The sequence below is a fragment of the Peromyscus maniculatus genome, chromosome 1 (genome assembly GCF_049852395.1).
Source record: "Peromyscus maniculatus bairdii isolate BWxNUB_F1_BW_parent chromosome 1, HU_Pman_BW_mat_3.1, whole genome shotgun sequence".
Taxonomy (NCBI): domain Eukaryota; kingdom Metazoa; phylum Chordata; class Mammalia; order Rodentia; family Cricetidae; genus Peromyscus; species Peromyscus maniculatus.
Window position 1 is genome coordinate 20,098,135 of NC_134852.1, and position 1,117,922 is coordinate 21,216,056.

General features: G+C 41.4%; 26 protein-coding genes, 6 long non-coding RNA genes and 13 pseudogenes across 86 annotated transcripts; 22 read left to right on the forward strand and 23 right to left on the reverse strand.

Moving 5' to 3' along the window:
* The first annotated feature begins 8,654 nt into the window (after positions 1-8,654).
* Positions 8,655-15,261, forward strand: Trim28 (tripartite motif containing 28). Its single transcript, XM_006997208.3, has 17 exons — positions 8,655-9,032; positions 9,330-9,442; positions 9,574-9,706; positions 12,039-12,174; positions 12,257-12,373; positions 12,445-12,559; positions 12,660-12,806; positions 12,908-13,022; positions 13,106-13,212; positions 13,309-13,345; positions 13,436-13,481; positions 13,566-13,818; positions 13,902-14,221; positions 14,302-14,425; positions 14,521-14,607; positions 14,698-14,835; positions 14,918-15,261. The coding sequence occupies exons 1-17, from the start codon at positions 8,687-8,689 to the stop codon at positions 15,092-15,094; spliced, it is 2,511 nt and encodes an 836-aa protein (XP_006997270.2). The 5' UTR covers positions 8,655-8,686; the 3' UTR covers positions 15,095-15,261.
* Positions 15,262-16,009: 748 nt separating this feature from the next.
* On the reverse strand, positions 16,010-18,918 carry Chmp2a (charged multivesicular body protein 2A). 5 transcript variants are annotated; one of them, XM_006997195.4, is made up of 6 exons: positions 18,763-18,918; positions 17,917-18,130; positions 16,642-16,821; positions 16,437-16,567; positions 16,292-16,353; positions 16,010-16,217 (listed from the first exon to the last, which is right to left on the reverse strand). In XM_006997195.4, the coding sequence occupies exons 2-6, from the start codon at positions 18,082-18,084 to the stop codon at positions 16,090-16,092; spliced, it is 669 nt and encodes a 222-aa protein (XP_006997257.1). In that variant the 5' UTR covers positions 18,085-18,130; positions 18,763-18,918; the 3' UTR covers positions 16,010-16,089. The 5 variants fall into 5 exon arrangements, with proteins under 5 accessions (XP_006997257.1, XP_006997258.1, XP_006997259.1 ...); XM_006997196.4 differs by having other exon boundaries at positions 17,917-18,192; positions 18,763-18,906; XM_006997197.4 differs by having other exon boundaries at positions 18,628-18,774.
* Positions 18,919-19,408: 490 nt separating this feature from the next.
* On the reverse strand, positions 19,409-22,480 carry Ube2m (ubiquitin conjugating enzyme E2 M). The gene is made up of 6 exons (XM_006997194.4): positions 21,823-22,480; positions 20,738-20,832; positions 20,597-20,635; positions 20,396-20,499; positions 20,010-20,073; positions 19,409-19,923 (listed from the first exon to the last, which is right to left on the reverse strand). Exons 1-6 carry the CDS (start codon positions 21,929-21,931, stop codon positions 19,783-19,785), a joined length of 552 nt encoding a protein of 183 aa, XP_006997256.1. The 5' UTR covers positions 21,932-22,480; the 3' UTR covers positions 19,409-19,782.
* A 5,656-nt stretch (positions 22,481-28,136) lies between these two features.
* On the reverse strand, positions 28,137-40,461 carry Mzf1 (myeloid zinc finger 1). 3 transcript variants are annotated; one of them, XM_006997192.4, is made up of 6 exons: positions 39,989-40,461; positions 38,272-38,702; positions 37,704-37,887; positions 37,219-37,289; positions 36,979-37,099; positions 28,137-30,142 (listed from the first exon to the last, which is right to left on the reverse strand). In XM_006997192.4, the coding sequence occupies exons 2-6, from the start codon at positions 38,662-38,664 to the stop codon at positions 28,710-28,712; spliced, it is 2,202 nt and encodes a 733-aa protein (XP_006997254.1). In that variant the 5' UTR covers positions 38,665-38,702; positions 39,989-40,461; the 3' UTR covers positions 28,137-28,709. The 3 variants fall into 3 exon arrangements, with proteins under 3 accessions (XP_006997254.1, XP_076427269.1, XP_076427263.1); XM_076571154.1 differs by lacking the exon at positions 39,989-40,461 and having other exon boundaries at positions 28,137-29,988; positions 38,272-39,954; XM_076571148.1 differs by lacking the exon at positions 39,989-40,461 and having other exon boundaries at positions 38,272-39,954.
* A 15,579-nt stretch (positions 40,462-56,040) lies between these two features.
* Positions 56,041-58,719, forward strand: LOC102917320 (vomeronasal type-1 receptor 1-like). The gene has a single exon (XM_006997190.3). The coding sequence runs from the start codon at positions 56,996-56,998 to the stop codon at positions 57,896-57,898; it is 903 nt and encodes a 300-aa protein (XP_006997252.1). The 5' UTR covers positions 56,041-56,995; the 3' UTR covers positions 57,899-58,719.
* A 23,461-nt stretch (positions 58,720-82,180) lies between these two features.
* LOC102917018 (vomeronasal type-1 receptor 4-like) lies at positions 82,181-83,351 on the reverse strand (annotated as a pseudogene).
* A 51,861-nt stretch (positions 83,352-135,212) lies between these two features.
* On the forward strand, positions 135,213-138,232 carry LOC143273053 (uncharacterized). The gene is made up of 2 exons (XM_076571061.1): positions 135,213-135,471; positions 136,281-138,232. The coding sequence occupies exons 1-2, from the start codon at positions 135,319-135,321 to the stop codon at positions 136,653-136,655; spliced, it is 528 nt and encodes a 175-aa protein (XP_076427176.1). The 5' UTR covers positions 135,213-135,318; the 3' UTR covers positions 136,656-138,232.
* A 5,755-nt stretch (positions 138,233-143,987) lies between these two features.
* On the forward strand, positions 143,988-148,480 carry LOC143273092 (uncharacterized). Its single transcript, XR_013050997.1, has 3 exons — positions 143,988-144,314; positions 147,414-147,450; positions 148,142-148,480. It is a non-coding gene; the product is annotated as an uncharacterized LOC143273092 (long non-coding RNA).
* On the reverse strand, positions 145,957-147,753 carry LOC102916709 (vomeronasal type-1 receptor 4-like). The gene has a single exon (XM_076571251.1). The coding sequence runs from the start codon at positions 147,246-147,248 to the stop codon at positions 146,298-146,300; it is 951 nt and encodes a 316-aa protein (XP_076427366.1). The 5' UTR covers positions 147,249-147,753; the 3' UTR covers positions 145,957-146,297.
* A 48,955-nt stretch (positions 148,481-197,435) lies between the features above and the next one.
* On the reverse strand, positions 197,436-198,383 carry LOC102918262 (vomeronasal type-1 receptor 3-like). Its single transcript, XM_006998142.3, has one exon. The coding sequence runs from the start codon at positions 198,381-198,383 to the stop codon at positions 197,436-197,438; it is 948 nt and encodes a 315-aa protein (XP_006998204.3).
* A 17,762-nt stretch (positions 198,384-216,145) lies between these two features.
* Positions 216,146-217,093, forward strand: LOC102917944 (vomeronasal type-1 receptor 4-like). The gene has a single exon (XM_006998141.3). It carries the CDS (start codon positions 216,146-216,148, stop codon positions 217,091-217,093), a length of 948 nt encoding a protein of 315 aa, XP_006998203.3.
* A 16,029-nt stretch (positions 217,094-233,122) lies between these two features.
* On the reverse strand, positions 233,123-253,101 carry Zswim9 (zinc finger SWIM-type containing 9). Of its 5 annotated transcripts, none has more exons than XM_006998139.4 (4): positions 252,971-253,101; positions 251,468-251,761; positions 243,680-243,992; positions 233,123-235,832 (listed from the first exon to the last, which is right to left on the reverse strand). In XM_006998139.4, exons 1-4 carry the CDS (start codon positions 252,976-252,978, stop codon positions 233,856-233,858), a joined length of 2,592 nt encoding a protein of 863 aa, XP_006998201.1. In that variant the 5' UTR covers positions 252,979-253,101; the 3' UTR covers positions 233,123-233,855. The 5 variants fall into 5 exon arrangements, with proteins under 5 accessions (XP_006998201.1, XP_015846536.1, XP_015846535.1 ...); XM_015991050.3 differs by lacking the exon at positions 252,971-253,101 and adding an exon at positions 252,790-252,929; XM_015991049.3 differs by lacking the exon at positions 252,971-253,101 and adding an exon at positions 252,794-252,915.
* A 27-nt stretch (positions 253,102-253,128) lies between these two features.
* On the forward strand, positions 253,129-288,261 carry Lig1 (DNA ligase 1). 4 transcript variants are annotated; one of them, XM_006998137.4, is made up of 28 exons: positions 253,129-253,284; positions 254,848-254,921; positions 256,475-256,564; positions 259,173-259,308; positions 260,467-260,599; positions 263,211-263,306; positions 265,541-265,648; positions 267,040-267,165; positions 267,308-267,383; positions 268,615-268,695; positions 268,956-269,012; positions 271,321-271,493; positions 272,197-272,363; positions 272,729-272,805; positions 274,868-274,959; positions 275,169-275,268; positions 276,402-276,487; positions 277,097-277,212; positions 278,381-278,476; positions 280,148-280,258; positions 280,817-280,888; positions 282,865-283,009; positions 283,166-283,248; positions 284,516-284,668; positions 285,716-285,769; positions 286,347-286,490; positions 287,821-287,913; positions 288,008-288,261. In XM_006998137.4, exons 2-28 carry the CDS (start codon positions 254,857-254,859, stop codon positions 288,089-288,091), a joined length of 2,814 nt encoding a protein of 937 aa, XP_006998199.1. In that variant the 5' UTR covers positions 253,129-253,284; positions 254,848-254,856; the 3' UTR covers positions 288,092-288,261. The 4 variants fall into 4 exon arrangements, with proteins under 4 accessions (XP_006998199.1, XP_042128602.1, XP_042128599.1 ...); XM_042272668.2 differs by lacking the exon at positions 253,129-253,284 and adding an exon at positions 253,394-253,599; XM_042272665.2 differs by lacking the exon at positions 253,129-253,284 and adding an exon at positions 253,598-253,809.
* Positions 288,262-293,367: 5,106 nt separating this feature from the next.
* Pla2g4c (phospholipase A2 group IVC) lies at positions 293,368-334,345 on the forward strand. 7 transcript variants are annotated; one of them, XM_076571419.1, is made up of 19 exons: positions 293,375-293,670; positions 297,435-297,496; positions 302,232-302,397; positions 306,109-306,220; positions 306,440-306,576; positions 312,868-313,057; positions 315,355-315,475; positions 317,401-317,541; positions 318,629-318,682; positions 321,781-321,819; positions 322,357-322,506; positions 322,860-323,030; positions 324,248-324,343; positions 325,382-325,536; positions 327,260-327,431; positions 328,817-328,967; positions 329,613-329,741; positions 330,990-331,118; positions 332,643-334,345. In XM_076571419.1, exons 3-19 carry the CDS (start codon positions 302,348-302,350, stop codon positions 333,064-333,066), a joined length of 2,421 nt encoding a protein of 806 aa, XP_076427534.1. In that variant the 5' UTR covers positions 293,375-293,670; positions 297,435-297,496; positions 302,232-302,347; the 3' UTR covers positions 333,067-334,345. The 7 variants fall into 7 exon arrangements, with proteins under 7 accessions (XP_076427515.1, XP_076427506.1, XP_076427534.1 ...); XM_076571408.1 differs by lacking the exon at positions 297,435-297,496 and adding an exon at positions 301,104-301,253; XM_076571415.1 differs by lacking the exon at positions 297,435-297,496 and adding an exon at positions 301,104-301,253 and having other exon boundaries at positions 293,375-293,654.
* A 4,396-nt stretch (positions 334,346-338,741) lies between these two features.
* Cabp5 (calcium binding protein 5) lies at positions 338,742-349,612 on the forward strand. The gene is made up of 6 exons (XM_006998136.4): positions 338,742-338,879; positions 341,148-341,178; positions 341,661-341,804; positions 343,857-343,966; positions 345,688-345,835; positions 348,238-349,612. Exons 1-6 carry the CDS (start codon positions 338,817-338,819, stop codon positions 348,261-348,263), a joined length of 522 nt encoding a protein of 173 aa, XP_006998198.1. The 5' UTR covers positions 338,742-338,816; the 3' UTR covers positions 348,264-349,612.
* Positions 349,613-378,413: 28,801 nt separating this feature from the next.
* On the forward strand, positions 378,414-389,700 carry Bsph1 (binder of sperm protein homolog 1). Its single transcript, XM_006998143.4, has 6 exons — positions 378,414-378,696; positions 382,418-382,438; positions 384,177-384,206; positions 386,465-386,596; positions 387,359-387,503; positions 387,671-389,700. The coding sequence occupies exons 1-5, from the start codon at positions 378,624-378,626 to the stop codon at positions 387,499-387,501; spliced, it is 399 nt and encodes a 132-aa protein (XP_006998205.3). The 5' UTR covers positions 378,414-378,623; the 3' UTR covers positions 387,502-387,503; positions 387,671-389,700.
* A 2,747-nt stretch (positions 389,701-392,447) lies between these two features.
* On the forward strand, positions 392,448-408,062 carry LOC143273234 (uncharacterized). The gene is made up of 3 exons (XR_013051125.1): positions 392,448-393,044; positions 405,970-406,022; positions 407,237-408,062. It is a non-coding gene; the product is annotated as an uncharacterized LOC143273234 (long non-coding RNA).
* Positions 408,063-412,539: 4,477 nt separating this feature from the next.
* On the forward strand, positions 412,540-428,121 carry LOC121825880 (NACHT, LRR and PYD domains-containing protein 9B-like; annotated as a pseudogene). Its single transcript, XR_013051018.1, has 6 exons — positions 412,540-414,101; positions 415,737-415,898; positions 421,160-421,324; positions 423,556-423,722; positions 426,222-426,392; positions 427,778-428,121. The product of XR_013051018.1 is annotated as an NACHT, LRR and PYD domains-containing protein 9B-like (transcript).
* LOC102913180 (glycylpeptide N-tetradecanoyltransferase 2 pseudogene) lies at positions 418,467-420,744 on the reverse strand (annotated as a pseudogene).
* A 1,065-nt stretch (positions 428,122-429,186) lies between the features above and the next one.
* On the reverse strand, positions 429,187-459,959 carry LOC121827594 (3-beta-hydroxysteroid sulfotransferase-like). Of its 3 annotated transcripts, none has more exons than XM_076571542.1 (7): positions 459,802-459,959; positions 449,435-449,675; positions 445,150-445,358; positions 435,088-435,214; positions 433,740-433,834; positions 431,061-431,244; positions 429,187-429,876 (listed from the first exon to the last, which is right to left on the reverse strand). In XM_076571542.1, the coding sequence occupies exons 2-7, from the start codon at positions 449,565-449,567 to the stop codon at positions 429,755-429,757; spliced, it is 870 nt and encodes a 289-aa protein (XP_076427657.1). In that variant the 5' UTR covers positions 449,568-449,675; positions 459,802-459,959; the 3' UTR covers positions 429,187-429,754. The 3 variants fall into 3 exon arrangements, with proteins under 3 accessions (XP_076427657.1, XP_076427661.1, XP_076427658.1); XM_076571546.1 differs by having other exon boundaries at positions 449,435-449,531; positions 459,802-459,928; XM_076571543.1 differs by lacking the exon at positions 459,802-459,959 and adding an exon at positions 449,792-449,876.
* A 6,994-nt stretch (positions 459,960-466,953) lies between these two features.
* Positions 466,954-697,723, forward strand: LOC143266763 (uncharacterized). 3 transcript variants are annotated; one of them, XR_013051120.1, is made up of 5 exons: positions 466,954-467,049; positions 468,316-468,380; positions 468,514-468,731; positions 470,216-471,291; positions 697,411-697,723. It is a non-coding gene; the product is annotated as an uncharacterized LOC143266763 (long non-coding RNA). The 3 variants fall into 3 exon arrangements; XR_013051118.1 differs by having other exon boundaries at positions 466,956-467,049; positions 470,241-471,291; positions 697,411-697,722; XR_013051119.1 differs by lacking the exon at positions 697,411-697,723 and adding an exon at positions 475,754-476,737 and having other exon boundaries at positions 466,956-467,049; positions 470,241-471,291.
* Positions 483,573-500,054, forward strand: LOC143271991 (binder of sperm protein homolog 2-like). 3 transcript variants are annotated; one of them, XM_076565128.1, is made up of 6 exons: positions 483,573-483,699; positions 491,058-491,132; positions 495,786-495,818; positions 498,100-498,240; positions 498,454-498,601; positions 499,929-500,054. In XM_076565128.1, exons 2-6 carry the CDS (start codon positions 491,075-491,077, stop codon positions 499,933-499,935), a joined length of 387 nt encoding a protein of 128 aa, XP_076421243.1. In that variant the 5' UTR covers positions 483,573-483,699; positions 491,058-491,074; the 3' UTR covers positions 499,936-500,054. The 3 variants fall into 3 exon arrangements, with proteins under 3 accessions (XP_076421243.1, XP_076421248.1, XP_076421240.1); XM_076565133.1 differs by lacking the exons at positions 483,573-483,699; positions 491,058-491,132 and adding an exon at positions 492,455-492,611 and having other exon boundaries at positions 498,454-498,618; XM_076565125.1 differs by lacking the exons at positions 483,573-483,699; positions 491,058-491,132 and adding an exon at positions 492,456-492,611.
* LOC143271992 (binder of sperm protein homolog 2-like) lies at positions 505,378-513,328 on the reverse strand. The gene is made up of 6 exons (XM_076565138.1): positions 513,232-513,328; positions 509,636-509,668; positions 507,469-507,609; positions 507,066-507,213; positions 506,505-506,547; positions 505,378-505,498 (listed from the first exon to the last, which is right to left on the reverse strand). The coding sequence occupies exons 1-5, from the start codon at positions 513,287-513,289 to the stop codon at positions 506,541-506,543; spliced, it is 387 nt and encodes a 128-aa protein (XP_076421253.1). The 5' UTR covers positions 513,290-513,328; the 3' UTR covers positions 505,378-505,498; positions 506,505-506,540.
* On the forward strand, positions 548,141-579,886 carry LOC102913495 (3-beta-hydroxysteroid sulfotransferase-like). Of its 4 annotated transcripts, none has more exons than XM_076571586.1 (8): positions 548,143-548,290; positions 564,984-565,144; positions 565,260-565,500; positions 569,597-569,805; positions 573,833-573,959; positions 575,240-575,334; positions 577,837-578,020; positions 579,219-579,886. In XM_076571586.1, the coding sequence occupies exons 6-8, from the start codon at positions 575,311-575,313 to the stop codon at positions 579,338-579,340; spliced, it is 330 nt and encodes a 109-aa protein (XP_076427701.1). In that variant the 5' UTR covers positions 548,143-548,290; positions 564,984-565,144; positions 565,260-565,500; positions 569,597-569,805; positions 573,833-573,959; positions 575,240-575,310; the 3' UTR covers positions 579,341-579,886. The 4 variants fall into 4 exon arrangements, with proteins under 4 accessions (XP_076427703.1, XP_076427701.1, XP_076427706.1 ...); XM_076571591.1 differs by having other exon boundaries at positions 569,682-569,805; XM_076571588.1 differs by lacking the exons at positions 564,984-565,144; positions 565,260-565,500 and having other exon boundaries at positions 548,141-548,290.
* Positions 584,819-599,063, reverse strand: LOC143269161 (NACHT, LRR and PYD domains-containing protein 9B-like; annotated as a pseudogene).
* LOC143269341 (RE1-silencing transcription factor pseudogene) lies at positions 624,873-629,363 on the reverse strand (annotated as a pseudogene).
* Positions 631,738-645,832, forward strand: LOC143273122 (NACHT, LRR and PYD domains-containing protein 9A-like; annotated as a pseudogene).
* On the reverse strand, positions 638,084-639,742 carry LOC143273095 (glycylpeptide N-tetradecanoyltransferase 2 pseudogene; annotated as a pseudogene).
* Positions 648,693-939,715, reverse strand: LOC143273128 (3-beta-hydroxysteroid sulfotransferase-like). 4 transcript variants are annotated; one of them, XM_076571515.1, is made up of 11 exons: positions 939,569-939,715; positions 929,439-929,539; positions 928,605-928,682; positions 923,563-923,710; positions 923,206-923,445; positions 918,239-918,447; positions 913,723-913,849; positions 902,733-902,827; positions 900,071-900,254; positions 898,778-898,883; positions 895,699-896,048 (listed from the first exon to the last, which is right to left on the reverse strand). In XM_076571515.1, the coding sequence occupies exons 2-11, from the start codon at positions 929,466-929,468 to the stop codon at positions 895,904-895,906; spliced, it is 1,362 nt and encodes a 453-aa protein (XP_076427630.1). In that variant the 5' UTR covers positions 929,469-929,539; positions 939,569-939,715; the 3' UTR covers positions 895,699-895,903. The 4 variants fall into 4 exon arrangements, with proteins under 4 accessions (XP_076427633.1, XP_076427630.1, XP_076427639.1 ...); XM_076571518.1 differs by lacking the exons at positions 895,699-896,048; positions 898,778-898,883; positions 900,071-900,254; positions 902,733-902,827; positions 939,569-939,715 and adding exons at positions 648,693-649,349; positions 652,065-652,170; positions 653,357-653,540; positions 656,052-656,146 and having other exon boundaries at positions 929,439-929,483; XM_076571524.1 differs by lacking the exon at positions 928,605-928,682 and having other exon boundaries at positions 939,569-939,713.
* On the reverse strand, positions 667,733-692,328 carry LOC143273218 (sulfotransferase 2A1-like). Its single transcript, XM_076571583.1, has 5 exons — positions 692,003-692,328; positions 675,991-676,138; positions 675,634-675,874; positions 671,399-671,607; positions 667,733-667,953 (listed from the first exon to the last, which is right to left on the reverse strand). The coding sequence occupies exons 3-5, from the start codon at positions 675,764-675,766 to the stop codon at positions 667,939-667,941; spliced, it is 357 nt and encodes a 118-aa protein (XP_076427698.1). The 5' UTR covers positions 675,767-675,874; positions 675,991-676,138; positions 692,003-692,328; the 3' UTR covers positions 667,733-667,938.
* Positions 720,665-728,517, forward strand: LOC121825719 (binder of sperm protein homolog 2-like). 2 transcript variants are annotated; one of them, XM_076565149.1, is made up of 6 exons: positions 720,665-720,777; positions 724,301-724,333; positions 726,287-726,427; positions 726,663-726,810; positions 727,347-727,389; positions 728,397-728,517. In XM_076565149.1, exons 1-5 carry the CDS (start codon positions 720,720-720,722, stop codon positions 727,351-727,353), a joined length of 387 nt encoding a protein of 128 aa, XP_076421264.1. In that variant the 5' UTR covers positions 720,665-720,719; the 3' UTR covers positions 727,354-727,389; positions 728,397-728,517. The 2 variants fall into 2 exon arrangements, 1 of the variants encoding a protein (XP_076421264.1); XR_013049349.1 differs by lacking the exon at positions 728,397-728,517 and having other exon boundaries at positions 726,287-726,444; positions 727,347-727,842.
* LOC143271993 (binder of sperm protein homolog 2-like) lies at positions 742,050-751,093 on the reverse strand. 5 transcript variants are annotated; one of them, XR_013049351.1, is made up of 5 exons: positions 750,981-751,093; positions 746,301-746,333; positions 743,858-743,998; positions 743,497-743,610; positions 742,050-742,171 (listed from the first exon to the last, which is right to left on the reverse strand). XR_013049351.1 is itself a non-coding variant. In XM_076565155.1 (5 exons), exons 1-5 carry the CDS (start codon positions 751,078-751,080, stop codon positions 742,165-742,167), a joined length of 429 nt encoding a protein of 142 aa, XP_076421270.1. In that variant the 5' UTR covers positions 751,081-751,093; the 3' UTR covers positions 742,050-742,164. The 5 variants fall into 5 exon arrangements, 3 of the variants coding, with proteins under 3 accessions (XP_076421270.1, XP_076421277.1, XP_076421283.1); XR_013049350.1 differs by having other exon boundaries at positions 743,480-743,610; XM_076565155.1 differs by having other exon boundaries at positions 743,497-743,644.
* Positions 764,775-773,741, reverse strand: LOC143273233 (uncharacterized). Of its 2 annotated transcripts, XR_013051123.1 has the most exons (3): positions 773,063-773,692; positions 770,498-770,668; positions 764,775-766,048 (listed from the first exon to the last, which is right to left on the reverse strand). It is a non-coding gene; the product is annotated as an uncharacterized LOC143273233 (long non-coding RNA). The 2 variants fall into 2 exon arrangements; XR_013051124.1 differs by lacking the exons at positions 764,775-766,048; positions 770,498-770,668 and adding an exon at positions 770,865-772,630 and having other exon boundaries at positions 773,063-773,741.
* LOC102906490 (3-beta-hydroxysteroid sulfotransferase-like) lies at positions 773,765-809,641 on the forward strand. Of its 2 annotated transcripts, none has more exons than XM_076571540.1 (8): positions 773,765-773,890; positions 788,752-788,911; positions 789,028-789,268; positions 793,401-793,609; positions 803,585-803,711; positions 804,981-805,075; positions 807,380-807,563; positions 808,754-809,641. In XM_076571540.1, exons 3-8 carry the CDS (start codon positions 789,136-789,138, stop codon positions 808,873-808,875), a joined length of 870 nt encoding a protein of 289 aa, XP_076427655.1. In that variant the 5' UTR covers positions 773,765-773,890; positions 788,752-788,911; positions 789,028-789,135; the 3' UTR covers positions 808,876-809,641. The 2 variants fall into 2 exon arrangements, with proteins under 2 accessions (XP_076427655.1, XP_076427656.1); XM_076571541.1 differs by having other exon boundaries at positions 773,766-773,890; positions 789,172-789,268.
* LOC143269532 (NACHT, LRR and PYD domains-containing protein 9B-like) lies at positions 814,760-834,712 on the reverse strand (annotated as a pseudogene).
* Positions 865,849-877,627, reverse strand: LOC143269782 (RE1-silencing transcription factor pseudogene; annotated as a pseudogene).
* On the forward strand, positions 872,449-890,910 carry LOC143273123 (NACHT, LRR and PYD domains-containing protein 9B-like; annotated as a pseudogene).
* On the reverse strand, positions 878,892-880,432 carry LOC143273114 (glycylpeptide N-tetradecanoyltransferase 2 pseudogene; annotated as a pseudogene).
* A 5,229-nt stretch (positions 939,716-944,944) lies between the features above and the next one.
* On the forward strand, positions 944,945-946,247 carry LOC143271995 (uncharacterized). The gene is made up of 2 exons (XR_013049352.1): positions 944,945-945,231; positions 946,135-946,247. It is a non-coding gene; the product is annotated as an uncharacterized LOC143271995 (long non-coding RNA).
* Positions 946,248-952,059: 5,812 nt separating this feature from the next.
* LOC121826409 (uncharacterized) lies at positions 952,060-955,673 on the forward strand. Its single transcript, XR_006068683.2, has 2 exons — positions 952,060-952,446; positions 955,391-955,673. It is a non-coding gene; the product is annotated as an uncharacterized LOC121826409 (long non-coding RNA).
* Positions 955,674-968,567: 12,894 nt separating this feature from the next.
* On the forward strand, positions 968,568-974,808 carry LOC143271996 (binder of sperm protein homolog 2-like). 2 transcript variants are annotated; one of them, XM_076565199.1, is made up of 4 exons: positions 968,568-968,645; positions 972,214-972,246; positions 974,248-974,388; positions 974,632-974,808. In XM_076565199.1, the coding sequence occupies exons 1-4, from the start codon at positions 968,588-968,590 to the stop codon at positions 974,781-974,783; spliced, it is 384 nt and encodes a 127-aa protein (XP_076421314.1). In that variant the 5' UTR covers positions 968,568-968,587; the 3' UTR covers positions 974,784-974,808. The 2 variants fall into 2 exon arrangements, with proteins under 2 accessions (XP_076421314.1, XP_076421318.1); XM_076565203.1 differs by having other exon boundaries at positions 974,248-974,405; positions 974,632-974,757.
* A 6,897-nt stretch (positions 974,809-981,705) lies between these two features.
* On the reverse strand, positions 981,706-1,015,197 carry LOC107400391 (binder of sperm protein homolog 2-like). 15 transcript variants are annotated; one of them, XM_076571562.1, is made up of 12 exons: positions 1,015,075-1,015,105; positions 1,014,144-1,014,222; positions 1,013,850-1,013,994; positions 1,013,394-1,013,611; positions 1,010,821-1,010,991; positions 1,005,760-1,006,011; positions 997,913-998,094; positions 990,618-990,692; positions 985,939-985,971; positions 983,516-983,656; positions 983,155-983,302; positions 981,706-981,827 (listed from the first exon to the last, which is right to left on the reverse strand). In XM_076571562.1, exons 7-12 carry the CDS (start codon positions 998,007-998,009, stop codon positions 981,821-981,823), a joined length of 501 nt encoding a protein of 166 aa, XP_076427677.1. In that variant the 5' UTR covers positions 998,010-998,094; positions 1,005,760-1,006,011; positions 1,010,821-1,010,991; positions 1,013,394-1,013,611; positions 1,013,850-1,013,994; positions 1,014,144-1,014,222; positions 1,015,075-1,015,105; the 3' UTR covers positions 981,706-981,820. The 15 variants fall into 15 exon arrangements, 9 of the variants coding, with proteins under 9 accessions (XP_076427677.1, XP_076427689.1, XP_076427673.1 ...); XR_013051110.1 differs by lacking the exon at positions 1,014,144-1,014,222 and having other exon boundaries at positions 983,138-983,302; positions 983,516-983,580; positions 1,015,075-1,015,173; XM_076571574.1 differs by lacking the exon at positions 1,014,144-1,014,222 and having other exon boundaries at positions 1,013,394-1,013,473; positions 1,015,075-1,015,173.
* Positions 1,014,519-1,061,828, forward strand: LOC143266826 (3-beta-hydroxysteroid sulfotransferase-like). The gene is made up of 8 exons (XM_076571552.1): positions 1,014,519-1,014,676; positions 1,021,504-1,021,605; positions 1,041,066-1,041,306; positions 1,045,460-1,045,668; positions 1,055,599-1,055,725; positions 1,057,012-1,057,106; positions 1,059,578-1,059,761; positions 1,060,948-1,061,828. The coding sequence occupies exons 3-8, from the start codon at positions 1,041,174-1,041,176 to the stop codon at positions 1,061,067-1,061,069; spliced, it is 870 nt and encodes a 289-aa protein (XP_076427667.1). The 5' UTR covers positions 1,014,519-1,014,676; positions 1,021,504-1,021,605; positions 1,041,066-1,041,173; the 3' UTR covers positions 1,061,070-1,061,828.
* Positions 1,061,829-1,063,378: 1,550 nt separating this feature from the next.
* LOC143274441 (NACHT, LRR and PYD domains-containing protein 9B-like) lies at positions 1,063,379-1,079,711 on the reverse strand (annotated as a pseudogene).
* A 30,474-nt stretch (positions 1,079,712-1,110,185) lies between these two features.
* LOC143274463 (RE1-silencing transcription factor pseudogene) lies at positions 1,110,186-1,114,426 on the reverse strand (annotated as a pseudogene).
* Positions 1,114,427-1,117,922: the final 3,496 nt, after the last annotated feature.

Sequence of the window (1,117,922 nt, forward strand, 5' to 3'; positions counted from 1 at the left end):
CAGGCTGATGAGATGGCTCAGTGGATAAAGGCACTTGTTGCCAAGCTGATCTCTCTCTCTCCCTCCCTCCCTCCCTCCCTCCCTCCCTCCCTCTCTCTCTCTCTCTCTCACACACACACACACACACACACACACACACACACACACACACACACACACACACACACACACACACAGAGTTTGACTGTCCTCTACACTATCAGGTATCCCCAGGCACTGACACTACACATCCCTAGGTGCCTCCTTGAATAAACATAAGTAGATAATCCTGTGTTGCTCCGGGATTTCATTGCGCGCTAAAAGCTGCTGTTTTTCACATTTTAGCATCTAATGATCAGGCAGTGTTCTGTAAGCAAGCTGCAGTGCCATGTGTCCCTGAGATTCTGTTCCCTCAGGGAAGGCGAGATCGGTGCCAAATTCTCTGAGTGTGTTTGACTTCAAGGTAACAAGCATCATGTGGTGACAGAAGGATACATTTTTCTGGCTCACAGTTTTTTATTCTTTATTATTTTAACACTAGGAACCCAATTCCACTCCCTTCCCCCCACCCCTTTCTTCCCCCCCCCTTGGTCTCACTCTAGCCCAGGCTGGACTGGAACTTACTCTGTAGCTCAGGCTGACTTGACCTTGGGAGTGATCCTCCTACTTCAGCCCCCACTGCCCCAAGTGCTAACATTACAGATGTCTGCTGCTCCGGTTTTTTGTTTGTTTCTAGATAGGGTCCAGGTGGGCCACCAGTTGAGGATGAATTTAAACTGCTGATCCTCCTGCCTCAACCTCTCAAATCTCTTCTTTGGAGATAATACCTCACTATGTAGCTCAGAATTGTCTGGAACTTAATGTGCAGCCCACACTAACTTCGAACTCAAGATTCTTCTGCCTCAGTCTCCTGAGTGCTGGCATTACAGATGTGTGTTCCTATAATCAGCTTCTCCAACAGTGGGCATAGAATCCTGGGCCCTCGTGCTAGTCAGGCACTCCACTCCAAATCTACCTGTCACTTTAGTTTCCTTATTTAGAGTTTGGAGAGGAATCATGGATTCATTGTGTCAATTGGTGAATTGAGTGGCTGTGCTGGTTAGTTTTCATGCCAACTTTACACAGGCTAGGGTGATTTGGGAAGAAGGAACCTCAACTGAGTAACTGTCCCCACCAGACTGACCTGTAGGGAAGCCTTGTTTTTTTGTTTTTGGTTTTTCGAGACAGGGTTTCTCTGTGTAGCTTTGCGCCTTTCCTGGAACTCACTTGGTAGTCCAGGCTGGCCTCGAACTCACAGAGATCCGCCTGCCTCTGCCTCCCCAGTGCTGGGACTAAAGGCGTGCGCCACCACCGCCCGGCCGCCTTGTTTTGTTTTTGAGATGAGGTCTCTATAATGTAGCTCTGGCTGTCCTGGAACTTGGTATGTAGAAAGTGGATTCCTATATATCTATTGTGTTTTCATTATTATCTATATTTTGCCAATCTCATGTGTATCTCTCAAACCTACTTTTTTTTTTTTTTTTTTTTTATTGAGGGAGTTGGAGCTAGACTGTTTTAAAAGTAAATCCCAGCCAGGCGGTGGTGGCGCACGCCTTTAGTCCCAGCACTGGGGAGGCAGAGCCAGGCGGATCTCTGTGAGTTCGAGGCCAGCCTGGGCTACAGAGGTAGTCCAGGACAGGCTCCAAAGCTATTGGGGGGGGGGGGGGGAGACATGAGAGTTCAGCAGTGGAGCATTTATTTACCTAGCATGTGCAAGGCTCTGGAGTCACTCTCTAGTACCACAGTAAATAGATCCTGAGTAGATCATTTCACACACATTCTTGTAAGCATCTCTAACAGGTAAAGAATATTTATGTTTTTGTGTTTGAGTCAGGTTTATATAGCCAAGGCTTTCCTGAAACTTTTGAAATTTCTCCCTCTATTTCCAAGTAATGGGATTACAGGGGAGTGTCATGACACCTGGCCCAGCATGCTTATTCATAAATGTGTTTGGGCCGGGTGGTGGTGGAGATTCACGCCTGTAATCCCAGCACTCGGGAGGCAGAGGCACGTGGATCCCTGTGAGTTTGAGGCCAGGTCTAGAGGTAGTCCAGGACAGGCTCCAAAGCTACAGAGAAACCCTGTCTCGAAAAATAAAATAAAACAAAACAAAACAAAATGTGTTTGGATGCTCCTTCATCATCTTTTTTTGTTTTGTTTTGTTTTTCAAGACAGGGTTTCTCTGTGTAGTCCTGGCTGTCCTGGAACTCACTCTGTAGACCAGGCTGACCTCGAACTCACTGAGATCCACCTACTTCTGCCTCCCAAGTGCTGGGATTAAAGGTGTGCACCACAGCTGCCCAGCATCATCTTTGTTTTAAGATTTTTTTTAAATTTCACATGTATGTTTACCTGAACATATCTGTGCGTCCCAGGTGTATCTGGTGCTTGCAGAGGCCAGAACAGAGCGTTGGATCCCCTTCTATAATAGCTTACTCCCCTCCCCTGCACCCTCAAGGTTGTTCTCAAGTCAGTCACTCGGTAAATAAGCCATCTTATTTGTACTCTGTTAACAACAACAACAAAAGTGGATTCCTTTAATCCCATCACTCAGGAGGCAGGCAGATCCCTGAGCTGGAACCCAGCCTGGTCTACAGAGAGAGTTCCAGGATAGCCAGGGCTACACAGAGAAATACTGTCTTGAGAAACAAACAAAACAAAACGAAAATAAATAAGCAAAACGACGCTGAACAAGCTATGGGGAGTGAGAACAGTACTCTTTCATGGCCTCTTCATCAGTTCCTGGCATGACTTCCCTGGCTGATGGACTACAAGCTATAAAATTAAATAAACACTTTCCTTCCGAAGTTAATTTTTCTTAAATTTTATTTATTTACTTTATGTATGGGTGCTTTGTCTGCACGTATACCTTTATGCCAGAAGAGAATGTCAGATCCCCATAGAGATGGTTGTGAGCCACCATGTGAGTGCTGGGAATTGAACTCAGGACCTCTAGAAGAGTAGTCAGTGCTCTTAACCACTGAGCCATCTCTCCAGGCCCCACTCCCCAAGTTAACTTTGATCATGGTGTTTTGTCACAGCAATAGGAATCTTAACTAAGCAAGTGGTCAAGTTTCTTTCTGTGAATGCTTTTTTAAGACACGTATTTATTAGCATGGATGCTGTATGTGTTTTGTACCACAGTGGTCGCATGGAGGTCAGAGCACAACTCTATGGAACCATCTCCCTCCTTTCACTTTTTGAGTGGCTCCAGTGATTATCATTAGGTTTGCTGAACAAAGGGCTTTTACCATCTCAGCAATCTTACCAGCCCAGCTCCTGTGGATTCATTCTCTCTCTCAATCTCTCTCTCTCTCTCTCTCTCTCTCCCTCCCTCCCTCCTTCCCTCCCTCCCTCCCCTCCCCCCCTCTGCTTTTTCAATACAGGGTTTCTCCGTGTAGCCCTGGTTGTCCCGATTTCACTCTGTAAACCAGGCTGGCCTTGAACTCACAGAGATCCCCCCTTGCCTCTGCCTCCTGAGTGCTGGGATCAAAGGCGTGCGCCACCACTGCCAGGTTCCACCCCAGTTTCTTACAGGCCTGGAACCCAAGGCTTTGTGCATGCTTGGTTAACATGCTGACAACTTTAGTTCCCCATTTCTTCATCTTTCTTTTTGCTATGCTGGGGATTGAACTTAGGGACTTGAACATGCTAAGCAAGCACGGCTATACCACTGGGCTATTTCCTCAGTCCTTTGGCTATTTTCTTTTTCTATCAATTTTTTTTTGGCTATTGACTATGCTTCCTTGAAGGACTGGCTTTCTCATATGGCAACAGAGTCAAACACTTTCTTTCTTTCTTTCTTCTTCTTCTTCTTCTTCTTCTTCTTCTTCTTCTTCTTCTTCTTCTTCTTCTTCTCCTTCTTTTTACAATTTATTTATCTTTTTATTTTATGTTCATTGGTGTATGCATGTATGTCTTTGTGAGGGTGTCAGATCTTAGAGTTACAGACAGTTGTTAGCTGCCATATGGGTGCTGGGAATTGAACCCAGGTCCTCTGGTAGAAAAGTTTTGCTCTTAACCACTGAGCCATCACTCCAGACCCCCTTTCTTTGTTATAGTATGAGATCTAGTGTCTCCTGGCCTCTCTGATGTTCCTCCTCCACCTGGAAGCCAGCAGAAGGGTGAGGGCATCCATGGAGTCCAGGCCATCTTTGGATTCGTATGTGATTTTGTTTTCCAGGGATTGCTTTTTCCCATTTGTGACATGGGTACTGCATTAAGCTAAAAGGGGTCTTATAACACACACACACACACACACACACACACACATATGTATATATACATACATACATACATACATACATACATACATCCTAAGTGATGCAAGAGTGTCTGGAGAGCCATGATGAATATGACAGCCAAGAATAGTGGTGCATGCCCTTAGTCCCACTTTAATCCCAGAACCCAGGAAGCAGAGGCAAGCTGATCTCGGTGAGTTAGTTCTAGGACAGTCTGATCTGCATAGGGAGTTTCAGGACGGCTAGGGCTGTGTAGTGAGACGCTGCCTGGGGGGTGGGTGGGGAATGTGTCACTGCTAGACATGATGCTATTCCCCTGTAATCCCAGTTACTCAGGAGGCTAAGGCAGAGGAACTCAGGTCATGGCTTGACAGGCCACACAGGGAGTTTAAGACTGGCTTGGGGATTGGGCAATAAAGTAAAGCATTGTCTCGAATTAAAACAAACAACCAAACAAACAACTGGGTATGTAAGTCAGTCAGTGGTCCAGCACTTGCCTAGAGTCCCCCAGTAAATTAGCGGAATGGCTCAGTGGTGGAATTCTGGATTCTCTGGGTTTAATTCTCAACACTATATATATATATATATATATATATATATATATATATATATATATATATATATATATATATACACACATGTATCTTATGTATCTTACTTTCTGTAACATCTGAGTGTTTATTGGTTAGGGAAAAAAAGAATCTTTGCAAATGTAATTTCAGTTTTTGTTTTGTTTTATTTTGTTTCCAAGACAAAGTTTCTCTGTGCAGCCTTGGCTGTCCTGGAATACTCTCTGTAGACCAGGCTGGCTTCCAATCACCTCTGCCTCCCTGGGATTAAAGGCATGTGCGACCATGGCTAGCTAATTTCAGTATTTTTTTTAAAATAAGATTTATTTATGCCGGGCGGTGGTGGCGCACGCCTTTAATCCCAGCACTCGGGAGGCAGAGGCAGGTGGATCTCTGTGAGTTTGAGGCCAGCCTGGGCTACCAAGTGAGTCCCAGGAAAGGCACAAAAAAAAAAAAAAAAAAAAAAAAAAAGAAGATTTATTTATTATGCTGGGCAGTGGTGGCGCACGCCTTTAATCTCAGCACTTGAGAGGCAGAGGCAGGTGGATCTCTGTGAGTTCCAAGTGTAAGGAGTCTGTCCTTAATTACATCATCAGCCTGCGACAGCGTCCCAGCCTAAAAAGCGGGTTTGCCCTCTGTGTGTCTCTCTTTCCTTTCCACTCCTTCCTTCTGTCTGTCCTCCCCCCAACCCCCAATGAAGCTCTAAAAAGGTAACCATGGCCTCTGATTCTTCCGACCAGCACTCTCCTCCGCCGCCGGCATGGCCACTCAGGTGATGGCCAGCCAAGAGCAGCGCGCTGTTTAACCAACACCAGGTCATCCTGGTCTACAAAGTGAATTCCAGGACAGCCAGGGCTATTTCACAGAGAAATCCTGTCTCGAAAAACCAAAAGTATTCAGTATTCTTAAATGAGGAGATTACTTTTATCCGAGTTTATCTGGTGGGTCCTATATACCTACATTGACATTTTTGTATTTATTTGTTTAATTTGTGTATTTGGACTTTTTCATTTTTTTTTAAATTATAAAATTTTATGTGTAGGATGCTTTGCCTTCATATATGTATGTGCACCACATTTGTGGCTGGTGCTGGAGGAAGTCAGAAGAGGACCTTACATCCCTTGGAACTGGAGTTACTGATGGTTGTGAGCTACCACGTGGGTGCTGGGAATTGAACCTCTAGTGCTCAGCAAGAGTTGCAAGTGCTCTTAATCCTTTTGTTTTGAGGCAGGCCTGTAGACTTGACTGACCAGAACTCACTATGTAGCCCACCTTAGTTCCAGATTTACTGTAATCCTGCCTCAGCCTCTAAAGAGATATGATTACAGGAGTAAATTAACAATGTGTCCTTTTGTTTGTTTGTTTTTGGTTGTTGTGGTAGAGTATGTATCCCAATTTGACTTTACTATGTAGCAGAGAGTATGTATTCCAACTTGACTTCACTATGTAGCACAGGCTGTCCTTGAACTCATCCTGTTCTTCCTCTACCTCTCCAGTGCTGGGATCATAGGTACCTGCTAATGAATTGGGCTCTAACCAGTGACTGCCCTGCCTATAGGTCTTAGCACCTGTTTCTAGCTACAGGGCTCCTCACTGTTTGGGGACAGTGTCTGATAGTTATTTCTGTACTTTCTACCAATACCCATTTAAAAAATTTAAATTTGCACCCGGTGTGGTCTTGCACGCCTTTAATCCTAGCACTCTGGAGGCAGAGGCAGGCAGATCTCTGTGAGTTCAAGGCCAGCCTGCTCTACAGAGAGAATTCCAGGACAGCCAGGGCTGTTACACTGAGAAACCCTGTCTTGAAAAAAGAAAAGTAAAAATATTTGTTGTTGTTGTTGTGTGTGTGGTGAATGCACGCATGCATGTACACACATGCATCTCAGAGTGAGCATGAAGCCAGGACAACCTGAGGGAGTTGGTTCTTTCCTTCCACTTTGTGAGTCTTAGTGATTAAACTCGTGGTCAGGCTTGGTGGCAAGTGTCGCTGTTCGCTGAGCCATCTTCTTAGCCTCCATCGCCGCCCTCCCCCATCCCTTGCCCTGGTTCTGGTGTGCTGGGGATGCAACCCAGGGCTTCGCACAGGTTAGGCAAGCAAGCGTTCTGCCACTCGTTCAAACCCCCAGTCCCCATCATCACGTATTTACTTTGACCTTGTGTCTGGTAACCTAATGTCTGGTCCATGGGTCTAGGTAGACTTGGCTTACAGGCCCCCTTCCCTGGTGATTCTGGGTACCAGCTATGGGCGGGGCTGTTAAATACTCCGCAAATATTTCTACGGGACGCCCATACTTCCCCCGGTGTTTGTTTCGCCAGCCTCCAGATTATGCCCACATTTTCAGAGGTAGGAAGAGAGTACAGCGGCTGGGTCTGGTGGGGGCGTGGCCCGCCGACGGGTGAACGCTGAGCAGCCGAGGAAGGAACAAAGGCTGGGGCGGGGACAAAGCCCTAGGCCCCCAGCCTGATTGGGAACAAAGGCCACCCCCGGGGCAGTGGCGGGACACTCCTCGCCTCTCCGCCGCCACGTGGGGAACACCTGGATCCGCGCGAAGAGGCAGCCTATTGCTGTTGCGAACCCTGGAGCTGCCAGCGTGCAATTCACGGTCGTCCAGACCCAGACTGGAGACCGAGGGTCCTCACGGCACTGCAAAGCCACAGAGGCTTTTACCCTCAGCACGGGAGTGAAATGGGAAGGGGGACAGAATGCCTTGTCTATACTGATCCTGCTTCTGAGACTCCTAGTCACGCTGAATCTTGCTATTCTCTTCCTCAGATTCTTCATTCTAGAGCCTGCTCTTCTCCTCAGATGGGTCCTGATTCCTCTCCAGGTCCTGTTCTTCCCGTCAGATAAGATTCACCACTCAGATCCAACTTTTATTCTTCTGCGTTAAACGTTCAGTTCGCCCACCTCCAAAAAACCCATCAAAATCAGGATAGCAGATGGCTGACACTAAGAAAGGGTTATGGAGGGACCGGGCAGAGTTTTACAGAACGGCTTCTCAATGGCTCTCTGTGATCTACGGTTTGACTTAGGGCAACTTTGTGCTTCCCGAGTTTAACAATTAAAAAAAAAAAAAAAAAGTTTGGGTTAAGACCGCCTCCGCGTTCCGGCGGGAACTTCCTTCCTGCTAAAGACCCCGCGCCCCCTCCACCTGGGCTCAAGTCTCTTTGCTCGGCTGCGGCCCCGCCCACCCCACATTGTCCCGCCCCTCCTCCTCGACTATAGGCCGGGTCGGGGCTGCAGACGTCGCCACGCCCGCTGAGGGGGCGGGGCCCGAGGTGCAGCTTTGCACTGCCCGCGCGCTAAAGCACGCGGGGGTCAGCCTTGGTGCACCGTCCCCGGCCCTGGGAGACTTCGCGCCCGTACTCCGCCGGTGAATCCCGCACCCGCGGAGTCGCCACGCAAGCCCGGGAAGGGCGGCCGCGAGTGCAAGGGAGGGCCCTGGCGCCTGCGTAATCGGCCTGTGCCCCGCCCCCGGGCTGCGGTGCCCAACGCGCGTGCGCGGCGTCGTCGGCGCCAGATATTTCTGTCCCGCCTCCAGGCCGCGGCTCTTTCTGCGAGCGGCGCGCGGTCGGGCGGTTGTTAGCAAGTCTTGCGGCGCCGCGTCTCAGCAGCCAGGGAGGAGGCGGCGCGGGTGGCGCCGTCGTCTGCAGAGAGGCCGGTAGCCAGCGGCTTGGCCGCATCTCGGCTGCGCCCGGGGCGCGGCGGGCGTCGGCCCAGGAGACGCGTGGCGGAGCTCGGCCTCGCGGCAGCCGCGACTACCCGGCCGTTGGCGGCGGAGCGCTCTTGCGCCTGCGCAGCGGGCTCCGCGCCCCTCCTCCCCTGGGCGGCCCCCCCACCCCCCCGGCGGCGTGTGAATGGCGGCCTCGGCGGCGGCTGCGGCGGCCTCGGCGGCGGCGGCTTCGGCGGCCTCGGCGGCTTCTGGCAGCCCAGGCTCGGGCGAGGGCCCGGCGGGCGGCGAGAAGCGCCCCGCCGCCTCTTCAGCCTCGGCGGCCTCTGCGTCCGCGTCCTCGCCCGCGGGGGGCGGTGGCGAGGCGCAGGAGCTTTTGGAGCACTGCGGCGTGTGTCGCGAGCGCCTGCGACCCGAGCGGGAGCCTCGGCTGCTGCCCTGCCTGCACTCGGCCTGCAGTGCCTGCCTAGGCCCCGCCACACCGGCCGCAGCGAATAATTCGGGGGATGGCGGCGCAGCGGCGGACGGCGCTAGTGAGTGCTGGGTGGCCGGGTGCCCCTCCCCCTCTCAGCCTGTGTTCGGGACTGCGCCTGTGCGAGAGTATGGGGGCCCGGGTAGGGTTAGGCCTGGTGGTTCAGTCGGGGGGGGGGGGGGGGACGGGCTCTTGGCCTCCGAGCGATGCCAGTGGCCTGGGCTGGACATTCAGCTGCAGAGTGTGATAGGAGATGGAGGGGAATAACGTCCAGAAAGAGTGTCCGTGGTTCAGCCCTCGAGTGGGAGGCATGGCTTAGGTGAGCGTCCGGGATTTTCACACCTTCTTGTCCCAGCAGTGGTGGATTGTCCAGTGTGCAAGCAGCAGTGCTACTCCAAAGACATCGTGGAGAATTACTTTATGCGTGATAGTGGCAGCAAGACTTCTTCTGATTCCCAGGATGCTAACCAGGTGTGTCCTGGGGGAGTGAATGGCGTGCATGTCCTTTTCCGGAGCCTAGCAGGTTCAGGATGCGTTTTCTGGGAAGTAAATGCGGGTCTGCTGGGTGGTTCTGCCTGTTCTAACCCTCCTTTCTTTCACAGTGCTGCACTAGCTGTGAAGATAATGCCCCAGCCACAAGCTATTGTGTGGAGTGCTCTGAGCCACTGTGTGAGACCTGTGTGGAAGCCCACCAACGGGTGAAGTACACCAAGGACCACACTGTGCGCTCCACGGGTATGTGAAAATTGGGAGGCTGTTGGGGCTGCCCTCATGTCTTTTATTTGCCTAAAATGCCTGCTTGCTGGATGAGTGTTTTTCCAGGGACCTGACACAGAACCCAAAAAATTCCTGGGTTCAGGAGTGCACTCTTGGGGGTCTAGGTGGGAAAGGTAATGTGTGTAGGGTTTTTGTTTTTCTTTTTTTGAGACAGCATTTCTCTGTAGAGCGTTTCTCTGTAGCCTTGGCTGTCCTGCCTCTAACACCGCCTGGCTTGTGTGTAGAGTTTGAGTATGCTGCAGTCAATACTAAGGAGTGAGCTAAGATCTTGGAAGAGAGTGGGTCCTGGTGGTGGACAGCTTAGTTAGTATAAGCAGTTAATGAAGGCAAGATGGAAGTGAGTTTGGATTTGGATGTTTGTTCTCTGGCACCTGGCTTTAAACTGGTGGGAAAGAACTCTGGAACAGGAAGGGATGATGGCTCTTGGGCCATCCATCAGTGAGTGAGGGTGAGTCCTGGAATGATTTAGCAGTGAGCATCAAGCGTCTTCCCTTCTTAAAGGCAGGCTCATGGTCAGACATCTAGGATTTTTTAGCTATATGGTGGACTGGGTATGGATGGAATAGGTCTTTTTTGGGGGGCAGGGATTTGGTCCGGACTCTCTTTATTTCTTTTTTTTCTCTGAGTCAGGGTTTCTCTGTGTAGCTTTGCATCTTTCCTGAAACTCATTCTGTAGCCCAGGCTGGCCTTGAACTCACAGATCCACCTGGCTCTGCCTCCCAAGTGCTGGGATTACAGGCATGCACCACCACCACCCGGCTGGTCCAGACTCTTAGGATCATCTTTTTGATGTGATAGTTGTAGTTCCTCCGGCCCCAGAGGGAAAGTGTGATGGTGGTAGTGGAAGGTGTGTGTGTGGTGAAGGCTGAGAAGCAGGAGGCATGGGATCTGCAGGTCATATCTAATAACACCACAGGACAGATCCAGGGATACAACAGTGACATGAAGGAAGCCAAGGCCTGACTGGCTTGTGTTCTAGTAGTACATAGTTTGGACTTGGTAAGTACAGCCTGGATTGGATTAATTAGCATTGGGGAGGAAAGGGACTGATACCACAGTCACTTTCTGTTTTGGTGAGACATTGTCTTATTGTAGCCCAGGCTGGCCTTGGATTCTTGATGTTCCTTCCATAGCTCCAAAGTACTTGAATTAAAATAGGCTATTGTCAGTATGCTTGGTCACCCCCCCCCCTTTTTTTTTTTTCAAGACTTTTTTTTTCTTTCTGTTAACAGCACTGGCTGTCCTAGAACTTTGTAGAACTGGCTAGCCTCAACTCACAGATACTTACTTTTGCCTCCTGGGTGCTAGGATTAAAGGAGTATGTTGCCATGCCCAGCTTTAACTCAATGTGTAGACCAGGCTGGTCTTCACACTAAAGGAGATCCTGCTTACCTCTGCTTCCCAAGCACTGGAATTAAAGTTGTGTTATACCGCCGGGCAGGTGGTGGCGCACGCCTCTAATCCCAGCACTCGGGAGGCAGAGGGGGGCGGATCCCTGAGTTCGACACCAGCCTGGGCTACCAAGTGAGTTCCAGGAAAGGCGCAAAGCTACACAGAGAAACCCTGTCTCAAAAAACAAAAAAAAAGTTGTGTTATGCCAGGCCTTTTTGGGGAAGATAACTCAGTATGTAAATCAGGTTGGTCTCAAACTCAGGTTTGTCTGCCTTTGCCTCCTGAGACCTGGGATTATGTCCATCCTCTTCTTTCAAGGAGATCGGTCTCACTATAGAGACAAGTCTGACTTTGAATTCACTATATGCAGCTCAAGCTTGCCTTGAACTTATCATCATCATCATCCATTTTCCTGGGCGCTGATAATGTAATTAGACAGGGTTTTTCTGTGTAGCTTTGCACCTTTCCTGGAACTCACTTGGTTGCCCAGGCTGGCCTTGAACTCACAGAGATCGCCTGGCTCTGCCTCCCCAGTGCAGGGATTAAAGGCATGTGCCACCACCGCCCGGCGTAATTAGCTTTTTTAACAGGGAGATAACTGTTGTTGTTTTGTTGTGTCTGGGTGTCATTACTCTGAGCCATCAGGACCTTGTTTATTTGGGTATGGTTTGTTGGCAGGGAGAAAGTTAACCAGGATATAGTAAAGAGATTCTCCACAAGCTTGTATATATCCATTGTGATGGATAGTGGGGTCATCTGGGAGCAAAAAGCTCCATTGTTGATTTAGGTCTTCTCAGTAGGTGGGTCAAGGTTGTGGGATGAGCTGGAAATGGGGTCACAAGGGTTTTGTCTGCCACTTGAGTTGGAGATTACTAAGGGCATGATTCCGATTTCCCAGGGCCTGCTAAGACTCCTGATGGTGAACGCACAGTCTATTGTAATGTGCACAAGCATGAACCCCTTGTACTGTTTTGTGAGAGCTGTGATACTCTGACCTGCCGGGACTGCCAGCTCAACGCTCACAAGGACCATCAGTGAGTCTCAAGTCACAGTGGGTAGGTGGATGCCACCACTTCCCAATTGAGCATGTAGGCTCACTTTTTTGTGTGGTTTTAGGTACCAGTTCTTGGAAGATGCAGTGAGGAACCAACGTAAACTCTTGGCTTCTCTGGTGAAACGTCTTGGGGACAAACATGCCACACTGCAGAAAAACACCAAGGAGGTTCGCAGCTCGTAAGTGAGGGTGCCAGGGCTATTGGGGTCCCAGGGTAAGGGTCCCTGGCTTGACTTGTCTTGTCCATTAGGATCCGCCAGGTGTCTGATGTGCAGAAGCGTGTGCAGGTTGATGTCAAGATGGCCATTCTGCAGATCATGAAGGAGTTGAATAAACGGGGCCGGGTTCTGGTCAATGATGCCCAGGTAAATCTTATATTGTAAGCATGACACCATCCAGGGCAGAGAATGATCCTAGTACTCACTGCTTTGCCGTCTTCCTGACCCTGTTCTCCTTGATCTGCAGAAAGTGACGGAGGGGCAGCAGGAGCGTCTGGAGCGCCAGCACTGGACCATGACCAAAATCCAGAAGCATCAGGAACACATTTTGCGATTTGCCTCTTGGGCTCTGGAAAGTGATAACAATACAGCCCTCTTGCTTTCTAAGAAGCTGGTGTGTAGTGGTGGGCTTTATTCAGCTAGATGGCCATTCAACATCTTTGGGACCCTGTAAGTTAGCAAGTGAGCTCATATGCTACCTTTTTGCCCCATTAGATCTATTTCCAGCTGCATCGTGCTCTCAAAATGATTGTGGATCCTGTGGAGCCTCATGGTGAGATGAAGTTTCAGTGGGATCTCAATGCCTGGACCAAGAGTGCTGAGGCTTTTGGTAGGTTGTGTATTTAGTCTTTTGCTTGACCTGGGGAGCATCCTAGGCAATACTGCACCTACTGAAGATTCTCTCTTCTTCAGGCAAGATTGTGGCTGAGCGTCCTGGTACGAACTCCACAGGTCCTGGGCCCATGGCTCCTCCAAGAGCGCCAGGGCCCCTAAACAAGCAAGGGTCTGGCAGTAGCCAGGTGAGCTGGGGAGAGGAGCCAAGAAAGGGGTGAGGGCCATAGGATGCGTGGAGTACTTGCCCCACTTAATGAGCACATTCTCTGTTCTGTCTCTAGCCCATGGAGGTACAGGAGGGCTATGGCTTTGGGTCAGGTAAGTAGTTTTTTGCCTGAGATTTTATTGGAAGGGCTTGGTGCATACCCCGTGTTTGTCTTTTCTGCCAACTCTTTGTCTTCTGAACAGATGATCCATACTCAAGTGCAGAGCCGCATGTGTCAGGCATGAAGCGGTAAGTGTGACATTGGAGTAGGTGGTGTAGTACTGGTGTGGTAGGGATGTGTAGGATCTCATAACAAGGTGTATGTACTTACAGGGCGCGCTCTGGTGAGGGAGAAGTAAGTGGCCTCATGCGGAAGGTGCCACGCGTGAGCCTTGAACGCCTGGACCTGGATCTCACTGCTGATAGCCAGCCACCAGTCTTCAAAGTCTTCCCTGGAAGCACCACTGAGGATTACAATCTGATTGTTATTGAGCGTGGTGCTGCTGCAGCAGCTGCTGGTCAGGCTGGGACTGTGCCCCCAGGAGCTCCTGGTGCCCTACCCCTGCCTGGGATGGCCATTGTTAAGGTGAGCCTGTCGTTACAATACAGGGCAGTGATTAGAGAGTGACACCTGTCACCCCAGATTTGGATAACAACACTGTCTTATAGGAAGAAGAAACAGAAGCTGCTATCGGAGCCCCGCCTGCTGTCACTGAGGGTCCTGAGACCAAGCCCGTGTTGATGGCTCTGGGTGAAGGCCCTGGTGCTGAGGGACCCCGCCTGGCTTCACCTAGTGGCAGTACTAGCTCAGGCCTGGAAGTAGTGGCTCCTGAGGGTACCTCAGCCCCAGTAGGTGGACCGGGTATCCTGGATGACAGTGCCACTATCTGCCGTGTCTGCCAGAAGCCAGGTGACCTGGTCATGTGCAACCAGTGTGAATTTTGCTTCCACCTGGATTGCCACCTCCCTGCCCTGCAGGATGTGCCAGGGTAAGTGTGAGGCTGGGCAGGGTCAGATACATCATGGAGGGTTGGTTGTTGTCGTTTACATCTCCTACTCTTGACCCTAGGGAGGAGTGGAGTTGCTCCCTTTGCCACGTGCTCCCTGACCTGAAGGAGGAAGATGGAAGCCTTAGCCTGGATGGAGCAGATAGCACTGGTGTGGTAGCTAAGCTCTCACCAGCCAATCAGCGGGTGAGGGCTGAAGGAATTGATTCATAGGTGTTGGGTGACCCAGTAGCTGAAGTCCTCCTCCATGCTATAACTCTGACATCTCTTGTACTGTCTAGAAATGTGAGCGTGTCCTTCTGGCCCTGTTCTGCCACGAACCCTGCCGCCCTTTGCATCAGCTGGCTACCGATTCTTCATTCTCCATGGTGAGTTCTAGAACAGAGGAGAGGTTAGGGATGCTGAGAGGTAGGTGGTGGGTATCCCCTCTTAAGCCTATATGTTGTCTCTACCTGCAGGAGCAGCCAGGTGGTACCCTAGACCTGACCCTGATACGTGCTCGCCTCCAAGAGAAGCTGTCGCCCCCTTATAGTTCTCCCCAGGAGTTTGCCCAAGATGTGGGTCGCATGTTCAAGCAGTTCAACAAGCTGACTGAGGTGAGCCTGCAGAATGAAGCAGGGCGGGCGCAGGGGGGAGGAAAGCCAGGACTACTCACCACTCTGCTCTTAATTGGCCCAGGACAAGGCGGATGTGCAGTCCATCATCGGCCTGCAGCGCTTCTTTGAGACGCGCATGAATGATGCCTTTGGTGACACCAAGTTTTCTGCTGTGCTGGTAGAACCGCCACCGCTGAACCTTCCCAATGCTAGCCTAAGTTCTCAGGAGCTGTCTGGTGGCCCTGGTGATGGTCCCTGAAGCTGGAGCTCTTGTGGTCAGCCCAGTCAAGCTCTGGTCTTTGTCTTTTCACCCCATACCCCCTCCTTTGGTGGCCTGACTCCTGCTCTTGGTGGCCCTGTCCTTCAGTCCCTCCTCACAAAATGGTTTTTACTTCTGTGGATTTAATAAAAATTTCACCGAGTCGATCATGCCTCAGATGTTTCAGGACTGTTTCCTGAGGACTTATTTTATTTACCATATCAAAACTATCTTTCCCAGGGGACCTTATCTTTTTGGCAGGGTGAAAGATTTGAACACTATCCCTGTGAAACTTGGGTTGAGGTCTTAGATGTAACATGTTCCTCCCACTGGCCAAATAGAAAATCTGGACCTGAAGCTACTCAGATAATCAGCTTGCACTAAAAAGTGGGTTGCATGCTGAGATTCCAGACATTTTTCTTTTTGTCCAACCCTCCTCTCCTCCCAAGACAGGGTCTGGATTTCCTGGAACTCTGTAAAACCAGGCTGGTCTTTAACTCAGATCTGCCTGCCTTTTGTGTTGGGATTAAAGGTTTGCGCTATCACACCTGGCAAAGAATTTGTCCCTTATTGCTTAGGATCCTGACACTAGTTTGTCATTGACGGATGGTTTGGCCAATTGCCAGTTGAGCCCCAGACTACACCCAATTGGGCTGACAGTCACCACCTTTTTTTATCCATTGTCATGTTTTATAGGGCAAACCCTGTTGGGTTGGTAGATTGAGGTCTGCGTTACCAGGATGCTACTAGCCCACTTGGGGTGGTTGGCCTGTAGTCTTAGTGCCAGTTGCTAAGTGTGGGGCTTGTACCTGGTTGAGAACTTGCCTACTTGCCTACTGCCCCAAACTCCAACCTAGAGTTGGGTCCCATTGCCACTAGTCACAAGTTTGGGAAGTCTCACAGCCTTGGGGGAAATTTATGTCCAAATTTCTTTATTTTGGAGGGGACAGGGTGAAAACCCTGGGCATAGAGTCCATCCTTTGGAGGAGAGTTGTTCAGTCCCTGCGAAGGTTCTTGAGCCTCTCTTCCAGGTCTGCATCAGCATCAGCCAGGGCTGAGGCTGTGGCCTCTGCTTTCTTCCCACCAGCAGCCACACTGAGGGAGCCACCAGTGGAGGGGAGGTCTGCAGAGAGAAGTGAGGGTCAAGGGCTGTGGCTGAACTTGGGGTGGGGAAGAAGATGGGTTTGGAACACTCACTTGATAGCTCATCTGTGAGGCTCAGTCCCAGCTCATCCAGGACTTGGGACACAACAGCATCACTAGGAAAGAAGGACAACTCATGAGGGCTATGAATGGGTGAGGGGCCTGGAAAACATCCCTGCCAGACTGTTACTTTCCACACCTCTCCTCTTCGTCTTCCTCATCACCCATGGCATCATCGATGGCGTCATTCATCATTTCTTCCTTCATATCCATGATCTCTGCCTGCCGTTCAAACTCCATCATGATCTTCTGAATCTGGGGTAATTTGAGCTGGAAGAAGGGGGAGGGTGAGTGAGCAGTCGGAAGGTCAATGGGGATGGGAAGGTGGATTGAGAGGGACAAACCTGTCTGTTCATGGTGCCCATGGCCTTAGTAACACCCTTCATGGCTTGTGCCATTGAGTTGTTGGATTTTAGAGTCTGTATCTTGAGGGACACAGCCTGGATGTTGGCCCGCATCAGCACAAACTTGCGTACATATCTCCGGGTACGAACCAGGTCTTTCGCCATGATTCGAACAGCATCCTGCAGTGGATAAAACAATAAACAATGAGTTACACTTTATTTCTGTTGAGATCTAGAAGACTAATGGAAACTAACCCAAGTGATTACTTCAAAAATCTCACCTTCCACTCAGGGGTATCACTCCAGCCATCTATGTAGCCCAGAGTAGCCTACTGGCAATCTGTCCCTGTTTTCCTAATGCTGAGACTACAGACACAGAGGGCCCCTGTATTCAGGCTTGTCTGTAATCTGGTCCTTATATGCAGGAAGGTAGCAGGCCTAGGCTTAGTTCTTATCCCTATTCCCTTTTATATCCAGAGTCACTTCTTAGACTTTCTCAGTTTTAACCCCTAGACTGGACCAGAATCTGCCTTGGGCCAGGGCTTGGATGCTGGTAGAGCCTTGCCTAACATGCACAAAATTCTGTAGTCTAATCCCTGGCACTGAAGAAAACAAAACACCCAACTCTTCCATATGACAGAGCCTATGTATGCCTCACTGTATCTGGAATCACATAAAAAATGCATCCAAAATCCAGCTTCCATTCCCTACTTACATGTTACTGGCACACTGACCAACTGTACACCCGCCCACCTCCCATCCTTAATGGCCTTTGTTTGTTTTCAAGACAGGGTTTCTCTGTGTAGCTTTGGCGCCTTTCCTGGAACTATGTAGCCCAGGCTGGCCTTGTACTCACAGAGATCCACCTGCCTCTGCTTTCCGAGTGCTGGGGTTAAAGGAGTGTGCCACCCACTGCCCAGCTTCTCACTGGCTTTTTTTTTTTTTTTTTTGACAAGGCCAGTTAACACAGGTTCCTTCATCCTGGCTCACACTGCAGCCTCCAATTCTGTTTGGCTCACGGCCACTCTTGTTCTCCCGGTTTGTTATGGCTAACACTTGCTGTTGTCTGCTTGATGCACTCCTTGGCTAGCTTCTCTGCAGGCTCACTCATCGTACTAATGTTAAGGAGTTCCCCAGATACCCCAAACTAGGAAATTCCTGCTTAGCTTTCACTCAGCTTTCTTCAAAGCACACGCCTTTCACTGTCCTTAAAACAGCGGCTGAGATGGCACCTTGCCTTGTTTGTGTCCCGGCCCCTGACCACTTGGCACTCACCATCTGGCCTTGCTTGGCCATCTTTTTGATGTCTGCAATGATTTTCTTTTCTTGGGTTTCTAGCTTCTGCCGCTCCCTGTCCAGCTCCCGCATGGCTCGGTTCAGGGCTCTCTGGTTTTGCCGAAGTAGTTCTTCTGGCGTCTTCCGGCGCCCAAACAACAGGTCCATAGTGGTAGGACTCCACCAGCAGATCTGAGGCAGACGTCAGACCTAGCTGTAGGGTGCAGGGCCCAGGACAGCAAAAGGCAGAAATAGGGTCCTGTCAGTGGTTAGAACCTGGGGACAGGAGGTACGCATGAGCAGTCAAAAAGGATTAGTCAGGGAAGGTCCGAAGTGAGAGCAGCCAGAACTCAAGTTACCCACTTCTCTGGCTCAGGCGCACCCCCTCCGCCCGCCACTGCCCTGCTCTCGCAAACAGTAGGGCAGACTTAAGGGCGTGGTTCTGGAGTATTCCAGGGACCCAGACGTGAGTAGGCACGCCAAGGTGTTTGAGTACTGAGGAGAGGGTGGGTGGTTGCGGGGCCCCTCGTCAAGGGAGGATAGGATGGAGCATGTTCTGAAACCTAGTTAGGTGGAAGTTGGGCCCTAAGGTGAGGTAATGGACCTGAATGATGAGGGCACCTGGCTCGCCGGGTACAAGTGGCCGGCATCTACACCCAGGACGTGACAGAACGGAGGGCAGGTCGTGGGGATGCAGAGGAGCCTGCGTACCGAGGGCAGGCAGAGGTGGGGACCTCGATGACGAGGGCAGGGTCGGGCAGACTGCGCGACATCCGACCCCCTAGCCGAGAAGCCCTCCTACGCTGCCGCCCAACCGGGACCTGCGGCCCAGCAGGGGCCACTCACCGGAGCCGAGAGAGCGATGGGCTTCCGCTTCCGGGTCACGCCCCTTTCTTTCCGAAGCCTTGGGCCCCCACCACCAACAGCCCCTCGGTTCGGTAGCCTCTGCTGCCGCCGCCGCCGTTTCCGGATTAAACGACATGACGTCACACGGCCCACCCTCTCCCGGAATGCTGGGAAGCGGCAGGACGCACGCGCACAGCCAGCAACAACGCGCATGCGCAGAAGACCCCCGCACCTCTGCGGAAGACACAAGTCCCACCCTAGTAACCCTCGCAGGCTCCCAGCAGGATTGCAGCAGAACCGGCACCGGCCTATTCGTTCCGGAAGGCCCATACTCGACCCTCCTTTGGGCGGTTCATTCATGGAATCTTAGCAAGTGCCTGGCAGGGGCCAAATCGGCGGGCCCAGTCATGGCATAGAGGGGCAAGCCTGGAGATGACTTGTAGGCTCGCTTATGTCGGTGTAAAGGCCAGGGACTGAAATTAGCCGATTCTTTGCATTGCTTGCTCCTCATCTCAGTGAGTGCTCCCACTCAACCCAAGGCCACAGTGGCTACACACACACTCACTCATCTTCATCACGGACGATGGTGGACCTCACCTGTCCCTCCCCTCCCCCCCCCCCCCACAGAAGGAAGAGGCAGAGGCCATGCAGTAACATTCCCCTTTAATAGCCTGGTGGGACCTCCAGTGGTGGTGGGGTGGGTTGCCTGGGCCCAGCGACCCAGGACCATTGCCCACTTACCCCACAGTCAAGAGTGGGGGTGTTGGACAGCACCCAGCGGGAGGGGGGGGCGCTAAACAAGCCAATTCATTTCCCATCGCTGAGCAGGTCGGGAGGAGGCAGCACCGACCATAATCACGTGGTGGTTAAAAAAAAATAACTAGGGGCAGGTGACAGGGAGGGGAGGCAAGGCCAAGGCAGGGGCCAAGGCTACCCCACACACCCTACCCGGGCCCCCAATAAATATTTGCAGGGGATGCCTGGGCTGGTAACCCCGGCAGGGATGGGTATTTGCTAACCCTATTTCAGGCAGCGCTCGAAGTAGGTGGACCCGATGTAACCACCTCTCATGGAGCGCTGCACGTTTTGTTCAAACAGCCGCCGGTTGTTCTGCAGGACTTCGGCAGCCTCCTTGTTCAGTGGGTCCTCGGGGTTGGGCTCCTGGGGCCAGTACAAGCGGAAGTTAATCAGGCAAGAGAGGCAGACGGCCAACAAACCCTCAGCCTCCAATGCCTATCCCTACTCACCAAGAAGAGATACTGCAGGCCATAAATTATGGAGTTTATCGTCAGGACTGGCTTCCAGTCCTCTCTGTGGGCAGAGAGCATCAAGGTTATCATGGGTTGGTGAGTGGGAGCTGCCACTGGCCCTGCTAGTACCAAACAGGTCAGGCCCACAGGAGACCCACAACACTGAAGAGTGAGATGTGAGAAAGGGGTAAGATATGGAACAGGGCAGGCCATGGAGAAAGCCAAGGCCAGGCTATCAAGAAGACAACCTGGAAATGAAAAGACAGAGGACCACAGACCATAAAGGGGAGGGAGGGACAGAGATGGGTGCGGCATCCACAAAAGAGCCAAGAGGACGCATGGAAGGCAGGCCTTGAGAGGGAAAGGGAAGGCAGTGCCATCACCTGAGGATGTTGAGGCAGACGTTGCCCTCGAGGTCAATGTTGGGATGATAAACCATTGTCTCACACTTCACCTTGGGGGGGTCATGTGGGTAACCTTGTCCCACCTGGCCCCAGAAAAAGAGAAATGTAGGTTTTTTGGGCTATGCATCATCAGCTGCTGCTGCTTCTCCACAGAGCCGCCTCTGTCCACTCGGGACTCACCTTAAAACTGAACACAAACTTCCCACTCTTGTAGAAGCCCTGGGGAAGGAAGGGGAGAATGAATTAGGGTTCCCTGTTCCCTATGGGGCTACCCCTGGGGTCTGTTCTTGGGAACCCCTGCCATGCTCATTTGACTCTTACCTCATCAGGACAGATAACCAGCTTGAAGTTGAGGAGGTCGTCTGGGTCTGAGAAGCTGATGTCACAAGTCTTGGGCAGGTTCAGCTCGTTAATGTCTAGATTTGGGCAGCAGACAGAGGGAGAGAAAACAGGTGAAAGGAAGGAGGTAGGTCTGGGCAGGTGTCAGCAAATCCTCAAGTACTCCTGGACCCGTGAGCTCGGTTGTGTGGTGTGCTCCACATCTCTCAGTCCGTACTATATATATATTCTTCCCCACTTTTCAGTCTCTGCACGGACTCTTCCGGATACACAGTATCCCACATACAAGCATCTTCAGTTGGAACTGGATGCCCATCTCTTGGGAAAGGGCAAACCCTTATTATCTCCCTAGACCCCCCCACCAGAAGTTCCCACCACACAGTCCCCAAGAACCCCTGCTCCCATAATCCTGGTTTTCAAGAGCCCCTGAGCACCCTAAACCCGAGGCTCTCTAGTCATGATCTCTATCCACTCTGTTTATGTCCATCCTAATTCAAGGACCATGACCCTTCTTCAAACACTAAATCATCCCTTTTCATCAACTATCTAGCTTCCACTGGCCTTCCTCTTCTCCGGGTTATTCCACGCCCCGGTTCCCATCTGACTCCCGAGACTTCAAGCATGGAGCTTACTTAAATTGATCCCTCCTCACTCCCATTTCTTAGCCCTTGTCACCTTTCTTCCTCTCTCCCCCTCACCGCAAACTCAAAACTGCTCTGCCCGACTCCTGAGTCCTGGGCTACAAGACCCCAAAAGAACACACGAAACCGTTTCCTACTTATCTCCAACTCACAACCTTCACCTTATCTTCAAGGCCCGTCACCCCAAAGCAAAGTTCCCGTCCGGCTCTCAAACTATCCCCCTCCCCTAACAGATTCCGGGCCCCTAACAATCCAGGCCTTGGTATCCCAACGCCCCACACCCGGCCCCAATCTCTGACCCTCCCCAGTGACCGCACCCCCGTCCCGCATCACAGCCCTCGGACCCCGACTTCCGATACCCCTCCTCAGCGGCTGCATTTTCACACCCCGGCCCCAGACCTCGAACGCGGGGTCCCGACCCCCTACCCTTCTGGATCCGGAGCTGCGCCGCCGACGCCTTCTTGCTGCTGCCCTTGGTGCCGCCGGCCGACTCCTCCTCCTTCTTCTGCTGCTTCAGCGAGAACAGCTTGATCATCCTGCCGCCGCCGCCGCCGCCGCCGCCGCGGGGCCCGGGACCCCGGCCACCCGGCCCCCCGCCGCCTCCTGCGCCGCTTCCGCTCCTCGGACCCGCTGCCGCGGCCTCCTCCGCTGCCGCCGCCGCCCGCCCGGCCTGCCGCGCTGCTCCGCGCCCACCACACGGCCCGCCTCGGCTCCCGTAGTCCGGCTCCTGGCCTGGCTGAGCGCCTCGGGTGCGTTCGGAGGCGCTCGGGAGGACTCGGCGCTCCTCGGCCCCGCCCCTGCTTCGGCGCCCGCGCCCTCCTCCCCCTCTTCCGCTCAGGTCTTGTGAGGCCCCGCTGCGGCTGCGGACGATGGCCTTCCCGGGTCCGCCACTCTCCGGCCTGCCTGCTCCCTCTGCGAGGAGGCTGCGGTGAGGTGGGAGGAGGAGGTGGCAGCCGCGCTGGCGGCGGCAGGGTACCGACAGAGGCTCAGCTTCCGCGGCAGGCGCGGCTTCGCTGCGGAGGTCGGCAACGGCCTCGGGCGCCCCGCCGCTTCGGCACTTTCCGCCGCCTGCCCACTTCGGTTCTTCCTGTTCCCGGCTGCGTTCTGCGCCTGCGCAACCCTTTGCAGCCCCCAGGTTGCTCCTCGTTGGAGTTTTGGGTTCGGTCTTCTTCGGTTAAGCTCGGGCATTTCCGTGTGTGGAGGTGACTATTCGGCGGTCCAGCGGGTACTTCCTGGGATGCGCACCCAGCAGAGCAGGAAGCGGTACTTGCAACCATTTTTGATCGAGGCGGGTAGTGGCTGTTTGGCTGTCGGTGGTTCCATTTAATGTGGCGCTTATGCGGAGCGTAGCGGGAATGGGCTAGAATGGATCTTGCTCTCTGTGGGCTCAGCAAAGACAGAGCCTGGGCGTTATAAGGGACATAACATTGTCTGAGCTCTCCCAATCTCATCGCAAATCCAGATTGCGATTGATGTAAACTAGCTTAAAACTCGTATTGTTCCTGGAGGCTGAGACATCAGGTTCACTTGAGCCCAGGCGTTCAGGGACATCCTAGGCAACAAACACATGAGACCCTTGTTCCTTAAAATAGATTTCTATTGTGCAGCAGAGGGTGCTTGCGCACTGTGTAGTTTTACGGTCCAAGGTGGACATGGGTATAGGGCTCATAGCTGCGGCCTAGAGACCAGCAGAAATGGCATCGTGCCTCTTGACGGTCCTAGGTTGAGTCAGCTCAGATCCAGTCACAGCTTAGGGTGCTTGGGAGGCGGGAGGAAATAGCTCAGGATGGGTCAGCGACTTCCGACTGTCATCTAGGAAACAAGCAAGCGGCCAAATTCGCTGTTAGGAGCTTCTGCAGCTTGTCTGGTCACCACTTGAAAAACATGCCTGGAACAGGTTGGGACTCCGTCCACTCCGCTCCTTTATAAAGGCCCTTTTTTGCCATCTGACAGATCTCCGGTGCTACCCATCATGAACCATGGTCCTACATTTGGGACTTGGTACACCCTTGCCCACATTTTCCTGGGTTTTTGTTTGTTTGTTTGTTTTTTTGTTTGTTTTTTTGGAGACCGGGTTTTTGTGTAGCCCTGGCTGTCCTGGAACTCACTATGTAGCTCTGCCTGCCTCTGCCTCCTGAGTGCTGGGATTAAAGGCGTGTGCCACCACCGCCCCGCTCTTCCTTACCATTCGAGGCTGGTCCCCTTTGTGCCCTCTGTCATCTCAGTTGCCCACCCCCCAGCATCTCTTCTTGGCTTTATCCTTAAAAACTGAGAGAAGTTCAGGCCAAGGACGGGACCTCAGCTTGGGTCTGGTGCCAACCTGGCTTCCACCATCTGTCCTCACACCTCAGCCTCCACTCACAGCCCATTCTGAGACCCAGGGGGAAAACAAAACAAAACAAACAAACAAAAAACCAAAACTACTCCAGAACTAATCTTCACTGTTTTCTCAGCTACCTGACTCCATGTTGATTACTGTATAGCTGCCGCTTTTGTGGCTTTATCTGTCTTCTTCCAGACAGGATCCATCTCTGTAGCTCAAACTCAGTCCAGGCTGACCGTGAACTCACATCATTCTCTTGCCTCAGTTTTCAGAGTGCTGTGATTACAGGTATATTCCTCCATGCCTGGCCCATCCAGAGGCCCATGGTTGGGGCTAGATGGGGCGCAGGCTGTTCTCTGTAGTCCTGCAGTTCTACTGGAAGATTGGGAGCACTTGCCTGCCAGCATCCTTTCAGCACTCCTGAGAGTCTAAAGTCTGCTTATCTTGGTTCAGGATCTTTGGTGGTCTGTGAGGTAGGAGAGAAGAACACTGAAAATTATGGGGACCCGAAGGAATAGCGCCTCTGACCCTGGAAACTGGAGAAGCAAGAATGCCAGTACAATTAACAGCTGCTTAAAGGTTTTTCCCCCTTCTCAGCTGTAAACCTACAGTGTTCTAGGAATCTCACCAGAAATTCCATTTACAGGGAAAGGATGTGTACTGAACCTGAACAATTCTAGTAGCTTCTGGTTTTACCTTATGAGATTACAGTTCCATCCAAGGCATCTCTGGAGCCAGTCTCCAATCTTTTATTTTATTTTTTGGTTTTTCGAGACAGGGTTTCTCTGTGTAGTTTTGGTGCCTTTCCTGGAACTCACTCTGTAGCCCAGGCTGGCCTCGAACTCACAGAGATCCACCTGCCTCTGCCTCCCAAATGCTGGGATTAAAGGCGTTCGACACCACTGCCTGGCTTCCAATCTTTTCAAAAGAGGAAAGGAAACAGTTTTCTTTCTTTCTTTCTTTTTTTTTTTTTTTTTGGTTTTTCAAGACAGGATTTCTCTGTGTAGCTTTGCTCCTTTCCTGGAACTCACTCTGTAGCTCAGGTTGGCCTTGAATTCACAGAGATCTGCCTGTCTCTGCCTTCCGAGTGCTGGGATTAAAGGCGTGTACCACCACTGCCGGGCAGGAAACAGGCTTCTTAGCAACTCTTTTGAAGTGTAACTTGAGAACCACCTAAAAGGTATTATATGTGGCTAATGCTAAGACAATTGAGACTCTTCCTTGAGTATTCCATATCCACTGCTTCCCCCATTCTTCCATGGGAAACATATACCCACACTTGGTTAAGTCTTTTTTGAGCACTTCTCTCATGCCTAAAGATTATTTTTATTATTAAAGTATCTTTAATAAAATCTCCAACTTTGCTTCATACTGGCTAGGGCTGAAATTCTTTTCTGGAACTGGAACCATGAATTGTAGTGGGTAGCCATCCTAGCTCGGGTCTCTCAGCACCTCCCTTGGCCCCACCTTGAAGGCGTGACAGTTGTCGAAGCCTCAATGGGTGTTGGAACTTCCAGATCAAAGCTGGAATGGCTACCCACTACAATGAATCTCAGTTTAATCTGAGTCCAGGTCTCTCTAAGATTAGGGGTGTTGTGGTGGCCTCACGGAGCTGTGTCTTTGTTCCTTTACAGCTGACAGTTGGAGGGGACAAGGGAGTGTCATAGGGACCGGGGACCCCCATCTTACTCTGTCACACAGGATCAGCCTCAGACTTGGTTTGACTTGTCTGCTTTCCTTGATGCCAGGTCCCAGTTTGGGGTATCAACATGAAATGTCAGGAACAGGTAAAGCTATTCCCACAGGAGCGGCTTGGACATGCAGGCCTTACAATGGTATTCCTGGGAACTCCCAGAGCCAGTCTGACACCCAGCGAAGACCTCAGCTGCGATTTAGGGCTTAAGCTGAATCATGCTAAATAGATCTCCTTTGACTACCTGCACCCCAGTAATGCATGGGAGTGGGCAACTGTGTCAAAGTTACAGTCAGTGAGATGGAAGGGAATATGGCTGTTGAAAAGGAAGCAGTGGCATGGGGCACCTGGCCCGAACTGTCCGGGATCATGTAAACTGTTGGCAGCTGTATTTCCTGTGACTTCCTGCTGAATGCAGCCCTGAAGACTCCCTAGTATGAAGGAGACCCTTGTAGAGCTATGAACAGAGCCATGGTGGAAGGGGCCTGTACTTAGAGTGAGAGGAACAAATCGCAGAGGTTAGAGCAACTGGTCCTGGGCCTGAAGCCTGTGCTCCCCATTTTGGGGTCTTCTTAGTACCTGTTAGTTGCAAACCCGTGGGGCCAGGAAATCTTGAAATGTCTGAGTTTCCGGGTTAAGCCTCCCAATCTGGCGTGTATCCTGTGGCCATTTCCATGGTCGCTCCTCAGTGCTCATCTCTCTGGTGGGAAGAAAGCTTGTCTGCTTATGACTGTTTCAGGGGTTCGGGGGTGCTGTTGGGATGAGAGTGACTGGACAGTGGGTTGGGGCACAGGGAAACTATGTCATGGACATTGCTGGTATTAGCTCAGCAAGGTGGAGAGCTTGAGAGGTGGGCAATCCCTTTGGCGGCTTGAGTGTTCTTCCATGTCCTGCCGGGCTCCAGAATGTGGTGAGAACGGCAGGGAAGACGCCATGAGATCATTCTCCTCTGGGCTCCAGACTTACCTATCACTGCAGGGCCAAGACTCCACAGAGGCCTCCTAGCCTGCTGCTCTGGGAAACAAGGTGCCACGGGGGCTGGGAAGGGTGGCTTTCCACTGGCAGAACTCCACCTGGCAGTGAAGGCCCTTCTAGTAGTAGTCTACACACTACCCAGAGCCAGGCCTTCTAGCTCCCCGGAGAGAACACCCCGAAGGGCCTTCCTCAGGATTCTCAGTCACCCCGGCACAGGATAATCAATGAATGGCTACTCCCAAGTCCTGCGTCCTTGACAGTTCATCACTTAAAAATGTAAAGCTTGCAGATCTTCACTGCTAAGCCTGCCCACCTTCCTGAGTCGTGGCTCAAAAAGCATAACTTTTCTTAGACCCTCTCTTTGGATACCTGCAATAGTCCTAAGTGTGCTTGTCTTGATACTCGGGACATTCTCATTCTCCTTGATAACCCCAGCCCTCTGCTCCCATCCAGCTGGTTGCTGACAACCATAGCTGAACCAGCCTGCTTTCTGGGACCCTGACTCAAATGGCATGGTTCTCTCTTCCTCTTACCCTCTCTTTCCTGCCCATCTCTCTGCTCTCAGCAGCAACCAAGATTTACAACTTTCCTGATTTGTTTTTCCCTCCAGCTCATAAAAGCGGTCCTCAAAGTACAAGGCATTGATCCCAGAGCCTGGTGAATGCTAGGCAAACAGCCTCTCAATAAACTGCATTCCCAGCCATGGCCCCCTTTTAATAGCTTTCCCCATTTATTTATTTACTTGTGTGTGTATATGCGCACACATAACAGAAAAGACACACAGCTTGTGTAGGTCAGAGGACAACTTTGATGAGTTGGTTGTCTCCTTCCAACATGTGGGTTCTAGGGATCAAACTCAGGGCATCACGCTTGATGATGGCTTTACCACTAAGCCATCCTCCTGCTCACCCCATAAGCCCTGTTTTTCTTTTTCTTTTTTTTAAAGATTTATTTATTTATTATGTATACAGAAGAGGGTGTCAGATCTCATTACAGATGGTTGTGAGCCACCATGTGGGTGCTGGGAATTGAACTCAGGACCTCTGGAAGAGCAGTCGGTGCTCTTAACCTCTGAGCCATCTCTCCAGCCCTCTTCTTTTTTTTTTTTTTTTCAAGACAAGGTTTCTCCATGTAGCTTTGTGCCTTTCCTGGAACTCACTTTGTAGCCTAGGCTGGTCTTGAACTCACAGAGATCCACCTGCCTCTGCCTCCCAAATGCTGGGATTAAAGGCGTGCGCCATGACTGCCCGGCTTTTTTTTTTTTTTTTTTTTTTTTTAACAAACAAAAAGAGGTTTCTTTGTAGGCCAAGCAGGCGGTGAACTAGCTAGCAGTTTGCCTGCCTCAACTTCCTCAATAGCTAGAATGATTACAAGTCTGTGCCATCACGCACCACATTTGTATTTTATCTTTTTTGGGGGTGGGGGGAGACAGGCTCTCACTATGCCATTCGGGTCATCCTCAAACTTGTTATGTGGACCTGCCTGTTGAACTATGGCTCTTGCCTCTGCCTCCCAGCTGCTGGCCTTATAGGTGTGTACCGCCACACTCAATGTGTGCTGTTGAGATAGCAGCTCACGGTGTAGCCCAGACTAAACTAAAACTACCTGCAGTCTCCTTTTTCAGCCTCCCAAGTGCTGGGGTTACAGCTGTGTACCACCACATGCAGCTAGACTACCCTTTTTAGTCACCCAGCAGTCATGTAGTTGGTAGGGCCCCCCCCACACCCCCCCCCTTTACTTTCCTTTGTTTTTTTGAGACAGGGTTTCTATGTGTAACAGCTCTGGCTGTCCTGGAACTTGTTTTGTAGACCAGACCAGCCTTGAACTCACAGATATCCAACTGCTTTTGCCTCCCAGAGTGCTGAGATTAAAGGTGGGCCACCACAGCCGTGGTTGACCTCTCTCTTGACTAGACCCTGAATAATTACCAGGGCAGATGCAGAGAACCCTGTCTTTGTGTGTGTGTGTGTGTGTGTGTGTGTGTGTGTGTGTGTGCGCGTGTGTGTGTGTGTGTGTAGCTACTTTGCCCCATCTGAGCTGGGCATACCTACTGTATAAGCCAGAGGTATGGTACAGAGTCTGTCCCACAAAAGAGCAGGTGTGGTAGGTAGTGGTAACTTTGGAAGGGGGTGGGTGCATGGCCTCTCCAGGAGGATGTGTGTGCAGAGGATATGCCCACATTGAAACAGCCGCAAGGTGGGTAGAGGAACCGTGCAGGCGGGGAGGCATCATCTACTATTTATTGAGCACCTACTGAAGACCAGGCCCCGGGCGCGCCTGTTGGGCGATGCCCAGCCTCACAACCTTGTGCGGTGTTTTGACCTACTCAGTGCTGTGCACACGCTGGTGCTGAATGAGCTTGGTGCTCTGGTGGAAGCGGCGGCCGCAGTCCTGGCAGGCGAAGGGCTTTTCGCGCCGGTGGGTGCGCAGGTGCTGCGTGAGCGTGGGCCGCTGGCGGAAGGCTTTGCCACACTCAGGGCACGCGTAGGGCCGCTCGCCGGTGTGGATGCGCCGGTGCTGGGTGAGGTTGGCATGCTGCCGGAAGCTCTGGCCGCACTCGGGGCAAGCAAAGGGCCGCTCGCCGGTGTGGATGCGCTGGTGCTCAGTGAGCCGAGACACCTGCGTGAAGCCGAGGCCGCACTCACCGCAGTGGTAGGGCTTCTCGCCCGTGTGGGTCCTCTGGTGGCGCGTGAGCTTGAGTCGCTGGCTGAAGCGCTGGCCGCACTCGGGGCAGGCGAAGGGCTTTTCGCCCGTGTGCACACGCAGGTGCTGCGTGAGCGTGGGCCGCTGGCGGAAGGCTTTGCCACACTCGGCGCAGGCGAAGGGCCGCTCGCCGGTGTGGATGCGCCGGTGCTGGGTGAGGTTGGAACGCTGCCGGAAGCTCTGGCCGCACTCAGCGCAGGCGAAGGGCCGTTCGCCGCTGTGCACGCGCCGGTGCTGCAGCAGCACCGAGCGGCGGCCGAAGCGCTCGCCGCACTCCACGCACCCAAACGACTTGTCCCCAGTGTGCACCGCTTGGTGTTCCAGCAGCACGGCGCGTCGTGGGAAGCTCTCACAGCACTCGCTGCACGGGAAGGGGCCCGGGGGTTCGGGGACTCCGGGGAGGGGCAGGGTGGGGGGCGCAGGGCCGGGCGGATCGCCGTGGATGCGCTGGTGCTGCAGCAGGTTGGAGCGCTGCCGAAAGCTCTGGCCGCACTCGGCGCATCGGAACGGCTGCTCACCCGTGTGCACCCGCCGGTGCTCCTCCAGGCGCGCGCTGCGCACGAAGCCCTGGCCACAGTCGCGGCACACGAAAGGCCGTTCCTCAGTATGCGTGAGCTGGTGGCGCAGCAGGTGAGAGCTGCGACTGAAGCTGCGGCCGCACTCGCCGCACACGAACGGTCGCTCGCCCGTGTGGATCTTCTGGTGCCGCAGCAGATTGCTTCGCTGGCTGAACACCTTGCCACACACGTCGCAGCGGCCGCCTCGGACCGCTCCGGTCCCGGTGCTAGGGCGGCCCCGGCTCCGGCCCTTTGGGGCATGCCAGCGAGTCGCCACCAGTGTTGGGCCCACACCGGGGCAGGGATCCTCGCAGGCAAAGTCCTGTTCACCTTCTGGGTCGCTGGGGAGTGCGAGGGCATGGGCGAAGCCTCCTTCTCGGGAGGGGGACTGCATCTGTCCAGAGAGGCTAGCCATGTCGAGATCCCAGGGAACATGGAGGTGGGGGCTCACCGTATCTGACTCTGCCGCGATGCTGTCCATCTGCAGCGCAAACCCTGCACAAGGGGACCCATTCCTTCATTAGACTCTGGCTTTCTGCCCTAAACCAACGAACTCTGGGAGACTGAACTACAGACCTGAAACTGACCGGTGAAGCAGACAGGAGATGTGAATGGCAGTTGTATCTGAACAGGTTTTTCTGAGGTGGGTGGAATCCTGAGTGAGAACACTGAGGTGTGTGTAAAGGCTTTCCTGATTAGACTTAAGTCGTTGGGGGAAAATAACACCTCTTTGTGAAAGGATTCTGGGGTGATAGTGGGACCCAGTTAGGGTGGGCAGTGAGGGTTGGGAAGAAGCAGAGAATGTAGATTCAATGAAGACCAGAGGTGACATCAACAGGAAGCAGTGGGGGTGGGAATGCAGTTCTTTAGTCTTGGGTTTGGATTTGGCACACTTGAGATGACCAGGCACATCAGAGTAAGGGGATTCCATGTAGGCTTGGGGGTTGCGGATGAGATGAACATGGGAACTGTCTATATAGAAACATGTCCCTGCTACAGAGTGAACCTTCCAAGGTGCAAGCCTGAGGCACAGTGAACTACAGAGTGAGCTTCCAGGGTATGAAGCTAAGCAAGGGATGAGGTGTCCACCAAGGCAACTGAGGCTGGAGACAAAGTGGGTGACAGAAAACCCATGAGGCACCAAAGGGAAGTAAGGTAAATTAGAACGCACCAAAGGAAACCAGAATCAAAAGCCACGCTAACAACTCTCCAGAGACTAAGAGCTAATTAATTAAACTGCAGCAGCTTCGGTCAATCCACAGTGACCTGACAGTCACACCGTGGCAGGATGTGAACAAGAAATAATGTAACTAATTGTTTAAGCTCCACAGAACAGGCTGTTCCCTGCTTAGAAAAATGCACAGTAGGGTTGAACTGACACATTGTTTCCTATTCTCAGCATCCCCCCCCCTCCAGTGATGGAACCTGAACCCAGGAGGTCTCATGTGCTAGGCCCATGTTCTACCATGGAGCTATACATCCCAGCCTGTTTCCACATTCCTTTCTTCTTCTTCTTTCTTTCTTTCTTTTTAACCATTTATTTTTCCATGTGTAGGTGTTTTTGGCTGTGTGTGTGTTTGTATACCACGCCAGACCACGTGGCTGCAGTTCCTGTGGAGGCCAAAGGAGGGGTTGGATTTCCTGGGGCTGGAGTTACAGATGGTTATAAGCTGGCACGTGGGGGCTGGGGATGTCAAGAGAAGCCAGTACACTGCTAAGCCATCTCTCTAGCTTTGTTTCCATAGCAAGTGTGTGTGCATTGCTGGTACAACACAGGCTGGGTTGGAAAATTTAATCAAAATAGCGAGTGGTGGTTGAGTGCTTCCAATCACAGAATTTGGGGGATGGAGGTAGGAGTTTCAAGGTTGTCATCTACTGCAATCAAGTTCAAGGCCAGCTGGGTTACATGAGATACTGTCTTGAAACAAAAACCAAAACAACTCACAAAACCCAAAGCAGCAGTGTTTCACACTGCCCCAGGAATTACGCTTTTAGGTATTTCTGTTTAGTAGCTGTGTTCCTCCTGGTGTTAATGTTTTCCAGTATTTAATGAGAATCAATCCAAAGTGCTGTGGACAAAGGAGTGACCCCAGGGAGCCAGGAGTCTACAGCGCTGTCTGAAGACCTGCAGCCACCCCTGCTGTTTGCCAAGCACATGGCGTGAAAACGGGAATAAGGCCATTTAGGCATCCATGAAGATTTCTTTGTAATTACGTGCATGTACACATGACTGCATGAGCCTATGTGCACCATGTGTATGCAGGTGCCCTACCAGGTCAGAGGTCATCAGATCCCCTAGAACTGGAGTTCCAGGACATTGTGAACATCGTGATATGGGTTTGAAAAGCAGTAAACACTCTTAACCACTGAGCTCACTCTCTAGCCTCAAGTTTTTTTTTTTTTTAAATGTATTTTAAAGCCTATTTATTGGGGCTGGAGAGATGGCTCAGAGGTTAAGAGCACCGACTGCTCTTCCAGAGGTCCTGAGTTCAATTCCCAGCAATCACATGGTGGCTCACAACCATCTGTAATGAGACCTGGTGCCCTCTTCTGGCCTGCAGGGATACACGCAGACAGAACATTGTATACATAATAAATAAATCTTGAAAAAAAACAACACCTATTTATTGGTGTGTGTGTGTGTGTGTGTGTGTGTGTGTGTGTGTGTGTGTGCTTATACTGTAGTGCACATGTGGAGGTCAGAGGACAACCTGTAGGATTTGGTCTTTTCCTTTCACCATGGGGGGCCTGGTGAACCATCTTACCAACCAAGGTTGGTTCATTTTCTATTTATTAAGTCTTTTGAGACAGAGTCTTACTATGTGTTCCTGGCTGTCTTGGAACTCACTCTGTAGACCAGGATGGCCTCGAACTCACAGAGATCCACTTGCCTCTGCCTCCCAAGTGCTGGTTTAAAGGTGTGCATCACTATACCTGGCTTGTTCACTGAAAAAATTTTAAAACATATTTTATGTGTATGGGTGTTTTGCCTGGATGTATGTGTGTGTACCATGTGCAATGCCTGGGACCAGAGGAGGCCAGAGAGGGTGTCAGGTCTCCAGAACTAGAGTTATGGATGGTTGTGAGGCACCCATTCTTTCCAGCCCCAGGGTTGTTCATTTGAAAACACTATTTTTATTTGAGACAGGGTCCGTATATCCCTAGTTGTCCTGGAACTCACAGAGATCCACCTGTCTCTGCCTCCTGAGTGCTGGGATTAAAGGCATGGGCTGTCACCAGCTGGCTATGTTCCAGTATCTTTATTTTAAATTGTGTGTGTGTGTGTGTGTGTGTGTGTGTGTGTGTGTGTGTATGTATATGTATATGTATGTGTGTGTGTGTGTGTGTGTGTATGTGCATGTGAATGCTGTGACATCAGAAGTCAGTGGAGCTGGAGTTACAGGAGATTGTAAGTTTGCCTGACCTGAGTGCTAGGAACCCCACCTAGGTCCTCTGCAAAAGGAGGACACCCTCTTAGCTGCTGAGCAATCTCTCCAGCCCCTCAAACATTTTCTTTTTAAACTTTTCTTGCAGTGAATGGTTGTGCATGCCTATAATCCCAGCACTCTTGGTGTCTGAGGCAGGAAGTCTGACATAAGTTTGATATCAGTCTTGAATACATAGTGAGATTAAGACTCCCTGGTTACACAGAGAAAACTAACCAAAACCAAGAAACCAAACCAAAAAACCCCACAAACAAACAAACAAACTCCAAACTACCACCACTACAACAAAAAGCCCTTTCATCTTTAATATTTTTATTTTATATATGTATGGGTGTTTTGCCTGCAGGTATGTCTGTGTACCATGTGTGTGCAGTGCCTGCAGAGGCCAACAGGATTCTCTGGGACAATTTTGAGCCAACATGTGGGTGCTGGGAATCAAACTCATGTCCTCTGGAAGCACAACCTGTGTTTTTATCCACTGAGCCATCTCTCTAGTCCCATAAAAATTCTTTCCACCTTTCTGCTTTTTTTTGTTTTAAAACAAAACAGGTTTCACTATGTAGCTCTGGCTGGTCTGGAACTAGACCAAGCTGGCTTTAAGTTCACAGAAATCTGCTTGCCTTTGCCTCCCTGGTGCTGGGATTAAAGGCCGGTGTTACCATGCCTGGTTTTCTTTGTGCTTTTGAAACAGTGTTTCACTCTGTATCCTAGACTGGTTCTACTTGTATTTATAAAAGACTACCAAGCACCTGGCTGTTTAGGTATGTGTTGCTTAACTAAAGGGAAAACTCTCGAGAACAGGGTCATCAAGTGGTTTTTGGCTTTTACATTAAAATATTTTTGGTGTGTGTGTCTATATGGCCATGTGTATGCCATGGTGCATATGCGGAGGTCAGAAGACAATCTGTGGGAATGAGTCTCTTTTTCCACCATGTGGGTCCCAGAAATTGAAATCAGGTTATCAGGCTTAGCAAGTACTCCTCTTGAACTATCTTTCAGCCCCAGCTTTTTGAGACAGGATCTCACATTGTAGTCCAAGCTGGCCTTGAAGACATGGCAATCCTCCAGTTTCTGCCTACCTCCTGCCTCCACCTCCCAAGTGCTAGGTGTGTAAGACCATATCTAGCTTTGGCAATATCATAAGATAATTGTTATTTGTGATCTTCGTTGACCAACAACACACTGTTATGCAGTATATGGTTATATTGTGTCTGCTTTGCATATAGGTTCTTTCTGGAAGGCAGAGAACTTGTCATGTTGCTGCTGGGCACAGATGGGGCAGGCGTTGCACTGTGTACTCTTCGTACACCTTTTCGAGTTTTCACCATGTGGATGTATAACTATGGATGTTGTTCTGAACTGGTCTAACCTTGTGAAACAAGCTTGCTTTTGCTTCATGGTAGGCTGGGTTCAGGGCAAGGAAGCTGCCACATCTGAGCAGGACTATTAACTGCTAACTATGTAGAATCCAAGCCCTAGCTGCAAAATGTAGATGCCTGTTTAGAATGGGTGGTCCTGTTGAGCCATTTCTGACTCAAGATAAGACAAATCATTACTGTCTCAAGGCTTGGCGGTTGCTAACCAGGTCACACCTCAAATGCAGTTGTTGCAGGGCTCCAGGACACTGAGATGCGCTTAACATGGAGACTCACTGCTACCCAAAGCAGCCTGTACAATGGCTCTTTGAAGACAGGCTCTTTTTACTGTCTTGTCTGCTGAGCTACCACCATGTATCAAATTACTTCTGACTTGTGTCTTTAATGAATTCATTTGTATCTGCATGTTACCAGCCTGTTAATACTGTCCCTTGCATGATGTTAATATTTAAAATAGTGGGCTGGAGAGATGGCTCAGAGGTTAAGAACATTGGCTGTTCTTCCAGAGGTCCTGAGTTCAATTCCCAGCAACTGCATGGTGGCTTACAGCCATCTATAATGAAATCTGGTGCCCTCTTCTGGCATAAAGGCATACACGTGGGTAGAACATTGTATACATAATAAATAAATATTAAAAAAAATTAAAATAGTATCATAATGAAGCACTAAAAAGATCTCTGGGAGTATAGCTCTAATAGTAGACTGCATGTTTAGCATGTGCAAAAAACCCAGGGTTCAACCCCTTGTTCACAAGTCTGTGTACAGAAATACAAACATGCACGTACATGCTCGAGCATGCACATGCACGAGCATACACACAAACACACACCACCTCCACCACCACCTCCACCACCACCACCAAATCACCAAATCACCAACAGAGCTGGGATGTCTCAGCTTGTAAAGTTCTTGTGGCATGCATGAAACCCTTGGTTTTATCCACACCACTGCCTAAACCAGGAGAGGTATCCTGCACCTATAATCCCAGCACTTGGGAAGTAGAGGCAGGAGGATCAGTTGTTCAAGGTCCATCTCAGCTATATGTCGAGTTCCAGGCCAGCCTAGGATATAGCAGATCCAGTGCAAAACAAAACAGGACCCTCTCTCAATAACCAAAACTCTGGCCTCCACAAAAGGCACAGCTGGAGGATGAGGCAAGCCGCCAAGGGGCATGACAGGAGTCATGGAGGCGAAGATAAATTGATGCTTGAAAGCAAGAAGTATGGTTGTCTACAGCAAGAGCAGGCCAAGGAGGGAGCAGCCAAGGGGCTGGAAGCAGTGTGCCTGCAATAGAGCTGAGAGACTGCAGTTGTGGATGAAGAGAGGAGCAGGGCCAAGCAAGACCAAGTGGTCCCTGTGCAACACAGGCAGGGCTGGTCAGGCCAGGGGAATGCCGAGGCACCGGGGGCTTGTGATGGATGTTCTCTTCTGCCTCAGTGTGCTGCCAAGCCTGATGATCTGAGTTTGAGCCCCAGGATCCTCATGACACAGAGAGAAAATTGACTCTTGCCAGTTGTTGTCTGAACTCTACATGTGTGCTCTGACACACATACACATGTTCAAATACACACAAAACAAAGAGGAGTGGTGGTGGTGGTGGTGGAAAACTGGAGTGGTAACATTAAAGGACCATCACATCATGCTCCAAAGAAACATTTCAAGGCAATTTCCTACTAGTGAGATACGTGAATTTCAAACAGGACTCATCAACAGCAGAAATTAAAACAAAAAACAAACAAAAAAGAAGCCTGAGAATGAGTCCAGCAGAATAGTTCTGGGGATGGGGGTACAGCTCAGTGGTAAAACTCCTATGTAGGAGGGGCTAAGGCATGGCTCAGTGGTGGAACAAATACCTAGGTTCCACCAGTGAGAGGCTGAAGGCATGACTCAGTGGTAGAGATCTTGTTCAGAATCCATCAGTGGGAAGCTGGGGGTGTAGCTCTGTGACTGTGCTTGCCTGGCATGCCCGATCCCTGAGCTCCATACCCAGTATGGAAAAATAAACCATCTCACCAGGGCTAGACAACTATCTGAGGCTATCCATAACCTCTCCAAATTTTACCTCCCATACCAGGATTCAGAGGATGATGCACTCACACAGGGAAGTAAATCCAGGAGGAGGAAGACTGGGCAGGGTCCTGCCTGGTCCATCCTCAGCAGCTGGCTGTTCTGTATCACAACTGCTCTTGCCTTGTCTACTAATAAGCTTTCCTCACCAGGTCCCAAACTTCCCTGCTCTGGTCTCCAACATGCAAGATGGAGACTGGAGTCTGGAGGCCACGTGCAGAATCCCACGACTGGGAACAGGATGTGGGTATGGGGAACACGAGGTCTGTTTTCAGGAAGGTATTATGATACAGGGCCAAGTCAGGAGGAGCCAAGGGGTCTGTGGCAGAGAATGCTAACGCAGGCACTACAGTGATAGGGCTGTCTTGAGTAGGGACAGAAGGATTTATGGGTGTAGGTGATGACGAGGAGGGCTCAGTCCCACTGTGTCTATCTCACTAACCTGGTGAGAAGATGCCCCCTACTTCCTCATGCCACAGGGCCACAGGGTCCTCACTCCATGGGGGCACATCAGGCTCAGTGTCGCTGTGAGGAGAGGTCTGGTCCAGTGCTGTCCCATGACCCTGAAACCACAGTTGGTCGCTGTTGGACTGTGCTTGGCTAGGCTCACAGGACCTATCTGACACCCACCCATTACAGGCTCTTAGGGCAAAGGGTGCCTCACGTTCTGTGTGGGGCTCACCTGGGCCTCCTTAGGTAGGAGAGCAGCTGTCGCCTCTTGGGCAGGAGGAGGAGGCCCAGACTCCAGGAGCTCTGAGGAGAAAGAGTGGGGTCAGGCAGCTCAAGAAAGTTCCCACCCTTCCTGGTGGTGCTACGTGCTGGGTTCCAGACGTGAGGGAGACAGGGATAGGAGCTCAAGGCTGGGAAGGACGAGGCGGGGTAGCTGAGGGCTCAGTTGGGAATGGGGTCAAGCAGGGTTTTCTGGAAGGCAAGCAGAGGAGACAAGTGCTGGTTTGTGCCTCTGCATCGCCGTGGGTCCCGAGGCAGCCTGTCCCACGATGCTTGGGGAAATGGGGATGGGGATGGGGAGTCAGAGATAATGTCTGTGCTGGCTAGACTGCAGGTAAGAAGAGGGCCATAGGTGCTGGAACTATTTCATCAAGCTAGGCCTGGCTCAGTGGAGTGCAGACAGCTCTGCCCAGCCATGCCCACTTTGCCTGCTCTCACCTGGATTCTCCATCACCTCTGTCTCCTCTTTCATTTGAAGGTCCACCGGCAATTCCTGCATGACCCCAGGGGGAGTTTCAGCCCCAGGCTCTGGAGTTTGGAGCTTGATGTGAGGTATAGGCTGGAAGCTGGAGGGTTCCATCTTTTCTGATAGGACCTCCTTTCCCTGGACCTGGACGGTGACCTAGGGAGATGCACCGAACAAGGAGAGAGCGGGGCTGGTCCATGGGCACCCACTCCACTGCAGGATTCCCTGGTCAGTATACACTGACTAGGTCCTCAAAAGTCCCAATCCTCCCCCTTCCCTTCCCTTGACCCTGAGCTCAAAGCAAAAGGACTGTTTGCTGGCACAGGGCTGCCTGGTACCCTTTGTGTCTCATCCAACTCGGGGGATGAAGGTAATGCAGGCATGGGCTCTTATCGTGAGCAGCCACACAAAGGATCCCCGTTGCCTGTTGGACACTTCCATATGACCAAGGAGCAAGTCTGGCTGGGCATAGGACTCCCAGAGTGAAGCAGAGCTTGACCAATGCTCTAGCCCTGACCTTCCACTCAGCTATTGACTCACCCATTTCCGAGGCCCATCCAGCTCCCATTGAAGGCTGTCAACCAAGGCAGCAGCCTCTTCAGGGCTGCCTGGCCACTGCCCTTGCACACGGGTCTGGATCTCAGGAGGCAGTGCACCTAGAAACTGTTCCAACACCAAGAGGTCCAGCATCTGCTCCTTGGAGTGTACCTCTGGGCGAAGCCACTGGTGACACAGCTCTCGGAGCTGGGCCAGGGCTTCCTGAGGACCAATTGCCTCTTCGTATCGGAAGCACCGGAAGCGTAGACGTGCAGCCTCAGGGCCCGGGTCCCACAGAGTGCCTTCTCCCTCCTCCTCAGAGTCCTCCAGCTTCACCACAACCGGCTCATTTTCTGGGGGTGCACGGCCTGGGGAGCCCAGCACAGTGGGTCTCATCAGGAGTACCAGATCAGGTCTCAGGCCAGTGTCTGTCCCTAGGGAAGGAATAGTACGAGGCATCTGGAATAAGGACAGACAGTGGCAGTGAATGCTGACTGAGTGCCTACTGTATGCTGCATTGTTTGACCCTGAGATCTTCTCCATGCAGAGGACACGCGAGGGAACAGGTTCTGTGACAGGCCAGCCACACCCCAGAGACCCGTGTAACTCTAGCTGAGCAGCTTGCTTTGCTGATCTCCACAGCTGGGCCTAAGCAATGTCTGGTAGGTTCCCCTGTTCTATGTAGAGGCTGCTGCGTGGGCTCCTCCCTAAATCCTATTCTTTTCATCTCTCTTTCCTAAATTCTATTCTTTTCTATAGCAGCAGCCTCATCCCAGCAGCTGCCGCTTTACTTATATCCGGGCATTCCTGCCACTGCTGCCTCCTCTTCGACTCCCAATACCGTCCTGTTAATGTTTTCTATCCAGTCTCGGACTTGCTCTTCTCTCAGGCCCCAGCATTCCCCTCCCAGTGTGGTCTCAAAGAGATAGCTGCCTTTCCACGATTCCTCTCCAACACCTGAAGCTAACTCATCACATTTAGCAACGATCCATTTCTTCAGCTCTCTAATTTAGCTGGGGTTCCGAGGTGACAGGGGCACTTCTGAGGGCCCTCAACGGCCCCCAAATCACTGGAGCAATAGTCTGCAAGGAAGGTTCGAGATGCTGACGCCTCTGTGCCTATGTGAACTGCAGTTTCCTCACTGGTGAAAAGGCTGACTTCCCCTCCCTACATACTTTCTGCAATTGGGACTTCGTGAAAATCTGAATTTATTATAGGGATGGCATCAATTTAGAAGCAGTTTGATTTCTGCGGGTCACACGTCTGCGCCTCAGGGTGCCGAGTCAACTCTGCAAGAAATAGCAGCTAAGCAAGTAGAGGAGGTTCCGGAAATACATTTCCCAGAAGTCTCCGCGAGCACCACCGCTCTGCCTAAGTGACCAGTCGCCGCCGTGGCGATTGACGAGCTCGCGTGACAGCACAGGGCCCGCCTGCAGGGAGTGTTCGCACCCCTGCCGGGGCTCTAGGTATATAGCTGGGCAGCTGGAATCCCAGAATCCACTACCCCTCCTCATCGCAGTCCCCACCCCTCCTCAATCCCCTCCTGAGGTTTTGCGGTGGAGGGACTCCCAGTTTCCCTTCAGTGCACCGAGAGCGGCTGCGCGCTTCTGAACATGCGCACTCCCGTTCTCTTCCTCCAGGATAGACTACATCTCCCAGACTACTCCGCGCGCAGCTCCAAGCCCTCCTGCCCTTCCCCCACCCCCGCCTCCGTTTCTACCCTTCTTCCAGTCCCCAGGGGATTGCGCTGGTCGCAGCGATCAGGTCGCACTCCTGGCCGTCTCTTCCCACACTCCCCGTCTCGAATCCAGGCGTCAGGGCCCCGTCGATGTGCGCAATCCTCTCGGGGGGCAATGGATGGCAGCACCACCTTCCAGACAGCGCATGCCCCCCACCACATTTTTGTCAATTCTCTGCAGGCCTTCCCAGGATTTGCAGGGTTCTGCACCAATCACCGCTCTCACTAGGACGCCGTCAGCCTCCTCGTCTCCATGGCAACCCTGGTTCGGGAGGGGCGTTCCCTCTGCTACCTCCTGAACTGCTGAGTGAAATGTTCAGCTAGATGCTTTCTGGGAGTCGTAGTCGGCAGGGCACTCCGTGTGTGCAAGCGCAGCACCACCCGACTTCTTTAGAATTTCTGCGCGGTGGGTGGGACTGAGCAGGGCTCCATGGTAACTGGGGGACCAAACTTGGTGATTTCCCGGGTAACGCCCGGACTACCTGGTTTAGGAAAGGCTGGCTGTCCGGTTCTGTGGGGAGGGAATGGGGAGGGGACAGGGATACCAAATACCCAGCGAGATAGTTATGAAGGTAAGAATTAGGGAGGCAGAGATATCCGCACACAGAGTCGAGAGCAAGAGGAGGAGAAGGGCCCAAAGATTGCGGGGGCGGAGACTGGATGAATATAAGTGAGCACAACACACCGGGGATACAAATCTGAATGAAAGGAGGTGGAGATTCATTCATTAGAGTCAGAGAATTAGGACCTGAGGCATGTCAGGAAATTTAGGGTGAGGAAGAGAGAAACAGGAAAGGATTGGGAGTAGGAAGTTGAGACATGGAGATTCTAGCTATCGACTCGAATACAAAGGTGAGCAGGGATAAAAGACGGAAAACAGTAAGAGGGACTGAGAGGTTTCAAAGACTGAGAAAACGATGACAACAGAAAGAGACAGAGGGTTGGGTGTGTGCGCGGGGGAGACGTTTTAAGAGAAAATTTATAGAATATTTGACAATACACCAGAAAGATGACTGGGAGCCCTCTAGTTTCCTCGCATCATTTACCAAACTAATTTTGGGACACCTGACTATTTAAACGTAGCAGTTTTTTTTTTTTTTCTTCTTCTTGTCTTTGAAGTCCACACACTGTTCTAGTAGAGACTTGAAAGAAGCTGATGGGTTGCGAATGAGTTCTGCCAATACATCACCTGGAAGGTAGCTAAATAGCTAGCGCTGTATGTCTACAGCCAACCTTTTGTTTTATTTCAGATCCATTGTTTGAATCTTCCTGGAACTACCCTTGGTACCTTTCTGGTTCCCTTGAGGCACATAAATTTTTAATATATGTCCTTGAGAGTCATGGTTTTATTTATATGTATTTATTTTAGTCAGGGTCTCACTGTGCTGTCCTGGAACTCTCAATGTAAACAGAGTAGCCTCATACTTAAAAGATCCCCCTGCCCTTGCCTCTCCAGTGATGGGATTAAAGGCTTGTGCCACGGCCACTGTGTCCAGTCTTTTGGTTTTGGTAGTGTCTCAAGAAGCCCAGGTAGGCCTCCAGCTCTCAGTATAGCTGATGACCTTGAACACCTGATGTTTTTGCTTTTACCTTGGAGTTCCTGGGTGGTGAATATTAACATCCCAAAAGGGAGGAATAGGAGACAGCAACGGAGCAGCGGACCAGAGTGAGGCTGGAACCTAACCAGAAAAACAAGAAGTCTTGTAGCATCGTGTCCAGCACACTGTGTTGGTCTGATCTGAGCTTCACGGTCCTGGGCAGCCCCTACCCATAGGGCCTTACTGTTTGCAGCCCAGGTGGCCTCTTTCTTATGCTGGCTCCACTCATTTTCTGTGTCTTTTCTCAGCAGACATACATACCATGTGCTGTGTTCTGTCTCCAACATTTTGGCGTCTTTCCCTTAGAGCATCACACATTGCCCTCTTGTGGTAGGAGGAGGAGTTGTCGTCTCCCAAGGGCTAAAATGAAGAAAACTACAAAAAAGCAGTTTCCTGGTTAGTGTTCATGCATGTACACATGGGCTGGTCAGCGCCTTCCTATGGCCAGGCACACTGACCACATCTCTCCTGTAACCCGTCTCTTTGCCCTCTTTTCTCATTCTAGCCATTACTACTTAGTAGTTTAAAACATCCGATCAAAATGCATATAGGCATATATGGAAGACAAAAATGCATAAAAGCCTCAACCCTATAGCATTTGGGGCTCTAGCCTTTGGATACAAAGCCTGATGACTGATACAACAAACTACTTCCTGATAAAAAAAGCCTTAAGTTCTGGCTTCTTTTCTTTCTTTTTAACAGTATTTAGAGTTCCTTTTTTTTTTTTTTTTTTTTCAGATGCATTCATTTTCTTTAATGTGTATTCGAGTTTGAGTGCTTGGTGCCTTAGGTCATAAAAGACTGTCAGAAGTGAGGTGTTTGATCCCCTGGAACTCGAGTTATGGATAGTTGTGAACCACCATGTGAGTGCTAGGAACTAAACCCGGGTCCTTTACAAGAGCAACAAGTACTTTTGTTTGTTTGTTTGTTTTATTTTTTGATTTTTTTGAGACAGGGTTTCTCTGTGTAGCTTTGGAGCCTGTCCTGGAACTCACTCTGTAGACCAGGCTGGCCTCGAACTCACAGAGATCCACCTGTCCCTGCCTCCCGAGTGCCTCCTGGGATTAAAGGTGTGCGCCACCACCTCCTGGCCAAGTACTTTTTTTTTTTTTAAGATTTATTTTTTTACTATTTTATGTGATTAAATGTTTCACCTGCATGTACATTTGTGTGCCATATGCATGCTCGCTGCCTGAGGAGGTGGTGAGCCTCCATGTAGGTGCTGGAAATTGAACCCATGTTCTTCACAACAATAAGTGCTCTTAACCATTGAGCCAACTCTACAGTCCCTGCAACAAGTACTATTAACCTCTGAGCCATCTCTTCAGCCCCAGGGTCTTGCATTTGAAAGGCTGCAACTCTCTTAAGGGCTGCATATAGGGACTCTGACCCTACTATACATTGCCTGGACTCCTAAGCTATCCTTTGAAATCTGGTTGTGAGCCTTCATGACTTGCAGTCTGCATGTTTGAAAAGCCAGTATTATGTGCCCGGTACCATCTGGAGAGGTGCCATGACCCTCTTGGACTGTGGTTGTAGCAACCTTTGAGCACTTTGAGCAACCTTTGAGCCAGTGATGGATGGGTGGTGTCTGGCCATTTTCTGAGACACTCTCAAGACATCGTTCCTATTGTCCCAGTGAAAATCACCCCCTCTTAAGCCTCACCACTGCTTAGACTGTATCTCACTATGTAGCCCTGGCTATGAAGGGGTTAAACTCTCCCACTTTCACAACTGAATTTAGGTTCCAGTTCTCTGAGAAGGGCAAACAGGTGTCTTTTCCAACAAAGGACCATTTATCTACAAGGCCCTTACATTCAGGGTCCAGGGAGAGACTAACACAGAGGGCCTCACAGTATCTCAAGGACTAATCCAGCAGCCCCCTTCTGAGTCTCGTCCAAGTTTGTGCAGATGTGTCCAAAGATGATAAAACTAAACCTCAGCCAATTAAAAATATACGAATGTAACTGCTGCTTGCTTAACCAATTATGTAACTGACCCCTGAAACTCCCCTTAGCTGTGGTTAAAGAGCCTGCGTGTTTATCTCAGGGTTGTTGCCATTTTGCACAGGTGACCCCACATGCATGCTGGTATAACAAACACTCTTTGTGGGGGCTGGAGAGATGGCTCAGCGGTTAAGAGCACTGGCTGCTGTTCCAGAGGTCCTGAGCTCAATTCCGAGCAACCACATGGTGGCTCATAACTGTCTGTAATGAGATCTGGTGCCCTCTTCTGGCCTGCAGGGATACACGCAAACAGAACACGGTATACATAATAAATAAATATTAAAAAAAGAAATTGTATTAAAAAAATAAACGCTCTTTGATCTTGCATACTATTTGAGCCTGGGGTCTTCCTTCAGCATTTCCTCGGACCCTACAGCTGTCTTGGAACTCACTTTGTAGAGCAGGCTGCCTTCAAATTCACAGAGACCTGCCTGCCTTTGCCTCCCAAGTGCTAGCATTAGTCATGCACTACCACACTCAGCTTGCTTGGCCTCTCTTTAATGGGGTAAATGTAAGTGTGTTTACAACCATTGATTTACCCACAATTTTCAATTCAACACTTTCCTGGTAAGGGCTTTTTTCCTCTCTCTCTGAGACAGAATTTCAATATGTAGCTCTGCCTAGCCTGGCCTGGATCTCTGTGTGGATCAGCCTAGTCTGGAACTCACACTGATCCACCCGTCTCTGCCTCCCCAGCATTCAGATTAAAGTCATTTGCCTCCATTCCTGACCAAGACTGCATTTAAAAAAATAAGGCTTATTTGTGATTGATATGTGTGTGTCCCACACACATCATATGTAGGTTTCCACACAGTCAGAAGGCTGGAATCTCTTGGAACCGAAGTTAGAGGTTGCTGTGAGCAGCCTGGCAAAGGTGCTGGGAACTTTATCCAGGCCCTCTGGAAGTACTCTTTAACCACTAAACCATATCTTCAGCCCCAAGACTAGACACGTTTTTAAAAATCATTCTGTTCTGTGTTTTTTGTTTGCTTGTTTCTAGTTTTTAGCTGGTTAAAAGCAGCCAGTAATAAACATAGCATAATTAGAATCCAGTATGCTGTAATCTTAGTTAGCATGATTATTACTGTGATAAAACACCACGATTAAAAGCAAGTTGGGAGAAAAGAGTTAATTTGGGTTACACTTCCACATCACTGTTCATCATTATAGGAAGTCTGGTCATGAACTCAATGGGAGTATGGGGGTCTGAATCTGGTGTTGTGTAACAGTTTCCTCTGAGATGGAAACATTCTATCCTTCAGGGAAACTACTGAAGCAGGAAGGTAAACAAATCAAAATAGCTTCAGGAAGTCCCTGAATCTGGCCAGACTCACTAGCAGTACTCCCCGCGCCCCAGTAAACAATAAAAGCCAGAGAGGATAAGGACAAAGGAATCTGGGCTTCAAAGAAAAGAAAACTCTTAGACAAACTGAGCTGAAAAGACTGAGACCAGACCTGCTGCCGGGAAGAGGTTTAGACCAACTGAGGCACTTGGAAAGGACACTCTTCAACCTGTTGAACTATTTTCAGGCTGTGTGGTGTGGTCCAGGTTCCCAGCTTTGTGAACTGTCACCCATGCTGGGATGGGCTTTGGTGATACAGCTGTCTTTGAGTCATTTCTGCTTCTGTAAGTGACTCCTCAGCCATATTCCTGTAAGTAACCCCGATAAAACTGATGGTTCACCAAGATGGACTTCATACTTTGATCTGTAGTGGACTTCCCATCTGTGCATGTAGTGTATGCTGTATGCATATGACAAAACTCCCCAGGAAGTTTTGTTACATGCAGGAGTGATGCAGGGGCCAAGGAAGAGTGCTGCTTTATGGCTTGGTCTACATGGCTTGCTCAGCCTGCTTTCTTATCGAACCCAGGACCAATAGCCCACAGGTAGCACCACCCACAACAGGCTGGGCTGTTCCCCATCAATCACTAAGGAAATGCCTTACAGGCTTACTACCTACAGCCCAGTTTTACAGAGACATTTATTTTCTCTATTGAGGTTCTCTCCTTTCAGATGGGCTAGCTTATGTTAACTGAAAACTAGCTAGCACAGATGTCTTGAACTTTCCACTACCAAATCAATTAGTTCATCACCTTTAAACTCAGCCTCAGATGTCCATGTGCATGCTGCGGCATATTGTTATGTGACATTATTCCTAGGAAAACATGGAACAATATTGCTCACCTCAGATAGGGAGCCAATGACTCAATCCCAAAGAAGGATACAACCAAAGTCAAACTTGGTGAACTAATGATTTTTATTTGGGTTACTTTCAGGGCTTTGGGTGAGGAGTTACTTATAGGGCCAGATGTGACTCAAAGTCAGCTGCATCACCAAAACCTACCCTGGCATTCGTGACCGTTCACAAAACTGGGAACCCAGAGCCCACTGCACAGACTGCAGGCAGCACAACAGTATCCTCTCCAGGTAGCTTAGCAGATTCCCGCTTCTTCCAAGCAGCTCAGTGGGTCTGAAAGTCTCTCAAAAGTCCTTACAGGTTATATATTCTTGGAGAGGGAGTGAGTCTACTGCATCTGGTCAGTTTCAGGGACTCCTTTGTTTACTTCCTGATTTTAAGGAGCTTCCCTATGGGATGGAATATTTCAGCCCCCTTTGGAACATTGTGTTGTTTCACATTTTTCTTTCTTTTTCTTTTACTTTATTTAATTCATTTTGTGTGCATTGGTGTGAAGGTGTCAGATCTGGAGTCACAGACAGTTATGAGCTGCCGTGTGGGTGCTGGGAATTGAACCTGGGTCCTCTGGAAGAACAGCCAGTGCTCTTAACTGCTGAGCCATCTCTCTAGTCCCCACTTTCAACTTTCAGGTCTTTTCTAACATCCTGTGTCTTTTTTTTTTTTTTTTTTTGAGACAGGGTTTCTCTATAGTTTTGGAGCCTGTCCTGGACTAGCTCTGTAGACCGGGCTGGCCTCAAACTCACAGAGATCCATCTGCCTCTGCCTCCTGAGTGCTGGGATTACAGGCGTGTACCACCACTGCCCAGCCATCCTGTGTCTTGAAGAGCTTACTTTCAAAAACAGAAGGTTTTAATGCTGGAAGAGATGGCTGTACTACACCTATGTGCACCTGCACTCACATGCACACACGCAATGCTCAAACACTCATAGGTACACGCACACATGTGCACACACACCCATGAACTACTAAGATTGACAACAATAAAAATGAACAGTATGGTGGCACATGCCTCTCATCCCAGTACTCAGGAGATGCGAGTGAGGAAGATAATGAGTTCAAGGCCAGCCTGGGCTACAGGAGACCCTTCTCAAAAACAAATACCTCCCCAAATAAAGGCCTTCCCTCAACAACACCAAACTAACTTAAAATCAGAGGTGAATCCATTACCATTACAGAACATACATACAGACACCAGTTGTGGAAACAGGCAGAGTCCAGGAACATCATATGTAGGATAAAAGGGCCAGGAAAAGGCCACCCTGACCCTGACTTGACCCCAAGCACAAGCCATAGGCCAAAGGAAAAGTACCCTGCCCCTGGCTTGACCCTGAGCTCATAGACTTGGAAATCCCTGCCCGTGACTCAGCATTAATGCCCAATGTTTCCTATCCTCAGCATTAACAGCCAAACAATGTTTCCTCTCCTCTAGATACTTTACCACTAAGTTCACTGGGAGTTCACTGGGCGTGTTGCAAAAACCCCATAAAAGCCTTCCCTCTATGCCGCCTTGTCCATCTCTCTTTCCCCTTAGAGGCAGCTGCCATTCTGTTCTTGTTCCCAATAAATAGCTTGTGTGAGGTTGGTTACGTGGTGTGACCTTGTGCTATTCCTTTGTTCCCGATGGCCAGGATGGTTTTGCACCAAGATGCCCTTGTGCTGGAAAACTCTTACACCACCCATCCACTTCAGTTGTCTTCTGTTAGTGGATCTCTGAGGACAGTGCTTACTGCCGCCAGGAGGGATGTGTGACAATAAGTAAAGGGTCTGCTAACCAGGAAAATAGGTGTTTGTTTTTCATTTTTCAAGACAGGGTTTCTCTATAACAGCCCTGGCTGTTCTGGAACTAGCTTTGTAGACCAGACTGGCTTTGAAATCACAGAATCCACCTGCCTCTGCCTCTGCCTCCACCACCACCACACCTGGTTTAACCTGGAAAAATTACCAGAGAGATGTAGTAACTGGTTTTCTTTTTCTTTTCTTTTCTTCCCCTTCCTCCCCTTCTTCCCCTTCTTCCTCTTCCTCCCCTTCCCCTTCTTCCCCTCCCCCTTCCCCTTCTTCCCCCTCCCCTTCTTCCCTTTCTTCCCCTTCCTCCCCTTCTTCCCCTCCCCCTTCTTCCCCTTCTTCCCTTTCTTCCCCTTCCTCCCCTTCCCCTTCTTCCCCCTCCCCTTCCTCCCCTTCTTCCCCTTCTTCCCTTTCTTCCCCTTCCTCCCCTTCCCCTTCTTCCCCCTCCCCTTCCTCCCCTTCTTCCCTTTCTTCCCCTTCCTCCCCTTCCCCTTCCTCCCCTTCTTCCCCTTCCTCCCCTTCCCCTTCCTCCCCTTCTTCCCCTTCCTCCCCTTCCCCTTCTTCCCCCTCCCCTTCCTCCCCTTCCTCCCCTTTTTCCCTTTCTTCCCCTTCCTCCCCTTCCCCTTCTTCCCCCTCCCCTTCCTCCCCTTCCCTTTCTTCCCCTTTCTCCCCTTCCCTTTCTTCCCCTTCTTCCCTTTCTTCCCCTTCCTCTCCTTCCCCTTCTTCCCCTTCCTCCCCTTCCCCTTCCTCCCCTTCCCCTTCCTCCCCTTCCCCTTCTTCCCCTTCCTCCCCTTCCTCCCCTTCCCCTTCTCCTTCTTTCCCTTCTTCTCCTTCCCCTTCTTCCCCTTCCCCTTCTTTCCCTTCTTCCCCTTCTTCCCCTCCTCTCCCCTCCCCTCCCCTCCCCCTTCCCTTCCCTTCCCTTCCCTTCCCTTCCCTTCCCTCCCCCCCCTCTCTGCTTTTGGATATTTGAGACAGGGTTTCTCTGTGAAACAGTACTGGCTGTCCTGGATCTCACTCTGTAGACCAGGTTGGCCTCGAACTCACAGAGATCCACCTGCCTCTGCCTCCCCAGTGCTGGGATTAAAGGCATGTGCTACGACCTCCCAGCCTGGGTTGTTTCCTTTTTTTTTTTAAAGTATTTTTTTTTGAATCAGTCATATACAAAAGGAATCCTCCCCCCTTAAAAAAAACAAACAAGACTCTAACCTGAGCTCAAAAGTTCCAGAAAATCAGCTATTGATAAAGTTTCTGAAAGTTGCAAAACACACACACACACACACACACACACACACACACACACACACACACACACAAATTCAAACAAAAAAAAAACCCAAAATCTAAACCAAAATAACTCCTAACCAACCAACTAACCAACCAAACAAACAAAAAGAGAACAGACCTATCCATTCCTCTACAGTCTCAAAAAATGACTTATCTAGAGAAACAGCTTACTTTCCTCATTCTGCCTGTGGTGGTAGTTTGGATGACAGTGGCCGTCATAGGCTCATATATTTGAATGCTTGGTCCCCAGTTGGTGGAACTGTCTGAGAAGGATTAGGAGGTGTGGCCTTGCTGGAGGAGGTGTATCACTGGGAATGGGCCTTGAGGTTTCAAAAGCCCATGCCAGGCCCAGTCTCTCTCTACTCCCTCCTCTCTTTCTGCTGCCTGTGGATCAGGATGTAAAGCTCTCAGTTACTGCTCCAGCACCATGCCTGTCTGCTTCTCACCATGATGATCATGGACTAACTCTCTGAAAGTATAAGCAAGTGTCCATTTAAATGCTTTCTTTTAAATTTTTTTTTATTTTATGTGTGTTGATGTTTTGCCATAGGTATTAAGTTCCCTGGAACCAGAGCTACAGACAGTTGTGAGCTGCCATGAGGGTGCTGGGAATTGAACCTGGGTCCTCTGGAAAAGCAGCCAATGCTCTTAACTGTTGAGCCATCTCTCCAGCTCCTAAATGCTTTCTTTTATGATTTGGTCACTGTGTCTCTTCACAGCAATAGAATAGTAAGTAAGAGACTGTCTCTAATGAAGCCCTTTGCTCTTCCTTACTTACCCCAGGCTACAAACCCACCTGTCACAGAGCAGTGGTGGCACACACCTCTAATCCCAGCACTCGGGAGGCAAAGCCAGGCGGATCTCTGTGAGTTCGAGGCCAGCCTGGTCTCCAAAGCGAGTTCCAGGAAAGGTGCAAAGCTACACAGAGAAACCCTGTCTCGAAAGAACAAAAACCAACCAACCAAACAAACAAACAAACAAAAAAACCAACCAAACAAAAAAAAAACCAAAACCACCTGTCAAACTACATACTGTGTGCTCTCCTGTGATAAGGTAACTGAGTTGCTGGGCTTTGAACCCTGGTTATGGTGTAGCCAGACCTTGAGACACAACAATTCAGGCAAAATAAAGTTTGCTCTTGCTGGAGAGTTCACTCTAAAATTTTATTCATGTCCCTTTACAAACTTAATTATTGTATATACTATGACACAATCATATGAATTGTCTCTGTTACTATGTCATATACAAGATGTTAAGTTTCTACAGTGTTATGGTCAAAGGATTTCATTGTAAGTCACATCCTTAGCATGAACTGTTTGGTGTGACATTAAGTTTTATGTAAAGATACTCAGTAAGGTATCACAAGGGTTAGATACTATCTCCTAGGAACAGATCGAGGACCAGGCCTTTGCTTGGGATGTGCAAGTGTTGGACAATTTAGGCCTGCTAAGTTAACTGTTTTGTTGTTTGTTTTTATGATTTATTTTGTTTTATGTGCATTGGTGTGAGGGTGTCAGGTCCCTTGGAACTGGAGTTAGAGACAGTTGTGAATTGCCATGTGGGTGCTGGGAATTGAACCCAGGTCCTCTGGAAGAACATCTAGTGCTCTTAACCATGGAGCCATCTCTCCAGTACCATGTTAACTGCTTTTTTTTTTTTTTTTTTTGAGACAGGGTTTCTCTGTGTTGTTTTGTTACCTGTCCTGGACCTCACTCTGTAGACCAGGCTGGCCTCAAACTCACAGAAATCTGCCTGGCTCTGCCTCCTGAGTGCTGGGATTAAAGGTGTGCATCACCGCCAGGCCAGTTAACTGCTTTTTAATATTATTTTATGTGTATGAGTGTGTTGGATCTGGGGTAGCTCAGAGATTCAGCATGACCATGAATAAAATTTAATAAGAAGAGGATTAACCAACATTGCACCAGGACTGCAACCCAGAGCGCTTCCAAGATGCAGCATCTAGTCATGTCAGTTCAAGGCTTATAAAGTCAAACCCCACAGGTTTATACATATTCTGTCTACGTAGCGACAGGGTCTCATTTTAACACCTATGTCTTGCAGTTGTCCTAGTCATTGGGCAGAGTTAGCAAGTTTGGTTACAAAAGCAGAAATAGCAGTTTGTGTTATAACCTATTATCTTGCTAAAGCAGCCAGTTTTTACAGGATCAGTCAATTTAAGAATAGTCTTCAAGCCAGGGTGTGGTGGTGCACGCCTTTAATCCCAGCACTCGGGAGGCAGAGGCAGGCGGATCTCTGTGAGTTCGAGGCCAGCCTGGGCTACCACGTGAGTTCTAGGACAGCCAGGGATACACAGAGAAACCCTGTCTCAAAAAAACCAAAAACCAAAAAAAAAAAAAAAAAAAAGAATAGTCTTCAACGTCTGGGAAAAAAGGGAAGTGGGCTGCCAGGATACAGCCTGTGCAAGCTAGGGGCTTACATGTTAGAGACATCACTTGTTTTTTGGTCTCTCAAGCATAGTAAGTCTAAATTTTAAATGTAATGTTAACCATCACAAGATGAAAGGCCTCCAAGATGTTGCTTCCATGAGGCTGTCACACATGATGGGGTAGGACTTGATATCATTGTTTTGGGGTCTTCTATGCTCTTGCAAGTAACCTTTTACCTGTACTCTGTAAGGAAGCCCAAACTGCACTTGGGTGGGATTGTACTTTTGCAAGTGTTACAGTTGGGCAGTTGTAAAGCATCCTGGCAGTTGGTAGCTAAAGAATACCACAAAATCATACCTCACACAAGAGCTTTATTGGGGCGGGGGGGGAGACACCAGAAGGGTGGCTACCTCTGCCTGGGCAAGAAATAGCAAAGAACAGAGCAGAAGGCAGGATTTTATATAGAGTTTCTCCTGTGTGTGTGTGTGTGTGTGTGTGTGTGTGTGTGTGTGTTGCTGGAGAATTTCTCTCCAGCTCCCGCCCAAGTCCCGCCAGTCCGAGAACCCACTTATAAAATAAACACACAGACTCTTACATTATTTAAACTGCTTGGCCATTAGCTCAGGCCTATCATTGTCTAGCTCTTACTTTTATATTTAGCCCATTTCTATTAATCTTTACTTTGCCACATGGCTCATGGCTTACCGGTACTGTACATCTTCCTTGTCCTTGTCGTGGCTCCATGCGGTCTCCTCTTTCCTTCCTCCTTCCTCAATTCTCCTCTCTCCTTGTCCCACCCCTACTTCCTGCCTGGTCACTGGCCAATCAGTACTTTATTTATATAAAGCAGTATCCACAGCATGTGTGTGTGTGTGTGTGTGTGTGTGTGTGTGTGTGTGTGTGTGTGTGTAATTTTTCAGGGTGAAGCTTTTCAGGGTGGGGATTGGTAGGATTTCAAGTCCAGAGTTTGGGCTTTTTACTCTGTAGGGCAGGGGCAGTTAGCCATTAGGGCAGTTAGAGTGTTCTGTGGGTGGAACCTGGCAGTTGGAGGTCCTCAGAGGAGGGGCCAGGCCACTCATGTGCCTTGAGGGACCTACAGCTTTGGTATGTCACTGGTGCGTATTTTAGGGGGGGGGGGCGTGTCAAGAGACATTTGTTTGCATCTTCCAAGGACACTTAAAACTACAGGGTTGTTGAATATAAGCTTAGGGAATGCTTGTGGAGAACTACCACACAGGGTTCCTGCCTTCTCTGAGTAGACACTTCCACATTAGATGCTTTAAATTCAGAGAGCGTATCAGTGTTAAGTACAAGTGTACAGTTGAGAAGGAGCCTGGGGGACTGTAAAGGTGGGTGGAGGTGGTCTAGGCTGCCTTTTACTCCCGATGGGAGGGCAGACAGTGCATCAAAGTCCCGCAGTGTTCTGGAAAGAAGCCCTGCAAGAAAGTGGAAAGCCAGGCTGCAGGGAGAAGACACCGCCTGTTTCTGCTGTCAGCTTGTGATAATTCTGAGACAACCTATGGGTGACCGTGAACAGAGAGACAGCTCCACTGTAGGAGACTATGAGCTTACTTTGGGGACGCTATCACAGAGTACCCCTAACTCACCTAGCCCCTCACTGCCCCTCACTCTGGCACATAGCTCCAGGGAGCCATTCATAAGCTTAATTAATCACTTAATTAATTCACTCTTAATTAATCACTGTCAGCTGCTACTGGGTCTTTGCACCTGGCACCTGAGTGCTTTCTCTTCGGTAAATGCCCTAGACTCCCCTTTACAAGTAATGTCACTGTGTCTGCCATAAACAGTGACAGCCACTTGGGGGCTTTACTCTAGAGTTCGGTTCCCATATCAATGGCCACAGACAGCTGCTGTGCACTCGGATCTGGCTCCGCTGCTTGTGGCCACAGCTGTCGAGGTGAGCCTGTGAAGATTCCTGGGGTTCAAGTCCACAGGTAAGGGCGCAGGTGAATTCACAAGCCAGAGCGGACATACTACTCAGAGGCAGGCTTTGTCTCTTTAGCCTTACACTGTAGCCAGCTCTGCCTGGGGCTTCTACCATAGACTGCTGAGAGGTGATTAGGCCAAGCGAGCACGTCATGAGGACATGTGAGGATGGGAAGAGGGTGGTGGGGTTGAAGCTTGAGGAATGGGTTATCTTGGATAATCTGCACGTCTCTGTCTGATCCTGGCAGGATGTACGTGAAGGGCTGTCATTCTGAATGCAAACCCTTCCCCAAGTCTCAGGATCTGTCATCTTAGTGAAGAAATGACAGTCTCCTGCCCCAGCTTGGTCTCAACAGGGATATTTCTGTTTTTCAGTATTCAGGATAGATAATGTAGCTCCTAACTTATAACAGGGTCTCTCTCTTTCTCTCTCCCTCTTCCCTCCTCTCTTTTTTTCTCACCTTCCTTTCTTTCCTCCCCATCTCTCTCTCTTTTCAATATCATCTTTTTATTTTTTATTTTTAAAGACAGGGTTTTCCTGTGTAGCCCTGACTCACTCTGTAGACTGGGTTGGCCTCAAATACAGAGATCCACCTGCCTCTGCCTCCCAAGTGCTAGGGTCAAATGTGTGTGCCACCGTCTCCCAACTTCAATATCATGAGTTCTTCTTCTCTTCCCAAGTGCTCTGTTCTGTGTCTTTTCTTTGATGTTTGAGGTTTTAAATTTTATTTAAAAAAATAGCAAAAATTAAATGTATACCTAGATAATAAATGTATGGTTCTATGTCTTTATGTTTGTTTTGAGACAGAGTTTCACTATGTAGCCCTGACTGGCTTAGAACTCGCTATGTAGACCAGGCTGGCCTTTGGCTCATGATCCTCCAACCTCACTCTACAGAGTGCTGGGATTACAGTATGTGACATCACATCCAGCTTCTGTTGATTATGTTTTTTAAAAAATACTGTTTACTGGCCAAATGTGGTAGCACGTGACTTTAATCCCAGCCCTTGGGAGGCAGAGGCAGGCATCTGGATCTCTGTGAGTTCGAGGCCAGGTGGATCCATGTAATAAGTTCCAGAGCAGACAAGGTTACTTAGTAAGACCCTGCCTCAAAAGACTGAAAAGAAAAATAGTTTTCACTTATTTAGTGTGTATGTTTGTGTGTGGGTGTGCACGTGAAGGTCAGAGGACAACTTGTGGTAGTTGGTTCTTTCCTTCCAGCATGTGGGTTCTGGGGATCAGATTTAGGTTGTTAGGCTTGGGAGTAGGTATTGTACCTGGCTAGCTGTTGACTTTTTTTTTTAATTATGTATACAGTGTTCTGTCTGCTTGTATCCTGCCTGCCAGAAGAGGGCACCAGATCTCATTATAGATAGTTGCCGAGAACTGAACTCAGGACTCCTGGAAGAACAGCCAGTGCTGTTGAGGTCTGAGCCATTTCTCCAGCCCCTCTGTTGACTTCTTGAACCAACACCGTGTCAGAAAGCAGAGTCTGTGGTGAGTGTCTTCCTTGATGTTTACTTTGGGTGTTTACACATTTTTCAGAACTCTGTTTCTGCTTGCGTGTGTTCAGGTTCCATTGCTGCCCCGTGGAGCTGAAGGAGCTTGAGTGGCGTGTGGGAGTTGGAAGGAAGGCGCTCAGCACTTCCTTTCACAAGGTACCACGGGAGGCCCCTGTTCTGCGTCCTCAGTATGTGTAGCAGATGCTTCCTTCATCCTGAGAATGGAGCAAGATCTGAGAAACGGGTCACACACCCCGACCTGTTGTGGCATGTAGTCCAGCGGGAAGGCCTGTAGTTTCGGGAGGATCGTGTAACACTGGGGACTTCCTTGTTCCCATCAAAGTCTTCATTATCTGCTGATGAAAGTCTATGAACTGAACGTGGATGGTGTCTCTGCATGGCCATCATATGCATTTGGAGGTAAGACTGTGTGTTGGGGGGGAGGATGTGGGGTTAGCTCTGGGGTACAGTGCCAATCATGCGTGAGGCTTTGTTTCATCTGAATGTCACAAAACAATGAAAAACACATGGGAATTGTGTTTTTGTCTGTTATTATAATAACGTATTGTTATTTTTTATAACAGACAATATAATAATAGCAACCTGAAGTTACTGTCTGATTAAAATTTTAATTAAAAACATTTTTAAAAAAGAAAGCAACTCTTTATATACCCTGGACTAATTTAGAACTCATTGTTTAGTCCAAGCTGCCCTTAGACCCATGACAATCCTCTTTTGTTGTTTTCTGCATGTTTGGATGACAGGCTGGGTACTTCTAGGCCCAGGCTGTTGCAACTTCTGTTCTACCAGGTTGAAAGCAAGGCTAAGGCATTTCAATGCTCATGTACTAATTATGATGGCAATAAAAATGTCTAATATAAAATCAGAATTTTGTTTGTGGTCCTCGGGATAAGAACGAAAGGCCTCATGAATGTCAGGCAAGCTCTTTACCACTGAGCCATATCCTCAGTCCTACAAAATTGGAGTTTAAGCGCCAGACACTTCTTAGCAGCTTTCAGTTTAATTAAAAATTAATGAAGGCTGGAGAGATGGCTCAGCATTTAAAAGCACTGGCTGCTCTTCCAGAGGATCCAGGTTCGGTTCTCAGTTCCCACATCTTGACTCACAGCCCTTCATAACCTCCAGTCCCAGGGGGACCAGTGTCTTCTGGACTCCTTGGGCACCACAGGCATGTGGTGCACAGGAAATAAAAATAAATGAACCTTTAAAAAGTTAAAAAATAGTACCTGGAGGCCATAGGCATAAGATCTCCTGGAGTGGGGAGTTAGAGACAGCTGTGAGCCTCCATGTGGGTGCTGGGGCTTGAATCTGGATTCTCTAGAAGAACAGCCAGTTGGTCTCTTAATCACCAAACCATCTCTCCAACCACTCAGTTTAACTTTTTAAAAAAGACTTTAGTTTGTTTGACTTGATTTTAATTTATTAATTGAGACAAGATGTCACGCAGTGCAGGCTGGCCTGGAATTTGCCATGTCCTGGAGGATGACTTTGACTGTGGATCCTTCTCTGTCCATCTCCTGAGTGCTGGGATTGCTGGTGAGTGCCACCACGCCCAGCTTGGTGGTGCTGACATAGAATCCAGGATGTCTGCATAAGCCAGGCACGCACTCTGCCTACTGAGATACATCTCCAGCCCGTCAGTTTAATCTTTTAAGAAAGGAAGACTTGGGAGCAGGGAGGATGGCTGAATCGGTAAAGAGCTCACATTGTAAGCATGAGGACCCAAGTGCGTGTCCTCCACGCCCACGTCAAAAGCCAGACGTGACAGCAGTACCTGTAACCTTAGTGCTGGGGAGGTGAAGACAGGAGGGTGCTTGGAGGTTACTGGCCAGCTAGTTCTGTCAGTCAGTGAGCTCCAGGTTCAGTGAGCCACCCTGCCTTTTTTTTTGGGGGGGGGGCTCTGGCTGTCCTGGAACTCACTCTGTAGATCAAGCTGTCCTCGAACTCACAGAGATCCACCTGTCTCTGCCTCCCCAGTGCTCAGATTAAAAGTGTGTGCTACCACCAGCCAGCATGAGAAACACTGTCTTAAAAAAACAAGGTAGAATACAATAGAAGAAGATACCTAATGTTGACTTCTGGCCTCCCCATACATACATGTGGGGCATCCATACATGTGTACACACACATGTGACACCTTCCACATCTGCCTACATTCCTAAAAATAAATTAATAAAGCCCCTGGATTCACTGGCAGCTGTAATCAAGCACAGTAATATCAATGTTTTTCTCTTCCAGGACACAACCTAGATCTCCATAAACATGGTACAAATGACGGTTGATGATATGGTCCTTAAGGTTGTGTTCCTGCTGCAGGTGGGCACAGGCCTTCTGGCAAACACTTACCTGCTCTTCATGCATAGCTCCGTCCTTTTCACAGAGCACAAGCCAAAGCCTACAGACCTCATTCTGTCTAATGTGGCCATGGCCAATTCCTTTGTTCTTCTCTCCAAGGGAACACAGCAAATTATGGAAGATATGGGACTTGTGCATGCCCTGGAAGGTTCTGGGTGTCAAGTCTTCTTTTACTTCCATAGGGTGTCTCGAGAACTTTCGCTCTGTACCACCAGTTTGCTGAGTGGCTTTCAGGCAGTCACAATCAGCCCTAGGCATGGGGTGTGGACAAGGCTCAGACGCTGGGTCTCTAGGCATGTTGGCTGCTCCTGCCTCTTCTGCTGGACTTTCAATCTAACTATCAGCACCATCTCTCCCATTGAGATAAAAGTTTTCTGGGATAATAGTAGTGATTCCTCAATTGGGAATGGCATCGCTTGCCAATATGTGGTTGCCATGACTGGATTGTATGCAATCCCATTATCCATTCTGGGTGCCCTGTTGATGACACTTATGGTGGTAGCCAGCATGCACATGGTGTGTCTCCTACACAGACACCACCACAGGGTCCAACATATTCGAAGTTGCAGCCTCAGCCTCACCTCCAGGATCTCTCCAGAGATGAGGGCCACTCACAGTATCCTGCTCTTGGTAGCTGGCTTTATCCCCTTTTACTTCCTCAATTCAATCTACATATTTTATGGTATGAAATCATTTAGCTCCTACTTGTGGCTGCAACACTTCCTGAAGTTTCTTGCTACGTGTTTTCCCTCCCTGAGTCCCTTGGTGCTGATTTTCCGGAACCCTAGAACTCTGAGCTCCTGCTTTTAGATTCTGGGAATGTCCAGCCTAATTGCTGATCCATGGATGAACATCCGTCACCTCTCACAAGTCTTAAAGGCATGTGCCACCACTGCCTGGCTTCTTCACAGTCTTTTGTAAGAACCCATAAGTTCATGTTTTTTTTTTTTTAAGATTTATTTATTTATTATGTATACAGCATATATAACTGCAGGCCAGAAGAGGGCACCAGATCTCATTACAGATGGTTGTGAGCCACCATGTGGTTGCTGGGAATTGAACTCAGGACCTCTGGTAAAGCAGTCAGTTTGCTGTGGAGGACCTGGAAGGCTTGTCAAGAGAGGCACCCTTAAACCAAGACACGAGGACAAACACCACTACTTTTAAACCCATGATGCTTGGAGGAACAATAGTTCAGTGTCTTTTAAAATTTTATTTTTATGTCATGGTTTAAAAATTCTTATTGCTTGACAGATGAATGTGTTTATATAGTAAATTTCAGGCCTTGTGTGGAAGCACACGCCTTTAATCCCAGCACTCAGGAACCAGAGGTAGGCAGATCTCTGTGAGTTCAAGGCCAGCCTGGTCTACAGCACAGCAAGTTCCAGGACAGCCAGGGCTACATAATAGACTGTTTCAGAATGCCAAAATAAATAACACATTTCAGTCATTTTTCACCCTCACTTCTCTTTCTCCTCCTCTTCCCTCTCCCCTGGAGCCCTTCTTAGCCAGTCTACCACCTCTTTCACTTCTTCTCGCGTGTGTGGCTCACTGAGTTTAATGAGAGTTTCTTTTTAAAAAGGTGTGTGTGTGTGTGTGTGTGTGTGTGTGTGTGTGTGTGTGTGTGCGCGCGCGTGTGTGCACATGTGCCAGTGCTAGTGGAGGCCAGAGCATGGGAGCCTTGGAGCTGGAGTTACAGACAGGTGTGAGCTGTGCTCTATGGTGGGTTCTGGGAATCCAGTTCGGGGCCTCTATAACAGCAGATGCAGCAGCACTCATGTAGTAATAAAATGTCTATTATAAAATCAGAATTTTGCCGGGCGGTGGTGGCGCACGCCTTTAATCCCAGCACTCGGGAGGCAGAGCCAGGCGGATCTCTGTGAGTTCGAGGCCAGCCTGGGCTACCAAGTGAGTTCCAGGAAAAGGCGCAAAGCTACACAGAGAAACCCTGTCTCGAAAAACCAAAAAAATAAAATAAAATCAGAATTTTGTTTGTGGTCCTGGGGATAAGAACGAAAGGCCTCATGAATGTCAGGCAAGCTCTTTACCACTGAGCCATATCCTCAGTCCTACAAAATTGGAGTTTAAGCACCAGAAAAACTCAGCAACTTTCAGTTCAATTTAAAAAAATTAACGGGGGCTGGAGATATGGCTCAGCATTCACAAGCTACTACTGAATTATGGAGTCATCCCTCCAGGTAAGTCTTTCTTGCCTGAGCAATGGTGGGAGGTTGCTTTCTGGAGCAAGAATAACTTACCAATGCTATCACACTGAAGAAAATGACACCTGTCCCCAACAACTCTTAATAGTCAGTGGTTTTTGTTTTGTTTTGTTGAGATAGGGTCTCCTTCAGCCCAGGATGTCCTTGGACTCACTTTGTAACTGAGGACAACATAAAGACCTTCCACCACGCTAAAACCTATACAGTGTTTCACTCCTTTCCAACACGTCTCATGAGGACCAAGACTTCAACTCTTGGACCATTGCGAGTACATTTAACATTTTTTTTTTTTTTTTTTGAGACAAGGTTTCTTTGTGTAGCCCTGGCTGTCCTGGAACTTGCTCTGGAGACCAGGCTGGCTTTGAACTCAGAGATCTGACTGCCTCTTGGCTTCTTAGTACTGGGACTAAAGGCGTGTGCCTTCACTACCAGGCTTTCATTTAACATTTAAATGATAGCAGACTTTAAAAAATATTCATGTTGGAACAGGAAACTGAATAAAATAAAATACAAAGGTATAGCATTTGTGTTTATCAAGTATTTGATTTTTTTGAGGGGGAGGGGCATCTGTATCATGCAATTTTTGAAGCTACATGGTTTTAGAAAGTCTAACTACCCTGCTTCAGTATTTTTTCATATCATAGGAATACAGTAATAAAAATTTATAACAGTGTATTAAAAACTGTGTGCAGGGGCCCATCAAGGTGATTCAGTGGCTACAGTGCTTGCTCCACACACCTGAAAACTGGAGTCAATGGAGTAAACAGACTGCCTACAGAATGCAGGGAAATATTTACCAGCGGCACTTCAGATGGAGGATTAGTATTTGGTATACATAAAGAACTACACAAATTATCATAAAGATTATCCATTTTTCACTGCAGTATCCACACATAGGCAGAGTTTTCCTGTCCCAACTGCCTGCTCCCAAACATCCGACACAGAAGCTTAATATTATTTATAAATACTCAGCCAATAGTTCAGGCTTATTATCAACTAGCTCTTATATTTTAAGTTAACCCATATTCCTTATTTACCCTCTGCCATGTGGTGGTACCTTTATTAGCATGGCACTTTCATTTCCTGCTCCCTTTGTGTGTGGCTGGTGACTCCCCCTACTCTCCTGACTCCCTCCCATCATTCTCTCTGCATCAGGCTGTCTGGCCCAATCTTTTCTTTCCCTGCTATTGGCCAGTCAGTTTTTTGATTAACAATGAGCATAATCCATAGCATTTCCCCCTTTTTGTCTAATTAAAGAGGAAGGTTTTAACCTTAATATAGTAAAACTATATACAACAAAACAGTTATTAAGAATTATAGTAACAATATCTAATCTATGCATTTGGCAAAATTAGAGAAAATAATAATTTATCTTATCTTGGTGAGTCTAAAGTTTTGTATATAATTTACTTCTTATTATAACTAAGGAAAACTATAATTATAACTATTTAGTCCTCAGCTCCATCAAAGACCCCAGAAGGGTGAAATGCTACCTAATGACAGGGACATCAAGCTACCTGGACAGTCACCCAAAGTTCCTCTGTAACATTGGGTCATCCAACTCTGGCCTACAGGCTTAGCATATCTGACAGACTTTCCTGTGAAGCAGGGAATTCTGAAGGACTGTCCTACCTTGTCTTGGCAAAGTTCAGTAGTCACATTTTTTGTATCCTGCTGGTCCAGTTTGGATAGTAACTGTCAGCAATGGAGGCAAGGGCAGTTTCTTTGCCCACATGGCTAACTTTTGCCATAAAGAAAATAAACTCCATATGGACTTTCTTCTATGTCCATCATCCTCTTTGAAGCAATTGGTGCTTCCAGGAGCAGACGTGCCTCACTGTCAAGAAAAGTTTGAGTTCTTGCATGGGACGTGACTAGATCCTTTGCATATGAGAGACAGGTGTATAGCTGGGTCTGCTTGAGGGGCCCCTGGCAGTGGGACCAGGATCTATCCCTGGTGCATGAGCAGGCTTTCTGGAGCCCATTACCTATGGTGGGATGTCTTGCTCACTCTTGATGCAGCAGGGAGGGCCTGGTCCTGCCTCAACTGAATGTACCAGGCTTTGCTGACTCCCCATGGGAGAACTTACCCTTTTGGAGGAGGGCATGGGACGTGAGCTGGGGATGAGGTGGTGGCAGAGCAGAAGGAGGGATGAGAGGAAGATCTGTGGTTGGTATGTAAAATGAATACAATTTTTTTTAATTAAAAAAAGAAGTCTAAGTTCTTAAAAACATTTTAAATGTCATATTCTGTAGGTCTTTGAAGTGTTTGAAGATTGCCTATCTATCTGAAATATATCTCTGTATGACTTTGAAAACCTAACTAACATGACTATAGATTTGCTATTATAGACGACTATTAATCTGTATCTCTTAATTATATTACATTTTTAAATGAGTTGCATAAACACAATACCCTAAACAAGAGTAGAAATACATGCAATATAAGAAAATTAACTTTATTTTTTTATATTTCTTTTTTTTCCTTTTATTTTATTTTACAATACCATTCAGTTCTACATAACAGCCGCAGATTCCCTTGTTCATCCCCCTTCCTGCCCCCCTTCCCTTCCCCCCAGCCCACCCTCCATTCTCACCTCCTCCAGGGCAAAGCCTCCCCCGAGGACTGAGATCAACCTGGTAGACTCAGTCCAGGCAGGTCCAGTCCCCTCCTCCCAGATTGAGCCAAGCGTCCCTGCATAAGTCCCAGGTTTCAAACAGCCAACTCATGCAATGAGCACAGGACCTGCAGGGGAGACACCATGATCAAGAAAATTAACTTTAAATTTGTATCAATAAACCCAAATCCATACCAATGTAAAATATGTAAGATTAATAGTTGTTTTTTTGGATTAAAGTAGATTCAGTAAACTACCCTTTTATCCTATCATTTCTACCTACAATTCCCAAAGTGTGGAATGGGTGTAATAATCGGGAATTGATTTCAAATAGGTTGTATGGCAGCACAATGGTACTCCATTTATTCAGCCAAAAAGATCAGTATTATGTCATTGGCAAGAGTGTGGGTGGAATTCAGCAGCATCATATTAAGGGAAGTTAAACCAGAATAGTAAGACAAGGATGATATCTTCTATCTTAGGTAGAATATAGAAAAAAAGAGATACAATTAGATGAGGGATTAAAAAAGAGATTTATTTCTATTTTATGTATATGGGTGTTTTGCCTTCATGTACTTAAGTGAACCATGTGCATGCAATGTCTGTGGAGGCCAGAAGAGGGCACAGGATCCCCTGCAGCTATACTTAAAGATGGTTGTGAGCCAACAAGTGTGTGTCCACTGAAAAAGCAATGTTGTGGAATATTATTTTAAATGTGTAAAGGTCTGTTACATTTGTTTCTGCTGCCTTTGTTAACGATGCAAAGATGTATTACAATGGTTTGATTAAATAAAATTCACCTGGAGTCGGGAGGCTGGGTCCGCCACTAGCTGACAGGAAGTGGTAGGGAGGAGCTAAATGCAGCGGGGTTCTTTAGTAGGGGCTGAGCAAAAGGACGGCCCCTTTCTCAGGAGATGCATGCAGGGAGGGAAGATTGGCTGTTTGCTATTCAGCCTCTCAGAACTAGCAGGATTTCACCTCAACCTTTGAATCTTGAGTTCTATAGGACAGAGATTTAGATGAAGTTTCCTTCAGCAACTGTGATAGAGCTGGTGCCCGAGGGAACAGAATTCCCTCCTGGCTGAGTCCTGTGCATCCGAACTGCTGCTGGTAGCTGCAGAGTTGCAACTGTCGGTTAAGACAGCAGTTGCTCTAGGTGCAGCCACTGTATTGAATGCACAACCTCAAAGCATGTGTGCACTTAACTGCTGAGCTATCTCTCCAGCCCTTAGAGAAAATAATCAATTTCTTGGTTTTTCTAGACAGGGTTTCTCTGTGTAGCCCTGGCTGGCCTAGAACTCTGTGTGTAGACCAGGCTGCCCTTGAACTCACAGAGATCTGCTGGCCTCTGCCTCCCAAATGCTGGGATTAAAGATGTGTACCACCACTGCCTGGCTCATAATTAAAAATTTTTTGGATTCATTTATTTTATGTATATGAATGTTTTGCTTTCACATGTGTCTGTGTATTATGTTTACCCTGGAACTGTAGTTATGGATGGTTGTGAACAGCTGCGTGGTTGCTGAGAATCCAACCCAGGCCCTTTGTGAGAACAAGTGCTCCTAACCACTGAGCCATCCTTCCAGCCCCTAAATAAAGTTAAGTTCAGAGACGATGGAGATGAAACGGTGGGGTAAGGAAGTGAATACAGAGTAATGGGAGTGTGGATAAAATCAACTACATAATACCCAAGTATGAAATATGACAACAAGACAAAGTGATCTACATAATGTATATACACTCACAAAAATGTGGTGGTTTTAAAAGATGCCAAGTGGGAGAGATTTATTTTACAGTTATTTATTTTATGAGTGTGTTGGGGCTTGGGGTTGGAATGGGTGCTGATGCCCACATGTGCAGGTCAGAGGAGAACTTGGAGTTGAGCTCTCTCCTACCATGTGAGGTGTTTTACCAAGCTTGGGAAGTGGCAAGTGCCTTTACCTGCTAAGCCAACTCATCAGCCTTCAAATCCCATGGTTTTATAGTTGAAATCTACATAGGCATTAAACCTAGAGAGTCTATGTGAACCATTTGAAAGGTTTGATCCAAGAGGAAAGGCAGGAACACATTGATGTTAGAGGTGCACATTTTAGGGTTTCTGAGTTATTGGCAAAATTTTGCTAAAGAACTTGGGTTGCATATACTTGCATAGACCATTTATTTTTAGGATTGCAATATACATTGAGTAGGAATATTTAACAACACCAATATTTGAGCAACCTCTACCTTCTTACTGTAGTAAACAACTTTAAAATAGAGCTTCAAGCCAACAATGTGTGTTACAGCTGCGACTGATCCCTGTTCTGTAGATCAAAGTCAAACCCACATCCTGGCGTCATGTCCTCTGCGGAGCATGAGGGACTTTAAAGCACACTGTAAGAGCAGTGGCCTCGGGTGTAACAGTGAGAGTGTTCTCTGTGGCCCTGCTCAGTGCTCTGCTTGTTCCAAGGGCTGTCATAATTCCCACAGCGGCACAAGAACTTTTAATGACTCAAGTTTTGGAAGTTTACTTTATGATGTAGTTCATCTTGGGAAAATGCACATCGTTGACAGATACTTTGCACTTTTAGCTTAATAAAGTCGTCCGAGATATGTGTTGCGTCTGGAAGAGAGATGTTTTCATCTGGGTGCATCAAAGGATGTTCAGTAAATAAGGTCCTTGACATCATAGGTGACAAGCTGGTTTATGTGCACTGGGAGGAAGAGTCCTGTTATGTTGCTGGAGGGCTTCTCTGCAGGTTCCACCAAGCCCCGCAGTCCCACAATCCACGTATAAAATAATCACTCAGATACTTATATTACTTATAAACTGTATGGCCATGGCAGGCTTCTTGCTAACTGTTTTTATATCTTAAATTAACCCATTTTTATAAATCTATACCTTGCCACGTGGCTGGTGGCTTACCGGCGTCTTTACATGCTGCTTGTCCTGGCGGTGGCTGCAGTGTCTCTCCCCTTCTTCCTGTTTCCCCAATTCTCCTCTCTCCTTGTCCTGCCTATACTTCCTGTCTGGTCACTGGCCATCAGTGTTTTATTTATATAGAGCGATATCCACAACACTGTTATCCTGGCCTTGATTTAGCCCTTGATTTGTCTTAGTGTTCAGAGCGAGAGGGAGATTTGGCCACATTCCCACCACTCCTCTTCCCCAGTCTGTCCTTTCTTTGACTTTGATTTTTTTTTTAGTATTTTCTCATACATGTATATATATATATATATACATATATATATATGTATATATATATATATGTATATATATATATATATTTTTTTTTGAGACAGGGTTTCTCTGTGTAGTTTTGGTGCCTCTCCTGGATTTCGCTCTGTCGACCAGGCTGGCCTTGAACTCACAGAGATCCACTTGGCTCTGCCTCCCGAGTGCTGGGATTAAAGGTGTGCACCACCACCGTCCAGCCTTTAATAGACACTTTTACTGTTTTCTGTCTTTATTACTACTTCAACATGTCTTTTGGCCACTATTCAATTTCATATGGGAGGATTATCTAGTGCTTCAATGAATTCTAAAACATTTCACGTAAAGTTTGGTCTTCAACTTACCGTTATCTATTAGATTTCTTCTCTGATTTCAAGGATGAGACTGGAAATGCAGTCTGCAGATAATAGACGTTTTCCTACTGTGAAATCACTGCTGACTGTAAGTGTAGAGCATAACCACTGTGTTCCATTCCTGAATAGAATGAAGCAACTCAGGAACCTATTTTTCATACATCACCACAGTCATGGAGGTGTAGAGACACTTCTACCACACTGGAGAGATGGCTAAGCAGGTATGAGCACCTACTATGTGACCAGGAGGACCTGACCTTAAATCTCCAGCACCTCCATAAAAAGCTGGATGTGGTCCTGTGCACCTGTAACCCTGGTGCTGGGAGAAGGAAATAGGGAGAAAAGGCAGGAGGAATTCTGGGGCTTGATGCTCTTCAGGCTAGCTCTAGGTTCAGTGAGAGAGCCAGTCTCAAGGTAATAAAGAGGACAGAGACTGAGCAGGATACCTGACAACCTCCTCTGGCCTCTGTACCTGCACACACATATGTGCACATATGGGGCCCCAGACATATACCATAATTATCTCACACACAGCACACAGCACACAGCACAATATACCATACACATACTGCACACACAAAGACAGATATAGAGACAGACAGACAGACAGACACACACACACACATACACACACACACACACACACACACACACACACACACACACACACACCGCTATCCTTAACACTTAAACAATGACATGAGTACAATAAAGCAAAAAGGATATCCAAAAACCTTACAAATCCAAAAAACAAAAACAAACAAACAAAAAACTCCTACCCTGAAATAAAGCAAATACAAAAAAATTTCTTTTCCAAATACAAGCCTATAAAAATGTTTTACATGGGGCTGGAGAGATAGCTCAGTGGTTAAGAGCACTGACTGTTCTTCCAAAGGACTTGGTTCGATTCCCAGCACTCACATGGCAGCTCAAGACTGTAACTACAGTTCCAGGGGATCCAATACCCTCACACAGACATACATACAGGCAAAACACCAGTGCACATAAAAATACATAAAGAAATAAAAAAATGTTTTATATGTTGCTGGGTATTGATGCATTTAATCCCAGCAACTGGGAGGCAGAAGCAGGTAGGTGGATCTCTGTGAGTTCTGGGTCAGCCTTGTTGACAGAGTGAGTTCCAGGACAGACAGGGCAACACAGAGAAACTCTATTTTGAAAAATTAAAAAAAAAAAGTTTTGTATGGCTGAAACCAGGCAATACTCTCATATCACAATTATGTAGAGTTCTTTTTTCTTTTTTCTTTTATTAAATTTTCTATTACAGCTGGGCAGTGATGGCGCATGCCTTTAATCCCAGCACTCGGGAGGCAGAGCCAAGCAGATCTCTGTGAGTTCAAGGCCAGCCTGGACTACAGAGTGAGTTCCAGGAAAGGTGCAAAGCTACACAGAGAAACCCAGTCTCGAAAAACCAAAATTTTTTTTCTATTAATTTTACATAATTACAGATTGCACTCTCCTACCTCCTCCCACCCCACCCCCCAGCCTTCCCCACCATTCCACCTCCCTTTCCTCCATCCTCCAAGGCAAGGTCTCCCATGGGGAGTCAGCAGAGCCTGGTGCTTTCAGCTGAGGCAGGTCCAGGCCTCTCCTTGTGGCACCAAGGCTGCAAAAGGTGTTCCACCAAAGGGAGCCTGCCCATGCACCAGGGATGGATCCTGATACCATTGCCTGGGGGCCCCACATATAGTTCAAGCTAAACAACTGTCTTGCCTATCCAGAGGGCCTAGTCCAGTACCATGGGGGCTCCATAGTTCATGAGTTCCCACTAGTTTGGCCTGGTCATCTCTGTATGTTTCCCCATCATGATCTAGATGTCCCTTGCTCATAGAATCCCTCCTCTCTCTCATCGATTGGATTTCTGGAGCTCAGCCTGGCACCTGGCCATGGATCTCTGCATCTGCTTTCATCATTCACTGGATGAGGGTTCATTCATGACAGTTAGGGTATTCAGCCATCTGATCACCAGAGTAGGCCAGTTCAGGCACCCTCTCGACTATTGCCAGGAGTCTAAGGTGGGGTCATCCTCGTGGATTCCTGGGAACTTCCCTAGCACTCTGTTTCTCCCTATTCCCATGATGTCTTCATTTATCATGGTCTCTCTTTCCTTGCTCTCTCACTCTGTCCCTGTTCCAGCTTGAACATCCCATTCCTCTATCTTCTCATCCCCCATCCCTTACCCTTCATTACTCCTCATCCCCAGTTTGTTCACATAGATCTCATCTATTTCTTCTTCACTGGGTGATCCCTGCATCCTTCCTAGGGTCCTCCCAGCTGGCTAGCCTCCCTGGAGCTGTGGGTTGAAGTCTGGTTATCCTTTGCTTTACATTTAGTATCCACTTATGAGTGAGTATATACCATGTTTGTCCTTTTGAGTCTGGTTTACCTCACTCAGGATGATATTTTCTAGTTCCATCCATTTGCCTGCAAATTTCATGATGTCATTGTTTTTCTCTGCTGAGTAGTACTCCATTGTGTATATGTACCACATTTTCTTAATCCATTCTTCAGTTGAGGGGCATCTAGGTTGTTTCCAGGTTCTGGCTATTATGAATAATGTTGTTATGAACATAGTTGAGCAAAAGTCCTTACGGTATGATTGAGCATTCTTTGGGTATATGCCCAAGAGTGGTATAGCTGGGACTTGAGGAAGATTGATTCCCAGTTTTTTGAGAAACCACCATACAGATTTCCAAAGTGGCTGCATAAGTTTGCATTCCCACCAACAGTGGAGGAGTGTTCGCCTTGCTCCACATCCTCTCCAACATTAGCTGTCTTCAGTGTTTGTGATCTTAGCCAATCTGACAGGTGTAAAATGGTACCTCAGAGTTGTTTTGATTTGTATTTCCCTGATGACTAAGATGTTGAACAAAATGTCTCTCAGATTCTTCTGTTGAGAATTCTCTGTTTAGCTCTGTAGCCCAATTTTTTAATTGGATTGTTAGGTATTTTGATGTCAGGTTTCTTGAGTTCTTTATATATTCTGGAGATCAGCTCTCTGTCAGATGTGGGGTTGGTGAAGATCTTTTCCCATTCTGTAGGCTGCCTTTTTGTCTTATTGACTGTGTCCTTTGCCCTACAAAAGCTTCTCAGTTTCAAGAGGTCCCATTTATTAATTGTTGCTCTCAGTGTCTGTGCTACTGGTGTTACATTTAGGAAGTGATCTCTGGTGCCAAAGCGTTCAACACTCCTTCCTACTTTCTCTTCTATCAGGTTCAGAGTAAGTGGATTTATGTTGAAGTCTTTGATCCACTTGAACTTGTGCATGGTGACAGATATGGATCTATTTGCAATCTTCTATATGTTGACATCCAGTTATGCCAGCACAATTGTTGAAGATGCTTTCTTTTTTTCATTGTACAGTTTTGGCTTCTTTGTCAAAAACTAGGTGTTCATATATGTGTAGATTAATTTCAGGGTCTTCAAATTCAATTCCATTGGTCCACATGTCAGTTTTATGCCAATACCAAGCTGTTGTTATTACTATACCTCTATAGTAGAGCTTGAAGTCAGGGATTGTGATGCCTCCAGAGGTTGCTTTATTGTACAGGATTCTTTTAGCTATCCTGGGTGTTTTGTTTTTCCATATGAAGTTGAGTATTGTTCTTATGAGGTTGTTAAGAACTGTGTAGGGATTTTGATGGGCATTGCATTGAATCTGTAGATTGCTTTTGGTAAAATTGTTATTTTTACTATGTTAATCCTACCTATCCATGAGCATGGGAGATCTTTCCATTTTCTTATTTCTTCTTCAATTTCTTTCTTCAGAGACTTAAAGTTCTTATTATACAGGTCCTTCTTTAGCTTAGTTAGAGTTACCCCAAGGTATTTTATATTATTTGTGGCTATTGTAAAGATGATGTTTCTCTGATTTCTTTCTCAGCCCGTTTTTCATTTGTATATAGGAGGGGTATTGATTTTTTTGAGTTATCTTAGATTAATCGTGTATCCTGCCACATTACTGAAGGAGTTTATCAGCTGTAGGAGTTCCCTGGTAGAATTTTTGGGGTCATTTATGTATATTATCATATCGTCTACAATCAGTGAAAGTTTGACTTCTTCATTTCCAATTTGTATCCCCTTGATCTCCTTTTGTTGTTTATTGCTCTAGCTAGAACTTCAAGTATTATATTAAATAAATATGGGGAGAGTGGATAGTCTTGTCTTGTTTCTGATTTTAGTGAAATCGCTTTGAGTTTCTCTCCATTTAATTTGATGTTGACTGTTGACTTTCTGTAAATTGCCTTTATTACATTTAGGTATGTTCCTTATATTCCTGATCTCTCTAGGACCTTTATCATGAAGGGGTGTTGGATTTTGTCAAAGACTTTTTCAGCATCTAATGAGATGAGCATGTGGTTTTTTTTCTTTCAGTTTGTTTATATGGTGCATTACATTGATAGATTTTCATATGTTGAACCATTCTTGCATCCCTGGGATGAAGCCTACTTGGTCATGGTGGGTAATCTTTTTGATGTGTTCTTGGATTTTGTTTGTCAATATTTTATTGAATATTTTTGCATCAATGTTCATGAGTGGGATTGGTCTGTAATTCTCTTTCTTTGCTGCATCTTTGTGTGGTTTGGGTATCAGGATAACTGTAGCCTCATAAAAAGAGTTTGGTAATGTTCCTTCCATTTCTATTGTGTGGAACAATTTGAAGAGTATTAGAATTAGCTCTTCTTTGAAAATCTGGTAGAATTCTGTCTTGAAACCATCTTGTCCTGGGCTTTTTTTTTTTCTTTTTTTTTTTTTTGGTTGGGAGATTTTTTTTTTCTCGAGACAGGGTTTTTCTGTGTAGCTTTGCACCTTTCCTGGATCTTGCTCTGTAGACCAGGCTGGCCTCAAACTCACAAAGATCTGCCTGCCTCTGCCTCCTGAGTGCTGGGATTAAAGGCATGTGCCACCATTGCCTGACATGGTTGGGAGACCTTTAATGACTGTTTCTATTTCCTTAGGGATTATTGGTCTATTTAAATAGTTTATCTTATATTGATTTAACTTTGGTATGTGGTACCTATCCAGAAAATTGTCTATTTCTTTCAGATTTTCCAATTTTGTGGAGTATAGGTTTTTGAAGTATGGCCTGATGATTCTCTGGATTTCCTCAGTGTCTATTGTTATGTCCCCCTTTTCATTTCTGATTTTGTTGATTTGGATTCTCTCTCTCTGTCTTTTGGTTGGTTTGGATAAGGGCTTGTCTATCTTGTTAATTTTTTCAAAGAACCAACTTTTTATTTCATTGATGCTTTGTATTGTTCTCTTTGTTTTTATTTCATTGATTTCAGCCCTCAATTTGATTATTTCTTGACATCTATTCCTTCTGGGTGAGTTTCCTTCTTTTTATTCTAGAGCTTTCAGGTGTGCTGTTAAGTCAGTAGTGTGAGATTTCTCCAACTTCTTTATGTGGGCATTTAGTGCTATGAATTTTCCTCAGCACTGCTTTCACAGTACTCCATAAGTTTGGGTATGTTGTACTATCATTTTCATTGAATTCTAGGAAATCTTTCTTATTTCTTTCTTGACCCATTGATGATTCATTTGGGCATTATTCAGTTTTTTAATGAGCTTGTAGGAGGTTATTCCAAATTTTTTTTGTATCTGTTGAGTTTTGCTTTGTGACCGAGCATGTGGTCAATTTTAGAGAAGGTTCCATAGGGTGCTGAGAAGAATGTATATTCTTTTGGTTTTGGGTGGAATGTTCTATAGATATCTATTTTTTTTTTTTTTTTTGGTTTTTCGAGACAGGGTTTCTCTGTGTAGCTTTGCGCCTTTCCTGGAACTCACTTGGTAGCCCAGGCTGGCCTCGAACTCACAGAGATCCGCCTGGCTCTGCCTCCTGAGTGCTGGGATTAAAGGCGTGCGCCACCACCGCCCGGCTTGATATCTATTAAGAACATTTGAGTCATAACTTCTGTTAGGTCCCTTATTTCTCTGTTAAGTTTCAGTCTGTGGATCTCTCCAGTGGTGAGAATGGGTTGTTAATCTCCCACTACTAGTGTATGGGATTTGATGTGTGATTTAAGTTTTAGTAATGTTTCTTTTACAGATGTGGATGCCCTTCTATTTGGGGCATAAATGTTCAGAATTGAGACTTCATCTTGATGGATTTTTCCTGTGATGAGTATGTAATGTCCTTCTTGATATCTTTCAATTGATTTTAGTTTGAAGTCTATCTTATTAGATATTAGGATAGCTACACCAGCTTTCTTCTTAAGTCCATTTGATTGGAAAGTCTTTTCTCAGCCTTTTACTTTGAGGTAGTATCTGTCTTTAAAGGTGAGGTGTGTTTTTTGTATACAGGAGAAGGATAAACCCCGCTTTCATATCCATTCTGTCAGCCTGTGTCTTTTTGCGAATTGAGACCATTGATATTAATGGATATTAATGACCAGTGATTGTTAATTCCTGTTATTTTTTGGTGGTAGTGTTGTGTGTTTCTCTTCTTTGTTATTTGTTGGTGTGGAATTATCTATTGCCTGTGTTTTCATACATGTATCTAACTTTCTTAGGTTGGATTTTTCCTTCTAGTGCTTTCTGTAGGGCTGGATTTGTGGATAGGTATTGCTTAAATCTGGTTTTTATCATAGAATAAATGGTTTAATCTGTCTATGTTGATTGAGAGTTTTGCTGGGTATAATAGTCTGTGTTGGCATCCATGGTCTCTTAGTGTCTGCATAACATCTGTACAGAACCTTCTGGCTTTCAGAGTCTCCATTGAGAAGTCAAGTGTTATTCTGATGGGTCTGCCTTTATATGTTACTTGACTTTTTTCCTTTACAGCTCTTAATATTTTTTCTTTATTCTGTATGTTTAGAGGTTTGATTATTATGTGGTGACAGAACTTTTTTTTTTTTTTTTTTTTTTTTTTTTTTTTTTTTAGATCTAGTCTATTTGGTGTTCTGTAAGCTTTTTGTACCTTCATAGGCATTTCCTTCTTTAGGTTGTGAAAGTTTTCTTCTATGATTTTGTTGAATATATTTTCTGTGGCTTTGAGTTAGTATTATTCTCTTTCTTCTATCCCTATTATTCTTAGGTTTGGTCTTTTCATGGCATCTCAAATTTCCTGGACATTTTGTGTTATCACTTTTTTGGCTTTAGTTTTTCTTTGACTGATGAATCTATTTCCTCTATTGTATCTTCAACACCAGAGATTCTCTCTTGCATTCTATTGGTTATGAGTGCATCTGTAGTTCCTGTTTGATTACTCAGATTTTCCATTTCCAGCATTCCCTCAGTTTGTGTCTTCTTGATTGCCTCTATTTCAGTTTTCACATCTTGGACTGTTTCTTTCACCTGTTTAATTGCTTTTTCTTGTCTTCCTTTAAGGGATTTATTAATTTCTTCCAATTTTTTTGTTTGTCTTTTTTTCCATTTCTGTAAGGGAAATTTTCATTTCCTCTTTAAAACCTCTATCATTTTCTTTTTTAAAAATTAATTTATTTATTAAAATTATTTTTCTAGACAGGGTTTCTCTGTATAGCTTTGCACCTTTACTGGAACTCGCTTTAAAGACCAGGCTGGCCTCGAACTCACAGAGATCCGCCTGCCTCTGCCTCCCAAGTGCTGGGATTAAAGCCGTGCACCACCACCACCCGGCTCATCTTCTTAAAGTCATTTTTAAGGTTGTTTCCTTCCACCTCTTCTGCTTTGGGATGTTCAGGTCTTGCTGATGTAGAACCACTAGGTTGTGATGGTGCCATAGTGGTCTTTATGTTGTTGACTGTATTTTTGCACTGGTGTCTTCCCATCTCTTCCTCCACTCCATGCATGTGTTGTCTGTGTCTGAGGGAGCGTCTCTTGGTCTGATTGATATTCTTGGTCTAATGGGAGCTTTTGGTCTAATCCGGACTCTGAGTCCAATGGGTGCTGATGGATTCTGTGTCTCAGTGAGCAGCTATTCCCAATCAGTGTAGGGTGGGACCTGTTTTCTTGGTGAGGGGGCAGGGGAAGAGGCAGCTGCTCAGTCCCTGGGGCTCAATGGTTTGAGGAAGGGGTACGTAATGTGCCTCCGGGGCCTAGGGGCTGGAGCCCTGGTCTGCCCAGTCTGGAGATGGGTCCTTATCTGTTCCCATTCAGTGCAGGGTGGGCTTGTGACTCTGGTTTTCACTGGTGTCTTATATAGAGTTCTTAAATACTACTTGGAGCACTGACTTCCTTATATATTGGATCATTTAAGTGATACTTGCTTATCAGTTATCTCTTGAGGTCTACTACATGGTTTTGATTATTATTTTTTTAAATGTGTGATGGGACTATGACATTCCATTTCTTCTGTGACTCTCATTGAGTTCCACATGCCATCTTCACTGTCAACTTATTTGGATTTAGAATCACCATGGAAACCTATGTCTGGTTGTCTGTGAGGCAGAAAAGCTTCAATGAGGAGGAAAAATGACCACCGGTGTGTGTGGGCGGCACTGTTTCATGGCCTGGACTCTTAGACTGCATACAAAGAAGCAAGTGAGCTCAGCGTGGTCATTCATCCATCCCTCTCCACTTCTTGACTGTAGCATAGAAGTCCTGCTACTGTGACTTCCTCACGGCCATGGACAGTGCCTTACTTAAATTGCTTTTCTTAGGCATCTTGTCACAGCTATGAAAGAAGAGTCACTAATATGTTTTCTTTCTCACTATGGTGGTTAGTATTGATAGTCCAATACACAGTACAATATGTTCCAACCACATCTGCATGCTCATTTGTACCCATTTGTACCGAATTAAACAAATTCCTTCCTTGACGTCTAAGCTTCATTTGCATGTGGTGTGTGTGTGTGTGTGTGTGTGTGTGTGTGTGTGTGTTTACATGTGTGTTCATGTAGTTGGGAAAGCCCACAGTTGACTTAGGGTGTGAATGTTCCCCATTTTATGCATTGAGGCAGGGTCTCTCACTGCGCCTGGAGCCTTCCAATTCCAGTTAGCTAGCCATCTCACCCTGGGTCTCTGGATTCTCTGTTTCTGCCTCTTGAATGCCTGGATTATAGGTGACCACCAAGCTCAGGTTTTATGTGGGTTTTGGGGATCCAAAAGCTTGTTCTCAAGTGCTTTATTTGCTCAGCCACTACCTCCCCAGCCCTGGTGTAAGTTCTTTGCCCATCCCTTTCAAGTCTTTTGCATGATCTTATTTTTCTGCTCAGAATTAAATCATGGCCTGGCTCAAGAATCCGAAGATTAACATTGGTTTAGAGTCCACAGAAGTATAGCCCAGAATCTAGGGTGTGCCTTGTGCATATTCCTTCATATCTCAAACCTCAGAGAGTGCACATGTCTGCTTCCTAAGCTCTTGGGAGTGAAGAACCTCTCATTTCTTCTGTCTAGAAACATGCGATCGCTCTGGAAATCAGTAACTGAGCCAAAGCTTCTCAAGAATTACTTTGCCTCCCCGTGTGTGCCCCATCATTGTTATCACAGGTGAAATAATTGCCATCCCAGGGGGAGATGAGGTCACAGGATCACTACCTTATATCCCAGACCTGACTGCCTCCTTCCACAAACCACGGTTGGAGCATCATCCAGGATCACTGCCCCGACAGTGGGAAGAAGTCAGGTGAGCATTTTATAGTTTGGTTTGTGAGGCTCAGTTTGCAAACAAGGAAGTGAGTCAGGGGGCAAGACTAATGATTTTTATCGGAGTAAAGTGATTCTTCTGACCTGGAAACTGAGAGACGCTGAGTCAACAGGAAAAGGGAAATAATTACTGAGTCATTTCAGGACTTTGTGGAAAGCCAAAATTTTAGACCCATCTCTAGGTGCTCTTTAAATTTCTTAAATTACTTTTTTATTATTATGGGTGTTTTGCCTACATGTATGTTTGTTTACAACATAGATAAATGGTACCTGTGCAGGCACAAAGGGGGAACTGGAGTTACAGATGACTGTGAGCAAAGGGGTTCTGGGAATCAAACCTGAGTCCCCTGGAAGAGCAGTCGATGTTCCTCACCACAGACTCATCTCTTTAGTTGCCTCCTTGCCCTGTGTTTTAAATTAGTTCTAATCAATTTTTATTGTTCTTCAGTGTAGGTACAGGGAAAACGGACTGACTAAAGAAACCCACCCTGACCCTGGAGCCCAGAACTAGGGAAAGATGGATCAGATCAGGGCAGAAAGTCAGATCAGAGCCATCTCTGCCCCTGGCCAACTGACATGAAACCAACCAATCACAGAGCATGATAGTAGAACCCTGGGCCCGGGATTGACTCCACCCCTAAGACATCGTATGTAAACCGCTCTTACTGGTCAGTTAGAAAAACGGCTGTTCTTTCCATCCTGGTAGAGGCAGCTACTCTCCTGGACTCCTCCCTCCCAAATAAATCTCTTTCCCAAAATAATTTTGGGTGTGAAGATCTTCATTCACTGGCATAGAGAAGATCCTTGCTGAGACGTCCCTCAGTGGACAAAACAAGGGAGAGTTTGGAGAAAGAGCAGAGCAAGGAGGAGCTGAACAAAAGATCTTTTCTGAGATCTCAATGGACACAGCAAGAAGCAGCTGAAAAGTAACACTTTTCTCCAGAGCCTGAGGAGATTGTAACATTTCTGCAGGGGTTTCCCCTTTTGCAGAGTGAAGGAAAAGAAGCAACATCTTAGGCCGGAGAAGCAGAGCTCTGCTAGGAAGCCCCCTTAAGTGGGGGCTGAGCAAACCTCAGCTGTAGAGGCTCTACAGGAAAGGAGCAGGATTGCTATATTCTGCGGGGAGACCATCCCTCATCACACCAGGTATACCTTGACTTTCCCAAAGAGTCAGGATAACCTTCCATGCTGAAGCAGTTCCAGGTCTGACTGTCGTGAGAAGTCAGAAAAACTTCCCTTCCAGGGCTGAGCTGTCTCTTAACATCTCCAGCCATCAGAGCTGTCCGAAGCAGCTCAAGGTGTTGCCTGACTCCCCAGGTAGTCGGGACACCTTTCCCCAGTGTTGTTACAACCAATTTACTTACATTTTTGGTGCCAAAACCTGGGACCAAACCCATAGAGTTTCAAAATTTACTTACAAAGAGTTGGTTCTTTGAGAAAATAAACAAGATAGACAAACCCTTCTCCAAACTAACAAAAAAAAAAAAAAAAAAAACACACACACACACAATATCCAAATTAACAAAATCAGAAATGAAAAGGGGCATATAATAACAGACACTGAAGAAATCCAGAAAATCCTCAGGTCATACTTTGAAAGCCTGTACTGCACAAAATTGGAAAATGCAAAAGAAATGGATATTTTTTTGGATAGGTACCACATACCAAAATTAAATCAAGATCAGATAAATAATTTAAATAGACCTATGACCCTTATGGAAATAGAAGCAGTTATCAACATCTCTGAATCAAAAAAAGGCCAGGGCCAAATGGTTTCAGTGCAGAATTCTACCAGAATTTCAAAGAAGAGCCAACACCAATACTCTTCAAATTGTTCCACACAATAGAAACGGAAGGAACATTACCAAAGTCTTTTTTTTTTTTTTTTTGAGGCTAGAGTTACCCTTATATCCAAACCACATACAGACACAACAGGCAAGAGAATTACAGACCAGTCTCCATCATGAAGATAGATGCAAAAATTCTCAATAAAATACTGGCAAACTGAATCCAAGAACCCATCAAGAAATAATCCACCATGATCAGTTAGGCTTCATACCAGGGATGCAGGTATTGTTCAACATACAAAATCTGTCAATGTAATCAGCCATATAAACAAACTGAAAAAAACAACCCACATGATCATCTCATTAGATACTGAAAAAGCCTGTGACAAAATCCAACACCCCTTCATGATAAAGGTCTTAGAGAGATCAGAAATACAAGGAACATACCTAAACACAATAAAGGCAATTTACAGCAAGCCAACAGCCAACATCAAACCAAATGGAGAGAAAATCAAAGTGATTCCACTAAAATCAGGAACAAGACAAGGCTGTCCACTCTCTCCATACCTATTCAATATAGTACTCAAAGTTCTAGCTAGAGCAATAAGACAGCAAAAGGAGATCAAGGGGATACAAATTGGAAAGGAAGAGATCAAACTTTTGAGATTTGCAGGTGATATGATAATATACATAAGTGATGCCAAAAATTCCATCAGAGAACTCCTACAGCTGATAAACTCCTTCAGTAATGTGGCAAGATACAAGATTAACTAAAAAAAATCAGTAGCCCTCCTATATACAAATGACAAATGGGCTGAGAAAGAAATTATAGAAACATCACCCTTTGCAATAGCCACAAATAACATAAAATATCTTGGGGTAACTCTAACCAAACAAGTGAAAGACCTGTATGACAAGAACTTTAAATCTTTGAAGAAAGAAATCGAAGAAGATATCAGAAAATGGAAAGGTTTCCCATGTTAGTGGATAGGTCGGATCAACATAGTAAAAGTGGCAGTCTTACCAAAAGCAATCTACAGATTCAATGCAATCCCCATCAAAATCCCAATACAATTCTTCACCGACCTGGAAAGAACAATACTCAACTTCATATGGAAAAACAGAAAACCCAGAAAAACCCAGGATAGCTAAAAAATGCTGTACAATAAAGCAACCTCTGGAGGCATCACTATCCCTGACTTCAAGCTCTATTATAAAGCTATAGTAATAAAAACAACTTGATATTGGGATAAAAACTGACATACGGACCAATGGAATCGAATTGAAGACCCTGACATTAATCCACACACCTATGAACATATGATTTTTGACAAAGAAGCCAAAATTGTACAATGGAAAAAAGAGAGCATCTTCAACAAATGGTGCTGGCATAATTGTATGTCAATATGTAGAAGATTGTAAATAGATCCATATCTATCCCCATGCACAAAACTCAAGTCCCAGTAGATCAAAGACCTCAACATAAGTCCAGTTACACTGAACCTGATAGAAGGAAAGTAGGAAGTAACCTTGAACGCATTGGCACAGGAGAACACTTTCTAATTATAACATCAGTAGCTCTCACACCAAGAGCAACAATTAATAAATTGGACCTCCTAAACTGAGAAGCTTCTCTAAGGCAAAGGATACTGTAAAGAAGACAAAAAGGCAGCCTACAGAATTGGATACGATCTTCACCAACCCCACATCTGACAGAGGGCCGATCTCCAAAATATATAAAGAACTCAAGAAACTAGACATCAAAATACTAAATAATCCAATTAAAAATAGGTTACAGATCTAAACAGAGAATTATCAACAGAAGAATCTCAAATGGCCAAAAGACATTTAAGGATTTTCAAAATCCTTAGTCATCAGGGAAATGCAAATCAAAACGATTCTGATATACCATCTTATACCTGTCAGAATGGATAAGATTAAAAACTCTCCCTGAAGCTTTGCCAGCATTTCTTGTTGGTTGTTTTCTTGATCTTAGTAAGATACAATCTGAAAGTAGTTTTAATTGGCATTTCTCTGATCACTAAGGATGATGAACACTTTTAAAGATATTTCATAGCCCTTTTTGTTTCTTCTTTTGAGAGCTCCCTGTTCAGAAACACACTTCTGTAGATGAAATTCTAAATGGTTTTACTAAACAAGAAACACAGAGCCAAATACAGAGTTAAAAGCCCAAGAGATCAGAGCAATAGCGAAGAGCCAAGACCACCTTATCTTACCACCTGGCTACTGTCGCTTCCCCAGAGAGAGAGACCTTCTTCCTGTGTGACTTGTCTTTTTAGTGCCTTTCTGTTCTGCCTTCTCATTGGCTATAAACCCAATCACATGACTCCCTTGTCACTGCCTGTCTATATAGACCTCCAGGTCCCTATGGTTGGTAATGGGATTAAAGGTTCTGGTCACCACACTTGGCTGTGTCCTTGACCACAAAGAGACTCTGCTTATGATTGGATTAAGCACGTGGGCTACCACCACCTGAATTCTGTTCCTGGCTCACTAAGGACCTCTGATCTCCAGGCAAACTTTATTTATTAACATACAAATAAAATCACATTTCAGCACAATTATTAATCACAACATTCATTTTTTAAATAGTGCTGCTCTTTTCCTAAACTACATAGTTTCTAACTGTATTCTAAACATGTATATTTACATCCACAGTGAAGCTCTCACCCCTAATCAATGAAGGTTGTTTCCCAGCAAGGCTACTGTAGAGATACACAACTTGTCAAAATGCAGAGAGTAAGTGACTTTGGGGTCACCAGTCTCAATTGATTCATATGCAACACAACCCCTACTCCTAAGTCTCAGAAAACACTGTGGAAGAGTGTCCTGAAAGATTGCAACAGCCAAAATACTAAGATGCTTACTTCTAGGTATGACAGGGAAGCTGCACCCTTGAAATTTCAACACTATGGTTGTCTATACAAGGCCTTCATAATGACAACACCAGTTGAAATGCCAACATCATTGGAGGAATTTTGACAAGGCTTAACTCCTAGATGAAGAGCTACAGGTAATGGCTGCTGAGAGAAGAAGAATCAGCCCTTTCTAGGGTTAAAGCCCCTAATAATTTATCAGCCTTAAAACATATACATACAAGCAACACTAACTGACTCAGCTGGTTACATAGAAATGTAATGTGTAATATGAGTGTGTGTAATGTATGCATATAACAATAATTATAGAAGAAGAGGTCATGACTTTGAGAAAGTGTAGGGGTGATGGGAAAAGTGGCAAGGTCAGAGGGAGAGGTGGAAATGATGTAAATACAGCACTAGGATTTTCTTGGCAGACACTCCATCCCAATTCATATTTAAATATATAATGTTCTGTTTAGTTGTCAGCTGTTGCGAATGACCTTAACTTGGGTTATATAAATCTACACATCTATTCACTCCACATAGAGGAGGCCATAACAGATCAAAGGATTCTGGCCAAGGACAGATGGTTGAAAATGTTTTATTTGAAGAAAGAAGTTTTATTTGGATTCATTACAAAAGTATGGGTGACCAGACACAGATAGGCAAATACATGTTTTCTTTTCTCTTCATTTCTTACTCCAAATCCTCAGATGAATAGGAGACCATCACAGAAAACCACAAGTGGTCACACGTAGTAATCAACAGATCGGGAGAGCCCAGCTCCAGTGGTTACATCTCCATCCCAGCCCCTGCATTGATGGTTTAGGGAACATTTCAGAAGAGGGGACAAAAAAGGTTCTAACAGCCAGGATATCAGTAAGTCTGCTGTGAAAGAGTCTATCCTAGAAATGTCTACATAATTAAGACTGGATCAATGGCAACACCAATGGGCATATTAACACAGAAGGGGGAAATTTCATGGGGTCCCACTCCTGGATAAAGAATTAGAGGTAACAAATGACTGCAGGGAGTAGAATTAGTCTCCCCCAAGGATGAACCCCCTTATTGGTTGTCCAATACAGAACGATCAACACTGAAATAGTATACAAAGAACAGAAACAGACATAGCAGATTGTATCTATATTTATTACTGCATGTACATATGTATACACACATATGTGTATGCAACAATAATAATAAGAGGGAAAATGGCTATCAACTTGAGAGTATGGTTTGGGTATATGAGAGTGAGGGGTTTGAGGGAAGGTATTTGGGAGGGGCTGGAGAGAAGAAAAGGATGTGAGAAAGTGATTTAATTCTATTTCAATTAAAAAATACTAAACAGTCAGGCTGGTGATAGTCTATGGGTGTAACTTCTGATGCTACCAGGTGACACCACCCCACAGCAGATTCCCTCATCCTCTGGCTCTTATAGTCTTTTTGTTCCTCTTTCATCAACGTTCCCTGAGCCTTAGGTGCAGAAGTTGTCCTGTAGCTACATGTACTGGGACTGGGCTTCACTACTCTGCAGTTGGATTGGTTGTAGTTTTCTGTAATAGTCTCTATTGTTGCTAAAGAAATTTCCTTGATGCAGGCTGAGGACTGCACTTAGGAGGCCTTAGTCTTACACAAAGAACTACAGGCAACTAAGGAATGTCAGGAGTGGGAGAAAGTCATCCCCAGGAAAGAGCACACCAACTGGTTATTTAATACGGAATGGTCAGTCCTGGAAACACATATGCAAGTGTCATTATACAGACTGAGCAGGTAGTACTTAAGTATTTAGTGATACACAGATACACACTCATGTATGTAACAACAATTAATAAAAAAAGAGGCCATGAATTTGATAGAGAGCAAGGAGAGGCATATTTCTAAAGGGCTTAAAGGGAGGAAAACCAAGGGGGAAATTCTATAATTATACCATAATTTCAAAAATAAAAATATTTAAAAGCATACTAAAAATGTAAAGAAAATATGGGTGACTCAAAGACAGCTATGGTAGGAGGACATTCATTGGGTAACTATCAGTTATTCCACAAAAGAGTCCCTCCCACAGCAGTATTTGAGGTAGGTAATAGTTAAGACAGGGAAATTTATTTGTTCAATGATAAAAGACGTTCCTGAGGACAGAACACTCCATAAAAAACACAATACATTCTCCGAATGTTATTTTAAATCTTTGCTTAGAAATATATATGTATTGGTTTTTCGAGGCAGGGTTTCTCTGTGTAGCTTTGGAGTCTTTCCTGGAACTCACTCTGTAGCCCAGGCTGGCCTGGAACTCACAGAGATCCACCTGCCTCTGCCTCCCAAGTGCTGGGATTAAATGTGCGCCACCACTGCCTGGCAGAAGTATTTTAATAGGGAAACAAATCAAGAAGTAGAACATTGTTCAGAATACTTAAAATATAGTCATTTTGCCCACAGTTTTAAATTTGAGTGGGTAGTAAATGTTGATTTTATTAAAATTATGCACACAGAGTTGTATTTAAGAAAAATGTTCACTACCTGAATTTTAATAGTGTACAGAATGTCTGAATTATAACTAGTGTTCTATCAGGCATTCAAGGTCCAGTTTCAAATTCTTTATCCTATAGAAATCATTAGGACAGTGTTCCAATGATGCGAAAGTGTGGGTTTCAGTTCAGCCATGGAGTGCACTTTGAAAACAGGTCTATTCTCACTACAGAAATGAAAGAAGTGAATTGCAAAATAAGTTTATTATTCTTCATTAGTAAAAAAGGGCAGATGGTTGGGTAGCATGTTGTCAAAATTACATTAATTACCTCCAATCTTGGAAGTTTTGTTTGTGCATAAAAACCACAAAGGGTGATGAAGTTGTGCAACAAATAAACGAACACAAAAACGCTCACCATCAACAAGATGCTGTGAGTGGCTTTGCGTTCAGGAGATGGCTGGCAGGAGAGGCTGGAGCTGTGGAGATGCTGGGCTCTCTTGCGGTGTCTGTAAAGGAGAGTCACCATGTAGAGGCTGGTCCACATCATGAGGGTCAGAAAGACGATGTCTCCTATTATGATAAGACTCAGGAACAACCCTGGATTGGGGTACTCAGGCGGTCTCATTTTACAGTAAGCATGAGAATATCCATAATCAAGATCAGTGTAATTGATTTTTGCTGCCACAGTCTCCACGATTTGCGCATATATGAACAGGTTGATGAGCCAAGATAACAGGAAGGCGCGAAAAGTCCAAGTTGAGAGTTTAGGCTTGAGCCACGCCCACTTAGAATTACTGGGCATGATGGTGATGGCTTGGAATGCGCTTAGAATAGAGGTGGTACAGATGGACAGACCCCGGGTGACTCTGAATATGTATAAAACTGCCTTACAACCAACATCATCTAGAAACCTGGGTACTCCAAAGGATGACATGATATGTGATATCATAGCAAATATGATCGTCAACACATTGACTATCATCAGGTGCATGAAAATGGGATCGATAGGTTTGCTAAAGTGAGATTTGACTAAGAAGCTGTACACATACATCATGAAGAGCAACGAGTTTCCTATGACACCCACACAGAGCTGGGATAAATAGAAACCCCCCAAGATGGTGTTTCTTCAAAAAATCATCTCAGTGATGCTTAGGATATTATTAGGCTTGTCAGGTCTTCAGTGAAAGCTAAGTGGATTTGAATTATAGAACTAATTACATACTGATGTTTATGGGAAAATATACCAATTGACACTTCAGAAGGAGAGAAGGTTGGAGAAATGTTAAACTCTGTTGTTTTTCAGACCTGAGAAGCTCATAGGACAGAAGGTGTTGGGGCAGGTAGGCTCAATGCAAAAGTCTTCTGAGGGCTGTTATGTTAAGTGGCAGGATCTGTTAATAACCTGAAAGGCAAATTTGCATGTTATAGAGTTTTATTCAGTAGATCAAACTGTGTATTTAAAAAAATCCCATTTGAAAGTTCTGATCTTTCCCCAGATATTGTGTAAAATACAGACAGTAAGATGAATATTTAAAAACCCTTAGAGAATCAATTGCATGCAAAACTCTTCCAAGATAGTAATCTTTAAATTTTCCACAAAGTGGCTGCAGAGTTGGCTCAGCAGTTAAGGGCACTACCTGCTTTTCCAGAGGACACAGGTGTGATTCCTAGCACTCAGTTAGGGGCCTCACATCTGTTTGTTACTCCATTTCCACATATGCTGGTACCTTCTTCTGGCCTCTGTGGGCACCAGACATGCACAAACTGCACAAACATACATGTAGGCAAAACACTTGTACATCATAAAAGAAAAGAATAAATTAAGAAAACGGTTGTCCACAAAAGTAGATTTTCACATGGGCTTTTGTGTCTAAGTTAGTCTATGGTCACTAGCAAATTTCTGCAGCATTTTAGGGACTCAGGCCAGTGTAGAGCTGCAGAACACAAAGAGACAGAGCTACTATACATGCCCCAGTGTTGAACACATTCTCAGAGAAATATATTTTCGTCACTATTTCTATTATTTGCAGGGAAATGAACAGAACTGCAGATCATCGTGTTATGTGAAATAAGGCAATCTCACATGGATAAACACCATATGTGTCCTCACATGTGGAATCTGGTAGAGAAATTTACAAACCCAACAGGGAGACTCTTAACTGTGTCGTGTATAAGAAATGGAGGTTGGAGAGTGATACAGAAGTGGACTATGGGAGAATATAAGGAATGTTACATTTGTGCATGTATATAAATGTTATATTAACACATACAAATAAGGTGTGGATTTGTCATTATGATTCAATAAATTTGTCAATATGATTCAATAAATTAACAACCATAACAACAAAAACCAAATTGTACTAAATGGATTAAGTGTATGTTTTATTTTTATCATATTTCAAATATGTCATGTATCATTATGCAAACATCACGTTCCAGCTACCTCTTAGTCTATCCATAGTTTAACAAGAACAGAAACGTGTCAGCGGTAATTGATGGGTACAGTTATATTGTGTAAATGCTGATGAGCACAGAGCTGCACTGCCCAAAGGAACATTAAACATTTACTCTTTACTACATTGTGTATGCTGCATGAGATTTAAAGCTAATGAAAGTGCAGGCAGTTTGGGTGGCAAAGGAATGACAAAGGGGCTGGGGACACGATGGCTAAGGTTAAGAGCACTGATGGGTTCAGGTCGCAGTACCCACACGGCTGCTAACAGCCATTGGTAACTCCAGCTCAAGGGGATTTGGCCTCTGAGGCTCTACACACAGTGCACAGATATACATGCAAGCAAATTATCCAGACATATAAAATAAAGGGAAGGGCCAAACAGTGGTAGCAATACCTTTAATCTCAGTACTCGGGAGACTGAGGCAGGGAGATCTCTGTGTTTGAGGATAGCCTGGTCTACAGAGTGAGTTCTAGGACTTTTAGGGCTACACAGAGAAACCCTGTTTTGAATAAACAAACAAACAAACAAACGGAATAAACTTGGGAGGCAGATGATAGGGGTGACAAGGGGAGTTGGTAGTTGGTTTTAGTGGGTGCAAATGACCCAAATATATTGTATAAATGTATGAAAATTTCAAATAAGGAATAAAAATACTAGTAAAATGTTTTTCAACTTAACCAACAAAAATATGTCACCTTAAATAAATAATGTCACACATGGAAATTGTTAAGGGAACAGAATTACTTATATAAGCAATCTGATGTCTTTTTTTACATTCAAGTTGTATCATTTATTTTCTTTTTAGTGTTAAATACATATTGTTTTATTTTTTAGAATATAAGATAATTAGGTCAATTCACCTTCTCTTTCCTCCCTCCAAATCCTGAAACATACCATCTCTTTCTCTTTTTTAAATTCATGACCTCTTTTCCTTAATTGTTGTTATGTACATTCATAGTACGTGTATGGAATTCCTAAGTACATAAATACAACCTGCTCAGTCTGTATAATGTTACTTGCACGTGTGTTTTCAGGGCTGACTTTTGGTATTGGATAATGAATTGGTGTGCTCTTCCTTGGGGAAGACTACTCCTCCCACTCAGTATTTCTTGCATTCCCATGTCTTTAACTACAGAACATTGATATCTGTGTACAGAAATATTATGACATGTAACACTATATATCAAACTTACGAAATTACAAAGAGGAAGAAGATAATGAATAAAACAGTGAGGTGTTTTGAGAAGTCTTACAGTATTCAACAAGTGTAACAGACGTAAGAGCAATAGCATTTAAGAGGTCTGAGTGAGACCATTTATATATTCTTTTTTGACTGGGTCTTTCTAAGTAGCCCTTGATGTCTTGACCACATAGACCAGACGGGCCTCAAACTGGCCTGCTTCTGCCTCCCAAGTGCTGTGGTTAAAGGCATGCTCTATCACGCCCAGCCTTGAGACCATTTATATCCTTAACCTGGCAGCACAATCAGCACAAATATACATCCTTCTCTATCAGACACACAGGAAGCAGGTGGAAAACAACACTGAAAGCCATTTTGCAGAAAAGTTTCATTTTTTGGTAGCAATTATGAATTCTAGAGAAATTACACAAGCATTTCCCAATACATTGAAAACAAAAGTCACATATTAGTAACCACATAATGAAAAAGTCCATGATGAAAATGAGTTACAGAGTGTCTGTTACAGGAATATGTGTGGTAACAGATGAGAGGTTTGAAGGTGCAATGACATTAAAAGGGAGGTAAAAATGGGCTCATAAGTAGCGAATTGATTTGAAAGATGAAAGCAGCTTATAGGAAACAACTGAGGATGAGACATGACTTTAGAGACAGTCCTATGTAGAGATAGCATCAGCATTGGAATGTTGGGGCTAAGATGGGTGTGGTGGGGCACACTTTTAATCCCACTACTGGGGAGGCAGAAGCTGTCGGATTTCTGTGAGTCTGAGGCTAGCCTGATCTACAAATTTCCAGGACAGTCAGAGCTGTTACACAGAGGAACCCTGTCTCTAAAACAAACAAATAAACAAGCAAGCAAGCAAGCAAGCAAGCAAGCAAACAAACAAACAAACATGTTGGGGATAGTAACTGCAAAACTGCAAGCATTTTTTTTTTTTTTACAAGATTATAGTATAATTACCTTTGCAATGATTTTTGGAAGTTTGAGTGACAGGGCAAATTTCTCTGAGCTTGAAGTTCTATTGCAAGAAGATAGAATTATAGAAAGGAATAAGTGCCTATGCTTCTCAGGAAATTGAAGAGATGCAAATAAATAGATTATCAAACAAAGAAACAAACAAACAAATGGAAAAAATAGTGAAAATAATATGGATAAAAGACATGTATTGTTACAAAAAACCAAAAAGATACAATTTAGTTAACTTGAAAGAAAGCCATGAGAAAAAGAAATCTGAAAACCAAAATCCTCTGTTTAAGAAAGGATAGACTGGGGAAGAGGAGCAGTGGGGTCATCATAGCTGTTTGTTGCAGTGAGAGCTGAGTACTGGGAGCCTTACTCAGGGCAGTGTGAGTCCCACAGACATGAAGTGTCTTGGAAAGGCTGCCTAGTAGGAGCCATGACTAAATCAAGGACAGGGTAACAGGACTCTTCCTCCCAGTGGACTTGAATCAGCTTGTCACCCATGGTGTAAATGACCCTGTTTACTGTGCATCATTTAGTGCACCCAAGAGGAAAATAATATTCTCCCTGATGAAATGTGAATCTCAGGTATCTTGAGGAGGCTGAGAGTGTCAAGTCTGTATCTGAAGATGTGTAATTTCCCAAGATGAACTATTCCAGAAAGTAAACTTGAGGACTGAGGAAGTTATAAGCATTGAAGCTTGGATGGAAAGGTATCCTGGCAGCTGGAAGCCAAAGAATACCACAAAGTCACGCTGCACAACAAATCTCATACAAGGGATTGATTGGGATGGAAAAAAATTAGGAGTGTGGCTGCCTCTGTTTGAATATGAAAAAGCAGCAAACTGAACAGGATAGAGGGCTTATATAGAGCTTCTTGTGAAGAGGGTGTAGCTTTCTGGAGTAGAGATGGATGGGATTTCATGTCCAGAGATTGGGCTTTTTGTTCTGCATGGCGGGGGCAGGGTCCAGCAGTTAGGGCAGTTAGAGAATTCTGTGGGCGGAACCTGGCAGTTAGAAGTCCTCAGGGGAGGGGCATGGTCACAGGAAGGGGGGCTATGTTATCATTAGACCACTTCCTGCTAAATCAGGGCATGGAGGTTCTTTGGGCAATCTTCATCTTCATCATCAGGATGTAACTGGGTGCTGCAGGTCTCTGGCTCTGTAGCTAGAGGCTGGTAATCCTGTAATAGTAACTGGTTAAAAGTCTGGTTATAAACCTCTTGGAGCTGTTGTTGAAGAAATCTAGAGAAGAAATTTCCAAGGCAGGGTACAACAAGTGGGATTAAGAAAAGAAGGAAAGAGGGTTTGAGAAGGGCATCATCTAGTTTCACATCGGACTATCAATGATCTATTGGCCAGAGGCATCAGTCTGTTTCTTAGGTTTTTGAAGGTTTGTCTGAAGTTGTTGGATCTTATCTTTTATAGGTCTTCTAAGGGCAGTCTACATCTGGTCAATGTGGATGGTGATCTCTAGTTTGATCATAGAGAAAGAAGGAATAGGGGACAGGTGTTTTAAAAGTTGCTTTAGGTGTCACAGGGATAAGTATCTCCTTTTGGTACCCGGTTGGTAAGCAGTCTCCAGACCACTGGGCAAGTGCTCTGGTCGAACCACTAAGTATAGATTTAACAATAGTATAGAGGGGAAAGAAATCTGAAACATTTCCATCACCCTAAATCACTTTCTTATACCTTCAGAACTTTCATGTCCATGCCTTAAATCACTTTCTTATACCTCCAGAACTTTCATTTACACGACACTTTAAAACACTTTCTTATTCCTTCAGAACTTTCATTTACATAACACTTTCTTACACCTTGAAACTTACTTAAGATTTCACATCCTCAGACAACACTTTCTTAGACCCTCAGAACTTAACTTATCCTCAGTCCTTCCTAAGATTTCACATTCTTACACTTTTATAACACTTTTAGGTTCCTGCATGTATACACGAAGGTGCAGTTTTAATACCTTATGAAACAAGCATTGGTTTTTAAATTCTATCACAAACCCTGTTTTTATGATTTTTATCTTCAGGAGTGGAATTATACAAGAATAGAGAAAACAAGCACAGGTGATAAGGTACACTGAAAGAGAGATGGATAAGGGATTTAGGGGACTGAATGAGCCTTTGACAGCCTGGTATAATTTCCTGACCCTATTAGGATGGGCTGTTCATTAGAGATGAAAGTTACTTGGACGATAAACATCCATATGTAAGAGCTAAGCAGATAGGTGTAGGTAAGAAATAGAGAAGAAAGCATGTTTAGATATAAGAGAAGTTTGGATACTTTGTGCAGTGGCAGAAGTCATTATTGAAACTTAAGGATGCCAATTATGACCCTTTGAATTGTACGAAGGCCAGAGAGAGGCTTTAATAAAATTGGAGTCTGTGGAGGAAGAGAGGAAGGGTCTCCAAGTGAACTCCACTGGAGGGACTTTCTACAAGCTCCAAGTGGGAGCGGAGAGACAGGGGGACAAGGTTGCAGAGGCCCAGATGGGCTTAAGGAAGCTGTGGGGACTTAGGAAGCAGCTCCTGGGGGGCGGGGAGGAGGCCAGAAAACAGGGATGGTTCCAATAGTTGCCCACATGGTGTGGCCCTGTAGGGTGCAGCAGGCTAGAGGAGCCAGTGAGAGGACATTTACCAAGTAGGTGAGGAGAGATGGATGGCTAGAGCAGGTGGAGGAAGAAGAAGCTGAAGAATTTGGAACCAAATATGATGGGTAGCAGAAGCCAGCAGAAACAAATGGTCTGTACACATCTTAAGAGTCAAATCAGCATCGTGAATCATTTTGAAATGTTGAGACATGGGCACTAGGGGCTGAAGGGAAACTGCCTCTGAGTTGATAAGTTGGAGATGCTGAACCAAGCGGTAGGTTCCTTTGGTTTTTATAACTGAGAGTATGGGGGTATTAAAGGGAAAAGTGGGGAGCAGAAGATTCTTTCTTAGAGGTCGGAGATGGGAGGCTAAAGCCTCCTGAGGCTTTGGAGAGAAAGTGGGTATTGAGCCCGGATTATCTATTTGGTGGTGTTTTGTAGTTGAATGATAAGTGGTGTGATGATTGGCTATAGAGGGGTTTGAGGCGTCCCATACCTAGGGATCTGCCTGAGAGGTTGGTAAGGGAAGAGATGTGTTAGATCGTGTGGTTTGGGGGAGAAGGAGGAGGGAGATGGCTGGCAAGCCTGGGGTCAAGTGGATGGGGGGAGCCAAGGAAAGAGAGGCTCCCACTTTAGCCAGAGGGTCCTTTCCCATCAAGAGGATGGCACAGGTTGGCACCATAAAGAGGGAATGGGTGAGGGGAATACCCCTAAAGATACAGCTAAGTGCTGGGGTTTGGTGGAGCTGGTAATGCTGTCTCTTTACTCCAACAACAGAGGAATGAGAGGGAGAAGTGCGTCCCCAAAACTCCATCAGGACCAAAGAAGTGGCCCAGTGTCCAGAAGGAAGGGGATGAACCACCATGATACTGGGATAACTACCTGAGGCTCCCTGTCAGAGATATGGTAGGTAGTCAGACCCAGTGACCCTTCTGGTCGCATTTAAAATAAGGACACCAAGGTTCTTGGACTTTAGGAGACCTGTAAAGGTCCCCCAAAACATTAGGATCTAAGGTACTATTAGGTGGCCCTTTGGACTGAATATCTAAGGGGTATTGGAGCCAAATTTGATTGCAAAAGTGGATAAATTTAGGCTCCTTAGGTCGGGTGTCAGGTGGAGGCTGGAGGTTTTCTAAGAGGCATCTGAAGGGGGAATGGGAGGTTATGGAGTGCTGAGTCCCATGGATGAGAGAGGTGAGGGAAAAGGTCACTGCAGCCTGTAGTCTTGGGCATCCCCTGAACTCAGGGAGGAGAGAAGGAGGACCAAGCCATTCAGAGGGTCGCCACCCAACTCAAGGGTGGTCAAGTGTAGCAAGTTTAGCATGGCTAGGCTGGTTGGAGAGACTTCTGTGCCTGGTCCCAGGGCTTCCGTAGAAGCAAGAAGGCAAGAGAAAACCACGCTTTAGGAGGGCGGGTCTCATCCAGAGCCAAGGGATAGATAAAGGAGGCTTTTGTGGCATCTTTTTCAGGGGAAGACATGGAGAAAACACAGGAAGGGATGCTGTAACCCAACTGGGCCTAAGAAAACTGTCTGATTGCCATTCCAAGGGTGGGGAGAGTGTGGTCAGGTGAAGAGGGCCAGCCGTAGCCTTAAAGACCGTGGCTGGGGGTACCTCTGCTTCCAAGAGAACTAGAGGGGTGCCGGACACTCAACGGTCACTTCCTCAGACTCAGGGAAACAATTACACTGACCAAAGGGAAAACTTACCCAGTTGATGCTGGTGGATGGGATGCAGAGCAATCAGTGAGGCAGAAGTTGAATCTGTTGCGGGTGGACTGGAGAGATGGGGTCCCAGTGCAGCTTCCTGCGGGAGGGGAAATGCAGGCACCACGAGAGCCTATCTGAGTCCCAGCACCAAATGTAAGCATTTCAGCTCGTATAGAAAGGTATCCTGGCAGCTGGAAGCCAAAAATACCACAAAGTCACACTGCACAAACCTCACACAAGAGATTTATTGGGAAGGAAAAAAACAGGAGTGTGGCTGCCTGTGCTGGAGCAAGAAACCGCAGCACACTAAACAGGACAGAGGGCTTATGTAGAGCTTCTTGGGAAGGGGGTGGAATTTTTCAGGGTGGAGCTTTCCGAGTGGAGATTGGTGGGATTTCATGACCAGAGATTGGGCTTTTTGCTGTGTAGGGTGGGGACAGGGTCCAGCAGTTAGGGCAGTTAGAGTATTCTGTGGGTAGAAGCTGGCAGTTAGAGGTCCTTGGGGGCGTGGCTTGGCCTCTCATGTGGCTCCAGGGGCTTACAGCAGTCATTAAAAGTTTTAAGACAGTGGTGGGAATTATTACAGCTGTTAGAACAAGCTGAGCACTGAGCAAGGCCACAGAGAACACTCACACCGTTTCATTGGAGACATTGAGCTTCTGCTCTTATGGTGTATATTAAGGTTCCTTAGAGAACATGACACCACACTTGGAGATTTACTTTGACCACGTAATATGGGGATTAGTCATGGTTGTATCACATGTGGTGCTGAAGAATAAAGTTTTATTCTAAGATTGCTTAGTTTTGCAAAACAGATTAACCCTAGTTAATCATCTTCCAAATATTTATGATTATATCCACAGACAAGTCCGGATTCTGCCAGGATCAGAGAAACTTCCTATCAGAAGTGGATGGTTAATACAGAGATTCTTAAGCATTCAAAGTGCTGAGGATAAGTGGGTACTATGTCTGGATACCTAAATATGACACCCATTACATCATCTCCAAGACCCAGAAAATACTGGGAGGAGAGGGGCAAACGTTCCAAGATCCAGAGGAGCAGTGTCATCAAGACCTGCATACAAAAAAGAGCAAAAAAGGATGGTGGCTGGGTGTAGTGAGTCCCTTTAATCCCAGAACTTGGCAGGCAGAGCCAGGCAGATCTCTGTGAGTTCGAGGCCAGCCTGGTCTACAGAACGAAATCCATGACAGGCACCAAAAATACACTGAGAAACCCTGTCTCAAAATAAATAAATAAATAAATAAATGAAAAAGAAAAAAAGCTTACAAGCTTCAGGTGCATAATTGATGGTCTTTTTGTTTTCTTTTTTGGCAGGGTCTCTCTGCAGAGTTCTGGATGTCCTGGAACTCACTATGTACACCAGGCTGACCTCAAACTCACAGAGAACTGCCTCCAAAATGCTGAGAGTAAATGTGTGTACCAGCACATCCAGCTGCATGATTAAATGATCAATTTGATATCTCTCAAGATATTTTTTGAACAAAACAAAGGCATTTATTATAGGAATATTTTCAAAGCATGTTGGAAAAGGCCTACTCTGGCAGATGTGATGGGGTGGAGATCACACAGTTCCTATTACCATTTTCCCATGTGTCATCATCTAGGCCAGTTACACCCTCTATACAGGGGTCTTCTCCAAGTAACCACACTCCATCAAGGACAGTCCTTTGCCTTTATGGCAAGGGCAGTTCTTATTCCCAGCAGGACCCCAACCCCCATCCTGATTCATGCAGATCTTTGCTGAGTTTCAGGGATCACAGAAATGCTTTGCTGCATGAGGCAGGTATTGCAGGGTACTGGGGGACTAGGGGAAGGTGTCTTGAGCCTGGTGCACCCCGGTACCATACAGTCCTCCTTCCCCTTGATCTGCTGCAACGTCAGCACTTGAAGCTGCACTCAGGTCATGTGAACCTGCTTCTCCTCCTCATCTGTCTTCCCCTCACCAGACCCACTGAGAGTGCCTTCATCAGCAACTCCACTTTGTTCACAGTGACATTAACACTTTTAGAAATTCTTCAAAACAGAGCTGTCCCTGTTCATCCATTTACCTGCTGTTTTTTTAAATTTATTGTTTTACAGCTGAGTTATAATGTGTAAAGGTACTATGTTTTCCTTATCCATTTATCAGTAGATGTAGATCCAGTTTGATTCTATTACATAGCTTTTGTGAATGTTGTTAAAATTACATTAATTCCCTCTAATCTTGGATTTTTCCCAGGTGTATAAAACAAATAAATAGCGACAAAGTAGTTCAACCAATAAAAGAACACAGCAAGAGGGTGCTGAGCGTGGCTTGTGTGCAGGAGAAGGCTGGGAGGAGAGGTCATAAAAAGACCTCTAATCAGTATATTAAGATATAATTCCGCCGGGCGTTGGTGGCGCACGCCTTTAATCCCAGCACTCGGGAGGCAGAGCCAGGCGGATCTCTGTGAGTTCGAGGCCAGCCTGGGCTACCAAGTGAGCTCCAGGAAAGGCGCAAAGCTACACAGAGAAACCCTGTCTCGAAAAACCCAAAAAAAAAAAAAAAAAAAAAAAAACGATATAATTCCAGGGCACTGGACCCATAGGTCACAGGTGCAGAGCACTTGTTGTTCTCTCTTTGAACCATGGTTCAATACCTGGTGCCCACATAGTGGCTCACAGCCATCTGTAATTAGAGCCACAGGGGATCTGGTGCCCTCTTCTGGCCTCTGCCAGCATAGCACACATGTGGTGCAGGCAAAACTCCAATACACATAAAATAAGTCTAAATAATGAGTGATACCCTGGGTTGCTGTGAAAGCTAATTTCCTGGATTCACAATAAGCACGAAACTATCCATGACCAGCATCATTAGAATAGTTTTGGGTTGTGTGGATTACTCCTTTACACTGTGTGATTTTATGTCGTTATGATTGTTTTACTAAACAAGATCCAGTAGCTGAACAAGATAAGGTTAGGTGGGAGAGCCAAACTGAAAATGCCAGGAGAAAGAAGGGTGGAGTCTAGAGTTGTGAGATGCAGAGAGAAGCAAGATGTCCATGCCATGAAGAGAAAAGGTACCAAGCCACGTGGCAAAGCATAGATAAGATTATGGGTTAATTTAATGTAAGAGTTAGCTAGTAACAAGCCTGAGCTATTGGCCAATCATTTACAATTAAGTTTCTGACTGGTTGTTTGGGATCAGCTGTAGGCACAGGAAAACTCTGCTTACAGGTCTACATGCTTATGTGCACATTTGTGCTTTGGCATGTGGGGGCCAGATATCAGTCTTGGTATATTTCCCTATAAGCCTGTTTTTAATGTTCATTGATTTTTAAAATAACATTTTTTATGATTTTGAAAATTGCATACAATGTATCTTGATCATGTCCCCTATCCATTCCAACTTTCTCCAACTTCCTATAACAACTTACAAACACATCTCTCTCCTAAGTTCATGTGCTTTTTTAAAAAATTAACTCGTTTTATCCACTCAGTGCTGTCCATGTGCTCACAGGTGTGAGACCAAGCAATGGGGCATGGGCAGTCTGCCAGTAGCTACACTCCTATAGAAAAATGACTCTCCTCTCTTAGTGGCCATCAACTGCCTCTTGCCCCAAATGTATGATTGGGGCTTTAGTAGTGTCTCTCTCATTCCCTGCTAGGTTTTTATAAATTAATGTAGTGATAAAATGACTCCTAATGAAATTTTGCTACTAACAGTACATGAACAGTACCTTGTTCAGCTATGAGCAGAGAAGCTTCCTCTTACAGCAGATGGGAACAAATATAGGGACCCAAAGACACATTATGCAGGAGACTTTGGAAGTTTTAGCCCTAAATGGGATGTCTCCATCAAATCCTTCCCTTCAAAGCTAAGGGAATTGCATGAAAGGGAAAGCAGAAAGAATGAAAAAGCCAGAGAAAGGCTCTTTAAATCAACAGGAACAAAACTCACATGAACTCAAAGAGACTGAACCAGAATGCACAGAGCCTACATGGGTCGACACCAGGTACTTTGACATATATTATGGCTTCTAGATTAGTGCTTTTATGAGATTCCTGAGTGTGCAAGTGGGTGGGTGTCTGTTTCTTGTGCCTTCTCTTTGGCCCTTTTCCTTCTGTTGGTTTGTCTTGTCAAACTCGAATGTGATAGGTTTTGTTTTTAATTATTATATTTTATTTTGTTATATTTTAAAGTAATGAATGAATAAATAAAAAAGAAATCCATCATAAAAAAGAAAAGAAAAACAAACTTTTGACTGTTGTAAGCCTCTACCTGGGGTTCTGGGAACTGAATCTCGATACTCTGCAAGGGCAGCACGTGCTCTGATGAGTCATCTATTGCCCCCCTCAAAAATATTTTCTTATGTTTTTTTATTTTATGTATTTGAATGTTTGCCTGAATGAACGTATGTGTACTACGTGCATGTCTGGTGCTGGTGGAGGTCAGAAAGAGTGCCAGATCCCCTGGAACTGGAGTTACAGACAGTTGTAAACCACCATGTAGGTGCTGGAAACTGAACCTGGGTCCTCTATAAGAGCAATAAGTGCTCTTAACCACTGAGCCATCTCTCATGCCCCTTAGCATTTTTTTCATTAATACTTTGAAAAATTCATATAATGTGTTTTGATCAAAAATCACTCCTCACTCTTCCCCCTAATTCCTCCCAGATCTTTCCCTCACCCCTTTTCATGTTCATGTTCCCTTAAAAAAGTCCAGTGGGTCCAATTTGTGCTATCCATAAACTCCTGGGTGTGGGGTCATTTATTGGAAAATGGTCAGCTTACTAGGGGCCACAACCTTAAAGACTATTGTCTCTGTCTCTACATCAGAAGCCCTCAACTATCAATAGCTTATCATTAGAGGGTGGGTATTCATGATCGATCCCCAATGCTGAAATGATGAACTGCTTTGATTTTGTGAAGGCCACCAGGGCTGCTGTGAGTTCATATTTACAACAGTCATATCAGGTCTCTTAACAGCACTTACTCACTTATTTTCAGCCTTATGTCCTTTCTGAGTTTCTTCTGTTCCATTTTGAGACAAGCTCTCCCATGAGACTTGGGTATCATCAATCAGGCTATACTGACTGGCCTGAGGGGATCAGAAATCTTGGTGTCCTCACATTCCTATTGCTGCAGGTACAAAGACATGTCCCTGTGCCTTGGTCTTTACCTGGGTGCTGCGGATTACACTCAGGTTCCTCAATCTTCTGCAGAAAGTACTTTACCATCTATGTTCATGTGGAGCTCTTTGGATCAATGCCAAAGAATGTTACAACTGTGTCACAAAAAAGGTATTTCTTTTTCTTAGTTTAATTTTTATTTATTTAAAAATATTGTTTGTTGTTTTGTGTATATGGTTTCAGCGCTCACCATTCTGCATTGGACAGCCCATAATGGGGGCTCATACCTGGGAAAAGCTAATTCTCCTTCTCCAAGCCATCATTAATTATGTGTAGTTTTCTGTCTTGGAATGGTCTCTCAGCAATATATATCCCCTATATATGAGTACTGAGGACACAGATATACATACACAAATATATAATCAAAGAAAAAGAAGCTATCAACTTGAGAGTTGGAGGTCATGGCAGGGGTGTTAGGAAGAACAGCTGGAAGGGTTTCAAAGTAAGAAAGGTTAGCGGGAAAGTGATGTCATTCTAACTGGGGCAAGACGGAATTTCACTGTGGTTTGGATTTACACTTATTTAATGTCTAGTTTATGTAAATATACATATACATGTTATAAAGTAGACAATATGCAGACTTTTTAGTTAAAATGTTTTTCATACAATATATTTTGATCATGTTTTCCTTTCCCTCAACTCCTCTCAGATCCTCCCCACCTCTCTGCCAGAATTTTTTACATGAGTGCTCTATTTATGTCCTTTTTATCTCTCCTTCTCCCCCTCCAACACCTCCTATGTCCCTCCCCAGCTCCCTCTCAGATTCATGACCTCATCTTCTTCAGTTATTATTGTTATATATACTCATTGAATTTTTTTTGTTTTTAAGATGAGGTTTCTTTGTGTAGTACTGGCTGTCCCAGAACTCACTCTGTAGAGTAGGCTGGACTTGAACTCACAAAGATCCACCTGCCTCTGTTTCCTGAGTACTGGGATTAAAGGTGTGTGCCACCACCACCCAGCTGCTCATTGATCTTTTCTGTTTTGTATTTGATATCTGTCTGTTCATTTCAGTAGCCATTCACTGGTTGGGTTGTTTATTTTCTCTAATTCTTAGAGTTCTTTTAACTTTGTATATTCTTATATATCCTCTATTAGTTGTTATAGCTAGCAATGATTTTGTACCATTCTGGGGTTTTTTCTTTACTTGATTTACTTTCCTTTGCTGTAAAGAAACCTTTTAATTATTTGAGGTCATGTTTGTCAACTTTTGACATTGATTCTTGTGGGACTGGAGTCCTATTCAGAAAGTATTTTTTGTGTCTACCTCTTGTTGTTTTCTTTTATTTTTCCTTTAATAGTTTCAGAATGTTGGGTCCTGTATCAAGATTTAAAATCTAACTTGAGATTTCTCCAAATTCTTTATGTGGGCACTTAGTGCTATGAATTTTCTTCACACTAGCTACTTAACAGTACACCTGAAGGCTCTAGAACAAAAAGAAGCAAACTCAGTCAGGAGGAGTAGATAACAGGTAATAATCAAATTGAGGGCTGAAATCATTAAAATAGAAACAAAGAGAGCAATACAAAAAAAAATCAATGAAACAAAGAGTTGGTTCCTCGAGAAAATCAACATGATAGGCAAACCCCTGTCCAAACTAACCAAAAGGCAAAGAGACAATATCCAAATTAACAAAATTAGAAATGAAATGGGGGACATAACAACAGACACTGAGGAAATCCAGAGAACCATCAGGTCATACTTCAAAAACCTGTACTCCACAGAATTGGAAAATGAAAAGAAATGGACAATTTTCTGGATAAGTACCACATACCAAAATTAAATCAAGAGCAGATAAACAATTTAAATAGACCTATAACCCCTATGGAAGTAGAAGCAGTCATTAAAAGTCTCCCCCTGCCAAAAAAAGCCCAGGGCCTATGGTTTCAGTGCAGAATTCTACCAGAATTTCAAAGAAGTGCTTATACCAATACTCCTCAAATTGTTCCAAACAATAGAAACAGAAGGAACATTGTCAAACTCTTTTTATGAGGCTACAGTTACCTTGAAAACCAAACCACACAAAGATGCTGCAAAGAAAGAGAATTACAGACCTGTCTCCCCCATGAACATTGATGCAAAAATACTCAGTAAAATACTTGAAAACTGAATCCAAGAACACATAAAAAAATCATCCACTATGATCAAGTAGGCTTCATCCCAGAGATGCAGGAGTAGGTCAACATACAACAATCTGTCAATATAACCCACCATATAAACAAACTGAAAGAAAAAAAATACATGATCATCTCATTAGATCCTGAAAAACGATGCTTCTGCAAAATCCAGCACCCCTTCATGATAAAGGTCTTGGAGAGATTAGGGATACAAGGAACATGCCTAAACATAATAAAGGCAATTTACAACCAACATCAAATGAAATGGAGAGAAACTCAAGGTGATTCCACTAAAATCATGAACAAGATAAGGTTGCCCACTCTGTTCAACAAAGTACTCAAACTTCTAGCTAGAGCAATAAGGCAACAAAAGGAGATCAAGTGGATACAAATTGGAAAGGAAGAAGTCAAACTTTTGCTATTTGCAGATGATATGTTAGTATACATAAGTTACCCCAAAAATTCTACTGGGGAACTTCTATAGCTGATAAACACCTTTAGTAATGTAGTAGGATACGATATTGACTAAAAAAAAACCCCAAAACAAACAAACAAACAAACGAACAAACAAAAAACCCAGTAACTCTCCTATATACAAAAGATAAATGGGCCAGGAAGAAGTCAGAGAAACATCACCCTTTACAATACCTATAAATAATATAAAATATCTTGAGATAACTATAGGACAAATTGCTAAACAGTCTTATAAATAAAAAACCTGGAGCCAGATATTGGGCTTAAAACCTTCAAGATCAGAGGAATAGGAAAAGCCACAGCCAACCTCACCTTACCAACGCCTCAATCTCCAAAGAGACCTACTTTCTGTACAACCATGCCTATATGCCTTTCTGTTCTGCCATCTCATTTCCTCTCTCTGCCCAGCTACATCACTCCTCTTCCTGCCCAGCTCTGTCACTTCCTGTCTGTCTGTACAGACCTCAAGACCTTTATAGTTAACTAGTGTTGTAATTTGAGGCATGTGCTACCACACCTGGCTCTGTTCCCAGTGTGGCCTTGAACTCACAGAGATCCAGATGGATCCCTGCCTCCTGAGTGACAGGATTAAAGGCGTGTGCTATCATTGCCTGACTTCTGTTTAATAAAGTGGCTGGCTTTTTTCTCTGATCTTCAGATAAACTTTATTAGGGTGTACAATATTTTGGAGGACACAATACATCACCACAGATAACTAGTCAAACAAGTGAAAGACTTGTATGACAAGAACTTTAAGTCTTTGAAGAAAGAAATGGAAAAAGATATCAGAAAATGGAAAGATCTCCCATGCTCTTGGATAGGCAAGATCAATATAATAAAAATGTCTATTTTACTAAAAGCATTCTACAGATTGAATGCAATTTCCATCAAAGTCCCAACATAATTCTTCACAGACCTCATAAGAACAATACTCAACTTCATAAGGAAAAACAAAAAACCCAGGATAGCTAAAACAATCATGAATAACAAAGAAACTTCTGGAGGTGTCACTATCTCTGATATCAAACTCTACTACAGTGCTATAGTAATTAAAACACTTGATATGGGCATAAAAACTGACATGTGGATCAATGGAATTGAATTGAAGACTCTGACTTTAACCCACACACCTATGAACACCTGATTTTTGATAAAGAAGCCAAAACTGTACAATGGAAAAAAGAAAGCATCTTCAACAAATGGTGATGGCATAACTGAATCATGTCAACATGTAGAAGATTGCAAATAGATTCATATCTATTGCCATGCACAAAACCCAAGTCCAAGTGGATCAAAGAACTCAACATAAATCCAGTTGCACTGAACTTGATAGAAGAGAAAGTAGGAAGTAGCCTTGAATGCATTGGCACAGGAGACCACTTCCTAAATATAACACCAGTAACACAGACACTGAGAGCAACAATAAATAATTGGGACCTCCTGAAACTGAGAAGCTTCTGTAAGGCAAAGGACACAGTAAATAAGACAAAATGACAGCCTACAGAATGGGAAAAGATCTTCACCAACCCCACCTGACAGAGGGCTGATCTCTAAAATATATAAAGAACTCAAGAAAGTAGACATCAAAATACCAAACAATCCAATTTAAAAATGGGGTACAGAGGATTCTATGAGCAAGGGACATTGAGATCATGATGGGAAAATGTATAGAGATGACCAGCCAAACTAGTAGAAGCCCATGAACTGTGGACCAATAGCTGAGGAGCCCCCATGGTGCTGGACTAGGCCCTCTGGATAGATGAGACAGTTGTTTAGCTTGAACTGTTTAGGGGGTCCCCAGGCAGTAGGTCAGCATCCATCCCTGGTGCATAAGTGGGCTTTTTGGAGCCTAGTGGCTATGGTGGGACACTTTGCACAACCTTGGTGCAGGCAGGAGGGGCTTGGACCTGCCTCAACTGAATGTACCAGGCTCTGCAGACTTCCCATGGGAGACCTTGCCTTGGAGGAGGTTGGGAATGGGGGTTGGGTTGGAGGAAGGCTGGAGGGCAGGAGAAAGGAGGAGAGGGTAATCTGTGGTTGATATGTAAAATGATTAGAAAATCTTTTAATAATAATAAAAAAATAAGAAAATAAAAAAATGGGGTACAGAGCTAAACAGAATTTTGAACAGAAGAATCTGAAATGGCTGAAAGATGTTTAAGGAACTGTTCAACATCCTTAGCCATCAGGGAAATGCAAATCAAAATGACTCTGAGATACCATCTTATACCTGTCAGAATGGCTAAGATTAAAAACACTGAGGACAACCTATGTTGGAGAGGATGTGGAGTAAGGGGAACTCTTCTCCACTGCTGGTGGGAGTGCAAACTTTTACAGCCACTTTGGAAATCAGTATGGTGGTTTCTCAGAAAATTGGGAATCAATCTACCTCAAAACCCAGTGATGCCACTCTTGGGCATATACACAAGGAATGCTCAATCATACCACAAGGACACATGCTCAACTATGTTCATAGCAGCATTATTTGTAATAGCCAGAACCTGGAAACAACCTAGATGCCCCTCAACTGAATAATGGGTAAAGAAAATGTGGTCCATTTACACAATAGAGTATTAGTTAGCTGTAAAAAACAATGACATCATGAAATTTGTAGGCAAATAGATTTAGAAAAAAACATTCTGAGTGAGGTAGCCCAGACCCAGAAAGATAAGCACACTATGTTCTCAGTCATATGTGGATATTAGATGTAAAACAAAGGATAACCGGACCACAATCCACAGCTCCAGAGAAACTAGGTTTCAAGGATTACCCTAAGAGGGACACACTTGGAGCTCCCCAGGAAGCAAAAATATTTAAGATCTCCTAAGTAAGCTGGGAAGGGGGTAGAAGGGAGGGGATTGGATAGGAACAGAAGGGACTGTGATGGCTGAGTGGAGGGAGGGACAGAGAATCAGAGCAATGAAATATATGTGAAGTAGGAATTCAGCTGATTATGAGAAAGCTATACCTGGAAGAGTGAAGAACTCTTCCAGAGCATGATGCCAAGGCTCAAAGTGTCTTGGTGATATTGGCTTTTGATTATTAGCTGCTTTCTGCTATTAATTTCTCATGTGCTATTGTAGCTTTTCCATCAATCATTGGGCACAATTTCCCCTCTACAATTAAAGTATTTGTATAACTTTCTCCAGCTGTGTTACAATAGACATAGTCAAAACCCCTAATTTCAGGCCTTTCTGTAATTATTGTCATTAGCAGTATCCAACCAGGAACATCTTCAGACAGAGGGAAGTATCTGAGATACCTCACAGATTCTCTAAGAACAGACTTAAGCATCCAGACTATCTGTTTGAGAAGTCCTGGTGGATGTGTTAAGTAACCTTAACTTTCTCCTTTTCCAAATCTTATCTCTAGTTTTAGATCTTTTAAAAAAATTACCAGGTACATCTAGCTGTGATGGAAGTTGCCTAGCCAAGTTGTCTAGTGACCAAGTACATTTCTCCTGCCATCTCAGAAAATGGTAGACAGCTTGAACAGATAAGGAGCCATGAAAAAAGAAGGCAGTTTTATTTTCACCCAAGACCCAGTGACTTATAGGTTCTATAGGTTCTTAACATTTCAACTAAACACTTGTAAGAATATAGTTTGAGCACATAAACCTCCTTTGCTTAAATATTTAGCCAAATTTAGCCCTTAGATGATTCATTTCCCCATTAGTCACTTTCTTTTTGGGTTGCAGATGATAGCTGACAATTAATGCTCTTTTGTGTGGATTTATTGCCCCTCCTTTTGACCCTGAGAAAATTCAAGCCTGGTGATCTTGCTTTAGTCAGAGCATTGCTATTGCATGGGTATATAACTGTAATCCTCAGAGACTTGAGGACAACATTTACTGTAAAACTAGATGGAGAACTAGAGGGATGAGATGGAAGATGAGGAAAAGCCAGATGAGAAAGAACTAGGTGGGTAAGAATAAGATGAGAAAGACCAAGATGGGGTAGAACTAAGATGAAGGAACTAAGGCAGCATTTAGAGGGTACAGCAGATAAATGCATAGAGAAATCCAGCAAGAAAGGCATGAGAGCAGAGTGGAAGCTGTGTAGAGAGAGAACTGACTCAGAAGAATAAAGTGAATGGACTAAGAATTTCACATATGTAGATTCATTTTATATCATCTAAGGTTAGATTATCAGATTGTTGTAGATTCTTCCAGAGACCCTGGGAGAAGGCTATTGAGGGGCTAAACCCCAATAGTCCCTGTTAGTAGAGGAAATCATTAGGGCATTAGGGAGAAAGGTGATGCTACGGAAATCCCTAGGAATCCACAGGATAATACTAGCTGAGACTTCTAGCAATAATGAAGAGGGTGCCTGAACTTACCTTCTCCTTTAATCAGATTAGTGACATAATTGTCATCATAGAACCTATATCCAGTAAATGATGGAAGCAGATGCAGCGATCCACAACCAAGCACTAGGCTGAACTCCTAGACTTCAGTTGAAGAGGAGAAGAGATCACAGGAGCAAGTGAGATCAAGATCATGATGGGGAAAACCACAGAGACAGCTGACCCAAGCTGGTGGGAGCTCATGGACTCTGACTTGTCAGCTGGGAAACATGTATGGGACTGAACGAGGCCCTCTGATTGTGGGTAACAATTATGAGTTATGTGGCTAGATCTGCTTGGGGAGCCCCTGGCAGTGGGACCAGGACTTTTCCTGGGTGCATGAAATGGCTTTTTGGAACACATTTCCTAGGGTGAGATACCTTGTTTAGTCTTGACACAGGGGAGAGGGGCTTGGTCCTGCCTCAACTTAGTATGCCAAACTCTGTTGACTCCCCAAGGGAGGTCTTACCCTTTCTGAGGAATGGATGGGGGTCGGATGGGGAAAGGTGGAGGGCTGGAAAAAGGGAGGGGGAACTGGGATTGGTATGTAAAATGAAAAAAATTTAAAAAATAAATAAATAAAAAGGAAAAAAAACCTGTGTGGGTTGAGCAACGGCCTTTAATATCAGAGAAACTGCAGGCCTTAGAACAGCTGGTATAGGAACAGCTAAATGCTCAGCATATTGAAGAATCAACCAGCCTTTGGAATTCTCCTGCATTAGTTATTCCTTACCTTTTTTTTTTTTTTTTTTTTTCGAAACAGGGTTTCTCTGCATAGCTTTGCACCTTTCCTGGAGCTCACTTGGTAGCCCAGGCTGGCCTCGAACTCACAGAGATCCGCCTGGCTCTGCCTCCCGAGTGCTGGGATTAAAGGCGTGCGCCACCACCGCCCGGCCTGCATTAGTTATTAAAATGAAATCTGGAAAATGGAGACTGGTAACAGATCTAAGAGCTGTTAAAAAGATGAGTCAGCCAAGCCGGGTGGTGGTGGTGCACGCCTTTAATCCCAGCACTCGGGAGGCAGAGCCAGGTGGATCTCTGTGAGTTCGAGGCCAGCCTGGGCTACCAAGTGAGTTCCAGGAAAGGCGCAAAGCTACGCAGAGAAACCCTGTCTCGAAAAACAAAACAAAACAAAAGAAAACAAAACAAAAAAAGATGAGTCAGCCAATGGGCTCTCTATAGTCTGGAATTCCTTTGCCTTCTCTGCTACCTAAAGGATGGCCTCTTATAATTATTGATTTAAAAGATTATTTCTTCACTATACCTTTACAAGGAAAAGACAGAGAAACATTTGCCTTCATGGTGTCTACATATAATAATTCTCAGCCTGTTAAGAGAGATCAATGGAAGGTTGCCCCACAGGGAATGTTACATAGCCCACCCTATGCCAATATTTTCTAAGTCATTCATTGGAAATGATATGCAGGCAATTTACTCAATCTATAATTTACCATTACATGGACAGCAACTTACTAGCTGATTCAAATGTAGATACTTTAGAAAGAATGTTTGAAGAAGTAAAGAAAAATTTGCCTTGTTAGGGATTACAAATTGCTCCTGAAAAATACAAAGAGGATATTCTATTAATTATTTAAAATATAAAATAAGTCTACAAAAAGTTAGACCCCAAAAGGTGCAAATAAGGAGAGAACAATTGCGGACTCTTAATGACTTTCAAAGATTGTTAGGAGAAAATTGCCCATCTATGGCCCAGTATTGGAGTAGAAAATCAAGAACTGATTAATTTCTTTCAAAACCTTACATGATAACAAGGACTTAAGTATTCCAAGAGAATTATCAGCTAAAGTTGAGAGAGAATTGGCTTTGGTGGAAAAGAAATTACAGGATGCATGTGTGGATTGTTTGGATCCAGAGCTTGATTGCATTATGGTTATTTTACCCTCTACACATTCTCCTACAGGAATATTAATGTAGATGGAAGATATAAGCTTAGAATGGATCTTTTTTTTTTTTACCACATAAACAGTAAAAAATTAAAAACTTATGTGGAAAGGTCTCTGAGTTGATTCTAAAAGGAAAATTAAGACTTCATCAATTAGCGCAAATATACAGAAATTGTAGTACCTTTCATTAATGATGAAATTGATAAATTGTGGGCAGAAATAAAACCTTGGTAAAGAGGGGCTGGAGAGATGGCTCAGCAGTTAAGAGCACTGGCTGCTCTTCCAGAGGTCCTGAGTTCAATTCCCAGCAACCACATGGTGGCTTACAACCATCTGTAATGAGATCTGGCATGCAGACAGAACACTGTATACATAATAAATAAATAAATCTTTAAAAAAAAACCTTGGTAAAGAGTTTGCTGTAATTTTTTGGGACAGGTTAACAACAAATATCCCAAAAGCAAGATAATTCAATTTATAAAGAGAACTAACTGGGTCCCTCCTCACATTGTATGGGGAGCACCAATTTCTGGAGCTCCTACATTTTATACTGATGCAAATAAATCAGGAAAGGCAGGTGACAAATTAGAAAATTTAAGTGGATCAAAGTTCTTATGGTTCTGTCCAAAAGTCAGAATTATATGCTATTCTGATGGTATTAATGGATTTTATGGAACCTCTTAACATAGTCTCACAGACTATTGTAGCCAGAACTTAAGACAAGTCCTGCACTTTCTTATTACACAGAGACTGGACAACAAATAATGCAGCTACCTCTCCCAGGATTGATAATTAACCCCATTTTTTTCTTTTCAGGATCCCCTAAAGATGCTGTTGCACCCAGCAGGAAGTAAATTTAAGGACACAATGTTCATAATCCCAAGAGGTGGGGTAGGCAGGTTTTGGTTGTTCAGTGGGTTATGGATATTTGTCATGTTTAGGGTGGTTGGTTACAAGTTGCATTGGTAATGGTCAGGAAAAAAGCTGAACAAAGGAGATTAGATTCAGGGTTCTTGTTTGAAAAAAAAGAAAGAAAAAGAAAAAGGGATGCAGATATGATAGGATAAAAGGGTAGATTATTGAATTTACTCTGGAAAAAAAGATATAGAAATGATAGGATAGATATACATAAACTGAGAAACTCTAGGCCTGTAGGCTGAAGATGGATGCCCCAATGTTGCAGAGGAACCTTGGGTGACTGCCCAGGGAGCCAGCCATTTCTGTCATTTCTAACAATTTTGGAAGTTGCTTGTTTATACTTCCTGCTTACTCAGTTAATATTATTTCTTTCTCAAGTCTCTGGAGTTGAAGACTAGTTTTCCTTGTTATCAAATTCAGAAAAGAATTTTACTAAAGAGGTATAAAGTGTATAAGTTTCAGAGACATCAAAAGATAATTTTCAGTTGGTAATACAAGTTAGGATAGAAAGTGAATTCAGTACACTTTGGACTCACCAAAATAGGATAAATAATGTATTTTCTCCGAATTTGTCAAGTGGTAATAGACTAGACATTATTGATGTAATTATTGCTTATATATTATATATAGCTATTGTATTTATTGTATATAATTTTTCTTATATTAGTTATAATGTCTTTTTTATTTTAGACAAAAGTGGAAATGTGGTAATATTTGTGTATGCTCTAACAAATAAAGCTTGCCTGAAGATCAGAGGGCCAAGCCTGCCACTAGTTAGCCATAGAGGCCAGGCAGTGATGGCACACACCTTTAATCCCAGTACTTGGGAGGTTGAGATAGGAGTTGATATGGCTGGGTGGAGAAAAGGAATATAAGGCAGGAGGAGACAGGAGCTCAGTCCTTTCGGCTAAGGAGTTGGTGAGGTGCAAGGTGGCTGTGGCTTGTTCTTTTGTCTCTCTGATCTTTCAGCATTTACCCTGATATCTGGCTCTGGGTTTTTATTAAGAGCAATTAGAATTCATGATATGTCTGTCTTTTAGTGTACCTGAAAAGTTTCTCTGGTCCTGCCAAGCCCCCACAGACCTGTGGCCTGCTTGTAAAATAATCACTCAGAAGCTTATATTAAGTATAACTGCTTGGCCATTAGCTCAGGCTTAATATTGACTATCTCTTATACTTAAATTAACCCATAATTCTTATTTATGTTTAGCCATGTGGCTTGGTACCTTTTCTCAGTTCTGTCTTGTCATCTTGCTTCCTCTGTGTGTGGCTGGTGACTCCTGACTCAGCTCTTCCTCTTCCCAGCATTTTCCTCATCTCTCACCCCACCTATACTTCCTGCCTGGCTACCGGCCAATCAGCATTTTATTTATCAACCAATCAGAGCAACACATATCTCACAGCACTTCCCCTTTTCTGTCTAATCAAAAAGGAAGGTTTTAACTTTAACATAGTAAAATTACATATAATAGAACAATTATCAATCAAGAATTACAGTTATAATATCTAGTCTATTTGTATTTTGCAAAATTAAAGAAAATATTCTATCATCTATCCTATATTCCTGAGTATAAAGTTACATATCTAATTTATCTTTTATCATAACCAAGGAAAATTATAACTAGCCTTCAACTACATCAAAGACCCCAGAAGAATATAATATTACCTAAGTAAACAGGAAATGCATTGTAAGCAACTTCCAAAACTCTGGAAATGAGAGACAGCTGCCTGCCTAGACTGTCATCCAAAGTTGCCCTGTAATGTTGGGGCATCCATCTTCAGCCAATAGGCCTAGAGATTTTTAGTCACTTCTCCCTGTGTTCTGTAAAATGTCTGGCAGTTTCTTCTGTGAAGCAGGAACCTGAAGGACCATCTCGCTTTGCAAAGTTCGGTGGTCACCTTCCTATGGATCCTGCTTGTATAGTTTATATAACATATTATCAGCAGTCCAGGCAAGAGCAGTTTCTTGCCCAAATGGCTATTTTTGCTGAGAAGAAGATAAACTCCATATAGAGTGTCTTTGATGCCCATCTTTCTCTTTGAAGTAAATCAGTGCTGCCAGGAACAGACGTGTCTCACTGTCCAGAAAGTAAGTTTTTAAAACATTTTAAATGCCATATTCTGTGGGTCTTTGAGGTGTTTGAAGATTACCTACCTAATTGAATTATATCTATGTATATCTAGAAAACTTAACTAACATGACTATATGTTTGACTACCATAGAAGACTAATTATTAATCTGTATTTCTTAATTGTGCATTACAATTTAAATGAGTTACATAAACATAATACCTTAAATGAGAGTAGAAATATATGTTCAGTGTAACAAAACAAACTTTAAATTTGTATCAATAAACTAAAATCCATAGCAATGTACAACATTTCAAGTAAGTTATTACTCTTTGAAAGTAGATGAAATAATCTCCCCTTTTATCCTATCATATCTATATGCTATCCTCCTTTTTTTTTGAACATTTTTGAATTTTCTTTTGACAGCACTAATGCAAAAATGGAGGAGTAGGTATTAATAATCACATGGCTATTTTTTTGGCATCCAAAAGAGGGAACATGAGTAACATCCATCAGCTAAAAGAGTAAGGGCACAGTCCTCCAGGGTTTGCGGACTGTGGGCTGTAAAGGACCTTGTGGGAGGAGTGGTCCACAGAAGGAACAGCTGTGAACTAAAGGTTTGCAAGTGACTTTTCTTAAATTTGGAAACAATCTGTAGAGGGAGGAAGCAGAATTATGAAAGTGAGCATGTAACTTGGTCTAGTGGCGAGAGCCTGAGGGCAGACACAGCTTGAACCACCAATGCATTTCCCTCTGGAATTACTCCAGGGAGGTTGTGATGGGAGAGGATATGTTGTATATAGAAAAGAGCAGACCATTGCTCCATTAACATCTGGAGCTTAGTCATAGCCATAAAAAGTGGGCCCTCTGTTGGTTTTCATATAGCATGGGGCAAGGATTTTTACCACATTAGCAGCATACTGACTATCACTAAAAATATTGAGAGGGTCCTGATAGTCCTGGATCAAGATGGCCAAGAGTTCATTGAGCTGAACTGATCCTTTATAGGACTGAGTGTACATCTGTGGTTTATTTCCTATTAAATGTGAAATAGAGCCAGACTTTGTCTTGGATGCATCCATGAACCCTGAAGGTGCATCTGGGATGGGGGTGGAACCCAGAAGCCTAATATGTAGATTTGACAATTGTGGCAAAATAGATAAAACCTTGTTTTGGGGGGTTAATGATTATCAATCTGACCATGAAGCATCAATGGAAAAATTTGTGCTGCGGGATTAGAGGAGAAATTCCAAGTTAATAAGTCCTGTGATGTGGGAAGTACAATTTGATCTGGGTCTTTTCCTAATATTAACTGGGAGGTCTTAAGAATTTTGAGAGCCAATGTAAAAATACCATTATGAACAGAGTAATTGTAGGAGTGGAGGAGTATGCTAAATGTACCCAGTAAACTGTCTGATTAGGGATTGATATTTAACCCTCAAGGGTAATCCAGATGTGAGCATGATCAATCCCCAGAGTTCTTTATTTGAATCGTCAGGTTTAAGCCTGCCTGAACTATTCCTAGGCTTTTTGAGCCTCATCTGTGATAGAAAGGAGTTCCTCAGGCCTCTTTGCACTGCACAAAGAGGCAAAAAGAGGGCTCAATTGGCCAGCAGTAACAGGAAGGCAAGGTTTCCCAAAAGGTCTGCATGGATGATAAAGTTGGGGGAGTTAGGAATTTGAATTGTAGTTTTTGTGGTTTTATTGTATTATTATTTATAGTGTGCCCCAGAAATATATAAGGCTCCTGACATTGCACCTTTTCAGCATCTACCTATGCTCCTTCTTTAAAGTAGGACTTTTGTAATCTTTGTCAGCAAGGCTTTTTTTTTTTTTTTTTTGGTTTTTCGAGACAGGGTTTCTCTGTGTAGCTTTGCGCCTTTCCTGGGACTCACTTGGTAGCCCAGGCTGGCCTCGAACTCACAGAGATCCGCCTGGCTCTGCCTCCCGAGTGCTGGGATTAAAGGCGTGCGCCACCACCGCCCGGCTCAAGCAAGGCTTTTTTAAAATGGTCTACATTAGGATTGTCCAATTAGAATGTCATTCATGTAATGGGCAATGTAAGAGTCTTTAGCTACTGGTTTTAATGTCTTCCATACATAAAGTTGACAAATTCTTGGACTATTTTTCATGCTTTGTGGGAGCATCCTCCAATGGTATCTCTGTTGTTCTTAGCTGAGATTGAGGAAGTGAATCTCTGCTTGTCATCAGGATGTAGAGGGATGGAGAAAAAGCAGTCCTTATGTTGGCAGTTATTATATAATAATTATTGGGAATGGCTGAGAGCAGGGAGGCTGGCCTGAGTAGCTCCCATGGCCTTTATGAATGCATTAATTGCCCTTAAATCAAGGAGAAAACTGAATTTGACTGATTTTTTTCTTTATAACAAAAACTGGAGAGTTCCAGAGGCTAGTAGATTGTTCAATGTGTCCCATTTCTAATTGTTCCTTAACTAGATTTTGTAATGTTTGGTATTTTTCCTCCCATGATTGGTCACTAATCTACCCAAATTGGGCTGTTGGAGTTTCTCAGAAAGTTTTAGGGGGAAAGGGAGCTTCTTAGTGTCAGTGGCCGTTAGAATTGGGGGCAACCTTTCATTTCAAGCTTATCATGTATTATGCAATCATCATAAAAGGCTTTATTGTTAGTGGTGACTACCACATCCATATTGTCCAAAAGATCTCTTCCCCATAGGCTATTGGGGGAGGTCTAGCAAAACTTGGGGGGTAATTGTCCTCGTTATCTACCCATATCACAAGTGGAGACACCTGCCCAGATGATGACTGTTCTCCAACACTATAGAGCCAGGGTGGAGTTTCCAGGAGGCAGGTATTTCCTCCTTCTTCAAACCCATTCTTTCCACACCCATGTCAATAATGCCTCCAAATATGGCACCACTAATTTTAAGTCTCATTCTTGGTTGATGGGTCCCTATGGGAATGGCCTAAAGTATTTAAGAGGTTTCCCTTACTTCTGGGTCTGGGGGCTACCCCATTGGAAGTTTAAAGGCTGTCCATCTTTAGTGGTTTTTAGGTCTACAACCTCTAGACGAATGGAATCCTTTTTTACATTTAGGGCAAACCGATGGACGCCTCTTCCCCACAGCATTCTGTGTTTTATTTGAGCATTACTTTGCAAAATATCCCTGACCTTTACATATCCAGCAGCTATTTTTTGGACCCAAAGCCTCATTTATCTTAAGGTGTGTTGCTAAAGCATCTGCATGGGCCTCTGCTTGGTTAGAAACAGTATCTAAATCCCTCATAGCATTTATCCAGTCCTTGAGCTTACCATTTTTAATCGGGCAACATTTTTTTTTTTTCCTCAGTAGTGGCTCCATCCCAAATCAGTTTCTTTGTTAGAGCTTCACCCCCCCTGCCCCCCACCAGGTGGCGGTTTACCGCCTCATCAACGGGTTAGACAAAATCTGCGAGATGCTCCTTGGACTTCTGCTTTAGTCCCGAAGCGGAACAGTAGCCCCTTCGGTGGTGTGGTTAATTGCTTTTGTAGCGCAAAGCCACACTTGGTCAAAGTAGTTAGGCAGTCCTTGCGTCCGTGCAGAGGGCGAAGCATATACTCCCTCACCTTGTAAGGCATGGGGTGTGGGGTGGCACCGGAACATTTCTAGCAACTTTTCCGTGTTCGAGAACTTCTCCCTCATCACAAAATGTGGCTTTCCATTTGGAGAAATTTCCCTCCAGAGAGGACAGCTCTCATTATAGTTTTCCAGTCCTGAGGGGTGTTTAGTGTAGTGGCCATGTATTCGAACAGCTGAGTAACAAAAGGAGAACACAGCCCATTCTCCACGACTGACTGTGTAAGGTCTCCATATTATGTCGTTTCCATCTTTGCTGTCCCACTTGTTTTTTTTTTTTTGGGGAGAATCACTGCAAATAATTGTGGAAACTCTGAAGGAGGGTTTATCATAGCATTATAAAGAGGAAGCATGGGGAGGAAGCAGAGGGTGCCAAGAGCTCAATGAGTTTCTTTGTCCAAGGATTAGGCGTCATTGTTGGGGGTTTCGGTTTTTGATTGTGCATGGGTAGAAGCCATTGTAAGTTGATTTTTAGCACTTTGAGTGGCATGGGAAAAGGGGTTGGGGTGCGTCCTCTTCCGTATCTGATCCATAATTAGACAGCTGTTCTAGGGCAGGGTAGATAGAAGATACTCTTGGTTTGTCCACGTTTTCTTTTATCGAGTTGGGCAAAGGGGTGGGTTGTGGTTTCAGTTCGCCTGCGTTTTTTGCTTAAAGAGTCGGGCAAAGAGGTGGGCAGCGATTTTATTTCACCCTCGTTTTTTACAGAGTCCCGCAAAGAAGAGGACAAAGAATTGGGTGATGTCGCCAGATCTCCTGGGCTCTCCACCTCTGCCACTAAGCTAAGAATGGAAAAAAGAAAAAACAAGCAAACAAAAAATCCCGAACAAACCAGTTCCTTTAAGGCAATTGATGGCTGCGATGATGGGGAAGAAATAAGGAGGAGGGGCTTCTCCCTCGTGTTGTTGGGTGAGCAGTGCCACCCATTCCTAATCTAAGTATTCGTGTCCCATACTTGTCCAGCAAGTATCCAGGGGCAAAGGTCTAGCACCTTATCATAGAATTTATTAAGCTGTCAGAGAAAGAAAGCTGCCCACTCTAGAATCTGTTTCAACATGTTCAATTGCGTTCGTTTTCTATGAGAGGAAATACTGCGTATTGGCTAGAGATCCACTCACCCGACTTTTCTTCTTGGGGGTTCCTCTTTAGGGCACCATTGTCACCATGGCCCCTGGTAGCAAGCAGGCCTCCCACTGTTGTACCCGTGCCGAGAAACCCCCAGAGACCAAGGAGTTGGTTTCCCATGCAAGCACACAAGGGTTTTTTTATTGTCTGGTTTGAACCTGGGCTGCTGCCTAGCAGAGAAAGGAAATATGGCAGCCCGGCTCAGGGGTTGGAGGGTTTTTTAAAGTAAAAAACCATAAGCCAGGAATTACATGCCTTGGTATTTTTGGATTGGGTAAAAGGGATATGGGGCAAAGTGATTTTTTTGAAACTATTGGTCTAGACTTTGCTTCAGTGCGAAACCACATTTGAAACTATTGGGTTAGACTTTTGGCGTGGAACCACAACCTGTTGACTGGTTTATCTGGATATCTGCAAGGGTCATAAACTGCAGACAGAATATCTGCAGGAGTATCTAGATCTTGTTAAACTTTATTGCCCTGTTTCTTAATTGACTGCTTCTAGGGTGTCTGTTTGAGTTGTCATGGCCCATTCCTGAGATTCTTGCTGAAACTGAGTACAGGCCGCCCCTCCATCACCAAGTGGTCTAAGATGGTGGCCCTTCCCTAAGATGGAGTCTGTAAAGTCTAGGCCTTCATATTGCCTTTACACCACATCAGCCTAGTATTCACTGCCTGCATCATGAACCCAGGTGGCAAGCAGGCCTCCCACATCGGCCTACTACTTACCACCTTCATTTCTTCCCTTCTGCCTCCTTCTACAGCACATGAACCATTCTGCTTCTCTTTCTCTCCCATTTTCCCACCATATATTAGCTCATAATGGGACCTGTGGATATCTTCCCACCAACCTGGGGCCTTCTGGGCCCTAGCCGGCCTTTGGGTAGATAGCATCCATCTGAGCAGAATTCCTTTTCCATCTTTTTACCCTGAGGTGTCTATCCTTGATGGTGAGGTTCATTTATTGAAAGCAGCAGAAAGATGGATTGTGTTTCCTAATCCAGTCTGTTAGTTTGTGTCTTTATATTGGGGAATTGAGACGATTAATGTTGACAGTTATCAATGAGCAGTGCTTACTGATTTCTGTTTTTTTGCTGTTATGATGTGCCCTCCCACTCCAGTTTTGATTACTGAACTGGGATTATTTATTCCTTATGTCTTCTTGGGTGAATCTCTTTAGGCGTAAGTTTTCTTTCTACTGCCTTCTATAGAGCTTGATTGGTAGGAAGAAACTGTTTGAATTTGATTTATTGGGGAATGTTTTTCTTTCTCTGTCTATTGTGATTGATAGCTTTGTTGGGTATAATAGTCTGGGCTGACATCTGTGGTCTCTTAGTGTTTGTAGATCATCCATCCAAGCCCTTCTGGTTTTTAGAATCTCCATTAAGAAGTTGGGTGTTATTCTAATAGGTTGCCTTTATATGTTATTAGTCTTCTCCCCTTGCAACTTTTAGTATTCTTTATTTGTTCTGTACATTTAGTGTTTTGATTATGTGCTGTGGGGAATATCTTTTCTGGTTCAGTATATTTGGTGTTTTGTCCTTCTTTAGATTGGAGAAATTTTCTTCTATGATTTTGTTAAATATATTTTCTGTACCTTTAACTTGGGTTTCTTCTCCTTTCCCTGTCTCTATTGTTCACAGACTTAGTCTTTTCACAGTGTTCTGGATTTCCTGGATGTTTTATGCCTGTATTTTTAAAAAGATTTAACGTTTTCTTTGACTGAACTATCCATTTCTTCTATCTTGTCTTCAACACCTGAGATTCTCTCTTTCCTCTCTTGTACTCTGTTGGTGAGGTTTACCTTTGAAATTTTTGTTAGAAATCCTAAATTTTTTCATTTCCAGTTTTATATCAGTTTGAATTTTCTTCAGTGATTCTACTTCTATTTTCATAGCAGACACAAATGCAGATGGGCTAGAAGGAAAGGCAAAGGGGGTCAGCGGGAAAGAGCTAAACTGGGTCTGCCAGGCAATCTAGTTTTAGGTTATCGTGATTGGGATTTTTCTCTTGGTTTTTCAGCATGTGCATTACTCCTACATATAAAAGTTCCTGACTTTTGTTTCTTTATATTGTATCTTACTACTTTGATGAATGTTGTTAGAAGCAAAGAGGTTTCTGGTAACATTATTAGGGCATTTTAGTTATAAATTTATGTTATCTGTAAATAGGAATAATTTCCCTTCTCTTCTCTTCATATCTTTTTTTTTTTTTTTTGGTATTTCCAAGATAAGATTTCTCTGTGTAGCTTTGCTCTTTTCTGGATCTCGCTCAGTAGACTAGGCTGGCCTCGAACTCACAGAGATCCGTCTGGCTCTGCCTCCTGCGTGCTGGGATTAAAGGTGTGCGCCACCACCGCCCCGCTATTTGTATCTTTTTAAATTTCTTCCTTATGTCTTATTACTCTGGCTTAGGTTTCAATCACTATATCCAGTAAGAGCTGAGTGGTCATCCTTGGCTCATTCCTGATATTACCATTATTGTTATCATCATCATCATGATGTTTTATTTATTATTTATTTATTTATTGAATAGGTTCTTTTTGTGTAGCTTTGGCTGTCCTGGAACTCACTATGTAGACCAAGCTGGTCTTGAACTCATGAAGACCCACTTGTCTCTGCTTCCCAAGTGCTGAGAATAACAGTGTATACTACTATGCCTAGCATCATTCCTGATTTTAGAGGGAATGCTTTTTTTTTTTTTCTGATTATTTTTTTCCCCTCTGTTTTCTTTTTTGGTTTTTTGAGACAGAATTTCTCTGCGTAGTTTTGCTACCTGTTTAGGATCTCCCTCTTTAGACCAGGCTGGCCTCGAACTCACAGAGATCCGCCTGGCTCTGCCTCCCGAGTGCTAGGATTAAAGGCCTGTGCCACTGCCGCTCGACCCTGTTTTTTTTTTCTTTATTTATATAATATCGACATAATAAAGTCTGTTTCTCTGATTCCTATTTTCTTAATGGCATTGAAAGGATGCTTAACTCTGCTTAAGGCCTTCTTTGCATCTATTAAAATCATTGAATGGTTTTTGTCTGTGAGTCCATTTTATGTGATGTATTATTTATTGACTTGTGTATGTTGAACCATTCTTGCTTTCCCCAGAATGAAACCAACTTGAATGTTACAAATGATCTTTTAAGATGTGGTTTTGATTTTGGCTCTTCCTTCCTTCCTTCCTTCCTTCCTTCCTTCCTTCCTTCCTTCCTTCCTTCCTTCCTTCCTTCCTTCCTTTCCCTCCCTCCCTCCCTCCCTCCCTCCCTCCCTCCCTCCCTCCCTCCCTCCCTCCCTCCCTCCCTCTCTTCTTTCTTTCTTTCTTTCTTTCTTTCTTTCTTTCTTTCTTTCTTTCTTTCTTTCTTTCTTTCTTTCTTTCTTTCTTTCTTTCTTTCGTAGCCCTGGCTGTCCTGGAACTCTCTTGCTAGACTAAGCTGCCTCTGCCTCCCAAGTTCTGGGATTAAAGCTGTGTGCCACCACCACCCCTCATGTTCATATTTCAATAAGAAACTTTTTCATGGGAGAAAGTGATCTCTGTGGTTCATTGCTGAGTTTCCCTTTGATTTTGGTGTTAAGGTAATAGTGGTATACAAGAAACAGACTGGTGATGCTCCTTTCCTTCTTAATGTTCTGGAATAGTGAAGACTGTTAGTGTCAGTTCATCTTTAAATGTCTGAATTTAGACATGATGATAATCTGTATTAGTCAGGCTTCACTAGAGGTATTCTAGTGAACCAATAGAATGAATACGTATTAGGAGGAGATTTATTAAATTGGTTTATTCTATATGGTTGGGCTAGCCCAATACTGGCTGTCTTACATCAGACCAGAGAAGTGAAGAACCTGGTACCTGCTCAGTACAGTAGCCTGGGTACCTCAGTAGTCCCAATTTGATGCTGAAGATCTCAGATGAAGGCTCAACTTGTCACACACTGGCAGCCTCTTTACCATATAGGAAGACTAGGCACTGCATATTTGGACTTGTCTATCTTCTGTATACATGATATATCACAAAATAAGACACACATAAAAAGGACAATGGCTAATCTTGCATTACCAAAACTTACATTAGTATTAGGCCCTTCATACGCTTTCTTTCTTCCTCCCTCCCAAACCAGCACAAGTCTGTGCTGCTCAGAACTGGTTTTATCATTCCATTTCCCAAAGACAGCATTTCACCACGAGTTTAAACAAGAATTTACAACATGTATTATTTACTACATCTACCTTTAACATACTTTGTGCACTTCTAAACACCTAGAAGGACTAGATGTTCCAGATGAGGACATAAATTTGTCCCCTATATACACAGTAGTGTGGAAAACACACACATGTAACAATGGTTAGATCTCAAAGTGTCTTCTGCTGAGAGCATTCTGGTCTCTGTCCTTTTTCTCCAGCCTCTCCCCTGTACCACATGACACAGGCACCCGTCACTTGGATACTTTCACAACTCTCTTGAGAAGACAACCTTGCTATGAACTTTAACAGAGTATACAGGATGTGTTAGTTCACTAACTCTACATTTGTCATACCTTGGCAACCTCTTCAACACCTAGAAACTAGAGATCATAAAATGAGGACTCCTTTGTCCAGTCTGTACACTACATACAGAACAGCAACATTAAATGAAGTGAATCTACCACACGGGGTGACGGGTAAAGGTGTCTATCTAGCACACTGAGGGAATCTTTTTGCAGTTTCTTCCCTCCCACCTCCTCAATCCACTGAACAAGTGCAGCGGGTGCACTGTTCTCAGAGGTGGGTTAACTATTCTAAGCATAGTATCTCCAGTTTTTCAAAAACTATTTACACAAAATAGTATTCTACTACTTCTACTTTTAAATGTGTCAAGTACTTTTAAATATGTAGAAAGACTAGGGACTTCAATAATAAAAATAAAATAATAATAATAATAATAATAATGTCTGCTATTCACACTGCACTGGCAAACAACTGTGTGCAAAGCAATGGTTATTATCTGAGGTATCTTCTAAACACAACCGTCTGGGCTTTGACCCACTCTCTTCCTCCTCTCTGCCTTCACACCAGTAGACAAATACAGGCATATGTGATGCTTAGAAATAGCTGAACAAATTCATATCCCCAAATCATTTACAGAACAATCTTTCCTATAAATTTTAACAGGGTACACAATGTGTTAATTTTACTTTGTCATAGACTGGCAACCTCTCTAACATCTAGACACTAGAAGCTGAAGATTTCAGACAGATTCGTCCATTATTTACAATATATACCTAGCAAAACAAAATGCAAATTTACAGAAATGGCGTCTGAAAGGTCCCATATAAACACACTAGCACATGACTACGCTGCCTCCCAGTACTTCCTCCAAACCACTGAGCAAGGACAGACAGTACTGCTCACAGAGGGGTTCAAATTCTACTCCCAAAAGGCAGCGGTTCATGAATTTTAGCAAAAAGATATTTCAAAAGTGATTATTTTACTACCTCTACATTTAACATACGTTGGGCACTTCTAAACATCTGGATAGACCAGATGTTTCAAGTAAGGACTGTTGTCCACTATGTACACAGCAGTCCAGTAAACGGCACACATGTAACAAGAGTAATAAAATTTTCTAACACAAAAAGAAAAAATTTTAACACAAAAAGTACAAAATGTATTGTTCTACTACCTCTACTTTGTCATACACTGGCAACCTCTTTACCATCTAGAGTGACTAGATGGTGTAAGTTAGGACTCCTATGTCCTTTACATGTACTATGTACACAGCAAAGCCAAACACAATGAGACAGTGGTTTCTTTTCCACCCATGGAGCACAATGGCTTGAGCTCTGCATGCCCTTCTTCGGGGAACCAGGGCCCAAACACAATGTGGTCAACTCAGGAGGGGTGCGGCTATTCCTCCCCAAAGAATATTTCAAATGAATCCTAACAAAAACGTATTTACATAATGTGTTGTTTCGCTACTTATAAAATATGTCAGGCACTTTAGAGCATCTAGAAAGATATTTCCAAAAAATACTTGGCATTGTACACACACACACACACACACACACACACACACACACACACACACACACACACACACACACACACACACACACGGGGGTGGGGAATGAATACAATGCATACACAATACAATAGTTAGAACATCAAAAAAAGACATCGTCTTCACACGACCAATCTGGCTCCGGACCTCTTCTTCCTCCGGCTGGGTCCTCTAACTACTGAACAAACAAGGACGAGTGTTGCTCCTGGGTCTTTCTAGAGGTGGCCTAAACAATTCCATTTCAAAGTAACTTCTAGAAGACACGTCTTCGATGTTTTCCAAGACGGCTGGGTACACACTTGATTTCCGATTTCTTACCTCTACTTTACCCTGCGTCGGCAATCTCCACAGCTAGATGTCCCGATTTAGCCAAAGGTCTCTCTAAAAGGGTCGGGGATAAGGTTGAGAGCAGCTTTTTCATATTATGTACAAGGCCTTCTACCGCGGCGGGTAAATCTTCGCCAGCGTTGCCGACCGCCGCATGCGATGTCACGTCCCGGCTTCTCTGGGTGGGAGGAGGGCCCTACGATGGATCGCTCCTCCGGCCGCTATGCGGGGGCTCCGCTCACCTTCCTCCAGGCCTCTGTGCATCCAGGTCTGGGGGGGCTCGTCAACCGGGCGTTCTCCTCCCAGCGATGGCCCAGTGTTCCTGCGCAGACCCGCCGCCTCAGGCTGCAGAGCTTGGCCTTCGGGGGGTCGCCATTCTTTTCGCCGTGCCACGCCCGCCGGCGGCTGGAGAAGTCCTCGAAGGCCTGGTTGGGGCTTCTCCATGCCCCGGTCCTGGAGAGCAGGGGCCCGGTGGAGTCGAGGAGGCCGTGCGCAGAGGTCGCCGCCATCGAGGCGCTTCGTCGGCGGGGGAAAGGGCAGAATCGCGGTCGGCCGGGGGCGGGTGGCTGCTGTGTTCCTGGGGTCCGCGGGACGGAGACCCAGGCTGTTCCCGGTCCCCGGGCTCACCCGGCACAGGCCGGAGGCCGCGGGGGCGCCCGGAGGAAGAAGGCCACACTCCCTAGCTCGCCACGCTCTCCGCCGGAACTGACTTGGCAGTTCTTCTCGCTCAGACAGGAGCGGCACCCTATTTTTTTATATTTCTTTTTTTTCCTTTTATTTTATTTTACAACACCATTCAGTTCTACATATCAGCCACGGAATCCCTTGTTCATCCCCCTTCCTGCCTCCCTCCCCTTCCCCCCAGCCCACCCCCTATTCCCACCTCCTCCAGGGCAAAGCCTCCCCTGAGGACTGAGATCAACCTGGTAGACTCAGTCCAGGCAGGTCCAGTCCCCTCCTCCCAGATTGAGCCAAGTGTCCCTGCATAAGTCCCAGGTTTCAAACAGCCAACTCATGCAATGAGCCCAGGACCTGCAGGGGAGACACCATGATCAAGAAAATTAACTTTAAATTTGTATCAATAAACCCAAATCCATACCAATGTAAAATATGTAAGATTAATAGTTGTTTTTTTGGATTAAAGTAGATTCAGTAAACTACCCTTTTATCCTATCATTTCTACCTACAATTCCCAAAGTGTGGAATGGGTGTAATAATCGGGAATTGATTTCAAATAGGTTGTATGGCAGCACAATGGTACTCCATTTATTCAGCCAAAAAGATCAGTATTATGTCATTGGCAAGAGTGTGGGTGGAATTCAGCAGCATCATATTAAGGGAAGTTAAACCAGAATAGTAAGACAAGGATGATATCTTCTATCTTAGGTAGAATATAGAAAAAAAGAGATACAATTAGATGAGGGATTAAAAAAGAGATTTATTTCTATTTTATGTATATGGGTGTTTTGACTTCATGTACTTAAGTGGACCATGTGCATGCAATGTCTGTGGAGGCCAGAAGAGGGCACAGGATCCCCTGCAGCTATACTTAAAGATGGTTGTGAGCCAACAAGTGTGTGTCCACTGAAAAAGCAATGTTGTGGAATATTATTTTAAATGTGTAAAGGTGTGTTACATTTGTTTCTGCTGCCTTTGTTAACGAGGCAAAGATGTATTACAATAGTTTGATTAAATAAAATTAATTCACTTGGGGTCGGGAGGCTGGGTCTGCCACTAGCTGACAGGAAGTGGTAGGGAGAAGCTAAATGCAGCGGGGTTCTTTAGTAGGGGCTGAGCAAAAGGACGGCCCCTTTCTCAGGAGATGCATGCAGGGAGGCAAGATTGGCTGTTTGCTATTCAGCCTCTCAGAACTAGCAGGATTTCACCTCAACCTTTAAATCTTGAGTTCTATAGGACAGAGATTTAGATGAAGTTTCCTTCAGCAACTGTGATAGAGCTGGTGCCTGAGGGAACAGAATTCCCTCCTGGCTGAGTCCTGTGCATCCGAACTGCTGCTGGTAGCTGCAGAGTTGCAACTGTCGGTTAAGACAGCAGTTGCTCTAGGTGCAGCCACTGTATTGAATGCACAACCTCAAAGCATGTGTGCACTTAACTGCTGAGCTATCTCTCCAGCCCTTAGAGAAAATAATCAATTTCTTGGTTTTTCCAGACAGGGTTTCTTTGTGTAGCCCTGGCTGGCCTAGAACTCACAGAGATCTGCTGGCCTCTGCCTCCCAAGTGCTGGGATTAAAGATGTGTGCCACCACCACTGCCTGGCTCATAATTAAAAATTTTTTGGATTCATTTATTTTATGTATATGAATGTTTTGCTTTCACATGTGTCTGTGTATTATATTTACCCTGGAACTGTAGATATGGATGGTTGTGAACAGCTGCGTGGTTGCTGAGAATCCAACCCAGGCCCTTTGTGAGAACAAGTGCTCCTAACCACTGAGCCATCCTTCCAGCCCCTAAATAAAGTTAAGTTCAGAGACGATGGAGATGAAACGGTGGGGTAAGGAAGTGAATACAGAGTAGTGGGAGTGTGGATAAAATCAACTACATAATACCAAGTATGAAATATGACAACAAGACAAAGTGATCTACATAATGTGGTTTTAAAAGATGCCAAGTGGGAGAGATTTATTTTACAATTATTTATTTTATGAGTGTGTTGGGGCTTGGGGTTGGAATGGGTGCTGATGCCCACATGTGCAGGTCAGAGGAGAACTTGGAGTTGAGCTCTCTCCTACCATGTGAGGTGTTTTACCAAGCTTGGGAAGTGGCAAGTGCCTTTACCTGCTAAGCCAACTCATCAGCCTTCAAATCCCATGGTTTTATTGTTGAAATCTACATAGGCATTAAACCTAGAGAGTCTATGTGAACCATTTGAAAGATTTGATCCAAGAGGAAAGGCAGGAACACACTGATGTTCGAGGTGCACATTTTAGGGTTTCTGAGTTATTGGCAAAATTTTGCTAAAGAACTTGGGTTGCATATACTTGCATAGACCATTTATTTTTAGGATTGCAATATACATTGAGTAGGAATATTTAACAACACCAATATTTGAGCAACCTCTACCTTCTTACTGTAGTAAACAACTTTAAAATAGAGCTTCAAGCCAACAATGTGTGTTACAGCTGCGACTGATCCCTGTTCTGTAGATCAAAGTCAAACCCACATCCTGGCGTCATGTCCTCTGCGGAGCATGAGGGACTTTAAAGCACACTGTAAGAGCAGTGGCCTCGGGTGTAACAGTGAGAGTGTTCTCTGTGGCCCTGCTCAGTGCTCCGCTTGTTCCAAGGGCTGTCATAATTCCCACAGCGGCACAAGAACTTTTTTTTTTATGTAGCATTATTCTTTTTTTTTTTTTTGTGATATATATTTTTTATTTTACAATACCATTCAGTTCTACATATCAGCCATGGGTTCCCCTATTCTCCCCCCTCCCACACCCTCCCCTTACCCCCAGCCCACCCTCCATTCCCACCTCCTCCAGGACAAGTCCTCCCCCGAGGACTGTGATCAACTTGGTAGACTCAGTCCAGGGAGGTCCAGTCCCTTCCTCCCAGACTAAGCCAAGTGTCCCTGCATAAGTTCCTGGTTTCAAACAGCCAACTCATGGAATGAGCACAGGAGCGGCACAAGAACTTTTAATGACTCAAGTTTTGGAAGTTTACTTTATGATGTAGTTCATCTTGGGAAAATGCACATCGTTGACAGATACTTTGCACTTTTAGCTTAATAAAGTCGTCCGAGATATGTGTTGCGTCTAGAAGAGAGATGTTTTCATCTGGGTGCATCAAAGGATGTTCAGTAAATAAGGTCCTTGACATCATAGGTGACAAGCTGGTTCATGTGCACTGGGAGGAAGAGTCCTGTTATGTTGCTGGAGGACTTCTCTGCAGGTTCCACCAAGCCCCGCAGTCCCACAATCCATGTATAAAATAATCACTCAGATGCTTATATCACTTATAAACTGTATGGCCATGGCAGGCTTCTTGCTAACTGTTTTTATATCTTAAATTAACCCATTTTTATAAATCTATACCTTGCCATGTGGCTGGTGGCTTACCGGCGTCTTTACATGCTGCTTGTCCTGGCGGTGGCTGCAGTGTCTCTCCCCTTCTTCCTGTTTCCCCAATTCTCCTCTCTCCTTGTCCCACCTATACTTCCTGTCTGGTCACTGGCCATCAGTGTTTTATTTATATAGAGCGATATTCACAACACTTGTTATTCTAGCCTTGATTTAGCCCTTGATTTGTCTTAGTGTTCAGAGCGAGAGGGAGATTTGGCCACATTCCCACCACTTCTCTTCCCCAGTCTGTCCTTTCTTTGACTTTGATTTTTTTTTTTTAGTATTTTCTCATACATGTATATATATATATATATATATATATATATATATATATATATATATATATATATATATATTTTGAGACAGGGTTTCTCTGTGTAGTTTTGGTGCCTCTCCTGGATCTCGCTCTGTAGACCAGGCTGGCCTTGAACTCACAGAGATCCACTTGGCTCTGCCTCAATGAATTCTAAAACATTTCACGTAAAGTTTGGTCTTCAACTTACCGTTATCTATTAGATTTCTTCTCTGATTTCAAGGATGAGACTGGAAATGCAGTCTGCAGATAATAGACGTTTTCCTACTGTGAAATCACTGCTGACTGTAAGTGTAGAGCATAACCACTGTGTTCCATTCCTGAATAGAATGAAGCAACTCAGGAACCTATTTTTCATACATCACCACAGTCATGGAGGTGTAGAGACACTTCTACCACACTGGAGAGATGGCTAAGCAGGTATGAGCACCTACTATGTGACCAGGAGGACCTGACCTTAAATCTCCAGCACCTCCATAAAAAGCTGGATGTGGTCCTGTGCACCTGTAACCCTGGTGCTGGGAGAGGGAAATAGGGAGAAAAGGCAGGAGGAATTCTGGGGCTTGATGCTCTTCAGGCTAGCTCTAGGTTCAGTGAGAGAGCCAGTCTCAAGGTAATAAAGTGGACAGAGACTGAGCAGGATACCTGACAACCTCCTCTGGCCTCTGTACCTGCACACACATATGTGCACATATGGGGCCCCAGACATATACCATAATTATCTCACACACAGCACACAGCACAATATACCATACACATACTGCACACACAAAGACAGATATAGAGACAGACAGACAGACACACACACACACATACACACACACACACACATATATATACCATACACATGTACACACATACTGCGTGCACACACACACACACACACACACACACACACATACACCACTATCCTTAACACTTAAACAATGACATGAGTACAATAAAGCAAAAAGGATATCCAAAAACCTTACAAATCCAAAAAACAAAAACAAACAAACAAAAAACTCCTACCCTGAAATAAAGCAAATACAAAAAAATTTCTTTTCCAAATATAAGCCTGTAAAAATGTTTTACATGGGGCTGGAGAGATAGCTCAGTGGTTAAGAGCACTGACTGCTCTTCCAAAGGATTTGGTTCGATTCCCAGCACTCACATGGCAGCTCAAGACTGTAACTACAGTTCCAGGGGATCCAATACCCTCACACAGACATACATACAGACAAAACACCAATGCACATAAAAATACATAAAGAAATAAAAAAATGTTTTATATGTTGCTGGGTATTGATGCCTTTAATCCCAGCAATTGGGAGGCAGAAGCAGGTAGGTGGATCTCTGTGAGTTCTGGGTCAGCCTTGTTGACAGAGTGAGTTCCAGGACAGACAGGGCAACACAGAGAAACTCTATTTTGAAAAATTAAAAAAAAAGTTTTGTATGGCTGAAACCAGGCAACACTCTCATATCACAATTATGTAGAGTTCTTTTTTCTTTTATTAAATTTTCTATTACAGCTCGGCAGTGATGGCGCATGCCTTTAATCCCAGCACTCGGGAGGCAGAGCCAAGCAGATCTCTGTGAGTTCAAGGCCAGCCTGGACTACAGAGTGAGTTCCAGGAAAGGTGCAAAGCTACACAGAGAAACCCTGTCTCGAAAAACCACAAAATTTTTTTTCTATTAATTTTACATAATTACAGATCGCACTCTCCTCCCTCCTCCCACCCACCCCCAGCCTTCCCCACCATTCCACCTCCCTTTCCTCCATCCTCCAAGGCAAGGTCTCCCATGGGGAGTCAGCAGAGCCTGGTGCTTTCAGCTGAGGCAGGTCCAGGCCCCTCCTTGCGGCACTAAGGCTGCAAAAGGTGTTCCACCAAAGGGAGCCTGCCCATGCACCAGGGATGGATCCTGATACCATTGCCTGGGGGCCTCACATATAGTTCAAGTTAAACAACTGTCTTGCCTATCCAGAGGGCCTAGTCCAGTACCATGGGGGTTCCATAGTTCATGAGTTCCCACTAGTTTGGCCTGGTCATCTCTGTATGTTTCCCCATCGTGATCTAGATGTCCCTTGCTCATAGAATCCCTCCTCTCTCTCATCGATTGGATTTCTGGAGCTCAGCCTGGCACCAGGCCATGGATCTCTGCATCTGCTTTCATCATTCACTGGATGAGGGTTCATTCATGACAGTTAGGGTATTCAGCCATCTGATCACCAGAGTAGGCCAGTTCAGTCACCCTCTCGACTATTGCCAGGAGTCTAAGGTGGGGTCATCCTCGTGGATTCCTGGGAACTTCCCTAGCACTCTATTTCTCCCTATTCCCATGATGTCTTCATTTATCATGGTCTCTCTTTCCTTGCTCTCTCACTCTGTCCCTGTTCCAGCTTGAGCATCCCATTCCCCCATCTTCTCATCCCCCATCCCTTACCCTTCATTACACTCTTCATCCCCAGTTTGTTCACATAGATCTCATCTATTTCTTCTTCACTGGGTGATCCCTGCATCCTTCCTAGGGTCCTCCCAGCTGGCTAGCCTCCCTGGAGCTGTGGGTTGAAGTCTGGTTATCCTTTGCTTTACATCTAGTATCCACTTATGAGTGAGTACATACCATGTTTGTCCTTTTGAGTCTGGTTTACCTCACTCAGGATGATATTTTCTAGTTCCATCCATTTGCCTGCAAATTTCATGATGTCATTGTTTTTCTCTGCTGAGTAGTACTCCATTGTGTATATGTACCACATTTTCTTAATCCATTCTTCATTTGAGGGGCATCTAGGTTGTTTCCAGGTTCTGGCTATTATGAATAATGTTGTTATGAACATAGTTGAGCAAAAGTCCTTACGGTATGATTGAGCATTCTTTGGGTATATGCCCAAGAGTGGTATAGCTGGGACTTGAGGAAGATTGATTCCCAATTTTTTGAGAAACCACCATACAGATTTCCAAAGTGGCTGCATAAGTTTGCATTCCCACCAACAGTGGAGGAGTGTTCGCCTTGCTCCACATCCTCTCCAACATTAGCTGTCTTCAGTGTTTGTGATCTTAGCCAATCTGACAGGTGTAAGATGGTACCTCAGAGTTGTTTTGATTTGTATTTCCCTGATGACTAAGATGTTGAACAATTTCTTAAATGTTTTAGCCATTTGAGATTCTTCTGTTGAGAATTCTCTGTTTAGCTCTGTAGCCCAATTTTTTAATTGGATTGTTAGGTATTTTGATGTCAGGTTTCTTGAGTTCTTTATATATTCTGGAGATCAGCTCTCTGTCAGATGTGGGGTTGGTGAAGATCTTTTCCCATTCTGTAGGCTGCCTTTTTGTCTTATTGACTGTGTCCTTTGCCCTACAAAAGCTTCTCAGTTTCAAGAGGTCCCATTTATTAATTGTTGCTCTCAGTGTCTGTGCTACTGGTGTTACATTTAGGAAGTGATCTCTGGTGCCAATGCGTTCAACACTCCTTCCTACTTTCTCTTCTATCAGGTTCAGAGTAAGTGGATTTATGTTGAAGTCTTTGATCCACTTGAACTTGTGCATGGTGACAGATATGGATCTATTTGCAATCTTCTATATGTTGACATCCAGTTATGCCAGCACAATTGTTGAAGATGCTTTCTTTTTTTCATTGTACAGTTTTGGCTTCTTTGTCAAAAACTAGGTGTTCATATATGTGTGGATTAATTTCAGGGTCTTCAAATTCAATTCCATTGGTCCACATGTCAGTTTTATGCCAATACCAAGCTGTTTTTATTACTATACCTCTATAGTAGAGCTTGAAGTCAGGGATTGTGATGCCTCCAGAGGTTGCTTTATTGTACAGGATTCTTTTAGCTATCCTGGGTGTTTTGTTTTTCCATATGAAGTTGAGTATTGTTCTTATGAGGTTGTTAAGAACTGTGTAGGGATTTTGATGGGCATTGCATTGAATCTGTAGATTGCTTTTGGTAAAATTGTTATTTTTACTATGTTAATCCTACCTATCCATGAGCATGGGAGATCTTTCCATTTTCTTATTTCTTCTTCAATTTCTTTCTTCAGAGACTTAAAGTTCTTATTATACAGGTCCTTCATTAGCTTAGTTAGAGTTACCCCAAGGTATTTTATATTATTTGTGGCTATTGTAAAGATGATGTTTCTCTGATTTCTTTCTCAGCCCGTTTTTCATTTGTATATAGGAGGGGTATTGATTTTTTTGAGTTATCTTAGATTAATCGTGTATCCTGCCACATTACTGAAGGAGTTTATCAGCTGTAGGAGTTCCCTGGTAGAATTTTTGGGGTCACTTATGTATATTATCATATCGTCTACAATCAGTGAAAGTTTGACTTCTTCATTTCCAATTTGTATCCCCTTAATCTCCTTTTGTTGTTTATTGCTCTAGCTAGAACTTCAAGTATTATATTAAATAAATATGGGGAGAGTGGATAGTCTTGTCTTGTTTCTGATTTTAGTGAAATCGCTTTGAGTTTCTCTCCATTTAATTTGATGTTGACTGTTGACTTTCTGTAAATTGCCTTTATTACATTTAGGTATGTTCCTTATATTCCTGATCTCTCTAGGACCTTTATCATGAAGGGGCGTTAGATTTTGTCAAAGACTTTTTCAGCATCTAATGAGATGAGCATGTGGTTTTTTTTTTCTTTCAGTTTGTTTATATGGTGCATTACATTGATAGATTTTCATATGTTGAACCATCCTTGCATCCCTGGGATGAAGCCTACTTGGTCATGGTGGGTAATCTTTTTGATGTGTTCTTGGATTTTGTTTGTCAATATTTTATTGAATATTTTTGCATCAATGTTCATGAGTGGGATTGGTCTGTAATTCTCTTTCTTTGCTGCATCTTTGTGTGGTTTGGGTATCAGGATAACTGTAGCCTCATAAAAAGAGTTTGGTAATGTTCCTTCCATTTCTATTGTGTGGAACAATTTGAAGAGTATTAGAATTAGCTCTTCTTTGAAAATCTGGTAGAATTCTGTCTTGAAACCATCTTGTCCTGGGGTTTTTTTTTTTTTTTTTTGGTTGGGAGATTTTTTTTTCTCGAGACAGGGTTTTTCTGTGTAGCTTTGCACCTTTCCTGGATCTTGCTCTGTAGACCAGGTTGCCTCAAACTCACAAAGATCTGCCTGCCTCTGCCTCCTGAGTGCTGGGATTAAAGGCATGTGCCACCATTGCCTGACATGGTTGGGAGACCTTTAATGACTGTTTCTATTTCCGTAGGGATTATTGGTCTATTTAAATAGTTTATCTCATATTGATTTAACTTTGGTATGTGGTACCTATCCAGAAAATTGTCTATTTCTTTCAGATTTTCCAATTTTGTGGAGTATAGGTTTTTGAAGTATGGCCTGATGATTCTCTGGATTTCCTCAGTGTCTATTGTTATGTCCCCCTTTTCATTTCTGATTTTGTTGATTTGGATTCTCTCTCTCTGTCTTTTGGTTGGTTTGGATAAAGGCTTGTCTATCTTGTTAATTTTTTCAAAGAACCAACTTTTTGTTTCATTGATGCTTTGTATTGTTCTCTTTGTTTTTATTTCATTGATTTCAGCCCTCAATTTGATTATTTCTTGACATCTATTCCTTCTGGGTGAGTTTCCTTCTTTTTATTCTAGAGCTTTCAGGTGTGCTGTTAAGTCAGTAGTGTGAGATTTCTCCAACTTCTTTATGTGGGCATTTAGTGCTATGAATTTTCCTCAGCACTGCTTTCACAGTACTCCATAAGTTTGGGTATGTTGTACTATCATTTTCATTGAATTCTAGGAAATCTTTCTTTATTTCTTTCTTGACCCATTGATGATTCATTTGGGCATTATTCAGTTTTTTAATGAGCTTGTAGGAGGTTATTCCAAATTTTTTTTTTGTATCTGTTGAGTTTTGCTTTGTGACCGAGCATGTGGTCAGTTTTAGAGAAGGTTCCATAGGGTGCTGAGAAGAATGTATATTCTTTTGGTTTTGGGTGGAATGTTCTATAGATATCTATTAAGAACATTTGAGTCATAACTTCTGTTAGGTCCCTTATTTCTCTGTTAAGTTTCAGTCTTGTGGATCTCTCCAGTGGTGAGAGTGGGTTGTTAATCTCCCACTACTAGTGTATGGGATTTGATGTGTGATTTAAGCTTTAGTAATGTTTCTTTTACAAATGTGGATGCCCTTCTATTTGGGGCATAAATGTTCAGAATTGAGACTTCATCTTGATGGATTTTTCCTGTGATGAGTATGTAATGTCCTTCTTGATATCTTTCAATTGATTTTAGTTTGAAGTCTATCTTATTAGATATTAGGATAGCTACACCAGCTTTCTTATTAAGTCCATTTGATTGGAAAGTCTTTTCCCAGCCTTTTACTTTGAGGTAGTATCTGTCTTTAAAGGTGAGGTGTGTGTTTTGTTTACAGGAGAAGGATAAACCCCGCTTTCATATCCATTCTGTCAGCCTGTGTCTTTTTGCGAATTGAGACCATTGATATTAATGGATATTAATGACCAGTGATTGTTAATTCCTGTTATTTTTTGGTGGTAGTGTTGTGTGTTTCTCTTCTTTGTTATTTGTTGGTGTGGAATTATCTATTGCCTGTGTTTTCATACGTGCATCTAACTTTCTTAGGTTGGATTTTTCCTTCTAGTGCTTTCTGTAGGGCTGGATTTGTGGATAGGTATTGCTTAAATCTGGTTTTTATCATAGAATAAATGGTTTAATCTGTCTATGTTGATTGAGAGTTTTGCTGGGTATAATAGTCTGTGTTGGCATCCATGGTCTCTTAGTGTCTGCATAACATCTGTACAGAACCTTCTGGCTTTCAGAGTCTCCATTGAGAAGTCAAGTGTTATTCTGATGGGTCTGCCTTTATATGTTACTTGACTTTTTTCCTTTGCAGCTCTTAATATTTTTTCTTTATTCTGTATGTTTAGAGGTTTGATTATTATGTGGTGACGGAACTTTTTTTTTTTTTTTTAGATCTAGTCTGTTTGGTGTTCTGTAAGCTTTTTGTACCTTCATAGGCATTTCCTTCTTTAGGTTGTGAAAGTTTTCTTTTATGATTTTGTTGAATATATTTTCTGTGGCTTTGAGTTAGTATTCTTCTCTTTCTTCTATCCCTATTATTCTTAGGTTTGGTCTTTTCATGGCATCCCAAATTTCCTGGACATTTTGTGTTATCACTTTTTTGGCTTTAGTTTTTTTTTGACTGATGAATCTATTTCCTCTATTGTATCTTCAACACCAGAGATTCTCTCTTGCATTCTATTGGTTATGAGTGCATCTGTAGTTCCTGTTTGATTACTCAGATTTTCCATTTCCAGCATTCCCTCAGTTTGTGTCTTCTTGATTGCCTCTATTTCAGTTTTCACATCTTGGACTGTTTCTTTCACCTGTTTAATTGCTTTTTCTTGTCTTCCTTTAAGGGATTTATTAATTTCTTCCAATTTTTTTGTTTGTCTTTTTTTCCATTTCTGTAAGGGAAATTTTCATTTCCTCTTTAAAACCTCTATCATTTTCTTTTTTAAAAATTAATTTATTTATTAAAATTATTTTTCTAGACAGGGTTTCTCTGTATAGCTTTGCACCTTTACTGGAACTCGCTTTAGAGACCAGGCTGGCCTCGAACTCACAGAGATCCGCCTGCCTCTGCCTCCCAAGTGCTGGGATTAAAGCCGTGCACCACCACCACCCGGCTCATCTTCTTAAAGTCATTTTTAAGGTTGTTTCCTTCCACCTCTTCTGCTTTGGGATGTTCAGGTCTTGCTGATGTAGAACCACTAGGTTGTGATGGTGCCATAGTGGTCTTTATGTTGTTGACTGTATTTTTGCACTGGTGTCTTCCCATCTCTTCCTCCACTCCATGCATGTGTTGTCTGTGTCTGAGGGAGCGTCTCTTGGTCTGATTGATATTCTTGGTCTAATGGGAGCTTTTGGTCTAATCTGGATTCTGGGTCCAACGGGTGCTGATGGATTCTGTGTCTCAGTGAGCAGCTATTCCCAATCAGTGTAGGGTGGGACCTGTTTTCTTGGTGAGGGGGCAGGGGAAGAGGCAGCTGCTCAGTCTCTGGGGCTCAATGGTTTGAGGAAGGGGTACGTAATGTGCCTCCGGGGCCTAGGGGCTGGAGCCCTGGTCTGCCCAGTCTGGAGATGGGTCCTTATCTGTTCCCAATCAGTGCAGGGTGGGCTTGTGACTCTGGTTTTCACTGGTGTCTTATATAGAGTTCTTAAATACTACGTGGAGCACTGACTTCCTTATATATGGAATCATTTAAGTGACACTTGCTTATCAGTTATCTCTTGAGGTCTACTACATGGTTTTGATTATTATTTTTTTAAATGTGTGATGGGACTATGACATTCCATTTCTTCTGTGACTCTCATTGAGTTCCACATGCCATCTTCACTGTCAACTTATTTGGATTTAGAATCACCATGGAAACCTATGTCTGGTTGTCTGTGAGGCAGAAAAGTTTCAATGAGGAGGAAAAATGACCACCGGTGTGTGTGGGTGGCATTGTTTCATGGCCTGGAATCTTGGACTGCATACAAAGAAGCAAGTGAGCTCAGCGTGGTCATTCATCCATCCCTCTCCACTTCTTGACTGTAGCATAGAAGTCCTGCTACTGTGACTTCCTCACGGCCATGGACAGCGCCTTACTTAAATTGCTTTTCTTAGGCATCTTGTCACAGCTATGAAAGAAGAGTCACTAATATGTTTTCTTTCTCACTATGGTGGTTAGTATTGATAGTCCAATACATAGTACAATATGTTCCAACCACATCTGCATGCTCATTTGTACCCATTTGTACCGAATTAAACAAATTCCTTCCTATTTGCATATTAATATTTAACTTTCTTGACGTCTAAGCTTCATTTGCATGTGGTGTGTGTGTGTTTACATGTGTGTTCATGTAGTTGGGAAAGCCCACAGTTGACTTAGGGTGTGAATGTTCCCCATTTTATGCATTGAGGCAGGGTCTCTCACTGCGCCTGGAGCCTTCCAATTCCGGTTAGCTAGCCATCTCACCCTGGGTCTCTGGATTCTCTGTTTCTGCCTCCTGAATGCCTGGCTTATAGGTGACCACCAAGCTCAGGTTTTATGTGGGTTTTGGGGATCCAAAAGCTTGTTCTCAAGTGCTTTATTTGCTCAGCCACTACCTCCCCAGCCCTGGTGTAAGTTCTTTGCCCATCCCTTTCAAGTCCTTTGCATGATCTTATTTTTCTGCTCAGAATTAAATCATGGCCTGGCTCAAGAATCCGAAGATTAACATTGGTTTAGAGTCCACAGAAGTATATCCCACCGAAGCCCAGAATCCAGGGTGTGCCTTGTGCATATTCCTTCATATCTCAAACCTCAGAGAGTGCACATGTCTGCTTCCTAAGCTCTTGGGAGTGAAGAACCTCTCATTTCTTCTGTCTAGAAACATGCGATCGCTCTGGAAATCAGTAACTGAGCCAAAGCTTTTCAAGAATTACTTTGCCTCCCCGTGTGTGCCCCATCATTGTTATCACAGGTGAAATAATTGCCATCCCAGGGGGAGATGAGGTCACAGGATCACTACCTCATATCCCAGACCTGACTGCCTCCTTCCACAAACCACGGTTGGAGCATCATCCAGGATCACTGCCCCGACAGTGGGAAGAAGTCAGGTGAGCATTTTATAGTTTGGTTTGTGAGGCTCAGTTTGCAAACAAGGAAGTGAGTCAGGGGGCAGGACTAGTGATTTTTATCGGAGTAAAGTGATACTTCTGACCTGGAAACTGAGAGACGCTGAGTCAACAGGAAAAGGGAAATAATTACTGAGTCATTTCAGTGAAAGACCCCCGCTCCATTATGAGGACATGGGGCTTTGGGCCAATAAAATGCGCCCCCCCCTATAACTTAGCCTAAGAAACGCCATTCTAATGGAATCAGAAAAACAGGAGTTCACAGCCGTAGCCAGCCACCCGGCCTTGACAGAGATAGCTATGGCCAGCCTTGAGAGAGATAACTGTGGTCGGCGGCCTTGAGAAAAAGACAGTTAAGTCAAATCAGGATATTTTATGGCTGGCCCCCTGGCCTTGAGGAATAAGCAGCTGGCCTGGACAAGGCCAAATCAGCCACACACATACGACCCCAAGTTCACCCTGGCCTTCTTTGAAACAACCAATAGGGACCCTGTAACTATGCTTCTCGCTTCTGTAACCGCGCCTCTGCCCCTGGGATCCCATAAAAAGTCCCCCTTGCCCTAGGAAAGCGCGCAAGTCCTCCAAGAGACTTCGCCCCAGGTACCTGGTCTAAATAAACACTCTTGCTTTTGCATCTGATCTGTGGTTTCGGTGTGTTCCTTGGGTTTGGGGTCTCTCCCGGAGGAAGATCTCAGCCAGGGGTCTTTCATTTGGTGGCCCGTACGGGGATTGAGACCCCTCCCTGGGACCACCGACCCACCATCAGGAGGTAAGCCGGCCGGCCTTGGTTTATGTCATCCCTGTCCCGTCTGAGGGTTGTCTGTTTGTCTGAATGTTAAATGTTGTTTGTTTGTCTCCGTGCCTGCGTCTGATAATCTGTCTGTGTCAGTGGATCTGAAAGAGGAGGCCGACGGGCCTGGACTTCGCCGCTGAACCCTGGGAGACGTCCCAGGGGAATCTGGAACCCTGAAAGAAGTTCCACGGAAATCTGTAGTGCCCTCTGAGGCACGATCTGTAGTGCCCTCTGTGGCACGGTCTGAAGACCCCTCCGGGGGCACGGTTTAAAGACCCCTCCGGGGGCACGGTTTAAAGACCCCTCTGGGGGCACGGTTTTTCTGGTTTTGCTTTCGGTTTGGAACCGAAGCCGCGCAGCGAGTGTTAGTCTTATTTATATTGGTCTGTCGTTTTTTTGTTTTCTGTTTAACCGTTCTCCTCCTAGAAACAGCCATAGGACAGACTGTCACCACCCCCTTGAGCCTCATGCTTAAACACTGGTCAGATGTAAAGACACGAGCCAACAACGAAGGAGTCGTAATCAAGAAAAAAAAAATAGATCACTCTTTGCGAGGCCGATTAGGTTAAAATGGATGTAGGATGGCCTCGTCAGGGAACCTTTAACCTCAGTCTTATTTCACAGGTGGAGGGAAAAGTTTTTGCTTCCAGTCCCCATGGCCACCCGGACCAGGTCCCATACATTGCCATGTGGAGACTCCTGACAACAGAACCTCCCCCATGGGTTAAGCCATTTCTCTTCCCCTCAGCCCCCCGGCAGCAGCAGCGCTCGCCGAATCCCGGAGCCGAGGAAGCCAGATCGGCGGATCCCTCCCACTCCCTGTTCCTCCCTAACCCCACACCAGCAAGTCTTTTTTTCCTCTCCCCGCGGGCCGCTGCTCCGGTGCGCAGGCGGGCGCGCGGGCAGGCTTGCAGGCGGGTGCGGGAAAAGAGGACGCGCAGGCGGGCGCGCAGGCGGGGCCGCCGGGAAGCTAGGGCGCCGGGACGCCCCCTGCCCAGTCCCCGCAAGCCGTCAGCGGCGGTGGCGGCGGTGGAGGGCGCCGGGGTTTCCCCGCGCCTCCTCCCGTCCGCGCGGCCGCGGCGCGGTCGCGGGGGTCCGAGGCGGCGCTGGGAGGGGCTCCCCTCGCTTCCCGCTCTCCCCGGCTGTCCGCGCGGGCGGAGGAGTCCGCCCCGGGCCGCGGTTTTCCGCGCGGTGCTTCGTCTCGGCCGGCGCCTAACAGCCGACTTAGAACTGGTGCTGACCAGGGGAATCTGATCGCGAAGGCCCGCGGCGGCGCAGGCGGACACGGGATGTGGCGGGGGCACGCAGGCGGGGCCGGGGATGGGGACAGCACCGGAGGGACCGGCGGCTCCTGCAGCGGCCCCCAAACAGCGGAGGATGAGTTTCCTGCTTCCTCCCCAATTGCAGGTCGCCTAGGAGGAAGGCGGGACAAACCAGCGAAGGTAGGGAACACCTATATCTCTATCGCCAGTTGCTCTTAGCTGGTCTCCAAGGGGCTCTAGACCCCCTACCGATTCGGCTCAGGTTACCAGAAAGAGACGCCGGCAGCGCGTTTTTAAAAAGACTTAAAGAGACACGGAGGGAGAGGAAAAACAAACAAAAAAAGTCCTGGCCACTGTAATGTCTCAGGGACAGGTCAGAGAGGGAGTTAGAAAGTTAGGACGGGAGATCAAAAAAGAACACTGCTTGACAAAGACAAAGTGCTTACTGTAAACAGAGAGGACATTGGGCTCATGACTGATCAAAAAAAAAGCCTCAAGGGTCTCGGAGACCTAAGCCAAGGGTCCTCAATCTGGAAGATTGGGAAGGTCACGGCCAGGAGCGCCCCCCCCCCAGCCCAGGCTAACTCTCAAGATGGGGGGGCAGCCAATGACCTTCCTAGTGGACACCGGGGCTCAACATTCAGTCCTGACCCATACCGGAGGCTCTCTCAGTGACCGCACAGCTTTGGTCCAGGGGGCCACAGGTAACAGGAGGTATCGAAGGACCACCGAGAAAAAGGTTCAGCTGGCATCTGGACAGGACCCAAAGGGACCCCCCTACAAGTCCTAGCCCTTTAAACTGTTCGTGAACGAGAACTCAGGCTTTGCAAAAGAAATGTTGGTACAGAGATTGGGGCCATAAAAGCCCGGTAGTTGCAGGATGCCCCCCTGTCTGCGCGGGGAAGCCGCCATTGCTGTTTTGCTCAAGGATGCAGGGAAACTAACTTTGAGACAGCCATTAACTGTGTTATCCTCCCATGCGGTAAAAGCTCTGGTCCAGCAGCCCCCAGATCGAGTGGTGTGCAGACCAGTTGTCTCCCTCAACCCCGCAACCCTGCTGCCTGGCTCACGGATGGGAGCAGCTTCCTCCAAGAAGGAGAACGGAGGGCCGGAGCAGCCGTCACCACCGAATCGGAGATAGTTTGGACCTCACCACTGCCACCTGGAACATCGGCCCAAAAGACAGAGCTGATCGCGCGGACCCAGGCCCTCCGGATGGCGGAAGCCCGGAGGACCAGGAACTAACAAAAGAAAATGGGGGCGGAATGGAGCCCCGAGCGACAAGCTTACATCATAGATGGACAGAGGCCTTGCCTACCAAGAAAAAGACCGCTAACGTGGTAACCAAAAAAACTCCTAGATGACATCTTTCCCAGGTATGGAATACCCCAGATATTGGGGTCAGACAATGGGCCCGCCTTCGTCTCCCAGGTAAGTCAGGAGGTGGCCAGGCTACTGGGGATCGATTGGAAACTTCATTGTGCATACAGCCCCCAGAGCTCAGGACAGGTAAAACGTACAAATAAAACCATTAAGGAGACTTTAACCAAATTAACGCTTGCAACTGGCACTAGAGATTGGGTGCTCCTACTCCCCCTAGCCCTTTACCGAGCCCGGAACACTCCTGGGCCTCATGGCCTAACCCCGTTTAAGATCATGTATGGGGCTCCCCCACCAATTGTAAATTTCCTTTACTCTGATATCTCCTCTTTTGCCACTAGCCCTCCAACTGATGCAAAAGACGGTGTAAAAACCCCTGCCTGCCGGGAGCAACTGAACCGCCCGGTGGTGCCTCACCCATTCAAGATTGGGGACTCTGTCTGGGTCCGACGCCATCAATCTAGGAACCTAGAGCCGAGGTTGACGGGACAGCGGCTTGGGTCCACACGTCGCATGTAAAGGCTGCCAAGGAACCCGACGAAGCTGAGGGCACCGAGACATCTAGTTCAACGCTCTCCAAACCCACTAAAGATAAAACTCACCCGGGGGTCCCCTTGATCCCCCTAATAGTCCTCCTGACATTGGGAGGGGCATCACCAGAGAGCCTGTTTCCCTGACGCTGGCCCTGTTACTGGAAAAAATTACCATGAGCAAAATAGCTGCTGGGGTAGATACAGGACTGCAGCCCTTATAGAGACCGGCCAATTCAGACAGCTCCAAGTAGCCATGCTCAACAGAAATGATTTAAAAGATAGTTCCAAAGGTCACCATGGTTTACGACCCTTGTCTCCACCATTATGGGCCCCCTAATCATCCTCCTGCTCATTTTATTGTTTGGGTCATACATCCTCAACAGATTGGTGCAATTCATCAAGGATAAGGTTTCTGTTGCCCAGGCTTTGATCCTAACCAAACAATATCAGAGGCTCAGACAGTCAGAGATAGAGCTAACCCCTTATTCTCCATCCTAAAATGAAAGATTTCATTTGGTACAAAAGAAAATGGGGGAATGAAAGACCCCCGCTCCATTATGAGGACATGGGGCTTTGGGCCAATAAAATGCGCCCCCCCCTATAACTTAGCCTAAGAAACGCCATTCTAATGGAATCAGAAAAACAGGAGTTCACAGCCGTAGCCAGCCACCCGGCCTTGACAGAGATAGCTATGGCCAGCCTTGAGAGAGATAACTGTGGTCGGCGGCCTTGAGAAAAAGACAGTTAAGTCAAATCAGGATATTTTATGGCTGGCCCCCTGGCCTTGAGGAATAAGCAGCTGGCCTGGACAAGGCCAAATCAGCCACACACATACGACCCCAAGTTCACCCTGGCCTTCTTTGAAACAACCAATAGGGACCCTGTAACTATGCTTCTCGCTTCTGTAACCGCGCCTCTGCCCCTGGGATCCCATAAAAAGTCCCCCTTGCCCTAGGAAAGCGCGCAAGTCCTCCAAGAGACTTCGCCCCAGGTACCTGGTCTAAATAAACACTCTTGCTTTTGCATCTGATCTGTGGTTTCGGTGTGTTCCTTGGGTTTGGGGTCTCTCCCGGAGGAAGATCTCAGCCAGGGGTCTTTCATCAGGACTTTGTGGAAAGCCAAAATTTTAGACCCATCTCTAGGTGCTCTTTAAATTTCTTAAATTACTTTTTTATTATTATGGGTGTTTTGCCTACATGTATGTTTGTTTACAACATAGATAAATGGTACCTGTGCAGGCACAAAGGGGGAACTGGAGTTACAGATGACTGTGAGCAAAGGGGTTCTGGGAATCAAACCTGAGTCCCCTGGAAGAGCAGTCGATGTTCCTCACCACAGACTCATCTCTTTAGTTGCCTCCTTGCCCTGTGTTTTAAATTAGTTCTAATCAATTTTTATTGTTCTTCAGTGTAGGTACAGGGAAAACGGACTGACTAAAGAAACCCACCCTGACCCTGGAGCCCAGAACTAGGGAAAGATGGATCAGATCAGGGCAGAAAGTCAGATCAGAGCCATCTCTGCCCCTGGCCAACTGACATGAAACCAGCCAATCACAGAGCATGATAGTAGAACCCTGGGCCTGGGATTGACTCCACCCCCAAGACATCGTATGTAAACCGCTCTTACTGGTCAGTTATAAAAACGGCTGTTCTTTCCATCCTGGTAGAGGCAGCTACTCTCCTGGACTCCTCCTTCCCAAATAAATCTCTTTCCCAAAATAATTTTGGGTGTGAAGATCTTCATTCACTGGCATAGAGAAGATCCTTGCTGAGACATGCCTCAGTGATCAAAACAAGGGAGAACTTGGAGAAAGAGCAGAGCAAAGAGGAGCTGAACAAAAGATCTTTTCTGAGATCTCAGTGGACACAGCAAGAGACAAGTAACACTTTTCTCCAGAGCCTGAGGAGATTGTAACATTTCTGCAGGGGTTTCCCCTTTTGCAGAGTGAAGCAAAAGAAGCAACATCTTAGGCCGGAGAAGCAGAGCTCTGCTAGGAAGCCCCCTTAAGTGGGGGCTGAGCAAACCTCAGCTGTAGAGGCTCTACAGGAGAGGAGCAGGATTGCTATATTCTGCGGGGAGACCATCCCTCATCACACCAGGTATACCTTGACTTTCCCAAAGAGTCAGGATAACCTTCCCCTGCTGAAGCAGTTCCAGGTCCTACTCTCCTGAGAAGTCAGAAAAACTTCCCTTCCAGGGCCGAGCTGTCTCTTAACATCTCCAGCCATCAGAGCTGTCCGAAGCAGCTCAAGGTGTTGCCTGACTCCCCAGGTAGTCGGGACACCTTTCCCCAGTGTTGTTACAACCAATTTACTTACATTTTTGGTGCCAAAACCTGGGACCAAACCCATAGAGTTGCAAAATTTACTTACAAAGAGTTGGTTCTTTGAGAAAATAAACAAGATAGACAAACCCTTCTCCAAACTAACCAAAAAAAAAAAAAAACAAAAAAAAACAAAAAACAAAAAAAACAAAAAAGAAAAAACAACACACACACACACACACACACACACACACACACACACACACACACAGAATATCCAAATTAACAAAATCAGAAATGAAAAGGGGGATATAATAAAAGACACTGAAGAAATCCAGAAAATCCTTAGGTCATACTTTGAAAGCCTGCACTGCACAAAATTGGAAAATGCAAAAGAAATGGATATTTTTCTGGATAGGTACCACATACCAAAGTTAAATCAAGATCAGATAAACAATTTAAATAGACCTATGACCCTTATGGAAATAGAAGCAGTTATCAACATCTCTGAATCAAAAAAAGCCCAGGGCCAGATGGTTTCAGTGCAGAATTCTACCAGAATTTCAAAGAAGAGCCAGCACCAATACTCTTCAAATTGTTCCACACAATAGAAACGGAAGGAACATTACCAAAGTCTTTTTTTTTTTGAGGCTAGAGTTACCCTGATATCCAAACCACATACAGACACAACAGGCAAGAGAATTACAGACCAGTCTCCATCATGAAGATGCAAAAATTCTCAATAAAATACTGGCAAACTAAATCCAAGAACCCATCAAGAAATAATCCACCATGATCAGTTAGGCTTCATACCAGGGATGCAGGTATGGTTCAACATACAAAAATCTGTCAATGTAATCAGCCATATAAACAAACTGAAAGAAAAAAAAACACATGATTATCTCATTAGATACTGAAAAAGCCTGTGACAAAATTTAACACCCCTTCATGATAAAGGTCTTAGAGAGATCAGAAATACAAGGAACATACCTAAACACAATAAAGGCAATTTATAGCAAGCCAACAGCCAACATCAAACCAAATGTAGAGAAACTCAAAGTGATTCCACTAAAATCAGGAACAAGACAAGGCTGTCCACTCTCTCCATACCTATTCAATATAGCACTCAAAGTTCTAGCTAGAGCAATAAGACAGCAAAAGGAGATCAAGGGGATACAAATTGGAAAGGAAGAAGTCAAGCTTTCGCTATTTGCAGGTATTATGATAGTCTACGTAAGTGATGCCAAAAATTCCATCAGGGAATTCCTACAGCTGATAAACACCTTCAGTAATGTGGCAGGATACAAGATTAACTAAAAAAAAATCAGTAGCCCTCCTATATACAAATGACAAATGGGCTGAGAAAGAAATTATAGAAACATCACCTTTTACAATAGCTACAGATAACATAAAATATCTTGGGGTAACTCTAACCAAACAAGTGAAAGACCTGTATGACAAGAACTTTAAATCTTTGAAGAAAGAAATCGAAGAAGATATCAGAAAATGGAAAGATTTCCCATGTTTGTGGATAGGTAGGATCAACATAGTAAAAGTGGCAGTCTTACCAAAAGCAATCTACAGATTCAATGCAATCCCCATCAAAATCCCAACACAATTCTTCACAGACCTGGAAAGAACAATACTCAACTTCATAGGGAAAAACAGAAAACCCAGGATGGTTAAAAAATGCTGTACAATAAAGCAATTTCTGGAGGCATCACCATCCCTGACATCAAGCTCTACAATAAAGCTATCGTAATAAAAACAGCTTGGTATTGGGATAATAACTGACATACGGACCAATGGAATCGAATTGAAGACCCTGACATTAATCCACACACCTATGAACATATGATTTTTGACAAAGAAGCCAAAATTGTACAATGGAAAAAAGAGAGCATCTTCAACAAATGGTGCTGGCATAACTGGATGTCAACATGTAGAAGATTGTAAATAGATCCATATCTATCCCCATGCATAAAATTCAAGTCCCAGTAGATCAAAGACCTCAACATAAATCCAGTTTCACTGAACCTGATAGAAGGAAAGTAGGAAGTAACCTTGAACGCATTGGCACAGGAGAACACTTTCTAATTATAACATCAGTAGCTCTCACACCGAGAGCAACAATTAATAAATGGGACCTCCTTGAAAGACCCTAGCCCTTCAGGCTTACACCCCCAAGCCTTAGGAAAAGAGAAACTTCAAGCACCAGGAAATGAGAAACTAAAAATCTAGTTCCAAGGGCAACCTGACTTAGCCATTGTTCAATCTCCCCTGCAACCATATAACAATGTAAAGAGATTTCTGTTAAGAGATGTGCTCAACTGTGACTGGGATAGTTGCAGGTGTTCCAGGAAGGACCACTGTGACCTTTGTGTAAACTCCACTCCCACCCTGATATCCCCCCTTGAGGTTTCAGGAAGAATGTACCTGTTGACGTAACTGTATGCCCTCTGTGATCACTCTGTACCCAGACCATGATCTTGTGAAACGAAATTGTATGGTAATTGTAATCTTATGGCTTTTGTGGGTTTTTCCTTTAAAAGCCCCCATAGGGCTGCAGCAAGTTGCGGCTCTTGCTCTTAGGAGCAGGGTTTGCCCTTCTATATAGAAGCTTAATAAATCCTCTGCTATTGCATCAACTGGACTGGAGTCCGGGTTCTTGGGGCACCCACTTGAGACCCGAAATTTTGGGGTCCAACACTCCTAAACTGAGAAACTTCTCTAAGGCAAAGGATACTGTAAAGAAGACAAAAAAGGCAGCCTACAGCATGGGAGAAGATCTTCACCAACCCCACATCTGACAGAGGGCCAATCTCCAAAATATATAAAGAACTCAAAAAACTAGACAGCAAAATACTAAATAATCCAATTAAAAATGGGTTACAGATCTAAACAGAGAATTCTCAACAGAAGAATCTCAAATGGCCAAAAGACATTTAAGGAATTTTCAACATCCTTAGTCATCAGGGAAATGCAAATCAAAACGATTCTGAGATACCATCTTACACCTGTCAGAATGGATAAGATTAAAACCTCTCCCTGAAGCTTTGCCAGCATTTCTTGTTAGTTGTTTTCTTGATCTTAGTAAGATACCATCTCAAAGTAGTTTTAATTGGCATTTCTCTGATCACTAAGGATGATGAACACTTTTAAAGATATTTCATAGCCCTTTTCGGTTCTTCTTTTGAGAGCTCCCTGTTCAGAAACACACTTCTGTAGATGAAATTCTAAACCGTCTTATTAAATAAGAAACACAGAGCCAAATACAGAGTTAAAAGCCCAAGAGATCAGAGCAATAGCGAAGAGCCAAGACCACCTTATCTTACCACCTGGCTACCGTCACTTCCCCAGAGAGAGAGAGACCTTCTTCCTGTGTGACTTGTCTTTTTAGTGCCTTTCTGTTCTTCCTTCTCATTGGCTATAAACCCAATCACATAACTTCCTTGTCACTGCCTGTCTATACAGACCTCCAGGTACCTATGGTTGGTAATGGGATTAAAGGTTCAGGTCACCACACTTGGCTGTGTCCTTGACCACACAGAGACTCTGCCTGTGATTGGATTAAGGGTGTGGGCTACCACCACCTGAATTCTGTTCCTGGCTCACTAAGGACCTCTGATCTCTAGGCAAACTTTATTTATTAAGATACAAATAAAATCACATTTCAGCACAATTATTAATCACAACATTCATTTTTTAAATAGTGCTGCTCTTTTCCTAAACTACATAGTTTCTAACTGTATTCTAAACATGTATATTTACATCCACAGTGAAGCTCTCACCCCTAATCAATGAAGGTTGTTTCCCAGCAAGGCTACTGTAGAGAAACACAACTTGTCAAAATGCAGAGAGTAAGTGACTTTGGGGTCACCAGTCTCAATTGATTCATATGCAACACAACCCCTACTCCTACACTGTGGAAGAGTGTTCTGAAAGATTGCAACAGCCAACATACTAAGATGCTCACTTCTAGGTATGACAGGGAAGCTGCACCCTTGAAATTTCAACACTATGGTTGTCCATACAAGACCTTTATAATGACAACACCAGTTGAAATGCCAACATCATTGGAGGAAATTTGACAAAGCCTCACTCCTAGATGAAGAGCTACAGATAATGGCTGCTGAGAGAAGAAGAATCAGCCCTTTCTAGGGATAAAGCCCCTGATAGTTTATCCAATCCCATGTAATCAGCCTTAAAACATATACATACAAGCAACACTAACTGGACTCAGCTGGTCACATAGAAATGTAATGGGTAATATGAGTGTGTGTAATGTATGCATATAACAATAATTATAGAAGAAGAGGTCATGACTTTGAGAAAGTGTAGGGGCGATGGGAGAAGGAAGAGGTGGAAATGATGTAAATACAGCACTAGGATTTTCTTGGCAGACATTCCACTCCAATTCATGTTTAAATATATAATGTTCTGTTTAGTTGTCAGCTGTTGCGAATGACCTTAACTTGGGTTATGTAAAGACACATCTATTCACTCCACATAGAGGAGGCCATAACAGATCAAAGGATTCTGGCCAAGGACAGATTGTTGAAAGTGTTTTATTTGAAAAAAGTTGTTTTATTTGGATTCATTACAAAAGTATTGGTAATCAGATCAAAAAAGGCAAATATATGTTTTCTTTTATCTTTGTTTCTTACTCCAAATCCTCAGATAAATAGGAGACCATCACAGAAAACCACAAGTGGTCACAATGTAGAAATCAACAGACTGGAGGAGCCCAGCTCCAATGGTTACATCTCCATCCCATCTCCTGCATTGACGGTTTAGGGAAAATTTCAGAAGAGGGAGTGGAAAAGATTCTAACAGCTAGGATATCAGTAAGTCTGCTGTGAAAGAGTCTATCCTAGAAATGTCTACATAATTAAGACTGGATTGCCGGGCGGTGGTGGCGCACGCCTTTAATCCCAGCACTCGGGAGGCAGAGCCAGGCGGATCTCTGTGAGTTCGAGGCCAGCCTGGGCTACCAAGTGAGTTCCAGGAAAGGCGCAAAGCTACACAGAGAAACCCTGTCTCGAAAAACCAAAAAAAAAAAAAAAAAAAAAAAAAAGACTGGATCAATGGCAACACCAATGGGCATATTAACACGGAAGGGGGAAATTTCATGGGGTCCCACTCCTGGATAAAGAATTAGAGGCAACAAACGGCTGCAGGGAGTAAAATTAGTCTCCCCCAGGGATGAAGCCCCTTATTGGTAGTCCAATACAGAACAGTCAACACTGAAATAGTATACAAACAACAGAAACAGACCTAGCAGATTGTATCTATATTCATTGCTGCATGTACATATGTATACACACATATGTGTATGCAACAATAATAATAAGAGGAAAAGTGGCTATCAACTTGAGAGTATGGTTTGGGTATATGAGAGTGAGGGGTTTGAGGGAAGGTATTTGGGAGGGGCTGGAGAGAAGAAAAGGATGTGAGAAAGTGATTTAATTCTATTTCAATTAAAAAATACTAAACAGTCAGGCTTGTGATAGTCTATGGGTGTAACTTCTGATGCTACCACGTGACACCACCCCACAGCAGATTCCCTCATCCTCTGGCTCTTATAGTCTTTTTGTTCCCCTTTCATCAACGTTCCCTGAGCCTTAGGTGCAGAAGCTGTCCTGTAGCTACATGTACTGGGACTGGGCTTCACTACTCTGCAGTTGGATTGGTTGTAGTTTTCTGTAATAGTCTCCATTGTTGTTAAGAGGAATTTCCTTGATGCAGGCTGAGGACTGCACTTAGGAGGCCTCAGCCCTACACAAAGAACTACAGGCAACTAAGGAATGTCAGGAGTGGGAGAAAGTCATCCCCAGGAAAGAGCACACCAATTGGTTATTCAGTACGGAATGGTCAGCCCTGGAAACACATATGCAAGTGTCATTATACAGACTGAGCAGGTAGTACTTAAGTATTTAGGGATACACAGACACACACTCATGTATGTAACAACAATTAATAAAAAAAGAGGCCATGAATTTGATAGAGAGCAAGAAGAGGCATATTTCTAGAGGGCTTAAAGGGAGGAAAAGCAAGGGGGAAATTCTATAACTATACCATAATTTCAAAAATAAAAAAATATTTAAAAACATACTGAAAATGCAAAGAAAATATGGGTGACTCAAAGACAGCTATGGTACGAGGACATTCATTGGGTAACTATCAATTATTCCACAAAAGAGTCCCTCCCACAGCAGTATTTGAGGTAGGTAATAGTTAAGACAGGGAAATTTATTTGTTCAATGGTAAAAGACGTTCCTAAGGACAGAACATTACAAGCTCCAAATAGTATTTTAAATTTTTGCTTAGAAGTTTATTTATTTATTTATTTATTTATTTATTTATTTATTTATTTATTTATTTATTTTGTTTTCGAGACAGGGTTTCTCTGTGTAGTTTTGAGGCCTATTCTGGATCTCACTCTGTAGACCAGTCTGGCCTCAAACTCACTGAAATCTGCCTGGTTCTGCCTCCCGAGTGCTGGGATTAAAAGTGTGTGCCACCACTGCCTGGAAGAAGTATTTTAATATGGTAAAAATCAAGAAGTAGAACATTTTTTAGAATACTTAAAATATAGTCATTTTGCCCAAAGATTCAAATCTGAGTGGGTAGTAAATGTTGATTTTATTAAAATTATGTACACAGAGTTGTATTTAAGAAAAATGTTCACTACCTGAATTTTAATAGTGTACAGAATGTCTGAATTATAACTAGTGTTCTATCAGGCATTCAAGGTCCAGTTTCAAATTCTTTATCCTATAGAAATCATTAGGACAGTGTTCTAATGATCAAAAAGTGTGGGTTTCAGTTCAGCCATGGAGTGCACTTTGAAAAAAGGTCATTCTCACTACAGAAAAAAATGAAGTGAATTGCAAAATAAGCTTATTATTCTTCATTAGTAAAAAAGGGCAGATGGTTGGGTAGCATGTTGTCAAAATTATATTAATTACCTCCAATCTTGGAATTTTTGTTTGTGCATAAAACCCACAAAGGGTGATAAAGTTGTTCAACAAATAAATGAACACAAAAAGGCTCACCATCAACAAGATGCTGTGAGTGGCTTTGCGTTCAGGAGATGGCTGGCAGGAGAGGCTGGAGCTGTGGAGATGCTGGGCTCTCTTGTGGTGTCTGTAAAGGAGAGTCACCATGTAGAGGCTGGTCCACATCATGAGGGTCAGAAAGACGATGTCTGCTATTATGATAAGACTCAGGAACAACCCTGGATTGGGGTACTCAGGTGGTCTCATTTTACAGTAAGCATGAGAATATCCATAATCAAGATCAGTGTAATTGATTTTTGCTGCCACAGTCTCCACGATTTGCGCATATATGAACAGGTTGATGAGCCAAGATAACAGGAAGGCGCGAAAAGTCCAAGTCGAGAGTTTAGGCTTGAGCCACGCCCACTTAGAATTACTGGGCATGATGGTGATGGCTTGGAATGCACTTAGAATAGAGGTGGTACAGATGGACAGACCCCGGGTGACTCTGAATATGTATAAAACTGCCTTACAACCAACATCATCTAGAAACCTGGGTACTCCAAAGGATGACATGATATGTGATATCATAGCAAATATGATCGTCAACACATTGACTATCATCAGGTGCATGAAAATGGGATCGATAGGTTTGCTAAAGTGAGATTTGACTAAGAAGCTGTACACATACATCATGAAGAGCAACGAGTTTCCTATGACACCCACACAGAGCTGGGATAAATAGAAACCCCCCAAGATGGTGTTTCTTCGAAAAATCATCTCAGTGATGCTTAGGATATTATTAGGCTTGTCAGGTCTTCAGTGAAAGCTAAGTGGATTTGAATTATAGAACTAATTACATACTGATGTTTATGGGAAAATATACCAATTGATACTTCAGAAGGAGAGAAGGTTGGAGAAATGTTAAACTCTGTTGTTTTTCAGACCTGAGAACCTCAGAGGACAGAAGGTGTTGAGGCAGGTAGGCTCAATGCAAAAGTCTTCTGAGGGCTATTATGTTAAGTGGCAGGATCTGTTAATAACCTGAAAGGCAAATTTGCATGTTATAGAGTTTTATTCAGTAGATCAAACTGTGTATTTAAAAAAATCCCATTTGAAAGTTCTGATCTTTCCCCAGATATTGTGTAAAATACAGACAGTAAGATGAATATTTAAAAACCCTTAGAGACTCAATTGCATGCAAAACTCTTCCAAGAGAGTAATCTTTAAATTTTCCACAAAGTGGCTGCAGAGTTGGCTCAGCAGTTAAGAGCACTAGCTGCTTTTCCAGAGGACACAGGTGTGATTCCTAGCACTCACTTGGGGGACTCACATCTGTTTGTTACTCTATTTCCACATATGCTGGTACCTTCTTCTGGCCTCTGTGGGCACCAGACATGCACAAACTGCACAAACGTACATGCAGGCAAAACACTTGTACACCATAAAAGAAAAGAATAAATTAAGAAAACGGTTGTCCACAAAAGTAGATTTTCACATGGGCTTTTGTGTCTAAGTCTAGACCATGGTCACTAGCAAATTTCTGCAGCATTTTAGGGACTCAGGCCAGTGTAGAGCTGCAGAACACAAAGAGACAGAGGTAGTATACATGCCCCAGTGTTGAACACATTCTCAGAGAAATATATTTTTGTCACTATTTCTATTATTTGCAGGGAAATGAACAGAACTGCAGATCATCGTGTTATGTGAAATAAGGCAATCTCACACGGATAAACACCATATGTGTCCTCACATGTGGAATCTGGTAAAGAAATTTACAAACCCAATGGGGAGACTCTTAACCGTGTCGTGTATAAGAAATGGAGGTTGGAGAGTGATACAGAAGTGGACTATGGGAGGATACAAGGAATGTCACATTTGTGCATGTATATAAATGTTATATTAAGACATACAAATAAGGTGTGTATTTGTCATTATGATTCAATAAATTTGTCAATATGATTCAATAAATTAACAACCATAACAACAAAAACCAAATTGTACTAAATGGATTAAGTGTATGTTTTATTTTTATCATATTTCAAATATGTCATGTATCATTATGCAAACATCACGTTCCAGCTACCTCTTAGTCTATCCATAGTTTAACAAGAACAGAAACGTGTCAGCGGTAATTGATGGGTACAGTTATATTGTGTAAATGCTGATGAGCACAGAGCTGCACTGCCCAAAGGAACATTAAACATTTACTCTTTACTACATTGTGTATGCTGCATGAGATTTAAAGCTAATGAAAGTGCAGGCAGTTTGGGTGGCAAAGGAATGACAAAGGGGCTGGGGACATGATGGCTAAGGTTAAGAGCACTGATGGGTTCAGGTCGCAGTACCCACACGGCTGCTAACAGCCATCGGTAACTCCAGCTCAAGGGGATTTGGCCTCTGAGGCACTACACACAGTGCACAGATATACATGCAAGCAAATTATCCAGGCATATAAAATAAAGGGAAGGGCCAAACAGTGGTAGCAATACCTTTAATCTCAGTACTCAGGAGGCTGAGGCAGGGAGATCTCTGTGTTTGAGGATAGCCTGGTCTACAGAGTGAGTTCTAGGACTTTTAGGGCTACACAGAGAAACCCTGTTTTGAATAAACAAACAAACAAACAAACGGAATAAACTTGGGAGGCAGATGATAGGGGTGACAAGGGGAGTTGGTAGTTGGTTTTAGTGGGTGCAAATGACCCAAATATATTGTATAAATGTATAAAAATTTCAAATAAGGAATAAAAATACTAGTAAAATGTTTTTCAACTTAACCAACAAAAATATGTCACCTTAAATAAATAATGTCACACAAGGAAATTGTTAAGGGAACAGAATTACTTATATAAGCAATCTGATGTCTTTTTTTACATTCAAGTTGTATCATTTATTTTCTTTTTAGTGTTAAATACATATTGTTTTATTTTTTAGAATATAAGATAATTAGGTCAATTCACCTTCTCTTTCCTCCCTCCAAATCCTGAAACATACCATCTCTTTCTCTTTTTTAAATTCATGACCTCTTTTCCTTAATTGTTGTTATGTACATTCATAGTACGTGTATGGAATTCCTAAGTACATAAATACAACCTGCTCAGTCTGTATAATGTTACTTGCACGTGTGTTTTCAGGGCTGACTTTTGGTATTGGATAATGAATTGGTGTGCTCTTCCTTGGGGAAGACTACTCCTCCCACTCAGTATTTCTTGCATTCCCATGTCTTTAACTACAGAACATTGATATCTGTGTACAGAAATATTATGACATGTAACACTATATATCAAACTTACGAAATTACAAAGAGGAAGACGATAATGAATAATATAGTGAGGTGTTTTGAGAAGTCTTACAGTATTCAACAAGTGTAACAGACGTAAGAGCAATAGCATTTAAGAGGTCTGAGTGAGACCATTTATATATTCTTTTTTGACTGGGTCTCTCTAAGTAGCCCTTGATGTCTTGACCACATAGACCAGACGGGCCTCAAACTGGCCTGCTTCTGCCTCCCAAGTGCTGTGGTTAAAGGCATGCTCTATCACGCCCAGCCTTGAGACCATTTATATCCTTAACCTGGCAGCACAATCAGCACAAATACACATCCTTCTCTATCAGACACACAGAAAGCAGGTGGAAAACAACAACACTGAAAGCCATAGCTCATTTTGCAGAAAAGTTTCATTTTTTGGTAGCAATTATGAATTCTAGAGAAATTACACAAGCATTTCCCAATACATTGAAAACAAAAGTCACATATTAGTAACCACATAATGAAAAAGTCCATGATGAAAATGAGTTACAGAGTGTCTGTTACAGGAATATGTGTGGTAACAGATGAGAGGTTTGAAGGTGCAATGATATTAAAAGGGAAGTAAAAATGGACTCGTAAGTAGCGAATTGATTTGAAAGATGAAAGCAGCTTATAGGAAACAACTGAGGATGAGACATGACTTTAGAGACAGTCCTATGTAGAGATAGCATCAGCATTGGAATGTTGGGGCTAAGATGGGTGTGGTGGGGCACACTTTTAATCCCACTACTGGCGAGGCAGAAGCTGTCGGATTTCTGTGAGTCTGAGGCTAGCCTGACCTACAAATTTCCAGGACAGCCAGAGCTGTTACACAGAGGAACCCTGTCTCTAAAACAAACAAAAAAACAAGCAAGCAAGCAAGCAAACAAACATGTTGGGGATAGTAACTGCAAAACTGCAAGCATTTTTTTTTTACAAGATTATAGTATAATTACCTTTGCAATGATTTTTGGAAGTTTGAGTGACAGGGCAAATTTCTTTGAGCTTGAAGTTCTATTGCAAGAAGATAGAATTATAGAAAGGAATAAGTGCCTATGCTTCTCAGGAAATTGAAGAGATGCAAATAGATAGATAAATAAACAAGCAAATAAATAAACAAATAAGTAAATGGAAAAAATAGTGAAAATAATATGGATAAAAGACATGCATTGTCACAAAAACCCAAAAAGATACAATATAATTAACTTGAAAGAAAGTCATGAGAAAAAGAAATCTGAAAACCAAAATCCTCTGTTTAAGAAAGGATAGACTGGGGAAGAGGAGCAGTGGGGTCATCATAGCTGTTTGTTGCAGTGAGAGCTGAGTACTGGGAGCCTTACTCAGGGCAGTGTGAATCCCACAGACATGAAGTGTCTTGGAAAGGCTGCCTAGCAGGAGCCATGACTGAATCAAGGACAGGGTAACAGAACTCTTCCTCCCAGTGGACTTGAATCAGCTTGTCACCCATGGTGTAAATGACCCTGTTTACTGTGCATCATTTAGTGCACCCAAGAGGAAAATAATATTCTCCCTGATGAAATGTGAATCTCAGGTATCTTGAGGAGGCTGAGAGTGTCAAGTCTGTATCTGAAGATGTGTAATTTCCCAAGATGAACTATTCCAGAAAGTAAACTTGAGGACTGAGGAAGTTATAAGGATTGAAGCTTGGATGAAAAGGTATCCTGGCAGCTGGAAGCCAAAGAATACCACAAAGTCACGCTGCACAACAAATCTCACACAAGGGATTGATTGGGATGGAAAAAAATTAGGAGTGTGGCTGCCTCTGTTTGAATATGAAAAAGCAGCAAACTGAACAGGATAGAGGGCTTATATAGAGCTTCTTGTGAAGAGGGTGTAGCTTTCTGGAGTAGAGATGGATGGGATTTCATGTCCAGAGATTGGGCTTTTTGTTCTGCATGGCAGGGGCAGGGTCCAGCAGTTAGGGCAGTTAGAGAATTCTGTGGGCGGAACCTGGCAGTTAGAAGTCCTCAGGGGAGGGGCATGGTCACAGGAAGGGGGGCTATGTTATCATTAGACCACTTCCTGCTAAATCAGGGCATGGAGGTTCTTTGGGCAATCTTCATCTTCATCATCAGGATGTAACTGGGTGCTGCAGGTCTCTGGCTCTGTAGCTAGAGGCTGGTAATCCTGTAATAGTAACTGGTTAAAAGTCTGGTTATAAACCTCTTGGAGCTGTTGTTGAAGAAATCTAGAGAAGAAATTTCCAAGGCAGGGTACAACAAGTGGGATTAAGAAAAGAAGGAAAGAGGGTTTGAGAAGGGCATCATCTAGTTTCACATCGGACTATCAATGATCTATTGGCCAGAGGCATCAGTCTGTTTCTTAGGTTTTTGAAGGTTTGTCTGAAGTTGTTGGATCTTATCTTTTATAGGACTTCTAAGGGCAGTCTACATCTGGTCAATGTGGATGGTGATCTCTAGTTTGATCATAGAGAAAGAAGGAATAGGGGACAGGTGTTTTAAAAGTTGCTTTAGGTGTCACAGGGATAAGTATCTCCTTTTGGTACCCGGTTGGTAAGCAGTCTCCAGACCACTGGGCAAGTGCTCTGGTCGAACCACTAAGTATAGATTTAACAATAGTATAGAGGGGAAAGAAATCTGAAACATTTCCATCACCCTAAATCACTTTCTTATACCTTCAGAACTTTCATGTCCATGCCTTAAATCACTTTCTTATACCTCCAGAACTTTCATTTACACGACACTTTAAAACACTTTCTTATTCCTTCAGAACTTTCATTTACATAACACTTTCTTACACCTTGAAACTTACTTAAGATTTCACATCCTCAGACAACACTTTCTTAGACCCTCAGAACTTAACTTATCCTCAGTCCTTCCTAAGATTTCACATTCTTACACTTTTATAACACTTTTAGGTTCCTGCATGTATACACGAAGGTGCAGTTTTAATACCTTATGAAACAAGCATTGGTTTTTAAATTCTATCACAAACCCTGTTTTTATGATTTTTATCTTCAGGAGTGGAATTATACAAGAATAGAGAAAACAAGCACAGGTGATAAGGTACACTGAAAGAGAGATGGATAAGGGATTTAGGGGACTGAAAGAGCCTTTGACAGCCTGGTATAATTTCCTGACCCTATTAGGATGGGCTGTTCATTAGAGATGAAAGTTACTTGGACGATAAACATCCATATGTAAGAGCTAAGCAGATAGGTATAGGTAAGAAATAGAGAAGAAAGCATGTTTAGATATAAGAGAAGTTTGGATACTTTGTGCAGTGGCAGAAGTCATTATTGAAACTTAAGGATGCCAATTATGACCCTTTGAATTGTACGAAGGCCAGAGAGAGGCTTTAATAAAATTGGAGTCTGTGGAGGAAGAGAGGAAGGGTCTCCAAGTGAACTCCGCTGGAGGGACTTTCTACAAGCTCCAAGTGGGAGCGGAGAGACAGGGGGACAAGGTTGCAGAGGCCCAGATGGGCTTAAGGAAGCTGTGGGGACTTAGGAAGCAGCTCCTGGGGGGCGGGGAGGAGGCCAGAAAACAGGGATGGTTCCAATAGTTGCCCACATGGTGTGGCCCTGTAGGGTGCAGCAGGTTAGAGGAGCCAGTGAGAGGACATTTACCAAGTAGGTGAGGAGAGATGGATGGCTAGAGCAGGTGGAGAAAGAAGAAGCTGAAGGATTTGGAACCAAATATGATGGGTAGCAGAAGCCAGCAGAAACAAATGGTCTGTACACATCTTAAGAGTCAAATCAGCATCGTGAATCATTTTGAAATGTTGAGACATGGGCACTAGGGGCTGAAGGGAAACTGCCTCTGAGTTGATAAGTTGGAGATGCTGAACCAAGCGGTAGGTTCCTTTGGTTTTTATAACTGAGAGTATGGGGGCATTAAAGGGAAAAGTGGGGAGCAGAAGATTCTTTCTTAGAGGTCGGAGATGGGAGGCTAAAGCCTCCTGAGGCTTTGGAGAGAAAGTGGGTATTGAGCCCGGATTATCTATTTGGTGGTGTTTTGTAGTTGAATGATAAGGGGTGTGATGATTGGCTATAGAGGGGTTTGAGGCGTCCCATACCTAGGGATCTGCCTGAGAGGTTGGTAAGGGAAGAGGTGTGTTAGATCGTGTGGTTTGGGGGAGAAGGAGGAGGGAGATGGCTGGCAAGCCTGGGGTCAAGTGGATGGGGGGAGCCAAGGAAAGAGAGGCTCCCACTTTAGCCAGAGGGTCCTTTCCCATCAAGAGGATGGCACAGGTTGGCACCATAAAGAGGGAATGGGTGAGGGGAATACCCCTAAAGATACAGCTAAGTGCTGGGGTTTGGTGGAGCTGGTAATGCTGTCTCTTTACTCCAACAACAGAGGAATGAGAGGGAGAAGTGCGTCCCCAAAACTCCATCAGGACCAAAGAAGTGGCCCAGTGTCCAGAAGGAAGGGGATGAACCACCATGATACTGGGATAACTACCTGAGGCTCCCTGTCAGAGATATGGTAGGTAGTCAGGCCAAGGGAGCCCAGGCCCCCTCAGTTGTTCACAGCCAGACGAGAAGAAGGGCGATCTGGGCTTGAGGTCCCCATCCTGGGAGGGACATAGGGCAAATCAACACCCCAATGCCCTTCTTAATGGCACCTTGGACATGGTCTGGGTGGTTTATGAGGGTTTGGACAGGCCTAGGCTCAGACCCAGTGACCCTTCTGGTCGCATTTAAAATAAGGACACCAAGGTTCTTGGACTTTAGGAGACCTGTAAAGGTCCCCCAAAACATTAGGATCTAAGGTACTATTAGGTGGCCCTTTGGACTGAATATCTAAGGGGTATTGGAGCCAAATTTGATTGCAAAAGTGGATAAATTTAGGCTCCTTAGGTCGGGTGTCAGGTGGAGGCTGGAGGTTTTCTAAGAGGCATCTGAAGGGGGAATGGGAGGTTATGGAGTGCTGAGTCCCATGGATGAGAGAGGTGAGGGAAAAGGTCACTGCAGCCTGTAGTCTTGGGCATCCCCTGAACTCAGGGAGGAGAGAAGGAGGACCAAGCCATTCAGAGGGTCGCCACCCAACTCAAGGGTGGTCAAGTGTAGCAAGTTTAGCATGGCTAGGCTGGTTGGAGAGACTTCTGTGCCTTGTCCCAGGGCTTCCGTAGAAGCAAGAAGGCAAGAGAAAACCACGCTTTAGGAGGGCGGGTCTCATCCAGAGCCAAGGGATAGATAAAGGAGGCTTTTGTGGCATCTTTTTCAGGGGAAGACATGGAGAAAACACAGGAAGGGATGCTGTAACCCAACTGGGCCTAAGAAAACTGTCTGATTGCCATTCCAAGGGTGGGGAGAGTGTGGTCAGGTGAAGAGGGCCAGCCGTAGCCTTAAAGACCGTGGCTGGGGGTACCTCTGCTTCCAAGAGAACTAGAGGGGTGCCGGACACTCAACGGTCACTTCCTCAGACTCAGGGAAACAATTACACTGACCAAAGGGAAAACTTACCCAGTTGATGCTGGTGGATGGGATGCAGAGCAATCAGTGAGGCAGAAGTTGAATCTGTTGCGGGTGGACTGGAGAGATGGGGTCCCAGTGCAGCTTCCTGCGGGAGGGGAAATGCAGGCACCACGAGAGCCTATCTGAGTCCCAGCACCAAATGTAAGCATTTCAGCTCGTATAGAAAGGTATCCTGGCAGCTGGAAGCCAAAAATACCACAAAGTCACACTGCACAAACCTCACACAAGAGATTTATTGGGAAGGAAAAAAACAGGAGTGTGGCTGCCTGTGCTGGAGCAAGAAACCGCAGCACACTAAACAGGACAGAGGGCTTATGTAGAGCTTCTTGGGAAGGGGGTGGAATTTTTCAGGGTGGAGCTTTCCGAGTGGAGATTGGTGGGATTTCATGACCAGAGATTGGGCTTTTTGCTGTGTAGGGTGGGGACAGGGTCCAGCAGTTAGGGCAGTTAGAGTATTCTGTGGGTAGAAGCTGGCAGTTAGAGGTCCTTGGGGGCGTGGCTTGGCCTCTCATGTGGCTCCAGGGGCTTACAGCAGTCATTAAAAGTTTTAAGACAGTGGTGGGAATTATTACAGCTGTTAGAACAAGCTGAGCACTGAGCAAGGCCACAGAGAACACTCACACCGTTTCATTGGAGACATTGAGCTTCTGCTCTTATGGTGTATATTAAGGTTCCTTAGAGAACATGACACCACACTTGGAGATTTACTTTGACCACGTAATATGGGGATTAGTCATGGTTGTATCACATGTGGTGCTGAAGAATAAAGTTTTATTCTAAGATTGCTTAGTTTTGCAAAACAGATTAACCCTAGTTAATCATCTTCCAAATATTTATGATTATATCCACAGACAAGTCCGGATTCTGCCAGGATCAGAGAAACTTCCTATCAGAAGTGGATGGTTAATACAGAGATTCTTAAGCATTCAAAGTGCTGAGGATAAGTGGGTACTATGTCTGGATACCTAAATATGACACCCATTACATCATCTCCAAGACCCAGAAAATACTGGGAGGAGAGGGGCAAACGTTCCAAGATCCAGAGGAGCAGTGTCATCAAGACCTGCATACAAAAAAGAGCAAAAAAGGATGGTGGCTGGGTGTAGTGAGTCCCTTTAATCCCAGAACTTGGCAGGCAGAGCCAGGCAGATCTCTGTGAGTTCGAGGCCAGCCTGGTCTACAGAACGAAATCCATGACAGGCACCAAAAATACACTGAGAAACCCTGTCTCAAAATAAATAAATAAATAAATAAATGAAAAAGAAAAAAAGCTTACAAGCTTCAGGTGCATAATTGATGGTCTTTTTGTTTTCTTTTTTGGCAGGGTCTCTCTGCAGAGTTCTGGATGTCCTGGAACTCACTATGTACACCAGGCTGACCTCAAACTCACAGAGAACTGCCTCCAAAATGCTGAGAGTAAATGTGTGTACCAGCACATCCAGCTGCATGATTAAATGATCAATTTGATATCTCTCAAGATATTTTTTGAACAAAACAAAGGCATTTATTATAGGAATATTTTCAAAGCATGTTGGAAAAGGCCCACTCTGGCAGATGTGATGGGGTGGAGATCACACAGTTCCCATTACCATTTTCCCATGTGTCATCATCTAGGCCAGTTACACCCTCTATACAGGGGTCTTCTCCAAGTAACCACACTCCATCAAGGACAGTCCTTTGCCTTTATGGCAAGGGCAGTTCTTATTCCCAGCAGGACCCCAACCCCCATCCTGATTCATGCAGATCTTTGCTGAGTTTCAGGGATCACAGAAATGCTTTGCTGCATGAGGCAAGTATTGCAGGGTACTGGGGGACTAGGGGAAGGTGTCTTGAGCCTGGTGCACCCCGGTACCATACAGTCCTCCTTCCCCTTGATCTGCTGCAACGTCAGCACTTGAAGCTGCACTCAGGTCATGTGAACCTGCTTCTCCTCCTCACCTGTCTTCCCCTCACCAGACCCACTGAGAGTGCCTTCATCAGCAACTCCACTTTGTTCACAGTGATGTTAACACTTTTAGAAATTCTTCAAAAGAGAGCTGTCCCTGTTCATCCATTTACCTGCTGTTTTTTTTTTAATTTATTGTTTTACAGCTGAGTTATAATGTGTAAAGGTACTATGTTTTCCTTATCCATTTATCAGTAGATGTAGATCCAGTTTGATTCTATTACATAGCTTTTGTGAATGTTGTTAAAATTACATTAATTCCCTCTAATCTTGGATTTTTCCCAGGTGTATAAAACAAATAAATAGCGACAAAGTAGTTCAACCAATAAAAGAACACAGCAAGAGGGTGCTGAGCGTGGCTTGTGTGCAGGAGAAGGCTGGGAGGAGAGGCCACAAAGAGACCTCTAATCAGTATATTAAGATATAATTCCAGGGCACTGGACCCATAGCTCACAGGTGCAGAGCACTTGTTGTTCTCTCTTTGAACCATGGTTCAATACCTGGTGCCCACATAGTGGCTCACAGCCATCTGTAATTCCAGCCACAGGGGATCTGGTGCCCTCTTCTGGCCTCTGCCAGCATAGCACACATGTGGTGCAGGCAAAACTCCAATACACATAAAATAAGTCTAAATAATGAGTGATACCCTGGGTTGCTGTGAAAGCTAACTTCCTGGATTCACAATAAGCACGAAACTATCCATGACCAGCATCATTTGAATAGTTTTGGGTTGTGTGGATTATTCCTTTACACTGTGTGATTTTATGTCGTTATGATTGTTTTAATAAACAAGATCCAGTAGCTGAACAAGATAAGGTTAGGTGGGAGAGCCAAACTGAAAATGCCAGCAGAAAGAAGGGTGGAGTCTAGAGTTGTGAGGAGATGCAGAGAGAAGCAAGATGGCCATGCCATGAAGAGAAAATGTACCAAGCCACGTGGCAAAGCATAGATAAGATTATGGGTTAATTTAATGTAAGAGTTAGCTAGTAACAAGCCTGAGCTATTGGCCAATCACTTACCATTAAGTTTCTGACTGGTTATTTGGGATCAGCTGTAGGCACAGGAAAACTCTGCTTACAGGTCTGCATGCTCATGTGCACATTTGTGCTTGGGCATGTGGGGGCCAGATATCAGTCTTGGTATATTTCCCTGTAAGCCTGTTTTTAATGTTCATTGATTTTTAAAATAACATTTTTTTTTATGATTTTGAAAATTGCATACAATGTATCTTGACCATGTCCCCTATCCATTCCAACTTTCTCCAACTTCCTATAACAACTTACAAACACATCTCTCTCCTAAGTTCATGTGCTTTTTTAAAAAATTAACTCGTTTCATCACTCAGTGCTGTTCATGTGCTCACAGGTGTGAGACCAAGCAATGGGGCATGGGCAGTCTGCCAGTAGCTACACTCCTATAGAAAAATGACTCTCCTCTCTTAGTGGCCATCAACTGCCTCTTGCCCCAAATGTATGATTGGGGCTTTAGTAGTGTCTCTCTCATTCCCTGCTAGGTTTTTATAAATTAATGTAGTGATAAAATGACTCCTAATGAAATTTTGCAACTAACAGTACATGAACAGTACCTTGTTCAGCTATGAACAGAGAAGCTTCCTCTTACAGCAGATGGGAACAAATATAGGGACCCAAAGACACATTATGCAGGAGACTTTGGCCCTAAATGGGATGTCTCCATCAAATCCTTCCCTTCAAAGCTAAGGGAATTGCATGAAAGGGAAAGCAGAAAGAATGAAAGAGCCAGAGAAAGTCTCTTTAAATCAACAGGAACAAAACTCACATGAACTCAAAGAGACTGAACCAGAATGCACAGAGCCTACATGGGTCAGCACCAGGTACTTTGACATATATTATGGCTTCTAGATTAGTGCTTTTATGAGATTCCTGAGTGTGCAAGTGGGCGGGTGTCTGTTTCTTGTGCCTTCTCTTTGGCCCTTTTCCTTCTGTTGGTTTGTCTTGTCAAACTCGAATGTGATAGGTTTTGTTTTTAATTATTATATTTTATTTTGTTATATTTTAAAGTAATGAATGAATAAATAAAAAAGAAATCCATCATAAAAAGAAAAGAAAAGAAAAACAAACTTTTGACTGTTGTAAGCCTCTACCTGGGGTTCTGGGAACCGAATCTCGATACTCTGCAAGGGCAGCACGTGCTCTGATGAGTCATCTATTGAGCCCCTCAAAAATATTTTCTTATGTTTTTTTATTTTATGCATTTGAATGTTTGCCTGAATGAACATATGTGTACTACGTGCATGTCTGGTGCTGGTGGAGGTCAGAAAGAATGCCAGATCCCCTGGAACTGGAGTTACAGACAGTTGTAAACCACCATGTAGGTGCTGGGAACTGAACCTGGGTCCTCTATAAGAGCAATAAGTGCTCTTAACCACTGAGCCATCTCTCATGCCCCTTAGAATTTTTTCATTAATACTTTGAAAAATTCATATAATGTGTTTTGATCATAAATCACTCCACACTCTTCCCCCTAATTCTTCCCAGATCTTCCCCTCACTCCTTTTCATGTTCATGTTCCCTTAAAAAATCCAGTGGGTCCAATTTGTGCTATCCATAAACTCCTGGGTGTGGGGTCATCTATTGGAAAATGGTCAGCTTACTAAGGGCCACAACCTTAAAGACTATTGTCTCTGTCTCTACATCAGAAGCCCTCAACTATCAACAGCTTATCATTAGAGGGTGGGGATTCATGATCGATCCCCAATGCTGAAATGATGAACTGCTTTGATTTTGTGAAGGCCACCAGGGCTGCTGTGAGTTCATATTTACAACAGCCATATCAGGCTTCTTAATCAGCACTCACAGTGCCCTTCCTTATTTTCAGCCTTACATCCTTTCTGAGCTTCTTCTTTTCCTTTTTGAGACAAGCTCTCCCGTGAGACTTGGGTATCATCAATCAGGCTATACTGACTGGCCTGAGGGGATCAGAAATCTTGGTGTCCTCACATTCCTATTGCTGCAGGTACAAAGACATGTCCCTGTGCCTTGGTCTTTACCTGGGTGCTGCGGATTACACTCAGGTTCCTCAATCTTCTGCAGAAAGCACTGTACCATCTATGTTCATGTGGAGTTCTTTGGATCAATGCCAAAGAATGTTACAATTGTGTCACAGAGTAGGTATTTCTTTTTCTTAGTTTAATTTTTATTTATTTAAAAATATTATTTGTTTTTTGTGTATATGATTTCAGAGCTCACCATTCTGCATTGGACAACCCATAATGGGGGCTCATACCTGGGAAAAGCTAACTCTCCTTCTCCAAGCCATCATTAATTATGTGTAGTTTTCTGTCTTGGAATGATCTCTCAGCAATATATATCCCCATATATATGAGTACTGAGGACACACATATACATACACACATACATAATCAAAGAAAAAGAAGCTATCAACTTGAGAGTTGGAGGTCATGGCAGGGGCGTTAGGAAGAACAGCTGGAAGGGTTTCAAAGTAAGAAAGCTTAGGGGGGAAGTGATGGCATTCTAACTGGGGCAAGACGGAATTTCACTGTGGTTTGGATTTACACTTATTTGATGTCTAGTTTATGTAAATATACATATACATGTTATAAAGTAGACAATATGCAGACTTTCTAGTTAAAACGTTTTTCATACAATATATTTTGGTCATGTTTTCCCTCTCTTCAACTCCTGTCAGATCCTCCACACCTCTCTGCCAGAATTTTTTACATGAGTGCTCTATTTATGTCCTTTTTACCTCTCCCTCTCCTCCTCCAACACCTCCTATGTCCCTCCCCAGCTCCCGCTCAGATTTATGACCTCATCTTCTTCATTTATTATTGTTATATATACTCATTGAGTTTTGTTTGTTTTTTTTTTAGATGAAGTTTCTTTGTGTAGTACTGGCTGTCCCAGAACTCACTCTGTAGAGTAGTCTGGACTTGAACTCACAAAGATCCACCTGCCTCTGTTTCCTGAGTACTGGGATTAAAGGTGTGTGCCACCACCACCCAGCTGTTCATTGATCTTTTCTGTTTTGTATTTGATATCTGTCTGTTCATTTCAGTAGCCATTCACTGGTTGGGTTGTTTATTTTCTCTAATTCTTAGAGTCTTTTAACTTTATATATTCTTATATATCCTCTATCAGTTGTTATAGCTAGCAATGATTTTGTACCATTCTGGGGTTTTTTCTTTACTTGATTTACTTTCCTTTGCTGTAAAGAAACCTTTTAATTATTTGAGGTCATGTTTCTCAAATTTTGACATTGATTCTTGTGGGACTGGAGTCCTATTCAGAAAGTATTTTTTGTGTTTACCTCTTGTTGCTTTCTTTTATTTTTCCTCTAATAGTTTCAGAATGTTGGGTCCTGTGTCAAGATTTAAAATCTAACTTGAGATTTCTCCAAATTCTTTATGTGGGCACTTAGTGCTATGAACTTTCTTCACACTAGCTACTTAACAGTACATCCAAAGGCTCTAGAACAAAAAGAAGCAAACTCAGTCAGGAGGAGTAGATAACAGGTAATAATCAAATTGAGGGCTGAAGTCATTAGAATAGAAACAAAGAGAGCAATACAAAAAAAATCAATGAAACAAAGAGTTGGTTCCTCGAGAAAATCAACAAGATAGACAAACCCCTGTCCAAACTAACCAAAAGGCAAAGACAATATCCAAATTAACAAAATTAGAAATGAAATGGGGGACATAACAACAGACACTGAGGAAATCCAGAGAACCATCAGGTCATACTTCAAAAACCTGTACTCCACAGAATTGAAAAATGAAAAGAAATGGACAATTTTCTGGATAAGTACCACATACCAAAATTAAATCAAGAGCAGATAAACAATTTAAATAGACTTATAACCCCTAGTTATATAAGAGGGAAGTAGAAGCAGTCATTAAAAGTCCCCCCTCCCCCCCCCCCCCCCGCCAAAAAAAAAGCCCAGGGTCTATGGTTTCAGTGCAGAATTCTACCAGAATTTCAAAGAAGTGCTTATACCAATACTCCTCAAATTGTTTCAAACAATAGAAACAGAAGGAACATTGTCAAGCTCTTTTTATGAGGCTACAGTTACCTTGAAAACCAAACCACACAAAGATGCTGCAAAGAAAGAGAATTACAGACCCGTCTCCCCCATGAACATTGATGCAAAAATACTCAATAAAATACTTGAAAACTGAATCCAAGAACACATTTAAAAAAAATCATCCACTATGATCAAGTAGGCTTCATCCCAGAGATGCAGGAGTAGGTCAACATACAACCATCTGTCAATATAACCCACCATATAAACAAACTGAAAGAAAAAAAAATCACATGATCATCTCATTAGATCCTGAAAAAAGATGCTTCTGCAAAATCCAACACCCCTTCATGATAAAGGTCTTGGAGAGATTAGGGATATAAGGAACATACCTAAACATAATAAAGGCAATTTACAACCAACATCAAGTGAAATGGAGAGAAATTCAAGGTGATTCCACTAAAATCATGAACAACATAAGGTTGCCCACTCTTTCCATATCTGTTCAACAAAGTACTCAAAGTTCTAGCTAGAGCAATAAGGCAACAAAAGGAGATCAAGTGGATACAAATTGGAAAGGAAGAAGTCAAACTTTTGCTATTTGCAGATGATATGTTAGTATACATAAGTTACCACAAGAATTCTACTGGGGAACTCCTATAGCTGATAAACACCTTTAGTAATGTAGTAGGATACAATATTGACTAAAAAAAACCCCCAAAACAAACAAACAAATAAACAAAAACCCAGTAACCCTCCTATATACAAAAGATAAATGGGCCAAGAAGAAGTCAGAGAAACATCACTCTTTACAATACCTATAAATAATATAAAATATCTTGAGATAACTATAGGACAAATTGCTAAACAGTCTTATAAATAAAAAACCTGGAGCCAGATATTGGGGTTAAAACCTTCAAGATCAGAGGAATAGGAAAAGCCACAGCCAACCTCACCTTACCAACACCTCAATCTCCAAAGAGACCTACTTTCTGTACAACCATGCCTATATGCCTTTCTGTTCTGCCATCTCATTTCCTCTCTCTGCCCAGCTACATCACTTCCTCTTCCTGTCCAGCTCTCACTTCCTGTCTGTCTGTACAGACCTCCAGACCTTTATAGTTAGCTAGTGTTGTAATTTGAGGCATGTGCTACCACACCTGGCTCTGTTCCCAGTGTGGCCTTGAACTCACAGAGATCCAGATGGATCCCTGCCTCCTGAGTGACAGAATTAAAGGCATGTGCTACCATTGCCTGACTTCTGTTTAATAAAGTAGCTGGCTTTTTTCTCTGATCTTCAGATAAACTTTATTAGGGTGTACAATATTTTGGAGGACACAATACATCACCACAGATACTAGTCAAACAAGTGAAAGACTTGTATGACAAGAACTTTAAGTTTTTGAAGAAAGAAATGGAAAAAGATATCAGAAAATGGAAAGATCTCCCATGCTCTTGGATAGGCAAGATCAATATAATAAAAATGTCTATTTTACTAAAAGCAATCTACAGATTGAATGCAATTTCCATCAAAGTCCCAACACAATTCTTCACAGACCTCATAAGAACAATACTCAACTTCATAAGGAAAAACAAAAAACCCAGGATAGCTAAAACAATCATGAATAACAAAGAAACTTCTGGAGGTGTCACTATCTCTGATATCAAACTCTACTACAGTGTTATAGTAATTAAAACACTTGATATGGGCATAAAAACTGACATGTGGATCAATGGAATTGAATTGAAGACTCTGACTTTAACCTACACACCTATGAACACCTGATTTTTGATAAAGAAGCCAAAACTGTACAATGGAAAAAAGAAAGCATCTTCAACAAATGGTGCTGGCATAACTGAATCATGTCAACATGTAGAAGATTGCAAATAGATTCATATCTATTGCCATGCACAAAACCCAAGTCCAAGTGGATCAAAGAACTCAACATAAATCCAGTTGCACTGAACTTGATAGAAGAGAAAGTAGGAAGTAGCCTTGAATGCATTGGCACAGGAGACCACTTCCTATATATAACACCAGTAACACAGACACTGAGAGCAACAATAAATAATTGGGACCTCCTGAAACTGAGAAGCTTCTGTGAGGCAAAGGACACAGTAAATAAGACAAAATGACAGCCTACAGAATGGGAAAAGATCTTCACCAACCCTACCTGACAGAGGGCTGATCTCTAAAATATATAAAGAACTCAAGAAAGTAGACATCAAAATACCAAACAATCCAATTTAAAAATGGGGTAAAGAGGATTCTATGAGCAAGGGACATTGAGATCATGATGGGAAAATGTATAGAGATGACCAGCCAAACTAGTAGAAGCCCATGAACTGTGGACCAATAGCTGAGGAGCCCCCATGGTACTGGACTAGGCCCTCTGGATAGATGAGACAGTTGTTTAGCTTGAACTGTTTAGGGGGTCCCCAGGCAGTAGGATCAGCATCCATCCCTGGTGCATAAGTGGGCTTTTTGGAGCCTAGTACCTATGGTGGGACACTTTGCACAGCCTTGGTGCAGGCAGGAGGGGCTTGGACCTGCCTCAACTGAATGTACCAGGCTCTGCTGACTCCCCATGGGAGACCTTGCCTTGGAGGAGGTTGGGAATGGGGGTTGGGTTGGAGGAAGGCTGGAGGGCAGGAGGAAGGAGGAGAGGGTAATCTGTGGTTGATATGTAAAATGAATAGAAAATCTCTTAATAATAATAAAAAATAAGAAAATAAAAAAATGGGGTATAGAGCTAAACAGAATTTTGAACAGAAGAATCTGAAATGGCTGAAAGATGTTTAAGGAACTGTTCAACATCCTTAGCCATCAGGGAAATGCAAATCAAAATGACTCTGAGATACCATCTTATACCTGTCAGAATGGCTAAGATTAAAAACACTGAGGACAACCTATGTTGGAGAGGATGTGGAATAAGGGGAACTGAACTCTTTTCCACTCCTGGTAGGAGTGCAAACTTTTACAGCCACTTTGGAAATCAGTATGGTGGTTTCTCAGAAAGGGAATCAATCTACCTCAAGACCCAGTGATGCCACTCTTGGGCATATACCCAAGGAATGCTCAATCATACCACAAGGACACATGCTCAACTATGTTCATAGCAGCATTATTTGTAATAGCCAGAACCTGGAAACAACCTAGATGCCCCTCAACTGAATAATGGGTAAAGAAAATGTGGTCCATTTACACAATGGAGTATTAGTTAGCTGCAAAAAACAATGACATCATGAAATTTGTAGGCAAATAGATTTAGAAAAAAACATTCTGAGTGAGGTAGCCCAGACCCAGAAAGACAAGCACACTATGTTCTCAGTCATAAGTGGATGTTAGATGTAAAACAAAGGATAACTGGACCACAATCCACAGCTCCAGAGAAACTAGGTTTCAAGGATTACCCTAAGAGGGACACACTTGGAGCTCCCCAGGAAGCAAAAATATTTAAGATCTCCTAAGTAAGCTGGGAAGGGGGTAGAAAGGAGGGGATGGGGGATGGGAACAGAAGGGACTGTGATGGCTGAGTGGAGGGAGGGATGGAGAATCAGAGCAATGAAATATATGTGAAGTAGGAATTCAGCTGATTATGACAAAGCTATATCTGAACTCTTCCAGAGGATGAGGCCAAGGCTCAAAGTGTCTTGGTGATAATTGGCTTTTGATTATCAGCTGCTTTCTGCTATTAATTTCTCATGTGCTATTGTAGCTTTTCCATCAATCATTGGGCACAAGTTCCCCTTTACAATTAAAGTATTTGTACAACTTTCTCCAACTGTGCTACAACAGACATAGTCAAAATCCCTAATTTCAGGCCTTTCTGTAATTATTGTCGTTAGCAGAATCCATCCAGGAACATCTTCAGACAGAGGGAAGTATCTGAGATACCTCACAGATTCTCTAAGAACAGACTTAAGCATCCAGACTATCTGTTTGAGAAGTCCTTGTGGATGTGCTAAGTAACCTTAACTTTCTCCTTTTCCAAATCTTATCTCTAGTTTTAGATCTTTTTAAAAAAATTACCAGGTACATCTAGCTGTGATGGAAGTTGCCTAGCCAAGTTGTCTAGTGACCGAGTACACTTCTCCTGCCATCTCAGAAAATGGTAGACAGCTTGAACAGATAAGGAGCCATGAAAAAAGAAAGCAGTTTTATTTTCACCCATGACCCAGTGACTTATAGGTTCTATAGGTTCTTAACATTTCAACTAAACACTTCTAAGAATATAGTTTGAGCACATAAACCTCCTTTGCTTAAATATTTAGCCAAATTTAGCCCTTAGATGATTCATTTCCCCATTAGTCACTTTCCTTTTGGGTTGTAGATGATAGCTGACAATTACTGCTCTTTTGTGTGGATTTATTGCCCCTCCTTTTGACCCTGAGGGAATTCAAGCCTGGTGATCTTGCTTTAGCCAGAGCATTGCTATTGCATGGGTATATAACTGTAATCCTCAGAGACTTGAGGACAACATTTACTGTAAAACTAGATGGAGAACTAGAGGGATGAGATGGAAGATGAGGAAAAGCCAGATGAGAAAGAACTAGGTGGGTAAGAATGAGATGAGAAAGACCAAGATGGGGTAGAACTAAGATGAAGGAACTAAGGCAGCATTTAGAGGGTACAGCAGATAAATGCATAGAGAAATCCAGCAAGAAAGGAGCTAGGCATGAGAGCAGAGTGGAAGCTGTGTAGAGAGAGAACTGACTCAGAAGAATAAAGTGAATGGACTAAGAATTTCACATATGTAGATTCATTTCATATCATCTAAGGTTAGATTATCAGATTGTTGTAGATTCTTCCACGGATCCTTGGAGAAAGCTATTGAGGGGCTAAACCCCAATAGTCCCTGTTAGTAGAGGAAACCATTAGGGCATTAGGAAGAAAGCTGATGCTAGGGAAATCCCTAGGAATCCACAGGATAATACTAGCTGAGACTTCTAGCAATAATGAAGAGGGTGCCTGAACTTACCTTCTCCTTTAATCAGATTAGTGACTACCCTAATTGTCATCATAGAACCTATATCCAGTAAATGATGGAAGCAGATGCAGCGATCCACAATCAAGCACTAGGCTGAACTCCTAGACTTCAGTTGAAGAGGAGAAAGGGACCACAGGAGCAAGTGAGATCAAGATCATGATGGGGAAAACCACAGAGACAGCTGACCCAAGTTGGTGGGAGCTCATGGACTCTGACCTGTCAGCTGGGAAACATGCATGGGACTGAACTAGGCCCTTTGATTGTGGGTAACAATTATGAGTTATGTGGCTAGATTTGTTTGGGGAGCCCCTGGCAGTGGGACCAGGACTTATCCTGGGTGCATGAAATGGCTTTTTGGAACACATTTCCTAGAGTGAGATACCTTGTTCAGTCTTGACACAGGGGAGAGGGCCTTGGTCCTGCCTCAACTTAGTATGTCAAACTCTGTTGACTCCCCAAGGGAGGTCTTACCCTCTCTGAGGAATGGATGGGGGAGGGTGGGATGGGGAAAGGGGAGGGAGGGAGAACTGGGATTGGTATGTAAAATGAAAAAAAAATTAAAAAATAAATAAAAAGAAAAAAGGAAAAAAGCCTATGTGGGTTGAGCAATGGCCTTTAATATCAGAGGAACTACAGGCCTTAGAACAGCTGGTATAGGAGCAGCTAAATGCTCAGCATATTGAAGAATCAACCAGCCTTTGGAATTCTCCTGTATTTGTTATTAAAATGAAATCTGGAAAATGGAGACTGGTAACAGATCTAAGAGCTGTTAATAAGATGAGTCAGCCAATGGGCTCTCTATAGTCTGGATTTCCTTTGCCTTCTCTGTTACCTAAAGAATGGCCTCTTATAGTTATTGATTTAAAAGATTATTTCTTCATTATACCTTTACAAGAAAAAGACAGAGAAACATTTGCCTTCATGGTGCCTACATATAATAATTCCCAGCCTGTTAAGAGAGATCAGTGGAAAGTCCCTTCACAGGGACTGTTAAATAGCCCACCCTATGCCAATATTTTCTAAGTCATTCATTGGAAATGATATGCAGGCAATTTCCTCAATCTATAATTTACCTTTACATGGACAGCAACTTACTAGCTGATTCAAATGTAGATACATTAGAAAGAATGTTTGAAGAAGTAAAGAAAAAATTACCTTGTTGGGGATTACAAATTGCTCCTGAAAAAATACAAAGAGGATATTCTATTAATTATTTAGGATATAAAATAGGTCTACAAAAAGACCCCAAAATGTGCAAATTAGGAGAGAACAATTGTGGACTCTTAATGACTTTCAAAGATTGTTAGAAAAAAATTGCTGATCTATGGCCCACTATTGGAGTAGAAAATCAAGAAATGATTAATTTTTTCCAAAACATTAAATAGTGACAAGGACTTAAGTATTCCAAGAGAATTATCAGCTGAAGTTGAGAGAGAATTGGCTTTGGCGGAAAAGAAATTACAGGATGCACATGTGGATTGTTTGGATCCAGAGCTTGATTGCATTATGGTTATTTTACCCTCTACACATTTTCCTACAGGAATATTAATGTAGATGGAAGACATTAGCTTAGAATAGATTTTTTTTTACCACATAAACAGTAAAAAATTAAAAACTTATGTGGGAAAGGTCTCTGAGTTGATTCTAAAAGGAAAATTGAGACTTCATCAATTAGCAGGAATATACAAAAATTGTAGTACCTTTCATTAATGATGAAATTGACAAATTATGGGCAGAAATAAAACCTTGGTAAAGAGCTTGCTGTAATTTTTTTGGGACAGGTTAACAACAAATATCACAAAAGTAAGATAATTCAATTTATAAAGAGAACTAATTGGATCCTTCCTCACATTGTATGGGGAGCACCAATTTCTGGAGCTCCTATATTTTATATTGATGCAAATAAATCAGGAAAGGCAGGTGGATCAGAAAATTTAAGTGGATCAAAGTCCTTATGGTTTTGTTCAAAAGTCAGAATTGTATGCTATTCTGCTGTGGGATGTTCTGTATGTCCTGTGGGAGCCCATTCTTGGGTTCCTCATGGCTTTACCCAGCAGGTCCGCATAGAGGATGATTATGGACCACGGGCCTGAGTGCAGGTGTCTGAGATGGTCTGCACTTGGCTGTGCTGGGGGATGGTCTGTATGTCAAGTTGCTCTGATTGGTCAATGAATAAAACCCGATTGGCCATGGCTAGGCAGGAACTATAGGCAGGACTAACAGAGGGGAGAAATAAAAGAACAGGAAGGCAGAGGGAGCCTTCCAGCTGCCTGCCAGGACAAGCAGCATGTTAAAATGCTGGTAAGCCACAAGCCACGTGGCAGGGTATAGATTTGTGGAAATGGATTAATTTAAGATATAAGAACAGTTAGCAAGAAGCCTGCCACGGCCATACAGTTTGAAGCAAAATAAGTCTCTGTGTTTACTTGGTTGGGTCTGAGCAGCTGTGGGACTGGTGGGTGAGAGATTTGTTCTGACTGTGGGCCAGGTGGGAAAACTCTAGCTACACTATTCTGATGTTATTAATGGATTTTATGGAACCTCTTAACATAGTTACTGACTCTCAGTATGCAGAAAGAGTTGTTTTACACATTGAAATTGCTGAATTTATTCCTTATGAGTCACAATTAACTTCGTTATTTATTCAGTTACAAGAAATAATAAGGAGTAGGAATCATCCCTTATATATAAAACACATATTCAATCCCATATAGGTCTGCCAGGCCCTATAGCACAAAGTAATGATGAAATTAGAATTTCATAAAAAGCATCATGTCAATAGCAAGGGTTTGAAAAAGAATTTTTCCATCACTTGACAAAAAGCCAAGGAAATTTAAGGAAATATTCTACTTGTACTTTATACAACTAAGCTCCACTACCTGCAGGAAGTAACACAAAGGGTACTCAAAGGAAAGAAATCTGGCAGATAGATGTGTTTCATTTTGTAGAATTTGGAAAATTAAAATATGTACATCACACCATTGATACCTATTCAGGATTCTAATAGGTGACTGCTTTGAGTTCTTAAAAGGCTGATTCTGTAATCACACATTTGCTAGAAGTTATGGCCATCAGGGGTATACCTGTACAAATTAAGAATGACAATGCTCCAGGATATGTCTCTGGTAAAATGAAACAGTTGCTTGCTTATTACAATATAAAGCACATCACAGTTATACCACACAATCCTACAGGCCAAGCAGTCATAGAAAGATCAAATCAAACACTAAAGGAAATGCTAAATGAACAGAAAGGGGTAATAAAGACACTCAGAAATAGATTGTGTAATGCTTTATTAACTTTGAATTTTCTAAATGCTAATGAGAAAGGAACAACGGCTGTGGAAAGACATTGTATAATATAAAAAAATGCTACAGAATTAAATCAGCTTATACACTTTAAAGATGCACTGAACTCATAATGGAAACCAGGATATGTGTTATGTTGGGGTAGAGATTTCGCTTTTATTTCCCAGGAGAAGAAAAGCTATAGATACCATCAAAATTGATAGAGGTTCGATTTGAACAAGAGAAACTTCATAATTAGAAGAGGTACTAGTTCATCAATGGGCATGACCATTCAATTTAAATTAACTTTAAGACTAACAAGTGCTTCTCATTTGATCAGATATAACTTGCCAAAAGGGAACCTCAGAAAAGTTAGGGTTGGGGCAGAGTTTTGTTTTTGTTTTTCAGGAGAATAAAGGCATCCAGCTAAGAATCTGAAGACCACTGGACAAATGAGACATCTGAAGAAAAAGGACAAATCATCCAGAAAAAAATGTACCAAGAAAAAGAGTAAACTGGCCTATTGGAATATCATATTTCTAACAGGATAAAATTTCATAAATCTTCCCAAATGTTTGTTTCTGTTTTTCTCTACAGACATATAATGCAAATTGTCTTTTTGTAGTCCCAGTTCAATTAAAAATTAAAACTAGCTTTGGAGTTGGAGTGTTGCTCTCTCCTTCTCTAAACCCAAGCATGCTTGTTAAAGGAAAACCCAAAATCTCTGTCTCACGTCAGAAAAGCCACCTGATATGGGACAGAAGAAAAACAAAAAATTAGGGACTATTTTATTGCAACTAATTTTATAGTCCTTTTTTAAAAAAAAATCTTAACTCTTTGGAGCTTTTCTTAAACTATAAATATTATTCCCAAACTTATAAGATTAATATATATATATATACATATATATATATATATGTATATATACATATATTTTAAACTTTTTATCATGATATTAATGGTCAGATAGAGTACTAACTAATTCTAGAAAAAGGCTTCATCTAGGTTCTTGTACATGATTTCCGATTTGAGTCTCCATCAGGTAGCTAGGAATTAAGTTTTGTACTCTGGATGTACATAACAGATATTGATACATTAACCTCTTTGAGATCTGCAGCATATGACTGTAGATGTAACCAACCGTCTTATTAAATAAGAAACACAGAAACAATGTAACAGAGAAAGCCGAGAAGTCAGAGCTCAGAGCTAAAATCTCACCCTTCCTCCTGCTGTCCCAGCTTCGCGAAAAGAGACCTACTTCCTGTCGGTTCGTTTTTTTATAGTATGTTGTTCTGCCTTCTCATTGGTTGTAAACCCAAACACATGACTGCCTCGTCACTGTCTGAATGTACAGCCCCCTAGGTCTTAAAGGCATATGTCTCCAATGCTGACTGTATCCCTGAACACACAGAGATCTATGGGATTAAAGGCGTGTGCCACCACCGCCACACTCTTGCTATGGCTCTAATAGCTCTGACTCCCAGACAACTTTATTTATTAACATACAATCAAAATAATAATTCAGTACAATTAGATTACCACCACATTTCCCCTTTTCTATTTTAATAAAAAGAAAAAAAGCAAAAGGTTATAACTAACAAAAGAAAAACTATATACAAAAGTACAATAACTATATACAATATATACAAGTAATAAATACCTAAACAGGTATTTGACAAATCAGAGAAAATAATTCCATTATCTATCCTATTTTGGTAAATCCAAGATGTATCTAATGCACTTTCTATCCTAATTAATTTTCAACTATAACTAACTAATCTTCAACCATAACTAACTAATCTTCAACTCCCTCAGAGACCCAAGAAGGGAATAATATTAGCTAACAAAAATAAAAACAGGAAGTGCATGCAAGCAACTTCCAAAAAATTTTGTGAGTTGACAGAAACAGCCAGCTGCCTGGGCAGTCACCTGAGGTTTCTCCGCAGTGTTGGGGCATCATCTTCAGCCTATAGGCTTAATGTATCTGACAGACTCATTTGTGAAGTAGGATGTACACAAGGTCAACAGTTCAACCTCACATTGGGTGAGAGCAGTCCACGTACCAGAAACACCTGAATTCCACTAGTGTCCTGTCATGATTCAGGATTTTAAATTCTGGAAATTGTTGACAGTTTTTTAATTCAGCTGTCCATTCTTCTTGGCTGTGTATATATGGCTTCATCTCAGCATCCCCTTCTTCTCCACATCCCTCTATTAAATGCCAGTCTACTTTTGAGAGGCATGAGCTTTCAGCTGCTGTTCCATTGTACAACAGAATCCATCGGCCCTCTGCCTGTTAAGCTGCCTTCAAAGAAAAGGGCACCGTACCTTTTCCGGATGCGAAGGCCACTTCAGGGATGGGGCCATATTGTCCTGGCCTCAGAAGATGCCTTTTGATAAAGCCATAACCACACTTGTTTTGGCAAGAATCAGTAGTCCCTTGTTTCGTGATCTGTCTGTCCATTTTGTCCTGTTGATTCGAGGATACTTTGTTGTCCAGTGGCTAACTTTTGCCAGAATGAAAGTTGACTCCATATGCAGTTTCTTCAATGCCCATATTTTCTCTAAAGTAGATTGGTACTGCCAGGAGCCGACATGTCTCAAAAAAGAAAAATTTTCTAAGTTATTAAAACATTTTAAATGCCATATTCTGTAGATCTCTGAAGGGTTTGAAGATGACCTGTCTAAAACATCTCTGCTCAATTTTTAAAACATATCTAATATGACTACAAGTTCTATGATAATGTCTAACTACTAGCTTTCATTTCTTTATATCCTAATAGTTGATAATAATAACATTCAAGGATCAAAAATTTGCATTACAGCCGGGCGGTGGTGGCGCATGCCTTTAATCCCAGCACTCGGGAGGCAGAGCCAGGCGGATCTCTGTGAGTTCGAGGCCAGCCTGGGCTACCAAGTGAGTTCCAGGAAAGGCGCAAAAACTACACAGAGAAACCCTGTCTCGAAAAAACCCCCCAAAAAAAAAAATTTGCATTACATTGTTAAATGAATGGTATAAATACAATTAGAAATATACATATAGCATTTTCTAACAATATCAATTTCAAATTTGTATACAATATAAACAATTCAATCCAATGTAAAGTATTTAAAACTAGTAATTGTCTTTTTCTTTTCTTTCTTTTTTCTTCTTTCTTTCTTTCTTTCTTTCTTTCTTTCTTTCTTTCTTTCTTTCTTTCTTTCTTTCTTTCTTTCTTTCTTTCTTTCTTTTTTTTTTAAACAAGAACCTTAAATCTAATCTCCTTTGCTTAGCCTTTTTCCTAACCCTTGACAATAACTTGTAACCAACCCCCCTAAATACTGAAAATTATCCCAGACCCAAAACCCATTAAAAAGACCAAAAAACCACCCGCCCCACACCACCTCTTTGGGAATGTGGGCGTCGTATTCTTAAAATTGCTTCCTGCTGGGTATGGGCGAAGTTTTCTTTATCCTGAAAGAAAAATTTTAGGTTAATTGTCAAATTCTAAGAGAGGTAACTATATCCTTCATTATCCAGTCTGTGTATAATGCCAAAGTTCAGGGTTTATCTCAAGTCCTTATTCAAGTAGTCTTTGAGACTGGATCATCTCAGCTAGTCATCTCAAAATTGCTCTGAGCATCTTATAGTTCAAAGCTGATCTATGGATGATGTTTGTCAGCTTAATGATATTATTATTGTCCACGTGGAATTGTTGTTGTTGTGGGGCCCCATCTTCTTTCTGGAGACTTCAGTTGATGTTAGGCCTGGCCATGATTTCCTGCAGAAAACTGATAAGAGACTCGAACACAAAAACATATATATGCAGCTAGCCTTTTTTCTAGAATTAGTTAGTACTCTATGTGACCATTCATATCTTAACAAAGTTTAAAATGTATATATATATTAATCTTGTAAATTTTGATATAAAATTTATACTTTGAGAAAAGTTTAAAGAATCAGAATAGAATCAAAGAGTTGAGATTAGTAATAGAATAGTCCCTTAATTAATTTTGCTTTTGTCCTGTACCATAGCAGAAGATGGCTCTTATTCTGGCATGATACAGGGAGTTTGCATTTTCCTTTTAACAACATGCTTGAGTTTAAAGAAGGAGAGAGCCATTCTCCAACTCCAAAGTCAGCTTTAAATTTTAATTGAACTGGGACTATTAGAAAACCAATAGTGTTAAATCTTTAGAGAAAAGCAGAAACAAACATTTAGGAAGACATAAAATTTTTTAGATAATATATACCCATACACCGTTTCACTCTGTTTCTTGGGATAGATGATTTGTCACTTTTCTTCAGTTGTCTCATTTGTCCAGTGTTCTTCAGATTCCTTAACCTTCATTCTCCTAAAAGACAAAAACAAAAACCTTTCCCCAAGACTAATTTTGGGGATTTTTCCTTTTGACAAGTTATTATCTGATTAAATGAAAAGGCATGTGTTATTGATACAAGTTAGTTTAAATTGGATGTTCATGCTGGTTGATGAACTATCACCTCCTCTAATTAAGAGGTCTCTCTTGTTCAAATTGAACCTTTATCAATTTTGATGGTACCCACAGCTTATCTTCTCCTGTAGAAACAAAAGCAAAACCACGTCCCCAATGTAATACATACCCTGGTTTCCATTCTGAGGTCAGCACATCCTTAAAGTATATAGGCTGATTTAATTCTGTAGTTTTTTCTATTATCCAATGTCTCTCTGCAGCTGTTGTTCCTTTCTCATTGGCATTCAGAAAATTCAAAGTTAGAAGAGCATTATGCAGTCTATTTCTGGGGGTTTTTGTTACCCATTTCTGTTTATTTAGCATATCCTTTAGAGTTCTGTTTGATCTTTCTATAACTGCTTGACCTGTAGGATTATGTGGTATGCCTGTAATATGCTTTATATTGTAATAAGCAAAAAACTGTTTCATTTTAACAGAGACATATGATGGAGCATTGTCAGTTTTGATTTGTGCAGGTATACCCATGATGGCCATAACTTCTAGCAAATGAGTGATTACAGAATCAGCTTTTTCAGAACTCAAAGCAGTTGCCCATTGAAATCCTGAATAAGTATCGATAGTGTGGTGTACATATTTCAATTTTCCAAATTCTGCAAAGTGAAACACGTCCATCTGCCAGATCTCATTTCTCTGAGTACCCTTTGGGTTACATCCTGCTGGTAATGGCGTCTGATTGTAGAAGGAACAAGTAGGACATTTCTTTACTATTTCTTTGGCTTGTTGCCAGGTTATGGAAAAATCCTTTTTTAAACCTTTACTATTGACGTGATGTTTTTTATGAAATTCTGAGGCCTCCAGCACATTTCCTATCAATAATTTATCAATCTCATCATTGCCTTGTGCTAGAGGGCCTGGCAGACCAGTATGGGATCGAATGTGAGTTATATATAAAGGATGATTCCTTTTCCTGATTGTATCTTGTAATTGAATAAATAGTGAAGTTAATTCTGAAGCATCAGGGATAAATTCTGCAGTCTCAATATGTAACACCACTCTTTCAGCATACTGAGAGTCAGTTACTATGTTGAGAGGTTCTGAAAAATCCATTAATACCAACAGAATAGCATACAATTCTGATTTTTGAACTGAATTATACGGACTTTGAACCACTTTACTTAAATTTTCTGATTTGTAACCTGCCTTTCCTTCTTTGTTGGCATCTGTATAAAATGTACGAACTCCAGATATGGGTTTTTGCCATACAATTCGAGGCAAGATCCAATCAGCTCTCTTTATAAAATCAATTCTATTACTTTTGGGATATTTGCTGTTAATTTCTCCCAAAAAATTACTGCAAGCTCTTTGCCAAGGTTCACTTTCTGTCCATAATTTTTCAATGTCCTCCTTAGTTAATGGTACGACAATTTCTGCTGGGTCTATGCCTGCTAATTGACGAAGTCTCAGTTTTCCTTTGTAAATCAAGTCAGAGATTTTTTCCACATAAGTTTTTAATTTTTTATTTGGTTTATTTGGTAAAAATATCCATTCCAATATAATATCTTCCCTCTGCATTAATATTCCAGTAGGAGAACGCCTAGAAGGTAAAATAACCAAAATGCAATCCAGCTTTGGATCAATACGATCCACGTGTCCTTCATGCACTTTCTTTTCTACCAAGGCCAATTCTTTCTCAGCTTCAGGTGATAATTCTCTTGGACTATTTAAGTCCTTGTCACCTTCTAAGGTTCTGAACAAATTAGTCAGTTCATCATTTTTTACCCCAACAATAGTTCGTAGATGAGAAATATCTCCAAATAATCTTTGAAAGTCATTAAGAGTCTGTAGTCTATCTCTCCGAATTTGCACCTTTTGGGGTCTAATTTTTTGTAGCTCTATTTTATATCCTAAATAATTAATAGAATCTCCTCTTTGTATCTTTTCAGGAGCAATTTGTAATCCCCAGCAAGGCAAAATTTTCTTTACTTCTTCAAATATTATTTCTAAAGTATCTGCATTTGAGTCAGCTAGTAAAATATCGTCCATATAATGATAAATTATAGATTTAGGAAATTTTTTACGTATCACTTCCAATGGCTGTTGTACAAAATATTGGCACAGAGTTGGGCTATTCAACATTCCCTGAGGGAGGACCCTCCATTGAAATCTTTTAGCTGGTTGAGAATTATTATAAGTAGGCACTGTAAAAGCAAATCTTTCTTTGTCTTTTTCTTGTAAGGGTATTGAAAAGAAACAGTCTTTTAAATCAATAACTATGAGAGGCCATCCTTTTGGTAACAGAGTAGGCAAAGGCATCCCAGATTGTAGAGAGCCCATTGGCTGAATTACTTTGTTAATTGCTCTAAGGTCTGTTACCATTCTCCATTTACCAGATTTCTTTTTAATAACAAATACAGGAGAATTCCAAGGGCTGGTTGATTCTTCAATATGCTGAGCATTTAACTGTTCTTCTACCAGCTCTTCTAAAGCCTGGAGTTTCTCTGTTGTTAAAGGCCATTGCTGGACCCATACAGGCTTGTCTGTTAACCATTTTAAAGGTAGAGCTGTTGGTGTCTTTGGAAGATCATCAGTTATTGTGCCCTGTTCTTGTATAATATGGATGGCTGGTGACCACTCATTAGAACAATATCTTCTAATATTTCTCTCAGTAACATGTGCTAGTTTATGATTTGTTTCTGAGATTGGAGGGATGTTAATCTGAGTATTCCATTGTTGCAACAAGTCTCGACCCCACAGGTTCATAGTTATGTTAGCCACATATGGTTTTAATTTTCCTCTCTGTCCTTCTGGACCTATACATTCGAGCCATCTTGCACTCTGTTTCACCTGAGATAATGTCCCAATTCCTAACAGTTGAACGTTTACCTCCTGAAGAGGCCAAGTTGGATGCCAAAATTCTGGTGCAATTATGGTAACGTCCACACCTGTGTCTACCAGACCAGACAACAAAACACCATTTATTTTTATTGTTAATTTTGGTCTTTGTTCATTAATAGAAGTTTGCCAAAAAATTTTCTTTATGTTTTCTCCTGAATTTTCTATTCTCTCTGTTTCATCATCCTGACCAGCATGATTTATTCCAATAGGCATTTGGTTATTTAATCACTCTCCAGAGCAGGCATTTCCTCTATGGCTGCAGGAAAGGTTTGAACTGGATTTGCACTGGGGGCCTGCCTGAGGCCCCTCTGGGAGTTTCCCGAAGACTGAGGCAAAGGATTACCCTGTCTGTCCTTTGTTGATCTACATTCGTTGGTCCAGTGTTTTCCCTTACCACACCTTCTGCATACTCCAGAAGGAAGGGGCATTCTGTTGCCATTGTTCCTTGAAGAAACATTGTTTCTTGGAATGACCTATCTACAGTCCCTTTTCAAATGTCCTTGCTTTCCACATCCAAAACATCTAACACTCCTCAAACCTTTTGAAATTACTTCTCCTACCCATGTATCATCATGCTCATCAGCTTCAACATTAATTGTTTCTCTAATCCAATCTTCCATAGGTGATCTTGCCCTTAATGGCCTGATTATTCTTTTGCATGCTGCATTCGCATTCTCAAAGGCCAAAGATTCAATTATTGCCTTACTAGCTTCTGAATCTGAGACCATTCTCTTTACTGCTGAAGCCAGTCTTTGTAAAAAATCTGTAAAAGACTCTTTTGGGCCTTGCATCACCTTTGTAAATGACTCAGATTTTTTTCCTGGTTCCTCAACTCTGTCCCATGCATTCAAGGCTGCCGTTCGACATAAAATTAGGGTTTGGACATCATATAAACATTGTGTTTGTGCTGAAGCATATTGGCCTTCGCCCATAAGCTGATCCTGGCAAACTTGTATTCCTTTATCCCTCCATTGTTTTTCTATGTTTTTAGCCTCCTCCTTAAACCAAGTCAGAAATTGAAGTCTCTGGCTGGGTTCCAGAACACCTTGTGCAAGGTCCCGCCAGTCCTGTGGTACTATCCTATTATATGTTGACCAAGTGTTTAACATTTGCTTTACATATGGGGAATGCATGCCATAAGATACTATTGCCTCCTTAAACCTTTTTAAATCCAACATTTCAATTGGAGCCCAAGTATTTTGTGTAGCCATTTGATCAGGCATCTGCTGTACGGTTACAGGATAAATTAAGGGTGACTGTGTGAAAACAGGCTTTCTTTCTGCAACCTTATGATCCCGACTTGAAACAACTTCACTGTTAATTTCTTCTGTCTGAATTTTTACAGGTTTTACAAGTTCTTCTAAAGCTGTTATCCTGGCACTTAAATTGACTATCTTTTTAAATATTAAAATGTGGATTATTATAGTGATAAGGTGCATAATTCCACCAATACTAATATTATATAGTTGTTCCATTGCCAGACTGCCTAAAATTTCGAACAAAAACCAATTTTCTTCCAGTGTACACATAAAACCCATTTTTTTTCTAATGTGGAAAAAATTCTCTTTTAGATAGTTTCCTTTAAAATATCTGATATATTATGACTTACCAAATCTGCGTAGAACAGTAGAAATCCGAGGGGATTTTCAAAGCAGTCACCTAGTGTCCCAGGTGTAAATCCAGAGAGAGAGAGAGAGAGAGAGAGAGAGAGAGAGAGAGAGAGAGGAAAGAGAGAACGCACAAGAAAGCGTAGCCGGCTAAAGCTTAAATGCAGCCACGTGTTCCCTCTTGTGCCGAGTCAAGGCTTGGGTCTGGCTTCCTTAAGCTCCGACCACGTGCGTTGGCTTTACAGGCAGGGCCCTGTTCGGCAGGGCAAGTCTGAGTTGTTTGTAGCACCGGCATTAGGCAAGCTGCTCACAGACCTAGGCCCGGGCTAGAAGTTGCTACCCGGACTAGGAAGCCGGCAGCTCAGACTAGGACGCCGGCAGCTCGGACTAAGACGCCAGCCGCTTCCTGCAGCTTCCTCCGCCGCCTGCCACCACCTGCCGCCCTTGCGGGAAAGCGGACCTGCCGTCAAGGCAGCTCGGACTAAGACGCCAGCCGCTTCCTGCAGCTTCCTCCGCCGCCTGCCACCACCTGCCGCCCTTGCGGGAAAGCGGACCTGCCGTCAAGCCAAGCGGTTTTTAATGGATTCTTGTCACGTTGGGCGCCAGATGTAGATGTAACCAACCGTCTTATTAAATAAGAAACACAGAAACAATGTAACAGAGAAAGCCGAGAAGTCAGAGCTCAGAGCTAAAATCTCACCCTTCCTCCTGCTGTCCCAGCTTCGCGAAAAGAGACCTACTTCCTGTCGGTTCGTTTTTTTATAGTATGTTGTTCTGCCTTCTCATTGGTTGTAAACCCAAACACATGACTGCCTCGTCACTGTCTGAATGTACAGCCCCCTAGGTCTTAAAGGCATATGTCTCCAATGCTGACTGTATCCCTGAACACACAGAGATCTATGGGATTAAAGGCGTGTGCCACCACCGCCACACTCTTGCTATGGCTCTAATAGCTCTGACTCCCAGACAACTTTATTTATTAACATACAATCAAAATAACAATTCAGTACAATTAGATTACCACCACATATGACATTTAAAATGTCTAACTTTTCTGCAATTAACCATGACTATGCCTAACAGCAACCTTTGAAATTTCCAAAAGGATGATGGGGTCCCATAACAATGATTCCACATGGACTATGATAATGCCACTAAGCTGACAAACACAATCCAAAGATCAACTTTGGACTATAAACTGCTCAGGATAGTTTTGCGGTGGCTAGCTGAGATGATGCAGCCTCACAGACTATTCTAGCCAGAACTTGAGACAAGTCCTGCACTTTCTTATTACACAGAGACTGGACAACAAATAATGCAGCTACCTCTCCCAGGACTTGATAATTAAGCCCAAATTTTCTTTTCAGGATCCCCTAAAGATGCTGTTGCACCCAGCAGGAAGTAAATTTAAGGACACAATGTTCATAATCCCAAGAGGTGGGGTAGGCAGGTTTTGGTTGTTCAGTGGGTTATGGATATTTGTCATGTTTAGGGTGGTCGATTACAAGTTGCATTGGTAATGGTCAGGAAAAAAGCTGAACAAAGGAGATTAGATTCAGGGTTCTTGTTTGAAAAAAAAGAAAGAAAAAGAAAAAAGGGGATGCAGATATGATAGGATAAAAGGGTAGATTATTGAATTTACTCTGGAAAAAACGATATAGAAATGGTAGGATAGATATATATAAACTGAGAAACTCTAGGCCTGTAGGCTGAAGACGGATGCCCCAATGTTGCAGAGGAACCTTGGGTGACTGTCCATGGAGCCAGCCATTTCTGTCATTTCTCACAATTTTGGAAGTTGTTTGTTTACACTTCCTGCTTACTCAGTTAATATTATTTCTTTCTCAAGTCTCTGGAGTTGAAGACTAGTTTTCCTTGTTATCAAACTCAGAAAAAAATCTCACTAAAGAGGTATAAAGTGTATAAGTTTCAGAGATATCAAAAGATAATTTTCAGTTGGTAATACAAGTTAGGATAGAAAGTGAATTCAGTACACTTTGGACTCACCAAAATAGGATAAATAATGGAGTATTTTCTCCGAATTTGTCAAGTGGTAATAGACTAGACATTATTGATGTAATTATTGCTTATATATTATATATAGTTATTGTATTTATTGTATATAATTTTCCTTATATTAATTATAATATCTTTTTTATTTTAGACAAAAGGGGAAATGTGATAATATTTGTGTATGCTCTAACAAATAAAGCTTGCCTGAAGATCAGAGGGCAAAGCCTGCCACTAGTTAGCCATAGAGGCCAGGTAGTAGTGGCACACACCTTTAATCCCAGTACTTGGGAGGTTGAGACAGGAGTTGATATGGCTGGATGGAGAAAAGGAATATAAGGCAGGAGGAGACAGGAGCTCAGTCCTTTCAGCTAAGGAGTTGTTGAAGTGCAAGGTGGCTGTGGCTTGTTCTTTTGTCTCTCTGATCTTTCAACATTTACTCTGATATCTGGCTCTGGGTTTTTATTAAGATCAATTAGAATTCATGATATATCTGTCTTTTAGTGTACTTGAAAAGTTTCTCTGGTTGGTCCTGCCAAGTCCCCACAGACCTGTGGCCTGCTTGTAAAATAATCACTCAGAAGCTTATATTAATTATAACTGTTTGGCCATTAGCTCAGGCTTAATATTGACTATCACTTACACTTAAATTAACCCATAATTCTTATTTATGTTTAGCCATGTGGCTTGGTACCTTTTCTCAGTTCTGTCTTGTCATCTTGCTTCCTCTGTGTGTAGCTAGTGACTTCTGACTCAGCTCTTCTTCTTCCCGGCATTTTCCTCATCTCTCACCCCACCTATATTTCCTGTCTGGCTACAGGCCAATCAGCATTTTATTTATCAACCAATCAGAGCAACACATATCCCACAGCACTTCCCCTTTTCTGTCTAAAAAAAGGAAGGTTTTAACTTTAACATAGTAAAATTACATATAATAGAACAATTATCCATCAAGAATTACAGTTATAATATCTAGTCTATTTGTTTTTTTTTTGTTTTTTTTTTTTGGTTTTTTCAAGACAGGGTTTCTCTGTGTAGCTTTGCGCCTTTCCTGGAACTCACTTGGTAGCCCAGGCTGGCCTCGAACTCACAGAGATCTGCCTGCCTCTGCCTCCCAAGTGCTGGGATTAAAGGTGTGTGCCACCACTTCCCGGCTGTCTATTTGTATTTTGCAAAATTAAAGAAAATATTCTATCATCTATCCTATATTCCTGAGTATGAAGTTACATATCTAATTTATCTTTTTTCATAACCAAGGAAAATTATAACTAGTCTTCAACTACATCAAAGACCCCAGAAGAATATAATATTACCCAAGTAAACAGGAAATGCATTGTAAGCAACTTCCAAAACTCTGGAAATGAGGGACAGCTGCCTGCCTAGACAGTCATCCAAAGTTGCCCTGTAATGTTGAGGCATCCATCTTCAGCCAATAGGCCTAGAGATTTTTAGTCACTTCTCCCTGTGTCCTGTAAAATGTCTGGCAGTTTCTTCTGTGAAGCAGGAACCTGAAGGACCATCTCGCTTTGCAAAGTTCGGTGGTCACCTTTCTATGGGTCCTGCTTGTCTAGTTTATATAACATATTATTAGCAGTCCAGGCAAGAGCAGTTTCTTGCCCAACTGGCTATTTTTGCTGAGAAGAAGATAAACTCCATATAGAGTGTCTTCGATGCCCATCTTTCTCTTTGAAGTAAATCAGTGCTGCCAGGAGCAGATGTGTCTCACTGTCTAGAAAGTCTAAGTTTTTTTTTTTAATCATTTCATTTATTTATTTATTTATTTTGTGATATATATTTTTTATTTTACAATATCATTCAGTTCTACATATCAGCCATGGGTTTCCCTATTCTCCCCCCTCCCACGCCCTCCCCTTGACCCCAGCCCACCCTCCATTCCCACCTCCTCCAGGACAAGTCCTCCCCCGAGGACTGTGATCAACTTGGTAGACTCAGTCCAGGGAGGTCCAGTCCCTTCCTCCCAGACTAAGCCAAGTGTCCCTGCATAAGTTCCAGGTTTCAGACAGCCAACTCATGCAATGAGCACAGGACTTGGTCCCACTGCCTAGTTGCCTCCCAAACTGATCAAGCCAATCAACTGTCTCACCTATTCAGAGGGCCTGATCCAGCTGGGAGCCCCTCAGCCTTTGGTTCATAGTTCATGTGTTTCCATTCATTTGGCTATTTTTTTTCAATAATTGAGTAAAACTGAAATTTATTATATGCCACAGTCGTCCTAGGGACCTCCATGCTATATATATAGCCTCTATGGTTCTATGGGTTGTGGTCTGATTGTTCTTTATTTTATATCTAGAATCCACCAATGAGTGAGTACATACCATAACTGTCTTTCTGGGTTTGGGTTACCTCACTCAGGATGATTTTTTCTAGTTCCATCCATTTGCCTGCAAATTTCATGCTTTCATTGTTTTTCTCTGTTGAGTAGTACTCCATTGTGTATATGTACCACATTTTTTCATCCATTCTTCCGTTGATGGGCATCTAGGTTGTTTCCAGGTTCTGGCTATTACAAATAGTGCTGCTATGAACATAGCTGAGCATGTATCTTTATGGTATAAATCAGCATTCCTTGGGTATATGCCCAAGAGTGGGATGGCTGGGTCTTGAGGTAGTTCAATTCCTAATTTTCTGAGAAACCGCCATACTGATTTCCACAGTGGTTGTACAAGTTTACATTCCCACCAACAGTGGAGGAGTGTTCCCTTTGCTCCATTTCCTCTCCAACATTGTCATTGGTGTTTTTGATCGTAGCCATTCTGACAGGTGTAAGGTGGTATCTCAGAGTCATTTTGATTTGCATTTCTCTGATGATTAAGGATGTTGAGCATTTCTTTAAATGTCTTTCAGCCATTTGTGTTTCTTGTTTTGTGAATTCTCTTTTAGCTCTTTAGCCCATTTTTTATTTGGACTGTTCAGTATTTTGATGTCTAGTTTAGAAGACTAATTATTAATCTGTATTTCTTAATTGTCCATTACAATTTAAATGAGTTACATAAACATAATACCTTAAATGAGAGTAGAAATATATGTTCAGTGTAACAAAACTAACTTTAAATTTGTATCAATCAACTAAAATCCATAGCAATGTAAAACATTTCAAATAAGTTATTATTCTTTAAAAGTAGATGAAATAATCTACCCTTTTATCCTATCATATCTATATGCTATCCTCCTTTTTTGACCATTTTGAATTTTCTTTTGACAGCACTAATGCAAAAATGGAGGAGTAAGTATCAATAATCACATGGCTATATCTTTGGCATCCAAAAGAGGGAACATGAGTAACATCCATCAGCTAAAAGAGTAAGGGCACAGTTCTCCAGGGTTTGCGACTGTGGGCTGTAAAGGACCTCATGGGAGGAGTGGTCCACAGAAGGAACAGCTGTGAACTAAATGCTTGCAAGTGACTTTTCTTAAATTTGGAAACAATCTGTAGAGGGAGGAAGCAGAGTTATGAAAGTGAGCATGTAACTTGGTCTAGTGGCGAGAGCCTGAGGGCAGACACAGCTTGAACCACCAATGCATTTCCCTCTGGAATTACTCCAGGGAGGTTGTGATGGGAGAGGATATGTTGTATATAGAAAAGAGCAGACCATTGCTCCATTAACATCTGGAGCTGAGTCATAGCCATAAAAAATGGGTCCTCTTTTGGTTTTCATATAGCATGGGGCAAGGATTTTTACCACATTAGCAGCATACTGACTATCACTAAAAATATTGAGAGGGTCCTGATAGTCCTGGATCAAGACGGCCAAGAGTTCACTGAGCTGAACTGATCCTTTATAGGACTGAGTGTACATCTGTGGTTTGTTTCCAATTAAATGTGAAATAGAGCCAGACTTTGTCTTGGATGCATCCATGAACCCTGAAGATGCATCTGGGATGGGGGTGGAACCCAGAAGCCTAATATGTAGATTTGACAATTGTGGCAAAATAGATAAAACCTTGTTTTTGGGGGTTAATGATTATCGATCTGACTATGAAACATCAGTGGAAAAATTTGTGCTGCGGGATTAGAGAAGAAATTCCAAGTTAATAAGTCCTGTGATGTGGGAAGTACAATTTGATTTGGGTCTTTTCCTAATATTAACTGGGAGGTCTTAAGAATTTTGAGAGCTGATGTAAAAATACCATCTATGAACAGAGTAATTGTAGGAGTGGAGGAGTATGCTAAATGTACCCAGTAAACTATCTGATCAGGGACTGATATTTAGCCCTCAAGGGTAATCCAGATGTGAGCATGATCAATCCCCAGAGTTCTTTATTTGAATTGTCAGGTTTAAGCCTGTCTTAACTATTCCTAGGCTTTTTGAGCCTCCTCCATGATAGAAAGGAGTTCCTCAGGCCTCTTTGCACTGCATAAAAGGGCAGAAAGAGGGTTCAATTGGCCAGCGGTAACAGGAAGGCAAGGTTTCCCAAAAGGTCTGCATGGATGATAAAGTTGGGGGAGTTAGGAATTTGAATTGTAGCTTTTGTGGTTTTATTGTATTATTATTTATAGTGTGCCCCAGAAATATATAAGGCTCCTGACATTGCACCTTTTCAGCATCTACCTGTGCTCCTTTTTTAAAGTAGGACTTTTGTAATCTTTGTCAGCAAGTTTTTTTTAAATGGTCTGCATTAGGATTGTCCAATTGGAATGTCATTCATGTAATGGGCAATGTAAGAGTCTTTAGCTACTGGTTTTAATGTCTTCCATACATAAAGTTGACAAATTCTTGGACTATTTTTCATGCTCTGTGGGAGCATCCTCCAATGGTATCTCTGTTGTTCTCAGCTGAGTTGAGGAAGTGAATCTCTGCTTGTCATCAGGATGTAGAGGGATGGAGAAAAAGCAGTCCTTATGTTGGCAGTTATTATATAATAATTATTGGGAATGGCTGAGAGCAGGGAGGCTGGGCTGAGTAGCCCCCATGACCTTTATGAATGCATTAATTGCCCTTAAATCAAGGAGACAACTGAATTTGCTTGATTTTTTTCTTTATAACAAAAACTGGAGAGTTCCAGAGGCTAGTAGATTGTTCAATGTGTCCCATTTCTAATTGTTTCTTAACTAGATTTTGTAATGTTTGGTATTTTTCCTCCCGTGATTGGTCACTAATCTACCCAAATTGGCTGTTGGAGTTCTCAGAAAGTTTTAGGGGGAAAGGGAGCTCCTTAGTGTCAGTGGCTGTTAGAATTGGGGGCAACCTTTCATTTCAAGTTTATCATGTATTATGCAATCATCATAAAAGGCTTTATTATTAGTGGTGACTACTACATCCATATTGTCCAAAAGATCTCTTCCCCATAGGCTATTGGGGGAGGTCTAGCAAAACTTGGGGGGTAATTGCCCTCATTATCTACCCATATCACCAGTGGAGACACCTGCCCAGATGATGACTGTTCTCCAACACTATAGGGCCAGGGAGGAGTTTCCAGGAGGCAGGTATTCCTCCTTCTTCAAACCCATTCTTTCCACACCCATGTCAATAATGCCTCCAAATATGGCACCACTAATTTTAAGTCTCATTCTTGCTTGGTGGGTCCCTATGGGAATGGCCTAAAGTATTTAAGAGGTTTCCTTTACTTCTGGGTCTGGGGGCTACCCTGTTGGAAGTTTAAAGGCTGTCTATCTTTAGTGATTTTTAGGTCTACAACCTCTTGCCCAGTGGAATCCTTTTTTACATTTAGGGCAAACCGATGGACGCCTCTTCCCCACAGCATTCTGAGTTTTATTTGAGCATTGCTTTGCAAAATATCCCTGACCTTTACATATCCAGCAGCTATTTTTTTGGACCCAAAGCCTCATTTATCTTAAGGTGTGTTGCTAAAGCAGCTGCATGGGCCTCTGCTTGGTTAGAAGCAGTATCTAAATCCCTCATAGCATTTATCCAGTCCTTGAGCTTACCATTTTTAATCGGGCAACATTTTTTTTTCCCCTCAGTAGTGGCTCCGTTTCAAATCAGTTTCTTTGTTAGAGCTTCACCCCCCCCCCAGCCCCCCCAGGTGGCGGTTTACCGCCTCATCAACGGGTTAGACAAAATCTGCGAGATGCTCCTTGGACTTCTGCTTTAGTCCCGAAGCGGAACAGTAGCCCCTTCGGTGGTGTGGTTAATTGCTTTTGTAGCGCAAAGCCACACTTGGTCAAAGTAGTTAGGCAGTCCTTGCATCCGTGCAGAGGGCGAAGCATATACTCCCTCACCTTGTAAGTCATGGGGTGTGGGGTGGCACCGGAACATTTCTAGCAACTTTTCCGTGTTCGAGAACTTCTTTCTCCCTCATCACAAAATGTGGCTTTCCATTTGGAGAAATTTCCCTCCAGAGAGGACAGCTCTCATTATAGTTTTCCAGTCCTGAGGGGTGTTTAGTATAGTGGCCATGTATTCGAACAGCTGAGTAACAAAAGGAGAACACAGCCCATTCTCCACGACTGACTGTGTAAGGTCTCCATATTATGTCGTTTCCATCTTTGCTGTCCCACTTGTTTTTTGGGGAGAATCACTGCAAATAATTGTGGAACTCTGAAGGAGGGTTTATCATAGCATTATAAAGAGGAAGCATGGGGAGGAAGCAGAGGGTGCCAAGAGCTCAATGAGTTTCTTTGTTCAAGGATTAGGCGTCACTGTTGGGGGTTTCGGTTTTTGATTGTGCATGGGTAGAAGCCATTGTAAGTTGATTTTTAGCACTTTGAGTGGCATGGGGGAGGGGTTGGGTGCATCCTCTTCGGTATCTGATCCATAATTAGATAGCTGTTTGAGGGCAGGGTAGATAGAAGATACTCTTGGTTTGCCCACTTTTTTTTTTTTTTTTTTTTTTTTTTTTTTATAGAGTTGGGCAAAGGGGTGGGTTGGTTGTGGTTTCAGTTCGCCTGCGGGTTTTTTGTTTGTTTGTTTTTGTTTTTGGTTTTTTTTTTTTTTTGCTTACAGAGTCGGGCAAAGAAGTGGGCAGCGATTTCACTTCGCCCACTTTTTTTTATAGAGTCTCGCAAAGAAGAGGACAAAGAATTGGATGATGTTGCCAGATCTCCTGGGCTCTCCACCTCTGCCACTAAGCTAAGAATGGAAAAAACAAAAAACAAACAAACAAAAAATCCCAAACAAACCAGTTCCTTTAAGGCAATTGATGGCTGCGATGATGGGGAAGAAATAAGGAGGGGGGGCTTCTCCTTCATGTTGTTGGGTGAGCAGTGCCACCCATTCCTAATCTAAGTATTCGTGTCCCATACTTGTCCAGCAAGTATCCAGGGGCAAAGGTCTAGCACCTTATCATAGAATTTATTAAGCTGTCAGAGAATGAAAGCTGCCCACTCTAGAATCTGTTTCAACATGTTCAATTGCGTTCGTTTTCTATGAGAGGAAATATTGCGTATTGGCTAGAGATCCACTCACCTGACCTTTCTTCTTGGGGGTTCCTCTTTAGGGCACCATGTCACCATGGCCCCTGGTTGCAAGCAGTTGTACCCTTGTGGAGGAACCCCCAGAGACCAAGTAGTTGGTTTCCCATGCAAGCATTCAAGGGTCCTTTTATTGTCTGGTTCGAACCTGCTGCTGCCTAGCAGAGAAAGGAAATATGGCAGCCCGGCTCAGGGGTTGGAGGGTTTTTAAAGTAAAAAACCATAAGCCAGGAATTACATGCCTTGGTATTTTTGGATTGGGTAAAAGGGATATGGGGCAAAGTGATTTTTTTTTAAACTAATGGTCTAGACTTTCCTTCGGTGCAAAACCACATTTGAAACTATTGGGTTAGACTTTTGGCGTGGAACCACAACCTGTTGACTGGTTTATCTGGATATCTGCAAGGGTCATAAACTGCAGACAGAATATCTGCAGGAGTATCTAGATCTTGTTAAACTTTACTTCCCTGTTTCTTAATTGACTGCTTCTAGGGTGTCTGTTTGAGTTGTCATGGCCCATTCCTGAGATTCTTGCTGAAACTGAGTACAGGCCGCCCCTCCATCACCAAGTGGTCTAAGATGGTGGCCCTTCCCTAAGATGGAGTCTGTAAAGTCTAGGCCTTCATATTGCCTTCACACCACATCAGCCTAGTATTCACTGCCTGCATCATGAACCCAGGTGGCAAGCAGGCCTCCTACATCGGCCTACTACTTACCACCTTCATTTCTTCCCTTCTGCCTCCTTCTACAGCACATGAACCATTCTGCTTCTCTTTCTCTCCCATTTTTCCACCATATATTAGCTCATCATGGGACCTGTGGATATCTTCCCACCAACCTGGGGCCTTCTGGGCCCTAGCCGGCCTTTGGGTAGATAGCATCCATCTGAGCAGAATTCCTTTTCCATCTTTTTACCCTGAGGTGTCTATCCTTGATGGTGAGGTTCATTTCTTGAAAGCAGCAGAAAGATGGATTGTGTTTCCTAATCCAGTCTGTTAGTTTGTGTCTTTATATTGGGGAATTGAGACAATTAATGTTGACAGTTATCAATGAGCAGTGCTTACTGATTTCTGGTTTTTTGCTGTTATGATGTGCCCTCCCACTCCAGTTTTGATTACTGAACTGGGATTATTTATTCCTTATGTCTTCTTGGGTGAATCTCTTTAGGCGTAAGTTTTCTTTCTACTGCCTTCTATAGAGCTTGATTGGTAGGAAGAAACTGTTTGAATTTGATTTATTGGGGAATGTTTTTCTTTCTCTGTCTATTGTGATTGATAGCTTTGTTGGGTATAATAATCTGGGCTGACATCTGTGGTCTCTTAGTGTTTGTAGATCATCCATCCAAGCCCTTCTGGTTTTTAGAATCTCCATTAAGAAGTTGGGTGTTATTCTAATAGGTTGCCTTTATATGTTATTAGTCTTCTCCCCTTGCAACTTTTAGTATTCTTTATTTGTTCTGTACATTTAGTGTTTTGATTATGTGCTGTGGGGAATATCTTTTCTGGTTCAGTATATTTGGTGTTTTGTCCTTCTTTAGATTGGAGAAATTTTCTTCTATGATTTTGTTAAATATATTTTCTGTACCTTTAACTTGGGTTTCTTCTCCTTTCCCTGTCTCTATTGTTCATAGACTTAGTCTTTTCACAGTGTTCTGGATTTCCTGGATGTTTTATGCCTGTATTTTTAAAAAGATTTAACGTTTTCTTTGACTGAACTATCCATTTCTTCTATCTTGTCTTCAACACCTGAGATTCTCTCTTTCCTCTCTTGTACTCTGTTGGTGAGGTTTACCTTTGAAATTTTTGTTAGAAATCCTAAATTTTTTCATTTCCAGTTTTATATCAGTTTGAATTTTCTTCAGTGATTCTACTTCTACTTTCATAGCAGACACAAATGCAGATGGGCTAGAAGGAAAGGCAAAGGGGGTCAGCGGGAAAGAGCTAAACTGGGTCTGCCAGGCAATCTAGTTTTAGGTTATCGTGATTGGGATTTTTCTCTTGGTTTTTCAGCATGTGCATTACTCCTACATATAAAAGTTCCTGACTTTTGTTTCTTTATATTGTATCTTACTACTTTGATGAAAGTTGTTAGAAGCAAAGAGGTTTCTGGTAACATTATTAGGGCATTTTAGTTATAAATTTATGTTATCTGTAAATAGGAATAATTTCCCTTCTCTTCTCTTCATATCTTTTTTTTTTTTTTTTTTTTTTTTTTTTTGGTATTTCCAAGATAAGATTTCTTTGTGTAGCTTTGCTCTTTCCTGGATTTCGCTCAGTAGACTAGGCTGGCCTCGAACTCACAGAGATCCGTCTGGCTCTGCCTCCTGAGTGCTGGGATTAAAGGTGTGCGCCACCACCACCCCGCTATTTGTATCTTTTTAAATTTCTTCCTTATGTCTTATTACTCTGGCTTAGGTTTCAATCACTATATCCAGTAAGAGCTGAGTGGTCATCCTTGGCTCATTCCTGATATTACCATTATTGTTATCATCATCATCATCATGATGTTTTATTTATTATTTATTTATTTATTGAATAGGTTCTTTTTGTGTAGCTTTGGCTGTCCTGGAACTCACTATGTAGACCAAGCTGGTCTTGAACTCATGAAGACCCACTTGTCTCTGCTTCCCAAGTGCTGAGAATAACAGTGTATACTACTATGCCTAGCATCATTCCTGATTTTAGAGGGAATGCTTTTTTTTTTTTCTGATTATTTTTTTCCCCTCTGTTTTCTTTTTTGGTTTTTTGAGACAGAATTTCTCTGCGTAGTTTTTGCTACCTGTTTAGGATCTCCCTCTTTAGACCAGGCTGGCCTCGAACTCACAGAGATCCGCCTGGCTCTGCCTCCCGAGTGCTAGGATTAAAGGCCTGTGCCACTGCCGCTCGACCCTGTTTTTTTTTTTTTCTTTATTTATATAATATCGACATAATAAAGTCTGTTTCTCTGATTCCTATTTTCTTAATGGCATTGAAAGGATGCTGAACTCTACTTAAGGCCTTCTTTGCATCTATTAAAATCATTGAATGGTTTTTGTCTGTGAGTCTATTTTATGTGATGTATTATTTATTGACTTGTGTATGTTGAACCATTCTTGCTTTCCCCAGAATGAAACCAACTTGAATGTTACAAATGATCTTTTAAGATGTGGTTTTGATTTTGGCTCTTCCTTCCTTCCTTCCTTCCTTCCTTCCTTCCTTCCTTCCTTCCTTCCTTCCTTCCTTCCTTCCTTCCTTCCTCTCTTTCTTTCTCTCTTTCTCTCTCTATTTCTTTCTTTCTCTCTTTCTCTCTCTCTTTCTTTCTTTCTTTCTTTCTTTCTTTCTTTCTTTCTTTCTTTCTTTCTTTCTTTCTTTCTTTCTTCTCTTCCTTCCTTCCTTCCTTCCTTTCCCTCCCTCCCTCCCTCCCTCCCTCTCTCTCTCTCTCTCTCTCTCTCTCTCTCTCTCTCTCTCTCTCTTCTCTCTTTCTTCTTTCTCTCTTTCTCTCTCTTTCTCTCTTTCTCTCTCTTTCTCTCTCTTTCTCTCTCTTTCTCTCTTTCTCTCTTTCTTTCTTTCTTTCTTTCTTTCTTTCTTTCTTTCTTTCTTTCTTTCTTTCTTTCTTTTTTTCGTAGCCCTGGCTGTCCTGGAACTCTCTTGCTAGACTAAGCTGGCCTTGAACTCAGAGATCTGCCTGCCTCTGCCTCCCAAGTTGTGGGATTAAAGCTGTGTGCCACCACCACCCCTCATGTTCATATTTCAATAAGAAACTTTTTCATGGGAGAAAGTGATCTCTGTGGTTCATTGCTGAGTTTCCCTTTGATTTTGGTGTTAAGGTAATAGTGGTATACAAGAAACAGACTGGTGATGCTCCTTTCCTTCTTAATGTTCTGGAATAGTGAAGACTGTTAGTGTCAGTTCATCTTTAAATGTCTGAATTTAGACATGATGATAATCTGTATTAGTCAGGCTTCACTAGAGGTATTCTAGTGAACCAATAGAATGAATACATATTAGGAGGAGATTTATTAAATTGGTTTATTCTATATGGTTGGGCTAGCCCAATACTGGCTGTCTTACATCAGACCAGAGAAGTGAAGAACCTAGTACCTGCTCAGTACAGTAGTCTGGGTACCTCAGTAGTCCCAATTTGATGCTGAAGATCTCAGATGAAGGCTCAACATGATCTTTTTCTTTTTGGGAGACCTTTTGGTATTGCTTCAATTTCATTGTGCCTTAGAGATATGTTTGATTTTGGTAGGCCATACATGTCTAGAAATTTATCCATTCTTCTAGATTTTCCATCATTTTAGAATGAAGGTTTTCAAAGTATTCCCTAATGATCCTCTGTATGTCATTATTATTGATTGTAATGTCCCCCCTTACATCTCCAATTATATCAGTGGTTCTTAACCTTCCAAATGTTGTGACCCTTTAATATAGTTCCTCATGTTGCTGTGGTCCCAAACCATAAAAATATTTCATTGCTACCTCATAACCATAATTTTGCTTCTGGTAGTAATTGTAATGTAAATACCTGATATTTTGTGAAAAATAACACTGTAGTCACCAGGGAATTTTGTATTTTCATAAAAATTTTAAGACTTATTTCCTGTTTCTGTGACTATTGTCACTGTTTATTGTTGGGAATTGTATGGAACCTGTAAATTGCTTTGGATGATATAGGCACTTTCACAATATTCTGCTGACCCATGAAATAGAAGATCTTTCCATCTCCGTTTTTCTTCTATTTATTTTTCTTATGTAGAAGATGTTAAGATCAATACATAGTGTACTACTATGTACTTTGTTAAGGATCTTGACCTACAGATTGAGAACCACAGAATTATGTCAAGTTGTGTCTTCTCCTTTTTTCTCCTGGTTAGTTTGGCTAAGGGCTTATAGATCTTATTTTCCAATGAACCAACTTTTTGTTTTATTGAGTTTTGTATTATTATTTTAGTCTCCACTACAAAATAAATGAAATTAGTCCTCGTAATGAATTGGTCCATAATAGGATAAATCTGGAAATAAATAGAAGAGTTACTATAGACCATGCACACCTACATAGAATTTGAACAACATACACTTTTTTATTTGAAGTTTTTAACCATACACTATATTTTGATCATATTCTTTTTTCCCTTTCCCTAACTGGGAAAATAGGACCTGGGAGAATGGAGCTTATAAATGAGGTGGACTAAAGTTTCATGCAATAGTCAACTTTATTCAGGGCATCAGACAATTTAGAAATTAGAAAGTGAAAGTAAATCGTAAATATCTGGGTAGAAATTAGTAATATGGGAATAAAAAGAACAATACATAAAATAACAAAATACATATTAGTACACTATGTATTGATCTTAACATCTTCTACATAAGAAGAATAAATAGAAGAAAATCAGAGATGGAAAGATTTTCTATTTCATGGGTCAGCAGAATATTGTGAAAGTACTTATATCATCCAAGGCAATTTACAGATTCTATACAATGCCCAACAATAAACAGTGACAATAGTCACAGAAACAGGAAATAAGTCTTAAAATTTTTATGAAAATACAAAATTCCCTGGTGACTACAGTGTTATTTTTCACAACTCATGAAGAAAACTTCATATTTTCAAAGGAAAAAAATCGCCAGTGTCTTGATAAATCACAGAAAGATGGAAGACAGTGGGAAACAGAACAACCAAACAAATTCTCATCCAAGAATGTTATAGGGAGCTGGACAGATGGCTCAGCAGTTAAGAACATGCACTGCTCTTCCAGAAGGCCTGAGTTCAGTTCCCAAAACTCATATCCAGAGGCTCACAAATGGCTGTAACCCCAGTTCCAGGGCATCCGATGTCCTTATATGGCTTCTGCTGGCCCTTCACTCACCCATGCATATACATACTCACTCATAGGCACACAACTATATACATAATTTAAAATAAAAACAAATATTAAAAAATTATGTTATGGCCAAAATGGAATCTATTTGCTACAGTTAAGGAAAATCATCTGGGCAAAGATTCAAATAATGTATCAGCTCTACCATATCCCTGAATCTTTTCATGGAATAACAGACAATGCAGGGCAGACATTTCAGGGTCAGAATGCATAACACCAATGATGCATGAATTTTTCAAACTAAATACTTAAAGCAAATGACAACAGGAAACTGAGAGTCACACAGACCTGACGAAGAGTTATGGGACACATTTAGTTGAAATTAATTCCACAGGCTGGAATTAAATGGCAAAGCATCCATACAATGTATGTGTGGCTATCATTATAAAAGCATGTGTACAGGTTTGCCTGTGTGTGGATGCACTCGGGTAAGTGTGAACACAAGCACATAGAGGTCCATGGTTGATGTTAGAAATCACTTTCTATTGCTCTTCCACCTTACCCATTGAGGAAAGGTTTTTCAGTCAAGCCCAGAGCTGACTGAAATGGCAAGTCTTGCTATTTGGCTTCCTCTGTGGATCCCCTGTCTCTACTTTCTGCATCTAAAATAATAGGCAGGCCACCATGTCCACTTGGTTTTTACATGGGCCCTGAAGATGCAAATTCCAGATATTTGCATGGTAAATGCTTTTGGCCAAAGAAACATCTCTTCAGCAAAGGTACACTTTTTCTATACTATAAGTATAATAAAGAATCTTTTTGTTCTCATTTTTCCTTTTTTGTTCAGTTATTAATTTCCTGCCATGAATATAGTGCCCAGAACTCTTATGATATGTTTATCAAATGTATAAAAATCTCCCAGGAAGCCGGGCGGTGGTGGCGCACGCCTTTAATCCCAGCACTCGGGAGGCAGAGACAGGCGGATCTCTGTGAGTTCGAGGCCAGCCTGGGCTACCAAGTGAGCTCCAGGAGAGGCGCAAAGCTACACAGAGAAACCCTGTCTCGAAAAACCTAAAAAAAAAAAAAAAAAAAAAAAAAAAAAAAAAAAAAAAAAAATCTCCCAGGGAAGCTGAGCATTGGTAGCACATGTCTTTAATCCCAGAACTCAGGAAGTATAGGCAGGCAGATCTCTGTGAGTTCGAGGCCAGTCTGGTCTTCAGAGAGAGTTCCAGGACAGCCAAGGCTGTTACACAGAGAAATCCTGTCTCAAAACAACAACAAAAATATTTCCCAGGGAAGCACAATTTTATAGAAGATTAATCATAAATGTAGAAGTAAATTTTGCACTCTCCATATTGAAAGAGTCCAAATAAGCAGATAAAGTTACTTATAATACTATTATATACCATATGTACATAAACATAAATTTTAAACATAATTATATGAAAAATTTTAATTTTTTATTAGTCTTTGTCCTTTTGATATTAAAGCTTCAAAATTTCATACTAAAAAAAAAATCTAAAGAAACCCTGCATGAGGCCCTGTGTTTTAAGAAATGCAGTATCTATTTATTTATTTTATGTCCTGACTACAGTTTCCCCTCCCGTCTCTCCTCCCAGCCCCTCCCCCAATGTCCCCCTCTGCCTCCTCCTTCATCTGCCCCCATCCACTTCTCCTCTGTTTCTATTCAGAAAAAGCAGGCAGGCCTCCCACAGATATTGGCATATCAAGTTGCAGGAAGATTAAGCAACTCCCCATGTATTCAGGCTGGACAAGGTGACCCAGTATGAGGAAAGGATCCTAAAAGCCAGTAAAAGAGCCAGAGACAGCCCCTGCTCCCACTGTTAGAAGTCCCACAAGAAGATCAAGCTAGACCATTATCAGATATATGCAGAGCACCTAGGTCAGTTCCATGCTGGCTCCCTGGTTGGAAAAAAAAATCAAGAAGAATCAGAAACAAAATAAATAAATAAACAAATAAAAGCTTTTCATTATAACATCTTTACTATGTTTATTTTCATTTATAGTTTTATTTCAAAGTGCAAGGGACATAGCTCAGTGCAGTTATATCAAAGTCACAAATCAATAGTTTAAGCAGAAAATATACTTAAAATGGATGAATTTCATTAGTGGTTTTTAAAGAACCATAAATCATTACATTAGAATACATTATTTTATTCTATAATGAAAATTATTTAACATGGTATACTTTATTAAATCTTTTAAGAAAAGATTTATTTATTTATTTATTTATTACATATACAGTGTTCTGCCTGCATGTATGCCAGCATGCCAGAAGAGGACACCAGATCTCATTACAGATGGTTGTGAGCCACTGTGTGGTTGCTGGGAATTGAACTCAGGACCTCTGGAAGAACAGCCAATGCTCTTAACCTCTGAGTTATTTCTGCAGCCCACTTTATTAAATCTTATTTTATTATTTTTCTTATTTAAAATGAAAGCAACTCTGAATAATTTTGAATTTTTTGAAAATTTGTCTTAGTTATACTTTATATATTTGTATATAATCTCCATCTACCAATAATAAGTGTTTAAAAGTTTTATAAATCCTTCTTGTTTTACTATGTACTATGGCTTAACAAAGTCTTTCTGAATTCCTATCTTAGAAAATTCTAGTATAAGACCAGCATTCCAAAGACAGAAAAAAAAGTCTTCCTTATTAATAGATTACCATGCCAAAAAATAAATCTCTTCACTGATTAAAAAAAGTGCAGTGTCTGTCAGTTCCTACTAGTTGAATATTAAGAACGCCATGGTTATTTTGCTCAGATGTGGTAAAGAATCCTCTGAGGCAGAGGGGAGTTTGGGGTATCAGATTAGCCATGACAGCCTCTTGTAGAAAAGGTACATTCCAAGTTTGAAAAGGAAGACATGAATTTGGAAATGATTTTCCTATTGTTCATCAGAACATAAGGGCACACGATTGGGTAGCCTGAAGATAAAGCTCCACTAATCAGATCCAACACTGGGCTGCCCTTAGGTCTGTGAAGTGAATAGAAGGTGACAAAGGTGTTTGAGAAATAGAAAAACACGAAGAAACCCACAAGCAGAAGGATGCTGTGTGTGGCTTTCTTTTCAGAAGAGGCCTGGGAAGAGACACTGGAACTGTGGACATGCCGTGTTCTCCTATTGTGTCTGAACAGGAGGGTCACCATGTAGAGGCTGGCCCACATCATGAGAAACACAAACAGGATGTCTCTAACTATTAATGCAGTTACAAGTGGCATGGTGGTGTGATGGCGAACCTGGTTACTTCGGCAGTATGTCTGGGAATATCTAGAGCCTACAGCAGTGAAGTTGATTTGGTCCTTTACGTTTTCAACTATGGGAATATAGAGAAATGTATTGATGATCCAGATGAAGAAGAGTGAGGGAAAAATACAGGACTCAAGCTTGGATTTAAGCCATGCCCACTTGGAGTGATTGGAACTGACAGTAATGGCTTGAAATGCACTCAGTAACAAGAGAGTACAAATGGAAAGGCCCCTGGTAACACTGTATGCATACAAAACCACCTTACAGCCAACATCATGGGAAAGGAGCTTGACTGCAAAGGATGCCATGACATCTGGTATCAGCCTGAACACAATGCTCAAAACATTGACAAGTGTCAGATGTGTGAAGATCATATCTATGGGCTTCTTCAGATGAGGTTGAATTAAGAAGGTGTACATGTATAGGACAAAGAGCAGCGAGTTTCCAATGAATCCAATGAAAACTTCTGACAGGAGGAAGAATCCAGAAATTAGGTCTCTTGGAAACATTATCTTAAGGAAGTCTTCAGTGTTCTGACTGGACAAGGCAAACCAACCAAGTATAAATGCATGATGGTGTGAGGTTAAAATTAATGGACTAGGTGGATGAATACAGTGATTGATAGATAAGCACAAGAACACCAAATAAGCTCAGAGGTGACCCCTCCAGGAACTGGCTTCAGTTATTTCTGAGAGCCTGAGAGTAGAAAAGTCAGGGTTAAAGAACTCATATGGAACCTCATGACACTTTAGTATATGAACCAAAATACATTTGATCATATGAAAGAGAGATGGACATTGTAAAGAACAAAAAAGCTGAACATTAAGAAACCAAATAACCCAATTTTTAATGAAGGAATAGGATTAAATGGAGAATTCTCAAAGATGGAAGACAAATGGCTGAGAAACACTTTTTAAAAATGTCTGGCATCGTTAGTCATCAGGGAAATGCAAATTAAAACTACTTTGAGATTTCAGCTTAGCCCAGTCAGGATGACCAAGGTGAATAAAACAAATGACACCACATGCCAGGGAGGATGCAGGGAGAGGGTAGACATGGGAACTGGTAGGGCCACCGTAGAAATCAGTGTGGCCGTTCCTTGAGGACCTGGGAATTGATGTACCATTAAATCTAGCTATATCATTCTTGGGCATATACCCAAAGGACTCTAGTTCATACCACGGAGACACTTGCTCATCCATGTCCACTGTTGCTCTATTCACAATAGCCAGAAATTGGAAACAACCTAGATGTTTATCAACTGATGAATGGGTAATAAAAATGTAACATCTATATGAATATCATTCACCTGTTCAGAAAAATGGAATCATGACATTTGGCGGTGAATCGACTGAGGTAGAAACAATCATCCTGAGTGAAGTAACCCTGTTCCAGAAAGATAAAGGTTGGCCTGGCAATGGTGGCACATGTTTAATTCCAGCACTTGGGAGGCAGAGGCAGGCCCTCCATCCTTCCCTTCTGTCTGTTCCCTCCTACTCCCATCCCAACTGCACCCAATCCAACTGCAAAATTTATTCTATTTTCTCTTCCCAAGAAGAACTATGCATTGTCCATCCTAGAGCCCTCCTTATTACTTAGCCTCCAAGGGTCTGTGGATTGTAGTATGATTATCCTTTACTTAATAGCTAATATCCACTTATAAGTGACTATATACCATGTTTTTTTTCTGGGTCTGGGTTACCTCATTCAGGGTGATTTTTTTTCTAGTTCCATCTAATTACCTGCAAATTTCATGATGTCATTTTTTTAACTATTGAGTAATAATCCATTGTGTAATTGTACCACATTTTCTTATCCATTCTTCAGTTGAGGAGCGTCTACATTGTTTCCAGGTTCTGGCTATTATGAATAAAGCAGCAACGAATATAGTTGAGCAAGTGTCCTTGTGGTAAGATGAAGCATCGTTTGGTATATGCCCAATACTAGAATAGCTGGTTCTTGAGATAGATTGATTCCCAATTTTTCTGAGGAACCACCATATTGATTCCATCATGGCTGTACAAGTTTGAACCCCCACCAGCAATGGAGGAGTGTTCCCCTAGCTCCACATCCTTACTAGCATGAGCTGTCACTTGTGATTTCAATCTTAGCCATTCTGACAGATGTAAGATGGAATCTCAAAGTAGTTTTGATTTACAAACTGATAGCTAAGGGTGTTAAACATCTCCTTAAGTATTTCTTCACCATTTGAGATTCCTTTATTTCAAATTCTCCAAAACATGAATCTTTTTTGTTGTTGTTGTTGTTTTTCATTTTATTTTTCAAGACAGGGTTTCTCTGTATCTCTGGCTGTTCTGGAACTCACTTTGTAGACCAGGATGGCCTCAATCTAATGGAGATCCACCTGCCTCTGCCTCCCAAGTGCTGGGGTTAAGGGTGTGCAGCACCACCATATGGCCCAAAACACATCTTTTAACCTAAGTTTTTTTTTTCTGGCTCAAACCAGCATTCATGCCATGGTAGAGACACCTAATCTGACCAAGAATTGAAGTGTCTTGAAGACCATGAGAAATTCACATGTTAGTGTGAATATTTTGTGTCTTTATGGAAAGATAATTTTTGCATTCTCAAGCATAGTTATAATGGTACTGATACAAGTTGGGGAGATACAGATATGAAAACTTCAGTAAAACTATAGATCTTGAAGTGTCCTGAGAGGTGAAAGTAATGATATATGGTCACTGAGTGACCAAGCATCAAACATACCTTTTTGCAAACAGGAAGCAGTGCTGTGTAGCCGAAGTTTTCCTGTGTCATGCCTGGTCCTGCAGCTGCTCATACCCAATTAAACACACAGAGACTTGTATTAATTACAAACTGGATGGCCTAATGGCTCAGGCTTCTTGCTCTTATATCTTAAATTAACCCAAAACTATTAATCTATGTATCGCCCCATGTTCTGTGGCTTTACCTGCGTCTCATACATGTTGTTCATTTGGTGGCTGGCTCGTGTCTCTCTAGACTCCACCTTTCTCTTTCCTGTCTCTCTCCTTTCCCACCTGCCTCTAAGCTGCTTTGTCATAGGCAAAACAGCTTTATTTATCAACCAATGGGAACAACATATATTCACAGCATACAAAAGACGTCCCACAGCACTTTCCCTTTTCTTTCTAATCAATGTATTTTAAAGATATCTTGACTTCAAAATTTGGATCTAAGGATATGTTGGTTTGGAAAGGAGGCTCTGTTTTGTTTCCACAGGAAGCAGGAGGCTATGGATTTGTTCCAGGTTAAGATGGATCAGTTTTACTAAGCCAGACCTCCTGAACCTTGACAGATGGTACCTATCAACAAAAGTTATAGCTGGTCTTCCCAGGACTTGACCATTATCTTGGATTTTCTCAGGATCCCCATAAGACTACCAGTGCCCCAAATCAGCAGGAAGTAGCCTAGAAAACTGTGCCCACATTGCCCAAAACTGGATTATGGATATTTGTCTTTGTTTAGAGATTGGTTACAAATTGTTATTGGTCATAGTCAATATCTTTCTAAAGAAAAAAGGAGGATAGGATATAGATATGATAGGATGAAAGGGTAGATTATTAAACCTACTTTTAAACAGCAACTTGTTTTCAATTGCTATAGATTTTAGTTTATTGATACAAATTTAAAGTTAATTTTGTTATACTGTATATATATTTCTACTCTTGTTTAAGGTATTATGTTTTTGCAGATCATTTGAAATTGTAATGGGTAATTAAGAAATACAGATTAATAAATAGTCTTCTATGATAGTCAAGCTTATAGTCATGTTAAGTTTTCTAGGTATACATAGATATAATTCAATTAGGTAGGCAATCTTCAAACACTTCAAAAACCTACAGAATATGGCATTTAAAATGTTTTAAAAACTTAGACTTTTCTGGACAATGAGATGTCTGCTCTTGGCAGCACCAATTATTTCAAGGAAGAGATGGGCACCAAAGACACTCCATATGGAGTTTATCTTCTTCATGGCAAAAATTGGCCATTTGAACAAGAAACTGTTCTTGTCTGGACTGCTTGACAAAGTGTTGTATAAACTGGACATACAGGACCCATAGGAAGATGACTACTGAACTTTGCAAGGCAAGATGGTCCCTTCAGGTTCCTGCTTCACAGAAGAAGCTGCCAGACATTTTAAAGGACACAGAGATAAGTGATTGGGGGACTCTAGGCCTATAGGCTGACGATGGATGCCACAATGTTGCAGAGGAATATTGGGTGAATGTCTAGGCAGCCAGATGTCTCTGTCATTTCCAGAGTTTTGGAAGTTGGTTACAATGCATTTCCTGTTTAATTAGGTAATATTTTATCCTTGCGAGGTCTTTGCTGTAGTTGAAGACTAAATAGTTATAATTATAATTTTCCTTGGTTAGGATAAAAGTTAAATTAGATATGAAACTTAGACTCATAAATATAGGATAGATAGAATATTTTCTTAATTTTGTCAAATACAAATGGACTAATATTGTAATTGTAATTCCTGCTTGATAACTGTTATATTATATGTAATTTTACTAGGTTAAAGTTAAAACCTTTCTTTTTGATTAGAAAGAAAAGGGGAAGTGCTGTGGGATGTTATTCTGTGTGCTATGAATATGTGTTGCTCTGATTGGCTGATAAATAAAATGCTGATTGGCCAGTAGCCAGGCAGAAAGTATAGGAGGGGTAAGCAGACAAGGAGAATTCTGGGAAGAGGAAGGGCTGAGTCAGGAGTCACTAGCCACACATGAGGAAGCAAGATGACAAAACTGATAAAATGTACCAAGCCATGTGGCTAAACATACAAAAGAATTATGGGTTAATTTAAGTGTAAGAGCTAGTCAGTAATAAGTCTGAGCTAATGGCCAAGCAGTTATAATTGATGGAAGCCTCTGTGTGTTTATTTGGGTCTGAGCAGCTGCAGGACCAGGAAGGACACAGGAAAATCTTCAGCTACAGTGCTGCAGACCTTGGACCCAGCTGTGGGCCAAAGAGCAGCCCAGTGATTCAACTCCAGTCCATCTGAGCTGGGTGCTGGAGCTAGTCAGGGCTAGTCAGCATTCCAATGGAACCTGAACCACCCAGGCTCAGTTACATGCTCATCAATGCAGGGTGAAATCTATACCCTCAAGGGGATCCTTATTCCAAGGCTGGCTTTTCAGATCAAGATCTTAGATAGGGGCCATGTGATTCACCCAGGAACCAGGGTAGACACAGATACATTTAAGCCCCTATCCACAAGACAAACAATGGAAGCTCCTTGTACAAATCCTGTATCATCCATGAGATCCAGGCCCATGGTCACTTAGCCATGATTTGGAGGGAACTAATTCATCTAGATTGCTTTCATAAGGAGATATTGGAAAACTAGAGAAGACATGGCTTCTTCTATGAACAGAGCTGAAATACACGATAAATATTCAGGTATACAGAAGGGAGACTGGCCAGGCTGCAGAGATGTGCCCAGGGTCTGAGGACATCGTGGGTGGAAGGGCCAGAGCAGCACAGGCTGTGGAGACAAAGCAGAGATGGGACCCCTGAGCCTGAGGCTGAGTCTCTGTAAACCTCCTGAGTAAACAGACTGAGAAGGAATCTTCCTTACCTACTCCCTGCCTTGGGCAGCAGATTCAAAGGAAGATGAAATCCTCACTCTTAAACTGGATGTGGTCCTGCTTGAAGGCTTGCCTAGAAAGAGACCACCCGGAAACAAGGCTCTCTACTGCCACTGTCTCTGGACCTAGCTGGGGCCACAGGTGAAGCAGAATTGCTCTTACTGCAGGTCAAGCTGGGCTAGGTGTCAATCATTGTATCTGCTGTTGTTGCTGTCCCCCACCCCCACTGCAGTGGGAAACATAAATCCAGCTGAACACAACACAGTGGACAGACTCACATAAAATCAAAGAAGCAAAAGGAGTGGGAACAAATGAGAAATAAAAACTAGAGGAGAAAAACATCCACCCTAACAATGTGCAAAACTCAACACACACACACACACACACACACACACACACACACATACACACACACACAAATATGAGAAAGCATCTACCATCATCACACTTTCAAATAGAAGAGCCCACCACTAGAATCAAGGAAAAGGAGGGCTGAAATGTCTGAAAACCATTCCAGAGTCCTACTTTACACAGGATCCATGGCCACATGCAGGGCCCAAACTGATGAGTGAAGTAAGCAGATCAATTCAGGGCAGAGATGAGAAAATTAGCAGAGTAGATGAAATGGCCAGTGCTTGGAAAGGGTGATTAAAGAACAAAGGGAAAAAATTAGCAAAGTAATTAAGACCCTGAGAGCAAACAGAAATGCTGTGAATAACAGAGCCAATCAATCAAATCAGAAGCACAGCTGAAAGCTTCAGCAGATGACACTAAGCAGATGAGAAGAGATTTCCAGGTTGGAGGATGACATCAAGAATACAGTACATTGAGGTGTATGTAAAGAAAAGAATGAACATGTCCAGATCTGTGGAGTATACTCAACCAACACAAGGTGGGGTAGAGCATGGTGAAATAAAGTCTACAGGCACTAGTAAGTTAACTAACAAAACCAGATCCAGTGTTTGCCAAACTTAAAGGAATGATCATCCAAACACGCCCCGAACAGACACACCAGAGAGGAGCCACACAAAGACACGTTAAAGCCAAGATACCAAAAATGTGAACCCCAGAACCAGCCTTAGGGGTTATAAGTGGAGATTGCCAACCCACCTACCAAGAGAGCCATGTGAAAAAAAAACATCAACTCTCAAGTCAGCAACCCCAGAAGCCAGAAAAGCACAAACTGAAAGATTCTTAGTCGTGAAAGTAACTGGCTTTCCAAACACAGCTGCTGTGCCCAGCAGAGTTCTCTTCTGTTTGGTGGAGATGTAAGTGCACTTCAAGACAAGTACAGACCAAGGCAGTCCTCAAAGCCAAGTTGGCAGTGCAGAACTTACTTGTCACATTCCTGACCTTGCTGCAAAGAATACGTGTTTTGAGATGGATGATTGGAGAAAGGAGAGCTTGCACATAGCCAGTACCTTGTAAAGAACACATCCCACCCCTACCCCACTGTGAGAGTGTGCACTGCCCCGGATGAAGGAAACAGCATCAGGATTAAATGTAGACAGCAGTTGGGAAATGCAAATACTTGTTAAAAGATGAGATCATGGGGCTGGAGAGAGAGCTCAGTGGTTAAGAGCACTTGCTGCTCTTCCACAGGACCGAGGTTTGATTCCCAACACCCACATGGCAGCTCATACCTGTCTGTAACTCCCTGTCCAGGTTATCTGACACTCTCATACAGACATACATACAGACAAAACACCAGTGCACATAAAATAAAAGTAAATTATACATATAAAAGATGAGATTATGGGATCCTGCACCAGTACCTCTGGAAGTTTCAGGGACATAGAAAAGGTTCTGGGGTGCAACTTTTCATAAAGGACACTAGAACTGTAAGGAATCATGACTGAATCCTTGGCTAGAACATGTGGTAAGACAAAAAAGGAAAGAAGATGGTAAAACCATGTATGAAGATAAAGAGATGGAGAGAAAATAAGAATGATGAAACATATATTTGATAGTAAACATGAGACAAAATACCTGATAAGTTCACAATCTACAGAGGGAGGCTGGGAAAGGGACATACCTCCCTCTCATTCTCAGGCCCGAGTGTCTTGCCATCCTCAGTGGAGGTGACTACATCCCAGACAAGTGTGTTAAAAAGGCTTCCTAAACACACTCACAATTAAATTGCACACAGAATGGCAGCATGTTTCCTCCCTATTGGCATGGCCCCCAATGGCCCCCCAAGGCATAGATAGCCTTGTTTTAGTGCATCATTTTGGGGCACCCAGAGGAACAATATATCAGTCTCCCACCTCTAAAATGAGTCTCCTGGTGACCTTATTAAGCTAACTAGGCCAGGAACCTTTGAGAACACACATTTCCCCAAGTTAAGCTACACCAGAGAGTCAACTTTGGGATCTGAAAAGTCATTAAAAGTTAGTTCTCCTGCAGTGGCAGAGATCACCACAGCCACTCCAATGGGCTGAGCACTGAGCAGGACCCCAGAGAACATGCTCTCTGTTTCCCAGGAGGCCATTGTGCCTCCTGCTCTTACAGTGTGCTTTGAACTTCTTCATGCTCCATAGAGGGCATGATGCCAGGCTGTGAGGTTTAGTTTTGCCCACTGTACAGGGATCAGTCATGGCTGTAACACTCTGTTTCCCATAGACTCTTATTTTGAAATTCCTTGCTATGATAATAAATAAATATTTCTATACTTACTGTGTTAAATATTTCTGATGAACTCATGCTGCAAATCTAAAGAATGTGAAATTATGCATATCCCACATGGCAAATAACCCTGAATACCTCAGATGTGTACTTACAGAGTCAATGTAACACTTCCTTTCCTGCTGGGACAACCACTGAAAAAATTTTATATAGCCTTTACTTTTAGGTTTAATGCCTTTGGAACATACAATTCAGAATTTAAAAATCTTTATTTTAAGTGTAAAGAATCCTATTTACAAATTCTTTCAAATGTTTCCATTATTTTTATCTTATGTCTATGGGTGTTTTGCCTGCATGTACATATGGCCGACATGTGCATGCAGTTCCTGAAGCGGCCAGGAGAGGGCACCAGATTCCCCTAACTAAAGTTACAGATGCCTGTAAGCTGCTCCCATGTATGCTGGGACGCTAACCCTCTGGAAGAGGCCCTGCCTGTAACCACTGAGCCACTTCTCCAGGTTAGCATTTTGTAAATTCTTAAGGGATGTAAGATTTATCTTGGGAAACATGATTTTGCAGTTGTGGGATCATATTTTAGAATATTGTTATTTATTTATTCATTTTTTTTTCCTGGAGCTGAGGACCGAACCCAGGGCCTTGTGCTTGCTAGGCAAGCGCTCTACCACTGAGCTAAATCCCCAACCCAAAACAAGTAACTCTTATTTGATTTTTTTTTTCTTTCTGGAATTAGAACCGAACCCAGGGCCCTGCGCTTGCTGGGCAAGCGCTCTACCACTGAGCTAAATGCCTGACCCGTTCATTTTGGTTTTTTGAACCAGGGTTTCTCTGTGTAGTTTTGTGCCTGTTCTGGATCTCACTCTGTAGACCAGGCTGGCCTCGAACTCACAGAGATCTGCCTGGCTCTGTCTCCTGAGTGCTGGGATTAAAGGCATGTGCTACCACCACCAGGCAATATTGTTTTATTTATTCTTTGAAAATTTCATACAATTTATTTTGATCATATTCATCCTCCTTCTCCACTTCCTCCCAGGTCCTCCCTACCTCCCCAACAACACAACCCAATGAACTCTCTCACTCTCACTCTCTTTCTCTCCATCTCTTTAAAATTTTATCAAAACCCAGCCAGCTAATAAAGACATTCTATTAGCTTAAACCTGTGCCTGAGTGCTCTTCTTTGGTGGATAGCCCACAAAACTGAGCACTCCAAAGTCTCTTAGTCTCTCTTCATTGACCAGTTATGGGTCTCTGCGTCAACTCTCATCTACATCGAGGAGAACCTTCTCTGGTGAGGGTTGAGTGATCTATGGATGTAGCAATAAGTAATTAGGCATACTTTTATTGTTGTGTCCTGTTGCCAGAAAGAACATAGATCCCATGATGCAAGGTAGTGTGAGATGAGCATGGTTTCTAACACTTTGAAACTGTAAGTTCCAAAGATTCTTATACATTCCCTTGGTCATGCTGTCTTATCACTGCAATAGGAAAGCAACCAAGATAACAACACACACTTGAGTCATAGAACATAAATAAATGTATCAAGTGGGTACCGACCTGGAAGCTTCATTCCTACTAGCTAGCCTTCATAGTGCCAGAAGGTGCTGTGCATGCTAGTAGTGGTGAAAAGTGATTATCAGTCTCACCCAGGTGGGACACCAGTGAAATACAATAACAACCCGCCTGACAAGAGATGCCCACTGATGCAATAGTGGCATGGTTGTTCCAAGGGTAAGCAACCATTTCCTGGGCCTGGATTTCAGGCCCAGATCATGAGATGGAACCCACACCTGGCACTATTAACCAGACTGAGAACATGTGGCTGGATAGTGTATAAGCTCTAAGAGAAAACCTATTACCATTACCCTACTAAATGGGTGTAGCCTTGGATGACTTCCAATACTTAATGCTTTACTTAGAGGTTAGTGTATCATTCAATTCTTATCAAGGAAGCTCTTTCAGTAGATGGCAATGAACACAGACACCCACAAATAATCAACATGTAGAGAATAGGAGACTTCAGAGTGCTCATCTGTAAATGAGCATATCACACCCATTCTCTCAAGTGTCAAGGATTTTTGCTGAAGTGGGAATAGAAGGAAAGTAACAGCCAGGGATGATGGATGATTTTAAGGAAACTGGTTTTTAGACACAGCAGAGCTCATGCACACATTAATTCACAGCAATGCAAGACTAGGACAAGCTACAGCCAGACAAAAATCCCAGCATGGAAGCAGAGAGTAGGCACATAGACCAACCCATAAGTGAGGAATACTGGCATTTGATAGCTGCTTGGGAAGACTAAATCAGTTTTCATTAATGTGTGGCATCTGGCCTCTGTTATATCGACCACACTATAGGACAAGAACCAAACCCAAGAATAGTTGGACTCGATGAATTGAGAGAAAGAGAGAAACATGACAGTGGGTGAGATAGTGAGGTAGGGGTGGAACTAGAGGAGCCGGGGACGGTAAATATGATCAAACCATGCTGCACGACATCTCTTAAAGAATCATAAAAATTATTTTTAAAACGAGTTGGATTTATCTGGTTGCTAAACTGTGGGATCTTCAATCAACTGAATTTCCCAGGTTTATTGGCATAGAATCCCATGATCTCATCTTTTAAATGGATAATAGCAGGAAAATTCTGGTACATTCATGAAATGAAACACAATACGGTAGGGGGAAGTGAATTAACTACAGCTTCAAAAATAAGTTTTTAAAACTACTATCTGTCTATTTGTCTGTCTATCTATGTATCTATCTATCTATCTATCTATCTATCTATCTATCTATCTATCTATCTATCTATCTATCTATCTATCTATCCATCTATTCATCCATCCACCCACCCACCCACCCACCCACCCATCTATCTATCTATCTATCTATCTATCTATCTATCTATCTATCTATCTATCTATCTATCTATCTATCTATGAAGATGGAACTTTGAGTATATCCACTTAAAGTCCCTGAATTGTATTATTTATTTATTTACTATTTACTATTTATTTATTTATTTATTTATTTATTTTTATTTATTTATTACAAGATCTCTCACTATGTAGCCCTGGCTGTCCTGAAAATCACTATGGAGTCCAGGCTGGCCTAGAACTCATGAAGATCCAGCTGTCTCTGCCTCCCTAGTGTGCCACCATGACTGGTCAATTTTTGCTTTCAATTTTTACTTTTTAAGGCATTAAACCTAAATGTAAAGGCTATATAAAATGTTCTCAATGGTTGTCCCAGGAGGAAAGGAAGAGTTACATTGACTCTGTAAGTACACATTTGAGGTATTCAGGGTTATTTGCCATGTGGAATATGCATAATTTCACATTCTTTAGATTTGCAGCATGAGTTCATCAGAAATATTTAACACAGTAAGTATAGAAATATTTATTTATTATCATAGCAAGGAATTTCAAAATAAGAGTCTATGGGAAACAGAGTGTTACAGCCATGACTGATCCCTGTACAGTGGGCAAAACTAAACCTCACAACCTGGCATCATGCCCTCTATGGAGCATGAAGAAGTTCAAAGCACACTGTAAGAGCAGGAGGCACAATGGCCTCCTGGGGAACAGGGAGCATGTTCTCTGGGGTCCTGCTCAGTGCTCAGCCCATTGGAGTGGCTGTGGTGATCTCTGCCACTGCAGGAGAACTAACTTTTAATGACTTTTCAGATCCCAAAGTTGACTCTCTGGTGTAGCTTAACTTGGGGAAATTTGTGTTCTCAAAGGTTCCTGGCCTAGTTAGCTTAATAAGGTCACCAGAAGACTCATTTTAGAGGTGGGAGACTGATATATTGTTCCTCTGGGTGCCCCAAAATGATGCACTAAAACAAGGCTATCTATGCCTTGGGGGGCCATTGGGGGCCATGCCAATAGGGAGGAAACATGCTGCCATTCTGTGTGCAATTTAATTGTGAGTGTGTTTAGGAAGCCTTTTTAACACACTTGTCTGGGATGTAGTCACCTCCACTGAGGATGGCAAGACACTCGGGCCTGAGAATGAGAGGGAGGTATGTCCCTTTCCCAGCCTCCCTCTGTAGATTGTGATCTTATCAGGTATTTTGTCTCATGTTTACTATCAAATATATGTTTCATCATTCTTATTTTCTCTCCATCTCTTTATCTTCATACACGGTTTTACCATCTTCTTTCCTTTTTTGTCTTACCACATGTTCTAGCCAAGGATTCAGTCATGATTCCTTACAGTTCTAGTGTCCTTTATGAAAAGTTGCACCCCAGAACCTTTTCTATGTCCCTGAAACTTCCAGAGGTACTGGTGCAGGATCCCATAATCTCATCTTTTATATGTATAATTTACTTTTATTTTATGTGCACTGGTGTTTTGTCTGTATGTATGTCTGTATGAGAGTGTCAGATAACCTGGACAGGGAGTTACAGACAGGTATGAGCTGCCATGTGGGTGTTGGGAATCAAACCTCGGTCCTGTGGAAGAGCAGCAAGTGCTCTTAACCACTGAGCTCTCTCTCCAGCCCCATGATCTCATCTTTTAACAAGTATTTGCATTTCCCAACTGCTGTCTACATTTAATCCTGATGCTGTTTCCTTCATCCGGGGCAGTGCACACTCTCACAGTGGGGTAGGGGTGGGATGTGTTCTTTACAAGGTACTGGCTATGTGCAAGCTCTCCTTTCTCCAATCATCCATCTCAAAACACGTATTCTTTCCAGGATTCAAGGTCAGGAATGTGACAAGTAAGTTCTGCACTGCCAACTTGGCTTTGAGGACTGCCTTGGTCTGTACTTGTCTTGTAGTGCACTTACATCTCCACCAAATGGAAGAGAACTCTGAAAGCCAGTTACTTTCACGACTAAGAATCTATCATTTCATGCTTTTCTGGCTGTTGGAGTTGCTGACTTGAGAGCTGATGTTATTTTCACATGGCTATCTTGGTAGGTGGGTTGGCAGTCCTCTTATAACACCTGAGACTGATTCTGGGGTTCACAATTTTGATATCTTGGCTATGATGTGTCTTTGTGTGGCTTCTCTCTGGTGTGTCTGTTTGGAGTGTGTTTGGATGATCATTTCTTTTATGAGTTTGGGAAACACTGGCTCTAATTTGTCGTTTAACTCATCAGTGCCTGTAGACTTTATCGCATCATGCTCTACTCTATCATAGGTTGGTTGGGTTTATTTCACAGATCTGGACACACTCATTCCTTTCTTTTTTAAAAAAATTTAATTTAATTTAATTTTACATGCGTTGGTGTTTTGCCTGTATTCATGTCTATGTGAGGGTGTCAGATCCCCTGGAACTGGAGCTACAGTCAGCTGTGACCTGCCAAGTGGGTCCTGGAAATTGAATCCAGGTCCCTTGGAAGAGCAGCCAGTGCTCTTACAGCTGAACTAGCTCTCTAGCCCTGCCCATTCCTTTTTTTCACATACACCTCAATGTATTGTATTCTTTTTTGTTTGTTCCTGTTTTTTGAGACCGAGTTTCTCTGTGTGTAGTCCTGGCTGTACTGGAACTTCACTTTGTAGACCAGGCTGGCCTTGAACTCATAGAAATCTGCCTGCCTCTGCTTCCCAAGGGCTGGATTAAAGGCGTGCACCATCACTTCTTGGCAATGTATGGTATTCTTGATGTCATCCTCCAGCCTGGAAATTCCTTCTCCGTTGATCACATCTGCTGATGAAGCTTTCAGCTGTGCTTCTGATTTGATTGATTGGCTCTGTTATTCACAGCATTTCTGTTTGTTCTCAAAGTCTTAATTACTTTGCTAATTTTTTTCCTTTGTGTCTTTAATTATCCTTTCCAAGAGCTGACTCTTTCATCTACTCTGCTAATTTTCTCATCTCTGCCCTGATCTCATCAGTTTGGGCCCTGCATGTGGCCATGGATCCTGTGTAAAGTAGGACTCTGGAATGGTTTTCAGACATTTCAGCCCTCCTTTTCCTTGATTCTAGTGGTGGGCTCTTCTATTTGAAAGTGTGATGATGGTAGATGCTTTCTCATATTTGTGTGTGTGTGTGTGTGTGTGTGTGTGTGTGTGTGTGTGTGTGTGTGTGTGTTGAGTTTTGCACATTGTTAGGGTGGATGTTTTTCTCCTCTAGTTTTTATTTCTCATTTGTTCCCACTCCTTTTGCTTCTTTGATTTTATGTGAGTCTGTCCACTGTGTTGTGTTCAGCTGGATTTATGTTTCCCACTGCAGTGGGGGTGGGGGACAGCAACAACAGCAGATACAATGATTGACACCTAGCCCAGCTTGACCTGCAGTAAGAGCAATTCTGCTTCACCTGTGGCCCCAGCTAGGTCCAGAGACAGTGGCAGTAGAGAGCCTTGTTTCCGGGTGGTCTCTTTCTAGGCAAGCCTTCAAGCAGGACCACATCCAGTTTAAGAGTGAGGATTTCATCTTCCTTTGAATCTGCTGCCCAAGGCAGGGAGTAGGTAAGGAAGATTCCTTCTCAGTCTGTTTACTCAGGAGGTTTACAGAGACTCAGCCTCAGGCTCAGGGGTCCCATCTCTGCTTTGTCTCCACAGCCTGTGCTGCTCTGGCCCTTCCACCCACGATGTCCTCAGACCCTGGGCACATCTCTGCAGCCTGGCCAGTCTCCCTTCTGTATACCTGAACATTTATCATGTATTTCAGCTCTGTTCATAGAAGAAGCCATGTCTTCTCTAGTTTTCCAATATCTCCTTATGAAAGCAATCTAGATGAATTAGTTCCCTCCAAATCATGGCTAAGTGACCATGGGCCTGGATCTCATGGATGCTACAGGGTTTGTACAAGGAACTTCCATTACTTGTCTTGTGGATAGGGGCTTAAATGTATCTGTGTTCAACCTGGTTCCAGGGTGAATCACATGGCCCCTATCTAAGATCTTGATCTGAAAAGCCAGCCTTGGAATAAGGATCCCTTGAGGGTATAGATTTCACCTTGCATTGATGAGCATGTAACTGAGCCTGGGTGGTTCAGGTTTCATTGGAATGCTGACTAGCCCTGACTAGCTCCAGCACCCAGCTCAGATGGACTGGAGTTGAGTCATTGGGCTGCTCTTTGGCCCACAGACTGGTCCGAGGTCTGCAACACTGCTTCCTGTGTGCGAAGAGGTGTGTTTGTAAAAGGGGAAAGACCTATATGATCTGACGAGATACCAGAGTATGTGTGGATGGGAACAAGAGAGGTCACTTTAGGGTGGGGAATGGAGGGAGAGAGTACTGGAAGAGACAACTGGAATTGGGGATGCATTTCACCAGCAAGGTAGCAACCTAATACAATGGAAACTCCTGGGAATCTACAAGCGTGACCCTAACGAAGACTCCCAGTAAAGGGAGATACCGAGTCTGAACTAGCCATCTCTGTAATCAGGCAAGGCTTTCAGTGGAGGGATTGGGACACCAATCCAGCCACAAAACCTTTGAGCTACAATTTGCTCTGCCTGCAAGGTGTGCTGGGGTAAAGCTGGTGCAGAACTTGTGGGGGTGGCCAACTAATGACTGGTCCAGCTTGAGATCCATGCCACAGAGGGAGCTCACATCTGACACTGCTTGGAGGGCCAGGAACCAGAGGCTGGATAGCCCAGAGACCTAGGATAGAACCAAATATGACCAGAAAAAAGAAAGTCAATGAAATTATTCCTAGTAATACTCTGCTGTACTTGTTGACCAGAGCCTAGCATAATCATCATCAGAGAGGTTTCATTCCAGAAACTGATGCGAACAGATTCAGGGACCCACAGACAGACATTAGACAGAGCTTGGAAATCTTGCAGAAGAGGGAGAGGAAGGATTGCAGAAGCCAGAGGGGTCAAGGACACCACAAGAGAGCTCACAGAGTCAATAAACCTGGGCTCATAGGTCTGACCTAGGTCCTCTGCATGTATGCATGGTTGTGTACCTTGGTCTTCTTGTGGGACTCTTAACAGTGGGAGTGTGACTGTCTCTGACTCTTTTGATTGCTTTTGGGACCATTTCCCTCCTATTAGTCGTCTCTTTCAGCCTTAATATGAGATTATGTACCTAGTCTTATTTTAACTTGATATGTCATGTTTGATTGCTATCCCGGGAGGCCTGTCCTTTTCTGAAGGGAAATGGAGGAGGAGTGGATCTCAAGGAGGGGGAGAGGGCCTGGGAGGAGAGGAGGGAGGGGAAATTGTGGTCATTATGTAATAAATAAGAGAATAATAATAAAAAGGATTAGAAAAAAAGTGGTGTGTTTTATGCTTGGTCACGCAGTGACCATATCTCTTTGTTTTCACCTCTCAGGAGATTTCAGGATCTATAGTTTGATTGAAGTTTTCATGTTTGTAATTCCCCAACTTGTATCAGTATCATTGTAAGTATGCTTGAGAATGCAAAATTTATCTTTCCACAAAGGCATACAAAATATTCACACAAATGTGTGGATTTCTTATGGTGTTCACTTGGCAAGACACTTCAATTCTTGGTCAGATTAGGTGTGTCCATCATGGCATGAATGCTGGTTTGGGCCAGAAAATTCTTGGGTTAAGATTTATGTTTTGTATAGTTGGATCGTCAGGTATAGTTTTATCTCTCCCCATTCCATTTCAGGAATCTTTACAAGTTGTGTGAACCACATTTGTCCCAAACACTGACTTTTGACTTAGAAAGTAAAGTTGGAGGTAATGAGCTAAATGTCTCTACCTGGATAGCTCTGACAGGTAATTGTTGAACTGATCCTTGTCCTGACAGACTTGTGTAATAGAGTATAAACCAAGGTGAGAATGACTAATACCCATACTCTTGTTATGAGCTATAATGTTCTATAGAAATGTCAAATAATTAAGACTATATTGCTTTAGAGAGAAGGTACAAGGGCAATAGTAAAGCCAGTATACACAGGGAGACAACATTCACTGTTTTTCTTTCTTTCTTTCTTTCTTTCTTTCTTTCTTTCTTTCTTTCTTTCTTTCTTTCTTTCTTTCTTTCTTTCTTTCTTTCTTTCTTTCTCTCTTTCTTTCTTTCTGCTTGTTGTTGTTGTTGTTTTGTTTGTTTGTTTTTGTTTTCAAGACAGGGTTTCTCTGTGTAGCCCTGGTTGTTCTGGATCTCCCTCCATAAACCAGGCTGTCCTTGAACTCACAGAGATCTGCCTGCCTCTGCCTCCTGAGTGCTGGGACTAAACATGTGCCACCATTGCCAGGCCAGCCTTTATCTTTCTGGAACAGGGTTACTTCACTCAGGATGATTGTTTCTACCTCAATCGATTCACTGTCAAATGTCATGATTCCATTTTTCTGAACAGCTGAATGATATTCATATAGATGTTACATTTTTATTACCCATTCATCAGTTGATAAACATCTAGGTTGTTTCCAATTTCTGGCTATTGTGAATAGAGCAACAGTGAACATGGATGAGCAAGTGTCTCTGTGGTATGAACTAGAGTCCTTTGGGTATATGCCCAAGAATGATATAGCTACATTTAATGGTACATCAATTCCCAGGTCCCTGAGGAACGTCCACACTGATTTCTACAGTGGCCCTACCAGTTCCCATGTCCACCCTCTCCCTGTATCCTCCCTGGCATGTGGCGTCATTTGTTTTAATCATCTTGGTCATCCTGGGCTAAGCTGAAATCTCAAAGTAGTTTTAATTTGCATTTCCCTGATGACTAACTATGCTGAACATTTTTAAAAAGTGTTTCTCAGCCATTTGTCATCCATCTTTGTGAATTCTCCATTTAATCCTATTCCTTCATTAAAAATTGGGTTATTTGTTTTCTTAATGTTCAGCTTTTTTGTTCTTTACAATGTCCATCTGTCTTTCTTATGATTCAAATGTATTTTGGTTCATATACTAAAGTGTCATGAGGTTCCTTATGAGTTCTTTAGCCCCGACTTTTCTACTCTCAGGCTCTCAGAATAATGGAAGCCAGTTCCTGGAGGGGTCACCTCTGAGCTTATTTGGTGTTCTTGTGCTTATCTATCAATCACTGTATTCATCCTCCTAGTCCATTAATTTTAACCTCACACCATCATGCATTTATACTTGGTTGGTCTGCCTTGTCCAGTCAGAACACTGAAGACTTCCTTAAGATAATGTTTCCAAGAGACCTAATTTCTGGATTCTTCCTCCTGTCAGAAATTTTCATTGGATTCATTGGAAACTCGCTGCTCTTTGTCCTATACATGTACACCTTCTTAATGCAGCCTCATCTGAAGAAGCCCATAGATATGATCTTCACACATCTGACACTTGTCAATGTTTTGAGCATTGTGTTCAGGCTGATACCAGATGTCATGGCATCCTTTGCGGTCAAGCTCCTTTTCCATGATGTTGGATGTAAGGCGGTTTTGTATGCATACAGTGTTACCAGGGGCCTTTCTATCTGTACTACTTCTCTCCTAAGTGCATTTCAAGCCATTACTGTCAGTTCCAATCACTCCAAGTGGGCATGGCTTAAATCCAAGCTTGAGTCCTGTATTTTTCCCTCACTCTTCTTCATCTGGATCATCAATACATTTCTCTATATTCCCATGTTTGAAAACGTAAAGGACCAAATCAACTTCACTGTTGTAGGCTCTAGATATTCCCAGACATACTGCCGAAGCAACCAGGTTCGCCGTTACACCACCATGCCACTTGTAACTGCATTAACGATTAGAGACACCCTGTTTGTGTTTCTCATGATGTGGGCCAGCCTCTACATGGTGACCCTCCTGTTCAGACACAATAGGAGAACACGGCATGTCCACAGTTCCAGTGTCTCTTCCCAGGCCTCTTCTGAAAAGAAAGCCACACACAGCATCCTTCTGCTTGTGGGTTTCTTCGTGTTTTTCTATTTCTCAAACACCTTTGTCACCTTCTATTCACTTCACAGACCTAAGGGCAGCCCAGTATTGGATCTGATTAGTGGAGCTTTATCTTCAGGCTACCCAATCATCTGTCCTTATGTTCTGATGAACAATAGGAAAATTATTTCCAAATTCATGTCTTCCTTTTCAAACTTGGAATGTACCTTTTCTACAAGAGGCTGTCATGGCTAATCTGATACCCCAAACTCTCCTTTGCCTTAGAGGATTTTTTACTACATCTGAGCAAAATAATCAGGGCATTCCTAGGTACCTAATATCCAGATGGTAGGAACTGATAGGTACTGCATTTTTTAAAGTCCGGGTCTTATAAAGGCCATGCTGGCCTCAATCTTGTTATGCACTGCAGATGATCTTGGCCCCCTGTTCCTCCTGTTTCCACCTCTTAATTACTGGGGTTACAGGCATGCAGCCACCTCACCTGTTTTTTTTTTAGGTATGCTATGTTTTTAATATGAGACTCTGAAGATTTCATAGGAACAAACATACATTAATAAATCAACAATTTTCATATGACATTGTGCTTAAATTTTATACTGAACAAATTTGAGATGTAATAGTATTATAATTAGCTTCATATTCACATGTGAACTCTTTTAAAATTACAGAGTGTTCATTAGATAATGATCCTAAATTTTAAGGGCAATGAAACCTGGGGTCACTTTATGGCTTGAAATCACATTGTTTATTCTAAGTGACCAGCCAACTTGCTTTGGTTTTCCCTGCTTAGTGCCATTGTTTCGATTTTGTTGTTGTTGTTCTCATGAGGTTTGCTGAGGATTTATGGGCTCTAACTTTCCAGCACCTTGAATTCCCAACAATACCAATTTGGGGCAAGATGGGCCAGTCCTCCTCATCACTTTTTGTTTGAGATTCTTCATACTAATTATGGATTATTGTGATGTGAAATAAAGCTGACTTTCATCCTAAGAAAAATACATCGAGTAGAAGGTTTACTATTAACATGTATGGTTGATCTTCTGTGAAATTATTCTTCTGCTGTGGCATGTCCTGTGTGCTGTGAATATATGTTGTTATGATTGATTGATAAATAAAAAGCTGATTGGCCAGGCAGGAAGTATAGGCAAGACAAAGAGAGAGGAGAATTCTGGGAAGTGGAAGGCTGAATGAGGAGACGCCAGCCTGTCGTCCAGGGAGCAGCATGTAAAGGCAGAAGGTAAAGCCATGGAATACGTGGCAACATATAGATTAAAAAATGGGCTGAGTTTAAGTGTAAGAGCTAGACAGTGGTAGGCCTGAGCTAATGGCTGAGCAATTTAATTAATATAAGTTCCTAAGTGATTTTTTTATAAGTGGTTGTGGGGTCCGTGGGGCTGGGAAGGACTGGAGAAAACTCCAACTACCTTCTTCCCTGAACAATTTTTACTTATCAACTTGTTAAACATGTCAGGAATGTTCTGGCATTGTATTAATGACAGGAAATAAATAATTGAACAAAATGGCAAAAATGAGGATAAGATGATTATATACCACATTTATGGCAAAGAAAAAGTGCATCTTTGTTGAGGAGATGGTTCTGTGGGTAAAGCATTTGCCAGGCTAGAATAAGGCCCAAAGTTCAGATTCCTAGGGCCGGTGTAAATCCCGAGTGGGTGTGGCGGCCTGCCTACTATTTCAGACTCAGAAGGTAGAGACAGGGGATCCTCAGAGGAATCTAGCTAGTGAGGCTAGCCATATCAGTTAGTTATAGGTTTCATTGGAAGGCCTTTCCTCAACGGATATGATAGAAGAGCAACGGAAGATGATTTCTGACATCAACTATGAGCCTCTACATGCATGTATGTGCTTTTAGGTTTCAAAGCCCATACCATTCTGTGTTAGGTGTCTCTTTCTGTGTCATGGTTGTTGATTAAGAAGTTCTCAGGCAAAAATCCAGTGCCATATCTGCCATGCTCTCTAACATGATGGTCATGGTCTCTTAACCCTTCGAAGTAGTAAGCCCCAAATAAACACTTTCTTCTATAAGTTGGTCATGGTGTGTTATCACAGCAATAAAACTGTAACCAAAACATTTTTACAAATTTTACAAAATTTCTATTTTACAAGTGAGACCGAAGTGCAGTGTCCTGGGTTCATTTCTGTTATTGTGACAAATTATCTGACAAGAAGCAACATAAGGGAGATTGGTTTTATTTTGGCTCTCAATTCTAGGGTGTAGCTCATTACTGTGGAAGAAATCACAGCATTTGGACCTTGAAGCAGAGAGAGGCATCACCTCCACAGTGGAGAGCAGAGAGAAGTGAATGCATACATGCTTACTCCTGGCTCATCTCTCTCACTATACTTATATAGTCCAGATCCCTTTCTAGGGAATGGTGTCACCCATAGTGTGACTATGTCTTCCCACACCAGTTAATAATAAAGGAAATCCCCTACAGACATGCCTATAATTGAACCTGATCTAGACAGTCTCTCACTGACTCTAGATTGTCATGTTGTAAATTAAAACTAATCATCCTCACAGGCAGGAAGCATCAATTATTTGTCCAAGGTCACATAGTAAATAACAACCAGAACTGGGATCTGGTTCATGTGCATGGAACTACTTCACTGTGTTGTTTTCTTCTAATAATAAAATGAAATAAAATAAAGTAAAATGGGGGGCTAGAGAGATGGCTCAGGGGTTAAGAGCACTGGCTGTTCTTCCAGAGGTCCTGAGTTCAATTCCCAGCAACCACATGGTGGCTCACAACCATCTGTAATGAAATCTGGTGCCCTCTTCTGGCCTGCAAGCATGCATGTAGGCCGAATACTGTATATATAATACATAAATAAATCTTAAAAAAATAAAGTAAAATGAGATAAAACAAAAACTAACACATTGGAATTGGACAAAACAAACAGAAGGAAAAGAGCCCAAGAGAGGAAACAAGAAACAGAAACCCACTGTTCACACACTCAGGAATACCATAAAAACACTAACCTGGAAGCTATAACATATATGTGAAGGATCTGGTGCAGAACTGAGCAGGCCCTTTGTGTGCTGCATCAGTCATATGTGAGTGCATATGAGCTTTGATCATGTTGACTTAGAGGGTGTAGGATAAAAGGTCCGAGTCCACTTCCAGGTTTGAAAATCTATCAAAATCCACCAATCCTTGAGCTCAAAATCCCACCAATCCCTGGGCTTGGCTTGAAATCCCACCAATTCCCACTCTGGAAATCTTCACCATGGAAAATTCCTTCCTGAAGAAACCCATATAAGCCTGTTTCCTCAGTTCCCTGCTGCTTCTTTCCCAAGCAGAGGGAGCCACCCTCTTGTGTCTCTCCCAATAAATCTCTTGCATGAGGTTTGTTCTGTGGTGTGACTGTGGTATTCCTTGGGTCCCAACTTCCAGGACACCTTTCCTTACAGACCTGTAACACTTGCATTGGTGAAACTCTCCCCTTCAGAACCACATTACCACCACTGGGGAAGTTTTTCCCCTCAGAGCTGTATGGAAGGTCCTGTTTTCTTGGTGTTCCTCTGTCCCTTCGGGCTCTTACACTCTTTCTGTCTCTTCTCCCACAAGGTTCCCTGATCTCTAAGGGGAGGGATTTGATGGAGTCATCCCCTTTGTGCCTGAGTGTCCCAAGGTCTCTCACTTTCTGCATGTCTGCTTGTGGGTTCTCTTCTTTCTTACTTGGACATTTAGTTAATGTGCAGGAATCTGGGGATGGAAACAGCCATATCAAGATTAATATAAGAACCCAGTTGCTAGAGAGACTGAAAGCCCATCCAGTTGAGGCTTCATACAACAAAAAGAACATGCACAGGGCTGTTTGTAGAGGAAGACTGGTGTAAAGAAGAAAGTCAGGGAATGCATTACCTTTTATTAATAGGCAAAATTCCTGCACAATACTTACAAGATAGGACGAAGAATCCAAACTGGGATGTCAGTTGTTGCAGCCAATGCCACCACCTCTTTGTTCCAGTGAGGGATGGGGAAGCTGAACCAAGCCACAGCCACTTGCTCATTGGCTCACTGGGCCAAGTTGCTCCTTTCAATTGGCTAGTGGACCAATGACAGAATTCATGTAACACCCCCCCCCCCTTTTTTTGGTCTAATTAAGAAGGAAGATTCTGCTGGGCAGTGGTGGTGCACACCTTTAATCCCAGCACTCAGGAGACAGGGGCAGGCAGATCTCTGGGAGTTTGAGGCCAGCCTGGGCTACAGAGTGAGTTCCAGGAAAGGCACCAAAGCTACACAGAGAAACCCTGTTTCGAAAAACAAACAAACAAAAAAGGAAGGTTCTAATCCTAACATCAAAAAACTATATACAATAAGAAGTATTATCAAGTATTATCCAGAAGAAAGAAAAGGTAATAATCTAAACAAAAATTAAACTACATATAACAAAAACAATTATTAAGAAATAAATTCTAAATGTCCCGACCATAATTAATTGAAGAATTTATAGAAATTACTCCAGTGGAGAATCAAGATGGCGGAGACAAGCAGACGCAGGTAGGCCTGTGGCAGCGGCCCGTGGAGGTGGACGGGCCCGGCGGCAGCGGCCGACAGGGACATTCAGGCCCAGCGGCAGCCGGCAGAGACATTCAGGCCCAGCGGCAGCCCACAGAGGTGGACAGGCCCTGCAGCAGAGTTAAGCAGATGGAGGTGGAAGGGCCCAGCGGAGGCGGCCAACAGAGACATTCAGGCCCGGCGGCGGCGGTCCACAGAGGTGGACAGGCCACGCGGCGGAGACAGGTGGACGCAGGTCGGCGACCTGCGGAGGTGGATGGGCCCGGTGGCAGCAGCCAACAGGGACATACAGGCCCAGCAGCAACCAGCAGAGACATTCAGGCCCAGTGGCGGCCCACGGAGGTGGATGGGCTGGGCCCGGCGGCAGTGACAAGCTGAGGTGGGTGGGCCCACGGCGGCAGAGACATACAGGCCTGTTAGCGGCCCGCTGAGGCAGACAGACCCAGCGACAGCTGACAGGGACATACAGGCCCAGCGGTGGAGACAAGTGGACGGGGGTGGGCCTGTGGCGGCGGGCCACAGGGGTGGACAGGCCCGGGGACGGAGAGGGGCGGACGTAGCCTGGAACGGTGACGCCCTAGCCCCAACACCTGGGGAAGAGGCTATCTCGGAACCAGGGCGAGTCTGGGCACTCCGTCTGGGGACAGCCCAGGGCCCAACTGTTTATCCTGTGAAACCCAACAACTTGGAGGTGTTGGTGAGACTACCCTGCTCAGCTGAAACCCATCTGGGAGAGGATTCAGGTGCCTACAGTTTGAAGTCTGAAGAAACAAGATCAGCTGAGGAGTTGACAAATGAACAAAACGTGACCTGGGAACACAGAAGAAGGCGCTACCCAGTCACCAAACCAGATCACCAGAATCATAAGTATATAATTCACCGACTGAAATCAGCTGTCCCTGAAGAAACAGCCCAATAGCACCAATTTAACCAAGAACCCCTACTAAACCAAGACTAAAAATTAGAACAAGAGAGGCACTCTCAGACACAGACACCACCTGCACCGAACAGAGAGGAAAAGATGAGTAGACGCCAGCGCAAAAATACAGGCAACAACATAAAGACCTATATGGCAACATCAGAACCTAGTGATTCTACACCTGCAAGACCTAAACATACTATGACAGAAGAAATAGAAGAAATCAACCCTAAAAATGACTTTAAGAAGATGATAGAGGCCCTTAAAGAAGAAATAAAACATTCCCTCAATGAGGAAATAAAAACTTTCCTTAAAGAGGAAATGAAAAACTACCTTAAAGAGGAAATAAAAACTTTCCTTAAAGAGGAAATGAAAAACTCTTTTAAAGAGGAAATAAAAACTTCCCTTAAAGAAGAAATGAAAAACTCCATTAAAGAGGAAATAAAAAACTCTCTTAAAGAAATGGAAGAAAAAATGAACAAAAAGTTAAAAGAAATCAAATCAAGCCAAGAAAAAGCAATTAAACAGATGAAAGAAACATTCCAAGATCTGAAAAATGAATTTGAGACAATAAAGAAAGCACATGCTGAGGGAATGCTGGAAATAGAAATCCTGACAAGACGAACAGGAACTACAGAAACAAGCATAACAAACCGATTGCAAGAGATGGAACAGAGAATCTCTGACACTGAAGACACGATAGAGAAAATAGATTCGTCAGTCAAAGAAAACACTAAAGACAAAAAAGTCGTAACACAAAACGTCCAGGAAATTTGGGATACCATGAAAAGACCAAACCTAAGAATAATAGGGATAGAAGAAGGAGAAGAATACCAACTCAAAGGCACAGAAAATATATTCAACAAAATCATAGAAGAAAACTTTCCTAACCTAAAGAAAGAAATACCTATGAAGATACAAGAAGCTTACAGAACACCGAATAGGCTGGATCCAAAAAAAAAGTCCCCTCGCCACATAATAATCAAAACACTAAACACACAGAACAAAGAAAAAATATTAAGAGCTGCAAAGGAAAAAGACCAAGTAACATATAAAGGCAAACCCATCAGAATAATACCAGACTACTCAATAGAGACTATGAAAGCTAGAAGATCATGGACAAATCTCATGCAGACACTAAGAGACCACGGATGCCAAACCAGACTATTATACCCAGCAAAACTCTTAATTACCATAGGCGGAGTAAACAAAATATTCCAGGATAAAACCAGATTTAATCAATACCTGTCTACAAACCCAGCCCTACAGAAAGCACTAGAAGGGAAAATTCAACCCTAAGAAGCTAAACACATCCATGAAAAATCAAGCAATAGATAATCCCACACCAACATACACCACAGAAGGACAACACAACACAACCACAAAAAATAACAGGAATTAATGATCACTGGTCATTAATACCCATCAATATCAATAGTCTCAACTCACCTATAAAAAGACATAGGCTAACAGAATGGATAAGAAAACAGAACCCATCCATCTGCTGCATACAAGAAACACACCTTAACTTCAGATAGACACTACCTCCGAGTAAAGGGCTGGGAAAAGGCTTTCCAAGCAAATGGACCTAAGAAACAAGCTGGTGTAGCTATCCTAATATCTAGAGAAAAAGGATTTTCAAAAGAGAAGAAGTCTTGTGACAATGCTTCAGTGGTCCAGGAAACTACCAGAACTCGGAAATCCGCGACGGAGACTAAGGCAGCAGAGATCTAGAGTGGAGTGCTGAGTTCTGGCAAACAGCTGCATCTTTCTTCCGGTGGGTGCCTGGGCAAGGCTGATGTGAATTGTGTACAGTCCAGATTTTGAGAATCGTGCTCTCTCAGGGATCTCCACGGACTAGTGGGTGTCCTCCCTCACTGCCCCTGTGGGACAGTCTCTGTGTGGGAGAGGCCTCGCATGACTTTGTCTCTGGTGTTCCTCTGGGGACACCTGTGTGAGAGACTGAATGCTCCAGAACCAGCTCTCGTGTCCTTTGGCCAATGCCGGAGTGTGAAATAGTCCAACGTGGGAAACAAAAAATGATCCCAATCGGGAATCGTGATTTTTTTTTTTTGGATGATGGTCATGTTCTGTTTTGAAATAGCCTCTGTGTATTTCATTTGTTTTCTTTTACCTGGCGATCTCTGAGCAGGCTTCAGATTTTGACAGTTGATGAAGGATGCGACAGGCATTAATGTGTGGGTGAAAAGCTTGGTGAAATTCTGAGTGAAGTTTTGGTTAAAGTTGGTTGAACTTGGGATTGACTGGGAGGCCAAAGATTTAAGGAGTGGAAGATTCTCTCAAGACACAGGTTGTGTGATAATGGTGTGTTTTGTGTGTGTGAATGAGAATTTGTGAATGTTGAATTCTGGGCTTCGACAATCATTGTCAGTGCAGATCAAGCTGCAAGTATTTGTGTTTTGGAACTTAAATTATAAAGCTCGTTACGTCTTTCTGACAAAAAAAAAAAATAAATTATTCCAATAGCTGTCCTCTCCCAAAGAATCCAAAGTTTTGTACCTAATTTATCTTAGCTGAGATTAGTGAGAACCGTAACTGTAATTGTCTTGTCTTCAACCCCATCAAAGACCTGAAAAGGAAAAGGATATTACCTTAGCAAGCAGGAAGTGCAAGTAAACAATTTCCAAAACTGTAAGAAATGACAGAAACAGCTGGCTGCCTGGACAGTCACCCAAGGTTCCTCTACAATGCAAGGGCATCCATCTTTGGTCTACAGACCTAGAATCTCTGACAGACCTTTTTCAGAAGCAGGAAATTTTGAAGGACTGTCCAACCCTGCCTTGGCAAAGTTCTGTAGTCGCTTTTCTTTGTGTCCTGCTTGCCCAGATTGGACAGCATACTTACTGTCAGCAATTGAGGCAAGGGCAGTTTCTTGCCCTATAGGCAGGCCAGTTTGTGCCACAAAGAAAGCAAACTCCATATGGAGTGTCTTTGGCACCCATCATTCTCTTTAGAAGTGCATTGGTGCCACCAAGAGCAGATGTGTCTCATGTCAAAAAGCAAATTCTAAGTTATTAAAATATTTTAGCCAGGCAGTGGCAGCACACGCCTTTAATCCCAGCACTTGGGAAACAGAAACAGGTGAATCTCTATGAGTTCTAGGCCAGCCTGGTCTACAGAGCAAGTTTCAGGAAAGTCTCCAAAGCTACACAGAGAAACCCTGTCTTGAAAAAAATAAAAACAAAAAACAAAACAACAACAAAAACTTTAAATGCCATATTCTGTAGATCTTTGAAATGTTTGAAGATTACCTATCTATTTGAAACATATCTATGTATACCTAGAAAACCTAACTAACATGACTAAGTTTGATAAATATGGGTGACTATAACCTGTAATTCCTTATTATCCTATATTGCTTTTAAGGACTAAAACCTCACAACATATAAATAAACAAGCTGTATAGGTGCAAGCTGTATAGAAAATACCTTAAGCAAAATTAGAAACAGATGTACAGTATAAGGACAATAATCTCCAATTTTGTAACAGTATACAAAAATCTTAGATAGGAGTAGACACATACATACAGTATAACAAAAGTAACCTAAATGTGTATCAATATACAAAAATACCTTAAACAGTAGTAGGAACATATATACAGTATAACCTTGAATTTGTATCAATATGTAAGAAGATATATCATGTAAGTTTTTTAAGACTGATAATTGCTTTTTAAGTTTGCGAGTAGATTCAATAATCTACCTGTTTATCCTATCATATGTATCCCCTCTTTCTCTATTTCAAATAAGATCTTGAGTCTTAATCTCTTTTGTTCAACCCCTTACTCTAACAACTTAAAACAAAACCCTCTTCATGGTGACAATTATCCATAACCCCGAGAAAAACCAAAACCCATCCACCCCACCTACTGGGAAAGTGGGCATCGTGTTCTTAGAATTACCTCCTGCTGTCTGGGGGCGATGGTATCTCTATGGGACCCTGTAAAAACCAAAATAATGGTTAAGTCTCAGGAGAACTAGCTGCAGCATTTGTTGCTAGTCTGAGTAATGGGAAAGGGTAGAGCTATCCGAAGTTCTGATCTGACTGGAGTGGTGCATGAGGGTAGACCATATCAGCTAACACCCTTGGAATTGCCCTGAGCAGTTTGTAGTTCAAAGCCAATCTTTGGGTAGTGTTGAATGGCTTAATGGCATTATTACAATCCAGGTAGAATCGTTATTGTGAGGGCCCCATCACCTTTTTGGAAACTTCAGAGATGGCTGTTAGGAAAGTTTATTGTTCACTGTAGAAAACTTGAAGGAAGTCGTCAGGAGAATGTGTTGCCTTTTATTTATAGACAAAATTCGTGCACAATAATTACAAAAAAGGACGAAGAATCCAAACCGGGACACCAGTTGCTATGCTGCCTCTGATGCCGCTGCATCTTCATTCTAGTAGGGGATGGGGAACCTGAACCAAGCCACAGTCCGGTGCCAGTTTGCCCGACTTCCAAGACTGCGCGCATCTCGCCCCACTGCTTTTTATTCGGGTTAGTTAACTCCGCCCTCTGGACCAAGCTGCTCCTTTCAATTGGCTAGTGAACCGATGACAGAATTCCCATAACACTGGAAGCTTTTCCCAACCTGGGCATCATTCAACAAATTTTCCTCACCTGGGAACAGAGAATTCTGGCCATGCAAAGGGTGTGTGTGTGTGTGTTGGGGGTACTATGCAAGTGTAAATGTCATATAAAGGGCCATATGCCCTGTGACCTAGCTATTTATTTATTTTTTTCTTTCCACTCACTAGCCCACTCCCATTCTTGGGAGTGTTTTCCACTTTCTGTTGCTTTCTTTCTTTCTTTTGAGACAGGGACTCACCATGTAGCTCTGACTGACCTGGAACTCAAGATGTGCACCAGGCTGGCCTTGAATTCATAGCGACCCACCTGCTCCTGTCTCCTGAGTGCTGGCTGGTATTAAAGGTGTGCACCACCCTGTTTTCCCCTTTAATAAATTGCCTCTTTCCATGATAGTCTGGACATTTTCAGTCTTTTGCTGAAGCCCCCTATCTGCCATGCAGATGCTTGCAGACTTCCGTTGCTGAACATGATGGCTTTCTTGGACCCTAACCTAAAAAGCATGGTTTCTCTCTTATCCTAATTCCTCGTCCCAGCAACAGCCAAAGGTTACAGATTACCTGTCCTGTTTTGTGCTTTTTATCCCTTCAAAAACTAATAAAATTGTTATTCTCAAATGCTTTTATTAATGAGACTAAACCGCAAAACGGAACCTCAGTTTCCTCAGTAATATTCACGCCTATCATTCTGCATTGGGTCCCTATTTCTTAAAGTGCCTTCATTCATTCAGTCCGGTTGGCCTCGTTATTCCCACAGGGCCCAGAGTGCCTATTTCTGTACCACTCAGAGACCCGAAATTCTGCCTCTATTCATGTTCTTCCCAGCTACCTATGGTATTCTCCATGGCTGTCAATGTCTGAGCTACAAGGAATCCTACAGACAACATCGCAATGACTAGAATTTCCCTTAGGGCACTTCCAATTTCCCCCAAGCATCCCCCCATCTCCTCACATACTGGTGTCCCAGTGACTTCCCCACATCTCCTTATTAAAATTATATTATTTATGTATTTTATGTGTATACATGTATCGCCTGTATGTATGTCTGTGCACCACATGCATGCCTGGTGCCTGTAGAGAGAGGTTAACGGAGGGCATTGAATCCCCTGGGACTGGAGTTACAAATGGTTGTGAGCCATTATGTGCATGCTGGGAACCGAACCCTGTCTTCTGCAAGAGCAGCCAGTACTCTTAACCACTGAGCCATATCTTCAGGGGCCCTCCAATCTCTTTATTACAGACATATTCACAACACTGTCATTCCTTTTAAACATCCCAACTTCCCTAATATTAGTCCAGTTCCTCTTGTTTCAAGTCAATCCCTCTGCCACACTGCATTCCTTCATGTTCATCCCAGCTCGCTTTGGTTATTGAATTCTTTGACTGATAGTTCTAACCCCCCTATCTTGCCTCACCTCATCTCCTTCTGCACTAGGATCACTATGGTAACAGTAACCTTTAGATTTCCCCATCACAATGAGACGCGCCCGTTGTCATGGAAATCACGCACCAAGACCAGACCAGACCAGACCAGGACCTGGGCGTAGTAACTCTCTGAACCTGAGAGCAATGGCGGCTCCCTTATTGTGCGGCTAGTAAAGGACCTTCCCCATTCCTCTATTCTCCTTCCCTCGGACTAAGCGCCCACAACCTCCCAATCCTGCCAGTTAAGGACGGGCAGAAGCTTGTGCCAGAGACTTCGGTTTAGCAGCACAGCTTGGACACTGCACATGCGCCCTAACTTAGCGCAAAGGGCACGCACTCAGAAGGCGGAGCGACGCTCAGCCTGATGGGAGTTGTAGTTTCCTACGTTCCACAGCCGATGACCAATGGGTGAATTGCATGGGGACAGGTTTCTAAAGCTGGGATCTAAAGAGTAAGCAGTATTGTTGCCACAGGAATGCTACAGCGCCAGCCCTCCCAGCTGGTCGGCCATTTCCTTTTCATCTTTCTGACTCGCAGCTTACTTTGCACCACAAATCCTGGATACAATGGAGAACTAATTAGATTTTTTTTTCTTTTTCTTATTGAGAGGGTGGAATGTTGGTCATAGACTGATAATAACGTCAACGGTCATTGATAGTATGCTAATGGATGAATAGGACGCTTCGAGTAATGAAGAATTGAAGGCAATGTTAGAATCTTTGTACACACACTCATTTATCCCTACAGAACCCTATGAAGTAAGTACTCTTATTATCTCCAAACTGTAACATAAAGAAGCCAGCTGTCGGGATGGCACAGCAGGTGAGAGCATTTGCATTCAACCTGACATCAGGGTTGAATCCCATAGAAGCAAGAACCTACTCCCTCAAGTCATCCTCTGTCCTCCACACTTATGCTGTGGCACACACACACACACACACACACACACACACACACACACACACACACAGAGTTAATTAGTAAGCAAACAAATAATTTAAAACATGTAACATAAAGAGTAACCAACTGAAAGCTACACATGTGAAGCCAAGGATGTAAGCCCAGGCAATACATTTTCACTGGTAAGTACATGAAAGACTTCCAGATGATGGTATGCGTCTATGAGGAATGAGGCAGAGAAAGCCAGAGTATGGGGTGAGGTGATTTTAGGGAAACTCCTCAGGGATGGTCTTCAGTAGGGGGTGAGTTTTGCACTGGCCCAAAGGGACTGATTTTATTCACCAGTTGGGCACCTGGATCATACCCCAGGAGTCACAGTCCTAGTTGGCTTTGTTTTGTTGTTGTGATAAACACCATGAACAAAAACAACTTGGGGAAGGAAGGAAAGGGTTTATTTGGCTTTTGGTAACTGGTTCTTCATCAAGGGAAGCCAGTGTAATAGTGCTGCTTACTGGCTTGCTTAGCTACTTTTCCCTTCTTCTTCTTCTTCTTCTTCTTCTTCTTCTTCTTCTTCTTCTTCTTCTTCTTCTTCTTCTTCTTCTTCTTCTTCTTCTTCTTCTTTTCTTCTTCTTTTCTCCTCCTCCTCCTCCTCCTCCTCCTCCTCCTCCTCCTCCTCCTCCTCCTCCTTCTTCTCTCTCTCTCTCTCTCTCTCTCTCTCTCTCTCTCTCTCTCTCTCTCTCTTTCTTTTCTGAGACAAAGTTTCTCTGTGTAGCTCTGGCTGTCTTGGAACTCGATTTGTAGACTAAGAGCTGCCTGCCTCTGCCTCCCAAGTAGTGGGATTAAAGGCATGCGCCACCATGCCAGGCTTAGTTACCTTTCTTAAACAGCTTAGGCCCACTCGCCTAAAGATGACACCACCTACAGTGAGCTGGGCCCTTTTACATCAGTTAGCAACTAAGAAAAATGATTCACAGACATGTCCACAAGGCAAACTGATGGAGGTGATCTTAGTTTGCTTTCTGTGGCTGTAACAAAACACCATGACCAAAAGCAAATTTGGAAGGAAAGGGTTTATTTGGTTTACACATCCCAGGTTACAGTCCACTGAGGGAGGCCAAGACAGGAACTCAAAGCAGGAACCTGGAGACAGGAACTGAAGCAGAAGCCATGGAGGAACGCTGCTTACTGCTTTGCTCCTCATGGCTTGCTTGCTCAGCTTGTTTCCTTATACCACCCAGGACCATCTACCAAGGGGTGGCACCACCTACAGAAGACTGGGCCTTTGTCTCTCAATTAGCAATCAAGAAAATGCCCCCCAGACTTCACCCCACACAATCTGATAGAAGCATATTCTCAACTGAGGTTCCTCTTCCCATTTGACTCTAGCTCCTGTCAAACTGACAAGTCAAATCAAAACCTCACCAGTACAGAGGCAATTTCTTAGCTGAGATTCCCTCTTCTCAGATACAGTTAGATTTGTCAAGTTGGCAAAAACTATGAGGGTAACTAATCTTGACTTTTCATTCTGCCTTCCCTAAGGGCAAAATCTTTTTATACATACTGTCCTTAGGCCAAAAATATACTTCATTCTTTCAAGGTGAAGTTCCTTATGAGAAAAACCATACCCATTTCACTAATTCACTTCTATACTCTTATTTCTGTTTTCAAAATTTAATTTCTCTCTGCTGTGGTGTGTGTGTGTGTCCATGAAGGCCAGAAGAGGGCATCAGATCTCCTGGAGCTAGAGTTATAGATGGTTGTGAGCCATCCCGTGTCGTAGTGGGGACTGTACTTAGGTCCTCTGCAAGAGCAGCTAGTGCTGCTAACCCCCAAGGCACCCCCACCCCATTTCAAATGTGCTCCCATAGCAATACTGTTTTGTGGATTGTGGGAAGCCAGGGTATTGACAATTGTTGCTGTATATCGCGACACGATTGTGTGGGTTCACGCGGATCCGTGGAATAAAGACTCAGAGGCACCTTAAGAATGTCTTTAGCCTCTTGACGGCTACAGGAGGGTCCAGCCTCGAAGGACTGAAGCCCTGTTCCCTTCGCCTAGGGCATATTTATTTACTCCATTTTACAGTTTAGATAGTTAATATCCGCACCTTCAAAGCAAACCAAAAGGAGCTCCCAGAGACCAAATGCCAGGTGCAAATTACTTGGTTTATCAGGTACCACGGTTTTCTGAGTTTCCTGAACCAAGTTTTGCATAGGCCTTTGTATCCTTGGGGGACTCTCTGATCCTTGACTCTCTAACAAGATTCACATAGGGTGATAAAGGTAACAAAAGGTAAGAGAAACAAAAGGTGTGGTTAAACAAAGGAAGGATTAGGGCTAGGTGCTGCTCTCTGGAGCCAGGCCAGGAGCTCAGCAGGAATGCCACCACAGACAATCCTCTTGGGTGATACAAGACACATCAGCAATAAATGCATATTGTTGTATACCTAGGATTTGTTTTGGTTGTTAGCACAGCACCAGTGTAGCCATAGACAACTGACACTTATGACTTATGGATGAGAACACAAAGGTCTTCTGGGAGCTAAATATGAGCATCTGATACTAGGACTTCAAACATGTATCTTTTTTGGTCACGAAAGGGCTGTGTGTGTGTGTGTGTGTGTGTGTGTGTGTGTGTGTGTGTGTTCCATCACACAAATGGCAGGACAAAAGAGGAGAAACCTGTCACTGTAACCCCCACATTCGGGTATAATTAGAACCTTTGATGCCTTGTGTGAACCATTGAGTTGTCTTTTACCTTAAGATTCTTTTATTGCTATTCTAAGTGTGCCTTGTGATCCATCAATAACAGAATCATCTTTCTCAAAGTTCTCGACCCTCCTTGACCTGCCAAATCTAACTCTGTGCCTCAACAAGCTTCCCTTTTCATGTTTACATGGAAGTCTGAGCAAAATCCACCTAAAGTTGCATTTTGTAGCCTACTATTGACTTAGGTCCCTTGTATGAAACCCAAAATCAAGCCACTCTTCATCATTAACATCCTTCACTTCAGAAGCACCACACTAGAACAAGCCCTAGGACCCGGATCTGGAGTCCAGCAAGAATCTAGATATTTCTGATTTATTCTCTCTGTCTGTCTCTCTGTCTCTGTGCATGTGGAGGAGGGAGAACAACATTTGGGAACCAGTTCTCTGCTTCCACTGTGGGTTCTGGGGATTGAATTCATATCATCAGGTTTGCAAAGGCAACCTTTTTAAAATTTTATTTATTTCTTTTTAATTTTAACCCACTGAGTCATCTCTTTGGCAATAGATGTTCTTCATCTCCCAGTTCTCTGTGCCTCCTCAGGATGGGCTTCATATCCACACTAGTGATGAGCAGAATCATTTCATGTTGGAACATTTTAAGAGTAAGATAATCTTTCCTAGAAGTTCTGTCTCCACTTGAGAAGACTCCATTAGTCAAAAACCCATTCTCGGGGGCTGGAGAGATGGCTCAGAGGTTAAGAGCACTGCTTGCTCTTCTAAAGGTCCTGAGTTCAATTCCCAGCAACCACATGGTGGCTCACAACCATCTGCAATGAGATCTGGTGCCCTCTTCTGGCCTGCAGTCATACATGCTGTATACATAATAAATAAATAAATAAATCTTTAAAAAAAAAACAAACCCATTCTCAAACTAATCACTGAGAGGACTTTGGCGTGCTCAAATGTCTGGAAATTGCTATAGCTGTGAAGTGGTTCAGAAGAGGGAGGATGAGTCATCAGCTGTCCTAGCAAGGGATTAATTGTGAACCCTCCATTCATCCTAGAGGAAATTCAATGACAGAAAGAACAAAGGGATGCTGGGCCGTTTCATTTTTCCTCTGGATCTGTGTCCCCCACTCTCCCAGAAGCCATGAACTCAGCCTGGAGACCAAAATAATGCTGTTTATTCCAATCTCAAAGCACAGCCGTTCAATTAGTTCCCTTCCCTCCGAGGCAGTCTCTAGGTTGTCCCACTAGATCTTCAGAGCCATCTCCCTGCCCACCCTGAGAAATGGCCATGTGCCCAGGTCATCCCACCGTCTTTTCTCTTCCTGTGCTTTGCCACATCCTTTTAAAATTCCGCCTGCTCCCCTTACCTCCCTCTCCTCTTCATCGCTTCACTTCCCCAGTCCTGTCTCTTGCCCTCCCTCCTCCTATCTCTTCTCCCCTTCTCCCCAGTCTTACTCACTCTCCCTAGCTTCTCCCGTTCCAATATTGTAGTCCCCAGGGCTCTCAGTCCTACTTCTGTCAGTGTCCCCATACCTTGGCTTCTTTTTGTGACCTCCATTGAGCCTCCCCCGGGCCCAGCTGTCCCTTTCTTGTCTTCTTTCTCTGCTGATACTGTTTACACCTTTCCTCATGCATTTCTTCTCCAGAGCAATGTCCTTTCAATGTGCCCCGGCCGTTGCACTTCCCACAGGTGTGGCTCCAGGACCTCAGAGACCATAGCCAGCATCCCCTAGGATGTAGAGGAAATTGGCCAAGGAGAGGTCTTTAGATGACTCAGGAGGTGATTACAAGGGCTGGGGTGGCCCCTTGGGCATGAGCCCTGTTATCTTTGGGATCAAAGAATATGTTTCTGCCCTCCATGTGGAGGGTAGCAGGAAGGGGTGCACAGGGTCAGGGTTCCTGGGATCTCCCCCAGCAATCTCTGAGCAGGTCCATGTGGAACAAGGCTGCCCCTGTGAGGAGACGTGCAGCAAAGAGATGTCTGCAGGGCAGGCGTCTGGCAGCATGAATGGAGCAGCTGCAGTGTGTCAGGGCTCCATCCAGGAAGAAGTCTGAGGTGCCATCCTTAAGGGCAAAGCCAGCTCCGTTCCAGTGGAAACCTCGGGTCCCGTGCTGCCTGGCGAAGGCCAGCTCCTCGGCCACTAGGTCTGCCAGCTCAGGCCCACAGGCTGCTCGGAACTTGGCTAGTGGCTCGCAGTCCACCCCCTCATCTCTGCAGGGGCGGCAAAGCCTCTTTGGTTCCCCTGGGCCTTCTTCGCCTCCCCCTTGCACCATCTCCCCTGTGGCAAGGGACTCCACTCTTGCCACTGCCCATTCTGAATTGCCCTCCAACACAGTCCGCACAGGGGGGATGCATGGTACACCATTCCCCAGCCCTGGAAGCCTCCCCTCTGGATCCCCAAATTCCATCTGCTGTGCTCCATTCTTGGAAACCACAGTCCGGGGCCCCCCTTCGTCTCCATTTGCTATGCCCGTAGCTCTTGCATCCTCTAAATGAACAACAACGATGTCCTCCAGGCCTCGTCTCCTTTTGACTTGAAACCTCCCACCTCTGTCCTCTGTAATCTCCGACCCTTTCTGCCCCTCATCACCCCACTCGGGTTCCCTCTGATCTCCATTCTCGGGGACCAACTCTAAGGGCTTCTCCACATCGACCTCCCTCCACTTCCTAATGTCTAGTCCCTTTTCGTTGTCAAACTGAGGCCCTTTCCAATCTCGAGGTTTCGTTGGACGCCCCATCTCCTCTTGCAATTTGACGTCCCTCCAGGGGCTTCCTGCAAGACTTTTGGTCTTCTCAGACTCAACCTGGGTGCCTCTCTGGTCTGTGGGCCCCAGCACCCTAACCCTTCCATCCTCCACCCGGGGTCCCCTCCAGTCTCTGACCTCTGGCCCTCTCAAGTGCTCTTTTTCTAGCTGGGCTCCTCTCCCTTCAGGTCCCCTCACCTTCTGTTTCTCTAACCAGACTCCTTGACCATCTCTCAACTGTAATCCCTTCCCCTTCTCATTTTCTCGCTCAGGCCCTCCACAGTTGCTGGTCTCCGAACCCCTCACCTTCTCTTTCTCCATCTGTGCCCTATTTCTGGGCTCACTCTCCAGCAACACTCTGTCACCATGAGCACCCTCTGAGGCTGCTTCTCCAGTCGCATCAGCCCACTGCATGGCCACTAGGTCGCGAAGGCACTGAGCCACACTGTGTGAGGGGCTGAGGCGGCGCAGAAGTCGCCTTCGATGGCCGCGCACTAGAGCACAGGCATCCAGGTCACGGGTTGCTTCGTAGGCGCGGAAACGTACCCACATGTCGTGGCGGGGTGCCCAGTTATGCTCAAAGTATCTGATGAAGGCAGTTGGAGCCTGGGAACGTAGCTCAGCCAGTGCCTCACTGTAAGCTGTATAGGATTTTGAATCTGCTAGACGGCAGAGGAGTGGCCACAGGTCAGGATCCTCCTGGTTGGCACCGCCCAACTCCTGTGCCTTACTGAAGAGCGTCTCCAGACCCTGCGCTCGACAGATCTGCACGCGCGCACACGGCAACAGCTGGCGAACTGCGCGCAGCTGTCCCGCCACCTCGGGTCCAGCTGTGAGGCAGCGCACACGGCCTTTGACGTCTGGAGCACTTTGCAGCAGGGAGACTAACATGAACCTCAGCAGGCTGGGTGTACCGGGGCGTGCCACACAACAGGCAGTCTGGCGTGCACGTCCCGCGCTGTCCACGCACAGCACTGCCATCAGGTCCAGCGCGCCCTGCAGCCCGGGCAGCCGATCCACCAACAGGATACGCGGGAAGCGCCGCAGCAGTGCCCTGGTGCGTGATGTCAGGAGGAACACCGTCTCCACCATCGCTTGGTCCTCTACGAACACCAGCTTCACCTGTGGGCACGTGCAGGGAGGCAAGGAAAGAGGTCAGGGTACACGGTGTGTGTGTGTGTGTGTGTGTGTGTGTGTGTGTGTGTGTGTGTGTACGTGCGTGCGTGTTTGCGCGCGCGCGTGTGTCTGCACATGCTCGTCCTGCTCAATTCCCAGGGCACATACTTCCTTTGCAGAAATGCAAATCCATTTGTTCATGCATTTGCATAGAATCTTTTGATTGGCCAGAGGCAGTGTAATAAAATCAAAATCTGGTGCTCTTGTAAACTAGTAGCTCTCCTGCGTTTGCAACCATGACACCCTGGTCTGATCTGACAATACTGAGATATTTGTATGTGATTAGCCCCTAGTTGCTGCTGCTGGAAGGCGGATGTTACTCCTTCTTGCACCCAGGAGCAGTCTTTGCAAGGGTCTTTGGACTACTACCGGCAACAGGAGCTAGCTGCAAGAGACAAGCAGCTTGCTGGAGCTGAGACTTTCAAACCTGCTTATTAGATAAGCCTCCCAGGAGGTCTCCATGGCTTTGGTTTGAGGGCCACTGGTAAGCAGCAGATTGTGGAGGCAGATAAAATGGTGTTGATTTGAGCTTCTCAGCATACCTCATGGCTTGATTTTACCCCCTGCCTCAGTTTCCTCTTTAACCTCAGTCCCTGCGGATTTCCTCTTCTAGGAACTCCCCTAGCCCTGAATGAGGGAGCAGCAGTGAGAAACAAAGCTTTCTAGACAAGATTGCCGCACTTGAGGTCCTGCAACCCCTTCTTTCTGGCCAAGTGGCTTCTGGCAGCTTACCTCACCTCCATCTCATCTCTAAAAATGGCAACAGCAAGTCCTGTGATTAGAGGGATGAAATGCATTCCTGTATTTTCTACATTGCCTGGTGCAAGCAACATCATTACTAAGAAGTAGTATGGACTCTCTAAGAGTCCAAGTTCATAATGACCACATTGAGTATCTGTTTGCAGACACCCCCAAGACAGGGTTTCATGTAGCCTAGGTTGTTCTCAAATCATGTAGCTAAGGATGCCCTTGAACTTCTGATCCTTTGATCTACCTTCTAAGATGTGGGATTACAGGCACTTGGTTTATATTAGGTGCTGGGGATGGAACCCAGGGAACCAAGCAAGCAAGCACTCTACCAACTGAGCTACATCATCAGCCCCAGATCTCTTTAGGTACTGGGACAGTCCTGGGGCTCCTTGGGCCAGTTTCTGTAAGAAATAACCCACAGCCGTGGAAACAGAATTTGAATCCAATTTAACGAGAGACCCCTCCACAGCCACTCTGCCATAATTTAACCTAATCTTGCAAGACTACTTAAAAAACATTGAATCATGTTCAGCCTTCCTAAAAATCTACTAAATAACTTGTGGACAGAAGGAGCAGATAGTTCAATGGGCAGAGTGAGCATGTGGGCCTGATTCAAATCCACAGCCCCACATAAAAAAACTGGGCACAGCTTTAACTGTAACCCTGGCCCCGGGAAGCAAACACAGGCAGATCTGAGAGTTTGGAAACCGCCAGCCTAGTTGAAAACAGCAATTTTTCACTTCAGCATGACATCCTGTCTGAAGGCAATAAGACAGAGATAGAGGAAGACAGATGATGCTTTGATTTGGCTTCTGCATGAGCATGTACACTCTTATGTGCAGGTACATGCAACACACATACACACATATGCCTAGCTACACACGTATATACACAGAGAGACAAAGATAGACAGAGATCTAATAAATAACAGGTTTGGCAGAATTCAAAGAGAAGAAAGACATTACTTCCCCAACCCTCAAATCACATGCCTAGCACCCCAAAGGGTACTAAAATTCAATATATATGTTTTTTTTCTTAGACAGACAGGGTTTCTCTGTGTAGCCCTAGCTGTCCTGGAACTTGCTCTTTAGACCAGGCTGGCCTCGAACTCACAGAGATCCTCCTGCCTCTGCCTTCCAGGTGCTGGGATTAAAGGTGTGTACCACCATGCCTGGTGAGATCAATATTTTAAGAAAAAATGTATAGTAAGTTTATCATTGACACAGTTACAGTTCTACAACAATATTTTCAGACATTATTTAATTTTGAAAATTATTTTCTGTGTATTTTTTTTTCTGCATGTCTGGCTGTGAATCATGAGTATGTCTGGTGCCCTTGGAGGCCAGAAGAGGGTGTTGGATCCCCTGGGAACTGTAGGGACTATAGTTATAGTTGTAAGCATCCAGGTGGGTGCTGGAAATTGAACTGGGTCCTCTGGAAGAGCAGTCAGTCCTCTTGACCACTGACCCATCCATCCCTCCAGCCTTCATCATTTTACACTGTCATTTGAATTTACTTAAACTATGTTCAACCCACGCCTGCTGTATTCAGTAGGGCAGACACATGGAGCTGTCTACATTTTAATTTAAGCTGTGTCATTTTGTTGTAATAAACTGTTAACTGTGAGTATAAGATACATTCTGGGTTCTGTGACTGCCAGTGAATCCCTGAACCCCAGAGTGGCCATAAAGGTCTCCAACAGCACCAAGGGAGCTATTTGCCCAAGCCTTCCAAGTGGTGGGTCGAGGAGATAAGTTCAGGCCTTTAGAAGTGGCTGGGTGTATGTGCGTGTGGGAGAGGCTGGGTGACACTTAATGGATATGCTGACATTTGATGAAGGTGGTGCTCTATATTGTAAACAGGTTTAGTTTTCTTCCAAACATTTTATGGAGCAAACATGATATGCAAAGTACTGCTCTAGGCATGGAAGGGTGTAAATAAGGTACAACATTGAGTGTGTATGTGGGACAGGCAGCAAACCAAAGAGAAATACATCTTAAGTTGATGATTCTGGGTGAATGAAGTGCTTAGGAACATTAGTCATGCATGAAGCAGCTTCTCTACTAGGCATTCCTCCAAACCATTTAATAACCCCACAAAACATGCACTGTAATTACTTACCCCCTCTTTCAGAGGAGGGTACTGAAACACAGAGAGGCCAGTTGCTTGCCTGCGTCATCCAGATAGTAATTGTTAGAGTAAGGATTTGAGTCCATGTGGCTTGGGCATAAGGCCAGACTCATAGGATCTGGCCTTGTGCATACAAGTGCATCTGCAGAGATGGAAAAGCTAAAGGTACATTGTTTCAGGTGTGTGTGCAGGTAGTGGGTAGAGGCTAGAAATGCTAATAAAGAGACCACAGCACTCACCACTCCCACTCATGACTCCCTATATGCAAGTACACCCTTCCCATTTCCTATAATCAAATGATATCACTTTCCAGTTCGTCCTGAAGGGAAAAAATTAGGGAGTGACAACAACTGCTAAATAGTTAAAATATAAAGGCCTCTTACTTTCTAGATTCTCTCTTTTTCTGTCCCTATCTCACTGTTGTGGAACACTGTCATGTAGGTCATCTAGGCATGGCATGACAGTTGCTCTCATGAGAGTTTAGCAGCTGTACACACACACACACACACACACACACACACACACACACACACACACACACACATACACACACACACCTTTGTCTGAGGCCTGCACAAGATTGGGCCCAATAAAGTTCCAGCATAATGGTGGGAAATGACTCTAGTGGACCAGCCCCTCCCCAAAGATGTATAGGCTGTTACTGGTTGCTAGGAGACAGACATTTTTCTTCAGTAGTGTAGCTCCTTGTAAACTTCCCATACTTCTCTAACCCTAAATAAACTCACCAGTTTTACAAGGTAGATTTAGGTGGAACTGCTTCTTGGGTATGTTGTTGGTGTCCTATCTGGGGTGAATAGACATTTGGTCATCTCCTGAGGAAATGTTCACACATTCTCTGACACATACACATAATCCTCACCCGACAACCCTATAAAATAATGTCTATCATCATCATCAACATCATCTCCATTTACAGATGAACAAACTGGAGCTTCATGAACCTAAGTTACCTGTTCATAATGCATTCACTATCCCACAGCTAGTAAACAGCATAGCCATAATGTATGAGAAACTTCTAGAACATATCAACAGCAATAACTCATGTTGCCAGCTTTCACTATATCCCCTCAAAATGAACTGATGTGATATAAACATTGTCAAAACTTGGGGAAGGTCTTGATGACACAGCCCTTGTATCTGTCCTTTGCATAATGTACTGGTTGTTTTTCTTGTCACTGTGACCAAATACCTGCTAAGAAACAACTAAGTTGAAGAAGAGTTTATTTTGGCTTACAGTTTGCCGGGCTGCAGTCCTTCATGGCAGGAGTGGGGGTATGGAGGAGTGTGAAGTGGCTGGTCACCTGTGACTACAGCCAGGAAGCAGAGCTCCAACAGGAAGTTGGGCCAAGGTATAAAGACTCCAGTCTCTCCTTCAGTGTCTCACTTCCTTCAGCAATGTTCCCTTTAGTTAAGGCTCTACAACATTCCAAAACTGTGTCACAGACCAGAGACCAGACTATGTGTTCAAGCACATGAGCCTATTTTCACATTTCAAACCATGACAAGTGACTGCACTTTTCTCTATCCTGGGCACTTAGGATTGGTATTTCACATGCTTTGCAGGTGAGCAGCAGCATGACTTGCTTTGGTCAATGAAATACACAAAAAAGGAATAGGTGCTGAGCTTCCTAAAGCAATCTCTGCTATGCCTTTCAGTACTAGCAGTGTCCTGCAATGGTGTTTGTATTAAAAGCTTGTGCTCCTTGGAGCCTTATGGGAGGTCTTTAGTTTACCGGTGTACATCTGAAGGACTGTGTCCCATCTGTCATCGCAGCTTCTCTGCTTCCTGCCTTGCCAGGGCCTGGAGCAGCTTGCTCTGCCATGTGCTCCGCACAAGATGTACTACCATGCCAGAGGCCCCAAGCAATGAGACTCCTAATTTTTGACCCGAACCTCTAGAACTGTGAACTAAACGAACTACTTTACTTTGTAAGTTCATGGCCTTGGGCAGTTCAGTATAGTGATGTAAAGCCAATGCACCCTTACTTAGAAAACTGCTGCACAGTGAAAGGAATATATGAACGCTGCTTATCTAGTCTTGGGATGATAATAAAGAACTCCTTTTCAGAATACTGATATACTTTATAATATAGACCTATCTCAAAGGAACTTATAAATTGAAAGAAACTGAGTGAAACCATGCAAGGTGATGGACTGAGCACGCCACTCTCTCTTCCACCTGTAAAGATAAAAGATGACAGGTGCAAAACTTACCTTTGAAGCTGGAAAGCAGGTGAGAAAATGGATTGTCATCCCACCCACAAAAATTATGAACCCTAAGTGGGCAGATGGGAAATATTAGAAACCAATAGTAGAGTACCCCATCAGGACCAGGCAACACAACCCATAAGACCAGGTGAGGGCTGTTGGAAACCCTGTGTTTCTTCTCTCCCTCTAGGCTGTCACTCTTCCAAGTGACTGGAGGTTTATTCTGTAAACAGGGTAAATGGAAAAGGTTGCTGGCCTTGGGGACAGCAGGCCCACCTGAGGATGAAGGAGGGAAATTCCAAGCTCCATGCAGGGTTGGCATGCATCATGCTGACTGCCAGCTCCAGTCTCTTCCCCACATGGCTGCTAGACTCTGGCAGCCTGGCCTTCACCTCCAATCAGGAGGTGGGAAGACTTTTCTCAGGGGACCTGACCAAGCCCCAGAGAAAGAAGGAAAGATGTTGGCATTTGGCATTCTTCAGCATGCAAGGCAAGACAAACCACTTGTGTGCTAGGCACAGTAGTGTACTACTGTACTCCCAGCAGGAGTTCAAGGTCATCCTTAGGTACATAGCCAGTTCCAGGCCAGCCTGGGCTACCATGAGCCCTTGCCTCAAACAAGCAACCAGAAAAACAAGATGCAAATGATGTATAGAATAGACAGCATTGTTGAGTGGTGTGTGTGTGTGTGTGTGTGTGTGTGTGTGTGTGTGTGTGTGTGTGTGTGTTCACGCACAGGGAGGGTGTGGACAGAGTTAGGTTAACAGAGTTTTAATCAGCCATAAAAAAAGAACAATATTAGGTCATTTGTCAATTATAGGGACATGGATGGGCCTGGAGATCATATTAAGCAAGTCAGACTGAAACAGAAAAATATTGCATTTTTCTCTTAGATGGACAATCAGAAAATATACATAATGAAAATCAGGGAGGGTTTTAGGTAAGAGGATGAGGTATGTAACAGGAGGAAGAGAGAGGCTAATGTGGGGTTAGCGACTAAAGTCCAAGTCCATAGTCCACTCAAATGGATATCTCATGAACTCATAGTTTTATACACTGGATAAGTGCTAATATATATATAATACAGAAATGCAAACTTACCTGCACATGTACAGCTCTATATTACCTGACGGAAAAGCCACACTAGTGATGAGGTCTGTTTAAATTCAATTACTTAAAAACTCCAGTTCTGGGCTGAGGAAATGACAGAGTTGGTAAAGTGCCTGCCACTCAAGTACAAGAACCTAATTCCAGATGCCTAGAACCCACATAAAAATCAGTGGGGGGTGGAGGGCAGAGACAGGTAGACAGATCTCTGAAGCTCACTGGCCAGGTAGCCACTCTATTCAAACTGAACTTCAGGTTCAATGAGAGTCTCTATCCCAAAAAACAGAGGTGGCTCAGCAGGTTAAAGTGCTCACAACTAAGCCTGAGCACCAGAGTTTGATCCCCAGGACATACATGGCAGAAGGAAAGGACCAATTCCTGCAAGTTGTCCTTTGACCTCTGCATGCAAGCTAAGGCATGTGTACACCTGCATATCCCCTCTACAAAGAAAATAAATATAATACATTTTAAAAAATTTGGAAAGTAATCAAGGTCAACCTGAGGCACATGTGTGCACTCCCACCCAAGCAACAACAATAAAAAATAAAACAAATAAACTAAAACTAACCAACCAACCAACCACCCAACCAACCAGCCAACCAACCAAAAACCCAGCTCCTCAATCATATTAGAATTGTTTCAACTGATCAAGAGCATATGAGGGTAACGGCTACAATACTGGATAGCAGAAATAAAGTTACTCTCAGTATAGAAAGTTGAGGCTGGAGATGTAGTCCAGAGGTGGAATGATTGTCAAGAATCCCCCAGTGAGGGTTTGGGGGCGTGGCTCAGTGGTAGAGCATCTGACTATAATTCCTCAGTGAGGGTTTGGGGTGTGGCCCAGTGGCAGAGCATCTGACTTTAATTTCCCAGTGAGAGGTTGGAGGTATTGTTCAGTGGTAGAGCGCTTGCTCAACATGTAATAGGCCTTGAGTTCTATCCTCAGGAGTGCAAAAACAAACAACAGATAGTTAACAGCACCTTACAATCTTTCTGCACATCCCCAGCTTCTGCTTTACAATAGTTTTCACTCTACTGCATTATATAATACAGCTTCCTGAATGATGAGTTCAGGGTCATATTCTTGGACACTCATTAAAGAGTGGACTTATTTATGCACTTTCTGTTTGCATAGTCCACATTGAAAAAAATTTAGATTGCACCTTCCCTCATTTAGATCTTCCTAATATTCAACTGACATCCTATCTGGGTGTTTTTGTTTCTGTCACTAGAACCTCTGCAAGGCAGCCAACAGCCATACATGCCTTTTAAAGTTTCAGTCAATTAAAATAAGCTCAGACCTCATGGTACTGGTTGCATTTCAAGTGCTCATCAGTCATGAGCATGTCTAGGGCTCCCAACAATATGACACAGAATCAGAGTCTGCATAGGGCAGAAAGTTGCTGCTGGGCAGCCTGCACTAAAGGATGTTTTGTGATTGCACCTTAAGCACCCTAGCAGGTGCTTTCTGAATAAAGGGATGAATGAATGATGTGTGGTGAGAGAATGAATGAACGATCAACGAAGTAGGTCAGCGTGATTCTCCTTGCCCAATGCTGCCTCCTGTGAGACCCTACCTTGGCCTCCGGATCTGTGCGGAAGAGCCCCTCAAGCACTTGCAGGGCATCCAGGACCCCATGGTCTGGGCCCTTGCAGTGGGACAGCAGGCGGCGCACGTCAGCAGGGGCCACAAACTGCTTGGAGATCTGGTTGGTGATGCGGACTGGCAGGCAGGCATTGGCCAGCAAGTGGCCCGGGCGGAAGTGGTAGGCAAACTCGCGTGGGCAGGCCGGGTGCGAGTGGGTCAGCTGACATTCAGACACCACGAGACGATCCCGCAAAGGGCTCAGCTTGACAGTGATGAAGGCTGGGCAGCTGGGCTGTGGAGGCCTGCAGAGGGAACCACCAGCGCCTCCGTCACAACCCTCTGTGCGGTCTCAGTTCTCTGTTTTTTCTTTCCCTCCCTCCCACCTTTCCCCTCCTCTCTCATAAGTTTCAAGGATAGAGAAGAGTGGAGAGCCTTAAGAATACACTGGCTGGGTGAATTTGTGTAAGTGTCTGTGTTTCATTTTCTCTGTATGGTAATAGGGAAGTGATAACAGACTTTCCACAAAGGATCCTTGTGTCGGTGAAAACGAATTGGTACGCGTAAAACTCCCCAAATACTGAACCAGCATCTACAACATAGTAAGTAGTACATATTGGTAGAAAGGCTTATACCTATACACCCAGCTCTGTGACCAACCACATACCCTGTTATATTACCAGAAAATTTTAGCAATAAAATACTTCAGAGGCTGGTGAGATGGCTCAGTGGGTAAAGACACCTTCCAACAGGGCTGATGACCTGAATTGGATCCTCAGAAGCCACATGGTTGAAGGAGAGAACACTCTCCTAGAAACTGTTCTCTGACTGCTACCTACACACACACACACACACACACACACACACACACACACACACACACACACACACACTAAGTAAATAAATGTAGTAAGATCATATAAAAACACTTCAGATTGTCTTGTATCTGCTTCTGGTTTCACAATACCATGTTCAGATGAGGCCTTAATGAATTCTCCCTTTCCTCTGTTCTCAGAGGCAATCACTACCTGCAATTACATATTTTACCTTGCTATGTTTTCAAAATCACAAGCAATGGATGGTATGGTTCTGCTTTCAAACATAGTATATCCAGCTACTCTACTCTTGCTAGAGGTAGGAATGTCACCCAAGTCCAGGAATTCCAGACTAGACTGGGCAGCACAGCCAGACCCCTTCTTAAATAAATTAACAAATGAAAAAAGGAAATGCCAACAATAGAGAGGCTGACAACAGTACCCATCATGCAGTACCTGTCACTGATTTGTCAGACACTTTGAAGAACCCACGAAGTACCTACCTATGGAGCCCTGTATCTTATTATACCAACTAACATGACTGCCTGCATGTAGGCAGCAAAAGACACTGATTGGCATGCACACAATAGGACTATGTATACTAGCCAGAACCTGAAACCCAGATAAATAGCCACGGGTCAAGAAGACAGGCTTTGATATACTCTTAAAAAAAAAAAAAAGTAACACCAAACAATACTAAAAACCAACTAACAATTACCATTTCCAATGTGGATGTATCTCAACAAAGCTAGGAAGAGAAGAGCAACCCATTGTGGGATCCCCATCTACACGAAATTCAATGGCAGACTAAGTTCACCTCTACTGCTAGGCTAGATAGTAGTAGCCTTTTTGGAGACCTGGTTCACTTCTAGGATTTTTAGACATCATGTTGAACATGCATTGTGTATATATTTCTATATGTGTGTTGCACTCTTGAAAGAAACCTTTTGTTCTGTAGCAGTACAGTGGAAAAATTGATACCCCCCCCTCCATGAGTGTCCACATCTGAGTCATCAGAACTACATATGTCACGTAACGTTCAAGGGACTTTTAAGATGTTATTAAATTAAGTATCTTGAGATGGGACAATTCTGGACCGTAGTAGTGGCAAGGGGCATGATATCTTCATTAGGATCTTTATGAGGGAAAGAAGAAAGTAAAAGATTCAGAGAAAGGACCAAAGCACTTGTGTGGGCTCCAGATGCTGGAAGGGTAGAGGATACTTGTTCCTGAACCTCCAGCAGAGTAGTTCAGGAGGATCAGGAATTCAAGGTCACCCTCAGCTACACAGCAAGATCAAAGTTAGCCTGGTTTACATGTGACCCTGACTCAAAAAAAAAAAAAAAAGTTTAAGCTACTATATTTATGGTAGTTGGTTATAAAATAGGAGATGAGACAAAGTCAATGGATACCTTCTGTGCTTCCTTTGAAGACTATTAGAGATTTTCCTGGGCCTTTCACATGCTGACTAATGCTCCACTTCATGACCCTGACAACTATTAAGAGATTTCCCAGTCATTCAAACAGACACTCTCTTAGATACTTCTCTGTATGAGTGGTTCTCAAACTGCAGAGCAAATCTCTTTGCATGAAATCAATTTTGGAAGTTATAATCAGTATCGTAAAGAATGAATGAGAATAGGAAATACAAATCAGTATCTGGGTTTGATACCAGTATCTTAAAAAAAAATATTTTCATAATAACAGTACTGAAATTGACATCTTCCTGAAAGAGGGTTCAGCAGTATTTCTCTATGGAGTATTGTGATTATTAGCTCCCTGCCCCGCCCCCCCCCCCACCTTGCAGGAGGTTTTACCTATAGAATAGTGGTTGGCTAACATTTCCTGCCAAGAGTCAGATAGTAGATATATTCCAAACAGATACATGCAAATATACACAAACCAAGAGTATGGCTGTGTTTCAATAAAACTTTATAAAAATGTTTTGGGCTCAGGTTGGAAGGAGCCCAAAAGCTTTAGAGCTTTATGACCCTTGTAACATACTATGTAGTAAGGACGACATGGTTCCTTGGTAGTCTAGTAAATGATGTCAGTAGTGAATTCCCCCAAAATGGCCTTCCAGTGTCTCCAAATCACTCCTGAGACAGGTGTTTGTCCTAAGGATCAACGTATAATGAAAAATTTCTTTGAGACATCTCTTTTTTCCTATATGCACACTAAGGAACCTGGCAGATTGAAAAGAAAAAAAAAATCTAAATAATTATGAGACTTTCCCCCTTATTTAAGAATAATAAAATATAAAGTTAGAAAAGCAATCTATTTTGGTGTTTGAGACAGAGTTATGCTGTGCAACTCAGGCTAGCCTTGAACTCACAATCATCCCACCTCAGTTCTGGGACCAGAAAATTCTTAAGTATATAAATTATAGTAAATAAAAAAACCCAAACATATAGGCCTCATACTGGTATCAGGTGGAAGCAACATGCAACCACATTTGATCTACCAAAAATAGTACATTCCCAAGATTCCACCTTGTCTATTTTCTAAGGAGAGTTCATTGTCATTTGTTGGAGTCTGGTCTGGTCCCTTTGAGCCTGAGTGGTTTCTGTTCCTAGATCAGGTCTTCATTTAGGGAATGCCACCTCTTCTGTGAAGCCATCCATCTTGCCAGAAAACACATGTCCTCTGTAGGGTCCTGGCTTCTCACATGACCAAGTATGGATGCCTAAATGTGCCATTCTTCCTTGCATATAGTGGTGGGTAATGCCAGTGACTCTAAATGCAAATGTGGATAGGAATTACCCATTTTACCCATCACCCAGAGTAGCATCTGCCCACCAAAGAAGCTCAGCAAATACATACAGTGGTTCCCCCATACCTCCTGGTTTTACCTGCAGATCTCTCAGTCTTAAATCAAAGTCACTTGGAAAAAGAAAAAGAAAACCAAACCACTATACTGCATATGCACACACTTTCCTTATGTTTCCCCAGAAGCGTAACAGTTTTAAGCATATACATGTAGTAGGTATTACAAGCCATGTATAGGTACTTATATTTCACAGGAAGATATGCATGCGTTATATGCAGACGCTACACAATTTGTTTGGAGTCAATTCACAGACACCAAAGACAACTGTACACCGAGTGAATCACCAAATCCCACCTAAACACCTGGCAACACATTCAGCCACTCTTCTCATCTCATCAAAACCAACTACCACTATGCCCTTGCCTGTGATGTTTTCAAAACATCTCTGGACCATCCATGTTTTTTTCCATCTCTACAGCCACCAACCTAACATTCTTTCCTCCTTCATAAAACATCCTTTGCCCTTTACATCCACTCAACTCTTACTCCTTCAGACCATACCACCAGCATCAGCTCCTTCCAGAAGTCCTTTCTGATGAATCCCAGGCTAGGGAAGATACCAACACATACTAGAGTGATGGTGTGAAGGATGGCTGTGTGCATCCTATGCTCCCCACTACATCTCAAGACATATACACTGCACATGAGGTGCTCAGAACAATTTTCTTGACTGGGCTAATAGGCTGATCCCTAGAACCAAGAGACCCATCAGGGTACTGGAACATTTCACTCCTATACTGACAATCCATGATTGAAATACAGATGGGTGGGGCAAGATAGGATAAAAATCAGAAGCATGAGCCTTGTAACCAAGACGGTGGGATCTAAGTCCTGGCTTTCCCACAGCAGCTGGGCTACTGTGTATATGGGTCCTTTAACTACTTGTGCCTCGGTTTTCTCATCTAGAAACTGGGGCTGAAATACTGCCAATTCCTCCAGGCTTGATGAGAGTAGTTAAGTGATGTACAGTGGTCAGAGAAAGGGGTGAGCAAACATTTAACAAATTGTAGTCATTATTCTCAAATCATTTTTTTTTCAACCAAAACCCCCTCTTGTTTATTCTTAAATAAAAAAAAAAGTGTCAGGGCAGGTGTGGAGCTCAGAGGATAACTTGTGGGAGTCATTTCTTTCTTTCTACTATCTGGATCCCTGGGACCAAGCTTAGGTGGTCAGGCTTGGCGGCAAGCACCTTTACTCACTGAGCCATCTCATTGGCCTGACATAATTGTTCTTCATCTTGCAGGTTTTAAAGACTCTGTGTTTTTGAAGGTTGGGATATGTTGGGATGGGTTGAGGAATACTGTCCTACAGAGAAAAGTGTTAGGGGAAACGACACTGGTGCTAGAGAGCTGGAGGTATTTGGAGAGCAACTCAAGGCCACTGAATCTCTGGAAAGTGTGATTCTCAAATACTCCCTAGTATATACAGCCTCCTCCTTGGCCTCTCAACCCTGTCCTCCAGACCACGGCCCACATGATGAGATTTCACTAAATCAGCCCTGACTTTGCTCACAGCCTTTCGGAACTCCTCAGTATCCCAAGGATGAAGCCCCATTCCCTGGACTCAGCCCATCCAGGTCCCGCCTTTGACACCATCCCTGTTACAGACAAAGCATGGCCTGTCCCTGGACTGTGGCACTAGAGACGGCCTGCTTTGAGCAACTGCGCAGGTTCACGAGCTCAGAACTGATGAGCACAAGTCAGTATCCCTGAACTAGCCCCACCAACCCTCACCCCACCACGGAGCTCTCCACCCAGGAACCAATCTTTCTCTCCACTAGGTCAACAGGCTCAAATGCAGGGCCATGCTCTCTCTCCACAGCCATGTACCCCCTGCCCAATGGCTCTTCCTGGCACTGGTAGAACACCTGGGACAGTAGCTACAGACAGTAAGCACCATGTGTTAAAAAACCATACATGCACAAGCGTATAAATAAAACTCTCCAAGGACCTGCTTACTGATCATCTCTTCCAGAGAACCTCCTAGAACCTCTCCTAAGATTTCAAGCCCAAGATGGCTCAGTGGGTAGAGGTGCTTGCTGTCAAGCCAAGCCTAAGGGATCCTTGGTACCTACGTGGAGTTCCGAGAGAACTGACTCCCCTGAGTTCTTCTCTGACCTCTACACCTAGACTGTGGCATGCTCCCTCTTCCCCACAAAATAAATATATGTAAAAAAAAAAAAGATTTTAAGTAGAGTGGACTGCTTTCCCTTTCCTTTTATCTAGCTCTCGTCGCACCCTCAATTGGACGCTCACACTATACATGGCTATCTGAAATCTGTTTTTGTGTTGTGCTTTCTCCTCCCTTTCTGTTCCTTTCGTCTCTGTCGCCTTCAATAGCTTCCGAGTAGTTCCTGAGGTGAGAAGATAATCAACTCTGGTCTCAAAACACCCAGGAAAGAGCAGACACAATGAGAGGTCCTCAGTAGATGGTTGTTAAATGTTGAATATGGTCCTGCCAGCAAAGGCAGAGGCTGGATTAGGCCTGTCCCTTTGGCAAGTGCTCACTCTCTAGACAGTTGTGCGAGGACACGTGCTTGCTGCTGCTCTGGTATCAGACCTCTGAATCTCCGCTTCTAGAATAAAGAACAAACTACAGCACACCCCCACAGCAAATGTTGGAATACCTTGGGCAAGAATAGCTGCGGAGTGCTTACTCCATGTGGGATGCCCTTCTGAACAATTAACAAGTTTTATTCAAAACCTACGACACAGATACTTTTGTGCTCCTTATTTTCCAAATGAGCAAACAGAGGCCCAGGAAGGTGAAGTTATTTCCTCCATGACTATAATCACAGGTAGACACCAGTCCCAAGTCTATGCCCCAACTTTGGTAACAGCTATCAACTAATTAGCTGCTTTGGGTACCAGGCATCGGGTAAATGCCTTCTTATTCATGATCATGGATCTTTACAATGATCCTCAGTACAGGTATACATGTGATAGCTCCACTTCAGAGATGTGAAAACTGAGGTTTGGAGCTGTGAAACTCATTACCTAATGGTACCCCATTCTAGTTAGTAAGCAGTAGAGCTGGAGTCCAGCAGCCCAAAGGCATAGCCTATAGTCTTAAGGTCTTAAACACACACACACAGACACACACACAGAGTTAGAGTCCGGCAGCCAGCCTAAAGGCACTGCCTGTATTCTTAAATACTCTGCTCTTACCCATTCACGGCTTCAAACTAACAGTCTCAAATGAATACATTCTCTCTCTCTCTCTCTCTCTCTCTCACACACACACACACACACACACAGTCTCAAATGAATACATGCACACACACACACACACACACACACACACACACACACCAGATAGACAGGATAAAGCAGTGGCAGCTCTGATTGAGGCAATAAAGAGATGTAGAACAGGTGACAAACAGGAACTCTAATGGCCTATCTCAGCAGCTGACCATTTGCTATCCAGAAGCATGGTTTTGTCTTGTCCTACATCCAAGGAAGACCGGAGACACATCAGTAAGAAAATGCCCAGTCCCAAGAGGCTCTCCTGGACCATCAACCAACCCTTTGGTGGCACTACACATTTGCCAGGAACTACCTGCATGCTTATTCTTTTAATATCAATCTTCCTGGCCAGTCAGAAAGTTCCAGATGGTCGATTTTTAGTCTGAAGTACCCCCAGCTCCCAGCACAGGACATGGCTCTACATTGAGTAAAGATATTTGCCTGTCTTGTGGCTTTCCTTGCAGTTCAGTCTCCCAGGTTGCTCTTCATAGCCGTGCAAACCCTGGGGAGTGCAAACCCTGGGGAGTGCAAACCCTGGGGAGTACAAACCCTGGCCCTCTTACTTCCCTGGCTGGTTCTGGTATTTGGGGAACCAATTCTCCCATTTCATTTTACCTTGTTTCACTGTGTCTTTTGCCTTCTTTGATGGCCTCTACTAAACCCTGTATATCAAGCCTGGGTTGTTTTATATTAAGTATGTTTGTCCCCTGGCTCAGTCTTTCTCTTTGTCTCAGTAAGTGTCCTTCCTTGAATCTGTCCTGCTTGGCCTCTCTGTACTTGGCAATCAGTGGGCTTTTCTCCCTGATACTGGATCTGTGGGTAGGAAGCTCTCTGTCGGGCTCACCCCTTGTTCCCCTCCCCCTGCAGGGTCACAGCTCAGGCTCACGCACCACGCTGTGGACTGGTTGGGTACGCGCACATCCTTGCACACCAGCAGCACGTAGCTGTACTTGAGCACGTGGATGAGCCTGTAGAGTGGGGGCGCATTGGCCCAGGGGCTGCGTGCCACATGTGTGGAGCTCTTCACCGAGAAGACCACCAGCCGCTGCTGGCACCACTTGTCGAAGAAGCGGCTGAACTCAGCCCAAGAGAAGAAAGTCCGATCCAACAATTCCTGTTCCTCCTTCTGCACTGCTGTGCCCGGTGGGGGTTCTGTCAGCTCCATCCTGGGGCCCTGTGTGGAACTGGGGAGAAGAACTGGACATCAGACCCATCCCCTCCTGGGTTACCCCATTATTCCCTATTCACAGACTGTCTTATCAGCTGCTGATGCCTCATGTATGTCTCTGGGCAGATCACAGTGGTTTTACTGCTTGCTTTCCAGAGAGCAGTTTCCATCCCATTTTTGTGGTCCACCTGTTGCTTCCCTAGGTTCAGTTGGCACTTAATCTCAATTCTAGTCCCAGTTGCCTTAGATGGGACCTCTAGGTACAAGTGGAATCAGTTCTTCTAAGTATTTGCTTTCAGCTCAGCTGTGGACATCTTTGTAGATGTATTCCTAGTTTCTGGTTAAGGTTTTCCCTTTTTCCAGATGTGTCTCTGACCCCTGGTGATAACTTCTAGTGGCCCCATTGATCTGGAACTTCTTTTTCCCCATGAATCTACATTTGACTGTAACTCATATCTACCCTCATAGCTAGGCATGATTTCGAATCCTAGGCGTATTCTTCACACACCTTGGCTTCCTCTTCCCTCGATGTATCAGATATGCAGCTGTTACCCCTCAGATATGACCACCTTGGATTGCTACACTGATCTGTGGCTTATGCTTTCCAGAGATGCTCTTATCTTCAGCTGTCCTCCCCACGTCCTGTCATGGGTCCTTAGCCTAGAGGGGTGTGGCCCACTTGTGGCCAACTGAACTCAGAAGTGTCACGAACAGTCATCTGTGGTCCATACTCCTCCTAAGACTTACTCTCCTCCTGGGCCAAGTTGCAGCCCCCTCTTTGCAGCAATAGCTACTATTCTCAATGTGAGTCTTCGTTCTGGACTTGGCCCCTTGTCCTCAGATGGACTTCTTCACCCCTGATGCTCCCCCCCACGTCCGGCTGAGCCTTCCCTCCCTCGCGCAGCCCCTTCTAGCTGCTTCCCACCTCCCCGGACCCTCGCAGCCCGTCTCCCCACAGCCCCTCCCGGCCTAACCATCCTACACAGCGGTGCTTCTCCACTCCCCGGGCTGTGCACCCTTCCCGCCCCCTCCCCCTCCACTCACCTACCCAACCCGGAGCAGCGTCCACCTCCCACAATGCCCCGCGCCCAAGCCCAGCCCGGCCCTTGCTCCCGGGATGCCTCGCGCGGTCTCCCGCCTTTCTTCCCGCAGTGCCTGGCAAGGTGGATTTTCACCAACCCTTCTCCTTTCCCCGCCTGTCACCCTTACGACCTCGCAGCCTCACCGGCTCATCCACGGGGAGGACAGGCTCCGGGCCGCTTCCCAGCATGCTGTGCGGGACAGCGCCCCTCCCCTCCCCACTCCGTCCCATTTCCAGGCTGCCTCACGCTCCGGGGACTACAACTCCCAGCAGCCTTCCGGCGATAATGGCGGCGCGCGGGGCGCGCGGGGCGCCGGGGGCCCCGCCTCCGGCCGTCTCCACCCACCCTCAACCCCGCCCGCCCGTCTGCGCGCGAAATCCCTGTGGCGCGAACTTAGGGCTTTCGGGCGCGCGTCGCCGAGCAAGCAAGTGCGGCGTCCGGCGCGGTGACTCGAGAGGCGAGTGGGGCCGCGGGAGCGTGGCTCGGGCTGGGGCTGGGGGCGGCGGGCGTCCCGAGCGCTTGTCGCCGGTGAACTTGGCCGGTTCCCGGGGGTGAGCCGCAGAACGAGCGTGGGGACGTCGCGGCGGCCGAGGGCGTGGGAAGAGGGCAAGAGGGAGTCGGGGTGGAGGGAGAGCCGCGGGCTGACGGGTGGACGAGGGCCGCAGCTGGCTGGAAGTGCGGCGTCTGCAGAGGACAGGAGGAGGCCTTGCAGGGGGCGGGGCCCGGGGGAAAGGCCGGCAGTGGGCGTGGCCACTGGACTTGGAAGCGTCAGGTGAGCCGGGGCAGCCTGGGGCCCGGAGGGAAGGTGTAAGTGTGCAGTGTTAACACTGGACGCCAGCTTTCTATGCACATAGGATGCTAGGTGTAATGGGGCCGGGTGGACTCTGGTAGTGAGAGCAGGGTGACGTCAGTAGCCAGAAAGCGTTCCTGTCCGAAGACGAGAGGAACTTGGCGTGATCAGTGTCAAGAGCCAGGTAAAAAGGTGAGGTAGGCTGCCAGAAAGGGACACAGGCCTGGGCATGGATGAGACAAGACTGCAGGTCTGGAGGCGAGGCCTGGAAACACTTAGGGGTGGGTCAGGGCTTGTTGCTTAAGTGTGTGTGGAGTTGGGGAGGCAGAGAAACTTGGATAGCAAGAACAAGAGGGAATTGTCAAGGTGAAGAGGGACATTTGGAAAGGGAAGCTCGCAGGCAGCCAAGAGGGCTTGAGATGTAGGTTGGTGATAGAGTGCTTGCCTAACGGCATCAGACCCTGCCTGAATTCTGTCCTCAGTACCATAAGGTGTGTGTGTGTGGGGGGGGGGAGGGCGAGAGGGAATAAAGAAACTTACCTCTCAAAGCATAAAAACCTGAAAAAAAAACTATACTGTGAATTTTTTGTATTAGATGGAAAGCAGGCACCATATGGGAAAGGAGACTTCCCTTTTTCTGACTTGCAAATTTTATGACTTAATAGTAAATTTTAATTAAAGTTTCTTATTGGTTTATAAATTGGGTGTTTTTCCTGAAGAGGAAATCCATATTTCTGATTGTATACACAGTGTGTGTGTGTGTGTGTGTGTGTGTGTGTGTGTGTGTGTGTGTACCTGTACGTGTGTACCAGGAATTATGTATAGAATCTGTTTGGTAATGCACATGAGTGTGTGAGAGGGAATCCAGGCCCATGTGTACAAATATCACTATCTGCTTTATTGTCTTCAGACAGGGTCTCGCTGACCCCGAAGGTCACTGTTCTGGCTAGTCTGTCCTTTTCCACTTGTCTGTACCCCACCGTGCTGGTTTACAGCCATGTACAGCCATGCCGAACTTTTTTTTTTTAAACACAGTGCTGGGGATTCAAGCTCACGTTCTCTTGCTTTTACAAAAAGCACTCTTACCCACTGAGCCATCTCCACAGCCCCTGATTGCATTTGCTCCTTTATTTCCTTGAGGGGGGTGGGTGGGTGTCATCTCCCCCTCCCCCCAAGTCTTAGTCTTTGCACAGCCAATATCCTTAGCAGGTCTTCAAATTTGTTTTTCAGGTCCAACTAATGAGAAAGAAAGAACAAGAGAGGAAAGGGGAGAATTCTGCTGCCACCATGCAGAGAAGTATTATGTAAGGCCTCTGCCGTGCTCCAGGCACTTTGTGTTGTGACCCTTCCTGGGAAAATGCGAACCAACACTCATTTACCCCAGATAGGGCACCAATGACAAGCCACCCAAATTTACCTTAGTGAGCCAGTGGGTTCATTGGTGACACAAAGGCAGCCCCTCCCTCCAAAGCCTACCCCAGCACCGGTGATGACTCCTGAAAGCCGCGTCCCTGGAGCTCTGTGCTCAGTCAGCAGGCTGCTCCACTGAAGAGTCCCTCTCAATCCAAAGCAGTCGTTGACTGCTGATATAAACCTTGGGGAGGGGCTTGTGAGTCTTGTAACTTTCTGAGCCTCCTCAGTGTCTTGAGCTTCCTGATTCTTGAGCTTCCTCCTCCCTGTAAGAGGTCGTGTCTACATAATACGCCTTCCAAACTCTGAGCTTTCTGCTTCATATCTGCATTTTCTGAGAAGACCTTGAGTGAGACTTCAAGTTCCTAGCATTGAGTAGTCTGAAAAATGAGAAGTGGGACATGGGAGGAAGTAGTGAATCAATTAGTTCATTAATTAATTTTTAGCTGCAGGGTATTGGTCCCTAATGCAGTGGTTTTCAGTTAGTGGTTTTGCACCCTGGGAACATGTGGCAATGTCTGGAGACATGTTTGGTTCTGGCAATTTAGGGGTCTGGGATTTGGTTTTGATATCTAGTGGACAGAAGTTAGGCTTGCACTAAAGCTCCCTCGGTGCACAGGACAGCCTGAGTGCCAGTTCAGAAACCCTATACTAATGCAAGGTGGCTTTATGGACATGAGGGAGGAAGGTACATGGCTTCCATAGTTACAGTGTGCAACTTCAGGCTTGGTTAGATCCACCAACCAAATATTGTCATGGTCTATCTGTGGTCATCTCCGTTACCTTTGATGTTGTACCTTCTGGCTGGCTCTCCCAAGATCAGCAATCTCGGGGAAGAGATTACCTCTCTCCTTTCTGACCCAGCAATATCTAGAGTCAAATTTTGGCTTGGGACAGTCATGGTGGGATGCAGGTTTGCAGTGCACTGCACTAGTTGGTGAGGCCTGGGTCCTGTGTCCATGTGTCATAGGTGTAAGTGTAGGTCACTCATATTCTGTATTGAGAGAAGGCCGTAGAGAGAGGGGTGCTCAGAGAAAGGAGGGAATGGATACGAGCAGGCTCAGACCTGGGCTTTCACTGTGGAAACCCAGGAGGCACAAATCCCTGCTTACTCACAGGATGGGAAACCTGGATATGGTCTCTCCTGGGATGGCAGCTCTTTATTCAGATGCTTTCTGTTCTCTTCTTTTCTTTTCTTGACCTTTACTTTTTTTTTTTTTTAATTTTCTCAGTGTCCAGAATAGACTAAAACCTAGGGTCTTTGCCCATGCTAGGGAAGCCCTCCACCACTAAGTTACATCCCTGGTGTGTGTGCCCCTCACCCCCAAGGCTACACAAAAGTAGAACAATCTGCATGGCTGGGGATGGTGTCCGGAGCTGCAGGTGTGGCCCAGGTGGCTGGAGCTTTGGTGCTATTAATGTCTCTCACCCCCTTGTGCTCCTCCAGGTCATTTTTCCAACCCACAAAAGAGGGTAAAGCAAAGAAGCCCGAGAAGGAGACGGCCAACAGCATCAGAGAGAAGGAGCCCCCTCCAAAGTATGTAAAGGGGCCAGGGCAGGGCATATGCCTTTAGCAGTCAAGATTCTTTGCTTCGCATGTGTTAAAAACCTACTTCAGATGTGTCAGGCCACAAAATGATATTTTTAATTTAGATACTTGACAGCCAGCTTCGGGTACAACTGAACCTGTGACTTCAGAGTTCCTGTCAGGGCTCTGTTCCCATATGCTTTGCATTCATTCTGGACCAGACCCTGTCCATGGGGTACAGATGCTGACCACATTTTGATTCATACAGTCTCAGGAAAGATACTCTGTGGCCTTGCTTGGGTACCATGGTCACCCTCGGGCCAGAGCATGGATGTGAACACATTTAGTTCATAATCCCCAACTTGAGATGTTGAGCAGGAGGCCTCACTTCCTTTGTCCTAGCTTCCTCACGAGTAAAAAGGTGCCTAATACCCGACAGGACTTATGCGTGGGGTCAGTGAGTAAACAGATGTGCCATTTATACCACACTGCACACTGGAGAAAAGGCACTCTGCACATGTAGGAGTCCAGCTATGATGTCGAGGTTGGTCACTGTGACATATGCATTGCTGTGTGCAAGAGCGTATGATGGTTTGTTTTCTGCGATTGACTCAGGTATATTATATATTGTTGTCTGTTAGCTTGCTTCTTAGCTTAGAGGACTTTTTTTCATTCAGGAACACAGGGGCTCAGTTCTTTTTACCTTCTGTGTTGTATCCTCTTCTATGGATATTCTATATAAACTATTTAGCAATTCATTTTTGGTGAATTTTAGGTTGTTTCCTCTTTGTGGGTGTAACAATTATATGCTAATATATTTAGACTTGCTCTTGTTAATTTTTATTATATGTGTATAATTATGTGTGAAGGTATTTTTTTTTGTCTAACATTGTAGGAGTTATGTATGATAACTGTAAAAGCATTAACTCAGAACTAAGGTAGAACTTTGACCTTGGGGCTGGAGAGATGATACAGCGGTTAAGAGCACAAACTGCTCTTACAGAGGACCGCAGTTTGCTTCTCAGCACTCATGTCAGGGTCACAGTTACCTGTGACTCCAGCTCCAGGAGTGGAACACCTGTGTCCGTTTGTACCTATCCACACACAGATATACACATAATGATAATAATAAATCTAGGGGCTGCTGAGATGCCTCAGGAGTTAGGACTACTTGCTGCTTTTCCAGAGGACCCAGGTTCAGTTCCCAAGCACTCAGGTGGTTGCTCATAACCACCTGTAACTCCAGTTCCCAGGGATGTGATGCCTTCTTCTGGCTCCTGTAGGCACTAGGCATGTGTAGGGTACATAGATATACATGTAAGCAAAGCACCCATGCACATAAAAATAAATGAATAAAAATTTTTAAAAAATTAGAAAAAAGTTTTTGACCTCTTTCCACTAGAGGAAAGCACTGTGACTCATAAAACAGCTCTCAAGTATTTTCTGTGTGTCAGATATAGCTCTAGACACTCCGGTTTTGAGGTGAACCAAGTAGATGGCCATTCCTCTACTCTCCAAAAGTCTGTAGAGCTTTCTGTGGCTCTGAGCATGGACCTGCTTACCTCTTTGTAAAGAAGTTCTGCAGGATGAGTTCCTGTCACCAGGAAGTATGGAGTAGCTGGTATTCACGGTGGCTATTGGGGGATTTATTAAGGCAACTCCACGTAGTTAAAAAGGAGGTTTATTTTGGGGGGTAACTTACTAGTAAAGGAGTTGGTTATAGGATCTGGGAGAGGTGAGGTGCAGTCCAGCTGGGTTCTCTGGAGAACTCAGCTCCGTCTACCATCCAGCATCCAGGATCACCAGAACCAAGAGAGCTGGCACATCCGGATCTCAGATCTTAAGGGCTCCTGACTCGGCCCTGCTTCAGGAACAGGTCATAGGTAGGCGTGACAGTTACTGGAAGCCTCACTATGGGTAGTACTTCCAGGTCAAAGCTGGAACAGCTAGCATCCATTACAGGTGGCCTCTGTTCTTTCTGACTGTGAGCTTTCTGAGGACAGTAAGTACTTAAGTGACTGCCATCAACACATATGCCATCTTGCGTGTGTCCCCATAAACTGGGAGCTCAGAGGTGGCATCAAGGGGATGGGGAGAGTAACAGTCTCCCTTTCTTCATGTAAAACTTCAGGCTGTTATGCTGTTGCCTGGGTGACTGACTACTATGCTGAAACTCCTGTGACAGGATAGAAGGTCTCCATATGGATTTCAGTGTCAAACCCGTGCCTAATCCCTGCCAAGAAATCCATCTGCTTTTCATGACATGTTACCACAATGTAGGCACTCAGGATGCCTTGGGCATAGGATGGAGAAAGGGATGGAGGGAAGGATACTTCATAGCATATAACAAAGTCAAGTATGGTGGCATATACCATAATCTGAGTTCTGTTCAGGTGTAGGCAAGAGGATCAAGAGTTCAAAGTTGGTCTCTGCTACATACTGAGTTTGAAGCCAGCCTTGGCTACATGAGATCATCTCAAAAGAAAAACAATAGTGAGTGCCATGGCAGTGCTTAGAAAAGTGCTCACTGAAGTGGAAGAGAAGGGAATGCAGAGTGTTTTTGGGCAGTGTCCCCATCTGCCTGCCGTGTGCTCCACATCTCCCTCCCACTTTCTAGGGTGGCATTGAAGGAGAGGAATGGAGTGGTGCCTGGGAGTGATTCTCCAGTGAAGAGACCAGGAAGGAAGGCAGCCCAGGTCCTAAGCAGCGAAGGGGAGGAGGAAGATGACGCTCCTGGTACCCCCAAAGTCCAGGTGGGTTCCAGCAGCCTGCTGGTTTTTCTTTTCTAAATTTAATGTGTGTGTGTGTGTGTGTGTGTGTGTGTGTGTGTGTGTGCGTGCATGCATCCTGGCTGTGTGAGTGGAGGTCAGAGGACAACTTTGTGGTGTTCCTTTCTTCCACTTTCACATGAGTTTTAGGAACTGCACTCATGTCTCTAGGCTTGTGCAGCGAGCACCTCTGCCCACCAAGCCATCTTGCTGACCTTTGGCCTACTCACCTATACAGCTGAGTGCAGTAGCTGTACAGGGAGATTGGGGACATTGTCCAGGAGACAAGCAACATCCACGGTTGTGCCTTCAAGCAGGAGGGTTGGGGTACAGGGTCCCAGTCTACCTCTGCTCTGGCATGTAGGGCTCATTCAGCCCCTTGACATCGTCATGCCTCAGCTACCTCGTGAAGAACATACCTATGGCACCTCCTATTTCACAGTTATCCTATAATTCTGTAGGTCAGATGCCTGGAGTGGATTATCTTTAGGGTGTGGGCAGGGCCATTTTCCTGGAGCCTGTAGGGAAGACTACTTCCATGCTTGTAGAAGCCTGTTTGTCCATCTTCTGAACCAGCCTTATGGTCGCTGTCTGTGTTTTCTGTGGTCACATTTCCTTGTGATTCTTCTTGCTTCTATGTAAATTTTTTTTATAAGTTCTGTGTGTCTGTGTCTGTGTGTGTGCGCGCGTGCATGCATATGCCATGGAGTATGGTATCACAGGATAATGTGCAAGAGTTAGTCCTCTTCTTGCCCGTTGTGGGAGATACAAGGAAGTATGAAAATACAGTCCTTAGACTCATGACCACACTAGCTGCAGAGGAGGCTGTGGAATGTAGTACTCAGGCCCATGATTGTACTAACTCCAAAGGAGGTTGATAGATTGTCTTTGGTTAGGCCATCAGACACACAGCTGAAAAAGGAAGATTCTTTTACTTTAAGAAGTAGAATTGATATTGGGGTCAATAATGCAGTGAATCTGGGACACTAAAAATGTTTTGGTGGGTCAGATGATTACCTGATGAGAGAAGATGGCTTGAGTGGGGATGACTGAGTCCATTCTGCTCTGAAGCATGGTAGCTGCAACTGCCAGGTGAGGTGTGCAACCTCTTTATTCTAGAACTGTTTTCCTGTCTCCTTCCAGAAGTCCGTTTCAGACTCCAAACAGAGCTCTCCTCCCAGCCCTGACACATATCCTGAGAACAGTCCTTCCTTCTCAGAAAGAAGCAGCCCCTCCATGGACATCTCCCCATCAGGATTCCCGAAGCGTCGCACTGGTAAGGACAGGCCAACTCCTTCCTTTCCGTCTGTACTGCCCATGGTGGTCCTCCTTCCAGTGGCCCTGATGGTAGTCCTGCGGTGGTGATGGTCGAACTCTGGTGGTGATGGTCGTACTGTGGTGGTGATGGTCATACTGTGGTGGTGAGCACGGTTAACTGTCCCTCAGCTGTGTGACCTGAGGCACAGCTTCACCTTTGTGGAGGTGTGGCTACTTTACCTGTGGACCAGGTGGTCTGAAATACAGTGCCAACTGCCCAGAAGTGCCAGGATTAAAGGCTGATTCATGTAAAGTTAATGGCTAGGCTTGGCCCCCAGTCAGCGCTCAGTCAGTACATGTTGGAAATTGTGATTGTCATGGGGAGTGATCGCTACCCATGGCTCTTGGTAGGAACCCAAAGATGCATGTGTGGAGACTTCTGGAAGAGAGGGTAACTAACCTGATCCCTGAAAGGCAAAGAGAGCCAACTGGGATAGGAGAGAGGAAGAAGATTCCAGGTAGTGTGAATACATTGGGAACATCTTGGTCACTTAGGTCTGGAGTTCTGGCACAGGGAACACAGAGTTGGGAACATTGAGTGAATAGACTGGAGAATATCCTAGAGAATCAGCCTGAGACAGGCTGGAAGGAGAAGACTTGGTGTGGATAAGGGCCAGGTGAGAGGCCCACATGTGACCTGGGGACTCTGAGCCTGGTCTGATGACTTGTAATGTGGTGACTTGAGATGGCAGCTTGTGGTGTGTTGGTTAATGGACATTGTGAAGCTGGTGCAAACGAGCATGCCCGATCTTCAGATCTGTGATGCTCGCCAGTTCAGCCATTGTAGTCTGCAGACTTAAAATTGAAAATCCCAAATGATGCAATACCACTGGACCCAAGCATTTCATGCAGGGTGTTCCACCTGAGCTGGCTTCAGCAAGTGAAGACTTTCCAGTGTCCCATGAGCAACTTGGGTGTAGGAATCTGCTTTTTGTGCAGAATGCTGTCAGTTTTTAAAAACCTAAACACAGATTAAATATTCATGACAAAAACCTGATGTCTGGATTGACACATACATAGAGCATGTCAGATTTTGAAGACTTAGTGTATTTTTTTTTTTCCCTTCTCATTACTGTGACAAAAGACCTGCCCAAAGCATCTTAAAGCTAGGGGAGTTTATTTTGGTTCACACTTTGAGAGTGCAGTCCATAATGACTGGGAAGGCATGACAGCTGGTCACATTGCATCCATGTCCGGAAGCAGAAGGAGACAATACTGGTGCTCGGCTCGCTTTCTCCTCCTTTGTTTTCATACGTTCCCTGTCCCCAGCTGGTAGGATGCTGCCATCTCAAATTCAGGGTGAGTCTCCCACAGTTAAAACTCACCAGGAATGCCCTCACAGGCACAGAGGTGTGTTTCCTAAGAATTCCAGATTTGGTCAAATTTTAATGAATAGTGAAGGAATCAGTATTGGCTCAGGATACCCCAAGACCAACTTCTCAGCACAAAGGAGCTTTATTTGCTTTAGAGGGACAAAGAGCAGGGAGTAAGAGGCAAAGACAGGAGATAGATGATGAGGGAGAAGGGGAAGGGAATAAGGGATGGGGGAAGAGGTATTTGACCCAGAAGGGGACAAAGGACTGCCTCTGGTTAGAGAGGAGACAGATGTGGCACATAGGAAAATGGCAGTTTATAAAGGTAGAAGAGGAAACCTTCTACTAGAAACTAGAATGAGGTGTTTAAATTTAACTGGGCTGTTAATTAAGTCAGCCAAAGGGGACTTTTGATTGCTGGACTTTAATACTTTGATAGCTGGATATTGGTAGTCAGCCTCAGGAGGAGGAAGTGGCCAAATAAGGGACTAGGCCTTGGTGTCCAGCTTTAGGAATGCAATCTAATGGTTTTTAGCAAAGCAGAGGGAGTGGGGGAGAAGGGCAAGGCCTGCCAGGGCCATGTTTGCCAAGCTTGGGCTGGCTAGAGACCCTTCAGATAGGAGCCCATACCTTTAGCATTAAGAAAAAGACTGCTTATAATTTAGAATTGAAATTGTGTTCAGATCATAATATATGGTTTAAAACTAGGTTTTCCAGTTTGCCCCCCTCTTTAAGTGCTAAAGTTTAATATCACATAAGCAGTTCCCTGAATAGAGCCAGTCACAGGGCTGCTCTGGGAGCTCTGAAGGCAAGTGAGACCATCCCAGATAGGAGCCACATGTGCAAAGGCCCCAGGTAGGAATAACACAACATGTGTGGGAATTCTGACTCTGGTGTTTCTAGAGACTACACTGGTTTGAAGAACAGGGAGGCAGCTTGAGGATAGTGTGTGGTAAGATGTGAGCTACAGAGGACTGGCTGGATCCTCAGGGCTCTCGGACACCAGATTGTTATTGTTTACTAGAGCTTGTTTCCTTCTCAGAATGCAAGAAGGTGTGTGTGGGGGGGAACAGAGGTTAAGTGACTCAGTCAAGGTCACAGATTCAGAGCTTATTGGGGTAGTGGCTATGGCAGGTACAGAAGAGGAAGGGGATCTGGAACCTTCTAAGTCACCCTGTTGACCAGGCAGTGTCTGATCTCACTGGGGCAGCCACAGATAAACTGTGGTCAGCCAGAGTCCTCCCTTTGCCTCCCCAGCTCGGAAGCAGCTCCCGAAACGGACAATTGAGGACACTGTGGAGGAGCAGGATGAGGACAAAGACAGAGCAGCCAAGAAAAGGAAGAAGAAAGAAGGTGAGGGACCAGGATGAGAGGAGTGTGTGTGTGTGTGTGTGTGTGTGTGTGTGTGTGTGTGTATGCATGCACGTGCTTGTGTGTGTGTGTGTGTGTGTGTGTGTGTGAATGTGTGGGGGGGGTGGGTACACGCACATAGAACGGGGACCTTCAAGGGTCTGGGAGGGGGAGATGTGTGCAGTACAAGATGTTTGGACTTCCAGATCTGATATCTAAACCTTCTAAGTCAACATTTCACACTTGGAACCAGACTTGGTGGCCTATGTCTGTAATCATAGCACTCAGGAGGCTGAGGCAGGAGGATCCCTGCCAGTTTGAGGTCCGTTTGTTCCATATTACAAGACCCTGTTTCAAATAGTTAAATGAATAAACATTCCATACTCTAGTACACAGAAGCTCATCATGAAAACTTTTTGAAACTTTTTTTGTCTTAATTCATTATTGTGTATAACTAATTTTGTTTTTATTTAATGGAAATTATTATTTTTTAACCATTGCTTTGCTGAAGTTTTACTTATTTTTTGTTTTTTCTTTTTTTTTCAAAAATTATTCTTCTCTCATATAATACATCTCAATTGCAGGGTAGTAAGTTTATCCAAGGATATTCTTTGAGATGTGTTGTACCGGTTTCTTGAAACCCCCAGAGACCACCAAGGAGCCGGTTTCCAATGCAAGCACATAAGGGTCCTTTTATTGTCAGGTTCAACGTGGGCCACTGTACGGCAGATGGAAGGAAATGTGGCGGCGGCCACGAACCCAGGTGTAAAGAGTTTATAGGGAAAAAGCACAAGCCGGAAATTACATGCTTGGGATTGGGTAGAAAGGATATGGGGCAAGGTGATTTTTTGAAACTGTTGGTCTAGACTTTGGGCACAAAGCCACATTTGAAACCATTGGGTTAGACTTTTGGTGGGGAACTACAACCCGCTGAACAGGATTATCTGGATATCTTCAAGGGCCATAAACCACAGACAGAATGTCTGCAGGAGCATACTCTTCTGTGTCTGAGTTGTCATGGCACGTTCCTGAAGTCCTTCATGGGACTGAGTACAGCTGGTGGCCCTACCCTAACATGGGGTCTGCATTGCCTTTACAAGATCTACCTCCTATTTTGAGACAACTGAAAACTTAAAATTCCTTCAGCTAGTTTTCACTTAATGTCCAGCAGGTGTCGCTGTGTTCCCTTGGAAACTGTAGAATGTCAGGCTATTGAGAGGGTTCTGGTTCCCTTTGTCTTGGTGCAGTGCAGGGAAATGGGGGTGGGGAAGCAGGGGGGGAGGCGGGTGTGTGTCGGGGGTGGGGGTGTCCATTGGGGTTGTCTGTGATTCCATCAGTTGCAGTCTCTGACACATCCAGGTTCTTGTTTATGTGATAAGAAAAAATTATGCTCAGTTTCCTATGGCAGGTTTGAATTATTTGGTGGAGTCTTGATTTCCTATTGGCAATTTGTAGTTGGTAAAAAATTTCCCTAGAAGTTGGAGATTTTAGCCATTCTGAGTATCTTGAAGTAAAAGGAGTATCTTTGTCCTAAGGCAAATTTCCCCCAAGTTAGTGTTTGTGATGTTATCATTACCAGGGGGATAGCTTTTCAGTATGTTTAAAAAAAAAAAAAAAGTTTAGGCTAGGCAAGTGCTGGATTACAGAGTTACATTTCAGTATCTTGTTTTTGAAACAGGGTCTCACAGAGTTGCCCAGACTAAAAATTAAATTTACTCTGTAGTCCAGGCAGGCTTTGAACTTGTGACTTTCCTGCCTAGGACTATCTAATGGGTGGGAGTTGTTTTTAAAAATGATAGGCGGTGCTGGTTACCGTGCGGAAATGTCATGAGGCACAAACCATGACAAAAACCTAGTAGCAGAGCTTTATTGTGGGGGGAGACAAAAGAACCAGGCCCGGGGAAGAAGCACGTGGGGGGGGGTCGCAGAAGAGGGAGGGACTTGGGGCAGGAGAGAACAGAATGGAGAGGAGAGGGAGTCTGTATCTGGCTTTTTAAGGATTCCTGTAAACATGCTCAGGTAGGCTTATGGAGCTATGCCACACATGCATGCGCTGACTGCGTGACCACATTGTGCGCACATAATCAATCACCAGTGCGCACACTGATGACGTAAGACTCCTCCCTTACTTAGCTGCTGAACTGCACATGTGTGGCCATGCAGCTGGAGTGGTGGCAGAATCCTAACAGGAGTGCTTTTAGGCCTCACTGCCATTTAATGTTTCTGTCTGTCACCAGAAGCACAGACCCCAACAGAAAGCCTCACAGAGGCTGAAGATGTAAAACGGAAGGAAGAAAAGGAGGGGGGCCAGCCCATAGTGCCCCCTGAGCCTGCAAAGTCCCCTGGTGAGTTGCTTATCCCCCAGCTTCATGTCCTGATTGGGGTGTTACTTGTCTTTTTTTTTTTTTGGTTTTTCGAGACAGGGTTTCTCTTGTGTAGCTTTGCGCCTTTCCTGGAACTCACTTGGTAGCCCAGGCTGGCCTCGAACTCACAGAGATCCGCCTGCCTCTGCCTCCCGAGTGCTGGGATTAAAGGCGTGCGCCACCACCGCCCGGCGTTACTTGTCTTTTGATGGTGTCATTTAAAACAAGGCACAGACTCTCTAGCCCAAGCTGGTTCAGTGTAAACTCCCAAGATAATCATGAGTTTTATTGTTAGTACTGGTTTATTGTTTGCATGAGGGAAAAGAGGAAAGAGCCCCCAAATAAAGTGCTTTTAGACATCATAGGTGCCAAGCTGGGCAGTGGTGGCGCACGCCTTTAATCCCAGCACTTGGGAGGCAGAGGCAGGTGGATCTCTGTGAGTTTCAGGCCAGCCTGGTCTACAAAGTGAGTTCCAGGACAGCCAGGACTGTTACACAGAGAAACCCTGCCTCAAAAAACCAAACAAAAAAACAAAAAAATGAAACAAAACAAAACAAAAACAAAGACATCATAGGTGCCAGTCAAATACAATGAACTAAGTAGGTGTTTAGTAAGAGCAACATCTAAACTTAGTTATGAGATTCAGAAGTGGGAATGCCCTTGGAGGCCATGGCGCAGCTTCTGTGCCCTGGTGTTCTTGAGACCCTGTGTCATAGGTGACATTTGCAGAGACGGTTTTATGACATACTGAGATCTGGTTTTCTACAAGTGCAAGAACAGTGGGACTTTTGTTCAAATCACACCAAGACTTTATCTATCTATCTATCTATCTATCTATCTATCTATCTATCTATCTATCTATCTATCTATCTATCTATCTATCATCTATTTATTTACTTTAGTGATGCTGGTGGTGAAATGTAGAGCCTGACTCACGCTAGGCAAGTGTTTAACACTGAGCTATACCTCAGCGCTCTCACTATGGGGTTCTAGGCAGGTGCTCTGCTACTGAGCCACACCTTAACTCTTTGTGTTCATTTGTTTGTCTGAGACAGGATTTTCCTGTGTAGTCCAGGGTGGCCTTGTAATTTTGCAGTCCTTCTGTCTCTGTTCTGAATAGCTGGGATTTCAGGCAGATGCCACCTAGCTGGGTGCTGAGGTTTCTTTTCACTGCCATTCCTAAGTCTTTCTTAATGAAAGCCAGCTGTGCTTTCTGAGGAGTAAACATCAGGCCAGAGAGGCCCTGCATTTATATAGCAGATGGAGAAAGGTCAGATTGTTTGATTTTCCACTTCTAGGGCACAGTGACCTTCGAATTTTAAAATCTAGAGGGAGAAACAGTTTGTATCACCATCTGTCCTCTCTCACTTCAGAGTCAGTACCCCTGACAAAGACAGAGAACGTTCCAGTGTGTAAGGCTGGCGTAAAACAGGAGCCTCAAGAAGAGGAGCAGAGCAAGCCTCCTGCCAGAGGTGGCAAGACACTCAGCAGCTTCTTCAGTGAGCACCTCTCCCTCTCTGTCCCTCTGGGCTGTGCAGGCGGCAGGTCGTGGGCTCTGTTCAGGCTGTGCTGGCTGGACAAGGCTTGGGAGGTGGGGACTATCAGGAGTAAGCACCCTCTACTCCCCATCTTCCCTTGCAGGCCCCCGGAAGCCAGCAGTGAAAGCTGAAGTGAAACAAGAAGAGTCAGGTACTCCAAGGAAAGAAGAGACCAAGGGGTGAGTCGGTGCCCAGGTCTGACAAACATCTAGCAAATTCCCTTCTCCATCCCATGACTCAGCCCAGGCTTGGGCTTCCTCCTCTTGCAGGGCTCGGCCATTGGTCAGTATTTTGGACGTCTTTGGCCCCTATTGCAAAGCCTTAGGTTGCAGGCAGAGTAAGAACTGCTCAGGGACAGAGTTTGCATATCCATTGATTGCTTGGCCTCTTGCCTGACCTCCAGCCTCCAGCCTGACCCTCAAAGGAGTAAAGGCACCTATGTGACACAGTAATGTAATCATGGGTTTCCTTACCTCTCACCCCATCCACCTGCTTAGCAGTGGTTCTGCGCTATCCCCCGGACAAAATCTTAAGGCCCTTTGTCCACTGGTCCTTACCCATCACTCTGTCCTCAGTCCTTAGCACTTTGATTTCACCATACTGAGCTTGCCAGGTTGAGCACATGTTCTAGAAACAACAGATATCTTCATTGGTGTCTCCCGAGGGCCTCTGTGCCAGCCCATGGTACAGACCATGTAGAGCTGCTGCTCTTTCCTCATATAGACTGTGGATTAGAGTTGTGGTTCTCTGAATAGGCTGCTACGTGATTGTTTTATTGAGATTGGACCACTCTTATACCACTGTTTATGAACACAAGAAGATTTGTTGAATAACTAGTCAGGTGGATAGGTGGCAAAAACATCCTATAAACTAAAGGGATCAGACCCCATTCTTGCCTTACTCAAAACCATATGTGGGCTGGGGTTGTGGCTCAGTGGTAGAGGACTTTTTTAGAATCACCACCCAGTGAGGAGCTGAGAGTGTGGCTCAGTGGTAGAGCACCTGCCTAGAATCCCCCAGTGAGGGGCTGGAAGTGTGGCTCAGTGGTAGAGCCCCTGCCTAGAATCCCCCAGTGAGGAGCTGAGAGTGTGGCTCAGTGGTAGAGCCCCTGCCTAGAACCCACCAGCGAGGGGCTAGAGGTATGGCTCAGTTGTAGAACCCCTGCATAGAATTCCCTCTCAGTGAGGGGCTGGGGTGTGGTTCAGTAGTAGAGCATCTATCTAGAATCAACCAGTGAGGGGCTAGAGGCCCAGTGGTAGAGCCCCTGCCTAGATTCTACCAGTGAAGAGATGGAAATGTGGTGGCCTTTGGCCTTGAGAGCCAGATCCAAAACATAGTAGAAACATTCCTTTGAGAAGTAACTTTGTAGACCCAGAGTTATCCAATTTTATTTCTCCTTTGTCTTCATAGAACCCTGGATCCAACAAATTACAATCCTTCCAAGAGTAACTACCATCCCATTGAAGATGCCTGCTGGAAACATGGCCAGAAGTAAGAAGTTAGCCTTCCCATGCTGTCCTACTTCTGTCCCTGTGACTGTGGGAGGCTATCACTTTGGCCTCTGTTGGAGGAGTTGTCACATCTCTCCCATTCCTGTTTTGGGACACGGCACCATGGGAAGGGTTAGTGGATAGTTGCCTCTGCATTTTGGTGTTGGCAAGGCTATCCCCTAGGAGGGTGTGAGGAAGCAGGATGGATACAGGATGTGATGTCCTATTCAAGTGGTTCTTGCATCTCTTTTCCTTCCCCAGGGTTCCCTTTCTTGCTGTGGCCCGGACATTTGAGAAGATAGAGGAGGTTTCTGCTCGGTAACTAATTACTCAGGTCTGGGGGCAGGTGCTCTGTGGCTCTGTGCTGAGCGTGGCATCGTGTGCCGCCTCCTACTCTGTGGTCTTTCCTCACCTCTTCTCCCCATATAGTCACTGTCTAGTCATAAAAATGGCTCACATCATTTTGAGGCCCAGCCTCAGAAGACCCTCAGCATCATTTCTTTTTCTTTTGGTTTTTGAGACAAGGTCTCTCTATGTAGCCCTGGCTGGTTTGGAAGTTAGCATGTAGACCAGGCTGGCCTCAAACTCAAGGAGATTTGCCTACCTTTGTCTTCTGAATGCTGGTATTAAAGGCGCATACCACTATACCTGGCTACAATATTATTTCTGATGGCATATTATCTTAGTCTAAGTGGGTCCAGCCTGTGTCCAAAGGCTGCATGCAGCCAAGATGGCTATGAATGTGGCTAAACACAGACATCGTACACTTAATGCATCGTGAGAACTGTCTCTCATTGACTATAACGTGATTGCACTGTTCTGGAGCGTGAACCTTGCAGATGACCTCACCTGTCGGTGTCAAAGGTTGAATGTGCCTGAATGAAACAGAAGGATCAGCCAGATCTGCAGGGTTAGGAAACAGATTCTAGGAATTACAGGAAATGTGTCACACAAAGTGACTTCAGTCTTGCTTCCTCATCTTAAGTGAATGGAAGTCCAGTCTTGGTTACAGAGAGGGTAACTTTGCTTGCCAGACTTCCCCTGCAGAGCCTTCCCTCTTAGTGATGCTCAGTATCAGTGGTCCATGTTGGCTCCTTTGCTCCTTTGCTTTCTTCTGTGTGTGTAGGTGCTATAAGTATTATGGAGTGTACCTCATTCTGCCTTTGCATGTTTAATCAACCTCATTTTTACTTCTCCCTGTTGGCTTAAGCTTTCCTGGCATATTTAAACTTTTCTATGCCTTCATTTTTATACATCTTTAGGCTGCCCTTAATGCTTTGTCGTTAGAAATGTTTTCTTGGGAATGTTTAAGAACTTCCCATGGGGTGTAACCCCACAGTGAGGTGATGGAGGATGTGGGAAGGACCTTGAGTACCAGGATAGCTGTAGCTCAGAAAGTGGCTTGTAGCAGCAGCTGGGTAAAGTGGCCAATGGGACAGTTAACATTGCTCTGCTTCCTGGCTTTGTGCCTGTGGCAGGTGGCTCAGCCTCCCTCTCTGAGACTCAGTTTCCCTATGAATAAAGGGGAGACCATACATCTCTGCCTTTTATGGAGACTGAATTTATCAACATGACATAGGGAGACAATAGCTTTTGGAGAATCTCATACATTCTGCTTAGAAAGAACTGCAAGTGGCTGTCCTGACCCATAATCTAAAATCATGGGGACAGGGGTATACAGTTTGTCTGTCTTCCTTCTTTTCTTCCTTCCTTTCCTTTTTTCCTTCTTTCCTTCTTTCCTTCTTTCCTTCTTTCCTCCCTCCCTCCCTCCCTCCCTCCCTCCCTCCCTTCCTCCCTCCCTCCCTCCCTCCCTCCCTCCCTTTCTAAGGTTCTTTTGGAAGATTTTCTAGAAAACCTTCAAAAGCAGTGGAGTGTCCTCATGTGTCTGGACTGGCTTCCTTTGTGTTGATGTCTTGTGGTTTAGGATCATCGTTAGAACCAAGATCATCAGACTGTAGACACAGAGCTGTTAGTGACAGGGATCCCTGCCTGCCTTTGCATTGTGGCACTTGCCGGTTTCTGTCCTGGTTTCTTTTCTGGGATTCCCACCTGTGGTGTTTAACTGGCTGTTCTCAGGCACTCCTCCATCTTCACCCCCAGCCCACACAGCCTCTTCAGTCAGGTACAGAAGTGGGGCAAATAGAAAGCCTGCAGTTTCTGTGTCGCCATAACCAACGCTTCACAGGCAGCATGGCCATCCTTTTCAGTGGCTGGAGTGTCCTAGAATGAACAGCCTTGGCCTGAACCTCAGCCTGAACCTCAACCTGATGCTTCATGACCTTGGGCAAATCATGGTCTTTCCATGCCTGTTTTCTCACTTGGAGACTGGAGATAATAATGTCACCTGTCTCAGAGGGGACATGAGGATCCATCAGTTAAATGGTGGGAAGGATTTAAAAGCAATGCCTTCTTGAGGAGGTGTCTGCATGGCTGCTGTCCTCTGTTAGTGATTACTACCATCTACATTGTCATTTTCACAGTCACCCTTCCAGGCAAGCTGTCCTTGCTCCTTTGGTTCTCCCTCCCTCTCCTTTCTCTTGTTCCTTTCCCCCACCCCCTTACTTCCTGGGACCCCACACCCTACTGACCATGAAATAGGTGGACATACTCTGGCCCTTTCCTCCAGGCTCAAGATGGTGGAGACACTGAGCAACCTGCTGCGCTCCGTGGTGGCCCTGTCACCTCCAGACCTGCTCCCTGTCCTCTACCTCAGCCTCAGCCGCCTCGGGCCACCTCAGCAGGGACTAGAGCTGGGTGTTGGTGATGGTGTCCTCCTCAAGGCAGTTGCCCAGGCCACAGGTAGGAGGGACCAACAGGAGGGGGCACTTGGAGGTTGTGAAGGAGTTGGGGGTGGGTCAGGGTAGAGGAAGAGGCCAGTGGGGAAGAGTACTTGGCACGGCCAGAATTTTAAGATCTGGGCAGTACAGGGTGTGGCAGCACAGCCTGTGTTGGGACAGGGTCTGTGGGATGGAGAGGCGCGACACCGGGACACAACTCAGTCATTGAGTTGTCTTGACTGCCTGACTGTCCATCTTGTGAGCCCCCTGCTCTTACCTAAGTGTGCCGTAATGGGACTCTGCTTTGGACCATAAACAAGGTCAAGGTACACCCCATATGGTAATGACTATTTTAGAATGGTAGAACAACAGAAACACAATAAATAAGAGGCTGGAGACCATTATAGACCAACTAAGGATAGAACAGAAAATCCTCTCTACTCCCATTGGCTTCATCCCATCCTGAGGATTTCAGTCCCATCCACACATCTCTGAGTTGGGGTGTGCTCACCCAGCTGCCTGTCTTCCTCTGAATGGCTGTCGCTTGGGCTTCTTACACTGACCTAATGGGAGCAGGTACTTACTAGTTGTACCAATGAAGCAATCTGTAGGAAAGGGGAAAGCCCACAAGCCCAGATAACTGGAGAAACATCCAGCCAGGGAAGGGACACAGGTAGCCTCAATGTCCCCTTCCCTCTTCCTTCCCCACTGTCTCCTCTATCAAGGTCGTCAGCTGGAGTCCGTCCGGGCTGAGGTAGCAGAGAAGGGTGATGTGGGGCTGGTGGCCGAGAACAGCCGCAGCACTCAGAGACTCATGCTGCCCCCACCTCCACTCACCACCTCTGGAGTCTTTGCCAAATTCTGTGACATTGCCCGGCTCACTGGCAGTGCTGTAAGTGGATCAGTGTGGCTCATCCCAACACAACACCCAGATGTCCCAGGACCTAAAGCAAAGCATGTGGAAGGGACTGTGTTCTTTGACTGTGGGGGCTGAGTGTTCTTTTCTGCTTGTATGTTCACAGTGTCTCATCCTGTTCTCTGGAGACCTTAGCACCTAATGCTATGCCTCCTGGGGGTCAGAACTCTTGTTAGTACTTGTTGGACAAAGGGAGAGAGGCAGAGAGAGCTAGTTCATTGCCATCCATTGCTCTCAGAGCAAGAGGCTACAACAGGTGGTGTCGGTGGCAGCTTTTCCAAAGCTGAAAAGTGTCTGGTTCCTCCTCTGATGATGCCTTCCCTATTCTCCACTTTGTTCAGTCCATGGCCAAGAAGATGGACATCATCAAGGGCCTTTTTGTTGCCTGCCGCCACTCGGAAGCCCGGTTCATTGCCAGGTAAACGTGGGGCTCATGAGACTGGGGAGGCATATGGGCCTACATTGTGAGCACCTGGCAGCTCCAGCACTGTTAACAACCCGACTGCCTTGTGATGAGAAAAGTACCAACATGGCCCAGTTCTGACTCTGCATAGGAAGCCTTGTTAGTTACTTTTGCAGTACTGTGGTCAAACTACCTTTTTGTATAATATTAAGGCTAGTCCTTAATATTAAGCCTTAATATTATACTATCCCAGGGGGCCCATAAGGGACACTACCATCGGCGTGGGAATGAATCTAGATACACTTGAGTTCTTTAGTCCATTCACTTTATTCTTCTATGCCAATTCTATTTACACAGTTTCAGCCCAGTCCTCACATTCAGTTCCTCTCTGTGCCCAGTCATCCGGTCCTCAGAGTTTTAGTAAGCTCTTATGCTTTTGACCTGATCTTTCTTCTCTGTCCCTTCAGTCTTCCATCTATATTCTTCCTGACTCCTTACCCCTGGCCCTGATAAACTCTACAAGAGATCTGTTTTACCCTCTACTGAACCCCTGTCTTTCTCTCTTCTCTCTGGCCATGTGGTTCTTGTCCTGTATTCCTGCCGTACCCTTCACTCTTGCTCTCCTCTCTCTGGCCATGCAGTTGCATCCATCTCTGGAATTCCACTCCAGTCCTTACTGCACCTAGTTATGTAAAACACCCTATAGTCCTCAGTCAATCTCTCTGCCATGCCCCTAGGCATGGAGGAAAGGGATGGTGTGAGCTTCATTTGCACAAGAAACAGAGTTATGCACCTCCAGCCCGCTTGTTTCCTAGGCTCAATGGGGTGGGGTGTGTGGGTGGGGTGTGTGGGTGGGGTGGGGGAGTTAGTTACCTAGAAGTTCAGCAGGTCTGAGGAGCTGAACTGTTGCCAGATGGTCTGGGAATATTTGGGCACACAAGAATTTCATAGCAGAAGACAGCTGAAAATATTAAAAGCTGGATAACACCAAATATTTATAATAAATGGCTTGCCTTTTGACAGACTCTTGGCTGGTCCAAGTAAAGCTTTAATAAATACACAGCTGAATCTCTATAATATATTCTTGTGGCCCGCAAGAATACCTGATGGAGGAAAGGAGTATTTTAGTTCATGGTTTGGAGGGTTTGGGTCCATTATGATGGGGAAGGCATGGTAGGGTTTGTGGCCACAGGAGTATGTGCAGGAGGCTCCTCGTACTACAGCAGACAAGGAAACAGAGAGTAAGACTAGAACCAAGGCATGTATGATCTCCTGCGCAGTGACCTAGTGACCTGCTTCCATTGGGTAGGCCCTGTTTCCTGAAGTTTCCACAGGCTCAAAAAGTACCACTAGTTGTGGACAAGCATTTAAAATGTGAGCTCGTGGGGAATATTTCATATCAAATCATGATAACTTCCTGTCATGGGCTAACTTCCCTCTATTGGTGATCCTGCCTAGAGAAGGATTCTGGAGCTCAAGCGTAAATTCTGTGATTGATTCCTTATGTCTGCCTTGGCCTGAGTTCAGCATAAAGCTGTCATGACAGTGGAAGGAAAGTCCCTGACCTCTCTTGAAGTGTGTCTTGAAGCCATTTTTAGGTGTTCTGCCCTGTACCTACTGTTTGCCCTCAGTTCTCCCAGCTACTCTGAGGTAGAGCCTATCAACTTTACTGCAGCTGATATGGGTGGAGGTGCGGGTCGTTTACTCCCTGTAGAGGGACTGGCTTAAAGCACAACCTGGGCTGGGTCAGGTGCTTGACTGTCACACCTGCTAGCAGACTCTTGTTCGATTCAGCTTTTGCCTGTGACTTACTTTCCACAGGCCCCTACCTTCTCACCTGTGAAGGTCTTGCTGTCTCCCAGGAATAAACAGTGGTCATGGCTATTCCTGGCTGGCCTCAGTTTCCCTGTCATTTACGGGTTATGTGATATCTTGGGCCCCTTTGAGGCTGTGAAGACTATCTGGACATTTAAGAGGTTCCACAAAAGGTGGAGGTTGGGGAGACAGGAGCAGGCAAAGTGTGGAGGGCCAGACTGGAGAGCGGCCAGCTCGCTCACCCCTGCTGCTCTCTCCTCAGGTCCCTAAGTGGACGGCTGCGCCTCGGGCTGGCTGAGCAGTCAGTCTTGGCTGCACTTGCCCAGGCTGTGAGCCTCACACCCCCTGGCCAAGGTGAGTCACTCTGGCCCATTTTTATGCCAACACTGTTCCCAGGGCTTCCCTTCTCCATCTATTGCCCTATTCTCCTCTGAAAATGCTCCTGGGCAGCCCACCTCATTCCTTTCCCTGTCACATGCCATACACTGCCCTCAGTGACCCTGGGTCCTTGAATAGTTGAAGGGTCATGTTCATCACTAAGCTGCTGGTGGGTCTTTTCATAGAATTTCCCCCAGCTGTTGTGGATGCTGGGAAGGGCAAGACAGCAGAGGCCAGAAAGATGTGGTTGGAAGAACAAAGCATGATCTTGAAGCAGACCTTCTGGTGAGATGCAGGGATGGGCAGAGTGATGGCTAACACGTGAGTGACTGACATGGGTCTACCAACAGCAAGGGACTGTGGTCAAGACAGGGATGATACTGAGTTGTGAGCAGTGAGAGGCAGACACTGACAGCATGTGGGGCTGCAGGCACAAGACACCCCGAGGTCCAGCCAAAGCCCTAAGGGACCCAGAGAAGAGCCTGCTGACTACTTGTAATAGATGTTACGGGCACAGAGAGGATTAGGGCTCTATAGTGAGCCACATGGAGGAATTTTGGTCATCAGTTGACCTAAGACCTTTGACTGGGTGACCATACTAGAAAGAGGGCTGTGAGCAGTTCCATAAATGTCCCCAAGGCACCTGACCTGGGCCTGACTTAGGTGCTGTGCATACAGCAGTCGTGAGTTTCTTACAGATTTCCCCGTGGCTCAGCCTCTGGAGGCTCCACTCTCTGCCAAGTTCTGTCTGACCCCCTCTGCCCTTTCCCAGACTAGCGGAATAAGTTAGCAGTGACCTTGAGTGGGACATAGTCATTGTTCTCAGGACATGAGCAAGGGTGATGGGGGTTGCATGCTGAGGGAGACAATCAGCATGATGTGTGGTGACTGACAGGAGGACACAGTGATGAGGAGTTGAGGACATGGTCACAGAGTTAAGCAGAGGTGTTCAGGAGCCCAGGTCTGGCATGGGCTGAGGGATCTCTGTATTTGCACTTGTATATAGACAGAGTTTTCAAGTTCTAGAAAGAACCTTCATGGGCTGGGTGTGGTGGTACACACCTGAAATCTCAGTACACACTTGGGATCTCAAGTTATAGGCCGACTTGGGGTAGGTAGGAAGATCTTGTCTTATAAAATCATGGAGTGGGGATGTGGCTTAGTAGTTGAGTGTTTGTCTAGAATCCACTAGTGAGGGGCTAAGAGCGTGTCTCAGTGATACAGTCCATGCCTAGAATCTAACACCTAGAATCTAGCAGTATCTTCCTAGATCCATCCTGATCTGGATTGGGGTGTGGCCCAGCAGCAGAACATTGCCTTCATATGCCTAAGATCCTGGGTTCTGCCCCTTCTCCCAGCACTTGGAAGAAAACAAAAGACCTTGTCATCTTGCTTTCTTCTCTCCAACCCCTCCCTAGTGAGGTGCCTGACCTGGATCGAATCATCCCTGTGCTGCTGGAACATGGCCTGGAACGTCTCCCAGAGCACTGCAGGCTAAGCCCAGGTACCACGCCATGGCCCTCGAGGTGGGGGCAGCTGTCCTCCGTTGAGCTGGTGTGAGCAGTTGCACCCAGACAGCTTCTGAGTACTGTTTCCCTTCGCTGAGACCCTTTCCTTTTCCCCTGAGCTCTCCCTTATAACTGAACAGAGCATGGGCTACAGCAGCGAAGATTCCCCAGAAGGCAGTGGCCAAGGAGAATCTGTCATGTATCTACATGTGTAGAGCACGGCTGGCAGCCATAGCGCATGTAGCTGTGCTTCAGTGGTCATCCAAGGACCTGGATTCCTTTTATCTCGTCCCTCTGCTGTCTTGAAGCTGTCACTCTAAAGCCTGTATGATTAGGGAAAGAGGGGAGGTAATGTTGCTTGTAAAGTGTGACCATATACTGCCCTTGTTACTCCTGTGCCCATGTATGGCCTTTATTAGCTGCCAGGGAGGTTGGTATGGGGACCCGAGTGCCTCTTCTGACATGTGGGTGGTCCTCTCCTTTACAGTATGGCAGGAGAAGAGAGTAGTAGGTCCTGGGCACATTGGTAGCCTTTGCCTCCCCCTCGTAATTTCTTGATCGATTGCCTTTTCTCTGCCCTCCTAATTTGCCTTCTTCCCTCCCAGGGGTCCCTCTTAAACCAATGCTGGCCCATCCCACTCGGGGTGTCAGTGAGGTACTGAAACGCTTTGAGGAGGTGGACTTCACCTGCGAGTACAAATATGATGGGCAGCGGGCACAGGTATGGGTTGAGCACAGCCCTTCCTGTGTGAGGAGGGTACTCAGTACAGGTCTGGAATGGCACAGTCCTCTCTCTGGCTTTAGTCTCCCCTCTGTTCAGTGAGTGCAGTACCCTTCACCTCCAGCTTATGGCAAAATGGGGTTGCTAGAAGTTCTGACCTATAGAAGGGTCATCAGGAGATGTTGACTGCCCTGGCACTTGGTGAATACAGTATGATTTATGGTTGCCGTTCTGGGAGGTCCCTGTGTGACTCTTAGTGCAGTGACAGGCGTGTGCCTCCTGAGACCAAGGCATTGGTGCTGAGGAAGTATGCTATGGCTTTTCTGTCTGGGTGGGATTTGGGACTAGCCTGGCATTTATCACATGAGGAAGGGATAGCCCACAAGGTGAGTAGTGCCTGGGCCTTTGAGGCAGTCACAGCAGTGGATTCCACATGCACAACCTCAGCAGTGAGTCTTCAGAATAATAATGAGAAGACAATCAGAAAACAGTTTGTAATAGTGGTCATGATTATAAACATATATGCATATATAGGTTAAAGATACTATACATATGAGATGGCGTATATATAACCCTCTTAAACCCTGTGTAAATACCAGACAGTATTCAGACAACTATGCCAACAGTAGAATCCAGAGTGGTTCAGTTGTAGCACAACTCATTCAGACAGGTCTGTGTTTCATTCAACAAGGTGGATGAACTTTGGGAGACAGGGAGGTGGGGAAATGGGAAACAGAAGCGATGAAGTCAGACACCAGGCTGGTGAAGTGACAAGTAGGCAAGATGCTTTACCAAGCTTGATGACCGGAATTCGATCCCCAGGACTCCCATGGTGGAGGGAGAGAACTAACTTCCTCAGCTTGTCCTCTTACCTGCACACTCAACAGTGTGATAAATCTTGTACGTGTGTGTGTGTGTGTGTGTGTGTGTGTGTGTGTGTGTGTGTGTGTGTACGTACATTATATATATAAAGGTTAAAAAAAAACAGGGGAGAAAAGATGTTGTATGCTACACACAGGTTGCAGGTACCAGGAAACTTAAGATGATTTGCTCAGATCTCTGTAGCAGCTCGTTGAGCTTCCCAAACTTGCAGTGAAGGTGAGGTCTGAAGCCAGTGCCACACAGAAAGGGCTTGCCTGACTTCCTCTCCCTTCCCCTGTGATGGTAGATCCACGTTCTGGAAAGTGGAGAGGTGAAGATCTTCAGCAGGAACCAGGAAGACAACACAGGAAAGTACCCTGACATCATCAGCCGCATCCCCAAGGTGAGTGTCTGCCTGCTGGGCTGTGGTACAGCCCCCTCTGGACCAACCTGGTGCAGTAGGGGCGGGGCTTATTAGGAGACTGGAAGATGTGTAGCTGTGTATAACAGCCTTGCTTCAGTATGGTTTGAACAGATGTTGCGTATTTCTGCAGTCTGGAGGCAGGTGCTCCAAGGCTGTTCTGATTCCACTGTCCTTGGTTGGCTAGCTTGTCATCCTAGTGTTGTCTGCCTGCAGCTGCCATACTTCCAGACAGAAACAGAGGGGAAGGGGGTTCTAGGCTATGTATAGCCCATGGGAAAGTTAAGCTTTCCTAGACCCCTGCCCCGTCCCCCCACTGGCTTCAACTTGTGGACACTGTCTAACACGGGTTCCCATGAACATCCTTAGCAGAATCCTGGATCAGTCTAGAGCCTGTCCATAGTGAGGCCAAGAGAGGACCTAAAGGGCACTAGCCTGTGCGCAGCTGGAGCCTTACAAGTAGCTCAGAGGCAGAGCAGGGCTGGGCCTTGGGCCAGGGGTTTTTCTACGCTTCCTGGATGTTGGGAATTGAACCCAGGTCTTCTGTAAGAACATCAAGTGCTCTTAAACACTGAGCACATCTTGGTTTTGCTGTTTCCTGGAAGTGCCCCTGTTTTCTGTACCCATTCACTCAGCAAATGTGGATTAGGCACCTGTGTGTGCCATAGCCTGTGGTAGCACAGCCAGAGCTTGCCGCTTTCATTAGAGGGGGACACTGTAGACTCCGAAGAAAAGGTCCAGCATCTGTGACCCTGAATAAGAACCATAACTGACTGGGACATCGCTCAGTGTTACAACAGTGGCCTGGAGTCTACTAATGAGAAACTGGGGGTGTGGCTTAGCAGTAGAGCACCTGCCTTGAGTCCACCAATGAAGGGCTGAGGGCCTGGCTCAGGGTAGGATGCTTGCTGCGCATGTAGTGCCCAAGGCCCTCTGTTCAGTTCCTAGCACTGAGTGGAGGAAAAGGAGGTCTGAAGTGTCTTAAACCATACAGCTAGCTCTGGGATGCAACACGAAGGGTGGCCCCTGACATTCTACCGGTGTTTTAGTGAGGGAAAAGAAGGCTTCCCAGGGAAGGCAAACCACAGGAGAGGGGATAGGGAGGAAGGCAGGCATTGCATAGGGAACAGCATGTGCAAAGGCCCAGTTCTGTGAGACACCTGCCCCTTAGAGACACAAGGCAGCTGATGTGCTGAAGTGAAGAGAAGACTAGGGGCTGATGAAGAGTTCTCCAGAGCTCAAGGAAGTTCACACCGTTTTTATCAGCAAGCACAGCAATAATAACCAGGGTTGTTATTATTGGCTGTTGGCTAGAGGTGCTATTGCAGGGGTCAGTGCAAGTAGGCAGCAGTTGGGGTGGCTGAGGCACGCTGTGGTGAGGTGAGAGCTCAGAGACCTCAGAGGGGAAGTGCTGGGTTCAGGGAAAGTTGAATGTGGTGAGAGGAAGAGGGAAGTTTCCCTGGGTGCAGCCGCTGAGTCTGGTCCATGGTACGAAATGGCAAGTCACCAGGAAAACTAGTGCCCCTTGGTGAGGACTCAGGAGGATCTATGTTCTTGTGTTTGCTGAGGTCAGTTGTGGTTCATGGGAGCAAGGGAGGGAAAAGGAATTCATTGGCTTGTTTCTGTCCTTTGACTTCTTCCCTCACTTTGCAGATTAAACTCCCCTCAGTGACATCTTTCATCCTGGACACTGAAGCTGTGGCCTGGGACCGGGAAAAGAAGCAGATCCAGCCATTCCAAGTGCTCACCACACGAAAGCGCAAGGTAGCATCAGCCCATCAATTTCTTGTTGCAGTGGCACACTCTGTCTCTTTCCTTCCAGGGCTGACTTTGGGTCCTGCCTGGTCCCCTAAGGGGGCAGAGTGGATCTGAATGTGGATCTAGCTTTGGCAAAGTGGTTACCATTGTTCCAGCCATCGCATTCTCACCCCAGGATCTCAGTTAGGAAAGAGTGAAGGGTCCTTTTCCTGTTTTTATCATTTCACTATGAAAGGCCTGTTGGGGAAGTCACATACCCTGGACCTCAGCTGGCTTTCTTTTTATACCTAGTTTGTTAGTGTTGTGGCATTTTTTTTTTATCATTGGCTGCAAGGGAGGCTGGCAGGCAAATCATGCAGTGAAGGAGGGTTAAGTCAGGATTTCCCAGGAGTCATCCTCGTTCAGGGCTTATGTCTGCAGCTTTGCTGCCCCCTTAGCAGTGTGATCCCCTCGCCTGGGGGGAGGAGTGAGGAATGGTAGGTGTCTGCCCAAAGCATGATGGGATAGGGCACAGAAGGTCACCTCCCTGTCCCTCATGCCTGGTCTTTGTTCTGTTCCAACTAGGAAGTTGATGCATCGGAAATACAGGTGCAGGTGTGTCTGTATGCCTTTGATCTCATCTACCTCAACGGAGAGGTGAGTTCTGCTCTGTGACAGGTGGCCACACAGAGTGGCAGGTTGGAGTGAGCTTGGAGGCTGATTCTGCTCCATCACTGAGCTGGAATGTCATGCTCAGGCAGTGCCTTTCTAAGTGTGGGCTCAGTAGGCTAGAGGCCCCCAGACCTTTTGTGCAGGGTGATTTTGAGGACTCCTGGTGCGGTTTTACATCTGTATGAAGTAGATTTTTCTCCCTGTGATTTCAGAAGCAGTGGAAAAGCCAGCCTCTGTTCTGTTGAAAAGGGTCTGCACACTCTCAGTCAGTCAGTGCCCCTCTTCTCGCTATTTATTTTTAAATAGATGTGTGTTTTATAAAATACACTGTTTGGAGGTGTGTAAGTACTATAAGTAGAGTACCTGCCTGGCTTGCTCAAGACCCTGAGCTCCATTTGCAGAACACAAAAAAGATGAAAAAAATAAATGCTAATTGGCCAAATTGGATACACTATTTTTTAATGAATTAACTATATTTAAAAATTTGAATTTCTGATATTATGAATATCAAGAAGTATGGCCACCTCTATCCTCCCCCTAAATAGATGCCCTTTAAAGAGAGTCCTCAAGTACTTTTTAACAAGCTGGGGGCACGGCTCAGTGGTAGAGCCCCTGCTCAGAATCCCCCAATGAGGGGCTGGGGCTCAGAAGTAAAGTGTCTGCCTAGAATTTATGAGACCTCATGTTATGTCTCCAGTATCTGCTAAAAACATAAAAAATTAAAAAAAAAGGCTATAAAGAGTTTTAAGTCTGAAAATTTGAAAATGGTCGCTTAAGGGTACTAGTTAAGAAGCTGATGATTACTGTCACAGAAATTGTTCTCACCCAGCCTGTAGAGAACTCATCGTGTGTACTTCGGGGGTTGGGCTGAGGGACAAGATCTCCCATTCTCTTCTTGCCTCTTCTTACTGCTTCTCTCTTGATATCTTCTGTCTGGGCAGTGCCAGTCAAATCTCTGTACCTGGTCAAGATCTGATTCTGTCCCTGGGCTATCGGGAGAACTGACAGTCTATATGTTTCTGGCTAATTGAGCCATATAGCACATATTGTTTCCACCAGATAGGTGAGTCTGTCTTAGGGAAGTAAGGTGAGCAGAGGCTAGCTTTCTTATGGATAGATGACATCTTATTCAGGTTCTATCTGTCTTGTCTGTGTGTATAAAGTTTGTGTGTGTGTGTGTGTGTGTGTGTGTGTGTGTGTGTGTGTGTGTGTGTGATCCTTCCTCAGCCTCCTGAGTTAGCAAGCAGTTAAGCTTGTTAGTTAGCTAGCACCACCCCATGCCTAGCTTACTTCACTATTGTTTATAAAGGACCTTAGCATGTGTGAACTTTGTATCTGGGATGGGGGGCTCCCAGACTCATCTCCATAGATATTGAGGAACCATTGCATTGTTAATCTTTTTCTCACTTAGGAGGGGATTCTCAGTTCTCTGTTAGTGTAGGGAAGATCCTCTTGGAAATGTGTATTAACCTTGTGGTGATATTAAAATTGACAAGAAGTAGGGCCTGTGCGATGGCATTCAGCATATAAAAGTGCTTGCCTGGCAAGCCTCATAACATGACTTCAGTCCCCAAAACCCTATGTGAAGATGAGAGAACTGACTCCACAGAATTATCCTCTGACCTCCACATGTGTGCCATGGACACCCATATCTGCATATTGTGATAAACAAATTAATAATAAATAAAAACTAAATTATAATTCCACAAAGTGTTCATTCTGGCACCAGGTGGATGATGGATGATGGCTTCCCATTAGGTAATCCTGAGTTCAGCACACTAGTGCGGTCTGCTTTTCTCTGATCCCTCCATCTACAGTTAAAGTTCTGACGGTCCTGCTGGTCGCTGGTTCCTCCTTCCCCAAGGCTTTCTGTAACCACATGTGTGCCTGTTGTGTACACTGTCAAGGTCCGGACTTCTATAGTTTTTATTTCCTTGGTGTTGTCCACTTTCTCTCCTCAGTCCCTGACTCGCCAGCCCTTGTCTCGACGGCGGCAGCTGCTCCGGGAAAACTTTGTGGAGACAGAGGGTGAGTTTGTCTTCGCCACCTCCCTGGACACCAAGGACATTGAGCAGATCGCTGAGTTCTTGGAGCAGTCGGTGAAGGGTGAGTGCAACCACTCTTCTCTACGGGTCTGAAGCCTTGCTGTAGCCTGCGCCGACCGTGTTTCCATTTCCCAACCCCTGAGATTTGCCTGGAATCCTGCCTGCTCAGGCCTTGTGAGCCACTATCTCCCCAATCAGGCTTCCGTGTTTCCTACAGACTCCTGTGAAGGGCTGATGGTGAAGACCCTGGATGTTGATGCCACCTATGAGATCGCCAAGAGGTCACACAACTGGCTCAAGGTGATTCTGGCCTCTGACTGGCTTTCCCAGTGTGGATGTCTGCCCCACTATGCACTGGAGTCTCCAGCCACTCCCTGTCTGAGCACAGGTCCCCATTATATGATTACTGTCTCAGCAAAGCATGGCTAATGGCTCTTCCAGGAACTCACTGTGAACTGCTTAGCCTACGCTTTGGTTACATCATGGTGAGGAAGCCAAGCCAGGTCTCTGTGCTCCTGTGCTGGTGTCATTGTTGTAGGAGGCACTCAAAGGACAGTCCTTGGGTTGTGTCCAAGATAAACCGCCTCTGATGAGCTCATGAGGAAAGAGTCAGCTTGGTTAGGAAGGGTCTTGGGGAGTTCAGAAAAGCCCTCCAGCTGGACATCTGGTACAGCTCTGGACAGCAGGAAGGGGTGGGCCATGTGAAGATGAGGGCAGAGCATTTGGGCTGGGGAGCCACAGATGCATCGGTCCCGGAGGCGGAGTAGGTTTAGTGTTACAGGATACAGGGTGGGCAGGGGAGGTCAGGGGAGCAGGCTATTGACTGTGTAGCACCTTGCGCCCTGTGAGATAAAACTAGGTTCTTTTCTAAAGGTTTCAGGAAGCAAGCAGAGTCTCAGAGAAAGTCTGATCCTGTTGTCACTTTGCAGAGGTCCTCTGGCTACTTTATAGAGAATAAGCCAGTGTGATGTATGATTGGGCAAAAATGAGAAGGGGGTGGAAGAGTGTTTGCTGGCACGAGATGACAGATGGAGGCGCTTGGGAACTGGGCAAGCTAGGCCTGCCGTGCTTTTCCTCTTGGCTCTGGTCTGTTTCTCCTATCTAGAAGCAGCTCATTGTGTGCAAACCTTCCCTGCCTTAGCAATAATTCACTCTTTTACTTACAATCTTAAGTGCCTGCCTGTCACTCAGCTGGTGCTTCATAAGTGTTTCTTGAATGGATGGGTAAGTGTGAAGGGATGGGTTGAGTGAGTTAACCGTGACTATTTGGGGACTGAAGCAAAGAGAAACAAGGTAACCCCCAAGCTGGATGTGGTACATACTGTAACCCTAGCACTCTGGAGGCTGGGGCAGGAGGATCCAGATGCCAGCTCAGCCTGTTAATATAAAAGGTGATTCCCCTCACATACCTCTAACTCATTTGCTTTGCTTCAAGATGAAAAGCCCTTTTACCTGCAACTTCTCCAGCAAGCTGTCCTCAAAGTTCTCAAGCCCTCAAGGATAAGCCTCAAGTAGTGAGTTCCCATCTGCCCTTCTACCCCTCTCATCCTTCACTTCTCTCCTCCAGCTGAAGAAGGACTACCTTGACGGTGTGGGCGACACTTTGGACCTTGTAGTGATTGGTGCCTACCTGGGCCGGGGGAAGCGTGCCGGCCGGTATGGGGGCTTCCTGTTGGCTGCCTATGATGCGGAGAGTGAAGAACTGCAGGCCATATGCAAGGTCCTGGGGACTGGGTGCTGGTCACAGAATCGGGAGGGATATAATTACACTCTGGGATGTGCCTGTGTCATCATGCATGTGCAGGCTCCACCAGCTCTGAATAAATGAGTGATGTCTCACATGTTTACCCATGTGATCATGGCTTGTAATTTGTCATATTTTGGGCACCAGAAATATTTTTTGCAATATTTTTACATTTTTGCAGTATTTATCTAGAATGGGGATTTAAAAGCACTATTATTAGGACAGAAGGCAAACAGTAATATGGCTGTCAATACAGACCGGACTTGTCTAATTAGAAACTTACATAAGCAGTTTAAAGACAGCTGCCAGCACAGAGTATTACTACTTTTTAGCATTTCCTACATGTTGGTTCTAGGTTTAATGGTGGTGTTAAAGAGTAGGAGTGGTAAGAGGTAGTGCAGGCCTGTAATCCTAGCCCTTGGGAGGTAGGAGAGTCACAAGTCCAGTGCCATACTGGGTATGAAGCTGGCAGTGTAGCTCAGCAGTGCAACTGTTGCCTAGGATCCCCCAGTGAGGGGCTGGGGGTGTGGCTCAGTGGTAGAGCCCCTGCCTAGAATCCCCCAGTGAGGGGCTGGGGTGTGGCTCAGTGGTAGAGCCCCTGCCTAGAATCCAACAGTGAGGGGCTGGGGTGTGGTTCAGTGGTAGAGCCCCTGCCTAGAATCCCCCAGTGAGGGGCTGGGATGTGGCTCAGTGGTAGAGCCCCTGCCTAGAATCCCCCAGTGAGGGGCTGGGGTGTGGCTCAGTGGTAGAGCCCCTGCCTAGAATCCCCCAGTGAGGGGTTGAGGGCGTGGCTCAGTGGTAGAGATCTTGCCCAGACATTGGAGAGACACAGCAGAGGAGATAATTTTTTCTAGACAGCAAAGGGCAGTGCATGACAAGCGTAGTCTTTCCGGGCAGGAAATTTTCCCCTTCTGTGAACTTTGGCCGAATGCATCACTCCACCTCATCTCAGGTGGCAGGAGCAGGGTTAGGTGCTGGACCAACTGGCCAGATGAGCTTCTAATTCGCCATATTCTCCTGCAGCTGGGGACTGGATTCAGCGATGAAGAGCTGGAGGAGCATCACCAGAGCCTACAGGTGGGCCGCATGACTGCCCGGCACCTCTCATCATACTCTGTGCTGGGGCTTTGGTAGTATGGATTCCGAGAACATCTAGATTTAAGTCCCAGATCTGCCAGCTACTTACTGGCAATGCTGGCCAAGGGACTGCATGTCCCAGCACAGCATGCATCTAGGAGCTGCCCCTTAGAAGTGCTATGAGCCTCTAGAGAAGGACAATCTTTCTTAGTGGTCTCAGGCGTTTTCTCTGTCCTGTGTGTTGGTATCCTCAGGTCTGACCCCATCTCTGTCCCATTCTTGGATATCTCTCTGCTGTTCCCTAGGTTTGTGTCCCTCACCTCAAACTCCCCCTGACCCCCCTCAAGTGTTGTCTATGTATGTGTCTATGTCTCTGTATCTTTAGTATCCCTTCTCAGTCCCGTGGTGTCTCCTTTCTTCCCTTTACCATTTCCCTTGGATACCCCATGTCTAGCTTTTTGATATAAGGGTTGCTTAGACAGCATCTTCTCAACTTTCTTCTCCCCTTCTCTCATCTCTAACCTCCCTCTAGGGCTTTGATAGTTAAGCTCATCTCCTTTCCCTCTGCTCACTGCAGGCCCTGGTCTTGCCGACCCCACGCCCCTATGTGAGGATTGATGGAGCAGTGGCCCCAGACCACTGGCTGGACCCAAGCGTCGTGTGGGAAGTGAAGTGTGCAGATCTCTCCCTGTCCCCTGTCTACCCTGCTGCACGGGGCCTGGTGAGTGCTTGGGTCTGGGAAAGATTCTAGTAGGGAAGACAGCTGTTGGGGAGGGACTTTGGGTTGTGCTCTTCCTGTGTATTAAGAAACCTGGAATATACTTAGGTGTCAGATATCATTCAGCTGTAGTAAGAAAGACAGTGACATTGCTCCCTTTGGTAGCATCTGACCTTTATCTCCAACATAACCTGAGAACCTAGACTTAGGTGAAAATGCAGCTTGCCTTCCCATTGTTTCCTTCATGACCGAGGTTGCTATTTCACCCAGAATTAATTGTCATGCTATCGAGTTTTGCAGTTCCGTGGCTAATGTCCCTGTGTCAGAACAGATCAGTGATGTAGCCGGTGGCTACAGCAGTCAGTAGGTAGTACACAGGAGATAGTACAACTCAAATGAAGGTCCTTTTGACCTTTCTTCCTGTCCTGAAGCATGGCTGGCATGTAGTTTCTGAGTATAAACAGACTTATATTTTGAAAAGTGTATCTCCTGGGTTTTTGTTTTTTAGGATTTTTTGGTCTTAAGCCAGAGCCTGGTGCATGCTAGGCAAGTTCTCTACTACTGCTGATCATGCTCTGACTGGGGGATTCTAGGCAGGTGTTTTGCTACTGAGCCACATCCCTGGCATCTCAATGGGTTATTATGCTCTATCATACCCCTCTTTTTTTTCCCTCTCTATTTTTACCCTGTATTTTTGTTTTTGTTATTGTTTATTTTAGACAAATTCTCATTAACCTACAGACCTTGAACTTGAAATTCTCCTGCTTCATCTTCCTGAGCAGCTGGGATTGCAAGCAAGTTCTTCCAGGCTCAGTTTATCTCATTAAAAAAAAAATTCATACTTATCATACTTACTATACAGTAGAGAGCAAGGGCTCTTGGTACCAAGTGCAAGTAGCTGGCCTTTGTCCTACATTTACTGTGATGCAGCCGTAGCTTAGTAACTGGAGTATTAAGTCTCATGGAAATGTTAGTCTGTGTACTTGTGTTCATAGGTGAGAATGAGTGTCACAGAGAGCTGAGGTAACTGGCTTAGAGCTGCTTGGCTCCTGAGAGCTGCTAGCTGGCATCAAAGCCCCGGCTGCTTTTCAGCACTCGTCCTCATTGGGATGCTGACTGCATAAATAACTATAGCAGCTGATACTTCCTGAGTGTTAAAGTACACCAGGTACCAGGATGTCAAACATGCTGACACCTTCTTTAACCTTTAGAGCCCATTGCTCAGCCCCATTGAGCTAAGGCCCAGGTCAGGAAAGAGGAAGACTAGGGAATCGCTTGTCAGCTTACTTCAGTTAGAACCCTGCAGAGCCCCCACTACTGTCCTCTCTCACAGGTGGACAAAGAGAAAGGGATCTCCCTTCGTTTCCCTCGGTTCGTTCGCGTCCGTGAAGACAAGCAACCAGAGCAGGCCACCACCAGTGACCAGGTGAGGCCCTGGGAAGGGGGTTGGTTCTGGCCAGGAGCCATAGAGGTAGTCGTGGCTGGGGAAGAGCTGCTGATACCCTTCACCCTCTCCTCAGGTGGCCTGTTTGTATCGGAAGCAGAGTCAGATTCAGAACCAGCAAAGCTCAGACATGGACTCCGACTTTGAGGACTGCTATTAAACCTCTAGCCTCCTGGGCCTGGGCAGAGGTTGAGGAAACCTGGGTACTGTTACCTGGTGGTGTTGACTGGTGTGTGTAGGGACATAGGGGTGGGATACTGGGGCTGGAATGCTTCATTTTCTTCAATAAATGACTACTAAATGCCTACTCTGTGAGGAGGTCCACACTGAGCTCTGTGGCATTGGTCTGTGAGCTCGCATAGAGTATAGTATATGACCTTGCCAGGTTCTGGACAAGTTTCATGTTCCCCGAATTCTGGCAGCCTCCAGCCATTTGTGCTGTGGAACATTCAACATGTAGCCCTTGCCACCTAAGTCCTAAGACTAGAACAGTTTATTTTATTTTAAATAGCCACATGTGGTCAGTGCTAATCATTGAATAGCAGTAGTTGAGAGCCTTCATGTTTTAACTTCTTTGAACTCCTAGCACTCTGGCAGGTTGACACTGTCGTGCTGCCTTTTGCAAATATAGGTGAGGACACCAAGTGCCCTGGCCAAGAGCACCAGCACTTACGGCTCCAACCCAGTGGGCTGACAGGCAGGCAGTCCCACATCTTCCTAACAAGGTCCCCATGCTCTTGGGAGACAGTGGTTCAATACCAGGTGTGTGGTTCCCATTTGTGTCACCCACCATCTTATTACCAGACATCACCTCAGAATCCTCAGTGTAGCATTTCACTCCACAAGATCAGGTAGTGACTGTGGCTGCTTTGCTTATGGCTGTGCCCTGGACATATCTTGTATATGGCAGGTGATCAGAAGTACTAGCTGAGTGCCAGCCTCCTTTGGCACATGACCAAAGACCAGGCATCTCTGTTAGTCTTCCCCCAGTATCCCTTTCCTTCCCTCCAGGGCTTCAGGAGGGACTGCAGTTCTCACAGAGGTGCAGATAGCCCTAGCTAGTTTGTGGTCCCATGAAGGTCACCTGAAGCTGGAGAAGACACAGACATGTTGCAAAACTTAGGCAGATGTGATAGAAACGCTCCTAAGATGAGCGGGAGAATCTTTTAGAAAGCTCTGCTTTTCTGAGATGGTTCCAGAAAGAACTGGGCCCTGGCAGATTTTAGGGACCTGTAGCAGCTAGCTTTCTGGCTACCAGCTGGAGGAGACGTGGACCAGGAGGAGGGTAGACAAATAGGCAAAGTCCAGGTGTGCACAGCTAGAGCCATTCTTGTGGGGCACAGTGAAGCCTATCTTATACCATGACCAAAAGCAACTTGAGGAGGAAAGGGTTTATTTCAGCTTATAGGTTCACTTCATCATCAACAAGGGAAGTCATGTTTGGAACCTGGAGGCAGGAACTGATGCAGAGGCCACAGAGACGTGCTGCTTACTGGCTCACTCCCCCTGGCTTGGTTGGCCTGTTTTCTTACAGCACCTAGAACCACCAGCCCACGGGTGGCATTGACCACAGTGAGCAGGATCTTCTCACATCAATCATCAGTTAAGAAAATGCCCTACAGATTTGCCTACAGGCAACCTAGTAGAAGCATTTTGTCAAGATTCCATCTTCCCAGGTGACCATATCTTGTGTCACGTTGACACAGAACCCAGCTGTAGCTGAAGTTTTCCTGTGTCCCACCTGGCCCATGGTCAGGACAAATCTCTCTTACCCACCAGTCCTGCAGCCACTTGGACCCAAGTGAACACACAGAGGCTTATATTAATTAAAACTGCTCAGCCATTAGCTCAGGCTAACTATGGACTAGTTCTTACACTTAAATTAACCCATAATTCTTATTTATGTTTAGCCACATGGCTTGGTACCTTTTCTCAGTCCTGCCTTCACATCTTGCTTCCTCAGTGTCTGGCTGGTGACCCCTGACTTCCTAGAAATCTCTTCTCTGCTTGTCCCACCTATACTTCCTGCCTGGCTACTGGCCAATCAGCACTTTATTTATTAGCCAATTAGAGCAACACATTTACAGCATACAGAGTGATATCTATAGCACTCCCCCCCCCCTTTTTTTTTCCAAAAGGGAGGTTTTAACTTTAACATAGTAAAATTACATTATAATATCTAGTCTATTTGTATTTGGCAAAATTAAAGAAGATATTCTATCCTATATTTGTGAGTCTGTTTCATATCTAACTTACCTTTTATCATAACTAAGGAAATTATAACTATCTAGTCTTCAACTACATCAAACACCTCAGAAGGATACACTATTACCTCAATAAACAGGAAGTGCATTGTAAGCAACTTTCAAAAATCTAGAATGACAGAGACAGCTGGCTGCCTGGACAGTCATCCAAAGTTTCTCTGTAAAGTTGGGGCATCTATCTTTAGCCCACAGACCTAGCTAGAGTCTCTCAGTCACTTCTCTCTGTGTACTGTAGAGTGTCTGGCAGTTTCTTCTGTGAAGCAGGAACCTGAAGGACCATTTTGCCTTGTAAAGTTCAGTGGTCACCTTCCTATGGGTCCTGCATGTCCAGTCGATACGTTTTTGTCAAGCAGTCTAGGCAAGAACAGTTTCTTGTCCAAATGGTTATTTTTGCCAAGAAGAAGATAAATTCCTTATGGAGTGTCTTCGATGCCCATCTTTTTCTTTGAAATAAATTGTGCTGCCAGGAACAGACATGTCTCACTGTCCAGAAAGTCTAAATTTTTAAAACATTTAAAATGCCATATTCTCTAGATCTTTGAAGTATTTGAAGATTACCTGCCTAATTGAATTATATCTATGTATACCTAGAAAACTTAACGTAACTATAAGTTTGACCATCATAGAAGACCAATTATTAATCTATATTTCTTAATTATCCATTATAGTCTAAATGAATTACAATCTTCTATCTTAGCTAGAACATATTAAGTATTAGATTCAGGTGCTTCAGGATAGGGTACCTTTTGGAATGATCTGTGTAACGTGCCATTTACCCATGCTCCAGACGTCTCTGGATTTTAGTATGTGTCTCTTGTTTGATATTTGTGTTGGCTGTAGTTCCATCTTGTCTAGGTCATTATCCCTTATTCCTCCTGGACAATATTTGATAATCATTCCTATTGTATATAGTTTTGCATTAGGTTAGAACTTTCTTATTAGACAAAAGGGGGAGATGTAGTGGGTAGCTGTTCCAGCTTTGACCTGGAAGTACTACCCCCATTGAGGCTTCGGTAACTGTCACACCTACAAGGCGGGCCTGAGACAGGAGCCCTTAAGACCTGAGATCCGGATGTGCCAGCTCTCTTGGTTCCTGAATCCTGGACACTGGAGGTAGACTGAGCAGAGTTCTCCAGAGAACACCACTGAACAGCACTCCACCTTTCCCAGACCCTGTAACCTATCCCTTTACTTGTAAGTTACCCCACAAAATAAACCTCCCTTTTAACTACATGGAGTTGCCTTAATACTTCCACCGATACCCAGCCCTCACCAAACCCCTTTAAAAGCAGCTGTCCTGGCCTGGGGAGACGGCTCAGTCAGTAAAGTGCTTACTATGCAAGCTTGAGGACCTGGGTCCAGGCTGCCTCAGAACTCACACTAAGGGGGAAAAAAAAAAGAGCCGGGCGCCATACTGTGTGCCTGTAATCCCAGCAGAGGTAGTAGAGACAGCAGGGTCCCTGGAGCTCACTGGGCCAGCCAGTCCAGCCGCATTGCCAGGCTCTAGATTTTAAGTGAGACCAGACCCACCTCAAAAACTAATGTGGAGAGTGATTGAGGAAGACATCTGACACCCTTTGAGCATACTTAAGTACACACGTGAACATGCACATCCACGTGAATACACCGATAGGAGCACGCACATACAGACAAAACCAGATGTCTTTGGGGGTCTCTGCTGCTGCAGTTGACATCCTGCCTGGGCTGTTATAAGAGTGAAATAAGGTGAGGCAAGTTGGAGCTTGAAGCACAGGTGTCAGTATGGTCCCTGGCCAGCACAGTCCTAGTGGGACTGTTGTGCAAGCCGGAGCCTGAACAAGTGGCTTTTTGCCTTCCTGCCTTGCTAGTGATTTCCCTCTCATATTCTCACCAGTGAGCTCCACTAATTTGTAAATGATCTACATTTAACAGGTGAAGATCCTAAGGCACCGTGCTCTACTGTCTGGGTGATGGGGGCGTGGGGGTGGGGTGGTGGTGGTGGTGGTGGTGGTGGGATGGGGTGGGTGAGACAGGATTGTTTGGGCTATCTGCTTCAGGCCACATATTCACAGTAAGTATGCCAGGAGGGCCTTGTGTGCACCTATGAGAATATGGAACCTGCTACAATCAAGTCTTCAAGGAAGGAGTCATGCTGATGTATGTGGACACTGAAGAAACAAGCCTGGAGTTGGGCACGTGAATGTTCCCCAGAGAGTGAAACCCTGCTCAGCTTGAAAGTTGTCACAGCCTATCTAGGTGGGAAGATTATAGAATAGTGGTTTAGGTATATGTCTGAGGACATCGTGGGAGGTTGAAGAACTGGAAGCAGCGTTCCTAATTCAAGGTGACTCAGAATGACCAGATCTCAGTCACGTGATCAACCTAGCTAAGGTTGCTAGGAAGTGTTTTATACTGGGAAGGAGTTTTTTAAATCACCCAACTGTAAGTGGAACTCACCACATTTTTCCATATGGATGTGAAATGAGTCAGACTTAGTCTTAAATGTCTCATGCATAACTTCATCCACCCCCTCCCATGAAGCTATTCTATTGGTACAATTATTTTCTATGTCTTTTAGTAAAAGAAAACCTTACCCTCATCAGGATACTGTTGCTTGCTATAAACCTCAGTTAACAAGTAGTGGATTGAGATTTGGCTGGTACCCTCAAACCCCGAGGACTTCCTATGTGCTATGATATAAATGCTGACCTGAAGATAGGCTTTATGGGCTTTCCAGACCACTACACAGCCTTGATGCAGGAGGGAGGGGCCTGGACCTGCCTCAACTGAATATACCAGGCTCTGCTGACTCCCCATGGGAGTCCTTGCCTTGGAGGAGGTGGGGAGAAGGGGGTATTAGGGGGGAAAGGCTAGGGGGTGGGAGGAGGGAGGAGAGGGGAATCTGTGGTTGGTATGTAAAATGAATAGAAAATCTCTTAATAAAAAAAGTGAGCTTGCCAGCTGCCTGAGAGTCTAAGGGGTAGCAAAGATAGTTGTTGGGAGCAGTAGCTGTTTCCAAGTGCCATTCATTTGTTGGGAGCTTGTCCTTCACTGCCCCCTATCATGGCTTGTCATGAAGAAATGGTTGCACCGGGCTTACTGCCCAACACCTTGCCTGCAAGTTGGCAACAGAATCAAAGCAACAGCTCATGTTGCTGCCAGGAACACCCAGTTTGTGACAAGTTAGGGGTGTGTGGTGACTGTTCTCAGGCCAATTTTCTCGAGAGCAAGATAGCAGAGGTTATGCCCTCCTTCCACTAGAGTCAGAAGCTCCCTGAAGACAGAAGGAGCTTTACTTTTGCATTCAGAAGCTGAAAGAAGACTGTAGAGCTATCACATGGAAACAGGAACGGGCTAGCTAGTAAACGTTGACCTCGTTTGGGTCCAGGGAAGCAAGGAGATTAGGAATCAATGGTCAGGGGCAGTCAGGTTCAGGAATCAACAGGATGCTGTGGAAACGGGGTCCTTGGAGGATGACAAGTTAGTAGACTTTCAGGTTTGTGCATACTGACATGAGTGAGGGTGGCCCTTTGTCTGGTTTTGTTTTGTTTAGTTGGGCTTGCTGTGTAGCCCAGGCTGGCTTCTTAACTTATTACCCTTCTGCTTACTTAGTGCTGGGATGACAGGAATGCACCGCTACACTTTGCCATTATCTGGCTTTTAGAAAGTTGCTGGGTCAACACTGGTTTAAATTGGGAATGCTTTTAAAGCATTTTCTTTGAAAACGGTAATTCAATGTTCTGGCCTGAGTCTAGTCTCACTCCCCCCCCCACCCCCAGCAGAACTTATTTTTACTATAGTCATCCATTTGTATGTATGCCATAGCATACATGGGGGAGTCAGAGGACAGCTTGGGGGAGTTCTCTCTTTCTACCATTTGGGTCCCAGGGGATGAACCCAGGTCATTAGACTTGGCAACAAGCACCTTTATTAACAGAGCCATCTTGCTGGCCCTTTATTTAGTTGGTATATATTCGTTGAACACAGTCCTGAAAACTCATAAAAATATTTTCATACTATTATATGATGTACTTTGACCTTGTTCTTCTTACCCCACCCTGCCACCCCACCCTCCCTTTCCCTACCTCTTCCCTATATAAAATCTAAGAGTCACAAATGTGATACTGCCTTTATGAGCCCGAGAGTTTATCTCATAATCTGGAGTTTTAGCCATTTTCCTGAAATTACTCTTTATGGCTGAATAAAATTTCTTTGTGCACGTAGACCACGTTTTTTTTTTTTTTTTTTTTTTTTGTATCTGTTCCCCTGTTGATGGATACCTAGGCTTGTTCCATAACTTAGCTGATATGACTAGTGCTACAGTGGACACTGTGCATGTGTCTGTGGAGCCCTTCAGTAAAGTTCCTACGAGTGTTATAGCTGGGACTTAGGGTAGATCTGTCTTTATTTTTTATTTTTTTGAATTTCCTCAAATTCCACACTGATTTTTATAGTGCCTGGACAAATTTACATTCCTATTAACCTTGATAACGTTCCCTTTGGTTTGACTCCTCATCATTATCTGGTTTCTTTAATGACTACTGTTTTGATTGGAGTGAGGTAGATTCAATGTAGTTTTAATTTGCATTTTTCCAATAGCACGTGGTGAACTTTTTTTTAATTACTTGTTTATTTATACTTAATCTTTTGAAAACTGTTCTTATTATTTGCCCATTTTATTGATTGGGTTTGATGTCTTGGTGTTTGTTCTTTGAGTTCTTTACATATTTTAGATGCTCTCTTCAATCGGAAGTGCAGTTAGCAAAGATCTCCTCTAATTCTTAGGCTTTCTTTTCACTCAACTCTTTCTTCGCTGTGCACAGCATTAAAAGTTTACAATCCCATTTTTTAATTCTTGGCATTATTTTCTGAGTATCTGGAACCATTCTTAGACTGTCCTTGCCTATTCCCTGTACCTTGAAATGATTACCCTAATTTTCCCCTCTAACATGAGTTTCAGGTCTTATGATTGTTGGATAATAGCCTCAGGTTATGAGGAATTGAGTCAGGGTGTATTAGACAATAGCCCCAAGCCACAAAGAATTGCTTAGCCCAAGCCTGACCGTTCAGCTTCATCTCTGTGTATTGAAAACAACTCACCCTGTTCCCAGTCAAACTACAAAAAGAGCTATGGGCATCTATGTATATCTACATGTCCCCTGCTCCTGTGAAGGCAATCAACCTTCATCCTTAGGAAAAGCTGGGGCCCCTTGCTGTTCTAGTAAGGCAGTCTCAGCCTGTTGAGATGGAGTCTATCTCTTCTCTGCCTCATTTTCCTTACAAAGATGTGTGATCCATTTGGAACATACCTTTGTAGAAGGTGAGAGGTAGGGATCTAGCTTCATTATTTTGCATGTGGATTCACAGTTATTCTAGCACTGTTTGTTGAAGAGCCCACTTCTCTATATTTTTGGCATCTTTGTCAAAAATGAGGTGTCTGCAACTGCAGGGGTTCTGTGCTGGTTCCATCTTTTGTTTGCTACTGTGGGTGAGCAGGAATTCTTGACTCCCATGAAACATGGCTTGGCTGCTTGCCTGTGGAGGGAGAGTTTGGGTGACTCTTGTGACCTCACTGAAACTCTGGTTTTCTTACATATGAGTCGATAATTGTGCCTGCAGTAGATGTGAGTATGAAATTTCAGTTGGGTGAATGATGTACAGTGTTGATCATGTGGAGTAGGTGGCAATATGCTATATTGACAAGTCACTCCCTTTGATTCTTTTCTTTCTCTGTAAATGGGAACAAAACACCATATTTTGTGGTTACAAAAGTCACCACAAAGGGTCATGAGAATTAGATAAGTAAATACAAAAATGGACTTAAGTTGAGGAGATGGACAGGGTGACACAATGGTGACCCAGACTGTAGTGGGATAGCAGTCAGGAACACAGGAAAATGAACGTGTCTGGGAATACATGTTCAGGATTTTCTTTAAATTGTCAAAATCTGAGACTCCATTAGAAAAAAAAAAAGATTATTTTTTTATGCTGACATGTAGCCTCAAGGTTTTCATTGCAAAGAAGCCGAGGAGGAGGGCCCTTTTATATTCACTGCTTTCGGACAATGCCCCATACTTGGAATAGGTTTTGTTGGCAGGAGTGGAGCATGATGGGAAGGAGGGGGCTGGAAATAGGAATCACTGCCTCTAGCTCCTGGACACCATTAAAACCTATGAAATGAGTTCTTTGTATCTTGAATAATTAGTTTGTAATAGGACTTATAGCATTTGTGAATAGTCTTAGCAAAGACCATGGAAAAAAAACATCACAAAGAAATTGGCTTAAAGAAATCATATAAATAGCAGGAGAAACTCACCATTAATCATTTGAATGGAAATTCCAGGTTTCATAGCTATTGAAAGTGATAAATATTTCCAATGATTCAGTAGAAAGGTGTGGCAAACTAATGTAAAGCTAGAGACATACTTTTTGGGATTGACAAGGGAGGAATTAGCTCCGTTCTATTATTGATGCAGGGTGGGAATCCCATTGTTGCTGATGTCGTGCTAATGAGACTGAGGGAGAACCCAAATCAAGCCCCTTGCTTCACTTGTGGTGTTACTTACATGTAATGGGCTATACAGAAAGCTGGTTTTGGAGGCCAGTGTGCGTCAGTCGCAGATCTTGGCCATGGGACACTGCTGAGCATATTTCCTAAGAAATCCTAACCCCACCCTTGACCAGCAGCCCTGGTTAATCATTTGAGGAGTGCTTGGTTGAAACTATCAATGCAGACTGGCATTTCTGGGATGTCTTTGATCTCTTTCCTCCCTTTCATGGTGGATGGTGCCAAAATATGAGTAACTGGCAGCTGTCGGGCCCATTTAGGCTTTGTGACTGTGCCAAATCAGTAGATGACCAGACGCCAAGTTTTCCCACACTCTATTCTGGACCACTGGACAAGTGTCTAGAGTTCTACAGTCCTCCATATTTCCTAACCTAAGCTTTGTACTTTCCCTCGCCTAAGGATAAAAGGACTTTAAAACCCCTAATGGGTTTCGTGAATGTTCTCCCACATAGACCCCCGTTGTGTGTGTGTGTGCGTGTGCGTGTGTGTGTGTTATCATAGGTGCTGGGCTGAAGTGTGATCACTTTGGCCCTCAGGGACAGTTGATGTTTTTAAAATTGGCATTCAAAACAGTTGTGACATTTCTATACAAAATTTTTGTTGCTCTCCTCCCCTCCCCTCCCCCATTCCTTTACCTGCTCCTACTGGTCTCCTTCCTCCTCTCTGACTGCCCCCTCTTCCTGATTCCACAGTCCTCGTGATGGAAGCTTGAAATCACCTGTGGTGTGACTATTGACGCCATGGGAATTGCCAGGTGCTGCAGTTATTGACTATTGACATATTGCAATTGCCAGGTGTCTGTGTTATCAAACTGGTGGTCATAATCTACCCCAGGATGTCGTTAGGTAACATCTTCCTGCTACAGAATGACAGTTGTTAAATGTGTAGTAGCACACCACCAGACACACGATATGTACATATATGATATATATGTGTATATATAGTGTATATATGTAAATGCATAGTGTATGTGTTTTGTGTTTATGTTTGTATATATGTATATATATATATATCTATAAATACAGATATAAGTGTATTTCTGTAAATATGTAGTGATATATATTCTATGAAGCTGTGTATGGATGTTATATACCTGTAAATGTATAGTATATCCATGTATATACATTTAGTATATATGTAAGTATATAGTGTAGATGTGGTATATGTCCATATAATATAGATGTAAATATGCAGGGGTGTATATATCGTTGTATATGTGTGTGTAAATGTGTTTATGGTATGTATATGTGTAGAATATATGTAAATAATATGTATAGTTTACATTTATAGTATGTGTACATGTGTAGTGTATGTATGTGTGTATATATAGTGTATATATGTAGTGTGTGTGGTAAATGTGTATAGTGTATACATAGCAAATACATGTGCATATAGTGCATATAGGTAATGTGTATTTGAATATAGTGTGTATGTATGTATATTATAGTGTTATACATTTGCTATTTGTTAATTTCCATGTTAATTCTGGAAGGACATGAGAAAAGCATTGATACATTTCCTGAAGGGAGAGAAAATGTAGGTTCTTAAGAATAAGAGAGAGACTGGGTGGTGTTGGCGCACGCCTTTAATCCCATCACTTGGGAGGCAGAGGCAGGCGGATCTCTGAGTTTGAAGCCAGCTTGGTCTGGTCTACAGAGTGGCATTCTAGAACAGCTAGGACTACACAGAGAAATCCTTCCTTAAAACAAAACAAAATAAAACAAAACAAAATCAAAAACCAAGTAAGCAGAGAATAGAAGGGAGATTTCACAACAGTCCATTTTCCATGTTTGACTTTTACAGTCACCTGGTAATAACTGATAAGATTAATGATTTACGTGTAGGTGTTGCTTACTGTATGCAAGGTAGTTTGTAAATGATTGTACTTATATCTTATGTAAACACACCATAAGACAGATGACATTGTCTGCAATTTACAGATGATAACCTCAAGACTTTGAGAAATCAATATGAACTAACATCCCCATTCTATAGGCAATGATCTTGAGACCCTGGCAAGTTAAGTAACCCTTTTTTGCAGAATTAATGGAGTAACGTCCTTATCTACAGGCAGTGGCCCTCTGACTCTGGCGAGTTAAGTAACCATTTTCTGCAGAAATTAACTGGGAGTAACATTGTTCTACAATTATGTCACCTATGTAGTTGCTGTGTTTGGCCAAGAATAAGGAGGAGAGAGGAAGAGAAATAAAACAGAAGAGTAAGTGAACAGGAGAGATTGGAGCAATGGGGTGGGGGCCATTCTTAGCATGCTGCTGTCTCCTAGGACAGGCTCCACATTGTCATTTGAATGTCATAGTCATTTGCCTACTGTCAAGATGAGGGATCTGATCTCAAAGACTGCATGTCTCATAGCTGTGACAGAAGCAACTTAAGAAGGAGAGGATTTCTTTGGCCCATTGTTTAAGGATATGAACCCACCATGGTAGGGAAGGCATGATGCTGTGACCTCATCATAGGGGGCTGGAATTCACTGTGCAGCTTGTTAATCTTCCCAATAAGCACAGAGCTAGACCAGAAGGGATGCTGGCCTGCAGTGTGGAAGACCCAGCATGGTGGTCCTACATCCTCCAGCTAGGTCCCATGTCCTGTAAGTTCCACACACTCTTAAAACAGTGGCATCAACTGGGAACCAAATACTGAAAAACAGGAGCCTGTGGTGACATTTTGCCTGGAAACTGTAAGAGGCAGGGACTTGTAGTTTATCACTGGGTCACTGGAGCCAACATTTGGTCTCAGGTCTGCATTTTTCTCAGGGTTCTGTTGAGTACAGAACAGAGATGAGAGAAAGAAGGAAGAAAGGAGGAACAGGGCAGATGCTGAGAGCGCTAACAAGAGAATGGCTGTGAGGAGCAAGGCATTAAGAAGGCCCAAAGGGGAAGGATGGAGAGAGAGCACAAGACCGTGAGATGGAATGAGTGATATTTGAGTGATGGGGGGCATCAACAGAGGAGGAGAGGAGAGGGCAGAAGGGTCAAATCAGACACAGTCTCACAGAGACTGTCACACAGTCTCACAGGGATCTGCCAGAGCCTGGTGTGCTCAGCAACGTGTATGCAATGGGTACTGTGACCCTCTCTCCCGGAATGTTGCCAAGAGATCAGGAGTAAGTGGTAGGGCCTGGTGAGCCCCTTCCTCCTCTGTAGCTGACACTAAAAACAAAAACTAATAAAGATGGGAGGAGATTTGTAAGGAATAAAGGGAGATGGCATGGGTGGGAAGGAAATGAAAGAATGGGGAAGGGGGATCCAGAACACATTATATGCACGTATGGAATTGTCAAAAAACAGAACTTAGTTTTTAAAACATCTTTGTTGTTTGAGAATTTTGTACAGTGTGTTTTCACCCTTCCCCCAACTCCTCCCAGATTCATCCTCCCTTCCCTATCCACCCACACATCAAGTCCCATTTGTGTTGCTCGTATGTTCATGGACTTGTAGCCTTCCACTGGAGCATGGTCAACCTATCAGGGACTCTTAAAGATGAGAATTTAATATAAATAATGTATTTACATCATTTCCACCACCTCTCCATCTTCTCTCTCTAGTTCTTGCTGCATCTCTCTGTGCATGGTTGACCTCTTTTTAAATAATTATTGTCACATAAATCACACACACACACATACACACACACACACACATCAATGAGTCTATTTAATGTTGCTTGTATATACATGTGCTTAGGGCTGACAACTTGGAGTTTGATAACCTATTTGGTGCAACCTTTGAGAAGACTGCTTCTCTCTCTCGGCAGCCATTAATATTGCCTATAGCACTTCCTCAAGGGATGGGGCCGTGTGAGATTTCCCCCATTCATATTTACATGTTAACTAGAGTTTTCATTATGCAAGCCTTGTTTGGACAACCATTTCATTGGGATTTCATGGGTGCAGTTTCCCTGTCATGTCTAAAAGAACAAAGTTTATTAATAGAAAGTGTAATCTCAGTTTTGCTGGCAACTATAACAAAAATAACATATTTTCACCTTAAGTTTATAAGTTTTTATTGTCCCAGAAAAGCTGGGTGGGGGAATTGAAAGCTTTAATAAAACCTGCATACAAATCCAATAATGTTTTGAAAAACCAGAGAAGTCAGGGGTAGAAGTGGGAGAACCTGTATGTTCTTTGAGGCAATTGAGTATAAAACCTTCATTTAAAAAAACATAGCTCAAGCATGAGTGCTTATACTTCTACTTGTTTTTAATATTCAACTTTAATCCCAGGAACAAGATTTCCAGGTAGGTCACTTTTGATAGTATCCAGGTAGTCGTTTACCACACCCATAGGGTGCCAGCTTGCAACATAGATAAAAACTAGAAAGCACCCCTCTCCTCTCCCTCCACAGGCTGGGTTTCCTTTAAATGCACCACCCAGGCATTTCTCTGATAAGTTGAAGTAACCCACGACCTAGTCCCCCAGTATATATTGCTGGTTGCCACTCTTTCCCATCTATCTTTCCTCTGTGCTGGAGGCTTGTGGAGTATCCCTGGGGTCTGTAAGTACCAAAACCTTTTTACCAAACTTCCTCTTGTATGTGTTTGTGTCATTGGAGCTGTTTGTACTCTGACACACTGACAGTGAGGCAGCTGGGTCCTTGCTGGGGACAACAGCTACCAGCTAAGTTGCTAGAAAAATTCAGGTAATACAGGGATGGAACAATTGGTAAATAGAATAAAAGCAACCCCAGGACAGTGAAAGGAAAAGCAATTCTTGTGTTGGACTTGTGAATCATATCACCACTGATAATCACTGGCAATAGCAACTCTCAACTGGTAGTTTCCTTCCCCAGAGCTAATATTGTCTGCTGGAATTCGGCTCTTTTCATGAGTTCATCCCACAGGATGGAGGAGTCTTTGGTAGATGACCCTGTATGGGGAAGCTGGAGAGGTACAGGTCAGGCCTCTCAGCCCGTCTTCTAGCAACCTCTACAAGGACTTGAAATATCTACGCCCTTTCTGAAGTGAGGAATTTCTAGATTGGGATAGGACAAGGAGTCACAGCCAGCCATAGGACTCAGTTAGTCACATGGAGCCTCTTCCCCAGCGTCCACCAGGGAGTCTGATTTTTTAAGTCTCCAAGTTAAAGGTGGAGTGTAGGGGGAGGAGAAACGGGCTATTCTCCAGGAAGGGAGTGTGTGCACAATATGTCTTCGTCCTTCAGCTTAGCCTCATCCTATCAGCAGCCATATCAATAACCTCAGTTTGAATGAACCACTGCCCTCCCGGGCTGAGGAGCCAATGGCTGAAGAGACAAAAACATCTGCTTCAAAGCCAGAAAACCTTCTAAAAGGCTTTCAACAAACTTGCCACGAGGTCCCAATTACTCTTTTCTGTGCCCCACCTCAATTTCTTAAAATGGCTATTTGAATTCAATCCATACATGACATTTATCAGATAATCACTACAAAGCAAGGCTGGCCTGGTAGACTGAGCTGCCTGCCTTAAGGAATATTCATCAAAGTTCATTTCCACAGAAACCACAGCTAGAACCAATACTGACCTCAGAACTCCATCAACTCACCACAAAGTAGGACGTGACTGTGCCACAGGAAAAAAGCGGACATTAAAAGTAGTTGAAGAATTTGGGAAGATGAACCCTGAAGAGTCTTCCAAATCACAACCATCCAATACACATATACGGTGAGTCATAGGTGTAATTTAACTTTTAATGTTTTTTATCACATTCATTTTTTTTTTGTGTGTGTATATGTCAAGGGTGTGCATGTGCCATTGTATATCTGTGGAAGTCAAAGACAACCTATGGGAATAATTTCCTTCTACCATGTGGGTCCCAGGAATCAAACTCAGATCCTCAGACTTGGAGGCAAATGCTATCATATTGACCCCCCAAACAGGTGAAGTTTAGCTTAATTACTTAATTTTTTATTAGGGTAAAACATGTAATATAAATTTACCGTCTTTACCATTTGAAAGTAAACAAATCCAGTAGCAATTATCACATTTTCAGGGAAGTTCAAGTACCACCTCTGTCTAATTTCAGAATATTTTTATCACCCTAAAAGGAAATTCTCCACCCAATAATCATCTCTTCCATTTCTCCCCCTCTCCAGCCCCAGGCAGCTACTGACCTGCCTCCTGTAACTATGTGTTAGATCCTATTCTCGATGTCTTACTTAGGGTGGTTATATATGATAAGACCTTGTGTCTGTCTCTGTCACTTAGAATTTCCTTTGAAAGGGCCATCTACAATGTAGTATGTACAGGAAGCTTTCCATTACTGAGTGATAAACCATCACTCAATTAGATGACGTTTTGTTTCTGTGTTCATTGCTTAATGGACAACAGGGTTTGTTTGCCTGTTAGTTATTGTGAATAACATGTGTAGGTTAGTGTACAAGGTTTTGTTTGAATACCTGCTTTAAATGCTTTGGATTATATACATAGGAGTGAAATTTCTGGTACATATAGCAATTCTGTTTGTTGGCTGTGTATGTGTGTGTGTGTGTGCACCTCAGAGATTGACATCAAATATCTTTCTCAATTGATTGTCACCTTATTTTTTGAGAAAGAGTCTCATGCTGAACTTGCTGTTCATGGAGTTAGGCAGATGAGATGGCCAGCAAGTCCCTGGGGGTGTCTTAGCCTCCCCTCCCCAGAGTTGGAGATAGGTACACATTGCTGTGCCTGGCTTTGTTACCTGGATGCTAGAGATTGAACTCAAATCTTCTTGCTTCCCCAGAAAGCGTTTTACTGAATAAGTCATGTCCCTACCATTCTCTTTTGCCTTCTTGAGATCAAGCATCACAGTGAAGCCCAGGCTGGCCTTGATCCTCAGTCAACATCCTCTTATCTCAATTTTCTAAGTGCTAGGATTACAGGCATAAACCACCATGCCAGCTTCTGTCAAACATTTTTGAGAACCACTGAACTGTTTTCTGCCATGCTGTTAAGAGCATAAATGCAGCTACTCTTTAGTATCTGTGGAGAATTGATCCCAGACCAGCACTAGACCTCCTGCACACACCTATATCCCTAGGTCTAGGTCTGGTCTCTTGTGTAAGACATCATGGTATCTTCAGAGACCTACACATCCTCTTGGCCTTTTTAAGTCACTTTCAGTACCCAGTAAGTGCCAGTTCTGTGGGAGCAGTGTTCCACTGTCTTGTTTAGTGGATAGTGGCCAGAAAATGTCTTTGCCTCTTTAGTGGAGCTGTAAGTTCCTCAGAGGGTCACTGAATTTGCATAAGCAGACCCTGAAAATACTGAGGACCACCAGGTGTTTGTAGTCATTATATCCCGAATTTTGGCATTTCAGCATGTCATGACAAAATTTATTGATGAGCTATTGTGTGCCCTTTGAAAAAATTTTTTAAGGTTTGTTTTTATTTATGTGTATGCTTGAATGCCTGAAGAGGGTGTTGGATCCTATGGAGCTGGAGTTATAAGCAGTTGTGAGCCTGATATAGTTGCTAGGGACTGAATTTGGGCCCTCTGGAAGAGCAACAAACCTTTTTTTTTCCTTTTAAATTCTTCTCTCATATAATATATCCCAACTACAGTTTTCCCTCCCTCCACTTCTCCCAGTACCCCTACTCCCTATCTCCCCTCTCCCCAGATCCACTCCTCCTCAGTTTCCTTCAGAAAAGAGCAGGCCTCCCAGGGATAGCAACTGAATACAGCATAACAAGATACAATAAGACTAGACACAAACCCTCATGTCAAGGCTGGATGAGGCAACCCAGGAGAAGGAAAAGGGTCTCAAGAGCAGGCAAAAGAGTCAGAGACACCCCCACTTTCACTGTTAGAAGTCCCACAAAAACCCCAAGCTAAACAACCACAGCATATATGCAAAGGGCCTAGCATAGACCCATGCAGGTTCTGTGATCGCTGCCTCAGTTTTTGTGAGGCATAAACGTATAAACCCTGCTTAGTCAATTCTGTGGGCCATGTTCTTCTGGTATCTTCAACCTCTCTGGCTCCTACAATCCCTCATCTCCCTTAGGGTTCCCTGAGCTCTACCTAATGTTTGTCTGTGGATCTTTGCATCTGTTCCCATCAGCTTCTGGAGGAAATATCTCCGATGATGACTGGGCTAGGCACCAACCTATGAGTAGAGCAGAATATCAGAATATCATTAGGAATAATTTCATTGACTTTTTTTTTTTTTTTTTTTTAACCAGACGTGTTTAGTTCTAAGTTCTATCCTAGGTCTCTGGACTATTCAGCCTCTGGTTTCTGGCCATCCAGGCAGTGTCAGCCATGGACTCCCTCTCATGGCTTGGGCCTCAAGTTAGACCAGTTATTTGTCGGCCATTCCCACAAGTTCCGAGCTGCCATTGCCCAGCACATCTTGTGGGCATGACAGGTTGTAGGTTGATGGGTTTGTGGCTGGGTTGCTGTTCCACCACTGGAAGCCTTACCTGGTTATAGAAGATGACCAGTTCAGACTCCGCATCTTTCATTACCAGGAGTCCTCACTAGTGTCACCCTTGTAGATTCTAGGAAGTTTCCACTGCACTAGGTTTCCAAATTGCCCCCAAATGCCCCCCCCAATTCTAACAGTCTCTCCTATATTATCTCCTTTTGTCCATCCCTCTCCAACCTGATCCCCCCCCATTCCCATCCCCTCCTGCTCCCAGCCCACCCACAAAATTTGTTCTATTTCTCCTTCCCAGGGAGATCCATGCATCCTCACTAGAGCCCTCCATTTTTACTTAGCTCTCTGGGTCTGTGGATTATAGTGTGAATATCCTTAACAGCTAATATGTACTTATAAGTGAGTATATTTCATGCTTATTTCTATGTCTGTGTTACTTCACTCAGGATGATTTTTTTCTACTTCTATCCATTTGTCTGCAGATTTCATGATGTCATTTTTTTTAAACTGCTGAGTAATACTCCATTATGTAAATGGACCACATTTTCTTTATCCACTCTTTGGTTGAGGGACATCTAGGTTGTTTCCAGTTCCTGGCTGTTGGCATCAAGCATTCTTAATTGCTGAGCCATGCGTGTCTCCAGCCCTCTTAAAACAATTACATTTAATTAATTTATTTGTTTATTTGTATGTATGTGTGTGAATGCATATGTGTACGTATGCTTGCACACATGTACCACAGCACATGTGTAGGTCAGAAGACAAGTTCTCTCCCTTTACTGTGTGGTTCAGCTAGCTCATCAGACTTGTTGGCAGGCACTTTTACCTGCAGAGCCATCTTGGCTGACCCTTGGCTGCTCTTTCGTTTATGGTTTCAGTATCTGATATACACCTTAAACTTAGAGCCCTTGACCACATTTGCTCCTAAGTTTGGAGGACAGAATTCTAGCTAATTTCTGAGTTTACTTACTGTGGAATTCCTGATGTTTCCTGTTTTTCTTTGTCCTGGGAAGCCCTGGGGTTTACTTTGCCACTGGACTCCAGGAAGAAGAGAAGGCAGCTGTGAACAAACGTAGCCCCAAGGTGTTGGAGGCTCTGCAAAAGCTGAACATCCAGGCTGAGCAGGTAAGTGGGAGTGAGGTGCCATACTGGTAGGATTGCCTCTGCTGACCCTAGGCTTTGCAGCTCAACTTGTCCAGGATGAGCAGGATGAGCATAGGAATGGACTTACTCTGGTAGAGCAGCGACATGGGGCAGCTGTCACCTTACCCAAGCAGGACCTTGGATACCTTCCTGTTCCTTACATTGTCCACTGGTTCTAATTGTCCTTCTTCTAATGACCAGGCTCCAGTCATTGCTGTCCTAGGCTCTGGTGGGGGGCTGCGGGCCCACATCGCTTGTCTTGGGGTACTGAGTGAAATGAAAGAACTTGGCCTGTTGGATGCTGTCACATACCTCGCAGGGGTCTCCGGGTCCACTTGGTAAGTGTTATGTGTGGGTATGGGAGGGTGCACCATGTTTTCTAATATCAGAATGAGAGCATCTTCCTCCAGACACCAAATGCACACTGCTGTCTTTTTTTTCCATTTCTTAAACGGGCAGATAATAATTGTGTATTTTATGTTGTATGGCGTGATATTTCAGCATATGGATTTGTTGTGCACCGATGTATTTTCACTTTTCTTGGTGTAACGAAATACCTGACGAAAAGCAACTTAACAAAGGAAAGGTTTCCTTGGGTTCTCAGCTTGAGAGCAGTGTCTGTCATGGCATTAAGGGCACTTTGCGAAGCCGAGAGGGAGGTGTGCTGATGATCAGCTCAGCTTCCTTTTGTTCCGTCTGGGTCCAGCCTGAGGAATGGTGTGATCACATTCAGGGTGTCTTCTCATGTCATTTAAATGTCTCGATAAACACCTTCACAGGCTCACCCACAGATTTACCGCTGCATGTGAGGGAGTTGGGTTGTGTGTGTTCCTGTGGAGGCCTGCAGTGGCCATGCCGAGGCAGATATCAAGTGTCCTCCTCTGTTTGTCTCTACCTTATTGCCCTGAGACATGGCCTCTTACTGAGCCTAAAGCTCACAGTTTTGGCTAGGCTGGCTGTAGGATCCACCTGTCTGCTCTTCAGTGCTGGAGGTGCAGGCATGTTCATCCATGCCTACTTTTTAAAATTATTAATTAAATTTATTCATTTATTTTACATCCTGACTGCAGTTTCTCCTCCCTCCTCTCCTCCCATTCTTCACCTCCCCCCACCTCCAATCCAGTCTTCTGTTTCAGTTCAGAAAGAGGCAGGCTTCCCATGGGTGTCATCAAAGCTTAGCATATCAAGTTGAGGTAGGACTGAGCTCCTCCCCTTTATTAAGACTGGGCAAGGCAGTTCAGTATGAAGAATAGGTTTCTGGAAGCCAGCCAAGGAGTTACAGGCAGGCCCTGCTCCCACCAGTAGGACTGCTACTACTTCCTATTCCAGAAGTAGATCAAGCTACACAAGTGTCACACATATGTAGAGGGCCGAGGTTGGTCCCATGCAGGCTCCCTAGCTGTTGGTCCAGAGTCTGTGAGCTCCTATGAGCCCAGGTTAGTTGTTTCTGTGGGTTCTTTTCTGATGACCTTGGCCCCCCTGGCTTGTACAGTCCTTCCTTTTCTCCCTCTCTTCAGCAAGATTCCCGAGCTCAGCCCAGTGCTTGGCTGTAGATCTTCGCATCTGTTTTCATCAGTCAGTAGATGAAGGCTGTCTGGTGACAATTGGGGTAGCTACCAATCCGATTACAGGAGATGCCATGCCTACTTTTTACATGAGTGTTGTGGATTCAGACTCAGGTCCCCATGCTTGCATAGCAAACACTCTTACTTACTCAGCCATTCCCCCAGGCCGAAAGTTCTCTCTGAAATAGTCTATCAGTTGTACAACAGAAGGGGCTTTGCTCCATTTCTGAAATGCATATAGTATCCTTCGATCATACTGACCTCTCTATTACTCCAAATTTCCCACCCACTTTTTACCTTCTGCTGCCCCTTTTCTAGCAGTTTCAAGTTCAAGGGCAGTGTTTACACTTTAGGTGGGCAAAATATAACCCCTTACGATCTTTTAGTTTTTATGAGAGATTATTGTGTTAAATCTATGTAGACTTTCTTATTCCAAAGGGCTCAGAAGCACTCATGCCTGACAACCTGATTCCAAGCCCAGGGCAGACGCGGTTATTCAGTGTTGGTACCTTTTCAGTAACAGAGAAAGTTACACAAGCTTTTGAACTAATGGCGTGGAGAATGAATGATAGGTGGAGGTAACAGATGGCAGAAATGTAGCACTTAGTGGTGAGGCAGCTCCTTCGGAGACACACTTGTTAGATTAGTTATTTTTCTCATTGCTGTGATAAATATTTAACAAAAGTAACTTAAGGAAGGAAGAGTTTATTTGGCTCAGTTTGAGGGAATATGATCCATCATATGGTGGGGAAGACATGGCAACAGGAACCTGAGGCAGCCGGTCACATTATATCTTCATTGTAGAAGCAGAAAGAGGGGCTAGAGAGATGGCTTCACTTCACTTCCAGAGGACCTGAGTTCAGTTCCCAGCACCCATGTCAGGTGGCTTTACAACCACTTGTAACTCCATCTTCAGGGGATCTGACACTTTCTGGTCATGACACTTTTTTATTCAGGCCATGGATTGGTACCTCCCACATTCTAGGCCAGAGATTCTCCACCTGTGGGCCACAGGCAAACCTCTATCTCCAAAAATATTTACATCACTATTCATAACAGTAGCAAAATTACAGTTACGAAGTAGCAATGAAAATAATTTTATGACTGGGGAATCCCAACATGAGGAACTGTATTAAAAGGTCACAGCATGAGAGACCATGTCTCAGAAATGAGGTGGATGGCTTCTGAGGAATGGCACCTAATATTGCCCTCTGGCTTTCATATGCATGCACATACAAGTGCTTGTGCACTCCTTTTTTAAAAGTTTATTTATTTTTATTTTATGTGCACTGGTGTTTTGCCTGAATGTATGTCTGTGTGAGGATGCCAGATTCCCTGGAACTGGAGTTACAGACAGTTGTGAGCTGCCATGTGGGTGCTGGGAATTGAACCCAGGTCCTCTGGAAGAATAGCTAGTGCTCTTAACCACTGAGCCATCTCTCCAACCCACATGTACACCCCTTTTAACCTGTGCATGAGAACATGAACACACACACACACACACACACACACACACACACACACACACACAAAACACACACACACCATCATGTCTACTATCATCCCTGTGTTGCTTGGGATTGAACCATACTTCCTCTGTCACAACTCCAGGGGGAGCTGTTGAAATAGAAATTACAGACTTCTCAAAGCTTAAGCGTGATGTGATTGCCTGTAGGGGAATAGGAGGTGGGCCTTGCAGTCCAACAGTGTTGACACATCTCCTAGAGTGAGTCATTTAGGGCCGGTCTAAGCCTGTGTGCCTCCATCTCCTGCACTGTTAGGAAGATTACAGTTCTAATCTTAATGGGTTGCTGTGACAGGGAAAGTATCCAGATGGAGCTAACTAACAGAAACATAACTTGAGTCATGTCTGTCCCTTCGGATTTTCTTTTTTTTTTTTTTTGGTTTTTCGAGACAGGGTTTCTCTGTGTAGCTTTGCGTCTTTCCTGGAACTCACTTGGTAGCCCAGGCTGGCCTCGAACTCACAAAGATCCGCCTGGCTCTGCCTCCCGAGTGCTGGGATTAAAGGCGTGCGCCACCACCGCCCGGCAGCCTTCGGATTTTCTAAAAGCCCCATTAAAAAGTAAAAGGATACAGTGACATTAATTGTAGTGGTGCATTCCCTCTTTTAACAGTAGTTTTTTTTTTTCAGGTATTTAAAGATTTATATATATAGTGTATGTTAATCCTATCAATTCCCTACTCCCCCAAGGCCCTCCTAACACAGCTTCCTCCCAACTTCATATCCCCCCATTTTTTAAAATTGTGGTTCAGTCCATTTAGTATTACTATATGCACATTGGTGTGGGATCATCCTGTAGGATATAGGAGACTTACCAGTGGCCTCACCCAAAAGAAAAATGACTCTCCTTCATGAGTATTTATTTCATTATGCAATTAATCAGCTACTTGACATTCCTTTTGTCAGACCAAGTCTTTGCAAACTGATACACATTTTATTTTAAATATTTTCTATTGTTTTTATTTATTGAGCACATGTGTGCCACCACATCTATGTGGCGGTCACAGAAGCTTATTTCTTATGTGTTTCAGCTTCCCACTAATGGAATGGAATGGCAGTGTTTAAATTCAAATTAATAAAATTAAATGGAATGGAGAACTAATTTCTAATTATGTTAATCACATGCTGTATTAATGACTTTTTATCATTGCTATGTCAGAAATACCTGACAGATGGGGTTGGAGACATGGCTCAGTGGTTAAGAGCACTTGCTGCTCAGTCATGATAACTGGAGTCTGGGTCCCAGCACCCACCTCAGGAGGCTCACAACACCCATCACTCTAGCTGCAAAGGATGACACTCTCTCCTGGCTTCTGTGGGCACCCTCACACACATGTGTACATATCGATGCATACACATGCACACACACACAGATATATGCACTAAAATAAATTTAAAAAGCACTTGACAAATGTGACTGGAGGAAATGAGGGTTCATTGTGTCACCATGAGCACTTGCATTTGTGTGTGCATGCATATTCCTGCAGATACACACATACACAGAGATACAAGTTTTAAAAAATCTTAAAAAATACTGACTGAACCAGGCAGTATCAAATTTCCTTATAGGAACTGGTAAGGAGTTCTCATTTCAAAACCTTTCCCCATCTAGGCATGCTCTCAGTTTGTTCATCTAAGATCAGATAAAGACAATAAAAAGCACTAAGACGGTAGGTTATCTGAAAATAAATCCAGTTCCCTTTCAATACCTGTGTGGTGCTGAGGAAGGCACTTAGCCTCTCTGTGCCTCTCTAAACTGAGAATGATCCTATTGTTCCTTTTGATGGCGAATTTTGAAGGTGATTGTGCTGGTTGGTATCTTTGGCAACTGAATGTGAACCAGAGTCACCTGGAAAGAGGCAACCTACTGAGGGATTTTCTCCCTGGGTTGCCTTGTAGACATGTCTGGGAGGGCGTTTTATTAATGTTTGATGGGAATGTTTGATGGGTGAGGGCCCAGTCTGCTGCAGGCAGTGCCACTGTTTGGGAAGACTTGTTTGCACTGCCACCCTGCTGTGCCAAAAAAGTCATCTTGAATCAGGGACGGAGTCAGCGATTGGCCAACAGGGATTAGCCGTAGAGTCATTGAAGACTGAGGAAGTTGGGGGAGAGAGGGACAGAAAGAGAGAAGGAGGGACTGAGGGGGACTTCTGGGACTTTTGGACCAGGAAAATGTGGAGAGCAGGGTCAGCTGATTGTCCCTCCACTACTACAATTTAGGTAAACGCTACAGCCCCCCTTAGGCTGGTGGTCGTATAAGAAAACAGGCTGAGAAAGAATGGAGATCCAGCATTCCTCCGTGGACTCTTCATCATTTCCTGCCGTGCTGGAGTTCTTGCTTTGACTTCCCTCAGTGATGGACTATAATTTGGCCTGTAAGCCAAATAAACTCTTTCCTCTGAATGTTGGTTTGGGTCAGCATTTTATCACAGCAATAGAAACCAAATGAGGACAATGATCAACCGTCACATACTTTTTTTCATCTGAAAAAAAAAAATACTATCTGCCTGTCATATGTAGGACACTGGGATTCAGTTCCAGACGTGTGATTCAGGGTGACACTGAGATGGATTGTTGGGGTTAAAAACTTTATCAGAAGTTACTATATCAGTTGCTTGTCTGTTGCTGTGATAAAACATGATGACCAGAGTAACTATATAAGGAAGAGTTTATTTGGGCTTATGGTTTCAAAGGGAGAGTCTGTAGTGGTGAGAGAGGCGTAGCAGTAGGCAGCTGAAGCAGGAAGCTGAGAGATTACATCTTCTATGGAAATAGAAAGCAGAGAGAATAAACTGAAAGTGGGGTGAAGCTGTGAACTCTCAAAGCTCACCTTCAGTAATGTACTTCACAGCAAGTGTCTACCCCTTGAAGATTTCAAAACCTCCACAAACAGTGCCAGCCACTGGGGACCAAGTTCAAATACATGAATCTACAAAGGACATGCTCAGTCAAACCACCAGTTATGAATGCCATCAACACGTAGGTAACAACAGTATTCAGGATCCAACAATGAGACAGACAGCATGGTGGGGACCCTGAAAAGGAGTCAGGACTCATATGATAGAGTCAGGTTCCTTCTTATAGGTCTCAGAGGGAGGTTTCAGCATGATCCTGCAGTCAGTCTCTCCAGTTCCCCATCACGGAAGCAACTGGGGTGCAGGATGTGTGTCTGTCTGTACCCTCTTCAGTGTAAACTCACTTCCCCAGGTTAGAGATCCTTGTACTTGGAAAGGCATTAACTAGATCTTCACAGACCATGCTCTTAGTAGATGCCTGGCTGTGTCTGTATGATGGGCAGGGTAGCAGTCTGGTCTGGGAGCTAATATTAAATCATGATGTATTTCTTCTATCTTGCTCTCTTGTCCTATCTGTTAAATAGGAGAATCACACAGAGGCCGTGTGAGTCCTTGTTTGCCATACCAAATTTCCTTTATGAATAACCATTATTTCCCTGTTTTGTCACATAAGAGACACAGTCAGATTTAATGGAGTTCTTGGGTCACTATTCTGATCCTCAGCCCTTTTCTTCTCTCTGCTCCCAGGGCATTGTCTTCATTCTACATCAACAATGGGAATATGGAAGGGATGGAAGAGGAGCTGAAACATCGATATGAGGACAATAGGTGGCACTTTGGAGAGAGCCTGAAGAAAGCCATACAGGCAGCAAGGAGGGAGAATTACTCCATGACTGATTTTTGGGCCTATTTTGTTGTTTCTAGGCAAACCAGAGAGGTAAGTCATTCCCAGCAGAGGATGTGGGGTCCCAAAAGGCGTGACCAATATCCTCTTTCAGCTCTTCCAAATCTGGGCACTTGGAACTTTTACCTCAAGACTAAAAAGATGCAAGGGTTGATTGGTTGTGAGTAGAAGAGTCAGACTGTGACTCATTTGTGCAGTAAAATAAGTAGAAATTGTCAGAAACATCTAGGACCATCCAAAGGCAAGAGGCTCCAAGGTACCCATTCTTTCCATCTCTGTCCTTGTTCATTTCTTTTCTTGAATTTACTTTTCTCTCTCCTTGTATTAATATTTTATTCTTCACCCCAGAAAGACTAGAGTTCTCTGCATCTCCATGTTCTTGGTGGGAAAAGTTTTCCCCAGGCCCAGAGTACCCCCGAGGTCACCTCCAGACCCTCTAACCAGCTGGCTCCAGGATCCAGCCCCAGGTTGTCTGAGCACACCTGGTCAGCTCTATTCCGAGCAGATGGCTGCTGTCATCCAAATGCCTGTGACTGCCGGGGTGAACTCATCATGGGTGCACTCCTCATAGGACAGTCAGGATGACAGTGGGAACTCAGCCCCAGCTGAGTCCTTTCTTCAGGGGATTTCTTCTTCTTCTTCTTCTTCTTCTTCTTCTTCTTCTTCTTCTTCTTCTTCTTCTTCTTCTTCTTCTTCTTCTTCTTCTTCTTCTTCTTCTTCTTCTTCTTCTTCTTCTTCTTCTTCTTCTTCTTTTTTAGTTTGGTTGGGTTGAACATTGTCCCATTCTTAGAAATGAGAGGGTAGCCGGGTGGTGGTGGTGGTGCACGCCTTTAATCCCAGCACCTGGGAGGCAGAGCTAGGCGGATCTCTGTGAGTTTGAGGCCAGCCTGGGCTACCAAGTGAGTTCCAGGAAAAGCGCAAAACTACACAGAGAAACCCTGTCTCGAAAAAACCAAAAAACCAAAAAACCAAAAAAAAAAAAAAAAAAAAAAAAAAAAAAAAAAAAAAGAAATAAAGAAATGAGAGGGAAAGACACAGCGTGAATTGTGAGACAGGCATAAAAAGAGAGAAAATGGAAGGTTTGAATGATGCTGTTAGAATTTCTGCCAGACTGTAGGTTCTAGGGGAACAGATGCTATTCGGAACTGTCAAAGTAGAGCAGGAACCTATAGTGTATTTGGTTGTCTCCTTTTATCATCCCCCTTCTCTTCCCTTTCTCACTGTCCTTTCTGTCCCTCCTTTCTCTCTTAAAAATTATCTTTAACTTTATTTGTATATGAGTGTTTGCCTGCAATTATGTATGTACATTACATTCATGCAGTGCACATGGAGACCAGAAGAGGGCACTGTATCCCTTGGAACTGGAGTTAACAGACGATTGTGAGCTGGAAACTGAACCCTGGTCCTCTGCAAGTTTTCTTAATCTCTGAGCCATCTTTCTAGCCCCGTGTGTGTCATCTCTCTTTCCCCTACTTCTCTCCCTCACCCTCCCTCTCACAGTTTAACTTACTATTTTTTAGGATTTTTGAGATATAACTGATATGCACACAGTTGAACATACATACATATTTCAAACACATTTTGATGAGTTTGGACACATGCATGCACTTACCTGTGAACTATCTCATGATCAAAGTACTAAGCATTCATCCCCTATAGAAATTCCTTGTGTTCCTTCCTGTGTGTGTGTGTGTGTGTGTGTGTGTGTGTGTGTGTATGTTTTATTTGTGAGGTGGATGTTAATACTTTGCATGACAACTATCCTCTTCAGTAATGCTAAGTGGCACAAGCCAGTTACATGATTCCACTCCTCTGGGGCATCTAAGATAGTAAAACTCACAGACATGAAGAACAGAATGGTGGTGGTCAGCACCCGGAGGCAGAGGCAAATGAGAACTGTTGCTCAAAGGGGATATAATTCTGCCAGATGAATAGGGACATGGTCTCTCTCTTCACTCTTGGCCCGGGAGACTGTTTTCCTCTGCAGTGGTCTCTCTGACTCTTATCCACTCACATCCTTTGAGGGTACCCCACCTTACTCTGTAGATGAGCTCTGCCTATTTTCTACACTGAGAAGCATGGATAGTGGACTGTCGAGATAGCTGCGGTCAAGCCTGAAGATGTGAGTTTGATCCCTGGAACCCACATGGTAAAAGGATGAGTTGTCTTCTGACTTCCACACATGTGGAAATGGGTTTCATAGATGAAGAAGAAAGAAAGAATATTCCAGAACTAGGTGCACTATATACTCAGATCCCATCGAGTTTGGGGAGACTAAACCATACCCTTGTGCTTTGACCCCATTCAGTCTGGGTACGTTCCCTTCATAGCTGCAGGACTCGAATTTGTCCAGCATAAAGAAACAAGTGGAAGAAGGCCTGCTGCCTTACCCAATCTTTGCAGCCATCGATGGTGACCTTCAGCCTGACTGGAAGAAGAGAAAAACTCAGAGTAAGCAAAAAAAAAAAAAAAAAAAAAAAAAAGGAGGGGAGGGGAGGTAGTAAGGGAATGAAAGGCACTGAACAGGGCCGGGCATATAGCTCAGTGGTAGAGTGTTTGCTTTGAATGTATGGGGTCCTGGGTTCAGTTTCCCCAGAAAGGCTTTGAGTGGAATGTATGGGTGTTTCTGCCAAACTGCACCTTTGGGCAGCCCAGGAGCAAAAACTGGCTGTCAGGATAGAAGAATATGCTCAGCTCACAGAGAGCAAACAGGAATCCTAGAAACCACCAGAGGGCCCATACTTGAGTTGAGTGACCAAAGAAGTTGAAATGTGGGTGAGGTGAGGGACCCGGGTTGGAGATACAGTGGCATGACTCTTTCCTGTCATCTTCTCCAATGCTGGTGGCTTTCCTAATGTTCTGTTCTTCTTTTGAGCCTCAGTCTTTGCTCTGGGATCAAGAACTCCTCACCCGATTTACTACATGTAAAATGCATTTATTTGTTTGATGAGTTTGCCCCTATTTCTCAATATCTGCCAGGCCCTGTCCCAGGTGCTTGCTCACCCTAGCATTCCAAAGCTCAGAAGTCCCTGAGGTTAATACTCTATTTCTCGAGTCTCGGTACGTGTCCTTGATCTTGTTTCATTTCTGTTGTTGTCACAAAAAAGCAGCCTAGGGAAGAGAGAGTTTATTTGACTTACAATTCCAGGTTATGGCTCATTATTTCAGGGAAGTCAAGTCAGGAACTTACATGTCACATCCACAGTCAAGAGCAGAAAGGAAGTATGCATATGCATCATTATTTTCTTACTTGCTCTGGGCTATCTTTCTCTCCCTTTATACTGATTCTGCCTAGGGAATAGTGACACCCACAATAGGCTGGATTTTTCCCTCTCAATTAACAATCAAGAAAGGTTCCCACAGACATTCCCATATACCAACCCGATCTATTACCCATTAAGACTCTCTTAGCAGGTATTCTGGCCCATGTCAGGTTGAAAGTTGAAATTAATCAGTGTAGTCCTTGTATGGTTTTCCACTAGAGTGAGTAGAGCTGACCTCCTCCTTTACATAGATCCTCCCCCAGCAGTCCAGAGGTAAGGTTAATTTGACTATATCATCTGACACTCCATTGGTTACCAAGGGTGATTTGACTGATATGGATATGGATATGATATGGATACTGATGTGGATATGATAAGGAACCCAGGAGGTTCCTTCCTCCCTAGCCACTCCATATGTGTCTTTTCTGAGCTATATACTGGTTTCGAGAGGTTGACCTTCCTTCCTAGAGGAAGACAGTTACTCAGTCAAGAAGATATGAATAGCTGCACTCTTCTCAAATATTCCCTGAAGACTAATGAGACCTCTAGCCCACGCCTTCTCTAACTCAGCCCTCCACATTGTAAGCACTATCTTCTCCACAACCTGAACACATTATGGGCTGAGTATCAGCATCTCTCTTGAGGACTCTTGTAATTACTTCCTCATTTGTCTACCTGTACATGTCATCTCCTCCTCCCATAGCTACCTGATAGAAATTTCTAGGACAAACATGATCATGTGATTTTCCATCTTACTATAAATAGTGCACTCAATCCGTAGTACCCCCAGATAACCCTCATCTCATAGTGTGTCTAGAGTTTTCATCATTCCCACATTCTGGAGTTGCATCTGAGATGAGGTAGAAGAGAAAGGTGGGTGGGAGGCTCAAGCTTGGGGAGATAATGGAAACAGGGTTTTGGAAATGATGAATTGTTTCCATCTGAATCGGCTCTTAGAGGCATGGGGAAGAGATCCCCCAATATTTGAGATCAGCCAGCCCATCCCTATGTGGTAGTCTCTTGGTTGGCATCCCTTACTCTATGGATCCCCTTCCCTCAGCGCCTGTGTTCCAGGCTCAGAGCTTGTAGTTTACTCTTGTTTTGCCTCCCCAGAGTCCTGGTTTGAATTCACCCCTCACCATGCTGGCTACCCTGCACTTGGGGCTTTCGTTCCCATCACACAGTTTGGAAGCAGATTTGAGAATGGAACACTGGTTATACCTGAGCCCGAGAGAGACTTGACTTACCTGAGAGGTCAGTACTGGGATCAGATGGAATTCCGAGGAGATGAGAAGTCGATGTTGGGCAAGGATGACCTTTCTGAATGTCTGGCTCTGCCAGGCTTCTTCATTGCTAGGAGAAAAGGAGAAGTCTTGGGGTTTCCAGAGGAAACCTTCAGCATCTCCAGGGACTCCCTTGCTTGACGATACCTGGTAACTTACTAAGTGGTCCAGGAGGCACCTGAATCTAAGGTTACAGCTTCTGATAAATAGATTTAAAATGCGAGTATGGGGTTTATATACAGTCCCACAAATAAAACACTCAGCACTGTACCCAGAGTGTGGTAGCAATTCAAAGATAGTTAAATCCCTATTTACTCAGCAAATGATTTTTGTTGTTGTTTTAGATTGGGTCTCATGTATCTTATTTTGGCCTTGAACTGACGGTGTGTCTGAGGCTAGTCTTGAACCTTGAACTCTTTTTTTTTTTTTTTTTTTTTTTTTTGGTTTTTCGAGACAGGGTTTCTCTGCGTAGTTTTGCGCCTTTCCTGGAGCTCACTTGGTAGCCCAGGCTGGCCTCGAACTCACAGCGATCCGCCTGGCTCTGCCTCCCGAGTGCTGGGATTAAAGGCATGCGCCACCACCGCCCGGCTTAGTCTTGAACTCTTATTTCTCCTGTATCCATCTCCCAAGTGCTAGGATTATAGGTGTGCACCACCATGCCCAATCAGCATATAATTTTGAGATACACTATGAAGTCCTTCATGGGTACCTCCTTCTGCACAGATGGAAACAGAGCCAAGACTGAATCTGGCCCTTCCAACAATCCAGTCACTGAAGAAGGGTCTTTTGATGCCATCCCTGCACTTTTGTCTAATCTGTCTATAAGTCCTCCCCATTCCGTTTCTAGGTTTTTAGAATCCACCCATACCCCTTCTTTCCCACCAGCAGCAGCACTCCCCCCTGAGCTATCATTGTCTGACACTATGAACCCCTCAGCTGTTCCCCACATTCCTATTCTGCTTCTGTCTATTACAGGCAATGAGACTCAAGTGTAATGTAACCCTATCAATTCGCTTTAATTACAGGAAGTCTTAGTTTTATTTCTCTGTTCTTTACAGGTTTATGGGGAAGTGCTCTAGCTGATATTGAAGAAATTAAGAAATATATTTGGGGTGAGTATTTGAGGGGACCCCAAGGGCCAAAGCCTAGAGATAGATATCTTGTGTAAAGGAACTCACCTTCCATTTCCTTCGTGTGACAGATGAGACTACTGTCATTATCCCTACAGTTACATTTCCTAAGGCCACTGCTTTCTCTCAAGCCACCTTGAGGCAGCAAGGATGGCTGCCCAGTGGCTGGGTGCAGGCTGCCTTGGCAACAGTGCTGTTTAATTACATGTGACCTCTTTTCCCACCTTCTCTGCATCTTATTTACTCTGTCTACACCACACAGATGATGCTAGCAGTAGTTGTAAGGGCTCAGAGAATTAATTCCTCTAAAGGACTAAAGATGGAGCCTGGTAGGTAAAAGCACTGGGAAACAATAGAAGTTATTATCTGTTCTAGTACATCCTTACCCCAGCCTCAAGGGATGGATGCTGCAATCACCTGAATTTAAATTTTATTTATTTTGCCAGGCATGGTGGTGCACACTTTAATCCCAGCATTTGGGAAGCAGAGGTGGAAGTTCTCTGAGTTTGAGGCCAGCCTGGTCTGCATAGTGAGTTCCAGGGCAACCAGGAATACATAGAGAGACCCTGTCTCAAAATTTATTTATTTATTTAATGTACATGGATGTTTTGTCTGCATGTATGTCTGTGCACCACATGTGTGTCTGGTTGCTGCAGAGGCCAGATGAGGGCATTGAATCACCTGGAACTGGAGTTCTACATGGTTGAGAAATGTCATGTGTGTGCTGGGTATTGAGCCTGGGTCCTCTGGAAGGGCAGGCAGTACTCTTAACCACTGAATCATCTCCCAAGCCTTCAACTTTAATTTTTTTTTGAGAGCCACTGAGTCGTAAGAATGCTGAGTGACTTGTGTGCTCTCATTGTCAAGTGAGTACTAATGTAGGAATGGATAGTAGTTTGTGTCTGGAGCCACATCACAACTCTGACCAGTATGATATATGCTCTGGCCAACCAAATGCTCTGTGACACCCTTTCTCCCATAATTGAGACAACAATACCCCCTCCCCCAGCCTCGTGTATTAGAGGTGAGTTTTTTTTTTTTTTTGTTTTTGTTTTTGTTTTTCGAGACAGGGTTTCTCTGTGTAGCTTTGAGCCTGTCCTGGAACTCACTCTGTAGACCAGGCTGGCCTCGAACTCACAGAGATCCACCTGGCTCTGCCTCCCGAGTGCTGGGATTAAAGGCGTGCGCCACCACTGCCCGGCTAGAGGTGAGTTTTAAATGACTTAATATTTGTATGGTGTTTAGAGCATAGTCTGGACCATAGAAATAATGTCTCACAAATATATAATAACAATGATGTAACCAGACAGAATGAGTCTGCATCTTGGTGAGTGTGAAGCCAAAACTCAATAGCCAAAAGGTGACACAGTAGAATAAAGAGGCATTACCTATTATCTGTATTGCTAAGTAGAGTCAGGCATTGATGCCAAAGTGATACCCTCTTCACACAGAGGAAGTGTGAAGACTAGTTTGGGGAGGTCGTGAGTATTTGGGAAGGCATTTCAGGAGTGTGCACATACCTGGGCATACATAATTTAAGAGGTAGAGCTGTAGCAGTGGCTTAGTAGTTAAAGCATTTGCCATGCAAGTGTGCAGACTAGAGTTTGGGTCTTCAGATCCTGTGTAAATACCAGTTGGTCATGGCAGCCTGCCTGTAAATCCAGCCTTGGATGGCAGAGACATGGGATCCCTGGAGCAAACTAGCTACTAATATAGCCATATTGGTTAGCTCTGGGTTTGATTGAGAGATCCCTGCCTCAATGAATAATGTAGGAAACAACAGAGGATGATTCCTCGCATCATCTTTGAGCCTCCACACATACCACACACATGCACACACACATGATGTACACCACTTTAACCACTAAGCCACTGCTACAGCTCTACCTCTTAAACTTCTGTCTCTGCCTCCCAAATGCTGGGATTAAAGTGTACAACACCATGCCTGGCAAAATAAATAAAATTTATTTGGGTTAAAGATGGTGGGCAGGAATATTCTGGCTGTGCTAGCTTTCATGGTAAAGGTGGTGGGCCTCACTTAGTGCCACAGTGCTGGGCAGTTGTTTGTTGACTTTTTGTGAGCTGACCTGTTGTAGGCCCCAAGTAAAAAAAATTCTTTCTCCAAGATGTTAGCTGCAGCCAAAGTAAAGAATATTTTGAATATGAATAATATCTATAGGAATCTCTTATCTGCAAGGCTGCCTGCCTCACTGTAGCTGCTAACAGTAAAAATAATTACTGAAAGTTTATGCCCATAACTATTAATTCTTCATTTAATTCCATGGGCCAAACATATTCTGGGTCTATGTTTTAACATTGTTCATTGAAAATAACATTCACCATGTGTTTGTTGGTTAAAGGCAAATTCTAGAATCAGGTGTGATGGCTCATATCTTTAATCCCAGTTCTCCAGAGGTAGAGGCAGATGGATCTCTGAGTTCTAGGCTACCCTTGTAGGGCCTGGTTTACAGAGAGTTCCAGGACAGGCAGGATTATACTGAGAAACACGGTCTTAAAACAATAAAACAAAAAAACCAAACAAACAAACAAAAAAAGAGAGTATCTCTTTCTAGCTTCCTTGTGGCTAAAGTTGGAGGTTGAGTCTTGCTTCATTTCCATAGTGGGTGTACGAGGATTGCTTTCTGGTGAAGAAGCCTTGATTTATAGTGGTGTGTAGTGTCCTATCCAATTTCAAGTTACCAATATGGGTTCACTGAAGGTAGAGTTGGAAGGAGAGCATGGAGTTAGGTCTTGAGGTTCAGTATCAGCAAAAGCTCCAGCCTGTGGTGGCCAATCTCATAAAGGAACAGCCCTAGAGAAACTTGCCTTGGACACACTCAGCACTAGGAGTGATGGTGCAGGCCTGGAATCTCAGCACTTGGGAGGTGGAGGCAGGAGGATCAGGAGTTCAAGGTCATCTTCAGCTATGTAGTGAGTTTGAGACCAGTCTGGGTAATATGAGGCCCTGTCTTATAAAACTGAAAAAAAAAAAAAAAAGAAAAGAAAAAAAAACCCTCAACATCATATAGCCATTGGCTTCATTGTACAGTTAAACATTCTTCATTTTTACTCTCTTGCAGACATGTTAAGGGATCTGAGAGGAAAACTGAAGCAGAAAGGTAAGCACCCTGTTTCGTTGTGAACCACTGATGAGTACATGGATAAGAAATTGAATAAGCCAGCCACAGATTATGCAGAATGTCATGATTATGCTCATAGTTACCTTGTGAAATGCTATTCTTACGTCACCTGCTCAGCTGTGCTGTGCTGTGCTGTGCTGTGCTGTGCTGTGCTCTCTCTCTCTGTGTGTGTGTGTGTGTGTGTGTGTGTGTGTGTGTGTGTTCCTTTCAATAGTATGTAAAGGGGTAATGGTGGGAAAATCAGAAGCCTTGTCAAGAGGGCTCATGCCTCTGTGCTACATAGAACAAGGGAGGTGGCCTTCTGTTCTGTACCTGCCATTTGCTAGCCAAAGTGGGCATGGGAGGAACATCCAGGTCCCGGAATTGCATGTGGGAGCTTTGTAAATAAAATACATGGAAGCTGGGCTGGGCACACACAGCAATGTCAGGAAAGGGGGTGACAGGGAGATTTGTGTGGGGGAAGTCAGTGATGGTGTCTCCACACCCTCATGGGAGGCTACTTTTATCTCTGAGCAGAGGCTAAAGCAGCGACATGCATGGAATCTCCAGAAGTGCAGGTGGATGAGGCGCTCTTGGATTTAATGATGGCTTATGTCAAAGATCAGAATGACCCCAGCATCAAGGATAAGCTCCGGGCCCTGCAGCAGGTTCTGAGTGCTGAGAGAGGTTTGTACATGAGGACACACTTGCAGACCACTGTGTGGCTGCTGAGGGTTGTGAGCATGAGGAAAGCAGGGTGTTGACACAGCCGGGTGGCCTGCCGTAGCGATGTGGCCCTCCTTTCTACCCCCACCCTGTAAGGGAATGTGTGTGCCACTAAAGCTCTGCTGCCCAACCCTTCCTGAGCTGTCATAGCCTTCCATAGAGGATGGAATGTTTTCTCTCAGAGGAAACTATTGCTCTACAACACAGTCCCTGTCAGGTCACCACAAGCGATGAGGTAGAGTGGGTCAAACAGTGGCTCTTGGGAGATGGCATGGGTCCATCCTGCAGCGGGTCATCAGCTGGGTTTCTTGTAGCAGATGAGTTTGGCGAACAGAGATACATCTGGCTGGATGAGATTGTCCAGAATTGGGATGAGATCTCTCCCAAGGAGAAGGAGCAGTTTCTGGAATATCTGTTGTACTGCTTCATGAGGCCACGAGAGCTTCATGAGGGCGCCAAGTCCAACTCGATGAACCGGATTGAGGGTAAAAGTCAGCACTATCAGCCTCCTCCTCTCGTGTCCCCACTGGTATCCATCACATTTTCTCATCCCTGTGACAGATCGTCTGACACAAGCAACTTAGAGTGGTTTATTTTGACTCACAGTTGAAGGACGTATTGTCTGTCCACCAGAAGGAGTGTGCAGCAGCTGGTCACATTGCCCCCCAGTCAGGAAGCAGAGAGAGAGAGAGAGGACAGATAGAGAAAGAAATACAAAAAGAGAGACAGAGAGAGATATAGAGATCAGGAAGAAGTGAGAGAGAGACAGATAGATAGATGATAGAGACAGAGAGAGACTAAAAGAGAGACAGAGACACACAGAGAGATATAGAGAGACACAGAGAGATAGAGACAGAGACAGAGAGGGAGACACTGAGAGACATACACAGATAAAGAAGCAGAGAGACATTTACAGAGACATGGAGAGACAGGGAGATGGAGGGAGACAGAGAGACAGGGAGACAGAAACAGGGAGAGAGGAGGGAGAGAGAGACAGAGAGAAAGCGGAGAGATAGGAGAGAGAAGGGAGAGACAGGATAGAGAGGTGAGAGAGACACACAGAGAAATATACATGGAGACAGAGAGAGACACAGAGAGACAAAGATGGAGAAACAGTTTAAGAAGATACTGTCCACCATGGCAGGAGTGTGAGGTAGCTGGTCACATTGCCCCTCAGTCAGGAAGCAGAGAGAGAGAGAGATAAAGAGAGAGACACAGAGACAGAGATGCACAGAGATAGAGAGATAGAGATGTAGAGACAGAGAGACACAGAGAGAGCCAGAGAGGGAGACACAGAGAAAGAGACAGAGAGACACATGGAGGGACAGAGCAAGACAGGGAGAGAGAGACAGAGCAAGACAGGGAGAGAGAGACAGAGAGAAACAGAGAGAGAGGGAGTGAGATAGGGAGAAAAAGGCATAGAGGGAGAAAGAGAGGGGAAGGGAAAGGGGGAGAGGGAGAGACAGAAAGAGAGACAGAGAAAAAGTAAGAGAGAGAGATATTGGTGCTCAGCCACTTTTTCCTTTTTATTCAGTTGGGGGCCCAAGCTCCTGAGATATTGCTGTCTGCTTTAAGGTGGGTCTTCCATACTCAAACCCCTCTGTCACCTTGAAGGTCAGTGCTTTGCTATAGGACTTCAGAGGCGTGCCAACACACACCATCCCATGATGCTTACTTTGTACCTTTCAATTCCTGCATCTAGGTTTAATCCAGGATGTTTTTACTTTTCTGAGTAAAACTGGAATTTGTTGTTGGAGGTGGGAGTGGGGAACTGTCTACAACTTCCTCTACAAACACGGTAAGAATACTCCCCCTTTTGTCTTCCTGAACTCTCATGGGCTGTGGAGGACTAGGTCTCAGCTCATCCCTTTCCTGGAGGTGTGGAGGTGGGGATGGCATGGTCCTCAATGGTCTGAATGGCAGAGCTTCTCCATGGTAGTGGTTCACAGTGAGAGTCACATAGTCTTTTTGGTATCAATAGAAGGCATGATAAGGCTCCTGAAATGTTGGTGTTTTCCTCTGACTCGGAAAAGGTGTAGACATCCACCATAGTTTATCCTTTCATGATCTGACCTGCATCATTCAGATAGAAGAGACACTAGCCTGTGGGGTACTCTTAGATCACTTTATAGTTTACAAACTTCTGTCTTGCTGTATGAATGCCTTCTTTCAAGACTATGCCAATCCCCAAACATTTAAAGTCCATTTACCACTCTTCCATGATAAGACTACATACTGCCAACATCTTGTGCCTTAATGGCTTTGTAGTTTAGGAAAAGGTGAGTTCCCTAGGAAGATGAGCTCCGCAATGTTGTTAGCTTGGTCAGTACCATACATGGCTTGAGAAGTTGCATCACTCTATTTTTGCTGGTTATAACAAAATACCCCAGGCTGTGTGCTTTATAAAGAAAAAAAAGTTTCTTTAACTCATAGCATAAGGAGATGAAAGTCCAAGATGAGGTGGCCCCATCTGTTCACCCTCTGTTTTGAGTGTTCCTGGTTGCAACATAATGTGATGGAGAAGCCATATGTAGAAGGGACATAGTCATAGGTGGATGGGCCTCATTGTATAAACACTTTGCTCTCTAAAGAGCTAATTTACTGCAACACAAATCCCTTCTAAGGCTGGTGCCTCCACATTCAAATAGAACCAATCTTCCAGTGCACGGGTCTCTGAGGAGCACACTCAAACCATGTCCAAACACCAGCAGAAGTGAACCCTAACTGGACATGGGTCTCTACTCATCTCTCGGAGACAACAGCTCTGTCTGCTCAAACTGCCTCCTGTTACCTACATTCTGACCTGAGATTAGACAAGTTCTTTTCCTGGTTTTAGGTAACATCACAGATGAGGCCATACAGAGCCGGGAGTTTCTGCATCTGGTGGACGCTGGTTTAGCCATCAACACTCCCTACCCGCTTGTTCTGCCTCCAGCTCGTGGAGCTCACCTCATCCTCTCGTTTGACTTCAGTGCTGGGGACCCGCTAGAGGTAACTGAAAGGAGGGAAGGAGATTTGTATTTGAGGGAAGGAGATGAGATGGCCTGGGCAGAGATGGGGCTGTGCAGGAAGGAACTCAGGGTCTGATTGGGAGCTGGACGTTGGGCAGTTGTTGTCTGGGGGCACTATGGCATGTACGTCCCCCACATCATGCATAGACACACATAATGATCATATATTTAAAAACTTTGAAGATACTTGCTGGCTGGCAGGATGGCTCAGCCAATAAAGGTGCTTGCTGCCAACATGAGTTCCATCCTCCAGACCATGTGGTGGATCTCATAAGTTGTCTTCTGATGCCACACACACACTGTAGCACACACATGCACACACACACACACACACACACACACACACACACACACTCACAGTACATTAAATATGGGTTTATGTATCTTATCTTTAAAATATACACACTTACAGCCGGGCAGAGACAGGTGGATCTCTGTGAGTTCGAGGCCAGACTGGTCTACAGAGTGAGATCCAGGACAGGCACCAAAACTACACAGAGGAGCCCGTGTTCAAAAAAGAACTACACACACACACATACACACACACACACACACACACACACACACACACACACTTACATAATATACATTTGCATCTCTTATGCAATGTATACATATATAAAAGTATATTTATGTTTGATTAAACTCAGATCATCAGTCTTGGTGGCAAATGTCTTTACCTGCTTAGTCTTAATGCTGGTGGGCAAGGATTTATATTTCACATTTACTTTTTTTTTTTTTTTTTGCTGGCTGTGATACTTGGATCTGAAATGTACCCCAGAGGTTAATAATTTCTACCCCATGTGTTCGTACTTGATCCATAGGGTGTAGAGATTGGAGAGTGTCAGATGACTGGGGAGATACGCCTAGTGCAGTGTTCTCAGTCTTCCTAATGCTGTGACCCTTTAATACAGTTCCTCATGTTGTGGGGACCCCAACCATACAATTACTTTCATTGCTACATCATAACTGTCATTTTGCTACTGTTATGAATCCTAATGTAAATTTCTGATGACCTTCGGTGACCCCTGTGAAACTGTTATTCAACCCCTAAAGATGTTGACACCCATAGGTTGAGAAGCACTGGCTTAGTGGGAGGTTCCTAGTTCACTGGGCTCATGCTCTCAAAGGACAGCATGATCCTTTCAATTTCTGCTATCTGTCTGCCTTGTGAGGTGAGCAGTTTTGCTCTGTCATATACTCCCACCACGTGGCCGAGTGATCGTGACCTGGAACCTCCAAGCCTTGAACCCAAACCAACCTTTTCTCTTTGTAAGCCGATTGTGTTGGGTGTTTGCTACAGTAATGGAAAGTGGACTGACTGACTTCCATGGTAACTATTAAGCTATTTAAAATCACATGCATGGCTGACTTTCCATTTCTGTTAGCCAGCAATGAAAACAAGCTTTCTCGGTCACCGTCCACCATCCCTGTGAGGTAGATGTTAAAGAGTCTTTCAGGGAGGAAATGAGATTGACTCGTTCTGAATATCTGTGGATGCCCCCTCATCTGAACACATTGTCCTTCATAAAGACCCCAAGGTTATTCTCAAGCCTAGAATAAATACTCATTGTCGCACAGTGAATGGGAGATGTCTTCTGTACAAAACCAAACCAAAAACAACCGTGTACTTTCCAGCCTCCTCCTGAGGTCTTTGCTGAGGTTCCAGCGTGTCTCAAGGCTTCCTGTTCTCCCCTTCTCAGACCATCAGGGCCACAGCAGACTACTGCCGATGCCATGCAATCCCCTTTCCTGAAGTGAGGGAGGATCAGCTGAAGGAATGGGCCAAAGCCCCAGAGAGCTGCTACATCCTCAGAGGGGAGACTGGGCCTGTTGTCATGCATTTTACTCTGTTCAACATAAGCAACTGTGGAGGTAGGTGTGGGAGGAAGAGCAGGGTAAGGAGCCGTGGGATCCAGGCCTGGTGGGGCTGTATCTGAGGGATGCCTGGTCCGCACTTCAACATCCAAAGCTCATCCTGTCTGCCCTGGGGCCTCCAAAAGGGTGTCATGTTTTCTGTTTCTGTCTTAGACATTTCTACCTGTTTCCTCCTTTTGTTGGGATGTTCTGGATGTCTGGCTCCTTCTACCTGGGCACTCTACATTTATCATCTAGTCCTGGGTGAACAGTTCGAGGTGGAGCTCACCATGCAGCATGGCCATCCTGTCAGTCTCAGCCCTGCTGCTTATCCCACTGGACTCTCTGGAGCTCTCTGCCACTCTGCCTTTGGGGTGGGGTTCCCTATAAGTGATAAAGTATAAAGCCTGTCTCTTTCTTTCTGTAGATAGTGTCTCACTATTGTTGCTGAAGCTGGCTTTGAACTCAGGATCCTCTTCCTTCAACCCTCCAAGTGCTGACATGGTGCCCATCGCTTTACCTGTTCCTTTCTACTGGCCTTTGTTTTGCTTTAAAGATTTATTTTTGTTATTTCCAGTTTTGTGTATGTGTGTTTGTCTGTCTGTCCATGTGAGTGCAGATGCCCAAGGAGGACAGAAGCATTGGATCCTTTGGTTATGAATCACCTGACATGGGTGCTGGATATTAACTCCAGTCCTCTAAAAGAGCAGTATGAGATCTGTCTAGCTATATCTCCAGCCCCCATTAATTTTATTTCTAAGACAGAGTCTCACTGTGAAGTTTAGCCTTAGCTCAAACTCATAATCTTGGTCTCCAAGTGTTACTATGATATGTGTACACTACCAGGCCCCGCTAGTGTATGTACTTTCTTACTTCTTTTAGTTTTTTTGCAAAGATGTTTTATTTTTATTTTATGTGTATGGATGTTTTGTCTGCATGTATGCATGTACACCGTGTGTGTGCCTGGTGCCCAAGGAAGCCAGAAGAGGGCATCAGATCTTTTGGAACTGGAGTTACAGATGGTGTGAGCCACCATGTAGGTGCTAGGAACTGAGCCCATTCTCTCTGGAAGAGCAGTTATTACTCCTAAGTGCTGAGTTATCTCTCCAGCCCTCTCTCTTCCTTCCTTTAACAAATATTTATTAGTTACCTACATTGGCCATTGTTCCCGGCAATACAGGTTAATATGAAAATGGAGGCATTTTTTTCTTCCTTGTGTAGGTATGGAGAACAGATAGTAAAACACATGCTTCACTTCATAAAGTGATATACCAACATCTCTTTATTTATAAAGCCAAGTGTGCCAGCTGGATTTGGGTCACAAACATAGTTTACCAGCTCCTTTCATAAACGGACACAATCCTAACTTGACAAATGTTCTTCTTGGTTTGGTTCTATTTCAGATGACATTGAGACGTGGAGAAAGAAATATGACACAATGAAACTCTCTGACTCCTACACACCAGATCTGGTGAAAGATTTGCTGAGAGTGTCTAAGGAAAATGTCCAGATGAACAAGGATAATATCCTCAATGAGATGAGGAAAATAGCTGTGTGAGTATCAGGCTGTATCAGCAGCTGTAACGGCCCTGACCTCTGAGTTGGATCTAGGGAATATCTATTGCAGAGCTAACTTTCAGTACATCTGGTGGGAGGATTGTAGGTGTGGCTGGCAATTGAGCTCCTGCATAGAATCCCCCAATGAGGGTCTGAGGGTATGACTCAGTAGTAGAGGCCCTGCTTAGAATCCCTCAGCAAGGGGCTGGTGGTATGGTTCAGTGGTAGATGACCTGCCTAGAATTCTCCAGTGAGGGGTTGGGAGTGTGGCTCAGTTACAGGGTACTTGTTTAGTGTATATGGGACCCTGGGTTCCATCCTCTGTAATAAAGTAAAAATTTATGGGAAGAGAGAAACTTTCTTACCATTGGAGCTTGCATCTGTGTATGGGAGAAGATAGGCAGTGGACGGTGTTGGAGTGAGTGGCTTTCTGAAGCACAAAGAAGAGTGGACTAGGTTGCTATGACTGTTGGTGCTTGCTTTGGGGACCAAATGTCTGATGGTTTTCTAATAACCTAAGAGTATGCACTAAATGGACACCTATCACAGCCCTTCACAACTGATTGAGTCCCTAGTCACTGCCCCTGGGCCCAGAAATGTCTGTCAGATGACATTCAGAGCTGGTTTTCATTCCACTCTCAGGAAACCTGTCAACTTCCCAGGGGTGACCAAGGAGGACTGCTGGGGAGACACAGTGCAGCATGCCCAAAGCTCTCGGACTGTGGAGATCAAGATGTCCAACAACACGGACATAACATTCAGTGAGCCCTTGTAAGTTTCATCTTTGTCTTGTCCTCCCAAGTCCTGACCTAGGTTATCCCTGTGCCTCATCTGTGATCAGTGGGCATCTCTGCAGGGGCTCAGTGTGTGATGGCAAATCAGATAGATGCAGCCAGTTCAAGCCTCAGCTTACCTTCTATAAAGATTTCACTGCAAGTGCGCTGAAAGTTTGTAATGATCTTACTTTAAAAAATTATCTTATATGTATACATACTTTGTCCTGCATGTATACATGTGCACTGTGTGTGCAGTGCCAGTGGAGGCTGGAAGAGGGCATGGGATCCCCTGGAACTGGAATTACAGATGGTTGTGAGCTGCCGTGTGGGTGCTGGGAATCAACCCAGGTCCTCTGAAAGAGCAGCAAGTGTTCTTAACTGCCAAACCATCAATATTACTTTAGAAAATGTTTTTACTTTTTCTTTGAGAATTTCATAATGTGTATACGATATATTTTGATTATATTTACTCTCCAAACCCCTTCCATTTTTTCCCAGATACACCCCAGGTCCCTCTCAAGACTTCATGTCTAGTTTTTTTATAACCCACTGAATTCATTTGGTGCTACCCATATGTGTGTGGGTGTGGGGTCATCCGCTGAGCTTGGCCTGTAGACCTAACAGGATGACATCCCTAAAGAAAATAGGTTGCTGTAGTCGGAAGTTTTCTCTGGTCCTTCCTGGCCCCACAGTTAGGACTAATCTCTCCCTCCTGTGTCCTGTAGCCACTTGGTCCCAAGTGAACACACAGAGGTTTATATTATTTACAAACTGTATAGCTTCATGGCTCATGATTCTTGCTCGTTAGCTCTTATACCTTAAATTAACCCATTTCTATTAATCTATGTTTTGCCACGTGTTCTGTGGCTTACCAGTCTGCTAGCATGGTATTCCTTCAGAGGCAGCTGGCATCTCTTCCTCTCCTTTACTTCTTTATGTCTATCTGCTTAGATTTCTACCTGCCTCTAAGCTGCCTTGTCATAGGCCAATGCAGCTTTATTTATCAACCAATCAGAGCAACACATATTCACAGCATACAGAAAGACATCCCACAGCAGATTGCTATGGCTGTTGATGCTGTTGGGGACCAAATGTCTGATGGTTTTCTAATAATCGAAGAATATGCACTGAATGGACACCTATCACAGCTCTTCACAGCTGACATTGAGTCCCCAGTCACTGCCCCTGGGCCCAGAAATGTCTCTCAGATGACATTCAGAGCTGCTTTTCATTCCACTCTCAGGAAACCTGTCAACTTCCCAGGGGTGACTAAGGAGGACTGCTGGGGAGACACAGTGCAGCATGCCCAAAGCTCTCGGACTGTGGAGATCAAGATGTCCAACAACACGGACATAACATTCAGTGAGCCCTTGTAAGTTTCATCTTTGTCTTGTCCTCCCAAGTCCTGACCTAGGTTATCCCTGTGCCTCATCTGTGATCAGTGGGCATCTCTGCAGGGGCTCAGTGTGTGATGGCAGATCAGATAGATGCAGCCAGTTCAAGCCTCAGCTTCCCTTCTATAAAGATTTCACTGCAAGTGCACTAAAAGTTTGTAATGATCTTACTTTAAAAAATTATCTTATATGTGTACATACTTTGTCCTGCATGTATACATGTGCACTGTGTGTGCAGTGCCAGTGGAGGCTGGAAGAGGGCATGGGATCCCCTGGAACTGGAATTACAGATGGTTGTGAGCTGCTGTGTGGGTGCTGGGAATCAAACCCAGGTCCTCTGAAAGAGCAGCAAGTGTTCTTAACTGTCAAGCCACCAATCTTACTTTAGAAAATGTAATGTTTTTACTTTTTCTTTGAGAATTTCATACATGTATATGATATGTTTTGATCATATTTACTCTCCAAAACCCCCTCTAATTCTTACCAGATGCTCCCAGATCCCACTCCAGACTTCATGTCCAATTTTTTTTTAAATAACCCACTGAGTTCATCTGGTGCTATGCACATGCATGTGGTTATGGGGTCATCCACTGGAGCTTGGTCCGTAGAGGTACCAGGATGACATTCCTAAAGAAAATAGCTTCTCTCTCTGCCAGAAGCTGTCAGTTTCTTAAGTAGCTCCTTATGTAGGGGTGTGGGCTTGTGTGCCCCTCCCCAACCCATTAGGGGCTGTGGATTGGCTTGATCTTGTGCAGGTAACCACAGCTGCTGTGAGTAGTTGAATGCAGCATTCCTGACCAGAGCAATCTCATCTTTTGAGGACCTGCTTGTCTTTCATCCTCTTGTGGGTTTCCTTTAGTGGAAGGAGTTGCCACTGGCTTCATGGTGGGACATTCCTCCCCCAGTGTGAGCACCATGTCATGTGGCAGAGGTGAACATAGTTTCCCACAGCTGCCTGTGGTCACAAGCAATGAACTTGGTTTTCTTGTTATCAAGCACTTGAATGGTGCATGGGTGAATCAGGGTTGCAAAGCACAGGGAAAGAGTGCTAGCCATGATGTCTGTGGGAACAGACTTCCATATAAAGGAAAACCACATCTGAAGAATCTGGAGTAGAATGACTTTAACCTATTGAATAAGGAGGAGGAAAGCTATTAGCGTGGCTCAGTGTGAAGATGCAGAAAACATGGAATATAATATGATGTGGCTTCTGACAGGTCTAATATTTGATGGAGACTGAATCATTAACTCCTTGCTTCAATCTGAACAGTTGTCCCTAGACTCGACATCATTAGATACACAGATATTTACACAACAAGCATAGGTGATGGAAACACCCCTTAGGCAGTGGAGTTGCGATTAAAAGTAGGTATTCTTGTGGAATAGGGAACTTCCTTTCTTTGAACCCATGCATAGTCTATAGAGGCCTCCAGATCTATTTTTCTCCAACATGCAAGGCCACCTGCTTAGAACAATAGTGACCTGTAACTCCTCTTTCCCAGATACTACTTGCAGAGTGGGCATGTACTAGTGGACCCACCACCTCTGCTGTCTCCAGAGTCCACCATCAACTGTTCCTTTGTGAAGAAGAGCTCCAGCTTCCAGGGCACTGTGGGCATACTGGTCTACCAGGGCCCAAGTGTTCACTTGGCATTGCTGTTCTCTGTTCCCTTCAACTATGCCCTTCACAGAATTGAGTTTGCCTTAGCCATCATGACTGAGCCAGTCTCCAGAGACCTGGAGAGGGTCTTTGATGACATCATTCAGGGCAAAGGGTCTCCGGAGCTAAAGGCAGCAAAGTGTGATCTTCAGATTCCTCATGGGACCCTGAAGCTGGAACACGATTCCTTGATCATCAGAGCCACAATGTCCAACATCCATGTGGCTAAACTGGATGTAGTGGTTGAGACCAAAAAAGCTCCTTAAAAGTCTCTTTCCTCCATCCATAGCTGCTTGTTTTATACTTCCAGTCCCATTGCTTGGCTCTGTAAAAAAGAGAGACCTCAACTGAAATCATGGTCCATCTCTGCAGAGCCAAGGAACTCTAAGAAGACAACTATTCTGTAAATGCTTGCTGCTTGACCAACAGATTGATGATGCATTTCTTAGTCCCTCAGCACCCTCCTGCATCCTGTGTCACCCATGATGTCTCCTTTATTCTTCATTCCCTGCCATGCTGTTGTGGCTTGCCTTCCACACTTTTCTCCCTCAACAACTTCCCTTCCATCTGCTTTAGATAGATACCTTCATTGGCCGTCTTGTCTGCTGCCTCACCCTTCCTTTCTACTCCTTCCCACTAGTAAATCAGTGGTCAAGCTTGATGGCTCCGCATCTGACTTGGGTCCTGGTCCCACAATTTGCTCACTATCAGAACACAGGCAAGTCCTTTCACATGTGAGCCTTACTTTCATCATCTGTGGAGTAGATAATTGTGTCTGTGTCTGGGAGGCTCATATGAATTAAGTCCTAAGACCTTAGACCAGCTCTGGTAAAGGCAAAGTTTTCAAGAGGCATTACTTATTATTTTTTCCCCAAGCCAATATTCTTTTCTTTTGATTAAAACATTGTAATTTTTAGATGGCATATAAGATAATTGGGTTCATCATGGCTTTCTATAGCCATAGATAATTGTATTTGTTAATATTTGTTCCCCATTACCTCCCTTTGGCCATACTTCCTTCTCATGTGGGTCTCCTTCCTCCCTCCAAAAAATCCTCTCCTGCTCTTGTGTCATATATATGTGTGCATAAATATGTATTTTAACCTCAATTCTGCATATAAAAGAAGACATGCAATATTTGTCTTTTTTCTCTCCTAATTTCCCTCTTGTCATCTATCTCTTTGGACTTCTCTCCTGACACCAAATTGTCCCTCTTTCACTTTTACAACATACGTAATACATAGAGATAGATAAGACAAAGAAATAGGTGATAGATGATAGATATGAGGCATATAGATAAGATAGATAATTAGTAGATAGTTCAAGGTAGATAGTTAAGATTGGACAGATGATAAATAGATGACAGAAGAATGATAGTAGGTAGATACTGAGATAGCTGTTACACTTAGGAAGGAAAACATGATAGTTGTCTTTTTGAGGCTGGGTTATTTTGCTTAACATGATGGACTCCAGGTCTGTCCATTTCCCACAAACAATGTAACTTCACTCTTCTTGATGGCTCAATAAATGTAAAGACTGCTTTGAGCTGAATTGTTTATTTCTTCTAAAAAGTAGATGCCATACCTCATGTGCTTGTAGAGATGACATTAAAAGGAAATGGGGAGTTTTCAGATGTGAACAAATTGAGATGAGATGACTAGGGTGGGTGCTAATCCACTATGAACATGGTTGCTGGTAGTAATGGCCATATTAGAGGTGCAGCAGATGGCAACCCAAGTTCAGATGTCAGTCCACCAGAAGAATATCTCTGATGGATATGTCTTGTTCAAGCAACACTTAATGGGAATACAGACTCCAGACTGTATTTTGCTTCTGTTGTCTTCCTGCATACTTGCTGCTGCTATGTATGCAGTGTGGGGAGTTCCCCACTGCCTGTATTAGTATGTATTTATCTCATTAATACATTTCATCTATTGGGCATTTACATCTGTGGATGGTCAGGAAGGTGATTTCTGCTTAAGCTGGGTAATTTTGATGAATAGAAATAATATTAGTATATTTTTCATAAGTAGTTTTGTTTCATGTTGTTTCATGAGGACTGTGAGATACTTAGGACCTGTTTTATATCATAGCTCATGCTGACATTGGAAAATAGTTGTATCTGCCCAGCTCTAAGACAGCTTTCATACCATTAGCTGATTTAATGCTTCAAAGTAACTTTAGATGAAGTCCAGGTGTCTTGATAATGGATTTTTAGATAAACATCCCCTGTCTTAGTTCACAAGGACATACGAGCTACCTGGCTAGGTCGTATATATGAAAAGCCCAATTATTACTAGCTAGCAAATGATTTAGTCCTTGCACCCATTCCTGGCCTCAATTTGTGAAAATATATTCTGACTAGTCAAGGCTACAGAAAATAGCTTGACTGTATAGCCCATAATGTGGGCTGTGGATGTTTTTAGATAATTAGAAGTTACATGCAGGACAGAAGAATGGCGCACACCTTTAATTCCAGCACTCGGGAGGCAGAGCCAGGTGGATCTCTGTGAGTTCGAGGCCAGCCTGGGCTACCAAGTGTGTTCCAGGAAAGGTGCAAAGCTACACAGAGAAACCCTGTCTCGAAAAACCAAAAACAAACAAACAAACAAAAAAAAACCAAAAAAAAAAGTATTTTAAAACTTAAAAAACTTTTAATGTCACTATGTCTTGGAGAATGCCAAAGTGAGCTCATATTAAGAAAATTAAGGTACACCTGAGTTCCAACTAAAGCATTTATGGCACTTCTCTCTGTAAACACTCCTAGTCTACAAGTTTAAAAATATAGGATAGCTGGGCAGTGGTGGCACACGCCTTTAATCCCAGAACTCAGGAGGCAGAGCCAGGCGATCTCTGTGAGTTTGAGGCCAGCCTGGTCTACAGAGTGAGATCCAGGATAGGCACCAAAACTACACAGAGAAACCCTGTCTCAAAAACAAAACAACACCCAAAAATATAGGATATATGCACAAATTTCTTATTTTTCTTAAACTCCTCAGTAGTTTAGCTTTATTTATCTCTAGATAAATAAAAATAACTGGTTCTTTCCTTAAAGCTGCAGCTGTGAGATTACAGCCCACCAATTAGGAAGCTGAGATTTATTGCATGTGTGTTGTTGGGATGACTGTCTCTTATCATTTACTTAAGGAATGGAATGTGACCTTAAAAATGTAACTCCTATATTCAACTTGAAAGAGTCTGTTGAATATATATATATATATATATATATATATATATATATATATATATCTGTGAAGAATAAAGAGATAGAGAACAACATGAGAGAATAAGGAAAAGTGACCATCAGAATAAGTGTGAATGTGGTTCCTTCCCTAAAAGCCCTCAGATAGAAAAAAGTCTTAGCTTCATGACACTGTGGATTCCTTGCAAGCCCTGTGTGCAGCCTTGGAGCTGGTTCGCTAAGACTGCAATACATTTTCCTCACAGGAGGAGAATTTGAACATGTAGACAGATGTGCACACAAGTACTGGGCTATGATACCATGAAGGGAGAGGTTGCCATGATGCACACACGAGGCAAGGAATACCAAAAATGGCCAGTGAATGATCAGTTGTCACAATACTGACATCTGGGTTAAAAGGTCTGGGCTCAGAATCCTGTGTTGCAATGTCCATATCTTCTTGGTCTCCTCCAAGTTCAGTTGGGTTCTCAATCATTCCTCCACTCTGTGGCCTTGGTGTTTTGAAGGGTTCAGAGTAGTTGCTTTAGTAGTTTTGATAGCTGGCTATGATTGAATTCAGGCAAATCATAAAAGTGATGAATGCTGTGTCATGCAGAAAAAATTGTTCATATGTGTGCATGGGAGCATGTGCCTGCACATATGCTTGCAGAGGCCAGAGGTGGACATCTGGTATTCTGCATTATCATTATTCACCTTATTCCTTTGAAACAGGATCTACCAACGGAATTTAGAGCCAGACTGGTGACCTGCAAGCTCCAGTGATCTTCCTGTCTCTGTGTTCATAAACATTCACAAGGTCATGCCTAGTTTTTGTGTTAGTGCTGAGATTACACTTGCAGAGCAAGTGTTCTGAGTCCATCCCACTTTGTCCTTTATGCGTCTTATTAGGAGATACATTATTCTGTTTTGTTAAACTAGTCAGGATATTCATTTTGATCACTTAAGATATGCCCACTAGAGACTTTCACATTTACACATTATTTTCAAATTTACCAGCACATTCATGGAATTCCATGGTGCTGAATTCTAGGTTCTTCTGGCATATTCCATGACTGTCTGAGCAATCTCTTGCTTTCTGGCATAAGATGCCTCAGTTTTGGGGAAGGTGGGGACACTCCATATTATGTGACCTACCTGTTCCAGTTTGACTTCCAGTGGCTGTGATGTAACATCCAAATACTATATCCACTGAAAGGAAACAAGGCCCCTTGAAGAGTAGTGGAATCCATGTATAGAAAAGGATATGCTCTGTCTACTGAGGCATCCAGAAGGAACAAGGGAAAAGATGAGTAGAGGATGAGTGAGTGTCATGCTCTTCATCTTGTGCACATTCACTTCTTAGAGCCTAGTGTTTGTTGTGTAGCAATTTTCTTCTGGAAAGAGGAAGGAGGCCTATAAGACTCACAAAGCTTTCAAACCTATGAGTCTCAGGAAGCTCATGAATCTTACAAGACTAAGGCATCTCAGATCATTACATGATTCACAAGGTTTCTCTCCAAGGTTATACAAGTCTTAAGCAATTTCTAGTGATGAGAGGACTCTTCAGTGGAAGTGCTTGCAAGTTGTGTAGGGATTTTTCAGCATGTGGCATTCATAAATCATTACCCATGCTGGGATGGGCTTTTTGGATATACAGCTGCATCTGGGTCATAACCCATTGCTTATATTCCTGTAGGCAGCACCAATAAACTCAGAGATTCACCAAATGAGACTTGGGTGGAATAATTTCTTTGGTTGATTGCTATTGCCTTATCTTAGGGAGAATACACATGTATTTATGTCTTATTAAGTCACACAAAACTCATGTCAATTGATCCCTTTTTTATTTTTGTGTATTCTTTGGCATTTTCCTATATGTATACAATATATCATGAGCATATCCACACCAAATTTCCCCTTCCCACTCCTGCTGGACACCTCTTAACACTTCCCTTCTCTCTGTGTGTCTCAAAATCCACTGCTAACTGATCTTGTTGACTTGATCTTGTGCAAGTAACCATAGGTACAGTAAGTGCATGAGTGCAATGGCCATGCTATGTCCAGAAGACAGTATTTCACAGTACTTTTCTCATCCTTTGGTGCTTACATTCTCTCACCACTACTCCTTAATGTTTCCTGAGCCTTGAGGAAGGGGTTGATAGCAATGTCCTATTTAGGGCTGGACACTCAACAAACATTTATTCTCAGCACTTGACCAGCTCTTGTCTCTGCATTAACAGCTGCCTGTTGAAGAGAGAAGCTTTTCTAGTCAAGGTCAAGTGCAGCACTAAATATTTGGAAGGCAGTTTGGCAACGTATCTATTTAGCAAAACAACAGTATGTAGGCTCCCCTTAAGATCTATGACCTTCTGGTATCAAGGATTCTTGCACCCTGCTCCTTTGAGCACACGACTGACTTAGGAAATACCACATCCATCCTTTCCATCTTTCAGTCACCAAAGGTCAGGCTTAGATGAATGTTCAAAATGCTTGTTGGAACAGCAAATGAGCGGAGGCTTCAGTCTAATCCCCATATCAAAATGTACTATCCAATTCCATTCTGGGGATAAAAGAGTTTCAGAGGCCCGCACTAGCTCTCCCCTCCCATCTCACTCCAGCCAGATGGGGAGGTAGGAAGAGCTATCCCTCCACTGTCTGATTAGAGATTTCCCATGAGCTGTCACAGATCTGTCACAGGGACTGAGGGAGAGGCCAAGAGAGGCAGGAAGAATTGGCAAAGGATTGAGACAATCAGGAAGCTGGGCTGCCTGCTTCAGGGGAGCAGGAAGGAGGGGCCATCTTGACATCAGAGCTTGGTGAACTCTACCTGCCCCCATGCAGTTTCCCATGGGCCCTGCCTGCATCTTTTTGAGGAAAGGCATTGCTGAGAAGCAGCGGGTGAGGTGGGGATGATGCAGAAAGGTTGTGGGAAGAGCAAAGGGTCCTGGGGCATGGGGAAAAGGGAGGAGTATGCAAGTGCTGAGCCACAAGGGGAGCTGGTGAAGAGAGCAGAGCATGAACTGAGCTCAGGTAGCACTGTGTGGGCACAGGGGTCGGAAGTCGGGAGCAAAGGGGGATGGTGGAGTGAGAGAAATGTAAAAGGGAGATGGGATGGAGCCATTGTTGATAACATCATTGTTTTATATGGGAAATCGTACAGTGATGGTGGTGATGACGGTAATGGTGCCGCTGCTGCTGCTGCTGGTGATGACAATGTTGATGGTGAAGGTGGTGGTGATGATCATGACAATGGTGATAATGGTGGTGGTGCTGCTGCGTCTGATGATGATGGTGGTGATGGTGTTGATGATGCTGATGGTGGTATTAACAACAGCTACTGCTTATTGAGTCTTGCTGTGTGCCTCATCCTGTGCAAAATAGTTTACATGCCTGATAATGGCATTCAGTCCTTAGATCAGCATACGAGGTTGGGTATAATTTCATTCCTGTTTTACAAGGGAGCACACTGAGACCATTAAATCACGAAGTATCTTACTTTAAGTCTATAGAGTTAATGAGTGTCACAATTTTATTTATTTATTTACTTATTTATTTATTCATGTACTTATTCATTTACTTATTCAATCTTGTTTGATTCTTAGGAACATGGTCTTCATTGTAAGGCTTTAAAATCACCAGAAAGGGGAAGAAAAAAAAGGAGAGGATAGAGAGGGAAGAGGAGAAGATGGAAGGGAAGAGAAGAGAAGGTGACACAGGTCACGGTGGGTCAGGGCAGGGAGGAGAAGACAGGAGAAAGGAAGCGAAGGGAAGATGGGGAGGGAGAGAGGAAGGAAGGTAAGAGATTACTTGGGAAGAAAAGAGGAAGAGAGTCCAAAGTGAGGAGGTCTCAAATTGCATGGTTGATAAGGAGTAAATTCCGAGGCACTATGCCTGCTAACCGAGCCTACCCTCAGGTGTACTCACGAGTAGGGAACCATGACCAGTAATTCTCAGATGGGAGACTGACACTGAACGTTCTTCACGAACCACCCTGAACACTTGTTTCACACAAGGGGATGTTCACACTGGGAATGAGCATGGCGGTTCTGGAGTCAGTGGGATGTAGGAGAAAGAATTTGGCATGGGAGTCAGGAGTCCTCCATCCTAGCCCCAGCCCTGTGTCTGACCTCTGAATGATCTCAAAGGAGTATATGTGTCATAAAAGTAGAAGAGGGTATTACTTCAGGGAAGAGATGGGACTGGGAAGAGAGGAATATGTGCTAGATGTAGTTGTGGTGCCAAGAACAGCAAAGAACAATGATATAGATGTGTGACAATGTAAACCTGTTTTTTTGCTAACAAAAATTCATTTTTAAAAGGACAAAGTGGCTGAGAATGTATCTTAACTGGCAGAGTGTACCTTTGCACATATGAGGCCCTGGGTTCAATCCCTAGCTTCATACAAAGTGGTGTGTTAGGATGTTTTTGTAATCCCAGTGCCTGAGAGGTGGAGGCAGGAGGATCAGAAGTTCAGAGTCATTCTTGGCTACTAGTTATATGAGACTCTGTCTGAATAAATAATAGAACAAATGAATAAGGGCCAGTGAGAATGCTCAGCAGGTAAAGGCACCTGTTGCTAAGTCTGATGACCTGAATTCTATCCCCAGGATGGTGGAAGGAAAGAACTAACTGCCTCAAATTGTCCTCTGACCCCTCACAAGTGCTTGCATTTCACAATGATTAAATAAATAGGCAAATAAGTAAAAGGAGAATAGGATTAATTGATTTATCTCTCCCTCAGAAGGGAATATTCTGTTTATGAACTGTGTGACTTTTGGTAGGCTCATTAGTCTCTGTTTTTCAGCTTCTCCTGGATAAGATGAGAATACTTGACTCTACCTCAGTGACATGGTTCTGAGGTTTAAATACAATGGAAGGGCTCTGACCACAGTAGATGAGACATACTGCACTTTCTTCATCTGGAGAAGAGGTTCTAGCTCCCTCATATTTAGGACAGACCATCAGAGATGAAGATTCAAGGATGGGAGACAGGAAATGAGAGGGGAAGGGAGAAAAGGGTGGTCAGAGAAGAGCTGGGGATGGGAGGTGGAGATGGAAGGAGGAAGATGAAATTAAAGAGTGTGAGGGACCAGGAAGCTTGATAAACAATGGGCTTGTTTGGGGAAGTGGGACTTTTCCAATCTCCTCTCCTTGTGTTCCTTTCAGGAGAGACCACTGGGACAGGACGAGATTGATGGTAAGTCCTTGCTTAGATGCCCTCCCATGTTAGCCCCTCATTGCTGCCCCCTCCTCCACTTTTGTAAATTCTTTCATGTGAGGATTCCTTTCCCTCCTCCTGCTAAATGTAATTTGCATAGCTCATTCTCTGTCATTTTAGGCTCTGTTAACAGGGTGTCTGTCTCATTTGCATGGGTCTGAGGAACAAAGAAATGATGCAAGTTTTAGATTTAAAAAATGTTACTATTTTTCTTTGGTTGGTTTTGAGATCTCTTGTAAGTTCACTCAAGAGTCTGAGGACTTCAGTGCTCTTGGGGGGTCATCTTCTCACTAGCACATTTTATATATCCTTGCTTTTTTTTTTTAAAATGAGTCATTTAGTTCATTAAATGTATTCTTCATAAAATCTCTAGTTGTGTCTTATTGATAGTTTCAAGGGATACCAGTCTTAGATACTGGCTGTTTCAAGTTGCTCTACAGCTCTTCTCTCTTAATTTTTAGAGCTCCGGGAAGCATTTCTTGAATTTGACAAGGACCGAGATGGGTTCATCTCTTACAAGGATTTGGGCAATCTCATGAGGACGATGGGTTACATGCCTACGGAGATGGAGTTGACTGAGTTGGGCCAGCAAATCCGCATGAACCGTGAGGACGGGTCGGGGGCATGCCCGGAGTTAGGACAGGGTGGGAATTAGGAAGGTGTTCAGGTTGACAGTAGCACTTTAAATAGGAAGGTGGTCCAGGGGAAAGAGCTGTCTGCCAGAAAGCAGCTCGGACTGTGCTGCATTTGAACTGGTTAGAAAAAGGACTTTTAGGGGGCCGGGAGGGGGGAGAACAAGGGAATCCGTGGCTGATATGTAAAATTAAATTATAAAATTAAAAAAATTATAAATAAATATAATGTTAATAAATGAGTCAAAAAAAGAAAAAAAAGACTTTTAAAGATGGATCTAGATACCGGTTACACCTTTTATGACTCAAAATGTTAAAGATTTAAAAAAAAATGTATATGAGTGTTTTGCCTGTATGTATGTCTGTGCACCTGCAGAAGCCAGAAGAAGGTGTCAGATTCCCTGGAACTGGGGTTACATATGGTCGTGAGCTACCATGTGGGTTCTGAAAACTAAACCCAGGTCCTCTGTAGGAGCAGACTGTGCTCTTAATATCTGAGCCTGTCCAGCTTCCCACTTAAAAATTTTAAATTGCATTTATATATTTTGTGTGTTAATAGAAGAAGGGGCACATGCGGATGCTACAACATCTGTGTGGTAGGGTACAGTTTTCAGGAGTCAGCTCTGTCCTTTCACCACGGGAGTCTTGGGGATCAAACTCAATGCCATCAAGCTGGGCAGCAAATAATTTTTACCTGATAAGCCATCTTCCTGGCCCACAAGTCCCATTTTCATTATTTACTCATTTTGGCCATTTTGAACAGTGGAATATTTCTGGACTATTCCTGGTTTTCACTTTCCTGATCTATCAAGTAAAGATATGATCATGGCTTACTTATTTATTGTATTGTAGAAAGGGAGCCACTGTGGGAAAGGTCATATTCCCCAATGAGCCCTTATTGTATGTAGGTTCTTATCAGTAGAGTAGCTTGGTGTTGAGCTTGATGGACACTGAACATACACCTGGACTTGGATCCAGTGTCACTGAGTAAGTAGCATTGCTCAGCAATGCATCATTAAATGCAAACCTAGGTTGATTCTGTGATTGAATCCAGAATTAAGTTGGCTCCTGGGCATGGATCTGAGTTAACAAGATTAAATTCCATGTCATAATAGAAGTTAGGCCCCTGTATGCTGGTTCCATATCTGTAGGTTCAAACAAGTGCCAACAGAAAATATTTAGAAAGGAGCTGTATCTACACTAAACATGTAAGGACTTTCTGCTATTCTGTTACGTAAACAATACAGCACAGCTGTTATTCACAGAGCATTTGAGTGTAGCAGATAATGGATAGTCTAGAGGTGACTAGATCACATGTGAGACTGCATGTACAGTATACACATATTATTACACATATAATACCACTTATGATAGGGTCTTGAACATCAACATGCTTTGATACACCATGGATACCCTAGCACCAGATTTCAGTGGATGCAATGGATGGCTGTCATCAAACTTGGAAGAGACTGGTCCACATTTAAATCTACATTTCTTCTATTGATCTATAGATGGTGGATGAATAAGCCTTAAGCCAGTAAGAAATTTGCTGTGTACGTCTGGACAGATCACTCTGTGGTTAAGAGTATCAACTATTCTTATAGAGGCCCTGAGTTTATATCCCAACACCCATGTTGGGGAGCTCATAGCCATCTGTAATGCCACCTGCAGGAGAATCTGATGCCCTCTTCTGGCCTCTGTGGGCACTGCACACACACACACACACACACACACACACACACACACACACACACACACATGCACACAGAGTTTAAAATGAAAAATAAATTAAGGAGAATTGCTGAAGATAACCCAGTTATACCTATATCCTTTGTTTAATAAGTTCATTCACATTAGAGCAACCTGAGGGCTTGACTTGTCTGAGAAAAGGAAGAGACTCAAAGAAAACCCTTAGCATACAAGAAGATGGGAGTTGACCTATTTCTGAGTTAAATGGGAAAGTAGTGCAGGGATAGAAGCTCAGAACCTGTGGAATCATTGCTAACCATGCTCCATCTTCCTCAGTTGGTGGCCGTGTAGACTTTGAAGACTTTGTAGAGCTGATGACCCCCAAATTGCTTGCAGAGACAGCAGGGATGATTGGTGTCCAGGAGATGCGAGATGCCTTCAAGGAGGTGAGTTAAAAACTCCATAATGCTGACAGTGGGGTGAGGGAGACCTCAAGGAGCTAGTTTTATTAGTCCACACCATGGCAGTGCTCATTTAAATCAACTAGTTGGGATTAGATACAGAGGAAAGGAGAACTACATATTCCAAACACCTGGCAATATGCATTTTTTTTGACCCGTACATACAGTATTAGGGATAAGCACACATCTATTCCCATTGTATGCATGAAGAAACTGAGAATCAAGGATTGCAAATGATACCCATGTTTCCCAAGGTAAATACTGGAACCTCTAATCTTGGTTTCTGTGACGGAAGGAAGAATCTAAGAGTTTGATATTTTCAAAAGGGCAGAGCTGTTCTATGGAAGGAAGCTTCTAGTACAGAGGTTGTTGGACAGGAAGATGTTTGTGGAAGGGAGGCAAGTCTTAGTGCTAGATATAACAAGAAACAGATAAAGTTTCTAGGATTTGGTGGCATGGATCAGTGGCAAAGCACCTGCCTAGAATCCCCTAGTGAGGGGCTGGGGTGTGGCTCAGTGGTAGAGTCCCTGCCTAGAATCCCCCAGTAAGGGGCTGGGGCATGGCTCAGTGGTAGAGCCCCTGCCTAGAATCCCCCAGTAAGGGGCTGGGGTGTGGCTCAGTGGTAGAACCCCTGCCTAGAATCCCCCAGTGAGGGGCTAGGGTGTGGCTCAGTGGTAGAACCCCTGCCTAGAATCCCACAGTGAGGGGCTGGGAACATGGTTTTGCAGTAGAACACTGCTTTAATGTGTGCAAGGCCTTGGCCCTTCTTTGGCTTTCATGTCACATGTATTCTGTTTTCTCCTTCCCTCTTTCTCCTCCCATTTCTTCTTCCCTTCTCATAGTCTGCTTTCTAGTTTCATGACACACACATGCATACATATACATACTCAGATTTAAATCTATGTTCCATGTATGAGAGAGAACATCTGATTTTTGTCTTTCTGGCTTATTTTGTTTAACACAGTTGTTTTCAGGACCATCCATCTTGCAAATGTCATAATTAAAATTTTCTTCATGGCTGAATGAAATTGTCAAAGAATAAATAATATATTCTACTAAATATTTATAATAATATAATACTCATAATAATCTATAAAAATATAGTGATATATGATAATAATAAAAAGCTTGGGGTGAGTAAGATAATTCAGTGGGTAAAAGCACTTACTGCCAAGCCTGATGATCTGAGTTCAATCCCCAGGACTCACATAATGGAAAGAGAGCAACAACTCCTGCAAATTGTCCTCTGACCTTCACAGGTGCACCATGGCATGCATGTGTCCACACATACACATACACATAATAAAACAAATAAATAAGCAAATAAATGTAATAATTTGTTTAAAGACATGGAAAACAAACAAAAGCTAAGAAGAACAAGGAAGCTCCTGGCCGTGATGGATAAATCTGTCATACTAGTTGTGACAGATTTCATGAATCTATGCAGATGTCTACACTCATCCAGTTGTGTGCATTATACATACAGAGCTTTTTGTATATCAGTTACACCCTTAATAAATATGTTAAAAATAATGTAGATGCAAATTTAAAAGAAGCCCTATACTGGAGGAGCTAACATTCCAGTGGATGACATGTCTTCAGTACTTAGCTTGGTTCTTAACCTCCAGTGAATGACTTGGAACCCTGACCTTCCCTGAGGCTGTAATCACCACTGAAGCTAATCTAGCCTCATTGCTTCTGTTTAGTTTGATGCCAATGGAGATGGGGAGATCACATTGGCAGAGCTGCAGCAGGCCATGCAGAGGCTGCTGGGGGAGAAGCTCACACCCCGGGAGATTTCTGAAGTGGTACAGGAGGCTGACATCAATGGAGATGGCACTGTTGACTTTGAAGGTAATACACTGGGCAGAAATCCAGGAATCTACATCTGTTCCTTCCCCATGTGGTTCTCCAAGTCACCCACTCCTTATAGCTCTCCAAGTTTGCATTTGAATGTTCTAGTTTTATTTCTCTTGCTGTGATAAAGTGGCTCACTCATTGGCCTTTGCTCAGATAACTTTCTCATGCAGAAACCGCCTGCCCACAGAATGGTGTTGCCCACAGTGGACTGGGACCTCTTGCATCAGTTAGCCACGAAACAATGCCCCATATTTATGCTCTCAGGCCAGTCTGATTGTGGCAGTTCTTCAGTTGAGTTTTCCTCTTCCTAGACAACTCTAAATTGTGTCAAATTGATAATAACTATAAACTAGTACACTGTGGGATCATATCTGAGGGAGGCATACGTTGGCTACATCAAGTTTAAATTGTGATATTCTCTGGTTTAAAGTACTCAGCATCTAGCTATTGCCTTCAGGCATGGGGCCAAAATGTGTAGTCTGTTCTCCAAGGCAATGACTCTTCAGCTCACCCAGTCCTGTCTTCTGTAACTGTGCTGTGAATTGGTATGCCCTGGGGAAATGTGTTTCCTATTGCTTAACCTTTTTTTTTTAAGATTTATTTATTTATTATATATACAGAAAAGGGTGCCAGATCTCATTACAGATGGTTGTGAGCCACCATGTGGTTGCTGGGAATTGAACTCAGGACCTCTAGAAGAGCAGTCAGTGCTCTTAACCTCTGAGCTATCTCTCCAGCCCCCTATTGCTTAACCTTTAACTTCTCTTACTTTGTTACTCACTTCCTGTCCACTTGTTGCACTTCTAAGACATCCTTCAAAGACACATGCCAATCTCCCCTTTCCCTTGCCTGCGTACATTAAACCTGACAGGCCTTTTTGTTCTTTTCCATGGAATGTATCTTATGTTCGTTTCCATGCTGCAGAACAGCTGAGGATCTTCCACCCACCCCTTCCTTTTGCTGGTGTTTGTGTGTGAGGCAAATGTACAATATGTGTGTGTATGTACACTCACAGAGATCAGAGGAGGGTATTGGGTGTCCATCTCTATCACTATCCACTTTATTCCCTCTAGACAAGGCTGTCTCTGAATCTGAAGCTAGGCTGGTAACTTGCAAGATCCAGCAATCCTCCTCTTTTCACCTCCCACAGCACTATGGTTACAGGTGCACACTGGAAATTTTAATGTGAGTACCAGGGATTCAAACTGAGCTATTCATGCTTTTGCAACCAACACTCTTACTCATGGATCCAGTTCCCCAGCCATTCAGAGGGGTCTTTGAAAAGCCATGTCTGCTCTACAAGTCCCCAAATGAAAACTTAGTACATTTGTTGGGTACCCACTGGATCTTATCGGTCTCAGATATACTTTGTGCATCAGTGAAAATGGGGAAGAGGTGGAGGTGTGGCTATCAGATTTATAGGCCAACTACAAGCAAGGGAAGGATAAGATGACCTCAAGATGTGGTGGAGCCAGCAAATTCATCTGACATTACATCTAGACAAAGTAATGGGGAATCTGTTCATTCAGGGCATTCTATTCACTGTCTACTTGATCTTGAACAAGCCAGTGTCCCTTACTAGCCTCTATTTCTTTTCTCTAAGATGGCACCAGGAGGGTTGAAATATGGAACGAAGGCTAGACATATAGCCCAGTGGGTAAGAGCTTTTGCTGCCCAAGCATGAGGACCTGAGTTTGGATACCTAGTACCTATGTGAAAAAAAATGTTCAGGCGTGGCCCCATGGCTGTAACTGGTGGGGGATAGTGGTGGAGATCAGAGGTTCACTGCAGTTCCTTGGCTATCAGCTTAACAAAGAATTGGTGAGGTGAGTCTGGAGAGATGGCTCAGTGGTCAAGAGTGTTAGCTGCTTTTCCAGAGAATCCAGAACTCATGGCAGTTCACAACTCCACTTCCAGTGAGATCTTCTGGGCACTGTATGCATGTGGTACACAGGCATCCATGTAGGCAAAATACCAATGCACATTAAAACAACAACGATAACTAGTGAGGCCCAGGTTTGGGGAGGGACCCATTTTCAAGGGAATGAGATGTGGAGCATTAGAGGAGGACACTGGGCACCCTCCCCTAGTGTCCCCATGTACATGTGTGGGTGCACATGCACCTGGACATACATGCATATACCACACACACACAAGAAAAAGAAAAGATGACATAAATATCATATATGAAATAAATTTCAATAAAAGATGAAATAAATGAAACTAATAATTTTTATTTATAAGCACTTAGTATGATTTTTATGGACAGTGTGTCAGAGAGAATTCAAGTCATTTCCTAAAGATGGATGTCACTAACTACAATACAGGAAAATCTCCCCAAAGTAACTCCAGTTGCTTTTACTAAGAGGAGCTTCACAGGAAATTTTCTTTTTCAGAGTTTGTGAAGATGATGTCTCGTTGAAGAGGTAATAAGCTCCAGACACACACTGCCTTGTCAACATGAGACTGGATTCCCAGGAGCCCTTGAAGGGTGGAGGGTGGGAGTGGACTTGCCATGGTATGGACTTGGGTGTAACTGCAAACAGTTGCTTTGCTTTTGGGGAGCAGAGACAACTATAGAAGCAGATTTAGAAGGAAGACTGTGTCCATAAGTAGGAATTGCATTAGGACCCAGCTGCCACTCAAACATTCCAGGGGCTATGACATCTTTCCCTAATTCTCTGTTTCCCAGCAGATTCTCCTTCCATGTTTCCCTTGGGAAAAGATGGTGTGGGGAACTTTTTCACAGCCTGCAGGAAGAAAAGAAAATCTTTCAAAAAGTTCCACACCGAGCCTACTTTCCTCCTGGCTCCTCTAACAACAACCCTGTTTCCTTCTCTTGGCAAGAGAGTGTCCCACCAGTCACAGGGCTGTAATGGGGATCCTGATAAGTCTCAGCTTGGAAATGCCTCAGGAAGGAGGCCTTCAAGGTTGAGTTTTCCCAATTTCCCAGAAGCACAGTCCATTGCTCCCCTGTAAACACCCATGTCCCTGTCCCAGTGTGAGATAACCAAGGGGAACTGAGCTAAACCACTAATCTGGATTATCAAGGTTTAGAGCAGGCTGATCCCTGGGGGGAACTAATCCCCTGCAAAATATCTTGAGCTTGGGGGGAGTAGGAGGAGAAGACAGAATCCCCCAAATCCCTAGCTCAGCCAGGTGACTGAAATGCCCTTCCCAGAGGCCCTCTGCCCCTGTGCTGATCTGCCCTGGGCTGCTTCAGGTGAGTCTCTACCTTAGGTGGTTTGTGGACTCCATCCCTCACATACTCACATGGATCTGGGCACTTCAGCTACTTTATCACTCAAGATAATGAATTCTTGTCATGCCTTCCTCCCAACTTTTCTTGCTTTGAAGTCCATTAGGTAGAACTATAGAATATGTTATCTGATCTATGACCCAATAGCCTCAATGTATATGACTGAAATAAAGTAAAAGTAGAAGAATAATATATGTCTTATCCTCTTGCCTGTGGTTTCTCTGTTTATGTTACTCTCTGGGGACCACTTGAATTTATTTTAGCATTTTTTCCTTTTAGTATTTGTGTAGTAGTTTTCTCTGAATTGAAACATTTCAACCCAGAGGAAAGCATGTTAATACTCAGGAAATCCTAAACGAGGATTCTTAACACTCAACTATGGGTCTTGAAAGATGGCTCTGCAGTTACGAGTACTGGCTGCTGTTCTTCCAGAGGACTCAGGTTTGATTCTCAGCACACACATGGTGGCTTATAACCATCTGTAATGTCAATTTCAGGGTATCTGGCTCCCTTTCTGGCTTCTGTGAGAACTGCATGCATGTGGTGCACACACATATGTGCAGGCAAAACATCTATAGACATTAAAAAATGAAGATTGAAGATATGGTCTTGGCTTTCTTGGGAATGATGATCTGGAGGGAGGTAAAGTGAGAAAGTGGGATGATTATATCTACTGGGACATGTGCAGCCTACCAGTGGCCGTGTCACTCAAAGAGAGTGATTATCCCATTTGAAACAGCCAATCACTCTTCTAATAGGGGTGGAGACTTAGTGGCCCTGCCTCCATCTGTGATGGAGTTTTGACTTAATTGATCTTGTGCAGGTAACTATTGCTACTATGAGTTGATGAAGCCCACAGCCTGCCTGTGCCCAGAAATCAGCATTTTACAGCTTTCCTCCCCATCCACCAACTCTTAAAATTTTTCAGCCCTTCCCTTCCATTATATTACCTGAGCTTTGGTGGGAGATTGATATAGATGGCTTGTCCACAGTTGAGCACTCAGTGTTAGTTATACTTGGCACTTTGGTTTCTGTATTAATCATTACCCACAGCATGAAGTAGTTTCTCTGATCAGAGTAAAAAAAAATAGCTCTGAAAAAAACCACAAATCTATTTATATCTACAAATATTTAGAATGCAGTTTGACAGAATAACCATTTTGTGAAACAACGGGTTTCCTTCCATGGCCTATGATTTCTATAACCACAGGCTTTTGACCAGGTTTACAGTACCCAGGCATGAATTCTTTCTCATGATGCAGGCTTCATAGCCAATCAGTAGGCAGTAGGTTACCCCCATAACTGTCCTGCTGTTAGCAGATCAGTATTGTAGAATTCAGTGTCCACTGCTGGGCAAAACCACTGATGCATGGACAGCATTAATTAGACTCAGAGGGTTATTAATTATAATAAAAAGAGGACATGGCGTTGATAAGGGAATGGGGTGGGGTCACTAGGGAGAGTTAGAGGGAGGTAGTGGTATATTGATATGATCAATATACACTGAATAAATGTTTGAAGCTATCAAAGAATAAGATGTATTTTTTTAAGATAAAAAACAAAATAACACACACAGATGAAATTTGGGAAGAATAAAGAATAGCTTAATTAGAATGGCAAGAGAAGAGAGCTCATTGAAGATGGTATGTCTCAGTTTAGGTTTTCCAAGTGTTTTCTCTGTATGAGGGTCAACATGAACTGGCAGGAGATTCACTGCAAGAGAATCAACCCTGTGAAGGAAAGTGAAAGGGGTGGGATCAAGCAGAAGAAACCGAGCTTTGGACACAGCCCTATGGAGTTGTTTCACTTGAACTGCAACACCTGAAATCTGGCCTCATTCACTCCTACTCTGTCAACTGAGATGGACATGAGCCTGGGGGGTGGGAGGCCACTTGGAGCTGAGGCTACTTCTAACTTGGGCTGGCCACTGATGACTCTGCAGCCAGGACAATTGGACAAAGTTCCTTTCTTAAGAGGGATCTGCCCAGCCTGATTCCATTTCCATCACAAGGGCACTTCAGCCTTTAACAGAGGGGGATGCAGCAAAGTGGGAAGGTGTAGGGAGATGAGGGTAGACTGCTTGGCTAAAGTCAAGGCTCATAGGCTTGGTGAGTTTCTTAGTGTTCTATTGCTGCGAAGAGACACCATGACCATGGCAACACTTATAAAAGAAAGCATTTAATTGGGGCTTGCTTGCAGTTTCAGAGGTTTATCAGAGAGTATGGTGGCATGCAGGCAGACAAGGTACTGGAGAAGTAGCTGAGAGTTTTACATCCAGATCCACAGGCAGCAGGAAGAAAGAAACTCTGGGCTTTTTGAAATCTTAAAGCCCACCTCCAGTGTCACACTTCCTCCAACAAGGCCACACCTAATTCTTTCAAATAATGTCATTCCTTGATGACTACGTATTCAGCTATATTAGCCTATGAGGGCCATTCTTATTCAAACCACCACAGTGAGTGAGGATGGTGTGATGAAGGAACACAGGCAGAGAAGGAAAGAAAAGAAAAGCCTTAATATTGTGGGGTATCCAGCAGAAAAGATTGCTCAGACATGGGTTTAAGCCAACAGAAAGTCTTTATTATGTAAATATACCACATTTTACTTATCCATTCTTCAGTTGAGAGATATCTAGGTTGTTTCCAGGTTCTGGCTATTATGAATAAAGCTACTATAAACATAGTTGAGCAAGTGTCCCTGTGGTATGATTGAGCATCCTTTGAGTTTATGCCCAAGACTGGTTGGTATATCTGGGTCTTGAGGCAGATTGATTCCCAATTTTCTGAGAAACCATCATATTGATTTCCAAAGTAGCTGTACAAGTTTGCACTTCCACCAGCAATGGAAGAGTGTTCTTTTGTTTCATATCCTCAACAGCATGAGCTGTTGCTTGTGATTTTGATCTTAGCCATTCTGACAGGTGTAAGATGGAATCTCAGAGTTGTTTTGATTTACATTTCTCTAATGGCTAAGGATGTTGATCCTTTTTTTTTAATATGTTTCTCAGCCACTTGAGATTCTTTTGTTGGGGATTTTCTGTTTAGATCTGTACCCCAGTTTTTAATTAGGTTATTATTATTTTTTGATGTCCAGTTTCTTGAGTTCTGTATATGTTTTGGAAATGGATAGAACTAGAAGAAAAATCTTCCTGAGTGAGGTAACCCAGACCCAGAAAGACAAACGTAGTATTTACTTACATATAAGTGGATATTAGCTCTAAAGTAAAGGATAACCATCTGCAATCTACAGACCCAGAGAGGCTAGGTAACAAGGAGGGCCCAAGGTTGTGAGAGACTCCTGGATCTCCCTGGGAAGGGGAAATAGAAGATATCTCATGGATGGACTGGGGGCGGGTAGTTATGGGAACATGAGGGGTGGGGTTGAGAAGGTGAGTGGAGGGGGAGAGTACTGGAAGAGATGACTGGAAAGGGGGTGCATTTCAGGGTCAGATGGAAACCTAGTGTAAGGGAAACTCCCAGGAGTCTGCAAGGATGACCCCAGATAAGACCCCTAGCAACAATGAATACATAGCCTGAACTGGCCATCTTCTGTGACTAGGCAAGACTTCTAGTGGAGGGATTGGAACACCAACCAGCAACACAGTCTTTGACCTACAGTCTGTCCCGCCTATGGGAGGTGCTGGGGTAAGGGTGGTGCAGAGATTGTGGGAGTGGCCAACCAATGACTGGTCCAACCTGAGACCCATGCCATGAGACCAGTCATTTGCACCAATCTTTGAGTTTCTAGAAAGAAAGACTAACCTTCAGGGACATCTAAGAATTCTTGGACCAAGAGTCTGATCTCTTTGAGTGAGAAATGCCTTGCACAGGCTCAAGTGATTGAATACTTAGTCCTCAGCGAATGACAAGGTTGTGGAACCTTGGAGAAATGGGTCTTAGCCTACTGATAGCTAGATGTGGGTCTTGAATGTTATACATTCTTTTTGGTGCCAGCCTGAGCTCTCTGTTTTCTGATGCAACAAGATGTGAGAAGCAGCAGTTGTAAGCTCCTGCCACTACATATGAAGATGCTCCAACTGCCATGCCTTTCCCACTGTATTGGACTAATATTCCCTAAAAACATGAGCTAAGATAAACCCTTCCTCTTTTTTTTTTTAAATAAATTTTGCCTCCATTTTTTTTTAAGTTTAATTTTTTTTAAAGATTTATTTATTTATTATGTATACAGTGAGTGTTCGGCCTGCAGGCCAGAAGAGAAACCCTTCCTCTTTTAAGTGGTTACTGTTGGCTATTCTGCCACAGGACAGGAAAAGTAACTGTAGAAGACTCACTGACATGAGGGCTAGAGAGATTGTTCAGCCTTTAAGAGCATTGACTGTTCTTCTAGAGGATCCAGGCTATGTTTCTAGCATCCATGTTGTACAGCTCACAGCTGCCTTTATCTCCATCTCCAGGAAATTAGACACCTCCTTCTGCCTTCTGTGGGTACCTGAATACACATATTACTATACATTTAGATACCCCTCCACACACTAAGACCCCCATGTCTACCATATGCTTTATTCAAACAGTTGAGTTCAGGCTTTTGTGTTTATACCATACTTTCCTTCTGCTTCTGACACAAAATATCCACTTGAAGCAGAATGTTAAATACTGAAACTGAAACATTGGACCAATAGGGGTCTTGGGATGGAGACTTTGTCTCAGATGGGTTTAACACAGGAAATAAGGTGTCAGATATTCATGGTAATACAGAGCACTAGGTCTTTGTCTCACCAACTTAAAAAAAATGAAATCCACAGTCAGCAAAAGGTTAGTTTTAAAAAGGAATTTTATTCTCAAAAGAAGGCTTATAGAAGAAAGGTTTAAAAAGTTACTACAGAGATAAGGCAAGTTGAGACTCCAGTGCCAGTGGGAGGGGACCCCAGTGGGCTGCTTTTGATCTGCTGCTCAGGGGCTTTTTATGGGTCTGCAGCAGAAACTGGACAAAAGGTAATTTTTTCTTGAGGTTAGTTTTTTTTGAGTATATTGGGGGCTGAGTCAATTGGGAAACTCCATAGTCTGCACATTTCCCTGGCCCAACCAGGGTGACAATCATGGGCTTTCACATATGGTGTTCCCTACTAGGGGGTACCTATGCAGATGTACTGAAGGCCCCAGTTCTGACCTTAGCTCATCCACTGGCTGCCACCAATCCTAGACAGGGCTGCCCACTGTTGACCTTGCATGTGTCACTGGTATTGGACTTTGTTGGTGTCTGCTAGCTGTTAATGAAACCATGTTCCTACTGTTTCTTGATTTTGTGACTAGTTTGTCATTTTTACCCTGGACTATTTCCCTTTATGGTCTATGAGGAGTCCACATAACCACAGCCACCAAGATGTAGTTGCAGTTTTTCTTGGGTATATCTTATTTAGCTGCTTGTATGCTGGGTGGTCTGGGGCAGATAGGTGGAAGCTTTTTTGAAGCCATCTTTAGTTTGGTCTGTGACCATAAACACCAGTAGTACAATTTGGTCTGTGTTAATGAGCACTGTTAGAATACATGGAAGACAACAGTGCCTTCTGAATGTTCCCCAGGCAAAGGGCTTTCTGGGAGCAAGACAGCCTATGATACTGTCTTTCCTCCTATCCCTACCCTTCCTCTTATTTGGCCAGTTCGATGATCTCACATCCAGTTGCAAGCCCCTCTACTTCCTTTCTTAAGTGTTCAAGACCTCACTGCCTTAAATCTAGCATCCTAGCATCCCCGTTAGGCTCAACTGGTTATTTTTATCTATCTATCTATCTATCTATCTATCTATCTATCTATCTATCAACCATCTATTATTCATTTATTTGAGACAGGATCTCACTATATAACTTTAGCCGGCCCAGAACTTGCTATGTAGACCAGGCTAGCCTAGAACTCATAGAGCTCCTCCTACCTCTGCCTCCCAAGTGCTGAGATTAAAGGTATGAGCCACCACACTTAGCCCAACTTGTTCTTATAATAGTGACGCAGCATTTCTAAGGCTGATTAAGTTTGGAAAGATGTTAAATGATGATGAAGTAGGTTCCAGCCTCAGTGTGATGTCTTCCTCTGAATACATTCTTCTCCCTGAGAATACGAGGAGCGGCTTGATAAATTAGTATGCAATGGTTTAAAATACATTATAAATCATAAATAAAAAGGGACTTTTAATGGGTTTCAAGGCTCAGTAATTAGAAACAGCTGAGTGAGGAATAAGTAGACACCTACTCCTTCTTGGCTTAGAAAATTAATCATGAGCCTCTTGGCCTCACATTTATGGGAACAAATTTTGTGAGAGAGGAACCTGTAAGATAATCTTGCTGTAATGGAAAGAAGTTGGGAGGAGGATGAGGAGAGGAAGAGGAGAAGGAGAGGTAAGGAGGAGAAATTGAGGAGGAAGAAGAGAAAGAGAAAGAGGAGAAGGAGGGGAGGGGTGAAGAGGGCTGGGGTTATCTTCAATCTTAGCCATAGACTGGAGATCTCTCTGGCTATTTTTGAATATGTACGCAGTTGATAAGGTGTTCAGAAATCTGTTCTTTGCCTCTTTTCTAGTCAGGAAAGATAATTCTTACTACTAAGACACACTGCAGGATGGGTGGTGGTGCACGCCTTTAATCCCAGCACTCAGGAGGCAGAGCCAGGCGGATCTCTGTGAGTTCGAGGCTAGCCTGGTCTACAGAGCAAGATCCAGGACAGGCACCAAAACTGCACAGAGAAACTCTGTCTTGAAAAACCAAAGAAACCAAAACAAAACCAAAAACAACCCCCCACCCAAGACACACTGCAGATCTGTCACTAACTTGGGACCATCCACAAGAAGCATGCATTGTGAGGACAAATACTACCAAAGCCACCAGAAGTTTGCTGCACTGGAGGGGGAGGTAGTGGATTTTGTCCACACACTGATAAATGAGTTTCTCCTGTCTTCTGGAGCCCATAAGTTATGGGGTTATTAAGTTAGTGGATCCAGAAGGATCTGCAGAGGATTTATATAAACTAGCAACAACAGAAGGAAAAAATCATAAGGAAATGGTATACAAAGTTAGTCCTGCAGCGATACTTGGTGAGTTCTAAACTGAAGCTGGGGATAAACACCAAGTGCCAAAGAAAAATAACTAAATGCCACCTTTTCTCTGGGCAGCTACTCAGTGATAGAGACATTGAATTAACAATGGGGTGCCATAGCTTCTGGGGGACCATAGAATTATTGGTCATTATTTCCAGGTTTTCTTTCTTTTTGTTTTGTAGCAGTGGGGGATTGAAACACATGGCCTTTCTAATGCTAGGCAAATGCTTTAATAAGCCATATTCAAGCTTCTTATCATTGAATTCTAGGACAGCACTGCATAGTACAGCTGATTCACGCTCCTAACCCTTCCCCGGGGGGATTCTAGGCAGGTGCTTTACCACTGACCCACACTCTAGCCCCTCACTGGGGGATTCTAGGCAGGGGCTCTACCACTGAGCCACACTCTAGCCCCTCACTGGGGGATTCTAGGTAAGTACTCTACCATTGAGCAGTGACCCCGTCCCCTCACTGGTGAACTGTATCCCCACTTCTCTTCTTGCTTTTTTTTTTTTTATCTTGAGATAGTATTCACCAAGTTGCCCAGGCTGACTTTGAACTTGCTTTGTAGCCCATGAGGGACTTGAAGTTGACTCCTTCTGCCTCAGTCCCCCTGTATCCAGGACTGTAAGGCTGTCCTTTTCTGTTCCCTTCTAGTTTGAGAAATTCTACTTTTCTAACTTTTTACGCACAGTTGCTTATACTCCTGATGTGGAGTGATAACTTTCTGGGTCTAAAGGGTTTACCTCTCTCTCTCCTCACTTCGCCTTTGCAAGAGAAGTAAACCTGAGTTTCCTGCAGCCTTCTACCTGGAGAAGCTCTTCTGGTCTCCCCTCCTCTTCGTCTCATCTTCAGAAAGTGAAGGCCCCCTTTTGCCTGAGTGGTTCAGGGGCCCTGGAAGTTCAGGGGTTCTGGGAGGAGCAGCTCTCACATTTTTCTCAGCATTGCACCCAGGTGTGTGACCCATTTCACCTCCACATTAGTGAGGAACTTAATCTGAGCCCCTAGTCTCACTGTAGCATCAGCAGCGCATCCAACTGTGGTCTTCATCAGAGTTGTGCGTCGTTGCATACCATGCACCGTTTGTCCTTGGCCTGTCTGTGGTGCAGTTAAAATACTTCTTGTTCCTACAGAGGAATGAGAAGTGGCAGAGAATGACAGGAGTCATGGCTTCAGAAAGACCCCGGGAGAAGAAAGGGATTAATCAGTAATTGTTCTCAGGACTTCACACTGTCAAAGAGGCTTGGACTTCAGAGCCCACCCTAGACTCAAAGCTGAGTAAATGCTGCATGTGGTGGGGGTGCTTGGGCTCTGCAAAAGGGCTGCTACTTCAGGAAAAAGAGAGCCTTTCTCATGTAAGACTAATACCCCAGCAACAAGCCATCTCTCCAGCTTCTCACTGGTGGAGTCTAGGCAGGGGTTCTACCACTGAGCCACGCCCACAGCCCCTCACTGGGGGATTCTAGGCAGGGGCTCTACCACTGAGCCAAGCCCCCAGTTCCTCACTGGGGGATTCTAGGCAGGGGCTCTACCACTGAGCCAGATAACTGGTGCTGTCTCCTGCAGGTTGATTATGATCTGTTTAAATCAAGGCAGCTGATATCACCCACATGAGACCTTTATGAAATCATGTCTATTATTTTTTTTCTTCAAGTAGGGGTGTGGAAGGCTCAAGTGACTCATGGCACTCACAAAAAACCTTCTGCAAGGATGCTCTCTTCTTGGATCTCTGACCAAAAAAGGTCAGCTGGTTGCTTCTCAGCTTCTCTGATATAGTGGGTTTTTACCCCAATATCTGATTCCTGGAGTCTTTGTTGGTAAATAGAAAAATAGAGACTTAGTTTAAAACTTACATATTGTGGCCACAGCAGAGCTGGGGTCACGGGACTGGAAGTCCCTTCAGGCTATGGCCTGAGTGGCTGATGGAACACTGACTGTGGAGCTGTGGAGCCACAGACGGTAGGTAGTAAAATATCAGAAGATTCCAGGGTAGCTGCTAAGCTGACAGAAAAGCAACAGCTGGATCTCACAGAAGCATTTCCTCAACTGAGGCTCCTTCCTGTCTGATGACACTAGCTTGTGTCAAGTACACTCAATATTCACTCTTGAGGCCCAAACCTGGTCAGTCTCCATCCATCACACAGCCCCCACAGCCTTCATGTCTCACATGTCACCTCACAGGATTTACAGTATTGCATGGAGTCAACTTTGTAGTTGCTGAAACACCATGCCTTTTTTTTTTCTCTTTGCTGTTGTCTGTTATGCAGTTAGTATTGGACTTTGGTGGTTTAAATAGGTATCCCCCTATAGACTCATGAGTTTGAATAGGGAGCACTACGAGGATGTGTGGCTTTGTTGGAGCAGGTGTGGCCTTGTTGGAGGAAGTCTGTCACTGTGGGGGTGGGCTTTGAGGTCTCCTATGCTCAGGCTATGCCCAGTGTGGGACAGTTCTCTTCCTGTTACCTGTGGATCAAGATGTGGGACTCTCAGCTCCTTCTCCAGCACTATGTCTGCCTGTAGGCCACCATGTTTCTTGCTGTGACAACAATGGACTAAGCCTCTGAAACTGTAAGTCAGCCCCAATTAAATGTTTTCCTTTATAAGAATTGTCATGGTCATAGTGTCTGTTCACAGTGACAGAAACCCAAACTAAGACAGACTTTATGGTAAAAGGTAGAGAGAAAGAGACATTGTACATAATCTGTGCAGAACAGAGTTCACAAATGGCTCAGCTTTCTTAGGCTACACAGGGAAGAGTTGTTTTATCATCAATCAATCATCATTCAACAAACTGCTTAATTACAAACCTCAGGTTTGGAAGAGACTTCCCATTCATTTCTGAAACATTTGTAAAGCCTGGAACATAGACCAGGCCTCTATGCCTGCTTAGCATTTAGGTGGATGCTAGGGGTCAGGACTCCAGAACCACACTCTGTTGACAGGAACTTTACATACTGAACCATCTCTTCAAGCCATATGGACACTTTTTGAACTAATACTTAGCTTTAGTGATTAAAAAATTACTTTTTTATGGAAAGCTTTTGACCATTTTTTAATATCTCAGCTTTGATATCTTTCCATATATTTTCTTTTCTTTTCTTTGGTTTTAGAGACAGAGTTTCCTTGTGTAACAGTTCTGGCTATCCTGGAACTCACTTTGTAGACCAGGCCCAGCCTTGAACTCAGAGAACCCACTGTCTCTGCCTCTCAAATGCTGATGTGCACCACCCTGCTGGGCTACTTATTACTTTACTTCCCTTTATTTCTGTCTGTCAGTCAAATAATTAGGGCTTGCCATATATAAATTTGATTTCAAAATAGTGAAATGAATGTTATATTTATTATAAAGAGGGGGTACCTTTCACCAGAAGCTCAAGATCAATGGTACCAGAGAAAAGAAAATCCTAAATACTCAAAAGCAGGAATTAGTTGGAAAAATTTAACACTAAGTGGTTGGCTCAAACAGGCATAATGTCTTTTGCCTTTGTGAACAAAAATATCAGAAATCATGCAATCCTCAAAAATGTCCTGGAGTTTCTCTTTTCTCCTTTAAAAAAAAAAAAGATTTTGTTCTGGTGGAAGCTCCACCTCAATTTCCCTCCCTCATCTCTCTCTCCCCAAACTCTGCTCCTCCCCCAGAGATGCTCAAGACCACTCCCACAGGACATTTAAACTGCACCTCAGAAAACAGACATGTGGATTTTTGGTCTCTCTTCCCTGTCTCCTTTCTGGGGGCTGGAAAATCTCCCAGGAGCATTTTATTAAACTGGGGCTTTTTCTTAATTTGTTTTGATTTGGTCTGGTTTGGATTGCTGCGTCGGTGGAGAGGTGTATTGGGGTGCAGAATCTTTTCAGATTTCATTTTTTATTTTAATGCAAATGTGTATGTGTATCTATGTGGGTGTGTGCATATGAGTATAGTGTCATGGAGGCCAGGAGAGGGCATAAGACCCCGGAGCTGGAGTTACAGATGGCTGAGAGCCACTGTGTGGGTTCTGGGAATGGAATTCCAGTCCTTTGCAGTGTAGCTAATGCTCTTAACCTCTGAACCATCTTTCTGATCTCTTTCCCCACGTATTAACATCCAAAGTAAGAAACAATATGATGGTCCATTTGCTGGATTGGTCTTAAATATGATGATATCTTCACTTTGAGAGCACGATTTTAACACTGTCATTATTAACTTTGTTACCTATTATGGCATCAGCATCTAGTATTACAAATTCTGAAATGATTATTGCACCAACATGGCTCCACAGGAAAATACCACAGCAGACATCATTTTATGGACTGTGATCAAAACACAAATATCCTAAAATATTGTATTAAATGACCCCAGGATCTTTATATAAATCACATAAATGAAATCCATGTTTAGCTGATCCCAAAATAGCTCATTAAATATGTACAGTTATTCCAAAATATGAAAAACAAAAACTCCAGATGCTTCTGGTCCTGAGTGCTTCAGAAAGGATACCTAACTGGTATTAGCATCAAGTGTTTGGCTTTCAAGAACATTTTCTCCTTCTTCTCCTTCTTTTCCTCTTCTTCTTCTTTGGTGTTTTTTTTTTTTTTTTTTTTTTTTTGAGGCAGGGTTTCTCTGTGTAGCTTTGGAGCTCACTCTGTAGACCAGGCTGGCCTTGAACTCAAAGAGATCTGCCTGCCTCTGCCTCCTGAGTGCTAGGATTAAAGATGTGCACCACCACCACCCAGCTCAAGAACATTTTCTATGTATATAAATAGTATTTTTTAAAGATATGGTTGGAGTTGGAGAGATGGCTCAGTGATTAAGAGCACTTGCTGTTCTTATAAAGAGTTTCCAGCACCTACATTAGTTGGCCCACAACTGTCTGTAACTCCAGTTCCAGGGGATCTATCACCCCCTTTTGACCTCTTCAGGCCCTGTATCCATATGGTGCACATACCTATATGCAGGCATACACATACATATAAAATAAAATCTTAAAAAATTTTTCCAAAAAGACACAGTCCTATCTAAGGATGCCATGCACATTAACATGGTCCCTTTGGAAATTTGCCCTATTGAAAATGTGCAGACAGAGAAATGTAACTATGAGAAATCAATTTTATTAGCTCCCCAGACTATAGCATTGTGCAGTACTTCCATCAGACTCTAAAAGTTGATGTGAGTGAACACCAAGTGGCAATTCTATAGAATGAAGTGCAGGTGAAGAGAAACCTTCCCATGTAGAAGAAAGGAGATACAACTCAGTGTTTTCTGAAAGACAAATCAGAAAGGAATCATGACAACAAATAAAGTGAGGACACAGCTTAATCTGAAAGTTTGTGTTCCTCAAATTCATAGCTTGAAATGCCAGGCCTCAGCTAAACTTAGGGGCTTGTGCTTGTGATACCCAGTTCTCAGGAGACTGAGGTAAGAGAATTGCTATAGTTCAAGGCTACTTTGGGCTACATAATAAGTTCCTGGCCAGCATGGTGGGACCCTGTCTCAAAAAACAAACAAACAAAAAATAAACAAGATAAGTAAATAAATTAGTTGATTTAAAAACACAAAAAAAAACCCCCACAGTCCTTAAGGTAATGTCATTAAGCACTGAGAGGTCGTGAGGGTAAATCCCTCACGAATGGGAGCACAGCCCTTATTAAAGAGACCCCATGTGGCTACTCTCTAGGATCATGTGAGATTTACAATGCAAAGTTGTTATCCGAACCATGAATGATGGCCCTTATCAGACTCTAAATCATCCAGTGTCTTTGTTTGAAGGCCTCAGCCTCAAGACATGTGAGGAACACGTTTCTATTGTTCATAAGCCACCCAGTCTCTGGTATTGTGTTGTATGTGTAGTAGCACACATAGATTGGCAGTTCTCATGATGGTTTGAAGGCTGCATATCTACTCCGTGAATCCAGCTCACTAGTGATATGCAAGCTTGTGCCTACTTTATGTTTAGGTCAAGAGGACTAGGAAGAGCATTTTGTTTTAGTTTGATTTCTGTTGCTGTGGTTAGACACACTCTAACCAAAAGCAAATTAAGGGAGGAAAGAGCTCCATTTCATGTTACAGTTACAGCCTATCACTGAGTTAAGTCAGGCCAGGAACTCAAGTAGAAACTTGAAGGCAAGCTTGCTTGTTCCACACAGCATTACCTTGGACCAAGGTACTCACTTCATAGCCAAAGATATACAGCAGGAACTATGGAGGGTGCTGCTTGCTAGCTGGACCCAGGATAGCTTTCTTTTTTAAAAAATCAATTAATTGATCATTTAATTAAGTAATTAATTAATTTTACATCCTGGCTGCAGTTTCCCTTCCCTTCTCTCCTCCTAGTCCCTCCCCCACCTCCCTCTGTTTCCAACCCCCAATCCACTCCTCCTCTGTTTCTGTTCAGGAAAGGGCAGGTCTCCCATGGATCCCAAAATCCAGAAAAAGAGTTAGAGACAGCACCTGCTCCTGCTGTTAGGAGTCCCACAAGAGGACCATGCTACACAACTCTAACATATATGCAGAGTGCCTAGGTCAGTATCATGCAGCTTCTCTGGTTGTCTGTCCAGTCTCTGTGAACCCCTATGAGCCCAGGTTAGTTGATTCTGTGGGTTTTCTTGTGGAGTCCTGAGCCCTCTGGTTCCTACAATCCTTTTTCCCCCTCTTGTGCAGGATTCCCCGAGCTCCACCTAATGTTTAACCTCTAGTCTGCATCTATTTCCATCAGTTGCTGAATAAAGCCTCTCTGATGACAACTGGGCTAGCCTCCAATCTATGTGTATAGCAGAATAGAGTTGGGCATAATTACTTTGACATTTTTTTTTTCTCCAGTCATGTTTGGTTCTATCTTAGGTCTCTGGGTCATCCAACCTTTCCGTCCTGGTGCTCCAGGCAGTGTCAAAGGTGGGATTACTCTCCTGGCATGGATTTTAGGCTAGACCAGTCATTGGTTGGCCACTCTCTCAATCTCTAGCCCACCCTTACCCCAGCACGTCCTATACGAAAGGGCAGACTGGAGGTCGAAGGGTATGTGGCTGGGTTGTTTTCCTATTCCCTCCACTTGAAATCTTGCTTGGTCACAGGAGATGGCCATTTAAGGTTCTGTATCTGCTATTGCTAGGAGTCTTAGCTGGAGTCATCCCTTGTGCCAGGGTTTTACCTGACCCAGATATGCCCCTCTCTTTCCGGTAGTTCTTTCAGTACTCTTCCCCCACATCACTCAATATTCTCATCCCCATCAGCCCTCAGTCCACTCATGAAATACCTTCTATTTCTATTTCCCAGTGAGACCTGGGTGTCCCCCTTCAGCCCTTCTTGTTACTTAGCCTCTCTAGGTCTGTGGATTGTAGCATAATTATCCTTTATTTTAAAGTTAATATCCACTTATGAGTGAGTACCTACCATATTTGTCTTTCAGGCTAGTTTCCTTATGTATCCCAGGACCACCTGCATAGAGATGGCACTGCCCACAGTGGGCTGGGCTCTCTCACATCAATTAACAGTCAAGACCTTCCTCCACAGATATGCCCACAGGCCAATCTGATCTAGGTACTTCCTTAAGTGAGATTTCTTTCTCAGGTGACTCTAGATTGCATCTAGGTGATAGTTAAAGCTCACGAGGACATGTTTCCGATACAACAAAGGTAAACAAGGTAAATCATTCTGGATACCTTTCTAAGAGAGTGGAATAGGCACCAGCAATGTTACAAAAATTCATCTTAGTGTTTGACAAAGACTGTGGTAGATAAACAGGGACGCATAATGACTCATATTGAAACATCATAGACCGAGAGAAAAATAAATCCCTTCCAATGGTCTTTTGAATCATTCTGATTATGAAAAGGGAAAGCTTCAATTTAATGCGGCTACATCTCTACTGTCTAATTTCATAATCTCCCCTTTTAGCAAAAAGGAGGGCAGGACTTACCTCCCAGCCTTATTTGAACAGTAGTATCTAGTGAAATTTGACAGCAGGCTTTTCATAGAGCTTTTTATTTGCATTCCCCATGCACAGACAGTACTACTGACTTTTTTTTATTATATCAAAGAAATGATGATTTTAAGAAAGTTGAACTAAAGGGGATGGGAACCAAAAGAAGATGCCAAGTAAGTAGTAATTTCTGGTGGTATCTAGATATGGGAAACAAAGAGAAGGTGACATTTGAGTTGTTAAGCTTGGGAAACTCAATCCCTTGATGTTTTTATTTTTCTGTATGAAAATGAGAATTTCATGTTTTAGTCAATATGTTCATAGACCCCAGAGTGGCGAATTAGTCACAATTCATGCTGGAAAAAAAAACAACTGACAGAATAAACCAAGTTTAGAGAATACCAGAGGAAATAAAGCTAAACAGATTTTTTAAAAAATAAAAGAATCATAAGAAAAGGTAAAATGCAAATTAGAACCAAAGTATATAGAGTGTTACTTTATTTTTTCACCACTCAATGCTAGATACTTAATATTTGCTCTTACATCCCAGGGAGTGCTGTCCTTGCCAACATTCACATTTTCACACCACCAAGGAGTCATGTAAAGTGAACACCATGTTTGAAGTAAAGATGGAATACCTGCTAAGCTTTCTTGTCTGCTAGTCCAGGTTCACAGCCTCCATTCTTGCATTTCTCTGATTTTCCTATTTGATTTTCTATTTTCTTATTTTGCTCTCCCCTTTAGTGACATAATGAGGGAATCCACAAGTAAAAATAATCTGGTAGGCAATCCCTCCACTCCTCCCCGCCTCTCCAGTACTCTGTAGTGGAAATGGTGTTTGATATCTTCCAGCTCAAAACAATTATCAAGGAATCCTCTGTCCAGCATCCTCTGTCATCTGCCAGTTAAGAACACATCAACATGCTTGGTGAAGGAGGGGAAACTGTATTCCTTGCTACCACTGAGTTTAGACAGTTTTTTTTGGTTGTTACAGCTGGTGGAGAGTCAGATCGTTCTGGGTCTAGCACCTGCCACTCTCCTACATCCCATGATGCACAGGCATGCTCTACAGTGAAGAGTCACTGGGTTCTAAATTTCAAATAGGAGCATGATTGGGAAACTCAAGAGAGAGAGATCTGAGTCCCTGGGAATAATAGAGATGAAACAGAAGACCTTGTCCTCTGTCTACCAGCAAATGCTTTTCTACATAACTTGCACCATGATGTGTTAAATGAACTTAAACATTATTGTAAACTATTGTTACAATAGTCAGTGCTCTACTAGTATGGATGAGCAATATGAAGTCCATCTTCAAGCTGTTTGCAGAATTGCCTCATCCCTTGTTCTGGACTATGAGGGATGGATTAGCAAAAATGAAGAGACTTCTACTTTTAAAACTGGCTGCAGTTTCTTAAGTAACATGCTATTTCCCACCTGTGGCTCTCAGAGATGTTGTGAAGTTTAAACAGGTTTAAATCTTGAAACTACTTAAAGTATACATGAAGCATGAGTGCTGCTTAACAAGCACCAGCTGCCTCTGTCATGATTAACACTGTCATGTTGTTATCACCACCACCACCATTATCATCACCACCATTATCACCACCATCATCATCACCATCACTAAAGTGTTTCCTCTACCATGGGATGCACTAAGTACATGGTAGTTTGTAGAGATGGAAAGGACAGATGGCCCCTGCGCATGGAATTAAGGTTATCCTTCAGAGCTGTTAGTAAGAACCCAATCGTAATGAATACTATTAGCCATCTGTGAAGCAACTCAGCAGATGGCCTGATCTTCTTAACTGGGTTACAATCCTCCATAATCCAGACCCTCCTGACCCGTGTGTTCTCACTCTCTGATGAACATCTCTTTGACCTTACCCCATGGCACCTCTGGTTTTTTGTTCTCATGTCCTTTATCCCACCCTGAATGCCATTCCTCTTCTACTCTCTGTAGTTCTTGTTCTTTACTCATGACAAACTGCTCACTACCTGCATCATTTGTCTTTATCATGCTTTATTCAGCATGTCCCTGAAGGAATTTTCCAATCTGAAAGTATTGTCTATGATCTACAGTCTCATTCAGTGTAAGCTTTTTCAGTGGGGGTGCTAGATTCGACTTATAGCTGCATCCCTTGTTCATAAAACAGAACCCCGAACTTAAGGTCACTTAACAAACATGCACTGAATAAACAAATGCACCAATAAATCTGTGCAGAGGAGATATGGGGAGAGCAAGTTTTCCCTTCATGAATATAGGTGTGTGCTTAGGGAGGCCTGACCAAAATGAGACTAGGATCCCACAACTCCTTTTAAGGCCATGTCCCACCAGGTTTCCTTCTTGGCTCCACCTCTCTCTCCAAATTTTTATCACCTCCCTATAGCACCATAACCCAAAGAGTAAGGCTTTAATAATGGAGCTTAAGAAGGTGGAGACCCTGTGGTCAGGATGTTAAATAAATAAATCAATTAATTAAATTAGATAAAAAGAAGGTGGAGATGCTTAGGACCTAGACTATAGGAAGGAACAAGAAAAACGTTTCTGTGTTTAACTGATATTTTGGAATTTATCTGTTATAGTAACAACCCCACCCCCAATCCTTAGGGAGTCACACATTTGAAAATATAAAATCAGTGTTCTATGGCCTCCAATAGTCCACCAGTGACCCTGGCATTGAACAAATCAAAGCCTGTGAATTTATGAGTGCTTTTTAGGCTTTATTCATAAAAAAGTTGTCAGCTTGCAAGGAATCTAGTGCAGAGCCATGCTCCCCACTTCCAGCCCCTCTGTGATGGATTCTAGGCAGGGGCTCTACCACTGAGCCACACCCCCAGCCCCTCACTGGGGGATTCTAGGCAGGGGCTCTAACACTGAGCCACACCCCAGCCCCTCACTGGGGGATTCTAGGAAGGGGCTCTATCACTGAGCCACACTCCCAGCCCCTCACTGGGGGATTCTAGGCAGGGGCTCTACCACTGAGCCACACCCCAGCCCCTCACTGGGGGATTCTAGGCAGGGGCTCTACCACTGAGCCACACCCCCAGCCCCTCACTGGGGGATTCTAGGCAGGGGCTCTACCACTGAGCCACACCCCCAGCCCCTCACTGGGGGATTCTAGGCAGGTGCTCTACCACTGAGAGCACATTCCCAGCCCCCTCTTGACCTGTTATTTTGAAACAGTTACCCTCCATTGAAATCTTTTAACCGGTTGAGAATTATTATAAGAAGACACTGTGAAAGCAAATCTTTCTCTGTCTTTTTCTTGTAAGGGTATTGAAAAGAAACAGTCTTTTAAATCAATAACTATGAGAGGCCATCCTTTTGGTAATAGAGTAGGCAAAGTAATTCCAGATTGTAGAGAGCCCATTGGCTGAATTACTTTGTTAATTGCTCTAAGGTCTGTTACCATTCTCCATTTACCAGATTTCTTTTTAATAACAAATACAGGAGAATTCCAAGGGCTGATTGATTCTTCAATATGCTGAGCATTTAACTGTTCTTCTACCAGCTCTCCTAAAGCCTGGAGTTTCTCTGTGGTTAAAGGCCATTGCTGAACCCATACAGACTTGTCTGTTAACCATTTTAAAGGTAGAGCTGTTGGTGTCTTTGGAAGATCATCAGTTGTTGTGCCCTGCTCTTGTATAATATGGATGGCTGGTGACCACTCAAAATAATGCCTTCTAATATTTCTCTCAGAAACATGTGCTAGTTTATGATTTGTTTCTGAGATTGGAGGGATGTTAATCTGAGTATTCCATTGTTGTAACAGGTCTCGACCCCATAGTTTCATATCTATGTTAGCCATGACTATGGCTTTAATTTTCCTCTCTGTCCTTCTGGACCTATACATTCAAGCCATCTTGCACTCTGTTTCACTCGAGATAATGTCCCAATTCCTAACAGTTGAACGTTTACCTCCTGAAGAGGCCAAGTTGGATGCCAAAATTCTGGTGTAATTATGGTAACGTCCACACCTGTATCTACCAGATCAGACAACAAAACACCATTTATTTTTATTGTTAATTTTGGTCTTTGTTCATTAATAGAAGTTTGCCAAAAATTTTTCTTTATGTTTTTTCCTGAACTTTCTATTCTCTCTGTTTCATCATCCCGACCAACATGATTTATTCCAATAGGCATTTGGTTATTTAATTGCTCTGAGTAGGGGTTTCCTCTACAACTTCAGGAAAGGTTTGAACTGGATTTGCTATGGGGGCCTGCCTGAGGCCCCTCTGGGAGTTTCCCAAAGACTGAGGCAAAGGATTACCCTGTCTGTCCCTTGTTGATCTACTACATTCGTTGGTAGTGTTTTCCCTACCACACCTTTTGCATACTCCAGAAGGAAGGGGCATTCTGTTGCCATTGTTCCTTGAAGAAACATTGTTTCTAGGAATGACCTGTTTACAGTCCCTTTTCAAATGTCCTTGCTTTCCACATCCAAAACATCTAACATTCCTCAAACCTTTTGAAATTGCTTCTCCTACCCACATATCATCTTGGTCCTGAGCCTCATCATTAACTGTTTCTCTAATCCAATCTTCCAAGGGTACAGATCTTGCCTTTAGTGGCCTGGTTATTCTCTTGCATGCTGCATTCACGTTCTCAAAAACCAAAGATTCAATTATTATCTGACTAGCTTCTAAATCCGGGACCATTCTCTTTACTGCTGAAGCCAGTCTTTGTAAAAAATCTGTGAAAGATTCTTTTGGGCCCTGTATAACCTTTGTAAATGACTCAGTTTTCTTTCCTGGTTCCTTAAATCTGTCCCAAGCATTCAAGGCCATTTGACATAGAATTAAGGTTTGGACATCATATAAACATTGTGTTTGTACTGAAGCATATTGGCCTTCTCCAATAAGCTGATCCTGGAAGACTTGTATTCCTTTATCCCTCCATTGTTTTTCTATATTTTTAGCCTCTTCCTTGAACCACATTTGCCACTGGAGCCTCTGTCTAGGTTCCAGAACAGCCTGTGCCAGCTCCCGCCAGTCCTGTGGTAGAATCCTATTATAAGTTGACCACGAGTTTAACATTTGCTTTACATATGGGGAATGCATGCCATATGATACTATTGCCTCCTTAAACCTTCATAAATCTAACATTTCAGTTGGAGTCCAAATATTTTGTGTATTCAATTGATCAGGTAACTGCTGTATGGTTACCCGGTAAATTAAGGGTGACTGTGTGAAAACAGGCTTTCTTTCTGTAACCTTATGATCCAATCTTGAAACAATTTCACTGTTATTTTCTTCTGTCTGAATTTGAATTTCTCTATAATTCATTTTAACAGGTTTAACAGGTTTTTCTAAAACTTTTATCCTGGCACTTAAATTGACTATCTTTTTAAATAGTAAAATGAAGATAAGAAAAGTAATGAGTGCATAATTCGATCAACATTAATCTTCTCATATAGTTGTTTCATTGTCAGACTGCCTAAAATTTCAAACAACGCCCAATTTTCTTCCAATGTATACATAAAACCCATTTTTTAATGTGGGAAAAATTCTTTTTTAAATACTTTCCTTTAAAATATCTGATATCTTAATTGACTTACCAAGTCTGCATAGAACAGTAGAAATCCGAGGGGATTTCAAAACAGCTACCTAGTGTCTGAGGTGTAGCTAGAATTTTCCTGCCTTGCCCACAGTCAGGACAAATCTTTGTCACCCACCAGTCCCACAGCCACTCAGACCCAACCAAGTAAACACAGAGACTTATTTTGCTTACAAACTGTATGGCTGTGGCAGGCTTCTTGCTAACTGTTCTTACAGCTTAAATTAATCCATTTCCATAAATCTATACCTTGCCACGTGGCTTGTGGCTTACCGGCATCTTCACATGCTGCTTGTCATGGCAGTGGCTGGCAGTGACTCCTTCCACCTTTCTGTTCTTTCTTTTCTCCTCTCTGTTATTCCCACCTATACTTCCTGCCTAGCCACTGGCCAGTGTTTTATTTATTGACCAATCAGAGCAATTTGACATACAGACCATCCCACAGCACCGAGGTGTGAATCCAGAGAGAGAGAGAGAGAGAGAGAGAGAGAGAGAGAGAGAGAGAGAGAGAGAGAGGAAAGAGAGAAAGAGAAAGCAAAGAAGCAAGCAAGCAAGTGTAGCCACGAGTTCTGGCTAAAAGTTTAAATTGAGCCACGTGTTCCCGCTTGAGCCCAGTCAAGCCTGGGCTCCGGTTCCTTAAGCTCCGACCACATGCGTTGGCATTTCAGCCAAAAGCAGCCTATCTGCAGTTGTGTGTAGCTACTGCAATTAGCGGTAGCTCCAGCAGACCTGAGTCCTAAGCCGAGCTAGGGAGCCTCTGCCCAGGAGGGATACCAGACCCACCACTAAACCAAGCAGTTTTTAATGAATTCTTGCCACATTGGGTGCCAAATGTAGAAGTAACCGTCTTATTAAATAAGAAACACAGAGCCAATGTAGGGATGAAAGCCCAAGAGGTCAGAGCTAAGAGCCTTACCCTTCACTGCTGCAGCTATCCTCTTCAGCCAAGAGACCTACTTCCTGTGTGTTTGTCTTTATATAGACTTTCTGTTCTTCCTTCTCGTTGGTTGTAAACCCAACCACATGACTGCCTCGTCACTGCCTGTCTGTACAGACCTTCAGGTCTTCTATGGTTGGTATTGAGATTAAAGGCGTGTGTCTCCAATGCTGGCTGTATCCTTGAACACACAGAGATCTACCTAGCTCTGCCTACCAAGTGCTGGGATTAAAGGTGTGCACCACCACCACCACCACCACCACCACCACCACCACCCAGCTTTTGCTATGACTCTAATAGCTCTGACCCCCCAGGCAACTTTATTTATTAACATACAAATCACATTTTAGTACAAATAAAATATCACCATAGGGCATAGTAGTCTGGGCTGACATCTGTGGTTACTTAGAGTCTTCAGTGACGTCTGTCCAGCCCTTCTGGGTTTTAAAGTTTCCATTGAGAAGTCATGTGTAGTTCTAATAGGTCTGCCTTTCTATGTTACTTGGTATTTCCTCCTTGAAGCTTTTAATATTCTTTTTCAGTTCTGTATGCTTAGTGTTTTGGTTATTATGTGGCTAGGGGACTCTCTTTTCTGGTCAATCTACTTTTTTTTTTTTTGTTTTTTTGTTTTTCGAGATAGGGTTTCTCTGTGTAGCTTTGCGCCTTTCCTGGAACTCGCTTTGGAGGCCAGGCTGGCCTCGAACTCACAGAGATCTGCCTGCCTCTGCCTCTCGAGTGCTAGGATTAAAGGCGTGCGCCGCCGCCGCCGCCGCCGCCGCCGCCGCCGCCGCCGCCGCCGCCGCCGCCGCCGCCGCCGCCGCCACCACCACCGCCCAGCTCTGGTCAATATATTTGATGTTTTGTATTTTTCTTGTGTCTCTATATGCATCTCCTTCTTTAGGTTAGAAAAATTTTCCTCTCTGATTTTGTTGAAAATATTTTCTGAGCATTTGAATTGGGATTCATCTCCTTCCTTTATTCCTATTATTCTTAGGTTTGGTCTTTGCCGAGCATCCCAGGTTTCCTGGATGTTTTGTGTTAGGAATATTTTAGATTTAATATTTCATTTGTCTGATACATCCATTTCTTCTATCATATCTTCAATGCATGAGATTCTTTCTTCCATCTCTTTTATTCTGTTGGTGAAGTTTGCCTCTGTAGTTCCTGTTCAAATTCCCAAGTTTTTCATTTCTAGAATCCCTCAGCTTATGTTTTCTTTATTCTTTTCCCATTTTCAGGTCTTGAACAGTTTTATTTGTTTCCTGAAACTGGATTTTTTCTTTGCTTTCTTTAAGGGATTTATTCATTTCCTCCAATGGGTTGTTTCTGTTTTCCTTGCTTTCTTTGAGAGATTTATTAATTTCCTCCAATTATTTGTTTGTGTTTTCTTGGATTTCTTTAAAAAGTTTATTCATTTCCTCTTTAAAGACCTCTATCATATTCATATAGTTGGTTTTAGGGTCTTTTTTCTTATGCTTCAGCTATGTTGGAATATTCAGGGCCTGTTGTGGTAAGGTAGCTTGACTCTGGTAGAGTCTTGTTGTTCTGGCTGTTATTGATTGTGGTCTTATACTAGCATCTAGGCATTTGGGTTTGGGGTGATTATAGGTCTAGGTATTAATTTCTGGGTTTGTCTTTGCTGGGTTGTATTTTGTTTCTTGGTTTCTGCTTCCTCTCTGAATTTTCAGGGAATGTATTGGCTGCATGTTGCCTCTTTTACTGACCAGCTTGGCTGGTTTCTGGTGTTGAAGGCTCAGGGAATGGGAGGCTAGGGGGAGATGGCTACCCTGCTGATTAGGTCTAGGGGAACAAAAAGAGTGAACAAGGTCTACATGCAGCCTGCCTGGTCATCTGGCAGGTGAGGCCTTTGGTTGAAGAGGGGCTGTCTGCCTGAGTTAGTGAATGGGATACAGCGATGCAGGAACAGGGAGGGAGGCCAGGGAGGAATGGTCTGTGGGATCCACGGAAGGTGTGGATGGGGGAAGGGAGGCTGCATCTGGTGTTGCATCATAGCACTAGGTGTGATCCTGAGGATTGCTGGTCTGAGTTTTTTTTTTTTTTTTTTGAGACAGGATCTCATTTTGTCACCCAGGCTAGTCCTTTACTCATCATGTAGTCCAGGTTGGCCTTGAACTCATAGCCTCCTGCCTCAGCCTCTCAAGTGCTGGCATTGAAGAAGTAAGCCATCACACCCTGCTGTGTATTAATTTTTAAAAATTTACTTTTTACCATTTATTTACTTATTTTGTATGTGTGTGCTCCCATCATGGTGCATGTGTGCATTGTATAGGTCAGAGAGATGGAAGTAAGATCATGAGTCTTGTTAGCAAGCACTTTTACCCATTGACCTCCCTTGCTAGCTTCATTCTAATTTTTAAATGTAATTCTAACATCTAAGAATTTCTTTTAAGGTGGCTGTAATCCCTTCTTTGGCTTTTCAGGACTGACTACCTATTATAGTTGATCCCAAGCAGGATTCCTTTGATGAGGAGGAAGTTGAGGTGTAGAAGTGCCAAGGATTGTGAATGACACACAGTAAACTGCCGGGAAGCAGGACCACAGGTAAGCCTAATGTCATGTTCTCAATGAATTCTCTTTATTCTAGAATAAGGGACCTCGAGGCTTTGGTCATTCCCTTGCCTGTCTACACTATCTAATTCTAGCCTAGCCTTCATGCCTTTTCTTATCTTAGTGATTCTATTGCTGTATCTCAGACCTACCCCTCTTCGCATTTATTGACTCTCTTCTCCCCTCTTCATCCCTGTTTCTTTTTCTTCTCCTCTTTATATTTCTTCAACCTCTCTCCTATCTATCTATCTATCTATCTATCTATCTATCTATCTATCTATCTAATCTATATCTCCTGTTAATATCTCCCTCTATTTTCTAGAGATTAGTCTCCTGGGGTACCATGCCAGGGGCCCTGAAAGTCAAAAGAACCCAGACTCAGGGATCATATCAGAGAGTACCACCCACCAGACTGGTAAGAATTCAGGATCATGTGGTTTTGGTTTTTATTAGTGTAGACGAATTTTTAAGCAGTCTTATTAAATAAAAAACAAGGAGTTAAATATAGGGATGAAAGCCTTAGAAATCAGGGAAATAGGAATAGCTACTGGCCACCTTACCTCACCAGCTCAACAGCTTCCAAAATGCCATGACTTCCTGTCTACCCAGGCTTTTATTGCCTTGCTGTTCTGCCCTCTCATTGGCTCTTAGCCCAGCTACCTGACTTCCTTGTTACTTCCTGTCTGTACAGACCTCCAGGTCTCTATGGTTGGTACTGGGATTAAAGGCATGTGTCACCATGCTTGGCTCTGTTCCCTAGTGTGACCTTGAACACTCAGAGACCCTGCCTGCCAAGTGATCGGATTAAGGGCATGTGCTACCACTGCCTGACTTTTGTGTTAACTTAAAATGGCTTGCTATTTCCACTGATCTCCAGGCAAACTTTATTTATTAAAATACAAATAAAATACCACCACATTTAAGAACAAATAAAACATCACCACATGTTAGCCCACTTGACTGAATGGAAAAGTAGTCTGATCAACTTCTGATGTTCCAGAGCTGTTTGAGTACTCTGGTAAAGAAACAGAGCACAGCTCTTGAGTAACTTCTGACTATTAGGCTGGTATGGGATTCCCAAGAATGTTTGTTTTGGAGCAATGGATGAGCAACGCTCCAAGCTAGTGAAAACCAATCCAGAAGTCCTAGTCTTTTCCGTCTTCCTCTTGTGTGTGAATGCCATCTGGTGGGATGAAATGGGAAGATACCACAGAAAACTCCCTCCCAGGATTGCATAGTAAAGAATTTAAGAAAGGAGTATGCAGACTATCATGTTAAACTGTCTCCTGTTCTGTGGAATGACTGGCCTTCATTTAGGATGGCCTTCTGAGGATTGCTGGATAAGGGGGTAGTTATACCACAGGGAACCAGGGCACTGGATCACTTTTACTTCATTGGTTGCTGGCAAGATGTGGTTGTCACTTGCCCAAAATGGCTAGAGGCTTATCTCAAGTAAAACTATAAGACTATGACGATAATTTAGGTTTCTTTTTTTAAAGAACAGATCAGAACCTAAAAAGCCCATTTTGTTCTGAGGAATTGGAGAAAATTCCCTCTTCATCTGCCCCTTGTTTCCCCCCATTTCTACCTGCACCCTCTGAGGAACTGGAGAAAATTCCCCCTCATCTGTCCCGTTCCCCCATCTCTACCTGCATCCTCTGAGGAATTGGAGAAAACTCCCCCTTCATCTGCCCCTTTCCCCATCTCTACCTGCATCCTCTGAGGAATTGGAGAAAACTCCCCCCTCATCTGCCCCTTTCCCTCATCTCTACCTGCATCCTCTGAGGAATTGGAGAAAACTCCCCCTTCATCTGCCCCTTTCCATCATCTCTACCTGCATCCTCTGAGGAATTGGAGAAAACTCCCCCTTCATCTGTCCCATTCCCCCATCTCTACCTGCATCCTCTGCGCTTTCAGCACCACCTGTGTTCCTTTTGGCCAGAGCTCTGGCCTGCCGGTGCTAATATTAAACCTTCCTCAGCAGATGCTTCACCAGGACCAGGGTCCAACTGAAAGGTGCCTCAGGAGACTTTTATACCCCCTTCTGAGAAGTCATCTCTTCCACAGAATTATTTGTGACTTGAGAGACTCTCCTGGCTGGATCCTGAGTTGCCTGCAGGCATACACAAAACACTCCTTGCCCATCCCATGAGGAATCACAGAAGAACTTATTTGGCAGCCTTCCCTGCCCCTTCCCACTCTTCCAGGCCCTGCAGGGTGCCTTACAGACTCTATTGAGGGAAACCCAGGGACCCCTCTATTAGGACCAGGACAGATGAATACAAAGAGTCTAGCACATTTCTATCAGTCTTTCTCCACCACTGTTAGAATCACACACCATCATTTACAGAAAAACTACAAGCCCTGGTCATAGCCAATGTATTTTCACCTGAAAATGTGTTTTGACCTTTTTTGACAAGATGTATAGCCCCATTGCTGAAGACAACATCTACACAACTCATTGAACATGGAGAATTGAGCTGGTGCCTATGAATAACCTTCACCTCCATCTTCAAGTGTCTTTGGTATGGGAAGGTACTCTGTAGGCTACCAAAGGGAAATGTAAACACCAAGCCAGGCACAAAGTCTTTGATCTACAATTTTTCATGCCTTCCGAATATTCTAGAACAATAGAGGCATAAAATATGTGGGAGTAATCAACCGATGTCTACTTTGGCTTAAGGCCTACAAGATTGAACCAATACTCAAAACTGCTTGGGTAACCAAGGACCAGAGACCATATCACCCAGAAACCTATGCTAGAGCCAAGTACTACTGGTCTGAACAATGAAAAGTAGCAATAATATGCTCATATTCTTTATTCAGACACCATCAGAGAAGCTTCCTTCTGTAGCAGATGGGAGCAGTTACAGAGACCCACAGCCAGACATCACACATGCATGGGAGAGAGAGGGGGTGAGGGGTGTCTTCATTAAATCTCCTCTCTAAGAGCTCAGGAAACCCTATGGAAAAGGAGGTGGACGGAGTGGAAGAGCCAGAGGGGATGGAGCACACCAGGAGAATAAGACCCTCTAAATCGATGTGAGCAAAGCTCATATGAACGCATAGAGACTGAAGCAGCAGGCACAAGGCTGACATGAGTCTGCACCAGCTCCTGTGCATATGTAGTATGGCTTTCGGTTTCTTATGGGACTCCTGAATGTATGGACAAGTGTGTCTCTGATTCTAGTGCCTTCTCCCAGGGCCCTTTTCCTTCTGTTGGTTTGCATTGTCCAGTTTTGAGGTAATGATTTATGTTTTATCTTATTATATTTTATTTTGTTACCTCTTAAAAACTGGTTCTTTTCTAATGCGTTACAGAGAGGGAGTAGATCTAGAAGTGGGGAGAAACTGGGAGATGTAGAAGGAGGGGAAACTGTAATCAAGATATATGGTATGAGAAAATAAGCTCTTTTTAATAAAACAGGGGAAAAAAGAAACAAAATTTCCTGAAATACAAGTCCAATGAGATCACTTTCTTCTTTTAAATTTTTTATATAAGTAAAAAATTTTATGTGCATTGGTGTTTTGCCTGCATGCATATATGTGTGATGTTGTCATATACAGAGGTGTGAGCTGCCATGTGGGTCCTTGGAATTGAACCCAGGTCTTCTGGAGGAGCAGCCAGTGCTATCTCTCCAGCCCCTGAGACCACCTTCAAAGGTAAAAAACAAAGATGTGCCTTGTTACTTTAAAACATAAAAGCATGCCGGGTGGTGGTGGCACACGCCTTTAATCTCAGCATTTGGGAGGAAGAGCCAGGTGAGTTTGAGGCCAGCCTGGTCTACAGAGCGAGATCCAGGACAGGCACTAAAACTACACAGAGAAACCCTGTCTCAAACAACAACAACAACAACAACAACAACAACAACAACAACAACAACAAAACAAAAAAACACCACCCCCACTAAGCATAAAAGCATTGCATTAAAAAAAACTTTCAGTACTTTGCTGATAAAAAAAATAGTACATTTTGGCAGTGATAGATTTCTTGATTAACTTGATGTTGCCATCTACACTTTACAAATATGCAACAACTTCAAATTGTATCTCATTGATGGATGCAATAATCATTTTTTTCCAATAAAAATGGTTGCTAAGGCTGAGCTTGGTGGCACATGCCTGTAATCCCAGCACTCTGGGGCAGGAAGACCAGGAGTTAAAGGTCTGTTTAAGCTACACGGAGAGTTTGAAATCATCCTGGGTTGTGTGAGACCCTGTCTCAAAAAACTCAAACAACCAAGTAACCAAAATTTTTACCAAGAAAACTGTCAAAGGATAGACTGTCAGACTCCAGCCACGACTTTCTGGCACTTATGTTTTGGCAGAGTTCTTTATATTTCATTAGAAACTGAACTCATAGGAGCTAGGAGTTCAGAGCAGAGTCCCCTGGGCATCTTTACAGCATCACGATCTCACAGGCGCAGGGGACTGCCACCCTCCTGGATAGAAGGGCAACAATGCTCCCTACAAGACAACCCAGACTCTGCGCATTGCTCCTTCCAGTGTCAGGATTCTGCCTACAGACTCGCCCTTCACTGGCAGGTGGATGGCACTGCCTGGGTCATGATGTTCCCAGTGCCCCAAGTGGTGACTTCAGATGGCACAGGACAGAGGATCTGTGGAGTTTCCCAGAGGATGAAGTAAAGTAGCCTCACTGAAAAGTGCTCCTGGTTCCTTTGGAGGTAAACACATTTCAGTAAACACTTTGTACTGTATGAAAGCAATGCTATTTAGGGAGCTAACCAGCCCCTCATCTACCAATCTATTAATTCTCTAAAGGGTCCTATGAATCAAGAAGAGTCCCTGGGTCTCTATAATGTATTCCTCAACTCTGGCTTATGAAGCTGGATTAAGGTATCTTTAGACCCATGAATGACTCTCCATGTGATCTGGGTGATTATTTTCATGGGAACATCTTGAATTTCCCCAACATCATTTTTATTTGTTTATGCTTAGTGCCACTAATGTAAAGTGTTTCTTTTTATGTATTAATTCAATTGCAAGGCTAGAGGCTTAGTTTCATAGTGTGGAGAGAGGGAGGCAACATGGAGGAAGAAAAGTAGCAGGGGGGAGATGGAGAAACAGTGAGCAGCAGAGGGGGCAAAGGAGGAGAATGAAGAGGAGAGGGAGGGGAAGTGGAGGAGGGGGAGGACAGTAGAGGCAATCAAAGGGATTAAGGGGAGAAGGTGATAGAAGACAAGATTATCTGAAGCTAGAGATGGAATTAGTTGGGAACGAAAAAAGATGTGGGAATGGATGAGAAGAAGGTGGAGAGAAATAAAGATGGAGGAAGGAGAGAGAGGAGGGGAGGGAGGAGATGAGAAGCCAGACTGGCATTTACAGTAGAGAGGGATAGGGAAAAGTGGCAGACTGAGTTTAGTTGTTCAGAGAAGGAAGAGTGGGAAGAGGAGGGAGGAGGGGAGAGATGACGGAATAAGGAGGAGACAGAGGCTGTGACTGGATCCCAGGTCTTCAAGATCTTTAGAGTAAGCTAGGTTTATCAACCATTTTCTGACAGGAGGAACATGGGTCAGCCCGTGGGTATCCTATTGGTTTCCATCTGCCTGTTTTACAGACTGTTCAGTCTTCCAGACAAAGGTGAGGCATGGGAATGAGTGTGGCTGGGGGTGAGTTTTTGATGAAGTAGCTGAACATCAACACCACTTCTAACAAATTCTGAGATGTCCTGTAGGGGAGAGGCCACCCTGATTTTGTGTGTCGTAATAAAAGGGCAAGTTCTCTATCATCTAGTTTTTTTTTTTTTTTAAGTGTAGAAAACATGATCTTCCCAAAAGGCTCAAAACTAGCAAGATTAAACTAATAAGGGGGAGAGTCAGAAGTCATGTCACAGAACAATTTTTTTCTTCATTTTGATATGTTTTAAGTGCCTATAGAATGAGAAGAATATAACTTACTTCTGTAAAGACTATTGTATTTCTTTATCAAAGTTGTAATGTTTTGAGTGATTCTGAAATGGCTATTTATGAAGGGACTTCATTCTGGTTCATGTCTTAGTGTTGTGAGGATTATGCAGAGCTGGACATACTGCTTTTTATGGAGTTGCTGAGAGTACGTACTCATTTAAGTACTCCTCAGTATGTTTTAAAATAGTTAAAAAGCAGAGTGGATAAGTGTTTAAAAATGAAAGAGAAAAAAAGAGGAACAAGAGATTCTTATTGTATGACCACTTTAGTGTCAACTGGGATTCCTATTTTACGATTATTGAAAGGTAACATTTTTTCCCTTAGCTGTGTGTCTTTTTTAAAATTATAAATAATATTTATTTATTTGTGTATGTGCATACACACTTGCATGTCATGGTATGCATGTGTAAGTCGAAGGACAACTTGCAGGAGTCTGTTTCCTCCCTCCACCATATGGATTCCAGGGATCAAACTCAGGTCATCAGGCTTTGGGAGCAAGCACTTTTTTCTCTGAGCCATCTCGCTGGCCCAGGTCTCTCTTTTACCATGTACACTTTACACAGTACATCTGCTAGGACGTTGATAAGATGCTCCTAAGACCTCTCCACTTTCAATGTCTGGCCTCTGAAGGTACTGTTGTCTTATCACTCCATATATTACTATTACAATTTCTGGTATCTAGAGTGAGATCCCATGGATCCTGGGCATGTTAGCCTGTACTTAGAATGATGCAGTGCTGCTTTGGTTTCAGTCATCCAACTGCTGCTTTATTCATGATCCTCCTTTAGACAGCTCATGAACATTAGTTTCCTAGAGTTACAAGGGGCCCCATCAATGCCTTTTTTTTAAATGAGCATTTTGCCTCTGTGCATATAAATGCATCATGTGCATGCCTGGTGACTATAAAAGGTGGAAGAGATGCCCCGAAACTGGAATTACAGGTGGTTATGAGTTGGCATGTGGCTCCTGAGAACTGAACCCAAGTTTTCTCTCTGCAAGATCCATAAATGCTCTTCACCACTGAGACATCTCTCCAGTTGTCACCTCAATTTTGTTTTATGCTTTTTTTGGGGGGGGTTTGGGGGTATCTTATCATAGTTACTATGTGGTGGTCAGAGGACAGCTTGTGACAGCTGAGTCTCTCCTTCCACTCTGTGGGTGCCAGGGATCTAACTCAGGTCCTCAGACCTGTCTTGGTAGTAGGTTCCTTTACCTGCCAAGTGCCTATGGGGCTTTTGTCTAAGCCCCAAAGTACATACTGAAAGCTTGTGATACTGACTGTAGTCAGTGTGGGCTGTAGTGATCATGTTGCCACCATAGTCAGTCCGAGGAGGACAGAATATGATCAAAAGTTAGAGGCATTCTGCTTTCAGAGAAGTCAGACAATGAAAATGACCAAATCTTAGCATTTTGGCAGTGATAGCATGGTAGGCTTTGGGGTGAAAAAACTAAGTGTCACAGATATCTTCAGTCAATGATTGAACAGGCACGTGGGAAGACAGAAGACATAGGCTTTGAGCGGTACTTGCTGAAACCATTTATGATCATGGCCTGGAGGAAGAGAAGTGATTGAGTTGGAAATGCTTCACAGAGGACTGGTTTGAGTGATCTTGTTCCAGGTTTGAAATTATTATTTTGGGAATAAAATATATAACCAAAAGCTGGCAAATGGTAACCTCTCTTGCTTTCTATTTCTTCTATTTTTGTTTAAAAATTTTCTTTATTCTTAAGAATTTTATGTATACATACATACAATAAAATATAACTATATATATACTTTTCTTTCTCCCTTCAACTTCCCCCAATATGTCCCATTCTCAACCTTTAAAAAAGTAACCCATTAAGTCTTGCACCCATGTGTGCATGGGTGTGAGCCATCTACTGAAGCATAGGAATCCTATCAGTAGCCATACACTCAAAAAAGAATGATGCTCTCCTCCAGAAGTTTTTGAATGCTGATAGCTCCCCAGTAAGGCATTGGCCTGGAGAGATCATCTCTCCCCTCGATGCTGGAGCTTTGGCTCTATTGACCTTGTGCAAGATACTCACAGATGCTGTGAGTTCATGAGTATGAGAACCATGCCATGTCCAAAGGACAGAATTTCACCACACTTCTCCCCACACTTTGGCTCTTACACTTCTGCTTCCTTTTCTGTAACATTCCCTAAGCCCCAGTGAGAGGGGCTTGATATGAATGTCCCATTTAGGGCTGAACACTCAGTATCCTATGTTATCTTGTTTCAATCCTCTTACTGCTTATTTTTGAATGTTAGTCATAGGGAAGAACCCCGAAATTACTCTTCCTGAAAGGCATTTCTCTTTTCAATTTCTGTAACTTTGGATTGCCTTATACTGGAGTTGGTTGGTAGGTAATGGGTCACAAGCAGAGGTTATGTTAAATTTTTTTTCTGTGTTGCTTTGTCATGTTTTACATGCTTGTTGAAGTGGGTTGGTTTTTGCTTCCTTTTCTCCCAAGCCTGTTGGGATGTTCTGTTTTCTGTGACTCGTATTAGAGGACTGTCCACAGTTCATCTAGGGGGCTGGTGAAACACAGTGTTGATTATCAAATGGATTACTATTTTTGGTTATGTGCCAATGGGACAAAAGGTGAGGCTGGGCACTTAGCACTAAGGTGACTAGATGGAGTCAAAACTTCAGTTATCCCTTGGGTTCTATGAATCTGCTGGAATACCATCTGTCAGATCCAGTAAAGTCTGTCTACAACTGGTGGCTATAAAGCCACCAGCTCAGAAAAAAACTCTGGGGCCTCAGCTGTATAGAGTCCAGATCCTGCAGCAATGATTGGAAGTTCAGGAGTGAGAAGAAAACTCACACAATGACCTGAGAGACTAAAGCTCCATTCTTTTTTAAAACATAATATTTTTATTTATTATTTGAAGATTTCACATAATGCACCCTGATCACATTTACTTCCCAGTCCTCCCAGGTCCACCTTTCTACCCTGTGATCTCCCTCAAAATTAAAGAAGAAAAAGAAAAAAAGAAGAAAAAAATACCAAGTCCAACTTGTGTTGCCAATAAACTCATTGAAGCATGATCAAAACAAACACCTAATAGCCATCCGCTTAAAGAAAATTGAGTCCTTCCCCACCCCAACACCCACCAGAAGCCATCAGTTGTGAAGAGTTACACTTCAGCATCCCTATCACAACTTTTTTTTTTTTTTTTTTCGAGACAGGGTTTCTCTGTGTAGCTTTGCGCCTTTCCTGGAACTCACTTGGTAGTCCAGGCTAGCCTCGAACTCACAGAGATCCGCCTGGCTCTGCCTCCCGAGTGCTGGGATTAAAGGTGTGCGCCACCACCGCCTGGCTGTTTCTTTCATTTTAAGTGTTAAATTTAGTGAAATAAATACTTGTTCCCCATTGTGTCTTTCAGATTATTATCCACCAACCATGGGTAAGTTTGTTTTAGAAATGTTTATTAGAACTTGTAAAAAGAAAGTTGTGAACAAGTGGTGTCACTGGATCATCTATATTTTTAGAAGATGAAATACTACTTTAAGTATATATACAAGGCAGTGTCAGTTTCTTTAAAAATAGTTTAAGATTTTTGTATGGCTTGAGCTTGTATGAGTCCTGTGCATGCTGTCACAGTTGCCATGAATTCAACTGGATCTAACAGTATTTCTGCTTCCTCATTCACAATGATCCCTGATTCTGAGGAGGCCGGAGTGTGGTATAGACGTCCCATTTAAGGTTGAACATCCCACAGTGTTTTGTTCTCTGCATGTTGATCAGTTGTGGGTGTCTGTTAAGTACCACCAACTACAGAAAGAAGCTTCTCTGATGACAGCTGAGTGCTGCACTAATCTTTGGGTATAATGACAAGTTATTAGGAGTGGTGGGCAGGAAGTCCCACCTCTCACTGAGGAGCTATTTTCTAATTGATAGCTTCTGGGAGAAGAGTTAGTTCTCTTTAAAGGTGTGGACTCAGGTAAGGTTGACCACGTTCCAATGGATGGCCACACACCCAATAGCATATAGGGAAAAAACATTGGGTAGGTATGGAATGAGGTGTGAATCTGGAAGGACCTTCTGTAGTGAGAATAGATGATCAAAATGCAATGTATGAAATTAATAAAAATATTTAAAAATTAAAAAGAACGATTTTCCATCGGTACTTTTAAGTGATTAAATGTGTCATTTATGAACATGTCTAACTGACATTTTCTTTTCTCAAAGGCTGAATACTTAAGAAAATAATGAAAGAGAACTTTTCTGTGTCTATTCAAATGATCATTTTTGATAACAGCTGAATGTACTATAAAGCATATTTTTCTTTCAAATTCCCTTACTGATTGATATTTTAATTTTCTATTTTTAAAAGGAGTTACTTTACTCTTAATTTTATATGTGTGTGTGTCTGCTGGTATACACAGAGGTCTTGGTCTGGTCTTACATCTTCTTTGGCTGTTACAATCTTTCTACCTCTCTTCAATGATGTCTCCTGAGCCTCAGGGGCAGGGTGTATGATACAGTGTTCCATTTGTGGCCGATCACTCCATAGTTGATTATTATCTGCACTTTGACCACATGTGATTTCCTGAAGTAACTGCTGTGAATGGCATTCTTAATTGGAGTGTTATTCTAACTAACCCAAGAAACACAGGACTATCTATTGTCAACAATACTAGTTAACTTGATTGGAGAGGAGACTTCTAATCTATTTGATATCATGAAAGAGAATTTGTGAAGCAAGAGCTACCTACCATTGGATAATTAATGTTAAAGGCCGATCAATCATTGATAAGAGAGGAAGTACTCTCTTTTACACTGATGATGAAATGTACTTTGGAATTAAGTCATTAAGAAACACATAGGATTAGAAGAGTGTCTGCCTAGAATCCCCCAGTGAGGGGTTTCAGGTGTGGCTCAGTGGTAGAGCCCCTGCCTGCATGGGCAAGGCCCTGGGTTCAGTTCCTAGCAATGAAAAAATATGTAGGATTTCAATAAAGTAAATAATTTCAGGTGGATAAAACTAGGTCTGAAAACAGATTGTGTGCGCTATCCTTGACATAAGCTCATGCCAATGTTGCTTTTCCTCAGACTAACATAGTTATTAATGTCATTTGCTAGAAGAGTCTGTTTTAAAGCCTACGATTAAAATGAACTTTACTTAAATTTTCATTTCTCAGAGTCTATCATGAAAATGCCAGAGATAGAAGGTAAGTTGATCAGAAAATTTTCATTATTAATGTATGTTTTTTATCTTAAAAATTTTAATCTTTATTTTTATTTTATGTGTATGGGTGTTTTGCCTGTCTGTATGTCTGTTCACCATATGCATGCCTAGTGCATGGGGAGGCCAGAAGGGGGTATCAAATCCCCTGGAACTGAAGTTACAAAAGATTGTGAGCAGCCATGTTTGTGCTGGTAACTGAACCCAGGTCCTCTGGAAGAGCATCCAGTGCTCTTAACCACTGAGCCATCTCTCCAGGGCCTTTGTGTTCTCTTCTGATTCCATCAAAATGGGAACATTTGTGATTTTGCTTTTAGTAAATTTTTTCTCGCCCCCCTTTTTTCATAAAACATTGCATATGACACAAAACACGAAATACGCCACCATGAATTCATTTTTATTCATTTTTTGAATTTATTTTACATACTAGCCACACATTTTCCCCTCCCTCTTCTTCCTTTTCCTCCCGCACCTCTGTTCTATCCCACGCATGCGCTCCTCAGAAAGGGTAAGGCCTCCCCTGGGAGTCAACAACTCATGGCATATCAAGTTGAGGCAGGACTAAGCTCCTCTCTGCATCAAGGCTGTGCTGACATCCCATCATAGGGGATAGATAGGTCCCAAGTAGCCAACTTGTGCACCAGGGAAAGATCCTGGTCCCACTGCTAGGGGCCCCACAAACAGACCAAGCTACAGAGCTGTCAACCACATGTAGAGGGCCTCGGATGGTCCCGTACAGGCTCCCTAGCTGTCAGTCCAGAGTCCGTGAGCTCCCACAACCTTGGGCCATCTGTCTCTGTGGGTTTCCCTGTCATGATCTTGACCTCCCCCCTCTTGCTTATATAATCCCTCCTCCTTCTCTTCAACTGGACGCCTGAGCTGGGCCCAGTGCTTGGCTGTGTATCTGCATCTGCTTACATCATTTACTACCACCATGAATTCTTACCAGCACTAAAAATTTAAATTTCTGCCTTTCTAATAGAGAATCCCAGATTTTAAAATTCACATAGGAAATCAACCAATAATAATTTGGGATATTGTGAACAAAACAGTACTGAGGTAGAAAAACACTTCATTTTATAACCAGCTGCCTAACCATAGTATAGATGTTTCAATATAAAAACATGGCATTGACCTAGGCAGAGTCAAATAAGTAATATTTTTAAGCTTATGGAATCCAGGAATTGCCCATTTTTTCACAGTGGCATCCACAGTTCTAATAGTGGCTTTGATCTCAGAGGTCAGGGATGCTGAGGAAAAACTCATCTTTTTTTAAGAGTTACTTTTAGTTTTTGAGTATGTATGTGCCTGTGTCTGTATTTGGGCATGTTCATGTGAGTGCAGGTGCCTGTGGAGGCCAGAGGTGTAGGGCCTCCCCTAGAGCCTGAGTTATAGGAATTATGAGTTGCCACACTGGGGTTCTGGGGACTGAACTGGATCCTCTTGTGTATATGCTCTTAACCACTGAGCCATCTCTTCAGTCCTGGAAAAACTCACTTAAAAATTCAAAATAGAACAGTTTTTTAAAATATATAAATCTAATACATTTAAAGGAAGGGGGAATGTGATATAATTCTATTTAAATTAAAATGTGTTACATAGAATAGTTTATATTTTTTCTTCAACAATTTGACATATGTAAACAATGCAAGCCAGGTATTGGTGGCACACACCTTTAATCCCAGCACTTGGGAAGCAAAGGCAGGTGGATCTTTGTGAATCTGAGGCCAGCCTGGTTTACAGAGGGAGTTCCAAGACAGCCAGGGTTATGCAGAGAAACTCTGTCTCGAAAAAGAAAAAAAACAACAAACCAAACCAATGTATTTTGATCACATCCTTCTCTAACACCCTGTTCCAGTCCCCTAATGTTCTCTCACACCCCCTTCCTCCTTTTATGTCCTCTCCATTTTTTTCTTTTTTGGTCACTCACTGAGTCTACTTAGCGATGCATGCTGGAATATTGAGTCATTTTGTTGATTTGATCTTGGGCAGGTCACCACAGCTGCAGTGGGGTCATGAGAGCAATGGCCATGCTATGTCTAGAAGACAGAATGCCACAGCTCTCCCTCCCATCCTCCTGACCTTACATTCTTCCCATCCCCCTTATGAGATGTTCCCTGAGCCTTGTGTGTATGTGTGTGTGATATGTTGATACAGATGTCTCATTTAGGGCAGGAATTAATGAAAAAAAAAAACACTACTAACAAACTCAGGGACAGATAAAGGATTTTTGTTTTCTTTTAGATGGTGACTGTGTCTTTCCATTCTGGTATAGAAATGAAATATTCTATGACTGTGTCAATTTCAATGCAAAACACAAGTGGTGTTCTTTGAACAAGACCTTTCAAGGTTACTGGAGGTACTGTTATGTCTCAGGTAAGAGTCTTGACTCTAAATTCCACAGATGGGAGGGTATGCCTTGTCTTGGGGACCATTTGGTGTGACAGGCAAGAACTCAGAATCTAGAGCAAATTCTGAAGTGAAACTAAGAGATACACAACTTCTTTGTTGTTGTTGTGTGTGAGTGCATATGCTGTATGTGTGAGTATGTGTGGGTGTGTACCTGTGAGTGTGTGGAGGCCAGAGGTCAGTGTCGTGTGTCTCCTTCTATTACTCTCTACTTTATTATTATCATTTATTTATTTCTGAAACAGGATCTCTCATTAAACAAGGAGCTTGTAAATTTGGTGAGACTGCCTGGTCAGAAAGCCCGAGGGAATCTGCCTTTCTCAACCTTCACAGTGTTGAGGTTAGACGCGTGTAATACTATGCCTGGCTTTTTACTTGGGTCCTAGGGATCTGAACTTGGATCCTCATGCTTGCATAGTGAGGACTTTACATACTGAGCTGTCTTCCCAGTCTCTGAGATGCATAATTTCTGATAGCATCAAAATCACATATAATCAAAGATGTGTTAGAGGTGTTTCGACTCCATTGTCTTTATAAGAAAACTACTAGTAGAGCATGAAAGGGGAAGTGGATTACAGGGTAGTACCAATCTAATTTTCATAAGCTATTGGTGAATTAAGGAAGACTGTGGAGAAGTGTGTGTGTGTGTGTGTGTGTGTGTGTGTGTGTGTGTGTGTGTGCTGCAAAAAAGAAAGTGTTCCTCTTCTTGATGACTCTTTCTTTTTACAGACTATGCTAAATGTGCCTTTCCCTTCTGGTTCAGACACATGATCTACTGGGAATGCACAGAAGATGGGGAAATGTTTGGAAAAAAGTGGTGTTCACTCACCCCAAATTTCAACAAAGACCGTATTTGGAAATATTGTACATAATGGTGAGATTTACTAGATGAACATGAGGAGGAAAATCAGGGGAGGAGAATAGGAGGGAAAATATGGATTTTTCTTGGGGAGGACTTTTCATCCTTTCTTTTGGTCAGGAGAAGAAAAGGTGGACTCTTTATTACAAGCTTTTGTTTAATTTTAACTTTTCTTTTTCTAGGATGCAAGTTGAAGATACTCTATCACTTGGGGTTTAGATGATGGATTATGGCATTTTATGGAGAGTTATTGTTTAGCTTCCACATTTTATTTGCTATGTGTGTAAAATGAAGCCCTTAAAAATACCATGTCAAGTGAAAGCATCTTGGCAATGTAGTTTCTATGGTGGTCACAGTCGCACTACTCAGATGGGGGTGTTGATAAGAGAGGAGGTGATACATGTGTGAGAACAAAGGGAATATGAGAAATCTCCATCACTTCTGCTTGATTTTGCTTTGAAGATGAAAACGGTCTAATTAAGTCAATTAGAAGTTCATTGCTGAAGAAAGACCAAATTCTGAGAACACCTGCTCCATGTCCACCTGCCCTGCTCCATGTCCACTTTGCTTTATACCTGAGCCAACTCATCTCATAGTCCACTCTTCCCTCTCCTAGCACCATTTGTATCTGAAAGCGAAGAATACTCAGCAAATGCCTCATTTTTTCACTCAAAAGAGGGACAGCAGGCCATACAACCTACCTTAACAGATGAGAAGAATTTTGCTAAATAAACACCACAGCAACATGAAGCAGCTTTGGAATACTCTACTGAGAGGCAAAAGCTTCATAAACTGTCTAAAAAAGGGAAGTCAATTGAACAGAATTTAACGGATTTCAAATAGGAGATACCAAGGAATTATCAACATTAGACCAGTAGGAGCTGTATCTGGCACTGTGTAAATTGGTGGGTGTTACACCTATCTCCTACTTCATCCAGAATACAAAAGAGCCAATGCAGACCTTAACCACCTAAAGCTTGGTGCTATAGCTACCAAGATGATGGGAATAGCTTCAGTGAGCTTGTCAGCAGGGTCACATGATCTCAACAGACATCAGCACCCATTTAGTTCCTGAAAGGAGAAAAGCCAAGAATTTGAGCTTTATAGAACTGTGTCTGTGTCCTTTCTTATACAGGTAGCAAAGTCAACAGTTTTTGGGCATTGGAAAGGTGTCTGGGTTAGAGCTGGATGTGGTGATATATTGTGTATCCTAATAAACTTGCCTGAACATCAGAGGACAGAGCCAGCCACTAGATTAGACATAGAGGTCAAACAGTGGTGGCACACACTTTTAATCCCAGCACTTGAGATCTCATGCCTTTGCTTGAGAAGCACACACACCTTTAATCCCAGGAAGTAATGTGGCAGGGCAGAGAAAGGTATATAAGGCGTGAGGACACAGGAACTCACTCTCTTTAGGCTGAGGATTTCCTAGAGGTAAGAAGTAGTGGCTGGCTGTTCTGTTTCTCTGATCTTTCAGCTTTCACCCTGATATCTGGCTCTGAGGTGTTTTTTTTTAATTTTTTTTTTTTATTAAAAGACCATCTAAGATTCAAACAGCAGCTGTACATAAGAGTTAATGCAAGAACACAGTACAAAATTGAAGTCTGGATCGCCATTACCAAGCTTTTTAGGCCTTAAATAGGTTTACATGGAGCCACCCCACTAAATGTCTGCCTTTTGCAATGTTCATAACTTTTCAAAAAAAAAAAAAAGGTGATGTCTTGGTATATAAGCAAGGTTTGCATTAGACTAGTGAGTTTCCTACCATAGCCTTCCAGGTTCTGGGATTACAAGCCCTCACTATCATGCCTGCTGCAATCTTAGGGCATTTGAAGATCACACTCTTGGAAGGGGCTGATGAGATGGCTCAGTGGGTAAAAGCACTTGCTACCAAGCCTAGCCTGATGACCCAGGTTTGATCCCTAGAATCCACATGGTGGAAGGAGAGAACAGTCTTTTGTAAGTTGTCTCTTGATCCCTGCTTCCTCCTACACAATTAATAATCGTAAGTAATTAATAAATGTAATTAAATATTACATATTTATAATGTAATTAAAAGTTAAAGATTACACTGTAATGGGAATCGTGCTTTCTAATAGTGATAATGAGTTTCTCGTGGCATGGCATGACCAAATGAGAACTAGATCTTCAATTCATCATGACTTTATTTAAGTGTAATTGATTATGTACACATGTCAATCCATAACAAAAGACCCCAGAAAATCTGACTTTTAAAAAAATCAATACCATGCTATTCATCTGCTTTGTAAGGTGAAGAAAACTTTGATTTTTATAAAGGCTTGGCAAAGTGGAGATGTAGAACTTGCTGTAGAGGTGGGATTGACATATCAGTAGTAGTAGGTCTGTGCATGGAGCTCATTTGGTGGAGTGTTTGCCTAGCATGCGCAAGCTGTTGGATTCCATCCCCAGCACCTCATAAACCAGGCATTGCATCATAATCCTATAATCCCAGAAGTTGGGAGGTGGAGTCAAGGGGATCAGAAGTTCAAGGTAATTCTTGAGGGTTTGAGGGCAGTTTGGGCTACAAGAGTCCCTGTCTCAGATAATCACACAAACAAGAACCCTCCCCCCTAACCAAATGATTAGTAATACTCAGATTGCTCATGGAAGGAACAAACAAAAGGAAGGAGAACTGAAAGACCTTTTAAAACATGCTATTCCATGAGAAATTTAAGAGAAGGAAAAGAGTGAATTATGTGCAGAAGCAATGATCACTAGGAAGGAGATGCTATGGATGCTATGTGAAGACATAAGAGACAAATGCAAGGGAGATAAAGTAGCCAGCTGTTGTGATGCAGAAGGCTAAGAGGATGATGCACGAGAGAGGCAACTCTACACTCTAATATTTACTTAATTATTAATCAAATGAGAAGCTTAAAAAAGCCTTGTTCCTAGTCAGTAGAAGAGACAGAAAACTGTCAATGGGAGCTCAGTGATGGGGCCCAGTGAAGGGATCTGACACACATATGTGGGTTCAGAGCCCATTGTGGATAATGTTACCAGACCAGGGAGCCTTGGACTTTTCTTCATGTGGAAGTTCAAAATATCTTTATGAGAATCCCCTTGTTCCCTGGAGAAATGAAGTGAGCCAGTTAGGAGTGGTCTGCACAGTTTGGCTGCTTGAGGCTCTTCAGAGAGAAGCCTGATCATGAGCCCTCCGCTAGGAAGCGTCTGCCTTTCAGAAGGTTTACCTGCATGCTTCTGGCTCCGTTCAGCACTCTCAGTCTTAGCTAATGTTCATATTCCATTTCAGACTTCTTCATGTATGAGTCTATGCTTCTGCTACTGGCATTCAATATGGGACCTCTTGGAAGCTGGATAAAGGCTCTACCACTGAGTTATCTCCTCAATGCAGCATTCCAGTCTCTTAGAATGAGAATAATCCTTCCTCTGGCTTGTAGGAGCCAGAGAAATCAAGAACAACACAAGAAAACCCACTGAAACAACTAGCCTGTCTCACAGGAGGTCACAGAGTCTGAACCAACAACCAGGGGGCCTGCCTGGGACTGATCTATGGCCTCTACATATATGTGACAGTTGTGTAGCTGGGTCTACTTGTGGAACTCCTAACTATTGGAGCAGGGGCTGTCCCTAATACTTTGGCTGGCTCTTGAGATCCTATTCCTAATACTGGGTTGCCTTGACCAGCCTTAATACAAGGGGATGTGCTTACTGGAACTTGATATGCCATGCTTGGTTGATACCCATGGGAAGCTTGTCCCTTTCTGAGCAGAAACAGAGGGGTAGTGGATTGGGCAGGGGTGGGGATGGCAGAGGGAGGTGGAGGGAGGGGAAACTGCAGTTGGGATGCAAAAGAAATAATTAAATGAAAAAGAAAGGGAATGCTTGTTGCATGAGCAGGCCTAGCTTTGCCCAGTCCTACTCAGTGGTAGAAACTAAGGGATGACATCCCATATCAAAGACAAGGGAAATCCCCAGCTCCTATTGCCTCCTGAAGTCTCTTGACATGTGACCAGGCCTTCCCCTGCCATCCCCAGTGAGTCTCATGTGCCACTTCATCTCTTGCACAGGTGTTCATCTTCAAAAGGGGAGATTGGGAGTTTCTGAACAGGGGTGGTTCTCTTATTTAACATTCCTGTCAGGACAAGTGACATAATGGATTGAACTACACTCACTTGGAATATTGTCCCTTGTGTTTGTGAAGTCGTCCCAGACACCTGCAACCAGTTCCTGGCCATAGGACACAGCATACCTCTGATGCACTTGACATCTGAACCTCAAACAGTTGGTACACGTTTTCAGGGTGTGCCTACCAAGTGAGAGGACTGCCTGAACTTTTTATATCAATTATTTTGTCGTCATTGTCATTCTGGACTCCAAGACAGTTATTAGAGGATCATTTTAATACTTTGTGTTTTCCCTTGTTTTTGAGAAATAAAGTTCAGAGAGAAAGAGAGAGAGAGAGAGAGAGAGAGAGAGAGAGAGAGAGAGAGAGAGAGAGAGAGACAGACACACACAGATAGAGACAGACACACAGAGAGATGGAGACAGAGATAGAGAGACAAAGACAGAGAGATAGAAAGAGAGGGAGACAAAGAGAAATAGAGAGATAGTCAGAGACAGAGAGACAGAGATATGATAGAGAGATGATAGATATAGACAGACAGATAGATAGATAGATAGATAGATAGATAGATAGATAGATAGATAGATAGTCTAAGCAAACAAGGAAGTAAGGGACTGATCATGAGGGTACTGAGTCACCAAAGGAGGTAGAAAGAGACAGTCAGGAGAAGAAATATGTAAACTATTGGTAGACACATAGAAACAGCAGCTGAATGTCCTGGGCATCAAAGTCACAGATTTTCACAGGTGTCTAAAGGCTGGAGCAACCTGGGAGAGGTAATAGCTGCCCTCCCCCTGACATTTCAACAGCACTGTTGCTTATTAACCTATTTTTTGAGTAGTGTTCATTCATAGAAGAATGATGGCAGTAACTGCTGGGGAGCCATGAAGTCCAGCACAACTGTGCCATCTGGGTCAGGCTCAAAACACGGGGAGGAGCTGCATACAGATAAATGGGTCTGATACACAGTGTTCGGCAAGCCTCATTAACCTGGAGAGATAGATACACAGGTGGATAATGGATAACTATGAGGATTCATGCCAAGAAAGGCTCTCTACTTCTTAATGACTCACCTATGCATAGGGAGCATGTTGGATGGAGCTCTTTGTCAGTATGTGATAGGGAGGTTGATGCCAGTTTCTCCTAGGATGGACACTGTCCAAGCAGTTGTAAAAAAGCATGGGAAGTCCTCAATAAGATTTTGTACGAAAAAGAGGGATTCCCTGAGGCGTCTAAGAGTATATCTGCTTTCTCTCTACTTACCTGCTTCTTGCCTCCTTAAATTCCAGTCTTCCTCCCCAAGATTTCTATTAAAGTAATTTTGATAGTACAACTTGTATCTGTTATAACATTGGGAAAGTCTGCTTTCTTAGACAAGAAGCTGCAAGTACTACCCTATGATCCCAGGGAGCCAAGCAGCTCCGACCACACCACCAAGTTATGAGGTAAGGAATGAGAACCATTGGGATTGCTTCTACAATTAGTGCATAGAATGAGCTGAGTTGACACAATGGTGGCTGTATATACACCTTGGCTATCTCTTTTGTGATTAATCAATGAATCAAAGCCATTCTGTTTCTCCTGCTTGGCCACAAGATTCTGGCTATTGCAAGATCATTTAATCCTTGTTTGGGTCATAGTCAGGAAATATTAAGGAAATAAATTTTGTGTCTCCTCAACTAGATTCTATTGAACATATATGACAGATACTGTGATATGTGCTTTATGTAGAGCATCTTTTAATCTTTATAACAATTTTGTGAAGCAAATATAAAAGCAAAGATTTATCATCTAACCTGCAAGTTCCACTCCTCATCTTACCGACAAATAAATTGAAAGCAGGGACAGGAAGTGGTATATTCGTTGCAATTAATTATAAAATGTGAAATAAACTCAGATACTACTCATCAGAATTTGGTTATCTATTCAATGGAATATTATCCATCACAAAGCTGTTAGGATGAAACATGTTACTACATAGATGAACTTTGAAACCAATTGAGTAAGATAAACCAGATATAAAAGGATAAATATTATGTATGTGGCTGTAGGTGCTAGTTACCTTTATTGTTGGTGTGGCAAGTAACTAGTCAAAACAACTTAGAGAGGGAATGATACCCTTCTCTCAAGGATCGGAGAATCTTGCAGAAGAACAGGCAGAAAGAACGAAAGAGCTCGAGACTGGAGAGATATGCAGTGAAATCCTGTCTTCTGGACATGGCTTGAATATGGCACACATGAACTCACAGCAGCTGTAGTTTTCTGAACAGAATCTGTCCAGGATCAAGCCAGTTAAAAATCTGAGCACAGATGGGGAGGGATTAGGTCTCACTCCTAGCTGAGAAGCTATGGGCAGTTAATGGCTGCTAGAAGGAGAGTCATTTTTCTTTCAAGGGTATTGGTACCCAGTGGATGACCCACATCTCATTCACACAAATGTGGGCCACAGTAATAAAACCCAATGGACTAAAATATAAATAAATATAAGACAAAAAAGAGGCCAAGAAATAGGGAGGAAGATGTGTTGGGTTGTCCTGTGGGGAGTTGAATAGGGGCTGGTGGTGGATATGATCAAGATATGTTGCATACATATATCAAATTTCAAGGAATAAATCAAAACATTATTTTAAAAGGTAGAGGAGTTTATTTGGGCCTATGGGGAAGTTGCTAGCATAGCATCCAAAGTCAGGAAACAGAGGAGAATACTGGTGGTCAGCTCACTTCCTCCACATTCCCCTTTTTGTTGCCTAGGATCCAGGAGTCTATAAGACAATGTCATCTGTGTTTAGCACGGGTCTTCCTTTCTCAGTTGAAGCTCTCTGGCTATGCTCTCACAAACATGGCTAGAGGTTCATCTCCCAGGTGACTGTAGTGGCTAGTTTGTGTGTCAACTTGACACAAGCTGGAGTCATCAGAAATGAAAGAGCTGTAAGGCATTTTCTCAATTAGTGATCAATGGCCCAGCTCATGGTTGGTGGTGTCATTCCTGGGCTGATTGTCCTGGGTTCTATAAAAAAGCAAGCTGAGCAAGCCATGGGAAGCAAGCCAGTAAGCAGCACCCCTCTGTGGATTCTGCATTAACTCCTGCGCCCAAAATTCCGAGTTTCTGTCCTGACTTTGTTCAGTAATGAACAACAATGTAGAAGTGTAAGCTAAATAAACCCTTTCCTCCTCAACTTGATTTTTAGTCATGGTGTTTTGTCACAGCAATAGTAACTCTAAGACAGTGATCCTTAATCCAATCAAGATGACCATGACGATTAGCTGTTACATTGCATTTATGTGAAGTGTCTCTTCCAGGCAAAATTATAGTGACAGGAAATAAATCAGGAGTGGCCCATAGCTAAAAGAAAGAAAGGATAAGGGGTTACTGATTGATAAGTATAAAATACACTGTTTGGGGTGATTTTTACAAGATTTGAAATAGTAGTTACAGTCATTAAAATATGAAATAATGATAGTGACTGTCTTAGTTTGAGTTTCTATTGCTGTGAAGACATACCATGACCACAACAACTTTTTTTTCAAGACAGGGTATCTATGTGTTGTCCTGGCTGTCCTGGAACTCACTCTGTAGACCAGACTGGCCTTGAACTCACAGAGATTCTCCTGCCTCTGCCTCCCAAGTGCTGGGATTAAAGACATGCACCACCACCTACTGGATCAACCATAGCAAGTCTTATAAAAGAAAGCAGTTAATTGGAGCTAGCTTACAGTTTCAGAGGTTTAGTCTATTATCACCATGGCAGGCAGCATGGTACTTGGTAGGCCGGCTGACATGATTCTGGGGAAAGAGCTGAGAGTTCTACATCTGGATCTGAAGGCAGCAGGAAGAGACTGAGTATTGGAGACCACAAAGCCAACCCCCTAGTGACACACCTCCCCCAACAAAGCAACACTTACTCCAACAAGGTCACACCTCCTAATAGTGCCACTCCCTAGGGCATATGGGGGCCATTTTTATTCAAATCACCACACTGACATATGTACTAAATTTTCAAAATGGCAGACTACATGTTTTACATATGCATATACATACTTTTTGAATATTTTAAAAAGGCCATAAGAGGTAGGAAGATTGAATAACAACTGGGATGAAGAAAATACATTCATTGGGAAATTACTTATCTCTAGCAGGCACCAATAGACATATTTATTAATCATCCTCCACCAGAATAAAACTATCATTAGATTTTAAAAACTGTAATGCCCTCACCATATACTCAGTTACAGACAGATGTGAAGGAATAATTAATCTATATACAAAAGTTGTTCAATTCATGCTCCACATTAAAATCTAGATTCCACACTCTTTTGTGCTAGTTTCTATTTCAGATGATCAAGAGAGGGGGCATTGAAAAATGAATTGAAGTATGATCTTGGATTTCTACTCTAACACTTCCTACCTTAAAGAAATGGTACATAGTAGACCCAGTGAGATGGCTTTGTGGGCAGACAGCTGTCGCCAAATGTGATGACTTGAGTTCCATCCCCATAACCCACTGGGTGGAAGGAGAGAACTAATTCCTGCAATTTGACACCCCCCATACAGAGAGACAGAGACAGAGACAGAGAGACAGAGACAGAGAGACAGAGACAGAGACAGAGAGGACAGAGACAGAGACAGAGAGAACAGACAGAGACAGCAGATAGACAGAGGCAGGCAGAGAAAGACACACACACACACACACACACACACACACACAGAGAGAGAGAGAGAGAGAGAGAGAGAGAGAGAGAGAGAGAGAGAGAGAGAGAGAGAACAGATCAGGAGAACAGGGTGTCCTGATTTTTTGGTTAGTTTGACATAGCTAGAGTTGTCTGTGAAAAGGAATGTCAATTGAGGTAATAATTCTATCATATTGTCTGTAGGCAAACCTACAGTGCATTTTCTTGATTAATAGTTGACATAGAAGGGCCAAGACCACTGTGGGGGTGGGTGCTGAGAAATATTAGGATCAATGTCAGGAGAGACTTTCCACCTGCTTTTTTCATGAGGAACATGAGGTGGTGAAGTGCATGCCAGTTTCTTCTGGGAGGGACATACTAGGGCTCATGATGATTACTGTCCAAGAAAGTTGCATATGACCTTTTGTAGATGTAACCAACCATCTTACTAAATAAGAAACACAGAAACAATGTAAAAGAGAAAGCCAAGAGGTCAGAGCTCAGAGCTAAAATCTCACCCTTCCTCCTGCAGTGGTCCCAGCTTCCCGAAAAAGAGCTATTTCCCTGTGTATAAGTCGTTTCATAGTCACTCTGCCTTCTCATTGGTTGTAAACCCAAACACGTGACTGCCTTGTCACTGTCTGTATGTACAGCCCCCTAGGTCTTAAAGGCATATGTCTCCAATACTGGCTGTATCCCTGAACACACAGAGATCTATGGGATTAAAGGCATGCACCACCACTGCCACACTCTGTCTATGGCTCTAATAACTCTGACCCCCGGGCAACTTTATTTATTAACATACAATCAAAATCACATTTCAGTACAATTAGAATACCACCACATTTCCCCTTTTCTATTTTAATTAAAAAAAAGCAAAAGGTTATAACTAACAAAAGAAAAACTATATACAAAAGTACAATAACTATATACAATATATATAAGTAATAAATACCTAAACAGGTATTTGACAAATCAGAGAAAATAATTCCATTATCTATCCTATTTTGGTAAATCCAAGATGTATCTAATGCACTTTCTATCCTAATTAATTTTCAACTATAACTAATTTTCCAATCATAACTAATTAATCTTCAACTATAACTAACTAATCTTCAACTATAACTAACTAATCTTCAACTCCCTCAGAGACCCAAGAAGGGAATAATATTAGCTAACAAAAATAAAAACAGGAAGTGCATGCAAGCAACTTCCAAAAAATTTGTGAGTTGACAGAAACAGTCAGCTGCCTTTATCCTGAAAGGTTTCTCTGCAGTGTTGGGGCATCATCTTCAGCCTACAGGCTTAGCGTATCTGACAGACTCATTTGTGAAGTAGGATGTACATAAGGTCAACAATTCAACCTCACATTGGGTGAGAACAGTCCATGTATCAAAAACACCTGAATTCCACTAGTGTCCTGTCATTATTCAGGATTTTAAATTCTGGAAATTGTTGACAGTTTTTGAATTCAGCTGTCCAATCTTCTTGGCTGTGTATATATGGCTTCATCTCAGCATCCCCTTCTTCTCCACATACCTCTATTAAATGCCAGTCTACTATCGAGAGGCGTGAGCTTTCAGATGCTGTTCCATCGGCTCACTGCCTGTTCAGCTGCCTTTGAAGAAAAGGGCACTGTACCTTTTCCAGATTTCGAAGGCCACTTCAGGGATGGTACCATATTGTCCTGGCCTCAGAAGATGCCTTTTGATAAAGCCATAACCACACTTGTTTTGGCAAAAATCAGTAGTCCTTTGTTTCATGTTCTGTCTGTCCATTTTGTCCTGTTGATTCGAGGATACTTTGTTGTCCAGTGGCTAACTTTTGCCACAATGAAAGTTGACTCCATATGCAGTTTCTTCAATGCCCATATTTTCTCTGAAGTAGATTGGTGCTGCCAGGGGCCGACATGTCTCAAAAAAGAAAAATTTTCTAAGTTATTAAAACATTTTAAATGCCATATTCTGTAGATCTCTGAAGGGTTTGAAGATGACCTGTCTAAAACATCTCTGCTCAATTTTTAAATTGTATCTAATATGATTACAAGTTCTATTGTAATGTCTAACTACTAACTTTCATTTCTTTATATCATAATAGTTGGTAATAATAACATTCAAGGATCAGAAAATGGCATTACATTGTTAAATGAATGGTATAAATACAATTAGAAATATACATATAGCATTTTCTAACATCAGTTTCAAATTTGTATGCAATATAAAACAATCCAATCCAATGTAAAGTATTTAAAACTAGTAATTGTCTTTCTTCCTTTCTTTCTTTCTTTCTTTCTTTCTTTCTTTCTTTCTTTCTTTCTTTCTTTCTTTCTTTCTTTCTTTCTTTCTTTCTTTCTTTCTTTCTTTCTTTCTTTTTTTAAAACAAGAACCTTAAATCTAATCTCCTTTGCTTAGTCTTTTTCTTAACCCTTGACAGCAACTTGTAACCAACCCCCCTAAACATTGAAAATTACCCCAGACCCAAAACCCTTTAAAAAAACCCAAAAAACCACCCGCCCCACACCACCTCTTTGGGAATGTGGGCATCGTATTCTTAAAATTGCTTCCTGCTGGGTATGGGCAAAGTTTTCTTTATCCTGAAAGAAAAATTTTAGGTTAATTGTCAAATTCTAGGAAAGGTAACTATATCCTTCATTATCCAGTCTGTGTATAATGCCAAAGTTCAGGGTTTATCTCAAGTCCTTATTCAAGTAGTCTTTGAGACTGGATAATCTCAGCTAGTCATCTCAAAATTGCTCTGAGCACCTTGTAGTTCAAAGCTGATCTGTGGATGATGTTTGTCAGCTTAATGATATTATTATTGTCCATGTGGAATTGTTGTTGTTGTGGGGCCCCATCTTCTTTCTGGAGACTTCAGTTGATGTTAGGCCTGGCCGTGATTTCCTGCAGAAAACTGATAAGAGACTCGAACACAAAGACATATATATGCAGCTAATTGAAGACTTTTTTCTAGCATTAGTTAGTACGCTATATGACCATTCATATCTTAACAAAGTTTAGAATGTATAAATATCTATCTATATATATTAATCTTGTAAATTTTGATATAAAATTCATACTTTAAGAAAAGTTTAAAGAATCAGAATAGAATCAAAGAGTTGAGATTAGTAATAGAATAGTCCCTTAATTAATTTGGCTTTTGTCCTGTCCCATAGCAGAAGATGGCTCTTTTATTCTGGCATGATACAGGGAGTTTGCATTTTCCTTTTAACAACATGCTTGAGTTTAAAGAAGGAGAGAGCCATTCTCCAACTCCAAAATCAGCTTTAAATTTTAATTGAACTGGGACTATTAGAAGACCAATAGTGTTAAGTCTTTAGAGAAAAGCAGAAGCAAACATTTAGGAAGACATAAAATTTTTTAGATAATATATACCCATACACCATTTCACTCTGTTTCTTGGGATAGATGATTTGTCACTTTTCTTCAGTTGTCTCATTTGTCCAGTGTTCTTCAGATTCCTTAACCTTCATTCTCCTAAAAGACAAAAACAAAAACCTTTCCCCAAGACTAATTTTGGGGAGGTTCCTTTTTGGCACGTTATTATCTGATTAAATGAAAAGGCATGTGTTACTGGTACAAGTTAGTTTAAATTGGATGTTCATGCTGGTTGATGAACTATCACCTCCTCTAATTAACAGGTCTTTCTTGTTCAAATCAAACCTTTATCAATTTTAATGGTACCCACAGCTTATCTTCTCCTGTAGAAACAAAAGCAAAACCTCGTCCCCAATTTAATACAATAATTTATCAATCTCATCATTGCCTTGTGCTAGAGGGCCTGGCAGACCAGTATGGGATCGAATGTGAGTTATATATAAAGGATGATTCCTTTTCCTGATTGTATCTTGTAATTGAATAAATAGTGAAGTTAATTCTGAAGCATCAGGGATAAATTCTGCAGTCTCAATATGTAACACCACTCTTTCAGCATACTGAGAGTCAGTTACTATGTTGAGAGGTTCTGAAAAATCCATTAATACCAACAGAATAGCATACAATTCTGATTTTTGAACTGAATTATATGGACTTTGAACCACTTTACTTAAATTTTCCGATTTGTAACCTGCCTTTCCTTCTTTGTTGGCATCTGTATAAAATGTATGAACTCCAGATATGGGTTTTTGCCGTACAATTCGAGGCAAGATCCAATCAGCTCTCTTTATAATATCAAATCTATCGCTTTTGGGATATTTGCTGTTAATTTCTCCCAAAAAATTACTGCAAGCTCTTTGCTAAGGTTCACTTTCTGTCCATAATTTTTCAATGTCCTTCTTAGTTAATGGTACGACAATTTCTGCTGGGTCTATTCCTGCTAATTGACGAAGTCTCAATTTTCCTTTGCAAATCAAGTCAGAGATTTTTTCCACATAAGTTTTTAATTTTTTATTTGGTTTATTTGGTAAAAATATACATTCCAATATAATATCTTCCCTCTGCATTAATATTCCAGTAGGAGAACGCCTAGAAGGTAAAATAACCAAAATGCAATCCAGCTTTGGATCAATACGATCCACATGTCCTTCATGCACTTTCTTTTCTACCAAGGCCAATTCTTTCTCAGCTTCAGGTGATAATTTTCTTGGACTATTTAAGTCCTTGTCACCTTCTAAGGTTTTGAACAAATTAGTCAGTTCATCATTTTTTACCCCAACAATAGTTTGTAGATGAGAAATATCTCCAAATAATCTTTGAAAGTCATTAAGAGTCTGTAGTCTATCTCTCCTAATTTGCACCTTTTGGGGTCTAATTTTTGTAGCTCTATTTTATATCCTAAATAATTAATAGAATCTCCTCTTTGTATCTTTTCAGGAGCAATTTGTAATCCCCAGCAAGGCAAAATTTTCTTTACTTCTTCAAACATTCTTTCTAAAGTATCTGCATTTGAGTCAGCTAGTAAAATATCATCCATATAATGATAAATTATAGATTTAGGAATTTTTTTACGTATCACTTTCAATGGCTGTTGTACAAAATATTGGCACAGAGTTGGACTATTCAACATTCCCTGAGGGAGGACCCTCCATTGAAATCTTTTAACCGGTTGAGAATTATTATAAGTAGGCTCTGTAAAAGCAAATCTTTCTCTGTCTTTTTCTTGTAAGGGTATTGAAAAAAAACAGTCTTTTAAATCAATAACTATGAGAGGCCATCCTTTTGGTAACAGAGTAGGCAAAGGCATCCCAGATTGTAGAGAGCCCATTGGCTGAATTACTTGGTTAATTGCTCTAAGGTCTGTTACCATTCTTCATTTACCAGATTTCTTTTTAATAACAAATACAGGAGAATTCCAAGGGCTGATTGATTCTTCAATATGCTGAGCATTTAACTGTTCTTCTACCAGCTCTCCTAAAGCCTGGAGTTTCTCTGTTGTTAAAGGCCATTGCTGAACCCATACAGGCTTGTCTGTTAACCATTTTAAAGGTAGAGCTGTTGGTGTCTTTGGAAGATCATCAGTTGTTGTGCCCTGCTCTTGTATAATATGGATGGCTGTTGACCACTCATTAGAACAATATCTTCTAATATTTCTCTCAGTAACACGTGCTACTTTATGATTTGTTTCTGAGATTGGAGGGATGTTAATCTGAGTATTCCATTGTTGCAACAAGTCTCGACCCCACAGGTTCATAGTTATGTTAGCCACATATGGTTTTAATTTTCCTCTCTGTCCTTCTGGACCTATACATTCGAGCCATCTTGCACTCTGTTTCACCTGAGATAATGTCCCAATTCCTAACAGTTGAACGTTTACCTCCTGAAGAGGCCAAGTTGGATGCCAAAATTCTGGTGCAATTATGGTAACGTCCGCACCTGTGTCTACCAGACCAGACAACAAAACACCATTTATTTTTATTTTTAATTTTGGTCTTTGTTCATTAATAGAAGTTTGCCAAAAAATTTTCTTTATGTTTTCTCCTGAATTTTCTATTCTCTCTGTTTCATCATCCTGACTAGCATGATTTATTCCAATAGGCATTTGGTTATTTAATCGCTTAGAGCAGGGATTTCCTCTATGGCTGCAGGAAAGGTTTGAACTGGATTTGCAATGGGGGCCTGTGTGAGGCCCCTCTGGGAGTTTCCCGAAGACTGAGGCAAAGGATTACCCTGTCTGTCCTTTGTTGATCTACATTCGTTGGTCCAGTATTTTCCCTTACCACACCTTCTGCATACTCCAGAAGGAAGGGGCATTCTGTTGCCATTGTTCCTTGAAGAAACATTGTTTTTAGGAATGACCTGTTTACAGTCTCTTTTCAAATGTACTTGCTTTCCACATCCAAAACATTTAACATTCCTCAAACCTTTTGAAATTGCTTCTCCTACCCACATATCATCATGCTCATCAACCTCAACATTAACTGTGTCTCTAATCCAATCTTCCAAAGGTGCAGATCTTGCCCTTAATGGCCTGATTATTCTTTTGCATGCTGCATTTGCATTCTCAAAGGCCAAAGATTCAGTTATTGCCTTACTAGCTTCTGAATCCGAGACCATTCTCTTTACTGCTGAAGCCAGTCTTTGTAAAAAATCTGTAAAAGATTCTTTTGGGCCTTGCATAACCTTTGTAAATGACTCAGATTTTTTTTCCTGGTTCCTCAGCTCTGTCCCATGCATTTAAGGCTGCCGTTCGACATAAAATTAGGGTTTGGACATCATATAAACATTGTGTTTGTACTGAAGCATATTGGCCTTCTCCAATAAGCTGATCCTGGCAAACTTGTATTCCTTTATCCCTTTATTGTTTTTCTATGTTTTTAGCCTCATCCTTAAACCACGTTAGAAATTGAAATCTCTGGCTGGGTTCTAGAACAGCTTGTGCAAGGTCCCACCAGTCCTGTGGTACAATCCTATTATATGTTGACCAAGAGTTTAACATTTGCTTTACATATGGGGAATGTATGCCATAAGATGCTATTGCCTCCTTAAACCTTTTTAAATCCAACATTTCAATTGGAGCCCAAATATTTTGTGTAGTCATTTGATCAGGCATCTGCTGTACAGTTACAGGATAAATTAAGGGTGACTGTGTGAAAACAGGCTTTCTTTCTGTAACCTTATGATCCAATTTTGAAACAACTTTGCTGTCAATTTCTTCTGTCTGAATTTTTACAGGTTTAACAAGTTTTTCTAAAGCTGTCATCCTGGCACTTAAATTGACTATCTTTTTAAATAGTAAAATGAGGATAAGCATGGTGATAAACTGCATAATTCGATCAACATTAATCTTCTCATATAGTTGTTCCATTGTCAGAATGCCTAAAATTTCAAACAAAACCCAATTTTCTTCCAATGTACACATAAAACCCACTTTCTTTTTAATGTGGAAAAAAAATCTCTTTTAAATAGTTTCCTTTAAAATATCTGATATGTTATGACTTACCAAATCTGCGTAGAACAGTAGAAATCCGAGGGGATTTTCAAAACAGCCACCTAGTGTCCAAGGTGTAAATCGAGAGAGAGAGAGAGAGAGAGAGAGAGAGAGAGAGAGAGAGAGAGAGAGAGAGAGAGAGACAGAGACAGAGAATGAGAGAGAGAGAGAGAGAGAGAGAGAGAGAGAACACACAAGAAAGTGTAGCCGGCTAAAGCTTAAATCCAGCCACGTGTTCCCTCTTGAGCCGAGTCAAGGCTTGGCTCTGGCTTCCTTAAGCTCTGACCACGTGCGTTGGCTTTACAGGTGGGGCCCTGTTCGGCAGGGCAGGTCTGAGTTGTTTGTAGCACCGGCATTAAGCAAGCAGGCTTTAAGGAAGCAGCTCACAGTTAGTCCGGCCTGAGGCCAAGCAGACCTAGGCCCGGGCTACGAAGCCAACCGCTTGGACTAGGGGGCTGCCCGGCCTGCCGCCCTTGCGGGAAAGTGGACCTGCTGCCAAGCCAAGCGGGTTTTCATGGATTCTTGTCACAATGGGCGCCAGATGTAGATGTAATCGACCATCTTATTAAATAAGAAACACAGAAACAATGTAAAAGAGAAAGCCAAGAGGTCAGAGCTCAGAGCTAAAATCTCACCCTTCCTCCTGCAGTGGTCCCAGCTTCCCAAAAAAGAGCTATTTCCCTGTGTGTAAGTCGTTTCATAGTCATTCTGCCTTCTCATTGGTTGTAAACCCAAACATGTGACTGCCTTGTCACTATCTGTATGTACAGCCCCCTAGGTCTTAAAGGCATATGTCTCCAATGCTGACTGTATCCCTGAACACACAGAGATCTATGGGATTAAAGGCGTGCACCACCACCGCCACACTCTGTCTATGGCTCTAATAACTCTGACTCCCGGGCAACTTTATTTATTAACATACAATCAAAATCACATTTCAGTACAATTAGAATACCACCACAACCTTTTGTTTCAAGGATCAGGAGTCCCAAGCCATCAAAGAGTGTGCACAATTTTTCATCACTTGCCTTTGCAAGCATTAGCCTGGCTCCTTGAGACTGAAATCACTGTAATTTTTGGTAGTGTCTCTTGCATCTTTTGACAATGTTGGTGGAGTTTGTTTTTCCAGGGGCGGGAGGGAAGGCACAAGTTTTTTACCTGAGACTAAATCCAAGGACCCAGCTAGCTCTGGCTACACCAATGGGAAGCTGAAGCCAGTGGAGTTGTGGCCACAATTCTTGCATGGAATGACTGAGCTGATTGGATGTTTATTGATATATACTTTCCTTGTTTAGCTTTCCTGTGATAATCCACATTTTATACTTTCTGTTTTCCCCATTACCTGACTAGATTTTGGTCACAAGCTCCTGGGTAGTGTAAGATCATGTACTGTGGTTAGGTCATTTTCTTGGAAGCACCAAGTAAGAGTAAGTTTCATGTTTCCTCAAATAGATTCTATCCAACACTTAAGACATATAGTGCTATGAGCTTTGTATTCACTATTTGTTGATATTCATATACAGACTATATATACATATACAGAATATTTATATTTGTAGCTAGAGTTTTCCTGCCTTGCCCACAGTCAGGACAAATCTTTGTCACCCACCAGTCCCACAGCCGCTCAGACCCAACCAAGTAAACACAGAGACTTATATTGCTTACAAACTGTATGGCCATGGTAGGCTTCTTGCTAACTGTTCTTATATCTTAAATTAACCCATTTCTACAAATCTATACCTTGCCACGTGGCTCGTGGCTTACTGGCATCTTTACATGCTGCTTGTCCCAACGGTGGCTGGTAGTGACTCCTTCTGCCTTCCTGTTCTTTCTTTTCTCCTCTCTGTTAGTCCCGTCTATACTTCCTGCCTAGCCATTGGCCAATCAGTATTTTATTTATTGACCAATCAGAGCAACACATTTGCCATACAGAACATCCCACAGCATATATTCTGTATAAATATTATCACCCTCTTCTCAAACTGTAAATTGAATGGAACGAGTACCTGTTTCTGAGGCAGACAAGAGATTTGTAATCGGCTAGTGAGTCCTTATTAATTGGTCTGTGAAGAGAAACTGGTTGTATTTTTCATATTTGTTGGGCTGGCTGATACCAACTTATATCTACATTGCTTCACCATTTCTATCGGATATTTCCACTGAGAGAAGACTTACCCTAAAAGAAAGTGGCACCATTGCATGGGCTGAGGTCTTATACTGAGTCCAAAGAAGGAAGTGAATGGACCACCACAATTTTTTTTTTGGCTTACTGACTGTGAACACAATGTGACTAGTTGTTTCCTGCTCCTTTTTCCATAGCTACAGCTGATATCAGTGTACCACCTTATCACAATGGACTGAATACTCAACCTGTGAGTAAAGGGGCAGGAGAGATGGCTCAAGAGCATTTGCTATTCTTTCAGAAGACTTACATTCAATTTCCAGCACCCACATGGCAGCTCACAATCATTTGTAACTTCTAGTTCTATGGAATTCTCCACTTTTATCTGGCTTCCAAAATACATGTGGGGAAAGCATTTGTATTGGTTACCTTTCTATTGCTGTGATAAGATAACATGATCAAGACAACTTATAAGATTAAGAGTTTAATTGATCTTACAATGCCAGAGGTTTAGTATTGATAAAGGCTGAGGGAAGAGCCATTATCTTGCTGGCAAGGGCAGAACCAGAGAGCTCACATCTCACACCACAAACAGGAAGCAGAGAGAACAAACCAGGGATGGAGCAAATCTTTTGAAACCTCAATGTCTGCTCCCAGTGACATACTTCCTCCAGCAAGATCTCGTCTCCCAAGCCACACACACACACACACACACACACACACACACACACACACACAAACCTATGAGTCAAAATATCCCTTTATCCTTTAGCAATAAAAAAGTAGCTACTTTCAGAGAATTGGTGGGGTCATTGCTGCCATTATACTGGTCACATGGATTATAGATCTTTGGAACTGGTATGTGGGAGAAATGTGGAAGCATGTGCAGCTGTGACCTGGTGAATCCTGATAGTGATGTGAGCAGAGCTTAATGGGCCATTTTGGCAGGGTTTGGAAGCTGTGAATGCTGAGAAATCTGGGTAGTGCTGCCTGGGCTTATGAAGTTTCCAAGTGAGATAGAGGATACAATAGAGGAAATGGATTCATTAGTCAGATAGAGAAAAGAGGTAGGGGACTAAAGAGATGGCTCAATGGTGAAGAACTCTTGTTCTCACAAAGGACCTAGGTTCAGTTCTCAGCCACCACATGGTAGCTCACAAGTATTTGTAGTTCCAGTATTGGGGGTGGTGGTGGTGGTGGTGGTGGTGGTGGTGGTGGTGGTCTGATGCCCTCTTCTGGCCTCTGTGGGCATTGCAGGCACATGGTGCAGAGACAACATGCAGACAAAACACACATACACATAAAATAAATAAAATCCTAATTTTTTAAAAATTTCATTTTATAATTTAATTTAATTCTACACATCAGCCACAGATTCCCTTGTTCTCTCCCCTCCCACCCCCCTCTTTTGGGTATCCTGGATTTTTTATTTTTCCATATGAAATTGAATATTGTTCTTTCCAGGTTTGTGAAGAATTATGTTGGAATTTTGATGGGGATTGCATTGAATCTGTAGATTGCTTTTGGTAAGATTGTCATTTTTACTGTTAATCCTACCTATCCATGAACATGGGAAATCTTTCCATTTTCTGATATCTTTCTCAATTTCTTTCTTCAGAGACTTAAAGTTCTTGTCACACAGGTCCTTAGCTTGTTTAGTTAGTATTACCCCAAGGTGTTTTATATCATTTGTGGCTAATGTACAGGGTGATGTATCTCTGCTTTCTTTCTCAGCCCGTTTGTCATTTGTATATAGGAGGGCTACTGATTTTTTTTTTTTAGTTAATCTTGTATCATGCTACATTGCTGAAGGTGTTTATAAGCTGTATCAGTTCCTTGGTCGAATTTTTGGGATCACTTAGGTATACTATCATGTCATCTGCAAGTAGGAAAAGCTTGACTTCTTCCTTTCCAATTTGTATCTCCTTGATCTCCTTATGTTGTCTTATTGCTCTGGCTAGTACTTCGAGTACTATATTGAATAAATATGGGGAGAGGGAACAGCCTTGTCTTGATTCCTGATTTTAGTGGAATCACTTTGAGTTTCTCTCCATTTACTTTGATGTTGGCTGCTGGCTTCCTGTAAATTGCTTTTATTATGTTCAGGTATGTTCCCTGTATTCCTGAACTCTCCAAGACCTTTATCATGAAGGGGTGTTGGATTTTGTCAAAGGCCTTTTCTGCATCTAGTGAGATGATCATGTGGTTTTTTTTTCTTTGAGTTTGTTTATATGGTGTATTACTGATAGTTGTGAATTCCTTTTGTTTGTATTTTTTCTTCATTACTATATTTTATTATTATTATTATTATTATTATTATTATTATTATTATTATTTTTTGGTTTTTTCGAGACAGGGTTTCTCTGTATAGCTTTGCGCCTTTCCTGGAGCTCACTTGGTAGACCAGGCTGGCCTCGAACTCACAGAGATCCGCCTGGCTCTGCCTCCCGAGTGCTGGGATTAAAGGCGTGCGCCACCACGCCCGGCTTATTTTATTATTTAAAACAATTTTATACTTCAATGTATTTTGATCATATTAATTCCTTCCCAAGGTCTTTCCAGATGTTCCACCCCTATTTACTCATCCAACTTTAAGTTTTTCTCAAAAGAAAGAAGAAACAAAAACCCAGTACAATAACAAAATCCCCCAAATAAAAAATATAAAGAAATAAAATATAAATATAATGATGTTCTAGATAGTTGTACATCAACTTGACATGGGGAAACTCTCAGACTTGTGGTTGTGGTCATCGCAGTTGTGGGGTGGAAGTAGTATGAAAACTAGAAGAGGAAGAAGAGGAAGAGAGAGAACTTAAAATCTATCTGTCTTTCTGGATTTTTAATTTTCTTTTTCAATTCCTTTATTATGTATTTGTTTACATTTCAAAAAAACATATTGTAAGGTTAAAAAATGAATTTTAAATGGAACAGAACCTGAAAGTGTTTGCTTTTAGATGAATGATCAGATTGTGGCTTGAAGGTAATAAACTGAATCTATCTAGAAATGAAAGGAAGATTAAAGGAGCTCTCACTTCCCTGAAGGATTTATTATGGTTAATGGTAAGCAAGGACCAGACCTGTCAGGGTACATGTACCTTTTCCTTCATTTATGGGGGGAGTTGACAACATTATGGACCTCATAAGTTACATTTACAACACATTGACTTGTTACATGATATCTGCTTGAACCCTAACCTCACTTCTTATGACATCTTGGTGTTGGGTGTCTCTCAGCCATTATGTTACATTCTTCAGCTAATGGGGTCTAAGCCTGCACTCTTATAGCACCCAGGAGAAGCAGACCATGGGAAATATCACAGGGAGCTGGACCCTCTCATATCAATTGATATAAATAGGACTGGGAAAATAAAAATTAACGGGAATTAATCTCTCTACATAGTTTTAACAGTAAATTTGAATGTCCCAAATTTCCAGTTAAAAACTATGGTTTTGAAAAATGGACTGAAATATAAAATTGCATCTCATTTTGTAAAGACATGCCTTGGTGCCAAAAAGTGATCAGACCTTGGTAAATAAAGGGACTTATCACTAAATCTTGTCACTGGAGCACTCTATCCCTATGACCAAATAGACCCACATTATAGAAGGATAAAACAGTTTCTTGTGAGTTTTCCTCTGACCTCCACAATAACTACTATTAACAGCAAAATAGGCTCTTACTATCATAAAATACCTCAAAAAGAAAGAGACATATCTTTATTATCTATGCAAAGAAAGGCTGAGAATATCTTATAAGAAATACACTGTAGAAAAAATCATTCACTGCTCTTCTCTTAAAGTAAGTTGAACAAGACTTAAGAAGGTATCTCGAAGTAAATTTATTTCAATGGACTTGTTTACTTACTCTAAAATATTAATGCCACAATGCTGGACACTGGAAAATAATAATCAGGGTTTAAATAGTTATGAGATAGTGAGAGTGTGGAAGTAAGCAAGAACATTAAATTCAAAGACAGACAATGTGGTGATGGGGAGAAGTAGAAAGGGAAGAGGTAGACCAGAAGGAGAGAATTTAATAGAGATAAGAAAGACAATGTTATTCTCGGCTCTTTTGGTCCACTTGTCCCCTCTCTCTTGCCTCTTCTCCCTTGCCCCACTCTCCATCCCCTCCTTCTCTCATGATCCAGTCTCTTCTGCTGGCCATATTCAGTCTACTATTTATTTTCTGTCTCTGTTCATCAGCATAGAATCAACCATGTGACTGGTAGCCATCTTTACTAAGGTTCAAAAGAGTATATGGCATGTAACTTTGCCATCATCTTTATTAAAGTGACCCCATGGTATAAAACAACTAAAGCAATAGCTACAAAATATTTTATTCACACTGAGCCCTCTGCTAATTATTGTATATCTTTTTTAGATTAAGAAAGCAACAGTAGGTCTTCAAAAATATTTTGGATTAGGATAAATTTGTAAGATGATAAATTCTCAAGGTTGTAAAGTTATGTTCAGGCTAACAGAAACTGATTTAGAGATTTTTGTCTAACTACTTAGGCCTTTGCTGATTTTTCAACACTGAGTTTCTAGAAAATTTTAGATAAGAAACAAAATGTTTGATAACAGGGCACTATTTTTTAAACCTAAATTTATGAAGTTCTACTCAGATTAACAAAACTCTATTTAGAGATTTATGTCTAACCAGTAACATCTTTGTTCTGTTGAATGCTAGGCTTTAAGAATATGTTAAATGGTAAAACATCTCTGCGAACTTCTGCCCTCCAGTGTTTTCCCATTGTGCTCTAAGCCTGTATTCAAGACCTCCTCCCTCCTTCAATAAACAGCATTCGGTATTAAAAACAAAAGAATATGTTAAATGATGAGAAGCATGATTTTGTTTGGTAAATAAAAGATGTTTGATGTGTAAGGTTAATAAATTCTTAACATCTACTCAGGCTAATGGAAATTATCTTTAAATTACTTATCTAGCCTGTTTTCCTTTGCAGCTTGATGTGGGTGCTGGGAACTGAGTTCAGGTCCTCTGCAAGAGCAGTATGTGCTCTTAATCTCTTACCTACTACTCCAACCCATATGTATGTATTTCCTCATTTGTGGAGGTACAGTTGAACACATGTGGAGATCAGAGGACAACTTGTTGGAGTTGCTTGTGGGTGCTGTGTGCCCCCATCCATTGAGCCATGTTGGCAGCCCAACACTCAACATTTCATAATGTGTGAATATAGTAATTCTTTTTTTCAAAATACAATAATAATTTAATGGCATTCAAAAGTCTGTACGGATATCAATTTTCCTTTTTGAAAAGATTTTTTTTTTTTTTGGCACCACACGCATGCAGTTCCTATGGTGGCCAGAAGAGGGCAAGGATCCCTGGAGCTGAACTCAACAGCCAGTTGTCAGTGGCTGTAGAGGTGCTGGGAACTGTACCCAGGTCCTCTGGAAGAGCAGCGAGTGCTCTTAACTTAGTGAACATTTCTAATGTACCACTCACTGATACATGCATGTCCCGCTCTCAGAGAAAACAGTAGGCCCTTGCCCTCAGAAAGCCTGGTGCCAGAAATCACAGAAAAATATCAACCTGTGGTATTGATCACATGCCAGCTGCCTGCTAACTATCCCCATGAATGACCAGAGACACACTTTCTACTAATAGCATTTGGCTTAGAACATTGATCCACATACATTAATGTATCTAAAACAATGAGATATGTATGATTTAACCCTGGACAGCTTGACACCCTGATTTGTTATCCATAGATTTGAACTCATATAACTACAAAATTCACTTTACTGTGTCTTGTTGCCTGAATCAAATCTTGCTTTGACTAAGCATAGAATTATAAACATGTATATCAAACTGAAAATTTTTAAATAGAATGACTTACAAATGACTTACTGGAGCTATGAAAGTTTTAGACTGAACAGCAACATTCTGAGCTCTAACTCATGAAATTGTGTACAAATGAAGTACTTCTGGATTTTGTCCTGTGGAGGTACCATGCCCTTTGCAAATTTGGAAAGCAATACCCAGAATTCATGCTTTATAATAGCTGTTACTCAGAGGTGAGTTTCCAGTTTGATCATAATGCTTTTACAGTCGACATATCAAATATATTATAACCCTGGATACAGCAAAATAATCAACTGAGTGTCTACGGTTTGAGCCCCATACTGGGCACCAAGATGAGACTGGCTAGCTGGTGAATTATTTTTCTCTGTGATTAAAGAATGTAAGGGAGGAAAGAGTTCCAGGGAAAGTGAAAGCAAGGTTTATTGGCATTGTAAAATATTTTTTGGTAGAGAAGGGATCCAATATATGGAGACAGTTGACTCTAGATCCCAGGTTTTTCTTTAAGTACCCCTGGCTTCTGGAGACCTCCCTTCTCTATTGGCCCTGAATTATTCATGTACCCCCTTTAGTATAGGGATTTGAGTTGGCCATGAGTCAGTCAACTCTCCCATGCATGCTCACAAGCACAGAAAGAGCTACATACAGTAGAGGTCTCTATCTAGAGGTGTGGGTATAGAAAGAACTGGTTGGTTGGTTGGTTGGTTGGTTGGGTTAGGGTGGGGCCTAACCATTCTTCATTTGTAGTGTAACAGGAAGAAAAACCATATCAGATGAAGGGAAAAGGAAACTTATTGCAAGGGAAGAGGTGGGTGGCTCTCCTCCTTTTCTTCTTTCCTCAGGACCAGAAGTGTATTTAAGAAAAAACAAACAAACTGTGATTTATTCTCAGGAGGATTCCTAACTGCCTTGTATTCTGATTTCATCCAACTCAGATAAATGAAGTCCATACAAAGAGATTATGAAGACTACATTTCAACACATATGATCCAATGAGACCTTCATTCAAATGGATGATGAAAACTACCAAAAAAGTGTAGAAGAGCAGTACAAGACATTGCAAGAAGTATTTGTTAGGTGGATCCAGTCACTGCAGTTGTACTAGGTTGTAAAAAAAAAAGGAAAAACTACTTTCTTAAGGAAAGCAATGTTGGACTGGGTGTCAGGAAACTTATGGCAGAATAGATTTCTTCATCTCTCTCATCACACTTAACAATATCAGAGAGTTGAGCTTAGCTCAGCTTATGTTAACTAAGTTGTCTGAGTCTTCAGAGACACTGGAAGATATCTGATCTGATCCAAAGAGAATCTTGTTTATCCTGGAGGGACTTGAATACCTGAAATTTGACTTGGAACTCAGGACAAACTTGTGCAATGACTGGGGCAAGATGCTGCCGACACAAATTGTCTTCAGCAGTTTGCTACAGGAAGTAATGCTCCCAGGATCCTCTCTGCTTCTTGAATTGGGAAACCCAAGTGTACCAAAAAATCTATCCCTTGCTGAGGTATCCAAGGGAGATAACTATTCATGGATTCACTGACGAGACCACAAAGTTCTATTGTATGCGCTTCTTTGCGCAGTAACTAGAAAGGCTTACAAGTCTTTGATTATTTAAAAACAAGTCAACAATTACTCACTTTATGCAGAGATCCTTATATATGCTGGGTGTCCTGTAGTATTTTAAAGTGGCAATGAGACAGGGGAGAGGAAATAAGCTTAGTTGATGTAACAGATTTGATTATCTACACAAGCTTTATAGTGAGCTCATTCAGATCAATGTATGACAATTGTCCACCTAATCAGAACAGAGCACCATCAAAGACCTTGTGTACCTTGGCTGTAGAGGCAATGTGGAAACAGGTATTTGTGTTCAAGTGTGAGGATCTCAGGAAGAATGAAATATTGGAATCTGAGGAGGCAGTGTGGCTGGGAATGAATTTTCTCTGTACTCAAGGTGACAACTTCATGCTTTCCCATCCTATACTACAGTCGTATTTCACTGCCCTGTTCTATTTCCTCAGACAAGAGAGAGGCACAGCTCACTCTGTCATTGGAGCCTACCCCAACTTCTAAGAGAAGTTTATGCTCATGGCCAAACCATATGGCTCCTGACAGGGCTATTTGTGTTTGGAATTGCCAGTGAAAAAGTCACTGACATACTGAAACCACGCTTTGGTTTTATACCATCCAAAGAGATAAAACAGGAAATCTTCAAATGCTTTAGTAGTTTGAGTCAAGCAGAGTGTAGTGAGAAACTGATGAATGCCCAGAGTTTGTTTGAGAGACTACTTAACAACCAGGAAGAAAGCTTTGAAATGGATGTGATGGATCTATTTGAAGAAATGACTGTTGATATTAGTAATGTTGATGCATTGTCAGAGGCTACATATGGTCTGCTGAAATCTCAAAAATTAAAGAAACTTCATCTGCATATACAACACAGTATTTTCAGAAATCTATAACCCAGAAGATGATAACTTAGAAGACCTTGAATACAACAAAAGGTAAGCACAACTCTGAAGCTTGTCTTCAGTTCTTCCAGTTTTGCCTTAGCGTCCATGCATAATTTTATACATGTGTTTGTGTGCATGCTGTATCCATATGAATTTGTGAACAAGTCAGAGGAAGATGTGGGGTGGCTCTCTTTGTTGTCCTCTGCCTTCACCCTTTGAGAGAGTCTCTCACCACCCTTGAAACTCACCATCTTGACTAGGCTAACTGGCCAGCAGAATACTAGGGTCTACCCGTCTCCCTCTTCTAATGTTGGGGCAACAGCCTCAAGCCACCATGCTCAGCTTTTTAGGTCAGTGCTGTGGATCTGAACTCAGGTCCTCACACTTGCACAGCCTACACTCCCACCCACTGATCCCTCTCTCCAGCATGGCATTTCCTAAGTTCTTACACATCTATGCTTGAGTGTTTAGATGGCATAGTCAGGAAGCCTATCTGTTGAGTCTTGGCACTGCCATTCGGAGCTATGTGGCCCTGGGAAGTTGTGTCTTGAGTTCCTCCATTTATACAAAGAACAAACTTGTGACAAGGCAGTTGTGAGGTGGAAATGTGAGCAGCTTTGTTGCAGTGTCTGGCTCTTTTCCTTCATCCATAGAGTGTTTAGTGTCCTGGTGACTACACTGGAGAAGATTCTGGGAACTCGTGTCTGGTTTGAGGCTGTGCTCATACTACATTGATCTAGTTGCCTTGCTTTGCATTGGCTTTAGGCTGCTAGCTCATACTTGATCTTTCAAATGTGTAGCATCTTTGATGATATCATTGGGCGTAGTTTGCTATTCTTTCAGGAGTCCCAAATATCTACCCGAATTCACATAGAAATCATGTTTTCTCACTTCAAGAGGAGACCCTAGAGAACAGAGAAGGCTGGGTGTCTTCAACAGTGATATGTAGCTATTAACAATGAGTCTCCCAAAGACTCAATCTAGTTCACCTCATATCAAGCCATGCTTCTTTATTATAATTTTTATTCAATGTATTCATTTGCAATTTCATACCTATAGGTAATGCATTCTGGTTATTCTCACCTTCTACTCTATTCTGTTCCCCTTCCACCCCATCACACTAACTTCTTCTTTATCAGCTCCTTTCTCACATTCACGTCTTTTTGTTGTGTCAGCTGTTGAGTTTAACGAGGGCTATCAGTGTGTGTATGGGTTTGGAACTGTGCATTAGACCCTGGTGGACTGACTTATGGGTACAAAACTGGAGATGGCTGCTCCTCCCTGAGAATCCACCAGTAGTCATGATGTTAGCAGGGAGGGGCAGAGCTGTGTGAGGCTCTCCCCAGCTTCTGATTGACTGGTAACAGGCCCGGTCTTGTGAAGGCAGTGGAGGTATCCATAGCTCTTATGGGATTAAGACCACAATGGCTACACCATGCCCAGAAGATGACATTTTGTAGCACACAGGGCCCTGTCTCTCCTCTCTGTCTCTGTCTCTTGGTGCTCCTTTTCCTTTTTTAAAAAAGATTTATTTATTTTTATTTAATGCATATAAGTGTTTTGCCTGCTTGTATGTTTATGTACCATGTGTGCCTCGTTGAGCGGCTGGGAGTGATCTGCCTAACTTAGGAATGTCTCGAATTGAATTTAGGCACCAGAGAATAATGATGTGTTTTCTCATTGCAGAAAGGCAATAAGATATTAGAGTATGTTGTGCAAAATTTTCCAGGACTTGCAGGTATTGGATCTGGACAGCTGTAATTTCAATGAAACTGCCATTAAGCATCTCTGTGACTCGATGTATCCATCATCTAAGAATCCTCTGACTGTGTTTAAGCTTCAAAGCTTGTCATAAGTTTCATAGGCATCAATCCTTTAAGTAGATAGAAGATATTCTATCTCTTCCATGAGGAGACTAATGCATAAATAAACGCAGAACTAAATCCAAAGTAGCAAAAGTAATAGCCAAGAGCCACATATCTGAGGTTCTTCTTTTTTCTTTCTTTTTTCTTTCTTTTCTCTTTCTTTCTTTCTTTCTTTCTTTCTTTCTTTCTTTCTTTCTTTCTTTCTTTCTTTCTTTCTTTCTTTCTTTCTTTCTTTCTTTCTTTCTTTCTTTCTTTCTCTCTTTCTCTCTCTTTCTCTCTCTTTCTTTCTTTCTTTCTTTCTTTCTTTCTTTCTTTCTCTCTTTCTCTCTCTTTCTCTCTTTCTTTCTTTCTTTCTTTCTTTCTTTCTTTCTTTCTTTCTTTCTTTCTTTCTTTCTTTCTTTCTTTCTTTCTTTCTTTCTTTCTTTCCTTTAACAAAACTGAAGTTTATTGAGACTAATGTCCATGCATGTATAAATTGGCTGCTTTCAAGGCTGGTACAATGTTTGCTTGTTTCCTGAAGCACTTAATATTTCTCTACCAAACTTGGGAAATGGGCCACAGACATGGTCTAATAAGGTGGATGAAACAACTGGAGAAGGTCCTAGTTGTAAGGGAGAGACACTAAATGCTAAGCAGCACACTGTCTTCAAAAGCGGCATACCATTTTTACTTTGTAGTAATTTGGCTTTCTTTGTAGGTAAGCATTGACACCGGCATGGAGAAAGGCTTGACTGATACAAAAAAAAAATCCTGATATGGTTATTTCAATAAGAATTCCCTCCCTGTACATTATTAAGTTCCTTGCAATATTGAACATTATCAAAAGTACAATAGGGGTACAGCTCTGTGGTAGAACATGTACTTATTAGCACACAATCCCTGGCTTGATCCCCAGCACCAAAACAAAACACACACACACATACACACACACACACACACACACACACACACACACACACACACACACACACACACAAACCTCCAAAACTAGCAGCAAAAATTACAGTAGCAACTTAGGTGAAATGTAGCAAGAGAGATTCAATTGGTCTTTCAGACTAGGAAATGGAGCTGTCAGTGCTTTGGATGTGAAATCTACCATGTGTCTGGAAAGTCATTCTGTAATTTAGGAGCAAGTACATAGGATATGAAAACTTTGTCACTCCAAGTTCTGGCTGAACTCATGGGCTGTGCCACCTTTGTTCCATTTACTGACAAATTTCCATTTTGTGAAGGAAAGAAACCTTATAGCACATTTTGGATATAAAGACAGGGCAGTGTAACTTAAAAACAACTCTGGAGACTGTCACATTTATATTTGGTTTTAACAGCTATTTTATATCTGAGCAGTTGCATTGGTTACTGATTTTGTAAAATGTCGAGTGGTCATGTGCTTAAGTTATAAATACATTAATGTGAACTATTGGTGTATTTAAAGTGATGAGTTCTGTAACAACTGCAATGTGCAGTAAACAAATCGCTAAAGGGATGGTTTAACATTTTTCTCATGAGGTAAAGAAGCCCATGAAAAAAAATTCCTGACTGAAAACTCAATTTGTATAAGATAAAAAATGAGTGAGACAATTCCCAAAGAGCTGTAAACCCAGATTCACTAAACTTGCTTACCTAATGCTGTCTTTTTAAACAGTGTTCCAATGAATAGATAGTTTTATTTCCTGAAGGTGTTCTGTTAAAAATGTCACAAAGCTGGGCATGGACCATATGAAATGAGAAATCCGCCATGTGTCTTTAGGAACAGTACTGGTCCCACTTCTGCACCACCCTCTAGTGGTGCCATCGAGGATGGCACAATTTGTGGCCTACTTCTTAGGACCTTAGTCCACAAACATGGTAAGAGGCCAGATAGCAAATATTTTAACTTTGCAGGCAATACATTCCAGTCTGTCACAACTACTTGATTTCCTTTCATAGTATGAGGCAGCCACAGGTAGGTCATAATGAAGATGTGGCTCTATTCTGATAAAACTTGGACTTCATAAGATTTGCATGCTACAACTGTCATTCTTTGGGCCATTTCCCCCAACCATTCAAAACATTAACGACCACTGTCAGCTTGTGAGCTGTACAGAACAGCCAACAGGTGAGACTCGACCTAAAAGTAACATTTGGTGAGTCCTTTCTAGCTGGGAAGGAAATGCTATGTTGTCTGAAGTAGTGTTCTGGAGTGGAGCAGAGGCACTGGAGTAAAGACAGGAAGAAGTATCTACTTAGTGGCATCTGACTCCAAGGCCAGTCTATACAATGGCCTTGTTTAGTATTTTATTTTTCCCTTGGATAGTGGCAGCATGCACATATATATACACTGTGAAATTTGTTTTTCAAATTCTAGGTAAAAACAACATCAGTAACAAAACTATGAATACGTATTTACAAGTAACATTTTCCATTAGCATGACAATTTTCATGATAAATTAAAGTCAGCATAAAGGGACATGTGCAATTGTGCATAATAAAAACATTCAGACCATCTGTGTGCTGACAGCACTCCTACACTCCTCTGGGCATTAAATCTGACTTTAGAGATTTTACTTCCTTTCCCTCACACATCTCTGTCATTGCTGAGAAATGAGACTGCAGGCAGCCGCAAGGTCTGGTCAGTCAGGTGTGTACTCTTTAGTGAGCATGCTGAACATTTGCCCCAACTTTGCTTTTGAAACAATCCACTAACCTGCTGAAGATCAAAGGACAAACCTGCATATTTACTGATTTGGCTGCTATGCTTATGGTATAGACCTGTGTGTTTGCTGATTTGGCTACTATGCTTATGGAATAATAAATGTGTAAGCCACTGGTACATTTTCATATTGCTCCATACATAATTATCTACCACATGTCAATTCTATAAACATTCCCAGTAGCATGTAAGGTGATACACATATGGATCCTTGTTCTGTTATACGAGTATATCACCACTTAACAAACAGAAAAGCAGCAGTGACTCTCCTAACAGCAAAGGTTTTCTTAACATGATGACACCACTTCTGTTTGGTTCATAGAGAAGCAGCCCCACTTCTAGAGTGGAAGGACAACATCCTCTCTTTACCATGAGAGCTCTGTGGACACCTTCATCCCTCCCACACATCAGTCAACAGCAGAGTTTGGCTTCGACATCCTAACTAGAAATGTGTACTATTGGCCATCTGTTCTGATTGTTAGCAACTACTGCAATTTCACTCAACTTGTGCTTTTATTCTTCTTTGGAATGGCAGTTCCAGGACTCACTAAATAGAGTACTAACAAATGAGAATGTCAGCCTTCTAGAAGTAACATATCCATCTGCTGTAGAACAAGTCCAACTTTTTCCGAGTCCGTCCCTGGACACGTCCAGTTGTACAAATAATACTGTAAGTTCCCCTCTCCTATACCAAACTTGAGTTTTTCCAAGAAGGTTTTATTTCCCATCAAGTCTAGTGCATTGAATACATCAAATCCTTTCAACTTGGCTATAATGAGAACATCATTTGTGAGGTCCAGCAGGGGTGTCTCTGTGTGAATGTTGTAGAAGGAATAGACAGCCTTGAGGCTCTTGTGAGCTGGGTGGTGCATAACCGTGGAGGGGAGTGTGTAGAAGCTCAGGAAATCAGTCAGCTTCCCACTGGGACTCTCCACCACAAATGTGTTAATGATGTGCTCCCGGGGGAGGAACCAGTGGGCCACTTCCTCTTCATCCATCACTGGAGCTAGATGAAACTGCTTCAAGCAGCTGTTGATGAGTTCTCGGACTGCTGTGATGTCTTTCGGTTCCATTGGTCTCAAGCCTGAAGTCTTTGTAACATCTGGAAGTCTGTACAGCTTCATCATTCTCTGTAAGGTCATGTTTCTACTCAAGTGAGAAAATTTCACCTCTACCAGTTTCCTGGGGTTTAGGGATCAGTGCCAATACCTGCATGTGGCCACAGGCTTAGGAAAAACCACTCCGGCAGTATACACACCCTGAAAGATTCCTTCTAGGTTCACTCTTCTAGTTATTTATCGAATTAACACTGGGGCTACCCGTTTTGATCTCGGTTTCTTATGGACACAAAGAAAGTTGATTTCTACCATCCTCTTCACACCATCATAAATTCGGATGTTTGCTGGAATGGCACTTATGAAACCTACTAGCTTTTTATTTGAAGACACTCGGACCCTACAGTGCCATTGCAGAAGCCAGCCTGGGGGACGCAGAGCCCACAAGAGAAACTCAGGCGAATAGTCGCAGAGGAACATATTGTCATCATCTTCCACATAATTCTCATTCAGCAATGTGTACAATTCCTTCAGCACTTCAGCATTACTCAAGTCTAAAGTGTCCCACATAAAACCTTGTGGCAAAGAATACGGTTCCTGGCAGGTACTTGTCTGGTTCAATTGCACCATGAGATGTTATGACTTCATTCAATTTGGGCACTGGCTGTGTTTCCCAGAACTGGTATCTGTGCTTTGTGGCCTCATCAATGTTCCTGGCTGGGCCTTGGCATGAAGACAGCAGCTCCATTGCTCTCTGGATGTCCTGTAGCTTCTGAATAGGTATGGTGGGATTTCATGGCTGCTCCTGCTGAAATCTGCTGCCAGATGGCGTTGTGTTTTGAAGACTGCTGAATTTTAATCTCTTGGGAGTCAGATGCAGAGTCGGACTTGGTACCCCCAGAATTCGGCTTCTCCTTTTTTCTCTTCTGTTTCTTCTTTTTATTTTTTGCTCCCAAATCCCCTCCAGGGCTTCCTTTGGCGTGTTCGGTCTCCTCCTCATTGTCTCCGTCTATCCCACACGTGTCCTGGTCGTCCAGCTCTAGGCTCTGCTGGCTGGCCACAAACTCGCTGTCCTCTGCCATCGCGGTGGCTGTGAGCGGCTGGGGAGGCGGTGCTCCGAGCCCTGAGGTTTTTCTATATAGGGGTTTGTAAATGTTTATACATCGTGTGTGTGTGTGTGTGTGTGTGTGTGTGTGTGTGTGTGTGTGTGTGTGCATGTACACAGCCAACAGGAGTTGGTTATGTTCTAGAGACTGCAATGAATGTTAACTAAAAATCTAGTTTTTAAGGTTATTTTGATTGTCTATGTATGTGTGCATCTGAATTGGGTCCTCTGGAGTGAGAGTTATAATAAATCATGAGCTGCCTGACATGGATAACTAGAATGCCCAAACAAGCATAGTTTGTGAGGCAAAGTGTGGAAGGGGATGTCTACAAGTTGCTTGGCCATGTACCCCCACATCCTGGTATAATTTGCCATTTGGCCTTAGTGCACAGGTGTCCCTTCATGACTAACTTTGGAGATGGTGCATTATTTCATACTCTTCTTCCACTACCTCACCTGAAATCTGTGAACCTGTATGGCACCAATCTCTCCGATGATGTGGTTGAAAATATGTGCTCTGTGCTGAAATGCCCAGCATGCAGAGTGCAGGAACTACTGTAAGTCAGTGCATTGTCTACACTAAGCAGTTTCATTAAAATTACTTTTAAAATCACTTTTAAGGTTTATCTTTGAAAGTTCTGACTTGCATTAGCACATATTACACAAAATGAATTTCATTATGATAGTTTCTTTTTCTCTTTGTAAAAATGTGTGTGTGTGTGTGTGTGTGTGTGTGTGTGTGTGTGTGTGTGTGTGTGTCTGTATGTAGGTACCTTCAGAAGCCAGAGAGGGCTGTGAGCTATCTAATGTGGGTTCCTGAATTTGAACTCCAGTCCTCTGTTGAAGCAGCAAGTGCTCTTACCTGCTGATCCGCTCTCCACCTCCCCCATGACACCATTTCGCCCATGTTTATAATGTACTTCGATCACATTCACTTGTGTGCTGTTGGTTCCCACTCCCTTCGGAAAATTTTCCCCTTGCATTTTGATGACTTCCTTTGTTTTCTAATGGCTTGAATACCAACATAATAGCATATCTGGATTGTATTACACTCGTTTACTAAGTGTGGGGGCCAGGGCACCTGTAGAAATCAGAGGTCAACAGGCAGAGGCACCTTGTGAAAACTACCAGCAGAGCAACAATCTGTAAGCAAAACTTCCACATGGCCTTTGACAGGAGGCTAAGAAGAAAATAGGAGGAAGCCCTGCAACTGCAGGGCAATGTGGAAATGGCTTAAGCTACATGATAGCTCAGAGTGAGTTTATCACCATTGGTGCTATGGTATGGCGGCTCATGCTGAGAAACTTGCATTGCAGTCTTTTCCTCTGGCTGTGTACAGGAATTACAAACCTTTGTCATTTCGTGAGAGCTTGGTGATGGTGGCAGAATCACTTCTTCTGATATTTGGACTGTTGCCTTGATTCCTGACACAAAGCTTCCCACCTCTTGGCATTCTCCAGGTGATAGGATCAACTTGTATTCTTTGGTCTGGTCTTTGGTGGGCAACTGCATAGTGACCAGTCCCCAGAAGAACCAAGCTGGAACCATGTTCTGTAACTGTCATTCTCGTCCCCCATCCTCAGTGAGAATGTTAGTTTGGAGTTAGCCTATCATGTTTACATGATAAAGACTCAATTAAAAAAATCTCAAAAAGTTTGGATTATTTTCATCCTGCTTTGTATTAACTGTCACCTTGACTCAAAGAACAACATCTTGATTCAGTGATTGTCTTTATCAGATTGGGCATGTCTGTGAGGGATTATCCTGATGGTTAATTAATATAAGAGGGTACAGTCTGCTATGAAGAGGCATGGTTCCCTGGGTGGGTGGTTCTGGTCTTTATAGGAAGTCTAGCTAACTAAACAACAAGCAGCTCCTTCATGATTCTTGCATCCGGGTTCCTGCTCTGACTTCCTCAATGATGGACTGTGAGCTGGAAGTATAAGCCAAACCATTTCTTAATTGCTAATTCTAAATTGCTTTGGTCAGGGTGTTTTATGACAGTGATGGGATGAAAGGATAACCAGGGGTCTTCTAGTTTGGCAAATATATCCATATGGAGCACTCTACATCCATAAGGCAATGTTCACGTACTTGGGATCCTTCCAGATCTTATTTCATGCTCGTGATCTGTTTCTATTATCCTCCATCAGATCTTTTGAATATACTAAACTGACAAGGGAGATAGCAAAACCCATAAGTTTTATGATCTCCTCTGTAAGTTAAACACAAGGAGCAGGTTTTAATAATGTCAGAAGCACAGGTCTAACACAATGGGCTTTCTAACTGTTAACTGAAATTTGCAGTGGAGGATCACTGTGATGGACTCAAGAAGTGTGTGTGTGTGTGTGTGTGTGTGTGTGTGTGTGTGTGTGTGTTACAGTGATATTGGTAATCATACATACTGGGTTACAGACCATATTTTAGTGATGGAGTCTATCTCTGCATTTAAGGGCAGGACTTCTACCCACTACATTCCAGTAACACCCTATCTCTCTGTTAGTTCTTGTGGCAACCCATAACCTTACCAGCATTTCCAAATGGATCTCAGAGTAAAAGTCACCCATATCTGAAAACCACTGGCTTGGGCTTATTCCCAATCAGTAGAACTCTGTAATTCACAATGATAGTCACAGAATTATACTTATGAATTAAATAAGCCTATGATGTAGGTGTGAACTGGTATGTACAGTATTAGAATCTGGGTCATTTGTTTGAACAATAGGTAGTCTTACATAGATCACCTGAAGATGTTATTCCTAACCTGTGATGTGTATCTCTCATGTAGGTTGGGGAAATGTGACATCTCAAGTGAGGCTTGTGGCATGATTGCTACTTCTCTAATCTACTGCAAGGTGAAACATCTCTCGTTGGTTGAAAACCCCTTGAAGAACAAATGAGTGATGTTACTGTGTGAATCCTGAAGCATCCAAGCTGTGTCCTGGAGACACTGATGTGAGTTGGTCTGGGAGAGCATGCCCTGGAGATATTGCAGAACCCTGCACATGGGTGCAGCAATCATAAAAGTGGTCAAATACCCACTAAGGAATGCATGAGGACAAGGGATGTGTCACTAGACTCAGTCACTTGTCCATGCCTCAGTTGCCAAATAAGTGGGAGCAAATGCAAACAGATACACCATGAGACCAACTTTAGATAAGGCAATACTAGCTCTGAAATTCCCTATATATAATTTTTAGCTTAATGAATATGATTATTATGGGTGGGGGGAAATCATTCCCCCCTGGGAAGAGATTGGATACCAGGCAAGAGGAGAATATAAATAAGAAAAAAATTCCTTTTCAAGGCAGAGCTTCCTCCATCTTACCTAAGTCACTGTAAACTATCTCCTGCCCTGAGGTTGAGGTTGGTTGCTCATGGTAGCAGAATACCAGACTAATATTGGGATCTAATTGCTAGCAATCCACGGAGTTTATTTAATGATCAATGAATTTATTTGGGGTTTAACTCACAACCATAAGGGATTTATCATAGTCTAGGAGAGCTGAGCTATGTCCCACGCTGAACGTCTTGGTCCAAGACTTCAGCATCCAAACCATGAGGCAACCAAGAGACAGATGCATATATGCATTCTAGGTCTTATGAGTCCCTGGGTGGCGATGCCCCAGGGGCATGTTCCTCAAGGTCATAGGCAGGTGTAACAGCTACAGCTGCCTCACTAGGGTCAATGCTTCAGGGTATGGTTCAAACAGCTACCCACCACAGACTATTGTCCCAGGGAAGCCATAGTAAATAACTTTATTGTTCTATCAATCAAAGGCCTTGGGATGGGGAATTACTCAAAGATACCTGGGTTCGTAGAAGAAAAAGATTATACAAACACAAAATTAGTTGTGTCCTCTCTGACCATGTATTCATGCAGTAGTATGTACACGTGCAGCTTACAGACATGAACATGAATATAAATTGTAAGAACAGTGAATATGGACCATTATGGAGACATCTATTTATGGAAGAAAACTAGTGCAGATTAAGTAGCTCTTTCATGAACTGCTTATGACTAGACCAGCAATGATCCATGTTCCATTTAAATTTCCTTTGGAATATTTGCATATCATGAGTCTTGGTAATGGTCCCTAATTCCAAACATGAAATTTATTTGCATGATATATAAAATATGTGCACATGCCTTGGAGATATTTTATATAATACTTTCAGTGCCATTGTTTTTCGATCTGGGCTGGATACATGAGAGCACTTGTGGAATTTTCAAACTGTGTACCATGTGAATGCATGAGCAGCAGAAGCCAGAAGAGGTCAATAACCCCCTGGAACTATGGTTACAGGAGACTTGTGAGTATCATGTTGGTGTTATGTGGGTGCTTAGAACTGAACCCCGAGTCCTCTGCAAGATCAGCAAGTGATCTTAAATGCTGCATCATGTCTCCATTCCTGATGTAAAACTTGTAAAAGAAAAGAAGAAAGATGCATTACAAAAAGTTGAAAGATATTTCAGGAGAGGTAGGAAAAAAATAGCTTTTGAAGACAAAATTATTTAGTTATTTAATTACTAGTTATTATAGAGTAGCTTGAATTAAATTACACATGGTGACTAGTAATTATAAAGAACTGTATTAAGCATGAGTTATTTCAAATATTATCTAGTCTTTAAAACACTAGCCTTTAACCCACACAAGTAACAGGATGAGGAAAAATATTTAAAAGAAAAGTGCAAGACTGGGCTGGGTAGTAGCTAAGTTGGTAAAACCCTTGCCACTCTAGCCTGATGCCCTGAGTTTGATTCCCAGAGCCCATGTGAAAAATCCAGGCATGGTGACACACTGCAGAAGTGGAGACAGCAGGACCCCGAGGGCTCACTGGACAACCAGCCATGTCTAATAAATAAGTTCCAGAAAGTGAGAGACCCTGTCTCAAAGGAGGTGGGTGGTGTTCCAGAGTGTGACACCTGAGCTTGCCCTCTGACCTCTACATCCACATACACCTGCACAGAGACATATACACACTCATGGACAACAAAAAGAAATTAAAAATGTAATGGAAGATATTTCATGAGGGCAGGATTCTGCAACATGCATGGTGAATTTCTGATATTGGTGGAAGAATTAATTGATTGTTTTGCAAGTAAGTTGACAAATCAGTCAATTTTGGAAACATTTGTGGTGATCTACAACCTCAGGTTTTCAAAACTTTTGTTTAAAAATGTTTCCATCATGTGTGTATACTCACACACATATGGAGGACAGAAGACAACTTATGGAGGTTGGTTATTTCCTTCCATCATGTGGGATTGAACTAGGGTCCTCAGGCTTGGTGGTAAGGGCCTTTACCTGCATGTGGAGCCAGTTCACCAGCCCATTTCAAAATTTCTTCATGCAAAGTGGAGATTCAGTATAAGGAGAACATGACAGTCTTTGCAGAGGCATGTGATGCTGTGACAATGAGTGAGCTGCTGAAGTGTGACCCTCTTTGCAGGTTGTCGTGTTGCTGTCTCAGCTTCAATGCCTGTGGCCATCTCTCCAAAGCCCTCTTGTGCAACAAATACCTCTCTCTTCTTGACCTGGGGTCAAACATCCTGGAAGATACTGGATTGAACTTTCTGTGTGAAGCTTTGAAGGACCCAAAGTGCACCCTTCAGGAGTTATGGTAGGGCTGTGTTCTCATCCATTATGGGGAATGTGGTTTTGGATGTTGGTGTTGAGGAGTAAGTAGGAGGGGAGAATTGTGTGAATGTCAGTGTCTCCACAGAGTCTGTGGTGAAGCCGACCACTCATGACCCATCTATGGCTCAGCATTCATATTCACTTGCTCTCAGCATTTTTGACCAGTTGTGAATCTGCATTAACCACTACCTATGGCGGACAAAAAAAGGGGACTTCTTTGACCAAGGCTGTGAGTACAAATCTATGGGTATAAATGTAAACATTTAGATGATAATTTCACAACATGCCATTTAAGGGAACCACAGGAATCACAATAGCTTTCCCCCTAGGGTCTGTGGTCTCCTTCGTCATGGGATTTTGACAATGTTTACAGCAGCAGACATTAAATCTCCCCTGTGGAACAGGGTCAGTTTTCTTCAGGGATGTGGGCCCTGTAGGTTGCATATTCTCCAGAGCATGCACCTACATCCACACACTTGTGAGCATCACAACTTAGACTCAGTGAGCTATTGGAGAAGAAAAGGACTTGAAGTTAGGAAAGGAATGTGGAGGAGAATGGGGAAAGGATATGATCAAAATACATTCTCTCTATATATGAAATTATCAAAGAATAAACCAATAGATTTTTAAATATAAGTGTAAAGATAATGAGTGTTTGGTAATTTTTATTTTTTAGGTAAGCTTAGTGATAATGGCATGGGTGGAACAGGCAGTGAGAACAGATAAGCATCAGATATGTTCATGGGTGAGCTAAGATGTAGGACAAGTTTTAAGTATCTCATAGAAAGTGAGTAGGGACACAAAAGGGAGAGGCTTAAGATTATGAGATTGGTGACAATGACATTATACTAGTATTCACAAGTTTGAGAAAAGCCAACACTGTATTAAGTTATAATGTATGAATAAGGAATAATAAACATCATGGTTAGACAATTAAACAATGAATGCCTGAAAATAGTCATTTATACTTCAATGTTTTTTAACTTTAATCTTAACATCTTGATAGATTCTTTATATTACACATCTCTATATATGAGAGGGTCCCTGCTCTCTGGGAGAGAATCACGCCTTCTCTTGACACTTGGTACATTTATTCATTCATTCCTAGAGAAGGGTGACAGGGAGGTCAGCATAGAGGTAAAGAGAGGCAAGTGATTGTCAACAAAACTTGGGATGCTGATATGGCTCAGTGGGTGAAGGCACTTGCTGTCCAGCCTGACAACCCGGGATCCACATAGTAGAAGGGGGAGGATGGACTCCCATGAATTGACCTCTGATCTTCCATGTGCACTGTAGCATGTGCCCGTATAAACACATACAAATTAGTAAATGTAATAAAAATAAACAGCACTGTCTTTTTCACTCCAGACTGGACAAATCTGCATTGACTGAGGAGTCACAGATGCTACTGCAAGCTGTGGAAACGAAGGAAAAACTGGATATCTTACATTGTCCCTGGGTCAAAGAGGAAAGCGAGAGGAGGGGTGTCTGTCTGGTATGGAACAGCAGAACAGATGTTGAAACAACGTCTTTTCCTTCGTCATATTTCTCCTGTGTACCCTGTTCCAAGTTGCACACCTGGTACTGGTAGCTGATTCCAGGGTTGTTCTTTCACAGTGTCCTGCCCCCATCCGTCTTTATACTTCCCCTCACCACTTTGCAATATTTAGATAACAAATACATTCAATAAACTCTGAGCATGTTTGAAAACATGAATGAGTCCTTAATGGCTGTCTTAGAGTGTTGGGGTTTGAACATGAAGAGACCCCGATTCTCTTACAGTTCTGGTTGGGAGTCATGTTTGTAACATGTCTACACTGGTGGTGTTCTCAGTGCAGTGAACATCCACCTGAACTGTAGTTCATGCCGTGATCCTAAAAGACACCAATGTCACAATGCAGAAAATGGGAAGCACAAAGATCATATCTAGAATCCCCAAAGTTAAAATCAGGAATCCATACTTTTGGAAAAGTGATCTCAAAAATTCTTTTTCCAAGTTCCAGGGATCAGGCCTAAGGTTCACCCTTTATTCCTTCAAAGAAGGGCTGGAAAGATAACACAGTGGTTTAAAGTGCTCCCCGCTCCTCAGAGGGCCAGAGTTCAAACTCCACCACATACATTGTGTGGCTCAAAACTGCCTGTAACTCCAGCTCTAGGGTATCTAATGTGCTTTCCAGGCTTCCACAGACACCTACATGCAAGCACACAGATTCACATATATACACACAAATAATAAATCTCTAAAACTTAAGATTTTACATGTTAACTGTTAGTCACTATTATGTTGGCTGTAAATTACCAAAAAGAACTCAGTCCTATTTAAACAATATTTTAAATTTTAATTTTAATAATCTAAACCAGTATTTATCAACTTGTGGGTCCCAACTTCAAAGGGGATTGCATATCATGTATCCTGCTTATCAGATATTTACATTATGATTCATAACAGTAATGAAATTACGGTTATTACCCTTTGTTCCTTATAACTAGAGATTTAAAGCTCAGGCAGGCATACTCTTCTCTCTGCTGACCCCCTTCAATACCAAAAAATTCGTCACCACAGTTGTTTGAAAGCGACAATAAATTAACATTTTATTATGAATACCTTACTTGCAATTCAGTTTTGGAAACCAGGTGCAGATATGTCTGCTCTAGACTCAAGTTTTTTAAAAATTATTTTGCTCTGAGTTTTGTGATATGAACCACCTGGCAACTCAAAAGGATAGTATTCCAATCTTCATTCCATTCCTGTGATAAAGCACTGACCAAAAGCAACATGGGGAGGGAAGGGTTTATTTGGCTTACAGGTACATTATCATGGGAAACTGAGGCAGGAACTAAGTAGAGACGGTGGGGGAATGATGTTTATTGGCTTGTTCCCTGTGACTTGCTCAGATTTTTTTTTTCCATACAACCCAGAGCCACTTCCACAAGGATGGCACCACCTTGAGTGGGCCGGGCTCTCATACAGACCAATCTGATGGAGGCATTTTCTCCATGAGATTTCCTGGTCCCAGATGACTAACTTGCATCCAGATGACAAAAAAAAAAAAAAAAAAAAAAAAAAAAAAAAAAAAAAAAAAAGGCACAGATAGATTTTTTTTTAAGTTTAGTAGGTAACACCCAGAGTCCTTAAAATGGTTAGAGTCTTTCAACCAGACAGCCAGACATTGGTGGTGCACACCTTTAATCCCAGCACTCAGGAGGCAGAGGCAGGAAGATCTCTGAGTTTGAGGCCAGCCTATTTACAGAGCTAGGTCCAGCACAGCCAGGACTACACTAAGAAACCCTATCCTGGATGAGGGTGTGCAGAGTGGTGAGGGGGTAGGTGGATGGGGGCATTGATCAACATCGTGCTGACCAGGGGAAGAGACCAGGATCCAGCTTCGACATCTTCTCCTGATAGACTCTGTCAAAGGCTTCACTTTGAGCCACAGTGAAGAGATTCTTCCAGTCACCACAGATGCCTGTCAATCCAACACAGAAGGAAAAGCACCAGGAAAATGAGTCCAAATCCCACTTGCACAGCCAAGCCTGTCACACTCCCACCTCAACCATCCAGTTAGTATTTTCTCTCAAGACCAAAATGAGTCATCCTACAGTTTTCTGCTTCAGACCAACTGCCAACTGTCAAAACTATGTTAGCACAAAAGGGACAGGGCTTGCGATGATTTGAGGTTGGTACCTGTGAGCGTCCGAAATGTCAGATGGAAAAATCCTAGTCTTGAAACTTTGAAGGAAAAACTGAGGGAGTTTTCATACCTGCACCTCAGTCCTGCCCGCCATGTGGAAAAAAAAATAACAACTATGTGACAGAGATACAGGGTACAAAATGGACACTGAAAGTTTGTGTCCTTCAACTTTTTTTACAACAAAGTTTGTATTATACTCAAGGGAATATGGTTAAGTTACACAATGCTGTGATCAGAAAAATCTCCGCTAGGAAAATGGATGTGTTCTACATCACTTTTCTCCATGTGGGAGATTTTTGTAAACCGTTTCCACTGAAATACATAAATAGTCCAGTGTCACAAACATCTCCCAATATTATGACTTTTTTAGTCATATATGAATCATCAAGCCCCACCACCCTGGATCCCTGAACATCAGCAACATATTCTCTGCCTCTACAATTATTTTCTATTTTATGAATGTTACATAAATATATTGTGTGTAGATTTGTTGTTGACTCTTGTCGTTCAGCATAAGGCCACTGGAATCCATCCATGTTGCTACATGTGTCAGTAAACTCTGTTACTGACGAATGGCGTTGTATCTGTCATGTAGACACATGGATGTTTGCATGGGTTATCTGTTGTAAACCCTCTGAACTGAAAGTCCTGTTCCTGTGACTACACCTCTGGTTTCTTATAGACGTGGATCATGTCACTGAGACTGACTGAGTCTTGATGGACTTGTCCATCGCACAGGCAGAGCCAGGAGGGCACAAGCACCTCTCACTCCTTCTCTGCTTAACCGTGGTTCTAAGGAGTCTCAGTAACGGATTTGTGGGCATCGACTCTTCTGAAAGAATGTGATGGAATATGACACTAGCTTCCAAGCACGTCTGTTTTCATGACTCATGCTTTATGCAAATATCAAAAACCTACCCATTTCTACAACACAACCTTGACACTCTATCTTTTCTTACCCTTTCTCAGCAATGGTATATTGGAGACGGTGCCATCTTTGGGATTTCTTAGCATTATGCTGTTGGACATGCTATTCTCTTTCATGACTGAAAAGGACAAGTTTTGGGCAGCAGAATCAAGCTGTTCTGGAGTCAGATATTTGCCCAGAAATTGACACACTTTTTGCATGCTGCCTTTGAGGTCCTGTGGGTGGAAAAGGAGTTATCAGGAGAGAGTGGATACAAGCACTGATGGTGACATAGCCCTTGAGTTCTCAAGAAGGTGAATACTTCCTTATTATGTGACCTAAAATTTTGTTTCTAACATCCTACATCATATACATATTCATATAAAACATATACTGATATACATAACTATGTTATATATATTTATAAGTACACAATATATTTTATATTGTGTTTATGAGTTGTATATGATGTATATACTATATAATGTTATACAGTATAATATGAAAATATAAGGTTATAATAATATATGATATGTATAAATTTATAATGTATAATATAAATATATATGAAGCATGTGTATACAGTGGGCACTGAGGCTGGAAAAAGACAATGGATCCCTCTGAGTTGGAATTAGAGGTGGCTAGGAGACACCATGTGGGTACTGAGGATCGAACCCAGGTCCTCTGTAAAGGCAGCATGTACTCTTAGCCACTCAGCCATCGCTCCAGCCCCAATTTCCCCAGTTTTCATACTCTGTCTTACATTGTGAAGGGATAAAGGAGTCATGAAAAGAAAACCCATTCCTTTGTCAAGTCTGCCTGCCAGCCACCAGCTCAAAAAAAAGTGTGTGTGTGTGTGTGTGTGTGTGTGTGTGTCTATGTGTCTGTGTGTCTCTGTGTGTGTCTGTGCATGTGTGTATGTGTGTGTAGGTGTATGTGTGGGTGTGGGTGTGTCTGTGCATGTGTGTATGTGTGTGTATGTCTGTGTGTGTCTGTGCATGTCTGTGTGTCTGTGTGTGTGTGTCTCTGTGTGTGTGTTTGTAGATGTTCATGGAGGCCAGAAGAAAGTATCAGATTCCCATGGAGCTATTGTTACAGGCAGTTATGAGCTAACTGGCATGAGTTTTGGCCCCAAACTCAGGTCCTCTGGAAGAGCAGCAAATGCTCTGAACAGCTAAGCCAATCTCAAGCCCCTGACTTTTCCTTATGAAAAACAAATCAATTTTAAGTGTATAAAATGTAGGATGTCATTGTGTCACTTTTTATAAATGTGTATCATTGTACTGAACTCATGTTCACCTCATCACCCATCATGCTTTGCTGACTACCTTACCCCTCCTACTTACCCTTTCCCTCACCTGAACAGTCCATCTCCTGCTTCTCCTTGTGTGGCCCCCACACAGCTAATCTAGATTTCATATAAAATACATGAAACATTTTTTCTGTTCCTCCTCATTACACTCATCATTACCCTTGGTTACCAACTTTTCATTGGCAAATTTTGTTGGAAAAAACAAGACTCATGAATCCAACTGGATGTAAATTGGATTGGAAAGTGGAGGCAGAAAATGAACAGGCACTTTCTACAAAAATGCTGTATACCACAGAAAGAAATGGGAATTTCAATGTTCACTGGATTAAATCAGCCAATAGAAGGGCATTTGAAAGAGAGAAAGAGTTGTATGAAAAACCACTACTCTTTGGAGTATTGGAATTGCTGTATATAATACATAGTTTACTATGGTGAGATTCCTGTTGGCCAGTTCTTAGTTCTGACTTAGGACTCGAGCCTGGAACATTCTCTGAAAGTCTATATGAAAGGTCCTTGCCTAAGTTTAATGTTCGATACTCCATCTGATTGTCCCTGGGCCCCAATATGAAGCTATTGAGGTGCCTGCATCAAATGTGTTCATGTGGTCAGGTTGTCGAGGTGGGAGCCACTGTGACAACTTTCGTGTACTAATGCTGTTGAGCATGAACCCAGAGCATTGCCAGGCTAGCGTTCTGAACAAAAGCCATCAGATTCTTACTCTGAAACTGAAAGAACATTTAGATGAAGCAGGTGTCTTTAATAAGACATGGCTAAGACTTATCAAGCACACATGTAGCATGACATTCACTATTCTAGATAGTTGTCACTTTTATTGTGTATCTGAATACTACTGTTTTTGCAGTTTCAGGAGAACAGTGAGTCACAGGATGAGTTAGAACGTGCTGAGGTTATGCAGACAATGAAAGGCTGGGTTTTACACACCTTCCCTATTTGGGTTTGATTTTTCTGTTACCATGATAAAATACTGACCAATAAAAACCTGGGGGAGGAGGGGCTTATCCAGCTTCTGGGTTTTGAGCATCATGGATGGAAGCCAGGCAGGAACTTGAGGCAGGAACTGAAGCAGAGCCCACATAGGAATGCTGTTCACTGACTTGCTCCCTCTGGCTTACTCAGCTACCTTTCTTATACATCCCAAGCCCACCTGCCTATGGATATAGCACCCCAAGTGGCGAGGCTCCCCTACGTTAATCATTAATTGAGAAAATCCCCCCACAGACATCTAGTAGAGGCATTTTCTCCATGGATAGCTCCTCTCACAGGTGTGTCAAGTTGACAACGATGCTAGCTATGACAGTCTCCCACTCACTTACTCGATTGTTTACCCCTAGAGAAATACAAAGGGAAGGAACAAAGGCAGATATGAGCAATGTAGGAAACACAGTAAAAGAGAATTACCCTCTGTAGCTCCTCATAGGACATTAGTAGAAAGTTCTCTGTGTCTCTCCTGGTTAACCATCCAAGTGTGTGATCAAACCAGGATCCAAAAATCACTACAGAGATAGGGGAGAAAAAGGAAATGATTACTGAACTTTGCACCTCATGAATATTTGTTCTTATTCCTGATTGGAGGATGGCATTTACTTTGAGGAAGGTAAGGGATGTCAAGTTTCTATCTCTAGAGGTCTATGACACAATTATGACATTGAGAAAGCTCACTTTTTTTTAGAGGAAAAAATCATGCATGCTTACTACCTACATATTTAAAAGAAGTTTTAAACCTTATTTAATGTGTATGAATGTTTGCTGATATGTATGTATGTGCATCACATGGGTGCAGTGTTCGCAGAGACCAGAAGAGGGCATAGTATCTCTTGGAAGCAGAATTACAGATGGTTTTAAGCCATCATATGGGTGCAGAACTGAATCTGGATCCTCTGAAAAAGCAGAAAGAGTACATAACCACTGAACCACATCTCCTGCCCTGCCTCTTTGAACCTCTAACTAGAAAAGTGTATAAAAAGAGCAGGATAAAATTCAAATACATGCAAGAACTATTTTATGAAGCAAGCATAGTTTTATTAAATAATACTTCATTGTGAGTAAAATACCAAGAACTAATGAAATGACTTAGTGGATAAAGGCACTTGACCCACAGCCTGATGATATGAGCTTTATGCCTGAAACCCACATGGCTGAAGGAGAGAACTGATTCCCACAAGTTGTCCTCAGACATCCACACATGCACAACGGCATGTGTGAAACCCCATAACACACACACACACTAAGTTAATGGATATAATATCTGAAAACATGCAATTGAAAAATATAAAAATAAAGGATAGATGATCATTCATAACTATATAATATATCATACAAGATTTGATTTTTCTAAGTGAAAAAATACATTAAGTGTAAATCAGATTGCATCTGGTTGTCCATAAAATTCTTGACATCACACTGAGTAAAAATTTAAAACATTGGTTTTTAACATTTTAAGTTTCATTCATATGTATATCTGTGTATGGGTATTGCATACATGAATGCAGTGTCTGGGGATGCCAGAAGAGAGCACTAGACCCCTGGATATGGAGTTAACAGACCTTGAGGGAAACCTGGCATGATTGCTGGGAACCAAACTTGGACATCTGCAAAAGTAGTAGACAACTAAACCATCCTTCTTGTCCCACACTGAGTAAATTTTAAACAACTGTGACCCACAGATATAGCTTTTAAACATGCAACACAGATCTCTGGTATTGCCTTGATTTCAAAATATAAAATTGGTGGTCCAGATTCCACTCACCGTCACCTTGGATAAATGAACGAAGATGCTCATCAAAAGTCTGTTGATTGTTCAAAAGGTGAAAATGTTTTCTGATATGATAGTGAGATGTAGCAACATCTCTTGGATTCCTGATGACGTAGATAATCTAAAAGAGAAAGTTTATTAGAAATGTGTGTCTTTGCTTCAGCACTGCATATTTCCACATATCCTGAACCAAACTCTTAAGTCTTTACACAAAGCCACAACACATGTGGAGGTCAAAGGATGAGCTGCACCTTTTCCTTACATCCGTGACTCTCTCAATGTAAGGTTGCCTTCTCTTCCATCATTTCCTTAACTCTGAGATAGAAGATGCCAAGTTGATCTTCCATCTGAGAAAGTTTACATAGCTGCCACTGACATGCATGGTTCACTGTTGGAAGAACAGTTGAGGGGCTGCAAAAATGCCTCCGTGGTTAAAGCAGGGTTTCTCAACCTGGGTCCCCAAGACCATCAGAGAACACAGATATTTATAGTGTGATTCACAACAGTAGCAAAATTATAGTTATGAAGTAGCAGTGAAACTAATCTAGTGGGTGGGGATCACCACAACATAGGAACTGTATTAAAGGGCCTCAGCATTGGGAAGGTTGAGAACCACTGCTTCAAATGTTTGCTGCATAAAAAAATGAAGATTTGAGTTTGGGTCCTCAGAAACCCACATGTGATGGCTGTCCTTGGTTGTCAACTTGACTATACCTGGAATGAAATACAATCCAGAAACAGAGGTCACACCTGTGATCTGGATCTTGAGGCAGGAAGACAACCTGCCTTTGATCCAAATTTTGAGGTGGGAAGGCACATACTGCTGCCATGAGGACCAGCCTCCAGCAGCTCAGAGCTTGAAGGGAATCCATGGAGTCCTCATACTAAGGCTTTTTTATCTGAGGGAGTAAGGAAAAGACAACACACTCTCTTGATAGTTTTCTTCTGACTCTTTCTTTATTCTTCTGTATTCTTCCTCTACATCTTTCCTGGTGTTTTCCTTCTCTCATTATTGATGTTTTTCTTCTAACTTACTTTGTTTTTTTTTTTTTAATCTTACAGCTTATATACTCTACCAAAATCTTTCAAGCAATATGAAAATCACAATGTGGCTACATTCTATTTTTCAAGTGGATGATTACAATGAATACAGGCTTTTAAAAAATGTTTTCATTTCCCCTACATGGTTAAACAGTTTACTTATTACAGGTGAAAAACAAGTTGTTCCAAGAACCCACATATATTATCCAAGCAACTTGTTATAGATTAAGAGAGTGTAAGCAAAAGTATTTTTCAAGCCAATTCTTCTACTAGCAGACTGCTTACTTGTGGGAGCCCGTTCTGGGGTTCCTCGTGGCTTTACCCGGCAGGTCCGAATAGAGGATGATCAGGACCACAGGCCTGAGTGCAGGTGTCTGAGATGCTCTGCACTTGGCTGTGCTGGGGGAGGAGGTCTTTTGCTCCACCCCTTGGCGTCTCTATAAAAACCCTGGGCCAGAGACAGTCGGGGCCCGTTGGAATAGGTTCCAGGCCTTCTCGAGGCTATCCTTTATATTCTATCTGTTTATCTCCACAAGATTCTCCGCTATAAATCCTTCTATCTAATATTTCCTGCTGATCGCACTCAAGAAAACTCTGGGAAGCTGTGGGGGTGGTGGGTAAACGCCCCACAGAATGGCGCCTGAACAGGGACTAAAGAAAAAAAGAGACTAAAGAAAAAGGAAAAAAAAGGGGGGACTAAAGAAAAAAAGGGACAAAAAAAAGGGGGGGACTAAAGACAAATGAACAGGGACTAAAGACAAAGTAATAGGGACTAAAGATAAAGGAAAATAATAGTTTTATTACAGAGTTTTTGGTGAAAGTGCTGAGTCAGCCCTGCCAGTGGAGAGGCATGCCGGTGTTATGAAAAAATATATATTTGTTATATATATATTTTTGGAAGGCAGGGGTTTTATCCTCGAGAGAAAAGGAAAGCAGACTGGAAGGATGTCCGATGCTGCAGCAAAATTCTCTTCTGTCAAAATTTTCTATCTTCTATCCCTTTCTCAATTTCTATCTGTGAAAAATAAGTATAAGATATAGGGTAGTAATATAGTTTAGGAAAAACTTAGAAGTGTAAGATTGTGTAGGAAAAAATAAGTAAGGCAACTAGACAGAAAAACTCTTCAATTTTCTAACTTTGGGGGCTTTGAAAGCAAACTGGGGAAAAAATCTTACTTTGGGCTTTATGGGTAGTAAAAAAGCTCTTCTTTGAGCTTATGGGGAAGAAAAAGTTTCCTATGGAAGCTTTTGACCTGGGGACAGCTGAAATGCTAATTCCAAGCAGCAGGAGAAAGTAATTTCTCCCTGAGGCAAAAATGGGGGTGTAAGAAGTCAAAGTTTAAAGTTGGGAAGTTTTGGGAAAAGTTGGTCTTTCTCCTGGGGGGAAAGAAATCTTTCTCTTAAGCTATAAAGCTTTTCTTGGAAAATTTGGGGGGAAAAAATCTCTCTAAAAAGCCTTAATCTTTCTCAAAAGCTCTCTTAAACTTAAAAACTAAATTTGTCCTGAGAGGACAAAAATTAGAATCACCTGAAGATATTAGTATGGGGACCACCTGTGATTAGCTCTAAGGGAAAACAACAAACCTCTTAAGACAGCAAAACCTCTAAGTTCTCTTTCAAGCTTTAAAAATCATCCCTGCAATGCAGGAGGCAAGGACAAGTTTCTAAAAACCCCTTCTAAGCTCTGTCTCTTCAAGCTAGTAAAAGACAGTGGGTCAGAGTACCCTAAGGGAAACGCTTGGGGAGAGTGTGGGTGAAGAGCTACAGAGAGCCCAAAAAGGGCAGGAAACTTGACCTGAGAAAAGCAAAATAGTCAAGCTTCACAGTTAGAGCTGAGCTGAGGCAGCAAAGGTTTTGAGTGAGCATTTCAGAATGAAAAGGTGCTCCTAATCCTCCTAATGCAAAGATCCCCTGAAGCAATGCAAACTGTTAGCATTGAATCCTCGATTCTGACCAAAAACCCAGAGGTGACTGGCCAGCATCTCTGAGTTGGAGTGCATTTCGGGGATACTAGGGTTCTTGCAGTTGTAAACTTCCTGGAGCACAGAGCTGAGGCAGGAAGGTGCAGGACCCAGGGGAAGATTGCTAATGAACAAACAAAGCTAAGGCCGGTGGGAACGGCACAGTTGTCTGCTTTCCTACAAGTCCCAGGTTTATAGGTCCACAACTGCAAAAAGAAATCTGAGAAAAAGCTTCCTATCAGAGAAAGGACCTTTCTGGGAAAACAGTAAAGCTGAACTGTGTCTGAAGCAGTCGTGCTGCCGAGTCAGAATGCTGTCTGGGGAAAGAGCCCAGCCAGGGCAGAACAGAACTATCCAGGAGTAAAGCTTTCTTTTCTGTCAGAGAAAGCACCTCTTTGAGAAAGCTTTGTTTCAACTGACTTCTGATGAGATGAGGGAGGGTAGCCCTAAGGGGTGATTGCCTTTCGCTTAAGCTCTGTCCTTGGGCAACCAGACAAGCAAACACAACCCTCTGGGGGACTGGGCCAGGTGAAGGCCTGATGAGGCAAAGCACCTGTCCTAATGGGAGTTTAGAAATGGCAAAAACCTCCCTTGTTAAATTTTTCAGTCTGTACGCAAACCACACAGACCCCGGGGGAAAAAAAAAAAAACAAACGGACAAAAAGCCCCTACCTTCAGTAGCAGGGAAAGCCGCCACTGTAGTGTCAGAAACTGTTTCTGGGGTAGAGGGGATAAACTGAGACCAAACTGGGAACTGTCTGGGAGAAAGACTCTGAAGAAACAGAGGGGACAGATTCCTCCCCAGAAAATGCATGACCTAACAAAGCTGCTAGAATTTGAGGCAGATTCAGGGGGAGAAAAAGAAAGCCCCTACCTCCAAAGGCAGCTAGCAGAGGTACAGAGCCGCAGATAGCTGAAGCTCTGCATCTGGGAAAGGAAGGAGCAAGCAAAATGAGATAAATCAGTGGGAGAAAATCTCTGAAGGAGCTATGGAAAAGCTGTTGTAAATGATCTTGTTTTTCACTGACTGGCTAAAACAAACACAAGCCCTGAGGAAAGTTGCTATCAGAAATGGCAGCCTCAATGCTCACTAACGAGGCAGGTGTGGTTCTGATCGGGGGTCCAGTGTCAGATGAAGGAGAGACACCTGTTAAAGCCAGTTGAGGAGAATAGAAACCTCCCAATGTGCCATAGCTGAAAATGTAAAATGCTTGTTCAAATCTTCCGTTGCAAAAGCAAAAAACTTTGTTCAAACCTCCCGGGCAAGAATTTGGAAGCAAGTCTGGTAAAAAGAGAACCAGTTGACTCTCAAACCCGATAAGAAATATGGGAAATGATATAAGGGACTGATATAAGGAACTGATATTATTATGGACTGATATAAGGGAAATGCATTCTGGGAAAGGTAGTTTTTCTGCTAAAGATGGCGACATTGCCCTGAAACACTTTTGTCAGCTCTAAAATTAAAATACAGCTTTTAAAAGAAAAAGGGGAAAAGTCGTCTAAGGGTTTAAGTGTCAGTTCCAATGAAAAATTGAAAGGATACGGAACTAGGTGCTTCGTGGTTTGGGGCGCCATTGGTAAAATGCCTTATTTACCCTAATAGCTGTGCAAAGTTTTTACGGCAGTTGGATGATAAAAAGCTACCTATAAGAGCAAACAAGTCACTTTAAAATCCTTAAAATACCACCTAATAGCTGTGCAGTTTTTGGTGAAGAGCTTTACAGCAGCTAAATATGGTAATTTCACCCTCAGTGTGAAGTGAAGTTTTTCAGTAGAGCAAACCAAAAGTACTGCTGTGATAGAAACGTTTGTTTGAATTGAAGCACTTAGGGTAGCTACTATGAATTTGGGTGAAGGGACAGCCTCTAGTTAAAAACTGTCTACCGCTGACAGTGCATCTCTGCCAGTCCGGAACGGCTGAGAGAACTGGCAACTTTTGGGTGTGGCTTCGTCCTGAGAATGTTACAATCCCCTAGCAACAAGTATCACAACTCTATAATGGCAACACTCACTAAATTCCAGTGCTTTATAACAAAGCTAACTATAAACTGTAAACTTTAGAAATGATGTATGTATTTCCTGTCTAGTTAAGAGAATCTTTCTAATAGAGATGGTGATAATTAAGAGTAAGAGGTAGAAAGACGAAAATAAGATATGTGAGTTTGTAAAAATTCTGTCTTGTTAGATCTGTGTTAAGAAATCTTTAGGTGTTTGCTAAGTTAGATATATGCTAATGGTAGCCTATATAAGTTTGTAAAATAGACCTATAGAGTTCCTTTAAGAATATAAGCTTGTAAGAAGTATCTAAGGTAGTCTTAAGACATGTAGTAATAAGCTTGTAAGATGCTAGTTGTAAATGTAAGTTTAAATAAGAAATAAGATGGAATGAATATAAGTATATAAGAATTAATAAGAAATATATTTGCTAAAGTAGTTCTATAGTTTCCTTAAAGTATAAATAAGTAGATGTTAATATGTGAGTTTGTAAAAATGTGTAATGTTGAGTGAGTTTATGCTTAAGCACATGTTATGTGAGTTTGTGAAAAAGTGTAAATGTTAAGTGTGAGTCTATTAATGTATATGGTGAAAACACCTGAGACACAGGAGATAGTGTCCTAGTAGACTGCAAGGTAGGCAGTCTGAATGGTTTCAAAAGCTCCAGAAGCCGCTAAGAAGCTAAGAATGGCGGACGCCAGAACCAGCACAAGGCATGGCAGTTGAGATCCGTGGAATATCAACGCAGCACAGAAAAATCTGAGCTAACAGCAAAAACGGTGCAGTTTAAAATATTACTATAACTAAAAAGGTCTGTCTATGAGAACAAAAGTTGCAGAGACACTTGTTTGAACAAAAATTAACTGCAAAAAGTTTTGGTTGAAAAACGTTTCTTCATATTTGGAAGTGAAAGCCTGATACCAGAATTTATTTCTTGTTTGAACTTTTTGAATTTAAAATGAGATAAAATTACAAAAACATTTTGGTTATGGATTCCTTCAAATTTGGAAGGCTAGTACCAATATTTATTATTTGAATTTTGGTACTTAAATGAAATGAACAATAGAGATTTCATTGCAATGGGACAATTTTGAGCTTACTTCTAGTAATGACCTAGGAACAGTTTTCTGGAATTGGGTTAAAAATGGAACTGTTTAAATGAAGAAATGTATTTCTACTTAGAATCAAGATGCAATTTTGTGTATGCATATATGCTTTATTAACTGGAGATTTATGAATTGTTTTGTGGAACTGTTTATGTAAAAATGGAATTACTTATGGAACTGGTTTTGTGTTACAAATGGAGCTGTTTAAACAGAAAAGTTTGGGTTTTCTAACTAGGCTTGAGATTTTGCTTAAAAATTATAAAGAAAAGGAGGAGCTATGAGATTGAATTATGTTCACAGAAACCTATTGATATTAATGCACCCTGGCTTTGTGGAATTGAGGAAATGTTTAAGTTTGATGTGAATACATCGAAGTTTTTCCTATGTTCTGTTAACAAGAAAATTCAAATGACTGAGTTAAAGTTGTAAGACGGAGAAAATTGTTAACTATTATATAGCACCATATATACTAATTCTAATGGTTCTGTTAAGAGTTTGTTTTGAGTTGTAAGATTGAGAGAATTGTGACTATGTATAGCAATATTTATGTTAACCTGTTAATGGTAATGATGAAGCTAAGGGATTCTGTAAGTTTGTAGTCGCCTTAAGAGTTTTGGTTTAGAAAGGGCTTGAGGCAGCTAAGACTGCTGTGGTCACCTTGGACCTAATTCAAAAGAGAAATGCCATTTATATCATCCTCTACTCCCATACTGGGAGGTATAACAGCTATGGAGATTGCTGTAAGCCATTAATAGTTATTTTTTTATATATTAAGAAGGGGGGACCTGTGGGAGCCCGTTCTGGGGTTCCTCGTGGCTTTACTCAGCAGGTCCGAATAGAGGATGATCAGGACCACGGGCCTGAGTGCAGGTGTCTGAGATGCTCTGCACTTGGCTGTACTGGGGGAGGAGGTCTTTTGCTCCACCCCTTGGCGTCTCTATAAAAACCCTGGGCCAGAGACAGTCGGGGCCCATTGGAATAGGTTCCAGGCCCTCTCGAGGCTATCCTTTATTTTCTATCTGTTTATCTCCGCAAGATTCTCCGCTATAAATCCTTCTATCTAATATTTCCTGCTGATCGCACTCAAGAAAACTCTGGGAAGCTGTGGGGGTGGTGGGTAAATGCCCCACACTTACTGTAGTTACAAAGAAAGGGCCAACCATTTTACTATTTATCTCAAAAGATAATGTTAGAAGAATCACGAATCTAAACTTTTATATATGAAAAAGAACCGGTCAGCTCTATTTTAAATCCTCAGGGTGCACACATATTCATCAACAGTTCTTTATATCAGGAAGCAGAGGGCAGAAATGGGGACAAGGATTTAAACACTGCCTTTGGTCACCAAACCGTCCAAGCAAGAAAGGCACACCAGCTAACAATAATCGGGCTGCTTTGTTCTTGTTCCCTGACCTTAAAGAGTTCCTCACTCAACTATGTGCCTTTCAAAAACTTCAGATTTGTCTTTTTGGGTTTTTCATCTTAAAGCTATTAGCAAAAACAACTCAGTCTAACTTTATTTTCAAAGCTTTGTTTCAGCTATGATGCACTGGGAAATCTGTGAACACATCTCCCAACTTAAGATTAAAGGAATTTAAACTAGCTGGGCTACTGGGACTCGGTTGTTTTTCTTAATCATTAACATAAGCCACAGTCTATATGGCTCCTCAATAGAAACTCATGTGTTCTAGCTGTGTGACACTTTCTTATTTTATTGTTTTATCCTCTGCATCCTACAGAGGCAATGTTTTATCCTACCTTTACCTATGTTAATTTTTCCACTAAAATAACCTCTATCACAGTGCCTTACTATATTTATTACAAATCCTCAATCATCAAAATCCTGTTTAAACTAACACTATTATTGTATAAGATCATTGCTTCAGTTAAAAAGTACAGCTTAGGAAGAAGTCATCTTCATAATAATCCACAGGTAAAAATGCCCAGTAAAACAGGACATTTCCAAGAGATGATCATACTTCATTAAGGGCAGTGGGGATCTCTCCACACCCATTCACACCGTACCAGATACCAGAGAAAAATGGCAGTGACAGACATGCAAAGACACAGCAGTAGCAAGAAATATTCTAGTGCTGAGGCTCTTGGGGCCTTGCCTATCCAAGATTCATCCACCAGTGCCTTGCATGCTGGTGGGCCAATCCCCTGAAGTCAATTGCCATCTGCTACTCCTCTGACATGGCCACTGATAGATACACCTTTAATCTGGGCCACACCTTCTGCCAAAAGCCTATATAAGGACAATGGAAGAAGGAAAGCTTGCTTCTTCTTTGCCTGCCTGCCCTCGCCTTGCCAGCACATCCATTCCTTCACTGGTATTGGTGTCTAATTCTCCAGGATTCCAGCATATACAGAAGATCAGCTGAGACACGCAGCCTCAGGGGACTGAGCAGCTACTAGATTCTTGGACTTTCCATTCACCACTAGCCATTGTTAGATTAGCAAGACTATAGCCTGGAAGTCATTCCAATAAATTCCCTTATATATATGGAGAGAAATTCATACCAAAATTTCTATGACTATAGAGAACCCTGACTAATATACCACATAAACACCAGGCAAGTGAGAAGCCTGCCTGTAATTCCACCCTCAGAAGGTGGAGATCTCCAGAGCATGCTGGTTCCCAACATAAGTCATGCCAGTGAACTGTGATTGATTGAGAGACCCTGTCTTAAGAAGAATAGGTGGGAACTGCTGAGGTTGTTCACTGGGCAGGGGCACTTGCCACCAAGCCTGATGAGCTAGGCTAACTTTCTGGGACCCACACAGTGGAAAGAGAGCCATGCACCCTCACCAACTCCACCCCCCACACCCACACCCACACAGAGAGAGAAAGAGAACAAATATTTCAAAAGAATAAGGCAAGCCGGCGATGCTGGCACACGCCTTTAATCCCAGCACTCGGAAGACTGAGGCGGGCAGATCCCTGTGAGTTCGAGGCCAGCCTGGGCTAGAGTGTTTTCCAGGAAAGGAGCAAAGCTACACAGAGAAACCCTGTCTCAAAAAACCAAACAAAAAGAATAAGGCAGAGGAGTGATTGAAAATGATTCTAGACATCAACGTTGGGCCTCCATACACACCCATCCACAAGTGCCTATACAACCTACACTCCCATGCCCAAACACATGCACACCACTTATACACGCATGGAAAAGGAAAAGGAAAAATGCAAAGTTGAAAGCTGACTTCTGAGTTAACAAGTATTCATAACATTAATCATTCATTAACCAATTAATGAAGAACTGTGAGTTCAGCTGTTCCCATACAAGTGAGTATTAGGGAGACTGACAAGGCCATAAATTTGGACACACCCTTGAGTGTGCCAGTTTAAGAAAGAGAGTCCTCCTAAGATTTCATCACAGATAGAAGCAGATACAGAGATCCATAGCCAAAGAACAGGGCAAGCTTAAGGAATCCAGTCGAAGAGAGAGAAGAGGGATTCGATGAGCAAGGGCATCAAGATCATGATGGGGAAACATGCAGAGCAACCAAACCAAACTAGTGGGAACTCATGAAATTCAGATCAACAGCTGTGGAGCCTGCATGGGACTGGGCTAGGCCCTCTGCATAGTGAGACTGTTGTGTAGCTTGACCCGCTTAGGGGGCCCCCTGGCAGTAGGATCAGAATCCATGCCTGGTGCATGAGCAGGCTTTGTGAAACCCACTACCTATGATGGGGCACTTCACACAGCCTTGAGGCAGGGGGAGGGGCTTAGACCTGCCTCAACTGAATGTTCCCCCCCATGGGAGACCTTTCCTTCTTGTAGGAGGGAATGAGGGGTGGGCTAGAAGGGGAGGCTAGAGGGGCAGGAGGGGGGAAGAGGAGGATCTTTGATTGGTATGTAAAATGAATTAAAATTTTTCTTAATAAAAAATAATAATAATAAAATAAAATATAAAAAATTTCATCATAGAGACCAGCATCTACTCACCTTAGCACTGGATGTGAAGTAAGACTTGGGAAACAGTTGTATGGGAAGATGTGTACTCATGAGACGTGGTCCAGCCTGGTCTAGCAATAGTTTCTGCTCATCTTTAGACTCAAGCCCTGGAGACCTGGCAAAATTTTTGACAGTTTGGACCCGAGTAGGGTCCCCTTTGGAGACAATCAGACTGACCATTTCAATCATCCAGTGTGTTCCTGGTTGTGGGAAAATGAGAACAATCAAATTACATTACATTATCATAGTAAAGAAAATGTTTCATATGTTGAATGATGAAGGTATTTGTATTTGGTTTTATTCTTAGGTTTTACTTTTGTGTTTTCCACTTGTATACAAGCCAGCAGACTTCCATGTGGTTTCATTGTACTTTTTAATCCTGGTTAATCCTTCCTCTGTTCCTGAACTCCCATCTCCCCTTATATCTCTAATTCTCATATCATCCCTGTTTAAAACTTTTCACCTACAGTAATACCCCTCTCTACTTTCCTTTTGCCTGTGTTCTATTACGCCCTCCACCTTTAACCCACCACCACCACTGCTGGTTATTTTTATGTTTGTTTGTTTGTGTCAATGTGACATAAGCTAGAGTCATCTTGGAAAAGGAAACCTCAATTGAGAAAACGCCACCATCAAATTGGCCTGTAGGGAGCCTGTGGAGCACAGTCTTGATTAATGATTGATTTGGAGGAACCAGACCACTGTGGGCAGTACCACCCTGGGCCAGTGGTCTTAGAATATAAGAAAGGAAAGCAGGCTGAGTAGACCAGGAGGAGAAAGCCAGTAAGCAGCACCCTTTGATGGTCTCTGCTTCAGTTCCTGCCTCCAGGTTCCTACCCTGTTTGAGTTCCTGCCTTGGCTCCCAAAGTCAAGGACTTACATTGACATTACAGATGGTTGTGAGCCACCATATGTAGATGCTGGGCACAGGTCTCTGCAAGAGCAGAAAGTGCTCTTAACGGTGTAGCCATCTCTCCAGTCCTGCCCCTCATTAGCTCGTATTTTCTCCACTCACATTAAATTTAACAGAAATATTAAAAGATGTATAAATACTGTGACAGAATATAATATCAATATTGCACAATTTTATCATTTTAAACAAATCTACCTCTTCAACTGGATATCATATCTACATGTTGACTCTTGTGAACATCACTTTTTCTAGTTTTTTTGAAACAACAATCTATACCGTGAGTGGCGTACCACATCATCTCATTTATCTAATTATAGCTTTATATAGATTTGTCAAACTTTCTTCTACTTACCTATTTTCCCCAGGTCTATGTACCTGTCTAATCAGATCTGAACAGTATAACAAAAATTCAAGAGATATGCTTGGTTATTGGTAATGAAGGCACAAGCAGTCTGATTGCTCTCCTACCATCCCACCTCATACAGGGTTATATGGAGTACCATAGACTTACCAGGGCTTTATGAAGACATTAGCAGAACAAAAAGAGATGAGAAATCTTGTATCCAAGATGACTGCATGAAAAAGGGTTTAGTCATCCCTCCTGACCCACCCTCTGGTTCTGCCTTGTGATAGCATAAACCACATTAATTTTGTTTTAACTTCTATATTAATTTATGTATCTATTTGCAACCGCTTGATTGAATTCTGTGATTATTACAACTCTCAACTGGACAGAAACTGGAAGTACTTGGGGAAAGTCTTTGGTTTTTTGTTTGTTTTTGTTTTTTAGTTGGGAAAACACTAGTTTCTTTTGAGACATTCACCTCTACCTATTCTCACATCTGAATACAAGTACACCAGGAAAGAAAGAAAGTATATCACTTGAAAATGGTCCTTTGTGTTAGTATTAAGGCATGCACTTCTGAAAAATGAAAAGATGCTCATAATACTGAATGTCAGAAATAAGCAATTGATGTTACTTCTTGTTTTATGGGGAAAAAAGAGCAAGCTTTCTAGAATGTCTAGTTAAAGTATTTTAATCAATGGTTTTGAAACCAAAAATACCTGGTTTTACTCCAAGCCCTTTCTTTGGTAGCTTCAAGAGGCCAAGCAAGATACTTATCTTCTACAAAGCCCATTTTCTTCAAAATGAGTCATAATGCTTGCTAAAATTTTCATCCCTGTTTCTATTACCCATCTCACAAAATCTTTTTTTAAAGTGCTGGGATCCTTTCATGTAGATGAAAGTGAGATGAAAGAGGTGAAAATATTTTAAAGGACAGGATTGACAAGGTCATGAGCTTTGCTTTAGATGTGCTGACAATAAGATGATCTGAGAGTTATCCCAGTTGGGAGAGGGGTCTAGAGCTTTGCTTAAAGCCCCAGCATTTACCCCAACACCCTGTCCTGTCAGCCTGTCTTCTTGATACTGTTCTGGATGCTTTCTGGTTTCATGAACTCACTTCAAGTTTTCTCATCCCTCCAGGGAGAAAGTCTTAATGAGAAATTATCTGGATCAGGTTGGTCTGAGGGGGATTGTCTTGGTTGTTAATTAGCATAGGAAGCCCCAGCCCACTGTGGACAGCACCATTCCCTAGACAGGAGTTCCTGAGCTATATGAGACCAGAGAAGGCAGGCAGAAAGTCGCAGTCATTTCTATATGGACCATGGATATAGTGTGACTAGCTTGCTTGCTTTTCAGCCTTGAATTCCTCTCAATGATGGATTGAAACCTGCATCTGTAAACATTAATAAACTGTTTTCTCCCCAAAGTTCTGTCTTATCAGGGTATTTCTAATGAAGACACTAACTCTCGAAGTACAAATAATTATTGTCTGAAAATGAGGTGACATGAATGAGAAAGTGTGCTCACATTCACACACCTGGAAATGGCAGAGCCAAATGGAAATCAAGCAGTGTTCAAGTCTTGTCCATCTCAGTGTCTGACAATTAGTGAGAGTGAGCCCTGCCCATTCTCAACATTTCCCATCCCCAGGATGAGAGAGAAGCTTTGTGTTTCTTGAGAGCACCCCGAGATTTAGAAACTGACAAGAGCAAATGGATACCTGCAAGAGGTACCTTTCCCTGGGAGACACAGTCATGAAATATGATGGGCTGAGCTAATTATTAATGACAGAATAGTGATGTGCAGTTGACTTTTCAGTTACACAGTTACTTGATGTAGGGATCTGTGCCTCAGGACCAGCCTAAGACCATGTTAGATAGGTAAGTAGCATATAGGGTGGTAGATGAAAGATAGATAGATAGATAGATAGATAGATAGATATAGATGATAGATAGATAGATAGATAGATAGATGATAGATAGGTAGATATGTAGATAGATAGATATGTAGATAGATAGATATATAGATAGATAGATATGTAGATAGATAGATAGATAGATAGATAGATAGATAGATAGATAGATAGATGATAGAGTCTATCTCCAAGTTTCCTAGCATACAACTTCTAATATCATGTAATCTCTGAATTAGCGAGGTTTTCTGTGCATAAAAAGTGGCCCTGCCCCATAAATAGGCCAAGGATATAAGCTGGTCACCTGAATCCATGCAACAGAATTAGAGGGTTGGGATTTTTCAGCCCCACTCCCTAACCTATACATAGGGAAGGCAGGCCAAGGGTTAAGTTGATCATAAATAGTCAGTATTTGTTTTAAGCTATGTTTTTCTTCTTTTATTCTTTTATAATTTCAAACATATAATTTACTTTGACCAATATTTTAATCAGTCATCCCTATTTGTGCCTCCTAATATCCCCAAAGGACAGGATTTTAGGGAACTGATGTGTGGAAAATTTCATAAGCATTTTTGGTGGAAATATAAAATAGTGTAACTGACATGGGAAAAAGCATACAGATTTTGGTGATTTGGATAGGAATGGACCCCATGGGCTCATATGTTTGAACGCTTGATCTCTAGATAGTGGAGCTGTCTGGGAAGAATTAGGAAGCGTGCTCTTGATGGAGGAGATGTGGGCCTTGTTGGAGGAAGTGTCACTGAGGCTGGGCTTTGAGATTTCAAAAGCCCACCCAAGGCCAGTCTCTCCCCCCACCCTCTCTCTCTGCCTGCAATTTGTGAATCAGATGTGAGCTCTCAGCTTCTGCTACAGTGCCATGTATGCTGGTCTGCCACCATGCCCCCTACCATGATGATTATGTACTAACCCTCTGAAACTGTAAGTAAGCCCTCAAATAAATATCTTCCTTTATAGTTGCCTTATCCATGGTGTCTATTCACAGCAATAGAACAGTAACTGGGACATAGGTTAACCCCCCCAAAGTTACACATACACACACACACACACACACACACACACACACACACACACACACTTTTCTTACCTGATCTAGGGAAGCTCACTATAATGACATCATCATCTTTCACCAAAAAGTTCTGAGCAAAAGACAGAGACTCCACACTATGGAAGTCAGACAGCATCTGGATCCCCTCAAACAAGAAGATATTGTCAGTCATCTTGACACAGTTGTAGGCTTCAGTGAGGCTGCCCAAGTGGCCTGGCTCGCTCAAGTGTTGAATGGAAGTGGCCCGTATATGCTCCAGAAGAGGCTGCTAAGAGCCAACCTGTCAAAGCAGAGCAATGAGCAGTTCTCTAGAGTTACCAGAAGAACAGAACTTATACAGGTGTGAGAATTAAGATGGGTGGGATTTGCAGAGTTACATAATTAAATGTGACAAACCTTTCACAGTTTTCAAGCAGTGTTGCAGTGATCTTTCTGGAATAAGCAAGCACCCCAACAGCAATGAGAGTGTCACTGCTGACTGAAGCTGAGATAATTCCTGAAAGGTTTTGGTCCCAAGTCCAGTTTGCATTTCCACTTTATACTCTAATATGACAAGCGTGGGCAGTCAAGCAAGCAGGATTCTACAGAAGCTATGTGGCTGTCAGCAGGTCATTAAGAGCAATGACCCTTTTTTTCAGTTACATTTTGGAGTCATTTTGTTCCATTTGAAGTTATTCTTGGTAAATAGGCCATACAAGTAGAGCTTTAAGTAACTGAGAAAATAAGCTGTGGTGATAATCTAATTGTACTGAATTATTATTTTGATTGTATGTTAATAAATAAAGTTGTCTGGGAGTCAGAGCTATTAGAGCCATAGCAAGAGTGTGGCGGTGGTGGCACACGCCTTTAATCCCATAGATATCTGTGTGTTCAGGGTCAGAGCTATTAGAGCCATAGCAAGAGTGTGGCGGTGGTGGCACACGCCTTTAATCCCATAAGATCTCTGTGTGTTCAGGGATACAGCCAGCATTGGAGACATATGCCTTTAAGACCTACGGGGCTGTACATTCAGACAGTGACGAGGCAGTCATGTGTTTGGGTTTACAACCAATGAGAAGGCAGAACAACATACTTTAAAAAAAACAAACTGACAGGAAGTAGGTCTCTTTTCGCGAAGCTGGGACAGCAGGAGGAAGGGTGAGATTTTAGCTCTGAGCTCTGACTTCTCGGCTTTCTCTTTTACATTGTTTCTGTGTTTCTTATTTAATAAGACGGTTGGTTACATCTACATCTGGCGCCCAACGTGACAAGAATCCATTAAAAACCGCTTGGCTTGACGGCAGGTCCGCTTTCCCGCAAGGGCGGCAGGCGGTGGCAGGCGGCAGAGGAAGCGGCAGGAAGCGGCCGGCGTCTTAGTCCGAGCTGCCGGCGTCCTAGTCTGAGCTGCCAGCTTCCTAGTCTGAGCTGCCGGCTTCCTAGTCCGGGTAGCAACTTCTAGCCCGGGCCTAGGTCTGTGAGCAGCTTGCCTAAAGCCGGTGCTACAAACAACTCAGACCTGCCCTGCCGAACAGGGCCCTGCCTGTAAAGCCAACGCACGTGGTCGGAGCTTAAGGAAGCCAGACCCAAGCCTTGACTCGGCACAAGAGGGAACACGTGGCTGCATTTAAGCTTTAGCCGGCTACGCTTTCTTGTGCGTTCTCTCTTTTCTCTCTCTCTCTCTCTCTCTCTCTCTCTCTCTCTCTCTCTCTCTCTCTCTCTCTCTCTCTGGATTTACACCTGGGACACTAGGTGGCTGCTTTGAAAATCCCCTCGGATTTCTACTGTTCTACGCAGATTTGGTAAGTCATAATATATCAGATATTTTAAAGGAAACTATCTAAAAGAGAATTTTTTTCCACATTAAAAAACAAATGGGTTTTATGTGTACATTGGAAGAAAATTGGTTTTTGTTCGAAATTTTAGGCAGTCTGGCAATGGAACAACTATATAATATTAGTATTGGTGGAATTATGCACCTTATCACTATAATTATCCACATTTTAATATTTAAAAAGATAGTCAATTTAAGTGCCAGGATAACAGCTTTAGAAGAACTTGTTAAACCTGTAAAAATTCAGACAGAAGAAATTAACAGTGAAGTTGTTTCAAGTCGGGATCATAAGGTTGCAGAAAGAAAGCCTGTTTTCACACAGTCACCCTTAATTTATCCTGTAACTGTACAGCAGATGCCTGATCAAATGGCTACACAAAATACTTGGGCTCCAATTGAAATGTTGGATTTAAAAAGGTTTAAGGAGGCAATAGTATCTTATGGCATGCATTCCCCATATGTAAAGCAAATGTTAAACACTTGGTCAACATATAATAGGATAGTACCACAGGACTGGCGGGACCTCGCACAAGGTGTTCTGGAACCCAGCCAGAGACTTCAATTTCTGACTTGGTTTAAGGAGGAGGCTAAAAACATAGAAAAACAATGGAGGGATAAAGGAGTACAAGTTTGCCAGGATCAGCTTATGGGCGAAGGCCAATATGCTTCAGCACAAGCACAATGTTTATATGATGTCCAAACCCTAATTTTATGTCGAACGGCAGCCTTGAATGCATGGGACAAAGTTGAGGAACCAGGAAAAAAATCTGAGTCATTTACAAAGGTGAAGCAAGGCCCAAAAGAGTCTTTTACAGATTTTTTACAAAGACTGGCTTCAGCAGTAAAGAGAACGGTCTCGGATTCAGAAGCTGGTAAGGCAATAATTGAATCTTTGGCCTTTGAGAATGCGAATGCAGCATGCAAAAGAATAATCAGGCCATTAAGGGCAAGATCTGCACCTATGGAAGATTGGATTAGAGAAACAATTAATGTTGAAGCTGATGAGCATGATGATACATGGGTAGGAGAAGTAATTTCAAAAGGTTTGAGGAGTGTTAGATGTTTTGGATGTGGAAAGCAAGGACATTTGAAAAGGGACTGTAGACAGGTCATTTCCAGAAACAATGTTTCTTCAAGGAACAATGGCAACAGAATGCCCCTTCCTTCTGGAGTATGCAGAAGGTGTGGTAAGGGAAAACACTGGACCAACGAATGTAGATCAACAAAGGACAGACAGGGTAATCCTTTGCCTCAGTCTTCGGGAAACTCCCAGAGGGGCCTCAGGCAGGCCCCCAGTGCAAATCCAGTTCAAACCTTTCCTGCAGCCATAGAGGAAATGCCTGCTCTGGAGAGCGATTAAATAACCAAATGCCTATTGGAATAAATCATGCTGGTCAGAATGATGAAACAGAGAGAATAGAAAATTCAGGAGAAAACATAAAGAAAATTTTTTGGCAAACTTCTATTAATGAACAAAGACCAAAATTAACGATAAAAATAAATGGTGTTTTGTTGTCTGGTCTGGTAGACACAGGTGCGGACGTTACCATAATTGCACCAGAATTTTGGCATCCAACTTGGCCTCTTCAGGAGGTAAACGTTCAACTGTTAGGAATTGGGACATTATCTCAGGTGAAACAGAGTGCAAGATGGCTCGAATGTATAGGTCCAGAAGGACAGAGAGGAAAATTAAAACCATATGTGGCTAACATAACTATGAACCTGTGGGGTCGAGACTTGTTGCAACAATGGAATACTCAGATTAACATCCCTCCAATCTCAGAAACAAATCATAAACTAGCACATGTTACTGAGAGAAATATTAGAAGATATTGTTCTAATGAGTGGTCACCAGCCATCCATATTATACAAGAACAGGGCACAATAACTGATGATCTTCCAAAGACACCAACAGCTCTACCTTTAAAATGGTTAAGAGACAAGCCTGTATGGGTCCAGCAATGGCCTTTAACAACAGAGAAACTCCAGGCTTTAGAAGAGCTGGTAGAAGAACAGTTAAATGCTCAGTATATTGAAGAATCAACCAGCCCTTGGAATTCTCCTGTATTTGTTATTAAAAAGAAATCTGGTAAATGGAGAATGGTAACAGACCTTAGGGCAATTAACAAAGTAATTCAGCCAATGGGCTCTCTACAATCTGGGATGCCTTTGCCTACTCTGTTACTAAAAGGATGGCCTCTCATAGTTATTGATTTAAAAGACTGTTTCTTTTCAATACCCTTACAAGAAAAAGACAGAGAAAGATTTGCTTTCACAGTGCCTACTTATAATAATTCTCAACCGGTTAAAAGATTTCAATGGAGGGTCCTCCCACAGGGAATGTTGAATAGCCCAACTCTGTGCCAATATTTTGTACAACAGCCATTGGAAGTGATACATAAAAAATTTTCCTAAATCTATAATTTATCATTATATGGATGATATTTTACTAGCTGACTCAAATGCATATACTTTAGAAAGAATGTTTGAAAAAGTAAAGAAAATTTTGCCTTGCTGGGGATTACAAATCGCTCCTGAAAAGATACAATGAGGAGATTCCATTAATTATTTAGGATATAAAATAGAGCTACAAAAAATTAGACCCCAAAAGGTGAAAATTAGGAGACATCGACTACAGACTCTTAATGACTTTCAAAGATTATTTGGAGACATTTCTCATCTACGAACTATTGTGGGGGTAAAAAATGATGAACTGAATAATTTGTTCAAAATCTTAGAAGGTGACAAGGACTTAAATAGTCCAAGAGAATTATCACCTGAATCTGAGAAAGAATTGGCCTTGGTAGGAAAGAAAGTACATGAAGGGCACTTGGATCGTAATGATCCAAAGCTGGATTGCATTTTGGTTATTTTACCTTCTAGGCATTCTCCTACTGGAATAGTAATGCAGAGGGAAGATATTATATTGGAGTGGATATTTTTACCAAATAAACCAAATAAAAAATTAAAAACTTATGTGGAAAAAAATCTCTGACTTGATTTGGAAAGGAAAATTGAGACTTCGTCAATTAGCAGGCATAGACCCAGCAGAAATTGTCATACCTTTAACTAAGGAGGACATTGAAAAAATATGGACAGAAAGTGAACCTTGGCAAAGAGCTTGCAGTAATTTTTTGGGAGAAATTAACAGCAAATGTTGGGAGCCTAAAGTTGGATGATTGCGCTCTGACCTTTCTTGCTTGGATGATCTGACATAACTACACCCTTGACAACCGTTACTAAGTTACAAAAAACAATAACTCCCGGAAAAAAACCACAAAATGTACCTTTAGATTACTTTTAGATTAACTTCCTGGAGTATGTTCGGTTGGTCAGTTGCACAAGCAGTGGACCAAAGAGACTTCACCCTGACTCTATTCTTCAAAGAGACCTCACCCGGACCCTATTCTTCAAACTTTCACACACACTCACTCTTTTTCCCTATTCATTTCTCCTATCTACCAGCATATATAAACCTGCTTCCCCTTGCAATAAACGAGACCTTGACGCAACTCAGACTGACTCTGTCTTTTTTACGCAGTTGGTCTCCTTTCTCTCTCCCCCTCATTGATCTTTCAGGAGGTGCCTCCTCGGGTCCTACCTAATAACCTGGCCTGCTGGATGGGTCAAGTGGCACCTGAACATGGGGCTTGAGCCACGGTGACCTATCGGGCGATGGATAATAACGGAGCTCCGGATCACAAAGGGTAGAGACTCCAGGACCGCATCACTCGTGCAACGCGGGAAGTCTTGAGGTAAATACAGTCGTCTGATAACCAATGGGAAAGGGTTTATCAAAAGAGGTTCTCTTTATTAAGGAAATGAAAGGCAATCCTAGGGAGAGAGGAATAAGAGTTAAGGGAAAGGATCTAATAAAATTTTTCTGTTTTGTGGAGGAGAAATGCCCCTGGTTGGTAGTTAACGGCCCAGGCATTCACCCTCTGACTTGGAACAAGGTTGGAAAAGATATTAATAAATTGCTCAGAAATGGGGAAAATGTCCCTGACGCCCTTTTTAGTTTTTATGGTGTGATTAGAGATATTTTAAAGAAAACAGAGGGAGACGGACATGTTTCACATTTATTAACCCTTGTGGAGGAGTTTCTCTCAGACTCCCCCTGCCTGACGCCTGATAATGAGTCTGGAGCTGCAGCGGCCACTCCGCCAAAAAATGAAAGTAAAACAAGAATGGCTGCTTCTGCCCTGATGGCGACTCTTGCTCTTGGGAGCAGAGGAGCCCTTCTGCACAGAAGTTTAATAAATCCTCCTGCTATTGCATCAACTGGACTGGAGTCTGGGTTCTTGGGGCACCCACTTGAGACCCTAAAATTTGGGGTCCAACATTGGAGGTTCCACCAAGATTGGGGTGCCCCCCAGACCCCCACTCTGCCAGTGGGAGGTAAACACGAGCTTGATCTATGTTTTATGTTATTGTGTCTTGTCTTTTGTCTGGTTGATTTGGCATTTACTGCGCAGACTGTGTCTGTCCTTGTCTTCTTTGTGTTTGTTTTTTTGGAGTCTGTCTTTTGTCTCTACCTTTCTCTCTCCATATGGGCAACAACTAACTACCCCCCTAAGTTTGACTTTAGATAACCGGAAGGATGTCCTCGCTCAGGCTTGCAATGCCTCTCTGGAAGGCAAGAAAAAGAAATGGATCACCTTCTGTTCCTCGGAATGGCCAGCCTTTGGAGTCAGCTGGCCGGGGGACGGGACTTTTAACATTGATTGATGTGATTTCACAGGTGCCTGGGTGAAGCTGTTCCTTACTACTTTGCCTGCCCCAGCAACACTGGGACTCCGACCCCCACCTCTTCCTTCTCAAACTCCCCTTACTCCCCTTGTCCCTTCAGCCCTGGCTGCCCTCCAACCGTTTACCCCCTTTACCCTCTTAAGGAAATCAAGCATGAAAAACCCCCGGTCCTTGCAGAGGACCCGGGAGACTAATGATGGAATCACCCCTCTCATGCAGATCCACCTGCCGGCGCAGAAAAATAAAAAAAATCCTCCAAAGCAGCTCCAGACACTGGCTAGGCAGCCTATTAGCAATGGAGCAGAGAGGAGCTGGCAGGAGTCAGCTGGAGCCTTGAGGAGCTCAGAATGTGGGGGCTGGTGGAGATATAACTGCCCTTCCAGGATCACAGCTGACAGGTCTGTGGGCCCAGCCAGGGCATGGAATCTCCCATGCTGTTGGATGGGACTCCCAAGACCTGCCCCGGGAGCTAAAACCTGATCAGGATCTGGCTCCAAGAATGGAATGTCACCCCTATATGAGGCTAACTGACAGTTTCTTGTCTATGATTACTGAGGAAAATCACAAGAAAGACTTTGATATAAAAGGTCAGTAAACTGTTATGGTTTCTTATACCTGCAAATACTGAATTTGAAAGTTAATTCTGGTTGGTTTTCATCTTAAAAATGCCTAATGATTCTGCAAACTGCTTATGTGTGTATATGAACAGGTATGTGACTTGGAAATGTAAGCAAGCTTTAACTGTATGTATGTATGTATGTATGTATGTATGTATGTATGTAACTTGGATCCAACTGTGTGTATGTGTACAAGTAATCATTGTTTTAAAAAATATATATGTAACACCTAAATACTTATGTCTTTACCAAGTGTTCAACAAGTTTCTAAAAAATTTAAATAGATAACAACACATGTTTAATAAATAAGATATTTGATGAATATTAAAGCTGCACATCCATGCTTTTTATACACAGAAATATGCCTTGCGCTGGCAGCTAAACTTTGTAATTTAAGATTTACCCATGTAAAATGATAATGATTTTAAAGACATAAAAGAATCATTAAAAAAAAACAGCTGAGGTTTGCAAATATATGGCAGGACTAAAGTTTCAAAAAGAGTCTGGTTGCAGTGATGGACCTTAGCAGTTTTAAAAATTGCCAATGACAGATGATGATCACCGGAAACACCAGCCGTAATAAAATAAAACAGACAGGCTATGTATGTGCTGCCAAAGGTAGGGTCAAAGAAATCATCCAAGCCTCTAAGTAAAAAAAACCAAAAAGATTATAAATGAGTCCTAGATGTTAAACTTTGGGATTGTTTGTACTCTGGAGCTTGGTTTCAGATTAAGAGGATGCCATGTTTTCTTCCCCTTAAAGTAAAAAAAAAAAAAAAAAAAAAAAAAAGGTACTTCATTGTTATTACAGAAGACATTTGAGAGATCTTAATCCTTTAAAGACAGTTTTTATAGTTAAAAACCAATGACTTAAAAATGTTTCTCTTTACCCAAGGTACATTCAGGCTTAAGAATGTTGTCTAGCCTCATTGTATTTGCTAAGTTTGTTAAGCTTAAGTTATTTGGATAAGATGATACATATATATGTCTTATATTGATGTTTTGTTTTGATTTCTTTACTGAACCTGTATTTGATGCTAGAAGAGCTTCAACTTAAAGGCATTGTTTTTATTCAGTCCCTTGCATATGTTTTCAGGGTTGAGCTTGAAACAAATAGTTAGAAACAAACTTTGTCTATTCAGACACTTGGACAGCCCTCATACTTCAGAGATCTGCAGAATATGGCATTTAAATGTTGATCTAAAAGTTTATTATATCAGACAGGCTTCCAGATCCTAGCAGTGACCCAAGGTCTCTGAAGAAGATTATGTACAAGGCACCACAACGTCTCTGCCTGGATTATGACAATGCTGACCACAGGGCAGGATGCCCCAGTGCAACACCTGCCGCCCAGCCCAGACTGTGGACAAGCAGTAGGACACTGTCAGTCTTCCGTGTCCCTATTCCACAGAAAAAGTACTCTGCCTTATGGGCTTGATGGCGGAAGAAGATTGATGCTGTTCTGACTGGTGCCTCCAACACTATGGAGACCTGGGTAGGGATTGGTCCCTGTAATTTATAGGATTGGATGCTTCTTGGTCTGCACTCAGATATAGTTTATCCTTCTCAGACCTCTGACAATACTGATGGCTAGACTAGCTCTAACTTTGTCAGCATGGCAGCACCAGACAACCAGATCCTTCTGCAAGGCCATAGCTAGCTTGTTAGCTCACTTTTAAAAAATGTTCTAAGATATAAAAGTTTAAACAAGTCATAAAGGTTCAGATATAAATCTAAAATGAGATATGTTTCAGATTACTCTCCTGTTCTATGGTTCAGTGCTTGACATTTAAAAGTCCTGATGAGCTGATAGAGTAATGACTACTTACTGTTCAGTCACAAGCCCAACATTTTGGATTTGTTTTAGATGTTGTCTAAATAAGTCTACTTATACCTAGCTTTCTGGACAAAAGAAAAATGCCCAAGTCTGTAGTTCTTATTGGGACTCAGAGGTATGAGTTCACTTCTGCTGTTTTACAGATACCCATTACCTGCTTTGTCTACAATATGGATTTCAGTATAGATTGGTAATACTAATGTATCTAAAACTTTTATGTCATTTTGCAAAAAGGCCTCAAAGGATCAAAAGAGTCATAAAAACATAAACCCACTTCACAGAGGTTGAAAGGACCCCAGATAAGTATTCCTAAAGATGGTATTTTTCCTCTCTCCTGGTCTTGGGACTAATGCTTTTCCCATTACTAAGGGTTCCAAATAAGTTCATAAATTTTAACTTCTGTTCCTAGTTTAAATCTGTCTCAACAGATTTCTACTTGGCTGGCAGACACCTCCAAGTTTCAGTTGCTGACTCCACTGTTCCAGACTACTATGGGCTCAGGATGTGCTAAAGGCTAACGTGGACCAGCCTAGCTAACATGATTCTTTTCTGTCCCTATGCAGTCAGGCAGCTACATGCTACTGACAAATGCCCCATGCCCAGTCTTTGACCAGCTTTTCAGCCTTTAGGGGGAGGGGCCCTGATAATGGCGCCCCAATGCCAGCTTGAAGCAGTTCCAGAAGAGAATACATCACCCCATTTCCCTTGTTCAGAAAAGGCTGAAATGCTGGGTCAAAAGAAAACTCCCTGGCATAGAGACCAGATGGCTAATTATACATGAACTATGCATGGCCATTACAGGCCATGAGTTACTAAAATAGGCCATGAGTTACTAAATGTAATACCATAATTTTAAGATTAAAATTTGCCACAAAAAATGGGGGAATGAAAGACCCTAGCCCTTCAGGCTTACACCCCCAAGACTCAGGAAAAGAGAAACTTCAAACACCAGGAAATGAGAAACTAAAATTCTAATTCCAAGGGCAACCTGACTTAGCCATTGTTCAATCTCCCCTGCAACCATATAACAATGTAAAGAGATTTCTGTTAAGAGATGTGCTCAACTGTGACTGGGATAGTTGCAGGTGTTCCAGGAAGGACCACTGTGACCTTTGTGTAAACTCCACTCCTGCCCTGATACCCCCCACACTTGAGGTTTCAGGAAGAATATACCTGTTGACGTAACTGTACCCCTTCTGTGATCACTCTGTACCCAGACCTCCCCCAACCCTACACCAAGCACCGTGACTACCATCGTAGACTCCAGTAACGGCACTCTCCTTACTCCTTTTGGGGAAACAAGAGATAGATTGTTTGATTTGGTCCAGGGAGCCTATCTGGCCCTAAACACCACAAATCCAGACCAAACCTTGGGTTGCTGGCTCTGCCTTACCTTCAGTCCCCCTTATTATGAAGGAATCTCCTTTCAGTCTGCTGCCAGTAACCTCACTTCTCCGAGCAATAAGTGTCAAACTAGGCCACATAAGCTAACACTCCCTGAGGTCTCCGGACAAGGTTCCTGTTTGGACAAGGTCCCATCGACCCACAGCCACCTCTGTAACCAAACACTGACACCCTATAAAGGGAGCTATTATCTCGAGGCACCAAAGGGTCCTACTGGCCCAGAGAATCAATGGATAAACTAAGAGAAAGATTGGCACAAAGAAAATGTGATTTTGAGAATCAAAACAATTGGTTTGAGGGATTGCTAAAAGAATCCCCTTGGCTTTCTACCCCGATCCCCACCCTCCTGGCCCCCCTGATTATTTTCCTTCTCCTCCTCACCTTTGGTCCTTGGGCTTTTCAATGGCTAACACAATTCATAAAAAAAATCAGATTGATTCAGCTCTATCAAAAACTGTCTCAATACATTACCATCGTTTAGAAACTCAAGATCAAACTATCAAAACAGGTGAAAGGCTAAGGTTCAGCATTCTACGACCCTAAAAACCCCCTACAACTAAAGGCTAGAGGGTACTCAATGACAGGATTAGGATGGGGCCTGTGCTGGGGGCACAACGTACAGAGGTCATCGAGACTGCCTCAACATGGCACGTTGCCAGACACAGGGTGCACTCCATATAGCCTAAGACAAGGGCCCACTTTGGTCATTTTAAAGACAGAAGGGGGAGTTGTTGGGAGCCTAAAGTTGGATGACTGCGCTCTGACCTTTCTTGCTTGGATGATCTGACATAACTACACCCTTGACAACTGTTACTAACTTACAAAAAACAATAACTCCCAGAAAAAAACCACAAAATGTACCTTTAGATTAATACACTTTTAGATTAACTTCCTGGAGTATGTTCGGTTGGTCAGTTGCACAAGCAGTGGACCAAAGAGACCTCACCCTGACTCTATTCTTCAAAGAGACCTCACCCAGACCCTATTCTTCAAACTTTCATCACCCCCCTTTTCCCCTATTCATTTCTCCTATCTACCAGCATATATAAACCTGCTTCCCCTTGCAATAAACGAGACCTTGATGCAACTCAGACTGACTCTGTCTTTTTTATGTGCTTGGTCTCCTTTCTCTCTCACCCCCATTGGTCTTTCAGGAGTGCCTCCTCAGGTCCTACCTAATAACCTGGCCTGCTAGACAGGTCAAGGAAATATCGCAAAAGCAATAGAATTGATCTTATAAAGAGAGCTGATTGGATCTTGCCTCGAATTGTATGGGAAAAACCCATATCTGGAGTTCGAACATTTTATACAGATGCCAACAAACAAGGAAAGGCAGGTTACAAATCAGAAAATTTAAGTAAAGTGGTTCAAAGTCCTTATGATTCAGTTCAAAAATCAGAATTGTATGCTATTCTGTTGGTATTAATGGATTTTTTCAGAACCTCTTAACATAGTAACTGACTCTCAGTATGCTGAAAGAGTGGTATTACATATTGAGACTGCAGAATTTATCCCTGATGCTTCAGAATTAACTTCACTATTCATTCAATTACAAGATACAATCAGGAAAAGGAGTCATCCTTTATATATAACTCACATTCGATCCCATACTGGTCTGCCAGGCCCTCTAGCACAAGGCAATCATGAGATTGATAAATTATTGATAGGAAATGTGCTAGAGGTCTCATAATTTCATAAAAATATCATGTCAATAGTAAAGGTTTAAAAAAGATTTTCCATAACCTGGCAACAAGCCAAAGAAATAGTAAAGAAATATCCTACTTGTTCCTTCTACAATCAAACGCCATTACCAGCAGGATGTAACCCAAAGGGTACTCAGAGGAATGAAATCTGGCAGATGGACATGTTTCACTTTGCAGAATTTGGAAAATTGAAATATGTACACCACACCATCTATACTTATTCAGGATTTCAATGGGCAACTGCTTTGAGTTCTGAAAAAGCTGATTCTGTAATCACTCATTTGCTAGAAGTTATGGCCATCATGGGTATACCTGCACAAATCAAAACTGACAATGCTCCATCATATGTCTCTGTTAAAATGAAACAGTTTTTTGCTTATTATAATATAAAGCATATTACAGGTATACCACATAATCCTACAGGTCAAGCAGTTATAGAAAGATCAAACAGAACTCTAAAGGATATGCTAAATAAACAGAAAGGGGTAACAAAAACCCCCAGAAATAGGCTGCATAATGCTCTATTAACTTTGAATTTTCTCAATGCCAATGAGAAAGGAACAACAGCTGCAGAGAGACAATGGATAATAGAAAAAACTACAGAATTAAATAAGCCTATATACTTTAAGCATATGCTGACCTCAGAATGGAAACCAGGGTATGTATTACGTTGGGGATGAGGTTTTGCTTTTGTTTGTACAGGAGAAGATAAGCTATGGGTACCATCAAAATTGATAAAGGTTCGATTTGAATAAGAGAGACCTCTTAATTAGAAGAGGTGATAGTTCATCAACCAGCATGAACATCCAATTTAAACTAACTTGTACCAGTAACACATGCCTTTTCATTTAATCCGAAAATAACTTGCCACAAAGGAACCTCCCCAAAATTAGTCTTGGGAAAAGGTTTTTGTTTTTGTCTTTTAGGAGAATGAAGGTTAAGAAATCTGAAGAACACTGGACAAATGAGACAACTGAAGAAAAGGGGCAAATCATCTATCCCAGGAAACAGAGGGAAACGGCATATGGGTATATATTATCTAAAAAATTTTATGTCTTCCTAAATGTTTGTTTCTGCTTTTCTCTAAAGATTTAACACTATTGGTCTTCTAATAGTCCCAGTTCAATTAAAATTTAAAGCTGACTTTGGAGTTGGAGAATGGCTCTCTCCTTCTTTAAACTCAAGCATGTTGTTAAAAGGAAAATGCAAACTCCCTGAATCATGCCAGAATAAAAGAGCCATCTTCTGCTATGGGACAGGACAAAAGCCAAATTAATTAAGGGACTATTCTATTACTAATCTCAACTCTTTGATTCTATTCTGATTCTTTAAACTTTTCTTAAAGTATGAATTTTATATCAAAATTTACATGATTAATATATATAGATATATATACATTTTAAATTTTGTTAAGATATGAATGGTCATATAGAGTACTAACTAATTCTAGAAAAAAGGCTTTAATTAGCTGCATATAGATGTCTTTGTGTTCAAGTCTCTTATCAGTTTTCTGCAGGTAATCATGGCCAGGCCTAACATCAACTGAAGTCTCCAGGAAGAAGATGGGGCCCCACAACAACAATAATTCCATGTGGACAATAATAATATCATTAAGCTGACAAACATCATCTACAGATCAGCTTTCAACTACAAGGTGCTCAGAGCAATTTTGAGATGACTACCTGAGATTATCCAGTCTCAAAGACTACTCAAATAAGGACTTGAGTTAAACCCTGAACTTTGGCATTATATACAGACTGGATAATGAAGGATATAGTTACCTTTCCTAGAATTTGACAATTAACCTAAAATTTTTCTTTCAGGATAAAGAAAACTTTGCCCATACCCAGCAGGAAGCTATTTTAAGAATACGATGCCCACATTCCTAAAGAGGTGGTGTGGGGCGGGTGGGTTTTTGGTCCTTTTAATGGGTTTTGGATCTGGGATAATTTTCATTGTTTAGGAGGGTTGGTTACAAGTTGTTGTCAAGGGTTAGGAAAAAGGCTAAGCAAAGGAGATTAGATTTAAGGTTCTTGTTTAAAAAAAGAGAAAAGTAAAGAAAGAAAAGAAAAAGACAATTACTAATTTTAAATATTTTACATTGGATTGGATTGTTTTATATTGTATACAAATTTGAAATTGATATTGATAGAAAATGCTATATGTATATTTCTAATTGTATTTATACCATTCATTTAACAATGTAATACAATTTTCTGATCCTTGAATGTTATTATTACCAACTATTAGGGTATAAAGAAATGAAAGTAAGTAGTTAGACATTAAGATAGAACTTGTAGTCATATTAAATATGTTTTAAAATTTGAGCAGATATATTTTAGATAGACAAGTCATCTTCAAACCCTTCAGAGATCTACAGAATATGGCATTTAAAATGTTTTAATAACTTAGAAATTTTTCTTTTTTGAGACATGTTGACTCCTGGCAGTACCAATCTACTTCAGAGAAGATATGGGCATTGAAGAAACTGCATATGGAGTTAACTTTAATTGTGGCAAAAGTTAGCCACTGGACAACAAAGTATCCTTGAATCAACAGGACAAAATGGACAGACAGAACAGGAAACAAAGGACTACTGATTCTTGCCAAAACAAGTGTGGTTATGGCTTTATCAAAAGGCATCTTCTGAGGCCAGGACAATATGGCCCCATCCCTGAAGTGGCCTTTGCATCTGGAAAAGGTACAGTGCCCTTTTCTTCTAAGGCAGCTTAACAAGCACTGGGCCGACGGCTTCTGTTGTGCAATGGAATAGCAGCTGAAAGATCACGCCTCTCAGTAGTAAACTGGCATTAAATAGAGGGATGTGGAGAAGAAGGGGATGCTGAGATGAAGCCATATATACACAGCCAAGAAGAATGGACAGCTGAATTGAAAAACTATCAACAATTTCCAGAATTTAAAATCCTGAATCATGACAGGACACTAGTGGAATTCAGGTGTTTCTGGTACATGGACTGCTCTCACCCAATGTGAGGTTGAACTGTTGACCTTGTGTACATCCTACTTCACAAATGAGTCTGTCAGATATGCTAAGCCTATAGGTTGAAGATGATGCCCCAACACTGCGGAGAAACCTCAGGTGACTGTCCAGGCAGCTGGCTGTTTCTGTCAAGTCACAAATTTTTTGGAAGTTGCTTGAATTAACTTCCTGATTTTATTTTTGTTAACTAATATTATTTCCTTCTTGGGTCTCAGAGGGAGTTGAAGATTAGTTAGTTATAGTTGAAGGTTAGTTAGTTATAGTTGAAGATTAATTAGGATAGAAAGTAAATTAGATATATTTTGGACTTACCAAAATAGCATAGAAAATGGAATTATTTTCTCTGATTTGTCAAATACAAATGGACTAGACATTGTTTAGGTATTTATTACTTGTATATATTGTATATAGTTATTGTACTTTTGTATATAGTTTTTCTTTTGTTCGTTATAACCTTTCTTTTTCTTTTTATTAAAATAGAAAAGGGGAAATATATTTGTACTGAAATGTGATTTTAATTTTATGTTAATAAATAAAGTTGCCCAGGAGTCAGAGCTATTAGAGCCATAGCAAGAGTGTGGCAGTGGTGGCGCACACCTTTAATCCCAGCACTTGGAAGAAGAGCTAGGTAGATCTCTGTGTGTTCAGGGATACAGCCAGCATTGGAGACACACGCCTTTAAGACCTGGAGGGCTGTGCATACAGGCAGTGATGAGGCAGTCACGTGTTTGGGTTTACAACCAATGAGAAGGCAGAACAGAAAGACTATGTAAAGACATACACACAGGAAGTAGGTCTTTTTCAGAGAAGTAGGAGCACCGCAGGAGGAAGGGTAAGATTTTAGTTCTGAGCTCTGACCTCTCGGCTTTCTCCTTTACATTGGTTCTGTGTTTCTTATTTAATAAGATGGTTGGTTACATCTATACTTATGGGACACTATGAAAGTAGTTCTAAGAGGAAAATTCATAGCACTAAATGCCCACATCAAGAAGATAGAGAAATTTTCCTCTAGTGACTTAACAGTACATCTGAAAATTCTAGAACAAAAAGAAACAAAGTCACTGAGGAGGAATAGATGCCAAGAAATATTCAAATTGAGGGCTGAAATCAATAAAAATAGAAACAAAGAGAACAATACAAAGAATCAATGAAACAAAGAGTTGGTTCTTTGAGAAAATTAACAAGATAGACAAACCCATATCCAAATTAACCAAAAAGCAGAGAAAGAGCATCCAAATTAACAAAATCAGAAATGAAAAGGGAGACATAACAACAGACAATGAGGAAATCCAGAGAATCATCAGATCATGCTTCAAAAACCTGTACTCCACAAAATTGGAAAATCTGAAAGAAATGGACAATTTTCTGGATAGATACCACATACCAAAGTTAAATCAAGACCAGATAAACTATCTAAATATACCAATAACCCCTAAGGAAATAGAAATGGTCATTAAAAAGTCTCCCAACCAAAGAAAACACAGGACCAGATGGTTTCAGCACAGAAATCTACCAGATTTTCAAAGAAGAGATAATACTAATACTCAAGTTGTTCCACAGAATAGAAACAGAATGAATGCTACCAAACTCTTTTTATGAAGCTACAGTTACTCTGATTCCCAAACCACACAAAGATGCACAAAGAAAGAAAATTACAAACCAATCTCCCTCATGAAAATTGATGAAAAAATACACAATAAAACATTTGCAAACACACTCCAGGAACACATAAAAAAAATTATGAACCATGATCAAGTAGGCTTCATCCCAGAGATGCAGGGATGGTCCAACATATGAAAGTCTGTCAATGTAATACACTATGTAAACAAACTGAAAGAAAAAAATCATTGATCATTTCATTAGATGCTTAAAAGGCATTTGACAAAATCCATCACCCCTTCATGATAAAGGTCCTAGAGAGATCAGGAATACAAGGAGCATACCTAAACATAATAAAGTTAATTTACAGCAAGTTGACAGCCAACATCAAATTAAATGGAGAGAAACTCAAATGGAGAGAAACTTTTAGTGATTCCACTAAAATCAGGAACAAGACAAGGCTATCCACTCTTCTCATATTTATTCAATATAGTACTTGAAGTTTTAGCTAGAGCAATAAGACAACAAATGGAGATCAAAGGGATACAAATTGGAAAGGAAGAAGCCAAACTTTCACTATTTGTAAATGATATGATAGTGTACATATGTGATCCCAAAATTCTACCAGGAAACTCCTATAGCTGATAAACTCCTTCAGTAAGGTGGTAGGATACAAGATTAACTCAAAAAAATCAGTAGCCCTCCTAAAAGGGCTGAGAAAGAAATCAGAGAAACTTCACATCACCCTGCTGTGGGATGGTCTGTGTATCAAATCTGTTGCTCTGATTGGTCAATAAATCAAACATTGATCAGCCAATGGATCAGGCAGGAGGAAGTATAGGCGGGACAAGGAGGAGAAGAATTCTGTGAAGTGGAAGGCTGAGTCAGAGAAACAGCCAGCTGCCACCATGACAAGCCACATGTGAAGACACCGGTAAGCCACAAGCCACGTGGCAGGGTATAGATTTGTAGAAATGGATTAATTTAAGCTATAAGAACAGTTAGCAAGAAGCCTGCCATGGCCATACAGTTTGTAAGCAATATAAGTCTCTGTGTTTACTTGGTTTGGTCTGAGCGGCTGTAGGACTAGCGGGTGACAGAGATTTGTCCTGACTGTGGGCAAGGCAGGAAAACTCTAGCTACATCACCCTTTACTATAGCCACAAATAATATAAAATATCGTGGGGAAACTCTAACTAAGCAAGTGAAGAACCTGTATGATAAGAACTTTAAGTCCCTGAAGGAAAAAAATTGAAGAAAATATCAGAAAATGGAAAGATCTCCCATGCTCATGGATTGATAGGATTAACATAGTAAAAATGACAATTTTACCAAAAGCAGTCTACAGATTCAGAACCCATCCCTGGTGCATGAGCAGGCTTTTTGGAGACCACTACCTACGATGCAGCCTTGAGGCAGGGGAAAGGCTTTAGACTTGCTCTGCTGGCTGTGCCTCCCCATAAGAGGCCTTGCCTTCTTCTGAGGGAGGTAGTGGGGGGGTGGTGTGTGAGTGAAAGGCTGGGGGGATGGGAGGAGTGAAGAGGAGGATCTTAGATTGGTGTGCAAATGAATGGAAAAAATTTAACAAAAAAATTTATAATTCATGAATGTCTTTTAAATTATCCATTTTTTTGGAATCTGTAAGGTAAACTCTAATAATTTTCTTAATTTCACTGTTGCCTCTCATTATGACTCCTTTTTCATGTCTTGCTGTATTAGTTTTTACATTTCTTCTTTCTTTTGGTTAGGTTAACTAAATTTTGTCAATATTGTTTATATTTTGAAGGAACCAACTCTGTGTCATTGACTCTCTACATTGATTTTATTGTCGCTGCTGTTTCCATTTCACTGATTTCTACATTGATGTCAGTCATTTTACTGGTTTGGGTGTTTGACTTGTTCTTTTTCCAAAGCCCAAAGTTGAATCATTAACTAATTTAAAAGAAATCTCTTCGATATAGGTACTTTGAACCTTAAATGCCCCTCTTATGACTGTTTTTATTATATCCCAAAGGCTAAAGGATGTTGTGTTTTCCTGTTGGTTTGACGGTAGAAGTTGTTCCACTTGCTAAACGTGGAAATTTGGAAATTTGGAGCCCTTGGTTAAGGGAAAGTATCTCAGTCCTGCAAGAGGTTGATTCTTCCTGCAGCTGGAAAGGGTAAAGACATCCTTAAAGTGTGCTGTATCTTCTTCCCACAGATCTGAGTGTAAGGATTTAATCCTTAATTACGTCATCAGCCTCTGCCGGCTTCCCAGCCTAAAAAGTGGGTGTGCCCTCTGTGGGCTCTCTTTCCCCTCTCCTCTCCACTCCTTCCTCCCGTCGGCTCCCCTCTCTCCCTCCCCCCGCCCCCAATAAAGCTCTAAATAAGTAACTATGGCTATGATTCTTTTAATCAGCACGCTGCTCCACCGGCATGGTCGCCGCAGGCGAGGGGCAGCGCCACGGCTTAACCAACATTGGTGCTATTCAGACTCGGATACACCACCGAGCACCGAGGACCCGCAGTAACTACTGCTGCCTCTTCCCCCATCCAGCGAGACTGTGAGACCACAAGTGCACGTCCCTCACCGCCTCCGCTGGACCCCCACCACTACCGCCATGATTCCTCACCACAGTAAGTCCGCTGTTCTCGAGGCTATAGTCTGAGCTATATTCTTTGCGATGGACACCCCAGGGGGTTGTCCTTGGGCTGCACTGGCAAGGGCACATTTCCCTTTCTGAGGAGAAAGTAAATGCTGTCTTGGTCTACCGGGTGGACCAACTGCAGTGCAGCTGCAGCCCTTTGCATTCCTTGAAGAGGATGGTGAAGTTGAGCTGACTCATGGATCACTCTCCACTCTTTGGGGACGCCCAAGATTGTAGTCTGATCCCGGTTTGTTATTTTAATTTTTTTTTTTCTCTCAGCTACTGTCATGGGACAAAGGGGCGGATAAATTGGCGGATACGGGTGGGCACCAGTAAACCTGGCCACACAACAGAGTTGCGGGAACTTCTGCCAGCGAAAGGGCAAAAAAGAGTTACTTTATCTCCAAGCTTTCTACTAAAATTCTAACTAAACCCTTGTCCTTCCCCACTTCTGCATCGCCACGTGCAACCTTTTGCATCCGACTTCCACCGGCAGTGGGCAGGCTTAAGTGGGTGGACTTGGGCGGTTTCTACGACTCACCCTAACTCACCTTAACTCCACCCACCCATTCTCAAACTGCCTTGAGAAGCAGACAGGTCTGGAAGAGGCTAAGATCCATACAAATAAATTTACAGTAGTCAGGATGGCTCTTAAGCAAAAAAAAAAAAAAAAAAAAAAAAAATCAGCTTATAGCCTCAGACAAGTCTTCCAAAAGCTGTCCTTAAGCCACCAATCATCAGAAAAGAAAGAAAGAAAAAAAAAAGTTCAGGACACGGAGTAAAATCCGTCTCTTGTTCCCCAGATCTCCCTGACTAAAACTTAAGCATCTGGAGAGCAAGGCTCCTGACCCCACGGGCAAAAGAGTCACCTGTGGCATTTAAGGTGTACCAGGGAAGAGATAAAAGCCCGAAAACAAAATTGCCAAGTGCTGGCACTCCCTGACTCCCAAAAGCTGTTAGGTCCCTGTTTTAAGTGACGAAAAGGCCACAGGCTAGCGAATGCCCTGCCAGGCCATCAACAGCCTTGTTAAAAGTGCTGTCTAGAAAGACAGAGTCAGCTGGCTGCCCCCAGGCACCAAGATGCATGGGTACATCAAGCTAAGACCTCCAACAGACCTAGGCTTGGCTACAGACATGGCAGGGAACCCAGAACGCAGCAGGGAAGTGATCCATTTCTTTCCTTCTGGACACCAGAGCCACTGACTCAGTCCTGGGAGTTTTGGGATGCCACCTCTCCCTTATTGTCGGGTACAGAGGAGAGCCTTACCACCTCATCAGATTTAATTGTACCTTCAGAGTTACTTAATGAAAAAAGATTTCCACCTAAAATAAGAGCTCATTGCTTCACTCCAGATCCACTGCCTGTGTTTCTCACGTGCATACAGACAGGGCCTTGATCTTTGCCTTGTTCCTAATTCCAAAAAATAAATAAATAAATAAATTCTCTTGTATCACAAGCTTTTCTCTTCCCAGTTCCCTGTTCTAACTCACTGTTCAGCTAATGGTACAGGACCACCACAGAACCGGAGTCCAGAGATCATCAAATAAGAATCTGTAACAGCTAAAAGCATCTTGTGAAACAGAAAGTTCCCAGCCACAGCCAAGAGGGATACGCATCTCCAGAGCAAACAAATGACAGACAGCATCCCACACGCCTGTCTACCTCGGAAAACTCCCCTTCTCCATTCCCCCGAGAGCCAGCCAACATCCAAAAATCAGCTGGAAGCAGTTTTTGAGAGGAACGATGCCCCTAGTCACATCTACCTGCTTTTTTTATAATAAGGGAAAGTCTGGGATGTAAGGATTTAATCCTTAATTATGTCATCAGCCTAAAAAGCCGGTGGGCCCTCTATGGGCTCTCTGTCCCCTCTCCTCTCCGCTCCTTTCTCTCATCAGCTCCCCTCTATGCCTCCCTGTCAGGGACAAGGACAGAATCTCTAGTTAGTGGAAATATACAAACCACCAATAAGACAGGGAACTAGATCATCTTACAGTCAGGTTGCCTAGCAACAGGACATTGAGTCAGAGCCCTTGACCCTCTCACCCTGTAAACATCCTATACTAACATCCTGTTAGTTTGCCCCACTGTATGCAGATGGCAGCTTCTTTCTCCCCCCATCCTGCAGAAACTATATAAATCTTTGTGGAAGGAAATAAAGTGGCACCTTGATCAGAATCTAGACTTGGTGTGTTTTCCTTTGTATCTCCTGTCCCTACATTCCCTCCTTAGGGTGGTCGAGAACCCGTTGAAGCCCTGCAGGCGGGGCACCTCCCCCCCTTTTGTGTCTCTTTGTCTCTCTGTCTCTCTCTCTGTTTCTCTCCCCCACCCCCCAATAAAGCTCTAAAAAGGTAACCATGGCTATGATTCTTTTAATCAACATGCTGCTCCGCCGGCGTGGTCACCATGGGCGGCGACCAGCCACGAGGGGCACTGCTTCGGCTTAACCAACACTGAGTGTACAAACACCTGTTCAACAACACTTGTGAGACTTGAAAAAGAACAGTGGATCCAGATACTTTGAAGGACTAGAGGAAATTTTGCTCTCAGGGTAAGAGGATTGGCAGGGTTGTGGGCAACATTCCATCTCGTGAGCAATGGTATATGCAGTTACTAAAATGCCTGTTAATGGAAATGGAGTGAAAGTAAAGGGAAAAACAACTTAGAAAGTTTTTGATATTAATTGAATGGCATTGCCTTTGGTTTCAGGCAATTCCTCATGTTCAATTAAAATTGACAGCATGGAAGCAAATGTTGAGAGCTTTGAGGAAAGCTCATCAGAAAAGAAAGCCCATACTGTTAAAAACAGTCTTTGTGTAATTTAATTTCAAATACTCTGGAGCCATTGCAGAGTGAGTAGTCACTTAAAGCTATATCTGAAGTAGAACAGCAAATGAAAAGGGGAGACATTCAGGCTAGAATATGTCAATCAGCAGAAGAGAATATTCCTTTACAGGGTGATAGGAATGCTGTTTCAGAGGACAGTGAAAGTGAGGGAAGCCAGGACACTGGAGATGACTCTTCTCCTTCTTCATCAGATAAAACAGATTAAGAAATAGGAAGGGCTGAAAGTTAACTGCACACAAGAGCTCTCAAGACAGAAAAAAGGAAACTTCCCAGAAGGAGAAAGGGAAAGAAAGGAGAAAAAAAAGAAATCTTCCCAGTAGTAAGAAGGGAAGGAGAAAGATTTAAAAGGAAAATTTTCCCTATAGAAAATGGGGGAAGAAAATGAATTTTCCCAGTAGAAAAATGAGAAATACTTAATTATGGCCCAACAGCACCACCTTATAATGGAATTGAGGAATGGTTGCCTAAGATCATAAGAACACCTCAGCAGGTGTTCCCAGCTACTATGCAACAGATGCCTGCAAATAATCAATATCTCCAAGGTTGTGTTCAATTTAATTAGAGACCTGCCTATGGACATGGAAGATCTGAAAAGAGTAAAAGAAGCAGTGATGGCATATGGGATGCATTCACCTCATGTAAAATGGGTTTTAAATAATTGGGCTATTCAGAATAGTTATTCCAAAAGATTGGAAGAGCCTCATGGCAGCCATACTAGAAGCTAATTCTCAATTACAATGGTCTACTTGGAGTAGAGAGGAAGCAGCAGCCATGGAACAGCATAATTAGACTAGAGGAGTAGATATAATAATGGACCAATTGTGAGGAGAGGGTCAGTATACTGATATATAAACACAAATACAATTTGATGATACTAAGACAGTACAATGTCTCCTAGTGGCTTTAAGGGTCTGGGATAAGGTCACAGAACCAGAGAAAAGATTTGTCTCCTTCACAAAATCACACAAAGTGCAGGAGAAGTCTACACTGAATTTTGCAGTTGAACTTCAGCAGTGCATAGAGCAGTGGTTGATCCACATGTCAGAAAAGTTTTAATTGAGTCTCTAGTTTTTAAGAATGCTAATACTTATTGCCAAAAAGCCATAAGGCCCTTGAAGGCTCAGGGAGCCCCTTTAGAGGAATGGATTAAAGCTATTGCTGATATTGGATCCACAAAATATAATGCTAATATAACTGGACAAGCTTTAGCTAAAGGCCTTAAATCTCAGAATACCAGATGCTTTAACTGTGGGAAATTGGGACATTTAAGGAAAGATTGTTATCGTTCTGTCACTAAAAAAGGTAACTCTTTGGAGGATAATCAGAATGGAAGGCTCAAACCTCAGGGATTTGTAAGACATTTGGTAAAGGTAAACATTGGGCTAACAAATACAGATCAAAGAGAGAGATGCATGATAACCCTTTGCTGTCAAGAAACTGGATGCAAAGCCTAGCTTGGGGCCCAAGAACAAACAATAGGAGCTACCAATTACCTGTCAGCAAGGATCATCAGCAGAGCCATCAGGGAAACATAAATCCAACATTAGAGATTTAATGTGTGCTCCTTCAGGGATCACTGCTTTAGAACTAGCAGTGTGCAAACATCTTACATTATCTCACAAATTCCTTGTTGTAAGATAGCCACTCAAGAGTATTGTCCTATTCCCCCAGGGATAGTAGGAATAATTATGGGAAGAAATAGCTTAACATCTCAAGGATTTATAGTATACCCAGGAATTATAGATGAAGATCACCAGGGAGAAATTAAAATGATGGCATTTGTAGAAAGGACTATGGAAATAAAACCTGGGAATAGAATGGCTCAATTATAATTGCTTCTATATCTTAAAGACAAAGCAGCATGCATATGTAGAACTGGAAGCTTTGGGAGTACAGGGGGAAATTATTTTGGCCAACAGTTTTCAGTGGTGAATGGCCTAAATTAAAAGTCAAACTAAGTGGGATTGAGATTGAAGGATTATTGGATTCTGGTGCTGATATATCTATACTTTCACAAGAATCCTGGGATCCTAACTGGCCTTTACAAGAAGTCTCCACTCAATTTATAGGCATTGGCACCTTATCTCAATTAAAAGAGTGTAGAGTGGGTTAGATATATAGGGACTGAAGGACAGAAAGGAATAGTAAAGCCTATGTGGCTGAGAGACTCATGAGTTTATGGGAAAGAGATTTTTTACAACAATGGGGACCTCAAGTTAATATTCCTATGATTTTAGAGATAGCTCATAAATTGAGGTTAAAAGTGGGGCCATGTGCCTGGGAAAGGTATTGGAAATAATTATAGAGAAAGTCACAGGCTACACAGATTGTACAAAAGCTAGATCAGACAGGAATCGGCTATCCAAAAAATACAAAGGGATTCTTTTAGTTGTTTAGGTTATAAATTAAATAAACAGAGAAGTCAGTAGCAAAATGTAAAGATTAGGAGAGATCAGTTGTTCTTAATGAGTTTCAAAAATTATTGGGTGATATTAATTGGTTGCATCATACCATTGGACTGTCTATTCAAGAATTAAGTAAATTGTTTCACATTTTGCAAGGTGACTCAGATTTAAGCAGTCCAAGACAATTAACAGCTGAGGCTGAAAGGTAATTAGCTCAAGTAGAACAAAAACTACAAAATGCCTATGTAGATTGACTAGATCTCACAAATAAGTGTATTGCAGTAATTTTGGCTTCTACCCATTCCCATACTAGATTTATTGTGCAAATGGAAGATAATATTTTAGAATGGATATTTTTAGCTCACAAACAGAATAAAAAGTTAAAGACCTATATAGAAAAGGTTTCTGAATTAGTCATAAAGGGAAGAATAAGACTTTGTCAATTGTTGGCAATGAATCCAGCTGAGACTGTAGCACCCTATACTGACACTGAAATTGTGAAGTTGTAGGTGATTAATGATGATTAGCAGAGAGCTTGTAGTAATTTCTTAGGAAAAATTGACAACAATTACCCAAAAATAAGTGGCTACAAGTTATAAAAAGAACTGAGTGGATTCTTCCCCCACATAGTGAAGAGAGCACCTATTCCTGGGGCTCTTGCATTCTATACTGATGCAAATAAATTAGGAATGGCTGGTTACAAACAAGAGAACATCAGTAAGGTTATTCAAAGCCTATATGATTCGATTAAAAAATCAGAGCTGTATGCCCTTTCTGATGGTTTTATTAGACTTTAATGGGTCTCTTAATATAATTACTGATTCTCAATAAGAGAAAGGATTGTATTGCATATAGAAACTACTAAATGTATTCCTGATAATTCAGAATTAACTTTACTATTTATAGAACTACAACAGGCAATACAAGAATGCAATTGCCCACTTTATATTACCCACATCCTATCTCATACTGGGTTGTCTGGACCTTTAGCAAAAGGAAATGAGATTGATCAGTTATTGACAGGAAATGTGTGGGAAGCTTCAGGATTTTATAAGAAACATTATATTAAAGTAAAAGTTACAAGAAAAAATTTTCCATTTCTTGGCAACTGGCTAAAGAAATTATAAAAAATCAAGGTCCTTTACCTGCAGGAACTAATCCTAAAGGTACACAAAGGAATGAAATTTGGCAAATGGATGTGTTTCATTTAGCAGAATTTGGAAAATTAAAATATGTTCATGATAACATTGATACATATTCAAGGTTTCAATGGGTTTCTGCCTTGAGGTCTGAAATGCTGATTCTGTAATTACACATTTATTAGAAACAATGGTTGTACTGCACCTACTGATACAAATTAAAACTGATAATGCCCAGCTTGTGTTTCCAGTAAAATGAAACTTTTTTTTTTCACATTGCAACATAAAACATGTTACAGGAATACCATTTAATCCTAGAGGGCAAGCAACTATTGAAAGATCTAATCATACTCTAAAGGAGATGCTTGCTAAACAGAAGGGGGATATGAGGACCCCAGTGATAGACTGCATAACTAACTTACTTACTAACTAACTGCCTTACTAACCTTACATTTTCTAAATGTTAATGAAACAGAGACAACAACTACTGAAAGGCATTGGACCATAGGAAAAAATGATGATTTTAATCACCCTGTGCACTACAAGGATGCCATGACATCTCAATGGGGAAAAAGGGAGGTGTTATTATGGGGTCATAACATATATGCTTATGTTTCGACAGGAGATACAAAATTGTGGATCCCATCAAAATTGATAAAAATCTGAGCAAGAGACATCTCCCAGATACTGCAGCTACAGAGATGCCTCTGTGACAGACAAGACACAGGAGGCCTCTGGAGCAAACAACTAATTCTCCCACCTGGGAACAGCTTAAGAATTTGTGTGACAAAGGGGAGGCTATACTTCACATGACTCACAAACCTCTTAATGCCACAAACTTATTTCCTGCCCTGCTTTCAGTGGTGATGGTGCAGGTAAAAGGGATGGATCATAATTATTGAGCCTTTATTCCTAATCCCCCAATTAATTTAGCAGTAAGTTGGGGAGATACAAATATTCCTGTAATTGTCAACAAATCTTCTTGGATACCTGATCCTTATGACAACCGAAGTCCTGCTCAGCCAATGAGGAAGGTGGAGTGATTAATAATTACATCGTGGAAGTACAAGGAATTCCTATTTGTATGGGAAATGAAATTCAATGTTTAAATATAATCTTGCAAGTATAGCTATCCATAGTCAACACTACCCAAGATTATCACAATAAATTTTATATGCTCCATGTGTACGGTTTCAAAGGACAGTAGATTAATGCTACTATTTCCATAAATCTACCATTCTGTGAGATGAGGGTTACCAACAAGGAATCTGACTGGGTGCATTGGCAACAATGTAATAGTGAGAAACCTCAAGTGCTAATTAATATCTCCCAAGAAAACATCATAGAGTGGAGCCCCTATGGCTTCCCTCAAGGAAAATAGTGTCACTCGGAGTTAAGGTGGAAGTAGTATAGTTTGAATGGAACTGTAGAAATCAGTGCTTCTGTTAATGAACCTATCGAACTGCATGGAGTTGGGATGTCAAGTCCTTTCCTGCAATCTGGCAATTCAATTCAGACTAACTTGTGGAAATTGACAAGTTCCTTCCACCCTCTAAAACATGGGAAGGAAAACTAAACATTAAGGATGATAAGTATATTTTGTCATTTAAACTAAAAGCCATCCTTTTATGGCATTGCATACCATTACCTTACTTGTTTCTAAGTGGACCTGTACAATGGCACCCTAATAATTACAGCATCACTTGTGAATGCTGGACCCTTCATACCTGTGTTAATTCTAATATACCTTTAAACTTAACCTCTGAAAATTTGTACATTCATAGAGCAAGACTAGCAATCTGGATACCAGTGAGGTTACCGAAGCTATGGCAAGACTCTCCTGTGATGATCCTGGTACAGAAACTCACTGAACAAATATTAAAAAGGACACATCAAATGGTTGGACTGGCTTTTGCAGTTATTATCAGAATTATCGCATTAATGGCTGCTGCTGCAATAGATGGAGTGACGTATCATAAAGAAATTCAAACTGCTGAGTTTGTCAGAAACTGGCACAAACACTCTAATGAACTTTGGACTGAACAAAGTAGGGTAAATAGTGAGATAGTGAGTTAGTTGATTTAAGACAAACTGTTATTGTTCATTAATGACAAACTTATTTCATTGTTGGGAGATCAGTTAAAAATATTAAAGGAGCAGATAAAATTAAAATGTGATTAGAACATCACATCTTATTATATTACACCTTTAAAGTTTAATGAAAGCAAGTGTGATTGGGAAAAGGTTAACATGCAATTTATGGGTCACCCTAATTCTTCTCAAATGATTTCTGATTTACCGCAAGAAATTAAGGAAACTTTCATAAAAAGTTACCTGATATGATAGGAATGGATATTATAGAAGACTTTGCAAATACTATAGCCTCATTTCCCCCTATGGATCACCTTAACACTTTAATAGATTTATTGTTTTAGCATTTTTTACTTTTGTGCTAGCAATAGTAAACTTAGTGGCTTTAAAATATGTTTTGGCTTACTTACATAATACTGTAAAACAGAAAAATAGGGGGCAAGCTGTCTATGTTGTGAGGCTATAATCCCCAAACTAATTAATTATTGTATAAGAAAGGGGGATCTGATGGGAGAATTCCCACTGAGTTATACCTGCTCTGGAGCCAGCCTTAATCTGGACTAGCCTTAATCCACCTTTTGTTTCTCAGTTACCTTTTGTTCCCCATGTTGTTCTCCATGTGAATCTTGCCTGAGAGTTTCCCAAAGGTACAAAACATATGCAAAACATGGTTGGGAAACTTCCAACACACTGTGATATTCCTTAATTGAGAATTTGCATTTGGTACTGTCTCTTTGGAGCTTCATAGAAATGCTTTGAGGAGATGGAAATCAACTTATTAAAAGTGTAAGTTTGTAAAACAATAAAGATGCCCTTGGCTAAGGGAAAGTGTCTTAGTAGTGAGAGGCTGATTCCCCTTGCAGGTGGAAAGACTAAAGACATCCTTAAAGTGTGTTGTGTCTTCTTCCCATGGACCTGTGTGAACCCACACTCATTCAGCAATAACCCTCATCTAACTATTTCCTCTCTTATACATTTATGGACTCCCCTCTCCCCCCAAGATGGGAATAGTGCTGCCCACAACATGCTTTGTCCTTCTACATTATCAATTAACCATCAGGAGACTTTCAATGGCATGCTCATGGGTCAATGTTATCTAGATGATTCCTCATTAAGACTCTCTTACAAGGTAGTTATAGGTTTTATCTAGTTAACAGTAAAAAAAAAAAAAAAAGCAACCAAAACATCTTTGTTTCTAACTATGAGAAATGACTTCTAAAATGTTTCCTAATGTTTCCTATGCCTATGAACCTTGTATTTATTCTTTTCATAGAATCATGGATATTTTGGAATTACCATTCTTCTCTTTATATTATGTATCTTTGTTCTTGATGGATTCTACTAAGTCTGCTACCTTGCCATCATGCTGTATTCTTTCTTTTTCCCTTTAAAAAATATTTATGGTGTATATGTGTGTGCATAAGTGTCAGTGCTGGTAAACATGTGTCACAGAATATCTGTGAGAACCTGAGAGCAACTTTGTGGAGTCAATTGTCTCCAATTTTATGTGGATGACTGAGACTGAGATCTGATCATAAGGCTTATATGATAAGCACTTCTACACATTGAGCCATAACATAACCCCACCATTCCTTTTATATCTCTATTTAATTTTTCCAATTTTTTGTAAATTATTTTTGCTAATTTCTACTTTCAATTGTACAATAAAGTTGTTTTTATAACATTTTCTTTAAAATGATGTCATTAGGAGCTGGAGAGATGGCCCAGTGGTCAATAACACTTGTTGATTTTTCAAAGATGAAATTTGATTCCCAGCACCCACACTGAGTGGTTTACAGGGTTCTATTATTCCAGCTTCAGGGGAATTGACCCTCTGTTCTATCCTGTGTAAGCATACACCCAGGCACATATGCGTTCTCACATAAAAACCCACAAACATATAAAAAATAACATATATCTTTGTAAATAATTTTACTAGCTACAACTTTCCAGGGCCTTGCATTTTATCTGGATCTCCAGGTATACAATGGCAAAACAAGACATTCTCTTAATTGATCTTCATTGCATCTTTCCTTTGATTGAGTGTTCCTTTGTTTAGTGTTCACAGTATCTCTATGATCTGTTTCTGCATGGAGTGTCTTTATATCTTTTAACTTTAATAATTTCATAAATTGTTTTTATCATAATTCATTCCCCTCTTCCATTTCCCCCCATCCTCCTCTCATTCTAGAAGCACCCAGTTTTGTTTATTCATTTTTAAAGATTTATTTTTATTTCATACATAGATGCCTTTTACCTGCATTTATGTATATGAACCACAATACATGCATTATCCAGACTATGGCATCAGATCCTCTGGAGCTGAGATAATGAGTCATCATGTGGATACTGGCAATTTAGCCCAAATGTTTTGCAAGAGCACCAAATGTCTTAACTGATCAGACATCTTTCAATTTGTAAAGTCATCCAATCCAATTGATGATGCCTACATACTCTTGATATCCAGTATTTTGGTCAATCATTAGAGACCACATATTTGAAGAAAACTGACTCTTTTCAGGAAGCTGTCAATAGTTTACCAGAGGTCAGACATCATGGATAAACTCCACCTACATGCAGGAATTTTGTCTGGCCTAGGTTTGTACAGATCTTGTACATGAGTCACAACTGTTGTACATTCGTGTGTGCAATTGCCATGAGGTATACAGAAAACACTGTTTTGGTGTAGTCATCTACCACCTCTGCCTCTATAATACATTCCTTCTGCATCAAAAAGTGACTACTGAGCCTTGGGAGGAAAACCTGTTCTATAGAAGTCCCATTTAGTGCTGATCACTCCAAAGTCTTTTAATATGTGCATCTTTTACAGTTGTCAGTCTCTGTGTTCATCAACATTCATTCCGTGGATAAACATTTCTGATGATGGTAGGGAGATGCACTAAAATATAGGTATAATGAAAAGACATTACAAGTTGGTTTCTGAAGAATTTTTTAAAAACTCATTCTTGGAGTAAATAGGTCTTGGATATGAGAACCGGTGTTCTTCAGGTATAATGGGAATTACTCAAATATAATGTCCTTAAATATTCGTTCATTATTCCTGAATTATCTGGTTTTAGAGCTTCAACTAGACAATCATTGGCTCTTCCAGTGTCATTTTCTGTCCTTGATTTACTTTTCATGCTTTTGCTTGTTTTACATGATATTTTTATTCTTTGGAGATTTCAAAAATATAATGTATCTTATTCTACTACACTTGCCAGTACCCGCTCCAATACACCATAGGTGCCCAAACACAGCTACATCACAACTTCAAGACTTTTTAAAAAACAAAACCCACTCCGGATAATTTGTGGTACTCATTTTGGCATGAGTGTTGTTCCATCCACAAAGGCATGGGAAACCTAACCATGAACATAAACCAAATTAGTAAAAACCCTGACTCATCCAGATGCCATCCATTGCCAATAGCTCTTCAGCCAAGATGGGATCTCAGAACATGCCCCCATCCATGCTGAAATATTAATGGGCTTGATCTTACGTAGTTTTTCTATAGGCAATCACTGATGATATGAGTTCATTTGCACAACAACCAAGCCAAACGCAGAGGGCAAGATTCACAGAGGACAATTTCACAGCACTCCTCCAGATCCTCTCTAGCTTTTACATTCTTTCTATTCGCTGTTCTGTTATGTTTCCTGAACTTTGGTTAGTGGGGTAATATGGAAATTGCATCAATTATTGAGCACTCACAGTCAATTATTTTTCATTTTGATCAGTTAAGAGTCTCAACATTAACTAATGCCTAATAAAAAAAGATGAAGGTGAAGAACAGCACAAATTCATGGGTAGAAATATGAACATTTAGAAAGAATTTGACAACATGACCACTTAGTAAAACATTAGTAGGAGCCCCATTTAGGACCTATCACCACTCCAGCTATGGGGTTATGATTTGGTTTATGGTACCAGGCATGTGTTGCCTCCTTGAGGATCAAGCTTCACATTGAAGCAAACATCACTTAGTTACCCCATAACAGGTGCATCATTATTGCACTGCTGGGCACATCTGGCTTGGCAGGTCTGTATTGTAGCATATAGAAACAATTCAGGAAAAAAGCATCCTATGCAAAATCAGACACTGAAAAATGAAAAGCATAGCTGTGAGAAATTGCAGACAAAGGTGAACTGAGAAGAGAGATAAAGTTCAGATTCCTCTGGTGGTTGTCTGCCCTGCCCCACTTGACAGAGCTCTTTCTATTTTTCCCAAAGAGCAGATCTTCCTCAACACAAATACTCAGCTGATTCTAAAAGGTCACAAGCATTCCCTCTCCCTCTCTCAGTGTCTCTCTGCCTCTCTGCCTTTCTTTGTCTCTCTATCTCTCTATTTTTATCACTCTGTCTCTGTCTCTCTGTCTCTGTTACTCTGATTCTGTCTCTCTGTCTCTCTGTCTCTCACACACACAAACACACACACACACACACACACACACACAAAACAGGTACCTATGTCACATACTTCATTGGTGTGATTATTAATGATGTCATTAAACCTTGATTCATACCTTCAGTTGATTTCAGCCAATAAATTGTTGTATTGATGGGACTCTTTCTTTCCAACACCAAATAATATACCATTCCTTCCATGTGTCTCTGTCATATCTTTCTGTTTTCCTAGTACACATCACCATGAGGAAGGTACTGACTTGTATGCTTGTTGAAAATGACTCCCCACTAACACACAGATTTTGTGGTTATTTGTTGTTGGATCCAGGCATTAGATCTTGTCACTGGAGTGTAACAATTAGAGTGTAACAAATAACAAATATCCAGGCTCAGTAGGAAGGTTCAAGCCTTTAATTCCAGAACTCTTGGAGTGGAGAGAAGTGGATCAATAATTCAAGGCCATCCTTGTCTATGTAGCAAGAGTGAGGCCAGGCTTGTTGACACACCTTTTGTAATCATTGCCCAAAATAAATATCTTTTTACTTGTTTCATGACAAAACCACTGTTAATTATCATCTAGACATATGTCATAAGCTTATTGCTTGTATCTTCACTAACATGCTTTTGCATCTGTTGTTTGTTTTGAGGCAGAGTCTAGGTGAGTTCAGGCTGGGACACATTCACTGAGCATCTGAAAAAGACATTGAACTCCAGAACTTTTCTTGTCTTTACCTCCTGAGTGTTGGCATTACAGATCTGTGCCACCACATCTGGCTTGCATTTGACTTTTCTTATGATGTACATATGTATACGGGTTTATGATGACATGAATGCCTATGTGTGAATGTGGGCATGCTTGTGCTAAGGTTTGAGGTTTGAGTGTTGAAGTCAGAAGACAACATCAGGTGTTGCTATCTACCTTGTTTGAAACAAGGTCTCTTATTTCTTGTTCATCTTGTGTGTGCCAGATTAGCTGTTTCCAACCTTCAGGGAAATCTTCTGTCTCCACTCCCATCTCAGGGAAGGAACATCAGTGTGACAAACAGAAGCTGTACCACCATCTTTACATGGTTTCTGAGGATTCAAACTCAGGTCCTCACACATGCTTGACAAATGCTTTCCACTGAGCCATCTCCTGAGTCCAACTTTCAGCCTCTTTAAGTGACCTAACTCTGTCATGCATTGCCTAATTCACATTCGCTGTACAAATTCTCTGTAGATCATTTACCCTCAGCCTCCAGTCCAGTCTTAGACTCTTTGAATTCATGTTTCCTACTAGCCTTACCCTGTCTGAACTCTTGGCTTCTCTCCTGACTTGATTCAGTTAGCCCCTCAGGTAACAGGGAGCAGTGCAAGTGTGCAATGGAAACTGATACGTAAAGAGTGAGCACACCCAGAACAGGAACAGTAAAGACACTGGGACTTTGGAAAACACATCAGACTAGCACTGTGAATGGACATAAAACTTTGGCATAAAGTAGAAGGCTATTCTTAGAATGTCTCCAATGATCCACATTTTGGAAGGTGGGTCTCAATGAGACACTCTTAAAAAATATAGTAACCTCAGATATGGATGCCATTGGGTGGGGGCTCTCCCTCTGAAGGGGTTAAGATAGATCTCCAGACAGGATAGTAACTAAAATGTCCAAGCCTGGCCATGCCCTAGACCCTCTGACTTCCTGTATTAGTGTGACTGATTTTCCCAGCACATGTTCCTGTCCTTGCAACCTACCAGTAGGATGTCTCCAGTGGTAAATGTATAAGGTGATGAGTTTGTTAATGAACTTGATTTTATCAGTTCACTATTTGTGTGTGTGTGTGTGTGTGTGTGTGTGTGTGTGTGTACATCAAACATCATGCTGAATGCTGTAAATGCAGACTGGTTTAATTTTTCTTAGTAAAGCAGAAAAGTGAAGAAAATCAAGCTGTCCCATTCTCATGTTTTCTGATTGACACTTTCTTCCTCTCTACACAAGCATAAATGGATCATGGTTTGAGCACACCCATGGCAGGCTGTCCATGAAAGAATGGGACAACTTCCTGGTACTGAGTCATGAAGACATGAAGAAGGTCAGCCTCGTTCTTAAAGGCACCACACAGTTGAAGACGAGAGAAAGGGTTCCTTCAGCCTCTGTTTACTTTATAGGAGTAAATAAAGTCTGGTGATGAGGACGTTACTGATAGTTGTGATTTCTTGTTTGTTTGTTTTTGGTTGGGAGATTTTCTTTTTATTATATTTTTATTATTAAAATGATTTTTTATCATTTTATTATTTTTTATTTTTAAAAATGATTTTTAATTATGAATATATTTTGAACATATCATCCCCTCCTCAAGGCCTTCCAAATCCTCCACAGTCCTTACCAATCCACTTTAATTTTTTTCAAAAAGGAAAAACACAGTACAACAACAAACCTCCACAAATCAAGAACAGAAAATATAACAAAGTACAATATAAAATGCTGTGCTAGAAGGATTTCTGTCAACTTGTCATGGACTAGAGTCATGTAAGTGGAGGGGACCTCAAGTAAGAAAATGCCCCCATAAGATTGGGCTGTAGGCAAACTTGTAAGGCACTTTTTTCTTTTCTTTTTTGTTTCTTTATTATTATTATTATTATTATTATTATTATTATTATTATTATTATTAATTATTACTATTAAGAAATTTTCTATTCACTTTACATACCAGTCACAGATTCCCCTGTCCTCCCTCCACCTGCCCCTCAGCCTTCCCCCATCTCACTCCGTATTCCCACCTCCTCCAAGGCAAGAACTCCCATGGGGAGTCAGCAGAGCCTGGTACCATCAGTTGAGGCAGGTCCAAGAGCCCCCTCCCTGCACCAAGGCTACACAAAGTGTCTCACCATAGGCACTAGATACCAAATACTAGCTTATTCACTAGGACGGGTTCCTATCCCACTGCCTCGGGGGACCCCTAAACAGGTTAAGCTAAATAACTGTTTTGCCTATCCAGAGGGCCTAGTCCAGTACAATGGGGGCTCCTCAGCTATTGATCCACAGTACATGTGTTTCTACTAGTTTGGCTAGTTGTCTCTGTACTTTTTTCCTTTATAGTCTCGATGACCCTTGCTCATAGAATCCTCCTCTCTTTCATTGATTGGATTCCTGGAACTCAGCCTGGCACCCGGCTGTGGATATCTGCATCTGCTTCTCTGAGTCACTGGATGAGGGCTCGCTCTATGATGACAGTTAGGGTATTTAACAATCTGATCACCAGAGGGGACAGTTCAGGCACCCTCTCCACTATTGCCAGTAGTCTGTAGTGGAGTCATCCTTGTGGATTCCTAGGAACTTCCCTAGCACTCTGTTTCTCCCTATTCCCATGATGTCTTCATTTATCCTGGTATCTATTTCCTTGATCTCCCACTCTATCCTTGTTCCAGTTTAAAACTCCCATTCCCCTATGTTCTCATTCCCCATTCCTTGCCCTCCATTGCTCTCCCCACCCCCCATTTTGCTCATGTAGATCTCATCTATTTCTCCTTTGCTGGGCGATGCATGTGTCCTTACTAGGGTCCTCCTTACTAGCTAGTCTCCCTGGAGCTGTGGGTTGCAGTCTGGTTATCCTTTGCTTTACATCTAGTATCCACTTATGAGTGAGTACACACCATGTTTGTCTCTCTGAGTCTGGGTTACCTCACTCAGGATGTTATTTTTTAGTTCCATCCATCTGCCTGCAAACCTCATGATGTCACTGGTTTTCTCTGCTGAGTAGTACACCATTGTGTATATGTACCACATTTTCTTTATCCATTCTTCAGTTGAAGAGCATCTAGGTTGTTTCCAGGTTCTGGCTACTATGAATAACGAACATGTTGAGCATGTGTACTTGTAATATGATTGAGCATTCCTTGGGTATATGCCCAAGAGTGGTGTAGCTAGTAGGTCTTGAGAAAGACTGATTTCCAATTTTCTGAGAAACCACCATACTGATTTCTAAAGTGGCTGTACAAGTTTGCATTTCCACCAACAGTGGAGGAATGTTCCCCTTACTCCACATCCTCTCCAACATAGGCTGTCTTCAACGTTTTTTATCTTAGCCATTCTGACAGGAGTAAGATAGTATCTCAGAGTTGTTTTGATTTGCATTTCCCTGATGACTAAGGTTGTTGAACAATTCCTTAAATCAACCATTTGAGATTGTTCTGTTAAAAATTCTCTGTTAAGCTCTGTAGCACATTTTTAATTGGATTTTTAGGTATTTTGATGTCTAGTTTCTTGAGTTCTTTATTTATTCTGGAGATCAACCCTCTGTCAGATGTGGGGTTGGTGAAGATCTTTTCCTATTCTGTAGACTGTTGCTTTGTCTTATTGACCATGTCCTTTGCCCTACAAAATCTTCCCAGTTTCAAAAGTTCTCATTTATTAATTGTTGCTTTCAGTGTCTGTGCTACTGGTGTTATATTTAGGAAGTGATGTCCAGTGGCAATGCAATACTTCCTACTTTCTCTTCTATCAGGTTCAGTGTAACTGATTTTATGTTGAGGTTTTTGATCCACTTGGGCTTGAGTTTTGTGCATGGTGACAGATATGGATCTATTTGCAATCTTCTGCATGTTGACATCCAGTTATGCCAGCACCATTTGTTAAAGATGCTTTCTTTTTTCCATGGTACAGTTTTGGCTTCTTTGTCTAAAATCATATGTTCATAGGTGTGCGGATTAATTATGAATATATTTTGAACATATCATCCCCTCCCCAAGGCCTTCCAAATCCTCCACAGTCCTTACCAATCCAACTTTAATTTTTTTTCAAAAAGGAAAAACACAGTACAACAAACCTCCACAAATCAAGAAAAGAAAATATAACAAAGTACAATATAAAATGCTGTGCTAGAAGGATTTCTGTCAACTTGTCATGGACTAGAGTCATATAAGTGGAGAGAACCTCAATTAAGAAAATGCCCCCATAAGATGGATATTAATGACCAGTGATTGTTAATTCCTGTTATTTTTTGGTGGTAGTGTTGTATGTTTCCCTTCTTTGGTATTTGTTGGTGTGTAACTATCTATTGCCTATGTTTTCTTGGGTGTATCTAACTTCTTTAGGTTGGATTTTTCCTTCTAGTGCTTTCTATAGGGCTGGATTTGTGGAAAGATATTGTTTAAATCTGGTTTTATCATGGAATATTTTGTTTATTCCATCTATGTTGATTGAGAGTTTTGCTGGGTATTATACCCAGCAAATAGTCATGGTCTCTTAGTGTCTGTATAATGCCTGTTCAGGACCTTCTGACTTTTAGAGTCTCTTTTGAGAAGTCAGGTCTTATTCTTATGGTCTGCCTTTATATGACACTTGGCCTTTTTCCTTTGCAGCTCTTAGTATTTTTTCTTTATCCTGTGTGTTTAGTGGTTTGATTATTATGTGGTTAGGGACTTTTTGTTTGGGTCTAGTCTATTTTGTGTTCTGTAACCTTCTTGTATCTTTATAGGTATTTCCTTCATTAGGTTGGGAAAGTTTTCCTCTATGGTTTTGTTGAATGTATTTTCTGTGCCTTTGAGTTGGTATTCTTCTCTTTCATCTATCCCTATTATTCTTAGGTTTGGTATTTTCAAGGTGTCCCAAATTTCTTGGACATTTTGGGTCCTGACTTTGTTGGCTTTATTGTTTTCTTTGACTGATGAATCTATTTCCTCTATAGTATCTTCAATGTCAGAGATCCTCTCTTCCATCTCTTGCATTCTGTTGGTTATGCTTGCATCTGTGGTCCCTGTTCATTTACTCAGATTTTCTACTTCCAGAATTCCCTCAATTTGTGTCTTCTTTACTGTCTCGATTTCAGTTTTCAAATTTTGAACAGTTTCCCTCACATGTTTAATTGCTTTCTCTTGGCTTTCTTTAAGGGATTTACTGAACTATGCCCATTTTTTGTTTGACTTTTCCTTGATTTCTTTAAAGGAATTTTTTATTTCCTCATTTAAGATCTGTAACATCTTCTTAAGGTCATTTTTAAGGTCGATTTCTTCTGTTTCTTCTGTGTTGGGATGTTCAGATCTTGCTGATGTAGGTTCTGATGGGGCCATATTGGTTTTTATGTTGGTGACTGTATTTTTGCACTGGCATCTACCCATCTCTTTCTCCACTTGGTAGAAGAGGTGTCTGTGTCTGAGGGAGCCTCTCTTGGTCTGATCGATACTCTTGGTCCAGTGGGAGCTCTTAGTCTAATTGGTATTGATGGACTCTTTGTCTCAGGGAGCAGTGCTAGCTTAGCCCAATTGGCGCTCCTCGGCTCTGTCTCAGGGAGTAGCTCAGCACATGTTGGGAGGGGTGGGTTACAGGGTCTGGTGGGGGATGGTGGTAGTCTGACCTGTCTGCAGGAGATCTGCCTCCTGCCTGGCCTGTAACTGGGATTGTAATGGGTGGTGGTGTGGGGGTGCAAGGCTGTGTCCCTTTGGGCCCAAAGCCTAAGGGCTGGGGTATTCAGGTATGAGGATAAAGACTCACCTCTTAGTCCAATCAGGTGTTGACGGCCTCTGTCTCAGGGAACAGTTGCAGTCTGGGAGGGTGTGTGGGATTTGGGGGAGGTGGGGCTTTGAGGTTGTAGGGTCTGGTGGGGGATGGTGGCAGTCCAAACTGTCTGCAGGAGGCCTGCCTATTGGCTTGAGACTGGGACTTCAATGGGTGGAGGTGTGGGGGTGCAGGGTTGTGCCCCTAGGCCCCACCTAAACAAAAGCTCACCTCTTAGTCCAATCACCACTGGCAGGCTCTGTTTCAGGGAACAGTTGCAGTCTCAGAGGGTTAGGTTTAATTTTCTTATTCTGGTAATTTAAATGGCTTAACCTTCAGCCCTCCTCCACCTCAGAGTATGAGGATTAGGTACTAAGAATGTGGGGACATCAGGAGTTTACATAGAGGTAATTAAGTTAACATAGTTACCAGATTACATGTAATCCAATACTCCTGGTCTCCTCACAAGAGAAAGTTGGGACTCAGATTTGAGGATAACGACATGTCACCATTCACCACAAGAATATGGGTATTTATAAACTAAGGATCAAGGCCTCTGGGAGAATCTACTCCTGTTGACAGATGTTGGACATATGTTGACAGATGTGTTGGAGTCTGACTCCTGGACTCCAGACTGGATGGAGATAGAGTTGCCTGCCATGGAACTGAAGGTCTCACCTAAAGAAGTGGTACATTTGTGGTTTTCCTGGAATGAATCAGAATTTAGCTAGGTAAAACAGTATATAAACATAAAAGTCTGTTGTTAGATACCTAAAGAAATGAAGTGCCTTTTTTACTAGAGAAGGGCTATGGAAACTACAAGCAAAAGTTTTGTCAGAGAAACACCAGAGCAGATACAATAGAATTCAAGGCACAATTCCATGAGGACAACTGTCATTTCCTCTTTTCCAGGAAGACCAGTGGGAACGCAAACTTGTACACCCACTTTGGAAATCAATATGGCAATTTCTCAGAAAAACTAGGAATCAATCTACCTCAAAACCCAGTGATACCACTCTTAGGCTTATACTCACAGGATGCTAAATCATACCACAAGGACACTTGCTCAGTTATGTTCATGGCAGCTATATTTATAATAGCCAGAAACTGGAAATAACCTAGATGACCCTCAACCAAAAAATAGATAAATAAAATGTGGTACAATTACACAATGGAGTACTATTCAGCTGTTAAAAACAATGACAGTAAATTCACAGGCAAATGGATAGAATTAGAAAAAATCATCCTGAGTGATATAACCAGACCCAGAAAGACACACATGGAATGTACTCACTCATAAGTGGTTAATAACTATAAAATAAAGGATAAGCATGCTACACTCCACAGACCCAGAGAGGCTAGGTAACAAGGAAGGCCCAAGGGGGGACACATGGATCTCCCTGGGCAGGGTAAATAAAGGAGAACTTCTGGTTGAACTAGTGGTGGGTGGGCATGGGAACTTGAGGAATTGGAATCAGGGGTGGCAAGAGGGAAGAGTTCTGGGGGAAAAACTGGAAAGGGAGACTTTATGGCATGAGGTAGAAGCCTAATGCAAGGGAAACTTCCACAAATCTATAAGGTGGCCCCAACTAAAACTCCTGGCAGCAGTGGATGCATAGCCTGAACTGATCATCCCCTGTGATTAGATTGGTGACTACCCCAGTTCTCATCTGAGAGCCTTCATCTAGTGACTGATGGAGGCAGATTCAAAGACCACAGCCAAACACTGGACCGAGCTAGCTCAGGGAGTCCTGCTGAGAAGAGGGGGAGAGATTTAGGAGCAATGGGTCAGGGGAATCAGGGGAAAACCCACAGAAAAAGCTAACCAGGCTCATGGGAACTCACAAAGTCTGAACCAACAACTAAGCAGCCTGCATGGGACCAACCTAGGCCCTCTGCATATATGTGACAGTTGTATAGCTTGGTCTATTGGGAGACCCCTAACAATGGGAGCAGAGGCTGTCTCTGGTGCTTTGGCTGGATCTTGAGAATCTACTTCTCATGCTGGATTGCCTTGCCCAGCCTCAGAGGGAGGTGCTTGGTCTTAAGGCAGCTTGGTATACCACGCTTTGCTGATATCCATGGGAGGCCTGGTCCTCTCTGAGTGAATTTGGAGGAGGGGTGGATTGTGTGGTGAGCAGTGGGGAAGTAGGAGGAGGGGTTGGGAGGAGAGGAGGGAGAAGAGGCTGCGTTTGAGATGTAAAATTAATTAATTAATTAACTTAATTTTAAAATTTTTTAAAGAGTATAAACAATAACAGAAATATACATTATGAGATCATTTGACTAGATCTTGACCTCTGGCCACTTTCTTCTAAGAAGGAGAAAATAAGAAACTTTTTATTTCATATGAAAATCAATAACTTTCTATTATATTCCTTTGTGTGTTTCTGTACAATCTTTTGTGTTCTTGTCATAAAATTCCATTTTTTCCAAGAAGCATTGTTACCTGACTACCTTGGGCACATTTGTACTACACTTTTTTATATACATTTACTTTCAAATCATTAAGTAGATTCTTGCTAGATATTTTAACAGCTATCTGTCTCCTTGCTAGGTAACTGAAACTTATGCAATAAACTTTTTTTTTTTTTTTTATAAATAAAAGCATTTCCTATAAGGAACAGCCTCAGATTCAAAGCAAAATCCTCATCATACTACTAGTCTATTTTCTTCTTAATTTTTTTTTTTACAGTTTTATACATGGATACAATTTGCTGTGGTTATTACCATTTTCTATCATCTCCTATTAATTTTTATATTTTTCTTTTATTTTTAAGAATACAATTATATCATTTCTCCTTTCTCTTTTCTCCTTCCAAAGCCTTTCATATATGCCCTTTTTCAAATCCATGACCTCATTTTTCATTAATTACTATTACATGCATGTGTACACATGTGTACCCCTAAACATAACCTGCTCAGTTTGTATAATGTTACTTGTATGTATGTTTTCAGGGACCCTCCCGCTATTGATGGGCTTCCTTCTCAGCTGGACTCCTTTTGTGTGTGAGCAACAAATACTCAAGGAAGGTGAGAACCTATTATTCTTCTTCTGATGTATGACCATGAAACACAGATAGATATTCAGCGTCTTCTGCCACAGATGGAGTTTTCAGATACAATCCCCACTAATGAGTGGTAATTCCATGATGCTGTCATTCATCTATATGAAATCCAGTGAATATATTTTAACAAGTTATAGACTCATCTTTGAAATGAAGAGTAAAATACAAATGCATTGTAGTACCTCTTTATTTTTGCCTTCCACACAAAACTCAACCTTTATACAATCTGTGTGTATCAGAATCACTGGTAGTTTTCATGGATCTGAAAATGCAGTATTTATATAGAAGCTTTGGGATTTAAGCTCAGCTCTGCCACTTTATAGGTTTCTTTTTTAACCTCAAGTAAAATTTCTCTTTCAAGCTTGCTTCAATCTACCTAGTATCATTGGTAAAGTACTAGCCTTGGTTCTAAGACAATGGGAAAACATTACCTTTAGTGCAAGTGACAAGAGCCTCGGGACATAATAAATATCCAGTTGAGCAAGAAAGGAATAATGGGTTCTCTCTGATGCTTGTCACAGTCTTTCCAGAGGGTGAGATGTTCTGGCCTTTGATCAAAATGTCCTTTAGCATGTATTACAAAGCAAATCTTTAGACCACTCCTCAATTGCTATGTACACTTTTATCATAACTTCAGTAACTTCATGAATATTCGGGAACATATCTGCCTTGTCACTTGGAAAAGTTATGACCACAGTAAAGAGGATTATAAGAATGTTCTTCAACAAAGCAGGAAAGAGGCATATAAATAATTCAAGGATGAGCTAACTCCCAGCCACAAATATCACTCTAAGACTAAGAGGTATGGGAAAGGAACTTTCATTCCCAGAAATGTATACATATATACATATTGGTTTGCGGTAGTTCTGATTCAAGACTGTGCTATGATGGAAAATAATTAACTTCAAACAGTACCCTTTTCTCTCCCAAATTAGGCTCCAAATGCAAAAATAACTCCAGAATCACTTGAATGGCAATGATTAAACAAGAAAATAAATTTTGTCTTCTGGGTTGCTAGCTCCTGGTTTTCTATACACATGCAATGAATTATTTTGTAATTGCACAAAGTCAATTATTTCAAATGAATACATGGCTATCACTTTACTATCCATGTCTCAAAGAGAAAAGGATAGAGATTAAAGATAACAAACTGAAAGCTTTTCAGATTGGCTGTCGTGTTAACAAAGCCAAATTTCCCTTGGAAAGACACTTTTAGAATGACACCATGGATCACTCTAAGACAGATGTTGAATCACTCTAAGTCATTTAGGACAAAGGGAATTCACTGTGGAGGAAGTGTGTGAGCAGACAGAGTAGGAGGAGCAGAAAGAGAGAGTATAAAGTCAGAGCAAGGTTTGCTCCTGGGTGTGCCATCTGCAGGCAGTGATGAGACATCTTGTGGGCTGGTTGTCGCTAGCTGTCTGCATGTTCAGACTGAATGCAGGTGAGGTGGAAAAGAGGGGGTGAGAATTGAAGGTCGAGAGTACAAAGCAAGTAAGACATGAGAAAGGTTGGAGACCAACTATCCATGATAGCTTTTCAGTCTAGCAAATGGAGAGCAAAGAGCCATGGATTCAACTGTTGTTCTTCCCTTCCTTGATAGAGTGAGCACAGAACAGGTGACTTTACCTGTGAAGGAGCCTTGGTCTCAGTGCTCACACAGCAATAAAAATTTTCGTGAGAGAGGAAAATTATACTGGATGGATTTAGAAATTTCTTTGAAGTCTGTTGTTAAAGAAGCAAAGTCTCAAATAAATAGTATATGGTCTCAGCTATCCTTTGCATTATAGTAATGTATTAATGCCTTCTTAGCTAAGTGTTCACTCAAAGTGTCTGTAAGTTTCAAACACACATGACATGGGTTGCCTGTGGGGCAGATATCAGGGTGACTGGGGTCAGGTTTGGTGGGGAGAAATTTCATGTTGATTCATTTTATAAGCCACTTGAAATTTGAAGCATATCAATGGCATCACCTCAGGAGACAAGTAAATGCAGTGTAGAACAAGGGGTCTCATCTTACAGTGAAGTTGTGAGGGTTAATCAGAAAGGATAGAGGAGTTCTTCAGAGTGGCCAGCATCCTGAAGCTATGTTCACAGAAATGCAGAGCCCTAGAGAAAGTTGGGCTTCTCACGCATGACAGTTTGAAATATACAGAGCATGAGGATACTCTGCGCCTAATGAAGAGTTAGAGTGTTTTGTTGTAGTAGTAGTGTGTTTTAAAGAAGTCTTACGCAGTCCAAGTAGATCTCATATTCACTATAAATGAATGAAGGTAGCCTTGAACTCCTGATTTTCCAGCTTCTACCTCCTGAGTGATGATATTACAGACAACTGCCATCATTCCTACTCAGTTTATGTGTTGTTGGAATGAAACCAAGGGCTTTGTGCATGCTATACAAGCACTCAGCCAACTGAGACACATTCAGCTCTTAGATCAGATTTAGAATCTTATTGGTACCAAAGGTTTAAAGGAAGTAAGAATAACCCAGGTTAGAATGCTGTCAATAAAGAGGCCAATCATATGACTACATATCAATAAATTTTGTACAGGGGAAAAGAAAGTAGTGCAAAATAAATTACACTCAGTTGAGAAGAGACATTCCCTCATTTTAATGAAAATGGTCACATGATTTTATTGTGTCTTTCTGTGCTTGCTTCCCCAACATTCTCAAGTGGTCTTTAAAATGTCTTGCTGTATCATAGTCTGAGTAAGTTCTCTGAGGTTATTATTCACATTCACATAGTCTGAGTAAGTTCTCTGAGGTTATTATTCACATTCACACTGTTCACATCCAATGGGGAAATAGGCTGGTTACCTGTATTCTTTTTATGAGTTTTATAATTAGCTTACAAAATAATGGTTTTAATTCACTATAAAGTTTCTCTAATATGATTTTGTATAAGATATGAGTTATAAGGCATTTAAACATATTGTATGCTTTTAATGTATAAGTATTGGGAAGTATAAAGTTAGCTATACAATATGACAAATGTCTATGTACTCTCTATAGAGTTTCATTTTCCTTGTATTCTCACTATGGAGTTTCATGCATCCTTTGCTTTTATTGATTCCTTTTTCATCACTAGCCTCCAATGTCCCTCTGCCCTCTTCTGTAGATCTCCTTCCTCCCCTCAATAGACTCCTTTCCAATTTCATGTCATATATAATCTGAATGATGATTAATTATACTGATCAACTTGACAGGATCTATAGTCACATAAGAGACAAGACTGTAGCTAGAGTTTTCCTGCCTTGCCCACAGTCAGGACAAATCTCTGTCACCCGCCAGTCCCAAAGCCGCTCAAACCCAACCAAGTAAACAAAGAGACTTATATTGCTTACAAACTGTATGGTCATGGCAGGCTTAGTGCTAACTGTTCTTATATCTTAAATTAATCCATTTTCATAAATCTATACCTTGCCAGGTGGCTCGTGGCTTACCAGCTTCTTCACATGCTGCTTGTCATGGTGGCAGCTGGCAGTGTCTCCCTCACTCAGCCTTCCACCTCCCAGAATTCTCCTCTCCTTGTCCCGCCTACTTCCTGCCTGGCCACTGGCCAATCAGTTTTACTTATTGACCAATCAGAGCAATTTGACATACAGACTATCCCACAGCACGAGACTATGAGTGTATCTGTGAGGGATTATCTAGATTATATTAGTCTCTAGTCATGCTTGTGAGAAATTTTCTTGATGAGATTATTTGAAATAGGACACATCCTTAAAGTAGATGGCACCAATTTATTGGCTTGGGTTATGGACTGCATAAAATGAGAAAGACAGTTAAGCACAAACATTCATCTTCCTCTGTTTCACAATTGTGGATCCAATGTGACCGATATACTATATAGATGTGAATATATATATATATATATATATATGAAGGCAAGTAGTATATATATGTGTGTATGTATATATATACATATATATATATATATAGTGTGTGTGTGTGTGATCCACATATGAAAGAAAAATCTGTATTTGTTTTTGGAGTATGGGATTACGTGATCCATTTTCCTGCAAGTGAAATAATTTCAGTACCAGATCTGTACCCACAGGATTTATACATACTTATACAGAAATGCTCTGTCAATCACATTTTCCCACAGATGTCTTTTGAATTTTGAGTTAGCACCATCCTAATCATGAATGATTGAGGACAATTCCAATCTAAATTTACCTGAAACTCCTCCTTACTTTTGCCTTCACATTCCCCCCCCCCTTGCCCCTGGTCCCTTACATGTGGCTAACCTTTACTATGACACCAATAATCTCACTGCAATGTTTTGCTAATCCCCAATAAATGTCATTGTCCTTCAGAGAATATTTTCTGAGTTGAAAGCTGTTGAACAACAAAAAGTGGTTAGAATCTGAATTGCACTTAATATTGTGGATGACTCTAACCTATACCAAAGAAGACATTTGGGAGAATAAGAGCTCAATCTGATGAGTGGGAGTTCCTGGCTTTTCATAGATTGATGTGACATTTCCTGGGTAGATATGCAGCTCCAACTTGATATGACATTGAAGAATGTTGATGTGCATTTCATAGTTATTCTGGGCATGCAGTGTTTTAGAAAATGGCTTATACTTTGTCCATTCCTTCTGTCTTTCAGAATTGATCTCTCATTTACACCCTCCAAAACAAGGTAAAGCAACCAACTCTATTGGGCAGAATCTCAAATGCCAGCCTCCACCTCTTAGAAAGCATTAGATATTTTAAAAGTTCTTGCACTTTTCTGCCATGTAGCTTTTACTTGTATTATTGTTCTGATATGAGTGGCTCCCCTGGGTCAAAGCAGACAGATTAGATATTGAAGATCCAGTTAAATAACCAACTCCTAGTCACTCAAGAAAAATACTCCCTTCTCCGTTGGGACTAAAATAAGACAATGTAAGGTTCTGCACTTTGTTCTTTCCTTTTTCATTGACAAATAATAATAATATATGTAGGAAGTTGAACATAATGTTTAGATGTAGATTCACACCATGGGTGGTTAAATTGAGGTAATTAACATAATCATCTTATTACAAACATGAATTTTTAGTGGTCAGAACGTAACCCACCTGACGCTATTTCTTATTCTAAGAACATGAGAAGGCAAGTAGTTAATCAATGGTGTTGGGTTAGTGGTTAAAAGTGAGTCCTTCATCATGGAGCAATACATTGGGAGATGTCACAGCTATACTATTGCTACAGACAGGGAAAAGAAAATGCTCAGGGAGAGAAGGAGGAAGAGGGAGAAGAAGAAAGAGAAAGAGAAAGAGAAGGAGGAGGTGAAGAAAAAGAAGAAAATAAAGAAGGAGGAGGAGAAGGAGAAGGAAAACAGAAGGAGAAGAAATATGTGGATGGCAGTGAGATCTTGGAGAGATGTTAGAAATCACTTTGGCAAAACAGGAAATATTTTTTTTCAGAACAGAAATGTCCTAGTTACTGTCTGATGCTGTGATAAAACACTGACCTAAACCAGCTGGGAAAAGAAAGGGTTTATTTGGCTTACACTTAACCATCACAGTCCATCATTGAAGGAAGTCACAGGGAAGGAACTCCAACAGGAACAGAGGCAGTAATGATGGAAGAATGCTGCTTCCATTCCAAAGCTCCACAGCTCCTTCACAGTCTTCCCAAAAAACAACACAGTCAGGGTGGGGAAACTGTGGTTGGCATACAATGTATGAGAGAAGAATAAGTTTTTTTTTTTAAAAAAAGAATACCACATGGAGCATTCCCACACCTGTGTGGAATTAAACTCTCTGCAGAAAGTTTGCCTTATGTTAATTCCTAGAAACAGAACTAGAAAGGTCATTAGTTATTTCTATACTTGTTTCTAACAGAGATTTCTAAATTGCCTCCCAGGACTATTTACTCAGTATCTTTCTTGAGGTGACCTGAGGTCTAAATTCCTGTTTTGTTTCATCCTAAGCATTTATGTCATTGAATCCATGTTTTTGATGTGATAATTAGGTATTTTCTAATATATATTAAAAGGTGTTGACTAAACAGGAAAAAAGAATAACAGAGTCAAATCCATTTTAAGCAATACCGTACTCCTGTACCAATTTCTATTTTAATTACTTTTGGTTGCTGTGATTAAATACAAAAATCAGCTTGAGAAGAGAGGGATTATTTAGCTAACACTTAGCAATCCTAATCCATCATTGAGGAAAACTGGGGCGAGAACACAAGCATGGGCAGAGGACAGTAACACAGAGGAATTCTGCCAACTCACTTGTTCTTCATTACTTGTGTATCTTGCTTTCTTATACAAAACAGGATCACTTTCCCAGGGATGACATTGTCCACCAAGGCATAGGCCCTTCTACATCAATCATTAGTAAAGAAAATACCCTACAGATATGCACACAGGCCAATCTGACAGAGGAAAATCCTTGATTGAGATTCCTTCTTCCCAGGTGACTCTAGTTTTGTCAAGCTGACAAAAGCTGGTCAACACAGATGGTGAGAACTCAAACCAGGGTGTGAACTCTGACAAATAAGATCCCTCATTGCTAAAGGACTGTTATTGAGAAAGCCATCATCTCCAATCAGAACCCAGCTCTGGACCAAAATGAGGCTTCCTTGGAGATTTTGCAGATATTTTGTGTCACAGGCATGAAAGGCAGGAAGAGACACCAGCTTCAAGTGTGTGTGTGTGTGTGGGGGGGGTGATGAGAGAACCACTGTTATCCTGTCTCCAAAATAGACATTCCAAAGTCAAGTCTGAGTCATGCATGGTAGCTCAAGCTTGCAATCCCAACACTTGGAAAGCTGAGACAGAGACTAACATGAGCTATAACCAGCATTGGCCATAGAGTGAGTTTGAAATCTAGCCCGGTTACAGAGTGAGACCAACCTCAAGAACAAAACAATTTGAAAGTCAGTTTCCAATATGAGCTTATTTTGTATTCTGAAATCGTTCTCTTTTCCAGAAATTTCTGTTGCTAACTGTGTCTTTCCATTCATCTACGGTGATGAATTACACTTCAATTGTATCTCCACCCACAGTGACTTTGATTGGTGTTCCCTTGACTTTCGCTTCAAAGGAAGATGGCGCTACTGCACAGCACTGGGTGAGAGTCCTATAGGGATATATATCAGATGACAGAACCCAAGAGGAGAGAGGTTTTGGATTTCAGAAAGAATTGAGTTCAGATATTATCTTCTCTGCATAATTTTCAGAATGTGAAACCAATCAGATAGAAAAAATAGTTGACTATTTTCTCTACAGGGATTAATTTGAGGACAGTGTTCTTAGTGCATCCTTTATCCATCTTTCTCTGCAGATCCTCCAATATGTGTCTTCCCTTTCCAATTCAGAAAAAAGGCTATTTATGAATGCACCAAGGAAGGCTACATTTTGAATCGGAGTTGGTGTTCATTGACTGACAATTACAACAAAGATAAAAAATGGAAGCAATGTTCTCCTCACAAGTAAGATGATGGGAGAGGTGGGTCAATGTCCTATTAGCTGTGAAAGGAGCAAAGCATTAGGCTGATGGGTGAGAAGTCTGAGCTCTAGATCTCCTGGCTATGACTTTGTCAGGGAGCAGCAGACATTTCCTGTAAATTTGTCTCCTGTTGAGCACAGTGGGCTTATGTGGTGCTGGTCAAAAATCATCAGCTTGGCATGGGAGCACAAACACAGTTACAAAAGGACAAGTGTACTGGGTCATTGGATAATCTGACATGCTGGTGTCCATTTCCATGTTTTCTAATGATTAAAATCACGTGTCGCTTTTGTCGTTGCTGTGACAAAACACCCAAGGAAAGAAAACTCAACAAAGGAGGGAAGGGTTTACTTTGGTTTACATTTTGCTGTGGGCATACAGTCCATCATGGTGTGGAGTCATGGTGGTGAAAGCATAAGACAGCTGATTACATTGTGTCTGCAGTCAGATAAAAAAAAATGCTGATACTCAGCTGGCTTCCTCCTTTTTCCCTGTTACATTGTCTTAGGCCTCAGAAAGAGCTGTTGTTGCCCACATTTGGGTGAATTTTAAACCTTTTCTCACATGCCTGAAAGTGTATCTCCTAGGTGATTCCAAATCCAGTCACATTAACAATGATTACTAATTAGCCACTTCATTGTTTTTCAGTTTTAAAACTTGCTATGAGTCACAAAATAAATATGAGACAAATACTGAAACGCTGAAGCAGCACATGACAAGAGAAACATCAGCATTCCTTATGTTCTCCTTCCCTGGAACTCGCTTCCACAGCTGCTTGTGTCTCCCCACACATCTACACAGATACACAATTTTAAAGTCTATAAAATATAACCAAATCTGCTTTCCCCTCTGTCGTCATGGCTAGATCATCATTTAAAACACATTGTGGGGGGTCTCCCTGTGAATGCATCAATATCCCCCACTTTCTTGTGTGCATGAAGTATCAAATTTTAAGTGGTTGGAGATTATCCATCATCCACATATGAGATTTCTGATTAAAACAAACTTCCTGAACATTGACAGGAATCAATGAATGACAGTGATCAATGAATTAAATGTCTTTCAAACGTGGACCATACAAGTTATATTGTTATATATATAAAAAAAAATGTATATTCAGTTTTTACAATCAGGAAGCATGGACTTTTCTTAGGCCATATGTCCTGCCCCATGGACTCATTCTATTCTGATCTCTCATCTGAGAAAGAAAAAAGTACTATTTCTGAGGGAAGGAAACACATGTGATATTGATCTTGGGACAATAGGGGAGACCGAGACATTCATTCTAACGTGTTTTTTTTTCACCTCAGTTTTTAGGTAAACGTGTATTTTTGAAGAGACAGAAGTTACAGATCCATCAGATGTTTCTCTAGATACAATTCTTCTTTTATTGTCATCGAGCATTCTGATAATAAATGTCTGTTTTCTTGTCTACAGTGATGTCTTATTTTCCTGGGGTGGGTGTAAAGAGCAAAATACATTGATGATCAACTCATTCTCACATGGTGGGGTTGTGACCCAAGGGAATCCCTTGGGGTGGCTTATTACAGTGTATCTGCCATCAGTACACTACCAAATTCCCCCCAAGTGCCTGCCTTGAGGAGATTTCCATTAGGGTCCAGAACAGATGCTACAAGCAGCTAAGTATACTAATCTGAGGGATAGCAAATGAATCTGAGCACCCTGAGTTCTTTAGTCCATTCACTTTATTCTTCTAAGTTCAGTTCCATCTACAGTTTCTTTTCTGTTCTTATACTTAGCTCCTCTCAGTCCCTCCTGCTCTCAGTCCCTTCTGCTGTTCTCTCATGTCTATCTAGTTCTTTCCATCTTCATCCTCATCTCTGTTCTTCTAAATCCATTCTCCCCAGGCTGTGAGGGAACCAGTATATATAAACAAACTGACAAAGCAGGTGAGGCTTGAAGTTTTCAGGGTCACAGAGAGAGGTGAAAAGGACCCACACATAAAGTAATAAATGTCAGCCTCTAATTACAACCCAAAAGGGGAGTGACTAAAAGGGAGGTCTCTGGTAGGGTCAACTAAAGGCTAAAATCAATTAGGGAATCCAGGAATAGCACCTGGTTGAGGAGGAAGTAAAACTTAATTTGCACAAGAAAGGAGCTTGGCACTTATCACCTATCTGGCCTTGACAGCAGTCTCCTTGGGTCAGTGGGAAGTAACTGCCTTAACTCTGCAACTATCAAGTGGCTAAAACACCATCCCAGGAATGTGAGCAGTAAATCTCTTAAATTAGGGTCTTGTGTAAATAACCCAGAGTGAAGGTAAAGAGTTGAGGTTTTAATTGCTAGTGGTTATTTTCTCTATCTGTGGGTGAAATGAGCTAATGTTTATTTCTCTGCAGTTGTCCTTGGAAAAAGGTATCTTTGCTGAAATACTTTTGTCTGGAGAATGACCTGGGCCAGATTTGTTAATGAAAAATAAACACAGCTGGGGACAGTTATCCAATTACCCCAAATGTATAGGGAAAGTTGTGACTGAGATGCAATCGTGAGATTACATGTACACATAACATGGAAATGCATGCTAAATGGGGAGAATCATAGGTGTTATTGCACAAGAAGTTTACAACAAGAGACAGCCAGTTCATTCAAAAGGCAGCAATTGCATGATGCCTTGAGAAATGGTTTCTTCTGACACAACCCTTAGTTCTGATAGGTTAACCTTCTGAACTCTAGTTGTCACTGTTGAATACTCTCATGGACTTTTGCTACCAGCAGCTCTCAATAGGACACAAAGGGGTGAATTCTGGTGCTTCACAGACCTACACCTGATTTACATTTTTCTTCACTGAGAGTCCTCGGTTCTTGAGATTATGGTGCCCACACTCTGTGAATTTTTCCATCCTCAATGAAATCCTGAAAATGCTCAAATCAAGTTCCTCTAGTTTGAGGCAAGTTATCCAAACTCTCATGGTACCTAAAGCTTCTCGTCACATGTTTTAATTTTTTTGATGGAAATAAATATACAGCTTAAAACTTCTGGAGCTAAAACTCACATGAAATACAGTTAAGCTCATTGAGTTTAGATACAATCAGAATGCTGAACAGTGTCCTACACCAAGTTCCAAACTTTTTAGCATCACAGAAGGAGGTTCTGTACCCACTAAGCAGTAATCACCCACCTCCTTTTTCCCCCAGATCCTGACAGCCACAAACCTTTCTTTTGTTATAAATTTGACAGTTGTAGATGTTCCCCATCAGCGGAATCATACACCATGTGATAGTTTGTGCCTGGCTTCTTTTATTCATACTAATGCTTTGGAGAGTTACCCACATTTTTCCATCTCTCTATGATCAAATAATATTCTACTGTGTGGGTAAACTACACGTTGCTTATCAATTAACATGTATGTCTTGAAAGTGCATGTCTGTTGTGTGGAACTAGTCTAATTTTCAAAATCCAAACCATCCATGCATAATTAACCTGTTTTCTATGACATAAACGTCTCTTGTATTTGGATTTAGAAATCTGTTTCTTTCACTGAGTTAAGAAAACTACTACAGCCTCACTGAATACATTGTCGATGCTGCTAGACTTTCTGTACTCATCTTTCTGCACTGTGGGTTCCTGGGGTTTTGTCTTTGAATATATTTAAGTTCTTGAACTTGAGTCATGCTTATCTCATTATTCTCTCCCTTCTCCTCTGTTTGTATGTATGTATGTATGTATGTATGTATGTATGCATGTATGTATGTATACATGCACACACAGAGGTGTGTGTGTGTGTGTGTGTGTGTGTGTGTGTGTGTGTGTGTGTGTTTATATGCATTTGTGTTCATGGGGTGTGTACTTGGCTGTGCATGCAATCTTGAATGCCAGATATCATCTTTGAAAGTTTTCAACTATTACTCTCCATTTTATTTGTGGGGATGGAGGCAGGGTCTCTCACTGAACATGAAGCTCATCATTATAGCTAGGCTGGATACCCAGCAAGCCACCAGGATCTGTTGCTTCTACTAACACCCTCAACCAGTTCAGAAGTTACAGATACAGATATAGAATAGTATAGATATGCCAGGCTGTAGGAATTCAATATGTTCTCAACTTGTCCTCTCTTTTATAATCCAAATTCCTTCATTTCCTTGCCCTTGTCCACTTCTGATGCTTACTGCTGTGCTTTTTATTGAACTGACTGACTCTTTTATTTGCAGTATTTCTATTTGCTTCTATTCTGGGCTCAATTTCTTTGTTTAGTCATAACTTTGTATTACTGGATGTTTCCTCTAAAGATTTGGCCATTTCATCCACATTGTTAACTTTCTCATCTAAACCCAAAATTGACTTCTTATTTCATCTATCAGTTTGAGTCCTCTGTATGATCACTGATCCTTTTATTTTTTTTTATTTTGATCTTGTTTTGTTAATTTATTTTTAAATGACACATAAACATGATGATTGTACACACTTGTGGTATACCATCTGATGAGTCCATACATGCATACATCTTGTACCGTTTAAACCAATTCAAACATATCCATCTCTTCAGATATGTGGTGTTTCTCTATGATGAACAATTCTACAGGCTTTCTTGTTGCTTTTTTTGATACACAATACACCCCTATCCCCTCTGTGCAGTAGTTCACCAGAGAATCTTCCTCTTAACAAATTGTTAGGATCCACTTTCCCTGTCCCCACTTCTTCCTAGTCTCACTTCCACTTTCTTTCAGGCAATTGGGTTTCTGTGCTTTAAAATTTCTCCCATGACTCACACATATAATATTTTATTCTACAACTTTCTTGTTATGTTTCTTATTATTTAAATAATTTTTTAATTTAAATACATTTGATTATATTCTGCCCCTCCCCCAACTTCTTCCAGATCCTCTCGCCCTCCCTATCCACTCAACTTTAAGTTCCTTCTCAAAATTTTATATATATATATATATATATATATATATATATATATATATATATATATAATGACTAAAATCAAGAAAACAAAATAAAACAACACCCAAAAAAGGAAAAGGAAAAACAAACAATAAACTTTAACCAAATAAAAGCATGCACACACATACACACACAAAAAAAAATTGTGGAGTCTATTATATGTTGGTCAACTACTCTGGAACATGTGGCCTGCCCTGGAGTAGTTGCTGTCTTTATCTTGTATTTTAGTCTTTATTATCTTTGGTTTCCAGAACTGAGTAAGGAGCTGAGAACTTTTGGAGGTATTATAACGACTTATTGCTTCCCATCTGTTGTGTTTTATGCATGTATTGAGATAGATATGTCTCAATTTCTTGCCCCTGTGTTTGTGTGTGTGTGTGTGTGTGTGCGCACGCGCGTGCGTGCGTGCGTGCGTGAGCGAGTGTGTGAGCGAGTGTGTGTGTGTGTGTGTGTGTGTGTGTGTATGCTATATGCATGCATGTTCATGGGAAGGGAGTGCACTTGAGTTTGCATGCATGTGTGAATGCCAGATTTCAACTTTGAATATTTCTTGTTATTGCTCTCCAATTTGTTTTTGAGGCAGGGTGTAGCTAGAGTTTTCCTGCCTTGCCCACAGTCAGGACAAATCTTTGTCACCCACCAGTCCCACAGCCCCTCAGACCCAACCAAGTAAACACAGAGACTTATATTGTTTACAAACTGTATGGCCATGGCAGGCTTTTTGCTAACTGTTCTTTTATCTTAAATTAACCCATTTCTATAAATCTATACCTTGCCACATGGCTGGTGGCTTACCGGTGTCTTTACATGTTGCTTGTCCTGGTGGTGGCTGCAGTGTCTCCCTCCTCAGCCTTCCGCTTCCCCAAATTCTCCTCTCTCCTTGTCCCACCTACTTTCTGCCTGGCAACCTACTTCCTGCCTGGTCACTGGCCATCAGTGTTTTATTTATATAGAGCAATATCCACAGCAGCAGGGTCTCTCACTGAACTTGAAACTCACCATTATAGCTAGGCTGACTGGACAGTAAGCCACTGGTATCTGTTGCTTCCATTCCCACACCCAAGCAGTACTGAGGTTGCAAGCATGTCCTGCAAGCCTGTTTTTTATGTGGGTGCTGGTATCCAAACAGGTTCTCATACCTGCCCAACATAAATTTTACCCACTGAGCCATCTAAACACCCTGCTTCTTCCTATTTCTATTTTCCCTTTTCCCCATCCTTTGGTTTGTTTGTTTCATTTTGCTTTAGTCTTCTTGATGACTTGTATCAATTTGTATTTGTATGTCCCACTGTTACTGAGGGGCACCATTGACTGCTGTGACTTTATAAATCACCCATTTTGCTGTACAGTGCTTTCCTCAGACAATCCCTCCAGGAGGAAGGAAAGGCTCATAAGACTCTGAAGGTAAACAAAATGTCACATGTCCAGGAAAGTGAAAACTTGCGAGGTTTTTTAATGTCCTTTAACAGCTTTATCAAAGATTAAATAACTGCTAAGGAGAAGAATACATCCAGGAAAACTACTGAGAGGACATTCTTGAATCCATAACTTTAGTTATCAGTTGGGCAGGGAGAGTCCAGGGTTGCAGCTTCCATGAATTGTCATCACTATTAAGGTATGCTTTTCTGTGATGCAGCTGATTTAGGCGCAGGGGTGAATTCCTACTCTTAGAAGTAACCCCTTACCCATACTCCTCTTCATAATCACAATAAAAATTAACTTGGGCTCACTAAATTGGGCTTTGGTGCTATCATTTTGTGTGTGCGTGTATGTGTGTGTGATCTCAGAAAAAGTATCTCACACAGCAAATATGTGCTTGACTTTCTTTTCCAGAAAACAACATATGTAGATAGATAAAACCATAGACATTTATTATCATAATACTCCTTAATGACAGAAAAATTGGTTTAGAGAAGCAGTTAATGGATCTGTAACATCTGTCTCTTCAGAACCACCCAGCTTATCTAAAAACTGAAGAAAGAGTAACATGTTAGAATGCATGTCTTGGTTCTCCACCCTCCCAATGTCAATGTCTCATTTACCTCCCCTGGTATTAAAAAGTCTTTTTGCCTCCTTTTCCGGGGGGGGGGGAGCTCACACATGTGCAAGTGTGTGTGTGTGTGTTTGAGAAAGGGAGAGAGAGAGAATAAGGTAAGGAGGTAGGAGAATATTGATAAGGAGGTAGGGAGGTCCTGGGAAAAGTTCAGGAGGGGAAGTATGATTAAAATATATTGCATAAAAATTTAAAATATTGAATAAATAAAACCTGAATATGCATCATGCTTTTAATGATGACATAAAGTTGTGCTGTCCACTGTTTGAAAGACATTTAATTTTTATTGATCCCTGTCAATGTTCAGGAAGTTTGTTTTAATCAGAAATCTAATATGCAGATGATGGATGATCTCCAACCACTTAAAATTTGATACTTCATGCACACAAGAAAGTGGGGGATATTGATGCGTTCACAGGGAGACCCCCCACAATATGTTTTAAATGATGATCAAGCCATGACGACAGAGGGGAAAGCAGATTTGGTTATATTTTATAGACTTTAAAATTGTGTATCTGTGTAGATGTGTGGGGAGACACAAGCAGCTGTGGAAGCGAGTTCCAGGGGAGGAGAACATAAGGAATGCTGATGTTTCTCTTGTCATGTGCTGCTTCAGTGTTTCAGTATCTATCTCATATTTATTTTGTGACTCAAAGCAAGTTTTAAAACTGAAAAACAGTCCAGTGGTGGCACACACCTTTAATCCCAGCACTTGGGAGGCAGAGGCAGAGGCAGGCAGATCTCAGTGAGTTCTAGGCCAGCCTGGTCTACAAAGCAAGTTCCAGGACAGCCAGGAAACACTGTCTTGGAAAACAATGCATCCATAATAAAGTGGCTAATTAGTAATCATTCTTAATATGACTGGATTCGGAATCACACATTTGGGCATGTCCCAAAAGATTTAACTGAGGAGCAAAAACTCACCTGAATGTGGGCAACAACAGCTCTTAAACTGAGGCCTTAGTCACTATAACAGGAAAAAAGGAGTCATCCAACTGAGTACAAGCCTCTATCTGTCTCTCTGTCTGTCTACCTCTCAGTCTCTCCTGAATGCAGACACAATGTGATCAGCTGACTCATGTTCTCACCACCGCACCTTCCATCCATACCATAATGGACTATGTTCCCTCAAACCACAGTAGCCCAAAGATACCCTTCCCTCCTTCATTGAGTTTTCTCTTCTTGGGTGTTTTGTCACAGCAACAACAAAAGTGACACATGTGATTTTAATCATTAGAAAAAGGTGGAAATGGAAACCAGCATGTCAGATTTGCCAAAGACCCAGTATACTTGTCATTTTGTGACTGTGTTTGTGCTCCCAAGCCAAGCTGAGGATTTTTGACCACATAAGCCCACTGTACTCAACAGGAGACAAATTTACAGGAAATGTCTGCTGCCCCCTGATGAAGTCATAGTCAGGAGATCTAGAGCTCAGACTTCTCACCCACCAGCCTAATACTTTGCTCCTTTCACAGCTAATCTTACTTGTAAGGAGAACATTGCTTCCATTTTTTATCTTTGTTGTAATTGTCAGTCAATGAACACCAACTCCGATTCAAAATGTAGCCTTCCTTGGTGCATTCATAAATGTACTTTTTTCCAAATTGGAAAGGAAAGGTACACATTGGAGGATCTGCAGAGAAAGATGGATAAAGGATGCACTAAGAACACTGTCCTCAAATTAATCCCTGTGGAGAAAATAGTCAACTATTTTTTTCTATCTGATTGGTATATGTGTGTGTGTGTGTGTGTGTGTGTGTGTGTGTGTGTGTGTGTGTGTGTGTGTGTGTGTATGACTGCTTTCTGAAATCTAAAACATTTTCTCCAGATTCTACACACTGCCTCTTGGGGCATGGTTATAAAATATATACCTTTATAGGACTCTCACCAAATGCTTTGCAGTATCTCCACCTTCCTTGGAAATAATAATCAAGGGAGCACCAATCATAGTCACTGTGGACAGAGATGCAGCTGTGGTAGGTTACCTCATTATAGATGAATGGAAAGGTACAGTTTGGCACAGGAAATTCTGGAGAAAAGAACAATTTCAGAATGTAAAAGATGCTTACAGTGGGAAATGAGTTTGTTTTGTTTTGTTTCTTTGATTCCAGGGTCTCACTATGCTGACCTGTCTGGCCTAGAATTTGCTATATAGATCAGGCTGGCATTTAACTCAGAGATCCACCTGCCTCTGACTCCTCAGTGTTGGAATTAAAAGGCATTCGCTATCATGGTTAGCAGGAATTGACTTTTAAATTTTTATATTTCATTTAATTTTTAAACCAGGTTTCACTCCTGTAACTCAGTCTGTCTTAGAATTCTGTAGCTAAGACTGGCCTCTCATTCATATCAGTCCTCCTGCCTCAGCCTCCTGAGTGCTGAGATTAAAACCTGAGCTACCATGCCCAGCTGGGACTTGATTTTAGAATGTTCCTTTCAGTGAGGCACAGGCCTGCTCCCCCAAAACCCCTACATACACCTGCAGCTGGTGTCACTCGCTACCTTTCTGCTTGTGACAGAAAATATCAGCAAATCTCCAAGAAAATTAGAGATTTCCTCAATTGGAGGTCTTTTAGCAGTGAGAGACTTCATCTCCAGAGCTCATAACTCGGGAACCTTTCCCATGATCTGTTCCCCTGACTTACCAAGGTAATCTCCAAAACAACTCTCCACTCTCTCTGCTGCCCCTCCACAAGCATTTTCATCACTTAGCATTTTTCTTTGTTCTGTCTGCAGCAATAGCATATCTGTGTCTTCTCCCAATGTATTGTTCCATTCTGAAGGGCCCGTGCTCACTCTTAATCATAAACGGAGCCATACAGATGACCTATTGACATTCCCTTGTTCTTAAGATAAGACAAGGCTTTGACGTGGCTTATCTTTTTCTATTAAAAAAAACCCCTGAAGCTTGTCAGAATAATTCCTAACTGCATTCTAATTCTAAATACATATCCTTATACCCACAGATAAGTGTAGCTCTCAACTTTCATCAAATAAGCTTCTTCTAGCAACTAACAGAGACCACCACAGAAAACCACAACTAGTCAAAATACAAAGAATAACTGATCATAAGGTTCCCTTTCCCGGTGGATACATCTACAATACAACTCCTTCACAGAAGGCTCAGGGAACACTGTGGAAGAAAAGACAGAAAAATTGTAAGAGTCAGAAGACCAGGAAATTTACTGTGAGATGTGCCTCCTAGAAATGGCAGGAAAGCTTCACCCATGTAGCACAACAATATAGCTGCCTAAACAAGACCTGAACAAGGACAGCATCAATGGGCATGCTAACACAGAAGGGGGAATATCATTAAATCTCACCCCTGGTCAAAGAATTACAGGAAATGAAAGGATGCTGGGAGTGGGAGAATTAGTTTTCTCTCATAGAGGAGCCTCCAATACCAAGTGGGCATCCCTGTAATCATATACATGCATGCATCACTGAATAGATTCAGCAAGTTGTGTATATATATATATATATATATATATATATATATATATATATGTGTGTGTGTGTGTGTGTGTGTGTGTGTGTACATATATATGGAGGCCAGGAATTTGAGGGAATGTGATGTGGAGGGAACATTGGAGGAGTTGGAGAATTGAAAGGGAATGGATGGAAATAATGCAATTATATTTTAATAAAATAAATAAATTTTAAACTGGTATTTGTAACAAGATGGTTTTATTAATTACATTAATGACCTTGATTTAACCACTCATAGTGTAAACCTATATCCAGGCATCAAATTTGACTCCATACATATGTAATTACTATTACACTGTAAAGGGAAATAAACAACCAAGTACAGAAACCCACATAGTGCCTTATCCGAGTCCCAATGGATAAAGGAATGCCTTCTTTGAGTGACAAGTAAGAATCTTGAGTTGGTCACTTAACTTCAATATTGTTTAGCTGATGTAGCCCAGGGAAGCCTCTTAGGTCAGAAGAATAAAACAAAAAATTTCCACAGCAGGAAAGTATGCATCTGCTATTCTTAAGAGGTGTAAGCTAACATTTAAGATGCTGCCAGATAGAGGTTGCCCCCTTACCTTCCATTGGGGGCCGTAAATAGGGAATCAAGTCTGAAAGACAAAAAATAATTTGTAAAGTGTAAGCCACCTTCTAAAGTACTGCATATACAGAATGACTACGAAATATACATCAGTGTCCTGCAACATCTCATCAAGTTGGGGTTGTATATCTACCCAGGGAATGTCACATCAAGCTGTAGAAAGCCAGGAAGTTCCATCCACTTAGATGTGAGCTCTCACTCCTCTGATGTCTTCCTTGGAGTCAGTTAAAGTCATCCCACCATGTCCAATGCCATGCCAGTTCTGTCCACTCACTAAAAGTCTAAGTAATATTCTTCTTCCAACTTATTGTTAACAGAACATTTCAATGAGAATATGGTGCCAAAGTAAATGTTAGCCATATTTAAGGAGCCTGGGTCAAGGGGGGATGAGAAAGTTTGTCAGATAAATTGAGATTATAATTGACCCCAAACATCCATAATATGAGTGGTGCCACCCCAAAATGCAACCAACACCTGCTGGAAAATATGATTGAGAGAGTATTACAAGATTTTTTGTGTGTTTGAGTTTTTGTTTTGTTATTCTTTATTCTTTATAAATGTGTGTATGTGTATTTTTTGTGTGTGTGTGTGTGTGTGTGTGTGTGTGTGTGTGTATTTGTGTGTCTGTTTGCAAGCCATGATATATATGTGGAGGTCAGAGGACAACTTGCAGAAGTCATTTCCCTCCTTCTACTATGTAATCTGAGAATCCACATCAGTTGGTGAATCTTAGGGTCAAGCTCTTATATATAATGAGCTACCTCCATGCCTGATCTCCTGTAAGGTCATTTACACACCCTTTGTGTATATCTGTCATTCCTGTAGAGCATTTTATAATAGCTTTTTCATTTTCTGGAGCAACTTCCTAAGGATCCTTCCCTCATAACTTTCTGGCTTTACATATTTTATTTTCAGTTTTGTTAGGATTGACTTAAGCAACTTCCTTGATATTCTACTATGTTTCCACAAAGTTCTGAAGTGTTTTTATGAGATAAAATGAGTCATGATAAGAGTGCTTCAGAATTCAGGGGGAACATGGGAGGGTGCTGTGGGATGTCCTGTATGCCGTAAATATATGTTGCTATGATTGATTGAGAAATAAAATGCTGATTGGCCAGTAGCCAGGCAGGAAGAATAGTGTAGGTGAGACAAGGAGGAGAATTCTGGGAAGTGGAAGGCTGAAGCAGGGAGACACTGTCAGACAATGTGATGAGAAGCAACATGTTAAGATACCGGTAAGCCACAAGCCACGTGGCAACTTATAGATTAATAGAAATGGGTTAATTTAAGGATAAGAACAGCTAGCGAGAAGCCTGAGGCATTAGGCCAAACAGTTTAAATAATATAAGCGTCTGTGTGTTTATTTTATAAGTGGGTTGCAGGGCTTCAGGGGCTTGGCAGGACCTGGAGAGAAAGACTCCAGCTACAAGAGTATGGTGGTATTTTATTTATACCGAAATGTGATTTTGATTGTATGTTAATAAATAAAGTTGCCCGGGGGTCAGAGCTATTAGAGCCATAGCAAGAGCGTGGTGGTGGTGGTGCACACCTTTAATCCCAGCACTTGGTAGAAGAGCTAGGTAGATCTTTGTGTGTTCAGGGATACAGCCAGCATTGTAGACATACGCCTTTAAGACCTGGAGGGCGGTACTTACAGGCAGTGACGAGGCAGTCATGTGTTTGGGTTTACAACCAATGAGAAGGCAGAACAGAAAGACTATTTAAAGACAGACACACAGGAAGTAGCTCTCTTTCGGGGAAGCTAGGAGCACTGCAGGAGGTAAGATTTTAGCTCTGAGCTCTGACCTCTCGGCTTTCTCTTTTACATTGGTTGTGTGTTTCTTATTTTAATAAGATGGTTGGTTACATCGACACAAGAGGGAAATAAAGCCCTGCCAGCAAGTGATCTTATTCCCTTCTCCAAAGCAAGTGACTCAGTACGCTTTCCTCAATCCTTACTTGCTTTAGACTGTCCCCCTCCAACACACGCCCCCTATTTTCTACCTATCTGCTTTCATTCCTTACTCAAAGACAGCTACTCTGTGTAGCTAGAGTTTTCCTGCCTGGCCCATAGTCAGGACAAATCTCTCTCACCTGCCAGTCCCACAGCTGCTCAGACCCAACCAAGTAAACACAGAGACTTATATTGCTTACAAACTGTATGGCCGTGGCAAGCTTCTTGCTAACTGTTCTTATATCTTAAATTAACCCATTTCTATAAATCTATACCTTGCCGCATGGCTCATGGCTTACCGGCATCTTCACATGCGGCTTGTCATTGTGGTGGTGGCAGTGTCTCTGACTCAGCCTTCCACTTCCCAGAATTCTTCTCCTCCTTGTCCTGCCTATACTTCCTCCTGCCTGACTACTGGCCAATCAGTATTTTATTTACTAACCAATCAGAGCAACATATTTGCCATACAGAACATCTCACAGCAACTCTGCCTTGTCATAGACAAGATTTACTAAGATATCATGTTATAGCGTTGGCCTCCTTTCTGACTGCATTCCAACTTGCATGATTCTTGCTTTCTTTATATCTCTGGTGACAACAAGAGTCCAAATCCTTTCTAAGAGAAGAGGATATGTCTCAGTTGGTTGAGTGCTTGCATAACATGCACAAAGCCCTGAGTTTGATCCCAACAACATATAAACTGACTAGGGATGGTGGTACTTGCCCATAATCTCAGCTCTCAAAAGGTAAAAACTGGGAAATCAGGAGCTTAAGGCTATCTTCATCTACATGGTGAACTTTAGATCTATTTAGACTACATGAGACTCTTTCAAAACATACAACTGAAACAACAAAGTGTTCTAACTCTCTCTTCGTTAGACCTAGAGTACCCCACACTCTGTATATTTCAAGCTGTCATGCACAAAAAGCACAGCTTTCTCTAGGGCCCTGCATTCCTGTGGACACAGCTGCAGGACGATGGCTGTGCTAAAGGACTCCTCTACCCTTCCTGATTAACTCACAACCACACCACAAGACGAGACCCCTTGTTCTGCATTGAAATTACTTGTCTCCTGAGGATGCCATTCATATGGTCCAAATTCCATATAAGTGACTTATAAAATGAATCAACATGAAATTTCTCCCCACCAAACCTGACCTCAGTCACCCTGACATCTGCCCCACAGGCAACCCATGTCATGTGTGTTTGAAACGTATGGACACTGTCAGTCAACAACCAGATAGAAAGGCATTAACAGACTACTCTCATGCAAAGAATAACTGAGTCCATACACTATTTTATACCTTGCTTCCTTAACAAGAGGTTTTGCAGAAATTTCAAAAAAAAAAAAAAACTCAAAATAGTTCCCCTCTTTCATGAAGATATTATTTATTACTATACAGATGCTGAAACTAGGGCTCCCTTACAGGTAAAGTCACCTGTTCTGTGCTCACTCAACCAAGGAGGGGAAGAACAAACAACAGTCCAATCCACAGCTCTCCACCCTCTCCTTGCTGTACTGGAAAGATGTCATGGACAGTTGATCTCCAGCCTTTCTCAATTCTCATTTGCCTTGGACTCTCCTGCTCCAACCCTCTCCCCCTCTTTTCCACCTCACCTGCATTCAGTCCATACATACAGACAGCTAGCGACACCCAGCCCACAAGATGTCTCATCACCTCCAGTTGCCTGCAGATGGCACACCCAGGAGCAAACCTTGCTCTGACTTTATACTCTCTCTTTCTGCTCCTCCTACTCTGTCTGCTCACACACTTCCTCCACAGTGAATTCCCTTTGTCCTAAATGACTTAGAGTGATTCAACATTTATCTTAGAATGTTGCATGGTGTCTTTCTAAAAGTGTTGTTTGCCCTGTAAGGGATCTTTTGGCTTTTTCAACAAGACAGCCAATCTTTGAATATCTTACAACGTTGTAAGATATAGTCTGCATCTTCTCCTGATTTTTAGAGATGAAACCTGGAGAGATATTAGTATTTATTCAACACAGCACCATGCAGGTGCATTTGGGATCACATCCAACTGTGTCTGATTTCAAAAGCAATAATTAACCAAGAATTTGTCCTTGGGAATAAGGAAGGGAGGAAGGAGAAGAGAGAGGAAGAGAGGGAAGAAGGGAAAATATGAGAATGGAGAGAGGAGGGTTAACAGTGAGGGTGATATTTAGAAAATAGAACACCAAATCAGAAGTAGATATCTCTCTTGCAAATGGCTTGGCGTACTTCAAGATAATCCAAAATAAAGAACAAATGGTCTTAGAGGCCAGGCATTATGGTCATGTTAGTAAAAGCAGGGTTAACAGTCATCATTCACCAAATGCCTATGAAGAGATCAGGGAAAAGATGAGCATCAAAAACATAGGCTTTTATACTTTTGATAAACTAGGATAATGGCCATAAAAACCCTCCAGTGTTGCCATGGATGATGAATATCTTCATCAGATGCAAGAAAGAAACACACAGGCTAGCAGTGCTTCTTGAATACACCCATAGAAGTCTCATCACAGTGGCATCATATGGGATCCTGTACTTGGTTCCACTAGGAAACGTAGGGCTAAAGATTTAGAGACTGGGGGCCAAAGTGTCCAAGTCATTCATTAAGATTAAGTGTCTCCACAAAACCAAACTAGTAGGAACTCATGAACATTAGACCAACATCTGTGGAGTCTCCATGGGACTGGACTAGGCCCACTGCATAAGTGAAACAGTTGTGTAGCTTGATCTGTTTAAAGGGCCCCCTGGCAGTAGGATCAGGATCATCCCTGGTGCATGAGCTGGCTTTTTGGAGCCTACTACCTATGGTGGGACACTTTGCACAGCCTTGATGCAGGGGGAGGAGCTTGGACCTGCCTCACCTGAATGTTCCAGGCTCTTTGGACTCCCCATGGGAGACCTTGCCTTGTTAGAGGAGAGAATTGGGGGGGGGGTTGGGGGGAGGTGAGCAGCGTGGAAAGAGAAAGGAGAGGGGGATCTGTGATTGGTATGTAAAATGAATAAAAAAAACTCCTTAATAAAAGAAGATTAAGTATCTCATGAAGAAGTGGAAAATCATGGGTTTCATTCAAGCATCCTGAGCAGATCTATCTGACTCATCCCCACTCCAGAATCTAGGAGATCTTGCAGGTTAAGTGTCTTCACAGGACTCCTGATCTTCTCATAGCCATTGGAAAAGCCATCTCTCCATTGGAAATAATTGATTTAATGCCAGTTACAACTTAGTTCACATGTGTGGAAAATAAGGACCCCAGCCCAAAAGACAAAAGCTATTTTGGGAGCCTAATTTGAGAGAAAAATGATTACTGTTTTTAGTTATTTTGTGTTCATTATTTCCCATTATAACCCTGTCTCCAATTAGAACTATCACAATCCAATTTACATGCATCTCCAGGGATGAAAAGTTCTGGTCCATATCCCTTATTCATAGAGTATGGCAAATGGCTAAAAGTTAGCACACCCTTGAATTGATTTAGCTGCCTTTTCCCTGCTTTGTTGAACATTCTTCAAATCCTCTTTACTGTGGTCCTAACTTTTCCCAAAGACAATGGGCAGATATGTTCCTGAATGCTAATGGAGTTATGTAAATGCTGATAAATATGTACATAGTGAGTGAGGACTGGTCAAAAGATTCACTTTGTTTTACATGCTAAAGGACATAGTGATCAGAGGCCAGAACATCTCACCCTCTGGAAAGACTGCAAGGGACATCAGAAAGAACCCATTATTCCTTTCTATCTCACCTGAATAGTTATTATGTCCTAAGGCTATTGTCACTTGTGCTAAAGAGAAAGCTTTCCAATTTTCTCAGAACCAAGGCTGGTATCTAGCCAACAACATTCGGTGGCTTGGGGCAAGTTTGAAAGGAAAATTTTACCCAAGATCAAAAACCTACAAAAAGGCAGAGGTGGACTTAGATCTTACAGCTTCTATGTGAATACCTAATTGATTTGCAGGCCATTGAAAATTATCAGTGATTCTGATACAGAAGGGATCAATAGGGACTCCATTTTTATGTGGAATGCAAAAAACAAAGAGATACAGCAAGGAGGTCACACTTTTACTGTCTTCTATAGGACCTGTAGAACCTTGAGAATATACACCCATTAATATCAGATAGACTAAAGCTCAAATAATGAATCTCCATTTGTTAGTCAGGGTCATGGATAAAGGAGTTTTTATCTGTGGCAGGGGTTGTTTCATATCTGTGCTTCAAAGTCACACAGCATAAGAATATTAAGTTCTCAAACATCATGAGTATTTGTGAATTTAAGAGTAGGGCAATTGGAGGGCATGGTGGCACATGCCTTTAATCCCAGTACTCAGGAGGCAGAGGAAAGTGGATCTCTGTGAGGTCAGGGCCAGCCTCATCTACAAAGTGAGTTCTAAGTCAGCTAGGGCTACACAGAGAAACTCTGTTGCAAAAAATAATAATAATAATAACAACAAAAAAGAGTAGAGCAATTGTATGTGAGATGTTTGAGTCCATTATATTAGTCTGCTAAAACTGCCAATACAAAACACCACAGAGAGACAAATCATGCCTTCACTCATTCAAACCAATTAACTCCCTGTCATTCTTCAAACATCTAAACAGAGTAGTCTTTAAAAGCATATGCATTTCAATACTGTTGGCCCCCAAACACTATTCCTCAAAGTTATCAGGCCAGACTCATTCACTCCTTTTCTTCAGATCCCAGAGAACCCATGTGCTGTCATTTGATATTGAAATGTCAACCATAGATTCACATGTTTGAACACTTTATCAGCAGCAGGAGGCACTATTTTGGAAGGTGGCACCTCCTTTGAGAAGGTGAGTCTCCAAGGGTGAGCCTTGAATGTTTATGTCTTGGCCCTACTTCCTATCATCTCTCTGCTTCCCAACTGCAGGCTAAATGTGACCAACAAACTCATGTTCCTCCCATCATGCCTTTTCTGGATTGATGGACTGTGTCACCTCAAATTGTAAACCAGAAAAAAAATCTCTTAAGTTGTTTCTTGTGAAGCATTTGGTCATGAAAGGACATGTAGTAATAGCAGTTACGTAGCCTGAACTGGCCATCTCCTATGAGCAGATTGATCCTACCCCAATTGTCATCAGAGAAGTGTCATCCAGCAACTGATGGAAACAGACTCGGACCCACAGCCAAACATAAGGAGGAGTTCGGGGGATCCTGCAGAAGAGGAAGAGAAAGAACTGTAGGAGCTAGAGGAGTCAAGGACGCCACAAAAAAACACACAAGATCAACTAACCTGGGCTCACAGGGGTTCACAGAGACTGAACTGACAACCAGGGAGCCTGCATGGGACTGACCTAGGCTCTCTGCATATATGTTACAGTTGTTTAGCTTGGTCCTCTTGTGGGACTCCTAACAGTTGGAACTCTCTTATAGGCTTTTGGGACCCTCCTCCTCATACTGGGTCACCTCGCACAGCCTTAATAAATGGGGTATATGTTTAGTCTTACTACAACTCGATATGCCATATTTTGTTGATACTCATGGGAGACCTGTCCTTTCCTAAACAGAAATGGAGGAGGAATGGATTTGGGGGTGGGTGGGTGAGAACAGAGTTTTGCGAGGAGGGAAGAGAGGAGGTAGGGGAAACTGTGACCAGGATGTAAAATAAATATATATATATATATATATATATTTTTTTTTTTTTTTTAAAAAGGGGAAACTGTGACCAGGATGTAAAATAAATATATATATATATATATATATTTTTTTTTTTTTTTTAAAAAGGCATCATGTCACTTACTCAATTTCCATTGCTTCTGCCTGATATCTACTCTATATTTGTATCAGTAAATTCACATTTGGACCTATGAATGTGCATGTTCATTATCCATTCCCTTTATTGCACTGCAAGTTCAATGAAGATGGAGATTTTTTTAACACTTTATCCCCAGACAAATGGACTAGCGAATGACATGCTCAGCGCCTGTGGTTTTGAATGAATACCCCATGCTTTCCCCACAGGTTTGGGAATAAGGGTTTTGTGGAATAGCATAGATAGGTAAAGCAACTAGGATACATGGCATATGCTGAGTGATTGTACAGACTAGCTGTTGGGTGTTTTTGTGTGGTTTTTGTGCTCCCCTTCCTACTTCTGGGCTGGAATATTGTCTGCATGGAGCTTTTTGCAGATCTTTTGCATGCTTTCACAATCACTGTGAGTTTGTGTGTGTATCTGCCCAAGGTTGGGTGAGAAGGTGGAGAGGGTGGCAATGGGAAAAACTGAAGGAGGGGAGACGGAGATGTCCAACATTTTCAAAAGGAACCAGAATTGTTAAAACAAATAAGTAGAAATAAAGGATGGCTGTTGGTCCAAGGACCTTGACGAGCTTGTATGCATCATGAGATAGTTCACGTGTCCATGGACAGGAATGATTTTCAAAATATTTTCTGATGCTGACCTTAGTAACTCTGTGTTTTCACAAGCTGTTATTTTCAGTTAGTATGTCTGGTTCTTTGTGCTTAACTTTCCTGATGTGGTAAAATAGAGGTGACAATAAAACCATGGTCATCAAATTGCAGGGATTTTTATGAGTCTCTCTCTCTCTCTCTCTCTCTCTCTCTCTCTCTCTCTCTCTCTCTCTCTCGTGTGTGTGTGTGTGTGTGTGTGTGTGTGTGTGTGTGTGTGTGTGTGTTAGCACACAATACAATCTCTGGTGTAAAACACGCTATAGAAGCATTCACCTATTGCTCCTGCTATTATCAGTGCAGCTAACAGTAACTATTATTTTAAAACAGTGATGCTACCAAACTCTCTGTCTTAGGTATTATTGTATTGCTGTGAAGACCATGGTAATTCTTATAAAAGAAAGCATTTAATTGGGAACTTGCTTACAGTTTTAAAAGGTTAGTTCTTCATCATCATGGCAGACAGACATGGTACTGGAGCAGTAGCAGAGAGCTTTACATCCTGATCCCCAGACTTCTGTCAGAGAGAGAGAGAGAGAGAGAGAGAGAGAGAGAGAGAGAGAGAGAGAGAGAGAGAGAGACTGGGCCTGGCTTGGGCTTTTGAAACCTTAAAGCCCAAACCGGTCCACTCCTTGGTGACTAAGCATTCAAATATTGAGCCTATGGGGGCATTCTCATTCAAACCACCACACTCTGTAAGAAAAACAGTAGTGTGAATGAATTTACAGATGGAGAGGTTAAGGTGCTAAAAAGTTAAGTCCCAGTCTTATGACTGTTAAAATCTGGGCTAGAGTTTCACACTCCTTGTTACCTGACTCCACTATATTTTGAATCACCAAAATACACTACTTCATTGTACATTGCTTTCTGGGTTGTTTTGTATGGAAGAATGAATCAAGATTGACGTAAGGCTTCCCCCTAGTGGGTTCCTTATGAACATGTAGAAACAACCACTATTTCTTCAGGGTTCATACATGAACACTGTCTGAAACCATCATGCTTGATGAACAGCTTGGCTGGATATAAAATTGTTAGTGCCCATATTTTAAATATGTGACTAAAAATGTTGTGTTTTCTCTATTATTTGTTCTTGAGCCATGGGAAGCCAAAATGATAGCTATATTGCAGCTAAATGACCAATAACTAATGAATGAATAAAGAATTTGTGGTACATTTACACAATGAAATACCAGTAATTTACTTAAAAAAAAAGTCATAAAGTTCTGCCATGGACAGTAACATAGAGAGACCTGAATGACACTATGTTAAGTGAAACAAGACAGTAATAGAAATACAAATATCACATCATCTAATCCATGTGGAATCTAAAAACATTGATCTTGACTAATACTCAGCATAGACCAGGGAAGGTCAATGGAGGGGTCATAGAAAGTTTGGCTGGTGAATATAATGTTACAATTACATAGAAGAAATAAATTCTAGTGTTCCATGGCACACTGGGTGGCTATAATTTAAAATAATGAATAATGTGTCACTCAAATAAGTTAGAAGGGAGGTTTTTTTGAGCAGTTGTCTTTTGTTGGGATTCCTGAAGGAATCTGAGAGTTTTGAATTGTGTCATTTTACTTGGGTAAGAATCACCATCACAACTCAAAGTCTATTTTTCTGGTTAGAAGACATTTTCATCGTATATTCACACACAGAAACACACACACTATGGAAAAATGAAATGAAAACTTTAGAAGAGAATACACAAAGCAGAACTATAAAACAATGTCCCTGATGAACATAAGTGGAAAAATTCTCAATAGTATGCTTGAAAATTGAACTTAGCTATACCTTAATAAGATTACACCTACAGATAAATGTGGCTCTTACCACTCATCAGAGAAACTTCTCTTTACAACAGAGAGAGCTTTAAAGAAAACCACAACTAGTCAAATTACAAAGGACAACTAATCATGAGATGCTCAGCCCCACTGGATACATTTCCAACACAGCTCATCCATCTAAGGCTTGGGGAACATTGTGGAAGAGGGGACAGAAAGATTATAAGAGTCAGAAGACAGGAAATCTGCTGCGAGATTGTGTCTCCTAGAAATGACAGGGAAGCTTCACCTATGATATCTCAATAATATGACTGCCTAAACAAGACCTGAACAAGGACAGCACCAATGGACACATAGACAGAAGGGGAAAAGAACTACAGGCAAATGCTGACTGCTGAGAGAGGGAGAATTAGCCTTTCCCAGGGATGAGCCTCTAGCTGGCTATCCAATACAAAATGGTCAGCCCTGAAATCATATATATACAAGCAACAAAAACAGACTCACAAGGTTGTATTTGTATATCTGTGCACTTGTTTACATATAATATATATGTTATAATAATAAAGTAAAAGGCAGTCAATGGTGTGGGGGAGGTACGTAGGAGGAGTTTGGGGAGTAAAGGGAAGGAGGGAAGTAATGTAACTATATTTTAATTAAAATTAATTAAAAATTTTCAAGGTTTGATTACTTATTTTTTTCTTTGAAAGACATAATTTTGGCTGGACTCACACTTAGACATAAAAGCTCCCAGTGAGGACAGCCAACATCACTTGGTAATCTATTCCTATTCCTAGCATTTCATTGGCTTTCTTCATTCCCTTGGCCAAAAGTTGAGCATATTACACAGCCCCCTTTTTGTTTTCCTTAGTACATTATTTCTTCAAAGATATACATTGGCATTTGTGTTGCAGGACACATGAGGTAACATCTTCATTTAAAAAGCAGCTCATCGATTATGTTGAGGGGCATGGAGAGAGGGTGCTGAGGGGGAATGCTGGGGACGTTGCATTTCAGGGTTGGGCAGAATCCTGGCACAGGGGAATCTCCCAGGAGTCTATGGGGAGGACCTCAGCTTAGACTCCTAGCAATAGTGATAAGTAGCCTGAACTAGTCTTCTCCTGTGACCAGATTGGTGCCTGGCCCAATTGTCATCAGAGAGGCGTCATCCAGCAACTGATGGAGGCAGATGCAGAGACCCACAGCCAAACATTAGGTGGAGTTTGGAAATCCTGGGGAGGAGGAGGAGGAGGAGGAGAAAGGAGTGCAGGAGACAGAGGGATCAAGGACACCATAGGAAGGCTCACACAATCAACTAACCTGTGCTCATAGGGGCTCACAGAGTCTGAACAGACAACCAGGGAATCTGCATGAGACTGATCTAGGCACTCTGCATATATGTTACAGTTGTGTAACTAGGTCCTCTTGTGGGACTCCTAAGAGTGGAAACAGGGGCTGTCTTCAACTCTTTTACTGGCTTTTAGGACCCTACTTCTCATACTGGGTCACCTTTCCCAGCCTTAATACATGAGGGATATATTTAGTCTTACTGCAACTTGATATGCCATGTTTTATTGATACTCACAGGAGACCTGCCCTTTCCTGGATTGAGATGGAAGTGGAGGGGGCTGAGAGGTGAGACGGGGAATGGGGAGAGGGACTGGGGGGGAGGACGGGGGAATGTTGTGGCCAAGATGTAAACTAAATAGATACATTTTTTTTTAAAAATAGATACATTTTCTAGATCTGGCCACTGTACATACATTTTTAAAAGCTCATATACAGTGTCTGGGGTAAGATGGTGTAGTGGGAGTTGTCCCTGTGTGACCCACTTACTAGAATAATTGAGAGGTGCTGGAGGAAAGGAGGAGCAAAACACTGAAGAAAAATAAGTCAACACACTCGGAGATGACTTCCTGCCTAAACCACTTGCTGTGCAAAGATGATGACCAGAGATCAGATCCTTGGTGCCTACACTGAAAATGCCAAGCAGAAAGAATGGAACACTTGCTTGCATTCCCAGTGCTAACTTGCTGAGCTCTGAGTCAAGTCAGAGACCTTGCTTAAAAAAAAAAACAAGCATATCTTTAACTAAAATAGAATAACATCGTAAGTGTAGCTACTCTTCATCAAAGAAGCTTCTCTTTACAGTAAGTGGAGACCATCACAGAAAACTACAATTAAAATCTCCGACCCCACCTCTCTTTCTCCCTCCACTCCCATGAAGTGTGCACCCCTCAACCTCCCTCTCTTTCTCTTTCTTTTTCTCTCTTCTCTCTCTTTCCTATCTTCTCTTGGTCTCTCTATTATAACAAACCATTTCTGTGCCGATGTAGCCTCTGGATTGTGAGTATCCATCCACCACCCCGTCACCCCACTGCTGCATCTGTCCAGCATGCCAGCATGGTCCCCTGCACTCATGGGATACCCTGTCCCCGCCAGCTGGGGGTTTCCCCCTGTGTGCATAATTCATAACAGTCACAATGCAGAGATCATCAACCATGTGGATCCCAGCCCCAGTGAATACATCTCCATCACAACCCTTCCTCTGTAGCTCAGGGAACATTGTGGTAGAGGGGTGGAAATATTATAAAAGTCAAAGGACCAGGAAGTCTACTGTAAGACTCTCTCCTAGAAATGGCAGTGGCACCAGGCAGTGGTGGCACAGGCCTTTAATCTCAGCACTTGGGAGGCAGAGGCAGGCAGATCTTAGCTTGAGACCAGCCTGGTCTACAAAGCAAGTTCCAGGACAGCCAGGCCTGTTGCACAGAGAAACACTGTCTCAAAAAAAAGGAAAAGAAAAAGAAAAACAGAAAGAAATGGCAGTGGAACAATAACACTAAGTTTTCAAAGGTCCCCCAGCTCTAGACAAAGAACTACAAGGAGGCAACAGATGACTGCTGAGAGAAGGAAAACTAGTCTCCCCAAGACATTGTTTCAATATCGAAGGTTGAGAATGACCAAAAAGGACACCTGCTGTTGACCTCTGGCCACTGTACATACATGCACACAGATGTGCATACCACACACACATACACAGGCAAAAATTAAGTAAGCCCAGAAGAACAGAGTTCAAGTTTGTCAGTTCTTTGGTATTAGGAGGAAGCTAGAGCTTCATCCAAAAATTATGCCAGGCAGTCGAGGTAAAACCAGACTGACAGTATCCCCTGCAGACAAGCCTAGAGCTCTTTTGAGCCTCAAATTCCAGTGCAGGTTTTTAGTGAGGTGGTAATTTCTCTTTTGAATGGGAGGCAGTGGGCAGAAATTTTATTTTGTCATTCTGTACAATTCAAAGAGCATCTCTTAATGATATCTTCTGAGGAAAAAGGGTTTTTAAAACTGAGCTACTTCAGGGACCTGAGACAGAGAGCTACAAATCTGGGAGCCTAGACTTAGCCTTATAGAGCCATAGGAAGAAACAGAAACATAGGACACAATTGTAGGGGGTGGATGCTGTGGAACAATGATTTTCTACACTATGAATATGTATTACTATCATTGGTTAATAAAAAGCTGACATGCTGGTAGCTGGGCAGGAAGTTAGGCAAGAAAACCAAACTGAGAATGATGGGAAGAAGGAGGGAAGAGTCAGGGGAGATGCCAACCAGCCATAGAGTAAGCAGGATATGTTAAAAAATGAAATTAAAAGCCATGATCCATGTGGCAAAGCATAACTAGAAATACGGGTTAATTTAAGTGTAAGAGTTAGCTAGTAACAAGCCTGATCTATTGGCTAAGTATTTGTAATTAACATAAGTTTCTGTGTGTTTCTTTGGGACTGAGTGTTTGGGACAGAGAACGTCCAATTACATAGGAAAGATCTGGATGCTGTCAAGCCAATAAACAGCAGGTAGTAGGAGCTCAGCTCATGTGGCAAAATATATAAGGAAAGGTAGCCACACTCTTCATGGCCAGAAGAGCTCATCAAATGAAAGTAATTTTGGATTTTTCTAGCTCTGTGCATGAGGTCAGTAGATGGATCAACCTCTGGAGCCACTTATCCATCACACATGTCTGCAATCCCTCCAGCAAGGATATCCATAATTGCAGGAATTTGGGGAATTATGATGACAGGGATTAGGTCCATGTGGGTATCAGTGCTATTGCTTCTCACATTCCCAACATACCCAGAAGAAATGTCTCCTTATTAAAACATCAACTATCCCTGGAGGTACCACTGTCAGAGTCTCTAATGTGAGAAAACCTGATCAATATGATCTTTCTTAGAAAATTGGGAATCAATCTCCCCCAAGATCCAGCTATACCACTCTTGGGCATATACCCAAGAAATGTTCAATCATACCACAAGGGCACTTGCTCAGCTTTGTTCATATCAGCATTGTGTGTAATAGCCAGAACCTGGAAACAACCTAGATGTCCTTCAACTGAAGAATGGATAAAGAAAATGTGGTACATATACACTCAGTAGAGAAAAAAAATGATATCATGAGGTTTGCAGGCAAATGGATGGATCTAGAAAAAATCATCCTGAGTGAGGTAACCCAGACTCAGAAGGACAAACACGGTATGTACTCACTCATAAGTGGATACTAGATGTAAAACAAAGGATAACTAGACTGCAACTCACAGCTCCAGGGAGACTAGCTAGTAAGGAGGACCTTAGGAAGGACACATGCATCACCCAGCAAAGGAAAAATAGATGAGATCTACACGAGCAAACTGGGGGTTGGGGGGGCAATGGAGGGCAAGGAATGGTGAATGAGAACATAGGGGAATGGGAGTTTTGAACTGGAACAGGGATAGAGTGGGAGATCAAGGAAACAGATACCAGGATAAATGAAGACATCATGGGAATAGGAAGAAACAGAGTGCTAGGGAAGTTCCTAGAAATCCACAAGGATGACTCCACCATAGACTACTGGCAATAGTGGAGAGGGTACCTGAACTGTCCCCTCTGGTGATCAGATTGTTAAATACCCTAACTGTCATCATAGAGCGAGCCCTCATCCAGTGACTCAGAGAAGCAGATGCAGATATCCACAGCCGGGTGCCAGGCTGAGTTCCAGGAATCCAATCAATGAAAGAGAGGAGGATTCTATGAGCAAGGGATATCAAGACCATAAAGGGAAAAAGTACAGAGACAAGTGGCGAAACTAGTAGAAACACATGTACTGTGGACCAATAGCTGATGAGCCCCCACTGTACTGGACTAGGCCCTCAGGACAAGCAAAACAGTTGTTTAGCTTAACCTGTTTAGGGGGCCCCTGAGGCAGTGGGATAGGAACCTGTCCCTAGTGCATGAGCTAGTATTTGGTATCTAGTGCCTATGGTGAGACATTTTGTGTAGCCTTGGTACAGGGAGGGGGCTCTTGGACCTGCCTCAACTGATATTACCAGGCTCTGCTGACTCCCCATGAGAGTTCTTGCCTTGGAGGAGGTGGGAATAGGGAGTGAGATGGGGGAAGGCTGAGGGGCAGGTGGAGGGAGGACAGGGGAATCTGTGGTTGGTATGTAAAGTGAATAGAAAATTTCATAATAATAATAATAATAATAATAATAAAAATAAAGAAAAAAAAAGAAAAGAAAAAAGTGCCTTACAAGCTTGCCTACAGCCCAATCTTATGGGGGCATTTTCTTAATTGAGGTCCCCTTCACTTACATGACTCTAGTCCATGACAAGTTGACAGAAATCCTTCTAGCACAGCATTTTATATTGTACTTTGTTATATTTTCTTTTCTTGATTTGTGGAGGTGTGTTGTTGTACTGTGTTTTTCCTTTTTGAAAAAAATTAAAGTTGGATTGGTAAGGACTGTGGAGGATTTGGAAGGCCTTGGGGAGGGGATGATATGTTCAAAATATATTCATAATTAAAAATCATTTTCAAAAATAAATAACAAAATGACAAAAAATCATTTTAATAATAAAAATATAATAAAAAGAAAATCTCCCAACCAAAAACAAACAAAAAAGAAATTACAACTATCAGTAACGTCCTCATCACCAGCCTTTACTCCTAAAAGGAAACAGAGGCTGAAGGACCGCTTCCTCTCGTCTTCAACTGTGTGGTGCCTTTAAGAATGAGGTGACCTTCTTCATGTTTTCATGACTCAGTACCAGGAAGTTGTCCCATTCTTTCATGGACAGCCCACCACGGGTGTGCTCAAACCATGATCCATTTATGCTTGTGTAGAGAGGAAGAAAGTGTCAATCAGAAAACATGAGAATGGGACAACTTGATTTTCTTCACTTTTCTGCCTTACAAAGAAAAATTAAAACAGTCTGCATTTACAGCATTCAACATGATGTTTGATGTACACACACACACAAATAGTGAACTGATAAAATCAAGTTCATTAACAAACTCATCACCTAATACATTTACCACTGGAGACATCCTACTGGCAGGTTGCGAGGACAGGAACATGTGCTGGGAAAATCAGTCACACTAATACACGAAGACAGAGGGTCTAGGGCATGGCCAGGCTTGGACTTTTTAGTTACTATCCTGTCTGGAGATCTATCTTAACCCCTTCTGAGGGAGAGCCCCCACCCAATGGCATCCATATCTGAGGTTACTATATTTTTTAAGAGTGTCTCATTGAGACCCAAGCCTCCAAAATGTGGATCATTGGAGACATTCTAAGAATAGCCTTCTACTTTATGCCAAAGTTTTATGTCCATTCACAGTGCTAGTCTGATGTGTTTTCCAAAGTCCCAGTGTCTTTACTGTTCCTGTTCTGGGTGTGCTCACTCTTTACGTATCAGTTTCCATTGCACACTTGCACTGCTCCCTGTTACCTGAGGGGCTAACTGAATCAAGTCAGGAGAGAAGCCAAGAGTTCAGACAGGGTAAGGCTAGTAGGAAACATGAATTCAAAGAGTCTAAAACTGGACTGGAGGCTGAGGGTAAATGATCTACAGAGAATTTGTACAGCGAATGTGAATTAGGCAATGCATGACAGAGTTAGGTCACTTAAAGAGGCTGAAAGTTGGACTCAGGAGATGGCTCAGTGGAAAGCATTTGTCAAACGTGTGAGGACCTGAGTTTGAATCCTCAGAAACCATATAGATGGTGGTACAGCTTCTGTTTGTCACACTGATGTTCCTTCCCTGAGATGGCAGTGGAGACAGAAGATTTCCCTGAAGGTTGGAAACAGCTAATCTGGCACACACAAGATGAACAAGAAATAAGAGACCTTGATTCAAACAAGGTAGATAGCAACACCTGATGTTGTCTTCTGACTTCAACACTCAAACCTCAAACCTTAGAACAAGAATGCCCACATTCACACATAGGCATTCATGTCATCATAAACCCATATACATATGTACATCATGAGAAAAGCCAAATGCAAGCCACATGTGGTGGCACAGATCTGTAATGCCAACACTCAGGAGGTAAAGACAAGAAAAGTTCTGGAGTTCAATGTCTTTTTCAGACAATCAGTGAATGTGTACCCAGCCTGAACTCACCTAGACTCTGTCTCAAAACAAACAACAGATGCAAAAGCATGTCAGTGAAGATACAAGTAATAAGCTTATGACATATGTCTAGATGATAATTAACAGTGGTTTTGTCATAAAACAAGTAAAAAGATATTTATTTTGGGCAATGATTACAAAAGGTGTGTCAACAAGCCTGGCCTCACTCTTGTTACATAGACAAGGATGGCCTTGAATTATTGATCCACTTCTCTCCACTCCAAGAGTTCTGGAATTAAAGGCTTGAACCTTCCTACTGAGCCTGGATATTTGTTATTTGTTACACTCTAATTGTTACACTCCAGTGACAAGATCTAATGCCTGGATCCAACAACAAATAACCACAAAATCTGTGTGTTAGTGGGGAGTCATTTTCAACAAGCATACAAGTCAGTACCTTCCTCATGGTGATGTGTACTAGGAAAACAGAAAGACATGATGACAGAGACACATGGAAGGAATGGTATATTATTTGGTGTTGGAAAGAAAGATTCCCATCAATACAACAATTTATTGGCTGAAATCAACTGAAGGTATGAATCAAGGTTGTATGATATCATTAATAATCACACCAATGAAATATGAGACATAGGTACCTGTTTGTGTGTGTGTGTGTGTGTGTGTGTGTGTGTGTGTGTGTGTGTTTGTGTGTGTGAGAGAGACAGAGAGACAGAGATACAGAGTCAGAGAGACAGAGACAAAGAGACAGAGACAGAGTGATAAAAATAGAGAGATAGAGAGACAAAGAGATGCAGAGAGGCAGAGAGACACTGAGAGAGGGAGAGGGAATCCTTGTGACCTTTTAGAATCAGCTGAGTATTTGTGTTGAGGAAGATCTGCTCTTTGGGAAAAATAGAAAGGTCTCTGTCAAGTGGGGCAGGGCAGACAACCACCAGAGGAATCTGAACTTTACCTCTCTTCTCAGTTCACCTTTGTCTGCAATTTCTCACAGCTATACTTTTCATTTTTCAGTGTCTGATTTTGCATAGAACGCCTTTTTTCCTGAATTGTTTCTATATGCTACAATACAGACCTGCCAAGCCAGATGTGCCCAGCAGTGCAATAATGATGCACCTGTTACGGGGTAACTAAGTGATGTCTGCTTCAATGTGAAGCTTGATCCTCAAAGAGGCAACACATGCCTGGTACCATAAACCGAATCATAACCCCATGGCTGGAGTGGTCATAGGTCCTAAGTGGGGCTCCCACTAATGTTTAACTAAGTGGTCATGTTGTCAAATTGCTTTCTAAATGTTCATATTTCTACCCATGAGTTTGTGCTGTTCTTCACCTTCATCTTTTTTCATTGGGCATTAGTTAATGTTGAGACTCTTATTATTATTATTATTATTATTATTATTATTATTATTATTATAATATTTTACAATACTATTCAGTTCTACATAACAGCCACAGATTCCCTTGTTCTCCCCCTTCCTGCCCCCTCCCCTTCCCCTCAGCCCACCCCCTATTCCCACTCCCTCCAGAGCAAGGCCTCCCCTGAGGACTGAGATCGACCTGATAGACTCAGTCCAGGCAGGTCCAGTCCCCTCCACCCAGATTGAGCCAAGCGTCCTTGCATAAGTCCCAGGTTTCAAACAACTAACTCATGCAATGAGCACAGGACCTGGTACCACTGCCTAGATGCCTCCCAAACAGATCCAGCCAATCAACTGTCTCACCTATTCAGAGGGCCTGATCCAGTTGAGGGCCCCTCTGCCTTTGGTTCTTAGTTCATGTGTTTCCATTCGTTTGGCTATTTGTCCCTGTGCATTATCCAACCTTGGTTTCAACAATTCTCTCTCATATAAACCCTCCTCTTTCTCGCTAATTAGACTCCTGGTGCTCCACCCAGGGCCTAGCCGTGGATGTCTGCATCCAGATTCCTCAGTCCTTGGATGGGGTTTTTGGCACAACTATTAGGGTGTTTGGCCATCCCATCACCAGTGTAGGTCAGTCCCGGCTCTCTCTCAGCCAAAAACTTGGAAACAACCTAGATGCCCTTCAACTGAAGAATGGATAAATAAATTGTGGCACATATACACAATGGAATACTACTCAGCAGAGAAAAACAATGAAATCATGAGGTTTGCAGGCAAATGGATGGATCTAGAAAAAATCATCCTGAGTGAGGTAACCCAGACTCAGAAAGACAAATATGGTATGAACTCACTCATAGGAGGTTACTAGATGTGGAACAAGGATGACTGGACTGCTACTCACATCACCAGTGAGGCTACCTGGAAAACAGAACCCCAAGAAAGACACGAGGATCGCCCAATGATGGAGAAATGGCTGAGATCTACATAAGCAACCTGGACATGAGTGGGAGCAATGAAGAGTGAGGGTCGAGGGAAAGAGAGCAGGAGATCCCAGCTGGATCAAGAACATAGAGGGAGAACAAGAAATAAGAGACCATGGTAAATGAAGACTACACGAGAAGAGGAAGAAACAAAGTGCTAAAGAGGCCCACAGAAATCCACAGAGATACCCCCACAAAAGACTAATATTGAGACTCTTAACTGATCAAAATGGAAAATAATTGACTGTGAGTGCTCAATAATTGATGCAATTTCCATATCACCCCACTACCCAAAGTTCAGGAAACATACCAGAACAGGGAATAGAAAGAATGTAAAAGCTAGAGGATCTGGAGGAGTGCTGTGAAATTGTCCTCTGTGAATCTTGCCCTCTGCGTTTGACTTGGTTGTTGTGCAAATGAACTCATATCATCAGTTATTGCCTATAGAAAAACTACATGAGATCAAGCCCATTAATATTTCAGCATGGATGGGGGCATGTCCTGAGATCCCATCTTGGCTGAAGAGCTATTGGCAATGGATGGAATCTGGATGAGTCAGGGTTTTTATTAATTTGGTTTATGTCCATGGTTAGGTTTCCCATGCTTTTGTGGATGGAACAACACTCATGCCGAAATGAGTACCACAAATTATCCTGAGTGGGTTTTGTTTTTTAAAAAGGCTTGAAGTTGTGATGTAGCTGTGTTTGGGCACCTATGGTGTGTTGGAGGAGGTATTGGCAAGTGTAGTAGATCAAGATACATTATATTTTTGAAATCTCCAAGAAATAAAAATATCGTGTAAAACAAGCAAAAGCTTGAAAACTAAATCAAGGACAGAAAATGACACTGGAAGAGCCAATAATTGTCTAGTTGAAGCTCTAAAACTAGATATTTCAGGAATAATGAACCAATATTTAAGGATATTATATTTGAGTAATTCCCATTACACCTGAAGGATACCAGTTCTCATATCCAAGACCTATTTACTCCAAGAATGAGTTTTTAAAAAATTCTTCAGAAACCAACTTGTAATGTCTTTTCATTATACCTATAGTTTAGTGCATCTCCCTACCATCATCAGAAATGTTTATCCATGGAATGAATGGTGATGAACACAGAGACTAACAACTGTAAAAGATGCACACATTAAAAGACTTTGGAGTGATCAGCACTAAATGGGACTTCTATAGAACAGGTTTTCCTCCCAAGGCTCAGTAGTCACTTTTTGATGCAGAAAGAATGTATTACAGAGGCAGAGGTGGTAGATGACTACACCAAAACAGTGTTTTCTGTATACCTCATGGCAATTGCACACATGAATGTACAACAGTTGTGACTCATGTACAAGATCTGTACAAACTTAGGCCAGACAAAATTCCTGCATGGAGGTGGAGTTTAGCCATGATCTCTGACCTCTGGTAAAGTACTGACAGCTTCCTGAAAAGAATCAGTTTTCTTCAAGGATGTGGTCTCTAATGATTGACCAAACTCTACTAGATATTCACACACTCAAGAGTATGTAGGCATCATCAATTGGATTGGATTACTTTACAGATTGAAAGATGGCTGATCAGTTAAGACATTTGGGGCTCTTACAAATGATTTGGGTTAAATTCCCAGTATCCACATAATGACTCATTATCTCAGCTCCAGAGTATCTGATGCCATAGTCTGGATAATGCATGTATTGTGGTTCATATACATAAATGCAGGTAAAAGGCATCTATGTATAAAATAAAAATAAATCTTTAAAAATGAATAAACAAAACTGGATGCTTCTAGAATGAGAGGAGAATATGGGGGAAATGGAAGAGGGGAATGAATTATGATAAAAACAATTTATGAAATTATTAAAGTTAAAAGATATAAAGACACTTCATGCAGAAACAGATAATAGAGATGTTGTGAACACTAAAGAACATTAGCCCTTCAAACAAAGGAAAGGTGCACTGAAGATCAATTAAGAGAATGCCTTGTTTTTCCATTGTATACCTGGAGATCCAGATAAAATGCAAGGCCCTGGAAAGTTGTAGCTAATAAAATTATTTACAAAGATGTATTTTATTTTTTATATGTTTGTGTGTTTTTATGTGAGAACACATATGTCCCTGGGTGTGTACTTACACAGGAGAGAACAGAGGGTCAGTTCCCCTGAAGCTGGAATAATAGAACGCTGTAAACCACTCAGTGTTGGGGCTGGGAAACAAATTTCATCTTTGAAAAATCAACAAGTGTTATTGACCACTGGGCCATCTCTCCAGCCCCTAATGACATCATTTTAAAGAGAATGTTATAAAAGCATCTTTATTGCACAATTGAAAGTAGAAATTAGCAAAAATAATCTACAAAAAATTGGAAAAATTAAATAGAGATATAAAAGGAATGGTGGGGTTATGTTATGGCTCAATGTGTAGAAGTGCTTATCATATAAGCCTTATGATCAGATCTCAGTCTCAGTCATCCACATAAATTTGGAGACAACTGACTCTACAAAGTTGCTCTCAGGTTCTCACAGGTGTTCTGTGACATATGTTTACCAACACTGACACTTATGCACACATATACACCATAAATATTTTTTAAAGGGAAAAAGAAAGAATACAGCATGATGACAAGGTAGCAGACTTAGTAGAATCCATCAAGAACAAAGATACATAATATAAAGAGAAGAATGATAATTCCAAGATATCCATGACTCTATGAAAAGAATAAGTACAAGGTTCATAGACATAGAAAACATTTTAAAAGTCAGTTCTCTAGAAAAGAAAGTAGGAAGCACTCTTGAAAGCATTGGCACCGGAGACCTTTTCCTAAATAAAACACCAACAGCACAGACCCTGAGCACAACAATTGATAAATGGGACCTCTCGAAATTGAGAAGCTTTTGCAGGGTAAAAGACACAGTCAATAAGACAAAAAGACAGCCAACAGAATGGGAAAAGATTTTCACCAACCCCACATCTGACAGAGGATTGATCTCCACAGTATATAAAGAACTCAAGAAACTAGACAACAAAATACTGAACAGTCCAATTAAAAAAATGGGCTAAAGAGCTAAACAGAGAATTCACAAAACAAGAACTACAAATGGCTGAAAGACATTTAAAGAAATGCTCAACATCCTTAATCATCAGAGAAATGCAAATCAAAACGACTCTGAGATACCACCTTACACCTGTCAGAGTGACTACGATAAAAAACACCAATGACAGCCAATGTTGGAGAGGATGTGGAGCAAAGGGAACACTCCTCCACTGTTGGTGGGAATGTAAACTTGTACAACCACTGTGGAAATCAGTATGGCGGTTTCTCAGAAAATTAGGAATCAAACTACCTCAAGACCCAGCCATCCCACTCTTGGGCATATACCCAAGGAATGCTGATTCATACCATAAAGATACATGCTCAGCTATGTTCATAGCAGCACAATTTGTAATAGCCAGAACCTGGAAACAACCTAGATGCCTGTCAACGGAAGAATGGATGGAAAAAATGTGGTACATATACACAATGGAGTACTACTCAGCAGAGAAAAACAATGAAAGCATGAAATTTGCAGGCAAATGGATGGAACAAGAAAAAATCATCCTGAGTGAGGTAACCAAAACCCAGAAAGACAGTCATGGTATGTACTCACTCATAAGTGGATTCTAGATATAAAATAAAGAACAATCAGACCACAGCCCATAGAACCATAGAGGCTATATATATAGTATGGAGGTTCCTAGGATGACTGTGGCTTATAATAAATTTCAGTTCTACTCAATTATTGAAAAAAATATATCCAAAAGAATGGAAACAAATGAACTATGAACCAAAGGCTGAGGGGCCCCCAGCTGGATCAGGCCCTCTGAATAGGTGAGACAGTTGAATGGCTTGATCAGTTTGGGAGGCAACTAGGCAGTGGGACCAAGTCCTGTGCTCATTGCATGAGTTGGCTGTTTGAAACCTGGAGCTTATGCAGGGACACTTGGCTCAGTCTGGGAGGAAGGGACTGGACCTGTCTGGACTGAGTCTACCAGGTTGATTGCAGTCCTCAGGGGAGGATTTGCCCTGGAGGAGGTGGGAATGGAGGGTATGCTGGGGGTAAGTGGCGGGTGTGGGAGTGGGGAGAATAGGGGAACCTGTGGCTGATATGTAGAACTGAATGGTATTGTAAAATAAAATAATAAATAAATAAATAAATAAATAAATAAATAAATAAATAAATAAGTCAGTTCTCACAGTTAGGAAAAAAGATGTTTTGGCTGCTTTAAATTTCTTTTTACTGTTAACTAGATAAAACCTATAACTACCTTGGAAGAGAGTCTTAATGAGGAATCATCTAGATAAAACTGACCCATGAGCATGCCATTGAAAGTCTCCTGATGTTTAATTGATAATGTAGAAAGACAAAGCATATTATGGACAGCACCATTCCCATCTTGGGGGGGAGGGGGGAGTCCATAAATGTATAAGAGAGGAAAATAGTTAGACCAGGGTTGTTGCTGAATGGGTGTGGGTTCACGTAGGTCCATGAGAAGAAGACACAACACACTTTAAGGATGTCTTTAGTCTTTCCACCTGCAAGGGGAATCAGCCTCTCACTACTAAGACACTTTCCCTTAGCCAAGGGCATCTTTATTGTTTTACAAACTTACACTTTTAGTAAGTTGATTTCCATCTCCTCAAAGCATCCCTATGAAGCTTCCAAAGAGACAGTACCAAATGCAAATTCTCAATTAAGGAATATCACAGAGTGTTGGAGTTTTCCCAACCAAGTTTTGCATATGTTTTGTACCTTTGGGAAACTCTCAGGCAAGATTCACATGGAGAACAACAAGGGAAACAAAAGGTAACTGAGAAACAAAAGGTGGATTAAGGCTAGTCCAGATTAAGGCTGGCTCCAGACCAGGTATAACTCAGTGGGAATTCTCCCATCAGATCCCCCTTTCTTTCATACAATAATTAATTATTTTGGGGGTTATGTAGCCTCACAACATAGCTTTCCCCCTATCTTTCTGTTTTACACTCTTATGTAAGTAAGCCAAAACATATTGTAAAACCACTAAGTTTACTATTGCTAGCACAAAAGTAAAAAATGCTAAAACAATAAATCTATTAAAGTATTAAAGTGATCCATAGGGGGAAATGAGGATATAGTATTTGTAAGGCCTTCTATAATATCCATTCTTGTCATATCAGGTAACTTTTTATAAAAGTTTCCTTAATTTCTTGCGGTAAATCAGAAATCATTGGAGAAGAATTAGGGTGACCCATCAAAATGCATGTTAACCTTTTCCCAATCATACTTGCTTTCATTAAACTTTAAAGGTATAATATAAGATGTAATGTTCTAATCTCATTTTAATTTTATCTGCTCCTTTAATATTTTTAACTGATCTCCCAATAATGAAATAAGTTTGTTATTAATGAACAATAACAGTTTGTCTTAAATCAACTAACTCACTATCTCACTATTTACCCTACTTTGTTCAGTCCAAAGTTCATTAGAGTGTTTGTGCCAGTTTCTGACAAACTCAGCAGTTTGAATTTCTTTATGATACGTCACTCCATCTATTGCAGCAGCAGCTATTAATGCAATAATTCTGATAATAACTGCAATAGCCAGTGCAACCATTTGATGTGTCCTTTTTAATATTTGTTCAGTGAGTTTCTGTACCAGGATCATCACAGGAGAGTCTTGCCATAGCTTCGGTAACCTCACTGGTATCCAGATTGCTAGCCTTGCTCTATGAATGTACAAACTTTCAGAGGTTAAGTTTAAAGGTATATTAGAATTAACACAGGTATGAAGGGTACAACATTCACAAGTGATGCTGTAATTATTAGGGTGCCATTGTACAGGTCCATTTAGTAACAAGTAAGGTAATGGTATGCATGCCATAAAAGGATGGCTTTGATTTAGTTTAAATGACAAAGTATACTTATCATCCTAAATGTTTGGTTTTCCTTCCCATGCTTTAGAGGAAAACTTGCCATTTTCCACAAGTTAGTCTGAACTGAATTGCCAGATTGCAGGAAAGGACTTGACATCCCAACTCCATGCAGTTCGATAGGTTCATTAACAGAAGCACTGATTTCTACAGTTCCATTCAAACTATACTACTTCCACCTTAACTCCGAGTGACACTATTTTCCTTGAGGGAAGCCATAGGGGCTCCACTCTATGATGTTTTCTTGGGAGACATTAATTAGCACTTGAGGTTTCTCACTATTACATTGTCGCCAATGCACCCAGTCAGATTCCTTGTTGGTAACCCTCATCTCACAGAATGGTAGATTTATGGAAATAGTAGCATTAATCTACTGTCCTTTGAAACCGTACACATGGAGCATATAAAATTTATTGTGATAATCTTGGGTAGTGTTGACTATGGATAGCTATACTTGAAAGGTTATATTTAAACATTGAATTTCATTTCCCATACAAATAGGAATTCCTCGTACTTCCACAGTGTAATTATTAATCACTCTACCTTCCTCTATTGGCTGAGCAGGACTTCGGTTGTCATAAGGATCAGGTATCCAAGAAGATTCGTTGACAATTACAGGAATATTTGTATCTCCCCAACTTACTGCTAAATTAATTAGTGGATTAGGAATAAAGGCTCAATAATTATGATCCATCCCTTTTACCTGCACCATCACCACTGAAAGCAGGGCAGGAAATAAGTTTGTGGCATTAAGAGGTTTGTGAGTCATGTGAAGTATAGCCTCCCCTTTGTCACACAAATTCTTAAGCTGTCCCCAGGTGGGAGAATTAGTTGTTTGCTCCAGAGGCCTCCTGTGTCTTGTCTGTCACAGAGGCACCTCTGTAGCTGCAGCATCTGGGAGATGTCTCTTGCTCAGATTTTTATCAATTTTGATGGGATCCACAATTTAGTATCTCCTGTGGAAACACAAGCGTATATGTTATGACCCCATAATAACACCTCCCTTTTTTCCCATACAGATGTCATGGCATCCTTGTAGTGCACAGGCTGATTAATATCATCATTTTTTTCCTATGGTCCAACGCCTTTCAGTAGTTGTTGTCTCTGTTTCATTAACATTTAGAAAATGTAAGGTTAGTAAGGCATTATGCAGTCTATCACTGGGGTCCTCATATCCCCCTTCTGTTTAGGAAGTATCTCCTTTAGAGTATGATTAGATCTTTCAATAGTTGCTTGCCCTGTAGGATTAAATGGTATTCCTGTAACATGTTTTATGTTGCCTTGTGAAAAAAAAAAGTTTCATTTTACTGGAAACACAAGCTGGGCATTATCAGTTTTAATTTGTATCAGTAGGTGCAGTACAGCCATTGTTTCTAATAAATGTGTAATTACAGAATCAGCATTTTCAGACCTCAAGGCAGATACCCATTGAAACCTTGAATATGTATCAATGTTATCATGAGCATATTTTAATTTTCCAAATTCTGCTAAATGAAACACATCCATTTGACAAATTTCATTCCTTTGTGTACCTTTAGGATTAGTTCCTGCAGGTAAAGGACCTTGATTTTTTATAATTTCCTTAGCCAGTTGCCAAGAAAGGGAAAAATTTTCTTGAAACTTTTAATTTAACATGATGTTTCTTATGAATTTCTGAAGCTTCCTACACATTTCCTATCAATAACTGATCAATCTCCTCATTTCCTTTTGCTAAAAGTTCAGACAACCCAGTATGAGATAGGATGTGGGTAATATAAAGTGGGCAATTGCTTTCTTGTATTGCCTGTTGTAGTTATATAAATAGTAAAGTTAATTCTGAATTATCAGGAATACGTTAGTAGTATCTATATGGAATGTAATCCTTTCTGCTTATTGAGAATCAGTAATTATACTAAGAGACCCATTAAAGTCTAATAAAACCATCAGAAAAGGCATACAGCTCTGATTTTTTAATTGAATCATATAGGCTTTGAATGACCTTATTGATGTTCTCTTGTTTGAAACCAGCCATTCCTAATTTATTTGCATCAGTATAGAATGCAAGAGACCCAGGAATAGGTGCTCTCTTCACTATGTGAGGAAGAATCCACTCAGTTCTTTTTATAGCTTGTAGCCACTTATTTTTTGGGTAATTGTTGTTAATTTTTCCTAAGAAATTACTACAAGCTCTCTGACAGTCATCATTAATCACCTACAACTGCACAATTTCAGTATCAGTATAGGGTGCTACAGTCTCAGCTGGATTCATTGCCGACAATTGACAAAGTCTTATTCTTCCCTTTATGACTAATTCAGAAACCTTTTCTATATAGGTCTTTAACTTTTTATTGTTTGTGAGCTAAAAATATCCATTCTAAAATATTATCTTCCATTTGCACAATAAATCTAGTAGGGGAATGGGTAGAAGGCAAAATTACCACAATACACTTATTTGTGAGATCTAGTCAATCTACATAGGCATTTTGTAGTTTTTGTTCTACTTGAGCTCACAACATAGCTTTCAACCTCAGCTGTTAATTGTCTTGGACTGCTTAAATCTGAGTCACCTTGCAAAATGTGAAACAAACTACTTAATTCTTGAGTAGACAGTGCAATGCTATGATGCAACCAATTAATATCACCCAATAATTTTTGAAACTCATTAAGAACAACTGATCTCTCCTAATCTTTACATTTTGCCACTGACTTCTCTGTTTATATAATTTATAACCTAAACAACTAAGAGAATCTCTTTGTATTTTTTGGATAGCCAATTCCTGTCTGATCTAGCTTTTGTACAATCTGTGTAGCCTGTGACTTTCTCTATAATTATTTCCAATATCTTTCCCAGGCACATGGCCCCACTTTTAAGCTCAATTTATGAGCTGTCTCTGAAATCATAGGAATATTAACTTGAGCTCCCCATTGTTGTAAAAAATCTCTTTCCCATAAATTCACGACTCTCTCAGCTGCATAGGCTTTACTATCACTTTCTGTCCTTCAGTCCCTATATATCTAACCCACTCTACACTCTGTTTTAATTGAAATAAGGTGCCAGTGCCTATAAATTGAGTGGAGACTTCTTTTTTTTTTAAATTTATTTATTTATTTTTTATTATTATTTTACAACACCATTCAGTTCAACATAATAGCCACAGATTCCCCTGTTCTCCCCCTCTCGCTCCCCCTCACCCCAGCCCACCCCCCCATTCCCACCTCCTCCAGATCAAGGTCTCCCCCGAGGACCGGGGTCGACCTGGTAGACTCAGTCCAGGCAGGTCCATTCCCCCACTCCCAGACCGAGCCAAGTGTTGCTGCATAAGTCCCAGGATTCAAACAGCCAACTCATGCAACAAGCCCAGGACCCGGCACCAATGCCCAGCTGCCTACCAAACAGATCAAGCCAAATGACTGTCTCACGCATTCAGGGGGCCTGATCCAGTTGGGGGCCCCTCAGCTTTTGGTTCATAGATACTGTGCTTCCATTCATTTGGTTATTTGTCCCAGTGCTTTATCCAACCTTGGCTTCAGCAATTCTCGCTCATATAAACCCTCTTCTTTCTCACTAATTAGACTCCCGGTGCTCTACCAGGGGCCCAGCCGTGGATGTCTGCATTCAGATTCCTCAGTCCTTGGATGGAGTTTATGGCACAACTATCAGGGTGTCTGGCCATCCCATCACCAGAGTAGGTCAATTCCTGCCGTCTCGTGACCATTGCCAGCAGTCTTTTGCAGGGGTATCTTTGTGGATCTCCGTGGGCCTCCCTAGCTCTCTGCTTCCTCCCCTTCTCACCTTCTCATGTGGTCTTCATTTACCATGGTCTCCTATTCCTTGTTCTCCCTCTCTTTTCTTGATCCAGCTAGGATCTCCCGCTCTCTTTCCCTCGACTGTCGCCCTTCATTGTTCCCACTCATGACCAGGCTGTTCATGTAGATCTCGTCCATATCTCCGTGTCTTTTTTGGGGGTCCCGTTTTCCAGGTAGCCTCACTGGTGATGTGAGTAGCAGTCCAGTCATCCTTGTTCCACATCTAGCATCTTCCTATGAGTGAGTACATACCATATTTGTCTTTCTGAGTCTGGGTTACCTCACTCAGGATGATTTTTTCTAGATCCATCCATTTGTCTGCAAACCGTATGATGTAGTTGTTTTTCTCTGCTGAGTAGTATTCCATTGTGTATATGTGCCACAATTTATTTATCCATTCTTCAGTTGAAGGGCATCTAGGTTGTTTCCAGGTTTTGGCTATTACAAACAATGCTGATATGAACATAGCTGAGCAAGTGCTCTTGTGGTATGATTGAGCATCTCTTGGGTATATGCCCAAGAGGGGTATAGCTGGATCTTGGGGGAGATTGATTCCCAATTTTCTAAGAAAGCACCATATTGATTTCCAAAGTGGTTGTACAAGCTTGCATTCCCCCCAGGAGTGGAGGAGAGTTCCCCGAGTTCCACATCCTCTCCAGCATAAAGTGTCTTCAGTGTTTTTGATCTTAGCCACTCTGACAGGCGTAAGGTGGTATCTCAGAGTTGTTTTGATTTGCATTTCCCTGATGATTAGGGATGTTGAGCAATTCCTTAAATGTCTTTCAGCCATTTGGGTTTCCTCTGTTGAGAATTCTCTGTTTAATTCTAAAGCCCATTTCTCAATTGGACTGTTGGTCATTTTGATGTCTAATTTCTTGAGTTCCTTATATATTCTGGATATCAGTCCTCTGTCACATGTGGGGTTGGTGAAGATCTTTTGCCATTCTGTAGGATGTCACTTTGCCTTGTTGACCGTATCCTTTGCTCTACAAAAGCTTCTCAGTTTCAAGAGGTCCCATTGATTGATTGTCTCAGTGTCTGTGCTACTGGTGTTATATTTAGGAAGTGATCTCCTATGCCAATACATTTAAGACTATTTCCTACTTTCTCTTCTAGCAGGTTCAGAGTAGCTGGATTTATGTTGAGGTCTTTGATCCACTTGGACTTAAGTTTTGTGCATGGTGACAGATATGGATCTATTTACAGCCTTCTACACGTTGATATCCAGTTATGCCAGCACCATTTGTTGAAGATGCTTTCTTTTTTTCATTGTACACTTTTGGCTTCTTTGTCAAAAATTATATGTCCATAGGTGTGTGGGTTAATGTCAGGGTCTTCAATTCAATTCCATTGGTCCACATGTCAGTTTTTATGCCAATACCAAGCTGGTTTTTATTACTGTAGCTCTATAGTAGAGCTTGAAGTCAGGGATTGTGATGCCTCCAGAAGTTGTTTTATTGTACAGGTTTCTTTTAGCTATACTAGGTTTTTTGTTTTTCCATATGAAGTTGAGTATTATTCTTTCCAGGTCTGTGAAGAATTGTGTTGGTATTTTGATGGGGATTGCATTGAATCTGTAAATTGCTTTTGGTAAGATTGCCATTTTTACCATGTTAACCCTGCCTATCCATGAGCATGGGAGATCTTTCCATTTTCTGACATCTTCTTCAATTTCTTTTTTCAGGGACTTAAAGTTCTTGTCATATAGGTCCTTCACTTGCTTGGTTAGTGTTACCCCAAGGTATTTTATGTCATTTTTGGCTATTGTAAAGGGTGATGTATCTCTAATTGCCTTCTCAGTTTCTTTGTCCATTGTATATAGGAGGGCTACTGATTTTTTTGTGTTGATCTTGTATCCTGCTATGTTGCTGAAGGTGTTTATAAGCTTTATCAATTCCTGGGTGGAATCTTTGGGGTCACTCAAGTATACTATCATGTCATCTGCAAATAGAGAAAGCTTGACTTCTTCCTTTCCAATTTGAATCCCCTTAATCTTCTTATGTTGTCTTATTTCTCTGGCTAGAACTTCAAGTACTATATTGAATAAGTATGGGGAGAGTGGACAGCCTTGCCTCGTTCCTGATTTTAGTGGGATTGCTTTGAGTTTCTCTCCATTTAATTTGATGTTGGCTGTTGGTTTGCTATATATTGCCTTTATTATGTTTAGGAATGTTCCCTGTATTCCTGATCGCTCCAAGTCTTTTATCATGAAGGGGTGTTGGATTTTGTCAAATGCCTTTTCTGCATCTAGTGAGATGATCATGTGTTTTTTTTCTTTGAGTTTGTTTATATGGTGTATTACATTGATGGACTTTCATATGTTGAACCACCCTTGCATCCCTGGGATGAAGCTACTTGATCATGGTGGATAATTGTTCTGATGTGTTCTTGGAGTCTGTTTGCCAGTATTTTATTGAGTATTTTTGCATCAATGTTCATGAGGGAGATCGGTCTGTAGTTCTCTTTCTTTGTTGCATCCTTGTTTGGTTTAGGAATCAGGGTAATTGTAACCTCATAGAAGGAGTTTGGTAATGTTCCTTCTGTTTCTATTATGTGGAACAATTTAGAGAGTATTGGTATTAACTCTTCTTTGAAGATCTGGTAGAATTCTGCGCTGAAACCATCTGGTCCTGGGCTTTTTTTGGTTGGGAGACCTTTAATGACTGTTTCTATTTCCTTAGGGGTTATTGGACTATTTAAATAGTTTATCTGGTCTTGATTTAACTTAGGTATGTGGTATCTATCCAGAAAACAGTCCATTTCTTTTAGGTTTTCCAGTTTTGTGGAGTAGAGGTTTTTGAAATATGACCTTATAATTCTCTGGATTTCCTCAATGTCTGTTGTTATGTCCCCCTTTTCATTTCTGATTTTGTTGATTTGGATTCTCTCTCTCTGTCTTTTGGTTAGTTTGGATAAGGGCTTGTCTATCTTGTTGATTTTCTCAAAGAACCAACTCTTTGTTTCATTAATTTTTTGTATTATTCTCTTAGTGTCTAATTTATTAATTTCACCTCTCACTTTGATAATTTCCTGGCGTCTATTCTTCCTGGGAGACTTTGCTTCTTCTTGTTCTAGAGCTTTCAGATGTGCTGTTAATTCACTAGTGTGGGATTTCTCCAGCTTCTTTATGTGGGCATTTAGTGCTATGAATTTCCCTCTTAACACTGCTTTCATAGTGTCCCATAAGTTTGGGTATGTAGTGTCTTTATTTTCATTGACCTCTAGGAAGTCTTTACTTTCTTTCTTTATTTCTTCCTTAACCCATTGGTGATTCAGTTGAGCATTATTCAGTTTCCATGAGATTGTAGGTTTTCTGTAGTTTTTGTTGTTGTTGAAATCTAGCTTTAAACCATGGTGGTCTGATAGAACACAGGAGGTTATTCTGATTGTTTTGTATCTGTTGAGATTTGCTTTGTGGCCAAGCATGTGGTCGATTTTAGAGAAAGTTCCATGGGGTGCTGAGAAGAAGGTATATTCTTTCTTGTTAGGATGGAATGTTCTGTAGATATCTATTAGGTCCAATTGGGTCATGACATCAGTTAAGTCCTTTATTTCTCGGTTAAGTTTCGATTTGGGAGATCTGTCCAGTGGTGAAAGTGGGCTGTTGAGATCTCCCACTATTAATGTGTGGGGTTTTATATGTGGTTTAAGCTTTAGTAATGTTTCTTTTACATATGTGGGTGCCCTTGTGTTTGGGGCATATATGTTCAGAATTGAAACTTCATCTTGGTCGATCTTTCCTGTGACGAGGATGTAATGTCCTTCTTGATCTCTTTTGATTGATTTTAGTTTGAAGTCTATTTTGTTGGATATCAGGATGGCTACCCCTGCTTGTTTCTTAAGACCATTTGATTGAAAAGTCTTTTCCCAGCCTTTTATTCTTAGGTAGTGTCTGTCTTTGAATTTGAGATGTGTTTCTTGTATGCAGCAGAAAGATGGGTCCTGCTTTCGTATCCATTCTGTAAGTCTATGTCTTTTTATAGGTGAATTAAGTCCGTTGATATTAAGGGATATTAATGACCAGTGATTCTTCATCCCTGTTATTTTTGGTGGTAGTGTGTGTGTACTTCTCTTCTTTGGGGTTTACTGTTGTGGCTTTATCTATTGCCTGTGTTTTCGAGTGTGTATCTGACTTCCCTCGGTTGGAATTTTCCTTCTAGTGCTTCCTGTAGGGCTGGGTTTGTGGATATGTATTGTTTACATCTGGCTTTGTCTTCGAATGTCTTGTTCCTTCCATCTATGATGATTGAAAGTTTTGCTGGGTATATTAGTCTGGGCTGACATCCATGGTCTCTTAGTGTCTGCATTACATCTGTCCAGGTCCTTCTGGCTTTCAAAGTCTCCATTGAGAAGTTGGGTGTTATTCTGATGGGTTTACCTTTATAGGTCACTTGGCCTTTTTCCTTGGCTGCTCTTAATATTCTTTCTTTATTCTGTACATTTAGTTGTTTAATTATTATGTGTCAAGGGGACTTTCTTTGGGGGTCTAGTCTGTTTGGTGTTCTATAGGCTTCTTGTATCTTCATAGGCATTTCCTTCTTTAAGTTGGGAAAGTTTTCTTCTATAATTTTGTTGAATATATTTTCTGTGCCTTTGAGTTGGTATTCTTCACCTTCTTCTATCCCTATAATTCGTAGGTTTGGTCTTTTCATGGTGTCCCAAATTTCTTGGACATTTTGGTTCATGACTTTGTTGGCTTTAGTGTTTCCTTCGACTGATGAAACTATTTCTTCTACTGTGTCTTCAATGCCAGAAATTCTCTCTTCCATCTCTTGCATTCTGTTAGTTATACTTGCATCTGAAGTTCCCGATCTTTTACTCAGGTTTTCTATTTCCAGCATTCCCTCTGTTTGTGTCTTCTTTATTTTTTCAATTTCCCTTTTCAGTTCTTGGACTGTTTCCTTTGTTTGTTTCATTACTTTTTCATGATTTTCTTTCATTGCTTTATTGTTTTCTTGCAGGACTTTATTGTTTTCTTCTAGGAGTTTATTGTTTTCTTGGAGGGCTTTATTGTTTTCTTCTAATTTGTTTGCCCTTTCCCCTAGTTGTTTACAGCGTTCTTCCAATTTTCTTGTCTTTTCCTCTACACAAGCCTCTACCTTCTTCATGAAGTTACTCATAAGGCTACTTTCTTCTGCTTCTTCCAATTTTTGATGTTCAGGTCTAGATGTTGGAGTGGGGCTAGGTTCTGGTGATGCTGTATTGCTCTTCATTTTGTTGTATGTACTTCTGCCTTGACGTCTGCCCATCTCCTCGTGGTTCCTTCTTGGAATTATCAGTGTACTTGTTTCAGAAAGAACTGACAGATTCAAGAAGTCTCTCTCTCTTGTCCAAAAGGGAGTTCTCTTGTCCAACTCTCTGGTCCAGAAGGGAAGTCGGGGGCAGGATGGGAGCTCTCTGGTCCAGAAGGGAAGTCTGGGACAGGATGGGAGCTGGGGGTCGGTCTCTAAGTCTCAGGAAGTGGCTGGGGTCTCGAGCAGATGGGCGTGGGGGCAGTCTGCGGAGATTGCAGGGGCTGCCGGGGGGCTTGGAGAAGGGTATCCCTCCCGGTGGCGCTAGAAGGGGAGCTGCCCGGTGGCCAGAGCCTGTGGCCAAGTTGGGCAGGATTTCCCGGAGTGGCTGGTGCCCAGGGATGGGGTCCGGGTTGGAGCCGGATATTCACCTCTGGTCCAGAAGAGAAGTCGGGGGCAGGATCGAGTGGAGACTTCTTGTAAAGGCCAATTAGGATCCCAGGATCCTTGTGAAATTATAGATATATCAGCACCAGAATCCAATAATCCTTCAATCTCAATCCCACTTAGTTTGACTTTTAATTTAGGCCATTCATCACTGAAAACTATTTGCCAAAATAATTTCCCCCTGTACTCCGAAAGCTTCCAGTTCTACATATGCATGCTGCTTGTCTTTAAGATATAGAAGCATTAATAATTGAGCCATTCTATTCCCAGGTTTTATTTCCATAGTCCTTTCTACAAATGCCATCATTTTAATTTCTCCCTGGTGATCTTCATCTATAATTCCTGGGTATACTATAAATCCTTGAGATGTTAAGCTATTTCTTCCCATAATTATTCCTACTATCCCTGGGGGGATAAGAAGGACAATACTCTTGAGTGGCTATCTTATAACAAGGAATTTGTGAGATAATGTAAGATGTTTGAATACTGCTAGTTCTAAAGCAGTGATCCCTGAAGGAGCACACATTAAATCTCTAATGCTGAGTTTATGTTTCCCTGGTGGCTCTGCTGATGATCCTTGCTGACAGGTAATTGGTAGCTCCTATTGTTTGTTCTTGGGCCCCAAGCTAGGCTTTGCATCCAGTTTCTTGACAATATTTGTTAGCCCAATGTTTACCTTTACCAAATGTCTTACAATGTTTACCTTTACAAAATGTCTTACAAATTCCTGAGGTTTGAGGCTTTCAATTCTGGTTATCCTCCAAAGAGTTACCTTTTTTAGTAACAGAACGATAATCTTTCCTTAAATGTCCCAATTTCCCACAGTTAAAGCATCTGGTATTCTGAGATTTAAGGCCTTTAGCTAAAACTTGTCCAGTTATATTAGCATTATATTTTGTGAATCCAATATCAGCAATAGCTTTAATCCATTCCTCTAAAGGGGCTCCCTGAGCCTTCAAGGGCCTTATGGCTTTTTGGCAATCAGTATTAGCATTCTTAAAAACTAAAGACTCAATTAAAACTTTTCTGACATGTGAATCAGCCACTGCTCTATGCACTGCTGAAGTTCAACTGCAAAATTCAGTGTAGACTTCTCCTGCACTTTGTGTGATTTTGTGAAGGAGACAAATCTTTTCTCTGATTCTGTGACCTTATCCCAGACACTTAAAGCCACTAGGAGACATTGCACTGTCGTAGTATCATCAAATTGTATTTGTCTTTGTAAATCAGTATACTGACCCTCTCCTCACAATTGGTCCATTATTATATCTACTCCTCTAGTCTGATTATGCTGTTCCATGCCCGCTGCTTCCTCTCTACTCCAAGTAAACCATTGTAATTGAGGATTAGCTTCTAGTATGACTGCCATGAGGCTCTTCCAATCTTTTGGAATAACTATTCTGAATAGCCCAATTATTTAAAACCCATTTTACATGAGGTGAATGCATCCCATATGCCATCACTGCTTCTTTTACTCTTTTCAGATCTTCCATGTCCATAGGTCTCCAATTAAATTGAACACAACCTTGGAGATAGTGATTATTTGCAGGCATCTGTTGCATAGTAGCTGGGAACACCTGCTGAGGTGTTCTTATGATCTTTGGTAACCATTCCTCAGTTCCATTATAAGGTGGTGCTGTTGGGCCTTAATTAAGTATTCCCCATTTTTCTACTTGGAAAATTCATTTTCTTCCCCCATTTTCTATAGGGAAAAATTTCCTTTTAAATCTTTCTCCTTCCCTTCTTACTAGTGGGAAGATTTCTTTTTTTTCTCCTTTCTTTCCCTTTCTCCTTCTGGGAAGTTTCCTTTTTTCTGTCTTGGGAGCTCTTGTGTGCAGTTAACTTTCAGCCCTTCCTATTTCTTAATCTGTTTCATCTGATAAAGAAGGAGAACAGTCATCTCCAGTGTCTTGGCTTCTCTCACTTTCACTGTCCTCTGAAACAGCATTCCTATCACCCTGTAAAGGAATATTCTCTTCTGCTGATTTACATATTCTAGCCTGAATGTCTCCCCTTTTCATTTGCTGTTCTACTTCAGATATAGCTTTAAGTGACTACTCACTCTGCAATGGCTCCAGAGTATTTGAAATTAAATTACACAAAGACTGTTTTTAACAGTATGGGCTTTCTTTTCTGATGAACTTTCCTCAAAGCTCTCAACATTTGCTTCCATGCTGTCAATTTTAATTGAACATGAGGAATTGCCTGAAACCAAAGGTAATGCCATTCAATTAATACCAAAATCTTTGTAAGTTTTTTTTCCCTTAACATTCACTCCATTTCCATTAACAGGCATTTTAATAACTGCACATACCATTGCTCACGAGATAGAATGTTGCCCATGACCTTGCCAATCCTGTTATCCTGAGAGCAAAATTTCCTCTAGTCCTTCAAAGTATCTGGATCCTCTGTTCTTTTTCAAGTCTCACAAGTGTTGTTGAACAGGTGTGGGTTCACTCAGGTATGTGGGAAAAAGATACAGCACACTTTAAGGATGTCTTTACCCTTTCCAGCTGTAGGGAGAATCAACCTCTTGCAGGACTGAGATACTTTCCCATAACCAAGGGCTCCAAATTTCCAAATTTACACTTTTAGCAAGTGGAGCAACTCCTACCATCAAACCAACAGGAAAACACAGCATCCTTTAGCCTTTGGGATATAATAAAAACAGTCATAAGAGGGGCATTTAAGGTTCAAAGTACCTATATCAAAGAGATTTCTTTTAAATTAGTTAATGGTTCAACTTTGGGCTTGGGGAAAAAAACATGTCAAACACCAAAACCAGTAAAATGATTGACATCAATGTAGAAATCAGTGAAATGAAAACAGCAGCAACAATAAAATCAATATAGAGAGTCAATGACACAGAGTTGGTTCCTTCAAAATATAAACAATATTGACAAAATTTAGCCAAAAGAAAGAGGAAATATAAAAACTAATACAGCATGACAAGAAAAAGGAGTTATAATGAGAGTCAACAGTGAAATTAAGAAAATTATTAGAGTTTACCTTACAGATTCCAAAAAACTGGAAAATTTAAAAGATATTCATGAATTTTAAATTTTTTTGTTAAATTTTTTCCATTTATTTGCACACCAATCGAAGATCCTCCTCTTCACTCCTCCCATCCTTCCAGCCTTTCACTCACACACCACCCCCCACTACCTCCATCACAAGAAGGCCTCTTATAAGGAGGCACAGCCAGTAGAGGAAGCCTTTTCCCTGCCTCAAGGCTGCATCTTAGGTAGTGGTCTCCAAAAAGCCTGCTCATGCACCAGGGATGGATTCTGAACCTGTAGATTGCTTTTGGTAAGATTGCCATTTTTACTATGTTGATCCTACTTATCCATGAGCATGGGAGATCTTTCCATTTTCTGATATTTTCTTCAATTTTTTTTCCTTCAGGGACTTAAAGTTCTTATCATACAGGTCCTTCACTTGCTTAGTTAGAGTTTCCCCAAGATATTTTATATTATTTGTGGCTATAGTAAAGGGTGATATGATGTTTCTCTCATTCCTTTCTCAGCCCTTTTTATCATTTATATAGAGGAGGACTACTGATTTTTTGAGTTAATCTTGTATCCTACCACCTTACTGAAGGAGTTTATCAGCTGTAGGAGTTTCCTGGTAGAATTTTTGGGATCACATATGTACACTATCATATCATTTGCAAATAGTGAAAGTTTGACTTCTTCCTTTCCAATTTGTATCCCTTTGAACTCCATTTGTTGTCTTATTGCTCTCCCTTTTCATTTCTGATTTTGTTAAGTTGGATGTTCTTTCTCTACTTTTTGGTTAGTTTGAATATTGGTTTGTCTATTTGTTGATTTTCTCAAAGAACCAACTCTTTGTTTCTTTGATTCTTTGTATTGTTCTCTTTGTTCCTATTTCTATTGATTTCAGCTCTCAATTTGATTATTTCCTGGCATCTATTCCTCCTTGGTGACTTTGTTTCTTTTTGTTCTAAGATTTCAGATGTGCTGTTAAGTCACTAGAGGGTGATTTCTCCATCTTCTTGATGTGGGCATTTAGTGGTATGAATTTTCATCTTAGAACTGCTTTCATAGTGTCCCATAAGTTTGGATATGTTGTACTTCCATTTTCATTGAATTCTAGGAAAGAAATTACTTTCTTATTTCTTCCTGGACCCATTGGTGATTCAATAGGTCATTATTCAGATTCCATGAGATTATAGGCTTTCTGTAAATTTTGTTTTTGTTGAAATCTAACTTTAATCCATGGTGGTCTGATAAAATACAGGAGGTTATTCCAGTGTGTGTGTGTGTGTGTGTGTGTGTGTGTGTGTGTGTGTGTGTGTGTTGAGATTTGCTTTGTGACCGAGCATGTGGTCAATTTTGGAGAAGGTTCCATGGGGTGCTGAGAAGAAGGTATATTCTTTTGTGTTAGGGTAGAAAGTTCTGTAGGTATCTATTGAGTCCATTTGAGTCATAACTTCTGTTAGTTTCCTTATTTCTCTGTTAAGTTTCAGCCTGGCAGATCTATCCAGTGGTAAGAGTTGGGTGTTGAAGTCTCCCACTACTAGTGTGTAGGGTTTGATGTGAGATTTAAGCTTTAGTAATGTTACTTTTACAAATGTGGATGCCCTTGTATTTGGGGCATAAATGTTCAGAATTGAGACTTCATTTTACTGGATTTTCCCTGTGATGATTATGTAATGTCCTTCCTGATCTCTTTTGATTGACTCTAGTTTGAAGTCTATTTTATTAGAATTTAGGATAGCTACACCAGTTTCCTTCTTAAGTCAATTTGATTGGAAGTCTTTTCCCAGCCTTTTACTCAGAGGTAGTGTCTGTCTTTAAATTTGAGGTGTGTTTCTTGTATGCAGCAGAAGGATGGATCCTGTTTTCATATCCTTTCTGTCAGCCTGTGTCTTTTATAGGTGAATTTAGACCATTGATATTAATGGATATTAATGACCAGTGATTGTTAATTCCTATTATTTTTTTGTTGATAGTGTTGTGTGTTTCCCTTCTTTGTTTGGTATTGGTTGGTGTGGGATTATCTAATGCCTATGTTTTCATGGGTATATCTAACTTCCTTAGGTTGGATTTTTCCTTCTAGTGCTTTCTGTAGGGCTGGATTTGTGGATAGGTATTGTTTAAATCTGTTTTTTTTTTCCAGAAGTAAAAAGTAACATGGAAGCTTTATTAAAACAAGGCAATAAAAAAAGATGAAAATACATTACAAGGGAAGAGCAGACCTCAGGAGTAAAGATACTAAGGGGCCCCAAAGGTTGTGTGTGGTACTTCTATTGATGATTGGGAGAGGAGGAATGAGTTACCTTACTAGAAGCATAATTTGAGTGTTTTTTTAAAAAAATATTTTTATTTTATAATTTACTTAATTTCACATATCAACCACGGATTCCCCCATCATACTTCCTCCCACCCCCCAACCTTCCTCCCAATTCCACCCCCCATTCCCACCTCCTCCAAGGCAAGGTCTCCCCTGGGGAGTCAGCCCAGCCTGGTAGACTCAGTCAAGGCAGGTCCAGTCCCCTCCTCCCTACACCAAGGCTGAACAAAGTGTCCCAGCATAGGCCCCAGACTCCAAAAAGCCACCTCATGCACCAAGGACAGGTCCTGGCTCCACTGCCTGGGGGCCTCCCAAACAGATCAAGCTATTCAACTGTTTCACTTATGCAGAGGGCCTGGTCCAGTTCCATGGGGGCTCCTCAGCCATTGGCTCACAGTTCATACATTTCCACTGGTTTGGCTATATGTCCCTGTGCTTTTTCCAGTCGTGGTCTCAATATCTCTTGCTCAGACAATCCTTCTGCTCTCTCCTATTGGAGTCCTGGAGCTCCACCTGGGGCTCAACCATAGATCTCTGCATCTGCTTCCATCAGACACTGGATGAGAGTTCTATCATGACAGCCAGGGTGTTCAGCCATCTGATCACCAGAGCAGATCAGCTCAGAGACTCTCTTGACCATTGCCAGTAGTCTATAGTGGAGGTATCTTTGTAGATTTCTGGGAACCTCTTTAGCACTCTGCTTCTTCCTATTCCCCTGGGGTCTTCATTCATCATGGTATCTCCCTCTCCATTCTCCCCCAATGCTGATGATCCAGCTGGGACCTCCATCTCCCCTAACCTCTCTTTCCCCTGACCCTTCCCCTCCATTAACCCCTGCAACCCCCAGTTTGCTCATGTAGATCTCATCTATTTCTCTGTCATTGGGTGGTCCCTGTGTCTTTCTTAGGGTCCTCTTTATTAGGTAGCCTCCCTGGAGTTGTGAGTTGCAGTCTGGTTATCCTTTGCTTTACATCTAGTATCCACTTATGAGTGAGTACATACCATGTTTGTCTTTCTGAGTCTGGGTTACCTCACTCAGGATGATTTTTTCCTAGTTCCATTCATTTGCCGGCAAACCTCATGATGCATTGTTTTTTCGGCTGAGTGGTACTCCATTGTATATATGTACCATATTTTATTTACCCATTCTTCAGTTAAAGGGCATCTAGGTTGTTTCCACATTCTGGCTATTACAAATAATGCTGCTATGACATAGTTGAGAATGTGTCCTTGTGGTATGATTGAGCATTCCTTGTGTATATGCACAAGGGTGGTATAGCTGGGTCTTGAGGAAGACTGATTGCCAATTTTTTGAGAAACCACCATACTGATTTCCAGAGTGGCTGTACAAGTTTGCATTCCCACCAACAGTGGAGGAGTGTTCCCCTTGCTCCACATCCTCTCCAACATAAGCTGTTTTCAGTCTTTTGGTCTTAGCCATTCTGACAAGTATAAGATGGTATCTCAGAGTTGTTTTGATTTGCATTTCCCTGATGATTAAGGATGTTGAGCAATTCCTTAAATGCCTTTCAGCCATTTGAGATTCTTCTGTTGAGAAATCTCTTTATCTCTATAGCCCATTTTTTTAAATTGGACTGTTGGTTATTTTGATGTCTAATTTCTTGAGTTCTTTATATGTTCTGGATATCAGCCCTCTGTCAGATGTGGGGTTGGTGAAGATCTTTTCCCATTCTGTAGGCTGTCGTTTTGTCTTATTTACTGTGTTCTTTGCCCTACCAAAATTTCTCAATTTCAAGAGGTCCCATTTATTAATTGTTGCTCTCAGTGTCTGTGCAACTGGTGTTATATTTAGGAAGTGATCCCCGGTGCCAATATGTTCAAGACTACTTCCTAGTTTCTCTTCTATCAATTTCAGAGTAACTGGATTTATGTTGAGGTCTTTAATCCACTAGGACTTAAGTTTTATGCACGGTGACAGATATGGATCTATTTGCAGCCTTCTACACATTGATGTCCAGTTATGCCAGCACCATTTGTTGAAGATGCTTTCTTTTTTCCATTGTATATTTTTGGCTTCTTTGTCGAAAATCATATGTTCAGAGGTGTGCAGATTAATGTCAGGGTCTTCAGTTCAGTTCCATTGGTCCACATGTAGGTTTTAATTCCAGTACCAAGCTGTTTTTTATTACTGTAGCTCTATAGTAGAGCTTGAAATCAGTGATCATGATGCCTCCAGAGGTTGTTTTATTGTACAGGATTCTTCTGGCTATCCTGGGTTTTTTGTAATTCCATATGAAGTTAAATATTTTTTCCAGGCCTATGAAGAATTGTGTTGGTATTTTGATGGGGATTGCACTGAATCTGTAGATTTCTTTCGGTAAGATTGCCATTTTTACTATGTTAATCCTATCTATCCATGAGCATGGGAGATCTTTCCATTTTCTGACATCTTCTTCAATTTCTTTCTTCAGGGACTTAAAGTTCTTGTCACACAGTTCCTTCACTTGTTTAGTTAGAGTTACCCCAAGGTATTTTATATCATTTGTGGATATTGTAAAGGGTAATGTTTCTCTGATTTCTTTCAAAGCCCATTTGTCATATATATATATATATATATATATATATATATATATATATATACATATGAGGGCTAATAATTTTTTTTGAGTTAATCTTGTATCCTGCTACATTACTGAAGGTGTTTATAAGCTGTATGAATTCCCTGGTTGAATTTTTGGGGTCACTTATGTATACTATTATGTCATCTGCAAATAGTAAAAGTTTGACTTATTCCTTTCCAATTTGTATCCCCTTGTTCTCCTTTTGTTGTCTTATTTCTCTGACTAGAACTTCTAGTACTATATTGAATAAGTATGGGGAGAGCAGACAGCCTTGTCTTGCTCCTGATTTTACTGGAATCGCTTTGAGTTTCTTTCCATTTAATTTGATGTTGGCTGTTGGCTTGCTGTAAATTGCCTTTATTATGTTTAGGTATATTCCCTGTATTCCTGATCGCTCCAAGACCTTTATCATGAAGGGGTGTTGGATTTTGTCAAATGCCTTTTCAGTATCTAGTTAGATGATCATATGATTTTTTTTCTTTCAGTTTGTTTACATGGTGTATTGCATTGACAGACATGTTGAACCACCCTTGCATCTCTGGGATGAAGCCTACTTGATCATGGTGGATAATTATTTTGATATGTTCTTGGAGTCTGTTTGCCAATATTTTCTTGAGTATTTTTGCATCAATGTTCATGAGGGAGATTTTTCTGTAGTTCTCTTTCTTTGTTGCATCTTTGTTTGGCTTGGGGATCAGGGTAATTGTAGCCTCACAGAAGAAGTTTGTTAATGTTCCTTCTGTTTCTATTCTGTAGAACAATTGAAAGAGTATTGGTATTATTTCTTCTTTGAAGATCTGGTAGAATTCTGCACTGAGACCATCTGGGCCTGGGTTTTTTCTTTCTTTCTTTTTTTTGGTTGGGAGACTTTTAATGACTGTTTCTATTTCCTTAGGGGTTATTGGTCTATTTAAATAGTTTATCTGGTCTTGATTTAACTTAGGTATGTGGTACCTATACAGAAAAGTATCCATTTCTTTTAGATTTTCTAATTTTGTGGAGTGCAGGTTTTTAAAGTATGACCTGATGGTTCTCTGGATTTTCTCCATGTCAGTTGTTATGTTTCGCTTTTCATTTCTGATTTTGCTAGTTTGGATGCTCTTTCTCTGCCTTTTGGCTAGTTTGGATATGGGTTTGTCTATCTTGTTGATTTTCTCAAAGAACCAACTCTTTGTTTCATTGATTCTTTGTATTATTCTCTTTGTTTCTTTTTTTTTTTTTTTATTGATTTCAGCTCTCAATTTAATTATTTCCTGGTGTCTATTCCTCCTGGGTGACTTTGCTTCTTCTTGTTCTAGGGCTTTCAGATGTACTGTTAAGTCACTAGTGTGAGATTTCTCCAACTCCTTTATGTGGGCATTTAGTGCTATGAATTTCCCTCTTAGCACTGCTTACATAGTGTCCCATAAGTTTGGGTATGTGGTATATTCATTTTCATTGATCTCTAGGAAGTCTTTAATTTCTTTCTTCCTCGACCCTTTGGTGATTCAGTTGATCATTATTCAGTTTCCATGAGATTGTAGGCTTTCTGTAATTTTTGTTGTTGTTGAAATCTAACTTTAAACCCTCGTGGTCTGATGGAACACAGGTGGTTATTCCAATTTTTTTGTATCTGTTGAGATTTGCTTGGTGGCCAAGTATGTGGTCAATTTTAGAGAAGGTTCCATGGGATGCTGAGAAGAAGGTATATTCTTTTATATAGGATGGAATGTTCCATAGATATCGATTCAGTCCATTTGAGTCATAACATCAGTTAAATCCCTTATTTCTGTGTTAAGTTTCAATTTTGCAGATCTGTTCAGTGGAGAAAGTGGTGTTTTGAAGTCTCCTAATATTAATGTGTGGGGCTTTATGTGTGATTTAAGCCATAGTAATATTTCTTTTACATATGTGGGTGCCCTTGTGTTTGGGGCATAAATGTTCAGAATTGAAACTTCATCTTGGTGGATCTTTCCTGTGATGAGTATGTAATGCCCTTCTTGATCTCTTTTGATTGATTTTAGTTGTAAGTCTATTTTGTTGGATATTAGGATGGCTACACCAGCTTGCTTCTTAAGACCATTTGATTGGAAAGACTTTCCCTGCATCAGAAAAGCACACAGTGGAATCACCTCACCACTGACTGGCTTTTCCTTTACTTCCCCAAGCCCTCTGAGCAAGTATTGGATCATTTTGTTGTAGTCTCTCTACAGAAAATTACACAGGTGCTTGAATTCCAAAACCTCCCACTGGGTACCTCTGCCTTCAGGCAGCTCTGTGCTTTCACTTCCCACCAATCACAAATGCTGCTTTTGCACATGAAGATTGCTGGCAGTTTGGCTCCTTTCCCCACCCCATGGGTTGTGGCTTTCCCTAGGCCCCCACCTCAGGCTGCTGACATGCAATCAGAGGCAGCTGTCCTCAGGCAGGCTGTACATTGCCTGTGTTCTCTGCTCAGATGTGCTGCACAGCAGAAGTCAGCCTCACACTTCACAATCATCATCATCAGATTTGGTGAGACAATTGGGAATTCTTAAAGAGGGGAATTAAATTTTTAAAAAGAGAGAGAGAGAGTGTTTCTTAAGTTAAAAAATTGAAAACATTATTATGATGGAGGGAGTTAGGTCTCTGTATGATTACAAAATGGATAGTTTAAAAATGGAACAATTAAGCTGGGTGGTGGTGGTGGAGGCGGCGGCGGCGGCGGCGGCGGCGGCGGCGGCGGCGGCGGCGGCGGCGGCGCACACCTTTAATCCCAGCACTCAGGAAGCAGAGCCAGTCGGATCTCTGTGAGTTCAAGGACAGCCTGGACTACCAATTGAGCCCCAGGAAAGGCACAAAGCTACACAGAGAAACACTGTCTCGAAAAACCATAAATAAATAAATAAATAAATAAATAAATAAATAAAAAATAAATATATAAGTAAATAAATATGGAACAATTAAATGAGAGGATAATTAACTTAGATGGGATATATGTAATGTCAATTATAAACATTATTGGTTTGATAATATCTTGTATAATATTAGAGGGACCAGCCTCAATATTATACATCCCAGGGGCTCAGGAGAGAGAACTACTAACGGCGAGGACTATTATCAGGAAATATAATCTCAGCACACCAAGTTCTATAGTCCACTTGCTTTAATTCCTCTGGCATAACATCCTTTATACACAGCTTCAGTTCTGTTCTCATGTCTAGCTCCTTTCTTGCCTGATTTCTCTCTATATTTATCTACTGTCCCCTCTATGTTCTATCTTAATTCCTTCATATAGTTCTGCCCCTTCTAGGTTCTCATCCATCTTGTTCCTTCCCATATCATCTCCTCTCCCGTCTCCTTCTCTCTCATCTGGCTCTTCCTCATCTTCCATCTCGTTCCTCTAGTACTCTCCTGTAGCCCTTCAATCTACTTCTTCCCCATCTCAGTTTGTTCCTCTCAAGTTCTTACCTATCTCGTTCTTCCATTCTCTTCTCCTCTTCTCTGTCCTCTCGTGCCCTGGGAGTCCTGGTATATATACACCTACAAACAGTATTCCCTTAGCAGTGTAAAACCAGGCTTCCAGGGTTAAATGGAGGGGTGATAAGAATCACACAGGGAGGCAATAACCGTTAATTATCACTTGCAACCCCAAAGGGAAGTGACCAATGGGGAAATGAATTAACTAAAGGTTAAATTCAGGTAATATCTAAGAAGAGGGTTCTTATGTGCTCAACTATAATCTTAAACGTGGTTGGTAGAAAGTGTTAAGAATCTATAAGTTGCTAGGTCAATGGGAGAAATAAAACTGTCTTCTTTTTTTCTGTAGCTCCTGTCTGTCCAAGCTATTTGCCATTTTTCTGCAGGGTGGGGGAAAGTGTGCTCAGTCGCTAGGCAACCTGTACAGCTAGATGCCTCTGGTGATAGTTAAAGGGAGATCTGGAACTGGTGGTAAGGTTTGGGAAAAGAGGAAGTAAGGCTTAATTGGCACATCCGCCAGGCCTTCTCAAACAGGTAGCCTGGATGCTTAAGTCTGTTCTTAGAGAGTACAGAGGTATCTCTGATAAGGTACTTTCCTCCATCTGGGGATAGACCTGGCCAGATGCTGCCAATGACAATTACAGGGAGGCTTGAACTGGGGTTCAGGCTGAGCAGAGCTGTCAGCGCAGAAGTTTATCTAAAAATTCCTAGAAGTGGTTAGGTAAGGAGTTAGAGGTCTATAAAATTAGTAAGGCTGTAAGAAAGGAGGGTCTGAGCTAAGTTGTGTAAAGCTATTACTTAATGTCTACCTGACCTAGGCGGTGTCCCCTTGTGGAATTTACCTTAAGTCAGGAGACTCGCCTGTGGGTTGTTATCACTGTTAATCCTCGGAAATTGGGTGACCACCTGGGTGATGTCTCCTTTAGTCAGTCCACATTGTTAGCCCTTCTTAGGGAAAAATCAATTGGGAAAACTATGAAGGCACACATGATTTTAATAACAGAATACAGCTGATATATAACAAGCCAAGTAACACCAAAAACTCCTTGGGATTTGGCTTCCTCTGGAGGAATTCCCTGATTTCTCCAGGTAGTGACTTTGTCATAACCAGCTGAGTTCTTATGATATTCCTGCAGCCCACAGCAATAATACTTGTTTCATTACTTAAAAACTTTGTTGATATGAGTGCCATGATGCAGGACTTGAAAAGTTACTACTGATAATATGCAAGCCCTACAACTAATTACTAAAGAAAATAATTCAGTTTTTTGTAGATGAAATTCTAAATGATCCTATTAAATAAAAAAATATGGTTCCTGAAATTGGATTAAGGCATGAGAGAGATCAGAGGAATAACAACAGCCATATCTAATCTTACCTCACCAACTCACAGCTTCCAAATTCGAGATACAACCTCTCTACCCATGCCTATATGACTTGCTATTCTGCCATCTGACTTACTCTCTGTGTCCAAATGCATCACTTCCTCTTCCTGCACAGCTCTGTCACTTCCTGTCTGTCTATACAGACCTCCAGACCTCCATGGTTAACTGGTGTTGATTTTAAGGCATGTTCCAACACACTTGGCTCTGTTTCCAATGTGGCCATCAACTCATGGAGGTCCAGAGTTGGATCCATCTCAAAAGAGATCAAGAAGGACACTCATCACAGGAAAGATCTCTGCCTGCCAAGTGGTAGGATTAAAGGCATGTGCTAAACATTGCATGACTTTTGTGTTTACTTATAATGGCTGACTTCTTCCCTGATCTCCAGACAAGCTATATTTATTAAAGCACAAATAAAATGTCACCACATTTCAGCACAAATCAAGTATCACCACAGTTTTGACTGATAAGTTTCAAGCCTTAGAAAAACTTATTAAAACAGATAATAGAGATATTCAGACACAGACAGAGGAATTTAAAGGAGAACCAACCTCACCATTACAGTATAAAATTAGAGAAACAGCCCAAGGTTATCAAACAACCAACCTTCGTTCATCCAATCTCCTTATGGGAACAACTGTGAGATGACAGGTATCCCAAGGCTATGTAAGAGCTGAATGGATTCCAGTGGCAATGTTAAATTTGAGGAGATTTAAGGAAGCAATAGTCTCATATGATATAGATTCACCTTTTGTGAGGCAGAAGTTAAATTCATGGTCAACTAGTAAAAGAATTGTCCCACCAAACTAGTAAGACTTGGTTACAGCAGTATTGGAAGCTGGTCCTCCATTACAGAGGAAAGATGAGGCTAGGACCACTGAACAATGAAGTAGGGCTAGAGTTATTGAAATTCCTCAAGACCAACTTCTTGAAGACAGAGATTATGCTGATGGACAAAGACCATCTCTATATGATGGCCACACCCTGGCTCTATGCTGTGAAGCAGCTTTGGATGCTTGGAACAGAACTGAAGAAGTCAGAAAGAGAATTGAGTCATTTACTAAAGTTATACAGGGCCCAAAAGAAACCTTCACTGATTTTTTTTTTTACAAAGATTGAATTCAACTGCAAATAGAATTATCCCAAATTCAGAAGCTAGGCAAATAATAAATGAAATTTGGCTTTTGAAAATGCTAATTCACAATTCAAAAGGAATTTTAAGCCTTTAAAGGCAGTATTAGCACCACAGAAGAATGGATCTGAGATACAGTCAATATTAAATTGTATAACCACGGTGATGCTTGGATAGGAGAGGTGATTTTCAGAGGCTTGAAGAAAAATCAAAATGTCAAATGTTTCAATTGTAACAAACAAGGTCACCTTAAAAGGGATTGTAGACAGGGCATTCCTGGATACAATGTCGTTTCTATGAATAATCTCAACAGAAGGCCACTGACTTCTGGTGTATGCAGAAGGTGCAACAAAGACTGGCATTGGACCAATGAATGCAGATCAACAAGGGACAGACAAGGTAACACTTTGCCATTGGGAAATGCCTTGGGGGACCTCTTGCAGGCCCCCATGTCAAATGTGGTTCAGTCACTCCCTGTAATCATGGGGGAAACTCCTCCCCAGAGCAATTAAAGGACCTAATGCCTATTGTAAAAAATCATACTGTTCTGGATGACAGAACAGCCTTAGAGGATAAATAAATAAACTTTCAGGAGAAACCATAAAACAAATATTTTGGCAAACTTCAATAAATGATCAAAAACTAAAGCTAAAAATATGAATAAATGACATTGTAAATGAAGGTTTTATATACATAGGGGAGATGTAACAATAATTACAACAGAATCTTGCCACCTTAATGAAGGAGTTTATCAGCTGGTTCCCTGATCGAAGTTTTTGGGTCACTTATGTATGCTATCATATCATCAGCAAATAGGGCAATTTGACTTCTTCCTTTTCAATTTGTATCCACTTGATCTCCTTTTGTTGTCTTGTTGCTCTGGCTAGAACTTCAAGTACTATATTGAATAAGTATGGGGAGAGTGGACAGCCTTGTCTTGTTCCTGATTTTATTAAAATCGCTTTGAGTTTCTTTCCATTTAATTTGTTGTTGGCTGTTGGCTTGCTGTAAATTGCCTTTACTGTGTTTAGGTATGTTACTTGTATTTCTGATCTCTCCAGAATCTTTATCATGAAGGGTTTGGATCATGTTGGATTTTGTCAAAGGCCTTTTCAGCATCTAATGAAATGATCATGTGTTTTTTTCTTTCAGTTTGTTTATATGGTGTATTACAGTGACAGATTTTCATATGTTGAACCATTCTTCCATCCCTGGGATGAAGCCTACTTGGTAATGGTGGATAATTTTTTTGATGTGTCCCTGGATTTGGTTAGCCAGTATTTTCTTGAGTATTTTTGCATCAATGTTCACGGGCAAGATTGGTCTGTAGTTCTCTTTCTTTGTTGCATCTTTGTGTGGTTTGGGTGTCAGGGTAATTGTAGCCCCATGGAAGGAGTTTGGTAATGTTCTTCTGTTTCTATTGCATAGAACAATTTGCAGAGTGTTGGTATTAGCTCTTCTCTGAAAATCTGGTAGATATCTGTGTTGAAACCATCTGGTCCTGGGCTTTTTTTTTTTTTTTTTGGTTGGGAGAATTTTAATGATCGTTTATATTCCTTAGTGGTTATTGGTCTATTTAGATAGTTTATTTGGTCTTGATTTAACTTTGGTATATGGTACCTATCCAGAAAATCATCCATTTCTTTTAGATTTTAAAATTTTGTAAAGTTTTGTAAAGTTTGTAAAATTTTGTAAAGTTGTAAATATTTTGGAAGTATGACCTGATGATTCTCTGGATTTCCTCTTTGTCTGTTGTTATATCTCCCTTTTCATTTCTGATTTTGTTAATTTGGATGCTCTTTCTCTGCTTTTTGGTGAGTTTGGATATGGGTTTGTCTATCTTGTTCATTTTCTCAAAGAGCCAACTCTTTATTTCATTGATTCTTTGTATTGTTCTCTCTGTTTCTATTTTATTGATTTCAGCCCTCAATTGGATTATTTCCTGGTGTCTGTTTCTCCTAGATGAGTTTGCTTCTTATTCTAGAGGTTCTAGGTGTGCCGTTAAGTTACTAGTGTGAGATTTCTCTATCTTCTTTATGTGGGCATTTAGTGCTGTGAATTTTCCTCTTAACACTGCTTTCATAGTGTCCCATAAATCTGTGTATGTTGTACATTCATTTTCATTGATATCTAGGAAATCTTTAATTTCTTTCTTTATTCCTTCCTTGACCCATTGGTGATTCAATTGCGCATTATACAGTTTCCATGAAATTGTTGGCTTTCTGTAATTTTTGTTGTTGTTGAAATCTAACTTTAATCCATGGTGGTCTGATAAAATACAGGAGGTTATTCCAATTTTTTTGTATCTGTTGAGATTTGCTTTGTGACCAAGCATGTGGTCGATTTTACAGAAGGTTCCATGGGGTGCTGAGAAGAAGGTATAGCCTTTTGTGTTAGGGTAGAATATTCTGTGGGTATCTATTAAGCCATTTGAGTCATAACTTCTGGAAGTTCCCTTATTTCTCTGTTAAGTTTCTGTCTGGCAGACCTTTCCATTGGTGAGAGTGGAGTGTTGAAGTCTCCTACTACTAGTGTGTGGGTTTTAATGTGTGATTTAAGCTTTAGTAATGTTTCTTTTACAAATGTGTGTGTCCTTGTATTTGGGGCATAAATATTCAGAATTGAGACTTCATCTTGATGAATTTTCCCTGTGTAAAATATGTCATGTCCTTTCCGATCTCTTTTGATTGAATTTAGTTTGAAGTCTATTTTATTGGAATTTAGGATAGCTACACCAGCTTGCTTCTTAAATCCATTTGATTGGAAAGTCTTCCCCTAGCCTTTTCTTCTGAGGTGGTGTCTGTCTTTGAAGTTGAGGTGTGCTTCTGTAAGCAGCAGAATGATGGATTTTGTGTTAGAATCCATTCTGTTAGCCTGTGTTTTTTTATAGGTGAATTGAGACCACTGATATTAATGGATATTATTGACCAGTGATTGTTAATTCCTGTTATTTTTTTTGGTGGTTGTTGAAAGACCCTAGCCCTTCAGGCTTACACCCCCAAGGCCCAGGAAATGAGAAACTAAAAATCTAGTTCCAAGGGCAAGCTGACTCAATCATTATTCAACCATCCCTGTAACAATGTAACAAAGTAAAAAGATTTCTGTTAAGAGATGTGCTCAACTGTGACTGGGATAGTTGCAAGTGTTCCAGAAAGGACCACTGTGACCTTTGTGTAAACTCCACTCCCGCCCTGATACCGCCCTTGAGGTTACAGGAAGAATGTACATGTGGATGTGACTGTAACCACTCTGTGATCAGACCATGATCTTAGAAATGAAATTGTATGGGAATTGTAATCTTATGGCTTCTGTGGGTTTTTCCTTTAAAAGCCCCCATGTGACTACAGTACAAGGCGACTCTTGCTCTTTGGAGCAGAGTTTGCCTGACTGTACAGCCAGTGCATTAATAAACACCTCTTGCTGTTGCATCAACTGAACTGGAGTCTAGGTTCTTGGGGTGTCCACTTGAGACCCTAGATTTTTAGGGTCTAATAGTTGTGTTGTGTGTTGTGTGCTTCCCTTCTTTGGTATTTATTGGTGTGTAACTATTTATTGCCTGTGTTTTCACGGGTGTATCTCTAGAAGGATTTTTCCTTCTAGAGATTTCTGTATGGCTGGATTTGTGGAAAGATAATGTTTAAATCTGGTTTTATCATGGAATATTTTGTTTACTCCCTGTATGTTTATTGAGAATTTTGCTGGGTATAATAGTCTGGGTTGGCATTCATGGTCTCTTAGTGTCTGCATAATGTCGGATGACAGCAATGTTATCCAGCTATATGCCTGCCTGAGAGGCTGAGAGCTCCTTCATGACTATGTAGATGTACACGACTATGCAGAAAACATTTTCTGCTCATGGTTAGATATGAGGGACACACTGCTCCCCATTTCAGAATGGCAGTGTTTATTAATGGGACCCAATGCCTACAAGAGGAGGAATAGCCTTTCACATCAAAAGAATCAAAGCTGCAATATATTGGGAAAAAGGACTTCTTCCCTCAGAGGACAAAGACATTTAAAACAGACACAAAATCCTACAGCTCCTTGAGGCTGTCTGCCGGCCCCCACCCCCTAGCCCCTGGTCTGGCACTGGTGCACTGTTAGGCTCACACAAAGAGCTAAGGTGGAGTCCGTGGAGACACAGCACCACGGTCCCTTCCATTAAACCCAGAGAGTATGTTTACACCCTTAGAGCTTCCAGAGCTCCCTTCATGGAAGCTAGAAGGAATAAAAAGAATAACCAAAAAAGGGCTGCTGAATACCCGGAGGGCTGGCTGGTTACCTAAGAGTCAAAAATAGTAATTCCTGAGATGACCTCTCCTAGCCCAGTTGGGCAAACTCATGGAACAACCCATCTGGAAAATCTGCCCTACGAGAATTGTTGCAAAGATATTTGGTGGCCTGGAGATTACCAACACTGACCAAACAAGTTGGCAAAGCCTGTCTGCAGTGTGCTTGGAACAATCCCAAGCAGACCTACAAGCTGATACAAAAACGCAGGTCCTTCCTACCCATTTAAACATCCATAACTGGTCCTCAATGACATTCCACCCAGCAAAGGGGACGGATACTTGCTGGTTGTGGCGTGCACTTTTGCAGGCTGAGTAGAATAGAAGCCTTTCCTACCTGCGCAGAGGATTAACCTGGAACTTGTGCTCATGCTACCACCCCCCATCATTAGGATGGGTTGAGAGAGTAAGTAGAACTTTGAAGTGACACTGATCAAACATTACCAAGAATGAGACCTCCCTTGGGCAGAAATTCAGCCACTTTTACTGTTTAGGGCGTAACGCATGCCCTGTAAATGTAGTTAGTCTCCTTTTGAGATCCTGTCTGGCCACCCACCTCCGCTGCTCCCAAAGCCTCAGGGGACCTCTGAAAGTATGGACACACAAACCTTTAGCAGTTCTTGAAAAACTTGGCTGTCACTGCACACAAACATTGCCCAATCCTCAGCACTCTCTTAGCTCTTAAAGCTGCAGGTATCAAGCTGTGGCTACACCGCAGGAGCAAGTCAAGGTTGCTGTAGACCCCGACCAGGAGTGGACCATGAGAGCCCACCCAGCCAAGCCTCTGTGAAACTGGCCATCTCAAAACGACCTCAGATGGGGGCAATGGCTCAGCTCCCACTCTGCCTCCTGATGTCCTTCTGATTCTGTGGATGTGCACCTATACAGTTCCTACCCAGCATCTCTGACCCTGTCACGTAAATTAGTCTGGAGAAAAGACTTGTCCCAAGGCAGCTCCAATTCCTGGACAGCCATCAGTATAACTTAGCACCCCCTAGAGGGGCTCTGTTGTATCTCCTTCTGGTAGTGCTACTTGGGAATATGCCAGTCACATATCATCCCTCAGACCTCATCATTCTGTGATGGAACTGCCTGCACCAATAAAACAGACTATAGTTCCTTTTGGAGATGGCCCCAGCCAGTGACAGACTATGGACAAGAGAACAATTTGGGGAGAACATATTGTTCAAGAAATCAAAGTCACTCTTCAGAATCAGATTGATTCATTGGCAGCAATGTTCCTCCCAAACCACTGAGGACTTGATTACTGCTGAAAAGGGAGGCATATCCATGGTTTTAAGTGGAGAATACTATGTTTTTGCTGCTCAATCAGAAATATATGAGAAAATACAAAACAGTTATAGAGAAGAGAAGGCCAGAGGTAGAGTTGAGAGGCCATGAAGGGACTTCATGCGGACCCAGGCTGGCTCTGTTAATGGGGCCTCTTAGGTTGACCATAGCAGGACTTCTGTTAGGACTGTTCATCTTAGACACCCTGTCCAGGGTCATCAGAACTAGAGTAAAAAGAGTCAAGCTGCAGGTGACACAGCAGGTGGTATCACCCGACTTCTTAGACAGATTCATAGGGTGCTATGAGGGTAAAGAGGAGGGAATGAAGTAGAATGAGGTAGTAAAGACCATTATTAGATGTTGATCTAGTGGCTTATTTTCTCAGTTACTTAAAGCTCTACTTGTATGGCCTATTTGCCAAAGGATAACTTCAAGTGGAACAAAATGATCCTAAAACGTAACTGAAAAAAAAAAAAGGTCATTGCCCTTAATGACCTGCTGACTACTTCTGTATTTTACATAGCTTCTGTAAAATCTTGCTTGCTTGACTGCCCAAACTTGTCATTTTAGAGTATAAAGTGGACATGCAAACTGGACTTGGGACCACAACCTTTCAGGAGTTATCTGTGCTTCAGTCCACCAGTGACACTCCTCTGTTCCACTCTCATTGTTGCTGGAGTGCTTACTTATTCCAGAAAAATCACTGCAACACTGCTTGAAAACTCTGAAAGGTTTGTCACATTTAATTATGTCACTCTGCAAAATCCCACCCATCTTAATTCTCACACCTGTATAAGTTCTGTTCTTCTGGCAACTCTAGAGGACTGCATTGCTCTGCTTTGACAGGTCAGCTCTTAGCAGCCTCCTCAGGAGCATATACAGGCCACTTCCATTCAACACTTGAGCGAGCCAGGCCACTTGAGCAGCCTCACTGAAGCCCACAACTGTGTCAAGATGACTGACAGTATCTTCTTGTTTGAGGGGATCCAGATGCTGTCTGACTTCCATAGTGTGGAGTCTCTGTCTTTTGCTCAAAAATTTTTGGTGAAAGATGATGATGTCATCATAGTGAGCTACCCTAGATCAGGTAAGAAAAGTGTGTGTGTGTGTGTGTGTGTGTGTGTGTGTGTGTGTGTGTGTGTGTGTGTAACTTGGGGGGGGGGTTAACCTATGTCCCAGTTACTGTTCTATTGTTGTAAATAGACACCATGGCTAAGGCAACTATAAAGGAAGATATTTATTTGGGGGCTTACTTACAGTTTCAGAGGGTTAGTACGTAATCATCATGGTAGGGAGCATGGTGGCAGACCAGCAGACATGGCACTGTAGCAGAAGCTGAGAGCTCACATTTGATTCACAAATTGCAGGCAGAGAGAGGGTAGGGGGAGAGACTGGCCTTGGGTGGGCTTTTGAAATCTCAAAGCCCAGCCTCAGTGACACTTCCTCCAACAAGGCCCACATCTCCTCCAACAAGAGCATGTTTCCTAATTCTTCCCAAACAGCTCCACTACCTAGATATCAAACATTCAAACATATGAGCCCATGGGGACCATTCCCATCCAAATCACCAAAATCTGTATGCTTTTTCCAATGTCAGTTACACCATTTTATATTTCCACCAAAAATGCTTATGAAATTTTCAACACATCAGTTCCCTAAAATCCTGTCCTTTGAGGATCTTAGGAGGCACAAGTAGGGATGACTGATTAAAATATTGGTCAAAGTAAATTATATGTTTGAAATTATAAAAGAATAAAAAAGAAAAACATATAGTTTAAAACAAATACTGACTATTTATGATCAACTTAACCCTTGGTCTGCCTCCCCTATGTACAGGTTAGGGAGTGGGGCTGAAAAATTCCAACCCTCTAATTCTGTTGCATTGATTCAGGTGACCAGCTTATATCCTTGGCCTATTTATGGGGCATAGCCACTTTTCTTATGCACAGAAAACCTCTACTAATTCAGAGATTACGTGATATTAGAAGTTGTATGCTAGGAATCTTGGAGATAGACTCTATCATCTATCTTCTATCTATCTATCTATCTATCTATCTATCTATCTATCTATCTATCTATCTATCTATCTATCTACTATCATCTATCTATCTATCTATCTATCTATCTATCTATCTATCTATCTATCTATCTATTTGTATATCTGTCATCTACCACCCTATATGCTTACTTACCTATCTAACATGGTCTTAGACTGGTCCTGAGGCACAGATCCCTACATCAAGTAACTGTGTAACTGAAAAGGCACCCACACATCACTAGTGTGTCAGTAATAATTAGCTCAGCTCATCATATTTTATGACTGTGTCTCCCAGGGAAAGGTACCTCTTGCAGGTTTCCATTAGCTCTTGTCAGTTTCTAAATCTCGGGGTGCTCTCAAGAAACACAGAGCTTCTCTCTCATCTTGGGGATGGGAAATGTTGAGAATGGGATGGAGATGAGGCTGACTCAGGGCTCACTCTCACTAATTGTCAGACACTGAGATGGGCAAGACTTGAACACTGCTTGATTTCCAGTTGGCTCTGCCATTTCCAGGTGTGTGAATGTGAGCACACTTTCTCATTCATGTCACCTTATTTTCAGACAATAATTATTTGTACTTCAAGAGTTAGTGTCTTCCCTAGAAATACCCTGATAAGACACAACTTTGGGGAGAAAACAGTTTATTAACATTTACAGTTGCAGGATTCAATCCATCATTGAGAGGAATTCAAGGCTGAAAAGCAAGCAAGCTAGTCACACTATGTCCATGGTCCATGTAGAAATGACTGTGACTTTCTGCCTTCCTTCTCTGGTCTCATATAGCTCAGGAACTCCTGTCTAGGGAATGGTGCTGTCCACAGTGAGCTGGGTCTTCCTATGTTAATTAACAACCAAGACAATCCCCCTCAGACCAACCTGATCTAGATAATTTCTCATTAAGACTTTCTCCCTGGAGGGATGAGAAAACTTGAAGTGAGTTCATGAAACCAGAAAGTATCAAGAACAGTATCAAGAAGACAGGCTGACAGGACAGGGTATTGGGGTAAATTCTGGGGCTTTAAACAAAGCTCTTGACCCCTCTCCCAACTGGGATAACTCTCAGAGCATTTTATAGTCAGTATGTTTAAAGCAAAGTTCATGACCTTGTCAATCCTGTCCTGTAAAATGATATTTTCACCTCTTTCATCTCACTTTCATCTACATGAAAGGATCCCAGCACTTAAAAACAAATCAAAACAAAACAAAACAAAAAAAAAGTATGCGAGATGGGTAAGAGAAACAGGGATGAAGATTTTAGCAAGCATTATGATTCATTGTGAAATGAACGGGCTTTGGAGAAGATAAGTATCTTGCTTGGCCTCTTGAAGCTAACAAATGAAAGGGCTTGGAGTAAAACCAGGTATTTTTTGTTTCAAAACCATTGATTAAAATACTTTAACTAGACATTCTAGACAGCTTGCTCTTTTTCCCCCCATAAAGCAAGAAATAACATCAATAGCTTATTTCTGACATTCAGTATTATGAGCATCTTTTCATTTGTCAGAAGTGCATGCCTTACTACTAACACAAAGGACCATTTTCAAGTGATATACTTTCTTTCTTTCCTGGTGTACTTATATTCAGATGTGAGAATCGGTAGAGGTGAATGTCTCAAAAGAAACTAGTGTTTTTCCAACTAAAAAACAAAAACAAACAAAAAACCAAAGACTTTCCCCAAGTACTTCTAGTTTCTGTCAAGTTGAGAGTTGTAAGGATCACAGTATTCAATAAAGCTGTTGCAAATAGATACATGAATTAATATAGAGGTTAAAACAAAATTAATGTGGTTTATGCCATCACAAGGCAGAACCAGAGGGTGGGTCAGGAGGGATGACTAAACCTTTTTTCATGCAGTCACCTTAGATACAAGATTTCTCATCTCTTTTTATTCTGCTAATGTCTTCATGGAGCCCTGGTAAGTCTATGGAACTCCATATAACCCTGTATGAGGTGGGATGGTAGGAGAGCAATCAGACTGCTTGTGCCTTCATTACCAATAAACCAAGCATATCTCTTTAATTTTTGTTATACTATTAAGATCTGATTAGACAGATACATAGACCTGGGAAAAATAGGTAAGTAGAAGGAAGTTTGACAAATCTATATAAAGCTATAATTAGATAAATGAGATGATGTGGTACGCCACTCACAGTATAGATTGTTGTTTCAAAAAAGCTAGAAAAAGTGATGTTCGAAGAGTCAACATGTAGATATGATATCCAGGTAAAGAGGTAGATTTGTTTAAAATGATATAAAAATGTGCAATATTGATATTACATTCTGTCACGGTATTTATACATCCTTTAATATTTCTGTTAAATTTAATGTGAGTGGAGAAAATATGAGCTAATGAGGGGCAGGACTGGAGAGATGGCTACACCGTTAAGAGCACTTTGTGCTCTTGCAGAGATCTGGGCTCAGCATCTACATATGGTGGCTCACAACCATCTGTAACATCAATGTAAGTCCTTGACTTTGGGATCCAAGGCAGGAACTCAAACAGGGTAGGAACCTGGAGGCAGTAACTGAAGCAGAGGCCATCAAAAGGTGCTGCTTACTGGCTTTCTCCTCCTGGTCTACTCAGCCTGCTTTCCTTTCTTATATTCTAGGACCACTGGCCCAGGGTGGTACTGCCCACAGTGGTCTGGTTCCTCCAAATCAATCATTAATCAAGACTGTGCTCCACAGGCTCCCTACAGGCCAATTTGATGGTGGCGTTTTCTCAATTGAGGTTTCCTTTTCCCAGATGACTCTAGCTTATGTCACATTGACACAAACAAACAAACAAACATAAATAACCAGCAGTGGTGGTGGTGGGTTAAAGGTGGAGGGTATAATAGAACACAGGCAAAAGGAAAGTAGAGAGGGGTATTACTGTGGGTGGAAAGTTTTAAACAGGGATGATATGAGAATTAGAGATATAAGGGGAGATGGGAGTTCAGGAACGGAGGAAGGATTAACCAAGATTAAAAAGTACGATGAAACCACATGGAAGTCTGCTGGCTTGTATCCAAGCAGAAAACACAAAAGTGAAACCTAAGAATAAAACCAAATAAAAATACCTTAATCATTCAACATATGAAACATTTTCTTTACTATGATAATGTAATGTAATTTGATTGTTCTCATTTTCCCACAACCAGGAACACACTGGATGATTGAAATGGTCAGTCTGATTGTCTCCAAAGGGGACCCTACTTGGGTCCAAACTGTCAAAAATTTTGCCAGGTCTCCAGGGCTTGAGTCTAAAGATGAGCAGAAACTATTGCTGGACCAGGATGGACCACGTCTCATGAGTACACATCTTCCCATACAACTGTTTCCCAAGTCTTAATTGACATCCAGTGCTAAGGTGAGTGGATGCTGGTCTCTATGATGAAATTTTTGTTTATATTTTATTTTATTATTATTATTTTTTTATTAAGAAAATTTTTAATTCATTTTACATACTAATCAAAGATCCCCCTCTTCCCTCCTCCTGCCCCTCTAGCCTCCCCCTTCCAGCCCACCCCTCATTCCCTCCTACAAGAAGGAAAGGCCTCCCATGGGGGGGAACATGCAGTTGAGGCAGGTCTAAGCCCCTCCCCCTGCCTCAAGGCTGTTCGAGGTGCCCCATCATAGGTAGTGGGTTTCACAAAGCCTGCTCATGCACCAGGGATAGATTCTGATCCTACTGCCAGGGGGCTCCCTAAGCGGGTCAAGCTACACAACTGTCTCACTATCCAGAGGGCCTAGCTCAGTCCCACGGAGACTCCACAGCTGTTGATCTAAATTTCATGAGTTCCCACTAGTTTGGTTTGGTTGTCTCTGCATGTTTCCCCATCATGATCTTGATGCCCTTGCTCATCGAATCCCTCTTCTCTCTCTTCGACTGGATTCCTTGAGCTTGGCCTGTTGTTTGACTATGGATTTCTGCATCTGCTTCTATCTGTGTTGAAATCTTAGGAGGACTCTCTTTCTTAAACTGGCACACTCAAGGGTGTGTCCAAATTCATGGCCTGTGTGCCAGTCTCCCTAATACTCACATGTATGGAAACAGCTGAACTCACAGTTCTTCATTAACTGGTTAATGAATGATTAATGTTATGAATACTTGTTAACTCAGAAGTCAGCTTTCAACTTTGCATTTTTCCTTTTCCTTTTCCATGCGTGTATAAGTGGTGTGCATGTGTTGGGGCATGAGAGTGTAGGGTGTACAGGCACTTGTGGATGGGTGTGTATGGAGGCCCAAGGTTGATGTCTAGAAGTCTAGAATCATTTTCAATTTTCTTTTGTTTTTGTTTTTGTTTTTCGAGACAAGGTTTCTCTGTGTAGCTTTGCGCCTTTCCTGGAACTCACTCTGTAGCCCAGGCTGGCCTTGTACTCACAGGGATCAGCCTGCCTCTCTCTTCCGAGTGCTGGGATTAAAGGCATGGGCCGGCATCGCCGGCTTGCCTTATTCTTTAAATATTTGTTCTCTCTCTCTCTCTGTGAGTGTGGGTGGGGGGGTGGAGTAGGTGAGGATGCATGGCTCTCTTTCCACTGTGTGGGTCCCAGAAAGTTAGCCTAGCTCATCAGGCTTGATGGCAAATGCCCCTGCCCAGTGAACAACCTTACCAGTTCCCACCTATTCTTCTTGAGGCAGTGTCTCTCAATCAAACACAGTTCACTGGCATGACTTATCTTGGGAACCAGCATGCTCTGGAGATCTCCACCTTCTGAGGGTGGAATTACAGGCAGGCTTCTCACTTGCCTGGCATTTATGTGGTATATTAGTCAGGGTTCTCTATAGTCATAGAACTTTTGGTATGAATCTCTCTCCATATATATAAAGGGAATTTATTGGAATGACTTCTAGGCTATAGTATTGCTAATCTAACAATGGCTAGTGGTGAATGGAAAGTCCAAGAATCTAGTAGCTGCTCAGTCCCCTGAGGCTGCATGTCTCAGCTGGTCTTCTGTATATGCTGCAATCCTGGAGAAGTAGACTCCAATACTAGTGAAGGAATGGATGTGCTGGCAAGGTGAGGGCAGGCAGGCAAAAAGAAGCAAGCTTTCCTTCTTCCATTGTCCTTATATAGGCTTCTGGCAGAAGATGTGGCCCAGATTAAAGGTGTATCTATCGGTGGCCATGTCAGAGGAGTAGCAGATGGCAATTGACTTCAGGGGATTGGCCCACCAGCATGCAAGGCACTGATGGATGCATCTTGGATAGGCAAGGCTCCAAGAGCCTCAGCCCTAGAATATTTCTTGCTACTGCTGTGTATTTGCATGTCTGTCACTGCCATTTTTCTCTGGTATCTGGTATGGTGTGAATGGGTGTGGAGAGATCCCCACTGCCCTTGATGTAGTATGATCATCTCTTGGAAATGTCCTGTTTTACTGGGCATTTTTACCTGTGGATTTTTATGAAGATTACTTTTTCCTAAGCTGTACTTTTTAACTGAAGCAATGATTTTATACAATAATAGAGTTAGTTTAAACAGGATTTTGATGATTGAGGATTTGTAATAATTATAGTAAGGCATTATGATAGAGGTTATTTTAGTGGAAAAATTAACATAGGTAAAGGTAGGATAAAACATTGCCTTTGTAGGATGCAAAGGATAAAACAATAAAACAAGAAAGTGTCACACAGCTAGAACACATGAGCTTCTATTGAGGAGCCATACAGACTGTGGCTTATGTTAATGATTAAGAAAAACAACTGAGTCCCAGTAGCCCAGTAGAGAGTAGTTTAAATTCCTTTAATCTTAAGTTGGGAGATGTGTTCACAGGTTTCCCAGTGCATCATAACTGAAACAAAGCTTTGAAAATAATGTTAGACTGAGTTGTTTTTGTTAATAACTTTAAGATGAAAAACCCAAAAAGACAAATCTGAAGTTTTAGAAAGGCACATAGTTGAGTGAGGAACTCTTTAAAGTCAGGGAACAAGAACAAAGCAGCCCGATTATTGTTAGCTGGTGTGCCTTTCTTGCTTGGACAGTTTGGTGACCAAAGGCAGTGTTTAAATCCTTGTCCCCATTTCTGCCCTCTGCTTCCTGATATAAAGAACTGTTGATGAATATGTGTGCACCCTGAGGATTTAAAATAGAGCTGACCGGTTCTTTTTCATATATAAAAGTTTAGATTCGTGATTCTTCTAAGATTATCTTTTGAGATAAGTAGTAAAATGGTTGGCCCTTTCTTTGTAACTACAGTAAGCAGTCTGCTAGTAGAAGAACTGACTTGAAAAATACTTTTGCTTACACTCTCTTAATCTATAACAAGTTGCTTGGATAATATATGTGGGTTCTTGGAAAAACTTGTTTTTCACCTGTAATAAGGAAAGTGTTTAACCATGTAGGGGAAATGAAAACATTTTTTAAAAGCCTGTATTCATTGTAATCATCTACCTGAAAAATAGAATGTAGCCACATTGTGATTTTCATATTGCTTGAAAGATTTTGGTAGAGTATATAAGCTGTAAGATTAAAAAAAAAAACAAAGTAAGTTAGAAGAAAAACATCAAGAATGAGAGAAGGAAAACACTAGGAAAGATGTAGAGGAAGAATACAAAAGAATAAAGAAAGAGTCAGAAGAAAACTATCAAGAGAGTGTGTTGTCTTTTCCTTACTCCCTCAGATAAAAAAGCCTTAGTATGAGGACTCCATGGATTCCCTTCAAGCTCTGAGCTGCTGGAGGCTGGTCCTCATGGCAGCAGTATGTGCCTTCCCACCTCAAAATCTGGATCAAAGGCAGGTTGTCTTCCTGCCTCAAGATCCAGATCACAGGTGTGACCTCTGTTTCTGGATTGTATTCCAGATATAGTAAAGTTGACAACCAAGAACAGCCATCACATGTGGGTTTCTGAGGACCCAAACTCAAATCTTCATTTTTTTATGCAGCAAACATTTGAAGCAGTGGTTCTCAACCTTCCCAATGCTGAGGCCCTTTAATACAGTTCCTATGTTGTGGTGATCCCCACCCACTAGATTAGTTTCACTGCTACTTCATAACTATAATTTTGCTACTGTTGTGAATCATACTATAAATATCTGTGTTCTTTGATGGTCTTGGGGACCCCAGGTTGAGAAACCCTGCTTTAACCACGGAGGCATTTTTGCATCCCCTCAACTGTTCTTCCAACAGTGAACCATGCATGTCAGTGGCAGCTATGTAAACTTTCTCAGATGGAAGATCAACTTGGCATCTTCTATCTCAGAGTTAAGGAAATGATGGAAGAGAAGGCAACCTTACATTGAGAGAGTCACGGATGTAAGGAAAAGGTGCAGCTCATCCTTTGACCTCCACATGTGTGTTGTGACTTTGTGTAAAGACTTAAGAGTTTGGTTCAGGATGTGTGGAAATATGCAGTCCTGAAGTGAAGACACACATTTCTAATAAACTTTCTCTTTTAGATTATCTACGTCATCAGGAATCCAAGAGATGTTGCTACATCTCACTATCATATCAGAAAACATTTTCACGTTTTGAATAATCAACAGACTTTTGATGAGCATCTTCGTTTATTTATCCAAGGTGACGGTGAGTGGAATCTGGACCACCAATTTTATATTTTGAAATCAAGGCAATACCAGAGATCTGTGTTGCATGTTTAAAAGCTATATCTGTGGGTCACAGTTGTTTAAAATTTACTCAGTGTGGGACAAGAAGGATGGTTTAGTTGTCTACTACTCTTGCAAATGTCTAAGTTTTGTTCCCAGCAATCATGCCAGGTTTCCCTCAAGGTCTGTTAACTCCATATCCAGGGGTCTAGTGCTCTCTTCTGGCATCCCCAGACACTGCATTCATGTATTCAATACCCATACACAGATATACATATGAATGAAACTTAAAATATTAAAAACCAATGTTTTAAAATTTTACTCAGTGTGATGTCAAGAATTTTATGGACAACCAGATGCAATCTGATTTACACTTAATGTATTTTTTCACTTAGAAAAATCAAATCTTGTATGATATATTATATAGTTATGAATGATCATCTATCCTTTATTTTTATATTTTTCAATTGCATGTATTCAGATATTATATTCATTAACTTAGTGTGTGTGTGTGTGTGTGCGCGTGCGAGCGCACGTGCGCGAGCGCGCGCGCTATGTGGTTTCACACATGCCGTTGTGCATGTGTGGATGTCTGAAGACAACTTGCGGGAGTCAGTTCTCTCCTTCAGCCATGTGGGTTTCAGGGATAAAGCTCATATCATCAGGCTGTGGGTCAAGTGCCTTTATCCACTAAGTCATTTCATTAGTTCTTGGTATTTTACTCACAATGAAGTATTATTTAATAAATCTATGATTGCTTCATAAAATAGTTCTTGCATGTATTTGAATTTTATCCTGCTCTTTTTGTACACTTTTCTAGTTAGAGGTTCAAAGAGGCAGGGTTGGAGATATGGTTCAGTGGTTATGTACTCTTTCTGCTTTTTCAGAGGACCCAGATTCAGTTCTGCACCCATATGATGGCTTAAAACCATCTGTAATTCTGCTTCCAAGAGATACTATGCCCTCTTCTGGTCTCTGCGAACACTGCACCCATGTGATGCATATACATACATATCAGCAAACATTCATACACATTAAATAAGGTTTAAAACTCCTTTTAAATATGTAGGTAGTAAGCATGCATGATTTTTTCCTCTAAAAAATGTGAGCTTTCTCAATGTCATAATTGTGTTATAGACCTCTAGATATAGAAACTTGACATCCCTTACCTTCCTCAAAGTAAATGCCATCCTCCAATCAGGAATATTCATGAGGTGCAAAGTTCAGTAATAATTTCCTTTTTCTCCCCTATCTCTGTAGTGATTTTTGGATCCTGGTTTGATCACACACTTGGATGGTTAACCAGGAGAGACACAGAGAATTTTCTACTAATGTCCTATGAGGAGCTACAGAGGGTAATTCTCTTTTACTGTGTTTCCTACATTGTTCATATCTGCCTTTGTTCCTTTCCTTTGTATTTTTCTAGGGGTAAACAATCGAGTAAGTGAGTGGGAAACTGTCATAGTTAGCATCGTTGTCAACTTGACACACCTGTGAGAGGAGCTATCCATGGAGAAAATGCCTCTACTAGATGTCTGTGGGGGGATTTTCTCAATTAATGATTAATGGAGGGGAGCCTCGCCACTCAGGGTGCTATATCCATAGGCGGGTGGGCTTGGGATGTATAAGAAAGGTAGCTGAGTAAGCCAGAGGGAGCAAGTCAGTGAGCATCATTCCTATGTGGGCTCTGCTTTAGTTCCTGCCTCAAGTTCCTGCCTGGCTTCCATCCATGATGCTCAAAACCCAGAAGCTGGATAAGCCCCTCCTCCCCCAGGTTTTTATTGGTCAGTATTTTATCATGGTAACAGAAAAATCAAACCCAAACAGGGAAGGTGTGTAAAACCCAGCCTTTCATTGTCTGCATAACCTCAGCATGTTCTAACTCATCCTGTGACTCACTGTTCTCCTGAAACTGCAAAAACAGTAGTATTCAGCTACACAATAAAAGTGACAACTATCTAGAATAGTGAATGTCATGCTACATGTGTGCTTGATAAGTCTTAGCCATGTCTTATTAAAGACACATGCTTTGTCTAAATGTTCTTTCAGTTTCAGAGTAAGAATCTGATGGCTTTTGTTCAGAATGCTAGCCTGGAAATGCTCTGGGTTCATGCTCAACAACATTAGTACACGAAAGTTGTCACAGTGGCTCCCACCCCGGCAACCTGACCACATCAACACATTTAATGCAGGCACCTCAATAGCATCATATTGGGGCCCAGGGACAATCAGACAGAACATCGAACATAAAACTTAGGCAAGGTCCTTTCATATAGACTTTCAGAGAATGTTCCAGGCTCGAGTCCTAACTCAGAACTATGAACTGGCCAACAGGAATCTCACCATAGTAAACTATGTATTATATACAGCAATTCCAATACTCCAAAGAGTAGTGGTTTTTCATACAACTCTTTCTCTCTTTCAAATGCCCTTCTATTGGCTGATTTAATCCAGTGAACATTGAAATTCCCGTTTCTTTCTGTGGTATACAGTATTTTTGTAGAAAGTGCCTGTTCATTTTCTGCCTCCACTTTCCAATCCAATTTACATCCAGTTGGATTCATGAGTCTTGTTTTTTCCAACAAATTTGCCAATGAAAAGTTGGTAACCAAGGGTAATGATGAGTGTAATGGGGAGGGGCAGAAAAAATATTTCATGTATTTTTATATGAAATCTAGATTAGCCGTGTGGGGGCCACACAAGGATAAGCAGGAGATGGACTGTTCAGGTGAGGGAAAGGGTAAGTAGGAGGGGTAAGGTAGACAGCAAAGCATGATGGGTGATGAGGTGAACATGAGTTCAGTACAATGATACACATTTATAAAAAGTGACATAATGAAATCCTACATTTTATACACTTAAAATTGATTTGTTTTTCATAAGGAAAAGTAAGGGGCTTGAGGTTGGCTTAGCTGTTCAGAGCATTTGCTGCTCTTCCAGAGGACCTGAGTTTGGGGGTAAAACTCATGCCAGTTAGCTCATAACTGCCTGTAACAATAGCTCCATGGGAATCTGATACTCTCTTCTGGCCTCCATGAACATCTACAAACACACACACAGAGACACACACACACAGACACACACAGACACACACACAGACACACACAGACATGCACAGACACACACAGACATACACACACATACACACATGCACAGACACACCCACCCCCACACACACATACACCTACACATACATACACACATGCACAGACACACACACAGACACATAGACACACACACACACACTTTTTTTTTGAGCTGGTGGCTGGCAGGCAGACTTGACAAAGGAATGGGTTTTCTTTTCATGACTCTTTTATCCCTTCACAATGTAAGACAGAGTATGAAAACTGGGGAAATTGGGGCTGGAGCGATGGCTGAGTGGCTAAGAGTACATGCTGCCTTTACAGAGAGGACCTGGGTTCGATCCTCAGTACCCACATGGTGTCCCCCAGCCACCTCTAATTCCAACTCAGAGGGTTCCATTGTCTTTTTCCAGCCTCAGTGCTCAATGTATGCACATGCTTCATATATATTTATATTATACATTATAAATTTATACATATCATATATTATTATAAACTTATATTTTCATATTATACTGTATAACATTATATAGTATATACATCATATACAACTCATAAACACAATATAAAATATATTATGTACTTATAAATATATATAACATAGTTATGTATATCAGTATATGTTTTATATGAATATGTATATGATGTAGGATGTTAGAAACATAATTTTAGGTCACATAATAAGGAAGTATTCACCTTCTTGAGAACTCAAGGGCTATGTTATCATCAGTGCTTGTATCCACTCTCTCCTGATAACTCCTTTTCCACCCACAGGACCTCAGAGGCAGCATGCAAAAAGTGTGTCAATTTCTGGGCAAATATCTGACTCCAGAACAGCTTGATTCTGCTGCCCGAAACTTATCCTTTTCAGTCATGAAAGAGAATAGCATGTCCAACAGCCTAATGCTAAGAAATCCCAAAGATGGCACCGTCTCCAATATACCATTGCTGAGAAAGGGTAAGAAAACATAGAGTGTCAAGACTGTGTTGTAGAAATGGGTAGGTTTTTGATGTTTGCATAAAGCATGAGTCATGAAAACAGACGTGCTTGGAAGCTAGTGTCATATTCCATTACATTCTTTCAGAAGAGTCGCTGCCCACAAATCTGTTACTGAGACTCCTTAGAACCACGGTTAAGTAGAGAAGGAGTGAGAGGTGCCTGTGCCCTCCTGGCTCTGCCTGTGCGATGGACAAGTCCTGTCTATACACTTAGACCAGTCAGTCTCAGTGACATGGTCCACATCTGTAAGAAACCAGAGGTGTAGTCACAGGAACAGCACTTTCCAATTCAGAGGGTTTACAACAGATAACCCATGCAAACATCCATGTGTCTACATGACAGATACAACGCCATTCGTCAGTAACAGAGTTTACTGACACATGCAGCAACTTGGATGGATTCCAGTGGCCTTATGCTGAGCGACAAGAGTAACAACAAATCTACACACAATATATTTATGTAACATTCATAAAATAGAAAATAATGGTAGAGGCAGAGAATATGTTGCTGATGTTCAGGGAACCAGGGTGGTAGGACTTGATGATTCATATATGACTAAAAAAGTAGTAGTATTGGGAGATGTTTGTGACACTGGACTATTTATGTATTTCAGTGGAAACGGATTACAAAAATCTCCCGCATGGAGAAAAGTGATGTAGAACACATCCATTTCCCTAGTGGAGATTTTTCTGATCACAGCATTGTGTAACTTAACCATATTCCCTTGACTATAATACAAATTTTGTTGTAAAAAAAAAAAAAAGTTAAAGGACACAAAGTTTCAGTGTCCATTTTGTACCCTGTATCTCTGTCACATAGTTGTTATTTCTTTTCCACATGGAGGGCAGGACTGAGGTGCAGGTATGAAAACTCCCTCAGTTTTTCCTTCAAAGTTTCAAGACTAGGATTTTTCCATCTGACATTTCGGACGCTCACAGGTACCAATCTCAAATCATTCCAAGTCCTGTCCCTTTTGTGTTAACGTAGTTTTGACAGTTTGCAGTTGGTCTGAAGCAGAAAACTGTAGGATGACTCATTTTGGTCTTGAGAGAAAATACTAACTGGATAGTTGAGGTGGGAGTGTGACAGGCTTGGCTGTGCAAGTGGGATTTGGACTCATTTTCCTGGTGCTTTTCCTTCTGTGTTGGATTGACAGGCATCTGTGGTGACTGGAACAATCTCTTCACTGTGGCTCAAAGTGAAGCCTTTGACAGAGTCTATCAGGAGAAGATGTCGAGGCTGGATCCTGGTCTCTTCCCCTGGTCAGCACGATGTTGATCAATGCCCCCACCCACCTACCCCCTCGCCACTCTGCACACCCTCATCCAGGATAGGGTTTCTTAGTGTAGTCCTGGCTGTGCTGGACCTAGCTCTGTAAATAGGCTGGTCTCAAACTCAGAGATCTGCCTGTCTCTGCCTCCTGAGTGCTGGGATTAAAGGTGTGCACCACCAATGTCTGGCTGTCTGGTTAAAAGACTCTAACCATTTTAAGGACTCTGGGTGTTACTTACTAAACTTTAAAAAAAAATCTATCTGTGCCTTTTTTTTATTTTATTTTTTTTGTCATCTGGATGCAAGTTAGTCATCTGGGACCAGGAAATCTGATGGAGAAAATGCCTCCATCAGATTGGTCTGTATGAGGGACCACCCCACTCAAGGTGGTGCCATCCTTGGGGAAGTGGCTCTGGGTTGTATGGAAAAAAAATCTGAGCAAGTCACAGGGAGCAAGCCAATAAACATCATTCCCCCACCGTCTCTACTTAGTTCCTCCCTCAGTTTCCCATGATAATGGACCTGTAAGCCAAATAAACCCTTCCCTCCCCATGTTGCTTTTGGTCAGTGCTTTATCACAGGAATGGAATGAAGATTGGAATACTATCCTTTTGAGTTGCCAGGTGGTTCATATCACAAAACCCAGAGCAAAGTAATTTTTAAAAAACTTGAGTCTAGAGCAGACATATCTGCACCTGGTTTCCAAAACTGAATTGCAAGTAAGGTATTCATAATAAAATGTCAATTTATTGTTGCTTTCAAACAACTGTGGTGACGAATTTATTGGTATTGAAGGGGTCAGCAGAGAGAAGTGTATGCCTGCCTGAGCTTTACATCTCTAGTTATAAGGAACAAAGGGCAATAACCGTAATTTCATTACTGTTATGAATCATAATGTAAATATCTGATAAGCAGGATACATGATATGCAATCCCCTTTGAAGTTGCGACCCACAAGTTGAGAAATACTGGTTTAGATGATTAAAATTTAAAATATTGTTTAAATAGGACTGAGTTCTTTTTGGTAATTTACAGCCAACATAATAGTGACTAACAGTTAACATGTAAAATCTTAAGTTTTAGAGGTTTATTATTTGTGTGTATATATGTGAATCTGTGTGCTTGCATGTAGGTGTCTGTGGAAGCCTGTAAAGCACATTAGATACCCTAGAGCTGGAGTTACAGGCAGTTTTGAGCCACACAATGTATGTGCTGGAGTTTGAACTCTGACCCTCTGAGGAGCAGGGAACACTTTAAACCACTGTGTTATCTTTCCAGCCCCTCTTTGAAGGAATAAAGGGTGAACCTTAGGCCTGATCCCTGGAACTTGGAAAAAGAATTTTTGAGATCACTTTTCCAAAAGTATGGATTCCTGATTTTATCTTTGGGGTTTCTAGATATGATCTTCATGCTTCCCACTTTCTGCATTGTGATGCTGGTGTCTTTTAGGATCACGGCATGAACTACAGTTCAGGTGGATGTTCACTGCACTGAGAACAACACCAGTGTAGACATGTTACAAACATGACTCCCAACCAGAACTGTAAGAGAATCGGGGTCTCTTCATGTTCAAACCCCAACACTCTAAGACAGCCATTAAGGACTCATTCATGGTTTCAAACATGCTCAGAGTTTATTGAATGTATTTGTTATCTAAATATTGCAAAGTGGTGAGGGGAAGTATAAAGACGGATGGGGGCAGGACACTGAAATAACAACCCTGGAATCAGCTACCAGTACCAGGTGTGCAACTTGGGACAGGGTACACAGGAGGAATATGAGGAAGGAAAAGCCATTGTTTCAAGATCATTTCTTGCTGTTCCATACCAGATGGACACCCCTCCTCTCGCTTTCCTCTTTGACCCAGGGACAATGTAATATATCCAGTTTTCCAATCATTTCCACAGCTTGCAGTAGCATCTGTGACTCCTCAGTCAATGCAGATTTGTCCAGTCTGGAGTGAAAAAGACAGTGCTGTGTATTTTCATTACATTTACTAATTTGTATGTGTTTATATGGGCACATGCTACAGTGCACATGGAAGATCAAAGGTCAACTCATGGGAGTCCATCCTCCCCCTTCTACTATGTGGGTCCCGGGTTGTCAGGCTGGACAGCAAGTGCCTTCATCCACTGAGCCATATCAGCATCTCAAGTTTTGTTGACAATCACTTTCCTCTCTTTACCTCTATGCTGACCTCACTGTCACCCTTCTCTAGGAATGAAAGAGGAATGTACCAAGTGTCAAGAGAAGGCATGATTGTCTCCCAGAGAGTAGGGACCCTCTCATATATATAGATATGTAATTAGATGTTTATATAAAGAATCTATCAAGATGTTAAGATTAAAGTTAAAAAACATTGAAGTAAAATGACTGTTTTCAGCCATTCATTGTTTAATTGCCTAACCATGATGTTTATTATTCCTTATTCATACATTATAACTTGATACAGTGTTGGCTTTTCTCAAACTTGTCAATACTAATATAATGTCATTGTCACCAATCTCATAATCTTAAGCCTCTCCCTTTTGTGTCCCTACTCACTTTCTATAAGATACTTAAAGTTTATCCTACATCTTAGCTCACCCATGAACATATCTGATGCTCATCTGTTCTCACTGCCTGTTCCACCCATGCCATTATCACTAAGCTTACCTAAAAAATAAAAATGACTAAACACTCATTATCTTTACACTTATATTTAAAAATCTGTTTGTTTATTCTTTGATAATTTCATATATAGAGAGAATGTATTTTGATCATATCCTTTCCCCATTCTCCTCCACATTCCTTTCCAAACTTCAAGTCCTTTTCTTCTCCAATAGCTCACTGAGTCTAAGTCAGGATGCCCACAAGTATGTGGATGTAGGTGCATGCTCTGGAGAATATGCAACCTACAGGGCCCACATCCCTGAAGAAAACTGACCCTCCTTCCCCTTGAAGCCACAAATGTCCCTAGCTCCTCAGCTAGGGGCACGGTCATGAGTCTGTGCTGGAGGGTTGACCGGCTTGAGCTTGTGCAGGTCTTGTGCAGACAGCCGCTGCTCATCTCTGGTCATGAGTGTACCTGCCTTCTCAAGTCTAGAAGAGGCTGGTGTGCAGCAGTCCTGCCAAACTCTTACGATGTTTCTACCCCTTCTTCCTCAGTGTTCCCTGGACCTTGGAAGTAAGGGACCATGCCTCCCTTTAAAAAATAATGTCTTAAGCAGTCAACACGCAACATGGCTAATTTTTTTCTTGAAAAATTTCCCCTAGACTTTTGGGCATTAGTTCCCCTTGAATTTCACAAATTGAGATCAGAACACAGGTCTCTCTGATAGGGTACAGCTAGCTGCCTCAATTTTCTCCACCTTCTCTGCCTGTTTTTTTTTCTTGCCTGATGTCCATAACCATAAGTCATGTCACATTTAACTATAAAGAGTTAATACAATCTGGTTATCCTTTGCTTTAGATCTAGTATCCACTTATGAGTAAGTACATACTATGTTTGTCTTTCTGAGTCTGGGTTACCTCACTCAGGATGGTATTTTCTAGTTCCATCCATTTGCCTGCAAACCTCATGTTGTCATTGTTTTTCTCTGCTGAGTAGTACTCCATTGTGTATATGTACCACATTTTATTTAACCATTCTTCAGTTGAAGGGCATCTAGGTTGTTTGCAGCTTCTGGCAAATTGGGGGTGGGGAGGTAATGGAGGGCAAGGGCCGGGGGAAAGAGAGCTTAGGGGAGCGGGAGGTCTCAGCTGGATCCAGAACAGAGTGGGAGAACAGGGAAAGAGATATCATGATAAATGAAGACCCCAGGGGAAAAGGAAGAAGCAGAGTGCTAGAGAGGCCCCCAGAAATCCACAAAGATACTTCCACTATAGACTAGTGGCAATGGTCGAGAGAGTACCTGAGCTGATCTACTCTGGTGATCAGATGGCTGAACACCCTAACTCTCATGATAGAACTCTCATCCAGTAATTAATGGAAGCAGATGCAGAGATTTACAGCCAAGCCCCAGGTAGAGCTACAGGAGTCCAATCAGCACGAGAGAGGAGGGATTATATGAGAAAGAGATATGGAGACCATGACTGGAAAAAGCACAGGGACAAATAGCCAAACTAGCAGAAACACATGGCCTGTGAACCAATAGCTGAGGAGCCCCCATAGAACTGGACCAGGCCCTCTGGATAAGTGAAACAGTTGATTAGCTTAAACTGTTTAGGAGGCTCCCAGGCAGTGGAACCAGGACCTGTCCTAGGTGCGTGAGCTGGCTTTTTGGATCCTAGGGCCTCTGATGAGACACTTTGCTCAGCCTTGGTTTAGGGAGGAGGGGACTGGACCTGCCTCAACTGATTCTACCAGGCTGGGCTTACTCCCCATGGGAGACCTTGCCTTGGAGGAGGTGGGAATGGGGGGTGGATTGGGGAAAAGGCTGGGGGATGGGATGAGAGAGGCAGGGGAATCCGTGTCTGATATGTAAAATTAAAATAGTTATAAAATAAAAATATTTAAAATAAAAAAAGAGTTAATACAGAGCTCTGCCAGGCTCTTTTAGATCTGCTGCCCACTTCAACCCCTGCCTGTCCAACCTCCCCTTCAGTCAATACTGCCCCAACCACAGCCTTCTCACCATGATTTACCCCTGTGTCCACACCCCAGCCCTTCTCAACATCTCATCCTTGCCTGCACATTACTCTTTATAACCCCAGTAAAGGACCTAAGTCAACAGGGCAGAGGCATGAGCCATTTTTCTCACAGAATGTTCAAAACATCTTCACAGGCCCTCACATAATCAACCTGCACATATGGAATAAATTCTCAAATGCAAATGAAATGTTAGGAAACATAACCTGGATTTATAATTCCATACATCAATTTCGGAACCATTTTTGACTCTAGACTGGGAGTGAACATTTATGGGTAATGTATGTGTGAGGCAGTGTTTGTAATCACCTGAGCTGGGTGATGGTGTCTCCAGAACACATGAAAATGCCAACCAAGTTGTGCCCAGTGGTATAACACAGGCCTGGTAGTTATAGGACTAGCCAATAATTTTTTTTTATTGGATTATGATGCCTGTTCCACAGGGGAGATTTAATGTCTGCTGCTGTAAACATTGTCAAAATCCCATGGCGAAGGAGACCACAGACTCAACGGGGAAAGCTACTGTGGTTCCTGTGGTTCCTTTAAATGGACATGTTGTGAAATTGCCATCTAAATGTTTACATTTATACCCATAGATTTGTACTCACAGCCTTGGTCAAAGAAGCCCCCCCCCCTTTTTTTTTCCGCCATAGGTAGTGGTTAATGCAGATTCACAACTGGTCAAAAATGCTGAGAGCAAGTGAATGTGAATGCTGAGCCACAGATGGGTCATGAGTGGTCGGCTTCACCACAGACTCTGTGGAGACACTGACATTCACACAATTCTACCCTCCTACTTACTCCTCGACACCAACATCCAAAACCACATTCCCCATAATGGATGAGAACACAGCCCTACCATAACTCCTGAAGGGTGCACTTTGGGTCCTTCAAAGCTTCACACAGAAAGTTCAATCCAGTATCTTCCAGGATGTTTGACCCCAGGTCAAGAAGAGAGCAGTATTTTTTGCACAACAGGGCTTTGGAGAGATGGCCACAGGCATTGAAGCTGAGACAGCAACACGACAACCTGCAAAGAGGGTCACACATCAGCAGCTCACTCATTGTCACAGCATCACATGCCTCTGCAAAGACTGTCATGTTCTCCCTATACTGAATCTCCACGTTGCATGAAGAAATTTTGAAATGGGCTGGTGAGATGGCTCCACATGCAGGTAAAGGCCCTTGACACCAAGCCTGAGGACCCTAGTTCAATCTCACATGATGGAAGGAAATAACCAACTTCCACAAGTTTTCTTCTGTCCTCCATATGTGTGTGGGTATACACACATGATGGAAACATTTTCAAACAAAAGTTTTGAAAACCTGAGGTTGTAGATCACCACAAATGTTTCCAAAATTGACTGATTTGTCAACTTACTTGCAAAACAATCAACTAATTCTTCCACCTATATCAGAAATTCACCATGTTGCAGAATCCTGCCCTCGTGAAATATCTTCCATTACATTTTAAATTTTTTTTGTTGTCCATGAGTGTGTATATGTCTCTGTGCAGGTGTATATAGATGTACAGGTCAGAGCGCAAGTTTAGGTGTCACACTCTGGAACACCACCCACCTCCTTTGAGACAGGGTCTCTCAATTTCTGGAACTTATTTATTAGACATGGCTGGTTGTCCAGTGAGCCCTAGGGGTCCTGCTGTCTCCACTTCTGCAGTGTGTCACCATGCCTGGATTTTTCACATGGGCTCTGGGGATCAAACTCACGGCATCAGGCTAGAGTGGCAAGGGTTTTACCAACCTAGCTACTACCCAGCCCAGTCCTGCAATTTTCTTTTAAATATTTTTCCTCATCCTGTTATTTGTGTGGGTTAAAGGCTAGTGTTTTAAAGACTAGATATTATTTGAAATAACTCATGCTTAATGCAGTTCTTTATAATTACTAGTCACCATGTGTAATTTAATTCAAGCTACCCTATAATAACTAGTAATTAAATAACTAAATAATTTTGTCTTCAAATGTTATTTTTTCCTACCTCTCCTGAAATATCTTTCAACTTTTTTTTTTTTTTTTTTTTTTTTTTTTTTTTTTTGGATTTTCAAGACAGGGTTTCTCTGTGTAGCTTTGCGCCTTTTCTGGAACTCGCTTTGGAGACCAGGCTGGCCTCGAACTCACAGAGATCCACCTGCCTCTGCCTCCCAAGTGCTGGGATTAAAGGCGTGTGCCACCACCGCCCGGCTATCTTTCAACTTTTTGTAGTGCATCTTTCTCCTTTTCTTTTACAAGTTTCACATCAGGACTGGAGACATGGTGCAGCATTTAAGATCACTTGCTGATCTTGCAGAGGACACGGGGTTCAGTTCTAAGCATCCACATAACACCTACATGGTACTCACAAGTCTCCTGTAACCATAGTTCCAGGGGGTTATTGACCTCTTCTGGCTTCTGCTGCTCATGCATTCACATGGTACACAGTTGGAAAATTCCACAAGTGCTATCATGTATCCAGCCAAGATGGAAACACAATGGCACTGAAAGTTTTACATAAAATTATCTCCAAGGCATGTGCACATATTTTATATATCATGCAAATAAATTTCATGTTTGGAATTAGGAACCATTACCAAGACTCATGATATGCAAATATTCCAAAGGAAATTTAAATGGAATATGGAACATTTCTGGTCTAGTCATAAGCAGTTCATGAAAGAGCTACTTAATCTGCACTAGTTTTCTTCCATAAATAAATGTCTCCATAATGGTCCATATTCACTGTTCTTACATTTCATATTCATGTTCATGTCTGTAAGCTGCATGGGTACATTCTACTGCATGAATACATGGTCAGAGAGGACACAACTTATTTTGTGTTTGTATAATCTTTCTCTTCTATGAACCCAGGTATCTTTGAGTAATTCCCCATCCTAAGGCCTTTGATTGATGGAACAATAAAGTTATTTACTATGGCTTCCATGGGACAATAGTCTGTGGTGGGTAGCTGTTTGAGCCAGGCCCTGAAGCACTGACCCTAGTGAGGCAGCTGTAGCTGTTACACCTGCCTATGACTTTGAGGAACATGCCCCTGGGGCATCCCTACTGGGGAACTTGTTAACCTAGGATGCATATATGCATCTGTCTCTTGGCTACATCGTGGTTTGGATGCTGAAGTCTTGGACCAAGCCATTCAGCGTGGGACATAGCTCAGCTCTCCTAGACCCTATGATAAATCTCCTATGGTTGTGAGTTAATCCCCAAATAAATTCCTTGATCATTAAATCAACTCCGTTGATTGCTAGCAATTAGATCCCAATATTAGTCTGGTATTCTGCTACCATGAGCAACCAAACTCAACCTCAGGACAGGAGATAGTTTACAGTGACTTAGGTAAGATGGAGGAAGCTCTGCCTTTGAAAGGAATTTTTTCTTCCTCATATTCTCCTCTTGCCTGGTATCCAATCTCTTTCCAGGGGCATCATTTACCCCCATAATATTCATATTCATTAAGCTAAAAATTATATATAAGGAATTTCAGAGCTAGTATTGCCTTGTCTAAAGTTGGTCTCATGGTGTATCTGTTTGCATTTGCTCCACTTACTGATTTGGCAACTGAGGCATGGACAAGTGACTGAGTCTAGTGACACATCCCTTGTCCTCATGCATTCCTTAGTGGGTATTTGACCACTTTTATGATGGCTGCATCCATGTGCAGGGTTCTGCAATATCTCCAGGGCATGTTCTCCCAGACCAACTCACATCAGTGTCTCCAGGACACAGCTTGGATGCTTCAGGATTCACACAGTAACATCACTCATTTGTTCTTCAAGGGATTTTCAACCAATGAGAGATGTTTCACCTTGCAGTAGGTTAGAAAAGTAGCAATCATGCCACAAGCCTCACTTGAGATGTCACATTTCCCTAACCTACATGTGAGGTACACGTCACAGGTTAGGAATAACATCTTCAGGTGATCTATGTAAGACTACCTATTGTTCAAACAAATGACCCAGATTCTAATACTGTACATACCAGTCCACACCTACATCATAGGCTTATTTAATTCGTAAGTATCATTCTGTGACTATCATTGTGAATTACAGAGTTCTACTGATTGGGAATAAGCCCAAGCCAGTGGTTTTCAGCTATGGGTAACTTTTACTCTCTGGGATCCATTTGGAAATGCTGGTAAGGTTATGGGTTGCCACAAGAACCAACAGAGAGACAGGGTGTTCCTGGAATGTAGTGGGTAGAAGTCCTGCCCTTAAATGCAGAGATAGACCCCATAACTAAAATATGGTCTGTAACCCAGTATGTATGATTACCAATATCACTGTAACACATACACACACACACACACACACACACACACACACACACACACACACACACACACACACTTCTTGAGTCCATCACAGTGACCCTCCCCTCTAGATTTCAGTTAACAGTTAGAAAGCCCATTGTGTTAGACCTCTGCTTCTGACATTATTAAAACCTGCTCCTTGTGTTTAACTTACAGAGGAGACCATAAAACTTATGGGTTGTCAGTTTAGCATATTCAAAAGATATGATGGAAGATAATAGAAACAGATCACAAGCATGAAATAAGATCTAGAAGGATCCCAAGTACGTGCAAATTGCCTTATGGATGTAGAGTGCTCCATATGGATATATTTGCCAAACTAGAAGACCCCTGGTTCTCCTTTCATCCCATCACTGTGATAAAACACCCTGACCAAAGCTGGTTAGAGAAGAAACAGTTTGGCTTATACTTCCAGCTCACAGTCCATCATTGAGGAAGTCAGAGCAGGAACCCGGATGCAAGAATCATGAAGGAGCTGCTTCTTGCTTAGCAGACTTCCTATAAAGACCAGAACCACCCACCCAGGGAACCATACCTCTTTATAGCAGACTGTACCCTCTTATATTAATTAACCATCAGGATAATCCCTCATAGACATGCCCAATCTGATAAAGACAATCACTAAATCAAGATGTTGTTCTTTGAGTCAAGGTGACAGTTAATACAAAGCAGGATAAAATGTTCCAAACTTTTTGGGTTTTTTTTTAATGGAGTCTTTATTATGTAAATATGATAGGCTAACTCCAAACTAACATTCTTACTGGGGATGGGGGATGAGAATGACAAGCTACAGAACATGGTTCCAGCTTGGTTCTTCTGGGGACTGGTCACTATGCAGTTGCCCACCAAAGACCATTCATTAGAATGCAAGTTGATCCTATCACCTGGAGAACGCCAAGAGGTGGGAAGCTTTGTGTCAGGAATCAAGGCCACAGTCCAAATATCAGAAGAAGTGATTCTGCCACCATCACCAAGCTCTCACGAAATGACAAAGGTTTGTAATTCCTGTACACAGCCAGAGGAAAAGACTGCAATGCAAGTTTCTCAGCATGAGCCACCATACCACAGCACCAGTGGTGATAAACTCACTCTGAGCTATCATGTAGCTTAAGAGCATCAGTACCCTGTTGACTTCAACTCATTCTCACGCCGTTTCCACATTGCCCTGCAGTTGCAGGGCTGCCTCCTACTTTCTTCTTAGCCTCCTGTCAAAGGCCATGTGGAAGTTTTGCTTACGGATTGTTTCTCTTCTGGTAGTTTTCACAAGGTGCCTCTGCCTGCTGACCTCTGATTTCCACAGGTGCCCTGCCCCCCACACCAAGTAATGAGTGTAATACAATCCAGATATGCTATTATGTTGGTATTCAAGCCATTAGAAAACAAAGGAAGTCATCAAAATACAAGGGGAAATTTTCCGAAGGGAGTGGGAACCAACGGCACACAAGTGAATGTGATCGAAGTACATTATAAACATGGGCGAAATGGTGTCATGGGGGAGGTGGAGAGCAGATCAGCAGGTAAGAGCACTTGCTGCTTCAACAGAGGACTGGAGTAGGAACCCACATCAGGTAATTCACAGCCCTCTCTGGCTTCTGAAGGTACCTACATATAGGCACACGCACACTTTTATAAAGAGAAAAAGAAACTATCATAATGAAATTCATTTTGTGTAATATGTGCTAATGCAAGTCAGAACTTTCAAAGATAAACCTTAAAAGTGATTTTAAAAGTAATTTGCCGGGCGGTGGTGGCGCACGCCTTTAATCCCAGCACTCGGGAGGCAGAGCCAGGCGGATCTTTGAGAGTTCGAGGCCAGACTGGGCTACCAAGTGAGTTCCAGGAAAGGCACAAAGCTACACAGAGAAACCCTGTCTCCAAAAACAAAAAAAAAAGTAATTTTAATGAAATTACTGAGTGTAGACAATGAATTGACTTACAGTAGTTCCTCCACTCTGCATGCTGGGCATTTCGGCACAGAGCACATATTTTGAACCACATCATCGGAGAGATTGGTGCCATACAGGTTCACAGATTTCAGGTGAGGTAGTGGAAGAAGAGTGTGAAATAATGCACCATCTCCAAAGTTAGTCATGAAGGGACACCTGTGCAATAAGGCCAAATGGCGAATTATACCAGGATGTGGGGGTACATGGCCAAGCAACTTGTAGACATCCTCTTCCACACTTTGCCTCACAAAGTATGCTTGTTTGGGCATTCTAGTTATCCATGTCAGGAAGCTCATGATTTATTATAACTCTCACTCCAGAGGACCCAATTCAGATGCACACATACATAGACACAACTAGATTTTTATTTAACATTTATTGCAGTCTCTAGAACATATTCAACTCCTGTTGGCTGTGTACATGTATGTACAAACACACACACACACACACACACACACACACACACACACACACGATGTATAGACATTTACAAATCCCTACATAGAAAAACCTCAGGTATGTGGCTCTTGGCTATTGCTTTTGCTACTTTGGATTTATTTCTGCGCTTATTATGCATTAACCTCTTCAAGGAAGAGATAGAATATCTTCTATCTACTTAAAGGATGGATGCCTATGAAACTTATGACAAGCTTTGAAGCTTAAGCACAGTCAGAGGATTCTTAGAAGTGGATACATCGAGTCACAGAGATGCTTAATGGCAGTTTCCTTGAAATTACAGCTGTCCAGATCTAACACCTGCAAGTCCCGGAAAATTTTTCACAACATCCTCCAATATCTTATTGCCTTTCTGCAATGAGATAACACATCATTATTCTCTGGTGCCTAAATTCAATTCGAGACATTCCTAAGATAGGCAGATCACTCCCAACCCCCTCAATGAGGCACACATGGTACATAGACATACATGCAGGCAAAACACTTATATGCATTAAATAAAAATAAATAAATAAATCTTAAATAAAAAAATCTTAAAATAAATAAATCTTTAAAAAAAGGAAAAGGAGTACCAAGAGACAGAGACAGAGAGGAGAGAGAGGGCCCTGTGGGCTATAAAATACCATCTTCTGGGCATGGTGTAGCCATTGTGGTCTTAATCCCATAAGAGCCACTGCCTGTACAAGATCGGGCCTGTTACCAGTCAATCAGAAGCCGGGGAGAGTCTCACACAGCTCTGCCCCTCCCTGCTAACATCATGACTACTGGTGGATTCTCAGGGAGGAGCAGCCATCTCCAGTTTTGTACCCACAAGTCAGTCCACCAGGGTCTAATGCACAGTTCCAAACCCATACACACACTGATAGCCCTCGTTAAACTCAACAGCTGACACAACAAAAAGACGTGAATGTGAGAAAGGAGCTGATAAAGAAGTTAGTGTGATGGGGTGGAAGGGGAACAGAATAGAGTAGAAGGTGAGAGTAACCAGAATGCATTACCTATAGGTATGAAATTGTGAATGAATACATTGAAGAAAAATTATAATAAAGAAGCATGGCTTGATATGAGGTGAACTAGATTGAGTCTTTGGAAAACTCATTGTTAATAGGTACATATCACTGTTGAAGACACCCAGCCTTCTCTGTTCTCTAGGGTCTCCTCCTGAAGTGAGAAAACATGATTTCTATGTGAATTCGGGTAGATATTTGGGACTCCTGAATGAGTAAGCAAGCTACGCCCAATAATATCATCAAAGATGCTACACATTTGAAAGATCAAGTATGAGCTAGCAGCCTAAAGCCAATGCAAGGCAAGGCAACTAGAGCAATGTAGTATGAGCACAGCCTCAAACCAGATACGAGTTCCCAGAATCTTCTCCAGTGTAGTCACCAGGACACTAAACACTCTATGGATGAAGGAAAAGAGCCAGACACTGCAGCAAAGCTGCTCACATTTCCACCTCACAACTGGCCTTGTCACAAGTTTGTTCTTTGTATAAATGGAGGAACTCAAAACACAACTTTCCAGGGCCACATAGCTCCGAATGGCAGTGCCAAGACTCAACAGATAGGCTTCCTGACTATGCCATCTAAACACTCAAGCATAGAGGTGTAAGAAGTTAGGAAATGCCATGCTGGAGAGAGGGATCAGTGGGTAGGCATGTAGGCTGTGCAAGTATGAGGACTTGAGTTCAGATCCACAGCACTGACCTAAAAAGCTGAGCATGGTGGCTTGAGGCTGTTGGCTCAACATTAGAAGAGGGAGACAGGTAGACCCTGGTATTCATCTGGCCAGTTAGCCTAGTCAAGATGGTGAGCTTCAAGGGTGGTGAGAGATTCTCTCAAAGGCTGAAGGCAGAGGACAACAAAGAAAGCCACCCCACATCTTCCTCTGACTTGTTCACAAATTCATATGGATACAGCATGCACACAAACACATGTATAAAATTATGCATGGACGCTAAGGCAAAACTGGAAGACCTGAAGACAAGCTTCAGAGTTGTGCTTACCTTTTGTTGTGTTCAAGGTCTTCTAAGTTATCATCTTCTGGGTTATAGATTTCTGAAAATACTGTGTTGTATATGCAGATGAAGTTTCTTTAATTTTTGAGATTTCAGCAGACCATATGTAGCCTCTGACAATGCATCAACATTACTAATATCAACAGTCATTTCTTCAAATAGATCCATCACATCTGTTTCAAAGCTTTCTTCCTGGTTGTCAAGTAGACTCTCAAACAAACTCTGGGCATTCATCAGTTTCTCACTACACTCTGCTTGACTCAAACTACTAAAGCATTTGAGGATTTCCTGTTTTATCTCTTTGGATGGTATAAAACCAAAGTGTGGTTTCAGTATGTCAGTGACTTTTTCACTGGCAATTCCAAACACAAATAGCCCTGTCAGGAGCCATGGTTTGGCCATGAGCATAAACTTCTCTTAGAAGTTGGGGCAGGCTTCCAATGACAGAGTGAGCTGTGCCTCTCTCTTGTCTGAGGAAATAGAACAGGGCAGTGAAATACGACTGTAGTATAGAATGGTAAAGCATGAAGTTGTCACCTTTAGTACAGAGAAAATTCATTCCCAGCCACACTGCCTCCTCAGATTCCAATATTTCATTCTTCCTGAGATCCTCACACTTGAACACAAATACCTGTTTCCACATTGCCTCTACAGCCAAGGTACACAGGGTCTTTGATGGTGCTCTGTTCTGATTAGGTGGACAATTGTCATACACTGATCTGAATGAGCTCACTATAAAGCATGTGTAGATAATCGAATCTGTTACATCAACTAAGTTTATTTCCTTTCTCCTGTCCCATTGCCACTTTAAAATACTACAGGACACCCAGTATATATAAGGATCTCTGCATAAAGTGAGTAATTGTTGAATTGTTTTTAAATAATCAAAGACTTGTAAGCCTTTCTAGTTACTGCGCAAAGAAGCACATACAATAGAACTTTGTGGTCTCGTCAGTGAATCCATGAATAGCTATCTCCCTTGGATACCGCAGCAAGGGTTAGATTTTTTGGTACACTTGGGTTTCCCAATTCAATAAGCAGAGAGGATTCTGGGAGCATTACTTCCTGTAGCAAACTGCTGAAGACAATTTGTGTCAGCAGCATCTTCCCCCAGTCATTGCACAAGTTTGTCCTGAGTTCCAAGTCAAATTTCAGATATTCAATTCCCTCCAGGATAAACAAGATTCTCTTTGGATCAGATCAGATATCTTCCAGTGTCTCTGAAGCCTCAGACAACTTAGTTAACATAAGCTGAGCTAAGCTCAACTCTCTGATATTGTTAAGTGCAAGGGGAGAGATGAAGAAATCTATTCTGTCATAAGTTTCCTGATGCCCAGTCCAACATTGCTTTTCTTAAGAAAGTAGTTTTTCCTTTTCCTTTACAACCTAGTACAACTGCAGTGACCGGCTCTGAGGGACAATAAAATACTTCTTGCAATGCCTTGTACTGCTCTTCTACACTTATTTGGTAGTTTTCATTATCCATTAGAATGAAGGTCTCATTGGATCATATGTGTTGAAATGTAGTCTTTATAATCTCTTTGTATGGACTTCGTTTATCAGAGTTGGATGAAATCAGAATACAAGGCAGTTCGGAACAGGATCCTCCTGAGAATGAATCACAGTTTTTTTTTTTTTTAAATACACATATAGTGAATGATCTACGCATCTGGGTGATCAAGTGAGGCCATGAGTCCCAAGGAAAGAAGAAAAGGAGGAGAGCCACCCACCCCTTCCCCTGCAGTAAGTTTCCTATTCCCTTCATCTGATATGGTTTTTCTTCCTGTTACACTACAAATGAAGAATGGTTGGGCCCCACCCTAACCCAACCAACCAACGAGTTCTTTCTACACCCACACCTCTAGATAGAGACCTCTACTGTATGCAGCTCTTCCCGTGCTTGTGAGCATGCATGGGAGAGTTGACTGACTCATGGCCAACTCAAATTTCTATGCTAAATGGGGTACATGAATATTTCAGGGCCAATAGAGAAGGGAGGTCTCCAGAAGCTAGGGGTATTTAAAGAAAAACCTCGGAACCCTCTAGAGTCAACTGTCTCCATATATTGGATCCCTTCTCTACCAAAAAATATTTTACAATGCCAATAAACCTTGCTTTCACTTTCCTTGGAACCCTTTCCTCCCTTACATTCTTTAATCACAGAGAAAAACAACTCACCAGCCAGCCAGTCTCATCTTGGTGCCCAGCATGAAGCTCAAACCCCAGACACTCAGTTATTTTGCTGCATCCAAGGTTATAATATATTTGATATGTCGACTGTAAAAGCATTATGACCAAACTGGAAACTCACCTCTGAGTAACAGCTACTATAAAGCATGAATTCTGGGTATTGCTTTCCAAATTTGCAAAGGGCATGGTACCTCCCCAGGACAAAATCCAGAAGTACTTCATTTGTACATAATTTCATGAGTTAGAGCTCAGAATGTTGTTGTTCAGTCTAAAACTAATACCTCCAGTATCAGATCTAATACCTCCAGTAAGTCATTTAGAAGTCATTCTATTTAAAAATTTTCAGTTTGATATACATGTTTATAATTTTATGCTTAGTCAAAGCAATATTTGATTCAGGCAACAGGACAGAGAGAAATGAACTTTGGGGTTATATGAGTTCAAGTCTATGGGTAACAAATTTGGGTGTCAAGTTGTCCAGGGTTAAATCATATGCATATCATTGTTTTAGATACATTAATGTATCTGTGTCAACATCCTAAGCCAAATGAGATTAATAGAAAGTGTTTCTCTGTTCATTCATGGGGATAGTTAGCAGGCAACTGGCACATGATCAGTACCACAGGTTGATATATATATTTTGATTTCTGGCACCAGGCGTTCGGAGGGCAAGGGCTTACTGTCTTCTCTGAGAGTGGGACATGCATGTATCAGTGTGTGGTGCATTAGAAATGTTCACTAAGTTAAGAGCACTCGCTGCTCTTCCAGAGGACCTGGGTATACTACCCAACACCTATTCAGCCACTGTTAAGTTCAGCTTCAGGGATCCCTGCCCTCTTCTGGCCACCACAGGAACTGCATGCGTGTGGTGCCAAAAAATTTTTCAAAAAGGAAAATTGGTATCCGTACAGAGTTTTGAATGCCATTAAATTATTATTGTATTTTGAAAAAAAGAATTACTATATTCACACATTATGAAATGTTGAGTGTTGGGCTGCCAACATGGCTCATGGATGGGGGCACACAGCACCCACAAGCAACTCCAACAAGTTGTCCTCTGATCTCCACATGTGTTCAACTGTACCTCCACAAATGAGGAAATACATACATATGGGTTGGAGTAGCAGGTAAGAGATTAAGAGCGCATATTGCTCTTGCAGAGGAACTGAACTCAGTTCCCAGCACCCACATCAAGCTGCAAAGGAAAACAGGCTAGATAAGTAATTTCAAGATAGTTTCCACAAGCCTGAGTAGATGTTAAGAATTTATTAACCTTACACGTCAAACATCTTTTATTTACCAAACAAACACATGCTTCTCATCATTTAACATATTATTTTTTTTAAAATACTGAATACTGTTTATTGAAGGAGGGAGGAGGTCTTGAATATAGGCTTACAGCACAATGGGAAAACGCTGGAGGGCAGAAGTTCACTACAGATGTTTTACCATTTAACATATTCTTAAAGCCTAGTATTCAACAGAACAAAGATGTTACTGGTTAGACATAAATCTCTAAATAGAGTTTTGTTAATCTGAGTAGAACTTCATAATACAAGGTTTAACAAATACTGCCCTATTATCAAACATTTTGTTTCTTATCTAAAATTTTCTAGAAGCTCAGTGTTGAAAAATCAGCAAAGGCCTAAGTAGTTAGACAAAAATCTGTAACTCAGTTTCTGTTAACCTGAACATATCTTTACAACCTTGGGAATTTATCATCTTACAAAAATTTATCCTAATCCAAAATATTTTGAAGACCTGCTGTTGCTTTCTTAATCTAAAAAAGATATACAATAATTAGCAGAGGGCTCAGTGTGAATAACATGTTTTGTAGCTATTGCTTTAGTTGTTTTATACCACGGGGTCACTTTAATAAAGATGATGGCAAAGTTACATGCCATATACTCTTTTTAACTTTAGTAAAGATGGCTACCAGTCACATGGTTGATTCTATGCTGACGAACAGAGACAGAAAATAAATAGTAGACTGAATATGGCCAGCAGAAGAGACTGGATCATGAGAGAAGGAGGGGATGGAGAGTGGGGCAAGGGAGAAGAGGCAAGAGAGAGGGGACAAGTGGACCAAAAGAGCCGAGAATAACATTGTCTTTCTTAACTCTATTAAATTCTCTCCTTCTGGTCTACCTCTTCCCTTTATACTTCTCCCCATCACCACACTGTCTGTCTTTGAATTTAATATTCTTGCTTACTTCCACACTCTCACTATCTCATAACTATTTAAACCCCGATTATTATTTTCCAGTGTCCAGCATTGTGGCATTAATATTTTAGAGTAAGTAAACAAGTCCATTAAAATAAATTTACTTAGATATACCTTCTTAAGTCTTGTTCAACTTACTTTAAGAGAAGAGCAGTGAATGATTTTTTCTACAGTGTATTTCTTATAAGATATTCTCAGCCTTTCTTTCCATAGATAATAAAGATATGTCTCTTTCTTTTTAAAGTATTTTATGATAGTAAGAGCCTATTTTGCTGTTAATAGTAGTTATTGTGGAGGTCAGAGGAAAACTCACAAGAAACTGTTTTATCCTTCTACAATGTGGGTCTATATAAGTCATAGGGATAGAGTGCTCCAGTGACAAGATTTAGTGATAAGTCCCTTTATTTACCAAGATCTGATCACTTTTTGGCACCAAGGCATGTCTTTACAAAATGAGATGCAACTTTATATTTCCATTTTTCAAAACTATAGTTTTTAACTGGAAATTTGGGACATTCAAATTTACTGTTAAAACTATGTAGAGAGATTAATTCTGGTTAATTTTTTATTTTCCCAGTCCTATTTATATCAATTGATGTGAGAGGGTCCAGTTCAATGTGATATTTCCCATGGTCTGCTTCTCCTGGGTGCTATAAGAGTGCAGGCTTAGACCCCATTAGCTGAAGAATGTAACATAATGGCTGAGAGACACCCAACACCAAGATGTCATAAGAAGTGAGGTTAGGGTTCAAGCAGATATCATAAAACAAATCAATGTGTTGTCAGTGCAATTTATGAGGTCCATAATGTTGTCAACTCCCCCCATAAATGAAGGAAAAGGTATATGTACCCTGACAGGTCTGGTCCTTGCTTACCATTAACCATAATAAATCCTTCAGGGAAGTGAGAGCTCCTTTAATCTTCCTTTCATTTCTAGATAGATTCAGTTTATTACCTTCAAGCCACAATCTGATCATTCATCTAAAAGCAAACACTTTCAGGTTCTGTTCCATTTAAAATTCATTTTTTTTAACCTTATAATATGTTTTTTTGAAAAGTAAACAAATACATAATAAAGGAATTGAAAAAGAAAATTAAAAATCCAGAAAGACAGATAGATTTTAAGTTCTCTCTCTTCTTCTTCTTCCTCTTCTAGTCTTCATACTACTTCCACCCCACAACTGCGATGACCACAACCACAAGTCTGAGAGTTTCCCCATGTCAAGTTGATGTACAACTATCTAGAACATCATTATATTTATATTTTATTTCTTTATATTTTTTATTTGGGGGATCTTGTTATTGTACTGGGTTTTTGTTTCTTCTTTTTTTTGAGAAAAACTTAAAGTTGGATGAGTAAATAGGGGTGGAACATCTGGAAAGACCTTGGGAAGGAATTAATATGATCAAAATACATTGAAGTATAAAATTGTTTTAAATAATAAAATATAGTAAAGAAGAAAAAAATACAAACAATAGGAATTCACAACTATCAGTAATCTTCTTGATTACCACATCTATTTCAACAAGGTAACAGAGGCTGAAGTACTGTTTCTTCTAGTTATTAACTGTGCGGTGCCTGTAAGAATGATGCTTACCCTTTTCGAGTCTTCAATGCTCAGTATCAGGAAGTTATCACATTTTCTCATCGACAGCCAGCCACAGATGTGCTCAAACCATGATCTATATGGGACTGTGTGTGGGAAGGAAGAAAATGTCAAATACAAAGCATGATAATGGGATCAGCTTGATATTCTTCATTCTTCTGCAAATGGCAAACAGCTTTACTAAGAATTATCAATCTAGTCTGTATTTTCAGCATTCAACTCAATGATATTTGAGACACACATGATATTTGAGTTCACACAGATAGTGAACTGATAAAATCAAGTTCATTAGCAAACTCATCACATCACATACTTACCCCTGATGACATTAGGAGACATCTTACTGGCAGGTTGCAAGGACAAGAGCATGTTCTGGGAAAATTACTCACACCAACAAAGGAAGCCACAGGGTCCCTCAGGCATGGCTAGTCTTGGACTTTTTTCTTATCACCCTTTCTGGAGAACTATCTAACTCCTTCTATGGGAGATCTCCTCCCATTGACATCTACAACTAAGGTTCCAAAATTTCTCAATAGTGTCTCCTTGAGGCTGAAACCTCAAAAACACTGATAATTGGAGACATTCCACGAGTAGCCTTCTGCCTATACAAAGCTTCATGAACATTCTCAGTGCTGCTCTGCTGTGTTCTCCATAATCTCAGTATCTTCAGTTTCTGCTCTGGTTGTGCTCTCGCTCTTCATGTCTCGGTCTCCTTTGCACACTTACATTGTTTCCAATTTCCTGATGGATTCACTGGATCAAGTCAGGAGAGAAGGTTCAGAAAGGGTCAGACCAGCCTTAAACATACATTCAAAGAATCTAAGACTGGATAGAAGGCTCCAGGTAAATGCCTTACAGAGAATTTGTAAAGAGAAAGTGAACTATGCAATATATGATGGAGTTAAGTCACTTAAAGCGACTAAAAGCTGAATTCAAGAGATGACTCAGTGGAAACAATTGTCCAAACATGTTTGAGGAACTGAGTTTTAATGATCAGAAATCACACAAATCTTGTGATGTAGCCTCTGCTTGTCTCCCCAATGCTCCTTCTATAGATGGGTGTGGTAACAGAATTCTTTGAAGCTTGGGTCTGGTATACACAAGGATGAACAAGAAAAAAGAGACCCCATTTCAAACAAAGTACATAGCAATGCTCAAGACCTGATGTTGTCTTCTCACTTCCACGGTCAATCCTTGGTACAAGCATGCCCACATTGTCACATAGTGTTGTGACATTTTGCTTGTGCTCCAACAAATAAAGCTTGCCTGGAGATCAGAGTGAGAAACTAGCCACTAGAGGCCAGGTAGTGGTGGCACACACCTTTAATCCCAGCACTCGGATCTTATGCCTTTGATCCCAGTACTTGGGAGATGCACACCTATAATTCCAACACTTGGGAGGAAATAGGAAGTGATATGCCTGGGTGGAGAGAGGAAGTGATAAGGCAAGGCGGAGACAGAAGGTTGGCCCTTTCAGTCTGAGGATTCCTAGAGGTAAGAAGTCTTTGTAGTGGCTAGCTGATCTGCTTCTCTGATCTTGCAGCTTTTGCTGGGATATCTCACTCTGGGTTTTTATTATTAAGGCCAAATAGAAATTATGCTACACCTGATGTCCATCTTTTGGGGCATGAATTCATGAAAAAGCCACTTGCTTCTGACTTTGCAGCCACCAGTACAGTCTGGAGCTGCAGGTGCCTGGAGTCACTACTCCACTGGCTAGGTTTTTCTTTCTTTTTGGATTTTTCTGTTATAGCCTCTCTGCAGCAAATTACACACACAGGTATTTGAGCTCCAAATGCCACAGCAGTTAGTTGCTTTTGCATGTCCCCCTCATGTAGATGGCTGGCTCTTTGGCTTCTTTTCTCCTGGTGGGTTGGGCTCTCGCTGGACCCCTTCCTTGGGCTGCGGCCACACTTGAAAAATGCTTGTGGGCTTCTACTGTTCTATTTAGAAGCAGTCAGCCTCACATCATCTTGTTATCATTGGCAGATCTGGTGAGACAATTGGGAATTCTTTTTTTTATAATTTAATTTAATTTTACATATCAGCCACAGATTCCCTTGTTCTCCCCCCTCCCATGAACAATCCCCCCTCCAACCTCCCCCCCAGCCCATCCCCCATTCCCATCTCCTCCAGGGCAAAGACTCTCCTGAGGATTGAGTTCAATCTGGTAGATTCAGTCCAGGCAGGTCCATTCCCCTCCTCCCAGGCTGAGCCAAGTGTCCCTGTATAAGCCCCAGGTTCCAAACAGCCAACTCATGCACAGAGTACAGGACCCGGTCCCACTGCCTGGGTGCCTCCCAAACAGATCAAGCTAATCAACTGTCTCACTTATTCAGAGGGCCTGATCCAGTTGGGGGCTCCTCTGCTATTGGTTCATAGTTCATGTGTTTCCATTCGTTTGGCTATTTGTCCCTGTGCTTTATCCAACCTTGGTCTCAACAATTCTCGCTCATACAAACCCTCCCCTTTCTTGCCAATTTGACTCCTGGAGTTCCACCTGGGGCCTGGCCATGGATTTCTGCATCCAGTTTGCTCAGTCATTGGATGGGGTTTCTAGCATGACAATTAGAGTGTTTGGCCATCCTATCACCAGAGTAGGTCAGTTCCGGCTGTCTCACAACCATTGCCAGTAGTCTATTGTGGGGGTATCTTTGTGGATTTCTGTGGGCCTCTCTAGCACTTTGCTTCTTCCTATTCTCATGTGGTCTTCATTTATCATGGTCTTTTTTTTTATTTATTTTTTATTTTTTTTATTTTACAATACTATTCATTTCTACATAATAGCCACAGATTCCCTTGTTCTCTCCCTTCCTGCCCCCTCCCCTTCCCCCCCACCCCAACCCCCATTCCCACCTCCTCTAGATCAAGGTCTCCCCCAAGGACTGGGATCGACCTGATAGACTCAGTCCAGGCAGGTCCAGTCCCCTCCTCCCAGATTGAGCCAAGCGTCCCTGCATAAGTCCCAGGTTTCAAACAGCTAACTCATGTAACCAGCCCAGGATCTGGTACCACTGCCTAGATGCCTCCCAAACAGATCAAGCCAATCGACTGTCTCACCTGTTCAGAGGGCCTGATCCAGTTGGGGGCCCCTCAGCCTTTGGTTCATAGTTCATATGTTTCCATTCATTTGGTTATTTGTCCCTGTGCTTTATCCAACCTTGGTTTCAACAATTCTCTCTCATATAAACCCTTCTCTTTCTCACGAATTAGACTCCCAGCGCTCCACCAGGGGCCTAGCCGTGGATGTCTGCATCCAGATTCCTCAGTCCTTGGATGGGGTTTCTGGCACAACTATTAGGGTGTTTGGCCATCCCATCACCAGAGTAGGTCAGTCCCGGCTGTCTCTCCACCATTGCCAGCAGTCTTTTGTGGGGGTATCTTTGTGGATTTCTGTGGGCCTCTTTAGCTTTTTGTTTCTTCCTTTTCTCATGTGGTCTTCATTTACCATGGTCTCCTATTCCTTGTTCTCCCTCTCTTTTCTTGATCCAGCTAGGATCTCCCGCTCTCTTTCCCTCGACCCTCGCCCTTCATTGCTCCCACTCATGTCCAGGCTGTTCATGTAGATCTCATCCATTTCTCCGTGTCTTTCTTGGGGTCCCGTTTTCCAGGTAGCCTCACTGGTGATGTGAGTAGCAGTCTAGTCATCCTTTTTCCACATCTAGCATCTTCCTATGAGTGAGTACATACCATATTTGTCTTTCTGAGTCTGGGTTACCTCACTCAGGATGATGTTTTCTAGATCCATCCATTTGTCTGCAAACCTCATGATGTCATTGTTTTTCTCTGCTGAGTAGTATTCCATTGTGTATATGTGCCACAATTTATTTATCCATTCTTCTGTTGAAGGGCATCTAGGTTGTTTCCAGGTTTTGGCTATTACAAACAATGCTGATATGAACATAGCTGAGCAAGTGCTCTTGTGGTATGATTGAACATTCCTTGGGTATATGCCCAAGAGTGGTATAGCTGGATCTTGGGGGAGATTGATTCCCAATTCTCTAAGAAAGCACCATATTGATTTCCAAAGTGATTTTACAAACTTGCATTCTCACCAGCAGTGGAGGAGAGTTCCCCTAGCTCCACATCCTCTCCAGCATAAGGTGTCCTCAGTGTTTTTGATCTTAGCCATTCTGACAGGCATAAGGTGGTATCTCAGAGTTGTTTTGATTTGCATTTCCTTGATAATTAGGGATGTTGAGCAATTTCTTAAATGTCTTTCAGCCATTTGAGTTTCCTCTGTTGAGAATTCTGTTTAGTTCTATAGCCCATTTCTTAATTGGACTGTTGGTCATTTTGATATCTAATTTCTTGAGTTCCTTATATATTCTGGATATCAGTCCTCTGCCACATGTGGGGTTGGGAAACACCTTTTCCCATTCTGTAGGCTGTTGCTTTGCCTTGTTGACCATGTCCTTCACTCTACAAATACTTCTCAGTTTCAAGAGGTCCCATTGATTGATTGTTTCTCTCAGTGTCTGTGCTACTGGTGTTATATTTAGGAAGTGATCGCCTATGCCAATGTGTTCAAGACTATTTCCTACTTTCTCTTCTAGCAGGTTCAGAGTAGCTGGATTTATGTTGAGGTGCTTGATCCACTTGGACCTAAGTTTTGTGCATGGTGACAGATATGGATCTATTTGCAGCCTTCTACACACTGATATCCAGTTATGCCAGCACCATTTGTTGTTTTTCCATTGTACACTTTTGGCTTCATTGTCAAGAATTATATGTTCATAGGTGTGCGGAATAATGTCATTGGTCCACATGTCGGTTTTTATGCCAATACCAAGCTGTTTTTATTACTGTAGCTCTATAGTAGAGCTTGAAGTCAGGGATTGTGATGCCTCCAGAGGTTGTTTTATTATACAGGATTTTTTTGGCTATCCTGTTTTTTTGTTTTTCCATATGAAATTGAGTATTATTCTTTCCAGGTCTGTGAAGAAGTGTATTGGTATTTTGATGGAGATTGCATTGAATCTGTAGATTGCTTTTGGTAAGATTGCCATTTTTACTATGTTAATCCTTCCTATCCATGTGCATGGGAGATCTTTTTATTTTCTGACATCTTCAATTTTTTTTTTCAAGAATTAAAGTTCTTGTCATATAGGTCCTTCACTTGCTAGGTTAGTGTTGATACATAAAATGAATATAAAATCTCTTAATAAAAATGAAATTATCAAACAGTGAAAAGTTTTATTTAAAGACCCTTCACAGAGAGACAGATCACAAAGATACCATGAACATCACAGATCATTAGTCCTTCAAGCAAATAGATGGAAAGGATAGATTCTTTGAATATCAATTATAGAAATGCTTCACTTTATGATTGCATACATGGAGACTGAGAGAAAATGCAAGGCTCTGGAAAGCTATAATTAATGAAATAATTTTTAAAAATTTGCTTTATTTTTGTATATTTTGTGATTTTTTTCATTTGCGACTACTTGTATGTGTAGGTATACTGGCATAGGAGAGGAGAAGGTGTCAGTTCCCTTGAATCTTAAGTAACAGCATGTCATGAGTCACTTGGTGTAGTTGCTGGGAAACAAATTTCACTCCTCTGAAAACTTACCAACTGCCATTGAGCAATGGACCATCTCTCCAAACCTAATGACATCATTTTAAACAGAAAGTCATAAAAGCAACGTTTTTTGTAGAATGAAAACTATAAATTAGCAGACACAATCTAAACAAAATTATAAATGAAGTAAATAGGGCTCTATAAAGAAATGGTTGGGTTACATAATGGTTCAATGGTAAAAGTACTTATTTTAAGGCCTGATGACAAGATCTCAGATTCTATTACCCATAAAAATTAGTGGAAACAATTGACTCCACAGAGTTTTCTTCTTGTCATCCCCAATGCTCTGTGATATGTGTGTGCCCACACCAACACCCATGCACACATATACACCAGATAATAATAAATATTTTTAAAAGAAAAAGAGAAAGATTATAACAGTCTGATGGCAAGGTAGCAGACAGGATAATCCAACAGGAACAAAGATATAATGATAAAAAATAGAATTTCCATCACTCTTTGAAAGAATAAATCTAAGGTTTATAGACATATAAAACATTTAAGATTATTTCTCATAGTTAGGAAAAGGGATTTTGTGTTGCTTTGTTTTTAATGCCAATTAGACACAATTTAATCTACCTTGGAAGAGAGTTTTAATGAAGAATCATCTAGATAATGTTGGTCTGTTTGCATGTTTTAGAAAGATTGTCCTGATTATTAATTGATAGTATAAAAGAATGAAATATATTGTGGGCAGCACCATTCCCTACTCAGTTGGGGTCCATAAATTTATAAGGGAAGAGATAGTGAGCTGAGTAAAAAAAAGAAGGTGTACTTAATTTATTCTCTTTCTGATCTTGACTATAAATGTAATTCATTAATTTCCTGCCAAGTCTTCTTTTTAGTAAAAAACTGTAACATGGAATTGTCAACAAGATCAATCCATTTTCTCTCTAATAGTATTTTGTTAGAACCAATGCCAATTCATATACAAAAAGAATTTAGGATACCACATAGACAAGACCAGAAAAGAACCTCCCTCATTATATTATAATTAAAACAAAGAAAGTACACTGAAATTGGCAAGACAGAATCACTGAATCAAACGTAAAAGAAGGCATGTCAGAATAAGAGATTTGTCAAAAGAGAGTTTAAGAGGCAGGAGGTACTGGAAATCAGTGTTTCAAGTTCTAAAAAGACAACCACTGCCAACCCAGACTACTATATCCAGCAAATCTGCTTGTCATAACTGAAGGAGAAATGAAAACTTCATGCTAAAAATATGTTAAATGAATTTATGACCACCAAACCTGCTTTATGCTTTATACTTGTAGAAGTATTTTAGACTGAAGAGCAAAATAAATGTATCCATTAGCCCACAAAGGCATAAGTTATCTTCATCAGTCAACTTAACACAATCTAGAATCATATGATAGAAATTCAGTTGAGAGATTGCCATATCATATTGGCCTGTGTTCCTTTGTTTGAGTAATTTTCTTTATTGATGATTGGTATAGTAGATCCACCATAGGTGGGTGGGAAAAGACTCTGTGAAAAATATAACTGAGCATGAGACTCTAAATGAGTTATCTAGCAGATTTTTAAGATGGTTTCTGCTTCAGTAAGTTATCAAGGAACTGCTCTGACTTTTCCCATAGGTAGATTGTGATGTGAAAGTGTAAGGCAGATAAACATTTTTTTCAGCTAAGTTGCTTCTTGAAAGAAAATTTTGTCCCACAACTATATAACAATCTAGAACAATAGTTAAACAGGAAATAGAAGGAAACAGCTTGAGCTTGGCAAAATCATCAAAAGGATGGCAATCCATAGTCACCCTTTTATTGTAACTGTATATTAATGGTGTCAATACCCTAATAAAAAGACACTGACTAGTAGATTAGATCAAGAAGTAGGAAGTATATATTTGTTTCAATTCATCCTAAAAGACAGATTTTACCTTAAAAGGAAGTATTGAAGAGAGTCATTTTGGGCAAATGAAGCTAGAATGTAAGCAAGTGTTGCTGTTCTAAATTGAACTAAATAGACTTAAAAGCAAATCTAGTGAGAAATAATAAATGACATTTTGTGCATACATAAATTTATATACACAAACATACATGGAATATGTCTTTGTATTATGCATATTATATTTATGTGTATATAGACATAGATTTATATATACATACATATACATATACACATGTATACATACACATAAACACACACATATACACATGTATACATATACACACATAAACACAAACACATTACACACACACACACACACACAAACACACACACACACATACACACACACACACACTTGAATGACTTTCAGACTGCAGTCCAGCTAATCCATCAATGGCTGACCGTGAAGGGAAAGTGCAAGAACCCAGTAATTGCTCAGTTGGTAATGCTAGATGTTTCAGCTGGTCTTTAGTGTATGCTGTAAACCTGAAGAAGTAGGCTCTAATGCCAATGAAGGAGTGGACTTGGTAGTAAGGAAAGCACAAGCAGACAAAGGGCAAAAGCTTACTTCTTTTATGTCCTTATATAAGATTCCTGAAAAACTTGTGGCTCACATGAAAGGTATGTTTTCCTACCTCAAGATCTTGATTAAACACACATATTTTTCCCAGCTGTAAGATCTGGATTAAAATTCTGTGTCTTAAAAAAATTGTGTCTTCCTAATCCAAAGATACATATTAGAAGAGGCTTTTCCTACTTCAAATTAAGCAAAAAAAAAAAAAAATTCCTCATAGGTGTGCCCTCAATTTTTGGGTTTTAGTTAGAGGTAGTTAAATTGACAACTAAAAATAGCCATCATACCAAATATGGTATGAAAGTGGAGGGAAGTAATATGAGTTCCAGGAGTCTTATGAGTACATGGGTTGGGAAGATGATGAATAGAATTAACCAAAAACAAGACTATATGAAAAGGCCTCATGGAAACTCACTAGTGTGAAGCTCATAAAAATTTTAAGAGTTTATGTTGAGGAACTGTGCACAGGTGGACAGCACTACTCCTAGAAGTTATAAGTTAGTAAATGATCACATTGCAAAGGATGGAATACTTCCCTAGGAATTGTTGCCTGGAAAATGCATGAGTATCCAAATAGTATAGAAAGTTTTTCCTGTTGTAGGATGCCCTAAAAACTAGTTGGTAAGATTCTATTACCAAAGGCATCATCAAATTTTTGTCACAAATCATAAAACATGCAATCTGGGACTGGACTGGGATATGCCTTTTTGCTGAATACCCCTTATAGCGTCTAGTTAAAATGTCCTGCTTAACCCTATTCTGCCTCATCCTTGGCCAAACAGTTTTATTTATCAACCAATCAGAGCAACACATTTTCACAGCATACAAAAAGGCATTCCCCCATCACTTCCCCCTTTTTATAAACAAAAGGAAGGTTTTAACTTTAACCTCGTAAAATTACATATACCAAGCAAGAATTACAGTTATAATATCTAGTCTATTTGTATTTTATAAAATTAAAGAAAATATTTTATCTATCCTATATTTGTAAGTCTAAAATATCATATCTAATTTATCTTTTATCATAACCAAGGAAAACCATAATTATAATTATCTAGTCTTCAACTACATCAAAGACCTCAGAAGAATATAATATTACCTAAGTATACAGGAAGAGCATTGTAAGCAACTTCCAAAAATATAGAATGACAGAGACAGCTGCCTGCCTGGATAGTTATCCAAAGTTCCTCTGTAACATAGGGGCATCCATCCATCTTCAGCCTACAGGCCTAGAGTCTCTCAGTCACTTTTCTCTGTGTCTTGTAGAATGTCTGGCAGTTTCCTCAGTGAAGCAGGAACCTGAAGGACCATCTCACCTTGCAAAGTTCAGTGGTCACCTTCCCATGGGTCCTGCATGTCCAGTTGATACAACATTTTGTCAAGCAGTCTAGGCAAGTACCGTTTCTTGCTGAAATGGCTATTTTTTGCCAAGAAAAAGATAAACTCCATATGGAGTGTCTTCAATGTCCATCTTTCTCTTTTAAGTAAATTGGTGCTGCCAGGAGCAGATGTGTCTCACTGTTCAGGAAAGTCTAAGTTTTTAAAACATTTTAAATGCCATATTCTGTAGGTCTTTGAAGTATTTGAAGATTACCCACCTAATTCTATTACAGTCTAAATGAGTTACATAAACATAATGCCTTAAATGAGAGTAGAAATATAGTATAACAAAATCAACTCTAAATTTGTATCAATAAACTAAAACCCATAGCAATATAAAACATTTTTAAACAAGTTTTTCTTTAAAACTAGGTTCATTAATCTACCCTTTCATCCTATCATATCTATACTGTCCCCCTTTCTTCTTTAGAAAGAGATTGCATTTATAATCAACCTGTTTTAAATAAAAATATTGGTTTTCCTCTGTCCCACACCAGAGGACTCTTCTGATATGGGACAGAAGACTCTCTCAACCTTTTCTTTTAGCAATATGCTTGGGTTTAGAGAAGGAGTGAGCCAATTCTATCTCAAAAGCCAGCTTCGTTTATATGGGAATTTGGGCTTAGCTTCTCATACTACTTCCTGCTGGATGACGGCATTGTACTCTTATGGGGACACAAAGAAAATTTTAGGATTATGGAGTAGTTTGTGAGGCTGTACTCTCTGAGCCAGTTGCCTTGAAGCTGTTTATGGATGTTGGATGATCTGGGCCATGGTGTCACTGGAGATCTTTCAGGGGGTCTTGGATGGTTAAACCATATTACCCTGGAAGCAATACACAGGTTCTCATCTTCTGTGGAAACAGAAACAGAACCTATTTTCCAAACCAATGTATCCTTAGACATAGATTTTGAAATCAAGATATCTATATCATTATCAATATCTATGTTGATTTAACTCAACAGCTTTTACAATCAAATGTCTTTCTGCAGTTAAAAATCCCAATGACAACACAATCCAGTTTTTCTGTGTAATATCCATCTTCATGTGGCTTATTTTTATATTACCTTTATTGTCTTTTTAAAAACTTTATTTTTTAAAACTATTTCTTTATATAACTGTTTATATTCCTTTTCCTCTCTCTTCCAAGCCTGTGTACATTTTTTTACACATACTGTAAACTATTTAGAGGTTTATTTAATCTGAATATGACTTATTGTGAATTTATTGCTTTAAACTGCAGAATTACTCAGCCTGACATGGCAGATTTGGCTGCTGGTTCCACCCACCTCAACTTCCCAACCTAGCAGAACATATGTATACACCCAGCAGGAAGTATGGGAACCAGGCTGTCTGCTGACTCTGGGAGGCAGTGGGTCTATGCTTCCATCTAGCATCTTGTAGCCCCAAAACCTTTCTTTCTTTCTTTTTCTTTCTTTCTTTCTTTCTTTCTTTCTTTCTTTCTTTCTTTCTTTCTTTCTTTCTTTCTTTCTTTCTTTCTTTCTTTCTTTCTTTCTCTTTCTTTCTTTCTTTCTTTCTTTCTTTCTTTCTTTCTTTCTTTCTCTCTCTCTCTCTCTCTCTCTCTCTCTCTCTCTCTCTCTCTTCTTCCTCCCTCCCTCCCTCCCTCCCTCCCTCCCTCCCTCCTCCTTTCTCTCTCTCTCTCTCTCTCTCTCTCTCTCTCTCTCTCTCTCTCTCTCTCTCTTGTTTGTATTAGCAAAGGCTAAATCCACCATGCAGTGTAATGTGTGGCTTGGAGACATCTCATTCCCACCATGCTGCAGGTCAAGCCCACACACCACAAACTTTCCATAGAGTAGCTCAAGGCCACAGGCTATGGCTGGCCTGAGAGAGACAACTAGGAAGCTGCTCTTGGCTCCATTTTTAAAGCTTTCTTAGGTTTTAGGTGGAAACTCTCATCCCACGTCTTGGCACCGTTTGTAATTGAAGGTTTTCCTGTGCCCACCTGCCTCCTGTGTTTTCATGGCCCTGCAACTGCTCAGACCCAAATGAACACACAGAGGCATATATTAATTATGAATTGTATGGCCTATTGTCTCAGGCTTCTCACTAGCTAGATCTTACATCTTAAATTAACCTATTTCTATAAATCTATACTTTGCCACATGGCTTGTGGCTTACTGGTATCTTTACATCTTGCTTCTCAAGGCAGCAGCTGGCAGTGTCTCCTTTCTCCTTCCTCATCTCTAGTTAGAATTCCCATCTAACCCTATTCTGCCTCACCATTGACCAAACAGCTTTATTTATCAATCAATCAGAACAGTATATTTACACTGCATACAAAAAGACATTTCCCCATCAGATTTATAGTATTTACAAAGATGCATCTTGACAAAATGTTGGCTGGTCAGGCTAATATATGAGAAGCCAATGGAAAAAAGTAAGAAAATCCACAGATGAGAAGCATGGTAAGAAAACCGCATATGTTATTTTTTATTGTTGTGAAAAAACACCAGGAACTTAAGAAAAATATCTTATTTTTGACTTATAGTTCTAGAGGGGTAAGAATCAATGATGGAGAAAGGAGCAATTGGAAGAAGTGACAGGCAGAGCTATAGGAACAGGAAGCTGAGAGTTCACGTTCTAACACAAATAGGAAGCAGAAAGTGGAACCTGGAAGTGGTATAAGGGTTTAACCTCAAAGTACACCTTCAATGATGTGCTTTATCCAACAAGGCTGTACCTCACAAACCTTATGAAGTACAAAACTTCTCACCAACTGAGAAATTAAGGTTCAAGTGCCAGAGTCTATGTGGGTGAATTTTTCATTTAAATAACCACAAATGTTAACATTAGGACTTGAAAAACCATAAACTCCAAATGATGCTAGGATGATACATTATGGGGCAAGCTATGGCTGTGCCCTATTCTGTGGTGCTTCCTGAAATATGGGACACTTGATGATCCTTGATGATCAGGTTCAAAATGTTTGGGCCACAGATTGATTGAATGTAGAGGAATAAGATGGAGCCAAGTGAGGACTATAGAAGATATCAAAGGTCTATGGAAGTAGCCAAGTTAGATAACATGTAGTTTTGAGCCCCACTATCAAATAAGCAGAGGACTGTAGTAGATGTTTGTAGTACTAGAATTCAGGAGGTGGATGAAGGGGAAGCCAAGGTCCAATGTCATCTCTGGCTATATAGTGAGTTCAAAGCCAGTTCATGTTACATTTCACCTTGTCTTTTAAAATGTCTCTGCATTTATCCCAACTCCTGTATTTCACAGGACACTCACCATTTCCCTTGAGGAACCATTCAAAATAAGTCCCCAGTGACTCCACATTCTTAGCATTGTTGAATTTACTCCAGAAAAAAAATAACCAGATACAAGAACATCTCTGGATGTTCTTCTGATGAGATAGATCACCTTAAATAAAAAATACAAATGAATTTCAATACAGTCATTTCTCAACTTTTAACTTGTTCAACTGACATGAAATGCCAACCAGACATACATGTGATGTATTTTTAACAAATGTTATTTTTTATTTGGACAAGAAAGATACATAAGTGCAAATTATTTACAGTTAGAATCCCCTTTCAGACTCTCATTCTTTGCAAAAAACACACTGAACCGATTGAGATCACCAGTACTGTAAAAAAAAAAAAGTAGTACTGGTATAAAAACCGACATACAGAACAATGGAATCGAATTGAAGACCCTGACATTAATCCATGCACATATGAACACCTGGTTTTTGACAAAGGAGCCAAAACTATACAATGGATAAAAGAAAGTATCTTCAACAAATGGTGCTGGCATAACTGGATGTCAATATATAAAAGATTAGAAATAGATCCATATCTGTCACCATGCACAAAACTCAAGTCCAAGTGGATTAAAGACCTGAACATAAATCCAGTTACACTAAACTTAATAGAAAAGAAAGTAGGAAGCACTCTTGAACGCATTGGTACCGGAGACCATTTCCTAAATATAACACCAACAGCACAGACCCTGAGCACAACAATTAATAAATGGGACCCCTCGAAATTGAGAAGCTTTTGCAGGGCAAAAGACACAGTCAATAAGACAAAAAGACAGCCATTGGAATGGGAAAAGGTCTTCACCAACCCCACATCTGACAAAGGATTGATCTCCACAGTATATAAAGAACTCAAGAAACTAGACATCAAAATACTAAACAGTCCAATTAAAAAATGGGCTAAAGAGCTCAACAGAGAATTCACAAAACAAGAATCAAATGGCAGAAAGACATTTAAAGAAATGCTCAACATCCTTAATCATCAGAGAAATGCAAATCAAAATGACTCTGAGATACCACCTTACACCTGTCAGAATGGCTACAATCAAAAACACCAAGGACAGTCAATGTTGGAGAGGATGTAGAGCAAAGGGAACACTCCTCCACTGTTGGTGGGAATGTAAGCTTGTACAACCACTGTGGAAATCAGTAACTGTTGCCTTGCTTGTGGACCTTGACCTTGATATCCTCCCAATGCTAATTCCCTGCCAGGTTCTACCCTCCTGAATGCTTAAGGGAAGTTCCTTGTCTGTGTATCCTGAAATGGGCATTGACAGCTTAGATGCAAGATTGTAAAACATCAGTAGTGAACTTCTGCCATCTGGGGTCCTCCCATTGTGCTGTAAGCCTGTATTTAAGATCTCCTACCCCCTTCAAGAAATGACATTTGACATTTAAAATTTTATATATATATATATATATATATATATATATATATTTGAATGAATACTGAGAATGTAATCTATGAATACCACAAATGTGATTAATATCATGAGTGTAATTTAAAAAATAAATAAATAAATAAATAAATAATAAATAAATAAAAAAAGAAAGATGCAACATATAATGAAAATCACCAACTTCAGACAAAATTTCCTTATGAACATAGATTCAGAAATTCTCTATACTACACTTGCAAACTAAATCTAAGAACCCATCAAAATATCATCCATGATGACCAAGCAGATTTCATGTCAGAAATGCAAGAATAGTTCAACATACATAAATTGATGAACATAATCTACCATGTAAACAGACTGAAAGGCAAGTGAACTACAAGGATCACTTCATCAGCTGGAGAAGGGCTTTGACAAAATGCAACATTCCTTCATAAATGTCCTAGACAGATTAGGGATATAAAAAGACACATATCAATATAATAAATTTGATTAACAATAAGCTCACAGCCAACGTCAAGCTATGTAGAAAGAAATTGAGATCATTTCCACTAAAATTAGAAGCAAGGCTCTTTCCATATCTATTAAATAAAAGTTCTTGAAATCTTACCTAGAATAATATGACAACTGAAGGAGATCAAGGGGATAAAAATAGGAAAGAAAGATGTCAACTTGTCTTTATGTGCAGATAATATGATTTTATATATAGAAGATCCAAAAATTTCCACCAGGAAACTTCTACATTTGAATAACCCTTTCAGTGAAGTAGAAAGTTAAAAGAGGACATAAAACGCCATAGAATTTCTGTATACAAATTTACTGAGAAAGAACTGGGGAAAAAAAAAACTTTTCACAATTGCCTCAAAGATATTTTGTGTAACTCTAACCAAGGAAGTGAAATACTTGTGTAATAAAACCTTTAAAATATTGAAGAAGGACAATGGAGAAGATATCAGAAGATAAAAAAGATGTTCCATGCTCATGGATAGATAGGATTACAATAGAGAAAATGACCATCCTACCAAAAGTAATCTACAGGTCCATTGCAATCTCTATCAAAATTTTAGCACAATTCTTCACAAAAATTGAAAGAATAAAATTCATCTTTACAGGGAAAAATAAAAATCTCAGTATAGCTAAAACAATCCAGATTGAGATAAGAACCCTTGAACATTTCACCATTCCAGATATCAAGCTGTAGTATAGAGATCTAGTTATATGAACTTTATTCTGTTGGCATAAAAACAGACACATTGATCTCACTTAGATAATTTCCTGGCGTCTATTCTTCCTGGGAGACTTTGCTTCTTCTTGTTCTAGGGCTTTCAGGTGTGCTATTAAGTCACTAGTGTGAGATTTCTTCAACTTCTTTATGTGGGCATTTAGTGCTATGAATTTCCCTCTTAGCACTGCTTTAATAGTGTCCCATAAGTTTGGGTATGTGGTGTCTTCATTTTCATTCATCTCTAGGAAGTCTTTAATTTCTTTCTTTATTTATTCCTTAACCCATTGGTGATTCAGTTGAGCATTATTCAGTTTCCATGAGATTGTAGGTTTTCTGTAGTTTTTGTTATTGTTGAAATCTAACTTTAAACCATGGTGGTCTGATAGAACACAGGAGGTTATTCCAATTGTTTTGTATCTTTTGAGATTTGCTTTGTGGCTGAGTATGTGGTCGATTTTAGAGAAAGTTCCATGGGGTGCTGAGAAGAAGGTATATTCTTTTTTGTTAGGAATGTTCTGTAGATATCTATTACGTCCATTTGGGTCATGACATCAGTTAAGTCCTTTATTTCTCTGTTAAGTTTCGATTTGGGAGATCTGTCCAGTGGTGAAAGTGAGGTGTTGAGATCTCCCACTATTAATGTGTGGGGTTTTATATGTGGTTTAAGCTTTAGTAATGTTTCTTTTACATATGTGGGTGCCCTTGTGTTTGGGGCATATATGTTCAGAACTGAAACTTCATCTTGGTCGATCTTTCCTGTGACGAGGATGTAATGTCCTTCTTGATCTCTTTTGATTGATTTTAGTTTGAAGTCTATTTTGTTGGATATCAGGATGGCTACCCCTGCTTGTTTCTTAAGACCATTTGATTGAAAAGTCTTTTCCCAGCCTTTTATTCTTAGGTAGTGTCTATCTTTGAATTTGAGATGTGTTTCTTATATGCAGCAGAAAGATGGGTCCTGCTTTTGTATCCATTCTGTAAGCCTATGTCTTTTTATAGGTGAATTAATTCCATTGATATTAAGGGATATTAATGACCAGTGAATGTTCATCCCTGTTATTTTTGGTGGTAGTGTGTGTGTACTTCTCTTCTTTGGGGTTTATTGCTGTGGCTTTATCTATTGCCTGTGTTTTCAAGGGTGTATCTGACTTTCTTTGGTTGAAATTTTCCTTGTAGTGCTTTTTGTATGGCTGGGTTTGTGGATAAGTATTGTTTAAATCTGGCTTTTTCTTAGAATGTCTTGTTCATTCCATCTATGATGATTGAAAGTTTTGCTGGGTATATTAGTCTGGGCTGACATTCATGGTCTCTTAGTGTCTGCATTACATCTGTCCAGGTCCTTCTGGCTTTCAAAGTCTCCATTAAGAAATTGGGTGTTATTCTGATGTGTTTGCCTTTATAGGTCACTTGGCCTTTTTCCTTGGCTGCTCTTAATATTCTTTCTTTATTCTGTACATTTAGTTGTTTAATTATTATGTGTCGAGGGGACTTTTTTGGGGGGTCTAGTCTGTTTGGTGTTCTATAGGCTTCTTGTATCTTCATAGGTATTTCCTTCTTTAAGTTGGGGAAGTTTTCTTCTATGATTTTGTTGAATATATTTTCTGTGCCTTTGAGTTGGTATTCTTCTCCTTCTTCTATCCCTATAATTTGTAGGTTTGGTCTTTTCATGGTGTCCCAAATTTCTTGGACATTTTGGTTCATGACTTTGTTGGCTTTAGTGTTTCCTTCGACTGATGAAACTATTTCTTCTACTGTATCTTCAATGCCAGAGTTCCTCTCTTCCATTTCTTGCATTCTGTTGGTTATACTTGCATCTGAAGTTCCCGATCATTTACTCAGATTTTCTATTTCCAGCATTCCCTCTGTTTGTGTCTTCTTCATTGTTTCTATTTCCCTTTTCAGGTCCTGGACTATTTCCTTTATTTGTTTCATTGCTTTTTCATGATTTTCTTTCAGTACTTTATTGTTTTCTTCCAGGACTTTATTGTTTTCTTCTAATTTGTTTGCCCTTTCCTCTAGTTGTTTATAGTGCTCTTCCCATTTTTTTGTCTTTTCCTCTACACAAGCCTCTACCTTCTTCATGATCTTATTCATAAGGCTGTTTTCTTCTGCTTCTTCCAATTTTTGATGTTCAAGTCTAGATGTTGGAAGTGGGCTAGGTTCTGGTGATGCTGTATTGCTCTTCATTTTGTTGTATGTACTTCTGCCTTGACGTCTGCCCATCTCCTTGTGGTTCCTTCTTGGTCTTATCAGCGCACTTGGTCCAGACAGAGCTGACAGATTCAGGAAGTCTCTCTCTCTTGTCCAAATGGGGACTCCAGGGCAGGATGGGAGCTCTTGTCCAGAAGGGAAGTTCGAGGCAGGATGGGAGCTCTCTCTCTGGTCCAGAAGAGAAGTCTGGGGCAGGATGGGAGCTCTTGTACAGAAGTGAAGTCTGGGGCAGGATGGGAGCCCTCTCTGGTCCAGAAGGGAAGTCCAGGGCAGGCAGGGAACTGGGGGCTTGTCTCTAAGTCTCAGGAAGTGGCTCGGTTCTCCTGCGGATGGGCGTGGGGGCAGGGCGTGGCGATTGCAGAGTCTACTGAGGGTCTTGGAGAAGGGGATCCTTCCCAGTCGGGCTAGAAGGGAACCTGCCCGGTGGCGAGAACCTGGGGACAAGTTGGGCAGGTCTTCCCAGGAGTGACTGGTGCCCAGGGATGGGGTCCTGGCTAAGCTAGGACACTCACCTCTGGTCCAGAAGGGAAGTCCGGGGCCCAGCTTGTTTCTTGTAATCATTTGATTAGAAAATGTTGGACCCCAAAGGCTTAGGGTCTTGAGTGGGTGCCCCAAGATCCCAGACTCTAGTCCAGTTGATGCAACAGCAAGAGGTTTCTATTGAAGCGACTGTACAGAAGGGCAAACTCTGCTCCTAAGAGCAACAGCTGCATCTTACTGCATCCCCATGGGGGCTTTTAAAGGAAAAACCCTCAAAATACATCAGATTACAATTCCCATACAATTTCATTTCACAAGATCATGGTCTGATCACAGAGTGGGTACAGTCACATTCACATGTACATTTTTCCTGAAACCTCAAGGGGTGGGTATCAGGTTGGGAGTGGAGTTTACACAAAGGTTACAGTGGTCCTTCCTGGAACACTTGCAACTATCCCAGTCACAGTTGAGCACATGTCTTTTTTTTTTAATTTTATTTATTTTATTTTACAATACCATTCAGTTCTATATATCAGCCACTTGTTCCCCTATTCTCCCCACTCCCACTTCCTCCCCTTACCCCCAGCCCACCTCCCATTCCCACCTCCTCCAGGGCAAATCCTCCCCTGAGGACTGCGATCAACCTGGTAGACTCAGTCTAGGCAGGTCTAGTCCCTTCCTCCCAGACTGAGCCAAGTGTCCCTGCATGAGCTCCAGGTTTCAAACAGCCAACTCATGCAATGAGCACAGGACTTGGTCCCACTGCCTAGTTGCCTCCCAAACTGATCAAGCCAATCAACTGTCACACCTATTCAGAGGGCCTGATCCAGCTGGGGGCCCCTCAGCCTTTGGTTCATAGTTCATGTGTTTCCATTCATTTGGCTATTTTTTTCAATAATTGAATAAAACTGAAATTTATTATAAGCCACAGTCGTCCTAGGGACCTCTATGCTATTATATATAGCCTCCATGGTTCTATGGGTTGTGGTCTGATTGTTCTTTATTTTATATCTAGAATCCACTTATGAGTGAGTACATACCATGGCTGTTTTTCTGGGTTTGGGTTACCTCACTCAAGATGATTTTTTTCTAGTTCCATCCATTTGCCTGCAAATTTCATGCTTTCATTGTTTTTCTCTGCTGTGTGGTACTCCATTGTGTATATGTACCACTTTTTTTCATCCATTCTTCCGTTGACAGGCATCTAGGTTGTTTCCAGGTTCTGGCTATTACAAATAGTGCTGCTATGAACATAGTTGAGCATGTATCTTTTTGGTATGAATCAGCATTCCTTGGGTATATGCCCAAGAGTGGGATGGCTGGGTCTTGAGGTAGTTTGATTCCTAATTTTCTGAGAAACTGCCATACTGATTTCCACAGTGGCTGTACAAGTTTACATTCCCACCAACAGTAGAGGAGTGTTTCCTTTGCTCCACATTCTCTCCAACATTGACTGTCATTGGTGTTTTTGATCATAGCCATTCTGACAGGGAGCACATCTCTTAACAGAAATCTTTTTACATTGTTACATTGTTACAGGGGAAGTTGAGTAATGAGTGATTCAGGTGGCCCTTGGAACTATTTTTTTTTTTTTAGTTTCTTATTTTCTAGGGCTTGGGGGTGTAAGCCTGAAGGGTTAGGGTCTTTCAGAAAATACTTTTGCAAACCTTTGTTCTGAGATAATATATGTCTTTATGTTGTGGTGTGTTTCTTGTATGCAGCAGAAGGATGGGTCTTGTTTTCACATTCAATCTGTTAGTCTGTGTCTTCTTATTGGGAATTGAGCCCATTGACATTGAGAGACATCAATTAACAACGATTTTAACTTCTTTTATTTGGTTGTAGTTGTTGATGGCTATTGTGTGTGTGTGTGTGTGTGTGTGTGTGTGTGTGTGTGTGTGTGTATGTGTGTGTGTGTGTGTGTGTGTGTGTGTGTGTGTGTGTGTGTGTGTATGTGTTTCTTCTTTGGGTTATGGTCTTTCAAGCTAATTTATTCCTTGTGTTTCCATAGATATAATTATCTTCAGTTTGGAGCTTTTTGTTTCATACCTGCTGTAGGGCTGGATTTGTGGATAGATGCTGATTAAATTTGACATTATCATGGGATATCTTGTTTTCTGCATCGGTGGTGATTGAAAACTTTGTTGGGCATTGCAGTCTAGGCTGGCATTTCTGGTCTACAGCACATCTGTCCAGACTCCTCTGGCTTTGAGATTCTCCATTGAGAAGCCATGTGTAATTCTAGTAGATCTGCCTCTATATGTTATTTGGCCTTTTTCTTTACAGCTTTTAATATTCTTTCTTTGTTCTGCATGTTTAGTGTTTTGATGATTATGTGGAGAGGAGTTTTACTTTTTCTGATCCAATCTATTTTGTGTTCTCTAAGCTTCTTGTACATTTATAAGTACGTCCTTCTTTAGGTTAGGAAAATGTTCTATGATTTTGTAAAAAAAAATATTTCTGGGCCTTTTAGCTTGGAATATTCTTCTTCTCTTCCTATGATTCTTAAGTTTTATCTTTTCATATTTTTTTATTTAATGGATGTTTTGTGTCAAGAAGTTTTTAGATTTAACATTTTGTTTGATGTATATATTTCTTCTGTCATGTCTCCAATGCCTGAGATTCTGTCTTCTATATTTTTTATTCTGTTGGTGATGCTTGCATCTATAATTCCTGTTCACTTATCTGTTCACTTTCCCATTTCAAGAATTCTGTCAGTTTGTGTTTTCTTTATTGCTTTTATTTCCATTTTAAGGTCTTGAAAAGTTTAATTCATTTCCATCAACTGTTTTTTTTAACATTCTTTATAAGAGATTTATTATTTTTCTCCAATTTTTTGGTTGTTTTTTCTAGATTTCTTTAAGGTATCTATTCAACTCTTTTTAAGGACCTCTATCATCATCACAAGTTGGGTATAAGGTCATTTTTTCCTATGCTTCAGCTGTGTTAGAGTATTTAGGGCTTGCTGTGGTGGGATGGCTAGGCTGTGGTGGTGACATATTGCTCTGGTTGTTGTTTTTCAGGTTATTGCACTTGTGTTTAGGCATCTGGATTTGGAGTTATTATAGGTATAAGTGCTAATTGCAGAATTTGTCACTGTTTGATGGGTACATTCTTCCTTGGTTTCTGTTTCCTCTCTGATTTTCTCACTACAGTGGCATGTGGTTGGGTAAAGGGTCTCCACCTGCATTGGAGGCTGAATTTCTGATGGCCTAGTTGGCCTGTTGTCTATCAGGGGCTGCTGCTCCACTTTGGAGCTAGAGTTCTGCCTATGAGATTGGGCTGTGATCTGGCAGGAGTTCCTCTGGTGTTCAGGATCCTAGCCTGGCTTCTGGTGGAGAAGAAAGCCTCTCCTTGTTTTTCAGAGTGTTGGTCTTGTCTTGTAGGTTCTGGATGCTGTTCTGGCCTCTGATGGGGTAAAAAGCTTCTGCTAGAGATCTAGGCTGGAATTTAGTGATGAGGAGAGGAGGAGCAGTTGTAGATATGGTGGGGTCGAGTCAGTCTTACTTATAGGAGGTTCCAGGGTGTGGTGAACAACAAATAGGAAGATGAAGTCAACAATCCTAAGTGTGAAGTTATCTAAATCTGGAAGTTATGGCACACACAGAATCTGCACATATTGCAACAGAATGAATATTACGCCATCTTGAAATTTTCTCCAATGTGGGAAGCAGTCCATTAGCTTTTAATTCAGCCTCAGATAAATTCCTAGGAAAAGAACAGAAAGCAGGCATATTCTTTACCAAAATATTGTAAGATTGGTCTCTAGCCAAGTTGCTAAGATTATTCCCCTGAATCTCTGGAGCCTGAACTCAGCACTCCACACTGCTTCAGCACTACTGCTCTAACATTCTCGTTAAGAGAGCCAGTTAAACCCAGTTTACAGTGCTTAACCATCTTCCTGCTCTAAAGTCTTTCACATTCCTCAAAAGCCAGCCTGGTCAGGACAGTGCAAGCAATAGCTCAATTTCTGAGGCCAGCTTCTCTCATTGCTACTTTTTATTGCTGTTTTAAAGCATGACAAGAGCACCTGACAATGAGAAGCATTTCATTGGGTTTGTGGTTTCATAAGGTTAGTGTCCATGATAGCATAGGTCAGGGAAACTTGAGAAGTCACATCTTGATTCACAACTACAAGATGGAGAAAAAGGATACTGGCAATGAGTAGAAAAAAACAATCACAGTGATATGCCTCCTCCAACAAGGCCTTACATCATAAATCTTCTCAAACAGTTCAACTAAGTGGGGACTAAGTATTGAAATAGTTGGGCATATGGGAGTCATTGTCATTTAAACCACTATAATTACCATGAATATTGCTGCAACACATATGGCAGTGTTGGTGTTTCATGGAGTGCTGAATTAGAAGCTTCTGTCAACTCCCAGGTGTGGTGTGGCTGGGTTACAAACAGCTCTCTTTTCAGTATTTGGAGGAACATCCGTACTTTTCTACAGTGTTTTCCCCGACTTGCCTTCTAACCCACAAAGTGCATGTGTCTGATGATGTGTACTCACTCATAAGTGGATACTAGATGTAAAGCAAAGGGTAAGCAGACTACAGCCCACAGTTCCAGAGAAGTTAGGTAACAAGGAGGACCCTAAGAGAGACACATGGATTGCCCTGGGAAGGGAAGATAGATGAGATCTCCTGGATAACCTGAGGGCAAGGGAGCAGTAGAGGGGAGAGGATGAGGGATGAGACCATGAGGGAATTGGATGATCAAGCTGGGGGAGAGCAATGAAAGAGATATCTTGATAGAGGGAGCCGTTATGGGCTTAGGGAGAACCCTGGTGCTAGGGAAATTCCTAGGCATCCACAAGGATGACCCCAGGTTAGACTACTAGGAATAGTGGAAGTGGTACCTAAACTGGCCTTCCCCTATCATCAGATTGGTGAATACCCTAACTGTCATCATAGAGCCTTCATTTAGTAACCGATGGAAGCAGATGCAAAGATCTGCAGTTGAAGAGAGGGAGGAGGTATTATATGAGCAAGCAAGGAGGTCAGTATCATGATGGGGAAATCTACAGAGGCAATTGAACCAAGCTTGTGAGAACTTGGGAACTCTAGACAGACAGCTGTGGAGCCCATATGAAACCAAATAAGGCCCTCTGCATGTGGGAAACAAGTGTGTAGCTTTGTCTGAGGGTCCCTGGCAATGTGATCAGGATCTATTCCTGGTGCATGAGCTGGCTTTTTGGAGCCCACTCCCTATGATGTGATGCCTTGCTCAGCCTTGGTGCAGGGTGTGGGGCTTGGTACTGCCTCAACTGAATGTACCAGGCTTTGTTGATTCCCCATTGGAGGCCTTAACCTTCTGGAAGAGTGGATTGGGGGTGGGTAAGGGGCAGTTGTGGAAGGAGCAGGAGGAGGGATGGGAGAACAACTGTGGTTAGTGTGTAAAATGAATTTTTAAAAATAAATAAGAGAGAAAAAATGTAAGCACAAAAAAAGCGCATGATGCTTGTTTTCTCTGACAACTTCTCCAGTATCTGTTATTCCATTTCTTTCTTTTTTTTTTCTTGTTTTAGACAGAGTTTATTGAGGGGCAGGACAATGTGAAAATCGAGACAAAATTCTTTATTCTTGCCCTTGTGTACATAACTGGGCAGATCATCAGAACTAGAAAGAGAATAGGAAGAGTCTACAGTCTTGGTTACTTAAATAGAATACATGTTGGGAAGAAAAAGAATTTGCCCCGAGCCAAAGAACCTTTTATTCTCTTACCAAAAAAGGTATCGAAGCCAACAGCCCAGCTCCTAGACTCCATATTGGACTCCTTGTTGTTTTTTTTTCCCCATCACAGGCAATTTATTTTGTTCTATTCATTCACAGTTAATACAGAAAATACTTGGAAACATTTCCATATAATGTTTGACACAGAAATCATCAAATAGAAGTATACAATGTTGACAGGAGACAGTACATTTATAATTTATAACCCCAAATGTATTTATAAATTAGAAATGGAAAGATCTACAAATGAAATTATGAAGGTTCACCAAAGTCATTTAATTTGTCAGTTTCTCATTCATTTTTATGTCTTAATAATATTCTATTGTATGAATAAGCCACATTTTATTTCTCTCCAGTATTTGATAGCTATTTGAGTTGTTTTAACTTTTTTACTATTAGCAACACACTGCTGTAAACCTTCATGTACATGTTTCATAGGTGCACATTTTCAGTAGTTTGAGGATATATTCCTAAGGGTAGAATTGTTGAGTAACAGAGTAACAATGTTTTGCATTTTGACCAACCACCAAACTGTTTTGCCAAACTGGCACACCATTTTACAGTCTCACCAAATCCTTGTTTTTAAGGCTCTGATTTTTGTACAAAAGCATTCAATCATTCTGTCAGACCAAACCAGGAAAAGTAAGCTATAGTTCAGAGCTGTTCTATTCCATTTACTATGCAAAGCCATTCTTGGTGTTTGCAACTCTCAGCCCTTTTGAGTATTCTTGCAGTGTTCACTTTTTCCTCCACCACTTTTTTTTCTTCTTTTCTTCTGGTTTATTTCTATCTATTACAAATGTATAAAAAATCCTCCATCAATGCTGCTGATAGCAGCAGAACCTTGAGAAATATACCTTTGGTTTGCCTCAGAAAAGGAACACATATTGCACTGTAAAGTTTATAAAATTGGCGCAAAACATTGTGATAATGTTACAATACCAGTTTTAAGAATTCAGTGACTAATGGGGAGCCGATGGGATACATGCAGAACTGTGAAAGCGATCTCACTTAGCCAGCTGTACTCGTAGACTGTAAATCTACATTCAGATCATTTCTGAACTAAGACTATCATCTCAGTTTATCTGTTGAGGTCAACCAGGAAACCCTAGAATATACCTTGATTTTTGCAAAAGACAAAATAGGGGGAGGGGTTTCTTCAGCATTTCAGTCCACGAGTAACAGTATCCTAACAGGCAAAGTGTTCTCTCACTGTCAACATAGAATGAACTGCTGCTGGAGGTCAACTTGGGCTTTAATTTGCATTAGCACTTACATGCATAGTAGTCCAAGTTGTTGACCTCATGACTTTAAAAAGTAACTCTAAAAAAGTAAAATGGCCCTTCTTGGAAGACTAAAGAAAGACATCCAGCCACAGTTGTAAAAAGTCTCATCAAAACCATATACCCTTTTATGAATCACACCTCAATTAAAAAAAAAGTAGCCCCAAATAAGAAGCAGCTCTGAAAAAGAAAATATAACTTAAGATATTTGAAAAAAACAAGGTGAATACAGGTTCAAAAATAATTAAGATACATTTTCCTAAGGCTACCTAGAATTAGGCTTTAAAGAATTCTACCATTTCAAGTTTACCACTAGTTACTAGATACCTATTTACAAACAAGATGTTCACTTTTTTTGTTCCTTTATCAAGAGAAAAATCTACCTTCAGACTATGAGGGTGGTGATGGGGAAGGACTAGAAAACAAGATTCAAACAATCCCATGCAAATATCACATTTTTCAAACGGAAGAACTCCAAACTGCACTAGAAGTTCCAATCACTAAGACACTTTCCATTGAAATGATTTAAGTTCAACTACATGGCACCAAGGTTTAGGCCTAATATAGGCCTGACAACCAAGTCCTTGTTTTCTGGAAGAAAGGCCTCAAAAGTCCCACTCAATTCCACATAACAATACTTCAAAGATCAATTAGGTTTTCATTTCCTTAATATTTTTGTTTTTGACTTCTAATCTTAAAGACTAGATTAAAACTTAGATCATTTCCCAGAAGGCATTGCTTCCCTTTGCTCTATGAAGAGTCCACCAAGACCTCTTTCTCAAAACCATCTAGCCCCCAGCCTCCAGCCTGTGCTTGTGATGCACCTCTCTCAACATCCATCCTGCCTTTCTTCACTGCACTGCACAAACTAACAGATTAAGTATCTGTTTTCTTACATTAACTCCCTAGGATTTGCTAAGGTTTTTGCAAGTCACTAGGTAACACATACAGTCCTAAGGAAATAATGCCACTTAAAAATCAGCACTGGGCACTAATTAAAGCGAGCTTGTGTGTGTCCACTGCCTTAAACTAAAAGTGAGGCATTGCTTACAAACTGGGACGAGCCGCCCTCCACCGGCCGGCTCACCACTCCTGCCCATCGGCTGCTTTTCCAAGGAAGTATACATTAACCAGATGACGATTGAGGCACCTGCTGCAATCCTCTTCCCTTCTGAAAGACTGATCACAGAAAACACAAACAAACTCTCCCTCGGTCATTCCAACTGCCAACCCCTCCTTCCCACCTTCCGAACCTGCTTCCTGTGGCACTGGCCGAGCCCCACGCAGCCCAGAATCATCACTTCCCTCAGACATACCATCACTCAAGTCACTTCCGTCATGGCTGTGGACACTCCCGTCCTCATCAATGTCCGGTGACTTGTCCTCAGCCAAAGTGATAGGAGGCGAGGCCGCCACGGTTGGCTATGGGACAGGAGGCAATGGCGACGCCGGTTTGGGTGCTGAGGCTTTCACAGGGACACTGTCTGGGTTCTGCTCAGTGTCCACTTCCATTTCACAAAGCCCAGCTGAACCAGTCTGACACTCAGCATGCAACGTTTCACCACCTGACCCACCTGAGTTTTGTTCCGAGGATAAGACACTGGTAGATTCCCTGGGAGCAGCAAGCGCAGCTAGACTCTTGCCAGCTTCCTCTGTTCCCACTTTCTTGTGAGGGGCCATTTTATCTCCTTCCCCATCAGAGCCAATTTCTTGGTCCTTAGGTGTCTCGTCTCCTCCCGAGCCTCCCCTTGGAAGATCCTGTGTGTGCCTGCTTCCCTTTAGAAGCTGGCTATCTCTAACAGGCACTAAGCCAACTTCAACAAGGACTTGCTCCCGCCGCACCACCTCACTCCGCATGCCCAACTTCTCCTTGGTACTCTCTTTTCAGGGAGAAGACCTTTTGGTGACTGGTTTCACTTGAAGAGGTGGCTCCATGGCAGCAGGAGGCTCTCCCTGAACAGATCCCATGTGAGGAGGCCCTGTCTGAGCAACCGCCACCTGAGCATGGTCCAAAGGACAAAGCAGCCTCTTCTGACAATGTCCCCGCTGAGACTCCATGGGAGGAGGTGGCTCCATCTGATCAGGCTCCATGGGAGGAGGAGGCTCCCTCTGAGCAGGCTCCATGGGAGGAGGAGGCTCCATCTGATCAGGCTCCATGGGAGGAGGCTGTTCCATCTGAGTAAACTCCATGGGAAGAGGCTGCTCCATCCCTGGAGGCTCCGTGGGAGGAGGCGGCTCCCTCTGAGGAGGCTCCAGGGGAGAAGGCAGTTCCCTCTGAGCAGGCTCCAGGGGAGGAGGTGGCTCCCTCTGACTCCTCTGCTCCATCTGAGCAGGCCCAGTCTGAGCAATATCCATGGGAGAAGGAAGCCCGGGCTGAGTAGAGCCTATAGGGGTGACCACCACCTAAGTGAGCCTAGGACCGGAAGAGACCTCCTCCTGAGCCAGCTCCATGGAAGGAGGCTCTGCCGGAGCCGTCTCCTTCTGCGTCTCCTGAGCAGGTCTGCTGCCCTTCTCACTTGACTTACCTTTTTGAGGTTTCTTCTTTGCACCTTTTTTAATGGAAGTATTTTGCTTTTTATTGACCCCCTTAGTCTCCTCTATCTTGCTGTCATCTTTTGGCACCTCGGCACTATTTTTGGATTTGCTTTCCATCTTTTTTTTTTTCTTTTTTGTCACTGGTTCCTCGTTCACAGGCTCATCTGACGGATGGGCTTCAGCATCCACCTTTCTTTTGTTCTTCTTGGCTTTACTGACTTTTTCTTTATTATTTCCTGTATGTACATCTATGTGTTTCGTCACTGCTACCTTAGTCTCCGTCTCGGATTTCCGAGTTCTGGTAGTTACCTGGACCACTGAGGCATTGCCACAAGACTTCTTCTCTTTTGAAACATCCTTTTTTTCTAGATATTAGGATAGCTACGCCAGCTTGTTTCTTAGGTCCATTTGCTTGGAAAGCCTTTTCCCAGCCCTTTACTTGGAGGTAGTGTCTGTCTTTGAAGTTAAGGTGTGTTTTTTGTATGCAGCAGATGGATGGGTCCTGTTTTCTTATCCATTCTGTTAGCCTATATCTTTTTTTTTTTTTTTTGCTTCAAACTGTATGGCCGTGGCAGGCTTCTTGCTAACTGTTCTTATAGCTTAAATTAATCCATTTCCATAAATCTATACCTTGCCACGTGGCTGGTGGCTTACCGGCATCTTCACATGCTGCTGGTCATGGCAGCGGCTGGCTGTGTCTCTCTCAGCCTATGTCTTTTTATAGGTGAGTTGAGACTATTGATATTGATGGATATTAATGATCAGTGATTGTTAATTCCTGTTATTTTTTGTGGTTGTGTTGTGTTGTCCTTCTGTGGTGTATGTTGGTGTGGGATTATCTATTGCTTGATTTTTCATGGATGTGTTTAGCTTCTTTGGGTTGAATTTTCCCTTCTAGTGCTTTCTGTAGGGCTGGGTTTGTGGACAGGTATTGATTAAATCTGGTTTTTTTTTTTTTTTTTTTTTTTTTTTTTGGTTTTTCGAGACAGGGTTTCTATGTGTAGCTTTGCGCCTTTCCTGGAGCTCACTTGGTAGCCCAGGCTGGCCTCGAACTCACAGAGATCCGCCTGGCTCTGCCTCCCGAGTGCTGGGATTAAAGGCGTGCGCCACCAACGCCCGGCGATTAAATCTGGTTTTATCCTGGAATATTTTGTTTACTCCACCTATGGTGATTGAGAGTTTTGCTGGGTATAATAGTCTGGGTTGGCATCCGTGGTCTCTTAGTGTCTGCATGAGATTTGTCCATGATCTTCTAGCTTTCATAGTCTCTATTGAGTAGTCTGGTGTTATTCTGATGGGTTTGCCTTGGTCTTTTTCCTTTGCGGCTCTTAATATTTGTTCTTTGTTCTCTGTGTTTAGTGTTTTGATTATTATGTGGCGAGGGGACTTTTTTTTTGGATCCAGCCTGTTCGGTGTTCTGTAAGCTTCTTGTATCTTCATAAGTATTTCTTTCTTTAGGTTAGGAAAGTTTTCTTCTATGATTTTGTTGAATATATTTTCTGTGCCTTTGAGTTGGTATTCTTCTCCTCCTTCTATCCCTATTATTCTTAGGTTTGGTCTTTTCATGGTGTCCCAAATTTCCTGGACGTTTTGTGTTAGGACTTTTTTGTCTTTAGTGTTTTCTTTGACTGACAAATCTATTTTCTCTATCGCGTCTTCAGTGTCAGAGATTCTCTGTTCCATCTCTTGCAGTCGGTTGGTTATGCTTGCTTCTGTAGTTCCTGTTCGTTTAGTCAGGATTTCTATTTCCAGCATTCCCTCAGCATGTGTTTTCTTTATTGTCTCAAATTCATTTTTCAGATCTTGGAATGTTTCTTTCATCTGTTTAATTGCTTTTTCTTGGCTTGATTTGATTTCTTCCCATTTTTTTGTTCGTTTTTTCTTCCATTTCTTTAAGGGAGTTTTTTATTTCCTCTTTAATGGAGTTTCTCATTTCCTCTTTAAGTAAAGTTTTTATTTCCTCTTTAAGGTAGTTTTTCACTTCCTCTTTAAGGAAAGTTTTTATTTCCTCTTTAAGGTAGTTTTTCATTTCCTCTTTAAGGAAAGTTTTTATTTCCTCTTTGAGGGAATGTTTTATTTCTTCTTTAAGGGCCTCTATCATCTTCTTAAAGTCATTTTTAGGGTTGATTTCTTCTGTTTCTTCTGTCATGGTATGTTTAGGTCTTGCAGGTGTAGAATCACTAGGTTCTGATGTTGCCATATAGGTCTTTATGTTGTTGCCTGTATTTTTGCACTGGCGTCTACTCATCTTTTCCTCTGTGCGGTGCAGGTGGTGTCTGTGTCTGAGAGTGCTTCTCTTGTTCTAATTTTTAGTCTTGGTTTAGTAGGGGTTCTTGGTTAAATTGGTGCTGTTGGGCTGTTTCTTCAGGGACAGCTGATTTCAGTCAGTGAATTATATACTTATGATTCTGGTGATCTGGTTTAGTGGCTGGGTAGTGCCTTCTTCTATGTTCCCTGGTCACATTCTGTTCATTTGTCAACTCCTCAGCTGATCTTGTTTCTTCAGACTTCAAACTGTAGGCATCTGAATCCTTTCCCAGATGGGTTTCAGCTGAGCAGGATAGTCTCACCAACACTTCCAAGTTGTTGGGTTTCACAGGATCAGCAGTTGGGCCCTGGGTTGTCCCCAGACGGAGTGACCAGACTCGCCCTGGTTCTAACCCATGGAGATAGCCTCTTCCCCAGGAGTTGGGGCTAGGGCCATCCCCGTTCCAAGCTGTGTCCGCCCGTCTCCGTCCTGGGCCTGTCCACCCCCACGGCCCGCCGCCACAGGCCCACCTGCGTCCGCTTGTCTCTGCCTCCGGACCTGTATGTCCCTGTCAGCTGCCGCTGGGTCTGTCTGCCTCAGTGGGCCGCCAATGGGCCTGTATGTCTCTGCCAGCTGCCGCTGCGGGCCCACCTACCTCTGGGCCCATCCACCTCTGTGGGCCACCACCGGGCCTGCACGTCCCTGTCGGCCGCCGCCACCAGGCCCGTCCACCTCTGCGAGTCGCCGCCGCGGACCCACCTGCGTCTGCCTGTCTCCGCTGCGTGGCCCATGTACTTCTGTGGGCTACCGCCAGGCCTGAATGTCTCTGCCGGCCGCAGATTAGGATAAATTTTTGTAAGATGATAAATTCCCAAGGTTGTAAAGATATGTTCAGGTAAACAGAAACTGAGTTACAGATTTTTGTCTAACTACTTAGGCCTTTGCTGATTTTTCAACACTGAGCTTCTAGAAAATTTTAGATAAGAAACAAAATGTTTGATAACACGGCAGTATTTGTTAAACCTAAATTTATGAAGTTCTACTCAGATTAACAAAACTCTATTTAGAGATTTATGTCTAACCAGTAACATCTTTGTTCTGTTGAATACTAGGCTTTAAGAATATGTTAAATGGTAAAACATCTTTAGCGAACTTCTGCCCCCTAGGGTTTTCCCATTGTGCTCTAAGCCTGTAGACCTCCTCCCTCCTTCAATAAACAGTACTCAGTATTAAAAAAAAAAAGAATATGTTAAATGATGAGAAGCAAGTGTTTGTTTGGTAAATAAAAGATGTTTGATGTGTAAGGTTAATAAATTCTTAACATCTACTCAGGCTAGTGGAAACTATCTTGAAATTACTTATCTAGCCTGTTTTCCTTTGCAGCTTGATGTGGGTGCTGGGAACTGAGTTCAGTTCCTCTGCAAGAGCAGTATGTGCTCTTAATCTCTTACCTACTACTGCAACCCATATGTATGTATTTCCTCATTTGTGGAGGTACAGTTGAGCACATGTGGAGATCAGAGGACAACTTGTTGGAGTTGCTTATGGGTCCTGTGTGCCCCCATCCATTGAGCCATGTTGGCAGCCCAACACTCAATATTTCATAATGTGTGAATATAGTAATTCTTTTTTTTCAAAATACAATAATAATTTAATGGCATTCAAAAGTCTGTACGGATATCAATTTTCCTTTTTGAAAAGAATTTTTTTTGGCACCACACGCATGCAGTTCCTGTGGTGGCCAGAAGAGGGCAAGGATCCCTGGAGCTGAACTCAACAGCCAGTTGTCAGTGGCTGTATAGGTGCTGGGAACTGTACCCAGGTCCTCTGGAAGAGCAGCGAGTGCTCTTAACTTAGTGAATATTTCTAATGTACCACTCATTGATACATGCATGTACGACTCTCAGAGAAGACAGTAGGCCCTTGCCCTCAGAAAACCTGGTGCCAGAAATCACAGAAAAATATCAACCTGTGGTATTGATCACATGCAAGCTGCCTGCTAACTATCCCCATGAATGACCAGAGAAACACTTTCTACTAATCACATTTGGCTTAGGACATTGATCCACATACATTAATGTATCTAAAACAATGAGATATGTATGATTTAACCTTGAACAGCTTGAACCCTGATTTGTTATCCATAGACCTGAACTCATATAACTCCAAAATTCATTTTACTCTGTCTTGTTGCCTGACAAATCTTGCTTTGACTAAGCATAAAATTATAAACATGTATATCAAACTGAAAATTTTTACATACAATGACTTATAAATGACTTACTGGAGCTATGAAAGTTTTAGACTGAACAGCAACATTCTGAGCTCTAACTCATGAAATTGTGTACAAATGAAGTACTTCTGGATTTTGTCCTGTGGAGGTACCATGCCCTTTGCAAATTTGGAAAGCAATACCCAGAATTCATGCTTTATAGTAGCTGTTACACAGAGGTGAGTTTCCAGTTTGGTCATAATGTTTTTACAGTCGACATATCAAATATATTATAACCCTGGATACAGCAAAATAATCAACTGAGTGTCTAGGGTTGAGCCCCATGCTGGGCACCAAGATGAGACTGGATAGCTGGTGAGTTATTTTTCTCTGTGATTAAAGAATGTAAGGGAGGAAAGAGTTCCAGGGAAAGTGAAAGAAAGGTTTATTGGCATTGTAAAATATTTTTTGGTAGAGAAGGGATCCAATATATGGAGACAGTTGACTCTAGAGGGATCCCAGGTTTTTCTTAAAGTACCTCTGGCTTCTGGAGACCTCCCTTCTCTATTGGCCCTGAAATATTCATGTACCCCCTTTAGCATAGAAATTTGAGTTGGCCATGAGTCAGTCAATTCTCCCATGCATGCTCACAGCACGTAAAGAGCTGTATACAGTAGAGGTCTCTATCTAGAGGTGTGGGTGTAGAAAGAACTGGTTGGTTGGTTGGGTTAGGGTGGGGCCTAACCATTCGTCATTTGTAGTGTAACAGGAAGAAAAACCATATCAGATGAAGGCAAAAGGAAACTTATTGCAAGGGAAGAGGTGGGTGACTCTCCTCTTTTTCTTCTTTCCTCAAGACCAGACGTGTATTTAAGAAAAAAAAACGTGATTCATTCTCAGGAGGATCCTATTCCTAACTGCCTTGTATTCTGATTTCATCCAACTCTGATAAATGAAGTCCATATAAAGAGATTATGAAGACTACATTTCAACACATATGATCCAATGAGACCTTCATTCAAATAAATGATGAAAACTACCAAAAAAGTGTAGAAGAGCAGTACAAGGCATTGCAAGAAGTATTTGTCAGGTGGATCCAGTCACTGCAGTTGTACTAGGTTGTAAAGGAAAAGGAAAAACTACTTTCTTAAGAAAAGCAATGTTGGACTGGGCATCAGGAAACTTATGACAGAATAGATTTCTTTATCTCTCTCATCACACTTAACAATATCAGAGAGTTGAGCTTAGCTCAGCTTATGTTAACTAAGTTGTCTGAGTCTTCAGAGACACTGGAAGATATCTGATCTGATCCAAAGAGAATCTTGTTTATCCTGGAGGGACTTGAATACCTGAAATTTGACTTGGAACTCAGGACAAACTTGTGCAATGACTGGGGGAAGATGCTGCCGACACAAATTGTCTTCAGCAGTTTGCTACAGGAAGTAATGCTCCCAGAATCCTCTCTGCTTATTGAATTGGGAAACCCAAGTGTACCAAAAAATCTATCCCTTGCTGCGGTATCCAAGGGAGATAACTATTCATGGATTCACTGACGAGACCACAAAGTTCTATTGTATGCGCTTCTTCGCCAGTTACTAGAAAGGCTTACAAGTCTTTGATTATTTAAAAACAAGTCAACAATTACTCACTTTATGCAGAGATCCTTATATATGCTGGGTGTCCTGTAGTATTTTAAAGTAGCAATGAGACAGGGGAGAGGAAATAAGCTTAGTTGATGTAACAGATTTGATTATCTACACAAGCTTTATAGTGAGCTCATTCAGATCAGTGTATGCCAACTGCCCACCTAATCAGAACAGAGCACCATCAAAGACCCTGTGTACCTTGGCTGCAGAGGCAATGTGTAAACAGGTATTTGTGTTCAAGTGTGAGGATCTCAGGAAGAATGAAATATTGGAATCTGAGGAGGCAGTGTGGCTGGGAATGAATTTTCTCTGTACTCAAGGAGACAACTTCATGCTTTCCCATCCTATACTACAGTCGTATTTTGCTGCCCTGTTATATTTCCTCAGACAAGAGAGAGACACAGCTCACTCTGTCATTGGAGCCTGCCCCAACTTCTAAGAGAAGTTTATGCTCATGGCCAAACCATATGGCTCCTGACAGGGCTATTTGTGTTTGGAATTGCCACTGAAAAAGTCACTGACATACTGAAACCACACTATGGTTTTATACCATCCAAAGAGATAAAACAGGAAATCCTCAAATGCTTTAGTAGTTTGAGTCAAGCAGAGTGTAATGAGAAACTGATGAATGCCCAGAGTTTGTTTGAGAGCCTACTTGACAACCAGGAAGAAAGCTTTGAAACAGATGTGATGGATCTATTTGACGAAATGACTGTTGATATTAGTAATGTTGATGCACTGTCAGAGGCTACATATGGTCTGCTGAAATCTCAAAAATTATAGAAACTTCATCTGCATATACAACACAGTATTTTCAGAAATCTATATCCCAGAAGATGTTAACTTAGAAGACCTTGAATACAACAAAAGGTAAGCACAACTCTGAAGATTGTCTTCAGTTCTTCCAGCTTTGCCTTAGCATCCATGCATAATTTTATACATGTGTTTGTGTGCATGCTGTATCCATATGAATTTGTGAACAAGTCAGAGGAAGATGTGGGGTGGCTTTCTTTGTTGTCCTCTGCCTTCACCCTTTGAGAGAGTCTCTCACCACCCTTGAAGCTGGCCAACAGAATACCAGGGTCTACCTGTCTCCCTCTTCTAATGTTGGGGCAACAGCCTCAAGCCACCATCCTCAGCTTTTTACGTCAGTGCTGTGGATCTGAACTCAGGTCCTCACACTTGCACAGCATACACTCCCACCCACTGATCCCTCTCTCCAGCATGGCATTTCCTAAGTTCTTACACATCTATGCTTGAGTGTTTAGATGGCATAGTCAGGAAGCCTATCTGTTGAGTCTTGGCACTGTTGTTTGAAGCTATGTGGCCCTGGAAAGTTGTGTCTTGAGTTCCTCCATTTATACAAAGAACAAACTTGTGACAAGGCCAGTTGTGAGGTGGAAATGTGAGCCAGCTTTGTTGCAGTGTCTGGCTCTTTTCCTTCATCCATAGAGTGTTTAGTGTCCTGGTGACTACACTGGAGAAGATTCTGGGAACTCGTGTCTGGTTTGAGGCTGTGCTCATGCTACATTGCTCTAGTTGCCTTGCTTTGCATTGGCTTTAGGCTGCTAGCTCATACTTGATCTTTCAAATGTGTAGCATCTTTGATGATATCATTGGGTGTAGTTTACTATTCATTCAGGAGTCCCAAATATCTACCTGAATTCACATAGAAATCATGTTTTCTCACTTCAAGAGGAGACCCTAGAGAACAGAGAAGGCTGGGTATCTTCAACAGTGATATATACCTATTAACAATGAGTCTCCCAAAGACTCAATCTAGTTCACCTCATCTCAAGCCATGCTTCTTTATTATTATTTTTATTCAATGTATTCATTCACAATTTCATACCTATAGGTAATGCATTCTGGTTACTCTCACCTTCTACTCCATTCTGTTCCCCTTCCACCCCATCACACTAACTTCTTTATGAGCTTCTTTCTCACATTCATGTCTTTTTGTTGTGTCAGCTGTTGAGTTTAACGAGGGCTATCAGTGTGTGTATGGGTTTGGAACTGTGCATTAGACCCTGGTGGACTGACTTGTGGGTACAAAACTGGAGATGGCTGCTCCTCCCTGAGAATCCACCAGTAGTCATGTTAGCAGGGAGGGGTAGAGCTGTGTGAGTCTCTCCCCAGCTTCTGATTGACTGGTAACAGGCCCGGTCTCGTGAAGGCAGTGGAGGTATCCATAGCTCTTATGGGATTAAGACCACAATGGCTACACCATGCCCAGAAGATGGTATTTTGTAGCCCACAGGGCCCTCTCTCTCCTCTCTGTCTCTGTCTCTTGGTGCTCCTTTTTCTTTTTTAAAAAGATTTATTTATTTTTATTTAATGCATATAAGTGTTTTGCCTGCATGTATGTCTATGTACCATGTGTGCCTCGTTGAGGGGGTTGGGAGTGATCTGCCTATCTTAGGAATGTCTCAAATTGAATTCAGGCACCAGAGAATAATGATGTGTTATCTCATTGCAGAAATGCAATAAGATATTAGAGTATGTTGTGCAAAATTTTCCAGGACTTGCAGGTGTTGGATCTGGACAGGTGTAATTTCAATGAAACTGCCATTAAGCATCTCTGTGACTTGATGTATCCATCTTCTAAGAATCCTCTGACTGTGTTTAAGCTTCAAAGCTTGTCATAAGTTTCATAGGCATCCATTCTTTAAGTAGATAGAAGATATTCTATCTCCTCCTTGAGGAGACTAATGCATAAATAAACGCAGAACTAAATCCAAAGTAGCAAAAGCAATAGCCAAGAGCCACATATCTGAGGTTCTTCTTTTTTCTTTCTTTTCTCTCTCTCTCTCTCTCTCTCTCTCTCTCTCTCTCTCTCTCTCTCTCTCTCTCTTTCTCTCTCTTTCTTTCTTTGTTTCTTTTTTAGCAGAACCGAAGTTTATTGAGACTAATGTCCATGCGTGTATAAATTCACTGCTTTCAAGGCTGGTACAATGTTTGCTTGTTTCCTGCAGCACTTAATATTTCTCTACCAAACTTGGAAAATGGGCCACAGACATGGTCTAATAAGGTGGATGAAACAACTGGAGAAGGTCCTAGTTGTAAGGGAGAGACACTAAATGCTAAGCAGCACACTGTCTTCAAAAGCGGCATACCATTTTTACTTTGTAGTAATTTGGCTTTCTTTGTAGGTAAGCATTGACACAGGCATGGAGAAAGGCTTGACTGATACAGAAAAAAATCCTATATGGTTATTTCGATAAGAATTCCCTCCCTGCACATCATTAAGTTCCTTGCAATATTGAACATTATCAAAAGTACAATAGGGGTACAGCTCTGTGGTAGGACATGTACTTATTAGAACACAATTCCTGGCTTGATTCCCAGCACCAAAACAAAACACACACACACACACACACACACACACACACACACACACACACACAAACTTCCAAAACGAACAGCAAAAATTACAGTAGCAACTTAGATGAAATGTAGCAAGAGAGATTCAATTGGTCTTTCAGACTAGGAAATGGAGCTGTCAGTGCTTTGGGTATGAAATCTACCATGTGTCTGGAAAGTCATTCTGTACTTTAGGAGCAAGAACATAGGATATGAAAACTTTGTCACTCCAAGTTCTGGCTGAATTCATGGGCTGTGCCACCTTTGTTCCATTTACTGACAAATTTCCATTTTGTGAAGGAATGAAACCTTATAGCACATTTTGGATATAAAGACAGGGCAGTGTAACTTAAAAAAAACTCTGGAGACTGTCGCATTTATATTTGGTTTTAACAGCTATTTTATATGTGAGCAGTTGCATTGGTTACTGATTTTGTAAAATGCTGAGTGGTCATGTGCTTATGTTATGAATACATCAATGTGAACTATTAGTGTAATTAAAGTGATGAGTTCTGTAACAACTGCAATGTGCAGTAAACAAATCGCTAAAGGGATGGTTTAACATTTTTCTCATGAGGTAAAGAAGCCCATGAAAAAAATTCCTGACTGGCAATTCTTAAATCGGAAAACTCAATTTGTATAAGATAAAAAATGAGTGAGACAATTCCCAAAGAGCTGTAAATCCAGATTCACTAAACTTGCTTACCTAATGCTGTCTTTCTAAACAGTGTTCCAATGAATAGATAGTTTTATTTCCTGAAGGTGTTCTGTTAAAAATGTCACAAAGTTGGGCATGGACCATATGAAATGAGAAATCCGCCATGTGTCTTTAGGAACAGTACTGGTCCCACTTCTGCACCACTTGTGAGGCCCAGGTGCCCCCTCTAGTGGTGCCATCAAGGATGGCACAATTTGTGGCCTACTTCTTAGGACCTTAGTCAACAAACAAGGTAAGAGGCCAGATAGCAAATATTTTAACTTTGCAGGCAATACATTCCAGTCTGTCACAACTACTTGATTTCCTTTCGTAGTATGAGGCAGCCACAGGTAGGTCATAATGAAGATGTGGCTGTATTCTGATAAAACTTGGACTTCATAAGATTTGCATGCTACAACTGTCATTCTTTGGGCCATTTCCCCCAACCATTCAAAACATTAACGACCACTGTCAGCTTGTGAGCTGTACAGAACAGCCAACAGGTGAGACTCGACCTAAAAGTAACATTTGGTGAGCCCTTTCTACCTGGGAAGGAAATGCTATGTTGTCTGAAGTAGTGTTCTGGAGTGGAGCAGAGGCACTGGAGTAAAGACAGGAAGAAGTATCTACTTAGTGGCATCTGACTCAAAGGCCAGTCTATACAATGGCCTTGTTTAGTATTTTATTTTTCCCTGGGATAGTGGCAGCATGCACATATATATACACTGTGAAACTTGTTTTTCAAATTCTAGGTAAAAACAACATCAGTAACAAAATTATGAATACGTATTTACAAGTAAGACATTTTCCATTAGCATGACAATTTTCATGATAAATTAAAGTCAGCATAAAGGGACATGTGCAATTGTGCATAATAAAAACATTCAGACCATCTGTGTGCTGACAGCACTCCTACACTCCTCTGGGCATTAAATCTGACTTTAGAGCTTTTACTTCCTTTCCCTCACACATCCTTGTCATTGCTGAGAAATGAGACTGCAGGCAGCCGCAAGGTCTGGTCAGTCAGGTGTGTACTCTTTAGTGAGCATGCTGAACATTTGCCCCAACTTTGCTTTTGAAACAATCCACTAACCTGCTGAAGATCAAAGGACAAACCTGCATATTTACTGATTTGGCTACTATGCTTATGGGATAGACCTGTGTGTTTGCTGATTTGGCTACTATGCTTATGGAATAATAAATGTGTAAGTCACTGGTACATTTTCATATTGCTCCATACATAATTATCTACCACATGTCAATTCTATAAACATTCCCAGTAGCATGTAAGGTGATACACATATGGATCCTTGTTCTGTTATACGAGTATATCACCACTTAACAAACAGAAAAGCAGCAGTGACTCTCCTAACAGCAAAGGTTTTCTTAACATGATGACACCACTTCTGTTTGGTTCATAGAGAAGCAGCCCCACTTCTAGAGTGGAAGGACAACATCCTCTCTTTACCATGAGAGCTCTGTGGACACCTTCATCCCTTCCACACATCAGTCAACAGCAGAGTTTGGCTTCGACATCCTAACTAGAAATGTGTACTATTGGCCATCTGTTCTGATGGTTAGCAACTACTGCAATCTCACTCAACTTGTGCTTTTATTCTTCTTTGGAATGGCAGTTCCAGGACTCACTAAATAGAGTACTAACAAATGAGAATGTCAGCCTTCTAGAAGTAACATATCCATCTACTGTAGAACAAGTCCAACTTTTTCCGAGTCCGTCCCTGGACACCTCCAGTTGTACAAATAATACTGTAAATTCCCGTCTCCTATACCAAACTTGAGTTTTTCCAAGAAGGTTTTATTTCCCATCAAGTCTAGTGCATTGAATACATCAAATCCTTTCAACTTGGCTATAATGAGCGCATCATTCGTGAGGTACAGCAGGGGTGTCTATGTGTGAATGTTGTAGAAGGAATAGACAGCCTTGAGGCTCTTGTGAGCTGGGTGGTGCATAACCGTGGAGGGGAGTGTGTAGAAACTCAGGAAATCAGTCAGCTTCCCACTGGGACTCTCCACCACAAATGTGTTAATGATGTGCTCCCGGGGGAGGAACCAGTGGGCCACTTCCTCTTCATCCATCACTGGAGCTAGATGAAACTGCTTCAAGCAGCTGTTGATGAGTTCTCGGACTGCTGTGACATCTTTCGGTTCCATTGGTCTCAAGCCTGAAGTCTTTGTAACATCCAGAAGTCTGTACAGCTTCATCGTTCTCTGTAAGGTCATGTTTCTACTCAAGTGAGAAAATTTCACCTCTACCAGTTTCCTGGCGTTTAGGGATCGGTGCCAATACCTGCATGTGGCCACAGGCTTAGGAAGAACCACTCCGGCAGTATACACACCCTGAAAGATTCCTTCTAGGTTCACTCTTCTAGTTATTTATCGAATTAACACTTGGGCTATACGTTTTGATCTCGGTTTCTTATGGACACAAAGAAAGTTGATTTCTACCATCCTCTTCACACTGTCATAAATTCGGATGTTTGCTGGAATGGCACTTATGAAACCTACTAGCTTTTTATTTGAAGACACTCGGACCCTACAGTGCCATTGCAGAAGCCAGCCTGGGGGACGCAGAGCCCACAAGAGAAACTCAGGCTAATAGTCGAAGAGGAACATACTGTCATCATCTTCCACATAATTCTCATTCAGCAATGTGTACAACTCCTTCAGCACTTCAGCATTACTCAAGTCTAAAGTGTCCCACATAAAACCTTGTGGCAAAGAATGCGGTTCCTGGCGGATATTGTCCTTGTCTGGTTCAATTGCACCATGATATGTTATGACTTCATTCAATTTGGGCACTGGCTGTGTGTCCCAGAACTGGTATCTGCGCTTTGTGGCCTCATCAATGTTCCTGGCTGGGCCTTGGCATGAAGAGAGCAGCTCCATTGCTCTCTGGATGTCCTGTAGCTTCTGAATAGGTATGGTGGGATTTCATGGCTGCTCCCGCTGAAATCTGCTGCCAGATGGCGTTGTGTTTTGAAGACTGCTGAATTTTAATCTCTTGGGAGTCAGATGCAGAGTCGGACTTGGTACCCCCAGAATTCGGCTTCTCCTTTTTTTCTCTTCTGTTTCTTCTTTTTATTTTTTGCTCCCAAATCCCCTCCAGGGCTTCCTTTGGCGTGTTCCGTCTCCTCCTCATTGTCTCCGACTATCTCGCACGTGTCCTGGTCGTCCAGCTCTAGGCTCTGCTGGCTGGCCGCAGACTCGCTGTCTTCCGCCATTGCGGCGGCTCTGAGCGGCTGGGGAGGTGGTGCTCTGAGCCCTGAGGTTTTTCTATATAGGGGTTTGTAAATGTTTATACATTGTGTGTGTGTGTGTGTGTGTGTGTGTGTGTGTGTGTGTGTGTGTGTGTGTGTGTGTGTGTGTGTATGTACACAGCCAACAGGAGTTGGTTATGTTCTAGAGACTGCAATGAATGTTAACTAAAAATCTAGTTTTTAAGGTTATTTTGATTGTGTCTATGTATGTGTGCACATGAATTGGGTTCTCTGGAGTGAGAGTTATAATAAATCATGAGCTTCCTGACATGGATAACTAGAATGCCCAAACAAGCATAGTTTGTGAGGCAAAGTGTGGAAGGGGATGTCTACAAGTTGCTTGGCCATGTACCCCCACATCCTGGTATAATTCGCCATTTGGCCTTATTGCACAGGTGTCCCTTCATGACTAACTTTGGAGATGGTGCATTATTTCACACTCTTCTTCCACTACCTCACCTGAAATCTGTGAACCTGTATGGCACCAATCTCTCCGATGATGTGGTTGAAAATATGTGCTCTGTGCCGAAATGCCCAGCATGCAGAGTGGAGGAACTACTGTAAGTCAGTGCATTGTCTACACTAAGCAGTTTCATTAAAATTACTTTTAAAATCACTTTTAAGGTTTATCTTTGAAAGTTCTGACTTGCATTTGCACATACTACACAAAATGAATTTCATTATGATAGTTTCTTTTTCTCTTTGTAAAAATGTGTGTGTGTGTGTGTGTGTGTGTGTGTGTGTGTGTGTGTGTGTGTCTGTATGTAGGTACCTTCAGAAGCCAAAGAGGGCTGTGAGCTATCTGATGTGGGTTCCTGAATTTGAACTCCAGTCCACTGTTGAAGCAGCAAGTGCTCTTACCTGCTGATCCGCTCTCCACCTCCCCCATGATGCCCTTTTGCCCATGTTTATAATGTACTTCGATCACATTCACTTGTGTGCTGTTGGTTCCCACTCCCTTCTGAAAAATTTCCCCTTGTATTTTGATGACTTCCTTTGTTTTCTGATGGCTTGAATACCAACATAATAGCATATCTGGATTGTATTACACTCATTACTTGGTGTGGGGGGCAGGGCACCTATGGAAATCAGAGGTCAGCATGCAGAGGCACCTTGTGAAAACTACCAGCAGAGAAACAATCTGTAAGTAAAACTTCCACATGGCCTTTGATGGAAGGCTAAGAAGAAAATGGGAGGCAGCCCTGCAACTGCAGGGCAATGTGGAAACAGCATGAGAATGAGTTGAAGTTGGCAGAGTACTGTTGCTCTTAAGCTACATGATTGATAGCTCAGAGTGAGTTTATCACCATTGGTGCTGTGGTATGGTGGCTCATGCTGAGAAACTTGCATTGCAGTCTTTTCCTCTGGCTGTGTACAGGAATTACAAACCTTTGTCATTTCGTGAGAGCTTGGTGATGGTGGCAGAATCACTTCTTCTGATATTTGGACTGTTGCCTTGATTCCTGACACAAAGCTTCCCACCTCTTGGCGTTCTCCAGGTGATAGGATCAACTTGCATTCTAATGAATGGTCTTTGGTGGGCAACTGCATAGTGACCAGTCCCCAGATGAACCAAGCTGGAACCATGTTCTGTAACTGTCATTCTCGTCCCCCATCCTCAGTGAGAATGTTAGTTTGGAGTTAGCCTATCATGTTTACATGATAAAGACTCCATTAAAAAAATCCCTAAAAGTTTGGAATATTTTCATCCTGCTTTGTATTAACTGTCACCTTGACTCAAAGAACAACATCTTGATTCAGTGATTGTCTTTATCAGATTGGGCATGTCTGTCAGGCATTATCCTGATGGTTAATTAATATATGAGGGTACAGTCTGCTATGAAGAGGCATTGTTCCCTTGTTGGGTGGTTCTGGTCTTTATAGGAAGTCTAGCTAACTAAGCAAGAAGCAGCTCCTTCATGATTCTTGCATCCGGGTTCCTGCTCTGACTTCCCCAGTGATGGACTGTGAGGTGGAAGTGTAAGCCAAACCATTTCCTCTCTAACCAGCTTTGGTCAAGTTGTTTTAGGACAGTGATGGGATGAAAGGAGAACCAGGGGTCTTCTAGTTTGGCAAATATATCCATATGGAGCACTCTACATCCATAAGGCAATGTTCACGTACTTGCGATCCTTCCAGATCTTACTCCATGCTCGTGATCTGTTTCTATTATCTTCCATCATATCTTTTGTATATACTAAACTGACAAGGGAGATAGCAAAACCCATAAGCTTTATAATCTCCTCTGTAATTAAGCACAAGGAGCAGGTTTTAATAATGTCAGAAGCAGAGGTCTAACACAATGGGCTTTCTAACTGATAACTGAAATCTAGAGGGGAGGGTCACTGTGATGGACTCAAGAGGTATGTGTGTGTGTGTGTGTGTGTGTGTGTGTGTGTGTGTATGTGTTACAGTGATATTGGTAATTAGACATACTGGATTACAGACCATATTTTAGTGATGGGGTCTATCTCTGCATTAAAGGGCAGGACTTCTACCCACTACATTCCAGTAACACTCTATCTCTCTGTTGGTTCTTGTGGCAACCCATAACCTCACCAGCATTTCCAAATGGATCCCAGAGAGTAAAAGTCACCCATATCTGAAAACCACTGGCTTGGGCTTATTCCCAATCAGTAGAACTCTGTAATTCACAATGATAGTCACAGAATTATACTTACGAATTAAATAAGCCTATGATGTAGGTGTGGACTGGTATGTACAGTATTAGAATCTGGGTCATTTGTTTGAACAATAGGTAGTCTTACATAGATCACCTGAAGATGTTATTCCTAACCTGTGACGTGTACCTCACATGTAGGTTGGGGAAATGTGACATCTCAAGTGAGGCTTGTGGCATGATTGCTACTTGCCTAATCTACTGCAAGGTGAAACATCTCTCATTGGTTGAAAATCCCTTGAAGAACAAAGGAGTGATGTTACTGTGTGAAATTCTGAAGCATCGAAGCTGTGTCCTGGAGACACTGATGTGAGTTGGTCTGGGAGAGTATGCCCTGGAGATATTGCAGAACCCTGCACATGGATGCAGCCATCATAAAAGTGATCAAATACCCACTAAGGAATGCATGAGGACAAGGGAAGTGTCACTAGACTCAGTCACTTGTCCATGCCTCAGTTGCCAAATCAGTAAGTGAAGCAAATGCAAACAGATACACCATGAGACCAACTTTAGACAAGGAATACTAGCTCTGAAATTCCCTATATATAATTTTTAGCTTAATGAATATGAATATTATGGGGTAAATGATGCCCCTGGAAAGAGATTGGATACCAGGCAAGAGGAGAATATAAATAAGAAAAAAATTCCTTTCAAAGGCAGAGCTTCCTCCATCTTACCTAAGTAACTGTAAACTATCTCCTGCCCTGAGGTTGAGGTTGGTTGCTCATGGTAGCAGAATACCAAACTAATATTGGGATCTAATTGCTAGCAATCCACGGAGTTTATTTAATGATCAAGGAATTTATTTGGGGGTTAACTCACAACCATAGGGGATTTATCGTAGGGTCTAGGAGAGCTGAGCTATGTCCCATGCTGAATGGCTTGGCCCAAGATCTCAACATCCAAACCACGAAGTAGCCAAGAGACAGATGCATATATACATCCTAGGTTTTACAAGTTCCCCAGTGGCAATGCCCCAGAGGCATGTTCCTCAAGGTCATAGGCAGGTGTAACAGCTACAGCTGCCTCACTAGGGTCAGTGCTTCAGGGCCTGGCTCAAACAGCTACCCACCACAGACTATTGTCCCAGGGAAGCCATAGTATATAACTTTATTGTTCCATCAATCAAAGGCCTTGGGATGGGGAATTACTAAAAGATACCTGGGTTCGTAGAAGAGAAAGATTATACAAACACAAAATTAGTTATGTCCTCTCTGTCCATGTATTCATGCAGTAGTATGTACCCATGCAGCTTACAGACATGAACATGAATATGAAATGTAAGAACAGTGAATATGGACCATTATGGAGACATCTATTTATGGAAGAAAACTAGTGCAGATTAAGTAGCTCTTTCATGAACTGCTTATGACTAGACCAGAAATGTTCCATGTTCCATTTAAATTTCCTTTGGAATATTTGCATATCATGAGTCTAGGTAATGGTCCCTAATTCCAAATATGAAATTTTTTTTTTTTTTTTGGTTTTTCGAGACAGGGTTTCTCTGTGTAGCTTTGCGCCTTTTCTGGAACTCACTTGGTAGCCCAGGCTGGCCTCGAACTCACAGACATCCGCCTGGCTCTGCCTCCCGAGTGCTGGGATTAAAGGCGTGCGCCACCAACGCCCGGCCCAAATATGAAATTTATTTGCATGATATATAAAATATGTGCACATGCCTTGGAGATAATTTTATATAATATTTTCAGTGCCATTCAATCTGGGCTGGATACATGAGAGCACTTGTGGAATTTTCAAACTGTGTACTATGTGAATGCATGAGCAGCAGAAGCCAGAAGAGGTCAATAACCCCCTGGAACTATGGTTACAGGAGACTTGTGAGTACCATGTAGGTGTTATGTGGGTGCTTAGAACTGAACCCCTGTGTCCTCTGCAAGATCAGCAAGTGATCTTAAATGCTGCACCATGTCTCCAGTCCTGATGTGAAACTTGTAAAAGAAAAGGAGAAAGATGCACTGCAAAAAGTTGAAACATATTTCAGGAGAGATAGGAAAAAATAACATTAGAAGACAAAATTATTCAGCTATTTAATTATTAGTTATTATCAAGTAGCTTGAATTAAATTACACATGGTGACTAGTAATTATAAAGAACTGCATTAAGCATGAGTTATTTCAAATATTATCTAGTCTTTAGAACACTAGCCTTTAACCCACACAAATAACAGGATGGGGAAAAATATTTAAAAGAAAATTGCAGGACTGGGCTGGGTAGTAGCTAAGTTGGTAAAACCCTTGCCACTCTAGCCTGATGCCCTGAGTTTGATCCCCAGAGCCTATGTGAAAAATCCAGGTGTGGTGACACACTGTAGAAGTGGAGACAGCAGGACCCCTAGGGCTCACTGGACAACCAGCCATGTCTAATAAATAAGTTCCAGAAAGTGAGAGACCCTGTCTCAAAGGAGGTGGGTGGTGTTCCAGAGTGTGACACCTGAGCTTGCCCTCTGACATCTACATACACCTGCACAGAGACATATACACACTCATGGACAACAAAAAGAAATTAAAAATGTAATGGAAGATATTTCACGAGGGCAGGATTCTGCAACATGGTGAATTTCTGATATAGGTGGAAGAATTAGTTGATTGTTTTGCAAGTAAGTTGACAAATCAGTCAATTTTGGAAACATTTGTGGTGATCTACAACCTCAGGTTTTCAAAACTTTTGTTTGAAAATGTTTCCATCATGTGTGTATACCCACACACATATGGAGGACAGAAGACACCTTGTGGAGGTTATTTCCTTCCATCATGTGGGATTGAACTAGGGTCCTCAGGCTTGGTGGCAAGGGCCTTTACCTGCATGTGGAGGCATCTCACCAGCCCATTTCAAAATTTCTTCATGCAAAGTGGAGATTCAGTATAGGGAGAACATGACAGTCTTTGCAGAGGCATGTGATGCTGTGACAATGAGTGAGCTGCTGATGTGTGACCCTCTTTGCAGGTTGTCGTGTTGCTGTCTCAGCTTCATTGCCTGTGGCCATCTCTCCAAAGGCCTCTTGTGCAACAAATACCTCTCTCTTCTTGACTTGGGGTCAAACGTCCTGGAAGATACTGGATTGAACTTTCTGTGTGAAGCTTTGAAGGACCCAAAGTGCACCCTTCAGGAGTTATGGTAGGGCTGTGTTCTCATCCATTATGGGGAATGTGGTTTTGGATGTTGGTGTTGAGGAGTAAGTAGGAGGGTAGAATTGTGTGAATGTCAGTGTCTCCACAGAGTCTGTGGTGAAGCCGACCACTCATGACCCATCTGTGGCTCAGCATTCCCATTCACTTGCTCTCAGCATTTTTGACCAGTTGTGAATCTGCATTAACCACTACCTATGGCGGAAATAAAAAGGGGGCTTCTTTGACCAAGGCTGTAAGTACAAATCTATGAGTATAAATGTAGACATTTAGATGGCAATTTCACAACATTCCCATTTAAGGGAACCACAGGAACCACAATAGCTTTCCCCCTAGGGTCTGTGGTCTCCTTCGCCATGGGATTTTGACAATGTTTACAGTAGTAGACACTAAGTCTCCCCTGTGGAACAGGCATCATAATCCAATAAAAAAATGATTGGCTAGTCCTATAACTACCAGGCTGGTGTTATACCACTAGGCACAACTTGGTTGGGCATTTTCATGTGTTCTGGAGACACCATTACCCATCTCGGGCGATTACAAACACTGCCTCACATATACATTACCCATAAATGTTTACTCCCAGTCTAGAGTCAAAAATGGTTCTGAAATTGATGTATGGATTTCTAAATCCAGGTTATGTTTCCTAACATTTCAATTGCATTTGAGAACTTATTCCATATGTGCAGGTTGATTATGTGAGGGCCTGTGAAGATGTTTTGAACATTCTGTGAGAAAAATGGCTTATGCCTCTGCTCTGTTGACTTAGGTCCTTTACTGGGGTTATAAAGAGTAATGTGCAGGCAAGGATGAGATGTTGAGAAGGGCTGGGGTGTGGACGCAGGGGTAAATCATGGTGAGAAGGCTGTGGTTGGGGCAGTATTGACTGAAGGGGAGGTTGGACAGGCAGGGGTTGAAGTGGGCAGCAGATCTAAAAGAGCCTGGCAGAGCTCTGTATTAACTCTTTTTTATTTTAAATATTTTGTTTTATAATTATTTTAATTTTACATGTCAGCCAGGGATTCCCCTGTCCTCCCTCCTCCCATCCTCCAGCCTTCTCCCCAATTCAACCCCCCATTCCCACCTCCTCCAAGGCAAGGTCTACCAGCCCAGCCTGGTAGAATCAGTTGAGGCAGGTCAAGTCTCCTCCTCCCTAAACCAAGGCTGAGCAAAGTGTCTCAGCATAGGCCCTAGGTTCCACAAAGCCAGCTCATGCACCTAGGACAGGTCCGGGTTCCACTGCCTGGGAGCCTCCTAAACAGTTTAAACTAATCAACTGTTTCACTTATCCAGAGGGCCTGGTTCAGTTCCATGGAGGCTCTTCAGCTATTGTTTCACAGGTCATGTGTTTCTGCTAGTTTGGCTATTTGTCCCTGTGCTTTTTCCAGTCATGGTCTTCATATCTCTTGCTCATATAATCCCTGCTCTCTCATGCTAATGGGACTCCTGGAGCTCTACCTGGGGCTTGGCTGTGAATCTCTACATCTGCTTTCATCAGTTACTGGATGAGAGTTCTATCATGACAGTTAGGGTGTTAGGCCATCTGATCACCAGAGTAGGTCAGCTCAGGCACTCTCTCGACCATTGCCAATAGTCTATAGTGGAAGTATCTCTGTGGATTTCTGGGGGCCTCTCTAGCACTCTGCTTTTTCCTATTCCCCTGGGGTCTTCATTTATCTTGGTATCTCTTTCCCTATTCTCCCACTCTGTTCCTGATCCAGCTGGGACCTCACACACTCCCCCAACCCTTGCCCTCCATTACCTCCCCACACCCAGTTTGCCAGAAGCTGTAAACAACCTAGATGCCCTTCAACTGAAGAATGGTTAAATAAAATGTGGTACATAAACACAATGGAGTACTACTCAGCAGAGAAAAACAATGACAACATGAGGTTTACAAGCAAATGGATGGAACTAGAAAATACCATCCTGAGTGAGGTAACCTAGACTCAGAAAGACAAACATGGTATGTACTCACTCATAAGTGGATACTAGATGTAAAGCAAAGGATAACCAGATTGTATTAACTCTTTATAGTTAAATGTGACATGACTTATGGTTATGGACATCAGGCAAAAAAAAAAAAAAAAAGCAGGCAGAGAAGGTGGAGAAAATTGAGGCAGCCAGCTGTACCCTATCAGAGAGACCTGTGTTCTGATCTCAATTTGTGAAATTCAAGGGGAACTAATGCCCAAAATCTAAGGGAAAATTTTCAAGAAAAAAATTAACCATGTAGTGTGTTGACTGCTTAAGACATTATTTTTTAAAGGGAGGCGTGGTCCCTTACTTCCAAGGTCCAGGGAACACTGAGGAAGAAGGGGTAGAATCATGGTAAGAGTTTGGCAGGACTGCTGTGTAGTGGGTAGCCATTCCAGCTTGGATCTGGAAGTTCAAACCCCCATTGATACTCTGGCAACTGTCATGCCTATGAGGCGGGGCCAAGGGAGGCATCTCGAGACCTGATACCTGGATTGGTGAGTGCTCTTTTTGTTCCTGGATGCTAGACGGTGGAGGTTGACTGAGCAGAACTCCAGAGAACACCACTGGACTGTGATACACTTTCCCCAGACCCCCGCAATCTACCTATTCCTTCATTTGTAATTCACCCACTAAATAAATCTTCCTTTTAACTACGTGGAGTGGCCTTCATAATTTCACCAATACTGCTGCACACCAACCTCTTCTAGACTTGAGAAGGCAGGTACACTCATGAACTGACAGGAGCAGCGGCTGTCTGCACAAGAGCTGCACAAGCTCAAGCCGGTCAACCCTCCAGCACAGACAGAGGAGGGGCTCATGACCCCACCCCAGCTGAGCAGCTAGAGACATTTGTGGCTTCAAGGGGAAGGAGGGTCAGTTTTCTTCAGGGATGTGGGCCCTGTAGGTTGCATATTCTCCAGAGCATGCACCTACATCCACACACTTGTGGGCATCCCGACTTAGACTCAGTGAGCTATTGGAGAAGAAAAGGACTTGAAGTTTGGAAAGGAATGTGGAGGAGAATGGGGAAAGGATATGATCAAAATACATTCTATATATATATATATATGAAATTATCAAAGAATAAACCAATAGATTTTTAAATATAAGTGTAAACATAATGAGTGTTTGGTAATTTTTATTTTTTAGGTAAGCTTAGTGATAATGGCATGGGTGGAACAGGCAGTGAGAACAGATGAGCATCAGATATGTTCATGGGTGAGCTAAGATGTAGGATAAGCTTTAAGTATCTCATAGAAGTGAGTAGGGACACAAAAGGGAGAGGCTTAAGATTATGAGATTGGTGACAATGATATTATATTAGTATTCACAAGTTTGAGAAAAGTCAACACTGTATCAAGTTATAATGTATGAATAAGGAATAATAAACATCATGGTTAGGCAATTAAACAATGAATAAAACAGTCATTTTTACTTCAGTGTTTAACTTTAATCTTAACATCTTGATAGATTCTTTATATAGACATCTATATTACATGTCTATATATATGATAGGGTCCCTACTCTCTGGGAGAGAATCATGCCTTCTCTTGACACTTGGTACATTCCTCTTTCATTCCTAGGGAAGGGTGACAGGGAGGTCAGCATACAGTTAAAGAGAGGCAAGTGATTGTCAACAAAACTTGAGATGCTGATATGGCTCAGTGGATGAAGCCACTTGCTGTCCAGCCTGACAACCCGGGACCCACATAGTAGAAGGTGGAGGATGGACTCCCATGAATTGACCTCTGATCTTCCATGTGCACTGTAGCATGTGCCTGTATAAACACATACAAATTAGTAAATGTAATGAAAATAAACAGCACTTTCTTTTTCACTCCAGACTGGACAAATCTACATTGACTGAGGAGTCACAGATGCTACTGCAAGCTGTGGAAATGAAGGAAAAACTGGATATCTTACATTGTCCCTGGGTCAAAGAGAAAAGCGAGAAGAGGGGTGTCCGTCTAGTATGGAACAGCAAGAACTGATCTTGAAACAATGGCTTTTCCTTCGTCATATTCCTCCTGTGTACCCTGTCCCAAGTTGCACACCTGGTACTGGTAGCTGATTCCATGGTTGTTCTTTCACAGTGTCCTGCCCCCATCCATCTTTATACTTCCCCTCACCACTTTACAATATTTAGATAACAAATACATTTAATAAACTCTAAGCATGTTTGAAAACATGAATGAATCCTTAATGGCTGTCTTAAAGTGTTGGGGTTTGAACATAAAGAGACCCCGATTCTGTTACAGTTCTGGTTGGGAGTCATGTTTGTAACATGTCTACACTGGTGTTGTTCTCAATGCAGTGAACATCCACCTGAACTGTAGTTCATGCCGTGATCCTAAGACACCAATGTCACAATGCAGAAAATGGGAAGCACAAAGATCATATCTAGAATCCCCAAAGTTAAAATCAGGAATCCATACTTTTGGAAAAGTGATCTCAAAAATTCTTTTTCCAAGTTCCAGGGATCAGGCCTAAGGTTCACCCTTTATTCCTTAAAAGAGGGGCTGGAAAGATAACACAGTGATTTAAAGTGCTCCCCGCTCCTCAGAGGGTCAAAGTTCAAACCCAAGCACATACATTGTGTGGCTCAAAACTGCCTGTACCTCCAGCTCTAGGGCATCTGATGTGCTTTGCACATCACCAGGCTTCCACAGACACCTACATGCAAGCACACAGATTCACATATATACACACAAATAATAAACCTCTAAAACTTAAGATTTTACATGTTAACTGTTAGTCACTATTATGTTGGCAGTAAATTACCATAAAGAACTCAGTCCTATTTAAACAATATTTTAAATTTTAATCATCTAAACCAGTGTTTCTCAACTTGTGGATCGCAACGTCAAAGGGGATTGCATATCATGTATCCTGCTTATCAGATATTTACATTATGATTCATAACAGTAATGAAATTGTGGTTATGAAGTAGCAATGAAATAATTTTATTGTTGGGCGGGGGTCAACACAACATGAACTACATTAAAGAGTTGAGGCATTAGAAAAGTTGAGAACCACTGAATAGTTAGATTATTTTTCTTTTAAGAAAATATTTATTATATGGATGTGTGTGTACCAGGTGTGTGTGTACCATGTCTGCACAGAAGCCCTTGGAGGTCAAGAGGCCATCAGATCCCCTGGAACTGTAGTTACATGTGGTTATGAGCTGTCATGTGGGCGGTAGGAATGGACTGGGTCCTCTGAAAGAGCAATGAGCACTCTTCATCTCTGAGCCATCTCTCGAGTCCGTAAATTATTTTTTCAAAAACTAGAAAAAGTATTCTTACTAATTCAGTTGAGCTTTCCTAATAGAAACAACTGGGTTTTTCCACCCTAATAATTCAGCTTCAGTTTGACTCTGGTACGTTTAATGCAATGTAGATTTTTTTTTCCTTAACCTAATGAGATTCCTACTCTTTAATTTTAAATTATTTGCGTGTGCACATGAGTGAAGTTGCCTGTGAGGGCACCAGAGAGCACTAGATCCCCTTGATCTGGATTTAAAGGCAGCTGTGAGGGTCTGGTGTGGATGTGGGCAAACTCCCTTCTTCTGCAAGAGCCATGGTGCTCTCAACTGCTGAGCTGCCACTCTAGCCTGACCTGTTTTGAGTTCTGACTAGCAAAGTGTTGAGCCTTTGTTCCTTATAACTAGAGATTTAAAGCTCAGGCAGGCATACACTTCTCTCTGCTGACCCCCTTCAATACCAAAAAATTTGTCACCACAGTTGTTTGAAAGCGACAATAAATTGACATTTTATTATGAATACCTTACTTGCAATTCAGTTTTGGAAACCAGGTACAGATATGTCTGCTCTAGACTCAAGTTTTTGAAAAACTATTTTGCTCTGAGTTTTGTGATATGAACCACCTGGCAACTCAAAAGGATAGCATTCCAATCTTCATTCCATTCCTGTGATAAAGCACTGACCAAAAGCAACATGGGGAGGGAAGGGTTTATTTGGCTTACAGGTCCATTATCATGGGAAACTGAGGCAGGAACTAAGTAGAGACGGTGGGGGAATGATGTTTATTGGCTTGCTCCCTGTGACTTGCTCAGATTGTTTTTTTTTCATACAACTCAGAGCCACTTCCCCAAGGATGGCACCACCTTGAGTGGGCTGGGCCCTTGTACAGACCAACTGATGGAGGCATTTTCTCCATCAGATTTCCTGGTCCCACATGACTAACTTGCATCCAGATGACAAAAAAAAAAAAATGCACAGATAGATTTTTTTTTAAGTTTTGTAAGTAACACTCAGAGTCCTTAAAATGTTTAGAGTCCTTTAACCAGACAACCAGGCATTGGTGGTGCATACCTTTAATCCCAGCACTCAGGAAGCAGAGGCAGGCAGATCTCTGAGTTCGAGGCCAGCCTGTCTACAGAGCTAGGTCCAGCACAGCCAGGACTACACTAAGAAACCCTATCTGGCATGAGGGGGTAGGTGGGTGGGGGCATTGATCAATATCGTGCTGACCAGGGGAAGAAACCAGGATCCAGCCTCGACATCTTCTCCTGATAGACTCTGTCAAAGGCTTCACTTTGAGCCACAGTGAAGAAATTCTTCCAGTCCCCACAGATGCCTGTCAATCAAACACAGAAGGAAAACACCAGGAATGAGTCCAAATCCCACTTGCACAGCCAAGCCTGTCACACTCCCACCTCAACTATCCAGTTAGTATTTTCTCTCAAGACCAAAATGAGTCATCCTACAGTTTTCTGCTTCAGACCAACTGCCAACTGTCAAAACTACGTTAGCACAAAAGGGAAAGGGCTTGCGATGATTTGAGGTTAGTACCTGTGAGCGTCCGAAATGTCAGATGGAAAAATCCTAGTCTTGAAACTGTGAAGGAAAAACTGAGGGAGTTTTCATACCTGCACCTCAGTCCTGCCCTCCATGTGGAAAAAAAATAACAACTATGTGACAGAGATACAGGGTACAAAATGGACACTGAAAGTTTGTGTCCTTCAACTTTTTTTACAACAAAGTTTGTATTATCGTCAAGGGAATATGGTTAAGTTACACAATGCTGTGATCAGAAAAATCTCCACTAGGGAAATGGATGTGTTCTACATCACTTTTCTCCATGTGGGAAATTTTTGTAATCCGTTTCCACTGAAATACATAAATAGTCCAGTGTCACAAACATCTCCCAATACTACTACTTTTTTAGTCATATATGAATCATCAAGCCCCACCACCCTGGATCCCTGAAGGTCAGCAACATATTCTCTGCCTCTACAATTATTTTCTATTTTATCAATGTTACATAAATATATTGTGTGTAGATTTGTTGTTACTCTTGTCGCTCAGCATAAGGCCACTGGAATCCGTCCAAGTTGCTGCATGTGTCAGTAAACTCTGTTACTGACGAATGGCGTTGTATCTGTCATGTAGACACATGGATGTTTGCATGGGTTACTGTTGTAAACCCTCTGAATTGGAAAGTGCTGTTCCTGTGACTACACCTCTGGTTTCTTACAGACGTGGACCATGTCACTGAGACTGACTGGTCTAAGTGTATAGACAGGACTTGTCCATCGCCCAGGCAGAGCCAGGAGGGCACAGGCACCTCTCACTCCTTCTCTACTTAACCGTGGTTCTAAGGATTCTCAGTAACGGATCTGTTGCCAGTGACTCTTCTGAAGAATATGATGGAATATGACACTAGCTTCCAAGCACGTCTGTTTTCATGCCTCATGCTTCAGGCAAACATCAAAAACCTACCCATTTCTACAACACAACCTTGACACTCTATCTTTTCTTACTCTTTCTCAACAATGGTATATTGGAGACGGTGCCATCTTTGGGATTTCTTAGCATTAGGCTGTTGGACATGCTATTCTCATTCATGACTGAAAAGGACAAGTTTCGGGCAGCAGAATCAAGCTGTTCTGGAGTCAGATATTTGCCCAGAAATTGACACACTTTTTGCATGCTGCCTTTGAGGTCCTGTGGGTGGAAAAGGAGTTATCAGGAGAGAGTAGATACAATCACTGATGGTGACATAGCCCTTGAGTTCTCAAGAAGGTGATAACTTCCTTATAATGTGACCTAAAATTTTGTTTCTAACATCCTACATTATATACATATTCATATAAAATATATACTGATATACATAACTATGTTATATATATTTATAAGTTCATAATATATTTTATATTGTGTTTATGAGTTGTATATGATGTATACACTATATAATGTTATACAGCATAATATGAAAATATAAGTTTATAATAATATATGATATGTATAAATTTATAATGTATAATATAAATATATATGAAGCATGTGCATATAGTGAGCACTGAGGCTGGAAAAAGACAATGGATCCCTCTGAGTTGGAATTAGAGGTGGCTGGGAGACACCATGTGGGTACTGAGGATCGAACCCAGGTCCTCTGTAAAGGCAGCATGTACTCTTAGCCACTCAGCCATCGTTCCAGCCCCAATTTCACCAATTTTCATACTCTGTCTTACATTGTGAAGGGATAAAGGAGTCATGAAAAGAAAACCCATTCCTTTGTCAAGTCTGCCTGCCAGCCATCAGCTCAGAAAAAAATGTGTGTGTGTGTGTGTGTGTGTGTGTGTGTGTGTGTGTGTGTGTGTGTGTGTCTGTGGGTGTGTCTGTGCATGTGTGTATGTGTGTGTAGGTGTATGTCTGTGTGGGTGTGGGTGTGTCTGTGCATGTGTGTATGTGTGTATGTGTATGTCTGTGTGTGTCTGTGCATGTGTGTGTGTGTCTCTGTGTGTGTGTCTGTGTGTGTGTGTTTGTAGATGTTTATGGAGGCCAGAAGAGAGTATCAGATTCCCATGGAGCTATTGTTACAGGCAGTTATTAGCTAACTGGCATGGGTTTGGGCCCCAAACTCAGGTCCTCTGGAAGAGCAGCAAATGCTCTGAACAGCTAAGCCAACCTCAAGCCCCTGACTTTTCCTTATGAAAAACAAATCAATTTTAAGTGTATAAAATGTAGGATTTCATTATGTCACTTTTTATACATGTGTATCATTGTACTGAACTCACGTTCAGCTCATCACCCATCATGCTTTGCTGACTACCTTACCCCTCCTACTTACCATTTCCCTTGTCTGAACAGTCCATCTCCTGCTTCTCCCTGTGTGCCCCCCACAAGGCTAATCTAGCTTTCATATAAAATACATGAAATATTTTTTCTGCTTCTCCCCATTATGCTCATCATTACCCTTGTTACCAACTTTTCATTGGCAAATTTTGTTGGAAAAAACAAGACTCATGAATCCAACTGGATGTAAATTGGATTGGAAAGTGGAGGCAGAAAATGAACAGGCACTTTCTACAAAAATACTGTATACCACAGAAAGAAACGGGAATTTCAATGTTCACTGGATTAAATCAGCCAATAGAAGGGCATTTGAAAGAGAGAAAGAGTTGTATGAAAAACCACTACTCTTTGGAGTATTGGGATTGCTGTATATAATACATAGTTTACTATGGTGAGATTCCTGTTGGCCAGTTCTGAGTTCTGACTTAGGACTCGAGCCTGGAACATTCTCTGAAAGTCTATATGAAAGGTCCTTGCATAAGTTTTATGTTCGATACTCCCTACTGATTGTCCCTGGGCCCCAATATGAAGCTATTGAGGTGCCTGCATCAAATGTGTTGATGTGGTCAGGTTGTCGAGGTGGGAGCCACTGTGACAACTTCTGTGTACTAATGTTGTTGAGCTTGAACGCAGAGCATTGCCAGGCTAGCGTTCTTAACAAAAGCCATCAGATTCTTACTCTGAAACTGAAGGAACGTTTAGACGAAGCACGTGTCTTTAATAAGACATAGCTAAGATTAATCAACCACACGTGTAGCATGACATTCACTATTCTAGATAGTTGTCACTTTTATTGTGTTAGTTGAATACTACTGTTTTTGAAGTTTCAGGAGAACAGTGAGTCACAGGATGAGTTAGAACGTGCTGAGGTTATGCAGGCAATAAAACGCTGGGTTTTACACACCTTCCCTGTTTGGGTTTGATTTTTCTGTTACCATGATAAAATACTGACCAATAACAACCTGGGGGAGGAGGGGCTTATCCAGCTTCTGAGTTTTGAGCATCATGGATGGAAGCCAGGCAGGAACTTGGGCAGGAACTGAAACAGAGCCCACAGAGGATTGCTGCTCACTGACTTGCTCCCTCTGGCTTACTCAGCTACCTTTCTTATACATCCCAAGCCCACTCGCCTATGGATATGGCACCTAGAGTGATGAGGCTCCCCTACATTAATCATTAATTGAGAAAATCCCCCCACAGACATCTAGTAGAGGCATTTTCTCCATGGATAACTCCTCTCACAGGTGTGTCAAGTTGACAACGATGCTAACTATGACAGTCTCCCACTCACTTACTCGATTGTTTACCCCTAGAGAAATACAAAGGAAAGGAACAAAGGCAGATATGGGCAATGTAGGAAACACAGTAAAAGAGAATTACCCTCTGTAGCTCCTCATAGGACATTAGTAGAAAGTTCTCTGTGTCTCTCCTGGTTAACCATCCAAGTGTGTGATCAAACCAGGATCCAAAAACCACTAGAGAGATAGGGGAGGAAAAGGAAATTATTACTGAACTTTGCACTTCATGAATATTTGTTCTTATTCCTGATTGGAGGATGGCATTTACTTTGAGGAAGGTAAGGGATGTCATGTTTCTACCTCTAGAGGTCTATAACACAATTATGACATTGAGAAAGCTCACTTTTTTAGGGGAAAAATTATGCATGCTTACTACCTACATATTTAAAAGGAGTTTTAAAACTTATTTAATGTGTATAAATGTTTGTTGATATGTATGTATGTGTATCACATGGGTGCAGTGTTCGCAGAGACCAGAAGAGGGCATAGTATCTCTTGGAAGCAGAATTACCGATTGTTTTAAGCCATCATATGGGTGCAGAACTGAATCTGGGTCCTCTGAAAAAGCAGAAAGAGTACATAACCACTGAACCACATCTCCAGCCCTGCCTCTTTGAACCTCTAACTAGAAAAGTATATATAAAAAAAAGCAGGATAAAATTCAAATACATGCAAGAACTATTTTATGAAGCAATCATAGATTTATTAAATAATACTTCATTGTGAGTAAAATACCAAGAACTAATGAAATGATTTAGTGGATAAAGGCGCTTGAACCGCATCCTGCCCCCGACTTCCCTTCTGGACCAGAGGTGAGTATCCGGGTCCAACCTGGACCCCATCCCTGGGCACCAGTCACTCCGGGAAGACCTGCCCAACTTGGCCACAGGCTCTGGCCACCGGGCGGGTCCCCTTCTAGTCCCACCGGGAGGGATCCCCTTTTCCACCCCCCCCCCGGCAGCCCCTGCAATCTCCGTGCCCTGCCCCCACACCCATCTGCCTGAGACCCCAGCCACTTTCTGAGACTTAGAGACCGGCCCCCAGTTCCCATCCTGTCCCAGACTTCCCTTCTGGACCAGAGTTGGACAAGAGAACTCCCTTTTGGACAAGAGAGAGAGAGAGACTTCCTGAATCTGTCAGCTCTTTCTGAAACAAGTACACTGATAATACCAAGAAGGAACCACAAGGAGATGGGCAGACGTCAAGGCAGAAGTACATACAACAAAATGAAGAGCAATACAGCATCACCAGAACCTAGCCTGCCTCCAACATCTAGACCTGAACGTCAAAAATTGGAAGAAGCAGAAGAAAGTAGCCTTATGAGTAACTTCATGAAGAAGGTAGAGGCTTGTGTAGAGGAAAAGACAAGATAATTGGAAGAACGCTGTAAACAACTAGAGGAAAGGGCAATCAAATTAGAAGAAAACAATACAGCCCTCCAAGAAAACAATGTCCTGGAAGAAAGCAATAAAGTCCTGCAAGAAAACAATAAAGCACTGAAAGAAAATCATGAAAAGTAATGAAACAAACAAAGGAAACAGTCCAAGAACTGAAAAGGGAAATTGAAAAAATAAAGAAGACACAAACAGAGGGAATGCTGGAAATAGAAAACCTGAGTAAAAGATGGGGAACTTCAGATGCAAGTATAACCAACAGAATGCAAGAGATGGAAGAGAGGATTTCTGGCATTGAAGATACAGTAGAAGAAATAGTTTCATCAGTTGAAGGAAACACTAAAGCCAACAAAGTCATGAACCAAAATGTCCAAGAAATCTGGGACACCATGAAAAGACCAAACCTACGAATTATAGGGATAGAAGAAGGTGAAGAATACCAACTCAAAGGCACAGAAAATATATTCAACAAAATTATAGAAGAAAACTTTCCCAACCTAAAGAAGGAAATGCCTATGAAGATACATGAAGCCTATAGAACACCAAACAGACTAGACCCCCCAAAAAAGTCCCCTTGACACATAATAATTAAACAACTAAATGTACAGAATAAAGAAAGAATATTAAGAGCAGCCAAGGAAAAAGGCCAAGTGACCTATAAAGGCAAACCCATCAGAATAACACCCAATTTCTCAATGGAGACTTTGAAAGCCAGAAGGACCTGGACAGATGTAATGCAGACACTAAGAGACCATGGATGTCAGCCCAGACTAATATACCCAGCAAAACTTTCAATCATCATAGACGGAAGGAGCAAGACATTCGAAGACAAAGCCAGATTTAAACAATACCTATCCACAAACCCAGCCCTACAGAAAGCACTAGAAGGAAAATTCCAACCGAGGGAAGTCAGATACACACTCGAAAACACAGGCAATAGATAAAGCCACAACAGTAAACTCCAAAGAAGAGAAGTACACACATACTACCACCAAAAATAACAGGGATGAAGAATCACTGGTCATTAATATCCCTTAATATCAAGGGACTTAATTCACCTATAAAAAGACATAGGCTTACAGAATGGATACGAAAGCAGGACCCATCTTTCTATTGCATACAAGAAACACATCTCAAATACAAAGACAGACACTACCTAGGAATAAAAGGCTGGGAAAAGACTTTCCAATCAAACAGTCTTAAGAAACAAGCAGGAGTAGCCATCCTGATATCCAACAAAATAGACTTCAAACTAAAATCAATCAAAAGAGATCAAGGACATTACATCTTCATCACAGGAAAGATCCACCAAGATGAAGTTTCAGTTCTAAACATTTATGCCCCAAACACAAGGGCACCCACATATGTAAAAGAAACATTACTAAATCTTAAACCACATATAAAACCCCACACATTAATAGTGGGAGATCTCAACACCTCACTTTCACCACTGGACAGATCTGCCAAATCGAAACTTAACAGAGAAATAAAGGACTTAACTGATGTCATGACCCAATTGGACCTAATAGATATCTACGGAACATTCCATCCTAACAAGAAAGAATATACCTTCTTCTCAGCACCCCATGGTACTTTCTCTAAAATCAACCACATACTTGGCCACAAAGCAAATCTCAACAGATACAAAACAATTAGAATAACCTCCTGTGTTCTATCAGACCACCACGGTTTAAAGTTAGATTTCAACAACAACAAAAACTACAGAAAACCTACAATCTCATGGAAACTGAATAATGCTCAACTGAATCACCAATGGGGTAAGGAAGAAATAAAGAAAGAAATTAAAGACTTCCTAGATCAATGAAAATGAAGACACCACATACCCAAACTTATGGGACACTATGAAAGCAGTGTTGAGAAGGAAATTCATAGCACTAAATGCCCACATATAGAAGTTGGAGAAATCCCACACTAGTGACTTAACAGCACATCTGAAAGCTCTAGAAGAAGAAGAAGCAAAGTCTCCCAGGAAGAATAGACGCCAGGAAATTATCAAAGTGAGAGGTGAAATTAATAAATTAGAAACTAAGAGAATAATACAAAAAATTAATGAAACAAAGAGTTGGTTCTTTGAGAAAATCAACAAGATAGACAAGCCCTTATCCAAACTAACCAAAAGACAGAGAGAGAGAATCCAAATCAACAAAATCAGAAATGAAAAGGGGGACATAACAACAGACATTGAGGAAATCCAGAGAATTATAAGGTCATATTTCAAAATCCTCTACTCCACAAAACTGGAAAACCTAAAAGAAATGGACTGTTTTCTGGATAGGTACCACATACCTAAGTTAAATCAAGACCAGATAAACTATTTAAATAGCCCAATAACCCCTAAGGAAATAGAAACAGTCATTAAAATTCTCCCAACCAAAAAAAAGCCCAGGACCAGATGGTTTCAGCGCAGAATTCTACCAGATCTTCAAAGAAGAGTTAATACCAATACTCTCTAAATTGTTCCACATAATAGAAACAGAAGGAACATTATCAAACTCCTTCTATGAGGCTACAATTACCCTGATTCCTAAACCAAACAAGGATGCAACAAAGAAAGAGAACTACAGACCGATCTCCCTCATGAACATTGATGCAAAAATAATCAATAAAATACTGGCAAACAGACTCCAAGAACACATCAAAACAATTATCCACCATGATCAAGTAGGCTTCATCCCAGGGATGCAAGGGTGGTTCAACATATGAAAGTCCATCAATGTAATACACCATATAAACAAACTCAAAGAAAGAAACCACATGATCATCTCACTAGATGCAGAAAAGGCATTTGACAAAATCCAACACCCCTTCATGATAAAAGTCTTGGAGCAATCAGGAATACAGGGAACATACCTAAACATAATAAAGGCAATATATAGCAAGCCAACAGCCAACATCAAATTAAATGGAGAGAAACTCAAAGCAATTCCACTAATATCAGGAAGGAGGTAAGGCTGTTCACTCTCCCCATACTTATTCAATATAGTACTTGAAGTTCTAGCCAGAGCAATAAGACAACATAAGGAGATTAAGGGGATAAAAATTGGAAAGGAATAAGTCAAACTTTCCCTATTTGCAGATGACATGATAGTATACTTGAGTGACCCCAAAGATTCCACCCAGGAATTGATAAAGCTTATAAACACCTTCAGCAACATAGCAGGATACAAGATCAACTCAAAAAAATCAGTAGCCCTCCTATATACAATGGACAAAGAAGCCACAAATGACATAAAATACCTTGGGGTAACACTAACCAAGCAAGTGAAGGACCTATATGACAAGAACTTTAAGTCCCTGAAAAAAGAAATTGAAGAAGATGTCAGAAAATGGAAAGATCTCCCATGCTCATGGATAGGCAGGGTTAACATAGTAAAAATGGCAATCTTACCAAAAGCAATTTACAGATTCAATGCAATCCCCATCAAAATACCAACACAATTCTTCACAGACCTGGAAAGAATAATACTCAACTTCATATGAAAAAACAAAAAACCCAGGATAGCTAAAAGAAACCTGTACAATAAAACAACTCCTGGAGGCATCACATTCCCTGACTTCAAGCTCTACTATAGAGCTACAGTAATAAAAACAGCTTGGTTATTGGCATAAAAACCAACATGTGGAACAATGGAATCGAATTGAATACCCTGACATTAACCCATACACCTATGGACATATAATTTTTGACAAAGAAGCCAAAAGTGTACAATGGAAAAGAGAAAGCATCTTCAGCAAATGGTGCTGGCATAACTGGATATCAACGTGTAGAAGGCTGCAAATAGATCCATATCTGTCACCGTGCACAAAACTTAAGTCCAAGTGGATCAAAGACCTCAACATAAATCCAGCTACTCTGAACCTGCTAGAAGAGAAAGTAGGAAATAGTCTTGAACACATTGGCATAGGAGATCACTTCCTAAATATAACACCAGTAGCACAGACACTGAGACAATCAATCAATGGGACCTCTTGAAACTGAGAAGCTTTTGTAGAGCAAAGGATACGGTCAACAAGGCAAAGTGACATCCTACAGAATGGCAAAAGATCTTCACCAACCCCACATGTGACAGAGGACTGATATCCAGAATATATAAGGAACTCAAGAAATTAGACATCAAAATGACCAACAGTCCAATTGAGAAATGGGCTTTAGAATTAAACAGAGAATTCTCAACAGAGGAAACCCAAATGGCTGAAAGACATTTAAGGAATTGCTCAACATCCCTAATCATCAGGGAAATGCAAATCAAAACAACTCTGAGATACCACCTTACGCCTGTCAGAGTGGCTAAGATCAAAAACACTGAAGACACTTTATGCTGGAGAGGATGTGGAACTAGGGGAACTCTCCTCCACTGCTGGTGGGAATGCAAGCTTGTATAACCACTTTGGAAATCAATATGGCGCTTTCTTAGAAAATTGGTAATCAATCTCCCCCAAGATCCAGCTATACCACTTTTGGGCATATACCCAAGAAATGCTCAATCATACCACAAGAGCACTTGCTCAGCTATGTTCATATCAGCATTGTTTGTAATAGCCAAAACCTGGAAACAACCTAGATGCCCTTCAACTGAAGAATGGATAAATAAATTGTGGCACATATACACAATGGAATACTTCTCAGCAGAGAAAAACAATGACATCATACGGTTTGCAGGCAAATGGATGGATCTAGAAAAAATCATCCTGAGTGAGGTAACCCAGACTCAGAAAGACAAATATGGTATGTACTCACTCATAGGAAGATGCTACATGTGGAACAAGGATGACTGGACTGCTACTCACATCACCAGTGAGGCTACCTAGAAAATGAGACCCCAAAAAAAGACAAGGAGAAATGGACGAGATCTACATGAACAGCCTGGTCATGAGTGGGAACAATGAAGGGCGACGGTTGAGGGAAAGAGAATGGGAGATCCTAGCTGGATCAAGAAAAGAGAGGGAGAACAAGGAATAGGAGACCATGGTAAATGAAAACCATATGAGAAAGTGAGAAGGGGAGGAAGCAGAGAGCTAGGGAGGTCCACGGAGATCCACAAAGATACCCCCCCAAAAGACTGCTGGCAGTGGTCGAGAGACGGCAGGAATTGACCTACTCTGGTGATGGGATGGCCAGACACCCTGATAGTTGTGCCATAAACCCCATCCAAGGACTGAGGAATCTGGATGCAGACATCCACGGCTGGGCCCCTGGTGGAGCACTGGGAGTCTAATTAGTGAGAAAGAGGAGGGTTTATATGAGTGAGAATTGTTGAAGCCAAGGTTGGATAAATCACAGGGACAAATAACCAAATGAATGGAAGCACAGAATCTATGAACCAAAGGCTGAGGGGCCCCCAACTAGATCAGGCCCCCTGAATGGGTGAGACAGTCATTTGGCTTGAGCTGTTTGGGAGGCAGCTGTGTGTCAGTGCTGGGTTCTGGGCTTGTTGCATGAGTTGGCTGTTTGAATCCTGGGACTTATGTATGGACACTTGGCTCGGTCTGGGACGGGGGGGAATGGACCTCCCTGGACTGAGTCTACCAGGTCGATCCCGGTCCTCGGGGGAGACCTTGATCTGGAGGAGGTGGGAATGGGGAGTGGGCTGGGGGGAGGGGGAAGGGGGCGAGAGGGGGGAACAGGGGAATCTGTGGCTATTATGTTGAACTGAATGGTGTTGTAAAATAAAATAAAAAAGGCGCTTGAACCACAGCCTGGTGATATGAGCCTTATCCCTGAAACCCACATGGTTGAAGGAGAGAACTGACTCCCACAAATTGTCCTCAGACATCCACACATGCACAATGGTGTAGATGTAACCAACCGTCTTATTAAATAAGAAACACAGAACCAATGTAAAAGAGAAAGCCAAGAGATCAGAGCTCAGAGCTAAAATCTCACCCTTCCTTCTGTGGTGGTCTTAGCTCTCCAAAAAAGAGCTACTTCCTGTGTGTCCGTCTTTTAATAGTCTTTTTGTTCTGCCTTCTCATTGGTTGTAAACCCAAACCCGTGACTGCCTCCTCACTGTCTGTATGTACAGCTCCCCCAGGTCTTAAAGGCATGTGTCTCCAATGCTGGCTGTATCCCTGAACACACAGAGTTCTACCTAGCTCTTCTACCAAGTGCTGGGATTAAAGGCGTGTGCCACCACTGCCACACTCTTGCTATGGCTCTAATAGCTCTGACCCCCAGGCAACTTTATTTATTAACATACAATCAAAATCACATTTCAGTACAATTAGAATACCACCACATTAGAGACACTGCAGCCACCGCCAGGACAAGCAATATGTAAAGAAGCCAGTGAGCCACAAGTTATGTGGCAAGGTATAGATTTATAAAAATGGGTTAATTTAAGATATAAGAACAGTTAGCAAAAAGCCTGCCATGGCCATACAGTTTATAAGTAATATAAGCATCTGAGTGATTATTTTATACGTGGATTGTGGGACTGCGGGGCTTGGTGGATACTGGAGAGGAGCCCTCCAGCAACAAATGGCGCCCAATGGCTTGAGTTTCCACCTTAAACCTGAGAATATTTAATAACCAATTCTAAACAGAGCCAAAACCAGGTTCCTACTTCATGTCTCATATCAGCAGCTAGACTCTACAAAACACAGGTTTGAACACTGGCAGGTTCCTGGCATGTGCGTTTGACAGACAATATGGCAGGAATGAGGCGTCTGCCAGTGGCACATTACCCTGTGTGATACATTTAGTCTTTACTAGTATTAAAAAAAAAAGAGGTTTCTGGGCTACATGCTGCTTTGATAAAAGCATAGACCTACTATTTCTGAGACTTGATGACTGCCAGAGCTGGAGAAAACGTACCACCGCCATGTTTAAAAGCTGAAGGGGGAGGAGCCAGCAGCCACAGCACCATTTCAGGCTTAGAAGGCTATAGTTTAAAGCAATAGGTTCACAATAAGGCTGATTCAGATAAAATAGTATATAATACATGTAAAAATGTACGTAGACTTAAAAGAAAAAAATAAAAATATATCATTATATAAACAAATAGTATCTAAAAATAAATTGTTTAAAAAAACAGTAAAGGTAATAAGCCATGTAAAGATGGCTATCACACAAAAATGTCTGGATTATGTTGTCTTTGAAATTCATAACTAAAGAAAAACATTTGATTGTAAAAGCTGTTCAGTTATGCCAAAATGTAAAGTTTAAAGGTACCTTGACTTCAAAATTTGGATATAAGGATATGTTACTTTAAAAAAGAGGGTCTGCCTTTGTTTCCACAGAAAGCCAGAGGCTATGGATTCATTCTAGATTAAGATACATCAGGTTTGACCAGCCAAGACCCCCTAAAAGGTCTCCGATGACACTATGGCCCAGATAATCTAACATCCAGAACGGTTTCAAGGCAAGTGACTCCCACAATACAGCCTCAAGGACTACCCCGTAGGCCTAAAATTTTCTTTGCGTCCCCATAAGATACATTGCCCCCCTCCAGCAGGAAGTAGTAAGAGATGCTACGCCCATATTCCCAAATATACCAAGCTGGCTTTAGAGGTGGAATTGGCTCACTCCCCATCTAAAACCAGACATATTGCTTAAAAAAAATGGTTAAGAGATTCTTGTGTCCCAAATCAGAAGAGCCCTCTGGTGTGGGACAGAAAAAAAAACATTATTTTTATTTAAAACAGGTTGATTATAAATACGATCTCTTTCTAAAAAAGAAAAGGGGATATGATATAGATACATATGATACAGAGATGATAAGATAAAACGGTAGATTAATGAACCTACTTTTAAAGAACAACTTGTTTAAAATGTTTTACATTGGTATAGATTTTAGTTTATGTTTAAAATGTTTTACATTGGTATAAATTTTAGTTTATTGATACAAACTTGAAGTTAATTTTGTTATAATATATATATATATATATATATATATATATATATATATATTTCTATTCTTGTTTGAGGTATTATGTTTATGTAACTCATTTAAAATTGTAATGGATAATTAAGAAATAGATTAATAATTGGTCATCTATGATAATCATATTTGTGGCCATGTTAGTTAAGTCTTCTAGGTATACATAGATATATTTCAGATAGATAGGTAATCTTCAAACACTTCATAGACCTAGGGAATATGGCATTTAAATAACTTAAAATTCTGTTGACATGAGACACAATTGCTCCTGGCTGTGCCAATTTGATCCTGAGAGAATGTTGGGCTTCTAAGACATTTCCATTTGGAAGTTTGTCTTCTTGGCACAAAATGGCCTACTGGGCAAAGAACTGCCCTTGCCTTGACGGCTGACAGTACGAATGCAATACTGTCCTTTCTGGACAAGCGGGACACAAGGAAAGCGACCACAGTACTCTGCCAAGACAGGGTAAGATGGTCTTTCAGAATTCCTGCTTATGAAAATGGTCTGTCATATACTCTAGGCCTGTAGGCAATTTGAATGCACCAACAATGCTGAGAAACATTAGGTGACTGTCCAGGCTGCCAGCTGTCTTGGTCTACTCTTACAAGATTCCCGAAAGTTGCTTACATCCTTCTACCATTTCTCAGGTACCATTATGTTCCTTCTCAGGTATTTGATGTGGTTAAAGACTAGATAGTTGTAATTTCCTCAGTTATTATAAAAGATAAGTTAGATATAAAACCTTAAACTCACAAATATAAGATAGATAGGACATCTTCTTTAATATTGTAACTGTAATTCTTGCTCGCGTTTTGTTATATGTAATTTTACCATGTTAAAGTTAAAACCTTCCTTTTAAAAAAAAAAGAAAAGGGAAAGTACTGTGGATATCTCTCTATATAAATAAAACACTGATGGCCAGTGACCAGACAGGAAGTATAGGTGGGACAAAGAGAGAGGAGAATTGGGAAAACAGGAAGAAGGGGGAGAGACACTGCAGCCACTGCCAGGACAAGCAACATGTAAAGATGCTGGTAAGCCACAAGTGACATGGTGAGGTATAGATTTATAAAAATGGGTTAATTTAAGATATAAAAACAGTTACCAAAAAGCCTGCCACGGCCATACAGTTTATAAGTAATATAAGCGTCTGAGTGATTATTTTATATGTGGATTGTGGGACTGCAAGAAGCCCTTCGGCAACACAATGGCATTTGTGAAACCCCATACACACACACACACACACACACACACACACACACACACACACTAAATTAATGAATATAATATCTGAACACATGCAATTGAAAAATATAAAAATAAAGGATAGATGATCATTTATAACTATATAATATATCATACAAGAATTGATTTTTCTAAGTGAAAAATACATTAAATGAAAATCAGATTGCATCTGGTTGTCCATAAAATTCTTGACATCACACTGAGTAAAATTTTAAAACATTGGTTTTTAATATTTTAAGTTTCATGCAAATATATATCTCTGTGTGGGTATTGCATACATGAATGCAGTGTCTGGGGATGCCAGAAGAGAGTGCTAGACCCCTGGATATGGAGTTACAAGACCTTGAGGGAAACCTGGCATGATTGCTGGGAACCAAACTTGGACATCTGCAAGAGTAGTACACAACTAAACCATCCTTCTTGTCCCACACTGAGTAAATTTTAAACAGCTGTGACCCACAGATTTAGCTTTTAAACATGCAACACAGATCTCTGTTCTTGCCTTGATTTCAAAATATAAAATTGGTGGTCCAGATTCCACTCACCGTCACCTTGGATAAATGCAGGAAGACATTCATCAAAAGTCTGTTGATTGTTCAAAAGGTGAAAATGTTTTCTTATATGATAGTAAGATATAACAACATCTCTTGGATTCCTGATGACATAGATAACCTAAAAGAGAAAGTTTATTAGAAATGTGTGTCTTCACTTCAGCACTGCATATTGCCACACATCCTGAACCAAACTTAAACAAAGCCACAACACACATGTGGAGGTCGAAGGATGAGCTGTACCTTTTCCCTACATCTGTGACCCTCTCAATGTAAGGTTGCCTTCTCTTCCATTATTTCCTTAACTCTGAGATAGAGGATGCCAAGTTGATCTTCCATCTGAGAAAGTTTACATAGCTGCCTCTGACATGCATGGTTCACTGTTAGAAGAACAGTTGAGGGGCTACAAAAATGCCTCCGTGGTTAAAGCAGGGTTTCTCAACCTGGGTCCCCCAAGACCATCAGAGAACACAGATATTTATAGTGTGATTCACAACAGTAGCAAAATTATAGTTATGAAGTAGCAGTGAAACTAATCTAGTGGGTGGAGATCACCACAACATAGGAACTGTATTAAAAGGCCTGAGCATTGGGAAAATTGAGAACCACTGCTTCAAATGTTTGCTGCATAAAAAAATGAAGATTGTAGTTTGGATCCTCAGAAACCCACATGTGATGGCTGTCCTTGGTTGTCAACTTGACTATACCTGGAATGAAATACAATCCAGAAACAGAGGTCACACCTGTGATCTGGATCTTGAGGCAGGAAGACAACCTGCCTTTGATCCAGATTTTGAGGTGGGAAGGCACATACTGCTGCCATGAGGACCAGCCTCCAGCAGCTCAGAGCTTGAAGGGAATCCATGGAGTCCTCATACTAAGGCTTTTTTATCTGAGGGAGTAAGGAAAAGACAACACACTCTCTTGATAGTTTTCTTCTGACTCTTTCTTTATTCTTCTGTATTCTTCCTCTACATCTTTCCTGGTGTTTTCCTTCTCTCATTCTTGATGTTTTTCTTCTAACTTACTTTGTTTTTTAATCTTACAGCTTATATACTCCACCAAAATCTTTCAAGCAATATGAAAATCACAATGTGGCTACATTCTATTTTTCAAGTGGATGATTACAATGAATATAGGCTTTTAAAAGATGTTTTCATTTCCCCTACATGGTTAAACAGTTTACTTATTACAGGTGAAAAACAAGTTTTTCCAAGAACCCACATATATTATCCAAGCAACTTGTTATAGATTAAGAGAGTGTAAGCAAAAGTATTTTTCAAGTCAATTCTTCTACTAGCAGACTGCTTACTGTAGTTACAAAGGAAGGGCCAAGCATTTTACAATTTATCTCAAAAGATAATCTTTTTTTTTTTTTTTTTGGTTTTTCGAGACAGGGTTTCTCTGTGTAGCTTTGTACCTTTCCTGGATCTCGCTCTGTAGACCAGGCTGGACTCGAACTCACAGAGATCCACCTGGCTCTGCCTCCCGAGTGCTGGGATTAAAGGCATGCACCACCACCGCCCGGCTAAAAGATAATCTTAGAAGAATCACGAATCTAAACTTTTATATATGAAAAAGAACCAGTCAGCTCTATTTTAAAACCTCAGGGTGCACACATATTCATCCACAGTTCTTTATATCAGGAAGCAGAGGGCAGAAATGGGGACAAGGATTTAAACACTGCCTTTGGTCACCAAACCGTCCAAGCAAGAAAGGCACACCAGCTAACAATAATCGGGCTGCTTTGTTCTTGTTCCCTGACCTTAAAGAGTTCCTCACTCAACTATGTGCCTTTCTAAAACTTCAGATTTGTCTTTTTATGTTTTTCATCTTAAAGCTATTAACAAAAACATCTCAGTCTAACGTTAAATCATTTTCAAAGCTTTGTTTCAGCTATGATGCACTGGGAAACCTGTGAACACATCTCCCAACTTAAGATTAAAGGAATTTAAACTAGCTGGGCTACTGGGACTCGGTTGTTTTTCTTAATCATTAACCTACGCCACAGTCTATATGGCTCCTCAATAGAAACTCATGTGTTCTAGCTGTGTGACACTTTCTTGTTTTATTGTTTTATCCTCTGCATCCTACAGAGGCAATGTTTTATCCTACCTTTACCTATGTTAATTTTTCCACTAAAATAACCTCTATCATAATGCCTTACTATATTTATTACAAATCCTCAATCATCAAAATCCTGTTTAAACTAACTCTATTATTGTATAAAATCATTGCTTCAGTTAAAAAGTACAGCTTATGAGGAAGTCATCTTCATAATAATGCACAGGTAAAAATGCCCAGTAAAACAGGACATTTCCAAGAGATGATCATACTACATCAAGGGCAGTGGGGATCTCTCCACACCCATTCACACCATACCAGATACCAGAGAAAAATGGCAGTGACAGACATGCAAAGACACAGCAGTAGCAAGAAATATTCTAGGGCTGAGGCTCTTGGGGGCTTGCCTGTCCAAGATTCATCCATCAGTGCCTTGCATGCTTGTGGGCCTATCCCCTGAAGTCAATTGCCATCTGCTACTTCTCTGACTTGGCCACCGATAGATACACCTTTAATCTGGGCCACATCTTCTGCCAGAAGCCTATATAAGGACAATGGAAGAAGGAAAGCTTGCTTCTTCTTTGCCTGCCTGCCATCGCCTTGCCAGCACATCCATTCCTTCACTGGTATTGAAGTCTACTTCTCCAGGATTGCAGCATATACAGAAGACCAGCTGAGACATGCAGCCTCAGGGGACTGAGCAGCTACTAGATTTTTGGACTTTCCATTCACCACTAGCCATTGTTAGATTAGCAAGACTACATCCTGGAAGTCATTCCAATAAATTCCCTTTATATATATGGAGAGAGATTCATTCCAAAAGTTCTATGACTATAGAGATCCCTGACTAACACACCACATAAATGCCAGGCAAGTGAGAAGCCTGCCTGTAATTCCACCCTCAGAAGGTGGATTCAGGAGATCTCCAGAGCATGCTGGTTCCCAAGATAAGTCATGCCAGTGAACTGTGTTTGATTGAGAGTCCCTGCCTCAAGAAGAATAGGTGGGAACTGGTGAGGTTGTTCACTGGGCAGGGGCACTTGCCACCAAGGCTGAGGAGCTGGGATAACTTTCTGGGACCCACACAGTGGAAAGAGAGCCATGCACCCTCAACCACTCCACCCCCACCCCCACCCCCACAGAGAGAGAGAGAACAAATATTTCAAAAGAATAAGTCAAGCCGGCGATGCTGGCACACACCTGTAATCCCAGCACTCAGAAGACAGAGGTGGGCGGATCCCTGTGAGTTCGAGGCCAGCCTGGGTGACAGAGTGATTTCCAGGAAAGTCCCAAAGCTGCAAAGCTACACAGAGAAACCCTGTCTTGAAAAACCAAAACAAACAAAACAAAACAAAAAAAAGAATAAGGCAGAGGAGTGATTGAAAATGGTTCTAGACATCAAACTTGGGCCTCCATCCACACCCATCCACAAGTGCCTGTACACCCTACACTCCCATGCCCAAACACATGCACACCACTTATACACGCATGGAAAAGGAAAAGGAAAAATGCAAAGTTGAAAGCTGACTTCCGAGTTAACAAATATTCATAACATTAATCATTCATTAACCAGTTAATGAAGAACTGTGAGTTCAGCTGTTTCCATACAAGTGAGTATTAGGGAAACTGGCAAGGCCATAAATTTGGACACACCCTTGAGTGTGCCAGTTTAAGAAAGAGAGTCCTCCTAAGATTTCATCACAGACAGAAGCAGATACAGAGATTCATAGCCAAACAACAGGCCAAGCTTAAGGAATCCAGTCAAAGAGAGAGAAGAGGTATTCGATGAGCAAGGGCATCAAGATCATGATGGGGAAACATGCAGAGACAACCAAACCAAACTAGTGGGAACTCATGAAATTTAGATCAACAGCTGTGGAGCCTGCATGGGACTGGGCTAGGCCCTCTGCATAGTGAGACTGTTGTGTAGCTTGACCCGGTTAGGGGGCCCCCTGGCAGTAGGATCAGAATCCATCCCTCGTGCATGAGCAGGCTTTGTGAAACCCACTACCTATGATGGAGCACCTCACACAGCCTTGAGGCAGGGGGAGGGTCTTAGACCTGCCTCAACTGAATGTACCCCCCCATGGGAGGCCTTTCTTTCTTGTAGGAGGGAATGGGGGGTGGGCTGGAAGGGGGAGGCTAGGGGGGCAGGAGGAGGGAAGAAGGGGCATCTTTGATTGGTATGTAAAATGAATTAAAATTTTTCTTAATAAAAAAATAATAAAATAAAATATAAAAAAATTTCATCACAGAGACCAGCATCTACTCACCTTAGCACTGGATGTGAAGTAAGACTTGGGAAACAGTTGTATGGGAAGATGTGTACTCATGAGACGTGGTCCATCCTGGTCCAGCAATAGTTTCTGCTCATCTTTATACTCAAGCCCTGGAGACCTGGCAAAATTTTTGACAGTTTGGACCCAAGTAGGGTCCCCTTTGGAGACAATCAGACTGACCATTTCAATCATCCAGTGTGTTCCTAGTTGTGGGAAAATGAGAACAATCAAATTACATTACATTATCATAGTAAAGAAAATGTTTCATATGTTGAATGATGAAGGTATTTGCATTTGGTTTTATTCTTAGGTTTCACTTTTGTGTTTTCTGCTTGGATACAAGCCAACTGCCTTCCATGTGGTTTCATCGTACTTTTTAATCTTGGTTAATCCTTCCTCCGTTCCTGAACTCCCATCTCCCCTTATATCTCTAATTCTCATATCATCCCTGTTTAAAACTTTTCACCTACAGTAATACCCCTCTCTACTTTCCTTTTGCCTGTGTTCTATTATGCCCTCCACCTTTAACCCACCACCACCACTGCTGGTTATTTATGTTTGTTTGTTTGTTTGTGTCAATGTGACATAAGCTAGAGTCATCTGGGAAAAGGAAACCTCAATTGAGAAAACGCCACCATCAAATTGGCCTGTAGGGAGCCTGTGGAGCAGGCTCCACAGCCTTTTTTGAAACAACAATCTATACTGTGAGTGGCGTACCACATCATCTCATTTATCTAATTATAGCTTTATATAGATTTGTCAAACTTCCTTCTACTTACCTATTTTTCCCAGGTCTATGTATCTGTCTAATCAGATCTTAATAGTATAACAAAAATTAAAGAGATATGCTTGGTTTATTGGTAATGAAGGCACAAGCAGTCTGATTGCTCTCCTACCATCCCACCTCATACAGGGTTATATGGAGTACCATAGACTTACCAGGGCTTCATGAAGACATTAGCAGAATAAAAAGAGATGAGAAATCTTGTATCTAAGATGACTGTATGAAAAAAGGTTTAGTCATCCCTCCTGACCCACCCTCTGGTTCTGCCTTATGATAGCATAAACCACATTAATTTCGTTTTAACTTCTGTATTGATTTATGTATCTATTTGCAACGGCTTGATTGAATACTGTGATCCTTACAACTTTCAACTTGACAGAAACTAGAAGTACTTGGGGAAAGCCTTTGGTTTTTTGTTTGTTTTTGTTTTTTAGTTGGAAAAACACTAGTTCCTTATGAGACATTCACCTCTACCAATTCTCACATCTGAATATAAGTATACCAGGAAAGAAAGAAAGTATATCACTTGAAAATGGTCCTTTGTGTTAGTACTAAGGCATGCACTTCTGGCAAATGAAAAGATGCTCATAATACTGAATGTCAGAAATAAGCTATTGATGTTATTTCTTGCTTTATGGGGGGGGGGAAGAGCAAGCTGTCTAGAATGTCTAGTTAAAGTATTTTAATCAATGGTTTTGAAACCAAAAATCCCTGGTTTTACTGCAGCCCTTTCTTTTGTTAGCTTCAAGAGGCCAAGCAAGACACTTATCTTCTCCAAAGCTCATTTTCTTCAAAATGAATCATAATGCTTGCTAAAATTTCATCCCTGTTTCTCTTACCCATCCCGCAAACTTTTTTTTTCTTTTTCTTCTTCTTCTTTTTTTAAGTCTGGAATCCTTTCATGTAGATGAAAGTGAGATGAAAGAGGTGAAAATATCATTTTACAGGACAGGATTGACAAGGTCATGAGCTTTGCTTTAGATGTACTGATGATAAGATGATCTGAGAGTTATCCCAGTTGGGAGAGGGGTCTAGAGCTTTGCTTAAAGCCCCAGCATTTACCCCAACACCCTGTCCTGTCATCCTGTCTTCTTGATACTGCTCTGGATACTTTCTAGTTTCATGAACTCACTTCAAGTTTTCTCATCCCTCCAGGGAGAAAGTCTTAATGAGAAATTATCTAGATCAGGTTGGTCTGAGGGGGATTGTCTTGGTTGTTAATTAACATAGGAAGACCCAGCTCACTGTGGGCAGCACGGTTTCCTAGAAAGGAGTTCCTGAGCTATATGAGATCAGAGAAGGCAGGCAGAAAGTCGCAGTCATTTCTACATGGACCATGGACATAGTGTGACTAGCTTGCTTGCTTTTCAGCCTTGAGTTCCTCTCAATGATGGATTGAAACCTGCAACTGTAAATTTTAATAAAATCATTTCTCCCCAAAGTTGTGTCTTTTCAGGGTATTTCTAGGGAAGATAACAACTATCGAAGTACAAATAATTATTGTCTGAAAATAATGTGACATGAATGAGAAAGTGTGCTCACATTCACACACCTGGAAATGGCAGAGCCAACTGGAAATCAAGCAGTGTTCAAGTCTTGCCCATCTCAGTGTCTGACAATTAGTGAGAGTGAGCCCTGAGTCAGCCTCATATCCATCCCATTCTCAACATTTCCCATCCCCAGGTTGAGAGAGAAGCTCTGTGTTTCTTGAGAGCACCCCGAGATTTAGAAGCTGACAAGAGCAAATGGATACCTGCAAGAGGTACCTTTCCCTGGGAGACACAGTCATAAAATATGATGGGCTGAGCTAATTATTAATGACAGACTAGTGATATGTGGGTGCCTTTTCAGTTACACAGTTACTTGATGTAGGGATCTGTGCCTCAGGACCAGTCTAAGACCATGTTAGATAGGTAAGTCGCATATAGGGTGGTAGATGACAGATAGATAGATAGATAGATAGATAGATAGATAGATAGATAGATATAGATGATAGATAGATAGTACATAGATGATATATATATATGTATATATATATGTAGATAGATAGATGATAGAGTCTATCTCCAAGTTTCCTATCATACAACTTCTAATATCATGTAATCTCTGAATTAGTAGAGGTCTTTTGTGTGTAAAAAAAGTGGCCATGCCCAATAAATAGGCCAAGGATATAAGCTGGTCACCTGAATCACTGCAACAAAATTAGAGGGTTGGTATTTTTAGCCCCACTCCCTAACCTGTACACAGGGGAGGCAGACCAAGGGTTAAGTTGATCATAAATAGTCAGTATTTGTTTTAAGCTACATGTTTTTCTTTTTTTTCCTTTTATAATTTCAAACATATAATTTACTTTGACCAATATTTTAATCAGTCATTCCTATTTGTGCCTCCTGAGATCCCAAAAGGACAGGATTTTAGGGAACTGATGTATTAAAAATTTCATAAGCCTTTTTGGTGGAAATATAAAATGGTGTAACTAACATGGGAAAAAGCATACAGATTTTGGTGATTTGGATGGGAATGGTCCCCATGGGCTCATATGCTTGAATGCTTGATCTCTAGTTAGTGGAGCTTGTGGTGGAATTGTGTTCCCCAAAATATTGTGTACCTTATTAAATTTATCTGGGGTCAGAGAACAGAAAAGCCACTAGTTAGGCAGTGATAGCACACACCTTTAATCCTAGCATTCCAGAGGCAGAAATCCATCTGGGATCTCTGCAAGTTCAAGGCCACATTGGAAACAGCCAGGCATGGTGACTCACGCCTTTAATCCCAGGAAGCAAGCCTTTAATCCTAGGGAGTGATGGTAGAAAGCAGAAAGGTATATAAGGCATGAGGACCAGAAACTAGAAGCATTTGGCCTGGTTAAGCATTTGGCTGGTTAAGCATTCAAGCTTTTAAGCAGCAGTTCAGCTGAGAGCCATTAAGATGAGGACACAGAAGCTTCCAGTCTGAGGAAACAGGACCAGCTGAGGAATTGGCAACGTGAGATAGCTGTGGCTTGTTCTGTCTCTCTGACCTTCCAGTATTCACCCCAATAACTGGCCTCAGGTTTGATTTTATTAATAAGAACTTTTAAGATTCCTGCTACAGGAGCTGTTTGGGAAGAATTAGGAAGCGTGCTCTTGTTGGAGGAGATGTGAGACTTGTTGGAGGAAGTGTCACTGAGGCTGGGCTTTGAGATTTCAAAAGCCCACCCAAGGCCAGTCTCTGGTCTGCCACCATGCCCCTTACCATGATGATTACGATTATGTACTAACCTTCTGAAACTGTAAGTAAGCCCCCAAATAAATATCTTCCTTTATAGTTGCCTTAGCCATGGTGTCTATTCACAGCAATAGAACAGTAACTGAGACATAAGTTAACCCCCCCCAAGTTACACACACACACACACACACACACACACACACACACACACACACACACACACACACACTTTTCTTACCTGATCTAGGGTAGCTCACTATGATGACATCATCATCTTTCACCAAAAAGTTCTGAGCAAAAGACAGAGACTCCACACTAAAAAAGTCAGACACCATCCGGATCCCCTCAAACAAGAAGATATTGTCAGTCATCTTGACACAGTTGTGGGCTTCAGTGAGACTCCCCAAGTGGCCTGGCTCGCTCAAGTGTTGAATGGAAGTGGCCCGTATATGCTCCCGAGGAGGCTGCTAAGAGCCCACCTGTCAAAGCAGAGCAATGCACAGTCCTCTAGAGTTACCAGAAGAACAGAACTTATACAGGTGTGAGAATTAAGATGGGTGGGATTTGCAGAGTGACATAATTAAATGTGACAAACCTTTCAGAGTTTTCAAGCAGTGTTGCAGTGATCTTTCTGGAATAAGCAAGCACTCCAACAGCAACGAGAGTGTCACTGGTGGACTGAAGCTGACATAATTCTTGAAAGTTTTTCGTCCCAAGTCTGGTTTGCATTTCCACTTTATACTCTAAAATGACAAGCTTGGGCAGTCAAGCAAGCAAGATTTTACATAAGCTATGTAAAATACAGAAGTAGTCAGCAGGTCATTAAGGGCAATGACCTTTTTTTTTTTTCAGTTACATTTTGCAGTCATTTTGTTCCACTTGAAGTTATCCTTTGGCAAATAGGCCATACAAGTAGAGCTTTAAGTAACTGAGAAAATAAGCCACTAGATCAACATCTAATAATGGTCTTTACTACCTCATTCTACTTCATTCCCTCCTCTTTACCTTCATAGCACCCTATGAATCTGTCTAAGAAGTCGGCTGATACCACCTGCTGTGTCACCTGCAGCTTGACTCTTTTTACTCTAGTTCTGATGACCCTGGACAGGGTGTCTAAGATGAACAGTCCTAACAGAAGTCCTGCTATGGTCAACCTAAGAGGCCCCATTAACAGAGCCAGCCTGGGTCCACATGAAGTCCCTTCATGGCCTCTCAACTCTACCTCTGGCCTTCTCTTCTCTATAACTGTTTTGTATTTTCTCATACTATTTCTGATTGAGCAGCAAAAACATAGTATTCTCCACTTAAAACCATGGATATGCCTCCCTTTTCAGCAGTAATCAAGTCCTCAGTGGTTTGGGAGGAACATTGCTGCCAATGAATCAATCTGATTCTGAAGAGTGACTTTGATTTCTTGAACAATATGTTCTCCCCAAATTGTTCTCTTGTCCATAGTCTGTCACTGGCTGGGGCCATCTCCAAAAGGAACTATAGTCTGTTTTATTGGTGCAGGCAGTTCCATCACAGAATGGTGAGGTCTGAGGGATGATATGTGACTGGCATATTCCCAAGTAGCACTACCAGAAGGAGATACAACAGAGCCCCTCTAGGGGGTGCTAAGTTATACTGATGGCTGTCCAGGAATTGGAGCTGCCTTGGGACAAGTCTTTTCTCCAGACTAATTTACATGACAGGGTCAGAGATGCTGGGTGGGAACTGTATAGGTGCACATCCACAGAACCAGAAGGACATCAGGAGGCAGAGTGGGAGCTGAGCCGTTGCCCCCATTCTGAGGTCGTTTTGAGATGCCCAGTTTCACAGAGGCTTGGCTGGGTGGGCTCTCATGGTCCACTCCTGGTTGGGCTCTACAGCAACCTTGACTTGCTCGTGCGGTGTAGCCACAGCTTGATACCTTCAGCTTTAAGAGCTAAGAGAGTGCTGAGGATTGGGCAATTTTTGTGTCCAGTGTCAGCCAAGTTTTTCAAGAACTGCAAAAGGTGTGTGTGTCCATACTCTCAGAGGTCCCCTGAGGCTTTTGGGAGCAGCAGAGGTGGGTGTCCAGTCAGGGTCTCAAAAGGAGACTAACTACATTTACAGGCCATGCGTTATGCCCTAAACAGTAAAAGTGGACGAATTTCTGCCCAAGGGAGGTCTCTTTCTAGGTAATGTTTGATCGGTGTAAATTCAAAGTTCTACTTAGTCTCTCAACCCATCCTAATGATTGGGGGAAGTAGCATGAGCACAAGTTCCAGGTTAATCCTCTGCGCAGGTAAGAAAGGCTTCTATTCTACTCAGCCTGCAAAAGTGCATGCCACAACCAGCAAGTATCCATCCCCTTTGCTGGGTGGAATGTCATTGAGGACCAGTTATGGATGTTTAAATGGGTAGGAAGGACCCGCGTTTTTGTATCAGCTTGTAGGTCTGCTTGGGATTGTTCCAAGCACACTGCAGACAGGCTTTGCCAAATTGTTTGGTCAGTGTTGGTAATCTCCAGGCCACCAAATATCTTTGCAACAATTCTCATAGGGCAGATTTTCCAGATGGGTTGTTCCATGAGTTTGCCCAACTGGGCTAGGAGAGGTCATCTCAGGAATTACTATTTTTGACTCTGAGGTAACCAGCCAGCCCTCGGGTATTCAGTGGCCCTTTTTTTGGTTATTCTTTTTATTCCTTCTGGCTTCCATGAAGGGAGCTCTGGGAGCTCCAAGGGTGTAAACATATTCTCTGGGCTTAATGGAAGGGACCGTGGTGCTGTGTCTCCATGGACTCCACCTTGGCTCTTCGTGTGAGCCTAACAGTGCACCAGTGCCAGACCAGGGGCTAGGGGGTGGGGCCGGCAGACAGCCTGAAGGAGCTGTAGGATTTTGTGTCTGTTTTAAATGTCTTTGTCCTCTGAGGAAAGAAGTCACTTTTCCCAATATATTGCAACTTTGATTCCTTTGATGTGAAAGGCTATTCCTCCTCTTGTAGGCATTGGGTCCCATTAATAAAAACTGCCATTCTGAAATGGGGAGCAGTGTGTCCCTCATGTCCAACCACGAGCAGAAAATGTTTTCTGCACAGTCGTGAACATCTACATAGTCATGAAGGAGCTCTCATCCTCTCAGGCAAGCATATAGCTGGATAACATTGCTGTCATCTGACATTATGCAGACACTAAGAGACCATGAATGCCAACACAGACTGTTATACCCAGCAAAATTCTTAATAAACATAGAGGGAGTAAACAAAATATTCCATGATAAAACCAGATTTAAACAATATCTTTCCACAAATCCAACCCTACAGAAAGCCCTAGAAGGAAAAATCCAACCTAAGGAAGTTAGATACACCCATGAAAACACAGGCAATAAATAGTTACACACCAATAAATACCAAAGAAGGGAAACACACAACATAACTGTTAGACCCCAAAAATCTAGGGTCTCAAGTGGGCACCCCAAGAACCCAGACTCCAGTTCAGTTGATGCAACAGCAAGAGGTGTTTATTAATGCACTGGCTGTACAGTCAGGCAAACTCTGCTCCAAAGAGCAAGAGTCACCTTGTACTGTAGTCACATGGGGGCTTTTAAAGGAAAAACCCACAGAAGCCATAAGATTACAATTCCCATACAATTTCGTTTCTAAGATCATGGTCTGATCACAGAGTGGTTACAGTCACATCCACATGTACATTCTTCCTGAAACCTCAAGGGTGGTATCAGGGCGGGAGTGGAGTTTACATAAAGGTCACAGTGGTCCTTTCTGGAACACTTGCAACTATCCCAGTCACAGTTGAGCACATTTCTTAACAGAAATCTTTTTTACTTTGTTACATTGTTACAGGGATGGTTGAATAATGATTGAGTCAGCTTGCCCTTGGAACTAGATTTTTAGTTTCTCATTTCCTGGGCCTTGGGGGTGTAAGCCTGAAGGGCTAGGGTCTTTCAACAACCACCAAAAAAATAACAGGAATTAACAATCACTGGTCAATAATATCCATTAATATCAGTGGTCTCAATTCACCTATAAAAAACACAGGCTAACAGAATGGATTCTAACACAAAATCCATCATTCTGCTGCTTACAAGAAACACACCTCAACTTCAAAGACAGACACCACCTCAGAATAAAAGGCTAGGGGAAGACTTTCCAATCAAATGGATTTAAGAAGCAAGCTGGTGTAGCTATCCTAAATTCCAATAAAATAGACTTCAAACTAAAATCAATCAATAGAGATCAGAAAGGACATGACATATTTATCACAGGGAAAATTCATCAAGATGAAGTCTCAATTCTGAATATTTATGCCCCAAATACAAGGGCACACACATTTGTAAAAGAAATATTAGTAAAGTTTAAATCACACATTAAACCCCACACACGAGTAGTAGGAGACTTCAACACCCCACTCTCACCAATAGAAAGGTCTGCCTGACAGAAACTTAACAGAGAAATAAGGGAACTTCCAGAAGTTATGACTCAAATGGCTTAATAGATATCCACAGAATATTCTACCCTAACACAAAAGGCTATACCTTCTTCTCAGCACCCCATGGAACCTTCTGTAAAATCGACGACATGCTTGGTCACAAAGCAAATCTCAACAGATACCAAAAAATTGGAATAACCTCCTGTATTTTATCAGACCACCATGGATTAAAGTTAGATTTCAACAACAACAAAAATTACAGAAAGCATATAATCTCATGGAAACTGTATAATGCCCAATTGAATCACCAATGGGTCAAGGAAGGAATAAAGAAAGAAATTAAAGATTTCCTAGAACTCAATGAAAATGAATGTACAACATACACAGATTTATGGGACACTATGAAAGCAGTGTTAAGAGGAAAATTCACAGCACTAAATGCCCACATAAAGAAGATAGAGAAATCTCACACTAGTAACTTAACAGCACACCTGGAACCTCTAGAACAAGAAGCAAACGCATCTAGGAGAAACAGACACCAGGAAATAATCAAATTGAGGGCTGAAATCAATAAAATAGAAACAGAGAGAACAATACAAAGAATCAATGATATAAAGAGTTGGCTCTTAGAGAAAATGAACAAGATAGACAAACACATATCCAATCTAACCAAAAAGCAGAGAAAGAGCGTCCAAATTAACAAAATCAGAAATGAAAAGGGAGATATAACAACAGACAAAGAGGAAATCCAGAGAATCATCAGGTAATACTTCCAAAATCTATATTTTACAAAATTTTAAAATCTAAAAGAAATGGATGATTTTCTGGATAGGTACCATATACAAAAGTTAAATCAAGACCAAATAAACTATCTAAATAGACCAATAACCACTAAGGAATATAAACGATCATTAAAATTCTCCCAACCAAAAAAAAAAAAAAAAAGCCCAGGACCAGATGGTTTCAACATAGATATCTACCAGATTTTCAGAGAAGAGCTAATACCAATACTCTGCAAATTGTTCTACGCAATAGAAACAGAAGAACATTACCAAACTCCTTCTGTGGGGCTAAAATTACCCTGACACCCAAACCACACAAAGATGCAACAAAGAAAGACAACTACAGACCAATCTTGTCCATGAACATTGATGCAAAAATACTCAAGAAAATAATGGCTAGTCAAATCCAGGGACACATCAAAAAAATTATTCACCATTACCAAGTAGGCTTCATCCCAGGGATGGAAGAATGGTTCAACATATGAAAATCTGTCATTGTAATACACCATATAAACAAACTGAAAGAAAAAACACATGATCATTTCCTTAGATGCTGAAAAGGCCTTTGACAAAATCCAACATGATCCAACCCCTTCATGATAAAGACTCTGGAGAGATCAGAAATACAAGTAACATACCTAAACACAATAAAGGCTATTTACAGCAAGCCAACAGCCAACAACAAATTAAATGGAGAGAAACTCAAAGCGATTCCAATAAAATCAGGAATCAAGACAAGGCTGTCCACTCTCCCCATACTTATTCAATATAGTACTTGAAGTTCTAGCCAGAGCAATAAGACAACAAAAGGAGATCAAGGGGATACAAATTGAAAAGGAAGATGTCAAAATTGCCCTATTTGATGATGATATGATAGCATACATAAGTGACCCAAAAACTTCGATTAGGGAACCAGCTGATAAACTCCTACATTAAGGTGGCAAGATTCTGTTGTAATTATTGTTACATCTCCCCTATGTATACAAAACCTTCATTTACAATGTAATTTATTCATATTTTTAGCTTTTTAGTCTTTGATCATTTATTGAAGTTTGCCAAAATATTTCCTTTATGGTTTCTCCTGAAAGTTTATTTATTTATCCTCTAAAGCTGTTCTGTCATCCAGAACAGTATGATTTTTTACAATAGGCATTAGGTCCTTTAATTGCTCTGGGGAGGAGTTTCCCGCATGATTACAGGGAGTGACTGAACCACATTTGACATGGGCGCCTGCAAGAGGTCCCCCAAGGCATTTCCTAATGGCAAAGTGTTACCTTGTCTGTCCCTTGTTGATCTGCACTCATTGGTCCAATTCCAGCCTTTGTTGCACCTTCTGCATACTCCAGAAGTCAGTGGCCTTCTGTTGAGATTATTCCTAGAAACAAGATTGTATCCAGGAATGTCCTGTCTACAATCCCTTTTTAGGTGACCTTGTTTGTTATAATTGAAACATTTGACATTTTGATTTTTCTTCAAGCCTCTGAAAATCACCTCTCCTATCCAAGCATCACCATGGTTATACAATTTAATATTGACTGTATCTCAGATCCATTCTTCTGTGGTGCTGATACTGCCTTTAAAGGCCTAATATTCCTTTTGAATTGTGAATTAGCATTTTCAAAAGCCAAATTCCATTTATTATTTGCCTAGCTTCTGAATTTGGGATAATTCTATTTGCAGTTGAATTCAATCTTTGTAAAAAAAAATCAGTGAAGGTTTCTTTTGGGCCCTGTATAACTTTAGTAAATGACTCAATTCTCTTTCTGACTTCTTCAGTTCTGTTCCAAGCATCCAAAGCTGCTTCACAGCATAGAGCCAGGGTGTGGCCATCATATAGAGGCGGTCTTTGTCCATCAGCATAATCTCTGTCTTTAAGAAGTTGGTCTTGAGGAATTTCAATAACTCTAGCCCTACTTCAATGTTCAATGGTCCTAGCCTCATCTTTCCTCTGTAATGGAGGACCAGATTCCAATACTGCTGTAACCAAGTCTTACTAGTTTGGTGGGACAATTCTTTTACTAGTTGACCATGAATTTAACTTCTGCCTCACAAAAGGTGAATCTATATCATATGAGACTATTGCTTCCTTAAATCTCCTCAAATTTAACATTGCCACTGGAATCCATTCAGCTCTTACATAGCCTTGGGATACCTGTCATCTCACAGTTGTTCCCATAAGGAGATTGGATGAATGAAGGTTGTTTGTTTGATAACCTTGGGCTGTTCCTCTAATTTTATACTGTAATGGTGAGGTTGGTTCTCCTTTAAATTCCTCTGTCAGTGTCTGAATATCTCTGTTATCTGTTTTAATAAGTTTTTCTAAGGCTTGAAACTTATCAGTCAAAACTGTGGTGATACTTGATTTGTGCTGAAATGTGGTGACATTTTATTTGTGCTTTAATAAATATAGCTTGTCTGGGGATCAGGGAAGAAGTCAGCCATTATAAGTAAACACAAAAGTCATGCAATGTTTAGCACATGCCTTTAATCCTACCACTTGGCAGGCAGAGATCTTTCCTATGATGAGTGTCCTTCTTGATCTCTTTTGAGATGGATCCAACTCTGGACCTCCATGAGTTGAAGGCTACATTGGAAACAGAGCCAAGTGTGTTGGAACATGCCTTAAAATCAACACAAGTTAACCATGGAGGTCTGGAGGTCTGTATAGACAGACAGGAAGTGACAGACCTGGGCAGAAAGAGGAAGTGATGTAGTTGGACACAGAGAGTAAGTCAGATGGCAGAATAGCAAGTCATATAGGCATGGGTAGAGAGGTTGTATCTCGAATTTGGAAGCTGTGAGTTGGTGAGGTAAGATTAGATATGGCTGTTGTTATTCCTCTGATCTCTCTCATGCCTTAATCCAATTTTAGGAACCATATTTTTTTATTTAATAGGATCATTTAGAATTTCATCTACAAAAAACTGAATTATTTTCTTTAGTAATTAGTTGTAGGGCTTGCATATTATCAGTAGTAACTTTTCAAGTCCTGCATCATGGCACTCATATCAACAAAGTTTTAAGTAATGAAACAAGTATTATCAAACCAATAATGTTTATAATTGACATTACATATATCCCATCTAAGTTATTATCCTCTCATTTAATTGTTCCATATATATATATATATACATACATATATATATATATGTATATATGTATATATATTTATTGTTTTTCGAGACAGGGTTTCTCTGTGTAGCTTTGCGCCTTTCCTGGAACTCACTTGATAGCCCAGGCTGGCCTTGAACTCACATAGATCCACCTGGCTCTGCCTCCCGAGTGCTGGGATTAAAGGTGTGCGCCACTGCCGCCGCTGCCGCCGCCGCCGCCGCCGCCGCCGCCACCACCACCACCACCCAGCTTAATTGTTCCATTTTTAAACTATCCATTTTGTAATCATACAGAGACCTAACTCCCTCCATCATAATAGTGTTTTCAATTTTTTAACTTAAGAAAGACTCTCTCTCTTTTTTAAAATTTAATCCCCCCCCCCCCGTTAAGAATTCCCAATTGTCTCACCAAATCTGATGATGATGATTGTGAAGTGTGAGGCTGACTTCTGCTGTGCAGCACATCTGAGCAGAAAACACAGGCAATGTACAGCCTGCCTGAGGACAGCTGCCTCTGATTGCATGTCAGCAGCCTGAGGTGGGGGCCTAGGGAAAGCCCACAACCCATGGGGTGGGGAAAGGAGCCAAACTGCCAGCAATCTTCATGTGCAAAAGCAGCATTTGTGATTGGTGGGAAGTGAAAGCACAGAGCTGCCTGAAGGCAGAGGTACCCAGTGGGAGGTTTTGGAATTCAAGCACTTGTGTAATTTTCTGTAGAGAGACTACAACAAAATGATCCAATACTTGCTCAGAGGGCTTGGGAAAATAAAGAAAAAGCCAGTCAGTGGTGAGGTGATTCCACTGTGTGCTTTTCTGATGCAGGGAAAGTCTTTCCAATCAAATGGTCTTAAGAAGCAAGCTGGTGTAGCCATCCTAATATCCAACAAAATAGACTTACAACTAAAATCAATCAAAAGAGATCAAGAAGGGCATTACATACTCATCACAGGAAAGATCCACCAAGATGAAGTTTCAATTCTGAACATTTATGCCCCAAACACAAGGGCACCCACATATGTAAAAGAAATATTACTAAAGCTTAAATCACACATAAAGCCGCACACATTAATAGTGGGAGACTTCAAAACCCCACTTTCTCCACTGAACAGATCTGCAAAATCGAAACTTAACACAGAAATAAGGGATTTAACTGATGTTATGACTCAAATGGACTGAATCAATATCTATGGAACATTCCGTCCTATATAAAAGAATATACCTTCTTCTCAGCATCCCATGGAACCTTCTCTAAAATTGACCACATACTTGGCTACAAAGCAAATCTCAACAGATACAAAAAAATTGGAATAACCACCTCTGTTCCATCAGACCACGAGGGTTTAAAATTAGATTTCAACAACAACAAAAATTACAGAAAGCCTACAATCTCATGGAAACTGAATAATGATCAACTGAATCACCAAAGGGTCAAGGAAGAAAGAAAGAAAGAAATTAAAGACTTCCTAGAAAGCAATGAAAATGAATATACCACATACCTAAACTTATGGGACACTGTGTAAGCAGTGCTAAGAGGGAAATTCATAGCACTAAATGCCCACATAAAGGAGTTGGAGAAATCTCACACTAGTGACTTAACAGTACATCTGAAAGCCCTAGAACAAGAAGAAGCAAAGTCACCCAGGAGGAATAGACACCAGGAAATAATTAAATTGAGAGCTGAAATCAATAATAAAAAAAAAGAAACAAAGAGAATAATACAAAGAATCAATGAAACAGAGTTGGTTCTTTGAGAAGATCAACAAGATAGACAAACCCATATCCAAACTAGCCAAAAGGCAGAGAAAGAGCATCCAAACTAGCAAAATCAGAAATGAAAAGCGAAACATAACAACTAACATGGAGAAAATCCAGAGAACCATCAGGTCATACTTTAAAAACCTCTACTCCACAAAATTGGAAAATCTAAAAGAAATGGATATTTTTCTGTATAGGTACCACATACCTAAGTTAAATCAAGACCAGATAAACTATTTAAATAGACCTATAACCCCTAAGGAAATAGAAGCAGTCATTAAAAGTCTCCCAACCAACTCATGCAATGAGCCCAGGACCCGGCACCAACACACAGCTGCCTCCCAAACAGATCAAGCCAAATGACTGTCTCACCCATTCAGGGGGCCTGATCCAGTTGGGGGCCCCTCAGCCTTTGGTTCATAGATCCTGTGCTTCCATTCATTTGGTTATTTGTCCCTATGCTTTATCCAACCTTGGCTTCAACAATTCTCGCTCATATAAACCCTCTTCTTTCTCACTAATTAGACTCCCAGTGCTCCACCAGGGGCCCAGCTGTGGATGTCTGCATCCAGATTCCTCAGACCTTCCTTGGATGGGGTTTATGGCACAACTAACAGGGTGTCTGGCCATCCCATCACCAGAGTAGGTCAGTTCCTGCCGTCTCTCGACCATTGCCAGCAGTCTTTTGTGGGGGTATCTTTGTGGATCTCTGTGGGCCTTCCTAGCTCTCTGCTTCCTCCCCTTCTCATGTGGTCTTCATTTACCATGGTCTCCTATTCCTTGTTCTCCCTCTCTTTTCTTGATCCAGCTAGGATCTCCCACTCTCTTTCCCTCGACCATTGCCCTTCATTGTTCCCACTCATGACCAGGCTGTTTGAATCATGGGACCTATGCACGGACGCTTGGCTCGGTCTGGGAGGGGGGGACTGGACCTGGCTGGACTGAGTCTACCAGGTCGATCCCGGTCCTTGGGGGAGAAGTTGATCTGGAGGAGGTGGGAATCGGGGGTGGGGTGGGGGGAGGGGGAGGGTGGTGAGAGTGGGAGAACAGGGGAATCTGTGGCTATTATGTTGAACTAAATGATGTTGTAAAATAAATTTACTAAAAAAAAAAAAATCAAAAAAAAAAAAAAAAAAGAAAGAAAGAAAAAACCCAGGCCCAGATGGTCTCAGTGCAGAATTCTACCAGATCTTCAAAGAAGAAATAATACCAATACTCTTTCAATTGTTCTACAGAATAGAAACAGTAGGAACATTAACAAACTTCTTCTGTGAGGCTACAATAACCCTGATCCCCAAGCCAAACAAAGATGCAACAAAGAAAGAGAACTACAGAACAATCTCCCTCATGAACATTGATGCAAAAATACTCAAGAAAATATTGGCAAACAGACTCCAAGAACATATCAAAATAATTAGCCACCATGATCAAGTAGGCTTCATCCCAGAGATGCAAGGGTGGTTCAACATGTCTGTCAATGCAATACACCATGTAAACAAACTGAAAGAAAAAAAATCACATGATCATCTAACTAGATACTGAAAAGGCATTTGACAAGATCCAACACCCCTTCATGATAAAGGTCTTGGAGCGATCAGGAATACAGGGAATATATCTAAACATAATAAAGGCAATTTATAGCAAGCCAACAGCCAACATCAAATTAAATGGAAAGAAACTCAAAGCGATTCCAGTAAAATCAGGAACAAGACAAGGCTGTCTGCTCTCCCCATACTTATTCAATATAGTACTAGAAGTTCTAGTCAGAGAAATAAGACAACAAAAGGAGAACAAGGGGATACAAATTTGAAAGGAATAAGTCAAACTTTTACTATTTGCAGATGACATGATAGTATACATAAGTGACCCCAAAAATTCAACCAGGGAATTCATACAGCTTATAAACACCTTCAGTAATGTAGCAGGATACAAGATTTACTCAAAAAAATTAGTAGCCCTCATATATATATATATATATATATATATATATATATATATATATATGACAAATGTGCTTAGAAAGAAATCAGAGAAACATTACCCTTTACAATATCCACAAATGATATAAAATACCTTGGGGTAACTCTAACTAAACAAGTGAAGGACCTGTGTGACAAGAACTTTAAGTCCCTGAAGAAAGAAATTGAAGATGTCCAAAAATGGAAAGATCTCCCATGCTCATGGATAGATAGGATTAACATAGTAAAAATGGCAATCTTACCAAAAGCAATCTACAGATTCAATGCAATCCCCATCAAAATACCAACACAATTCTTCACAGGCCTGGAAAAAAATTTTAACTTCATATGGAATAACAAAAAACCCAGGATAGCCAGAAGAATCCTGTACAATAAAACACCCTCTGGAGGCATCACGATCACTGACTTCAAGTTCTACTATAGAGCTACAGTAATAAAAAACAGCTTGGTACTGGAATTAAAACCTACATGTGGACCAATGGAACTGAACTGAAGACCCTGACATTAATCTGCTCACCTCTGAACATATGATTTTCGACAAAGAAGCCAAAAATATACAATGGAAAAAAGAAAGCATCTTCAACAAATGGTGCTGGCATAACTGGACATCAATGTGTAGAAGGCTGTAAATAGATCCATATCTGTCACCGTGCACAAAACTTAAATCCTAGTGGATTAAAGACCTCAACATAAATCCAGTTACTCTGAAACTGATAGAAGAGAAACTAGGAAGTAGTCTTGAACATATTGGCACCGGGGATCACTTCCTAAATATAACACCAGTTGCACAGACACTGAGAGCAACTATTAATAAACGGGACCTATTGAAATTGAGAAATTTTGGTAGGGCAAAGAACACAGTAAATAAGACAAAACGACAGCCTACAGAATGGGAAAAGATCTTCACCAACCCCACATCTGACAGAGGGCTGATATCCAGAACATATAAATAACTCAAGAATTTAGACATCAAAATAACCAACAGTCCAATTTAAAAAATGGGCTATAGAGCTAAAGAGATTTCTCAACAGAAGAATCTCAAATGGCTGAAAGGCATTTAAGGAATTGCTCAACATCCTTAGTTATCAGGGAAATGCAAATCAAAACAACTCTGAGATACCATCTTATACTTGTCAGAATGGCTAAGACCAAAAGACTGAAAACAGCTTATGTTGGAGAGGATGTGGAGCAAGGGGAACACTCCTCCACTGTTGGTGGGAATGCAAACTTGTACAGCCACTCTGGAAATCAGTATGGCGGTTTCTCAAAAAATTGGGAATCAGTCTTCCTCAAGACCCAGCTATACCACCCATGCACATATACACAAGGAATGCTCAATCATACCACAAGGACACAGTCTCAACTATGTCATAGCAGCATTATTTGTAATAGCCAGAATGTGGAAACAACCTAGATGCCCTTTAACTGAAGAATGGGTAAATAAAATATGGTACATATATACAACGGAGTACCACTCAGTAGAAAAAAAAAAACAATGCATCATGAGGTTTGCAGGCAAATGAATGGAACTAGAAAAAAAATCATCCTGAGTGAGGTAACCCAGACTCAGAAAGACAAACATGGTATGTACTCACTCATAAGTGGATACTAGATGTAAAGCAAAGGATAACCAGACTGCAACTCACAACTCCAGGGAGGCTACCTAATAAAGAGGACCCTAAGAAAGACACAGGGATCACCCAATGACAGAGAAATAGATGAGATCTACATGAGCAAACTGGGGGTTGCAGGGGTTAATGGAGGGGAAGGGTCAGGGGAAAGAGAGGTTAGGGGAGATGGAGGTCCCAGCTGGATCATCAGCATTGGGGGAGAATGGAGAGGGAGATACCATGATGAATGAAGACCCCAGGGGAATAGGAAGAAGCAGAGTGCTAGAGAGGTTCCTAGAAATCCACAAAGATACCTCCACTATAGACTACAGGCAATGGTCAAGAGAGTCCCTGAGCTGATCTGCTCTGGTGATCAGATGGCTGAACACCCTGGCTGTCATGATAGAACTCTCATCCAGTGTCTGATGGAAGCAGATGCAGAGATCCATGGCTGAGCCCCAGGTGGAGCTCCAGGACTCCAATAGGCAAGAGAGCAGAAGGATTGTCTGAGCGAGAGATATTGAGACCACGATTGGGAAAAGCACAGGGACAAATAGCCAAACCAGTGGAAATGTATGAACTGTGAACCAATGGCTGAGGAGCCCCCATGGAACTGGACCAGGCCCTCTGAATAAGTGAGACAGTTGAATAGCTTGATCTGTTTGGGAGGCCCCCAGATAGTGGAGCCAGGACCTGTCCTTGGTGCATGAGGTGGCTTTTTGGAGCCTGGGCCTATGCTAGGACACTTTGTTTAGTCTTGGTGTAGGGAGGAGGGGACTGGACCTGCCTTGACTGAGTCTACCAGGCTAGGCTGACTCCCCAAGGGAGACCTTGCCTTGGAGGAGGTGGGAATGGGGGGTGGAATATGGAGGAAGGCTGGGGGGTGGGAGGAGGTATGATGGGGGAATCCGTGGTTGGTATGTGAAATTAAGTAAATTATAAAATAAAAACATTTTTTTTTTTTAAAAAAACACTCAAATTATGCTTCTAGTAAGGTAACTCATTCCTCCTCTCCCAATCCATCAATAGAAGTACACAACCATTGGGGCCCCTTAGTATCTTTACTCCTGAGGTCTGCTCTTCCCTTGTAATGTATTTTCATCTTTTTTTATTGCCTTGTTTTAATAAAGCTTCCATGTTACTTTTTACTTCTGGAAAAAAAAAACAGATTTAAACAATACCTATCCACAAATCCAGCCCTACAGAAAGCACTAGAAGGAAAAATCCAACCTAAGGAAGTTAGATATACCCATGAAAACATAGGCATTAGATAATCCCATCAACCAATACCAAACAAAGAAGGGAAACACACAACACTATCAACAAAAAAATAATAGGAATTAACAATCACTGGTCATTAATATCCATTAATATCAATGGTCTCAATTCACCTATAAAAGACAAGGCTGACAGAATGGGTATGAAAACAGGATCCATCCTTCTGCTGCATACAAGAAACACACCTCAAATTTAAAGACAGACACTACCTCTGAGTAAAAGGCTGGGAAAAGACTTCCAATCAAAGGAAGCTGGTGTAGCTATCCTAAATTCTAATAAAATAGACTTCAAACTAAAGTCAATCAAAAGAGATCAGGAAGGACATTACATACTCATCACAGGGAAAATCCACTAAGATGAAGTCTCAATTCTGAACATTTATGCCCCAAATACAAGGGCATCCACATTTGTAAAAGTAACATTACTAAAGCTTAAATCTCACATCAAACCCTACACACTAGTAGTGGGAGACTTCAACACCCAACTCTTACCACTGGATAGATCTGCCAGGCTGAAACTTAACAGAGAAATAAGGAAACTAACAGAAGTTATGACTCAAATGGACTCAATAGATACCTACAGAACTTTCTACCTTAACACAAAAGAATATACCTTCTTCTCAGCACCTCATGGAACCTTCTCCAAAATTGACCACATGCTCGGTCACAAAGCAAATCTACACAACACACACACACACACACACACACACACACACACACACACACACACACACTGGAATAACCTCCTGTATTTTATCAGACCACCATGGATTAAAGTTAGATTTCAACAAAAACAAAATTACAGAAAGCCTATAATCTCATGGAAACTGAATAATGACCTACTGAATCACCAATGGGTCGAGGAAGAAATAAAGAAAGTAATTTCTTTCCTAGAATTCAATGAAAATGGAAGTACAACATATCCAAACTTATGGGACACCATGAAAGCAGTTCTAAGATGAAAATTCATTGCACTAAATACCCACATCAAGAAGATGGAGAAATCACCCTCTAGTGACTTAACAGCACATCTGAAATCTCTAGAACAAAAAGAAACAAAGTCACCGAGGAGGAATAGATGCCAGGAAATAATCAAATTGAGAGCTGAAATCAATAAAAATAAAAACAAAGAGAACAATACAAAGAATCAAAGAAACAAAGAGTTGGTTCTTTGAGAAAATCAACAAATAGACAAACCCATATTCAAACTAACCAAAAAGCAGAGAAAGAACATCCAAATTAACAAAATCAGAAATGAAAAGGGAGAGCAATAAGACAACAAATGGAGATCAAAGGGATACAAATCGGAAAGGAAGAAGTCAAACTTTCACTATTTGCAAATGATATGATAGTGTACATACGTGATCCCAGAAATTCTTCCAGGAAACTCCTACAGCTGATAAACTCCTTCAGTAAGGTGGTAGGATACAAGATTAACTAAAAAAAATCAGTAGTCCTCCTCTATATAAATGATAAAAAGGGCTGAGAAAGAAATCAGAGAAACATCATATCACCCTTTACTATAGCCACAAATAATATAAAATATCTTGGGGAAACTCTAAGCAAGTGAAGGACCTTTAAGTCCCTGAAGGAAAAAAATTGAAGAAAATATCAGAAAATGGAAAGATCTCCCATGCTCATGGATAGATAGGATTAACATAGTAAAAATGACAATTTTACCAAAAGCAATCTACAGATTCAGAATCCATCCCTGGTGCATGAGCAGGCTTTTTGGAGACCACTACCTACAATGCAGCCTTGAGGCAGGGGAAAGGCTTTAGACTTGCTCTGCTGGCTGTGCCTCCCCATAAGAGGCCTTGTCTTCTTGTGAGGGAGGTAGTGGGGGGTGGTGTGTGAGTGAAAGGCTGGGGGGATGGGAGGAGCGAAGAGGAGGATCTTAGATTGGTGTGCAAATGAATGGAAAAAATTTAACAAAAAAATTTTAAATTCATGAATATCTTTTAAATTTTCCAGTTTTTTGGAATCTGTAAGGTAAACTCTAATAATTTTCTTAATTTCACTGTTGCCTCTCATTATAACTCCTTTTTCATGTCATGCTGTATTAGTTTTTATATTTCCTCTTTCTTTTGGTTAGGTTAACTAAATTTTGTCAATATTGTTTATATTTTGAAGGAACCAACTCTGTGTCATTGACTCTCTATATTGATTTTATTGTTGCTGTTGTTTTCATTTCACTGATTTCTACATTGATGTCAATCATTTTACTGGTTTTGGTGTTTGACATGTTTTTTTCCCCAAGCCCAAAGTTGAGTCATTAACTAATTTAAAAGAAATCTCTTCGATATAGTTACTTTGAACCTTAAATGCCCCTCTTATGACTGTTTTTATTATATCCCAAAGGCTAAAGGATGTTGTGGTTTCCTGTTGGTTTGATGGTAGGAGTTGCTCCACTTGCTAAAAGTGTAAATTTGGAAATTTGGAGCCCTTGGTTAAGGGAAAGTATCTCAGTCCTGCAAGAGGTTGATTCTCCCTACAGCTGGAAAGGGTAAAGGCATCCTTAAAGTGTGCTGTATCTTCTTCCCACATACCTGAGTGAACCCACACCTGTTCAACAACACTTGTGAGACTTGAAAAAGAACAGTGGATCCAGATACTTTGAAGGACTAGAGGAAATTTTGCTCTCAGGATAACAGGATTGGCAGGGTCATGGGCAACATTCCATCTTGTGAGCAATGGTATATGCAGTTATTAAAATGCCTGTTAATGGAAATGGAGTGAATGTAAAGGGAAAAAAACTTACAAAGATTTTGGTATTAATTGAATGGCATTACCTTTGGTTTCAGGCAATTCCTCATGTTCAATTAAAATTGACAGCATGGAAGCAAATGTTGAGAGCTTTGAGGAAAGTTCATCAGAAAAGAGAGCCCATACTGTTAAAAACAGTCTTTGCGTAATTTAATTTCAAATACTCTGGAGCCATTGCAGAGTGAGTAGTCACTTAAAGCTATATCTGAAGTACAACAGCAAATGAAAAGGGGAGACATTCAGGCTAGAATATGTAAATCAGCAGAAGAGAATATTCCTTTACAGGATGATAGGAATGCTGTTTCAGAGGACAGTGAAAGTGAGGGAAGCCAGGACACTGGAGATGACTCTTCTCCTTCTTCATCTGATGAAACAGATTAAGAAATAGGAAGGGCTGAAAGTTAATTGCATACAAGAGCTCTCAAGACAGAAAAAAAGGAAACTTCCCAGAAGGAAAAAGGCAAAGAAAGGAGAAAAAAAAAGGAAATCTTCGCAGTAGTAAGAAGAGAAGGAGAAAGATTTGAAAGGAAAATTTTCCCTATAGAAAATGGGGAAAAATGAATTTTCCCAGTAGAAAAATGGGAAATACTTAATTATGGCGCAACAGCACCACCTTATAATGGAATTGAGGAATGGTTGCCTAAGATCATAAGAACACCTCAGCAGGTGTTCCCAGCTACTATGCAACAGATGCCTGCAAATAATAAATATCTCCAAGGTTGTGTTCAATTTAATTGGAGACCTATGGACATGGAAGATCTGAAAAGAGTAAAAGAAGCAGTGATGGCATATGGGATGCATTCACCTCATGTAAAATGGGTTTTAAATAATTGGGCTATTCAGAATAGTTATTCCACAAGATTGGAAGAGCCTCATGGCAGCCATACTAGAAGCTAATCCTCATTACAATGGTTTACTTGGAGTAGAGAGGAAGCAGCAGCCATGGAACAATATAATCACACTAGAGGAGTAGATATAATCATGGACCAATTGTGAGGAGAGGGTCAGTATACTGATATACAAACACAAATACAATTTGATGATACTACGACAGTGCAATGTCTCCTAGTGGCTTTAAGTGTCTGGGATAAGGTCACAGAACCAGAGAAAAGATTTGTCTCCTTCACAAAATCACACAAAGTGCACGAGAAGTCTACACTGAATTTTGCAGTTGAACTTCAGCAGTGCATAGAGCAGTGGCTGATCCAGATGTCAGAAAAGTTTTAATTGAGTCTTTAGTTTTTAAGAATGCTAATACTGATTGCCCAAAGGCCATAAGGCCCTTGAAGGCTCAGGGAGCCCCTTTAGAGGAATGGATTAAAGCTATTGCTGATATTGGATCCACAAAATATAATGCTAATATAACTGGACAAGTTTTAGCTAAAGGCCTTAAATCTCAGAATACCAGATGCTTTAACTGTGGGAAATTGGGACATTTAAGGAAAGATTGTTATCTTTCTGTTACTAAAAAAGGTAACTCTTTGGAGGATAATCAGAATCAAAAGCCTCAAACCTCAGGAATTTGTAAGACATTTGGTAAAGGTAAACATTGGGCTAACAAATACAGATCAAAGAGAGAGATGCATGATAACCCTTTGCAGTCAAGAAACTGGATGCAAAGCCTAACTTGGGGCCCAAGAACAAACAATAGGAGCTACCAATTACCTGTCAGCAAGGATCATCAGCAGAGCCACCAGGGAAACATAAACTCAGCATTAGAGATTTAATGCGTGCTCCTTCAGGGATCACTGCTTTAGAACTAGCAGTGTGCAAACATCTTACATTATCTCACAAATTCCTTGTTATAAGATAGCCACTCAAGAGTATTGTCCTTCTTATCCCCCCAGGGATAGTAGGAATAATTATGGGAAGAAATAGCTTAACATCTCAAGGATTTATAGTATACCCAGGAATTATAGATGAAGATCACCAGGGAGAAATTAAAATGATGGCATTTGTAGAAAGGACTATGGAAATAAAACCTGGGAATAGAATGGCTCAATTATTATTGCTTCTATATCTTAAAGAGAAGCAGCATGCATATGTAGAACTGGAAGCTTTCGGAGTACAGGGGAAAATTATTTTGGCAAATAGTTTTCAGTGATGAAAGGCCTAAATTAAAAGTCAAACTAAGTGGGATTGAGATTGAAGGATTATTGGATTCTGGTGCTGATATATCTATAATTTCACAAGAATCCTGGGATCCTAATTGGCCTTTACAAGAAGTCTCCACTCAATTTATAGGCACTGGCACCTTATTTCAATTAAAACAGAGTGTAGAGTGGGTTAGATATATAGGGACTGTAGGACAGAAAGTGATAGTAAAGCCTATGTGGCTTAGAGTCGTGAATTTATGGGAAAGAGATTTTTTACAACAATGGGGAGCTCAAGTTAATATTCCTATGATTTCAGAGACAGCTCATAAATTGAGGTTAAAAGTGGGGCCATGTGCCTGGGAAAGCTATTGGAAATAATTATAGAGAAAGTCACAGGCTACACAGATTGTACAAAAGCTAGATCAGACAGGAATTGGCTATCCAAAAAATACAAAGAGATTCTCTTAGTTGTTTAGGTTATAAATTATATAAACAGAGAAGTCAGTGGCAAAATGTAAAGATTAGGAGAAATCAGTTGTTCTTAATGAGTTTCAAAAATTATTGGGTGATATTAATTGGTTGCATCATACCATTGGACTGTCTACTCAAGAATTAAGTAATTTGTTTCACATTTTGCAAGGTGACTCAGATTTAAGCAGTCCAAGACAATTAACAGCTGAGATTGAAAGGTAATTAGCTCAAGTAGAACAAAAACTACAAAATGCCTATATAGATTGACTAGATCTCACAAATAAGTGTATTGTGGTAATTTTGCCTTCTACCAATTCCGCTACTAGACTTATTGTGCAAATGGAAGATAATATTTTAGAATGGATATTTTTAGCTCACAAACAGAATAAAAAGTTAAAGACCTATATAGAAAAGGTTTCTGAATTAGTCATAAAGGGAAGAATAAGACTTTGTCGATTGTTGGCAATGAATCCAGCTGATACTGTAGCACCCTATGCTTATACTGAAATTGTGCAGTTGTAGGTGATTAATGATGACTGGCAGAGAGCTTGTAGTAATTTCTTAGGAGAAATTAACAACAATTACCCAAAAATAAGTGGCTACAAGTTATAAAAAGAACTGAGTGGATTCTTCCTCACATAGTGAAGAGAGCACCTATTCCTGGGTCTCTTGCATTCTATACTGATGCAAATAAATTAGGAATGGCTGGTTTCAAACAAGAGAACATCAATAAGGTCATTCAAAGCCTATATGATTCAATTAAAAAATCAGAGCTGTATGCCTTTTCTGATGGTTTTATTAGACTTTAATGGGTCTCTTAGTATAATTACTGATTCTCAATAAGCAGAAAGGATTGCATTCCATATAGAAACTACTAACGTATTCCTGATAATTCAGAATTAACTTTACTATTTCTAGAACTACAACAGGCAATACAAGAAAGCAATTGCCCACTTTATATTACCCACATCCTATCTCATACTGGGTTGTCTGAACTTTTAGCAAAAGGAAATGAGGAGATTGATCAGTTATTGATAGGAAATGTGTGGGAAGCTTCAGAAATTTATAAGAAACATTATGTTAAATTAAAAGTTTCAAGAAAAATTTTCCATTTCTTGGCAACTGGCTAAGGAAATTATAAAAAATCAAGTTCCTTTACCTGCAGGAACTAATCCTAAAGGTACACAAAGGAATGAAATTTGGCAAATGGATGTGTTTCATTTAGCAGAATTTGGAAAATTAAAATATGTTCATGATAACATTGATACATATTCAAGGTTTCAATGGGTATCTGCCTTGAGGTCCGAAATGCTGATCTGTAATTACACATTTATTAGAAACAATGGCTGTACTGCACCTACTGATACAAATTAAAACTGATAATGCTCAGCTTGTGTTTCCAGTAAAATGAAACTTTTTTTTTTCACATTGCAACATAAAACATGTTACAGGAATACCATTTAATCCTACAGGGCAAGCAACTATTGAAAGTCTAATCGTACTCTAAAGGAGATGCTTGCTAAACAGAAGGGGGATATGAGGACCCCAGTGATAGACTGCATAATGCCTTACTAACCTTACATTTTCTAAATGTTAATGAAACAGAGACAACAACTACTGAAAGGCATTGGACCATAGGAAAAAAAAAAGATGATATTAATCAGCCTGTGCACTACAAAGATGCCATGACATCTGTATGGGAAAAAAGGGAGGTATTATTATGGGGTCATAACATATACGCTTATGTTTCCACAGGAGATACTAAATTGTGGATCCCATCAAAATTGATAAAAATCTGAGCAAGAGACATCTCCCAGATGCTGCAGCTACAGAGATGCCTCTGTGACAGACAAGACACAGGAGGCCTCTGGAGCAAACAACTAATTCTCCCACCTGGGGACAGCTTAAGAATTTGTGTGACAAAGGGGAGGCTATACTTCACATGACTCACAAACCTCTTAATGCCACAAACTTATTTCCTGCCCTGCTTTCAGTGGTGATGGTGCAGGTAAAAGGGATGGATCATAATTATTGAGCCTTTATTCCTAATCCACCAATTAATTTAGCAGTAGGTTGGGGAGATAGAAATATTCCTGTAATTGTCAACGAATCTTCTTGGATACCTGATCCTTATGACAATTGAAGTCCTGCTCAGCCAATGAGGAAGGTGGAATGATTAATAATTACATCGTGGAAGTTCAAGGAATTCCTGTTTGTATGGGAAATGAAATTCAATGTTTAAATATAACCTTTGAAGTATAGCTATCCATAGTCAACACTACCAAAGATTATCACAATAATCTCCATGTGTATGGCTTCAAAGGACAGTAGATTAATGCTACTATTTCCATAAATCTACCATTCTGTGAGATGAGGGTTACCAACAAGGAATCTGACTGGGTGCACTGGCAACAATGTAATAGTGAGAAACCTCAAGTGCTAATTAATATCTCCCAAGAAAACATCATGGAGTGGAGGCCCTATGACTTCCCTCAAGGAAAATAGTCTCACTCGGAGTTAAGGTAGAAGTAGTATAGTTTGAATGGAACTGTAGAAATCAGTGCTTCTGTTAATGAACCTATCCAATTGCATGGAGTTGGGATGTCAAGTCCTTTCCTGCAATCTGGCAATTCAATTCAGACTAACTTGTGGAAATTGGCAAGTTCCTTCCACCCTCTAAAGCATGGGAAGGAAAACTAAACATTAAGGATGATAAGTATACTTTGTCATTTAAACTAAATCAAAGCCATCCTTTTATGGCATGCATACCATTACCTTACTTGTTACTAAATGGGCCTGTACAATGATACCCTAATAATTATAGCATCACTTGTGAATGTTGTACCCTTCATAACAGTGTTAATTCTAATATACCTTTAAACTTAACCTCTGAAAGTGTGTACATTCATAGAGCAAGGCTAGCTATGGCAAGACTCTCCTGTGATGATCCTGGTACAGAAACTCACTGAACGAATATTAAAAAGGACACATCAAATGGTTGGACTGGCTATTGCAGTTATTATCAGAATTATTGCATTAATAGCTGCTGCTGCTGCAATAGATGGAGTGACGTATCATAAAGAAATTCAAACTGCTGAGTTTGTCAGAAACTGGCACAAACACTCTTATGAACTTTGTACTGAACAAAGTAGGGTAAATAGTGAGACAGTGAGTTAGTTAATTTAAGACAAACTGTTATTGTTCATTAATGACAAACTTATTTCATTGTTGGGAGATCAGTTAGAAATATTAAAGGAGCAGATAAAATTAAAATGAGATTAGAATATTACATCTTATTATATTACACCTTTAAAGCTTAATGAAAGCAAGTATGATTGGGAAAAGGTTAACATGCATTTGATGGGTCACCCTAATTCTTCTCAAATGATTTCTAATTTATAACAAGAAATTAAGGAAACTTTTATAAAAGGTTACCTGATATGACAGAAATGGATATTATAGAAGGCCTTACAAATACTATAGCCTCATTTCCCCCTATGGATCACTTTAATACTTTAATAGATGTATTGTTTTAGCATGTCTTACTTTTGTGCTAGCAATAGTAACCCTAGTGGTTTTACAATATGTTTTGGCTTACTTACATAATACTGTAAAACAGAAAGAAAGGGGGAAAGCTATGTTGTGAGGCTGCATAACCCCCAAAATAATTAATTATTGTTTAAAAGAAAGGGGGATATGATGGGAGAATTCCCACTGAGTTATAACTGGTCTGGAGCCAGCCTTAATCTGGACTGGCCTTAATCCACCTTTTGTTTCTCAGTTACCTTTTGTTTCCCTTGTTGTTCTCCATGTGAATCTTGCCTGAGAGTTTCCCAAAGGTACAAAACATATGCAAAACATGGTTGGGAAACATCCAACACACTGTGATATTCCTTAATTGAGAATTTGCATTTGGTACCGTCTCTTTGGAAGCTTCATAGGGATGCTTTGAGGAGATGGAAATCAACTTACTAAAAGTGTAAGTTTGTAAAACAATAAAGATGCCCTTGGCTAAGGGAAAGTGTCTTAGTAGTGAGAGGCTGATTCCCCTTGCAGGTGGAAAGACTAAAGACATCCTTAAAGTGTGTTGTGTCTTCTTCTCATGGACCTACGTGAACCCACACCCATTCAGCAACAACCCTCGTCTAACTATTTCCTCTCTTATACATTTATGGACTCCCCTCTCCCCCCCAAGATGGGAATGGTGCTGTCCATAATATGCTTTGTCCCTCTACATTATCAATTAAACATCAGGAGACTTTCAATGGCATGCTCATGGGTCAGTTTTATCTAAATGATTCCTCATTAAGACTCTCTTCCAAGGTAGTTATAGGTTTTATCTAGTTAACAGTAAAAAGAAAAAAAAAGCAACCAAAACATCTTTTTTTCCTAACTGTGAGAACTGACTTTTTATTTATTTATTTATTTATTTATTTATTTTACAATACCATTCAGTTCTACATATCAGCCACAGGTTCCCCTATTCTCCCCCCTCCCACACCCTCCACTTACCCCCAGCCTACCCCCCATTCCCACCTCCTCCAGGGCAAATCCTCCCCTGAGGACTGCAATCAACCTGGTAGACTCAGTCCAGGCAGGTCCAGTCCCTTCCTCCCAGCCTGAGCCAAGCGTCCCTGCATAAGCTCCAGGTTTCAAACAGCCAACTCATGCAATGAGCACAGGACTTGGTCCCACTACCTAGTTGCCTCCCAAACTGATCAAGCCAATCAACTGTCTCACGATCCAGCTGGGGGCTCCTCAGCCTTTGGTTTGTAGTTCATGTGTTTCCATTCATTTGGCTATTTTTTTTTTCAATAATTGAGTAGAACCGAAATTTATTATAAGCCACAGTCGTCCTAGGGACCTCCATACTATATATATAGCCTCAATGGTTCTATGGGTTGTGGTCTGATTGTTCTTTATTTTATATCTAGAATCCACTTATGAGTGAGTACATACCATGACTGTCTTTCTGGGTCTGGGTTACCTCACTCAGGATGATTTTTTCTTGTTCCATCCATTTGCCTGCAAATTTCATGCTTTCATTATTTTTCTCTGCTGAGTAGTACTCCATTGTGTATATGTACCACATTTTTTCCATCCATTCTTCTGTTGATGGGCATCTAGGTTGTTTCCAGTTTCTGTCTATTACAAATAGTGCTGCTATGAACATAGATGAGCATGTATCTTTATGGTATGAATCAGCATTCCTTGGGTATATGCCCAAGAGTGGGATGGCTGGGTCTTGAGGTAGTTCGATTCCTAATTTTCTGAGAAACCGCCATACTGATTTCCACAGTGGTTGTACAAGTTTACATTCCCACCAACAGTGGAGGAGTGTTCCCTTTGCTCCACATCCTCTCCAACATTGGCTGTCATTGGTGTTTTTGATCATAGCCATTTTGACAGGTGTAAGGTGATATCTCAGAGTTGTTTTGATTTGCATTTCTCTGATTATTAAGGATGTTGAGCATTTCTTTAAATGTCTTTCAGCCATTTGTACTTCTTGTTTTGTGAATTCTCTGTTTAGCTCTTTAGCCCATTTTTTAATTGGACTGTTCAGTATTTTGTTGTCTAGTTTCTTGAGTTCTTTATATACTGTGGAGATCAATCCTCTGTCAGATGTGGGGTTGGTGAAGATCTTTTCCCATTCTGTTGGCTGTCTTTTTGTCTTATTGACTGTGTCTTTTGCCCTGCAAAAGCTTCTCAATTTCGAGAGGTCCCATTTATTAATTGTTGTGCTCAGGGTCTGTGCTGTTGGTGTTTTATTTAGGAAAAGGTCTCCGGTGCCAATGCGTTCAAGAGTGCTTCCTACTTTCTTTTCTAGAGAACTGACTTTTAAAATGTTTTCTATGTTATGAACCTTGTACTTATTCTTTTCATAGAGTCATGGATATCTTGGAATTACCATTCTTCTCTTTATATAATGTATCTTTGTTCTTGATGGATTCTACTAAGTCTGCTACCTTGCCATCATGCTGTAATCTTTCTTTTTCCCTTTAAAAATATTTATGGTGTATATGTGTGCATAAGTGTCAGTGTTGGTAAACATATGTCACAGAACATCTGTGAGAACCTTAGAGCAACTTTATGGAGTCAATTGTCTCCAAATTTATGTGGATGACTGAGACTGAGATCTGATCATAAGGCTTATATAATAAACACTTCTACACATTGAACCATAACATAACCCCACCATTCCTTTTATATCTCTATTTAATTTTTCCAATTTTTTGTAGATTATTTTTGCTAATTTCTACTTTCAATTGTGCAATAAAGTTGCTTTTATAACATTCTCTTTAAAATGATGTCATTAGGGGCTGGAGAGATGGCCCAGTGGTCAATAACACTTGTTGATTTTTCAAAGATGAAATTTGTTTCCCAGCACCTACACTGAGTGGTTTACAGCGTTCTATTATTCCAGCTTCAGGGGAACTGACCCTCTGTTCACTCCTGTGTAAGTACACACCCAGGCACATATGCGTTCTCACATAAAAACACACAAACATATAAAAAATAAAATACATCTTTGTAAATAATTTTATTAGCTACAACTTTCCAGGGCCTTGCATTTTATCTGGATCTCCAGGTATACAATGGCAAAACAAGGCATTCTCTTAATTGATCTTCAGTGCATCTTTCCTTTGTTTGAAGGGCTAATGTTCTTTAGTGTTCATAATATCTCTATGATCTGTTTCTGCATGAAGTGTCTTTATATCTTTTAACTTTAATAATTTCATAAATTGTTTTTTATCATAATTCATTCCCCTCTTCCATTTCCCCCATATCCTCCTCTCATTCTAGAAGCACCCAGTTTTGTTTATCCATTTTTAAAGATTTATTTTTAATTTATACATAGATGCCTTTTACCTGCATTTATGTATATGAACCACAATACATGCATTATCCAGACTATGGCATCAGATCTTCTGTAGCTGAGATAATGAGCCATCATGTGGATACTGGGAATTTAGCCCAAATGTTTTGCAAGAGCCCCAAATGTCTTAACTGATCAGACATCTTTCAATTTGTAAAGTCATCCAATCCAATTGATGATGCCTACATACTCTTGAGTGTGTAAATATCCAGTAGAGTTTGGTCAATCATTAGAGACCACATATTTGAAGAAAACTGACTCTTTTCAGGAAGCTGTCAATAGTTTACCAGAGGTCAGAGATCATGGCTAAACTCCACCTCCTTGCAGGAATTTTGTCTGGCCTAGGTTTGTACAGATCTTGTACATGAGTCACAACTGTTGTACATTTGTGTGTGCAATTGCCATGAGGTATACAGAAAACACTGTTTTGGTGTAGTCATCTACTACCTCTGCCTCTATAATACATTCCTTCTGCATCAAAAAGTGACTACTGAGCCTTGGGAGGAAAACCTGTTCTATAGAAGTCCCATTTAGTGCTCATCACTCCAAAGTCTTTTAATGTGTGCATCTTTTACAGTTGTCAGTCTCTGTGTTCATCACCATTCATTCCATGGATAAACATTTCTGATGATGGTAGGGAGATGCACTAAACTATAGGTATAATGAAAAGACATTACAAGTTGGTTTCTGAAGAATTTTTTAAAAACTCAGTCTTGGAGTAAATAGGTCATGGATATGAGAACTGGTATCCTTCAGGTGTAATGGGAATTACTCAAATATAATGTCTTTAAATATTGGTTCATTATTCCTGAAATATCTGGTTTTAGAGCTTCAACTAGACAATCATTGCGCTTCCAGTGTCATTTTCTGTCCTTGATTTACTTTTCAAGCTTTTGCTTGTTTTACATGATATTTTTATTCCTTGGAGATTTCAAAAATATAATGTATCTTGATCTACTACACTTGCCAGTACCCATCCAACACACCATAGGTGCCCTAACACAGCTACATCACAACTTCAAGCCTTTTTAAAAAACAAAACCCACTCAGGATAATTTGTGGTACTCATTTCGGCATGAGTGTTGTTCCATCCACAAAAGCATGGGAAACCTAACCATGGATATAAACCAAATTAATAAAAACCCTGACTCATCCAGATGCCATCCATTGCCAATAGCTCCTCAGCCAAGATGGGATCTCAGGACATGCCCTATCCATGCTGAAATATTAATGGGCTTGATCTCATATAGTTTTTCTATAGGCAATCACTGATGATATGAGTTCATTTGCACAACAACCAAGTCAAACGCAGAGGGCAAGATTCACAGAGGACAATTTCAGAGCACTCCTCCAGATCCTCTAGCTTTTACATTCTTTCTATTCCCTGTTCTGTTATGTTTCCTGAACTTTGGGTAGTGGGGTGATATGGATATTGCATCAATTATTGAGCACTCACAGTCAATTATTTTCCATTTTGATGAGTTAAGAGTCTCAACATTAGTCTTTTGTGGGGTATCTCTGTGGATTTCTGTGGGCCTCTTTAGCACTTTGTTTCTTCTTCTTCTTGTGTGGTCTTCATTTACCATGGTCTCCTATTTCTTGTTCTCCCTCTCTGTTCTTGATCCAGCTGGGATCTCCCACTCTCTTTCCCTCGACCCTCACTCTTCATTGCTCCCACTCATGTCCAGGTTGCTTATGTAGATCTCAGCCATTTCTCCATCATTGGGCGATCCTCGTGTCTTTCTTGGGGTCCTGTTTTCCAGGTAGCCTCATTGGTGCTGTGAATAGCAGTCTAGTCATCATTGTTCCATATCTAGTATCCTCCTATGAGTGAGTACATACCATATTTGTCTTTCTGATTCTGGGTTACCTCACTCAGGATGATGTTTTTCTAGATCCACCACCCATTTGCCTGCAAACCTCATGATGTCATTGTTTTTCCTCTGCTGAGTAGTATTCCATTGTGTATATGTGCCACAATTTATTTATCCATTCTTCAGTTGAAGGGCATCTAGGTTGTTTCCAAGTTTTTTGGCCGAGAGACAGCCGGGTCTGACCTACTCTGGTGATGGGATGGCCAAACACCCTAATAGTTGTGCCAGAAACCCCATCCAAGGACTGAGGAATCTGGATGCAGACATCCACGGCTAGGCCCCTGGTGGAGTGCCGGGAGTCTAATTAGCAAGAAAGAGGAGGGTTTATATGAGCAAGAATTGTTGAAACCAAGCTTGGATAATGCACAGGGACAAATAGCCAAACGAATGGAAACACATGAACTATGAACCAAAGGCTGAGGGGCCCCCAACTGGATCAGGCCCTCTGAATAGGTGAGACAGTTGATTGGCTTGATCTGTTTGGGAGGCATCTAGGCAGTAGTACCAGGTCCTGTGCTCATTGCATGAGTTAGTTGTTTGAAACCTGGGACTTATGCAGGGACGCTTGCTCAATCTGGGAGGAGGGGACTGGACCTGCCTGGACTGAGTCTAATAGGTCGATCTCAGTCCTCAGGGGAGGCCATGCTCTGGAAGGGGTAGGAATGGGGGGTGGGCTGGGTGGAAGGGGAGGGGGCAGGAAGGGGGAGAACAAGGGAATCTGTGGCTGTTATGTAGAACTGAATAGTATTGTAAAATAAAATAATAATAATAAATAATAATAATAATAATAATAATAATAAAGAGTCTCAACATTAACTAATGCCCAATGAAAAAAGATGAAGGTGAAGAACAGCACAAACTCATGGGTAGAAATATGAATATTTAGAAAGCAATTTGACAACATGACCACTTAGTTAAACATTAGTAGGAGCCCCACTTAGGACCTATGTCCACTCCAGCCATGGGGTTATGATTCGGGTTATGGTACCAGGCATGTGTTGCCTCCTTGAGGATCAAGCTTCACATTGAAGCAGACATCACTTAGTTACCCCGTAACAGGCACATCATTATTGCACTGCTGGGCACATCTGGCTTGGCAGGTCTGTATTGTAGCATATAGAACCAATGCAGGAAAAGAGTGTCATATGCAAAATCAGACACTGAAAAATGAAAAGCATAGCTGTAAGAAATTGCAGACAAAGGTGAACTGAGAAAAGAGGTAAAGTTCAGATTCCTCTGGTGGTTGTCTGCCCTGCCCCACTTGACAGAGCCCTTTCTATTTTTCCCAAAGAGCAGATCTTCCTCAACACAAATATTCAGCTGATTCAAAAAGTCACAAGCATTCCCTCTCCCTCTCTCAGTGTCTCTCTGCCTCTCTGTATCTCTTTGTCTCTCTATCTCTCTATTTTTATCACTCTGTCTCTGTCTCTTTGTCTCTGTCTCTCTGACTCTGTATCTCTGTCTCTCTCACACACACAAACACACACACACACAAAAACAGGTACCTATGTCTCATACTTCATTGGTGTTATTATTAATGATATCATACAACCTTGATTCATACCTTCAGTTGATTTCAGCCAATAAATTGTTGTATTGATGGGAATCTTTCTTTCCAACACCAAATAATATACCATTCCTTCCATGTGTCTCTGTCATCATATCTTTCTGTTTTCCTAGTACACATCACCATGAGGAAGGTACTGACTTGTATGCTTGTTGAAAATGACTCCCCACTAACACACAGATTTTGTGGTTATTTGTTGTTGGATCCAGGCATTAGATCTTGTCACTGGAGTGGAACAATTAGAGTATAACAAATAACAAGTATCCAGCCTCAGTAGGAAGGTTCAAGCCTTTAATTACAGAACTCTTGGAGTGGAGAGAAGTTTATCAATAATTCAAGGCCATCCTTGTTTATGTAGCAAGACTGAGGCCAGGATTGTTGACACACCCTTTGTAATCATTGCCCAAAATAAATATCTTTTTACTAGTTTCATGACAAAACCACTGTTAATTATCATCTAGACATATGTCATAAGCTTATTACTTGTATCTTCACTAACATGCTTTTGCATCTGTTGTTTGTTTTGAGACAGAGTCTAGGTGAGTTCAGGCTGGGACACATTCACTGAGCATCTGAAAAAGACATTGAACTCCAGAACTTCTCTTGTCTTTACCTCCTGAGTGTTGGCATTACAGATCTGTGCCACCACATCTGGCTTGCATTTGGCTTTTCTTATGATGTACATATGTATATGGGTTTATGATGACATGAATGCCTATGTGTGAATGTGAGCATTCTTTTTCTAAGGTTTGAGTGTTGAAGTCAGAAGACAACATCAGGTGTTGCTATCTACCTTGTTTGAATCAAGGTCTCTTATTTCTTGTTCATCTTGTGTGTGCCAGATTAGCTGTTTCCAACCTTCAGGGAAATCTTCTGTCTCCACTCCCATCTCAGGGAAGGAACATCAGTGTGACAAACAGAAGCTGTACCACCATCTTTACATGGTTTCTGAGGATTCAAACTCAGGTCCTCACACAGGCTTGACAAATGCTTTCCACTGAGCCATCTCCTGAGTCCAACTTTCAGCCTCTTTAAGTGACCTAACTCTGTCATGCATTCCCTAATTCACATTCGCTGTACAAATTCTCTGTAGATCATTTACCCTCAGCCTCCAGTCCAGTCTTAGACTCTTTGAATTCATGTTTCCTACTACCCTTAACCTGTCTGAACTCTTGGCTTCTCTCCTGACTTGATTCAGTTAGCCCCTCAGGTAACAGTGAGCAGTGCAAGTGTGCAATGGAAACTGATACGTAAAGAGTGAGCACACCCAGAACAGGAACAGTAAAGACACTGGGACTTTGGAAAACACATCAGACTAGCACTGTGAATGGACATAAAGCTTTGGCATAAAGTAGAAGGCTATTCTTAGAATGTCTCCAATGATCCACGTTTTGGAATGTGGGTCTCAATGAGACACTCTTAAAAAATATAGTAACCTCAGATATGGATGCCATTGGGTGGGGGCTCTCCCTCAGAAGGGGTTAAGATAGATCTCCAGACAGGATAGTAACTAAAAAGTCCAAGCCTGGCCATGCCCTAGACCCTCTGACTTCCTGTATTAGTGTGACTGATTTTCCCAGCACATGTTCCTGTCCTTGCAACCTGCCAGTAGGATGTCTCCAGTGGTAAATGTATAAGGTGATGAGTTTGTTAATGAACTTGATTTTATCAGTTCACTATTTGTGTGTGTGTGTGTGTGTGTGTGTGTGTGTGTGTACATCAAACATCATGTTGAATGCTGTAAATGCAGACTGGTTTAATTTTTCTTAGTAAAGCAGAAAAGTGAAGAAAATCAAGCTGTCCCATTCTCATGTTTTCTGATTGACACTTTCTTCCTCTCCACACAAGCATGAATGGATCATGGTTTGAGCACACCCATGGCAGGCTGTCCATGAAAGAATGGGGCAACTTCCTGGTACTGAGTCATGAAGACATGAAGAAGGTCAGCCTCGTTCTTGAAGGCACCACACAGTTGAAGACGAGAGGAAGCGGTCCTTCAACCACTGTTTACTTTATAGAAGTGAAGTCTGGTGATGAGGACATTACTGATAGTTGTGATTTCTTGTTTGTTTGTTTTTGGTTGGGAGATTTTCTTTTTATTATATTTTTATTATTAAAATGATTTTCTATTATTTTATTATTTTTATTTTTAAAAATGATTTTTAATTATGAATATATTTTGAACATATCATCCCCTCCTCAAGGCCTTCCAAATCCTCCACAGTCCTTACCAATCCACTTTAATTTTTTTCAAAAAGGAAAAACACAGTACAACAACAAACCTCCACAAATCAAGAACAGAAAATATAACAAAGTACAATATAAAATGCTGTGCTAGAAGGATTTCTGTCAACTTGTCATGGACTAGAGTCATGTAAGTGGAGGGGACCTCAATTAAGAAAATGCCCCCATAAGATTGGGCTGTAGGCAAGCTTGTAAGGCACTCTTTTCTTTTCTTTTTTTTCATTATTATTATTGTTATTATTATTATTATTATTAAATTTTCTATCCACTTTACATACCAACCACAGATTCCCCTGTCCTCCCTCTGCCTGCCCCCCAGTCTTCCCCCAACTCACTCCCTATTCCTACCTCCTCCAAGGCAAGAACTCCCATGGGGAGTCAGCAGAGCCTGAAACAATCAGTTGAGGCAGGTCCAAGAGCCCCCTCCCTGCACCAAGGCTACACAAAGTGTCTCACCATAGGCACTAGATACCAAATACTAGCTTATGCACTAGGACAGGTTCCTATCCCACTGCCTCGGGGGCCCCCTAAACAGGTTAAGCTAAACAACTGTTTTGCCTATCCAGAGGGCCTAGTCCAGTACAATGGGGTCTCCTCAGCTATTGGTCCACAGCACATGTGTTTCTACTAGTTTGGCTAGTTGTCTGTGTATTTTTTCCCTTTATGGTCTCGATGTCCCTTGCTCATAGAATCCTCCTCTCTCTCATTGATTGGATTCCTGGAACTCAGCCTGGCACCCGGCTGTGGATATCTGCATCTGCTTCTCTGAGTCACTGGATGAGGGCTCTCTCTATGATGACAGTTAGGATATTTAACAATCTGATCACCAGAGGGGACAGTTCAGGCACCCTCTCCACTATTGCCAGTAGTTTGTGGAGTCATCCTTGTGGATTCCTAGGAACTTCCCTAGCACTCTGTTTCTCCCTATTCCCATGATGTCTTCATTTATCCTGGTATCCATTTCCTTGATCTCCCACTCTATCCCTGTTCCAGCTCAAAACTCCCATTTTCCTATGTTCTCATTCCCCATTCCTTGCCCTCCATTACCCCCCCTCCCAGTTTGCTCATGTAGATCTCATCTAGTTCTCCTTTGCTGGGTGATGCATGTGTCCTTCCTAGGGTCCTCCTTACTAGCTAGTCTCCCTGGAGCTATGAATTGCAGTCTGGTTATCCTTTGCTTTACATCTAGTATCCACTTATGAGTGAGTCCATACCATGTTTGTCTTTCTGAGTCTGGGTTACCTCACTCAGGATGATTTTTTCTAGATCCATCCATTTGCCTGCAAACCTCATGATATCATTGTTTTTCTCAGCTGAGTGTATATGTACCACATTTTATTTATCCATTCTTCAGTTGAAAGGCATCTAGGTTGTTTCCAGGTTCTGGCTATTATACACAATGCTGATAGGAACAAAGCTGAGCAAGTGCCCTTGTGGTATGATTGAGCATTCCTTGGGTATATGCCCAAGAGTGGTATAGCTGGATCTTGGGGGAGATTGATTCCCAATTTTCTAAGAAAGCACTATATTGATCAAGTTTTCTCACATTAGAGACTCTGACAGTGGTACCTCCAGGGATAGTTGATGCTTGAATAAGGAGACATTTCTTCTGGGTATGTTGGGAATGTGAGAAGCAATAGCACTGATACCCACATGGACCTAATCCCTGTCATCATAATTCTCCAAGTTCCTGCAATTGTGGATATCCTTGCTGGAGGGATTGCAGACATGTGTGATGGATAAGGGGCTCCAGAGGTTGATCCATCTACTGATCTCATGCATAGATCTAGAAAAATCCAAAATTACTTTCATTTGATGACCTCTTCTGGCCATAAAGAGTGTGGCTACCTTTCCTTACATATTTCGCCACATGAGCTGAGCTCCTACTACCTGCTGTTTATTGGCTTGACAGTGTCCAGATCTTTCCTATGTAATTGGACGTTCCCTGTCCCAACCACTCAGTCCCAAAGAAACACACAGAAACTTATGTTAATTACAAATACTTGGCCAATAGCTCAGGCTTGTTACTAGCTAACTCTTACACTTAAATTAACCCATATTTCTAGTTATGCTTTGCCATATGGATCATGGCTTATTATTTCATTTTTTAACATCCTGCTTGCTCTATGGCTGGTTGGCATCTCCCCTGACTCTTCCCTCATTCTTCACATCATTCTCAGTTTGTTTTTCTTGCCTAACTTCCTGCCCAGCTACCAGCATGTCAGCTTTTTATTAACCAATGATAGTAATACATATTCATAGTGTAGAAAATGATTGTTCCAAAGCATCCACCCCCCTACAATTGTGTCCTAGGTTTCTGTTTCTTCTTATGGCTCTATAAGGCTAAGTCTAGGCTCCCAGATTTGTAGCTCTCTGTCTCAGGTCCCTGCAGTAGCTCAGTTTTAAAGACCATTATCCCTCTGAAGATATCACTAGGAGATGCTCTTTGAATTGTACAGAATGACAAAATAAAATTTCTGCCCACTGCCTCCCATTCAAAAGAGGAATTACCACCTCACTAAAAACCTGCACCGGAATTTGAGGCTCAAAAGAACTTGTCTGGAGGGGATACTGTCAGTCTGGTTTTACCTCTACTGCCTGGCATAATTTTTGGATGAGGCTCTAGCTTCCTCCTAATACCAAAGAACTGAGAAACTTGAACTCTGTTACTTCTCGGCTTACTTTTGCCTGTGTATGTGTGTGTGGTGTGCACATCTGTGTGCATGTATGTACAGTGGCCAGAGGTCAACAGCAGGTGTCCTCTTTGGTCACTCTGAACCTTCTATATTGAAACAACGTCTTGGGGAGAGGCTAGTTTTCCTTCTCTCAGCAGTCATCAGTTGCCTCCTTGTAGTTCTTTGTCTAGAGCTGGGGGACATTTGAAAACTTAGTGTTATTGTTCCACTGCCATTTCTTTCTTTTTTTTCTTTTTCTTTTCCTTTTTTTTTGAGACAGTGTTTCTCTGTGTAACAGGCCTGGCTGTCCTGGAACTTGCTTTGTAGACCAGGCTGGTCTCAAATTGAGATCCGCCTGCCTCTGCCTCCCAAGTGCTGAGATTAAAGGCCTGTGCCACCACTGCCTGGCACCACTGCCATTTCTAGGAGAGAGTCTTACAGTAGACTTCCTGGCCCTTTGACTTTTATAATCTTCCTACCCCTCTACCACAATGTTCCCTGAGCTACAGATGAAGGGTTGTGATGGAGATATCTTCACTGGGGCTAGGATCCACATGGTTGATGATCTCTGCATTGTGACTGTGTATTAATTATGCACACATGGAAAACCCCCAGCTGGCTGGGCTAGGGTATCCCATGAGTGCAGGGGACCATGCTGGCAAGCTGGACAGATGCAGCAGTGGGGTGGCGGGGTGGTGGATGGATACTCGCAATCCAGAGGCTACATCGGCACAGAAATGGTTTGTTATAATAGAGAGACCAAGAGAAGATAGGAAAGAGAGAGAGAAGAGAGAAAAAGAAAGAGAAAGAGAGGGAGGTTGAGGGGTGCACACCTCATGGGAGTGGAGGGAGAAAGAGAGGTGGGGTCGGAGATTTTAATTGTAGTTTTCTGTGATGGTCTCCACTTACTGTAAAGAGAAGCTTCTTTGATGAAGAGTAGCTACACTTATGATGTTATTCTATTTTAGTTAAAGATATATATATTTTTTTCCCACTCCTCTCCATTTATTGGGTACTGATCCAACAACACAAGTAAGACTGGGGTAGGGGAAGGGCAGGTGATTTCCAACAAGCCTGTGGCCAGCCTCAGAGTCCTAAGCAAGTCCAGTCTCCAGCATGCCTGTGTCCAGACCCTCGGCAAGGGTACCCCATGGACCTCCCCACTCCGAGCTCCTAGGCCATAGTGGAGGGACTGCAGGCCGAAGGTGAAGGTCCAGAGGGCTTCCTGCCACTTTTGGAACCTGTTGCTGTTTCTCCTGTTTTGGAACCTGTTGCTGTGTTTTTTGTTGTTGTTGTTGTTGTTGTTTTTTTAAGCAAGGTCTCTGACTTGACTCAGAGCTCAGCAAGTTAGCACTGGGAATGCAAGCAAGTGTTCCATTCTTTCTGCTTGGCATTTTCAATGTAGGCACCAAGGATCTGATCTCTGGTCATCATCTTTGCACAGCAAGTGGTTTAGGCAGGAAGTCATCTCCAAGTGTGTTGACTTATTTTTCTTCAGTGTTTTGCTCCTCCTTTCCTCCAGCACCTCTCAATTATTCTAGTAAGTGGGTCACACAGGGACAACTCCCACTACACCATCTTACCCCAGACACTGTATATGAGCTTTTAAAAAATGTATGTACAGTGGCCAGATCTAGAAAATGTATCTATTTTTAAAAAATGTATCTATTTAGTTTACATCTTGGCCACAACATTCCCCCATTCTCCCCTCCCAGTCCCTCTCCCCATTACCCGTCTCACCTCTCAGCCCCCTCCACTTCCATCTCAATCCAGGAAAGGGCAGGTCTCCTGTGAGTATCAATAAAACATGGCATATCAAGTTGCAGTAAGACTAAATATATCCCTCATGTATTAAGGCTGGGAAAGGTGACCCAGTATGAGAAGTAGGGTCCTAAAAGCCAGTAAAAGAGTTGAAGACAGCCCCTGTTTCCACTCTTAGGAGTCCCACAAGAGGACCTAGTTACACAACTGTAACATATATGCAGAGTGCCTAGATCAGTCTCATGCAGATTCCCTGGTTGTCTGTTCAGACTCTGTGAGCCCCTATGAGCACAGGTTAGTTGACTGTGTGAGCCTTCCTATGGTGTCCTTGATCCCTCTGTCTCCTGCACTCCTTTCTCCTCCTCCTCCTCCTCCCCAGGATTTCCAAACCCCACCTAATGTTTGGCTGTGGGTCTCTGCATCTGCCTCCATCAGTTGCTGGATGACGCCTCTCTGATGACAATTGGGCCAGGCACCAATCTGGTCACAGGAGAAGACTAGTTCAGGCTACTTATCACTATTGCTAGGAGTCTAAGCTGAGGTCCTCCCCATAGACTCCTAGGAGATTCTCCTGTGCCAGGATTCTGCCCAACCCTGAAATGCAACGTCCCCAGCAGTCCCCCTCAGCACTCTCTCTCCATGCCCCTCAACATAATCGATGAGCTGCTTTTTAAATGAAGATGTTACCTCATGTGTCCTGCAGCACAAATGCCAATGTATATCTTCGAAGAAATAATGTACTAAGGAAAACAAAAAGGGGGCTGTGTAATATGCTCAACTTTTGGCCAAGGGAATGAAGAAAGCCAATGAAATGCTAGGAATAGGAATAGATTACCAAGTGATGTTGGCTGTCCTCACTGGGAGCTTTTATGTCTAAGTGTGAGTCCAGCCAAAATTACGTCTTTCAAAGAAAAAAATAAGTAATCAAACCTTGAAAATTTTTAATTAATTTTAATTAAAATATAGTTACATTACTTCCCTCTTTCCCTTTTCTCCCCAAACTCCTCCTACGTACCTCCCCCACACCATTGACTGCCTTTTACTTTATTATTATAACATATATATTATATGTAAACAAGTGCACAGATATATAAATACAACCTTGTGCGTCTGTTTTTGTTGCTTGTGTATATATGATTTCAGGGCTGACCATTTTGTATTGGATAGCCAGCTAGAGGCTCATCCCTGGGAAAGACTAATTCTCCCTCTCTTAGCATTTGCCTGTAGTTCTTTGTCTAAAGGTGGGACCTCTGAGATTTCCCCTTCTGTCTATGTGTCCATTGGTGCTGTCCTTGTTCAGGTCTTGTTTAGGCAGTCATATTATTGAGATATCATAGGTGAAGCTTCCCTGTCATTTTTAGGAGACACAATCTCGCAGCAGATTTCCTGTCTTCTGACTCTTATAATCTTTCTGTCCCCTCTTCTACAATGTTCCCCAAGCCTTAGATGTATGAGTTGTGTTGGAAATGTATCCAGTGGGGCTGAGCACCTCATGATTGGTTGTCCTTTGTAATTTGACTAGTTGTGGTTTTCTTTAAAGGTCTCTCTGTTGTAAAGAGAAGTTTCTCTGATGAGTGGTAAGAGCCACATTTATCTGTAGGTGTAATCTTATTAAGGTATAGCTAAGTTCAATTTTCAAGTATACTATTGAGAATTTTTCCACTTATGTTCATCAGGAACATTGTTTTATAGTTCTGCTTTGTGTATTCTCTTCTAAAATTTTCATTTCATTTTTCCATAGTGTGTGTTTCTGTGTGTGAATATATGATGAAAATATGTCTTCTAACTAGAAAAATAGACTTTGAGTTGTGATGCTGATTCTTACCCAAGTAAAATGACACAATTCAAAACACTCAGATTCCTTCAGGCATCCCAACAAAAGACAACTGCTCAAAAAAACCTCCCTTCTAACTTATTTGAGTGACACATTATTCATTATTTTAAATTATAGCCACCCAGTGTGCCATGGAACACCAGAATTTATTTCTTCTATCTAATTGTAACATTATATTCACCATCCAACCTTTCTATGACCCCTCCATTGACCTTCCCTGGTCTATGCCGAGTATTAGTCAAGATCAATGTTTTTAGATTCCACATGGATTAGATGATGTGATATTTGTATTTCTATTACTGTCTTGTTTCACTTAACATAGTGTCATTTAGGTCTCTCTATGTTACTGTCCATGGCAGGATTTTATGACTTTTTTTTTTTAGTGAATTACTGGTATTTCATTGTGTAAATGTACCACAAATTCTTTATTCATTCATTACTTATTGGTCATTTAGCTGCAATATAGCTATCATTTTGGCTTCCCATGGCTCAAGAACAAATAATAGAGAAAACACAACATTTTTAGTCACATATTTAAAATATGGGCACTAACAATTTTATATCCAGCCAAGCTGTTCATCAAGCATGATGGTTTCAGACAGTGTTCATGTACAAACCCTGAAGAAATAGTGATTGTTTCCACATGTTCATAAGGAACCCACTAGGGGGAAGCCTTAAGTCAACCTTGATTCACTCTTCCATACAAAACAACCCAGAAAGCAATGTACAATGAAGTAGTGTTTTTTGGTGATTCAAAATACAGTGGAGTCAGGTAACAAGGAGTGTGAAACTCTAGCCCAGATTTTAACAGTCATAAGACTGAGACTTAACTTTTTAACACCTTAACCTCTTCATCTGTCAATTCATTCACACTACTGTTTTTCTTATAGAGTGTGGTGGTTTGAATGAGAATGCCCCCATAGGCTCAATATTTGAATGCTTAGTCACCAAGGAGTGGACCGGTTTGGGCTTTAAGGTTTCAAAAGCCCAAGCCAGGCCCAGTCTTAGTCTCAGTCTCAGTCTCTGTCTCTGTCTCTGTCTCTGTCTCTGTCTCTGTCTCTGTCTCTCTCTCTCTCTGACAGAAGTCTGGGGATCAGGATGTAAAGCTCTCTGCTACTGCTCCAGTACCATGTCTGTCTGCCATGATGATGAAGAACTAACCTTTTTAAAACTGTAAGCAAGTTCCCAATTAAATGCTTTCTTTTATAAGAGTTACCATGGTCTTCACAGCAATACAATAGTACCTAAGACACAGAGTTTGGTAGCATCACTGTTTTAAAATAATAGTTACTGTTAGCTGCACTGATAATAACAGGAGCAATAGGTGAATGCTTCTATAGCGTGTTTTACACCAGAGATTGTATTGTGTGCTAACACACACACACACACACACACACACACACACACACACACACACACGAGAGAGAGAGAGAGAGAGAGAGAGAGAGAGAGAGAGAGAGAGAGAGAGAGACTCATAAAAATCCCTGCAATTTGATGACCATGGTTTTATTGTCACCTCTATTTTACCACATCAGGAAAGTTAAGCGCAAAGAACCAGACATACTAACTGAAAATAACAGCTTGTGAAAACACAGAGTTACTAAGGTCAGCATCAGAAAATATTTTGAAAATCGTTCCTGTCCATGGACACGTGAACTATCTCATGATGCATACAAGCTCGTCAAGGTCCTTGGACCAACAGCCATCCTTTATTTCTACTTATTTGTTTTAACAATTCTGGTTCCTTTTGAAAATGTTGGACATCTCCGTCTCCCCTCCTTCAGTTTTTCCCATTGCCACCCTCTCCACCTTCTCACCCAACCTTGGGCAGATACACACACAAACTCACAGTGATTGTGAAAGCATGCAAAAGATCTGCAAAAAGCTCCATGCAGACAATATTCCAGCCCAGAAGTAGGAAGGGGAGCACAAAAACCACACAAAAACACCCAACAGCTAGTCTGTACAATCACTCAGCATATGCCATGTGTCCTAGTTGCTTTACCTATCTATGCTATGCCACAAAAACCCTTATTCCCAAACCTGTGGGGAAAGCATGGTGTATTCATTCAAAACCACAGGCGCTGAGCATGTCATTCGCTAGTCCATTTGTCTGGGGATAAAGTGCTAAAAAAATCTCCATCTTCATTGAATTTGCAGTGCAATAAAGGGAATTGACAATAAACATGCACATCCATAGGTGCAAATGTGAATTACTGATACAAATATAGAGTAGACATCAGGCAGAAGCAATGGAAATTGAGTAAGTGACATGATGTCCTTTTTTTAAAAATAAATAAATAAATAAATAAATAAATAAATAAATAAATAAATAAATAAATAATAAATTTACTTTACATCCTGGCCACAGTTTCCCCTACCTCCTCTCTTCCCTCCCTGCAAAACTCTGTTCCCACCCCCCAATTCACTTCTCCTCCATTTCTGTTTCGGAAAGGACAGGTCTCCTATGAGTATCAACAAAATATGGCATATCGAGTTGTAGTAAGACTAAACATATACCCCATTTATTAAGGCTGTTCGAGGTGACCCAGTATGAGGAGGAGGGTCCCAAAAGCCTATAAAAGAGTTCCAACTGTTAGGAGTCCCACAAGAGGACCAAGCTAAACAACTGTAACATATATGCAGAGAGCCTAGGTCAGTCCCATGCAGGCTCCCTGGTTGTCAGTTCAGTCTCTGTGAACCCCTGTGAGCCCAGGTTAGTTGATCTTATGTGTTTTCTTGTGGCGTCCTTGACTCCTCTAGCTCCTACAGTTCTTTCTCTTCCTCTTCTTCAGGATCCCCCGAACTCCTCCTAATGTTTGGCTGTGGGTCTGAGTCTGTTTCCATCAGTTGCTGGATGACACTTCTCTGATGACAATTGGGGTAGGATCAATCTGGTCACAGGAGATGGCCAGTTCAGGCTATGTATCTGCTATTGCTACATGTCCTTTCATGACCAAATGCTTCACAAGAAGCAACTTGAGAGACTTTTTTTCTGGTTTACAATTTGAGGTGACACCATCCATCATGCCAGGAAAGGCATGATGGGAGGAACATGAGTTTGTTGATCACATTTAGCCTGAAGTTGGGAAGAAGAGAGAAGATAGGAAGTAGGGCCATGATATAAACATTCAAGGCTCACCCTTGGAGACTCACCTTCTTCAAGGAGGTGTCACCTTCCAAAATAGTGCCCCCTGCTGCTGATAAAGTTCAAACATGTGAATCTATGGTTGACATTTCACTATCAAATGACAGCACATGGGTTCTCTGGGATCTGAAGAAAAGGAGTGAATGAGTCTGGCCTGATAACTTTGAGGAATAGGAACAGTGTTGAAATGCATATGCTTTTAAAGACTACTCTGTCTAGATGTTTGAGGAATGACAGGGAGTTCATTGGTTTGAATGAGTGAAGGCATAATTTGTCCGTCTGTGGTGTTTTGTATTGGCAGTTTTAGCAGACTAATATAATAGACTCATACATCTCACATACTCCTTTTGTTATTATTATTATTTTTTTTTTTGCAACAGAGTTTCTCTGTGTAGCCCTAGCTGACCTGGAACTCACTTTGTAGATGAGGGTGGCCCTGACCTCACAGAGATCCACTTTCCTCTGCCTCCAATTGCCCTACTCTTAAATTCACAAATATTCATGATGTTTGAGAACTTAATATTCTTATGCCATGTGACTTTGAAGCACAGATATGAAACAACCCCTGCCACAGATAAAAAGTCCTTTATCCATGACCCCAACTAACGAATGGAGATTCATTATTTGAGCTTTAGTCTATCTGATATTAATGGGTGTATATTCTCAAGGTTCTACAGGTCCTATAGAAGACTCTAAAAGTGTGAACTCCTTGCTGTATCTCTTTGTTTTTTTGCGTTCCTCATAAAAATGGAGTCCCTATTGATTCATTCTGTATCAGAATCACTGATAATTTTCACTGGCCTGCAAATCAATTGGGTATTCACATAGAAGCTGTAAGATCTAAGTCCACCTCTGCCTTTTTGTAGGTTTTTGATCTTGGGTAAAATTTTCCTTTCAAACTTGCCCCAAGCCACCTAATGTTGTTGGCTAGATACCAGCCTTGGTTCTGAGAAAATTGGAAAGCTTTCTCTTTAGCACAAGTGACAATAACCTTAGGACATTATAACTATTCAGGTGAGATAGAAAGGAATAATGGGTTCTTTCTGATGTCCCTTGCAGTCTTTCCAGAGGGTGAGATGTTCTGGCCTCTGATCACAATGTCCTTTAGCAGGTAAAACAAAGTGAATCTTTTGACCATTCCTCACTCACTATGTACATATTTATCAGCATTTACATAACTCCATTAGCATTCAGGAACATATCTGCCCATTGTCTTTGGGAAAAGTTAGGACCACAGTAAAGAGGATTTGAAGAATGTTCAACAAAGCAGGGAAAAGGCAGCTAAATCAATTCAAGGGTGCGCTAACTTTCAGCCACTTGCCATACTCTATGAATAAGGGATATGGACCAGAACTTTTCATTCCTGGAGATGCATGTAAATTGGATTGTGATAGTTCTAATTGGAGACAGGGTTATAATGGGAAATAATGAACACAAATTAACTAAAAACAGTAATCATTTTTTCTCTCAAATTAGTCTCCCAAAATAGCTTTTGTCTTTTGAGCTGGGGTCCCTTATTTTCCACACATGTGAACTAAGTTGTAACTGGCATTAAATCAATTATTTCCAATGGAGAGATGGCTTTTCCAATGGCTGTGAGAAGATCAGGCATCCTGTGAAGACACTTAACCTGCAAGTTCTCCTAGATTCTGGAGTGGGGATGAGTCAGATAGATCTGCTCAGGATGCTTGAATGAAACCCATGATTTTCCACTTCTTCATGAGATACTTAATCTTCTTTTATTAAGGATTTTTTTTATTCATTTTACATACCAATCACAGATCCCCCTCTCCTTTCTCTTTCCACGCTGCTCACCTCCCCCCAACCCCCCCCCAATTCTCTCCTCTAACAATGCAAGGTCTCGCATGGGGAGTCCAAAGAGCCTGGAACATTCAGGTGAGGCAGGTCCAAGCTCCTCCCCCTGCATCAAGGCTGTGAAAAGTGTCCCACCATAGGTAGTAGGCTCCAAAAAGCCAGCTCATGCACCAGGGATGATCCTGATCCTACTGCCAGGGGGTCCTTTAAACAGATCAAGCTACATAACTGTTTCACTTATGCAGTGGGCCTAGTCCAGTCCCATGGAGACTCCACAGATGTTGGTCTAATGTTCATGAGTTCCTACTAGTTTGGTTTTGTGGAGACACTTAATCTTAATGAATGACTTGGACACTTTGGCCCCCAGTCTCTAAATCTTTGGCCCTACGTTTCCTAGTGGAACCAAGTACAGGATCCCATATGGTGCCACTGTGATGAGACTTCTATGGGTGTATTCAAGAAGCACTGCTAGCCTGTGTGTTTCTTTCTTGCATCTGATGAAGATATTCATCATCCATGGCAACACTGGAGGGTTTTTATGGCCATTATCCTAGTTTATCAAAAGTATAAAAGCCTATGTTTTTGATGCTCATCTTTTCCCTGATCTCTTCATAGGCATTTGGTGAATGATGACTGTTAACCCTGCTTTTACTAACATGGCCATAATGCCTGGCCTCTAAGACCATTTGTTCTTTATTTTGGATTATCTTGAAGTACACTAAGCCATTTGCAAGGGAGATATCTACTTCTGGTTTGGTGTTCTATTTTCTAAATATCACCCTCACTGTTAACCCTCCTCTCTCCATTCTCATATTTTCCCTTCTTCCCTCTCTTCCTCTCTCTCCTCCTTCCTCCCTTCCTTATTCCCAAGGACAAATTCTTGGTTAATTATTGCTTTTGAAATCAGACACAGTTGGATGTGATCCCAAATGCACCTGCATGGTGCTGTGTTGAATAAATACTAATATCTCTCCAGGTTTCATCTCTAAAAATCAGGAGAAGACGCAGACTATATCTTACAAAGTTGTAAGATATTCAAAGATTGGCTGTCTTGTTGAAAAAGCCAAAAGATCCCTTACAGGGCAAACAACACTTTCAGAAAGACACCATGGATCACTCTAAGACAGATGTTGAATCACTCTAAGTCATTTAGGACAAAGGGAATTCACTGTGGAGGAAGTGTGTGAGCAGACCGAGTAGGAGGAGCAGAAAGAGAGAGTATAACGTCAGAGCAAGGTTTGCTCCTGGGTGTGCCATCTGCAGGCAGTGATGAGACATCTTGTGGGCTGGGTGTCGCTAGCTGTCTGTATGTATGGACTGAATGCAGGTGAGGTGGAAAAGAGGGGGAGAGGGTTGGAGCAGGAGAGTCCAAGGCAAATGAGCATTGAGAAAGGCTGGAGATCAACTCTCCATGACATCTTTTCAGTACAGCAAGGAGAGGGTGGAGAGCTGTGGATTGGACTGTTGCTTGTTCTTCCCCTCCTTGGTTGAGTGAGCACAGAACAGGTGACTTTACCTGTAAGGGAGCCCTAGTTTCAGCATCTGTATAGTAATAAATAATATCTTCATGAAAGAGGGGAACTATTTTGAGTTTTTTTTTTTTTTGAAATTTCTGCAAAACCTCTTGTTAAGGAAGCAAGGTCTAAAATAGTGTATGGACTCAGTTATTCTTTGCATGAGAGTAGTCTGTTAATGCCTTCCTATCTGGTTGTTGACTGACAGTGTCCATACGTTTCAAACACACATGACATGGGTTGCCTGTGGGGCAGATGTCAGGGTGACTGAGGTCAGGTTTGGTGGGGAGAAATTTCATGTTGATTCATTTTATAAGTCACTTATATGGAATTTGAACCATATGAATGGCATCCTCAGGAGACAAGTAATTTCAATGCAGAACAAGGGGTCTCCTCTTGTGTGTGGTTGTGAGTTAATCAGGAAGGGTAGAGGAGTCCTTTAGCACAGCCATCATCCTGCAGCTGTGTCCACAGGAATGCAGGGCCCTAGAGAAAGCTGTGCTTTTTGTGCATGACAGCTTGAAATATACAGAGTGTGGGGTACTCTGGGTCTAACGAAGAGAGAATTAGAACACTTTGTTGTTTCAGTAGTATGTTTTGAAAGAGTCTCATGTAGTCTAAATAGATCTCATGTTCACCATGTAGATGAAGATAGCCTTAAGCTCCTGATTTCCCAGTTTTTACCTTTTGAGAGCTGAGATTATGTGCAAGTACCACCATCCCTAGTCAGTTTATATGTTGTTGGGATCAAACTCAGGGCTTTGTGCATGTTATGCAAGCACTCAACCAACTGAGACATATCCTCTTCTCTTAGAAAGGATTTGGGCTCTTGTTGTCACCAGAGATATAAAGAAAGCAAGAATCATGCAAGTTGGAATGCAGTCAGAAAGGAGGCCAATGCTATAACATGATATCTTAGTAAATCTTGTCTATGACAAGGAGAGTTGCTGTGAGATGTTCTGTATGGCAAATGTGTTGCTCTGATTGGTTAGTAAATAAAATACTGATTGGCCAGTAGTCAGGCAGGAGGAAGTATAGGTGGGACAAGGAGGAGAAGAATTCTGGGAAGTGGAAGGCTGAGTCAGAAACACTGCCACCACCACAATGACAAGCCGCATGTGAAGATACCGGTAAGCCATGAGCCATGTGGCAAGGTATAGATTTATAGAAATGGGTTAATTTAAGATATAAGAACAGTTAGCAAGAAGCTTGCCATGGCCATACAGTTTGTAAGCAATATAAGTCTCTGTGTTTACTTGGTTGGGTCTGAGCAGCTGTGAGAGAGATTTGTCCTGACTATGGGCCAGGCAGGAAAACTCTAGCTACACAGAGTAGCTGTCTTTGAGTAAGGAATGAAAGCAGATAGGTAGAAAAAGGGGGGCATGTATTGTAGGGGGACAGTCTAGAGCAAGTAAGGATTGAGGAAAGCGTACTGAGTCACTTGCTTTGGAGAAGGGAATAAGATCACTTGCTGGCAGGGCTTTATTTCCCTCTTGTGTCGATGTAACCAACCATCTTATTAAAATAAGAAACACACAACCAATGTAGAAGAGAAAGCCGAGAGGTCAGAGCTCAGAGCTAAAATCTTACCTCCTGCAGTGCTCCTAGCTTCCCCGAAAGAGAGCTACTTCCTGTGTGTCTGTCTTTAAATAGTCTTTCTGTTCTGCCTTTTCATTGGTTGTAAACCCAAACACATGACTACAGCGTCACTGCCTGTAAGTACCGCCTTCCAGGTCTTAAAGGCGTATGTCTCCAATGCTGGCTGTATCCCTGAACACACAAAGATCTCTTCTACCAAGTGCTGGGATTAAAGGCGTGCACCACCACCACCACGCTCTTGCTATGGCTCTAATAGCTCTGACCCCCGGGCAACTTTATTTATTAACATACAATGAAAATCACATTTCAGTATAAATAAAATACCACCATACTCTTGTAGCTGCAGACTTTCTCTCCAGGTCCTGCCAAGCCCCTGCAGCCCTGCAACCCACTTATAAAATAAACACACAGACGCTTATATTATTTAAACTGTTTGGCCTAATGGCTCAGGCTTCTCGCTAACTGTTCTTATCCTTAAATTAACCCATTTCTATTAATCTATAAGTTGCCACATGGCTTGTGGCTTACTGGTATCTTAACATGTTGCTTCTCATCACATTGTCTGACAGTGTCTCCCTGCTTCAGCCTTCCACTTCCCAGAATTCTCCTCCTTGTCTCGCCTACACTATTCTTCCTGCCTGGCTACTGGCCAATCAGCATTTTATTTATCAATCAGTCATAGCAACATATATTTACGGCATACAGGACATCCCACAGCACCCTCCCATGTTCCCCCTGAATTCTGAAGCACTCTTATCATGACTCATTTTATCTCATAAAAACACTTCAGAACTTTGTGGAAACATAGTAGAATATCAAGGAAGTTGCTTAAGTCAATCCTAACAAAACTGAAAATAAAATATGTAAAGCCAGAAAGTTATGAGGGAAGGATCCTTAGGAAGTTGCTCCAGAAAATGAAAAAGCTATTATAAAATGCTCTACAGGAATGACAGATATACACAAAGGGTGTGTAAATGACCTTACAGGAGATCAGGCATGGAGGTAGCTCATTAGATATAAGAGCTTGACCCTAAGATTCACCAACTGATGTGGATTCTCAGATTACAGAGTAGAAGGAGGGAAATGACTTCTGCAAGTTGTCCTCTGACATCCACATATATATCATGGCTTGCAAACAGACACACAAATACACACACACACACACACACACATACACATACACACATTTATAAAGAATAAAGAATAACAAAACAAAAACTCAAACACACAAAAAAATCTTGTAAGTACTCTCTCAATCATATTTTCCAGCAGGTGTTGGTTGCATTTGGGGGTGGTACCACTCATATTATGGTTGTTTGGGGTCAATTATAATCTCAATTTATCTGACAAACTTTCTCATCCCCCCCTTGACCCAGGCTCCTTAAATATGGCTAACATTTACTTTGACACCATATTCTCATTGAAATGTTCTGTTAACAATAAGTTGGAAGAAGAATATTACTTAGACTTTTAGTGAGTGGACAGAACTGGCATGGCATTGGACATGGTGGGATGACTTTAACTGACTCCAAGGAAGACATCAGAGGAGTGAGAGCTCACATCTAAGTGGATGGAACTTCCTGGCTTTCTACAGCTTGATGTGACTTTCCCTAGGTAGATATACAACCCCAACTTGATGAGATGTTGCAGGACACTGATGTATATTTCGTAGTCATTCTGTATATGCAGTGCTTTAGAAAGTGGCTTACACTTTACAAATTATTTTTTGTCTTTCAGACTTGATTCCTTATTTACGGCCCCCAATGGAAGGTAAGGGGGCAACCTCTATCTGGCAGCATCTTAAATGTTAGCTTACACCTCTTAAGAGTAGCAGATGCATACTTTCCTGCTGTGGAAATTTTTTGTTTTATTCTTATGATCTAAGAAGCTTCCCTGGGCTACATCAGCTAAACAATATTGAAGTTAAGTGACCAACTCAAGATTCTTGTCACTCAAGGAAGGCACTCCTTTATCCATTGGGACTCAGATAAGGCATTATGTGGGTTTCTGTACTTAGTTGTTTATTTCCCTTTACAGTGTAATAGTAATTACATATGTATGGAGTCAAATTTGATGCTTGGATATAGGTTTACACTATGAGTGGTTAAATCAAGGTCATTAATGTAATTAATAAAACCATCTTGTTACAAATACCAGTTTAAAATTTATTTATTTTATTAAAATATAATTGCATTATTTCCATCTATTCCCTTTCAATTCTCCAACTCCTCCAATGTTCCCTCTACATCACATTCCCTCAAATTCCTGGCCTCCATATATATGCATGCACAACTTGCTGAATCTATTCAGTGATGCATGCATGTATATGATTACAGGGCTGACCACTTGGTATTAGAGGCTCCTCTATGAGAGAAAACTAATTCTCCCACTCTCAGCATCCTTTCATTTCCTGTAATTCTTTGACCAGGGGTGAGATTTAATGATATTTCCCCCTTCTGTGTTAGCATGCCTATTGATGCTGTCCTTGTTCAGGTCTTGTTTAGGCATCTATATTGTTGTGTTACATGGGTGAAGCTTTCCTGCTATTTCTATGAGGCACATCTCACAGTAAATTTCCTGGTCTTCTGACTCTTACAATTTTTCTGTCCCTTCTTCCACAGTGTTCCCTGAGCCTTCTGTGCAGGAGTTGTATTGTAGATATATCCGCTGGGAAAGGGAACCTTATGATCAGTTGTTCTTTGTATTTTGACTAGTTGTGGTTTTCTGTGATAGTCTCTGTTAGTTGCTAGAAGAAGCTTATTTGATGAAGGTTGGGAGCTACACTTATCTGTGGGTATGAGTATATGTATTTAGAATGCAGTTAGGAATTATTCTGACAAGCTTCAGGTTTTTTTTTTTTAATAGAAAAAGATAAGCCACATCAAAGCCTTGTCTTATCTTAAGAACAAGGGAATGTCAATAGGTCAGCTGTATGGTTCTGTTTATGATTAAGAGTGAGCACGGGCCCTTCAGAATGGAACAATACATTGGGAGAAGACACAGATATGCTATTGCTGCAGACAGAACAAAGAAAAATGCTAAGTGATGAAAATGCTTGTGGAGGGCAGCAGAGAGAGTGGAGAGTTGTTTTGGAGATTACCTTGGTAAGTCAGGGTAACATGATGGGAAAGGTTCCTGAGATGGGAAAGCTCTGGAGATGAAGTCTCTCACTGCTAATGGACCTCCAATTGAGGAAATCTCTAATTTTCTTGGAGATTTGCTGATATTTTCTGTCACAAGCAGAAAGGTAGCAAGTGACAAACAAGCTGCAGGTGTATGTAGGGGTTTTGGGAGAGCAGGCCTGTGCCTCACTGAAATGAACATTCTAAAATCAAGTCCCAGCTGGGCATGGTAGCTCAGGTTTTAATCTCAGCACTCAGGAAGCTGAGGCAGGAGGACTGATATGAATGAGAGGCCAGTCTTAGCTACAGAATTCTAAGACAGACTGAGTTACAGGAGTGAAACCTGGTTTAAAAATTAAATGAAATATAAAAATTTAAAAGTCAATTCCTGCTAACCATGATAGCGAATGCCTTTTAATTCCAACACTGAGGAGGCAGAGGCAGGTGGATCTCTGAGTTAAATGCCAGCCTGATCTATATAGTAAATTCTAGGCCAGCCCAGGTCAGCATAGTGAGACCCTGGAATCAAAGAAACAAAACAAAACAAACTCATTTTCCATTGTAAGCATCTTTTACATTCTGAAATTGTTCTTTTCTCCAGAATTTCCTGTGCCAAACTGTACCTTTCCATTCATCTATAATGAGGTAACCTACCACAGCTGCATCTCTGTCCACAGTGACTATGATTGGTGCTCCCTTGATTATTATTTCCAAGGAAGGTGGAGATACTGCAAAGCATTTGGTGAGAGTCCTATAAAGGTATATATTTTATAACCATGCCCCAAGAGGCAGTGTGTAGAATCTGGAGAAAATGTTTTAGATTTCAGAAAGCAGTAATATATATATATATATATATATATATATATATATATATATATATATCAAGCAGATAGAAAAAAATAGTTGACTATTTTCTCCACAGGGATTAATTTGAGGACAGTGTTCTTAGTGCATCCTTTATCCATCTTTCTCTGCAGATCCTCCAATGTGTACCTTTCCTTTCCAATTTGGAAAAAAGTACATTTATGAATGCACCAAGGAAGGCTACATTTTGAATCGGAGTTGGTGTTCATTGACTGACAATTACAACAAAGATAAAAAATGGAAGCAATGTTCTCCTTACAAGTAAGATGATGGGTCAATGTCCTATTAGCTGTGAAAGGAACAAAGCATTAGGCTGGTGGGTGAGAAGTCTGAGCTCTAGATCTCCTGACTATGACTTCATCAGGGGGCAGCAGACATTTCCTGTAAATTTGTCTCCTGTTGAGTACAGTGGGCTTATGTGGTCAAAAATCCTCAGCTTGGCTTGGGAGCACAAACACAGTCACAAAATGACAAGTATACTGGGTCTTTGGCAAATCTGACATGCTGGTTTCCATTTCCACCTTTTTCTAATGATTAAAATCACATGCGTCACTTTTGTTGTTGCTGTGACAAAACACCCAAGAAGAGAAAACTCAATGAAGGAGGGAAGGGTATCTTTGGGCTACTGTGGTTTGAGGGAACATAGTCCATTATGGTATGGATAGAAGGTGCGGTGGTGAGAACATGAGTCAGCTGATCACATTGTGTCTGCATTCAGGAGAGACTGAGAGGTAGACAGACAGAGAGACTGATAGAGGCTTGTACTCAGTTGGATGACTCCTTTTTTCCTGTTATAGTGACTAAGGCCTCAGTTTAAGAGCTGTTGTTGCCCACATTCAGGTGAGTTTTTGCTCCTCAGTTAAATCTTTTGGGACATGCCCAAATGTGTGATTCCAAATCCAGTCACATTAAGAATGATTACTAATTAGCCACTTTATTATGGATGCATTGTTTTCCAAGACAGTGTTTCCTGGCTGTCCTGGAACTTGCTTTGTAGACCAGGCTGGCCTAGAACTCACTGAGATCTGCCTGCCTCTGCCTCCCAAGTGCTGGGATTAAAGGTGTGTGCCACCAGTGGACTGTTTTTCAGTTTTAAAACTTGCTTTGAGTCACAAAATAAATATGAGATAGATACTGAAACACTGAAGCAGCACATGACAAGAGAAACATCAGCATTCCTTATGTTCTCCTCCCCTGGAACTCGCTTCCACAGCTGCTTGTGTCTCCCCACACATCTACACAGATACACAATTTTAAAGTCTATAAAATATAACCAAATCTGCTTTCCCCTCTGTCGTCATGCCTTGATCATCATTTAAAACACATTGTGGGGGGTCTCCCTATGAACGCATCAATATCCCCCACTTTCTTGTGTGCATGAAGTATCAAATTTTAAGTGGTTGGAGATCATCCATCATCTGCATATTAAATTTCTGATTAAAACAAACTTCCTGAACATTGACAGGGATCAATAAAAATTAAATGTCTTTCAAACAGTGGACAGCACAACTTTATGTCATCATTAAAAGCATGATGCATATTCAGGTTTTATTTATTCAATATTTTAAATTTTTATGCAATATATTTTAATCATACTTCCCCTCCTGAACTTTTCCCAGGACCTCCCTACCTCCTTATCAATATTCTCCTACCTCCTTACCTTATTCTCTCTCTCTCCCTTTCTCAAACACACACACACACACACACACACACTTGCACATGTGTGAGCCCCCCCCCTGGAAAAAGAGGCAAAAAGACTTTTTAATAGCAGGGGAGGTAAATGAGACATTGACATTGGGAGGGTGGAGAACCAAGACATGCATTCTAAGATGTTACTCTTTCTTCAGGTTTTAGATAAGCTGGGTGGTTCTGAAGAGACAGATGTTACAGATCCATTAACTGCTTCTCTAAACCAATTTTTCTGTCATTAAGGAGTATTATGATAATAAATGTCTATGGTTTTATCTATCTGCATATGTTGTTTTCTGGAAAAGAAAGTCAAAGCACATATTTGCTGTGTGAGATACTTTTTCTGAGATCACACACACATACACGCACACACAAAATGATAGCACCAAAGCCCAATTTAGTGAGCCCAAGTTAATTTTTATTGTGATTATGAAGAGGAGTATGGGTAAGGGGTTACTTCCAAGAGTAGGAATTCACCCCTGCGCCTAAATCAGCTGCATCACAGAAAAGCATACCTTAATAGTGATGACAATTCATGGAAGCTGCAACCCTGGACTCTCCCTGCCCAACTGATAACTAAAGTTATGGATTCAAGAATGTCCTCTCAGTAGGTTTCCTGGATGTATTCTTCTCCTTAGCAGTTATTTAATCCTTGATAAAGCTGTTAAAGGACATTTAAAAACCTCCCAAGTTTTCACTTTCCTGGACATGTGACATTTTGTTTACCTTCAGAGTCTTATGAGCCTTTCCTTCCTCCTGGAGGGACTGTCTGAGGAAAGCACTGTACAGCAAAATGGGTGATTTATAAAGTCACAGCAGTCAATGGTGCCCCTCAGTAACAGTGGGACATACAAATACAAATTGATACAAGTCATCAAGAAGACTAAAGCAAAATGAAACAAACAAACCAAAGGATGGGGAAAAGGGAAAATAGAAATAGGAAGAAGCAGGGTGTTTAGATGGCTCAGTGGGTAAAATGTATGTTGGGCAGGTATGAGAACCTGTTTTGATACCAGTACCCACATAAAAAACAGGCTTGCAGGACATGCTTGCAACCTCAGTACTGCTTGGGTGTGGGAATGGAAGCAACAGATACCAGTGGCTTACTGTCCAGTCAGCCTAGCTATAATGGTGAGTTTCAAGTTCAGTGAGAGACCCTGCTGCTGTGGATATTGCTCTATATAAATAAAACACTGATGGCCAGTGACCAGGCAGGAAGTAGGTTGCCAGGCAGAAAGTAGGTGGGACAAGGAGAGAGGAGAATTCTGGGAAGTGGAAGGCTGAGGAGGGAGACACTGCAGCCACCACCAGGACAAGCAACATGTAAAGACACCGGTAAGCCACTAGCCATGTGGCAAGGTATAGATTTATAGAAATGGGTTAATTTAAGATAAAAGAACAGTTAGCAAAAAGCCTGCCATGGCCATACAGTTTGTAAACAATATAAGTCTCTGTGTTTACTTGGTTGGGTCTGAGGGGCTGTGGGACTGGTGGGTGACAAAGACTTGTCCTGACTGTGGGCAAGGCAGGAAAACTCTAGCTACACCCTGCCTCAAAAACAAATTGGAGAGCAATAACAAGAAATATTCAAAGTTGAAATCTGGCATTCACACATGCATGCAAACTCAAGTGCACTCCCTCCCCATGAACATGCATGCATATAGCACACACACACACGCACGCACGCACGCACGCACGCACGCACGCACGCACACACGCACAAACACAGGGGCGAGAAATTGAGACACATCTATCTCAATACATGCATAAAACACAACAGACGGGAAGCAATAAGTAGTTATAATACCTCCAAAAGTTCTCAGCTCCTTACTCAGTTCTGGAAACCAAAGATAATAAAGACTAAAATACAAGATAAAGACAGCAACTACTCCAGGGCAGGCCGCATGTTCCAGAGTAGTTGACCAACATATAATAGACTCCACAATTTTTTTTTTGTGTGTATGTGTGTGCATGCTTTTATTTGGTTAAAGTTTATTGTTTGTTTTTCCTTTTCCTTTTTGGGTGCTGTTTTATTTTGTTTTCTTGATTTTAGTCATTATATATATATATATATATATATATATATATATATATATATATATATATTATTTTGAGAAGGAACTTAAAGTTGAGTGGATAGGGAGGGGGAGAGGATCTGGAAGAAGTTGGGGGAGGGGCAGAATATAATCAAATGTATTTAAATTAAAAAATTATTTAAATAGTAAGAAACATAACAAGAAAGTTGTAGAATAAAATATTATATGTGTGAGTCATGGGAGAAATTTTAAAGCACAGAAACCCAATTGGCTGAAAGAAAGTGGAAGTGAGACTAGGAAGAAGTGGGGACAGGGAAAGTGGATCCTAACAATTTGTTAAGAGGAAGATTCTCTGGTGAACTACTGAACAGAGGGGATAGGGGTGTACTGTGTATCAAAAAAAGCAACAAGAAAGCCTGTAGAATTGTTCATCATAGAGAAACACCACATATCTGAAGAGATGGATATGTTTGAATTGGTTTAAACGGTACAAGATGTATGCATGTATGGACTCATCAGATGGTATACCACAAGTGTGTACAATCATCATGTTTATATGTCATTTAAAAATAAATTAACAAAACAAGATCAAAATAAAAAAAAAGAAGGATCAGTGATCATACAGAGGACTCAAACTGATAGATGAAATAAGAAGTCAATTTTGGGTTTAGATGAGAAAGTTAACAATGTGGATGAAATGGCCAAATCTTTAGAGGAAACATCCAGTAATACAAAGTTATAACTAAACAAAGAAATTGAGCCCAGAATAGAAGCAAATAGAAATACTGCAAATAAAAGAGTCAGTCAGTTCAATAAAAAGCACAGCAGTAAGCATCAGAAGTGGACAAGGGCAAGGAAATGAAGGAATTTGGATTATAAAAGAGAGGACAAGTTGAGAACATATTGAATTCCTACAGCCTGGCATATCTATACTATTCTATATCTGTATCTGTAACTTCTGAACTGGTTGAGGGTGTTAGTAGAAGCAACAGATCCTGGTGGCTTGCTGGGTATCCAGCCTAGCTATAATGATGATCTTCATGTTCAGTCAGAGACCTTGCCTCCATCCCCACAAATAAAATGGAGAGTAATAGTTGAAAACTTTCAAAGATGATATCTGGCATTCAAGATTGCATGCACAGCCAAGTGCACACCCCATGAACACAAATGCATATAAACACACACACACACACACACACACACACACACACACACACACACCCCTCTGTGTGTGCATGTATACATACATACATACATACATACATACATACAAACAGAGGAGAAGGGAGAGAATAATGAGATAAGCATGACTCAAGTACAAGAACTTAAATATGTTCAAAGACAAAACCCCAGGAACCCACAGTGCAGAAAGATGAGTACAGAAAGTCTAGCAGCATCGACAATGTATTCAGTGAGGCTGTAGTAGTTTTCTTAACCCAGTGAAAGAAATAGATTTCTAAATCCAAATACAAGAGACGTTTATGTCATAGAAAACAGGTTAATTATGCATGGATGGTTTGGATTTTGAAAATTAGACTAGTTCCACACAACAGATATGCACTTTCAAGACATACATGTTAATTGATAAGCAACGTGTAGTTTACCCACACAGTAGAATATTATTTGATCATAGAGAGATGGAAAAATGTGGGTAACTCTCCAAAGCATTAGTATGAATAAAAGAAGCCAGGCACAAACTGTCACATGGTGTATGATTCTGCTGATGGGGAACATCTACAACTGTCAAATTTATAACAAAAGAAAGGTTTGTGGCTGTCAGGATCTGGGGGAAAAAGAAGGTGGATGATTACTGCTTAGTGGGTACAGAACCTCCTTCTGTGATGCTAAAAAGTTTGGAACTTGGTGTAGGACACTGTTCAGCATTCTGATTGTATCTAAACTCAATGAGCTTAACTGTATTTCATGTGAGTTTCAGCTCCAGAAGTTTTAAGCTATATATTTATTTCCATCAAAAAAATTAAAACATGTGACGAGAAGCTTTAGGTACCATGAGAGTTTGGATAACTTGCCTCAAACTAGAGGAACTTGATTTGAGCATTTTCAGGATTTCATTGAGGATGGAAAAATTCACAGAGTATGGGCACCATAATCTCAAGAACCGAGGACTCTCAGTGAAGAAAAATGTAAGTCAGGTGTAGGTCTGTGAAGCACCAGAATTCACCCCTTTGTGTTCTATTGACAGCTGCTGGTAGCAAAAGTCCATGAGAGTATTCAACAGTGACAACTAGATTTCAGAAGGTTAACCTATCAGAACTAAGGGTTGTGTCAGAAGAAACCATTTCTCAAGGCATCATGCAATTGCTGCCTTTTGAATGAACTGGCTGTCTCTTGTTGTAAACTTCTTGTGCAATAACACCTATGATTCTCCCCATTTAGCATGCATTTCCATGTTATGTGTACATGTAATCTCACGATTGCATCTCAGTCACAACTTTCTCTATACATTTGGGGTAATTGGATAACTGTCCCCAGCTGTGTTTATTTTTCATTAACAAATCTGGCCCAGGTCATTCTCCAGACAAAAGTATTTCAGCAAAGATACCTTTTTCCAAGGACAATTGCAGAAAAATAAACATTAGCTCATTTCACCCACAGATAGAGAAAATAACCACTAGCAATTAAATCCTCAACTCTTTACCTTCACTCTGGGTTATTTACACAAGACCCTAATTTAAGAGATTTACTGCTCACATTCCTGGGATGGTGTTTTAGCCACTTGATAGTTGCTGAGTTAAGGCAGTTACTTCCCACAGACCCAAGGAGACTGCTGTCAAGGCCAGATAGGTGATAAGTGCCAAGCTCCTTTCTTTTGCAAATTAAGTTTTACTTCCTCCTCAACCAGGTGCTATTCCTGGATTCCCTAATTGATTTTAGCCTTTAGTTGACCCTACCAGAGACCTCCCTTTTAGTCATTCCCCTTTTGGGTTGTAATTAGAGGCTGACATTTATTACTTTATGTGTGGGTCCTTTTCACCTCTCTCTGTGACCCTGAAAACTTCAAGCATCAACTGCTTTGTCAGTTTGTTTATATATACTGGTTCCCTCACAGCCTGGGGAGAATGGATTTAGAAGAACAGAGATGAGGATGAAGATGGAAAGAACTATGGTGATATTTTATTTGTACTGAAATGTGATTTTAATTTTATGTTAATAAATAAAGTTGCCCTGGGGTCAGAGCTATTAGAGCCATAGCAAGAGCGTGGTGGTTAGAAGAGCTAGGTAGATTTCTGTGTGTTCAGGGATACAGCCAGTATTGGAGACATATGCCTTTAAGACCTGGAGGGCTGTACTTACAGGCAGTGATGAGGCAGTCATGTGGTTGGGTTTACAACCAATGAGAAGGCAGAACAGAAAGAATATTTAAACACGGACAAACAGGAAGTAGCTCTCTCTCGGGGAAGTTAGGAGCACTGCAGGAGGTAAGATTTTATCTCTGAGCTCTGACCTCTCGGCTTTCTTTTACATTGGCTCTATGTTTCTTATTTTAATAAGACGATTGGTTACATCTACATCTGGCGCCCAACGTGACAAGAATCCATTAAAAACTGCTTGGGGCCGGCTCCATAGCCGGAGCAGCCGGCTCCCTAGCCCCGGCCCAGGTCTGCTTGGGCTCAGGCTGGACTGTGAGCTGCTTGCTTAAAGCCAGTGCTACAAACAGCTCAGGCCTGCCCTGCTAAACAGGGCCCCTGCCTGTAAAGCCAAGCCTTGACTCGGCTCAAGAGGGAACAAGTGGCTGGCTTTAAGCTTTAGCCGGCTACCCCTTCGCTTTCACTTTCACTTTCACTTTCGCTTTCGCTTTTGCTTTCTCTCTGTCTCTCTGTCTCTGTCTCTGTCTCTGTCTCTGTCTCTGTCTCTCTCTCTCTCTCTCTCTCTCTGGATTCACACCTAGAACACTAGGTGGCTCTTTTGAAATTCGCTCGGGTTTCTACTGTTCTACGCAGATTTGGTAAGTCATAAAGAAAACTATTTAAAAGACAAATTTTTTCCACATTTAAAAAAATGGGTTTCCTGTGTACATTGGAAGAAAATTGGGTTTTGTTTGAAATTTTAGGCAGTCTGACAATGGAACAACTATATGAAAAGATTAGTATTATGGGAATTATGCAGTTTATCACCATGCTTATTCTCATTTTACTATTTAAAAAGATAGTCGATTTAAGTGCCAGGATAACAGCTTTAGAAAAACCTGTTAAACCTGTAAAAATTCAGACAGGAGAAATTAACAGTGAAGTTGGTTCAAGTTTGGATCATAAGGTTACAGAAAGAAAGCCTGTTTTCACACAGTCACCCTTAATTTATCCTGTAACCGTACAGCAGATGCCTGATCAAATGGCTACACAAAATATCTGGGCTCCAATTGAACTGATGGATTTTAAAAGGTTTAAGGAGGCAATAGTATCTTATGGCATGCATTCCCCATATGTAAAGCAAATGTTAAACTCTTGGTCAACATATAATAGGATTATACCACAAGACTGGCGGGACCTTGCACAAGCTGTTCTGGAACCCAGCCAGAGACTTCAGTTTCTAACGTGGTTTAAGGAGGAAGCTAGAAACGTAGAAACACAATGGAGGGATAAAGGAATACAAGTTTGTCAGGATCAGCTTATTGGAGAAGGCCAATATGCTTCAATACAAACACAATGTTTATATGATGTTCAAACCCTAATTTTATGTCGAATGGCAGCCTTGAATGCATGGGACAGAGTTGAGGAACCAGGAAAAAAACCTGAGTCATTCACAAAGGTTATGCAAGGCCCAAAAGAATCTTTCACAGATTTTTTAGAAAGACTGGCTTCAGCAGTAAACAGAATGGTCTCAGGATCAGAAGCTAGTAAGGCAATAATTGAAGCTTTGGCATTTGAGAATGCGAATGCAGCATGTAAAAGAATAATCAGGCCGTTAAAGGCAAGATCTGCACCTTTGGAAGATTGGATTAGAGAAACAATTAATGTTGAGGTTGATGAGCATGATGATACATGGGTAGGAGAAGTAATTTCAAAAGGTTTGAGGAGTGTTAGATGTTTTGGGTGTGGAAAGCAAGGACATTTTAAAAGGGACTGTAAACAGGTCATTCCTAGAAGCAATGTTTCTTCAAGGAACAATGGCAACAGAATGCCCCTTCCTTCTGGAGTATGCAGAAGGTATGGTAAGGGAAAACACTGGACCAACGAATGTAGATCAACAAAGGACAGACAGGGTAATCCTTTGCCTCAGTTTTCAGGAAACTCCCGAAGGGGCCTCATGCAGGCCCCCATAGCAAAACCAGTTCAAACCTTTCCTGCAGCTGTAGAGGAAATCCCTGCTCTGAGCGATTAAATACCAAATGACTATTGGAATAAATCATGCTGGTCAGGATGATGAAAAAGAGAGAATAGAAAATTCAGGAGAAAACATAAAGAAAATTTTTTGGCAAACTTCTATTAATGAACAGAGACAAAAATTAACGATAAAAATAAATGGTGTTTTGTTGTCTGGTCTGGTAGACACAGGTGCGGACATTACCATAATTGCACCAGAATTTTGGCATCCAGCTTGGCCTCTTCAGGAGGTAAACATTCAACAGTTAGGAATTGGGACATTATCTGGAGTGAAACAGAGTGCAAGATGGCTGGAATGTATAGGTCCAGAAGGACAGAGAGGAAAATTAAAACCATATGTCGCTAACATAGCTATGAACCTGTGGGGTCGAGACTTGTTGCAACAATGGAATACTCAGATTAAAATCCCTCCAATCTCAGAAACAAATCATAAACTAGCACATGTTTCTGAGAGAAATATTAAAAGGCATTATTTTGAGTGGTCACCAGCCATCCATATTATACAAGAACAGGGCACAACAACTGGTAATCCTCCAAAAATACCAACAGCTCTACCTTTAAAATGGTTAACAGACAAGCCTGTATGGGTTCAGCAATGGCCTTTAACAACAGAGAAACTCCAGGCTTTAGAAGAGCTGGTAGAAGAACAGCTAAATGCTCAGCATATTGAACAGTCAACCAGCCCTTGGAATTCTCCTGTATTTGTTATTAAAAAGAAATCTGGTAAATGGAGAATGGTAACAGACCTTAGAGCAATTAACAAAGTAATTCAGCCAATGGGCTCTCTACAATCTGGAATTCCTTTGCCTACTCTGTTACCAAAAGGATGGCCTCTCATAGTTATTGATTTAAAAGACTGTTTCTTTTCAATACCCTTACAAGAAAAAGACAAAGAAAGATTTGCTTTCACAGTGTCTACTTATAATAATTCTCAACCGGTTAAAAGATTTCAATGGAGGGTCCTCCCACAGGGAATGTTAAATAGCCCAACTCTGTGCCAATACTTTGTACAACAGCCATTGGAAGTGATACGTAAAAAATTTCCTAAATCTATAATTTATCATTATATGGATGATATTTTATTAGCTGACTCAAATGCAGATACTTTAGAAAGAATGTTTGAAGAAGTAAAGAAAATTTTGCCTTGCTGGGGATTACAAATTGCTCCTGAAAAAATACAAAGAGGAGATTCTATTAATTATTTAGGATATAAAATAGAGCTACAAAAAATTAGACCCCAAAAGGTGCAAATTAGGAGAGATAGACTACAGACTCTTAATGACTTTCAAAGATTATTTGGAGATATTTCTCATCTACGAACTATTGTTGGGGTGAAAAATGATGAACTGACTAATTTGTTCAAAACCTTAGAAGGTGACAAGGACTTAAATAGTCCAAGAGAATTATCACCTGAAGCTGAGAAAGAATTGGCCTTGGTAGAAAAGAAAGTACATGAAGGGCATGTGGATCGTATTGATCCAAAGCTGGATTGCATTTTGGTTATTTTACCTTCTAGGCATTCCCCTACTGGAATATTAATGCAGAGGGAAGATATTATATTGGAATGGATATTTTTACCAAATAAACCAAATAAAAAATTAAAAACTTATGAGGAAAATATCTCTGACTTGATTTACAAAGGAAAATTGAGACTTCACCAATTAGCAGGAATAGACCCAGCAGAAATTGTCGTACCTTTAACTAAGGAGGACATTGAAAAATTATGGACAGAAAGTGAACCTTGGCAAAGAGCTTGCAGTAATTTTTTGGGAGAAATTAACAGCAAATATCGAAAAGCAACAGAATTGATTTTATAAAGAGAGCTGATTGGATCTTGCCTCGAATTGTACGGCAAAAACCCATATCTGGAGTTTGTACATTTTATACAGATGCCAACAAACAAGGAAAGGCAGGTTACAAATCAGAAAATTTAAGTAAAGTGGTACAAAGTCCTTATAATTCAGTGCAGAAATCAGAATTGTATGCTATTCTGTTGGTATTAATGGATTTTTCAGAACCTCTCAACATAGTAACTGACTCTCAGTATGCTGAAAGAGTGGTATTACATATTGAGACTGCAGAATTTATCCCTGATGCTTCAGAATTAACTTCACTATTTATTCAATTACAAGATACAATCAGGAAAAGGAGTCATCCTTTATATATAACTCACATCCGATCTCATACTGGTCTGCCAGGCCCTTTAGCACAAGGCAATGATGAGATTGATAAATTATTGATAGGAAATGTGCTGGAGGCCTCAGAATTTCATAAAAAACATCATGTCAATAGTAAAGGTTTAAAAAAGGATTTTTCCATAACCTGGCAACAAGCCAAAGAAATAGTAAAGAAATGTCCTACTTGTTCCTTCTACAATCAAACGCCATTACCAGCAGGATGTAACCCAAAGGGTACTCAGAGGAATGAAATCTGGCAGACGGATGTGTTTCACTTTGCAGAATTTGGAAAATTGAAATATGTACACCACACCATTGATACTTATTCAGGATTTCAATGGGCAACTGCTTTGAGTTCTGAAAAAGCTGATTCTGTAATCACTCATTTGCTAGAAGTTATGGCCATCATGGGTATACCTGCACAAATCAAAACTGACAATGCTCCATCATATGTCTCTGTTAAAATGAAACAGTTTTTTGATTATTACAAAATAAAGCATATTACAGGTATACCACATAATCCTACAGGTCAAGCAGTTATAGAAAGATCAAACAGAACTCTAAAGGATATGCTAAATAAACAGAAAGGAGTAACAAAAACCCCCAGAAATAGACTGCATAATGCTCTATTAACTTTGAATTTTCTGAATGCCAATGAGAAAGGAACAACAGCTGCAGAGAGACATTGGGTAATAGAAAAAACTACAGAATTAAATCAGCCTATATACTTTAAGGATGTGCTGACCTCAGAATGGAAACCAGGGTATATATTACGTTGGGGACGAGGTTTTGCTTTTGTTTCTACAGGAGAAGATAAGCTGTGGGTACCATCAAAATTGATAAAGGTTCGATTTGAACAAGAGAAACCTCTTAATTAGAGGAGGTGATAGTTCATCAATCAGCATGAACATCCAATTTAAACTAACTTGTACCTGTAACACATGTCTTTTCATTTAATCAGATAATAACTTGCCAAAAAGGAACATCCCCAAAATTAGTCTTGGGGGAAGGTTTTTGTTTTTGTCTTTTAGGAGAATGAAGGTTAAGGAATCTGAAGGACACAAGACAAATGAGACAACTGAAGAAAAGGGACAAATCATCTATCCCAGGAAACAGAGTATATGGGAGTATATGGCATATGGGTATATATTATCAAAAAAATTTTATGTCTTCTTAAATGTTTGTTTCTGCTTTTCTCTAAAGATTTAACACTATTGGTCTTCTAATAGTCCCAGTTCAATTAAAATTTAAAGCTGACTTTGGAGTTGGAGAATGGCTCTCTCCTTCTTTAAACTCAAGCATGTTGTTAAAATGAAAATACAAACTCCCTGTATCATGCCAGAATAAAAGAGCCATTTTCTGCTGTGGGACAGGACAAAAGCCAAATTAATCAAGGGACTATTCTATTACTAATCTCAACTCTTTGATTCTATTCTGATTCTTTAAACTTTTCTTAAAGTATAAATTTTATATCAAAATTTACAAGATTTATATATATATATATACATTTTAAACTTTGTTAAGATATGAATGGTCATATAGAGTACTAACTAATTCTAGAAAAAAAGGCTTCAATTAGCTGCATATATATGTCTTTGTGTTCGAGTCTCTTATCAGTTTTCTGCAGGAAATCACGGCCAGGCCTAACGTCAACTGACATCTCCAGGAAGAAGATGGGGCCCCACAACAACAACAACAACAACAATTCCACGTGGACAATAATAATATAACTAAGCTGACAAACATCATCTACAGATCAGCTTTGAACTACAAGGTGCTCAGAGCAATTTTGAGATGACTAGCTGAGATGATCCAGTCTCAAAGACTACTTGAATAAGGACTTGAGATAAACCCTGAACTTTGGCTTTATACATAGACTGGATAATAATGAAGGATATAGTTATCTTTCCTAGAATTTGACAATTAACCTAAAAAATTTTCTTTCAGGATAAAGATAACTTTGCCCATACCCAGCAGGAAGCAATTTTAAGAATGACGCCCACATTCCCAAAGAGGTGGTGTGGGGCAGGTGGTTTTTTTTGGTCTTTTTAATGGGTTTTGGGTCTGGGATAATTTTCATTGTTTAGGGGGGTTGGTTACAAGTTGTTGTCAAGGGTTAGGAAAAAGGCTAAGCAAAGGAGATTAGCTTTAAGGTTCTTGTTAAAAAAAAAAGAAAGAAAAGAAAAGAAAAAGATAATTACTAGTTTTAAATACTTTACATTATTACCAACTATTAGGATATAAAGAAATGAAAGTTAGTAGTTATAGACATTACAATAGAAATTGTAGTCATATCAGATATGTTTTAAAAATTGAGCAGATGTATTTTAGACAGGTCATCTTCAAACCCTTCAGAGATCTACTGAATATGGCATATAAAATGTTTTAATAACTTAGAAAATTTTCTATTTTGAAACATGTCAGCTCCTGGCAGTACCAATCTACTTCAGAGAAAATATGGGCATTGAAGAAACTGCATATGGAGTTAATTTTCATTGTGGCAAAAGTTAGCCACTGGACAACAAAGTATCCTCAAATCAACAGAAAAAAATGGACAGACAGAACACGAAACAAAGGACTACCAATTCCTGCCAAAACAAGTGTGGTTATGGCTTTATCAGAAGGCATCTTCTGAGGCCAGGACAATATGGCACCATCCCTGAAGTGGCCTTCACAATCCGGAAAAGGTACAGTACCCTTTTCTTAGAAGGCAGCTGAACAGGCAGTGGGCCGATGGCTTCTGTTGTGCAATGGAACAGCAACTGAAAGCTCACGCCTCTCAATAGTAGACTGGCATTTAATAGAGGGATGTGGAGAAGGGGATGCTTAGATGAAGCCATATATACACAGCCAAGAAGAATGGACAGCTGAATTCAAAAACCATCAACAATTTCCAGAATTTAAAATCCTGAATCATGACATGACACTAGTGGAATTCAGGTGTTTCTGGTACATGGACTGCTCTCACCCAATGTGAGGTTGAACTGTTGACCTTGTGTACATCCTACTTCACAAATGAGTCTGTCAGATACCATAAGCCTATAGGCTGAAGATGATGCCCCAACACTGTGGAGAAACCTCAGTTGACTGTCCAGGCAGCTGGCTGTTTCTGTCAACTCACAAAATTTTTGGAAGTTGCTTTTGTGCACTTCCTGTTTTTATTTTTGTTAGCTAATATTATTTCCTTCTTGGGTCTCTGAGGGAGTTGAAGATTAGTTAGTTATAGTTGAAGATTAATTAGGATAGAAAGTGAATTAGATACATTTTGGACTTACTAAAATAGGACAGATAAGGGAATTATTTTCTCTGATTTGTCAAATACAAATGGACTAGACATCGTTTAGGTATTTGTTACTTGTATATATTGTATATAGTTATTGTACTTTTGTATATAGTTTTTCTTTTGTTAGTTATAACCTTTTGCCTTTTTTCTTTTTATTAAAATAGAAAAGGGGAAATATGGTGATATTTTATTTGTACTGACATGTGATTTTAATTTTATGTTAATAAATAAAGTTGCCCTGGGGTCAGAGCTATTAGAGCCATAGCAAGAGCGTGGTGGTTAGAAGAGCTAGGTAGATTTCTGTGTGTTCAGGGATACAGCCAGTATTGGAGACATATGCCTTTAAGACCTGGAGGGCGGTACTTACAGGCAGTGATGAGGCAGTCATGTGGTTGGGTTTACAACCAATGAGAAGGCAGAACAGAAAGAATATTTAAACACGGACAAACAGGAAGTAGCTCTCTCTCGGGGAAGTTAGGAGCACTGCAGGAGGTAAGATTTTATCTCTGAGCTCTGACCTCTCGGCTTTCTTTTACATTGGCTCTGTGTTCTTATTTTAATAAGACGATTGGTTACATCTACAAAGAACTAGACAGACATGAGAGAACAGCAGAAGGGACTGAGAGCAGGAGGGACTGAGAGGAGCTAAGTATAAGAACAGAAAAGAAACTGTAGATGGAACTGAACTTAGAAGAATAAAGTGAATGGACTAAAGAACTCAGTGTGCTCAGATTCATTTGCTATCCCTCAGATTAGTATACTTAGCTGCTTGTTGCATCTGTTCTGGACCCTAATGGAAATCTCCTCAAGGCAGGCACTTGGGGGGAATTTGGTAGTGTACTGATGGCAGATACACTGTAATAAGCCACCCCAAGGGATTCCCTTGGGTCACAACCCCACCATGTGAGAATGAGTTGATCATCAATGTATTTTGCTCTTTACACCCACCCCAGGAAAATAAGACATCACTATAGACAAGAAAACAGACATTTATTATCAGAATGCTCCATGACAATAAAAGAAGAATTGTATCTAGAGAAACATCTGATGGATCTGTAACTTCTGTCTCTTCAAAAATACACGTTTACCTAAAAACTGAGGTGAAAAAAAAAACACGTTAGAATGAATGTCTCGGTCTCCCCTATTGTCCCAAGATCAATATCACGTGTGTTTCCTTCCCTCAGAAATAGTACTTTTTTCTTTCTCAGATGAGAGATCAGAATAGAATGAGTCCATGGGGCAGGACATATGGCCTAAGAAAAGTCCATGCTTCCTGATTGTAAAAACTGAATATATATTTTTTTATATATATAACAATATAACTTGTATGGTCCACTGTTTGAAAGACATTTAATTCATTGATCACTGTCATTCATTGATTCCTGTCAATGTTCAGGAAGTTTTTTTTTATCAGAAATCTCATATGTGGATGATGGATAATCTCCAACCACTTAAAATTTGATACTTCATGCACACAAGAAAGTGGGGGATATTGATGCATTCACAGGGAGACCCCCCACAATGTGTTTTAAATGATGATCTAGCCATGACGACAGAGGGGAAAGCAGATTTGGTTATATTTTATAGACTTTAAAATTGTGTATCTGTGTAGATGTGTGGGGAGACACAAGCAGCTGTGGAAGCAAGTTCCAGGGAAGGAGAACATAAGGAATGCTGATGTTTCTCTTGTCATGTGCTGCTTCAGCATTTCAGTATCTGTCTCATATTTATTTTGTGACTCATAGCAAGTTTTAAAACTGAAAAACAATGAAGTGGCTAATTAGTAATCATTGTTAATGTGACTGGATTTGGAATCACCTAGGAGATACACTTTCAGGCATGTGAGAAAAGGTTTAAAATTCACCCAAATGTGGGCAACAACAGCTCTTTCTGTGGCCTAAGACAATGTAATAGGGAAAAAGGAGGAAGCCAGCTGAGTATCAGCATTTTTTTATTTGACTGCAGACACAATGTAATCAGCTGTCTTATGCTTTCACCACCATGACTCCACACCATGATGGACTGTATCCCCACAGCAAAATGTAAACCAAAGTAAACCCTTCCCTCCTTTGTTGAGTTTTCTTTCCTTGGGTGTTTTGTCACAGCAACGACAAAAGCGACATGTGATTTTAATCATTAGAAAACATGGAAATGGACACCAGCATGTTAGATTATCCAATGACCCAGTACACTTGTCCTTTTGTAACTGTGTTTGTGCTCCCAAGCCAAGCTGAGGATTTTTGACCAGCACCACATAAGCCCACTGTACTCAACAGGAGACAAATTTACAGGAAATGTCTGCTGCTCCCTGACAAAGTCATAGCCAGGAGATCTAGAGCTCAGACTTCTCACCCATCAGCCTAATGCTTTGCTCCTTTCACAGCTAATAGGACATTGACCCACCTCTCCCATCATCTTACTTGTGAGGAGAACATTGCTTCCATTTTTTATCTTTGTTGTAATTGTCAGTCAATGAACACCAACTCCGATTCAAAATGTAGCCTTCCTTGGTGCATTCATAAATAGCCTTTTTTCTGAATTGGAAAGGGAAGACACATATTGGAGGATCTGCAGAGAAAGATGGATAAAGGATGCACTAAGAACACTGTCCTCAAATTAATCCCTGTAGAGAAAATAGTCAACTATTTTTTCTATCTGATTGGTTTCAAATTCTGAAAATTATGCAGAGAAGATAATATCTGAACTCAATTCTTTCTGAAATCCAAAACCTCTCTCCTCTTGGGTTCTGTCATCTGATATATATCCCTATAGGACTCTCACCCAGTGCTGTGCAGTAGCGCCATCTTCCTTTGAAGCGAAAGTCAAGGGAACACCAATCAAAGTCACTGTGGGTGGAGATACAATTGAAGTGTAATTCATCACCGTAGATGAATGGAAAGACACAGTTAGCAACAGAAATTTCTGGAAAAGAGAACGATTTCAGAATACAAAATAAGCTCACATTGGAAACTGACTTTCAAATTGTTTTGTTCTTGAGGTTGGTCTCACTCTGTAACCTGGCTAGATTTCAAACTCACTCTATGGCCAACGCTGGTTATAGCTCATGTTAGTCTCTGTCTCAGCTTTCCAAGTGTTGGGATTGCAAGCTTGAGCTACCATGCATGACTCAGACTTGACTTTGGAATGTCTATTTTGGAGACAGGATAACAGTGGTTCTCTCATCACCCCCACACACCTGAAGCTGGTGTCTCTTCCTGCCTTTCATGCCTGTGACACAAAATATCTGCAAAATCTCCAAGGAAGCCTCATTTTGGTCCAGAGCTGGGTTCTGATTGGAGATGATGGCTTTCTCAATAACAGTCCTTTAGCAATGAGGGATCTTATTTGTCAGAGTTCACACCCTGGTTTGAGTTCTCACCATCTGTGTTGACCAGCTTTTGTCAGCTTGACAAAACTAGAGTCACCTGGGAAGAAGGAATCTCAATCAAGGATTTTCCTCTGTCAGATTGGCTTGTGTGCATATCTGTAGGGTATTTTCTTTACTAATGATTGATGTAGAAGGGCCTATGCCTTGGTGGACAATGTCATCCCTGGGAAAGTGATCCTGTTTTGTATAAGAAAGCAAGATACACAAGTAATGGAGAACAAGTGAGTTGGCAGAATTCCTCTGTGTTACTGTCCTCTGCCTATGCTTGTGTTCTCGCCCCAGTTTTCCTCAATGATGGATTAGGATTGCTAAGTGTTAGCTAAATAGTCCCTCTCTTCTCAAGCTGATTTTTGTATTTAATCACAGCAACCAAAAGTAATTAAAATAGAAATTGGTACAGGAGTGCGGTATTGCTTAAAATGGATTTGACTGTGTTATTCTTTTTTCCTGTTTAGTCAACACCTTTTAACATATATTAGAAAATACCTAATTATCACATCAAAAACATGGATTCAATGACATAAATGCTTAGGATGAAACAAAACAGGAATTTAGACCTCAGGTCACCTCAAGAAAGATACTGAGTAAATAGTCCTGGGAGGCAATTTAGAAATCTCTGTTAGAAACAAGTATAGAAATAACTAATGACCTTTCTAGTTCTGTTTCTAGGAATTAACATAAGGCAAACTTTCTGCAGAGAGTTTAATTCCACACAGGTGTGGGAATGCTCCATGTGGTATTCTTTTTTTTTTAAAAAAAAAACTTATTCTTCTCTCATACATTGTATGCCAACCACAGTTTCCCCACCCTGACTGTGTTGTTTTTTGGGAAGACTGTGAAGGAGCTGTGGAGCTTTGGACTGGAAGCAGCATTCTTCCATCATTACTACCTCTGTTCCTGTTTGAGTTCCTTCCCTGTGACTTCCTTCAATGATGGACTGTGATGGTTAAGTGTAAGCCAAATAAACCCTTTCTTTTCCAAGCTGGTTTAGGTCAGTGTTTTATCACAGCATCAGACAGTAACTAGGACATATCTGTTTTCTTCTGTTCTGAAAAAAAAATATTTCCTGTTTTGCCAAAGTGATCTCTAACATCTCTTCAAGATCTCACTGCCATCCACATATTTCTTCTCCTTCTGTTTTCCTTCTCCTTCTTCTCCTTCTCCTCCTCCTTCTTCATTTTCTTCTTTTTCTTCACCTCCTCCTTCTCTTTCTCTTTCTCTTTCTCTTTCTCTTTCATCTTCTCCCTCTTCCTCCTTCTCTCCCTGAGCATTTTCTTTTCCCTTTCTGTAGCAATAGTATAGCTGTGACATCTCCCAATGTATTGCTCCATGATGAAGGACTCACTTTTAACCACTAACCCAACACCATTGATTAACTACTTGCCTTCTCATGTTCTCAGAATAAGAAATAGCGTCAGGTGGGTTACGTTCTGACCACTAAAAATTCATGTTTGTAATAAGATGATTATGTTATTTACCTCAATTTAACCACCCATGGTGTGAATCTACATCTAAACATTATGTTCAACTTCCTACATATATTATTATTATTTGTCAATGAAAAAGGAAAGAACAAAGTGCAGAACCTTACATTGTCTTATTTTAGTCCCAACGGAGAAGGGAGTATTTTTCTTGAGTGACTAGGAGTTGGTTATTTAACTGGATCTTCAATATCTAATCTGTCTGCTTTGACCCAGGGGAGCCACTCATATCAGAACAATAATACAAGTAAAAGCTACATGGCAGAAAAGTGCAAGAACTTTTAAAATATCTAATGCTTTCTAAGAGGTGGAGGCTGGCATTTGAGATTCTGCCCAATAGAGTTGGTTGCTTTACCTTGTTTTGGAGGGTGTAAATGAGAGATCAATTCTGAAAGACAGAAGGAATGGACAAAGTATAAGCCATTTTCTAAAACACGGCATGCCCAGAATAACTATGAAATGCACATCAACATTCTTCAATGTCATATCAAGTTGGAGCTGCATATCTACCCAGGAAATGTCACATCAATCTATGAAAAGCCAGGAACTCCCGATTCAGCTCTTATTCTCCCAAATGTCTTCCTTGGTATAGGTTAGAGTCATCCACAATATTAAGTGCAATTCAGATTCTAACCACTTTTTGTTGTTCAACAGCTTTCAACTCAGAAAATATTCTCTGAAGGACAATGACATTTATTGGGGATTAGCAAAACATTGCAGTGAGATTATTGGTGTCATAGTAAAGGTTAGCCACATGTAAGGGACCAGGGGCAAGGGGGGGAAAGTGAAGGCAAAAGTAAGGAGGAGTTTCAGGTAAATTTAGATTGGAATTGTCCTCAATCATTCATGATTAGGGTGGTGCTAACTCAAAATTCAAAAGACATCTGTGGGAAAATGTGATTGACAGAGCATTTCTGTATTAGTATGTATAAATCCTGTGGGTACAGATCTGGTACTGAAATTATTTCACTTGCAGGAAAATGGATCATGTAATCCCATACTCCAAAAACAAATACAGATTTTTCTTTCATATGTGGATCACACACACACACACACACACACACACACACACACATATATATATATATATATATATACATACACACATATATATATATACTACTTGCCTTCAAATATATATATTCACATCTATATAGTATATCGGTCACATTGGATCCACAATTGTGAAACAGAGGAAGATGAATGTTTGTGCTTAACTATCTTTCTCATTTTATGCAGTCCATAACCCAAGCCAATAAATTGGTGCCATCTACTTTAAGGATGTGTCCTATTTCAAATAATCTCATCAAGAAAATTTTCACAAGCATGACTAGAGACTAATATAATCTAGATAACCCCTCACAGATACACTCATAGTCTCGTGCTGTGGGATGGTCTGTATGTCAAATTGCTCTGATTGGTCAATAAGTAAAACTGATTGGCCAGTGGCCAGGCAGGAAGTAGGCGGGACAAGGAGAGGAGAATTCTGGGAGGTGGAAGGCTGAGTGAGGGAGACACTGCCAGCTGCCACCATGACAAGCAGCATGTGAAGAAGCTGGTAAGCCACGAGCCACCTGGCAAGGTATAGATTTATGAAAATGGATTAATTTAAGATATAAGAACAGTTAGCACTAAGCCTGCCATGGCCATACAGTTTGTAAGCAATATAAGTCTCTTTGTTTACTTGGTTGGGTCTGAGCGGCTTTGGGACTGGCGGGTGACAGAGATTTGTCCTGACTGTGGGCAAGGCAGGAAAACTCTAGCTACAGTCTTGTCTCTTATGTGACTATAGATCCTGTCAAGTTGATCAGTATAATTAATCATCATTCAGATTATATATGACATGAAATTGGAAAGGAGTCTATTGAGGGGAGGAAGGAGATCTACAGAAGAGGGCAGAGGGACATTGGAGGCTAGTGATGAAAAAGGAATCAATAAAAGCAAAGGATGCATGAAACTCCATAGTGAGAATACAGGGAAAATGAAACTCTATAGAGAGTACATAGACATTTGTCATATTATATAGCTAACTTTATACTTCCCAATACTTATACATTAAAAGCATACAATATGTTTAAATGCCTTATAACTCATATCTTATACAAAATCATATTAGAGAAACTTTATAGTGAATTAAAACCATTATTTTGTAAGCTAATTATAAAACTCATAAAAAGAATACAGGTAACCAGCCTATTTCCCCATTGGATGTGAACAGTGTGAATGTGAATAATAACCTCAGAGAACTTACTCAGACTATGTGAATGTGAATAATAACCTCAGAGAACTTACTCAGACTATGATACAGCAAGACATTTTAAAGACCACTTGAGAATGTTGGGGAAGCAAGCACAGAAAGACACAATAAAATCATGTGACCATTTTCATTAAAATGAGGGAATGTCTCTTCTCAACTGAGTGTAATTTATTTTGCACTACTTTCTTTTCCCCTGTACAAAATTTATTGATATGTAGTCATATGATTGGCCTCTTTATTGACAGCATTCTAACCTGGGTTATTCTTACTTCCTTTAAACCGTTGGTACCAATAAGATTCTAAATCTGAATCTTAAGAGCTGAATGTGTCTCAGTTGGCTGAGTGCTTGTATAGCATGCACAAAGCCCTTGGTTTCATTCCAACAACACATAAACTGAGTAGGAATGATGGCAGTTGTCTGTAATCTCATCACTCAGGAGGTAGAAGCTGGAAAATCAGGAGTTCAAGGCTACCTTCATTCATTTATAGTGAATATGAGATCTACTTGGACTGCGTAAGACTCTTTAAAACACACTACTACTACAACAAAACACTCTAACTCTTCATTAGGTGCAGAGTATCCTCATGCTCTGTATATTTCAAACTGTCATGCGTGAGAAGCCCAACTTTCTCTAGGGCTCTGCATTTCTGCGAGCATAGCTTCAGGATGCTGGCCACTCTGAAGAACTCCTCTATCCTTTCTGATTAACCCTCACAACTTCACTGTAAGATGAGACCCCTTGTTCTACACTGCATTTACTTGTCTCCTGAGGTGATGCCATTGATATGCTTCAAATTTCAAGTGGCTTATAAAATGAATCAACATGAAATTTCTCCCCACCAAACCTGACCCCAGTCACCCTGATATCTGCCCCACAGGCAACCCAAGTCATGTGTGTTTGAAACTTACAGACACTTTCAGTGAACACTTAGCTAAGAAGGCATTGATACATTACTATAATGCAAAGAATAGCTGAGACCATATACTATTTATTTGAGACTTTGCTTCTTTAACAACAGACTTCAAAGAAATTTCTAAATCCATCCATTATAATCTTCCTCTCTCATGAAAACTTTTATTGCTGTGTGAGCACTGAGACCAAGGCTCCTTCACAGGTAAAGTCACCTGTTCTGTGCTCACTCTATCAAGGAAGGGAAGAACAACAGTTGAATCCATGGCTCTTTGCTCTCCATTTGCTAGACTGAAAAGCTATCATGGATAGTTGGTCTCCAACCTTTCTCATTTCTCACTTGCTTTGGACTCTCGACCTTCAATTCTCACCCCCTCTTTTCCACCTCACCTGCATTCAGTCTGAACATGCAGACAGCTAGCGACAACCAGCCCACAAGATGTCTCATCACTGCCTGCAGATGGCACACCCAGGAGCAAACCTTGCTCTGACTTTATACTCTCTCTTTCTGCTCCTCCTACTCGGTCTGCTCACACACTTCCTCCACAGTGAATTCCCTTTGTCCTAAATGACTTAGAGTGATTCAACATCTGTCTTAGAGTGATCCATGGTGTCATTCTAAAAGTGTCTTTCCAAGGGAAATTTGGCTTTGTTAACACGACAGCCAATCTGAAAAGCTTTCAGTTTGTTATCTTTAATCTCTATCCTTTTCTCTTTGAGACATGGATAGTAAAGTGATAGCCATGTATTCATTTGAAATAATTGACTTTGTGCAATTACAAAATAATTCATTGCATGTGTATAGAAAACCAGGAGCTAGCAACCCAGAAGACAAAATTTATTTTCTTGTTTAATCATTGCCATTCAAGTGATTCTGGAGAGTTATTTTTGCATTTGGAGCCTAATTTGGGAGAGAAAAGGGTACTGTTTGAAGTTAATTATTTTCCATCATAGCACAGTCTTGAATCAGAACTACCGCAAACCAATATGTATATATGTATACATTTCTGGGAATGAAAGTTCCTTTCCCATACCTCTTATTCTTAGAGTGATATTTGTGGCTGGGAGTTAGCTCATCCTTGAATTATTTATATGCCTCTTTCCTGCTTTGTTGAAGAACATTCTTATAATCCTCTTTACTGTGGTCATAACTTTTCCAAGTGACAAGGCAGATATGTTCCCGAATATTCATGAAGTTACTGAAGTTATGATAAAAGTGTACATAGCAATTGAGGAGTGGTCTAAAGATTTGCTTTGTAATACATGCTAAAGGACATTTTGATCAAAGGCCAGAACATCTCACCCTCTGGAAAGACTGTGACAAGCATCAGAGAGAACCCATTATTCCTTTCTTGCTCAACTGGATATTTATTATGTCCCGAGGCTCTTGTCACTTGCACTAAAGGTAATGTTTTCCCATTGTCTTAGAACCAAGGCTAGTACTTTACCAATGATACTAGGTAGATTGAAGCAAGCTTGAAAGAGAAATTTTACTTGAGGTTAAAAAAGAAACCTATAAAATGGCAGAGCTGAGCTTAAATCCCAAAGCTTCTATATAAATACTGCATTTTCAGATCCATGAAAACTACCAGTGATTCTGATACACACAGATTGTATAAAGGTTGAGTTTTGTGTGGAAGGCAAAAATAAAGAGGTACTACAATGCATTTGTATTTTACTCTTCATTTCAAAGATGAGTCTATAACTTGTTAAAATATATTCACTGGATTTCATATAGATGAATGACAGCATCATGGAATTACCACTCATTAGTGGGGATTGTATCTGAAAACTCCATCTGTGGCAGAAGATGCTGAATATCTGTGTTTCATGGTCACACATCATAAGAAGAGTAATAGGTTCTCACCTTCCTTGAGTATTTGTTGCTCACACACAAAAGGAGTCCAGCTGAGAAGGAAGCCCATCAATAGCGGGAGGGTCCCTGAAAACATACATACAAGTAACATTATACAAACTGAGCAGGTTATGTTTAGGGGTACACATGTGTACACATGCATGTAATAGTAATTAATGAAAAATGAGGTCATGGATTTGAAAAAGGGCATATATGAAAGGCTTTGGAAGGAGAAAAGAGAAAGGAGAAATGATATAATTGTATTCTTAAAAATAAAAGAAAAATATAAAAATTAATAGGAGATGATAGAAAATGGTAATAACCACAGCAAATTGTATCCATGTATAAAACTGTAAAAAAAATTAAGAAGAAAATAGACTAGTAGTATGATGAGGATTTTGCTTTGAATCTGAGGCTGTTCCTTATAGGAAATGCTTTTATTTATAAAAAAAGTTTATTTCATAAGTTTCAGTTATCTAGCAAGGAGACAGATAGCTGTTAAAATATCTAGCAAGAATCTACTTAATGATTTGAAAGTAAATGTATATAAAAAAGTGTAGTACACATGTGCCCAAGGTAGTCAGGTAACAATGCTTCTTGGAAAAAATGGAATTTTATGACAAGAACACAAAAGATTGTACAGAAACACACAAAGGAATATAATAGAAAGTTATTGATTTTCATATGAAATAAAAAGTTTCTTATTTTCTCCTTCTTAGAAGAAAGTGGCCAGAGGTCAAGATCTAGTCAAATGATCTCATAATGTATATTTCTGTTATTGTTTATACTCTTTAAAAAATTTTAAAATTAAGTTAATTAATTAATTTTACATCTCAAACGCAGCCTCTTCTCCCTCCTCTCCTCCCAACCCCTCCTCCTACTTCCCCACTGCTCACCACACAATCCACCCCTCCTCCAAATTCACTCAGAGAGGACCAGGCCTCCCATGGATATCAGCAAAGCGTGGTATACCAAGCTGCCTTAAGACCAAGCACCTCCCTCTGAGGCTGGGCAAGGCAATCCAGCATGAGAAGTAGATTCTCAAGATCCAGCCAAAGCACCAGAGACAGCCTCTGCTCCCATTGTTAGGGGTCTCCCAATAGACCAAGCTATACAACTGTCACATATATGCAGAGGGCCTAGGTTGGTCCCATGCAGGCTGCTTAGTTGTTGGTTCAGACTTTGTGAGTTCCCATGAGCCTGGTTAGCTTTTTCTGTGGGTTTTCCCCTGATTCCCCTGACCCATTGCTCCTAAATCTCTCCCCCTCTTCTCAGCAGGACTCCCTGAGCTAGCTCGGTCCAGTGTTTGGCTGTGGTCTTTGAATCTGCCTCCATCAGTCACTAGATGAAGGCTCTCAGATGAGAACTGGGGTAGTCACCAATCTAATCACAGGGGATGGTCAGTTCAGGCTATGCATCCACTGCTGCCAGGAGTTTTAGTTGGGGCCACCTTATAGATTTGTGGAAGTTTCCCTTGTATTAGGCTTCTACCTCATGCCATAAAGTCTCCCTTTCCAGTTTTTCCCCCAGAACTCTTCCCTCTTGCCACCCCTGATTCCAATTCCTCAAGTTCCCATGCCCACCCACCCCTAGTTCAACCAGAAGTTCTCCTTTATTTACCCTGCCCAGGGAGATCCATGTGTCCCCCCTTGGGCCTTCCTTGTTACCTAGCCTCTCTGAGTCTGTGGACTGTAGCATGCTTATCCTTTATTTTATAGTTATTAACCACTTATGAGTGAGTACATTCCATGTGTGTCTTTCTGGGTCTGGTTATATTACTCAGGATGATTTTTTTCTAATTCTATCCATTTGCCTGTGAATTTACTGATGTCATTGTTTTTAACAGCTGAATAGTACTCCATTGTGTAATTGTACCACATTTTATTTATCTATTTTTTGGTTGAGGGTCATCTAGGTTATTTCCAGTTTCTGGTTATTATAAATATAGCTGCCATGAACATAACTGAGCAAGTGTCCTTGTGGTATGATTTAGCATCCTGTGAGTACAAGCCTAAGAGTGGTATCACTGGGTTTTGAGGTAGATTGATTCCTAGTTTTCCTGAGAAATTGCCATATTGATTTCCAAAGTGGGTGTACAAGTTTGCGTTCCCACTGGTCTTCCTGGAAAAGAGGAAATGACAGTTGTCCTCATGGAATTGTGCCTTGAATTCTATTGTATCTGCTCTGGTGTTTCTCTGACAAAACTTTTGCTTGTAGTTTCCATAGCCCTTCTCTAGTAAAAAATGCACTTCATTTCTTTAGGTATCTAACAACAACCTTTTATGTTTATATACTGTTTTACCTAGCCAAATTCTGATTCATTCCAGGCAAACCACAAATGTACCACTTCTTTAGGTGAGACCTTCAGTTCCATGGCAGACAACTTTGTCTCCACCCAGTCTGGAGTCCAGGAGTCAGACTTCAACACATCTGTCAACATATGTCCAACATCTGTCAACAGGAGTAGATTCTCCCAGAGGCCTTGATCCTTAGTTTATAAATACCCATATTCTTGTGGTGAATGGTGACATGTCATTATCCTCAAATCTGAGTCCCAACTTTCTCTTGTGAGGAGACCAGGAGTATTGGATTACATGTAATCTGGTAACTATGTTAACTTAATTACCTCTATGTAAACTCCTGATGTCCCCACATTCTTAGTACCTAATCCTCATACTCTGAGGTGGAAGAGGGCTGAAGGTTAAGGCATTTAAATTATTGGAATAAGAAAATTAAACCCAACCCTCTAAGACTGCAACTGTTCCCTGAGAGAGAGCCTGCCAGTGGCGATTGGACTAAGAGGTGAGCTTTTGTTTAGGTGGGGCCTAGGGGCACAACCCTGTACCCCCACACCACCACCCATTGCAATCCCAGTTACAGGCCAGGCAGGAGGCAGACCTCCTGCAGACAGGTCAGACTACCACCATCCCCCACCAGACCCTGTAACCCTCCCCTCCCAACATGTGCTGAGCTACTCCCTGAGACAGAGCCCAGGAGCGCCAATTGGACTAAGCTAGTGCTGCTCCCTGAGACAAAGAGTCCATCAATACCAATTAGACCAAGAGCTCCCACTGGACCAAGAGTATCGATCAGACCAAGAGAGGCTCCCTCAGACACAGACACCTCTTGCACCAAGTGGAGAAAGAGATGGGTAGATGCCAGTGCAAAAATACAGTCACCAACATAAAAACTAATATGGCTCCATCAGAACATACATCAGCAAGATCTGAACATCCCAACACAGAAGAAACAGAAGAAATCGACCTTAAAATGACCTTAAGAAGATGTTACAGATCTTAAAAGAGGAAATGAAAAATACCTTTAAAGAAATCAAGGAAAAGTCAAACAAAAAATGGGCATAGTTCAGTAAATCCCTTAAAGAAAGCCCATTAAACATGTGAGGGAAACTGTTCAAAATTTGAAAACTGAAATCGAGACAGTAAAGAAGACACAAATTGAGGGAATTCTGGAAGTAGAAAATCTGAGTAAATGAACAGGGACCACAGATGCAAGCATAACCAACAGAATGCAAGAGATGGAAGAGAGGATCTCTGGCATTGAAGATACTATAGAGGAAATAGATTCATCAGTCAAAGAAAACAATAAAGCCAACAAAGTCAGGACCCAAAATGTCCAAGAAATTTGGGACACCTTGAAAATACCAAACCTAAGAATAATAGGGATAGATGAAAGAGAAGAATACCAACTCAAAGGCACAGAAAATACATTCAACAAAACCATAGAGGAAAACTTTCCCAACCTAATGAAGGAAATACCTATAAAGATACAAGAAGGTTACAGAACACAAAATAGACTAGACTCAAACAAAAAGTCCCTAACCACATAATAATCAAACCACTAAACACACAGGATAAAGAAAAAATACTAAGAGCCACAAAGGAAAAAGGCCAAGTGTCATATAAAGGCAGACCATAAGAATAAGACCTGACTTCTCAAAAGAGACTCTAAAAGTCAGCAGGTCCTGGACAGGCATTATACAGACACTAAGAGACCATGACTATTTGCTGGGTATAATACCCAGCAAAACTCTCAATCAACATAGATGGAATAAACAAAATATTCCATGATAAAACCAGATTTAAACAATATCTTTCCACAAATCCAGCCTTATAGAAAGCACTAGAAGGAAAAATCCAACCTAAAGAAGTTAGATACACCCAAGAAAACATAGGCAATAGATAGTTACACACCAACAAATACCAAAGAAGGGAAACATACAACACTACCACCAAAAAATAACAGGAATTAACAATCACTGGTCATTAATATCCATCTTATGGGGGCATTTTCTTAATTGAGGTTCTCTCCACTTATATGACTCTAGTCCATGACAAGTTGACAGAAATCCTTCTAGCACATCATTTTATATTGTATTTTGTTATATTTTCTTTTCTTGATTTGTGGAGGTTTGTTGTACTGTGTTTTTCCTTTTTGAAAAAAATTAAAGTTGGATTGGTAAGGACTGTGGAGGATTTGGAAGGCCTTGGGGAGGGGATGATATGTTCAAAATATACTCATAATTAATCCTCACACCTATGAACATATGATTTTAGACAAAGAAGCCAAAACTGTACCATGGAAAAAAGAAAGCATCTTTAACAAATGGTGCTGGCATAATGGATGTCAACATGCAGAAGATTGCAAATAGATCCATATCTGTCACCGTGCACAAAACTCAAGTCCAAGTGGATAAAAAACCTCAACATAAAATCAGTTACACTGAACCTGATAGAAGAGAAAGTAGGAAGTATTGCATTGCCACTGGACATCACTTCCTAAATATAACACCAGTAGCACAGACACTGAAAGCAACAATTAATAAATGAGAACTTTTGAAACTGGGAAGATTTTGTAGGGCAAAGGACATGGTCAATAAGACAAAGCAACAGTCTACAGAATAGGAAAAGATCTTCACCAACCCCACATCTGACAGAGGGTTGATCTCCAGAATATATAAAGAACTCAAGAAACTAGACATCAAAATACCTAAAAATCCAATTAAAAATGTGCTACAGAGCTTAACAGAGAATTTTTAACAGAAGAATCTCAAATGGTCGATTTAAGGAATTGTTCAACATCCTTAGTCATCAGGGAAATGCAAATCAAAACAACTCTGAGATACTATCTTACTCCTGTCAGAATGGCTAAGATAAAGAATGTTGAAGACAGCCTCTGTTGGAGAGGATGTGGAGTAAGGGGAACATTTCTCCACTGTTGGTGGAAATGCAAACTTGTACAGCCACTTTAGAAATCAGTATGGTGGTTTCTCAGAAAATTGGAATTCAGTCTTTCTCAAGACCTACTAGCTACACCACTCTTGGGCATATACCCAAGGAATGCTCAATCATACTACAAGTACACATGCTCAACATGTTCATTATTCATAGTAGCCAGAACCTGGAAACAACCTAGATGCTCTTCAACTGAAGAATGGATAAAGAAAATGTGGTACATATACACAATGGTGTACTACTCAGCAGAGAAAACCAGTGACATCATGAGGTTTGCAGGCAGATGGATGGAACTAAAAAATACCATCCTGAGTGAGGTAACCCAGACTTAGAGAGACAAATATGGTGTGTACTCACTCATAAGTGGATACTAGATGTAAAGCAAAGGATAACCAGACTGCAACCCACAGCTCCAGGGAGACTAGCTAGTAAGGAGGACCCTAGTAAGGACACATGCATCGCCCAGCAAAGGAGAAATAGATGAGATCTACATGAGCAAACTGGGGGGTGGGGGGAGCAATGGAGGGCAAGGAATGGGGAATGAGAACATAGGGGGATGGGAGTTTTAAACTGGAACAGGGATAGAGTGGGAGATCAAGGAAATAGATACCAAAATAAATGAAGACATCATGGGAATAGGGAGAAACAGAGTGCTAGGGAAGTTCCCAGGAATCCACAAGGATGACTCCACTACAGACTACTGGCAATAGTGGAGAGGGTGCATGAACTGTCCCCTCTGCTGATCAGATTGTTAAATACCCTAACTGCCATCATAGAGCGAGCCCTCATCCAGTGACTCAGAGAAGCAGATTCAGATATCCACAGCCGGGTGCCAGGCTGAGTTCCAGGAATCCAATCAATGAAAGAGAGGAGGATTCTATGAGCAAGGGTCATCGAGACTATAAAGGAAAAAAGTACAGAGACAACTAGCCAAACTAGTAGAAACACATGTACTGTGGACCAATAGCTGAGGAGCCCCCATTGTACTGGACTAGGCCCTCTGGATAGGCAAAACAGTTGTTTAGCTTAACCTGTTTAGGGGTCCCCCGAGGCAGTGGGATAGGAACCCGTCCTAGTGCATAAGCTAGTATTTGGTATCTAGTGCCTATGGTGAGACACTTTGTGTAGCCTTGGTGCAGGGAGGGGGCTCTTGGACCTGCCTCAACTGATTGTACCAGGCTCTGCTGACTCCCCATGGGAGTTCTTGCCTTGGAGGAGGTGGGAATAGGGAGTGAGTTGGGGGAAGGCTGGGGGGCAGGTGGAGGGAGGACAGGGGAATCTGTGACTGGTATGTAAAGTGAATAGAAAATTTCTTAATAGTAATAATTAATAATAATAATAAAGAAACAAAAAAAGAAAAGAAAAAAGTGCCTTACAAGTTTGCCTACAGCCCAATCTTATGGGGGCATTTTCTTAATTGAGGTCCCCTCCACTTATATAACTCTAGTCCATGACAAGTTGACAGAAATCCTTCTAGCACAGCATTTTATATTGTACTTTGTTATATTTTCTGTTCTTGATTTGTGGAGGTTTGTTGTTGTACTGTGTTTTTCCTTTTTGAAAAAAATTAAAGTTGGATTGGTAAGGACTGTGGAGGATTTGGAAGGCCTTGGGGAGGGGATGATATGTTCAAAATATATTCATAATTAAAAATCATTTTTAAAAATAAAAATAATAAAATGATAAAAAACCATTTTAATAATAAAAATATAATAAAAAGAGTATCTCCCAACCAAAAACAAACAAACAAGAAATCACAACTATCAGTAACGTCCTCATCACCAGACTTCACTTCTATAAAGTAAACAGAGGCTGAAGGACCGCTTCCTCTCGTCTTCAACTGTGTGGTGCCTTTAAGAATGAGGCTGACCTTCTTCATGTTTTCATGACTCAGTACCAGGAAGTTGTCCCATTCTTTCATGGACAGCCTGCCATGGGTGTGCTCAAACCATGATCCATTTATGCTTGTGTAGAGAGGAAGAAAGTGTCAATCAGAAAACATGAGAATGGGACAGCTTGATTTTCTTCACTTTTCTGCTTTACTAAGAAAAATTAAACCAGTCTGCATTTACAGCATTCAACATGATGTTTGATGTACACACACACACACACACACACACACACACACACACACAAATAGTGAACTGATAAAATCAAGTTCATTAACAAACTCATCACCTTATACATTTACCACTGGAGACATCCTACTGGCAGGTTGCAAGGACAGGAACATGTGCTGGGAAAATCAGTCACACTAATACAGGAAGTCAGAGGGTCTAGGGCATGGCCAGGCTTGGACTTTTTAGTTACTATCCTGTCTGGAGATCTATCTTAACCCCTTCTGAGGGAGAGCCCCCACCCAATGGCATCCATATCTGAGGTTACTATATTTTTTAAGAGTGTCTCATTGAGACCCACATTCCAAAACGTGGATCATTGAAGACATTCTAAGAATAGCCTTCTGACTTTATGCCAAAGCTTTATGTCCATTCACAGTGCTAGTCTGATGTGTTTTCCAAAGTCCCAGTGTCTTTACTGTTCTTGTTCTGGGTGTGCTCACTCTTTACGTATCAGTTTCCATTGCACACTTGCACTGCTCCCTGTTACCTGAGGGGCTAACTGAATCAAGTCAGGAGAGAAGCCAAGAGTTCAGACAGGTTAAGGGTAGTAGGAAACATGAATTCAAAGAGTCTAAGACTGGACTGGAGGCTGAGGGTAAATGATCTACAGAGAATTTGTACAGCGAATGTGAATTAGGGAATGCATGACAGAGTTAGGTCACTTAAAGAGGCTGAAAGTTGGACTCAGGAGATGGCTCAGTGGAAAGCATTTGTCAAGCATGTGTGAGGACCTGAGTTTGAATCCTCAGAAACCATGTAAAGATGGTGGTACAACTTCTATTTGTCACACCAATGTTCCTTCCCTGAGATGGGAGTGGAGACAGAAGATTTCCCTGAAGGTTGGAAACAACTAATCTGGCATACACAAGATGAACAAGAAATAAGAGACCTTGTTTCAAACAAGGTAGATAGCAACACCTGATGTTGTCTTCTGACTTCAACACTCAAACCTCAAACCTTAGCACAAGCATGCCCACATTCACACATAGGCATTCATGTCATCATAAACCCGTATACATATGTACATCATAAGAAAAGCCAAATGCAAGCCAGATGTGGTGGCACAGATCTGTAATGCCAACACTCAGGAGATAGAGACAAGAGAAGTTCTTGAGTTCAATGTCTTTTTCAGATGCTCAGTGAATGTGTCCCAGCCTGAACTCACCTAGACTCTGTCTCAAAACAAACAACAGATGCAAAAGCATGTTAGTGAAGATACAAGCAATAAGCTTATGACATATGTCTAGATGATAATTAACAGTGGTTTTGTCATGAAACAAGTAAAAAGATATTTATTTTGGACAATGATTACAAAAGGTGTGTCAATAAGCCTGGCCTCACTCTTGCTACATAGACAAGGATGGCCATGAATTATTGATCCACTTCTGTCCACTCCAAGAGTTCTGTAATTAAAGGCTTGAACCTTCCTACTGAGCCTGGATATTTGTTATTTGTTACACTCTAATTGTTACACTCCAGTGACAAGATCTAATGCCTGGATCCAACAACAAATAACCACAAAATCTGTGTGTTAGTGGGGAGTCATTTTCAACAAGCATACAAGTCAGTACCTTCCTCATAGTGATGTGTACTAGGAAAACAGAAAGATATGATGACAGAGACACATGGAAGGAATGGTATATTATTTGGTGTTGGAAAGAAAGATTCCCATCAATACAACAATTTATTGGCTGAAATCAACTGAAGGTATGAATCAAGGTTGTATGACATCATTAATAATCACACCAATGAAGTATGTGACATAGGTACCTGTTTTTTTTTTTGTGTGTGTGTGTTTGTGTGTGTGAGAGACAGAGAGACAGAGAGACAGAATCAGAGTGACAGAGACAGAGAGACAGAGACAGAGTGATAAAAATAGAGAGATAGAGAGACAACGATAGGCAGAGAGGCAGAGAGACACTGAGAGAGGGAGAGGGAATGCTTGTGACCTTTTAGAATCAGCTGAGCATTTGTGTTGAGGAAGAACTGCTCTTTGGGAAAAATAGAAAGAGCTCTGTCAAGTGGGGTAGGGCAGACAGCCACCAGAGGAATCTGAACTTTATTTCTCTTCTCAGTTCACCTTTGTCTGCAATTTCTCACAGCTATGCTTTTCATTTTTCAGTGTCTGATTTTGCATAGGATGCTTTTTTCCTGAATTGTTTCTATATGCTACAATACAGACCTGCCAAGCCAGATGTGCCCAGCAGTGCAATAATGATGCACCTGTTATGGGGTAACTAAGTGATGTTTGCTTCAATGTGAAGCTTGATCCTCAAGGAGGCAACACATGCCTGGTACCATAAACCAAATCATAACCCCATAGCTGGAGTGGTGATAGGTCCTAAATGGGGCTCCTACTAATGTTTTACTAAGTGGTCATGTTGTCAAATTCTTTCTAAATGTTCATATTTCTACCCATGAATTTGTGCTGTTCTTCAACTTCATCTTTTTTTTATTAGGCATTAGTTAATGTTGAGACTCTTAACTGATCAAAATGAAAAATAATTGACAGTGAGTGCTGAATAATTGATGCAATATCCATATCACCCCACTACCCAAAGTTCAGGAAACATAACAGAACAGCGAATAGAAAGAATGTAAAAGCTAGAGAGGATCTGGAGGAGTGCTGTGAAATTGTCCTCTGTGAATCTTGCCCTCTGCGTTTGGCTTGGTTGTTGTGCAAATGAACTCATATCATCAGCGATTGCCTATAGAAAAACTATGTAAGATCAAGCCCATTAATATTTCAGCATGGATGGGGGCATGTTCTGAGATCCCATCTTGGCTGAAGAGCTATTGGCAATGGATGGCATCTGGATGAGTCAGGGTTTTTACTAATTTGGTTTATGTTCATGGTTAGGTTTCCCATGCCTTTGTGGATGGAACAACACTCATGCCGAAATGAGTACCACAAATTATCCTGAGTGGTTTTGTTTTTTAAAAAGGCTTGAAGTTGTGATGTAGCTGTGTTTGGGCACCTATGGTGTGTTGGAGGGGTACTGGCAAGTGTAGTAGAACAAGATACATTATATTTTTGAAATCTCCAAAGAATAAAAATATCATGTAAAACAAGCAAAAGCATGAAAAGTAAATCAAGGACAGAAAATGACACTCAAAGAGCCAATGATTGTCTAGTTGAAGCTCTAAAACCAGATAATTCAGGAATAATGAACAAATATTTAAGGACATTATATTTGAGTAATTCCCATTATACCTGAAGAACACCAGTTCTCATATCCAAGACCTACTTACTCCAAGACTGAGTTTTTAAAAAATTCTTCAGAAACCAACTTGTAATGTCTTTTCATTATACCTATAGTTTAGTGCATCTCCCTACCATCATCAGAAATGTTTATCCATGGAATGAATGGTGATGAACACAGAGACTGACAACTGTAAAAGATGCACACATTAAAAGACTTTGGAGTGATGAGCACTAAATGGGACTTCTATAGAACAGGTTTTCCTCCCAAGGCTCAGTAGTCACTTTTTGATGCAGAAGGAATGTATTATAGAGGCAGAGGTGGTAGATGACTACACCAAAACAGTATTTTCTGTATACCTCATGGCAATTGCACACACGAATGTACAACAGTTGTGACTCATGTACAAGATCTGTACAAACCTAGGCCAGAAAAAATTCCTGCATGTAGGTGGAGTTTATCCATGATGTCTGACCTCTGGTAAACTATTGACAGCTTCCTGAAAAGAGTCAGTTTTCTTCAAATATGTGGTCTCTAATGATTGACCAAAATACTGGATATCAAGAGTATGTAGGCATCATCAATTGGATTGGATGACTTTACAAATTGAAAGATGTCTGATCAGTTAACACATTTGGTGCTCTTGCAAAACATTTGGGCTAAATTCCCAGTATCCACATGATGACTCATTATCTCAGCTCCAGAGGATCTGATGCCATAGTCTGGATAATGCATGTATTGTGGTTCATATACATAAATGCAGGTAAAAGGCATCTATGTATGAAATAAAAATAAATCTTTAAAAATGAATAAACAAAACTGGGTGCTTCTAGAATGAGAGGAGGATGGGAGGAAATGGAAGAGGGGAATGAATTATGATAAAAACAATTTATGAAATTATTAAAGTTAAAAGATATAAAGACACTCCATGCAGAAACCGATCATAGAGATACTGTGAACACTAAACAAAGGAACACTCAAACAAAGGAAAGATGCACTGAAGATCAATTAAGAGAATGCCTTGTTTTGACATTGTATACCTGGAGATCCAGATAAAATGCAAGGCCCTGGAAAGTTGTAGCTAATAAAATTATTTACAAAGATATATGTTATTTTTTATATGTTTGTGGGTTTTTATGTGAGAACGCATATGTGCTTGGGTGTATGCTTACACAGGAGAGAACAGAGGGTCAGTTCCCCTGAAGCTGGAATAATAGAACCCTGTAAACCACTCAGTGTGGGTGCTGGGAAACAAATTTCATCTTTGAAAAATCAACAAGTGTTATTGACCACTGGGCCATCTCTCCAGCTCCTAATGACATCATTTTAAAGAAAATGTTATAAAAACAACTTTATTGTACAATTGAAAGTAGAAATTAGCAAAAATAATTTACAAAAAAATGGAAAAATTAAATAGAGATATAAAAGGAATGGTGGGGTTATGTTATGGCTCAATGTGTAGAAGTGCTTATCATATAAGCCTTATGATCAGATCTCAGTCTCAGTCATCCACATAAAATTGGAGACAATTGACTCCACAAAGTTGCTCTCAGGTTCTCACAGATATTCTGTGACACATGTTTACCAGCACTGATACTTATGCACACACATATACACCATAAATATTTTTTAAAGGGAAAAAGAAAGAATACAGCATGATGGCAAGGTAGCAGACTTAGTAGAATCCATCAAGAACAAAGATACATAATATAAAGAGAAGAATGGTAATTCCAAGATATCCATGATTCTATGAAAAGAATAAATACAAGGTTCACAGTCATAGGAAACATTAGGAAACATTTTAGAAGTCATTTTTCATAGTTAGGAAAAAAGATGTTTTGGTTGTTTTTTTTTTTTTTTTTTTTTTTTTTTTTTTTTTACTGTTAACTAGATAAAACCTATAACTACCTTGGAAGAGAGTCTTAATGAGGAATCATCTAGATAACATTGACCCATGAGCTTGCCATTGAAAGTCTCCTGATGGTTAATTGATAATGTAGAAGGACAAAGCATGTTGTGGGCAGCACTATTCCCATCTTGGGAGGAGAGGGGAGTCCATAAATGTATAAGAGAGGAAATAGTTAGACGAGGGTTGTTGCTGAATGGGTGGGGGTTCACACAGGTCCATGGGAAGAAGACACAGCACACTTTAAGGATGTCTTTAGTCTTTCCACCTGCAAGGGGAATCAGCCTCTCACTACTAAGACACTTTCCCTTAGCCAAGGGCATCTTTATTGTTTTACAAACTTACACTTTTAATAAGTTGATTTCCATCTCCTCAAAGCATTTCTATGAAGCTCCAAAGAGACAGTACCAAATGCAAATTCTCAATTAAGGAATATCACAGTGTGTTGGATGTTTCCCAACCATGTTTTGCATAAGTTTTGTACCTTTGGGAAACTCTCAGGCAAGATTCACATGGAGAACAACAAGGAGAACAAAAGGTAACTGAGAAACAAAAGGTGGATTAAGGCTAGTCTAGATTAAGGCTGGCTCCAGAGCAGGTATAACTCAGTGGGAATTCTCACATCAGATCCCCCTTTCTTATACAATAATTAATTAGTTTGGGGATTATAGCCTCACAACATAGACAGCTTGCCCCCTATTTTTCTGTTTTACAGTATTATGTAAGTAAGCCAAAACATATTTTAAAGCCACTAAGTTTACTATTGCTAGCAGAAAAGTAAAAAATGCTAAAACAATAAATCTATTAAAGTGTTAAGGTGATCCATAGGGGGAAATGAGGCTATAGTATTTGCAAAGTTTTCTATAATATCCATTCCTATCATGTCAGGTAACTTTATATAAAAGTTTCCTTAATTTCTTGCGGTAAAACAGAAATCATTTGAGAAGAATTAGGGTGACCCATCAAATGCATGTTAACCTTTTCCCAATCATACTTGCTTTCATTAAACTTTAAAGGTGTAATATAATAAGATGTGATGTTCTAATCACATTTTAATTTTATCTGCTCCTTTAATATTTTTAACTGATCTCCCAACAATGAAATAAGTTTGTCATTAATGAACAATAAGAGTTTGTCTTAAATCAACTAACTCACTATCTCACTATTTACCCTACTTTGTTTAGTCCAAAGTTCATTAGAGTGTTTGTGCCAGTTTCTGACAAACTCAGCAGTTTGAATTTCTTTATGATACGTCACTCCATCTATTGCAGCAGCAGCCATTAATGCGATAATTCTGATAATAACTGCAAAAGCCAGTCCAACCATTTGATGTGTCCTTTTTAATATTCGTTCAGTGAGTTTCTGTACCAGGATCATCACAGGAGAGTCTTGCCATAGCTTCGGTAACCTCACTGGTATCCAGATTGCTAGTCTTGCTCTATGAATGTACAAATTTTCAGAGGTTAAGTTTAAAGGTATATTAGAATTAACACAGGTATGAAGGGTCCAGCATTCACAAGTGATGCTGTAATTATTAGGGTGCCATTGTACAGGCCCATTTAGAAACAAGTAAGGTAATGGTATGCATGCCATAAAAGGATGGCTTTTAGTTTAAATGACAAAATATACTTATCATCCTTAATGTTTAGTTTTCCTTCCCATGCTTTAGAGGGTGGAAGGAACTTGTCAATTTCCACAAGTTAGTCTGAATTGAATTGCCAGATTGCAGGAAAGGACTTGACATCCCAACTCCATGCAGATGGATAGGTTCATTAACAGAAGCACTGATTTCTACAGTTCCATTCAAACTATACTACTTCCACCTTAATTCTGAGTGAGACTATTTTCCTTGAGGGAAGCCATAGGGGCTCCACTCTATGATGTTTTCTTGGGAGATATTAATTAGCACTTGAGGTTTCTCACTATTACATTGTTGCCAGTGCACCCAGTCAGATTCCTTGTTGGTAACCCTCATCTCACAGAATGGTAGATTTATGGAAATAGTAGCATTAATCTACTGTCCTTTGAAACCGTACACATGGAGCATATAAAATTTATTGTGATAATCTTGGGTAGTGTTGACTATGGATAGCTATACTTGCAAGATTATATTTAAACATTGAATTTCATTTCCCATACAAATAGGAATTCCTTGTACTTCCACGATGTAATTATTAATCACTCCACCTTCCTCATTGGCTGAGCAGGACTTCGGTTGTCATAAGGATCAGGTATCCAAGAAGATTCGTTGACAATTACAGGAATATTTCTATCTCCCCAACCTACTGCTAAATTAATTGGTGGATTAGGAATAAAGGCTCAATAATTATGATCCATCCCTTTTACCTGCACCATCACCACTGAAAGCAGGGCAGGAAATAAGTTTGTGGCATTAAGAGGTTTGTGAGTCATGTGAAGTATAGCCTCCCCTTTGTCACACAAATTCTTAAGCTGTTCCCAGGTGGGAGAATTAGTTGTTTGCTCCAGAGGCCTCTTGTGTCTTGTCTGTCACAGAGGCATCTCTGTAGCTGCAGTATCTGGGAGATGTCTCTTGCTCAGATTTTTATCAATTTTGATGGGATCCACAATTTTGTATCTCCTGTCGAAACATAAGCATATATGTTATGACCCCATAATAACACCTCCCTTTTTCCCCATTGAGATGTCATGGCATCCTTGTAGTGCATAGGCTGATTAAAATCATCATTTTTTCCTATGGTCCACGCCTTTCAGTAGTTGTTGTCTCTGTTTCATTAACATTTAGAAAATGTAAGGTTAGTAAGGCAGTTAGTTAGTAAGTTAGTTATGCAGTCTATCACTTGGGTCCTCATATCCCCCTTCTGTTTAGCAAGCATCTCCTTTAGAGTATGATTAGATCATTCAATAGTTGCTTGCCCTGTAGAATTAAATGGTATTCCTGTAACATGTTTTATGTTGCAATGTGAAAAAAAAAAGTTTCATTTTACTGGAAACACAAGCTGGGCATTATCAGTTTTAATTTGTATCAGTAGGTGCAGTACAACCATTGTTTCTAATAAATGTGTAATTACAGAATCAGCATTGCAGACCTCAAGGCAGAAACCCATTGAAACCTTGAATATGTATCAATGTTATCATGAACATATTTTAACTTTCCAAATTCTGCTAAATGAAACACATCCATTTGCCAAATTTCATTCCTTTGTGTACCTTTAGGATTTGTTCCTGCAGGTAAAGGAACTTGATTTTTTATAATTTCTTTAGCCAGTTGCCAAGAAATGGAAAAATTTTTCTTGTAACTTTTACTTTAATATAATGTTTCTTATAAAATCCTGAAGCTTCCCACACATTTCCTGTCAATAACTGATCAATCTCATTTCCTTTTGCTAAAGGTCCAGACAACCCAGTATGAGATAGGATGTGTGTAATATAAAGTGGGCAATTGCATTCTTGTATTGCCTGTTGTAGTTCTATAAATAGTAAAGTTCATTCTGAATTATCAGGAATACGTTTAGTAGTTTCTATATGCAATGCAATCCTTTCTCTTATTGAGAATCAGTAATTATATTAAGAGACCCATTAAAGTCTAATAAAACCATCAGAAAAGGCATACAGCTCTGATTTTTTAATCGAATCATATAGGCTTTGAATAACCTTACTGATATTCTCTTGTTTGTAACCAGCCATTCCTAATTTATTTGCATCAGTATAGAATGCAAGAGCCCCAGGAATAGGTGCTCTCTTCACTGTGTGGGGAAGAATCCACTCAGTTCTTTTTATAACTTGTAGCCACTTATTTTTGGGTAATTGTTGTTAATTTCTCCTAAGAAATTACTACAAGCTCTCTGCTAATCATCATTAATCACCTACAACTTCACAATTTCAGTATCAGTATAGGGTGCTACAGTCTCAGCTGGATTCATTGCCAACAATTGACAAAGTCTTATTCTTCCCTTTATGACTAATTCAGAAACCTTTTCTATATAGGTCTTTAACTTTTTATTCTGTTTGTGAGCTAAAAATATCCATTCTAAAATATTATCTTCCATTTGCACAATAAGTCTAGTAGGGGAATGGGTAGAAGCCAAAATTACTGCAATACACTTATTTGTGAGATCTAGTCAATCTACATAGGCATTTTGTAGTTTTTGTTCTACTTGAGCTAATTACCTTTCAGCCTCAGCTGTTAATTGTCTTGGACTGCTTAAATCTGAGTCACCTTGCAAAATGTGAAACAATTTACTTAATTCTTGAATAGACAGTCCAATGGTATGATGCAACCAATTAATATCACCCAATAATTTTTGAAACTCATTAAGAACAACTGATCTCTCCTAATCTTTACATTTTGCCACTGACTTCTCTGTTTATTTAATTTATAACCTAAACAACTAAAAGAATCCCTTTGTATTTTTTGGATAGCCAATTCCTGTCTGATCTAGCTTTTGTACAATCTGTGTAGCCTGTGACTTTCTCTATAATTATTTCCAATACCTTTCCCAGGCACATGGCCCCACTTTTAACCTCAATTTATGAGCTATCTCTAAAATCATAGGAATATTAACTTGAGCTCCCCATTGTTGTAAAAAATCTCTTTCCCATAAACTCATGAGTCTCTCAGCAACATAGGCTTTACTATTCCTTTTTGACCTTCAGTCCCTATATATCTAACCCACTCTATACTCTGTTTTAATTGAGATAAGGTGCCAATGCCTATAAATTGAGTGGAGACTTCTTGTAAAGGCCAGTTAGGATCCCAGGATTCTTGTGAAAGTATAGATATATCAGCACCAGAATCCAATAATCCTTCAATCTCAATCCCACTTAGTTTGACTTTTAATTTAGGCCATTCACCACTGAAAACTGTTGGCCAAAATAATTTCCCCCTGTACTCCCAAAGCTTCCAGTTCTACATATGCATGCTGCTTTGTCTTTAAGATATAGAAGCAATTATAATTGAGCCATTCTATTCCCAGGTTTTATTTCCATAGTCCTTTCTACAAATGCCATCATTTTAATTTCTCCCTGGTGATCTTCATCTATAATTCCTGGGTATACTATAAATCCTTGAGATGTTAAGCTATTTCTTCCCATAATTATTCCTACGATCCCTTGGGGAATAGGACAAAACTCTTTGGCTATCTTACAACAAGGAATTTGTGAGATAATGTAAGATGTTTGCACACTGCTAGTTCTAAAGCAGTGATCCCTGAAGGAGCACACATTAAATCTCTAATGCTGGATTTATGTTTCCCTGATGGCTCTGCTGATGATCCTTGCTGACAGGTAATTGGTAGCTCCTATTGTTTGTTCTTGGACCCCAAGCTAGGCTTTGCATCCAGTTTCTTGACAGCAAAGGGTTATCATGCATCTCTCTCTTTGATCTGTATTTGTTAGCCCAATGTTTACCTTTACCAAATGTCTTACAAATCCCTGAGGTTTGAGGCTTTCCATTCTGATTATCCTCCAAAGAGTTACCTTTTTTTAGTGACAGAATGATAACAATGGTTCCATAAATGCCCCAATTTCCCACAGTTAAAGCATCTGGTATTCTGAAATTTAAGACCTTTAGCTAAAGCTTGTCCAGTTATATTAGCATTATATTTTGTGGATCCAATATCAGCAATAGCTTTAATCCATTCCTCTAAAGGGGCTCCCTGAGCCTTCAATGGCCCTATGTTTTTTGGCAATCAGTATTAGCATTCTTAAAAACTAAAGACTCAATTAAAACTTTTCTGACATCTGGATCAGCCACTGCTCTATGCACTGCTGAAGTTCAACTGCAAAATTCAGTGTAGACTTCTCCTGCACTTTGTGTGATTTTGTGAAGGAGACAAATCTTTTCTCTGGTTCTGTGACCTTGTCCCAGACCCTTAAAGCCACTAGGAGACATTGTACTGTCTTAGTATCATCAAATTGTATTTGTGTTTGTATATCAGTATACTGACCCTCTCCTCACAATTGGTCCATTATTATATCTACTCCTCTAGTCTAATTATGCTGTTCCATGGCTGCTGCTTCCTCTCTACTCCAAGTAGACCATTGTAATTGAGAATTAGCTTCTAGTATGGCTGCCATGAGGCTCTTCCAATCTTTTGGAATAACCCTTCTGAATAGCCCAATTATTTAAAACCCATTTTACATGAGGTGAATGCATCCCATATGCCATCACTGCTTCTTTTACTCTTTTCAGATCTTCCATGTCCATAGGCAGGTCTCCAATTAAATTGAACACAACCTTGGAGATATTGATTATTTGCAGGCATCTGTTGCATAGTAGCTGGGAACACCTGCTGATGTGTTCTTATGATCTTAGGCAACCATTCCTCAATTCCATTATAAGGTGGTGCTGTTGGGCCATAATTAAGTATTTCTCATTTTTCTACTGGGAAAATTCATTTTCTTCCCCCATTTTCTATAGGGAAAATTTTCCTTTTAAATCTTTCTGCTTCCCTTCTTACTACTGGGAAGATTTCTTCTTTTTCTCCTTTCTTTCCCTTTCTCCTTCTGGGAAGTTTCCTTTTTTTCTGTCTTGGGAGCTCTTGTATGCAATTAACTTTCAGCCCTTCCTATTTCTTAATCTGTTTCATCAGATGAAGAAGGAGAAGAGTCATCTCCAGTGTCCTGGCTTCCCTCACTTTCACTGTCCTCTGAAACAGCATTCCTATCATCCTGTAAAGGGATATTCTCTTCTGCTGATTGACATATTCTAGCCTGAATGTCTCCCCTTTTCATTTGCTGTTCTACTTTAGATATAGCTTTAAGTGACTGCTCACTCTGCAATGGCTCCAGAGTATTTGAAATTAAAGACCAAGTTTTTAACAGTATGGACTTTCTTTTCTGATGAGCTTTCCTCAAAGCTCTCAACATTTGCTTCCATGCTGTCAATTTTAATTGAACATGAGGAATTGCCTGAAACCAAAGGCAATGCCATTCAATTAATATCAAAAACTTTCTAAGTTGTTTTCCCTTTACTTTCACTCCATTTCCATTAACAGGCATTTTAATAACTGCATATACCATTGCTCACGAGATGGAATGTTGCCCACGACCCTGCCAATCCTCTTACCCTGAGAGCAAAATTTCCTCTAGTCCTTCAAAGTATCTGGATCCACTGTTCTTTTTCAACTCTCACAAGTGTTGTTGAACAGGTGTTTGTTCACTCAGTGTTGGTTAAGCCGAAGCGGTGCCCCTCGTGGCTGGTCGCCACCCATGGTGACCATGCCGGCGGAGCAGCATGCTGATTAAAAAAATCATAGCCATGGTTACCTTTTTAGAGCTTTATTGGGGGTGGGGGAGAGAGACAGAAAGACAGAGAGACAGAGAGACACAAAAGGGGGGAGGTGCCCCTCCTGCAGGGCTTCAACGGGTTCTTGACCACCCTAAGGACGGAATGTAGGGACAGGAGATACAAAGAAAAACACACCAAGTCTAGATTCTGATCAAGGTGCCACTTTATTTCCTTCCACAAAGATTTATATAGTTTCTGCAGGGTGGGGGGGAGAAAGAAGCTGCCATCTGCATACAGTGGGGCAAGCTAACGGGATGTTTGTATAGGATGTTTACAGGGTGAGAGGGTCAAGGGCTCTGACTCAATGTCCTGTTGCTAGGCAACCTGACTGTAAGATGATCTAGTTCCCTGTCTTATTGGTGGTTTGTATATTTCCACTAACTAGAGATTCTGTCCTTGTCCCTGACAGGGAGGGATAGAGGGGAGCTGATGGGAGGACGGAGTGGAGAGGAGAGGGGACAGAGAGCCCATAGAGGGCCCATCGGCTTTTTAGGCTGACGACGTAATTAAGGATTAAATCCTTACATCCCAGACTTTCCCTTATTATAAAAAAAGCAGGTAGATGTGACTAGGGGCATCGTTCCTCTCAAAAACTGCTTCCAGCTGATTTTTGGATGTTGGTTGGCTCTCAGGGGAATGGAGAAGGGGAGTTTTCCGAGGTCGACAGGCGTGTGGGATGCTGTCTGTCATCCATTTGCTCTGGAGACACGTATCCCTCTTGGCTGTGGCTGGGAACTTTCTGTTTAACAAGATGTTTTTAGCTGTTACAGATTCTTATTTGATGATCTCTAGACTCCGGTTCTGTGGTGGTCCTGTACCATTAGCTGAACAGTGAGTTAGAACAGGGAACTGGGAAGAGAAAAGCTTGTGGTACATGAGAATTTATTTATTTTTTTGGAATTAGGGACAAGGCAAAGATCAGGGCCCTGTCTGTATGCACGTGAGAAACACAGGCAATGGATCTGGAGTGAAGCAACGAGCTCTTATTTTAGGTGGAAATCTTTTTTCATTAAGTAACTCTGAAGGTGCAATTAAATCTGGTGAGGTGGTAAAGCTCTCCTCTGTACCCGACAATAAAGGAGAGGTGGCATCCCAAAACTCCCAGGACTGAGTTAGTGGCTCTGGTGTCCAGAAGGAAAGAAATGGATCACTTCCCTGCTGCGTTCTGGGTTCCCTGCCATGTCTGTAGCCAAGCCTAGGTCTGTTGGAGGTCTTAGCTTGATGTACCCATGCATCTTGGTGCCTGGGGGCAGCCAGCTGACTCTGTCTTTCTAGAGGGCACTTTTAATAAGGCTGTTGATGGCCTGGCAGGGCATTCGCTAGCCTGTGGCCTTTTCCTCACTTAAAACAGGGACTTAACAGCTTTTGGGAGTCAGGGAGTGCCAGCACTTGGCAATTTTGTTTTTGGGCTTTTATCTCTTCCCTGGCACACCTTAAATGCCACAGATGACTCTTTTGCCCGTGGGGTCAGGAGCCTTGCTCTCCAGATGCTTAAGTTTTAGTCAAGGAGATCTGGGGAACAAGAGATGGATTTTACTCCATGTCCTGAACTTTTTTTTTCTTTCTTTCTTTTCTGATGATTGGTGGCTTAAGGACAGCTTTTGGAAGACTTGTCTGAGGCTATAAGCTGATTTTTTTTTTTTTTTTGCTTAAGAGCCATCCTGACTACTGTAAATTTATTTGTATGGATCTTAGCCTCTTCCAGACCTGTCTGTGCTTCTCAAGGCACCGCGGAGGCGGTGAGGAACGCGTGCTTGCAGTCTCGCAGTCTCGCTGGATGGGGGAAGAGGCAGCAGTAGTTACTGTGGGTCCTCGGTGCTTGGTGGTGTATCCGAGTCTGAACAGCACCAATGTTGGTTAAGCCGCGGCGCTGCCCCTCGCCTGTGGCGACCATGCCGGCAGAGCAGCGTGCTGATTAAAAGAATCATAGCCATAGTTACTTATTTAGAGCTTTATTGGGGGGCGGGGGGAGGGAGAGAGGGGAGCCGACGGGAGGAAGGAGTGGAGAGGGGACAAAGCCCACAGAGGGCACACCCGCTTTTTAGGCTGAGAAGCTGGCAGAGGATGATGACGTAATTAAGGATTAAATCCTTACACTCAGGTCTGTGGGAAGAAGATACAGCACACTTTAAGGATGTCCTGAATAGCATTTGGCTGGGCGGTGGTGGCACACGCCTTTAATCCCAGCACTCTGGAGGCAGAGGCAGGCATATCTCTGTGAGTTCAAGGCCAGCCTGGGCTCCCAAGTGAGTTCCAGGAAAGGCGCAAAGCTACACAGAGAAACCCTGTCTCAAAAAACCAAAAAAAAAAAAAAAAAAAAAAAAAAGAAAAGGATGTCTTTACCCTTTCCAGCTGCAGGGAGAATCAACCTCTTGCAGGACTGAGATACTTTCCCTTAACCAAGGGCTCCAAATTTCCAAATTTCCACTTTTAGCAAGTGGAACAACTCCTACCGTCAAACCAATAGGAAAACACAACATCCTTTAGCCTTTGGGATATAATAAAAACAGTCATAAGAGGGGCATTTAAGGTTCAAAGTACCTATATCGAAGAGATTTCTTTTAAATTAGTTAATGATTCAACTTTAGGCTTTGGAAAAAGAACAAGTCAAACACCAAAGCCAGTAAAATGACTGACATCAAGGTAGAAATCAGTGAAATGGAAACAGCAGCGACAATAAAATCAATGTAGAGAGTCAATGACACAGAGTTGGTTCCTTCAAAATATAAACAATATTGACAAAATTTAGTTAACCTAACCAAAAGAAAGAGGAAATGTAAAAACTAATACAGCAAGACATGAAAAAGGAGTCATAATGAGAGGCAACAGTGAAATTAAGAAAATTATTAGAGTTTACCTTGCAGATTCCAAAAAACTGGAAAATTTAAAAGATATTCATGAATTTAAAATTTTTTTGTTAAATTTTTTCCATTCATTTGCACGCCAATCGAAAATCCTCCTCTTCACTCCTCCCATCCCCCCAGCCTTTCACTCACACACCACCCCCCCCACTACCTCCCTCACAAGAAGGCAAGGCCTCTTATGGGGAGGCACAGCCAGCAGAGCAAGTCTAAAGCCTTTCCCCTGCCTCAAGGCTGCATCGTAGGTAGTGGTCTCCAAAAAGCCTGCTCATGCACCAGGGATGGGTTCTGAATCTGTAGATTGCTTTTGGTAAAATTGTCATTTTTACTATGTTAATCCTATCTATCCATGAGCATGGAAGATCTTTCCATTTTCTGATATTTTCTTCAATTTTTTTCCTTCAGGGACTTAAAGTTCTTATCATATAGGTTCTTCACTTGCTTAGTTAGAGTTTCCCCAAGATATTTTATATTATTTGTGGCTATAGTAAAGGGTGATGTAGCTAGAGTTTTCCTGCCTTGTCCACAGTCAGGACAAATCTCTGTCACCCGCCAGTCCCACAGCCGCTCAGACCCAACCAAGTAAACACAGAGACTTATATTGCTTACAAACTGTATGGCCGTGGCAGGCTTCTTGCTAACTGTTCTTATAGCTTAAATTAATCCATTTCTACAAATCTATACCCTGCCACGTGGCTTGTGGCTTACCGGTGTCTTCACATGTGGCTTGTCATGGTGGCGGCTGGCTGTTTCTCTGACTCAGCCTTCCATTTCACAGAAGTCTTCTCCTCCTTGTCCCGCCTATACTTCCTCCTGCCTGATCCATTGGCTGATCAATGTTTTATTTATTGACCAATCAGAGCAACAGATTTGATACACAGACCATCCCACAGCAGGGTGATGTGAAGTTTCTCTGATTTCTTTCTCAGCCCTTTTATCATTTATATATAGGAGGGCTACTGATTTTTTTGAGTTAATCTTGTATCCTACCACCTTACTGAAGGAGTTTATCAGCTATAGGAGTTTCCTGGTAGAATTTTTGGGATCACATATGTACACTATCATATCATTTACAAATAGTGAAAGTTTGACTTCTTCTTTTCCAATTTATATCCCTTTGATCTCCATTTGTTGTCTTATTGCTCTACCTAAAACTTCAAGTACTATATTGAATAAATATGAGAAGAGTGGATAGCCTTGTCTTGTTCCTGATTTTAGTGGAATCGCTTTGAGTTTCTCTCCATTTAATTTGATGTTGGCTATCGAATTGCTGTAAATTAACTTTATTATGTTTAGGTATGCTCCTTGTATTCCTGATCTCTCTAGGACATTTATCATGAAGGGGTGATGGATTTTGTCAAACTCCTTTTAAGCATCTAATGAAATGATCAATGGATTTTTTTCTTTCAGTTTGTTTACATAGTGTATTACATTGACAGACTTTCATATGTTGGACCATCCCTGCATCTCTGGGATGAAGCATACTTGATCATCATTCATAATTTTTTTATGTGTTCCTGGAGTGTTTGCAAATGTTTTATTGTGTATTTTTTCATCAATTTTCATGAGGGAGATTGGTTTGTAATTTTCTTTCTTTGTGCATCTTTGTGTGGTTTGGGAATCAGAGTAACTGTAGCTTCATAAAAAGAGTTTGGTTGCATTCATTCTGTTTCTATTCTGTGGAACAACTTGAGTATTAGTATTATCTCTTCTTTGAAAATCTGGTAAATTTCTGTGCTGAAACCATCTGGTCCTGGGTTTTCTTTGGTTGGGAGACTTTTTAATGACCATTTCTCTTTCCTTAGGGGTTATTGGTATATTTAGATAGTTTATCTGGTCTTGATTTAACTTTGGTATGTGGTATCTATCCAGAAAATTGTCCATTTCTTTCAGATTTTCCAATTTTGTGTAGTACAGGTTTTTGAAGCATGATCTGATGATTCTCTGGATTTTCTCATTGTCTGTTGTTATATCTCCCTTTTCATTTCTGATTTTGTTAATTTGGATGCTCTTTCTCTGCTTTTTGGTTAATTTGGGTATGGGTTTGTCTATCTTGTTAATTTTCTCAAAGAACCAACTCTTTGTTTCATTGATTCTTTGTATTGTCCTCTTTGTTTCTATTTTTATTGATTTCAGCCCTCAATTTGAATATTCCTTGGCATCTATTCCTCCTCGGTGACTTTGTTTCTTTTTGTTCTAGAATTTTCAGATGTACTGTTAAGTCACTAGAGGAAAATTTCTCCATCTTCTTGATGTGGGCATTTAGTGCTATGAATTTTCCTCTTAGAACTGCTTTCATAGTGTCCCATAAGTATAGATGTAACCAACCATCTTATTAAATAAGAAACACAGAACCAATGTAAAGGAGAAAGCCGAGAGGTCAGAGCTCAGAGCTAAAATCTTACCCTTCCTCCTGCGGTGCTCTTACTTCTCTAAAAAAGACCTACTTCCTGTGTGTATGTCTTTACATAGTCTTTCTGTTCTGCCTTCTCATTGGTTGTAAACCCAAACACGTGACTGCCTCATCACTGCCTGTATGCAGAGCCCTCCAGGTCTTAAAGGCGTGTGTCTCCAATGCTGGCTGTATCCCTGAACACACAGAGTACTGGGATAAAAGGTGTGCGCCACCACCGCCACGCTCTTGCTATGGCTCTAATAGCTCTGACCCCTGGGCAACTTTATTTATTAACATAAAATTAAAATCACATTTCAGTACAAATATATTTCCCCTTTTCTATTTTAATAAAAAGAAAAAGAAATGTTATAACGAACCAAAGAAAAACTATATACAAAAGTACAATAACTATATACAATATATACAAGTAATAAATACCTAAACAATGTCTAGTCCATTTGTATTTGACAAATCAGAGAAAATAATTCCATTTTCTATCCTATTTTGGTAAGTCCAAAATATATCTAATTCACTTTCTATCCTAATTAATCTTCAACTACAACTAACTAACCTTCAACTATAACTAACTAATCTTTAACTCCCTCTGAGACCCAAGAAGAAAATAATATTAGCTAACAAAAATAAAAACAGGAAGTTAATGCAAGCAACTTCAAAAAATTTGTGAGTTGACAGAAACAGCCAGCTGCCTGGACAGTCACCTGAGGTTTCTCCACAGTGTTGGGGCATCATCTTCAACCTATAGGCTTAGCATATCTGACAGACTCATTTGTGAAGTAGGATGTACACAAGGTCAACAGTTCAACCTCACATTGGATGAGAGCAATCCATGTACCAGAAACACCTGAATTCCACTAGTGCCCTGTCATGATTCAGGATTTTAAATTCTGGAAATTGTTGATGGTTTTTCAATTCAGCTGTCCATTCATCTTGGCTGTGTATATATGGCTTCATCTCAGCATCCCCTTCTTCTCCACATCCCTCTATTTAATGCCAGTCTACTACTGAGAGGCGTGAGCTTTCAGCTGCTGTTCCATTGCACAACAGAAGCCATCGGCCCACCGCCTGTTCAGCTGCCTTCGAAGAAAAGGGCACTGTACCTTTTTCGGATTGCGAAGGCCACTTCAGGGATGGGGCCATATTGTCCTGGCCTCAGAAGATGCCTTTTGATAAAGCCATAACCACACTTGTTTTGGCAAGAATCAGTAGTCCTTTGTTTCGTGTTCTGTCTGTCCATTTTGTCCTGTTGATTCAAGGATACTTTGTTGTCCAGTGGCTAACTTTGGCCACAATGAATGTTAACTCCATATGCAGTTTCTTCAATGCCCATATCTTCTCTGAAGTAGATTGGTACTGCCAGGAGCCAACATGTCTCAAAAAAGAAAAATTTCTAAGTTATTAAAACATTTTAAATGCCATATTCTGTAGATCTCTGAAGGGTTTGAAGATGACTTGTCTATCTAAAATATATCTGCTCAATTTTTAAAACATATTTAATATGACTACAAGTTCTATTTTAATGTCTATCTACTAACTTTCATTTCTTTATACCCTAATAGTTGGTATTAATAATATTCAAGCATCAGAAAATTGTATTACATTGTTAAATGAATGGTATAAATACAATTAGAAATATACATATAGCATTTTCTATCAATATCAATTTCAAATTTGTATACAATATAAAACAATCCAATCCAATGTAAAATATTTAAAATTAGTAATTGTCTTTTTCTTTTCTTTCTTTTCTTTTCTCTTTTTTTAAACAAGAACCTTAAATCTAATCTCCTTTGCTTAGCCTTTTTCCTAACCCTTGACAACAATTTGTAACCAACCCTCCTAAACAATGAAAATTATCCCAGATCCAAAACCCATTAAAAGGACCAAAAAACTACCCGCCCCACACCACCTCTTTGGGAATGTGGGCGTCATATTCTTAAAATTGCTTCCTGCTGGGTATGGGCGAAGTTATCTTTATCCTGAAAGAAAAATTTTAGGTTAATTGTCAAATTCTAGGAAAAGTAACTATATCCTTCATTATCCAGTTTGTGTATAATGCCAAAGTTCAGGGTTTAACTCAAGTCCTTATTTGAGTAGTCTTTGAGACTGGATAATCTCAGGTAGTCATCTCAAAATTGCTCTGAGCACCTTGTAGCTGAAAGCTGATCTGTAGATGATGTTTGTCAGCTTAATGATATTATTATTGTCCACATGGAATTGTTGTTGTTGTGGGGCCCCATCTTCTTCCTGGAGACTTCAGTTGATGTTAGGCCTGGCCATGATTACCTGCAGAAAACTGATAAGAAACTTGAACACAAAGACATCTATATGCAGCTAATTAAAGCCTTTTTTCTAGAATTAGTTAGTACTCTATATGACCATTCACATCTTAACAAAATTTAAAATGTATATATATATCTATATATATTAATCTTGTAAATTTTGATATAAAATTCATACTTTAAGAAAAGTTTAAAGAATCAGAATAGAATCAAAGAGTTGAGATTAGTAATAGAATAGTCCCTTAATTAATTTGGCTTTTGTCCTGTCCCATAGCAGAAGATGGCTCTTTTATTCTGGCATGATTCAGGGAGTTTGCATTTTCCTTTTAACAACATGCTTGAGTTTAAAGAAGGAGAGAGCCATTCTCCAACTCCAAAGTCAGCTTTAAATTTTAATTGAACTGGGACTATTAGAAGACCAATAGTGTTAAATCTTTAGAGAAAAGCAGAAACAAACATTTAGGAAGACATAAAATTTTTTAGATAATATATACCCATATGCCATTTCCCTCTGTTTCCTGGGATAGATGATTTGTCCCTTTTCTTCAGTTGTCTCATTTGTCCAGTGTTCTTCAGATTCCTTAACCTTCATTCTCCTAAAAGACAAAAACAAAAACCTTTTCCCAAGACTAATTTTGGGGAGGTTCCTTTGTGGCAAGTTATTTTCGGATTAAATGAAAAGGCATGTGTTACTGGTACAAGTTAGTTTAAATTGGATGTTCATGCTGGTTGATGAACTATCACCTCTTCTAATTAAGAGGTCTCTCTTATTCAAATCGAACCTTTATCAATTTTGATGGTACCCATAGCTTATCTTCTCCTGTAGAAACAAAAGCAAAACCTCATCCCCAATGTAATACATTCCCTGGTTTCCATTCTGAGGTCAGCATATGCTTAAAGTATATAGGCTTATTTAATTCTGTAGTTTTTTTCTATTATCCATTGTCTCTCTGCAGCTGTTGTTCCTTTCTCATTGGCATTCAGAAAATTCAAAGTTAATAGAGCATTATGCAGTCTATTTCTGGGGGTTTTTGTTACCCATTTCTGTTTATTTAGCATATCCTTTAGAGTTCTGTTTGATCTTTCTATAACTGCTTGACCTGTAGGATTATGTGGTATACCTGTAATATGCTTTATATTATAATAAGCAAAAAACTGTTTCATTTTAACAGAGACATATGATGGAGCATTGTCAGTTTTGATTTGTGCAGGTATACCCATGATGGCCATAACTTCTAGCAAATGAGTGATTACAGAATCAGCTTTTTCAGAACTCAAAGCAGTTGCCCATTGAAATCCTGAATAAGTATATATGGTGTGCTGTACATATTTCAATGTTCCAAATTCTGCAAAGTGAAACATGTCCATCTGCCAGATTTCATTCCTCTGAGTACCCTTTGGGTTACATCCTGCTGGTAATGGCGTTTGATTGTAGAAGGAACAAGTAGGACATTTCTTTACTATTTCTTTGGCTTGTTGCCAGGTTATGGAAAATCTTTTTTTAAACCTTTACTATTGACATGATATTTTTTATGAAATTCTGAGGCCTCCAGCACATTTCCTATCAATAATTTATCAATCTCATCATTGCCTTGTGCTAGAGGGCCTGGCAGACCAGTATGTGATCTGATGTGAGTTATATATAAAAGATGACTCCTTTTCCTGATTGTATCTTGTAATTGAATGAATAGTGAAGTTAATTCTGAAGCATCAGGGATAAATTCTGCAGTCTCAATATGTAATACCACTCTTTCAGCATACTGAGAGTCAGTTACTATGTTGAGAGGTTTTGAAAAAATCCATTAATACCAACAGAATAGCATACAATTCTGATTTTTGAACTGAATCATAAGGACTTTGAAGCACTTTACTTAAATATTCTGATTTGTAACCTGCCTTTCCTTGTTTGTTGGCATCTGTATAAAATGTACAAACTCCAGATATGGCATTTTGCCGTACAATTCGAGGCAAGATCCAACCAGCTCTCTTCTGGAACTGCTTCAAGCTGGCATTGGGGCGCCGTTATCAGGGCCCCTCCCCCTAAAGGCTGAAAAGCTGGTCAAAGACTGGGCAGGGGGCATTTGTCAGTAGCATGTAGCTGCCTGACTGCATAGGGACAGAAAAGAATCATGTTAGCTAGGCTGGTCCACGTTAGCCTTTAGCACATCCTGAGCCCACAGTAGTCTGGAGCAGTGGAGTCAGCAACTGAAACTTAGAGGTGTCTGCCAGCCAAGTAGAAATCTGTTGAGACAGATTTAAACTAGGAACAGAAGTTAAAATTTATGAACTTATTTGGAACCCTTAGTAATGGGGAAAACATTAGTCCCAAGACCAGGAGAGAGGAAAAATACCATCTTTAGGAATACTTATCTGGGGTCCTTTCAACCTCTGTGAAGTGGGTTTATGTTTTTATGACTCTTTTGATCCTTTGAGGCCTTTTTGCAAAATGACATAAAAGTTTTAGATACATTAGTATTACCAATCTATACTGAAATCCATATTGTAGACAAAGCAGGTAATGGGTATCTGTAAAACAGCAGAAGTGAACTCATACTTCTGAGTCCCAACAAGAACTACAGACTTGGGCATTTTTCTTTTGTCCAGAAAGCTAGGTATAAGTAGACATATTTAGATGACATCTAAAACAAATCCAAAATGTTGGGCTTGTGACTGAACAGTAAGTAGTCATTACTCTATCAGCTCATCAGGACTTTTAAATGTCAAGCACTGAACCATAGAACAGGAGAGTAATCTGAAACATATCTCATTTTAGACTTATATCTGAACCTTTATGACTTGTTTAAACTTTTATATCTTAGAACATTTTTTAAACGTGAGCTAACAAGCTAGCTATGGCCTTGCAGAAGGATCTGGTTGTCTGGTGCTGCCATGCTGACAAAGTTAGAGCTAGTCTAGCCATCAGTACTGTCAGAGATCTGAGAAGGATAAACTATATCTGAGTGCAGACCAAGAAGCACCCAATCCTATAAATTACAGGGACCAATCCCTACCCAGGTCTCCATAGTGTTGGAGGCACCAGTCAGAACAGCATCAATCTTCTTCCGCCATCAAGCCCATAAGGCAGAGTACTTTTTCTGTGGAATAGGGACACGGAAGACTGACAGTGTCCTACTGCTTGTCCACAGTCTGGGCTGGGCGGCAGGTGTTGCACTGGGGCATCCTGCCCTGTGGTCAGCATTGTCATAATCCAGGCAGAGACGTTGTGGTGCCTCGTACATAATCTTCTTCAGAGACCTTGGGTCACTGCTAGGATCTGGAAGCCTGTCTGATATAATAAACTTTTAGATCAACATTTAAATGCCATATTCTGCAGATCTCTGAAGTTATGAGGGCTGTCCAGGTGTCTGAATAGACAAAGTTTGTTTCTAACTATTTGTTTCAAGCTCAACCCTGAAAACATATGCAAGGGACTGAATAAAAACAATGCCTTTAAGTTGAAGCTCTTCTAGCATCAAATACAGGTTCAGTAAAGAAATCAAAACAAAACATCAATATAAGACATATATATGTATCATCTTATCCAAATAACTTAAGCTTAACAAACTTAGCAAATACAATGAGGCTAGACAACATTCTTAAGCCTGAATGTATCTTGGGTAAGGAGAAACATTTTTAAGTCATTGGTTTTTAACTATAAAAACTGTCTTTAAAGGATTAAGATCTCTCAAATGTCTTCTGTAATAACAATGAAGTACCTTTTTTTTTTTTTTTTTTTTTTTTTTTTTACTTTAAGGGGGAGAAAACATGGCATCCTCTTAATCTGAAACCAAGCTCCAGAGTACAAACAATCCCAAAGTTTAATATCTAGGACTCATTTATAATCTTTTTGTTTTTTTTTTACTTAGAGGCTTGGATGATTTCTTTGACCCTATCTTTGGCAGCACATACATAGCCTGTCTGTTTTATTTTATTATGGCTGGTGTTTCCAGTGATCATCATCTGTCATTGGCAATTTTTAAGACTGCTAAGGTCCATCACTGCAACCAGACTCTTTTTGAAACTTTAGTCCTGCCATATATTTGCAAACCTCAGCTGTTTTTTTTTATGATTCTTTTATGTCTTTAAAATCATTATCATTTTACATGGGTAAATCTTAAATTACAAAGTTTAGCTGCCAGAGCAAGGCATATTTCTGTGTATAAAAAGCATTGATGTGCACCTTTAATATTCATCAAATATCTTATTTATTAAACATATGTTGTTATCTATTTAAATTTTTTAGAAACTTGTTGAACACTTGGTAAAGACATAAGTATTTAGGTTTTACATATATATTTTTTAAAACAATGATTACTTGTACACATACACACAGTTGGATCCAAGTTACATACATACATACATACATACATACATACATACATACATACATACATACAGTTAAAGCTTGCTTACATTTCCAAGTCACATACCTGTTCATATACACACATAAGCAGTTTGCAGAATCATTAGGCATTTTTAAGATGAAAACCAACCAGAATTAACTTTCAAATTCAGTATTTGCAGGTATAAGAAACCGTAACAGTTTACTGACCTTTTATAACCTTTTATATCAAAGTCTTTCTTGTGATTTTCCTCAGTAATCATAGACAAGAAACTGTCAGTTAGCCTCATATAGGGAGTGACATTCCATTCTTGGAGCCAGATCCTGATCAGGTTTTAGCTCCCGGGGCAGGTCTTGGGAGTCCCATCCAACAGCATGGGAGATTCCATGCCCTGGCTGGGCCCACAGACCTGTCAGCTATGATCCTGGAAGGGCGGTTATATCTCCACCAGCCCCCACATTCTGAGCTCCTCATGGCTCCAGCTGACTCCTGCCAGCTCCTCTCTGCTCCATTGCTCACAGGCTGCCTAGCCAGTGTCCGGAGCTGTTTTGGAGGATTTTTTTATTTTTTTATTTTTCTATGCCAGCAGGTGGATCTGCATGAGGCGGGTAATTCCATCATTAGTCTCCCGGGTCCTCTGCAAGGACCGGGGGTTTTTCATGCTTGATTTCCTTAAGAGGGTAAAGGGAGTAAACGGTTGGAGGGCAGCCAGGGCTGAAGGGACAAGGGGAGTAAGCGGAGTTTGAGAAGGAAGAGGTGGGGGTCGGAGTCCCAGTGTTGCTGGGGCAGGCAAAGTAGTAAGGAACAGCTTCACCCAGGCACCTGTGAAATCACATCAATCAATGTTAAAAGTCCCATCCCCCGGCCAGCCGACTCCAAAGGCTGGCCATTCCGAGGAACAGAAGGTGATCCATTTCTTTTTCTTGCCTTCCAGAGAGGCATTGCAAGCCTGAGCGAGGACATCCTTCCGGTTATCTAAAGTCAAACTTAGGGGGGTAGTTAGTTGTTGCCCATATGGAGAGAGAAAGGTAGAGACAAAAGACAGACTCCAAAAAAACAAACACAAAGAAGACAAGGACAGACACAGTCTGCGCAGTAAATGCCAAATCAACCAGACAAAAGACAAGACACAATAACATAAAACATAGATCAAGCTCGTGTTTACCTCCACCTGGCCGAGTGTGGGTCCGGGGGGCACCCCAATCTTGGTGGAACCTCCAATGTTGGACCCCAAATTTTAGGGTCTCAAGTGGGTGCACCAAGAACCCAGACTCCAGTCCAGTTGATGCAATAGCAGGAGGATTTATTAAACTTCTGTACAGAAGGGCTCCTCTGCTCCCAAGAGCAAGAGTCGCCATCAGGGGAGAAGCAGCCATTCTTGTTTTACTTTCATTTTTTGGCGGAGCGGCCGGTGCGGCTCCAGACTCATTATCAGGCATCAGGCAGGGGGAGTCTGAGAGAAACTCCTCCGCAAGGGTTAATAAATGTGAAACATGTCAGTCTCCCTCTGTTTTCTTTAAAACATCTCTAATCACACCATAAAAACTAAAAAGGGCATCAGGGACATTTTCCCCATTTCTGAGCAATTTATTAATATCTTTTCCAACCCTGTTCCAAGTCAGAGGGTGAATGCCTGGGCCGTTAACTACCAACCAGGGGCATTTCTCCTCCACAAAACAGAAAAATTTTATTAGATCCTCTTCCTTAACTCTTATTCCTCTCTCCCTAGGATTGCCTTTCATTTCCTTAATAAAGAGAACCTCTTTTGATAAACCCTTTCCCATTGGTTATCAGACGACTGTATTTACCTCAAGACTTCCCGCGTTGCACGAGTGATGCAGTCCGGGCGTCTCTATCCTGCATGATCTGGAGCTCCGTTATTATCTGTCGCCCAGTAGGTCACTGTGGCTCGAGCCTCATGTTCAGGTGCCACTTGACCCGTCTAGCAGGCCAGGTTATTAGGTAGGATCCAAGGAGGCACCTCCTGAAAGACCAATGGGGGCGAGAGAGAAAGGAGATCAAGCGCGTAAAAAAGACAGAGTCAGTCTGAGTTGCATCAAGGTCTCGTTTATTGCAAGGGGAAGCAGCTTTATATATGCTGGTAGATAGGAGAAATGAATAGGGGAAAAGGATGTGTGTGTGAAAGTTTGAAGAATAGGGTCCGGGTGAGGTCTCTTTGAAGAATAGAGTCAGGGTGAGGTCTCTTTGGTCCACTGCTTGTGCAACTGACCAACCGAACATACTCCAGGAAGTTAATCTAAAAATATATTAATCTAAAGGTACATTTTGTGGTTTTTTTTCCAGGAGTTATTGTTTTTTGTAACTTAGTAACAGTTGTCAAGGGTGTAGTTATGTCAGATAATCCAAGCAAGAAGGTCAGAGCGCAATCATCCAACTTTAGGCTCCCAACATTTGCTGTTAATTTCTCCCAAAAAATTACTGCAAGCTCTTTGCCAAGGTTCACTTTCTGTTCATAATTTTTCAATGTACTTCTTAGTTAAAGGTATGACAATTTCTACTGGGTCTATTCCTGCTAATTGATGAAGTCTCAATTTTCCTTTCCAAATCAAGTCAGAGATTTTTTTCCACATAAGTTTTTAATTTTTTATTTGGTTTATTTGGTAAAAATATCCACTCCAATATAATATCTCCCCTCTGCATTAATATTCCAGTATGGAGAATGCCTAGAAGGTAAAATAACCAAAATGCAATCCAGCTTTGGATCAATACTATCCAAGTGCCCTTCATGTACTTTCTTGCCTACCAAGGCCAATTCTTTCTCAGATTCAGGTGATAATTCTCTTGGACTATTTACGTCCTTGTCACCTTCTAAGATTTTGAACAAATTATTCAGTTCATAATTTTTTACCCCCACAATAGTTCGTAGATGAGAAATGTCTCCAAATAATCTTTGAAAGTCATTAAGAGTCTGTAGTCGATGTCTCCTAATTTGCACCTTTTGGGGTCTAATTTTTTGTAGCTCTATTTTATATCCTAAATAATTAATGGAATCTCCTCTTTGTATCTTTTCAGGAGCAATTTGTAATCCCCAGCAAGGCAAAATTTTCTTTACTTCTTCAAACATTCTTTCTAAAGTATATGCATTTGAGTCAGCTAGTAAAATATCATCCATATAATGATAAATTATAGATTTAGGAAATATTTTTATGTATCACTTCCAATGGCTGTTGTACAAAATATTGGCACAGAGTTGGGCTATTCAACATTCCCTGTGGGAGGACCCTCCATTGAAATCTTTTAACCGGTTGAGAATTATTATAAGTAGGCACTGTGAAAGCAAATCTTTCTCTGTCTTTTTCTTGTAAGGGTATTGAAAAGAAACAGTCTTTTAAATCAATAACTATGAGAGGCCATCCTTTTGGTAACAGAGTAGGCAAAGGAATTCCAGATTGTAGCGAGCCCATTGGCTGAATTACTTGGTTAATTGTTCTAAGGTCTGTTACTATTCTCCATTTACCAGATTTCTTTTTAATAACAAATACAGGAGAGTTCCAAGGGCTGGTTGATTCTTCAGTATGCTGAGCATTTAACTGTACTTCTACCAGCTCTTCTAAAGCTTGGAGTTCCTCTGTTGTTAAAGGCCATTACTGGACCCATACAGGCTTGTCTGTTAACCATTTTAAAGGTAGAGCTGTTGGTGTCTTTGGAAGATCATCAGTTGTTGTGCCCTGTTCTTGTATAATATGGATGGTTGGTGACCACTCATTAGAACAATATCTTCTAATATTTCTCTCAGAAACATGTGCTAGTTTATGATTTGTTTCTGAGATTGGAGGGATGTTAATCTGAGTATTCCATTGTTGCAACAAGTCTTGACCCCACAGGTTTATAGTTATGTTAGCCACATATGGTTTTAATTTTCCTTCCTGTTTTTCTGGACCTATACATTCCAGCCATCTTGCAACCTGTTTCACCTGAGATAATGTCCCAATTCCTAACAGTTAAACGTTTACCTCCTGAAGAGGCCAAGTTGGATGCCAAAATTCTGGTGCAATTATAGTAACGTCCGAACCTGTGTCTACCAGACCAGACAACAAAACACCATTTATTTTTATCGTTAATTTTGGTCTTTGTTCATTAATAGAAGTTTGCCAAAAAATTTTCTTTATGTTTTCTCCTGAATTTTCTGTTCTCTGTGTTTCATCATCCTGACCAGCATGATTTATTCCAATAGGCATTTGGTTATTTAATCGATCTGAGCAGGGGTTTCCTCTATGGCTGCAGGAAAAGTTTGAACTGGATTTGCTATGGGGGCCTGCATAAGGCCTCTCTGGGAGTTTCCCGAAGACTGAGGCAAAGGATTACCCTGTCTGTCCTTTGTTGATCTACATTCGTTGGTACAGTGTTTTCCCTTACCACACCTTCTGCATACTCCAGAAGGAAGGGGCATTCTGTTGCCATTGTTCCTTGAAGAAACATTGTTTCTAGGAATGACCTGTCTACAGTCCCTTTTCAAATGTCCTTGCTTTCCACATCCAAAACATCAATGACATTCCACCCAGCAGAGGGGACGGATACTTGCTGGCTTTGGCATGCACTTTTGCAGGCTGAGTACAATAGAAGCCTTTCCTACCTGCGCAGAGGATTAACCTGAAACTTGTGCTCATGCTACCACCCCCAATCATTAGGATGGGTTGAGAGAGTAAGTAGAACTTTGAAGTGACACTGATGAAACATTACCTAGAAAGAGACCTCCCTTGGGCAAAAATTCGGCCACATGTACTGTTTAGGGCATAACGCATGCCCTGTAAATGCAGTTAGTCTCCTTTTGAGATCCTGTCTGGACACCCACCTCCGCTGCTCCAAAAGCCTCAGGGGACCTCTGAGAGTATGGACACACACACCTTTTGCAGTTCTTGAAAAACTTGGCTGACACTGCACACAAACATTGCCCAATCCTCAGCACTATCTTAGCTCTTAAAGCTGCAGGTATCAAGCTGTGGCTACACTGCATGAGCAAGTCAAAGTTTCTGTAGAGCCCAACCAGGAGTGGACCATGAGAGCCCACCCAGCCAAGCCTCTGTGAAACTGGCCATCTCAAAACGACCTCAGAATGGGGGCAACGGCTCAGCTCCCACTCTGCCTCCTGATGTCCTTCTGATTCTGTGGATGTGCAACTATACAGTTCCCACCCAGCGTCTCTGACCCTGTCACGTAAATTAGTCTGGAGAAAAGACTTGTCCCAAGGCAGCTCCAATTCCTGGACAGCCATCAGGATAACTTAGCACCTCCTAGAGGGGCTCTGTTGTATCTCCTTCTGGTAGTGCTACTTGGGAATATGCCAGTCACATATCATCCCTCAGACCTCATCATTCTGTGATGGAACTGACTGCACCAATAAAACAGACTATAGTTCCTTTTGGAGATGGCCCCATCCAGTGACAGACTAAGGACAAGTGGCCAGAGGACAAGAGAACAATTTGGAGGGGGGGACATATTGTTCAAGAAAGCATAGTCACTCTTCAGTGATTATGATTTGATTCATTGGCAGCAATGTTCCTCCCAAACCACAGAGGACTTGATTACTGCTGAAAAGGGAGGCATATCCATGGTTTTAATTGAAGAATACTATGTTTTTGCTGCTCAGTCAGAAATAGTATGAGAAAATACAAAACAGTTATAGAGAAGAGAAGGCCAGAGGTAGAGTTGAGAGGCCATGAAGAGCAATAGGACTTCATGCAGACCATGGCTGGATCTGCTAACGGGGCCTCTTAGGATGACCATAGCAGGACTTCTGTTAGGACTGTTCATCTTAGACACCCTGTCCAGGGTCATCAGAACTAGAGTAAAAAGAGTCAAGCTGCAGGTGACACAGCAGGTGGTATCAGCCGACTTCTTAGACAGATTCATAGGGTGCTATGAAGGTAAAGAGGAGGGAATGAAGTAGAATGAGGTAGTAAAGACCATTATTAGATGTTGATCTAGTGGCTTATTTTCTCAGTTACTTAAAGCTCTACTTGTATGGCCTATTTACCAAGAATAACTTCAAGTGGAACAAAATGACTGCAAAATGTAACTGAAAAAAAAGGGTCATTGCCCTTAATGACCTGCTGATTGCCACATAGCTTCTGTAGAATCCTGCTTGCTTGACTGTCCACGCTTGTCATATTAGAGTATAAAGTGGAAATGCAAACTGGACTTGGGACCAAAACCTTTCAGGAATTATCTCAGCTTCAGTCAGCAGTGACACTCTTCTGTTCCACTCTCATTGCTGTTGGGGTGCTTGCTTATTCCAGAAAGATCACTGCAACACTGCTTGAAAACTGTGAAAGGTTTGTCACATTTAATTTTGTAACTCTGCAAATCCCACCCATCTTAATTCTCACACCTGTATAAGTTCTGTTCTTCTGGTAACTCTAGAGGACTGTGCATTGCTCTGCTTTGACAGGTCGGCTCTTAGCAGCCTCTTCGGGAGCATATACGGGCCACTTCCATTCAACACTTGAGTGAGCCAGGCCACTTGGGCAGCTTCACTGAAGCCCACAACTGTGTCAAGATGACTGACAATATCTTCTTGTTTGATTGGATCCAGATGCTGTCTGACTTCCTTAGTGTGGAGTCTCTGTCTTTTGCTCAGAACTTTTTGGTGAAAGATGATGATGTCATCATAGTGAGCTTCCCTAGATCAGGTAAGAAAAGTGTGTGTGTGTGTGTGTGTGTGTGTGTGTGTGTGTGTGTGTGTGTGTGTAACTTGGGGGGGGGTTAACCTATGTCCCAGTTACTGTTCTATTGCTGTGAATAGACACCATGGCTAAGGCAACTATAAAGGAAGATAGTTATTTGAGGGCTTACTTATAGTTTCAGAGGGTTAGTACATAATCATCATGGTAGGGGGCATGGTGGCAGACCAGCAGTCATGGCACTGTAGCAGAAGCTGAGAGCTCACATCTGATTCACAAATTGCAGGCAGAGAGAGAGGGTGGGGCGAGAGACTGGCCTTGGGTGGGCTTTTGAAATCTCAAAGCCCAGCCTCAGTGACACTTCCTCCAACAAGGCCCACATCTCCTCCATCAAGAGCACGCTTCCTAATTCTTCCCAAACAGCTCCACTATCTAGAGATCAAGTGTTCAAACATATGAGTCCATGGGGTCCATTCCTATCCAAATCACCAAAATCTGTATGCTTTTTCCCATGTCAGTTACACTATTTTATATTTCCACCAAAAATGCTTATGAAATTTTCAACACATCAGTTCCCTAAAATCCTGTCCTTTGAGGATCTTAGGAGGCACAAATAGGGATGACTGATTAAAATATTGGTCAAAGTAAATTATATGTTTGAAATTATAAAAGAATAAAAGAAGAAAAACATAGCTTAAAACAAATACTATTTATGATCAACTTAACCCTTGGCCTGCCTTCCCTATGTATAGGTTAGGGAGTGGGGCTGAAAAATCCCAACCCTCTAATTCTGTTGCATGGATTCAGGTGACCAGCTTATATCCTTGGCCTATTTAGGGGCAGGGCCACTTTTTATGCACAGAAAACCTCTACTAATTCAGAGATTACATGATATTAGAAGTTGTATGCTAGGAAAGTTGGAGATAGACTCTATCATCTATCTATCATCTATCTATCTATCTATCTATCTATCTATCTATCTATCTATCTATCTATCTATCTATCTATCTATCTATCATCTATATCTATCTATCTATCTATCTATCTATCTATCTATCTATCTATCTATCTATCTATCTATCATCTATCATCTATCTATCTATCTATCTATCTATCTATCTATCTATCTATCTATCTATCTATCTATCTATCTGTCATCTACCACCCTATATGCTACTTACCTATCTAACATGGTCTTAGGCTGGTCCTGAGGCACAGATCCCTACATCAAGTAACTGTGTAACTGAAAAGTCACCTGCACATCACTATTCTGTCATTAATAATTAGCTCAGCCCATCATATTTCATGACTGTGTCTCCCAGGGAAAGGTACCTCTTGCAGGTATCCATTTGCTCTTGTCAGTTTCTAAATCTCGGGGTGCTCTCAAGAAACACAAAGCTTCTCTCTCATCCTGGGGATGGGAAATGTTGAGAATGGGCAGGGCTCACTCTCACTAATTGTCAGACACTGAGATGGACAAGACTTGAACACTGCTTGATTTCCATTTGGCTCTGCCATTTCCAGGTGTGTGAATGTGAGCACACTTTCTCATTCATGTCACCTCATTTTCAGACAATAATTATTTGTACTTCGAGAGTTAGTGTCTTCCCTAGAAATACCCTGATAAGACACAACTTTGAGGAGAAAACAGTTTATTAACATTTACAATTGCAGGTTTCAATCCATCATTGAGAGGAATTCAAGGCTGAAAAGCAAGCAAGCTAGTCACACTATATCCATGGTCCATGTAGAAATGACTGCGACTTTTTGCCTGCCTTCTCTGGTCTCATATAGCTCAGGAACTCCTGTCTAGGGAATGGTGCTGTCCACAGTGGGCTGGGGCTTCCTATGCTAATTAACAACCAAGACAATCCCCCTCAGACCAACCTGATCCAGATAATTTCTCATTAAGACTTTCTCCCTGGAGGGATGAGAAAACTTGAAGTGAGTTCATGAAACCAGAAAGCATCCAGAACAGTATCAAGAAGACAGGCTGACAGGACAGGGTGTTGGGGTAAATGCTGGGGCTTTAAGCAAAGCTCTAGACCCCTCTCCCAACTGGGATAACTCTCAGATCATCTTATCGTCAGTACATCTAAAGCAAAGCTCATGACCTTGTCAATCCTGTCCTTTAAAATATTTTCACCTCACTTTCATCTACATGAAAGAATCCCAGCACTTTAAAAAAAGATTTTGTGAGATGGGTAATAGAAACAGGGATGAAAATTTTAGCAAGCATTATGACTCATTTTGAAGAAAATGGGCTTTGGAGAAGATAAGTATCTTGCTTGGCCTCTTGAAGCTACCAAAGAAAGGGCTTGGAGTAAAACCAGGTATTTTTGGTTTCAAAATCATTGACTAAAATACTTTAACTAGACATTGTAGACAGCTTGCTCTTTTTTTCCCCATAAAACAAGAAGTAACATCAATTGCTTATTTCTGACATTCAGTATTATGAGCATCTTTTCATTTTTCAGAAGTGCATGCCTTAATACTAACACAAAGGACCATTTTCAAGTGATATACTTTCTTTCTTTCCTGGTGTACTTGTATTCAGATGTGAGAATCGGTAGAGGTGAATGTCTCAAAAGAAACTAGTGTTTTTCCAACTAAAAAACAAAAACAAACAAAAAACCAAAGACTTTCCCCAAGTACTTCCAGTTTCTGTCAAGTTGAGAGTTGTAATAATCACAGAATTCAATCAAGCGGTTGCAAATAGATACATAAATTAATATAGAAGTTAAAACAAAATTAATGTGGTTTATGCTATCACAAGGCAGAACCAGAGGGTGGGTCAGGAGGGATGACTAAACCTTTTTTCATGCAGTCATCTTGGATACAAGATTTCTCATCTCTTTTTATTCTGCTAATGTCTTCATAAAGCCCTGGTAAGTCTATGGTACTCCATATAACCCTGTATGAGGTGGGATGGTAGGAGAGCAATCAGACTGCTTGTGCCTTCATTACCAATAAACCAAGCATATCTCTTGAATTTTTGTTATACTGTTCAGATCTGATTAGACAGGTACATAGACCTGGGGAAAATAGGTAAGTAGAAGAAAGTTTGACAAATCTATATAAAGCTATAATTAGATAAATGAGATGATGTGGTACGCCACTCACAGTATAGATTGTTGTTTCAAAAAAACTAGAAAAAGTGATGTTCACAAGAGTCAACATGTAGATATGATATCCAGTTGAAGAGGTAGATTTGTTTAAAATGATAAAATTGTGCAATATTGATATTACATTCTGTCACAGTATTTATACATCTTTTAATATTTCTGTTAAATTTAATGTGAGTGGAGAAAATACGAGCTAATGAGGGGCAGGACTGGAGAGATGGCTACACCGTTAAGAGCACTTTCTGCTCTTGCAGAGACCTGGGCTCAGCATCTACATATGGTGGCTCACAACCATCTGTAATGTCAATGTAAGTCCTTGACTTTGGGAGCCAAGGCAGGAACTCAAACAGGGTAGGAACCTGGAGGCAGGAACTGAAGCAGAGACTATTGAAGGGTGCTGCTTACTGGCTTTCTCCTCCTGGTCTACTCAACCTGCTTTCCTTTCTTATATTCTAGGATCACTGGCCCAGGGTGGTACTGCCCACAGTGGTCTGGTTCCTCCAAATCAATCATTAATCTAGACTGTGCTCCACAGGCTCCCTACAGGCCAATTTGATGGTGGCATTTTCTCAATTGAGGTTTCCTTTTCCCAGATGACTCTAGCTTATGTCACATTGACACAAACAAACAAACAAACAAACAAACAAACAAACAAACAAACATATAAATAACCAGCAGTGGTGGTGGTGGGTTAAAGGTGGAGGGCATAATAGAACACAGGCAAAAGGAAAGTAGAGAGGGGTATTACTGTGGGTGAAAAGTTTTAAACAGGGATGATATGAGAATTAGAGATATAAGGGGAGATGGGAGTTCAGGAACAGAGGAAGGATTAACCAAGATTAAAAAGTACAATGAAACCACATGGAAGTCTGCTGGCTTGTATACAAGCAGAAAACCTAAAAGTAAAACCTAAGAATAAAACCAAATACAAATACCTTCATCATTCAACATATGAAACATTTTCTTTACTATGATAATGTAATGTAATTTGATTGTTCTCATTTTCCCACAACCAGGAACACACTGGATGATTGAAATGGTCAGTCTGATTGTCTCCAAAGGGGACCCTACTTGGGTCCAAACTGTCAAAAATTTTGTCAGGTGTCCAGGGCTTGAGTCTAAAGATGAGCAGAAACTATTGCTAGACCAGGCTGGACCACGTCTCATGAGTACACATCTTCCTATACAACTGTTTCCCAAGTCTTACTTCACATCCAGTGCTAAGGTGAGTAGATGCTGGTCTCTATGATGAAATTTTTTTATATTTTATTTTATTATTATTATTTTTTTATTAAGAAAAATTTTAATTCATTTTACATACCAATCAAAGATCCCCCTCTTACCCCCTCCTTCCCCTCTAGCCTCCCCTTCTAGCCCACCCCTCATTCCCTCCTACAAGAAGGAAAGGCCTCCCATCGGGGAGAACATTCAGTTGAGGCAGGTCTAAGCCCCTCCCCCTGCCTCAAGGCTGTGCGAGGTGCCCCATCATAGGTAGTGGGTTTCACAAAGCCTGCTCATGCACCAGGCATGGATTCTGATCCTACTGCCAGGGGCCCCCCTAAGCGGGTCAAGCTACACAACAGTCTCACTATGTGAGGGCCTAGCTCAGTCCCATCCAGGCTCCACAGCTGTTGATCTAAATTTCATGAGTTCCCACTAGTTTGGTTTGGTTGCTCTGCATGTTTCCCCATCATGATCTTGATGCCCTTGCTCATCGAATCCCTCTTGTCTCTCTTCGACTGGATTCCTTAAGCTTGGCCTGTTCTTTGGCTATGGATCTCTGTATCTGCTTCTATCTGTGATGAAATCTTAGGAGGACTCTCTTTCTTAAACTGGCACACTCAAGGGTGTGTCCAAATTTATGGCCTTGTCAGTCTCCCTAATACTCACTTGTATGGGAACAGCTGAACTCACAGTTCTTCATTAATTGGTTAATGAATGATTAATGTTATGAATACTTGTTAACTCAGAAGTCAGCTTTCAACTTTGAATTTTTCCTTTTCCTTTTCCATGCGTGTATAAGTGGTGTGCATGTGTTTGGGCATGGGAGTGTAGGGTGCACAGGCACTTGTGGATGGGTGTGTATGGAGGCCCAAGGTTGATGTCTAGAATCATTTTCAATCACTCCTCTGCCTTATTCTTTTTGTTTGGTTTTTTGAAACAGGGTTTCTCTGTGTAGCTTTGCTCCTTTCCTGGAAAACACTCTAGCCCAGGCTGGCCTCGAACTCACAGGGATCCGCCCGCCTCAGTCTTCCGAGTGCTGGGATTAAAGGCGTGTGCCAGCATCGCCGGCTTGCCTTATTCTTTTGAAATATTTGTTCTCTCTCTCTCTCTGTGGGTGTGGGTGTGGAGGGTGGAGTTGATGAGGGTGCATGGCTCTCTTTCCACTGTGTGGGTCCCGGAAAGTTAGCCTAGCTCATCAGGCTTGGTGGCAAGTGCCCCTGCCCAGTGAACAACCTCACCAGTTCCCACCTATTCTTCTTGAGGCAGGGTCTCTCAATCAATCACAGTTCACTGGCATGACTTATGCTGGGAACCAGCATGCTCTGGAGATCTCCACCTTCTGAGGGTGGAATTACAGGCAGGCTTCTCACTTGCCTGGCATTTATGTGGTATATTAGTCAGGGTTCTCTATAGTCATAGAACTTTTGGTATGAATTTCTCTCCATATATATAAGGGAATTTATTAGAATGACTTCCAGGCTATAGTCTTGCTAATCTAACAATGGCTAGTGGTGAATGGAAAGTCCAAGAATCTAGTAGCTGCTCAGTCCCCTGAGGCTGCATGTCTCAGCTGGTCTTCTGTATATGCTGGAATCCTGGAGAAGTAGACACCAATACCAGTGAAGGAATGGATGTGCTGGCAAGGCGAGGGCAGGCAGGCAAAGAAGCAGCAAGCTTTCCTTCTTCCATTGTCCTTATATAGGCTTTTGGCAGAAGGTATGGCCCAGATTAAAGGTGTATCTATCGGTGGCCATGTCAAAGGAGTAGCAGATGGCAATTGACTTCAGGGGATTGGCCCACCAGCATGTAAGTCACTGGCGGATGAATCTTGGATAGGCAAGGCCCCCACTGCCCTTAATGAAGTATGATCATCTCTTGGAAATGTCCTGTTTTACTGGGCATTTTTACCTGTGGATTATTATGAAGATGACTTCTTCTTAAGCTGTACTTTTTAACTGAAGCAATGATCTTATACAATAATAGTGTTAGTTTAAACAGGATTTTGATGATTGAGGATTTGTAATAAATATAGTAAGGCATTATGATAGAGGTTATTTTAGTGGAAAAATTAACATAGGTAAAGGTAGGATAAACATTGCCTCTGTAGGATGCAGAGGATAAAACAATAAAACAAGAAAGTGTCACACAGCTAGAATACATGAGTTTCTATTGAGGAGCCATATAGACTGTGGCCTATGTTAATGATTAAGAAAAACAACCGAGTCCCAGTAGCCCAGCTAGTTTAAATTCCTTTAATCTTAAGTTGGGAGATGTGTTCACAGGTTTCCCAGTGCATCACAGCTGAAACAAAGCTTTGAAAATAAAGTTAGACTGAGTTGTTTTTGCTAATAGCTTTAAGATGAAAAACCCAAAAAGACAAATCTGAAGTTTTAGAAAGGCACATAGTTGAGTGAGGAACTCTTTAAGGTCAGGGAACAAGAACAAAGCAGCCCGATTATTGTTAGCTGGTGTGCCTTTCTTGCTTGGACGGTTTGGTGACCAAAGGCAGTGTTTAAATCCTTGTCCCCATTTCTGCCCTCTGCTTCCTGATATAAAGAACTGTTGATGAATATGTGTGCACCCTGAGGATTTAAAATAGAGCTGACCGGTTCTTTTTCATATATAAAAGTTTAGATTCGTGATTCTTCTAACATTATCTTTTGAGATAAATAGTAAAATGGTTGGCCCTTTCTTTGTAACTACAGTAAGTGTGGGGCGTTTACCCACCACCCCCACAGCTTCCCAGAGTTTTCTTGAGTGCGATCAGCAGGAAATATTAGATAGAAGGATTTATAGCGGAGAATCTTGCGGAGATAAACAGATAGAAAATAAAGGATAGCCTCGAGAGGGCCTGGAACCTATTCCAACGGGCCCCGACTGTCTCTGGCCCAGGGTTTTTATAGAGACGCCAAGGGGTGGAGCAAAAGACCTCCTCCCCCAGCACAGCCAAGTGCAGAGCATCTCAGACACGTGCACTCAGGCCTGTGGTCCTGATCATCCTCTATTCGGACCTGCTGGGTAAAGCCACAAGGAACCCCAGAACGGGCTCCCACAGGTCCCCCCTTCTTAATATATAAAAAAATAACTATTAATGGCTTACAGCAATCTCCATAGCTGTTATACCTCCCAGTATGGGAGTAGAGGATGATATAAATGGCATTTCTCTTTTGAATTAGGTCCAAGGTGACCACAGCAGTCTTAGCTGCCTCAAGCCCTTTCTAAACCAAAACTCTTAAGGCGACTACAAACTTACAGAATCCCTTAGCTTCATCATTACCATTAACAGGTTAACATAAATATTGCTATACATAGTCACAATTCTCTCAATCTTACAACTCAAAACAAACTCTTAACAGAACCATTAGAATTAGCATATATGGTGCTATATAATAGTTAACAATTTTCTCCGTCTTACAACTTTAACTCAGTCATTTGAATTTTCTTGTTAACAGAACATAGGAAAAACTTCAATGTATTCACATCAAACTTAAACATTTCCTCAATTCCACAAAGCCAGGGTGCATTAATATCAATAGGTTTCTGCGAACATAATTCAATCTCATAGGTCCTCCTTTTCTTTATAATTTTTAAGCAAAATCTCAAGCCTAGTTAGAAAACCCAACCTTTTCTGTTTAAACAGCTCCATTTGTAACACAAAACCAGTTCCATAAGTAATTCCATTTTTACATAAACAGTTCCACAAAACAATTCATAAATCTCCAGTTAATAAAGCATATATGCATACACAAAATTGCATCTTGATTCTAAGTAGAAATACATTTCTTCATTTAAACAGTTCCATTTTTAACCCAATTCCAGAAAACTGTTCCTAGGTCATTACTATAAGTAAGCTCAAAATTGTCCCATTGCAATGAAATTTCTATTGTTCATTTCATTTAAGTACCAAAATTCAAATGATAAATATTGGTACTAGCCTTCCAAATTTGAAGAAATCCATAACCAAAATGTTTTTGTAATTTTATCTCATTTTAAGTTCAAAAAGTTCAAACAAGAAATAAATTCTGGTATCAGGCTTTCACTTCCAAATATGAAGAGACGTTTTTTCAACCAAAACTTTTTGCAGTTAATTTTTGTTCAAACAAGTGTCTCTGCAACTTTTGTTCTCATAGACAGACCTTTTTAGTTATAGTAATATTTTAAACCGCACCATTTTTGCTGTTAGCTCAGATTTTTCTGTGCTGCGTTGATATTCCACGGATCTCAACTGCGATGCCTTGTGCTGGTTCTGGCCTCCGCCATTCTTAGCTTCTTAGCGGCTTCTGGAGCTTTTGAAACCATTCAGACTGCCTACCTTGCAGTCTACTAGGACACTATCTCCTGTGTCTCAGGTGTTTTCACCATATACATTAATAGACTCACACTTAACATTTACACTTTTTCACAAACTCACATAACATGTGCTTAAGCATAAACTCACTCAACATTACACATTTTTACAAACTCACATATTAACATCTACTTATTTATACTTTAAGGAAACTATAGAACTACTTTAGCAAATATATTTCTTATTAATTCTTATATACTTATATTCATTCCATCTTATTTCTTATTTAAACTTACATTTACAACTAGCATCTTACAAGCTTATTACTACATGTCTTAAGACTACCTTAGATACTTCTTACAAGCTTATATTCTTATAGGAACTCTATAGGTCTATTTTACAAACTTATATAGGCTACCATTAGCATATATCTAACTTAGCAAACACCTAAAGATTTCTTAACACAGATCTAACAAGACAGAATTTTTACAAACTCATATATCTTATTTTCGTCTTTCTACCTCTTACTCTTAATTATCACCATCTCTATTAGAAAGATTCTCTTAACTAGACAGGAAGTACATACATCATTTCTAAAGTTTACAGTTTATAGTTAGCTTTGTTATAAAGCACTGGAATTTAGTGAGTGTTGCCATTATAGAGTTGTGATACTTGTTGTTAGGGATTGTAACCTTCTCAGGACGAAGCCACACCCAAAAGTTGCCAGTTCTCTCAGCCGTTCCGGACTGGCAGAGATGCACTGTCAGCGGTAGACAGTTTTTTTTTTTTTTTTTTTTTTTGGTTTTTCGAGACAGGGTTTCTCTGTGTAGCTTTGCGCCTTTCCTGGAACTCACTTGGTAGCCCAGGCTGGCCTCGAACTCACAGAGATCCGCCTGCCTCTGCCTCCCGAGTGCTGGGATTAAAGGCACGCGCCACCACCGCCCGGCTGTCCCTCCACCCAAATTCATAGTAGCTACCCTAAGTGCTTCAATTCAAACAAACATTTCTATCACAGCAGTACTTTTGGTTTGCTCTACTGAAAAACTTCACTTCACACTGAGGGTGAAATTACCATATTTAGCTGCTGTAAAGCTCTTCACCAAAAACTGCACAGCTATTAGGTGGTATTTTAAGGATTTTAAAGTGACTTGTTTGCTCTTATAGGTAGCTTTTTATCATCCAACTGCCGTAAAATCTTTGCACAGCTATTAGGGTAAATAAGGCATTTTACCAACGGCGCCCCAAACCACGAAGCACCTAGTTCCGTATCCTTTCAATTTTTCATTGGAACTGACACTTAAACCCTTAGACGACTTTTCCCCTTTTTCTTTTAAAAGCTGTATTTTAATTTTAGAGCTGACAAAAGTGTTTCAGGGCAATGTCGCCATCTTTAGCAGAAAAACTACCTTTCCCAGAATGCATTTCCCTTATATCAGTCCATAATAATATCAGTTCCTTATATCAGTCCCTTATATCATTTCCCATATTTCTTATCGGGTTTGAGAGTCAACTGGTTCTCTTTTTACCAGACTTGCTTACAAATTCTTGCCCGGGAGGTTTGAACAAAGTTTTTTGCTTTTGCAACGGGAGATTTGAACAAGCATTTTACATTTTCAGCTATGGCACATTGGGAGGTTTCTATTCTCCTCAACTGGCTTTAACAGGTGTCTCTCCTTCATCAGACACTGGCCCCCAAATCAGAACCACACCTGCCTCGTTAGTGAGCATTGAGGCTGGCATTTCTGATAGCAACTTTCCTCAGGGCTTGTGTTTGTTTTAGCCAGTCAGTGAAAAACAAGATCATATACAACAGCTTTTCCATAGCTCCTTCAGAGATTTTCTCCCACTGATTTATCTCATTTTGCTTGCTCCTTCCTTCCCCAGATGCAGAGCTTCAGCTATCTGCGGCTCTGTACCTCTGCTAGCTGCCTTTGGAGGTAGGGGCTTTCTTTTTCTCCCCCTGAATCTGCCTCAAATTCTAGCAGCTTTGTTAGGTCATGCATTTTCTGGGGAGGAATCTGTCCCCTCTGTTTCTTCAGAGTCTTTCTCCCAGACAGTTCCCAGTTTGGTCTCAGTTTATCCCCTCTACCCCAGAAACAGTTTCTGACACTACAGTGGCAGCTTTCCCTGCTACTGAAGGTAGGGGCTTTTTGTCCGTTTTTTTTTTTTTTTTCTGGGGTCTGTGTGGTTTGCGTACAGACTGAAAAATTTAACAGGGGAGGTTTTTGCCATTTCTAAACTCCCATTAGGACAGGTGCTTTGCCTCATCAGGCCTTCACCTGGCCCAGTCCCCCAGAGGGTTGTGTTTGCTTGTCTGGTTGCCCAAGGACAGAGCTTATGCCAAAGGCAATCACCCCTTAGGGCTACCCTCCCTCATCTCATCAGAAGTCAGTTGAAACAAAGCTTTCTCAAAGAGGTGCTTTCTCTGACAGAAAAGAAAGCTTTACTCCTGGATAGTTCTGTTCTGCCCTGGCTGGGCTCTTTCCCCAGACAGCATTCTGACTCGGCAGCACGACTGCTTCAGACACAGTTCAGCTTTACTGTTTTCCCAGAAAGGTCCTTTCTCTGATAGGAAGCTTTTTCTCAGATTTCTTTTTGCAGTTGTGGACCTATAAACCTGGGACTTGTAGGAAAGCAGACAACTGTGCTGTTCCCACCGGCTTTAGCTTTGTTTGTTCATTAGCAATCTTCCCCTGGGTCCTGCACCTTCCTGCCTCAGCTCTGTGCTCCAGGAAGTTTACAACTGCAAGAACCCTAGTATCCCCGAAATGCACTCCAACTCAGAGATGCTGGCCAGTCACCTCTGGGTTTTTGGTCAGAATAGAGGATTCAATGCTAACAGTTTGCATTGCTTCAGGGGATCTTTGCATTAGGAGGATTAGGAGCACCTTTTCATTCTGAAATGCTCACTCAAAACCTTTGCTGCCTCAGCTCAGCTCTAACTGTGAAGCTTGACTATTTTGCTTTTCTCAGGTAAAGTTTCCTGCCCTTTTTGGGCTCTCTGTAGCTCTTCACCCACACTCTCCCAGGCGTTTCCCTCAGGGTACTCTGACCCACTGTCTTTTACTAGCTTGAAGAGACAGAGCTTAGAAGGGGTTTTTAGAAACTTGTCCTTGCCTCCTGCATTGCAGGGATGATTTTTAAAGCTTGAAAGAGAACTTAGAGGTTTTGCTGTCTTAAGAGGTTTGTTGTTTTCCCTTAGAGCTAATCACAGGTGGTCCCCATATTAATATCTTCAGGTGATTCTAATTTTTGTCCTCTCAGGACAAATTTAGTTTTTAAGTTTAAGAGAGCTTTTGAGAAAGATTAAGGCTTTTTAGAGAGATTTTTTCCCCCCAAATTTTCCAAGAAAAGCTTTATAGCTTAAGAGAAAGATTTCTTTCCCCCCAGGAGAAAGACCAACTTTTCCCAAAACTTCCCAACTTTAAACTTTGACTTCTTACACACCCATTTTTGCCTCAGGGAGAAATTACTTTCTCCTGCTGCTTGGACTTAGCATTTCAGCTGTCCCCAGGTCAAAAGCTTCCATAGGAAACTTTTTCTTCCCCATAAGCTCAAAGAAGAGCTTTTTTACTACCCATAAAGCCCAAAGAAAGATTTTTTCCCCAGTTTGCTTTCAAAGCCCCCAAAGTTAGAAAACTGAAGAGTTTTTCTGTCTACTTGCCTTACTTATTTTTTCCTACACAATCTTACACTTCTAAGTTTTTCTTAAACTATATTACTACCATATACCTTATACTTATTTTTCACAGATAGAAATTGAGAAAGGGATAGAAGATAGAAAATTTTGACAGAAGAGAATTTTGCTGCAGCATCGGACATCCTTCCAGTCCGCTTTCCTTTTCTCTCAAGGATAAAATCCCTGCCTTCCAAAAATATATATAAAAAATATATATTTTTTCATAACACCGGCATGCCTTTCCACTGGCAGGGCTGACTCAGCACTTTCACCAAAAACTCTGTAATAAAACTATTATTTTCCTTTATCTTTAGTCCCTATTACTTTGTCTTTAGTCCCTGTTCATTTGTCTTTAGTCCCCCCTTTTTTTGTACCTTTTTTTCTTTAGTCCCCCCCCTTTTTTTTTTCCTTTTTCTTTAGTCCCTTTTTTTCTTTAGTCCCTGTTCGGGCGCCATTCTGTGGGGCGTTTACCCACCACCCCCACAGCTTCCCAGAGTTTTCTTGAGTGTGATCAGCAGGAAATATTAGATAGAAGGATTTATAGCGGAGAATCTTGCGGAGATAAACAGATAGAAAATAAAGGATAGCCTCGAGAGGGCCTGGAACCTATTCCAACGGGCCCCGACTGTCTCTGGCCCAGGGTTTTTATAGAGACGCCAAGGGGTGGAGCAAAAGACCTCCTCCCCCAGCACAGCCAAGTGCAGAGCATCTCAGACACGTGCACTCAGGCCTGTGGTCCTGATCATCCTCTATTCGGACCTGCCGGGTAAAGCCACGAGGAACCCCAGAACGGGCTCCCACAAGTAAGCAGTCTGCTAGTAGAAGAATTGGCTTGAAAAATACTTTTGCTTACACTCTCTTAATCTATAACAAGTTGCTTGGATAATATATGTGGGTTCTTGGAACAACTTGTTTTTCACCTGTAATAAGTAAACTGTTTAACCATGTAGGGGAAATGAAAACATTTTTTAAAAGCCTGTATTCATTGTAATCATCCACTTGAAAAATAGAATGTAGCCACATTGTGATTTTCATATTGCTTGAAAGATTTTGGTGGAGTATATAAGCTGTAAGATTAAAAAAAAAACAAAGTAAGTTAGAAGAAAAACATCAAGAATGAGAGAAGGAGAACACCAGGAAAGATGTAGAGGAAGAATACAGAAGAATAAAGAAAGAGTCAGAAGAAAACTATCAAGAGATTGTGTTGTCTTTTCCTTACTCCCTCAGATAAAAAAAGCCTTAGTATGAGGACTCCATGGATTCCCTTCAAGCTCTGAGCTGCTGGAGGCTGGTCCTCATGGCAGCAGTATGTGCCTTCCCACCTCAAAATCTGGATCAAAGGCAGGTTGTCTTCCTGCCTCAAGATCCAGATCACAGGTGTGACCTCTGTTTCTGGATTGTATTTCATTCCAGGTATAGTCAAGTTGACAACCAAGGAGAGCCATCACATATGGGTTTCTGAGGATCCAAACTCCAATCTTCATTGTTCTATGCAGCAAACATTTGAAGCAGTGGTTCTCAATTTTCCCAATGCTCAGGCCTTTTAATACAGTTCCTATGTTGTGGTGATCTCCACCCACTAGATTAGTTTCACTGCTACTTCATAACTATAATTTTGCTACTGTTGTGAATCACACTATAAATACCTGTGTTCTCTGATGGTCTTGGGGGACCCCAGGTTGAGAAACCCTGCTTTAACCACGGAGGCATTTTTGTAGCCCCTCAACTGTTCTTCCAACAGTGAACCATGCATGTCAGTGGCAGCTATGTAAACTTTCTCAGATGGAAGATCAACTTGGCATCCTTTATCTCAGAGTTAAGGAAATGATGGCAGAGAAGGCAACCTTACATTGAGAGAGTCACGGATGTAAGGAAAAGGTGCAGCTCATCCTTTGACCTCCACATGTGTGTTGTGCCTTTGTGTAAAGACTTAGGAGTTTGGTTCAGGATGTGTGGAAATATGCAGTGCTGAAGTGAAGACACACATTTCTATAAACTTTCTCTTTTAGGTTATCTATGTAATCAGGAATCCAAGAGATGTTGTTATATCTTCCTATCATATAAGAAAACATTTTAACCTTTTGAACAATCAACAGACTTTTGATGAATATCTTCCTGCATTTATCCAAGGCGACGGTGAGTGGAATCTGGACCACCAATTTTATATTTTGAAATCAATGCAAGACCAGAGATCTGTTTTGCATATTTAAAAGCTACATCTGTGGGTCACAATTGTTTAAAATTTACTCAGTGTGGGACAAGAAGGATGGTTTAGTTGTGTACTACTCTTGCAGATGTCCAAGTTTGGTTCCCAGCAATCATGCCAGCTTTCCCTCAAGGTCTGTTAACTCCATATCGAGGGGTCTAGCGCTCTCTTCTGGCATCCCTAGACACTGCATTCATGTATGCAATACGAATACACAGATATACATATACATGAAACTTAAAATATTAAAAACCAATGTTTTAAAATTTTACTCAGTGTGATGTCAAGAATTTTATGGACAATCAGATGCAATCTGATTTTCACTTAATGAATTTTTTCACTTAGAAAAATCAATTCTTGTATGATATATAGTTATGAATGATCATCTATCCTTTATTTTTATATTTTTCAATTGCATGTTTTCAGATATTATATTCATTAACTTAGTGTGTGTGTGTGTGTGTGTGTGTGTGTGTGTGTGTGTGTGTGTATGGGGTTTCACACATGCCGTTGTGCATGTGTGGATGTCTGAGGACAACTTGTGGGAGTCAGTTCTCTCCTTCAGCCATGTGGATTTCAGGGATAAAGCTCATATCATCAGGCTGTGGGTCAAGTGCCTTTATCCACTAAGTCATTTCATTAGTTCTTGGTATTTTACTCACAATGAAGTATTATTTAATAAATCTATGATTGCTTCATAAAATAGTTTTTGCATGTATTGGAATTTATCCTGCTCTTTTTATACACTTTTCTAGTTAGAGGTTCCAAGAGGAAGGGTTGAAGATGTGGTTCAGTGGTTATGTACTCTTTCTGCTTTTTCAGAGGACCCAGATTCAGTTCTGCACCCATATGATGGCTTAAAACCATCTGTAATTCTAAGTGATACTATGCCCTCTTCTGGTCTCTGCGAACACTGCACCCATGTGATGCACATACATACATATCAGCAAACATTCATACACATTAAATAAGGTTTAAAACTCCTTTGAAATATGTAGGTAGTAAGCATGCATAATTTTTTCCTCTAAAAAAACGTGAGATTTCTCAATGTCATAATTGTGTCATAGACCTCTAGTTATAGAAACTTGACATCCCTTACCTTCCTCAAAGTAAATGCCATCCTCCAATCAGGAATAAGAACAAATATTCATGAGGTGCAAAGTTCAGTAATAATTTCCTTTTCCTCTCTATTTCTGTAGTGATTTTTGGATCCTGGTTTGATCACACACTTGGATGGTTAACCAGGAGAGACACAGAGAACTTTCTACTAATGTCCTATGAGGAGCTACAGAGGGTAATTCTCTTTTACTGTGTTTCCTACATTGCTCATATCTGCCTTTGTTCCTTTCCTTTGTATTTCTCTAGGGGTAAACAATCGAGTAAGTGAGTGGGAGACTGTCATAGTTAGCATCGTTGTCAACTTGACACACCTGTGAGAGGAGCTATCCATGGAGAAAATGCCTCTACTAGATGTCTGTGGGGGGATTTTCTCAATTAATGATTAATGTAGGGGAGCCTCGCCACTCAGGGTGCTATATTTACAGGTGGGTGGGCTTGGGATGTATAAGAAAGGTAGCCGAGTAAGCCAGAGGGAGCAAGTCAGTGAGCAGCATTCCTCTGTGGGCTCTGCTTCAGTTCCTGCCTCAAGTTCCTGCCTAGCTTTTATCCATGATGCTCAAAACCCAGAAGCTGGATAAAGCCCTCCTCCCCCAGGTTGTTATTGGTCAGTATTTTATCATGGTAACAAAAAAATTAAACCCAAACAGGGAAGGTGTGTAAAACCCAGCCCTTTATTGTCTGCATAACCTCAGCACGTTCTAACTCATCCTGTGACTCACTGTTCTCCTGAAACTGCAAAAACAGTAGTATTCAGCTACACAATAAAAGTGACAACTATCTAGAATAGTGAATGTCATGCTACATGTGTACTTGATAAGTCTTAGCCATGTCTTATTAAAGACACGTGCTTCGTCTAAACGTTCCTTCAGTTTCAGAGTAAGAATCTGATGGCTTTTGTTCAGAATGCTAGCCTGGCAATGCTCTGGGTTCATGCTCAACAACATTAGTACACGAAAGTTGTCACAGTGGCTCCCACCTCGACAACCTGACCACATCAACACATTTGATGCAGGCACCTCAATAGCTTCATATTGGGGCCCAGGGACAATCAGATGGAGTATTGAACATAAAACTTAGGCAAGGACCTTTCATATAGACTTTCAGAGAATGTTCCAGGCTTGAGTCCTAAGTCAGAACTAAGAACTGGCCAACAGGAATCTCACCATAGTAAACTATGTATTATATACAGCAATTCCAATACTCCAAAGAGTAGTGGTTTTTCATACAGCTCTTTCTCTCTTTCAAATGCCCTTCTATTGGCTGATTTAATCCAGTGAACATTGAAATTCCCGTTTCTTTCTGTGGTATACAGTATTTTTGTAGAAAGTGCCTGTTCATTTTCTGCCTCCACTTTCCAATCCAATTTGCATCCAGTTGGATTCATGAGTCTTGTTTTTTTCAACAAAATTTGCCAATGAATAGTTGGTAACCAAGGGTAATGATGAGTGTAATGGGGAGAAGCAGAAAAAAATATTTCATGTATTTTATATGAAATCTAGATTAGCTGTGTGGGGGGCACACAGGGAGAAGCAGGAGATGGACTGTTCAGGTTAGGGAAAGGGTAAGTAGGAGGGGTAAGGTAGTCAGCAAAGCATGATGGGTGATGAGGTGAACATGAGTTCAGTACAATGATACACATGTATAAAAAGTGACATAATGAAATCCTACATTTTATACACTTAAAATTGATTTTGTTTTTCATAAGGAAAAGTCAGGGGCTTGAGGTTGGCTTAGCTGTTCAGAGCATTTGCTGCTCTTCCAGAGGACCTGAGTTTGGGGCCCAAACACATGCCAGTTAGCTCATAACTGCCTGTAACAATAGCACCATGGGAATCTGATACTCTCTTCTGGCCTCCATGAACATCTACAAACACACACACAGACACACACAGGCAGGCAGACTTGACAAAGGAATGGGTTTTCTTTTCATGACTCCTTTATCCCTTCACAATGTAAGACAGAGTATGAAAACTGGTGAAGTTGGTGCTGGAGCGATGGCTGAGTGGCTAAGAGTACATGCTGCCTTTACAGAGGACCTGGGTTCGATCTTCAGTACCCACATGGTGGCTCCCAGCCACCTCTAATTCCATCTCAGAGGGATCCATTGTCTTTTTCCAGACTCAGTGCTCACTGTATGCACATGCTTCATATATATTTATATCATACATTATATATTTATATATATCATATATTATTATAAACTTATATTTTCATATTATGCTGTATAACATTAAATAGTGTATACATCATATACAACTCATAAACACAATATAAAATATATTATGAACTTATAAATATATATAACATAGTTATGTATATCAGTATATATTTTATATGAATATGTATATGATGTAGGATGTTAGAAACAAAATTTTAGGTCACATTATAAGGAAGTATTCACCTTCTTGAGAACTCAAGGGCTATGTCATCATCAGTGCTTGTATCCACTCTCTCCTGATAACTCCTTTTCCACCCACAGGACCTCAGAGGCAGCACACAAAAAGTGTGTCAATTTCTGGGCAAATATCTGACTCCAGAACAGCTTGATTCTGCTGTCCAAAACTTGTCCTTTTCAGTCATGAATGAGAATAGCATGTCCAACAGCCTAATGCTAAGAAATCCCAAAGATGGCACCGTCTCCAATATACCATTGCTGAGAAAGGGTAAGAAAAGATAGAGTGTCAACGTTGTATTGTAGAAATGGGTAGGTGTTTGATGTTTGCATGAAGCATGAGTCATGAAAACAGACGTGCTTGGAAGCTAGTGTCATATTCCATCATATTCTTCAGAAGAGTCGCTGCCCACAAATCAGTTACTGAGACTCCTTAGAACCACGGTTAAGCAGAGAAGGAGTGAGAGGTGCCTGTGCCCTCCTGGCTCTGCCTGTGCGATGGACAAGTCCTGTCTATACACTTAGACCCGTCAGTCTCAGTGACATGGTCCACGTCTATAAGAAACCAGAGGTGTAGTCACAGGAACAGCACTTTCCAATTCAGAGGGTTTACCACAGATAACCCATGCAAACATCCATGTGTCTACATGACAGATACAACGCCATTCGTTAGTAACAGAGTTTACTGACACATGCAGCAACTTGGACGGGATTCCAGTGGCCTTATGCTGAGCGACAAGAGTCAACAACAAATCTACACACAATATATTTATGTAACATTCATAAAATAGAAAATAATTGTAGAGGCAGAGAATATGTTGCTGACCTTCAGGGATCCAGGGTGGTGGGGCTTGATGATTCATATATGACTAAAAAGTAGTAGTATTGGGAGATGTTTGTGACACTGGACTATTTATGTATTTCAGTGGAAACTGATTACAAAAAACTCCCACATGGAGAAAAGTGATGTAGAACACATCCATTTCCCTAGTGGAGATTTTTCTGATCACAGCATTGTGTAACTTAACCATATTCCCTTGACGATAATACAAACTTTGTTGTAAAAAAAGTTGAAGGACACAAACTTTCAGTGTCCATTTTGTACCCTGTATCTCTGTCACATAGTTGTTATTTTTTTCCACATGGAGGGCAGGACTGAGGTGCAGGTATGAAAACTCCCTCAGTTTTTCCTTCAAAGTTTCAAGACTAGGATTTTTCCATCTGACATTTCGGACGCTCACAGGTACCAACCTCAAATCATAGCAAGCCCTCTCCCTTTTGTGCTAACGTAGTTTTGACAATTGGCAGTTGGTCTGAAGCAGAAAACTGTAGGATGACTCATTTTGGTCTTGAGAGAAAATACTAACTGGATGGTTGAGGTGGGAGTGTGACAGGCTTGGCTGTGCAAGTGGGATTTGGACTCATTTTCCTGGTGCTTTTCCTTCTGTGTTTGATCGACAGGCATCTGTGGTGACTGGAAGAATCTCTTCACTGTGGCTCAAAGTGAAGCCTTTGACAGAGTCTATCAGGAGAAGATGTCGGGGCTGGATCCTGGTCTCTTCCCCTGGTTGTCACAATGTTGATCAATGCCCCCATCCACCTACCCCCTCGCCACTCTGCACACCCTCATCCCGGATAGGGTTTCTTAGTGTAGTCCTGGCTGTACTGGACTTAGCTCTGTAAACAGGCTGGCCTTGAACTCAGAGATTTGACTGCCTCTGCCTCCTGAGTGCTGGGATTAAAGATGTGCACCACCAATGCCTGGCTTTCTGGATAAAAGACTCTAAACATTTTAAGGATTCTGAGGGTTAGCTACTAAACTTAAAAAAAATCTATATGTGCCTTTTTTTTTTTAATTTGTCGTCTGGGTGCAAGTTAGTCATCTGGGACCAGGAAATCTGATGGAGAAAATGCCTCCATCAGATTGGTCTGTATGAGGGCCCAGCCCACTCAAGGTGGTGCCATCCTTGGGGAAGTGGCTCTGGGTTGTATGAAAAAAAAAAAAAACTACAACAATCTGAGCAAGTCACAGGGAGCAAGCCAATAAACATCATTCCCCCACCGTCTCTACTTAGTTCCTCCCTCAGTTTCCCATGATAATGGACCTGTAAGCCAAATAAACCCTTCCCTCCCCATGTTGCTTTTGGTCAGTGCTTTATCACAGGAATGGAATGAAGATTGGAATACTATCCTTTTGAGTTACCAGGTGGTTCATATCACAAAACTCAGAGCAAAATATTTTTTAAAAAACTTGAGTCTAGAGCAGACATATATGTACCTGGTTTCCAAAACTGAATTGCAAGTAAGGTATTCATAATAAAATGTCAATTTATTGTTGCTTTCAAACAACTGTGGTGACGAATTTATTGGTATTGAAGGGGGTCAGCAGAGAGAAGTGTATGCCTGCCTGAGCTTTACATCTCTAGTTATAAGGAACAAAGGCTCAACACTTTGCTAGTCAGAACTCAAAACAGGTCAGGCTAGAGTGGCAGCTCAGCAGTTGAGAGCACCATGGCTCTTGCAGAAGAAGGGACTTTGCCCACATCCACACCAGACCCTCACAGCTGCCTTTAAATCCAGATGCAGGGGATCTAGTGCCCTCTGGTGGCCTCACAGGCAACTTCACTCATGTGCACACACAAATAATTTAAAATTAAAGAGTAGGAATCTCATTAGGTTAAGGAAAAAAAAAATCTACATTGCACTAAGCGTACCAGAGTCAAACTGAAGCTGAATTATTAGGGTGGAAAAACCCAGTTGTTTCTATCAGGAAAGCTCAACTGAATTAGTAAGAATACTTTTTCTAGGTTTTGAAAAAATAATTTACAGACTTGAGAGATGGCTCAGAGATGAAGAGTGCTCATTGCTCTTTCAGAGGACCCAGTCCATTCCTACCGCCCACATGGCAGCTCATAACCACATGTAACTACAGTTCCAGGGGATCTGATGGCCTCTTGACCTCCAAGGGCTTCTGTGCAGACATGGTACACACACACCTGGTACACACACATCCATATAATAAATATTTTCTTAAAGGAAAAATAATCTAACTATTCAGTGGTTCTCAACTTTTCTAATGCCTCAACTCTTTAATACAGTTCATGTTGTGGTGACCCCCGCCCAACAATAAAATTATTTCATTGCTACTTCATAACCGTAATTTCACTACTGTTATGAATCATAATGTAAATATCTGATAAGCAGGATATATGATATACAATCCCCTTTGAAGTTGCGACCCGCAAGTTGAGAAAAACTGGTTTAGATGATTAAAATTTAAAATATTGTTTAAATAGGACTGAGTTCTTTATGGTAATTTACAGCCAACATAATAGTGACTAACAGTTAACATGTAAAATCTTAAGTTTTAGAGGTTTATTATTTGTGTGTATATATGTGAATCTGTGTGCTTGCATGTAGGTGTCTGTGGAAGCCTGGAAAGCACATCAGATACCCTAGAGCTGGAGGTACAGGCAGTTTTGAGCCACACAATGTATGTGCTTGGGTTTGAACTCTGGCCCTCTGAGGAGCGGGGAGTACTTTAAACCACTGTGTTATCTTTCCAGCCCCTCTTTGAAGGAATAAAGGGTGAACCTTAGGCCTGATCCCTGGAACTTGGAAAAAGAATTTTTGAGATCACTTTTCCAAAAGTATGGATTCCTGATTTTAACTTTGGGGATTCTAGATATGATCTTCATGTTTCCCATTTTCTGCATTGTGACGTTGCTGTCTTTTAGGATCATGGCATGAACTACGCAGTTCAGGTGGATGTTCACTGCACTGAGAATGACACCAGTGTAGACATGTTACAAACATGACTCCCAACCAGAACTGTAAGAGAATTGGGGTCTCTTCATGTTCAAACCCCAACACTCTAAGACAGCCATTAAGGACTCATTCATGTTTTCAAACATGCTCAGAGTTTATTGAATGTATTTGTTATCTAAATATTGCAAAGTGGTGAGGGGAAGTATAAAGACGGATGGGGGCAGGACACTGTGAAAGAGCAACCCTGGAATCAGCTACCAGTACCAGGTGTGCAACTTGGGACAGGGTCCACAGGAGGAATATGACGAAGGAAAAGCCATTGTTTCAAGATCAGTTCATACTGTTCCGTACCAGACGGACACCTCTCCTCTCGCTTTCCTCTTTGACCCAGGGACAATGTAAGATATCCAGTTTTTCCTTCATTTCCACAGCTTGCAGTAGCATCTGTGACTCCTCAGTCAATGCAGATTTGTCCAGTCTGGAGTGAAAAAGAAAGTGCTGTTTATTTTTATTACATTTACTAATTTGTATGTGTTTATACGGGCACATGCTACAGTGCACATGGAAGATCAGAGGTCAATTCATAGGAGTCCATCCTCCACCTTCTACTATGTGGGTCCCGGGTTGTCAGGCTGGACAGCAAGTGCCTTCACCCACTGAGCCATGTCAGCATCCCAAGTTTTGTTGACAATCACTTGCCTTCCTTTACCTCTATGCTGACCTCCCTGTCACCCTTCCCTAGGAATGAAAGAAGAATGTCCCAAGTTTCAAGAGAAGGTGTGATTCTCTCCCAGAGAGTAGGGACCCTATCATATATATAGATATGTAATATAGATGTCTATATAAAGAATCTAGCAAGATGTTAAGATTAAAGTTAAAAAACATTGAAATAAAAATGACTGTTTTCAGCCATTCATTGTTTAAATGCCTAATCATGATGCTTATTATTCCTTATTCATACATTATAACTTAATACAGTGTTGGCTTTTCTCAAACTTGTAAATACTAGTATAATGTCATTGTCACAAATCTCATAATCTTAAGCCTCTCCCTTTTGTGTCCCTACTCACTTCTATGAGATACTTAAAGCTTATCCTACATCTTAGCTCACCCATGAACATATCTGATGCTCATCTGTTCTCACTGCCTGTTCCACCCATGCCATTATCACTAAGATTATCTAAAAAAATAAAAATGACTAAACACTCATTATCTTTACACTTATATTTAAAAATCTATTGGTTTATTCTTCGATAATTTCATATATAGAGAGAATGTATTTTGATCATATCCTTTCCCCATTCTCCTCCACATTCCTTTCCAAACTTTAAGTCCTTTTCTTCTCCAATAGCTCACTGAGTCTAAGTCGGGATGCCCACAAGCGTGTGGATGTAGGTGCATGCTCTGGAGAATATGCAACCTACAGGGCCCACATCCCTGAAGAAAACTGACCCTCCCTCCCCTTGAAGCCACAAATGTCCCTATCTCCTCAGCTAGGGGCGCGGTCATGAGTCTGTGCTGGAGGGTTGACTGGCTTGAGCTTGGGCAGGTCTTGTGCAGACAGCCGCTGCTCCTCTCTGGTCATGAGTGTACCTGCCTTCTCAAGTCTAGAAGAGGCTGGTGTGCAGCAGTCCTGCCAAACTCTTACGATGTTTCTATCCCTTCTTCCTCAGTGTTTCCTGGACTTTGGAAGTAAGGGACCACCCCTCCCTTTAAAAAATAATGTCTTAAGCAGTCAACACACTACATGGTTAATTTTTTTCTTGAAAAATTTCCCTTAGATTTTTGGGCATTAGTTCCCCTTGAATTTCACAAATTGAGAGCAGAACACAGGTCTCTCTGATAGGGTACAGCTGGTTGCCTCAATTTTCTCCACCTTCTCTGCCTGCTTTTTTCTTGCCTGATGTCCATTACCATAAGTCATGTCACATTTAACTATAAAGAGTTAATACAATCTGGTTATCCTTTGCTTTAGATCTAGTATCCACTTATGAGTGAGTACATACCATGTTTGTCTTTCTGAGTCTGGGTTACCTCACTCAGGATGGTATTTTCTAGTTCCATCCATCTGCCTGCAAACCTCATGTTGTCATTGTTTTTCACTGCTGAGTAGTACTCCATTGTGTATATGTACCACATTTTATTTAACCATTCTTCAGTTGAAGGGCATCTAGGTTGTTTGCAGCTTCTGGCAAATTGGGGGTGGGGAGGTAATGGAGGGCAAGGGCCAGGGGAAAGAGAGCTTAGGGGATCGGGAGGTCTCAGCTGGATCCAGAACAGAGTGGGAGAACAGGGAAAGAGATATCATGATAAATGAAGACCCCAGGGGAATAGGAAGAAGCAGATTGCTAGAGAGGTCCCCAGAAATCCACAAAGATACTTCCACTATAGACTACTGGCAATGGTCGAGAGAGTCCCTGAGCTGACCTACTCTGGTGATCAGATGGCTGAACACCCTAACTCTCATGATAGAACTCTCATCCAGTAACTAATGGAATCAGATGCAGAGATTTACAGCCAAGCCCCAGGTAGAGCTCCAGGAGTCCAATCAGCATGAGAGAGGAGGGATTATATGAGAAAGATATGGAGACCATGACTGGAAAAAGCACAGGGACAAATAGCCAAACTAGCAGAAACACATGGCCTGTGAACCAATAGCTGAGGAGCCCCCATAGAACTGGACCAGGCCCTCTGGATAAGTGAAACAGTTGATTAGCTTAAACTGTTTAGGAGGCTCCCAAGCAGTGGAACCGGGACCTGTCCTAGGTGCATGAGCTGGCTTTTTGGAACCTAGGGCCTATGCTGAGACACTTTGCTCAGCCTTGGTTTAGGGAGGAGGGGAATGGACCTGCCTCAACTGATTCTACCAGGCTGGGCTGACTCCCCATGGGAGACCTTGCCTTGGAGGAGGTGGGAATGGGGGGGGGGTGGATTGGGGAAAAGGCTGGGGGATGGGATGAAAGAGGCAGGGAAATCCGTGTCTGATATGTAAAATTAAAATAATTATAAAATAAAAATATTTAAAATAAAAAAAGAGTTAATACAGAGCTCTGCCAGGCTCTTTTAGATCTGCTGCCCACTTCAACCCCTGCCTGTCCAACCTCCCCTTCAGTCAATACTGCCCCAACCACAGCCTTCTCACCATGATTTACCCCTGTGTCCACACCCCAGCCCTTCTCAACATCTCATCCTTGCCTGCACATTACTCTTTATAACCCCAGTAAAGGACCTAAGTCAACAGGGCAGAGGCATGAGCCATTTTTCTCACAGAATGTTCAAAACATCTTCACAGGCCCTCACATAATCAACCTGCACATATGGAATAAGTTCTCAAATGCAATTGAAATGTTAGGAAACATAACCTGGATTTATAATTCCATACATCAATTTCAGAACCATTTTTGACTCTAGACTGGGAGTGAACATTTATGGGTAATGTATGTGTGAGGCAGTGTTTGTAATCACCTGAGCTGGGTGATGGTGTCTCCAGAACACATGAAAATGCCAACCAAGTTGTGCCCAGTGGTATAACACAGGCCTGGTAGTTATAGGACTAGCCAATAATTTTTTTTATTGGATTATGATGCCTGTTCCACAGGGGAGATTTAATGTCCACTGCTGTAAACATTGTCAAAATCCCATGGCGAAGGAGACCACAGACTCAACGGGGAAAGCTACTGTGGTTCCTGTGGTTCCTTTAAATGGACATGTTGTGAAATTGCCATCTAAATGTTTACATTTATACCCATAGATTTGTACTCACAGCCTTGGTCAAAGAAGCCCCCCCCCTTTTTTTTCCGCCATAGGTAGTGGTTAATGCAGATTCACAACTGGTCAAAAATGCTGAGAGCAAGTGAATGTGAATGCTGAGCCACAGATGGGTCATGAGTGGTCGGCTTCACCACAGACTCTGTGGAGACACTGACATTCACACAATTCTACCCTCCTACTTACTCCTCAACACCAACATCCAAAACCACATTCCCCATAATGGATGAGAACACAGCCCTACCATAACTCCTGAAGGGTGCACTTTAGGTCCTTCAAAGCTTCACACAGAAAGTTCAATCCAGTATCTTCCAGGATGTTTGACCCCAGGTCAAGAAGAGAGAGGTATTTTTTGCACAACAGGGCTTTGGAGAGATGGCCACAGGCATTGAAGCTGAGACAGCAACCCTACAACCTGCAAAGAGGGTCACACATCAGCAGCTCACTCATTGTCACAGCATCACATGCCTCTGCAAAGACTGTCATGTTCTCCCTATACTGAATCTCCAAGTTGCATGAAGAAATTTTGAAATGGGCTGGTGAGATGGCTCCACATGCAGGTAAAGGCCCTTGACACCAAGCCTGAGGACCCTAGTTCAATCTCACATGATGGAAGGAAATAACCAACTTCCACAAGTTTTCTTCTGTCCTCCATATGTGTGTGGGTATACACACATGATGGAAACATTTTCAAACAAAAGTTTTGAAAACCTGAGGTTGTAGATCACCACAAATGTTTCCAAAATTGACTGATTTGTCAACTTACTTGCAAAACAATCAACTAATTCTTCCACCTATATCAGAAATTCACCATGTTGCAGAATCCTGCCCTCGTGAAATATCTTCCATTACATTTAAAATTTTTTTTTGTTGTCCATGAGTATGTATATGTCTCTGTGCAGGTGTATGTAGATGTACAGGTCAGAGCGCAAGTTTAGGTGTCACACTCTGGAACACCACCCACCTCCTTTGAGACAGGGTCTCTCACTTTCTGGAACTTATTTATTAGACATGGCTGGTTGTCCAGTGAGCCCTAGGGGTCCTGCTGTCTCCACTTCTGCAGTGTGTCACCATGCCTGGATTTTTCACATGAGCTCTGGGGATCAAACTCAGGGCATCAGGCTAGAGTGGCAAGGGTTTTACCAACCTAGCTACTACCCAGCCCAGTCCTGCAATTTTCTTTTAAATATTTTTCCTCATCCTGTTATTTGTGTGAGTTAAAGGCTAGTGTTTTAAAGACTAGATATTATTTGAAATAACTCATGCTTAATGCAGTTCTTTATAATTACTAGTCACCATGTGTAATTTAATTCAAGCTACTCTATAATAACTAGTAATTAAATAACTAAATAATTTTGTCTTCAAATGTTATTTTTTCCTACCTCTCCTGAAATATCTTTCAACTTTTTGTAGTGCATCTTTCTCCTTTTCTTTTACAAGTTTCACATCAGGACTGGAGACATGGTGCAGCATTTAAGATCACTTGCTGATCTTGCAGAGGACACGGGGTTCAGTTCTAAGCATCCACATAACACCTACATGGTACTCACAAGTCTCCTGTAACCATAGTTCCAGGGGGTTATTGACCTCTTCTGGCTTCTGCTGCTCATGCATTCACATGGTACACAGTTTGAAAATTCCACAAGTGCTCTCATGTATCCAGCCCAGATCGAAACACAATGGCACTGAAAGTATTACATAAAATTGTCTCCAAGGCATGTGCACATATTTTATATATCATGCAAATAAATTTCATGTTTGGAATTAGGAACCATTACCAAGACTCATGATATGCAATCATTCCAAAGGAAATTTAAATGGAATATGGAACATTTCTGGTCTAGTCATAAGCAGTTCATGAAAGAGCTACTTAATCTGCACTAGTTTTCTTCCATAAATAGATGTCTCCATAATGGTCCATATTCACTGTTCTTACATTTCATATTCATATTCATGTCTGTAAGCTGCATGGGTACATTCTACTGCATGAATTCATGGTCAGAGAGGACACAACTTATTTTGTGTTTGTATAATCTTTCTCTTCTATGAACCCAGGTATCTTTGAGTAATTCCCCATCCCAAGGCCTTTGATTGATGGAACAATAAAGTTATTTACTATGGCTTCCATGGGACAATATTCTGTGGTGGGTAGCTGTTTGATCCATGCCCTGAAGCACTGACCCTAGTGAGGCAGCTGTAGTTGTTACACCTGCCTATGACCTTGAGGAACATGCCCCTGGGGCATCGCCACTGGGGAACTTGTAAAATCTAGGATGCGTATATGCATCTGTCTCTTGGCTACATCGTGGTTTGGATGCTGAAGTCTTGGACCAAGCCATTCAGTGTGGGACATAGCTCAGCTCTCCTAGACCCTATGATAAATCTCCTATGGTTGTGAGTTAATCCCCAAATAAATTCCTTGATCATTAAGTAAACTCCGTTGATTGCTAGCAATTAGATCCCAATATTAGTCTGGTATTCTGCTACCATGAGCAACCAACCTCAACCTCAGGACAGGAGATAGTTTACAGTGACTTAGGTAAGATGGAGGAAGCTCTGCCTTTGAAAGGAATTTTTTCTTCCTCATATTCTCCTCTTGCCTGGTATCCAATCTCTTTCCAGGGGCATCACTTACCCCCATAATATTCATATTCATTAAGCTAAAAATTATATATAAGGAATTTCAGAGCTAGTATTGCCTTGTCTAAAGTTGGTCTCATGGTGTGTCTGTTTGCATTTGCTCCACTTACTGATTTGGCAACTGAGGCATGGACAAGTGACTGAGTCTAGTGACACATCTCTTGTCCTCATGCATTCCTTAGTGGGTATTTGACCACTTTTTTGATGGCTGCATCCATGTTCAGGGTTCTGCAATATCTCCAGGGCATGCTCTCCCAGACCAACTCACATCAGTGTCTCCAGGACACAGCTTGGATGCTTCAGGATTCACACAGTAACATCACTCATTTGTTCTTCAAGGGCTTTTCAACCAACGAGAGATGTTTCACCTTGCAGTAGGTTAGAAAAGTAGCAATCATGCCACAAGCCTCACTTGAGATGTCACATTTCCCTAACCTACATGTGAGGTACACGTCACAGGTTAGGAATAACATCTTCAGGTGATCTATGTAAGACTACCTATTGTTCAAACAAATGACCCAGATTCTAATACTGTACATATCAGTCCACACCTACATCATAGGCTTATTTAATTCGTAAGTATAATTCTGTGACTATCATTGTGAATTACAGAGTTCTACTGATTGGGAATAAGACCAACCCAGTGGTTTTCAGCTATGGGTAACTTTTACTCTCTGGGATCCATTTGGAAATGCTGGTAAGGTTATGGGTTGCCACAAGAACCAACAGAGAGATAGGGTGTTCCTGGAATGTAGTGGGTAGAAGTCCTGCCCTTTAATGCAGAGATAGACCCCATCACTAAAATATGGTCTGTAACCCAGTATGTCTGATTACCAATATCACTGTAACACACACACACACACACACACACACACACACACACACACACACACACTTCTTGAGTCCATCACAGTGACCCTCCCCTTCAGATTTCAGTTAACAGTTAGAAAGCCCATTGTGTTAGACCTGTGCTTCTGACATTATTAAAACCTGCTCCTTGTGTTTAACTTACAGAGGAGATCATAAAACTTATGGGTTTTGCTATCTCCCTTGTCAGTTTAGTATATTCAAAAGATATGATGGAAGATAATAGAAACAGATCACAAGCATGAAATAAGATCTAGAAGGATCCCAAGTACGTGCAAATTGCCTTATGGATGTAGAGTGCTCCATATGGATATATTTGCCAAACTAGAAGACCCCTGGTTCTCCTTTCATCCCATCACTGTGATAAAACACCCTGACCAAAGCTGGTTAGAGAAGAAACAGTTTGGCTTATACTTCCAGCTCACAGTCCATCATTGAGGAAGTCAGAGCAGGAACCCGGATGCAAGAATCATGAAGGAGCTGTTTCTTGCTTAGTTAGCTAGACTTCCTATAAAGACCAGAACCACCCACCCAGGGAACCATACCCCTTCATAGCAGACTGTACCCTCTTATATTAATTAACCATCAGGATAATCCCTGACAGACATGCCCAATCTGATAAAGACAATCACTAAATGAAGATGTTGTTCTTTTTCTCAAGGTGACAGTTAATACAAAGTAGGATAAAATGTTCCAAACTTTTTGGGTTTTTTTTTAATGGAGTCTTTATTATGTAAATATGATAGGCTAACTCCAAACTATCATTCTTACTGAGGATGGGGGATGAGAATGACAAGCTACAGAACATGGTTCCAGCTTGGTTCTTCTGGGGACTGGTCACTATGCAGTTGCCCACCAAAGACCATTCATTAGAATGCGAGTTGATCCTATCATCTGGAGAACGCCAAGAGGTGGGAAGCTTTGTGTCAGGAATCAAGGCAACAGTCCAAATATCAGAAGAAGTGATTCTGCCACCATCACCAAGCTCTCACGAAATGACAAAGGTTTGTAATTCCTGTGCACAGCCAGAGGAAAAGACTGCAATGCAAGTTTCTCAGCATGAGCCGCCATACCACAGCACCAATGGTGATAAACTCACTCTGAGCTATCATGTAGCTTAAGAGCATCAGTACCCTGTTGACTTCAACTCATTCTCACGCCGTTTCCACATTGCCCTGCAGTTGCAGGGCTGCCTCCTATTTTCTTCTTAGCCTCCTGTCAAAGGCCACGTGGAAGTTTTGCTTACGGGTTGTTTCTCTTCTGGTAGTTTTCACAAGGTGCCTCTGCCTGCTGACCTCTGATCTCCACAGGTGCCCTGCCCCCCACACCAAGTAATGAGTGTAATACAATCCAGATATGCTATTATGTTGGTGTTCAAGCCATCAGAAAACAAAGGAAGTCATCAAAATGCAAGGGGAAAATTTTCCGAAGGGAGTGGGAACCAACAGCACACAAGTGAATGTGATCGAAGTACACTATAAACATGGGCGAAATGGTGTCATGGGGGAGGTGGAGAGCAGATCAGCAGGTAAGAGCACTTGCTGCTTCAACAGAGGACTGGAGTAGGAACCCACATCAGGTAATTCACAGCCCTCTCTGGCTTCTGAAGGTACCTACATATAGGCACACGGGCGCGCACACACACACACACACACACACACACACACACACACACACACACACATACACACACTTTTATAAAGAGAAAAAGAGCCCAGCCTGCCCCCGACTTCCCTTCTGGACCAGAGGTGAGTACCCAGGTCCAGCCCGGACCCCATCCCTGGGCACCAGCCACTCCGGGGAGGCCTGCACAGCTTGGCGCCGGGTTCTGGCCACCGGGCAGCTCCCCTTCTAGCCCCACCGGGAGGGATCCCCTTTTCCAAGCCCCCCGACAGCCCCTGCAGTCTCCGCACCCTGCCCCCACGCCCATCTGCCCGAGACCCCAGCCACTTCCTGAGACTTAGAGACCGGCCCCCAGCTCCCAGCCTGCCCTGGACTTCCCTTCTGGAGCAGAGGTGAGTACCCGGGTCCAGCCCGGACCCCATCCCTGGGCACCAGCCACTCCGGGGAGGCCTGCACAGCTTGGCGCCGGGTTCTGGCCACCGGGCAGCTCCCCTTCTAGCCCCACCGGAAGGAATCCCCTTTTCCAAGCCCCCCGACAGCCCCTGCAGTCTCCGCGCCCTGCCCCCACGCCCATCTGCCCGAGACCCCAGCCACTTCCTGAGACTTAGAGACCGGCCCCCTGCTCCCAGCCTGCCCCCGACTTCCCTTCTGGACCAGAGGTAAGTGCCTGGGTCCAGCCCGGACCCCATCCCTGGGCACCAGCCACTCCGGGACGACCTGCCCAACTTGGCACCAGGTTCTGGCCACCAGACAGCTCCCCTTCTAGCCCCACCGGGAGGGATCCCCTTTTCCAGCCCCCTCGGAAGCCCCTGCAATCTCCGCACCCTGCTCCCACGCCCATCTGCCCAAGACCCCAGCCACTTGCTGAGACTTAGAGACTGGCCCCCAGCTCCCAGCCTGTCCCCGACTGACATTCTGGACCAGAGCTTGCCCCTGACTTCCCTTCTGGACCAAAGAGTTGGACAAGAGAACTCCCTTTTGGACAAGAGAGAGAGTCTTCCTGAGTCTGTCAGCTCTTTGTGAAACAAGTACACTGATAAGACCAAGAAGGAACCACAAGGAGATGGGCAGACGTCAAGGCAGAAGTACATACAGCAAAATGAAGAGCAATACAGCATCACCAGAACCTAGCTCGCCTCCAACATCTAGACCTGAACATCAAAAATTGGAAGAAGCAGAAGAAAGTAGCCTTATGAGTAACTTCATGAAGAAGGTACAGGCTTGTGTAGAGGAAAAGACAAGAAAATTGGAAGAACGCTGTAAACAACTAGAGGAAAGGGCAAACAAATTAGAAGAAAACAATAAAGCCCTCCAAGAAAACAATAAAGTCCTGGAAGAAAACATTAAAGTCCTGGAAGAAAACAATAAAGCACTGAAAGAAAATCATGAAAAAGCAATGAAACAAACAAAGGAAACAGTCCAAGAACTGAAAAGGGAAATTGAAAAAATAAAAAAGACACAAACAGAGGGAATGCTGGAAATAGAAAACCTGAGTAAAAGATCAGGAACTTCGGATACAAGTATAACCAACAGAATGCAAGAGATGGAAGAGAGGATTTCTGGCATTGAAGATACAGTAGAAGAAATAGTTCCATCAGTCAAAGGAAACACTAAAGCCAACAAAGTCATGAACCAAAATGTCCAAGAAATCTGGGACACCATAAAAAGACCAAACCTACGAATTATAGGGATAGAAGAAGGTGAAGAATACCAACTCAAAGGCACAGAAAATATATTCAACAAAATTATAGAAGAAAACTTTCCCAACTTAAAGAAGGAAATGCCTATGAAGATACAAGAAGCCTATAGAACACTAAACAGACTAGACCCCCCAAAAAAGTCCCCTCGCCACATAATAATTAAACAGCTAAATGTACAGAATAAAGAAAGAATATTAAGAGCAGCAAAGGAAAAAAGCTAAGTGACCTATAAAGGTAAACCCATCAGAATAACACCCGATTTCTCAATGGAGACTTTGAAAGCCAGAAGGACCTGGACAGATGTAATGCAGACACTAAGAGACCATGGATGTCAGCCCAGACTAATATACCCAGCAAAACTTTCAATCATCAGAGACGGAAGGAACAAGACATTCGAAGACAAAGCCAGATTTAAACAATACCTATCCACAAACCCAGCCCTACAGAAAGCACTACAAGGAAAATTCCAACCGAGGGAAGTCAGATACACACTTGAAAACACAGGCAATAGATAAAGCCACGACAGTAAACCCCAAAGAAGAGAAGTACACACACACTACCACCAAAAATAACAGGGATGAAGAATCACTGGTCATTAATATCCCTTAATATCAACGGACTTAATTCACCTATAAAAAGACATAGACTTACAGAATGGATACGAAAGCAGGACCCATCTTTCTATTGCATACAAGAAACACATCTCAAATTCAAAGATAGACACTACCTAAGAATAAAAGGCTGGGAAAAGACTTTTCAATCAAATGGTCTTAAGAAACAAGCAGGGGTAGCCATCCTGATATCCAACAAAATAGACTTCAAACTAAAATCAATCAAAAGAGATCAAGAAGGACATTACATCCTCGTCAAAGGAAAGATCGACCAAGATGAAGTTTCAATTCTGAACATATATGCCCCAAACACAAGGGCACCCACATATGTAAAAGAAACATTACTAAAGCTTAAACCACATATAAAACCCCACACATTAATAGTGGGAGATCTCAACACCCCACTTTCACCACTGGACAGATCTCCCAAATCGAAACTTAACAGAGAAATAAAGGACTTAACCGATGTCATGACCCAATTGGACCTAATAGATATCTACAGAACATTCCATCCTAACAAGAAAGAATATACTTTCTTCTCAGCACCCCATGGAACTTTCTCTAAAATCGACCACATACTTGGCCACAAAGCAAATCTCAACAGATACAAAACAATCAGAATAACCTCCTGTGTTCTATCAGATCACCATGGTTTAAAGCTAGATTTCAACAACAACAAAAACTACAGAAAACCTACAATCTCATGGAAACTGAATAATGCTCAACTGAATCACCAATGGGTTAAGGAAGAAATAAAGAAAGAAATTAAAGACTTCCTAGAGATCAATGAAAATGAAGACACCACATACCCAAACTTATGGGACACTATGAAAGCAGTGTTAAGAGGGAAATTCATAGCACTAAATGCCCACATAAAGAAGTTGGAGAAATCGCACACTAGTGAATTAACAGCACATCTGAAAGCTCTAGAACAAGACGAAGCAAAGTCTCCCAGGAAGAATAGACGCCAGGAAATTATCAAAGTGAGAGGTGAAATTAATAAATTAGAAACTAAGAGAATAATACAAAAAATTAATGAAACAAAGAGTTGGTTCTTTGAGAAAATCAACAAGATAGACAAGCCCTTATCCAAACTAACCAAAAGACAGAGAGAGAGAATCCAAATCAACAAAATCAGAAATGAAAAGGGGGACATAACAACAGACATTGAGGAAATCCAGAGAATTATAAGGTCATATTTCAAAAACCTCTACTCCACAAAACTGGAAAACCTAAAAGAAATGGACATTTTTCTGGATAGATACCACATACCTAAGTTTAATCAAGACCAGATAAACTATTTAAATAGTCCAATAACCCCTAAGGAAATAGAAACAGTCATTAAAGGTCTCCCATCCAAAAAAAGCCCAGGACCAGATGGTTTCAGCACAGAATTCTACCAGATCTTCAAAGAAGAGTTAATACCAATACTCTCTAAATTGTTCCACATAATAGAAACAGAAGGAACATTACCAAACTCCTTCTATGAGGCTACAATTACCCTGATTCCTAAACCAAACAAGGATGCAACAAAGAAAGAGAACTACAGACCGATCTCCCTCATGAACATTGATGCAAAAATACTCAATAAAATAATGGCAAAGAGACTCCAAGAACACATCAGAACAATTATCCACCATGATCAAGTAGGCTTCATCCCAGGGATGCAAGGGTGGTTCAACATACGAAAGTCCATCAATGTAATACACCATATAAACAAACTCAAAGAAAAAAACCACATGATCATCTCACTAGATGCAGAAAAGGCATTTGACAAAATCCAACACCCCTTCATGATAAAAGTCTTGGAGCGATCAGGAATACAGGGAACATACCTAAACTTAATAAAGGCAATATATAGCAAACCAACAGCCAACATCAAATTAAATGGAGAGAAACTCAAAGCAATTCCACTAAAATCAGGAACGAGACAAGGCTGTCCACTCTCCCCATACTTATTCAATATAGTACTTGAAGTTCTAGCCAGAGCAATAAGACAACATAAGGAGATTAAGGGGATTCAAATTGGAAAGGAAGAAGTCATGCTTTCCCTATTTGCAGACATGATAGTATACTTGAGTGACCCCAAAGATTCCACCCAGGAATTGATAAAGCTTATAAACACCTTCAGCAACATAGCAGGATACAAGATCAACTCAAAAAAATCAGTAGCCCTCCTATATACAATGGACAAAGAAGCTGAGAAGGCAATTAGAGATACATCACCCTTTACAATAGCCAAAAATGACATAAAATACCTTGGGGTAACACTAACCAAGCAAGTGAAGGACCTATATGACAAGAACTTTAAGTCCCTGAAAAAAGAAATTGAAGATCTCAGAAAATGGAAAGATCTCCCATGCTCATGGATAGGCAGGGTTAACATAGTAAAAATGGCAATCTTACCAAAAGCAATTTACAGATTCAATGCAATCCCCATCAAAATACCAACACAATTCTTCACAGATCTGGAAAGAACAATACTCAACTTCATATGGAAAAACAAAAAACCCAGGATAGCTAAAAGAAACCTGTACAATAAAACAACTTCTGGAGGCATCACAATCCCCGACTTCAAGCTCTACTATAGAGCTACAGTAATAAAAACAGCCTGGTATTGGCATAAAAACCGACATGTGGACCAATCGAATCGAATTGAAGACCCTGACATTAACCCACACACCTATGGACATATAATTTTTGACAAAGAAGCCAAAAGTGTACAATGGAAAAAAGAAAGCATCTTCAACAAATGGTGCTGGCATAACTGGATATCAGCGTGTAGAAGGCTGCAAATAGATCCATATCTGTCACCGTGCACAAAACTTAAGTCCAAGTGGATCAAAGACCTCAACATAAATCCAGCTACTCTGAACCTGCTAGAAGAGAAAGTAGGAAATAGTCTTGAACGCATTGGCATAGGAGATCACTTCCTAAATATAACACCAGTAGCGCAGACACTGAGACAAACAATCAATCAATGGGACCTCTTGAAACTGAGAAGCTTTTGTAGAGCAAAGGATACGGTCAACAAGGCAAAACGACAGCCTACAGAATGGGAAAAGATCTTCACCAACCCCACATCTGACAGAGGACTGATATCCAGAATATATAAGGAACTCAAGAAATTAGACATCAAAAGGACCAACAGTCCAATTGAGAAATGGGCTTTAGAACTAAACAGAGAATTCTCAACAGAGGAATCCCAAATGGCTGAAAGACATTTAAGGAATTGCTCAACTTCCCTAATCATCAGGGAAATGCAAATCAAGACAACTCTGAGATACCACCTTACGCCTGTCAGAGTGGCTAAGATCAAAAACACTGAAGACACTTTATGCTGGAGAGGATGTGGAACTCGGGGAACTCTCCTCCACTGCTGGTGGGAATGCAAGCTTGTACAACCACTTTGGAAATCAATATGGCGCTTTCTTAGAAAATTGGGAATCAATCTCCCCCAAGATCCAGCTATACCACTCCTGGGCATATACCCAAGAAATGCTCAATCATACCACAAGAGCACTTGCTCAGCTATGTTCATATCAGCATTGTTTGTAATAGCCAAAACCTGGAAACAACCTAGATGCCCTTCAACTGAAGAATGGATAAATAAATTGTGGCACATATACACAATGGAATACTACTCAGCAGAGAAAAACAATGACATCACATGGTTTGCAGGCAAATGGATGGATCTAGAAAAAATCATCCTGAGTGAAGTAACCCAGACTCAGAAAGACAAATATGGTATGTACTCACTCATAGGAAGATGCTAGATGTGGAACAAGGATGACTAGACTGCTACTCACATCACCAGTGAGGCTACCTGGAAAACGGGACCCCCAAAAAAGACACGGAGAAATGGACGAGATCTACATGAATTCCCTGGTCATGAGTGGGAACAATGAAGGGCGACAGTCGAGGGAGAGAGTGGGAGATCCTAGCTGGATCAAGAAAAGAGAGGGAGAACAAGGAATAGGAGTCCATGGTAAATGAAGACCACATGAGAAGGTGAGAAGGGGAGGAAGCAGAGAGCTAGGGAGGCCCACAGAGATCCACAAAGATACCCCCTCAAAAGACTGCTGGCAATGGTCGCGAGACGGCAGGAACTGACCTACTCTGGTGATGGGATGGCCAGACACCCAGATAGTGGTGCCATAAACCCCATCCAAGGACTGAGGAATCTGAAGGCAGACATCCAGGGCTGGGCCCCTGGTGGAGCACTGGGAGTCTAATTAGTGAGTAAGAAGAGGGTTTATATGAGCGAGAATTGTTGAAGCCAATGTTGGATAAAGCACCGGGACAAATAACCAAATGAATGGAAGCACAGGATCTATGAACCAAAGGCTGAGGGGCCCCCAACTGGATCAGGCCCCCTGAATGGGTGAGACAGTCATTTGGCTTGATCTGTTTGGGAGGCAGCTGTGCATTGGTGCCAGGTCCTGGGCTCATTGCATGAGTTGGCTGTTTGAATCCTGGGACTTATGCAGGGACACTTGGCTCGGTCTGGGAGGGGGGAATGGACCTGCCTGGACTGAGTCTACCAGGTCAACCCAGGTCCTCGGGGGAGACCTTGACATGGAGGAGGTGGGAATGGGGGGTGGGCTGGGGGGAGGGGTGGGCGAGAGGGGGAGAACAGGGGATTCTGTGGCTATTATGTTGAACTGAATGGTGTTGTAAAATAATAATAATAATAAAAAAATAAATAAATAAAATAAAATAAAAAAAAACAAGGAACAAACAAAACAAAATAATAAAACAAATTCTCAGCATGAAGCTGTAGTGTGGCCCTGTGAGTCACACAGTTTACCATTTAGTCCATATATCTTTAATTGTAAGTGTTCATTGCAATGAGTCATTGGTCTGATTCCAGGTCTCTGGCCTCTGCTACACCCTGGATACTGGACACTCACTGGAACTCTGCTTGGATATCTCATTGTTGCCTTGTGTCATGGGGATTCTGTAGCTTTGGATCTGCAGGTCTATATCCCCTTCACATGCTCCAGCTGTTCATAGATGGAGACAGTGAGTGGGACAATGCACTTTGAAAACTTCAACCCAATAATATGAAATAAATTCATAATTAAAGAAATTTAAAATACAGGGTCAAAGAGATGTCTCAGTGGATAAAGCACTTGCCTCACAAGTTTGACAACCTGAATTTGGGTTCCCAGAACCCACTTAAAAAGGTAGGCAGGAAAAAAAAAAAAGAGAAAAAGAAACTATCATAATGAAATTCATTCTGTGTAATATGTGCTAATGCAAGTCAGAACTTTCAAAGATAAACCTTAAAAGTGATTTTAAAAGTAATTTTGCCGGGCGGTGGTGGCGCACGCCTTTAATCCCAGCACTCGGGAGGCAGAGCCAGGCGGATCTTTGTGAGTTCGAGGCCAGACTGGGCTACCAAGTGAGTTCTAGGAAAGGCGCAAAGCTACACAGAGAAACCCTGTCTCCAAAAACAAAAACAAAAACAGCAAAAAAAGTAATTTTAATGAAATTACTGAGTGTAGACATTGAACTGACTTACAGTAGTTCCTCCACTCTGCATGCTGGGCATTTCAGCACAGAGCACATATTTTTAACCACATCATCGGAGAGATTGGTGCCATACAGGTTCACAGATTTCAGGTGAGGTAGTGGAAGAAGAGTGTGAAATAATGTACCATCTCCAAAGTTAGTCATGAAGGGACACCTGTGCAATAAGGACAAATGGCGAATTATACCAGGATGTGGGGGTACATGGCAAAGCAACTTGTAGACATCCTCTTCCACACTTTGCCTCACAAACTATGCTTGTTTGGGCATTCTAGTTATCCATGTCAGGCAGCTCATGATTTATTATAACTCTCACTCCAGAGGACCCAATTCAGATGCACACATACATAGACACAATCAAAATAACCTAAAAAACTAGATTTTTATTTAACATTTATTGCAGTCTCTAGAACATATTCAACTCCTGTTGGCTGTGTACATGTATGTACACACACACACACACACACACACACACACACACACACACACACACACGATGTATAAACATTTACAAATCCCTACATAGAAAAACCTCAGGTATGTGGCTCTTGGCTATTGCTTTTGCTACTTTGGATTTATTTCTGCTCGTATTTATGCATTAACCTCTTCAAGGAAGAGATAGAATATCTTCTATCTACTTAAAGGATGGATGCCTATGAAACTTATGACAAGCTTTGAAGCTTAAGCACAGTCAGAGGATTCTTAGAAGATGGATACATCGAGTCACAGAGATGCTTAATGGCAGTTTCCTTGAAATTACAGCTGTCCAGATCTAACACCTGCAAGTCCTGGAAAATTTTTCACAACATACTCCAATATCTTATTGCCTTTCTGCAATGAGATATCACATCATTATTCTCTGGTGCCTAAATTCAATTCGAGATATTCCTAAGATAGGCAGATCACTCCCAACCCCCTCAATGAGGCACACATGGTACATAGACATACATGCAGGCAAAACACTTATATGCATTAAATAAAAATAAATAAATCTTAAATAAAAAAAATCTTAAAATAAATAAATCTTTAAAAAAAGGAAAAGGAGCACCAAGAGACAGAGACAGAGAGGAGAGAGAGGGCCCTGTGGGCTACAAAATGCCATCTTCTGGGCATGGTGTAGCCATTGTGGTCTTAATCCCATAAGAGCCACTGCCTGTACAAGATCGGACCTGTTACCAGTCAATCAGAAGCCGGGGAGAGCCTCACACAGCTCTGCCCCTCCCTGCTAACATCATGACTACTGGTGGATTCTCAGGGAGGAGCAGCCATCTCCAGTTTTGTACCCACAAGTCAGTCCACCAGGGTCTAATGCACAGTTCCAAACCCATACACACACTGATAGCCCTCGTTAAACTCAACAGCTGACACAACAAAAAGACGTGAATGTGAGAAAGGAGCTGATAAAGAAGAAGTTAGTGTGATGGGGTGGAAGGGGAACAGAATAGAGTAGAAGGTGAGAGTAACCAGAATGCATTACCTATAGGTATGAAATTGTGAATGAATACATTGAAGAAAAATTATAATAAAGAAGCATGGCTTGATACGAGGTGAACTAGATTGAGTCTTTGGGAGACTCATTGTTAATAGGTACATATCACTGTTGAAGACACCCAGCCTTTTCTGTTCTCTAGGGTCTCCTCTTGAAGTGAGAAAACATGATTTCTATGTGAATTCGGGTAGATATTTGGGACTCCTGAATGAGTAGCAAGCTACGCCCAATAATATCATCAAAGATGCTACACATTTGAAAGATCAAGTATGAGCTAGCAGCCTAAAGCCAATGCAAGGCAAGGCAACTAGAGCAATGTAGTATGAGCACAGCCTCAAACCAGACACGAGTTCCCAGAATCTTCTCCAGTGTAGTGACCAGGACACTAAACACTCTATGGATGAAGGAAAAGAGCCAGACACTGCAACAAAGCTGCTCACATTTCCACCTCACAACTGGCCTTGTCACAAGTTTGTTCTTTGTATAAATGGAGGAACTCAAAACACAACTTTCCAGGGCCACATAGCTCCAAACGACAGTGCCAAGACTCAACAGATAGGCTTCCTGACTATGCCATCTAAACACTCAAGCATAGAGGTGTAAGAAGTTAGGAAATGCCATGCTGGAGAGAGGGATCAGTGGGTAGGCATGTAGGCTGTGCAAGTGTGAGGACCTGAGTTCAGATCCACAGCACTGACCTAAAAAGCTGAGCATGGTGGCTTGAGGCTGTTGCCCCAACATTAGAAGAGGGAGACAGGTAGACCCTGGTATTCATCTGGCCAGTTAGCCTAGTCAAGATGGTGAATTTCAAGGGTGGTGAGAGATTCTCTCAAAGGCTGAAGGCAGAGGACAACAAAGAAAGCCACCCCACATCTTCCTCTGACTTGTTCACAAATTCATATGGATACAGCATGCACACAAACACATGTATAAAATTATGCATGAACGCTAAGGCAAAACTGGAAGAACTGAAGACAAGCTTCAGAGTTGTGCTTACCTTTTGTTGTATTCAAATTCTTCTAAGTCACAGTCTTCTGGGTTATAGATTTCTGAAAATACTGTGTTGTATATGCAGATGAAGTTTCTTTAATTTTTGAGATTTCAGCAGACCATATGTAGCCTCTGACAATGCATCAACATTACTAATATCAACAGTTATTTCTTCAAATAGATCCATCACATCTGTTTCAAAGCTTTCTTCCTGGTTGTCAAGTAGACTCTCAAACAAACTCTGGGCATTCATCAGTTTCTCACTACACTCTGCTTGACTCAAACTACTAAAGCATTTGAGGATTTCCTGTTTTATCTCTTTGGATGGTATAAAACCAAAGTGGTTTCAGTATGTCAGTGACTTTTTCAGTGGCAATTCCAAACACAAATATCCCTGTCAGGAGCCATGGTTTGGTCATGAGCATAAACTTCTCTTAGAAGTTGGGGCAGGCTTCCAATGACAGAGTGAGCTGTGCCTCTCTCTTGTCTGAGGAAATAGAACAGGGCAGTGAAATACGACTGTAGTATAGAATGGTAAAGCATGAAGTTGTCACCTTTAGTACAGAGAAAATTCATTCCCAGCCACACTGCCTCCTCAGATTCCAATATTTTATTCTTCCTGAGATCCTCACACTTGAACACAAATACCTGTTTCCACATTGCCTCTACAGCCAAGGTACACAGGGTCTTTGATGGTGCTCTGTTCTGATTAGGTGGACAATTGTCATACACTGATCTGAATGAGCTCACTATAAAGCATGTGTAGATAATCGAATCTGTTACATCAACTAAGTTTATTTCCTCTCTCCTGTCCCATTGCCACTTTAAAATACTACAGGACACCCAGCATATATAAGGATCTCTGCATAAAGTGAGTAATTGTTGAATTGTTTTCAAATAATCAAAGACTTGTAAGCCTTTCTAGTTACTGGCAAAGAAGCACATACAATAGAACTTTGTGGTCTCGTCAGTGAATCCATGAATAGCTATCTCCCTTGGATACCGCAGCAAGGGATAGATTTTTTGGTACACTTGGGTTTCCCAATTCAAGAAGCAGAGAGGATTCTGGGAGCATTACTTCCTGTAGCAAACTGCTGAAGACAATTTGTGTCAGCAGCATCTTCCCCCAGTCATTGCACAAGTTTGTCCTGAGTTCCAAGTCAAATTTCAGATATTCAAGTCCCTCCAGGATAAACAAGATTCTCTTTGGATCAGATCAGATATCTTCCAGTGTCTCTGAAGACTCAGACAACTTAGTTAACATAAGCTGAGCTAAGCTCAACTCTCTGATATTTTTAAGTGTGATGAGAGAGATGAAGAAATCTATTCTGCCATAAGTTTCCTGATGCCCAGTCCAACATTGCTTTTCTTAAGAAAGTAGTTTTTCCTTTTCCTTTACAACCTAGTACAACTGCAGTGACCGGCTCTGAGGGACAATAAAATACTTCTTGCAATGCCTTGTACTGCTCTTCTACACTTATTTGGTAGTTTTCATCATCCATTAGAATGAAGGTCTCATTGGATCATATGTGTTGAAATGTAGTCTTTATAATCTCTTTGTATGGACTTCGTTTATCAGAGTTGGATGAAATCAGAATACAAGGCAGTTAGGAATAGGATCCTCCTGAGAATGAATCACAGTTTTTTTTTAAATACACATATAGTGAATGATCTACGCATCTGGGTGATCAAGTGAGGCCATGAGTCCCAAGGAAAGAAGAAAAGGAGGAGAGCCACCCACCCCTTCCCCTGCAGTAAGTTTCCTATTCCCTTCATCTGATATGTTTTTTCTTCCTGTTACACTACAAATGAAGAATGGTTAGGCCCCACCCTAACCCAACCAACCAACCAGTTCTTTCTACAACCACACCTCTAGATAAAGACCTCTACTGTATGCAGCTCTTTCTGTGCTTGTGAGCATGCATGGGAGAGTTGACTGACTCATGGCCAACTCAAATTTCTATGCTAAAGTGGGTACATGAATATTTCAGGGCCAATAGAGAAGGGAGGTCTCCAGAAGCTGGGGTACTTAAAGAAAAACCTCGGATCCCTCTAGAGTCAATTGTCTCCATATATTGGATCCCTTCTCTACCAAAAATATTTTACAATGCCAATAAACCTTGCTTTCACTTTCCCTGGAAACTTTCCTCCCTTACATTCTTTAATCACAGAGAAAAACAACTCACCAGCCAGCCAGTCTCATCTTGGTGCCCAGCATGGGGCTCAAACCCCAGACACTCAGTTATTTTGTTGCATCCAAGGTTATAATATATTTGATATGTCGACTGTAAAAGCATTATGACCAAACTGGAAACTCACCTCTGAGTAACAGCTACTATAAAGCATGAATTCTGGGTATTGCTTTCCAAATTTGCAAAGGGCATGGTACCTCCCCAGGACAAAATCCAGAAGTACTTCATTTGTACATAATTTCATGAGTTAGAGCTCAGAATGTTGTTGTTCAGTCTAAAACTAATACCTCCAGTATCAGATCTAATACCTCCAGTAAGTCATTTAGAAGTCATTCTATTTAAAAATTTTCAGTTTGATATACATGTTTATAATTCTATGCTTAGTCAAAGCAATATTTGATTCAGGCAACAGGACATAGAGAAATGAACTTTGGGGTTATATGAGTTCAAGTCTATGGGTAACAAATTAGGGTGTCAAGTTGTCCAGGGTTAAATCATATGCATATCATTGTTTTAGATACATTAATGTATCTGTGTCAACATCCTAAGCCAAATGAGATTAATAGAAAGTGTTTCTCTGTTCATTCATGGGGATAGTTAGCAGGCAACTGGCACATGATCAGTACCACAGGTTGATATATATATTTTGATTTCTGGCACCAGGTGTTCTGAGGGCAAGGGCTTACTGTCTTCTCTGAGAGTGGGACATGCATGTATCAGTGTGTGGTGCATTAGAAATGTTCACTAAGTTAAGAGCACTCGCTGCTCTTCTAGACGACCTGGGTACACTACCCAACACCTATACAGCCACTGTTAAGTTCAGCTCCAGGGATTCCTGCCCTCTTCTGGCCACCACAGGAACTGCATATGTGCGGTGCCAAAAAAAATTTTCAAAAAGGAAAATTGATATCCGTACAGACTTTTGAATGCCATTAAATTATTATTGTATTTTGAAAAAAAGAATTACTATATTCACACATTATGAAATGTTGAGTGTTGGGCTGCCAACATGGCTCATGGATGGGGGTACACAGGACCCATAAGCAACTCCAAAAAGTTGTCCTCTGATCTCCACATGTGTTCAACTGTACCTCCACAAATGAGGAAATACATACATATTGGTTGGAGTAGTAGGTAAGAGATTAAGAGCACATACTGCTCTTGCAGAGGAACTGAACTCAGTTCCCAGCACCCACATCAAGCTGCAAAGGAAAACAGGCTAGATAAGTAATTTAAAGATAGTTTCCACTAGCCTGAGTAGATGTTAAGAATTTATTAACCTTACACGTCAAACATCTTTTATTTACCAAACAAACACATGCTTCTCATCATTTAACATATTATTTTTTTTAAAAAATACTGAATACTGTTTATTGAAGGAGGGAGGAGGTCTTGAATACAGGCTTACAGCACAATGGGAAAACGCTGGAGGGCAGAAGTTCACTACAGATGTTTTACCGTTTAACATATTCTTAAAGCCTAGTATTCAACAGAACAAAGACATAAATCTCTAAATAGAGTTTTGTTAATCTGAGTAGAACTTCATAATATAAGGTTTAACAAATACTGCCCTGTTATGAAACATTTTGTTTCTTGTCTAAAATTTTCTAGAAGCTCAGTGTTGAAAAATCAGCAAAGGCCTAAGTAGTTAGACAAAAATTTGTAAATCAGTTTCTGTTAACCTGAACATATCTTTACAACCTTGGGAATTTATCATCTTACAAAAATTTATCCTAATCCAAAATATTTTGAAGACCTGCTGTTGCTTTCTTAATTAAAAAAAGATATACAATAATTAGCAGAGGGCTCAGTGTGAATAAAATGTTTTGTAGCTATTGCTTTAGTTGTTTTATACCACGGGGTCACTTTAATAAAGATGATGGCAAAGTTACATGCCATATACTCTTTTTAACCTTAGTAAAGATGGCTACCAGTCACATGGTTGATTCTATGCTGACGAACAGAGACAGAAAATAAATAGTAGACTGAATATGGCCAGCAGAAGAGACTGGATCATGAGAGAAGGAGGGGATTGTTATTGTACTGGGTTTTTGTTTCTTCTTTTTTTTTTGAGAAAAACTTAAAGTTGGATGAGTAAATAGGGGTGGAACATCTGGAAAGACCTTGGGAAGGAATTAATATGATCAAAATACATTGAAGTATATACATAGTAAAGAAGAAAAAAAATACAAACAAAAGGAATTCACAACTATCAGTAATCTTCTTGATTACCACATCTATTTCAACAAGGTAACAGAGGCTGAAGTACTGTTTCTTCTAGTTATTAACTGTGCGGTGCCTGTAAGAATGATGCTTACCCTTTTCGAGTCTTCATAGCTCAGTACCAGGAAGTTATCACATTTTCTCATCGACAGCCAGCCACAGATGTGCTCAAACCATGATCTATATGGGACTGTGTGTGGGAAGGAAGAAAATGTCAAATACAAAGCATGATAATGGGATCAGCTTGATATTCTTCATTCTTCTGCAAATGGCAAACAGCTTTACTAAGAATTATCAAACTAGTCTGTATTTTCAGCATTCAACTCAATGATATTTGAGACACACATGATATTTGAGTTCACACAGATAGTGAACTGATAAAATCAAGTTCATTAGCAAACTCATCACATCACATACTTACCCCTGATGACATTAGGAGACATCTTACTGGCAGGTTGCAAGGACAAGAGCATGTTCTGGGAAAATTACTCACACCAACAAAGGAAGCCACAGGGTCCCTCAGGCATGGCTAGTCTTGGACTTTTTTCTTATCACCCTTTCTGGAGAACTATCTAACTCCTTCTATGGGAGATCTCCTCCCATTGACATCTACAACTAAGGTTCCAAAATTTCTCAATAGTGTCTCCTTGAGGCTGAAACCTCAAAAACACTGATAATTGGAGACATTCCACGAGTAGCCTTCTGCCTATACAAAGCTTCATGAACATTCTCAGTGCTGCTCTGCTGTGTTCTCCATAATCTCAGTATCTTCAGTTTCTGCTCTGGTTGTGCTCTCGCTCTTCATGTCTCGGTCTCCTTTGCACACTTACATTGTTTCCAATTTCCTGATGGATTCACTGCATCAAGTCAGGAGAGAAGGTTCAGAAAGGGTCAGACCAGCCTTAAACATACATTCAAAGAATCTAAGACTGGATGGAAGGCTCCAGGTAAATGCCTTACAGAGAATTTGTAAAGAGAAAGTGAACTATGCAATATATGATGGAGTTAAGTCACTTAAAGCGACTAAAAGCTGAATTCAAGAGATGACTCAGTGGAAACAATTGTCCAAACATGTTTGAGGAACTGAGTTTTAATGATCAGAAATCACACAAATCTTGTGATGTAGCCTCTGCTTGTCTCCCCAATGCTCCTTCTATAGATGGGTGTGGTAACAGAATTCTTTGAAGCTTGGGTCTGGTATGCACAAGGATGAACAAGAAAAAAGAGACCCCATTTCAAACAAAGTACATAGCAATGCTCAAGACCTGATGTTGTCTTCTCACTTCCACAGTCAATCCTTGGTACAAGCATGCCCACATTTTCACATAGTGTTGTGACATTTTGCTTGTGCTCCAACAAATAAAGCTTGCCTGGAGATCAGAGTGAGGAACTAGCCACTAGAGGCCAGGTAGTGGTGGCACACACCTTTAATCCCAGCACTCGGATCTTATGCCTTTGATCCCAGTACTTGGGAGATGCACACCTATAATCCCAACACTTGGGAGGAAATAGGAAGTGATATGCCTGGGTGGAGAGAGGAAGTGATAAGGCAAGGTGGAGACAGAAGGTTGGCCCTTTCAGTCTGAGGATTCCTAGAGGTAAGAAGTCTTTGTAGTGGCTAGCTGATCTGCTTCTCTGATCTTGCAGCTTTTGCTGGGATATCTCACTCTGGGTTTTTATTATTAAGGCCAAATAGAAATTATACTACACCTGATGTCCATCTTTTGGGGCATGAATTCATAAAAAAGCCACTTGCTTCTGACTTTGCAGGCACCAGTACAGTCTGGAGCTGCAGGTGCCTGGAGTCACTACTCCACTGGCTAGGTTTTTCTTTCTTTTTGGATTTTTCTGTTATAGCCTCTCTGCAGCAAATTACACACACAGGTATTTGAGCTCCAAATGCCACAGCAGTTAGTTGCTTTTGCATGTCCCCCTCATGTAGATGGCTCGCTCTTTGGCTTCTTTTCTCCTGGTGGGTTGGGCTCTCGCTGGACCCCTTCCTTGGGCTGCGGCCACACTTGAAAAGTGCTTGTGGGCTTCTACTGTTCTATTTAGAAGCAGTCAGCCTCTCATCATCTTGTTATCATTGGCAGATTTGGTGAGACAATTGGGAATTTTTTTTTTATAATTTAATTTAATTTTACATATCAGCCACAGATTCCCTTGTTCTCCCCCTCCCATGACCAATCCCCCCTCCAACCTCCCCCCCAGCCCATCCCCCATTCCCATCTCCTCCAGGGCAAAGACTCTCCTGAGGATTGAGTTCAACCTGGTAGATTCAGTCCAGGCAGGTCCAGTCCCCTCCTCCCAGGCTGAGCCAAGTGTCCCTGTATAAGCCCCAGGTTCCAAACAGCCAACTCATGCACAGAGTACAGGACCCGGTCCCACTGCCTGGGTGCCTCCCAAACAGATCAAGCTAATCAACTGTCTCACTTATCCAGAGGGCCTGATCCAGTTGGGGGCTCCTCTGCTATTGGTTCATAGTTCATGTGTTTCCATTCGTTTGGCTATTTGTCCCTGTGCTTTATCCAACCTTGGTCTCAACAATTCTCGCTCATACAACCCCCCCCCCTTTCTTGCCAATTGGACTCCGGGAGTTCCACCTTGGGCTTGGCCATGGATTTCTGCATCCAGTTTGCTCAGTCATTGGATGGGGTTTCTAGCATGACAATTAGGGTGTTTGGCCATCCTATCACCAGAGTAGGTCAGTTCCGGCTGTCTCACGACCATTGCCAGTAGTCTATTGTGGGGGTATCTTTGTGGATTTCTGTGGGCCTCTCTAGCACTTTGCTTCTTCCTATTCTCATGTGGTCTTCATTTATCATGGTCTTTTTTTTTATTTATTTTTTATTTTTTTTATTTTACAATACTATTCAGTTCTACATAATAGCCACAGATTCCCTTGTTCTCTCCCTTCCTGCCCCCTCCCCTTCCCCCCACCCCAACCCCCATTCCCACCTCCTCCAGATCAAGGTCTCCCCCAAGGACTGGGATCGACCTGATAGACTCAGTCCAGGCAGGTCCAGTCCCCTCCTCCCAGACTGAGCCAAGCGTCCCTGCATAAGTCCCAGGTTTCAAACAGCTAACTCATGCAACCAGCCCAGGACCTGGTACCACTGCCTAGATGCCTCCCAAACAGATCAAGCCAATTGACTGTCTCACCTATTCAGAGGGCCTGATCCAGTTGGGGGCCCCTCAGCCTTTGGTTCATAGTTCATATGTTTCCATTCATTTGGTTATTTGTCGCTGTGCTTTATCCAACCTTGGTTTCAACAATTCTCTCTCATATAAACCCTCCTCTTTCTCACGAATTAGACTCCCAGCGCTCCACCAGGGGCCTAGCCGTGGATGTCTGCATCCAGATTCCTCAGTCCTTGGATGGGGTTTCTGGCACAACTATTAGGGTGTTTGGCCATCCCATCACCAGAATAGGTCAGTCCCGGCTGTCTCTCCACCATTGCCAGCAGTCTTTTGTGGGGGTATCTTTGTGGATTTCTGTGGGCCTCTTTAGCTTTTTGTTTCTTCCTTTTCTCATGTGGTCTTCATTTACCATGGTCTCCTATTCCTTGTTCTCCCTCTCTTTTCTTGATCCAGCTAGGATCTCCCGCTCTCTTTCCCTCGACCCTCGCCCTTCATTGCTCCCACTCATGTCCAGGCTGTTCATGTAGATCTCATCCATTTCTCCGTGTCTTTCTTGGGGTCCCGTTTTCCAGGTAGCCTCACTGGTGATGTGAGTAGCAGTCTAGTCATCCTTGTTCCACATCTAGCATCTTCCTATGAGTGAGTACATACCATATTTGTCTTTCTGAGTCTGGGTTACCTCACTCAGGATGATTTTTTCTAGATCCATCCATTTGTCTGTAAACCTCATGATGTCATTGTTTTTCTCTGCTGAGTAGTATTCCATTGTGTATATGTGCCACAATTTATTTATCCATTCTTCTGTTGAAGGGCATCTAGGTTGTTTCCAGGTTTTGGCTATTACAAACAATGCTGATATGAACATAGCTGAGCAAGTGCTCTTGTGGTATGATTGAACATTCCTTGGGTATATGCCCAAGAGTGGTATAGCTGGATCTTGGGGGAGATTGATTCCCAATTCTCTAAGAAAGCACCATATTGATTTCCAAAGTGATTTTACAAACTTGCATTCTCACCAGCAGTGGAGGAGAGTTCCCCTAGCTCCACATCCTCTCCAGCATAAGGTGTCCTCAGTGTTTTTGATCTTAGCCATTCTGACAGGCATAAGGTAGTATCTCAGAGTTGTTTTGATTTGCATTTCCTTGATAATTAGGGATGTTGAGCAATTTCTTAAATGTCTTTCAGCCATTTGAGTTTCCTCTGTTGAGAATTCTGTTTAGTTCTATAGCTCATTTCTTAATTGGACTGTTGGGCATTTTGATATCTAATTTCTTGAGTTCCTTATATATTCTTGATATCAGTCCTCTGTCAGATGTGGGATTGGGAAACATCTTTTCCCATTCTGTAGGCTGTTGCTTTGCCTTGTTGACCATGTCCTTCACTCTACAAATACTTCTCAGTTTCAAGAGGTCCCATTGATTGATTGTCTCAGTGTCTGTGCTACTGGTGTTATATTTAGGAAGTGATCGCCTATGCCAATGCATTCAAGACTACTTCCTACTTTCTCTTCTAGCAGGTTCAGAGTAGCTGGATTTATGTTGAGGTGCTTGATCCACTTGGACCTAAGTTTTGTGCATGGTGACAGATATGGATCTATTTGCAGCCTTCTACACATTGATATCCAGCTATGCCAGCACCATTTGTTGTTTTTCCATTGTACACTTTTGGCTTCATTGTCAAGAATTATATGTTCATAGGTGTGCGGAATAATGTCATTGGTCCACATGTCGGTTTTTATGCCAATACCAAGCTGTTTTTATTACTGTAGCTCTATAGTAGAGCTTGAAGTCAGGGATTGTGATGCCTCCAGAGGTTGTTTTATTATACAGGATTTTTTTGGCTATCCTGTTTTTTTGTTTTTCCATATGAAATTGAGTATTATTCTTTCCAGGTCTGTGAAGAGTTGTATTGGTATTTTGATGGAGATTGCATTGAATCTGTAGATTGCTTTTGGTAAGATTGCCATTTTTACTATGTTAATCCTTCCTATCCATGAGCATGGGAGATCTTTTTATTTTCTGACATCTTCAATTTTTTTTTTCAAGAATTAAAGTTCTTGTCATATAGGTCCTTCAGTTGCTAGGTTAGCGTTGATACATAAAATGAATATAAAATCTCTTAATAAAACGAAATAAAAATGAAATTATCAAACAGTGAAAAGTTTTATTTAAAGACCCTTCACAGAGAGACAGATCACAAAGATACCATGAACATCACAGATCATTAGTCCTTCAAGCAAATAGATGGAAAGGATAGATTCTTTGAATATCAATTATAGAAATGCTTCACTTTATGATTGCATACATGGAGACTGAGAGAAAATGCAAGGCTCTGGAAAGCTATAATTAATGAAATAATTTTTAAAAATTTGCTTTATTTTTGTATATTTTGTGATTTTTTTCATTTGCCACTACTTGTATGTGTAGGTATACTGGCATAGGAGAGGAGAAGGTGTCAGTTCCCTTGAATCTTAAGTAACAGCATGTCATGAGTCACTTGGTGTAGTTGCAGGGAAACAAATTTCACTCCTCTGAAAACTTACCAACTGCCATTGAGCAGTGGACCATCTCTCCAAACCTAATGACATCATTTTAAACAGAAAGTCATAAAAGCAACATTTTTTGTAGAGTGAAAACTATAAATTAGCAGAAAAAAACTAAACAAAATTATAAATGAAGTAAATAGGGCTCTATAAAGAAATGGTTGGGTTACATAATGGATCAATGGTAAAAGTACTTATTTTAAGGCCTGATGACAAGATCTCAGATTCTATTACCCATAAAAATTAGTGGAAACAATTGACTCCACAGAGTTTTCTTCTTGTCATCCCCAATGCTCTGTGATATGTGTGTGCCCACACCAACACCCATGCACACATATACACCAGATAATAATAAATATTTTTAAAAGAAAAAGAGAAAGATTATAACAGTCTGATGGCAAGGTAGCAGACAGGATAATCCAACAGGAACAAAGATATAATGATAAAAAATAGAATTTCCATCACTCTTTGAAAGAATAAATCTAAGGTTTATAGACATATAAAACATTTAAGATTATTTCTCATAGTTAGGAAAAGGGATTTTGTGTTGCTTTGTTTCTAATGCCAATTAGACACAATTTAATCTACCTTGGAAGAGAGTTTTAATGAAGAATCATCTAGATAATGTTGGTCTGTTTGCATGTTTTAGAAAGATTGTCCTGATTATTAATTGATAGTATAAAAGAATGAAATATATTGTGGGCAGCACCATTCCCTACTCAGTTGGGGTCCATAAATTTGTAAGGGAAGAGATAGTGAGCTGAGTAAAAAAAAGAAGGTGTACTTAATTTATTCTCTTTCTGATCTTGACTATAAATGTAATTCATTAATTTCCTGCCAAGTCTTCTTTTTAGTAAAAAACTGTAACATGGAATTGTCAACAAAATCAATCCATTTTCTCTCTAATATTATTTTGTTAGAACCAATGCCAATTCATATACAAAAAGAATTTAGGATACCACATAGACAAGACCAGAAAAGAACCTCCCTCATTATATTATAATTAAAACAAAGAAAGTACACTGAAATTGGCAAGACAGAATCACTGAATCAAACGTAAAAGAAGGCATGTCAGAATAAGAGATTTGTCAAAAGAGAGTTTAAGAGGCAGGAGGTACTGGAAATCAGTGTTTCAAGTTCTAAAAAGACAACCACTGCCAACCCAGACTACTATATCCAGCAAATCTGCTTGTCATAACTGAAGGAGAAATGAAAACTTCATGCTAAAAATATGTTAAATGAATTTATGACCACCAAACCTGCTTTATGCTTTATACTTGTAGTAGTATTTTAGACTGAAGAGCAAAATAAATGTATCCATTAGCCCACAAAGGCATAAGTTATCTTCATCAGTCAACTTAACACAATCTAGAATGATATGATAGAAATTCAGTTGAGAGATTGCCATATCATATTGGCTTGTGTTCCTTTGTTTGAGTAATTTTCTTTATTGATGATTGGTATAGTAGATCCACCATAGGTGGGTGGGAAAAGACTCTGTGAAAAATATAACTGAGCATGAGACTCTAAATGAGTTATCTAGCAGATTTTTAAGATGGTTTCTGCTTTAGTAAGTTATCAAGGAACTGCTCTGACTTTTCCCATAGGTAGATTGTGATGTGAAAGTGTAAGGCAGATAAACATTTTTTTTTCAGCTAAGTTGCTTCTTGAAAGAAAATTTTGTCCCACAACTATATAACAATCTAGAACAATAGTTAAACAGGAAACAGCTTGAGCTTGGCAAAATCATCAAAAGGATGGCAATCCATAGTCACCCTTTTATTGTAACTGTATATTAATGGTGTCAATAGCCTAATAAAAAGACACTGACTAGTAGATTAGATCAAGAAGTAGGAAGTATATATTTGTTTCAATTCATCCTAAAAGACAGATTTTACCTTAAAAGGACGTATTGAAGAGAGCCATTTTGGGCAAATGAAGCTAGAAAGTAAGCAAGTGTTGCTGTTCTAAATTGAACTAAATAGACTTAAAAGCAAATCTAGTGAGAAATAATAAATGACATTTTGTGCATAAATAAATTTATATACACAAACATACATGGAATATATCTTTGTATTATGCATATTATGTTTATGTGTATATAGACATAGATTTATATATACATACATATACACATGTATACATACACATAAACACACACATATACACATGTATACATATACACACATAAACACATGTATACATATACACACATAAACACAAACACATTACACACACACACACACACACACACACACACACACACACACACACACACTTGAATGACTTTCAGACTGCAGTCCAGCTAATCCATCAATGGCTGAACGTGAAGGGAAAGTGCAAGAACCCAGTAATTGCTCAGTTGGTAATGCTAGATGTTTCAGCTGGTCTCTAGTGTATGCTGTAAACCTGAAGAAGTAGGCTCTAATGCCAATGAAGGAGTGGACTTGGTAGTAAGGAAAGCACAAGCAGACAAAGGGCAAAAGCTTACTTCTTTTATGTCCTTATATAAGATTCCTGAAAAACTTGTGGCTCAGATGAAAGGTATGTTTTCCTACCTCAAGATCTTGATTAAACACACATATTTTTCCCAGCTGTAAGATCTGGATTAAAATTCTGTGTCTTAAAAAAATTGTGTCTTGCTAATCCAAAGATACATATTAGAAGAGGCTTTTCCTACTTCAAATTAAGCAAAAAAAAAAAATTCCTCATAGGTGTGCCCTCAATTTTTGGGTTTTAGTTAGAGGTAGTTAAATTGACAACTAAAAATAGCCATCATACCAAATATGGTATGAAAGTGGAGGGAAGTAATATGAGTTTCAGGAGTCTTATGAGTACATGGGTTGGGAAGATGATGAATAGAATTAACCAAAAACAAGACTATATGAAAAGGCCTCATGGAAACTCACTAGTGTGAAGCTCATAAAAATTTTAAGAGTTTATGTTGAGGAACTGTGCACAGGTGGACAGCACTACTCCTAGAAGTTATAAGTTAGTAAATGATCACATTGCAAAGGATGGAATACTTCCCTAGGAATTGTTGCCTGGAAAATGCATGAGTATCCAAATAGTATAGAAAGTTTTTCCTGTTGTAGGATGCCCTAAAAACTAGTTGGTAAGATTCTATTACCAAAGGCATCATCAAATTTTTGTCACAAATCATAAAACATGCAATCTGGGACTGGACTGGGATATGCCTTTTTGCTGAATACCCCTTATAGCGTCTAGTTAAAATGTCCTGCCTAACCCTATTCTGCCTCATCCTTGGCCAAACAGTTTTATTTATCAACCAATCAGAGCAACACATTTTCACAGCATACAAAAAGGCATTCCCCCATCACTTCCCCTTTTTTATAAACAAAAGGAAGGTTTTAACTTTAACCTCGTAAAATTACATATACCAAGCAAGAATTACAGTTATAATATCTAGTCTATTTGTATTTTATAAAATTAAAGAAAATATTTTATCTATCCTATATTTGTAAGTCTAAAATATCATATCTAATTTATCTTTTATCATAACCAAGGAAAACCATAATTATAATTATCTAGTCTTCAACTACATCAAAGACCTCAGAAGAATATAATATTACCTAAGTATACAGGAAGAGCATTGTAAGCAACTTCCAAAAATATAGAATGACAGAGACAGCTGCCTGCCTGGATAGTTATCCAAAGTTCCTCTGTAACATAGGGGCATCCATCCATCTTCAGCCTACAGGCCTAGAGTCTCTCAGTCACTTTTCTCTGTGTCTTGTAGAATGTCTGGCAGTTTCCTCAGTGAAGCAGGAACCTGAAGGACCATCTCACCTTGCAAAGTTCAGTGGTCACCTTCCCATGGGTCCTGCATGTCCAGTTGATACAACATTTTGTCAAGTAGTCTAGGCAAGTGCCGTTTCTTGCTGAAATGGCTATTTTTTGCCAACAAAAAGATAAACTCCATATGGAGTGTCTTCAATGTCAATCTTTCTCTTTTAAGTAAATTGATGCTGCCAGGAGCAGATGTGTCTCACTGTTCAGGAAAGTCTAAGTTTTTAAAACATTTTAAATGCCATATTCTGTAGGTCTTTGAAGTATTTGAAGATTACCCACCTAATTCTATTACAGTCTAAATGAGTTACATAAACATAATACCTTAAATGAGAGTAGAAATATAGTATAACAAAATCAACTCTAAATTTGTATCAATAAACTAAAACCCATAGCAATATAAAACATTTTTAAACAAGATTTTCTTTAAAAGTAGGTTCATTAATCTACCCTTTCATCCTATCATATCTATACTGTCCCCCTTTCTTCTTTAGAAAGAGATTGCATTTATAATCAACCTGTTTTAAATAAAAATATTGGTTTTCCTCTGTCCCACACCAGAGGACTCTTCTGATATGGGACAGAAGACTCTCTCAACCTTTTCTTTTAGCAATATGCTTGGGTTTAGAGAAGGAGTGAGCCAATTCCATCTCAAAAGCCAGCTTTGTTTATATGGGAATTTGGGCTTAGCTTCTCATACTACTTCCTGCTGGATGTACTCTTATGGGGACACAAAGAAAATTTTAGGATTATGGAGTAGTTTGTGAGGCTGTACTCTCTGAGCCAGTTGCCTTGAAGCTGTTTATGGATGTTGGATGATCTGGGCCATGGTGTCACTGGAGATCTTTCAGGGGGTCTTGGATGGTTAAACCATATTACCCTGGAAGCAATACACAGGTTCTCATCTTCTGTGGAAACAGAAACAGAACCTCTTTTCCAAACCAATGTATCCTTAGACATAGATTTTGAAATCAAGATATCTATAACATTATCAGTATCTATGTTGATTTAACTCAATAGCTTTTACAATCAAATGTCTTTCTGCAGTTAAAAATCCCAATGACAACACAATCCAGTTTTTCTGTGTAATATCCATCTTTATGTGGCTTATTTTTATATTACCTTTACTGTCTTTTTAAAAACTTTATTTTTTAAAACTATTTCTTTATATAACTGTTTATATTCCTTTTCCTCTCTCTTCCAAGCCTGTGTACATTTTTTACACATACTGTAAACTATTTAGAGGTTTATTTAATCTGAATATGACTTATTGTGAATTTATTGCTTTAAACTGCAGAATTACTAGGCCTGAGATGGCAGCTTTGGCTGCTGGTTCCACCCACCTCAACTTCCCAACCTAGCAGAACATATGTATACATCCAGCAGGAAGTATGGGAACCAGGCTGTCTGCTGACTCTGGGAGGCAGTGGGTCTATGCTTCCATCTAGCATCTTGTAGCCCCAAAACCTTTTTCTTTCTTTCTTTCTTTCTTTCTTTCTTTCTTTCTTTCTTTCTTTCTTTCTTTCTTTCTTTCTTTCTTTCTCTCTCTCTCTCTCTCTCTCTCTCTCTCTCTCTCTCTCTCTCTCTCTCTTTCCTTCCTCCCTCCCTCCCTCCTCTCTCTCTCTCTCTCTCTCTCTCTCTCTCTCTCTCTCTCTCTCTCTCTCTCTCTCTTTCTTTTTTGTTTGTATTAGCAAAGGCTAAATCCACCATGCAGTGCAATGTGTGGCTTGGAGACATCTCATTCCCACCATGCTGCAGGTCAAGCCCACACACCACAAACTTTCCATAGAGTAGCTCAAGGCCACAGGCTATGGCTGGCCTGAGAGAGACAACTAGGAAGCTGCTCTTGGCTCCATTTTTAAAGCTTTCTTAGGTTTTAGGTGGAAACTCTCATCCCACGTCTTGGCACCGTTTGTAATTGAAGGTTTTCCTGTGCCCACCTGGCTCCTGTGTTTTCATGGCCCTGCAACTGTTCAGACCCAAATGAACACACAGAGGTATATATTAATTATGAATTGTATGGCCTATTGTCTCAGGCTTCTCACTAGCTAGATCTTACATCTTAAATTAACCTATTTCTATAAATCTATACTTTGCCACATGGCATGTGGCTTACTGGTATCTTTACATCGTGCTTCTCAAGGCAGCAGCTGGCAGTGTCTCCTTTCTCCTTCCTCATCTCTAGTTAGAATTCCCACCTAACCCTATTCTGCCTCACCATTGACCAAACAGCTTTATTTATCAATCAATCAGAGCAGTATATTTTCACTGCATACAAAAAGAAATTTCCCCATCAGATTTATAGTATTTACAAAGATGCATCTTGACAAAATGTTGGCTGGTCAGGCTAATATATGAGAAGCCAATGGAAAAAAGTAAGAAAATCCACAGATGAGAAGCATGGTAAGAAGAAAACCGCATATGTTATTTTTTATTGTTGTGATAAAACACCAGGAATTTAAGAAAAATATCTTATTTTTGACTTACAGTTCTAGAGGGGTAAGAATCAATGATGGAGAAAGGAGCAGTTGGAAGAAGTGACAGGCAGAGCTATAGGAACAGGAAGCTGAGAGTTCATGTTCTAACACAAGTAGGAAGCAGAAAGTGGAACCTGGAAGTGGTATAAGGGTTTAACACCTCAAAGTACACCTTCAATGATGTGCTTTATCCAACAAGGCTGTATGTACCTCACAAACCTTATGAAGTACAAAACTTCTCACCAACTGAGAAATTAAGGTTCAAGTGCCAGAGTCTATGTGGGTGAATTTTTCATTTAAATAACCACAAATGTTAACATTAGGACTGGAAAAACCATAAACTCCAAATGGTGCTAGGATGATACGTTATGGGGCAAGCTATGGCTGTGCCCTATTCTGTGGTGCTTCATGAAATATGGGACACTTGATGATCCTTGATGATCAGGTTCAAAATGTTTGGGCCACATATTGATTGAATGTAGAGGAATAAGATGGAGCCAAGTGAGGACTATAGAAGATATCAAAGGTCTATGGAAGTAGCCAAGTTAGATAACATGTAGTTCTGAGCCCCACTATCAAATAAGCAGAGGACTGTAGTAGATGTTTGTAGTACTAGAATTCAGGAGGTGGATGAAGGGGAAGCCAAGGTCCAATGTCATCTCTGGCTATATAGTGAGTTCAAAGCCAGTTCATGTTACATTTCACCTTGTCTTTTAAAATGTCTCTGCATTTATCCCAACTCCTGTATTTCACAGGACACTCACCATTTCCCTTGATGAAACATTCAAAATAAGTCCCCAGTGACTCCACATTCTTAGCATTGTTGAATTTACTCCAGAAAAAAAAAAACCAGATACAAGAACATCTCTGGATGTTCTTCTGATGAGATAGATCACCTTAAATAAAAAATACAAATGAATTTCAATACAGTCATTTCTCAACTTTTAACTTGTTCAACTGACATGAAATGCCAACCAGACATACATGTGATATATTTTTAACAAATGTTATTTTTATTTGGACAAGAAAGATACATAAGTGCAAATTATTTACAGTCAGAATCCCCTTTCAGACTCTCATTCTTTGCAAAAAACACACCGAACCGATTGAGATCACCAGTACTGTAAAAAAAAAAAAGTAGTACTGGTATAAAAACCGACATACAGAACAATGGAATCGAATTGAAGACCCTGACATTAATCCATGCATATATGAACACCTGGTTTTTGACAAAGGAGCCAAAACTATACAATGGAAAAAAGAAAGTATCTTCAACAAATGGTGCTGGCATAACTGGATGTCAATATATAAAAGATTAGAAATAGATCCATATCTGTCACCATGCACAAAACTCAAGTCCAAGTGGATTAAAGACCTGAACATAAATCCAGTTACACTAAACTTAATAGAAAAGAAAGTAGGAAGCACTCTTGAACGCATTGGTACCGGAGACCATTTCCTAAATATAACACCAACAGCACAGACCCTGAGCACAACAATTAATAAATGGGACCCCTCAAAATTGAGAAGCTTTTGCAGGGCAAAAGACACAGTCAATAAGACAAAAAGACAGCCATCAGAATGGGAAAAGTTCTTCACCAACCCCACATCTGACAGAGGATTGATCTCCACAGTATATAAAGAACTCAAGAAACTAGACATCAAAATACTAAACAGTCCAATTAAAAAATGGGCTAAAGAGCTCAACAGAGAATTCACAAAACAAGAATCAAATGGCAGAAAGACATTTAAAGAAATGCTCAACATCCTTAATCATCAGAGAAATGCAAATCAAAATGACTCTGAGATACCACCTTACACCTGTCAGAATGGCTACAATCAAAAACACCAAGGACAGTCAATGTTGGAGAGGATGTAGAGCAAAGGGAACACTCCTCCACTGTTGGTGGGAATGTAAGCTTGTACAACCACTGTGGAAATCAGTATGGCGGTTTCTCAGAAAATTAGGAATTGAACTACCTCAAGACCCAGCCATATACCCAAGGAATGCTGATTCATACCATAAAGATACATGCTCAGCTATTTTCATAGCAGCACTATTTGTAATAGCCAGAACCTGGAAACAACCTAGATGCCTGTCAATGGAAGAATGGATGAAAAAAATGTGGTACATATACACATTGGAGTACTACTCAGCAGAGAAAAACAATGAAAGCATGAAATTTGCAGGCAAATGGATGGAACTAGAAAAAATCATCCTGAGTGAGGTAATCCAAACCCAGAAAGACAGTCATGGTATGTACTCACTCATAAGTTGATTCTAGATATAAAATAAAGAACAATCAGACCGCAACCCATAGAACCATAGAGGCTATATATATAGCATGGCGGTCCCTAGGACGACTGTGGCTTATAATAAATTTTGGTTTTACTCAATTACTGAGCAAGCCTCAATGAAACATTTCACTACTAAGATAAGAATACATACTCTATCAAGATGATAATAGAAAATGTATTTTAAACAATGAAAAATAAATAAAAATAGAAAAATTTGAAATATGAAACAAACATTTTATTTTTTTTTATTTTTTTATTTTTTATTTTTATTTATTTTTTTAGTAAATTTATTTTACAACATCATTCAGTTCAACATAATAGCCACAGATTCCCCTGTACTCCCACTCTCGCCCCCCTTCCCCCCACAGCATCCCCCATTCCCACCTCCTCCAGATCAAGGTCTCCCCCGAGGACCTGGATCGACCTGGTAGACTCAGTCCAGCCAGGTCCAGTCTCCCCCTCCCAGACCGAGCCAAGCGTCCCTGCATAGGTCCCAGGATTCAAACAGCCAACTCATGCAATGAGCCCAGGACCCGGCACCAACACACAGCTGCCTCCCAAACAGCTCAAGCCAAATGACTGTCTCACCCATTCAGGGGGCCTGATCCAGTTGGGGGCCCCTCAGCCTTTGGTTCATAGATCCTGTGCTTCCATTCATTTGGGTATTTGTCCCTGTGCTTTATCCAACCTTGGCTTCAACAATTCTTGCTCATATAAACCCTCTTCTTCCTCACTAATTAGACTCCCAGTGCTCCACCAGGGGCTCAGCAGTGGATGTCTGCATCCAAATTCCTCAGACCTTCCTTGGATGGGGTTTATGGCACAACTAACAGGGTGTCTGGCCATCCCATCACCAGAGTGGGTCAGTTCCTGCTGTCTCTCGACCATTGCCAGCAGTCTTTTGTGAGGGTATCTTTGTGGATCTCCGTGGGCCTCCCTAGCTCTCTGCTTCCTCCCCTTCTCACCTTCTCATGTGGTCTTCATTTACCATGGTCTCCTATTCCTTGTTCTCCCTCTCTTTTCTTGATCCAGGTAGGATCTCCCACTCTCTTTCCCTCGACTGTCGCCCTTCATTGTTCCCACTCATGACCAGGCTGTTCATGTAGATCTCATCCATTTCTCCGTGTCTTTTTTGGGGTCCCGTTTTCCAGGTAGCCTCACTGGTGATGTGAGTAGCAGTCCAGTCATCCTTGTTTCACATCTATCATCTTTCTATGAGTGAGTACATACCATATTTGTCTTTCTGAGTCTGGGTTACCTCACTCAGGATGATTTTTTTTTTCTAGATCCATCCATTTGCCTACCAAACTCATGATGTCATTGTTTTTCTCTGCTGAGTAGTATTCCATTGTGTATATGTGCCACAATTTATTTATCCATTCTTCAGTTGAAGGGCATCTAGGTTGTTTCCAGGTTTTGGCTATTACAAACAATGCTGATATGAACATAGCTGAGCAAGTGCTCTTGTGGTATGATTGAGCATTTCTTGGGTACATGACCAAAAGTGGTATAGCTGGATCTTGGGGGAGATTGATTCCCAATTTTCTAAGAAAGCGCCATATTGATTTCCAAAGTGGTTGTACAAGCTTGCATTCCCACCAGCAGTTGGAGGAGAGTTCCCCTAGTTCCACAACCTCTCCAGCATAAAGTGTCTTCAGTGTTTTTGATCTTAGCCACTCTGACAGGCGTAAGGTGGTATCTCAGAGTTGTTTTGATTTGCATTTCCCTGATGATTAGGGATGTTGAACAATTCCTTAAATGTCTTTCAGCCATTTGGGTTTCCTCTGTTGAGAATTCTCTGTTTAGTTCTAAAGCCCATTTCTCAATTGGACTGTAGGTTGTTTTGATGTCTAAATTCTTGAGTTCCTTATATATTCTGGATATCAGTCCTCTGTCACCTGTGGGGTTGGTGAAGTTCTTTTCCCATTCTGTAGGCTGTCGCTTTGCCTTGTTGACCGTATCCTTTGCTCTACAAAAGCTTCTCAGTTTCAAGAGGTCCCATTGATTGATTGTTTGTCTCAGTGTCTGTGCTACTGGTGTTATATTTAGGAAGTGGTCTACAATGCCAATGCGTTCAAGACTGCTTCCTACTTTCTCTTCTAGCAGGTTTTGAGTAGCTCGATTTATGTTGAGGTCTTTGATCCACTTGGACTTAAGTTTTGTGCACGGTGACAGATATGGATCTATTTGCAGCCTTCTACACGTTGATATCCAGTTATGCCAGCACCATTTGTTGAAGATGCTTTCTTTTTTCCATTGTACACTTTTGGCTTCTTTGTCAAAAATTATATGTCCATAGGTGTGTGGGTTAATGTCAGGGTCTTCAATTCGATTCCATTGGTCCACATGTCAGTTTTTATGCCAATACCAAGCTGTTTTTATTACTGTAGCTCTATAGTAGAGCTTGAAGTCAGGGATTGTGATGACTCCAGAACTTGTTTTATTGTACAGGTTTCTTTTAGCTATCCTGGGTTTTTTGTTTTTCCATATGAAGTTGAGTATTATTCTTTCCAGGTCTGTGAAGAATTGTGTTGGTATTTTGATGGGGATTGCATTGAATCTGTAGATTGCTTTTGGTAAGATTGCCATTTTTACTATGTTAACTCTGCCTATCCATGAGCATGGGAGATATTTCCATTTTCTGACATCTTCTTCAATTTCTTTTTTTCAGGGACTTAAAGTTCTTGTCATATAGCTCCTTCCCTTGCTTGGTTAGTGTTACCCCAAGGTATTTTATGTCATTTTTGGCTATTGTAAAGGGTGATGTATCTATAATTGTCTTCTCAGCCTCTTTGTCCATTGTATATAGGAGGTCTACTGATTTTTTTGAGTTGATCTTGTATCCTGCTATGTTGCTGAAGGTGTTTATAAGCTTTATCAATTCCTGGGTGGAATCTTTGGGGTCACTCAAGTATACTATCATGTCATCTGCAAATAGGGAAAGCTTGACTTCTTCCTTTCCAATTTGTATCCCCTTAATCTCCTTATGTTGTCTTATTGCTCTGGCTAGAACTTCAAGTACTATATTGAATAAGTATGGGGAGAGTGGACAGCCTTGCCTCGTTCCTGATTTGAGTGGAATTGCTTTGAGTTTCTCTCCATTTAATTTGATGTTGGCTGTTGGTTTGCTATATATTGCCTTTATTATGTTTAGGTATGTTCCCTGTATTCCTGATCACTCCAAGACTTTTATCATGAAGGAGTGTTGGATTTTGTCAAATGCCTTTTCTGCATCTAGTGAGATGATCATGTGGTTTTTTTCTTTGAGTTTGTTTATATGGTGTATTACATTGATGGACTTTCGTATGTTGTACCACCCTTGCATCTCTGGGATGAAGCCTACTTGATCATGGTGGATAATAAACAAACATTTTATTAAAATTAAAAAAATGGGAGAACTAAGGACTCATCATTCCTCTCCACACTCTATTCTTTCCCTTGTTTTATATATTTTAAACTTTTTATCAGTGGATTCTGCTGGAGGATCCAATGCAGATAAGCACTGGAGGGCTCCTGTTGCAAATCACCCTCTGGAGTGATGGAAGGCTCTTTCTACTAGCATGTGGAGGAGACCCAATCTAGTGTTGGTGTGGCCCCGGAGTTTGGTTTATGTCTTTCCTCAGGACAATGAGGTTCCTCTTTGGATTCCTGAGCACTGAACGCACCCTGTGGCTGCTGCTGAAGCCCAACATGACAGATACCTAATGGGTCTTCATGAAAAAATCTACCCTTCTGATGCCAATGGAGATTGAGAGCCCAATATGGCCAGCTTTGGCAAGCATTAATGTAAGCCTAGGAACTGTAGCCATGAGATTGGATTCTCCAGAAGAGCTGCCAGCCAAAGTCATGCTGGGGTCAAGAAAAACGGGCCTTGGCGGTTCGTGTTCCTGGAGTTGCATCCATGCCAGTGGATGTCCACACAATCCAGAAGAGAATTTGACATTGCTGCTGCCGCTGCCGCTGTTGCTGTTATAACAATGGTTCACACCGCTGCTACTGTTTCTGGGATTACCATTTCATAATTGCTTACTACAGCTAACACAGTGGAGACCCTGGCAACAAAGGTAGCTACCACAGTTAGTTAATCTTTCATTCTACTGAACATGATAAATTTAACTCAGTAGTTATATACATCTCGATTGGCTTTGAAAATTTTAAATTTATAAACTCAAGTTCCAGTTGCTTTTGGGATACTATCTTACAAGGACTCCAATGTACAGTATGGCTCGATAAGGTAGGGAATGGCTCAGTTGCCTTTAGCCTACTGTCTATGGGTGAGATAGGACCTTTGTTGGTCTTTTCTGTATCGAACACACAGATTGTAAGCCCAGTGCCACTTTGAGATCTTTGGCAGCAATTAACTATGCAGCTCACACAAGAGTGAGCCTGTATGATAATGAGCATTCAGAGATGGGTAATACCTGGGAGGCACTCACCACTCTAAGACAGAGCACCTGTGTGGCCTGGGCAGGTGTCTACATGACGGGTAAGGTGACCTGCTGACATCCCACGCAACCCAAGTCAGAAGCTCATTTTTTAGTAAAAGGGGGACCTGCAGGGCCCTGGCCCCTGTTTTGGGTAACTGTTGCCTTGCTTGTGGACCTTGACCTTGATATCCTCCCAATGCTAATTCCCTGCCAGGTTCCACCCTCCTGAATGCTTAAGGGAAGTTCCTTGTCTGTGTATCCTGAAATGGGCATTAACAGCTTAGATGCAAGATTGTAAAACATCAGTAGTGAACTTCTGCCATCTGGGGTCCTCCCATTGTGCTGTAAGCCTGTATTTAAGATCTCCTACCTTCTTCAATAAATGACATTTGACATTTAAAATTATATATATATATATATATATATATGTATATATATATATATATATATTTGAATGAATACTGAGAATGTAATCTATGAATACCACAAATGTGATTAATATCATGAGTGTAATTTAAAAAATAAATAAATAAATAAATAAATAAATAAATAAAGATGCAACAAATAATGAAAATCACCAACTTCAGACAAAATTTCCTTATGAACATAGATTCAGAAATTCTCTATACTACACTTGCAAACTAAATCTAAGAACTCATCAAAATATCATCAATGATGACCAAGCAGATTTCATGTCAGAAATGCAAGAATAGTTCAACATACATAAATTGATGAACATAATCTACCATGTAAACAGACTGAAAGGCAAGTGAACTACAAGGATCACTTCATCAGCTGGAGAAGGGCTTTGACAAAATGCAACATTCCTTCATAAATGTCCTAGACAGATTAGGGATATAAAAAGACTTATATCAATATAATAAATTTGATTAACAATAAGCTCACAGCCAACGTCAAGCTATGTAGAAAGACATTGAGATCATTTCCACTAAAATTAGAAGCAAGGCTCTTTCCATATCTATTAAATAAAAGTTCTTGAAATCTTACCTAGAATAATATGACAACTGAAGGAGATCAAGGGGATAAAAATAGGAAAGAAAGATGTCAACGTGTCTTTATGTGCAGATAATATGATTTTATATATAGAAGATCCAAAAATTTCCACCAGGAAACTTTTACATTTGAATAACCCTTTCAGTGAAGTAGAAAGTTAAAAGAGGACATAAAACGCCATAGAATTTCTGTATACAAATTTACTGAGAAATAACTGGGGAAAAAAAAACTTTTCACAATTGCCTCAAAGATATTTTGTGTAACTCTAACCAAGGAAGTGAAATACTTGTGTAATAAAACCTTTAAAATATTGAAGAAGGACAATGGAGAAGATATCAGAAGATAAAAAAGATGTTCCATGCTCATGGATAGATAGGATTACAATAGAGAAAATGACCATCCTACCAAAAGTAATCTACAGGTCCATTGCAATCTCTATCAAAATTTTAGCACAATTCTTCACAGAAAATGAAAGAATAAAATTCATCTTTACAGGGAAAAATAAAAATCTCAGTATAGCTAAAACAATCCAGAATGAGATAAGAACCCTTGAACATTTCACCATTCCAGATATCAAGCTGTAGTATAGAGATCTAGTTATATGAACTTTATTCTGTTGGCATAAAAACAAGACACATTGATCTCACTTACATAATTTCCTGGTGTCTATTCTTCCTGGGAAACTTTGCTTCTTCTTGTTCTAGGGCTTTCAGGTGTGCTGTTAAGTCACTAGTGTGAGATTTCTTCAACTTCTTTATGTGGGCATTTAGTGCTATGAATTTCCCTCTTAGCACTGCTTTAATAGTGTCCCATAAGTTTGGGTATGTGGTGTCTTCATTTTCATTCATCTCTAGGAAGTCTTTAATTTCTTTCTTTATTTATTCCTTAACCCATTGGTGATTCAGTTGAGCATTATTCAGTTTCCATGAGATTATAGGTTTTCTGTAGTTTTTGTTATTGTTGAAATCTAACTTTAAACCATGGTGGTCTGATAGAACACAGGAGGTTATTCCAATTGTTTTGTATCTTTTGAGATTTGCTTTGTGGCTGAGTATGTGGTCGATTTTAGAGAAAGTTCCATGGGGTGCTGAGAAGAAGGTATATTCTTTTTTGTTAGGAATGTTCTGTAGATATCTATTATGTCCATTTGGGTCATGACTTCTGTTAAGTCCTTTATTTCTCTGTTAAGTTTCGATTTGGGAGATCTGTCCAGTGGTGAAAGTGGGGTGTTGAGATCTCCCACTATTAATGTGTGGGGTTTTATATGTGGTTTAAGCTTTAGTAATGTTTCTTTTACATATGTGGGTGCCCTTGTGTTTGGGGCATAAATGTTCAGAATTGAAACTTCATCTTGGTGGATCTTTCCTGTGATGAGTATGTAATGCCCTTCTTCATCACTTTTGATTGATTTTAGTTTTAAATCTATTTTATTGGATATCAGGATGGCTACACCCACTTGTTTGTTAAGACTGTTTGATTGGAAAGTCTTTTCCCAGCCTTTTATTCTTAGGTAGTGCCTGTCTTTGAATTTGAGATGTGTTTCTTGTATGCAATAGAAAGATGGGTCCTGCTTTCGTATCCATTCTGTAAGCCTATGTCTTTTTATAGGTGAATTAAGCCCCTTGATATTAAGGGATATTAATGACCAGTGATTGTTCATCCCTGTTATTTTTGGTGGTAGTGTGTGTGTACTTCTCTTTTTTGGGGTTTATTGCTGTGGCTTTATCTATTGCCTGTGTTTTCAAGGGTGTATCTGACTTTCTTCGGTTGAAATTTTCCTTGTAGTGCTTTTTGTATGGCTGGGTTTGTGGATAAGTATTGTTTAAATCTGGCTTTGTCTTGGAATGTCTTGTTCATTCCGTCTATGATGATTGAAAGTTTTGCTGGGTATATTAGTCTGGGCTGACATCCATGGTCTCTTAGTGTCTGCATTACATCTGTCCAGGTCCTTCTGGCTTTCAAAGTCTCCATTAAGAAATTGGGTGTTATTCTGATGTGTTTGCCTTTATAGGTCACTTGGCCTTTTTCCTTTGCTGCTCTTAATAGTCTTTCTTTATTCTGTACATTTAGTTGTTTAATTATTATGTATCAAGGGGACTTTTTTGGGGGGTCTAGTCTGTTTGGTGTTCTATAGGCTTCTTGTATCTTCATAGGTATTTCCTTCTTTAAGTTGGGGAAGTTTTCTTCTATGATTTTGTTGAATATATTTTCTGTGCCATTGAGTTGGTATTCTTCTCCTTCTTATATCCCTATAATTCGTAGGTTTGGTCTTTTCATGGTGTCCCAAATTTCTTGGACATTTTGGTTCATGACTTTGTTGGCTTTAGTGTTTTCTTTGACTGATGAATCTATTTCTTCTACTTTATCTTCAATGCCAGAGATCCTCTCTTCCATCTCTTGCATTCTGTTGGTTATACTTGCATCTGAAGTTCCCGATCATTTACTCAGATTTTCTATTTCCAGCATTCCCTCTGTTTGTGTCTTCTTCATTGTTTCTATTTCCCTTTTCAGGTCTTGGACTATTTCCTTTATTTGTTTCATTGCTTTTTCATGATTTTCTTTCAGTACTTTATTGTTTTCTTCCAGGACTTTATTGTTTTCTTCTAATTTGTTTGCCCTTTCCTCTAGTTGTTTATAGTGCTCTTCCCATTTTTTTGTCTTTTCCTCTACACAAGCGTCTACCTTCGTCATGATCTTATTCATAAGGCTGTTTTCTTCTGCTTCTTTCAATTTTTGATGTTCAGGTGTAGATGTTGGAAGTGGGCTAGGTTCTGGTGATGCTGTATTGCTCTTCATTTTGTTGTATGTACTTCTGCCTTGATGTCTGCCCATCTCCTTGTGGTTCCTTCTTGGTCTTATCAGCGCACTTGGTTCAGACAGAGCTGACAGATTCAGGAAGTCTCTCTCTCTTGTCCAAATGGGGACTCCAGGGCAGGATGGGAGCTCTTGTCCAGAAGGGAAGTTCGGGGCAGGATGGGAGCTCTCTCTCTGGTCCAGAAGGGAAGTCTGGGGCAGGATGGGAGCTCTTGTACAGAAGTGAAGTCCAGGGCAGGCTGGGAGCTGGGGGCTTGTCTCTAAGTCTCAGGAAGTGGCTCGGTTCTCCTGTGGATGGGCGTGGGGGCAGGGCATGGAGATTGCAGAGTCTACTGAGGGTCTTGGAGAAGGGGATCCTTCCCAGTCAGGCTAGAAGGGAACCTGCCCGGTGGCCAGAACCTGGGGACAAGTTGGGCAGGTCTTCCCAGGAGTGACTGGTGCCCAGGGATGGGGTCCTGGCTAAGTTAGGACACTCACCTCTGGTCCAGAAGGGAAGTCTGGGGCCCAGCTTGTTTCTTGTAATAATTTGATTTGAAAATGTTGGACCCCAAAGGCTTAGGGTCTTGAGTGGGTGCCCCAAGATCCCAGACTCTAGTCCAGTTGATGCAACAGCAAGAGGTTTCTATTGAAGCAACTGTACAGAAGGGCAAACTCTGCTCCTAAGAGCAACAGCTGCATCTTACTGCATCCCCATGGGGGCTTTTAAAGGAAAAACCCTCAAAATCCATCAGATTACAATTCCCATACAATTTCATTTCACAAGATCATGGTCTGATCACAGAGTGGGTACAGTCACATCCACATGTACATTTTTCCTGAAACCTCAAGCGGTGGGTGTCAGGGCGGGAGTGGAGTTTACACAAAGGTTACAGTGGTCCTTCCTGGAACACTTGCAACTATCCTAGTCACAGTTGAGCCCATGTCTTTTTTTAAAATTTTATTTATTTTATTTTACAATACCATTCAGTTCTATATATCAGCCACTTGTTCCCCTATTCTCCCCACTCCCACCTCCTCCCCTTACCCCCAGCCCACCTCCCATTCCCACCTCCTCCAGGGCAAATCCTCCCCTGAGGACTGCGATCAACCTGGTAGACTCAGTCCAGGCAGGTCTAGTCCCTTCCTCCCAGACTGAGCCAAGTGTCCCTGCATGAGCTCCAGGTTTCAAACAGCCAACTCATGCAATGAGCACAGGACTTGGTCCCACTGCCTAGTTGCCTCCCAAACTGATCAAGCCAATCAGCTGTCACACCTATTCAGAGGGCCTGATCCAGCTGGGGGCCCCTCAGCCTTTGGTTCATAGTTCATGTGTTTCCATTCATTTGGCTATTTTTTTCAATAATTGAATAAAACTGAAATTTATTATAAGCCACAGTCGTCCTAGGGACCTCTATGCTATTATATATAGCCTCCATGGTTCTATGAGTTGTGGTCTGATTGTTCTTTATTTTATATCTAGAATCCACTTACATACCATGGCTGTTTTTCTGGGTTTGGGTTACCTCACTCAGGATGATTTTTTTCTAGTTCCATCCATTTGCCTGCAAATTTCATGCTTTCATTGTTTTTCTCTGCTGTGTGGTACTCCATTGTGTATATGTACCACTTTTTTTCATCCATTCTTCTGTTGACAGGCATCTAGGTTGTTTCCAGGTTCTGGCTATTACAAATAGTGCTGCTATGAACATAGTTGAGCATGTATCTTTTTGGTATGAATCAGCATTCCTTGGGTATATGCCCAAGAGTGGGATGGCTGGGTCTTGAGGTAGTTTGATTCCTAATTTTCTGAGAAACTGCTATACTGATTTCCACAGTGGTTGTACAAGTTTACATTCCCACCAACAGTGGAGGAGTGTTCCCTTTGCTCCACATCCTCTCCAACATTGGCTGTCATTGGTGTTTTTGATCGTAGCCATTCTGACAGGGAGCACATCTCTTAACAGAAAGCTTTTTACATTGTTACATTGTTACAGGGGAAGTTGAGTAATGAGTGAGTCAGGTGGCCCTTGGAACTATTTTTTTTTTAGTTTCTTATTTCCTAGGGCTTGGAGGTGTAAGCCTGAAGGGTTAGGGTCTTTCAGAAAATACTTTTGCAAACCTTTGTTCTGAGATAATATATGTCTTTATGTTGTGGTGTGTTTCTTGTATACAGCAGAAGGATGGGTCTTGTTTTCACATTCAATCTGTTAGTCTGTGTCTTCTTATTGGGAATTAAGCCCATTGACATTGAGAGACATCAATTAACAATGATTTTAACTTCTTTTATTTGGTTGTAGTTGTTGATGGCTATTGTGTGTGTGTGTGTGTGTGTGTGTGTGTGTGTGTGTGTGTGTGTGTGTTTCTTCTTTGGGTTATGGTCTTTCAAGCTAATTTATTCCTTGTGTTTCCATAGATATAATTATCCTCAGGTTGGAGCTTTTTGTTTCATACCTGCTGTAGGGCTGGATTTGTGGATAGATGCTGATTAAATTTGACATTATCATGGGATATCTTGTTTTCTGCATCAGTGGTGATTGAAAACTTTGTTGGGCATTGCAGTCTAGGCTGGCATTTCTGGTCTACAGCACATCTGTCCAGACTCCTCTGGCTTTGAGATTCTCCATTGAGAAGCCATGTGTAATTCTAGTAGATCTGCCTCTATATGTTATTTGGCCTTTTTCTTTACAGCTTTTAATATTCTTTCTTTGTTCTGCATGTTTAGTGTTTTGATGATTATGTGGAGAGGAGTTTTACTTTTTCTGATCCAATCTATTTTGTGTTCTCTAAGCTTCTTGTACATTTATAAGCACGTCCTTCTTTAGGTTAGGAAAATGTTCTATGATTTTCTAAAAAAAATATTTCTGGGCCTTTTAGCTTGGAATATTCTTCTTCTCTTCCTATGATTCTTAAGTTTTATCTTTTCATATTTTTTTTATTTAATGGATGTTTTGTGTCAAGAAGTTTTTAGATTTAAAATTTTGTTTGATGTATCTATTTCTTCTGTCATGTCTCCAATGCCTGAGATTCTGTCTTCTATATTTTTTATTCTGTTGGTGATGCTTGGATCTATAATTCCTGTTCACTTATCTGTTCACTTTCCCATTTCAAGAATTGTGTCATTTTGTGTTTTCTTTATTGCTTCTATTTCCATTTTAAAGTCTTGAAAAGTTTCATTCATTTCCATCAACTGTTTTTTTTTACATTCTTTATAAGAGATTTATTATTTTTCTCCAATTTTTTGGTTGTTTTTTCTAGATTTCTTTAAGGTATCTATTCAACTCTTTTTAAGGACCTCTATCATCATCACAAGTTGGGTATAAGGTCATTTTTTCCTATGCTTCAGCTGTGTTAGAGTATTTAGGGCTTGCTGTGGTGGGATGGTTAGGCTGTGGTGGTGACATATTGCTCTGGTTGTTGTTTTTCAGGTTATTGAACTTGTGTTTAGGCATCTGGATTTGGAGTTATTATAGGTCTAAGTGCCAATTGCAGAATTTGTCACTGTTTGATGGGTACATTCTTCCTTGGTTTCTGTTTCCTCTCTGATTTTCTCACTACAGTGGCATGTGGTTGGGTAAAGTGTCTCCACCTGCATTGGAGGCTGAATTTCTTTTTTTTTTTTTTTGTAAATTTATTTTACAACATCATTTAGTTCAATATAATAGCCACAGAGTCCCCTGTTCTCCCACTCTCGCCCCCTTCCCCCTCCCCCCAACCCACCCCCCATTCCCACCTCTGGAGGCTGAATTTCTGATGGCCTAGTTGGCCTGTTGTCTATCAGGGGCTGCTGCTCCACTTTGGAGCTAGAGTTCTGCCTATGAGATTGGGCTGTGATCTGGCAGGAGTTCCTCTGGTGTTCAGGATCCTAGCCTGGCTTCTGGTGGAGTAGAAAGCCTCTCCTTGTTTTTCAGAGTGTTGGTCTTGTCTTGTAGGTTCTGGATGCTCTTCTGGCCTCTGATGGGGTAAAAAGCTTCTGCTAGAGATCTAGGCTGGAATTTAGTGATGAGGAGAGGAGGAGCAGTTGTAGATATGGTGGGGTCGAGTCAGTCTTACTTATAGGAGGTTCCAGGGTATGGTGAACAACAAATAGGAAGATGAAGTCAACAACCCTAAGTGTGAAGTTATCTAAATCTGGAAGTTATGGCACACACAGAATCTGCACATATTGCAACAGAATGAATATTATGCCATCTTGAAATTTTCTCCAATGTGGGAAGCAGTCCATTAGCTTTTAATTCAGCCTCAGATAAATTCCTAGGAAAAGAACAGAAAGCAGGCATATTCTTTACCAAAATATTGTAAGATTGGTCTCTAGCCAAGTTGCTAAGATTATTCCCCTGAATCTCTGGAGCCTGAACTCAGCACTCCACACTGCTTCAGCACTACTGCTCTAACATTCTCGTTAGGAGAGCCAGTTAAACCCAGTTTACAGTGCTTAACCATCTTCCTGCTCTAAAGTCTCTCACGTTCCTCAAAAGCCAGCCTGGTCAGGACAGTGCAAGCAATAGCTCAATTTCTGAGGCCAGCTTCTCTCATTGCTACTTTTTATTGCTGTTTTAAAGCATGACAAGAGCACCTGACAATGAGAAGCATTTCATTGGGTTTGTGGTTTCATAAGGTTAGTGTCCATGATAGCATAGGTCAGGGAAACTTGAGAAGTCACATCTTGATTCATAACTACAAGATGGAGAAAAAGGATACTGGCAATGAGTAGAAAAAAACAATCACAGTGATATGCCTCCTCCAACAAGGCCTTACATCATAAATCTTCTCAAACAGTTCAACTAAGTGGGGACTAAGTATTGAAATAGTTGGGCATATGGGAGTCATTGTCATTTAAACCACTATAATTACCATGAATATTGCTGCAACACATATGGCAGTGTTGGTGTTTCATGGAGTGCTGAATTAGAAGCTTCTGTCAACTCCCAGGTGTGGTGTGGCTGGGTTACAGACAGCTCTCTTTTCAGTATTTGGAGGAACATCCGTACTTTTCTACAGTGTTTTCCCCGATTTGCCTTCTAACCCACAAAGTGCATGTGTCTGATGGTGTGTACTCACTCATAAGTGGATACTAGATGTAAAGCAAAGGGTAAGCAGACTACAGCCCACAGTTCCAGAGAAGTTAGGTAACAAGGAGGACCCTAAGAGAGACACATGGATTGCCCTGGGAAGGGAAGATAGATGAGATCTCCTGGATAACCTGAGGGCAAGGGAGCAGTAGAGGGGAGAGGATGAGGGATGAGACCATGAGGGAATTGGATGATCAAGCTGGGGGAGAGCAATGAAAGAGATATCTTGATAGAGGGAGCCATTATGGGCTTAGGGAGAACCCTGGTGCTAGGGAAATTCCTAGGCATCCACAAGGATGACCCCAGGTTAGACTACTAGGAATAGTGGAAGTGGTACCTAAACTGGCCTTCCCCTATAATCAGATTGGTGAATACCCTAACTGTCATCATAGAGCCTTCATTTAGTAACCGATGGAAGCAGATGCAAAGATCTGCAGTTGAAGAGAGGGAGGAGGTATTATATGAGCAAGCAGGGAGGTCAGAATCATGATGGGGAAATCTACAGAGGTAATTGAACCAAGCTTGTGAGAACTCGGGAACTCTAGACAGACAGCTGTGGAGCCCATATGAAACCAAATAAGGCCCTCTGCATGTGGGAAACAAGTGTGTAGCTTTGTCTGAGGGTCCCTGGCAATGTGATCAGGATCTATTCCTGGTGCATGAGCTGGCGTTTTGGAGCCCACTCCCTATGATGTGATGCCTTGCTCAGCCTTGGTGCAGGGTGTGGGGCTTGGTACTGCCTCAACTGAATGTACCAGGCTTTGTTGATTCCCTATGGGAGGCCTTAACCTTCTGGAGGAGTGGATTGGGGGTGGGTAAGGGGCAGTTGTGGAAGGAGCAGGAGGAGGGATGGGAGAACAACTGTGGTTAGTGTGTAAAATGAATTTTTAAAAATAAATAAGAGTGAAAAAATGTAAGCACAAAAAAAGTGCATGATGCTTGTTTTCTCTGACAACTTCTCCAGTATCTGTTATTCCCTTTCTTTTTTTTTTTTCTTGTTTTAGACAGAGTTTATTGAGGGGCAGGACAATGTGAAAATCGAGACAAAATTCTTTATTCTTGCCCTTGTGTACATAACTGGGCAGATCATCAGAACTAGAAAGAGAATAGGAAGAGTCTACAGTCTTGGTTACTTAAATAGAATACATGTTGGGAAGAAAAAGAATTTGCCCTGAGCCAAAGAACTTTTTATTCTCTTACCAAAAAAAGGTATCGAAGCCAACAGCCCAGCTCCTAGACTCCATATTGGACTCCTTGTTGTTTTTTTTTTTCCCCATCACAGGCAATTTATTTTGTTCTATTCATTCACAGTTAATACAGAAAATACTTGGAAACATTTCCATATAATGTTTGACACAGAAATCATCAAATAGAAGTATACAATGTTGACAGGAGACAGTACATTTATAATTTATAACCCCAAATGTATTTATAAATTAGAAATGGAAAGATCTACAAATGAAATTATGAAGGTTCACCAAAGTCATTTAATCTGTCAGTTTCTCATTCATTTTTATGTCTTAATAATATTCTATTGTATGAATAAGCCACATTTTATTTCTCTCCAGTATTTGATAGCTATTTGAGTTGTTTTAACTTTTTTACTATTAGCAACACACTGCCGTAAACCTTCAAGTACATGTTTCATAGGTGCACATTTTCAGTAGTTTGAGGATATATTCCTAAGGGTAGAATTGTTGAGTAACAGAGTAACAATGTTTTGCATTTTGACCAACCACCAAACTGTTTTGCCAAAGTGGCACACCATTTTACAGTCTTACCAAATCCTTGTTTTTAAGGCTCTGATTTTTGTACAAAAGCATTCAATCATTCTGTCAGACCAAACCAGGAAAAATAAGCTATAGTTCAGAGCTGTTCTATTCCATTTACTATGCAAAGCCATTCTTGGTGTTTGCAACTCTCAGCCCTTTTGAGTATTCTTGCAGTGTTCACTTTTTCCACCACCACTTTTTTTTCTTCTTTTCTTCTGGTTTATTTCTATCTATTACAAATGTATAAAAAATCCTCCATCAACGCTGCTGATAGCAGCAGAACCTTGAGAAATATACCTTTGGTTTGCCTCAGAAAAGGAACACATATTGCACTGTAAAATTTATAAAATTGGCGCAAAACATTGTGATAATGTTACAATACCAGTTTTAAGAGTTCAGTGACTAATGGGGAGCCGATGGGATACATGCAGAACTGTGAAAGCGATCTCACTTAGCCAGCTGTACACGTAGACTGTAAATCTACATTCAGATCATTTCTGAACTAAGACTATCATCTCAGTTTATCTGTTGAGGTCAACCAGGAAACCCTAGAATATACCTTGATTTTTGCAAAAGACAAAATAGGGGGAGGGGTTTCTTCAGCATTTCAGTCCACGAGTAACAGTATCCTAACAGGCAAAGTGTTCTCTCACTGTCAACATAGAATGAACTGCTGCTGGAGGTCAACTTGGGCTTTAATTTGCATTAGCACTTACATGCATAGTAGTCCAAGTTGTTGACCTCATGACTTTAAAAAGTAACTCTAAAAAAGTAAAATGGCCCTTCTTGGAAGACTAAAGAAAGACATCCAGCCACAGTTGTAAAAAGTCTCATCAAAACCATATACCCTTTTATGAATTACACCTCAATTAAAAAAAAAGTAGCCCCAAATAAGAAGCAGCTCTGAAAAAGAAAATATAACTTAAGATATTTGAAAAAAACAAGGTGAATACAGGTTCAAAAATAATTAAGATACATTTTCCTAAGGCTACCTAGAATTAGGCTTTAAAGAATTCTACCATTTCAAGTTTACCACTAGTTACTAGATACCTATTTACAAACAAAATGTTCACTTTTTTTGTTCCTTTATCAAGAGAAAAATCTACCTTCAGACTATGAGGGTGGTGATGAGGAAGGACTAGAAAACAAGATTCAAACAATCCCATGCAAATATCACATTTTTCAAATGGAAGAACTCCAAACTGCACTAGAAGTTCCAATCACTAAGACACTTTCCATTGAAATGATTTAAGTTCAACTACATGGCACCAAGGTTTAGGCCTAATATAGGCCTGACAACCAAGTCCTTGTTTTCTGGAAGAAAGGCCTCAAAAATCCCACTCAATTCCACATAACAATACTTCAAAGACCGATTAGGTTTTCATTTCCTTAATATTTTTGTTTTTGACTTCTATTCTTAAAGACTAGATTAAAACTTAGATCATTTCCCAGAAGGCATTGCTTCCCTTTGCTCTATGAAAGAGTCCACCAAGACCTCTTTCTCAAAACCATCTAGCTCCCAGCCTCCAGCCTGTGCTTGTGATGCACCTTTCTCAACATCCATCCTGCCTTTCTTCACTGCACTGCACAAGCTAACAGATTAAGTATCTGTTTTCTTACATTAACTCCCTAGGATTTGCTAAGGTTTTTGCAAGTCACTAGGTAACACATACAGTCCTAAGGAAATAATGCCACTTAAAAATCAGCACTGGGCACTAATTAAAGCGAGCTTGTGTGTGTCCACTGCCTTAAACTAAAAGTGAGGCATTGCTTACAAACTGGGACGAGCCGCCCTCCACCGGCCGGCTCACCACTCCTGCCCATCGGCTGCTTTTCCAAGGAAGTATACATTAACCAGATGACAATTGAAGCGCCTGCTGCAATCCTCTTCCCTTCTGAAAGACTGATCACAGAAAACACAAACTCTCCCTCGGTCATTCCAACTGCCAACCCCTTCTTCCCACCTTCCGAACCTGCTTCCTGTGGCACTGGCCGAGCCCCACGCAGCCCAGAATCATCACTTCCCTCAGACATACCATCACTCAAGTCACTTCCATCATGGCTGTGGACACTCCCGTCCTCATCAATGTCCGGTGACTCGTCCTCAGCCAAAGTGATAGGAGGCGAGGCCGCCACGGTTGGCGATGGGACAGGAGGCAATGGCGACGCCGGTTTGGGTGCTGAGGCTTTCACAGGGACACTGTCTGGGTTCTGCTCAGTGTCCACTTCCATTTCACAAAGCCCAGCTGAACCAGTCTGACAGCATGCAACGTTTCACCACCTGACCCACCTGAGTTTTGTTCCGAGGATAAGACACTGGTAGATTCCCTGGGAGAAGCAAGGGCAGCTAGACTCTTGCCAGCTTCCTCTGTTCCCACTTTCTTGTGAGGGGCCATTTTATCTCCTTCCCCATCAGAGCCAATTTCTTGGTCCTTAGGTGTCTCGTCTCCTCCTGAGCCTCCCCTTGGAAGATCCTGTGCATGCCTGCCTCCCCTCAGAAGCTGGTTATCTCTAACAGGCACTTAGCCAACTTCAACAAGGACTTGCTCCCACCGCACCACCTCACTCCGCATGCCCAACTTCTCCTTGGTACTCTCTTTTCGGGGAGAAGACCTTTTGGTGACTGGTTTCACTTGAAGAGGTGGCTCCATGACAGCAGGAGGCTCTCCCTGAACAGATCCCATGTGAGGAGGCCCTGTCTGAGCAACCTCCACCTGAGCATGGTCCAAAGGACAAAGCAGCCTCTTCTGACAATGTCCCCGCTGAGACTCCATGGGAGGAGGCTGTTCCATCTGAGTAAGCTCCATGGGAAGAGGCTGCTCCATCCCTGGAGGCTCCGTGGGAGGAGGCGGCTCCCTCTGAGGAGGCTCCAGGGGAGAAGGCAGTTCCCTCTGAGCAGGCTCCAGGGGAGGAGGCAGCTCCCTCTGAGGAGGCTCCAGGGGAGAAGGCAGCTCCATCTGAGCAGGCCCAGTCTGAGCAATATCCATGGGAGAAGGAAGCCCGGGCTGAGTAGAGCCTATAGGGGTGACCACCACCTAAGTGAGCCTAGGACCGGAAGAGACCTCCTCCTGAGCCAGCTCCATGGAAGGAGGCTCTGCCGGAGCCGTCTCCTTCTGTGTCTCCTGAGCAGGTCTGCTGCCCTTCTCACTTGACTTACCTTTTTGAGGTTTCCTCTTTGCACCTTTTTTAATGGAAGTATTTTGCTTTTTATTGACCCCCTTAGTCTCCTCTATCTTGCTGTCATCTTTTGGCACCTCAGCACTATTTTTGGATTTGCTTTCCATCTTTTTTTTTTTTCTTTTTTGTCACTGGTTCCTCGTTCACAGGCTCATCTGACGGATGGGCTTCAGCATCCACCTTTCTTTTGTTCTTCTTGGCTTTACTGACTTTTTCTTTATTATTTCCTGTATGTACATCTATGTGTTTCGTCACTGCTACCTTAGTCTCCGTCGCGGATTTCCGAGTTCTGGTAGTTACCTGGACCACTGAGGCATTGCCACAAGACTTCTTCTCTTTTGAAACATCCTTTTTTTCTAGATATTAGGATAGCTACGCCAGCTTGTTTCTTAGGTCCATTTGCATGGAAAGCCTTTTCCCAGCCCTTTACTTGGAGGTAGTGTCTGTCTTTGAAGTTAAGGTGTGTTTCTTGTATGCAGCAGATGGATGGGTCCTGTTTTCTTATCCATTCTGTTAGCCTATATCTTTTTTTTTTTTTTTTGCTTCAAACTGTATGGCCGTGGCAGGCTTCTTGCTAACTGTTCTTATAGCTTAAATTAATCCATTTCCATAAATCTATACCTTGCCAGGTGGCTGGTGGCTTACCGGCATCTTCACATGCTGCTGGTCATGGCAGCGGCTGGCTGTGTCTCTCTCAGCCTATGTCTTTTTATAGGTGAGTTGAGACTATTGATATTGATGGATATTAATGATCAGTGATTGTTAATTCCTGTTATTTTTTGTGGTTGTGTTGTGTTGTCCTTCTGTGGTGTATGTTGGTGTGGGATTATCTATTGCTTGATTTTTCATGGATGTGTTTAGCTTCTTTGGGTTGAATTTTCCCTTCTAGTGCTTTCTGTAGGGCTGGGTTTGTGGACAGGTATTGATTAAATCTGGTTTTATCCTGGAATATTTTGTTTACTCCACCTATGGTGATTGAGAGTTTTGTTGGGTATAATAGTCTGGGTTGGCATCCGTGGTCTCTTAGTGTCTGCATGAGATTTGTCCATGATCTTCTAGCTTTCATAGTCTCTATTGAGTAGTCTGATGTTATTCTGATGGGTTTGCCTTTATATGTTACTTGGTCTTTTTCCTTTGCGGCTCTTAATATTTGTTCTTTGTTCTCTGTGTTTAGTGTTTTGATTATTATGTGGCGAGGGGACTTTTTTTTTGGATCCAGCCTGTTCGGTGTTCTGTAAGCTTCTTGTATCTTCATAAGTATTTCTTTCTTTAGGTTAGGAAAGTTTTCTTCTATGATTTTGTTGAATATATTTTCTGTGCCTTTGAGTTGGTATTCTTCTCCTCCTTCTATCCCTATTATTCTTAGGTTTGGTCTTTTCATGGTGTCCCAAATTTCCTGGACGTTTTGTGTTAGGACTTTTTTGTCTTTAGTGTTTTCTTTGACTGACAAATCTATTTTCTCTATCGCATCTTCAGTGTCAGAGATTCTCTGTTCCATCTCTTGCAGTCGGTTGGTTATGCTTGCTTCTGTAGTTCCTGTTCGTTTAGTCAGGATTTCTATTTCCAGCATTCCCTCAGCATGTGTTTTCTTTATTGTCTCAAATTCATTTTTCAGATCTTGGAATGTTTCTTTCATCTGTTTAATTGCTTTTTCTTGGCTTGATTTGATTTCTTCCCATTTTTTTGTTCGTTTTTTCTTCCATTTCTTTAAGGGAGTTTTTTATTTCCTCTTTAATGGAGTTTCTAATTTCCTCTTTAAGTAAAGTTTTTATTTCCTCTTTAAGGTAGTTTTTCACTTCCTCTTTAAGGAAAGTTTTTATTTCCTCTTTAAGGTAGTTTTTCATTTCCTCTTTAAGGAAAGTTTTTATTTCCTCTTTGAGGGAATGTTTTATTTCTTCTTTAAGGACCTCTATCATCTTCTTAAAGTCATTTTTAGGGTTGATTTCTTCTGTTTCTTCTGTCATGGTATGTTTAGGTCTTGCAGGTGTAGAATCACTAGGTTCTGATGTTGCCATATAGGTCTTTATGTTGTTGCCTGTATTTTTGCACTGGCATCTACTCATCTTTTCCTCTGTGCGGTGCAGGTGGTGTCTGTGTTTGAGAGTGCTTCTCTTGTTCTAATTTTTAGTCTTGGTTTAGTAGGGGTTCTTGGTTAAATTGGTGCTGTTGGGCTGTTTCTTCAGGGACAGCTGATTTCAGTCAGTGAATTATATACTTATGATTCTGGTGATCTGGTTTAGTGGCTGGGTAGTGCCTTCTTCTATGTTCCCTGGTCACATTCTGTTCATTTGTCAACTCCTCAGCTGATCTTGTTTCTTCAGACTTCAAACTGTAGGCATCTGAATCCTCTCCCAGATGGGTTTCAGCTGAGCAGGATAGTCTCACCAACACCTCCAAGTTGTTGGGTTTCACAGGATCAGCAGTTGGGCCCTGGGTTGTCCCCAGACGGAGTGACCAGACTCGCCCTGGTTCTAACCCATGGAGATAGCCTCTTCCCCAGGAGTTGGGGCTAGGGCCATCCCCGTTCCAAGCTGTGTCCGCCCGTCTCCGTCCTGGGCCTGTCCACCCCCACGGCCCGCCGCCACAGGCCCACCTGCGTCCGCTTGTCTCTGCCTCCGGACCTGTATGTCCCTGTCAGCTGCCGCTGGGTCTGTCTGCCTCAGTGGGCCGCCAATGGGCCTGTATGTCTCTGCCAGCTGCCGCTGCGGGCCCACCTACCTCTGGGCCCATCCACCTCTGTGGGCCACCACCGGGCCTGCACGTCCCTGTCGGCCGCCGCCACCGGGCCGTCCACCTCTGCGAGTCGCCGCCGCGGACCCACCTGCGTCTGCCTGTCTCCGCTGCGTGGCCCATGTACTTCTGTGGGCTACCGCCAGGCCTGAATGTCTCTGCCGGCCGCAGATTAGGATAAATTTTTGTAAGATGATAAATTCCCAAGGTTGTAAAGATATGTTCAGGTAAACAGAAACTGAGTTACAGATTTTTGTCTAACTACTTAGACCTTTGCTGATTTTTCAACACTGAGCTTCTAGAAAATTTTAGATAAGAAACAAAATGTTTGATAACACGGCAGTATTTGTTAAACCTAAAGTTATGAAGTTCTACTCAGATTAACAAAACTCTATTTAGAGATTTATGTCTAACCAGTAACATCTTTGTTCTGTTGAATACTAGGCTTTAAGAATATGTTAAATGTTAAAACATCTTTAGCGAACTTCTGCCCCCTAGGGTTTTCCCATTGTGCTCTAAGCCTGTAGACCTCCTCCCTCCTTCAATAAACAGTACTCAGTATTAAAAAAAAAAGAATATGTTAAATGATGAGAAGCAAGTGTTTGTTTGGTAAATAAAAGATGTTTGATGTGTAAGGTTAATAAATTCTTACCATCTACTCAGGCTAGTGGAAACTATCTTTAAATTACTTATCTAGCCTGTTTTCCTTTGCAGCTTGATGTGGGTGCTGGGAACTGAGTTCAGTTCCTCTGCAAGAGCAATATGTGCTCTTAATCTCTTACCTACTACTCCAACCCATATGTATGTATTTCCTCATTTGTGGAGGTACAGTTGAGCACATGTGGAGATCAGAGGACAATTTGTTGGAGTTGCTTATGGGTCCTGTGTGCCCCCATCCATTGAGCCATGTTGACAGCCCAACACTCAATATTTCATAATGTGTGAATATAGTAATTCTTTTTTTTTCAAAATACAATAATAATTTAATGGCATTCAAAAGTCTGTACGGATATCAATTTTCCTTTTTGAAAAGAATTTTTTTTTGGCACCACACGCATGCAGTTCCTGTGGTGGCCAGAAGAGGGCAAGGATCCCTGGAGCTGAACTCAACAGCCAGTTGTCAGTGGCTGTATAGGTGCTGGGAACTGTACCCAGGTCCTCTGGAAGAGCAGCGAGTGCTCTTAACTTAGTGAACATTTCTAATGTACCACTCATTGATACATGCATGTCCCACTCTCAGAGAAGACAGTAGGCCCTTGCCCTCAGAAAACCTGGTGCCAGAAATCACAGAAAAATATCAACCTGTGGTATTGATCACATGCAAGCTGCCTGCTAACTATCCCCATGAATGACCAGAGAAACACTTTCTACTAATCACATTTGGCTTAGGACATTGATCCACATACATTAATGTATCTAAAACAATGAGATATGTATGATTTAACTTTGAACAGCTTGAACCCTGATTAGTTATCCATAGACCTGAACTCATATAACTCCAAAATTCATTTTACTCTGTCTTGTTGCCTGACAAATCTTGCTTTGACTAAGCATAAAATTATAAACATGTATATCAAACTGAAAATTTTTACATACAATGACTTATAAATGACTTACTGGAGCTATGAAAGTTTTAGACTGAACAGCAACATTCTGAGCTCTAACTCATGAAATTGTGTACAAATGAAGTACTTCTGGATTTTGTCCTGGGGAGGTACCATGCCCTTTGCAAATTTGGAAAGCAATACCCAGAATTCATGCTTTATAGTAGCTGTTACACAGAGGTGAGTTTCCAGTTTGGTCATAATGCTTTTACAGTCGACATATCAAATATATTATAACCCTGGATACAGCAAAATAATCAACTGAGTGTCTAGGGTTGAGCCCCATGCTGGGCACCAAGATGAGACTGGATAGCTGGTGAGTTATTTTTCTCTGTGATTAAAGAATGTAAGGGAGGAAAGAGTTCCAGGGAAAGTGAAAGCAAGGTTTATTGGCATTGTAAAATATTTTTTGGTAGAGAAGGGATCCAATATATGGAGACAGTTGACTCTAGAGGGATCCCAGGTTTTTCTTAAAGTACCTCTGGCTTCTGGAGACCTCCCTTCTCTATTGGCCCTGAAATATTCATGTACCTCCTTTAGCATAGAAATTTGAGTTGGCCATGAGTCAGTCAATTCTCCCATGCATGCTCACAGCACGTAAAGAGCTGCATACAGTAGAGGTCTCTATCTAGAGGTGTGGGTGTAGAAAGAACTAGTTGGTTGGTTGGGTTAGGGTGGGGCCTAACCATTCTTCATTTGTAGTGTAACAGGAAGAAAAACCATATCAGATGAAGGCAAAAGGAAACTTATTGCAAGGGAAGAGGTGGGTGACTCTCCTCTTTTTCTTCTTTCCTCAGGACCAGACGTGTATTTAAGAAAAAAAACGTGATTCATTCTCAGGAGGATCCTATTCCTTACTGCCTTGTATTCTGATTTCATCCAACTCTGATAAATGAAGTCCATATAAAGAGATTATGAAGACTACATTTCAACACATATGATCCAATGAGACCTTCATTCAAATAAATGATGAAAACTACCAAAAAAGTGTAGAAGAGCAGTACAAGGCATTGCAAGAAGTATTTGTCAGGTGGATCCAGTCACTGCAGTTGTACTAGGTTGTAAAGGAAAAGGAAAAACTACTTTCTTAAGAAAAGCAATGTTGGACTGGGCATCAGGAAACTTATGACAGAATAGATTTCTTCATCTCTCTCATCACACTTAACAATATCAGAGAGTTGAGCTTAGCTCAGCTTATGTTAACTAAGTTGTCTGAGTCTTCAGAGACACTGGAAGATATCTGATCTGATCCAAAGAGAATCTTGTTTATCCTGGAGGGACTTGAATACCTGAAATTTGACTTGGAACTCAGGACAAACTTGTGCAATGACTGGGGGAAGATGCTGCCGACACAAATTGTCTTCAGCAGTTTGCTACAGGAAGTAATGCTCCCAGAATCCTCTCTGCTTATTGAATTGGGAAACCCAAGTGTACCAAAAAATCTATCCCTTGCTGTGGTATCCAAGGGAGATAACTATTCATGGATTCACTGACGAGACCACAAAGTTCTATTGTATGCGCTTCTTCGCCAGTTACTAGAAAGGCTTACAAGTCTTTGATTATTTAAAAACAAGTCAACAATTACTCACTTTATGCAGAAATCCTTATATATGCTGGGTGTCCTGTAGTATTTTAAAGTAGCAATGAGACAGGGGAGAGGAAATAAGCTTAGTTGATGTAACAGATTTGATTATCTACACAAGCTTTATAGTGAGCTCATTCAGATCAGTGTATGCCAACTGTCCACCTAATCAGAACAGAGCACCATCAAAGACCCTGTGTACCTTGGCTGCAGAGGCAATGTGTAAACAGGTATTTGTGTTCAAGTGTGAGGATCTCAGGAAGAATGAAATATTGGAATCTGAGGAGGCAGTGTGGCTGGGAATGAATTTTCTCTGTACTCAAGGAGACAACTTCATGCTTTCCCATCCTATACTACAGTCGTATTTTGCTGCCCTGTTATATTTCCTCAGACAAGAGAGAGACACAGCTCACTCTGTCATTGGAGCCTGCCCCAACTTCTAAGAGAAGTTTATGCTCATGGCCAAACCATATGGCTCCTGACAGGGCTATTTGTGTTTGGAATTGCCACTGAAAAAGTCACTGACATACTGAAACCACACTATGGTTTTATACCATCCAAAGAGATAAAACAGGAAATCCTCAAATGCTTTAGTAGTTTGAGTCAAGCAGAGTGTAATGAGAAACTGATGAATGCCCAGAGTTTGTTTGAGAGCCTACTTGACAACCAGGAAGAAAGCTTTGAAACAGATGTGATGGATCTATTTGACGAAATGACTGTTGATATTAGTAATGTTGATGCACTGTCAGAGGCTACATATGGTCTGCTGAAATCTCAAAAATTATAGAAACTTCATCTGCATATACAACACAGTATTTTCAGAAATCTATAACCCAGAAGATGTTAACTTAGAAGACCTTGAATACAACAAAAGGTAAGCACAACTCTGAAGATTGTCTTCAGTTCTTCCAGCTTTGCCTTAGCATCCATGCATAATTTTATACATGTGTTTGTGTGCATGCTGTATCCATATGAATTTGTGAACAAGTCAGAGGAAGATGTGGGGTGGCTTTCTTTGTTGTCCTCTGCCTTCACCCTTTGAGAGAGTCTCTCACCACCCTTAAAGCTGGCCAACAGAATACCAGGGTCTACCTGTCTCCCTCTTCTAATGTTGGGGCAACAGCCTCAAGCCACCATGCTCAGCTTTTTAGGTCAGTGCTGTGGATCTGAACTCAGGTCCTCACACTTGCACAGCCTACACTCCCACCCACTGATCCCTCTCTCCAGCATGGCATTTCCTAAGTTCTTACACATCTATGCTTGAGTGTTTAGATGGCATAGTCAGGAAGCCTATCTGTTGAGTCTTGGCACTGTTGTTTGAAGCTATGTGGCCCTGGAAAGTTGTGTCTTGAGTTCCTCCATTTATACAAAGAACAAACTTGTGACAAGGCCAGTTGTGAGGTGGAAATGTGAGCAGCTTTGTTGCAGTGTCTGGCTCTTTTCCTTCATCCATAGAGTGTTTAGTGTCCTGGAGACTACACTGGAGAAGATTCTGGGAACTCGTGTCTGGTTTGAGGCTGTGCTCATACTACATTGCTCTAGTTGCCTTGCTTTGCATTGGCTTTAGGCTGCTAGCTCATACTTGATCTTTCAAATGTGTAGCATCTTTGATGATATCATTGGGTGTAGTTTGCTATTCATTCAGGAGTCCCAAATATCTACCCGAATTCACATAGAAATCATGTTTTCTCACTTCAAAAGGAGACCCTAGAGAACAGAGAAGGCTGGGTGTCTTCAACAGTGATATATACCTATTAACAATGAGTCTCCCAAAGACTCAATCTAGTTCACCTCATCTCAAGCCATGCTTCTTTATTATTATTTTTATTCAATGTATTCATTCACAATTTCATACCTATAGGTAATGCATTCTGGTTACTCTCACCTTCTACTCCATTCTGTTCCCCTACCACCCCATCACACTAACTTCTTCTTTATGAGCTTCTTTCTCACATTCATGTCTTTTTGTTGTGTCAGCTGTTGAGTTTAACGAGGGCTATCAGTGTGTGTATGGGTTTGGAACTGTGCATTAGACCCTGGTGGACTGACTTGTGGGTACAAAACTGGAGATGGCTGCTCCTCCCTGAGAATCCACCAGTAGTCATGTTAGCAGGGAGGAGTAGAGCTGTGTGAGTCTTTCCCCAGCTTCTGATTTACTGGTAACAGGCCCGGTCTCGTGAAAGCAGTGGAGGTATCCATAGCTCTTATGGGATTAAGACCACAATGGCTACACCATGCCCAGAAGATGGTATTTTGTAGCCCACAGGGCCCTCTCTCTCCTCTCTGTCTCTGTCTCTTGGTGCTCCTTTTTCTTTTTTAAAAAGATTTATTTATTTTTATTTAATGCATATAAGTGTTTTGCCTGCATGTATGTCTATGTACCATGTGTGCCTCGTTGAGGGGGTTGGGAGTGATCTGCCTATCTTAGGAATGTCTCAAATTGAATTGAGGCACCAGAGAATAATGATGTGTTATCTCATTGCAGAAATGCAATAAGATATTAGAGTATGTTGTGCAAAATTTTCCAGGACTTGCAGGTGTTGGATCTGGACAGCGGTAATTTCAATGAAACTGCCATTAAGCATCTCTGTGACTTGATGTATCCATCTTCTAAGAATCCTCTGACTGTGTTTAAGCTTCAAAGCTTGTCATAAGTTTCATAGGCATCCATTCTTTAAGTAGATAGAAGATATTCTATCTCCTCCTTGAGGAGACTAATGCATAAATAAATGCAGAACTAAATCCAAAGTAGCAAAAGAAATAGCCAAGAGCCACATATCTGAGGTTCTTCTTTTTTCTTTCTTTTCTCTCTCTCTCTCTCTCTCTCTCTCTCTCTCTCTCTCTCTCTCTCTCTTTCTTTCTTTCTTTCTTTTTTAGCAGAACCGAAGTTTATTGAGACTAATGTCCATGCGTGTATAAATTCACTGCTTTCAAGGCTGGTACAATGTTTGCTTGTTTCCTGCAGCACTTAATATTTCTCTACCAAACTTGGAAAATGGGCCACAGACATGGTCTAATAAGGTGGATGAAACAACTGGAGAAGGTCCTAGTTGTAAGGGAGAGACACTAAATGCTAAGCAGCACACTGTCTTCAAAAGCGGCATACCATTTTTACTTTGTAGTAATTTGGCTTTCTTTGTAGGTAAGCATTGACACAGGCATGGAGAAAGGCTTGACTGATACAGAAAAAAATCCTGATATGGTTATTTCGATAAGAATTCCCTCCCTGCACATCATTAAGTTCCTTGCAATATTGAACATTATCAAAAGTACAATAAGGGTACAGCTCTGTGGTAGAACATGTACTTATTAGCACACAATTCCTGGCTTGATTCCCAGCACCAAAACAAAACAAAACACACACACACACACACACACACACACACACACACACACACACACACACACTTCCAAAACGAACAGCAAAAATTACAGTAGCAACTTAGGTGAAATGTAGCAAGAGAGATTCAATTGGTCTTTCAGACTAGGAAATGGAGCTGTCAGTGCTTTGGATGTGAAATCTACCATGTGTCTGGAAAGTAATTCTGTACTTTAGGAGCAAGAACATAGGATATGAAAACTTTGTCACTCCAAGTTCTGGCTGAATTCATGGGCTGTGCCACCTTTGTTCCATTTACTGACAAATTTCCATTTTGTGAAGGAAAGAAACCTTATAGCACATTTTGGATATAAAGACAGGGCAGTGTAACTTAAAAAAACTCTGGAGACTGTCGCATTTATATTTGGTTTTAACAGCTATTTTATATGTGAGCAGTTGCATTGGTTACTGATTTTGTAAAATGTTGAGTGGTCATGTGCTTAAGTTATGAATACATCAATGTGAACTATTAGTGTATTTAAAGTGATGAGTTCTGTAACAACTGCAATGTGCAGTAAACAAATCTCTAAAGGGATGGTTTAACATTTTTCTCATGAGGTAAAGAAGCCCATGAAAAAAATTCCTGACTGGCAATTCTTAAATCGGAAAACTCAATTTGTATAAGATATAAAATGAGTGAGACAATTCCCAAAGAGCTGTAAATCCAGATTCACTAAACTTGCTTACCTAATGCTGTCTTTCTAAACAGTGTTCCAATGAATAGATAGTTTTATTTCCTGAAGGTGTTCTGTTAAAACGTCACAAAGTTGGGCATGGACCATATGAAACGAGAAATCTGCCATGTGTCTTTAGGAACAGTACTGGTTCCACTTCTGCACCACTTGTGAGGCCCAGGTGCCCCCTCTAGTGGTGCCATCAAGGATGGCACAATTTGTGGCCTACTTCTTAGGACCTTAGTCCACAAACATGGTAAGAGGCCAGATAGCAAATATTTTAACTTTGCAGGCAATACATTCCAGTCTGTCACAACTACTTGATTTCCTTTCGTAGTATGAGGCAGCCACAGGTAGGTCATAATGAAGATGTGGCTGTATTCTGATAAAACTTGGACTTCATAAGATTTGCATGCTACAACTGTCATTCTTTGGGCCATTTCCCCCAACCATTCAAAACATTAATGACCACTGTCAGCTTGTGAGCTGTACAGAACAGCCAACAGGTGAGACTCGACCTAAAAGTAACATTTGGTGAGCCCTTTCTAGCTGGGAAGGAAATGCTATGTTGTCTGAAGTAGTGTTCTGGAGTGGAGCAGAGGCACTGGAGTAAAGACAGGAAGAAGTATCTACTTAGTGGCATCTGACTCCAAGGCCAGTCTATACAATGGCTTTGTTTAGTATTTTATTTTTCCCTGGGATAGTGGCAGCATGCACATATATATACACTGTGAAATTTGTTTTTCAAATTCTAGGTAAGAAAAACATCAGTAACAAAATTATGAATACGTATTTACAAGTAAGACATTTTCCATTAGCATGACAATTTTCATGATAAATTAAAGTCAGCATAAAGGGACATGTGCAATTGTGCATAATAAAAACATTCAGACCATCTCTGTGCTGACAGAACTCCTACACTCCTCTGGGCATTAAATCTGACTTTAGAGCTTTTACTTCCTTTCCCTCACACATCTTTGTCATTGCTGAGAAATGAGACTGCAGGCAGCTGCAAGGTCTGGTCAGTCAGGTGTGTACTCTTTAGTGAGCATGCTGAACATTTGCCCCAACTTTGCTTTTGAAACAATCCACTAACCTGCTGAAGATCAAAGGACAAACCTGCATATTTACTGATTTGGCTAGTATGCTTATGGTATAGACCTGTGTGTTTGCTGATTTGGCTACTATGCTTATGGAATAATAAATGTGTAAGTCACTGGTACATTTTCATATTGCTCCATACATAATTATCTACCACATGTCAATTCTATAAACATTCCCAGTAGCATGTAAGGTAATACACATATGGATCCTTGTTCTGTTATACGAGTATATCACCACTTAACAAGCAGAAAAGCAGCAGTGACTCTCCTAACAGCAAAGGTTTTCTTAACATGATGACACCACTTCTGTTTGGTTCATAGAGAAGCAGTCCCACTTCTAGAGTGGAAGGACAACTTCCTCTCTTTACCATGAGAGCTCTGTTGACACCTTCATCCCTTCCACACATCAGTCAACAGCAGAGTTTGGCTTCGACATCCTAACTAGAAATGTGTACTATTGGCCATCTGTTCTGATGGTTAGCAACTACTGCAATCTCACTCAACTTGTGCTTTTATTCTTCTTTGGAATGGCAGTTCCAGTACTCACTAAATAGAATATTAACAAATGAGAATGTCAGCCTTCTAGAAGTAACATATCCATCTACTGTAGAGCAAGTCCAACTTTTTCCGAGTCCGTCCCTGAACACCTCCAGTTGTACAAATAATACTATAAGTTCCCGCCTCCTATACCAAACTTGAGTTTTTCCAAGAAGGTTTTATTTCCCATCAAGTCTAGTGCATTGAATACATCAAATCCTTTCAACTTGGCTATAATGAGCGCATCATTCGTGAGGTCCAGCAGGGGTGTCTCTGTGTGAATGTTGTAGAAGGAATAGACAGCCTTGAGGCTCTTGTGAGCTGGGTGGTGCATAACCGTGGAGGGGAGTGTGTAGAAACTCAGGAAGTCAGTCAGCTTCCCACTGGGACTCTCCACCACAAATGTGTTAATGATGTGCTCCCGGGGGAGGAACCAGTGGGCCACTTCCTCTTCATCCATCACTGGAGCTAGATGAAACTGCTTCAAGCAGCTGTTGATGAGTTCTCGGACTGCTGTGACGTCTTTCGGTTCCATTGGTCTCAAGCCTGAAGTCTTTGTAACATCCAGAAGTCTGTACAGCTTCATCGTTCTCTGTAAGGTCATGTTTCTACTCAAGTGAGAAAATTTCACCTCTACCAGTTTCCTGGCGTTTAGGGATTGGTGCCAATACCTGCATGTGGCCACAGGCTTAGGAAGAACCACTCCGGCAGTATGCACAGCCTGAAAGATTCCTTCTAGGTTCACTCTTCTAGTTATTTATCGAATTAACACTTGGGCTATCCGTTTTGATCTCGGTTTCTTATGGACACAAAGAAAGTTGATTTCTACCATCCTCTTCACACTGTCATAAATTCGGATGTTTGCTGGAATGGCACTTATGAAACCTACTAGCTTTTTATTTGAAGACACTCGGACCCTACAGTGCCATTGCAGAAGCCAGCCTGGGGGACACAGAGCCCACAAGAGTAACTCAGGCTAATAGTCGAAGAGGAACATACTGTCATCATCTTCCACATAATTCTCATTCAGCAATGTGTACAACTCCTTCAGCACTTCAGCGTTACTCAAGTCTAAAGTGTCCCACATAAAACCTTGTGGCAAAGAATGCAGTTCCTGGCGGATATTGTCCTTGTCTGGTTCAATTGCACCATGATATGTTATGACTTCATTCAATTTGGGCACTGGCTGTGTGTCCCAGAACTGGTATCTGCGCTTTGTGGCCTCATCAATGTTCCTGGCTGGGCCTTGGCATGAAGAGAGCAGCTTCATTGCTCTCTGGATGTCCTGTAGCTTCTGAATAGGTATGGTGGGATTTCATGGCTGCTCCCGCTAAAATCTGCTGCCAGATGGCGTTGTGTTTTGAAGACTGCTGATTTTTAATCTCTTGGGGGTCAGATGCAGAATCGAACTTGGTACCCCCAGAATTCGGCTTCTCCTTTTTTTCTCTTCTGTTTCTTCTTTTTATTTTTTGCTCCCAAATCCCCTCCAGGGCTTCCTTTGGTGTGTTCCGTCTCCTCCTCATTGTCTCCGACTATCCCGCAGGTGTCCTGGTCGTCCAGCTCTAGGCTCTGCTGGCTGGCCGCAGACTCGCTGTCCTCCGCCATCGCGGCAGCTCTGAGCGGCTGGGGAGGCGGTGCTCCGAGCCCTGAGGTTTTTCTATATAGGGGTTTGTAAATGTTTATACATTGTGTGTGTGTGTGTGTGTGTGTGTGTGTGTGTGTGTGTGTGTGTGTACACAGCCAACAGGAGTTGGTTATGTTCTAGAGACTGCAATGAATGTTAACTAAAAATCTAGATTTAAGGTTATTTTGATTGTGTCTATGTATGTGTGCATCTGAATTGGGTCCTCTGGAGTGAGAGTTATAATAAATCATGAGCTGCCTGACATGGATAACTAGAATGCCCAAACAAGCATAGTTTGTGTGGCAAAGTGTGGGATGTCTACAAGTTGCTTGGCCATGTACCCCCACATCCTGTTATAATTCGCCATTTGTCCTTATTGCACAGGTGTCCCTTCATGACTAACTTTGGAGATGGTACATTATTTCACACTCTTCTTCCACTACCTCACCTGAAATCTGTGAACCTGTATGGCACCAATCTCTCCAATGATGTGGTTGAAAATATGTGCTCTGTGCTGAAATGCCCAGCATGCAGAGTGGAGGAACTACTGTAAGTCAGTGCATTGTCTACACTAAGCAGTTTCATTAAAATTACTTTTAAAATCACTTTTAAGGTTTATCTTTGAAAGTTCTGACTTGCATTTGCACATACTACAGAAAATGAATTTCATTATGATAGTTTCTTTTTCTCTTTGTAAAAATGTGTGTGTGTGTGTGTGTGTGTGTGTGTGTGTGTGTGTGTGTATGTAGGTACCTTCAGAAGCCAAAGAGGGCTGTGAGCTATCTGATGTGGGTTCCTGAATTTGAACTCCAGTCCTCTGTTGAAGCAGCAAGTGCTCTTACCTGCTGATCCGCTCTCCACCTCCCCCATGACACCCTTTCGCCTGTGTTTATAATGTACTTCGATCACATTCACTTGTGTGCTGTTGGTTCCCACTCCCTTCTGAAAAATTTCCCCTTGTATTTTGATGACTTCCTTTGTTTTCTGATGGCTTGAATACCAACATAATAGCATATCTGGATTGTATTACACTCATTACTTGGTGTGGGGGGCAGGGCACCTATGGAAATCAGAGGTCAGCATGCAGAGGCACCTTGTGAAAACTACCAGCAGAGAAACAATCTGTAAGTAAAACTTCCACATGGCCCTTGATGGAAGGCTAAGAAGAAAATGGGAGGCAGCCCTGCAACTGCAGGGCAATGTGGAAACAGCATGAGAATGAGTTGAAGTTGGCAGAGTACTGTTGCTCTTAAGCTACATGATTGATAGCTCAGAGTGAGTTTATCACCATTGGTGCTGTGGTATTGTGGCTCATGCTGAGAAACTTCCATTGCAGTCTTTTCCTCTGGCTGTGTACAGGAATTACAAACCTTTGTATTTCGTGAGAGCTTGGTGATGGTGGCAGAATCACTTCTTCTGATATTTGGACTGTTGCCTTGATTCCTGACACAAAGCTTCCCACCTCTTGGCGTTCTCCAGGTGATAGGATCAACTAGTACTCTAATGAATGGTCTTTGGTGGGCAACTGCATAGTGACCAGTCCCCAGAAGAACCAAGCTGGAACCATGTTCTGTAACTGTCATTCTCGTCCCCCATCCTCAGTGAGAATGTTAGTTTGGAGTTAGCCTATCATGTTTACATGATAAAGACTCCATTAAAAAAATCCCAAAAAGTTTGGAATATTTTCATCCTGCTTTGTATTAACTGTCACCTTGACTCAAAGAACAACATCTTGATTCAGTGATTGTCTTTATCAGATTGGGCATGTCTGTCAGGCATTATCCTGATGGTTAATTAATATATGAGGGTACAGTCTGCTATGAAGAGGCATGGTTCCCTGGGTGGGTGGTTCTGGTCTTTATAGGAAGTCTAGCTAACTAGGCAAGAAGCAGCTCCTTCATGATTCTTGCATCCGGGTTCCTGCTCTGACTTCCCCAGTGATGGACTGTGAGCTGGAAGTGTAAGCCAAACCATTTACTCTCTAACCAGCTTTGGTCAGGGTGTTTTATCACAGTGATGGGATGAAAGGAGAACCAGGGGTCTTCTAGTTTGGCAAATATATCCATATGGAGCACTCTACATCCATAAGGCAATGTTCACGTACTTGGGATCCTTACAGATCTTACTCCATGCTCGTGATCTGTTTCTATTATCCTCCATCATATCTTTTGTATATACTAAACTGACAAGGGAGATAGCAAAACCCATAAGCTTTATAATCTCCTCTGTAAGTTAAGCACAAGGAGCAGGTTTTAATAATGTCAGAAGCACAGGTCTATTACAATGGGCTTTCTAACTGATAACTGAAATCTAGAGGGGAGGGTCACTGTGATTGACTCAAGAGGTGTGTGTGTGTGTGTGTGTGTGTGTGTGTGTGTGTGTGTGTGTGTGTGTGTTACAGTGATATTGGTAATTAGACATACTGGATTACAGACCATATTTTAGTGATGGGGTCTATCTCTGCATTAAAGGGCAGGACTTCTACCCACTACATTCCAGTAACATCTATCTCTCTGTTGGTTCTTGTGGCAACCCATAACCTCACCAGCATTTCCAAATGGATCCCAGAGAGTAAAAGTCACCCATATCTGAAAACCACTGGCTTGGGCTTATTCCCAATCAGTAGAACTCTGTAATTCACAATGATAGTCACAGAATTATACTTACAAATTAAATAAGCCTATGATGTAGGTGTGGACTGGTATGTACAGTATTAGAATCTGGGTCATTTGTTTGAACAATAGGTAGTCTTACATAGATCACCTGAAGATGTTATTCCTAACCTGTGACATGTATCTCTAATGTTGGTTGGGGAAATGTGACATTGTTATGCCCAGATTGTGACCCCCCAAAGAATCCACCGTAGACCTTTGGATGTCCAGAATGCAACAGCAAGGTTTATTCTGCAGATACAAGTCTAGACAGGGACTCATTCCTACACCCAATACAGTGAGGCAGGGAGGAGTGTCTCTTTCTTGGGGAAGTTAGTTTTTATAGGCAAAACCCATAAAATTTCTTAGAGGGGAGGGGGTTAGTACGGGTCCATCCTTGATTGGTCAAGTTTTTCTCGGGCCTGGACTCGATCTTATTTTATCTTATCTGTTTGCCCTGTCAGGAGTTTTACAACTCATCTCCGGGGTCTGGTCTTGTTATCTCTGGAGAGGGGCATCTCGTGGTTAATTGGTTACCATCAGACATCCTGACTCTGTTCTTTTGTTCCTGGGGCTGGCGCCATCATTTCTGGGGACTTGAAACTGGCCTGGCCTAGATCACAGTCCCCAAAGCCGCCACTGAAGACTTTTAGGTACAGAATGCAAAAGTAAGGTGTTTTCTAAGTTTACAAGTCTCCAGGGAGGCTCTTCCAAACCTCTCACTCACAGCAGGGAGGTTGGAAGGAGCCTCCCCTTTCTTTATGAGGCTAGTTCTTAAAGGCACAGACCATATAATTTATTTTAACCCACATCCCTTTTTAGTCTTTTGGTCGAATATCCTGACTTTTCCAAAGTCCCTGTAGCAGATACAGCCACCTGGGGAAAAGGGGTCTAAGTTCTTATCTACACTTAGGAATCCTGGTTTAAGCTTCTCTTTGTCTGTAGGGGATAGAGTGGGGGGTTTTACTGAGGTATCACATTTCCCCCCTTTCTTTGTTCCTAGAGGGGCTCAATCATGAGCCCCTAACTTGCTCTAATTTAAGAGATTCCCATGTTCTCACTTCGGGGTCTGCACACGACTTGTATTCAGTGGTCCTGACTTGTGTATAACCCCATTGTACCATGAGTTATATGCTGCCTAGCCTCTGTTTTATAAATTGTACTAGTCTGTTAAGTATATAGGGCCTGAATAAGATAATGAGGATCACAGTGGGCCCTATTAGACTTGCCTCTATGTTAGGGAGCTTTTTTGACCCAGCTGAAAAGGGAAAATGGACGAAGTGTTTTCTTCTGGAACTGCTTCAAGCTGGCACTGGGGCGCAGTTGTCGGGCATGGGGCAGAAAGTTGAAATGCTGGTCAAAGACTGGGCAAGGGGCATTTGTCAGAAGCATGTAGCTGCCTGACCCCATAGGGACAGGGAAGAATCATGTTAGCTGGGCTGGTCCACGTCAGCTTTTAGCAAGTCTGGAGCTCACAGTCGTCTGGAGCAATGTAGTCAGCAACTGAAGCTTGGAGGTGACTGCCAGCCAAATGGAGATCTGTTGAGACAAATTTAAACTAGAAACAGAAGTTAAAATTTATGAACTTATTTGGAACCCCTACGTCCATATCTTTAGTAATGGGAAAAGCACTAGTCCCAAAACTATGAGAGGAAAATACTATCTTTAGGAATACTTATCTGGGGTCCTTCCGACCTCCGTGAAGTGGGTCTAGGTTTTATGACTCTTTTGATCCTTTGAGGCCTACTTACAAAATGACATAAAAGTTTTAGATATGTTAGTATTACTAATCTGTACTGAAATCCATATTGTAAACAAAGCAGGTAATGGGTATCTGTAAAACAGCAGAAGTGGACTCATACCTTTGAGTCCCAACAAGAACTACAGATTTGGGTTAAAAGCTTGTGCATTTTTCTTCTGTCCAGAAAGCCAGGTATAAATTGGACAGAGATTTTTGGCCTCATGAGAAGCATTTTTAGGTTTATATTTACATATATTTAGATGACATCTAAAACAAATTTAAAATGTTGAGCTTGTAACTGAACAATAAGTAGTCATTGCTCTACCAGCTCATCAGGGCTCCTAAATGTTAAGCTCTGAACCATAGAACAAGAGAGTAATCTGAAACATATTTTATCTTAAATCATTTTTTTTTGAGATCGTCAAAGCTTAGAAGTTTTTTTGTTGTAAAAGTGAACTAACAAGCTAGTTATCTCCTTGCAGAAGGATCTGGTTGATGCTCCCATGCTGACAAAGTTAGAGCTAGCCTAGCCATCAGTACTATCAGAAATCTGAGAAGGATAATATCTGAGTGCAGACCAAGAAGCTTCCAATCCTATAAATTACAGGGACCAATCCCTACCCAGGTCTCTAGAGCGTTGGAGGCAGAAGTCATAACAGCATCAATCTTCTTTCACCATCCGGCCCATTAAGATCCTGTTTCCTGACTTCAGCACCAGCAGTTCTGTCACAAGCTTCCCATCAGTTTCTTTACCAGGCTCTAATGTGACCATCACTTTTCCATCAGGCTGGGGGATGCTTCGGAAGAGACAATGTTGCTCCCAGATGAACTGTCCAGTCAACTTGATATTTACATCTACCTGGCCAACCCTGGTGACATTATCTTTGATGTGGTAGGGAAGACATTCAGATATCAAGGGGTCTTCATTTAGATTTGCCAGGTAGGGAGTCTTTTACAGTACAGTACCATCCTCTCGGACAGCCATGCCCATCTTAGCCAGCAATGTTTTTCTCTCCATTTTGAGGGCTTTTGTCTTAGGAGGCTTTTTTTTTTAAGTCTCATTTATCTTGGCAATAATCTTTTTCCGTCTCTTGTAGCCTCTCTATGGCTTCCTCAGGCCCAATTTGGGGCTCAGCACTGGGGGAGAAGGAGGGCTCCAGCTCCCCATTGTGTGGAGGAGGAGACTAGGGTGAAGCTGGGGTGGGAGGAGATGATACCACTGACAGAGCATCTCCAGGACTGTCCTCTTTTACCTTTAGACCTCTTAGGGCAGAGGCTGAGAGTCCCTGAGCCATCAGTAGCTCCCAAAAATGTGCCACCTCCTTCTGCAGCTCTCGGGTAAGCCAGGCATTGGGGCATCTTGCCCTGTGGTCAGTGTAGCCATGATCCAGGCAGAGACGTTGTGGTGCCTTGTATGTAATCTTCTTTGGAGACCTTGGGTCACTGCTAGGATTGGAAGCCTGTCTGATATAATAAGCTTTTAGATCAACATTTAAATGCCATATTCTGCAGATCTCTGAAGTATGAGGGCTGTCCAAGTGTATCTGAATAGACAAACTTTGATTCTAGTTACTTGTTTCAAGCTCAACCCTGAAAACATATGCAAGGGACTGAGTAAATAAGTAAACATATCCCTGTAATATTATATCAGTATTTATTTATCCTGATTATAATTTAAAAAGAACTCAATTATTTATGACTGACTATTTATGTTCTTTAATAGTCTACAAAAGTAGCCTAAAAACAATGCTTTTAAGTTGAAGCTCTTCTAGCATCAAATACAGGTTCAGTAAAGAAACCAAAATAAAATATCATTATATAACATTCTGAAGCCTGAACGTACCTTGGGTAAGAAGAAACATTTTTTAAGCCATTGGTTTTTAACTATAAAAACTGTTCTTAAAAGACTGAGATCTCTCAAATGTCTTTCACCACTGCAACTAGACTCTTTTTGGAACTCTAGTCCTGCCATACATTTGCAAACCTCAGCTGTTTCCTATGATTCCTTTATGTTGCAAAGTTTGGCTGCCAGAGCAAGGTATATTCTTGTATATAAAAGCATTGATGTGCAGCTTTAATATTAATTAAATACCTTATTTATTAAACATATGTTGCCATCTATTTAAATTCTCTAGAAACTTGCTGTTGAACACTTGGTAAAGACATAAGTATTAGGTATTAACCCGAGTAGATCTTTATAACCTTAGTAAAAGATGGCTGCCAGCCACATGGCTGCCCATGAGGTCACCAGCCAAGATGGAGGGAGCCACGTGGTTGCTGTTTAAAGCTCGTTTTTTTAAAACAATAACTTGCACGCATACACACAGTTGGATCCAAGTTACATACATACATACAGTTAAAGCTTGCTTACATTTTTAAGTCACATACCTGTATACATACACATATAAGCAGTTTGCAGAATCATTAGCCATTCTTAAGATGAAAACAAATAAGAATTAACTTTTAAATTCAGTATTTGCAGGTATAAGAAACCATAACAAACAGTTTATATCACATCCCCTCTGACCTTCTACAACCTTCCATGTACCTTCAGTCCATTCCTTTGATCCCTCAAACATTTGCGCTAGACAAATTTTATTTTTTTTTCCTTAAAACAGTAACTCTTATCAAAGTCCTTCTTGTGATTTCCCTCAGTACTCTAGAATGTATTGTAAAGTTGCAATATTTTAAACAAGAACAGAAATACATGCATATACCATAACAAGAAGAACTCTGAATTTGCATCAGCACTATACCATAAACAAGAAACTGTTAGTTAAACTTATAACATAGCCATGGTAGCTTATCAATCATAGGCAGTGACATTTTATTCTTGGAGCCAGACCTTTATAACTTATTTTAATAGCTTGCATTTTATATAAAATCTTTATATCTTAGACCCTATATAAACCTTATTTAAATCTTATAATTTATTTAAACTTTAAAGTTGAACTTTAAAGTTTTATATTTTTATATCTTTTAACTATTTATTTAGACCCAAAATATCATATATTTAAACATTCATGACATGTTTAAGCCTTTAAATTTTTATATCTTAAACTGTTTTTTTTAATTAAAAATCATTTATTTAAACTTTTATTTTAACCAACAATAATTTGAAACCAATTTTTTAAATGGTGGCAAGTATTTGTAACACATTGAACTCAAATGACCAAAACCCATGTAAATTTTTGTTTTTCCTGTGGAAACAAAAGCATAATTTTTCTAGTATCTTGAACTGGTAACCTTTTTTTTTTTTTTTAAGCAAAACCAGGACAGAGAAGGGTTAACAAGAGAAATTCCTGGCTGGCAGAAGAAACCTTGAAGTTATCACAGTAAAGGAAGGGAGGGGGAGCAGTGGTCGGTCATAAAGTATGTCCTTGGCTGCCAGTGTTCCTGAAAAAAAAATTTTTGTTAACTCCTCTGACTAAAGTCAGATTTTCTGTTCAGTGTTCACACAGTTGTCAGTTGCAGGCAGCCATTGCCCTGTCCAGAGCAGGACATGAGAATCTTAGCCCGCCTGTACCGAGAGCACGCACCTCCACCCTCGTGAGAGCAGCCAGCTGCCTGCAGTCCTGATAGCAAGAGAGCTAGGGAGGGAGGGAGGTGAGTAGCAGAAACAGATGACATTACACAGACAATTCAAGTACCAGCACATCAGCACTGAGATGATGATGGCCTCACTCACAGCAAGCAAGCCCCTCGATTGCGGCTCGCACATCCTTCTGGTGGGCTAGGCAAAGGTCTAGTGGAGAAGAAGGGGACTGTCCCATAGCGTCCGTCACAGTCAAGTCAACAATGAGAACAGTTAACACACTACACACAAGACCAAGGGCACACGAAAGAAAAACTTTGCCCCAACGAGACAACCAACAAAGCTCCAAGAACAATGACAGCCTGATGTGCTCTGTGGAGAGTGACCCTCCAGTCTCAATCACACCAAAAACAATCCAGACTCGAGGATCTCTGTCCTTGATCAAACAGACATCAGGGGGCTTTCACATCCCTGTCAGTCAGACATGTACCTTGTTTCTTGGAAGAGAAACAGAGTGTAAAGTAACAATGACCACAATAAAACATACAAAAAAAACCCCACAAAATGGCTCTAACAATTTCCCGGGACAAAATACAAAGTGGCACTTTTTCCCACCATGGGGAAAGGTACCCAAAGATGCTCCTCTCCTAAGCACTCCCTGGAGGAGACTCCCAAAATCAAATGGTCACCTCTGAGGTGGCCCCAAATGGCTCGGGACTAGGGGGTCCCTTGCCCAAATGAGGGAATGAGACGTCTCTCTTTCCCTCCCAGGATCACTGTCCGGACACGTCTGTCCCAGTGAGAGCCTGCAAAGTACAAATCGAGCCCGCAAAGTACAAATAGAGCCTGCAAAGTACAAATCAGTCGACCGGCGCAAAACATAACGAGACAAGACAGAGACAGAGACAGGACAAAGAGCGCTCTTACCGGTAGATGTCAATAAACCTCTGGACCCTTGAGGGTCCCGGTGGGGTCTCTGGGGTTTCCCGGCCAATGCACCAAATGTTATGCCCAGATTGTGACCCCCCAAAGAATCCACCGTAGACCTTTGGATGTCCAGAATGCAACAGCAAGGTTTATTCTGCAGATACAAGTCTAGACAGGGACTCATTCCTACACCCAATACAGTGAGGCAGGGAGGAGTGTCTCTTTCTTGGGGAAGTTAGTTTTTATAGGCAAAACCCATAAAATTTCTTAGAGGGGAGGGGGTTAGTACGGGTCCATCCTTGATTGGTCAAGTTTTTCTCGGGCCTGGACTCGATCTTATTTTATCTTATCTGTTTGCCCTGTCAGGAGTTTTACAACTCATCTCCGGGGTCTGGTCTTGTTATCTCTGGAGAGGGGCATCTCGTGGTTAATTGGTTACCATCAGACATCCTGACTCTGTTCTTTTGTTCCTGGGGCTGGCGCCATCATTTCTGGGGACTTGAAACTGGCCTGGCCTAGATCACAGTCCCCAAAGCCGCCACTGAAGACTTTTAGGTACAGAATGCAAAAGTAAGGTGTTTTCTAAGTTTACAAGTCTCCAGGGAGGCTCTTCCAAACCTCTCACTCACAGCAGGGAGGTTGGAAGGAGCCTCCCCTTTCTTTATGAGGCTAGTTCTTAAAGGCACAGACCATATAATTTATTTTAACCCACATCCCTTTTTAGTCTTTTGGTCGAATATCCTGACTTTTCCAAAGTCCCTGTAGCAGATACAGCCACCTGGGGAAAAGGGGTCTAAGTTCTTATCTACACTTAGGAATCCTGGTTTAAGCTTCTCTTTGTCTGTAGGGGATAGAGTGGGGGGTTTTACTGAGGTATCACAACATCTCAAGTGAGGCTTGTGGCATGATTGCTACTTGCCTAATCTACTGCAAGGTGAAACATCTCTCATTGGTTGAAAATCCCTTGAAGAACAAAGGAGTGATGTTACTGTGTGAAATCCTGAAGCATCGAAGCTGTGTCCTGGAGACACTGATGTGAGTTGGTCTGGGAGAGCATGCCCTGGAGATATTGCAGAACCCTGCACATGGATGCAGCCATCATAAAAGTGATCAAATACCCACTAAGGAATGCATGAGGACAAGGGATGTGTCACTAGACTCAGTCACTTGCCCATGCCTCAGTTGCCAAATCAGTAAGTGGAGCAAATGCAAACAGATACACCATGAGACCAACTTTAGACAAGGAATACTAGCTCTGAAATTCCCTATATATAATTTTTAGCTTAATGAATATGAATATTATGGGGTAAATGATGCCCCTGGAAAGAGATTGGATACCAGGCAAGAGGAGAATATAAATAAGAAAAAAATTCCTTTCAAAGGCAGAGCTTCCTCCATCTTACCTAAGTAACTGTAAACTATCTCCTGCCCTGAGGTTGAGGTTGGTTGCTCATGGTAGCAGAATACCAGACTAATATTGGGATCTAATTGCTAGCAATCCACAGAGTTTATTTAATGATCAAGGAATTTATTTGGGGGTTAACTCACAACCATAGGGGATTTATCGTAGGGTCTAGGAGAGCTGAGCTATGTCCCATGCTGAATGGCTTGGCCCAAGATCTCAACATCCAAACCACGAAGTAGCCAAGAGACAGATGCATATATACATCCTAGGTTTTACAAGTTCCCCAGTGGCAATGCCCCAGGGGCATGTTCCTCAAGGTCATAGGCAGGTGTAACAGCTACAGCTGCCTCACTAGAGTCAGTGCTTCAGGGCCTGGCTCAAACAGCTACCCACCACAGACTATTGTCCCAGGGAAGCCATAGTAAATAACTTTATCGTTCCATCAATCAAAGGCCTTGGGATGGGGAATTACTAAAAGATACCTGGATTCGTAGAAGAGAAAGATTATACAAACACAAAATTAGTTATGTCCTCTCTGTCCATGTATTCATGCAGTAGTATGTACCCATGCAGCTTACAGACATGAACATGAATATGAAATGTAAGAACAGTGAATATGGACCATTATGGAGACATCTATTTATGGAAGAAAACTAGTGCAGATTAAGTAGCTCTTTCATGAACTGCTTATGACTAGACCAGAAATGTTCCATGTTCCATTTAAATTTCCTTTGGAATATTTGCATATCATGAGTCTAGGTAATGGTCCCTAATTCCAAATATGAAATTTATTTGCATGATATATAAAATATGTGCACATGCCTTGGAGATAATTTTATATAATACTTTCAGTGCCATTCAATCTGGGCTGGATACATGAGAGCACTTGTGGAATTTTCAAACTGTGTACTATGTGAATGCATGAGCAGCAGAAGCCAGAAGAGGTCAATAACCCCCTGGAACTATGGTTACAGGAGACTTGTGAGTACCATGTAGGTGTTATCTGGGTGCTTAGAACTGAACCCCTGTGTCCTCTGCAAGATCAGCAAGTGATCTTAAATGCTGCACCGTGTCTCCAGTCCTGATGTGAAACTTGTAAAAGAAAAGGAGAAAGATGACTACAAAAAGTTGAAACATATTTCAGGAGAGATAGGAAAAAATAACATTAGGAGACAAAATTATTCAGCTATTTAATTATTAGTTATTATCAAGTAGCTTGAATTAAATTACACATGGTGACTAGTAATTATAAAGAACTGCATTAAGCATGAGTTATTTCAAATATTATCTAGTCTTTAAAACACTAGCCTTTAACCCACACAAATAACAGGATGGGGAAAAATATTTAAAAGAAAATTGCAGGACTGGGCTGGGTAGTAGCTAAGTTGGTAAAACCCTTGCCAATCTAGCCTGATGCCCTGAGTTTGATCCCCAGAGCCTATGTGAAAAATCCAGGTGTGGTGACACACTGTAGAAGTGGAGACAGCAGGACCCCTAGGGCTCACTGGACAACCAGCCATGTCTAATAAATAAGTTCCAGGAAGTGAGAGACCCTGTCTCAAAGGAAGTGGGTGGTGTTCCAGAGTGTGACACCTGAGCTTGCCCTCTGACATCTACATACACCTGCACAGAGACATATACACACTCATGGACAACAAAAAGAAATTAAAAATGTAATGGAAGATATTTCACGAGGGCAGGATTCTGCAACATGGTGAATTTCTGATATTGATGGAAGAATTAGTTGATTGTTTTGCAAGTTTGATTTGTAAGTTGACAAATCAGTCAATTTTGGAAACATTTGTGGTGATTTACAACCTCATGTTTTCAAAACTTTTGTTTGAAAATGTTTCCATCATGTGTGTATACCCACACACATATGGAGGACAGAAGACAACTTGTGGAGGTTATTTCCTTCCATCATGTGGGATTGAACTAGGGTCCTCAGGCTTGGTGGCAAGGGCCTTTACCTGCATGTGGAGGCATCTCACCAGCCCATTTCAAAATTTCTTCATGCAAAGTGGAAATTCAGTATAGGGAGAACATGGTTGGGCATTTTCATGTGTTCTGGAGACACCATTACCCAGCTCGGGAGATTACAAACACTGCCTCACATATACATTACCCATAAATGTTCACTCCCAGTCTAGAGTCAAAAATGGTTCTGAAATTGATGTATGGAATTATAAATCCAGGTTATGTTTCCTAACATTTCATTTGCATTTGAGAACTTATTCCATATGTGCAGGTTGATTATGTGAGGGCCTGTGAAGATGTTTTGAACATTCTGTGAGAAAAATGGCTTATGCCTCTGCTCTGTTGACTTAGGTCCTTTACTGGGATTATAAAGAGTAATGTGCAGGCAAGGATGAGATGTTGAGAAGGGCTGGGGTGTGGACACAGGGGTAAATCATGGTGAGAAGGCTGTGGTTGGGGCAGTATTGACTGAAGGGGAGGTTGGACAGGCAGGGGTTGAAGTGGGCAGCAGATCTAAAAGAGCCTGGCAGAGCTCTGTATTAACTCTTTTTTATTTTAAATATTTTGTTTTATAATTATTTTAATTTTACATGTCAGCCAGGGATTCCCCTGTCCTCCCTCCTCCCATCCCCCAGCCTTCTCCCCAATTCACCCCTCCATTCCCACCTCCTCCAAGGCAAGGTCTACCAGCCCAGCCTGGTAGAATCAGTTGAGGCAGGTCAAGTCTCCTCCTCCCTAAACCAAGGCTGAGCAAAGTGTCTCAGCATAGGCCCTAGGTTCCAAAAAGCCAGCTCATGCACCTAGGACAGGTCCGGGTTTCACTGCCTGGGAGCCTCCTAAACAGTTTAAGCTAATCAACTGTTTCACTTATCCAGAGGGCCTGGTTCAGTTCCATGGGGGCTCTTCAGCTATTGTTTCACAGGTCATGTGTTTCTGCTAGTTTGGCTATTTGTCCCTGTGCTTTTTCCAGTCATGGTCTTCATATCTCTTGCTCATATAATCCCTGCTCTCTCATGCTAATGGGACTCCTGGAGCTCTACCTGGGGCTTGGCTGTGAATCTCTACATCTGCTTTCATCAGTTACTGGATGAGAGTTCTATCATGACAGTTAGGGTGTTCGGCCATCTGATCACCAGAGTAGGTCAGCTCAGTCACTCTCTCGACCATTGCCAATAGTCTATAGTGGAAGTATCTCTGTGGATTTCTGGGGGCCTCTCTAGCACTCTGCTTTTTCCTATTCCCCTGGCGTCTTCATTTATCTTGGTATCTCTTTCCCTATTCTTCCACTCTGTTCCTGATCCAGCTGGGACCTCACACACTCCCCCAACCCTTGCCCTCCATTACCTCCCCACACCCAGTTTGCCAGAAGCTGTAAACAACCTAGATGCCCTTCAACTGAAGAATGGTTAAATAAAATGTGGTACATAAACACAATGGAGTACTACTCAGCAGAGAAAAACAATGACAACATGAGGTTTACAAGCAAATGGATGGAACTAGAAAATACGATTCTGAGTGAGGTAACCTAGACTCAGAAAGACAAACATGGTATGCACTCACTCATAAGTGGATACTAGATGTAAAGCAAAGTATAACCAGATTGTATTAACTCTTTATAGTTAAATGTGACATGACTTATGGTTATGGACATCAGGCAAAAAAAAAAAAAGCAGGCAGAGAAGGTGGAGAAAATTGAGGCAGCCAGCTGTACCCTATCAGAGAGACCTGTGTTCTGATCTCAATTTGTGAAATTCAAGGGGAACTAATGCCCAAAATCTAAGGGAAAATTTTCAAGAAAAAAATTAACCATGTAGTGTGTTGACTGCTTAAGACATTATTTTTTAAAGGGAGGCGTGGTCCCTTACTTCCAAGGTCCAGGGAACACTGAGGAAGAAGTGGTAGAAACATGGTAAGAGTTTGGCAGGACTGTTGTGTAGTGGGTAGCCATTCCAGCTTGGATCTGGAAGTTCCAACCCCCATTGAGACTCTGGCAACTGTCACGCCTATGAGGCGGGGCCAAGGGAGGCATCTGGAGACCTGATACCTGGATTGGCGAGTGCTCTTTTTGTTCCTGGATGCTAGATGGTAGAGGTTGACTGAGCAGAGCTCCAGAGAACACCACTGGACTGTGATACACTTTCCCCAGACCCCCGCAATCTACCTATTCCTTCATTTGTAATTCACCCACTAAATAAATCTTCCTTTTAACTACGTGGAGTGGCCTTAATAATTTCACCAATACTGCTGCACACCAACCTCTTCTAGACTTGAGAAGGCAGGTACACTCATGAACTGACAGGAGCAGCGGCTGTCTGCACAAGAGCTGCACAAGCTCAAGCCGGTCAACCCTCCATCACAGACAGAGGAGGGGCTCATGACCCCACCCCAGCTGAGCAGCTAGAGACATTTGTGGCTTCAAGGGGAAGGAGGGTCAGTTTTCTTCAGGGATGTGGGCCCTGTAGGTTGCATATTCTCCAGAGCATGCACCTACATCCACACACTTGTGGGCATCACAACTTAGACTCAGTGAGCTATTGGAGAAGAAAAGGACTTGAAGTTTGGAAAGGAATGTGGAGGAGAATGGGGAAAGGATATGATCAAAATACATTATATATATATATATATATATATATATATATATATATATATATGAAATTATCAAAGAATAAACCAATAGATTTTTAAATATAAGTGTAAAGATAATGAGTGTTTGGTAATTTTTATTTTTTAGGTAAGCTTAGTGATAATGGCATGGGTGGAACAGGTAGTGAGAACAGATGAGCATCAGATATGTTCATGGGTGAGCTAAGATGTAGGACAAGCTTTAAGTATCTCATAGAAAGTGAGTAGGGACACAAAAGGGAGAGGCTTAAGATTATGAGATTGGTGACAATGACATTATATTAGTATTCACAAGTTTGAGAAAAGCCAACACGGTATCAAGTTATAATGTATGAATGAGGAATAATAAACATCATGGCTAGGCAATTAAACAATGAATAAAACAGTCATTTTTACTTCAGTGTTTAACTTTAATCTTAACATCTTGATAGATTCTTTATATAGACATCTATATTACATATCTATATATATGATAGGGTCCCTACTCTCTGGGAGAGAATCATGCCTTCTCTTGACACTTGGTACATTCCTCTTTCATTCCTAGGGAAGGGTGACAGGGAGGTCAGCATACAGGTAAAGAGAGGCACGTGATTGTCAACAAAAATTGAGATGCTGATATGGCTCAGTGGATGAAGGCACTTGCTGTCCAGCCTGACAACCCGGGACCCACATAGTAGAAGGGGGAGGATGGACTCCCATGAATTGACCTCTGATCTTCCATGTGCACTGTAGCATGTGCCTGTATAAACACATACAAATTAGTAAATGTAATGAAAATAAACAGCACTTTCTTTTTCACTCCAGACTGGACAAATCTACATTGACTGAGGAGTCACAGATGCTACTGCAAGCTGTGGAAATGAAGGAAAAACTGGATATCTTACATTGTCCCTGGGTCAAAGAGAAAAGCGAGAAGAGGGGTGTCCGTCTGGTATGGAACAGCAAGAACTGATCTTGAAACAATGGCTTTTCCTTCGTCATATTCCTCCTGTGTACCCTGTCCCAAGTTGCACACCTGGTACTGGTAGCTGATTCCATGGTTGTTCTTTCACAGTGTCCTGCCCCCATCCATCTTTATACTTCCCCTCACCACTTTACAATATTTAGATAACAAATACATTTAATAAACTCTAAGCATGTTTGAAAACATGAATGAATCCTTAATGGCTGTCTTAGAGTGTTGGGGTTTGAACATAAAGAGACCCCGATTCTCTTACAGTTCTGGTTGGGAGTCATGTTGGTAACATGTCTACACTGGTGTTGTTCTCAGTGCAGTGAACATCCACCTGAACTGTAGTTCATGCCGTGATCCTACAAGACACCAACGTCACAATGCAAAAAATGGGAAACATGAAGATCATATCTAGAATCCCCAAAGTTAAAATCAGGAATCCATACTTTTGGAAAAGTGATCTCAAAAATTCTTTTTCCAAGTTCCAGGGATCAGGCCTAAGGTTCACCCTTTATTCCTTAAAAGAGGGGCTGGAAAGATAACACAGTGGTTTAAAGTGCTCCCCGCTCCTCAGAGGGTCAGAGTTCAAACCCAAGCACATACATTGTGTGGCTCAAAACTGCCTGTAACTCCAGCTCTAGGGTATCTGATGTGCTTTGCACATCACCAGGCTTCCACAGACACCTACATGCAAGCACACAGATTCACATATATACACACAAATAATAAACCTCTAAAACTTAAGATTTTACATGTTAACTGTTAGTCACTATTATGTTGGCAGTAAATTACCATAAAGAACTCAGTCCTATTTAAACAATATTTTAAATTTTAATAATCTAAACCAGTGTTTCTCAACTTGTGGATCGCAACGTCAAAGGGGATTGCATATCATGTATCCTGCTTATTAGATATTTACATTATGATTCATAACAGTAATGAAATTGTGGTTATGAAGTAGCAATGAAATAATTTTATTGTTGGGCGGGGGTCAACACAACATGAACTGTATTAAAGAGTTGAGGCATTAGAAAAGTTGAGAAACACTGAATAGTTAGATTGTTTTTCTTTTAAGAAAATATTTATTATATGGATGTGTGTGTACCAGGTGTGTGTGTACCATGTCTGCACAGAAGCCCTTGGAGGTCAAGAGGCCATCAGATCCCCTGGAGCTGTAGTTACATGTGGTTATGAGCTGCCATGTGGGCGGTAGGAATGGACTGGGTCCTCTGAAGGAGCAATGAGCACTCTTCATCTCTGAGCCATCTCTCGAGTCCGTAAATTATTTTTTCAAAAACTAGAAAAAGTATTCTTACTAATTCAGTTGAGTTTTCCTAATAGAAACAACTGGGTTTTTCCACCCTAATAATTCAGCTTCAGTTTGACTCTGGTACGCTTAATGCAATGTAGATTTTTTTTCCTTAACCTAATGAGATTCCTACTCTTTAATTTTAAATTATTTGCATGTGCACATGAGTGAAGTTGCCTGTGAGGCCACCAGAGGGCACTATATCCCCTGTATCTGGATTTAAAGGCAGCTGTGAGGGTTTGGTGTGGATGTGGGCAAACTCCCTTCTTCTGCAAGAGCCATGGTGCTCTCAACTGCTGAGCTGCCACTCTAGCCTGACCTGATTTGAGTTCTAACTAGCAAAGTGTTGAGCCTTTGTTCCTTATAACTAGAGATTTAAAGCTCAGGCAGGCATACACTTCTCTCTGCTGACCCCCTTCAATACCAAAAAATTCGTCACCACAGTTGTTTGAAAGCGACAATAAATTGACATTTTATTATGAATACCTTAATTGCAATTCAGTTTTGGAAACCAGGTACAGATATGTCTGCTCTAGACTCAAGTTTTTGAAAAACCATTTTGCTCTGAGTTTTGTGATATGAACCACCTGGCAACTCAAAAGGATAGTATTCCAATCTTCATTCCATTCCTGTGATAAAGCACTGACCAAAAGCAACATGGGGAGGGAAGGGTTTATTTGGCTTACAGGTCCATTATCATGGGAAACTGAGGCAGGAACTAAGTAGAGACGGTGGGGCAATGATGTTTATTGGCTTGCTCCCTGTGACTTGCTCAGATTTTTTTTTTCATACAACTCAGAGCCACTTCCCCAAGGATGGCACCACCTTGAGTGGGCTGGGCCCTTGTACAGACCAACTGATGGAGGCATTTTCTCCATGAGATTTCCTGGTCCCACATGACTAACTTGCATCCAGATGACAAAAAAAAATTGCACAGATAGATTTTTTTTTAAGTTTTGTAAGTAACACTCAGAGTCCTTAAAATGTTTAGAGTCCTTTAACCAGACAACCAGGCATTGGTGGTGCATACCTTTAATCCCAGCACTCAGGAAGCAGAGGCAGGCAGATCTCTGAGTTCGAGGCCAGCCTGTCTACAGAGCTAGGTCCAGCACAGCCAGGACTACACTAAGAAACCCTATCCTGGATGAGGGTGTGCAGAGTGGCAAGGGGGTAGGTGGGTGGGGGCATTGATCAATATCGTGCTGACCAGGGGAAGAGACCAGGATCCAGCCTCGACATCTTCTCCTGATAGACTCTGTCAAAGGCTTCACTTTGAGCCACAGTGAAGAAATTCTTCCAGTCCCCACAGATGCCTGTCAATCAAACACAGAAGGAAAACACCAGGAATGAGTCCAAATCCCACTTGCACAGCCAAGCCTGTCACACTCCCACCTCAACTATCCAGTTAGTATTTTCTCTCAAGACCAAAATGAGTCATCCTACAGTTTTCTGCTTCAGACCAACTGCCAACTGTCAAAACTACGTTAGCACAAAAGGGAAAGGGCTTGCAATATTTGAGGTTGGTACCTGTGAGCGTCCGAAATGTCAGATGGAAAAATCCTAGTCTTGAAACTGTGAAGGAAAAACTGAGGGAGTTTTCATACCTGCACCTCAGTCCTGCCCTCCATGTGGAAAAAAAATAACAACTATGTGACAGAGATACAGGGTACAAAATGGACACTGAAAGATTGTGTCCTTCAACTTTTTTTTACAACAAAGTTTGTATTATCGTCAAGGGAATATGGTTAAGTTACACAATGCTGTGATCAGAAAAATCTCCACTAGGGAAATGGATGTGTTCTACATCACTTTTCTCCATGTGGGAGTATTTTGTAATCAGTTTCCACTGAAATACATAAATAGTCCAGTGTCACAAACATCTCCCAATACAACTACTTTTTTAGTCACATATGAATCATCAAGTCCTACCACCCTGGTTCCCTGAACATCAGCAACATATTCTCTGCCTCTACAATTATTTTCTATTTTATGAATGTTACATAAATATATTGTGTGTAGATTTGTTGTTACTCTTGTCGCTCAGCATAAGGCCACTGGAATCCATCTAAGTTGCTGCATGTGTCAGTAAACTCTGTTACTGACGAATGGCGTTGTATCTGTCATGTAGACACATGGATGTTTGCATGGGTTATCTGTTGTAAACCCTCTGAATTGGAAAGAGCTGTTCCTGTGACTACACCTCTGGTTTCTTACAGACGTGGACCATGTCACTGAGACTGACTGGTCTAAGTGTATAGACAGGACTTGTCCATCGCACAGGCAGAGCCAGGAGGGCACAGGCACCTCTCACTCCTTCTCTGCTTAACCGTGGTTCTAAGGATTCTCAGTAACGGATCTGTTGCCAGTGACTCTTCTGAAGAATATGATGGAATATGACACTAGCTTCCAAGCACGTCTGTTTTCATGCCTCATGCTTCAGGCAAACATCAAAAACCTACCCATTTCTACAACACAACCTTGACACTCTATCTTTTCTTACCCTTTCTCAACAATGGTATATTGGAGACGGTGCCATCTTTGGGATTTCTTAGCATTAGGCTGTTGGACATGCTATTCTCTTTCATGACTGAAAAGGACAAGTTTCGGGCAGCAGAATCAAGCTGTTCTGGAGTCAGATATTTGCCCAGAAATTGACACACTTTTTGCATGCTGCCTTTGAGGTCCTGTGTGTGGAAAAGGAGTTATCAGGAGAGAGTAGATACAATCACTGATGGTGACATAGCCCTTGAGTTCTCAAGAAGGTGAATACTTCCTTATAATGTGACCTAAAATTTTGTTTCTAACATCCTACATTACATACATATTCATATAAAATATATACTGATATACATAACTATGTTATATATATTTATAAGTACATAATATATTTTATATTGTGTTTATGAGTTGTATATGATGTATACACTATATAATTTTATACAGTATAATATGAAAATATAAGTTTATAATAATATATGATATGTATAAATTTATAATGTATAATATAAATATATATGAAGCATGTGCATATAGTGAGCACTGAGGCTGGAAAAAGACAATGGATCCCTCTGAGTTGGAATTAGAGGTGGCTGGGAGACACCATGTGGGTACTGAGGATTGAACCCAGGTCCTCTGTAAAGGCAGCATGTACTCTTAGCCACTCAGCCATCCTTCCAGCCCCAATTTCACCAATTTTCATACTCTGTCTTACATTGTGAAGGGATAAAGGAGTCATGAAAAGAAAACCCATTCCTTTGTCAAGTCTGCCTGCCAGCCATCAACTCAGAAAAAAAAGTGTGTGTGTGTGTGTGTGTGTGTGTGTGTGTGTGTGTGTCTGTGGGTGTGTCTGTGCATGTGTGTATGTGTGTGTAGGTGTATGTCTGTGTGGGTGTGTCTGTGCATGTGTGTATGTGTGTATATGTATGTCTGTGTGTGTGTCTGTGCATGTGTGTGTGTGTCTGTGTGTGTGTGTTTGTAGATGTTTATGGAGGCCAGAAGAGAGTATCAGATTCCCATGGAGCTATTGTTACAGGCAGTTATTAGCTAACTGGCATGGGTTTGGGCCCCAAACTCAGGTCCTCTGGAAGAGCAGCAAATGCTCTGAACAGCTAAGCCAACCTCAAGCCCCTGACTTTTCCTTATGAAAAAAAAATCAATTTTAAGTGTATAAAATGTAGGATTTCATTATGTCACTTTTTATACATGTGTATCATTGTACTGAACTCATGTTCACCTCATCACCCATCATGCTTTGCTGTCTACCTTACCCCTCCTACTTACCCTTTCCCTTGTCTGAACAGTCCATCTCCTGCTTCTCCCTGTGTGCCCCCCACAGCTAATCTAGCTTCCATATAAAATACATGAAATATTTTTTCTGCTTCTCCCCATTATGCTCATCATTACCCTTGTTACCAACTTTTCATTGGCAAATTTTGTTGGAAAAAACAAGACTCATGAATCCAACTGGATGTAAATTGGATTGGAAAGTGGAGGCAGAAAATGAACAGGCACTTTCTACAAAAATACTGTATACCACAGAAAGAAACAGGAATTTCAATGTTCACTGGATTAAATCAGCCAATAGAAGGGCATTTGAAAGAGAGAAAGAGTTGTATGAAAAACCACTACTCTTTGCAGTATTGGGATTGCTGTATATAATACATAGTTTACTATGGTGAGATTCCTGTTGGCCAGTTCTTAGTTCTGACTTAGGACTCGAGCCTGGAACATTCTCTGAAAGTCTATATGAAAGGTCCTTGCCTAAGTTTTATGTTTGATACTCCATCTGATTGTCCCTGGGCCCCAATATGAAGCTATTTAGGTGCCTGCATCAAATGTGTTGATGTGGTCAGGTTGTCGAGGTGGAAGCCACTGTGACAACTTCTGTGTACTAATGTTGTAGAGCTTGAACGCAGAGCATTGCCAGGCTAGCGTTCTGAACAAAAGCCATCAGATTCTTACTCTGAAACTGAAGGAACGTTTAGACGAAGCATGTGTCTTTAATAAGACATGGGTAAGATTAATCAACCACACGTGTAGCATGACATTCACTATTCTAGATAGTTCTCACTTTTATTGTGTTAGTTGAATACTACTGTTTTTGCAGTTTCAGGAGAACAGTGAGTCACAGGATGAGTTAGAGCGTGCTGAGGTTATGCAGGCAATAAAACGCTGGGTTTTACACACCTTCCCTGTTTGGGTTTGATTTTTCTGTTACCATGATAAAATACTGACCAATAACAACCTGGGGGAGGAGGGGCTTATCCAGCTTCTGGGTTTTGAGCATCATGGAGGGAAGCCAGGCAGGAACTTGGGCAGGAACTGAAACAGAGCCCACAGAGGATTGCTGCTCACTGACTTGCTCCCTCTGGCTTACTCAGCTACCTTTCTTATACATCCCAAGCCCACTCACCTATGGATATGGCACCCAGAGTGATGAGGCTCCCCTACATTAATCATTAATTGAGAAAATCCCCCCACAGACATCTAGTAGAGGCATTTTCTCCATGGATAGCTCCTCTCACAGGTGTGTCAAGTTGACAACGATGCTAACTATGACAGTCTCCCACTCACTTACTCGATTGTTTACCCCTAGAGAAATACAAAGGAAAGGAACAAAGGCAGATATGGGCAATGTAGGAAACACAGTAAAAGAGAATTACCCTCTGTAGCTCCTCATAGGACATTAGTAGAAAGTTCTCTGTGTCTTTCCTGGTTAACCATCCAAGTGTGTGATCAAACCAGGATCCAAATACCACTACAGAGATAGGGGAGGAAAAGGAAATTATTACTGAACTTTGCACTTCATGAATATTTGTTCTTATTCCTGATTGGAGGATGGCATTTACTTTGAGGAAGGTAAGGGATGTCATGTTTCTACCTCTAGAGGTCTATAACACAATTATGACATTGAGAAAGCTCACTTTTTTAGGGGAAAAATTATGCATGCTTACTACCTACATATTTAAAAGGAGTTTTAAAACTTATTTAATGTGTATGAATGTTTGCTGATATGTATGTATGTGTATCACATGGGTGCAGTGTTCGCAGAGACCAGAAGAGGGCATAGTATCTCTTGGAAGCAGAATTACCGATTGTTTTAAGCCATCATATGGGTGCAGAACTGAATCTGGGTCCTCTGAAAAAGCAGAAAGAGTACATAACCACTGAAACACATCTCCAGCCCTGCCTCTTTGAACCTCTAACTAGAAAAGTATATATAAAAAAAAGCAGGATAAAATTCAAATACATGCAAGAACTATTTTATGAAGCAATCATAGATTTATTAAATAATACTTCATTGTGAGTAAAATACCAAGAACTAATGAAATGACTTAGTGGATAAAGGCGCTTGAACCGCATCCTGCCCCCGACTTCCCTTCTGGACCAGAGGTGAGTATCCGGGTCCAACCCGGACCCCATCCCTGGGCACCAGCCACTCCAGGAAGACCTGCCCAACTTGGCCACAGGCTCTGGCAACCGGGCGGGTCCCCTTCTAGCCCCACCGGGAGGGATCCCCTTTTCCAAACCCCCCGGCAGCCCCTGCAATCTCTGTGCCCTGCCCCCACACCCATCTGCCCGAGACCCCAGCCACTTTCTGAGACTTAGAGACCGGCCCCCAGTTCCCATCCTGTCCCAGACTTCCCTTCTGGACCAGAGTTGGACAAGAGAACTCCCTTTGGACAAGAGAGAGAGACTTCCTGAATCTGTCAGCTCTTTCTGAAACAAGTACACTGATAAGACCAAGAAGGAACCACAAGGAGATGGGCAGACATCAAGGCAGAAGTACATACAACAAAATGAAGAGCAATACAGCATCACCAGAACCTAGCCTGCCTCCAATATCTAGACCTGAACATCAAAAATTGGAAGAAGCAGAAGAAAGTAGCCTTATGAGTAACTTCATGAAGAAGGTAGAGGCTTGTGTAGAGGAAAAGACAAGATAATTGGAAGAACGCTGTAAACAATTAGAAGAAAGGGCAATCAAATTAGAAGAAAACAATACAGCCCTCCAAGAAAACAATGTCCTGGAAGAAAGCAATAAAGTCCTGCAAGAAAACAATAAAGCACTGAAAGAAAATCATGAAAAGTAATGAAACAAAGGAAACAGTCCAAGAACTGAAAAGGGAAATTGAAAAAATAAAGAAAACACAAACAGAGGGAATGCTGGAAATAGAAAACCTGAGTAAAAGATCGGGAACTTCAGATGCAAGTATAACCAACAGAATGCAAGAGATGGAAGAGAGGATTTCTGGCATTGAAGATACAGTAGAAGAAATAGTTTCATCAGTCGAAGGAAACACTAAAGCCAACAAAGTCATGAACCAAAATGTCCAAGAAATCTGGGACACCATGAAAAGACCAAACCTACGAATTATAGGGATAGAAGAAGGTGAAGAATACCAACTCAAAGGCATAGAAAATATATTCAACAAAATTATAGAAGAAAACTTTCCCAACCTAAAGAAGGAAATGCCTATGAAGATACATGAAGCCTATAGAACACCAAACAGACTAGACCCCCCAAAAAAGTCCCCTCGACACATAATAATTAAACAACTAAATGTACAGAATAAAGAAAGAATATTAAGAGCAGCCAAGGAAAAAGGCCAAGTGACCTATAAAGGCAAACCAATCAGAATAACACCCGATTTCTCAATGGAGACTTTGAAAGCCAGAAGGACCTGTACAGATGAAATGCAGACACTAAGAGACCATGGATGTCAGCCCAGACTAATATACCCAGCAAAACTTTCAATCATCATAGACGGAAGGAGCAAGACATTCGAAGACAAAGCCAGATTTAAACAATACCTATCCACAAACCCAGCCCTACAGAAAGCACTAGAAGGAAAATTCCAACCTAGAGAAGTCAGATACACACTCGAAAACACAGGCAATAGATAAAGCCACAACAGTAAACCCCAAAGAAGAGAAGTACACACACACTACCACCAAAAATAACAGGGATGAAGAATCACTGGTCATTAATATCCCTTAATATCACTGACTTAATTCACCTATAAAAAGACATAGGCTTACAGAATGGATACGAAAGCAGGACCCATCTTTTATTGCATACAAGAAACACATCTCAAATTCAAAGACAGACACTACCTAGGAATAAAAGGCTGGGAAAAGACTTTCCAATCAAACAGTCTTAAGAAACAAGCAGGGGTACCATCCTGATATCCAAAAAAATAGACTTCAAACTAATATCAATCAAAAGAGATCAAGAAGGACATTACATCCTCATCACAGGAAAGATCCACCAAGATGAAGTTTCAGTTCTGAACATTTATGCCCCAAACACAAGGGCACCCACATATGTAAAAGAAACATTACTAAAGCTTAAACCACATATAAAACCCCACACATTAATAGTGGGAGATCTCAACACCTCACTTTCACCACTGGACAGATCTGCCAAATCAAAACTTAACAGAGAAATAAAGGACTTAACTGATGTCATGACCCAATTGGACCTAATAGATATCTACAGAACATTCCATCCTAACAAGAAAGAATATACCTTCTTCTCAGCACCCCATGGTACTTTCTCTAAAATTAACCACATACTTGGCCACAAAGCAAATCTCAACAGATACAAAACAATTAGAATAACCTCCTGTGTTCTATCAGACCACCACGGTTTAAAGTTAGATTTCAACAACAACAAAAACTACAGAAAACCTACAACCTCATGGAAACTGAATAATGCTCAACTGAATCACCAATGGGTTAAGGAAGAAATAAAGAAAGAAATTAAAGACTTCCTAGATCAATGAAAATGAAGACACCACATACCCAAACTTATGGGACACTATGAAAGCAGTGTTAAGAGGGAAATTCATAGCACTAAATGCCCACATAAAGAAGTTGGAGAAATCCCACACTAGTGACTTAACAGCACATCTGAAAGCTCTAGAACAAGAAGAAGCCAAGTTTCCCAGGAAGAATAGACGCCAGGAAATTATCAAAGTGAGAGGTGAAATTAATAAATTAGAAACTAAGAGAATAATACAAAAAATTAATGAAACAAAGATTTGGTTCTTTGAGAAAATCAACAAGATAGACAAGCCCTTATCCAAACTAACCAAAAGACAGAGAGAGAGAATCCAAATCACCAAAATCAGAAACGAAAAGGGGGACATAACAACAGACATTGAGGAAATCCAGAGAATTATAAGGTCATATTTCAAAATCCTCTACTCCACAAAACTGGAAAACCTAAAAGAAATGGACTGTTTTCTGGATAGGTACCACATACCTAAGTTAAATCAAGACCAGATAAACTATTTAAATAGCCCAATAACCCCTAAGGAAATAGAAACAGTCATTAAAATTCTCCCAACCAAAAAAAGTCCAGGACCATATGGTTTCAGCGCAGAATTCTACCAGATCTTCAAAGAAGAGTTAATACCAATACTCTCTAAATTGTTCCACATAATAGAAACAGAAGGAACATTATCAAACTCCTTCTATGAGGCTACAATTACCCTGATTCCTAAACCAAACAAGGATGCAACAAAGAAAGAGAACTACAGACCGATCTCCCTCATGAACATTGATGCAAAAATAATCAATAAAATACTGGCAAACAGACTCCAAGAACACATCAAAACAATTATCCACCATGATCAAGTAGGCTTCATCCCAGGGATGCAAGGGTGGTTCAACATATGAAAGTCCATTAATGTAATCCACCATATAAACAAACTCAAAGAAAGAAACCACATGATCATCTCACTAGATGCAGAAAAGGCATTTGACAAAATCCAACACCCCTTCATGATAAAAGTCTTGGAGCGATCAGGAATACAGGGAACATACCTAAACATAATAAAGGCAATATATAGCAAGCCAACAGCCAACATCAAATTAAATGGAGAGGAACTCAAAGCAATTCCACTAAAATCAGGAAGGAGGTAAGGCTGTTCACTCTCCCCATACTTATTCAATATAGTACTTGAAGTTCTAGCCACAGCAATAAGACAACATAAGGAGATTAAGGGGATACAAATTGGAAAGGAATAAGTCAAACTTTCCCTATTTGCAGATGCCATGATAGTATACTTGAGTGACCCCAAGATTCCACCAAGGAATTGATAAAGCTTATAAACACCTTCAGCAACATAGCAGGATACAAGATCAACTCAAAAAAATCAGTAGCCCTCCTATATACAATGGACAAAGAAGCCACGAATGACATAAAATACCTTGGGGTAACACTAACCAAGCAAGTGAAGGACTTATGACAAGAACTTTAAGTCCCTGAAAAAAGAAATTGAAGAAGATGTCAGAAAATGGAAAGATCTCCCATGCTCATGGATAGGCAGGGTTAACATAGTAAAAATGGCAATCTTACCAAAACCAATTTACAGATTCAATGCAATCCCCATCAAGATACCAACACAATTCTTCACAGACCTTGGAAGAATAATACTCAACTTCATATGGAAAAACAAAAAACCCAGGAGAGCTAAAGGAAACCTGTACAATAAAACAACTTCTGGAGGCATCACATTCCCTGACTTCAAGCTCTACTATAGAGCTACAGTAATAAAAACAGCTTGGTTATTGGCATAAAAACCAACATGTGGACCAATGGAATCGAATTGAAGACCCTGACATTAACCCACACACCTATGGACATATAATTTTTGACAAAGAAGCCAAAAGTGTACAATGGAAAAAAGAAAGCATCTTCAGCAAATGGTGCTGGCATAACTGGATATCAACGTGTAGAAGGCTGCAAATAGATCCATATCTGTCACCGTGCACAAAACTTAAGTCCAAGTGGATCAAAGACCTCAACATAAATCCAGCTACTCTGAACCTGCTAGAAGAGAAAGTAGGAAATAGTCTTGAACGCATTGGCATAGGAGATCACTTCCTAAATATAACACCAGTAGCACAGACACTGAGACAAACAATCAATCAATGGGACCTCTTGAAACTGAGAAGCTTTTGTAGAGCAAAGGATACGGTCAACAAGGCAAAGCGACATCCTACAGAATGGCAAAAGATCTTCACCAACCCCACATGTGACAGAGGACTGATATCCAGAATATATAAGGAACTCAAGAAATTAGATATCAAAACGACCAACAGTCCAATTGAGAAATGGGCTTTAGAATTAAACAGAGAATTCTCAACAGAGGAAACCCAAATGGCTGAAAGACATTTAAGGAATTGCTCAACATCCCTAATCATCAGGGAAATGCAAATCAAAACAACTCTGAGATACCACCTTATGCCTGTCAGAGTGGCTAAGATCAAAAACACTGAAGAAACTTTATGCTGGAGAGGATGTGGAACTAGGGGAACTCTCCTCCACTGCTGGTGGGAATGCAAGCTTGTACAACCACTTTGGAAATCAATATAGTGCTTTCTTAGAAAATTGGGAATCAATCTCCCCCAAGATCCAGCTATACCACTCCTGGGCATATACCCAAGAAATGCTCAATCATACCACAAGAGCACTTGCTCAGCTATGTTCATATCAGCATTGTTTGTAATAGCCAAAACCTGGAAACAACCTAGATGCCCTTCAACTGAAGAATGGATAAATAAATTGTGGCACATATACACAATGGAATACTACTCAGCAGAGAAAAACAATGACATCATACGATTTGCAGGCAAATGGATGGATCTAGAAAAAATCATCCTGAGTGAGGTAACCCAGACACAGAAAGACAAATATGGTATGTACTCACTGATAGGAAAATGCTAGATGTGGAACAAGGATGACTGGACTGCTACTCACATCACCAGTGAGGCTACCCAGAAAACGAGACCCCCAAAAAAGACAAGGAGAAATGGACGAGATCTACATGAACAGCCTGGTCATGAGTGGGAACAATGAAGGGCGACGGTCGAGGGAAAGAGAGTTGGAGATCCTAGCTGGATCAAGAAAAGAGAGGGAGAACAAGGAATAGGAGACCATGGTAAATGAAAACCATATGAGAAAGTGAGAAGGGGAGGAAGCAGAGAGCTAGGGAGGTCCACGGAGATCCACAAAGATACCCCCACAAAAGACTGCTGGCAATGGTCGCGAGACGGCAGGAATTGACCTACTCTGGTGCTGGGATGGCTAGACACCCTGATAGTTGTGCCATAAACCCCATCCAAGGACTGAGGAATCTGGATGCAGACATCCACGGCTGGGCCCCTGGTGGAGCACTGGGAGTCTAATTAGTGAGAAAGAGGAGGGTTTATATGAGCGAGAATTGTTGAAGCCAAGGTTGGATAAAGCACCGGGACAAATAACCAAATGAATGGAAGCACAGGATCTATGAACCAAAGGCTGAGGGGCCCCCAACTGGATCAGGCCCCCTGAATGGGTGAGACAGTCATTTGGCTTGAGCTGTTTGGGAGGCAGCTGTGTGTCGGTGCCGGGTCCTGGGCTTATTGCATGAGTTGGCTGTTTGAATCCTGGGACTTATGTATGGACACTTGGCTCGGTCTGGGAGGCGGGAAATGGACCTGCCTGGACTGAGTCTACCAAGTCGATCCCCCAGTCCTCGGGGGAGACCTTGATCTGGAGGAGGTGGGAATGGGGAGTGGGCTGGGGGGAGTGAGAGGGGGGCGAGAGGGGGAGAACAGGGGAATCTGTGGCTATTATGTTGAACTGAATGGTGTTGTAAAATAAAATAAAAAAAGGCGCTTGAACCACAGCCTGGTGATATGAGCCTTATCCCTGAAACCCTCTTGGTTGAAGGAGAGAACTGACTCCCACAAATTGTCCTCAGACATCCACACATGCACAATGGTGTAGATGTAACCAACCGTCTTATTAAATAAGAAACACAGAACCAATGTAAAAGAGAAAGCCAAGAGATCAGAGCTCAGAGCTAAAATCTCACCCTTCCTTCTGTGGTGGTCTTAGCTCTCCAAAAAGAGCTACTTCCTGTGTGTCCGTCTTTTAATAGTCTTTTTGTTCTGCCTTCTCATTGGTTGTAAACCCAAACACGTGACTGCCTCCTCACTGTCTGTATGTACAGCTCCCCCAGGTCTTAAAGGCATGTGTCTCCAATGCTGGCTGTATCCCTGAACACACAGAGTTCTACCTAGCTCTTCTACCAAGTGCTGGGATTAAAGGCGTGTGCCACCACTGCCACACTCTTGCTATGGCTCTAATAGCTCTGACCCCCAGGCAACTTTATTTATTAACATACAATCAAAATCACATTTCAGTACAATTAGAATACCACCACATTAGAGACACTGCAGCCACCTCCAGGACAAGCAACATGTAAAGAAGCCAGTGAGCCACAAGTTATGTGGCAAGGTATAGATTTATAAAAATGGGTTAATTTAAGATATAAGAACAGTTAGCAAAAAGCCTGCCATGGCCATACAGTTTATAAGTAATATAAGCATCTGAGTGATTATTTTATACGTGGATTGTTGGACTGCGGGGCTTGGTGGATGGCGCCCAATGGCTTGAGTTTCCACCTTAAACCTGAGAATATTTAATAACCAATTCTAAACAGAGCCAAAACCAGGTTCCTACTTCATGTCTCATATCAGCAGCTAGACTCTACAAAACACAGGTTTGAACACTGGCAGGTTCCTGGCATGTGCGTTTGACAGACAATATGGCGGGAATCGGGAATGAGGCGTCTGCCAGCGGCACATTACCCTGTGTGATAGATTTAGTCTTTACTAGTATTAAAAAAAAAAAGAGGTTTCTGGGCTACACCCTGCTTTGATAAAAGCATAGACCTACTATTTCTGAGACTTGATGACTGCCAGAGCTGGAGAAAACGTACCACCGCCATGTTGAAAAGCTGAAGGGGGAGGAGCCAGCAGCCACAGCACCATTTCAGGCTTAGAAGGCTATAGTTTAAAGCAATAGGTTCACAATAAGGCTGATTCAGATAAAATAGTATATAATACATGTAAAAATGTACGTAGACTTAAAAGAAAAAAATAAAAATATATCATTATATAAACAAATAGTATCTAAAAATAAAATGTTTAAAAAAACAGTAAAGGTAATAAGCCATGTAAAGATGGCTATCACACAAAAATGTCTGGATTATGTTGTCTTTGAAATTCATAACTAAAGAAAAACATTTGATTGTAAAAGCTGTTCAGTTATGCCAAAATGTAAAGTTTAAAGGTACCTTGACTTCAAAATTTGGATATAAGGATATGTTACTTTAAAAAAGAGGGTCTGCCTTTGTTTCCACAGAAAGCCAGAGGCTATGGATTCATTCTAGATTAAGATACATCAGGTTTGACCAGCCAAGACCCCCTAAAAGGTCTCCGATGACACTATGGCCCAGATAATCTAACATCCAGAATGGTTTCAAGGCAAGTGACTCCCACAATACAGCCTCAAGGACTACCCCGTAGGCCTAAAATTTTCTTTGCGTCCCCATAAGATACATTGCCCCCCTCCAGCAGGAAGTAGTAAAAGATGCTACGCCCATATTCCCAAATATACCAAGCTGGCTTTAGAGGTGGAATTGGCTCACTCCCCATCTAAAACCAGACATATTGCTTAAAAAAATGGTTAAGAGGTTCTTGTGTCCCAAATCAGAAGAGACCTCTGGTGTGGGACAGAAAAAAAAACATTATTTTTATTTAAAACAGGTTGATTATAAATACGGTCTCTTTCTAAAAAAGAAAAGGGGATATGATATAGATACATATGATATAGAGATGATAAGATAAAAGGGTAGATTAATGAACCTACTTTTAAAGAACAACTTGTTTAAAATGTTTTACATTGGTATAGATTTTAGTTTATGTTTAAAATGTTTTACATTGGTATAAATTTTAGTTTATTGATACAAACCTGAAATTAATTTTGTTATACTATATATATATATATATATATATATATATATTTCTTTTCTTGTTTGAGGTATTATGTTTATGTAACTCATTTAAAATTGTAATGGATAATTAAGAAATAGATTAATAATTGGTCATCTATGATAATCATATTTGTGGCCATGTTAGGTAAGTCTTCTAGGTATACATAGATATATTTCAGATAGATAGGTAATCTTCAAACACTTCATAGACCTAGGGAATATGGCATTTAAATAACTTAGAATTCTGTTGACATGAGACACAATTGCTTCTGGCTGTGCCAATTTGATCCCGAGAGAATGTTGGGCTTCTAAGACATTTCCATTTGGAAGTTTGTCTTCTTGGCACAAAATAGCCTACTGGGCAAAGAACTGCCTTGTCCAGAAAGGACAGTACGAATGCAATACTGTCCTTTCTGGACAAGCGGGACACAAGGAAAGCGACCACAGTACTCTGCCAAGACAGGGTATGATGGTCTTTCAGAATTTCTGCTTATGAAAATGGTCTGTCATATACTCTAGGCCTGTAGGCAAGTTGAATGCACCAACAATGCTGAGAAACATTAGGTGACTGTCCAGGCTGCCAGCTGTCTTGGTCTACTCTTACAAGATTCCTGAAAGTTGCTTACATCCATCTACCATTTCTCAGGTACCATTATGTTCCTTCTCAGGTATTTGATGTAGTTAAAGACTAGATAGTTGTAATTTCCTCAGTTATTATAAAAGATAAGTTAGATATAAAACCTTAAACTCACAAATATAAGATAGATAGGACATCTTCTTTAATATTATAACTGTAATTCTTGCTCGATAATTGTTTTGTTATATGTAATTTTACCATGTTAAAGTTAAAGCCTTCCTTTTTAAAAAAAAAAGAAAAGGGAAAGTGCTGTGGATATCTCTCTATATAAATAAAACACTGATGGCCAGTGACCAGACAGGAAGTATAGGCGGGACAAAGAGAGAGGAGAATTGGGAAAACAGGAAGAAGGGGGAGAGACACTGCAGCCACTGCCAGGACAAGCAACATGTAAAGATGCCGGTAAGCCACAAGTGACATGGTGAGGTATAGATTTATAAAAATGGGTTAATTTAAGATATAAAAACAGTTAACAAAAAGCCTGCCACGGCCATACATTTTATAAGTAATATAAGCGTCTGAGTGATTATTTTATATGTGGATTGTGGGACTGCAAAGAAGCCCTTCGGCAACACAATGGCATTTGTGAAACCCCATACACACACACACACACACACACACACACACACACACACACACACACACACACACACACACTAAATTAAATGAATATAATATCTGAACACATGCAATTGAAAAATATAAAAATAAAGGATAGATGATCATTTATAACTATATAATATATCATACAAGAATTGATTTTTCTAAGTGAAAAAATACATTAAATGAAAATCAGATTGCATCTGGTTGTCCATAAAATTCTTGACATCACACTGAGTAAAATTTTAAAACATTGGTTTTTAATATTTTAAGTTTCATGCAAATATATATCTCTGTGTGGGTATTGCATACATGAATGCAGTGTCTGGGGATGCCAGAAGAGAGTGCTAGACCCCTGGATATGGAGTTACAAGACCTTGAGGGAAACCTGGCATGATTGCTGGGAACCAAACTTGGACATCTGCAAGAGTAGTACACAACTAAACCATCCTTCTTGTCCCACACTGAGTAAATTTTAAACAGCTGTGACCCACAGATTTAGCTTTTAAACATGCAACACAGATCTCTGTTCTTGCCTTGATTTCAAAATATAAAATTGGTGGTCCAGATTCCACTCACCGTCACCTTGGATAAATGCAGGAAGATATTCATCAAAAGTCTGTTGATTGTTCAAAAGGTGAAAATGTTTTCTTATATGATAGTAAGATATAACAACATCTCTTGGATTCCTGATGACATAGATAACCTAAAAGATAAAGTTTATTAGAAATGTGTGTCTTCACTTCAGCACTGCATATTTCCACACATCCTGAACCAAACTTACACAAAGCCACAACACACATGTGGCGGTCAAAGGATGAGATTTACATTTTCCCTACATCTGTGACCCTCTCAATGTAAGGTTGCCTTCTCTTCCATTATTTCCTTAACTCTGAGATAGAGGATGCCAAGTTGATCTTCCATCTGAGAAAGTTTACATAGCTGCCTCTGACATGCATGGTTCACTGTTAGAAGAACAGTTGAGGGGCTACAAAAATGCCTCCGTGGTTAAAGCAGGGTTTCTCAACCTGGGTCCCCCAAGACCATCAGAGAACACAGATATTTATAGTGTGATTCACAACAGTAGCAAAATTATAGTTATGAAGTAGCAGTGAAACTAATCTAGTGGGTGGGGATCACCACAACATAGGAACTGTATTAAAAGGCCTGAGCATTGGGAAAATTGAGAACCACTGCTTCAAATGTTTGCTGCATAAAAAAATGAAGATTGGAGTTTGGATCCTCAGAAACCCACATGTGAAAGCTGTCCTTGGTTGTCAACTTGACTATACCTGGAATGAAATACAATCCAGAAACAGAGGTCACACCTGTGATCTGGATCTTGAGGCAGGAAGACAACCTGCCTTTGATCCAGATTTTGAGGTGGGAAGGCACATACTGCTGCCATGAGGACCAGCCTCCAGCAGCTCAGAGCTTGAAGGGAATCCATGGAGTCCTCATACTAAGGCTTTTTTATCTGAGGGAATAAGGAAAAGACAACACACTCTCTTGATAGTTTTCTTCTGACTCTTTCTTTATTCTTCTATATTCTTTCTCTACATCTTTCCTGGTGTTCTCCTTCTCTCATTCTTGATGTTTTTCTTCTAACTTACTTTGTTTTTTAATCTTACAGCTTATATACTCCACCAAAATCTTTCAAGCAATATGAAAATCACAATGTGGCTACATTCTATTTTTCAAGTGGATGATTACAATGAATATAGGCTTTTAAAAAAATGTTTTCATTTCCCCTACATGGTTAAACAGTTTACTTATTACAGGTGAAACACAAGTTGTTCCAAGAACCCACATATATTATCCAAGCAACTTGTTGTAGATTAAGAGAGTGTAAGCAAAAGTATTTTTCAAGCCAGTTCTTCTACTAGCAGACTGCTTATTGTAGTTACAAAGAAAGGGCCAACCATTTTACAATTTATCTCAAAAGATAATCTTTTTTTTTTTTTTTTGGTTTTTCGAGACAGGGTTTCTCTGTGTAGCTTTGTACCTTTCCTGGATCTCCCTCTGTAGGCCAGGCTGGACTCAAACTCACAGAGATCCACCTGACTCTGCCTTCCGAGTGCTGGGATTAAAGGCATGCACCACCACCGCCCGGCTAAAAGATAATCTTAGAAGAATCACGAATCTAAACTTTTATATATGAAAAAGAACCAGTCAGCTCTATTTTAAAACCTCAGGGTGCACACATATTCATCCACAGTTCTTTATATCAGGAAGCAGAGGGCAGAAATGGGGACAAGGATTTAAACACTGCCTTTGGTCACCAAACCGTCCAAGAAAGAAAGGCACACCAGCTAACAATAATCGGGCTGCTTTGTTCTTGTTCCCTGACCTTAAAGAGTTCCTCACTCAACTATGTGCCTTTCTAAAACTTCAGATTTGTCTTTTTATGTTTTTCATCTTAAAGCTATTAACAAAAACATCTCAGTCTAACGTTAAATTATTTTCAAAGCTTTGTTTCAGCTATGATGCACTGGGAAACCTGTGAACACATCTCCCAACTTAAGATTAAAGGAATTTAAACTAGCTGGGCTACTGGGACTTGGTTGTTTTTCTTAATCATTAACCTAAGCCACAGTCTATATGGCTCCTCAATAGAAAATCATGTGTTCTAGCTGTGTGACACTTTCTTGTTTTATTGTTTTATCCTCTGCATCCTACAGAGGCAATGTTTTATCCTACCTTTACCTATGTTAATTTTTCCACTAAAATAACCTCTATCGTGCCGGGCGGTGGTGGCGCACGCCTTTAATCCCAGCACTCGGGAGGCAGAGGCAGGCGGATCTCTGTGAGTTCGAGGCCAGGCTGGGCTACCAAGTGAGCTCCAGGAAAGGCGCAAAGCTACGCAGAGAAACCCTGTCTCGAAAAACCAAAAAAAAAAAAAAAAAAAAAATAACCTCTATCATAATGCCTTACTATATTTATTACAAATCCTCAATCATCAAAATCCTGTTTAAACTAACACTATTATTGTATAAAATCATTGCTTCAGTTAAAAAGTACAGCTTAGGAGGAAGTCATCTTCATAATAATCCACAGGTAAAAATGCCCAGTAAAACAGGACATTTCCAAGAGATGATCATACTACATCAAGGGCAGTGGGGATCTCTCCACACCCATTCACACCATACCAGATACCAGAGAAAAATGGCAGTGACAGACATGCAAAGACACAGCAGTAGCAAGAAATATTCTAGGGCTGAGGCTCTTGGGGGCTTGCCTATCCAAGATTCATCCATCAGTGCCTTGCATGCTGGTGGGCCTATCCCCTGAAGTCAATTGCCATCTGCTACTTCTCTGACTTGGCCACCGATAGATACACCTTTAATCTGGGCCACACCTTCTGCCAGAATCCTATATAAGGACAATGGAAGAAGGAAAGCTTGCTTCTTCTTTGCCTGCCTGCCCTCGCCTTGCCAGCACATCCATTCCTTCACTGGTATTGGTGTCTACTTCTCCAGTATTCCAGCATGTACAGAAGACCAGCTGAGACACGTAGCCTCAGGGGACTGAGCAGCTACTAGATTCTTGGACTTTCCATTCACCACTAGCCATTGTTAGATTAGCAAGACTACATCCTGGAAGTCATTCCAATAAATTCCCTTTATATATATGGAGAGAGATTCATTCCAAAAGTTCTATGACTATAGAGAACCCTGACTAACATACCACATAAATGCCAGGCAAGTGAGAAGCCTGCCTGTAATTCCACCCTCAGAAGGTGGATTCAGGAGATCTCCAGAGCATGCTGATTCCCAAGATAAGTCATGCCAGTGAACTGTGTTTGATTGAGAGACCCTGCCTCAAGAAGAATAGGTGGGAACTGGTGAGGTTGTTCACTGGGCAGGGGCACTTGCCACCAAGGCTGAGGAGCTGGGATAACTTTCTGGGACCCACACAGTGGAAAGAGAGCCATGCACCCTCAACCACTCCACCCCCCACCCTCACCCCCACAGAGAGAGAGAGAGAACAAATATTTCAAAAGAATAAGGCAAGCCGGTGATGCTGGCACACACCTTTAATCCCAGCACTCAGAAGACAGAGGTGGGCGGATCCCTGTGAGTTCGAGGCCAGCGTGGGTGACAGAGTGAGTTCCAGGAAAGGCACAAAGCTGCAAAGTTACACAGAGAAACCCTGTCTTGAAAAACAAAAACAAAACAAAAAAGAATAAGGCAGAGGAGTGATTGAAAATGGTTCTAGACATCAACCTTGGGCCTCCATACACACCCATCCACAAGTGCCTGTACACCCTACACTCCCATGCCCAAACACATGCACACCACTTATACACGCATGGAAAAGAAAAAGGAAAAATGCAAAGTTGAAAGCTGACTTCTGAGTTAACAAATATTCATAACATTAACCATTCATTAACCAGTTAATGAAGCACTGTGAGTTCAGCTGTTTCCATACAAGTGAGTATTAGGGAGACTGGCAAGGCCATAAATTTGGACACACCCTTGAGTGTGCCAGTTTAAGAAAGAGAGTCCTCCTAAGATTTCATCACAGATAGAAGCAGATACAGAGATTCATAGCCAAACAACAGGCCAAGTTTAAGGAATCCAGTCGAAGAGCGAGAAGAGGGATTCGATGAGCAAGGGCATCAAGATCATGATGGGGAAACATGCAGAGACAACCAAACCAAACAAGTGGTAACTCATGAAATTTAGATCAACAGCTGTGGAGCCTGCATGGGACTGGGCTAGGCCCTCTGCATAGTGAGACAGCTGTGTAGCTTGACCCACTTAGGGGGCCCCCTGGCAGTAGGATCAGAATCCATCCCTGGTGCATGAGCAGGCTTTGTGAAACCCACTACCTATGATGGAGCACCTCACACAGCCTTGAGGCAGGGGGAGGGGCTTAGACCTGCCTCAACTGCATGTACCCTCCCAGGGGAGGCCTTTCTTTCTTGTAGGAGGGAATGGGGGGTGGGCTGGAAGGGGGAGGCTAGGGGGGCAGGAGGAGGGAAGAGGGGGAATCTTTGATTGGTATGTAAAATGAATTAAAATTTTTCTTAATAAAAAAATAATAAAATAAAATATAAAAAATTTCATCACAGCGACCAGCATCTACTCACCTTAGCACTCGATGTGAAGTAAGACTTGGGAAACAGTTGTATGGGAAGATGTGTACTCATGAGACGTGGTCCATCCTGGTCCAGCAATAGTTTCTGCTCATCTTTATACTCAAGCCCTGGAGACCTGGCAAAATTTTTGACAGTTTGTACCCAAGTAGGGTCCCCTTTGGAGACAATCAGACTGACCATTTCAATCATCCAGTGTGTTCCTAGTTGTGGGAAAATGAGAACAATCAAATTACATTACATTATCATAGTAAAGAAAATGTTTCATATGTTGAATGATGAAGGTATTTGTATTTGGTTTTATTCTTAGGTTTCACTTTTGTGTTTTCTGTTTGGATACAAGCCAGCTGCCTTCCATGTGGTTTCATCGTACTTTTTAATCTTGGTTAATCCTTCCTCCGTTCCTGAACTCCCATCTCCCCTTATATCTCTAATTCTCATATCATCCCTGTTTAAAACTTTTCACCTACAGTAATACCCCTCTCTACTTTCCTTTTGCTTGTGTTCTATTATGCCCTCTACCTTTAACCCACCACCACCACTGCTGGTTATTTATGTTTGCTTGTTTGTTTGTGTCAATGTGACATAAGCTAGAGTCATCTGGGAAAAGGAAACCTCAATTGAGAAAACGCCACCATCAAATTGGCCTGTAGGGAGCTTGTGGAGCACAGTCTTGATTAATGATTGATTTGGAGGAACCAGACCACTGTGGGCAGTACCACCCTGGGCCAGTGGTCCTAGAATATAAGAAAGGAAAGCAGGCTGAGTAGACCAGGAGGAGAAAGCCAGTAAGCAGCACCCTTCGATGGTCTCTGCTTCAGTTCCTGCCTCCAGGTTCCTACCCTGTTTGAGTTCCTGCCTTGGCTCCCAAAGCCAAGGACTTACATTGGCGTTACAGATGGTTGTGAGCCACCATATGTAGATGCTGAGCCCATGTCTCTGCAAGAGCAGAAAGGTGAGCCGGGCGGTGGTGGCGCACGCCTTTAATCCCAGCACTCGGGAGGCAGAGCCAGGTGGATCTCTGTGAGTTCGAGGCCAGCCTGGACTACCAAGTGAGTCCCAGGAGAGGCGCAAAGCTACACAGAGAAACCCTGTCTCGAAAAACCAAAAAAAAAAAAAAAAAAAGAGCAGAAAGGTGCTCTTAACAGTGCAGCCATCTCTCCAGTCCTGCCACTCATTAGCTCATATTTTCTCCACATTAAATTTAACAGAAATATTAAACGATGTATAAATACTGTGACAGAATGTAATATCAATATTGCATAATTTTATATCATTTTAAACAAATCTACCTCTTCAGCTGGATATCATATCTACAATGTTGACTCTTGTGAACATCAGTTTTTCTAGTTTCTTTGAAACAACTACCTATAGCTACACTACTGTGAGTGGTGTACCACATCATCTCATTTATCAAATTATAGCTTTATATAGATTTGTTAAACTTTCTTCTACTTACCTATTCTCCCCAGGTCTATGTATCTGTCTAATCAGATCTGAACAGCATAACAAAAATTCATGAGATATGCTTGGTTTATTGGTAATGAAGGCACAAGCAGTCTGATTGCTCTCCTACCATCCCACCTCATACAGGGTTATATGGAGTACCATAGACTTACCAGGGCTTCATGAAGACATTAGCAGAATAAACAGAGATGAGAAATCTTGTATCTAAGATGACTGTATGAAAAAAGGTTTAGTCATCCCTCCTGACCCACCCTCTGTTTCTGCCTTATGATAGCATAAACCACATTAATTTCGTTTTAACTTCTGTATTGATTTATGTATCTATTTGCAACGGCTTGATTGAATACTGTGATCCTTACAACTTTCAACTTGACAGAAACTAGAAGTACTTGGGGAAAGCCTTTGGTTTTTTGTTTGTTTTTGTTTTTTAGTTGGAAAAACACTAGTTCCTTATGAGACATTCACCTCTACCAATTCTCACATCTGAATATAAGTATACCAGGAAAGAAAGAAAGTATATCACTTGAAAATGGTCCTTTGTGTTAGTACTAAGGCATGCACTTCTGGCAAATGAAAAGATGCTCATAATACTGAATGTCAGAAATAAGCTATTGATGTTATTTCTTGCTTTATGGGGGGGGGGAAGAGCAAGCTGTCTAGAATGTCTAGTTAAAGTATTTTAATCAATGGTTTTGAAACTAAAAATCCCTGGTTTTACTCCAGCCCTTTCTTTTGTTAGCTTCAAGAGGCCAAGCAAGATACTTATCTTCTCCAAAGCTCATTTTCTTCAAAATGAATCATAATGCTTGCTAAAATTTCATCCCTGTTTCTCTTACCCATCCCACAAACTTTTTTTTTTCTTTTTCTTCTTCTTCTTTTTTTAAGTCTGGAATCCTTTCATGTAGATGAAAGTGAGATGAAAGAGGTGAAAATATCATTTTACAGGACAGGATTGACAAGGTCATGAGCTTTGCTTTAGATGTACTGACGATAAGATGATCTGAGAGTTATCCCAGTTGGGAGAGGGGTCTAGAGCTTTGCTTAAAGCCCCAGCATTTACCCCAACACCCTGTCCTGTCAGCCTGTCTTCTTGATACTGCTCTGGATACTTTCTAGTTTCATGAACTCACTTCAAGTTTTCTCATCCCTCCAGGGAGAAAGTCTTAATGAGAAATTATCTAGATCAGGTTGGTCTGAGGGGGATTGTCTTGGTTGTTAATTAACATAGGAAGACCCAGCTCACTGTGGGCAGCACCGTTTCCTAGAAAGGAGTTCCTGAGCTATATGAGATCAGAGAAGGCAGGCAGAAAGTCACAGTCATTTCTACATGGACCATGGATATAGTGTGACTAGCTTGCTTGCTTTTCAACCTTGAATTCCTCTCAATGATGGATTGAAACCTGCAACTGTAAACATTAATAAACTATTTTCTCCCCAAAGTTCTGTCTTATCAGGGTATTTCTAATGAAGACACTAACTCTCGAAGTACAAATAATTATTGTCTGAAAATAAGGTGACATGAATGAGAAAGTGTGCTCACATTCACACACCTGGAAATGGCAGAGCCAAATGGAAATCAAGCAGTGTTCAAGTCTTGTCCATCTCAGTGTCTGACAATTAGTGAGAGTGAGCCCTGAGTCAGCCTCATCTCCATCCCATTCTCAACATTTCCCATCCCCAGGTTGAGAGAGAAGCTCTGTGTTTCTTGAGAGCACCCCGAGATTTAGAAGCTGACAAGAGCAAATGGAAACCTGCAAGAGGTACCTTTCCCTGGGAGACACAGTCATAAAATATGATGGGCTGAGCTAATTATTAATGACAGACTAGTGATATGTGGGTGCCTTTTCAGTTACACAGTTACTTGATGTAGGGATCTGTGCCTCAGGACCAGTCTAAGACCATGTTAGATAGGTAAGTCGCATATAGGGTGGTACATGACAGATACATAGATAGATAGATAGGTAGGTAGATAGATGATAGATAGATAGATAGATAGATAGATAGATAGATAGATAGATTGATAGATAGATAGATATAGATGATAGATAGATAGTACATAGATGATATATATATATATATATATATATATATATGTAGATAGATAGATGATAGAGTCTATCTCCAAGTTTCCTATCATACAACTTCTAATATCATGTAATCTCTGAATTAGTAGAGGTCTTTTGTGTGTAAAAAAAGTGGCCATGCCCAATAAATAGGCCAAGGATATAAGCTGGTCACCTGAATCCCTGCAACAAAATTAGAGGGTTGGTATTTTTAGCCCCACTCCCTAACCTGTACACAGGGGAGGCAGACCAAGGGTTAAGTTGATCATAAATAGTCAGTATTTGTTTTAAGCTACATGTTTTTCTTTTTTTTCCTTTTATAATTTCAAACATATAATTTACTTTGACCAATATTTTAATCAGTCATTCCTATTTGTGCCTCCTGAGATCCCAAAAGGACAGGATTTTAGGGAACTGATGTATTAAAAATTTCATAAGCCTTTTTGGTGGAAATATAAAATGGTGTAACTGACATGGGAAAAAGCATACAGATTTTGGTGATTTGGATGGGAATGGTCCCCATGGGCTCATATGTTTGAATGCTTGATCTCTAGTTTTTGAAGCTTGTGGTGGAATTGTGTTCCCCAAAATATTGTGTACCTTATTAAATTTATCTGGGGTCAGAGAACAGAAAAGCCACTACTTAGGCAGTGATAGCACACACCTTTAATCCTAGCATTCCAGAGGCAGAAATCCATCTGGGATCTCTGCGAGTTCAAGGCCACATTGGAAACAGCCAGGCATGGTGACTCACGCCTTTAATCCCAGGAAGCAAGCCTTTAATCCTAGGGAGTGATGGTAGAAAGCAGAAAGGTATATAAGGCATGAGGAACAGAAACTAGAAGCATTTGGCCTGGTTAAGCATTTGGCTGGTTAAGCATTCAAGCTTTTAAGCAGCAGTTCAGCTGAGAGCCATTGGGATGAGGACACAGAAACTTCCAGTCTGAGGAAACAGGACCAGCTGAGGAATTGGGAACGTGAGATAGCTGTGGCTTGTTCTGTCTCTCTGACCTTCCAGTATTCACCCCAATAACTGGCCTCATGTTTGATTTTATTAATAAGAACTTTTAAGATTCCTGCTACAGGAGCTGTTTGGGAAGAATTAGGAAGCGTGCTCTTGTTGGAGGAGATGTGAGCCTTGTTGGAGGAAGTGTCACTGAGGCTGGGCTTTGAGATTTCAAAAGCCCACCCAAGGCCAGTCTCTGGTCTGCCACCATGCCCCCTACCATGATGATTACGATTATGTACTAACCTTCTGAAACTGTAAGTAAGCCCCCAAATAAATATCTTCCTTTATAGTTGCCTTAGCCATGGTGTCTATTCACAGCAATAGAACAGTAACTGAGACATAAGTTAACCCCCCCCAAGTTACACACACACACACACACACACACACACACACACACACACACACACACACACTTTTCTTACCTGATCTAGGGTAGCTCACTATGATGACATCATCATCTTTCACCAAAAAGTTCTGAGCAAAAGACAGAGACTCCACACTAAAAAAGTCAGACACCATCCGGATCCCCTCAAACAAGAAGATATTGTCAGTCATCTTGACACAGTTGTGGGCTTCAGTGAAGTGCCCAAGTGGCCTGGCTCGCTCAAGTGTTGAATGGAAGTGGCCCGTATATGCTCCCGAAGAGGCTGCTAAGAGCCCACCTGTCAAAGCAGAGCAATGCACAGTCCTCTAGAGTTACCAGAAGAACAGAACTTATACAGGTGTGAGAATTAAGATGGGTGGGGTTTTGCAGAGTGACATAATTAAATGTGACAAACCTTTCAGAGTTTTCAAGCAGTGTTGCAGTGATCTTTCTGGAATAAGCAAGCACTCCAACAGCAACGAGAGTGTCACTGGTGGACTGAAGCTGACATAATTCTTGAAAGGTTTTCGTCCCAAGTCTGGTTTGCATTTCCACTTTATACTCTAAAATGACAAGCTTGGGCAGTCAAGCAAGCAAGATTTTACATAAGCTATGTAAAATACAGAAGTAGTCAGCAGGTCATTAAGGGCAATGACCTTTTTTTTTTTTCAGTTACGTTTTAGGATCATTTTGTTCCACTTGAAGTTATCCTTTGGCAAATAGGCCATACAAGTAGAGCTTTAAGTAACTGAGAAAATAAGCCACTAGATCAACATCTAATAATGGTCTTTACTACCTCATTCTACTTCATTCCCTCCTCTTTAGCCTCATAGCACCCTAAGAATCTTCTGAAGAAGTCGGCTGATACCACCTGCTGTGTCACCTGCAGCTTGACTCTTTTTACTCTAGTTCTGATGACCCTGGACAGGGTGTCTAAGATGCATGGTCCTAAGAGAAGTCCTGCTATGATCATCCTAAGAGGCCCCATTAGCAGAGCCAGCCTGGGTCCGCATGAAGTCCCTTCATGGCCTCTCAACTCTACCTCTGGCCTTCTCTTCTCTATAACTGTTTTGTATTTTCTCATACTATTTCTGATTGAGCAGCAAAAACATAGTATTCTCCACTTAAAACAATGGATATGCCTCCCTTTTCAGCAGTAATCAAGTCCTCTGTGGTTTGGGAGGAACATTGCTGCCAATGAATCAATCTGATTCTTAAGAGTGACTATTCTTTATTGAAAAATATGTCCCCCCAAAATTGTTCTCTTGTACTCTGGCCACTTGTCCATAGTCTGTCACTGGCTGGGGCCATCTCCAAAAGGAATAATAGTCTGTTTTATTGGTGCAGGCAGTTCCATCACAGAATGATGAGGTCTGATATGTGACTAGCATATTCCCAAGTAGCACTACCAGAAGGAGATACAACAGAGCCCCTCTTGGGGGTGCTAAGTTATCCTGATGGCTGTCCAGGAATTGGAGCTGCCTTGGGACAAGTCTTTTCTCCAGACTAATTTACGTGACAGGGTCAGAGACGCTGGGTGGGAACTGTATAGTTGCACATCCACAGAACCAGAAGGACATCAGGAGGCAGAGTGGGAGCTGAGCCGTTGCCCCCATTCTGAGGTCGTTTTGAGATGCCCAGTTTCACAGAGGCCTGGCTGGGTGGGCTCTCATGGTCCACTCCTGGTCGGGCTCTACAGCAACCTTGACTTGCTCGTGCGGTGTAGCCACAGCTTGATACCTGCAGCTTTAAGAGCTAAGATAGTGCTGAGGATTGGGCAATGTTTGTGTGCAGTGTCAGCCAAGTTTTTCAAGAACTGCAAAAGGTGTGTGTGTCCATACTCTCAGAGGTCCCCTGAGGCTTTTGGGAGCAGCAGAGGTGGGTGTCCAGACAGGGTCTCAAAAGGAGACTAACTACATTTACAGGCCATGCGTTATGCCCTAAACAGTAAAAGTGGACGAATTTCTGCCCAAGGGAGGTCTCTTTCTAGGTAATGTTTGATCGGTGTAAATTCAAAGTTCTACTTAGTCTCTCAACCCATCCTAATGATTGGGGGCAGTAGCATGAGCACAAGTTCCAGGTTAATCCTCTGCGCAGGTAGGAAAGGCTTCTATTCTACTCAGCCTGCAAAAGTGCACGCCACAACCAGCAAGTATCCGTCCCCTTTGCTGGGTGGAATGTCATTGAGGACCAGTTATGGATGTTTAAATGGGTAGGAAGGACCCGCGTTTTTGTATCAGCTTGTAGGTCTGCTTGGGATTGTTCCAAGCACACTGCAGACAGGCTTTGCCAACTTGTTTGGTCAGTGTTGGTAATCTCCAGGCCACCAAATATCTTTGCAACAATTCTCATAGGGCAGATTTTCCAGATGGGTTGTTCCATGAGTTTGCCCAACTGGGCTAGGAGAGGTCATCTCAGGAATTACTATTTTTGACTCTGAGGTAACCAGCCAGCCCTCGGGTATTCAGCGGCCCTTTTTTCGGTTATTCTTTTTATTCCTTCTGGCTTCCATGAAGGGAGCTCTGGGAGCTCCAAGGGTGTAAACATATTCTCTGGGCTTAATGGAAGGGACCGTGGTGCTGTGTCTCCATGGACTCCACCTTGGCTCTTCGTGTGAGCCTAACAGTGCACCAGTGCCAGACCAGGGGCTAGGGGGTGGGGGCCGGCAGACAGCCTGAAGGAGCTGTAGGATTTTGTGTCTGTTTTAAATGTCTTTGTCCTCTGAGGGAAGAAGTCACTTTTCCCAATATATTGCAACTTTGATTCCTTTGATGTGAAAGGCTATTCCTCCTCTTGTAGGCATTGGGTCCCATTAATAAAAACTGCCATTCTGAAATGGGGAGCAGTGTGTCCCTCATGTCCAACCACGAGCAGAAAATGTTTTCTGCACAGTCGTGTACATCTACATAGTCATGAAGGAGCTCTCATCCTCTCAGGCAAGCATATAGCTGGATAACATTGCTGTCATCTGACATTATGCAGACACTAAGAGACCATGAATGCCAACACAGACTGTTATACCCAGCAAAATTCTTAATAAACATAGAGGGAGTAAACAAAATATTCCATGATAAAACCAGATTTAAACAATATCTTTCCACAAATCCAGCCCTACAGAAAGCACTAGAAGGAAAAATCCAACCTAAGGAAGTTAGATACACCCATGAAAACACAGGCAATAAATAGTTACAAACCAATAAATACCAAAGAAGGGAAACACACAACATAACTGTTAGACCCCCAAAATCTAGGGTCTCAAGTGGGCACCCCAAGAACCCAGACTCCAGTTCAGTTGATGCAACAGCAAGAGGTGTTTATTAATGCACTGGCTGTACAGTCAGGCAAACTCTGCTCCAAAGAGCAAGAGTCACCTTGTACTGTAGTCACATGGGGGATTTTAAAGGAAAAACCCACAGAAGCCATAAGATTACATTTCCCATACAATTTCGTTTCTAAGATCATGGTCTGATCACAGAGTGGTTACAGTCACATCCACATGTACATTCTTCCTGAAACCTCAAGGGTGGTATCAGGGTGGGAGTGGAGTTTACACAAAGGTCACAGTGGTCCTTTCTGGAACACTTGCAACTATCCCAGTCACAGTTGAGCACATTTCTTAACAGAAATCTTTTTACTTTGTTACATTGTTACAGGGATGGTTGAATAATGATTGAGTCAGCTTGCCCTTGGAACTAGATTTTTAGTTTCTCATTTCCTGGGCCTTGGGGGTATAAGCCTGAAGGGCTAGGGTCTTTCAACAACCACCAAAAAAATAACAGGAATTAACAATCACTGGTCAATAATATCCATTAATATCAGTGGTCTCAATTCACCTATAAAAAACACAGGCTACCAGAATGGATTCTAACACAAAATCCATCATTCTGCTGCTTACAAGAAACACACCTCAACTTCAAAGACAGACACCACCTCAGAATAAAAGGCTAGGGGAAGACTTTCCAATCAAATGGATTTAAGAAGCAAGCTGGTGTAGCTATCCTAAATTCCAATAAAATAGACTTCAAACTAAAATCAATCAAAAGAGATCAGAAAGGACATGACATATTTATCACAGGGAAAATTCATCAAGATGAAGTCTCAATTCTGAATATTTATGCCCCAAATACAAGGGCACACACATTTGTAAAAGAAACATTACTAAAGCTTAAATCACACATTAAACCCCATACACTAGTAGTAGGAGACTTCAACACCCCACTCTCACCAATGAAAAGGTCTGCCTGACAGAAACTTAACAGAGAAATAAGGGAACTTCCAGAAGTTATGACTCAAATGGCTTAATAGATATCCACAGAATATTCTACCCTAACACAAAAGGCTATACCTTCTTCTCAGCACCCCATGGAACCCTCTGTAAAATCGACGACATGCTTGGTCACAAAGAAAATCTCAACAGATACCAAAAAATTGGAATAACCTCCTGTATTTTATCAGACCACCATGGATTAAAGTTAGATTTCAACAACAACAAAAACTACAGAAAGCCGACAATCTCATGGAAACTGTATAATGCCCAATTGAATCACCAATGGGTCAAGGAAGGAATAAAGAAAGAAATTAAAGATTTCCTAGAACTCAATGAAAATGAATGTACAACATACACAGATTTATGGGACACTATGAAAGCAGTGTTAAGAGGAAAATTCACAGCACTAAATGCCCACATCAAGAAGATAGAGAAATCTCACACTAGTAACTTAACAGCACACCTAGAACCTCTAGAATAAGAAGCAAACTCATCTAGCAGAAACAGATACCAGGAAATAATCAAATTGAGGGCTGAAATCAATAAAATAGAAACAGAGAGAACAATACAAAGAATCAATGAAATAAAGAGTTGGCTCTTTGAGAAAATGAACAAGATAGACAAATACATATCCAATCTAACCAAAAAGCAGAGAAAGAGCGTCCAAATTAACAAAATCAGAAATGAAAAGGGAGATATAACAACAGACAAAGAGGAAATCCAGAGAATCATCAGGTCATACTTCCAAAATCTATACTTTACAAAATTTTAAAATCTAAAAGAAATGGATGATTTTCTGGATAGGTACCATATACAAAAGTTAAATCAAGACCAAATAAACTATCTAATAGACCAATAACCACTAAGGAATATAAACGATCATTAAAATTCTCCCAACCAAAAAAAAAAAAAAGCTCAGGACCAGATGGTTTCAACACAGATATCTACCAGATTTTCAGAGAAGAGCTAATACCAATACTCTGCAAATTGTTCTACGCAATAGAAACAGAAGAACATTACCAAACTCCTTCTGTGGGGCTAAAATTACCCTGACACCCAAACCACACAAAGATGCAACAAAGAAAGACAACTACAGACCAATCTTGTCCATGAACATTGATGCAAAAATACTCAAGAAAATACTGGCTAGTCAAATCCAGGGACACATCAAAAAAATTATTCACCATTACCAAGTAGGCTTCATCCCAGGGATGGAAGAATGGTTCAACATATGAAAATCTGTCATTGTAATACACCATATAAACAAACTGAAAGAAAAAACACATGATCATTTCATTAGATGCTGAAAAGGCCTTTGACAAAATCCAACATGATCCAACCCCTTCATGATAAAGACTCTGGAGAGATCAGAAATACAAGTAACATACCTAAACACAATAAAGGCTATTTACAGCAAGCCAACAGCCAACAACAAATTAAATGGAGAGAAACTCAAAGCGATTCCAATAAAATCAGGAATCAAGACAAGGCTGTCCACTCTCCCCATACTTATTCAATATAGTACTTGAAGTTCTAGCCAGAGCAATAAGACAACAAAAGGAGATCAAGGGGATACAAATTGAAAAGGAAGAAGTCAAAATTGCCCTATTTGATGATGATATGATAGCATACATAAGTGACCCAAAAACTTCGATCAGGGAACCAGCTGATAAACTCCTTCATTAAGGTGGCAAGATTCTGTTGTAATTATTGTTACATCTCCCCTATGTATACAAAACCTTCATTTACAATGTAATTTATTCATATTTTTAGCTTTTTAGTCTTTGATCATTTATTGAAGTTTGCCAAAATATTTCCTTTATGGTTTCTCCTGAAAGTTTATTTATTTATCCTCTAAAGCTGTTCTGTCATCCAGAACAGTATGATTTTTTACAATAGGCATTAGGTCCTTTAATTGCTCTGGGGAGGAGTTTCCCCCATGATTACAGGGAGTGACTGAACCACATTTGACATGGGGGCCTGCAAAAGGTCCCCCAAGGCATTTCCTAATGGCAAAGTGTTACCTTGTCTGTCCCTTGTTGATCTGCACTCATTGGTCCAATTCCAGCCTTTGTTGCACCTTCTGCATACTCCAGAAGTCAGTGGCCTTCTGTTGAGATTATTCCTAGAAACAAGATTGTATCCAGGAATGTCCTGTCTACAATCCCTTTTTAGGTGACCTTGTTTGTTACAATTGAAACATTTGACATTTTGATTTTTCTTCAAGCCTCTGAAAATCACCTCTCCTATCCAAGCATCACCATGGTTATACAATTTAATATTGACTGTATCTCAGATCCATTCTTCTGTGGTGCTGATACTGCCTTTAAAGGCCTAATATTCCTTTTGAATTGTGAATTAGCATTTTCAAAAGCCAAATTCCATTTATTATTTGCCTAGCTTCTGAATTTGGGATAATTCTATTTGCAGTTGAATTCAATCTTTGTAAAAAAAAATCAGTGAAGGTTTCTTTTGGGCCCTGTATAACTTTAGTAAATGACTCAATTCTCTTTCTGACTTCTTCAGTTCTGTTCCAAGCATCCAAAGCTGCTTCACAGCATAGAGCCAGGGTGTGGCCATCATATAGAGGCGGTCTTTGTCCATCAGCATAATCTCTGTCTTTAAGAAGTTGGTCTTGAGGAATTTCAATAACTCTAGCCCTACTTCAATGTTCAATGGTCCTAGCCTCATCTTTCCTCTGTAATGGAGGACCAGATTCCAATACTGCTGTAACCAAGTCTTACTAGTTTGGTGGGACAATTCTTTTACTAGTTGACCATGAATTTAACTTCTGCCTCACAAAAGGTGAATCTATATCATATGAGACTATTGCTTCCTTAAATCTCCTCAAATTTAACATTGCCACTGGAATCCATTCAGCTCTTACATAGCCTTGGGATACCTGTCATCTCACAGTTGTTCCCATAAGGAGATTGGATGAACGAAGGTTGGTTGTTTGATAACCTTGGGCTGTTCCTCTAATTTTATACTGTAATGGCGAGGTTGGTTCTCCTTTAAATTCCTCTGTCTGTGTCTGAATATCTCTATTATCTGTTTTAATAAGTTTTTCTAAGGCTTGAAACTTATCAGTCAAAACTGTGGTGATACTTGATTTGTGCTGAAATGTGGTGACATTTTATTTGTGCTTTAATAAATATAGCTTGTCTGGAGATCAGGGAAGAAGTCAGCCATTATAAGTAAACACAAAAGTCATGCAATGTTTAGCACATGCCTTTAATCCTACCACTTGGCAGACAGAGATCTTTCCTGTGATGAGTGTCCTTGATCTCTTTTGAGATGGATCCAACTCTGGACCTCCATGAGTTGAAGGCCACATTGGAAACAGAGCCAAGTGTGTTGGAACATGCCTTAAAATCAACACCAGTTAACCATGGAGGTCTGGAGGTCTGTATAGACAGACAGGAAGTGACAGAGCTGGGCAGGAAGAGGAAGTGATGTAGTTGGACACAGAGAGTAAGTCAGATGGCAGAATAGCAAGGCATATAGGCATGGGTAGAGAGGTTGTATCTCGAATTTGGAAGCTGTGAGTTGGTGAGGTAAGATTAGATATGGCTGTTGTTATTCCTCTGATCTCTCTCATGCCTTAATCCAATTTCAGGAACCATATTTTTTTATTTAATAGGATCATTTAGAATTTCATCTACAAAAAACTGAATTATTTTCTTTAGTAATTAGTTGTAGGGCTTGCTTATTATCAGTAGTAACTTTTCAAGTCCTGCATCATGGCACTCATATCAACAAAGTTTTAAGTAATGAAACAAGTATTATCAAACCAATAATGTTTATAATTGACATTACATATATCCCATCTAAGTTATTATCCTCTCATTTAATTGTTCCATATATATATATATACATATATATATATATATACATATATATATATATATATATGTATATATATATATTTATTGTTTTTCGAGACAGGGTTTCTCTGTGTAGCTTTGCGCCTTTCCTGGAACTCACTTGATAGCCCAGGCTGGCCTTGAACTCACATAGATCCACCTGGATCTGCCTCCTGAGTGCTGGGATTAAAGGTGTGCACCACTGCCGCCGCCGCCGCCGCCGCCGCCGCCGCCACCACCACCACCACCACCCAGCTTAATTGTTCCATTTTTAAATTATCCATTTTGTAATCATACAGAGACCTAACTCCCTCCATCATAATAGTGTTTTCAATTTTTTAACTTAAGAAAGACTCTCTTTTTTAAAATTTAATCCCCGCCCCCGTTAAGAATTCCCAATTGTCCCACCAAATCTGATGATGATGATTGTGAAGTGTGAGGCTGACTTCTGCTGTGCAGCACATCTGAGCAGAGAACACAGGCAATGTACAGCCTGCCTGAGGACAGCTGCCTCTGATTGCATGTCAGCAGCCTGAGGTGGGGGCCTAGGGAAAGCCACAACCCATGGGGTGGGGAAAGGAGCCAAACTGCCAGCCATCTTCATGTGCAAAAGCAGCATTTGTGATTGGTGGGAAGTGAAAGCACAGAGCTGCCTGAAGGCAGAGGTACCCAGTGGGAGGTTTTGGAATTCAAGCACCTGTGTAATTTTCTGTAGAGAGACTACAACAAAATGATCCAATACTTGCTCAGAGGGCTTGGGGAAGTAAAGGAAAAACCAGTCAGTGGTGAGGTGATTCCACTGTGTGCTTTTCTGATGCAGGGAAAGTCTTTCCAATCAAATGGTCTTAAGAAGCAAGCTGGTGTAGCCATCCTAATATCCAACAAAATAGACTTAAAACTAAAATCAATCAAAAGAGATCAAGAAGGGCATTACATACTCATCACAGGAAAGATCCACCAAGATGAAGTTTCAATTCTGAACATTTATGCCCCAAACACAAGGGCACCCACATATGTAAAAGAAATATTACTAAAGCTTAAATCACACATAAAGCCCCATACATTAATAGTGGGAGACTTCAAAACCCCACTTTCTCCACTGAACAGATCTGCAAAATCGAAACTTAACACAGAAATAAGGGATTTAACTGATGTTATGACTCAAATGGACTGAATCAATATCTATGGAACATTCCTTCCTATATAAAAGAATATACCTTCTTCTCAGCATCCCATGGAACCTTCTCTAAAATTGACCACATACTTGGCTACAATGCAAATCTCAACAGATACAAAAAAATTGGAATAACCACCTGTGTTCCATCAGACCACGAGTGTTTAAAATTAGATTTCAACAACAACAAAAATTACAGAAAGCCTACAATCTCATGGAAACTGAATAATGATCAACTGAATCACCAAAGGGTCAAGGAAGAAAGAAAGAAAGAAATTAAAGACTTCCTAGAGAGCAATGAAAATGAATATACCACATACCTGAACTTATGGGACACTGTGTAAGCAGTGCTAAGAGGGAAATTCATAGCACTAAATGCCCACATAAAGGAGTTGGAGAAATCTCACACTAGTGACTTAACAGTACATCTGAAAGCCCTAGAACATGAAGAAGAAAAGTCACCCAGGAGGAATAGACACCAGGAAATAATTAAATTGAGAGCTGAAATCAATAATAAAAAAAAAAAGAAACAAAGAGAATAATACAAAGAATCAATGAAACAGAGTTGGTTCTTTGAGAAAATCAACAAGATAGACAAACCCATATCCAAACTAGCCAAAAGGCAGAGAAAGAGCATCCAAACTAGCAAAATCAGAAATGAAAAGCAAAACATAACAACTAACATGGAGAAAATCCAGAGAACCATCAGGTCATACTTTAAAAACCTCTACTACACAAAATTGGAAAATCTAAAAGAAATGGATATTTTTCTGTATAGGTACCACATACCTAAGTTAAATCAAGACCAGATAAACTATTTAAATAGACCTATAACCCCTAAGGAAATAGAAGCAGTCCTTAAAAGTCTCCCAACCAACTCATGCAATGAGCCCAGGACCCGGCACCAACACACAGCTGCCTCCCAAACAGATCAAGCCAAATGACTGTCTCACCCATTCAGGGGGCCTGATCCAGTTGGGGGCCCCTCAGCCTTTGGTTCATAGATCCTGTGCTTCCATTCATTTGGTTATTTGTCCCTATGCTTTATCCAACCTTGGCTTCAACAATTCTCGCTCATATAAACCCTCTTCTTTCTCACTAATTAGACTCCCAGTGCTCCACCAGGGGCCCAGCCGTGGATGTCTGCATCCAGATTCCTCAGACCTTCCTTGGATGGGGTTTATGGCACAACTAACAGGGTGTCTGGCCATCCCATCACCAGAGTAGGTCAGTTCCTGCCGTCTCTCGACCATTGCCAGCAGTCTTTTGTGGGAGTATCTTTGTGGATCTCCGTGGGCCTTCCTAGCTCTCTGCTTCCTCCCCTTCTCATGTGGTCTTCATTTACCATGGTCTCCTATTCCTTGTTCTCCCTCTCTTTTCTTGATCCAGCTAGGATCTCCCACTCTCTTTCCCTCGACCATTGCCCTTCATTGTTCCCACTCATGACCAGGCTGTTTGAATCCTGGGACCTATGCAGGGACGCTTGGCTCGGTCTGGGAGGGGGGGACTGGACCTGGCTGGACTGAGTCTACCAGGTCGATCCCGGTCCTTTTGGGAGACCTTGATCTGGAGGAGGTGGGAATCGGGGGTGGGGTGGGGGGAGGGGGAGGGTGGCCAGAGTGGGAGAACAGGGGAATCTGTGGCTATTATGTTGAACTAAATGATGTTGTAAAATAAATTTACTAAAAAAAAAAAAAATCAAAAAAAAAAAAAAGAAAGAAAGAAAGAAAAAACCCAGGCCCAGATGGTCTCAGTGCAGAATTCTACCAGATCTTCAAAGAAGAAATAATACCAATACTCTTTCAATTGTTCTACAGAATAGAAACAGTAGGAACATTAACAAACTTCTTCTGTGAGGCTACAATAACCCTGATCCCCAAGCCAAACAAAGATGCAACAAAGAAAGAGAACTACAGAACAATCTCCCTCATGAACATTGATGCAAAAATACTCAAGAAAATATTGGCAAACAGACTCCAAGAACATATCAAAATAATTAGCCACCATGATCAAGTAGGCTTCATCCCAGAGATGCAAGGGTGGTTCAACATGTCTGTCAATGCAATACACCATGTAAACAAACTGAAAGAAAAAAAATCACATGATCATCTAACTAGATACTGAAAAGGCATTTGACAAGATCCAACACCCCTTCATGATAAAGGTCTTGGAGCGATCAGGAATACAGGGAATATACCTAAACATAATAAAGGCAATTTATAGCAAGCCAACAGCCAACACCAAATTAAATGGAAAGAAACTCAAAGCGATTCCAGTAAAATCAGGAACAAGACAAGGCTGTCTGCTCTCCCCATACTTATTCAATATAGTACTAGAAGTTCTAGTCAGAGAAATAAGACAACAAAAGGAGAACAAGGGGATACAAATTTGAAAGGAATAAGTCAAACTTTTACTATTTGCAGATGACATGATAGTATACATAAGTGACCCCAAAAATTCAACCAGGGAATTCATACAGCTTATAAACACCTTCAGTAATGTAGCAGGATACAAGATTTACTCAAAAAAATTAGTAGCCCTCATATATATATATATATATATATATATATATATATATGACAAATGTGCTTAGAAAGAAATCAGAGAAACATTACCCTTTACAATATCCACAAATGATATAAAATACCTTGGGGTAACTCTAACTAAACAAGTGAAGGACCTGTGTGACAAGAACTTTAAGTCCCTGAAGAAAGAAATTGAAGATGTCCAAAAATGGAAAGATCTCCCATGCTCATGGATAGATAGGATTAACATAGTAAAAATGGCAATCTTACCAAAAGCAATCTACAGATTCAATGCAATCCCCATCAAAATACCAACACAACTCTTCACAGGCCTGGAAAAAAATTTTAACTTCATATGGAATAACAAAAAACCCAGGATAGCCAGAAGAATCCTGTACAATAAAACACCCTCTGGAGGCATCACGATCACTGACTTCAAGCTCTACTATAGAGCTACAGTAATAAAAAACAGCTTGGTACTGGAATTAAAACCTACATGTGGACCAATGGAACTGAACTGAAGACCCTGACATTAATCTGCTCACCTCTGAACATATGATTTTCGACAAAGAAGCCAAAAATATACAATGGAAAAAAGAAAGCATCTTCAACAAATGGTGCTGGCATAACTGGACATCAATGTGTAGAAGGCTGTAAATAGATCCATATCTGTCACCGTGCACAAAACTTAAATCCTAGTGGATTAAAGACCTCAACATAAATCCAGTTACTCTGAAACTGATAGAAGAGAAACTAGGAAGTAGTCTTGAACATATTGGCACCGGGGATCACTTCCTAAATATAACACCAGTTGCACAGACACTGAGAGCAACTATTAATAAACGGGACCTATTGAAATTGAGAAATTTTGGTAGGGCAAAGAACACAGTAAATAAGACAAAACGACAGCCTACAGAATGGGAAAAGATCTTCACCAACCCCACATCTGACAGAGGGCTGATATCCAGAACATATAAATAACTCAAGAATTTAGACATCAAAATAACCAACAGTCCAATTTAAAAAATGGGCTATAGAGCTAAAGAGATTTCTCAACAGAAGAATCTCAAATGGCTGAAAGGCATTTAAGGAATTGCTCAACATCCTTAGTTATCAGGGAAATGCAAATCAAAACAACTCTGAGATACCATCTTATACTTGTCAGAATGGCTAAGACCAAAAGACTGAAAACAGCTTATGTTGGAGAGGATGTGGAGCAAGGGGAACACTCCTCCACTGTTGGTGGGAATGCAAACTTGTACAGCCACTCTGGAAATCAGTATGGCGGTTTCTCAAAAAATTGGGAATCAGTCTTCCTCAAGACCCAGCTATACCACCTATGCACATATACACAAGGAATGCTCAATCATACCACAAGGACACAGTCTCAACTATGTCATAGCAGCATTATTTGTAATAGCCAGAATGTGGAAACAACCTAGATGCCCTTTAACTGAAGAATGGGTAAATAAAATATGGTACATATATACAATGGACTACCACTCAGTAGAAAAAAAAAACAATGCATCATGAGGTTTGCAGGCAAATGAATGGAACTAGAAAAAAATCATCCTGAGTGAGGTAACCCAGACTCAGAAAGACAAACATGGTATGTACTCACTCATAAGTGGATACTAGATGTAAAGCAAAGGATAACCAGACTGCAACTCACAACTCCAGGGAGGCTACCTAATAAAGAGGACCCTAAGAAAGACACAGGGATCACCCAATGACAGAGAAATAGATGAGATCTACATGAGCAAACTGGGGGTTGCAGGGGTTAATGGAGGGGAAGGGTCAGGGGAAAGAGAGGTTAGGGGAGATGGAGGTCCCAGCTGGATCATCAGCATTGGGGGAGAATGGAGAGGGAGATACCATGATGAATGAAGACCCCAGGGGAATAGGAAGAAGCAGAGTGCTAGAGAGGTTCCTAGAAATCCACAAAGATACCTCCAGTATAGACTACAGGCAATGGTCAAGAGAGTCCCTGAGCTGATCTGCTCTGGTGATCAGATGGCTGAACACCCTGGCTGTCATGATAGAACTCTCATCCAGGGTCTGATGGAAGCAGATGCAGAGATCCATGGCTGAGCCCCAGGTGGAGCTCCAGGACTCCAATAGGCAAGAGAGCAGAAGGATTGTCTGAGCGAGAGATATTGAGACCACGATTGGGAAAAGCACAGGGACAAATAGCCAAACCAGTGGAAATGTATGAACTGTGAACCAATGGCTGAGGAGCCCCCATGGAACTGGACCAGGCCCTCTGAATAAGTGAGACAGTTGAATAGCTTGATCTGTTTGGGAGGCCCCCAGATAGTGGAGCCAGGACCTGTCCTTGGTGCATGAGGTGGCTTTTTGGAGCCTGGGCCTATGCTAGGACACTTTGTTCAGTCTTGGTGTAGGGAGGAGGGGACTGGACCTGCCTTGACTGAGTCTACCAGGCTGGGCTGACTCCCCAAGGGAGACCTTGCCTTGGAGGAGGTGGGAATGGGGGGTGGAATATGGAGGAAGGCTGGGGGGTGGGAGGAGGTATGATGGGGGAATCCGTGGTTGATATGTGAAATTAAGTAAATTATAAAATAAAAACATTTTTTTTAAAAAACACTCAAATTATGCTTCTAGTAAGGTAACTCATTCCTCCTCTCCCAATCCATCAATAGAAGTACACAACCATTGGGGCCCCTTAGTATCTTTACTCCTGAGGTCTGCTCTTCCCTTGTAATGTATTTTCATCTTTTTTTATTGCCTTGTTTTAATAAAGCTTCCATGTTACTTTTTACTTCTGGAAAAAAAAACAGATTTAAACAATACCTATCCACAAATCCAGCCCTACAGAAAGCACTAGAAGGAAAAATCCAACCTAAGGAAGTTAGATATACCCATGAAAACATAGGCATTAGATAATCCCACCAACCAATACCAAACAAAGAAGGGAAACACACAACACTATCAACAAAAAAATAATAGGAATTAACAATCACTGGTCATTAATATCCATTAATATCAATGGTCTCAATTCACCTATAAAAGACACAGGCTGACAGAATGGGTATGAAAACAGGATCCATCCTTCTGCTGCATACAAGAAACACACCTCAAATTTAAAGACAGACACTACCTCTGAGTAAAAGGCTGGGAAAAGACTTCCAATCAAAGGAAGCTGGTGTAGCTATCCTAAATTCTAATAAAATAGACTTCAAACTAAAGTCAATCAAAAGAGATCAGGAAGGACATTACATAATCATCACAGGGAAAATCCACTAAGATGAAGTCTCAATTCTGAACATTTATGCCCTAAATACAAGGGCATCCACATTTGTAAAAGTAACATTACTAAAGCTTAAATCTCACATCAAACCCTACACACTAGTAGTGGGAGACTTCAACACCCAACTCTTACCACTGGATAGATCTGCCAGGCTGAAACTTAACAGAGAAATAAGGAAACTAACAGAAGTTATGACTCAAATGGACTCAATAGATACCTACAGAACTTTCTACCTTAACACAAAAGAATATACCTTCTTCTCAGCACCTCATGGAACCTTCTCCAAAATTGACCACATGCTTGGTCACAAAGCAAATCTACACAACACACACACACACACACACACACACACACACACACACACACACACTGGAATAACCTCCTGTATTTTATCAGACCACCATGGATTAAAGTTAGATTTCAACAAAAACAAAATTACAGAAAGCCTATAATCTCATGGAAACTGAATAATGACCTACTGAATCACCAATGGGTCGAGGAAGAAATAAAGAAAGTAATTTCTTTCCTAGAATTCAATGAAAATGGAAGTACAACATATCCAAACTTATGGGACACCATGAAAGCAGTTCTAAGATGAAAATTCATTGCACTAAATACCCACATCAAGAAGATGGAGAAATCACCCTCTAGTGACTTAACAGCACATCTGAAATCTCTAGAACAAAAAGAAACAAAGTCACCGAGGAGGAATAGATGCCAGGAAATAATCAAATTGAGAGCTGAAATCAATAAAAATAAAAACAAAGAGAACAATACAAAGAATCAAAGAAACAAAGAGTTGGTTCTTTGAGAAAATCAACAAATAGACAAACCCATATTCAAACTAACCAAAAAGCAGAGAAAGAACATCCAAATTAACAAAATCAGAAATGAAAAGGGAGAGCAATAAGACAACAAATGGAGATCAAAGGGATACAATTCGGAAAGGAAGAAGTCAAACTTTCACTATTTGCAAATGATATGATAGTGTACATACGTGATCCCAAAAATTCTTCCAGGAAACTCCTACAGCTGATAAACTCCTTCAGTAAGGTGGTAGGATACAAGATTAACTCAAAAAAAATCAGTAGTCCTCCTCTATATAAATGATAAAAAGGGCTGAGAAAGAAATCAGAGAAACATCATATCACCCTTTACTATAGCCACAAATAATATAAAATATCTTGGGGAAACTCTAACTAAGCAAGTGAAGGACCTTTAATTCCCTGAAGGAAAAAAATTGAAGAAAATATCAGAAAATGGAAAGATCTTCCATGCTCATGGATAGATAGGATTAACATAGTAAAAATGGCAATCTTACCAAAAGCAATCTATAGATTCAGAATCCATCCCTGGTGCATGAGCAGGCTTTTTGGAGACCACTACCTACAATGCAGCCTTGAGGCAGGGGAAAGGCTTTAGACTTGCTCTGCTGGCTGTGCCTCCCCATAAGAGGCCTTGCCTTCTTGTGAGGGAGGTAGTGGGGGGTGGTGTGTGAGTGAAAGGCTGGGGGGATGGGAGGAGCGAAGAGGAGGATCTTAGATTGGTTTGCAAATGAATGGAAAAAATTTAACAAAAAAATTTTAAATTCATGAATATCTTTTAAATTTTCCAGTTTTTTGGAATCTGTAAGGTAAACTCTAATAATTTTCTTAATTTCACTGTTGCCTCTCATTATGACTCCTTTTTCATGTCTTGCTGTATTAGTTTTTATATTTCCTCTTTCTTTTGGTTAGGTTAACTAAATTTTGTCAATATTGTTTATATTTTGAAGGAACCAACTCTGTGTCATTGACTCTCTATATTGATTTTATTGTTGCTGTTGTTTTCATTTCACTGATTTCTACATTGATGTCAATCATTTTACTGGTTTTGGTGTTTGACATGTTTTTTTCCCCAAGCCCAAAGTTGAATCATTAACTAATTTAAAAGAAATCTCTTCGATATAGGTACTTTGAACCTTAAATGCCCCTCTTATGACTGTTTTTATTATATCCCAAAGGCTAAAGGATGTTGTGTTTTCCTGTTGTTTTGACGGTAGGAGTTGCTCCACTTGCTAAAAGTGTAAATTTGGAAATTTGGAGCCCTTGGTTAAGGGAAAGTATCTCAGTCCTGCAAGAGGTTGATTCTCCCTACAGCTGGAAAGGGTTAAGGCATCCTTAAAGTGTGCTGTATCTTCTTCCCACATACCTGAGTGAACCCACACCTGTTCAACAACACTTGTGAGACTTGAAAAAGAACAGTGGATCCAGATACTTTGAAGGACTAGAGGAAATTTTGCTCTCAGGATAACAGGATTGGCAGGGTCATGGGCAACATTCCATCTTGTGAGCAATGGTATATGCAGTTATTAAAATGCCTGTTAATGGAAATGGAGTGAATGTAAAGGGAAAAAAACTTACAAAGATTTTGGTATTAATTGAATGGCATTACCTTTGGTTTCAGGCAATTCCTCATGTTCAATTAAAATTGACAGCATGGAAGCAAATGTTGAGAGCTTTGAGGAAAGTTCATCAGAAAAGAGAGCCCATACTGTTAAAAACAGTCTTTGTGTAATTTAATTTCAAATACTCTGGAGCCATTGCAGAGTGAGTAGTCACTTAAAGTTATATCTGAAGTAGAACAGCAAATGAAAAGGGGAGACATTCAGGCTAGAATATGTCAATCAGCAGAAGAGAATATTCCTTTACAGGATGATAGGAATGCTGTTTCAGAGGACAGTGAAAGTGAGGGAAGCCAGGACACTGGAGATGACTCTTCTCCTTCTTCATCTGATGAAACAGATTAAGAAATAGGAAGGGCTGAAAGTTAATTGCATACAAGAGCTCCCAAGACAGAAAAAAAGGAAACTTCCCAGAAGGAAAAAGGCAAAGAAAGGAGAAAAAAAGGAAATCTTCGCAGTAGTAAGAAGAGAAGGAGAAAGATTTGAAAGGAAAATTTTCCCTATAGAAAATGGGGGAAAAATGAATTTTCCCAGTAGAAAAATGGGAAATACTTAATTATGGCCCAACAGCACCACCTTATAATGGAATTGAGGAATAGTTGCCTAAGATCATAAGAACACCTCAGCAGGTGTTCCCAGCTACTATGCAACAGATGCCTGCAAATAATCAATATCTCCAAGGTTGTGTTCAATTTAATTGGAGACCTCTGGACATGGAAGATCTGAAAAGAGTAAAAGAAGCAGTGATGGCATATGGGATGCATTCACCTCATGTAAAATGGGTTTTAAATAATTGGGCTATTCAGAATAGTTATTCCAAAAGATTGGAAGAGCCTCATGGCAGCCATACTAGAAGCTAATCCTCAATTACAATGGTTTACTTGGAGTAGAGAGGAAGCAGCAGGCATGGAACAGCATAATCAGACTAGAGGAGTAGATATAATAATGGACCAATTGTGAGGAGAGGGTCAGTATACTGATATACAAACACAAATACAATTTGATGATACTACGACAGTGCAATGTCTCCTAGTGGCTTTAAGGGTCTGGGATAAGGTCACAGAACCAGAGAAAAGATTTGTCTCCTTCACAAAATCACACAAAGTGCAGGAGAAGTCTACACTGAATTTTGCAGTTGAACTTCAGCAGTGCATAGAGCAGTGGCTGATCCAGATGTCAGAAAAGTTTTAATTGAGTCTTTAGTTTTTAAGAATGCTAATACTGATTGCCCAAAAGCCATAAGGCCCTTGAAGGCTCAGGGAGCCCCTTTAGAGGAATGGATTAAAGCTATTGCTGATATTGGATCCACAAAATATAATGCTAATATAACTGGACAAGTTTTAGCTAAAGGCCTTAAATCTCAGAATACCAGATGCTTTAACTGTGGGAAATTGGGACATTTAAGGAAAGATTGTTATCTTTCTGTTACTAAAAAAGGTAACTCTTTGGAGGATAATCAGAATCAAAAGCCTCAAACCTCAGGAATTTGTAAGACATTTGGTAAAGGTAAACATTGGGCTAACAAATACAGATCAAAGAGAGAGATGCATGATAACCCTTTGCTGTCAAGAAACTGGATGCAAAGCCTAACTTGGGGCCCAAGAACAAACAATAGGAGCTACCAATTACCTGTCAGCAAGGATCATCAGCAGAGCCACCAGGGAAACATAAACTCAGCATTAGAGATTTAATGCGTGCTCCTTCAGGGATCACTGCTTTAGAACTAGCAGTGTGCAAACATCTTACATTATCTCACAAATTCCTTGTTATAAGATAGCCACTCAAGAGTATTGTCCTTCTTATCCCCCCAGGGATAGTAGGAATAATTATGGGAAGAAATAGCTTAACATCTCAAGGATTTATAGTATACCCAGGAATTATAGATGAAGATCACCAGGGAGAAATTAAAATGATGGCATTTGTAGAAAGGACTATGGAAATAAAACCTGGGAATAGAATGGCTCAATTATTATTGCTTCTATATCTTAAAGAGAAGCAGCATGCATATGTAGAACTGGAAGCTTTCGGAGTACAGGGGAAAATTATTTTGGCAAATAGTTTTCATTGATGAAAGGCCTAAATTAAAAGTTAAACTAAGTGGGATTGAGATTGAAGGATTATTGGATTCTGGTGCTGATATATCTATAATTTCACAAGAATCCTGGGATCCTAATTGGCCTTTACAAGAAGTCTCCACTCAATTTATAGGCACTGGCACCTTATTTCAATTAAAACAGAGTGTAGAGTGGGTTAGATATATAGGGACTGTAGGACAGAAAGTGATAGTAAAGCCTATGTGGCTTAGAGTCGTGAATTTATGGGAAAGAGATTTTTTACAACAATGGGGAGCTCAAGTTAATATTCCTATGATTTCAGAGACAGCTCATAAATTGAGGTTAAAAGTGGGGCCATGTGCCTGGGAAAGCTATTGGAAATAATTATAGAGAAAGTCACAGGCTACGCAGATTGTACAAAAGCTAGATCAGACAGGAATTGGCTATCCAAAAAATACAAAGAGATTCTCTTAGTTGTTTAGGTTATAAATTATATAAACAGAGAAGTCAGTGGCAAAATGTAAAGATTAGGAGAAATCAGTTGTTCCTAATGAGTTTCAAAAATTATTGGGTAATATTAATTGGTTGCATCATACCATTGAACTGTCTACTCAAGAATTAAGTAATTTGTTTCACATTTTGCAAGGTGACTCAGATTTAAGCAGTCCAAGACAATTAACAGCTGAGATTGAAAGGTAATTAGCTCAAGTAGAACAAAAACTACAAAATGCCTATATAGATTGACTAGATCTCACAAATAAGTGTATTGTGGTAATTTTGCCTTCTACCCATTCCGCTACTAGACTTATTGTGCAAATGGAAGATAATATTTTAGAATGGATATTTTTAGCTCACAAACAGAATAAAAAGTTAAAGACCTATATAGAAAAGATTTCTGAATTAGTCATAAAGGGAAGAATAAGACTTTGTCGATTGTTGGCAATGAATCCAGCTGAGACTGTAGCACCCTATGCTGATACTGAAATTGTGCAGTTGTAGGTGATTAATGATGACTGGCAGAGAGCTTGTAGTAATTTCTTAGGAGAAATTAACAACAATTACCCAAAAATAAGTGGCTACAAGTTATAAAAAGAACTGAGTGGATTCTTCCTCACATAGTGAAGAGAGCACCTATTCCTGGGTCTCTTGCATTCTATACTGATGCAAATAAATTAGGAATGGCTGGTTTCAAACAAGAGAACATCAATAAGGTCATTCAAAGCCTATATGATTCAATTAAAAAATCAGAGCTGTATGCCTTTTCTGATGGTTTTATTAGACTTTAATGGGTCTCTTAGTATAATTACTGATTCTCAATAAGCAGAAAGGATTGCATTCCATATAGAAACTACTAACGTATTCCTGATAATTCAGAATTAACTTTACTATTTCTAGAACTACAACAGGCAATACAAGAAAGCAATTGCCCACTTTATATTACCCACATCCTATCTCATACTGGGTTGTCTGAACTTTTAGCAAAAGGAAATGAGGAGATTGATCAGTTATTGATAGGAAATGTGTGGGAAGCTTCAGAAATTTATAAGAAACATTATGTTAAATTAAAAGTTTCAAGAAAATTTTTCCATTTCTTGGCAACTGGCTAAGGAAATTATAAAAAATCAAGTTCCTTTACCTGCAGGAACTAATCCTAAAGGTACACAAAGGAATGAAATTTGGCAAATGGATGTGTTTCATTTAGCAGAATTTGGAAAATTAAAATATGTTCATGATAACATTGATACATATTCAAGGTTTCAATGGGTATCTGCCTTGAGTTCCGAAAATGCTGATTCTGTAATTACACATTTATTAGAAACAATGGCTGTACTGCACCTACTGATACAAATTAAAACTGATAATGCCCAGCTTGTGTTTCCAGTAAAATGAAACTTTTTTTTTCACATTGCAACATAAAACATGTTACAGGAATACCATTTAATCCTACAGGGCAAGCAACTATTGAAAGATCTAATCATACTCTAAAGGAGATTCTTGCTAAACAGAAGGGGGATATGAGGACCCCAGTGATAGACTGCATAATGCCTTACTAACCTTACATTTTCTAAATGTTAATGAAACAGAGACAACAACTACTGAAAGGCATTGGACCATAGGGAAAAAAAAAGATGATATTAATCAGCCTGTGCACTACAAAGATGCCATGACATCTGTATGGGAAAAAAGGGAGGTATTATTATGGGGTCATAACATATACGCTTATGTTTCCACAGGAGATACTAAATTGTGGATCCCATCAAAATTGATAAAAATCTGAGCAAGAGACATCTCCCAGATACTGCAGCTACAGAGATGCCTCTGTGACAGACAAGACACAGCAGGCCTCTGGAGCAAACAACTAATTCTTCCACCTGGGGACAGCTTAAGAATTTGTGTGACAAAGGGGAGGCTATACTTCACATGACTCACAAACCTCTTAATGCCACAAACTTATTTCCTGCCCTGCTTTCAGTGGTGATGGTGCAGGTAAAAGGGATGGATCATAATTATTGAGCCTTTATTCCTAATCCACCAATTAATTTAGCAGTAGGTTGGGGAGATAGAAATATTCCTGTAATTGTCAACGAATCTTCTTGGATACCTGGTCCTTATGACAATCGAAGTCCTGCTCAGCCAATGAGGAAGGTGGAATGATTAATAATTACATCGTGGAAGTTCAAGGAATTCCTGTTTGTATGGGAAATGAAATTCAATGTTTAAATATAACCTTTGAAGTATAGCTATCCATAGTCAACACTACCCAAGATTATCACAATAATCTCCATGTGTATGGCTTCAAAGGACAGTAGATTAATGCTACTATTTCCATAAATCTACCATTCTGTGAGATGAGGGTTACCAACAAGGAATCTGACTGGGTGCACTGGCGACAATGTAATAGTGAGAAACCTCAAGTGCTAATTAATATCTCCCAAGAAAACATCATGGAGTGGAGCCTCTATGGCTTCCCTCAAGGAAAATAGTCTCACTCGTAGTTAAGGTGGAAGTAGTATAGTTTGAATGGAACTGTAGAAATCAGTGCTTCTGTTAATGAACCTATCCAATTGCATGGAGTTAGGATGTCAAGTCCTTTCCTGCAATCTGGCAATTCAATTCAGACTAACTTGTGGAAACTGGCAAGTTCCTTCCACCCTCTAAAGCAGGGGAAGGAAAACTAAACATTAAGGATGATAAGTATACTTTGTCATTTAAACTAAATCAAAGCCATCCTTTTATGGCATGCATACCATTACCTTACTTGTTACTAAATGGGCCTGTACAATGATACCGTAATAATTACAGCATCACTTGTGAATGTTGTACCCTTCATAACTGTGTTAATTCTAATATACCTTTAAACTTATCCTCTGAAAGTTTGTACATTCATAGAGCAAGGCTAGCAATCTGGATACCAGTGAGGTTACCGAAGCTATGGCAAGACTCTCCTGTGATGATCCTGGTACAGAAACTCACTGAACGAATATTAAAAAGGACACATCAAATGGTTGCACTGGCTATTGCAGTTATTATCAGAATTATTGCATTAATAGCTGCTGCTGCTGCAATAGATGGAGTGACGTATCATAAAAACAATTCAAACTGCTGAGTTTGTCAGAAACTGGCACAAACACTCTTATGAACTTTGTACTGAACAAAGTAGGGTAAATAGTGAGACAGTGAGTTAGTTAATTTAAGACAAACTATTATTGTTCATTAATGACAAACTTATTTCATTGTTGGGAGATCAGTTAGAAATATTAAAGGAGCAGATAAAAATAAATGTGATTAGAACATTACATCTTATTATATTACACCTTTAAAGCTTAATGAAAGCAAGTATGATTGGGAAAAGGTTAACATGCATTTGATGGGTCACCCTAATTCTTCTCAAATGATTTCTAATTTATAGCAAGAAATTAAGGAAACTTTTATAAAAAGTTACCTGATATGACAGGAATGGATATTATAGAAGGCCTTACAAATACTATAGCCTCATTTCCCCCTATGGATCACTTTAATACTTTAATAGATTTATTGTTTTAGCATGTCTTACTTTTGTGCTAGCAATAGTAACCCTAGTGGTTTTATAATATGTTTTGGCTTACTTACATAATACTGTAAAACAGAAAGAAAGGGGGAAAGCTATGTTGTGAGGCTGCATAACCCCCAAAATAATTAATTATTGTATAAAAGAAAGGGGGATATGATGGGAGAATTCCCACTGAGTTATACCTGATCTGGAGCCAGCCTTAATCTGGACTAGCCTTAATCCACCTTTTGTTTCTCAGTTACCTTTTGTTTCCCTTGTTGTTCTCCATGTGAATCTTGCCTGAGAGTTTCCCAAAGGTACAAAACATATGCAAAACATGGTTGGGAAACATCCAACACACTGTGATATTCCTTAATTGAGAATTTGCATTTGGTACTGTCTCTTTGGAAGCTTCATAGGGATGCTTTGAGGAGATGGAAATCAATTTACTAAAAGTGTAAGTTTGTAAATCAATAAAGATGCCCTTGGCTAAGGGAAAGTGTCTTAGTAGTGAGAGGCTGATTCCCCTTGCAGGTGGAAAGACTAAAGATATCCTTAAAGTGTGTTGTGTCTTCTTCTCATGGACCTACATGAACCCACACCCATTCAGCAACAACCCTCGTCTAACTATTTCCTCTCTTATACATTTATGGACTCCCCTCTCCCCCTCAAGATGGGAATGGTGCTGTCCATAATATGCTTTGTCCTTCTACATTATCAATTAACTATGAGGAGACTTTCAATGGCATGCTCATGGGTCAGTTTTATCTAGATGATTCCTCATTAAGACTCTCTTCCAAGGTAGATATAGCAACCAAAACATCTTTTTTTCCTAACTGTGAGAACTGACTTATTTATTTATTTATTTATTTATTTATTTATTTATTTATTTATTTATTTATTTATTTTACAATACCATTCAGTTCTACATATCAGCCACAGGTTCCCCTATTCTCCCCCCTCCCACACCCTCCACTTACCCCCGCCTATCCCACATTCCCACCTCCTCCAGGGCAAATCCTCCCCTGAGGACTGCAATCAACCTGGTAGACTCAGTCCAGGCAGGTCCAGTCCCTTCCTCCCAGCCTGAGCCAAGCGTCCCTGCATAAGCTCCAGGTTTCAAACAGCCAACTCATGCAATGAGCACAGGACTTGGTCCCACTGCCTAGTTGCCTCCCAAACTGATCAAGCCATTCAACTGTCTCACCTATTCAGAGGGCCTGATCCAGCTGGGGGCCCCTCAGCCTTTGGTTCGTAGTTCATGTGTTTCCATTCATTTGGCTATTTTTTTCCAATAATTGAGTAGAACCAAAATTTATTATAAGCCACAGTCGTCCTAGGGACCTCCATACTATATATATAGCCTCTATGGTTCTATGGGTTGTGGTCTGATTGTTCTTTATTTTATATCTAGAATCCACTTATGAGTGAGTACATACCATGACTGTCTTTCTGGGTCTGGGTTACCTCACTCAGGATGATTTTTTCTTGTTCCATCCATTTGCCTGCAAATTTCATGCTTTCATTATTTTTCTCTGCTGAGTAGTACTCCATTGTGTATATGTACCACATTTTTTCCATCCATTCTTCTGTTGATGGGCATCTAGGTTGTTTCCAGGTTCTGGCTATTACAAATAGTGCTGCTATGAACATAGCTGAGCATGTATCTTTATGGTATGAATCAGCATTCCTTGGGTATATGCCCAAGAGTGGGATGGCTGGGTCTTGAGGTAGTTCAATTCCTAATTTTCTGAGAAACCGCCATACTGATTTCCACAGTGGTTGTACAAGTTTACATTCCCACCAACAGTGGAGGAGTGTTCCCTTTGCTCCACATCCTCTCCAACATTGGGTGTCATTGGTGTTTTTGATCGTAGCCATTCTGACAAGTGTAAGGTGGTATCTCAGAGTCATTTTGATTTGCATTTCTCTGATGATTAAGGATGTTGAGCATTTCTTTAAATGTCTTTCAACCATTTGTAGTTCTTGTTTTGTGAATTCTCTGTTTAGCTCTTTAGCCCATTTTTTAATTGGACTGTTAAGTATTTTGTTGTCTAGTTTCTTGAGTTCTTTATATACTGTGGAGATCAATCCTCTGTCAGATGTGGGGTTGGTGAAGATCTTTTCCCATTCTGTTGGCTGTCTTTTTGTCTTATTGACTGTGTCTTTTGCCCTGCAAAAGCTTCTCAATTTCGAAGGGTCCCATTTATTAATTGTTGTGCTCAGGGTCTGTGCTGTTGGTGTTTTATTTAGGAAAAGGTCTCCGGTACCAATGCATTCAAGAGTGCTTCCTACTTTCTTTTCTAGAGAACTGACTTTTAAAATGTTTTCTATGTCTATGAACCTTGTACTTATTCTTTTCATAGAGTCATGGATATCTTGGAATTATCATTCTTCTCTTTATATTATGTATCTTTGTTCTTGATGGATTCTACTAAGTCTGCTACCTTGCCATCATGCTGTAATCTTTCTTTTTCCCTTTAAAAATATTTATGGTATATATGTGTGCATAAGTGTCAGTGTTGGTAAACATATGTCACAGAACATCTGTGAGAACCTTAGAGCAAATTTATGGAGTCAATTGTCTCCAAATTTATGTGGATGACTGAGACTGAGATCTGATCATAAGGCTTATATAATAAACACTTCTACACATTGAACCATAACATAACCCCACCATTCCTTTTATATCTCTATTTAATTTTTCCAATTTTTTGTAGATTATTTTTGCTAATTTCTACTTTCAATTGTGCAATAAAGTTGCTTTTATAACATTTTCTTTAAAATGATGTCATTAGGGGCTGGAGAGATGGCCCAGTGGTCAATAACATTTGTTGATTTTTCAAAGATGAAATTTGTTTCCCAGCTCCCACACTGAGTGGTTTACAGCGTTCTATTATTCCAGCTTCAGGGGAACTGACCCTCTGTTCTCTCCTGTGTAAGTACACACCCAGGCACATATGCGTTCTCACATAAAAACACACAAACATATAAAAAATAAAATACATCTTTGTAAATAATTTTATTAGCTACAACTTTCCAGGGCCTTGCATTTTCTCTGGATCTCCAGGTATACAATGGCAAAACAAGGCATTCTCTTAATTGATCTTCAGTGCATCTTTCCTTTGTTTGAAGGTCTAATATTCTTTAGTGTTCACATTATCTCTATGATCTGTTTCTGCATGAAGTGTCTTTATATCTTTTAACTTTAATAATTTCATAAATTGTTTTTATCAAAATTCATTCCCCTCTTCCATTCCCCCCATATCCTCCTCTCATTCTAGAAGCACCCAGTTTTGTTTATCAATTTTTAAATATTTATTTTTAATTTATACATAGATGCCTTTTACCTGCATTTATGTATATGAACCACAATACATGCATTATCCAGACTATGGCATCAGATCCTCTGGAGCTGAGATAATGAGCCATCATGTGGATACTGGGAATTTAACCCAAATCATTTACAAGAGCCCCAAATGTCTTAACTGATCAGCCATCTTTCAATTTGTAAAGTCATCCAATCCAATTGATGATGCCTACATACTCTTGAGTGTGTGAATATCCAGTAGAGTTTGGTCAATCATTAGAGACCACATCCTTGAAGAAAACTGACTCTTTTCAGGAAGCTGTCAATACTTTACCAGAGGTCGGAGATCATGGCTAAACTCCACCTCCATGCAGGAATTTTGTCTGGCCTAAGTTTGTACAGATCTTGTACATGAGTCACAACTGTTGTACATTTGTGTGTGCAATTGCCATGAGATGTACAGAAAACACTGTTTTGGTGTAGTCATCTACCACCTCTGCCTCTATAATACATTCCTTCTGCATCAAAAAGTGACTACTGAGCCTTGGGAGGAAAACCTGTTCTATAGAAGTCCCATTTAGTGCTGATCACTCCAAAGTCTTTTAATGTGTGCATCTTTTACAGTTGTCAGTCTCTGTGTTCATCACCATTCATCCATGGATAAACATTTCTAATGATGGTAGGGAGATGCACTAAACTATAGGTATAATGAAAAGACATTACAAGTTGGTTTCTGAAGAATTTTTTAAAAACTCAATCTTGGAGTAAATAGGTCATGGATATGAGAACTGGTATCCTTCAGGTGTAATGTGAATTACTCAAATATAATGTCCTTAAATATTGGTTCATTATTCCTGAAATATCTGGTTTTAGAGCTTCAACTAGACAATCATTGGCTCTTCCAGTGTCATTTTCTGTCCTTGATTTACTTTTCAAGCTTTTGCTTGTTTTACATGATATTTTTATTCTTTGGAGATTTCAAAAATATAATGTGTCTTGATCTACTACACTTGCCAATACCTCCTCCAACACACCATAGGTGCCCAAATACAGCTACATCACAACTTCAAGCCTTTTTAAAAAACAAAACCCACTCAGAATAATTTGTGGTACTCATTTCGGCATGAGTGGTATTCCATCCACAAAAGCATGGGAAACCTAACCATGGATATAAACCAAATTAATAAAAACCCTGACTCATCCAGATGCCATCCATTCCCAATAGCTCCTCAGCCAAGATGGGATTTCAGGACATGCCCTATCCATGCTGAAATATTAATGGGCTTGATCTCATATAGTTTTTCTATAGGCAATCACTGACGATATGAGTTCATTTGCACAAAAACCAAGTCAAACGCAGAGGGCAAGATTCACAGAGGACAATTTCACAGCACTCCTCCAGATCCTCTAGCTTTTACATTCTTTCTATTCCCTGTTCTGTTCTGTTTCCTGAACTTTGGGTATTGCATCAATTATTGAGCACTCACAGTCAATTATTTTCCATTTTGATGAGTTAAGAGTCTCAACATTAGTCTTTTGTGGGGGTATCTTTGTGGATTTCTGTGGGCCTCTTTAGCACTTTGTTTCTTCTTCTTCTTCTTCTTGTGTGGTCTTCATTTACCATGGTCTCTTATTTCTTGTTCTCCCTCTCTGTTCTTGATCCAGCTGGGATCTCCCACTCTCTTTCCCTCGACCCTCACTCTTCATTGCTTCCACTCATGTCCAGGTTGCTTATGTAGATCTCAGCCATTTCTCCATCACTGGGCAATCCTCGTGTCTTTCTTGGGGTCCTGTTTTCCAGGTAGCCTCACTGGTGCTGTGAATAGCAGTCTAGTCATCCTTGTTCCATATCTAGTATCCTCCTATGAGTGAGTACATACCATATTTGTCTTTCTGATTCTGGGTTACCTCACTCAGGATGATTTTTTTCTAGATCCACCCATTTGCCTGCAAACCTCATGATGTCATTGTTTTTCCTCTGCTGAGTAGTATTCCATTGTGTATATGTGCCACAATTTATTTATCCATTCTTCAGTTGAAGGGCATCTAGGTTGTTTCCAAGTTTTTTGGCCGAGAGACAGCCGGGACTGACCTACTCTGGTGATGGGATGGCCAAACACCCTAATAGTTGTGCCAGAAACCCGATCCAAGGACTGAGGAATCTGGATGCAGACATCCACGGCTAGGCCCCGGGTGGAGCGCTGGGAGTCTAATTATCAAGAAAGAGGAGGGTTTATATGAGCAAGAATTGTTGAAACCAAGGTTGGATAACGCACAGAGACAAATAGCCAAACGAATGGAAACACATGAACTATGAACCAAAGGCTGAGGGGACCCCAACTGGATCAGGCCCTCTGAATAGGTAAGACAGTTGATTGGCTTGATCTGTTTGGGAGGCATCTAGGCAGTGGTACCAGGTCCTGTGCTCATTGCATGAGTTAGTTGTTTGAAACCTGGGACTTACGCAGGGACGCTTGCTCAATCTGGGAGGAGGGGACTGGACCTGCCTGGACTGAGTCTATTAGGTCGATCTCAGTCCTCAGGGGAGGCCATGCTCTGGAAGGGGTAGGAATGGGGGGTGGGCTGGGGGGAAGGGGAGAGGGCAGGAAGGGGGAGAACAAGGGAATCTGTGGCTGTTATGTAGAACTGAATAGTATTGTAAAATAAAATAATAATAATAATAATAATAATAATAATAAAAGTCTCAACATTAACTAATGCCCAATGAAAAAAGATGAAGGTGAAGAACAGCACAAACTCATGGGTAGAAATATGAACATTTAGAAAGCAATTTGACAACATGACCACTTAGTTAAACATTAGTAGGAGCCCCACTTAGGACCTATGTCCACTCCAGCCATGGGGTTATGATTCGGGTTATGGTACCAGGCATGTGTTGCCTCCTTGAGGATCAAGCTTCACATTGAAGCAGACATCACTTAGTTACCCCGTAACAGGTGCATCATTATTGCACTGCTGGGCACATCTGGCTTGGCAGGTCTGTATTGTAGCATATAGAACCAATGCAGGAAAAGAGTGTCATATGCAAAATCAGACACTGAAAAATGAAAAGCATAGCTGTAAGAAATTGCAGACAAAGGTGAACTGAGAAAAGAGGTAAAGTTCAGATTCCTCTGGTGGTTGTCTGCCCTGCCCCACTTGACAGGGCCCTTTCTATTTTTCCCAAAGAGCAGATCTTCCTCAACACAAATACTCAGCTGATTCTAAAAGGTCACAAGCATTCTCTCTCCCTCTCTCAGTGTCTATATGCCTCTCTGCATCTCTTTGTCTCTCTATCTCTCTATTTTTATCACTCTGTCTCTGTCTCTCTGACTCTGTATCTCTGTCTCTCTCACACACACAAACACACACACACACAAAAAACAGGTACCTATGTCTCATACTTCATTGGTGTGATTATTAATGATATCATACAACCTTGATTCATACCTTCAGTTGATTTCAGCCAATAAATTGTTGTATTGATGGGAATCTTTCTTTCCAACACCAAATAATATACCATTCCTTCCATGTGTCTCTGTCATCATATCTTTCTGTTTTCCTAGTACACATCACCATGAGGAAGGTACTGACTTGTATGCTTGTTAAAAATGACTCCCCACTAACACACAGATTTTGTGGTTATTTGTTGTTGGATCCAGGCATTAGATCTTGTCCCTGGAGTGGAACAATTAGAGTATAACAAATAACAAGTATCCAGCCTCAGTAGGAAGGTTCAAGCCTTTAATTACAGAACTCTTGGAGTAGAGAGAAGTGGATCAATAATTCAAGGCCATCCTTGTTTATGTAGCAAGAGTGAGGCCAGGCTTGTTGACACACCCTTTGTAATCATTGCCCAAAATAAATATCTTTTTACTTGTTTCATGACAAAACCACTGTTAATTATCATCTAGACATATGTCATAAGCTTATTACTTGTATCTTCACTAACATGCTTTTGCATCTGTTGTTTGTTTTGAGACAGAGTCTAGGTGAGTTCAGGCTGGGACACATTCACTGAGCATCTAAAAAAGACATTGAACTCCAGAACTTCTCTTGTCTTTACCTCCTGAGTGTTGGCATTACAGATCTGTGCCACCACATGTGGCTTGCATTTGGCTTTTCTTATGATGTACATATGTATATGGGTTTATGATGACATGAATGCCTATGTGTGAATGTGAGCATTCTTGTTCTAAGGTTTGAGTGTTGAAGTCAGAAGACAACATCAGGTGCTGCTATCTACCTTGTTTGAAACAAGGTCTCTTATTTCTTGTTCATCTTGTGTGTGCCAGATTAGCTGTTTCCAACCTTCAGGGAAATCTTCTGTCTCTACTCCCATCTCAGGGAAGGAACATCAGTGTGACAAATAGAAGTTCTACCACCATCTTTACATGGTTTCTGAGGATTCAAACTCAGGTCCTCACACATGTTTGACAAATGCTTTCCACTGAGCCATCTCCTGAGTCCAACTTTCAGCCTCTTTAAGTGACTCTGTCATGCAATGCCTAATTCACATTCTCTGTAGGTCTTTTACCCTCAGCCTCCAGTCCAGTTTTAGACTCTTTGAATTCATGTTTCCTACTAGCCTTACCCTGTCTGAACTCTTGGCTTCTCTCCTGACTTGATTCAGTTAGCCCCTCAGGTAACAGGGAGCAGTGCAAGTGTGCAATGGAAACTGATACGTAAAGAGTGAGCACACCCAGAACAGGAACAGTAAAGACACTGGGACTATGGAAAACACATCAGACTAGCACTGTGAATGGACATAAAACTTTGGCATAAAGTCAGAAGGCTATTCTTAGAATGTCTCCAATGATCCACGTTTTAGAGGCTTGGGTCTCAATGAGACACTCTTAAAAAATATAGTAACCTCAGATATGGATGCCATTGGGTGGGGGCTCTCCCTCTGAAGGGGATAAGATAGATCTCCAGACAGGATAGTAACTAAAATGTCCAAGCCTGGCCATGCCCTAGACCCTCTGACTTCCTGTATTAGTGTGACTGATTTTCCCAGCACATGTTCCTGTCCTTGCAACAGGAACATGTGCTGGGAAATGTCTCCAGTGGTAAATGTATAAGGTGATGAGTTTGTTAATGAACTTGATTTTATCAGTTCACTATTTGTGTGTGTGTGTGTGTGTGTGTGTGTGTGTGTGTGTGTGTGTGTGTGTACCTCAAACATCATGTTGAATGCTGTAAATGCAGACTGGTTTAATTTTTCTTAGTAAAGCAGAAAAGTGAAGAAAATCAAGCTGTCCCATTCTCATGTTTTCTGATTGACACTTTCTTCCTCTCTCCACAAGCATAAATGGATCATGGTTTGAGCACACCCATGGCTGGCTGTCCATGAAAGAATGGGACAACTTCCTGGTACTGAGTCATGAAGACATGAAGAAGGTCAGCCTCGTTCTTAAAGGCACCACACAGTTGAAGACGAGAGGAAGCGGTCCTTCAGCCACTGTTTACTTTATAGAAGTGAAGTCTGGTGATGAGGACGTTTCTGATAGTTGTGATTTCTTGTTTGTTTGTTTTTGGTTTGGAGATTTTCTTTTTATTATATTTTTAATATTAAAATGATTTTTATCATTTTATTATTTTTTATTTTTAAAAATGATTTTTAATTATGAATATATTTTGAACATATCATCCCCTCCCCAAGGCCTTCCAAATCCTCCACAGTCCTTACCAATCCAACTTTAATGTTTTTCAAAAAGGAAAAACACAGTACAAAAACAAACCTCCACAAATCAAGAAAAGAAAATATAACAAAGTACAATATAAAATGCTGTGATAGAAGGATTTCTGTCAACTTGTCATGGACTAGAGTCATGTAAGTGGAGGGGACCTCAATTAAGAAAATGCCCCCATAAGATTGGGCTGTAGGCAAACTTGTAAGGCACTTTTTTCTTTTCTTTTTTTCATTATTATTATTATTATTATTATTATTATTATTATTATTATTATTAAGAAATTTTCTATTCACTTTACATACCAACCACAGATTCCCCTGTCCTCCCTCCACCTGCCCCTCAGCCTTCCCCCATCTCACTCCGTATTCCCACCTCCTCCAAGGCAAGAACTCCCTTGGGGAGTCAGCAGAGCCTGGTACAATCAGTTGAGGCAGGTCCAAGAGCCCCCTCCCTGCACCAAGGCTACACAAAATGTCTCACCATAGGCACTAGATACGAAATACTAGCTCATGCACTAGGTACAGGTTCCTATCCCACTGCCTCGGGGGCCCCCTAAACAGGTTAAGCTAAACAACTGTTTTGCTTGTCCAGAGGGCCTAGTCCAGTACAGTGGAGGCTCATCAGCTATTGGTCCACAGTACATGTGTTTCTACCAGTTTCGCCACTTGTCTCTGTACTTTTTTCCTTTATAGTCTCGATGTCCCTTGCTCATAGAATCCTCCTCTCTTTCATTGATTGGATTCCTGGAACTCAGCCTGGCACCTGGCTGTGGATGTCTGCATCTGCTTCTCTGAGTCACTGGATGAGGGCTCGCTCTATTATGACAGTTAGGGTATTTAACAATCTGATCACCAGAGGGGACAGTTCAGGCACCCTCTCCACTATTGCCAGTAGCTGTGATGGGGTCATCCTTGTGGATTTCTAGGAACTTCCCTAGCACTCTGTTTCTCCCTATTCCCATGATGTCTTCATTTATCCTGGTATCCATTTCCTTGATCTCCCACTCCATCCCTGTTCCAGCTCAAAACTCCCATTTTCCTATGTTCTCATTCCCCATTCCTTGCCCTCCATTACCCCCACCCTCCCAGTTTGCTCATGTAGATCTCATCTATTTCTCCTTTGCTGGGTGATGCATGTGTCCTTCCTAGGGTCCTCCTTACTAGCTAGTCTCCCTGGAGCTATGAGTTGCAGTCTGGTTATCCTTTGCTTTACATCTAGTATCCACTTATGAGTGAGTCCATACCATGTTTGTCCTTCTGAGTCTGGGTTACCTCACTCAGGATGATTTTTTCTAGATCCATCCATTTGCCTGCAAACCTCATGATATCATTGTTTTTCTCAGCTGAGTGTATATGTACCACATTTTATTTATCCATTCTTCGGTTGAAGGGCATCTAGGTTGTTTCCAGGTTCTGGCTATTATACACAATGCTGATATGAACAAAGCTGAGCAAGTGCCCTTGTGGTATGATTGAGCATTCCTTGGGTATATGCCCAAGAGTGGTATAGCTAGATCTTGGGGGAGATTCATTCCCAATTTTCTAAGAAAGCACCATATTGATCAAGTTTTCTCACATTAGAGACTCTGACAGTGGTACCTCCCGGGATAGTTGATGTTTGAATAAGGAGACATTTCTTCTGGGTATGTTGGGAATGTGAGAAGCAATAGCACTAATACCCACATAGACCTAATCCCTGTCATCATAATTCTCCAAATTCCTGCAATTGTGGATATCCTTGCTGGAGGGATTGCAGACATGTGTGATGGATAAGTGGCTCCAGAGGTTGATCCATCTACTGACCTCATGCATAGTTCTAGAAAAATCCAAAATTACTTTCATTTGATGAGCTCTTCTGGCCATGAAGAGTGTGGCTACCTTTCCTTACATATTTCGCCACATGAGCTGAGCTCCTACTACCTGCTGTTTATTGGCTTGACAGTGTCCAGACCTTTCCTATGTAATGTGACGTTCCCTGTCCCAGCCACTCAGTCCCAAAGAAACACACAGAAACTTATGTTAATTACAAATACTTGGTCAATAGCTCAGGCTTGTTACTAGCTAACTCTTACACTTAACCCATATTTCTAGTTATGCTTTGCCACATGGATCATGGCTTATTATTTCATTTTTTAACATATCCTGCTTGCTCTATGGCTGGTTGGCATCTCCCCTGACTCTTCCCTCCTTCTTCACATCATTCTCAGTTTGTTTTTCTTGCCTAACTTCCTGCCCAGCTACCAGCATGTCAGCTTTTTATTAACCAATGATAGTAATACATATTCATAGTGTAGAAAATGATTGTTCCAAAGCATCCACCCCCCTACAATTGTGTCCTAGGTTTCTGTTTCTTCTTATGGCTCTATAAGGCTAAGTCTAGGCTCCCAGATTTGTAGCTCTCTGTCTCAGGTCCCTGCAGTAGCTCAGTTTTAAAAACCATTATCCCTCTGAAGATATCACTAGGAGATGCTCTTTGAATTGTACAGAATGACAAAATAAAATTTCTGCCCACTGCCTCCCATTCAAAAGAGGAATTACCACCTCACTAAAAACCTGCACCGGAATTTGAGGCTCAAAAGAGCTCTAGGATTGTCTGGAGGGGATACTGTCAGTCTGGTTTTACCTCGACTGCCTGGCATAATTTTTGGATGAGGCTCTAGCTTCCTCTTAATACCAAAGAACTGAGAAACTTGAACTCTGTTCTTCTGGGCTTACTTAATTTTTGCCTGTGTATGTGTGTGTGGTGTGCACATCTGTGTGCATGTATGTACAGTGGCCAGAGGTCAACAGCAGGTGTCCTCTTTGGTCACTCTCAACCTTCTATATTGAAACTACGTCTTGGGGAGAGGCTAGTTTTCCTTCTCTCAGCAGTCATCAGTTGCCTCCTTGTAGTTCTTTGTCTAGAGCTGGGGGACATTTGAAAACTTAGTGTTATTGTTCCACTGCCATTTCTTTCTTTTTTTCTTTTTCTTTTCCTTTTTTTTGAGACAGTGTTTCTCTGTGTAACAGGCCTGGCTGTCCTGAAACTTGCTTTGTAGACCAGGCTGGTCTCAAACTGAGATCCACCTGACTCTGCCTCCCAAATGCTGAGATTAAAGGCCTGTGCCACCACTGCCTGGCGCCACTGCCATTTCTAGGAGAGAGTCTTATACTAGACTTCCTGGTCCTTTGACTTTTATAATCTTCCCACCCCTCTACCACAATGTTCCCTGAGCTACAGATGAAGGGTTGTGATGGAGATGTATTCACTCGGGCTGGGATCCACATGGTTGATGATCTCTGCATTGTGACTGTGTATGAATTATGCACACACGGAAAACCCCCAGCTGGCCGGGTCAGGGTATCCCATGAGTGCAGGGGACCATGCTGGCATGCTGGACAGATGCAGCAGTGGGGTGACGGGGTGGTGGATGGATACTCACAAACAGGAGGCTATATCAGCACAGAAATGATTTGTTATAATAGAGAGACAAAGAGAAGATAGGAAAGAGAGAGAGAGAAGAGAGAAAAAGAAAGAGAAAGAGAGGGAGGTTGAGGGGTGCACACCTCATGGGAGTGGAGGGAGAAAGAGAGGTGGGGTCGGAGATTTTAATTGTAGTTTTCTGTGATGGTCTCCACTTACTGTAAAGAGAAGCTTCTTTGATGAAGAGTAGCTACACTTACGATGTTATTCTATTTTAGTTAAAGATATGTTTTGTGTTTTTTTTTAAGCAAGGTCTCTGACTTGACTCAGAGCTCAGCAAGTTAGCACTGGGAATGCAAGCAAGTGTTCCATTCTTTCTGCTTGGCATTTTCAAGGTAGGCACCAAGGATCTGATCTCTGGTCATCATCTTTGCACAGCAAGTGGTTTAGGCAGGAAGTCATCTCCTAGTGTGTTGACTTATTTTTCTTCAGTGTTTTGCTCCTCCTTTCCTCCAGCACCTCTCAATTATTCTAGTAAGTGGGTCACACAGGGACAACTCCCACTACACCATCTTACCCCAGACACTGTATATGAGCTTTTAAAAATGTATGTACAGTGGCCAGATCTAGAAAATGTATCTATTTTTTAAAAATGTATCTATTTAGTTTACATCTTGGCCACAACATTCCCCCATCCTCCCCTCCCAGTCCCTCTCCCCATTCCCCGTCTCACCTCTCAGCCCCCTCCACTTCCATCTCAATCCAGGAAAGGGCAGGTCTCCTGTGAGTATCAATAAAACATGGCATATCAAGTTGCAGTAAGACTAAATATATCCCTCATGTATTAAGGCTGGGAAAGGTGACCCAGTATGAGAAGTAGGGTCCTAAAAGCCAGTAAAAGAGTTGAAGACAGCCCCTGTTTCCACTCTTAGGAGTCCCACAAGAGGACATAGTTACACAACTGTAACATATATGCAGAGTGCCTACATCAGTCTCATGCAGATTCCCTGGTTGTCTGTTCAGACTCTGTGAGCCCCTATGAGCACAGGTTAGTTGATTGTGTGAGCCTTCCTATGGTGTCCTTGATCCCTCTGGCTCCTACACTTCTTTCTCCTCCTCCTCCCCAGGATTTCCAAACTCCACCTGTTTGGCTGTGGGTCTCTGCATCTGCCTCCATCAGTTGCTGGATGACGCCTCTCTGATGACAATTGGGCCAGGCACCAATCTGGTCACAAGAGAAGACTAGTTCAGGCTACTTATCACTATTGCTAGGAGTCTAAGCTGAGGTCCTCTCCATAGACTCCTGGGAGATTCCCCTGTGCCAGGATTCTGCCCAACCCTGAAATGCAACCTCCCCAGCAGTCCCCCTCAGCACCCTCTCTCTCCATGCACCTCAGCATAATCGATGAGCTGCTTTTTAAATGAAGATGTTACCTCATGTGTCCTGGAACACAAATGCCAATGTATATCTTTGAAGAAACAATGTACTAAGGAAAACAAAAAGGGGGCTGTGTAATATGCTTAACTTTTGGCCAAGGGAATGAAGAAAGCCAATGAAATGCTAGGAATAGGAATAGATTACCAAGGGATGTTGGCTGTCCTCACTGGGAGCTTTTATGTCTAAGTGTGAGTCCAGCCAAAATTATGTCTTTCAAAGAAAAAAATAAGTAATCAAACCTTGAAAATTTTTAATTAATTTTAATTAAAATATAGTTACATTACTTCCCTCCTTCCCTTTACTCCCCAAACTCCTCTTACATACCTCCCCCATACCATTGACTGCCTTTTACTTTATTATTATGACATATATATTATATGTAAACAAGTGCACAGATATACAAATACAACCTTGTGAGTCTGTTTTTGTTGCTTGTGTATATATGATTTCAGGGCTGACCATTTTGTATTGGATAGCCAGCTAGAGGCTCATCCCTGGGAAAGGCTAATTCTCCCTCTCTCAGCAGTCAGCATTTGCCTGTAGTTCTTTGTCTAAAGGTGGGACCTCTGAGATTTCCCCTTCTGTCTATGTGTCCATTGGTGCTCTCCTTGTTCAGGTCTTGTTTAGGCAGTCATATTATTGAGATATCATAGGTGAAGCTTCCCTGTCATTTCTAGGAGACACAATCTCGCAGCAGATTTCCTGTCTTCTGACTCTTATAATCTTTCTGTCCCCTCTTCCACAATGTTCCCCAAGCCTTAGATGGATGATCTGTGTTGGAAATGTATCCAGTGGGGCTGAGCACCTCATGATTAGTTGTCCTTTGTAATTTGACTAGTTGTGGTTTTCTTTAAAGCTCTCTCTGTTGTAAAGAGAAGTTTCTCTGATGAGTGGTAAGAGCCACATTTATCTGTAGGTGTAATCTTATTAAGGTATAGCTAAGTTCAATTTTCAAGCATACTATTGAGAATTTTTCCACTTATGTTCATCAGGGACATTGTTTTATAGTTCTGCTTTGTGTATTCTCTTCTAAAATTTTCATTTCATTTTTCCATAGTGTGTGTGTTTCTGTGTGTGAATATACGATGAAAATATGTCTTCTAACCAGAAAAATAGACTTTGAGTTGTGATGCTGATTCTTACCCAAGTAAAATGACACAATTCAAAACTCTCAGATTCCTTCAGGCATCCCAACAAAAGACAACTGCTCAAAAAAACCTCCCTTCTAACTTATTTAAGTGACACATTATTCATTATTTTAAATTATAGCCACCCAGTGTGCCATGGAACACTAGAATTTATTTTTTCTATCTAATTGCAACATTATATTCACCATCCAAACTTTCTATGACCCCTCCATTGACCTTCCCTGGTCTATGCCGAGTATTAGTCAAGATCAATGTTTTTAGATTCCACGTGGGTTAAATGATGTGATATTTGTATTTCTATTACTGTCTTGTTTCACTTAACATAGTGTCATTCAGGTCTCTCTATGTTACTGTCCATGGCAGAACTTTATGACTTTTTTTTTTTTAGTAAATTACTGGTATTTCATTGTGTAAATGTATCACAAATTCTTTATTCATTCATTACTTATTGGTCATTTAGCTGCAATATAGCTATCATTTTGGCTTCCCATGGCTCAAAATATAATAGAGAAAACACAACATTTTTAGTCACATATTTAAAATATGGACACTAACAATATTATATCCAGCCAAGCTGTTCATCAAGCATGATGGTTTCAGACAGTGTTCACGTATGAACCCTGAAGAAATAGTGGTTGTTTCTACATGTTCATAAGGAACCCACTAGGGGGAAGCCTTAAGTCAATCTTGATTCACTCTTCCGTACAAAACAACCCAGAAAGCAATGTACAATGAAGTAGTGTATTTTGGTGATTCAAAATATAGTGGAGTCAGGTAACAAGGAGTGTGAAACTCTAGCCCAGATTTTAACAGTCATAAGACTGGGACTTAACTTTTTAGCACCTTAACCTCTCCATCTGTCAATTCATTCACACTACTGTTTTTCTTACAGAGTGTGGTGGTTTGAATGAGAATGCCCCCATAGGCTCAATATTTGAAAGCTTAGTCACCAAGGAGTGGACCGGTTTGGGCTTTAAGGTTTCAAAAGCCCAAGCCAGGCCCAGTCTCTCTCTCTCTCTCTCTCTCTCTCTCTCTCTCTCTCTCTCTCTCTGACAGAAGTCTGGAGATCAGGATGTAAAGCTCTCTGCTACTGCTCCAGTGCCATGTCTGTCTGCCATGATGATGAAGAACTAACCTTTTAAAACTGTAAGCAAGTTCCCAATTAAATGCTTTCTTTTATAAGAATTACCATGGTCTTCACAGCAATACAATAATACCTAAGACAGAGAGTTTGGTAGCATCACTGTTTTAAAATAATAGTTACTGTTAGCTGCACTGATAATAGCAGTAGCAATAGGTGAATGCTTCTATAGCGTGTTTTACACCAGAGATTGTATTGTGTGCTAACACACACACACACACACACACACACACACACACACACACGAGAGAGAGAGAGAGAGAGAGAGAGAGAGAGAGAGAGAGAGAGAGAGACTCATAAAAATCCCTGCAATTTGATGACCATGGTTTTATTGTCACCTCTATTTTACCACATCAGGAAAGTTAAGCACAAAGAACCAGACATACTAACTGAAAATAACAGCTTGTGAAAACACAGAGTTACTAAGGTCAGCATCAGAAAATATTTTGAAAATCATTCCTGTCCATGGACACGTGAACTATCTCATGATGCATAAAAGCACGTCAAGGTCCTTGGACCAACAGCCATCCTTTATTTCTACTTATTTGTTTTAACAATTCTGGTTCCTTTTGAAAATGTTGGACATCTCCGTCTCCCCTCCTTCAGTTTTTCCCATTGCCATCCTCTCCACCTTCTCACCCAACCTTGGCCAGATACACACACAAACTCACAGTGATTGTGAAAGCATGCAAAAGATCTGCAAAAAGCTCCATGCAGACAATATTCCAGCCCAGAAGTAGGAAGGGGGGCACAAAAACCACACAAAAACACCCAACAGCTAGTCTGTACAATCACTCAGCATATGCCATGTGTCCTAGTTGCTTTACCTATCTATGCTATTCCACAAAACCCTTATTCCCAAACCTGTGGGGAAAGCATGGGGTATTCATTCAAAACCACAGGCGCTGAGCATGTCATTCGCTAGTCCATTTGTCTGGGGATAAAGTGTTAAAAAAATCTCCATCTTCATTGAACTTGCAGTGCAATAAAGGGAATGGATAATGAACATGCACATTCATAGGTGCAAATGTGAATTTACTGATACAAATATAGAGTAGACATCAGGCAGAAGCAATGGAAATTGAGTAAGTGACATGATGCCTTTTTTAAAAAAAAAAAAAAAATATTTATTTATTTTACATCCTGGCCACAGTTTCCCCTACCTCCTCTCATCCCTCCTCGCAAAAGTCTGTTCTCACCCCCCCCCAAATCCATTCCTCCTCCATTTCTGTTTAGGAAAGGACAGGTCTCCCATGAGTATCAACAAAATATGGCATATCGAGTTGTAGTAAGACTAAACATATACCCCATTTATTAAGGCTGTGCGAGGTGACCCAGTATGAGGAGGAGGGTCCCAAAAGCCTATAAAAGAGTTCCAACTGTTAGGAGTCCCAGAAGAGGACCAAGCTAAACAACTGTAACATATATGCAGAGAGCCTAGGTCAGTCCCATGCAGGCTCCCTGGTTGTCAGTTCAGTCTCTGTGAACCCCTGTGAGCCCAAGTTAGTTGATCTTGTGTGTTTTCTTGTGGCGTCCTTGACTCCTCTAAGCTCCTACAGTTCTTTCTCTTCCTCTTCTGCAGGATCCCCCGAACTCCTCAATGTGGTGATAATCTAATTGTACTGAATTATTATTTTGATTGTATGTTAATAAATAAAGTTGTCTGGGAGTCAGAGCTATTAGAGCCATAGCAAGAGTGTGGCGGTGGTGGCACACGCCTTTAATCCCATAGATATCTGTGTGTTCAGGGTCAGAGCTATTAGAGCCATAGCAAGAGTGTGGCGGTGGTGGCACACGCCTTTAATCCCATAGATATCTGTGTGTTCAGGGTCAGAGCTATTAGAGCCATAGCAAGAGTGTGGCGGTGGTGGCACACGCCTTTAATCCCATAAGATCTCTGTGTGTTCAGGGATACAGCTAGCATTGGAGACATATGCCTTTAAGACCTAGGGGGCTGTACATTCAGACAGTGACGAGGCAGTCATGTGTTTGGGTTTACAACCAATGAGAAGGCAGAACAACATACTTTAAAAAAACGAACCGACAGGAAGTAGGTCTCTTTTCGCGAAGCTGGGACAGCAGGAGGAAGGGTGAGATTTTAGCTCTGAGCTCTGACTTCTCGGCTTTCTCTTTTACATTGTTTCTGTGTTTCTTATTTAATAAGACGGTTGGTTACATCTACACTCCTCCTTATGTTTGGCTGTGGGTCCGAGTCTGTTTCCATCAGTTGCTGGATGACACTTCTCTGATGACAATTGGGGTAGGATCAATCTGCTCATAGGAGATGGCCAGTTCAGGCTACGTATCTGCTATTACTACATGTCCTTTCATGACCAAATGCTTCACAAGAAACAACTTAAGAGATTTTCTTTCTGGTTTACAATTTGAGGTGACACCATCCATCATGCCAGGAAAGGCATGATGGGAGGAACATGAGTTTGTTGGTCACATTTAGCCTGCAGTTGGGAAGCAGAGAGATGATAGGAAGTAGGGCCAAGACATAAACATTTAAGTCTCACCCTTGGAGACTCACCTTCTCAAAGGAGGTGCCACCTTCCAAAATAGTGCCCCCTGCTGCTGATAAAGTGTTCAAACATGTGAATCTATGGTTGACATTTCAATATCAAATGACAGCACATGGGTTCTCTGGGATCTGAAGAAAAGGAGTGAATGAGTCTGGCCTGATAACTTTGAGGAATAGTGTTTGGGGGCCAACAGTATTGAAATGCATATGCTTTTAAAGACTAATCTGTTTAGATATTTGAAGAATGACAGGGAGTTAATTGGTTTGAATGAGTGAAGGCATGATTTGTCTCTCTGTGGTGTTTTGTATTGGCAGGTTTAGCAGACTAATATAATAGACTCATACATCTCACATACAATTGCTCTACTCTTTTTTGTTGTTATTATTATTATTATTATTATTATTTTTTGCAACAGAGTTTCTCTGTGTAGCCCTAGCTGACTTAGAACTCACTTTGTAGATGAGGCTGGCCCTGACCTCACAGAGATCCACTTTCCTCTGCCTCCTGAGTACTGGGATTAAAGGCATGTGCCACCATGCCCTCCAATTGCCCTACTCTTAAATTCACAAATACTCATGATGTTTGAGAACTTAATATTCTTATGCTGTGTGACTTTGAAGCACAGATATGAAACAACCCCTGCCACAGATAAAAAGTCCTTTATCCATGACCCCGACTAACAAATGGAGATTCATTATTTGAGCTTTAGTCTATCTGATATTAATGGGTATATATTCTCAAGGTTCTACAGGTCCTATAGAAGACAGTAAAAGTGTGAACTCCTTGCTGTATCTCTTTGTTTTTTTGCGTTCCACATAAAAATGGAGTCCCTATTGATCCCTTCTGTATCAGAATCACTGATAATTTTCACTGGCCTGCAAATCAATTGGGTATTCACATAGAAGCTGTAAGATCTAAGTCCACCTCTGCCTTTTTGTAGGTTTTTGATCTTGGGTAAAATTTTCCTTTCAAACTTGCCCCAAGCCACCGAATGTTGTTGGCTAGATACCAGCCTTGGTTCTGAGAAAATTGGAAAGCTTTCTCTTTAGCACAAGTGACAATAGCCTTAGGACATAATAACTATTCAGGTGAGATAGAAAGGAATAATGGGTTCTTTCTGATGTCCCTTGCAGTCTTTCCAGAGGGTGAGATGTTCTGGCCTCTGATCACAATGTCCTTAGCATGTAAAACAAAGTGAATCTTTTGACCAGTCCTCACTCACTATGTACATATTTATCAGCATTTACATAACTCCATTGGCATTCAGGAACATATCTGCCCATTGTCTTTGGGAAAAGTTAGGACCACAGTAAAGAGGATTTGAAGAATGTTCAACAAAGCAGGGAAAAGGCAGCTAAATCAATTCAAGGGTGTGCTAACTTTCAGCCATTTGCCATACTCTATGAATAAGGGATATGGACCAGAACTTTTCATCCCTGGAGATGCATGTAAATTGGATTGTGATAGTTCTAATTGGAGACAGGGTTATAATGGGAAATAATGAACACAAATTAACTAAAAACAGTAACCATTTTTCTCTCAAATTAGGCTCCCAAAATAGCTTTTGTCTTTTGGGCTGGGGTCCCTTATTTTCCACACATGTGAACTAAGTTGAAACTGGCATTAAATCAATTATTTCCAATGGAGAGATGGCTTTTCCAATGGCTATGAGAAGATCAGGAGTCCTGTGAAGACACTTAACCTGCAAGATCTCCTAGATTCTGGAGTGGGGATGAGTCAGATAGATCTGCTCAGGATGCTTGAATGAAACCCATGATTTTCCACTTCTTCATGAGATACTTAATCTTCTTTTATTAAGGATTTTTTTATTCATTTTACATACCAATCACAGATCCCCCTCTCCTTTCTCTTTCCATGCTGCTCACCTCCCCCCCCCCAATTCTCTCTTCTAACAAGGCAAGGTCTCCCATGGGGAGTCCAAAGAGCCTGGAACATTCAGGTGAGGCAGGTCCAAGCTCCTCCCCCTGCATCAAGGCTGTGCAAAGTGTCCCACCATAGGTAGTAGGCTCCAAAAAGCCAGCTCATGCACCAGGGATGATCCTGATCCTACTGCCAGGGGGTCCTTTAAACAGATCAAGCTACACAACTGTTTCACTTATGCAGTGGGCCTAGTCCAGTCCCATGGAGACTCCACAGATGTTGGTCTAATGTTCATGAGTTCCTACTAGTTTGGTTTTGTGGAGACACTTAATCTTAATGAATGACTTGGACATGTTGGCCCCCAGGCTCTAAATATTTGGCCCTACGTTTCCTAGTGGAACCAAGTACAGGATCCCATATGGTGCCACTGTGATGAGACTTCTATGGGTGTATTCAAGAAGCACTGCTAGCCTGTGTGTTTCTTTCTTGCATCTGATGAAGATATTCATCATCCATGGCAACACTGGAGGGTTTTTATGGCCGTTATCCTAGTTTATCAAAAGTATAAAAGCCTATGTTTTTGATGCTCATCTTTTCCCTGATCTCTTCATAGGCATTTGGTGAATGATGACTGTTAACCCTGCTTTTATTAACATGGCCATAATGCCTGGCCTCTAAGACCATTTGTTCTTTATTTTGGATTATCTTGAAGTACGCCAAGCCATTTGCAAGAGAGATATCTACTTCTGGTTTGGTGTTCTATTTTCTAAATATCACCCTCACTGTTAACCCTCCTCTCTCCATTCTCATATTTTCCCTTCTTCCCTCTCTTCCTCTCTCTCCTCCTTCCTCCCTTCCTTATTCCCAAGGACAAATTCTTGGTTAATTATTGCTTTTGAAATCAGACACAGTTGGATGTGATCCCAAATGCACCTGCATGGTGCTGTGTTGAATAAATACTAATATCTCTCCAGGTTTCATCTCTAAAAATCAGGAGAAGATGCAGACTATATCTTACAACGTTGTAAGATATTCAAAGATTGGCTGTCTTATTGAAAAAGCCAAAAGATCCCTTACAGGGCAAACAACACTTTTAGAAAGACACCATGCAACATTCTAAGATAAATGTTGAATCACTCTAAGTCATTTAGGACAAAGGGAATTCACTGTGGAGGAAGTGTGTGAGCAGACGGAGTAGGAGGAGCAGAAAGAGAGAGCATAAAGTCAGAGGCAAATTTTGCTCCTGGATGTGCCATCTGCAGGCAACTGGAGGTGATGAGACATCTTGTGGGCTGGGTGTCGCTAGCTGTCTGTATGTATGGACTGAATGCAGGTGAGGTGGAAAAGAGGGGGAGAGGGTTGGAGCAGGAGAGTCCAAGGCAAATGAGAATTAAGAAAGGCTGGAGATCAACTGTCCATGACATCTTTTCAGTACAGTAAGGAGAGGGTGGAGAGCTGTGGATTGGACTGTTGTTTGTTCTTCCCCTCCTTGGTTGAGTGAGCACAGAACAGGTGACTTTACCTGTAAGGGAGCCCTAGTTTCAGCATCTGTATAGTAATAAATAATATCTTCATGAAAGAGGGGATCTATTTTGAGTTTTTTTTTTTTTTTTGGAAATTTCTGCAAAACCTCTTGTTAAGGAAGCAAGGTATAAAATAGTGTATGGACTCAGTTATTCTTTGCATGAGAGTAGTCTGTTAATGCCTTCCTATCTGGTTGTTGACTGACAGTGTCCATACATTTCAAACACACAAGACATGGGTTGCCTGTGGGGCAGATGTCAGGGTGACTGAGGTCAGGTTTGGTGGGGAGAAATTTCATGTTGATTCATTTTATAAGTCACTTATATGGAATTTGAACCATATGAATGGCATCCTCAGGAGACAAGTAATTTCAATGCAGAACAAGGGGTCTCGTCTTGTGGTGTGGTTGTGAGTTAATCAGGAAGGGTAGAGGAGTCCTTTAGCACAGCCATCGTCCTGCAGCTATGTCCACAGGAATGCAGGGCCCTAGAGAAAGCTGTGCTTTTTGTGCATGACAGCTTGAAATATACAGAGTGTGGGGTACTCTGGGTCTAACGAAGAGAGAATTAGAACACTTTGTTGTGTCAGTAGTATGTTTTGAAAGAGTCTCATGTAGTCTAAATAGATCTCATGTTCACCATGTAGATGAAGATAGCCTTAAGCTCCTGATTTCCCAGTTTTTACCTTTTGAGAGCTGAGATTATGGGCAAGTACCCACCATCCCTAGTCAGTTTATATGTTGTTGGGATCAAACCCAGGGCTTTGTGCATGTTATGCAAGCACTCAACCAACTGAGACATATCCTCTTCTCTTAGAAAGGATTTGGACTCTTGTTGTCACCAGAGATATAAAGAAAGCAAGAATCATGCAAGTTGGAATGCAGTCAGAAAGGAGGCCAACGCTATAACATGATATCTTAGTAAATCTTGTCTATGACAAGGCAGAGTTGCTGTGAGATGTTCTGTATGGCAAATGTGTTGCTCTGATTGGTTAGTAAATAAAATACTGATTGGCCAGTAGTCAGGCAGGAGGAAGTATAGGCGGGACAAGGAGGAGAAGAATTCTGGGAAGTGGAAGGCTGAGTCAGAGACACTGCCAGCCACCACAATGACAAGCCACATGTGAAGATGCCAGTAATCCACGAGCCATGTGGCAAGGTATAGATTTATAGAAATGGGTTAATTTAAGATATAAGAACAGTTAGCAAGAAGCTTGCCACGGCCATACAGTTTGTAAGCAATATAAGTCTCTGTGTTTACTTGGTTGGGTCTGAGCAGCTGTGGGACTGGCAGGTGAGAGAGATTTGTCCTGACTATGGGCCAGGCAGGAAAACTCTAGCTACACAGAGTAACTGTCTTTGAGTAAGGAATGAAAGCAGATAGGTAGAAAATAGGGGGCGTGTGTTGGAGGGGGACAGTCTAAAGCAAGTAAGGATTGAGGAAAGCGTACTGAGTCACTTGCTTTGGAGAAGGGAATAAGATCACTTGCTGGCAGGGCTTTATTTCCCTCTTGTGTCGATGTAACCAACCATCTTATTAAAATAAGAAACACACAACCAATGTAAAAGAGAAAGCCGAGAGGTCAGAGCTCAGAGCTAAAATCTTACCTCCTGTAGTGCTCCTAGCTTCCCCGAAAGAGAGCTACTTCCTGTGTGTCTATCTTTAAATAGTCTTTCTGTTCTGCCTTCTCATTGGTTGTAAACCCAAACACATGACTGCCTCGTCACTGCCTGTAAGTACCACCTTCCAGGTCTTAAAGGCGTATGTCTCCAATGCTGGCTGTATCCTTGAACACACAAACATCTACCTAGCTCTTCTACCAAGTGCTGGGATTAAAGGTGTGCACCACCACCACCACCACGCTCTTGCTATGGCTCTAATAGCTCTGACCCCCGGGCAACTTTATTTATTAACATACAATGAAAATCACATTTCAGTACAAATAAAATACCACCATACTCTTGTAGCTGGAGTCTTTCTCTCCAGGTCCTGCCAAGCCCCTGCAGCCCTGCAACCCACTTATAAAATAAACACACAGACGCTTATATTATTTAAACTGTTTGGCCTAATGGCTCAGGCTTCTCGCTAACTGTTCTTATCCTTAAATTAACCCATTTCTATTAATCTATAAGTTGCCACGTGGCTTGTGGCTTACCGGTATCTTAACATGTTGCTTCTCATCACATTGTCTGACAGTGTCTCCCTGCTTCAGCCTTCCACTTCCCAGAATTCTCCTCCTTGTCTCACCTACACTATTCTTCCTGCCTGGCTACTGGCCAATCAGCATTTTATTTCTCAATCAATCATAGCAACATATTTACGGCATACAGGACATCCCACAGCACCCTCCCATGTTCCCCCTGAATTCTGAAGAACTCTTATCATGACTCATTTTATCTCATAAAAACACTTCAGAACTTTGTGGAAACATAGTAGAATATCAAGGAAGTTGCTTAAGTCAATCCTAACAAAACTGAAAATAAAATATGTAAAGCCAGAAAGTTATGAGGGAAGGATCCTTAGGAAGTTGCTCCAGAAAATGAAAAAGCTATTATAAAATGCTCTACAGGAATGACAGATATACACAAAGGGTGTGTAAATGAGCTTACAGGAGATCAGGCATGGAGGTAGCTCATTATATATAAGAGCTTGACCCTAAGATTCACCAACTGATGTGGATTCTCAGATTACATAGTAGAAGGAGGGAAATGACTTCTGCAAGTTGTCCTCTGACTTCCACATATATATCATCATGGCTTGCAAACAGACACACAAATACACACACACACACACACACACACACACACACACACAAATACACATACACACATTTATAAAGAATAAAGAATAACAAAACAAAAACTCAAACACACAAAAAATCTTGTAATACTCTCTCAATCATATTTTCCAGCAGGTGTTGGTTGCATTTTGGGGTGGCACCACTCATATTATGGATGTTTGGGGTCAATTATAATCTCAATTTATCTGACAAACTTTCTCATCCCCCCTTGACCCAGGCTCCTTAAATATGGCTAACATTTACTTTGGCACCATATTCTCATTGAAATGTTCTGTTAACAATAAGTTGGAAGAAGAATATTACTTAGACTTTTAGTTAGTGAACAGAACTGGCATGGCATTGGACATGGTGGGATGACTTTAACTGACTCCAAGGAAGACATCAGAGGAGTGAGAGCTCACATCTAAGTGGATGGAACTTCCTGGCTTTCTACAGTTTGATGTGACATTCCCTGGGTAGATATACAACCCCAACTTGATGAGATGTTGCAGGACACTGATGTATTATTCGTAGTCATTCTGTATATGCAGTGCTTTAGAAGGTGGCTTACACTTTACAAATTATTTTTTGTCTTTCAGACTTGATTCCCTATTTACGGCCCCCAATGGAAGGTAAGGGGGCAACCTCTATCTGGCAGCATCTTAAATGTTAGCTTACACCTCTTAAGAATAGCAGATGCATACTTTCCTGCTGTGGAAATTTTTTGTTTTATTCTTCTGACCTAAGAGGCTTCCCTGGGCTACATCAGCTAAACAATATTGAAGTTAAGTGACCAACTCAAGATTCTTACTTGTCACTCAAAGAAGGCATTCCTTTATCCATTGGGACTCAGATAAGGCACTATGTGGGTTTCTGTACTTGGTTGTTTATTTCCCTTTACAGTGTAATAGTAATTACATATGTATGGAGTCAAATTTGATGCCTGGATATAGGTTTACACTATGAGTGGTTAAATCAAGGTCATTAATGTAATTAATAAAACCATCTTGTTACAAATACCAGTTTAAAATTTATTTATTTTATTAAAATATAATTGCATTATTTCCATCCATTCCCTTTCAATTCTCCAACTCCTCCAATGTTCCCTCCACATCACATTCCCTCAAATTCCTGGCCTCCATATATATGTACACACACACACACACACACACACACACACACACATATATATATATACAACTTGCTGAATCTATTCAGTGATGCATGCATGTATATGATTACAGGGATGCCCACTTGGTATTGGAGGCTCCTCTATGAGAGAAAACTAATTCTCCCACTCCCAGCATCCTTTCATTTCCTGTAATTCTTAGACCAGGGGTGAGATTTAATGATATTCCCCCTTCTGTGTTAGCATGCCCATTGGTGCTGTCCTTGTTCAGGTCTTGTTTAGGCAGCTATATTGTTGTGCTACATGGGTGAAGCTTTCCTGCCATTTCTAGGAGGCACATCTCACAGTAAATTTCCTGGTCTTCTGACTCTTACAATTTTTCTGTCTTTTCTTCCACAGTGTTCCCTGAGCCTTCTGTGAAGGAGTTGTATTGTAGATGTATCCACCGGGAAAGGGAACCTTATGATCAGTTATTCTTTGTATTTTGACTAGTTGTGGTTTTCTGTGGTGGTCTCTGTTAGTTGCTAGAAGAAGCTTATTTGATGAAAGTTGAGAGCTACACTTATCTGTGGGTATAAGGATATGTATTTAGAATTAGAATGCAGTTAGGAATTATTCTGACAAGCTTCAGGGGTTTTTTTTAATAGAAAAAGATAAGCCACGTCAAAGCCTTGTCTTATCTTAAGAACAAGGGAATGTCAATAGGTCAGCTGTATGGTTCCGTTTATGATTAAGAGTGAGCACCGGCCCTTCAGAATGGAACAATACATTGGGAGAAGACACAGATATGCTATTGCTGCAGACAGAACAAAGAAAAATGCTAAGTGATGAAAATGCTTGTGGAGGGGCAGCAGAGAGAGTGGAGAGTTGTTTTGGAGATTACCTTGGTAAGTCAGGGGAACAGATCATGGGAAAGGTTCTCGAGTTATGAGCTCTGGAGATGAAGTCTCTCACTGCTAAAAGACCTCCAATTGAGGAAATCTCTAATTTTCTTGGAGATTTGCTGATATTTTCTGTCACAAGCAGAAAGGTAGCGAGTGACACCAGCTGCAGGTGTATGTAGGGGTTTTGGGAGAGCAGGCCTGTGCCTCACTGAAAGGAACATTCTAAAATCAAGTCCCAGCTGGGCATGGTAGCTCAGGTTTTAATCTCAGCACTCAGGAGGCTGAGGCAGGAGGACTGATATGAATGAGAGGCCAGTCTTAGCTACAGAATTCTAAGACAGACTGAGTTACAGGAGTGAAACCTGGTTTAAAAATTAAATGAAATATAAAAATTTAAAAGTCAATTCCTGCTAACCATGATAGCGAATGCCTTTTAATTCCAACACTGAGAAGGCAGAGGCAGGTAGATCTCTGAGTTAAATGCCAGCCTGATCTATATAGCAAATTCTAGGCCAGCCCAGGTCAGCATAGTGAGACCCTGGAATCAAAGAAACAAAACAAAACAAACTCATTTCCCACTGTAAGCATCTTTTACATTCTGAAATTGTTCTTTTCTCCAGAATTTCCTGTGCCAAACTGTACCTTTCCATTCATCTATAATGAGGTAACCTACCACAGCTGCATCTCTGTCCACAGTGACTATGATTGGTGCTCCCTTGATTATTATTTCCAAGGAAGGTGGAGATACTGCAAAGCATTTGGTGAGAGTCCTATAAAGGTATATATTTTATAACCATGCCCCAAGAGGCAGTGTGTAGAATCTGGAGAAAATGTTTTAGATTTCAGAAAGCAGTCATACACACACACACACACACACACACACACACACACACACACACACACATATACCAATCAGATAGAAAAAAATAGTTGACTATTTTCTCCACAGGGATTAATTTGAGGACAGTGTTCTTAGTGCATCCTTTATCCATCTTTCTCTGCAGATCCTCCAATGTGTACCTTTCCTTTCCAATTTGGAAAAAAGTACATTTATGAATGCACCAAGGAAGGCTACATTTTGAATCGGAGTTGGTGTTCATTGACTGACAATTACAACAAAGATAAAAAATGGAAGCAATGTTCTCCTTACAAATAAGATTAGCTGTGAAAGGAGCAAAGTATTAGGCTGGTGGGTGAGAAGTCTGAGCTCTAGATCTCCTGACTATGACTTCATCAGGGGGCAGCAGATATTTCCTGTAAATTTGTCTCCTGTTGAGTACAGTGGGCTTATGTGGTCAAAAATCCTCAGCTTGGCTTGGGAGCACAAACACAGTCACAAAATGACAAGTATACTGGGTCTTTGGCAAATCTGACATGCTGGTTTCCATTTCCACCTTTTTCTAATGATTAAAATCACATGTGTCACTTTTGTTGTTGCTGTGACAAAACACCCAAGAAGAGAAAACTCAATGAAGGAGGGAAGGGTATCTTTGGGGTACTGTGGTTTGAGGGAACATAGTCCATTATGGTATGGATGGAAGGTATGGTGGTGAGAACATGAGTCAGCTGATCACATTGTGTCTGCATTCAGGAGAGACTGAGAGGTAGACAGACAGAGAGACTGATAGAGGCTTGTACTCAGTTGGATGACTCCTTTTTTCCTGTTATAGTGACTAAGGCCTCAGTTTAAGAGCTGCTGTTGCCCACATTCAGGTGAGTTTTTGCTCCTCAGTTAAATCTTTTGGGACATGCTCAAATGTGTGATTCCGAATCCAGTCACATTAAGAATGATTACTAATTAGCCACTTTATTATGGATGCATTGTTTTCCAAGACAGTGTTTCCTGGCTGTCCTGGAACTTGCTTTGTAGACCAGGCTGGCCTAGAACTCACTGAGATCTGCCTGCCTCTGCCTCCCAAGTGCTGGGATTAAAGGTGTGTGCCACCACTGGACTGTTTTTCAGTTTTAAAACTTGCTTTGAGTCACAAAATAAATATGAGATAGATACTGAAACACTGAAGCAGCACATGACAAGAGAAACATCAGCATTCCTTATGTTCTCCTCCCCTGGAACTCGCTTCCACAGCTGCTTGTGTCTCCCCACACATCTACACAGATACACAATTTTAAAGTCTATAAAATATAACCAAATCTGCTTTCCCCTCTGTCGTCATGGCTTGATCCTCATTTAAAACACATTGTGGGGGGTCTCCCTGTGAATGCATCAATTTCCCCCACTTTCTTGTGTGCATGAAGTATCAAATTTTAAGTGATTGGTGATCATCCATCATCTGCATATTAGATTTCTGATTAAAACAAACTTCCTGAACATTGACAGGGATCAATAAAAATTAAATGTCTTTCAAACAGTGGACAGCACAACTTTATGTCATCATTAAAAGCATGATGCATATTCAGGTTTTATTTATTCAATATTTTAAATTTTTATGCAATATATTTTAATCATACTTCCCCTCCTGAACTTTTCCCAGGACCTCCCTACCTCCTTATCAATATTCTCCTACCTCCTTACCTTATTCTCTCTCTCTCCCTTTCTCAAACACACACACACACACTTGCACATGTGTGAGCCCCCCCCCCCGGAAAAAGAGGCAAAAAGACTTTTTAATAGCAGGGGAGGTAAATGAGACATTGACATTGGGAGGGTGGAGAACCAAGACATGCATTCTAACATGTTACTCTTTCTTCAGTTTTTAGATAAGCTGGGTGGTTCTGAAGAGACAGATGTTACAGATCCATTAACTGCTTCTCTAAACCAATTTTTCTGTCATTAAGGAATATTATGATAATAAATGTCTATGGTTTTATCTATCTGCATATGTTGTTTTCTGGAAAAGAAAGTCAAAGCACATATTTGCTGTGTGAGATACTTTTTCTAGATCACACACACATACACGCACACACAAAATGATAGCACCAAAGCCCAATTTAGTGAGCCCAAGTTAATTTTTATTGTGATTATGAAGAGGAGTATGGGTAAGGGGTTACTTCCAAGAGTAAGAATTCACCCCTGCGCCTAAATCAGCTGCATCACAGAAAAGCATACCTTAATAGTGATGACAATTCATGGAAGCTGCAACCCTGGACTCTCCCTGCCCAACTGATAACTAAAGTTATGGATTCAAGAATGTCCTCTCAGTAGTTTTCCTGGATGTATTCTTCTCCTTAGCAGTTATTTAATCCTTGATAAAGCTGTTAAAGGACATTAAAAAACCTCGCAAGTTTTCACTTTCCTGGACATGTGACATTTTGTTTACCTTCAGAGTCTTATGAGCCTTTCCTTCCTCCTGGAGGGACTGTCTGAGGAAAGCACTGTACAGCAAAATGGGTGATTTATAAAGTCACAGCAGTCAATGGTGCCCCTCAGTAACAGTGGGACATACAAATACAAATTGATACAAGTCATCAAGAAGACTAAAGCAAAATGAAACAAACAAACCAAAGGATGGGGAAAAGGGAAAATAGAAATAGGAAGAAGCAGGGTGTTTAGATGGCTCAGTGGGTAAAATGTATGTTGGGCAGGTATGAGAACCTGTTTGGATACCAGTACCCACATAAAAAACAGGCTTGCAGGACATGCTTGCAACCTCAGTACTGCTTGGGTGTGGGAATGGAAGCAACAGATACCAGTGGCTTACTGTCCAGTCAGCCTAGCTATAATGGTGAGTTTCAAGTTCAGTGAGAGACCCTGCTGCTGTGGATATTGCTCTATATAAATAAAACACTGATGGCCAGTGACCAGGCAGGAAGTAGGTTGCCAGGCAGAAAGTAGGTGGCACAAGGAGAGAGGAGAATTCTGGGAAGCGGAAGGCTGAGGAGGGAGACACTGCAGCCACCACCAGGACAAGCAACATGTAAAGACACCGGTAAGCCACCAGCCATGTGGCAAGGTATAGATTTATAGAAATGGGTTAATTTAAGATAAAAGAACAGTTAGCAAAAAGCCTGCCATGGCCATACAGTTTGTAAACAATATAAGTCTCTGTGTTTACTTGGTTGGGTCTGAGGGGCTGTGGGACTGGTGGGTGACAAAGATTTGTCCTGACTGTGGGCAAGGCAGGAAAACTCTAGCTACACCCTGCCTCAAAAACAAATTGGAGAGCAATAACAAGAAATATTCAAAGTTGAAATCTGGCATTCACACATGCATGCAAACTCAAGTGCACTCCCTCCCCATGAACATGCATGCATATAGCACACACACACACACACACACACACACACACACACACGCACAAACACAGGGGCAAGAAATTGAGACACATCTATCTCAATACATGCATAAAACACAAGAGGTGGGAAGCAATAAGTCGTTATAATACCTCCAAAAGTTCTCAGCTCCTTACTCAGTTCTGGAAACCAAAGATAATAAAGACTAAAATACAAGATAAAGACAGCAACTACTCCAGGGCAGGCTGCATGTTCCAGAGTAGTTGACCAACATATAATAGACTCCACAATTTTTTTTTGTGTGTGTATGTGTGTGCATGCTTTTATTTGGTTAAAGTTTATTGTTTGTTTTTCCTTTTCCTTTTTGGGTGTTGTTTTATTTTGTTTTCTTGATTTTAGTCAATATATATATATATATATATATATATATATATATATATATATATATATATTATTTTGAGAAGGAACTTAAAGTTGAGTGGATAGGGAAGGGGAGAGGATCTGGAAGAAGTTGGGGGAGGGGTAAAATATAATCAAATGTATTTAAATTAAAAAATTATTTAAATAGTAAGAAACATAACAAGAAAGTTGTAGAATAAAATATTATATGTGTGAGTCATGGGAGAAATTTTAAAGCACAGAAACCCAATTGGCTGAAAGAAGATGGAAGTGAGACTAGGAAGAAGTGGGGACAGGGAAAGTGGATCCTAACAATTTGTTAAGAGGAAGATTCTCTGGTGAACTACTGCACAGAGGGGATAGGGGTGTACTGTGTATCCAAAAAAGCAACAAGAAAGCCTGTAGAATTGTTCATCATAGAGAAACACCACATATCTGAAGAGATGGATATGTTTGAATTGGTTTAAACGGTACAAGATGTATGCATGTATGGACTCATCAGATGGTATCCCACAAGTGTGTACAATCATCATGTTTATGTGTCATTTAAAAATAAATTAACAAAACAAGATCAAAATAAAAAAAATAAAAGGATCAGTGATCATACAGAGGACTCAAACTGATAGATGAAATAAGAAGTCAATTTTGGGTTTAGATGAGAAAGTTAACAATGTGGATGAAATGGCCAAATCTTTAGAGGAAACATCCAGTAATACAAAGTTATGACTAAACAAAGAAATTGAGCCCAGAATAGAAGCAAATAGAAATACTACAAATAAAAGAGTCAGTCAGTTCAATAAAAAGCACAGCAGTAAGCATCAGAAGTGGACAAGGGCAAGGAAATGAAGGAATTTGGATTATAAAAGAGAGGACAAGTTGAGAACATATTGAATTCCTACAGCCTGGCATATCTATACTATTCTATATCTGTATCTGTAACTTCTGAACTGGTTGAGGGTGTTAGTTGAAGCAACAGATTCTGGTGGCTTGCTGGGTATCCAGCCTAGCTATAATGATGAGCTTCATGTTCAGTGAGAGACCCTGCCTCCATCCCCACAAATAAAATGGAGAGTAATAGTTGAAAACTTTCAAAGATGATATCTGGCATTCAAGATTGCATGCACAGCCAAGTGCACACCCCATGAACACAAATGCATATAAACACACACACACACACACACACACACACACACACACACACACACACACACCTCTGTGTGTGCATGTATACATACATACATGCATACATACATACATACATACATACAAACAGAGGAGAAGGGAGAGAATAATGAGATAAGCATGACTCAAGTTCAAGAACTTAAATATATTCAAAGACAAAACCCCAGGAACCCACAGTGCAGAAAGATGAGTACAGAAAGTCTAGCAGCATCGACAATGTATTCAGTGAGGCTGTAGTAGTTTTCTTAACCCAGTGAAAGAAACAGATTTCTAAATCCAAATACAAGAGACGTTTATGTCATAGAAAACAGGTTAATTATGCATGGATGGTTTGGATTTTGAAAATTAGACTAGTTCCACACAACAGACATGCACTTTCAAGACATACATGTTAATTGATAAGCAACGTGTAGTTTACCCACACAGTAGAATATTATTTGATCATAGAGAGATGGAAAAATGTGGGTAACTCTCCAAAGCATTAGTATGAATAAAAGAAGCCAGGCACAAACTATCACATGGTGTATGATTCCGCTGATGGGGAACATCTACAACTGTCAAATTTATAACAAAAGAAAGGTTTGTGGCTGTCAGGATCTGGGGGAAAAAGGAGGTGGGTGATTACTGCTTAGTGGGTACAGAACCTCCTTCTGTGATGCTAAAAAGTTTGGAACTTGGTGTAGGACACTGTTCAGCATTCTGATTGTATCTAAACTCAATGAGCTTAACTGTATTTCATGTGAGTTTTAGCTCCAGAAGTTTTAAGCTGTATATTTATTTCCATCAAAAAAATTAAAACATGTGACGAGAAGCTTTAGGTACCATGAGAGTTTGGATAACTTGCCTCAAACTAGAGGAACTTGATTTGAGCATTTTCAGGATTTCATTGAAGATGGAGAAATTCACAGAGTGTGGCACCATAATCTCAAGAACAGAGGACTCTCAGTGAAGAAAAATGTAAGTCAGGTGTAGGTCTGTGAAGCACCAGAATTCACCCCTTTGTGTCCTATTGAGAGCTGCTGGTAGCAAAAGTCCATGAGAGTATTCAACAGTGACAACTAGAGTTCAGAAGGTTAACCTATCAGAACTAAGGGTTGTGTCAGAAGAAACCATTTCTCAAGGCATCATGCAATTGCTGCCTTTTGAATGAACTGGCTGTCTCTTGTTGTAAACTTCTTGTGCAATAACACCTATGATTCTCCCCATTTAGCATGCATTTCCATGTTATGTGTACATGTAATCTCACGATTGCATCTCAGTCACAACTTTCCCTATACATTTGGGGTAATTGGATAACTGTCCCCAGCTGTGTTTATTTTTCATTAACAAATCTGGCCCAGGTCATTCTCCAGACAAAAGTATTTCAGCAAAGATACCTTTTTCCAAGGACAATTGCAGAGAAATAAACATTAGCTCATTTCACCCACAGACAGAGAAAATAACCACTAGCAATTAAATCCTCAACTCTTTACCTTCACTCTGGGTTATTTACACAAGACCCTAATTTAAGAGATTTACTGCTCACATTCCAGGGATGATGTTTTAGCCACTTGATAGTTGCTGAGTTAAGGCAGTTACTTCCCACTGACCCAAGGAGACTGCTGTCAAGGCCAGATAGGTGATAAGTGCCAAGCTCCTTTCTTGTGCAAATTAAGTTTTACTTCCTCCTCAACCAGGTGCTATTCCTGGATTCCCTAATTGATTTTAGCCTTTAGTTGACCCTACCAGAGACCTCCCTTTTAGTCACTCCCCTTTTGGGTTGTAATTAGAGGCTGACATTTATTACTTTATGTGTGGGTCCTTTTCACCTCTCTTTGTGACCCTGAAAACTTCAAGCCTCAACTGCTTTGTCAGTTTGTTTATATATACTGGTTCCCTCACAGCCTGGGGAGAATGGAGATGAGGATGAAGATGGAAAGAACTAGATAGACATGAGAGAACAGCAGAAGGGACTGAGAGCAGGAGGGACTGAGAGGAGCTAAGTATAAGAACAGAAAAGAAAATGTAAATGGAACTGAACTTAGAAGAATAAAGTGAATGGACTAAAGAACTCAGTGTGCTCAGATTCATTTGCTATCCCTCAGATTAGTATACTTAGCTGCTTGTAGCATCTGTTCTGGACCCTAATGGAAATCTCCTCAAGGCAGGCACTTGGGGGGAATTTGGTAGTGTACTGATGGCAGATACACTGTAATAAGCCACCCCAAGGGATTCCCTTGGGTCACAACCCCACCATGTGAGAATGAGTTGATCATCAATGTATTTTGCTCTTTACACCCACCCCAGGAAAATAAGACATCACTGTAGACAAGAAAACAGACATTTATTATCAGAATGCTCCATGACAATAAAAGAAGAATTGTATCTAGAGAAACATCTGATGGATCTGTAACTTCTGTCTCTTCAAAAATACACGTTTACCTAAAAACTGAGGTGAAAAAAACACGTTAGAATGAATGTCTCGGTCTCCCCTATTGTCCCAAGATCAATATCACGTGTGTTTCCTTCCCTCAGAAATAGTACTTTTTTCTTTCTCAGATGAGAGATCAGAATAGAATGAGTCCATGGGGCAGGACATATGGCCTAAGAAAAGTCCATGCTTCCTGATTGTAAAAACTGAATATACATTTTTTTTTATATATATAACAATATAACTTGTATGGTCCACTGTTTGAAAGACATTTAATTCATTGATCACTGTCATTCATTGATTCCTGTCAATGTTCAGGAAGTTTGTTTTAATCAGAAATCTCATATGTGGATGATGGATAATCTCCAACCACTTAAAATTTGATACTTCATGCACACAAGAAAGTGGGGGATATTGATGCATTCACAGGGAGACCCCCCACAATGTGTTTTAAATGATGATCTAGCCATGACGACAGAGGGGAAAGCAGATTTGGTTATATTTTATAGACTTTAAAATTGTGTATCTGTGTAGATGTGTGGGGAGACACAAGCAGCTGTGCAAGCGAGTTCCAGGGAAGAAGAATATAAGGAATGCTGATGTTTCTCTTGTCATGTGCTGCTTCAGCGTTTCAGTATCTGTCTCATATTTATTTTGTGACTCATAGCAAGTTTTAAAACTGAAAAACAATGAAGTGGCTAATTAGTAATCATTGTTAATGTGACTGGATTAGGAATCACCTAGGAGATACACTTTCAGGCATGTGAGAAAAGGTTTAAAATTCACCCAAATGTGGGCAACAACAGCTCTTTCTGAGGCCTAAGACAATGTAACAGGGAAAAAGGAGGAAGCCAGCTGAGTATCAGCATTTTTTTTTTATCTGACTGCAGACACAATGTAATCAGCTGTCTTATGCTTTCACCACCATGACTCCACACCATGATGGACTGTATCCCCACAGCAAAATGTAAACCAAAGTAAACCCTTCCCTCCTTTGTTGAGTTTTCTTTCCTTGGGTGTTTTGTCACAGCAACGACAAAAGCGACATGTGATTTTAATCATTAGAAAACATGGAAATGGACACCAGCATGTCAGATTATCCAATGACCCAGTACACTTGTCCTTTTGTAACTGTGTTTGTGCTCCCAAGCCAAGCTGAGGATTTTTGACCAGCACCACATAAGCCCACTGTACTCAACAGGAGACAAATTTACAGGAAATGTCTGCTGCTCCCTGACAAAGTCATAGCCAGGAGATCTAGAGCTCAGACTTCTCACCCATCAGCCTAATGCTTTGCTCCTTTCACAGCTAATAGGACATTGACCCACCTCTCCCATCATCTTACTTGTGAGGAGAACATTGCTTCCATTTTTTATCTTTGTTGTAATTGTCAGTCAATGAACACCAACTCCGATTCAAAATGTAGCCTTCCTTGGTGCATTCATAAATAGCCTTTTTTCTGAATTGGAAAGGGAAGACACATATTGGAGGATCTGCAGAGAAAGATGGATAAAGGATGCACTAAGAACACTGTCCTCAAATTAATCCCTGTAGAGAAAATAGTCAACTATTTTTTCTATCTGATTGGTTTCACATTCTGAAAATTATGCAGAGAAGATAATATCTGAACTCAATTCTTTCTGAAATCCAAAACCTCTCTCCTCTTGGGTTCTGTCATCTGATATATATCCCTATAGGACTCTCACCCAGTGCTGTGCAGTAGCGCCATCTTCCTTTGAAGTGAAAGTCAAGGGAACACCAATCAAAGTCACTGTGGGTGGAGATACAATTGAAGTGTAATTCATCACCGTAGATGAATGGAAAGACACAGTTAGCAACAGAAATTTCTGGAAAAGAGAACGATTTCAGAATACAAAATAAGCTCACATTGGAAACTGACTTTCAAATTGTTTTGTTCTTGAGGTTGGTCTCACTCTGTAACCGGGCTAGATTTCAAACTCACTCTATGGCCAACGCTGGTTATAGCTCATGTTAGTCTCTGTCTCAGCTTTCCAAGTGTTGGGATTGCAAGCTTGAGCTACCATGCATGACTCAGACTTGACTTTGGAATGTCTATTTTGGAGACAGGATAACAGTGGTTCTCTCATCACCCCCCCACACACCTGAAGCTGGTGTCTCTTCCTGCCTTTCATGCCTGTGACACAAAATATCTGCAAAATCTCCAAGGAAGCCTCATTTTGGTCCAGAGCTGGGTTCTGATTGGAGATGATGGCTTTCTCAATAACAGTCCTTTAGCAATGAGGGATCTTATTTGTCAGAGTTCACACCCTGGTTTGAGTTCTCACCATCTGTGTTGACCAGCTTTTGTCAGCTTGACAAAACTAGAGTCACCTGGGAAGAAGGAATCTCAATCAAGGATTTTCCTCTGTCAGATTGGCCTGTGTGCATATCTGTAGGGTATTTTCTTTACTAATGATTGATGTAGAAGGGCCTATGCCTTGGTGGACAATGTCATCCCTGGGAAAGTGATCCTGTTTTGTATAAGAAAGCAAGATACACAAGTAATGGAGAACAAGTGAGTTGGCAGAATTCCTCTGTGTTACTGTCCTCTGCCCATGCTTGTGTTCTCGCACCAGTTTTCCTCAATGATGGATTAGGATTGCTAAGTGTTAGCTAAATAATCCCTCTCTTCTCAAGCTGATTTTTGTATTTAATCACAGCAACCAAAAGTAATTAAAATAGAAATTGGTACAGGAGTGCGGTATTGCTTAAAATGGATTTGACTGTGTTATTCTTTTTTCCTGTTTAGTCAACACCTTTTAACATATATTAGAAAATACCTAATTATCACATCAAAAACATGGATTCAATGACATAAATGCTTAGGATGAAACAAAACAGGAATTTAGACCTCAGGTCATCTCAAGAAAGATACTGAGTAAATAGTCCTGGGAGGCAATTTAGAAATCTCTGTTAGAAACAAGTATAGAAATAACTAATGACCTTTCTAGTTCTGTTTCTAGGAATTAACATAAGGCAAACTTTCTGCAGAGAGTTTAATTCCACACAGGTGTGGGAATGCTCCATGTGGTATTCTTTTTTTAAAAAAAAAACTTATTCTTCTCTCATACATTGTATGCCAACCACAGTTTCCCCACCCTGACTGTGTTGTTTTTTGGGAAGACTGTGAAGGAGCTGTGGAGCTTTGGACTGGAAGCAGCATTCTTCCATCATTACTGCCTCTGTTCCTGTTTGAGTTCCTTCCCTGTGACTTCCTTCAATGATGGACTGTGATGGTTAAGTGTAAGCCAAATAAACCCTTTCTTTTCCAAGCTGGTTTAGGTCAGTGTTTTATCACAGCATCAGACAGTAACTAGGACATATCTGTTTTCTTCTGTTCTGAAAAAAAATATTTCCTGTTTTGCCAAAGTGATCTCTAACATCTCTCCAAGATCTCACTGCCATCCACATATTTCTTCTTCTGTTTTCCTTCTCCTTCTCCTCCTCCTTCTTCATTTTCTTCTTTTTCTTCACCTCCTCCTTCTCTTTCTCTTTCTCTTTCTCTTTCTTCTTCTCCCTCTTCCTTCTTCTCTCCCTGAGCATTTTCTTTTCCCTGTCTGTAGCAATAGTATAGCTGTGACATCTCCCAATGTATTGCTCCATGATGAAGGACTCACTTTTAACCACTAACCCAACACCATTGATTAACTACTTGCCTTCTCATGTTCTTAGAATAAGAAATAGCGTCAGGTGGGTTACGTTCTGACCACTAAAAATTCATGTTTGTAATAAGATGATTATGTTAATTACCTCAATTTAACCACCCATGGTGTGAATCTACATCTAAACATTATGTTCAACTTCCTACATATATTATTATTATTTGTCAATGAAAAAGGAAAGAACAAAGTGCAGAACCTTACATTGTCTTATTTTAGTCCCAATGGAGAAGGGAGCATTTTTCTTGAGTGACTAGGAGTTGGTTATTTAACTGGATCTTCAATATCTAATCTGTCTGCTTTGACCCAGGGGAGCCACTCATATCAGAACAATAATACAAGTAAAAGCTACATGGCAGAAAAGTGCAAGAACTTTTAAAATATCTAATGCTTTCTAAGAGGTGGAGGCTGGCATTTGAGATTCTGCCCAATAGAGTTGGTTGCTTTACCTTGTTTTGGAGGGTGTAAATGAGAGATCAATTCTGAAAGACAGAAGAAATGGACAAAGTATAAGCCATTTTCTAAAACACTGCATGCCCAGAATAACTATAAAATGCACATCAACATTCTTCAATGTCATATCAAGTTGGAGCTGCATATCTACCCAGGAAATGTCACATCAATCTATGAAAAGCCAGGAACTCCCACTTATCAGATTGAGCTCTTATTCTCCCAAATGTCTTCCTTGGTATAGGTTAGAGTCATCCACAATATTAAGTGCAATTCAGATTCTAACCACTTTTTGTTGTTCAACAGCTTTCAACTCAGAAAATATTCTCTGAAGGACAATGACATTTATTGGGGATTAGCAAAACATTGCAGTGAGATTATTGGTGTCATAGTAAAGGTTAGCCACATGTAAGGGACCAGGGGCAAGGGGGGAAAGTGAAGGCAAAAGTAAGGAGGAGTTTCAGGTAAATTTAGATTGGAATTGTCCTCAATCATTCATGATTAGGGTGGTGCTAACTCAAAATTCAAAAGACATCTGTGGGAAAATGTGATTGACAGAGCATTTCTGTATAAGTATGTATAAATCCTGTGGGTACAGATCTGGTACTGAAATTATTTCACTTGCAGGAAAATGGATCACGTAATCCCATACTCCAAAAACAAATACAGATTTTTCTTTCATATGTGGATCACACACACACACACACTATATATATATATAATGTATATATACACACACACACACATATATATACTACTTGCCTTCATATCTATATATATATTCACATCTATATAGTATATTGGTCACATTGGATCCACAATTGTGAAACAGAGGAAGATGAATGTTTGTGCTTAACTGTCTTTCTCATTTTATGCAGTCCATAACCCAAGCCAATAAATTGGTGCCATCTACTTTAAGGATGTGTCCTATTTCAAATAATCTCATCAAGAAAATTTCTCACAAGCATGACTAGAGACTAATATAATCTAGATAATCCCTCACAGATACACTCATAGTCTCGTGCTGTGGGATGGTCTATATGTCAAATTGCTCTGATTGGTCAATAAGTAAAACTGATTGGCCAGTGGCCAGGCAGGAAGTAGGCGGGACAAGGAGAGGAGAATTCTGGGAGGTGGAAGGCTGAGTGAGGGAGACACTGCCAGCTGCCACCATGACAAGCAGCATGTGAAGAAGCTGGTAAGCCACGAGCCATGGGGCAAGGTATAGATTTATGAAAATGGATTAATTTAAGATATAAGAACAGTTAGCACTAAGCCTGCCATGGCCATACAGTTTGTAAGCAATATAAGTCTCTTTGTTTACTTGGTTGGGTCTGAGCGGCTTTGAGACTGGCGGGTGACAGAGATTTGTCCTGACTGTGGGCAAGGCAGGAAAACTCTAGCTACAGTCTTGTCTCTTATGTGACTATAGATCCTGTCAAGTTGATCAGTATAATTAATCATCATTCAGATTATATATGACATGAAATTGGAAAGGAGTCTATTGAGGGGAGGAAGGAGATCTACAGAAGAGGGCAGAGGGACATTGGAGGCTAGTGATGAAAAAGGAATCAATAAAAGCAAAGGATGCATGAAACTCCATAGTGAGAATACAGGGAAAATGAAACTCTATAGAGAGTACATAGACATTTGTCATATTATATAGCTAACTTTATACTTCCCAATACTTATACATTAAAAGCATACAATATGTTTAAATGCCTTATAACTCATATCTTATACAAAATCATATTAGAGAAACTTTATAGTGAATTAAAACCATTATTTTGTAAGCTAATTATAAAACTCATAAAAAGAATACAGGTAACCAGCCTACTTCCCCATTGGATGTGAACAGTGTGAATGTGAATAATAACCTCAAAGAACTTACTCAGACTATGTGAATGTGAATAATAACCTCAGAGAACTTACTCAGACTATGATACAGCAAGACATTTTAAAGACCACTCTAGAATGTTGGGGAAGCAAGCACAGAAAGACACAATAAAATCATGTGACCATTTTCATTAAAATGAGGGAATGTCTCTTCTCAACTGAGTGTAATTTATTTTGCACTACTTTCTTTTCCCCTATACAAAATTTATTGATATGTAGTCATATGATTGGCCTCTTTATTGACAGCATTCTAACCTGGGTTATTCTTACTTCCTTTAAACCTTTGGTACCAATAAGATTCTAAATCTGATCTAAGAGCTGAATGTGTCTCAGTTGGCTGAGTGCTTGTATAGCATGCACAAAGCCCTTGGTTTCATTCCAACAACACATAAACTGAGTAGGAATGATGGCAGTTGTCTGTAATCTCATCACTCAGGAGGTAGAAGCTGGAAAATCAGGAGTTCAAGGCTACCTTCATTCATTTATAGTGAATATGAGATCTACTTGGACTGCATAAGACTTCTTTAAAACACACTACTACTACAACAAAACACTCTAACTCTTCATTAGGCGCAGAGTATCCTCATGCTCTGTATATTTCAAACTGTCATGCGTGAGAAGCCCAACTTTCTCTAGGGCTCTGCATTTCTGTGAACATAGCTTCAGGATGCTGGCCACTCTGAAGAACTCCTCTATCCTTTCTGATTAACCCTCACAACTTCACTGTAAGATGAGACCCCTTGTTCTACACTGCATTTACTTGTCTCCTGAGGTGATGCCATTGATATGCTTCAAATTTCAAGTGGCTTATAAAATGAATCAACATGAAATTTCTCCACACCAAACCTGACCCCAGTCACCCTGATATCTGCCCCACAGGCAACCCATGTCATGTGTGTTTGAAACTTACAGACACTTTCAGTGAACACTTAGCTAAGAAGGCATTAATACATTACTATAATGCAAAGAATAGCTGAGACCATATACTATTTATTTGAGACTTTGCTTCTTTAACAACAGACTTCAAAGAAATTTCTAAATCCATCCATTATAATCTTCCTCTCTCATGAAAATTTTTATTGCTGTGTGAGCACTGAGACCAAGGCTCCTTCACAGGTAAAGTCACCTGTTCTGTGCTCACTCTATCAAGGAAGGGAAGAACAACAGTTGAATCCATGGCTCTTTGCTCTCCATTTGCTAGACTGAAAAGCTATCATGGATAGTTGGTCTCCAACCTTTCTCATGTCTTACTTGCTTTGTACTCTCGACCTTCAATTCTCACCCCCTCTTTTCCACCTCACCTGCATTCAGTCTGAACATGCAGACAGCTAGCGACAACCAGCCCACAAGTTGTCTCATCACTGCCTGCAGATGGCACACCCAGGAGCAAACCTTGCTCTGACTTTATACTCTCTCTTTCTGCTCCTCCTACTCTGTCTGCTCACACACTTCCTCCACAGTGAATTCCCTTTGTCCTAAATGACTTAGAGTGATTCAACATCTGTCTTAGAGTGATCCATGGTGTCATTCTAAAAGTGTCTTTCCAAGGGAAATTTGGCTTTGTTAACACGACAGCCAATCTGAAAAGCTTTCAGTTTGTTATCTTTAATCTCTATCCTTTTCTCTTTGAGACATGGATAGTAAAGTGATAGCCATGTATTCATTTGAAATAATTGACTTTGTGCAATTACAAAATAATTCATTGCATGTGTATAGAAAACCAGGAGCTAGCAACCCAGAAGACAAAATTTATTTTCTTGTTTAATCATTGCCATTCAAGTGATTCTGGAGAGTTATTTTTGCATTTGGAGCCTAATTTGGGAGAGAAAAGTGTACTGTTTGAAGTTAATTATTTTCCACGATAGCACAGTCTTGAATCAGAACTACCGCAAACCAATATGTATATATGTATACATTTCTGGGAATGAAAGTTCCTTTCCCATACCTCTTATTCTTAGAGTGATATTTGTGGCTGGGAGTTAGCTCATCCTTGAATTATTTATATGCCTCTTTCCTGCTTTGTTGAAGAACATTCTTATAATCCTCTTTACTGTGGTCATAACTTTTCCAAGTGACAAGGCAGATATGTTCCCGAATATTCATGAAGTTACTGAAGTTATGATAAAAGTGTACATAGCAATTGAGGAGTGGTCTAAAGATTTGCTTTGTAATACATGCTAAAGGACATTTTGATCAAAGGCCAGAACATCTCACCCTCTGGAAAGACTGTGACAAGCATCAGAGAGAACCCATTATTCCTTTCTTGCTCAACTGGATATTTATTATGTCCCAAGGCTCTTGTCACTTGCACTAAAGGTAATGTTTTCCCATTGTCTTAGAACCAAGGCTAGTACTTTACCAATGATACTAGGTAGATGGAAGCAAGCTTGAAAGAGAAATTTTACTTGAGGTTAAAAAAGAAACCTATAAAGTGGCAGAGCTGAGCTTAAATCCCAAAGCTTCTATATAAATACTGCATTTTCAGATCCATGAAAACTACCAGTGATTCTGATACACACAGATTGTATAAAGGTTGAGTTTTGTGTGGAAGGCAAAACTAAAGAGGTACTACAATGCATTTGTATTTTACTCTTCATTTCAAAGATGAGTCTATAACTTGTTAAAATATATTCACTAGATTTCATATAGATGAATGACAGCATCATGGAATTACCACTCATTAGTGGGGATTGTATCTGAAAACTCCATCTGTGGCAGAAGACGCTTAATATCTATCTGTGTTTCATGGTCACACATCATAAGAAGAGTAATAGGTTCTCACCTTCCTTGAGTATTTGTTGCTCACACACAAAAGGAGTCCAGCTGAGAAGGAAGCCCATCAATAGCGGGAGGGTCCCTGAAAACATACATACAAGTAATATTATACAAACTGAGCAGGTTATGTTTAGGGGTACACATGTGTACACATGCATGTAATAGTAATTAATGAAAAATGAGGTCATGGATTTGAAAAAGGGCATATATGAAAGGCTTTGGAAGGAGAAAAGAGAAAGGAGAAATGATATAATTGTATTCTTAAAAATAAAAGAAAAATATAAAAATTAATAGGAGATGATAGAAAATGGTAATAACCACAGCAAATTGTATCCATGTATAAAACTGTAAAAAAAAAAATTAAGAAGAAAATAGACTAGTAGTATGATGAGGATTTTGCTTTGAATCTGAGGCTGTTCCTTATAGGAAATGCTTTTATTTATAAAAAAAAAAAAGTTTATTGCATAAGTTTCAGTTACCTAGCAAGGAGACAGATAGCTGTTAAAATAACTAGCAAGAATCTACTTAATGATTTGAAAGTAAATGTATATAAAAAAGTGTAGTACAAATGTGCCCAAGGTAGTCAGGTAACAATGCTTCTTGGAAAAAATGGAATTTTATGACAAGAACACAAAAGATTGTACAGAAACACACAAAGGAATATAATAGAAAGTTATTGATTTTCATATGAAATAAAAAGTTTCTTATTTTCTCCTTCTTAGAAGAAAGTGGCCAGAGGTCAAGATCTAGTCAAATGATCTCATAATGTATATTTCTGTTATTGTTTATACTCTTTAAAAAATTTTAAAATTAAGTTAATTAATTAATTAATTAATTTTACATCTCAAATGCAGCCTCTTCTCCCTCCTCTCCTCCCAACCCCTCCTCCTACTTCCCCACTGCTTGCCACACAATCCACCCCTCCTCCAAATTCACTCAGAGAGGACCAGGCCTCCCATGGATATCAGCAAAGCGTGGTATACCAAGCTGCCTTAAGACCAAGCACCTCCCTCTGAGGCTGGGCAAGGCAATCCAGCATGAGAAGTAGATTCTCAAGATCCAGCCAAAGCACCAGAGACAGCCTCTGCTCCCATTGTTAGGGGTCTCCCAATAGACCAAGCTATACAACTGTCACATATATGCAGAGGGCCTAGGTTGGTCTCATGCAGGCTGCTTAGTTGCTGGTTCAGACTTTGTGAGTTCCCATGAGCCTGGTTAGCTTTTTCTGTGAGTTTTCCCCTGATTCCCCTGACCCATTGCTCCTAAATCTCTCCCCCTCTTCTCAGCAGGACTCCCTGAGCTAGCTCGGTCCAGTGTTTGGCTGTGGTCTTTGAATCTGCCTCCATCAGTCACTAGATGAAGGCTCTCAGATGAGAACTGGGGTAGTCACCAATCTAATCACAGGGGATGATCAGTTCAGGCTATGCATCCACTGCTGCCAGTAGTTTTAGTTGGGGCCACCTTATAGATTTGTGGAAGTTTCCCTTGCATTAGGCTTCTACCTCATGCCATAAAGTCTCCCTTTCCAGTTTTTCCCCCAGAACTCTTCCCTCTTGCCACCCCTGATTCCAATTCCTCAAGTTCCCATGCCCACCCACCGCTAGTTAAACCAGAAGTTCTCCTTTATTTACCCTGCCCAGGGAGATCCATGTGTCCCCCCTTGGGCCTTCCTTGTTACCTAGCCTCTCTGGGTCTGTGGAGTGTAGCATGCTTATCCTTTATTTTATAGTTATTAACCACTTATGAGTGAGTACATTCCATGTGTGTCTTTCTGGGTCTGGTTATATCACTCAGGATGATTTTTTTCTAATTCTATCCATTTGCCTGTGAATTTACTGTCATTGTTTTTAACAGCTGAATAGTACTCCATTGTGTAATTGTACCACATTTTATTTATCTATTTTTTGGTTGAGGGTCATCTAGGTTATTTCCAGTTTCTGGCTATTATAAATATAGCTGCCATGAACATAACTGAGCAAGTGTCCTTGTGGTATGATTTAGCATCCTGTGAGTATAAGCCTAAGAGTGGTATCACTGGGTTTTGAGGTAGATTGATTCCTAGTTTTTCTGAGAAATTGCCATATTGATTTCCAAAGTGGGTGTACAAGTTTGCGTTCCCACTGGTCTTCCTGGAAAAGAGGAAATGACAGTTGTCCTCATGGAATTGTGCCTTGAATTCTATTGTATCTGCTCTGGTGTTTCTCTGACAAAACTTTTGCTTGTAGTTTCCATAGCCCTTCTCTAGTAAAAAAGGCACTTCATTTCTTTAGGTATCTAACAACAGCCTTTTATGTTTATATACTGTTTTACCTAGCTAAATTCTGATTCATTCCAGGAAAACCACAAATGTACCACTTCTTTAGGTGAGACCTTCAGTTCCATGGCAGGCAACTCTATCTCCATCCAGTCTGGAGTCCAGGAGTCAGACTCCAACACATCTGTCAACATATGTCCAACATCTGTCAACAGGAGTAGATCCTCCCAGAGGCCTTGATTCTTAGTTTATAAATACCCATATTCTTGTGGTGAATGGTGACATGTCGTTATCCTCAAATCTGAGTCCCAACTTTCTCTTGTGAGGAGACCAGGAGTATTGGATTACATGTAATCTGGTAACTATGTTAACTTAATTACCTCTATGTAAACTCCTGATGTCCCCACATTCTTAGTACCTAATCCTCATACTCTGAGGTGGAGGAGGGCTGAAGGTTAAGCCATTTAAATTACCAGAATAAGAAAATTAAACCTAACCCTCTGAGACTGCAACTGTTCCCTGAAACAGAGCCTGCCAGTGGTGATTGGACTAAGACGTGAGCTTTTGTTTAGGTGGGGCCTAGGGGCACAACCCTGCACCCCCACACCTCCACCCATTGAAGTCCCAGTCTCAAGCCAATAGGCAGGCCTCCTGCAGACAGTTTGGACTGCCACCATCCCCCACCAGACCCTACAACCTCAAAGCCCCACCTCCCCCAAATCCCACACACCCTCCCAGACTGCAACTGTTCCCTGAGACAGAGGCTGTCAACACCTGATTGGACTAAGAGGTGAGTCTTTATCCTCATACCTGAATACCCCAGCCCTTAGGCTTTGGGCCCAAAGGGACACAGCCTTGCACCCCCACACCACCACCCATTACAATCCCAGTTACAGACCAGGCAGGAGGCAGATCTCCTGCAGACAGGTCAGACTACCACCATCCCCCACCAGACCCTGTAACCCACCCCTCCCAACATGTGCTGAGCTACTCCCTGAGACAGAGCCGAGGAGCGCCAATTGGACTAAGCTAGCACTGCTCCCTGAGACAAAGAGTCCATCAATACCAATTAGACTAAGAGCTCCCACTGGACCAAGAGTATCGATCAGACCAAGAGAGGCTCCCTCAGACACAGACACCTCTTCTACCAAGTGGAGAAAGAGATGGGTAGATGCCAGTGCAAAAATACAGTCACCAACATAAAAACCAATATGGCCCCATCAGAACCTACATCAGCAAGATCTGAACATCCCAACACAGAAGAAACAGAAGAAATCGACCTTAAAAATGACCTTAAGAAGATGTTACAGATCTTAAATGAGGAAATAAAAAATTCCTTTAAAGAAATCAAGGAAAAGTCAAACAAAAAATGGGCATAGTTCAGTAAATCCCTTAAAGAAAGCCAAGAGAAAGCAATTAAACATGTGAGGGAAACTGTTCAAAATTTGAAAACTGAAATCGAGACAGTAAAGAAGACACAAATTGAGGGAATGCTGGAAGTAGAAAATCTGAGTAAACGAACAGGAACTACATATACAAGCATAACCAACAGAATGCAGGAGATGGAAGAGAGGATCTCTGGCATTGAAGATACCATAGAGGAAATAGATTCATCAGTCAAAGAAAACAATAAAGCCAACAAAGTCAGGACCCAAAATGTCTAAGAAATTTGGGACACCTTGAAAACACCAAACCTAAGAATAATAGGGATAGATGAAAGAGAATAATACCAACTCAAAGGCACAGAAAATACATTCAACAAAATCATAGAGGAAAACTTTCCCAACCTAATGAAGGAAATGCCTATAAAGATACAAGAAGGTTACAGAACACAAAATAGAATAGATCCAAACAAAAAGTCCCTAACCACATAATAATCAAACCACTAAACACACAGGATAAAGAAAAAATACTAAGGGCTGCAAAGGAAAAAGGCCAAGTGTCATATAAAAGCAGACCATAAGAATAAGACCTCACTTCTCAAAAGAAACTCTAAAAGTCAGAAGATCCTGGACAGGCATTATACAGACACTAAGAGACCATGACTATTAAGAGACCCAGACTATTATACCCAGCAAAACTCTCAATCAACATAGATGGAGTAAACTAAATATTCCACGATAAAACCAGATTTAAACAATATCTTTCCACAAATCCAGCCCTATAGGAAGCACTAGAAGGAAAAATCCAATCTAAAGAAGTTAGATACACCCAAGAAAGCATAGGCAATAGATAGTTACACACCAACAAATACCAAAGAAGGGAAACATACAACACTACCACCAAAAAATAACAGGAATTAACAATAACTGCTCATTAATATACATCTTATGGGGGCATTTTCTTAATTGAGGTTCTCTCCACTTATATGACTCTAGTCCATGACAAGTTGACAGAAATCCTTCTAGCACATCATTTTATATTGTATTTTGTTATATTTTCTTTTCTTGATTTGTGGAGGTTTGTTGTTGTACTGTCTTTTTTCTTTTTGAAAAAAAATTAAAGTTGGATTGGTAAGGACTGTGGAGGATTTGGAAGGCCTTGGGGAGGGGATGATATGTTCAAAATATATTCATAATTAATCCTCACACCTATGAACATATGATTTTAGACAAAGAAGCCAAAACTGTACCATGGAAAAAAGAAAGCATCTTTAACAAATGGTGCTGGCATAACTGGATGTCAACATGTAGAAGATTTCAAATACATCCATATCTGTCACCGTGCACAAACCTCAAGTCCAAGTGGATCAAAAACCTCAACATAAAATCAGTTACACTGAACCTGATAGAAGAGAAAGTAGGAAGTATTGCATTGCCACTGGACATCACTTCCTAAATATAACACCAGTAGCATAGACACTGAAAGCAACAATTAATAAATGAGGACTTTTGAAACTGGGAAGATTTTGTAGGGCAAAGGACATGGTCAATAAGACAAAACAACAGCCTACAGAATAGGAAAAGATCTTCACCAACCCCACATCTGACAGAGGGTTGATCTCCAGAATATATAAAGAACTCAAGAAACTAGACATCAAGATACTTAAAAATCCAATTAAAAATGTGCTATAGAGCTTAACAGAGAATTTTTAACAGAAGAATCTCAAATGGCTGATTTAAGGAATTGTTCAACATCCTTAGTCATCAGGGAAATGCAAATCAAAACAACTCTGAGATGCTATCTTACTCCTGTCAGAATGGCTAAGATAAAAAACGTTGAAGACAGCCTATGTTGGGGATGATGTGGAGGGAGGGGAACACTCCTCCACTGTTGGTGGGAATGCAAACTTGTACAGCCACTTTAGAAATCAGTATGGTGGTTTCTCAGAAAATTGGAAATCAATCTTGCTCAAGACCTACTAGCTACACCACTCTTGGGCATATACCCAAGGAATGCTCAATCATACTACAAGGACAAATGCTCAACATATTCATTATTCATAGTAGCCAGAACCTGGAAACAACCTAGATGCTCTTCAACTGAAGAATGGATAAAGAAAATGTGGTACATATACACAATGGTGTACTACTCAGCAGAGAAAACCAATGACATCATGAGGTTTGCAGGCAGATGGATGGAACTAAAAAATACCATCCTGAGTGAGGTAACCCAGACTCAGAGAGACAAACATGGTATGTACTCACTCATAAGTGGATACTAGATGTAATGCAAAGGATAACCAGACTGAAACTCATAGCTCCAGGGAGACTGGCTAGTAAGGAGGACCCTAGGAAGGACACATGCATCACCCAGCAAAGGAGAAATAGATGAGATCTACATGAACAAACTGAGAGTTGGGGGGGGGCAATGGAGGGCAAAGAATGGTGAATATACATAGGGGAATGGGAGTTTTGAACTGGAACAGGGATGGAGTGGGAGATCAAGGAAAGAGATACCAGGATAAATGAAGACATCATGGGAATAGGGAGAAACAGTGTGTTAGGGAAGTTCCTAGGAATCCACAAGGATGACTCCACCGCAGACTACTGGCAATAGTGGAGAGGGTACCTGAACTGTCCCCTCTGGTGATCAGATTGTTAAATACCCTAACTGTCATCATAGAGCGAGCCCTCATCCAGTGACTCAGAGAAGCAGATGTAGAAATCCACAGCCGGGTGCCAGGCTGAGTTCCAGGAATCCAATCAATGAGAGAAAGGAGGATTCTATGAGCAAGGGTCATCGAGACTAAAGGGAAAAAGTAAAGAGACAACTAGCCAAACTAGTAGAAACACATGGACTGTGGACTAATAGCCGAGGAGCTCCCATTGTACTGGACTAGACCCTCTGGATAGGCAAAACAGTTGTTTAGCTTAACCCGTTTAGGGGGCCCCCGAGGCAGTGGGATAGGAACCCGTCCTAGTGCATAAGCTAGTATTTGGTATCTAGTGCCTATGGTGAGACACTTTGTGTAGCCTTGGTGCAGGGAGGGGGCTCTTGGACCTGCCTCAACTGATTGTACCAGGCTCTGCTGACTCCCCATGGGAGTTCTTGCCTTGGAGGAGGTAGGAATAGGGAGTGAGTTGGGGGAAGACTGGGGGGCAGGCAGAGGGAGGACAGGGGAATCTGTGGTTGGTATGTAAAGTGAATAGAAAATTTCTTAATAATAATAATAATAATAATAATAATAATAATAATAATAATAAAGAAACAAAAAAAAAAGAAAAGAAAAGAGTGCCTTACAAGCTTGCCTACAGCCCAAACTTATGGGGGCATTTTCTTAATTGAGGTCCCCTCCATTTACATGACTCTAGTCCATGACAAGTTGACAGAAATCCTTCTTGATTTGTGGAGGTTTGTTGTTGTACTGTGTTTTTCCTTTTTGAAAAAAATTAAAGTTGGATTGGTAAGGACTGTGGAGGATTTGGAAGGCCTTGGGGAGGGGATGATATGTTCAAAATATATTCATAATTAAAAATCATTTTTAAAAATAAAAAATAATAAAATGATAAAAAACCATTTCAATAATAAATATATAATAAAAAGAAAATTTCCCAACCAAAAACAAACAAACAAGAAATCACAACTATCAGTAATGTCCTCATTACCAGACTTCACTTCTATAAAGTAAACAGTGGCTGAAGGACCGCTTCCTCTCGTCTTCAACTGTGTGGTGCCTTTAAGAATGAGGCTGACCTTCTTCATGTCTTCATGACTCAGTACCAGGAAGTTGTCCCATTCTTTCAAGGACAGCCAGCCATGGGTGTGCTCAAACCATGATCCATTTATGCTTGTGTAGAGAGGAAGAAAGTGTCAATCAGAAAACATGAGAATGGGACAGCTTGATTTTCTTCACTTTTCTGCTTTACTAAGAAAAATTAAACCAGTCTGCATTTACAGCATTCAACATGATGTTTGAGGTACACACACACACAAACACACACACACACACACACACACACACACACACACAAATAGTGAACTGATAAAATCAAGTTCATTAACAAACTCATCACCTTATACATTTACCACTGGAGACATCCTACTGGTACGTTGCAAGGACAGGAACATGTGCTGGGAAAATCAGTCACACTAATACAGGAAGTCAGAGGGTCTAGGGCATGGCCAGGCTTGGACTTTTTAGTTACTATCCTGTCTGGAGATCTATCTTAACCCCTTCAGAGGGAGAGCCCCCACCCAATGGCATCCATATCTGAGGTTACTATATTTTTTAAGAGTGTCTCATTGAGACCCAGCCTCCAAAATGTGGATCATTGGAGACATTCTAAGAATAGCCTTCTACTTTATGCCAAACTTTTATGTCCATTCACAGTGCTAGTCTGATGTGTTTTCCAAAGTCCCAGTGTCTTTACTGTTCTTGTTCTGGTTGTGCTCACTCTTTATGTATCAGTTTCCATTGCACACTTGCACTGCTCCCTGTTACCCGAGGGGCTAACTGAATCAAGTCAGGAGAGAAGCCAAGAGTTCAGACAGGGTAAGGCTAGTAGGAAACATGAATTCAAAGAGTCTAAAACTGGACTGGAGGCGAGGGTAAATGATCTACAGAGAATTTGTACAGCAAATGTGAATTAGGCAATGCATGACAGAGTTAGGTCACTTAAAGAGGTTAAAAGTTGGACTCAGGAGATGGCTCAGTGGAAAGCATTTGTCAAACGTGTGAGGACCTGAGTTTGAATCCTCAGAAACCATGTAAAGATGGTGGTACAGCTTCTGTTTGTCACACCGATGTTCCTTCCCTGAGATGGGAGTGGAGACAGAAGATTTCCCTGAAGGTTGGAAACAGCTAATCTGGCACACACAAGATGAACAAGAAATAAGAGACCTTGTTTCAAACAAGGTAGATAGCAACACCTGATGTTGTCTTCTGACTTCAAACTCAAACCTCAAACCTTAGCACAAGAATGCCCACATTCACACATAGGCATTCATGTCATCATAAACCCATATACATATATACATCATGAGAAAAGCCAAATGCAAGCCAGATGTGGTGGCACAGATCTGTAATACCAACACTCAGGAGGTAGAGACAAGAGAAGTTCTGGAGTTCAATGTCTTTTGCAGATGCTCAGTGAATGTGTCCCAGCCTGAACTCACCAGACTCTGTCTCAAAACAAACAACAGTTGTAAAAGCATGTCAGTGAAGACACAAGTAATAAGCTTATGACATATGTCTAGATGATAATTAACAGTGGTTTTGTCATGAAACTAGTAAAAAGATATTTATTTTGGGCAATGATTACAAAGGGTGTGTCAACAAGCCTGGCCTCACTCTTGCTACATAAACAAGGATGGCCTTGAATTATTGATCCACTTCTCTCCACTCCAAGAGTTCTGGAATTAAAGGCTTGAACCTTCCTACTGAGCCTGGATATCTGTTAGTGGTTACACTCTAATTGTTACACTCCAGTGACAAGATCTAATGCCTGGATCCAACAACAAATAACCACAAAATCTGTGTGTTAATGGGGAGTCATTTTCAACAAGCATACAAGTCAGTACCTTCCTCATGGTGATGTATACTAGGAAAACAGAAAGATATGATGACAGAGACACATGGAAGGAATGGTATATTATTTGGTGTTGGAAAGAAAGATTCCCATCAATACAACAATTTATTGGTTGAAATCAACTGAAGGTATGAATCAAGGTTGTATGACATCATTAATAATCACACCAATGAAGTATGTGACATAGGTACCTGTTTGTGTGTGTGTGTGTGTGTGTGTGTGTGTGTGTGTGTGTGTGTGTGTGTGAGAGAGAGAGAGAGAGAGAGACAGAGACAGAGACAGAGACAGAGAGACAGAATCAGAGAGACAGAGACAGAGAGACAGAGACAGAGTGATAAAATAGAGAGATAGAGAGACAAAGAGATGCAGAGAGGCAGAGAGACACTGAGAGAGGGAGAGGGAATCCTTGTGATCTTTTAGAATCAGCTGAGCACTTGTGTTGAGGAAGATCTGCTCTTTGGGAAAAATAGAAAGGGCTCTGTCAAGTGGGCCAGGGCAGACAACCACCAGAGGAATCTGAACTTTACCTCTCTTCTCAGTTCACATTTGTCTGCAATTTCTCACAGCTATACTTTTCATTTTTCAGTGTCTGATTTTGCATAGGACGCATTTTTCCTGAATTGATTCTATATGCTACAATACAGACCTGCCAAGCCAGATGTGCCCAGCAGTGCAATAATGATGCACCTGTTACGGGGTAATTAAGTGATGTCTGCTTCAATGTGAAGCTTGATCCTCAAGGAGGCAACACATGCCTGGTACCATAACCCGAATCATAACCCCATGGCTGGAGTGGTCATAGGTCCTAAGTGGGGCTCCTACTAATGTTTAACTAAGTGGTCATGTTGTCAAATTGCTTTCTAAATGTTCATATTTCTACCCATGAATTTGTGCTGTTCTTCACCTTCATCTTTTTTCATTGGGCATTAGTTAATGTTGAGACTCTTAACTGATCAAAATGGAAAATAATTGACTGTGAGTGCTCAATAATTGATGCAATTTCCATATCACTCCACTACCCAAAGTTCAGGAAACATAACAGAACAGGGAATAGAAAGAATGTAAAAGCTAGAGGATCTGGAGGAGTGCTGTGAAATTGTCCTCTGTGAATCTTGCCCTCTGCGTTTGGCTTGGTTGTTGTGCAAATGAACTCATATCGTCAGTGATCACCCTATAGAAAAACTACATGAGATCAAGCCCATTAATATTTCAGCATGGATGGGGGCATGTCCTGAGATCCCATCTTGGCTGAAGAGCTATTGGCAATGAATGGCATCTGGATGAGTCAGGGTTTTTATTAATTTGGTTTATGTTCATGGTTAGGTTTCCCATGCCTTTGTGGATGGAATAACACTCATGCCGAAATGAGTACCACAAATTATCCGGAGTGGGTTTTGTTTTTTAAAAAGTCTTGAAGTTGTGATGTAGCTGTGTTTGGGCACCTATGGTGTGTTGGAGGGGTACTGGCAAGTGTAGTAGATCAAGATACATTATATTTTTGAAATCTCCAAAGAATAAAAATATCATGTAAAACAAGCAAAGGCATGAAAAGTAAATCAAGGACAGAAAATGACACTGGAAGAGCCAATGATTGTCTAGTTGAAGCTCTAAAACCAGATAATTCAGGAATAATGAACCAATATTTAAGGACATTATATTTGAGTAATTCCCATTATACCTGAAGGACACCAGTTCTCATATCCAAGACCTATTTACTCCAAGAATGAGTTTTTAAAAAATTCTTCAGAAACCAACTTGTAATGTCTTTTCATTATACCTATAGTTTAGTGCATCTCCCTACCATCATCAGAAATGTTTATCCATGGATGAATGGTGATGAACACAGAGACTGACAACTGTAAAAGATGCACACATTAAAAGACTTTGGAGTGATGAGCACTAAATGGGACTTCTATAGAACAGGTTTTCCTCCCAAGGCTCAGTAGTCACTTTTTGATGCAGAAGGAATGTATTATAGAGGCAGAGGTGGTAGATGACTACACCAAAACAGTGTTTTCTGTACACCTCATGGCAATTGCACACACGAATGTACAACAGTTGTGACTCATGTACAAGATCTGTACAAACTTAGGCTAGACAAAATTCCTGCATGGAGGTGGAGTTTAGCCATGATGTCCGACCTCTGGTAAACTATTGAAAGCTTCCTGAAAAGAGTCAGTTTTCTTCAAAAATGTGGTATCTAATGATTGACCAAACTACTGGATATTAAGAGTATATAGGCATCATCAATTGGATTGGATGACTTTACAAACTGAAAGATGGCTGATCAGTTAAGACATTTGGTGCTCTTGCAAAACATTTGGGCTAAATTCCCAGTATCCACATGATGACTCATTATCTCAACTCCAGAGGATCTGATGCCATAGTCTGGATAATGCATGTATTGTGGTTCATATACATAAATGCAGGTAAAAGGTATAAAATAAAAATAAATCTTTAAAAATGAATAAATAAAACTGGGTGCTTCTAGAATGAGAGAAGGATATGGGAGAAATGGAAGAGGGGAACAAATTATGATAAAAACAATTCATGAAATTATTAAAGTTAAAAATATAAAGACACTTCATGCAGAAACAGATCATAGAGATATTGTGAACACTAAAGAACATTAGCCCTTCAAACAAAGGAAAAATGCACTGAAGATCAATTAAGAGAATGCCTTGTTTTGCCATTGTATACCTGGAGATCCAGAGAAAATGCAAGGCCCTGGAAAGTTGTAACTAATAAAATTATTTACAAAGATATATGTTATTTTCTATATGTTTGTGTGTTTTTATGTGAGAATGCATATGTGCCTGGGTGTATACTAACACAGGAGAGAACAGAGGGTCAGTTCCCCTGAAGCTGGAATAATAGAATGCTGTAAACCACTCAGTGTGGGTGCTGGGAAACAAATTTCAGCTTTGAAAAATCAACAAGTGTTATTGACCCCTGGGCCATCTCTCCGGCCCCTAATGACATCATTTTAAAGAGAATGTTATAAAAGCAACTTTATTGCACAATTGAAAGTAGAAATTAGCAAAAAAAATCTACAAAATATTGGAAAAAATAAATAGAGATATAAAAGGAATGGTGGGGTTATTTATGGCTCAATGTGTAGAAGTGCTTATCATATAAGCCTTATGATCAGATCTCAGTCTCAGTCATGCACATAAATTTGGAGACAATTGACACCACAAAGTTGCTCTCAGGTTCTCACAGGTGTTCTGTGACATATGTTTACCAGCACTGACACTTATGCACACACATATACACCATAAATATTTTTTAAGGGGAAAAAGAAAGAATATAGCATGATGGCAAGGTAGCAGACTTAGTAGAATCCATCAAGAACAAAGATACATAATATAAAGAGAAGAATGGTAATTCCAAGATATCCATGACTCTATGAAAAGAATAAATACAAGGTTCACAGTCATAGGAAACATTAGGAAACATTTTAGAAGTCATTTCTCATAGTTAGGAAAAAAAATGTTTTGGTTGCTCTTTTTTTTTTTTTTTTTTTTTTTTTTTTTTTTTTTTTTTTTTTTACTGTTAGCTAGATAGAACCTATAACTACCTTGTAAGAGAGTCTTAATGAGGAATCATCTAGATAACATTGACCCATGAGCATGCCATTGAAAGTCTCCTGATGGTTAATTGATAATGTAGAAGGACAAAGGACATATTGTGGACAGCACCATTCCCATCTTGGGGGAAAGGGGAGTCCATAAATGTATAAGAGAGGAAATAGATGAGGGTTGTTGCTGAATGAGTGTGGGTTCACACAGGTCCATGGGAAGAAGACACAACACACTTTAAGGATGTCTTTAGTCTTTCCACCTACAAGGAGAATCAGCCTCTCACTACTAAGACACTTTCCCTTAGCCAAGGGCATCTTTATTGTTTTACAAACTTACACTTTTAGTAAGTTGATTTCCATCTCCTCAAAGCATCACTATGAAGCTCCAAGGAGACAGTACCAAATGCAAATTCTCAATTAAGGAATATCACAGTGTGTTGGATGTTTCCCAACCATGTTTTGCATATGTTTTGTACCTTTGGGAAACTCTCAGGCAAGATTCACATGGAGAACAACAAGGGAAACAAAAGGTAACTGAGAAACAAAAGGTGGATTAAGGCTAGTCCAGATTAAGGCTGGCTCCAGACCAGGTATAACTCAGTGGGAATTCTCCCATCAGATCCCCCTTTCTTATACAATAATTAATTATTTTGGGGATTATAGCCTCACAACACAGACAGCTTGCCCCCTATTTTTCTGTTTTACAGTATTATGTAAGTAAGCCAAAACATATTTTAAAGCCACTAAGTTTACTATTTCTAGCACAAAAGTAAAACATGCTTAAAAAATAAATCTATTAAAGTGTTAAAGTGATCCATAGGGGGAAATGAGGCTATAGTATTTGCAAGGCCTTCTATAATATCCATTCCTGTCATATCAGGTAACTTTTTATAAAAGTTTCCTTAATTTCTTGCGGTAAATCAGAAATCATTTGAGAAGAATTAGGGTGACCCATAAAATGCATGTTAACCTTTTCCCAATCATACTTGCTTTCAATAAACTTTAAAGGTGTAATATAATAAGATGTAATGTTCTAATCACATTTTAATTTTATCTGCTCCTTTAATATTTATAACTGATCTCCCAACAATGAAATAAGTTTGTTATTAGTGAACTATAACAGTTTGTCTCAAATCAATTAACTCACTATCTCACTATTTACCCTACTTTGTTCAGTACAAAGTTCATAAGAGTGTTTGTGTCAGTTTCTGACAAACTCAGCAGTTTGAATTTCTTTATGATACGTCACTCCATCTATTGCAGCTGCAGCCATTAATGCCATAATTCTGATAATAACTGCAATAGCCAGTGCAACCATTTGATGTGTCCTTTTTAATATTCGTTCAGTGAGTTTCTGTACCAGGATCATCACAGGAGAGTCTTGCCATAGCTTCGGTAACCTCATGGATATCCAGATTGCTAGCCTTGCTCTATGAATGTACAAATTTTCAGAGGTTAAGTTTAAAGGTATATTGAATTAACACAGGTATGAAGGGTCCAGCATTCACAAGTGATGCTGTAATTATTAGGGTGCCATTGTACAGGCCCATTTAGAAACAAGTAAAGTAATGGTTTGCATGCCATAAAAGGATGGCTTTGATTTAGTTTAAATTACAAAGTATACTTATCATCCTAAATGTTTGGTTTTCCTTCCCATGCTTTAGAGGGTGGGAGGAACTTGCCAATTTCCACAAGTTAGTCTGAATTGAATTGCCAGATTGCAGGAAACGCCTTGACATCCCAACTCCACGTAGTTGGATAGGTTCATTAACAGAAGCACTGATTTCTACAGTTCCATTCAAACTATACTACTTCCACCTTAACTCCGAGTGACACTATTTTCCTTGAGGGAAGCAATAGGGGCTCCACTCTATGATGTTTTCTTGGGAGACATTAATTAGCACTTGAGGTTTCTCACTATTACATTGTCGCCAATGCACCCAGTCAGATTCCTTGTTGGTAACCCTCATCTCACAGAATGGTAGATTTATGGAAATAGTAGCATTAATCTACTTTCCTTTGAAACCATACACATAGAGCATATAAAATTTATTGTGATAATCTTGGGTAGTGTTGACTATGGATAGCTATACTTGAAAGGTTATATTTAAACATTGAATTTCATTTCCCATACAAATAGGAATTCCTCGTACTTCCACAGTGTAATTATTAATCACTCTACCTTCCTCATTGGCTGAGCAGGACTTCGGTTGTCATAAGGATCATGTATCCAAGAAGATTCATTGACAATTACAGGAATATTTGTACCTCCCCAACCTACTGCTAAATTAATTGGGGGATTAGGAATAAAGGCTCAATAATTATGATCCATCCCTTTTACCTGCACCATCACCACTGAAAGCAGGGCAGGAAATAAGTTTGTAGCATTAAGAGGTTTGTGAGTCATGTGAAGTATGGCCTCCCCTTTGTCACACAAATTCTTAAGCTGTCCCCAGGTGGGAGAATTAGTTGTTTGTTCCAGAGGCCTCCTGTGTCTTGTCTGTCACAGAGGCATCTCTGTAGCTGCAGTATCTGGGAGATGTCTCTTGCTCAGATTTTTATCATTTTGATGGGATCCAGAATTTCGTATCTCCTGTTTAAACATAAGCATATATGTTATGACCCCATAATAACACCTCCCTTTTTTCCCATACAGATGTCATGGCATCCTTGTAGTGCACAGGCTGATTAAAATCATCATTTTTTTCCTATGGTCCAATGCCTTTCAGTAGTTGTTGTCTCTGTTTCATTAACATTTAGAAAATGTAAGGTTAGTAAGGCAGTTAGTTAGTAAGTAAGTTAGTTATGCAGTCTATCACTGGGGTCCTCATATCCCCGTTCTGTTTAGCAAGCATCTCCTTTAGAGTATGATTAGATCTTTCAATAGTTGCTTGCCATGTAGGATTAAATGGTATTCCTGTAACATGTTTAATGTTGCAATGTGAAAAAAAAAGTTTCATTTTACTGGAAACACAAGCTGGGTATTATCAGTTTTAATTTGTATCAGTAGGTGCATTACAGCCATTGTTTCTAATAAATGTGTAATTACAGAATCAGCATTTCAGACCTCAAGGCAGAAACCCATTGAAACCTTGAATATGTATCAATGTTATCATGAACATATTTTAATTTTCCAAATTCTGGTAAATGAAACACATCCATTTGACAAATTTCATTCCTTTGTGTACCTTTAGGATTAGTACCTGCAGGTGAAGGACCTTGATTTTTTATAATTTCCTTAGCCAGTTGCCAAGAAATGGAAAATTTTTTCTTGTAACTTTTACTTTAATATGATGTTTCTTATAAAATTCTGAAGCTTCCCAGACATTTCCTGTCAATAACTGATCAATCTCATTTCCTTTTGCTAAAGGTCCAGACAACCCAGTATGAGATAGGATGTGCGGAATATAAAGTGGGCAATTGCTTTCTTGTATTGCCTGTTGTAGTTCTATAAATAGTAAAGTTAATTCTGAATTATCAGGAATACATTTAGTAGTTTCTATATGCAATGCAATCCTTTCTCTTATTGAGAATCAGTAATTATATCAAGAGACCCATTAAAGTCTAATAAAACCATCAGAAAGGGCATACAGCTCTGATTTTTTTAATCAAATCATATAGGCTTTGAACAACCTTACTGATGTTCTCTTGTTTGTAACCAGCCATTCCTAATTTATTTGGATCAGTATAGAATGCAAGAGCCCCAGGAATAGGTGTTCTCTTCACTATGTGGGGAAGAATCCACTCAGTTCTTTTTATAACTTGTAGCCACTTATTTTTTGGATAATTGTTGTTAATTTCTCCTAAGAAATTACTACAAGCTCTCTGCCAATCATCATTAATCTCCTACAACTGCACAATTTCAGTATCAGTATAGGGTGATACAGTCTCAGCTGGATTCATTGGCAACAATTGACAAAGTCTTATTCTTCCCTTTATGACTAATTCAGAAACCTTTTCTATATAGATCTTTAACTTTTTATTCTGTTTGTGAACTAAAAATATAGATTCTAAAATATTATCTTCCATTTGCACAATAAGTCTAGTAGGGGAATGGGTAGAAGGCAAAATTACTGCAATACACTTATTTGTGAGATCTACTCAATCTACATAGGCATCTTGTAGTTTTTGTTCTGCTTGAGCTAATTACCTTTCAATCTCAGCTGTTAATTGTCTTGGACTGCTTAAATCTGAGTCACCTTACAAAATTTGAAACAAATTACTTAATTCTTGAGTAGACAGTCCAATGGTATGATGCAACCAATTAATATCACCCAATAATTTTTGAAACTCATTAAGAACAACTGATCTCTCCTAATCTTTACATTTTGCTACTGACTTCTCTCTTTATTTAATTTATAACCTAAATAACTAAGAGAATCCCTTTGTATTTTTTGGATAGCCAATTCCTGTCTGATCTAGCTTTTGTACAATCTGTGTAGCCTGTGACTTTGTCTATAATTATTTCCAGTACCTTTCCCAGGCACATGGCCCCACTTTTAACCTCAATTTATGAGCTGTCTCTGAAATCATAGGAATATTAACTTGAGCTCCGCATTGTTGTAAAAAATCTCTTTCCCATAAACTCATGAGTCTCTCAGCCGCATAGGCTTTACTATTCCTTTCTGTCCTTCAGACCCTATATATCAAACCCACTCTACACTCTGTTTTAATTGAGATAAGGTGCCAATGCCTATAAATTGAGTGGAGACTTCTTGTAAAGGCCAGTTAGGATCCCAGGATTCTTGTGAAAGTATAGATATATCAGCACCAGAAACCAATAATCATTCAATCTCAATCCCACTTAGTTTGACTTTTAATTTAGGCCATTCATCACTGAAAACTGTTGGCCAAAATAATTTCCCCCTCTACTCCCAAAGCTTCCAGTTCTACATATGCATGCTGCTTTGTCTTTAAGATATAGAAGCAATAATAATTGAGCCATTCTATTCCCAGGTTTTATTTCCATGGTCCTTTCTACAAATGCCATCATTTTAATTTCTCCCTTGTGATCTTCATCTATAATTCCTGGGTATACTATAAATCCTTGAGATGTTAAGCTATTTCTTCCCATAATTATTTCTACTATCCCTGGGGGAATAGGACAATACTCTTGAGTGGCTATCTTATAACAAGGAATTTGTGAGATAATGTAAGATGTTTGCACACTGCTAGTTCTAAAGCAGTGATTCCTGAAGGAGCACGCATTAAATATCTAATGCTGAATTTATGTTTCCCTGATGGCTCTGCTGATGATCCTTGCTGACAGGTAATTGGTAGCTCCTATTTGTTGCTGGAGAGCTTCTCTCCAGGTTCCCCAAGCCCCGCAGTCCCACAGTCCACTTATAAAATAATCACTCAGACGCTTGTATCACTTATAAACTGTATGGCCGTGGCAGGCTTCTTGTTAACTGTTCTTATATCTTAAATTAACCCATTTTTATAAATCTATAGCTTGCCACGTGGCTGGTGGCTTACCGGCTTCTTTACATGCTCTTCTCCTGGCGGTGGCTGCAGTGTCTCTCCCTCCTTCTTCCTGTTTCCCCAATTCTCCTCTCTCTTTGTCCCGCCTATACTTCCTGCCTGGTCACTGGCCATCAGTATTTTATTTACATAGAGTAATATCCACAGCACCTATTGTTTGTTCTTGGGCCCCAAGTTTGCCTTGCATCCAGTTTCTTGACAGCAAAGGGTTATCATGCATCTCTCTCTTTGATCTGTATTTGTTAGCCCAATGTTTACCTTTACCAAATGTCTTTCAAATCCCTGAGATTTGAGGCTTTCTATTCTGATTATCCTCCAAAGAGTTACCTTTTTTAGTAACAGAATGATAACAATCTTTCCTTAAATGTCCCAATTTCCCACAGTTAAAGCATCTTTTATTCTGAGATTTAAGGCCTTTAGCTAAAGCTTGTCCAGTTATATTAGCATTATATTTTGTGGATCCAATATCAGCAATAGCTTTAATCCATTCCTCTAAAGGGGCTCCCTGAGCCTTCAATGGCCCTATGGTTTTTGGCAATCAGTATTAGCATTCTTAAAAACTAAAGACTCAATTAAAACTTTTCTGACATCTGGATCAGCCACTGCTCTATGCACTGCTGAAGTTCAACTGCAAAATTCAGTGTAGACTTCTCCTGCACTTTGTGTGATTTTGTGAAGGAGACAAATCTTTTCTCTGGTTCTGTGACCTTATCCCAGACACTTAAAGCCACTAGGAGACATTGCACTGTCATAGTATCATCAAATTGTATTTGTCTTTGTAAAACAGTATACTGACCCTCTCCTCACAATTGGTCCATTATTATATCTACTCCTCTAGTCTGATTATGCTGTTCCATGGCTGCTGCTTCCTCTCTACTCCAAGTAAACCATTGTAATTGAGGATTAGCTTCTAGTATGGCTGCCATGAGGCTCTTCCAATCTTGTGGAATAACTATTCTGAATAGCCCAATTATTTAAAACCCATTTTACATGAGATGAATGCATCCCATATGCCATCACTGCTTCTTTTACTCTTTTCAGATCTTCCATGTCCATAGGTAGGTCTCCAATTAAATTGAACATAACCTTGGGGATATTGATTATTTGCAGGCATCTGTTGCATAGTAGCTGGGAACACCTGCTGAGGTGTTCTTATGATCTTAGGCAACCATTCCTCAATTCCATTATAAGGTGGTGCTGTTGGGCCATAATTAAGTATTTCTCATTTTTCTACTGGGAAAATTCATTTTCTTCCCCCATTTTCTATAGGGAAAATTTTCCTTTTAAATCTTTCTGCTTCCCTTCTTACTACTGGGAAGATTTCTTCTTTTTCTCCTTTCTTTCCCTTTCTCCTTCTGGGATGTTTACTTTTTTTCTGTCTTGGGAGCTCTTGTGTGCAGTTAACTTTCAGCCCTTCCTATTTCTTAATCTGTTTTATCTGATGAAGACGGAGAAGAGTCATCTCCAGTGTCCTGGCTTCCCTCACTTTCACTGTCCTCTGAAACAGCATTCCTATCATCCTGTAAAGGAATATTCTCTTCTGCTGATTGACATATCCTAGCCTGAATGTCTTCCCTTTTCATTTGCTGTTCTGCTTCAGATATAACTTTAAGTGACTACTCACTCTGCAATGGCTCCAGAGTATTTGAAATTAAAGACCAAGTTTTTAACAGTATGGGCTTTCTTTTCTGATGAGCTTTCCTCAAAGCTCTCAACATTTGCTTCCATGCTGTCAATTTTAATTGAACATGAGGAATTGCCTGAAACCAAAGGTAATGCCATTCAATTAATATAAAAAACTTTCTAAGTTGTTTTTCCCTTTACTTTCACTCCATTTCCATTAACAGGCATTTTAGTAACTGCATATACCATTGCTCAGGAGATGGAATGTTGCCCACAACCCTGCCAATCCTCTTACCCTGAGAGCCAAATTTCCTCTAGTCCTTCAAAGTATCTGGATCCACTGTTCTTTTTCAAGTCTCACAAGTGTTGTTGAACAGGTGTTTGTTCACTCAGTGTTGCTTAAGCCGAAGCGGTGCCCCTCGTGTCTGGTCACCGCCCATGGTGACCATGCCGGCGGAGCAGCATGCTGATTAAAAGAATCATAGCCATGGTTACCTTTTTAGAGCTTTATTGGGGGGTGGGGGGAGAGAAACAGAGAGAGAGACAGAAAGACAGAGACAGAGAGACAGAGAGACACAAAAGGGGGGGAGGTGCCCCGCCTGCAGGGCTTCAACGGGTTCTCGACCACCCTAAGGAGGGAATGTAGGGACAGGAGATACAAAGGAAAACACACCAAGTCTAGATTCTGATCAAGGTGCCACTTTATTTCCTTCCACAAAGATTTATATAGTTTCTGCAGGGTGGGGGGAGAAAGAAGCTGCCATCTGCATACAGTGGGGCAAACTAACAGGATGTTAGTATAGGATATTTACAGGGTGAGAGAGTCCTGTTGCTAGGCAACCTGACTGTAAGATGATCTAGTTCCCTGTCTTATTGGTGGTCTGTATATTTCCACTAACTAGAGATTCTGTCCTTGTCCCTGACAGGGAGGCATAGAGGGGAGCTGATGAGAGGAAGGAGCGGAGAGGAGAGGTGACAGAGAGCCCATAGAGGGCCCACCAGCTTTTTAGGCTGATGACATAATTAAGGATTAAATCCTTACATCCCAGACATTCCCTTATTATAAAAAAAGCAGGTAGATGTGACTAGGGGCATCGTTCCTCTCAAAAACTGCTTCCAGCTGATTTTTGGATGTTGGCTGGCTCTCGGGGGAATGGAGAAGGGGAGTTTTCCGAGGTAGACAGGCGTGTGGGATGCTGTCTGTCATCTGTTTGCTCTGGAGATGCGTATCCCTCTTGGCTGTGGCTGGGAACTTTCTGTTTCACAAGATGCTTTTAGCGGTTACAGATTCTTATTTGATGATCTCTGGACTCCGGTTCTGTGGTGGTCCTGTACCATTAGCTGAACAGTGAGTTAGAACAGGGAACTGGGAAGAGAAAAGCTTGTGATACAAGAGAATTTATTTATTTATTTATTTATTTATTTATTTATTTATTTATTTATTTATTTATTTATTTTTTGGAATTAGGAACAAGGCAAAGATCAAGGCCCTGTCTGTATGCACATGAGAAACACAGGCAGTAGATCTGGAGTGAAGCAATGAGCTCTTATTTTAGGTGGAAATCTTTTTTCATTAAGTAACTCTGAAGGTACAATTAAATCTGGTGAGGTGGTAAGGCTCTCCTCTGTACCCGACAATAAGGGAGAGGTGGCATCCCAAAACTCCCAGGACTGAGTCAGTGGCTCTGGTGTCCAGAAGGAAAGAAATGGATCACTTCCCTGCTGCGTTCTGGGTTCTCTGCCATGTATGTAGCCAAGCCTAGGTCTGTTGGAGGTCTTAGCTTGATGTACCCATGCATCTTGGTGCCTGGGGACAGCCAGCTGACTCTGTCTTTCTAGGCGGCACTTTTAACAAGGCTGTTGATGGCCTGGCAGGGCATCCGCTAGCCTGTGGCCTTTTCCTCACTTAAAACAGGGACCTAACAGCTTTTGGGAGTGAGGGAGTGCCAGCACTTGGCAATTTTGTTTTCAGGCTTTTATCTCTTCCCTGGCACACCTTAAATGCCACAGGTGACTCTTTTGCCCGTGGGGTCAGGAGCCTTGCTCTCCAGATGCTTAAGTTTTAGTCAGGGAGATCTGGGGAACAATGTCCATGTCCTGAACTTTTTTTTTTCTTTCTTTCTTTTCTGATGATTGGTGGCTTAAGGACAGCTTTTGGAAGACTTGTCTGAGGCTATAAGCTGATTTTTTTTTTTGCTTAAGAGCCATCCTGACTACTGTAAATTTATTTGTATGGATCTTAGCCTCTTCCAGACCTGTCTGTGCTTCTCAAGGCAGTTTGAGAATGGGTGGGTGGAGTTAAGGTGAGTTAGGGTGAGTCGTAGAAACCGCCCAAGTCCACCCACTTAAGCCTGCCCACTGCCAGTGGAAGTCGGATGCAAAAGGTTGCACGTGGTGATGCAGAAGTGGGGAAGGACAAGGGTTTAGTTAGAATTTTAGAAGAAAGCTTGGAGATAAAGTAACTCTTTTTTGCCCGTTCGCTGGCAGAAGTTCCCGCAACTCTGTTACGTGGCCAGGTTTACTGGTGCCCACCCGTATCCGCCAATGTATCCGCCCCTTTGTCCCATGACAGTAGCTGAGAGAAAAAATAAAGAAAACTAAAATAACAAACTGTGATCAGACTACAAATTGGGCGTCCCCAAAGAGTGGAGAGAGATCCATGAGTCAGCTCAACTTTGCCATCCTCTTCAAGGAATGCAAAGGGCTGCAGCTGCACTGCAGTTGGTCCACCCGGTAGACCAAGACAGCATTTACTTTCTCCTCAGAAAGGGAAATGTGCCCTTGCCAGTGCAGCCCAAGGACAACCCCCCGGGGTGTCCATCGCAAAGAATATAGCTCAGACTATAGCCTCGAGAACAGCGGACTTACTGTGGTGAGGAATCATGGTGGTAGTGGTGGGGGTCCAGCGGAGGCGGTGAGGGACGTGCACTTGTGGTCTCACAGTCTCGCTGGATGGGGGAAGAGGCAGCAGTAGTTACTGCGGGTTCTCGGTGCTCGGTGGTGTATCCGAGTCTGAATAGCACCAATGTTGGTTAAGCCGTGGCGCTGCCCCTCGCCTGCGGCGACCATGCCGGCGGAGCAGCATGCTGATTAAAAGAATCATAGCCATAGTTACTTATTTAGAGCTTTATTGGGGGGCGGGGGGAGGGAGAGAGGGGAGCCAACAGGAGGAAGGAGTGGAGAGGAGAGGGGACAAAGCCCACAGAGGGCACACCCACTTTTTAGGCTGGGAAGCCAGCAGAGGCTGATGACGTAATTAAGGATTAAATCCTTACACTCAGGTCTGTGGGAAGAAGATACAGCACACTTTAAGGATGTCTTTACCCTTTCCAGCTGCAGGGAGAATCAACCTCTTGCAGGACTGAGATACTTTCCCTTAACCAAGGGCTCCAAATTTCCAAATTTCCACGTTTAGCAAGTGGAACAACTTCTACCGTCAAACCAACAGGAAAACACAACATCCTTTAGCCTTTGGGATATAATAAAAACAGTCATAAGAGGGGCATTTAAGGTTCAAAGTACCTATATCGAAGAGATTTCTTTTAAATTAGTTAATGATTCAACTTTGGGCTTTGGAAAAAGAACAAGTCAAACACCCAAACCAGTAAAATGACTGACATCAATGTAGAAATCAGTGAAATGGAATCAGCAGCGACAATAAAATCAATGTAGAGAGTCAATGACACAGAGTTGGTTCCTTCAAAATATAAACAATATTGACAAAATTTAGTTAACCTAACCAAAAGAAAGAAGAAATGTAAAAACTAATACAGCAAGACATGAAAAAGGAGTCATAATGAGAGGCAACAGTGAAATTAAGAAAATTATTAGAGTTTACCTTACAGATTCCAAAAAAATGGATAATTTAAAAGACATTCATGAATTATAAATTTTTTTGTTAATTTTTTTCCATTCATTTGCACACCAATCGAAGCTCCTCCTCTTCACTCCTCCCATCCCCCCAGCCTTTCACTCACAAACCACCCCCCCACTACCTCCCTCACAAGAAGGCAAGGCCTCTTATGGGGAGGCACAGCCAGCAGAGCAAGTCTAAAGCCTTTCCCCTGCCTCAAGGCTGCATCGTAGGTAGTGGTCTCCAAAAAGCCTGCTCATGCACCAGGGATGGGTTCTGAATCTGTAGATTGCTTTTGGTAAAATTGTCATTTTTACTATGTTAATCCTATCTATCCATGAGCATGGGAGATCTTTCCATTTTCTGATATTTTCTTCATTTTTTTTCCTTCAGGGACTTAAAGTTCTTATCATACAGGTTCTTCACTTGCTTAGTTAGAGTTTCCCCACGATATTTTATATTATTTGTGGCTATAGTAAAGGGTGATGTAGCTAGAGTTTTCCTGCCTTGCCTACAGTCAGGACAAATCTCTGTCACCCGCTAGTCCTACAGCCACTCAGACCAAACCAAGTAAACACAGAGACTTATATTGCTTACAAACTGTATGGCCATGGCAGGCTTCTTGCTAACTGTTCTTATAGCTTAAATTAATCCATTTCTACAAATCTATACCCTGCCACGTGGCTTGTGGCTTACCGGTGTCTTCACATGTGGCTTGTCATGGTGGCGGCTGGCTGTTTCTCTGACTCAGCCTTCCACTTCACAGAATTCTTCTCCTCTTTGTCCCGCCTATACTTCCTCCTGCCTGATCCATTGGCTGATCAATGTTTGATTTATTGACCAATCAGAGCAACAGATTTGATACACAGACCATCCCACAGCAGGGTGATGTGAAGTTTCTCTGATTTCTTTCTCAGCCCTTTTAGGAGGGCTACTGATTTTTTTGAGTTAATCTTGTATCCTACCACCTTACTGAAGGAGTTTATCAGCTATAGGAGTTTCCTGGTAGAATTTTGGGATCACATATGTACACTATCATATCATTTACAAATAGTGAAAGTTTGACTTCTTCCTTTCCAATTTGTATTCCTTTGATCTCCATTTGTTGTCTTATTGCTCTAGCTAAAACTTCAAGTACTATATTGAATAAATATGAGAAGAGTGGATAGCCTTGTCTTGTTCCTGATTTTAGTGGAATCGCTTTGAGTTTCTCTCCATTTAATTTGATGTTGGCTGTCGACTTGCTGTAAATTAACTTTATTATGTTTAGGTATGCTCCTTGTATTCCTGATCTCTCTAGGACCTTTATCATGAAGGGGTGATGGATTTTGTCAAATGCCTTTTAAGCATCTAATGAAATGATCAATGATTTTTTTCTTTCAGTTTGTTTACATAGTGTATTACATTGACAGACTTTCATATGTTGAACCATCCCGGCATCTCTGGGATGAAGCCTACTTGATCATGGTTCATAATTTTTTTTATGTGTTCCTGGAGTGTGTTTGCAAATGTTTTATTGTGTATTTTTTCATCAATTTTCATGAGGGAGATTGGTTTGTAATTTTCTTTCTTTGTGCATCTTTGTGTGGTTTGGGAATCAGAGTAACTGTAGCTTCATAAAAAGAGTTTGGTAGCATTCATTCTGTTTCTATTCTGTGGAACAACTTGAGTATTAGTATTATCTCTTCTTTGAAAATCTGGTAGATTTCTGTGCTGAAACCATCTGGTCCTGTGTTTTCTTTGGTTGGGAGACTTTTTAATGACCATTTCTATTTCCTTAGGGGTTATTGGTATATTTAGATAGTTTATCTGGTCTTGATTTAACTTTGGTATGTGGTATCTATCCAAAATTGTCCATTTCTTTCAGATTTTCCAATTTTGTGGAGTACAGGTTTTTGAAGCATGATCTGATGATTCTCTGGATTTCCTCATTGTCTGTTGTTATGTCTCCCTTTTCATTTCTGATTTTGTTCATTTGGATGCTCTTTCTCTGCTTTTTGGTTAATTTGGATATGGGTTTGTCTATCTTGTTAATTTTCTCAAAGAACCAACTCTTTGTTTCATTGATTCTTTGTATTGTTCTCTTTGTTTCTATTTTTATTGATTTCAGCCCTCAATTTGAATATTTCTTGGCATCTATTCCTCCTCGGTGACTTTGTTTCTTTTTGTTCTAGAATTTTCAGATGTACTGTTAAGTCACTAGAGGAAAATTTCTCTATCTTCTTGATGTGGGCATTTAGTGCTATGAATTTTCCTCTTAGAACTGCTTTCATAGTGTCCCATAAGTATAGATGTAACCAACCATCTTATTAAATAAAAAACACAGAACCAATGTAAAGGAGAAAGCTGAGAGGTCAGAGCTCAGAACTAAAATCTTACCCTTCCTCCTGCGGTGCTTCTACTTCTCTGAAAAAGACCTACTTCCTATGTGTATGTCTTTACATAGTCTTTCTGTTCTGCCTTCTCATTGGTTGTAAACCCAAACACGTGACTGCCTCATCACTGCCTGTATGCACAGCCCTCCAGGTCTTAAAGGCGTGTGTCTCCAATGCTGGCTGTATCCCTGAACACACAGAGATCTACCTAGCTCTTCTTCCAAGTGCTGGGATTAAAGGTGTGCGCCACCACTGCCACGCTCTTGCTATGGCTCTAATAGCTCTGACACCTGGGCAACTTTATTTATTAACATAAAATTAAAATCACATTTCAGTACAAATATATTTCCCGTTTTCTATTTTAATAAAAAGAAAAAGAAAGGTTATAACGAACAAAAGAAAAACTATATACAAAAGTACAATAACTATATACAATATATACAAGTAATAAATACCTAAACAATGTCTAGTCCATTTGTATTTGACAAATCAGAGAAAATAATTCCATTTTCTATCCTATTTTGGTAAGTCCAAAATATATCTAATTCACTTTCTATCCTAATTAATCTTCAACTATAACTAACTAACCTTCAACTATAACTAACTAATCTTCAACTCCCTCTGAGACCCAAGAAGGAAATAATATTAGCTAACAAAAATAAAATCAGGAAGTTAATTCAAGCAACTTCCAAAAAATTTGTGAGTTGACAGAAACAGCCAGCTGCCTGGGCAGTCACCTGAGGTTTCTCCGCAGTGTTGGGGCATCATCTTCAACCTATAGGCTTAGCATATCTGACAGACTCATTTGTGAAGTAGGATGTACACAAGGGCAACAGTTCAACCTCACATTGGATGAGAGCAGTCCATGTACCAGAAACACCTGAATTCCACTAGTGTCCTGTCATGATTCAGGATTTTAAATTCTGGAAATTGTTGATGGTTTTTCAATTCAGCTGTCCATTCTTCTTGGCTGTGTATATATGGCTTCATCTCAGCATCCCCTTCTTCTCCACATCCCTCTATTTAATGCCAGTTTACTACTGAGAGGCGTGAGCTTTCAGCTGCTGTTCCATTGCACAACAGAAGCCATCGGCCCAGTGCTTGTTAAGCTGCCTTAGAAGAAAAGGGCACTCTACCTTTTCCAGATTTCGAAGGCCACTTCAGGGATGGGGCCATATTGTCCTGGCCTCAGAAGATGCCTTTTGATAAAGCCATAACCACACTTGTTTTGGCAAGAATCAGTAGTGCTTTGTTTCGTGTTCTGTCTGTCCATTTTGTCCTGTTGATTCAAGGATACTTTGTTGTCCAGTGGCTAACTTTTGCCACAATGAAAGTTAACTCCATATGCAGTTTCTTCAATGCCCATATCTTCTCTGAAGTAGATTGGTACTGCCAGGAGTCAACATGTCTCAAAAAAGAAAAATTTCTAAGTTATTAAAACATTTTAAATGACATATTCTGTAGATCTCTGAAGGGTTTGAAGATGACTTGTCTATCTAAAATATATCTGCTCAATTTTTAAAACATATTTAATATGACTACAAGTTCTATCTTAATGTCTAACTACTAACTTTCATTTCTTTATACCCTAATAGTTGGTAATAATAACATTCAAGGATCAGAAAATTGTATTACATTGTTAAATGAATGGTATAAATACAATTAGAAATATACATATAGCATTTTCTATCAATATCAATTTCAAATTTGTATACAATATAAAACAATCCAATCCAATGTAAAATATTTAAAATTAGTAATTGTCTTTTTCTTTTCTTTTTTTTCTTTTCTCTTTTTTTAAACAAGAACCTTAAATCTAATCTCCTTTGCTTAGCCTTTTTCCTAACCCTTGACAACAACTTGTAACCAACCCTCCTAAACAATGAAAATTATCCCAGATCCAAAACCCATTAAAAGGACCAAAAACCCACCAGCCCCACACCACCTCTTTGGGAATGTGGGCGTCATATTCTTAAAATAGCTTCCTGCTGGGTATGGGCAAAGTTATCTTTATCCTGAAAGAAAAATTTTAGGTAAATTGTCAAATTCTAAGAAAAGTAACTATATCCTTCATTATCCAGTCTGTGTATAATGCCAAAGTTCAGGGTTTAACTCAAGTCCTTATTTGAGTAGTTTTTGAGACTGGATAATCTCAGGTAGTCATCTCAAAATTGCTCTGAGCACCTTGTAGTTGAAAGCTGATCTGTAGATGATGTTTGTCAGCTTAATGATATTATTATTGTCCACATGGAATTGTTGTTGTTGTGGGGCCCCATCTTCTTCCTGGAGACTTCAGTTGATGTTAGGCCTGGCCATGATTACCTGCAGAAAACTGATAAGAGACTTGAACACAAAGACATCTATATGCAGCTAATTAAAGCCTTTTTTCTAGAATTAGTTAGTACTCTATATGACCATTCATATCGTAACAAAATTTAAAATGTATATATATCTATATATATTAATCATGTAAATTTTGATATAAAATTCATACTTTAAGAAAAGTTTAAAGAATCAGAATAGAATCAAAGAGTTGAGATTAGTAATAGAATAGTCCCTTAATTAATTTGGCTTTTGTCCTGTCCCATAGCAGAAGATGGCTCTTTTATTCTGGCATGATTCAGGGAGTTTGCATTTTCCTTTTAACAACATGCTTGAGTTTAAAGAAGGAGAGAGCCATTCTCCAACTCCGAAGTCAGCTTTAAATTTTAATTGAACTGGGACTATTAGAAGACCAATAGTGTTAAATCTTTAGAGAAAAGCAGAAACAAACATTTAGGAAGACATAAAATTTTTTAGATAATATATACCTATATGCCGTTTCCCTCTGTTTCCTGGGATAGATGATTTGTCCCTTTTCTTCAGTTGTCTCATTTGTCCAGTGTTCTTCAGATTTCTTAACCTTCATTCTCCTAAAAGACAAAAACAAAAACCTTTTCCCAAGACTAATTTTGGGGAGGTTCCTTTGTGGCAAGTTATTTTTGGATTAAATGAAAAGGCATGTGTTACTGGTATAAGTTAGTTTAAATTGGATGTTCATGCTGGTTGATGAACTATCACCTCTTCTAGTTAAGAGGTCTCTCTTATTCAAATCGAACCTTTATCAATTTTGATGGTACCCATAGCTTATCTTCTCCTGTAGAAACAAAAGCAAAACCTCATCCCCAACGTAATACATATCCTGGTTTCCATTCTGAGGTCAGCATATGCTTAAAGTATATAGGCTTATTTAATTTTGTAGTTTTTTCTATTATCCATTGTCTCTCTGCAGCTGTTGTTCCTTTCTCATTGGCACTGAGAAAATTCAAAGTTAATAGAGCATTATGCAGTCTATTTCTGGGGGTTTTTGTTACCCCTTTCTGTTTATTTAGCATATCCTTTAGAGTTCTGTTTGATCTTTCTATAACTGCTTGACCTGTAGGATTATGTGGTATGCCTGTAATATGCTTTATATTATAATAAGCAAAAAACTGTTTCATTTTAACAGAGACATATGATGGAGCATTGTCAGTTTTGATTTGTGCAGGTATATCCATGATGGCCATAACTTCTAGCAAATGAGTGATTAGAGAATCAGCTTTTTCAGAACTCAAAGCAGTTGCCCATTGAAATCCTGAATAAGTATAGATGGTGTGGTGTACATATTTCAATTTTCCAAATTCTGAAAAGTGAAACATGTCCATCTGCCAGATTTCATTCCTCTGAGTACCCTTTGGGTTACATCCTGCTGGTAATGGCGTTTGATTGTAGAAGGAACAAGTAGGATATTTCTTTACTATGTCTTTGGCTTGTTGCCAGGTTATGGAAAATCTTTTTTAAACCTTTACTATTGACATGATATTTTTATGAAATTCTGAGGCCTCTAGCACATTTCCTATCAATAATTTATCAATCTCATCATTGCCTTGTGCTAGAGGGCCTGGCAGACCAGTATGGGATCGGATGTGAGTTATATATAAAGGATGACTCCTTTTCCTGATTGTATCTTGTAATTGAATGAATAGTGAAGTTAATTCTGAAGCATCAGGGATAAATTATGCAGTCTCAATATGTAATACCACTCTTTCAGCATACTGAGAGTCAGTTACTATGTTGAGAGGTTCTGAAAAAATCCATTAATACCAACAGAATAGCATACAATTCTGATTTTTGAACTGAATCATAAGGACTTTGAACCACTTTACTTAAATTTTCTGATTTGTAACCTGCCTTTCCTTGTTTGTTGGCATCTGTATAAAATGTTCGAACTCCAGATATGGGTTTTTCCCATACAATTCGAGGCAAGATCCAATCAGCTCTCTTTATAAGATCAATTCTATTGCTTTTGTGATATTTGCTTGACCTGTCTAGCAGGCCAGGTTATGGACCTGAGGAGGCACTCCTGAAAGACCAATGGGGGTGAGAGAGAAAGGAGACCAAGCACATAAAAAAGACAGAGTCTGTGGTGGTATTGTGTTCACCAAAATATTGTGTACCTTAATAAACTTACCTGGGGTCAGAGAACAGACAAGCCACTAGTTAGTCAGTGATAGCACACGCCTTTAATCCTAGTATTCCAGAGACAGAAATCCCTCTGGATCTCTGTGAGTTCAAGGCCACATTGGAAATAGCCAAGCATGGTGACACGCCTTTAATGCCAGAAAGCCAGCCTTTAATCCCAGGGAGTGATGGTAGACAGCAGAAAGATATATAAGGCGTGAGGACCAGAAACTAGAGGCATTTGGCTGGTTAAGCATTTGGCCTGGTTAAGCTTTCAGGCTATGGAGCAACACAGTACAGCTGAGATTCATTCTGGATGAGGACACAGAAGCTTCCAGTCTGAGGAAACAGGACCAGCTGAGGAAGTGGCGAGGTGAGATAGCTGTGGCTTGCTCTGTCTCTCTGATCTACCAGCATGGACCCCAATAACTCGGCTCGGGATTGATTTTATTAATAAGAACTTTTAAGATTCCTGGTACAAGAGTCAGTCTGAGTTGCGTCAAGGTCTCATTTATTGCAAGGGGAAGCAGGTTTATATATGCTGGTAGATAGGAGAAATGAATAGGGGAAAAGGGGGGGGTGATGAAAGTTTGAAGAATAGGGTCTGGGTGAGGTCTCTTTGAAGAATAGAGTCAGGGTGAGGTCTCTTTGGTCCACTGCTTGTGCAACTGACCAACCGAACATACTCCAGGAAGTTAATTTAAAAGTGTATTAATCTAAAGGTACATTTTGTGGTTTTTTTCTGGGAGTTATTGTTTTTTGTAAGTTAGTAACAGTTGTCAAGGGTGTAGTTATGTCAGATCATCCAAGCAAGAAAGGTCAGAGCGCAGTCATCCAACTTTAGGCTCCCAACAACTCCCCCTTCTGTCTTTAAAATGACCAAAGTGGGCCCTTGTCTTAGGCTATATGGAGTGCACCCTGTGTCTGGCAACGTGCCATGTTGAGCCAGTCTGGATGACCTCTGTACGTTGTGCCCCCAGCACAGGCCCCATCCTAATCCCGTCATTGAGTACCCTCTAGCCTTTAGTTGTAGGGGGTTTTTAGGGTCGTAGGACGCTGAACCTTAGCCTTTCACCTGTTTTGATAGTTTGATCTCGAGTTTCTAAACGATGGTAATGTATTGAGACAGTTTTTGATAGAGCCGAATCAATCTGATTTTTTTTTATGAATTGTGTTAGCCGTTGAAAAGCCCAAGGACCAAAGGTGAGGAGGAGAAGGAAAATAATCAGGGGGGCCAGGAGGGTGGGGATCAGGGTAGAAAGACAAGGGGATTCTTTTAGCAAGCCCTCAAATCAAATGTGTTTTGATTCTCAAAATCACATTTTCTTTGTGCCAATCTTTCTCTTAGTTTATCCATTGATTCTCTGGGCCAGTAGGACCCTTTGGTGCCTCGAGATAATAGCTCCCTTTATAGGGTGTCAGTGTTTGGTTACAGAGGTGGCTGTGGGTCGATGGGACCTTGTCCAAACAGGAACCTTGTCCGGAGACCTCAGGGAGTGTTAGCTTATGTGGCCTAGTTTGACACTTATTGCTCGGAGAAGTGAGGTTACTGGCAGCAGACTGAAAGGAGATTCCTTCATACTAAGGGGGACTGGAGGTAAGGCAGAGCCAGCAACCCAAGGTTTGGTCTGGATTTGTGGTGTTTAGGGCCAGATAGTCTCCCTGGACCAAATCAAACAATCTATCTCTTGTTTCCCCCAAAAGGAGTAAGGAGAGTGCCGTTACTGGAGTCTACGATGGTAGTCACAGTGCTTGGTGTAGGGTTGGGGGAGGTCTGGGTACAGAGTGATCACAGAAGGGGTACAGTTACGTCAACAGGTATATTCTTCCTGAAACCTCAAGTGTGGGGGGTATCAGGGCAGGAGTGGAGTTTACACAAAGGTCACAGTGGTCCTTCCTGGAACACCTGCAACTATCCCAGTCACAGTTGAGCACATCTCTTAACAGAAATCTCTTTACATTGTTATATGGTTGCAGGGGAGATTGAACAATGGCTAAGTCAGGTTGCCCTTGGAATTAGAATTTTAGTTTCTCATTTCCTGGTGTTTGAAGTTTCTCTTTTCCTGAGTCTTGGGGGGTGTAAGCCTGAAGGGCTAGGGTCTTTCATTCCCCCATTTTTTGTGGCAAATTTTAATCTTAAAATTATGGTATTACATTTAGTAACTCATGGCCTATTTTAGTAACTCATGGCCTGTAATGGCCATGTATAGTTCACGTATAATTAGCCATCTGGTCTCTATGCCAGGGAGTTTTCTTTTGACCCAGCATTTCAGCCTTTTCTGAACAAGGGAAATGGGGTGATGTATTCTCTTCTGGAACTGCTTCAAGCTGGCATTGGGGCGCCGTTATCAGGGCCCCTCCCCCTAAAGGCTGAAAAGCTGGTCAAAGACTGGGCAGGGGGCATTTGTCAGTAGCATGTAGCTGCCTGACTGCATAGGGACAGAAAAGAATCATGTTAGCTAGGCTGGTCCATGTTAGCCTTTAGCACATCCTGAGCCCATAGTAGTCTGGAGCAGTGGAGTCAGCAACTGAAACTTGGAGGTGTCTGCCAGCCAAGTAGAAATCTGTTGAGACAGATTTAAACTAGGAACAGAAGTTAAAATTTATGAACTTATTTGGAACCCTTAGTAATGGGAAAAGCATTAGTCCCAAGACCAGGAGAGAGGAAAAATACCATCTTTAGGAATACTTATCTGGGGTCCTTTCGACCTCTGTGAAGTGGGTTTATGTTTTTATGACTCTTTTGATCCTTTGAGGCCTTTTTGCAAAATGACATAAAAGTTTTAGATACATTAGTATTACCAATCTATACTGAAATCCATATTGTAGACAAAGCAGGTAATGGGTATCTGTAAAACAGCAGAAGTGAACTCATACCTCTGAGTCCCAACAAGAACTACAGACTTGGGCATTTTTCTTTTGTCCAGAAAGCTAGGTATAAGAAGACATATTTAGATGACATCTAAAACAAATCCAAAATGTTGGGCTTGTGACTGAACAGTAAGTAGTCATTACTCTATCAGCTCATCAGGACTTTTAAATGTCAAGCACTGAACCATAGAACAGGAGAGTAATCTGAAACATATCTCATTTTAGACTTATATCTGAACCTTTATGACTTGTTTAAACTTTTATATCTTAGAACATTTTTTAAAAGTGAGCTAACAAGCTAGCTATGGCCTTGCAGAAGGATCTGGTTGTCTGGTGCTGCCATGCTGACAAAGTTAGAGCTAGTCTAGCCATCAGTATTGTCAGAGGTCTGAGAAGGATAAACTATATCTGAGTGCAGACCAAGAAGCATCCAATCCTACAAATTACAGGGACCAATCCCTACCCAGGTCTCCATAGTGTTGGAGGCACCAGTCAGAACAGCATCAATCTTCTTCCGCCATCAAGCCCATAAGGCAGAGTACTTTTTCTGTGGAATAGGGACACGGAAGACTGACAGTGTCCTACTGCTTGTCCACAGTCTGGGCTGGGCGGCAGGTGTTGCACTGGGGCATCCTGCCCTGTGGTCAGCATTGTCATAATCCAGGCAGAGACGTTGTGGTGCCTCATACATAATCTTCTTCAGAGACCTTGGGTCACTGCTAGGATCTGGAAGCCTGTCTGATATAATAAACTTTTAGATCAACATTTAAATGCCATATTCTGCAGATCTCTGAAGTATGAGGGCTGTCCAGGTGTCTGAATAGACAAAGTTTGTTTCTAACTATTTGTTTCAAGCTCAACCCTGAAAACATATGCAAGGGACTGAATAAAAACAATGCCTTTAAGTTGAAGCTCTTCTAGCATCAAATACAGGTTCAGTAAAGAAATCAAAACAAAACATCAATATAAGACATATATATGTATCATCTTATCCAAATAACTTAAGCTTAACAAACTTAGCAAATACAATGAGGCTAGACAACATTCTTAAGCCTGAATGTATCTTGGGTAAGGAGAAACATTTTTAAGTCATTGGTTTTTAACTATAAAAACTGTCTTTAAAGGATTAAGATCTCTCAAATGTCTTCTGTAATAACAATGAAGTACCTTTTTTTTTTTTTTTTTACTTTAAGGGGGAGAAAACATGGCATCCTCTTAATCTGAAACCAAGCTCCAGAGTACAAACAATCCCAAAGTTTAACATCTAGGACTCATTTATAATCTTTTTGGTTTTTTTTACTTAGAGGCTTGGATGATTTCTTTGACCCTACCTTTGGCAGCACATACATAGCCTGTCTGTTTTATTTTATTACGGCTGGTGTTTCCGGTGATCATCATCTGTCATTGGCAATTTTTAAAACTGCTAAGGTCCATCACTGCAACCAGACTCTTTTTGAAACTTTAGTCCTGCCATATATTTGCAAACCTCCGCTGTTTTTTTTTTTTTTTTTTATGATTCTTTTATGTCTTTAAAATCATTATCATTTTACATGGGTAAATCTTTTTTTTTTTTTTTGGTTTTTCGAGACAGGGTTTCTCTGTGTAGCTTTGCGCCTTTCCTGGAGCTCACTTGGTAGCCCAGGCTGGCCTCGAACTCACAGAGATCCGCCTGGCTCTGCCTCCCGAGTGCTGGGATTAAAGGCATGCGCCACCAACGCCCGGCTAACATGGGTAAATCTTAAATTACAAAGTTTAGCTGCCAGCGCAAGGTATATTTCTGTGTATAAAAAGCATTGATGTGCAGGTTTAATATTCATCAAATATCTTATTTATTAAACATGTGTTGTTATCTATTTAAATTTTTTAGAAACTTGTTGAACACTTGGTAAAAACATAAGTATTTAGGTGTTACATATATATTTTTTAAAACAATGATTACTTGTACACATACACACAGTTGGATCCAAGTTACATACATACATACATACATACATACATACATACAGTTAAAGCTTGCTTACATTTCCAAGTCACATACCTGTTCATATACACACATAAGCAGTTTGCAGAATCGTTAGGCATTTTTAAGATGAAAACCAACCAGAATTAACTTTCAAATTCAGTATTTGCAGGTATAAGAAACCATAACAGTTTACTGACATTTTATAACAAATGATATAACTTTTATATCAAAGTCTTTCTTGTGATTTTCCTCAGTAATCATAGACAAGAAACTGTCAGTTAGCCTCATATAGGGAGTGACATTCCATTCTTGGAGCCAGATCCTGATCAGGTTTTAGCTCCCCGGGCAGGTCTTGGGAGTCCCATCCAACAGCATGGGAGATTCCATGCCCTGGCTGGGCCCACAGACCTGTCAGCTGTGATCCTGGAAGGGCAGTTATATCTCCACCAGCCCCCACATTCTGAGCTCCTCAAGGCTCCAGCTGACTCCTGCCAGCTCCTCTCTGCTCCATTGCTAACAGGCTGCCTAGCCAGTGTCTGGAGCTGCTTTGGAGGATTTTTTTTATTTTTCTGCGCCGGCAGGTGGATCTGCATGAGAGGGGTGATTCCATCATTAGTCTCCCGGGTCCTCTGCAAGGACCGGGGGTTTTTCATGCTTGATTTCCTTAAGAGGGTAAAGGGGGTAAACGGTTGGAGGGCAGCCAGGGCTGAAGGGACAAGGGAATTAAGGGGAGTTTGAGAAGGAAGAGGAGGGGGTCGGAGTCCCAGTGTTGCTGGGGCAGGCAAAATAGTAAGGAACAGCTTCACCCAGGCACCTGCGAAATCACATCAATCAATGTTAAAAGTCACGTCCCCCGGCCAGCCGACTCCAAAGGCTGGCCATTCCGAGGAACAGAAGGTGATCCATTTCTTTTTCTTGCCTTCCAGAGAGGCATCGCAAGCCTGAGTGAGGACATCCTTCCGGTTATCTAAAGTCAAACTTAGGGGGGTAGTTAGTTGTTGCCTATATGGAGAGAGAAAGGTAGAGACAAAAGACAGACTCCAAAAAAACAAACACAAAGAAGACAAGGACAGACACAGTCTGCGCAGTAAATGCCAAATCAACCAGACAAAAGACAAGACACAATAACAAAAACATAGATCAAGCTCGTGTTTACCTCCAACTGGCAGAGTGGGGGTCCGGGGGCACCCCAATCTTGGTGGAACCTCCAATGTTGGACCCCAAATTTTAGGGTCTCAAGTGGGTGCCCCAAGAACCCAGACTCCAGTCCAGTTGATGTAATAGCAGGAGGATTTATTAAACTTCTGTACAGAAGGACTCCTCTGTTCCCAAGAGCAAGAGTCGCCGTCAGGGCAGAAGCAGCCATTCTTGTTTTACTTTCATTTTTTGGCGGAGTGGCCGCTGCAGCTCCAGACTCATTATCAGGCGTCAGGCAGGGGGAGTCTGAGAGAAACTCCTCCGCAAGGGTTAATAAATGTGAAACATGTCCGTCTCCCTCTGTTTTCTTTAAAATATCTCTAATCACACCATACAAACTAAAAAGGGCGTCAGGGACATTTTCCCCATTTCTGAGCAATTTATTAATATCTTTTCCAACCTTGTTCCAAGTCAGAGGGTGAATCCCTGGGCCGTTAACTACCAACCAGGGGCATTTCTCCTCCACAAAACAGAAAAATTTTATTAGATCCTTTTCCTTAACTCTTATTCCTCTCTCCCTAGGATTGCCTTTCATTTCCTTAATAAAGAGAACCTCTTTTGATAAACCCTTTCCCATTGGTTATCAGACGACTGTATTTACCTCAAGACTTCCCGCGTTGCACGAGTGATGCGGTCCTGGAGTCTCTACCCTTTGTGATCCGGAGCTCCGTTATTATCCATCGCCCGATAGGTCACCGTGGCTCGAGCCCCATGTTCAGGTGCCACTTGACCCATCCAGCAGGCCAGGTTATTAGGTAGGACCCGAGGAGGCACCTCCTGAAAGACCAATGGGGGCGAGAGAGAAAGGAGACCAACTGCGTAAAAAAGACAGAGTCAGTCTGAGTTGCGTCAAGGTCTCGTTTATTGCAAGGGGAAGCAGGTTTATATATGCTGGTAGATAGGAGAAATGAATGAGGAAAAGGGTGTGTGTGTGTGAAAGTTTGAAGAATAGGGTCCGGGTGAGGTCTCTTTGAAGAATAGAGTCAGGGTGAGGTCTCTTTGGTCCACTGCTTGTGCAACTGACCAACCGAACATACTCCAGGAAGTTAATCTAAAAGTGATCTAAAGGTACATTTTGTGGTTTTTTTCCGGGAGTTATTGTTTTTTGTAACTTAGTAACGGTTGTCAAGGGTGTAGTTATGTCAGATCATCCAAGCAAGAAAGGTCAGAGCACAATCATCCAACTTTAGGCTCCCAACATTTGCTGTTAATTTCTCCCAAAAAATTACTGCAAGCTCTTTGCCAAGGTTCACTTTCTGTCCATATTTTTTCAATGTCCTCCTTAGTTAAAGGTATGACAATTTCTGCTGGGTCTATTCCTGCTAATTGACGAAATCTCAATTTTCCTTTCCAAATCAAGTCAGAGATTTTTTTCCACATAAGTTTTTAATTTTTTATTTGGTTTATTTGGTAAAAATATCCACTCCAATATAATATCTTCCCTCTGCATTAATATTCCAGTAGGAGAATGCCTAGAAGGTAAAATAACCAAAATGAAATCCAGCTTTGGATCATTACGATCCAAGTGCCCTTCATGTACTTTCTTTCCTACCAAAGCCAATTCTTTCTCAGATTCAGGTGATAAATTCTCTTCGACTATTTAAGTCCTTGTCACCTTCTAAGATTTTGAACAAATTATTCAGTTCATCATTTTTTACCCCCACAATAGTTCGTAGATGAGAAATGTCTCCAAATAATCTTTGAAAGTCATTAAGAGTCTGTAGTCGATGTCTCCTAATTTGCACCTTTTGGGGTCTAATTTTTTGTAGCTCTATTTTATATCCTAATAATTAATGGAATCTCCTCTTTGTATCTTTTCAGGAGCAATTTGTAATCCCCAGCAAGGCAAAATTTTCTTTACTTCTTCAAACATTCTTTCTAAAGTATATGCATTTGAGTCAGCTAGTAAAATATCGTCCATATAATGATAAATTATAGATTTAGGAAATTTTTTTATGTATCACTTCCAATGGCTGTTGTACAAAATATTGGCACAGAGTTGGGCTATTCAACATTCCCTGTGGGAGGACCCTCCATTGAAATCTTTTAACGGGTTGAGAATTATTATAAGTAGGCACTGTGAAAGCAAATCTTTCTCTGTCTTTTTCTTGTAAGGGTATTGAAAAGAAATAGTCTTTTAAATCAATAACTATGAGAGGCCATCCTTTTAGTAACAGAGTAGGCAAAGGAATTCCAGATTGTAGAGAGCCCATTGGCTGAATTACTTTGTTAATTGCTCTAAGGTCTGTTACCATTCTCCATTTACCAGATTTCTTTTTAATAACAAATACAGGAGAATTCCAAGGGCTGGTTGATTCTTCAGTATACTGAGCATTTAACTGTTCTTCTACCAGCTCTTCTAAAGCCTGGAGTTTCTCTGTTGTTAAAGGCCATTGCTGGACCCATACAGGCTTGTCTGTTAACCATTTTAAAGGTAGAGCTGTTGGTGTCTTTGGAAGATCATCAGTTGTTGTGCCCTGTTCTTGTATAATATGGATGGTTGGTGACCACTCTTTAGAACAATATCTTCTAATATTTCTCTCAGAAACAAGTGCTAGTTTATGATTTGTTTCTGAGATTGGAGGGATGTTAATCTGAGTATTCCATTGTTGCAACAAGTCTCTACCCTACAGGTTCATAGTTATGTTAGCCACATATGGTTTTAATTTTCCTCTCTGTCCTTCTGGACCTATACATTCCAGCCATCTTGCACTCTGTTTCACCTGAGATAATGTCCCAATTCCTAACAGTTGAACGTTTACCTCCTGAAGAGGCCAAGTTGGATGCCAAAATTCTGGTGCAATTATAGTAACGTCCACACCTGTGTCTACCAGACCAGACAACAAAACACCATTTATTTTTATTGTTAATTTCGGTCTTTGTTCATTAATAGAAGTTTGCCAAAATTTTTTCTTTATGTTTTCTCCTGAATTTTCTGTTCTCTCTGTTTCATCATTCTGACCAGCATGATTTATTCCAATAGGCATTTGGTTATTTAATCGATCTGAGCAGGGGTTTCCTCTATGGCTGCAGGAAAGGTTTGAACTGGATTTGCTATGGGGGCCTGCATAAGGCCTCTCTGGGAGTTTCCCGAAGACTGAGGCAAAGGATTACCTTGTCTGTCCTTTGTTGATCTACATTTGTTGGTCCAGTGTTTTCCCTTACCACACCTTCTGCATACTCCAGAAGGAAGGGGCATTCTGTTGCCATTGTTCCTTGAAGAAACATTGTTTCTAGGAATGACCTGTCTATAGTCCCTTTTCAAATGTCCTTGCTTTCCACATCCAAAACATCAATGACATTCCACCCAGCAGAGGGGACGGATACTTGCTGGTTTTGGCATGCACTTTTGCAGGCTGAGTACAATAGAAGTCTTTCCTACCTGCACAGAGGATTAACCTGAAACTTGTGCTCATGCTACTGCCCCCAATCATTAGGATGGGTTGAGAGAGTAAGTAGAACTTTGAAGTGACACTGATGAAACATTACCTAGAAAGAGACCTCCCTTGGGCAAAAATTCAGCCACTTTTACTGTTTAGGGCTTAACGCATGCCCTGTAAATGCAGTTAGTCTCCTTTTGAGATCCTGTCTGGCCACCCATCTCTGCTGCTCCCAAAAGCCTCAGGGGACCTCTGAGAGTATGGACACACCCACCTTTTGAAGTTCTTGAAAGACTTGGCTGACACTGCACACAAACATTGCCCAATCCTCAGCACTATCTTAGCTCTTAAAGCTGCAGGTATCAAGCTGTGGCTACACCGCACGAGCAAGTCAAGGTTGCTGTAGAGCCCAACCAGGAGTGGACCATGAGAGCCCACCCAGCCAAGTCTCTGTGAAACTGGCCATCTCAAAACGACCTCAGATGGGGGCAATGGCTCAGCTCCCACTCTGCCTCCTGATGTCCTTCTGATTCTGTGGATGTGCACCTATACAGTTCCCACCCAGCGTCTCTGACCCTGTCACGTAAATTAGTCTGGAGAAAAGACTTGTCCCAAGGCAGCTCCAATTCCTGGACAGCCATCAGTATAACTTAGCACCTCCTAGCAGGGCTCTGTTGTATCTCCTTTTGGTAGTGCTACTTGGGAATATGCCAGTCACATGTCATCCCTCAGACCTCATCATTCTGTGATGGAACTGACTGCACCAATAAAACAGACTATAATTCCTTTTGGAAATGGGCCCATCCAGTGACAGACTATGGACAAGTGGCCAGAAGACAAGAGAACAATTTGGGGGGGAACATATTGTTCAAGAAAGCATAGTCACTCTTCAGAATCAGATTGATTCATTGTCAACAATGTTCCTCCCAAACCACAGAGGACTTGATTACTGCTGAAAAGGGAGGCATATCCATGGTTTTAAATGAAGAATACTATGTTTTTGCTGCTCAGTCAGAAATATATGAGAAAATACAAAACAGTTATAGAGAAGAGAAGGCCAGAGGTAGAGTTGAGAGGCCATGAAGAGCAATAGGACTTCATGCAGACCATGGCTGGCTCTGCTAATGGGGCCTCTTAGGATGACCATAGCAGGACTTCTGTTAGGACCGTGCATCTTAGACTCCCTGTCCAGGGTCATCAGAACTAGAGGAAAAACAGTCAAGCTGCAGGTGACACAGAAGGTGGTATCAGCCGACTTCTTAGACAGATTCATAGGGTGCTATGAGGGTAAAGAGGAGGGAATGAAGTAGAATGAGGTAGTAAAGACCATTATTAGATGTTGATCTAGTGGCTTATTGTAGATGTAACCAACCGTCTTATTAAATAAGAAACACAGAAACAATGTAAAAGAGAAAGCCGAGAAGTCAGAGCTCAGAGCTAAAATCTCACCCTTCCTCCTGCTGTCCCAGCTTCGCGAAAAGAGACCTACTTCCTGTCAGTTTGTTTTTTTTTAAGTATGTTGTTCTGCCTTCTCATTGGTTGTAAACCCAAACACATGACTGCCTCGTCACTGTCTGAATGTACAGCCCCCTAGGTCTTAAAGGCATATGTCTCCAATGCTGGCTGTATCCCTGAACACACAGAGATCTTATGGGATTAAAGGCATGTGCCACCACCGCCACACTCTTGCTATGGCTCTAATAGCTCTGACTCCCAGACAACTTTATTTATTAACATACAATCAAAATAATAATTCAGTACAATTAGATTATCACCACAATTCCCCTTTTCTATTTTAATAAAAAGAAAAAGAAAGCAAAAGGTTATAACTAACAAAAGAAAAACTATATACAAAAGTACAATAACTATATAAAATATATACAAGTAATAAATACCTAAACAGGTATTTGACAAATCAGAGAAAACAATTCCATTATCTATCCTATTTTGGTAATCCCAAGATGTATTTAATGTACTTTCTATCCTAATTAATTTTCAACTATAACTAACTAATCTTCAACCATAACTAACTAATCTTCAACTCCCTCAGAGACCCAAGAAGGGAATAATAGTAGCTAACAAAAATAAAAACAGGAAGTGCATGCAAGCAACTTCCAAAAAATTTTGTGAGTTGACAGAAACAGCCAGCTGCCTGGGCAGTCACCTGAGGTTTCTCCGCAGTGTTGGGGCATCATCTTCAGCCTATAGGCTTAGTGTATCTGACAGACTCATTTGTGAAGTAGGATGTACACAAGGTCAACAGTTCAACCTCACATTGGGTGAGAGCAGTCCACGTACCAGAAACACCTGAATTCCACTAGTGTCCTGTCATGATTCAGGATTTTAAATTCTGGAAATTGTTGACAGTTTTTTAATTCAGCTGTCCATTCTTCTTGGCTGTGTATATATGGCTTCATCTCAGCATCCCCTTCTTCTCCACATCCCTCTATTAAATGCCAGTCTACTTTTGAGAGGCATGAGCTTTCAGCTGCTGTTCCATTGTACAACAGAATCCATCGGCCCTCTGCCTGTTAAGCTGCCTTCGAAGAAAAGGGCACCGTACCTTTTCCGGATGCGAAGGCCACTTCAGGGATGGGGCCATATTGTCCTGGCCTCAGAAGATGCCTTTTGATAAAGCCATAACCACACTTGTTTTGGCAAGAATCAGTAGTCCCTTGTTTCGTGATCTGTCTGTCCATTTTGTCCTGTTGATACGAGGATACTTTGTTGTCCAGTGGCTAACTTTTGCCAGAATGAAAGTTGACTCCATATGCAGTTTCTTCAATGCCCATATTTTCTCTAAAGTAGATTGGTACTGCCAGGAGCCGACATGTCTCAAAAAAGAAAAATTTTCTAAGTTATTAAAACATTTTAAATGCCATATTCTGTAGATCTCTGAAGGGTTTGAAGATGACCTGTCTAAAACATCTCTGCTCAATTTTTAAAACATATCTAATATGACTACAAGTTCTATGATAATGTCTAACTACTAGCTTTCATTTCTTTATATCCTAATAGTTGATAATAATAACATTCAAGGATCAGAAATTTGCATTACATTGTTAAATGGATGGAATAAATACAATTAGAAATATACATATAGCATTTTCTAACAATATCAGTTTCAAATTTGTGTACAATATAAAACAATTCAATCCAATGTAAAGTATTTAAAACTAGTAATTGTCTTTTTCTTTTCTTTCTTTCTCTTTTTTTTTTAAACAAGAACGTTAAATCTAATCTCCTTTGCTTAGCCTTTTTCCTAACCCTTGACAATAACTTGTAACCAACCCCCCTAAATACTGAAAATTATCCCAGACCCAAAACCCATTAAAAAGACCAAAAAACCACCCGCCCCACACCACCTCTTTGGGAATGTGGGCGTCGTATTCTTAAAATTGCTTCCTGCTGGGTATGGGCGAAGTTTTCTTTATCCTGAAAGAAAAATTTTAGGTTAATTGTCAAATTCTAGGAGAGGTAACTATATCCTTCACTATCCAGTCTGTGTATAATGCCAAAGTTCAGGGTTTATCTCAAGTCCTTATTCAAGTAGTCTTTGAGACTGGATCATCTCAGCTAGTCATCTCAAAATTGCTCTGAGCACCTTGTAGTTCAAAGCTGATCTGTGGATGATGTTTGTCAGCTTAATGATATTATTATTGTCCACGTGGAATTGTTGTTGTTGTGGGGCCCCATCTTCTTTCTGGAGACTTCAGTTGATGTTAGGCCTGGCCATGATTTCCTGCAGAAAACTGATAAGAGACTCGAACACAAAAACATATATATGCAGCTAGCCTTTTTTCTAGAATTAGTTAGTACTCTATGTGACCATTCATATCTTAACAAAGTTTAAAATGTATATATATATATATTAATCTTGTAAATTTTGATATAAAATTTATACTTTGAGAAAAGTTTAAAGAATCAGAATAGAATCAGAGTTGAGGTTAGTAATAGAATAGTCCCTTAATTAATTTTGCTTTTGTCCTGTACCATAGCAGAAGATGGCTCTTATTCTGGCATGATACAGGGAGTTTGCATTTTCCTTTTAACAACATGCTTGATTTTAAAGAAGGAGAGAGCCATTCTCCAACTCCAAAGTCAGCTTTAAATTTTAATTGAACTGGGACTGTTAGAAGACCAATAGTGTTAAATCTTTAGAGAAAAGCAGAAACAAACATTTGGGAAGACATAATTTTTTTTTTTTTTTTAGATAATATATACCCATACACCGTTTCACTCTGTTTCTTGGGATAGATGATTTGTCACTTTTCTTCAGTTGTCTCATTTGTCCAGTGTTCTTCAGATTCCTTAACCTTCATTCTCCTACAAGACAAAAACAAAAACCTTTTCCCAAGACTAATTTTGGGGATGTTCCTTTTTGGCAAGTTATTATCTGATGAAATGAAAAGGCATGTTTTATTGATACAAGTTAGTTTAAATTGAATGTTCATGCTGGTTGATGAACTATCACCTCCTCTAATTAAGAGGTCTCTCTTGTTCAAATCGAACCTTTATCAATTTTGATGGTACCCACAGCTTATCTTCTCCTGTAGAAACAAAAGCAAAACCACGTCCCCAATGTAATACATACCCTGGTTTCCATTCTGAGGTCAGCACATCCTTAAAGTATATAGGCTGATTTAATTCTGTAGTTTTTTCTATTATCCAATGTCTCTCTGCAGCTGTTGTTCCTTTCTCATTGGCATTCAGAAAATTCAAAGTTAGAAGAGCATTATGCAGTCTATTTCTGGGGGTTTTTGTTACCCATTTCTGTTTATTTAGCATATCCTTTAGAGTTCTGTTTGATCTTTCTATAACTGCTTGACCTGTAGGATTATGTGGTATGCCTGTAATATGCTTTATATTGTAATAAGCAAAAAACTGTTTCATTTTAACAGAGACATATGATGGAGCATTGTCAGTTTTGATTTGTGCAGGTATACCCATGATGGCCATAACTTCTAGCAAATGAGTGATTAGAGAATCAGCTTTTTCAGAACTCAAAGCAGTTGCCCATTGAAATCCTGAATAAGTATCGATAGTGTGGTGTACATATTTCAATTTTCCAAATTCTGCAAAGTGAAACACGTCCATCTGCCAGATTTCATTTCTCTGAGTACCCTTTGGGTTACATCCTGCTGGTAATGGCGTCTGATTGTAGAAGGAACAAGTAGGACATTTCTTTACTATGTCTTTGGCTTGTTGCCAGGTTATGGAAAAATCCTTTTTTAAACCTTTACTATTAACGTGATGTTTTTATGAAATTCTGAGGCCTCCAGCACATTTCCTATCAATAATTTATCAATTTCATCATTGCCTTGTGCTAGAGGGCCTGGCAGACCAGTATGGGATCGAATGTGAGTTATATATAAAGGATGATTCCTTTTCCTGATTGTATCTTGTAATTGAATAAATAGTGAAGTTAATTCTGAAGCATCAGGGATAAATTCTGCAGTCTCAATATGTAACACCACTCTTTCAGCATACTGAGAGTCAGTTACTATGTTGAGAGGTTCTGAAAAATCCATTAATACCAACAGAATAGCATACAATTCTGATTTTTGAACTGAATTATACGGACTTTGAACCACTTTACTTAAATTTTCTGATTTGTAACCTGCCTTTCCTTCTTTGTTGGCATCTGTATAAAATGTACGAACTCCAGATATGGGTTTTTGCCGTACAATTCGAGGCAAGATCCAATCAGCTCTCTTTATAAGATCAATTCTATTGCTTTTGGGATATTTGCTGTTAATTTCTCCCAAAAAATTACTGCAAGCTCTTTGCCAAGGTTCACTTTCTGTCCATAATTTTTCAATGTCCTCCTTAGTTAATGGTACGACAATTTCTGCTGGGTCTATGTCTGCTAATTGACGAAGTCTCATTTTTCCTTTGTAAATCAAGTCAGAGATTTTTTCCACATAAGTTTTTAATTTTTATTTGGTTTATTTGGTAAAAATATCCATTCCAATATAATATCTTCCCTCTGCATTAATATTCCAGTAGGAGAACGCCTAGAAGGTAAGATAACCAAAATGCAATCCAGCTTTGGATCAATACGATTCACGTGTCCTTCATGCACTTTCTTTTCTACCAAGGCTAATTCTTTCTCAGCTTCAGGTGATAATTCTCTTGGACTATTTAAGTCCTTGTCACCTTCTAAGGTTTTGAACAAATTAGTCAGTTCATCATTTTTTACCCCAACAATAGTTCGTAGATGAGAAATATCTCCAAATAATCTTTGAAAGTCATTAAGAGTCTGTAGTCTATCTCTCCGAATTTGCACCTTTTGGGGTCTAATTTTTTGTAGCTCTATTTTATATCCTAAATAATTAATAGAATCTCCTCTTTGTATCTTTTCAGGAGCAATTTGTAATCCCCAGCGAGGCAAAATTTTCTTTACTTCTTCAAACATTATTTCTAAAGTATCTGCATTTGAGTCAGCTAGTAAAATATCGTCCATATAATGATAAATTATAGATTTAGGAAATTTTTTACGTATCACTTCCAATGGCTGTTGTACAAAATATTGGCACAGAGTTGGGCTATTCAACATTCCCTGTGGGAGGACCCTCCATTGAAATCTTTTAACCGGTTGAGAATTATTATAAGTAGGCACTGTAAAAGCAAATCTTTCTCTGTCTTTTTCTTGTAAGGGTATTGAAAAGAAACAGTCTTTTAAATCAATAACTATGAGAGGCCATCCTTTTGGTAACAGAGTAGGCAAAGGCATCCCAGATTGTAGAGAACCCATTGGCTGAATTACTTTGTTAATTGCCCTAAGGTCTGTTACCATTCTCCATTTACCAGATTTCTTTTTAATAACAAATACAGGAGAATTCCAAGGGCTGGTTGATTCTTCAATATGCTGAGCATTTAACTGTTCTTCTACCAGCTCTTCTAAAGCCTGGAGTTTCTCTGTTGTTAAAGGCCATTGCTGGACCCATACAGGCTTGTCTGTTAACCATTTTAAAGGTAGAGCTGTTGGTGTCTTTGGAAGATCATCAGTTATTGTGCCCTGTTCTTGTATAATATGGATGGCTGGTGACCACTCATTAGAACAATATCTTCTAATATTTCTCTCAGTAACATGTGCTAGTTTATGATTTGTTTCTGAGATTGGAGGGATGTTAATCTGAGTATTCCATTGTTGCAACAAGTCTCGACCCCACAGGTTCATAGTTATGTTAGCCACATATGGTTTTAATTTTCCTCTCTGTCCTTCTGGACCTATACATTCGAGCCATCTTGCACTCTGTTTCACCTGAGATAATGTCCCAATTCCTAACAGTTGAACGTTTACCTCCTGAAGAGGCCAAGTTGGATGCCAAAATTCTGGTGCAATTATGGTAACGTCCGCACCTGTGTCTACCAGACCAGACAACAAAACACCATTTATTTTTATCGTTAATTTTGGTCTTTGTTCATTAATAGAAGTTTGCCAAAAAATTTTCTTTATGTTTTCTCCTGAATTTTCTATTCTCTCTGTTTCATCATTCTGACCAGCATGATTTATTCCAATAGGCATTTGGTTATTTAATCGCTCTCCAGAGCAGGCATTTCCTCTATGGCTGCAGGAAAGTTTTGAACTGGATTTGCACTGGGGGCCTGCCTGAGGCCCCTCTGGGAGTTTCCCGAAGACTGAGGCAAAGGATTACCCTGTCTGTCCTTTGTTGATCTACATTCGTTGGTCCAGTGTTTTCCCTTACCACACCTTCTGCATACTCCAGAAGGAAGGGGCATTCTGTTGCCATTGTTCCTTGAAGAAACATTGTTTCTGGAAATGACCTGTCTACAGTCCCTTTTCAAATGTCCTTGCTTTCCACATCCAAAACATCTAACACTCCTCAAACCTTTTGAAATTACTTCTCCTACCCATGTATCATCATGCTCATCAGCTTCAACATTAATTGTTTCTCTAATCCAATCTTCCATAGGTGCAGATCTTGCCCTTAATGGCCTGATTATTCTTTTGCATGCTGCATTCGCATTCTCAAAGGCCAAAGATTCAATTATTGCCTTACCAGCTTCTGAATCCGAGACCGTTCTCTTTACTGCTGAAGCCAGTCTTTGTAAAAAATCTGTAAAAGACTCTTTTGGGCCTTGCTTCACCTTTGTAAATGACTCAGATTTTTTTCCTGGTTCCTCAACTTTGTCCCATGCATTCAAGGCTGCCGTTCGACATAAAATTAGGGTTTGGACATCATATAAACATTGTGCTTGTGCTGAAGCATATTGGCTTTCGCCCATAAGCTGATCCTGGCAAACTTGTACTCCTTTATCCCTCCATTGTTTTTCTATGTTTTTAGCCTCCTCCTTAAACCAAGTCAGAAATTGAAGTCTCTGGCTGGGTTCCAGAACACCTTGTGCGAGGTCCCGCCAGTCCTGTGGTACTATCCTATTATATGTTGACCAAGTGTTTAACATTTGCTTTACATATGGGGAATGCATGCCATAAGATACTATTGCCTCCTTAAACCTTTTTAAATCCAACATTTCAATTGGAGCCCAAGTATTTTGTGTAGCCATTTGATCAGGCATCTGCTGTACAGTTACAGGATAAATTAAGGGTGACTGTGTGAAAACAGGCTTTCTTTCTGCAACCTTATGATCCCGACTTGAAACAACTTCACTGTTAATTTCTTCTGTCTGAATTTTTACAGGTTTAACAAGTTCTTCTAAAGCTGTTATCCTGGCACTTAAATTGACTATCTTTTTAAATATTAAAATGTGGATAATTATAGTGATAAGGTGCATAATTCCACCAATACTAATATTATATAGTTGTTCCATTGCCAGACTGCCTAAAATTTCGAACAAAAACCAATTTTCTTCCAATGTACACATAAAACCCATTTGTTTTTTAATGTGGAAAAAAATTCTCTTTTAGATAGTTTCCTTTAAAATATCTGATATATTATGACTTACCAAATCTGCGTAGAACAGTAGAAATCCGAGGGGATTTTCAAAGCAGCCACCTAGTGTCCCAGGTGTAAATCCAGAGAGAGAGAGAGAGAGAGAGAGAGAGAGAGAGAGAGAGAGAGAGAGAGAGGAAAGAGAGAACGCACAAGAAAGCGTAGCCGGCTAAAGCTTAAATGCAGCCACGTGTTCCCTTTTGTGCCGAGTCAAGGCTTGGGTCTGGCTTCCTTAAGCTCCGACCACGTGCGTTGGCTTTACAGGCAGGGCCCTGTTCGGCAGGGCAGGTCTGAGTTGTTTGTAGCACCGGCTTTAGGCAAGCTGCTCACAGACCTAGGCCCGGGCTAGAAGTTGCTACCCGGACTAGGAAGCCGGCAGCTCAGACTAGGAAGCTGGCAGCTCAGACTAGGACGCCGGCAGCTCGGACTAAGACGCCGGCCGCTTCCTGCCGCTTCCTCTGCCGCCTGCCACCGCCTGCCGCTCTTGCGGGAAAGCGGACCTGCCGTCAAGCCAAGCGGTTTTTAATGGATTCTTGTCACGTTGGGCGCCAGATGTAGATGTAACCAACCGTCTTATTAAATAAGAAACACAGAAACAATGTAAAAGAGAAAGCCGAGAAGTCAGAGCTCAGAGCTAAAATCTCACCCTTCCTCCTGCTGTCCCAGCTTCGCGAAAAGAGACCTACTTCCTGTCAGTTTGTTTTTTTTAAAGTATGTTGTTCTGCCTTCTCATTGGTTGTAAACCCAAACACATGACTGCCTCGTCACTGTCTGAATGTACAGCCCCCTAGGTCTTAAAGGCATATGTCTCCAATGCTGGCTGTATCCCTGAACACACAGAGATCTTATGGGATTAAAGGCGTGTGCCACCACCGCCACACTCTTGCTATGGCTCTAATAGCTCTGACCCTGAACACACAGATATCTATGGGATTAAAGGCGTGTGCCACCACCGCCACACTCTTGCTATGGCTCTAATAGCTCTGACTCCCAGACAACTTTATTTATTAACATACAATCAAAATAATAATTCAGTACAATTAGATTATCACCACAGCTTATTTTCTCAGTTACTTAAAGCTCTACTTGTATGGCCTATTTACCAAGAATAACTTCAAATGGAACAAAATGACTCCAAAATGTAACTGAAAAAAAAGGGTCATTGCTCTTAATGACCTGCTGACAGCCACATAGCTTCTGTAGAATCCTGCTTGCTTGACTGCCCACGCTTGTCATATTAGAGTATAAAGTGGAAATGCAAACTGGACTTGGGACCAAAACCTTTCAGGAATTATCTCAGCTTCAGTCAGCAGTGACACTCTCATTGCTGTTGGGGTGCTTGCTTATTCCAGAAAGATCACTGCAACACTGCTTGAAAACTGTGAAAGGTTTGTCACATTTAATTATGTAACTCTGCAAATCCCACCCATCTTAATTCTCACACCTGTATAAGTTCTGTTCTTCTGGTAACTCTAGAGAACTGTTCATTGCTCTGCTTTGACAGGTTGGCTCTTAGCAGCCTCTTCTGGAGCATATACGGGCCACTTCCATTCAACACTTGAGCGAGCCTGGCCACTTGGGCAGCCTCACTGAAGCCTACAACTGTGTCAAGATGACTGACAATATCTTCTTGTTTGAGGGGATCCAGATGCTGTCTGACTTCCATAGTGTGGAGTCTCTGTCTTTTGCTCAGAACTTTTTGGTGAAAGATGATGATGTCATTATAGTGAGCTTCCCTAGATCAGGTAAGAAAAGTGTGTGTGTGTGTGTGTGTGTGTGTGTGTGTGTGTGTGTGTGTGTGTATGTGTAACTTTGGGGGGGTTAACCTATGTCCCAGTTACTGTTCTATTGCTGTGAATAGACACCATGGATAAGGCAACTATAAAGGAAGATATTTATTTGAGGGCTTACTTACAGTTTCAGAGGGTTAGTACATAATCATCATGGTAGGGGGCATGGTGGCAGACCAGCATACATGGCACTGTAGCAGAAGCTGAGAGCTCACATCTGATTCACAAATTGCAGGCAGAGAGAGAGGGTGGGGGGAGAGACTGGCCTTGGGTGGGCTTTTGAAATCTCAAAGCCCAGCCTGAGTGACACTTCCTCCAACAAGGCCCACATCTCCTCCATCAAGAGCACGCTTCCTAATTCTTCCCAGACAGCTCCACTATCTAGAGATCAAGCGTTCAAACATATGAGCCCATGGGGTCCATTCCTATCCAAATCACCAAAATCTGTATGCTTTTTCCCATGTCAGTTACACTATTTTATATTTCCACCAAAAATGCTTATGAAATTTTCCACACATCAGTTCCCTAAAATCCTGTCCTTTGGGGATATTAGGAGGCACAAATAGGGATGACTGATTAAAATATTGGTCAAAGTAAATTATATGTTTGAAATTATAAAAGAATAAAAGAAGAAAAACATAGCTTAAAACAAATACTGACTATTTATGATCAACTTAACCCTTGGCCTGCCTTCCCTATGTATAGGTTAGGGAGTGGGGCTGAAAAATCCCAACCCTCTAATTCTGTTGCATGGATTCAGGTGACCAGCTTATATCCTTGGCCTATTTATGGGGCAGGGCCACTTTTTATGCACAGAAAACCCGCTAATTCAGAGATTACATGATATTAGAAGTTGTATGCTAGGAAACTTGGAGATAGACTCTATCATCTATCTATCTATCTATCTATCTATCTATCTATCTATCTATCTATCTATCTATCATCTATCTACATATCTATCTATCTACATATCTATCTATCTACATATCTATCTATCTACATATCTATCTATCTATCTATCTATCTATCTATCTATCTATCATCTATATCTATCTATCTATCTATCTATCTATCTATCTATCTATCTATCTATCTATCTATCTATCTATCTTTCATCTACCACCCTATATGCTACTTACCTATCTAACATGGTATTAGGCTGGTCCTGAGGCACAGATCCCTACATCAAGTAACTGTGTAACTGAAAAGTCAACTGCACATCACTATTCTGTCATTAATAATTAGTTCATCCCATCATATTTCATGACTGTGTCTCCCAGGGAAAGGTACCTCTTGCAGGTATCCATTTGCTCTTGTCAGTTTCTAAATCTCGGGGTGCTCTCAAGAAACACAAAGCTTCTCTCTCATCCTGGGGATGGGAAATGTTGAGAATGGGCAGGGCTCACTCTCACTAATTGTCAGACACTGAGATGGACAAGACTTGAACACTGCTTGATTTCCATTTGGCTCTGCCATTTCCAGGTGTGTGAATGTGAGCACACTTTCTCATTCATGTCACCTCATTTTCAGACAATAATTATTTGTACTTCGAGAGTTAGTGTCTTCCCTAGAAATACCCGGATAAGACACAACTTTGGGGAGAAAACAGTTTATTAACATTTACAATTGCAGGTTTCAATCCATCATTGAGAGGAATTCAAGGCTGAAAAGCAAGCAAGCTAGTCACACTATATCCATGGTCCATGTAGAAATGACTGCGACTTTCTGCCTGCCTTCTCTGGTCTCAGATAGCTCAGGAACTCCTGTCTAGGGAATGGTGCTGTCCACAGTGGGCTGGGGCTTCCTATGCTAATTAACAACCAAGACAATCCCCCTCAGACCAACCTGATCCAGATAATTTCTCATTAAGACTTTCTCCCTGGAGGGATGAGAAAACTTGAAGTGAGTTCATGAAACCAGAAAGCATCCAGAACAGTATCAAGAAGACAGGCTGACAGGACAGGGTGTTGGGGTAAATGCTGGGGCTTTAAGCAAAGCTCTAGACTCCTCTCCCAAATGGTATAACTCTCAGATCATCTTATCATCAGTACATCTAAAGCAAAGCTCATGACCTTGTCAATCCTGTCCTTTAAAATATTTTCACCTCTTTCATCTCACTTTCATCTACACTAAAGGATCCCAGCACTTTAAAAAAAGATTTTGTGAGATGGGTAATAGAAACAGGGATGAAAATTTTAGCAAGCATTATGACTCATTTTGAAGAAAATGGGCTTTGGAGAAGATAAGTATCTGGCTTGGCCTCTTGAAGCTACCAAAGAAAGGGCTTGGAGTACAACCAGGTATTTTTGGTTTCAAAACCATTGATTAAAATACTTTAACTAGACATTCTAGACAGCTTGCTCTTTTTCCCCCATAAAACAAGAAGTAACATAAATTGCTTATTTCTGACATTCAGTATTATGAGCATCTTTTCATTTTCCAGAAGTGCATGCCTTAATACTAACACAAAGGACCATTTTCAAGTGATATACTTTCTTTCTTTCCTGGTGTACTTGTATTCAGATGTGAGAATCAGTAGAGGTGAATGTCTCAAAAGAAACTAGTGTTTTTCCAACTAAAAAACAAAAACAAACAAAAAACCAAAGACTTTCCCCAAGTACTTCCAGTTTCTGTCAAGTTGAGAGTTGTAATAATCACAGAATTCAATCAAGCGGTTGCAAATAGATACATAAATTAATATAGAATTTAAAACAAAATTAATGTGGTTTATGCTATCACAAGGCAGAACCAGAGGATGGGTCAGGAGGGCTGACTAAACCTTTTTTCATGCAGTCATCTTGGATACAAGATTTCTCATCTCTTTTTATTCTGCTAATGTCTTCATAAAGCCCTGGTAAGTCTATGGTACTCCATATAACCCTGTATGAGGTGGGATGGTAGGAGAGCAATCAGACTGCTTGTGCCTTCATTACCAATAAACCAAGCATATCTCCTGAATTTTTGTTATACTGTTCAGATCTGATTAGACAGGTACATAGACCTGGGGAAAATAGGTAAGTAGAAGAAAGTTTAACAAATCTATATAAAGCTATAATTAGATAAATGAGATGATGTGGTACGCCACTCACGGTATAGATTGTTGTTTCAAAAAAAACTAGAAAAAGTGATGTTCACAAGAGTCAACATGTAGATATGATATCCAGTTGAAGAGGTAGATTTGTTTAAAATGATAAAATTGTGCAATATTGATATTACATTCTGTCACAGTATTTATACATCTTTTAATATTTCTGTTAAATTTAATGTGAGTGGAGAAAATACGAGCTAATGAGGGGCAGGACTGGAGAGATGGCTACACCGTTAAGAGCACTTTCTGCTCTTGCAGAGACCTGGGCCCAGCATCTACATATGGTGGCTCACAACCATCTGTAATGTCAATGTAAGTCCTTGACTTTGGGAGCCAAGGCAGGAACTCAAACAGGGTAGGAACCTGGAGGCAGGAACTGAAGCAGAGACCATCGAAGGGTGCTGCTTACTGGCTTTCTCCTCCTGGTCTACTCAGCCTGCTTTCCTTTCTTATATTCTAGGATCACTGGCCCAGGGTGGTACTGCCCACAGTGGTCTGGTCCCTCCAAATCAATCATTAATCAAGACTGTGCTCCACAGGCTCCCTACAGGCCAATTTGATGGTGGCATTTTCTCAACTGAGGTTTTCTTTTCCAAGATGACTCTAGCTTATGTCACATTGACACAAACAAACAAACAAACAAACAAACAAACAAACAAACAAACATATAAATAACCAGCAGTGGTGGTGGTGGGTTAAAGGTGGAGGGCATAATAGAACACAGGCAAAAGGAAAGTAGAGAGGGGTATTACTGTAGGTGAAAAGTTTTAAACAGGGATGATATGAGAATTAGAGATATAAGGGGAGATGGGAGTTCAGGAACAGAGGAAGGATTAACCAAGATTAAAAAGTACAATGAAACCACATGGAAGTCTGCTGGCTTGTATACAAGCAGAAAACACAAAAGTAAAACCTAAGAATAAAACCAAATACAAATACCTTCATCATTCAACATATGAAACATTTTCTTTACTATGATAATGTAATGTAATTTGATTGTTCTCATTTTCTCACAACCAGGAACACACTGGATGATTGAAATGGTCAGTCTGATTGTCTCCAAAGGGGACCCTACTTGGGTCCAAACTGTCAAAAATTTTGCCAGGTGTCCAGGGCTTGAGTCTAAAGATGAGCAGAAACTATTGCTAGACCAGGCTGGACCACGTCTCATGAGTACACATCTTCCCATACAACTGTTTCCCAAGTCTTACTTCACATCCAGTGCTAAGGTGAGTAGATGCTGGTCTCTATGATGAAATTTTTTTATATTTTATTTTATTATTATTATTTTTTTATTAAGAAAAATTTTAATTCATTTTACATACCAATCAAAGATCCCCCTCTTACCCCCTCCTGCCCCTCTAGCCTCCTCTTCTAGCCCACCCCTCATTCCCTCCTACAAGAAGGAAAGACCTCCCATGGGGGGGAACATTCAGTTGAGGCAGGTCTAAGCCCCTCCCCCTGCCTCAAGGCTGTGTGAGGTGCCCCATCATAGGTAGTGGGTTTTACAAAGCCTGCTCATGCACCAGGCATGGATTCTGATCCTACTGCCAGGGGGCCCCCTAAGCGGGTCAAGCTACACAACAGTCTCACTATGTGAGGGCCTAGCCCAGTCCCATGCAGGCTCCACAGCTGTTGATCTTAATTTCATGAGTTCCCAAGAGTTTGGTTTGGTTGCTCTGCATTTTTCCCCATCATGATCTTGATGCCCTTGCTCATCGAATCCCTCTTCTCTCTCTTTGACTGGATTCCTTAAGCTTGGCCTGTTCTTTGGCTATGGATCTCTGTATCTGCTTCTATCTGTGATGAAATCTTAGGAGGACTCTCTTTCTTAAACTGGCACACTCAAGGGTGTGTCCAAATTTATGGCCTTGTCAGTCTCCCTAATACTCACTTGTATGGGAACAGCTGAACTCACAGTTCTTCATTAATTGGTTAATGAATGATTAATGTTATGAATACTTGTTAACTCAGAAGTCAGCTTTCAACTTTGAATTTTTCCTTTTCCTTTTCCATGCGTGTATAAGTGGTGTGCATGTGTTTGGGCATGGGAGTGTAGGTTGTATAGGCACTTGTGGATGGGTGTGTATGGAGGCCCAAGGTTGATGTTTAGAATCATTTTCAATCACTCCTCTGCCTTATTCTTTTTGTTTGGTTTTTTGAAACAGGGTTTCTCTGTGTAGCTTTGCTCCTTTCCTGGAAAACACTCTAGCCCAGGCTGGCCTTGAACTCACAGGGATCCGCCTGCCTCAGTCTTCCGAGTGCTGGGATTAAAGGCGTGTGCCAGCATCACCGGCTTGCCTTATTCTTTTGAAATATTTATTCTCTCTCTCTCTCTCTGTGGGTGTGGGTGTGGAGGGTGGAGTTGATGAGGGTGCATGGCTCTCTTTCCACTGTGTGGGTCCCAGAAAGTTAGCCTAGCTCATCAGGCTTGGTGGCAAGTGCCCCTGCCCAGTGAACAACCTTACCAGTTCCCACCTATTCTTCTTGAGACAGGGTCTCTCAATCAATCACAGTTCACTGGCATGACTTATGTTGGGAACCAGCATGCTCTGGAGATCTCCACCTTCTGAGGGTGGAATTACAGGCAGGCTTCTCACTTGCCTGGCGTTTATGTGGTATATTAGTCAGGGTTCACTATAGTCATAGAACTTTTGGTATGAATTTCTCTCCATATATATAAGGGAATTTATTAGAATGACTTCCAGGCTATAGTCTTGCTAATCTAACAATGGCTAGTGGTGAATGGAAAGTCCAAGAATCTAGTAGCTGCTCAGTCCCCTGAGGCTGCGTGTCTCAGCTGGTCTTCTGTATATGCTGGAATCCTGGAGAAGTAGACACCAATACCAGTAAAGGAATGGATGTGCTGGCAAGGCGAGGGCAGGCAGGCAAAGAAGAAGCAAGCTTTCCTTCTTCCATTGTCCTTATATAGGCTTTTGGCAGAAGGTGTGGCCCAGATTAAAGGTGTATCTATCGGTGGCCTTGTCAGAGGAGTAGCAGATGGCAATTGACTTCAGGGGATTGGCCCACCAGCATGCAAGGCACTGGTGGATGAATCTTGGATAGGCAAGGCCCCAAGAGCCTCAGCCCTAGAATATTTCTTGCTACTGCTGTGTCTTTGCATGTCTGTCACTGCCATTTTTCTCTGGTATCTGGTACGGTGTGAATGGGTGTGGAGAGATCCCCACTGCCCTTAATGTAGTATGATCATCTCTTGGAAATGTCCTGTTTTACTGGGCATTTTTACCTGTGGATTATTATGAAGATGACTTCTTCCTAAGCTGTACTTTTTAACTGAAGCAATGATCTTATACAATAATAATGTTAGTTTAAACAGGATTTAGATGATTGAGGATTTGTAATAAATATAGTAAGGCATTATGATAGAGGTTATTTTAGTGGAAAAATTAACATAGGGAAAGGTAGGATAAAACATTGCCTCTGTAGGATGCAGAGGATAAAACAATAAAACAAGAAAGTGTCACACAGCTAGAACACATGAGTTTCTATTGAGGAGTCATATAGACTGTGGCTTAGGTTAATGATTAAGAAAAACAACCGAGTCCCAGTAGCCCAGCTAGTTTAAATTCCTTTAATCTTAAGTTGGGAGATGTGTTCACAGGTTTCCCAGTGCATCATAGCTGAAACAAAGCTTTGAAAATAAAGTTAGACTGAGTTGTTTTTGCTAATAGCTTTAAGATGAAAAACCCAAAAAGACAAATCTGAAGTTTTTGAAAGGCACATAGTTGAGTGAGGAACTCTTTAAGGTCAGGGAACAAGAACAAAGCAGCCCGATTATTGTTAGCTGGTGTGCCTTTCTTGCTTGGACAGTTTGGTGACCAAAGGCAGTGTTTAAATCCTTGTCCCCATTTCTGCCCTCTGCTTCCTGATATAAAGAACTGTTGATGAATATGTGTGCACCCTGAGGATTTAAAATAGAGCTGACCGGTTCTTTTTCATATATAAAAGTTTAGATTCGTGATTCTTCTAACATTATCTTTTGAGATAAATAGTAAAATGGTTGGCCCTTTCTTTGTAACTACAGTAAGTGTGAGGCATTTACCCACCACCCCCACAGCTTCCCAGAGTTTTCCTGAGTGCGATCAGCAGGAAATATTAGATAGAAGGATTTATAGCGGAGAATCTTGCGGAGATAAACAGATAGAAAATAAAGGATAGCCTCGAGAGGGCCTGGAACCTATTCCAACGGGCCCCGACTGTCTCTGGCCCAGGGTTTTTATAGAGACGCCAAGGGGTGGAGCAAAAGACCTCCTCCCCCAGCACAGCCAAGTGCAGAGCATCTCAGACACCTGCACTCAGGCCTGTGGTCCTGATCATCCTCTATTCGGACCTGCTGGGTAAAGCCACGAGGAACTCCAGTACGGGCTCCCACAGGTCCCCCCTTCTTAATATATAAAAAAATAACTATTAATGGCTTACAGCAATCTCCATAGCTGTTATACCTCCCAGTATGGGAGTAGAGGATGATATAAATGGCATTTCTCTTTTGAATTAGGTCCAAGGTGACCACAGCAGTCTTAGCTGCCTCAAGCCCTTTCTAAACCAAAACTCTTAAGGTGACTACAAACTTACAGAATCCCTTAGCTTCATTATTACCATTAACAGGTTAACATAAATATTGCTATACATAGTCACAATTCTCTCAATCTTACAACTCAAAACAAACTCTTAACAGAACCATTAGAATTAGCATATATGGTGCTATATAATAGTTAACAATTTTCTCCGTCTTACAACTTTAACTCAGTCATTTGAATTTTCTTGTTAACAGAACATAGGAAAAACTTCGATGTATTCACATCAAACTTAAACATTTCCTCAATTCCACAAAGCCAGGGTGCATTAATATCAATAGGTTTCTGTGAACATAATTCAATCTCATAGCTCCTCCTTTTCTTTATAATTTTTAAGCAAAATCTCAAGCCTAGTTAGAAAACCCAAACTTTTCTGTTTAAACAGCTCCATTTGTAACACAAAACCAGTTCCATAAGTAATTCATTTTTACATAAACAGTTCCACAAAACAATTCATAAATCTCCAGTTAATAAAGCATATATTTATACACAAAATTGCATCTTGATTCTAAGTAGAAATACATTTCTTCATTTAAACAGTTCCATTTTTAACCCAATTCCAGAAAACTGTTCCTAGGTCATTACTAGAAGTAAGCTCAAAATTGTCCCATTGCAATGAAATCTCTATTGTTCATTTCATTTAAGTACCAAAATTCAAATGATAAATATTGGTACTAGCCTTCCAAATTTGAAGAAATCCATAACCAAAATGTTTTTGTAATTTTATCTCATTTTAAGTTCAAAAAGTTCAAACAAGAAATAAATTCTGGTATCAGGCTTTCACTTCCAAATATGAAGAGACGTTTTTCAACCAAAACTTTTTGCAGTTAATTTTTGTTCAAACAAGTGTCTCTGCAAGTTTTGGTCTCATAGACAGACCTTTTTAGTATAGTAATATTTTAAACCGCACCGTTTTTTGCTGTTAGCTCAGATTTTTCTGTGCTGCGTTGATATTCCACGGATCTCAACTGCGATGCCTTGTGCTGGTTCTGGCCTCCGCCATTCTTAGCTTCTTAGTGGCTTCTGGAGCTTTTGAAACCATTCAGACTGCCTACCTTGCAGTCTACTAGGACACTATCTCCTGTGTCTCAGGTGTTTTCACCATATACGTTAATAGACTCACACTTAACATTTACACTTTTTCACAAACTCACATAACATGTGCTTAAGCATAAACTCACTCAACATTACACATTTTTACAAACTCACATATTAACATCTACTTATTTATACTTTAAGGAAACTATAGAACTACTTTAGCAAATATATTTCTTATTAATTCTTATATACTTATATTCATTCCATCTTATTTCTTATTTAAACTTACATTTACAACTAGTATCTTACAAGCTTATTACTACATGTCTTAAGACTACCTTAGATACTTCTTACAAGCTTATATTCTTAAAGGAACTCTATAGGTCTATTTTACAAACTTATATAGGCTACCATTAGCATATATCTAACTTAGCAAACACCTAAAGATTTCTTAACACAGATCTAACAAGACAGAATTTTTACAAACTCACATATCTTATTTTCGTCTTTCTACCTCTTACTCTTAATTATCACCATCTCTATTAGAAAGATTCTCTTAACTAGACAGGAAGTACATACATCATTTCTAAAGTTTACAGTTTATAGTTAGCTTTGTTATAAAGCACTGGAATTTAGTGAGTGTTGCCATTATACAGTTGTGATACTTGTTGCTAGGGGATTGTAACCTTCTCAGGACGAAGCCACACCCAAAAGTTGCCAGTTCTCTCAGCCGTTCCGGACTGGCAGAGATGCACTGTCAGCGGTAGACAGTTTTTAACTAGAGGCTGTCCCTTCACCCAAATTCATAGTAGCTACCCTAAGTGCTTCAATTCAAACAAACGTTTCTATCACAGCAGTACTTTTGGTTTGCTCTACTGAAAAACTTCACTTCACACTGAGGGTGAAATTACCATATTTAGCTGCTGTAAAGCTCTTCACCAAAAACTGCACAGCTATTAGGTGGTATTTTAAGGATTTTAAAGTGACTTGTTTGCTCTTATAGGTAGCTTTTTATCATCCAACTGCCGTAAAAACTTTGCACAGCTATTAGGGTAAATAAGGCATTTTACCAATGGCGCCCCAAACCACGAAGCACCTAGTTCTGTATCCTTTCAATTTTTCATCGGAACTGACACTTAAACCCTTAGACGACTTTTCTCCTTTTTCTTTTAAAAGTTGTATTTTAATTTTAGAGCTGACAAAAGTGTTTCAGGGCAATGTCGCCATCTTTAGCAGAAAAACTACCTTTCCCAGAATGCATTTCCCTTATATCAGTCCATAATAATATCAGTTCCTTATATCAGTCCCTTATATCATTTCCCATATTTCTTATCGGGTTTGAGAGTCAACTGGTTCTCTTTTTACCAGACTTGCTTACAAATTCTTGCCCGGGAGGTTTGAACAAAGTTTTTTGCTTTTGCAATGGGAGATTTGAACAAGCATTTTACATTTTCAGCTATGGCACATTGGGAGGTTTCTATTCTCCTCAATTGGCTTTAACAGGTATCTCTCCTTCATCAGACACTGGCCCCCAAATCAGAACCACACCTGCCGCGTTAGCGAGCATTGAGGCTGGCATTTCTGATAGCAACTTTCCTCAGGGCTTGTGTTTGTTTTAGCCAGTCAGTGAAAAACAAGATCATTTACAACAGCTTTTCCATAGCTCCTTCAGAGATTTTCTCCCACTGATTTATCTCATTTTGCTTGCTCCTTCCTTCCCCAGATGCAGAGCTTCAGCTATCTGCGGCTCTGTACCTCTGCTAGCTGCCTTTGGAGGTAGGGGCTTTCTTTTTCTCCCCCTGAATCTGCCTCAAATTCTAGCAGCTTTGTTAGGTCATGCATTTTCTGGGGAGGAATCTGTCCCCTCTGTTTCTTCAGAGTCTTTCTCCCAGACAGTTCCCAGTTTGGTCTCAGTTTATCCCCTCTACCCCAGAAACAGTTTCTGACACTACAGTGGCGGCTTTCCCTGCTACTGAAGGTAGGGGCTTTTTGTGCGTTTTTTTTTTTTTTTTTTTTCCGGGGTCTGTGTGGTTTGCGTACAGACTGAAAAATTTAACAAGGGAGGTTTTTGCCATTTCTAAACTCCCATTAGGACAGGTGCTTTGCCTCTTCAGGCCTTCACCTGGCCCAGTCCCCCAGAGGGTTGTGTTTGCTTGTCTGGTTGCCCAAGGACAGAGCTTATGCCAAAGGCAATCACCCCTTAGGGCTACACTCCCTCATCTCATCAGAAGTCAGTTGAAACAAAGCTTTCTCAAAGAGGTGCTTTCTCTGACAGAAAAGAAAGCTTTACTCCTGGATAGTTCTGTTCTGCCCTGGCTGGGCTCTTTCCCCAGACAGCATTCTGACTCAACAGCACAACTGCTTCAGACACAGTTCAGCTTTACTGTTTTCCCAGAAAGGTCCTTTCTCTGATAGGAAGCTTTTTCTCAGATTTCTTTTTGCAGTTATGGACCTATAAACCTGGGACTTGTAGGAAAGCAGACAACTGTGCCGTTCCCACTGGCTTCAGCTTTGTTTGTTCATTAGCAATCTTCCCCTGGGTCCTGCACCTTCCTGCCTCAGCTCTGTGCTCCAGGAAGTTTACAACTGCAAGAACCCTAGTATCCCCGAAATGCACTCCAACTCAGAGATGCTGGCCAGTCACCTCTGGGTTTTTGGTCAGAATCGAGGATTCAATGCTAACAGTTTGCATTGCTTCAGGGGATCTTTGCATTAGGAGGATTAGGAGCACCTTTTCATTCTGAAATGCTCACTCAAAACCTTTGCTGCCTCAGCTCAGCTCTAACTGTGACGCTTGACTATTTTGCTTTTCTCAGGTAAAGTTTCCTGCCCTTTTTGGGCTCTCTGTAGCTCTTCACCCACACTCTCCCCAAGCGTTTCCCTTAGGGTACCCACTGTCTTTTACTAGCTTGAAGAGACAGAGCTTAGAAGGGGTTTTTAGAAACTTGTCCTTGCCTCCTGCATTGCAGGGATGATTTTTAAAGCTTGAAAGAGAACTTAGAGGTTTTGCTGTCTTAAGAGGTTTGTTGTTTTCCCTTAGAGCGAATCACAGGTGGTCCCCATACTAATATCTTCAGGTGATTCTAATTTTTGTCCTCTCAGGACAAATTTAGTTTTTAAGTTTAAGAGAGCTTTTGAGAAAGATTAAGGCTTTTTAGAGAGATTCCCCCCCCCCAAATTTTTCAAGAAAAGCTTTATAGCTTAAGAGAAAGATTTCTTTCCCCCCAGGAGAAAGACCAACTTTTCCCAGAACTTCCCAACTTTAAACTTTGACTTCGTACACTCCCATTTTTGCCTCAGGGAGAAATTACTTTCTCCTGCTGCTTGGACTTAGCATTTCAGCTGTCCCCAGGTCAAAAGCTTCCATAGGAAACTTTTTCTTCCCCATAAGCTCAAAGAAGAGCTTTTTTACTACCCATAAAGCCCAAAGAAAGATTTTTTCCCCAGTTTGCTTTCAAAGCCCCCAAAGTTAGAAAATTGAAGAGTTTTTCTGTCTAGTTGCCTTACTTATTTTTTCCTACACAATCTTACACTTCTAAGTTTTTCTTAAACTATATTACTACCCTATACCTTATACTTATTTTTCACAGATAGAAATTGAGAAAGGGATAGAAGATAGAAAATTTTGACAGAAGAGAATTTTGCTGCAGCATCGGACATCCTTCCAGTCTGCTTTCCTTTTCTCTCGAGGATAAAACCCCTGCCTTCCAAAAATATATATAAAAAATATATATTTTTTCATAACACCGGCATGCCTTTCCACTGGCAGGGCTGACTCAGCACTTTCACCAAAAACTCTGTAATAAAACTATTATTTTCCTTTATCTTTAGTCCCTATTACTTTGTCTTTAGTCCCTGTTCATTTGTCTTTAGTCCCCCCTTTTTTTTGTACCTTTTTTTCTTTAGTCCCCCCCCCCTTTTTTTTCCTTTTTCTTTAGTCCCTTTATTTCTTTAGTCCCTGTTCGGGCGCCATTCTGTGGGGCGTTTACCCACCACCCCCACAGCTTCCCAGAGGTTTCTTGAGTGCGATCAGCAGGAAATATTAGATAGAAGGATTTATAGCGGAGAATCTTGTGGAGATAAACAGATAGAAAATAAAGGATAGCCTCGAGAGGGCCTGGAACCTATTCCAAAGGGCCCCGACTGTCTCTCTGGCCCAGGGTTTTTATAGAGACGCCAAGGGGTGGAGCAAAAGACCTCCTCCCCCAGCACAGCCAAGTGCAGAGCATCTCAGACACTTGAACTCAGGCCCGTGGTCCTGATCATCCTCTATTCGGACCTGCTGGGTAAAGCCACGAGGAACCCCAGAACGGGCTCCCACAAGTAAGCAGTCTGCTAGTAGAAGAATTGGCTTGAAAAATACTTTTGCTTACACTCTCTTAATCTATAACAAGTTGCTTGGATAATATATGTGGGTTCTTGGAACAACTTGTTTTTCACCTGTAATAAGTAAACTGTTTAAACATGTAGGGGAAATGAAAACATTTTTTAAAAGCCTGTATTCATTGTAATCATCCACTTGAAAAATAGAATGTAGACACATTGTGATTTTCATACTGCTTGAAAGATTTTGGTGGAGTATATAAGCTGTAAGATTAAAAAAAAAAAAGTAAGTTAGAAGAAAAACATGAAGAATGAGAGAAGGAGAACACCAGGAAAGATGTAGAGAAAGAATACAGAAGAATAAAGAAAGAGTCAGAAGAAAACTATCAAGAGAGTGTGTTGTCTTTTCCTTACTCCCTCAGATAAAAAAGCCTTAGTATGAGGACTCCATGGATTCCCTTCAAGCTCTGAGCTGCTGGAGGCTGGTCCTCATGGCAGCAGTATGTGCCTTCCCACCTCAAAATCTGGATCAAAGGCAGGTTGTCTTCCTGCCTCAAGATCCAGATCACAGGTGTGACCTCTGTTTCTGGATTGTATTTCATTCCAGGTATAGTCAAGTTGACAACCAAGGACAGCCATCACATGTGGGTTTCTGAGGATCCAAACTCCAATCTTCATTTTTCTATGCAGCAAACATTTGAAGCAGTGGTTCTCAATTTTCCCAATGCTCAGGCCTTTTAATACAGTTCCTATGTTGTGGTGATCCCCACCCACTAGATTAGTTTCACTGCTACTTCATAACTATAATTTTGCTACTGTTGTGAATCACACTATAAATGTCTGTGTTCTCTGATGGTCTTGGGGGACTCCAGGTTGAGAAACCCTGCTTTAACCACGGAGGCATTTTTGTAGCCCCTCAACTGTTCTTCCAACAGTGAACCATGCATGTCAGTGGCAGCTATGTAAACTTTCTCAGATAGAAGTTCAACTTGGCATCCTTTATATCAGAGTTAAGGAAATGATGGCAGAGAAGGCAACCTTACATTGAGAGAGTCACGGATGTAAGGAAAAGGTGCACCTCATCCTTTGACCTCCACATGTGTGTTGTGCCTTTGAGTAAAGACTTAGGAGTTTGGTTCAGGATGTGTGGAAATATGCAGTGCTGAAGTGAAGACACACATTTCTATAAACTTTCTCTTTTAGGTTATCTATGTCATCAGGAATCCAAGAGATGTTGTTATATCTTCCTATCATATAATTAATGATTTTAACCTTTTGAACAATCAAGAGACTTTTGATGAATATCTTCATGCATTTATCCAAGGCGACGGTGAGTGGAATCTGGACCACCAATTTTATATTTTGAAATCAAGGCAAGACCAGAGATCTGTGTTACATGTTTAAAAGCTAAATCTGTGGGTCACAATTGTTTAAAATTTACTCAGTGTGGGACAAGAAGGATGGTTTAGTTGTGTACTACTCTTGCAGATGTCCAAGTTTGGTTCCCAGCAATCATGCCAGCTTTCCCTCAAGGTCTGTTAACTCCATATTGAGGGGTCTAGCGCTCTCTTCTGGCATCCCTAGACACTGCATTCATGTATGCAATACCCACACACAGATATACATATACATGAAACTTAAAATATTAAAAACCAATGTTTTAAAATTTTACTCAGTGTGATGTCAAGAATTTTATGGACAATCAGATGCAATCTGATTTTCACTTAATGTATTTTTTCACTTAGAAAAATCAATTCTTGTATGATATATAGTTATGAATGATCATCTATCCTTTATTTTTATATTTTTCAATTGCATGTTTTCAGATATTATATTCATTAACTTAGTGTGTGTGTTTGTGTGTGTGTGTGTGTGTGTGTGTGTGTGTGTGTGTGTGTGTGTGTGTATGGGGTTTCACACATGCCGTTGTGCATGTGTGGATGTCTGAGGACAACTTGTGGGAGTCAGTTCTCTCCTTCAGCCATGTGGATTTCAGGGATAAAGCTCATATCATCAGGCTGTGGGTCAAGTGCCTTTATCCACTAAGTCATTTCATTAGTTCTTGGTATTTTACTCACAATGAAGTATTATTTAATAAATCAATGATTGCTTCATAAAATAGTTTTTGCATGTATTGGAATTTATCCTGCTCTTTTTATACACTTTTCTAGTTAGAGGTTCAAAGAGGAAGGGTTGAAGATGTGGTTCAGTGGTTATGTACTCTTTCTGCTTTTTCAGAGGACCCAGATTCAGTTCTGCACCCATATGATGGCTTAAAACCATCTGTAATTCTAAGTGATACTATGCCCTCTTCTGGTCTCTGCGAACACTGCACCCATGTGATGCACATACATACATATCAGCAAACATTCATACACATTAAATAAGGTTTAAAACTCCTTTTAAATATGTAGGTAGTAAGCATGCATAATTTTTTCCTCTAAAAAAACGTGAGATTTCTCAATGTCATAATTGTGTCATAGACCTCTAGTTATAGAAACTTGACATCCCTTACCTACCTCAAAGTAAATGCCATCCTCCAATCAGGAATAAGAACAAATATTCATGAGGTGCAAAGTTCAGTAATAATTTCCTTTTCCTCTCCTATTTCTGTAGTGATTTGTGGATCCTGGTTTGATCACACACTTGGATGGTTAACCAGGAGAGACACAGAGAACTTTCTACTAATGTCCTATGAGGAGCTACAGAGGGTAATTCTCTTTTACTGTGTTTCCTACATTGCTCATATCTGCCTTTGTTCCCTTCCTTTGTATTTCTCTAGGGGTAAACAATCGAGTAAGTGAGTGGGAGACTGTCATAGTTAGCATCGTTGTCTACTTGACACACCTGTGAGAGGAGCTATCCATGGAGAAAATGCCTCTACTAGATGTCTGTGGGGGGATTTTCTCAATTAATGATTAATGTAGAGGAGCCTCGCCACTCAGGGTGCTATATTTACAGGTGGGTGGGCTTGGGATGTATAAGAAAGGTAGCCGAGTAAGCCAGAGGGAGCAAGTCAGTGAACAGCATTCCTCTGTGGGCTCTGTTTTAGTTCCTGCCTCAAGTTCCTGCCTAGCTTCTATCCATGATGCTCAAAACCCAGAAGCTGGATAAAGCCCTCCTCCCCCAGGTTGTTATTGGTCAGTATTTTATCCTGGTAACAAAAAAATCAAACCCAAACAGGGAAGGTGTGTAAAACCCAGCCCTTTATTGTCTGCATAACCTCAGCACGTTCTAACTCATCCTGTGAGTCACTGTTCTCCTGAAACTGCAAAAACAGTAGTATTCAACTAACACAATAAAAGTGACAACTATCTAGAATAGTGAATGTCATGCTACATGTGTACTTGATAAGTCTTAGCCATGTCTTATTAAAGACACGTGCTTCTTCTAAACGTTCCTTCAGTTTCAGAGTAAGAATCTGATGGCTTTTGTTCAGAACGCTAGCCTGGCAATGCTCTGGGTTCATGCTCAACAACATTAGTACACGAAAGTTGTCACAGTGGCTCACACCTCGACAACCTGACCACATCAACACATTTGATGCAGGCTCCTCAATAGCTTCATATTGGGGCCCAGGGACAATCAGATGGAGTATTGAACCTAAAACTTAGGCAAGGACCTTTCATATAGACTTTCAGAGAATGTTCCAGGCTCGAGTCCTAAGTCAGAACTAAGAACTGGCCAACAGGAATCTACCATAGTAAACTATGTATTATATACAGCAATTCCAAAACTCCAAAGAGTAGCGGTTTTTCATACAGCTCTTTCTCTCTTTCAAATGCCCTTCTATTGGCTGATTTAATCCAGTGACCATTGAAATTCCCGTTTCTTTCTGTGGTATACAGTATTTTTGTAGAAAGTGCCTGTTCATTTTCTGCCTCCACTTTCCAATCCAATTTGCATCCAGTTGGATTCATGAGTCTTGTTTTTTCCAACAAAATTTGCCAATGCCAATGAATAGTTGGTAACCAAGGGTAATTATGAGTGTAATGGGGAGAAGCAGAAAACATGTTTCATGTATTTTATATGAAATCTAGATTAGCTGTGTGGGGGGCACACAAGGAGAAGCAGGAGATGGACTGTTCAGGTTAGGGAAAGGGTAAGTAGGAGGGGTAAGGTAGACAGCAAAGCATGATGGGTGATGAGGTAAACATGAATTCAGTACAATGATACACATGTATAAAAAGTGACATAATGAAATCCTACATTTTATACACTTAAAATTGATTTTGTTTTTCATAAGGAAAAGTCAGGGGCTTGAGGTTGGCTTAGCTGTTCAGAGCATTTGCTGCTCTTCCAGAGGACCTGAGTTTGGGGCCCAAACACATGCCAGTTAGCTCAAACTGCCTGTAACAATAGCATCATGGGAATCTGATACTCTCTTCTGGCCTCCATGAACATCTACAAACACACACACAGACACACACACACACATGCACAGACACACACAGACATACACACACATACACACATGCACAGACACACCCCCACACACATACACTTACACACACATACACATATGCACAGACACACACACAGACACACAGACACATAGACACACACACACACATTTTTTTCTGAGCTGGTGGCTGGCAGGCAGACTTGACAAAGGAATGGGTTTTCTTTTCATGACTCCTTTATCCCTTCACAATGTAAGACAGAGCATGAAAACTGGTGAAGTTGGTGCTGGAGCGATGGCTGAGTGGCTAAGAGTACATGCTGCCTTTACAGAGGACCTGGGTTCGATCTTCAGTACCCACATGGTGGCTCCCAGCCACCTCTAATTCCATCTCAGAGGGATCCATTGTCTTTTTCCAGCCTCAGTGCTCACTGTATGCACATGCTTCATATATATTTACATCATACAATATATATTTATATATATCATATATTATTATAAACTTATATTTTCATATTATACTGTATAACATTATATAGTGTATACATCATATACAACTCATAAACACAATATAAAATATATTATGAACTTATAAATATATATAACATAGTTATGTATATCAGTATATATTTTATATGAATATGTATATGATGTAGGATGTTAGAAACAAAATTTTAGGTCACATTATAAGGAAGTATTCACCTTCTTGAGAACTCAAGGGCTATGTCATCATCAGTGCTTGTATCCACTCTCTCCTGATAACTCCTTTTCCACCCACAGGACCTCAGAGGCAGCACACAAAAAGTGTGTCAATTTCTGGGCAAATATCTGACTCCAGAACAGCTTGATTCTGCTGTCCAAAACTTGTCCTTTTCAGTCATGAATGAGAATAGCATGTCCAACAGCCTAATGCTAAGAAATCCCAAAGATGGCACCGTCTCCAATATACCATTGCTGAGAAAGGGTAAGAAAAGATAGAGTGTCAACGTTGTATTGTAGAAATGGGTAGGTGTTTGATGTTTGCATGAAGCATGAGTCATGAAAACAGACGTGCTTGGAAGCTAGTGTCATATTCCATCGTATTCTTCAGAAGAGTCCCTGCCCACAAATCCGTTACTGAGACTCCTTAGAACCACGGTTAAGCAGAGAAGGAGTGAGAGGTGCCTGTGCCCTCCTGGCTCTGCCTGTGCGATGGACAAGTCTTGTCTATACACTTAGACCAGTCAGTCTCAGTGACATGGTCCACGTCTATAAGAAACCAGAGGTGTAGTCACAGGAACAGCACTTTCCAATTCAGAGGGTTTACAACAGATAACCCATGCAAACATCCATGTGTCTACATGACAGATACAATGCCATTCGTTAGTAACAGTGTTTACTGACACATGCAGCAACTTGGATGGATTCCAGTGTCCTTATGCTGAGTGACAAGAGTCAACAACAAATCTACACACAATATATTTATGTAACATTCATAAAATAGAAAATAATTGTAGAGGCAGAGAATATGTTGCTGACCTTCGGGGATCCAGGGTGGTGGGGCTTGATGATTCATATATGACTAAAAAGTAGTAGTATTGGGAGATGTTTGTGACACTGGACTATTTATGTATTTCAGTGGAAACTGATTACAAAATACTCCCACATGGAGAAAAGTGATGTAGAACACATCCATTTCCCTAGTGGAGATTTTTCTGATCACAGCATTGTGTAACTTAACCATATTCCCTTGACGATAATACAAACTTTGTTGTAAAAAAAGTTGAAGGACACAAACTTTCAGTGTCCATTTTGTACCCTGTATCTCTGTCACATAGTTGTTATTTTTTTCCACATGGCGGGCAGGACTGAGGTGCAGGTATGAAAACTCCCTCAGTTTTTCCTTCAAAGTTTCAAGACTAGGATTTTTCCATCTGACATTTCGGACGCTCACAGGTATCAACCTTAAATCATCGCAAGTCCTTTCCCTTTTGTGCTAACGTAGTTTTGACAATTGGCAGTTGGTCTGAAGCAGAAAACTGTAGGATGACTCATTTTGGTCTTGAGAGAAAATACTAACTGGATGGTTGAGGTGGGAGTGTGACAGGCTTGGCTGTGCAAGTGGGATTTGGACTCATTCCTGGTGTTTTCCTTCTGTGTTTGATTGACAGGCATCTGTGGTGACTGGAAGAATTTCTTCACTGTGGCTCAAAGCGAAGCCTTTGACAGAGTCTATCAGGAGAAGATGTCGAGGCTGGATCCTGGTCTCTTCCCCTGGTCAGCACGATATTGATCAATGCCCCCATGCACCTACCCCCTCACCACTCTGCACACCCTCATCCTGGATAGGGTTTCTTAGTGTAGTCCTGGCTGTAGTGGACTTAGCTCTGTAAACAGGCTGGCCTTGAACTCAGAGATTTGACTGCCTCTGCCTCCTGAGTGCTGGGATTAAAGATGTGCACCACCAATGCCTGGCTTTCTGGATAAAAGACTCTAAACATTTTAAGGATTCTGAGGGTTAGCTACTAAACTTAAAAAAAAATCTATATGTGCCTTTTTTTTTAAATTTGTCGTCTGGGTGCAAGTTAGTCATCTGGGACCAGGAAATCTGATGGAGAAAATGCCTCCATCATATTGGTCTGTATGAGGGCCCAGTCCACTCAAGGTGGTGCCATCCTTGGGGAAGTGGCTCTGGGTTGTATGAAAAAAAAAACTACAACAATCTGAGCAAGTCACAGGGAGCAAGCCAATAAACATCATTCCCCCACCGTCTCTACTTAGTTCCTCCCTCAGTTTCCCATGATGATGTACCTGTAAGCCAAATAAACCCTTCCCTCCCCATGTTGCTTTTGGTCAGTGCTTTATCACAGGAATGGAATGAAGATTGGAATACTATCCTTTTGAGTTACCAGGTGGTTCATATCACAAAACTCAGAGCAAAATAATTTATAAAAAACTTGAGTCTAGAGCAGACATATCTGCACCTGGTTTCCAAAACTGAATTGCAAGTAAAGTATTCATAATAAAACATCAATTTATTGTTGCTTTCAAACAGCTACAGTGGTGAATTTTTTGGTATTGAAGGGGGTCAGCACAGAGAAGTGTATGCTTGCCTGAGCTTTAAATCTCTAGTTATAAGGAACAAAGGCTCAACACTTTGCTAGTCAGAACTCAAAACAGGTCAGGCTAGAGTGGCAGCTCAGCAGTTGAGAGCACCATGGCTCTTGCAGAAGAAGGGAGTTTGCCCACATACACACCAGACCCTCACAGCTGCCTTTAAATCCAGATCCAGGGGATCTAGTGCCCTCTGTTGGCCTCACAGGCAACTTCACTCATGTGCACACACAAATAATTTAAAATTAAAGAGTAGGAATCTCATTAGGTTAAGGAAAAAAAAATCTACATTGCATTAAGCGTACCAGAGTCAAACTGAAGCTGAATTATTAGGGTGGAAAAACCCAGTTGTTTCTATCAGGAAAGCTCAACTGAATTAGTAAGAATACTTTTTCTAGGTTTTGAAAAAATAATTTACGGACTCGAGAGATGGCTCAGAGATGAAGAGTGCTCATTGCTCTTTCAGAGGACCCAGTCCATTCCTACCGCCCACATGGCAGCTCATAACCACATGTAACTACAGTTCCAGGGTTTCTGATGGCCTCTTGACCTCCAAGGGCTTCTGTGCACACATAGTACATACACACCTGGTACACACACGTCCATATAATAAATATTTTCTTAAAAGAAAAATAATCTAACTATTCAATGGTTCTCAACTTTTCTAATGCCTCAACTCTTTAATACAGTTCATGTTGTGGTGACCCCCAATAACAAAATTATTTCATTGCTACTTCATAACCATAATTTCATTACTGTTATGAATCACAATATAAATATCTGATAAGCAGGATATATGATATACAATCCCCTTTGAAGTTGCGTCCCACAAGTTGAGAAATACTGGTTTAGATGATTAAAATTTAAAATATTGTTTAAATAGGACTGAGTTCTTTATTGTAATTTACAGCCAACATAATAGTGACTAACAGTTAACATGTAAAATCTTAAGTTTTAGAGGTTTATTATTTGTGTGTATATATGTGAATCTGTGTGCTTGCATGTAGGTGTCTGTGGAAGCCTGGAAAGCACATCAGATACCCTAGAGCTGGAGTTACAGGCAGTTTTGAGCCACACAATGTATGTGCTGGGGTTTGAACTCTGGCCCTCTGAGGAGCGGGGAGTACTTTAAACCACTGTGTTATCTTTCCAGCCCCTCTTTGAAGGAATAAAGGGTGAACCTTAGGCCTGATCCCTGGAACTTGGAAAAAGAATTTTTGAGATCACTTTTCCAAAAGTATGGATTCCTGATTTTAACTTTGGGGATTCTAGATATGATCTTCATGTTTCCCATTTTCTGCATTGTGACGTTGCTGTCTTTTAGGATCACGGCATGAGCTACGCAGTTCAGGTGGATGTTCACTGCACTGAGAATGACACCAGTGTAGACATGTTACAAACATGACTCCCAACCAGAACTGTAAGAGAATCAGGGTCTCTTCATGTTCAAACTCCAACACTCTAAGACAGCCATTAAGGACTCATTCATGTTTTCAAACATGCTCAGAGTTTATTGAATGTATTTGTTATCTAAATATTGCAAAGTGGTGAGGGGAAGTATAAAGACGGATGGGGGCAGGACACTGTGAAAGAGCAACCCTGGAATCAGCTACCAGTACCAGGTGTGCAACTTGGGACAGGGTACACAGGAGGAATATGACGAAGGAAAAGCCATTGTTTCAAGATAAGTTCGTGCTGTTCCATACCAGACGGACACCTCTCCTCTCGCTTTTCTCTTTGACCCAGGGACAATGTAAGATATCCAGTTTTTCCTTCATTTCCACAGCTTGCAGTAGCATCTGTGACTCCTCAGTCAATGCAGATTTGTCCAGTCTGGAGTGAAAAAGACAGTGCTGTTTATTTTTATTACATTTATTAATTTGTATGTGTTTATACGGGCACATGCTACAGTGCACATGGAAGATCAGAGGTCAATTCATAGGAGTCCATCCTCCACCTTCTACTATGTGGGTCCCGGGTTGTCAGGCTGGACAGCAAGTGCCTTCACCCACTGATCCATGTCAGCATCCCAAGTTTTGTTGACAATCACTTGCCTTTCTTTACCTCTATGCTGACCTCCCTGTCACCCTTCCCTAGGAATGAAAGAAGAATGTCCCAAGTGTCAAGAGAAGTTGTGATTCTCTCCCAGAGAGTAGGGACCCTATCATATATATAGATATGTAATATAGATGTCTATATAAAGAATCTAGCAAGATGTTAAGATTAAAGTTAAAAAACATTGAAGTAAAAATGACTGTTTTCTCAGTTTCAAGAGGTCCCATTGATTGATTGTTTGTCTCAGTGTCTGCGCTACTGGTGTTATATTTAGGAAGTGATCTCCTATGCCAAGGCATTCAAGACTATTTCCTACTTTCTCTTCTAGCAGGTTCAGAGTAGCTGGATTTATGTTGAGGTCTTTGATCCACTTGGACTTAAGTTTTGTGCACGGTGACAGATATGGATCTATTTGCAGCCTTCTACACGCTGATATCCAGTTATGCCAGCACCATTTGTTGAAGATGCTTTCTTTTTTCCATTGTACACTTTTGGCTTCTTTGTCAAAAATTATATGTCCATAGGTGTGTGGGTTAATGTCAGGGTCTTCAATTTGATTCCATTGGTCCACATGTCGGTTTTTATGCCAATACCAGGCTGTTTTTATTACTGTAGCTCTATAGTAGAGCTTGAAGTCGGGGATTGTGATGCCTCCAGAAGTTGTTTTATTGTACAGGTTTCTTTTAGCTATCCTGGGTTTTTTGTTTTTCCATATGAAGTTGAGTATTGTTCTTTCCAGATCTGTGAAGAATTGTGTTGGTATTTTAATGGGGATTGCATTGAATCTGTAAATTGCTTTTGGTAAGATTGCCATTTTTACTATGTTAACCCTGCCTATCCATGAGCATGGGAGATCTTTCCATTTTCTGAGATCTTCTTCAATTTCTTTTTTCAGGGACTTAAAGTTCTTGTCATATAGGTCCTTCCCTTGCTTGGTTAGTGTTACCCCAAGGTATTTTATGTCATTTTTGGCTATTGTAAAGGGTGATGTATCTCTAATTGCCTTCTCAGCTTCTTTGTCCATTGTATATAGGAGGGCTACTGATTTTTTTGAGTTGATCTTGTATCCTGCTATGTTGCTGAAGGTGTTTATAAGCTTTATTAATTCCTGGGTGGAATCTTTGGGGTCACTCAAGTATACTATCATGCCGTCTGCAAATAGGGAAAGCTTGACTTCTTCCTTTCCAATTTGAATCCCCTTAATCTCCTTATGTTGTCTTATTGCTCTGGCTAGAACTTCAAGTACTATATTGAATAAGTATGGGGAGAGTGGACAGCCTTGTCTCGTTCCTGATTTTAGTGGAATTGCTTTGAGTTTCTCTCCATTTAATTTGATGTTGGCTGTTGGCTTGCTATATATTGCCTTTATTATGTTTAGGTATGTTCCCTGTATTCCTGATCGCTCCAAGACTTTTATCATGAAGGGGTGTTGGATTTTGTCAAATGCCTTTTCTGCATCTAGTGAGATGATCATGTGGTTTCTTTCTTTGAGTTTGTTTATATGGAAATAGTCTTGAACGCATTGGCATAGGAGATCACTTCCTAAATATAACACCAGTAGCACAGACACTGAGACAAACAATCAATCAATGGGACCTCTTGAAACTGAGAAGCTTTTGTAGAGCAAAGGATACGGTCAACAAGGCAAAGCGACAGCCTACAGAATGGGAAAAGATCTTCACCAACCCCACATCTGACAGAGGACTGATATCCAGAATATATAAGGAACTCAAGAAATTAGACATCAAAAGGACCAACAGTCCAATTGAGAAATGGGCTTTAGAACTAAACAGAGAATTCTCAACAGAGGAATCCCAAATGGCTGAAAGACATTTAAGGAATTGCTCAACTTCCCTAATCATCAGGGAAATGCAAATCAAGACAACTCTGAGATACCACCTTACGCCTGTCAGAGTGGCTAAGATCAAAAACACTGAAGACACTTTATGCTGGAGAGGATGTGGAACTAGGGGAACTCTCCTCCACTGCTGGTGGGAATGCAAGCTTGTACAACCACTTTGGAAATCAATATGGCGCTTTCTTAGAAAATTGGGAACCAATCTCCCCCAAGATCCAGCTATACCACTCCTGGGCATATACCAAAGAAATGCTCAATCATACCACAAGAGCACTTGCTCAGCTATGTTCATATCAGCATTGTTTGTAATAGCCAAAACCTGGAAACAACCTAGATGCCCTTCAACTGAAGAATGGATAAATAAATTGTGGCACATATACACAATGGAATACTACTCAGCAGAGAAAAACAATGACATCACACGGTTTGCAGGCAAATGGATGGATCTAGAAAAAATCATCCTGAGTGAGGTAACCCAGACTCAGAAAGACAAATATGGTATGTACTCACTCATAGGAAGATGCTAGATGTGGAACAAGGATGACTAGACTGCTACTCACATCACCAGTGAGGCTACCTGGAAAACGGGACCCCAAAAAAAGACACGGAGAAATGGACGAGATCTACATGAATAGCCTGGTCATGAGTGGGAACAATGAAGGGCGACGGTCGAGGGAAAGAGAGTGGGAGATCCTAGCTGGATCAAGAAAAGAGAGGGAGAACAAGGAATAGGAGACCATGGTAAATGAAGACCACATGAGAAGGTGAGAAGGGGAGGAAGCAGAGCTAGGGAGGCCCACGGAGATCCACAAAGATACCCCCTCAAAAGACTGCTGGCATGGTCGCGAGACGGCAGGAACTGACCTACTCTGGTGATGGGATGGCCAGACACCCAGATAGTGGTGCCATAAACCCCATCCAAGGACTGAGGAATCTGAAGGCAGACATCCACGGCTGGGCCCCTGGTGGAGCACTGGGAGTCTAATTAGTGAGTAAGAAGAGGGTTTATATGAGCGAGAATTGTTGAAGCCAAGGTTGGATAAAGCACCGGGACAAATAACCAAATGAATGGAAGCACAGGATCTATGAACCAAAGGCTGAGGGGCCCCAAACTGGATCAGGCCACCTGAACGGGTGAGACAGTCATTTGGCTTGATCTGTTTGGGAGGCAGCTGTGCATTGGTGCCAGGTCCTGGGCTCGTTGCATGAGTTGGCTGTTTGAATCCTGGGACTTATGCAGGGACACTTGGCTCGGTCTGGGAGGGGGGAATGGACCTGCCTGGACTGAGTCTACCAGGTCAACCCCGGTCCTCGGGGGAGACCTTGATCTGGAGGAGGTGGGAATGGGGGGTGGGCTGGGGGGAGGGGTGGGCGAGAGGGGGAGAACAGGGGATTCTGTGGCTATTATGTTGAACTGAATGGTGTTGTAAAATAATAATAATAATAATAAAAAAATGACTGTTTTCAGCCATTCATTGTTTAAATGCCTAATCATGATGTTTATTATTCCTTATTCATACATTATAACTTAATACAGTGTTGGCTTTTCTCAAACTTGTAAATACTAGTATAATGTCATTGTCACAAATCTCATAATCTTAAGCCTCTCCCTTTTGTGTCCCTACTCACTTCTATGAGATACTTAAAGCTTATCCTACATCTTAGCTCACCCATGAACATATCTGATGCTCATCTGTTCTCACTGCCTGTTCCACCCATGCCATTATCACTAAGATTACCTAAAAAAATAAAAATGACTAAACACTCATTATCTTTACACTTATATTTAAAAATCTATTGGTTTATTCTTTGATAATTTCATATATATAGAGAATGTATTTTGATCATATCCTTTCCCCATTCTCCTCCACATTCCTTTCCAAACTTTAAGTCCTTTTCTTCTCCAATAGCTCACTGAGTCTAAGTCGGGATGCCCACAAGCGTGTGGATGTAGGTGCATGCTCTGGAGAATATGCAACCTACAGGGCCCACATCCCTGAAGAAAACTGACCCTCCTTTCCCTTGAAGCCACAAATGTCCCTATCTCCTCAGCTAGGGGCGCGGTCATGAGTCTGTGCTGGAGGGTTGACTGGCTTGAGCTTGTGCAGGTCTTGTGCAGACAGCCGCTGCTCCTCTCTGGTCATGAGTGTACCTGCCTTCTCAAGTCTAGAAGAGGCTGGTGTGCAGCAGTCCTGCCAAACTCTTACGATGTTTCTATCCCTTCTTCCTCAGTGTTTCCTGGACTTTGGAAGTAAGGGACCACCCCTCCCTTTAAAAAATAATGTCTTAAGCAGTCAACACACTACATGGTTAATTTTTTTCTTGAAAAATTTCCCTTAGATTTTTGGGCATTAGTTCCCCTTGAATTTCACAAATTGAGATCAGAACACAGGTCTCTCTGATAGGGTACAGCTGGCTGCCTCAATTTTCTCCACCTTCTCTGCCTGCTTTTTTCTTGCCTGATGTCCATTACCATAAGTCATGTCACATTTAACTATAAAGAGTTAATACAATCTGGTTATCCTTTGCTTTAGATCTAGTATCCACTTATGAGTGAGTACATACCATGTTTGTCTTTCTGAGTCTGGGTTACCTCACTCAGGATGGTATTTTCTAGTTCCATCCATTTGCCTGCAAACCTCATGTTGTCATTGTTTTTCACTGCTGAGTAGTACTCCATTGTGTATATATACCACATTTTATTTAACCATTCTTCAGTTGAAGGGCATCTAGGTTGTTTGCAGCTTCTGGCAAATTGGGGGTGGGGAGGTAATGGAGGGCAAGGGCCGGGGGAAAGAGAGCTTAGGGGAGTGGGAGGTCTCAGCTGGATCCAGAACAGAGTGGGAGAACAGGGAAAGAGATATGATAAATGAAGACCCCAGGGGAATAGGAAGAAGCAGATTGCTAGAGAGGCCCCCAGAAATCCACAAAGATACTTCCACTATAGACTACTGGCAATGGTCAAGAGAGTACCTGAGCTGACCTACTCTGGTGATAAGATGGCTGAACACCCTAACTCTCATGATAGAACTCTCATCCAGTAACTAATGGAATCAGATGCAGAGATTTACAGCCAAGCCCCAGGAGTCCAATCAGCACGAGAGAGGAAGGATTATATGAGAAAGATATGGAGACCATGACTGGAAAAAGCACAGGGACAAATATCCAAACTAGCAAAAACACATGGCCTGTGAACCAATAGCTGAGGAGCCCCCATAGAACTGGACCAGGCCCTCTGGATAAGTGAAACAGTTGATTAGCTTAAAATGTTTAGGAGGCTCCCAGGCAGTGGAACCGGGACCTGTCCTAGGTGCATGAGCTGGCTTTTTGGAACCTAGGGCCTATGATGAGACACTTTGCTCAGCCTTGGTTTAGGGAGGAGGGGACTGGACCTGCCTCAACTGATTCTACCAGGCTGGGCTGACTCCCCATGGGAGACCTTGCCTTGGAGGAGGTGGGAATGGGGGAGGTGGATTGGGGAAAAGGCTGGGGGATGGGATGAGAGAGGCAGGGGAATCCATGTCTGATATGTAAAATTAAAATAATTATAAAATAAAAATATTTAAAATAAAAAAAGAGTTAATACAGAGCTCTGCCAGGCTCTTTTAGATCTGCTGCCCACTTCAACCCCTGCCTGTCCAACCTCCCCTTCAGTCAATACTGCACCAACCACAGCCTTCTCACCATGATTTATCCCTGTGTCCACACCCCAGCCCTTCTCAACATCTCATCCTTGCCTGCACATTACTCTTTATAACCCCACTAAAGGACCTAAGTCAACAGGGCAGAGGCATGAGCCATTTTTCTCACAGAATGTTCAAAACATCTTCACAGGCCCTCACATAATCAACCTGCACATATGGAATAAGTTTTCAAATGCAAATGAAATGTTAGGAAGCGTAACCTGGTTTTATAATTCCATACATCAATTTCAGAACCATTTTTGACTCTAGACTGGGAGTGAACATTTATGGGTAATGTATGTGTGAGGCAGTGTTTGTAATCACCTGAGCTGGGTAATGGTGTCTCCAGAACACATGAAAATGCCAACCAAGTTGTGCCCAGTGGTATAACACAGGCCTGGTAGTTATAGGAATAGCCAATAATTTTTTTATTGGATTATGATGCCTGTTCCACAGGGGAGATTTAATGTCCGCTGCTGTAAATATTGTCAAAATCCCATGGCGAAGGAGACCACAGACTCAACGGGGAAAGCTACTGTGGTTCCTGTGGTTCCCTTAAATGGACATGTTGTGAAATTGCCATCTAAATGTTTACATTTATACCCATAGATTTGTACTCACAGCCTTGGTCAAAGAAGCCCCCCCCTTTTTTTTCCGCCATAGGTAGTGGTTAATGCAGATTCACAACTGGTCAAAAATGCTGAGAGCAGGTGAATGTGAATGCTGACCCACAGATGGGTCATGAGTGGTCGACTTCACCACAGACTCTGTGGAGACACTGACATTCACACAATTCTCCCCTCCTACTTACTCCTCAACACCAACATCCAAAACCACATTCCCCATAACGGATGAGAACACAGCCCTACCATAACTCCTGAAGGGTGCACTTTGGGTCCTTCAAAGCTTCACACAGGAAGTTCAATCCAGTATCTTCCAGGATGTTTGACCCCAGGTCAAGAAGAGAGAGGTATTTTTTGCACAACAGGGCTTTGGAGAGATGGCCACAGGCATTGAAGCTGAGACAGCAACACGACAACCTGCAAAGAGGGTCACACATCAGCAACTCACTCATTGTCACAGCATCACATGCCTCTGCAAAGACTGTCATGTTCTCCCTATACTAAATCTCCATGTTGCATGAAGAAATTTTGAAATGGGCTGGTGAGATGGCTCCACATGCAGGTAAAGGCCCTTGACACCAAGCCTGAGGACCCTAGTTCAATCTCACAGGATGGAAGGAAATAACCAACTTCCACAAGTTTTCTTCTGTCCTCCATATGTGTGTGGGTATACACACATGATGGAAACATTTTCAAACAAAAGTTTTGAAAACCTGAGGTTGTAGATCACCACAAATGTTTCCAAAATTGACTGATTTGTCAACTTACTTGCAAAACAATCAACTAATTCTTCCACCTATATCAGAAATTCACCATGTTGCAGAATCCTGCCCTCGTGAAATATCTTCCATTACATTTAAAATTTTTTTTGTTGTCCATGAGTGTGTATATGTCTCTGTGCAGGTGTATGTAGATGTAGAGGTCAGAGCACAAGTTTAGGTGTCACACTCTGGAACACCACCCACCTCCTTTGAGACAGGGTCTCTCACTTTCTGGAACTTATTTATTAGACATGGCTGGTTGTCCAGTGAGCCCTAGGGGTCCTGCTGTCTCCACTTCTGCAGTGTGTCACCATGCCTGGATTTTTCACATGGGCTCTGGGGATCAAACTCAGGGCATCAGGCTAGAGTGGCAAGGGTTTTACCAACCTAGCTACTACCCAGCCCAGTCCTGCAATTTTCTTTTAAATATTTTTCCTCATCCTGTTATTTGTGTGGGTTAAAGGCTAGTGTTTTAAAGACTAGATATTATTTGAAATAACTCATGCTTAATGCAGTTCTTTATAATTACTAGTCACCATGTGTAATTTAATTCAAGCTACTCTATAATAACTAGTAATTAAATAACTAAATAATTTTGTCTTCTAATGTTATTTTTTCCTATCTCTCCTGAAATATGTTTCAACTTTTTGTAGTGCATCTTTCTCCTTTTCTTTTACAAGTTGCACATCAGGACTGGAGACATGGTGCAGCATTTAAGATCACTTGCTGATCTTGCAGAGGACACGGGGTTCAGTTCTAAGCATCCACATAACACCTACATGGTACTCACAAGTCTCCTGTAACCATAGTTCCAGGGGGTTATTGACCTCTTCAGGCTTCTGCTGCTCATGCATTCACATGGTACACAGTTTGAAAATTCCACAAGTGCTCTCATGTATACAGCCCAGATCAAAACACAATGGCACTGAAAGTATTACATAAAATTGTCTCCAAGGCATGTGCACATATTTTATATATCATGCAAATAAATTTCATGTTTGGAATTAGGAACCATTACCAAGACTCATGATATGCAAATATTCCAAAGTAAATTTAAATGGAATATGGAACATTTCTGGCCTAGTCATAAGCAGTTCATGAAAGAGCTACTTAATCTGCACTAGTTTTCTTCCATAAATAGATGTCTCCATAATGGTCCATATTCACTGTTCTTACATTTCATATTCATGTTCATGTCTGTAAGCTGCATGGGTACATTCTACTGCATGAATTCATGGTCAGAGAGGACACAACTTATTTTGTGTTTGTATAATCTTTCTCTTCTATGAACCCAGGTATCTTTGAGTAATTCCCCATCCCAAGGCCTTTGATTGATGGAACAATAAAGTTATTTACTATGGCTTCCATGGGACAATAGTCTGTGGTGGGTAGCTGTTTGATCCATGCCCTGAAGCACTGACCCTAGTGAGGCAGCTGTAGCTGTTACACCTGCCTATGACCTTGAGGAACATGCCCCTGGGGCATCGCCACTGGGGAACTTGTAAAACCTAGGATGCATATGTGCATCTGTCTCTTGGCTACATCGTGGTTTGGATGCTGAAGTCTTGGACCAAGCCATTCAGCGTGGGACATAGCTCAGCTCTCCTAGACCCTATGATAAATCTCCTATGGTTGTGAGTTAATCCCCAAATAAATTCCTTGATCATTAAATAAACTCCGTTGATTGCTAGCAATTAGATCCCAATATTAGTCTGGTATTCTGCTACCATGAGCAACCAACCTCAACCTCAGGACAGGAGATAGTTTACAGTGACTTAGGTAAGATGGAGGAAGCTCTGCCTTTGAAAGGAATTTTTTCTTCCTCATATTCTCCTCTTGCCTGGTATCCAATCTCTTTCCAGGGGCATCACTTACCCCCATAATATTCATATTCATTAAGCTAAAAATTATATATAAGGAATTTCAGAGCTAGTATTGCCTTGTCTAAAGTTGGTCTCATGGTGTATCTGTTTGCATTTGCTCCACTTACTGATTTGGCAACTGAGGCATGGACAAGTGACTGAGTCTAGTGACACATCCCTTGTCCTCATGCATTCCTTAGTGGGTATTTGACCACTTTTATGATGGCTGCATCCATGTGCAGGGTTCTGCAATATCTCCAGGGCATGCTCTCCCAAACCAACTCACATCAGTGTCTCCAGGACACAGCTTGGATGCTTCAGGATTCACACAGTAACATCACTCATTTGTTCTTCAAGGGCTTTTCAACCAACGAGAGATGTTTCACCTTGCAGTAGGTTAGAAAAGTAGAAATCATGCCACAAGCCTCACTTGAGATGTCACATTTCCCTAACCTACATGTGAGGTACACGTCACAGGTTAGGAATAACATCTTCAGGTGATCTATGTAAGACTACCTATTGTTCAAACAAATGACCCAGATTCTAATACTGTACATACCAGTCCACACCTACATCATAGGCTTATTTAATTTGTAAGTATAATTCTGTGACTATCATTGTGAATTACAGAGTTCTACTGGTTGGGAATAAGCCCAAGCCAGTGGTTTTCAGCTATGGGTGACTTTTACTCTCTGGGATCCATTTGGAAATGCTGGTAAGGTTATGGATTGCCACAAGAACCAACAGAGAGATAGGGTGTTCCTGGAATGTAGTGGGTAGAAGTCCTCCCCTTTAATGCAGAGATAGACCCCATCACTAAAATATGGTCTGTAACCCAGTATGTCTGATTACCAATATCACTGTAACACACACACACACACACACACACACACACACACTTCTTGAGTCCATCACAGTGACCCTCCCCTTCAGATTTCAGTTAACAGTGAGAAAGCCCATTGTGTTAGACCTGTGCTTCTGACATTATTAAAACCTGCTCCTTGTGTTTAACTTACAGAGGAGATCATAAAACTTATGGGTTTTGCTATCTCCCTTGTCAGTTTAGTATATTCAAAAGATATGGTGGAAGATAATAGAAACAGATCACAAGCATGAAATAAGATCTAGAAGGATCCCAAGTACGTGCAAATTGCCTTATGGATGTAGAGTGCTCCATATGGATATATTTGCCAAACTAGAAGAACCCTGGTTCTCCTTTCATCCCATCACTGTGATAAAACACCCTGACCAAAGCTGGTTAGAGAAGAAACAGTTTGGCTTATACTTCCGGGTCACAGTCCATCATTGAGGAAGTCAGAGCAGGAACCCGGATGCAAGAATCATGAAGGAGCTGCTTCTTGCTTAGTTAGCTAGACTTCCTACAAAGACCAGAACCACCCACCCAGGGAACCATACCTCTTCATAGCAGACTGTACCCTCTTATATTAATTAACCATCAGGATAATCCCTCATAGACATGCCCAATCTGATAAAGACAATCACTAAATCAAGATGTTGTTCTTTTTGTCAAGGTGACAGTTAATACAAAGTAGGATAAAATGTTCCAAACTTTTTGTTTTTTTTTTTTAATGGAGTCTTTATCATGTAAACATGATAGGCTAACTCCAAACTAACATTCTCACTGAGGATGGGGGACGAGAATGACAGTTACAGAACATGGTTCCAGCTTGGTTCTTCTGGGGACTGGTTACTATGCAGTTGCCCACCGAAGACCATTCATTAGAATGCAAGTTGATCCTATCACCTGGAGAACGCCAAGAGGTGGGAAGCTTTGTGTCAGGAATCAAGGCAACAGTCCAAATATCAGAAGAAGTGATTCTGCCACCATCACCAAGCTCTCACGAAATGACAAAGGTTTGTAATTCCTGTACACAGCCAGAGGAAAAGACTGCAATGCAAGTTTCTCAGCATGAGCTGCCATACCACAGCACCAATGGTGATAAACTCACTCTGAGCTATCATGTAGCTTAAGAGCATCAGTACCCTGTTGACTTCAACTCATTCTCACGCCATTTCCACATTGCCCTGCAGTTGCAGGGCTGCCTCCTATTTTCTTCTTAGCCTCCTGTCAAAGGCCACGTGGAAGTTTTGCTTACGGGTTGTTTCTCTTCTGGTAGTTTTCACAAGGTGCCTCTGCCTGCTGACCTCTGATTTCCCCAGGTGCCCTGCCCCCCACACCAAGTAATGAGTGTAATACAATCCATATATGCTATTATGTTGGTGTTCAAGCCATCAGAAAACGAAGGAAGTCATCAAAATGCAAGGGGAAATTTAACGAAGGGAGTGGGAACCAATGGCACACAAGTGAATGTGATCGAAGTACACTATAAACATGGGCGAAATGGTGTCATGGGGGAGGTGGAGAGCAGATCAGCAGGTAAGAGCACTTGCTGCTTCAACAGAGGACTAGAGTTCAAATTCAGGAACCCACATCAGGTAATTCACAGCCCTCTCTGGCTTCTGAAGGTACCTACATATAGGCACACGCACGCGCGTGCGCGCGCGCGCACACACACACACACACACACACACACACACACACACACACACTTTTATAAAGAGAAAAAGAAACTATCATAATGAAATTCATTTTGTGTAATATGTGCTAATGCAAGTCAGAACTTTCAAAGATAAACCTTAAAAGTGATTTTAAAAGTAATTTTGCCGGGCGGTGGTGGCACACGCCTTTAATCCCAGCACTCGGGAGGCAGAGCCAGGCGGATCTTTGTGAGTTCAAGGCCAGACTGGGCTACCAAGTGAGTTCCAGGAAAGGCGCAAAGCTACACAGAGAAACCCTGTCTCCAAAAACAAAAACAAAAACAAAAAAAAAAGTAATTTTAATGAAATTACTGAGTGTAGACAATGAACTGACTTACAGTAGTTCCTCCACTCTGCATGCTGGTCATTTCAGCACAGAGCACATATTTTCAACCACACCATCAGAGAGATTGGTGCCATACAGGTTCACAGATTTCAGGTGAGGTAGTGGAAGAAGAGTGTGAAATAATGTACCATCTCCAAAGTTAGTCATGAAGGGACACCTGTGCAATAAGGCCAAATGGCGAATTATACCAGGATGTGGGGGTACATGGCAAAGCAACTTGTAGACATCCTCTTCCACACTTTGCCTCACAAACTATGCTTGTTTGGGCATTCTAGTTATCCATGTCAGGCAGCTCATGATTTATTATAACTCTCACTCCAGAGGACCCAATTCAGATGCACACATACATAGACACAATCAAAATAACCTAAAAAAACTAGATTTTTATTTAACATTTATTGCAGTCTCTAGAACATATTCAACTCCTGTTGGCTGTGTACATGTATGTACACACACACACACACACACACACACACACACACACACACACACACACGATGTATAAACATTTACAAATCCCTACATAGAAAAACCTCAGGTATGTGGCTCTTGGCTATTGCTTTTGCTACTTTGGATTTATTTCTGCGCGTATTTATGCATTAACCTCTTCAAGGAAGAGATAGAATATTTTCTATCTACTTAAAGGATGGATGCCTATGAAACTTATGACAAGCTTTGAAGCTTAAGCACAGTCAGAGGATTCTTAGAAGATGGATACATCGAGTCACAGAGATGCTTAATGGCAGTTTCCTTGAAATTACAGCTGTCCAGATCTAACACCTGCAAGTCCCGGAAAATTTTTCACAACATACTCCAATATTTTATTGCCTTTCTGCAATGAGATAACACATCATTATTCGCTGGTGCCTAAATTCAATTCGAGACATTCCTAAGATAGGCAGATCACTCCCAACCCCCTCAATGAGGCACACATGGTACATAGACATACATGCAGGCAAAACACTTATATGCATTAAATAAAAATAAATAAATAAATCTTAAATAAAAAAATCTTAAAATAATAAATCTTTAAAAAAAGGAAATGGAGCACCAAGAGACAGAGACAGAGAGGAGAGAGAGGGCACTGTGGGCTACAAAATGCCATCTTCTGGGCATGGTGTAGCCATTGTGGTCTTAATCCCATAAGAGCCACTGCCTGTACAAGATCGGGCTTGTTACCAGTCAATCAGAAGCTGGGGAGAGCCTCACACAGCTCTGCCCCTCCCTGCTAACATCATGACTACTGGTGGATTCTCTGGGAGGAGCAGCCTTCTCCAGTTTTGTACCCACAAGTCAGTCCACCAGGGTCTAATGCACAGTTCCAAACCCATACACACACTGATAGCCCTCGTTAAACTCAACATCTGACACAACAAAAAGACGTGAATGTGAGAAAGGATCTCATAAAGAAGAAGTTAGTGTGATGGGGTGGAAGGGGAACAGAATGGAGTAGAAGGTGAGAGTAACCAGAATGCATTACCTATAGGTATGAAATTGTGAATGAATACATTGAATAAAAATTATAAAAAAGAAGCATGGCTTGATATGAGGTGAACTAGATTGAGTCTTTGGAAGACTCATTGTTAATAGGTACATATCACTGTTGAAGACACCCAGCCTTCTCTGTTCTCTAGGGTCTCCTCTTGAAGTGAGAAAACATGATTTCTATGTGAATTCGGGTAGATATTTGGGACTCCTGAATGAGTAGCAAGCTACGCCCAATAATATCATCAAAGATGCTACACATTTGAAAGATCAAGTATGAGCTAGTAGCCTAAAGCCAATGCAAGGCAAAGCAACTAGAGCAATGTAGTATGAGCACAGCCTCAAACCAGACACGAGTTCCCAGAATCTTCTCCAGTGTAGTCACCAGGACACTAAACACTCTATGGATGAAGGAAAAGAGCCAGACACTGCAACAAAGCTGCTCACATTTCCACCTCACAACTGGCCTTGTCACAAGTTTGTTCTTTGTATAAATGGAGGAACTCAAGACACAACTTTCCAGGGCCACATAGCTCCAAACGACAGTGCCAAGATTCAACAGATAGGCTTCCTGACTATGCCATCTAAACACTCAAGCATAGAGGTGTAAGAAGTTAGGAAATGCCATGCTGGAGAGAGGGATCAGTGGGTAGGCATGTAGGCTGTGCAAGTATGAGGACCTGAGTTCAGATCCACAGCACTGACCTAAAAAGCTGAGCATGGTGGCTTGAGGCTGTTGGCCCAACATAAGAAGAGGGAGACAGGTAGACCCTGGTATTCATCTGGCCAGTTAGCCTAGTCAAGATGGTGAGCTTCAAGGGTGGTGAGAGATTCTCTCAAAGGCTGAAGGCAGAGGACAACAAAGAAAGCCACCCCACATCTTCCTCTGACTTGTTCACAAATTCATATGGATACAGCATGCACACAAACACATGTATAAAATTATGCATGAACGCTAAGGCAAAACTGGAAGAACTGAAGACAAGCTTCAGAGTTGTGCTTACCTTTTGTTGTATTCAAATTCTTCTAAGTCACAGTCTTCTGGGTTATAGATTTCTGAAAATACTGTATTGTATATGCAGATGAAGTTTCTTTAATTTTTGAGATTTCAGCAGACCATATGTAGCCTCTGACAATGCATCAACATTACTAATATCAACAGTCATTTCGTCAAATAGATCCATCACATCTGTTTCAAAGCTTTCTTCCTGGTTGTCAAGTAGACTCACAAACAAACTCTGGGCATTCATCAGTTTCTCACTACACTCTGCTTGACTCAAACTACTAAAGCATTTGAGGATTTCCTGTTTTATCTCTTTGGATGGTATAAAACCAAAGTGTGGTTTCAGTATGTCAGTGACTTTTTCACTGGCAATTCCAAACACAAATATCCCTGTCAGGAGCCATGGTTTGGCCATGAGCATAAACTTCTCTTAGAAGTTGGGGCAGGCTTCCAATGACAGAGTGAGCTGTGCCTCTCTCTTGTCTGAGGAAATAGAACAGGGCAGTGAAATTCGACTGTAGTATAGAATGGGAAAGCATGAAGTTGTCACCTTTAGTACAGAGAAAATTCATTCCCAGCCACACTGCCTCCTCAGATTCCAATATTTTATTCTTCCTGAGATCCTCACACTTGAACACAAATACCTGTTTACACATTGCCTCTACAGCCAAGGTACACAGGGTCTTTGATGGTGCTCTGTTCTGATTAGGTGGACAGTTGTCATACACTGATCTGAATGAGCTCACTATAAAGCATGTGTAGATAATTGAATCTGTTACATCAACTAAGTTTATTTCCTCTCTCCTGTCCCATTGCCACTTTAAAATACTACAGGACACCCAGCATATATAAGGATCTCTGCATAAAGTGAGTAATTGTTGAATTGTTTTTAAATAATCAAAGACTTGTACGCCTTTCTAGTTACTGCGCAAAGAAGCGCATACAATAGAACTTTGTGGTCTCGTCAGTGAATCCATGAATAGCTATCTCCCTTGGATACCGCAGCAAGGGTTAGATTTTTTGGTACACTTGGGTTTCCCAATTCAAGAAGCAGAGAGGATCCTGGGAGCATTACTTCCTGTAGCAAACTGCTGAAGACAATTTGTGTCAGCAGCATCTTCCCCCAGTCATTGCACAAGTTTGTCCTGAGTTCCAAGTCAAATTTCAGATATTCAAGTCCCTCCAGGATAAACAAGATTTTCTTTGGATCAGATCAGATATCTTCCAGTGTCTCTGAAGACTCAGACAACTTAGTTAACATAAGCTGAGTTAAGCTCAACTCTCTGATATTGTTAAGTGCAAGGGGAGAGATGAAGAAATCTATTCTGTCATAAGTTTCCTGATGCCCAGTCCAACATTGCTTTTCTTAAGAAAGTAGTTATTCCTTTTCCTTTACAACCTAGTACAACTTCAGTGACCGGCTCTGAGGGACAATAAAATACTTCTTGCAATGCCTTGTACTGCTCTTCTACACTTATTTGGTAGTTTTCATCATCCATTAGAATGAAGGTCTCATTGGATCATATGTGTTGAAATGTAGTCTTTATAATCTCTTTGTATGGACTTCGTTTATCAGAGTTGGATGAAATCAGAATACAAGGCAGTTAGGAATAGGATCCTCCTGAGAATGAATCACAGTTTTTTTTTTTTTAAATACACATATAGTGAATGATCTACCCATCTGGGTGATCAAGTGAGGCCATGAGTCCCAAGGAAAGAAGAAAAGGAGGAGAGCCACCCACCCCTTCCCCTGCAGTAAGTTTCCTATTCCCTTCATCTGATATGGTTTTTCTTCCTGTTACACTACAAATGAAGAATGGTTGGGCCCCACCCTAACCCAACCAACCAACGAGTTCTTTCTACACCCACACCTCTAGATAGAGACCTCTACTGTATGCAGCTCTTCCCGTGCTTGTGAGCATGCATGGGAGAGTTGACTGACTCATGGCCAACTCAAATTTCTATGCTAAAGGGGGTACATGAATATTTCAGGGCCAATAGAGAAGGGAGGTCTCCAGAAGCTAGGGGTATTTAAAGAAAAACCTCGGAACCTTCTAGAGTCAACGGTCTCCATATATTGGATCCCTTCTCTACCAAAAAATATTTTACAATGCCAATAAACCTTGCTTTCACTTTCCTTGGAACCCTTTCCTCCCTTACATTCTTTAATGACAGAGAAAAACAACTCACCAGCCAGCCAGTCTCATCTTGGTGCCCAGCATGAGGCTCAAACCCCAGACACTCAGTTATTTTGCTGCATCCAAGGTTATAATATATTTGATATGTCGACTGTAAAAGCATTATGACCAAACTGGAAACTCACCTCTGAGTAACAGCTACTATAAAGCATGAATTCTGGGTATTGCTTTCCAAATTTGCAAAGGGCATGGTACCTCCCCAGGACAAAATCCAGAAGTACTTCATTTGTACATAATTTCATGAGTTAGAGCTCAGAATGCTGTTGTTCAGTCTAAAACTAATACCTCCAGTATCAGATCTAATACCTCCAGTAAGTCATTTAGAAGTCATTCTATTTAAAAATTTTCAGTTTGATATACATGTTTATAATTCTATGCTTAGTCAAAGCAATATTTTATTCAGGCAACAGGACAGAGAGAAATGAACTTTGGGGTTATATGAGTTCAAGTCTATGGGTAACAAATTAGGGTGTCAAGTTGTCCAGGGTTAAATCATATGCATATCATTGTTTTAGATACATTAATGTATCTGTGTCAACATCCTAAGCCAAATGAGATTAATAGAAAGTGTTTCTCTGTTCATTCATGGGGATAGTTAGCAGGCAACTGGCACATGATCAGTACCACAGGTTGATATATATATTTTGATTTCTGGCACCAGGCGTTCTGAGGGCAAGGGCTTACTGTCTTCTCTGAGAGTGGGACATGCATGTATCAGTGTGTGGTGCATTATAAATGTTCACTAAGTTAAGAGCACTCGCTGCTCTTCCAGAGGACCTGGGTACACTACCCAACACCTATACAGCCACTGTTAAGTTCAGCTCCAGGGATCCCTGCCCTCTTCTGGCCACCACAGGAACTGCATGCGTGTGGTGGCAAAAAAAATTTTCAAAAAGGAAAATTGGTATCCGTACAGACTTTTGAATGCCATTAAATTATTATTGTATTTTGAAAAAAAGAATTACTATATTCACACATTATGAAATGTTGAGTGTTGGGCTGCCAACATGGCTCATGGATGGGGGCACACAGCACCCACAAGCAACTCCATCAAGTTGTCCGCTGATCTCCACATGTGCTCAACTGTACCTCCACAAATGAGGAAATACATACATATGGGTTGGAGTAGTAGGTAAGAGATTAAGAGCGCATATTGCTCTTGCAGAGGAACTGAACTCAGTTCCCAGCACCCACATCAAGCTGCAAAGGAAAACAGGCTAGATAAGTAATTTAAAGATAGTTTCCACAAGCCTGAGTAGATGTTAAGAATTTATTAACCTTACACGTCAAACATCTTTTATTTACCAAACAAACACATGCTTCTCATCATTTAACATATTATTTTTTTTAAAATACTGAATACTGTTTATTGAAGGAGGGAGGAGGTCTTGAATACAGGCTTACAGCACAATGGGAAAACGCTGGAGGGCAGAAGTTCACTACAGATGTTTTACCATTTAACATATTCTTAAAGCCTAGTATTCAACAGAACAAAGATGTTACTGGTTAGACATAAATCTCTAAATAGAGTTTTGTTAATCTGAGTAGAACTTCATAATATAAGGTTTAACAAATACTGCCCTGTTATCAAACATTTTGTTTCTTATCTAAAATTTTCTAGAAGCTCAGTGTTGAAAAATCAGCAAAGGCCTAAGTAGTTAGACAAAAATCTGTAAATCAGTTTCTGTTAACCTGAACATATCTTTACAACCTTGGGAATTTATCATCTTACAAAAATTTTTCCTAATCCAAAATATTTTGAAGACCTGCTGTTGATTTCTTAATCTAAAAAAGATATACAATAATTAGCAGAGGGCTCAGTGTGAATAAAATGTTTTGTAACTATTGCTTTAGTTGTTTTATACCACAGGGTCACTTTAATAAAGATGATGGCAAAGTTACATGCCATATACTCGTTTTAACCTTAGTAAAGATGGCTACCAGTCACATGGTTGATTCTATGCTGACGAACAGAGACAGAAAATAAATAGTAGACTGAATATGGCCAGCAGAAGAGACTGGATCATGAGAGAAGGAGGGGATGGAGAGTGGGGCAAGGGAGAAGAGGCAAGAGAAAGGGGACAAGTGGACCAAAAGAGCCGGGAATAATATTGTCTTTCTTTTATTTGGGGGATTTTGTTATTGTACTGGGTTTTTGTTTCTTCTTTTTTTTTTTTGAGAAAAACTTAAATTTGGATGAGTAAATAGGGGTGGAACATCTGGAAAGACCTTGGGAAGGAATTAATATGATCAAAATACATCGAAGTATAAAATTGTTTTAAATAATAAAATATAGTAAAGAAGAAAAAATACAAACAAAAGGAATTCACAACTATCAGTAATCTTCTTGATTACCACATCTATTTCAACAAGGTAACAGAGGCTGAAGTACTGTTTCTTCTAGTTATTAACTGTGCGGTGCCTGTAAGAATGATGCTTACCCTTTTCAAGTCTTCATAGCTCAGTATCAGGAAGTTATCACATTTTCTCATCGACAGCCAGCCACAGATGTGCTCAAACCATGATCTATATGGGACTGTGTGTGGGAAGGAAGAAAATGTCAAATACAAAGCATGATAATGGGATCAGCTTGATATTCTTCATTCTTCTGCAAATGGCAAACAGCTTTACTAAGAATTATCAATCTAGTCTGTATTTTCAGCATTCAACTCAATGATATTTGAGACACACATGATATTTGAGTTCACACAGATAGTGAACTGATAAAATCAAGTTCATTAGCAAACTCATCACATCACATACTTACCCCTGATGACATTAGGAGACATCTTACTGGCAGGTTGCAAGGACAAGAGCATGTTCTGGGAAAATTACTCACACCAACAAAGGAAGCCACAGGGTCGCTCAGGCATGGCTAGTCTTGGACTTTTTTCTTATCACCCTTTCTGGAGAACTATCTAACTCCTTCTATGGGAGATCTCCTCCCATTGACATCTACAACTAAGGTTCCAAAATTTCTCAATAGTGTCTCCTTGAGGCTGAAACCTCAAAAACACTGATAATTGGAGACATTCCACGAGTAGCCTTCTGCCTATACAAAGCTTCATGAACATTCTCAGTGCTGCTCTGCTGTGTTCTCCATAATCTCAGTATCTTCAGTTTCTGCTCTGGTTGTGCTCTCGCTCTTCATGTCTCGATCTCCTTTGCACACTTACATTGTTTCCAATTTCCTGATGGATTCACTGGATCAAGTCAGGAGAGAAGGTTCAGAAAGGGTCAGACCAGCCTTAAACATACATTCAAAGAATCTAAGACTGGATGGAAGGCTCCAGGTAAATGCCTTACAGAGAATTTGTAAAGAGAAAGTGAACTATGCAATATATGATGGAGTTAAGTCACTTAAAGCGACTAAAAGCTGAATTCAAGAGATGATTCAGTGGAAACAATTGTCCAAACATGTTTGAGGAACTGAGTTTTAATGATCAGAAATCACACAAATCTTGTGATGTAGCCTCTGCTTGTCTCCCCAATGCTCCTTCTATAGATGGGTGTGGTAACAGAATTCTTTGAAGCTTGGGTCTGGTATACACAAGGATGAACAAGAAAAAAGAGACCCCATTTCAAACAAAGTACATAGCAATGCTCAAGACCTGATGTTGTCTTCTCACTTCCACAGTCAATCCTTGGTACAAGCATGCCCACATTTTCACATAGTGTTGTGACATTTTGCTTGTGCTCCAACAAATAAAGCTTGCCTGGAGATCAGAGTGAGGAACTAGCCACTAGAGGCCAGGTAGTGGTGGCACACACCTTTAATCCCAGCACTCGGATCTTATGCCTTTGATCCCAGTACTTGGGAGATGCACACCTATAATTCCAACACTTGAGAGGAAATAGAAGTGATATGCCTGGGTGGAGAGAGGAAGTGATAAGGCAAGGTGGAGACAGAAGGTTGGCCCTTTCAGTCTGAGGATTCCTAGAGGTAAGAAGTCTTTGTAGTGGCTAGCTGCTCTGCTTCTCTGATCTTGCAGCTTTTGCTGGGATATCTCACTCTGGGTTTTTATTATTAAGGCCAAATAGAAATTATGCTACACCTGATGTCCATCTTTTGGGGCATGAATTCATGAAAAAGCCACTTGCTTCTGACTTTGCAGCCACCAGTACAGTCTGGAGCTGCAGGTGCCTGGAGTCACTACTCCACTGGCTAGGTTTTTCTTTCTTTTTGGATTTTTCTGTTATAGCCTCTCGGCAGCAAATTACACACACAGGTATTTGAGCTCCAAATGCCACAGCAGTTAGTTGCTTTTGCATGTCCCCCTCATGTAGATGGCTGGCTCTTTGGCTTCTTTTCTCCTGGTGGGTTGGGCTCTCGCTGAACCCCTTCCTTGGGCTGCGGCCACACTTGAAAAGTGCTTGTGGGCTTCTACTGTTCTATTTAGAAGCAGTCAGCCTCACATCATCTTGTTATCATTGGCAGATTTGGTGAGACAATTGGGAATTCTTTTTTTTTATAATTTAATTTAATTTTACATATCAGCCACAGATTCTCTTGCTCTCCCCCCTCCCATGAACAATCCCCCTTCCAACCTCCCCCCCAGCCCATCCCCCATTCCCATCTCCTCCAGGGCAAAGACTCTCCTGAGGATTGAGTTCAACCTGGTAGATTCAGTCCAGGCAGGTCCAGTCCCCTCCTCCCAGGCTGAGCCAAGTGTCCCTGTATAAGCCCCAGGTTCCAAACAGCCAACTCCTGCACAGAGTACAGGACCCGGTCCCACTGCCTGGGTGCCTCCCAAACAGATCAAGCTAATCAACTGTCTCACTTATCCAGAGGGCCTGATCCAGTTGGGGGCTCCTCTGCTATTGGTTCATAGTTCATGTGTTTCCATTCGTTTGGCTATTTGTCCCTGTGCTTTATCCAACCTTGGTCTCAACAATTCTCGCTCAGACAAACCCTCCCCTTTCTTGCCAATTGGACTCCTGGAGTTCCACCTGGGGCCTGGCCATGGATTTCTGCATCCAGTTTGCTCAGTCATTGGATGGGGTTTCTAGCATGACAATTAGGGTGTTTGGCCATCCTATTACCAGAGTAGGTCAGTTCCGGCTGTCTCACGACCATTGCCAATAGTCTATTGTGGGGGTATCTTTGTGGATTTCTGTGGGCCTCTCTAGCACTTTGCTTCTTCCTATTCTCATGTGGTCTTCATTTATCATGGTCTTTTTTTAATTTATTTTTTATTTTTTTTATTTTACAATACTATTCATTTCTACATAATAGCCACAGATTCCCTTGTTCTCTCCCTTCCTGCCCCCCTCCCCTTCCCCCCACCCCAACCCCCATTCCCACCTCCTCTAGATCAAGGTCTCCCCCAAGGACTGGGATCGACCTGATAGACTCAGTCCAGGCAGGTCCAGTCCCCTCCTCCCAGATTGAGCCAAGCATCCCTGCATAAGTCCCAGGTTTCAAACAGCTAACTCATGTAACCAGCCCAGGATCTGGTACCACTGCCTAGATGCCTCCCAAACAGATCAAGCCAATCGACTGTCTCACCTCTTCAGAGGGCCTGATCCAGTTGGGGGCCCCTCAGCCTTTGGTTCATAGTTCATATGTTTCCATTCATTTGGTTATTTGTCCCTGTGCTTTATCCAACCTTGGTTTCAACAATTCTCTCTCATATAAACCCTTCTCTTTCTCACGAATTAGACTCCCAGCGCTCCACCAGGGGCCTAGCCGTGGATCTCTGCATCTAGATTCCTCAGTCCTTGGATGTGGTTTCTGGCACAACTATTAGGGTGTTTGGCCATCCCATCACCAGAGTAGGTCAGTCCCGGCTGTCTCTCCACCATTGCCAGCAGTCTTTTGTGGGGGTATCTTTGTGGATTTCTGTGGGCCTCTTTTGCTTTTTGTTTCTTCCTTTTCTCATGTGGTCTTCATTTACCATGGTCTCCTATTCCTTGTTCTCCCTCTCTTTTCTTGATCCAGCTAGCATCTCCCACTCTCTTTCCCTCGACCCTCGCCCTTCATTGCTTCCACTCATGTCAAGGCTGTTCATGTAGATCTCGTCCATTTCTCCGTGTCTTTCTTGGGGTCCCGTTTTCCAGGTAGCCTCACTGGTGATGTGAGTAGCAGTCTAGTCATCCTTGTTCCACATCTAGCATCTTCCTATGAGTGAGTACATACCATATTTGTCTTTCTGAGTCTGGGTTATCTCACTCAGGATGATTTTTTCTAGATCCATCCATTTGTCTGCAAACCTCATGATGTCATTGTTTTTCTCTGCTGAGTAGTATTCCATTGTGTATATGTGCTACAATTTATTTATCCATTCTTCTGTTGAAGGGCATCTAGGTTGTTTCCAGGTTTTGGCTATTACAAACAATGCTGATATGAACATAGCTGAGCAAGTGCTCTTGTTGTATGATTGAACATTCCTTGGGTATATGCCCAAGAGTGGTATAGCTGGATCTTGGGGGAGATTGATTCCCAATTCTCTAAGAAAGCACCATATTGATTTCCAAAGTGATTTTACAAACTTGCATTCTCACCAGCAGTGGAGGAGAGTTCCCCTAGCTCCACATCTTCTCCAGCATAAGGTGTCCTCAGTGTTTTTGATCTTAGTCATTCTGACAGGCATAAGGTGGTATCTCAGAGTTGTTTTGATTTGCATTTCCTTGATAATTAGGGATGTTGAACAATTTCTTAAATGTCTTTCAGCCATTTTAGTTTCCTCTGTTGAGAATTCTGTTTAGTTCTATAGCCCATTTCTTAATTGGACTGTTGGTCATTTTGATATCTAATTTCTTGTGTTCCTTATATATTCTGGATATCAGACCTCTGTCAGATGTGGGGTTGGGAAACACCTTTTCCCATTCTGTAGGCTGTTGCTTTGCCTTGTTGACCATGTCCTTCACTCTACAAATACTTCTCAGTTTCAAGAGGTCCCATTGATTGATTGTTTCTCTCAGTGTCTGTGCTACTGGTGTTATATTTAGGAAGTGATCGCCTATGCCAATGTGTTCAAGACTACTTCCTACTTTCTCTTCTAGCAGGTTCAGAGTAGCTGGATTTATGTTGAGGTGCTTGAACCACTTGGACCTAAGTTTTGTGCATGGTGACAGATATGGATCTATTTGCAGCCTTCTACACATTGATATCCAGTTATGCCAGCACCATTTGTTGTTTTTCCATTGTACACTTTTGGCTTCATTGTCAAGAATTATATGTTCATAGGTGTGCGGAATAATGTCATTGGTCCACATGTCAGTTTTTATGCCAATACCAAGCTGTTTTTATTACTGTAGCTCTATAGTAGAGCTTGAAGTCAGGGTTTGTGATGCCTCCAGAGGTTGTTTTATTATACAGGATTTTTTTGGCTATCCTGTTTTTTTGTTTTTCCATATGAAATTGAGTATTATTCTTTCCAGGTCTGTGAAGAAGTGTATTGGTATTTTGATGGGGATTGCATTGAATCTGTAAATTGCTTTTGGTAAGATTGCCATTTTTACTATGTTAATCCTTCCTATCCATGAGCATGGGAGATCTTTTTATTTTCTGACATCTTCAATTTTTTTTTTCAAGAATTAAAGTTCTTGTCATATAGGTCCTTCACTTGCTAGGTTAGCGTTGATACATAAAATGAATATAAAATCTCTTAATAAAAATGAAATTATCAAACAGTGAAAAGTTTTATTTAAAGACCCTTCACAGAGAGACAGATCACAAAGATACCATGAACATCACAGATCATTAGTCCTTCAAGCAAATAGATGGAAAGGATAGATTCTTTGAATATCAATTATAGAAATGCTTCACTTTATGATTGCATACATGGAGACTGAGAGAAAATGCAAGGCTCTGGAAAGCTATAATTAATGAAATAATTTTTAAAAATTTGCTTTATTTTTGTATATTTTGTGATTTTTTTCATTTGTGACTACTTGTATGTGTAGGTATACTGGCATAGGAGAGGAGAAGGTGTCAGTTCCCTTGAATCTTAAGTAACAGCATGTCATGAGTCACTTGGTGTAGTTTCTGGGAAACAAATTTCACTCCTCTGAAAACTTACCAACTGCCATTGAGCAATGGACCATCTCTCCAAACCTAATGACATCATTTTAAACAGAAAGTCATAAAAGCAACGTTTTTTGTAGAATGAAAACTATAAATTAGCAGAAACAATCTAAATAAAATTATAAATGAAGTAAATAGGGCTCTATAAAGAAATGGTTGGGTTACATAATGGATCAATGGTAAAAGTATTATTTTAAGGCCTGATGACAAGATCTCAGATTCTATTACCCATAAAAATTAGTGGAAACAATTGAGTCCACAGAGTTTTCTTCTTGTCATCCCCAATGCTCTGTGATATGTGTGTGCCCACACCAACACCCATGCACACATATACACCAGATAATAATAAATGTTTTTAAAAGAAAAAGAGAAAGATTATAACAGTCTGATGGCAAGGTAGCAGACAGGATAATCCAACAGGAACAAAGATATAATGATAAAAAATAGAATTTCCATCACTCTTTGAAAGAATAAATCTAAGGTTTATAGACATATAAAACATTTAAGATTATTTCTCATAGTTAGGAAAAGGGATTTTGTGTTGCTTTGTTTTTAATGCCAATTAGACACAATTTAATCTACCTTGGAAGAGAGTTTTAATGAAGAATCATCTAGATAATGTTGGTCTGTTTGCATGTTTTAGAAAGATTGTCCTGATTATTAATTGATAGTATAAAAGAATGAAATATATTGTGGGCAGCACCATTCCCTACTCAGTTGGGGTCCATAAATTTATAAGGGAAGAGATAGTGAGCTGAGTAAAAAAAAAGAAGGTGTACTTAATTTATTCTCTTTCTGATCTTGACTATAAATGTAATTCATTAATTTCCTGCCAAGTCTTCTTTTTAGTAAAAAACTGTAACATGGAATTGTCAACAAGATCAATCCATTTTCTCTCTAATAGTATTTTGTTAGAACCAATGCCAATTCATATACAAAAAGAATTTAGGATACCACATAGACAAGACCAGAAAAGAACCTCCCTCATTATATTATAATTAAAACAAAGAAAGTACACTGAAATTGGCAAGAGAGAATCACTGAATCAAACTTAAAAGAAGGCATGTCAGAATAAGAGATTTGTCAAAAGAGAGTTTAAGAGGCAGGAGGTACTGGAAATCAGTGTTTCAAGTTCTAAAAAGACAACCACTGCCAACCCAGACTACTGTATCCAGCAAATCTGCTTGTCATAACTGAAGGAGAAATGAAAACTTCATGCTAAAAATATGTTAAATGAATTTATGACCACCAAACCTGCTTTATGCTTTATACTTGTAGAAGTATTTTAGACTGAAGAGCAAAATAAATGTATCCATTAGCCCACAAAGGCATAAATTATCTTCATCAGTCAACTTAACACAATCTAGAATCATATGATAGAAATTCAGTTGAGAGATTGCCATATCATATTGGCCTGTGTTCCTTTGTTTGAGTAATTTTCTTTATTGATGATTGGTATAGTAGATCCACCATAGGTGGGTGGGAAAAGACTCTGTGAAAAATATAACTGAGCATGAGACTCTAAATGAGTTATCTAGCAGATTTTTAAGATGGTTTCTGCTTCAGTAAGTTATCAAGGAACTGCTCTGACTTTTCCCATAGGTAGATTGTGATGTGAAAGTGTAAGGCAGATAAACATTTTTTTTAGCTAAGTTGCTTCTTGAAAGAAAATTTTGTCCCACAACTATATAACAATCTAGAACAATAGTTAAACAGGAAATAGAAGGAAACAGCTTGAGCTTGGCAAAATCATCAAAAGGATGGCAATCCATAGTCACCCTTTTATTGTAACTGTATATTAATGGTGTCAATACCCTAATAAAAAGACACTGACTAGTAGATTAGATCAAGAAGTAGGAAGTATATATTTGTTTCAATTCATCCTAAAAGACAGATTTTACCTTAAAAGGAAGTATTGAAGAGAGTCATTTTGGGCAAATGAAGCTAGAATGTAAGCAAGTGTTGCTGTTCTAAATTGAACTAAATAGACTTAAAAGCAAATCTAGTGAGAAATAATAAATGACATTTTGTGCATACATAAATTTATATACACAAACATACATGGAATATGTCTTTGTATTATGCATATTATATTTATGTGTATATAGACATAGATTTATATATACATACATATACATATACACATGTATATACACATAAACACACACATATACACATGTATACATATACACACATAAACACATGTATACATATACACACATAAACACAAACACATTACACACACACACACACACACACACACACATACACACACACACACACTTGAATGACTTTCAGACTGCAGTCCAGCTAATCCATCAATGGCTGACCGTGAAGGGAAAGTGCAAGAACCCAGTAATTGTTCAGTTGGTAATGCTAGATGTTTCAGCTGGTCTTTAGTGTATGCTGTAAACCTGAAGAAGTAGGCTCTAATGCCAATGAAGGAGTGGACTTGGTAGTAAGGAAAGCACAAGCAGACAAAGGGCAAAAGCTTACTTCTTTTATGTCCTTATATAAGATTCCTGAAAAACTTGTGGCTCAGATGAAAGGTATGTTTTCCTACCTCAAGATCTTGATTAAACACACATATTTTTCCCAGCTGTAAGATCTGGATTAAAATTCTGTGTCTTAAAAAAATTGTGTCTTCCTAATCCAAAGATACATATTAGAAGAGGCTTTTCCTACTTCAAATTAAGCAAAAAAAAAAAATTCCTCATAGGTGTGCCCTCAATTTTTGGGTTTTAGTTAGAGGTAGTTAAATTGACAACTAAAAATAGCCATCATACCAAATATGGTATGAAAGTGGAGGGAAGTAATATGAGTTTCAGGAGTCTTATGAGTACATGGGTTGGGAAGATGATGAATAGAATTAACCAAAAACAAGACTATATGAAAAGGCCTCATGGAAACTCACTAGTGTGAAGCTCATAAAAATTTTAAGAGTTTATGTTGAGGAACTGTGCACAGGTGGACAGCACTACTCCTAGAAGTTATAAGTTAGTAAATGATCACATTGCAAAGGATGGAATACTTCCCTAGGAATTGTTGCCTGGAAAATGCATGAGTATCCAAATAGTATAGAAAGTTTTTCCTGTTGTAGGATGCCCTAAAAACTAGTTGGTAAGATTCTATTACCAAAGGCATCATCAAATTTTTGTCACAAATCATAAAACATACAATCTGGGACTGGACTGGGATATGCCTTTTTGCTGAATACCCCTTATAGCGTCTAGTTAAAATGTCCTGCCTAACCCTATTCTGCCTCATCCTTGGCCAAACAGTTTTATTTATCAACCAATCAGAGCAACACATTTTCACAGCATACAAAAAGGCATTCCCCCATCACTTCCCCTTTTTTATAAACAAAAGGAAGGTTTTAACTTTAACCTCATAAAATTACATATACCAAGCAAGAATTACAGTTATAATATCTAGTCTATTTGTTTTTATAAAATTAAAGAAAATATTTTATCTATCCTATATTTGTAAGTCTAAAATATCATATCTAATTTATCTTTTATCATAACCAAGGAAAACCATAATTATAATTATCTAGTCTTCAACTACATCAAAGACCTCAGAAGAATATAATATTACCTAAGTATACAGGAAGAGCATTGTAAGCAACTTCCAAAAATATAGAATGACAGAGACAGCTGCCTGCCTGGATAGTTATCCAAAGTTCCTCTGTAACATAGGGGCATCCATCCATCTTCAGCCTACAGGCCTAGAGTCTCTCAGTCACTTTTCTCTGTGTCTTGTAGAATGTCTGGCAGTTTCCTCAGTGAAGCAGGAACCTGAAGGACCATCTCACCTTGCAAAGTTCAGTGGTCACCTTCCCATGGGTCCTGCATGTCCAGTTGATACAACATTTTGTCAAGCAGTCTAGGCAAGTACCGTTTCTTGCTGAAATGGCTATTTTTTGCCAAGAAAAAGATAAACTCCATATGGAGTGTCTTCAATGTCCATCTTTCTCTTTTAAGTAAATTGGTGCTGCCAGGAGCAGATGTGTCTCACTGTTCAGGAAAGTCTAAGTTTTTAAAACATTTTAAATGCCATATTCTGTAGGTCTTTGAAGTATGTGAAGATTACCCACCTAATTCTATTACAGTCTAAATGAGTTACATAAACATAATACCTTAAATGAGAGTAGAAATATAGTATAACAAAATCAACTCTAAATTTGTATCAATAAACTAAAACCCATAGCAATATAAAACATTTTTAAACAAGATTTTCTTTAAAAGTAGGTTCATTAATCTACCCTTTCATCCTATCATATCTATACTGTCCCCCTTTCTTCTTTAGAAAGAGATTGCATTTATAATCAACCTGTTTTAAATAAAAATATTGGTTTTCCTCTGTCCCACACCAGAGGACTCTTCTGATATGGGACAGAAGACTCTCTCAACCTTTTCTTTTAGCAATATGCTTGGGTTTAGAGAAGGAGTGAGCCAATTCCATCTCAAAAGCCAGCTTCGTTTATATGGGAATTTGGGCTTAGCTTCTCATACTACTTCCTGCTGGATGACGGCGTTGTACTCTTATGGGGACACAAAGAAAATTTTAGGATTATGGAGTAGTTTGTGAGGCTGTACTCTCTGAGCCAGTTGCCTTGAAGCTGTTTATGGATGTTGGATGATCTGGGCCATGGTGTCACTGGAGATCTTTCAGGGGGTCTTGGATGGTTAAACCATATTACCCTGGAAGCAATACACAGGTTCTCATCTTCTGTGGAAACAGAAACAGAACCTCTTTTCCAAACCAATGTATCCTTAGACATAGATTTTGAAATCAAGATATCTATATCATTATCAGTATCTATATTTAACTCAACAGCTTTTACAATCAAATGTCTTTCTGCAGTTAAAAATCCCAATGACAACACAATCCAGTTTTTCTGTGTAATATCCATCTTTATGTGGCTTATTTTTATATTACCTTTACTGTCTTTTTAAAAACTTTATTTTTTAAAACTATTTCTTTATATAACTGTTTATATTCCTTTTCCTCTCTCTTCCAAGCCTGTGTACATTTTTTACACATACTGTAAACTATTTAGAGGTTTATTTAATCTGAATATGACTTATTGTGAATTTATTGCTTTAAACTGCAGAATTACTAGGCCTGAGATGGCAGCTTTGGCTGCTGGTTCCACCCACCTCAACTTCCCAACCTAGCAGAACATATGTATACATCCAGCAGGAAGTATGGGAACCAGGCTGTCTGCTGACTCTGGGAGGCAGTGGGTCTATGCTTCCATCTAGCATCTTGTAGCCCCAAAACCTTTCTTTCTTTCTTTCTTTCTTTCTTTCTTTCTTTCTTTCTTTCTTTCTTTCTTTCTTTCTTTCTTTCTTTCTTTCTTTCTTCCTTCCTTCCTTCCTTCCTTCCTTCCTTCCTTCCTTCCTTTCCTTCCTCCCTCCCCCCTCCCTCCCTCCCCCTCCCTCCCTCCTTCCTTTCTCTCTCTCTCTCTCTCTCTCTCTCTCTCTCTCTCTCTCTCTCTCTCTCTCTCTCGTTTGTATTAGCAAAGGCTAAATCCACCATGCAGTGTAATGTGTGGCTTGGAGACATCTCATTCCCACCATGCTGCAGGTCAAGCCCACACACCACAAACTTTCCATAGAGTAGCTCAAGGCCACAGGCTATGGCTGGCCTGAGAGAGACAACTAGGAAGCTGCTCTTGGCTCCATTTTTAAAGCTTTCTTAGGTTTTAGGTGGAAACTCTCATCCCACGTCTTGGCACCGTTTGTAATTGAAGGTTTTCCTGTGCCCACCTGGCTCCTGTGTTTTCATGGCCCTGCAACTGCTCAGACCCAAATGAACACACAGAGGCATATATTAATTATGAATTGTATGGCCTATTGTCTCAGGCTTCTCACTAGCTAGATCTTACATCTTAAATTAACCTATTTCTATAAATCTATACTTTGCCACATGGCTTGTGGCTTACTGGTATCTTTACATCTTGCTTCTCAAGGCAGCAGCTGGCAGTGTCTCCTTTCTCCTTCCTCATCTCTAGTTAGAATTCCCATCTAACCCTATTCTGCCTCACCATTGACCAAACAGCTTTATTTATCTATCAATCAGAGCAGTATATTTTCACTGCATACAAAAAGACATTTCCCCATCAGATTTATAGTATTTACAAAGATGCATCTTGACAAAATGTTGGCTGGTCAGGCTAATATATGAGAAGCCAATGGAAAAAAGTAAGAAAATCCACAGATGAGAAGCATGGTAAGAAGAAAACCGCATATGTTATTTTTTATTGTTGTGATAAAACACCAGGAACTTAAGAAAAATATCTTATTTTTGACTTATAGTTCTAGAGGGGTAAGAATCAATGATGGAGAAAGGAGCAATTGGAAGAAGTGACAGGCAGAGCTATAGGAACAGGAAGCTGAGAGTTCATGTTCTAACACAAATAGGAAGCAGAAAGTGGAACCTGGAAGTGGTATAAGGGTTTAACACCTCAAAGTACACCTTCAATGATGTGCTTTATCCAACAAGGCTGTACCTCACAAACCTTATGAAGTACAAAACTTCTCACCAACTGAGAAATTAAGGTTCAAGTGCCAGAGTCTATGTGGGTGAATTTTTCATTTAAATAACCACAAATGTTAACATTAGGACTGGAAAAACCATAAACTCCAAATGGTGCTAGGATGATACGTTATGGGGCAAGCTATGGCTGTGCCCTATTCTGTGGTGCTTCATGAAATATGGGACACTTGATGATCCTTGATGATCAGGTTCAAAATGTTTGGGCCACAGATTGATTGAATGTAGAGGAATAAGATGGAGCCAAGTGAGGACTATAGAAGATATCAAAGGTCTATGGAAGTAGCCAAGTTAGATAACATGTAGTTCTGAGCCCCACTATCAAATAAGCAGAGGACTGTAGTAGATGTTTGTAGTACTAGAATTCAGGAGGTGGATGAAGGGGAAGCCAAGGTCCAATGTCATCTCTGGCTATATAGTGAGTTCAAAGCCAGTTCATGTTACATTTCACCTTGTCTTTTAAAATGTCTCTGCATTTATCCCAACTCCTGTATTTCACAGGACACTCACCATTTCCCTTGAGGAACCATTCAAAATAAGTCCCCAGTGACTCCACATTCTTAGCATTGTTGAATTTACTCCAGAAAAAAAATAACCAGATACAAGAACATCTCTGGATGTTCTTCTGATGAGATAGATCACCTTAAATAAAAAATGCAAATGAATTTCAATACAGTCATTTCTCAACTTTTAACTTGTTCAACTGACATGAAATGCCAACCAGACATACATGTGATGTATTTTTAACAAATGTTATTTTTTATTTGGACAAGAAAGATACATAAGTGCAAATTATTTACAGTTAAAATCCTCTTTCAGACTCTCATTCTTTGCAAAAAACACACCGAACTGATTGAGATCACCAGTACTGTAAAAAAAAAAAGTAGTACTGGTATAAAAACTGACATACAGAACAATGGAGTTGAATTGAAGACCCTGACATTAATCCATGCACATATGAACACCTGGTTTTTGACAAAGGAGCCAAAACTATACAATGGATAAAAGAAAGTATTTTCAACAAATGGTGCTGGCATAACTGGATGTCAATATATAAAAGATTAGAAATAGATCCATATCTGTCACCATGCACAAAACTCAAGTCCAAGTGGATTAAAGACCTGAACATAAATCCAGTTACACTAAACTTAATAGAAAAGAAAGTAGGAAGCACTCTTGAACGCATTGGTACTGGAGACCATTTCCTAAATATAACACCAACAGCACAGACCCTGAGCACAACAATTAATAAATGGGACCCCTCGAAATTGAGAAGCTTTTGCAGGGCAAAAGACACAGTCAATAAGACAAAAAGACAGCCATTGGAATGGGAAAAGGTCTTCACCAACCCCACATCTGACAGAGGATTGATCTCCACAGTATATAAGGAACTCAAGAAACTAGACATCAAAATACTAAACAGTCCAATTAAAAAATGGGCTAAAGAGCTCAACAGAGAATTCACAAAACAAGAATCAAATGGCAGAAAGACATTTAAAGAAATGCTCAACATCCTTAATCATCAGAGAAATGCAAATCAAAACGACTCTGAGATACCACCTTACACCTGTCAGAATGGCTACAATCAAAAACACCAAGGACAGTCAATGTTGGAGAGGATGTAGAGCAAAGGGAACACTCCTCCACTGTTGGTGGGAATGTAAGCTTGTACAACCACTGTGGAAATCAGTATGGCGGTTTCTCAGAAAATTAGGAATTGAACTACCTCAAGACCCAGTCATCCCACTCTTGGGCATCTACCCAAGGAATGCTGATTCATACCATAAAGATACATGCTCAGCTATTTTCATAGCAGCACTATTTGTAATAGCCAGAACCTGGAAACAACCTAGATGCCTGTCAATGGAAGAATGGATGAAAAAATGTGGTACATATACACATTGGAGTACTACTCAGCAGAGAAAAACAATGAAAGCATGATATTTGCAGGCAAATGGATGGAACAAGAAAAAATCATCCTGAGTGAGGTAACCCAAACCCAGAAAGACAGTCATGGTATGTACTCACTCATAAGTTGATTCTAGATATAAAATAAAGAACAATCAGACCGCAACCCATAGAACCATAGAGGCTATATATATAGCATGGCGGTCCCTAGGACGACTGTTGCTTATAATAAATTTTGGTTTTACTCAATTATTGAGCAAGCCTCAATGAAACATCTCACTACTAAGATAAGAATACATACTCTATCAAGATGATAATAGAAAATGTATTTTAAACAATGAAAAATAAATAAAAATAGAAAAATTTGAAATATTAAACACAATTTTTTTAATTTTTTTAATTTTTATTTTTTTTTAGTAAATTTATTTTACAACATCATTCAGTTCAACATAATAGCCACAGATTCCCCTGTTCTCCCACTCTCGCCCCCCCTCCCCCCACCCCATCCCCCATTCCCACCTCCTCCAGATCAAGGTCTCCCCGGAGGACCGGGATCGACCTGGTAGACTCAGTCCAGCCAGGTCCAGTCCCCCCCCTCCCAGACTGAGCCAAGCGTCCCTGCATAGGTCCGAGGATTCAAACAGCCAACTCATGCAATGAGCCCAGGACCCGGCACCAACACACAGCTGCCTCCCAAACAGCTCAAGCCAAATGACTGTCTCACCCATTCAGGGGGCCTGATCCAGTTGGGGGCCCCTCAGCCTTTGGTTCATAGATCCTGTGCTTCCATTCATTTGGTTATTTGTCCCTGTGCTTTATCCAACCTTGGCTTCAACAATTCTTGCTCATATAAACCCTCTTCTTCCTCACTAATTAGACTCCCAGTGCTCCACCAGGGGCCCAGCCGTGGATGTCTGCATCCAAATTCCTCAGACCTTCCTTGGATGGGGTTTATGGTACAACTAACAGGGTGTCTGGCCATCCATCACCAGAATGGGTCAGTTCTTGCTGTCTCTCGACCATTGCCAGCAGTCTTTTGTGAGGGTATCTTTGTGGATCTCCGTGGGCCTCCCTAGCTCTCTGCTTCCTCCCCTTCTCATGTGGTCTTCATTTACCATGGTCTCCTATTCCTTGTTCTCCCTCTCTTTTCTTGATCCAGGTAGGATCTCCCACTCTCTTTCCCTCGACCGTCACCCTTCATTGTTCCCAATCATGACCAGGCTGTTCATGTAGATCTCATCCATTTCTCCATGTCTTTTTTGGGGTTCCGTTTTCCAGGTAGCCTCACTGGTGATGTGAGTAGCAGTCTAGTCATCCTTGTTCCACATCTAGCATCTTCCTATGAGTGAGTACATACCATATTTGTCTTTCTGAGTCTGGGTCACCTCACTCAGGATGATTTTTTCTAGATCCATCCATTTGTCTGCATTTTCTCTGCTGAGTAGTATTCCATTGTGTATATGTGCCACAATTTATTTATCCATTCTTCAGTTGAAGGGCATCTAGGTTGTTTCCAGGTTTTGGCTATTACAAACAATGCTGATATGAACATAGCTGAGCAAGTGCTCTTGTGGTATGATTGAACATTCCTTGGGTACATGCCCAAAAGTGGTATAGCTGGATATTGGGGGAGATTGATTCCCAATTTTCTAAGAAAGCACCATATTGATTTCCAAAGTGGTTGTACAAGCTTGCATTCCCACCAGCAGTGGGGGAGAGTTCCCCTAGTTCCACAACCTCTCCAGCATAAAGTGTCTTCAGTGTTTTTGATCTTAGCCATACTGACAGGCGTAAGGTGGTATCTCAGAGTTGTTTTGATTTGCATTTCCCTGATGATTAGGGATGTTGAACAATTCCTTAAATGTCTTTCAGCCATTTGGGTTTCCTCTGTTGAGAATTCTCTGTTTAAAGCCCCTTTCTCAATTGGACTGTTGGTCATTTTGATGTCTAATTTCTTGAGTTCCTTATATATTCTGGATATCAGTCCTCTGTCAGATGTGGGGTTGGTGAAGATCTTTTCCCATTCTGTAGGCTGTCGCTTTGCCTTGTTGACCATATCCTTTGCTCTACAAAAGCTTTTCAGTTTCAAGAGGTCCCATTGATTGATTGTTTGTCTCAGTGTCTGCGCTACTGGTGTTATATTTAGGAAGTGGTCTCCTATGCCAATGCGTTCCTACTTTCTTTTCTAGCAGGTTTAGCATAGTTGGATTTATGTTGAGGTCTTTGATCCACTTGGACTTAAGTTTTGTGCACGGTGACAGATATGGATCTATTTGCAGCCTTCTACACGTTGATATCCAGTTTTGCCAGCACCATTTGTTGAAGATGCTTTCTTTTTTCCATTGTACACTTTTGGCTTCTTTGTCAAAAATTATATGTCCATAGGTGTGTGGGTTAATGTCAGGGTCTTCAATTCGATTCCATTGGTCCACATATCGGTTTTTATGCCAATACCAAGCTGTTTTTATTACTGTAGCTCTATAGTAGAGCTTGAAGTCAGGGATTGTGATGCCTCCAGAAGTTGTTTTATTGTACAGGTTTCTTTTAGCTATCCTGGGTTTTTTGTTTTTCCATATGAAGTTGAGTATTATTCTTTCCAGGTCTGTGAAGAATTGTGTTGGTATTTTGATGGGGATTGCATTGAATCTGTAGATTGCTTTTGGTAAGATTGCCATTTTTACTATGTTAACCCTGCCTATCCATGAGCATGGGAGATCTTTCCATTTTCTGACATCTTCTTCAATTTCTTTTTTCAGGGACTTAAAGTTCTTGTCATATAGTTCCTTCCCTTGCTTGGTTAGTGTTACCCCAAGGTATTTTATGTCATTTTTAGCTATTGTAAAGGGTGATGTATCTATAATTGTCTTCTCAGCTTCTTTGTCCATTGTATATAGGAGGGCTACTGATTTTTTTGAGTTGATCTTGTATCCTGCTATGTTGCTGAAGGTGTTTATAAGCTTTATCAATTCCTGGATGGAATCTTTGGGGTCACTCAAGTATACTATTATGTCATCTGCAAATAGGGAAAGCTTGACTTCTTCCTTTCCAATTTGTATCCCCTTAATCTCCTTATGTTGTCTTATTGCTCTGGCTAGAACTTCAAGTACTATATTGAATAAGTATGGGGAGAGTGGACAGCCTTGCCTCATTCCTGATTTTAGTGGAATTGCTTTGAGTTTCTCTCCATTTAATTTGATGTTGTCTGTTGGTTGGCTATATATTGCCTTTATTATGTTTAGGTATGTTCCCCTTATTCCTGATTGCTCCAAGACTTTTATCATGAAGGGGTGTTGGATTTTGTCAAATGCCTTTTCTGCATCTAGTGAGATGAATATGTGTTTTTTTTCTTTGAGTTTGTTTATATGGTGTATTACGTTGATGGACTTTCGTATGTTGTACCACCCTTGCATCCCTGGGATGAAGCCTACTTGACCATGGTGGATAATAATCAAACATTTTATTAAAATTAAAAAAATGGGAGCACTAGGGACTCATCATTCCTCTCCACATTCTATTCTTTCCCTTGTTTTATATATTTTTAATTTTTTATCAGTGGATTCTGTTGGAGGATCCGATGCAGATAAGCACTGGAGGGCTCCTGTTGCAAATCACCCTCTGGAGTGATGGAAGGCTCTTTCTACTAGCATGTGGAGGAGACCCAATCTAGTGTTGGTGTGGCCCCGGAGTTTGGTTTATGTCTTTCCTCAGGACAATGAGGTTCCTCTTTGGATTCCTGAGCACTGAACGCACCCTGTGGCTGCTGCTGAAGCCCAACATGACAGATACCTAATGGGTCTTCATGAAAAAATCTACCCTTCTGATGCCAATGGAGATTGAGAGCCCAATATGGCCAGCTTTGGCAAGCATTAATGTAAGCCTAGGAACTGTAGCCATGAGACTGGATTCTCCAGAAGAGCTGCCAGCCAAAGTCATGCTGGGGTCAAGAAAAACGGGCCTTGGCGGTTTGTGTTCCTGGAGTTGTATCCATGCCAGTCGATGTCCACACAATCCAGAAGAGAATTTGACATTGTTGCTGCCGCTGTTGCTGTTATAACAATGGTTCACACCGCTGCTACTGTTTCTGGGATTACCATTTCATAATTGCTTACTACAGCTAACACAGTGGAGACCCTGGCAACAAAGGTAGCTACCACAGTTAGTTAATCTTTCATTCTACTGAACATGATAAATTTAACTCAGTAGTTATATACATCTTGATTGGCTTTGAAAATTTTAAATTTATAAACTCAAGTTCCAGTTGCTTTTGGGATACTATCTTACAAGGACTCCAATGTACAGTATGGCTCGATAAGGTAGGGAATGGCTCAGTTGCCTTTAGCCTACTGTCTATGGGTGAGATAGGACCTTTGTTGGTCTTTTCTGTATCGAACACACAGATTGCAAGCCCAGTGCCACTTTGAGATCTTTGGCAGCAATTAACTATGCAGCTCCCACACGAGTGAGCCGGTATTATAATGAGCATTTAGAGATGGGTAATACCTGGGGGGCACTCACCACTCTAAGACAGAGCACCTGTGTGGCCTGGGCAGGTGTCTACATGACGGGTAAGGCGACCTGCTGACATCCCACGCAACCCAAGTCAGGTGCTCATTTTTTAATAAAAGGGGGACCTGCAGGGCCCTGGCCCCTGTTTTGGGTAACTGTTGCCTTGCTTGTGGACCTTGACCTTGATATCCTCCCAATGCTAATTCCCTGCCAGGTTCTACCCTCCTGAATGCTTAAGGGAAATTCCTTGTGTGTGTATCCTGAAATGGGCATTAACAGCTTAGATGCAAGATTGTAAAACATCAGTAGTGAACTTCTGCCATCTGGGGTCCTCCCATTGTGCTGTAAGCCTGTATTTAAGATCTCCTACCCTCTTCAAGAAATGTCATTTGACATTTAAAATTATATATATATATATATATATATATATATATATATATATATATTTGAATGAATACTGAGAATGTAATCTATGAATACCACAAATGTGATTAATATCATGAGTGTAATTTAAAAAATAAATAAATAAATAATAAATAAATAAAAAAAGAAAGATGCAACATATAATGAAAATCACCAACTTTAGACAAAATTTCCTTATGAACATAGATTCAGAAATTCTCTATACTACACTTGCAAACTAAATCTAAGAACCCATCAAAATATCATCCATGATGACCAAGCAGATTTCATGTCAGAAATGCAAGAATAGTTCAACATACATAAATTGATGAACATAATCTACCATGTAAACAGACTGAAAGGCAAGTGAACTACATGGATCACTTCATCAGCTGGAGAAGGGCTTTGACAAAATGCAACATTCCTTCATAAATGTCCTAGACAGATTAGGGATATAAAAAGACATATATCAATATAATAAATTTGATTAACAATAAGCTCACAGCCAATGTCAAGCTATGTAGAAAGAAATTGAGATCATTTCCACTAAAATTAGAAGCAAGGCTCTTTCCATATCTATTAAATAAAAGTTCTTGAAATCTTACCTAGAATAATATGACAACTGAAGGAGATCAAGGGGATAAAAATAGGAAAGAAAGATGTCAACTTGTCTTTATGTGCAGATAATATGATTTTATATATAGAAGATCCAAAAATTTCCACCAGGAAACTTCTACATTTGAATAACCCTTTCAGTGAAGTAGAAAGTTAAAAGAGGACATAAAATGCCATAGAATTTCTGTATACAAATTTACTGAGAAAGAACTGGGGAAAAAAAAAAACTTTTCACAATTGCCTCAAAGATATTTTGTGTAACTCTAACCAAGGAAGTGAAATACTTGTGTAATAAAACCTTTAAAATATTGAAGAAGGACAATGGAGAAGATATCAGAAGATAAAAAAGATGTTCCATGCTCATGGATAGATAGGATTACAATAGAGAAAATGACCATCCTACCAAAAGTAATCTACAGGTCCATTGCAATCTCTATCAAAATTTTAGCACAATTCTTCACAAAAATTGAAAGAATAAAATTCATCTTTACAGGGAAAAATAAAAAGCTCAGTATAGCTAAAACAATCCAGAATGAGATAAGAACCCTTGAACATTTCACCATTCCAGATATCAAGCTGTAGTATAGAGATCTAGTTATATGAACTTTATTCTGTTGGCATAAAAACAGGCACATTGATCTCACTTAGATAATTTCCTGGTGTCTATTCTTCCTGGGAGACTTTGCTTCTTCTTGTTCTAGGGCTTTCAGGTGTGCTATTAAGTCACTAGTGTATGATTTCTTCAACTTCTTTATGTGGGCATTTAGTGCTATGAATTTCCCTCTTAGCACTGCTTTAATAGTGTCCCATAAGTTTGGGTATGTGGTGTCTTCATTTTCATTCATCTCTAGGAAGTCTTTAATTTCTTTCTTTCTTTATTCCTTAACCCATTGGTGATTCAGTTGAGCATTATTCAGTTTCCATGAGATTGTAGGTTTTCTGTAGTTTTTGTTATTGTTGAAATCTAACTTTAAACCATGGTGGTCTGATAGAACACAGGAGGTTATTCCAATTGTTTTGTATCTTTTGAGATTTGCTTTGTGGCTGAGTATGTGGTCGATTTTAGAGAAAGTTCCATGGGGTGCTGAGAAGAAGGTATATTCTTTTTTGTTAGGAATGTTCTGTAGATATCTATTATGTCCATTTGGGTCATGACATCTGTTAAGTCCTTTATTTCTCTGTTAAGTTTCGATTTGGGAGATCTGTCCAGTGGTGAAAGTGGGGTGTTGAGATCTCCCACTATTAATGTGTGGGGTTTTATATGTGGTTTAAGCTTTAGTAATGTTTCTTTTACATATGTGGGTGCCCTTGTGTTTGGGGCATAAATGTTCAGAATTGAAACTTCATCTTGGTGGATCTTTCCTGTGATGAGTATGTAATTCCCTTCTTGATCACTTTTGATTGATTTTAGTTTTAAGTCTATTTTGTTGGATATCAGGATGGCTACACCCGCTTGTTTCTTAAGACTGTTTGATTGGAAAGTCTTTTCCCAGCCTTTTATTCTTAGGTAGTGTCTGTCTTTGAATTTGAGATGTGTTTCTTGTATGCAATAGAAAGATGGTTCCTGCTTTTGTATCCATTCTGTAAGCCTATGTCTTTTTATAGGTGAATTAATTCCATTGATATTAAGGGATATTAATGACCAGTGAATGTTCATCCCTGTTATTTTTGGTGGTAGTGTGTGTGTACTTCTCTTCTTTGGGGTTTATTGCTGTGGCTTTATCTATTGCCTGTGTTTTCAAGGGTGTATCTGACTTTCTTTGGTTGAAATTTTCCTTGTAGTGCTTTTTGTATGGCTGGGTTTGTGGATAAGTATTGTTTAAATCTGGCTTTGTCTTGGAATGTCTTGTTCATTCCGTCTATGATGATTGAAAGTTTTGCTGGGTATATTAGTCTGGGCTGACATTCATGGTCTCTTAGTGTCTGCATTACATCTGTCCAGGTCCTTCTGGCTTTCAAAGTCTCCATTAAGAAATTGGGTGTTATTCTGATGTGTTTGCCTTTATAGGTCACTTGGCCTTTTTCCTTTGCTGCTCTTAATATTCTTTCTTTATTCTGTACATTTAGTTGTTTAATTATTATGTGTCAAGGGGACTTTTTTTGGGGGTCTAGTCTGTTTGGTGTTCTATAGGCTTCTTGTATCTTCACAGGTATTTCCTTCTTTAAGTTGGGGAAGTTTTCTTCTATGATTTTGTTGAATATATTTTCTGTGCCTTTGAGTTGGTATTCTTCTCCTTCTTCTATCCCTATAATTTGTAGGTTTGGTCTTTTCATGGTGTCCCAAATTTCTTGGACATTTTGGTTCATGACTATGTTGGCTTTAGTGTTTTCTTTGACTGATGAATCTATTTCTTCTACTTTATCTTCAATGCCAGAGATCCTCTCTTCCATCTCTTGCATTCAGTTGGTTATACTTGCATCTGAAGTTCCCGATCATTTACTCAGATTTTCTATTTCCAGCATTCCCTCTGTTTGTGTCTTCTTCATTGTTTGTATTTCCCTTTTCAGGTCCTGGACTATTTCCTTTATTTGTTTCATTGCTTTTTCATGATTTTCTTTCAGTACTTTATTGTTTTCTTCCAGGACTTTATTGTTTTCTTCTAATTTGTTTGCCCTTTCCTCTAGTTGTTTATAGTGCTCTTCCCATTTTTTTGTCTTTTCCTCTACACAAGCCTCTACCTTCATCATGATCTTATTCATAAGGCTGTTTTCTTCTGCTTCTTCTAATTTTTGATGTTCAGGTCTAGATGTTGGAAGTGGGCTAGGTTCTGGTGATGCTGTATTGCTCTTCATTTTGTTGTATGTACTTCTGCCTTGATGTCTGCCCATCTCCTTGTGGTTCCTTCTTGGTCTTATCAGCACACTTGGTCCAGACAGAGCTGACAGATTCAGGAAGTCTCTCTCTCTTGTCCAAATGGGGACTCCAGGGCAGGATGGGAGCTCTTGTCCAGAAGGGAAGTTCGGGGCAGGATGGGAGCTCTCTCTCTAGTCCAGAAGAGAAGTCTGGGGCAGGATGGGAGCTCTTGTACAGAAGTGAAGTCTGGGGCAGGATGGGAGCCCTCTCTGGTCCAGAAGGGAAGTCCAGGGCAGGCTGGGAGCTGGGGGCTTGTCTCTAAGTCTCAGGAAGTGGCTCGGTTCTCCTGCGGATGGGCGTGGGGGCAGGGCGTGGAGATTGCAGAGTCTACTGAGGGTCTTGGAGAAGGGGATCCTTCCCAGTCGGGCTAGAAGGGAACCTGCCCAGTGGCGAGAACCTGGGGACAAGTTGGGCAGGTCTTCCCAGGAGTGACTGGTGCCCAGGGATGGGGTCCTGGCTAAGCTAGGACACTCACCTCTGGTCCAGAAGGGAAGTCCGGGGCCCAGCTTGTTTCTTGTAATCATTTGATTAGAAAATGTTGGACCCCAAAGGCTTAGGGTCTTGAGTGGGTGCCCCAAGATCCCAGACTCTAGTCCAGTTGATGCAACAGCAAGAGGTTTCTATTGAAGCGATTGGTCTCTAGCCAAGTTGCTAAGATTATTCCCCTGAATCTCTGGAGCCTGAACTCAGCACTCCACACTGCTTCAGCACTACTGCTCTAACATTCTCGTTAAGAGAGCCAGTTAAACCCAGTTTACAGTGCTTAACCATCTTCCTGCTCTAAAGTCTTTCACATTCCTCAAAAGCCAGCCTGGTCAGGACAGTGCAAGCAATACAATAGCTCAATTTCTGAGGCCAGCTTCTCTCATTGCTACTTTTTATTGCTGTTTTAAAGCATGACAAGAGCACCTGACAATGAGAAGCATTTAATTGGGTTTGTGGTTTCATAAGGTTAGTGTCCATGATAGCATAGGTCAGGGAAACTTGAGAAGTCACATCTTGATTCACAACTACAAGATGGAGAAAAAGGATACTGGCAATGAGTAGAAAAAAACAATCACAGTGATATGCCTCCTCCAACAAGGCCTTACATCATAAATCTTCTCAAACAGTTCAACTAAGTGGGGACTAAGTATTGAAATATTTGGGCATATGGGAGTCATTGTCATTTAAACCACTATAATTACCATGAATATTGCTGCAACACATATGGCAGTGTTGGTGTTTCATGGAGTGCTGAATTAGAAGCTTCTGTCAACTCCCAGGTGTGGTGTGGCTGGGTTACAGACAGCTCTCTTTTCAGTATTTGGAGGAACATCCGTACTTTTCTACAGTGTTTTCCCCGACTTGCCTTCTAACCCACAAAGTGCATGTGTCTGATGGTGTGTACTCACTCATAAGTGGATACTAGATGTAAAGCAAAGGGTAAGCAGACTACAGCCCACAGTTCCAGAGAAGTTAGGTAACAAGGAGGACCCTAAGAGAGACACATGGATTGCCCTGGGAAGGGAAGATAGATGAGATCTCCTGGATAACCTGAGGGCAAGGGAGCAGTAGAGGGGAGAGGATGAGGGATGAGACCATGAGGGAATTGGATGATCAAGCTGGGGGAGAGCAATGAAAGAGATATCTTGATAGAGGGAGCCATTATGGGCTTAGGGAGAACCTTGGTGCTAGGGAAATTCCTAGGCATCCACAAGGATGACCCCAGGTTAGACTACTAGGAATAGTGGAAGTGGTACCTAAACTGGCCTTCCCCTATAATCAGATTGGTGAATACCCTAACTGTCATCATAGAGCCTTCATTTAGTAACCGATGGAAGCAGATGCAAAGATCTGCAGTTGAAGAGAGGGAGGAGGTATTATATGAGCAAGCGGGGAGGTCAGAATCATGATGGGGAAATCTACAGAGGCAATTGAACCAAGCTTGTGAGAACTCGGGAACTCTAGACAGACAGCTGTGGAGCCCATATGAAACCAAATAAGGCCCTCTGCATGTGGGAAACAAGTGTGTAGCTTTGTCTGAGGGTCCCTGGCAATGTGATCAGGATCTATTCCTGGTGCATGAGCTGGCTTTTTGGAGCCCACTCCCTATGATGTGATGCCTTGCTCAGCCTTGGTGCAGGGTGTGGGGCTTGGTACTGCCTCAACTGAATGTACCAGGCTTTGTTGATTCCCCATGGGAGGCCTTAACCTTCTGGAGGAGTGGATTGGGGGTGGGTAAGGGGCAGTTGTGGAAGGAGCAGGAGGAGTGATGGGAGAACAACTGTGGTTAGTGTGTAAAATGAATTTTTAAAAATAAATAAGAGAGAAAAAAATGTAAGCACAAAAAAAGTGCATGATGCTTGTTTTCTCTGACAACTTCTCCAGTATCTGTTATTCCATTTCTTTCTTTCTTTTTTCTTGTTTTAGACAGAGTTTATTGAGGGGCAGGACAATGTGAAAATCGAGACAAAATTCTTTATTCTTGCCTTTGTGTACATAACTGGGCAGATCATCAGAACTAGAAAGAGAATAGGAAGAGTCTACAGTCTTGGTTACTTAAATAGAATACATGTTGGGAAGAAAAAGAATTTGCCCTGAGCCAAAGAACCTTTTATTCTCTTACCAAAAAAGGTATTGAAGCCAACAGCCCAGCTCCTAGACTCCATATTGGACTCCTTGTTGTTTTTTTTTTTCCCCATCACAGGCAATTTATTTTGTTCTATTCATTCACAGTTAATACAGAAAATACTTGGAAACATTTCCATATAATGTTTGACACAGAAATCATCAAATAGAAGTATACAATGTTGACAGGAGACAGTACATTTATAATTTATAACCCCAAATGTATTTATAAATTAGAAATGGAAAGATCTACAAATGAAATTATGAAGGTTCACCAAAGTCATTTAATCTGTCAGTTTCTCATTCATTTTTATGTCTTAATAATATTCTATTGTATGAATAAGCCACATTTTATTTCTCTCCAGTATTTGATAGCTATTTGAGTTGTTTTAACTTTTTTACTATTAGCAACACACTGCTGTAAACCTTCATGTACATGTTTCATAGGTGCACATTTTCAGTAGTTTGAGGATATATTCCTAAGGGTAGAATTGTTGAGTAACAGAGTAACAATGTTTTGCATTTTGACCAACCACCAAACTGTTTTGCCAAAGTGGCACACCATTTTACAGTCTTACCAAATCCTTGTTTTTAAGGCTCTGATTTTTGTACAAAAGCATTCAATCATTCTGTCAGACCAAACCAGGAAAAGTAAGCTATAGTTCAGAGCTGTTCTATTCCACTTACTATGCAAAGCCATTCTTGGTGTTTGCAACTCTCAGCCCTTTTGAGTATTCTTGCAGTGTTCACTTTTTCCTCCACCACTTTTTTTTCTTCTTTTCTTCTGGTTTATTTCTATCTATTACAAATGTATAAAAAATCCTCCATCAACGCTGCTGATAGCAGCAGAACCTTGAGAAATATACCTTTGGTTTGCCTCAGAAAAGGAACACATATTGCACTGTAAAATTTATAAAATTGGCGCAAAACATTGTGATAATGTTACAATACCAGTTTTAAGAGTTCAGTGACTAATGGGGAGCTGATGGGATACATGCAGAACTGTGAAAGCGATCTCACTTAGCCAGCTGTACACGTAGACTGTAAATCTACATTCAGATCATTTCTGAACTAAGACTATCATCTCAGTTTATCTGTTGAGGTCAACCAGGAAACCCTAGAATATACCTTGATTTTTGCAAAAGACAAAATAGGGGGAGCGGTTTCTTCAGCATTTCAGTCCACGAGTAACAGTATCCTAACAGGCAAAGTGTTCTCTCACTGTCAACATAGAATGAACTGCTGCTGGAGGTCAACTTGGGCTTTAATTTGCATTAGCACTTACATGCATAGTAGTCCAAGTTGTTGACCTCATGACTTTAAAAAGTAACTCTAAAAAAGTAAAATGGCCCTTCTTGGAAGACTAAAGAAAGACATCCAGCCACAGTTGTAAAAAGTCTCATCAAAACCATATACCCTTTTATGAATTACACCTCAATTAAAAAAAAAAGTAGCCCCAAATAAGAAGCAGCTCTGAAAAAGAAAATATAACTTAAGATATTTGAAAAAAGCAAGGTGAATACAGGTTCAAAAATAATTAAGATACATTTTCCTAAGGCTACCTAGAATTAGGCTTTAAAGAATTCTACCATTTCAAGTTTACCACTAGTTACTAGATACCTATTTACAAACAAAATGTTCACTTTTTTTGTTCCTTTATCAAGAGAAAAATCTACCTTCAGACTATGAGGGTGGTGATGAGGAAGGACTAGAAAACAAGATTCAAACAATCCCATGCAAATATCACATTTTTCAAATGGAAGAACTCCAAACTGCACTAGAAGTTCCAATCACTAAGACACTTTCCATTGAAATGATTTAAGTTCAACTACATGGCACCAAGGTTTAGGCCTAATATAGGCCTGACAACCAAGTCCTTGTTTTCTGGAAGAAAGGCCTCAAAAATCCCACTCAATTCCACATAACAATACTTCAAAGACCGATTAGGTTTTCATTTCCTTAATATTTTTGTTTTTGACTTCTATTCTTAAAGACTAGATTAAAACTTAGATCATTTCCCAGAAGGCATTGCTTCCCTTTGCTCTATGAAAGAGTCCACCAAGACCTCTTTCTCAAAACCATCTAGCTCCCAGCCTCCAGCCTGTGCTTGTGATGCACCTTTCTCAACATCCATCCTGCCTTTCTTCACTGCACTGCACAAGCTAACAGATTAAGTATCTGTTTTCTTACATTAACTCCCTAGGATTTGCTAAGGTTTTTGCAAGTCACTAGGTAACACATACAGTCCTAAGGAAATAATGCCACTTAAAAATCAGCACTGGGCACTAATTAAAGCGAGCTTGTGTGTGTCCACTGCCTTAAACTAAAAGTGAGGCATTGCTTACAAACTGTGACGAGCCGCCCTCCACAGGCTGGCTCACCACTCCTGCCCATTGGCTGCTTTTCCAAGGAAGTATACATTAACCAGATGACGATTGAGGCGCCTGCTGCAATCCTCTTCCCTTCTGAAAGACTGATCACAGAAAACACAAACTCTCCCTCGGTCATTCCAACTGCCAACCCCTTCTTCCCACCTTCCGAACCTGCTTCCTGTGGCACTGGCCGAGCCCCACGCAGCCCAGAATCATCACTTCCCTTGGACATACCATCACTCAAGTCACTTCCATCATGGCTGTGGACACTCCCGTCCTCATCAATGTCCGGTGACTCGTCCTCAGCCAAAGTGATAGGAGGCGAGGCCGCCACGGTTGGCGATGGGACAGGAGGCAATGGCGACGCCGGTTTGGGTGCTGAGGCTTTCACAGGGACACTGTCTGGGTTCTGCTCAGTGTCCACTTCCATTTCACAAAGCCCAGCTGAACCAGTCTGACAGCATGCAACGTTTCACCACCTGACCCACCTGAGTTTTGTTCCGAGGATAAGACACTGGTAGATTCCCTGGGAGAAGCAAGGGCAGCTAGACTCTTGCCAGCTTCCTCTGTTCCCACTTTCTTGTGAGGGGCCATTTTATCTCCTTCCCCATCAGAGCCAATTTCTTGGTCCTTAGGTGTCTCGTCTCCTCCTGAGCCTCCCCTTGGAAGATCCTGTGTGTGCCTGCCTCCCCTCAGAAGCTGGCCATCTCTAACAGGCACTTAGCCAACTTCAACAAGGACTTGCTCCCACCGAACCACCTCACTCCGCATGCCCAACTTCTCCTTGGTACTCTCTTTTCGGGGAGAAGACCTTTTGGTGACTGGTTTCACTTGAAGAGGTGGCTCCATGACAGCAGGAGGCTCTCCCTGAACAGATCCCATGTGAGGAGGCCCTGTCTGAGCAACCTCCACCTGAGCATGGTCCAAAGGACAAAGCAGCCTCTTCTGACAATGTCCCCGCTGAGACTCCATGGGAGGAGGCTGTTCCATCTGAGTAAGCTCCATGGGAAGAGGCTGCTCCATCCCTGGAGGCTCCGTGGGAGGAGGCGGCTCCCTCTGAGGAGGCTCCAGGGGAGAAGGCAGTTCCCTCTGAGCAGGCTCCAGGGGAGGAGGCAGCTCCCTCTGAGGAGGCTCCAGGGGAGAAGGCAGCTCCATCTGAGCAGGCCCAGTCTGAGCAATATCCATGGGAGAAGGAAGCCCGGGCTGAGTAGAGCCTATAGGGGTGACCACCACCTAAGTGAGCCTAGGACCGGAAGAGACCTCCTCCTGAGCCAGCTCCATGGAAGGAGGCTCTGCCGGAGCCGTCTCCTTCTGCGTCTCCTGAGCAGGTCTGCTGCCCTTCTCACTTGACTTACCTTTTTGAGGTTTCTTCTTTGCACCTTTTTTAATGGAAGTATTTTGCTTTTTATTGACCCCCTTAGTCTCCTCTATCTTGCTGTCATCTTTTGGCACCTCAGCACTATTTTTGGATTTGCTTTCCATCTTTTTTTTTTTCTTTTTTGTCACTGGTTCCTCGTTCACAGGCTCATCTGATGGATGGGCTTCAGCATCCACCTTTCTTTTGTTCTTCTTGGCTTTACTGACTTTTTCTTTATTATTTCCTGTATGTACATCTATGTGTTTCGTCACTGCTACCTTAGTCTCCGTCGCGGATTTCCGAGTTCTGGTAGTTACCTGGACCACTGAGGCATTGCCACAAGACTTCTTCTCTTTTGAAACATCCTTTTTTTCTAGATATTAGGATAGCTACACCAGCTTGTTTCTTAGGTCCATTTGCTTGGAAAGCCTTTTCCCAGCCCTTTACTTGGAGGTAGTGTCTGTCTTTGAAGTTAAGGTGTGTTTCTTGTATGCAGCAGATGGATGGGTCCTGTTTTCTTATCCATTCTGTTAGCCTATATCTTTTTTTTTTTTTTTTTTGCTTCAAACTGTATGGCCGTGGCAGGCTTCTTGCTAACTGTTCTTATAGCTTAAATTAATCCATTTCCATAAATCTATACCTTGCCACGTGGCTGGTGGCTTACCGGCATCTTCACATGCTGCTGGTCATGGCAGTGGCTGGCTGTGTCTCTCTCAGCCTATGTCTTTTTATAGGTGAGTTGAGACTATTGATATTGATGGATATTAATGATCAGTGATTGTTAATTCCTGTTATTTTTTGTGGTTGTGTTGTGTTGTCCTTCTGTGGTGTATGTTGGTGTGGGATTATCTATTGCTTGATTTTTCATGGATGTGTTTAGCTTCTTTGGGTTGAATTTTCCCTTCTAGTGCTTTCTGTAGGGCTGGGTTTGTGGACAGGTATTGATTAAATCTGGTTTTATCCTGGAATATTTTGTTTACTCCACCTATGGTGATTGAGAGTTTTGCTGGGTATAATAGTCTGGGTTGGCATCCGTGGTCTCTTAGTGTCTGCATGAGATTTGTCCATGATCTTCTAGCTTTCATAGTCTCTATTGAGTAGTCTGGTGTTATTCTGATGGGTTTGCCTTTATATGTTACTTGGTCTTTTTCCTTTGCGGCTCTTAATATTTGTTCTTTGTTCTCTGTGTTTAGTGTTTTGATTATTATGTGGCGAGGGGACTTTTTTTTTGGATCCAGCCTGTTCGGTGTTCTGTAAGCTTCTTGTATCTTCATAAGTATTTCTTTCTTTAGGTTAGGAAAGTTTTCTTCTATGATTTTGTTGAATATATTTTCTGTGCCTTTGAGTTGGTATTCTTCTCCTCCTTCTATCCCTATTATTCTTAGGTTTGGTCTTTTCATGTTGTCCCAAATTTCCTGGATGTTTTGTGTTAGGACTTTTTTGTCTTTATTGTTTTCTTTGACTGACAAATCTATTTTCTCTATCGAGTCTTCAGTGTCAGAGATTCTCTGTTCCATCTCTTGCAGTCGGTTGGTTATGCTTGCTTCTGTAGTTCCTGTTCGTTTAGTCAGGATTTCTATTTCCAGCATTCCCTCAGCATGTGTTTTCTTTATTGTCTCAAATTCATTTTTCAGATCTTGGAATGTTTCTTTCATCTGTTTAATTGCTTTTTCTTGGCTTGATTTGATTTCTTCCCATTTTTTTGTTCGTTTTTTCTTCCATTTCTTTAAGGGAGTTTTTTATTTTCTCTTTAATGGAGTTTCTCATTTCCTCTTTAAGTAAAGTTTTTATTTCCTCTTTAAGGTAGTTTTTCACTTCCTGTTTAAGGAAAGTTTTTATTTCCTCTTTAAGGTAGTTTTTCATTTCCTCTTTAAGGAAAGTTTTTATTTCCTCTTTGAAGGAATGTTTTATTTCTTCTTTAAGGGCCTCTATCATCTTCTTAAAGTCATTTTTAGGGTTGATTTCTTCTGTTTCTTCTGTCATGGTATGTTTAGGTCTTGCAGGTGTAGAATCACTAGGTTCTGATGTTGCCATATAGGTCTTTATGTTGTTGCCTGTATTTTTGCACTGGCGTCTACTCATCTTTTCCTCTGTGCGGTGCAGGTGGTGTCTGTGTCTGAGAGTGCTTCTCTTGTTCTAATTTTTAGCCTTGGTTTAGTAGGGGTTCTTGGTTAAATTGGTGCTGTTGGGCTGTTTCTTCAGGGACAGCTGATTTCAGTCAGTGAATTATATACTTATCATTCTGGTGATCTGGTTTAGTGGCTGGGTAGTGCCTTCTTCTATGTTCCCAGGTCACATTCTGTTCATTTGTCAACTCCTCAGCTGATCTTGTTTCTTCAGACTTCAAACTGTAGGCATCTGAATCCTCTCCCAGATGGGTTTCAGCTGAGCAGGATAGTCTCCCCAACACCTCCAAGTTGTTGGGTTTCACAGGATCAGCAGTTGGGCCCTGGGTTGTCCCCAGACGGAGTGACCAGACTCGCCCTGGTTCTAACCCATGGAGATAGCCTCTTCCCCAGGAGTTGGGGCTAGGGCCATCCCCGTTCCAAGCTGTGTCCGCCCGTCTCCGTCCTGGGCCTGTCCACCCCCATGGCCCGCCGCCACAGGCCCACCTGCGTCCGCTTGTCTCTGCCTCCGGACCTCTATGTCCCTGTCAGCTGCCGCTGGGTCTGTCTGCCTCAGCGGGCCGCCAATGGGCCTGTATGTCTCTGCCAGCTGCCGCTGCGGGCCCACCTACCTCTGCCTGTCACTGTTGCTGGGCCCATCCACCTCTGTGGGCCACCACCTGGCCTGCACGTCCCTGTCGGCCGCCGCCACCGGGCCCGTCCACCTCTGCGAGTCGCCGCTGCGGACCCACCTGCGTCTGCCTGTCTCCACTGCGTGGCCCATGTACTTCTGTGGGCTACCGCCAGACCTGAATGTCTCTGCCGGCCGCTGTCGCCGGGCCCGTCCACCTCTGTCTGCTTATCTTCACCACCGGGCCTGTCCACCTCTGTGGACTGCCGCTGGGCCTGAATGTCTCCACCAGCTGCTGCTGGGCCTGAATGTCCCTGCCGGCTGCCACCGCCCGGCCCGTTTACCTCTGCGGGCCACTGCCACAGGCCTACCTGTGTCTGCTTGTCTCCGCCATCTTGTTATTTCCTTTCTTGAACATGGTCCTATGACAAGCTTAAGAAGTAATCTCAGTGTAGTTGTCAATTGTGTTTTCCTCATGGCTGAAGAAAAGACCTCATGGTCTTGACCATTTCTTTCATGTATGTATTATCAAAAGTATTTGTTTTGAAAACTAATTAAATTAGACATTTGTTGACTTGGTTATTTGGTCTCTCAGCATTTACCTTTTTGAGTTTTGTCTTAGTTGGGGTTTCTACTGTTGTCATGAAGCACCATGACCATAAGCAACTTGGCCAGGACAAGAGCTCATTCAGAGGCAATGGCTGAGTGCTATTAGTGGTTTGCTCTACAGGGCTCGCTAAGCCTGTTTTCTTTTCTTTTCCATTTCCTTAGAAGATGTAGTATGCCTGTATTTGTTTTAAAGTAAGCATGATGTATAAACATGTATCCTTTATTCTTGGGGCAGATAATAAGTGTTGTACCTTTATGTCTAAGGAATATCTTGGCTGAAACAGTAGGGAATCATTTTTGTAGAAAATCCATTTGTCTTTTTTAATTTTTCTTCTTCAATTCTTTTATTATGTACTTGTTTACTTTTCAAAACAACATATTATAAGGTTAAAAATGAATTTTAAATGGAACAGAACCTGAAAGTGTTTGCTTTTGGATGAATGATCAGATTGTGGCTTGAAGGTAATAAACTGAATCTACCTAGAAATGAAAGGAAGATTACAGGAGCTCTCACTTCCCTGGAGGATTTATTATGGTTAATGGTAAGCAAGGATAAGACTTGTCAGGGTAGATGTACCTCAGCGTTCATTTATGGGGAGAGCTGACAACATTATGGACCTCATAAATTGCATTTACAACACATTGATTTATTACCTGATATCTGCTTGAACCCTTACCTCACTTCTTGTGACATCTTGGTGTTGGGTGTCTCTCAGCCATTATGTTACATTCTTCAGCTAATGGGGTCTAAGCCTGCACTCTTATAGCACCCAGGAGAAGCAGACCATGGGAAATATCACAGGGAGCTGGGCCCTCTTACATCAATTGTATGAAGCCAAATGAGAAAAGTGAAATGATACAAATAAGACTGAGAAAATAAAAAATTAACCAGAATTAATCTCTCTACATAGTTTTAATATTAAATTTGAATGCCCTAAATTTCCAGTTAAAAACTATGGTTTTGAAAAATAGACTGAGATATAAAATTGCATCTCTTTTTGTGAAGACATGCCTTGGTGCCAAAAAGTGATCTGATCTTGGTAAATAATGGGACTTGTCACCAAATCTTGTCACTGGGGCACTCTATCCCTAGGACCTATATAGACCCACATTGTACAAGGATAAAACAGTTTCTTGTGAGTTTTCCTTTGACCTCCACAATAACTAGTATTAACAGCAAAATAAGCTCTTACTATCACAAAATACCTCAAAAAGAAAGAGACATATCTTTATTATCTATGCAAAGAAAGGCTGAGAATATCTTATAAGAATTGCACTGTGGAAAAACATCATTCACAGCACTTTTTCTCTTAAAGTAAGTTGAATAAGACTAAAAGAAGGCATCTCTAAGTAAATTTATTTCAATGGACTTGTTTACTTACTCTAAAATATTAATGCCACAATGCTGGACACTGGAAAATAATAATTGAGGTTTAAATAGTTATGAGATAGTGAGAGTGTGGAAGTAAGCAAGAATATTAAATTCAAAAGCAGACAATGTGGTGATGGGGAGAAGTATAAAGGGAAGAGGTAGACCAGAAGGAGAGAATTTAATATAGATAAGAAAGACAATATTATTCTTGGCTCTTTTGGTCCACTTGTCCCCTCTCTCTTGCCTCTTTTCCCTTGCCCCGCTTCCTTCTCTCATGATCCAGTCTCTTCTGCTGGCCATATTCAGTCTACTATTTATTTTCTGTCTCTGTTCATCAGCATAAAATCAACCATGTGACTGGTAGCCATCTTTACTAAGGTTAAAAAGAGTATATGGCATGTAACTTTGCCATCATCTTTATTAAAGTGACCCCGTGGTATAAAACAACTAAAGCAATAGTTACAAAACATTTTATTCACACTGAGCCCTCTGCTAATTATTGTATATCTTTTTTTAATTAAGAAAGCAAGAGCAGGTCTTCAAAATATTTTGGATTAGGATAAATTTTTGTAAGATGATAAATTCCCAAGGTTGTAAAGATATGTTCAGGTAAACAGAAACTGAGTTACAGATTTTTGTCTAACTACTTAGGCCTTTGCTGATTTTTCAACACTGAGCTTCTAGAAAATTTTAGATAAGAAACAAAATGTTTGATAACACGGCAGTATTTGTTAAACCTAAATTTATGAAGTTCTACTCAGATTAACAAAACTCTATTTAGAGATTTATGTCTAACCAGTAACATCTTTGTTCTGTTGAATACTAGGCTTTAAGAATATGTTAAATGGTAAAACATCTTTAGCGAACTTCTGCCCCCTAGGGTTTTCCCATTGTGCTCTAAGCCTGTAGACCTCCTCCCTCCTTCAATAAACAGTACTCAGTATTAAAAAAAAAGAATATGTTAAATGATGAGAAACAAGTGTTTGTTTGGTAAATAAAAGATGTTTGATGTGTAAGGTTAATAAATTCTTAACATCTACTCAGGCTAGTGGAAACTATCTTTAAATTACTTATCTAGCCTGTTTTCCTTTGCAGCTTGATGTGGGTGCTGGGAACTGAGTTCAGTTCCTCTGCAAGAGCAATATGTGCTCTTAATCTCTTACCTACTACTCCAACCCATATGTATGTATTTCCTCACTTGTGGAGGTACAGTTGAGCACATGTGGAGATCAGAGGACAACTTGTTGGAGTTGCTTATGGGTCCTGTGTGCCCCCATCCATTGAGCCATGTTGACAGCCCAACACTCAATATTTCATAATGTGTGAATATAGTAATTCTTTTTTTTCAAAATACAATAATAATTTAATGGCATTCAAAAGTCTGTACGGATATCAATTTTCCTTTTTGAAAAGAATTTTTTTTTGGCACCACATGCATGCAGTTCCTGTGGTGGCCAGAAGAGGGCAAGGATCCCTGGAGCTGAACTCAACAGCCAGTTGTCAGTGGCTGTATAGGTGCTGGGAACTGTACCCAGGTCCTCTGGAAGAGCAGCGAGTGCTCTTAACTTAGTGAACATTTCTAATGTACCACTCATTGATACATGCATGTACCACTTTCAGAGAAGAGAGTAGGCCCTTGCCCTCAGAAAACCTGGTGCCAGAAATCAC

Coding starts and splice junctions, on each gene's coding strand:
- LOC102917944 (XM_006998141.3), top strand. CDS start 216,146: ATGTTTCCAAGAGACCTAATTTCTGGATTCTTCCTCCTGTCAGAAATT.
- LOC121825719 (XM_076565149.1), top strand. CDS start 720,720: ATGAGACATCTTGTGGGCTGGGTGTCGCTAGCTGTCTGTATGTATGGA. Junction 724,334..726,286: donor TTTACGGCCCCCAATGGAAG/GTAAGGGGGCAA, acceptor TCTTTTCTCCAG/AATTTCCTGTGCCAAACTGT. Junction 726,428..726,662: donor GAGATACTGCAAAGCATTTG/GTGAGAGTCCTA, acceptor CTTTCTCTGCAG/ATCCTCCAATGTGTACCTTT.
- Chmp2a (XM_006997195.4), bottom strand. CDS start 18,084: ATGGACCTGTTGTTTGGGCGCCGGAAGACGCCAGAAGAACTACTTCGG. Junction 16,568..16,641: donor TGGGCACCATGAACAGACAG/GTTTGTCCCTCT, acceptor CCCTTCTTCCAG/CTCAAATTACCCCAGATTCA. Junction 16,354..16,436: donor GAGGAAGACGAAGAGGAGAG/GTGTGGAAAGTA, acceptor CTTCTTTCCTAG/TGATGCTGTTGTGTCCCAAG.
- LOC107400391 (XM_076571575.1), bottom strand. CDS start 998,009: ATGAAGAAGGTCAGCCTCATTCTTAAAGGCACCACACAGTTGAAGACG. Junction 990,693..997,912: donor CTTTATAGAAGTGAAGTCTG/GTAATGAGGACA, acceptor GTATGTTTTCAG/GGACCCTCCCGCTATTGATG. Junction 983,657..985,938: donor TTTACACCCTCCAAAACAAG/GTAAAGCAACCA, acceptor TCTCTTTTCCAG/AAATTTCTGTTGCTAACTGT.
- LOC102913495 (XM_076571588.1), top strand. CDS start 575,311: ATGTCCTATGAGGAGCTACAGAGG. Junction 575,335..577,836: donor CCTATGAGGAGCTACAGAGG/GTAATTCTCTTT, acceptor TTCCACCCACAG/GACCTCAGAGGCAGCATGCA. Junction 578,021..579,218: donor TATACCATTGCTGAGAAAGG/GTAAGAAAACAT, acceptor TTGGATTGACAG/GCATCTGTGGTGACTGGAAC.
- LOC143273218 (XM_076571583.1), bottom strand. CDS start 675,766: ATGACTGACAATATCTTCTTGTTTGAGGGGATCCGGATGGTGTCTGAC. Junction 671,608..675,633: donor AGTGAGCTACCCTAGATCAG/GTAAGAAAAGTG, acceptor TCCCACAACTAG/GAACACACTGGATGATTGAA.
- LOC102917320 (XM_006997190.3), top strand. CDS start 56,996: ATGGTACAAATGACGGTTGATGATATGGTCCTTAAGGTTGTGTTCCTG.
- LOC102918262 (XM_006998142.3), bottom strand. CDS start 198,383: ATGTTTCCAAGAGACCTAATTTCTGGATTCTTCCTCCTGTCAGAAGTT.
- LOC102916709 (XM_076571251.1), bottom strand. CDS start 147,248: ATGATTTTTCGAAGAAACACCATCTTGGGGGGTTTCTATTTATCCCAG.
- LOC143273128 (XM_076571518.1), bottom strand. CDS start 929,468: ATGAGTGCAGATCAACAAGGGACAGACAAG. Junction 913,850..918,238: donor ACTTCACATCGAGTGCTAAG/GTGAGTAGATGC, acceptor TTTATCTTTTAG/GTTATCTATGTCATCAGGAA. Junction 649,350..652,064: donor GATCCTGGTTTCTTCCCCTG/GTCAGCACGATA, acceptor GTGTTTATACAG/GCACATGCTACAGTGCACAT.
- LOC143266826 (XM_076571552.1), top strand. CDS start 1,041,174: ATGACTGACAATATCTTCTTGTTTGAGGGGATCCAGATGCTGTCTGAC. Junction 1,041,307..1,045,459: donor AGTGAGCTTCCCTAGATCAG/GTAAGAAAAGTG, acceptor TCTCACAACCAG/GAACACACTGGATGATTGAA. Junction 1,057,107..1,059,577: donor CCTATGAGGAGCTACAGAGG/GTAATTCTCTTT, acceptor TTCCACCCACAG/GACCTCAGAGGCAGCACACA.
- Ube2m (XM_006997194.4), bottom strand. CDS start 21,931: ATGATCAAGCTGTTCTCGCTGAAGCAGCAGAAGAAGGAGGAGGAGTCG. Junction 20,636..20,737: donor TGGTTATCTGTCCTGATGAG/GTAAGAGTCAAA, acceptor TTCCTTCCCCAG/GGCTTCTACAAGAGTGGGAA. Junction 20,500..20,596: donor AGTTTGTGTTCAGTTTTAAG/GTGAGTCCCGAG, acceptor TTCTGGGGCCAG/GTGGGACAAGGTTACCCACA.
- LOC102906490 (XM_076571540.1), top strand. CDS start 789,136: ATGACTGACAATATCTTCTTGTTTGATTGGATCCAGATGCTGTCTGAC. Junction 789,269..793,400: donor AGTGAGCTTCCCTAGATCAG/GTAAGAAAAGTG, acceptor TCCCACAACCAG/GAACACACTGGATGATTGAA. Junction 805,076..807,379: donor CCTATGAGGAGCTACAGAGG/GTAATTCTCTTT, acceptor TTCCACCCACAG/GACCTCAGAGGCAGCACACA.
- LOC143271996 (XM_076565199.1), top strand. CDS start 968,588: ATGAGACATCTTGTGGGCTGGGTGTCGCTAGCTGTCTGTATGTATGGA. Junction 972,247..974,247: donor TTTACGGCCCCCAATGGAAG/GTAAGGGGGCAA, acceptor TCTTTTCTCCAG/AATTTCCTGTGCCAAACTGT. Junction 974,389..974,631: donor GAGATACTGCAAAGCATTTG/GTGAGAGTCCTA, acceptor CTTTCTCTGCAG/ATCCTCCAATGTGTACCTTT.
- Trim28 (XM_006997208.3), top strand. CDS start 8,687: ATGGCGGCCTCGGCGGCGGCTGCGGCGGCCTCGGCGGCGGCGGCTTCG. Junction 12,807..12,907: donor TCTTGCTTTCTAAGAAGCTG/GTGTGTAGTGGT, acceptor TTGCCCCATTAG/ATCTATTTCCAGCTGCATCG. Junction 13,482..13,565: donor CATGTGTCAGGCATGAAGCG/GTAAGTGTGACA, acceptor ATGTACTTACAG/GGCGCGCTCTGGTGAGGGAG.
- LOC143271992 (XM_076565138.1), bottom strand. CDS start 513,289: ATGAGACATCTTGTGGGCTGGGTGTCGCTAGCTGTCTGTATGTATGGA. Junction 507,610..509,635: donor TTTACGGCCCCCAATGGAAG/GTAAGGGGGCAA, acceptor TCTTTTCTCCAG/AATTTCCTGTGCCAAACTGT. Junction 507,214..507,468: donor GAGATACTGCAAAGCATTTG/GTGAGAGTCCTA, acceptor CTTTCTCTGCAG/ATCCTCCAATGTGTACCTTT.
- LOC143271993 (XM_076565155.1), bottom strand. CDS start 751,080: ATGTTACTTGTATGTATGTTTTCAGGGACCCTCCCGCTATTGATGGGC. Junction 746,334..750,980: donor GCAACAAATACTCAAGGAAG/GTGAGAACCTAT, acceptor TCTGTCTTTCAG/AATTGATCTCTCATTTACAC. Junction 743,999..746,300: donor TTTACACCCTCCAAAACAAG/GTAAAGCAACCA, acceptor TCTCTTTTCCAG/AAATTTCTGTTGCTAACTGT.
- Pla2g4c (XM_076571391.1), top strand. CDS start 293,621: ATGCTGTGGAAACGGGGTCCTTGGAGGATGACAA. Junction 318,683..321,780: donor AATTAAGAAATATATTTGGG/GTGAGTATTTGA, acceptor ACTCTCTTGCAG/ACATGTTAAGGGATCTGAGA. Junction 331,119..332,642: donor ATAACATTCAGTGAGCCCTT/GTAAGTTTCATC, acceptor CCTCTTTCCCAG/ATACTACTTGCAGAGTGGGC.
- Zswim9 (XM_006998139.4), bottom strand. Junction 243,993..251,467: donor CCCAACCAGTCCACAGCGTG/GTGCGTGAGCCT, acceptor TTCCCTCTGCAG/GCCTCCACAGCCCAGCTGCC. Junction 235,833..243,679: donor GCACAGATCCGGAGGCCAAG/GTAGGGTCTCAC, acceptor ACGTGCCCACAG/GTGAAGCTGGTGTTCGTAGA.
- Cabp5 (XM_006998136.4), top strand. CDS start 338,817: ATGCAGTTTCCCATGGGCCCTGCCTGCATCTTTTTGAGGAAAGGCATT. Junction 341,179..341,660: donor GGGACAGGACGAGATTGATG/GTAAGTCCTTGC, acceptor CTTAATTTTTAG/AGCTCCGGGAAGCATTTCTT. Junction 343,967..345,687: donor TGCGAGATGCCTTCAAGGAG/GTGAGTTAAAAA, acceptor GCTTCTGTTTAG/TTTGATGCCAATGGAGATGG.
- Lig1 (XM_006998137.4), top strand. CDS start 254,857: ATGAGAAAGAAAGAACAAGAGAGGAAAGGGGAGAATTCTGCTGCCACC. Junction 272,806..274,867: donor GAAGCCCGGTTCATTGCCAG/GTAAACGTGGGG, acceptor CTCTCTCCTCAG/GTCCCTAAGTGGACGGCTGC. Junction 286,491..287,820: donor ACCCTGCTGCACGGGGCCTG/GTGAGTGCTTGG, acceptor CCTCTCTCACAG/GTGGACAAAGAGAAAGGGAT.
- LOC143273053 (XM_076571061.1), top strand. CDS start 135,319: ATGTGGCGGGGGCACGCAGGCGGGGCCGGGGATGGGGACAGCACCGGA. Junction 135,472..136,280: donor GGCGGGACAAACCAGCGAAG/GTAGGGAACACC, acceptor ATGCGGTAAAAG/CTCTGGTCCAGCAGCCCCCA.
- Bsph1 (XM_006998143.4), top strand. CDS start 378,624: ATGGGTCAGCCCGTGGGTATCCTATTGGTTTCCATCTGCCTGTTTTAC. Junction 382,439..384,176: donor TTATTATCCACCAACCATGG/GTAAGTTTGTTT, acceptor TTCATTTCTCAG/AGTCTATCATGAAAATGCCA. Junction 384,207..386,464: donor GAAAATGCCAGAGATAGAAG/GTAAGTTGATCA, acceptor GTTTTCTTTTAG/ATGGTGACTGTGTCTTTCCA.
- Mzf1 (XM_076571148.1), bottom strand. CDS start 38,811: ATGGAGAAGATCTCAGGGTCAAACAATGCAGCATACAGTAGGCACTCA. Junction 37,100..37,218: donor TCCTACCTAAGGAGGCCCAG/GTGAGCCCCACA, acceptor CTGTGGTTTCAG/GGTCATGGGACAGCACTGGA. Junction 30,143..36,978: donor AGGGGGCATCTTCTCACCAG/GTTAGTGAGATA, acceptor CCCCTTGTGCAG/GGTTTGCGCTGCAGATGGAC.
- LOC143271991 (XM_076565128.1), top strand. CDS start 491,075: ATGGGCTTCCTTCTCAGCTGGACTCCTTTTGTGTGTGAGCAACAAATA. Junction 491,133..495,785: donor GCAACAAATACTCAAGGAAG/GTGAGAACCTAT, acceptor TCTGTCTTTCAG/AATTGATCTCTCATTTACAC. Junction 495,819..498,099: donor TTTACACCCTCCAAAACAAG/GTAAAGCAACCA, acceptor TCTCTTTTCCAG/AAATTTCTGTTGCTAACTGT.
- LOC121827594 (XM_076571542.1), bottom strand. CDS start 449,567: ATGACTGACAATATCTTCTTGTTTGAGGGGATCCAGATGCTGTCTGAC. Junction 435,215..445,149: donor ACTTCACATCCAGTGCTAAG/GTGAGTAGATGC, acceptor TTTCTCTTTTAG/ATTATCTACGTCATCAGGAA. Junction 431,245..433,739: donor CCTATGAGGAGCTACAGAGG/GTAATTCTCTTT, acceptor TTCCACCCACAG/GACCTCAAAGGCAGCATGCA.